At 41.0% G+C, this 1153433-nt stretch overlaps 6 protein-coding genes and 4 long non-coding RNA genes across 31 annotated transcripts; 4 read left to right on the top strand and 6 right to left on the bottom strand.

The window, feature by feature from the left end:
* Window positions 1–62930: 62930 nt before the first annotated feature.
* Window positions 62931–69207, bottom strand: LOC148057234 (uncharacterized). Its single transcript, XR_015699578.1, has 3 exons — window positions 69081–69207; window positions 65570–65626; window positions 62931–63925 (listed from the first exon to the last, which is right to left on the bottom strand). It is a non-coding gene; the product is annotated as an uncharacterized LOC148057234 (long non-coding RNA).
* Window positions 69208–153895: 84688 nt separating this feature from the next.
* Window positions 153896–240675, bottom strand: KCNK9 (potassium two pore domain channel subfamily K member 9). The gene is made up of 2 exons (XM_009474016.2): window positions 240084–240675; window positions 153896–155184 (listed from the first exon to the last, which is right to left on the bottom strand). The coding sequence occupies exons 1-2, from the start codon at window positions 240673–240675 to the stop codon at window positions 154343–154345; spliced, it is 1434 nt and encodes a 477-aa protein (XP_009472291.2). The 3' UTR covers window positions 153896–154342.
* A 59940-nt stretch (window positions 240676–300615) lies between these two features.
* Window positions 300616–823950, bottom strand: TRAPPC9 (trafficking protein particle complex subunit 9). 6 transcript variants are annotated; one of them, XM_087743585.1, is made up of 24 exons: window positions 823208–823563; window positions 822650–822704; window positions 821679–822279; window positions 810151–810296; window positions 802870–802998; window positions 798588–798614; window positions 797042–797163; window positions 794262–794387; window positions 787357–787573; window positions 784390–784533; window positions 766798–766924; window positions 760055–760200; window positions 750563–750648; window positions 740082–740208; window positions 738340–738472; window positions 732006–732169; window positions 722333–722485; window positions 708740–708864; window positions 635937–636079; window positions 623578–623688; window positions 570393–570546; window positions 560464–560554; window positions 311231–311454; window positions 300616–303871 (listed from the first exon to the last, which is right to left on the bottom strand). In XM_087743585.1, exons 3-24 carry the CDS (start codon window positions 822260–822262, stop codon window positions 303692–303694), a joined length of 3459 nt encoding a protein of 1152 aa, XP_087599711.1. In that variant the 5' UTR covers window positions 822263–822279; window positions 822650–822704; window positions 823208–823563; the 3' UTR covers window positions 300616–303691. The 6 variants fall into 6 exon arrangements, with proteins under 6 accessions (XP_087599711.1, XP_087599530.1, XP_087599622.1 ...); XM_087743404.1 differs by lacking the exons at window positions 822650–822704; window positions 823208–823563 and adding an exon at window positions 823843–823950; XM_087743496.1 differs by lacking the exon at window positions 822650–822704 and having other exon boundaries at window positions 823208–823562.
* Window positions 823951–830775: 6825 nt separating this feature from the next.
* On the top strand, window positions 830776–833585 carry CHRAC1 (chromatin accessibility complex subunit 1). Of its 2 annotated transcripts, XM_087743121.1 has the most exons (4): window positions 830776–830978; window positions 831621–831747; window positions 831993–832086; window positions 832519–832658. In XM_087743121.1, the coding sequence occupies exons 1-4, from the start codon at window positions 830844–830846 to the stop codon at window positions 832544–832546; spliced, it is 384 nt and encodes a 127-aa protein (XP_087599247.1). In that variant the 5' UTR covers window positions 830776–830843; the 3' UTR covers window positions 832547–832658. The 2 variants fall into 2 exon arrangements, with proteins under 2 accessions (XP_087599247.1, XP_009472292.2); XM_009474017.2 differs by lacking the exon at window positions 831993–832086 and having other exon boundaries at window positions 830797–830978; window positions 832519–833585.
* A 4900-nt stretch (window positions 833586–838485) lies between these two features.
* AGO2 (argonaute RISC catalytic component 2) lies at window positions 838486–905255 on the bottom strand. 4 transcript variants are annotated; one of them, XM_087742695.1, is made up of 19 exons: window positions 905014–905255; window positions 883251–883446; window positions 879210–879330; window positions 873057–873241; window positions 871586–871722; window positions 871320–871454; window positions 868596–868683; window positions 867393–867540; window positions 867078–867197; window positions 866594–866716; window positions 864674–864807; window positions 861580–861764; window positions 859994–860153; window positions 857592–857682; window positions 856228–856422; window positions 854904–855038; window positions 853379–853480; window positions 852352–852551; window positions 838486–852012 (listed from the first exon to the last, which is right to left on the bottom strand). In XM_087742695.1, exons 1-19 carry the CDS (start codon window positions 905042–905044, stop codon window positions 851904–851906), a joined length of 2595 nt encoding a protein of 864 aa, XP_087598821.1. In that variant the 5' UTR covers window positions 905045–905255; the 3' UTR covers window positions 838486–851903. The 4 variants fall into 4 exon arrangements, with proteins under 4 accessions (XP_087598821.1, XP_087598900.1, XP_087598970.1 ...); XM_087742774.1 differs by having other exon boundaries at window positions 873057–873238; window positions 905014–905254; XM_087742844.1 differs by lacking the exon at window positions 905014–905255 and adding an exon at window positions 894053–894894.
* Window positions 865459–866300, bottom strand: LOC148057233 (uncharacterized). The gene is made up of 2 exons (XR_015701252.1): window positions 866153–866300; window positions 865459–866059 (listed from the first exon to the last, which is right to left on the bottom strand). It is a non-coding gene; the product is annotated as an uncharacterized LOC148057233 (long non-coding RNA).
* On the top strand, window positions 865954–871303 carry LOC148057232 (uncharacterized). Its single transcript, XR_015701237.1, has 3 exons — window positions 865954–866089; window positions 869990–870046; window positions 870390–871303. It is a non-coding gene; the product is annotated as an uncharacterized LOC148057232 (long non-coding RNA).
* On the top strand, window positions 887416–890009 carry LOC148057231 (uncharacterized). The gene is made up of 3 exons (XR_015699286.1): window positions 887416–887836; window positions 887981–888138; window positions 889524–890009. It is a non-coding gene; the product is annotated as an uncharacterized LOC148057231 (long non-coding RNA).
* A 17817-nt stretch (window positions 905256–923072) lies between the features above and the next one.
* On the top strand, window positions 923073–924514 carry RPLP1 (ribosomal protein lateral stalk subunit P1). The gene is made up of 4 exons (XM_087742574.1): window positions 923073–923250; window positions 923359–923433; window positions 923770–923887; window positions 924394–924514. The coding sequence occupies exons 1-4, from the start codon at window positions 923179–923181 to the stop codon at window positions 924471–924473; spliced, it is 345 nt and encodes a 114-aa protein (XP_087598700.1). The 5' UTR covers window positions 923073–923178; the 3' UTR covers window positions 924474–924514.
* Window positions 924515–926140: 1626 nt separating this feature from the next.
* Window positions 926141–1152926, bottom strand: PTK2 (protein tyrosine kinase 2). Of its 13 annotated transcripts, none has more exons than XM_087741987.1 (36): window positions 1152627–1152926; window positions 1136935–1136993; window positions 1109610–1109636; window positions 1062721–1062947; window positions 1049577–1049743; window positions 1040845–1040932; window positions 1024146–1024225; window positions 1022534–1022596; window positions 1017818–1017872; window positions 1013345–1013485; window positions 1012543–1012620; window positions 1011419–1011526; window positions 1010049–1010166; window positions 1001205–1001235; window positions 998695–998747; window positions 989533–989616; window positions 988298–988315; window positions 984487–984543; window positions 983041–983061; window positions 981898–981995; window positions 978175–978259; window positions 970583–970683; window positions 969170–969285; window positions 967550–967650; window positions 966178–966267; window positions 964620–964824; window positions 957879–957990; window positions 954960–955046; window positions 953607–953744; window positions 950734–950865; window positions 941586–941648; window positions 933966–934005; window positions 933119–933225; window positions 928930–929085; window positions 928371–928451; window positions 926141–927404 (listed from the first exon to the last, which is right to left on the bottom strand). In XM_087741987.1, exons 4-36 carry the CDS (start codon window positions 1062913–1062915, stop codon window positions 927192–927194), a joined length of 3282 nt encoding a protein of 1093 aa, XP_087598113.1. In that variant the 5' UTR covers window positions 1062916–1062947; window positions 1109610–1109636; window positions 1136935–1136993; window positions 1152627–1152926; the 3' UTR covers window positions 926141–927191. The 13 variants fall into 13 exon arrangements, with proteins under 13 accessions (XP_087598113.1, XP_087598184.1, XP_087598352.1 ...); XM_087742058.1 differs by lacking the exon at window positions 1152627–1152926 and adding an exon at window positions 1151810–1151849; XM_087742226.1 differs by lacking the exon at window positions 1109610–1109636.
* Between the last annotated feature and the right edge of the window lie 507 nt (window positions 1152927–1153433).

Raw genomic sequence — 1153433 nt, 5'->3', positions numbered from 1 at the left:
ATTGATTTCATGGTCATCTGTGGGGTGGGCTCTGTGAAGATATCTCATGTGAGTCCATGGAATTCCAGTTTCACTATTCTGTAGAATATTTACAGGGCACTTCTAAACCAATATTAAAAATATGTGACTGCCTAAGCACACTCCACATTGCATAAGATCAAGGAAGAAATGGAAGAATGGAGGAAGAAAGTGAGAATTACAAACATTGTTAGTTATAGAGAAAAACATTGTGTAGAAGTTTTCAATTCTCTGGTGATTTTAATGCGGATAAACATCTGCATGCTGCCAATTATTTGCATAACCGACTATCTAAACTCTCTGAAACTTAAATCATTTTATACTTATTAGTTGACAGTTAGTTAAAGAGAACAAAAAATAGATATTTTCAAGCAAACATTCTCTGAGACTTCTTTTAAAGACAGACATTTGTCCTTCAAGTATCAGTTACATTTTCTTTTTTCTAATTTTATTCTGCCATTTGATATCTGCACCATTTTTATTCCTCTTTCCCTTGTCACCCCAAAGGTGGCTGGATTTGAGCAGAATAAATATATTTGTACATCTCTCATATCCCAGTGAAGTGTCGTCTTTGGCTAAGTGGCAATTGATGTCAATGAGACCTTTGCCTGGATAAGGATTTTGTGGGCATCCCAGGATTTGGTTCACAGCTGGCAAGGCACTCCAGAGGCTTTGCAGGAAAGAAGCACTGCAACTTCAAAGCCAGAGTTATTGGCTCAAACACCCCTTTCTCAAGGAAAAGAGTGTTTCCCTGGGTATAAAAGCTTTGGGGAGATTTCAAGATTCTCTGTCTCATTTTCAGTTTTTCCGTAGTTAAGGTAAGGAACTTTCCACTGATGATTATAGAGAGGTCAGCACTGCTGTGACAGCAGCATGGGGCTGTCAGGAGGTAATAATGAGAATTAAGCTGCCAGGAGCAGCCTTCTCCCAGTAGGAGAATGGCATATTTTGGGGGGCAGATGCCATCAAACCAGCCTAGTCATGCCAATATCCCAGCCCATTTTAAGTAGCTTGTCAGAGGTGATGGATCATTCCAGTGGCAATGGAGAATGGGGGCATGCCAGCTGGGTAAGTTGCATGGTACTTGCTTTAAAGAAGTCCTATTAGGATCCAGGTATTTTTCATTTTCCTGTACTGTAAGTCAATGGGTAGATAAGGCAGGAAGGAATTTCCCTTGTTGTCATATGGATGATTTGTGGCTCTTTCCTCTTAAAAGCTAGACTTGACCCCTAAAACAGAGAGAATATTAAGCTTGATGGGCAAATGGTCTAAGCTGTCATGTCATGTTGTTCGAAGATAGGAATTTGCTAGTACTTTCAAGTGCAGAAACATCTGCAGAAGTGGGTGGAAGGGAAGTGCTTTGGGTGCACAGATATTTATTGGGATTGTTACATGATAGATGAGGTTATTTTCTCAGTTCTGTGCATGCAGTTCATAATGATTCTATCCCCATGAAGCGATGTGACATCCAGTCTCTGCAAGTAAAAGGAAAGACCGTTGCAGCCTGACTATCAGCCAGAAGATTCAATGGCCTTTTCACTCCGGAGGGGAAAACAAGGGATTGTTTATTCAATATTAATTCTTTTTTCCATGCCCTGTAAAAGATAAGGATCAAGACCTATAATTCCTGGTTATAAAATAACGTAAGTTCTGGATAGGATTTAGGAGCCTACACACCTTTGTGATTACCGTGTGTTGCTCTTCACATCAGTCTATACACACTTCAATTACAAGGAAGGTTTGTTTTCTTGTTTCAAAATCTGTTTTGATTTGGATGCTGAATCTCATATATTTTAAAAAGTTATTTGACAAGAATATAAAATATTTTAATTGCTTTGGTGCTAAATGGAAGGACACACATATACAGTGTTGTCCAAATCCATAACAAGAGAGGGAAAACCAGAATTTTTTCCCCATCATACATCAACGTTTTGAGTTCATTGTCCTTGACTTTGTTAAAACACTTTTTATCTTCCATTACCTTACTTTTATGCTTGGAATGAGGCCATATTTCTGAAATTCATGTAGATAAAGTTATTGAGTATAGTCAGTGTGAGTAGAGAGCATAATAGCAAACTATAAAAGTAGAAGGTCTGTTTATATGAGTTATGTCACTGTACTCTTTCTGGAGGATACTACCAGCTCTAGAGTATATTACACTGCTGAATGTACTTGGTGCCACTCAAGGTTATAGAGTGCTTGTTCTTCTCCATCTTGTGTTACTGCTCTGTTGAGTTGGGCAGTGGCTGTTCTACTCTGAGAGAAGGGGAACATAGCTTTTCAGAGAACAGAGTTTGATGCAGAAATATGCCAGCACACCAACATTTAAAACATACATATAGTTGAGTACAAATTCATTTGGCTTACAAGCCAAATGAAACAGGTGATTGGGAAAAGCCAACAGGGATTTACCAAAGGCAAATCATGCCAGACTAACCTGATCACCTGGTACAACAAAATAACATTTTCTGTTAACATGGGGAAAGCAATGGATATTGTTTACTTGGAATTCAGCAAAGCATTCGACACTGTTTCCCACAGCCTCTGCCTAGACAAACTGGCAAGATACAGACTGGATGGGCGGTCTGCAAGATGGGTAGAAAACTGGCTAACAGGCCACACTCAGAGGGTGGTGATCAATGGTTTCTACTCAGGCTGGCAGCCTGTCGCAAGTGGGGTCCCCCAGGGATTCATACGGGGCCTCATGCTGTTCAACATCTCCATGAATGACGTGGATGATCGAATTGAAAGCACCCTCACCAAGTTTGCTGATGACACCAAACTGGGTGGTGAGGAGGACACATCAGAAGGGAGAGCCATCTTACAGAGAGACCTGGACAGGCTGGAACAGTAGGCAAGCAACAACTGTAGGAAGTTTAATAAAGACAAGTGCAAAGTCCTGCACCTGGGGTGACATAACCAAAGAGCTCAGTACAAGCTGGGACCTGTGTGACTGAGGAACAGTCTTGCTGAAAGGGACCTGGGGGTCCTGGTGGACAACAAGCTGAACAGGAGTCAGTAGTGTGTTGCTGCAGTAGAAAAGGCAAATCGGTTCCTGGGCTGCATCCACAGGGACAGTACTAGCAGAGACACAGATGTGATCATCCTACTGTGGCCTGTCAGGCCACACCTGGAGTACTGTATCCAGTTCTGGTCCCCACAACACAAAAATATGCAGACAGGCTGAAGAAGGTCCAAAGGAGGGCCACAAAAATGATCAAAGGGATGGAGAACCTGCCCTACGAGGAAAGACTGAAGGAGTTAGGTATTTTTTCCCTGGAAAAGAGAAGACTCAGGGGGGACCTCATCACAGTAATCCAGTACTTAAAGAGTGGCTACAAAGAAGACGGAGGCTCTCCTTCACAAGAAGCCACATGGAGAAGACAAGGGGCAACAGGTACAAGTTGCACGAGAAGAGGTTTCATCTCAGTATAAGAAATAAATTTTTTACAGTGTGTCCTGATTTCAGCTGGGATAGAGTTAATTTTCTTTAATTTTCTTCCTAGTAGCTGGTATAGTGCCGTGTTTTGGATTTAGTATGAGAATAATGCTGATAACACACTGATGTTTTAGTTATTGCTAAGTAGTGTTTATACTAGTCAAGGACTTTTCAGCTTCCCATGCTCTGCCAGGTGCACAAGAAGATGGGAGGGGGCACAGCTGGGACAGCTGACCCAAACTGGCCAAAGGGATATTCCATACCATAGGACGTCATGCTCAGCAACAAAAAGCTGGGGGAAGAAGAAGGAACGGGAGACGTTCAGAGTGATGGTGTTTGTCTTCCCAAGTAACAACCGTTACACGTGATGGAGCCCTGCTTTCCTGGACATGGGTGAACACCTGCCTGCAGATGGGAAGTAGTGAATGAATTCCTTGTTTTCCTTTGCTTGCATGCGTGGCTTTTGCTCTACCTATTAAACTGTCTATCTCAACCCACGAGTTTTCTCACTTTTACCCTTCTGATTCTCTCCCCCATCACATCAGGGGGAGTAAGCCAGTGACTATATGGTGCTCAGTTGCTGGCTGGGGTTAAACCATGACACAGTGAGAACAATCATTCACTGGAAAAACTTCCCCAGGGATGTGATGGAGACCCCATCACTGGAGTTTTTCAAGAAGTGACTGGACAGAGTGCTAGATAATCTCATCTTGGCTCCCTTTCCCATGAAATGTTGGACCAGATGATCTTTTGAGGTTCCCTCCAACCTGGGCTATTCTATGGTTCCATGTTCTATGATTCTTTGAAATTTAATAAGAGGATGGAGTCTAGCATGTTCATAACAACATTCATCAGTTTCACTGAAAATTCAACTAAATTAACATCTGTTGCACCAAGTTTCATAATCAGCTTCAACTCTTATAGAAAGGTTTCCATCTCCAGGTCATTAGTGCGGTTAGAAACTGCTTTAGAATACCAAACAATCCTTGTTTGCAGCAGAACTCCCATACGTTCTTGACTTAGAACCCATGCCCTCTCTTGCCACTTTTCCCATTTAAGTTACATTATTTTGACTAGGAATCAGTTACATATAATACATATAGATATAACATTGCCAAGAAATCAGGCTATTGGCACTGGAATCAAAATAACCACAAACCTCTTGTGGGACTTTAAGAAAATCACTTCTCCCCTATTTCTCCACTAAGCCTAGCAGACCTTGCCTGGTACTCTACATTGCTGTAGCATCCAGTTCTACCTTCAGCTAGATTTTCTAGATGCTTTTGTAATACAGTCTTTTGTATCATCATATCATTTGATCACCTTTCTTGTACTCTGAACAACTCTGAATCCTTCCCCAGTTTGTGCAAATCCTCCCTTGTCCTTATGCAGTAGAGGAAAGAGTTGATTTGGTGTCTATCAGAGGGTGTTCATCCATTCAGCACCATGGGGCTGCCTCAACATAACGAACTGTGCAATGAGTACTGCTATATACATTATCTTTACCTTATTGAAGGCATATTGCTGGGCAGTGGCTACTGATGTCTAACCTGGGGCTTAAAAACTTTATCCACGTATTTCACACAGATATTACTGCAATTCTTCATGGGCCTATTTGTCGATGTTGTCTACAGTTGTACCAGTTTACAGCCTCTGGGAAGCATTTTCAGCATATCTTGTAAATCATAAGCATTTTCCAGTTATTCCTGGAGAGAAATCTTTCAGATTTGAAACACTTTCGTATGTTTCTTCCTGTAAGAGGACAGAAGGCATCATTGTTTAATGCACCAGGATGGATCAGGGATCCTGGTGCAGTTTTGGCTTTGCAGGGTGTAATTGTCCCTGCACCTTGGTTACTTCCACTCCTTTGAACAGGCAACACAAACAAAAGAAATAGCTCATCTGTGACTGATTGTGGTTCAGATCTGCCTTTACACAAAGTAACAGAAAGAGCAGGTTTATATCACATTCAGCATTATCTCTTGCCTCTTAAGGTCCAGAAGAACAAGGTTTTTATGTTTTCTCCCAGTGATATTACTTATGAATAACTCCCTGAAGTTTAGCAGATCAGAGATATATTTGAAGGTTAAAGTCACTACACATTCAGTTAGGATGTCCTTGAATGTACAGTTCTCAAGCTGTCCCCATCAGGATATCCATAAATGCAAAATTGCCTCTTCCACTTTGGAAATGGAGTGCTTGGAATTAACTAAAGGTGAGATATAAGGAATTTAGCTAGGAATACTCATATGATTTAAATTCCTGTCCTGTTTATATTCAGATATGAATAAATCATAAATTTCTTAGCAAAATAAATCCTAAATGGAAGCACAAGCTGCCTCTTTAAATCTATGGGCGTCCTTTTGGATCAGAGGAAAATCTGCCTGCAGAAAAGTTTGCCTGAAACCTGCATGGCTCAAAAGCTCTTAGTTGCTATGCACCTCATGCACAGAATTGCCTTCTGCTGAGAAGTACAAAGAGCACAGACTGTATCTGTTTTAAAATCGTTTGATATCACTTGCATTGTTCAAAAAGATTTTATGACATGTCCTTTTGCTCTAGTAATGATTTGTTGTTCTATTGTGTTTCATTAAGCTATTATTTGTAAAGTGTTTTGTGATGTATTGCATGAAAGCTGCTATATAAGCAATTTTATGGGCTGGAATGACAATACAGGTATCAACAGACAAGGATTAATGATGCTAATTACTCAATAAAATTGTACCTTTCTTTAAGTCCTTTGTTTAGAGGGAGGGGTGAATTAAAATGAGTGAGTGGATGTTGTATATAATAGGTGTAAGCATTTCTGCTGATGGAAGATACAAGAGGAGATCGAAGAACATGAAAAATAACTCCAAATATTATCTATTTGAATGTGGCTACTATATGTCATGTAAATTACTCAATAAAATAGGACTGTACAAGCTGCAGAGCAAAACTAATAACACATCAAATAATCCATTCGCCAAATATGGAAAAAAAAAGTAAAAAATGCATCCTTTATCATCTTCACCACCAACTCTAACTTACAGCAGGTTTGCTGAAGTGGACTGTACTACTTTAACATTTTCAGTAGGAGGCACATGTCTACTGAACACAGCTCTGTTCATAGTAATCTGCTCCAAAAAGTGTTTCCCCAGTGAAGAAAACACAGCTGTTGGGTTAAAAATGTTCAAGAGGTTTCCTGTCTCCAAGACAGGGACAGTCTCTCCAGGACCAATAGGACATTTTAATTCATAATGCTAGACAATTCTTGCGTTTCCTGCTTCGCAGGCTTCATCATCTTGTCTTGGCTTCTGTAACATCTGCCAGTTAGTCAGATTCTAGGCCTCTTTATGGGAGCTTCTGCAATCCTGAGCAAGTGATAACTTAATGGCCTAAAACCAGCATGGTACCTCTACATTAAGTAACATCTATAATAACTGCAAGTATCAAGTGCTACTCGAATATAAAGTGAAGTACGTTTTTTTTTACTTCTGCTCTGTTTTAGGGTAAAGGATAATCCAACCCCAATTGTTCGTCCTTGATGGTAGAAGATTCAATGTCTATCGGATCATTTCTTCCTAGAGAATATGTTTTTTTAATATTTATTGATAATGGATGTATTAGTTTGTTTCATTGGCTTGCTCTGTGTAAGTGCAGGTCCTCCTGTTTCATACAAAAGAGTGCCCATCTAGCCACAGGCACCTGACAGAGCAATTGACTTCCACTTACCACATAAGAAACAATTTACAAGATTAGGAGTAAAATAAGAAGTCCTCCAGCAGCACTGGAATATCTTTTTACTGATCTACATGCCTTTTTGCTTTAATGATTTCCCCTAAAAATCTAGGTACTCACCAACCTCATACCAGAGGAGCTCATGCACTTTTCAGTACAGAAAGAAAGTACACAAGGGTAAACTTTTTCCCTGTAAGGGCATTCAAACACTGGAACAAGTTGCCTAGAGAGGTTGTGGAGTCTTCATCCCTGGAGATATTCAAAGTCTGGCCAGACAGAGCCCTGGGCAACCTGCTGTATCTGACTCTGCTTCAATAGGGGAGTTGGCCTAGAAGATCTCAAGACGCCCCTTCCAATCTCAAGCATTCTGTGATTCAGTATGAAGGATTATAGTCTTCAGTGACCTGAAATCAGTGATGGGCTGTGGTGTGCCCAGGATTCTCACAGGTCAGACATTTAGATTGCCTAATGTTGTGGTTTAACCAGTAGGCAGCTAAGCACCACACAGACCACAGGATTCCAACGTCTTGCATTTCATTTTAAAAATACTCGTCAGGAAAGTTAACTTCTTTTTGCCTCCTTTTCATCCTGGAATGAAATACATATATTGTTTCTTTACATGAGAAAGTAAGCATCGCTCCCAAACTGAATCATCCTCCTCCTTTGTGTTCCCATTCCCTTACAGTGGGGTTTTCCCTGTGGCGATCTCTTTTAAGGCAGATGAATTTACTCTATAACAGGATAAATGACAAAAAACTTTCAAAAGCAGGTGGGAGTCCCCGTTCCTGCTAGTGCTTTACCTCACCCCACTAAGGTCCTCTGTAGAAGGCAAATATTTGCACAGAAGATCCTAGTTGCACTGACTGCTGTACTATGTCCCAGACTGCCACTTGGATTAGGCAGGTGGAGAAAAACAGGAAACAGTCTCTCAGTCAAAATACAGACTGCAACTTTAGAAAGCCAAAAGCTGTGTAAGTAAAGCACCTTCTCCTTATGGTTTTATTTGTTGTCTGTGTTAACTAGATTTGGGGAGACAGATCGAGGAGGTAAGGACAAAATTTTTCCACATCAACCTTCTTTCACTCGTAGTTTTCCTCTCTCCTGCTAGGTTCCCTAGGCACAGTCTGATACACCTGGAGATTTTTCGTTACTGGTAACTGCAACTAGGAGCATCAGCCTGCAGGAAATATCAATCTTCTTTACATAAGAAAATGCTTTCAGCAGAGACACACGTATTTCCATACAGCTTGACTTCTTCCTAAGCATGCATAAGAATGTCTGTATTTCAGTGCTGTCATGAGAATGATTTATTCACATTGCTGTGCTGACTGAATCCTAGATGTAACAGAACAACTTGTAGAGCTGACAAATCCAGCAAGAACACAAAGTGCAGCTCCTGCTTCCTTTCTGTAGGCTTCAGCTGGGCAAAGAAGATGCTACTTCATAAGGTAACCAGTCTAAATCATGACCCCTGTGTCTGTGAAGTTCCACATTTCTTGCCTCATACTAGGGCAGAAAAAATAATGGTTGAGCTGAGGGATGTACATAGGGCTGACACTAATGGTTAATTGCCAGCCCTGCTCTCCCCAGCAGCCGTGGGCTTGACTTGGATACCTCTGAAGCATTTCTGCTCTTTAGAAAAGAAGGCAAGTCATATCTTGTGGCTGCAGGGCAATGGACCAAAGCATGACCTGGTTACTAATACAACCAGATAATTGTTCCCTGACGGTTAATGTGTATTCATTATAATATGTATCTAATGCAAATTATTCATTTTAATTGTGTTCTCTCCTCCCTACGCACACTTAACTCCCATTGACAGGGAGATCAGAACAGACTCCCTCCACTTTCACTTATTAGCAAGTGTTACAAGGATTATTCTGGTCGGGGAAGGTTTTGGGTGCTCTGTGATGATGTGTCTGACTCATCCCCTATTGTAGCAAGTAGGGAGGATTATTTTTGCAGTGTTAATATGAAAAAGCATGTGGAAAATGTAATGCTTCAAAGAGGTGCCTTCTGTGGAAAGTCATTGCTAATTAGGTAGTATGTGGGTGTCATTTGGGTCTCTGTAAACTATAGGTCATGCCAATATTTGAATCCTCTGAAGATTTTAGCGTAATTAGGGGGAAATAATTAGCATTTCACCTTTCATAGGGAAATCGTGATTAACTATGAACTAACCCATTTTAATGATTTTCAGGTTTTCTAGAATTGTTAAGTTCCTTGCTGCTTTCAAAGCTGTGTGCTTAATGACAACCAGAGGGCATGTGGAAGTCTTATTGATTATCACAAAGGGTCTCCGTCTCTCTGATCCAGACAATTACTGTCATCACCTCTTTATGCTGAAACACTGTCTTTACCCACCTGAGATCTGGACCATATTGTGCTAAGTTCTGCATCTCAATACAAAAAGACACAGCGCCCTGTCTAACCTAAACAAAAACTGGGAAGAAAATCAGAAGCATTAACTATTTTGTAAAGAGTCACGTCACATAATAAAGCACACTCGGAACTACAGGACTGAAGCTATCACGCTGACACCACTGCTTCTCCTGGCCAGAAATGTCAAGAGTATCTTACTCTCTTCCCAGTGGGCTTTAGAGAGACAAGTACCAGGATGTCACACCACTTCTTTCCGATGGCGATGCCCAGTCCACCACCAAGGTGGTGAGTACAGCAGGAGACAGCTATGTGAGTAAACTTTAAACCAGATATCTTAAGAACTAATTACAGTGTAAACATAACAATCCCCGTTGGACTCTAGAGGCATCTTGTGCTAAAATGCTATTTAATTAAAAGGTGTTTCAGGTATGTGCCCGAGAGCCGCAGTCACACTTTTGATTGCCGTGAAGTCTTACCCATAATATGAAGCATTTCTGCTCTTGCTATTGATCAGTTATGTGCAATATGAACCAACCTCAGTGGAGACGTTCTCTGAGTCTGCTACTCCCTTGCAGCAGTATCTGTCCCTGTGCTAGTGTTATGGCCATTGCTGTCTTGTGATCAGCTGTGGAATTCATATCTGGAATCAAAATTCCCTAAATTTGGCAGGTTTCCTCTTCCTGTGGGAAGAGTACAGAGTCAGATCATTTTCACAGAGGAACAAAGTCTTCCTTTTTTGCCCTCCACCCAAATGGGCAGAGGTTTAACCTCCAAGAACACCTGTCAAGCCATGCAAGGGGGTCCATCCAAGATCCAGAAAACAGGCCAGGATTCTCTGCTCTCACTGATAGACCTAGAATATCAATTCTATTAGAGCCACGGGACCAAATCTCCCCACATCTTAAATGGGATTCCTTTAATGTAGTTGAGAGTATCTTAACACATCCCAGGGTAAGGATGACCTCCTGGAGCTCCAAAGCATCACTGTGTTGCTGGAATTTATGCATTGTGACCCATACAGCAAGTCCCTTGCATTGTAAGAGGATAGAGAGTTTTGTGTTCTGATTTTATGTGTAAAGATGACAGACCCCCAGGAGGTATACTCATCCCAAAGTAGGATGTGAACTGTTAGTTTAGATCATTCTGCAAGAAAATGACACTGCCCTGTGCATGCTGTATCATGGCTTTCCTCTTCTCAGCTACAGGTAGAGCAAGTACATAATCCTCAAGTGTCATGTTTTCATTAGAAACACGTGCAACCTGGTTCCCAAAAGCCTTCGATGGAGTAGTGTTAAGTAGGTTGGAGAACAAACTCAGTATTTTCAATTCCCTGATGTTTTCACTGCTTTTCTGGCTAACTATGGGATGCCCTCTTAGGAGCACTCCAAGACACTTTGCTATGTGGCATTTCGACTGCTGCCAGACAGCAGAATAAGGCATGCCCTGAATCGCAGTGGGGGACCTGCAGCCATCTCCTGTCCAACTCTCTCTGTAGGTACTCTGGACCATATGTTGTCCCTGGCAGGTTGCAACAAGGAACACTAAACATAGGAGCTGGCAGTGCTCCATCCGTTCTCCCTGAAACACCACAGATATCAGAGGAGTTGCCAGCCATTGACAGGCAGGAGGTTTCGGCTGAGAGCCATCTGTCCACGCTTACTTTCCGACACTGCTGTTGGTGATGCCCTGGGTATCAGGTTCCCACAAGCCTGCAGAATGAACTGCATTTGGCCTCATGTAGAAAACTGGTGCTGTGAGGAAAATGTGACAGGAAGCCTGTAACTTTCACCTTTAAAAAAGAGGTACCCATGTAAGAGGAAATTAGGGAGAAGAGGAAGAACAGCATGACCACCTACCTTGCTGGAACAGAGCGGTGTGTCACCATATGTGCATGCTTCAGGGCCTCAGGGATACTGTGCTTGGAAGAGAGGTGACATCTTCATGCAAAAAATTAATAATAGCAGTGCAAATAAAGATTGTGGTTTAATTACTGACATTAAAAGCACAGCAGAGAAGACAAGTAGTGAAGGTGACGTGACAGATTCTGCTAGCCTACCTAGTTTAGACAAAATATTGCCCAAAACACGCTCATCCTTAAATTTCACAGCTATGTGAATATGCACCCATGTGTACGCCACAGGCTGGGATAATGCTGTGGGAAGTCTGCAGGTTATGCTGGGGAGCAGCAGGCAGTTCCCATACACTAAATCCCCCTTGAAGATAGATGCATGCAGACAAGGGGGTGCCCCAACAGCCTGAAACCCTGCCTTCAATATCAGCTTGTTGAAGCAACTCCAAACAGTCAGATTTGAGAGAGCAAAAGTTTCAAAGGGGTGAGCACCATTGAAAGAGAAGTGGACGAGCAAAATTTACATGTGCTCCATGATGGCAGGACAAACCAAATCACCCCCATGTGTCAGAGAAGCAGCCAGTGACTGAAGACACTCACAGAGGTGGCTGCAGCCCAGGCCAGCTCCATGGAACAGCCTTCCAGAATCCATCTTCTTTCTCTCTGTTTAAAGCTTCTGTGGGTTTATGAGGAAGCCTCTGAGCCATATGGGAGCAAAAGTGGGATACTGGGACCAAGCTGTCTGTAATTGTCGCCCAGGGACACTAGATGGAGAAACGCCTTTAGGGATAGAGAGTAGGTGAGGGGCTGTGTCACCAGTCTTACAGGAAAAAACAGAGGGAGTAAGTGCCCTCAGCTCACTGTTATTGATGCTGTTGGCTTTAAGTTTTGCTTAAAAGCTTTCTGTTTTCAGATCCCATTACAGTTCCATACAGGCCATTAGTTAATTAAGTTATGCCACCAGAGTCTGTCAAAGCTTGGATATGTTGTTACTCACTGCCAGCTCTCTCAGGCTCCCCCTCACCTCCCTCCCCTTCACCCCTCACCACTGGCAGATTTGGAAAATACAACAAAAAACAAGACCCTGAGTGGATCAAAGAAGTTGTTTTATCCTTGGTGAGGATCCTTGTGTTGTTGAGCCAACACAGCTTCCCTGCGCCAAGTACATCAAATCACTATTTCCACACAACCATGGCACCCACAGCTTTCAGATACCAAAAGCATCATCAAAAGCCATTACTTTCTTTTTACCCCTACCTGTATGCCTCTGCCTCCCCCATGACACACCTCCTAGGAGTAGGAGTTTACCTATAAGAAGAGAAACCCTCAATATGGAGCAGCCAAGCCATCTGTGCCTTGTAGAGAAAGGCAATGTATGTCTTCCAAGACACACGGAGGAAGAAGAAAATTGGCAAAGCTAAAAAACTGACTGCCCCCACCTCTGTTTGCCCCAACTCATGTGCCAACACCAATGGTTCTGCTGGGAAACAACCTCCCATGGTGCCCATTGCCATAATTTCTTGCTTGAGCTCTGGGGTGTCTCACGGTGTCTGAGCTAGCGGAGCTCACAGTAACTCCAAAAATGGAAGCAATGGACCCATGTTGACAGTCTCTGCACCTAACGAGCAAAGCATGTTGGCATAGTGCCATACTAATATGGTTCCCAAGACCTTTATTATACCTGTGTTCAACACTGTACTGTGTGGCTGCACCAGCCTGGCTCTATACTTGATTTCTGTACATCACACTGCCTGGCCCCGTATAAGTTTTATGGCCCTAATCTGCTCATTGCTGATGCTATAGACCATATTATCTTACCAATTCTCCCAATGACAGCCTGTTAATTAAAATTAATATATGAAAGAAAATGATCTTTATGAGTGGGTATCTATATGTAAAACATGCAGATGGTACTGGAGGTGTCTTAAGACTCTCTGGGCACATCCCTCAAAAGAAGGGACTCAAAGTGTTCTGATGCACTTGTTGCTATGTGGGAAAGTATGATGGGCTGAAGGTTCGAGGCTTGGACAAAGAAATCAGGACTGATTATTACCATGAGCTGCATTCAAACAGTTCTTTGACTGGAAAGTCAGATGCAGAGTGTTATGAAGATCAAATCAGTCTTAGAACAAGACCAAGTTACTTTGAGCAAGTAACAGTTGTTACTACAGAGAAAAGTGGAGTCAATGCAAATGATGAACCTTGTACCTGGCACAGGCAAAATTTGACTTTTAGTGTCCAGGGCTTGAGGGTGATCACAACATCCTTCCAATTATTAAATAACCCTCTTCTGCCAAGGGCTCTACCTGAGGATAGACACATTCAAGTAATGCTAAAGCATTGAGTCTTATGCAAGATAAAGGGTGCATACTCATCCAGCCCCTGCACAAATTCAGTGAGGCGACCTGGTACAATCTCTGCTGCTTTTGGAAGACAAGCTTTTTAACAAAAAAGGTTAGGATTCTGGGGGGAAAAAAATAAATCCCATTGAGAGCAAAGTAAAGAGTGAAGCCATACAGATATTCACCTTGTTCTTGATAGCTGGAGATTTTACAAGCCTGGAACACAACTGATAAAACTGATAAACCTGAAGTTGCAGTACTTTCCTCTGAGCAGGGGACTGTTTTATTCTTCAATAGAAAGGAAATGGCACAGTCATTACCAGATGATCTAGGTTGCATTTTACCCAGTGCAAAAGCAGAACCCAAAGGCTACTCAGCAAAGGGAAGAAGCAAACTGCTTTTGACAAGTGGCAATGTGTTGTACTCAGATTGCTTCTTATCAGAACATGTAACAATTTAGGAATTTGTTTTTTATATTTTCTAAGAGCGTATTTTTAGCCTCACTGACTAAACTAGCTAGCTTTTCTCCTTTCTTAATGGCAAGCCACTGACAGCAAGGATGCAGAATAATCCAGCACTTTTCCCTTTTCGAATGCAACTCAGGGTCTTTGTCATCAAACGTGATATGAGGTGTGGTGGCTTTATCAGATAACTGACCTTATGAACTCATGAAAACAGTAACTTGTCACTGTAGTGCTGTTCCTCCTAAGGCTGAAAAAATACTGTGTGTGAGTGTGTTTGAGCAGAAGGAGAGAGTTGGTAATGTCAAGAGGCTAAGCCACAATTTGTTTGCGTTTCTCAGAATCAAGAGGTTTTTTATTATCGGATATTGGGACTATGCCAAGTAAACTGAATTACAGACATATCAATGGAAAGGGTGTGAATTTAACTGAAAACATAGAGGAGAGAATGAGAAGAAAGTTGAAAATGGCAATAGGGACTCTAAATCCAGCTTCATTAAAACTCAGTGGATGCTAGAGTTTGTATTATCTGAGTGCCATGTTCAAACTCTCCCTGTAGTTTTAAAATAAAGCTGATCAGATCTAATTCATTGTTGTCGTTTCTTGTTGCCTTGCCTTGCAACATCAGCTTGCTAGTGCAGAGTGCCTCAAACTGCCTGACTTTACTCTGACACAGAAGATGTAATTCCATCAGCATGACAAGATGTAGCAAAGCAACCACATCATGGGCCTGAAAGGAGGGGAAGTGGGTGCTGATAACCCACCATGGGTTCCAGAGAGTGAGTTCGGGATGGCAGTCTCCACCACATCACAAGTAAGAACAAGAAAAACATGTCATCTTCAAGGTAACCCTAAATTAATTCACAGAAATTACTGGATCCAAGTGAAAAATGAACATGGCAGTGGAAAGTGGGGTGAGTGCTTATCTCAAGACAAGTCTCAGCCCTTGATCAATAAGCAGCTTCCAAACTGCCAGATCATTAGTGGCCATACACACAAAGAGATGTAGGTACCTGAATTTCCACTGGGCTGGTGAAATTTAGTATCTAAACATGGTTGTAAATGCTGGCCCAGGTGTCTACTGATAACTTTAAGTGTTCAGTGCATTCAGGATCCCATAGGACCTTGAAATTCCTCAAAAGCTGACCATGAAGCTGAGGGCAGCCATTGCTGCAGTCATAAATGGTTACTTGAATTAATGCTACCTTGTGTTTAAAGAATTAAAGGAAAGTAAAACAGTTTGGAAGTGACTCTTAAATAAAGATCTAGTACTTGCAGTGTTTTAGACAGATTTCTCTTATATGAAACTACTGAGCCTTACCATGGTCTTTCTAGTTAGAAAATAGGGTCAAAATGCAGAAGGTCAAGTCTATCTCCCTACCCCAAGACAGCATAAGCTCTGCCTGAAATAACATCAGACTCTACTGTTGAGGCAGAAAAACTTGAAAAGCAAAGACTAAAATTCTGAAACCTGGGGGCTTAAAATTAGGCACTACATTCAATGCACAGACCCCATATCTTAGAGCTGCCAGAGTTCAGTGGTATGCCATGCCTAGCTATAGGCAACTGCACTTCAACTTATGACTTTTAGCACTGTCTGTGTGGAAATGAAGTGTTTGGACAAAATAGCCCCTGGCATGGACTCCATCCTCAGTTCTTCATGGTGAGGAGCTGGAGCTCTAAGCATGGGTTTTTCACCCTCGAGGGCAGGGGTTACCAGCTGAAATGGCAATGGGAAAAGGCTAGGCACCAGGCAGAAGTGCTTCATCAAGACACTTGTCTGGCAGCACTGCACTGAAAACATGTTCAGAAAGAGTCCAGTGGCTGAAATTAAGCCCAAAGGACTGAACTTGTAGCAAGAGAAAGTAGAAGCAGAAGCACCCAAGTCCCAGCACCACAGATAGCAGCTTGCTCCCAGCAGTTTAGGAGCTATTCAGGACCACTGAGTATCCAACCTGAGTATTTCCTCTCCCTGTTAGTTTGACCTCATTTACACTCATCTGAGTACAATCAATCAGCTTTGTGGCACCAGCACAGCAACGAAGCTGCAGACACAATGAGGCCCATCTACATGACCACACCAATGACCACAGCAGGTCAGATCCACTTCTGGGGCATGGTTCACTGCGGTCCCTATATGGGAAGGGCACAGACCCGTAGGTCGGGCTGGGATCATTTCTTCTGCCCCTCCACAGAAGGGCTAAGTGTATTTCTGGTCCTATAAGGTGGTGGCAGGATCCACTCATTAGTGGATCAATGTGATAGACTGTCCCAATCTTCAAGAAGGGCAACAGGGATGACCCCAGTAACTACAGGCCTGTCAGTCTCACCTCTGTGCCTGGCAAAATTATGGAGAAGATTATTCTGGGAGTTATTGAAAAACACCTGAAAGACAATGCAGTCATTGGTCCCAGCCAGCACGGGTTCACGAGGGGAAAAAGTCCTGCTTAACAAACTTAATTGCTTTCTATGACAAGGTTACCCACCTAGTTGACCAAGGGAAGCCAGTCAATGTAATCTTTTTGGATTTCAGTAAAATTTTTGATACTGTCTCTCACAGTATCCTCCTGGACAAAATGTCCAGCATACAGCTGGATAAACACATAATGCAATGGGTGAGCAATTGGCTGACGGGTCGGGCTCAAAGGGTTACAGTAAATGGGGTTACATCGGGCTGGCGACCAGTCACTAGTGGGGTTCCGCAGGGATCCATCTTAGAGCCAGTGCTCTTTAATGTCTTCATAAATGACTTGGATACAGGACTTGAAGGACTACTATCTAAGTTTGCCAATGACACAAAACTGGGAGGAGCCATTGACACTCTCGAGGGCAGAGAGGCCCTGCAGAGAGATCTGGACAAATTAGAGACCTGGGCAATCACCAACTGTATGAAGTTTAACAAGGGCAAGTGCCAGATTTTGCACCTGGGACATGGCAACCCTGGATGTATGTACAGACTGGGTAACAAGAGGCTGGAGAGCAGCCCCACGGAGAGGGATCTGGGGGTTCTGGTTGACAGACAGGAGTTGGACTCGATGATCCTTGTGGTGCCTTCCAACGCAGGACATTCTATGATTCTATGATTCTATGATTCTATGATTCTATGATTGTATGACTGAGAAGAAGACTGAACTTCTGTTTCTCACTCTGCCAGGAAATCAACTCAAACTCTGTGCCTCTATTTCTCTTTCCAATTTTTGTCAACTTAAAAAGTTAATCTTCTGGAACAGGAGCTGTTTTCCAGGATAGTGCCACCAGTGCAACCTGCTGCTCACCAGCTCAGAAAGGGGACAGCCTTTCTTCCCTGCGGGGAAGTGCATCTCTCCCCCAATACGTCCCCATTTTTGTCCTGATGCCACCCTTCAGCTGTGTCAGTACAGCAAAGGGTGAATGATGGAGCTGGGCTGTGACAAAACATCTCTTCCCCTTTCCCTTTTGTTGTTGCATGGGTTTTGGCACCCTTTAACTGTGAAACCCCAGAAACAGCTGTAGGGAGCAGGGGAGGAAGAAAGGGGCAGGAGGAAGAGAGATAGCTGGGAGGCTCTGCTGCATGGGTGCAACCATGCTTTCATCGTGTCTGCAGTGCCTGGTCCCAGGGCCAGGCTGCAGTCTGATCTGGGAGTTCTGCTAATTATTACCATGAAGTGATGGGCTATGACATATATCAAGCCCACGAGCACCTTGATGCTCAGCATGCAAAACCTGTCTCCACGAGCTGGGTTTTCTCAGGCCACTGTGCAAAGTCTGGCTGATCTCAGAGTGCTCTGACGTCGCCCCAGCCAACCTGACCCCAAATGCTCGCTAAACAAGCATCAAGTGCCCTATTTTGCATTGCCTGTAACATCCCAAAACAGTGTCTGACTTCTCAATTAGTCTGAGAGAGGACTGTAAACTTGAAATCCAAACTGATGGACTGTGAAATCCATATCACGTTGTCACCCACAGCACACTCTCCCTGCTCTGCACTGAGCTATAAATAGACTTTCATTATTAGCAAGCAGACAAAAGCAGCCTGGAAGATGTTCCACGCTGACACTACTCCTGGCTTACTGATTTCTTGTTTTCACCTTGATATAGGAGTGAAGATGGGGACAAGCAGGGAGGGGCTGCTCAACAGCAACAGAGCCGCAATCATTTATTCCCCTAACCAGGATTATTTCTGGGTTTTGTTTTGGGGTTTGGTTGGGTTTCTTTTTTTTTTCACATTCTCTCCTCTGGAGCCAACAGGCTCAGAATACATTACCCGGTGCAACAGAATGCATTACACCCACCTCCTCTGTTAGGTCATCTGTTTAAGCTCCAGGAGTCTGACTACCAACTCCCAAACAACGCAGTCATTAAACCCCTAATGTTTTCTCTCTCCCTGTTTTATTTCTGTTATTAAAACAAAGAAAAAAGGAAGGAAGTTGATCTTTCCTTTAACTATTTAAATGTCTTATGGGAGCTATCAGCTTGGAAAAAATGGAAGGGACTTGAATCTTCTGGGAGGAGGCAAACCCTGACAAGCCAATCTCTTTTACAAACTCCATCTTTGCAAAGAATGAGCTTGTATGTGCCTTTCAGAAAAAAACAAATCCACAACAGAAGTGTCTGATTGCAGCCACAGATGAGACACAGAAGCTGTGACCCTGAGGCATAAACCTGAAGATTTGTGTCCTTTAGCCACAAGACAGACAATTTTGGTGCACCTTCTTTTCAATGGTCCTGTCATCCTTTAAGAAAAAAGAAACTCACTTAAGGAGCTGAGATGAGCAAAATGGTTAACTTTTCCTGTTCATTCATACTTTGAGTCTAAATGCCAGCCCTGCTCTTCCCATGCACTGGTCCCCTATGACACGCAGCAGCTATGTTTCTGCCTGGTTCCTTGGCATTTACATCAAGGTCAATTAAATAAGACGTTGGCTGGCCACTATTTGTACAATAGGAGTTTATTCCTCAACTAACAGAAGTAAAACAGCTTGGCAGAAAACCCAGGAGGGTTTAGTTTTGGATCAAATAGCAGACTGAAGTTTTGAGATAGCTGGTGGTGTTCATTTGCTCTGCAAGCTGCTCTTTCGTATCTCAGCTTTCTTTGAAAATGAAGGAAACCCCCAAATGCCCGTAACTCATGCATGTTGTGTCTGCAAAAAAATCTTACCCCCAGAACTGTGTCTGAGGGGGGTGTTCCATTAATGTTTCTTTCTCAGAGCAGATAAGTTCACATTTTTCTAGCCCCCTTTTGAGCCCCACTGGCCATTTCTTCCCTGTGACAGTTTTCAACTCCACAGCTTCTGCTGAACTACTAAAATGGTTTGTGAGTCTTTACTGGAAGTTGGATCTTTGGGCAAGGGAAGGAGTGGAGAATGTTGAATCCAAGTCACTGTAACCTACATCTGTAAAATGATCCAGGTTTTAAAAGTTTTAGATTCAGTGATTCAGTCTAATGCATGGCCCATAAATGCTACCATAGGTAAAGCAAAGGAACAGTACATTGCAGCCTGGGAGCAGGGAAGCATATTTTGGGTACTGAAGGGGTTGGAAAGAAAATGTTAGGTATTACTGCAGCCACAGCCTTGCACAGGCTTGGAAGAGCAGCTTTGAGAGAAGTAACCTGTTCAGTCATCTTCATGAAGTTTTACCTGAGTGTTTTGTAAACATATGCTCAACTCTTTGATTCTTCCTGCCAGAGTGAGGCAGGGGTCACGTATCTGTGGGTGACATCTTCTGTAGGGTGCCTCAGTGAGTCAGGCAAGGAAATGCAGTTAAGAAGCTATACACTTATTCAAATGTTTCCCCACAAAATCTGTGTTCAAGGACCATAACAAAACCCAGCAGTATACCATCTAACTTGTATTTCACTTTTGCTTATTTTATGGTTGGAACAGGGGCTGTAGATGGAGTTTTTCCTATGTTACTATCCCTGCTTTCCCACAGGTGATGAAAACAGATTCATTTATTTCTGAAGATGTACAAAGCCACAATCAGTCACAATAATTTTAATTTACCTAACCCTTTTTAGAAAACCTCAAGACTAATTAAAGTTCATATGATGCAAAGACACTTTGGAACTCTATAGTGTACACTCACTGACTAATGAAATTAATATCAGGACAATAAGCAATATTACCAGAATAACAAACACTCCTAAGTCTTAATAACAGCTGAAAAAAAAAAAAGGGCAGATACTAGATGTTTTAAATCTATTAAGCGCTTCTGCTTTGTGTATTGACACAGGTAATGAGTTCTACGGAAGGAACGTTACACTTGAAAGCCTTTAACACTAAAAGCTTAATTTAGTGTACAATGAATAATACAGGGAGCCCATTCATGGGTCGATCAGAATGGGATGAGAGAGCACCAAAGGAGCAGACAGATCATGTTAATAGGAAGCTTGAGGCTTATTTAAAAATCTATACTGTAGTTAAAATTAGAACACAAATTGGAACTTGGCATTCTGTTGCTCAGGAAATTGGTAATGGGATACTAAAACCTTGCACTTCTCTCTCTCTGGTCCTAGTTAGAAGAGGACAAAGGCGATGACAGTCACAATGTCGTATACCACAGGGAGCCATGAATGAAAGTGATAACATAGAGAAATCAGCATTTTCCAGCTATTCACACAGTGTAGTGTGTGCTGTATTCCTTTATGATTCCAATTGTAGAAAAATATGGGTCAAATGGAGAAGTGGACATTGTTATTAAATTCTTCATGACCATTCCAAGGGTAGATAATAAGTTTAACTTTTGGCCTTTTTCTTTAGGTGTGAATTTACAAATACCTTTCAGCCCTCCGTGGCCAGTGGTATCAGCTGGATCAGATACACTATTGAGTATTCTGGATTAAACAGACTTTGCCTGGACATGATGATGCAGGTGGTTCCTCTCAGTCCAATGGCCCTACTAATCAGAGAAAAAGGTCTCAGGGGTTTTTGTCTCTTTCCCAGAGGAAAACTATTCTTATCTCAAAGATCCTCTTTACAGTTATGTAACATTAGCAGCACAGATCCTGAAAGCAAAGGTGAGGGGGAGAAGAACACTATCTTTTGGAGGGATGATGCCTCTGAGTCAGGACAGATTCACTTGCCAGGGACAAATACCTGACTTCACTGTCATCTTTCCATGGTCTTCTAATCAGGCTCTGTGGCCCCAGTTCGCTGCCATTCAGTTCACTATAGACAAGTACGTTGCTACCTGAACCACCAGCTTGGAAGCAGAAAGCAGGGAAAAGACCCTGGAAAATCCAAGGTTTAGAACAAAAGTACTGGGGACAGCCATCCATGTCCCATCGCAAAGGGACCAGAGTTTCTGGGTGACTTCTCCCTCTAATAGACACCTGACCTGACATCCTGGAGAATGAGCCCACAGGGAAAGTCCAGAAGAAGCAGACCATCAGGTGGATTTACATCCTCAAGGGAAAGGTGCCTGGAGATTCTAGAAAGCACCCCTGGAGCTTATTTTAGTAATAAACCATAGTAAAAAAATTACCAATGATTCTTAGGATAATTGTTTCCCAGAGTCACAGGAACAATGTAGAATGGTTAAATAACCTCTTGTTATTTTAAAACATATAAGAAGTATTTTAAAAAATGTTTTAAAATGTGTGTTCTGAGCAATGCCTTATGCAAACATAATGATTAAGATAAAAAAAATTATAGGCTCAACTGGAGGAACAGTCACAATTTTTTTACCCTGTTTGATTCTTTTTTTATTTTTTTTTTCTATTAAAGCCTGACATCCCTGGATGACAGTTTAATTATTAGGGTAATGTGATGGATAAAGGGAGTTGCTCTGTAGTGCCTCCCACTTACTAAACACTTGCTTGCAACTGCAGCTGCAAAAAATGCCATAGTTCCTCAAAGCAAAGATAATAATTTCCTTGTTGTCGGTGCCCTTAACACTTATTAGACGAACTCTTAAAGGAAAACCACCTTTTCATCACTAAGAGTAGCTTAGGGAAGTCAGAACTATATGAGGCTCTAGGTCACTCAAAGAGTGTAAACCACCAGTCTATGCTCTTGACCAGCCACACATACAAAACATTCTTCCACTTCAGTGGGATTATTTGAGGGCATCCAGAAAAGCACGTTAAGAATTTTGAATGTAGGTCTACAGTGACTACAACAAGTCTCTGTTCCCAATCTATTTTTAGACTGTTAGATCTAAAAAAAAACCCAAAAAAAAAAAAAAACCAAAAAACCAAAACCAAAAAAACAGTAGAATCATTTAGGTTGAAAAAGACCTTTGAGATCATTGAGTCCAACCATTAACTTAACACTCCTAAGTCCACCAATAAACCATGTCCCTAAGCGCCACATCTACACGTCTTTTAAATCCCTTCAGAGATGGGGACTCAACCACTTCCCTGGGCAGCCTGTTCCAGTGCCTGACCACCCTTTCGGTGAAGAAATTTTTCCTGATATCCAATCTAAACCTGCCCTGGCTCAACTTGAGGCCATTTCCTCTTGTCCTATCGCTTGTTACTAGGGAGAAGAGACCGACCCCCACCTCACTACAACCTCCTTTCAGGTAGTTGTGGAGAGCGATAAGGTCTCCCCTCAGCCTCCTCTTCTCCAGGCTAAACAACCCCATTTCCCTCAGCCTCTCCTCATAAGACTTGTGCTCTACACCCTTCACCAGCTTCATTGCCCTTCTCTGGACACGCTCCAGCACCTCGATGTCTTTCTTGTAGGGAGGGGCCCAAAATTGAACACAGGATTTGAGGTGCGGCCTCACCTGTGCCGAGTACAGGGGGACGATCACTTCCCTAGTCTAGCTGCCCATGCTATTTCTGATACAAGCCAGGATGCTATTGGCTTTCTTTGCCCCCTGGGCACACTCATACTCAGCCAGCTGTCTACCCAGGTCCTCCTCTGCCAGGCAGCTCTCCAGCCACTCTTCCCCTAGCCTGTAGCATTGCATGGGGTTGTTGTGACCCAAGTGCAGGACCCGATGTTTAACCTTGTTAAACCTCATACAATTGGCCTTGGCCCATCGATTTAGACTGTCCAGATCCCTCTGTAGAGTTTTTCTACCCTCAAGCAGATCAACACTCCCACCCAACTTGGTGTCGGATATGAGAGTCCAGAATAAATGTGAGAGTCCAGAATTACCACACACGCAATAAAGACAACACCTGACTAGAGGTAGAAAATCTTGAGTAATAGGACAACAAAGTTTGCTGCAGATATGATATTACACACTGTCATAAAAATTGCTAATCATTGCAGAATGGGCTTCTGAGGCTGGGAGATAAACTGGTGAATGAAGTTCTGTGCCAATAAATACAAAGAATGGTATGGTGGGGCAAGAAAAGAAACCCAAAACTTAGCTGTATCTATGTAACAGTGGACACTCAATTTTTAACTATATCTCCAGAAAGAGATGCTGATTTGATGCATACAGCTCCATGGAAATGTCAACACAATGTCAGCAGGTGGCCAGTTGTCAAATAGTGTTAGGGATTATTAGTAAAATAGTGAACAAGCCAGAACATTTCCTTCTAGTCTGGTGTACGCTACTAGTGTTCCCAGTGCAGCATGTGCATTTCTGGTTATCCCATCTAAGAAAGATGCAGAAGAACTTGAAAGGCTCCAGTGAAGGACAAGAGAGAGGATCAAAGATAAAGAACAGCTCTGAGCAAGGACAGAGTCTTTAGCATTGAAAAGGAAGAAATGTGGAGAGGCTGTAAAAGAATTTTGCACAGCATGGAGTCATGACACAAGAACTAGTGAGTACCAGATGAAATGATCAGCCAGAAGATTTACACAAAGAAGTGCTTGTTCACGCAGTGCATAATTAAATCATGGAATTCATTGCAATAAGATGCTCTGGAAGTTATAAATAGGTTCAAAAAGCAATTAGGCACTGCATGGAAGAAAAGACTATCAGGGCCTGTTAAACTCAAAGCAGAGACCTGCAGCATGGGAAAACCCCAGGCTGGAGTCTGCCTGAAGGTAGGAGAATATGCTGCAGAAGTGAGGCAATATCAGTATATTGCCTGATCTATTTTTATATTCTTCCTTAGGCATCTTCTATGACCGTGGCCAGATTCAGGTTATTGAGCTAGAAGGACCATCATCTGATGCAGTATGACTCTCTGGTGTCTTAACTCCACTCCTTGAGCCTCAAATATATCTGCACATGAGGTGTTACCTCAAGAAACACCTCTTTGAGCCCTCCCACTATGACTGAATCAACCAGAACTGAGACTTGCATGTGTCCAGACAGAGAAGCAAGCCAGAGCCTGTTCTTGCAGTCTGGCAGTGTAGGCTTGACGCTGGTCTTTCCTCCCAGATCTTTCCAGACTTTTTTAACTATGGCAATCATTAGATTTAAAAAAAAAAAAAAATCATGAAGAAATTGTGAAAGAACCCAGTCCTTAACATACCCTCCCACTGAGAAGGACTATCTCACCTTCACAGTGGAATAAGTAGGAAAAATAAAATATGTCTATAAGGGAGACAGTTTGTTCTGAAAGGACAGAAAGGAAAGAGAGTGTTGTGTTTTACATCAAGAGCATGTGCATTTTCCATGAAGTTCAGAAGTGATGCAGGTTTACTGCTGTCTCCACATGAGTATGAGAAGGAGTGATGGGAGGAGATGGGTCTTCTGTAGACTGTGGACACCTGAAAGACAGGTTGTAGAGTCAATAAGGAACATCAAGTGCCCAAATATTTGTTAGGACAGCATGATGGGTTCAAACTATCTGTGAAGTCCTTGAAATGAATCAAGGACATATCAAACAGTGGAGGAAATTATAAGGCGAGAAAGTGTTTTGGATTTGGTTCTGTCTAATAGAGAGGAACTGGTGAAGACTCTAAAAAGGGAAGGTGACAGGTGAAAGGACTGTGAATCACTATTCTAAGAAAAAGGAAGAGTCAGAGGAAAAAAGTAAGGATAATGGACTTCCTCAAAAAATAAAAAATAGCAGATTTCAGCAAGCCCAGGGAACTCATCTGTAGGGTCTCTTGGGAAGGTAATTTAAGGGATAAAGGAGGGCAGAAGAGTTGGCAGTTACAGCAAGACAGTGTATTAAAGGCACAATAGCAGCCTATCTTGATACAGGAGAAGGACAGAGAGCACAGTGAGAAGCCATTATGACTGCATCAGGAGCTTTTCAAGAGCCTGAAAATAAACTAAGAAAAAAAAATGACACATAAGGCAAAAAAAGGTGCATCATTAAGGATGAAGGATAAAAAACTCAGGGAGGGTTTGGGATAAAATGGTTTACAGGTTGAAAGGAACATAAAGACTGATAGGAAAAGGTTTTATAAATGCATTAAAAGTAGGAAAAAACATAGGAAAGTACTGGCCCATTACTTAACAGGAAAGGAGAACAAATAGCACATGATGCAGAGAAGACTGAAGAATTCAATACACTCTTCGCTGCAGACTATGCTAAAAAATTAATTATGAACAGCTACTTAAAGCAATTAATTTTAACAAGAGGACAAGAGGACAAGCTCAAACAGAAAATGAATAAGTTAAAGAATATGTAGATAAGATAGAGCTATTCAACTTTGTAAGGTATAATGGAATTCACCAAAGGATTTTGAAGGAGTTCACCAAAATAATCTATGAATGATCTAAAATTAACTCTGAGGACTTGTGGAAGACATGAGAGATGCCAGAGGACTGAAGCAGAGAGAGTACTTAAAGAAAGGGGCACCCAAAACCACGAGGCCAGTCAGCCTCACCTTTATCCCTAGGCTGACTCTGGGAAGGAATTGTTGAACAATCTACAGGCACCATGGTAAAAACCAGGTGATAGGAAACAGCCGACAGGGATTTGCGAAAAATATCTCATGTCAGATTGACCAAATTTCCTCTTTGACAAGGTAGCACAAGTGTTGGATGAGAAGGCAGTGGTGGATGTGAATTAAGCTGACTTCACTGAGCCTTTCTCACAGTCTCGCATAACATCCTATAAGCGGTTGAGAGGAAGATGGTATAGAGAATATTTCTAAAATGTGTGTTCGTCATGGCAGACATATTTATTCACACTCAGGATGCTATTTTCTCTGCCCTGAAAAGATCGAACATTCAAATTGTGTTTAGCCAGACTATCTCAGCTACACTGGGGAAAGACAGCAGGACAAGAAGCTGCCATGCTTTAGCTGCTTCACAAGAACTGGCCTATACAGCCCTTTTTCCATTGATAAATGTGAGGCAGCTGGAGGTGCCTTGCCCCTCTATTAAAGAAGGGTATTTTATCATGTTTTGCCTTGGATGAGAATATATACTTGTTTCTTCCCAATGACAGTTCAGGAGATGCAAAAAAACCTAACATCCCTTGTCTGCCCCTCTATATATACTAAGTGGCCATTGCCCTGGTGAAGTTAACAAGTGGTGTCCATGCATTAAAACCTTTCTCTTTGATGAACCCTGTGCATAGAGGTGAAGTTTAGATTACAGACGTGTCTTGGATTTAGGTAAATCTAGCATTTTAATGATTAATTGGAGCTTGCTATCAAACTGAGAGGGCATTACAAGGGGTCCTGTAGAGGGTATTTCATGTGTGTGGCTCATTCAATATTATCTTTAATGCCTTGGATGACAGTATAAAAAAGGCCCATAAGATTTGCTGATGGAGTCAAGCTGAGAGGTGTTGCAGGGACCCCAGAGGACAGGATCACAAACCAAAATGATTTTGATGTAATGAGGAGTTGCTCTGATAAAAACAAAATCAATAAAGAAGTGCTCTGCTTCGGAAGGAGAATTCAGATGCAAAATGGGAAATAACTGGCTAAGCAGTAATACTGCAGAAAAGTCGGGGTGAGAGCTAACTACTAAGTAGGACTCAGCAATATGCTGCAGTTGCAGAAAAGGCACATCTCATTCCTGACTGAACTAACATGTGGAAGACCCAGGAGGTAATTAGAATTATTCTCCTTTATCTTGGTGGTGAAACCTCAGCTGGAGTATTGTGTCTAGTATTGGGCATCCCACTAAGATGTAGAAAGATTGGAGAGAGTCCAGAGGATAATAGCAAGGATAGCAGGTTTAAAAATGGCCTGTGGGGAAACTGGCTTTGTTTCACTCTGGAAATAATGATAGGAGGAGGGATATATCAATGGTCTTCCAGCCCATGCAAGGTCTGTTATGAAAGAGGACTATGGGGAAAGAGAAATTTGCAGAATAGGTAATTCATATTAGACTGTTAGAGGATGCTAATGAAGAAGGGCAGCAGAAAGTCCTCAGACAATTTGGGGACCTCTTCCTACAGAGCTTTTAAAGAGCAAGTTAGGCAGATATTTATCACTGATGAGATCAAGATATGCTTAATCCTGCACTGTGCAGGGATAAATACCCTTCCAGCCCCACATCCCTGGGTGAAGGAAGGTCCTTTTCCTTCCTTCTCCCTTGTGTCTCAAAACTCTATTTCTACACTTAGGAGGGAGCTCTGTAAAGAAAAACAGAAGCCAGAAAGATCTTATCTGGTTGGACACAATGTGAAGTCAGGAAGGAGTTGTGATGCTTTCTAGGGATGGTTGAAGGCTGGATTCAGAGGAAACAGAGGTGCCTCTTTGCAGCTCTGAATCAAGCATCAGGTAGCCAAGATTTTAACATCCTTCCCATCAGCATCTTCTGCTGGCTCACTCTGGACAGCTGCATGCTGAGCACAGGGATGACCGACCCCTCTTCACCCAGCATGCTGCATGCTTTAGATACTTTTCTAATCTTTTGGATACTGTATTGTATATGGCCTTGAGAAACTTGCTACAGGGAAAGGAGAGAGTCAATGGCAAGGCCAAGAATGAGTAATTTCTGCTCCATGCTCATCCTTTCTTCCTTGAATTCAAGTCTTGGCACTTTTTTCCTACCCTGTGGCTCAAAGGATTAGTAAGACGGTGAGAAGGTAATGTAGTTTTCACTCACAAAATTGTCAGAAAAATAAAAGAAACAAAAATCAGCATCCAGGAATATTATCTAGAAATGTCATCTTTACTCAGAAAGTAAAGAATTGTTTATTTTTGCATGCCTAGTGAACATATTTTTTATGAAGTTTGTCTGTCTTTGTCACCATCACAACTGCTGCTCCTGTCAGATTCCCTCATTTCACAGTCCCCCCCCAGAAATTATCTACTTAAAGAGCAAGTAAAACCTATTTCCTAGTAGGTTTCAGCTTGTCAGCAGAACAGCATGATTTAAATCATGTGCATGAATGGTTCTCACAGTACTTTAAAGCTGTCCCTGTTACTTCCTCCCAAGAATAAACCAGAGATTACCATAAAGCCTGTTTTCTGAGAAATGAGAGGTAGCTTCTGACTTGAGATTCCTGCACTTGTGTCTTATCCCAGGCAACGGGTGTTACAAAGGAACATCTCAAGGTAAAATTTAGCTGTAAATGCGTTCTACCCCAAACAGCACATCTTTTACTCTGGCATATACTTAGAAAACCAAACGTAACCAAAGAAAAGATGCCTTGAAAAGACTGTTCCAAACCAACATGCTTTACCGAGGTAAAATTCCCTCAAATTTCTCAGACCATGGGACATGTTGGTTCATTCCTTTATAGAATCAAACTTTAGGAAAACATAAAAGCAATTGTATCATCTAATGTAGCTCCCCTCCAGAGCAGGCCACTTCTTATACTGTGTTTTATTAGCTATGCAAGCAAGAGAGGGGGAGTCTGGTTAGAAGAGTGATCCAGGACTCCTGTCTAGCGGAGATGCTCTGCATTGCTGCTACTGAATCAAGACTTGCTTTTGCAGCTCCATGCTCTGTGCTGTTGGTGGTTTGCCACCACCATGGTGGCTCAGCTGGGCCCTCAAGATTGTCAGGATGATCCCTGTTTCCCTAGGACTTCTGCAGCTGAAGCTGGAGTACTCCAGCAGCAGGGGAGAGCAATGGACCAGTAGATGGAAAATACCTGCCAACATCCAGGAGCGTCTTGATCATTCAGAAACAGTGAGACATTTCCATCTCAACATCAAAGCTGATGTGGCCCAGAATAAGGCAAGGCATATGCTTACCATGGCTTCTTCCTGACGTAGCCTGATTGACCCATCAGGCACTCCCATGGGAATGCCCAGAGGCTATAAGAAGGGACCAGGTCTGGATGTAGGATGGACGCTGGTGCATTGTCCACTGCTCTCTGAACATCCAGGTTTAGTCCTGGGACAACTGGAGCTTTCACGGTTAACTCTTCTATAGTGCTGAAGAGAGTCATCTAATAACAAACTGACAAAAAAAACCAACAGGTGAAATAATGGAGACCTGCATAACAGACTTAGGAGCCTCACTTGAGTGAAACGAAAGCCTTGGCCAGAGTAATGAACTCTTCAGAAAACAATGCACAGTTCAAAACAGTGGCTGGCAAGAGTTGCATTTCCCAGTCAACAAATCCCTTCAGTAAACATTGGCAAACACATAGTTTACTCTGAGAGAGCAACCAGACTCCAAAGAAACACTTGCTCAGGCAGAGTCAGGCCCCTGAGCTCACAGCAGGCAGGAAGCACACATAAATCAGAGGAGCGGAGACATTTCGCTCATACATCACACCAGAGCAACAACACGGCAGAAACTGGGAAAGTGCATGTAAACAGGCAGATGAGCGCATTTGGTTCATGAGAAAAAAAAGTCAGGGGCTCTGAAACAGAAGAAGGCATCCAGTCTTAAATAATTAGTTCAAGGCTTCATTTTCCTTCAAAGCAGGTTTTATGTTAATAAGTTTAGCAAGGTTTCAGTAGGATTAACTTATTGCCATGACAGTAATTTGCAGTTCAATCCTCATTCTGCAAGGTAACACACAAGGAAGAGACCAAACAAGGCTAAAACTTAACCTGCCTGTAGCGGCTGGACATCCCAGGGGAGCTCAGACCCACAAGCGTCTGCAGCACTGAGCCGGTGCAGCCCTGCTGGCTGCAGATCTGAGGCAGCCCAGGCAGGTCTGGCCTGAGTGGTTTGCAGCCACAGCAGGGTTAATCCGTGCCCCCGATAATACCCTCACAGGTAATTAAGAATTGACCGTATCCTGGAACTGCCTTAGGAAAGTGCACAGCACCCTGCTCATTACAAGGCTCACTCCCTTGAAAATTCAGCCACGGACACTTAAATGACACCCCCACGTGTTTCACTGGGGACCAGAACATACAAAGAGAGGAGAGGGACAGGCACTCTCCAAAGCCAGAAAAATCTCTTTTTGGGGGAACAGACAGATCTTTAGAGTCCCTCCAATTTGCTTTTATTCAGATGTTCTGCATGGGAAATAACTGGTGTGTTAGTCAATGCTGCATGCTGTTTGGATGAATGCACTGCATTATGTAAAAGATAAATATGCATATATTTCTCACACAGCTGGACAACTTTCATAGGACATGATGGAGAAACTTCAATTAATATTTAATGAGGAATAAATCAGATCAATAGCTGTATGAATTTTTGCTGGTTCATTTACTGTTCAATTGATTAAATTTATACAGAAAAAATACTACAGTACTTACCCAATACCAGATGAATGATACAGAGACTTATATTCCCTGATCTGCTATTTTGAACTGCTTAAGTAGCATCAATGACTTTACTGAGCAAAGACATGCAGTTGCAAAGGTGAAGGCCCAAGAGTTCCAGAAATGACAAATATTTTCTGGCATACCAACTTCTGGACACTCTATTTGAGCTGTTTTAAAAAGGGCTTGAGTTTCCCCAATGTTCTGAGTCTGCTCATGTCTGAGAACAAATCAGGATCCCCCACTCCAGACATGGTCATAAACTGAGGTACCGAAATTCATTAGCAATTTTAGAAATCATCTAGACCTAAAACAAACAAGCTTTAAAATGGGAAGATGAAAGTAAAACAAAAACGATTACAAAAAAAAAAAAAAAAAAAAAAAGCAGCCTGGCAAAGAAAGATGCACTCAAGTATTGTCTTTTTTCCAAGTGTGTGTCTGTGTGGAAGTTTCTCTTTGGAGATGGGAGGTTTTTTTCTTCCTCTGATCTGATTCTCAGCACTTAGGAAAGCTGCCAGCAGCCAAGGAGCAGCCACGTTTCACACGCTTACCTTGAACTTTATTTGATAGAGCCTAAACCATTACATTATTTGATTGGATTAGGAGGAGTACACTGCAGCATTGCATCATTACCTGAATTTAGTTGACCTCTGGGAAAATATACTTCTGACATCTTGATCAATCCAGCCTTGTGTTTTTAGCTCCAGCAGGAGAGCTCCGACACCGCAGCCCAAGCCAAGCTCCCATGCAGGATCTGTACCCCAGGAGCAGACAGCCCAGGTGCTGACCTGCTTGCATGACTTCTGCAGCCACTTGACTTTGTACAAGGTGACTGGCCCCAGCACCAGAGAAGGGGAGCTGAACCAGGAATAATGCAGCCAGGCAATGTGCTGAGAGGCACGGGAGGAGGGTGGAGGAGGGAGAGGAGGTTGTTGGTCTGTGAAGCAATTTTTCAAGCAGGTGAGAAGCCTTTTCTTTTTTTTTTTTTTTTTTTCCCTTAGATTCTCAAACAGCCTCCATTTATCACTATATGAAGGAGACTGATTGTAAGAGAAATACCCAGTCCATAAGAAGATGGGGCTGAAGCCACTGCAGACTGTCAAGACATGCAAGCACAGCCTGGTTTTCCACAGCTTACAGCCTTGATCTCATGGTCAAGGACCCCAGAAAGAGGTGTTGATCCCTACCCTCCCACGTAACTATACCAGCTCAGGGTCTTGGCATGAGAGAAACACTTTTTGGGAAACAGATGGAGAAAGCTAAAGCAATTGCTGGCTAAAGCTACTGTCTTTTTTCCAAGATTGTGCCTGTGCTTAAATCCCTCTCTGAATGTGAGCAAGGGGGTGAACTTAAAGTTGGTGCTAAATAAAGTCTTTGTCAATCAAAGACTTTGGTTGTGGCTGAAGGGCTCTTGGGATAGACCTGTAGCTGGGTTTGGTTTGGGTTCCTCTTTCAAGATGGGTTTCTTTTTTTCCTTCTATGATCTAATTCTTTGCACTTATTTTGTTGTCACAAGATTTTTGTTTATTTAGGACAAGAAGATCCCAGGTTTGACAGGGAAGCATGTCACCCCTAGGACCTCCATGGGATGCACAACTCCAAAGAGCTACAATGGAAAGTTTCACAGCACCCCAGTCCCACTGCAGATCAGAGCTCATACAACCAGCTTTGGTCTGAAACTGGCTCCAAACTAACCCCATCACAGGTGTTGTCACGGTCAGACAGAGAAGGAGCCCAGAGCAATTGCCTAAAAACCCTTTAATGCTCATTTTGAAAATAAATGTGGTCAAATATTGCTTGAAGATTGCCTGTAAAGGGTTAATTTATAACTGATCATTTAATAAGCATTCTGAAATTAGTTTTTAGAAAGCCCAGCAGCCCAATTGGTTGCCCAGACCTCAGTTTTTCATAATTAAAAATGCCTCTTATCCAGGTGCTTGTCTGTAAGATGTTTATAGAAGCAATTAATTCTTTACTAAACGTCTAGCTATTTATAATGAAAAATTCATAGAAAGTGTGACCACAAACAGACCAAGCTAGGAAATGCTTCGGCAGATGAAGAAAAAAAGAAAACTAAAAACATTTTATTTCAGGCAGTGTAAGTGCCTTTTTGCCCACCAGATCACAGTGCAGAATGGAAAAGGTCCTTTACCCTACATCAGTATATAGGATGCTGCTTGCCATCAAACAGGGAAGCACCCCATCTCTTTGACAGCACTTTTTTTGCTTGCATTATGTAACTTTGCATGCAGCAGTCAACTCTGGACAACATTTAAAACTATTTGCAAAGATTGTTACATAGCCAGCAACATCCCGATACTGTGATGTGCACGAACTTTCTCTTGCAAAGCAACTTACCATCTTCACACAGCACTTCCAGGTATCCTCACTTTTGCAGGATGTAAAGCTGTTTCACTCTTCCCTTATGACACCATCTAACCATCTGATTTTTGTAACTCCACAGTGTTCCTATGTAATGGGCTTAGGGGGATTGTTTTGTTGGGTATCATATGTATTCAAAGTCAACAGCAAGTATCAAATGCATAAAATCATCGGTCTTGACTACCTTTTATTTTTTCCTAAGAAAAAGCCTCCTTTTATCTTAAAACATGGGTGTGTTATCAATTCCTCGGTACCATAACCCAGAAGTAACAAGCTACTGCTAAAGATTTGCTTGACTGCCTTCACCATCAAATCTCATTTTTGTCACTGGCACTATCTGAAAAAAGCATCCACACCACATGAGGTGGCCCTAAATGAATAAAGCAAAGGTTCATAAAAGCATTGTAAGGCTGTTACGAGAAACAGAAAACAAAGGTGCAGAACATATTTGCAGCAGCAAATACATTTAAAAAATAAAGGTAACCTTCTGGAAAATACTCTTTTTCTACCCTGATCAGCAGGCAAGAGGGATCCAAATTCCAATATGAACTTGGTCCATGGCTTTGATAGGAAATGTTTCTCTGTCTCAGATTCCTCAAAGCCTGCAAAATCTGTAAGCTGACCTGACAACAAATATTTGGGATCTCCCAGTTTCACCCAGGCAAAGAAGAGGAGAGAAAGGCACAGGAATCTGACAGACCTCAAGGTACTAGAGGTACATACAACTAATGTCATCTATCTTGACCATCTTGACCTCTTTAAGGCCTTTGACATGGTCCCACACAACATCCTTGTGCCCCCTCCCAGCTTCTTGTGCACCTGGCAGAACATGGGAAGCTGAAAAGTCCTTGACTAGCATAAACACTACTTAGAAACAACTAAAACATCAATATGTTATCAACATTATTCTCATATAATTAATAATAATAAATAATATTCTCATTCATCATCCAAAACACAGCACTATACCAGCTACTAAGAAGAAAATTAACTCTATCCCAGCTGAAACCAAGACAGTATGGCAAATTGTGACCAGGTATGACTAGTGTGACCAGGTATGACTAGTGTGACCAGGTAGAGGTGAACTTCTCAGTCTTGGCACCAAACCTGTTCCCTGCGCTTCTCCTCCTGATGATCTTCCTCCACCTTCCTCTCTGCACTGTACAGATAATGCCATGGGAGCCTTTCTATATGGACAAAGATGTGTCCTTTCAGTCAGTGTTTATAATGAGGAAGTCCCCAACAGAGGCTGGAGGAGGAAATAATGGGGTCATTGCAACTGTGCCATCTGATAGACACACTCTGTAAAGATGTCTCAGTGACTCATGCTCCCAAAGAGCTGGCTTTCACAGCAATGATGATATTACATCTGATTTTCCTCAAAATGCTCATCAATTGCTGCATGTTGATATAAGTTTTAAATGACCATATTTCATTAACTAGCCTAGAAATGAAAATTATCTGATTTGTTCTACCCTTTGGTTTACCTTTTGCAAAGATGTTTCATAGTGCTATAAGCAGTGTACTGAGACACTAGGACGTACAGGAGGCACATGAAACACCCATATTTAAAGCAGTATCACTCTGACTCACTCATGTCCTGCTATTTTGTTTCTCTTTTCCACCTGCAATCTTCACTTGTGAAAAAGAGTCACTTCACTAAAGTTGCTGATATCCCTGCCAGTAGCGGATTGGAAAGTCTCCATGCACTATGTTTTGTCTCTCTTTTTCTTAGAAATTCTTCTTTAAGAATGAAAGACTTAAGTTCTGTGACAAAAGGCAGCCCTTCACATAGGCATTTTTATTTTCTCTGAATGAGTAAATCTGTAATTTAACCAATTTACTCCCCAGGTGTAGATGAAAGACCTCAGCCCAAGAAAACTCTATACTTATGTGGCTACGTCTTCCTAAGTGTTTGGGCTGGTTTTGGCTGGGATAGAGTTAATTTTCTTCATAGTAGCTACTATGGGGCTATGTTTTGGATTTGTGCTGAAAACAATGTTGATAATAGAGGGATGTTTTAGTTACTGCTGAGCAGTGCTTACACAGAGGCAAGGCCTTTTCTGCTTCTCACCATGCCCCACCAGGGAGTAGGTGGGGGTGCACAAGAAGTTGGGAGGGGACGCAGCTGGGACAGCTGTCCCCAGCTGACCAAAGGGATATTCCATACCATATGACATCATGCTTAGCATATAAAGCTGGGGGAAGAAGAAGGAAGGGAGGACACACAGAGTGGTGACGTTTGTCTTCCCAAGTAACCGTTACGTGTGATGGAGTTCTGCTTTCCTTGTGATGGCTGAACACCTGCCTGCCGATGGGAAGTAGTGCATGAATTCCTTGTTTTCCTTTGCTTGCATACGTGGCTTTTGCTTTACCTATTAAACTGTCTTTATCTCAACCCATGAGTTTTCTCACTTTTGCCCTTCTAATTCTGTCCCTGATCCCACCGGGATGTGGCTGTGTGGTGCTTAGTTGTTGGCTGGGGTTAAACCATGACAGTGTTCAAAGTTCTGTTTCAAATGAAGTAGACAGAGAGCTTGAAACTAGGCTTTTCACCATCTTTGGAGATGTCCTCCTCAGTGCATTGTATGGTTATTTGTGACAGAGCCATTTCATTTACTCCTGTTGACACTGCTCTGCTTTGTATAGCTGAATTAAGACCTAATGAGCAAGAGAAAGTGTAAATTTCTCCATAATACAGTAGTTTGGCCATTCACCTGGGATGCAGGACACTTTCTTCTAGTTCCTGCTCCAATGCATAATTAATTATTTATGCTAAAATGGAACGGCTTCAATATGTGTAAATGAGAGAGACACATCTTCATTACTGGAGACGCTGAAGTAGCTGCTGGTGAGGGCTGTAAGAAAATGCAAGCGAGGCACATTCACAGCAGTTTGCCAGGAATCCACAATAACCTGCCAGCTGCAGTTTGGCTGGATCTTCCTTTTCTGCTTTTGTTTTGGACTTCAGTCCAAGAACTGTAATAACTAGAGGCAGGAGGACAACATCCCATCTCTAGACAAATCTCTAATGGTACAAGAGTTTTTTTCTTCCTTTAATAAATATTCACTCCATGCTTTATTCTTTCTCATTTTCTGTGCATTTAGTGGCATTGTTTTTCTATGTCTCTTGGAACATTATTGTACAGGGGCAGAATTAAGATTTTTTTTTTTTTCATTTCTGCATATTTGATTATCAGCTTCCTTCAACATGAATGCCCACTCCTCCTAGTTTCTTTTCTTTTTACTGTTCTCCCTTTTGAGGGCTTTTCATCCACCTCTCTTGCTTCAGAGTCCACCCTCCCTATCCCATCCCCACACACCCCCTCGGTGACTTCTCTTCCACAGTCCTTGGTTAGTGTCCCATCAGGCTTTATCCCCCTTTTTCTTGGTGACGTCTGTAATCTTGGCTCACATTTCACACTGTCCTACCTCTTGGGTGTGTCTTCTGCAACAGCCTTAAATCAGTCTGGTCATCAATGATGGCTAGTTCAACATAATATATCACAAGTCTCCTTAGGCCTTTCTTTGTGCACCCAGCCCTCTTTGAAGTTGGAAAATGTTTCTCTTTCTTTCTTTTCTGCCTAAAATCCTGCCATACGGGGAAGAGATTGCACTGCTCTCCCAAACAGCCGGGTTGGGCTGCACATCTTCACCAGAACAAGTTTCTTGTCCTTCTCTCTGCACTTCTCTCTTCTATGATTCTATGAAAACTGCTGTCCGTTGACAAGAAACACTTTGCTCTATTTCTTTTCAGACTCCCTTCTCATCTGACTTGAAAACCCTCAGGACTGTCTAAACACTCAGATATTTCCTCCTCCGTTAAAAGCTTTCTGTACCATCTTCTTTCCCTCCTTTGCCATTTTCTTTCCTGCTATTCCATAGGAGTGACAATAAAGCTAAATGGAACCACAGCTCAGTTGGTTTTTAACAGTCAAAATGTTTGCAGAAGACCAGATGAGGCTCTTTCTGCAATCTGGTTGGCCATTCAAACTCAGGATTGTCTCTCCTTCCATAGCACTGAACCGGTCTGCAGATGCTGAATTTTATTCCTTATCTCCTTTGTGATTTTGACACTCAGATCCCATGTTCTGGCAGTTTTGTGCCCCTTATTCATGCACGATTCTCACCTATAGGATCTAAGAATGATATTTCTTCCACATAACTGAACAATATTTGATTCCCCACGCCCCAATTTAAAAAAATCTCATGCTAAACACCTCCATTGAAATTCTCAAGGTTTTTGTTTGGATTTTTTAGCACTTTTTTTTTCTTTTTTTTCTTTTTTTTTTTTTTCATTTTTTCTCTTTCTTCTGGCCATTTTTCTGCTTCCTGCTAATACTTCGCATGTCTCTGAAGGTGAAAAATATTCAGCCATTGTTTCAAGGTTCACTAAGACATTTAAAATGAAAAGCAATAAAAATATTCCGAGATTTCAAAAAAGAAAAATGCTAGCATAACCGTCCATAAGCAGTACATCCATAATTGAAACATTAACCAGAAAAATACATTGAAAAATCAGAGGGCATAAACCCACTTTTCTTTTCTCTTCCCTGATATATTTTGAGTCCTTTTGACTACTTCCAGGAAATGCTTTTCTCACCCTTTCCTCTTCTTATATCACAAAGAACAGAATATGTTGGCTGGAATGCAGCCCCACAGCCCATGCCTTGCACCACAAACTTCCACTGTGGTCAGAGAAAGATTAGTAGGAATGACAGACAGGCGAGAGCAGTGATTTATGTGTGAAGATAAACAGTCTCCTTTAAAACAGGACCTAATCATGTATTCATTTTATCCTCAAGTGAAGACAATGTGGTCAATGTTGACTCACCCTAGATTAGAAGTGTTCTGGAAGAGAAAAGGTGATGGAGCTTACGAGTCATTCTCTCAGCCTTTGACACTGAAAAGAGATTTGACTAGTTCCTGTCTTGAGCCTGCTGCCTGCTTAATTCCCTGTGGCTCTGGTTGAGGAAGGTGCATACAAGGACAACCTAGAGCAATCCAGACACCGTACGCACAAGTATATGGGGCCGTACTTACCTTCTGGCCCCCGCCCTTGCCTCGTAACTTCTGCCAAAACTACACCATTCTTCACGCATATTCCGACATGGTGAAAGGACCAACACAACTTTAGAGAGTGATCCCTTGTCCTTTTCATCCACTGAGCAAAGGACCAAGCCAATACCAGGCACCTTTGGCAGCTCCTGCTGAGATGGAGAACTTACTCCATGCACACATATTGAGAGATAGTTGACTCTCTGGCATCACCAATAAGCAATATAAACTCAGACGCTTTTCCATGGTTGTGCTGCAGGTCAAAAAGCAGCTCCAGTAACAAATCTTGGTTTCCTCCCTACTAAATCTGTGCTTTCCCCCTTACCTGTCCTGAGGGAAAGAATTAACCTTCACAGGCCCAGTAACCATGTATGTCACGTTATATATGTGTTAGTATCCACTTACTGTATTTTTTTTAACATATCTGTTCATGTCTACACTCCCCATCTCTACACATGTTTATATATACCTTAAGTTAAAAGACCCAGAATGTGAGAAAATCAAGCACTCATTAAAAAAGAGCATGGTTTCTATGGATTTCTATGCAACCATAATTTGATACAAAATCACACAGAATAGTTGAAGTTGGAAGGTGGAAGGAACCTCTGGAATCATCTAGTGCAACCAACCTGCTCAGAGTGGGACCAGCTAGAGCAGGTTGCTCAAGGCTGTGTCTAGATGGGGTTTGAATATCTCCACAGATGGAGACTCAACAACCTCTCTGGGCAAACTGTTTCAATATTTGACCACCCTCACAATAAAAAGTTTCATTCTCCTCTCCTTTCCAGTTTTTCCTCCCATCCCCCTCTAGTTGCTTCTAAATACTTGAATTCTGTTGTTTTGACCAATTTATTCTATACCAAGCTATTTAATTTTTACAGTTGCTTTGCCAAGTTTCACAACCAGCATGCGGTTATTTCACCAGTGTCACTAATGACACCAGCAACACTGCCTGTAGTATACACAGACTGTGGAGCAGATTAATACTGCTATCAAAACATTTTTGTTGTATCTATGAACTATGTGGAAAAAAAAATAATTAAGTTACCTTAATTCACTAAAACTTAATTAAAAACTTGGGTGCTTATTGCCCAGAGCAAATTAGCATGAAATTCAATTTGTGCTCATCTGCTTAAGACTGGCAGAGTGTAAGACAGTGCCTGAAACACTCCTTTCTACTAACGTCTACTGGTGCATGCCATTGTTTGTATTATGGTTATTCTTTGTGTCCCAACAGTATCTGAAGGATCCAGTGCCCCCTGTAATAATATGCATATTCAGCACTTACTACAAAATTAAAATATCTAAGTGTTGGTGTCCTCTATCTGTGCTGAATGCTTGAAGCTTTTTGCACCTATTCTGGCAATACCTCTGGGACACACCTTTCTTCCGAGTCCACACAACTAGCAGATGTCCAAGCACAGATGTGTCCCTTATCTCAAAAATTTTTCTCTAGCTTTGTCTGCTACCACCTCAGCTGCACAGTTGTGTTCAGGGTGCTATTATTGAAGTCTTATTCCTGCTCTGTGACTCTGAATATGTCACCTCCTTCCATCCCTCCACAAGCAGGAAGCCTGAGAAGAACCTCTTCAGTCTCCAGATCCACAGACCTTCTCTATTAGGACACACACATCATCTAACTTGGCAGTGATAGGTTAACAGTTGGACTCGATGATCTTAAGGGTCTTTTCCAAACTTAACAATTCTATGATTCTACGATTCTAATCTATTTTGGAAATGGATCAAGCTCTCTTTTGAAACAAGTTAGGTTCTCTTTTCATAAAATCCACATTCATCCCCATTTTATCCAGTTCCTTGTATATTTTACAATGCATGTGTTAATTCCCAATCTTTCTTGCATCATTAGAAAAGTTGACACTGCATCAATTCAATCACTCTACTGAAATCCAGAAGCAAGAAATATATTGTGTTTCTTTTATCAAGAAAGTAACCAGCTGGGTCTGGCATGCTCTAGGTGATGGTTAAGTCACTTGGCAAACGTATTTTTCACTGACATCCTTGTCTAATTATGCTTTCATTTGAGTTTCAGTAGAGTTATTCTTCCATCAGCACTTTCATAATCCATTCATCAAAACACCCAAGCACAAGCCCATGTAACATGTTGAAAAGTGCCAGAAATAGAAGAAAGCACAGATTTCAAGATCAAGAGACTGATGCTTAGTGATGCTGAGAACATAAATGAATGAATGAAAAGATTAATAAATGAATGAGTAAATGACTACAGTAAGATGTTTAGGTAAAGTGGTGAGAGAAATGACATAACTTTAAACCCATTAATTTGCTTCCTAACCAGCTCCTGCTACACAGAGTGACCAATTACAGTTATTTCCCAGTTCTTAATAGATGATTAATTACATTTTAGCCTGCCTATGAAGCTATTATACCATTATAGATTCCCTTGGTATAACATAGTCATGCTCTTTTAGTGCAGCCTGAGGCTAAAATTTCTAGTTGTGTTAGGTCTGGTAGGCCTAAAATGTTATTAAAAAATAAGGTCATAGAGTAAATAAAACACTGAATTGTGGAAGACACCATAACACTTCATTCTTTCAATTCTTATAGTTCTATTCCAGCAACTCCATGGCATGACAAATGATTTGAATAGGTGTGTCAAATAAAGACTTATACATCACCCTTTTAACTTTCATTATTTGAAATTACTCTTTTTATGAAACTTTCCAGACCTGGTGGGGCAAAGAGCCCCATCAAGCATTACTGAGGCCAGCTGGGAGGTGCTGCAGTTAGTCATTCACAAAATGTATTAAGAACAAAAACACGACAGCTCTAATTATTATAAATGGGTCATTAAATCCCTTTCAATTGCAATGCGAAATACAATCTCTGAATAGCAAGCATCTCCTGGAAAAAATCTCTTCTCCAAAGTTAAAAAAAAGATCTGTTCTGATCTGAATGTGATAGAAGGTGAAATGCATTTTCCTAATGAATGCTAGTGTTATTAAGACATTAACAGCTACTAATGGGGGGAGGACTGGGATGAGAGAAGTAATATTTATAGAAAAGGTAATCTGCAATAAGGAAAGGCAGCCTTGGATTGTCATATTTCAGACCGAGATTTTACAGTATTAAAGCTCTTGTGGGGAAGGATGAATAAGGTGACTTTAGAGAAATTTCCAGTAACCTTCTGAAAGTCATTGCTTGGAGAGAAGGACTGCTCTTATACATTGCCAAGGGAGCTGGTGGAAGTCCCTTTCCTGAGTACTCTTGAGAAGACATGACATTGTGCATACACATCAGCCCTTTCAAAACAACAAAGGAAAAACAGCGCAAAAGGAAAACAACCCAAAGGGAAGAACTGAAGATACAGAAAGCAGTAATAATTCCCAAAATGCCATGATAGACCTTTTCTTTCAGCTATGCTGTTCCAAACTTCAAGCACGAGACTAAGACATATTGCACAAGGGGAAGACAGAAAACGTGCACTAGGGGTGAGAGCACAGGCCAGAGCTCTTCTTTTAGTATGCAACTTATGAAACATACTTGGGACAGCACACTTAATGTGGACTAAGGAATCAGTTATACATTGGTTCACATGAGCTAATGATACACAACACCATTAAATAGATTTTTCTGTAATAGGGAATATTTCAGGCCAAAATCTAGACCTCCTGGTCTGTAACAGCAAAGTAAAAAAATTATCAAATTAAAGTGTAGACATCGGTGAGAGGTAAAAACCAAAAGTTTGTATCCAAACCATTTTGACTGCAATCAGTGATTTCAACAAGCCATTTTCATATACAATTTAAATCCACATTAAATAACTTCCTTGGATTTACATGGGCCCATAAATACAGGGGCTTATTCTTCTTCCATGCTTGTCTCTCTTCTGGACTGTTTGATTCCCTTAACAGGGATGGAACCGAAACAGAAGAGCTATAGATAATTAATTCAGAGTGAGAGACATGGTGAAATGTTCCCTACAACTCTAAGTGACACTACAACAACTACCAATTCCTAGTTCTGTTTATACGTATGCCCTTGTAGTTATTGAATACCTATGCCTATGGTGAGTGGTGGTCAAAGAAAGCAGGAGCTTTGCAACATACACATTTGATATTGGGTAAAGAATAACAGGTGTGACACATGCAGACCCCATGCCCAGTTCTGCCTTCCTGAGAAAAGCCAAAGTCCTTCAGCACTGGCCTTGTGCTGACCTCTGACAGCATCAGAAGCAGCACGACATGGATTAGGGGACTTGTCACCAAAAACAGTGGTTGAATCATGCCTTGCTTATCTTCTCTCCCATCAGAGATGATCATAAGTAATAAATGCACAAGCAAGTCCAAGCCCATTCACAAGCACCTTTTAAAAAGGCAAAGGGAGAAATTAAATAAATGGTCTGGACACTAATAAATAGGGGACTTCATGAGAACTCCCATCCAGCCAGTCTGCTGGAACTACTGAAACAAGATGCACAGTTACACATCTATGTGAAACAATTTTTTATGACCTTGGTATAAAAACAATGTCTTCTGTCAGCAAGGCCAGCTCCCTTATATTCAGAGCTACAAGGTACCACCCTCATTAAACAAATCAGATTGATTCTTCCCCATTTCTCCTTCTGAAAAACTTTAATTCCTCTGAAAGGAAATTTCTGCCACTTTCCAGCCAAAATGCATTTCTGGTCACTTTATAACTGTTTGCTCTCTTGCCAACATTGTTGCCTATAAATACACCAGGAGAGTAAACACCTGAGTGGTAAAAGAACTATTTAAGCTAAAAGACAACCTCATGTCCAGCCAGACTGTGTTTTACTTGTCTGAGCAAGCTAAGCTCTTTCAGTCCCTCCAGTTAAGAAAGGCTCTCCACTCCCATCAACATTGAAGTAACTCCTCTCTGCAAGTTTCAGTTGGAGTTCATTTCCATTCAGCATAAACATAACACAATTTCAGTGCTCTCTAATTTCCTGTATTTACTAGACTGGCTCAGCAGATATACCCTGAGACACATGTACCCTTTAACATCCTTTCAACTGTTTTGCCACCTTGGTATTTCATTTTTAACCTGCAAATGACTGTTCTTCTCCTCCTCAGTCATTTCCAGCTGAGGAGCTCTGCCACATTGCCAGAGTTCCTGTCTTCAGTCCCACATGACCTGGGCTTTCTTCTGATTGTATTTGGGTTTATTTCTTGTACTGCAGTCCTCTAAGTCAGTTAACGGTTGGACTCGATGATCTTAGGGGTCTTTTCCAACCTTAACGATTCTATGATTCTATGATTCTAAGTCATCTAACACCTCCCCCACTCATGATAGACCCAACTCCCTTTGCATGCAGGGTGCATCATTGTTATCATAAGCTAATGTTATTCTCAAACCTCCAATTTTCTGCTGTTACAAAAGAAAATATTAACCATGCCTAGTTTCAAAATGTATCTTTGAGGAATTCTGTTAGTAACACCCACTGGTGCTGATATTTCATTGGTGTTGCCACCAGTTAGTTACCTCTCTGCAAGCTCTTTAGGTACTGAACCCATCTCCATTTCTCCAGTTATAGTGCTAATTTACGTTGAAGAGCTGTAAAAATTGATGTACATCAATTGTACATTGATGACATCTAGTGCTTTCCCATACTGGTTACTGGGTAACCTAACACAATCCTAACCATGCACCCTGCTTGCTTTCTACCCTATTATCACTCTTTAGTCACCTTTCCTTTGAAATTTATTTAGAAATTGATATTCTGTAAGAATTGACCATGCTCTTCTTATTTTTTGTCTTCTTTATTGCTGTTCTTCAGACAATTAATTCAAGAAGAAACATATCATGTGAAGACATAGGACAACCGTGAGTGTGAAACAGGAAGTCTGCGCTTTGTATTGTACAAGAGCTTTAAAATAAGGTAGGGAATTCTGTTATTCAGATGACTAACAGGTGCAGTACACAGAAGGAGAATAAAATTGTGAGGACTGGAAAAAATAGTGGGGTATTTTTGCCATTTTCTGTCTGGTTTCTCTAGAAAACAAGGCTGAAGCCATTACCCTGTGTGAGTAACTATGAGTATGAAACTGTGTGTGTCTTAACTACCTGCCTGCCTAGAAAGCCTCTGGAGGAGAGAGACCCTAGCACTCACTTCAGCCTGGCCTCACTCTTACTGAATGTTAGAGAACCCACTCTCCCTTACAAATCCACAGGAATATAGGCTTTATTGTTCAATTGCTCCTGAAACTAGTTATTTTGAGAAGTGATGAAGTTACAGTGCCATCACATTGCTGTGAGTGAGGTCACACTGAAAGATGCACTGAAACAGCCCATTTAAGTGGAGAATGCTGTTCTTCAGCTAAATCTAAATTTACTCCTGAGTGTCTTTGAGCTATGAGTTCATACCTCAGTGCCGTGAAGGACATCAGAAAAAGTCAGGCTGGCAATTACTTCCAAGTGAATAATTTATTTAACAAATTTAGGTACTTCCCTTTCATGAATTGTGCCCTGTGAGTACAGGAGAACACAGTTTTCTTTAATTTGTTATGTTAAAAATTCTGCTGAATATTTTCTGCAAATACTTTCTGATGTGAAAAACGAGGACATTCTTTCAACAGTCCAGTAATCACAGCAACCATAATTATCTCACGATCACCAGGTAACATTCCTCCTCTCTTTGTTTTATCCTTCGCTTGTTTTATTCCAAGTCTGCAAAGAGCAGAGATCTTCTCTTGTTTTATCTTCATGCACGGTTTAACACAATGGAGCTAAGCACTCTACATCTCACGTAATATGAATAATAATTCAGGCTATGATCTCTGTTGTCAACACACATCAATCTCAGCTATTATACAGCTCCTCTAAGACAGGCAGCAAAGCACCTCACAATATCCTAATAACACTGCCATTAGACACAGGAATTCTAAAATCCCCACTTATTGCTGTGGAAGAAAAAGCCATGTATAGAGCAATTACTTTGGGCATCTGTTGCAATACTTAACAAGAGCAGCATACTTCCAGCTATCTAACTTAGATAATAACCAAGTCAGTGCAGGTCAATAGAGAGGATTAAACACCTTGGAAGGGCAGTTCAGCACCAGCAATGGCACTCAGGTCTCTCCAGTGATGCTTTCAGGAAGTTGCACACTGTCAGTAGGGCGGCATAATTTTCCCAGCTGGGAGTTCAGCTGCTGTAGGGTAAGGATACAGGACTGTTCATTCCTGATGAAAAATACTCCCTTCCCTTTCTCCCTGCCCTATACCACAGAGTTGAGAGGTGTGAGGTGGGGGGAACAAATAAACTAAACAACTGTCACAGGAAACCTAACAGTAAACCAGAATGAAGGTGGAAATGAGGTAGGAAGCTTTATTTTCCTGCATGCTTTGCTGTACATTTCACTACATCTAGCAGACATGCTGGGTCAGGAATAGTGCTTGTAATCTGTGAAGGCTCACAAATTATGGGAGGGGAGGAAATGTGTTTCTGGAAGCAAACTCTAAGTTGTTGGTAAGAATTATAGACCAGGACTCCACAGGAATATCCTCTGAACCATTCCCAGTGCTAACCTCAGAACTGACTAGAAGCAAAGTCCCAATGCCTGGCTGAAAGAAGCTGTGGGAAGAAGGGTAGAGATTTATTAGGATCTGTAGAAAATCCTGGAAAGGACGGAGAAGCCCAAAACCAGAATCAACCTGCAGGCACCATAGGGAGGTCCTCATCTAGAGATGGGACAAAGCAACAGGCACAGAAAAGATGCAGCTGGAGATCATGAAGCTTCACTGTGAAGAGCAATTGAAGACACAAAACCTCCCTTTCCTTAACAAGATATAGCATAGAAATGAATAAAATTTACGTAGTAAGCAACAAAGATCAGACAAAAAATACGGACCCATTTAAGGAGCAGGCAGAATACCTGACATTCAGGCCCAGGCTAAATATGTTTGTGGTTCTTTACAAATGCTAGAAATTTAACAAATAACTCAGGAGAACTACAATGCCTCTTTTAAATGCCAATATTGAGTTAAAAGAAACTTTGAGGAGAAATGTCATCCATGTAGCCAGATGACAATATGCTTATTCACTAGAAAGTCTGTCAAAGCAAACACAAAAGGGGAACGATCACAGAGGAAGTAAATTCAGCATTTTTTTTCCCAGTAAATGTGTTGAAATCAGGTCCCACAAGTAGTTAGTAGTATTAATCCTTCTGAGGCTCCAGCAGTGCCTCTGGAAAGATGTAAGAAGCTGCTAATGAAGCACTCTCCTTGCTCTTCCTGCTGCAGAAACACGAGGACTCATATTATATATCCAAGGCCTGGCTGTTTTCTCCAGATATTCCAAAACCAGGTCCTATCTCCAGCACTCATAAACAGTAGAGTGGTAAGACAAAATTATTTCTTGCTAGCCAGAACATGTGTACTTCTGTTTTCACCAGAACATACCAGATGAAGGCTCCAAAAAGTGCAACTTAGGGGTTTTGTAATTCGCTTTTTAACATGGAATAAAGACCTCTTTCCTCTTTGCCTGCAGAAAGAATCATTTTGCTAGTTGGTCCTGGCAGCTCCAGTCAGAACCACCTACATGGCTCTGTTTTATCCCACATAATTTCATGAGCCATCAACAAAGCTCTGCTCCTGACTTTGTATCGGCATAGGGACAGTGCCAATTGCAGTCAGGCAGCCCAAACATTCTGCCACCATGGTGTGGAGAAGAGCGCACAGAGGTTTGAGGACTGACTCAGAGAAGGGGGGACGGAGATACTTCTGTCTTCTCTGGAGGATGATTATTGTTGCAATCAGTTCCAGCTCATAAGGACATCTTCCCCACACTTTATGCAAGCTGGTGGTCCTGCCAAAAGCTGCATACACTGCTAATGGCTACATGAAGCACATCAGAGAGCCTAAAGACATGGTTGTTGCTATAGGAGTCCAAAGAGCTCATCATAGCTACCTCTTCCCTGCTTCATGAAAAGCAAGTTTGGGAATGATCTTGGGCAACCTCAGCCCTCCTTCTTCCAAGCTTCCCATCCATTCTTCTGACTTTGGCTCAGTACCCAAACTCCCCTCAAGCTCTGTACACAGCTTGGAGGCCTACCCAAGGACAGGCAGATTGCGTGAGTATAAAACCCAGCTCAAATTGATCTACAGGGTTTTTTTCTGTGTGAATAAGAGCTTGGTAAGAGAAAATACAAAAGCTCTACCTCCAGCTAATGCTGTACCAGAGGTAAATACTACATGAGATGTCTTCATCCTTTTGCATGTAATAAATATTCAAGCCACATGTCTTTAAGGCACTAGGTTAAGGTGCTTAACATTTGAGTACACATCATTGAAAAAGCAGCTTGGTACTTTAGTACTAACTCATCTCTATTTTTAGTTTTAACAGAGCTATAACATCGCCAGAAGCCTGACCACCCTGCTGTGATTAAATATCATACTTGTACAGTGAACTGCTGCCTAGATTTTAGAGCAGGTACATTTATTTTAAATCTCTGATCAGCATAGTAAACCCTTATTTTCAGTCTAGGTTATTAAAACAGAAGAGCCATTCTTCTCCTTTTTCATATTCAACCATGCAAAGGAATTGTTAATGGTGATTTACATTTTTATTGGAATTAGTAGAAGGACTTATATAAAGTTAATTGGGAGTTTTCATGCCTGTCACATCATTGAAAGTTGCTGGGACAATGAGGAAAAGTAATTCTGAAGTGTTAAAATATTGTGAGAGAGCAAAGAGGAGTCTTCAAAAGATTTAAGATCTGAAATAGCCAGACACAACAGACAGGTGATGAGCACTGGAAGGGGAACAAGGGATTGGAAAAGTATGCTCATGGCACTACCTGAAGTATTTTTGTTTCTGAATATCTATACAAATGTTTTAAGTACTTATTTATTATTTGTATTAAAGCAATTCATAGAAACCTCTGTATAGGACAAAGGCTCTTTGCAAATACATAGCAGGAGATGGGCTGGTCAGAAAAAACATAGTCCAAGTAGGCAGGACAGAATATTTTGACAGAAAAAAGTATTGTTAGATACATTTTGTAAGTGGGGGAAATGAAGCAGGGGAAGACTGGATGGGGCAGACCTCTAGACTGAGACTCTTAAACTGAGGCATTAAGATGCAGGTTACTAAATGTCAGCAAGGTACTCAAGCTCCCATTCCAGTTAATGGAGATCTAAGCCATGCAGTGAGTGGGAACTAGGTGCAACTCAGTACTGTAGCGTGTCCAGGATTTCTCTCTAAGTTGCATTGACTAGATCTCACCCTATTCTGTTGCCTAGGCACAGTAATCCAATTTAGATGCTCTTAGGTATCCTGTCTGTTCTTCACCTTCCTCTCAAGAAGCTAAATAACCTCCTCCAGCCCCTCTGTTATATCTGACAGCCACATACAGATGTCTGAGATGCACCTCAAATATGTCTTAGATGGAACCAGATAATTGTGGTTAGACAACTGAGTTCTACTCCTCCTGTGACTATCATGGAGGTTTCAACAGATGTCATCTATGTATAGACGTCTTAATTTGGAAATAAATTCTACCGTTAGGGTTTCATTTGTGGTTTTACATTTTAAAACTTGATGTTTGTCACATGAAATATCATGATTTGCAGGTCATCTCCAGATTCACATGCCCCACCATGTTCTGGCTGTTCTCTAACCACCACTAGGCAATCAGAAGTCTCCTATTGATCCTGCACTATCAGCTAACCCTGCACAGAAGCCTTACACACTGTGGGGTGCTTCAAGCAAGCAAAGGAATTATGCTGTGACTCGGTTATTTGGGGAATAAAGTTCAGCTGCCCAAACACAGACTCTGGAATCACTGGGTTGAGTGTCACTTGGAGTCACTCAGTGTGCTGTGGGTTGTCCTGCTGCTGCTCCAGAACAGTGCGGTTCCTCTGCCAGTCAGATTTGGTACAACACATTTCCTGCCTGTAGTCACAGCCTGTCCATGTCCATTTAACCAAAACTGAATTTTACCAAAGACAAAATGCAATGATTTAAGAGGATGCCCACAGACAGCTACCACAGCTCCCATGACTTGCAATATTCATTATGCAGTGCTAAGTCTGACCATCCCCATCTCCTCCAAAACACTGAAGTGGTCCAGCCCACATGGCTGGATCTCCTCAGCCTCTTCACTGAGTCTGGCCCCATCTACTCTCCAGTTTGGCAGAAATCCTACAAAATGGCAGGCTGTGAGAAAAAAAACCTGTGTGTGGCTGGGAAATTCATAGCTATCACATCAGAGACTGTCTATGCAGTAGGCTGGGACTGGCGTGCTTTCTGCTACCAATGGACTAAAAACTGAGCGCACAGCTGGTGTGTATTATTGCAGCTTGGTACAGCCAAAAGCTTTTCCTTTTCTCTTCCATCTAGTCCTCTTGTTCGTGTCAGCCACCTTTTATGTCTCATCCATCGAGAAAAAGGCATCTCAGAGTAGGCACAACCATTTACTTTGTATTTGTACAATTGTCATGACTGCAGATGAGATGTCTGAACACTAACTCTATATATATAATCAGTTATTACTGGTGGTTCCTCCAGGCACTGTCCAACCACAAGTATCTATATATTAATGCACACTGAGCAAAGATTTAGGTCAGGAAAAAGGACTTTAAACACCAGTTCCCCTTTTTTGTAGTTGCTCTACCTAATCTGTCCTCCTTCGCTTGAAACATTTAAAATACAAGGCAGCTCCAGTGCTGGAGGGATGGTGACGTGTGTGAAGAGAGTCTTCTCCTTTCCTCACTCTATTGCAGATGTTCAGGTCAAATGTATAACCCAGAACGTTAGAGGGAGTTGGGAGGCCAAAAACAATCCAAAAAGTAGTGAAACCCTCTGATTTTTCAGTTGCAAGATAGCAATCACAGTAAAATACTGGCCCAGTCATACTCACTTGGCAGAAGTTTTTCCCCTAGTGTGCCTGCATTACAAGCAAATGGTTGGTAATGATTTGTGTGCATGCAACACTTCTAAGTAATTAAAACAAACCTCTGTCTGCTGCAGAATGCAAATGTGCCAACAAACTAACCCAACCAAGCCAACTTTGTCTAGGCTCAGTAAATTCACTGCAGTGAATATTCCCTTGGAATGGCCAATTGCAAGGCAACAGCTCTAGGAAGCCAGCTGGACATCCACTTCTTTAAAGACAAGTAACTCTCCTGCTGAGATAACACTGTGTGTTGCCTACTGTAGCTTGAGTGCTTGAAACATGGCATACTAAGGAGTTTTATACTAATTTTATACATCAGTTATTGTTTGCAGGGGAAACAGAAATAGTGGCATGAGTTGATGTGGCAGCAGAACTTCATACATCACTGTTCAACCTCTTTATCTCTGAAATGACAAAATCCCAAAATTATCTTCACTGAAAGAAATGGTGACGTAGTTGAGACATCACTTGCAATGATCAGAACATGAAGTTTGTGATTTTTCACCTTGGTGAGCAGAGCCCACTTCTACCACGAGGGATTGTATCACTTCAGCTGGGACTACGTATAGTTTGTGACAAAGTGAGGGCAACCATGGAAGGCAATGGCAGATGTTTTCTTTGTTGACTTTTGCCACCTGACACAAGAGGCAAACCACTGCTATTAGCATCCACCTTGGGAGAGGGTAGCAACTGATATCGGTATTTCAGTCATTGCTTAGAGACATCAGTAGCTCTTCCATTTGAGTAGTTTGGATAAGGTCAGAGTGAGAGATAGGAAGACGTAATATTTCCCAGGTGAAGGGTATGGCCCCTAGAAGAAGTGAAAGGACAAAGGGTGTGCATGTGTGTGCTTGTGTGACAGGTGTTTTCAATGTAACTTTGAACTGGCATTTTAGTCACAGCTAAGAAATTAACCCTCACAGACAAACAACTCCCTACAGAAATTAAATAGAAAGCTTTCATCTGCATGGCATGGCAGGAACAATACAATGTTTAATGATCTTTGCTAAGAATGTCTGTTTCTTTACATAAGAAAGAAGTGTTTTCCTTTTCATTGGCATTTTCTATTGATCTTGCCCCTTGTCTTTTTGCCCAATTTGGCATGCATTTGAGATTGTTCATTCATGTGTCTCACAAGCTTTGATGTCTGTATGGTTTTGAGGAAATTGCAAATTGCTGTTGTAAGTGCATTTTCTGTTTTATGGTAATTGCCTGTAATATACCAAAGGACAATATTAAAGGAAAATATCCTGTGCACAGTTGCAGAATTGTGCAGAAATCAGCGCTCAGATTAGCATAAGAAAAAATTGTGGGTTTATAGTAAATGTGATAGAGGACAGTTAGTTGGTCCAAAAATTAATTTCTTAAAATATGTGTATAAACTTCTATTTCTTCTAAGATCAAATGCAATGAAAAATTAAGTAGCAACAGCTCTGTAACTTCAAGAAACATTGACAGAAAATGAGAAAAGAATGATTTTCTTAACCTTAAATGAAATGTTCACCTTTCAACTCTTCCAACACGCATCTCTAGCAGGCATTCTCTCATGAACATGCTGTCATTGTCAACTCACTTCTATTGCCAAGGAGATCACTTGCAAAAGTAATTTACATGCCGAATAGTTATCAAGGTTATTATAAAATTACAGGAATTAAGCTAAATCACTGTCCTTATTTTCCTCTCTGCAGCAGAATTTCTCACATCTCCCTCTATAGCTCCCCATTTATTCACACATTTTCCCTTAGATATGGCAAGATTTATTTTAACTAACTACAGCCATGAAAAAACTAGGCTTGGCTATCTAAGATTGCCTTTTAAGCTCATGCTATTTTCAACAGACAAGGACTTAGAAAACGATAACTCACTTCAGAAGATAATTCATCCCCTGATTGTACATACTTCTATTTTGGTGGGATGAATTGCCCTTTGAAATTGCCTGTTCCTCTGTGTTGTCTACAGGGTGAACATAGAAGACTCTCTTAAACCATATATCTACCTCCTAAATGGTTAAATGAATTCTAATCTCTGGCGTTCTCACTATTCAGGTCCCAACACTACGTGCTGCTTGGCTTATTCCCTCATCTCTCCACCAATTATCTACCCACTTAGGAACTGATCTCCTGGGTAATCAGTTCCAGTCCTCAATCATCACAGGAAGTCATGTCATTTCAGCCCAGTCATGCATTTATCAAACTCACTTTTAAAAGTAGCTATGTGTTCTGTACCCACTACTCCAAGTGAACAGCTGATCTGCATTAATCTTCTTCCTCTAAGGCTTCTTCTAATTCCCTGCCTAACCATATTTATGATCAGTTTATGCCCCATTTGTCCTTTAGCTTCTATCTCTTCCTGGAATTTACCTGCTTGTAGATATTTATAAGCAATAATTACATCCTCTGCTAGCTTTCATTTTGCTAGTCTTAAGAAAGCAAGCTTTTTTTTTTTTTTTTTTAAGGCAGTTTCTCTATTCTTCCATTCTAGTAACCTGTTCTAATTTTAATACCTCTCTTGAGTAATGTTGATGAGAGGTGTACATTGTATTCCAGGTCTGTTACAACGGCATTACAATATCCCTCTTTATATGGAGAAATCTCACCTAAAACATCCTAGTGTGCTTTCTCTTGACAGCCTTGCTCTGGGGGGTCAAAACCACTGTGAGCCAGCTAATACATCTGTATCTTTCCTCTCTTTTGTTTTCTGCTGAGAAGACTTCATCTTATGACAGACCTTCAAAACTTCTAAACCTTCCTCCAAATTTCATGCTACGGCAGTTTTTCCAGTCTTCGTGGCCAGAAATTCCTTTCGTATGTTAATCCCATACTCGTTTACCTGACGAGTTTACCTGACGATTCATTTTAATGAATCCCAAATTTTTTGTCATCACTTACTTCTGAAGATATGGTCTTATTTTTGTGCCAATATTCTTCGTGAAAACAACAGATGACATGAGCTGAAAGAGTTAGCTTTGAATAACTACAGAAATAATCTTCCTAATCTAATGATTCTTTTTTAATTATAAACAGTTCTCAAATTCCATTGCAGTAATTTCCTAGACTTTTTAGTTCCTTTACAAATCCTTATCTCCTCCATCTTCATAGTTTTCTATTAATTATCAGATGCCTTTCTGAGGGCTGAAGAGTTTCACTTCTGGAAAGAATGTGGCCTTTAAGAGTACCAAACCATGTTTACTTTATAGATAAATTCATAGAAATGTTTTTGCAAAATTCTAAGTTAATTATATACTGAATTTTTAGGATGCAAACTTTAATGTGGAGCGTATAGCCACTTAGAAAGGGTATCTGGTTTTCTTAAATGACATTCTAGAGGAAAGAGTTTGTATATACAACATACGAACTGATCTTTCCAGTGTGTGACACATCTCAATTCATTTAGTTGAGAAGAAGGGTTTTGTTGAAATGTTGCTGTGTTCTGGTGACTAGAACAAGACAGGACAAATAAATTTTTCACTAGTCACCTAAAAGAAGACTGGATATATATCTTTTGGAGGCAAATAACAACAGTCTGCTAACCTAGATCACACACTTGTCCTCACACTTCCCTGTGTTTCACCAAAAGTCTTCCTGAACAAAAAGAACTACCTTCACTTTATTTATTCATAGTCTTACTATTGCCTCCTTTTATCATCAATCAGTTGTCTCTGAATTCCACTTATTTTTTGTATCTCTTGACCAATTTAAACTTCATAATTCTCTCATTAATTTTAAATTATAAGAACTGAGACAATTAATTCAGGTGTTTTCTATAGAAGAGCTGACTACCTTCCATGGCATTTTGGACAAATGTTGCGAAGTTCTTCCCTTCCAAAATAAGCCATATAGTAAGAATCTACTCTTGTTAACATCTTTATACTAGCACTAAATCTGTCCCAGATGGCCTACAGAAAAATAAAGTATCACAGAATCACAGGATAATTTGGGTTGGAAGGGACCTCTGGAGGTCCCTAATCCAATCTCCAGCTCAAAGGTGGTTAGACTAGACCAGAGCGAGAGCCATGCCCAAAGCCATGTCCAGTCAAGTTTTGAATGTCTCCAAGGATCTTTTACCTATTGTGGCCATGGGATCTGTGAAATGCCCTATTCACTGGATCTCAAATAAAAGCATTGCCATTAGCTAAAAAACAAAACAAAACAAAAAAAAAACCCCACATATTTAAAGAAATTTAGAGAATGTTAAGACAGAGAATGCTCTGTCTAGCCGTCTGCCTGAATATGAAAAATATATATGTACATATCACACGTCATGTGTATATGTATATAAAAATTCAAGAGAGAGAGAATTCAGTGCTAGACATAAGGAAGAAAAAACTGAATCAGTGCTACTCTGCATCTAAAACATATTTTGCAAACTCGACTGAGTTAAAGCAGATATGCCATAGAAACCACTTCCTAAATATGCATGCACCAGAACGATGAATCTTTCTCCTTTATGCTGTACTAAGTATGGGCTTTTTTATTATCTATCATTTTTTTAAGTCTTCATTTTACCTTTCATTAAATATTACAAAATGCGTCTCATCAGAAAGCATTGTTTTTTATGGCAGCGATTCAAGCTCAGTAACTGAGGAGATTTTATTCTGCATCTGTATATGATCTCCATTTTTCCTTTAATGAACTATTTTTATAGTGCAAGTGCATAAACAAATAAGAAAGTGAGTGGGCAAAGATGCTTAAGGTGCTTTCATAGGAACAAGCTTAATTAATATCCAGCTTTCAAAAGAAGCAATTTGGAATCTGTGTAACTGTTTTATTTGCAGACATTAAGAAGACGCTATAGGGCAATTAGCAAGACCTTCGTTCTGGAAAGCTAGTTCGAAGTCTATTGCATCAGTTTGAAATTGAGCCTTCCATCAAATATTTCTTCCGTGCAGCTGTTCAAGGGAAAGTTCATCAAAGTTTTAACAGGAAGAGAAACATAGCTATACAACTCAAGTCAGAAGACGAGTGGTTCACTAAACAGTTTTGGCTGACTCTTGGCAGTTATTAAACCATGGTATCTCTGTGTGTTGGACCTGGGACTCAAGGCTTACCCTTACATCAGACAGTCATAAAATTACCCAGTTTTGCAACAATGAAAAAAAAAGACCCCAAACCCAGCTACAAAATCTGTCTGCTTAGCTTAAAGCTGATAATTCCACGTACCCCTGCTGTGTCTAGATGTACAGTCTTTTCAGTGAGTGTCTTGCCTTCCTCATGTGAGCAGACAGAGTAAGGAGGAGGGGGTCTACAGTTTCTACCGTCATTATAACCTTGACTGAGACTGAGCTGAGTCCCACTGTGGCTAAACAAAACCTGCTGTGGCTTTCTCCTGCATATCCCAACCTGACTGTTTGTTAACAAACAAACAGCCCTACAGATCACATCTATCTCCTATATAATTTCTAGTCCGAAGAAACTAGTTTGAAAAGGAGGCATTTTTTTCTTTGGTTTGCAGAATTTCTCTGCTGTCAGCACCTGATTCAACTGTAACACATTCCTCTCTCTTAATAGGAAGGGTTTCTTTGAGTAACTTTAAGTCCCATTTGTTTCACTATGCTATGGTGAAGGAGACTCATTAGTACTCCAAAGAGCAGCTTTGACTGTGTTGCCGTCCTTAGCTTTTCTCTCCAAGCACTGTTCACCAAGAGCAGTCATTCCACTGAATTATTAGTTTCTGTTATACATAAGCTACTTCTACTTGGCATCAGAAGACCTAATTTTTTTTTTTTCAGTAACTAAAAATTTAACTGATCAAATGAAAACCCTAAAACATTTCAATTATTTGAAAAGAATAGCCAAAGATGCCTGTAAAATCTGGGCTGTACCAATCAAATCATCATGCATGATGACTTCAAAGATATGACTGCATTAGCTTATATAGGAAGAAAATATTTTCAAGCTTAATTACTGATAGTTTTTAACAAACTTGGCAGTAAATCCAATTTTAACAATAACTAACTGCACAGTCATTAATCCTGGAACCTAAGCCAAATGTAGTCTTCCATACTGAGGACATCTGTGATTGTCTCCTTTGGAATTTGTTCTCTGTGCATCTTATATAAATGTAGCAGAAATCTTCCAACTCTGATTCTTTTGTTTTATTTACAGCACATGAGAAAGGAGGCTTGGAAACCTGTCAACTAAAGTTTACAGGGAACAGAGAAGGGAAAAAAATAAATTTTAAAATAGTTCTGATTAATTTGATTCACTACAAAAAAAAAAAAAGGAATAGAAAAAAGAATAACCATTGTAGTCTTCATTTGTACATGCATAAAAGAGAAGACAGAAACATGCAAAATGTGGTTAGAACAAAAAAAACACCTAACAAGGATTTGGTTATTGTTGGATGCTGAGGTTTGCTCAGAGCAATGGGAGTCTCCATTCTCTACTCCTTACAGTTAAAAGAAGCCCTTTCCCAAAGTCCTGCTTCTTCCCAAATTTTACACAAATCCTCTTCCACTTCCAAGGAAACCACCCCCAGCTCATGGCTCCCTGGAACGAAACCGAGGTCCTCAGTTATGTATGTCAGTACATACTGATCTATTTGGATATTTTAGTTCTGAAAAAGAAAAGCATCCTCTGATTTCGTGCTGGCTGACCTTGCCCTCATCACGCTTGGCTTAATGGTGAAGCAAAGGAATATTTTTAGGTATTGAGGAAATGAATAGTGAAAGAATATGCAAGATTTCCACACTATTCCTTCCTGAGTTAATGCTTAAATGCTTCTCAGAAGCCTGCATAGATCAAGGTTTCCCACTTACACTTCTGCTTTTATATCTTCTGTTTACTAGCGTATATATAGTTATTGCCATCGAAAAAAGTGCGAGGCATCTAACTTCAAACAGTACCCTTAAATGGTGCTGACAGTGTACTTTACTTGCAAAAACCAGAAAGCGGAACAAATAAAAAGAGTTGTTGTAAGACTAGCTAAAGAGGTTCAGGTACTTGCCATAATCACTTTGCAGCTGGAGATAAGCCTGAAAGAACATTAAAGTTTCACAGCAGAGATGTGATGTGGAGTTGATCATGTCAAAAGGTTAAAAATGGCTTTTTGCTTATGCTTCTGGAGAGTAGATTGTGAGATCTGTATAAATCATTCATATGCTATTAAAATAGAGCTCTGATTCACTTTTTGAGAATTTCAACAGATTACCATACCAAAGTACGCTTTCTGTCCAGCTTCCACTCCTCAGCTATCTGTCTTCTTTACTCTATTTCATCCTCTTCAATATGATCGCCACATCATTTTTGAAAGCTCAGCACTTTGCAACTCTCATTTTCTGGCACTATAATTTCTTTCTTCTTTTCAAATAACTGTCAAAGCATACTTCTTCACTCCTGAAAGCCTTTCCCTTTTTTTTGTGATAAAAATTATACACAAACTGGTTTTGGTAAAAGAGTGCAAAAGTACTGCATAAATGAGATTCTTTTACTAATTGAAAAATTTTTAAATTCTTCAGAGAAACATGTTCAATGTTGCAGATTATTGCCACTATGAAATTATAGGAGCAAAAGCATTCATGTAATTTATCAATGAAAATTAACAAAACTAGATTACATCACATTAGACCTTTAAAAATTCATAATTTGGAATGTTAAAAAAACATATTTTAGATTGAGTTAGATGACTGAAAATTAATAACTTTGAGAAGGTACCATTTTAAAGAAATTCAGAGTATGATGTTGGAATGTCAGGAACCAGGTTCCAGTTCTGGTATTCTGGGAAACAGTTCTTGGGGAAAAGTTGGATCTGGTCAGGTTAATCTTTACATTATGTTAAGTCTAACTTAAGCCATCTGAGTAAAGACACCCACATGTTTTATTGCTGTTGGACCTTGGGTCTTCAAGCACATTCACTTGTAAAGATTATACGTTTCTGTGGTGTCACATATTCCAGTAATGAAAAATGCTAGTATTATACATGGGCATAATACAAATGCAGAGAGAAATTCTATTGCATAAAGTGTCTGTCATTATTCATACTGAACATTGAAGTTATTTCTAGTGTGGGTCAGGCCTACCTTTTTAAATATTTTACTGCGTACATTTGACTAAGTAAAATATTCATGAATATATTTCAGAATAATCAAATCTAATTTAGATCCTAATTTAGAGCTCTTCTGTTCAACAGGTCGCACTTTTCGTATTCTGCATACTTGTGAATTGGAGAACTGTTTCCCGCTCTGGAAAACATTTCTGAATGCTAAACAGATTGTACTGAAGAAGTACTACTCATTATTTTCCTATGAATGTATCTCAGGCATCCAAGCAGGATACAAAAAAAACAGGCCACATGAGCTAACACATATGATGAACAGTGATGATATGAAGTGAGCAGTTTGCAAACAGTGCACAGATTGAAAAGTTTTCATCAATGGTATTTAGCAAAAGCTTATAAATAACACAGATATGCATGAATGTCAGGAAATATTTCTGAATTAAAATGAGACTTAAACACATGAAGGTTTTGGGCTGACATCTCCTCCTTAACTGGTTCTACCTTTAACTCTACTGGATCTCTGTTTCTTAAGACGGTGCTCAGTGTAATGACTAAATGTAATAAATTCATGCCAAAGGTTGAATTTCTTTTTAGGTATAATACGTGGGAAGCGAGAGTGATTGTACAATGCATGATACTCCTGCATCTGTTATCTAACACCACATCTCTTGTAATGGAAAGCACATGGAATTTCTAAGCCCCAACAAAAGGAAACAAATCAGAGGAAAGACCAGTATGCATTACAGATTCCTGTATCCTGGCTTTTCTCACATTACATGAACTTGGAGGCACTGCCAGGTGCCAGCCGTGATAACACTGCTACAGGCAGAAATTCTGGGTACATACAAAGCTCCTCTAATTTTAGGGATTGCTCCATTGCTTGAAACAGAGATTGAAAAATAGGTGAATGAAGGCAAGCAGCAACCTGAGATACCACAGGATGCAAGTGGTGGTATCTTTTTCACGTTTAATTCTGCTGCACTTTACCCCCAGACCTGGTGCTGAGGAGACAGGATCAGGCCAACACGCCAACTCTACCATCATGGACACACTGGGAAGCAATCAGGCACCATCCAAAACCTGCAACAAACAGCTCATTTCAGCAGTGTTCCAGATTGACTTTCATTCCAAGGTGAAAGCAATGAATTGGACTCTGTCAGAACTGACTTCAGTTTGGTCTCACAACAATGTGGGGACTGATGTGGCAATGGAAACACTAGAAGTAAAACTGGTAAAGCGTTCAAGGACTTCTAAGGTTGTCAGAGCTTGCATCTAGAGCCCCAATTATTTCTTACTGTAAAGCTGATCAGAAAATCCTCCAATTTTTACATAGATTTTGATGATATCACAAACTGTAAATGTGTACTATCAATTGTGCATACCTAAGCATTCATTATGTTTATTTTTCCTTTTTTTTTTTTTTTAGTTTTTTTTAAAGTCTGATTCATCTCTGAGATTGACACAGTATTCAAGTTGGATGAAATGAAGGAGTTCCTCAGGAAGATATGAATAACCCCCCTGCCTTTTCTCATTGTACAAGATCAGCAATTATTTCTGCTGCTCCTCACTCAAAATGCTACCAAGAAATGACAATTCAACCATCCACCCTCTGCAATGGGCATTTTGTAGAAATAGAAAATGGGGCTCTCCTCAAACACTACAGTAAAATAGATTGAATTGCCAATATGTATACCTGGACTGGGAAGATCCTGTCAACCACAATGAAACAGAAGTATTCAGCATTTTAGCCATCCTAATCTGCCTCCCTACATTTCTGTTACATTTTCTCCTGGATAAAACATCTGCTTATGCAATCTCTGCTATGTGAGAAGATCAAAGAGCAAAGTCCCATCTCAAGGTTGTGTCTCAGATCCAACCAGCAGAAAAGTTTTTGACCTCACATATGATGAACAGTACCTTATCACTCATGAATTTCTTCACAAAGGCAGCAAACAAACTCTAGGAAAGCTCAAAGTTTTAATCAATGTACAGAATTTGTCTAAAGCAACAGAAGGAGTCAGTATCAAAGCTGGGATAAGAGCAAGGAAGTATATCTGTAAAAAAATGAATAGAATTTTTTTTAACACAAATTTGCCATAAAAAATCTCCAAGCACTCAACAGGAAATTTTGAATGGATTCATTTCTCTGCAGTCTGGGGCACAAATGGTACAACAAGGTTGCCATAAAATTGCCTTAAAGCATTCTGTAGACCTGGTTGTGGTCGCCTCTCTCTGCATGTGAGTATGTTTATTTGCCTCGGGGTTTTTTATATTATTGTTGGCCTCATGTTCTTGAGGCTTCAAATCATTATTTATGAGACATTCTTCAATTTAAAATCAAGATTTGCAGAGCAAATTATACACTTGATGAATAAGTCCTGCTTCCAGAAACACCTTCAAAATGTGTATATATATATATAGATATAGATATAAATTTCCAGGTGGTAGGAATTAACCTGGTCTCTGCTAAACTGGTTAATTTAAAATGCATAAAACATCACAGGAGCTCAGGAGAGAGCAAGCTAATGAATGTGGTGTTATATGCTCAGCTTCATTCTTCATCAATATTTATTTGCTTTGTCTACCCCGCCTTCTATGACTAAAATACTTTTTAAAGTCTTTCTTCATTTTAAAGATGACTCTGAACCAAACTCCCACTCCAAATGAGAGTCTACCCCTCTCTTTCCTGCATCTACCTCCAGAGTGAAGAAGTTGATAATGTCACTGCCCTTCATTGCACAGAGGCAACTCAGTGAAATGTCTGTTGGAGACCTTCTAGTAATACCAATTTAGCTCATACAGAGTGGCTGCAACAAATCAAATCTTCATTTATGGTGTGAAAGGATCCATCAGGAATTGTTTCTTTAATTTTGTTGCTATGGAAATACCTGAACTTGTCCCCCTGAATTAGCAGACTTCATACTGCAGTCACTTCTTCTGTATGTGGAAGCTTCTGATCTTCAACACCAGCAACCTGCCTAGACCTGTCCCCTTCCTCTCCTCACCTACGTGGGGCCTGGCCACCTTCGTCTCTGTGTTTAGAAATAAGACACCCTTCAGGCTAAGAAGGTTGCATTGATACAACTGCAATCAGATGCCGCAAGTGTTCATGCTAGCCTAACCGAATTTTCCATTTTTGCCATTGCAAGCACCATAGTACTTTGTGTGAGAAGAGGTCCACACATTTATGACATGCACATATCCCTGGAGCCTGTATGGCAACTTGCAATTCAATGATTGGCTTAATTTTTCATGTCATTGCACTAACTTTGGGGTCCACTGTGAAATTCCTTCTGTGATAGTTTCCCATCAAGACAGCTCAAGTTAGAAGAGCAGTTCTTATATGCTCTGTCCCATATGCGTTATGGCATTTGGTGGACTGAAGCTTCAGTTACTTTCCCCACACACAGTTGCACAAGGGCTGGTGTCTGCCAGCCTCACTTCATGTGCTCAAGCCCAACCTATGGCATTGGGCTTAATGCTTCCCATGGGCTGAATTCAGGCTTTCAGATACATCAAGCTGGTAGAAAACACTAAGCATGAGGGCTTAAGTGGGATTGAGACCACCTAAATAAGACCAGTGCCTTTCCAGGCAGACGTTGAGAGGACGATGTCTCTTGTTTCCTGACTCAGTGCCCAGGGAGGACCTTACCACCCAGTGTCTTCCTCTTCTTCTGGGAGCGCACCCAGGAACTTCCTAAGCTGAGAAACTTGGAGCATAATTGATACCCATCCAAAGAGACAGGGGCTTTTCCAAGCAGCAATTAAATAACCCCTTTAGTCCATAAAATGACCTTTCCCTTGTATTTTATTTGTATTACACTCCATTTTTTTGCTGCTTATAGTTTCAGGATTGTAAAAAACTCTCTTGTCCTGGAAAAGGCTTCCCCAGCAGAGTGAAATCTTAGACTGACAACAATTTTCAGATCTTTCCCCATTCAGTGATCTGGAGCATTCAGCAATGTGGAACGTTAAAGTTTGTTACAATTATCAGAGGATTTATTAATTGACTTTTCTGACAAGGTTACCTAGTGGTTACAGCCACCTTGTAATGAAGGTGTCAGTTCTTACACTATGGAGAGTAATGATAGACCCTTTTAATGCCTGTTTCTGAATGAAGAAGGACAGTTTGACAGACCTTCACAACAAGCAGCTTCAGGTTTATGAAAGGAGAGGTCATCCAGAACCTGTCAAGGAACCAGCTGAACTTGACTGGGATGCTGTCTCTGTGAATTAACCAAGTTGTCTCAAGCAAAATCACACCATTTCCAGTGATATACATCATGGAGAAGAAAATAGAGACATTTCAACCCTGAAATAAACTGCAGAAATTTCCCTTGTTTCATTGGTAAGCTTTTTGGTTCCAAGTTTTTAATCTTCTGTCCATCTTCAGAGGCTTAAGTTTATCACTAAAAGATATGTTCTTTCCACTGTTAAAATATTAAATTCTTAACTGATAACTGAAAAAATACTAATTTCTCCCACAGCGGCTGATGTACAGCAATCTCTTTAAATAGTTTGAAATACATCAAGAGAAAAATGAAAGAAAGGAAATCTAAAATACTTCAAGTGAAAAAGTCAAATTACTTTTCTTCTAGCAAAACTCCCCTTTATTCCTCTCACATGCACAGAGATGCTTCAGAGGGAAGTCTTTTTTTTAACGAGTCACTTGCTAGCACCAGCAATCTCTCTTAAGGCAAGAAAAGGCAATCCACTCTGGGATTTTACGTCAAGAGATTTTTTTTTTTTAAATGATTCCTAGGAGTTCTTTTGCTGAAAACAAAGGAGTGAAGGGAAAAAGGTAAAAGAAAACCCATGCAAACTTTTGTCTGATCTTCACTCGTACACTTGTGCCTCAGCTTAGCCTGATATCTGACTGCCATGCCTTGATGCTAGTACTCCTGCTGGCACCAGGCTGTTTGCTTCTGGGTAACTTTCCAAGCACATTGTGCCAGTTTTGTCCTTGAATTGGATTGCTTCCAAAGCCAGATGAGACAGAGCCTGGAAACTGTCACACACCTGTGAGCTGGAGCCCTTCTTCATGGATTTTCTTTCAAGCTATTAAGGCTGGTCACGCTTAGCTGCATTAACTCCTCTGTCTGGTTTGTTTCTTGAGTAGATCCAGAGCCCCTGAGTGATGCTTTTACTCTTCCAAGGAGAAGGAAATGCCTTCTTCTCTCCCAGCTAGGGCTCACCAATCTTCAGGCAATATGTAAAAGCACAAGAATATCAATTTGAGTTGAGTTCCTCAAATGCTTTGTGAAGGTCACAGTAGCACCTTGGTGTCTCCAAGAATCCCACAAAAACCAGCCATCTCAGGTATTCACGTTGGGAGGGTTATACAGGAGCAAAAGTCCTCAGAGGACTGAAATAGCTGCTGCTTCTATCATTGCAATCCTGCAGCTGCAGGAGGAATTCACAAATGCCCTTCCTGATCAGAGCTGCTGTTGCAGGTTTGCATCATCCAAACAGGGCTTCCCAATCTAAAGTACATGTATGTTGCCCAGATCCTGGTTACATACATCACCATCACTTTACAAGTGTAGAGGAGAGGTCAATGGGACAACCCCCCTTTTCCTCTCATTGCTTCAGCTGCACCTAGAGCCTGCACTGCCACACTACTCTTTAGCACTGAGGAGTCAGTCTCTATAACCTGCTCTATAACTTTTTTCCCTAAAGAAACTTCACTGGTCATATTCCTAGACAGGGCATTTCACTGGTGCTTGAACTAGTCCCAGATCTTATTTTTATGACACAGAAGTGGTGTGGTGGAGGAAGAACAAAAAAAGCTGAGCCATTGATAAGACAATTTTCTTCTTCCAAAGATGAAGCCTACGAGCATTCCTGTCATCACCGGTAGGAGAGTTTTTCCTCTACTTTTCTGAAAAAAGAGTTTAATATGATATACTGGAGTCTGCAGCTCCCTTCATTCCACTTTGCATTTCCTTTCCAGCCCTGTAAAACAAGCCATTTATTCTCTAAGATCATCAAATTTTAAATCTTTTAATAATCAAATTACCAGCAAAACTAAATGTGACAGGTCCATTCCCAGCCCTTTTAATGATCCTCCCATTTTGCCATCCACAGTTGCCTGCCTTTATCACTTTCTCCCTTGTGTCTTGGCTCTGACACCGACAAGCCCCAAAGGCTTTATTTATGTTAATTAACAAGGAAGTTTCCTTCCAAGTGAATAGCCAGATTATCTGACTCTTGATTTAATGGCAGAGTCAGCTTTATATACTGTGATTTACCGTTAAAAAATATGAACCAAGAGAACACTGGCCTTCTGAAGTGCTCAAACAGACAGCAGTACCGCTCTGAGTTGGGGTATTTCAGCTCTGGCTGAAGTCCTACACTTGAAGCAGGTGCTGCAGTTTTTCAGTCAACTATTTACTTTTTCCATTTATTTGCAGATTTCCTCTGCAGCCCCAGCTCTCTGCACATGCCTGGCATGATGATTGCTCTCTTTGTGGCATTGCTCATTCTTTATCTCTGGGCAGCAACTTAAGGATGCAGCTTGCCCCAGAGACACTATGCAAAGTGAAACTGTGCTGTAGGTGGTGTGGTGTGTTTGGAACAAAGGCAGAAGGAGAAGGGAGCTTGACAAAGTCACTTACGCTGGATTTTATAGAGGGAGATTTTACAGAGGGAGATTTTACAGATGTAGCAAAGCTTGCCTCTCTCGTGGCCCAGGGTATTTGCTGGAGAAGCGTGCTATTTGCATGCATGCTTCAGAGGACTAGAGGTGGGGGGAGGATCTGAACAGTCAAATGGGAGGCTCAGAAGTAGGTTGAAAGCTGAAGATACATATTTAAGGTCTCCACAAAGACTCAACATGTACAAATCCAGGCACTGCAATTAAGTCAGCATGCACAGTTACTCATCCATTAGTCACTCACTGGCTTATCCAAATACATCATGGCTGGGAGTCCCTCCACTCCCTTTATACAGGAAACTACCCATTACTGATGTATGTGCAAGATTTTTCTGCAGCCTTCTACAGCTCAGACATATTAAACAACTCACCACTAGCACCCTTTTCATTAGGGGGGCCAATGAAGGTAAATGCCTTTATTTGGTTGGACCCATTTTTAGGACATAGGACCCTTCTTACTCTCTGACACGTGTAACCCTGACATTTCCTTCTTATCCCTCCATGTCCCCAGCATAGCTAGCTGCTAGCCCTGAACAATAGCTTATTGAATTATCTGTAGAAACAGCACCAATTAACATCAACAATTGGAAGTAACGGTCTAGCAAATTAGGTAGGAACATTGTGAAGGCCAATGTACATGACAGCATGTGTGCTCGCTTCCCTCATCTTTCACCCCAGGACCAAAGCTGTCTTGATGAACCTCCAGCACAGCATGAGAACTTGGTAGCAGGGTTCTCTGGTAATGAGCGCTGGTCAGAGGTCTGATACATTCATGACTGCTTTTCATGATGCTGTTACAGACAGTATCCTTGTTCCTTTTTCCCTTGTTCCACTTGTATTCCTTCATACATATATAGGAATTCCTATGAGGGGCAGTTTTGGAGCCATCATTGGTGGCAGGGAGTACAGGGACCATTACAACGGAGACCATAATGAGTACTTACCAGAGAAGGAGGGCTGCAGGAATACAGTATGGGCCCAGGAAATTCCAGCACACATATCTGCATTGCGTATCAGGAATGGGTGGAAAAGATAAAATATCAGAGATATGGTCATCCTGAACATTGCTTGCTTAACTAACAGCTAACATTACCGTCATCCATAACACCTGCCTAGCAACAAGAGAGCTTCCAGCTTCTCCTAGTGGTAAACCTCAGCACAAGCTGTGCGTTTCTAGGTATCTCACAGAAAGGTCATTGCCAGTGAACACAGAATGGGCATTAGCAATTCTGAACATTTTACCAACCTCTCTTAGAAGTGCTGCATAAGTCAAACAATGACCTGTTTAGCTGTGCTGTGCCCCTGAATGAGAAGAGCATCAACAAACTGGAGCATCAGTGCCTGGAATAACAGAATACATTTTTTAATGATTTATGATTTGAGCTAGCAAACTTGCTAGCCAGATGGATCTGCAACTGAAAAAACCAAGGCTGACCCGAGGCTACAGAACCTATGTCAGCACACTGCAGAGGTTTTACTGGAGATTGATTGTGTTAACTCATTGCCACATAATCACCTGGTTAATTTTTAAGACTTTTTCAGGTTTTTTTTTTATTATTATCACTTAATCCAGACATTCTCTGTTCACTTTCTTGCCTGGTGCTGATATGTCAACTTTTGGAGTTCAAATAATATAATAACTTGCTGCAAGATATTAAGCTTTATTATGTATTTTTGCTTCTGAGAACAGCAGGTAAAATTTGCAAAGTCATGGGAGACAGACAGCACACTAAAAGACAAATGAGGAGCAATCATCTCCCTCTAACCATCTAGAATTGTACCCACAGCTTAGAAGATATATCGGATGATTTCAAAGTTGCTGTACAACGGCTAATGGAGGAAGATCAGTTTATGTTTATTTATTCAGAGTAGTTATCTTTTAATAGAATATTAACTGGACTCTTTCTTGCAGAGCATATTTCTAACAAACAATTTTGTGTATAGAAAGAAAGAAATAAATTTTAAAATATCCATTCTCCCTTCTTTATTTTAACTTCTGAGACAGTATCTGAAGACAACCTGTTATAAAAGCCAATCTCTATCTAAGGTTGCATGTATGGGCTAAAGGGCTCATACCCTTCCTCATCGGTGTGCTACCTGATAAATATGATCCTTTTTTAGCTCTTGGCATCCTTCAAATAAATTATTTTGTTTCAGCATTACTCTGTTTACTCTTACTCTTTTTATAAATTATATACTTTCATGTCCATGTAATGAAAATTTCAGATAAGCAAGTATCAAATGATGAATGCAATAGATTTGTCTGACTTTCTGGGCAAACATCCTGCTTTATTCACAAATCCTATTTTGCTTTCACGAATATGGTCATCAAAATGAAGCCCCTTTTAATCATTACTAACAAGTAGTGTGTATTATAAGACTGTGCTTTCAGGCAAACTGAGATTTACTAGAAAACTTGCAATCAGTTCTACTGTCATATTCAGGATACAGAATCCCAGATACTCCTTCTGACTGGTAATCACTGGATCACGAAATGTCCACATCTTTTTGACTATACACAAGCTAAGCTGTTTTGGCTTTGGTGAATTGTGACACATTCTCAAATTTTCAGGAACTTAGCACTTTCTCTGACTTCAGATATTCAATTTTCATCTCCTAAAACTCTCCTACTTGAAAATCCTTACCAAGTAGGATTTCCTCCTACTTGTTTTCCATTCCCTAATGTCCATCTAAGCTGTCCTTATCAAGGTCAGTTTTAATTAGTGAACTGAAGATTGAACACTTTCATTAGTGATCTAGAAGAGGGAGCAAACATCATATTAATGCAGTGGATTGATGATATTAGAATGGAACAGGACACAGCCAAGGGAGAAGGAGAATTCAATGCTAAGGAGGACAAAGAAGTTATTTCTCTTCGTCAAAAATATCCCTTTTTTCCTGTGCCCCAACCTTTCCTATCATCTTCTCTGTCTCTCAGTTGGATTTTCTAATTCAATAGCTCCTTGTTAGGCATACATCTTATTTTATGTTTTATCCTAAGATACAATATTTATAATCCTAAACCCTAAATCTGGGTTCAGCATGGGCTTCGTTGAGGACAGTGAAGCCAAAGACATGGTACTCCATGTAACCAAATAACCTCTCCTAGAGGAAGGTTAAAATGCATATTAGTGCAATATGGTAAAGCCACTTGTCTTAGTTTACCCCATCTTTTATGCAGATGCAAGGAGATACAAGGCCTATCTAAAAAAATGGGCCCAACCCAAAATTGCAAGATGAGTTGAAACCGAAGTTTTTGGAGCTCATCTTTGCTTTCCTTATCATGAACTCATTCATACCAGTTTAAACCAGATGTAATATGTTATCACACTTGTTTGTAGCTTTTCACATGGACCTTACAGTGAAGAAGATGCAACAAACTGGAGAACATAGAAGAATGAAGTCCAATATATTTTGCGTATCACTTGAAGATGCAACTAACCTTCCCTTTGCACACACACTTGGAATGAAAAAGCAGATGGAAAATACTTCTGCTACTACATTTACTCCTGCCTGTATTGCACAAGGTTTCTATGCATCACTATCACAACTAATTCTTTTCTATCAAGCCAAAGAGAAACAAATTAACTCCTTACTCTTCAAAAGAGGGCATCTTTGAAGACCTTCTACTTAACAGTGTACAAAGGAGGATGAAAGGAGCATCTGATACTTATAAATGGATGTGCAAGGACTGGTCAGGATTTTCTTAATGGTATGCTTTGCACGGTTACTATTCAATAAGGTTTCCCAAGTCTCAGCTGTGAGTCAATGAGTAAACAAAAAGGTATCATAGCGCAGTACAAGTGAGACAAAAGGGAAACATTACCAGATAACTAATTGCCTGGAGGGTAGGAAATTTGCTGTAAATGTGTATGAAGTTGCAATTTACTGCTGTATCCAAACTAATATTCCAAGATGGATCTCTTTCATATATTCCTTTGAGAAAAATTTATAAAATACTAGTTTGCAAAAGACTAGTGAAAAGAAAGCCAAGAGATCCTTGACACATTGTGAAGCATGATTTTTCTTTTACAGACAGGCCTTCCTTTTCCTTCTACCCTTCCCTCATCACAGTACATGAGTTTCAAAGGGGTCTTTGAGACAACGTAGGCTGCAAGAGAGGAACATATATGATAACAACCAGTGCCTCAGCTGCCTCACTACAGCTTTATGTTAATAGCTATGAGTTTGGAGATAAGCAGGTTTGCCATTCATCCCTTCAAAAGGCTCCTTTTCATGTCAAAAGCAGAGCATCCGGGTGCTACGCTAGTAAGTATTTCACAGATCCATCAAACAACCACAACAGCCTTATGACTGATCCTGTCCCACTTTTTCTTCCTGTCCATCCATGTTTGGTGTAGTTGGAAGGGCTTTCTGGTAGCAGCATCACCAAGCATTTCAGAGGACCCCCAGTACTTCCACAGGATTTCCAGAGATCTTCCCTTTCATGCCTACCTTAGACTCCCCAGCAACTCCTCCTGGGAATATATCCATATGTCTTACTTCAGTAAAAGCTGTTGCGTAACTTGATAGTTTGAAAGATCTTCATTGATTCCAGATACTCCTTGCTTATCCAATTTCCTGCTCAACATCATGACCGTGGTGTGTGCTCTATCCAACTTCCTCTAATAAGACATCTAAAGATTTGTTGGCCCCTGCAGCACTCCCAGCTGGAGGTAAGTTTGGTCTGCAATGAAAGGCAATTAGTGAAGACAGCTCCACCCAGCTTTACCATAGGTGGCTGGATAAGGAAAATAAAAATGCTGCTGCAAAAGTGTTTCTAGTTTGTATTTGGCTGGTTCATCACCTTAAATTCATTAAGGGGAGGTAAATTCTCACCTTACTTAGATAAACAATAACTGGTGCAACATCACAGCCACTAGTGGAGTGGCTGATACACTGCCTGAGAGAGGAACCAGGCGCACAGAATCTATCCCACCACAAACAGCTTAGGCAGCAATACAGCAAAAATCCTTGAGATGCAGTAACACTGTGTATTTCTCAGGTAAGTGTTCTAAAAATCTACTAAGACAACTTGCCTTCAATGCACAATTCCTATATAAATACACTCCCTCCCACCCCATTCTTCTCAACAGTGAGAAGTTTGGAATAAGCATTTGCTGTTTTTTTTTTCCTGTTGGTGGTTTTGTTTTATTTCCATACATCTTTGAAATTCTGAAACCTATGCTTATTCAGTAAATACGTCTGGCTGATGCCAGAAATGGGATAACAGAGCTTTCTGGAGAAAGCCCATGACCATATGGTATCCTAATAGTACCCCTCAAAATGCAAAGGCCAAGATTCACGTGTGGCTCCAGGGGCAGAAACAAATTTCTGTAATGCTCCTCCTGCCTCTGTGTTATAATCACCTCTTGTGTCCTGACTTACATCTAATTTGTGAGTTCTTGATGGTTCAACCATTCTGGTTGGTGGTTGTACAGCACCCTTCCTAATAGTGCCCTGATAAGATTGGAACACCTAAGGACTCAATCAGCATAAATATCCTTTCTCATTTCTTTTCTAAGGTATAATATGCATATAGCATTTGTACAACTAATAGCAAAAAGAGATCTAGACATGTTTCAGTGGTATTTTCACCCCAATCCATAGAATAGTTTTGCATGCTGCAGACCATTGAGCATAGGCTTTTGCTGGAATGAAAACCAGAAAGGAATATGTATCTTAAGCTCACAAGGGACAGAGATGAACATCTAATATCAAGCATCAAAGGTTCATCCCAGGCTACACATGATTTATGGGGAATTTGAATTGACACTTTTACGGCCTTTTACAAATTTTGTAAAACCATATGCCTGAAGATTATATTTTTCTGAGTTACATGCTTTTGCGCATTATGAGATGCAATCAAGACCTGAAAGCAAGAATTAGCACCGTATGAACTTTTAATTTTATATTGTTTTTATTGTAGTTTAAAATTTTAAGCTCACCGTAAATGAAAATAACATCCTTTGTTTGCTAGCTGGCACAGGATCAAGGCTAAATACTTTCCAGCCTGAGTCTTCCGAGATTCTTTTTTTCTGGATGCTAAAAATCTTTATTTCCCTTTATAATTTTGATTTGCATTGGAAAAAATAAATATGAGTTTTGATGTGTAACCGGGCGATACAGAGCACCAACATTTTCTGCTTTTCTGACATAAAATAGGATTGTGATTCATTTCATATTTACTCTGTTTAGAAAGCACAACCTGGCTATTGAGTTGCAGTCCTGGGTGCCAGGTGGTAACCAGCTCTCCAGGACAGACACATGCACTTCTCATCTTTGTAATGGCAATAAACGGGTGTCAATTTTCCCTTTTCTACCATCCTTGCCTGCTTCAAACAGTAATAGAAGACTGACTGACTTACACAAAAGTAGAAGGAGGGGGATGCTTGTTCACTTACTGCTTGCATTGCCTTCTACCTCTTGTCCTTTGGAAACACAAGGGTGCCCCACTGACAGAAGAAAATTGCTTAGAACAAAGATACCAAAACTTTAAAGAGAAGCACAGTCCAGATCAATGCATAAGCATTATCTTTTTTTGAAAGTGATATATTTTGAAAGTGATATATTTGGAGCATTTTAAAGGACTTTCTTTTTTTTTTCCTCTCACATAACCACTTCCAGACCCTCATGCAACAGGACATGGGAGTTCTGCTTTACTTCTCCCATTTCCCAGCATCCAGATGGCTCTCTTCTGCACTTTTTTCACTCAACAATGGATGTCTTCAATAGAAATGCTGTTACACAAATGCATGTGTGTACAAATCACTTAATCGCAATTCATAGAATTTAGGGAAATGGGCAAATTAGGTAATCATGACTGTCCTTTCTAGACTTAAAAATTGTGAATGAAGAAGTTTGCAAACACCCAGTAAAATTCATAGTTGTGGCTACTTAGGAGAGTCACAATACTTTACTTGCAATATTGGAATAAATAGTGTGTGCCTAATATTTTAAATATTCCTTTCCTCCAGCTCAGTAGTAATCTTTCACACCTGTAGAGGTGGGTAGGAGTTGAAAATATTTGTGGATAATGAGCTCTTTAATCATGTAGACAAAAGTTATAGACAAGTGTCTGTAGTTCGACAACCAAGCTAGACTGAGACCCACAATTTTAGCACAGAAAGATTGGAATAGCAATTGTAGAGGATTCTACAGCACTTATAGTCAAATCACAGGGAGCTGGAAACTATATCCTCTTGTTCTAACACAGATAAAATCAGGGAGGTCCGCAGATGTGTATTATGCAACAGGTCAGACTATCTGACTACAGTGGTTCTTTTGGATGTTTTAGTCCTGGAATCTGAACCTGTAGTTGATATTGTATCTCCAAGCATAAATTTAGCTCTTGCACAACTGCAGTGCATGATTAAATCAGAAATTCCAGTTATGCTGCATGCAGCTGTGGTACTGGAAGGGAAGAAATCTCAGCCTGTGAGATTAGAAGCATGGTAAGAGAAAGATGAGATGTTCTCAGCTACCAGGAATATCAATAACTGGAATTTACTCTGAATCGTTTGTTGATTATTTCACAACTCGAATCACTTTTTCCAAGAATACAAATGTGAATGGGGAAAAATTAAGTTAGGACTCCTCCAGATGCAGCATACTTCCTGTTCTCTTTCCTCGGTAAATTGATCTGACTCCCATTTGCAGTTGCACATTTGATATCCCTTTTTGTTCTGAAAGATAAAGCCAACCTGAATTATTGCTTGACCGAATTGCTACAATAGTGGCATGAATTTGTCTTCCACTTAGTATGAGGGACTGAAAAAATGAGGTGCCATTTACAGGAAGGATGTTACTTAATTTTAAATACCAGTGATTATAATTGGTTACACTATGATGTTATTGCTTCAACAACAACCCACTAAAGTGTTAGAATTCATTTTTTCATCCAGTTTGATTAATATGTTGGAAGAGGAACTTCTAGGACACAGACTCACAGAATTAATAACTTGGATGTGTCAGAGAGTTGGGGTTGTTCAGCCTGGAGAAGAGAAGGCTCCAGGGAGACCTTATAGCAGCCTTCCAGTACCTGAAGGGGGCCTACAAGAAAGCTGGAGAGGGGCTTTTTACAAGGGCCTGTAGTAATAGGACAAGGGGTAATGGCTCTAAACTGGAAGAGGGTAGGTTTAGATCAGATATAAGGAAGAAATTCTTCACTGTGAAGATGGTGAAGCACTGGAACAGGTTGGCCAGAGAAGCTGTGGACACCCCCTCCCTGGAAGCGTCCAAGGCCAGGTTGGATGGGGTTTTGAGCAACCTGGTCTAGTGGAAGGTGTCCCTGCCCATGGCAGCGGGGTTGGAACCAGATGATCTTTAAGGTCCCTTCCAACCCAAACCATTCTATGATTCTATGATTCTATGACTCTATGTTTAGAAGAACTGTTTTTATTTGTGGTATTCTCCAAGCATTTCTAGACATGACTTACCAACATGGTCCCATAACGGACACAGGAGTTCAAGTTGTATGAAGCTTCACCTCCACCCCAGGTACTCAGTCTCTCCAAATGAAAATAATTTCATGAGCTCAATGCCAAGGTGGTATCCACAATTAGATTAAAATCCCCTCAGGCAGGAGAAATAAATGGCTTCTCTAATAAATGCTTTGAAACCACCATGGATGGAAATAGCATCCTAGCTTGTATCAGAAATAGTGTGGCCAGCAGGACTAGGGAAGTGATCGTCCCCCTGTACTCGGCACTGGGGAGGCCACACCTCAAATACTGTGTTCAGTTTTGGGCCCCTAACTACAAGAAGGACATCGAGGTGCTGAAGCGTGTCCAGAGAAGGGCAACAAAGCTGGTGAAGGGTCTAGAGAACAAGTCTTATGAGGAGCAGCTGAGGGAAATGGGGTTGTTTAGCCTGGAAAAAAGGAGGCTGAGGGGAGACCTTCTTGCTCTCTACAGCTACCTGAAAGGAGGTTGTAGCGAGGTGGGGGTCGGTCTCTTCTCCCTAGTAACAAGCAATAGGACAAGAGGAAATGGCCTCAAGTTGCGCCAGGGCAGGTTTAGATTGGCTATCAGGAAAAACTTCTTCACCAAAAGTGTTGTCAAGCACTGGCACAGGCTGCCCAGGGAAGTGGTTGAGTCCCCATCCCTGGAGGTATTTAAAAGATGTGTAGATGTGGTGCTTAGGGACATGGTTTAGCGGTGGACTTGGTAATATTAAGTTAACGGTTGGACTCGATGATCTTAAAGGTCTTTTCCAACCTAAGTGATTCTATGATCTCTGAAAAGCGTACACTGTTGTCCTCTCCAATAGTGATAATAAGAGGATCACCAAACAACATCTAGATGCTCTATGCACTCTGCCTGACAGTTTTTGCAGTTACATAGAGCCAGTCGTTCATTAGAAGTTCGGCTATTGGTTCTCTTTAACTCTGGTTTTCAATCAGTGCAAAGTTCTTTTGAAGGAGGAAAAATTTCTCATTAGTGACAACAACCAAAGCTGGACAACTGGCCTTTTGTCCTTCTTATTAGTGTAGGTGCCCCAAACAGCTTCCAACTAGTTTCAAAATATTTGTGAACACCTAACTATCCAAGAGTCTACTTTTGCAATCTTTGACTCCACAGAAAAATTATCTGTATCCCGATTTCAGTATCTTTGTGGTTGAAGCTAATGCGGTATTATGAAATGAAGACTGTTGTCAGTTTTGGGGAGCTTCCAGATGAAAAATCTCTAGTGAGTAAGGGGTATCAACAAGTTCCTTTCCAAATGACACATTTTATGCTCTTTGGTTTCTGAATAGTTATAAAAGGCAGGAAGGAATTTTGTAGCCTGGGAAAGATATCTCTATAAAATATTACTGGGTAGCTGATGTGCAAATCATTAATATAAAAGATTACAGTTATAGGAATGTAAAGCCTTTCAACTAGGATATGAATAATTGCCAGAGAGTAGGGTAGAGTTACAGAAAATTTTCCATCATCAAAGAGAAGCTGTTATAGGTAAAATGATACAGAATATTGTTTGGAATTACATTAAATTATACTGAAATCTTTAAATCACTTTCCTTTTACAATCACTTTATATCTTCTACTTTCAAATATGTAATTTTTGAAAGTACAGCTTTTTGGAAAAGAAGAGATTGCAAACTGAACAGGACTAAATTTTAAAAGGCATGATATGTACAAATATTTCATTTTAACTGGTGGCAGCTGTTTAAGGAAGTGAAAGGCTGATCAACTCTGTAATGGAAATAAAGCAGTCATTGAATACACCTCAGTGCTGTGGCAGGAGAAGGAACAAAGCAAAACCATCTGAGTCTAAGGAGCCTCAAGTGGCCGCTGCTGTAAACATGCAGTTAACCAAGCTGTATGAAATGGGGAGCTATTCACTCCACTCATAATAGGAAGAGTTAAGCGGACCATAAGTGTGTCTATGTTTACAGAACTGTATCTTTCTCCTCCCGCAGAAATGATTGTTCAGGGTCTCCATTGAGCTGCCCTGCATCTTATCACTGTATTTCTTATTAGGCCATTAGCCTCCTGTTTCTACCTCACTCATGCATGACTTGCTTCAGGGGTCATGAAGGACCTGGTGTGAGCAAACCCTGGGAGCCCTCTTCTTCACACCAAGCAGGAGTGCCTGAAGGGCACCACGTAACTGTCCTTCTTCAGCCTCCTTTAACATCGATACACAAAACAAAGATAGCAAACCTCCAGACTAGACCCCAGTGTGAAGTTTTCCTACACAATAGACGTTATAGATAAAACCTAAACATTAAGGTAGGGGCCAGAACTGAAGGGACTGATAGCTTTTGTGTGGACCTGAACTGACTTTCGGTTAGGCCCTAATTGAAACATGAAATATTTAATAACAGTTCCTTAAATGTCTTTGAACTGATATTTGTCAGGCATTCCAGTTTTCTGAATTTTCCACTTGTCATTGTTTAAAAATGTTAATTTCTTTTTTGCCTGGTTGCCACAGAGAAAGATAATAAATGACTAGCCCTGGAGCAGGATCCCATAGAACACTGCATGCTGGGACTTTCACAATAAGTTTCTGCTCCAGGGATCATGGCAGACACAGTGAGCTGTAGAGCTTATTGATGGCATGTCTCTGCCTCCCCTCATGTATTCCCTGTATAGAGCTATCGACAGATATTTGGCTCCCTCCACCACTACCCCTCCTTCTGTCCTAACAGACAGGGCTTTCCACCCTCACAAAGATGCTTGTCATGCTTGGCACCTGCTCCATACTGCTGTGGACCAACCGGATTTGCTCATTTTGGGATCTAGTTAAATCCTTTACTGCTTTATTGGATGAGTCATTTCATTTTTAATAACTCTCCTAAGTTTCCTGCATCTCCTTTTAACCCAGCGATAAAAAAAAAAAAAAAAAAAAGCATGGAAAAAGCATGGAAAAAGCATGCCCTCCATCCTGGCGTTGGGGCACTTAAACTCCATTTGAGCAAGTGTCTTGCAGTCTGACCTTGGGGACACAGTAAGAAACCTGCCGTTCTCTCAGCCTCGTCCCCTGAACTAAAACTGGAGGTGATCCCAAATCCCTTTTTAATGACTTTGAAGGCATGACCTAAAAAGCTGTTGAACTGGTAGGAAGATCAGTTTGATTTTTCATAGTTTTGGATTGGACCCAAAGGCAGCATGGAACAGCTAGATGAAGATCAGGCAAGAAAAAAAGCCCAAAGACCTGACTAAGAGAAGGGTAAAGCAGTTCCAGTATAATTCCCACTGAAGTCTCAAACCAGTGTTGCTATGAGAAAAATAAGATGTAACCAGACACCTTGGAACAGCCCACCTCTCCTTGTAACTGTCATGTAGATGGTTTTTTGGCAGTGGCCAACTGTGTTGACGTGGTTTGAACCATGTGCACAAAAAGTCTATACACAGACTAATTCCGTACCATCCAGAATTACTGTGGTGTTTGCAGTGTCTACTCCCACACTGTAATTTTTAATCTTGTTTCTTTCCCAGTTTTGAGGTCTAGAAATCTATCATCAGCTTTTATGCATTTTCCTCAAAATGTATAATCTCATTTGAGCTTCCTTTTTTGGTTTTTAATTTCATTGTACCTCTCCATATTGCATCATGAAGACCATCACTGTCCCTCTCTTAGAAAGTTACTTTAGACAACGTTTTCCTAACGTCCTCACCGTAACTTTTCCTGTAACTGGACATTTCCATCTCAATCACTTCTTTTTAGAATTTAAAGTCATTCATACACTTGCCTCAGCAACCCTTTCACTCAGAGTCTTTCCTCCTCACTATAATTTTGACTTCTGAAATACAACAGCTCTTTTCACTGCAGCAACCTGAACTCCCATTCTGTATAGACCTCTTCCATGTGTCCTGTGTGAGCTCTTATTTCAAACCTTAGCTATGAATACTTTCCACCATTAATCTAAATTGCCCTATATTTTACTTCTTTTTTTAATACTAGTTGGCTTCCTTTAAACCAGTAAAGCATTACGGGATATCATTTGTATAAAAGATGATTGTTTCTTTAAAGTTATGTCCAATTTTTTCTTGGTTCAAGATGGGGGTATTTTATGCCCAGAAGCTCATGACCTGAGGATGGATGTAGTTTAAAGGACAGAAAGAGAACCAGGCACACGGCCAGTTTTAGCCTACTTTTGAGAGCAGGCAGCAGTACTTTACGCCAAGTTTTTGGACTAACTCCCCATCAAATATGACTAAGATCAGACTTCTCACTCTAGCTAATTTTAATGAGGTATATTTGCTACCAAGTAGTAAATACTTGCTGCACCTAATATCTCAGAAAATCATCTACTTCGTCAGTCTTTGAAGCCTCTGCCTGGGCAGAGTATATTCAAATCAATTCATTTTAAGTAATACAGCACAAAGGAGTTTCTAAGATGTGGGTGGAAGCTGGGCCATTTATATAGAGGGCTATATGTGGTAGGGCTCCTGGGCAACAGTGGGAGTTGTTGATCAAGAACCTGACAAAGCTAGAGGCATTGGCAGAGTGAGAGCAGTCATGGCCATGAGGAGGACTCAGAGTCCAGGAATGGGGAAGAAGAAGAGAAGGGAAGAGTTATGCAGAACTTTGAAGAGAGCAACAAGAAGGCTTAATGTGATGCACTGTTGAATCACGAGCCAACAACCATCTTCTGTACTTTCTCTCTGTTTTCAGCAACAATTGTCACAGTTTATTCCTGCCACTGCAGTGCTATAAAAAGTTACATATTGTTATCTAAACACGAAGAGAGGGAGGGAAGTTAGACAGGTTTAGAAATACACTGTTATAAAACCAGCAGAAACTGTGCTGGAGAGAGAGCCCAAAGGGGAGATTGTTCCCAGCTCCCCAAAAGCCTCCACCTGTGTCATCCTGTCCTGCCTGGATGCTTTCTCCTCAGCTTAAACAGAGCCATTAGAGGGTTATATATCATCCCAGAGCCTGCATCAAAAGGTTCATTTTGCTAGTGCTGCATCATCATCCTCATCTCAGCTATTTAGCGGCACAGTGTATCAGTCAGATACATCATTGGAAGGGAGACAATTTGAGGGTAATGTATGTAACAGATAATACAATTGCAAAGCTGTTGGGGTTTAATTATGGGATGCGAACAACCACTGCATCTGTACCACAACCACCTGGGAACACAGCGAAATGAATTATTTTCCATGTGCACGTCATATTGATGACTCTCTTCTATTGCCACTCCTGATACTGGCAGTAAATCAGATTAGACAGAAGGGGATTTTTGCCATTTCAGTCCATGCTAACTGAAAGGTAATTTTAAGTCTCTGCATATTTACTGAGTAAACTTCAATCTGGCAGCTTTGAACAAAGGAGAGAGAAGAGAGGAACAAAGGTTTTTTTAAATGCCACTGGCTTCCTTGTGCAACAGACTGTTAAATCCTATTAGCAAAGTTTCCCCAGGAGTAGCTACAATAAGTGAGGGATGTGGTACTCTCAATTGCTGTGATGCTTAAATATCCAAACATTTGGTTTGAGGACAATGTTTTAACTTTGTTGGATAAAATCAGTGAGAAGACAAACTGTACTGCCCTTGAGGCCTCTGAATCCACCAAGTCAGCCCAAACCCTTCAGGAGAGTTCAGATGCTCTTGTGGTTTCAGAGCCTGATCTAAACATCAGAGATGTCAATGAACAGTGTCACCTGAGCAGGCTTTCAACAAGGCTGTCCACACTTGAGTTGCCTCATTATTTAACTTTCAGAGAGGTGGCAAGTCACTGACACAGGGGCACCAGGTAAAGGGATACTCCCTTTGCACAAGGAATTATGATTCTAGTGTTGGTACACGAGCAAAGAAAATTCCATCTCATTCCTGATTGCTTTTGCAGAGCTGGCATACACCTATATTTTTCAGGACTTTGTGTTTTGGAAGCCTTCTTACTTGTAAACAAGGAGGCACGCAAGGAAACTTTTTTATTCAACTCTGATCTTGTTTCAAGCATGACCATAGCTGTTCTCTTTTAGTACAGATTTAAATTCAACATTTTTTGAAGGAACAGTTTGGCTTCAGCTCCATTTCAAGGGGTGGGGGGAAGGAAAACGAAAGTGAGTTAGTTTCAAAAAAGATTTCACGCTGACCAATTCAGTTCAGCTTCAGTTCAAGAAAAAAATATGTCTTTAAACCAGGTTTGCATTTGACTTCAAGCTGAAGTCAACTCTCTGCTTGTAAATCCCATTTATCTTAGGAGGGAGGCATTCATAAGCAGTAAATAAGAGATAGTGCATAACAGTCACTCTAGACATAAAGCTCCACTTCAGCATCATGAGGACAGTAACAGCTAACATACTTGTCGAATTGGGGATATTGAAGCAGCTCTTAATTTTCCTGAAACTAAAAAGACTCCCTTCTATAAAAATGAACACAAAAGAGAGACAACAAGGAATTGAGCATGATTATTTTCCAATAGCTATTCATTCAAAAAAAACATGCCATCTAATGACATTGTGTTGGAAGAGCCAAACTAAATTGCTTGAAAAGATGAAGTGCTGCTTACTGAGTCAGGTTTTATTTGGTGGTCTCTCGTCTTGGTACTGGGTTAGCTTGACCTTGCTTAGTTTAAAAGAGCTGCCAAAACTCACAGTTTGGCAGTGACATTACTGCAAGTGTTTGATAAATTCTGCTTCTTTTACCTTCGGCCTTCTGATTTCCTGTAACTGATTGATCATTTCTACCAATGTGGCTAGCATAAAGATTAAGTATTTTCCAGTAATGGATGTGAAGAGAAAGAAAAGATCAAATACAGATTACTTGCAAATATAAAATAAATAGCAGTCAGACAAGGGCCTGAGTGAGAAGAGAGAGCAACTGTTCTGCTGTATTAGAAGAAACCTATATAATTTACTCAAACTGTATTTCACAGAATCATAGAATGGTTTGGCTTGGAAAGGAACTTTAAAGATCATCTAGTCCAAACCCCCTGCCATGGGCAGGGACATCTTTCAATAGATCAGGATGCTCAAAGCCCCGTCCAGCCTGACCTTGAGCACTTCTAGGGATGGGATATGCACAACTCTGGGCAACCTGTTCCAGTGTTTCACCACCCTCATCACAAAAAATGTCTTCCTTATCTCTAATCTAAATCTACTCTCTTTCAGTTTAAAACCATTGTCCCTTGTCCTGTCACTACAGGCCTTGGCAAAAAGTCTCCCTCCATCTTTCTTATAAGCTCCCTTTAAGTATTGAAAGGCTGCTATAAGGTCTCCCCAGAGCCTTCTCTTCTCCAGGCTGAACAACCCCAACTCTCTCAGCCTGTCTTCATAGGAGAAGTGTTCCATCCCTCTGATCATTTCTGTGGCCCTCCTCTGGACCTATTCTAACAAGTCCATGTCTTTCTTGTGCTGGGGTCTTCAGAGCTCGATGCAATACTCCAGGTGGGGTCTCACAAGAGTGGAGTCTCCCTTGACCTGCTGGCCACACTTTTTTTGATGCAGCCCAGGATACAATTGGCTTTCCGGGCTGCAAGTGCACATTGCTGGGTCATGTTGAGTTTCTCATCAACCAGCACCCCCAAGTCCTTCTCTTCAGGGATGCTCTGAATCCATTCAGCCCCCAGTCTTGTATTGATATTGGTGATTGCCCTGACCCAGGTGCAGGACCTTGCACTTGGCCTTGTTGAACTTCATGAGGTTCATACAGGCCCACTCTTCAAGCCTGTCAAGGTCCCTCTGGATGACATCCCTTCTCTTTAGTGAATCAACTGCACCGCTCAGCTTGGTGTCATCTGCAAACTTGCTGAGGGTGCACTCAATCCCATATCTTCCCATGACATCAATACTGTTTAAAGATTTTCTGCTCACTGCCTGCTCCATTCTGTTTTCTTGTTTAACGCAACAGGTTTCAAGATATGTTCTGATGTTGTCAGTTCCTTCTCCTTGCATCCTTACCTCTCTGTGGTTTTTCATGGCTGAAAACCCCAGAGTGCATCAAATCATCGAACAATAAAAATGAAACTGTGGCAATGTTTCAATATCCTGTTTGTTTTGAGAAAATATAGATCAATATTCAGCCTTTATTCTAACTTAGCCACTAAGTCTATGCGACATGTCCACCTTGTGGTATCTGTCAAAGATGAGTTGATGGGTTATTTATCTCAACTCTACTATGATCAAAATTATACTTAGCTTCTGTAGTATATAGTCACAATCAAAATAACCACTTGCATACTTTCATAAGTGTAGTTCTCAACTGATGTTTCCATGTATGACACTTCTCAGTATTTTATAGAGCCTTGTAGTGTGTTTGAACCTCATTGTCCATTCAGAGTTTCCTTCACAAAGTATATTACTGCTAGCTGCAATTAGTAAATTTTGTTTACAGTCTGCCAGGAGATCCATCTACCTGGCCATCTATACCCAAAAGACACCAGCACCTCTGAAGACAGGCACATGCAGGAAAGATCCTTCAGAAGAAAAGTGAATACATAATATCTCCATTATATATCAGTTTTATGAGTGACAGAAAGTGCTCAAGGGGCAAGATTTGAACTTGAGCAGAATCCCAAGCACAAAATGAGTCTCTGGGGAAATGTTTGTCTCCAAAGACAAGCAAGATCAAGACCCCAACCAATGAAAGCCATTCTGAACACTAGAGCCTTGCCGGAGGATTACATCACAGCTGGGAGAGCTGAGCAAATGGGTTGAAACAGAGTGAATCCCTTCAAGGTGAATAAATATACACAGTCATAGAAGGACACCTTCATTTCCTACATTGTTGCTGTGTAAATTATGAATTGCATCTGTACATACATCCTCTACTTTTACCATAATAGCTGTCTGGGTTTGAGTGCTTGCAAGAACCAAGCTAGCCAGAGAGAGTGTCCCAAAGGGATCTGCAAAAACAGAAACAGGGGCGAATTCTTCATCCCATACCAGATCAAAGGAAGTCCAGAAGTCAGAGGTATGCTCCTCCACTAGGTTGTGTAGGCTGTGTCCCAATTTTGGTGAGACAATATTAGCCAGGGCATGGGACAAGCAGTGCAGAACTCCTCTGAATGTTGTGACAGTCCCTGTGTTTAAACAGGTATGATTCAAATGTGTCTTTGTAAAGTCTTCAGCACAGCCTGGAGATGTTGCTTAGTTTTTGTGTATGCCTCAGTTGAATTCTCATACTAGAAGACAGCAATAGTGAAAAAGCAAAATGTCTGTGCTGTAACCTGGCTGGCAGCCCTCTGCCTTGTTACAGCCCTCAGGAGTTCCTGAGCATTGCAACAGATCACTTCTGGTGGTTTTGTAACACTAGTAAATGCCCATCAAGGACATGCTTCAGACAGTGAAGGTCTAGTAAATTAATGCAGATTTGAAACGCGTTCTCTAGGGCTTATAGGTTAGCGCTTTTTATTTTAAAAGTACTATACACTTCATCACAGTCCTTCAATAACACGTACACAAAAAAAATCAGGCAAATCAATCCCTAATGTGCTGGAATCATGCCAGTAATTAATCTGTTTAACTACTGGGACTGAAAGAACAGATGGGAAAATGCATCCCTTTTCACCTGAAATAGCAGTGTTGTATCTTGAGTTCACAAGTCTCTAACAGCTCTGTAATATTATTTTACAATTTAGTCATGATAGATGTAACTCTAGTCACTGTAACTGACCTCTTCCATAACATGTGATGATTCATTATGCTTAAGTTCTTTTAATATTTGGATCTAAAAAAGAGAGAAAAGAGAAAGGAGAAGCAGAGACAGCTGTGACTGTTTAACCTGGAGAAGAGAAGGCTTTTTATTAATGTATATAAATACCTGAAGGGAGGGTGCAAAGAGGATGGAGCCAGGCTCTTTTCATTGGTGCCCAGTGCCAGGCTCAGGGGCAATGGGCACAATCTGAAACACGGGAGGTTCCCGCTGAACATCAGGAAACACTTTTTTACTGTCAGGGTGACCGAGCACTGACACAGGTTGCCCAGGGAGGCTGTGGAGTCTCCATCCTTGGAGATATTCAAAAGCAGGCTGAACTTTTGCCATCCTGGGCAACTAGTTCTTGGTGGTTCTGCTTGAGCAGGGAAGTTGTACCAGATGACATCCAGAGGTGCCTTCCATCATTAGTGATTCTGTGAGAAAAGAGGGAAAAGAGAAAACAGAAAGAAGAAAAGAGAGATAAAGGAAAAAAAGAAAAAGAGAGGAAATAAGGAAATGGACGTGTGCTGGTTTCAGCTGGAAGAGAGATAATTTTCTTCACGGCAGCTAGTATGGGGCTATGTTTTGGATTTGTCCTGAAAACAGTGTTGATAATACTGGGATGTTTTCGTTATTGCTGTGCAGTGCTTACATAGAGTCAAGGCCTTTTCTGCTTCTCACACCACCTCACCAGTGAGTAGGCTGGGGGTGCACAAGAAGCTGGGAGGGGACACAGCTGGGACAGCTGATCCCAGCTGACCAAAGGGATATCCCACACCATAGGACGTCATGCTTAGCATATAAAGCTGAGGGAAGAAGAAGGAAGGGGGGAGACATTCGGAGTTATGGTGTTTTGTCTTCCCAAGTAACCATTACGTGTGATGGAGCCCTGCTTTCCTGAGGATGGCTGAACACCTGCCTGCCGATGGGAAGCAGTGAATGAATTCCTTGGTTTGCTTTGCTCGTGTGCATGGCTTTTGCTTTACCTATTTAACTGACTTTACCTCAACCCACGAATTCTCTTACTTTTACTCTTCTGATTCTCTCCCCCATCCCACTGTAGGGGAGTGAGCAAGCGGCTGTGTGGTGCTTAGTTGCCGGCTGGGGTTAAACCATGACAGACAGACAGGAGGGAAGGAAGGAGGGAAGGAAGGAGGGAAAGAAGGGAGGGAGGGAGGAAGGAAGGAAGACAGACAGACAGACAGACAGACTAGTATTTAAAGATTCAAACAAGGACGAATGCTCAGTTGGTCTAAATCAGTCAGAGGAACTTGTCTAATGGTGCCTATTTATTTTCTCTTCAGCAAACACATTCCCTGTCAAATCATGTGGGAGCTCCCACACAGTTTCATGTTTCTCCTATTCTGATCAAGGATGTATCTGTCTTTGCTTATACCAGGCGATAACTGTCCTCAAGGTACTAAGCAACTGAAGAGAAAACAAATGATTGAACACATCTGCTGAAGTAAAAAACAAATATTACAGTTAGGAGCATCTTATCCCCATCTCATAGCAGGTACTACGTACAAGCCATTAAAATCTCAGGCCTACACCAGCTGGCCTCTGTTTCCCTTGTTCTCTCAGGAATTAAAGCTTACATCATGCAAACTAGACATTCATCACCTACCATTTAGAATCTTATTACTTTATTCTGATTCATACTTGATCAATAAAATAAAAAGTACATTAACAATGAAAAAATACAGAAATATCTACTAACTTCCGATTAACCCCAGTTCCTTTTTACCATCACTACTGTATAAAGGTACATCAAATTGCAGCCTACTCCTGATGCAGAAAGTATTAGGAACACAAGAGAAATATAGCAGAGCACCTGATCATTAAACCATGACCATTAAGAACTATTAATGCCATAATGAACCATCCTCCTTGGTATTAAAGAACGATATGTATGTTAATTCAACTATCCCAAGTTATTATGCTAAAAAGCTATGCATGGTCAAGTCCTTTATATAAGTAATAATAAAAACCATTATAGGTTTTGGAGGATTTTGGAATGCTAGCCACGAAATTAGGACATTTTTAATCCATTGGTCCACATTTGTTGCCTCCAAGCTTCTTAAAAGAGATGATGTTTGGTCAGGTGGTGTTCCATTTATTTTCAAAATATTTTAGAATATTAGGAAAATTCCAAGGAACTGGTGTAAAATGCATATGACCCAATATTTTAAAAGAAAAATGTGGGCAATTACAGGACTAAATTTCTGTCTGACATGTATCCTGGGCAAAAAAAAAAATAGCCTGCCTAATATGAGAATTGATTAATAAGTAATTAAAGATGGTAATACGTAAATCAGAATTCAAGTGTAAGAACAGATCTTGCTAAAATAATATAGTGTATTTTTTCCTGAGATTGCAGGCTTGGATAAAAAAAACAATAATGTCAAAACAGTAGATATCACTATGGTTTTTCACTTTACACCAGAAACAACTTGTACAAGAACTAGGAGGATATGAAATGAATATGTAGATGTTGAACTTTTTACAACTGGTTGACTGATAGTCTTTGACAGAGTGTATATCTAGTTGGGTTTCTAAGCAGACAATACTGAAAACAGAGGTCATTGAGACAGAGCTACCTAATAAAGTAGACACACAAAAAGTATGCTTTTATCAACTGTCAAGTTATATATGAAGGAATAAAGAATAATGTATTATTTCCCTTCCCTCTTGGAAATTAGTCACTTTGGATAAAGTCATGACTTCTGAGCGTAACGTAGTCAGAAGGGTTAATATGACTCCTGGATACATAAATTTGAGGATTTCTGAGTGTATGAACAGAAATTATACAGCCTCTCAATTTGATAAGGTATCACAGCTGTAGGATTACTCCTAGTTCTGGTCTCTACACTTCAGGATGGGTATCAAAATATTAGGAAGATCACATGGGTAACTTAAGCTGCCCAGCAGTTATCACATACAGAACTGAAAAGTGAATTAAGCATTCCTCTGTCTCACAGGCAATCACACAGAAAGATCTAGCCTAGTTTAGACAAGCTCGGACAAGAGATAAGTCATGAACTTTCATCAGGCAAGGTAATTAACCATCAAAACAACTTACCAACAGCTATGATGGATTTTCTATCACTGGAAAATTTTAAATCAATATTGGATGTTTTTCTGAAAGTTACATCACAACTCAAGGAGAGATAATGGGCTTGAAAAAGGAATCAGTTAAAGCAGGTCCTATGGCTTGGTCTATGCATTTCACACTGGATAATTACTATAGTTCCTTCTGGCTTTAAAAGAGAGAGTTGTAACTGGGATTTGAGAATTAGCATGCAACATTTTCCTGCTTAACACTTGAGTGCATGACTTGGGTGTCCTTGTTGTGGTCAGAGTACCTGATGAGACAGTGACTTGTAAATTCTGTCATTTTTACTGCTTTCAGTATGTGTGTATATATAGATGTATCACTGTTTGGGCCCTATTTTACATTATCAACCTGATGTTGAAACTTTTGGAAAAGCTGGAAAGTAGAATCCTTAGTTTCATAGAGAATCTTGAGTATAATGTGAGGTCATGGTCCTTCAGCTTCTCATTGAAAGTTCTCAAAATGGGCTATGGAAAGCTTAATCATCTGTTCAAACTTTCTCCATCATAGATATTGACATTTGCTAACGTCAGCTCCACATTTCCAAAACAGCTCCCTTCTCTCCAGTCCCTACAGCTCCAAGCCGAACAAACCTTGTGAAACCCAGTTCCTGCACCAATCTTTACTACCTAATTTGGATCTCTTTTCCCAAGTGTCCACTTCTGGTTTCCATAAACATCCTCTGAGACCCTGAGCAAAAGGTCATTGTACATCTTCTGCTACCAATACCCAGCTGTTTATCTAAACTCATTTCACACATCTTTCAACTGCTTATCTTCTCTGTTGAAGCGTTAAGATCTTGGTTATAAAGACCAATTAATCAATTAACCAATGCATAATATCTTATAGTGAGGACCCTGACTTAATTGTTACTATAGTGCCATGCATCAATAAGTTAACAAAGAACTCATGAAGTTCACAGAACTCACACTGTGAGAGATAATGCAGAGCACATTAAAATATCTTTTTTTGAATATATTAATTTAAATCATATAAATCCACTCTGAAGCTCAATTTTTACTCTGTCAGAGGTCTTTTATTATGTTATTATGATCACATGTAGCAGCAAGAAATCAGGGATGGAAATCTATCCATAAGACATTGTTGTTTAACCCGGCAGGCAGCTAAACACTCCACAGCCGTTCGCTCACTCCCCCCACAGTGGGATGGGGGAGAGAATCAAAAAAAAAGGTAAAACTCGTGGGTTGAGATAAATACAATTTAATAGGACAGAAAAGAAAGGGAAAATAATAATTATGATAAAAGAATATACAAAACAAGTGATGCACAATGCAATTGCTCACCACCCGCTGACCGATGCCCAGCCAGTTCCCGAGCAGCGGACCCCTGGCCAGCTTTTCCCCTAGTTTATATACTGAGTATGATGACATATGGTATGGAATATCCTTTTGGTCAGCTGGGGTCAGCTGTCCCAGCTGTGTCCCCTCCCAACTTCTTGTGCACCCCCAGCCTACTCACTGGTGGGGTGGGGTAAGAAGCAGGAAAAGTCCTTGACTTAGTGTAAGCACTATTCAGCAGTAATTAAAACATCAGTGTGTTATCAACATTATTCTCATCCTAAATCCAAAACACAGCACTATACCAGCTACCAGGAAGAAAATTGTCTTTATCCCAGCCAAAACCAGGACACACATGTTAGTTAACGGTTTTCTAAGTGCGTTGAAAACTCAGTCTGCTTCCACAAGTGTACGGTGCCTCCACACTTAAGTCTTTATTGAAGTATCCTTCCCACAGGCAGTTTCATGATGACCAGTCAGGCTTAGTCACACTTTACTGTTTATCTGCTCTACAGTGCTTGATATATTCTAAAAAGCCAAGAATATGACAAACAGTAATTATTAAACACCAGCCTAGGTGCAAAAAAAAGCTTTATAGAGATTAATAAAGCTACAAGGGTAATAAAGCAAGACCTTTCAACTCATGGAAAAAATAATCCCTTTTATAAGATTTCTGATATTTAGGGTTATTGAGGCTGGAATGACTTTGTCTTAGTTATTGATTTCCAAGTCTACGTGATTATTGCTCTTTAAATGTTGCAGAGTCATACTGTGCTTCGCTGCAGACTCTAAACCAACAAGCAGTAGAAAGGCCACTTGAGTCCCAAAGCCAAGAAATACCATGTGAGGTCTTTTTTTTCATCTTCAACTGACACGTGAAACTTCTGTTTAGACTTCTTCCTTTGTCAAAAGTGAAATTACATACCCCCTACCACCTTTTCTCCCTCCAGCTTGTTATGCAGTGATTAGCAGCAGTCTTGGTAGACAATTATTTCTTCCTTTGTATTAATCAGTAAGAGCAGAGTGACTCACTCCACCACAGAACATGAAAGTCCTGTTAGGTCATCTGGCCTTTCCTCCACTGGAGCAGGAGATGCAAGCTGGTGCTCAATGCAGTCAATGCTCAAATATCTCTACCTACTCTTTTTTCAGCCTAATAGATAAGTTATCAGGGAAGTTTCTCCTTAGCCAGAGATTTAGAAGTTTTTATTTTCACTTCAGAAGCATGTAGATGAAGAAAGAATCTGCCCAGTAAAGATTTCAGGGAACTGCAATTTCAAGTAGATGAAAACTACACTGTTGAAAGACCCTTCTATACTGCCAGAGTAGTCTAGAGACAGCTTTGGTCTGTCATAATGAGAGTCAGGCTCAGAAACCAAAAAACATCATGATGCCCATTAGCACCTGCTTCTCAAAAAGCCAGAGGCCTCAGTCTGGCATGTAGTGTAGCATCAGGTAGGTGCATGCCATGATGCCCTCTGGGAACAGGGAGCTACACTAACATCCTACACACACACACGCACACAGAGAACCTGCCACAGAGAGTGAAAGCTGCAAACTAGCATCAGTCACTTGCTTTTGTATAGAAAGCAAGAGTTTGCCATCTCCAAGACAAGACCGCATGAAATTCCAGCTGTGTTGTGCTCTGCACATCAACTCTCCCTATTGCCCTTCAAACTCAAGAAGAAAGGAGATTTTTCTTTGCTCTCCTTCAAGAGTTACAAGAGCTACTCTCTTGCTTAAACAGCTCCTTCACCCTTCCCTGAATGAGGCTGCGCTTGGACAGCAGGCAAAGGGAGATTGATTTTACAAGAATGCCTGTGAAAGGGAGACCCGTTGTCCATAAGGGGCATAGAAAGAGTGTAATGATTATTACCATCTTTTCAGTGGTCATTAACAGATTCAGAGAAGAGAGGAAACTGTTTGGGATATCTAATGTGGTAGGAAAGAAAACCTAAGCCATTACTGACATCTTAATATCTGTGCAGTATTTAGCAGAAGAGTCTTACCATGCTTCACCCTCTCAGTTGGGAGAAATTACAATGCCATATGAATAATAGATGAAGTGCTATTTTGATGATGTAAATTAGTATTAATGCAGAAGATTATTTTAATAGTGTGCATAAATGGAATTTTCAGTGCTGAAAGGAACCCTAATTAAATCTGATTCTTTCAACCATTCTCTGCTATGCCACTCAGCATTTTGGCAGGGGGGAGGCTGTTTGTTTTCTCTAACACTTATTTCTGTCTCCTATTTAAATCATTTATTGTTATATTTAGTCACTACAATCAAAAAGTAAAATAAAAACCTAATGATGAGGTCAAACAAGAAGCCTTTTAATAATGCAGAGCATGCTGCACCAAAAGGAAAACATGCCAGCACCTAGGGAGAGTCATACAGGGGACAGGCATGCTTTAATGCTAGGAAGATGGAGAAACTACTTTCCATTCCTCTTGCTTGTTTTCCTGTAACAAAACTTGGAATTTCATCAGCATAGAACAGCCAAGAACACTGTTCCTGCAGAAAGCACAAGGGATTTTTCTGCCTTGACCTTAGCTTTGTCTGTTCTATACAATGGGGTCACACTTGTACAGTGATATGCATTCACCATCACCTGTAATTGGAGCACTGCATTAGCTCTGACTCAGGAAAAACAGGCAGTCATATAACATCTTTCAAGGGTCTTTGTCCCACAGCAATTTCCCATTCAGCAAGCATCTACCTGAATCCCTGTTCGCATAAGACTGACCAGACTATTTGGACCATCCTTCTGCGAGCTCAAGTGCTTCTAAATTGCATTTTCTAATCCACATGCAGGAAAAGAATTATATCAATGAGATCACCCAGGAATGCTTAAGACGGTGAAAAGCATGGCTGGCCTGTTTGCATTGCAGAAAGTGCAAAGCCAGGAAGATGCTATGATAATTTGATAGCTCTTCTCAAGCTCCACTTCTCCTCCTTCATAAGGGGTGCAGGAATAGGATGAATCAATAAAAGGTGTTTACTTACCTTAAAAGCAATTTTTTTTTTTTTTTAACCCCTAGAATAAATGAGTGTGGGTCAATACTACGTGCCTTTCTCTCTCTGAATAGGCTGAGCAACTGAATCAGCCCTGCTGTGAAAAGACAATACAGTTATTGATAATGACAACAGCAGTAATGTTGTGTGTAGGCTCTTTTCACTGCAATTCTTTTGGGGCAGTGGCTATATTTTATTACATTCTTTATGAAATGGCTAATACATTCTGAGGTGTTGCACAGTACTACATTACACGGAACCTCACCTTCCAACAATTGTGGCTTGCTCTTCCTTGGAGAGAGAGTATTCAGACAAGAGAGTAATCTCCCAGGTTATGTTCCCAGTGCTCAACTCTTCCAGACACTGCATGATAATAAAATATCCATCATTACATGTTCACCTTCTACAATGTGTCTTTCTGCTATACTGTGAAGAAAATACACTTGACCAATCCTGACCAAAAACAGTCAGCTGACTCCACTTTCACAGAAAATTAGAACTGTAGTCAATGTTCCTACTGTCCCTCTTTGAGAAACATCACAAAACATAATTTACCAGAGCTAGGATTAAAATTTTGGTTCTCTGGTGAGATCCTGATGTCTTGTGGCCAAGAGTAGCTCCACCAAAATCAATGAAAGGAATAAGGGGAAAAAAATTAAGATCTAGAAGAAGAAATCCAGGATCTAGAACAAACATGCAAAAATCCAGGATAGTAATAAAAATAAGAGTTCCCTGTACATGCAAGAACAGTAGAGGCCCTTGAAATACAGCAATCTCTTCAACTCTACATGCGCTGGACGTAGAGTGCAGTGGCTGGAGGCTACTCTACCTTATAGCAGGGGCCAGTCACCGTCCTCCACAGCCCCTGCTCAAAGGTACTTTAAAGCTATGATTGCATCTACGTCCACACAGAAGTAAGGTACAGTATTACTGTACAGCCTGTCAAGTGCTAGTCATTTGAGCAATATTTATGGCCATGTATTGTGATATGAAGCATAATTAACAATAACAAAATATTGATGGCATATTCATCTGAAGAATACTCATTTATTTGTTTTGTGATGGGGCTATTTCATAATTTATTGCAAAGTTGCTTTGTGCTGTAAAATGCATTATCCAATAGTTTCTAATGTATGATCACAATACATTATTGCAAGTACTGAGGTTAACCTCAGGTGTTTAGCATTTTTAATTTGGTACAGCTCCTAAATGAGAAGACAGGAGTGACTAACCCATTTTGGTAGAAATTTAAGTTACATGAGAACGATAGATGCTGTCAAACTGGAGGGACCATTGACAACAGACTGTGTAGCCTTTGCATTCAGGAGACAGAACGAGTCTTATTTCAAGCTGCTTTGCTTTTGTTCTGGTGATGTTGATACAGATATAAATGCCTATTTATGGAGGTCAGGAGTTTAGGTTTTTGCTGTCCTCCTGGGGCTTTCAATAACATCCTCTCCCAGATACAGGTAGAGATTACCAGCCCTGCAGGCCCAGGCTTCCCCCTCCATAGATGCTACTGGTTCCTCAGACCTGTCAGCAGAGCAGATGATATCAGTGCACCTCAGCCTACCTCAGCAAAAATGAGCTGGGTTAACAAAGACTTATTGTTCAGAAGAATTCAGAGAGCTACACCCCCAGGCCATGGAAAAAAGCAAAGGGGTACAGCCACTGTGATCACGCCACAGGTACTTGTACTGTACACATCTACCCACCAATCAAGTCATATCTGTTTCTCCTCCTAAATCACATTTGGCTGCTAAAGACAACATCATCTTGAAGTGTGCAGTCGCCACTTTTGTCTCCTCCAGATCTCTCCCTCAAGACTCACCTTTTCAAAGATGTCCACAAAATGCACCACCTGACTGCTGATAGCCAGCTCTAACAGTTTGCTCCAGGGAGGCAGCATTGCTTATTTGGCCTACACATTATCCACTCTCCACACCACAGGTTTTTGTGGGGTTTTTTGGGTGTTTTCCTCCCCCAATTAATTGCATTCAATCATGGAACTAGATTTGGAGGATAAACATTTATTGACTAAGTGCCACCTACACATTTCAGACCTGGGTGCAACTGCAGCACACAATGAAGAGCAGAAAAAAGATCCTCAAGCGAGCCAGTAAGTTCACAAACGCCAGCATGGGTATATGGAAATGTCAATTCAGGTCCAGCACCAATAAATCTATTTCAACACTGATATCTGTGGATACCTCTAGATTTCTTCTATGACTTGCATTGTGTGGCTGGAGTGTGCCTACACTGTGCTCTCCTTCAGGGCCAATGCCAGGGTGAGATTTTTCAGTAAGACCTTCACTTTGCACAAAAATGGGAGGTTAAAATAATATGTAGCTAATAATTAACTCATTTTTACATAATTTTAAATTTCTCATAACACTATATTAAAAAATACAGTGCAGTCACAGACCTAAAGGTATATTATTGCCGTCAGTGTCATAAAAATTGCTCTCAGAGAAGCAATAATGAGAACTCCAGCATTGCATATTCTCAGCCAACTTTCAGGATATGTAATGTGTCACTGCTACTTGTCTGCAGTCATTAAGGAGGTCATCTGACAAGACAGACCTGAACTTGGACTTCAATATTTTTATCATGGAAATTTCAGCTTCACTCAGATGTGTTGACCTGAAACATGCACTTAATCAAAAGGGAACTCCACTCAGAAAGTGAAAGCTGAGTTTTTTCCAGTAATGGCTAAAAATACGGTTGACGTGGCTGTGCATTTAATTGCACATCTGTTTGCAAGGTTATAATTTCCATTCCAGGTCACTGACATTTACTTTCAAGACACTTCCAATCTGATTAGAAATTCTGCATATAAGTCTAGCAACTAAGAAGCTAGCAAAGAGGTGAGTACGTTGCAGCTGAAGACAGAAAGTCACATCTCAAAATCCTCCTTAGCATTTTCCAAATACTCAGACTACATCATCTTAGGAAAGTTTATTTATTCTTTGCCTTTCTTTTGAAATGTAGAGAAAAGAAATCTGTGTTGAACTAGGTTATCTAAGCTCAAGCTTCATTCTGAAAGCACTTACTGATGAAATAATTTGTGTCAGTTTTCCCTTCACCTTGAATTTCAAGATTAAGACCTTTAAGTTTGGATGTCAGCTCAACAGTGAAAGCCGAACCAGACAGCTGTGGAGGACCACTGAGTTCTTCATACTGCTTACCTCTCTCATCCAAAAAGTGGCATATTTCTGGAAGAAGATTTTGAAGTCTTTTCAGTGTTTTTCCTTTTCTGTTGCACTATTGTGTGGATAAGGTAGGCAGCTGTAATGTGCACTATTAAAAGACCATTTTTAAAATGTAGGTAATGGAATCTGACAGGGATGAAATCTGCTGTCCTCAAGATGGTCTGTGCTACCAAAGGACTGCTATTAACCTTAGCAGGGACTTACAAGCCCTGGAAAGATAACTCTTGTGCAGTAGATTGGTATCATCACTGAGGCAAGGGAAAACCACCAGCTGCTGTTATTGAAACAAGTTGTGGAATAAGAACTTCCACGTCTTCCATCTACCTTATGAATAGCAGAAAAATGTTTCCTCCCAGTGTTTTCTTTTGTTAGTTTTAAAAAGTTCTCCTTTGAAACCGTGCTCTATGGACACCATTCAAAGGATTACTGGGGTGTGTTGACAACAGCTGCTGACTCGTTTAAGAGTAAGACAGTGAGCGTGCATGCTTCCAATGTTTCTCAATTTCCCCTCAGATTTTCCTGTTACAACTTCAATTTTCCTTGCTGCCACACTCCTAGAAATCTGGATACCATACATAGCATTCAGAAGATATGTTTATAGCTATCAGAAACTAAGTTTACGCTTGCAAGGTGACCCTCTTCTACCAGTTCGACATCTTCATTGCATTTCTTTTGGCACAGATTTCTGGTGCAAGACATAACTATTGCAGCTTCAGGTTTCCTTCCTAAATATGTGAGTCGGACCAACGCCAACCTCAGACCTGGAGGTATCTCAGTTCTTCCACTTTGGCTGGCCTCCTGGATGCGCTGTTTGGAAGACTCAACTATGTTGAAAGGAAGGTTCTCTCCAGCTCTTTCTCTGCACATCACGTTAGATAATCCTTGATTAAAACTATGTAAACTGATGTAGGACTAGGACCCCTTTGTTCAACTTCTATTCCAACGTCTCTGCTATCTTTGACTGAACAGTGAACTAGCTTCAGTAAAAGATATGATTAAGATTTTCTTTTCAGTGACATGATATTTGAAGAAGGGGAAGGCCTAGAGGCAACATGGAAAGCGTTCTGGATGAGGTTCTTCATTGTGTATGTAATGTAATTCATCATAGTATCACCTTTAAAGAGAGAAAAACCTCCTCACATTGCAAACTTTCCCTCAGCCAGGAACCCCAAGGGGATGGAGGCATCTAAGCTATATGCTTGACTCAGACATATGCACTCTACAGAGGGCACTTGAACGCACTCCTCTGCTCAAACACTGCTTGGTTGTTTAATGCCAGGCTGTGTGTGACTGTCTGCCCCATGGGGTAGTAACCTCTCCCCATTGAGTCTGCAGGGATCCTAGATGCCACACACTTCCTTTTTCTCACCATGCAGGGTGGCAGGGCAGGGGGCACAGATATCCAGTTTTTTATCCTCTGACACCTAAATTGGACATGCTTATGGTGTTTTTCCAGATCTTGTCCTTTGGCTTAATTTTTGCACCTGCTGTCAGCAGAATGCAAAAGGTAGGTATCCTGAACTAGGAGCATTGATGGATACTTCAGAGATTACTTGGCCTTAGCTTTCTGCATTTCTAAAATTCAAATGATTGTTACTTACCTTGAGGGCATACTGGGAAGCTTAATTCATTAACTATGTTCATAAAGCAGAGCAGTATCTTTTGACTCCTAATTTAAATTCAGTAGCCAATGTTAAGTTCCTAAATCAATATGTAGAGATGTGAACAAAAAGGATTTGTCTTTCAAAAGAGTTTGGGTCCATTCATCTCTCAGCAAGAACTCTCCTACTCTCTCTACTTTTAATTGACTCAGCTGAGAATTGGGAACCAAACATCTGACCATTATGATCTAAATTTGTGTTTGTCAGTGCAAAAATCCAGCCTGAATAACATGGCTATTATACTCCCCACAACAGCAGCTATCTATGATTAAAGTGTTATTCTCATTAACTTCATTATAAGCCTCTGCAATCAGAAGATACTTCACTGACGGGATCTTTTTGAGACTGCCTCTGCCCTGATTAAATGTCTTTGGTGCATATTTGCAATTACATTTAAGCGAACATACATACATATATGAGAACATTTCAAATGTTGACACCGTAGTCTTACCTCTGCAGGACCATGCAGTAGTTTTATCTCCTCATAAGCCAGAGAGTATGTTGACTTTTTCTTTCCTTGATTTCCTCCCTATTTCATGGAGCATCTGTCCATAGTGTATTCACGTTACAGGAGGACTGGAAATGATCTGGACCTATATGTCAAATGTAGCTTTCCCCACCCCCACCCCTCTTATCCTCTCAGTTCTTTTTAGATGCCAACTTCATTCTTTTCAACTTTCTTTGAAGCAGCTGATGCTTTCAGGTGATGTCATTGGTTTGACAAGGACACCTAAATCATTGAATATATCATCATTGTCATTCTTCAGGGTTTCTGCTAGCTGCCTAGAGGGATGATGGAGGAACTGTTTCCATCTTAGGTATAATTTGTCTCCTGGGATGCTTTAGAGGAAGATTTTACCTCTCTCTGAATCACTGCAGATTGCTACAGACAGGCATAGGTGATAAGTTGTCTCTTTGCTGGTGAGTCTCACTGACACACTCGCATCCTTTAGGGAGGGCATATGCCCCTCAGATCAGAGTGGTGTAGACTGCTGGAGTTAGATTTTCACCTTTGTCTGGAGCATTTTGCACTGCTTGCCTCCTGTGAGTACTGGAGGATGTCATGGCAAAGCCCTTGGTCTTCTTTGCATGCCATACTATAATGGTGGCATTTGATTTTTTCATTATCAGTCTTGGCACAGGCTGTATTAAATGGTTTATTGGCCTGTGAAGGCAAGTGAAATAAATGTTTTATACACCTTTCTACACTACACATTTATTATATACTTCTTTATAGTTGTAAGGAATTGAACTTGTTGAACCAAGTAGTCCAGTCCGCAGTTTGCATGTTCACTTTGGTGTGACTAGTTGTTTCATCAGCCAAACTCTTTCAATGGATTTTTCAAATCTCCTTATGCAATTAATTTCTAATTATTGCTGCACTCCTTTATGTGTAAAGATTACAACAATCTAGTCTAGTCCAAGTTTTAACCACTTGTTGAAGTGGTGAACTTGCAGTACAGTCTGCATTTAGATAAGCCACTTGAGCCCAGTTGAGGAAACAATCCCATTTCAGGGAAGCATTTAAACACATACTCAAAAATAATTGCTTGAGGTGACTGGGATTATGATGACTGGATTTACAAGGATTTCCAAGACAAACAGGACACTGGGATAATGCAGTTAAGGCCTCCCCATGTTTACAGTTAACAGAGCACCAGGGAATGATGTGACTAGCACTTTGCTCAGATACATTAAAATGTAGGAAACTAATTAAGCAACCAGGCTTAGATTTACTAGGTAGGAAGGGAAAATCGCTGCCTTAGAAAGCATCCTTACTCCTGGCCCTAGTGCAACTCTAGCTGCTCATCTGACTTGCTGAGTTTGTAGCACAGCTGGATCTAGCCTGGCCCAGTGGTCACTTCCAGCTGCTTTGGTGTTTTCAGACTCATTCTGAGAGAAGATCTCTGAATTTCTATGGTTTCCCTAATGCTAAAGGTTCAACAGTCTGGAGAATGGCCTTATTTTTCCCTCATGTGTGATACCATGACATGTCTCTCAGTCTCTTTCATTTCTATTTTTCTCCACGATGAAATAGCCCATAACTCTACCCACCACCAAGCTGTGGTAAAAACAAACCAGTTTGTAAGAGTGAAAGCCACTTCTGTTTCTAAATACTCCCACTCTTTCTAGATTGTGGAGGGGGAATGACAATGAATATACCAGGATTCGTCCTTGTTTCCTGCTAGGACTTTTACACTTGTTTTGACCCTTTGTGTTAAGATACTGGGTTAATATCTGGGCAATGCCTGGAGTCTCCAGTGGGAGGTTTGAACCCACAGCATTATTAAAATGAGCTGTAGTTCACTTTACCAGAAAAAAGAAATTATTAAGGAGCAGACAGGGCACAAGGTTACATGAGGCAGTCTAACCTTTCTTGTCTTCCTTTAGTGACAAAACCTTGTTCTCAGGAATATCTTTCTCATCCTCCTTATTTGTATTCCTCTTGGGTGGTCAACAGCAGAAGCCCAGACTGCAAGTCAGGTGGTAAGAAGATTTCTCAGCAGGGTTTGAAGTCAACAAAGATCCAGAATCACTGGAGCCAAAGCTGCAAAGACCTGCCAAACCTGCTCTTAGCTAGCTCTGCTAGAGGAAATTACTACCTATCCTACACCCTGCTTTCCATCTTGCTTTCCTTTGTTTCCCTAAGCAAAAAAAATCAAAAAGTTCTTCATTTACAACTGTATAACTGCGATGTCAGTGGCACTTTGAGCATTATACTGTATTAAGTACTCCATGCACTCCTCAACAAAATAATTGAGAGAAAAGATCTTGAAAGACTTTGTATTAAACAAGTGAAGACAAGAGGAACACAACACACTAGAGATGCTGATAAACAAACAAAGGCCTTATCCGAACATATGTCTATAACCATTTTCAAATGATTAAAGAATTACAATTTTTTTCACTTTGGAAGAATGGAGAAATAAGCGGTGTTTAAATCTTTAAGCAGTAAGACCTGTGGTCTCACCCTTTATTGATTCAGGTACTATTTATCTCCTTGTATGTTTCACTGCAACTAAACAAAAATGGTTCCTATTATATTCTATTCCTTTTAGAAAAAAAAAAAAAAAACAAACATATCCTGCCTGGGAGGAAAGCCAAAATGTTGAAAAGATATGATGAATGAGAGTAGACATTAGCTGAAGCAGGAACACTGAACAAAAAATGCAAGGCATTGGCATGGTACTGCTTTTATTGTCACTAGCAAATCTAAAGGCTACCACTTATTAAAGCATAAGCAATATTTTTTTTTTCAACTTAATAGTTAACTCTGTATAAACTGAATGGTGGCTATTTTTAATTAAACGTCCACCACTGCCACAACCAGTCCCCAAACAGACAGGCTGGAAAATGCAAAAAGTATCCACAGGGGCTGTTGGTGCTTAGTGCCTGAGATGCACAAGGGAGCAGCTCCATACTGGCTCCCAGAACAGGAAGCCAGGACTTTCTTCTTCCCCATGCAAGCAGAAATCTGCAGTCAAGCAGTCAAGAGAAGGCTGTAGAAATCTTTTCCTCAGTGGAGAATTTTCCTGGGTCACAAATCTCCCAGTCATTTGAAAGTCAGCTCCAAAGTACAGTGAAGTTTTTTGGTAATGTTTCCACGGACCTTAAGGTTTCATTTAGTTCTGCAAACATTATGAAATGCCCTACCATGTCCTAGACATCAATAGATATGACATGGGTCCCATGGAAGATTCAAGACCCAATAGAGACCAGGTGGGATGTGCCAAAAAGTCTAAGATGCTGCTAAGTATTTATGTTTACAGAATGGGCACTAAGTGAATTACAAGCAGTCTTGTCACCACCCTTCACACTGTCTCCTAAAACTTGACCTAGACGATTTGCCAATCCAAATGAAACAGTCAGTCCCTTTGATCATGCCCCAGTAAACTGAATTTGCACTGTCCTGCTCACAGTTATCTTGGCATGAATCAGTTTCCAGACAAAGATGTCCAGTTGCGCTGGTGCAGTGCCATACCCAGGGTTGGAAAATCAGTCTCCCAAAAAACCCATTATCATGCTCATAGATCCTGGATCTGGCACACATGTGGCCAGTTTGATGTCCAGGCAATGTGAGCTGAGCTCTATCTGTACATTACTCCCTGATATTAACATCAGCCATTTCCTGTAGAGGACACGAACTGGAACTGGGATTAAACTCCTGCTCACCTTTAACCTCAGACCTTCAGGTCTGAGCTTGGGTGATACCTGTTAATATCAAGACTTCTGGAAGGACTTATGTGGGTCTGTAGGCACCCAAACCTCTCAAGCTTGCCAAGTGCTCTTTCAGCAGCCTCTGTACCTTCACGTCAACTACAAATATGCTGGTAGTAGCCTGGGCCCATTTCCTCACTCTTGCCTTCTGCCCCAGCTCCTTCAAGGAGGCACTCCTTGCTACAATTTCATCTGCCATTTTTGTGCAGACAAGACATGTGTTTTCAACCTTGTGCTCTGGGATGCTAGAAGGGTGAAATGTTTCCTCTTTTTGAGGAGTGCCTTAACAGCACTATGCTTAGACAGGTTTCTGCAGGCAGGATGCCCCCCTGAGGAAGCCCTCTCTTCAAGAACACTGAGAAACGGAACAGCTAATGAGACTAAACTACTGGGTTTTTTTAAGCATAAGCCTTTGCTCAGAATGAAAGATTCATATGGATTATAGCTACAAACAGAGCTCTTCCTGAGCTTCTACATAGCTCAGGGCAGCTCTGCCTCCTCCTCTGCAGTTCCCTCAAAAGAGGTGGCATCAGATCTATCTGCCCAAAGTGTCCTACTCAATCAGAAAGTGGGTAAATCCCAGCATCAAGTGGGTAAATTAATCTTCTACTAGTCTGTAGTCTGTTTTTATTAGCACTGTATCTAAAAAAAACGCCACCTGGTGCAGAACTTATCTTAAGATCTAAACTAGCAACACATGGAGATCAACATAAGCCAGAAAGAAACAATGAAGAGGCTTTAAGTTCCCTAGCTTCATCGAAAGACCAGGAGTTGCTCCTGCATACCTGTGCAGGATTATAAATAAGGCCAACATTTGTGAGAGCAGTTTTGGCTGATGCATGAGCTGCAGAATCACTGCCTGTCAGATCTGTGACCAATGTGGCCTGCGATAGCAGACTCAGCCCGGGTGCACTTAGCTCACTGTCTGGGATGCATTTAAAGCTCTTTGTTTTCATTATGAGATGAGGATTTGCCAACCCTAGTACTTCTATGTACTGACAGCTTAACTGCTGATGTCAGATTTTGCTGAAAAATGAGTTAATTTATGATTGCATGAAATGTTTGTCAAAAAGACAAAACACTTGGATCTGTTGGCAGTATATAAAACTATAAATACTAGAGAACATAGTGACAAGAGCCAACATTTATTAAAATTATGGCCTGTAATGTTTTCAATAACCTCTTTCATTTGTTTATTATTATTTCACATCAGGAGGTTTCTAAACCTCCGGGCCGGATGGGATCCACCCAAGGGTACTGAGGGAGCTGGCAGAGGTGCTCACCAAGCCACTTTCCATCATCTACCAGCAGTCCAGGCTATCTGGGGAGGTCCCAGTGGACTGGAAGTTAGCAAATGTGATGCCTGTCTACAAGAAGGGCCGGAAGGAGGATCCGGGGACCTACAGGCTTGTCAGCCTGACCTTGGTGCTGGGGAAGGTTATGGAGCAGATCATCCTGAGTGCCATCATGCGGCATGTACAGGACAACCAGGTGATCAGGCCCAGTCAGCATGGGTTTATGAAAGAGAGGTCCTGCTTGACTCACCTGATCTCCTTCTATGACAAGGTGACCCACTTAGTGGATGAGGGGAAGGCTGTGGGTGTTGTCTACCTAGACTTTAGTAAGACCTTTGACACCATTTCCCACAGCATTCTCCTGGAGAAACTGGCTGCTTATAGCTTGGACGGACACACTCTTCGCTGGGTAAAAATCTGGCCGGATGGCTGGGCCCAAAGAGTTGTGGTGAATGGAGTCAAATCCAGTTGGCGGCCGGTCACGAGTGGTGTTCCCCAGGGCCCAGTATTGGGGCCAGTTCTGCTTAATATCTTTACCAATGATCTGGACGAGGGGATTGAGTGCACCCTCAGTAAGTCTGCAGGCAACACCAAGTTGGCCAGGAGTGTTGATCTGCTTGAGGGTAGGAAGGCTTTACAGACAGATCTGGACAGGCTGGATTGATGGGCCGAGGCCAACTGTATGAAGTTCAACAAGGCTCAGTGCCAGGTCCTGCACTTGGGTCACAACAACCCCATGCAACGCTACAGGCTTGGGGAAGAGTGGCTGGAGAGCTGCTTGGTGGAAAAGGACCTGGGGGTGTTGGTCAACAGCCAGCTAAGTATGAGCTGGCAGTGTGCCCAGGTGGCCAAGAAGGCCAATAGCATCCTGGCTTGTATCAGAAATAGTGTGGCCAGCAGGACTAGGGAAGTGAACGTCCCCCTGTACTCAGCACTGGTGAGGCCACACCTTGAATCCTGTGTTCAGTTTTGGGCCCCTCCCTACAAGAAGGACATCGAGGTGCTGAAGCGTGTCCAGAGAAGGGCAACAAAGCTGGTGAAGGGTCCGGAGCACAAGTCTTATGAGGAGTGGCTGAGGCAACTGGGGTTGTTCAGCTTAGAGAAGAGGAGGCTGAGGGGAGACCTTATCCCTCGCTACAACTCCCAGAAAGGAGGCTGTAGCGAGGTGGGGGTCGGTCTCTCCTCCCAAGTAACAAGCAATAGGACAAGAGGAAATGGCCTCAAGCTGCGCCAGGGGAGGTTTAGGTTGGATGTTAGGAAAAATTTCTTCACTGAAAGTGTTGTCAAGCACTGGAACAGGCTGCCCAGGGAAGTGGTTGAGTCCCCATCCCTGGAAGTATTTAAGAAACATGTAGATGTGGTGCCTAGGGACATGGTTTAGTGGTGGACTTGATGATCTTAAAAGTCTTTTCTAACCTAGACGATTACATATTTATGTGATTCTATGATCCTCAAACCATACGATCCAGGCAGCCAGACCACGCCTTGAATACAGGTGGACAGCAAGCTTCAGCATGAAGGACTTGGGAAGGGGCACAAGTAGAGACAGGAGGGAAGTCTGTCATCAATTTAGTCATCTTTAGACTTCTCCATAGGTAAGTCCCACTACTCTTTCTCCCAGAGGTGCTGCTCCTTATCCAATGACTTTCTGATGTCTTTACAACAGCTACTTGGGTAGTAATCATGGAAGAGTAATACCAGGAAAGTAAAAAGTAAGCTGTCGCCCTCCTGACCTTCTGAATCCACTCTTGGGAAGCAAACCCTTTGGCTTATTGCCAAGGGTCACAGTTGTATTTGGAGGCCTCAGACAACTCCTGATCCATGAGTTCATCAGGGATCTTGGCGCACTGAACAAGGTTAGGACCCTCTATAAGCAGCTGTTCTTGTTCATTCCCACTCACCTCCTGCTTGCTTTGGATCCCAGATCCCTCCAAGAGGTAGGCTTCTCTTCAGCTGTACTCTCTCCTTGCTATTTATGTCACTGATCAGGACTCCACTGTGCCAGTCCTCATACAGCTACAGAAGAGGGGCCTTGCTGTAGTGAGCCTTGCATCTAAAGGCTGGTAGATAAAGGGCAGAAAGGGAATTAGATGTCCAGAGAAAGCAAGTAATTCACCTGAGGGTAAATCATGACTGAACTTAGGTTTCCTGACACAAAGCTTAGCTCCATGTCTGCTAATCCTGCCCCTTAGCAGTTTTCTCCCTACCCTAACCTGTCTTTCCTATTCATTCCTATCGTATTCTTGTGCACACTATTCCCCTTTTACCTATACCTTTCTCTCACTCTTCGGGGAATTTCCTGGACTTCATGCTCTTCTACCTTGTTCTCTGCTTTACTAATGTTTTTCTCCTGCTACTGGCCCCCAGTGAAAATAACACTGTGGCTTTCATTTCCTCACTTATTCTTTAGAGTTTGCACATCTCAAGCTGCTCTCAGCCATGCTGGTCCAGAAAGCAATCAAGGGAAGAACCATCACTATGAGACCGGCAGACTTCCAAACAGACAGCATGCCAGAGTCACTCCACTGTCAATGTATGAGCCTTACTACAGTGTTTGCTCAAATTTTCCATTTATCTTGGTTTTAAATAGATTGTCCAATCATTCCTTTAGGGGACTATAGCGTATTGCTCAGCACTTAATCATTGTAATTTATTAGCACTGCTATGCCAAAGATACAATGCCCTTTCCACGGAGCATGCAACCTGTCATGGTTTAACTCCAGTCAGCAACTAAGCACCACACGGCCACTCGCTCACCCTTCCTCTGCCCTGGTGGGATGGAGGAGAGGACTGGGAAAAAAAGAAAAAAGTAAAACCTGTGGCTTGAGATAAATAGTTTAATAGGACAGCAGAGGAAGAGAAAAAAAAATAATAATGATAAAAGAATGTACAAAACAAATGATGCACAATGCAATTGCTCACCACCCACTGACCAGTGCCCAGCCCACCCCTGAGCAGTGATCACTGCCCCCTGACCAACTCCACCAGTTTATATACTGGGCATGACGTCATACGGCATGGAATAGCCCTTTAGCCAGTCTGGGCCAGCTGTCCCAGCTGTGCCCCCTCCCAGCTTCTTCTGCACCTGGCAGAGGATGGGAAGCTGAAAAGTCCTTGACTGGTGTAAGCACTGCTTAGCAACAACTAAAACATCAGTGTGTAATCAACATTATTCTCATCCTAAATCCAAACCACAACACTATACCAGCTACTATGAAGAAAATTAACTCTGTTCCAGCCAAAACTGGGACACAACCCCAGTCAGGCTCCTCTCAAGTCAATGTCATGGAGATATGTCCACTGATCATCATTGAGATTGCTATGAATCTGTGTATTTAGTAATACTAAACTTCTCTGTTAATCTGAACACTGGGAAAAGCTTAAACTGTTATTTCTTTTATACTAAAATCTGGAGGTGGAAGCATGAGTTCTAGGGAAAGCCTGAGTGGAAGATATACGCTCCTCTGCCATTTTGATTCTCTGGGCTTAATGCAGTTACCCAAAAATAAGTCTGTAGTGACTTTTGAGATGCCAGTGGCATCCAAGATGACTGCACAGGTATGCCACAGGACCTACAGAAAAGGCAGTTTCAGGCAGGATGCCTCAAGAACTCTGAAGTGGTCCTAGATGCCTTTAATCAGGCAACTAGTTGGTGCCCCCTTTCCCACTAAGTCCAAATCAGGAGTGTAGTAGGGCACAATTTCAAGCTTAGCTTATCACATTTCCCAGGCTGTTATCTCCTGCACAACTAGCAAGGACCAAACGGAATGACTGAGACCCCTCTGGCCCTTAGATTCCCACTTACCCTTAACTTCTGCTGCTGAAGAGAAGTAATAACAACTCAGTCTCTCAAAACACTTTGTCTAATCCATGTAGCCAGCTGGAGTGGAGATCTGAGCAAGGAAAACCATATATTCTGACAGAATGTTTTCTAGGTTTTTCAGGGGAAACTTTGGCCATCACAGATCCCCTTTTGGCTTGGAGGGAAAAACTAGTCAGATAAATGGCCAATATAATGATGTGGTCCCTTGATCTTGAAAGTGTGAGCAGTCAGGCAAAGAAACTGCATTAGCAGAAAACAAAGAGATAGCAGCAGTTAACCTATTCCAGTACTTAGAGGGTCACAGTAATGCTAAATATGTTTTCCTATTGGGGCTATTGCCATGAAAGGGCACTCTGAAGGCAACACACAGAGTTTCTAACATTTCCCAGAAACAGTCACCTCAGCCGCTATTTGAGGAACTAAGTCGTGATATTCACCAGTGCTGCTCCCAATAGGTCCTCAGAGATGTGGCAGTCACTCATGTTTTCAAAAGCATTTGTGACGCTGAACATTTCTCATAAAGTCTAAATGTCTCTCTACACAAGCTGCTTTACCAGCAAACTTTCACTTTTCCTGGTGCCTTTACATTAATACAGCAAAGATATTCAGTCATTACATCTTAGGACACTGAGGAGACACTGGTTTTTGCTGCCAACAGAAGAGTCGACACTGAGCAATTTTACTGGAGTTTTTCACATGGAATTGTAAGGAAAGATACTGTCTAAGAAGCAGAGAAAATGAATAGATGCTTCTAATTACATGATTGATTTGTCATGATGTGGCAGGTTAGCCCTGGCTAAGGGCCCAAATTCCACCCAGCTGCTCACTCACTCTTCTTCAACAGGACAGAGGGAGAAAATAGGATGAGAAACCTTGTGACTCGAGATAAGGGCAGGGAGATCACTTATCAGTTACTGTCATGAGAAAAAACAGACTCAAACCAGGGAAAATTAATTTAGTTTCTTGCCAATTAAAGTAAATTGGGATGGTGAGAAACAAACTAAAACAACACCTTCCACCCATACCTCTTCCCAGTCCCACCTTCACCCCTTCACCCCCGACTCCTCTCCCCCGAGGGGCGCAGGGGTGGGGATGGGGGTTGCGGTCAGTCCATCCCAGCCCCTCTCGCCCGCTCCTCCCTCCTCACACCTCTCCCTGCTCCAGCGCGGGCCCTTCCCCGGGCTGCAGGCCTTCAGGGACAACCTGCTCCCGCCTGGGCTCTCCACGGCCGCAGCTCCTGCAGGAAAGATCCCCCTGCTGCGGCCTGGGGCCCTCCCCGGGCTGCAGGCTGGGGCTCTGCTCCAGCGGGGGCTCTGCAAGGCTGCAGGGGATCCCTGCTGCGGGCCTGCAGCCCCTCCTGCCCTCCTCCTCCTGCGGCCTCGGGCTGCCTCTGCTGCTGCTTCCTCCTTGGCTTCCTCCTCCTCTGCCTGGGCCGCCTTTGGCCCTTTCGGCAACCTGTTTTCCCCCCGGTGCCCCCAGCTTGGCTGAGGGGCTCAGCTGTGTCCTGCGGTGGGGCCCTTGGAGCCGGCTGGGACCAGCTGGGACTGGCTGTGTCCAGCACAGGGCAGCCCCAGCCTCTCCTAATGGAGGCCGCCCTGCAGCCCCACTGCCAGAACCTGGGCATGGACACACAGTACACATGAGAAGAAAAGTCTTAAACTAGGACTAAGGCATTTCAAGTTTAAGGACCATTATAAATCTGTTTCAGCTTAAAAATCAATTATAAGGATACAATACTAGCTGAACAAATTGAAGGAAAATTATATTACTAGAGGAAATTTACATTTCATGGATCTTACAGGAGATTCATAACTTGGGATATTTGAAGACATGTCTGTAGGGCAGGTTTAGTCTCACCTCTTCAAACTGTGAGCTCAGATAGATAGATAAACTCCAGAGGTTCCTTGTTGAGTAGGTAGGTCATAGTCACAAAGTTCTTATGATCATCAGCAGGTTAAGGTCAGGAAAAGCTGTACAAGCCTAGAGCAAACATGAATAAGTACAAGTTTGCTTCTTAGTCAGGAAATAAGCTGGCTGCCTTTCGCTAACCCCCTGAAGCCCGTCACATGGATATGGCAATGAGGCAAGGCGGGCAGCCACCGCACAGCAAGTCCTTCTCTTCTGCATGTGGACAAGGACTGCTTGAACTAAGCAGCAAGGAACAGTCATAACAACTCAGCTGGCTTCCCACAGCAACTGTGAGTCAGACCCTTAATTTGCTTTACCCACTGTTTAGTTCCTCCTGTACTGCTGTGGTTCAGTTGAGTTGGATGCATGGCAAGTTGCTAAAGTAGTTCTCAAGTGGAGAAAAAGCAAGTTTAACACACTTTGACAGTAGATTTTTGGTCCTCCTTGTGCTGGAAGCCCTGTTTGAAGAGAGGTAATAGATTGGCAGGACACTTTAATATCATAGTTAGACAAGCTGGACATCATCAAGAAAGATCACAGATGCTGAAATCCCAAGGGAAGAAAAGGTAGCAATGAAGTAAATAACCAAGCAATGTCTCTTTCCTCCCTCACAGTTCTGACAACAAGGAAATTAGCTTTGATGGTTTTCAATACCACAACACAACTGAAACTCAAAGGAAACAACTCTCCTTCTCTGAAATTTATCACAGTACTCGCAAATTCCCTATCCTGGAAAGGGCAGGCTTCATCTGCCTGCTCTTTTATCTGTCTCCTGTGCGGCTGTAGATGTAAATTCTGCTTTAAAAAAAAAAATAAATAAAAGGAGTTTGAGAGTTTGAGATCTTGTACCTCAGCCAAGATTCAATGTACTTTTCAACGTCAGCAAATTGGAAAAACTCAGCGTAAGTTGGAAGTTGAAATAAATGAGCTCTGAGATCTCTACCTCAGTGGAAGGATTTGTTTTGTCTTTTCTTCTTCTTGGCTGCTTGTGAGTATTATCTTTTTCTGAGCTTTCTTGCCTCTTGCCTTACTGTGTCACAAGCAAAATAAAAAAGCATTTCACAGTGCAGTCTGTTAAGGAACATGGAAAAGAGGGCAAACTGACTGCCCAGCTGAAGGCATCACAAGCAGATACTTTCTAGTGAAGAAGGTAGGAAAGATCCACCTGCCTCTGCAGATGCCAGATGCAAAGACCCATTCCCAGACACAGGAACCTGGACTGCTTGCAGACAAACAGCTGCACTGTGAATTGCAGTCAAGACCAGGCATTAAATTGTATGAGACAGCCCATAGGAAAAAGAAATGGCTCCCCTCACCCTGTGCAATGACCTTCTCTGTCCAGCCAAGACCTCCCAAAGGTTCAGTCAGCCACTGTGAAGCTCAGGATGGCAAATCCTATTTTGGTGTGTGGTTTTATAATAGAAACATTGCACTTGGGATAGTGCTCAGGGTCCCTGCAGAGGGGAAGGAGATTTAGATTTTTCTGAAAATGATCTATAAAAGTCATGCATGAAAGCCGAGAGCACCCATGCTAGGAAATAGGAAATGCTGAGAACAGATTAATCCCCCTCCTCTTCAGGATCTAAGTGTCCTAGCACAACATCCATTTAAACCCTCTCCTTAAGACAGAAGCTACCTTTCAAAGAGCCCACTGGAAGTGCAATTATCTGCCTAGGATGTAGAAGATGTGGATGGGGAATCACATTTATGAAACCTTTGGGAATGCAAGCCAGGCCATATCCTGATCGCTTCATTTCCCTGTCAGCCAGTTTTGCTCGACAAGACCTTGTCCCATAATTGTTCCCCTCTTATGCAAGGTGAGGAACCCTGCCTGGAGGAGCAGGCAGGATTATGGAGTTAACATCAAGCTGGGCAATGTCAAAATCTTCTCAAATGTTTCAGTAATAAGAGGATGTTATTTTGAAACTGTGGGGAAAAACACACATGAAAAAGAAGCTATGGTAATGAATTCTAAGAAGTAATTTAATGCTACTCGTAACAGGGGAGCATAATCTCTCAGAGTGATGAACAGTCTAATTAAGGCTAATTTATGAATAATAATTCAATCTAAATAGCCTGTGTGTGTATGCGTGTGTATGTGTGGTTGTGCAAATAGTGAGTCTGCCTCAGCACTTGGTAATCCTGTGAGTGTTTTGGCAAGGGTGCTAATGAACCATAAAGTGCAGAGATCTAGTTGTCTGACAATGCTTCATAATAAGAACAGGAAATGAAGTGTAAAAGGAGACTGGATATGAATGCATTAAATGTTGCTGGTTTTTTACATTTGTATGAAAAGAGTGAACGACCAATGAATGGAATTGTACCAGGCAGCACTGGAGGTGTTTCAGATACACTCTTTGATCACTCATACTCCTGAAGCAGAGAAGGTTTTGTTTGTCTTTTGTTTTAAGAATCACACACCAAATTCCTTGTTGCAAGGTTATTAAAAACACTTTTATCTGTCATAAAGCAAAAGCTATGAATTCCCTCAGAGGAGAAATAAGGAAAAATAAATCCTTCCTAACATTTGTTGTAAAGCAACAGTTGCAGACCCAGCATCAAGTTTTTATGTATTTTGGCCTCTGGTTTGTATCTCTTAAACAAGTGTTTCTAAGCAGGATTAGATTTATACTGCTGATAATGTGTAGAGCAATGTTTCCTGCCATATTGCAGAAGGAACCAAAAGAAGAAAACATAATGTTTTCCATTTCTTTGTTTCTTTGCAAGGAACATTCATTGAGAACTTTGCTGAGAGATTACATTGGTGCAATCAGTGTCTCTTTTTTTTTTCACTCAGGCGTAAGATGTATAAGCAGAAGAACATAAATAGCCGTAGGAGAGAAAAATTACCTACTTTTCACATAGAACACTGGAGAAACCACTACTGCAGTGCTGTGTGCGGTTTTCATGTCCACACTTAAAAAAAAAAAGTTAGAAAAATGGAAGGGACTTAGTGGAAAGCTAAAAGATTTGTTTGGGGTCTGGCAAACATGCCTTCCTAAAAGATGCCAGGGGTGTTTGATGGGAAGGTTAAGAGGCTATGAAATAATTCTCTATGGGGGCATCTAACCTGACCTGTGGTCAGCTTGCTTACAGCTGCACAGGGGTAAAAGCATGTGAAAATAAGGAGTATGTCGTGGGTTAACCCCAATGGGCAGCTAAGCACCACACAGCAGCTCACTCACGCCCCTCCGGTGGGATGAGGGAGAGAATCAGAAGGGTGAAAGTGAGAAAACTCGTGGGTTGAGATAAAGACAGCTTCATAGACAGACAGACAAAAGCTGTGTGCCTAAGCAAAGCAAAATAAGGAATTCATTCACTAATTCCCATCGGTAGGCAGATTTTTAGCCGTTTCTAGGAAAGCAGGGCTTCATCATGGGTAACAGTGACTTAGGAAGACAAATGCCATGACTGCAAATGTCCCCCCTTCCTCCTCCTTCTCTCCAGCTTTTATTGCTAAGCATGACGTCATATGGTATGGGATATCCCTTTGGTCAGTTGGGTTCAGCTGTCCCCACTGTGTAATAGCTAAAACATCAATCCGTTACCAACACTGTTTTCATCACAAATCCAAAACATAACACTATACCAGCTACTATGAAGAAAATTAACTCCATCCCAGCCAAAACCAGTATAGAGGAGAATAAGGAGGTTTCAACCTATCTCCCCAAGTAAGCGTCACAGCTGTTTCATGGGTGTGGAAGAGAAAGAAGATTTGAGGGAGGCAAATGGGAAACAGGGGCAGTGAAAATACAAAAACCACATGAAATTTCATCAGTGAGGCTCCTGCCAAAGGCCTCTACATATTTCATAGAGCATGAGAGGGACCAGTCCCTTTGCTTGTAACCTAATGCTTGAGAATCGTTAGGCTAAAGAAACATCTATTAAGCTTTGCTTTTTTCAAAGGGGTAATTGGGTAGCTTCTCAAGACTTTTTTCCGAATTGTTTTCTATTATTTTACTTGTTTGTTGGGTTTTTTTTTCAATATCTGAGACTGACGCAGCTCTATAAAGAGATTCAAACAAATACAATACTCTTAGGAAACTGACTTCCCTCTACTTAGTCCTTCAGCTAGGGAGTTGCTTTCTTATATAAAATCAATTACAACTTTTTTGAAAAACTGATTGACTCTTCCAAGTAATCATAAAGTGAGTTACTCAGATTTACTTCATTTCAAGCCACATTCTTCTTTACAGTTGCAGTAGAAGATGAGAAACAAGGGAAAGGCAATATATATCAACGTGTAATGCATTGTTCACATGCAGTAGCTCATGGTACTCAGCAGTAGCATCTAAAAATAGGCCACAAAATGGAGAGAGATATAAATATATAGAGAGGTATATAGATATATCTCGTTCTCTCTTTAAAGTTTCAGCAAAAATTATTCTGCCGTTTCAAACAATGAAGCTAGGGGAAAAAAAAGATGCACCTACATCATTTCTGGATTCAGACTTACCTAAAGTAGAGAACAGGTGGATGCTGAAGTGCTCATTTTTTGAGGGAAGTGAGAAAGAGCAGTGGCATGATGAGAAGATGTCAGAGACTTCAGTGGCTGGTGAATAAATACCAGGTTGGAGTTATGTTGGGTAAAGGGAGAGCCAGCTCGTACCATACTGGCCCCAGTACAGCTCAAATACAGGGAATGCTCAGTATCAGCAGTGCCCTGGTGCTCTGCTTTTCCTAAAGGGCTGCTGTTATTACTGGGAGGATAAAACAGTTTCTAGAAAGGAAATTATTCTGGGGAAATGCTGCTTGAAAGCATCTGCTCTTCTCATAGGGTATTGCTGCAAATAACTGCCTGCTTTATAACGAAGTAAAGGAATTTGGTGAATACAAGATTGTATAAGGTTTACAAAGGCATATTAACATGTGAGATAGGAACTCAGTATGATCTACAAAAAAGGGAATTGTAGAGGATTAGGCACCCATCCTGCTTGGGTCCTTTTGTAAGTGCTGTGAGGCACCCTTATCCATCTCTGTATGCAGAAATCCCTTAGGAAACTCCCCAAGCTTTAATCATATCCCTTTAAATGAAACTTGAACCTTGAATTTCAAGTTCCAAGCACAGAAATGAATCATGAGTGGAATTTTCCCTTCACTTTTCAGCTCCTCTCTGAGCCTTCCCTTCCCCCTCTCAGGATCTTCAGTGAGACACAGCCTGTACTTGCAGAGTACAAAAAGGCACTTTTTTTTTGCTGGAGGAAAACAAGCAAAAGTGAGCCGTCAAGGCAGGACTGCATGTGTTCACTGATCTGACACATTTTGACTGATCTCTCCCCTTTGTCCCTTGTGTTTCTGTCTTAGCCTTCTCTCTTTGTCCTCAACTTCCATTGAGCTCAACAGAAAGTTTCTTATCACACCCTAACTGTTATTTACAAACAGTAAGCTTGGAGGTTGGAAGGCTTAAACGTTTTTCCTTAAATGCATGTTTTGATTGTGGAAAAAGCGGAGTCCTTAGAAAATTTCAGCAAAATTGCTTCTGCCGTTTGAAGGAATGAGGCAAAGGAAAGAAACAAATTTAAAGTAATTTAAAGTAAATCTAGGGAAGTAAATCTTCCATAGACTTAAGATAATTATTTCACTGTTTTCGTGATGATTCTCTAACACCTTCATGCTCACCTCCACACCTCACTTATCAGCAGTGTCTCTCTCTCCTTGTGCCCGATGAGCTGCAGTTTCAGCAGAATATGTGGCACAGAGTCTCTAGGTCCTTCTAAAACTCCCCATCTAGCAAGCATGGTCCATCCCAGATTTTGGAAGAATGGACCAAATTTTTCCAGCTGTTGCTTCTTTTGGCTGGTAGGGAGAGTTATGGGACTGAAAGCAGGGTGGCTGACACCCAGGCAGCCAAGAGGAGCAGAAGGGACAAGAACCAGGCTGTGAGTGGAAATATTATGAGGAGCTTGGGGAATGGAGGACCACAGGTATAGGAAGGGAGCAGCACTGGAATGAGCAGCGACAAGGTCGGGGCAGAACAGTCCCCAGAACAGCAAATACAATTCCCCGAGCTGCACCACTGCCCTGGGATCCTGCAGTTTGTTCTCGGTCCCACTGCGAACGGGACACAACTGGGACACACAACCTGCACAGGGGGATGCATGCTGGTCCTTTTTCATCTCACACCCCTAAGGGTGAATCTATCGCCTCTCCCAGGAGACGGAGGACTACTGCAAGAAATATTGCCTGAGGGCTTCTGGCAAATTACAGAGGAAGTTCTCAGATTGACAAGCTTAGCTAAGTCTGTAAGAGACCCAGACGCAATCTTGTGCTGGGAGAGAATGGCAATAAAAAGCAATCTTGCTTTTATATTGTTGAGCAGAGGCAGTAAGCATTTAAAGAAATGCTCAGCCAGCAAACTGAAACAGCAACAGCAAAACACTATATTTTTGTCAAAATTCAAACCACCTCAAGGAGTAAATTAACACTAACCAGTTCTGAGCTCCATCCCATCAGAAATGACAGTGTTGCCATATTTATTGTTTCAGTAAGCTTCAATTGCTGGAACAAGGAGCCCTTAAAGGAAGCCAGGCAATTTCAAGATGTCGTGTTTATAAGTGCATTAGTTGTGCAGATGGGTAGTTCTTTGCCTGAACTATTTTTAAAGACCATAAGAATTACTCATCTATGTTTAACACTGCTAGAAAAAATATCTGTCCAGTATATTTCAGACATAAAGTCAGCAAAGGAAACTGGGAGCCATGGAGAAAGTACTGGGGACTATGTTGTACTCAACTCTGTATTCCAATCTAATGTTTGGTCTCACCTAGTTCAGTGATCAATGAGAATAAATATTTCTTAGTTACACTTTGAAAGCTACTTTTATGTTATAATCTCTTTAGGAAAGTCTCAATATATAAGACAGATAAGTTATGATTGCATTCATGATGGAGAAGGGTAAAAAGAAGCCCTGAGGAACCACATCTTCAATGCCAGAATTGAGAATAAGGACTGATGTCCAAGTCTTCTGTCTGCGGGTGAACCTCAATAACTATGCTTTCAACGTGGACAGTTGCCAAAAGAGCCGGTTTAGTCTCATTATCCCAAGAAGCACATGCTTACCTGAGTGCAGGTTTCATGAAAGAGGGTCATTACATTATAGAGAAAGCTAACACCACCAGTCATAGAATCATAGAATCATAGAATCGTTAAGGTTGGAAAAGACCCTTAAGATCATTGAGTCCAACCGTTAATCTATCACTGCCAAGTCCATCACTATACCATGTCCTGGAGCACCACGTCTGTCCATCCTTTAAATACCTCCAGGGATGGAGACTCAGCCACTGCAGTCTGCCAGAGTTACTGAAGGAAGAACAAGTGCCTGCTTGGATCCGATCCTGCTTCCTTCCAAGAAGCACATCAACTTAGCGCTCCTGATTTTCTTACCTATTAGAGTTCATTACTATGACTGCCATTGAAGAAGACATCTGCGGCATTTTTTTAATTGAGATGTATAATACTTGAGTTCCTTAGTGAATGTACTGGTTTTGGCTAGGATTAAGTAAATTTTCTTCATAGTAGCTCATATGATGATATGTTTTGGATTTGTGACAAAAACAGTGTTGAAAACACACCAATGTTTTAGCTACCCTCTGCTACATCACTTAGAAACCAGTAGACCCTTGAGCAGGAAGCCAATAGGCGTGGGTCCCCTGCCTAAAGTTGCATTCCTGTGTGAATTCTCCTACCTCTAGTAAGAGTTACCATGCCCTCAACCTTTCTGTCAGAGCATTACTAGCATCTTTTGTCCTATACCCACAGAGAACTGAGATCTGACATCTCAAACTTTCTTTTAGATTTGGTTGAAACTGGCCATCAGGTTAAAACTTATAAGGGATTAGGGAATACTGACTAACAAGCAGACAGCATGTCCACACAACAACATTTCGTACTGATTTCAGTACAAACTCAGACTAATAATAAAATAAATGTGTCATGATTTCTACCCATTCTCCTCATTTTAATTTAGAGAAACTATTTTTGTCAGGACACAGTTAGGAGCTATCATCACTAATATCCAAGATCCTCACGGTATCATTTAGAGAACAGTGACTGAAAACATCTGTATTCAGCTTCCCTGGAGGCTCAGACTCCCATGTAAGTCAATACACAGCTCTCAACCTATATGATCATATTATTCAGTGGCAGTTAACCAAAAAGCCAATCCATGGGCCTAATGAGCCATGACTACCTTTCCAGATTGTGGGCAGATGACAGACACTTTTGGTTTTGTTTCCAAACTTCTTAGGTGCATTTTGCCTCAGAAAAAAAGCAAAATTTTGTTTATCATCATGGACGCATAGGGCAGTCGAATAAGGAAAGCATTAGGAGTCAGAGGCATCTAATCTGCTAGCAGTACGGCTCTTCTCACAAAGAAATGAGTCTGTTCTCAGAAGATTACAAGCTTGGCTTAAAATAACAGCTTTTATGAAATGCTGGCCTCTCTGCCCACAGGGGGACCTCCATTCATGCAACCTTTCCTTCACGGCAGTGTGTGCTAGAATTATATAATTTAATCTTCTTCTTTGTCTTTTCGAATGAAGGCTGAGAATATCAAGTCTTTGCTATTGATTCTGGCAGCTGGGACTTGCTCTAAGAAAAACATCAACTGTTATGTGACTCACAACCGTGTCACAAAACTTCACAGTAATACCAGTGCCAACCTTCCAGCCTGCTTTGTTCAAGTAACTATACCACTTTTGAAGGTATTTGGAAGATGTCTTTTCTCCCTGTGCCTCCATTTACACTAAGTCAGACTAAAGCATGGACCAGAGCATGCTATCCTGCATCCAGTCTTTACTGTTTAGTCACCAGGTTACCCCATGGCACAATTTTGGTCCATAATAACTAATATGGGCAGTGCCCGTGCCTGTTTCACAGGACAGTGCAGCCTAACCGTTAGGGTCAGGAGGTAGCATAGACTAGGCTCGTCCCAGGACATGGTTTGGATAAGAGGGCTGGGAAGATGATTTAATCATATGGATATAAGTTGTGCCAGGCCACCTGCTCTCACAACCAGAGGCTGAAGCACATTTTATTACCAGGGAAGACACAGCTCTCCAGCCCAAATACAGAAAGTGTTCAAGAAGGGACTAAGTATTAGCTTTTCTAAAGCTTTTGATTCGGCAATATTCAGGCTTAGATTTGTGATTTTCTTAATAAAAAGACCCATAAGTGCGTTCACTATCTTGTCAGAGAGCTGCAAGACTGAATCTTTGCTTTCATAGTCCTCTTGTATTGTGCAGGTCTTGAAAGCTTTCTATCGTATCACAACATTACAATCCACAAGATCTTTCGAGATTTGAAAAATGTATTAGTACTAATCTCTCTCCCTCTTGGTCTCTCTCTCTCTCTCCTCACCTGTGCAGTTAGCCAGATGGTAACTAAGGCAACCTGGATTTATAGTGGGATGTGCAGACCATAAAATGTTTTATAACTCTCTAACTCATAATATTTCTGTAAGAATCTGTGGCACAAACAAACCAGGAGTATAAGAGCCACTCATGAATAATACAGCTGTCCTAAGCTTTGCCATGAAACCTTTAATGGGTTAAACAGAATCTCCAAATCTCCTTCCAGATACAGACCTGACATCTCCCATCTCTAGAGACTGCCTATACTGCATTTTTGGTAATGGCACCTCATTTTGCCATCAAACTGTGAGCTAATCTCCAGCCAGTTTATTTCCAAAATTCTAATTTAACAAGGTCAAGCAAATGTCCTTGGAGGAATCAAATCTGCTTGCCATAAAAATTAAACCCCATAAAATTTGGGATTTCATCCCACTCTTACTTAGTTATTGGACAAGACTTTCCTCAACAGCAAGTCTGAAGTCTGATGTCTTACATGGCGGTAACACTAGAAAATAGAGACAAGATCTGCAGAAGGTGAGGAAGCCATCCCCTCAGGGACTCATACAGTGGTGAAAAATATGGATAAAATGGGTTTCACAAGGAGAATAGATCATTCCCATGTCCTAAGGCAGTGGAGTATATACCCTGTTAATACCACAAGGGCAGGGCCCAAAGTAAAGGAAGACAAATTCATTTCAGGAGCCACTTGAGGCAAAAAAACTCATTCTGTTCCTCTCCTCCTCAGTGCAGCTTTTTGGAGACCTGTTTCAATATGTCTTATATGCCACAACCAGAGGAGCAGAAACAAAGCACGTTGTTTCCATTATGTGTCTGGACAGTGTCAGCCTAGCACTAGAAACAGTCGTCTTCCTTTCAGATTGCAAAAGAAAAGACTCAAAAGCAGGCAGAGAGCTGCCTGGGAAAGGTTATTCAAGGTTGTCCAGATTTGGAGAAGGGTATTGCTTTATAGCAAAATATTGCAATGTACTCATTCAGTGTCTTGTCTGAAGCTTAGGCACTCACTGAGCTAAACTCAGCAGTGTCTGCAAGCGACCTCACTCAATAATGTGATGAGACCTTGATCTCCTGTCGAGCAGGTCCTTGCTCAGTCCAAGGCTTTCTGGACACAGCAAGGCACAGATTCAGCCCAAATCTCCAGATCCACCTCAGTCATTCTTCATCTGTCTGCTCCTGCCTCATATTGCTCTCCCTCTGCTTTATATTTGCAGGGTCTTTATAGCTAAACATATTTGGTGTCGCCTTCCAATGCTAAACATTGCTTTCTTTTCATAATACAGTTTTTTCATTTCCTTACCCTGGAGCAAATACTTTTGAGAACTGCAATCTGTGCAGTGCTAGGGCATAGCTGTGTAGACAGACTTAGCCACAATTTATCTGCTGCCCTTCCAGATTCTTCCCAGGGTCACTGTTGTTATCACAGGAGCTTGTACACCCCACCAGCAGCACTTTCCCTCCCAGGGACTGTATCACCCACCTGGTGACAGCAAGAGCTGCTGCAGAGCATCAGGATACCAGCACACTGAGGTCGTCTTCCAAATGCTTGTCCACTGTACTAACGACAGTGCATATATGGAGGTCTGCACAACTCCCATTAATGGATGAGAACACCATTTTGCAGAAAATACTGGGAAAAAAATGTAATAGAGAAGCCTTCTGTTTTGATGAGTGTGACAATATCCTTTCTATTCAAAAAACCCTTGGCTGAAGTTTGTTTGCAGAGACACCTGAGATGGATAAGGCTTTGAACTCTGAGACATTGATTTCACCAATGGTTTGATGACGAAGACTGCAGCTGTGATGCTCTGTGAACCAGGGAAATAAAACTCTTGGGATCAGGCACAGAAACGAATCTGTAGAAGTTGCTTGAGAAATGGAGCAGTCAGTGGTGTAATGACTTGAAAGCTAGGGGATCATCCAAGCGATGATGCCTGTGCTACACACAAGGAATTCAGTCCCTTCTCCCAAATAAGGGCCCTTGACAGATTATAACACTACATTCTGGACAGAGAGATATTGTGTGTCTGATGCCTAGACTTTTATTGAAGTCCAGGATTGTGAACTGTAAGTCATTTAGCCCACTTTAGATAAGTATCACTTTCAAATCGGATTATAATTTGCAAAGGCACAACATGTTCAGGGCAAAACTGTGTCAGACACCAAGATAAGGATTCCAGGAGGCTCCGCTGCATGGTAGCTTTGCAGACAAGGAACCAGAGTATTGGGAACATCATAGTAGCACGTGCACTGACAAAAGAGGACTTTTTTAATTCAGCTTGAGACAAAGGTGATTTATCAGACATCCCAAGGCAATTGCCACAGAGAACTGGGGAAGACTGTGCAACATGCAGCTGTTTCTGGTTGCTTGTGGTGTTTTGGCACACATATACATTATTAATGCCGCTATTGTTAAGTCTTATTTTCCCTTGTGTTATGTGAAAAGCTACAGCATTCACCACTGTGCCAGCGACCATCCTGTGAACGTATTTTCATTTCCCATTTTCCCAAGTGATGCATTTGTCTATGTCCAGCGAAACAAACAAACAGAAGAGCCGCCAGCTCTGACTCAGAGGGGTGCTGGATGCCACAGGCAGCTTCCCAGGGGAAGCGAGTGTGAAGGTTTCTCTAGCACGGCATGCAGACGGTCTCAGGCATGCTTTGCCAGCTTCACAGAAAATTTGGAATTTAAATGAAGGAAACACAGGTCTCCCTCCTGCCCCTGCTTCTCTCAGAAATGTCGATGGAGTGAGTCAGTGATGAGCTGCTGTTGCTGCGTCATTACTGCAATCATTGGGGAGAAGCCCGAGTCACAGGGAGAAGCTTAAGCCATCGAGTTACTCCTCACCAGAGTGCTGAGGCAAGCAGGGGAGGATGACATTCAGCAGTGGCCTCAGAAGCAATTCCCTAGTAGGATTAAGCTGCTTTGAAGAAGAGGCCTCCCCTTCTCCTGGAGTCCCCTCCTTGCCAAGCTTTGCATTGACCTGAAAGAAGTTAAAGTTATCCGGAGCCTGATAAGACAGGAAAGTTTTGGCTACAGTGTTTTAGCCTTTGATGCCATTGAAAAAAAGGACGAAAGTGCACAGACTCACAACTGTGGTTCAGTTTTATGTCCAGTGAGGTGTGCAGACACAGGAAGATACTGGAAGATTTGGATCCAGTTATTGGCTCTGCCAGAGCTTTGAGTGAATTTGTGAAACCACTGACACCCAGTTTTTCTCCTATCCATGTAGGCACTTCAAGCCATTGCTTAGGCATCATCAAGATACTGAAAACCACTGATAAGTTTCCTCCAGAGACATGCTCAAAAAAACCCAGTATTCGTCCACCAACTTCAGCTGATGAGCCATTCATAGAGCTAGCCCAAAGCAAGACTATGGAGCAGGTGTTTGAGACCAGGTTTGTCCTGCTTATCTTATCAGTAGGTCTGAATTCTGGGTATGGCATTTGCACTTTGAAAGTCCTATGGTACAGGAACACTGGTGAATGTTTAGGGGCTTGTGGTGTGTGGGAAAGGGCAGAGAAGAGGAACATATTTTTGGCATCATCTTTCTAAACTCCACATAGTTATTCTGTGGAGCAGGAGACTGCAGGTGGTCTCTTGTATTCCTAAGAGGAAATGCTCAAGGGATTATTATCTGACCAAGTTTTTTCTTTATTTGAACTTGGATTGTTTCTCTATGACCTGAGTTCTATATTCTATGTTAATCTGGCACCTGCACTTAACTATTGAATTTTTCAAGGATCCACTGTTTCTCTTGATTTATGAGATGACAGAGAGTGACAAGCCTGACTAATCACTCTGTATCTCAGTCTATGACATCAAACTTTCAAAAAGGTCAAGGAGGAGCTGCCATGAAAGTCATGGTCCCTTAAGAATAATTTTGACACAGAAGCTGAATTTATACTAGCCAGCCCCACTCATGGCAGCATGAATTCCTGCCTGTTTCTGGAAAGGGTGGGTATCATAGCCTTCTGCTGTACCAGCAAGAAGATAAAGGTCTAAAAGCACAGATCCACTATACTCAGTGTTTCTTCCTACTGTCCCTGAATAAAAACCCCTCCTGTTTTAGTTCATTGTCTAAAGCCAGTTTCTTCTATAGGGGCATCACAATCCTGAAGCTTCCTGGGCCATCGTAACTGGAGAAGAAGACACAATAGGGCCTGCTGTGGCGCAGTCTCCCCCTTCATGTAAGGGAAGCACTAATTCTTAGCCATGGAGTAGCACGAGGATTCATTAACTCATGTTTACATAGTGCTAAGTATTAATTATTGAGTCAAGCTGCCACCAAAGGGAACAAAAGGCCTTGGCTTTCTGAATAATAGGGCAAGCACATCTTGGAAGACTCCCACAGCCTATTTGACAGATGCGCAGTGTGACATGGCATGTAGGAAACTGCAACCATGTTTTCCTTTAAGTCACATAACTAATTAAACTCATGAGTTGGCTCAAGCTTCACCGAATAGTGTGGTGCTTTAGAAGGAAAACTGCAAAGCTTTGTGAACAGCTGAAGCTCTGAAGATGAGGATTTACTGATGATAACTACAAAGACAACATTACTAGTAATCAAATGGTGAGGTTTTTTCTTTTGGCAGGATCTTTTTGTGTGTTAAAAAGAGAAGGAGATGCACAAAGAAGTGAACATTTCCCTTTTATGAACAATTATTGTATCAACAATACAGCAGCATGCAAACCCCAAATAAGATTAGAACTCCACTGGACAAGTTATTAAGCAGTAAGGTAAAAGACCATCCCTGTCTTTCAGGTCAGTGTCTTCTACTCTGCAGCTGAGGAGAGCAGGGAGCACAAAGCATGGCTGCAGGTTTCCATTTGCTCCACAGATACTTGGTAACTTCATTGGTGGATGCAACCCTGTCATGAACAAGAATATGCCATTAGCTAAAAGACTTTATTTTCTAAAGACCATGCTAAGTAACAGAAACAACTGGGACTGTGCCATACCCTTTCTGTCCAGTTCTGGGGTTATCTCCTTTAAACTGAAAACAACAAGTGTCAAGGGCCAGACAAGATCTTGACCTGGCTATTCTATGTATACACCATGCCTCAGCACAATAGTTGACCCAGAATACTGTAAGGGTCACTGTTTTACAAAACAGGAGTGTATTTCAACTTGGAAACACAGGTAACAACCAGGTATCTGGCTATATAGGCATCATTTCTGCTCTGAAAATTGTAAATGAGCTTCAGAGACATATCGCACATCCATGTGAATGTGGCCATGGTCACAATTTTATCACTGGACTCTAATAACATGTTTGTAATTGCTTATAGCCCCAGCATAGCCTCTCCCACTAGCCTATTTATCTTCACACATACACCCACCCACCCTCTTCACCCCCCAGTTTAAAGGCACCCCTGCAGCACACACCAAAATTACCCACAGGGTCAGCAAACTTAAGGAACACCAGCTCCAAAATAACTCCCCAGGAAACTCCTGCATGGATAAACTGTAGCTAACCAAGGTCAGATGGTACCAGGCAGTCAGTGCTATTATTCTTAATCTTGTAAGGGAAGTTATAGGGCTCAGGAAGAGTGAGGGAAATGTCTTATTATTCCTTGTTGCTTTTATCATTAGCACTACTAGGTATGCTATATCACCTGTATTAGTAATAGTATTTGTAGTAGCAGTAGCAATAACAATAGTAACAATAGCATTATTCTTAGGAGCCATAGTCATGACTTCAGCTTTACTCTTATCCGAAAAATAAATCTCTTGAAGTATCTCGGCTTAGTCGCACTGGTGAAACCAGTGAAGTCTGGGGAGGTGGGCTTGCTGGTGATGCATGTCTGCTTGAAACTAGTATGGCATCTAGCGCATTTCCCATAGACACTATAAGATGGCAACAGCACTTAGAGAAAGCACGGGCAACACAAGAGATAGAAAAACAAAATGCAATCGAACGAGTAAGGGAGGAGCACAAGGAGATCCTCATTTGGAGTGTGCAGGCTCTGCTCAGATTCACTGTCACCGGTTAACTGGTTCTGTAAGGCAACCACTTATGTGTAACTGATAGGTAGTAAAAAGAATTATTTGATGATTATCCCATTGCCTTTCCATTACTGGGCTGACCTGATAAGAAGCAGCTCCCCTATCCATCACAGCTGTGACCGTTCTAACTGAACTCGTTTTTCAGACCACTATCAGCCAGCCTTGGCTATTTTTACTCCTAGATTTATGGGGCAAATTCATCCCCTAAATTCAATTTTCTTTGATGAAAGCTTTTCAGAGATTTTTTTTCATCCTTTCTCCATTGTCTGTGAGTTATGCTTTACCTTCTCTGTCCCAGGTGTAAGTCCCGGAAGGTTATCTGCAGCTGCAGGGAGATTGCAGTGCCTTCCTGTATTTCTTTTTAACTACTGAAGTTATTATTTTCAGAAATAATGTTTTTCATTCAAATTTCACTGTAAGCTTCAAGAAGTCCTAAAACAAGGTAGAATCTATGTCTGTGTATGTATATGGGTTTTTTCCTCCTCTCCAATAGACCTTGGATCCGCTGGTGACCTGTGAGCTTCTGTGGAAGTGAGGGCACCAGTCAATTACACGCTGGAGGATGCTCACCATTCATTTGCATTACTGCTTCAATTATCCATTAATACCTGCAGCAGACTTGGATATTGCTATCTGTTAGGCACTTTGCATCAGTTTGAACAGCAGAATAAGAGTGCAAGTGAAAAAATAACTTCCACAGAAGGGATGGGGAAATCCTAAAATAAATCCTAAATCCCTAAAAGAAAATTAAATTCCCCAGCAACTCAAACACCTACTCGGTCAGAAATGTCCTGTTCCCCCTCGTCAGCCCTATGCAGGGATGTTGTTGCCAGCCCATTTCCGAGAGCTGAGTTTGGCTCTTTGGGGGAAATTTAGCCACCTCCTATTGCAAAAGCTGAATATCTATCTTGCAGAAGGGAGATAAACAAGTTGCAAATACACAAGTCTGAGTGAGAGACATGGTACTGACAACTCCTTGGACAATCTGTACTGCATTTAAAGAACTAGATCATGTCCTGGCTGTGTAAAAAATACTTTTGAGGCAGAAAGCCCAGCACTGCCCAGAAAACACTCACTGAGGGAGCAAAATCCAACATAGTCCAGACTTCTGCATCCCCAGACACCCAAAATCTGGCTTTGGGTGTGAGGTCTTGGCTTTTGCTCATCTTTGCTTACATTGCTGCTTGAATTATTAAACTAAATTGCTTTAATGATCTTGAGTTTCACATTTCACTCCTCTCAGGCAGCTAAAGCTCAGCTGCTTTGGTAGGTTGGCAAGGCAAGCACTGAAGGTCAAACACCTCTCCAAACCCTCTTGGCACCACATAACACGGCATGGAAACTGAGAAGGGACAGTATCCGTTGTCAGCCAACCCTGACATTCAAGTCTGGAGCCAGACCAGAGCGCAGGGAACAGACTGTTGAATCTGCTCTGCCATTTGCATGGGTGCAGCTAAATTGAAACAAAGGGCCAGATCAGAAGGTGTTAGTCCCTGCAGAGACCTACAAAAACCATGTCAGACCTAGAATTTGTGACTTGGAATTTTCCTGACATCAAGGTATGCTTCTTCCCATTGAATCTGCAGCTAGTATTTAGGATGGATGGAGACCCTTCACTCAGCAGTGCTGGGTTAGGTACGAGGGAACGCAAGCATTGCCCAAGCCCCAGGAGATCTGGCTTTGTCTTTTGCCTTTGGCAGAGTACAGACATTCAAAACCAAAAGCCCAGGATCCCATGTGGTTTCAGAGGATGACTGCAAGGGAGAGATTTAGTCCCTCAATTCTGAGTTTTCCACTTGTTTCTTTTTTCTAGCCTTTTTCCCCAAAGCAGTAGCTTTTGTCTTGATTTTCAACATCATGACTGCTTTTAAGGGAACAAATCTCAAAAAAAACCCAAAAAGTAATAATTCTCTGCAGTAACCAAGTCACTCCTACTTTCACAGCAGTTCTCAATTCCTGTTTATAAACCTCGTACTCCAGCTGTGAATGGTGATCACCTGGCAGAAAAGAGCAGTGATGCACTGACCCACCACCCCAAGCGATCACTCATCATACCGTGCCATTACAACATACTGCTGTGCTGAAACATCGTAATCCCCCACCCCCAAATCCCACCCGTACCAAGATCTGGCCACAAGATAGACCTGATTTAAAATATCTACAAAGGTTATATGTGATATGCTGACTACCCTCCTCCACTCAGCAGCAATTTGGTGTGGAAAGCAGTGACTTTGAAAGCAGCTGGCCTGTAGGAGTAGGGAGGAGAGCAGGAACCGTCTTGCTACAGGGCACAGATAAGCGTTAATTGATACTACACACTAAAAAAAGGCTTGAGATAAAGACTTTACAGTGATAAATGGTGCCTCCTCTTCCCTCACAAGATGTCCCCAGCTCCCTGTTTGATGCCAATCCCCCTCAGCCATCCTACTGTATCTTCCCACCCAGATTCTTCTCACTGCTCCTTCTGGCCTTCCTACTGCCATTGTCCTATATTGCATCCTTCTCTGTCTGCTATGAACTGCATGTTTTTGTGTCTGTCTTGTGACAGCCACTGGGAACTTCACTAGACATTACTCTTTAGGGAACAGCAGCTGGATTTCCAGCTTGGGTTTGTGTTTGACGCTGCTGTGCTGGGGGCTGCACAAAGGGCACCTCTCCCTTATTCCTTCACCCTCCATCCCGGCAGTGCACAGCAAGGCTGGGTTGTCCACCAAGGAGCTCCCTGACAGTGTCTCCCTATGGGAAGGACCCCCCTCAGTTGCACAGGCACCGAGCTGGCCCCACCCTGGCAGACAGATCTGCCAGTAAGGGGATGTTCTCTGGGCCCTGGTACCTCACTCCCTTCTCTAACACCCCCACGCACACACCCTCCACCTCCGCTCATCACCTTGTGCACTGAGTCTCACTCACCACTCCCTGCATAAGGAGAGATGGAGACAGTGCGCCATCCAGTTCTTAACATCTCAAGTGCTCTGTTTCCCTGGGGGATATTGCTCAAGTGAATTAATCTCTCTGCCAGGACGTTCGGCTCACTACAGGGATAGTTAGCTCCACACCCCCTGAGGACCATGGGAATTGGTTTTACTATTCTGCAGTGGTGTGGACCTTTGCTAGAATGAATCTTCTGCATTACACTGATCTGTTTCTCATTGAATAGACTTTGATTGATTAAGGATGTAACTGTTTCTCACACTACCACTAACCTTCTTAACCCTGGCATCAAGAAAAGATAAAAATGTGAAGAGAAAGCTTCCTATCCTGGTACGGTCCTCAGATTACTGTTCATTATTGATTTTTCAGGTAGGCAGCAATGAAGTTGCAACAAGAAATCTGAGGGCAATCAAGAGAGACTTCAGGGCCTTGGGACAACTGGTTAAGGGATCAGGAGCACAGGTAGTGTTCTCCTCTATCCTTCCAGTTGCAAGGAATGATGAAGGAAGACACAGGAAGACCCAGCAGATCAATACCTGGCTCTGAGCCTGGTGTCACCAGCAGAATTTGGGGTTTTTTGATCACAGGTCGGTCTACACGACACCAGGCCTGCTGGCAACAGATGGGGCACACCTGTCTCAAAGCGGGAAAACAACCTTTGCACAGGAGTTAGCAGGGCTCATGGAAAGAGCTTAAACTAGATTTGAAGTGGGAAAGGGATAAAACCAGGCTCACTAGAGATAAGCTTGGGGGCAGCATGCCAATGTTTGAGGGATGGTGTGCTAGCAAGGTCCTTTGGTCTGCCGTCTCAGTGGAGGTAGGGGATGGAAATCCATGCGGCAGCAAAGATGCAAAGGTTAGGGATGTGTTAGAAACCATGGAAGCGCCTGAGAATGGTCACATAGGAATTAGGGTTTCTCCCCCCAAAAAGGTTGTGGGATCAATAGCCCAACTGAAGTGCATCTACACTGATGCACACAGCATGGGCAACAAACAGGAGGAACTGGGAGCCATTGTGCAGCTGGAAAACTATGATATAGTTGTGATCATGGAAACACTGTGGGATGACTCGCACAACTGGAGTGCTGCAACGGATGGCTATAAACTCTTCAGAAAGGATAGGCAAGAAAGGAGAGGCGGTGGTGTAGCCCTGTATGTTAGGGAGGGCTTTGACTGTCTAGAGCTTAATAATGGGTTGACTGTTTATGGGTATGAATCAGGGGGAAGGCCAACAAGGCAGATATCATGGTGGGAGTCTGTTGTAGACCACCCAACCAGGGTGAAGAGGCAGATGAAATATTCTATAAGCAGCTGGGAGAAGTCTCACAGTTGCTAGCCCTTGTTCTCGTGGGAGACTTCAACTTACCAGATGTCTGCTGGAAATACAATACAGTGGAGAGGAAACAGTCTAGGAGGTTCCTGGAGTGGGTGGAAGAGAACTTCCTGACACAGCTGGTGAGGGAGCCAACTAGGGAAGGTGCCCCGCTGGACCTGTTGTTTGTGAACAGAGAAGGACTGGTGGGTGATGTTACAGTTGGAGGCCTTCTTGGGCACAGCAATCATGAAATGATAGAGTTTTCAATTCTAGAAGTAAGGAGCGGGGTTAGCAGAACTGCTACCTTGGAGTTCCAGAGAGCAGGCTTTGGCCTGTTTAGCGGCCTGGTTGAGAGAGTCCCTTGGGAGGCAGTCCTGAAGGGCAAAGGAGTCCAGGAAGGCTGGACATTCTTCAAGAAGGAAATCTTACAGGCGCAGGAGCAGGACATCCCTATGTGCCGAAGGATGAGCCAGCGGGGGAGAAGACCAGCCTGAGTGAACAGAGTTTCGGCTGGAACTAAGGAAAAAAAAAGGAGTGTTTACGACCTTTAGAGGAAGGGGCAGGCAACTCAGGATGACTACAAGGATGTTGTGAGGTTATGCAGGGAGAAAATTAAAAGGGCCAAAGTCCAGCTGGAACTTAACCTGGCTACTGCCATAAAAGACAGCAAAAAATGTTTCTGTAAATATATTAGCAACAAAGGAGGGCTAAGGAGAATCTCAATCCTTTATTGGATGCAGAGGGAAATATAGTGACAAAAGATGAGGAAAAGGCTGAGATACTTAATGCCAGAAACTGACTGCTCATGATTTGGATGGGCGCAGTCTTCGCTGGGTAAAAATCTGGCTGGATGGCTGGGCCCAAAGAGTTGTGGTGAATGGAGTCAAATCCAGTTGGCAGCCGGTCACGAGTGGTGTTCCCCAGGGCCCAGTATTGGGGCCAGTTCTGCTTAATATCTTTACCAATGATCTGGACGAGGGGATTGAGTGCACCCTCAGTAAGTCTGCAGGCAACACCAAGTTGGCCAGGAGTGTTGATCTGCTTGAGGGTAGGAAGGCTTTACAGACAGATCTGGACAGGCTGGATTGATGGGCCGAGGCCAACTGTATGAAGTTCAACAAGGCTCAGTGCCAGGTCCTGCACTTGGGTCACAACAACCCCATGCAATGCTACAGGCTGGGGAAGAGTGGCTGGAGAGCTGCTTGGTGGAAAAGGACCTGGGGGTGTTGGTCAACAGCCAGCTAAGTATGAGCTGGCAGTGTGCCCAGGTGGCCAAGAAGGCCAATGGCATCCTGGCTTGTATCAGGAATAGTGTGGCCAGCAGGACCAGGGAGGTGATAGTGCCCCTGTACTCAGCACTGGTGAGGCCACACCTTGAATCCTGTGTTCAGTTTTGGGCCCCTCCCTACAAGAAAGACATCGAGGTGCTGGAGCGTGTCCAGAGAGGGCAATGAAGCTGGTGAAGGGTCTAGAGCACAAGTCTTATGAGAAGCGGCTGAGGGAGCTGGGATTGTTTAGCCTGGAGAAAACGAGGCTGAGGGGAGACCTTATTGCTCTCTACAACTCCCTGAAAGGAGGTTGTAGCAAGGTGGGTGTTGGTCTCTTCTCTGAAGTAACAAGTGATAGATTAAGAGGAAATGGCCTCAAGTTGTGCCAGGGGAGGTTTAGGTTGGATATCAGGAAAAAATTTTTCACTGAAAGTGTTGTCAAGCACTGGCACAGGCTGCCCAGGGAAGTGGTTGAGTCCCCATCCCTGGAGGGATTTAAAAGACGGGTAGATGTGGTGCTTAAGGACATGGTTTAGTGGTGGACTTGGCAGTGTTAGATTAACAGTTGGACTTGATGATCTTAAAGCTCTTTTCCAACCTAAACAATTCTATGATTCTATGATTCTATGATCAAGAAAAGTAGTGAGACATTCAGGTAAAGATCTAAAAACCCAACAACATATACCTCCATAATCAGGCCCAATAAGCCCAGCTACCTTTGTTTTACTGGTAACAATATTTGCTACAAAACTGCACTATGAAAAAGGCAGGACTGTCTCTGTGGCAGGTGCTGCACTCGCTGATGCTGGTTCTCACGCAAATTGAAATAAATGAACTCTAGCCTCCCGAAACCCAGAATGTTCATGGGCTGCACCCATAACCCAAGTATCTGGGCTCTGGGCCAAGCAATTCTTCCAGGGAGAGGACCATCTTCTCAGGACACAGTCTTAGTGGAATGAGTCTGTTCCTGCCATATCAGCCTGTTGCCTATGTCTCTGCACTGTTACCTTAGAGCCTTTGCAAACTGAATATTCTCAGCACAAAGCTCCTTGGTCTGGTGCACATCAAAGACTGTTTGGCTTAACAGTGGACATGAGAAGATTCTCCTTGCTCCAAAGTACCATGCTGCCAGGCATCCTGTGGGGTGTGAGGGGAGATACATTCCCATTCTCTTGGGATTTTCCAGGAATCGAGTGCTGTTGGAGTATCTCAGCAACTTCATTTTAAGGACTGGCATGCCAAAAGGATGAAAAGACTTGGTATTAGCCCATTATCTCTAAATCACTTTACTTCAAGCTGGGCTATGGTAAGAGCAAATAGTAGTAATACCAGATAGAGTACGCAGTGTAGAAATAGGTAATACAGTTCACAGAGACATTTCTATGAATATGTTACTTTCTAGTCTAGCAGGTTTCAAAGTTTCTTTCACACTCTGCGATTCAGCTAATAAGCTGAAAGATGCTTCTCAGACTTCTTATTCAAGGACTCGCACAACCCATTCACCATCTGGCTGCCTCACAAAAGGCAACCGGCGCATAGAGCCCTTCGCTCTTTTATAATTTAAGTTTGCAGTTTCTTCAGATCCAAAGATTTCCTACTCAATCAAGAAGACTGTTGTAGCATCCTGTCCCCACACCATGGCCTGGCCCAGCTAACATTCGAAAGAATAATGTCTTTTGGATATAGCCTAGTGCAATTTTTGTTTGCCCAGATGGTGAATAAAGATATTTAATGAATATTCCTGTGGTCAGGGGATAAATTATTAAGTCACTGTAAAAGAATATGATCTTCCTCCCTGCAACGGCTATAGTCAAATGCCAGAGGGAAGCCTCATTATTCATCTTCAGATTCCACAGAGCCATGTAAATTGACAACCACATTTTATCCAGCTAAATAAATGGTACTAATGCATGCGGCCTACTGTTGGATTTTGATCAAGACTATACTAGGCTGTTAAGGAATTTGTGATTAAATGATCCATGAATTCTGGTTTTGAGGGAAACATCAGCAGAAGCACGCTAGTCCCACCCTACCCCTAATCACATGGCACCCCAGTTGGTGAGCTTCTTTATGGCAAATATGAGAATGCCATTAGAAATATTGGGTCTGAAGAGAGACTCAGCCTTGGAGTCTAACTGGACAGAGACATTCAGTTCTTTGAACATTGAGCACAGAGCAGCCCATTACTGGCTCTGTGGACATTACTCCTTCTTTGGCACATAATTTGCCAATGGATACCTTCTTATATCTCAGTTCTTTTAAAGAGTCTTTATTCTATGAAGTCTTGGACTCTACTGTCCTTCCCCATTTTCAAAAGCTCATTTGTTTAATTTGTCAATAGGACAGTGCATCAGGTAGAGGAGTTTGCTTAAGGCCATGTCCATTCAGGTTTTGAATACCTCCAAGGATGGAGACTCTACAAACTCTCTGGGTGACCTGTTCCAGAGTCTGCCCCCTCCCACCCCCAGTCTCTCCCCTTCCAATAGCAATGTTTTCTCTTACATTTAAATGGATTTCCTTCGATTTCAATTTCTGTCATTTCCTTTTGTTCTATCACTGGGAACCACCGAGGACATCTCGGACACCGCAGGATGGCTCCATCTTCTTTACTACACCACATCAGATATTTATACACATGGATAAGATCCCCCTGAACCTTTTCTTCTCAAGGCTGAATAGTCCCAGCTCTCTCAGCCGCTCCTCGTATGTCAGATGCTCCAATATCTGAACCATCTTTGTGGCCCTTCACTGGACTCATTCCAGTATGCCCACATCTCGCGTGTACAGAGGAGCCCAACACTGGACACAGCTCTCTTGATAGTTCTCACCAGCGCTGGATAGAGGTGAAGGATCACCTCTCTTGATCTGCTGGCAACACTCCATCTAATACAGCCCAGGATGCTGTTGGCCTTTTTTTGCTACAAGGGCACATTGCCAGCTCATGTGCAGCTTGTTGTCCACCAGGACCTCTATGTCTTTTTCTACAAAGCTGCTTTCCAGCGACTTGCTCCCCAGTCTTTACTGGTGCCAGGGGTTATTTCTCCCCAGGGGTAGGACTTGGCATTTCCCTTTGCTGAACTTCATGAAGCTCTGTCAGCCCATTTCTCCAGCATGTTGAGGTCCCTCTGAAAGGCAGCACAACTCTCTGGTCTCTCAAATACGCCTCCCAGTTTTGTATTGTGTACATAATATAGGACACCCAGAAATCTCATGCAGGACATCTCAGTTCTGCTCTTAGAGCCAGAATAGTGAAAATTAGATATCACAGAAAATAACTTCAGGGGTCTAAGTTCCTTATTAGTTCTGGATCTGAGAACTGCTCTCCCTGTCATATCCCGTTATCCTCCACTGCTCACTGAAAAGACCATATTTAAATACCACAGTCCTGGTGCATACACTTTATTTCAGCCTCCCTGCATGTTAATATTATTAGTATTGATTTTCTGAGACTTTGCAGCAGAGATGGCAAAAGGGTCTCTCTGCCTCACGCTCCCTGCACAGCGCTCCACTCACACGTCATTGCTTTCGCAAATACGAAAACTCCATCCCAGTTCTCCACATGCCACAAAAATTTACTAACAATGAACCTTGAAAACAAGCCACCTTACAGCTCATGTCTTTTCATAAAACTCTTTGCTTTGTTTTGTTTTTGTCTCATTGGCTTGATTTTCCTTACTGAGGTTAATCTCTGCAAGGAGGCAGTGAGATTCTGCTTCTTCCCTTACAGCTGATCACAGAAGGACAGCATGAGTGCAGATGAGCACTTCTGTGAATCTAGGGCACATTTCTCTCCCTCCTCTGCCCTTTGCAGGGCACTAGAATGACCTCATTAGGAATTCTTACTCACAGCAGCTTCAAGCCATCTCTTGCTATAGAAGAAAGCATTTCTTTTCCTAAATAGTTACTGAATAGTTGGTGCTGTCTGGTGTTTGGTGTATTCCTAGAGGGTGGTCAGTGTTCAAACAGGACCTGTCTAGCCGAACACTTTCAGTCATGCTTTTTGCTAAAACACACCCAGCCTCAGGATCTGGCCTGATCCCAGTGGATGTCAGTTGAATCTACAAATGCCTTTCCTGGAGTCGGAACAAGACTCACACTCATGCTAAATTTCTTCTCAGCAACTAAAGTGGTCTCAACCAAATGATTTGCAGAACTCAGACATTCCCAGTGTCATGGATCACTGCCCACCTCACAAGCTGTGGTTTCTTTTGCACTACAGAAGAAAACGTCGTTCCTGTATTAGCAGATGGGGCTGTGCCAAGTGGGTTTCTTTCTCAGTTTTCTGATGGGTTATTCTGCAGGCCAAGAATCTGTTTCGCACTCCCTGTTAGACCCATGGGGATCCTTTAGCCCTTCCTGTGATGGGTTAAAAGGCTAGTAGGACCTGAGAGCCTGGTTAGTGCCTCCCTCTCTGGGAAGGCAGGCTCAGATTATACTTAAACTACTCACTATAATCAATGTCGTTGTTTGGTTTAGGATCCCCTTCCAACAGAGAACATTCACAGCCCTCCGTGTCAGCCTTAGAACCACTGGAAGGTGGTGAGCATCACAACCAGCTTCCTTCCAGGATTAACTAAAGAAGCAAACACGCTCAGTGATCAGAGTCACCATTCAAAGCACAAAACAATGGCTATTTCACAAGGGACTGATGGGAGAGGCACTGCACAAGACCTCTGTTAAAAGAAGCAGTCACAGCATGGCAGATGGAAGGGCTGGGAAAGATGGGGAAGCAAGAGAAGTACTGACGGTATGACCCTCAGAGAAACAAGGAGAGATGTGGCTTTGCACTGGTTGCAAAGAGGTTATGAACTGAGCAAAGACACTGAGACCTGCTGTGTTTGGAGAAGTGGTATATTGTACATTCATTAGAAAAATTCAGACTGTGTTAGACATGCATATTTAGTCTATAGTCAAACAGTAATAAATATATCAATAAAATAAGACTGGATATAATAATAAAAACATGAAAGTAATAAATTAAGTACAGTAAGAACAAGAGTAAAGGGATAGGAATATACCAGACTTCTGGGCCCTGTGGCAGGACAGTCTTTGACTTGCATAACTCAGAAACTCAGCTACTCTTCCTTTTGGTAGCCAGCTCAGAGTCATTACAGAAGCTGGTCTTTCACTAAAGGTGAATATATAGCGGGTGAGTAAGGTCTGATCCATTGATTTTACAGTGAGGAAAGAGCTGCGGATGCCTTTACAAAGTGCTGTGGAGATTTTCATTCATTCATTTGCCTCTACATTAACAGCAGAGACAGTGTTACTGAAATCTTGGCCACTTGAAATCTTGGCCCAACTTGGAAATGAGACAAAACAGATATTCATGGGTATGACCCATTTAAAGAATAAGCTGCAGGTTTACCACATACAGACAGGGGAAAAAAGAGATCTCAATTTCTTTCCCAAGTCACAGGCAATAGCTGAAGGACCCTAAGCTTTCGCAAATGCTGCTAGGGCAAACACACACCTCACAGAACAAAAACTATTGTTGGAGAGAAGAGTGGGCTTACCTATAGGAACGGGTCTGGGATTGAGAAGAGTGTGAGTGTGTTTTCTAGCTGTGTGATCAGCATGCATCCTTCAGAAATGTCATGTAATTTGTCAGTTTGTAAAATAATGAATGTAATATAATCCTTTTAATCTCCATTTGGTCTTTTTTCCCCTTCTAGATTTTAATAAGGAGATACCTCTTCGTTTAAAGGGTTAGGACTTCAATAATAATAACAACAACAGATTACTATGTATATTTTCGCTGTTATTAGTGAAGGCAATCTAATGCCTGTTAAATTTCAGGTCCACTGACTCTTAATACTCCACACCCTTCCCTGAATCAATAAGTCTGTACAAATCAGCTTCCCTTGCATCTTGTTTCAGGCACAAGGCTGGACTAGATGATCTCCTGAGGTCCCTTCCGAAGTGAATTATCATATGATCCTGTTATATTGTTTCAATTGGCTAATGATGCTTGGGCTACACATTTTATCTGAAGATGTGTCTCGTTGTCTGGCTGTTGTGGTATCAAAGGTTTCCAATTACTGAAGTAAATAGTAAATACAGAGCTCAGTCAAGTGTACTGTAAAGTGTCAGCTAAGGGAAATACTAAAACTGAGGAGAAAGGAGCAGTGGGGAAATTTGGCTTATCTATTCACTACAAGCAAAATTTATGAAATTGCAGAATGATCTGCAAAAGGATACAACAGAATGAGCATCATTTCAGTTACCTTAAATACAGACTAGGCTGAATACACAGTACAACAGGAAAAGGGAGGCTTCTTGAAGTGTCTGTGATAGGGAATCATAAAATAATAAAATAATTTAGGTTGGAAAAGGAACTTGATCATCTAACCTCTGAATAAAGCAGAGCCGACTTCAAAGTTAGATCAGCCTGCTAAAGAGCTTTTCCAGTCAGGCTTTGATTATTTCAAGGTTAGTACTGGGGCAACCTGTTCCAGGGTTTGACCATTCTCATTGTGATTCATTTTTCCTGGGTACCAAATGTGAATTTGACTTGTGTCTGTTGCTGCTCATCCTTTTGCTTCACAACTCCGACTAGAGTCTGGCTCCATCTTCTCCATAACCACCCATACAATGTGGGAATGGCCCCATCTTTGTAGTGCTGATACAGCTGTACTGAAAATCATTTGAGTTGCACTGGGCTGAAACAAAGGGACAAACCTAGCTTATCCTTCTGTGGATTCAGAGAGTGTTGAAATTTTCTCATCCTCAGTATAATAATTCTTCAATGTCCCCGCGTCATTTCCCAACTTGCTTTTCTTTACACGTGGATCTCAGCATTGCCTCTCATGATGCAGAGAAAAAGAACTATTTAATACCTCATATCCCAGCATCTACTCTTGGTACCTCACTGGGATATTGCCATGGAAACAGGGAAAGTTTGAAATGAAAGCAAATATGCTCGCTTTTCTTATTTTTCAGTAGGGACTTCAAAATTTACTGCGGTATAAAACAAGCCGTGTACCATCTGCTTATTGAAAATTGAATGCAAATGTTTCTTTTCTTTCTTCTGGAGCTCTAAATCACTGCCACGGCATATCCCCTCTGAAGCATCCTTAAAGGTGGTGTGTGAGTTTATGTAGCTTCCTGTCCAGAAGTTAATTAGATGAGAAATATCATTGTCCTTCAGCCATGGATGGCACAGATAAAGAACAGACTGAACCAAAATGGAAGGCAACATGTACTGGAGACAAGCCGAGCCATGAAATCAGCTGCTGGAAGAGAATCTAGTCTGTATAAGTCACACAGCCTCCCAGCTATATTTTGGGAAAGGTCATTTTTTACATAGGATAGGGGTGTGTAGAAGAGTCCTCACAGACACACCAGCATCATTTTTTCCCTCTGTGGTCACTTTTTTTGTGAATCAATTGAATCAAGCACCACTGAACTGGAGACTTGAGTCCTCTGTTTGCAGAGGCAGCAGCATGAGCCTCCCAGCTGATGTGACTGTGATTTATTCAGACTGCTCTCTAATAAGGGGCACCAGAGCATGGTTTTCGATGAAGTCAATGGAGATAAGTAGTTACATCTAAGTCAGCTAGCTGGAGGAGGCAAAGGGTCTGTGTACAGCACTGTTTCTCCCTACCTGCTGAGGTCTGTAAAGGATCTCAGTCTCTCTTCAAGTTATATGCCACAGCAGAGACCTAAATCCATCTTAGGACGTAGCTAGAAGGAAGCTCATTTCTTTTCACATCCTTGATCTCTCTCATTGTATTGAGATTTCCGCTAAGGAAAACTTTTGGCATCATTTTGAATGCTGTTTTTATGACCCAGACACTTGCCTGTCAACGACATGTCTCTCTGATGTGGGGTATTGCTCTCTGCACTAGCGTCAGTGTTGTGATACACAGGGAAATTCCCCCTGACTTGAAGGAGGTAGTCCAGACCCACTACTGAGCCTCTGGCCGCTTCTCAGGGGACAGGCAAGATGTGGCAACACAGATGAGTGCAGTTGTTTGCCCCTGATTTCCCTAGCCCTTTCCCAACTCAGTGGTCAAAGAGCTTGCATCTCTTTATGAATTTCCACGGAGTCAAGTTGGCAAGGAGAGGCTGACTTGCACCTGTCCTTCTGCACAGGGTCACCTCTTCCTCTAGAAGCAGAGGGAACAACCCAGCTTGCTCTGTCTTTCATGCTGCTCAGTGTATAACACTGCTTTGCAGGCAACTCGTGGGGCTGCAACCATTGCAGGGCCATCCGTCTCCTGCATGACTTCGCCTCTCCCTAATCTGTTACAAGGGAGAGGTGTTTGGGTAGCAGTTGCAACCAGATTGTGTTTTCTGTTGCTGTTTCTCTGGTAATCAGACAGCTACACTAATAATCATGTCCTTACAACCCTGGCTCCTGCTTATCACAGACTTCTTTGAGAATGAAAGCACACTGTGCCCTGTTCACTCAGCCATCCGTCACTTCGCCGTCCTGAATGATTAATGTCTACCTACCAGAGCCTGCACACAGCTCTCCCTGGGAGGCAGTGAAGCTGCATGTGCGATGTTTTGGGCCCCGTGGAAGATGGGTATGAATGTGTGATCATTACCAGGGAAGTCCAGGGTGCTATGAAAACATCCACAAGAGACTATGTTTTGCAGGAGATTTGTTTTAAGTGTGCTTAGATTATGCTTCATTTAAGCTTCCTCCTAATTCATGGACATCAGGTCAAATCTTTCACTGTGTCCATTTGGAGTGACAGATCTATTGTCTCTGGAGAAGTGTTGTCGATATTGAGAGACTATGTTTAAGTAACTATTGTGTCACTGCTGTTATATCTATGGGACAAGTCTTGATTCCAGGTGTCTCCTTCATGTTACACTGATTCAAACAGAGAGTCACAGTCTTGTTCAGGCTGGGAGGGACCTCAGGATGTCTCCAGCCCAACCTCCTGCTTCAAGTTGGGCCAACGCTAAAGTCAGACCAAGTAGTTTAGGACTTTTTCCACTTGGGTGCTGTGGTGGGTTAACCTTGGCTAAGGGACAAACTCCCACTCAGCTGCTCACTCACTCCCTTTTCTCAACAGGACGGGGTGGAAAAATAAGAACAGAACTCTTGTGGGTCAAGATGAAGACAGGGAGATCACTTATCAGTTACTGTCATGGGAAAACAGACTCAAACCAGGGAAAATTAATTTAGTTTCTTGCCAATTAAAGTAAATTGGGATGGTGAGAAACAAACTAAAACAACACCTTCCACCCATATCTCTTCCCAGTCCCACCTTCACCCCTTCACCCCCGACTCCTCTCCCCCGAAGGGCGCAGGGGTGGGGATGGAGGTTGCGGTCAGTCCATCCCAGCCCCTCTCGCCCGCTCCTCCCTCCTCACACCTCTCCCTGCTCCAGCGCGGGCCCTTCCCCGGGCTGCAGGCCTTCAGGGACAACCTGCTCCCGCCTGGGCTCTCCACGGCCGCAGCTCCTGCAGGAAAGATCCCCCTGCTGCGGGCTGGGGCCCTCCCCAGGCTGCAGGCTGGGGCTCTGCTCCAGCGGGGGCTCTGCAGGGCTGCAGGGGATCCCTGCTGCGGGCCTGCAGCACCTCCTGCTCTCCTCTTCTGCCTGGGCACGAACACACAATACACAATACAGGTGCTGACTTTTCACCTGCTCTGGACAATTGCTCTCTCACCCTTTTCATCCCTGTGGTGCCTTTCTTACATGTGCCTTCCCTTCTCGGAGTAGATTTTGAATTACGATCTTCGCCACAAACAGCCCTAAGGTGGTGTTCACTCCCTCTCCGAAACAGCAGCAGCAGCAGAGTTACCTGCTTATGACTACTTGATGTACTGGAGCAGGAGAATATGTTTGGGTTTTCTTCCCCATTAATTCATGGTAATACTCCCAGGAGAGTGGTGCATATTAGCATACTAGATTATAAATACTCTGAGGAAGCAATTTGCCTCAGTGCTGTCCATGTACAACGCCAAGCTGAATGGCCCCATTTTTGCTTGACATTAAGCACAACTGCAGTCAAAATAGCATGTAATCATGAATATAAGACCAAAGTAAGAATAGGAGGCATTTTTTCTAGTCTGTCTGGGTCTGCCTAGAAGAGTTGTGTGTTTAAAACAACCTTAGAATCATAGAGTATCTTGAGTGTGAAGGGACCCATAATGATCTTCGAGCCCAACTCCCTGCTCCTTGCAGGACTACATAAAACTAAACCATATGACTAAGAACATCACCCCAATGCTCCTTGAACTCTGACAGGCTTGGTGTCAAGACCGCTTCCCTGGGGAACCTGTTCCAGTGACCAACCACCCTCTCAGTGAAGAACCTTTCTCTAATGTCCAATCTGAACCTCCCCTGATGCAGCTTCATTCCATTTCCTTGGGGCCTGTCACTGGGCACCAGAGAGAGGAGATCAGCACCTTCCCCTCTGCTGCCCCTTAATTCTGCTGGTTCCTCAGATGGGCTCATTAACTGTCTTTGGGCATCCCAAACTTGTTAAGAGCTCTTAGCAGTTGAAATGGAAAGAGTGCTTCTGATCCTGACCAGAATGGGGTTTGAGCTGGCTTCCCTGTGTAAGGATCTTTGACTGGTATAGGAGTACACCAGTTTCCTACAGAGACTTAACTGCAGTGGAGGCCAGACAGCTCCCCAGTAAATATGAGGTAGAATAAATGTCTCTGTATATTTGTCCAGAAACAGACACTCCGTTACAACTGACTGGAAAAGTCCATATAGCATGGCCATGGGCTGAGGAGATACCCGAGACCAGGTTTTACACCTCACCTGATAGACAACATCTTGTTAAGATACTAACCTCATGATGGATGTGAACCCTTGTGCTATCTGTCTGGCTGTGTGAGGTCTGGAGAGCTCAGGAACACTCCAGACCATCGCTTCCTTCAGCCGTTCCACTAAAGGACCAGACACACAGAAGATGATGCTTTTTTTGCTGCAGCTCAAGACTACAGAATCCTTCTGTCTCTACAACTCATTCAGCCCTGGACCCTGTCAGATTATCTCAAGGAGCACAGGGAAGTAATGGCAAATTTGAAAACTCATCTACTATAAGAAACTAGATGGTTACTCAATGGTGAGACCTTTGCTCCTGATATCAGCATGGCATGGATTTAAATGACCAAAGGCAGGCCAAAATAACCTTGAAATTATTCAACTGCAATTGCCACAGGCTGTGTTTGAGATTCCACTTATCAAGTGGGTTCCCAGAGCTCTCCCTTTTACTAAAACAGCATCTGGTCACCTGTTGTTAGTGGATCTGCCAGACTCGATTGACTTGTTTGCATTTGGGAATCCTGACAAGACCACATCTTGCAAAGCCGTATTGGGCTACAAGCTGTTGCAAGGAGGTGGAGAATGTCCGCAGGACAGCAAACACAGCGTGATTTGCGTTCTAGATTTCTTTCTTTCTCTCTCCATGCCTGTCCCTCAGGAGAGCAGACACTAATCATTGCCTGTAACAGCACTGGGTGATTAATTTAAGTGATTTAGCACCTGGGGATTCACCTTCACACAGAGATCGATGGTTTGGATGTTTTCTACATTATTACCCTTACAGCAATTACCTCCCACAGATACTTGCTCTTGTGCTAATGAGCCAGAAGCTATTAGCATCCACATCCACCATCTACATGTTTTATAGTTGCAGGAGGCTTCTTCCTTGGTGACCACATCTTCTGGGCAGGCAAATTTACAACATGAATGGAAAAGTCTTTTCTGCAGACATTTTGGGAAGGAAAAAATACAGGCAAATTGTATTAGCATTAGTAAGAGAAGTGTATCATAAGCATGAAATCAGAGCCAAGGAGAACTGAAACAGGCTGTTGGTGATGCGAAGAGTGCTGAGATTTACCTGCTCAGTGCGAGTAGCCCAGGCAGGAAGGCCACAAAGGTAGAACTAGCAAGGTGTTATAACTTGCACCAATTTGGTGGGTGGACTCAAATAACTGACGTTCAGCCCCAGTGTAGTCTATGCCTAAATTAAACTGCTTAGTGCAATGATGAAAAATTGAGGTAAGCTCTCTTATTAAATCTGACTAGTTAAATAATTCAAATTCTATTAATTGCTGCTCTACCCTCTCCTCTCTTTTTCACCACATCTGTATTCAGCTGAGTCCTACCTCAGTGATGTTGGCTTTTACACTACTGCCCAACAGTCTGGCTTACACCGTCCCACAGGCTCTTGCACCAAAATACAGATTAATTTAACCCATCAGTCCAAACATTCCTCTTGTTTACAGTAATATAAATTCAGTGAGCTGATAGCAGATTTATTCTGAAATGCAGAGTCCGTACCATGATAGTCAGAGCCCATGCACAGTGTGGGGAGAGACAGACTAACACAGAAATACAAGCTGGGATCACTTGTACTGCGCAGTGTTTCACAACGGCAATGTGAGTCTAGAATGGAGGGAGGTTGCCTTCTTGCTCCATCGTCTGCTCCTTTTGCCTCTTGGGAAAATTATTTCAACTCACATCTTCAAAGACAGAGACAAGGATAACATTCCCAAAGAAATCTTAGAGGAGCGGGGTGACTGCATGTCTGAGCAGCCCCCTTTTTATACATGGAATTTCTTACATTTTATGAAGTAGAAATAACGAAAGAAAAGCACAGCAACAGCACTAAATGTGAGCATCATCAAGAGGCATAACTCACAGTTTGAGATCAAGGTCACTCATGTTGTGAGTTGGCCTCTTTTACTCTCACTTCTGTGTACAACACAGCAAACCTCTGTCATAAAACTCCACAGATGTGTCAGCATCTTGCAGTTTGTCTCTACATCATACTCCTCAAAATGCAGCTGGTAACACTCATCACACACTACAACAGTGAACTGCAAGATAAAAGCTGTTGCTTATGATGCACTGTGCAGCACAGGACACCAGAGGATGGTGTAAACTGTTCTTCCTTGCTTGAAAAGTCAGCTTCTGGCTTTTGCCTAGAGAAGGACACCAGATTAAGCTGACTAGGGTAGGACACACTGAGGAGATGCTCTTCTTGCCCTATGGCACCAGCAATTTAGTGTCTCCTTTTCCACAGGTCCTCTCCAGCAGGTAACTGCAAAGTGGAAACAGGTGAAAGCTCAGGTCTGAACTTCTCTGTCATCAAGATGTACCATGTTCTCCTTTTATTCAAACCTGAGTCTAATGTCACAGCTATGGGTTGTTCCCTTTGGAAATACCAAGTTCATTCATATGACCTGAACGTCCAGTGTGAAACTGGAGTCTGTTGTGACACAAGACCATTAGTGTACGAGGTATGTAGAAGCAATGTGGCTATCAAAGGGTTTTTTTCTTCCTCTCAACCTTGACTAGGAGGTAGAAGGGAAAGATTAACCTCCAAGTAGAGTCCATGTAGTCTGAGGTGGTATACGTCAGTAGTTTCTATCTCTAGCATTTCTACCCTCTTAGAAACCACGCGACACTCCCACCCCAGCCAGACGTGGAGCAAATAACCATAGTGCTAAGACAGGGCAGCTCATCTGAATCCATATCAAGTGTTAAAGCCAAGAGTTTCCATTAATAGCCACTATGTAAGTGGCCCAGTACATTGATTTCATCTGTAGGAACATTTTATTCCTTTCCTTCAACAGTCAAAATTCCCCAGCAGTAAAATGCTGGAGCCAAGGATAGTCTGAATATAAGCAGCAACTAGTCTTTTATACCTCCTTCAGTGGCTGAACTTGGACTGGTACACTGATTGCAGGTCTTCCAGAGCTTTTGTCTTCTGCCTTTTAATCAAGTAACAGTTTTTCCCTGGCTCTGAAGATCCTAGAAATATGCCTTTCTTTTTTCCTAAAAACCATTTTTTTTTAAATAATGGAAATAAAAATATTTCCTTCTTTCAGTTCTAAATGCTTTGGTTTCTATTTAATTGGGTATTGCTTTGTCCTGTGAGAGTGAGAAAGCACAACAGGGAAGAGCTCATTTACCTTTTCTGTACTGCTCATTATTTTGTACACTTCCAGTACAATTCCCTCATTTGTCCCCTCTCAAAAGTCACTGTTTTTACAACGGGCAGGCTGAACTGAAGACATTGCCTTAGGTGAGAAAGATGCAGAGATTTGGTCACAGCATGATTACAGACACAAACCCATTTTCAGCAACTGAAATATTTTGTTTGCTGTCAACCAAGCAGTTGATGTGTACTGAGCAGGCTCTTGCATTTTGCTGCAGGATGCTTAATTTCTTTTATACTCTGAGACAAGACCCAGGCACATGGCAGCAACCAAACCCTGAATAATCAGGCACCTGTGACTTTGATTCAGATTTATAAAGATATTTATATGCCTATAGATGAAAGATTGAAGGGGTTTTTCTGCATTTTTCCCCCATGCCCTGAAGTCTAACATCCTGTGGTTGTTAAGAAAAGGTCAGCACACAAGGTCTTCTTCAAATTCTCCTGGCCATGCCACTGTACTACCTGGAGCCCTTTAAAATGTGGTCTTCTATGCTATATTATTGATTGCTTAATTAATTACTCTAAAAGGTTTTTTTGCTTGCAAAAGGGGTGGACAGGGTTCAACGACACTTTGGATTGTCTGTGCTTGCTGGATAAATTGAGATGATAAAATATGCTGGCAAATACCACTCCAAAAAGAAAGAAATTGTTGATCTTAATTGCTAACAGAGATGTTATCTCATGCAGCACAGAAAACACATGTGCGATTTCTCGGGTATATTTATCTCTATTGTTAAAGTTTTTTTTCTCCTTTCTGTGCCATAAGAACTCCTGTCTTCACCATCAGAAAATGAAGTTTTTACAAGCGTTTTTTGTTGTTGTTTTAATGTAGGCCATGGGCTAAATATAGTGTGTATATAACACTGACTGTGTCCTAACACACAGGATATGCTGGCTCTTCACTCATTTATGAGTCTCATACACATCAAGAACAGATGAAGGCTATGACGACAAGCTAATCTCACTCTCGTTATAATACAGAACAGTGATTTCTACCATGTACTTTCTGCATTAAGGCAATGTAAGAGTGCAGAAGGTAGTTGGTCTCTGTTTTATCACTGCATGTCATGGCAAATTTGCTGCAACCAGTTTTTTATTCTAATGGTTAACTATTCTCACTGTTCATGTAGACATTTTCTTTCATCAAGGCTCCTGGAAGGAAATATAAAACCTCTCATTCTCTGTCACTGCGCAGCTGGGATCAGCTTCTAGCCACAGAGTCATCAGGAAAAAAAAGAAAAAAGAGGGGATTCTTCCTTTTGGTAAGACATTTCTGAAACATGAAATATTAGCTCTGGAAACTTTTAGAATTCTTCTATGAGCAGCAGTGTGTAGAAATCACATCGTAAGGACAAAGTGAGGTCCTGTATCTGACTTCACTTGTGACTTACCTGGATGGCAACAACAGTACAAGTTGCCCAATGCTCCATCCCAAACGAGAAATCCTGCTTGTGCCTCACAGCAACACCTGCCACCTAAAACTGGCACAGACCCACTTCTCCTCTTTTGCTAGGAAGCACTAGATTAAGAATTTTGTGAGTGAAACACTGATCTCCTCAAGTCAGGAGAAGTTATGCTGTTCACTTTGGTATCCTAAGATCTTGCCCTTCAGCTCCACAAAGTTAAGGTGGGGGGAGCCTCAACAGCTAACTCCAGTCCACCATGCACTGACTCTGCTCTCATGCCTCCCCTAAGCACTTGCCTTTTGCTTATTCTCTACTGCAGTCTTCTGGGAACAGCATGGTTGGGTATTTGATGAAGGTTCATACTTCACTCTGCACATACTTTTGTCAAAAAAGCCTTTATTGCAATGCAAAATATCTTCTGTATATGACATCTTTCTCCCCCCCAACCCCCTTAAATTTAATGAGTAATCCTTTCTGGGTTTGTACATTGTGATTCTTGTGTGTATGTATGAATATATATACATATCTATATATCTATCAATCTATAGATATTATATTAATACAATCATATATAAATCTGGACCTATATCATTTTATATATATACACATATCACTAGATATATGTGTGTGTGTGCATATACATATATATACATTACATATACACTATATACACATATAAGCACACACATACATATCGTATAATCATAAACATCTCTTGGTTGTCAAGGGACTTTTCTTTAACAAAATAAGTTCCATCAGTGGATTTTACTTCTGTAGTGCAATTTTACAGGAAGTTAACATTTCCACATTCAATATAAAAGAAACAATATACATTTGAAAACGTGCCATAGGATTTTTAATGAAAAAATTAGAAAAGTGCATTATTTTACAACACTACAGTAAATGATTCTTTTTTTTTTTTCTCTGTAAAGACATTGTAAAATATATACAGGGTTGCTTAGTGCATTCATTACAAAAGAAAGATGCAATCCCTTTCATAAATTACATATTGTACAGGGGTTCACTGTCTACTTGGACTTGTAAACATTTGTGTGATACAGTTTTCATTCTTTATGTAAGCTGCAATACATCTTATTTTCATTTGACTGTTGTTGCATTCTAACTCCAGTACGGCATTCTAAGGCCATGTGTGAAGGCATCCTCTCCCATTACGGAGAAGGCCATAAAAAGAAATGAAAACACAAAAGAGTCTCTAATTTGGTTCTTTGTAATCAAGTTATCACTGGTTTAACAAATCGCATCTTGATGCTTACGACCTGCTCTTTCTCCTTTGCTAGGACCAGCTCAACAACTATGTTGAAGTTAGAGGTCTGAAATGAGCAGAGAAAACAGCTTCCAGGAGGTAAATTCCCAGTGCAGTCTCCACAGCCAAGCAGCTCCTCTTTCTAGATGACTGTGCTCGCTCCTAATGCTCTGTGTGCTGCACAGAAAATGTATCAACCAGGGTAGAAATTTAGAGAGTTTTGCTCTATCTCAGGCTGTTGAGGGCCTTTAGAATGCCGTCAATACACCATCGGTAAGTCCGCATATGCACATTCAAAGAAGTACAAAAATGCACCAAAAAGTGTCAAGAGATCCAAAAGAGACATAGCATCAACACACACTCACAAACACACACATACACGCACGCTTCTATCTGAGCAGGAAGGCTCAGTCTCCAAAGTAGGAATCACAATTTAATTTCAACATGTATGTGTGTTTGGAAGAAATCCAAGAATTTCCATATAAACTCCTTAGGTCCCAAATTGAACACTTTTATCCCTGTTTCTCATAGATGAACAGTTTGTTGAAGTAAGAAATTGCACCTTGAAGAGACAGTATCCACATTCTTTTGGCCTACTGGAAACAACTTTTAAGTCCCCCTCCCATTCCCCATTGACCTATCCAGCTCCAAATAATTTCCTTTGCTGTCATATCACTAGGATCAAAAGTTTTAGTCAATACTCCTCAATGGCAACAACTAGCCACACAAATCTTAACAAGTCAAGGGAAGAGGAAAAAGAAAACATTTTTTTCTTCCACAGTTCACTCCTGACCTTGCAAAAAAGGAACAGATGGATTATTGGTTGTATAGCATATTATAGGAAATTTACATTCTGTAAAAGAAAGACGGATTAGGTTTGCATTCTAAAGAATGAGCCAGTCTCTCATAATTTCTGCTTATTAGTTGATAAAAAGGTTTGTAGTAGACAGGACTCTTTCTGAAGCATATACTAGTCCTTTTTTCACACAGGGTCAACCCAACAGTGCTTACACCCAAACTAACTTTGTGTGGATTAACCAAATTTGTTAATGGTAAAGTCCAAAAGAGCAGTGCTCAGAGTGGTACCCAAGAAATGACTCAATAAAGCCAACCACTAGATTAACAGTCTTAAACCTGTTGTAACCTGGACACTGGGATCCCTCTCTTTTTATGCAGGTAGTATAGTTGTCCTCCAATATCTGAATAATATTCCTGCACTCACAACTTATACAGAAGGTATCTGCCATGATGTAAATGCAGCTGAGCAATCAAAAAGGAGGTAAACTGGCATGAGAAGATCACTAAGTTGTGTTGAGCAGACCAGTTGTGTTGGTCGGTGGTGACCACACCAGACTCTGCTGTACTAATCTTCCCAGGAGAATAAAAAGGGCACAGTACCAACGATGAAGAGGAATTTCCTACTGCTGCCTCTGACTGCAGTATCTCTCCACACTGGGAATTGAAAAAATATGCTAAAAAGGAGCAATGTGGTATCCATCTTTTCTTGAAAACGTGTGTGACAATAAGGGATTCTTTAAAGAAAAGAGAAGTCACATGGAAAGATAAGTCACAGCAGAGCAACTGGGGCTTAGATGCTGAAGAACAGGAAAGGAATGGACAGTGAAGATAAAAAAAACCACAACAACAAGTTGTGCATTGCTAAAAGGATCTCACATATATGTCTTTGGTCCTGTGTTGTACTTAGTCAATCTTTTGGCAAAAAGACAGCTGCCAGAGCAACCAGAAAAATTTGGTCAGGTTCTGGTGGCCAAAACCATGATGAATAGCTGTGAGCTGCCCCACAGATCCATTTGGATGACTGGCACAAAGAAGATAATGAGATGTGCCCACTGCTGCATGCTGAATAAGAAACTCCAATTCACCCACATCACCATTCAGAAGGAGCTCTCAGAAGAAGATCTTCAAATCAGAGAGATCACAGAAATGTCCCAGGTACTTTAAAGGAAAGATTAGAAGAAAGAGCTATGGAGCTATTGAAGGCTCTGTCACCAAAGTTCCTTGTCTTGGTTCCTAAGGAGAACGCTGCCCTGACTTCTTGCCCAGTGTGCAAGTTAGAAATCAGCCCTGTCCTCCATTACCCTCACCCTGAGGCCAGGAAGAAATCCAGTCTTTTGCTCTGCCTTTTTTAACCTTGCTCAGAGAGGGTTTGGGAGAAGGATATGCCGTAGCATCAGTGTCCTCATCAATCCAGCTTGTGACACAGAAATTCAGCTATATCTTCCCCGTTCCCCAGGTGGTTCCGACATGTTTGGACATGTATCCAGCAACCCTTCCTCCTAGAAAAGTAATCTATCCCAGACAGCCCAGCTGAGACACTTCAGCCATTGCACCAAATGGGTACCAGAACCATGCTCCATCCTGAAATACAGCCCCTTGCTCACCCATCTGCATCATCCCATCTCTCTAAGACACAACGCTGCTTCTTTCCTCTACAGGTAAGACAAAATCAGGCCCAAAGCCTATCTCCACAAAGACATTTCAGCACCTATTTAGTTTGGTGGGAATTAAGAGCCTCACTGCATTATTGGATCTGAGCTAAAATCCTTTCCCCAGATACTCCCATGACCAGCTCCAGTCAATGTGCCAAGATGATGCTTGTCAATAGGACAGCTGTGGCATGACCCCCATGTCGGCAGGGATATTACCAAACAGGCCTTTTGGAAATCATTTTGTAGACTTGTGATTTCAGATTCTGGGAGGCCAAAATCCTTTACACACTCTACTTCAGCTAATCTAATTAAACACTGTTATCAGATTAATTAGCCTCTTAACAATAATTATCATTAAGGAGCTGCATACCCATGCTGTAGGGAGAGCCAGCAATAATGAATTAATGTTATTTCTCTAAAGGTCAATTTTGATTATGTTTTGACATGTAGAAACTGTCCAAACACAGTCAATACGAAGAGGTTTCTTTGCTACATTGTGACCTCCTGAACTCAGCTGGAGAACCTTAGCATTTCCCACACATTTCTGTGGCACAGCTCTGGGGAGATGCTATCAAAGATGGGCAAGGATATCACAATCCAGGTCCTTCTGAGGCACAGTACAGATTTGCTGCAGGCAATAGGAGAGGTGGTGTAACTGATCTTTTCCAAGGAACAGCAGAGGGAAGATGCTCTCGAAGACACAAGTTTCCCTGCTTCCTGCTTGACACCAACATCAGTAATGTGGTCTCACCAATGACAATCCACTCCTCTATGAACCAGCCATGGTCCATCCTTCCCACACCTCCTGCCACTCCTGCTTGGAAGGATGCTGGCAAATAGACTAATCCCAGAAGATCCATGGTTCTTCCTTAATTTGAAACCGTGCCACAGACCTTACCAGTGGTCTACAGACAATGAGCCAAACCACCGTGCCTGCTCATGTCATTTGTGCTGCCCTTTCTCCTGATGGCCTTCTCCCAAACAAACATGCTCCCAAATTCTCCTCACAGGCTAATGCATTGCATCCTGGCCAGGGAAGAAGTGGATCTCACCTGTGCAGGTTTATGCACTTTGCATTTACTATTTGATTCCCCGCATATTGTTTTTAATCCATCTGTAGATTTCTTTTGTCAGTAGTAATTAGAGTGGAACATTTCCTTCCCCAGGGTGCAGTTCTGTAGCATAATGCTTTTCATTAATAGACAAGGGGGGAAAGTACAGAATGTGGTGATCTTGGGTCTGAACATACGTCTATGAAATGGCAAGCTAATGAGTTAATGTCTGGGTAGGAAAGGGGGGAGGCCATATGGAGCAAGCCGGAGGGCCACTGTCTGTGAAATGGATCTCTTCTAGCCTCAAGTACAGCGCTCTGGATACAGCAATTACTGCAAGCTGTTCCACAGACCAGATAAACAATGAATCAAAGCCAGGCTAGTGGTATCAGAACTCATGCATGAGGAAGATGCATTATAGACCATAGTTTAAATTATTATATTTGTTAGCTCCACTTGTGAATTAGCCAGCTATGATAAATGTTATCATGCTGTTGTTTGCTCTGCATTTCTCAAAGTGAACTAAAAGACAACACAGCTTGGAACTGTGAATATTAATTACCAATAAAATCACAACATTAATCTTTCTTTTTCCCTTTTTTTTTTTTTTTTCTTCCCAATCTGTTGTGGGTGTTAATGTATGGCAGCATTCCTTACATGGTCAGAAAGCAAGGTGAGGGAGGGCTTTGGGATGTTTATTAATTACAATATTCACAGAAGGAGAGACAAATGAAGGCTGAAGGCTCCAGGGATAGTATTTCCAGCCTAACATTAGCAGGCAGCTTTGGTTGACTGGATTCCATAAAGCATAAATTGTACAGGTTGACTGCTCTCTTTAGGTCTTTCTGATCTCCATTAGGTTTAGGAAAGCTTGTTCATGGTAAGCGCTAGTTGGAGACACTGATATAATATCTAGCAGTAAATAGAAAAAGGCTCACATTCCACTTTCAGTAAAGGAGTATAAATCAGGACTCATTGCATTGCACCCAAATCAGTTAGGTCATCATATTAGAAACCTGCATGAGAAAAAAACAGTTTCGATTTCTTTGTAGCTTACCAATTTACAGCAATATAAACCCACAAACTTCAGAAAATAGTCCAGCAAAAGCCAGCTCAGCATCTGCAACATCCACCTAGGTTATGTGCAAACCCAGCCACCACGCATTTCCCATGTCTGTGTTCTCCAGCACACACAAGGAGAAACTTTGGGGAGCTCCCAGTGTACCGGGGACACAAATGCTGAAAGCTCCTCAATTTGAAGCTTTATGTTGGACTTTTCCGCCAAAGGAATACTGATGTGTACATGTAGATGACTTGGAAATTTGTGCAAAGGACAATACAGTTTGACTGAGAATTGGTCAAGGACTTTGGAGAAGTCTCTTGGGGAAAAGGAAAAAGTAAGAATAGCAATCACTGAAAAATTTCCAATTAAATGAAAGACTTAGGGCCAGTCTGAACAAGTTTAGCTTTAGTAAAGTGTCCATTGGCTTCAGAGGAAGATCCTGCCACTCCAGGCTTTAGAGAAGGAAAGAGTTTGCTTACATCTTACTGAGCCCTTGCACTTAGGAGCATCAGTAAAGAAAACAGCATGACTTCACATGATTTATCGCAGGGACCAGCACTGCTCAGGATGGGCTGGCTGAATAAAATCCTGGTTTCGATGAAGACAGCAGCAAAAACCTGACCAGAGAATCAAGAACTCCATGAATCTCCTTAGCAGCAGTAATCAGTGCAACACTGTGGCGTAGACCTTGACTGAGCAGAGGACAGTCAGTCTCCCAGACTGATTCTACCCAGATCAAAGCACAATAGTCTTCAGTATCACCTCACCGCGATTTCAACTGGAAATAACATAACTACCCCTGCTGTTGAGAACAATTTCTTTCTTTCCATCTTTCTTTTTGCCCTCCTACTACTTTTTTGGCTGAAAGTTCCTCTGCCATGTTCATTACCTACATCTTAAATAATTGCAAACTATATTTTGGCAAAGGGTACCATCAGTTTTCATGGTTTTCATTCAGCCTCTGAACTCAGATTAACTAGCATAAGAGTCCCAGAGCATCTTCCATCTGTAATCAATTTCTCTGCATCCAATTCATTATTCTATTTGTTGTGATTTGGGTGTATCATTATGATAGCTAATCCTTTTCATATGCTTTATCTTACTGAAGTTCCCAAAATAAAGTTTGATATTAAAGTTAGATGACAGGCAGACTGGTCAGAAAGGCAGTATTTCTTTTTCAGTTCTGTGAGTGCTATGCACCTCTAGTTGATGAAAGTAGTGGTGGTGTGACTCTCATTGTCATTTGTGCAATATTCCAGTCAATAAGTGTCTTGTTGAAATATGCATTAAAAAGTCCATAACATTAGTGTAATGGACACACTCCAACACATCTCTCTGGTCTGGCTTCCTCATAAAGATTTTAAATGACTGTCTTAATGAGATCCTGATATTAACAGGAATATTACATAAAGCTAAATGAGGACATAAACTTCAACTGAAAGCTACTTCCACCCAAGCCCCTGCCCTCTGGTCTGCACACACCAAATCATTCTGGAACATTTTCATTCTCCATCTTGGTTCCACTGACTGCTTTTTCTTAAGCTTTTAGCAACAAATGATCCCTTTTCCCATAACAAAAGCTTTCAAATCTGTCAGGGAAAACAAGAAATTACCTTGCTTAGGTTTGAATCACAATAATCTTGATTACTGCCCTGGCATTTCTTTGATTGAAGCATTAGGAAACTAATGAGACAACCTACAATACAGTAGATTAACTTGGTCACTTCCCTCTCCTCTTTTTTTTTTTTTTTAATGTTGCTGATTTTGTCCTAATGAGCTGTTACAGAGTCCAAACAGAAGTCTATTGATGAAGGTCACTACATCTTCTCCATTCATTAAGAACCAAGAAGCTATTTTGGACCCTTGAAGTAACATCCAAACACCCCTTCTAGAGCTCTCCCATTACAGTCATCCCTGTAAAGCATATATATGTGCAAAGTTCTGGCAAGGTAGCCCCAGTTAGATCAGTCAGGATCTTCCTTGCGCAGTAATGAAGACCAAGCGGAGACTTGTGCCTGCATTGTTCTATTAAGTTTCTTCTTTCGTTTCCATATCACAGCGTGCTCAGTCAAAGCTATTTTGGTGCTTCACTGATCAAACTGATTTTTCCCTTTGATGATAATATGAAATATGCTAGGATAATAGGGTTGTTATATAATCAAAGTCGACAGCAGGGAACTAAATTTGTGTTGTTTTGATGAAGAGCACATTAGTGCGACATAAATAGACTAATCTGATTTATTATTATTATTTCTGATGCTTAATAATAGGGAAGGGTAGGGGAAATGAGACTCTGGGGAATGAGAGTGCATCACAAAGTGATAGCAGATGTGTGTGTGCTACAGAAACACAGGTCAGGTATTTTGGATATTAGGATGTCTTGTCATAAGCAGCACCACTACCACCTGCTTCTAGCTGAATTTCAAAAGAGCGAGTGGCGAGCAAGAGAGATTTTTCTGAAAGAAATAATGTCTTAAGTGGAATAAAACAAATAATGTACCAGAGAAAATATTCTGTGAAAATCAGTGTTGTGGGAAGCAAACTGGTATTCATGTAGGGCAATAAGAAGTCAGAGATAGGGCAGACAAAAATCAGCTCACTTTTCACTGACTGATTTTTCATATGTAACTGAAAAGCTGGGATTAACCTTGGACAAAAGCTTCCCTTTCACAATACTGTCTGTTCCAGTTCCAGACAGCCCAAGTCATTATTCACACATCAATCAAGAACCACAAAAAACGCGCGAGAGAGGCATATTTTGCCTGGTGTACTGATGTGTACACATGAGAGTTCTTGCATTTGTGGCTGCTCACAAAGCAAAGTCTTGCAAGAGCTCATGCAACGTCTGAATGTGTGTGGTCTTGCAAAGGAAATGTCTTGCCACTTTAAAATCTCGTGTGTAACAAAAATATAGGTTGGACACAATTGTGGGTTCTTCAGGCAGAAAATAAAAATAAATAAACATATTTTAAAATCCTAAGGAATGCAGATACATTTTAGCAAAACACTTTCCCACATACACAGTCATTACAGCTTTTAGACTTAAAAGTATCACTATGGACATCTACTCTGGCTTCTTCATATCAACATACATAGATTTCTTCAACCACGTCCATAAACTTCGACTAAGCTAAAGCAGAGCTTTTATAAAGCCATCGAGTTTTAATGCAAAGACTCGAAGTGGCTGATAACCCATGACTTGTCAAGGTAAGTTGCTCCCCTGGTTAAATACCCCATGTATTAAAATTTACTCTTCATTTATGGTTGCAGAGGGAAGATTTAGTAACAAATCAGCTAGAGGATGTAACAACTTTGAACTTCTGGAATTCAACATGATTTATAGGACATATAAATATTATTTCTATATGCAGCAGAAATAGAATTTTCCTCTTTTCTTAAAGGAAAAAAAGAGGAAAAAGCTAACCAATATTTTATATGATGTAAGCTTTTTTTCACAAAACTGTTTAAATTTTTTGCTAAAAGTCCTGTTACAGAAGTACTCCTTTGCTAGGCAGAGAGAATTTCACTCGAGTTCTGCAACATCCCAAACCTTTCCTGCTTTTCTCCAGTGTCAAATACATCCAGCAGTCGTACACGATACATATGTGTATATTCCAGGCATTCTTTTTCTTATCTCCTAGGCAGAAAAAGAAACCTACATTTATTTGCAATTCTGGGATGCCACATGCAAAGGCTACGAAAGTGAATTTGGACAGCACTGTGAACCCTATGGGCCACCCTCGCGGAAACCAGCTGCTAGCTGGCAATCGCTGAGGTGGTTTAACACATCCTGAAACTGCTTTTCTAGGTATGCTTGTTTCAATACTCCTGCCATCAGCATTTGCCTTAGGACATGGTACCAGCAGCAAAGCATTAATGCAGCCAGCATGCTCTCCTACTGTGCTGAAGGATGTTATCCCCACACGTTAGCCAGAAAAAGTCCATCCTCATCCATCCTCGTTAAGAATCCTAAATTATTTCTTCACTCATCTTAATGGAGGTTTTCATGCCACAACAATTCATAATCCCAAAGGAAGCTGCATAGGGGAGTCAAAGTCATGGATACTTGCTTTTCATTTACTTGTTGAAACACAGATAAGTAAATTAGGAAAACATGAACATATTTGATATAGCTAATAATTTAAAGCCAGGGAGAAGAGAACAGAGGAGGAATGACATTCCTTATTTCTCCCTAATTAATTATAGATGCCTCTTTGAAAGGATATCAACATCCATCAGCACACAGAGCTCAGAGCTGGGGCTTGTACAAAAACACACCATCTACTTTAAGAACAAAAAAAACAAAAGGATTATTGCTTCTACACTGGGAGCACAAAATGGTTGAAGCAGTAGGAGGTGATTAGTGCCAAAAAAAGATGGGTTTTGTATGGCGACTTAACACGGAAGGTGATTTAAAAGATAGGATTAAATCAGAGACAAAGGTGCAGGTTTATAAAACTCCCAGTCCTACCCCTGTCAAATCAAAGATAAATCTCCCAAAGCACTAAATCCCATGTAATCATTGCAAATTCCTATTGTCTTAAAAGGGAGCTGGATTAGGCCTCTAATTTGGTTCTGTAAAGTCTGTTTGGTCCAGATGAGCAACTGAGAGACGGACAATCTCCAAGGAACAACTCTACGACATGGTCTCAACATCCTCCGCTACAACTTGCCCATGCAACCACTCCCAATGTTACCCTCCAAACACTGGAGTAAAACTGCTTTTGCCCATTACTGCTGAATGCATTTTGCCTTTCCGCCTAGCAAAAAAGCAATATCACATCTAATCTCACAAGTTCCCAGTGAGCCAAACACAAGATACTGTCCCTTGAATTCTTCCTGAGACCAACAAAGGCTTTCCATTATTTACAAATCAAAAGCATTTAGAGACAATCATCTTTATTTTTTTATTTAAAACAAGGAATGCCCTGTCACTATTATATAAGAAAAAATATACATCCACCTATTTATACCCATCCTAATCCAAGCATTCCAAAAAATATAACTCCTATTCATGCAGGTAATTGCTGCACAAAATAATAATAATAATAATAATAATAATAATAATAATAATAATAATAATAATAATAATAATAATAATAATAATAATAATTTTATAAATAAAATTAAAATAACAAAATACACTCTTTAGTTCCAACATTTCTCCCAATTTCTCTTAAAAATTCCACTTGCAAATTGTTGGAACAGTTGAAAATGATAAAAGTAAATATAGTTAAATCAATACGATTATTTGCTTTTGATTATTAATTCCATTGCTAGTTTTTCTTGTGTTTTTATTATGCATACCAGTTTTACAAAGTGCATGCTTTATTTTATTTTATTTTTTTTAATTTTGAACTGGCAAGCTAAAATGATCCATCTTTTCCTGCCTTTTTTTAATGTTAATACAATCTAAAATCTAGCATTAAAAAATTTATCATGATACACCTGGTATATTGACTGCTTATGGCGCATGCTTGTCTTGGCAAAAAACAAAACAAATTGGCTCCCCTCCCACCCTCCCCATTCTTTTTGGAAGCAATCTAAAAGTTAAAAGCAGGCTGGAACACAATTGCTTCAAGGGAAAAAAAAAATAATACCTGATGCTTTAATTTTTGTCACATGGCACTAGTTGTGGAATTGCACGCGCACACACGCACCCGCACGCACACCCAACACGCACGCAAGCACGCACGCACGCTGCAACCTGCTCGTGAGGAAAATAGTTTATTAGGTCAGGAGTGCCAGCGGCACATGAAGGCTCCCAGCTGTGTGTGCAACTTTGGATTTGGTACCCACTTCACGTCACCTTGAATCCTCTGACATCCACCGAGGGGGTAATGTAAGGCATACTTTGCTGGAACAGTAATAATCCATGCTTCATGCTCAAGAGCTGAGTCTCAGAGGAGGACTGGCTTTCTCTACTCCCTTTGGCCTCGCTCCGTCTCACTCAAGGAACAAAAAAACCAAAACAACGGAGAAGAACTGGGGAAAACAAGGAAAGCAAAAGAAGACAAATCCCTTTAAATGGACTTTCGCCTTTTCATCAGCCTGTGGTTATCTGTAAAGCTGTGCAACCCAGGTGAGATGGAGCTGACAGGAGATGGGAAAAGGCTGTTTTTTAATGTGCTTGGTGAGATCTCCTCTATCTTGTAAGAGATGGAGTGAAAGTACTGGGGGTTCAGCTTCGAGCTGAACGAATTTTGGTGGGACACCACCCGGCTGGTGTACTCGTGGGACCTGTAACACATGCAGGAACAAACTGACTGAAGGTCTGTTACTTCGGCCTTGTACCGTGGCCGACCATGCTGGGAGTCCTCTTGGATGTGGATAATCATGCTGTTGCGGTTCCCTGCCAGGGACGCCCGTTCCTCGGCATCCCTCCTCTCGTCCTCGCTGTTCATGGTTAAGAACCTGAGAACAACCAGATTTAGAAATGCCCCAATGACTGTCAACCCCACTAGAATGTACATAAAGCTAAAAGCCACATAGAGAGGCTTCTTTTGAAGGGCCCCTTTGGTCTGCAGGGCCACATAGTCTCCAAACCCTATCGTAGTCAATGTTATAAAGCAGTAATAGTAAGCATGGAAAAAGCTCCATTCCTCGTACTGGGAAAAGGCTGCTGCTCCAATGCAGAGTGTTCCCATGCAGGAGAAGAAACCCACAGTGACCATGTTTTCCATGGAGACCTCGGTGCTCCTCATCCCACAGCACTTTTTGATGCGTTTCAAGAGGTACTTGACAAAGGTGTTCATGCGCTCGCCCAAGCTCTGGAACATGACGAGTGTCAGTGGGATCCCCAGGACCGCATAGAACATGCAAAAGGCCTTCCCCGCGTCTGTCCCTGGGGCAGCATGTCCGTAACCTGGGAGGGGGAATGAAAAGACAGGACAGTCAGCAAGGCAGGTGGTGACCACAGCTCCCCCTTTCACACAAGCCACGTGAATCGCAGAGGCTCTGATGCCGCAGACAGATCCAAAGCTACAGGAACACTGCAGTCACACAATCTTCCCAACTCCTCGCCTATGTCCTGTATCCAAAGCAAATAAGACATAGAACAACAAAGTTGTACACACAGGAGTGGGAAAGATGAAAGAATGGGCAATCCATCCTGCTTCAAATAACTGTGCGGTCTCCTAAACAAGATTATATTGCATTCATTTGCTAAAGAAATTTCACATCCATCCTGTATCACACGCAATAGTGGAAACTTTGGAAATAGGTGTACTTGCCCACAGTATTTTTGAAAGGAGTTGATGTTGTCCTGTCCCAAAACCAAAGTACCCTGATGGCATCCAAATTCTGTGTCTGCCGGCATCGTGGAGTTAACAACATCCACAGACCCACCGACCACAGAAATTCCTTTCCAAACTCTTCCATAACTGAATCAACCTTTCTCCTAGACACTGTATGAAAGCCACTCACTGCTGGAACACCATAGGACTTTAGGGGTTTAATTCCTGCTCTATCTTTAATTATTGAAGAATAACTTCCAGCTTGTTTTATAGTTTTACAGCTTTTGCAGCTAGCCTGGCAAAGGCAATTTTGTCAGGATATTAAACTAATCCAGGACAGAGGATGTAGCATGTTTCACAGCATAGTTCACAGACAGTAAAATCATGGCTAAACCTTTATTCTAAATCAAATCATCAGTGTGGAGGGTCCGTTCTGAAATTATAATTCCACTTTTTCATATCACACTGCTTTAAAAATCTACATTTCTTACAGCTCAGATTCTAAGTGACAGTACCAAAGTCTCCAAAATGGGATGGCTGGGACTCACCTGGCCATGGTGTGCATTGACCACCTGGGTACCACTATCTAGACTCCCCTTAAAGTCAATGAATAGAAATATGCACTTCCCAAGTGCAGTTTATCTCATCAACACCTAGGTGTCTAAAACAGGTCAATAAGTTATGCTCAGGAGACACCTATTTCTCTACAGTCATTATAATAGAAAACTCGGGACAGAACTCAGTTGAAGATTAATATACCTAATTTTTGGTATCTTATATGTGTGCTAGGTGTCCAAGCTCCCATTATAGTCAGCAAAGATTTAATGAAAACAGCCAGTAGTGAGTTATTTAACTGACCATCCCAAGTCTACCTTATGGTGAGATGAAATGACAGTCCTGACTGTTTCATTGACTGTATTCATTAGGTCCCCATTAGACTGACTAGATGTCTGTTGACTGCAGAATTTAGACACGTACTGCACAGGTAGACAACCTGCAAACAGCCAAATACAGGCATCTTAATCATGAGTAGAGCTCCACCTTCAGTGACTAGCTCCAGTGTTGGTGCCTGCCTGGTGCCTCAGTAGACACTGAGGCTTTAAATCAGCTTTCCAGAAAGAGGCATCTAGCATCATTTGAGACCCCTGAGATATCAGGATATCCATAGAGGGCTGGCAGATGAAACACAGGGCATACAGCAGACCCACACTCTTACAGATCAGAAGCTGGAAGCCAGACAGCACCCGAGATACTACTCAGGCAGACCAGAAGAGCATGGTCATTCTCTGCAGACCATTCCCATCATACTGCCTCAGCCCTGCCCATCACCTCTAGACTCAGGTTATGGACCTGCTGCTCTGAATTTGTCTAAATTTTTTTTTAACCTGTTGACACCGCCCACTGCCCCAACCTTCTGTGGCAACAGATTCCAGAAGTTCGCTATCTGCTGTGTAAAAAAGTACTTCATAATTTCAAGCAGATTTTCTTGTTTTAGCTAAAGCCCATTAGCTCTAGTATTAAAGTTCTATATCTACCTGATCCATCACCTGCATGACTTCAGCTAAACTCAGCTTTACCTGTGGCCTCAGTTGTCTCCTGTCTGAACTGGAGCCACAGCCTTTTTAGTTCATATAGCAGAAATCACATTCCCTTGACCATTTCAACGTCCTTCTCTGGAACTTCTCTAGCTCTACCACATCATTTTTGAGGTGCAGAGACCAGAACTCTGCATAGCCCTCAGGATGTGGGCGCACCACAGAGTCTGCAGTTTTACTAGAACAAAAATATGAACACCAGGCAACCTTCAAAACGAAAAGCAACAGTGGACGGGAAAATAAAATGAGAAAACCAGCAAGAATGCCCTCCAAAAAGCAACAAGTGTTTCCTTAGCTCAGTTGCTGGTTGTTGGCAGATGGATGGGATGCAAAAAACAGTTTACGAAGAAGCACGTAAATCAAAATAGGAAGTTCTTTTCAGGTTACAAAACAAAGAGATTCACCTATTGTATCGGGCCAGGTAGCCTGTTCATCATAAAAAGCAGTTTCCAAACTACCTGGAAAGGGAAGTGTCTTCAATAGATTGATGCTGGGTTTGTTCCACCTGACTGTCCCTCAATAAAGGCTATAATTGCCTCTCATTACTAAGATCAGCTTTTGAACTACAGGGGTGTTAATTAAACCAGGGACATCTTCCCATTTTATAGCTTTAGTTACAGCTGATAAAGAGAAGGAAAGCTTCAGAAAATGTGATTTTTCCAGATGGTTGCAGAGATGGCAGTTGGTGGAAACAGCTTTCACTTTGGGTTCTAAAGAAAATGGTTGGGGTGAAAAAAGATTTCTTTTGATATCACTATATCCCTCTCACTAAAGGTATCCACACAGACAGTTTAGGGAGATTATAAAACATTAATATTATATGCTTACACACTATCTCGCAATTGAATTTCTAAGATTTGTCACAGACTTTGTAATTAACTTGGGACACACAGCTCTCCCATAAGATAAGAATATATCCGTATCCCTGTTTTACAGATAGGACAGCACAGACACCAGCAGGCTATAATTTCTCTCCAGTTCACACAGGTAGACAGAATATCCAGAAATTCTGATTTCTATTCTGCCCCATGTCATACTCACTTTCCACAATATCAGATAAATGTCTTTTACCGTATTTTCACCATGAAGCTAGGGTGAAGAAAGGACTTTATTCATGAAGCTGGAATAAGACTTTACAAATAGATTCATGTATAGGGGATCAGAGTCATATATTTCTCCAGTACAACACGGCTTTAAGTAATAGGCACCTTAGTCATTGCCTTCAGCACTCTGAAACAAGGGGTTTCAAAATACACCAAAGAAAGACTTAACTCTCCGTTACTTTAGCATTACAGAATCTATCCAGCATACAGAGAGCAATACATGAAAAGTAAACTCCAGCAGTTCACGTTCTCTGAAATTCAGTAAATCTCAAATTTAAAACAAACCACTGTCTTCTTAACATCAGAGACTGCGTCTGGGAAAAATGAGAAGGTCAGTAATTGCCAAGGGACGAGGGGCACAGAGAACCATTAACGCTGGGAAATGGCCCTCCGCAGTGCACAGGGTCAGTCTCCAAGTAGTTGGGTTTTACTTGTGTCAAGTAAAGGCAGAAGCAGAAGCTACTACTTTGGTAGCAGATTTCAGCTGCCAAAATTCAGCCTAACTTCCTCTACATGAATGCCACTACCCTTTACCAGAGTACGAAGAGATGACTCTATGTGAATCATAAGAAACACAAGGCTTAAAAAGAAATAGAAAGGTTAAGCATGACAGTGGTATTTCTCACTCTTCCGTGGTAAACAAGAAAGATCAAACTAAATCAAAATTACGTATAGCAAATGCATCCCCTAACAAGCCATGGGGCTTGGATAACATTGAGAAAGGTATAGATGGAGCTTTACATTGGGCCACACCTAGGTAAATACTACCCATACTACTCTAGTGTACTAACCAGTTTGCTGAGATCCCACAACACAGCAATATGACCACAGCAGGCAGGTTTGTCTGATACTCAATGAGATATAATTTGAATGACCAAGGACAGCCTAAATAACTTTCATCTTGATTGGAAGTGATGTCATTAGTACTCTCTTTTATAATACCTCCCAGCTGCTTAGGCTTTCAAGACAGAGCTCATCTGGGTTGGCACCAAGAAGAATAGTTTGGCATGAAGAAATGTCACGTCTCAGAGTGTTACTCCAATTCTGGACTGCAGAGAACCAACACACTGCAAAAGCCATCTCCTCCCACTTATGGAAGGGCTGGGCTACAGACATCAAGCAGAACTGGAGGAAGGTGTAGGCAAGGGAGGCAAAAGTTCAGACCGTAAGGGCTGATACCAAATGAGTACTCTGTTGAGGTCTTCCCTGCCTTTGATTTTTCCAGGCCTTGTCCATTCTCCGGTGGAAAATTCTCAAAGACCATGTGCATCTATATGTAATTCTAGAAAACAGGGGAATACTATTTTCTTGATTGCCAGAGTGTAGCTATGAAAGTCTGGGGAAAACTCACTCGGACACCTTCAAAGCTTATTTTTCCATGGTGCCTTTCAGATGAGAGACACAGAGAGAAACTCCTTATTACAATCTGTGAGGTCCATTCAGGAGGACAACCCAAATAGCTTTCTCTCGCTTCTAAAGGGACATTGTGCTGGGGTACCAGGCCACAACCGTAGCGTGCAGTGGAACACAGCACACAGCTACCCTGAATCCAACAGTGACCGCAAGCAGATGGCTGGGGAAGAGTATAGGAATGACATAATTATATGTGACATTTCCCCCAAGTAATCACGTACCCAGCTTCATCATTTGGAGCTCAGGGATTTCCTAAGCCAGATATGGTTTCACTGGTTTTAGTAACACACAATGGATTTTTCTTCCATGAGCTTGGGCATTGTCCCCTGAATGTGTATAAACTTCTAGCACCTGTAACATTCTGTGGCAAGAAGGTCCATAGATCAACCATGCGTTCTTTAAAAAAATCACCATCGCTTCATTACTTCTCTCCCATTACTATCATCTGATGTCCTCACCTCTTCTATGGAAAGACCAGAAACAATCATTTCCTATTCTCCTTTGCGTCACTCATGATTTTATAGACATTTTATCAAGAAAAATGCCGTGCCTGCATTCAGGCCCTAAGCAAGTATCTCTGGCACTGTATAGCCTCATGTGGACAGACCAGCTTGCTTAGATCTACATCAGTGATCTTTGCACCATGCTCAGCTGCAGGGTATAGACAGGCCTGTAACGTCTGTCTTACCCTCCAAGACAAATTCTCTTGAATAACTCTTTGTTTCTGGAGCAAAAAGGGTCTCAATAAACAATTTCATGCTATTGCAATGATGCAGACTGCCCGGAATAAGTAAATCCATAATAGAAATAACACATTATGGGAAAAAAATCCTGAATACTTTCAGTGTGTTGCATCTACATAGTAACCACCTCCAATACTGCAAGGTGATATCTACTCTAGCAAACTAAACTGGGACAAGGGATGGATTCCACCACCAACCCAGGATTGTCCACACTCTTAAATCATTAGCACAGTTCCCGTCATGGCTTTACCTGGATCAACCAGCACTGTCCCAGGCAAAGTCCATGCCTGGTCCACCCACGGAGGTCAACACTGGCCAGGGACCACTGCAGCTAAGCACCACTCTGGGGCAGTACGTGTGTTTAGCTGTTACTGGCATTCTCCATGCCATTGCTACTGGCCTCCATGTCTCACAGAACACAGGTCCTGCTCCACTTTGTAGCATAGATGGAGCCTGCATGGTGCAAAGCAAAGGGTGTTTTTCTACACTGGGCTCTGTCAGAGATTGGGAGAGGTTTGTCTCTAGATGTGCATTGGTACTAGGCCAAATACATGGTCAGTGTTAAAAAATAAAAATTAAACGTGGCAGTGTTAAGTTATTTATAGATCGCATTCAGGTCAGTGTGTGGCTGCAGAGCAGCTAAGCCTCATTCACATTCACATTCAATGTACAACAGGTTTTAGATGTCTTGAATCTCGAAGCAACACTCTGCGTTATTCATGAGGGACACTTTATTTCTCTCAGGACTAGGCTTCTCCCCTCATTCATCTACACATCATTCATCCCCGTGATGGACATGTGGGCCTCGTTGTCTCTGACAACAGCCTTCGGAAAGAAATGAACTACTCCATCCCCGTGACTCAAACCTTTCTTACTCATGCTGGCAGCAGCCCTGGCCGTGAGATAATGAAAAGAGGATAATGGCACCTGTTACTCAGATGGGCAAGCATAACTCAGATTAAAACATCTTCCTGATGTCACACACTTCACTTCAGAGGTTCATCTACGTCAGAGAAACTGCCACAAAGAACAGGCTGGCTCTCCGCTGGATTTGCTGCTCATGCTTTCAGCAGGGAGAAGAAAAACCATGGCCTTCATGGTGCAGATGAAAGAGGTTTCAGTAGGGTTCAGGGAGATACTTCATCTAACTAACTGGTAGTAACTTATTTACCAGGACAAAGGCGTTCTCCTGTAAGGAAATTGAGAGCACATCATGGATGCTGCTGTACCTGGATGAAAGCTGCCATGTAACTACACCAGCCTCCTGGCACACAAGCACTGCTGACTGCTCCCTCTTCTCTCTGCCAGATGTCTGGGCTCTCCCTGAATCATAGAATCATAGAATCATTAAGGTTGGAAAAGACCTCTGAGATCATCGAGTGCAACCTGTTAACCTAACTGCCAGGTCCACCTCTAAACCATGTCCCTAAGCACCACATCCATATGTGTTTTGAACACTTCCAGGAACTGTGATTGCACCACTTCCCTGGACAGTCTGTTCCAATGCCTAACCACTCTCTCCATGAAGAAATTTTTCCTAATATCTCATCTAAATCTCCACTGGCACAACTTGAGGTCATTTCCTCTTGTCCTGTTGCTTGCTACCTGGGAGAAGAGACTGACCCCCACCTTGCTACAGCCTCCTTTCAGGGAGTTGTAGAGAGCAATAAGGTCTCCCCTCAGCCTCCTGTTCTCCAAACTAAACAACCCCAGCTCCCTCAGCCGCTCCTTATAAGACTTGTGCTCTAGTAATCCTGCTGCCTTTCTCCCCAGACATCTCCAGGACTCCCTTTTTCTTTCATTCCCTTGTCAGTTGATCTCACTGCAGCACATCAACTGAATGATCCCTCTTACTTTGCACATCTTCCCCTTCCATCCTCAAAGGCATCTTACCCTTCCATGCTCAAAAGGCAGTCTCTAATGTCAGGTCAAAGCGTGGCACACAGCTCCCTACAGGAGCACACAGCAATATGGGCTGTTACCATCCCATGTTGTGAAGACATGGACGTTGTGTGAGAGAAGGAAGGATGTGCCAACCCTCAGGTGCAAACTCAAATCCAAAATCCCTCGACAAGGTCGGCACAGCCTCTCACCCTGGCTCATCCTTGCTCTCTTATGACTGCTTCCATGTTCTGACTGCAGAGGTAAGGCCATGACACCTTGGAAATTACACTCATCTCTTTGCATTGTATCAAGACCTGCAGAAGACCTCCTATTCTAGGCAGTAGGGATGCAGCAGGCTTTCCTCATTTTATTCTCCCCACCATGAGCACAGACATCTCTTCTTGATCTTGGAACCAAACTTTCAAGATGATCAGGGAAAACAGCTTCAAAAGCAGCTCCGACCAGCTAGGCAGGCACACACAGATGCACAGGCAGTGTCCAGCAAGGAAATGAGGAGGAAAAGAAATGGCTTCTCTCTGTGATCCGCTGACCGGCAGGTGAAGGTGCAGCCAAAGCCAGTCTTCTTGTGGGCAGGAGGCCAGCCCTGACCCGTGCATATCTAGAGTCAGGACAGACAACTGCCTCGGCCTCGGAAATTACCCCCAGCACAGCGATTTCTGTAAGCTCACCAGGCACGCTGAATCTACTGCCTGTCAGCAAACTCGGTGTGTGACAGCCCCGCAGCAGAGCTGAAGGTCTCATCCAAAATGACTTATAAGACTGAAAATTAGTGCTGAGTCAGCACAATACCAGCTTCCATGCCATTCATCCCTCCATCAAATTTCCTCACTCCCTCCATTGGTCTGGTCTGCAGCCATCACACAATACCTTCTGCCTTATGAAACTTGGACTTCCCACTCTGGAGCATTACTGATAGTAATTTTTTTCCTGTAGCTTCTCTTCCAGCCACACTAAGTTGTAGTAAATACCAGGATGGTGAATGCTTTGCATTGCCAAAACTGCCTGTTGGCATCAATTCCCTCCCCTGAGCATTACCAGATGTTGTTTAACCATGTCCTGTTGGAAGATACAACCACAGGAAAACTACTACATCAAGCATGCTTGGGCAACTGCTTAAGAACACAGCCCCGAACTCTTACAGCCATGATGGACCAAGAACTGAGGCCATCAGCTGTGACAGCCTTCTGGGTACTCCTCCTGTGGGTCCAACTTGGGAAGACAACATGTTTCTCACACTAATTTGAATGATAGTGGTCCAAAGGCAACAATTTAATTTTCTGAAACAGTCATGCACTCTCATCCTCATTTCTGATTCAGGGTAAGACTTAGGACTTCGGGTCTGGCTGGTTTCATTTGGGGATCACATGCAATACAGTCAGGCATTCCCCATAAGAAGCTGACTCTCTTGAGGAGACTTCTCTTGGATTCTTAGAGGATCGAGGCAAATAATGTGTCCCAGTCCCAGTAAGGCTCTCAGTAAGGTCACCTCCATGGGATATGTTGGAGAACTGTATTTCAGAGGTTCTCAGACTGCTTAGATTGGGCTTTCCTCCTCCTTCCCTGCCTGGACTCCACCACCAGCATGTACAGGGGATGGTCTTTCCTCTGTGCTGTTGGATGCCTGCCTGGGGCAGTGAGGGGACAAATCAGTTCAGTTCATTGGGGCAGAGTAGTTGGAAGTGCTGCTCATTCAGTTGCACGCCCATCAGAGGTGTGTACCGAGGCAGTTTCCACCCTCCCCACAGCTGGAGAGACCTGGGGGCTTCTCTGCTTCCCCTGGAAAAGATCTTGTATTCCTCCTGAACTTATACCCCAACGGGAAACACAGCTCCCCCGTTTTGAGACATATTGCTTCTGCCTAACAGGGAAGCACAGATTTGGTCACAACATTTGGCCATTTGAGATACCCACTGGGTTACTGAATGAAGGAATAGGTTTACAGGTTTAAACCAAGCCATAAGAAACTCTTCTTTCTCTAAATAGTTCTGGTTTTATTCTCATTTCTTGACGAGAATGAGCCACCTATATCTATTTCGCTGCCCATCTGTCTTTCCTCCCCAATAGCTGTGAAGCTGCTCACCAATTTCCACCACTTAGAAGAAGCTATAATGTGAACTTGATAGTAACCTGTTCTGCTGGGCTTGCCATCTGGCCAATCTGAATACACATAAAACAGCCAAAAAATCAACACACACATAGTGCAGACTCAGCTGCAATGCGATCAGCTCTTTCTCTGGCCAGTTACAGGAAAAAAAATAGGAGCTGGGAGTCCTGCAAGGTGGGGTGAGATGTAGGGGCATGAGAGAGAACTTCAGGAACAGGATGTCTCCATCACCTTATAAGACAGCCTGTGATGGAATACCTATCTGCCTGTGAGGATGAGGATGCACATCATGGTTCAAAAGAACTGGGAGATGTTTTGGAGCTCACAGGAAACCAGGCTTGACTACTGCTGCTGCTCAAGAAATGACATTTCTAGCAAAAGACAAAACTTGAAAAATATTGCTTTAAAAAAACAAAATATTTGAAAGTTCTACATTTGTTTGTTGCTTTTTCTTTTGCACATGAACCTTTTCCATTTTTTCTGTGTAAAATTTACACTATAAAGGGTTTTACTAAAAAAGTAAATGAGGGAAAGTGGAAATTTTCAAATGGCCGCATGAAACCACCGCCAATCTTCCGGCTTATCTATATGACACAGAAGACCTGATTATCTCAAACCTCCTCCTGTTGAACTTCAGCAGCCTCTACTTTTACTGCTTAGATAAGAGATGCCTGCGATCACTGGTAATTCTTTTGAATCAGATGACAGAGCATCTGAGGTAATTGCCACCTGGTGTAGCACCCCCCAGGAAATCAAGGATGCCAACACTGGCCAGTTAATTTTGTCCAGACATGACAACATTAACTCTCCTCATCTCTGAGACTTCCTCTGCTTCAGAAAAGAGGCTGGGAAGAGGGAAGAGGTTCCTCTCCAGCTCTGTGAGGAGACTAGCATTCAAAACAGCAGTGATTTGGGCCAAGTTTCTGGTATACCATTTCCCAGCTTCTCCTGAAACCAACAGCAGCTCTGTTCTGGATTTCCAGCTGGGCAGTAGTTGACAGTTCCCTGGACTGCAGCCGAGCCTGGCCACCTTTCTGAAGAAATCAACAGCGGTACAAATCGGCAGCCAGGCGCACCACCAGGAGACCGTGTGTGCATCACAGGGACGCAGCAAGACAGATCAGCCAACAAGCTGGATTCTTGTAACAGCAACAAAAACAAACCTCCAAAGTCCAAGGACAAGCAGGTTGACCGTGACTCTTAGGGTTCATACATCTTGGGAGCTTTGTGGTAAGCACCAAATGATCAGGTTTTCCGGAGCCTGCACACCACCAGCTCAGCATAAAACCTTTGCATCTGGACCGGAGTGCATTCTATATCTCTTTGGCACCGAGATACCTGACTGCAGAAAGCCCTGTAGCACTTCTGAGTCAACATTTTCCCATGCTCTCTATTTCTGACTGCCCCTGCACGCCTTTCCTCCACTTCCTCCTCTCCATTTTGTTTTCTGAAACAGTCAGAGGATTAACCTGAGGCTCACATCACATCTAGTCCCAAGACAAATCATGCCCAGAACAAGTTCTCAATCTGAAGAGAATGGTAGCAACCACTAGGAAAAGACTTATCAGGTCATGTTATCCATTCCCGCAGGCTGGCATATGATTGTTCCCTACAATATATTCTCCAGGGCTTTGTCCAGTTTTGTTTAAATGATTGAAATAACAGGGTTTCTGCTCTCTCCCTTAGGAAATTATTCCCCTGTCTAGCAGATCCAGCTATTAGGAAGGTTTTTTTTGATACGCAGCCTGTATTTTTCTATGCTGTCTTTTATCACAGTGTTCTTTTATAGTCCTCAATCCAACACACCCCATTTTTCTCCATCGTTACTCACTCTTTTATGCTTCTTGGAGACAGTCACAGCTTCGTCCCTTAGTCAACTTTAGCTATAAACAGATCTCTTTGGGGCAGAGTCCTGCAGCAAGGAAGATGATAGGTGTTTTACAACAGATACCTGGACTGAGATTTTAAATGTCTCTTCAGAGCATCTCCTTATGGGATCACTTTTCTTGCACTTGTTTGAGATCTTTTTGCTCTTCAGAAACTTTCAGGATCTTTGCTAGAGTTGTGCACAGTCCTTATAGATGCAGGACCATGGTAGCAGGGTTACCAGTTCCCTGGACTGCAAAATATCCTCTTTGGGCATGTAGGTCTGACTGGTCATCACTATAACATTATGTCCTCATTGTATAGCAGAATTTCCATGATGCTGTCATTTCTTTACATCCCAAAGGCTCCTTCTACTGCACATATGTGACTGCAATAAGCATTATTTTTCCTTAGTCCCCTCTATAAATGGCCTTCTTGGGCAATTTTAATAGTTTTCTGTAACTGATTTTGGTTGCTCCCAGTTTATTGGCAATGATCTGAGACTTATCCATGAGAGGGGAAGATGAAGGACTCACCACCTGCAGAGTTGGCAGGATGATCCAAACAGCACTCTGGGAGATCAGGGAAAAACACATTAGGAAGAAGCGTAGGGGCTCATGTCTTAACAAGAGGCCAAAAATGAATGCATTCCTTCTTCCTTTACTATGCTGTGATGACAGAAAAGGGGCATGAGAGATTCCTGATTCGTCTTTGTTCGAAGGGTTAGATCTTTTCAAACTAAAAACATCAAATCTGAGCCTTCATGGAGTTAGCAGGATTCTGCTCCCAGACCTGCTGAATGCCTGAGAGAGCTCTCAGTCTGACACTGCCAGGGCTTGAGAAGCTGGATCTCAACAAAAACCCTGCTAAACAAACGTTACCAAAGGCCGGCACGCAGCAGAGTGGCTCGAATCTTTAATGCTGTAGTAATCACGTCCTCTGTACCTGTGATGTCATTATCCACTGCAGTCCAGAGAGCTCTGTTTGCAAATCAGTGTGACATCAAATGCTGTCAGAGCTGGTCTGGTAAAATGCAGTACATCCAGCAAGAGACACGAAGTAGCATTTAGAGAGGTGGTTCAGCTGTGATTTCACTGAAGCCTCACATTTTGCCTCTACAACTCTCATCTCTATGCAACAGAGAGACTTAGAAGAGCACAGACAACTTGCTATGAGTTCGCCCGCCTATCTGTTTTTATTTCGTGCTGTATCTACTGCAGATTGTTCCCATGAGGAAGTAAAAAAGGATATTTTTCAAACTTTTAGAAAATGCTAATAGGCACGTGGTATTTTGAGCAGATTCTCCTTTCAGCTGTTTAACAAACCAGGGTTTCCCCATCCGAAAGGGCAGCTAAAGGAAGGGTTAGTGATTCCCACTGTGCTCAACTTTGGTCCCTACTAGAAAAACATGCCAGCAAATCAATTAGGAGACACGATTTTTACTAATACAGACAAAGTGGTACAAGCCCTGATCTAATCAAAGCTAGACAGCTACAAAAGCCCTCCTTCCAGGGTAGTCTCTGTCTCAGGAGGTGAACAACTGAGTGTGCAGGAACCACCAGTTCCTCTTCTCTCTTCTTTGCTTCTCACTCTCCGCCCCTTCATGACCACGATAAGGAATTAGCCAGATGGACACAAGTTTTCCTGTTTCTAGCTCTTTGAAATCATAGACTCCTTTACATCAGTTACAGCATTTATTGTACCTTTCTGTGAAAAAACCACTTCCAAACACGTCTTCTGACTCTGGCTGGCTGCAGTTTTGGCCAAGGCTATTTTCTCTGCAGACACTCTAATTTTGCAGCACTTTTATTAGCTGAAACCTGGCTTCAGTGATCAAACAGCCAAAGCAAGTGGAGTCCATCATAATTTCCCCCATTACATCACATATAGACCGAGCAGTGATTCAATTGTTTTTATAGAGAGATTTCATCAAAGGGGTACATTTATTTCATCAAAAAAAAAGAAAAAAGAAAAACATTTTGTTCAAATGCTTTGCATTGAGCTTATTCTTACCAATGTACAATTTTTTTTATTTCTGTTGCTCTTATTCCCAAAACAGACTTATGCTTGAAAATACAAGCAAAAAGAGATTTCTCAATTTTCCTCTACAAATTTTAAGTATGTTCTGTGAACTGTCTTTGAAAAACTGAAATAATTCAACCAAAACATTTCTATGAAGGAAGAAGTTCAATTCTGATTGAGAAAGCATTTTTGGAAGTTGAACCAAGAAAGTTAATGAAAATACATTGCCCAACTCTACTGTCCTGTTCAGTTTTCCATTGAGCCAGTACTAACTTTGAGGTACATTTATCCTTGCACTTTAAAGACAGAAGAGCTGAGCTACAATCTGAAGGTCAAAGTTTTGCAGCATTGTTCAGGGTTGTCTATGGGAAGATTTGCTGGAATTGCAGTATCAGGGTAATTACACCGCTGGAGCTAGACCGGTCTAACTCACTGGGTTGGCACTTTCATATGAAGCTACCTCATCCTTTTTGTCTGATAGCAACTTTCATTTCAAAGAAGCAAGCACACACCAGGAGCGTAGAGACTGCCAGTACCTTTCCCCACCAAGATGAAACCAGAGGCGTTTCTCATGGGATTCTGTTCCAGACAGCAGGAACTGTCCAAGGTAAGTCAGGTGTTTTAGGAACTTAAGCCTAAGAGATATTAAACCCAGAACTTGAGTTCACATGCAGTGAAAATCTCCTTCCTAAAAAGTTAGGGCTTCTGTCTCCACTAATCAAGCTGTAAGGCTGTCCCTAAACTCACTGCTCTTACAGCTAAAAGTCTTCCTATTTTCAATCCAAACTTGCTCATGGTCTGTTTGTTCTCATAAAAGTCAAGTCCTCAGCTCAAACAGCAATCCTACCCGTTTGTCTTCCCTGCTCCCATAGATCAATAAAGGTCAGCCATATCTCACCAGCCTGTTTTTTTACCTACGGTGAATAAACCAGCCACTGCTAGTCTGTTGCATTAGACGGTTTCACTTTCATAGCATTTTGCACCTTTCCAGCTTGAATTCAATTTTCTTGTACATCAACAACCCAAATTTAGACACAGAAACACAGAAATTCAATGCTCCATTTGTACAGACTTTGAATACTATTTCATACCATTTTAGACAGATCTTGTAGACAGCACTGACACAAAACTTGAAATAAAGCACTGCATCTCGAACCTCCCTGTCTTTGATTTGCAGTACTAAAAATCCATGGGATCTTATTTTGTCTCACATTGATGAAAGTAGAGTAATCTTTCTTGGTGGCTATGAACTCACAGCACTATAACTCAAGTACACGAGTTCATGGTTTAACTAGAGAGAAGCGTTTGAGCAAAGCTCCATGTTAGCATTAAACAGATGGATGCTAAAAAGAAACTTTCCATATACTGCAAGCACCTCTCCAACAAATGACCCATGAAAAGCAGGATGGGGTTCGTGTGCACTACTGAGTATTGAAGCTGACAGGCGTATCCCAATTAGTTATTCTAAAAGTCACTCGGTTTAATCTCCTCAACACATTTCCAGTTCCCAACAAATCCTTTTGCTGAGACCAGTCTGAGATCCTTCACCTCCCCTTTTATTTCTTTATTGTTTACAGACATCTACCTTTTCCATGTCAGCCCTGATAAGCACACCAAGCAGCAAGATTGCAGGAGGCAGCAGAGTGAGACACCATTTAATGCACCTGACTAGGCATAATCAGAGCAATCCATCACTTCAGTTTTCTGTTCCCAGCCAACAGGAATAGTCAACCTGAGTGGAAAGAAATGGGAAGCCACTTACCAAAACTTCTTCAAAATTCTACCCCTCACCATTTCTCTTTTGCTGGGTGGAAAACAATGTCCTAATATATTATTTTAATATCATAACCAGGTGTTTTTCATATTTCATCCCTGAACTCCTCCATAAAAGGTAGCTTGAGAAATCAGGCTGACGAAATTCTTCATGTGACGTTTCTAAGCAGTCATAACCACCATTTGCGCAGTTTTTACACCTGAGAACCTCCACTGTGGTCCAAGACCCCGCAGCGTCAGGGGCTACAGAAATGACACAGAATAACATGAGATGGTCTGTCACTATTCACAATTCTCCTCTGGCACTGGGAATTACCATCTGTACTTTCCAGACATGGATACCAGAGAGGGAGAGGGCCTACTCATGAAGAATACAGATCAGACTAAGAGTTTGATACCCCCCCCAAAAAAGGCCACATATTGAGGAAAATTATTAATCTGTTCAACAAGGGAGAAAACTCACTAGGAGGATTATTTAAAAATGTTTTGGACAAAACCCTGGCTAACATCCTCCAGAACCATTCCTGTAGGGATTTAAGTCTCAGTTTCAGCTTCACTTGCAAGCTTTGAAGCTTATATAAATAAGGAGGAGCACTGCTGAGGGTCCACTAGAGTTCCTCTCTATGAGACATAACAACCCTCCATTGAACCACCCCTCCCATGCATATCCTGTACTTCCAGTGCTGGATTATCTCACACTCTTTAGTTTGGGACTGGAGTTGCAGACACATGCTCAAGTTTGGATTCTCACTAAGGATCCTAGCACAGTTTTGCAGAAGTTAAGTTTCCTCAGCTGCACATTTTGGGGAATCAATATATATAATTATGTGGTGGGTTGATCTTGGCTGGCTGCCAGGTGCCCACCAAGCCACTCGATTACCCCTCTTCCTCAGGTGGACAGGGGGAAAAAACAGGATGAAAAAACTTGCAGCTTGAGATAAGGACAGGGAGATCACTCGCTAGTTACCATCACAGGCAAAATAGACTCAACTTGGGGAAGATTAATTTAATTTCTTGCCAATTGATAACAGAGTAGGATAGTGAGAAACAAAGGCAAAATTAAAAACCCTTTCCCCACCACTCCTTCCTTCTTCCCAGGCTCAACTTCACTCCTTCATTCCCAACTCATCTATGTCCACCCTCCACATTCAATGCAGGGGGATGGGGGATGGAGGTTGTGATCAGTCCATAACACTTCATAGAATCCTAGAATCATAGAATCGTTTAGGTTGGAAAAGACCTTTAAGATCATCAAGTCCACCACTAAACCATGTCCCTAAGCACTTTTAAATACCTCCAGGGATGGAGACTCAACCACTTCCCTGGGCAGCCTGGTCCAGTGCCTGACTGCCCTTGCAGTGAAGCAGCTTTTCCTAATATCCAACCTAAACCTCCCCTGGCGCAGCTTGAGGCCGTTTCCTCTCGTCCCATCGCTTGTTACTTGGGAGAGGAGACCGACCCCCACCTTGCTACAACCTCCTTTCAGGGAGTTGTAGAGAGCAATAAGGTCTCCCCTCAGCCTCCTCTTCTCCAGGCTAAACAACCCCAGCTCCCTCAGCCGCTCCTCATAAGACTTGTGCTCCAGACCCTTCACCAGCTTTGTTGCCCTTCTCTGGACACGCTCCAGCACCTCCATGTCCTTCTTGTAGTGAGGGGCCCAACACTGAACACAGCACTCGAGGTGCGGCCTCACCAGTGCCCAGTACGGGGGCACTATCACCTCCCTGGCCACATTATTCCTGATACAAGCCAGGATGCTATTGGCCTTCTTGGCCACCTAGGCACATTGCTGGCTCATATTTAGCTGGCTGTCGACCAACATCCCTAGGTCCTTGTCCACTGGGCTGCTTTCCAGCCACTCATCTCTGTCGCTCCTTCCTCCTCACACTCTTCCCTTGCTCCAGTGTGGGGTCCCTCCCAAGGGATCCAGTCCTTCACAAACTGCTCCAACATAGGTCCTTCCCACAGGCTGCAGTTCTTCAAAAACTGCTCCCGCATGGGTCCTTATCACAGGGTGCAGGCCTTCAGGAACAGACTGCTCCAGCATGGGTCCCCCACAGAGCCACACAGGTCCTGACAGAAAACCTGCTCCTGCGTGGGCTCCTCTCCACAGGCTGCAGCTCCTGATAGGAGCCTGCTCCTGCATGGGCTCTCCAGGGGCTGCAGCTTCCTTCAGGGCACATCCACCAGCTCTGGCATGGGGTCTTTCATGGGCTGCAGTGTGGATATCTGCTTTGGCATGGTCCTCCATGGGCTGCAGGGGGACAGCCTGCCTCACCATGGTCTTCATCACAGGCTGCAGGGGAATCTGCTCCAGCACCTGGAGCACCTCCTCCCTTTCCTTCTTCACTGACCTTGGTGTCTGCAGAGTCGTTTCTCTCACATTTTCTCACTCCTCTCTCACAGCTGCTGTGCAGCATTTTTTACCCTTTCTTAAATATATCACAGAGATGCCACCCGCATCGCTGATGGGCTCAGCTTTGACCAGCGGCATGTCCACGTCAGAGGCAGCTGGAGCGGGCTCTGTCCAACATGGGGGTAGCTTCTGGTGTCTTCTCACAGAAAGACACACCCTCTGCAGCCCCTGCCTACCAAAACCTTGCTACATAAACCCAATATAGATCAATAGCTATTTTTTATTTGCTTGCTTGGTTGCTTGTAAGTCTTGGAAGTAACAACTCCACTTCCAGACTTGCTAGCTCATTTGCTTATTTGGGTCTCATTTGCTTTGCAAAACAATAAGCAGTTTGATGGAGCTGTTGTCACCAGCTTCAAGTGCTCACACTGAGTCTGAAGCTGCTTCTGAGTCCTGAGGACTTCCAGACTTCCTGGATGTGTAGCAGCAGCAGAATTATAAACCTGGCAATGTTTTATTTATCTTTGCAGAGGAGCAGCTCTCAGCTTGATAGAACCTGTCCCAGGGAGAAGACTCCAGTAAGCATCAGCACATCTACTGGCTAACAAAGTAGCTTTTCTTACTAGGTAGATAGGAGGTACATGGCCTAAAGACAGAGTATCTGAAAATATCCTTCAAAAGAAAAAAAATCTTATTTGGTTGCACTGAATCTCAGATAGACTTCTGTACTCACTGCCCTGTTTCTCCCATTAGTTTCTTCCTGCTTCTTTTCCATACCCTCTCCCTTCTTGTTGGCCATATCCATTCCTCTTCCTCTGCTCCACCTGTATGTCACTCCCATGCCATTCTCGTGCCTTTACCCTACTGGTTTTCATTTGCTGTTATCCCCCTTTTTTTGGTCCTATTTCCCTCCCCTCTCTTGCCCACTTTCTGTCATTCCCATCTGCCCCTTCTTCATTCTCCTCTGTCTTGACTATAGCAAACACCAGCCTCCTTAGGCAATACACAATAGTTAAAAGAACTTCATAGCCTATAACGACCCTATACAACAGTTGTTCTATGACCATAATTGCTAACTATAAACCATCAGCCTTATCTTTGCAGACAGGATTAATTCTGGCATGGTGCATTATAAAATTAGCCATCCTTGGCAAAGCTACTGGCCTTCAGTTTTCGCAAGAACACAATTAAGTGGCATTTGCACAGTCAAGCTAGAGCAAAGCTAAGAGGAGACAGACATCATGAAGTTATTGGATTAGGAAGTAAAACAACTACTCCTTGGTTAGATCAAGCGTTCGAACACATTATATAACATTTCAGAGGTAATACAGGCAAAATGAAACTGCTCTTAGGCACTTTCCCTCCTTCCCTCCCTCCCCAGCGAAGCCGTGGGGAAGTGCATTTAATAACAGCAAATGAAGGAAGTCACTACCAGATCTCCAGACTTTGGGTTTGCTCAGAAGGTAACTTGTGCCACACCAGCAAAAAGGTTAACTCGGTGGGGACTCCAGAGCATGCACACAGCCTGCGGTCTTTCCTAATTAAACACACACGCACACATCATAATCAGAGCTGCTCCTTCACCCCAGGGCTGGATCTTCGGCTCGTATAAGTCAGCAGAATGCCCCAGAGGAGCTACTTTGATTTATGTTGGCTAAAAATCCAGTCCCAGAGCCTCTGTGCGTACATGAAGATGTGTTAGCATAACTGGTGAGTATCTGGGCTTAAAGAAGCCTTGCTCACACACAGATTGTCACCGTGCAGATAGGCACTTGTATATACATCGGTAGCAACTCAAGCCTCACCTCTTCTCCAAATGAGCTTTTGATTAGCGATGGCAATTCTCCGGAGCTGGTGTCCACAAGCTCCATCCTGCTGAGGTGATCTGCCCCCCACTCAGGGATACAGTCCAAAGGGAACAAAATCAAGGAAGTTTTCCAGTATGCCCTACTTTGTCATCACAGAGGTCCCCCAGATCACTGCATTTGTCATGATTTTGGAAGAAAGCTATAAATCACAGAACAGTTTCAATGCACCATTTTTTTTTTTTCTTTTTCACAACCTGTGACATGGTTTGCTCATGGAAACTGGAAAACACAAACATTTGTCCAGCCCCCTTTAAACATCTATGCCATGTCAAAAGGTAAGCATCAATACTGTTATTAGGAAAACAAGAATCCTAACATGGTTCTTCTTTAGAGGAAGGGAGGTAAGAGACATTGGCTTTAAGGGAAAAGATCTGTAGTCCTTTGGAGTCTGTCAAGGCCAAGTGTCCTAGGCACTCAGATCCATTACACTGTGATAACACGTCCTCTGGGAACTGGGTTCAACTTTTGACGACTCACACAAGTTTTACATGTGAATCCTGTTCAGCACAGCTCTGTTTCTCCACCCACCCGCAGCCACAGGAACAGGCTAGCTTAATTTACTGCTGTTTAAAAACAGACGCTGGCCCTCAATTTGTCTCCATCAAGAGAAAAAAATACCCAAGCTCCTCAAATGAAAAGCCCCGCAGGATTTTGCCTGCACGAATGTGAGATGGAGATTTGACAATAAAAAAGACATTTCATTTGTCTTATTAGTGGCTGACTACTGTGGAAGGTGTTCAATCAATTAGACTGATCTTGGACTCGTGAATTATTGATAGAGAGAGCTGGATTACACTCTCAAATGCTTTTAGCTTAATTGCCCAACCCATCATTGCTTCATTTTCTTTTTCTTATGTATATAATTTTTTTTGTTGTTTTGTTTTTTAACTATAGCAGCTTGCCAGCAGCTGACCCCGTTACTTTGCTGCTGTTGCCAGCACTGCCGATGCTGATCCAAGGAGCGAGCGCTGAAGCCTCGGCCGGGCAGCGCTCGTCGGGCGCAGCAGGCAGGCAACGTCAAGGTGTTGCCAGCATTCCCCAGAAATCAAGTGGGACTCGGGAGAACAGTGGCTTCCCACTATGAGAGAGACATGCATGGAGGATCAGGGGTGCCCCTCTTCCACTTCCAGCCCACTCTGCACATTTTGTAACTCTCAGTCCCTTTCCATGCTTTTCTCTTGACACCTTTGCTACTCTTTGCTTTGTGCCCCCTTTCCTTCCCTCCCCTCGCATGCAGAAATGCAATACAGCACAGATCGTCTTGGCCCATGTACCATCTCCAGCACCATTTGAGTACCCAAATGGCCCTTCTTGCCCCTTCCTGACCACCACGGTTCCCCTCAAACCTTCTTAACTTTCCCTTCTCATTAACCCTCTCCACCCTCAATACCTTCCAGCCTCTTCTCATGCCCCCTTCCTCATCATTTCTCAGCTCTTACACCCTCTCCCCCATTTCCCAGACTGGACCCATCCTCTCCCTCCTCCCCTTGTAGCCTGGAGCAGGCAGTTTGGTGTAAAAAACATCAGGATTTGGGAACACAAGCAAAATAGTTAAACACGGCCAGCAGAGATAACAAGCGTCATTATGTGCAGGGCTTTGAGTAATCCGGCACGCACACAAGCCCCGAACTGCACTGGCCTTGATTGTTTAACTCTCAGTGATGTACTGGGACATTAGCAGAGACAGATTCACTGTATTAGAGCGTGCTCCATATTTTATAGACTAAGCACATCTTAAATGTCTTTAAAGCATGGTTCCCTGCGACTCTTTTGCAGGCTAACCTAAAGCGGGGAGAGAAAAGCAAATGGATTTATAAGGACATGGAAGCTATTTCACAGCAAGAGAGGAAAAAGAGAAAGGGGGGGAAAAGAGCAAAGTAAGATGAGATGGGGAAGGGTATGAAGAAGAGATGAAACGAGCAGAGCGAAGAGGTGAAAAAGAGAAAGGAGGATATGAAGAAAGAGAAAGGAGAAAGAAAAAAGAAAGTGAAAAGGAAATAAAAAGATGAGGAAAACTTGCCCATGGAAAATGTCAGATACGCAATGTGAATGCTTGGAAGAACAAGAACTCCTGGTACCAGATGTGAACCAGAGTATTTCTGTGATAACAGGAACGCGATACGATCGGTACACAGTACTGGGGGATATGATCTGAGAGAGAAATAAAAGCTGTAACGGCAAAACTGCAGTGCAGGTGAATAACACGGTAGCTCATAAGGATTTAAAAAATGAGATCATGCATATAACAGAATCCATCTGAATACAATTCATTTTCTGGGAAGCTGTTACAGATCTCTGCCACTGGATCCAGACATGACAAGATCTCTGGGAAATTATTAGAAAGATAAATAATACTGGGAAATGTGTCATTTTGCAATTTTCTAGATGGCAAGTGGAGAATTACTGTTACTAGCAATACTTGAGCTCAGTCCTTCCTGGATGTAATAGGCAATAGATTTTTTCCCCCCTGAAATAGCATCAGAGCCAGCAAAAAGCAATTCTCTTTTATACTCAGTTTAGATCAACAGTGAGGACACTATGGAAAAGCATTTGATCAAATGTTCACTACTACTTTTTAAATTAAAAAGAAGGATAAGCAAAAGCAGGTATCCAAGTCCTTAATTTCCGAAGTGCAATGGTGAAAAATTAAAGGGATTAGTAACTGAATCACTTGATATGAAGAACGCAGGGATGATAAAAAAGAGGCTTGAGACTTCTCCATGACAAATGCACAAAGAATACCAAGATTAGATTACAATAATGCTTATTGCACTAGATCATGCAATTTATTGCAAGATTACGGTAATACTTATTGCAAGGGAAGTATTGACAGGGACATTTAAAACGAGTGGGAGAAGGACAAATCAACAAATCCATGTCTGCTAAGTTTCTACATGTAGGAGTAAGATGAACATTAAAACAAACAGAAGAGAGTTCTTTGGATGTGTAAGGAAAGAAGGCATCTAGGGAACAAAGGTAGGATGAGGATGAGCCATACATTAGAACAATATGTTGCTTTGGTTTTCAGCAGAAAGGAGGTCACTTAATGCTCAGGCAAAGTCCAGATAAAGACCAGTAACTGGGATAGAGAACTGGTAACAAGTCCTGAACAACTCCCTACATACTCTAATGTTGAAACGAAATATCCCTGTATCAGAATGAAACAAACAAACAAACAAACAAACAAACAAACAAACAAATAAATAAATAAATAAAAACTGCAGGTGTTTCTTGTTGCACTCCAGTGAGACTAATTAATATGCCCCACAGGGAATCCCTCGTGAAAATGAGGAATGCTGAAGGATTAAATAAGAAATGTCAACATGTTGTGTGAGATGGGAGAGGATCAGCCCAGAAGGAGTTAATGGTTGTTTCTTATCACCATGGTTAAAGAGATGTCCGTGGCAGCTTTTAGTACAATGAGTAAGCGAAGAAAGGTCAGAGGAAGGAGCAGCTGAGCCAGGGGCAGAGATCCACAGATCTCAGCAGGCTGCAGACATGGGATGGTGGCTGGGCAACTGGCAGAGCCTTGCTGGAGGGAGGTCCCATCCCTGCAAGCACACGTGGAGCTCCTCACAGTGGGGCTCATCTTAATTAATATTTCCATGCCTGGGACAGAAGCGGGATGCCAGTGATGAGATATGCCAGCCAGCAAGTCATGAATGCATCTGTAATATAGGAGGGGTCTGTAGCTGATACCACCAAAAAATTAAAGTGGGAGCACGGGGAAGGTTTGCACAGCCTCCATCCCATGTCTGCAGCCTGCTGAGATCTGTGGATCTCTGCCCCTGCCTCAGCTGCTCCTTCCTCTGATGTGTTTTTGCTTACCTATTATCGTACTAAAGGCTTGTCTCGCTCATAAGCTGCCACAGACGTCTCTTTAACCATGGTGATAAAACACAGCCATTAACTCTGACAATATAGGAGGCAAGTGTCTTCGGTGGCACAGGCTGCCAGCCTCTTTCCAGGGGGCTGGGAAAGAGCTGAAACGCAAGGAAAATGGTATCCTGGAAAGGTTTGCCTCTCCCTAGACACAGAGCAGGGATCTGGCCCCTCTCACCCACGTCACCCCAGCCCCTTCCCGCCTCTCACGCAACTCAAGCAACCGGGTGAGCATAGTGGCGTGTCCCTGCCTCGCAAGGCCGATCCCCATCTTGCTGATGAGGAGATCCAGAGCTGCCTTTCGACAGGTCAATGCCAGCAGAGACAAATTGTACGGAAATGAGGAGACACTTTGCTTACACCAAAGCACCCCATAGAATGATTTCATTCACAATAAATCTCCTTTCTCAGCAGTGGCAATCATAAGGGGCTGGGCTGTTCTTGCATTTAATTCCCCTGATTGACGTTAGTCCCAATTTACTGTGTTTTAAGCGCAGAACTGAGTCCAAATTTCCCTTGCTACTGCTTCACTATATCCTCCTATTTAAACTTTTCTCTGCTCGAGTTTGCCATGGTGCTAGGACACATCCTGAGAGATTCAGTCTTACACTGCACTGTCCTTGGCCACTGCCATGAGCCAAGGAACGTGCAGTGTCTTGAGCACCACGACACTTCCCCACCCTCCAGAAAGAGGTGCTACATAGCCTCGGTGAGCTGGAGCTGCAGAAAACATCTGGATGGTCCCAGTCTGAAGACTAAGTAGCAGGTCTACCCCCAGCAACACCACCAGATCTGGGTTGGCCTTGGTCTTTCATGGCCTCCTTCCAGCCCAAGGTCTGGCGAGACGCTGGTTCATGCCCGGGTCTCAGATCCCAGCGTGTTGCCACATCCCTGCCTTGCTCACGGCCGAAGAGCAAAGACATGCTAATTTCCAGGTCACGCTACAAGTCTCAGGGGCCAGAACAGTCTCTGCATTCTGGATTTGAGGTGCTCAGGCAATAATTCAATGGGGGCACAGGTGTCTGTAGGATTAAAGCTATTTGAAATTATTTTGGCATAGTATATTAAGACAGTGACAAAGGAGAACCTGAATGAATAAATGCAAGTTTGGGTAAAATAAATGGGTATTTTTTTGTAAATTGAGCTTTAAAGAAAATGGATCACTTTCCCAAGAGCATCTTTCAGAAGTGAATATAATTCCCTTCTTACTGGTTTGGGTTTGAATCATAGAATCATAGAATTGTTTAGGTTGGAAAAAACCTTGAAGATCATCAAGTCCAACCATTAACCTAGTGCTGCCAAGTCCACCACTAAACCATGTCCTCAAGCACCACATCTACACGGCTTTTAAATATCTCCAGATGGGAACTCAACCACTTCTCTGGGCAGCCTGTTCCAGTGCCTGACGACCCTTTCAGTGAAGAAGTTTTTCCTAATATCCAGCATTACAGGATATCTGTCAATATCCAACATTATAAGATATCCATCATTTTGTATCATGAGCAAATCCATGCACAAACATACATCTTTTTAGCCCTTAACATGGAAACTGAAACTCTGATCTTGGTGCAGTGATCCAGGAGATGCCAGTAAAGGATCCCTCTGCCACGAGCAAACCCAGTTACAATGCAGCTTGGTGTCACCACATGGCAGTGCAGCCCCCACACTGCCATACCCCTTACACATGGAGTACTAACGCCCCAAACCCTCCTATTCACTTGCTGAGAACCACAAAGAGGTAGCCTGATACAGCAGCAGACTCCTCGGCACTGTGCTCAGAATGCCAGAGCAGCCATGCAGGAGCAGTTTCCTTACACGGAGCTACTGCCAAGCATTTTCCAAGACATTTCTTCATATTACTTAAGCTATTATGACCATGACCCAAGGAATTTCCTGCGGCCCAGAGAACAGCCGAAAGTACCCGGCACACAGACCAATAACCCCAGACTGTTGTTACCTGCCAGCTTGAGCATCATGGCATACAAGTCCCCCTACATCTCCAGTCAGGGTCTCCAGCTGCTACCACAGTACAGATAAATACTACAAAAGTTCCATTTGCACAAGCAAACACAGAGGAAAGGAGAAAAGAAAAAAAAAAAATGAGCACTCTCTGGCCCTTGTGGGGGAAATGAGAAATACCCAACGGATTGGGACTGAGGAAAGGGTGCAAGGAGACATCAGGACTCTGGGGAAGGTCCAGATTTCCTTTCAACACCTGTCCTCTGCCCTCTCACACCCTCGTGCCTCGCATTCCCAGGATGGTGGGGGAAGCAGGTTTGTGCTGTGAACAGGAGCCGCCTGGGACCGTGCTGTGCTCCTTCAGCTCGATAGTCCCTGTCACTGCAATGCCTGGATGAGAAAGCTGAGTTTGATAAAGTCCCAAGGGCTGAGATGAGGTCTTCTACTGCCAGCCTTGGATTTTTCACTCGCCCTCAAACTAGGAGAGTGGAAATATCAGAGAAGTGAACCTATTACCTGCACTGCTCAATGAGGCTTTTATGATATCCTCTGTCCCCCTCGGAGAGATGCTTAGTATACTCTGGGGTGTTGAGATACGTTCATTTCCCTTTCCAATTCCTTTTTATTCACCATCCATCTCCCAGCTGCTACACACACACACTCTCTTCTTTCCACAAGCAAAGAGCCTTCCTCCCCAGCCCCTTCTTCACAAAAATGCCTCCCGTTGACCCCCGACCAGCAGCTCTGAGCTTCGTTAGCCCACTTGGGGTAGGAGCATAGCTTTTCAGTTTAACCCTTCAGCTCTTCCATCACTTCAAACAACCTTGCACCTACTTGTACTAGAGCACCTAGTGTCTCCAGTAAACACTGCTTTCAGCCCCCTTTTCAACAGAGACATGGTTTATCGTCCCCTAAGTAGCCCTTCACAGTTCCCCTTCTCAATCAGCACTGGGTAATGGTTTCCTAGGGACCATAATACTTAGCAGCACAGTAATTGAATGATATTATTAACAGCAGCAGCATCTGTGTTGTCTGTTTAATTAACTGGAGAGCAAATGAGGCCCTAAGAGTCATTAGTCTGATCCTTTATTGTTTTCCTAATGATCTGCAGCTTCTCTTATTTGATTATTGGCTAAGGATCCCCTTTACCAAAAAATGCACTTTTAATAAAATAATAGCAAAACAACTCTTTATACTCCTGAATGACATATATTACTTCTCTCAAGCTGCAGATTAGATAACTGTAAACTTCTAAGCTAAATACTCCAAATACACCATCTCTACTACTCCTTGAGTAGCATAAGGGAAATAGGAGACACCAGCCTACGTCTCAAGGAAAGAAAGAACAAAGCTGCAATAAAAATTGTATTGCTGCAGAGCTGGTAAGTGACAAAAGCAAAGCTCACCCTGCTATCAATCGTGGGAGTGCTATCAGGACTGGCAGAGGCAAGACCACCTTTAAAGACTGCTGGCCACCAAGGAAGAGCTACGATAACCCAGCAGTGATGATCAGATGATCACAGCACTTCATTCCACCTCTGCACTAAAAAAGGGATGGGGACCAAACAAAGACGACATCCTCTCCATCCCTAATTGGGCTAAATTTATGGGCAGTCCAGCAACAGCAGTTCCCATATTTCCACCTGTGAGCTTCTTGCACAGCTGGGACAGCCACTCTGCAGCAGCCCAAGGCCACTGTGCAAGCAGTCATGAGGCAGAGGCATGAGTCGGATGGGGATGTGGAGTCATCACTCCCTCCATACCCATTTAGCAGCCATCCTGGTTGGGTGTTCGGGCTGAGGTTCATTGCTTGACAGCTGGTTATTGGCTTCTCTGCAAGGGGCATATGGAAATTTCCATGAAGATGATCCCAACTGCAGTTATTTAGCTTATCAGAAAGCACAGGCAATTGGCGTTAACCAATTTAGAACACATCCCATCTCAGACAGGAAGGAGATCTTGCTGTTTGCATGCCTAAGACATTTGTTCCTGCAAAGTCTGTAAGTTAAGTTAAGCCCTAAAGGGTGCCAGATATAGTCATATACAGATCTGGGGACATACTGCTGTGTGTTATATATCCTCTTCAGTGGCCAGTCCTGGAAGCCTTAATACTACATAGCTTTTCTTTAACCTAATCTTGTGTAGCTGGTTAAACCCCTGGTCTGTTAGCCATGACACCAACCACCAACCATCACACTCAGCAGGTATCTGGGCTGCCAACCGTATGTATGCCAAAGCCTGTCTTTGCACCAACATCACGCTAGCACCTTTGTATGCTCATGGACTTGGAGGCACTGTCTCTCCAGGTACTAATCTGGAGACCACTGTGCTCAGACACAGGTGTTAGGTAAGAGAGAGACCGCCTCCTTCATTGTCATCAATCAACACTACACACAGATTGAGCAGAAGGGGATGGCTCCATGGTTTTGTTCAAGTTTAGCGGTGCGGTGCTGGGGTAGTACTTTTTTACTGACATTTGTGGGTCTGGTAAACAACATGGGATCTCTGAACATCAAGTCCATGCTGGCTGCTTTATTCCAAGTCCCAAATGCATCTTGCTGCACAACGTCGTTGGTACCAAGAGGTCAAAGCATATGAACACAACACATTAGGACCAAGACTGAGGATTTGAGGGGAACTATGGAAGGAGAGCTGCCTGTTATTCCATGATCTCAATGCAAAATCCTCCAGGAGTCATTGTCTACTTATCTGAATCATCATTAAGGGAACTGGTTGAGTCTCCATCCCTGGAGGTATTTAAAAGACGGGTAGATGTGGTGCTTAAGGACATGGTTTAGTGGTGGACTTAGCAGTGATAGGTTAATGGTTGGACTCGATGATCTTAAGGGTCTTTTCCAACCTTAACGATTCTATGATTCCATGATTAAGGAGAAAAATAAACCCATTTTCTCCTGTGATGGCCTCATTCAGTTCAGTAGCATGTTTCATCAGCGAACTTTTGCTTGCACATGTTAAATAAATACAGAATGAAGCATGAGTAGAACTGGATCCTGGGGCTTTAAAGAGATTGGGAAAATGACTGTGTCTTGTATTTGATGCTAAGAATAAACAGGAAAATCGAATGAGCAAGGAAAGAAAAGGAAATGTAATGTCTTTTGTCACCACTAGACTTCTCTGTCTCAGGACAAATTCACAGCTGCTCCAAGACTTGCAGACTTATAAGGGCTGTGGTTCTCTGGACATTTCTTTGGAGGTCCAGACTGACTCTTCACTAGACCAACTTCTTACCTAGGGACCGGCTCCTTAACAATTACAGATGTTTCTGTCTCTGGCTTGTTCACCTGGAAATGCTGCTACACTTCCAACCGGACAAGGGACTTATTTGTAATCCCTGATTTGCTGTTATACCCTCCCTCCCTCGATCCTGATGCAACAGCTGTTGGCTGTCTCCTGCTCAGTGCATGGATGAAAAACAAATGAATGAACACATGAGCTTTGTGGCTTCCTGTAAATTTAGAATATAGCAGGTCCTTCATACTGGGTATAACAACAGGTACTATAAGAAGCCAAGAAAACTGCTGTTTCCTGGATGAAGTTGCCAGCGTGGTTGCTGAAGAGACCTCAGACATTTCTCCTTTTGGGTCTGGAGAACCATCTACAGCTTCAGATATTTTTAAAAAGCATTTAAAAAAATCTCAAAAGTAGTGATGTCAATCTCACAGGTACAATCTTTCTTGTGATTCAGCTGGAGATTACCCCCCCTCCAAGAGACAGCTTCCCAGCAGCACTTTGGTACAGCAGGTGCCAGTACTGATTAGAAAAGGGAAAAAAAAAAAGATATGAGCTTTAGAGATGGTACACTTCAGAGAAAAGCCTAAATGGTAAGAAATAATAATTTTTTTCAGGTCAGCTGCTAACCATCTAAATGACTACAGAAAGTCTTAGCCTTCCAAGTCTTCTCTTTATTGCCTCCATAAATTGGGAACAGTGGTGCCTGTCTATCTATGCTGGTTTTGGCTGGGGTAGAGTTAATTTTCTTTATAGTAGCTAGTATGGGGCTATGTTTTGGATTTGTGCTGAAAACAGTGTTGATAATACAGGGATATTTTCATTATTGCTGAGCAGTGCTTACACAGAGTCAAGGCCTTTTCTAATTCTCACCCCACCCCACCAGCGAGTAGGCTGGGGATGCACAAGAAGTTGGGAGGGGACACAGCTGGGACAGCTGACCCCAACTGACCTAAGGGATATCCCATACCATATGACATCATGCTTAGCATATAAAGCTGGGGGAAGAAGAAGGAAGAGGGGGATGTTTGGAGTGATGGCGTTTGTCTTCCCAAGTAACGGTTCTGCATGATGGAGCCCTGCTTTCCTGGCGATGGCTGAACACCTACCTGCTGATGATGAAGTAGTGAATGAATTCCTTGATTTGCTTTGCTTGCGTGCACGGCTTTGCTTTACCTATTAAACTGTCTTTATCTCAACCCATGAGTTTTCTCACTTTTACCCTTCTGATTCTCTCCCCCATCCCACCAGGGGTAATGAGCGAGCAGGTGCCCATTCGCCCTTATCCCTTCTGTGCACTTACCTAGTTACAAAATGCCACACATCTCCATGGGAGATTATTCTCTAAACTAACACATCTGACTGCAGATTTGTACTGTACTCAACCTGGATTTTAACCTTTCATAATTTCCCCCCATTACTGCTAAGTGCTATGCCCTTTGACTAAGCCAAATTATTCTCCCCTTTCTTTGGTTTTTACATCCATTAATTTTTTGTAGGTATGTAGCACAAGCCCTTTTACCCATCCCTTGGACAAGCTCTCCGGATTTAACCCTCCACTAGTATTTTGCATTGCCTTCCCATTGTTTTTTGTGCATTTCCTGGTAATACACGTATTATTTTTTTTTGGTAACAGCGTAACAAGGTCTGAATATCTGCCCTTACTGAAGCTATGAGTGGGGGACTCCCCTTTCTTAATAGAATACATACAACACCTTCAGTCTCTTCCTTTTTCTTCCCAGTGGCTCTACTGGTGATTGCTTATCCCCACTACGCTCGTGCTTGCAGGAAGCGTTGCACGTTTTATATCGTGGCATGAAGCCATCTACTCATCTGCTAGCACCTACAGCATAGCTGGAGGTCATGCCAAGAGTCCAGGGGGACTCGCACACAAGCTGTAATCTCTAAACTCGTCTGTGTAGCATCTTTCCAGTTGCATTCTGCAGAGTTAAAGACTGAAGCATACAAAGAAAACAGGAAAGGAATAAACAGGGAAGAAATCCAGCTCTGTGGGAGGGATCCAGGACAGGCCCCTAGGAAGGTGCATTCAAAGGAAGCCCCAGCTTTCTACCAAATAATGAAACAGGTGGCCATGTCACACGCTGCAGAAGAGCACAGCCATTGCCAACAGGCAATGCAGGGAACCAGAAATCTTGGCTCAGGGTCTCTGCTCTCCACGTGAAGCCACTGAGCAAAACTACATAATCCACTTAAGCACAAGTCTCATTTTATGATCTCTGGTTGTAACAAGGTGGCAAGATCAACAGCCTCATTGCCCATATTTGAAGGGTGCATGGGGAAGAGCTGCCTGACTTGGTTTTAAAGGGTGTTCCTTGCATTTGTTGAAAGTGGCCATAATTAAAATGAGGACAGAGCAATTTCCAACACAAGAAATCCATCAGGCAGCACAAACACTATACTGGAATCTGCAGGACCTTACCCAGCCGGAGGTTGAATTTTAGGTAATTGATTTCAGAAAGCTTGTTCTTTGCCAAAATTATTATTTCACTGGCTTTTGGAGTCAAACAGCTAATTCAGCTTATTTGGAAGATCTTTTCTGGTATGTCTGTGGGAAGGGGGACCAGTAGGAAACAGCTGCCCCACTGATGCAGAGCAGGGCTGAGCACATGCACACGCCATCCTCCTCCCTAATGATGGCTATGTCATGGGATGTCACCTCCCATTCCTCACATCACCAGAGCTCTGCCTGAGTGACAAATTAGGGACAGTGGTCCTCACATTTTCTTATGCTTCAGCTGGAGAGCCGTGTCACATTCATTTTTGCTCCTGGCCATGCAGGACATGGCCATCATGGCCTGTCAAGTCCTTCACACTCTGGCTCCTGGCAGTCTGATTTTCTCTGGCCCAACTGTGAGAGAGGGGCTCCAAACCAAGAGAGGACAAAGTCTGACTCAGGGTAGAGAAGGTCAGCCTATGGCATGCTACGGCTGATGACACTGTGCTGGAGGCTCCTGGGATGACACGAAGTCAGTTAGCCTCCTGTTTCCTTTGTCTTTCCAGGGAGAAATGACTGGCAAGGGATACCAGGGATGTGTTGATGGCTGATCATGATCTCTGCTTCCTCCTGGCAGTTCTGGCTAGCAGATTTGGCCACCACTGGTTCCGAGTCCGTCCTGCATTTGCCCTATTTTTCTTCTCCTGCCTGCCTCTTTCTTTCCCATCTGTCATTCCCTTTCCCTTCCCCTTTCCACAGCAAACTCTGCTCCTGGAGAGCTTTCCATGTGCATGAGACAAGGACAAGTGACTTTGAGCTTCCTGAGGTCATTGTGCGAAAGGTTTCAGCTCCTCCATGGTGCTGGTGAGCAGTGGCAGAAAGACTGGCCACCCCCAAAGACCAGTGCCAGCTCCTGTGCCGCTGGGCTTTACCAGCCACTGGGGCTCCGTCGGGAAACCCAGAAGCTCCCCATGTGCAGAACACTGACTCAGACACTTTGGCATAAAACCTGCTGGCAAATACTGCCTTTTGAGCAGGCAATTGATCTATTTTCCCAATACAGGTCTGCCACATACCAGGGGTATTTCAAAAGGGCCACCATTCTGCTAGATGATCACAGTTAGCAGTTTCCTCTACCCAAGAGGCCACCAACTCCTTGTTTTACAATACTTTTTCCTATAAAGCAGACAGTCTCAGGTTTTGCTTTAGCCTGATGGAGACCCTGGTGCAGCTCCCCTCATCTCTCCATGGCCAGCCAGAGACTTCAGGAGAGATCAGGGTGGAGAAGGGGAGGGAACAGCTACATTCCTACCTCCCCTATCACCTCCTAAAAAGTACTTCCAAGTCTGTGATAGGCATAGGCAAGAATGACAGACTTACAGCTACACAGATGATATACATAGCTATATAAATACATATATACACATATATATGCATATATAGCTAGAGATATTGTAGGAACCAGCCTTGCTGCCAGCATCCCTCTCTCAACCAAGACCTGACTCTTTTTGCAATGAACTCAAAGTCTTTAGCAAAACATTTTGCTCCCCACATGGCAACCCCTGTACTTCAGCAGCTCTGAAGCAGAAACAAGGCTGTGCAGGTGTCCTGGTTTCGGCTGGGATAGAGTCAATTTTCTTCCTAGTAGCTGGTATAGTACTGTGTTTTGGATTTAGGATGGGAATAATGTTGATAACACACTGATGTTTTAGTTACTGCTGAGCAGTGCTTACACTAAGTCAAGGACTTTTCAGCTTCTCATATTGCCCTGCCAGCAAGGAGGCTGGTGCACAAGAAGCTGGGAGGAGACACAGCCAGGAGACCTGACCCAAACTGGCCAAAGGGCTATGCCATACCATATGACGTCATGCTGAACAAAAACTGCGGGGGGTTGGCTGGGGGGGGGGGGGGGCGGGGCTGCTGTTTGGGAACTGGCTGGGCATCGGTTACTGGGTAGTGAGCAATTGCATTGTGCATCACTTGTTTTGTATAGTCTTTTATCATTATTATTATTTTCCCTTCCTTTTCTGTCCTATTAAATTGTCTTTATCTCAACCCACAAGTTTTACCTTTTTTCCGATTCTTTCCCCCATCCCACTGCGGCGGAGTGAGCGAACGGCTGCGTGGTGTTTAGCTGCCTGCCGGGTTAAACCACAACAACAGGGGAGAGCATCAGTAGCAAATGAAAGAGCCTGTGAGCCTGCAGCAGTTAGGAGCAGAACCCCGATCTGACGGCTCTGCCGGCATTTAAATCACAAAACCATCCTTCCGCTCAGCCACAGCCTAATTGTCTCCTAAGCTGGTTAGCCTTGCTTTTTGTCCACGTCCTGTCTCCATATGACTGTCTCTTGCATAAAGCAACATGTCCCATCTTTTCAGCTTGGATTCAGATTGCCTGGTCTGGGGTGTTTTTTAGGCTGCTCTCAGCAACAACTGCTGATCTCATTCAGATTTACCAAATCACTTCGTAATGCTGAGTGCTTGGTAACCTCGTAGCTGTCTCAGTAGGGACAGACTCAGGTCCTTAATCTTTGCTGATATATAAATAAGATTTTTATAAGCCGAATGCAATAAACCCCATTGTCAGGTATTAGCCACCAGGTTCTTTACAGTAGAAGAAACATCTCTCCAGTAAAAAGCAATCGGTTTGCACATAAAATCCTTCAAAAACTTAGCTTTATGTTACCATAGGGTAGATTTGGATTTCTAGTCTGTGCCTCTGCTGGAAAAGCATCAGTCACATCTCTCCAGCTCTACCTGCTTAGGTACTTGTTAGCACTTATCTGCACCACGTAACACATCAAGGATGGCCATAAGGGAACCCTCAACGCTCAGCACTCTTGCCAAAATCTGCCAAGTGTTGGTTTTAACAGCCACAGAAGGCCACAGCATATATGCTACCACTATTAATTATTTGTATAGCAATGGTCCCCAAAGGCCATGGGCATGAGTCAAGTCCCTTTAGGCTTGGGTTTTGGTAGGTGTTAGAGCATGGTATACTTTGGATTAAGACGCGTAAGTTGTGACTGGCACACAGCAACAGATGTTGGTAGATGAGCAAAGAAATAACTACTGTTTTCAAAGGAGGAAATATCTTTTCCTGCTTTAAGAAAAGTTGGGCCAACTAAATCAGTCACCGAGGCCGCTGCCTGTGTGTGCAGAACCCTTACCACAACCAGGCCTAAAGATCTAAGAAGCGTTTGGGGAGCAGTATCACTGACTAGATGCTAAGCACAGGACTAACTTTGCCCTGACTAACACATTCCCAACACGTGGTTTTGGACTTTGATAAATGTTGTTACATGTCCACAGGGACGTAGAGACACAGTATTCACATAATGGCACAGAATTACATGACACGGAAACAGGGTCAAGCCCTATAGGGGTGTAAAAATGGGTGATCTCTCTTGAAACCTATGGAAGTCAAAATTTTGCACAAAACAGGAAAAAAAGGGCAGGTCTGCTTCAGTATCATGCTTCTAGTAGCATCATTATCTGAAGGTTCGAAGAAGCTCTCTTTATGTAAAAACACTTCCATAATGGGTAATCAATATTTTACCTGGCAGGGATTTCATCTTTCTTGATCTATGCAGAAAACATTTTATGCTCTGAAATTCAAAACCAGAAATGTTATTGCTGCCCTCAAAATTAGTCAGCTACAACTCTAAAAAGCTGGCTGCATCCACCGAGCAACAGGCTGCTTTGCATGCTCATCAAAAGAGGTAACAGGAGGTAACAGACTGATTTCAGCACCTACCGTGACAGGAGAATAACATTTAATTTCCCTAGCCCCTGATGAGCCAGATTTCTTCCCCTGTCATTTAATCTGCAATAAATAACCCATCAATCCTTTCACCAGGTGGCCGGCTGCAGAGCTGTTCGGTTTAACATATGCACTTTACTGTTCCCATTGCATCGTTTGACATTAGTCCACATTTAAACCATATTTTCCATTGAAAATCTCACTCAGAAAAAAAAGAGACACATCTCTTGCAATCTACATTAGCCACCATCACCAGTGACTCACCCCCCTGCAGCAAACCGAAACAACTTGTCCTGGATAATCCCGTTTCATCTCCATTTCATCTCCATCTCTGTGCTCTCCCCTGCCCTTCTTATTAACCATTTCACTGCTGCCCTTCTGGGTTAATTTTTTGTGTATTAGACTGAGTAGCCTCTGTATACTGACTGAAGGACAGCATGAGTCAAAATAAGGCAAATTTAGTGTTTCAGGAGGCAAGAGGAACATCACCGCCAGGCATCCACCAGCCCACTGTAGAAAGAGAGATGTTGGACTTCTGAAGCAGGGAAGGTACCACTTCATCACTTGCAATTAGCAATCTAAATTTAGCAGTGCTGAGGGCAATGCAGGTCCCCTACCAGGCAACACACCGAATTTGCCTCTATACACATCCTAATTTTATATCAAAATTAAATGTGACTTGACCACCTTCATGCCTGGAACAGACAAGGAGAAACTAGTGGCCAGCCAGCCAGCCATAGGCACCTTCAGTAGATCACTTTTCTCATGCTACATTGAAGAAGATGGCAAAGCACCCACATTTCCCTGCAGGCATCAGATGCCTCCACCAGGCCCTCGAGGGCAGAGCAAAGAGGCTGGGGAGGAGTGGGGAGATGTGCTTTCCATGTTGGAATGGGCATAAACTGAAAATAGCCTCCTGGCAGATGAGTACATTAGTGAAGCACGACTTGCCAACCAGGAGAAATGTTTCACTGAGACAAATCTATTGCCTCTGAACTCTCCCTGAGAGTGAAGGAGCCAGCACCAGGAGCAGCTGTTCACACCAATATGTTTTCCACCTTTACCTCGGGTAACCTCTGGATCCTCGCTGACTCTTGCTGGGGCTTTGAGAGGAGAGAGGACGTCAAGGCCAGGACCAGTACACTGTGCTCTACATGACTGATCAGAGATTTCCAGTTTGCTTAAAGTAGTAATTTAATGATAAAAATCCTAACAATATCCTGCTCCCTTCAACCTCAATACACTATAATCTTATTTAACACATTGAGGAAAAAAAAAAGAAATCTCGTAGTGAGCAAGCACCAGAGGGAATGTGGGCTAGAAAAGGATATTACAGTATCACTTCGGAGAGCGCCATAAATAAATCTTTGCCTGAGATAGGTAGGCAGATCAATGCAGCGCTCCACACAAAATTGCACTGCTCTACAAGACAGCGACTCATCAACTTCTCCACTTCTGATAATCAGTCCAACCAGGTTTTCATTACAGCAAGGAAGAGAAGCCAGAGAAGGGAATCGTCTCCGAGCCTAGCTAGCAAACATGGCCTCGCTGTCAGAGCAGGGAGTTGGGACACACGGGTGCAGCTCCCGCCTCCCTTGATCATTTTCTGATGGATAATGTGGATGCTCTCCACAGGACAGTGCTTGTAGCCAAGGTGTCCAGTGCTGGGCTCCCCAATACAAGAAAGAGACATGAACATACCGGAGTGAGTCCAGCAAAGGGCCATGAAGATGATTAAGGGATGGGAGTATCTGTCACACAAGAAGAGGCTGAGAGAGCTGGGACTGTTCGGCCTGGAGAAGAGAAGGCTCAGGGGAATCTTATCCATGAGTATAAATATCTGAGAGGAGAATGTAAATAAGACAGAATCAGACTCTTCTCAGTGGTGCCCACTGACAGGACAACGGGCATGAAGTGGCATACAGGAAGCGACGTTTAAACATGAGGAACTTAATTACTGTGAGAGTGGTCCAACACCGGAACAGGTTGCGCAGAGAGGTTGTGGAGTCTCCTTCCTTGGAGATATTCAACCCCCAGCTGGATGTGGCCCTCAGCAAACCCTGCTCTAGCTGACCCTGCTTGAGCTGGGGACTACATGATCTCCAGAGGTCCCTTCAAACCTCCATGACTCTGATTCTGTGAGTCTCACCCCACTTCGTTGGTTGTTCAAGGATATTAATATCACCTACATAATGGATTTAGCTGTTTAAAGCAGATATATATTTAAATACCTGATAGGCCTCACTAAACTTAAAATCCAGGGTATTTACTCACGTGCCCATAAGTTTCTGAGCCAATGTCCAGCCATGTGCCACCAAAGACCCTAGCTGCAGAGGTCGGGTGTTCAGAGCTCATTTTATTTCTCTTAAAGAATATAAATTCACCATATAAATCACAGGTCTCCAGTGAAGACCCATTAGTCCCTGTAGGGGTGTTCTTTCGAGGCTATCCACCTGGCAAAGACCCCCTCTCAGACTGATCTTTCTCCCCACTGGATTACAAATTGTCAAGGAATCCATATGAACGCTTTCTATACTGCCCATTGCCACAGTAACCAGGCATTGTTCAGGTGTATGTATGCAAAGCAACACCCGCAGTGTATGCCATGGACTATTCTGGTTTTCGACCGTAGCTATAGGATGGCCCATGTGGGAGATGGCTGATATGTGCACAGACAACCAGGTAGAGTGAAAAGTCCCAAGACAACCTGTCTGTCTGCAGTTTATTGCCAACTTGGGTTTGCTCCCTCCTGTATGCTCTCTAACAGATCTTTTCAGTTCTTTGACTCTACAATAGGAAGTTATTGGTTGTTTTTTATTTAGTCATCTCCTTTATCTTTTGGCTAATGATACCCACCATCTCCTTGTAGAACTGCAACTGGCTCCTCTGCTCCTTGCACTATTTTACATTGCTTCTAAACTCAAGTTTGGGCAGGAGTGCAACAGGCAGAACCAAGCCTTTAATCCTCATCCTTTGCAGACACCTCCATCCAATTCCCCTGAATGCATTATTTGGGTTTGTTTCATTTTGTTTTGTTTTTAAATCGTTTCCCTTAAGGCAAACATCACTATTTTGTATTTCCACGAGCCTAAACAGGTAATTGCATCTCCATAGAGCCCAGGATAAGTGTGCATTCTAAAGCCCGTTATCGTTTTGCTTTCCTATTTCCATGATCTTCCCCTTGCTTAGAGCAAAGAGACGCTGAAGCCAGTTGGAGACTTTCTATTGATTTCAAAGGCCGCTGGGTTAGGCCTCCATTTCACAATAAAATCCACACTCCAACTATTCACCTCCTCAGGCTGACAGCAATATCCAATCAACCTTTCCCCATTTGTCTTTTCCATGTTTTTCCCCCCAAGCTGCGAACTTTCTGCAATTAGCCTCCCAACACATAAGCCAGAAGAAGGGAACACCAGGCACCAGTCCCCTCATCAGCAGCTTTTCCTTCCTCAGAAGCGGTATTGACCCCAAGGCTCAGGAGGCTGCTCGGAAGGAACCGCGCTGCGTGGATTAAGGGGAAAGCCACAACCAGGGCCAGCCGCGCCGTTTATAAGCATTCGCCAGCTTAATCCCAGCATCCTGGCAGGATGCAAGCTGCAGCGAGCCAGTTTTTTGTTATTTCTGCTTCCCCGAAAATTTCCCTTGGATGCGGTACTCTGAACCAACGTGTGGGGCGTTTTATGGCCATTGGACAGTAAATGAGAACTTCAGCTGGAATAAATCCATAGGGCTCTGCTGAGGGCATGTAGCTACGCCACCCCACACCAGCTGAAGACACAGCTTAGATTTCAGGGTCACCTTAAAAATAATTGATATACTCCACAACTGGGGAAATTATACCCCTGTGATGAGCTGGAGAGTCGTTAGGATAACACCGGTGATTACAAGAACACTGATACATTGTGATGTTACCCCTCCACCATCTTATCTGGATACCTCCAAATGACTACCACTGATTATTATTTTTTAAAGCTTCCACACAGTTTCCTTCTTTTTTTTTCTCCAACACGACATTCCTTTTCCCTTGCCCGCTTGCACCTTCCACTAAATAGAGAAGGAAAATTTGACCAAAGAGAAGTATATAATACAAAAACTGCTACTCTGAGCCCTCATCCACGCTCTTCAGCAGAAGAATAGGGCAATTCATACCCAGGGAAGGAGAGAGCTACACACAGCAATACATATCACTTGCTCTGGAAATTAGGTAGTTGATTTCAAAGGAGCAGCATTTATATGTGCAGAACAGCTATTTAAGTATGTTCACAGAAGCTTTATGGTTGTCTCCAAGCTCCGGAGAGCTCAACTTATGATAAGTAAAGCACCTGGATTTCCAGGTGGGAGGATGCTAATCTAAACCTAATTTTAATACATTACAGCTCTCTATAATGTTTGCAGAACAGTTTCTCCCTAAGAGAGCATGTACAGAACGAATGTTAGAGGACGGGATAGGAAGAATTTGTCAGTAGATGTTTGCCTTCTGCAATTCTAAGCCCCCATGCGTTACTTAAGCCACAACTCCCACAAAGAGTGTAACTGTCTCTTGCATCCTGTAGGGCCACTTTGGGTCTTGCATGACATCCAAATCAGGTAGAGGATAATTTTCAGTCAAATTATCCCACTGACTGGATAGTTAGAGGTCCTCTTTGTCATATGCAGGGTGAGAGCAGGAAGGGAGCAGACCCAGGTGGAGAACCCACATGAATCCCAGGGATTGCAATCCCAGGCAAGGGGAACAGAGCTGCAAGAGGACTGAGAGAAGGTCGGAGCACTGCCCAGGAATGGTCTGTCCCATGATCCACGTGCTCTGTGCAGCACAGAGCAGCAAATGGAAAGCCAAGGAGCAGCTGCTGTTTAACTGCAGCAAACTACTGCAAAATCAGCTGGGTTATCCCAAAGGGAAGGAGGATAACCATCCTGATACACTGGAACAGCACAGTTTCATATTACATCTCCAGAGGCAAATCCAGTTTAAAAGATATCCATGCCCCCAACCATACCTTCCTACCTGCCCTGCCTTTGCCCATCACTTTTACTGCTGCCATATATACCACTGTTCATCTGTCCAGCACCCATGCTTTTAGAAGGATAACTAAAGGAATATGTTAAAAAAAAAAAGTTAATCACATCAAAAGACTTCACCATAAGTTTGTCCTCAACTTTAAACAGTGGTAGCTACCACTTTCCTACATCTTACTTATCAAAGGCTACCACTTCCAGTGACCCAAGCACTGAGACCAACACCCAACCAACACTGGATAGGCTAGAAGGGCAGTAAGTTTCCCTGTTCAGCTCTTGGTTTGGATGTTCACTTCCCTCACTCCCCTTGCCTTTGAATGCTGTCCATCTGGATCATCAGCTCTTCAGATGAGGGTTGTTTTTCTTCACACCACCCTGAAACGTACTTAACCTTCAATAGGGGCATAAAGGGAAGCTCAAACTCACATTTCTTGGTCTGTAACATAAGGCCATATTCCCCCTATCTACATACTCTTCATGCGAGAGTCAACGATATAGTGACACAGAGCAAGAGTTCAAATCTAATGCTGCATCCTCATGTAGAGCTCTCACTGGTGTCTGTGGGACAATCTTGAAAACAGAGGGAAAAAATAAGATCAGATGCTCATTCTGGGTATTTAGTGCAACCACGCTGCAGGAGCAGGAATCCTGGCATCCTTGGCAATGGACTTCTAGCACTCGGGCACTGCACATTAGGACAAGCTCTCAGTTCCTGGTGAAACACATTCCTGAAAGGGATAAAGGTTTTCTGGTGTTAATTCCACGCTGCCTTACTTCTGACTTACCAAAAATAAGTTGTAAAATAACTACTGTGCCAGGTGGTAAGGGCATTCTATGGGAGAAGCACGAATAAAAGTGCCAGGAACTCCCGAGTGTAACTCTGTCTTCCTGAAGATGGGACCGAGTGTTCACAACCACAGCGCTCACAGACTTGTCCTTTGGGCACATCATGGGGAAACCACATGAAATCGTGTCTCCTCATGCAGTGGGGCAGCTGCCACGTTGATGGGTACAGGCATTTTGAACATGCAGTTACCATAGCATCTGCAGAGCCACAAGCATCTGTGTTTTTCCTTGACATCCCTTTTGCATTTCGAGCCCTAATGATATTCATTAAACTTTTCTCCCTTGGTCTTTCCTTGTCGCAGCTCTACGGAAACAATCTGTGCTTTTTTTTTGTCTAGACTGGCAGGAGGAAACAGTAGAAGGGCAGTAAGGAAAGATCAATATTAGTTGAAAGCATTACATTCCTGACAGTGAGGGCATGTGCATGTGTTGCACGTGTGTGACTGCCCGTGTCTCTCCAGCCCAGCTCAGTTATGTCCCCTCTTAGAGTCCAAGCACTTCAAGGCAGACATCTCCAGCCAGATGCCTCCTAGCATTCCTCCACTGACACCACACAGTGCCTCCAGGACAGACTATGCTCATGATTTACTTCTAGGCTTATTCAGCAGGCCCACAGCAGCTTTATCCCCAATTAGCAAAGAAATACCAGTGCAGGGCAAAGTGGTTCAATACTACCTCCCCTGGCTTTCTGAATTTGCTCAACTTCCTGCAGTTTAGAGTTGTCCTTCAGAACTGTTCAAAGGCCAAGGGTGTGATGAAAGTCACTGCCCAAGGTGTTTCTAGGATGCTCCATAATGGGTACAAAATCACTGCTTCTTGGCTGGTTCCTGTGGCTGCCTCAGAAACCCCCCAAAGGCACGGCAGCCTGGATTGAAAGGTGCAGTTTCAAAATGCCCTATCTCCCGGTGACCTACCCTCCACGGATCACTGACACGGCTTATCAAGTCAGTGCACGCCTAAGGAAGGGTCCGAGCCACACATCCACACACATCGTTAAATCTGCAGACGAAAACCATCTTGATGTGATTAAGGCTGAACAGCAGTGACTGCTTTCGACCAGACCCTTATTTTTTTCTAAAGTTTTCAAATTAAACAGAACGTTTCCAAAGGGGATTTGTTAAAAGGAGAGACCAATGCCTTTTAAAAACATATTGTAGGGACATTAGAAAATCCTTATCATTACTAATGCTCAGCACTAAGAGAATTATTCATTGGAATGAAAAGAATGTGTTTGATTCATTTTAGAAATTACCCATGATTAAGGATTACTATTTCTGGATCATTGTTGTTATGAATTTGCATAACAGCCCTGAAGCGAGGCTCATTCCCCACAGAGCACCCCAGAAAGACCTGACCGGTCCATAGCACATGTGGATGCTAATGTTAAGCTTGATGCAATGACGCACGGTGACAAACAGGCAGGAGGGGAGAAGACAGCCTTGATGAAGGGTCAAGCTTCTGGTTTACACCCAGGGCTGGGATCCAGGAAAGCCAGAGGCAGTTGCTGGCATTGAATTTCTTCATGGTACAGCCAGGACATTTTCTGTGCCTCGGCTCTCTGGTGATAATTGAAGGATGGAGCACTTCTCTGCCTTCTCAAGCAAAGGGGAGATATGATCCCTGTGTCACATTTGATCAGTGTCTTAAGCACTTATTTAGCATCCAGCTAGACCTTCCTCGTCCTATTTGCTACCTTTGTGGTTAACAGCAATAGCAACAGTGCTGTGGAGAAAGGAGGTGAGGCAAGAGGACAGCAAATGACTTCTCAGCACCAGCTGGAGGACTGCAGTTAGCATAAGGCTGGGGCAGAAAGCACCATTATGGGCAAAACAGATGTATCAGGTGCCTCGGGTGGTCACATTTTAACACGCACATCAAGTGGCTTCAGGAAAAAGGAGAAGAATAGACAGCACATGTTCAGTCCTCCAGCCACCCGTCCCCATCGACGGTGCAGGGGACTGACACCTCACTCACAGCAGCAGTCCCACCCATCGGCAAACATCTCACAGCTGCCTGGAGCTTGGTGTCCTTCCCACACCAGCACGTGCGTGCACCGCAGCAGCATCCCACCCTGTGTCAGCACACACAGGAGCGTCAGGTCACAGGCAATTTCTCAAGGCACTCTTCAGCTTTGGAGGGATTTCACTTTGCACCTCCTCAGGAAAACTGATCTGGAGCTTTGATGCCCGAGAGCTGGGATGAACAGATCTGCCTGTATTTCATTCCTGGGGTTCAAATGAACTCAAAAACTGAGCCTGAGACTGAATCAAAACTGCTGGGTCTCTCCCAGCTGCAGTCATACACAGGCAAAGCCTCCCAGCCCTGCCCAAGTCATTTCAGATTGGTCTGGGACACCACACACTGGGCACAGGCACCTTCTACATAGCCTGACCTAGAGCCCAAAACTGCCATCAAATCTGAACCATGTGCAATTTGGAAGGAGGTAACCCACGTCACAATCGCTGCTGTGTGCAAGGGATTTTGTGTACAGCAGCACTTGTGAACAGGGTGATATTTCCACGGCGTGCCATGCCTTTCCATTCCCAGTTCAACATCAGTATGCACCTTGAATGTTCACAGCCCAGGACGTTTTCTTTCCTTTAGAGTACTAAAGTACTAGATCCTTAAAGCAATAGATCCTTACCTAATACCTATATATATCCATATACATATATAAGCATACATTACAAAAATATACAGCTACCTCCAAGAAATACTTCCCGCAATGAGGTTCACAAACTGAAACAGTAGTCATGCAGCCCCTGAACACTTCTCCCCTCTGAAACAAACTGCCTTTAGCTTTCTTTGTACTTCTCTGTACTCATCACTTCATGAAAAGGAATAAAAGACAAAAAGCTAAACAGGAGATGGGCAGACGAGCTCTTCCCTGTGAGTATTAACCCTGTAAAATACGTCAGTTCTAACTTATTCATCTTCTTTCCCTACGGATTAAACCCTATCGCTTTCCCTTCTCACTGTACAGAAGAACCACATGCTGCTGATCACTCTCATTTTTTTCCTATTTGCACTACCCTTCCTCTTCTCAACAAAAGGGCGATCAGGACTGAATACAGCAGGTGGTACAGATGAAGCATTAGTTCATTGGATTATTATTAGCCACATCATTATTATTAGATACAGCTTCCTCCACCCATTCCTTAACTCAGCTGAGCGGTCCTTTCTCCGCTGCAAGCCCCCGCTGCGTACTGCGCCAATCCCTTCTTTCAGCTGTTGGCAATGATGTCCGGAGGTCTGGAGGGTTAAAACCAACTCAGAAATCATGAGCGTGTACAAACCATTTAAGTCACTCCTTTTGAGCAGCATTGCCTTGTGCTTGGCTGTATTGAAATTCCCATTGACAGTTTTTGAGGTTTATTAGGCCTTTATGGAGTTGCTTTTATTCCTCACTAGTCTTCACGAGCTTGATTCTGGGCGGACCTTGTTATTAAACTCTTCCCATGCTGAGAATTGAACTCCTAGCCCTCCTCTTTCTGTCCCTCCTCTTCACCACCGCTGAAGCTATGCTTCTGCCTTCCTTCTCCCTCTACAGTCACCAAATCCCATTAATAGCTTCTTGTAAGGTGCTTTTTCAAAACCATCTTGAAAATCTAAATTAACTGTATTTACCAGTCGTCCTTTATCTGCTCTGCTCTTAGTCTTTCCAAAGAAACTGAGGGGTTATTAACATTAGAGACATAACTTATTTTTTGTATTCAAATGCTGCAGTGTTCAAAGACATCGGCAAAGATTAGGTGGCAATGTGCTAAGCTCTGTCTACATTGAGTAAAAGTCCCCATCCCTGTTTGTCCACGATCTTAGCAGATACAGAAACGCTGGTGAAAGGAACAATTCTTACCTTGACTCTAGAAAATATGAATGAAAGCATGCAGAATTTTACCCTTAAAATCCATGGAGTTTTGCAACTTTCAACTTATACTTACCCTGGTGTTTTATTGCCTGTTCTTTAATTAATTTCTCAGTTATTCTTTCAGCAACTGAAATAAGACTGAGAAGTCTATAATTCTTTGGATCACCCATAGTTCCTATTAAATAGATGGATACATTGGCCTCTCTCCAGTCCTCCCTAGTCAAATTATTCATCATAAATAGTATTTATTATGAATAAAGCCCCATTTTGGTTAGCAGAATGTTTGGGAACCATCCTGATTTTCTTCAAATGTATTGACTGTTTATAAGCACTTGGCAAATAGACCTTAAGTTATTTGCAAACAATTTTCTGTGACTTTTCACTTTTAATGGTTGGTTCCTAGTTGGTTCCCCATGTCCATGGTCTTTCATAACTGCTTTATTAGAGAAGCCACACACTACACTGGAAAATCATTGATCAATGATAAACTGATTTATCATCACTGGACTTTGGAGACTGGAAGATGCTTTCCCATATCCTTTGGGACTCTCAGTATATTTGCAAACAGCATGAAGTAAACTAAGCAAAGCATAGTGAAGTCAAGAGCTCAGTCACAAAAAAGAAAAACCCTATTTTAATTGTGTTATTATTCCATTTCTCCAGCTGTTTTTGATGCTAAACAGCATGGCTATGCATCACCCATGTAATACTGAATTGCATAGCTCTTTCAAGACACCTAGATTTTCCCCACTGCCCTGATCTGAGCCTCTCTTGTGAGACCTGGTCCCTAGGAACAAAATCCTGTGCCCAGCTACCTTCAGTGGGGTACAACAGAGATGTACCCATGACGTGCTCCTTACCGTGCTGCAGCCTTACAATCCCCGTTTATTCCAATGCCATGTCGATTTTGGCTCCCTCTCTCAGTCTCTGTGTTGCCCTCCCCCCCCTCATTATTCTATTGGCAAAGCACGAGCAAAGAAGGAAAAACGCTCTGAAATGGGATCCTGGATTACCTGCAGCCCCAGAGTCAGGATAGTCTTCTAGTTGCTTTGATGTGATGCACTCACAGGGGAGATGTTATATCAGAAATACTCTGGCTCACAGAGCTTTGCTTGTGGGAATACTTCAATGGTACTCAGAAATTAAAAACTCAGAAGAGGAAAGGGATTCCCTCCCACACATCTCTTCTCACCATGCTGCCCAAACCCTTTCCAATTCAATATGAACACAGCTTTGGATCAAAGATTGATGCAAACAAGTAATTGAACTCCTCTGCAGTCTGTTTATTGCCCACGATCGCCTCCCTTTCACCTTGAAGGTCTAGTATTTAGAGTCATTGCAACTAGCTTGTAACTAGGAAGAAGGAGATGAATCAACTGTTTATTAACCCAAGCAGGAAATGAATTTGAAAATGATGCATCATTTGGAAGCCCACAAAGCTTTATGAGAAGCCTCATCTCCTCTGCATGAATGAAGCAGTAGGAGGGGTCCCTACCTCTATGGAAAGGGGAGCTATAGTTTCTGGCTGTCTTGCTGCAAAACTACAAGTCAGCAGTAGGAATGCTGTATTTCATATTCATTTTTATACATGAATTCACCAATAAATTGGGCAGCATATTACTGCCATTGATTTATTGTCATAGTAAATTTTGTGTCTGCAAAATGGAAAAAAAAAAAAAAAAAAACAACAGTTGGGGACTTCAGTTTAGGAAAAGTGATGTTCTGCAGCCTCCCTCAGTACTTCCTTACGGCAAAGCACAAAAGCTAAAGGGAGAGGGGGAGAGAAAGGGATATAGAAGGGGAAACGCTTGGGCTTGTTTCCATGCTGTTCACTGCCCCACTAAATCCAAAAACCTTGCAGGCTCTGATTTATTACCATTTTATGCACCCAAGTTTTCCCCTGACTTCCCGCAGTAAAATCTTTGAGGTCTGCGGTCACACAGTTCAATGGAAGCCATGCAATCCATGCTCTTATTAGCCGATACTCAATCAGCATGTGTTAGGAGACTTTTCAGCTGAATGTCTCACATCTATCTGTTTGATTTACCCTGCAAGTAGATATTCCATCTTTCACAAGCTGCCTGACCACTACCAGGACTGGAGATCGCTAATAAGACCCCGGTTGGCTTGAGTTGTATCCTTTGTACCTATTTACCCCTCTGCCAAGCAGCATGGTCAAAATCTCCAGTGCTAGTGCCTCACACACCAGCTGGAGACCACCACATTTTCAGTGCTGGTGAGTTTAAGTTGCCAGCTAATGGACCCTGAAGCATCAGCTGGATTTAGCTTTTTCTGTCCCGGCTTGATGGTGCAGGGGTAAGGCAGTGCATGGTGGAGAGGGCTGCATCTCAGAGAGGTGGAAAGAACCTGTGTCTCCAAGAGTACATGAAGAAGTGGACCCAGAGATGTGAGACAAGGGACTCCCATTACCACTACGGTTGTTCTATGGGGGGAAAAAGGGCTTCCTAGAGGCCAAGCTCTGAAGACCCTGCTCAAATTTTACTCTTACTTATATTGTCTGTAAACTGGAAATCTAAGTAGGTATGTATGGGGTCAGCTCTCCTCATCTCTCTCTCTGCGCTTTTGTATAAGCAAGTTTAAATCAGATTAGGCTTAAAATAAGCGTGACATACCATTGCCACTGGGGTTACAGCTCACACAAGACGGTGGCTTGTTAAAGGAGTGAAATAGGACTCAGCCTTTCACTGGAGGATTTCCAACATTTTATAAACACGAGGCAATCAGACCTTCTGACACTGGCGCGACAGTGAGCTATCTGCTTTGGAGGAGGAGGAGAGTGCTTACACAACCGTCATGGCAAGTCAGGATCAGAACTGGGAGGAAGACACAGCCCAGTTAATTTTTAGCCTTGTCCTCCAACAAGTCTCTCCTCTTTGGGACTGAGATGTTGGGAGATTCCTCAGTTTTCCATTGGCCACGTCACCCAGGGCTTAGACAAAGCACAAGGTATCCTTAGAACAACAACTTTTAAACACTTTACGTTAGTATTAATCTAATCAAGCAGAGCTGGTGAGTCTTCCCTTCCTTCAGATAAAGAGAAGCATGCTCACCAATTCTGTAAAGAAGAAAAAGTATCAATGAAAACAAAGAAATGTTAAGCAGTTACAATGCCACTGCTGTGCCAAAGAGACTGCTGCATGACATGGAATGGGAGATATTTAGGACTTTTTAGGATGAGACGTATTTGTCATGTTTCCAGTTCAGCAGGTCCAGCACAGAAACCAGTTAGCCCCCACCTTCCTGCCAACCCTCCAGTGAGGCCTCGGCTCTGCGTTTTCAGAGCAAACGGATCAGACATCCAGCCATATTCGGGATGACACCGAGTGAGACATGGAGATCAGCAGATCCTAGAAGAGCGCTGCAGGGAAAGCAGACTGACCATCGGTGGCCGATCTCGCTCTTCTGCAAAGGCTCAGCATCTACTGCCTGGCAATGGCATCATGGGCTCGGGGGATTAAGGTCACGTTTTGCAGTCTGACAGGGGCTCGAGATGTTAGCTTGTGAATTTTTCATGGCCTATCCGCACCTCTATCAGCAACGCTTCACTGGCCTGGCCTGTATTAACCTCTTGATCTAGAAGGGATTTTTGTCTTTACTGTTACCCTCCCTCCCATCAAAACTCATTTCCTATTATTCCGCTGCGCTACATGGTGCCAGTAGTTCAGACCTCTGCAGGAGACATCAGTGGGCTTGCAGATATTATTTAACCCCTGCTGGGTCACCTGCAATGTTGATGGCGTTCCAGCGGCGCATAAGGTCAGTCAGTCACGTTGTGCTGCTATTTTGGGTACGCTTGCAAAGCTCCCAGCAAGCCCACTTGGGACGGAGGTTGAGAGTTTGTGGCTTCACCCCTCGGATGAGGACACTGCTGCTACCCAGACCTGAGGTGCTGCCGGGTTCCACCACCACAGGGAACTCCCTCCGTCAAAGCCCATTTATGGGAGCAAAACACAGTGAAACATCGCTTCACAGAGCCTGTACCTCAACACCAGCCCTCACATCCTTGTCCTGTAAGCTGGGCTAGCTTCATGTTTCCAAGTGGAGCTCTAGAAACTGAGATACCCTCTGCTAGAGATTTCTCGAACAAAGATATTGGTGTGGTCATACAGCTGTGGTTAGACAGGTGTAATTCCTTCTCTACAGCGGGCAAGGTCTATCCTTGCAAGGGCTGTCAGGTCTGAAATGTGCTCTCCTTCCCATTTGGAATAGCTAAGGTGTGGGTTTTGGTGAAGGCTACTTCTAACCCAAGAAAGGCAAGGCCAGGTTTTGGCTTTTGAGTAGCGCACAGGCTGAATAGTTCAAGAGCCACTCACATTTCAGGAACAAGGCCAGGTGAGCCACAGCTTTCAGTAATTTAAACCCTTAGTTTTACAAAGAATCACAGAATCACAGAATGGTTGAGGTAGGAAGGGACCTCTGGACGTCATCTTGCCCCATCCCCCTGCAGGGCCACCTAGAGCCAGCTGCCCAGGACCATGTCCAGATGGCTTTTGAACATATCCAAGGATGGAGACTCTACAACCTCCCTGGGCAACCTGTGCCAGTGCTTGGTGACCCTCACAGTGAAAAAAAAGTGTTTTCTGATGTTCAGATGGACTCTGCTGTGGTCCTATCACTGGGCACCACTGAAAAGAGCTGGCTCTGTCCTCTTTGCACCCTCCATTCAGGTATTTTTATACATTGATGAGATTTCCCCTGAGCCTTCTCTTCTTCAGGCTGAACAGTCCCAGCTTTCTCAGCCTTTCCTCATAGGAGAGATGCTCCAGTCCCTTAATCACTCTTGTGGTCCTTTGCTGGAGTCTCTCCAGTATGTCCATGTCTTTCTTGTAATGGGAGCCCAGAACTGGACACAGGACTGCTGAGATTAGCCAGGAGTCTTGAGACCAGCCCCATGACCGACCCTTGAGAAACCACCACTGAGAAACCACCATCATCTCCCATTGTAAACTATTCCTGAATCTTGCCATCCCTTCATCTCCCAGGGACAAGGATACGTCCCATGGCTCACAGGCTTTGCAGAACAATTTACTATGTGAGTCAGAGGATTAGGAAAATCTGTTGCCCCTATCCTGCATCTTGAAGAGAAGTTGAAGCTTTTGAGGCAGATTCAGGCATACTTGTGCTCTGCATTTACTGGCTGGATAGAGTCACTTTAATTTCACTGTCTGAGACCTTGGCTTTGGTGCAGGTACCAATTCTTGTGCAGATGCTGCTTTTAAATAAAAGGGCACCCAAGGCATTGGCAAGGCTATAATTCTGTCATTTGACATTTAAATCAAAATCAATCTTTCCATCTCTTCGCTCATTAAACAAAACAAAACAGAAAAGAAAAGTCCTCAGGTTCTCCAGGTGTCTAACCTAGGTGGGAGAAGGAAAAATCATGAATGTCCTTGCTTTCATGAGTATCAGCTATCATTTTCCCCTCCAGTCCTGGCAAGCTTCCATCTACCCAAGGAGACAGCGATATGACTGTAATATTGAACCCATCCATGGCACTTCCCGGAGCCACATGCAAGGCTGAACATATGGACTGGATTCTGTTTTCACGCTAGCACACATGAGGATTAACCTCACCAAGGTCACAGAGAGCCTTAGCTCCAGCAATAAGCTACATGCAGCATTATTCGATGCAGTACCTAAATCACCAGGAAGAATTACAGCACAACAGGATCTCAGATCTCCTACGGGAGAGGTAATCCCTTCCCAGTGCTGTTTTAGCTTAAAAAGGGGTGAGGTGACCAAAACCTTCAGTCACAGGCACCAGGCTGTTCATTTTTGCACTAGATTTGGTTTAAGTTTTGGTATGGATGAGGCTATGGCTGGTTTAGACTCCTTTCATTTCATCATGTCAGAGAAATGGAAGAATTAAGATGCAGAACTGTGCAATGAAATCCCACAGTCACGGGGCAAAATTCAGTATAGCCACTGTGATGTTTGCTTTCATTTTTATCTGTCCAGAACGTTGGTAAAACACTACCAAAACAGATCACATCTATGATTTATGTCACCTTTCATGCCTGTGTAAATGATGGTACAAGGTGAGAACCAGGTTAGCATGCACTGATTTAGAAAGAATTCTCCCTCGATTGCACAAGAGATGGGAAGCCGTTCACAAACTTTGCACTAATCAGCACCCCTCAGATTTATTAGTGTCTCTGAAGGGTCTCTAATTTTGGCTCACCTTCCATTTCACATTTCCCTCTTTCCTGGAATCACAAAGCCTCCAACAATATTATCTATCACTCACCTCACATCTATTTCTCTCTAATTCATGCCTAGTTCTGTGCTTTCCTGTAACCCCAGGTAGTTCAAGGTTGAATTCTGTAATAACTCTTTTCTAGTTTAAATATTTCTGACACTTTAGTGTTGGTCTCAGGTTAGCTACCTCTCAATGAAAATGTTTTCAGACATGTTACAAGAAGGGAGGATCTCTGAAAAAAAAAAAAAAAAAAAAGAAAGATGAAGTCTTTAGGAGACTTGAAGTTTGGGGGTGTGTTAATGAACTGATCTGATACCAGGAGACCTCTCTGAATTCCTGTTAAATCCATTGAAAGATTGTGTGATGGCAAAAATATCTTCTCAGCAAGCATCTCTCTATAGTAAGTAACAAAAAGCAGTACCTTACAAATTCCCAAAAGTTTCATTTGCAGCAATATCCTGCAGTTCTGATCCTTACCCAGACATCTGACCTTCTTGGTTTTGCCAAAGTACTCAAGAGAGAGGTTGGGGTTTTTTTAAGATATTTTCAGTATTTCTTTCCTCATTTAAAAAAAAAAAATACAGATCCTAAACAAAACCATACTATTTTGCAGAACAACCCAAATTCTCCTGTTCACAAAGCACAGAGAAATCCAAGTCATATGATGACACTCTGCATGAAGATCCCCTTCCATGGAAGCACTTTTTGACACAGCCCTAAAGATGTCACAGGGTCTCTGAGGCTCAGGAGTAAAGTCCATCTCCAGAGGATCCTACAAACCCATGTTCCTGGACTGCAGGCTGCTGAGGGTGTCTTTGCCAAACCTACCAACAGCAACACAGGGCTGAAGGCATTTTTGAAAAGCCATTTTCAGAGGTGTTTACTGTGCAGAAATCCAGGGGAATTGATTCCAAGTAACCAGCATAAGATTAGTCCCTTAGGATCTCCAAATGTAATCCTTACAGGGATGGACCAGTCAGATACCTTTCGTAGTAAGGCTAAAAAATTGGCCTGAGACTCAAAACATGCTAGAGTGTGAGTATTTATTTATTTGGGAGTAAAATTCGGGAGTAAAACTCATGAGTTCCTACGACAAATCTCCACAGTCTGCTCTGAAATTAATACACGTCATCCTTATATTACTAAGGAAAACAGATAAACTATTCTCTCTTGGCCCGTCTCTCCCACATACGCTGTTTCTTCTTACACGATTATAAGGAACAATCTTGCAATGACATTTCGACTGAGAGCCTGCAAATCTCATGATTTCTAGCTACAGAGTAACAGCAATTAAAAAATATCAGTTCAGTTGCTCTGAATGTCTTTTTCACATGCTGAATAGAGAAGAAAATAGTTTATTTGCTTGTGGGAATAACTCCAGCAGAGCAAACAGCCCCTTTCTCAGCACAAACTCTGCCCTGGACTGGGCCAGAGCTGGTCCTGGGTCGGTACAGCCAGCATGTGGGGAAGGCAAGCATCAGGAGAATTTCTTTACGGTAGACCTTGCTCTCCATCAGAAAAAGATTGAATTCAGCTTCGAGCCTTCCCTCAGAGCTCAATTAATCCTTCACAGCCTGAAGCAGCCGAACTGCTCCATTTGCCCGTGAGTGTAGCTGTGACAACATCCTTAAAATGTTTTCAGCAACTGTTCTTGAAAGAAAAGACCATGTCTGGCCTCAGATTACCGGGGAGAATCAGACGTGGGTCTAATCCCTCTTTTGTACCAGCAGCCGGAGGGCTGAGGCAGAGGAAGCCCCATAATATGGGTCATCTCACATTGGCTTGAAAAAGCCAGTATGGACAAGCCCAATTGCACAGGTTTCTCTGTTCAGAAGCTGGAGCTCTTCAGAAGTGAATACCAGGGAGAAACGGGGATAGGAAGGAAAGTTTTGGGGGAGATTGCTACAGAGCAGGCTTGCTGCTCCTACCCCAGCCAAATGATGGAGGCGGTCAGGGCAGCAAATGGTGCTGCTGAGCATGGCCAACCCTCAACCTCAGCCCTCTCTTCAAAGGACAATTAATCCCACCTTGAAGCTGAAACAACCTCTGAACATGCCTGTCACTGCTTACAGCCGTGCAGCACCGTCAGAGAAACAGGAGCCAGGGCCAGGATGGCAAAGTCACTTAAATGGAGTAAATGCCATTAATATGCAACGAAATGGTTGGCAGCCACCGAACAGGAGAGGCGTTCTCGCATGGTAATTGGCCTTGGCTGCAACTTACAGCATTACACCCATCCTGTCTTGCTAATAGAGGCTTTGCTGATGCATATTCGATGGCTTCACTGTGTAATACGTAACAATATGCTGGGCTAATAATTCGATGGCCGATAAACCCAGCTAAGCAGAACCTTGGAGTGAATTTTTCTGAACGTTAGCTAATTTGCCACTAGCCAATTCATCCAGCAAAAAAATGAATTATTGTGCACAACAGCATTTCATCACTTGGGTTAACAATTAGCACTTTTGGAGGTATTTCTTCACTCCCACAGAACTGTACCAACATTAACGAAATAATCCTCAGCAAGGTTTCAGAAAGGCAGGCAGTGGGTACCATTGTAGCTAGAGGAGGAAACTGAGGGAGCAAATTTGAGCCACTTGCTCAGAATGACCCAACAAAACAAAGGAGAGAAGGAGCGAAACTAAGAGGATCTCTACCCCAAATCTACCCACTGAACCAGATTGTCAGGTCGGGGAGTGACCCTTTCAGGGAGGTTTGTCTGTCCCTCTAAATGTTTCCAGAGAGAAAGAAAGCCAGGACAACACCAGTGTGGCTACTCTGGAAGTTCTGACTTCTCACGTATCTTCCAGGAGAAACCTTCCCCTTCCAACTTTTGAGCACTAGTTTAATTTTGCTGCAGGTAGAGGCGGCTCTTGTTATAGGCAGGGACAGATTTCCTGGTGCACAGAGCAGCTCTAGCTGCTCCCAGGTCCCTTCACTGGTCCTACAGTCCTGAGAGTGGACTCAAGGGGATGCAGTTGTAAGGCCTGGGACACTTCCTGAGCTAGGCAGATGGTGCCAACAAATGAAGACTCTAAGGTAGCAATGACTTGACTTAATCACACATTTGCATTACAAGCAATGATGTCAGTGCAGGTACTTCTAGGACCACTCATCCCATGTTTGTGACTGGTTCATAGCACACTTAGGGGTGGGTATATCCTTCCTTCCTCATGTCCAGAACTGAATCCCACAATCTGAGGTGTAGCAAGAATCCTAAGCCCCTTCTAACAACACCATAAATACAAGTTCACCCTCCTTCCTGCTGGAAAATTGTCAACAGACGATGTTCAATAGATACCACAACACAGGGAATTCTGAAAGAACAAATAATGAGGACTAAATGAGAGTTATGTGGATTTTAGTTGGCAGGCTTCCCCCATTGTAAAGTTGTGAGGGCTCAGAGGTGGTTGTGATCATGATCGTGGAGAACCACAAGGCCCTAGAGATGCGAAACACTGAGGGTTTGGTGTAGAAGTTAGATCATGACTGACTGATACTCCTAATTGAAAGAGCAAACAGCAAGTATTGTTTCAGTTTTAAACATCTTTTAATTTTCACTTAACATTTTAGTAACACCTTTGCTAGAAAAGTAAACAAAAAACCTGTTTGTCTTCGCTAGGATTCACTATTTCATTTCCTCTTCCCACTAAACATCATTTTGCTGAAGATACTAAAAATGGTCTCTTATGATTATGATAAAGTAGTGGCACTTCAGTATAGTCAAATCAAAGGAAAAAAGAAGAGAAATGAATCTGTTGATGAAAAATTGAATGATTCAGACAAGGGAATTGATTATTTGAGTCAATTCCATCAGAATGTGAATGTCACTTTCGTTCTTCAATTCACTTTCTTTTATTGAAACCTTATGGTCTGGAAAGTAAAAAAAATTCATTACCTTAACAAAATACCAACAAAGACCTAATTCTGCATCATACCTGCGGAATTCTTTGGTCATCTCGAACATGTATTTGAATATATACTTAAAAGAAGTACTTCAGTGTAGATTTTCTCATGACTTCTGGTAACATCCTTGAGTTAGAAGCAGTGCATCTATCCAAAACACGTGTGGATTTTCTACAATGTTTTATGCTTTTTTATAGTCTTCTAAACGAAAAAGTATAAAAGCAGCATTTGCTTGTCCTGTTTTATGAAACGTCTATTAACCAAGACATAACATGATTTGTATTTACTTACTGACACATTTGATGAGGTAGAGGGGGGTTTTATTTTCTAGGTGTTTCATAGTTGCTAAACAGGTCCAGTTTAACCAGATACTGGCTAACAAACAGCACATTTTGAATGTCATATTTCATTGTAAATGAGTTCTACACATACTGAAAAGATTTTACATGGTGTTACTGTCCTTTTAATCTAACACAGCGTTACTACTCATGGCATTTGGAGGACTTAGCCACCAGCTATTTATTTCCTGTTTACACGTCACTGCCTGAAAGCTTGTTAATTTTTTATCACTTACCAAAAATTTGAAATTATACTTTAAAGAAAAGACAGGCACTCCAATTCCATCCCCACTGGGCTTCATGGTTACAGAGAAGGAGGCAGGTTTGTTTGTTGGTAAGAAATGTCAGGCAAGCCAATTTAGGTCTACTCCGGTAGATGTTTTATTGCAACAAGTGCCAAAGTCTCTCTGATGTCCACCGGTATTATTCTGCTGACCGGTAGCTGCAGTGACCGCAGGACACAGCTCTTCAGGGGAGCTGAACTGACATCACATGTAGTTGCTGAAGAACATGCTCCAGTCTTTAGCATTCAAGCCATAAAGGGACAAAAAATTCCTACATAAATCCCGTTGATTAGAAAAACATAATGCCTAAAAATGTACCTGCTCTTTCTTCTCATGCTGATGGAGAACCTCCTGACAGAACCTTAGAGATTTACTTTGGGTGACACGTACAGCATGGAGCAGTCTCCACCACAAAACATCTTCTTGCCACATGAAACATGCAAGTATCCTGAGAACGTTTTCACTGTCAGGGTTATTCAGGGCTTGAGCTCAGATCTCCCAAATGGTCTCACATTGGTTCCCACTCTGTGTCAAGTCTGGATTAAAAATGTTTGCTAACAAGTAAAGAAACTCCTCACCAGACATGAAGAAACCACCTCAGATGCTACTCCCTGACCATCACAAGCAGTTAAGTGACTTGAATCACATTGGGTGAGTGATTTCAAGCTTGTGCTCAAGCAGGACAGATGCAGTCAGACTGCATAAAATGAAGAGGGAAATATCAGAAAATAACCCTTAGTAAGTACATAGCCCATTGTAAAAATCTAGCCCAGGTGCCAAAAAGAAATCCAATAGAGAATCCGTCAGTCTGTGCATGTCCCAGCTGAATACATAATAAATTTAAAAGGGGAAAACACTGTGTCTACGAAGTGTCAAGCAAAACAAACAGAAGCTGAGAAAGGATAGTCAAAAAGCCACCATCCTGAAATGAGAACTCTCTACAAATAAATTGGCATCCCCATAGCTCCCCAACTGCACTTTGCTTTCAGTTCACTGACTCACCAGGACTTGGCCAAGGCCTTGCTGACAAGGCAAAGATTTCTGTCTTCTCCTCCTTCATCTCGGAGAGACTAATGAGACCATCCAAATGTCACCATCATGTTAACCAAACACCATAAGACAGGCTTGGGAGAGGAGTACTGACAAAGCATTGGCATCTCCTTCTACAATTCGTTGCACAAAACCCATGTAATTTGAAGAGCCCCCACAAAACCCCAGTTTAATGCCTGTATCATCCCTCTCCTCCACAGCACCCGCTCACAAGGTTGACCAAACAGTTCTCACGCTGCAGTCTACCTGATGTTGCTATTCTCTGCAGCTCATTTTTCTTTATTGCAATAATCCACCCTTTTGGGGAGGAAAGGAAGAGGAGTGGGATGGGAGGAGGAATCGATCCAAAATCCCCCAGCAAAATGAGAAGAAAAACACAATCTTAATCAAGCACATCCCTCAAACCTGCAGAAGTCCTAACAACTCAGCCAGGAACAAGCGTTACCTAGAGACATGAGACTGCGCTCCCAAAAAGTGGGAGTTTGGTTTGGCCAGGAATCTGGAGTCAATAGGAACATCCAATATGAGGATGCCCAAATGCAGCACAAGGCAAAACCCAAGTACAACCACATCCCTCGAAGGACTATGCACAAGTGTCCCTTCTGCCTTCTATACCCTCTCTCCAATGACAGCTTGTACTAAAACAGACAGCCTAAATGAGAAGTGTTTGTACACCCTCAGCCATCTGCAAATCTGTTTTAACCTGAAGTCTCTCCTAAAAAGCTAACACCAAAAATAAAGCAGTTAAAAGTGTTTAAAATAAAATTTAGAGGGGTTTCTTTCATTTTCCTTTTTTTTTTTTTTGTTATCCCAGTGTCTGCAACAGGCTTAGCGACTGACTGATCAGAAGGTACCTGGGGTTGTGGGGTTTTTTTTTTGCATTGCAGACGGTGGTGGATGCTTTATTCTACAAACGACACCCACACGCAGGGAAGGGAAATGGAGCGGGGCGGGGGGGGACGACACATTTGTGCTGAAGATCAGAAATGCTTTACTTACCTTGGGAAAGAAATAAAAGGAAAAGAGGTGGAAAAACAAGAAAAAGAGGCTTTGAAAGGCTGCCGAGGCTGGCGGGGAGCGGGGTGCTGGCGTGCCTCTGGGGGGAGCTCGGGAACCGCAGTTCTCCCCCCCACGGGGCTGGCTCCATCTCACTGTCTCTGCTGTGAAATTAGGAGGGGGGGGAAAGAGCCTTCTGTCCGCTTTGTCTCTTATTGAGAAATAATCTCATCTCGCATCCTCTTTCCCTGGAAATTCAGTTTGGAAACGCAGGTATCTATTTCACAGCATTTTGTCAGCTAGCTTGAAAATAAATAGAAAAAGGAGGGCTGAGCAAACCCGTATCAGGCCCTGCAACGTTGGTCTCAACAGCAGCATCTCTTTGGGGTGCTACCAGTTGTACCTGTGTACGGGATCATGCACACGTGGGCCTGATCCCTGGCCAAGGCATCCCCGGCACCGCCGCGAGTACCAGCAGCGATGCTGAAGTTGGTGGCACATTTTCCACCGGCTCCTGTGTGATCTCACGGAGCCTCAGGCATTTTGAATGGCTTCTGAATTAATTAATCTCAACATCTTCCACCTTGGTCACTCGGTGCCCATCCCAGCTATCTCCATATCACCAAGGACTAGAGCAGGCCATTCGTATGCCTCAGTGAAACACAGCTCCTTGAACACCTCTTGCTCCAAAGAGCCTACCAGGGAATACACATTAAGCATCCCCTCATTCCACGGGGGAGGTGAATCTGTGACCCTCCCATCCCCATCCCCCTTGCAGGTCTGACTTTGGGCTTTTAGCTGTGCTTGATACTAGTTAAGCTGAGCTTGGGAAAAGCCATGTTTCCAAGAAGCAGAGGGAAATATGAAGGAAGCCGGTCAGCTTGTTGCTCTTCCATTTCAGCCTAAGTTATAGATGTGGCTCTCAGTTCCAGAAGTCCCCAGTTCAATGTGGTATTTGCTGATGTAGTTGCACCTCTGTTGCACTCACACTTCCATCAGGGAAGGCAAAATTAAAAACTAAAATCACTGATGAAATATAATTGACGTGAATGTTCTGGTGAAAAAACGAGAGGAGAAAAGCTCACCTGTGATTCTTCTCCATAGTACTCTCTGGCCCAGAAAGGGAGAATAACTAATTGTACGAGATAAGGAAATCCAAAGAAAGGCATGAGAAATTATTTCAGTTTTGGAAAGAACAGACTGACAAAGGGAGATTAAAACAGTCAAATAATATATAGTTTGACTACATATAACCTATGGTGAGGACTTTATAATAGTCTATAAATACTGGAAGGATGCAAACACTTTACTTGAGGAAGAAAAACTAGCAAGAATTGAAAGAATTTATGAAACACAAAATGCAGGCTAAAAATTAGGAGCTAACTCCAAACGCTGTGCCTATACATCAGGGGAACAGTGCATCGAGGAAAGCAATCTTTCCCAGAAAAAGCAAAGATTTTATTTAATACGGATGTAGTATCTCAGAACTGTCTGACATCTACGAGGATTCAGCCGAAATCAGTCGAGGAACCTGCAGGCTCCGGCACGCAGCCTCACACTAACTGCTTAACATAGCATGTTTGCAAATTGTAACGCTGCTGTTACAACTGATACTGTGCAATTTTTTAGCAGCTCTACACTGAGGAAGGAAAAAAACATCACTCCAGATACAAAAGGAGGCAGCTCTGCTCTCCTCCTCGGTGACAGATCGCTCGCTGAACATTTTGCCTTCCTTTTTTCTAATATTCTTCGAGATGGATTCCTGGTCCCTTGCTCTTGCCCCTATGATCCTCTGGAATTGCAGGTGCTGGAAACAGTCATGAGGGGCCTGAAAATCATCAGGACTGGGGAGGGAGCAGCTTTGCAGAAAAAGATCTGGGGGTGCCAGTGGACAAGTTGAGGAGTCAGCAGTGTGCCCTTGCAGCAACGAGGGCCAGCCACACTGGGTTGCATTAGTAAGAGCATAAGTGGCAGGTCAAGAGAAGAGAGAGCTGTGTATCCAGAGGTGCACCGCAAAATGAGAGGCAATGGTCACAAATTGCAGAGAGAAACTCAAGTTTCAAACACCGAACAGGGGCAGAGAAGCTGTGCAATCTCCAGCTGGTTAAAAATCTGCCTTGGAGGTGATCAAAACCTTGGACTTGATGATCTTAACGGTCTTTTCCAAACTAAACGATTCTATGATTCTATGAAAACGCAACTGGACAAGGCTCTGACCTAACTCAGGACTGGGTCTGCTTTGAGGAGAGGCTTGAACTGATGACTATCAGAGGTCCCTTCCAACGTAAGCCATTCCATGGTTATATGTAAGGAGCTCACTTGAACCAAAATTGGGAGCAAAATCAGGAGCAAGAGCCTTCAGAAGCGCAAAATGGATTTAGAGCTGCATCAGAAACCACTCACAGAAATCATTCTCCTCCTCCTCATAACACTGTTGAAGACCCAAACCGACCCAGACATTCACCAAAAATCCCAGAAATACAAATGGAAATCTAATGCCACCTTTTCATGCTCCCTTTTGGGAATCACCCTCTGACTTGCTACCTTCAGGACACAGCACATCCCAACCTACGGATTCTGTAATGTACAAGTGGGGAATTCACTTGACCCTCCAAAAAGAGGGAAAATACATACATGCATGGGTTTTGCTTCTTCTCCACCACAACACAGGCACAGATGCATCAGCTTTTCACCACAGTGAACTTTAAATATGAGTGTGGGAACCAGGGGAAAAAAGGTAGAAGTCCACAGTTACCATCATGTCGAAGTAAAAAGCAGTCCCTTCTTTCTCAAGGTGGCATGTCTCCAAATTAGGTCTTCTGATTTTGTTTAGAGGGACCAGGTTTTACTATTCTTAGCACAATAGGGTCACTGCAGTGGGGAGTGAACTGGTATCTAAACTGGCTCACATATTGCCAATAAAGCTGTTTCCCATGTGCTGACTGCAGGATATTACTGGAGGCAACAGTTGTGAGGGAGAAAGCACTGTTTGATTCCCAGAACCCAGCTGAGTTTATACGGTTGGCAGTACGAAAAAAAAAAAAACTGTTGACTTGAAAATGAAGCAAACCCAGTCTAGAAGTCATTGAGGGGGAATAAACATGGAGTCCCAAGATGCCTTTTATAGAAACACTTTACCATGGATAAACACACTTTGGAATGAGGCATTTTTCCAACTCCCTCTTCTTTGTGTCGATGTTACGTTTCTACCAGGAATAAGGAGCTTCTTACAGCTTTTTTTGTCAGTTAGATAAGAACCGACTTTTGCTAAGTGCCCTCATCCCTACCTCACCAGGGACATTTCTGAAGTCCTTACTGCTTGAAAGCCAACTAAGAGTAAATGACTCCATATCATAACCCAGTCCCAACCCATCAGAGAGACAAACTGTCAGGCTCGTTCAGGTTGGCTGAGTCACAACATCATTGCTTTCGTCTTTGTGATGAATGTCAGGGATAAAAGAAAAAGCACTACAGTTACATTATTCCTGCTCACAGGATATTGGAAAACGTATTAGATGGCTTCAAATTGGCTGAAGCACAATACTGGGCTCCCTGAAGTTTTTTGTAACGATGTTCTTATTTCAACAGCCCGGGGTATGTTCTGGGGGAGCTCTCATCTACCCATCAGGTCCCACCTGCCAGCTGCCTTTCCCAGTGTCCAGGACCCCTGTGACTGCACCTACCGCTTTTAAAATGTCGTACAGTTTTCTTCGGCTCTTTTCACATTTGCCTGGCTCACAAGTGACCACAAAAGTGAACTTCCTCAAGCAGCCGTAATAATGTGACAGATATTTAGATTACCCTCCGGAGCTGCCCAGCTGTGACAACTCTTCCAGAGTGTGGGGAGCAGTCACTCTCATGCCTACAATACATACCTAAAGTGAATTCGTGAGGACAGACCTGTGTCCATCACTTGAGCTGAAGACGTTCACTCTTCTCTCTTCCTCTCTGCCTGCTTAGATTTTACCAAGGGATGCAGATCTCAGGGTGCACTTCTGAAGTTCCCATTCCATTTGCAGGGACATACTAAGGAGCCCCCACTCACTTTAGGAACAGAACTAATTGCCCTGGGATTCTCCTCAACCTCAGTGCTGGAGAGGGGGTTGCTGCTTCTCCTGGGTGACATATAGGACAGCCAGCTGGATTCCCTTGCAGCAATGAGGACAGATACTGAATATACAGTAATTTTCCTGTATTTTTTATTAAAAGTGTCAATTCAGCCCTTGCCCCCCTGCTTGGGAATACACCACTTTTGGCACACAGCATTTCTTAGGAGCAGGATGAAATTTCAGGCTAAAAAGCACCCTCATTAGAGTGAGTGACACAGCTCCATTCACAAAGGACCTGAATCCTGGTATCCCACCATCAAGCTTCCAATAACAGTATTTCCTTCTCTTCCCCTTGGACCTGTTCTTCTCTATGCATCTCACTGAGCCATTAGCAGAAAGATAACATGAATCTCACCCAAGTCGCTATCTTTACTACCAGACTAGTCCATCCACGTCTTGAATGCTTGCTCTGTTTGGAGCAATGACAAGTACAAAGAAGGACCATCCCAGAAAAAGAGACTAATTTGAAAACCAGAGGAAACCCACACAAACACCATCCCAACTGTGGTGTTAAACCCAAGCAGCCACATTCTGCCACAGCACTATTACCGCACTGCTACAGTCTTTGTTACTCATGAATAAAAAGTCACAGGGCAGGAAAAAACATTATCTTGTGCTAGGATTAAATACTCTCAGTTGCCTGTGAAACCTAAAGCCCAGGTCTTTCTGGGAATGTTATGAACGTCTCAGGCTAGTGCCCAGTTTTGTAGGCTATTGAATAGTTCAAGCAAGCATTAACTGGCACTTTTTAATAGCCATCACTGTTCACCTACCAGCAACAGTTCTGATACCTAACAGCTGTCTGCTGTATAACCCTTCAGCATCAGATCCTTGGTAGAAATTCCATGAACTAGACATAACGTGGGCTAAGGATCAAAAAGAGAGTAAATGGGGAGGACGGCTTGAGATATAGTAAAAGAAACGCAGAGTAATGCAAAGGGAGTGAGTCCATCAGTGAATGATAGAGCAAGAAAAAACAAGTAGGGGGTGATTTGGCTGCCTGGAATTCTGCAGAGCATAAGGCTACCTTTTTTTCCAAGATTGGCTCAGGCCAATTTATTTCCCACTCTACAAACTGCAGATTCTTTCTTTTCGCATTTCTCTACTAGGACGTTTTTTTCTGCTGTTTTATTCCTGACCCACCAGCCAGCACTAAGATTAACTGACTGTAGGCTATCTTTGGGAGCATTCTGTAGTACAAGTTGGAGATACTGTTAAATAAATGCCATTTATAGCCAGTTTGTGGCCACATAGGACAGTAGGCATTTCTCTGATACAGGAGAGCTTCCACCATGCTCTCATGCAGAAGACCACCCCTACAACACTGCATGCAATGGGGCATATCTGATTCTACCTGATACCAGTCAGCTCCACTATTACAAACCAGCTGCTTCCTCACAGCTCACAGCACTTTGTAGGGTAAGCAGTAACACAGTACAGCGATAACTTGAGATGATAATTTAGGTTGCTGGTCTTTCTTAAGTGTCTGGATTTTTACAGGCTGTCTACCTAATTCCCTCTGCCCATTAAAACCTCTTTGGGGAGATTGAATTTGTAAAAGGAAAAAAAATAATCCAGGAATTTGGAGAATGATAACAAGTGCATACAGAAATTGAAACAGCACGTTAGTTTGTTGGATGTGAGCTGGGCTTTTAAAACCACAGCCAAGCACCTATATGTTATGTATTGCACAGATGTAGTAAGACACAAGGGAAGGATTCTTTCTCAGTGTAGACTGCACATGTAGGGGAAGATGGAGGCACTGTTATACCTATTTCACTTGTAGGAAACTGAGGCACAGTCAGATTAAGGGCTAGAAGCAGTAAGATCCTTGAGCACCCAGAACAGAGGTGTAGCAATGCTTTGTGTGTCAAGTTCACAAAGTAAAATTCAAAAGCTTGTCTCAGGGGCTTGGGAGATGTGATTCTCATGACTGTTAAAGTATTTAATGAAATAAAAAATCCAGAATTAGTGCAGACAAAAAACAGTCAAAGGCTTCTTCCTCATCTGATCACTATGCTACAGCATCACAGGCTCCCTCCCTTGTACTCTCTCTTGCTGGATCCTTTTCTATAGAATGGCTCATTTGCAACAGCACAGGTAGGAAGTGCTCATTCCCTACCTCCTCTTGCTTCCGCTAACCTCTACTTATGATCCCGAGGATGCCTAAATGTGTGTCAGGTGTTGAGATGATAAGAGAGGGGTGGTTCTGCACACATGCAAAACTGCAACTGTTGCAACTGGAAGAGCCCAAAAATTAAAGGGAAAGAAAAAAACAAAACCAAAATAGCAGAGGCATCAGAAGAGCATAGGTTAGGTCACCCGAGCACCAAAGAGAGCAAGCCCGAGACATGAAGACATCTTGTCTAAATCTCAAACCACCAGCAACTACAAGGCCATGTTGATTTGGCTTTATGGCAGATGGGAGCTGGGAAAGTGAACTTGCTGGGACACCCTCATGTTTCTGGGGTCGTATGCCCTGGTTCTGAAACCAGGCTCCCAGAGAGCTGTGTCACCTTTTCCTGACCTATTCAATCACCCAGGCTTGAAGGAATATTGAATTTGATTGCGCTATTCCATCCACAGCACCTCCGAGCCCAGGAGAAGAGCAAGCACGCGCCTTGCCCATGTCCTTCATGACTGCTGTAACTAATGCATTCCCTAAAGATCCTCTTTTCCTTCTCCCCTTTGCATTTCCATTGCAGCTGGCCACTTGCCATAACAGAGAAAAGCAGCACAGGCAGCACACCAAAGATGCCCAGAGCCTGTGACAAAGCAGAGCAGAAGTTAAGACAGCCCTGAGATGCCAGTCAGTTCTGCCATCTCCAGACAAAAGCAACAAGGAAGCAAATCACTGAGATATTTCCATTCCACTTTTGAATTTGCCCTGGGCACTACTGACTTTTCACAGACCCGCACAGATTGCTCTCTCCCTTATCAGCACCGGGACTCATCTTTCTGAGCTGGTCTGCCCGGCAGCGTGCCTTTTTCAACAACACCACCACTAAAGCAATTAACATTTCCTTTTAAGTTTTTGAGTCAAGGCAAAAGCACTCAGGCTGCAGAGTGCCACTTTCATCAGAAAAGGCTGTTGTGGTTTTCAAGGGGCACAAGAGGATCGTTAAACAGCTAAATACGCCCAGGCATAGCGACAGCTTTGTAAGAAATAACTCGCACCATGAGGTTTGGAAGGCAGCACATAAACAAGACCAGATTGAGGGTCCTGGCAATGGACATCCTAAGAACAGATGAAGGAGGGCAGCAGCAAGCCATGGATTTTCCACCTAGGAGCTAAGGAGGAAATTGTAACCTCCAGGCAGCACAAAATAACCTCCTATTTCTGAGCTGCTAAATTTGTTGCAAGTCCTGAAGCTTTTTGCCTGTAACAAAACAGAGCCACAGTATAGAAAAGGTGAAGAAGTGCTGTCCTACCACATCCCAGACAACATCCATGCTCCTGGTACATTTGGCACACCGGACCCAGAAGAGGTGCATGTCCCCCCTGTGACAGGGGACGTGCCCCGGCCCTAACACAAGACAGCACCGTACCTTCTAGTTGGCCTCTTTTCAGCATGCTGAAAAGATGATGCCACATGCCAGGCAAAACCAGTCATGAGGATGGCGAAAAGTGTCTAACGCATGGGGATTGCGGGGAGCGATGTGTAAAGGATCGGCTGCACTGGGGGAGAGAGCAAGACGACAGCCAACCCTATCCTCCACGTGCAGGGCTGACAGGCCAGCAGCACATCTCAGCGCCAGCCCAGAAGGACCACAATCGAAAATGAGAAACACTCCATCTCTGCAGAAGGTGCTAAGGCAGGTGGGATCATACGAGGAAGAGATGAAGAGCTTGGCACGAGCCCTGGAAGGGGGCTGGGCGAGGGGGTGGCTTTGAGTGATGTGAAAACCTGGCTGCCAGAAGTTGGACCGAGATCCACCAACTCATTCCACCCAGCTCCCCAAACAGACACACTTCCTTTTCTTAGAAGCACAGATGCCTATATATATTTAAATCACTGCTCTAGTCAGGGGTTGTACTAGCTGTAAATTTTGAAACTGGGGGGAGGGGGAAGGCACTGAAGATTTCAGTATGTAATTTTCTCTTTTTTGGCTTATTAGATTATACCCTTGTTTAAGAACTAACTGTTCTTTTACTTGGTGTCCTTTTGGCAACCATCTCTACCTAGCAATACGTGGGTGTGTGCACTCCCCCAAGTTCGCTTGTACTTGCATAGCAAGTTCAAATGAAATACAGCTCAGAAATTGTACTCCCGCAGTCCAGGAGCAGGAGTATTTAGAGCAATTAATCACTAAAATGAAGAAAAGGCAATGACTGGCACTGTAGAGGAAGAGAAAAAAAATGTTAACTCAGAGCACTACTGAAACGTGCTCAAAATACACAATCCGGAGAGGAAGCGGCACGTCTGCCTCAGCATTACAATGATGGCAGCTGAACATCACGGCAGCTTAGAGTTGTGCTGCTCACAATCAAAATTCTTCTTCGGGGCGATGCAACCAGGAGAGTGGATTTGGCCGGTTCCTTCTTCCCCGAGGTAATTTTGCTCTCTTCAGTCACACAAGTAATAACGACAATATTTAGTACTCCCCAAGCGTGGTTTAACGTAGAGAACAGCTCCAGGAAGGCTTACATGGCCCTGCCCTCACTTTTCAGACTGAAAACAGAAGCATCAGCGTATCTGCCACACATTTGTGATAGCGGCTTCCCTCCTTGGAGGTCTGTTTTCAAGACACCCAAAGCTAGAAGGTGTCCACAAATCCAGTTGAAGTCATTAAGAAGTACCTGGGCTTGGAAAATTAGGATTGCAGATTACTGATCGACAACCTGGCTTCAATGCCATAGATCTAGCATTTCTGCTCGGACATTGTCTCCTCCTGCTGAGGTACAACTGTTGCCACAGTCAAATACCTCCACAGGTCAGAAGAGTGGGAAGAGTTTTACAGCTCTCCCATCAGTGTTTTAACCCCAAAGTTTGCTGAAAAGTGTTGGTGACCCTTAAAAAGATCTGTGCTGCTAATGAGGCTGACGCTAGGATGCTAAACCTAGTGCAGAGACCACAAAACCTGTAGGGTCAGGTAACGCTGTGCTGGGATGCTTGAACCCTGCCTAAGTTGCAGCTTTGTGAGCTGTTTGAAGCTCTTATGTTCTATTAGACTATATTGCAGGTAGCCATTCAGTGCAAATAGCCTGGGAACGCATGGTAGTGCTTATTTCTGGAGGCTTAAAAAATAAAATTTGTAGCTTCAGACTCTTTCGGAAATCCACATCCAGATCCCCACAACCATACAAGGCACAAAGGAAGCCCTCAGCCAAGTCCAATTCCCACTTGCATCCCAGGGCAGGTCAATCAAGACGTAACTTGCAAACAGCACCGGCACAAGCTGCAATGTTCTGTACCTGCAGGCTACCCCATTCAGGTGGGATATCCTCACCTACCTTGAAAAAACCATCAAAGGAAACCAACGGCAACACTTCTATTCTGATCAGCCCAATACCCCAAGAACTTCACCCTTCCCTCTCTATTTACTTCTCCTTTTCCCGCAACATCTTCAAGCTTTTCATGACCACACAGCCTTGCTCCATCTTTCCCAGCTCCTGTTTCTCATCACCCACTTCCCCATCTGCAATGCCATTTGTGCCAGCTGTGACTAGCATTTCTTGGCTTCTCCAAAAAATGTCTCCAGGCATTGTTTCTCACAGCATCTTGGACACAAAAGATGTCCCTGAACTAACCCATCAGGCCAGTATCTTTCTTGGGATAAATTCTTCATCTAGTCAGTGATGGTGGCAACTGAGAGCAATTAGCAGAACATAACTGTTATTATTTTCTTTATTTCTTCTCCTTCCATCCTATTACTTGTTGCACTCATTTGTGTCTTGTTTCAAAGCAACAGAAATTTCTCCACGGCGGTGACTCTCATGTTTTACAGGTATTCATCAAGCTCCTGTGAACATCAACAGGAGTTGCTACCTCATGAGTCAGCATGCAGAACGAGCAGTTTTAACTTCTATGTACAAGCAGACTTCATTAATACTTCACATGGTGACTTACTCCCTCAGGAGTAACAGGAGAGTAAAATCTTTGAACGGAAGTTTGTGTGACAGGTAGCTGAAGAGGTGGATTGCCAGAGGACTCAGAATTACCAGGCACCTGTACCCCTTTGTTTTAAACTGTCCTGAAAGGCATATTTTTCACATGTTCTTCAATGACTTCACACCCCAACCAACCTGTTTTCTAAACCCATATTTGGCAGGTATGAGCTTACTTGGCTTGCAAACTAGCCTCCTAAGTGCAAAAGCTACTTTTGAAAATGGAGCTTTAGTTCTGTGGTCTTCTAGACACTTTTTTGAAACTACCCTGAATTTCATGCTGGTACAGAGCCCGGTGCGTCAGGGCTCACATCCAAGGACAGGACCAATCATCATGACTGGCTCTAAGTTTCAGTGAGTGGCAAATCAGAAGAAAACCAACATCAAATCCAACTGCAGATATAGCTGTGCTATTGTCACTGCCAAGTGGTGAGGCACACAATTCAGCACATAGCAATTCACCTTCTTCCCAGGTGGGTCTTACAATCTGTGCTGAGTACCACACCAGCAGCAACCCACTTAGGAAGGCTAAATCTAGCAGAGGTATAGCTGCAGTAGGTTGTGATTTTGAAGCAGATGCACCCTGGAATCTTGAAGGTTTCAGAAGACAGCACACAGGTACAGAAGATAGGGTTACACATAAGGCAGGCACCTTCGTTGGGTTCCCTATATCAGTGGCCCCCAATTCTTTTTGGAGGAACCCTCAATGATGCCAGATATGGTGTCTCTGCCTCAACTCTCCCATCCCATGCTAAACTCCAGTCCATTGCATCACCGTCTCCCTACCCTCTCCTGAAACTACTGTCTCCTTGTTACTTTGGTGGACCAAAGCAAAGCCACTGCTGCCTGCCACTGGAACAGTGCTGGTCTTGAAGAGGTCTCACATCTCAAGCTCAGCTGAAATGAGAGATGGGTGAGAAAGAGGTGGGACTATATATGCAGCATGGTAGGGGCTTCTGCCTACTCAGCCCTGACACAACCCTGCTACTGTTGTTGTCATGGTCATGGCCACCAGCCAAACTGCAACAGCTGGCCCCTGACTCCAATTCCTGTTGCACTGGGACCAAGGGAGAACCGGCAGCCAAAGCTGCATGACCTCTTCAGTGCTGCCACCTCTCCATCAGGCCCTTGTGCCCAGCATAGCCTCCAGACACCTGGAGAACACAAGCCTGAGCTTGTGACTATGCTCACCTCCACTCATTCCAAACACATGCTTAGTCCCTCTTACACTGACCATTACCTCCTCTTCCTCAGGCTTGAGGAACGTTCTCAACGAAGTTTCCCAAAGTGATGCCTTGCAGTCTCAATTAATTGGTATCTTCTGACAAAAATATTTCATCCCCAGACCTCTGACCAGCTCTGAAAAGGAGCTTTACCAATCTCAAAGTGCATGTACTGCTTTCCAACTGGATGTACCAAGCAGGCTGACGTTGACCCATGTGTTTCACCATTTTGCCCCTTGCTGAGACACATATTTGGGATTAGTAAGTGGACCCAGTCATCAATTCGTTCTCCCTGATCCCTGCCTCACATCTTCTATTTCTTTTAACCCTCTGTTTTACTTTAAAAAAGGAAGAAAGTGGAAATTTTCCACTACCCAGTGTCTGGCCCTGAGTTTGCTGGTCCCTTCCTAGAGTGCTCTGCAGTAAATAAAGTTTGTACAGTGACATGAAGATTGGAGGATGCTTTGCAGCTGAATAGGGATCTCTGTTCCAGCCAAGGTTGGTCCGCCATTAGATCAGCCCACGGGTGAAATGAAAGTGTGGTGACATTAGTGAACACCCTACTAGAAGCAAAGACAAGACTGCAGACCCACAGATGAGTCACAAAATCTGTCTGTTCCAGTGCTCTAATTACATTGCTCATCCAAGAAAAGCCTCTTTTGGAGCCATTAGGTCAGAATCTGTTCTCCCCCAGCTGTAAATCCCTCATAACTCAGTGAAGTCAATCAATTCATATTGGTGTAAGCAAAATCAAGCGCAGTGCACTTCCACAGCCTTTGATCTTTCTGTCTCTCTCTGAGCACAAGCTCACAGAATGCCATTAAAGAGACAAGAAACCCAGGCCCCCAGGTCTCACGCGTGCTGCAGGCACTCTGAGCAGCAAGACTGACATCAAGCAGTTGGGAGGTGAAGGAGAAGCCAGAAGAGAGACAAAAGCCTTCTGTCTCTCCTTCAAGATGAAAGGCTATGGACCTCCCAGAGGGCCTACGGACACTTGTAAAAGAGTTGGAGCTGCACTTGATGATCTTAAAGGTCTTTTCCAACCTAAATGATTCTATGTCACATTAAAAGGTGACATACAAAAGGAAATAAATTATCTGTCTATTTATCTATCAATCTACATTTCAATACTATCATTCTAATAGAAAAGCAACCACAGTGAAGCACAGCTCCTGTGGCTCTCCAGCAGCCTCAGTGAGCATGTACACCTTTTCTGATATACAAAACTAAAACACTAGGAGACTGAAAACCACCAAAACCAGACATTTGTGTTTCAGGAAATCACCTGAATGAAGGATTCCAAGCAATGGTCCATTTTGTCCTAATAGACGTTTCCAGCTTCTTCCTCTTCTTCAAAGTCTCTACCAATGTGCTGTGCAGGAAAACTTGCCAGCCTCTCCTTGGCAAAGAGCTCTGCACTGTGAATGGAAGCAAAAGTCACCATTCAAAAGACACAGGATGTTCCCCCAATATTATGTGTATTAGGCAAGCAACCAAAGAATGGCCCTGGGTCACAGGAGCATTTCCTTCTTTTAAATCTAACACAACTTCCACTGATACAGTTGATGACACGGTCTTCTGGTTGGGAAGATCATCAACCACCTGCTTAGTCTGCAGTCCTGTCTCTTGCTTCCCGGATCAATAGAGACATCAAGTTCTCAAGGGAAGAGGAGAAGAGGGAATGCCTTCAGCAGCCAAGAGCAGCTTGGCTTGAACAAATTCAACAGAGAAGCCCGCAAGAATAGCTTGAATATTACTGATTGTGTTGGAAGACGCGAAAAGTAAAGGAAAGAGGCCATGAGCCGTACACTGGAAAGCGTAAAGACATTCCTCCGTCTAGGATTCCCTCCAAGCAGAAGAGCAGCTGAGGAATATAAAGCTTTTAGAATGCAGAAAGCTAAAAGGCTGTCCCCTCTTGGACATCCTGAACCTAACGTTTGTTCTTGCAAAGTCATTTTTTAAGTCAGTGGAGATGAGTCAGGAAAAAAAGAGCTTTTGAGGAGTTGTTTCTATTAACACTGTAACACCCATGAATATATATCCATTTCAGATGCATATTTACACTTGTTTCATTCAGATAATGCTCTTTCGAGGGGTACAAGGGGAAAACCTCTCCTGTTATTTAACATCAATTTCTGCCAGGCCTTCTATCCCAGACCCTGCATTTAATAAACCATGTCCAAGTTCTGAAATTAGGTCCTCTGTGTTACACATTTTCCACAGCACTGCAATGTGCACAGTATGATGGAAACAAAGACAGAGATATCTGTAATGGCTAATATGGAACTGTATTGATTTTGTTGGTTATATGATGTTTATTTACTTTTTTAAGCCCTGTTTGAGAACATTTTCTGTTCCTTTCGGGCTACTGCCACATTTTCCATTTGCTACAGGAGCTAATATTGATGCTATACCGTGTGTGTGTGAATTTGTTGGGTGAGTAGGAGGGGATGCTTCCTTCAAAACACAGGCTCTCCAGACCAGATTCTGCACACGTTCATCTCAGTTTAAAGCTGACAAATACACCGAAACAACCAAGTTCCACAGGATTCACAGGGAGCAACTGTGATTAGAATCCATCCCAGTCTGTCAGGATCCACCATTTTTGTCTGTTGGGAAAGACGTGGGTGGTCCCTCCCACTCCCTGTTGATGGAAGGGGGTGGGAACACAATACCACATGGGAATAAAAAAGCAGCTTTACGGTGAACTGATATATGAACAGGAATTAACAGGGTGGTGGGAAGGGAATGAATCAGCCAGTCCCAGTGAAGACAAAGAAATTTTTCAGACACTACCCTGGCTCTCACCCACTCAGACACAGCATCTTTTCTTGGCCCCGTGATACATCATCCCTTCCTCTCATAAAAACCTAGTATTGCAGTATGAAGAAAACCTATAAAAATGACCCTGCCAGGAGCAGATCAACTGATCCTACACTGAACCAGTGATGTACAGTTAGTCCATGGGTGCCAAGGTATCCAGAATTGTTTCTGTGTAAATGAAGCGCAGACCAACATTGAAGTCTAGAAATTATGGAACGCAACCAAAGTTTGGGCATCTGCACTTCCAGAACATGAGGAACTACATGGTCATCATCTCTGGGGTTATTTCAAGAACAGCATGTATCTATCTCACTGTTATGGTACAAAGATCCAGATTTGAAGCCCATGGAGGGGGAAGCAGGTTGTGAAATTCAGAAATGGAGGCTGTATAAAGGCTTAGAGGGCTCTTCTGGAAAAAAGTGCATTTGGGCTTAAAATCTGTGTAGTAAATTATCTGTTCTCCCCTTGGTGCAGGCAAGTAATTCCTCTCACTTTAATGGACAATTTTATGGCAGCTAATAACATTTGTAGCTAAGATAATGACAAGGATAATCAAATCCCATGCTTGAGGGCATAAACTGATTGCTGCGGGGGTTAGCAACGAAATCACCATCACCATATATTGCACAGGTGTATTATGGGATAGATTTCCTTCCTCCAAAGTAGAAAGGCATTGGTGCCTGCCAAGATAACAGATTGGATGATTGTCTGTGTTATGGAAATTGCTGGTTTGTATGCATGGGATTTAGGGAAAGAGGAGAAACCTCTTTGTTTCAGCATGACAGAATTTGTAACCCAAAATGCAAAATGAGCGAGGGTTGCAAGATGCATATTGATGCCTGTTCTAGCAGAACAGCTCTCTTAAAGGCAAGTTCAGCCTTGACCGTAATGAAGTCTGCTGCCAGATAGCAAATATTGCTCTACATTTAGCAGAAACATCCATAGAGTGTATAATCCCAGAAGCTGAGGGCTGGGAGAAACCCCAATAAACTATTTGACCTGTTTCAGGATGCTTAGATCCTCAGTCCATCACTTAGAGGTTACTCAACTCATCAGTCAGCTCTTGTAGAGCAGCTATCAACCACCCACTCCTAGCAACACATGGCTGGGAGGGACCTCAACAGGTAACCTAGTCCATTCAGATCTGAGGCAGGCTGAAGTATACCAAGCTCATGCGTGTCGGACAACTGTTTAACCCATTCAAATAAATATCCTACTACTGGCACTCTGGAGGTTCCCTGCGGATCATGTTACAGCTGTTTTCACAGCTGGCAATGAACCTACATCTGCCGTGCTGAAGAGTAAACCTTGGGTACATATGTAGAAAAAACTTATCACTGTCCTCTTTACAACAACCTTTCACATATTTGAAGACTGCTATTATTCCTTCCTTCATATATTTCTTTTCCAGGCTAAACAACCTCTGTCCACTTCACACTGAAAACAGGTCAAGTTTTCCCTTAGCATTTCCATTTTTCTGTTCCTTTCTCAAAACACCATGTGCCCAGAAAACTGAACCCAGTTTTCAAGCTGAAGCCTTACCATTACCAACAAAACAGAATAGCTACCTTCTGTGGCTTACATCCAACACTTGACTGTTTTGAACATCTCACACCATAGATTCATATTTAGACTGCAACCCACTTTATCAGCATGATGCTACAGTACTTGCATCTAGTCAGTTCATATCATTTTTCTATGTGTGCATTTGATGTTTCCTTCTGCAGCGTAATACTTTGCACTTGTCTTTATTGAATTTCATCATATTGATTTCAGACCATTTCTCCAATTTATCAAAATCATTTTGTATTCTGCTCCTGCCCTCCGAAGTGCTAGCCACCCCTCTCACAATTAATATGTGTACTCGCTGTTCTATCCGCTAAGCCATTAGTGGGAAAATTGAATAGTACCAACCACAAGACAGACCTTTGTAAGACTGTACATATTATGTCCATCCAATTTGACAGAAAACTACTGATAAATATTTTCAAATTTTTTTCATCCTGTTGTGAAATTACCTGGTGGCAGATTTAGCAGGGGCCAATCAGGTTTGTATTTTCTGCCCCATTTACAACCACCTGCACAGTCTATGTGCTTTTCACACATGCGATAAGTCCAGCCACACAGTGCAACCTCTAGTCCACAACATGTGTGTGTCCAGACCTTGCACGTTATAATTCAATGCAGTCCATGTTTTTCTACCGCAATTATGCGAACTCAATGCTATTATAATGCCACATATGTAATAAACGTCAAGATCTGCTGCTCCCCCACTATCAGCTAGACCAGCTACTCTATTGAAAAAAAAAAAAACACAGAAGTGCGACGTGAGTTACTCAAGAAAAATTTGCATTTGTTCCAGCTTGTCCCTTGTTATCCCCTAGGTACTTTCACGCTGATTGTTTAACAGCTTGGTCAAATATCTTTCTGAGTATCAAATTTAGGTTGACTGAGCATTAACTCCCCATGTTCTCTCCTGTCCCTTTTTAAAGATAGGCAGAGTGTTTGTTTTTCCCTGCAACAGCCACTGGTAGAGTTGTTCAAACAGCAGCCATAAAAAACTGGTGACACTGCTGACAGTGAACAGTTGCTGCTTAGAGAAGGGGTTTGATTCTTATCCAGATATTCAGCTGGAGACAAAATTGTAGGATGCACTGATAACTCCTCAGGGAAGCAGGAACCTTCAGCAAAAAAGGACAAGATAAACTTACATAGATCCCAAGCAAGATCCAAGACAAACTTCAAACAGCCTGTGTGTGTAGAGAACCATTAAAAATAAGGCAGGAGGAGGCTAGTCCCTACCTTGCTGCAAGGCAGGACAGTATGCATAGGTCATTCTTGACAGATGCTTGTCGATCCTGTTCTTCAAGTCCTAGCAAAGAAGAGCCCACACCCTCCACATGCAATGCATTTCAGTGTTTCACTAGTATCATTGCTAGAAAGATTTTTTTCTCTGTTGCCACTCTAACTCTTCCTTGCTTTAACAGCTTTTCTTATTCACTGCACCACACTCAAGTTCTTCAGGAACAGACCATGGTTTTGATCAGATTTGAAAAGCTCCCCAGGCTGGATTCTTTTCAAAGAGATGATGGAAATATTTTTTAACTGCTCATCACCCAACCTGCAGTCAGGTTTCAGCTAGTCATCCAAATCAGGACCATATATGCTCAAGAGCCAGCAACTTCCATTGTGATACCTACCGCTAGATACTCAGAGCCAAGCTTGCATCCCGCACATCTACTTTTTCTGTACCACCAGCCTTTACTGTGGCCCATCTTGAGAAAAGAAAAACCTCTGGAAACCTTTAAAAAAGAAATCTATGTCATACCAAAATGCCAGCAGCTGACCTACCTACATCGTAAGGTCATTGACTTCAAACGTCATACAACAGCAGCAATGTAGGCTGAGGCTTTATGAAAAATTATCTCTGGTGCCAGTCCAACAAGTCAAACCAGATCTGAATGCAACCCATACAGATTAAGCTATCACAAGCATAGGAACGGTACAAAGGCTTCTAAATGCAAATATAATTGGGGGTGGATATTTGGGAAGAAAACAAAATTGAGCCATTCTGAATCATATCTAGTGCTTCTCAATCACTAAAATAAAACTCTTGGATGTGCAGTACATTCATGAACTGACTTGTAACACTGCTAATTTGGCTCTGTTGGCCTACATCAGTAGGTATCAGCTTATGTTGTTTCCTCTGACTGGCAGAGTGCACACATTAAGGCAAACACATTGCTACTAAAGTCCTAATTGTTTTGAAAAGTGCCCTTTAAATAACAGGCCTTTTACTACTAGGCAGGATGTGTTTTAAGAGCAAATCATGAGCTTAAGCCTTTGCTGCCAAAAGACTGATCATTTGTTTGTCAGACAAAAATACCAGAAAAGAATGCAAAAGTTGACAGGGCATCAGTACAGACTGAACAGCTACCATCTCCTTCCTCTTCTTGGGATGTTCATTCCCACATGTAACAGCAAAGGAGGGGAGAAACTCTGAAGGATAGAGTTTGAGAACATCAGTGAATTCTTAATATATCAGTTGAAAGGTCAACTGAAGAATTCAGGTCAAATCATTGGGATTTCCAGGTGCTTCTGATGGCACAGATTCAGTGCCGTTTTAACTGTTTAACTGTTTTAACTATCAGTTGCCTAGAACTAGCTTTATCTCATTTCTCACACACCTAAGTAATATTGAAAAAAAGACTGCAATGATAACTCATATTTGGTGTCCAGGAGCAAACAAACAGCAGATCAGGGACTTTTATGGAGAGTGTGGAGGAGTGATGGTGGGTAGATCCCTTCAAATGTTGGGAGAGATTCTCCTTCCCCAAATGTTGGTCCCCAGACTCCCACATCCCCAAATATGCTTTTTTCCTCTTTGACAGTCTAGGGCAATCCAGTATTTTGACAGCCTAGTACATGTCACAATCCTGAATAATACTGAAAGGGAATCTTTCTGCTGTTTCTAGTCCTCAGCAGAAAATACTACATGCTTTATCTTGTAAGGAACTCTTCTTCCTGGTCTGCCTCTGGAAGCCCAAGAATTTCTCAAAGGCCAGAAAAACTGCGGGGGAGCACTGAGGCTTCAAGTCACCTCTGCAGGTATGAGGTGTTTCTCTGATGCAAGATTGTAATAGCAAGTTCAATCATCTTTATTTCATGAACAATTTTAAAACATTTCAGATGCAGTATCTTATACGACACAGCCTGCATGCAGAGCCTTATGGTCAGGGCTCCACGTCCTTCCTGCTGCTGGAGTTCATTTTACTGCAGGTCCCCTGCAGATTTTTAAACTGCAGATTTCTAAAAATTATTACTGCCAATAACACTATTTTCACTGAGTAAAGTCAGACTTCTTTCACCATACACTCCAAACTATTAGCAGCTAACAGTTGGGCTCGATGATCTTAAAGGTCTTTTCCAACCTAAATGATTTTATGATTCTATGATTCTAACAGCAACTGTTCATTAGAACAAGTTGTAGAGGCCTCGACCTTTGAAACAAGAGTATTTGACACCTTTTCCTACTGTGTCTGGTCCTGAAATGTTCCAGATTGCTGTGAAATGCAGCAAAGCAACAACTCAAAACTCCAGGTGGTCACAGGTTTGTTACAACAATTAATTTCTGATATGGTTCCCATGGCCTGTGATGGCTTGAAAATAGGAGAACATCCTCTCTAGAGGATATCAAAAGAAAAGAGGATGGAAGAAATAAAATATTCCATCTGCACCCAAAGCACCTCCGTAATGAGTTAATGGTAGCATACATCGGAAATTGCTGACAATGCCAATTGCCTTGGGAGTAGATCTCTTTTATTTCTACTTTCCCTTCAATGTGTCAAGAATATCCCTAAATTGGGAGTCTACGAACATTTCCTCGTAGTTAATCTCCTGCACTATACAATTAGAGAGAGCTGCTGCAGGTTTCATTCATCAATCTGTGCCCTAAAGCTCTCGGTGAAATTTTCCGGAGAAGGCTCACACAGCTAGAGAAGGGAGCGATGCTCTTCTGTGATGGGAGAGCAAGAAGACAGCTTCCCATCAGATACCTTTTAACCCCACTACTTGGCTGCTTTTCTCTGAAGCTCTTCTTTATTGCTGGTGTGGGGAATTGAAAAGACAATATAGCCTATTCCCTCGTAATCATCCTAGCAAGTAACAAACACACGAGTCCTTAACAGACAAATGTCTTTCACTGACATGCCCTAATCATCTCTGTAATGAAAGCAGTTAAAAAGGATACTGAACCCTTTAACCAACTGATGATTGCATAAGCCTCTTGTGGCAATTGGCCAGATATTTTAAAAAAAATGGTCACTTAACTCCTTAAAAAGAAAAAAAACTGCTAAGAAACTTAGGAGGTTCTTCCCCCGAAACAGTGAAGATGTAAGTGCACAATACACTTTAAAAAAAAAAATAAATAAAAGGCGTCTCTGGATCAGAACAGGTTGGATCAGAAGAGATTGTTAACTGTCTGGCAGAAATGAGAGAAAGCAAAATTAAAAAAAAAAAACCACCACCAAAGCAAATAAATGGAATAAAGAGCATCAACATTCTTCCTCAAGATTTCTCTTTGCTCAAAGTTTAAGGTATGCAGTAGGCATGTAGTTTAGCCTTTCACTTTCAATTAAAAAAATAAAAATCAGTATAAATGCCAAAGTCAACATACGCTTTAACTCCACAAACTCTGTTTGCTTCATTAATAAAAAAAAATAAATATGAAAACTGCTATTACAGATATTTTCCCAGAGTTGGTTTGCTATAGAATATAGCTCCTTGCATTGTAGAATTCATGTCAAATAATGGCCTTATCCAAAACTACTGTGATTCAAAATATTCTCTCCATTATTTACAGCAGACTTTGCATCAGGCCTTAATTTCTGTTTGGGGTTTTTTTGCCTAATATTCCCTAATCCATAGACCCTCTGACTTTAATCAAAGAAACTGCCATAGCTACAACACCAACAATATCAACGTTAGTCGTAGCTAATCAAGTCACAGACACTTGGTAGGGTATAGGTAACCTGGGGGAAGGACTCTATCCATACATTTTAACTTGAAGTCCATAGATTCCATGGACTATAATCCAGAGAACGGAACAAATTCCAATTAATTTGCATCACAGCAATCTATGTATGTGAAATTTCAGAATTTTGGCTTTACTCAAAAATATCCACAAGCCATAAAGAGATGAATAGGCCTGCTACACAGGGCAAACATCTGTTGCAAGGCCCTAGTAACCTCTTAGTTCAACTTAGAAGCAGCAAGGACTCTTACTGATTAGTTCTGCATCACCAGCAAGTGTCCTTGCTAGCATCTGTTACAGGGGAAGGGGATATTTCGTGCAGCCTTCATCCAAATCCAGTCAAGGATCTTCAGTAAAATCCATAGAAACTGGGTACCTAAAAACCTAAAGGGCCTTTGACAGAAGACACACAGTAATAACAGAGATAATTACCCAGAACTGTTCCTTCATGTAATACAGCTCCAGGTTCTGCTATTATTGCATGTCAGAAGACCTAAGTTGCGGGAGTTAGCTAATATCACCTTGAATTCATTGTGGATCTCTGCCTTTGGTTCATCTTCGCTGTTTAATCTGGCTATAAACTAATGCCATGTGGTCTGAAAGAGAGAGAAGTGAGCTGTTTGGCAATTAGAAATAGTTCCCAACCTGAATCTTCAGAAAGTCATTTTATCTTCTTGTCTCTAAATTGAGGATAATTTCTACACAGAGGTGTTGCGAAGATGAATCACCTAATGTCAGTACAGCATTCTGAATATAAAGTGCTGTGTAACTCCAGCTCGAAGTCATGAGCATGGCTTTCAGCATTTACAAAGGCATATGCTCCGGCATTGAAGGAACTAAGCACCTCAGCTCAGATTGCCTTCAAGGGAAGACAACGGCATTCTGGTCCTTGCTGTGTGCCAGACCAGCAGCGTCTGTCCCAAAACCCATGGTGTCCAAAAGGGAAGCTCTCCGTTAATCAGTTTTCCTTTAGATCAAGCCTCATAGTTCTCATGCTGTTCCCAGAGAAAGCAAAGGGATTTTTATCCTTTTTAGTTGAAGCAGGCATAAACCCATAGCTAACAGCTAAACTTCTTCCCTTGTTCTTAGTCTAGAACACCTCCTCTTCCTCCCAGTTCTGCCCTGTAAATTTCTGCTTGCCATCCTTCTATCAGTGGGATCGTTTTCTTCTTCCGCTAACTTCTTTCCCAAAAGACTCATCGACACCTCTAACTTGTAGCCTTGTCAGCGGACAAACACAGGTATTTCTATGCTGATGCTTGCAAAGGCATGTAAATGGTTTTACTGCATAGAAAACTAATCAATAAGCAAAGACGATATAGTCTTTGAAAATGGAATTTCAAAGATCTTTGGTATTCTTTCTCAAGAAAAACAAACTAGCTCAGGAACTATTAGAGCTCAAGACGTGGAAAAAGGAAGATTCAGAAAATCATAGAACATACGGCTGATAAAGACTTCAGGAGGTCAGCCAGTCCATCTCCCTCCCCAAAGGCAAAAGCAGCTATAACTTAAACATTCCTGACAGATTTTTGTCTAAACTCTTTTTAAAACGCTCCAATGATGGAGATTCCAGAGTCTCCTTAGGCAATCTCTTCCAGCACGCAACCACCCTGACAGCTGGAAAGAATTTCCTCATGCCTAATCTAAATCTCGCTTGCTTCAGTTAAAGAAAGAAGTTATGAATAGTTAGGAGGAAATCAAAGGGCACCAAATCCTAAAAAACTACAAGACTGTAATTCCTCAAGCTTGGTTGTGCTAAGGAAATCTGCTGACACCATCACCTGAGTGGCTAAAGGCTTCTCAATGCTTCCCCAAAACTGTTTTCAGACTCTTACTGGGTATTGCATTTGCATTGCCAGTAAGCAGTACAGTGGGGAGTTGCAGTTCAGCATCAGTCTGAGCTGTATTTTTGCTTTGCTTATGAGTGATTTTTTGCTTTTGCTAATGTGCCTCTGGCAGGAATGTGAGGTATCATTGCAAAACCAGTTTTCAAGAACTCAAGAACTGTTTCTATGAACATGTGAGCAAAGTAGCCGCAAAGTCCCCTCCGTGTTAGCAGAACACTATTTTGGATATTCTTTTTTTATTTTTTTTAAATTCTCCATGAGACAAAGAATATAGTGTGAAAAGAACTTGCAGAGTATTTTAGTTATGCAGAGGAGCAAAATCCTACCCACAGTTCATCTTCAAGCGGCTCGCTGAAGCTGACCTCCTCCTTGCCTGGGAGATACCACCAACAGATATTACAAGCCCTGACCATCCAGTATCCTCCGCTGAAGCTTCAGATGGTGTGAATGAACAGATTCATTACTTCAGTGCATCTACAAGCATTCTCATCACCAGAAAATCTTGCTCTCTACTTTCACCTGAGTTTATTAATAATAGAGGGGCTTTAATCTACTCTGTGCTTATTTGTTTATGAGATATGGCCTTCATGGTCCTGGCAAGTCATGAATGTAGCAGTTAACTGACCAAAGCACTGGTGTCTTTATTCTCTACGTTTCTCTTTCCATGTCTTGTTTTCTTCCTTTTTTTTCTTTCTTTCCATTGCAAATTGTCCATCTGCCATGATACCCTACTCAAAGCTTTTCAATGGACTGCCTTTAAATATTACCACCCATCAAAAAACAAGAGCGGACTCAAAACACCAGAGGCTGATCTTAAAGGAGAAGCAATACTGACAAAGTAATTGACACGTAAAAACACTTATGTCTTTTTCTAACCCAAATTAGAGACATCGCAACACTACCACCTTGGTATTTTTATACCCATTTTACAGAAGGGTGAAGTGATGTAGAGAAAGGATATGGAGACTTAACTACTATCCTGAAATGGATTTAAACATGTGTTTGCTTAGTTCGTTAATGCAGGTTCAAACTCCCTGTCAGGCCTCCATCTGCCCGAAGTATGCAATCTCCTCATCTGGATGTAGACAGTTCCTGAGTGTTTAGCTACTCAGTAGCCAAACAGCTGTCAATAGGAGGATATTCCATTCACCATTACAGGTGGTGTACCACATTCTTAAAAAATATTTTGTCTCTGTTCACCAGGATAGTTCAATCACTGCTTGTAGTAGGTTTGAGACTGAATACAAAGGCCTAAAAGCTAGAAAAAGAGACTAAGAATTCACAGCACACACTTTCTGAATTTTGCTCTCCTTACAGTCACTTCCCAGGAAAAAATAAATAAATAAAAATCCTCAATCTGTTTGTTGTTTCAGTTCATTTTAGGGTGACATAAACAGCTTTCAGTTCTTTACATTCTGCACAAGCCTCCAGAAATATTCAGTGTTTACTAGAGCTCAGTGGTGTTAAATCAAGTATGACTATCACCCTTTAAGGCCTAAATGATGGAGTGATATCCATACCAATAACACATTTAGACAGTGTTGACACCTGCTTACACAGAAGCATTTTACTCACTCTTATAAACCTGTAGAAAAGGGCATTAAAACTTAGTGAGAATCCTAGGAATTACCTTTTATTTTCAGAAGTTCATGTTTTCATTCATCGTATCCAGCCTTTTGATGAACTCTGCAGCGTATTCTATAGCATATCTCATAAAAGACAAATAGCTGGATGGAGAACTTGATTAAATCTGTCTTTGTCATCATTTTGGCTGTGTAACTAGAAATGGCTGTGTAACTGGAAATGGATAGGAAATTATACTAGCTAACTCTGAAGAGAGTACAATCCCAAAATAAACTCAGCAACAGGTGAGAGCCAAGAGCAGCTTATTAGTTCTTTTTGATCACCTAAAAACTTTCACAGAATTCAAACACGACCAAAACTTTGTGAAAGCAGGGTATTTTTTCTTCTGCTATTGGATTTTAAGAGCAGAGTCATCAAATGTTGTAGCACCTGTGGTTGTTTAATACTTTGTTTTGCTGGGTCAGTTCAAAGAATAGAACAAAAAACAACATTGCACCTGGGAAGCAGGAAAAAAGCATTGTGTCACAGGTGAAAAAAACGGTTTCCATTTACTTGATCAGCCCTCGCGTCTTTGTTTAGTACTCAGCCTGACAAGTGAGCAACCACCCCTTACCACCCTCTAACAAAAGCCAAACGCCGCAGATTAGAGGAACGGTGGGAGCTGACCAAATCCCAGCGCTTCGCCTCGCACGGGAGGCTTTCACTTCTTCCTGCTCCCGTCCCAACAGCTCTTGCATGATGTGTTTTCAGAGGAAGCAACGAGGCGCGGAGGTCTCCCGACCGGAGGGGGGGAGGCCGGCGCTGGCGGCCGGCGCTGTCCCTTCAGCACCACGGCCGGCGCGGCGGGAGCTGTCCCTTCAGCACCACGGCCCGCCCCGCCCGGGGCCGCCCGGCGGCGCCGCGCTCCCCGGCTCCGGCGGGAAAGCACCGGTCCCTGGCCAGGCTACCGATGGCTGCTGGCTCGTGGTCCGTGGCCAGCGATAAACGCCCGGGATTAAATTAAAGCCACAGTAGTTTAAATCAACGCGGTGAAGAGGTAATCGCTGCAGACATGTTGCTAGCACGGCAGTATCGAGGAGAACAATTAAGTTCGCCATACATCAGTCAGCTATCACATGCATATTGCTAGACTTTGTGGTCCGCTGATGCCTATTGCGCTTCTCTGAAGAGAAGTTTGTGTAGTAGATGTACCACTTTAGATTAGGCAGCAAAGGTTTTTATTCATTCTTAAAAATCAGCCTGCGACGGTTAGTCAGATGCACTTTTGCAAGAGCAGCTACTGGCTACAGCACGTTCACTAACGCATACACCACTGCATGTGCTTCTTGAAGTCTGTCTGGAAGGTTTCAGAGCAAGAAGGAAATGTATGTTACAGGGTGCACAGAGTCAGATTAAAAAGAACCATCACAAAAGATTAATACAAACATTTAAGATCACTGCCCTGTGCAAGAACCACAGAAAATAAATCTTCTCTTATTTTCTCGAGAACTTAAATACAGAAAGTCATTTTGTCCCCCTTTGAACCAAATTCTTTGAGGATAAATAAGAAATTAAAGAAAAACCTTCCACGTTCACTTTTACAGACTACCAGTAGATCAGATAACATCACGAAGCTACTTAAGTACTGAAGAGATGACACACAAAATACAAGTGCGTTTGCCAAGATGCAGATAGCAACTATTAATAAACTTTTGAAAGACGGATCACATATCCTCGTGGAGCACAGTTTCCCAAATGAACAATCATTAAAGAACGTCTGTTCTTCTGCACCATTCTTTATTATCACTCTTCCTCCCAGTGGTTCCCAATTGCTATACACATTTTAAATTTAAACAATTCTGACATCCCAAAGCACCTCTGCCTCCAGAAATGCACGCTATCCTCTGCACGCTGAGGTGCTCCGAGCTTCCTAAACAAATCCCAGCTCTTTGCATGAGAAAATGTTAAAGCTTCCCAAGCAACTTGTACTTGTTTCTGGGTAAAATACGATCAAAACAGCAAACTACTGTAAAACCAGCTCTTTCTACTTGTCACCAACCAAGCTTAACAACACAGAAAGTATTGCAGCCACCTCTGAGGCAGGAGTGTAGGGCACCGTGAGTACACAGGCATCTGCGTGGAAGCCTTGTTGTAACCCAGAGGAGCACAACAGTCCAGTAGTCACTTAGCACAAATAAATGACAAGAGACAGATCAAGGAGCGAAGAATCAGTGACCAAAGGAGAAAGGAGAGTTCTGATATCGTAATGAACAGCAGGAAATCTAAGTCATCAGCCAAAGTTACACTCTATATTCTGTAGCCTATTAATATATGTATTTTATATAAATGTATCTAATAAGAGAAGAGGAAATCATCCCTTAAAAATCTCATCTTTGTAAAGACAAATAGGCTTTATACCGTCAGATGGTCTTTCAAAGGAAATTTTTTACCGCCCCAGGTATAACACAGTCAAAAATAAACGTAAGTAAACACTGCTCAAAGGGCAGCGGACAGCACGTTCTGCTGGAAACTGTCAGTATCTTCAGGTGGCAGCGTGCAAATTTCTTGTAACACACCCTAAATGGTAAAAAGATTGAGTCCTTCTGTATTAATAAGAGAGCTAGTCTTTCGTGTCCTGTTCATTACAGTGCACTATCAAACAGCCACTGAGCCAGAGAGGTCTTTTCAGATCTCCCCAGATGTTAGGGGGGAACATCTAGAAGTGCTGGGAGAGGAACGTTATCAACGGCCTCGGTAAATCCACCCCACCAAATACAAACCAGGACGAACAAACGTGCTCATCAAACCAAAGCCAGAGTTGTAGCCCAGTTCTGTGTGCTCTCTGCAGCCTCTAGTTATCGTGGTATTTATTTTTACGGCAGGGAAGCAAACTTTACGCGAAACACTCCGCTTTAGCTGAGGGAAGCAGAGAAGTACAAAATGACAGCCTGTGGCTGTGGCCACTGACTGTCCCTTGACCATCCTGGGAAATGGCACGTCTGGGAAGCTGGGCAGCACGGATGTGACAGCAGGCATCGTTTTGCCTGTCGGACCGCGTGCCCACAAAGAGGAGACACGGACTGTGACCTGTTGGCACGCCAGCTGCAATAAAAACTTCAGGGACACGTTGGGAATGCCCAGGAAAGGCCCAGTGATGGGACCACAGCTGTGGGAACCCCCACCAGAGCCCTTGCCAACACCAAAGCGAAGTTTGCAAAAGCAGGGCTACGCTTGGCTATATCAAGGGCTTTCCCAGCTGATCCAGTTCCCATGCCCTCATCGTTTTCATCCTCATCCAGCTGCCTTTTGCCTAAGTTTTCCCCGTGTCTCCTAAGCAAGGGTGCAAGGAGGAGAGTGGCAACAGGGCCTCCTTCTTCCTGAGGGGAACCCCGGGAGAGTGTCACCCTGCCTCTTCCCCCTTCCTCCTTGCCACCCAAGCCACAGCTCGATGGTAGCCACTTGGCCAGCGCCAATGCCCCCACCAGGCCAGCCCCACTCCTCCCCAGTCCCACCCAGGGGACGCAGGCTCCATCTCCAGGGGAAGAGGTGTGGGACACTGCCAAGTCCAACAAGTGCCCGTGAAGAGCAGTGAATTGCATAACACGGGAGGGAAGCCAAAAAACTCATCCGGCACTTAACCCTTTGCATGCCATGGCCCCCCTGACCCTCTCCCTTTCTCCCACCCAGGGGGGCTTCAGCCCTGGCCCTGGCCCCAGAGGGCCTCCCCGAGGTGAGACACTCACCGATGGTCGTGATGACCGTGATGGCAAAGTAGAAGGAACCGGCGAATTTCCACTGGACGCCGGCCCGGTGCGGCTCGGACTGCATGATCACCAACTCCAGCTGCCGGTAGTCCTCGCTGGTGATGTTGTACTTTCCTTTGAGCCGAATCTCCTCGGCTTTGAGTTTCTCCTCCTCCCGCATCTCGTTGTCGGACTCCAGGGCATCAAAGACGGCGGCCCCGACCAGCAGGTAGGTGAACGTGCAGATGATGAGGGACAGGGTCCGCACGTTCTGTCTCTTCATGGCCGCCAGCAAGGGGCGAGTGAGGGGACCATGTCCCCCCCTGGCCGCCCGGGGTTCCGACAGGCCGCAGCAGCCGCAGCAGGGGGGCAGGTGCCGGGGGGGCTGGCGGCGCCCGCCGCCGCCGCTGCCGCTGCCGCTGCTCCGGGGCAGCTTGTGCTGCGGCGGCGGCCGCTCTCCGCCCGCCTGCTCGGGCTCCTGGGAGGAGGAGAGGCACAGGAGGCTGCTGGAGCGCCGGGACCAGGTGCCCTGGAGCCGGGAAACTCTGCGCAGGACCTGCCCAAACCAAGCCGTCCCAGTGCGCAGGGCCATCCAGGGCACCCCCGCTCCTCCCCAGCACCGAGGCCAGGGGCAGGGGGTCCCCGCCGCGGGAAGGGGGCGCTGGGCGGCTCCCCGCCGAGGGGCCGGCGGCCCCGGGCCGGAGTCCTGCGGCGGGCGGGTCCCCCCGCGAAGTTGGCGCGGCGGTGCGGGGAAGGGTCCCCCGCAGCCCGGGCGGGGCGCGGCGGGGAGGCGGAGGCCGCCGCCGTCCCAAGTTTCTTCAGGCGGCGCGGCGGGGCCGGGGGGGGCCGGGCGGCGGCAGCGCGCCCATCCGCGGGGCGCCGCGCAGGGGGCGAGGGGCGGCGGGGCGCCCGGGCTCCGGCCGTCGGGGGCGGCCCGCGGGGGCCCGACCCGCCCCGGCCCCGGCTGCCTGGGGGAGCGCCGGCCGGGCGGGTCGGGACGGGCTGGGCGCTTTATTCCTTCCGCCGCGGTGCGAGGCGGGCGGCGGGGAGCCGGGCTGCTGCAGGTGGCCGCGGCGCGGGCAGCGGAGCGGCGTCCGGGGCGGTGGCGGCGGCGGCGGCGGCGGCGGTGTCAGGCGGCGGGCGGGGAGTTGGGGGCAGCATCCCCGGGCGCGGCGGGCCGCGCCGCCGCTCCGGCTGGAGGCGGGGGCGCCGGGCCGCCGGCGTGGCCCTGGCGGCGGGGAGCCAGCGCCCCGCAGGAGCCGCGCCGAGCGGGAGGAGCGGCGCGGAGCCGCCCCGGCCGGCGGGCGGGGGAAGGAGGGAGGGCAGCGAGGAGGCGCCCGCCGGGCGCGCCGGCAGCGGCGGAGCACCTGCCCGGGGCAGCGGCGGGGCGGGACGGCGGAGGGTGCTGCCTCCGGCCTCGGGCTGCCGGGGGGAGCGGAAAAAAGGCGGCGGCTTCCCCCGGGAGAGAGCGGCCCGGGAGCGCGGGGAGGGGGCTCGGCCCCAGGCGGACACAAAGCCGGAGATGAGGAGAAAAAATTAAAAAAAAAAAAAAAAAAAAAAGGGAAAAAGAAGGAAAAAAAAAAAAAAAAGCTACTTTCACGGCTGCTCCCCCGGCGCTCGGGGCCGGGGCTGCTTTATTTAGGATGATTTTAGAACAAAGCCGTTAAGAAAAAGAGCAACCGTCCTCCTCCTCCTCCTCCTCCTTCTCCCAAGCTCTTGACATCATCTCGGGGAAAATCGAGCCCGCGCCCCTCAGCCATCGCCTGCGCGCGCGTGTGTGTGTGTGTGTGTGTGTGTGTGTGTGTGTGTGTGCGCGCCCGCCCGTCTCTGCTCCGGCGCTGGCACGGGAGGCGGGAGCTCGCCCCGGCCCGCCGCGGGGAGCGGGTTAACCCCGTCGGCGCCGCCCTGTCAGGGAGAAGCCGCGGGGCTCCCCCGGCGCGGCTCTTTCCCGCCTCCCCCGGGCTTGGCCACGCCCCGGCCGCTGAGCGGGGCCGGGCGGCGGCGGCGGCGGGGCGGGCTCGCTGCGCTCCCTCAGGGACGGCCCGGAGCGGGGCGGGCGCAGCGCGCACCGGCCGTTCCCGCCCCCGGGCCGAGCAGCGGGTAACGGCCGGGACAGGTGGGCTGCCCCTGCCGCCCGCCCCGGGCTCAGCCGCCGCACCCCGTGCTGGGGCGGGAGCGAGAGAGGGAGCGGCGGGACGGAGGGAGCGGGCGGGCGGCGCACGGGGCCGGGGCGGGCTGCGGCTCAGGTAGCGCTGCGCCCGCCCGGGGGACGGCGGCCCCGCGCTGAGGGCTACCTCAGCCGCACAGCGCCACACGGCACCGCCCCCCGCACACCCAGCTCCGCACACCACAGTTCCACACGTACACACACGGCCCCACACGCCATACCGCCACACACACCACTGCTCCGCACACCACAGTTCCACGCGTACACGCACAGCCCCACACACCATACCGCCACACACACCACTGCTCCGCACACCACAGTTCCACACGTACACACACAGCCCCACACACCATACCGCCACACACACCACTGCTCCGCACACCACAGTTCCACACGTACACACACGGCCCCACACGCCATACCGCCACACACACCACTGCTCCGCACACCACAGTTCCACGCGTACACGCACAGCCCCACACACCATACCGCCACACACACCACTGCTCCGCACACCACAGTTCCACACGTACACACACAGCCCCACACACCATACCGCCACACACACCACTGCTCCGCACACACCCAGCTCCACGCTCCACAGTTCCACACATACACACACAGCCCCACACACCATACTGCCACACGCACCACTGCTCCACACACACCCAGCTCCACACACCACAGCCACACATACACACACGGCCCCACACACTGTACTGCCACACACAGCACTGCTCCACACACACCACTGCTCCACACACACCCAGCTCGACACACACAGCCCCACACACCATAGCTCCACACACGACAGTTCCACACACACCACTGCTCCACACACCACAGCCACATGTACACACACAGCCCCACACACCATAGCTACACACACACACCACAGCTTCCCATCATGCCCTCCACCCTCCATGCACACACAGCTCCACACACCACAGCCCCATACACCACAGCTCCGCTCACACAGGGCTGCACCCACACTGACCCCCACACACCACAGCTCCACACCATAGCGCCACACACACCACTGCTCCGCACACACACCACGGCTCTGTTCACACAGCCCACACACACACACACACTGCCCCACACACCACAGCTCCACACCATAGCCCCACACACACCACATATCTCCACACACCACAGCCCCCCCCACCATAACCCCCACACCCAGCTCCCCAAACACAGCCCCACACACCACAGCCCCCCCAGTCCCCACCCAACCACACCACAGCATCACACACACGAAAGCCTCCCCCACAAAACACAATGGCACAACCACACCACAGCCCTCCCTGCACCGGCCCCATCCCACAGACACCACACAGCCCCCTCCCCAACCACAGCACAACCTCCCCAGGCACAGGCACACACGCAGGTCCTCACACACACCAGGCACACGCAGTGCCATGTTCCCGCTGGCTCAGAGGAGCCAGCCCTGCTCCGTACGGCCCAGCCCCATGACTCCTGAGCCATTCGGCTGCTAGGGGTGCTGCAGTCCCCATGGCTGCCCCAGGCCCACTGTCAACACAGGGCTTCAGGCCAGGAGCCCTCCCCGCGTCCTGCCCAGCTCCTCCGGGCACACCTCTCTCCCGCTTCACCATCAGATCTTCAGCAGCAGGTGCCACCATGGAAGCTTGGGGCTGCGTTCACGTATTCCCTGAGACAGGGCTGTCCCTTCTGGTGTCACCTCGCCCATGGTAACTGTAGGGCCCCTCCTGCATTACAGCTGGGATTTTCAACCTTACTCAATGAAGACTGAGCCGCTTCTGATTTCTCTGAGCCTCAGGTGATGTTCCCTTGTTTAGATCTTTCTCAAATCCTAGGACCCCAGGGCTTGTTATTGTCATCCTCCATCCCTAAAAGCAACTCCATCTATCTCACTCCTAACTAACATTGTCTAAGGCCTTTGGATGCCCTTCCTGAGGTACAAAGAGGGCAATGGGAATCCAGTGCCTTGCAAATGGATCAAATCTGCAGGCTGAGAAGGCAGTCTCCGAAACCGAAGCCCTCTGAAAGGTGCACCTCAGGCTGAACAGACAAAACAGGTCACAAAGCCCTTTGTGAAACTCTTGGATGCAAGGAGGGGGCGGAATTCATTTCATTAATTCAGCAAACAAGATTTCACCCAGGGCAAATTCTGCAGCACATCACCTGAGCATTACCAGAATCACTACAGCCCCCCATGGAGCAGGAAGGTCTCGCCTGCCGAAGGAAGCTTGTACATAACAACAACAGGAGGAAGGAGGGGAAAGGAGAAAAGAGGAAATATCTGGTTTCGATCAACTTCTTAAAAATAGAAGTCTGATTACCGTTGCCCATTTCTGATTCCCCAAGGAAGAGCAGGAGAAGAAGAAGAATCTATAAATAGTTTGCAACACAGAGAATCCTATAGCAAAGTTGCTGGGAAAGATCAATAGCATGATTCAAGGAGGGCTCCAAATTACATCTCGGGGGAGGGAGGTGCTGAACGGAATTGATAAATGAGTTGCAGATGCTATGTGTGTTGTGTGTATCTAATTAACAGAGGGTGACTGGGATCAATAGCAACGAAGGAGCTGGTCTAAAAATAGCACTCAGGCAGGGATTGCAACCTGCGGGCAACAGCTTGGATGGAAACGTCCCCTGGAGTAATTAACCTTTAGCTGAAAAGTGGTGGTTAGCGTGGGGTCGAAGCAGAGCCTGTGGGCAGCTGGGAAGGGACGAGGTCTCCGTGGGACTTCAGGGCACAGAGCAGCGTGACAGTCACGGAGGGTACAGGCACGATCATGAGCACGCAGCCTTCCCCTGATCAGGCTGCAGTGTCAAGCTGCAGATTGATGTAGTGCTTTCTGGAGAAATATCTGAGTATTAGCATTTTGCTGGGGTTGTGGAAGAGGAAATATTTGTAGTTCTGTGTACCTGCAAAGGTTTCGACATTGCTTAGAGAAAAGTCACAGTCACTTTTTAAACATCTATTTACATCTACAAATATTTGGGATTTTCTTCTGTTTTGCTGACCTTGTTGCCGAGAAAGTATCCACCTCTCTGAGGACCAGTCTTTGCTCATCCAGACTCACCAGCAGAAGTCCGTATTTGAACCACAGAGCAAATAGCGTCCAAAGAGAAGTGTCCTTCAGTCGTTCCATCTACAGCAGAGCAGTCAGGCAAACTTCAGGAAGGAGGTTTGATGTTGGACAGGATGATCAATGGCTCAGCTCGTGGGCTCTGCCAGAGTGCCAGGCTGAGCTGGCATCACCCGAGTGAGATGCAGAGACACATACACCCAGGAACAGAAAGTTTGTTGTCAGCCTGAGTGCAGGACTGGGACCCAGGGGTGTACGGCTGTCCTGGTTTCAGCTGGGGTAGAGTTAGTTTTCTTCTTAGTAGCTGGTATAGTGCTGTGTTTTGGATTTAGGATGAGAATAATGTTGACAATGCACTGATGTTTTGGTTCTTGCTGAGCAGAGTTTACACTGGTGAAGGACTTTCCAGCTTCTTGTGCTCTGCCAGGTGCACAAGAAGCTGGGAGGGAGCACAGCCAGGACAGCTGACCCAGACTGGCCAAAGGGCTATTCCATACCGTATGACATCATGCTCAGTATAGAAATTGGGGGAAGAAGAAGGAAGGGGGGGACATTGGGCGTGATGGCATTTGTCTTCCCAAGTAACCATTACACGTGATGGAGCCCTGCTTTCCTGAGGATGGCTGAACACCTGCCTGCCCATGGGAAGTAGTGAATGAATTCCTTGCTTTGCTTTGCTTGTGCACGCGGCTTTTGCTTAACCTATTAAACTGTCTTTATCTCAGCCCATGAGTTTTCTCACTTTTACTCTTCTGATTCTCTCCCCCATCCCACGGGGGGGAGTGAGCGAGCGGCTGTGTGGTGCATAGTTGCTGGCTGGGGTTAAACCACAACAATGGCACGACTGAAAGAAAAGAAAACCGTAAAGATGAAGAATCTAGAAAACATCTCTTTGTAAAGCTGGCATGGAAAGGATTGCAGGGGTAAGGGATGAGTGAAGAGCTGTTCTCTCTTCAATACAGGTGGAAGTGGCTAAAAAGATCTTTCCTGGCCAAAAGTTTTCTCCATAAGGTAAAAAAAAAAAGTCTTTTATTCTGTGGAAAAGTGACTGACTGGGGACCTGGACAGTTGTAAATGGAGCTACTGAAGGAGCAAATCTTGATTAGTCACCAAAAGGAAGGTTAACTCGAAGTGTCGACACATATCTTAGTTCCTCTCTGTTTAGTCTAACTTGAAGGAGAGCAAGCAGGCTGGAAGATAGCCCTGAGCTGTGTAGTGGTTGCCCTGGCTGCTGACAGCTGTGCTAACCCAACATTTCGCCTACTCCCTCTACAAGAAGCCAACGAGAGTTAGAAGTCTCCCACGTTCAAGGTAAGAGTGCGTGGGTGCTGTTGTGTTACAGCAGCTCTCCTGTTTTACCTTGAGTTTACTCTGTAACGAAGGCGAGAGCTAGCTGCAAGGGCAGCTGGCTTCCGAGTTCCTTTTGTGGACCTCTCCCGTCGCTCCTGTTGACCTGCCAGAGCTGCTCCTTGAGAGAGATCCAATGTCTCTTTCTGTGCAAGAAGGGGCTGAGAGCTGCCAATCCATGAGCCATCTTCCAGCTGAACCACAGGAGTCACAACAAACCAGATAAGGAAAAAAGCCCCCAAACCAGAAAAATAACTGAAAACCATGATAAAAACGAGAAAGAAAAAGAGCTAATCTATTTTTTTTTTCCACAGAAACCAGTTTCTTTCTCTTGAAACAGTGGCACGAAGATGGTCAGAACAGCAGTTCTGGTTCAGGGCCAAGGTTCATTTAGCCCAAAAGTCCCTCTTCTGCAGAGACTGTAGCACACATGAGGGAGAAAGGAGAACAAACAAGTATGTGTGGGGTTTTTTTCAGCTCCTTAAATACTCTCCCAGCTTCATACTATTTTAAATCAGGGGATTTTCTGAGCCTCAGTTAGTTGCTCTATTTAGTGACCCATGATGGATCTTTCTCCCAAGCACTTGTCCTCGCTCTTCCTGAATCCAGTTAAAATTTTTGCATCCTCCGCAAAAATTCTCATCCTGCCCTAAGGAGCAGTTCAACAGATCTGTTATTCAGAGCAGGAGGAGCACTCCCTTTTATTTGTTCCAACCAGGCTCCCTTCAATGGTCCCCAGCCCCTGTGCTGGAACAGAGACCAAACTGCAGTTTCTCCATGCTGCTGATGGTTTGGTAGAGACCTTGATGTTCAAAAGAGTAGCCCCATTTTTAGCCACTGTCCCCCATGCAGAGGCGTAACTGACAGCTCTGTGTGCCTTCCCCATCTGTCTGCCACGGCAATAAGAGTAAGAGGCTCCGTGTGTACAGGCGGGCAAGGCAGAGATGGAGCCCTGGCTCATTTTGCCCTACAAAGTGTCTCTGGCCCTTTGGGGGATTTCTTTGAATTACTACAATAAAAGTACCATATGAGGATTGTCCTCTCCAGGGCTGCATGCCCTAAGGAAGCAGGAGATACGTATCAACCCCTGACGGGTGTGGAAATTTGCTGTGGATGTTTTGAGTGACAATAAGCAATTATTCGTGGAAGGTGGTGACACACAAGGAGTGGTTGTTGCCACACTGTTTACATGAGAGGAGTGCTTCAGATCTGTAGCAATTCCAACACCCAGCGAGACTGGCAATGCATAAGAAAAACACTGCAATTTCAGTGATTAAGAATAGCTCACCAGAGGTCCCCCATAAAAATTCTTCCCTGCAAGTCTACAAAATTCATTCATGAAATGATCTGGCCATGAATGAAGACTGTCCTTCACAATGCAGCTGCAGCACCGAGGTAAACGTTGCAATTTTAAGAACTGGGAAGCGGCTCAGCTTAAAAATGCAATGCCTGGCTCAAAGCCTATCATAGCCATATCTATCAGCTCTGGTGGCCTTTGGATCAAGCTGTTGTCAAGAATGCAAAGATGATCACGACAAGCATTAGAGACTGGATTGTAAGGAGCCAAACTTCCCGTTAGCTTCACAAGCTCTCCTCATGTCCTTTGTTTCCGCCAGCTGTGTGCATTTGCACAGTCACTGAAGTGTTCGTGGACCATGGAGTTACTTGGCTGACTGCGAGAGGAAGCTGAGCTTGGGTTACTAGGTGAATACACTTGTGTCCTTGGAGCAGTAGCTCAGGAAAATGATGGAGGAGGGAACCTTCCCTGTGCAGCTTTCCTTTTATTCTTTGTACCTTTTTCCCATTGATGTTCAAAGGAGCGCAACCTCAGTTGGATACGCTCAGACAGGTCTCAAATGATTCAACAGCGTTCCCTTCCTCAAGCAGTGTTTATGCAGAAGAAGGTAGAACAGGGGACTGGTGCTTTAATTCTTGCCTCCATCCCCCCTGTGCCTGCAACATGACAGTCCTCTCGAAAGTAATCAGCAGTGACAGAAAACATGCACGAAGAGCCTCATTGACTTAGGGAGAGGGTGCTTGTGTGAAGCAAGTTCACATGTGGGAGAAAAAAGAACAGGATCAGACCTACGCTTCGTATTTTTCCCACACTCGTTTCTTTTTACAGAGAATTCACTAATATTAAATCAATCTAGGTGGCAGGAATGTGAGCATCTGGTCCAACCTAAATAGTCTCTTCTGTTCTATTTTTATATTCATGTATCATTTTTATTCTGCAGAGCTTGTGCATGGCAGAAAGGGTGAGTTCACTTCTCAGTATACAAGCCAAAGGTCTCTTTCAGAACCGCTGTGAAGGATTTGGAAGATGTTTCACTCAAACACAGAATTTATATATAGGCACAAAGCTTTCATTAAACATGAGCAGCTAAGGGGACAGCATCAGCCACTGACGGTAATGTATGCACGTCTTGTAGGCACACTATAGAGGAACAGGCTGCCTTGAAGAAATTAATACAGCGAAGGTGTTGATTATGGATGCATTTGTTACTGAATTGACTCCATCTAAGTCTCCTGAGCCACTATGACTTCCAGATCTGTTTGTAGATTACCAAATGCTCACAGTGTGACTGTCACTTTTGCATTTACTGCAGCTGATGCCTCAATGCAATATTTGATGCATACTTTAGATGACTACCTTGCGTACCAAAACTGCCACTGAATGAGAATAAGTCTTCAAAGAGAACCCTGGCAAAGTAGAAAGGAAGATTCCTGTACTGGTACAGCCTTCTCCACCATCACCAAAGGTAACGGAGCTGCAAAGATCCAGAGCGCTGGGAGAGACATCTTCTTGTAGCAATGGGTACTATATTTTGATGCAACAACTTCTGAATGAATTTGTGGAGGTGTGCATTTTGTTAAAATCACCACCAAAGAAGGAAATGAATTGCTTAGAGGGGTTCCTGGCTAGTGCAGTAAGCTCCAACTGTTACTAATGGAATGCCACTGTAAAGGGAAAGTAGGAGCTATCATGAATATTTGCTGTGGAATTGTCTCGTCCAGAAGAAAAGACCCCATATTGCTTGGAATATTTAAAATAAGGCTGAATAAAATGTGCTGATTTACCTTACTTCTCTGTGTTGACTGCTTGAGCAGCAGGACCTGGCTTTTATCTCCTTTGAATAAATGGTTGGTGTATCCACATCCTTTTTATTTGGAAGAGATTGAGTGGGCTCTTCCACACCTGCTTCTATTTTTTTCCTGTTTGAGGATGCATGAATACACTCACCTTTCAGATACCTCCATAGTTTTGAGAGTGCATTTTGTTCTAACATACTTTTTCTGGCCTCTATTCGTGTCACTTATGACCTGACCACCTCCTAGCAATGGAAAAACTTTTTCCAACCAACATTTTCCTCCTGCATGTACCATTTTTCAGGTAGGGAACAGAGAGATTTACCATAGAAATATAGAAATAGAGAAAGCCTGTGGCAGGTGGGGTATCCAGCTGCAGCCTTAGTCTAGATCTTTCACAAAGATGGACAACCTGTGGGGTGTCCCCACTGCCTCCACTCGCATCTCTTGCGAACCTGTCTCAGTGGTCCAAGGCCTGAATACTCCGATGTAATCCCTGAATACTCCAGTTGTGGGTGCACCTTGGAATCTACCTAGGACAGACTAAGGGCCAAGCAAGCCAATCTGTTGTAGAGCAAATGGAAGAACAGCATCTTCCCTCTTCTCCACAGACGTGCTGGAAGTGTCAGCTTTATCTCACCAAAATCAGGCAGTGGCTGGACTAACTAGTAATTAAGAAATTGATGCTAAATATTGTTATTACTGTATCTGACTGTGTTGAAATGGAAGTAAGACCATAGCAGTAGCTTAAACCCCAGCTAATTCAATTACATTTAGCTGTGCCAGAGTCTCTTACAGCTATTTTCCAAAATAAATTCCAAGCTGGATATACACACAAGGCTAAACTGTTTCTTTGAAAGGAAGATTACAGTTTTACTTGTAGAGATCAAGCAGGATGTATACTCTAGTGAAAACCTTTCCTGAGAAACTCAGAGAGTCAGGGCAAAGGCAGTACCATCTCATGGAGAGAATTTCCCACCACCTCATATTACCACTTATTTTGAAACTGGAGGAGGGAGGGAAAATGAACCTTTAATAACTGCCCAGCTCTAAAATCAATTTCAGTGCTCAAGACAGCTTGTAAACACGCAATATGCTCTAAAAAGGATTGATGCTGAGGAAAGTGAGGTGCACATTTTCCTGCTGCTGAAGTCAAATAAAGGTTTTAAATAACTTCCATTTTCAAGGGTGCGTAAATGGCTACAGTATTAAGAGCCTTCCTCTGGCTGAAGACGAGGGATTTGATTCTCAGCTCTGTTACACACATTTAAACCAGGAGTAACCCACTGAGAATTGACCTGGTGTACACTTGTTATGAAAAAAGAATAGGACAAAGACTTGTATAAAAAAATTCTAACAAGGACATAAATTATGATGATTTACACTTTTGGGCCAGGAGTTGAGAGTCCTTTTAAAACCACAATTGATTGATGAAGCCTCACAACATGCCTGTGATTCAGTAAGTACTACACTCAGTTTGCAGATGGTTGCTCTGAAGCACAGCATTGTTGTGTGGTTACAAGACCAACAAATGAATTAGTGGCAGAGCATGAACCAAATTCAGGTGGCCATATCCTCACTACCATACAGCAGTGTGTTGGGACAGCATTTCTTCCTTGTGGATGCTCAGTACAGGCCAGTCTGACTGACTGACTAAGGTTATAATAATACCTAAATAGAGTGAGAATTTCTACAGTTTTATCTCTCTTGGCTACCAAAAATGATGACTTAGCATTGCCATGGTGCTGCTGCCTTTATACCTGCATGGTGTCGCATCTCGTCACTCTGAGACCCATGGCTTTGCTCACCAATCCACGCTCCATTTAAGTCGCTGAGGTAGGAGTTGAAAAACTATGCTTACCAGTAGGCTTAGAGATGCTCGACTGCTCGCCAGGTTCAGTAAGGTCGTCTTGAAGGACCACCCAAGACTAGGGACGGCTGCCACTGATGGCTCAAGATCTGCGTGTACAAGACAGAAAAGATCAGTGGTAGGGCCAGAATGCACGAAAAGAGTGAAGAGTATGACAGCAATGGCTGTCGTGCAGGGGATCTAATCTAGATGGAGGGGAAAAAGCAGACTGGAAAGAAGGTGTGGGAGGCTGAACAAGGAAGTGGACAGAGAAATTAGGAGCTGAGGATGAGGAGCTAGGAGGGAGATGGTTGGTGCAATCAGCCATTTGGCACAGGGCAGAAAAAAATTGCAGTCAGGAGTGCAGAAAATGTTTATCAATGTCCACTTCAGCTGTGTCTGCAGATTTTCCAGCTGTCTGGAGACTCTGGCTGAATACTCTTGGCATTTTTTTCTTGAAGGCAACAAAGTAGAGGAGGGAACAGATAGCACCCTCATTTTAGTTTCCCCAGGAGGGCAGATAGTCTGTCATGCAGTGTTCAAAATCTAGGGGTTTCTTGGGAAAGGCACATTATGTTCAGTGAAGTTACCACTGTACTGGCAGAATAAAGTGGGCTCTCAGACCCGAACTGTGTTTCCAACAGGCATCATGCCTTGAAGATTTCTGAGCACATCTCTTGCTAAGGCTTTTTTCTCGCATAGATGTAACGCTGCAGAGACTTTTGCTTGTGCTTGTGTGTCAAGCTGATAGTGTGAGGAAAAAAAGAGCCAGGGCTCCACCAACTCCTCAGCTTTCTGATTCCAGCCTCACTGAGTGCAGCTGGAGAATCCTTGTGTGTCTGATAGCTGAGGGGCATTAGCCCTAACGCACCTCCCAGACAACCCTTCCCATCATTGTCATGAAAAGACTGCTCAGGACACACTGTTCAGGAGGGAAAATTGCTGTTGAAATAGACTTTCCCCAGCATTAATTTTATGTCTACAGTAGATGCATTTCCCTCCTGCTAAACTACAGTGGCAAAGCATCTTTGCAAATATCCGCAGACGCCTGCCTGCAAAGCAGAGCTTTGCACAAGCTTAGTAGCTTTTCCCCATCAGCAAAGCAAGCTGTCTGATGACAGCACACAGTTTTAGCCGTATAATGCACTGCTTTTAGGACTTGGTGCCAGCATAGCTAGACAGTCACGGTTCACACCTCCTCACACCCCCAGGCAATGTCACTCGGCCAGCAAAAAGCTTGTGGTTAGCGTTGGCCAAGTAGTGTGGCTGGAGCTGGCCCTGTTTCTACAGCATGTGTGCTCGGAGCGCTGCTGAGCTCTTCCTCACTGAACCTGCTCTAAAGCCACATTAAATAACAGGCAAGAGTTACAGGTCAAAAGTCTACGAGAAAATGGCAAATGGTATTTCTTGGTCTGCTGAGTCAGGCAACAGAGATGGGGAAGGAGGGGGTTGGGACTTTTTGGTTTGACCTGAAGATCATGTCTTGGCAAGGATAATAATTTCTGGCAGATTGAAAAGTCTTGTTGGGCAGATTGGAAAGTCCTGAAAAGGCCTGTTTGGGGCAGATTGAAAAGGCAGAAATCTGAGTCCTGAATATGAAGCTGCTTGATAGCTTCATAAGACCACTTACTATCAATCTCATCCTCTCAGCAACTGTATGAACAGCAGGGCATACGATTCAATGTTTTTCATATAAACATTGTGAAATAAACTGCACTCCATTTCCTGCTGCAGGCTTCCTTCAACAGTAAATGTCAGGTGTGCAAGATAAAACAGGGGCTGAGATCCACTCCAGATCGCGGCATCTCCTGCATTTCAAATGTACGTAGAGCTGCCTTTCCACAAGCCACATAAGATTGAATTCATCACACTTTCCAGCACACTGCTAAGTAAAACAGAAGACTGATATACTACTAATAGTTGAGGCTTCTTATAGCAGCCTCATCTGTTATCACATCCTCCGCCATCGTCCAACTTCTACTCCCACCTCGCAGTTACTCTGGCCCTCGTCCTCTGTTTATCTTGCTCTTCCTCTCCTGACTCCATACCTATTTCCATGCCCCTCACTTTCCTGGGTTCAGTTTGCTTGCTGACCCTCAATGCCACCAGCTCATACGAATCATCAGTAAAAATCATTTCTGCCATGTCACAAGCCAAAAGTTCCGGACGCCCTTCATGAGATGCCACCATAGGTCTGTGTTCCTGACTGTATGGCATGGTGCAACTCTCTGCACTCCTCTGGGCCTCAGTTGCTTCACATATGGGAAGAGGAACCTATAAGCTGGTGCCATATCAAACATCAGGTAGGGCAGATGCTTGATTCTCTGTGTGTCTTGAGGTCTAGTAAATCAAACGTCTGGGTTGGTGGAAATGGCTGGTTTCACTGGGAGTTTGCATGAGCAAATCTGAGAATGAATGAAAAGACATTTAGGATTTACTCCAAAGCATCTATTATGAATATGTCATTAAATCCATCCTAGCACAACTTGTGTGGTTAAGGAATGGGACAGGAGCTCCAGGCCTGACCTGGAGCAGAGTCTGGGGGACCTGAGGAGGGAGGGAGAATTTAATTCTACGTAAGAGCACTATTAACTGCCACACTATCATGATGCTTTACAGCAAAGGAGCTGGGATGATTACAGACGGAGAGCAGGAGCCACAAAACAACACTTTTATTTTTCAAAACCTTCCAATAGCTTGGCAGAGCAAATGACAACAGAAGTTAAAACAGCACTTTCCAATTTTCCATTCTTTATTTCTACATGATTCTTCTCTGGAACTGCAATTAGGATATTTATTTCCCTGTCTTGTGCTTTTTCAACACAGAACGTCAAATGGTTTGGTAGCAGATAGAAAAACATGGCTCTTATCTCCATATAAATATAAGAGTGCATCCCTCTGCAGGACTAGACCCAGGTATTTGTGATGGTCATAGCCACCATTTCTCTATTACCTAAATGCCTCACATTAATGGATTTCTCCTTGCATCACTTGAGTGAGGAGAAATTCAGTGCTGAATTACTATCCTCATCTTACAGACAGAGAACTGCATCCTAGAGAAATTACAGCATTGGCTGGGGGCACACAGGAAATCTGTGCAGATCGGAAACCTCAATCAAAAGAAATGCAGACACAAAGGCTGTAAACAGGATCCAAATCTGCCTCCCCATGTACCTCTGTCTAGTACCTACAGGGACCAAATTTCCCTGAGACTGCTCCCTGGGCAGGTCCACACAAAGGAGATTTCAGACCACTACACGATAATCTCAGAGTCATACAGAAATCTTTAGCTGACAGAAAATGCGCAGCTTCAAAGCTGCCAACGACGTCAATTTACACCTGCTGAGGATTTGGCCCAATCCATTCACTGCATCCAATTACACAGACGATAAACCACTAAAATTGTCAGATATTATATATCTTTAATATAAGATCAAAACAGTCTTCTAGACTGTAAGATCTTAGGGAATTTCTCTCTACTGGATTGGTAAGAACTAAAATTTTTAATGTGAGGGAAGGATTCTCTTTTTACAGCATTGTTACTAAATTTACTAGAAACAGGGAATTTCCTTTGTGAGGAAACGTGTTCTCATGAGAAAGTACTTATGAAGAAACTTTCCACCAGCTCTGTATTTCTATCAGCTATCATTCAGGATCTCCTGGTGAGGATACTGATTAACAATAACTTTCGCAGACCCATGTAAAGTTTGGCTAGGGAACGACAGTACCAGGCCCCAGCTCTTAGAGTGATTTTGACCTCTCAACTTTTGGGCAAAAGTATTGACACAGCTCACTGCAATTCTTCAGGTCACAGATTTTCTTCTTGATAAAGACAAAAATTATTTCAAAAAAAAGCTTGGAAAATCTGGCTCTAGCATAAGGTATATAAAGCAGGAGTTGATCAACCTTCAAACGTAGCCGGCCTTCCCATAGCACCATGTCCATCCAAGTGCTAAATGAACACCAAAGAGTGAGTGACTAACATCCCTGCAAAGTCAGTAAATATTCTTACACCCCCTTTTCAAAACTGTAAACCAGCATTTTGGCCCTCAGAGACACCAATGGTAAAATTCTCATTGATTTCAGCAGCGCCACGAGTTCACTTAGGGAATTTAGATGATTCATGTGAAGTCCACACACCTAATCAACAGCTAAAGCAAAAGAAGAACTCAACCTGTGTAGGAGGAGGTGCTTTGGTGCCAGAAATCTTGCAATTGCAGTGCTTTGGTAATTCTGCTCTGCTTCTGGTATCAAAGGGACTGTGTAAACCCATTTTTCTTTCTCTCTTAGAAACCTGTTTTCTGTTAACGTTGTTTTTAGCCTGTTGTAGTTGTTAGCTTCTCGCAATGAAAGTATGGCCTTATTTATTAAAAAAAAAAAGACAGTCTGTGTGCCTGCTTTTCTTCCTGTGGGAATTTGATCAAATTTAGCTTTACAAATGCAGAAATAATTCCATTCAGAAGAGAATCCAGAGATATTTTTGTGTGTGTGATATCCAATCCTTTGTTTCAGAACTGCAGGAAATAGAGGCTCCATTTTCCAACACCGAGACTCTTCCTCTCTAACTAAAGCAGCACATGAAACCTTTTCACAAAACTTCTCATCTTCTCCCCGCTTGAAGGCTTTTCCAGCCATCTCTGGCTCCAGGTCATGTCCTTCTAGTGTCTTGTCAGCTTTCAGATTGTTTCACCTTTTCATTCCTATTTTCCTTTGCACTTGCTCATTATCTCTCTCCTTCATTCTCAGCAATCTAGTCCTTGATTTAGGTAAATGTCAACTTTTCTCTCTACTGGCATGAAATGATATTTTAACATTTATGCTCTTGCTTTGTCTCAACTCATAATTAAAATGATCAAATTAGCTATTTCATTAAAGTCAATGGCCAGGCTGCTAACAGAACCCCTCCTTCAGTACAATTTAACATCAGCATACAGCACAATGAAGGTGCCCAGCACTTAACATATGCCAGCATCAGCTGGAATAGATACCAGTTAGCTCTGAACCTAACTGAAATCATCTGACACCATTGAGCTGGAAAAGAATGTTTTACACCAGTTGCTGTAGTTTAAATATCCAGGACGAAGTATTCCAGTGCCTCCACTCAACAATATCACAGGAGTTGTCTTAGTTTCTGTTCCAGATGTCTGAATTCAGCACAACAGCTGTCTGGTACGAATCAAGATTGCTTTAACCTACCTTGCTACCCTCCTGGTCCTAGTGGTGGCCCTTAGTCTGTCTGTCCGCTCATGATGTTAGTTAAAACAGACTCAAGATTGTCAATAGACATCCCACCGTCCATGAACAGCCAGCAAGCAGCACTGCTCTGCCCGTGACCTCCTTTTCCCCAATGAGACCTATCACAAGACACCTAATATGAGAGCTGGATATTTAAAATTACTGTATTGACTCAGTGCCTAGGAGAGATCCATGAGGGTTATAGAAAGGCACTAAAACAGCTGTACTGTAATGAGAATGGGTCTGACTAGTGACACACATGTGCCGAAAATTTCCTTGAAGGGCTAGGTTAGCACACACAGGAAAATAAGGGCTTTGGTATTTAACAATTGTTTTATTCTTTGCCTTTGCAAAAATGAACCACTAGATACTGGTATATTCTTTGCTTTTTCAGAAATGACCGACTCACTACTGATAACAATAACTGAACCAAGCGTGCCTTCTGAGGGATTTGGTATCCTTTTCTAAGTGTACCCAATAAAGAGTAAAGCTAATTTTACACAGACAAATCTGAATATTAATGACTATACTGGAGTCTTGCTGTTCCCAATGTACGAAAGGGAAGTTGGGGCAGAGAGCTGAGAAGCCCCTTGGACAGCTAAACTTGGTGTTCATACTGCCTTCAGGGAGATGGAAAACCACTACCCACATGCCCTAAACCCTCATTAGCAAACCCTTAATTGTCCGCAGGGCTCCAGCATCAGCAAATAGGCAGTGTGTAATAGTCAGGTGCTCTGCACCATGGGTACCATTAAAGGCCATGATACTGTAACTGTATATCCCCAATGTCTATGCTAATCTCATCTGAAAAATCCTCCTTGGAAATTACAATCATTACAGTGACTAGTGTAAACCACTCTGAATTTATCCTGCTATTACATTGCATATGGTATGGCCTATGGAGCAGATTTACTTCCCACAGAACAAATGCACTGCAGTTTCAACGGGACATGGTGGTTTTTTCTTCTTTTCTTATGATGTTCCATGTGGGAATCTTTTAATGCCATGGAAGTATTGGCAAATTGCAGAAAGTCATGCATATTGGAGACAGGTTATGTGAGCGCTGCATGCACACACAACAGTGGCAGCTGGGGTGAGGGCTGGGTGTTTTGGAGGGGAGAAGGAGAACTTTGCTGTAACGAGAAACATTACAGGCATAGAAACTATCCTATTCATTAAATATGTCTCTGTTTACTTTCTTTACTTTTATGTTTTCATGTGTCCTATCTCAATGATATCTGTGCTGATGAATTTTGCAATTAGAAGCTAGCATAATATGCCAAATATTAATTTTATAAGTAACTCACCTTTGAACGTAACCTTATACAGACAAGTATTGCTTCCAGTGTTTCATATTTGCCCTTATTAAAGCCAAAGACTTCATTAACTCCTTGTGGGTGCTTATAAAAATGATGGAGCCAGATTCTGCACAGTGAAAAGACAAGAAGCAATGGGCACAGGTTGAAATGAGGGAAATTTCAGCTATTTGCAAGGAAACATTTTTCACAATGAGGATAGCTAAGCACTGGGACAGGTTACCCAGAGAGGCTGTGGTATCTCTATCTTTGGAAATATTGAACTCAGCTGGAGGGGACCTCAGGCAAACTGACCCAACTTTGAAATTAGCCTTGCTTTGAGCAGGAGGTTGAACTAGAGACCTCCAGAGGTCCTTTCCAATCTGTAGTAATCCCTGATTCTAAAATATATTTGTAAGAAAATTTTATTGTCCAGAGTGCTTAGGCAAAGAGCAATACTATTCATTTTAAATGGCATGAAAGACGGATCTGAAGGCTTCTATACTTGAGCTCTTGAGTTTCTTCAGCTTTTGAGCTGAAGAGCTACCAGGCTCTTTGTGAATGACATCTTTTGGAAGGGAACATGTAATGCACTTCAAAAAGCTTAAAAGAACAGCGAAATATAATAGAATCAATCAGCGGTCAGACTCAGAATTTGTTTTTACAGCTATTTTTCCAGAAGGCTTTACTCTGAGATTTCCTGCCATCCAATGATGGAAAAGAAACAATCCATGTAACATATGTGTGTAGTCAAAGCTGCTTGACCTTTGTCAATCATACATTCATAGAAAAAAATTCATGATAGATGGAGACACAGTGGCAGAAATTGTTCAGCACATAATTCCAATCATAGCCTATTCACAGACAGTTTGTGAACACAAGGAAAAAAAAAAAAAGGTAACATTTATCGGAGAAATTATTGATGGCAAATTACTCTCCCAACTCTGCCTGTTCCCTGTACTCCATTAATGTTACCTAATATATTAGGCAGGCTACTATATTAACTGTCACTCAACAAACGAGCAAATCATTGTATTTGCAAACTCTGCAAGCAAATCACTCTAAGCAATCTTCAGGAACATGCACATTGACTTCACTCTCATGTAACTCTTGGCATGTCTGCAAATAGAACTGGCACTGTTTAATTTAAAGTTTGATTTATCATCACTTTTGTGGTGGACACACATGTCCCTTTTTTTTTTGTTAAATAAAAAGCTAAATTCTTTTCATTTAGCTTAAATCTGCATAAATATCTGTAATGGCATCATTAGGGCATTAAGGCCTAAATAACAACTAAGTTCAGACCAAAGCTATAAACAAGTCTGGGTTTGTGCTTTAAATGCACCTGTTCTGTGTAAGCCATGATTATGTGAAGACTTCAACTCTTACAACTGCTTCTACTGTGCCCTCCCCCAAAACGTGCTTAATGATGCCAAAAAGCACAAAGTTGTACTCTGGGACACACAGGATTCACTGTGATCTAAAAGGGTGCTGAAAATGAAAAAAAGAAACTCAAGAAAGTTTCTTCATTGAATATACGGATCAGACAAATATCTGGATGTGAACTCCTTTCAACTGAATTTCCTCACAGGATCCTGGTTATTCCTGTGCTTCATGACGTTATTGAACAGGGTTGGGACTACCCACTACCGAACATCAGGGTCTTTGAATACGCCTTTAGCTGAGCTCCAAAAATTGCGCAAAATATTAATCTGTTGGACTCTGTATTTACAACGTCGCAAAGAATTCTGAAGAACTCTCTGTGCTGTTGGGGTTATGATTTCGAACTGAAACAGAAGTAAACAGTGCTCTGAGACCCTAGCTGGTACTCCTGAACTACGTTTCTCACCAGTGGATCATCATTGTCCTATGTTAGTTGCTTCTGCTCCACATTCCATCTTCAGCTTCTCTTTCTCACAGCTAGATCGTTACACAAGTCCACTTCTTTTCATGAGGCAACAGCTTTTCCAGGTGGGACCCAAATTTCCTTCAGCTCATTATGCCATCCTTGACATCGGCCAGAACTGGATTCCTACAAAACAGAAAGAATTGAGTCAGCATGTGCTGATGTTTGCCCAGCTTCTGTAAATTGTCATCTAGGAATTCCTCCTCCAGACATTGTGTCTGTGTTTAATAGTCTTTAGCAGATATTTACTTCTATGAATCTGCCTAATCACTTCCTGAACCCATGTAAACTTTTAGCATCTACAGCATCCCATGGGAAGAATTTCATAGCCTAATTATACATTACACAAGGGACTGTATCCTCTTGTTTGCTCTGGACCTCCAATCTGCAGCCTGCTAGATTCATTATTATCCCCTGGTCCTTGTATTGAAAGAGGACATGAAGAAAACTTTCCTCTTTCCTTTTCTCCATACCACTCAGGTTATAAAAGGCCTCTTTAAAATTCCTCCTCTGCTGTTCCCTTTTGAAGGAGAAGAATCTTTGTCTTTTAATCATCCCTCACACAGTTATCCCTTGCTGTGTCACCCTTTCCATGCCTTTCAGTTCTACTGTAACTTTTTGAGATAGACAGGACACAACTGCATACAGTCATCAGGATGTGAGCAGTGTGGAGTTACACAGGTATGATGAAGCTCTCTCTTACACTGTCAACACCTTTTTCCTACATCTTATTTGTATTTTTGACCACTACAGAGCAGCACAGTTATGTTTTCATGCAAAGTATTATTCTACCCTCAGAACTTTGCTCCTAAGTGATAATAAACAACTGCTCTGCACATGCTCAAATATCTCTTAATCTCCACAGGCTAAGCATCTCCTGTCTAAGCCCCACAAAAGTTCCTTCATTTAGTTCATCTGATCTTGACCCAGTGGTTATTCTTGCATGTTGATCCCACATAAGGTGGTAGATGCTGTCTTCTGTCCACTATGGTAGAGGATTGCTGCCGCCTTTGCAGTGACAGAACTCTGATAGTTCTGTAGCTAGTGGAATGTTTTGTTTGCATAGAAAAGATGTGAGAGTCTCCAGAGGGGCTTAAAATGACTGGCACACTGTACTGGAGAGGATGAAGCACCACCTGCAAAACCCACACAGAAATGTTCACCTGTGTAAACCAGAAACTTTCACTATTGCTTTCTATTGAGCACGTATATCGATAAGGTTATTACACACCTTCCCCCACGCAGACATGCACTTCTGAGAAGTGCAATTGCAAGGTCTGAAATTAAATGAAATGAAATATGGATTAATGATTCGGTTGCCGGGAAAATTTTGCATGGTTCATGATAGACAGAGCACAGACCAGCAGCATCTGTGAATGTATCAGAAAATCAGCAGATGTGCAAACACCCAAGTATGTCTGGGTCAAGTTTGTTTCTCTGGTTGTCTCCTTGCCCACTGGTGGCAATGGGAATAAAAACATACATGAAGATTCAAAAATGCACAGTTCTTGAGAGGAAAAACCAACAATAAGGCTACCCAGGCTGAGTGAGCAGGATGGAGCCCTGGGTGTTCTTACACTGAGCTACATCTCCTGTCATTTTCTTCAGCTGCTGTGTTTAGTTCACTGCCCCAGTTTTGTGAAATGCTGTTAAAAAGAACATGTGGTACAAGCAGCAATGGATTCACTGAACCACAAAGCAGGGTGACCACCTGAAAGCCCCTTCAGTTGCATGATGCCTATTAATGTGGCATTATTCTAAGAGTTGACTTTAAATGGATGCCACCACTGGCCTCATAGCTTCTCCGAGCCCTTCAGTCTATGGAAAACAATCTTTTTATCATACTATAAAGACAGAATCCTTGAAAGGTTACAGCTTAATCTTATTATCCAGGCAGACAGTTCAATGTTTTGCAAAAGTGTGGTATGTATAAGACTCACCGAACCTTAGTCATATATACATAACACAGAGTGAGGCTTGACCCGAGATTAATCTAAAATGGCCAGACCAAAAGTGGAGCAAGAAATCTTCCTGATCTCCTTGAGTACCTTTGTGTACCATTCTTCAAATCCAATTTATGCTGGAGCATACAGAGGTTATGATATAGCAGCCATTCTGGATACAAATTTGCCTAAAATTTTGGCCACTGACCACGGGAAATGTGGCCATTCTGCAGATGGCTCCAGCCTAGACCGTGCTGGCACTGGTAATTCTATGATCAGAAAATGGGCAAAGTAAATTCTCCAAATGCACAGTTGCTAAGTTAAGGAGTGCTTTTTCTCCCAATACTTTTGCAAGACTTCATTTAGATCATGATTATGGATAGCAATGAGGGGGCCATGAACCACAGTGTCACAGAGATTGCAAACCAGCCTTCTAGGTCTTTCTACAGAAAAGCTTATCTTCTTTCAAAACACCTCAGATACATAAAATATTTCAAAATGCTAGGCTTTTCTGTCTACACCTACTGAATGGAGAAATGAATTTGGTGAGCTCAGAGAATACTGGAGGAAAGTATGTTTCTGCCAAACCACCGAGCTGGCAAAGATTTTGCTGAGGCCTTCAGCAACTTGCAGCTGGCCAACAGCCTGTTATTTATCTGATTTACTGACAACAGTGTTATGTTATTTTCCTTCTTCAGGCATCAAGCTGAAGGATATAGTAATGTACTTGGGCTGTAGGCCCATGAAAGAGAGCAAAGATTTGATTTGCTCATCCTGCATCTTCCCCAAAACTCTTGACAACGGTTTTCCACTTGCCCTAAAAGAAAACGGTTCTGGTAGATATAAATACTAGGGTAGCTGGTTTATTGTATGCCTGTAGGTTCCTTCACAGGTCATACAGGACATTGTGTCCTTGGGATTTCCACTGTGATCTGACAAGTAAAAGTGCTTCAGAATTTCTGAATTCTGTGAACTGAGCTTAGCTGGATATTAGCCAGTCAGTCAGAAGAAACTGAAGTCTTGGAAAACACAGGCAAGTATCTCATCCAGCTATTCAGAGTGCTTGCTGAAGGCTGGAAGTCTGTTCATTTCGCTTTTCTGTCTGAGAAGAAGGACGCTGGAGCCCACATCTGATATCCATAAAAGCATCCTATCTCCCACTGTCCATAAAAGCACCCTCACAACTTCTACCCTTTGGGTAGGGTGAGGGAGCAGCTCCATCCATCACCTCTGTTGAACTTATTCCACCTTGCAACAGAGAAAAAAAAAAAAGGAAAAAACCAAACCAGATTCACTCAGCACAGAGACAAGAATGAAAATGAATCACCACTTGAGTGATGAGCGTATTCTGCTGGGAGGGAAAGAGTTCGAGGCTCCAGCTCCTCTTCAGAAGATGATGTGTTTTATATATTTGTGTGATGGACACTTCATCTCGCATCCCAAGGCTTCCACCACTCCAACACTGAACCAATTACCTGCCAATCAGACTATCAGATTAGTACACACACTTTTTTTGGATGCCACCTCTGGTTTCCATAGAAACTGTTTTAAGCCTCGTCCTCTCTCAATTAGAACTTTTTATAATTTCTCCACCCTTATGAAATCATTTGTGGTTCCCATGGTAATCACTGAAAATTTGTTATCTCTCAAGTATTGCTTCTTAATCAGATGCTTCACCAATAGCAACGTCCTGCTGGAGCAGTAAAAGGCATGAGAAGGTTCTAATCCTCTTTTTGAGCGAGGAGCATGTCCTTTACTCATCCATAAGGCCATGTACCACAAATCCATACTGAACCTCCTAACTCTGACATCAAGATTTTGGTCACTGTAGATTTCATTATATTCACAGAGCACACTACAGTGTCCCCATTTTATTGATTGCAAAGATGAGGCACAGAGATTTACACTGATTTTGTCCAAGATGGTTCCATAGGTCAAGTTATCTCAACAAAGCTTGTACGAAAATTCAGGCCTCCTTTGCTGAATTTAGCCCCTGTCCAGTTCCCTTCTCACTGGATCGCAGCACCAGGCACTCTCACACAAAACAGGTGGCAATGGTCCAAATGCCCCATGTATACGCATTTCACGTTCAGATGTTTAAAACACAACATAGTCAATGCAAACCAAATTTTTTTCTATATATACACACACTACATTTACAACACATTTTATACACTTTCCTTCAAGCCTAGATAGTAATTTCCATCACTCTAAATACGCCAATCCATGATAATATGCCCTACTACAGCCCCAGACTTGGAAAGCTTGCTTTGACACTAAATGCAGTGGTGTAGCTGATCTCAGCCCATTCTTTCAAAAATCAGCCCACATTGCTTCTCCTCTACGACAGTACTACTTCTTGTCCTGCTCTGATCCTGTTACCAACGTTCAGAAGCAAGGCTTGTAGATAATATCCTCTGGCCTTTCTGACTCAACTCCAACATTTCAGCAACTGCTATCTTCATCTGTCTGTGATGCTACGGGACACCTTTCCATCAAAACACTAGTTGTGTTTGCCTCTTGCACCTGATTCTGGAGTTCTTCCTGTAATGACTGATACAAAACAAATTAACTAAAAGTTTCAAATTTTGATTTAATATAAAATACAGATATGTGCATATATCTTCTGGATGTACAAGGCATCACTTGATGTAAAATCCCATCCTCTCTTGTTCTAGTGAAGCCAGGACTTCATCCAGGGTTTTCAAGTTGAGAGGGGACTACTGTAACCAGCTATCATGATTTCCACCTAGCAACTGCTGCATTCAGTTCCTCCTTCCTCTTTGAAACAAGCCATGTCTTTTGGAAAGATATCTACTCTTGATTTAAAAAATTAACGGGAAAGAACACCATTTTTCCTCTACAGAACTGGCCCTAGTAGTTATTTACTAGAGCTATGCTTTTTGTTTTCAGTAAAATGTGCTACATGACACACACCAATCCTGTAAAAATCACTATCTTGTGTATCCCTCTGTGTTCAATTCTCTTTTGCTCCTGCTCCCTCAGCACAATATATCATCCCACCAAGACATCTCAGACAGATCTGGTTTTTAGGAAGAATCTTACTGTGTCTTTCAAATGTGGAATTTCTTTCTCAGAGTGACATTAATCCAGGGTCTGGGCTGGTGGGATATGATCCTGGATGTCTCTATATGAATATCATTATGTATTGGAGATTATATGTGTGTTGGAACATCTCCTCTAAAAAAGGGGAATGCCATCTGCAGCGCTGCAGAAAGGATAAATTGATGGAGAAAATGATAGATAGTTAGCAACAAACTCATGCAGAATTGCTCCATTTTGTTCATCAGATCAGGTTATCTCCCATGTCCACAGAAACCTAGGGTTCATAGCCTGTTCATACCCCATGTCAGGAGTTGCTTTTTATGCTTCACAAGAAGATAATTTTTCAAGCTGGATGCTAGCTGCCCACCAGAAAGCTTCTTCAACACCCTGTTCTCTCTGTAATTGGCTATAGCCAGAGATTTCCCATCAGAGGGAACTGTAATTATCTTAGTCTATATAGCTGGTAGGTTTTAGGAGCTGTTCATTACTACTAAGCAGGGTATCATTATATTTTAAAGCCATATATAGCATTTAAAACAACAGAATCTTAGAGTTATTAAGACACACTAGAATTTAAGAGAAAGTTCTGTAGCCTTGTATTCAACAAGGGAAGACATCTTGAAGCATTTGACATGTTGCTGTGTCAAAAAGGTTAAATGAATACCTGATAATCATGTAACTGAACACTGGCATCCATTTGATAACCAGGTAAAGGTATTCGGAACCTATAGCAGACCAAAGAGCAGCAAAAACATTTCATTTATATGTTGAAAAGCCAATATGATGTCACACTCTTCAAGGACCTCGTGAACAAGGTGTCAGAAGGAAACAAATTGCCACAGAGGCTTGTTAACAGCTTTATTAGGAAAAGAGAGTAGCCCCAGCTTTGAAAGAAAATAAGAATAAAAATAAAATAGCATTATTTCAGTACTGCTCCAGAAAGTCAGTACTTCATCACAAAGAAAAAGTCTTTTTCTACAAAACATCAAAGCAGCAAGTGGGTTTCAGCTGAGTCTAGTGTCTCCTCACAAACAACGTCTCATAAAAAGAGCACATCTCTTAGAAAAAGGAATTAAGTGTCAAAAAAAAGTCTCCCAAGCATTTCAAAGGCTGTGAAGGCCAAGCCAGCAGAAATCATGGAATCATAGAATCATTTAGGCCGGAAAAGACCTTTAAGATCATCAAGTCCAACCATAAACCTAACACTGCCAAATCCATCACTAAACCATGTCCCTAAGTGCCATATAGAGAATTTTAATGCATTTGTTGGTATCCTGCCCCTGGGATACAGGGAAGGCCTATGTATACATGCTGTGTGTTTGTGTGTGTGTGAGTAGGTTTTACAGACAGTGATACGAAACCAGAAGTACCTTTGCAATGGTGGTGTGGAAAGCTTGCAGTGGATCAAGGGTTTGCCTCCACTTTCCACATCTTAGGTACAGCTCTTGGAAAATCCCTTTTAAAAGGAATCATTTATACAAAGGGAGATGTTTGGTGCCCACTGTAATGCAACGTGCATAGCTTGCTTCCAGCAGCACACCAGTCCTGCTTCCACCCCATCGTGCATTACTTATTTCTACCTCACCCAACCCCTGCTTTACCCCCTCAGAAGTACTGCCCAGCCTGATGCAATCAGAAAAGAAAAAAGGAACTAAAGATCAGGAAATCAGCCTTTTAATTAACATCTCAAATTCTAATTGAGTGTTATTTTCTTAAATTGCTTGTGTTTAACAGTGTAAGCATTTTCTGGTCCCCCAGCAACATTTGGAAATAAGAACTGACAGAGGTGAATGATGCAGTAGAACATACGCCTCATTGACATGAAAAAAGGATATTGCAGCTATTGTTTACCTAGAGGTAAGTTTCTCCAAGGCTGAATTAACAAAATGACAGTGCTCTGATTAGATTACCCTGTTAGTTTTGCACTAAGCTCACTTGTGGATCTCAGGCTTTTTCCACAGAAAGATGTAGGCACCATAATACCTCCCTGGTATGCAGGATCCTTGGCATCTGAGATCCAGGACCCAGCACTCAGTGCTGATTCCCTATAGCACTGTACAGGGAAATTGGGTTTTGCTGCATCTTTTTCTCATCCTTCCTTCACCCAGCACAGGGTAACAGGAGGATTCCTCCATCTTCTCAGAACAGAAAGTATTGAAGCCCCCCAATCCTCCCTGAAGAAGCAACATAGGTCTCTCCTCCGAAAGACATGAGCAGGGGTTTCTTTCCATTTTAGAATAATGCTGTACCACTCACAGTTTTCATTTCTATGTTATTTAACGGAGATGCTGGGATGAGTGCCCCCCTCAAAGCAAGCTGTATCTCACCCATGTCTGTAAATCCAAGCTTCAGAAGGAGAGGTCTCCACCGCTTGTGTCAAAAGAAGAAAGGAGCACAACCGTCATTGGCCCATTGGGCAGAAGCACAAGAGGGCTATGGTCTGTTCTGATTTCATGGGGAAAGGGAAGGTCTGGGTTCCTCTCACTGCTTCTGTGACTGTTATATGTGAAGCATATGACCAGCCCTTGGGGGAAGATCAGAACTTAGGTCTTCTGCTTCCCAGATAAGACAAGGAATTTAGACTTTTTTCTGGATCCCAGATGGACTTTGGTGCAGATTCCAGCAGCAGAGAACAAGAACAGAGCAGAACTTCAAGAACCTGTAAGACATTGGTGTCAAATACTGATAGAAGATGTGTATGTTTCTAGTGGGAGTTGAACACAGGGTTTTAAGCTTATAATTTTGGACTTTGATTCTTGCTTTTCATGTTTATATTCTTACTGCAAGGGTCAACTCCTACTCTTTTCACTCTCTAATAATATCTTCTGAAGTTGGTGGGTCTGCTGAGAAAGCAGATAACCTTTTATAGAGATCAACATCTGAACTGGGTCACCATGCAGCGGCCATGTAAGAGAGGGAATAGGATTCAAATTACCAGTCTTAAGTCAGCTTGGGCTTCACAGGTCCTATGAATTTCCCTGGTGGAATACCTGTCTTCACCAGATTCTGCATTGTCTCAGCTGCAGCTGTAGCTAAAATCCCAGTATTGCAAAGCCGGGGGTAAAATTCCAGTTCTGAGAATAAATAAGTGTGTATATACTTCCATATAGCATGAGAGATTCTGCTCAAAATTGCACAGGTGACTTTATTTACGTCTGTGTCAGTGAGGTCACAATCTCATCCAAAACATCCAGCTTTTTGTGTTAGCTAGCAAAAATGTTCACACTCTAACTGAATCTGTCTTATAAATCACCTTGACAGTCCTCATAATTCAACACAATAGGGTTCTTTGCAGAAAGAATTGTCTCTCAGCTGATGCAAGGGGATGGACAAGATAACCTAAGAGGGTTTTATGTCTCAAAAATTCAATTCTTGACCCTTTTCTTATTCCTCTGTGACTCCACCCATTCAGGAGCTGTTATATCCTGAGCATTAAGGAGATTTCTCTCCATTAGCTCCCCAGATCTGTTTGCTAGTCAGTTTGTTGTGGCATTCTCCTAGTTAACATATTCTCTCTTTATATTCTTTGCTCCAAGACTCATTATTCTACGTTTATCTGCACCGAACTGGATTTGTCATCTTTTTGCCCAATTACTTAAATGATCTAAGACCTCTTGTGTCTAACTGCATTGTTCTTCATTATTTACCTCTCCTCACCATTTACTGTCACCCAGAAAACTTGCTTTCAATACTAGCCAAGTCATGTCTATAAATAATAAAGCATTTAAAGAGCCATGGTATAACACTCATAGTGAAATGCCTTCTCAGTTGAGACATGGAAAATAAACACAGTTTCTGTATGTTTTACACATCTTAGTCTGATGCCTTCCTGTCACTCTCTGCTACCTGCAGCCTTCAGATGTAAAAGGCACATATTGAAGCTGCCAACGCAAATGTTAATTTATGAGCTACTATCTCAGGGCCATAAATCAAAGGAATATTTTCCACCTAACTGGACTCCCTAGGTTGGAAAATAACCTTATGAGTACATTGATGGCTGTGAGACTTAGTAATTATGCAGATCCTTTCTGCCGACTCGATTGGCAGGGAGCAGAGGAGATGTCGTGATTTTCTTCAAGCTACAATTTTCCACCTAGCTGGAGAGGACTCCCTTCTCCTCATTGTTATGGTAGCTTCTGGGATAAAGCCATGCTGGTCAGGTCAAGCCCTTCCTCATCCTCAGGGTAACATCTCTGTTAAAGGATAAAGGGGTTGTAGGGAAATCAAAGGGACACTGAAGGAATGAAGAAAAGTTTGGATGCATGAGGGAGCCTGAAAGTGAGGAAAATAGCAATAGTTACGGAAGAGATCAAATGTCAGGTAGGGGAGCAAAGTCCTCTCTGGCAGCCAGAGAAGAGGATATATTTTAAGGTAACTTATATTCCTTGTGAATGGACAAAAAGAGTTATTTTTCTTTTCAAATGCACTCTTGAGTTCTGGGAGTGGACAGCACACACGCGCACACACACACATACACGTTTCAAAAGACAGCAAGAGTATAGCCCGTCTTTCTTAGCCAACCTCATTTGTTTTGGATCCCCATTTCATCGAAGGAAGAGAACCAACAGCAAGCACACGCATAGACACACACAAACACCAGACTAACTCATCACAAATTCTGACCACTTCAATCCTCACCCTTAGTCCCCCTATTCTTTGCTCTGCTCACTGAGCATCATATTTAAATCAGGTTGCAAGGTCTTCCAGTGTAGAAGCCGTGTCATAACTATTAATTTTCTTTCCCTGAAACACCTCAGCACATTTTTTGGAAGTTTAGAAATAAGAAATAAATAATCTTCACCTATACCTGTGAAGCCTGACACCAGGCAACAACTGCAGTAGAGTAGATGTTGGAGACACATCCTTCACTTGTGGTGACCAATAAGTGAGATCTTTTGCCATCTGCAGCAATCCATTTCATTCTTGGTTGCTCCTCAGTCTTCCAAGTATATGATGCCACCAGTGAAGGACACATCCAAATAAAATGCATCAGTAGATACTTTCCGTTCCTTCCTTGACACCCTGCAGAAACTCATGAAAGCCATGATGATTGCTTACATGGTTGTCAGTAGCAACAATAGAATGACAAGCATTATAAAGTTACAAATGAATCTGTTTCGACTGCTGGAAATGTCTAGAACTGGCCAGTGCTACTGAATCATTGAGCCTTCCCACATTTTTTTTAGGGCAAGGTGTGGAAATACTGAACGGACTGGCAGATCCCGGTATCCCCATGCAGCATCCATTCACAACTGAAGACTGGTTCCCTCCCAACTCTCCTAATGGAAAAAGGAAGCAGGAGCAAAGCCCTACCCCTTTCTTCCCCTCCTCCCTTTGCAGTTAAGGCTGGTAGAACACGCAGCAGAGACATGCTGTATCCCATTAAGGGTTGTAGCGGTAAACAGGCTCTTCAGCAACACCAGGGATAGTCATGTTCTCAAGTGCAGTAGCTAACAAACAGCTGAGAAGTTTCTGGATGAGCAGTTCACAGAGGCTGCAACAGAGGCTACCAGTTTGGTCAAGCTTCCCACCGTCTGTCACCAGAGATTGCTCCTCCAAGGCTCTCGCTACATTGCAGGTGCTGCTTATTGAGAGCTCAGCTTCTACAGCACTAATATGCAGACAGATGACAACTGAGAGACTGGGAGAACACAATATCAGGACGCCAGGGAATTTGCTGGTTGTGTGTCTGCATCCTCAGCCTCTCACAAAATTACAGAACTGCCCATTCTTTACTGTCATACTTAACTGGTCTTTAGGAGGTATCTATGTAAATTGACTGTCCTTTCCACTTTCATTGGGTCTTGAAATGTCCAAGAACAGCTATCTCTTTTGCTGAGGGAGTAGATGTATGTCCAGCTCAAAAGGAATAGTATTTCTCTGCAAGCATTTCTCAGTCCAGCTTTCACAGTGAAAGCAATTTATTCTGGCATCCCTGCAGTTCTTACTTTTCCTGCCTGTTGGAGAAGAGAGGATCATCCCCACGCTTGACTTTTTCTGGAACTCATACAGAGGTCAGAAAATGGGGAAGGAATTAAAGTTGATTTAGCAGGCTTGGGAGAAAGGAGAATGTAGAGTCTTGAGACACTGTTGGTGCTTCACCAGTTTCTTCTGGAGTGACATTTTAGCTTCTTGAGCACTAGGTAATGTCCATCATGAAAGCAAACAGGGGAGGGAAGCTCAGTGCATATGCAAAGAGTGACTACCTGCAGGCTTTCCTGCTTTTAATAAGGCATATCCAAGCTAATTTAACAAGCCTGTTTGTTAGACAAAAGCATCAGCAGAATTTGAGTCTAGGAAGTCCAGAGCCATGATATAAACTGATACTTGAATTAGGTTGATGTATTCTGCCACCTGTTAGACATGTATTTTAGCAGTAGACAATCCCACTTGAGTTTATGAGTCCAGGTCTTATATTTCCCCCTAGAACTGATTTCCATTATTATTCTCCAAATATTTAAACTCTTCCCTTTTTTAAAAATTACATGTATTTTTTCGAGAGATATTTTTTCTATCACAGAAATAAGAGTATTTGTTTTAAAATGTCAGTTTATATAACATTGTTCCTTTTGCTCTTAATCCTTGCACAATAAAAATTTCCACTGGCACCTCACTGCATCTGGCTAGCTTGATACTTTCATAGCTTTGCAGTTTCTTTTTTTTTTTTCTCATTCCATTAGAGAAGTTGGAATAGACCTGAAATCCCTAGTAGCTTGAGTTAACTCGAGAAGAAATAATGTCAAAAATTCCACACAGAAATCATGCTAAACAAATGTTCAGGCAAGTAATTTCTCCCTCTAAATATTTGATTGTGACAGATTCCCGGGACACGTTACTGCTCAATCCCTACAGTGCTGGACTGATCAGTTACTTCAGGCAAAAATAAACTCAACTAACTTCACCTGTCCACAACGTAGATGTCTGCACCTGAGATTGTAACTGCCCATGGAGAGCTAGTGGCGTTCCCATGGAGAACTCGGGCTTCAGGATATATTTCATAGTATCATAGAATCATGGAAGCGTTAAGGTTGGAAAGGACCTCCAGAGGTAGGGTGAAATGTATCATATCCTGAGCTCCACTGACCATACGGATCAGCTGTGCACTATCATTAAAGGAAAAGTGGCTTTCTCAGATGGAGACAGAGATGTCTGCGTTGTAGATTAACACATTTAGCCAGATGTATTTTAGATAGTTGTACACCCAGTCCTGCCAACAAGGAGGTATAGTGAGGGAGTAGAGCACGCTCACAGTGGGTGGCATCTTAGCAAAATGTAGCATGCAGACTCCAATATATCCCTACTGAGTATGCGCAAACAGATATTTCTGCAGCTCATAACTAAAATTAATGGGGATGAATTTTAATAGGATTAGCAGAAGGCACATCCCTGGCACCAAGGGGACGTCATGTCTGCTGTGGAACATCTGGATGCTCCACTTCCCAACAAATCTCAGGATCTGGGTAAAATAAGCAGCTTTTCCATTTCCTTCTTACATCTTAGAGCCAAATCATTTTTGCTGAAATTAAGGCATAGAGCTTTGGGGAAAAAATAATACTAAAAAAAAAACCCAAACCAACCAACTAACCAAACAAACCAGAAAGAAGTAGCTCAGAAATAGGCAGACAGAATATTTTAGCCAAAGCAGTTAAAGTTATTCCATGATTGTATGAAAGTTTGGCAAAACTTTTGCAAAGAGGGGTCATATAGAAGTGAAAGTGTTAGGCAGCTTTATACGCTGCACTGTCAGCTCTGACTGTGCTTGCTCCCAAATAAAGACCCAGCTAAGATTTAAAGCCTAACGTTAAAACTACTTTCATTTGCTCCTTCATTTTGAGAGTGGTTTTTCCATAGACAAGAGGTTAATAATAAGATACTGAAAAGGGTACAGAAGGTGACTGCATAGCTTAGATTAAACCAAGATTCACTGGTACACAATCATTTGCTGCTGTAATTGCATTCAAGTATATCTATATTTGATTGCCCAGGTTTTCTTTCACAGCACCTTTAAAATGTTGTTCCACTACCTGTGGTGAAGGTACCTACGAAATGAATGGGACTTGATATTTTAAAATGCCGTGTACTCAGCAAACCACTAACAAGGGAGTTGTAATACTGGTTTATTATGTATTTAATGGAGTAAAGATCATCATAGGTTATCATGGTTAAGGACCTTTCTTAGCCTGAAAGAACATAGTTTAAAAAATAAATAATAGTTTTTACTGTGGTAAAGCCAGCTTCTTGAAAGGTTGTGGGAGATTTTACTTACAATTGAACCCACCTAGGGAACCGTTGTCTTTAGTTTTGTTTAGCCCTGAAACAGCTTTTCATTTCAGGATGGGTAGGCAGCCCCAGGCATCTGACCACTGCTGATTGCTGTGGCATTTGCTTTTTCAGTGCCTGCCTAAACTTCCTCCAAGGCTTAACTGCTCCCCCATATTTCTTCATTCAAGACTTTCTGAGTTCTTGCTCCTAGTCTGATCAGAGAATCATAGAATCATAGAACCATAGAATCGTTAAGGTTGGAAAAGACCCTTAAGATCATCGAGTCCAACTGTTAACCTATCACTGCCAAGTCCACCACTAAGCCATGTCCCTAAGCACCATGTCTACCCGTCTTTTAAATACCTCCAGGGATGGAGACTCAACCACTTCCCTGGGCAGCCTCTTCCAATGCTTGACAATCTTTTTGGTGAAGAAGTTTTTCCTAATATCCAACTTAAACTTCCCCTGGTGCAACTTGAGGCCGTTTCCTCTCGTCCTATCGCTTGTTACTTGGGAGAAGAGACTGACCCCCACCTCGCTACAACCTCCTTTCAGGGAGTTGTAGAGAGCAATAAGGTCTCCCCTCAGCCTCCTCTTCTCCAGGCTAAACAACCCCAGCTCCCTCAGCCACTCCTCATAAGCCTTGTGCTCTAGACCCTTCACCAGCTTCATTGCCCTTCTCTGGACACGCTCCAGCACCTCGATGTCCTTCTTGTAGTGAGGGGCCCAACACTGAACACAGTACTCGAGGTGCGGCCTCACCAGTGCCAAGTACGGGGGCACCATCACCTCCCTAGTCCTGCTGGCCACACTATTCCTGATACAAGCCAGGATGCCATTGGCCCTCTTGGCCACCTGGGCCCACTTCTGGCTCATGTTCAGGTGGCTGTCAACCAACACCCCCAGGTCCTTTTCCGCCAGGCAGCTCTCCAGCCACTCCTCCCCCAGCCTGTAGTGTTGCATGGGATTGTTGTGACCGAAGTGCAGGACTTGGCACCGAGCCTTGTTGAACCTCATACACTTGGCCCTGGCCCAACGATCAGCCTGTCCAGGTCCCTCTGTAGGGCCTTCTTACCCTCCAGCAGATTGACACTTCCACCCAACTTGGTGTCGTCTGCAAACTTACTGAGGGTGCACTCGATCCCCTCATCCAGATCATCAATGAAGATACTGAACAGGACCGGCCCCAACACTGAGCCCTGGGGAACATCACTCGTGACTGGCCACCAACTGGATTTGACTCCATTCACCACCACTCTCTGGGCTCAGCTGTCCAGCCAGTTTTTAACCCAGTGCAGAGTGCACTTATCCAAACCGTGAGCAGCCAGCTTCTCCAGGAGAATGCTGTGGGAGACAGTGCCTTACTAAAGTCCAGGTAGACAACATCCACAGCCTTCCCCTCATCCACTAAGCGGGTCACCTTGTCACAGAAGGAGACCAGGTGAATCAAGCAGGACCTGCCTTTCATAAACCCACACTGGCTGAGCCTCATCCTCTAGTTGTCCCGCATGTGCCGCATAATGGCACTCAAGATGATCTGTACCATGACCTTTCCTGGCACCGACATCAGGCTGACAGGCCTGTGGTTCCCCGGATCCTCCTTCCATCCCTGCTTGTAGAGGGGTGTCACATTTGCTAACTTCCAGTCATCTGGGACCTCCCTGGTTGACCAGGACTGCTGATAAACAATGGAGAGTGGCTTGGCAAGCTCCTCTGCCAGCTCCCTCAGTATCCTTGGGTGGATCCCGTCTGGCCCCATGGACTGGTGAGCATCCAGGTGGAGGAGCAGGTCGGTGACTGCCACCTCTTCAACAACTGGGACTTCACTCTGCATCCTATCTCCATCTCCCATCTCAGGGGCCTGAAAACCCCGAGGATGGCCAGTCTGACTATTAAAGACTGAGGCAAAGAAGGCATTAAGTACCTCAGCCTTCTCCTCATCCTTCGTGGCAATGTTTCCCTCCGCATCCAACAAAGGATAGAGATTCTCTCTGGCCCTCCCTTTGTCGCTGGTATATTTGTAAAAACATTTTTTGTTACCTTGAATAGCAGTGGCCAGTTTAAGTTCTAGCTGGGCGTTCGCCTTTCTAATCTTCTAGATCTTCTTCTAGGATGTGCCCATATACATTACGTACACATTAGCTGGTGTCAGTAGGACCAATCTTGTATATAGGCCTTTGATGCATGTGTAGGGGGCTGTGGGGGGGACATACAGAAAAGGTATCCAAAGATGTGGGTGAAGAGCATAACAAACTTTCCCTGTCAGAAAGGTCACCTCCTTTTCTTTGAATCAATGCTTCATTAACCATGAATCTCATCACCTCCATGTCTTCAGTTTAGCCCTCATTCACCATCTCACTAACCTTGATTTTGAAAATGCTGGTAAGCTCTCTCTCCAAGACAAGCATTCCTGCCTTGTGTCCTATACACATCTATTTGCTACAGGCCTTGCTGGTATCAAAATACGTAGGACTGCAGGGATCCTGAGCCCTCTGTGCTACTCTGTGCGGCATTTAGTTGCACAGATTCATCCCTCTTCATTGCACAGAGCTCACGAAAGCAGATGTGTCTGATTTACTTGGGTTTCCTCCAGAGTTGCATGTCTTTATATGGGATATTGTTCTTTTATTGGCATCAGTCAGGAGGCTGCTGTCAGAAACGGTCAAGGACCTCGAGACAGTCTTCATTACTGACTCTGGGATGTTGTTACCTGTCTCATAATGTTGTACCTAGTGATGTTTTCCACAGTAATTAGTGAATATAACTTTTTTTTTTAAAAGCTAATATTTTCAGAACTGAGAGACGCAAAGCTTGGTATCTATTTATCAACATTCAGTCTGTACCTGAAAGCAAGTGGACAGAGGTGTAGAAGGACATACAGGTCTGACAGATGCACATCATTACGTTGACCACTACCAGGTTGAGTTGAGCTACGAGTTCAGCGTACTGTGGAGGAATGCCAAGAGGATCTGCAGCATGCAACCAAATGGTTTATTTTCAATTTAGAAAAAAAAAAGTAATTATGGGGCTCTGCAAGATCCGGGTGAAGTCTTACCTTTTTAAAAAGCTCTGTGATCTGGAAACCTGTGGAGGGAGCAAAGGGTTAAATGAATGGGTGACAGCAAGAAAAATGCAGCCTGAATAGATAAAAGGTAACACATGATGGAGGTGAATCTCCACTTTAAAAAGTTTAGCCCAAAATATGTCTCTGACCGTATCAAAGAACTTCACAGAGTCAGAAGTATTTTTCCCCTTTAACATTTTTCTTTTAGCTAAAATTATACTGCTACTGTATTATTATTTTATCACAATTGCGTTTTTTCTCTTTCCCCCCCACCTCTCTCACACACACACAAAATCAATAGAAAGAAATATTGAAAATGCCCTATTTTCACTCTTTTATTACAAAAAGACTTTTGCAGCAGCCAGAGGTTGTGGGTTTTACGATTAAGTGGCATTACTAACTGGACCTAAACAGATAGGAACATGAAACACAACAAAAGGATGAAAATTATAACTACATTTAGGGCTGTCTGAGCCTTGATTTTTCAATTCTGAACCCTTTTTTGAGTCTCTCGTGGCCAGTGAAACAAGTTAATGGGACTAGAAAATGGAAAGCCCTTTTTCTGTTTTGTCTTTTAATAATTTAAGGGCACCTCCAGCAACCAAAACAAATATATTTATCATCACACACAAAGCCTTTAGGCGTGAACTCTAAAAAGGCACATTAGTGTCAATGCATCTGGTATACTGTCACTTTCCAGTTTAGCTTAACTCTTGCTTCTCCTTTTTTCCTAATGCTTATGTCTGAGGAGATGCTGTCTGCTGCTGCTTTTTTTGAGAAAAAAAAAAAATATATATATGTAAAGGATATACACTGATGCAGAAATCTCTTGGTAAAATTCAATAGTCTGGCTATGCAGAAGATCAGGTTCAACAATTATAATGGACGCACTTGATTTAAGACCTCTGAAATAACAGTACCCTTTCACTCCTCAGAAGTCTGTTTGCATGTGGGCAGGATGGTTTCATTCACTATAAAGAAAAAATGATACAGATGCACAACACAATATCCCCTTGAAGGAATTTTCTCAGATTAAGTGAAAGTAATACGTGAAGGATTAGAGCAGCAGCCGTGTTGTAGACAACAGGACTGCAAGCTTTAAGCTGAAAAGAGTGAAAAGATACAGCAATGCATAAGTATCTTTGTGTTCAATATATCTTCAGAAGTTGTATTTCATGGTGGAATTATATTTTGGGGATCGGCTTGGGGCAATGTTTCTTTTGCATCATTACATCCAACAGCCCACTCTAGTTCATGAAGCAAGTCAAGTGAGCAGTAAACTGGAAAAATTACCGCTCTGCATGTTAGTGAAGAGTCTTGGAAAGGTGGATTGCTGAGGATTCGTAAACCCATTTTTACAGATGGGAAAATAAAGGCAGAGCATCTGGGACAAGGTCATGGAGTAAGTCATTGCTCAAGGCAGACTGAGATGTCAGCGCTTTTGGCTCCCAAAGCCGTGCTTTGACTACTGAACCAAACCCTCCCATTCAGCAAGAAGTAAAATGTTAATGTCTGAAGAATGGGGTGAGTTTGTCTTGGCACATCAGCAACACAGCAGGTTAATCAGGGTAAAATCAGCACAAGTTGCACTCCCAGAAGCCAAGAGATGCTGAACTGCAATTGCAGTCTTATGACAATCTGCAAGGGTCAGACAGTCCGACTGCCTTGGAGCATCAGGGAGACCTCAGCTAGCCTGCCCCAAAGTAGGTACCCCACGGGGGAACACCATATCAGCATCCACAAGGAGTCACTCTCCAAAACACAGGCTGATCTGCAGGGCAAAAAAATCACACCAAGCACACGCTTGTTTTCATCCCATAGACATTTGTGAGCAAATTCAGCACAGTGCAGTCCCAGAGCCAGAACATGCCTAGGAGGACTGATTTTGCTGTCTTTAGCCCTAGTTTCAGTAGCCGGTTCCCTTGGCTTCAGTGGCATCAGCCATTATTTACCTTACTGTGAAAGCAGAAGCAACACAGAGAAGGTTTTCAGTGTCCCACTGGGGCTCTTTCTTGGACACTGTCTCGCAGCCAGGCAGAATTATCAATCTCTTCTCCCGAAAGCTCTCTTCTCAGGGCTGGAAATCCTGAGATGCTGAAGGTCAGGAGGTTTAAGGTACATTGGCAGAACTCTGTATCTCCAGCTTGCATTATTCTGGGTGCTGGCCAATGCTATCAGTCTCTTGCCAAAAAGGAATAGCTATTATGGCATTGATTTTCTGCCACAAAAAAACAGGGAGAGTGACTTCTAGTTAAATGCAACAGTAGAAAGTGCTCCAGCCTTTTACTGCAAAAAGGGCTGTGTCTTGATCTGTGATGGCTGAGACTGGCACTAAAACCGTTTTCAACACCAGTTCTGCATATAGGAGTTAGAAAGAACCAGTAGAAACAACCAGTATGCAACATGCAGATTTTAGAAATTGTTATGGATTGATCCCAAACACCAGGGGCTCCCGGTGACAGCAAAAATGGTTAGAAAGCTAATAAATTGGGTTGGAATGCTAACACTCAACAGTGGGTTCAGATCTGTAGACTGTATCTATCACAGATGGATAGGGCCGCACCACAGCAGTGATCTTTTTTCAGTGTGTCTCTCTGTTGAAAATTATTTTATTTGCTTATTAACAAAAATAAGTCCAGTCCAGGCTGCACCAAACACTTCACCTTTAAACAAACAAACAAACAAACAAACAAAACCAATAGTGACAGTAAACATCAAAGAGTCACTAAGTAATTCCTAAGCTTTGTTGACTATCCAGATCACTTGGCCTCTAAGAATATATTTTCTTACCGGATTTCTAGTACTCCCACTCTGTTTTGGGTAAGAACGTATATAATCCAAGGTTTCGTTTTTTGTTTTGGCATGTCTTTTTTTCCAGAGCTTGGCCAGAGCACAGAGGAAAGAAAAGTAAGAAAGAGATGGAGAGAGAGAAAGAGAGACTTGTCGGTACAATGGAGGAGATCACTAACCTCTTCTGAACCTTAAATAATCATCTACTTCAATTCAGTTTGAACCATTGAGGACATGAAGGGTCATGTTTTATTCGTATTTCCACAGATTCAGAGAAGTCAGAGATAGCTTAAGCTTACATTCTCCAAGCTGAAAATGAACCTGAATTCATTGTATCTGCAAGCAGCCTAATCCATTGAAAAAAAAAAGAAGATAATTCATTTCAAAATTCACACTGATTTCTGCTGCTTGCGGTTTGTGAATAATGTTGGATGCTGCCACACAACAGAGAAAACATGAACACAAACAGAACTTAAATTCCCATCAGCCCCAGTTTAGGACGGTGCTTCTGGGTGGCAGCGGAGGGGGGTTTAGCCTCCGTGGCCCAGCCAGTCCACACCAGCAGCTGTCAAGGTACCATCTACTGTGATTTTATTTTTAGTTTTAGTAGTATGCCCATTTTCCCTCAAAGACTGATATTAGTTAAATATTTGTTGCCCATCCTGCTGCTGCAGAGGTTTTCCAGCATCACTGACTGGGGCCAGCTGGGGACCAGTGACCAGGTCTCCATGCATTAAATCCTTTCTACATGGACCAAGGTGCAGGTGCTGAGTGCCTCCTAACAGAGCAATTACAGCATGCTGCCAAATGTCGGCATCACCCCAGCCTTCCTCCAGTACGTGCACTTCTTCCTAAAGCCATCACAGTGGACACACTCTGGATCCAAATGATTTATAGCAATAACACAAGTCGAAGACTTGCTAAAGTTTTCCAAGAGCAAATGATGTCTAATACAGCATCTCTGTAGGGTCACTTTGTCCAGCACAAATGAAGTAACCCTCTCTTAATTGCTGTCATTGTGCTTAAATTGATCTACCCACATACTCAAGACAAGCTGTGTTTCCCAGTTCCTTTTCTCTTCCAAATGAAATTCAGTTTTGATTCCGCTTGCTGCAATGCACAGTATTTTCATATAGATACTGTTCCCACAGTCTCCCTGGTGGTACCAGCAGCTCTTGCACTCGAAGATGAATTCAGGTGGAGGTTAACCTTTGTGAACAACTATCTGCAACTAAAGATACACCTTCAAACCTTTTCATGCATCTAATCTCAAATGTATTCATTCTTTCCAGAGAGCCTGATAGAGGATGGGAGGAGTCAGTACCCCCAAACCCAGCATCCCCACACACTTAGGCTCTCGGTCCCATGAATGTGTCAGTGTTGGTGGGTGAGATGCACAGCCAGTAACTCCCCTCTGCGAGACAGAAATGGGGTGAGGCCAAGATCACCACCCAGCTCTGCGTGGAGGCCTCACACCTCCTTTATCTGCAGGGGATGTGTTTCTCAGCCCCAGCTACACAGGTTGACTCCTGAGCTCAGCCTGTACGTATGACTCATGCTCTTAGCTCTAGAGGCTTTTAATTCAATCCCAGGTGTGCTAACCACTGGCCATCATCACCAATACATGCGAAACAGCTATATTAATCTAGTTACAACATACGAAGGCAAAACAGAGTCATTTCTCAGTAATGAATCACAGTTGTGGAGATTTGAATATGGGGTTTGGAAAGGAAATTAAAGTCAGATTTCCTGTATGGCTCATTCTCCAGCCCAGTGTAGACTCAGACAGGAGGGAGATTTCTTTTTGTTCATTAATAACAGGGGCAGATCAAGCACCCCTTCCTGTCGACCGTTGAATGGCGGTGACCACACGATGCCATTCAAGATTGGTGTTGGAAGCTCCCCAGCTGCTGTTCTGCAGTGCTTATAGCACTGGTGTGTCTTTTGTCACACACATAAAGCATGTGCTACTGACTTCAGAAGCATTTGGGCACAAATCTAAGGACTTTGGTGAACTAAAGGCTCATTACAAAACATGCAACTCTGAGAAGTAAGTTGGCTTCCTAAATTAAACATCGTGGGTCCGGCCTGGACATCACAGAGGGCTCTTCAGGACCCCTGGTGCAGGAGGAATAAGGACATACCTGAGCAGCTAGTTGCCTTCATAAGAACATAAAAATTTATTGCTTTTTCTAGACCTCTGAATAATGAGCAACACAGTAATCTTATTAAAAAGGACTTCAAGGGCATGACCAGCTGCCTTCAGTGTCAAGCATGACAGCCCTTGGAAGTGCTTAGTCACACTTTAACTCCTGTTATTATTTTCCAAGCCTATATTTAAGTCAGACAGAAACATGGCTTTTCATCACCCGGCGCTATATGCCAGCATGTTTAACCGTAACCATCCCACAACAGCAGAAGGGCAGGTATTGCATCTTCTTTCACTAACGCAAAAGACACAGGCTGACAAAATTGTCTCAAGGTTTAACATTATTGTTGCCTTCAAAGCATCTATTCCCAGGGCCAGCTTTTGTACTGATGTCCCTCTGATACATTAGGTGAAGAACTATCCTGAAAAGATTGCCTTTACTAACTACCACAACACTCTGGAGCTGCAGGGGCCAATAAAGCAGAGAGATCTCGGGGGATTAAACACAGGGTGAAGGCACAAAAGGAAGAGGAGAGAGAAACTCTTGAACATGCCGCTGAAGGGTGACAATTCGTTTTCTAGATAGTGTCACTCGGTCCTAGCCAAGCACCATTCTTTTGATCTTACAAGGCTGAAGATGTAGGAATGAAGCCAACAGACCTAGGAAATTACAGCCCTAGAAAGAGGGAAGAAGATTTTAGGTTAACACACCCAAAATGGAGGGCTAGGTATGAGAAGGGCTCTTATTATATTCCTAAGTAACAGGCAAAACTTTGGTGTCACCATATGTTTAGAGTCTGTACTGGGTAAATCCCCTCTACTCTGAAGGGTTTTGTTGCTCTAGCAACTAAAGGGAGGGAAAAGAAAAAAAGAGAAGGGGGAATGGAGGGAAGAGGGGAAAAGAGACAGCCTAATTAATACGAAAGTCCAGAAAATCAGAAAAGAGGAAAAGTAAACTGAAAGAACCACTGGAGTTTTTGGGGGAAGTATATATATATATATGTATATATATATATTTAAATACAGCAGCAAGTTCTCAAAAATATCAAAAATAATAGCTTTCAAATTAGTGTTTTCACAGCTGCAGGCTACAGAGTTTATTGCTTGCAGTATGAAACCTAATGATGTGATGAAAAAAAAATATCTGAAATCTCTTCCATCCAGCCCTAGACAGACTGACAGCCCTAGAGATCAATGTCCATTATTAACTTGCTGACTTCATGCACAGCAAGGCAGAGCATGAACTTCTCTGGTTCTCTTCAAATGTGGCTTAATTGGATCACCTACAGGATGAGAGGATAATTTAGCATGCAGGTCCAGCCACATCTTCATTGCACCCCTGAGCCTAGAACAAAGGCTCTGGTTGGGAGGATGTGGACATCTAAGCAGTGAGATGCCCTGAGCCTATCCATCCATGTCTGGAAACCCTCTGATCACACAGGAGAGGGCAACCGATCCAGTCGCTATTGATCTGAACTGTATCCAAGATTGTGGCTTAAAAGTGAAATGCCCGTGTCAGACTCTTTTCGAAAGAATCCTAATGAGACATCAAAGGGAAAGGACCACGTGGGCCACACGTCTGCCTCCAAACCATTCTCCTTAGGGATTTAATCTAACCCTAGTGAAGGCAATGGGAGTTTTCTATAATTTCAGTTGGCACAGTATAAAATCTCTGTGGTGAGAGATGGGGTGGGTTCACAAACCACAGGTGATGCATTTCTCCCTCTGGCCACCACTCAGAAACCTTGTCCTTACACAGGCTCATCCTCCACCAAAGTCTCCAAAACTGGAGTTTCCCTCTAGAAAATTAATAAAAGGCCTTGATTTTCTTAACAACTTGGGCTTTAAAAGGTATTTAAACCATCATATGAAATTTCACAGGTATGAGTTTGCTAAAGTGACTAGAAGAGCTATGACGAATTTAAACCATCATTTAGAGGGGATGAGACTCTTGATGGTTTAGAAACTTGTTTCTCAAAGGAGGAAAGAAGCAGCTCTGTCACCCAGGCAGTGAGAGAGCCAGGGGCACTTTTATCCTTTAGCGGCAACACCTCTTCCCCTGTAGTTTTGATCTCCAGCTGCCCAAACAGACTTGCCAGCAGAAGTCTCCTGCAACCCTCAGCGTTGCCTGGGTGGCCCCTGTGCATCAGTCAGTCCCTGCAGACCCTCTGGTCCCATCTCCGGCAGCGACTTGTTTGAACCTATTGAGCACACTGTCAGAGTAATGAGGCAGGAGTTGTCTGTACTGCCGCTGACTCCACTATCTCACACAATATCAGGAGTGAAAAAATGGCTGCTGGGTTTTTTAATGGTCTGGCAGAAGCCTTGTCGATAACAATTCTTTACTTGGGTTTGCTGGAAATTACAGCCATCTCCTCTGTTCAACTCCATTTCCTAGCCTCTTGCAATTCTGTGGGAAATAGTTTTGAAACAGCTTCTCTGGCTTTAGGAAAAAAAGAATAGTGGAAAAAAAAGCAAATTTGTCAGTGTTGAACATGCGTTTCTCTCTCTTTAGCAGCAATAAATGAGACTCTCTGGTTTCTTATCTCTCACTCTCCTGCGTTAATATTTAGGAGTCAGTACTAGCAAGACCATTTCTGGTTCTCAGTTACGGCTTTGGATTTATTCTACTGATCCCAGCACGCTTCTGGATCCTTGACAGCAACTAACTTACACACATCTCTGACACGGGGTAATCCCCAAGAGGCAAACAGCTGAAATCCTGCTTCTGTCGTGTTTCCACTAAGCCGAAGTCAGCATGGCATCGGCACGTCCCGTTCCCCGTGGTACCTTCTCCAGGTCCCGCGCTGGGCCACGCGATGCTCCAGAAGCCTCTTGATTTCACACAAGATGCAATAATTGCCTAAAATCCCCTGCTGTAGCAGAGCCTGTGCTGGGCTCATTCCCTGCTGCAAGAGTTTTCTGTGTCATTGTTAGCAACTTTTTTTCCTTTTTTTTTATGCTGCTCTTTAAAAAAAAAACAAACAGATACCATGGCTATGAACTGCTGATTTGTTTAGTGCAAAACTAGTCTCAGCTGAAGCCCATATGAAGTCTTTCAGGTGCTAGAGACTCAGCTGGTTTGAATCTGTGCTCTTCCTTTGACTTAAGTGGACCCATGCCTTATTATACCAAGTGCAGCTCTGCTTTGGGGTATTTAACGCATCTCTCCTCTAGATGTTGTGCTGGCTATCTCCTGAGAGAAGATTTTTCTTGCAAGATTTTCTTACTTTGTGTTTCAGGGAGAGATAATTTCTGCCCTCTTATTTTAATGACATCCAAAACTGTTGTAGGCACCTCCCACCACAAATGGAAAGAGCTGGACTCTCTCACGCACCTTAAAAGCTTCAGACAGGCAGTAAAGAAAACTGTCAGGCACCGCTGTTACCACAAGCAGTGCATCAGTGTGGTGGCCCGGTCATTTGGAGAAGGCAGGGATCTCAGGGGTAGGGGTGGCCAAACTCAAACATGGCACCTGTGTTGTGGGTTTAAGTGGTGTGGAGAGCAGTGCTGCTTTAGACCTGGCAGAGAGAAGACGAAAAGTCCTGCATCATCCATCTCAGTCAACAGTGCAGGATGAGATATTCTTCTGTTCAAGAAGCAGCAATGAACCAGGAGGAGCAGTCTGAGAGTGGAGTGCCTACAAAACGCCCACCTAGAAATGTTAATGCCATCCATAGGATCCAGGGGAGTCACTGACTGGATGTAATGTGAGAACAGGATGAATTTCTGTATGGCTCCAGTGAAAAATGGAAAATGGAGAAGGACAAAATGTGTGCTGGTGGGATGGCCAGGAAAGGCAGGGGAGGAGCGGGAGAGCGGTGTCTTGGGGAAGGCCTGGAGGCAAGGAGTATGGGACACATAAAAAAGGCTACTTAGAGAGAGGCATTGCATTGCAGAGGTCCTTAGCTGATGCTGTGTGCGTGCCATAGTGGAGAGAAGCATCCAAAAGGCGGCAAGTGGTGGAAGGTAGGAATGGGGCCCCAGAAGACGGGGGGGAAACCCCATCCCTGGAAACATTCAAGGTCAGGTTGGACAGGGCTCTGAGCAACCTGGTCTAGTTGAAGATGTCCCTGGTCATTGCGGGGGTGGGGGGGGTGTTGGACTAGATGACCTTTAAAGGTCCCTTCCAACCCAAACAATTCTATGATTCTAAAAGGGCAAGGGAGTGGTGATGGGGAAGGGATTTGGCATGGAAAGCACAGACAGAGACACCTGTTCAGCGAGAAAATCTCAGCCAATGCTTAGGAAGCAAGGAGGAACCACCTCCAGGAGAAACAGTCTAGAAAACAACAGAATAACTGCCTCCAAATCAAATAGCTTTCAGAGAGACTGTGAATGACAGGCCTCAACAAAAGGTTGATTTTTGTATGAATAAGTTCACCTCGTTTTAAGCTCCCAGGCTAGAACTCCAGCTACTTTCAAGGCCTGTCAAACCCTCTCTCCTGTCTTCCAGCTAGCAGGCTGAACACGATGTGTTTGAATGTCATCTCAGCCCACGCAAAGCCAAAAAGTGCCAAAGACCATTTACTGTCTGTGGACCTCTGAACATTAACTGTCTTTTAAGTTTGACACAGTCAGTCTCTCTAATTTTAAAACTAGTTGCCACACAGCAGAGAAAAGTTGGAACTCTTTGCCTCAGCTTGTATTCTGTGTTTCTTCCTGAGCTGCTTCCTCAGACAGGGACAGACACCTCATGGGTGAAGTGTCCCATCCACTTCCAGGCATTATGTCCTGGAACCCAGTTCTTTTCTTAACAGGATTAAACTCAGACCATTATTAGGCAAACTGAATCCAACATGCACATGTTGCCAGACAAATTGAATTTACTTTCACTCAGCTAATTAGGATAAGCTTCCATTCTCACATCCACTGTTTTGCATTCACATGCAGGCATGGTCTCCTCTTCTGCTTCCTGCAATTGCCAGCACAAGGCCAGCAGATTTTCAGACATACACCTTGTGGCTTTTCTGTGGCTGATTCAGACCCACCTCCTGGTTCTCACAAGACTCTAGACTTTAATGTCTAACATCTGCTGGAGAGGCCATCTCAGTTATCTTTGTCACATCCCAGCCTTTGAAAAAAAAACACAAACCAACCACAAAACAAAAAAAAGCAAGAAAAATGAAAGACAGAAAGCTGCTGAAGAAGACAACATCTTTATTTTATCACCTTGTCCCAAACAAGAAAATAGTTTCAACCCTCTTGTAGGCCAGCACATATTAGCTCAGGAAATCAGAAACAAGCAGTGGGCTAGAGAGCGTCCATACCAGGACTTGGCGGTGCTGTGGTTGCTAGCTAATCAAAAGACAAAGCTTTTCCTTGCTCTTGTACCCCATCTCAGTAGCAGGGATAGTCACACATACTTGTCTTTCAATGTGCTTCATTATACGCTCATGCAAAGAGCCACATAAACATTATTATTTTGTTATTATTATCCAGAGGTTCCTGCTTGCTGGGTCCCAAGGCAGGCACAAAGACTGTTCAATGAGGGGAGCTCAGCTCAGAATGAACACCTTTCTTTTTCAAATTTTAAACATCATATCAAATCTTCACCTTTTTCTCCCCTACATGTTCTGTGGACCTGAAATTCAATGTTATTTCTTTCAGCTGCACAAAGGTCTGCAGAATAATGCCATATTCTCTCATCTATCCTCATCAACTTAGCCCACTTCTTTTAAGATAGATGCAAACACACAGAAGCCTAAAGCACTGCAAAAGCTGAATCTTAATCAGAGATATTTGGTTATACCAAGGTCCCAAGAACATCCTTACCTAGCGGCAACCTTTATCTTTCAACTCCTCTTCCATGTGTTTTCCTTTGCATCTGTTAAGTCCATGCAGCTTCTTAATCGAATCACCAAAAATGTGTTGAACGAAATAATCAGCTTGTGATTACATTTTAAGGGATAAATAGCACATGACCAGCATTAATCACTCAGTACACCCCGGGTGGGTGGCTGATTCCCAAGGACTTTCAATAAAATGTAGAAAGTGCTATATTTTTCCTTGAATGCAGTAGCCTTCAACAGAATCAAATGGAATTTTTTTTCTTACATCTAATTTGTTAACACTGCAGATCTCAGAATAGAATTGACAATGCTACTAATAACAACATTTTAAAGTTATTATCCTCATCAAAGTCCTATAGGATTTTATTAGAGCTAATGCAATTCCCCCAGACTCTAATGATAAAAATGCACTTTTCAAATAATCTTACAGGCCTATCATTGCCATTGCTATACTTATTGGTTTCCTTAAATACCAAAATATATCAAGGAGGAGAAAGACATTGGTTTAGCAGTTACATTTTCCATAAAACTTTGTATGAACTGTGCTCTACCATGCGTCTAGGATCGATGGATTTAAAACTGGGGAGACAAAAGCAGGAAAGGTCAGGGGGTGGGTTATTGCAGACTAGTTGGTGATCAATCCTGGATGAAGACATGACTTTTTAGTTCACATACTACAGAAAATCCCAGCCCCCATTGCACTTTGTTGTGTTATGCTCACCGCTTATCCCATTATGCAATGTAGTTTTAAGAAGTGCACCCTACAGATTGTAACTGCTTTACTAATATTCTCATCAAGCCAAAGTGTTCAGTTGTTGCAGCGCAGTGGGTGGAGGGGGGATATAGTCTTTAAAAATAGATCCTCAAGTCTTTTCTTAGATTGCAAAAAATTTCTTAAAAAAAAAAAAAGAAATCCAAGCTACCACACACTCCTCCGTTCGTCTGAAAGTGATTTGTTGGCAAGAATAGAAATTTGTTTCCAAGGTACAGTGAAAGAGCATAGAGACGGCCTGAGGTATGGGATAAATATGCCATATTTCTCAGTTACACAAGGTGCTCTAGCTAAGGGGAGATGCAGAGGGGGTACCAGGATGAAGCCGCTTGCCAAAAATGCCCGAGAGCATTTGTGTGTAGTGCCTTGTGTTCAAAAGTGGAGTACAGGTGTGACTCACCCTGCCGAGACATGTGTGCCAGCCACCCTGCAGCTTATGAGCAAGACACTGCAAGGCTAAGAAATACTTTACGGCTTGCTCAGACAAAATCCCTGTGCCAGCTGCCCCTTGCATGGGGACAGGCTTCTGCCAGCTTTCATGGAGGAACCCAGCGATGCTTGCATTGCTCGTAATCCTTCAATGGACACAAAAGCTGCAGGAGTTTCTGTTAGCGCTGGTGCTTTTGCTGCAAAAATCAGTATTTAGAGAGCTGCAGTCCTGCAGCCATTGTCCCTCACTGCCTGCAGAAATGCAGGCAAAGTTGCCAAATTACCAAGAGACAGCCTTCGGCAGGGAGGGCTGCCACACAAACCTGGGACTAGGGAAGGGACAGTGAAAAGTTGGGTGTAGGTGAATGAAACTCAGAGCCCTGGAGTGGTTGTGCCCTACAGAGCTCCTTGCAAGAGAAGGCGGGTTTAATTCCGCTTTGCAGAGACCAAACCTGATGGCTCTGAGGCTCCTGCTGAGCCTGGGGCAGCTCATTAGAGGTTATGAGAGAATGGTTTGGATGAGCAGCCATTTCCCATACTGAGATGCCTTGTGGGGGTCACAGCCCATGGTGGGACTGGTTTCACAAAGACAGGAGCCTTGTCAGAGCTTTTCCATTGAGATGCCTGTTCTGTTCAACCTGCAGACCAGAGGCTCTCAGACAGATGAAAACCCACTCTTCAGATGCCGGGGTTAGGCTCGCCTGGCCTCCCTATTGCAGCTTGGTCTTTGCCATTTCTCCATACAAGGTCCTCTTCTTTGCTCTTGTGGGCCCAGAGGGTCCTGGTACCCAACTGCAAAGGGGACATCATCACTCCAGATGGCAGGTGGAGCTAAACCAGATTGTGAATGAGCCAAAAAGGAGAGGTGAGAAAATGACACAAGTGCTGGAGAGGAGATAGCAGCATCTTTCAGGCTGCCATGCCCGGAGTAGCCCTGGGAGGGCTCCAGCGTGTGAAGTAAAGTCCATACTGACTGTGTTGACCATTATTTCATGCAGCATGGAGAGGTTCAGTTTGTGACCCAGATTTCCTTGCCAAGTCCTTTCTCCAGACACTGTTTTTACCGTAAAATAATTGCTTCATCTATCAATCAATCAGCCTCACTGATGTTGAACCCTTACCCTTACTGGGATATTGCCTGCAAACTGATTCAAGATGGAGAGTAATGGCCACTTCATTTCATCTCAACTTTTCATCTTCAGGAGGAAGAGATCTCAGCTCTCCCTTGTCCAGAGAAGTCCCTCATCCCACATTTCCCACACCACAGCCCATGTGATCTTCTGCTCAAGCTAGTGATGCTGTGAAAACCAGCCAAGGGCAAGGAGATGTCCAGGATACACCACAGAGAAAGTACCCAGAAGGCACTCATATATACATATTTCCTTCCCCTGTGATAACCACAAGTACCTTTGCATTCCTGTTTTACCCCATAAAACCTCCCAGCCCCGGGAACTTTTGCTTTTTCCAGTTGGGCCCAGCTGGAAGCATCTACAACCTTCCTTGATAGAGTAGGGAAAGACACCAGCTTTCTGTTTGTTGGCTCTGAGTGTGTCCTTACAGCCTGTGGGAACGGTGAGGGGAAGGATGAATAGGATGAAAGAAAACAAGACCCAGACATATTCTTATCTGAATAGCCTACAGTGCACCCAAAGCTTCTTGCAGGTTACTTTGAATTGCACCCTTGTAGGTCAATTGTGTACGTCAATGGAAAAAAAAAAAAAAAGACATACGATACCAAAAGTCTTTCTGTGTCTCCACCTAAAATCATAGCCCAGAAGTCCCCCAGCTCAGTGATGCCCTAGCTAGAGAGGGCCTAACCCAGACACTTCCCTGTTGGACTGGGGCATCCATCCCACAAGTCCGGAGCTGCTCCTGCCCCAGTGTCCGAGCCCTGGTCCTGCCAGAGACCCAGCACCAATGCAGAGAGGCACAGAAGCTCCTTGCAGGGTCAGTTTTTGGAGCAGGGTGAGAGGAGCCCTAACACACTGCCTTGGAGAAGGCAGGTATAACCCATTCCTGGGTGCATGCCATAGCCCCTGCTACACCCTGGGCTTCCTCGCCCCCCAGCCCCACAAATCAGCTTTATCTTACATAGGTTCTTGCATGATTCAGCTTCCAGAGATCTAGGCATCATCTTCTCAGGAACTAAGACATCTAGGCCATGTCTTATCAGGAGCTAACAGTACCAGCCCGAGCTGGGACTAGACAAAACTAAAACTGCTACAGCTGCACACCTGCACATACACCAAAGGGGGGGTTGGCTACCAGTCAATCACTTTATGCTATAAAAATTTGTAGCCCCTCCAAGCCCATTGAGCTCTCCTATACAGCAGCGGTGATCTCTGCCCTGAGCAGGGATGCTTCTCAAGGTTACTCCTCGAGGCTGAGAGACCCCTTAGTCAGCATCTGATATCTAGAACGAGGTAAGCGATATTTTACATTGGGCCTAAAAGTATATTGTATGCTAGCAACATTTATGTATATATCCAGCTATAGCTTAATTAGTAGAAGTGTAGTAAGTAGTAGAGTGTTTGACTTGTTTAAATCACTGTCTAAATCATTGTCTAATCACTATCTAAATTATCATTTAAATCATCATTTAAATAATTGTTAAATCATTACCAAATCATTGTTAAATCACTGTTTAACATTCAATTATGGCTTAATAACCATTTGATTACCATTTGATTTTCATTCAATCATCAATTAATTACCATTTGATCATTAATAAAACCCTTCTAGTTAACCCCATAATGATGACTTCTCTTAATAATTCACTTGCAACAGAAGTCTCAACCACAAGGTGAGGGGACACATTAAGCAAAGCAGCTATGGCACATTTAACCCTAAAACCCCCAACTGCACCCAAAGGTCACCACGCTGTTACACCACACTGCCTATGGAGTGGGGTCCTCCATTGAAGCTGAGCTGGAAATGTATATGATTCACAACACAGATAGCATCTAACGGTTGGGTTATTTTCCTTTAATAAACCTTTCCTGAACCGAATTATTTTTCCTTTCTGTGTCCCCACCTCTCATCCTGTTCCGCAAATAAAGGCATTTCCTATTGCAGCCACGGGAACACTCCATCACCGCACCGAAATTTCCTACAGCCTTCCCAGCATTTGTCCTCTGAAATGCCTGAATATGTATGAAGGTTTTCATAAAGCTGAATTGCTTGCAGAAAAAACAGGAGCAGAGATCAGCAAGATGTTGAAAAGTCAACCAACACATAGTTGGGTCGGCTTTTCTCCTTGTTCCCTGCCAGCATTTAGTGTAACCTCTGCAGGGTGGTCGGTGGGGAGCAGAGGAAAGGTGGGGAAATGCTGTGCTGAAGCAATGATCTGTTTCCCCCCACTCAGAAATCACACGTTTCATAAGTTATGGGCTTTTGTTTGAAATCCCCGATTTCTCTGACATGTTTATTGATTTGTTCAGCTAACGTATTGGGTAGGTTGAAGAGTTTATTAACTTTCAGGAGAGTTACATTGCATCCTGATTATATAATTTAGGTTTTTGATGCGGAACTATACTAGTTCTGGGTATTAAACCATTTCTTTTCTTTTTTCTGTTTTTTTCCCCCAATAGGTATGAACAGGGGTTATTCCTGGGTGGAGGAACATTACTGCTGCAAGCCTGGACTGTTCTCGCTATCTCACCCAGAGCATGGGGAAAAGCAGCAGCTCTGGTGACGTGGTAGGTGCTGTCATTTGTGTTTCACTTGCTGGAAAGGTCCCACCCAAGCCCCATTTGTCCGCAGCGAGCGTGGGTCCCTGCTGTTAAGAGATAAGGGGGTAATGGATGACACAGGGTGTTTTAGTGGCACCACAGGACTGGCAGTGCCCGCCTGGCCCATCGAAGAGCTGCGGGGCCTGGCTGGAGGGATCACTGCAGATGGATTTCAGGCTGTGCTGTACAGCCCTTGGGGGAAGCAGCAGCACTGCATCTCAGCGGGATTTTTTTTTTATTTTATTTTATTTGACTTTTTCTTGCCAGTAAAAGATTGCTGCAAACACTGAGCTTTTAAATTAAAGGGAGTTAATGAAAGTGTACCTGTGATAACTATTACCAGATCCCTTGTACATTCAACAGTCTCATTAAGATGATTTCTTATTATCTCTAAATCCATTCCAGAGGCATGTTCTTGCTGTTACAGCCCTCCTGTGCACCATTGCAGGTGTGGGTTTGCTGCCCAGCATGGCAAAAAAAAAAAAAAAAGGCCAACTTTGTTGCTACAACCCTGACTTGGCTTTTTTTTTTTTCTGAGGCAGATGAGCTGGGGCTTACCAGGAACCCTGCTCAACATTTCCCTCGGATAAAGCATGTTCGTGTATCCACATCCCCTGGGCATTCTTAATGCAAATGGAGACTTCACCTAAAACGAGAGGAAATCTTTCTTTTGTTATAAGAATAGCAATGCAGCTTTTGGCTGAGAGTATGCCGCCTTGTACGAAACGGTACCAAACAAGACAAAAATGGAATATTGTGTTGGTGTAGCCAAGGCTGCTGTCCCCAGAGTCGATTAGGCAGAGTCTACTAGCAAGGCAGACCATCCAAAATATATTTGGTGCATTGTCAGTCACAGGTAGCCCATGAAATATGCATTTTCACATAGCAGCCACTTAATTTCGATTGAACCAGGCATTCATCCCTGAGCTCTTCTCTCTGATACAGCAGGGGGGATTTTTGCCACTGTTTTGGTTTATTTATCTTGCGCATCCAGTTACCGGTAACAAGGTGGGTCACAAGCCAGAGGCCAGATCCGTGTCTCCCAGCTTCGCTTTGTCAGAGTGACAAATGAGCAGCCGCTAATTGTTCCTACCGGAGAGGAGATGCTAAGGAAGCACAGAAAACCCACTCCACTCCTCACTGCCGTCCGCTACGGAGGGGGCGGCCCAATCCTGATTCATTGATCATTGCCAATACACATTGCCTGGTTTGGGGGGGGGGGGGGCGGTATTTTCTTTACTGAGAGGGTGGTCAAACATCGGAACAGGCTTCTTAGAGAGGTGGTCAATGCCCCATGCTTCTTAATGTTTAAGAGGCATTTGGACAATGGCCTTAATGACATGCTTTAACTTTTGGCCAGCCCTGAAGGGGTCAGGCAGTTGGACTGGATGATCATTGTAGGTGCCTTCCAACTGAAATAGTCTGTTCTATTCTATTCTATTCTATTCTATTCTATTCTATTCTATTCTATTCTATTCTATTCTATTCTATTCTATTCTATTCTATCCTATCCTATCCTATCCTATCCTATCCTATCCTATATTGCTTTTGTTAGACCCACAAGCACAAGGTGCACAAGGTTCACAAGGTGAGGGAAGGGCACATGGCTGGGCAATGTGCTCCCTTGCTCGAATCATTGGGGTTGGTATGCACTGTGGCTGTCACTGCAGCGTTGGGCCTCCTGTAGCTCCAGGGCCTCCTCACTTAACGTGAATTATAGTATTACCGAGACGGAGGCTTGAAAACAGTTAGGAGTCGTCTTTATAGCTTCAGGTGGAAGTGAGAAATAGAGCTGCTGAAGTGTTTCCTCCTGGGAAAGACTGTGGAGTAAAAATAAACTTTGGGTCAAGCTAAGCGAGGCCATATCTACACGTGTGTGAGTTAGTTTTCTCGCACTCCTGGACTCTGCAGGGTGGTCTGAAGAGCATTGTCCTCCTAGGCAGTCTGAATCTGCCCCCAGTTCCCACCCACCTGCACACCAGCAATATTTGGGATGTCGCCAATACGGCAGAGAGACCAAGACCACCACCACTGCTTTGGCTAAGCACCACACTGCCACGGAGCTGTGCCAATCTGCAGTGCTAGGACCTGATGTGTCCTTTAGTGTTTGGAAGAGGAGCTGGGAACCCCATCACCAGCGCTGAGCAGGGAGACGTGGCATTTAGCGAAGCTTAACTTGCCGCATGGCAGCGCTTTGCATTCAATATTTTACATGTAGCACTGGGACTGTGTGTAAAGATGTTGTCACTAAGCAACAAAACAAGGATTTTGCAGGAGATAGTAGGGTGATACTAAATCTCCTTTCCTCCTCTCCAATGCACTAAGGTCACCAGAACCAGAGTCTTGCCTGTGTGGTAGCTGGGAGCCAGTGGCAGGACTGATAAATAAGGGAAGAGAGGACAACAGTATCACGGGCTAATTCGAACCAGATGTGTCAGGTCAGCCAGGCAGGGCTCTTATTCTCCTCCCAGTGCCTAACCTTGAAATAAGGCAGGCAGCAGAGCAGGGCAGGAGGTGGGTAAGCCTTGAGTGTGTGAAGGATGCACTTGAAAGCAGAAAGGAGGACTTCATCTGCAGCATGGATCCCAGGACTCTCTCTGACCGCTCCAAACCCAGAAACAGAGGGTTAGGTCAAATGGACAAAACGGGATGGTCTAGTTGCAGAACAGTGACACAAAGAAGAGCAAGGGATTACAAAATAAATAAATCTGATGTCAGAAAAAAATTCCCCAAAATTGAAAATCTAAAGAGGCGAGGGGGAAAAGAGGTTTGCAGCCAAGCCTTACAACAGAGCCTTGAGCAGCAACAGCGGTAAGCAAGGCTGATGCAGGGGCTTTTTCAGTTTTGCACGCAGGCGTCTGCCTGGTCTGCGATCTGCGCCCGGCATCGTTGCTCTTTGCATTGCCACCAAAAGAACCAGCCGATATCTCCAGCACAATGCACAGAGGCAAGCTAACCCCCAGTAACAGTGATGGGTGGCATATTTCCATTAGCATCCTATATGTGCAAACAGATAGAGCATTACCTCCCAGCTGCCAAAACACTGCCGCCTTATCTACAGTGCAGCAAGGGGTGCAGGGAAAAGAGAGAGGGAAAATATGACCATGCTCATTCAGTAACAGCTCAAAACGCCTCTCAGATGAGGGTCTCATCAGATCAGGTCTGCACAAAGCCAAGATAAAGCTGCAGCAGGTTTCCCTCTTCCCTGGGACATTTTACATCGGTGGTCCCCAGGAGACGTGTATTTCCCCACCACGTGGCTCCTCGCTGACATACCGCGTGATGTCCTGCTCGCCCGGAAGGTCACTGTGCACCTGGCCGATGGTGTGCAACAGCGAAAAGGAAAAGTACTGGGAATGAGCTGCAGTCCTGGTATTTGTAGCACAGCAGCACTGAAGAGCCCACATGCAAACCCGACTCCCATGGCACGGCACCCCAGGTAGGGAGGGAAAGGGTTTTGCTCCAGCCCACCTCCAAAGAAATGAGGCTCCCGTGCTCATGCTCTTTGCGTGCAGAGGTGTCTCCCTGGGTCCTTTTAAACTTTTAAACACATTTAGATAACTTCATCCACGTTTGACGGGACAGGGCAAGGGGATTTATCTCACCCGAATGCCGTGGTCTGGTAAGTGGATGTCTCCATCTCAATGAGTCACTTTGGCCTCTTTTTATAGCCACTGGCAAAAAACAGGCATTTCGGGTTGGAAACATGACTTTTCTGATGCAGGGTGGGTGTTTCCTCACAGAGCCCCTTTCTCCCTGTGGATTTCCTGGGAGCACACATGACTGCCCTGTAAATCACAACCACTCATCACGTGGCTCCTGTTCATATCGAGTGGTTTTAAACGAAGAGGCTTGTGTTAATAACATCACTGATCCCTCCTGTTGTTTCTCCCAACAGAGCTTGTGTGACCCCAAGCCCCCAATACGGACTGACCGCAAGCTTTAGAGGACATGATTTTATATTGAAACCAACAGCAGCAACATTTGGAGAACTATACAACAGGGAAAAAATCTGGCAGATTTACCCAATATTTATATTGAAAATAATATCCCAAAGCATTTGCATATATTTTGTCTTACTTTTGTGCTAAATTTAAATGCTCATTATCCAAGGGCTTTGTTCTGACACCACAGAAGTGGTTAATGTCTATATACAATTCAAACACTACAGATCTGGGCCAGGTCCCTGCAATGCCCTCATCAGGAAACTTGTAAAGACACAGCCCTGGCCAGGACTTCAGCCAAGTGTGGGAAGACAGGAGTATCTTGTGTCTCTTCCACTAATAAAAAGAGTCTCAAGGGGCTCAGCTCTCCACAGGAGTGAGAGCTGGGATGGGATGGGCAGGCTTTACACCTGTACACCTTCCTCCAGGTTGTTTTTTACATTACAGATGCCATGGTAGGGAAGGAGAAACTTCTTACCTTGTGCTGGGGGTCTGCAGTGGTGGCATCTTCTCTGGTGGCATTGTCTATATAAGCAAATGCCCACAGCTGGCTGTAGGGTTTATTTTAACGAATTAAATTATCCTGTTCAAGTCTCATTTCACGGCTCTTCTGCTCTGCTCTTTACTTACTTTACACTCACGTTACCTTTGCTCCTGTGCTTCCTCCAGGGATCTGCAGACACTCTGGCTGGCAAGGTGACATCCTTCAGGGGTGACATCCTTCTGCATCCCTGGAGCCCATACCCTCAAGTGACACAAAACATATTTGCAGGCAGAGGGGAGCACATCCAAATGCCACACTTGTTCCATGAACCATTTTTAATTCTCAGGAGCCCGTGGCCTCTCTCAAGCCAGAGGTGAAGGAAAGCACAATCATTATTGAACTGGTGATTTGAGAGGTATGTAAATTTTTTTTAGAAAGAAAAAAAAAAAAAAAGATGAAAGGGGAAAAGTTCCCTGTTTCACACTTCTTAAGGTCACACTTCATATTATGGTTCCATTTATAAAGAACACATAAATGCTTAATACATGTTTAAGTGATTGATGAATCATTTATTGTATATTGCTATTGAACTGTTGGTCTCTAGAGCTGTGACTTAACCATCTATAATACCTGCAGCTGCTGTATATACAGCCATCGATAATGTTGGAACACAAAGTATTTGTGTGCATAACGTGCTTACCACATCTAACATTTATGAATGCTTTATAAACAATTTATAAATGAAATCTTAATATACAGTGTAACCTATTTTTAATGTCATGGCAGTTACATAACCCATTTGGCCTTGATTCATCTCAGTTAACTTCAGGAATACTGTGGAGGTGTCTCTGGTTGTAGCCCTGTACCATTTCTCTCTGCATTTCTACCCCCCCTTCCTCCCACTGCTTATTTACCCCTGTGCCGCCCCGAAGAGTGCTGCAAATGTGTCTGTGAGGGATGCTGCAACCTCGCAGGCTTCAAGAGTCTGTGCAATGATCGAGCTGCACATCAATAACTCCCTCACACGTGTGTACACACTCAAGGAAAATGCTCCCCTGCCTTTTCTTTCCCTTTTTCAAGCCAAACCCATTGCACGGGTTAAGCCTGGTGCGGCCACACGAAGAGGTGAATCAGGCAAAGGGATGGGGAGGGAATGGCATCTGTGCTCTGGATCTGAGCTGTTGGGAAAGGAGATGGTAGGCAGATGCCTAAACTGGACCATGGCATCACTTCAGCCATCGCCTGGACTGTTCTGTAAGAACATGGGCAGACTTTGGATAGCGAAGGGCCCTGTTTCTGTCACAGATTAGTGATGACATCCTCATGGCCATTAACAAGATGCTCATTGTTAAACCATTTCAATAGTTGGCCTGATTTCTTTCTGGCAGTGTCCACGTTGTTTTGTTCAAACTGAATACATGCTGAAAAGGGGCTGAAATCACCCTTCTTCAGTCATGATATCAGAGTATATTGGGCCATAATGAATTCTTCCCTTCAGAGGATCCAGCGATCCCTCATCACAAAAGTGGTGCTGTGTTTCCTCATTGTTAACATATGCCTTCCCTTATGCCAAGTAATTTCTGAGCAGTTCCTGGGGAGTTTTCCTGTGGATGTGGAGATGGGGAGGTGGAGACGACGCTGGTGCAGCCTGTGCTGGTACCAGCCCCTGGAAGAGGAACACTTGGAAGAGCAACTGCAAGCAGGAGGTGGTTGAGCACCTGTCTCGCCTAGTATGCAGCTACTGGGCACAGCCTTCGGGTATGACGTGATTTCCCAAGCAAGCCTACGCATGATTTATGCCTTCAAGGTTCATTACTGTGCTTGGTATAGATATACACTGAGCACATACTGCCCTGGAAGGATCTTCTGCACTCCCAGGCTTGTATAAATCTATCCCTCACATATTAAAATAGCAGTGCCAGATTTTGATGAGATGTCTTCTCCTTGTACCAGGGCTCCTGGGAGCCAGTGGTGATGGCCCATGCAACGTAATGGGACAGGGGCCTCAATCTCAAATTTGCGGGTTCAGATGCAGATTGTGCATCTGGACACAGATTTAGCAAGTTCCCCAGGCAGATACGTGACTGAATTAGCTGTAATCAGTGGGTCTATTAATGTGCTTAACATTAGGCACATGCTTAGATATCTTGCTGAATCAGGAACACAGGGACAATAAGTAATCGATATATCCACATACAGCACAAGTCCCAGTGGTGTTACAGAAATGATGCATCATGAATGTAGTAGCCTAAGAATCACTCCAACAAGCAACACCAGATGGTAATAAAATAGACAAGGTCCCATTCAACTGAAGAATCTCAAGATGCTTTTAAGAAAGGATACGAGAGCCAAACTCCAGTTTAACAACTGAAATAGGGTTTGAAGCAATTTTTTTCCCCAGTAGATGACCAAGGTGTTAGGAAGACTCTGATGGAGATGTAGAGGAAGGAGACAGAAAAAGAAAGGGACATGTTGATCCTTTCTGTTGGAAGAAACCAAAGAAAAACAGAAAAGCAGTGAGTGGAAGAGCTGGTGGGAAGGATGAGGTGAAAAAGAGAGGTGAGAAACCAAGAGTTAAATAGAAAGATGCCAGATAACCCAAGGGCCTATGCCCCAGAATAGTCTAAACTGCAGAAGTAAACATGTATCATTGAACACTGAACATGAAAATTGTCCAGATCTACGTGTCTTCTGTATTAAGAAAACAGCATTAGTGTTTACAAACCTCTGCAAAGCATGTACCGGTAGGAAAGCCTTCAAATCAAGGATACGAAGCTACTAGAGAGTGTCCAGAGGAGAGCCATGAAGATGGTGAAGGGTTTAGAGGGGAAGCCGTACGATGAGTGGCTGAAGTCACTTGGTCTGTTCAGCCTGGAGAAGAGAAGACTGAGGGGGGACCTCATCGTGGTCTACAGCTTCCTCACAAGGGAAGGAGGAGGGGCAGGCGCTGATCTCTTCTCCCTGATGACCAATGATAGGACCCGAGGGAACGGCAGGAAGATATGCCAGGGGAGGTTTAGGTTGGATATTAGGAAAAGGTTCTTCACCCAGAGGGTGGTGGAGCACTGGAACAGGCTCCCCAGGAAGGTAGTCACGGTGCCAAGCCTGACAATATTCAGGAAGCATTTGGACAACACCCTCAGACATATGGTGTGAATTTTGGGGTTGTCCTATGCAGGGACAGGAGTTGGACTCGATGATCCTTGTGGGTCCCTTCCAACTCAGGACATTCTATGATTCTATGAAATCCCACCTGTGCCCAAACAGCTGAATTGCAAGCCCAGAGCTCTGGACAGTATGCTTAACATCCCGCAGAGTTGGCAGACAGCACTGTTGTAGCGTGCGTAGTGCAAGTAGGATGGATGCATAGTCCTGTTTCAGTGAGAGACAAGGTGCCCACACCCAGGAAGGGAGCCAGGGGATCCAAGGAAGTGAGAGTGCAGCTGGCTCTCACTAAGGAAAGCTTAAGAAATTGTAGATTGGGAACACAAACACGGGAGCCTCAGGAGTGTTCGACAGAAGGAGCTCAAACAGGGCTGGTCATCAGATGGTGCACACAAAACAAGTGCTTCCGATCAGTCTTCCCAGACATACCACCTCCATAAGTGGTCCCCCTTCCAGCCTTTGAGCTGTTTCTTCAGAGGATGGAAAGAATCATAGAATCATGGAATGGTTTGGGTTGCAAGGGACTTCTAAGGGTCATCTAGTCCAACCCCCTGCAATGAGCAGGGACATCTTCAACTAGATCAGGTTGCTCAGAGCCCTGTCCAGCCTGACCTTGAATGTTTCCAGGGATGGGGCATCTACCACCTCTCTGGACAACCTGTGCCAGTGTTTTGCCACCCTCATTGGCAGTACTAGGACACTGAGGCATAAGTAACCTTTCACGCGAGTGCCTCTCTCTCCCCTCAGCTGACAGTTAAGGGACACTGACACAGGAGCCACATCATGGAGCATACATCTTTCATCAGCTCTGAGGTCACCTAGGAAGAGAAAGTTTGAGTGAAGCTGAAATTTCAGTTTCAGGGTCAAATACATTCTTTCAGAGACAGAATGCAGCATCAAGAGATATGTTATTATTACCAGTAAAAACACACAAGAGCACTGTCAAGTATTATAGACAGAAGAGACAGGCAGAGGTGTAAATAACACAAGATAAGTATTTATTCAGACAGTTAAATTTACACAACTTATGCTTCTCCAATGCATACATATATTGGACCAACGTCTGCTCTCAGCAATGGTGATTTAAATTAGGAATGATTTAATTCAACCAAGTGGGATCATATCAAATTTACATCTGTGTAACAATGCACAGTTTGGCTCATCGTGTTCAAAATAATAGCTGGGTGGTTCAGAGAAATAAAAACAAGTTTACCATTCCAGAAAAGGAGAGCAGATCAGAAAAGTATCACCCTTTTTTCAAGCACTGCAAGGACCAATCCTGACAGCAATCCCAGTGAAAACTTCCATTAAAAAAGAAAACCAAAAGCGATGCAGTATTCTCATTTCAAGTACCTTCCCCTCACCCTTCTCCAAATTACGCTGACACTTAAATATTCTCCTTCTGGACAAGTCATAAATGATCCCCAGAAGGAAGAATTTCTTGTGTTTCGTCTCTCTCACCAAGACAAGTAGAAGTGTGAGAAAATTGGGAAAGATATCATAAATGCCAAAAGCAACTAAGCATCAAAGCTGACAAGGGACAGAGTGGTCTACTATATAATGAACAGATAGACCATTAAGGGTCAGCTCGCACATAAGAACTTATATTTATGAGCACATATGGCAGATTTATAATGGCATATTGGAAATACGCAGCTTGCTTTTGTTATAATAAAACCTGTCCCATTCCAACAGCTTCAGCAGGCTGTGGATCAGGATCCTTCATCAGTAAAGGGCACAGGAGTGCTGCATCCCAGTATAGGCTTCACAGAACAAATATCCTCTGTTCTCAGAGAACGCTCTCAAAAATAACCTAGGAAACAATCCCTTTTAGCTGGGTAAGCTGAAGCATCCTGACTGCAACAGCATCCGTTTCACAATATTTTTGTTTCAAATGCAATGTGGTCCTTACAAAGCCTTAGCTGTATTCCTAGCATCTGCAGATTATCTGCTGGGAATACTGAATAAAACCCAATTTGGATTTTGCTGCAACAGTGTTGTGTAACATAGTACAGAGACACATGTCAAAAGCAAGCTTTTATGGAGAAGATTAACTGGTTTAATTCCTGCTCTCCCGGGATCTTATTTTTCTGCGTATATGCCTATGTAGTCACAGAGAATTCAGCCTCATGGTACAAACTGGTCAACTGAGCTCCACTAACACAAAAACCATGACCAACTCAGCTGCTTGGACCCTCTTTCCATGGGTGTCTCTGGCCCAGAACCACCGTGCAAGTCTAAGGAACAGTTTTCTTATTGGACATTGCATGCTGGCAGCTCACAGAGTAGTACATCATTGCAAGTAAATCTTCAGTTGGTCTCAGATTTCCATCAGTTTAAGACTGAAGACTTCTACTCTGGCATTCCAAGCTGTATACAGAGCCACAGCTCAAGAGCAAACACTGATAACATTGCCACAATACAGTTTTTTAGAGATAATACCCTGCATACACTGGAAATATAGCTATCATGCTATAGCTACAGTTCCATCAAATTAGAAATATATTTAGGATGAATACATTACAGTCATTTGCAAACATGCAATGAATTGAGTTTTGAGCACTGTTGCTCCTGTGGAAAACACCAGTCACATCTAAAAGCACAACTGGGCATGGTGCAGAGAGCCAGAATGAGCTATCTGGGCTAGTGCTCCACAGCATGAGCAGGACGGACCAGGTCGGGCATGAAGTGGTGTGCCCACATTTGGATGAAGCCTAAACAAACAAAAAATCTGCAAAGAGGTTGTGCGCGTAGATTTAGCACGTATAGAGCTAACTGGAGTGGCCCTGCCACATCTTGGTTTATCCACCCCTGAAAGTATACTACCGCCAAATTTAAGAGCTGCAGGCTGTAAATTTAAGAAAAGATTGAGACAGGTTTGAAACATATGGTCCATGAAATAATATATTAATCATACAGCTAAGACATCTCCCTGCTTTACCTGGGGTAAATGCAGGTTTCTTTGTACAAAAACATTATTCTGAAAGACAACAGGCTAAATTTTCAGTACATTCATCAACTACTTTTATGGTCAGGAATTCCATGGCCTTAATTGCCTAATAACTAAACTTAATCATTCTAAAAAAAAGAAGGAAAACAACCACCACATAATCAAGCCCAATCTATTAGCATGAAAAATCTGATCAGAAGAGTTTGCAAAAACTCATGCAAAGTGATATTAATGACCAGCTGATTAATTCTGGTGGCTCTTTAAGTGTCTGCAAACATTTCAAGCAATTGTGATTGTATAAAACAGAACTGTGAAAGCCCAAATTCACAGGCAAGCCCTAGGAAACCCAACAGTTGGCTTAGTTCCTTTCTCAAGGACAAAACTCTTTAGCTCTTCATTGTCTTCTTTCATTTCTTGTTCATAGATCTAAAAAACTAAAGGCAGTGACTTTACCAGGAGCAAGTGGCACTGGGCTCAGGGGAGGAAGAGAATAACTGGAGGCACATTTGCTATTCTTACTTCCAGTAACACAGGAAAAAGCATCACTACTGCTACTTACTACCAAAGACACTGAATACTGAGCAAACAAGTGAACAAGAACAAGCCTGTGAACGAATCTAAGAGAGAACTACACCTCAAGGGTACATGCCATGGGTCCAGCATAAGCCAGGAGGAATTTCATACAGATATACAATTCGTGTTGAAAAATGCTAAAATGGGATTATTCAAGTTGGAATTGAGACCTTCAAACACATGGTTAAATTCGTCCCTCTTAAATTCAGCCCTCAAGACCCTTTCAAACCCACTGATATCAATAGAGTATATGAAAGTATAATGCATATATTAGCAGTTTCAAAGGCTTTTTGGAAACAGAGGAAAACTCTAGCATAGTTATAATCTCTCTCTCTCTCTCTCTCTCTCTCTCTCTCAAATTAGCTAAAGCAGCTGCCCAAATGACTATCAGCCAATTCAGAAAGTGTTCAGCTGTTCCTCCAAAGTAGGGAGTGTGGCCCGGGGTTGGACAGAAACAAGCTGGGGTCAAGCAGAGGATGTGCCAAGCATTTCTGTGCTCTGTGGTTAATCAAACAGCACACAGTACATTTACGGTTTAGTTTGGACAATAGGCTCCATAGCACGGATGTGGACACTAGGAAGGCAGAACCAGGAGAGAGGTAGCTCTCTGCTGCAGTTGTCTTCATGGAATTTGATATTCAGGTAGAAATCGCCTGTGTAGAGAAAGAGGAGTGCTCCAAAGTACACAGAGTCTTTGGTCGGCTTCACCTGGAAAAGAGAACATGGAAATCAGTATAAGAAAATCAGCAACAAAACAAAATAATTGCACTTCACAATTCACTAGCTCCTTCAAATGATCTCAAAGTACTCTAGATTCACATCTCAATGTTGCCTTCACACAAAAAGGAGTAAAGATCTTGCCCCTATTCTAGCAACGGTAAAACTGGAGCACTGAAAATTAAATCCTGTATTATTCTCTCATGCAGCAAAGCTGTGGCACAGCTCAAACCAGAATACAGATCTTCAGGAGTCACTGATTCCAGAACGGAGTTGGTTTAAGGCCGAGGTCACCCAAAATCTTTCCTTAGACTGCGTTTAGCAACATCTGTATTAAAGGTCTAAATCATGTCTCTGAACTCATGTTAAACACATGGTTAAACACCATTTAACAACTTAGCAAAAACTAAATTCATCCCAACTTATTATTCAGACACAACCTGACTGCAAATTCTAATCAGGAATCTTTAATAGTCACTATCATTGAAGTAATTAAATTTAGCAAGAAACATCCCACAAAAAGTAGCCACCCTGATTTAACTCATCCAGATTAAATACAGAGTTCACACTGTTTCTACATTTATATATCTCCCTTCATCACAAAACTATTTACAATCCATATCTTTACAACAAATAATATATGTCAGTCCATCATTTCAGCAAGACACTTAAGTAATTTCTAACTTTAACAATCCCACGACTGTTCAGCATGTGATAATGTCTGAATTAACATCTGCTTCCACAAGATGTTAAATCCAGTTTCAGGGTGCCTAGAATTGGGTTAAAGTTGCTGCAAATGCAAAACATGGAATCAGCACAAAGCCATTCCATTGGATGGAATTTATTCAAAAAATTGTGAAAAGGCAACTTCATCCCAGCAGAAAAGACCCAATAAAGGGCACCTGATGCTCCTCAGTACTGGTCTTCCCTCAGCCAAGACCATCTTACCGGTTCCTTTCTGCTCTCTGGACCCTGAAACCATCAACTCAGGATATACTCATGGGGTAATCCCTACTTTCATGGGTAGGCCTGGGCCCATGTGTTTTCTTTTTTACTTGAATACTCATTGGTAATGGGCCTTTCTTTGGTCATCTCCAAACACCTCAGTGTCCATCATGTTACAGAGTCCAGCGTTGATTCCAAATGACAGCATGACATACCACTGGTCAGCCAAGCTGAGCCCCAAGCCCAACCACAACAGAAACTCTGGTGTTGGATCTAGAAACACTGAGCTGTCCAGATGTGCTGGACTTGATTGGATTCAGGGGGAGAAAACCTTTGCAAGGGACATCACTAGGAACCAATGGGACATTATGACGTCGAACAGTGAAGGGATGGGGCTAAGGCTCCGAGACAAGTTATCAGGATTCTTGCCCACTGTAAAAAATGTGGTCATATGTTAAAGTGGGACATCAACAATGGGGTATTAACTGGGAAAGTGTCTATGGACACCATTTGCTGAAGGGCATCTTGCCATTGCATAGGAAGACCAGAACAAGGATGATGACTAGATCATGGTGGGGGAGAGGGGGGAGATGACCCACTAGAAAAAGTTTTGAGGGGTGTGGGGCACCTCAAGAATATGGCAGAGAGCTGAAAATTGCCTGCCACCACCTCCAGTGAGGAAGGTTCTCTGTAGCTTTCAGATATGAGGGGAATGAGCTGTTTGTTTCCGTTTTCTCCTATTCTAGGTTTTTTTGGACCTTCATCGCTGGGTCCTTTAGCCAGCAGACACGCACCTCGCATAGTCCCCTGGGGTATCAGGCTTCTTTGTTGAACCTCCCTAAATTGCTGCTCCTGCACAGGGGCCTGGCTGTTCACAAGCAGCAACATCATCAGAGCTGGCAGAGCCCAGGCTCCCTTTGGCTTTGGTGCTGAGCACTTTTGCTGACCTACAGCAAACTTGTATCAGCATCGTATCATCCACGTGAATGATCAGAGCAGCCACAGCTGTTCTCCTGACCCTGTCCTTGGCATCTCCCCTCCCGTTCTTGCCCTCTGGCATTGTGTCTGGACATGCAGAACAACATCAAGCAGTCTCCCCTCTTGCTTCCTTCCCCTCCTCCCGGGGCTGCCTGCCTTATTTCCACCTCACTGGAACTGATGCAGACTTGCATCCAGAGGAGGACAGCAGCAGGCACTAATGCAAGCAATGGATGGAGGCAAACAGCAAATGAAGCCTCCTCAGGACCCATACCTTTTTCAAGTTCCCGTCCATTTTTCCTAATTGAGCTGCACCATGAAGAAATATCTGTGACAGCATTGATCAGAGCCCTTGACTAGAAGGAAGGTGGCTTCAGGTACAACAGCATCAACACAGTCTTTTCACTCATTTGAAGTTCTGCCTACATGGTTGCTCATTTCTCCTGCCTTTACAGCATAAGTCTCTGCACCAGTCATCAGTTTCTTCATCATAAGCGAGAAGAGCCAGTGAGGCAGGCCGTGGTATGCATCCAGTTATGCCTGCAGCCCGTCTCCCTGTGCGCAGTATGCACAGATCAGACAACAACGTTCACGGTTTAGGGACTATCCACATCTGTATGACCACTTGTACAACCTCTACTCTAATCAACACTTGTGGTTTGGGAAAGAAACAGAGAAGCAAAAGTAGCTTGAAACCTTTGCACTGTTGAGATGCAAGTGGCTTTGCAGAAATTACAAGAAGCTTCTTCCAAAATAATAAACAACTTCGGAAAGTAAGGCTGCCTCTCCAGTGGGGCTGCCTACAAACATTCCCAGAAGACCATGAGTACATCAGCAGCAGTCAGGTCAGTAGAGGGCAAGATCCAACCCAACTGGTACACTGGGCACAGGACTAATTTTGAGGTTAAACCACCTACATTTAGGTGTCTCTCTGCACACTAGGTATCCAAGCTCCTACTACAGTTAGCAGACATCTAGTCAATGCAGCCAGTGAGGCAAACACAGAATGGTCTGCCTGGCCAGCCTATAGCGTCAGGATACAATTGCCTAAACATAGGCACCTCGTGACTTTTGGGATGACCTAAGGCACTGAGACATCTGCACAGGGCTGGCCGGATTTACAGGATGATTTATAGGAGGATTTCTGGCAGTAGTGGAGGCCCATAGCACCTAAATGATGGTAGACACCTACTTTTAGGCAACTGAATCTCACCCCTGGTGTCTATGTTAGTGCAAGCCAGGTTCTACCAGCTGCAGACTCCATCTCTATTGACTAATGGGAGCTTAGCTGGCCAGCATCCATGGTAACACCTACTCATTGAGATGTGTCAGTCTGGGACTGAATCCACCCAAATGTCTGTAAAGTGGATCTCCACATCTGAGCCAGCTGTTCAACCCAAGGATTCATCTGATCAAATGTAGAACGAGGTAAAATATCCCTTAAACTCCATCAGTTCTGGTGACTACCTCTCCACTGCCTGTGAAGGGAGCTCAGGGTGACTTGTTCAGATGTGTACACAAGTCAGACGTTTCCCGCCATAGCTGACAGTACACATCATCCCACTGATTGCAATGCATGATCCAGCTAACCTACAAGAAACATGAAGACCACATCCTCATGCCTGATCCAACCCAAATTTGTATTGTCATTCAATCTAGCAGGACTGCTGAGTCGAGTTGGAGTTGAAACAGATTTTACTAAAATTCCATCAAATCATGGAAACCAAAGATGGGAAGCTTCTACCCCAGAAAAAAATGACTGAAGAATCAAGAAAAAAATGCCCACATTACTCCTCTGTTCCACTGAGACAGAAGAAAAATTAAGTTTCTAGCTCCATCCTAATCCTTCCCCGATGCAGGCTACCATGTGGGACTGTGATTGCTTAGAACTAATTACTACTTATTTATACTGCTGTAGTACTCAGGGAGCTCAGTTGGAGATTAGGGCTAATGCCAGCTACTGTTCGCTGCCCCAAAGAGTTTACAGTGCGAGTGAAACAGTGCCAAGAAAACTAATTTGTTCCAGATGGGCCACAGAGGATCTGCCAGAAGTGAGCAAATGTTCATCATAGCTTCTGAGCTGATTCAAAATGACCATCTACTAATGAATTTCTCCTCGTCTTCCACTACTAATCACTTGAGCTAGTGCGTGATCATACACGCAGGAAAAAAACCTGCTTGAGAATAGTAATGGCAAAAGCAGGAACAACAAGAAAAGATGAATTGTTGGTAGTTACAGGAATCTCCATAGGAGATATTTTTTTTGTTTTTAATTTCGCAAGCAGCAACTCTGTCTGATCAACTAATTAGTCAAAAAAACCATTGGTTAAGAACTAAGAATTTTTAATAATATGGCTAAAGCTAAACTTTCAGGATGTGAAGTGAGATAAAAAATAAATCAATGCAATGTATTTTAATGGGTGGGGGTCCACCATGTTATCTCATGTTTCAAAACCCTGCACTGAACAAAAATGTCTACTATCTAAATGATAACTGATGAAGTCACTTTTTCCTGTTAAATACAGACACAGAAAGGTAAGGTTAACTGAATTAGAAGTTGTGCTTAAAAATAAAGATTTTACTTAATTTAAAATGCATGGAAATATCTCAATAGCCTTTAAAATTTTCAGTAAAAGAATTTGCTTTTTGAAGTAGTATATCCCAGCAGAGACTTTGTGACACAAACCCAGCCTGCTGCGTTGCATTGAAATAAGAGCATAAAAAGGTGAATAAGCACTCATTACGTTACTTCCAAGATAAATCATCTAACCTGGACTTCAAGCCACAAGAAAGAGAAATACAAAATCATATGACTTTTACCCTTTAAACAATTTATACCCATACTGCGAAGCAGCATGTGCATGCTGAAAATTCCTGTATATGTCCCCTGTCTTCCAGATAGCAGCAGAAACTGCTTTGAAACTTTTTAGTCTGGAAACAAAAATAGTTGTGATTTGCTGAGCACCAGTCTTAGTATGAAATCAACATTTAGGAAAGCAGAGGGGTTTGGGGCTTTTTTCCCCCAAAGAAATCACATTCAATTGAGCACCAATAACGTTGTATTTTCTGCATCAGCATGAGAACAGACCAGATTTTCAGGGCGTGAGAAGTATCTTCTCTTGCTGTAATACCTGATGCTCCCACTTGTTCTTGACCATCCACTACTGATACGCCAAACCATACGCTAGCTCTCCATCCTTCCTCCCACCCAGCTTGGCAGTGCAATAAATCATGTCACCACCTCCCTGCCAGTGTCAGTGGAAAGTCAGCCCAATTAGCTTAAACTGCTGACGACCGTAGTTTTTGCTAAACTGGCCAACTTTGCACGAAAACAAATGCTCATGCCACCTCTCCCACTGGGTCTGCTGGGGAAGAGGGGAGCGTCTTCCTGCAGAGAGGCAGAAACAAGCAGCTGGGAAACCGTAGCATCTCAAGCCACCTCCATTAAACAAGCAAAATAACCATGTGCCCATGTCCTCAGTTTATAAAAATAATGGGCACTTGTTTAATAGCTTTGAAAGAGCAGCACTGAGTTACAACAGCACGGAATCTGATCCACTGCCTCAGCTTTCATTTATAAAAAAGAAAAACTCTGATTTTCTTTCATCTCACCCAACCATGAGCTGCTTCAGTTTCTTAACCAGCATCTGTCTGAGTTTCTGCCAAACTCGGAGCACAAACACAATTCTGAGTATGTTCATTCTTCCTTGAAGCATCAAATGGACAAACCAGGACTTTCTTCTTGTCCCCAAAACAGGTGCAGCTTTCTGAAATCTTTTTTTCCGTTACTGAATTAGTTATTACGGGGGATGAAAGGGCCTCTGACAGCATTAGATACACTGTTTGAAGAATTTTCTTCCATGATCAGGGCTCTATGCCTCAAAGAAATATGACTAAGCATTTTTTCTGGGACCCTGTGTAGGGCAAGTAACAATACTACATACCGTGAAATATAACATTTTTTGTCTAAGAGTCGACATTTTCTTCATTTCACCTTTTTGGATGAAAAGGAGGACAAATAGCAGAAAATGACTCTATTTTTAATTTATCAGGGACTGTGTTTACAGGAGAAATGTCACAATACTGAGCAACGGGGCAAAAGCGGAGACCGTAACGTATGAGAAGGCTGCCTGGGCAGGCACAAGAGATGTGACCTCCTGACTTTTTGCCCCGTAGGAGACTCAATCAGAAGGTAAGAATACATCATGCTGACATCTCCCTTTTCCCTCATTAGCCTGGAGGGTCAGACCCTTCGGCAGCTGGGCATCCAAACACTGCCACTCTGATTAAAAACCCCACATTGTCAGAAAGAGAGTCAAAGAAAGCCATCTCTTGATTATTTCTGTTGACATATTTAAATTATTCAGCTAAGAATATAGTTAGTCCCCATTAAAATTCAAGTTGATGGTGTATTCCATGCTCATTAGCTTTTTGAAATATTTTTTTTCCCATGATGCATAATTGAAAAATGTGCATGGTGACTATCCCCGTGGTTAACCTTTAATTTCCTTCTTACTAAGGTTCACTTGAAAATTCAGTTTTGACAGGTACATTTTATTAGCTATCCGAAGAGCTGACCTAAGCAAAGGTCCTAAGCTCTATCCCAAACACTCACCCTCTTCTTCATGTTTATTTTATAAGTTACCAGAAATACTACTTATTCCACTCTGCAGTACTGTCCGTATGTTTTTTATTCCTGTTTTTTTGTTGTTGCTGTTTTTAGGGGAAGGGTGTGGGAGAGAGTAGTTTTATCTGTATTTTCAGTGTCTTGCCTTAGAAGCAAAAAGCTCCTAGATTTGAATTTCTTAAAGAAGAATTTGAGAAAAAAATAAAAATCTCGATTGTTCTAAAAAGAGATTTTTTTGTCCCATTTTAAGCACGTTTTCTATTTTTCTTTATGGTTTTATGACAGTACGCTAAGTGACAAGGAAATGAACCAGCTCATCATATTGGTCATTAATGTTTATCATTTTCTTTTTGCAGTCTGTTGCATTTCCTCAGGACCTGACTGAAACTGATTTGCTGAGTTCCTTGGCTCAGCCTGGGGAATATTTCTTACGGACTAAAGAGAAAAAGTTACTTAAAATCTATTACTGCAGGCTGCACTGGATGGCTCAAGGGAATGGCAATATGGTATTAAACATTTTATCTAGGTTACCCATTCACATTTAGTCAGATCTGAAGTGACCAAAAGTTACTGTCTCTGATAGTTTACTAGTGGTTTACATGATGGGAAATTACAGTCTTAAACCATTTCAGAGAGGTAATTCTATATCCCCAAAACTAGCAGCACCTTTCGCAATAGCTGCCATAATTGTGGTGCTTTCCAAAAATTAATCTGCCTTAAAATGCACAATTGAATAATGAAGCTCTTTTCTGCAAATGCACATCACCCAGAATGGTGATCCATTTGATAGAAAGACTTACTGAGTCGATGTAGAAGGTGTTGGATCCCACGAAGGTGATAGCATCTTGCAGCTCATAGTTGTGCACCCCGTTTTGGTAATCCTGGTAGGGCGTCACAGTGAGAGCGAAGGGCCCCACGCTATGTTTGCTCCAGTTGGTCAGCTTCACCTCCAGCGGGATGGGGTCCCCCACTTTGCAGTCCACCACGATATCGCAGTCGCAAAGCTTGCCGTCAACAAGGATATCTGCAAATCAAGAAAACAATTCCACAATATGTTGAATTCCTGCTTTAGAAACTGTATTACTCTTGATTAGAAGCTTAACAGGAAAAAGTAACCTAAATAAAACCAAGAACGCGTGACGGTTAACCTTAGGAAAGAAAACCCAACACTGCAGTGTTGTGTAGGGTAATGTTGCAGGGAAACTACTTGCAACAACCAGTTTATGAAGGTCTGATATCTGTCCACAGCTGTTGAAAAAGCAATGAAAAAACCCAATTATGATCTATACACAGGCATCCAAAGATATCTTTTTAACCTCCTCCCTTGCAGGCCAAAGCCACAGACAACTTCTCATGCTTCTCCTGCAAATCAACAGCATCAGGTGAAAGGAAATACCAACAGGAATCATCACTACAAATGGTAGCTAGATAGATCCAGGGCTGGATGACCGTGTTCACATGTTACAGCCAGAATAAATCCTCCTGTATGGAGGTGACCTTTTGGAGCAGGACAGACACTGCCAGAATTTGCAATGTAATACATATATTAAAGTCCGGATTAAAAGGAAAAAAGGGATTTTAAAATTATACAGCAGTACTACGAGCTTGTTCACTCTTTGCGCTTTAATTCATTCTGGGATTTCTATTTTTAACTTTCTGCTTTTCTTTCCCTTACTGGGATAGCAGAAAATGTAAAGCCTCTAAATTGGTTACTGCTGGGACAACGGCAGCTGGAGTAATGTGTCCACTAACCTTGCCCATTTGCTTTTACCGAACCAAAATGTTTCATTACCAACACACCATGAAATTGCTAGTCCAATTCCCCGCTCTGAAAGGGTTCCCAGTTGTGCAGTATTACTGTATTTTTCAGATAAGGATTTTCTCCGATGCACTATTAATACAGGAACATTTCTGCTTCACTATGGGTTCATGTTCAGAGATAAGAGAAAGCCCTGGGTACACGTAAGAAAGCATCCTCTGTGTGAATACCTGTCCCCACAATCTCATACGCCCGTGAGGCATTTCGATCACTCTTCGGTCGCTTGCCTTAAGACATGCAGCGTATTATTCCTCTGCTAACGATGCTGGATTTACATTAGTAATATCCCCTCTTCAGGAAAAGACAATAATTTTATGCTTCAGGAGCTTTCACAGAAAAAAAACATTTTACACCAAAGTGATTTTTGGCTTTTACTTATTTTTGTTTTGTTGCCTTAGATGAGAAACTACAAAATGATGCACGTCCCAGAAAGGGACATTTATTCCAGACGTCAGGTCAGCAAAGCTGAACTACCCAGATGAAACCTCATCCTTAACCAAAGCTGCCCAAATGCAGCAGCAAGTCCCAGATACAAGAGGCTTGGCAGAGTGCTAAAACCCATGCTGGTGTCCCAGTTGGAACAGTCCCTGTGCCAAAACTTTCCTTTCCAAAGGAGATGCTCAGTTTTTGACAACGAGACCACTGGTGAGGCCACACCTGGAGTACTGTGTCCAGTTCTGGGCTCCTCAGTACAAGAGAGACATGGACATACCGGAGAGAGTCCAATGAAGGGCCATCAAGAGGATGAAGGGACTGGAGCATCTCTCCTATGAGGAAAGGCTGAGAGAGCTGGGACTGTTCAGCCTGGAGAAGAGAAGGCTCAGGGGGGATCTTATCAATGTATATAAAAACCTGAAGGGAGGGTGCAAAGAGGACAGAGCCAGGCTATTTTCCGTGGTGCCCAGTGGCAGGACCAGAGGCCATGGGCACAAACTGAAACACAGGAGGGTCCCTCTGAACATCAGGAAACGCTTTTTTACTGTGAGAGTGACCGAGCACCAGCACAGGTTGCCCAGGGAGGTTGTGGAGTCTCCATCCTTGGAGATGTTCAAAAGCCATCTGCACAGGGTCCTGGGCAGCTGGCTCTAGGTGGCCTTGCTCGAGCAGCAGGGCTGGACTAGATGGCCTCCAGAGGTCCCTGCCAACCTTAACCGTTCTGTGGTTCTGTGAAAGGAAGTTATAATCACCATTGCATTTTAGGAAAGGGCTAGAAAACCTGTTTGAGATTGGATTTCTTTTGCAGTAGCACACTCTAACGTTATGGGCTCTCCTGCCCAAAATGATTGAATTGCTTCTTGCAGAATTGCCCTAAGATCATGGAGGTGAAGCAGTGGTTATAATGGTATCTCATTATCTGGGATTAACTGACTGGAATGTTTCAAAACACAAAAATGTGTGCATGTGTGTGTATAATCTTTATGCTTCCCAGCCTCCTGCCACAGAAGTGAAGTCCAGTTGCTTCCTCCAAAAGAAATGCATTTGTATCAATTCATGACTTTATATCAGTTTACATTTTCAAGCTTCTCCCTGCAAGGTAAATGCTTTCATTTAAAAAAAAAAAAATATTCTTTTTTTTCTCTGGTTCCTCCAGCCAGCAGGTCTCCCAGCTGTGAGAATGGTTAGCTCCCCAGACCAGCATGAACCTTCAGAAATACTCAGTAAGCTAAGTGGATGAATCTTTATTTTCAAGCTGCTCATCAACTTGCCTTTTAGCTTTAAAATTCAATACCCTGCTGTAGGAATTGTAAATGGACCCTTTGCCCTCTGTCTCCACCTTTGTATGTAGTAATAGCTCAGAGCATTGCTTCCCAATATCTTCATGTGAAAACAGAAAATCCAAAGAAAAGGGAAGCAATTAAGTCTGCCCAACCAGATTAATTTTCTTTCGTATTCCCCAAAAAATTCAATTCATTTAAGATTGATTTAAGACCATGTGTGCACAAGCGTGCTTGTGTACATATTGAAAGATTATTTCCTTCCCTCCCAGCACACCCTTCCCTCTTGCAGTACCGAAGCCAAGGATCTCAATGAGATGTCAGATGAGAAAACAGAGATGGCTGGCGGGCAAAATACTATGGAAAGGAGTGTTTAAAAACAGTCCCCTTTCATCAGAGAGAACAGCTTGGTTTGACAGGCAGCTTTACTCCCTTCCTGACACAGAAAACATCTCATGGACCATACGGATTTGCTTTAATATTTTCATCCATGAACAGAGGAAAAGCCATGTGTACAGGGTCCCATTTCTGCAGATTCAGCTCACTCACACAGATGGCATATAAAAGCTGAGACTGCTCACACCACTGCTGTGAGAGTGAATCATTATTGGCTTCAGCATACAGTAGCTCTGAATCAGAAGACACAGTCGCTAGCACAGAAGACAGTGGTGGCCGTATCTCCATCTTCCAAAGATTCAGATACAAGATAAACAGTATTGCAGAAAATTAGAAGGAACAAGTTTAATGCAAACAGCACATATAAATTACATAAAAAAGGTGGAAGTGTAAACTCTGGCTATCAGGGCAAAAAAAGCACAAAGACCTAGCAATCTCCTTCTAATTAAAAGTTAAATCCTTTCTTAAGTACTTTAATAAGTCAACAGAATGCTGCTTTTTTATTTTATTTTTTTCCCTCTCTCTCTTTCTCTCTCCTTTCCTGCTTATTTACCTACACATGTCCACGATGTTGGCATCCTTGGGTGCCCACATTACCCTGCAATGCTTGATAGCCACAAAAAAAGGAAAGACACAGTCTCTGCCACGCACTTGTGAACAGGCACGGGACCGCTCTGAGGAAGTGCAGGATATTATATTTCTAGGACCTGCTCTAAGGGAGTATTATACCAAGGGAGAAAATGTCCGGCACATTTTGGAGGGCAGAGGATGAGAATGATACAAGCCACTGAGAATCATAGAATCATTGAATCATTTAGGTTGGAAAAGACCCTTAAGATCGTCAAAAGAATGGGTGAGAAGGGTGACTGGAAAGCCTTGCTTTTTCACAGATGTCCTTAGCCAAGCCTTTTAAGATCACGATGAATTCACCTTTTACTTGGAAAAACTATTTCATGGCCAGTTGATACATGATGCTTATTGACACCACAATGGCTGGGAGACCATTATATGAAAAGAATACATCAGATTTCATACAGTGTCTGTTCTTCAGGATCTCAAAACTCAAGAAAAGGGAATGAATCTTACTAACGGGAAGACAACCACTATTCCACAAGAAAAACATCATTCACCATCACTTGCCAGGTGCACTTCTGTCTACACCACACAAAGGAGCAGCTTGGAAAGAAATACCAAACATTAACATTTTGTGTTATTTACTCTGCTCATGTTAACACGTAGCAAGTTGTTCTTGCTACTTTGTCAAGTTTCCGTGTGAGCGCTCGCAACTCATTGGCCCACCGGTACGTCAAGAGTCCTGAGTCATGGCTAATTGCAGTCCTGCACCCAACTCCCTATTTGCCACTGTGAAAGTTTAATTTTGGAAAGCCGCATACAAATACAGGTTTAATCTCAGTGGAAACGCACATTCCAGCAATGTTTACTCTCCTCACTCAAGTTTGGGTTGATTTTAAAAAACAGGCTGCAGAGGAAGGCAGGGTGTTTGTGCTCATCTTTACAGCGGGGGGTGGAGAAATTTCCACTGGATATTTGCTTTTAAATTAGATGTTGAATCCCGAACTGAAGCAGATGCATTGGTCTCTGCCATTTGCTGCAGCTGGGAACCTGTCTCAAGACTTTGAGCAAACACCTCACAGAGGCCTGGCTTTGCACAAACAAGTAGGTCAGCAAAACTCAAGGCAAGAGATGCCCAAATGAGTATATACGTCTTGCATAAGAGGTAAAAGAGATCTTCAAGCCCAGCAAAGCGAGCCTTGCTCAACTGTACTGTAATAGTTAGGGGACTTTCAGTCAATCAACCATTTTTTATGCTGCTAGAGCTGTACCAAAATATTAGTTTTACTCATCTTGGTCTGTGAACTGGGAGAGCCATGGTTTGAGGAGGGGAGAGAAGCAGCAACAATGCTGATGTCTCTAGATAATGCCCATCAGGTACTTTGATGGAAGAAAGCCAAAGACCGAGAGCCCGAGCCAGAGTGGCTGCACTGAAAGTCTCGCAGAATGATTCAGTTTTTCTGTGTTCACCAAATCTAAAGTGCTGATCAAAATGTCTGCCCAGGCCAGCTTTACTTCTAATTGCCCTAAAAGAGCAAGGAAAGGGCCAGCCCTTCGGTCTGGAACAACTTCTTTTTTTTTTTCTCCCTGTTCTCTTCTGCAAGAATGTTTGTTCAGGATTTTGCAAGGAACTTAACAATGCAAAGAGAATTTTTTTTTTTTTTAATCATTCATTTAGAAATCAGTTGAACAATTCTGTCCATTTCTGCTCTTACATATTATGCAGATAATCATAAGAAAGATCAGAATGGAGGAAAAAAACTTGTACAGAGCAAGCTGATCCTGCCTGTCTCTAAACAAGCAAGTTCCCTGTCCCTCCTCTCGTTCTTCATGTCAGGTCAGCCACAGTTTTAGCAGCCTATTTGGGGTTTGGTCAGCTGCTGAGAGGAGCTGGCAGGTAACATGTGGCGTTCTGCTGAGACAACAGGCTCCTTGAATTTTCTTATGTATCTCCTCCAATATATGAACCTAAACACTGTTTCTGTTTGCCCTCTTCCCACTTGTTCTCCCTCACATAGACCAGTTCCCTTTCATTTTCTAAACCATTCGTGCAAATTATTTACACACAGAGATACAGCATTGGTTACGTTTGTTTGTCCGTTACGAGGTCCTGCAGTATTTTCAGAGCTGAATACATCCATACAAATGATATTTCTATGAATATAAAAACTGTGTTCCCTGTCATTCTCATCATGAAAATGCTGAATGGTTATTTAATAACACGAGAGCCTCATAGCTATTGGCATAAAATCTTCTGTATGTGGTTTGGATCTGCTCCTCACACCAGACCTGAGCATCTTAACTTGGAAGAACATCCTCGTGTTCATTCATTGTTATGCTGACACAATACTGAGCCAAATCCGTCCCCTGCATAATTTCATTGCAGTCAATAGTAACAGAGCACAGGGGTATACAGATGTTTGTATTGTAACAGGTTCAAATTACATGAATATCTCACCTTGTCAACCACTGCTAGTCCTGTCCTGGAAAGTGCCCTTATACTCAGAGCCTGCTCATCCAAAACCCCTACGGACCTGAAGAGTTCAGGTCCTCTTTGGGTCAAGGCCCTTGGACAGGGATGAATAAAAAATACAGGAAAAGATATGAACAAACTAGTGCAGCTTCCTGCAAGTACCAACAACCCAGAGACCTTCAGCTAACACAGGGGCACGGACCTGAAAACAGGAAAGTTGGCAGAGGATGGGATGACTGAACATGAATATAGGCTAGTGAAAGAGGCAGTTGCTTTCACAAGACCTCTGAGCTGCCTGATTCCTGGCAGACATCCCATTCCCAAACATTTCACAATTGAATTAAGGACACTTTATTCACTCCAAAAGCAATTAAAAAGAAAAACACATTTAAAATATACTTCTAGCAACAATAAGCAATTAGTCTTTGATAATTGTCTGTGTCTTCCTATTTAATCACTCTTTTGCAGTGGCCAGTATGCTGATGACAGATCCCGACTGGTCCGAGTACTGTTCTTGCCAAATTGTTTTGAGTTTGTGTCTGTTCTTAACTCTGTGATGACAACGGACTGGGGATGCTGCAGCGAAAGGATTTTTCAACCTTGTTCATTTGGATTGAGTAAACTTTCTTCTTCCAAATCAGTGTAATGTTTATGTCCAATTTTAATCTCCAAATCTATCCTTGGCAGACACATGATCAGTGTTCAATTTCAGTGCTATTTGATCTGGGCTGTAAACATTTAGATGTAGTACAATCTTCCTCAATTAACTCTAAATACCAGGGTCACACTAGCTGAGAAGAGAAGCATGAACGTGTCTAGTGCTCTGGGGTTTGACTGCCTCCAACTTTTACTTGAGATCGTAAAACAGCAAACCCAAATGCACATAAACCACAGATTTATTTAAGAAATGAGTTGTTCAGTTTAACCTCTGGTTTTGGTGGAAGTTATTTTATTTTGCACATGCCTTTCACGATAGACGTTTCTCCTGCCCTGTGAAATTGCTGGCACACGGATGGCACCTGCTTGTCTCATTTCTCCTCTGGCAGCCAAGATAACCTGTCATTTGGTGATTTGCCCAATTTGCTATCAAAGTGAAAACCACTTCAGAGTTTGTACTGCTTGTGTCCAGTCCTAATCTAAATGCTCAAAGGCAGACCCCTAAAACTGTAAAATTCTCAAAGCTCTGTGTTTTCCAGTGAGCCTGAGCTCCTTTTGACTTATTTTAAAATATTCCATGACATAGCCCCAGCTTGCTTAAATAGTCTCATTTCTGAATGTGGGCCAACCCCTTTTTATCTATTCATCACAAGCAGGTTTGCAGAAGACTTCTTTTGATTATCTGCTACACAGCCAGAAGGTCAGGCTGGCATAGAGTGTTGCCTGTGTTTTCAAACTTCACAATCCCAGGATTTGCATGTTATTTTAGGTTACTGAAAACTTTATTTCTATAGCTTGTCTGTGGCAGGACTACTTTCAGAGCATTCTTACCCTGACTTGTGGGAAAAAAAAAAAAAAAAAAGGAAAAGAAAAAAGGGAAAAAAAAAAAGCCCTATATTACATTTAAATAAAACTAATCCATACTAGGATATATCATATAACACTATATTTTGTATACTGGCAGCTTTGTGCAAAACTGCTGCAGGTCATGAATAATGTGGCTTAACCTACAGCTTACTGAAAGAAAACCACCTTATTCTTCACTGGTTGCAAATGAGACTTAAAGTTTTCTCCTTCTTTCTGCCATTCTGCAGTGATGGATGTGAGACAAACCTCTCCCTCTGCAAAGGAGATTTTTAAAGGTCTCACGCAACTTTTGTGAGAGTTTCTGACTCATGGCTAAAAGTTAATGATAAAAAAAGAGCCTGTAGCCCTTGTGTGCAGGGTTGGGAGTCTGTCCGATCTCAAAGCAGGTTTAGTCTAGACACGATGTAGATTGGAGATCTCCAGGGAATGTTACCCGATCTAGAAATCAGAGATAAGGGTGGTGATTGTGGCGCATTTCCTATGGAGATAGTAGTGAGCTAGCACATGGTCACAAAAGAAGTAATGCCTACTTAACAGCAGAGACACAAAACTAGGCTCAAAACTAGTACTCAGTTCTGTGCATGCAAAGTCAAATACGTGGATTTCGCCACAAAATCTGCTTACCTAAACTCTCACTGCATATGGCAATATGGAAGTGGAAACCGTTTTTCTGGATTTTCTACTGTTTCAAGAGGAAACCATATTTTCCACATTATCTATTCAACAGGCACACAGTGGTGCTCTGGACTCTTGCATAGATAAGGGATCATACCTAACAGGTAGCTATTTTTTAAATTGCAAGTTAAACTAATCCCATGTGCAGTGTAATTGTCATATTTGAGGAGTATTTGGGGCTGCTGTACGATGAAATATACTACGTACCATCTGAAGCAGAAGGAACTCAAAAACAGATGAGAAGAGAGATGAGACAGCAGGTATCACCATGCCCAGATGTATAGAGACATAGGGGTAGGACGATTTAAGAAAGCAAAAAAAAGTGATACTGATTATTTAAAGAAAAATGTTGGGTACATGACCCATTTTTCATGCTTGTCTTAAAAAAGAAATGTGAAATATTGCATGAGATGTCCAGGCCATAAGAATTTTTGTATCCTTGTAGAGCAGCCAAAGCCTGGTACAAGATAATATATAACCCCCTATTAACAGGCAGGTAGATGATTTACCACATTTCAGTAACTGTGTAAACATGAGCACCCAGACACTGAGCCTCACGGGCCTCCTTTAGCCCAACTACGATTGAAACGCAATGAGCTGAGCTAAATGAGAGATATTAAACAACTCCAGGTACAAACGCTGTATCTCAGCACTTTATGTACAGGGAAGGTGTGACGTGTGATTACTAGACTACATGTGGCTAACGTCTACAGATCAGAGCTGCTCAAAAGCAGAGGTGCACATTAAAATGGACATATTCTTAATGAAGTTTCTTTGAATTTCAGTCACAGTATATTTCAGTTTAATGACTCTAAGTTGTTTTAATTACCAGTGAATTGAGTATAATTTTTACTACTTCCCCTATGTACGGTTAGTTCATTCCGCCAGTTTTGCATTAAGACATGAGACAGTAATCCAGGTAGATGTGACTTGGAAACTATCAAGTCCTACTATGGTGCTATGACTTCTTAATTCTGATTGCATCCTTCTACATCACGACCTGTCTGAAAATCCAATTTGAATCCACGTACCATGAACTGCGCTAACAGATATATGTAGATGGAAGTTTTCAGCCATCCTGTGACACAAATCCATGTTCTTCCTTGTTAGATAGGATGTGAACACACAAGTAACAACCAAACTTGCTGAAAATAAGAAATCTTTAAGCCTAGAGTCATCAACCCAAACAACTTTAGGCCTCTCACTTTGAGATCTTTCTGTTAAAAATTTACTACTTGCTAAAACTGAACACAGTCAAAACCAAGCTCTTGAATTTTTCATGTAGTCCTTTCCTTTCCATACCTGTCTTAATTTCAGAAATAAAATCAGACTTTCCTGCCAATCTCAGCTTTCTTTTTGTCTTGATCTCCTCTCATGACTCACACTTCCAGCCTGTGATTAAATCCTGATGTCACTTTCTACAAAACTTCTCCAAATTTGACCTTTTCACTCTGCCTACATTGCCAAACCCTTGTCTAAGATCTAATTGGATTACGAGCCTTACAATTAAAATCTCTTCATCTCTGCTTTTGACACCTCCAAACTAGTGCCTTTCTAATCTACTAAAGACCTTGCTTCAAAGATCATCCTGTAGGTCTATAACCTGGTTATGTCCATGTGGCACCTTGCATAGACATCATTCCCAGCTTATCTACTTTCTAGCTAGAGCAGTAGGGCTCAGCCTAGGCTAAATCCCCACTTACTGTCCCAGCTTTTTGCAAGCTGAAACCTGTTGCTGAGGTCATGCAGAAATACTCGCAGAAACCTGCTATCTGATTGCTACAGCGGTGGCAAGTTATGCTCACTGCTACCTATGGGCTACAACTTGTGTGCAAAACTACTTCTCTCCTATTACTCTGTTATACCATTGTCCCTATTCCCCTTCTCTCCTAACCTTTTATTTCCATATAACATATATACTTTTATACCATATATATAAAATACATATATATACATACATACAAACATATATATATATATATTAAAAAAAAAAACCCCACTAGACTATAAGCTCTTAGGGACAACAATACTCATGTTCCTAAGAGCTTAGCAGAACAATTTGTATGGCACCTAGAACTATGCAGATCTATTTTCCTGGGGTGTCCAGCTAGCACTACTAGAGAATTAGAAACAATAAAAGAAATAACCTTAAAGAAATTAAAAATACCTATATCTGTATATCTCAAATCTCAAGGCTATCTGGTGGGGTAAGGAAGTGAGCACTGTACCAGTTTTCCAAATGGGGACACTGAGACATTTTAGGAAGGAGTTAACCTGTCCTGTGAAGAACAGTCAGGAGTTTTCGTTGAGCAGAAATGAATGCATAAGCTACCCAATAGGATTGAGAGGGGAAGGTGACTTCCAGAAGCTAGAGAAAACCATCTTAATTGTAAGCTTTCAAAATCCCTAGTCTGGCTCATTGAGGTACCAACTCTTTATGGGAATAAGTCTTACATTACACTGAATGTAAAACCTGGGGATTTATAGGACATGCAGGAAGGGAGAGAGAGGATAAAAGGAAAACCAACCATAAGGAAAAGTAAATAAAAATAAAAATAATGCTATTTAAAGGACAACTCTTTGATAAAAGAGTTGAAGTAAGAGCCTAGAAACCCTTTCTTCCCCATCACTGCATTGTGAAGGAATGGAGACCTCAGATATCGGCACAGTGAAGTGCAGAGAGGATGAAAACTTTGTGTTTAAATAAAACTACAAATTAAATATTAGAGGGGAGAGAAGAAAAGAAACACTCTGTTCAGCTAGAGAGAGCAAAAAATTAAATCCTCGCTGTACCTGAGGCTGCGAACCATGCCTTGAGCTTCACTTGTCAAGTGCTGCAAAGCATTCCTGCAAACCCCTCTCCTTTTAATTGGCCATTCGGGTGGCAAAACCCTTCCTCGCTCAAACCCTGCAACCCTGCTCCAGCTCGCCGAGCCGCTGGAAAAATGAGCAATGAGCAGGTGTCAAATTCTGTCCTTTTATCTTCAGCTTTTAAAAGACAGATACAATTATGGGAAAATCAGTGTAGTGCGGTGGCTGATTAGGTCTCTTTTCTAAGAATTATTTGCACAAGGCTCTGTGCGCAGACCAGCCAGAGCTATCGGCTCATCCACAGAAACAGTATTGTGTCTGATCTACCTTCTAGAGACCCACAGACGCATAAGCAGAGAAGAGAAATTATTAACTCCTCACCCTCCATGGCAGGCAAAGCAACACTGCATTGTCTGACAAGCTCCCACTGGTGCAATCTTTCAATGTTTTATGTATTTTGAGATTACGTGTGTATGTGTGATAAACATCAGTGCAATGCCTAAGAAATGAAGAAAGGCTGTAAAGCATAGGAAGTTGACAAAGTTGACAAAATTGAAGCTAAAAGTCTTCAAAATTCAACATATGGAAAGACCGTATGGCTTCCTTAGTTGTACCTCTAAGGTCACATATCATTCTGTGGATTTACATGAAGTGATACTGACTGCATCTTGTTTCCTCCTACAAAACATGAACAAAAAATCCTCCCGAACCCCATCACCTCTGTACCTTCAGGGAACAGATTTTTAGCTTTACAAAAATCCATGGATTTACATTACCTAGGGATCTGGCAAAAGGTATTTCATGGAGCTTTTATTTGGTGGTGCAGGAAAACAGAGTTGTGGTTTGTTTGGTTTTTTTTTAAATTAAAAACAAAAAAGGAGGAAAGGAGAAAATTATCTTTTGCTGTTTTGAACTGATCCAAGAAACGAAGCTACCCATTTCATACGAAAAGGCAACTCTCCTTGCAGGCTTAATACAAAGACTGAGGGTGCCTGTCAAGGGGTCCTGGTTGCCACCCCGTCCCAGAAGCAGTTCTGCCAAAGCAATAGCCCTGGGAGGGCAGGATTAAAAAATGTCTCCTGATGCCATCTACATCATTACTGAGGTTTGGATGAGTATAGCCTCCAAACTGTGGATATGGGATATGTCCTTCAGTGCTAACTTATCATCCTTACATCCAAACCCAGAGAGGTTTTATATGTATCCTCATTATGTAAAACAGAAGAGGAGAGAGGATCGCTTTGTCCTGATCCTTTCTAAACTCCTAAAGAAGTAAACAATTTCAGTGCAAGTGAAATTTTCAGGTCTCTAGCAAGAGTTTGGGCTATGTTTTTCCATAAATATTTTTGAAGTAGGAGAGTGAAGAAAAGCCTATGAGCTGGTTGGAAAGTATATAAAGCAAACAGTGACATATAATGGAAACCGTTCCCAAGAGCATTTGCGATTTCAGCAAGTACAGGGCATTGGGAGTTAACCACTCTGTTATGCGGTTTGTCTTTTCCAGCATTAATTTGTGAAAAAGTCTATCTTTTATGCACTTGCAATCCAAACAAAAGAACAAATTAAAAGAACTAAGCACACAAACCATGCTGGGCAATAGAGCATCACAGCCAAACACTGCCAGTATTCTATATTCACATTGTATTACATGAACTGACCCAGAATTAACTATGGCTGCCCTCTCCTGGAAAACTCTCTAAAACAAATGAAGTTCTCTCTCATCCATTTCCATTAATGGCATTAGCATGCTTAGTGGCAAGACCACAGGAGAACACGACAACTGGATAAACAGCTACGAGCAAGCAGTAAAAAGCAACAACAGAATGGAACTATTTTTCCATAAAGGTCCCAAACGGGTATCATAGTCCCCCTTGTAAACCAGGGTGTACAACTGAGCGCACTCAGAAAATACAGACTCTGTGGTTCCTGTCTTAAAGTTTCAGAGTGAATGTCAAATGTCAGGATGGGAGTAAGAAGAAAACAACCTGCAGTCACAGAAGATCTTCCCATTCAGAGACCTGACCACGAGCTTTAAGAAACTTCAGTTGGGAATCTTAGTTCCCTTGAGGTTCACTGGTTGAGCACTTGCAACATGAGCCCGTGTGCTCCAAGAGGGGACCCAGTGCTGGCACCAGGCTCAGCAGACCATAATGCAAGAGCCTGCTGGTATGTGTTTGTGCACATCCTGAGCACTCTTACTTCACTCTTCAAATAAAGGTGGTATTCCCAGATGATCTGAGAACACATGAGGATGGGGCAAGGAGGAGACAGCCACTTGCATTACATGCCTGGGGAGAAGCAGATGACATCCAGCCCAACCTGGCATAGGTGATTCAAAGAAGAGATGCTTTCAAGGAAGGGAAGAGGTGCATCCAAACTCCACAGCTGTTAGTATGAGTCAACAAAATGTCCTGACCTATAGCGTCAGATGTTATTGCTGCAATACAATATTAGTGCAGGTGGCTTCAGCCTCCTCTCCATAGCTATATCATCACCTGTTAGTATACCATTCCTGGGCCTTTTCTCTGAAGAGATTTCTTGCTTGAAGCCCACTCAATAAGAATGTCTTAAAATCCTTTCTTGAGAAATGACAGACATCATAAGATGCTAATTTGGGAAGATCACTGGCCAAATCCCAGTTATTACTTCTTCCATTAAGGTATCACTGAGGTTCCTGAACCATATCTAGTGATAAAAGCACATAGTTACATGCTAATATGGTAGAAGCAGGATGAGGTTTCACGAGATTTATTGGTCAGTAGAGTATCCCTGATCAGAACAAACGAAACAAAAATGAGAGGTGAAAAATTACTCACCTTCATGAGAGGTTTGACTTTGAAAGGGTTCTAAAAATAGCATCAATCTTAAAAATCTTTCAGACTAGGATAATCTGTTAAAGTGAAGCATCTTATTCAAAACTATAAAAAGCATTTAAAATCTATAAAGTTAAGTTCAAGCATTTTAGAAACTCAGTAGTAAATATCTACAGATGTAGACATCTGCTATCTTTTCTTCCCTGTTTTCCTCTCTCTCCACATTGTTGCCAACCATTTCTTAATGTCTCCTTCATTTGCCTCTGACGGCAACCAGTGTACCAGGCACTGTATGAAAACAGGCAAAACCTCTGTCCTTAAATAATCGCTTTGTCATGTGATGACCACTGAAATCTCCACGTATGCAAAGAGCCCTTACGGATGCCACATTCAATTTGTCTCAGTGAAAAGTAGCTGTAATAGAAAGCAGATGCTCCACAAGGAGTTTGCCAGCTGTTGAAGTGACGTGCAGATGTTGAGCACACTGAACTCCAAACGTTTGACCTTTCAGTACAAAGGAAACTCACTCCCTGTCTTAAAAACACTGAGCCAAGATCTGTGTTACCATAAAATGCAATAAAGTTAATATTACTCTCAGGTTTCTTACGCAAGTACAGAAGCAACAAACCCACAAAACAAAACACTGAAAAATGACAGAAAAATAGTGGAGAATTGTCTTTGACAGGAAAGATCAATTCCAGTTGTTTTTAATGACCTGAATCATACAAAACCTGACCGTAGCATCCATCCTCTTGTTTTCCCAATTTTATTTGTAGCTAGGCTCCATTTTCACATTCCGGAGCGTGGCAGCCTCAAGTAAAATACTTTGTAAGAGCAAAGGTCCATTTCCTCTGACACTTTTCTTTGAGATTGAATTTAAATTAATATCACTATCTTCTCTCTAAAAAGTAGGATAAAAAACTAATAAAATTGTTCATTACTTTTGAAAATCAGGCAAGCTTGACCTACTCTTACTTAATTTAAGTGTTTGTCTAAGAAAAGAAGCCAGTATCTGCCACAGTGTGCCAACACTTGTTATTCACAACAATTTGAAGATCAGCTTCCTGAAGGGGGACACTAGCCGGAACTGAATATTCTCTCACATCAAAGAACAACTCCCAGTAAAGACCAACAGGAGATCTATTGGCACTTACAAGTTTTATTTATTTTTCAACATCTCAAAGTCATTCAGCAGAATGGACTGCTGTCTTTACCATCCCAAAGCACCTCATTAAACGAGTGAGTTAATCAAGTATATTCTGCTAATGAGAAAACATGATTAAAAAAGTTCAGAGAAGCGAGAATAAGGAAAAAATTTAACAGAGCAGTCAACCTCTTTCCAACCTAGGAACACGCCTGTGGTTCATAAAATGTAAGCTGTAGTTCGTTTAACAAAATAGCTGTAGTTATGTCTTCTGTGAGTAAACAGTAATTAACCCGGTAAAAATTCATGGGGATACTTTCTGATAGGGATCCATGGGCATAATTTCTAATAATTTTTTTTTCCTGACTACATTTTGATGGTCTAGAAAGGAAGGGTCTTCCAGCTTTATGACAGATACGATAACTGCAATCAACATACATGACCTGTACACTCTTTCTGTACGGCTTTGTCATTTGAGCCTCCTGCATTTATTCTAAATTTGGTATTAGGACCTTGCTGAACTCATGATATGTATAATTATCCATGTATACATCTGCTAGTTTTATAGAGAAATACATGTAATCACTCACTCCAGGTATCAGGTTCACAGTTAAGACAGCAAATTGATTAACTATTATTTGCTAGTAGCTATCTACATATAGAGCTACGTCATACACTTTTTACCATGTCAGCTTCCTTTGCCCATTGACCCACCCATTGGAGAGTCACTGTAGCATTCCAAATCTTGGGCATTTTCATGTATGCCTTGTCCATCCCTGTCCACAGCTCACGAAGTATAGAATTTTCTTCCAAATTATGCCTGTCCAGAAGGACTCCATCCTGTGCCGGTAACAGCTTTGCTGTGCCTAAAATTACAACGTCGAGTTGTAACTGGAATATTTCTACCTGACACAGAGACGGAAAAAAGGCTACATTTGCTCAGTCAGCCTTTCCCCTGCAAATGCAGTATTTCACACACACGTTTTCTCGTGCATTGTGAGTCCATGGCATCACAATACCCCCAACAACAAATCTAAATATTTGAAAGACATCATGGCAAAATCACTTTAGAAAATCCATCTGAGATCAGCACAAGGTTCATTTTCTTGCATCCCGCTGAAATATTTACACAAATCTTTGTTCTGCGATCTGATTTGCCTGTTAAGAACACTGAGCAACAATTTACCTTACCTAGACTTATCATCCTATCAAACCAGCCCTAAACACTTGAATCCTGTATGAGAATATGCATTGTGTGGGACTGGGGACTGTAATCTTCTCTTGGATCATTTGCAACCATGGCTCTATCGCTTGGCCATAGCGTGAGTTGCCATCAAAGCCAGCAAACACCATTTCCCTTACTGCCCACTCGCCGAGCCCTGGGTAGAATAAAAATATAACACAGACTTTATTGAGAGCCCTGGAAAACCACCTGTCATCTTTGGCTCTGACAGCTGAGCAATTTCTGCTGGGCAGTCACATGAATGGCCTTTCTGTTGAGATTTCCAAGGGAGAACAATACAGCTGTTAATTAATAAAATAGCTCAAGTTTGTCTGCAGGTTGTTTATACTAATGAGCAGAGCTGGTATTATGATCATTGCTTTTCAAGTTACCATACTGCCTTGCAGAAAGAGACCTGTAGCAAAGAATATAACGGTGATTATATGAAATGAGTCCTAATACTTCTGAAATGGTTATTACTCAAAAAGATTGCTTGAGTTAGGGAGAGAAAAAAATTCCTAAAAATTTGTTTCCTTGTCTGGTTGGTTTCTCTTATATTTCTCTCCTTTATCTTCACTACATAATTGTCACAGGTCTGTTAAACTGGCAGCACCCAAATAGATGCCTCAGAAATGGTTCCCTGCTTAAAGCTGATATCACATATCTAGCATACCAAAAATCAGTGATCACTACACATTAGACAGTTAACGGGCTCAAAGGAAAAGACTCAAAAGAGCTTAACCAAAGTGGCAAAATAGCCTGGCTTTATTTCCTGGACCATCATTCTGGTTGTATTACACTTTCTTTGGATCCTGTCCCTGAATGCATATTCTCCACTGCAAAAAAAATTGCAGTTGCTACTTCTGGTGGTCCTTAGAGTTGTGCCCCCATCTCCATCCATGACCACGGCCTTCTTCCTCACACTCTGCCCTGCCACCAAGGTTGGTCTCAAATGCTTTTTCCTCTCCAGCCTTCTCCTAAAATGCCAATTATACATGCGATAGCCTCTTCAAATAAGACCACTAGGTAGTAATGTGACCTTACTTCCCACAGCACCTCCAGCACAACACTTTTGGGGACACCAATAGAAGATAATGGCTTGGAAGGTGACCAGAAGAAATGAACACTATTTCTTTTTCTGGCCATTGCATACACTTTCATAGCAGAGTTTTCCCAAACCTTCTCTCCCCAGGCTTGCAGATCAAACATTTTGCTCACTTGTTGCACCTGCCTCAACTTCACTGGGGCAGCAGAGATCTCTGCCATATACCCCTGTAGTGCTGACAGTCACGGGTGCTCAGATCCCACCACATCCAGGTGCTACCGCATTATACGTCCATCATCATAATACAAGTTCCCCGTGAGAATCAAATTCAGCACTTCAGAAAGGCATGTCTCTCAAATTAACTATCAAAATTCACTTTTGTCGTACTACTGATGCCATCCTAGCTATTCAAGGAAGAGATCTTTTATTCTGCATTCTGCATTTTTTGCCTCAAAAATTATATTAGCAATGAAAAAAACTAGTCTTAGTAGTTCTTTGGGTAGCAAGGCAGAGAGCAGTCATAGCACTTCTCTCCCCAGCAGGTAGAGATGGAGAAAAAATCAAATCTCTGGTGGCTTCTTGGCTCTATTGGAAAGAAGCTACAGATGTCTCTTGCAGTACACCTTTCTCAGGTAATCCTGTATTCAAACACAGCATACTTTCTTCTCCATAAATTCTTTCTAGTTCAACTGAAGGAGCTGGATAAAGCAGAGGAGAAATAGCCAAAATTTAGATTGAAAAGAGAGGTAATCTCCATCTATAAGTCTATGACTGCTCCATGTATAGTAATTCTTCCAATTTATCCAGTCTAGTTGCAACTTCAAAATAATGAGACTTTCACCATATCCGCTAGGAAATACCTTCACAGTTCAATAGATCTTACTGTCAAGGCTCCTTAAGTCTCAGTCTAAATGTTCCCATCTTCATTTTATCCCATTATTCTTAGATATAGCCTACATTCTAGCCTCGAAATAATTTCACTCCCACATGGGGTTGGTATCCTTCTAATATGTCCAGCCTCCACTACCCTCTGGCATAAGAAGACATTAGAAAAATATACTAGAATAAATTAAAATTGTCAGAAAAACCAATGAATGTCAGATAATTTAAAAATAAATACAATTAGCGCAGTTAAAAATGGAGACGGCCTATTAGATTACTGAATGCATCCCTGAATACAGGATGTCTTAAATTAATCTGATATTAAATGTGATCTAAGCCAAAAGGTCAAGAAGAATCTTGTGCATCTTCTTTAATTTAGAATTTCTCGGCCTTTATACAATGTGTCTTAAAATGCTAATACAGCAGCACCTGAAGCTGTGTTAATTTTTATTTCTCAAAAATCAAGTTAATTTCTTTTTTTTTAAGAAAATGATGTTCTGTGTCTTCCAGCAAACTTCCCCTCAATGTGAAGATCTTGGACAGGACTTAACTAAAGTTACCTGTCAAGCCTGTGCCTTCTTCAAACCGAGCACAAAGGGAAATATTGCTGTGCCTGTCTGCAGTCAGGTAGAACTGCTGCATCCAACCTCATTTGAGCTGCAGTTTCAACAAACACACATGGGAATGCAGTACTGGAAGAATATTTGATTGTGTTTGTTTACCAACAGTGTTGATGCCAAGCAGCTTTGCCTGGCAAAAAAAAAAAAAAAAAAAAGATGAAATTTGATTTTTAATAATATCATAACTCTGATAGGAACTGAGTTACAAGAAATACCAGTTCAGGATATCAGAAGACAGATGGTCTAAATGAAACAGCAATACATCAAAATCTCAAATCTGTAAGTCTTGTGAAAGTTATTTTAAAGGGAACATAAACTTAAATACATATTCCAAAAGTCAGACCATGTAGCATGACTGTGATCACCAGCAGCCCCACGGCAGTTAGGTTTTCTTTTAGTTTTCTTTGTGGTTATACTTGAATTAGCTCAAGATACAAGTCATTTCATTTTTTCAACAGAGGACCTGAAGGCAGAACAGTAAACTTGTTCCTAAACTTTTTAAACCAATAAACTACAGTTAATCTCCAACACATCTAACAGTCCATTACAGTCTGTATTTAGTTTTAAACATTTGTCTTAAGGACTGAAGAGTTTGATATTTGAAAATATCAGACATCTCAGTCTAGCATGAACTCTGTTTCTTTGAATCATCTCGATTCACAAATCTAGACTCAAGAAAGCATTTCCTTGTAACAAAACTCTTCATTGTTGGGTCAATTAAAAATAGATTCAAGAGCAAATAAGGTTCCTTAGCAACTTAAACAAAGCAGGAAAAACCACAGCCATTGCTAACCACTAGGGGAAAACCAAAGTGCCTTGTCTCTTGCTAAATGACCTTGCTTTATTTTATTACCAGCCTCTTCAGGCCTGTTAGATGAGAGACATTTGCTGACATATGTAAACAATTTCAGTAAGGATGCCCTCTCTCATTCTGCTCACAAGGCACAGAGGAAGCAAGGCTGAGTTCAGGTCTTCTCATTTGCCTTGATCATGGACAGCTTGAGGCACAATGGGTTTCTAGTGCTGAGCTGGACCCTATGTTCTCCCTTTTGTATAATCAGCACCTAAAAAGACATTTCAGTTTCATTTCTAAACACTCAAAATGTGTAATGTAATGACTTCGCCTGTCCTGAAAGATTAGAGGACATCCCACATCTAAACCACAATACAGTATCGACAGTCTAGAGAAAATATCATTATGTTTTGCTTTGTGTTTCTTCAGCACCTAGTGTAAGATGGTCATTGCTTTGGTGTTTTGGTTTTAAGACACCATGAACAGCAAGCACTTGAATAACAATACTTTGTTTTTAAAGAAAAACTAGTGTCTACAGCAACCACTATGACAACTTTTACTTGGAGACTGCAATGAAAGATCTGATAGATTCTGAATAAAGAAAAATCCTTTTATTCATGATGATAAAAGCCTACAGTGTCCAGAGTATCTTTTCAAAAAATAGAAAAGTTCTTTTTTTCAAGACATGCCTGACAGACTATAGCTGGAAGCATATGCCCCAAACAGGAGTTCAGATGCTCACCAATCTTTGGAAAGTCGAAGGGATCAAATCAGATTTCCTGAATTTTAATGCAGGGCCAATTATTTTTGCAACCAACCCTTAAACAGATCTGACTGGCATAATTTGGATAGGAATTCCAACTCTTTTGATTCTGATTTTGCAAACAGCATCCTGAGTCATGGGCTGTGTTTAAGAAGCTGCATTCACTGTTGTCACACACTGCAGGAAAACATCCTAATTTTTTTTTTTTTTTTCACTACGAGTTAAGTGATTGTTATCTTTACATCAAGGTGAGAACTTCAAAGTCTCAAATAAGTGTATGATCTTACAGACTCTGTGAAGAATCTAATTGGTAGAAGCAGCTGGGAATGGCAAAGAGACCACAAAACACTGGGAAGAATCCAGCCACAAGTCTGTTTTATGACAATGTATTTTACAATCTTGCAAATATTTATCTTCTCTTCTGCTGTACAGCCAGGTTGAACCAGGTTTTGTATTTTTTTAATTCTTTATGTGAATTTTATCTGAAGAAAGGAAAAAAAAAAAAAAAAAAGCCCTGCTAATACAGAGAAGCTCCGCTATCCTATATATCACAGTGCTTTCTGTCTGTGAGAAGTAGCATGTCTCTTGAATTTGTTCCTAATCTTTCTTAAGAGAGAAAGATGACTGTATCACATTGCCAACAGACCAAAGCAGAACTGTGCTGCTGATACGCGTCCCTTCTTTGTGCAGCGTGCAACAGCTTTCCTCTGTTATTATATTGTATACACAGCATCGGCAGGCTGAAATTTTGGTGAACAGAATGAATCCACTAAGCCCTGGAAATGACAGCAATGTTTTTCATCACCTGCTGGATAAAGAAAAGGTTACTTTGCTTCGGTGTCCTTCAGTAGCATTTTGTACCATTAACCATTAGACCACAGGACTGATAGGAGAGAAGCAGATGGTTCATGCCTTTCTCCTACCTTTTTGCCTGTTTTCCAGGGGATGGCTGCCTTTTCATCCTCCTCCTTAGGAAAATAACTAGCTGTGTTCTGCCTGTCTGTGGCTCAGGCTTCAGAGTCGTTTTTAGGTGTTACATGAAGGCTCTTACACTAAGTGGCTCATCAAATGAAGGGTTTAATAACTAGTATGAACAGGGTATCTAACTCCAGACTTAGAAGGCCAGCCTTTGGTTTTTTATCACCATAGCAGGAAAGTACAATCTGGTATTATTATTATTATTATTATTATTATTATTATTATTATTATTATTACTACTACTACTACTACTACTACTACTACTACTACTACTACTACTACTACTACTACTATTACTATTGAACACAGCTATTAACGTAAAACTAAATTATCTTCTTTTCCTGACTAACCTATGGCTTCTTTATCTCCAGTATTTTACCTGCCAATACACAAACACCACCACACACTTTGCGGTCCTGTTTTAAGTGGTATTTTCAATTTTTAACCCTTTCTTTTATGGATTAAATTCATTTTTAGCCCTGTAGAGTTGAAAGCTCAATAAGAGTCACAAGCCAAGCTGCACAGGGTCTGACCATCATGCAACGGAGAGATATCAAGGAAACATCGTGCTGCAAAAAGGTGCCCTTTTTCCCCCAAAATGCCTGGGCACAGTGTTGCTATGGCTTTTACATGGAAGACATGAATCCAAGATGCTGATCAGCTGCAATTGTTTTCAAGAAACTACAACTAAAACTAAAATTTTCAAGGGAAGCATGGAGTTGAGGGGTGCTAGATCCTTGGTCTACCTCAACTTTGAGCTGAATAAAGCAAGCTTCATCCTCCCTCCTAATCCACTTTGTAATGATGCTTGCACAGTCCAGAGAAATATTTAATAGAATCATAGAATCACAGAAACATTTAGGCTAGAAAAGACCTTTAAGATCATCGAGTCCAACTGTAAACCTAACCCTACCAAGTCCATCACTAAACCATGTCCCTAAGCATCACATCTACACGTCTTCTAAATACCTCCAGGGATGGGGACTCAGCTGCTTCCTTAGGCAGCCTGTTCCAATGCTTGACAACCCTTTTGGTGAAGAAATTTTTCCCAATATCCAATCTAAACCTCCCTTGGTGCAACTTGAGGCCATTTCCTCTCGTCCTATCACTTGTTACTTGGGAGAAGAGACCGACCCCCACCTCGCTACAGCCTTCTTTCAGGGAGTTGTAATCCTGCCCCAGAAGCCAATGTGCCAAAATGGCACGGGAAACACACAGCAGCGGTCAAAGGGAGGACCTGATCACAGCACCCACAGATGCCCTATGGGTTTATCTCTGGATAAGTGTCCTGTTCCTATCCATTAAATGAAAAGGGGGAAGGGAGGTGCTCTTAACACAAATAGCATGGCAAAGAGAACATCCCCCCCCGATGTTAGATAAAGGCAGTTTTCCCATTTCTCCCATTGCTTCTGGCATTTGCCATGAACATTAATCCTGTCGGTGGAACATCCTCACTGTTGGTACTCTCAAATGCTGACCACCCTGTTGTTCATTTTGACTAATAAAAATGAAAGCAAGCAGCCCACTGAAAGTATCCAGCAATTCTATATTGCTCACAAATTCCTCCAAATTAAAATCTCATCCACAGTGCAATGATCTATAACTTTACAGCCCTGCAGCAGCAAAATAAGGCACTATTTAGAAAATTTAGTAAAGTTATGTTGCATTAAAATAACTGCACATTTGAAAAATGTATTTTCAATCCCTAGGTAAGTTTTATCCATCTGCCCCAAAAACCCGTCTAAGGCTTCAATTTTTTTAGCTGATCCTCACCTATGCAGAAGTATTTTAGCTCCAGTTTCCTATTTGCAAAATGAGACCGCGATGAGATACAACCAAGTACATTTCCACACCGTGGCCTATTTAAAGAAGAGAGGGGGAAAAAATCCCATTATTTTACTTCCCCAATTAAGCTTTTTTTCTCTTTCTCTTTAAATACCACTATTCCCAGCCTCCTGGTGTGCTTCAAGAGCTGCAGGGAGAAACTCAGGTTGCACAAGCACGGGCTGTACAACTCAATTACCAGGATCTGAAGGAAACTCGCGTCCTCGGACAGCATCTCTGAGGTTTCGCCATGAACGCTGCCTGATCTAATTAGGAAACACTCAGCATCTTTGTGGCAATTACTAAAGAAAATAATTATGACATGACCACTGTCTTCCTTCAGATGGAAAAGCAGCAGAAAATGACAGGAAACAGAAGTCGGACGGGAGTTAATAAAACAGCCTTTGGCAAGAGAGGAGAGAAACGCCAATTCCAGGAGAAGGTACAATTTTCTCGACTGGAAAATGAGGGAAAAGTAGCACATTGCAAGCCAAAGACCAAGAGGAAAAGAGTCCGTTTAGTCATAAATGAGCCATAGACTCACCATAATAAAGCACAGCTTATGCTTGCAGACAGCTGCCTATAATAGTTTATTATAGGAAAAGAGCCTTTAATGGGTGCCACAGTACGGTTCATGGCTGCCCTACTGTCACACGTTTGCCCTCAAGAGATACCAAGTGACAATGCATTAACAATCCCACACCTATTAATGTTATGAATTAATTTTCTTTCAACACAGAAACCAATTTAAATCACTGAAAATGCTTTGAAGTCTCCACAGGAGTTAGTCTGGTGGTTACAACAGGGAACTGGAAGGTGAAACTCTCTTAATTGCAGCCCCGACCTTAATCACTGATTTGCTGCAAGAATTTAATCATGCGACTTAACCGCCCTGCCTCAGTTTACTGATGTGTATAATATTAACAAGCGGCTCTGGAGTAATCAAAATATGGCAGACACTTTAGAAAACAATGAAGGCGATCAGTATGGCACTTATGCAACACAGAGGTGCGAGTCTTAATTAATGTTTATAAAGTGCCTGAAGAACTTGAGAGAGCTGGCGCCGAGGGAATACAAAGTATCATTACATTTATTTTGCAAAGAGGTATGAATATGTGATTATAATTTTATTACCCACGCAGATTTATATGGAGGGTTTGAGCACAAAAGAAATTAAACTTTTTGACACTTTCTCTGCAGCGCAGGTTCATTATCGGAGCAGTGTATCAAATGTAAGGGATTTAATAACTCGCTCTTAAGATTATCTATGAAATCATACCCAAATCTTCGCTATCTTCAAGCAATGTATAAGCAGAAAACTATGTGTGACAAAAGTGTTTTAAAAGTTAGGATCGTTATGTGGATATTATAGCATCGCACAATCTGAGTACTTTCAGAGCATTCATTTACTGTAGCAGCTGTAATTTCCCCAGTATTTTGATTATCTTGACATTTTCTAATCATGAGAGTTATAAATTTTAAAATGATATGGCAGGCTTGATAGGCTGCAGATTCACCCCCCAAGTGAAGTTACTTTTTTTATTAAATGTTAAATTGCTTTTCTCCAAAAGGAAAATTGTATTTTGGTTAATTTTTGCTTTTTGAATGCCGCCACAGATTTCTTCTGATAATACAGTGGTCTGAGTGACAGCAGAGATTTTTCTTTTCAATATTCCTGGATAAATATTGACCGAAGATGCCAGTTCAGTCTTTCACCATTGAGATGAATTAGTTCAGGCACAATTACAGCAGGTTTTTTTTAGTATAGCATCTAGTATGACTCAGAAGTTTCTAAGCTGAGCTTAGAATTTGCACAAATTTTTTTCCTAAGCAGCTCTAGCGTCTTCAAGCATTACAGCTAGGGTCTGAAATTTGGCTGGGGAGGTACAGTTGCCTGCATGTTAAGCATGATACTTTTCCTGCTCAGCCCAAATTCCTGTAAATTATAAGCTTTGTAAAATAATGTATTCTGTATTTGTAGTCAAGACTTTTTATCCAGATACCCTCTATGTTCCCTTTACTGAGTAGTCCCACTTCTAGTACCACAAGATACGGAAGGTTTCCCTCCTAAGTTCCATGTGCAGCCTATTACCGCTGTGAGTGCCATAGGTCAGAACAGCCTGGTTCCTCAGGACTCCCCCAGCTACACTCAAAGCCACAGGAGAGACTTCAAATTGAGGTAAACACTCAGGAATGGTATGGTTATGGAAAACCATGGAGATCTTCTCATATCACTTAATGTCTGGGGTATAAAAGCCAAGAGAGGCTTTCAGTAACTTTGTTAGCAAGATTTTGTGTCTCAGACCTTTGGTCAGACCAGTGCATACAGGTCCAAACCCTCCTCTCCTAGCAGATACACTCTTTACTAATAATCAAAAGTCAGAAGGAGCAGTGTTGTTCCTAACTCACCACGTAGCAGCATTACATTCAATGCTGTTACTTCCATAAACAAGGGATACATTTCTGAACCCAGCTTTCCCTAATTCTGAAAATTCAACATGCAAGTTTTGATGGTCTTTTGACTATTGTGTCCTTTCTTAAACTGCAAAAATAATATTTGCCAGAATAACTCAAGCAATGAGCTCACGAAATCCGTCCAAACCAAGACAAGAACAACCAACACGAACACTTCCAAGTTTTACGAAGGACACGTGTACAAACACTTTCCAGCTATTATATCTCATCTCTAATAGCTGTGAACCAACGTAAGAGGCAACTCTACAACTTCTTTGCTTTCAGACAGATTTATGGCACAACTGAAAGCAATTAATTAGCATGACAAGACTACATATCTCCTAACCTTCATTCTCTTTCAGAAACTATTTGAGTAATAGTAATGGTCTATCACACGGTTTCAGTTATGAATTTTAACTTTTATTTTAACTTTTCAAGAGAGAAAGCTATTTGGAGAGCATCAAGCCTCACTTCTTTACAGGTACCATTTGAAATAATTTCTTTATTTTTTCACAATTATTTCATTGCTTAATATGTAGACATAAAGGATAAAAAAAGAAAACATTACTGCATGACCTGGCAAAGAAACATCCCAATGTGGGATTGCAGTCCTCTGTCCTGGATCCACAACTCATGCATTGGACAATTGTGTATAGGACTTCTCTGTTTTGACAGATACAATCTAAAGATGAAAACACATTCCAAGGCAGAGGGATTTGTAGCTTCTCATATTATAAATGAGTTTCAGCTTTGACTCCCTTAACATCACAGGGAGGAATGTGACCACTATTAGCCCTAGTAACACAACATTAATTTGGATTTGAAGCTCATTTTAACTCTCAGAAGCATGTATTTGTGTGCACTGAAGACTTATTCTCGCTGCTAAAATGGCAAATAAAGAAGGTGCAGACATCAGGTGGATACCCAGGACTGAGGTCTTCAACCATGTTGTGGACCGTCATGGTTTAACCCCAGTTGGCAGCTAAGCACCACACAGCCATTTGCTCACCCTCCCAGTCCCTGGTGGGATGGGGGAGAGAATCGGGGGGAAAAAAAAGTAAAACCCATGGGTTGAGATAAAGACAGTTTAATAGGACAGCAGAGGAAGAGGAAATAATAATAATAATAATAATAATAGAATACGCAAAACAAGTGATGCAAAATGCAATTTCTCACCATCCACGACCGATGCCCAGGCTGTCCCCGAGCAGTGATCACTGCCCCCTGGCCAGCTCCCCCCAGTTTATGTACTGGGCGTGACATCATATGGAATAGCCCTTTGTCCCTGGCTGTGCCCCCTCCCAGCTTCTTGTGCACCTGGCAGAGCATGGGAAGCTGAAAAGTCCTTGACTAGTATAAACACTACTCAGCAACAACTAGAACATCAGTGTGTTATCAATATTATTCTCATCCAAAATCCAAAAGACTGCACTATACCAGCTACTAGGACGAAAATTAACTCTACCCCAGCTGAAACCAGGACAAACCATTATCCAGACGACAACACTTTGCAAATCTGCACTGAATACCGACTGATAGCTTAAGCTGATTAACATACTGACTTCCATGTCTAGAGTCATGAAGGTCCTTTCAGCAAACACATCTGAAATATTCTTCCTTAGTAATCTTTTCCAGGAGATCCCAGGTTTACTCAGGCGGGCCTACAACCCCTCCAGAAAGTCAATGTACTGAGAAGCGTATTACTTCCACCCATCCATATATCTCCCCAAGGATCTTCTCAAAAAAAGAGGTCGCATTGAGAAGTCTTCCTTGTTTGCAGATCTCATTCTACCTGCACACATTTACAGTGACCAAGCTTTTTTTTTAGACACACACATCTCAGAAAGCAAACAGCAAGGCAGAAAAGAGAAACAGATTGTCAATGCTCTCTCTGCGGCAGAGCTGCTCTGAATGAATTCCCTAAAATACTTAACCCACAGATAAAAGCTCTGATGGCAACATCATTACCCAAGACCTTCAGAGAGACCAACGTGTGATGACCAAATGGTTATAAACACAAGGAGCTCAAAGTTAGATTGCCTTTGAAATAATCAGATCACATCACTCTGTACTGTAATACAAATACAATGCCTTGGAGAAATAAAAGAAGAAAAGGACTGTTTTTCATTATTTTTTGGTAGATGCTATAGCGTCCTAGTAACAGAACCATATCCCTTAAACTAACTGGAAAGCTTATGGTGCTGAAGCCTCTCAAAGCCACTGCAACTCTACATGTTTTATAGCATAGCAGAAATAACCTCCTCATTTAAAATTCTGTAAGAAGGGGAAGGTGGTTTAGAAATACATCCATTTATGTACTCATTTCTATTCTTGGCAATTTAAAAAGCTCTGCGCAGAGGAAGGAGGATGGTGGGTAATAGAAGAAATATCCTCTTATACATATGAACAACCAGCAATATAAAGCATAAAAATGTGCATTGGGCACCAACTCTAGTTTACTTGGATTCTTAGGTCTTAATATTCCAGCCATAATGCTTCATGCTGACTTTAGATATACGTGGATGTGTCCTCTCCTAAATTTTAAAAGAAGCCTTCAAGGTATTTTGCTGTGTAATAACAGCAAGGATACATACCCTTCATAGCTTGGTTCTCCAGTCAGACTGAAAAAGCTTTATGAAGGAAGGAAGTATCATTAGCCCTACTTAATAGTGAGAAACAGGCAGAGAGAGATGAAAGAATTTGCTCACCATTACACTACATGCCAGATATACAGGTGGGAATAGGACCCACAAGCTCCTCAGCCCTGTCCGCTGTGATGCAGTCTCTAGCAACAAATTCGTTTCCAACACACATACATAAAAAATAATTGTTTCCAAACTTCACAAAAGCAAAAGAACAACTTTACTTGCAGCCACGCAAAACAATTTTGTTCAGTTTGTTGCAGGAGAATGTCACCTTTTGAGGTTTGTGTTCATTTCATTCATAGTTTATTCCCTTTCAGCAGAGCAACCAACAGACTTATCACTCCTTTGAAGTTGCTCTCTTTTTCCCACACTAGCATTAGCTACATAGACTAGCTCTCTACAACTCCCTGAAAGGAGGTTGTAGCGAGGTGGGGGTCGGTCTCTTCTCCCTAGTAACGAGTGACAGAACAAGAGGAAACGGCCTCAAGCTGAGCCAGGGGAGGTTTAGGTTGGATATTAGGAAAAACTTCTTCACTGAGAAGGTGGTCAAGCATTGGAACAGGCTGCCCAGGGAAGGGGTTAAGTCTCCATCCCTGGAGGTATTTAAAGAACGGATAGATACGGTGCTTGAAGACATCGTATAGATGAACTTCGCAGTGATAGGTTGATGGTTGGACTCGATGATCTTAAGGGTCTTTTCCAACCTTGATGATTCTATGATTCTATGATAGACAACTCTTCTCTTCCTTTCACTAGGGAAAGGTGAATTGTAGTAGAGCTGTTTGGCATGGGTTTAGGATATTATTTGCTATGTCTCTGTAAATAGCTGCAGTTCCGTAGCGTATCTGTATTTATGGCTAACTTTCAAAGCAACACAATAATAAATAATAATGGATTTTCTAGGAATCTACAAAGTGGAGACAATGAAATATAGCCCAGTGCAAAGCAGACTTCATGAAATGGGGCTGACAAGAAGAAAAAGAGACAGAGATGAAATCTTGATGTCAAGGTGAAGAGAAAGAACAGAGAGGGTACAAGAGGGGAGATCCTGAAATTATCTTGCAAATGAAGGCCAAAGAGGCAGGTACAGAGGCTAGAGGGAAAAACAAAGTGATAAGTCTCTGTCAGTGACAGAGTAGTGGAAGAATGAAAAATAAGCAAGAAAAAAGGAGACCGTGCCGGTCTTTGCATCAGCATGGGCTAGATCTTGTAATTGGAGAAACAAGAGGGAGGAGAGAGGCTGCAGGGATGAGTCACCATTTACACATAAGCAATTTGCACTATGTGCAAGAAGAGGGGACAGCCCAGGCAAGCCATTCAGTGAGTAGCTGTAGTTTTGCTGCAAACTGGCAGAATGCTAATGGCACCCGCCAAAACTGCAATACACAATTTCACATCACTTCATTGCTCGCGATCCTGAGCCCCAGAGGCAGAACATGGGAACAGACCTCCTCCTTTGGCACAACAGAAAAGACCTGACCCTATTTATCTGTAAGGCAGCTCTGAAGCACTTGGCAACCACTTTTTTTATTACAGCTGCTCTGGCCAAGTCTTTGGCCATCTAATCTACCACCCAGCATGCTTCTGACTGACTGCAGGTAAGTTGTATGAATTTCTGCATCTAAAGAGACTTTGTTTCCAGGGCTGTCTTCAGTCCAAAACATGCCTTTCTTCAGTCAGCTAAGTTCACCATGTGACACTGACTTTCCCTTTGCTACCATTGCTGGTTTAACCAGACAGCTTCTTTTCCTACATTCCTTGAATGATCCCTAAACCTACCTGTAGGTGCTAAACCTACCTGTTCTAAACTATATTTACTTGCACATAATGTATGAATTATTGGAATTGAGCATTTAGCAAATGACCTATACTGAATATCATTTACTATTGAAATACCCAAATTTGTTATTCATTTTATGCTGCTCTTTTCAGAAGAGATGCTCAAGATGTCCTCAAAGTATTGCTTTAAGAGTAACACCAACTATTCACTGACTATGGGCCCGTGAAATCTTTACTTTCTCCAGCTTGAGCTGAAATCCAGACATCTACCATCAAGCATCTGCCTGACCATTCTCTTTTGGCTTTCCTTCCTCCACCCTGCAAGGACATCACATCACTTCATCTCTACCAACTGTACCAAAATCTTGTGGCCTATTCTGTCTTTGGAAGATTTCCAATTCTTTCAGAAAGCAGATTGCAGTGTACCACTAATTGCAGTTAAAAAGAATAGATGGCTCAAGTAGCTGTTATTTATTCATTTGACATTCTTAAACATACACTTGGAATACCTACAGAGTTTCAACAAAGCTTCAGTGAAGTCTAAACCTGCACTTAGTTTTTTTATCCCTGTAATTTGCAGGTCAGCCTTGTGGTTTCTTTTATTGCCAATAATTAAGCAATTCAAAGCAGATTATTTCACTCACGAAAATTTACATTGCTCTAAGCAAATATGTGCTGGGAAAGCTGTGCTGCAAACCATTCCCACTTGTCTCTTCATGTGAACTCCAAGCACATCCCCAGAAATCAGGTGTGTGCTGCTTCACTGATGTAAAGGAAAAGAAGGAATGTGGTTTCTCACAGAGCTGCAGAATCCCTGAGGCTGCTAGGGACCTCTGAGGATCGTCTAGTCCAACCTCTGCTCAGAGCAGAGTCAGCTAGAGGAGGTTGCTCAGAGCCAGGTCCAGCCAGGTTTGAATAGCTGCAAGGATGGAGAGTCCACAAGCTCTCTGGGCAGCCAGTGCCAGTGTTCAGACTCCTCCACTGTAGAAAAGTTTTCTTGTGTTTAAATGGCATTTCCTGAAATTCAGTTTGGGCCCATTGCCTCTAGTCCTTTCACTAAATACTACTGAGAAGCCTGGCTCTGTCTCTACATCCTCCCATCAGATATTTATACACATGGATAAAATTCCACTGAGCCTTCTCTTCTCCAGGCTGGCTTCCTCCCATTGTCTGAAGAAGGCCTAATCTTCTTCTTCCTGATCTGGCGGTCTGTAGCAAACACCCACCACAGCATCACCTGCATTGGTCTGACCTCTGAGCCTGACCCGTCAGCTCCCAGCTGGCTCATCATCAGTTCCAAAGCAGAGCTCCACGCATTCCCCCTGCACTCCCACATAAAGTGACACCACTGTGGGTTACCACTGAGCTCCCCTGCCATTCCTGTAATGTTTTTGCCCTACTTGGTCAGGTGGATCCTGTCTCATTGTAGCCGTCTTTGATCCCCAAAGAAGGTCCCACAGTCATAAAAGTCAGATCCTTGTTGTTGACACCATCTGTGCAAGTAGTTGCTCACCTACAGGATCCGTCCACTCCTTCTCTAGACCTTGCCCTCAAGAAGAAAACCATCTGGGCCACATGTCCTCAACCATGACCTGTGGAACCATGTACCCATATTTGATATGCTCCAGGTTTCCTTGACTGTATCATTGGTGCTCACATGGAAGAGGGTAATAGTTCAAGGGCTGGACAGGCCTAAGCAGTCTGTCTACACCATCCCAGACCTGAGCTCCTGGTAAGGAGAAAACCTCCCTAGACAACAGGTCACGTTGACAGATGAGGACTCCGTCACCCACAGGAGGGAGTCACCCACTACTACCAGCCTTCCCCCTCAGGCTCAGCTGGCTCAGATGCTTCACTGGACAGAGCTCGCAGCCCCTCACCTGCACCCAAGGAACTGAAGCTGTTCTGTAGTTGCAGATCTGCAGGTGGAGCAAGAGCCTTCCTCCTGAGACCAGAAGTCACAAGCTTCTTGTCTTCATGGAAATCTTCATTTCCCAACCTGATAAGCATAGACTGCCAGCATATCCTTCAGTACAGTTGGGGGGTTCAGGCTTTTGTATCTTCAGCGTCTTGGAGAAGAACCAGTCGATCTCTTTCTGGACCACTTCTGCACCAACTGCTGCATCTGGGAGCTGTGCTTTAAGACCAGCAGCTATACGGGCTTCTCCACAGCACCCGCCGAAAGGCTGCTTGATCCTCCCTAACTAGGAGTCAGCTGGAAAAAAAACAGCTCAAAGCATCTTCTGATCAGGAATAGCTGGCAGAGCTCATTAAAAGCTGCTAGAGCCTGCTGGAAGACAGGCCTCCTGTAGCTATCCTTTCCCAACGGCAGCCAGCACCCTGAACATCCTTGAAGAGCTCCCAGGAGTCCTCTGACAGCCCCAGAAGTTCCCAAGAGATCTCAAAGGAAAGCGCAGAAGCCGCTCATCTGTTGGCTGCCTCTTTTAGCTGCGCTAACCTCGTGAGTTTACTACAGTCCTGATGAACGCTGCAAACCACAGCAGCTTGTGTTCAAAGCATCCTTTTTTTCTGGAAGTACAGAGGAGAGTACAACTGTATGGATAAACAATATACAAGCTACCAAGTGGAACTTCTTAGGCTGCAATGAGATAGAGTTGCTAAATCCTAGCCCATCCCTGGCCCAAACAAGGTAAATTGACATTTAATGGGAAATACTGCAAATCTCTCAATTTCCTTTACATTATCCAGTTTTCTTGATGCCTTGATTTTCCTGTGTAACCAACAGCTATTACAATTCTTTATGCAAAAATAAAATAGAAATGTTTTAATGATTTTTTGAAAGGCAATGAGAGAAATAGCAAAACAATAATAAGTTTGCAATTTTGAAATTATTTAAAACACAGCTCTGAAATGCAAACTCGCAAACATTAAGGGAGCACTATGGTAGATCAACGAGGCATTACATAAACTCTGCAAAGGAGGTACTGATTTGAAACTACACTAGAGAGGAGAGTATCTGAACTTCTCATGAAATACATAATGCTGGCAGATAGACGACTGATTTCTGTTCTTTAATGCTGACATAAGGTAAGATACTTTATCATTTGTTTGGAAAGAAAGCACTTGTAGTTGTTCTCATAGCAAAAGCTGTTATTCTTCAAGGACTAGAGGAAGAAGTAGAGATCAATGCATTGCAGAGCTGCATTTATACATTTTTGCAGGAAGTGCAGAAACATCTAATTCTCATCCCTCTGTCTTCCCATTTATAAAAGAAAAGGTAATTCCGAGGGTACTGGTTGCCTACGACTTCTTTCTCTTGTGATTGATTGACTCAACATCAGCTTGTTTTGTGAAGGGGAGGCTAAAGGGGAATCTAATCTCAGCCCACCACTACCCCAAGGGGAGCTGTAAAGATGATGGAGACAAATGCTTCTCAATCACAGGCAAATGGCCCCAATTTGGACATTCAGACTTGACATCAGGAAAAGATTCTTCAGTTACAGAATAGTGCAGCACTGGAAATGGCCATCTGGGGTGGCTGTCAAATCTCCAGCCATACAGGTATTTGAGACTCAGCCCAGGCAAAGCTGACCTGATGTACTCTGGTGCTTTGAGTAGGAGGCTGGACTGGAAACCTCCAGGAGCCCTTTCCAAGGGACAATTCTACCTTCTGTGATATGGGCTTGGTGGTGCCTGCAAAGGCCCAGACTGCAGTCTGCTCATTAGTGCCTTTCCCTCATTTAAAGTCTCTCTCCTCTCCCACAGATTTCATGGATTTGCAGGACTTTCATTGTCACTGAGCTGTATACCTCTTTATCAAATTGCATAAAAAATTGGTGAACAAATTCAAAAGACGTTGGGGGAGATGGAGAAAAGAGAGACAGAAAGACAGAGATGCAAACACACTCACTCTCTTTCCTTCCAGAAAGGAATGATCACACACTTTTATTTTTTGTTTTGCTCCCACAAAGTTATGCCACAGGGCAGATCGCCACAGGCCAGTGCATGTGGGAATTCCTGTCCTTTTCAGTATGTTCTTAACACAGAGATATGAAGGCACAAAACCACCATTCATCTTCCCAACACATGCATGGTCCTACTCTCCAGCACGCTCCTTTTCCTGAGGCACATGGTACCGACTCTGCCATACCTAATCCCAGACGAGGCAGACAACTGCTCTGACCTGGTATTGTAATTCCTGTGTTCCAGCTCCCGTGTAACATTTATGTCCATGACCCGATTTGCAAATCCAGCTGAGGATATAGACCAGGACAGAGCAGATGGAACAGCATGTTATGACCTCCGAGTGGTATTTCTCCTAATGTATTGACTGAGTTGAGAAAGCACATTGCCATGTCAAGCTCTCCAAGATGCTAAAGCAGAAATCAAAGTTGGCATATAAAACTGCCGAGTGAAAGATGTTCCTGTGCATCACAAATACCAGCACTGCCAGCCAGTGAGTTCAGTGGGAAACATCTAGCTGCCCATGTTGGGAAGTTGTTCAGGAGAGAATCTGGAAGTCTTACTTAATACTTCACGTATTTAATTGTTCTTTTCCACACTTAATGATAAACATAATGTGCACCCACACAGTGCATGAACCGACGTCTGAAATACCAGCCATTACACCAACGGGCTTGAGAAAAACATAATTTTGGCTTGCTTGGAAGAGATTAGCTGTCCATTTTACACTCCCAGACAGGGATGCTGGCCCAGTAGGTAAGGAAAAGAAGACATACAGGACTCCAGTGAATCTTTTGAGCTCTGACTCCATCTATCATAAAAATGTGTTTTATTTACCACCTTTCACCACAAACTCCCCAAACCTTCCATGTAAAATCAATACCAAAAGTCCTTAGGGTTTCTTGACAGCAACCTCTGTCTTGATAACAACCCAAAATGAGAAAGAGATTTTGATCTTTCTTTGCTTTGCTATTTGACAAGGTTGGCTTTTTTCTGCCTGGAAAGTGAAAGCAGCAGCACTGTGAATGCCATTCATACAATTTCTTTTTTTGAAACAAGTTCAGCACTATTTCTTAATCATGGTCAAGGCTTGGTTACACACCATCTGCCTGTGGGCTCATTCCAGAGGCAGATCTCTACTGTCACAAATCCCTCACCCGCAGCTGAGCATGTCCAGAGCTTTCTGATCCACCTTACTCCTTCCATTTACAGTGGGGAGAATCAGAAGGAGTCTCATTATGTTACATCATTTTAAAACAGGCAGATCTTTTTGTTAGTGGTTAGCCATTGGAACAGACTGCCCAGGGAAGTGGTACAATCACAGTCCCTGGAAGTATTCAAAAAACGTGTGGATGTGGTGCTTAGGGACATGGTTTGGATTTGGACCTGGCAGTTAGGTTAACGGCTGGACTTGATGATCTCAGAGGTCCTTTCCAACCTTAATGATTCTATGATTTTCTTGACCTCAGGGGCCCCATTCCAGGAGAAAAAAAATTTGATGAGGTTTCCCCTGGGTTTGGCACAAGCTCAGGGACCAGCTCAGATGTAGCCACCCAACATCAGGCCAAGTGAATTCCACCCTAAACAATGCTTAATTCTTGGGCACAGCAATCATGTCCTTCCTGACAGATAACAACAGTACTTTGCTCATTTTCTTTAAGACTCAGAGTATTAGTCAGCCAAAACCCACTGAGCCATTAGAAAAGCCACCCACTGACTTCCAAATTTTTATTTTTTTTTTAAGTCAAGAGGCTAGAATCATCTTTGTCAGAGATATGCAAGAGAATTGTGTAATACAGGTTTTCTTCTCTAATTTTCTTAGCTTTTCCTACACTTCTGAGCTGAAGCATCCTTATTTCCCCCCTTTTCTCTATTCTTTGTCTCCTCCCTTATTTGCACAGGTTTTTTTATTCACCCATGAAATTCATTAGGCATTATTGTACACAACTCTAAGCACAACATACCAGATAAAGAAGGGGAAAAAAAAAACCAAACAAGGAAGACTGAGCATAATGGACCCACATGGGACAACTAAAATCTGTCTGTAATTATTATTAGCGCTAAAATTTTATAGCATGACAATGAGTTAAAACCAAAATACAGCTACAAAAAGCAAAACAACGCAAAAGCACCTTGATAAAAAGCAACCATATGAAAAAGATAAAGAGCAACAGTGAATACATGACTCCTGATAAATATGTTCGCCAGAATCATCATATCAGCTAAACACAATCCTGCTTGCAATTACGTGGCCGTTTTTGCTACAGGCTGCAGTGCTGCCCTTTTCATTGCACTTTTTCTGTTTTAAGGTTCCTCACCGAACACCTAGAATTTTCCCACTCTGCATGACTTTAAATCCTTGCCCAAAATATGTAGGAGCACTGGAGAAATGATCATTACTTTCTGTTTTCTCCTTATATTTTTTTCCCTAAATTTTGCCTTAACGTAAACCAGATTTTCACATTCCTTCATAGTTATTAAATTAGGAAATCAGAGCCAAGCAATATGCACACTTTCATCCTTTTGGGTCCCCAGCTGTTTCAACAGCCTTCTTTAGTTAAACAGTACAAGAACTTACTTCCATTCCTAAATTCAGGCCTGTACTGAGAATAATCTGCTCCCAGTAGCTAATTTAGGTATCATGAGTGCTTTTCTCCACTGATAGTGCAGACAGCCGGGTCTGGCAGCACTGGATTGTAGGTGGCCTGAATCACTGATCACTTTCTCGAATTCAGATGCTAAAGATAGGCTTCTGTACAAAAACAGTATGAATATGGCCCCGCATCTCTGCCAATTTTTCTCCTATGATTTCTGTTTGCCCAGCTCTGAACCTCTCAAAATCTCATCAAAGATGCTGCAAGAAATGCTCAGCACTGAAGTGTCTCTTTCCTGGAACTTGTACCATAACCATGTCTCTGCTTCACAATTTCTATCCCTCTGTATTAGTACTTCCCTTAATTTGCATTCTGTAATCCCTATTTGGAAATAATTTGTAGATCCAGTTTATATTCTATTTAATACAATTTACAGACTACTGCTTAGAATAGGGATGATGTTGCACTAAGTATGACTGACCGTGTAACCCAAGTGCCCTCCAACATGACAAGTACGCTCTCTAATTCAAGCCATGGTCTCTACTGGCCTAAGACCTTTTTTTTTTTTCTTTTAGCATCTCTTCAGACTTTCTTGGTTTAGTTGAGTTCACTATTAATTCATCTGCTTTCTATTTACCAGGCTTCGCTGCAGTCAAAGCAAACATAGTCAGCTGACTGACATGAAATTTAGTCTGAAATACAAACGACTGTGAGAACTTTAGTGCTTGATATTGCCAGCCTCTATTCTAAGAAGTAACCCTTTCTTATAAAAAGCGCCACCTTTGAATGAGCAGCAGCACTGCTGATAAGAATCTGCAGGACTGAACCTTATAAATGTAATTTTTTGCAGGTTATTTAGGGAGAACAAAACAAGCAGACGATCAGATTTAGACATCTGTTTTAAAGGCAACTCTGCAAATTGTCTGGAGACCAAAATAGATTATTAGCAGGAAATGGAGTTTTCTTAATATTGAATCTGATCCTGCCCTACCGAAAATCAATGGAATTTTGTCCCAGACCTTCATGGGAGAGGGACCTAACACATTTACGCTCCCAAAGACCTGGCAGCACATACAAAAGCAGAGCTATAGCAACTGTCAAGGAGAAAGCTCAATTTGCATAAACCTTAAATTTCACTATAAAAGTGTTCACGCTGGAGAAAGAAAGAGAAACATGGGAAGATACTAATGTCAGATTCGAGTGGCATTGCTGAATGTACCAATGGAAACATTCAGCTTTCTGCATGATCCACAAAGTATAAAAACTAAGAGAAAGCAAAGAAAATCCAAAAGATTTAGGTCCACAAGAGTGTGGTTCCATGCAGAAATGTTCACACGGAAAGAGTTGGTGCTTCTGTTAGTGATGCTATTTTCATTTTAGTGACTTCAAACAAAAATATCAGAATATTTCACCAACGTCAATTAAGACTCAGAATGCTTCTGGGACACACATCCTTATTACACCCATTTTTACAGACTACAATGACACAGAGTTTGACTCATTAAAGGCCAGAAAATGAGTCAGCAAAGAAAAAGAACCCAAAAGCCCCAATCATCCATCGTCTGTGATAACCACTGAATAACCTCTCTCTCCTCCGTCATTAGTCAGCCTTGGGAATAAAGTCACTTATCTAAAACATAAAACTATTCCACACTTGATGTTTGCCTTTTTTGTATGTTTGTTTTTCACTAACATTTCCCAGCCTCACACACAGACTGATGCACTTAATTTTGACAGGCACAAAATCCCTCTTAAATCTGCTGCAGTGTTTATACTGGGATGTATAAAAATGACTTTGTGAAACAGAGTCTCGAAATAGAAAACGAGATTAAAAATATTTTGCACATGAAGACTTCTCCAAGCTATGAGAGAAAGAAAAGAATATTACAAACCTTATTCTATTTCTCCTGATCGCCTAAAGGGGCCCCTACAGCAGAACTATTATCTTTAATCTCTATGTTCTCTTTTCAGCATGTATTTTATTTTCTTCTCTCTGCTAACAATACCCTGGCCTCTTAATAGCTCCTGAGTTCACCACCTAAAAAGATATTCCAGGACAAGACTTCCCTGTATTAGATTTGCAAAGGTTTAGAAACAGCTTGGGTTCTCTCTGTGCTAACAAACACTTAGTGGTAAATGCCTTCTCAAAGAGAGTATTGCAGCAGTGATTTGGTCAGTGTATGAGCCAGTTTGCTTAACAAGCATGAACCTCCCTGGCCTGCCAGTATTACCGCAAAATAGAATCATTTTTCTAAATGGTTTCATTAAAGGGACATTGTGAGGCTGAATAGGAGATATTGAATGAAAATGGACGGAGTGAATTTTTAGTCATGCCAAACCAGTCTGTGGCATCAGTCACAAAGGTTTCACTGAAAAAAAAAATGCCTCTGTTGCTTTATTCGGAGATGAACACATTTGCAGTGATTCTGAAGGATTTGCTGCCACAGCCACTGTGGCTATACAGCACTCATCAGCCATGATCGAGCCAATTTATCAGAAGAACCCAGGATGAGTTATTGTCTGACAATGCCAAGACTTACATTCACTGTGGAAAATCATAATCATCCGTTGCTTCAAACAATTCCAGTTGAATTGCCTCCCCAGCTTATTCATCCCATACAAAGCCATGCTAGGAATATCAAGAAGGAAGAGCGAGCTGCCCAGAGCAACCGCAGCCTCTCCTCAAAGGGGCATCACACCGAGCAGCTTGGAAGGCACCAACAAATTCTGCATTTGAAGGAAAACCAGGAAGAAGAGGACCAGGACAGCATTGTGTGAGACAGCTCTTGTTATTTTTAAACTACAACGATGCTGGAGCACAGACTGAGCCTCCCATCCTTTGGGATTTTTCAACTTTCTCTGGAAGATGGGAAGGTAGGGTCTCCTGGGGGAACTCCACCTACACGATAATTTAACACGGGCTGTGGGCACTAGGATTTGTCTTGCTTCTTTTTCTGCCTGAAGCCCACATTTGAATTTCTGGAAGACTGAAACATATATCCCTAATGTCTTCAGGTTGGTAATGGTGTAGTTGAGTGACACTTAGTGGCCTGTGACAACAAGAGTGAATGATCTGTCCTTAATTTCTAATGAATCTATATGTGCATTTCCACACAGGAGAGTTCTTTAGTCAGGTACAATATACTTCTTCCTCAGACCTGCCCCATAAAATAAGTACTATTGCAATGTCTTCTACATATAAAGTATGATACAGTACTAATATAATCACTCCCATCAATACAATTCATCTCCTCAAACTGCAGCCATGTAAAAGCAAGATCCTCTCTAAGTTCATGGAGATAAATATGCTTCCAAAGGTGTCTCTGTTCCACCCATCTTGGGCAGTTCTTGTAGGATGGGAAGAATTGCCCTGGGACTACCCATCTCACTCCACTAATGGTGGACAAAGCCTGGACTTTCAGGCAATTCAAATTAAGGGAGATAAATGTCACCTACAGTATAGAAGAGATAATTATGCACAAACTCCTACAGTCACAACTTTACAGTAATTCAGTGGGATGCCTTTTTATTGTTATCAATATTTTGAAGGCACATTTCTAATGCCAAATCCATTTTCAGATAGCATGGGCATAAAAACAGCTGAGAAGCATGTAGGTGTTGCAAGTGTAGGTGGGGTTTCTGTAATTCATCTTGTTTCACATCCCCTGTAAAGATAAATATCAATGCATGGCGATACTACTGGAAGCTGTTTATCTTGCTGCTGATTTATGGCTTATTGGTCATTAAGAGAAATCAGTGACATGAAGTTAGACTTCTATATACGTAAGTAGTAAGTAATGAAAAATATAATGAGGACAAGCAGATAGAAACTTTCAATCGCCTAGGGAAAACAAATAGCTTAGCAAATGAGTGATGTTACACACAAACTCCTTTAAAAAGGAGGAAAAAAGAAAGAAACAAAGAAAGAGAGCAAGAAAGAAAGAAAGAAAGAAAGAAAGAAAAAAGGCTGCCTTATTTCCCTAAACTCTCAGCCGCCTTTCCTTCCAGCTTTCTCTCCATTACAGATCCAACATGCATCTCTGTCAAGCCAGCCTACGTGGTTGTACTGTAAGCTACTGTCCTCCAAGCCGGGGCCTGAAACAAAACTGAGAGACCAATAAATCATGCTACAAAAGGGAACCTCAAAGACCACATAGTGGGCTCTTTTTTCCTTCCTCTTTTGATTTCCTAGTGCCTTTTTTTTTGGCCTTGTGTGATGCTTCTTGCAAAGGCATTTGGCAGATCAAAAAAGCTCATACACAAAAGACAATTAATCCTGATCATCCTTAGTGTGACTTGTACTAACCAATGAAATTTAAAATCATTTTCTTCATGAGACAGGATTGGATCAAACCCTGAGATTAGAAAGTGACTGAACGTTCAAGAAGTTCACCCATAGTGAATTTTCCTGATATTAAGAGATTCAGGATATGACCTCAAATATCTGTTGATGGAATCTTTTCATTCCATACATTGATTGACCCTTCCAATTACTGTGGTAGGGATGGCTTTTCTGTAGGCTGGGTTCTGGTGTTACTTGCAATAATAATATATTTGTGCAACTTCTTTACATCTGTGTAGCTAATGAATTAACAGCGCTGAATCAGGCCAGTCATTCACTGTGTCTGCCTATCTAGAGACCAAATCTGATAATAGACTGTGCTCTTAGCAACAGGATGAGTGTTTCAAGGTGGATATATTATGGAGAAAAAAACCCAAACGAGCTGACGAGGGACTACAGCATAGTCAGGGGTAGGAGAAGGACTGGTCCTCAGAGAGGATTTACCTAAGCTAGGCAGGAAGCCTTAGCTACACACAGGGCATATTCATGAGGTATAGAAAAATAATACCTTGTGAAAATAAAAACAAATTGGTAAATCCTACCCAACATTTCACTCCTGCTCTTAACAGGTCATGATCAATGCTAAAAATACATCAAAAGAAAGGCACTCTTGGTACCCAAAGGCTTCTCACTCTCTCACTTCCATAGAAAATCTTTCTGTGGAGTCCTTTGCTGTGATGACAATCACATCTATAGAGGACTTAAATCTCCAGGGTTTTCAAGACAACAACCTTAACCAAGACCAAATTTCTTACCACCACGGCAATGGAAAACCACTGCCGCCATGGCAAAACCCAAATTTATCTCTGGGCAAACATTCAAAACTTTCTGCTGTGACTTCTTTTTCTGTATGTCCAAATGAGTTGTTGAGACCCTGGTCAGAGTAGACGGTACCACGCTCCTGACTCCCAGTCCTGCGCTGCCAAACTTTAGATGCAATTACTCCAGTCTGCAAGCTGGAAGTGAGAGGAGAGTCATACAGAGAAATCTCAGTAAAAACAAACTCAAAAGTGGGTGATATTTGGAGAAAACCAATAATTTAACAAACAAACACACGGTTCTGAGGCAATTTCACACATTGCTTTCCAGGATCCAGCAGTCTCTGTACCATGTTTTATGGAACTGCAGCTGAAAGCCTTTTGTTCAGCGTGAACTGCCCAACTCAGTTCAAAGGAGTTAGTTTGCCTCCTATATCAATACCTGCCAATGTTTTGGCATTAAAAGAAATGAGGATATTAGGGCTTTTTTTTTTTTTCAGATGGCATCTGGGCTATTGTGAAAATAGTAGGGCAGTTGTTCACACCCATTTTGCATTTAGTCTAAATTAGCCTTTTAGATTTAAAAATACCCTAGATTTCCCCCGTCTATCATTTTCTCCTTTGATACTATTTCTGAGCTAATGGAAATTTCAATCAGAATGCTGTTAACTTCCAACAAATTAAATATTGGGAGAGTATATTAAGCAGAACACAAAAACTTAAAAGATTTTAGAAGAGTTGTAAAAGGCAAGAAGCAAATTGGAATAAAAGATGGAAAAAAAAATAAGATTGATATGTAACACCAAAATCTGATTTAAATCCAGCACTTATTGGAAAACAGTGCAGGATCCAGACCTTGCAGTGTAACAAAAAAAAAAAAAAGGTAATGCTTAACATGAAAATAATAGTTTCCATTTCAACTTGTGTGGGCACAAGTAAATTTAAAAAATGTTATGCCTTCACAGTGGTAAATTAGTGCACTTTGCCTACACACATCTTTTTTTAAAAAAAGACAATGTGATCCAGAACACAATTTCCCTTTTGCAATGCCGAGTCACTGAGCCAGGTGTAAAGCTTTAAGGCTCTGGATTCTCAGCCTGTATTTAGACCCCAGAATTAAATTACATCATCTCTTTTTTCATTTTCTTAAACCCAACTTTAAAAATATCTACTGCCTCAGGGTACCCTGTTTCATATTGTCACAGATACAAAGTTTTTCTGGGTTATCTGCTTTTAAATCCTTGCTCTGAGCTCAAAGGCTGGCTGAGGGAGGTCTACAAAACAGGGCTGAACCAGAAAAATAATTATTGATAATCAGAGAGTTTCCTGCTTCCAGCTGGGATAGAAGAACAGCAATGACAGCCTTTTCCATGGCACTATCTACCTTTCCATTTGTGGCCTGAATCTGTATGTGATGCACATGATTTAAAGATAATTGAAAACCTGTATTCAAAGAGAGATCATTGAAAATCTGGTATCTTTGCCAAAAATATTTCAGAATATTTCAAAGAGGTGAAACCCACGAGGGTGAGTCCTGAGGTCTAGCCAATATTTTCATTGACAATTTGAGTTTGGGGTGGGGGGGAGGGGAATAAATCTAAAAAATAAAGGAAAACCAATTCAGTCTGGAAGGTGCTACTGATAATTTGGTGCACATGAACTAGAATTCGATGTGATTTTGATAACTCAGCCCAAAAATCAGTAAAATGCAATTCACTGAAGATGAGGACAGAATACTAATCTTCAGCAACAGAATGCAAATGTAAATATCTAGTAGCTAAAAACAAAACCCACCCAAAAACCTGGCTTAGGGACCAGCAGCTCATGGAAGGCTCTCTGCTAGCAGACTGGCTAACCAGGCACAAGTGGGTTGTATAGCGAAATACCCACAGGTCCCTCTGAGCTGTACTAATGTACGCAGGAAAGTCCGGGAGGGCGGCGCTCCATTGCATGCAGCATTGCTGGCATTTCAGCACGAACACCAGGCTTGGGTTTAGCCCACGTTTTGAGACTCAGCACAGGTCAGCGGGGAAAATGGTCAGAAGATGGTAACAGGAAAGGTAAGAGGCTTTCACCTTACCAAGGAAAACCCTGGAGGGGTTGTGTTCACTTAGGCTAGAAAAACAGAAAAAGGCTGCGAGTGGGAAGCGTGGTAACCAGCTCCTGCACAGAAACGTTTTTAAACAGGATGGGATTGGAGACCTCAACAGCGCTCAAACGTTCAACGTGAATCTTGTGTTCATTACATCCTGAGTGTCTGTTTCAGGTGGATAGTATTTAAATTTCAGTTCCCAGAGGCATAAATTCCCATTTCTCATATACATTTTTAATGCGCTTCCATTATTAAACCAAATTTTATTCCAAGGAGCTTTGCCTCTAAAATTAATCAAAAGGTTTTTTGTCGTACTCCAGATGAAGCAAACACAGAATTCCAGGAGCCTAACACAGAAACCAGACTTCTAAAAATAGACTGTGTGGAGCCTGATTTGCTGTAAGTCGAGTGGGTAGGTCACATATCACATCTCTCTCGGCTGATCAGCATCGGTCAGGTGCTGCTTGAAAGGCAGCCCAAGAGGGAAAGCAAATAGATTGATTCAGCACAGAGCTCAGAAACATGCACTGATATGACAAGAGATAGCAGAAACTCCATGAAATAAAGTGATATCTCTATACATTTGAAAACAGAGTTTGAGGTTGCGAGTTTTTTTTTTTTCCATGCCTGTTTATCCTGCATCCAAATGCTAAAAATAAAACCTGTTAGTTATGAATAGGTGGGAGTCAGATCTCCATCCAAAACAAAAATATACCCTAAAGCATCTCTCTTGGCCTTCCCAATTTGGGCAAATTAATTCCTGTCAACAGCAAAATTTGCATGAGCAAAAATAACAGGAGCTATAGCTGGGAACATAAAACCCAATGGCCCGTGCCTAAGGTCTCTCCTCTGTGCTGGAGGCAAAGCTCAGCAGAAAACCACGGAAGGGGCTCTCCGGTTTCGGAGACCCAGCATCAAGGCAGAAATGCTCAGCACAGCAGCACACGGATGCTTTGGCATGAGTCAATGAAGGGATAATGATCTAGGGGAGGTAACAGCGGGGCACAAAAGGTGTTTGCAGATACAGAGCGGTTGTTTGCCTGTTCCACTTGACTGTTTGTGGGGTTACACAGAGCCACTGCTCACATTTGAGAGTGTCATGCTATGGATTTTGTTGAAAACAGGTTTAAAAATGCCATCCCAATCCTCTTTCGCAACGCCTGTTTTTGTACGTCACAAATAGTGCAGAAATACCTAAATAAAGAGCAAGATACCTTTAGTGAGATCATCTCTCTCTCTCCCTGAGAGAAGAAGGAATTCAGTCCAAAAATCAATCTTCTCATTAATTATTTGTATTAACAAAAATGCTGACACATCAAACAATTTACTTGGCTTCTTGCGTATTACACTCAGGTGACAGCCTTCAGCACAGCACCCAGCAGAACACTTCAAAGTATTCAAAGAGGGGGGCAGATGCTGCTTTTGGGGGCCTGTCTCCCCGAGGCTATGGGAATGCGGCAGCTCCAGGCACCTGGCATTCAACCACTGGGCTTCACTCACTGCTCTCGCATCCTTTTCCTTCAACCACACGCTCGAAAAGGGCAGAGTCATCCTTCAACACACTACTTCGGAAATGGAGAGGGGAAAAAAGAACATTCACGACCTTCACATTGAAGGTTTGTTTCACAAATGTTCTTTTGTGAGACCAAGAATAAAAGGGAGAGTAAAAACATCCATGGATGTTACTTTAATCTTCCATCGGGAATATATAGCACCCTCTGTCTGACTCCATTTTGGCTAGACGAGACTGGCTTTCCTCAACGTATGAGACAGTATAGGAGTTAGGTCACGTGCCTGGTTCAGTTCCAGCTTCAATCCAAAGTTGCTCTTGACACAAAACCAGAGAAAACTTGGCAGTGTTGTTACCCAAGCTTGGGCTCAGTCCCGAGCAGAATTCCAAATGAAACACAAGGTCCCAAATCTGCATGGAGCAAACCAAAGAAAACGCTGGCACTGATGCCGCTGAAACAAGCAGCCAAGTTTTACTGATACCCACACGGCGCTTCTCTTTCAGCTGCCCACAAAGAACTAATACTGCCTTGTGCGGGCTATTTGCCCTATAATTGGTACCTAAAAGCAATGAGAGGGATGGTAAGGAAAGGAAAATTGATGTCAGGTCTCGTGGCAGATGTGTTCATGGGCCATCACCCCCCCAGGCCATCGCACACAGAAGAGGTCAGAGCAAACCCGCACTGGACACTGCTGAAAATCCCAATAACGAGAAGCAAAAGGAAAATTTCAAGCATGACTAAATAGTTGATCACATCAAAGGAAACAGTTGAATTTTAGCTCGTGAGGATGGGATTGATCACTTCTCGTATTGTCTCTACTTACAACACAGGATTGGGGTTCCTGAACGGTTCCTGGGTGATTAGGCTAAAATCACTTAAACCGTGACATCTTTGCTCACATCAGGTAGGACATTTATGCACAGTGCAAGCATGCAGAGGTTGAAACAGTGCTCTGAATGAGTAAGGATGCCAGAATTGCCTCTTGATGCTTTCCATGATTTAGCCCTTGCTCCTCCCTGAGATGTAAGGCACGACTGGTACCCACCAAAGTCAAAACATGTCTTGCATGCCTAAGTGCCATGAAATCATTGCATGAGTGATGCTGCACAGCCGCTAAATAAGCCCATGACAAGTTTTTTCCTCAAATACACATGCATTTTCATTAGTCTAAACTAAACGGTGACCAGAGGAAGGAGTCAGACCTCTGTGGACAAGCACTCAGGAGGACAATGCTGTCAGTGCACTGGCTTATGGACTGGGAGGAAATTTTTCATTCCCTAGAAGTGGGCAGAGAATCAATAGCTTATTTTTCATGTTACAGATATTATGCCCAGTGCTTCATGGGTATTGTGTTATATACAGCCTCTACAGCAACGGCTTAGGTTCCTCGCTCCTGTTTGCTCTGTCAGTGGCAATAACTGCAAAAATCCCCAGGGCTTGGGAATGTTTAGCTCTGATTGGGAAATACAATAGTGGACCCAGTAAAAGTAAAATAATAGCCAAAGAGAGCACCACATAAATATGAAAACAGCTGTAGCATGATACCTTTCCAGTTCCATTAAAGTGACTACCCCAATGGCAACCCAGCTCCTCAAAAAAAGCATGAGGTAAATGGTTGGTTTTTTATTAAAAGTGCCTTTCACCATCCACAAAAATTGCTCCTGAGCATTGTAGCAACATTGCAACACTGCACACATCGCCCAGACTCTGCTTGCAGACATCCCCCGCCTTCCTTGAGCAGCAGGTTTGGAAAAGGTGATGAGGACTTGGAGCGTGACTCTCACCTTCAGGGCAGGGCAGGAAAACCTCATCTCTGTATTACAATTTTCAAGTTAGATCAACCTGTGAGTGCAAAATGGATATACCCCAGTACAGAGCTGGGGGCTGAGGGGAGGGAATGGGCTGGGATAAACTTGACAATGCACTCTGCCTTAGACACATTTCTGTCCACCTGAAGTACAGCAGAGGACTTGCACTTTGCTCAGGGAAGGCCTGTGAATATAACTCTTGTGCATGCAAGAGTTAAAATTTGGGTCTGAAACGTGTGGTGATTACATGGAAATTGTAAAGTATGGTAAGGTACTGGGAAAAATGCCTTGCTCAGGGTCCACCTGACAAGCACGGCATCAGCATAAATATTAAAAATAATAGTAGTAATACTAAAGGGGAATACAGAGCTATAGTGAAAAGCAATATCTGAAGGCTGGTGGCTGCAAGAACAAATATTGTCCAGCAATATACACCAACCTGTGGATCCCCCAGACCACAGTACATAACAGAAAAATAATTTTTTTGGTTTGCAAAAAGCCAGAGCCTCAGAATTGACAACTAAGACAAGCGTACAGCAAGAGCAGAGCCAAAAGCAGGCAGGCAATTAAATGCCCCCTGCGATGGGTTTGTCTGTCAGATAAGTAAAACAGGGCACTGAGCAAGCTCTTTGGTGGCAAAGTCTTCAAGCCAGGTTGAGAATGAAGAAGGTGGCTGAAGAAACACCAGCTCCCAGCTTTCTTCATGTTCAACCACTGACTGCCAGCTTCTGTCCAGGACTGATTTTTGGTATACGCTAAGGGATATATAGAGGAGAATCCTCTTGCAAGAGCTGCCCTGCAGAGACGATAGGATATACTAAGAGAGGATATCCCTTTACCTTCCATTTCTAACCTCTGTAAAAGTTCCTCTGAGAGCTTCATAGCAAATATAAGTTATTTGCTACACCTCAAATCAGCAATTGTAAAATTCCAAAATTTCTTATCTCTGCAAAACATACATATTTATATATATTTTCACATATATCTGTAAGTGTAAAGAAAATAAGACTATTATTTTCACTCAGATAAACAGTAGCAGGCTTGGAGCTAGACCCAGCAAACCTTTGCAGCCTAAATGAAATTTGTCTTCTTGTGTATGCAGGAACGTAGAAAACTGTTTCAATAAATTCCTTATAGAGGAGAAATGAAAAAACACTGATGATTGAACAGCAGAAAAAGAATGAGAAAGCTGGTTGGACTCTCATGTTCATTTTCTCCTGACTACGCAAGCAAAAGATCAATCAATGAAACTAAAAGATAAAAATTGATGGGATAAAGCAGCACCACAGACTCTAATTCAATTAACCTGCAAAACTCCCTGCCAAGAGTTTCAAATCAGGGCTCATTTTCATGTGAATTAATAAAGTTTTCACCATATCACTCACTAGATTTGAAATGTCAGAGTAGTGTATAGCACCAGAGAGTAACCTGATGGGTGTCTTTGGTCAAAAAACTGCAGCAATGTTCTACCACCATTAAACGATAATTGCATTATACGTGTTTTCCCTCTGCTGCAAATATTTAGCTTTGGTCATTGCTGGAGCAATACCAATTTGGTCCTGAAAAGATGTTAATAGTATTTGCATTATACACAGTGACTTATAAAGGCGTATGCATATATATAAAGGGTATTAGAGGAAAGGTTTGCAGGCTCAGGAGCCGAGTGGCCAAGTGGTAACGCGTACACTCGACCAGGTTGTGCTGCTGCACTGTATATGGCAGGCAGTGAAGGGGCCTGAAACGCCAAATTTCATTAAGATTCTCCAACAGCTGCTGTAAAAGGAATTAGCATGAGAAGCAGAGCACAAAGCTATCAGAAGAACGCTGTGCAAGTGAATAGGAATTGAAGAAAAATGAGCTCCTTGTGAAATATTGCAATCACTTCTTTAAGCAATAAAGAGATGGTTTGTTAAATAATAGACTAGAACAACTCCAATAAAATAAAAACTGTCAAAGTACCCTTTTTAAAGTTGCTACACAATCTTCCAATTTTGCTTTCATTACTAAACAGTAACAGATGATCAGATTTTATCATCATCTTGTCTGGACAATATCTTACCAGCATTTGAATACATTAGAAAATGAAAGAATACCGGAAGAAGATAATTTAATATAATTACCACTTTCTGAAAATAGCTTGTGCATAACATGCACTTAATATAGCTCAAATAAAGTGAGAAAGAAATCAAGGATGGAGAAACTGTTTCCTATTTAAGACCAGATACAAACAGCTTGTCCTAACCATCTCTTTGGCACCCACTTCTCTTCCCTGTGTGTTGAACGAAATGAGCAAAAATAATTGGGCCAAAAGAAACCGCATGTTATTGCTCAGCCAGGAGCCTCAGCCTGAATTAGCCCACGGATGATCTGGCTTCACCAGCTACAAACCTTGACTTAGATGAATCCTTTCCCGCAAACACCTTTTCCTTCGCAGAACGAGAATGAAAGGACAGAAACAGAGAAACAAAATTTGCACTAAATTGTGTCCCATTGCCACATAGGCTGAAGGGCTTAAAGCTGCCCCCCCAGCCAACAGGTCGGCCACTACATCTTCAAAACCACAGCACGTGGTCAGGAAATCCGTCCTTCTCGCTTCCCCCGAAGCTGCCCCGATGCAATGTGCAGCAGCAGCCGTTCCCTTGCATGATGCCCTCCCATGCGTACACCAAGAGCAGGTTTTCCTGCAAGCAGGAGAAGAAAAAAATGCCCATTTTCCTGCAAAAGCTGTGCTGACTGTCCCGTGCCCTGCACCATCACTCCTACAATCACCCTGGCTCCCACCCACTCCCTTGTGATCCTCTCAAGGGTACAAACACCATCTCTGACCCACTGAGATCTTCACCTTTGCTGACTTGTAGGAATATAAATATTTTTGAGATTTCTGTCCTATTTCAAATACCGTTGAGATTAAACACTGTCTTGAAAAATTACTGGCAACAGGCATATAGACAGAGAGCATTGCAGACACTAATTTCATTAGGAAATAAAGCTTAAAACCATCTTCCTGCCTATATTGCCAGACAGAAGTCCCCTTTCCTTAACGCCACGTGTCTCTAGCTCTATCTACAGCAATCCTAACTTATACCTGAGCTAAAGAAACAAGCCGCAGCCTTAGTTACATCAATCATTAACAGCAGCTGATAACGTAGGTGCACAACATACATGTATCTGTGTGTCATTAGGACCGCAAATATCCTTTCGCCTTTTTTTAATTCTCAATCACCAGAGAAACAAGTCACAGTTTTGAAGAAAAACTCACGACTTGGGGACTTTCTTAAAGCCTGTTACCACCAAATACAGAAAAGGTTTGTGTTCTTTTCTCAACTAGTCTTGACCCTGTTGGGCACAAACTGAAAGGCAGAACGGAAAAAATGAAACACCACCTGGGTCATGGTATCTGCTCAGGGAACTGATATTAGAGGCTACTTTCATTTATTTGATGTTGGAAAGGTGCTCCACTCTGCTGCAAAGGCAGAATGACATCCAGTGGCAGAGGTTAAATCTAGAACGAGAAATAAAAGATGAATAATAGGGGTGGTTCATTATTAAAGGATGTGGAAAATCCTGAGCAAAATCTGGTATCCTTCTGAAAATCCTGCAGTCCATCAACTGGAATTTACTGGGTGCAGTGCAGAAATTAAGAAGTGAAGTAAGAAGTGAAGTAGCAGCATCTGTGAGATTTACTGACAGGATGACCACAGCAATTCTTCAGACATTTTCAATCATCAGGTCTGTGAAAAGAAGGGAGAGAAGAGAAGCAGGATGCCTTAAAGGAGAAAGCTACTCTGGCACCATGTTCTGCAAAGAGATTTCAAATGCAGTTTGCATTTCTAGTATTTCCTTGATGTTTCTTGGAGATGACCAGTTGCAGACCTCCTGCCCCTCAGCCCACGATGCCAGCAATACTATCGAGCACACAGTGCCAGAGCAGAACTCTGAAAACCTGCGTTTGGTTCAGAGCCGTGCCACTGGTATGCTGGGCAAACTGGTGGCTCACTCTGTGCTTTGTTTTCCCCACCCATCAAGTGCAAAAGATGACCCTGATGTCTTCGGTTTAGTACTTCAAGATCTATTGCTGAAAAATATTCTACTAAAGTGGTGTTACTGTTAACCCACAGAACTTTTTCACTGGTTAATTGTAAAACTTCAATACAAAAGATAACACTGTCATTTTTCTAAAATAATAAGCTCACACTATAGCAGATGTCTGCTTTAGAAATGAAATACCTTACTCAAGTGAAGGCAAAACCCTTTGAAATGAGAACAAAATGTTCACTTTTTTTTTGACTGCCAAATTCTTTCAATGCTTTGCTTTTACACCTCTGCTAAAATCCAGAATTTAAAAAAATTCTAAATTATGTATCTCCAGTTTATCAATGGGCGCTTTGGAGTTTTGTTTGAAAGGTTGCTTACTTGCCACCCCCTGCTCCAAAGAGAACATAAAAGACTTCTGCAGCGTTGATAATCTACATGTCAATTGTTAGGAATAAATTTCAGGGAAGGTTAGATGGCACATAACTTACTGGGAACCACTCTGCAGGATTGCAGGCAAGGTTACAGTAATGTCCTTTCAACAGGACAAATAACATATCCATTCACTATGAGCCATTCCTGTCATGTTACCTCATTTTAATCAGCCCTTTTATGATATAATATTCATGTGGAAATCGGGCTAAAAATACCCCCTGCCAAGGTGACTGAAGACATAAAATTGAAAACTTTATTTTGTATATTTTAAGATCAGGTTTTGTCCTGAAATAATGTAGCATATTAATTGAGCTTCATATGGGGAAGAGAGAATGAAAGCAAGGGGAGGGAAGAAGGAGACGGCTCGGGAGCTCTCGCCTCTCCGTCAATGATTAACCAGCCCAGGCTAAAGCTAACATGACCTTCCTGCACTTCCCAGAAGCAGAGCACTGTTATTTAGCACCTTTGATTGCATTAAAGCAATACAAATTAAAAAGCCAAATGTTGGGCTTGGATGCTGGAGCACAACTGCTCAGCAGCATCCACAAAAATATGGGCGGCCAAGTCAGACCTTGAACTGTCTCTCCGGTGGGGAGGTGGACGGACAGACCACACACGCTTTCCCAGGAGAAGACAATATGGCTTGTGGGGATGGGCAAGGGGAGGAGGATTTCCTCTAGCTGTAATCCTCACCACACAGCAAAAGTCAGATGTCTAGGGAGGTGTCATTAGGAAGGAGAAAAAGCCATCCTGGTCTACTTGAAAAAGATGCTTATAAAGGAAAGGGAGAAGCATTGACTTCGCGTATCAAAGCCACGCGCAGCCATGGCATTACGTGGTTTCAGAGCTCTTCCCCCGATGGGTCTCATTCTCGGCTTGCTCGGTTTACAAATCAAAACAAGATATTTCATGTTCAGCCTGCAACCTCAGCCTGGTGCACCAGAAGATGAGCCGGGGACCCCACTGGCAGGCCATCCTCATCCCTGCACCAAGGAGCCCAGAGACACAACCGAGTTGGCGACCGCGCTGCTGGTACGGGAAGCGGGGCAGGCACACAGCTTCATCTTTCACTCTTGTATCGGCTGCGCCATGCCGACGATAGTGAAAATTTGTATCTGCCAGTTTATTAAAGTGATCTAAGTGAAAAGAATCACAGGGGACCGAGGCTGTGATAAAGAGAAGACAGTTCTCCAGACTGCAACCGCATGCTGAAGACATCTCCCTTCTTTTTCCCCAAATCTTTCAACTAAGCACACATAACCTTTTGGCAATCAAACTCATCTGAGGCTCAGTGCACTCATCTTCCACAGGCATAAGATTACATCAATATTATGCAGCCCAGGACCAGTATTGGCAGTTCGATACCAGCGGTTTATGTCAAGTTTTAAGCTGGTTTTCGAAAGCGCATTTTGTCTAGAATAACTGCAGCAGTACTTTTGACTTTTTTTTGCAGCTGAACTGAAATAGATGAGGACCAAGAGTAAGCCCATTAGGACAAAACTGAATATCACATTGCATACAAAAAATTACAAGAATGATCCTTTTCTGCTCTTTTTTAATGTAATCATTCTACTACATTGCCATAAAAATCAGCAAAGAACATTCTCATTCGAGAAAAAACTGCTATTATGAATTGAACTTTCTCATTTCAAGGGAAAAGGAGCCCCTGCTTGCTATAGCCATTTTCCTTTTCCATGGGTATAAAGAAAAGATCTGACCATAACCAAAGAAAGAGTATTGCTACTGAGCTTGAACTTCTTACAAGTGGTTATGAGGGATGTTTCTCAGGGGTCAGTACTGGAGCTGATATTGTTTCCCATCTTCACCTGGCTGATCGGATGCAATGCGCTCTCAGCAAGTTTGCAGATGACCCCAAACTGGGGAGGAAGAGCTGTTGAGACGCTGGAGGGTTTTGCCATTCAGAGGGACACCCAGAAGCTGGAAGAACAGGCTGCCAGAAACTGCACAAGCAAAGTCCTGCGCTTGGGAAGGAACAACCTCAGTACAGGTGCCCAGGCAGCAATGACAGCTAAATGCACGCCGGATTGCTTTCCTGAGAGCGCAGTCTGCAAGTCAACTGGAAATGATTATTCCCCTCTACTCACTTGCCTCCTGGGATACCGTGTTCGGTTTGGGGACTCCCCCAGTACAAGAGAGATGTTGACAAACTGGAATGAATTCACACGGTTGGGGGCTGAAGCACACGATGTATGTGGAAAGACTAAACAAACAGGGAGAGGAGGCTCAGGGGGCTTCTCACTCTCAATATCCCTACATAAAGGCAGCTTACAGAAAGACAGGGCCAGATTTCCTCAGAGGTGCACAGCAGAAGGACAAGAGGCAATAGTTACAAGTTGTAGTGAAGGAAATCTTGATCAGAGACAAGGAAAAAAAAATATCCATACTAGGAGAAAGCGTGGGCTCTCCATCCTTGGAGATTTGCAAAACTTGCTGGAGACAGCTCTGAGCAATCTGACCTAACTTGGAGGTTAGGCTTCCTTTGAGCAGGGGGTGGGACTACATGGCTTCCAGAAGTCCCCTCTAACCAAAACTGTCGTATGATGCTCAATATCTAGGTCTGTACTCATGCACTTCTTTTTTTGTGATGGCTGTTCAGGAAAAGGCAGGCAAAGGAGTCAGGTTTCCATCATTACTTTTCAAGGAAAGAGAGAGGGGGGTACAACTCATACTTGGCACTACTTATCCACATCTGTAAGCACTACAGAAACGGAGGGATGGGAGGAAACCCAAAACCTACTGCTTGTTAGAGAAGAGATGAGGTGGCCTCCCTGTTTCTTCTGGTTTTAAAAGAGCGTCTTCAGCTTCCATACAGCCAGGGGACCTCAGTTTGACCAAAAGCAGCTGATTTATTGTGACTCTGTTCCCAGTTTTCCCTCTGGGGAAACTGAGAAATAAAATACAGAGGGCAATAGCAAGCACACGGAGAATTGTAGACCTACTGTTCTTTGTAACAGCAACTGTGCCTCTATTTCACTATGTCATGCTTAGATCATTTTGAAAACCAGCACCCCTGCTATACATCCTGCTGCACACTGTAAGCTCATGGTGCCGCAATATTGCTTTAGGAGCCAAACGGTTTTAGAAAATCACTATTTTTCAAGTTGAAAAAATAGAGATCGAAGAACAGGGTGTTTTCTAGGTAATGCTGACAGATTCCAGAACTCGTGGTTAGCAACAGAAGGTTTTATGAAGGATAGACACAAACCTGATCACAAACACAAAGCAATATGGTAGTTTTAGCTAGTTAATCCAGATAATAATTACACTACAAGCTAGGCTGGGAACAACGGCTCCAGCTGTGCTACAGGTGAGATTTCCTATATTGTACTTTTAAATGTAAGTAATTAAGCATCTGCATGCTTTGCTAAGTCAACAACCTTTTGACAAAGAGAAATATTTACTCTAAGAGCAATAGAGCATGAAAAGGAAAAATGTTTTTGTGATAGTATCTTATTTTCAGTATTTTGCCTCAATAATACTCATGTCTTAATGACCTCAACAAAGGCTTAACAGAGAATTTACACATAGTAGAACTATAAAGTTTTCCTGAATTTAGGCTATCTGAAGTTAGATTAATTCCTTCAAAATATTAAAGAGAAAAGCAAATCATTGTGGAAACAGTCACTGATAAAGTACGGGGAAGGATGGCACTCTGGCGATTGGGAAAGTAGAGTCACAAAGGAAAGGTAGCTCTTCAAGTATTTGTGCCTCTTCTCCTAAGACTACTAATTGTAGTAATTTGGGTGGCAAAAGTAAAATTACTTTTACTTTTTTTCATCATACAGTCACTCACATACCAGAAGATCAGCACTTATTTTATTTTGGGCTTTCAAGAAGTTTCTGAGGTGTTAAGGTGATCTATGAAACACAAATTCAGAAAGGGAAATTAGAGAACAAAACAAAACAAAAAACCCCAACAGTTTTAGCATCTTGCAGCATCCATCCTGAAGACTTGAAATGAAGTAAGAAGCAGCTGAATTAAGAGTTGGCCATTTCTTTGCAATACTTTTCATACTGGGATCATGGAACATGTTTCATTTTTATGAAAGATATGTCCTTAGCAAAGAGGCACACCTAAATGTCTTTATTTTTTGATCCAAATTTAGCAACTGCAATTTTTACAGAATATATGATGCTATAAAGCACTATATATACAGGTCTTCCACACAGGGATCTCTAGTAAAAATCACCTAAAGAGGCAGTCTGAAAACAGTAATAAGGAAACAAACACAACTTCTTCATAATAACAGCGCACCTGAATAGCACCCCAAGGAATGCTATTTCTATATAGGCAGCAGAAAATTGAAAGAAAATCAAAGAAATCAAAGTATCAAAATGAAATGAAAAGTTTTTGGGTTTTTTATTGCATGTACGCAATCTATCATAAGTCTTTTACTAATTTTAACTGGTGAGTCAGAGAAGTGTCATTGGTCTATTGACTAATCTGCTTGGACCATCGAAACAGCTTTAGTTCCATTATTGACTTATTTTGTTAAGTGACGAATTAGTTGGGGTATTGCATTCCTCTCCCCTTCCTCACCCCTTTTTTTTTTTATTAATAGGTGTCCAGGGACGCAAAGCTTTCATACAAATCAGAGAAATTTTTTCGTTTTTCATCTATGGAAAGACATTTCCAATAACTAATCTAACGAACAGTAATATCAAAGTGAGCTGGAAATTTAGGAAGATAACATGAACATTTTCAATGACCTCCTCTAAAACTTTGAGACTAAAATTAGACATGCAGTTCTCAACAACTGATGCTGTAGTACCAATAAGGGCTTTAAACTGCTTGGGTGAACTGAAGAAACTAAAAAAGGGCAAAAGCATGGATGCAATTCCTCCTCCTGTGCACTATTTTCTTTCTTGTACTCATACACAAAGAAGTGTGATGAGTTTCATTTAAACTGAAGGACTAACAATACCATGGAAAAAGTATTCGGTACTAAGGAGAAAGTATTTGTGAAGGCACACCAGCCACCATCAATTGTAAAACTCTAGCCAACCCCAGTTACACATGCAGTCCTTGTTGACACTCCTTTATTTTAGAGTTAGAAGGACTCATCCTCTTGCTAACATGATCAGACAGGGAAGTTTATATCAAAGCTATAAAAAGTAATGACATTTTAAGAAAACAGAGGCCTATTAATTTTTCCACAAGCTAAGCCTTTGAAGCACAACCCAAAATTAGACGCAGTAGGCACAGCTTTGATCCGTAGCACTCTGGGCCATAACATATCCAGAATACTACAAAAAGTATCCTGAAATCTTAAAAACAGAGCTGTTGCCAGCCATGCAGGGGAAAAACTGGCAATACTGGGTTCAAAAAAAGGGGGGAAAAAAGAAGAAAACCTCTTATTCCTGTAATGAAATTTTAGAAAGCAAGTTTTTTTTCTTCTATATTTTCTGCAGAATTAGCTCTTCAAAGGCCACCTTCTTGCTCTTTGGGTGACATTTCTGCTGTTATATTTCACTGCCTACCCTCAAGGATATCTTTTTAATATCCTATTAAATGCGAAGGGAAACGTTCAATGAGCAAAACACTCCAAAATGGAGGCACTTCTGCTTCAGTAAATACTTTGAGGATGTATAAACTGCAGAAAAGGGTCTCTTATTTCCAAAGGCCAAAGATATTTATACAGTGCTTTCTATCAGTGCTTCAGGAGACTGGTTACTACATGGTAAAAGAAAACTAATTGAGGATTTCATTGACTGCTGCACATGTTGTCACAGAGAATATCATTATTAATGCAACTAATATCACTATTTTAAAATAAACCAATAGTGGCCAATCCTTTAAAGTCTTTGAACACAACCTGACATTTAATTAGGGATTCCAGAATGCAGTAGGAGAGGCTCCCTGATCGAGCATTAAATTAGATGATCGGCTGGGAACATCTTTTAGTATCTCTATGAAATAATATGCTGATCCCATCCACAGAACAGAAAAACAACTTTTTCAAAAAAAATATACAAGAGATTTTCTTTCTTATCCTCATTTTTCCTGCAGTGAGCATTTGGATATGCTTTTTCTCATCTAATAATGGCTCCCTCTGTTCCTGCCCTTCTGTGGGACACAGCAAACTTGAAAGTCTCTTTTGCCTAAAAATTTTGTGCTGCATTTGCTGCAAAAGACACCAAATTAACTGTATTCAGTTGGACTGAATTTCTCGTCTATCTTTTCTTTTAAAGAAGACCTTGGCTAAGATTAACAGGCGAGCAGAACACTCATTACTATTTTAAGGGCATTTTAAGGGGAAAAAAAAATCAGGCTTTGACATTGGAACACTGGTCTGGTCAGAAAGTTTATTTAAAAAATAAATCATCAGGAAAAACAATAATACAAACCCCCAAGGTCTTTAACACATAAGATTTCTAACTCCCCACTTTCATCTTTTCTGATGTGTTCAGTAGCAGCAAGTGCCTTGTGTGGTCCCTTCTCCTCAAGTGTGCTTGACAGGAAGACTGTCAAGTTAAAAATGACTTTTTTAAAAAGATAACTTAAAAAATAATTAATTCCCACAAATCACTGGGACAGCTAGGGAAGAGAAGCAGGAAAGGAAAGGGGGAGAATTTACCACCCCGTGCGCTCATAAAATGGATACTTAGAAACAGCAGGATAGTAAATTTCTCCAATTTCTCCACTCGTGTTGCTCTGTAGCGTGAGAGCACCAGGCTCATGAAGCAAACCAGAGTTATGAATCCCAAGACCTCTGTGGTTCCCCTCCCAGCACAGCTTCTCTGGCAACGTCGCTCCTCTAATCCGAGACACACATCAGCCCGAAAACACTGCGGTGCACCAGGCAGTTCCCAGCCACTCTCCTGATATAGTCTCTACAAACCCGTATTCCTCTAGAAATTGCCAAAGAGATGGCTGAGGTGAGGCAATACTGAGAGAAAAAGCTCATCTTCCTCTTCCTCATGCTCCCATGCACTTGCTGAAATTCAGGGAAGAGCTGTGACATGCTAGAAATTTTACTGACAAGCTTTTCGGCTTCAAATGACATTTCTTTCCCCTTTTTTAGATGTCTATCAAGTAAAGCTTTATATTCCACCTAATGCCTTCATTCACTTGGACATTATCAATTTAAGCTTTAGCTCTCAACCTTTTGACCAGACTGTAAAATAAATGTGTAAAAGATTATTTCAATCTCCTCTAAATCAGCGCTGGAGTAAGAGCTGGACGAACGTGGCTTCCGACGGGAACTGCCCATGACAGCTCATCAAACAATTGAGCATAGATGTAGTGGTAATCACCCAAAAAGTCACTTACTAACTTATTCAATTAATATTATCTATCTGATTTATTAGTTACTGCTCAAGTATTTGTGAACGTAGTTGAGAATAGTTTATTGAAAGACATTAAAGTCCCTGAGATAAGTTATTCCCTTGAGCAACATGCCCATCCTATACATCTTAACATCTTTATGTTAATGTTGTCACTGAGCCTATATATCCTTTTGAAAATAAAACCATCTTCAGCTTTTAAGTTATAGCTTTCTGCACCTCTGTGATTTTATACACAACTTTCAATAGCTTGAACTTAGGCTACAGATTTTAGGGTTTTCAATGTATGACCTGACATGCAATTAATAAATTCTACATTTTTTGCTATTATTACCCTTTTTTTCAAACATACTGCACTTAAACCACTGATGTACTGCCAAGAAAAAGCAAGATTTTTAGCACTTATGAGAACATACTACTAGTACAAAGAGACATTTGCTTAGATTAAGAAGTGATCTAATGTAAATTAAACGGCTTTTGTAGAGTTACACAGTTTAGGTTTCTAGCAAAACATAAGGCTCAGGTTTGCTCTCTGTGACAGAAGTGCTGTTCTAGTAAATTTTGCTGCTGTATTATATTTTGATGGGAATGTCACCCGGCACCCACAATGTGAATTATATGACCTACAGGTCATATAATTTTGGATGTGCATCTTGATTATGTCCTGGCTGATGGACACAGGTGTTCTGCTCCAGAGTCCTGGTCCCCCAAAACCTAAACCAGGGTGCTGTTGGAGTGCACCAAGGCTCCCTCTCTTTTTGCAAACTGACGACTGAGAAACTTAGAATACAACTTTACGACAATCATCAGACTTCAAACTTTTATTAGTTAGGAAGCATTTTAAAAGGTGACATTTTAAGCCTCCATTTAAAGCATAAATGTACATACAGAGAGTATGGAGTTGGGCATTTGGAGGCTTAGTAATGACAATATACAGACTTTGATCTTTAAATGACCAACTTAAAATCACTATCAAGCAGCTCTAGGACCCGGTATGAAAATGCTGAGGTGTTTTCATGCAGTTACATGTGAATTATCATAGAAACTATTCTCACGTACACTCCTCTAGTACCACCTCAGCAGACGTAAAGATGAAACAACCCAGGACAGGGATCGTAGTGATTTCTTGGCTGTCTGGACCAGGAGGTCCTACCTATGGTCTAAACCTGTGCTGTCAGACTTCCTTTACCTGCACCTTTCTCATAGTCCTGGATTTGTTTAAAATGAAAGCAACAATGACAATGCTAAAAAAGGGTTTTCTGTTGTACTTGGCTTCCAAGGTAGAAAAAAAGCACAAAGCACTTCCCTTGTAACGCTGTAGGACTATCAGAAATCATCCACAGTGTGTGTAGATTGTACATCTCCACAGTCTGTATCTTTAAAGCCCCATCTGGACAGTTTATTTTATCTTCCTTTTTAGTGCAGTATAAAGTCCTGTAAAAAGCAATCCCCGGAATGGGGACCCTGAGGAAGCAACACAAACCACCTGTGGATAACAAGACTTCTTGTTTAGACTACGGAGAAAGGACAGAAATGGAAAGCCATAAAAGTAATCCATGAGATTAAGTCTCTAAAACCCAATGTATTCCTACAGGAAATCAGGCTTTCTCCACATACAATGTAATACCATTCTGAAAAAAAATTGGCTACGCTATTGAGCAACCTCAAGTGATTTATTTTGGGTCCAGTTGCACGTCATTTCTGTTCATCGCACCGATGCTAGAAACACAAGCAGAGCCTACGCAATTTTTCAAAGTGTCGGTTTTACTCTGGTAATCCTCCCCATCAAACATATATGACTGCCACACAAATACACCTCACCAGGTCACGAGGCCTTAAAGCGAACCCAGAGTTTTTAAAAAGCTCACATCGACATATTAATGCCCTCTCCTCTCCCCAAAGGACCAATCCTCTACCACAAACAGGAGGCCTGACAATTAGAGCACACCTGAAGAAAGAAAAATTCCTACTTGTTTTTATTATTTGTGACCTCCAGCTTAACTTTTAGCACATTAAGGGAAACGCAACATGCCAGAGGAACTAACTTAACATGGAAAATAAGGTCCCACGATTTACTGTAAAAATTTTGCCTTCCTTACCCCAAAATGCTACCCACTATTAAAAAAACACTGATAATTTTATGAAGAAAAAGAATACATCATTCTTTCTACCCGGGAATACCCCAAAACTCAATTAAATTAACGGAGTTAGGTGCAGAAAGGCAGAATGCACAGGAGTTTGCAGAGCCTGGTTCAGAGATGAATGAGGAAGATTGCTTCAGTCCTCATTAATATGCTGCATTTTAGTTTGTGTCTTTCTCTTCAGGTAGTCACAGGCACAGCATTTTATATCTTCCAAATTTATTAAATTTCGCTGCTATCAGTTTTCCATCACTTTCCTCTCGGACACGCTCTTAAAGCCAACCAATACGGTCACATTCTAGCAAAACCAGACCAACATCAAAGAAGCCTATGTTTATGCCACATAGTCCATACATTCCAAACCTACCCTCCCAGTCATAATATCAAGTCATTGCACAGGGAGACAGGAGTTTGTTGAGAGAACGGGATGTCACAGGAGGATTTTAATTAGCCCACTGGGAAATCCATTCTCAAGTGGTTACAGAAAAGTGGAAAGATAATAGATATGAGACACTGGAGACAGATTATATCATCTTTTTATGAAATTCATTCATATTTCAGTTCCTTCTTGCATTAAAACTAAACAGTCTTGCAAACCTTTACGGTGACAGCTGTCCCCGTTCACAGCAGTAGTCTCAGAGATTTCTCACCCAAATGCCCGTGCCAGGCCATGAGCACACAGCAGTAAGAGCAGATTATGCTCATCTTTGTCATCTCCCCTCTTCTCTTCATTGTAAACAACTGGAGTCTCTTTTTTTGGTGTTTAGATGATAGGTTCACTACATCTCTGTTACACATGCATGCTGTGGCTACTGCAATAAGGCTGGGAGCTCTACAATAACAGTAACACCAGAAAAAATGTGGGGCATCTTGATTAGGACTTACACTAAGCATTGCACGATAGCCCGTAACTGCTGCTATCACAGGATTTTGAGTACACAAACCCAACTTTGTGCAATGAGGCACTGCGTTACCAAAGTCATCTACAAGTGGTAGATGTTAGGCAGATACCCTTCCACTATGTATTTTAAAAATGTTAGGACAGAGATAGGAGACTATTCAAAGGGAGAAATAAGTATTTACATAACTGATTCCATTTAGGAAGGAAACATGTTCACAGAGCTCTAGGCAGAAGTGAGTTCAGCCCTGGCTGAATGGACAGACGACTTCAGCTTCCTGACCTGTGTATATAATTGCCTTTGTTTGTCACTATAAAAGTTTTATTAAGATTCAATTCAAACTTCTATTAAAATGCAACCAATCATGACATCAAATACCACTGTCTAAATTTATACAGATGCCTAAAGGAACAGATAAAGGCTAAAAAGGCTTATCTCCTCCAGTTGTAGACAACAACAGTCTGTCAGAGTCAGTTCACAAGTTTATCTCATAAAAGTTCAGCCCCTTAAAAAGGACAGTTTAGTAGGCAAAGGGAGCAGAGGAAGAGAAACAACTCAATGTAAGAGGCCACAATAATTGACTGGGAACTTCTAAAAAGGAAAGAAAGCAGGATTGTTCTTGTTCCCTCCACTAAGTGATGGCTTACAGAAATACCACCACAAATCATCAGTGCAGCAGGGATTTACAGTAAGAGGAATCCTTCCAGGTCAGACATTACCCCTGCAGCAGTGCAGAATAAGCAGCAAAGTCTATCACGCTTCCCCACATCACACACATTACTGTATCTCCTCCTTCAAAACTTCTTACCATTTATAGGACAATGAAAAAAGAAAAAATGCAGGCCTTCTGGAAAGCCAAGAAGTTCACTTTTCCTCAAAGGAGAATTTACATAGTTCTCCTATTATATATTATTATATATTGTATTAGATACTCTATCATACAGTTCCTCTCACCCATCCACAAACCACCACACCAAAATCTGGCTGCTCTTTATAAAATATGCCTGTGGCTATACAAGGCATTGCAGAGGATATACAGTGATATCAGGGAAAAAAGTCTGTCTCTCTTCTCAGCCTCTCAGAATATTGCTATACTAGATTTAAACATGGAAAGGTCAATGGCTTTAGCTGTACAGAGAAATGAATACATATTTGCAAAATTAAACAGAATTCTGATTAGTAAGGAAAGGAAGACAGGGCTAAAAATGCTGCCCAGCGCCAACTACTGAGGGATGGCAATGAAGAACTGGTCTCTGGGCGTGCTGAGACACAGATCACCTTGCACAAAGTCCATCATTTGGAAAGGTGCACCCATCAAACCTCCAGCACTGTGGAGCAGAGAGTACCATTCCCCTCAAAGCTGCCTCTGAAATGCCTCTTCCTATAAGCAGAAAACAGCAGAAATATAATCAGCTCTCTACGACTTACAGACTTTCAGTATAAAAATGATTGTTCTGGGACTTTTAACTATTGTCTCAGCATTTTTCACTATAGAAGCTTGTGACCAATTGCCCAAGTAACATCTACAGAGAACAACCAGTAGCCCCCTGGAGATGGAGAGGTTGGAGAACTTCAGGAGACAAAACTGCTCTTCAAACTGATGAGTATGCCAGGAACATATGTCTGAAATGTGGAATGAAAGGACTAGAAGGAAACTGCTACTGGAAGGGCCCACCACAACAGACAACTGTATCACATTATGAACTCATGCCTAAACTGAAAGGAAGGAGTCTCTGAAGTTGATGTAACCCAGGGAAAACAGGAAGAACCGGAGTGCTGAAGATCCCTGAGAAACATGTCCACTAAGATATATCAATAACATCTTACCCTGCTGGAGGTATGAAAGCCTGAGATACAGTAAAGCTCTCAACGTGCCCTTTTTATCATCCTTGTATGTCTTTCATGGTACAGACTACCTGGATGGTGATGGAAGGAGAGAGGCAGCATAAGGAATGCCAAATGAGCTCCTGGATGGGTAGACTTGCTATGCAAACCCAAATCCTGCTGCTCCCTTGTCCTGTCAAGAGGCCTGGAGTGAGAGGAGGAGTCCTTTAGCTTGGACATCTTCCAGTCAGCCAGAAGATATTATAGAGCCAGATCTATATACCTGCACGGCCCAATTGTATCACCATGCAGCCAGGTCTGGGGCTTTTTCTCCATCCAGCTGACTGCGATGTGAGAAGCCCAAGTTGCCTGCCTAGCGCTGAAAGCAAACAACAGACTGGATAAAACACAGAGGCCAGCTTGCCCGTGGAGAGCGTGCAGCCTGGCAGAAAGGAAACCTGGAGAACCAATGACTTGCCCTGCTGCCTTGGAAGCGACAGCCCAGGAAAGCCTTTTGGCTGAGACCATAAAAGTAAATAAGAACTGAAAGGTCATTGCCTACCTGTTGTTTCCTCAGCTGGACACTTTTCCACCACAGGCACAGAGTATCTGAAGATTATTTTGTCTTACTACTGAAAGCTTCTACCTCTTCAACAGCCTGCACGCAAACTGGCAAGCAGACCACGACCGAGCTGCAGGTGCAGACTCCTGACGTTACGGATTATTAGGTTTCCTCCTGTTTGTTTTCCATCTCAGCACTTTGTAATGCTACCAATTAAGGGCTAAATTTATAACGGGTGCATTTTTGCAAAAGGAATTTATTCAACACTTCTCACATGTAATGTGATTATTTTTTCTTACAGTGTCCTAAAGTGTTTTACAAAATTAAAAATTACAGCTAATTCCAAGACAGGAATGTAATACTGAAACCTATTCTAAGCAGCATGGCATCAACCACCAATTACTGTAAAAAACTATTTATTTAATATGTCAAGGCTAATTGTGGTAGCCCACCCAACACTTCCAAATAAATAATTAACAGCTGAATTTAGGAGCATGAGGTAATCAAATTCTCTGCTGCTTATGAAATGTTTAAAAAATGTATTGGTTTTATTTCAAAAGAGGGGAGCCTTTGCATAAAGAGCATGCTATTTCTGAGGGTATGAATGTATATGTACGTGACAGGAGTGAGAGAAGTTGGAGAAAGAATAATTCATTATTTACTTTTAGCCCTACTTTACAGAAATTTAGACAGAGAGCTTATACAAAAAGTATTCTATTTTTCCCCTCCCCCTGGTAAACCCGAAGTAAGGGACCTAAGAGAAAAGTGGGAGAGCAAGTCTGAGTCTCTGTTACTACACTGATATGCATTTAGTTGCATTTAATTCTCACAGCATGTATTTTTGCTATGGAGTATCACACAAGTCTATTCTTACTCTCAAATTGGCTTATGATTTTGGATCAACAGACCAATTGGTTTTTCCAACAATTCTAATTATTTTAAAAAGGTGAGTGCTGTTTTCTTGTGCAGGGAAGGGAAATCACCTCTTCAAAATCGTAACAAAAGTCACTACTTGGGATAGTAATGGTATTGCGTTCCATCACCCATTTTCCCTACGAGAAGTCACATTTTTTCAAGAAAACTGACAAAAGGCAGGGCAGATTCATAAGATAATGCTGATGTAGCTCATGGTTAAATGATGTTTTCTAAAGTACACAAAATCTTTAGATATATAGCTCTGCAGATCCGGTGAGGTTTGTAATGACAGATCTGAGAGTGACTGCTGAAATACTGAACTTTGCGGTTTCACCCACAACAGCTCTACAAGTCACGCTTGCATTTTACCACCCCTTGCTAGTACTGGTAAACCTTTGTCTCTCCCAAAAATCAGCTACAAGTGTCTGAAAGCCTCATCTTCTCTCTTCACTCTGGCAGCGAGCTACGGTCAGGCTCTAGACACGTTTTTCAGCATATTGCAGGGATTGTTCCAAGTTTCTGCACGTTTCCTCCAGGTTTTGTACACGTTCTCATTAAAGGCACCCAGTCCTGTTTGTATCAGGATCGTAACAAGAGGTAAACAAAGCACAGAGCTTGCGTTATTCTTTGGTAACATCCCTGTTCTACTACTCACATGTATGGGAGTCAAAAGTCTGTTTAAGTGTATCTTCAGTGCTTCTGGATAATGCAAATCCTGCAGGTGCCCCATGAAGCACTGAGTTAACCAGTTGCCTTCTGAACAGGCTATCTGATTGAGAAGAGATATAGTTCTTACATGGTTCCTAACCGCAAATCCAAAATCCTCAGAAACACAAATAATTTGAAGAATAAATTCCATTAGAAGCAGCTGGGAAAAGAAGGCTACCATTTGCTCTGACTTTTATGAGTAACCAAAAAGATACCTGAACTATTTTTAACATTCTTCTTGTCATTAGCAGGTTAGGATGTCACCTCTTCAAGACTGCAAAAACCCACTTCTCTCCAAATCTTTTCTCTAATTTCCTTATGTAATTTCTTGCGAAGGTGCATTCACCGTTACACTCTGAACACTTTTAACGGACCAGTGCCAAGCAATTACCCGCTATTTCCTAATGTTCCCAGTTTAATCAGATTTTTTTTGTTGTAGTATAATACAGAACTGAAGTAACCTGATTTTCACTGTAAGACTCTTTTTAGGGCTATGAAATACTTTGCAGGTTGGTTTCTTTCAAAATATCACCAGCATAAAGTTAAAAAACACACCACCACCCAAACCCTTTTATGCAATGCTGTTGGCTTAGAAGACCAAGCATATGGAACGGGCTACTCATTTGGGAGGTTGTCTTTGTGCCAGCGCATGAAGCAGGCAAGAAGAGACAAGATTTGCTTTTCATTTTTTCCCAACAAGCAGTTCATAACTGATCCTCTCCACACAAGTCAGTATTTGCAGAGCTGCTCTTACCATGCAAAAAGTGAACCCTTGATATTTTATATGGATAAGAATGCATGCAAAATAAAAAACTGCAGCAACAGCATATTAGTGGCTTAAGTTCACCTGGAGTCTTGGAGTTACATTAAAGACTTCCTAATCTGCCTCCCTAAAAGAGAAGAATTAATAGAGGTTGTTATAAGTATTAGGTATAGCAATCCTTTACATTCAAAGATCTGTAAGAAAGCTCATCGCAAAAAGATAGTAAATAGATTGATGTTATTTGGCTAATCCTGTTTAAGTATCTAGGATTGCAAGCTGGAATTAATTAGGTGACATTACTGTTACTGAGCTGTGGTTACTGTCAACCTGTCTGGGAGAAAAAGTATAAAAAAGACCAAATGTCAGAGTTTTCAAAAGAGGCTCATGAAGAAAATATTGCACAGAAATAGTATTACACCCCTCATTTCTTAGCAAGCACAGACATAATAATAAATAATGAGGACAGGGGAACTGTTAAGGACAACGCAGACCACTCACCTTGGTTCATTCAAAAACGCATTTACTGTGATACAAACACATACAAATGAATACATCCATATTTCTTCAAGTAAAAAAGGTAATTCTTAGAGAGTGGAAGACCTGCCATGAAAATCAGTCGTTTTGAAACTGATGTAGGAGGGTTATGACACAGATCTATAAAATCATGAGTGACATGGAGTAGGTGAGCAGGGCATGACTGTTCACAGTCTCTTCTATCAGAAGCAGCAGGGGAAGTCAAACAAAAGTAGCAGATGGTGCACTGAAAACAAAGAACAGATATGCCTCGCCACACAATCCACAGTTAAGCTTGCCAAGGTAAGTTATGAATGTAAAGGGTTTCCTTGGATTAAAAAAAAAAAAGCGAGTGGACAAAAGGATCAGAAGAGAGAGTCATTGAGATCTATTAAATACAGCACTACTGCTTCTTGGGTGAGCCATAGACTGCTACGACAAGTGCTATGAATTGCTGTGCTCACTTTATTCTTATGCCGTTCCCCAGGATCTACCACTGGTGCTGTCAGAGACAGGATCCTGGACCAGAGGAGTCTTTAGTCTAACCCTGAAAGGCCCGTCATGGGTAAGACTAACCCTGTAACCAGAATGCAGTTCTGGTGTCTCTTTTTGACAGAGAATGCAGAATAAGGAGGCAGAAAAGAGAAAAAAGAAAAAAAAATAACTGAAGGGTGTAGAAAATGTTTTTCAGTGACAGACTTAAAAAGCTTAATCTGTTTAGCTTATCAAAAAGATGGAAAAAATTACTTGATTAGTGTGTAAGTATCTCTATGGAGAGAAAATGAAGAGCAATAAAGGACTCTAATTTAATGGAGAAATAAGTTACTAAAAGTAATGGCTGGAAGCTGGAGCAGAAGTTGTTCAAATAAGGCAGGGAAGAGGGGGATTACTCCTATCCTGACCTCTTCATACAAAGACCAGTACCTTTCTACAATCAAACTCAAGTTGTTGAGCACAATGTATTAGCAAGGAGTAAGAGCTAAGCTCCCAGAACATGGGGGAGATCACACTGAAGATGTTTATAAATCCCATGGACTCGGGGATATCCATTTGCAGTGGTTAGTGAGAGAGAAGGGAAAGACAGCCGTGAGCCAGGGCTTACTATGGGATAAAAGAGAGAAAGTCTGTTGTCAAAATTGGGGAAAGAGTCTGACAAAAAGAAAAACTTAGCAGATGTGAAGGGAGAAGCTGGAAAGCCTGGGTGAGAGGATGAGGAGTGAAGGATGTGAAGGGTGAATGCAAATAACTCCAACTAAAGCAATCACTGAAGTAACCCAAGCAGTGAATGACAAGAGCGGCTTTAGCTGGGGCGGCTTTGGGTAAGTCAGGGAATATGGGGAACCAGCCCCTCGCCTGAGATAGAGATTCAATCCTCACGGTCTTCAGTACATTCCTACTCCTCAGTCACCTTCTGAAGATAAACAGCAGGGGAGGATAGGAGTATGGGGTAACACATACTCATAAAGATGTCCATGGAAGACAGAGAAGACAAAGACAAAGCCTTAAGCCTATAACAAGAGCAGAAATTATAGCTTTTCTAGATCTCATAGATATAAAATAGATAACAACTGAGTTGTTTTGGTGTCGTGGTTTAACCCCAGCCAGCAACTAAGCACCACACAGCCGCTCGCTCACTCCCCCCCGGTGGGATGGGGGAGAGAATCGGAAGAGTAAAAGTGAGTAAACTCATGGGTTGAGATAAAGACAGTTTAATGGGTAAAGCAAAAGCCGCGCGTGCAAGCAAAGCAAAGCAAAGCAAGGAATTCATTCACTACTTCCCATCGGCAGGCAGGTGTTCGGCCATCCTCAGGAAAGCAGGGCTCCATCACGCGTAACGGTTACTTGGGAAGATAAACGTCATCACGTCGAACGTCCCCCCCTTCCTTCTTCTTCCCCCAGCTTATATACTGAGCATGACGTCATATGGTATGGAATAGCCCTTTGGCCGGTCTGGGTCAGCTGTCCTAGCTATGCTCCCTCCCAGCTTCTTGTGCACCTGGCAGAGCACAAGAAGCTGAAAAGTCCTTGACTAGTGTAAACTCTGCTCAGCAAGAACCAAAACATCAGTGCGTTATCAACATTATTCTCATCCTAAATCCAAAACACAGCGCTCTACCAGCTACTAAGAAGAAAACTAACTCTATCCCAGCTGAAACCAGGACATTTGGAAAAGCAGGAAGTCTGTGGCAGGGATCTGATTTTATTGGGTCAAAATAGCCATTAACAAAGAGTTGTCTACAGAAAATGAGATCATTTCCCAAAGATTTTCCTTAAATATAACGCATTATAAAGAGGCATCAAATATATAGCGGCTTGTATTGAATGTAAAAGGGAGGAGAGATCCAATCAGAGGTCTGAAAGAACTAGGAGTTTTTCCATCTTCTCGGACTCAGAGTTTTCAGAAAACTGATTCACTATTCACTCTCTCACATATTTACTCATTTGGCAGACCAGTTTCCCCAGAAGGCTATTTCAATTCAACAATGCCTGTAGAGCAGAGACAAAGCTGATAAACAGGGAACGATGGATGTTCACTAATATAAGACAGCGTGAGAGTGGAATGGCAAACACCTCATCTAGACTTCTTCAAAACAAATAGAAGAACATAAAAATAGTCATTACCAACTAAGAAAGAAAGCAGCATCGAAAAACAAATGGGAGTTAAAGCAAGCCAGGGAGAGCAGTCTGAAGAGAGGTGATGTGGAAGCAGGGATGGCCTGAACTTGTGCTACCACGCAGAGATGCTGTCTCTCAGAAGGGAAAAGCAGTATGTTAATCTCTGTATCACACAGGAGCCAGAAGTTGAAAACAGTTTGCAGCTCTTGCGAGCAGAGCGTGGGCCTGAAGGCATTGCTGCTGCCCCTGCTAAGTGAAACTTAAATTACATCCTCTTATTCCATTACCGTGGTATGTTTCCTATATTGTTTTATGTCATTTTAAATAACTACACCCAGTGGGTCTCCCAGCAGGCTGGTCCATGGACCGAGAGATTTCACTAACAGCTGTTTCCTTCTTTTACCTTTGCCAAATATAATCATATTGCATGAAGTTATAGTTCCCTGTACAACTTTGAAGAATTTCTGTGAACACCTCAGCAGTGGGCAGGGGTGAACTGGATAACACACAAGTCCTTTTCCAAATTTCTTCCTTGACAGTGATCGGTACTCAAGAACAAGAGGCAGGGCAAGAGAGGACCGTTAGGCTTTCTGAAGCTTTGTTGTGTGAAATGGAGATTGTCAGATCCTAGATCCCAGTCCACTTCACTGTCCAGTTCTCTAGTCTGTACTTTATCAGTTTGTCATGAGAATGTTATGGGCAACAGTGTCAAAAACTGTTCTCCATCATCCCAAGGCTGCCCCCGACCTTCACATCCCTGACCAGTTCTTCCTTGTTTAAAATGTCAGGTCCAGGCAGATCATAGAATCATAGAATCATTAAGGTTGGAAAGGACCTTTGAGATCATCAAGTCCAACCGTTAACCTAACTTCCAGGTCCACCTCTAAACCATGTCCCTAAGCACCACATCGACACATTTTTTGAACACTTCCAGGGACTGTGACTGCACCACTTCCCTTGGTGCTCTATTCCAATGCCTAACTACTCTCTCTATGAATAAATTTTTCCTAATATCTCATCTAAACCTCCCCTGGCACAACTTGAGGCCGTTTCCTCTCGTCCTGTTGCTTGCTCCCTGGGAGAAGAGACTGACCCCCACCTCGCTACAACCTCCTTTCAGGGAGTTGTAGAGAGCGATAAGGTCCCTCATCCCCTCCCCTCAGATCGTGTCCTCCCATCGGCTCCTCAATCACCCGTGTCTGGAAGCTGCCAGCAATGTGCTCCAGAAGCCTCCTGAATTCTTTGTGCCCTGCTCTGTTGTCCCTCCACCAGTTTTTGGGGTGTTTAAAGTCCCCCATGAAGACCAGCGCCTGTCCATGTGAGGCTTCTTCCAGTCATCTGAAGACCGTCTCATCTATGTCTCCCTGAACAGGCGTTGCCTGCGTTGGTCTGCCCTCTGAACCTGACCCATCAGCTCCCAGCTGGCTCATCATCAGCTTATGTTTACATCCTTCTGTCTAAACATTTCGCACTACCTATGGGTTTGGTTTACGTTTGGTATCAAAACAAGAGAGTGACAAAGTGCTCTGGTTTATCTTCCCCATTTACCTACACGCTGCTGCTTCCTAACTGCACTTGCAGGGACCATGCTTAACCTCTGTCAGCCTCAAATGGAAAATAAAAATAAAAATAAAAATAAAAATAAAAATAAAAATAAAAATAAAAATAAAAATAAAAATAGAAAAACCGGCATTAAGAAAATATTAAGAAAATACTTAGCAAGGAGTCACAGCTGGAAATGTTTGTTGGCCACTGATATTTTGGAGTTTCCCTGATCCTACTAAAGTTCCTTCCTTTCTCCCAGGGCCATTCACTGTGAAATCAGCACATTTTAGATTTGCATTTCTGGAGCCAAAAGCATGCTCATGAACTTCTTTATTTTCCATTGCTTTGGGAAATTCTGCAAATAAAGTGTTGTTTTAACAGTTTGCATGAAAACATAGCAGTGACTAAGATCCATTACACTCCATTTCAAGCCCAGACACCTAGAGAATTAGCTAAATGTGCACAATTTACCTCCTACGTAAATGAAGATTATGGTTAACTCTGTTGAAGTCAACGCAGTTAAGTCAGTGTAAGGTGAGATAAACTGGAGTAATGTCTAAAGCATTCATTTTAAAAAGTAGGAAATAAGTAAAATAGAAGTAAACAGACCATAGGCTTTCTGCTGGAGCGCACTCTAACAACCACCTACATGAAGAAAAGTGGAGTAGGTGTGTGTTCGTTATTATTCCTATAATTAGGATCTGGTCTAAAAAAATGCATTTTTATATATGAAAAGTTATATATTAAAAATACATATCGGCAAGTTATGCCATTTTAATTATAGAACTGAAAATTAAGGTTATGCACCTGCTATTTTTCCTGTAAATAAATCTCACAGGACAGAAGTCGAATATTACAGAATTTAATGTTGTCATTAAGGCTATAATTTCAATATTTGATATCCTAAAAGTTGGAAAAAAGATCAGAAGTTTATCTGAAACAAGAGACTGCTGGACCTTGCTTACCTTTTCTAAGGTGTTTTCACCTGAACAAGGTAAACTGAAAAAAATAGGCCATTTCTTTCTCCGCTGTCAGTGTACATGAAAAAGGCTAGGGTGAGCTCTGAAAGTCTCGTACTGCCAACAGAGAGCAGATGTAGGTAGGATGTAATGGAAAGGGCTGAAGGAGAGAAAGGTGGGGATGAACGGAGGTTAACGGATGAGCTCAGGGAGCAGCGGCCGGCCAGCGCTGAAGTGGAGGTGGTAAAATGTGACAAGAGTGGCCTGAGACCGGTGCCAATTAAAAGAGATTAAAAACTGCTGGAAAAAGAACCAGGCATTAATTTAGGAAGCATGATTGTGAAGCGAGCATACTCCGAGCTAGGAATGAAACTATGTCTGTGGTTAATAGAAAACACTGTAAATCTTATTAAGCAGGAAGTCTAAAGAGGCTTTTCTCTCATTTTGTACCTAGGAGTCTGAAAATCATTGCGTTATTAGATTAGCTTACAGAAAGGTAGTCATTCAATATCCCAGTCTTATCCATGGGGAAAAAATTGTTGAAAAAGAAGATTTATAAAAACCACCGATGCCAAGGCCTATAATTGGAGAAAAAGCATGGTTTAGCCCAGAGTTGGGCTAACAAATGCTAGCCCAGGGAACTCAGACATTGAGTTCAATGGGGATTATAAAGCTTAAGAAAAAGCAATACTTGCCAGCCATAGCTCAGTTTTTTCCAGCACTGAGACAAGAAGTAGTTGCAAGTGCTGGCTGCGATTGTTCATACTCGTCGTACACTTTCTGTCTGCCCTTAATCAGAGCAGAGGAATAAATGTTCATACCTAAAATCAGTTCTCACTCCTCGGTCCAAGTGGGACTGAGCAGCTGCGTGAAAAGAAATGAATCAAGAAGGCAGTTCACAGTTTCAAAATTTAGTGACATTGCTGTAGTCGAGTACTTTGGGAGACCCAGGCTTCATTCCCTGCTCTGCCACAGTACCCTTGCACACCTTGAGGCACGCCATGAATTCTCTCGCTGTGCTTCTCAGAGGTAAAAGTTCCTCCCTAATTTAGGAGTGCGCTGTCAGCCAAAAACCTGGGGGTGCTCCTAAACCACACTCTAAAAAGTCCAATCTTAAAATTAAAAATTCAGGGAAGGACTTGTAGTCAAAACAATGCTTAAGCACAAGATGAACTTACAGGTTTATTTAAACCACTATGGAATAATAAAAATTTAGGGGCACTTTAACTTCAGCACATTTTCATGCACTGTCCTAGAAACAGATAAACTTCTTGAATGCAGCCAAAGCATGTTCATTAATTCCTGAAGATGCCAGGTTGTCAAAAGAAAAATTAGCTGAAAGGAGTCCAGGAACTGAACTTCCAAACTTGGCTGGTTTAGTTAGCACAGCAGAAATAGGAACCTACCAGAAGGTAAAAATAACTGTTGATTTCATACAATTTTGGTACCAAAATTCTCATTGTTCTCTAAACTATAAATCAATTTACCACCTAAGTGTAATGCAAGCTATCTAAGTATTTCATACTTAAAGCAAACCAAGCATAGTCTCAACTGCTGTGACTCACTCGGGTGAAACAGAAAAAAAGATCATACACTTAGATTAAGTTTTCTAAACCATCAACATATCACAACCAGTCTGCTTTTTTTCAGTTGCTGAAGGATAGCCTCAGCAACCAGATATCAAAATGGACGGACAGTTAAATATTTTTCTACCTGCTCTTCACTGCTGAAATTTAATCTCATACACTCATGCCAGCCGTGAAGGTATTAGAGAGCTTCGTGTCCATCACTTTTTCATCATATGCTTGTTGGACTTTTAACCTTTTGTAGTAAAAAAAAAAAAAAAAAAAAAATCCATTGAATTTATCTTAGCAGTATTTTGGAGGTCCTATATATCAGCAAACACTCACTGCCAGGTTGTTGTATGATAGCCTCGATATCTTTAATAGTTGTTTTATTCTTGTCAATGTTGTGCTTTGCTTTTGGTTAGCAGTGCTGTTTTCTAAAGCCCTCTGTAGCATCGCACATGAACAAAATAGGGAAAAACACATGGACTTCCAATGATAAGCTAGCAAAGAAGGCTTCACCAAATTGTTAGGCTGCTTAAATCTGAAGGGTTCACAGATTTTTTTAACTGAGTATCCCAGCATAAGCTCTGCCCAATATCCTGCACGAAGGCAGTACCTACTAGCAGAGACATATAACATAAAACATTTTACATTGCATTTATCATACAGTATTTTTAATTGACTGCAAAAGATGCCAGTTCAAATGCAGGATGTCTGCACTGGTCTCAGTGGGGTTTTCTCTTGCAGACATTGGTATAAGCCACTGATAAAGTCAGAGGGCACCTTTGTGTCCCCATCTACGACGCTACGTGGCTGGCACCTGCTAAACAAGCTCCTGTAGTGTCAGGGTATGGAACAATGCTGTATTTATTATCTACACACAAAATAGAAAAAAAGGCCAATTTGTGGTCCCCTTCTGGTAATAACATCCTTTTTAAACAAAAATAATGTATTCTTAGTTGAGAAATAGTAACAAGGTTTTGTTGTCTCCAATTTTTCTTCAAGTTCCTCTTATTTCTCATTACCCAGTCTTTGATGATATTATACTGATTGTGATTGATACAACTTAATAGGTTTTGTGCCAGCTCTGGTGAATTACTGACACGCATGGAAAATTCCTCTATACCATTAATGTCACAGATACTTGATTACAATTATTATTATATTTTAAAGGAGGTACAAGAAGCTGTTGGACAAAGAATCCATACGCTGCATAACTTCATGTTGTAGAAAACATTGAGGGTTTTTTCTGACTGCTTTCTACGTGCTGTAAGAGGTTGATTTTCTTCTGCTGTGTCATTCTCATTTTTTAAGGCAACAGGTTCTTCCATGATTAACAAAAGGTCTGAATCACCTGAACAGTCTTGAATAGTCGGCATCCCCACAAAAGAGATTTTGTGGAGATCCATCCAGTTTCTATTCCTAAGCCACAGAACTTCTAAGATTTTTTTCCAGAGATAATAATGACAGTTATGAAACGAGTTTTAATGTACTATCTTGAGATAAGTGGGAAACCTTCTGGTACACCCTAAAAAATATATCTTTGAATCAAGAATGTCAATGTCGTGGTAACGGCAGCTTGAGAACATTTTCCCACATGAATCTCCAAAATTACTAGTCTTCCTTCAGCTGTCATTTATGTCTTTGTAGTGCCTATGTTGCATTCTTTATTATGTTTATCTTCCTTGTAGACATAGATGGAGACCATAACTATTTAAGGTATAAAGTGAGGAGTTATTTTCCTCTAAGATCAATCACAAAACAGAGGAAAAGTTGAGGGGCGGGGGGGAAGTGCCATGTTTGTACATGCACTGAGCAAAACCAAAATAAAGCAGCAAAATGCCATGACCTGTTCATTCATAATACGCATGTTTTTTTCCTATAGCAGTGCTAAGGTACCTCTCACTGTGGTAGCTAAGTGCCAAGACAAACATCACCAAACCGTGTCGTCTGCGTAAGAGCAGATATACCCCACGAACAGCAAGAAATGGTTTTGGTTCCAATGACCAATTCTGTCTAATCTCACTGAACTCCTGATTTCCTTATAAGCCTTTGCAACTTGAAAAGGTCATAGAGAAAAATGCTGCCTTGTACAGATGGAATGGTCGTTAACAACCTTGGATCCCTTTTTGGCCCCAGTCATTCTTGGCTTTGTACTTTTTGCTTCAAATGTGTAGCCTAACGTCTAACCCTAAACTGATGAGAGATGTAAATGAACATATTCTCCTGAAATTCACTTAAAGCCATAAAATTCTTCATTCGAAGCTGGAGAAAACTATCCTGGCACTGATGGCAAGTAACTCCATAGTGTGGCCAATTGGCCCATTAGTGCATCCCCAGGCAGAACTGCATCATGTCAAGAAGACATTTCTTCCGTAATTTTATTTCTATGTGTACCAAGCCTGCAGTTAACCCTTTCAGTCATTTGCTCCAAGCGATTATCTGGCACTCATTTTCACTTTCTTAATAATAAGTTGACAGCATGCCGCAGACAAATTGATTCACACAGCTACACAATTGATTAATTCCAGTTGGAAGGAGATCACTGTTGCCATGCAAGTCAGCAGGAATCTTGATTTTGCTTGTTTTCCTCCTCCTCTCTTTTTCACAAGCTCAGGCAGAAGGGAAGTATGCTGTTTTTGTCAAGATAACTTTGGGAGGGATAAAAACAATTAGCGAAGGTACAAAGTGCATTCACAGCACAAATAAATAGAACAATCTTGCATGTATACACAGGGAAGTAAAATGATTTAATGTCGAAGCCTCTCTTAAGGACCGTATCTGTAGTGTGTCCATTCCAGAAGGCAAAAGAACCCTTGTAGGCAAGGTCTCAGCAATATCAGAGGAGTGGAAAGCAAGCAGGGTGACTGTCAAGCGTATCCAGTCCTCCCTTACACGCTTCCCCATACGTACACACACACAATTAGTCTCAGGTAAGGAAGCCCAGGAGCCCTTGTCAGCCTCACGGCAATGTGGTTTTCAACATAAAGTCTACATCTGAGAAAGTGAAAGAAAAGAAAGGAAACCTCAAACAAAACATCACCCTGCGTAGAGATTATTAGGGAGTTGGGAAAAATTGCAGCACGCAAAGCAATGTTTTTGCCGAGCTCTCTTACAGATGGCCTCCATACATCCTGCTTGGAGTTCAAACGTGTAAAATAAGAGGAATCAGCATGAAGCCATGGCAGGTCCCACATCTGTATTTTGAGTCAGATCATTGAATAACTGGGGCCTGCAAAAAGTGTGAATATTCATCAAGATTCGAAGTCATAGAAGGAGCCTTAATTTTTACATTTCCTAACTCCTTGCAGACTTTGCAATTCAGTCTTAACTTTCCCAACTCAACATTCCTTCAGTGTCATTTTCAGAAATGACAGAGCCGCAGGTTGACTCCAGCAGCCAACTGGCTTTTGGGCGGCTCATCACCAACATATTTTAACAACGCATCAAAGAAAAGCTGACCAAGAACCTCACTGCTGAGATTTATAGCTACACAAATCCTGGCCTCACCTTGAAAGTGTCTTGAATACAAGAAACTGAAATTTTCCTTCCATCTGCGGAAACTGATGTGGTCACGTTATAGCTGAGGATCCTGTGCCTCACTTCAGAGAATAAAGGCTTCTTAGCTGTGCTTAAGTGAAATGCAGCATTAGACTGCTGGGGTATATTTAATGACTAAGAAAAAATACCAAAGGGAGTTCCCAAGTAGTAATGCAATTTAGCAGACTAATATTCACTCATCCTTTGAAAGAAAGCCATTGAATTATGTCAGAATAAAATATGCTGAAAAAATCTTTATAATGTATGTACACAAACAACTGACACAAACACATTTAACCAAGACTGTCCCTGGAGGAGATAGTCTTTGGGTTTCATTTCAAACAAAATCTATTGTAGGTGCTTGATGCGCCCGTACAAAGGCAGAGGCTTTTGGTGGTGGAACAAAGATGTTTATTGGCCACAGGGGTAAAACAGGCATCGGTATTTTGTGATGCCCCCCTCAAAGCTCTGATGTTTCTAAGATAGGAGCCCATACTTTATAATACTTTATTCATCTCTCAGATTTGCAGTGATTTAAATATTTCTTAACTGCTTTCTAATTAAATCAGGATGTTATTTTTCCTACATTTGCTCTGATTTAAATATTTGGTTAAATACTTTTTAATTAAGCCAGAATATTATTCATAGGCAAAGTCTGATACTTCATTAATGATGCAAAGCAGAGAGCTGCTTTTCTTTCCTAAGAAACAGTCTCAGATCACAAGATTTTCAAAATTATAACCTAAAATCTGAAAATCTGAGATTTTTTCCCTCCCTGTTGACCTTAATGAATAAAACCTAAGAATGAATTTTAAAATTAGGTGTCTGGGGTGAAGAAGCCTTCCTTCTTCACAACACTGTCTCTAAAGATTACTTTTTAACGGAAAAGCTGTAAGAATTTCTGAAACTGTGATGTATTAATTTTCCAGCAATCAAGCTGCACTGAAAATAGCAATGAAAATTGATATTTGACAACAGTTTCAACATTACGTTATTTAGTGCTGACATTAAACAAGTAATATCTTTTGATGCCACTGCAAAGCCTTATATTGCAAACACTCTTCAGGTTCCCTATGCAGTCAAAAAGCTAAGCAAGTTAAATAGTTACTGGGCACATCCTGATTTAACATTTGCTTTGATTTCAGTACCTGCAAACTCTGCATTCAGTTATTAGAACTGAAGTTCAAAGTACTACATGGTGTCAAAGGAGAGGAGGACAGAGGTCATGAGAACCCAGTTATCATAAAAACGAAGGATCAGCTAGTAAGGGTCTAGAAATCAGCTCATTTGGACCCAAGTTAAACAAAAAACCCAAAGGCAGGGAGATGAATGTTAGGCCACACAGACTTCCCATTTGCAAGATTAAATAAAGGTAATGAAATAACCTTTTTTTTTTCTTTTGCACAAACTAAGTCAGCCTCTAATCTCTGAATACCACTATTATAATGCTGCATTAATATGCGATACAATACTTTTTCACTATTTTGAAGACTCTGCAGGAGTCTGGTGGTAAATATTTCATTTTACAGAAGGCAACACAGAGAAAGAGATGGCAAGTGATGCGCTCTAGACCACCCAATAAGACAGAAGCATCTATTAAGGTAATTGCTTCAACCTCAGGATATTACAGCATGTTAATGTTTCCCAATGAAAATTCAAAGTCTCGGCCCAAAGGCAGCGTGAAAACACAGCGCACAGCCCTAGTTACTGGACAGACATCGTAAATAGTATTCAGCTTAGATGTCGGCAGAAACTGCAGAAAATCCAGAGTGGCCAGCGATGCATTTTTAGCTGAACCATCCCCTTTCTGCAGGCTCTCCAGATACAACAGAAAGAACCTGCACCACCTGTTTGCAGTATAATGAGCTATTAGCACCTTCGCTATAGTAATTCACTGATAAAACGTGGCATGGCACAGCACAGCTCTTCGGGGCTGTAAATGAAATTCCTGCAGTTGGCAGCCGCTGCCACGACAGGGCTGTCTGCTCCTGCAGGCAAATATTTTCCTATCCTGGTTGTTAAACTCTATAAACCCCGCTGGTGAAAGTCACGGCCAGCTAAGCAAGTCCTATAAGGATCTCCATCTATTTTACGACTAATTTATGTGTTCCCCATTGAGAACCATGCTTTTAACGGCAACTGTTTGCGTGTTGATCTCAAAACACTCTCAAAGTGTGGGTGTAAGAGGGATCCTGCGATGAGCCAGAGCAAAACTCATCCTGTATCAGAGGGCTTTTTGGGGACGATGATCTTGCATTTGGTCTAATCACCCTTTTTTTACTTTAATCAATGTTCACATAAAGAAAATAGTCAAATGCTGAAGACAAGTGTGTCTAAATATTTGAGATAATCTGACATATAAAGTATTACCAGTGTTTCTTCATTAGGCTTCAAAGAAAAAAAGCAGCCTGAAGCCACAGACTTGCTAATTAAAGTATTTAATGAAGACTGAAGAAGGGAAAAGGCTACTACTAAGTACCTCTCCTTGCCACATAGTAATTCACCGTCCAGCCGCAAGAAAGAAATAAATAAAACCTCAGCATTGCCCAGAGGATGAAGCTAAGGCTCTGGTTGAGGGTGGGATAAAGGACAAGTCATATTTTGGGGAAAGGTGGAGAAGGCAGACAAAATCCACCCTGAACTGGGACAAGGAGACGCCACCTTAAAACTTAAGAGAAACAGGGAAAATCAGTGTGACTTATAAAATTTCTTTGACTTTTGGCAGGGAAGGAGAGCTCCCTGGGACATCTTATAACAGTGGCTAAACATAAATATGCCTACATTTGTGAAAATGAGAAATTCAAGTCCAACTGATTAAACTGATTTGCCTCAGGTCATTCAAAATCTTCACAACATCTGGATGTCCATCCAGAGACCTCCACCGAAAGCCATCCTCTTGCATGGGAGACTTCTCTTTTGGCCATCAGACTTGGTCTGGAAGATCGATGTAGCCACAAAAATTTTTTTCTGATCCTCACACAATTCATCACATACCCAATAGGACAACTCTCCCTATGAAAGGACTGATATCTTGATTTGTATTTCTTACAGCCAATCTGCACTCCTCTGATCATCTTACTTTCTCTCCACTAGGAAAAAGGCAGCAATGAAAGGACAACACAAAGAATTTGTAAGTTTGTTGCCATCCATTTTTGTATTCATTTCACTTAGATGAAGACTTTATCCAAAACCCAATTGCTAAATATTATAGTCTAAATAACCTTGAAATTTCGACTGGAATATGCGAGGTCAGACTGTCTTCTTAATAGCTATAGAATAAAACATATCCAATACAAGACCAAATACAGAAAAAAACTCCTTTTTTACCAGATCCACTCTCATCTTTCACAGATATAAATAAAGTGGATACAGGCATTTTCTCCAAAAGAAGCAAAGAATAAGGGATCTATTTTTTTTTTTTTTATTTTGGAAAGGACTCAGAATTACAAATCAGTGGCTCATTTTTGAACTATACATTCATGACATCCTTTCTTTTCCTGATATTTTCAGAATACATTAGCTCAGCAGTATCTGTAGTTTACAGTAGCAATTAGCATCCTGGGGAGTCAGCCGCAAATAACAAATTCATAAACAAAGTAGAATTAATCAAATGTAAAATTAAAAATAAGGAGGAGCTTGCATAATCTTAGAAGGACAGAACAGCTAAGAGAAGCCCTTGCTCCAGGCTAGGATTAGTCTGTCAAAATTATGGTCAAATATTTAACCACGCTTCTTTTTCCTTAATGGTTTAATAAATTAATGTAAATTAATTATATAATTAATTAATAACAATATTATGGCCTGTCTAACAATTAAATTGGAACCATAATCACCTCACTAAACTTCAAGATGCCCTTGCAAGATTTTCATTTCAGTACGAGAAGGTACAGAGGAGATGCTCTTAGCCATAAATGCGTAGGCAGACAAAATAGTGGACAACAGCATATGGCTTCTGGGAATGAAAACCCAAAGCACAACTGTTCCTGTTCCTAAATGTAATGATATGGTAGGAAGGTCTTCTACCACTATGCTATTAGATTATTAAATCAACAGCAAGTAAAAATCAGCCCATCTATTATTTTATACACACAAGACGGAAAGGGGCAATGTGTGAGAACACAGCACAGAGCTGCAATCTTATCCTCTGCTTACTGCAACCTGTGCTTAATTAAATTAAACACCAGGACCACTTTACTTTAACCAGGCTTTTCTCAGATAGTGCCCCAATGTCACACCTCATTATCACGTGGTGGATATCAAGCTACAGCAATTGAACCAATTCCCACACGGATTTTTCGAACTGCAGAGGGGGAAGAGGATGAACGGAGAGGAGAAGGCAGGGACATCTCTCGTGAAAGTCTCATTTACTGAAATCCCAGTCATGCTGCCGCATTAAGTGACAACACACTTCACAGTTTGCCGTGATTACATGGTAAAGTGGGCCAAAACCAGCGGCTAGCCCTCTAGCTGGCTCCGTACTGCAATCTCAGACTGGAAGGCAATTACAACGCATTTCCACTGATTTTCCTGTTTCAACTATTTATATTATCAGGCTTATAATTTCATTGGCTATAATTTTATTTATTGTTCCCAGTGTACGACAATCAGGAAAGAGTCCTCCTTAGGGAGGATATTTTTAACAGAGCTCAGTACGAAACACACAGCGGAGCTGGGGCTATAGCACTTCTGACCAGCAGACTGCCTTCCCCAAGAACACCAGGCTGAGATGTTTTACTATCAGGAGGACAACTTGTAGGATTTGGGGTTTTTTTGTGAAGCTTACCCATACTTTATTTAACTAAGCACTTTAATGAGCATATTTATAAGGAGAAAGCCACTTTGAAGAAGAGTCCACGAAGACTACTGGGAGGCTTGCTGTGGTAAGTCTAATTTACCTAGGAAGTGCTGAAATACTGACAAAAAGAGAGAAACTTTTTTTTTTTTTTTAAGACCAAGAAGAACAAAGACAGATCAGAGACAGAATCATCTAAGCTTCTCAGAAAGGCAGGTAACATTGTCTGTCTTGGAAACACTTCTACTCAAGTAGACCTTGCAAACTATTGGGAAAACTCACAAGTGCAAAGTTACTTACATTCTTAAACAGTGGCAAAATGAGGCTGTTATTGAAGTGCTATGATTTGCTTTGCGTTCCTATTTAAAATAGTTTCCCTTTAGAACATCCTATTGAAAGGAAGCGAAGGGCTCTGAAGCATTATTTCCCTTACGTTTGTGAGAAAAAGCCTTTGTACCTAAGGCTGGTCAAGACCCACAGTATTTCGGGATGGCAAAGCCCTCTTAGATTACCGATATCATACGTGAAAGCACTGAGAACAATTCCACAATAGCAGATTTAATAGATACAATCTTAAAAGAGAAAAATCAAAACAGCATTTGTACATCTTTTTTTTTTTCCCATGAACACTAAAATATTCACTAATTAGACTTCATAACACTCCTTCTGGCTAGGTAACAATTATCGCTACTATTTTACAGGTTGCTAACCGAGGAGATTCGCTCGTGTATTAGAAGTGAAAGGAACTCTATCAGGCCACACCATGACTTAAAAGGACAGATGCCACTGCAACCTGATGTGCCTCAGTCCACTGGGTGACAAGACAAGGTGCAATTAGTTATGAATTTACTCTGATCAAAGAGAGAAATTTCTAATGGACTGCCCTGCTATGGCTCCATGTGCCGCTATCTTTCCTCTTTGTAACAACAAAATTGCAGTGAAAAGAAACAATTTTCTACAAAGCAAGTCCTAAAGACAAGAGCGCAGGAGCTATTTTTGCAGCTAATGCTCAATGTTTCATGCTGCCTCTTTATTCTTAAGGCAAAGGGTACATATTTCATCAACCGCAAGCTGAGAAGTGGATCTGTGTACAAAATGAAGAGATCTCATGCCTTAACATACAGAAAAGCAGATGAGTCACTTTAAATTATAATCAATGGTAACAATAATCCTACAGCTAAGTCTTGAAAACTGAAGTACTTTCATAAATTTTCATAAGGGGCATTTCTACCACTTAAACTAATACAAAGCAAGGGATCAATATTACAAGAGTTTCTGTATTTGACAAGGGAGATTTAAAAACTTTCCACTTGCTTCTGCATTTCAGTTCATCCTATTTAAATTCTGTCTGTTCCCAGTGTCCTTCAGCCACATACAGTAATTAAATGAAGAAGTTCTAATTTATCTCAATATTTGCAATATTTTATTGTTTGCCCAATTATATGCAAGGTATGTATCTTAATAAGAGTATTTAAAGGATATTTATGAGCTAAAACAGAGCTGATGGAGAGCTATAAATCCATGTCAGTCACGAGGAGGTATTTTAATTTCCCAGTGCCTTGGACTGACCAGGCCTGGCTTGCCAGGAAAACTCAGTACTGGGCAGGTGCTTCAGTTCTTGGCTACAAAAATACTTCATTTTCCTTCTCCTCACATTTCTTTCAGTCTCTAGCCTTCATTTTAAATCTCTGCAAAGTATTCAGAAAGCAAAGTTGGGCTGGGGGTCAAATTGAAAGCCTCAAAGAATCTGGAATATCTTGTCACTGGCAACAGCGTAAAACCTCCCATACGTTGTTAAAACAACCACCTTTCACCACAGACCGCTCCACTCAGTATGTGTTTTGCACGGCATTCGGGACAGGACCCACAAAGGCAGCTGGAGCACCTCGGCTGTGGCAGGGAGCTCGCCAGTGCGGGGCACGGATTTGCACTTTCAGTTCAAGTGTCCCTGCTTCAGTCCATCATCTTCTGGCCAAGACTGCAATACTCTCATAAAGAAGGAGACAGATTATAAGCTAACTTGATAGATTGTAGTGATGGAAATAACATAGGTAGAAACACTTTTTTTTCTCTTTTGGCTATGTCTCCTAATTTCTCTGCCTTTCCCCTATCATATGTTTTTTTCTATTTATTCTCTTCCATATGTTTCTATATAATAGAGAAAGCACAAATAAACTAAGAAGGACAAAAACGAAAAGAGACATCTCTCTATAATTATAAATGTTGTTGTGCGATGCTTTCTTTCTGGTAAGCATTTGGGGAAACAGATTTTATGAACAGGTTCCATTAACAATAATGGGACAAGTTTCAAAAGTAATACAAGCCGGTGTACTTCAGAAGTGCAAAGACTTCAGTTAACAGGCTTCAGGCATTTTTTTCTTTGTTTTGCAATAACTAAAACCACTAATCTAAAGAGTAAAATCTGCAGCCTTCCAGCCTGCTTCACGGTGTAATATGGTGGCCTTTGCCTGCTTCCATAGTGACAAGTGCCTACACCGTAAATCTCTGCCCAGGCACACCAATGACATAGTGTTGCGGGGAAAAAATATACTGTATTGCTTCCCAAGCAGTGTCAATTGTTTGGTCTCTGACACTACCGGTTCATTACCTCTATACGGTGTTCACTGAAGTGCTCCAAGTAGACAAAACCACCCAAGAGAAGTTAACCAATGTCAAAAACCACATTGAATTTGGTATAAGAAACACAGAGGAACATGAAAACTATCAGCACACCCTGGCTTAGTCATTTCCATGGTATGAAATAACGGATTGCCAGTAATCGGTTTTAGCTTGCTTCTCATTAGGGAATCCTTTTGGACCCCATGAATGCCTCATGAAGGAGTAGGTAGGCATGTATGCGCATGGGGGTTCCTCAGGCCAATGGAAAAGATACCCCAGAGGTGTTCACAATCCTTGGATCCCCTGAGGATGCTGCAAGCAGCTCCTCAGTTATCAGTTACAAAAAATGTACTATAGCAACCCCAAATTATAATGCCACAGGCTTTATGTAAAACGTGGCGTCTGTAGAAGATCTCTCCAATGCACCATACAAGAGGAGAAAAGAATTAATAGATTTTAGCTAATACGATTAAAGAAACCATTCCAATCCCAATTTATAGGACAGGGGGATTAACACGATGTGTTTTGATCTGGGATTGAGCATCTGATTTCCACCAGACTTGCCCCATTAGAGAGCTGAGCAAGGGGAGCTGAAGGCTGCACCCCGACCACTGCCTGATGAACCCTCACCATCCCTGGGGCTTGGAAACAACCCTATGTATGAACTTCTCATCAAACTGCCATCAATAGCGTAGATTTTCCCATAATTTGGAGAGGGGGACAAGGTTCTTGTTATTTAACATCTATTTACATGAAGGGACTGGAGAGAGAACAAAAAGCCCGTTTCTGCTGGGTGAAAACAAGCCAACCTATTGCAAATGAAGCACATACTTCAAAGCCTTCTCTGTGTCAGACAGCTGTGCCAACTACAGCATGCTACTTTTACCTCAGACTCGCTCAGAAATCTGAGATTGGATTTGTCTTGCCATGCCTGCTATAGACTTGACAATACAGAAAAGCAAGCACTGATTAAAGGCATCTTTATTCCACTCAGCCGCGTGCTTTAGAGGCTCCCTCTTTGCCTGGGTTGCTCTTATCAAGAGTTACTGATGGACTTCTGAGAAAACTCCCCATTTTCTCGGTACGCCAAAGCGCAGAGGTATGGAGGCATCGGGGAGCTCTTTCCCCACCTCTGCAGGGTGTCAACAACAGTTGTCCGTGATCTCCTCAATGTCATAACCACTACCCAACCCTGCCCTCAAAACCCATTGCATCCAGCTCCCTTCTCCCGTCTAAGGTGTCCAAAACGGTAAGCGTGTTCTTTGGTCTAAGCCCCTTTACTCCGCATCATCCCACCTCTTTCATACAGTGTGCAGTGAGTTTGTGCAAAACATTCATCTACCTCCATTTTGACTCACGTTGCCCAGTATTTTTTTCCCTCTATCCAATTAGACTGATAAACATTTTCATGTAAGAGTTTGCAACCAGGCTCCACTTTAAATATGCAGGGTGCTAGAAAACATTTACTTGTGATAACTTAGCTAGACATATTTCTTTTCAACTATTCAGGGCATGCAAATCTACTGAATTTTGCAGTAGCTGGTATACTATACCTCTGCTTTACCAATATACATTTCCAATGCTCTTTTTCTCCCTAATTCGTTAAAGAATTTAAGATACAAAATTGGAAGGTGATGATTTGCTTTTATTGTTAGAACTTATTCAAGACCTCAAATGCATTCTGATGATACTGAATGAGACAGGTAAAAGTGTGCCAGCAACAAGCATCACTGCAGCTCTCTCTTAGAGAGCATCTTACTGAGGAAGAAGGAGATCCTGCTTTTGAAAAGCAAAGGCTTTGCTTAAGTCGGCTCAGTAAATTTCAGAAATGTCGTCATTAAAAATTAAAATTAACTTCCAGTTGCTTGGGCTCTATAGTCTGTTTCAAGTGTTTTTAAATGCAGTGGTCTGATTTACATAAAATTTCTGAATTTTTGCTTAAGGATGTTCCTGTATGATTGCCAAATCTTCCTTTAAACTAATCTCCCTCCTTTCCCTTCCACTGTTGTATTTATCATTACTGCACTTATTAATTTTTAAAGGTTGCCCTTCTTCACAAGAGCTAAATAGGAAAAAACTGGAAGGTTGAACCATGGCAGATAGTATAAATTTGGCAAACAATTTCCTTCTCCATCCTATCTGCCAAAAGTCAAAATACATCCCCTCTTTATGACTTCATGTGCTCCTGGTGATTTAGAAATGAAGTAATAATTCGTTCACTTGCATTTTAACAAGCATGAGGAATGGCACGTTGGCATGGATGCTTCTTTTTCGTTGCAATCGCCAGTCATCTTGGCTGGCCAAATACGCTTTTTTGCTCCATCTGTGGAGACAGAGAAATCTCCTTGCTGGCCCCTCTGCTACAGAGCGAAGCAATACAAATCGGGACGAATCCTCTAACTTCCGAGCATTTTGTCAATTTGGAGCACCCTGCCAGTGATCAAAACCAAATGGTTTCCTAATAGAAATCTCAGCTGCTGCACTGAGCTCAGTACCTGCCCCAGCTCTTTTCTGCAATGATATTGTTGCATTTATTGGTATGACACTTAATAAAACAAACTCCTAGACCAAGCCCCTCTCTGTCGTCTCCTAAGGGGGTACTTTAATACATGTAAAACAGGCTGAGTTGCTTTCTACAGACTACTGCCTTTCAGATTGTTGTGGGCTACAGGACTCAACAGTGATGCTGTTTTATACAAGGTGGTTACTGAACTGCTGAAAGTTCTATCCAAAAGCCTTTTTCTTTCAAATGCAGTCACATTTTAAATAATATAGAGTTTAAAAAAAAAAAAAAAAAAAGCTATATGCTTTCTTTTTGGCCATCAGCAAACTTTCCTTAGGGAACTTGCAAAAGTTAAACAAGGAGAAACTACCGTAATACCACAAACAAATTCTGCTTAACCCTTTAAAAGTTCAGTTATCCCTTAAAGACTCTAAAGGTATTCAAGCTGTAGATGACGGTGCACTATAAAATCAAAGAGATAACCTGAGCTGCAAGATCTATTTGCTTTTGCTTATTTAGTAATAAGAAAAATAATACTTCTGTCTACCTTTCTGTTTAAAAGCAGATGAATAACTTTTACTCAAAGTTGAAAAAACACATACTAGTCTTCAGGCAGAAAAAATTCTCCTCAGAGGGAAAATTCAGAAAGGTTTCATGCTGCAGCCACGAACGAGGACGGAAACATTCGTGCAACCCTAAATGTGAAGATTTTTGCAGCACAAAAATTTTTTTGTAATCAGTGTAGATGTATTTAGGTAAAATCTAATTTTCCAGGGAAATCATAAATGCCTCATTTTCATGAGAAGCCTGAGGGAGACTATATGTAGCAGAGATAATACAGAGATTATATCAGGCATAGAAGGCAATATCTTTGGATATAAATAACATAAGGAAGTACAGATGCAATTTCATCAAATATCACCTCCTTAGACTACGGACAAGACTACACCTTCTTCTTAAGATACGTTGAGCATCTTTGTGGTACCTTTAGAGGGCTCTCATGATAGGAAAGATTCAAAACTGTCCTGACTGCCACGTTTTCAAACATGTTTCTCACCTGCATGGTGGTAATGTGCTTTCTCTGGCCAGGCTTGAATAGCGCTATAAATTGCTTTACAAAATAGTACATTGTGCTGGTAGGTTATAAAGTGCTTTACAGCACAGCTTTGTATCCACAGTTTATAGCTCAGTTCATCTCTGTAGCTATGAGGCTGAATGCTTTAGCGCTTGGCTAGGAAGAACCATGAGTACCCGCAGCTTTTCCTAATGTGATTTTATTCCTCTCAAGAGAGGACAGAAAGAAACCTTCGCAGTAACTGAAGGACCATTGCCAAATGCTGTTCAGCCCCAAGTTTACACAAATTACAAGAGAAATCTAAATATTTCCATGTTTTACGAATACTAAAATGAACAGTCATTAAGCGAGTGCAAATATGGATATTTTATCCATCATTAACAGGGACACTCTCTATTATTTCAAATAAAATATTGATAATTTTCCTCACTCTTCCCTTTCAGAGAAAGGTTGTAGCCCAGCTGCTTTAAAAATACTCTTTCTTTTTGCTTTTTCAGAACCTCTATGATTACCTTTGAAATTTGTAGCTATAACTTGAATTAAGGACGTGGAAGAACAGGAAAGTTCCGCATACTGTTTCAGATCCTGGCAAACATATCTTGGAAATAATAGATCAGCCTCCAAACCCCCAGCTGAGGAAGTGGTAGAAATCCCATTGCTAGATCCCAAGAGTCCATTAAAAATAAACCCTAAGAAAGAAGTCAGCTTGCCACGGAGGGGCTGGAATAGGCCAGGTTCTGTTTCAGAGTCTCAAAAGTTCAGTTCTCAAAAACCGATAGAGCTCCAAATTTACTTACTTCCATTAATATCCACTCTCTAGCTACACAAAGCCGGGATTTCCATTAGTCTCCTACTTCTCGTGAGACTGTTAGCCACTTGGCTAGTGGATGACCTGACATACATCTCCGCCAGGCCCTGCGTCCAGTGGCACATTATACAGAGCACTTTGTATATGCAGGTACGTGACCAGCAGAAGGGCTAGGGCACTCATCCAGGAAAGGAAATCCATATTTAATCCCATGTGCCACTGAGTATTTCTTTAACACGGGCAAGTCTTGCTTTCACCTCCATAACACTTCAGAGGCCAAACTTTCTTTTTATTGTTCTTTTGAAGAACATGCAAATCAGATTAACAAATTTTGTCTTTTTTTTCTGCTTCCCTCTACAAAAGAATTTTTTTAAAAAAATAATCTTTAGTTAGATTCAAATAGAATTTTTCTTCTTGAATAATCAGTTTTTCACATGATACCTCCCCGACCTTAGTGTTTGACATGTCTGGCTCTTCCCACTTTTCTCCTTCCTCCAACAGAGGTTCAATAGACTTGGAAAAGCACAGTAATCAGTCAAACCCCAAATGGAATAATGTCCTCTTCTGGCCTCTCATGAGAGCATTTTTGTTGGGATGATCCAGTCTGACTCACGCATAAAGCACCTCCCCAAGGAGCTCGAGACGAATTTGCAGGAGTCTGTGCAGACAACCCACCCCCTCCCCAGCCTTCTCAGGAGACCTGCAGAGATGCCCGTCCTTCACCGCTGCTGACACAATGCTTTGCTCATTCCCAGGTTTAATGACTGAAACATCAACCCACCAAGTGGCAATATATCACAGTATTCCTCCAGTGCATTTAGAAAGGAAGATCAGATAGAAGACTAGGATCAACGTTGAGGAGAGATAAATTTTGCCATCACAGAGTGGTCAGCAGACACGGCATCAAGAAGGTACAAAGTTGTTAGAAGAACGGGTTAATTTTTAAATTTTGGCCCTTGCGAGTATGTAACTGGAGACAAAGACGCATAGTCATGACAGTTTGTAGCACTGGTTCCTAAACATTCCCACAAATTCACTCCTGTGTGTAATAAACCCACTTTCAATTACACTGCCAGGGTCTTTCCCCAATTCTGAGAAAAAGTGGTCTAATGAGGATGCAACAGTATAACCCATCACACTCACAACTCATCTGTGTGACGCTGTGCTACCTACAGGTTCCCACCAGGCACAGGACGATTCCTCTAGGTTTTACCTCATCTCTTCTCCAGAGGCTAAAGAGCAGAACCATAACTTAAATCAAATTCCATAAGCTGAGGGAAAGGTCCTGACTCAGGGGAGAAAGCATGCACGTGTGTGGGAGGGCAGCACAAGTAGTCATTGATACCTGGTTTCTCTTTTATTATTTTTTGATTTTTTTAGTGGATTTTGACTTCCACATACTTCTCACTTGCCATTGAAAATGCTCTGATATTAGGACTGTATACCCCACCTAAAATTTAAGATCTGAATTATTTGCTGGGCAACGTGACAGTAATTAAAACAAGTTCAAGCAGAAAGAGCAGCGTACAGCGGCCTCTGCCTTTCCTACAGCCATTCGATAATTGTGTCTGATTTCAAAAGAAATTTCTTAATTCCAAATGCAAATTTACACACATGAAAACACCCCATGTCGATACCAATTAGCTGACTAGTATTTTAGATGCAGTAAAATCAAAAGACAACTTCATATAAATATTTTAAACTCATTTCTCCAAGTTATGAGTAAAGCCAGTGGCTCAGTAAGACTTTATAAACATTCCCCTCTCCACCAAAGGAAGAGGCTTTTATTGAAATTAAAAAAGAAGAGATGGCAGAGATGTACAGTTTCGTCTTCAGGGGAACAGGTAAGACTGTGGGAGGGTTATGGAGCCATTTTGTCTCTTGGCAAGTATTTCCAAAAATGCCTGCACTCAGGTACGTTCACCTTTGCTCAAAAGACCTAGGAGATGCTGGTCCTCCAGAAGGGACAGTGACCACCCGAGGTGGGAAAACAGATGTTATGTTCCTATTTTATTCGCTATCTACTGTCAAGCAGGTCTGCTAATGAGAAGACAGAACAAACTAGAGCAGACAACAACCAAATTTCATGCAAGTTTATTTCCTAAATATTCCTTTTGAGTTTTGTACTAACAGACAATACAATAATGGGGTGTGTTTATTTATGGAGGGGAGACTGCGCTCAGTTCAGCACTGCAATAAACTGAGAGACATTGAAGTGATAAATCAGGAAGGCTTGGTAGAAACTAAAATTAAAAGTAAGCCTTACTAAATCTTAAAAATGGGATGGCTACATAAACAACTTGATCTATAGTTTCTATTGTTGTTTACAGATAATAGAGTTATCTATTTTCTCTAGCTGTGAAGTGCTTTCTGTATTAAAGTACTACTGCCATCATAAAACACTTGTGAAAATTAACAGCCAACTTCTCTTCTGCACTGAATATTAATTTCTATATGAACATTTCTTGCCAGACAGCTTTCAAAACATCCTCTCTCCCAGGATATTTAACTTCATGCAGAAAGCAATTTTTGATCAACCTACACAAATTAGTGAATGAAGAGGACATGGTGCATCTAACTGCTTGCCTGAACTCCGGGAAAGCACTTGCCACTGTGAGTTACTAGACTTGAAATGAAAAATTAATTCAGTTTTTTATTTACAAACAAATATTGGTCAAAGGGCAGATAAGAAGTGGTAATGGTAGATGGCAGTGGGTTGTTTGATAAAAACTAGAGCTGTGAGGCAACCGCTGGTCCTGGATTTAGTTAAAATGAAATGGTTTCATATATGTCATCAGAGTGAGTATTGCCAATACTGTCAAGATGGAAAAGGTTAAAATACAGGTATGAATACAGAGTGATCAGAATTAGAGTTACAGCAAGTATTACATGTGAGGGGGAATAATATCAAAAAGATATCTGAGAGGAGAGAAAAACCTTGAAAGCAGCAACACCAGAGCCCCCAGAGAAAAAACAGACAGTAACTCAGACAGAGCCTTACAACCGGCCAAGACAGCAAGGTCGTCAGCTGGCTTACAGAATACATATATTAGCCCAGTCCAGACACATGTTAGTTATTCCTGTTCGGCACGGTGGACTTCACATCAAAACCAGTGCATACACTTCACCACGTCTCAGGGCTGGAAAGGTTCAATGAGATTTCTGAGCACAGTCAACATTAATCATTCAAAAGCTGGAGCGCCTAAATTAGTATGAAAGATACTGCAGTAAGCGCAGCTTGGCCAAATAATAATTAAATGACTCTTGGGGAAAAAAAAAAAAAAAAAGACAAAAAGACTGCACTGAACAACTGCTTCGTTCGGGGAAGAGGGGGCAGGAACCAACAGAAGTGCCTCTAGCTACTGGATCTTCTGGTGAACATTTCCATATTGGTAACAGGGTGAACTCAAAACTCTGCTAGTGATTTTCTCTTTTTAGGCCCTAGCCCTAGAAGCATTTATAAACAGCACTAAATCTCTGCTTCTACACATCCAAGTTAAGGTTTCTGCAAAAATGCTTCTAGAATCCAAACTCTGATTTCTTCATCTCTGTTGCAACTATACAAAGGGTTTATAAAGCTGCTCAGAAAACACAACCTGAAAGCACATACCTTATTTCCCCAGCAAAAGCAACTGAAACGATGCTTCGTGCTTTAAATTAATTTAGTTGTTGGATCCTTTCACTTGAGTCAAATACTCAAACCTCTGTTATATTATTCTCATTTCCTTCCCACTTTGAACTGACATCAGATAGTCCACATAAAACATTTTGCACAAAATTATACTGGTCAAAACATTTAAGAAAGAAAAAGGAAAAAGATACCAGCTTTCTAATGTTTTTATCTATAAAGCCCCTGTCTTGTTCTTGATGGTGCGCTTATAAATAATTAAAATATATGAGCAGCAATAATAGCAAAATACTTTCCTTATTAGGCTTGAACTCAACTTTCTAAGTATATTATCACCATGATGAGCCTCTATTTATCTTGCCCATGGTAGTACTTTATAATGATTACATAAAGAGGTCTATTTTAGGAAGGTTATATCTTTGATCTCTTTTTATATACATAGAAATCATTTGCAACTGACAGATTCATTACACTTGCACATGATAGTCTTCATCTGCAAATAAAATACTCTATATAAACAACTTAAAGAATCATTTTGTTTCCTTTAGAAAAGTGCATTCTTGCTTCTCTCAGCACATATAAATTGAATCCATACCGTGCAAATCAAAGAGGGTATTGATTCCTTAGGCAAGCATGTAGAATTCATCACACGGTAAGTTTGTTATTTGGATATTTTTTTTTAATCAACTGCCACATAAACACATCTATTTATAAATCCTGCCTACAAACAACGAGGCATTTCTAAGGCAGGTACAGTTTGTGTGAATATTTCAGAAAGCAGAGAAAGTGAAAAAGATGAAGGAGGCTTTTTTGGCTGGCCTTACGGAGCAGAGCACACAGCCCAGCGCTTTGAAGCACAGGGCTTCGTTCACAGGACCGCTGAACCCGCTGTGCCTCCAACGCCACCTTTCCCCACCATGCTCTCCATCCCCTCACTCTGCAGCCTTGTCTTACACACAGTCACTGTATTTTCCAATATTGTCAGTCCTGAAAAAGTTCAGGCAATTATTTACAGAATAAATTTCCATGTGCTCTTTCCTTAATGTCTTCAGTAAATGCCTTAAATAGTTTGTGTTCTACCTGTTTCTTTATATGCTTCCATTGACCACAGTTGCAATGATAGTTACTAGACCACAAGGAAGATCTATGGGGACAAAGCTAAGATGTTGTCTTCCATCAAAATTGACTAATAGACCAAAGAAAGAAAGAGGACAAGACCACTGGGGAAAGGAGTGTTTCACAGGGCTGCCAGGACCAATGTACCAAAGAAGCAGTACCACCTCAGTGTCTAATCAACAAACTTCTATCAGCCTCTACGTGCCAAATAGGAAAAATAAGGTGAGGAAAAACAGGAAGGGGGAGGAAAAAGTATTTCAAAGCGCAAAAAAGAAATACATTTCTGAAAGACAACTACCCACGGCATCAGCCAGCTAACATTAGTTGAAGATGCTAATCTCTATTTCATGATTAACGAAGATAAATCCATATTGTGGCTTTTAAAACTTCATAGCAGAGCCTGTGTATCCCTTTGGTAAACAGATTGCCATGAGCTTTGATTCATGAATGAGACAACGCTTATCGGTTCCTCAGGGTTTCAAAGGGAAGTCTTGGAAGTGCTATGCTATTTTATTTTTGTTCAAACCATACAAAAGACATCCCCTGATTTAAGTCAGATTTCATCGCTGCACAAAACATGGAGGACTGCTGTGTTAGGATGGCATAGGCTCATGTACACCAGTCCCAGTTAGATCCTGATGATCTGTGAGCAGTTTGTTAGGATTTGATGGACCACATTGATGAGACAGAACGAACGCTGCAAAGGACTTATTTATCTACAAATAAATACGTATCTGCCACCAAAAGCACATGACTTTGTCCAATAAAAGCTCTAAACTCATGAGATGGGGAAAATATGGTTCTGCTCCCCACTGGGGTACACTCTGTCTGCTGCAGTGTGACTAAAGCTACTCTACTGGCAGACTAGATTTAATAACGTTCTTCTCCTTCCCAAAAATGTTATAAAGCTGCATTAACGTCCTCAGGCAAAAGTCTCCACAGAAATGAAAAGGAATACTGTTTCTATTTTAGAGATGTGATAAAACCCCGTAGCCAGCCACCTACATAATAAGTATTTCCACTCACCCTGGTTGCCGAAAAACCAACATTCAGATCACCTCTAAGTTTAGAATAAAGTAGTACGAAAAGTTGAGCAAATTTAGGATTGCAATTACCTTAGTTCAAGTACAATCCTGATTTATCACCTGATTCTTACCAGAAATCTTTCTGTCATCTGTCCAGAATGAGTACACATAACCAAACAAAAGGTTCAAGGCATATAACAAATAATATGGATTATATGGATTTTGGAGAAGAGATCCTTTCATAGATCAAACCCTCAGCACCTCATTGAGAGAAAATCCATAACCGGTAGCATGGAAAAAAACCACCAGAAAAAGAAATGTAAAAAAATCACTTCAGCAGTCATGGTGCAAGCACAAGGAGTCAATGAGCAGACCCAGACTGCACTCCCCAAAATCTTTACATTCATCTTCCTGTTTTGGATCTCTTTTCTCAACTATCAGAAAAACAGACCCCTAAGCTCATTCACAGAAACTTTAGACAAAGCTCTGGTTCTACTGTTAATGTGGAACATGGAACACCAACTCATTGCTGACACCTAAATACTACAAACGTGAGCAAATTTAAAATAGGCTAAGCACTGGTATCTACAATGGCAATAGCCGGGCACGTTCCCAGCACTTGCTGTACAAGTTTCTGACTTACGGTTTTACTAATAGGCTTAAATCCTTACCTATTTCACTCCCCTTTTTCAAAACATGAGTGTAAAACAGTATCAAATGTAGTGTAAAAACACAGTAATTCCCAGTTAGCTTATTAAAACATGGGCAGGGTTGCAGTAAAATTTACTGGAGAGGCAGCTCTGCAATGTTATATATTACCACTTGATGGAAGGCCACCTTATCTAGAAGGAAGGTTCATTGAGAGGATATCTTCATACCTCTTCTGACTGATTACCTGCTCAATAAATAAATATATTAATATTTTAAATAAATATGGAAATGGTAGATTCCTTCATTATTTCTTCATCTCCACCAAGAAAAGCTTTTCTGTAAAAGAAGGACGTGGGCGGAGATTCACCAAAATCTTTCCAAATGATATAATGTCATAGAGGCAGCACAAACCACCCGTGAAACCACTTAAGCTGCCAGTACCCAAAACAGCACATAAAATCCAGGAAACTTACAGGAATTATACCGGTACTTATATAAAAGCTTAATCCATATTCAAATTCCTAAGAACATCAGAAAGCTTCATCACTGTCATCAAGTGGGAAACACCATATGAAGGGCCAGTGCTTAGGTGACACTTCACAGGCAAGAATAATCCACTTGAGTGACACCTTAATAAATGGCTCTTAAATTGCTGGGAAATAGATGCATTTCTAAGATTCTTCACAATGGCTAAATAATGTGGTGAATCCATTAAAATGACCTGTCTGAAGTTCCTGTAAGTCTGTCTTTGGACGGTTCCTGTAAGTCTTTCCAATTACTGCTATGCTCTTTGATGCTCCACTGCACACTACATGCTTGGCAGATACATGCGTGTAGGCAGGGGCATGGCATTGCTGGGATGCTGCGAGATGCTGTTCTCTGCAGAAAAGAAAGGTGGTGGAATCAATAAAAATGTCAGAGCTGATTTCAAGCTGCAGCTCTGCAGCAGCTACGTCTGCATCTGCTCTCCTGGCTCCCTGATCCAGACCTGGAGCTGATGCCTGGGCTTCCTGGCTTGATCCTGGAGCTGTCTCATGGCTATGGACTCACTGGGCTGTGGCTCTGGACCCAATCCTGACTTGCTGCTCGGCATCCTGGCTCAGCGCTCCTGTGTGCCTCCCCATCACCGTGGCTTCCCGTCTCTGCTGGAGCCGCCGGCCACCGCTGCACCCTTTGGCCTTTGGAGCGTATCTGCTCTCGCTCCTCGTCAAAAGGCCCCTGAAATTCTCACAAATCTTCCTGAACTATGGTTACTGAAAGCAAAGCGAACCCAAGGGAGGCATATCAGGATCACGATGTGACACAGCAGTTAGTGCCTTGTTACATGACTAAGAGCCGGCAGATGTAGTCTGCTCCTTCAAAGTGATCTCATTTGAGTGAGACTACAAACCTCGGGAGGTAACATTAAACACTACCCGTGCCTGTTCTGGAAACAAAGACTTATTAACTTGAATTTTTATTCTTATTAAGAGCAGCACAATTGCTAATATGAGAATGAAAAGGTCCACATTCCTGGTGGTCCTCCAATTTGTGTGAGAGGTAGATAACACCATTTCCCAAAACAGACGTTTACAGTGACAGAACTCCGAGATCACAGAGATTCAAAAGGCTTTTATCATAACAGACTATCATTTTGCTGCTTTAATTCTTCAGACAAATTTAGAAGTCAAGTAAGTTCTGCTCTGTTAAGACTTGTATAATTTTTTTGCTACCGGCATTGTTATCTGTCCTGGCCCAACTAGCTTTTCAGGAAAGAAAGCAATGTACAGTGGGGACATCATTCCCATGAGAACCAAATGGGTAGAAACATTAAACCTTGAAGCTTTTTGGGAAGGAGCATCAACATGGGCCCATATTAAAAACGTATCAGTGTGCCAGTAACAAGATTAATCCACTGAGCACAAGATCTTTTTATTTTACATGCGGTACCTGGCAACAAAGATGGAGATCCCGCTGTAAACTTGAATTCCAAAATGGATTTTGAGTTGCAAAGCACATCTGGACAGTGGGACAACTTGGTGACAACTGTGATTCCAGATCCTCCAGTCTATTTTTGTTTCTAGCACAAATGTTTAACCTTTTCCTGTGACCATAAGTGACAGTAGATGGCCCTTGCCTAGACAAACATTAGTCTAGATACAGAATATGGAAAATACAGACACATCTCTGAGATGCGACATTAATTCCATAAATTTCTTTGAAAACTAGATTCCCTATTCAAAGGATAATTAATAAATGCCTTAAAGAACAATGATTCAATGCCACGCACATGGAATTAACAGCACAACTTTATTCTTGCTCATTTGTGGCAATTTCACGGTGAACAGGGATGAAATGTCTTCCTAAACTAAAGAGAGGATTTTTCTAAGATTAAAAGTAATATGTAGCTTTAAGTGGGTTAATATTTATATTAGGCCAATGTAGCAACTCTAAATACACAGAGAAATGTAACTCAAGCTTTGGAGGAAACTGCAATTAAAAAATGAATTAAAACCAAATTAATCTTTGCCCTGTCCTGGTGTAATGCTTAAATTGCAATTATGAAATCTGTAACAGGAAAAAATTAAATAAAGAATAAATTACACATATAGCTGAACAAAGGCAATGAAAGCTGAAGGAGAAATGCAACAACTCAACAATAAAAGTGCTTTGCTTGAGGTCAAAGCTTATTATTTGCACTGGAGTTATTTGGACTCATCTGCATAGTTGAAGATGACAATTTTACAGCAAACTTGTGAAGTTCTGAATGAAGTAGACTGATATTTGGGAAAGGATACTTCCCTAAACAACTGTTGACACGTGACAGATGGATACTATTTGAGGACTACTGTATGTATTCATGTTATTCATACCACATACAGCCTTTCTAACTAAATCCATGAGAAGCCACATGCTTTCTGAGGGACTCACTGCTCTCCCCCCAAAAAAAAGCATTTGTGGGGGGAATTCAAGAAAATCATTCAAGAAAAGTATTAAACAGATGCTCCTCCTGCCTAACAGAGGAAGTACACAAGTCATCTGAACTGGTTCAGTTGAAAAATTTTTCAATGTATTTTCCAGATAGGATTTGTTCCAATTGTGTAGGATTTTGTTTTATTAAAGCTGGGCCCTGAAAACATTGTCATTACCTGTGAGAGGACAAAACTACACATGCTGAAGGTGTGATTCCTCAAAGGTGTTACAGGGAAAATTCAGGATCGTCAGGTATGAGCCAGGTAACCACCCTTCACCGGCCACAGGCAGTAATGCTGAAAGCTGCAAGCAGCATTAGGTGTAATACATCTTGTTGGCCTCTTATTTTAGTTTTTTAATTTCCTGTATCTGCCAGCAATGCTGAGATGTTGTCTGTGACCAGTGGCTTAGACGTTACGAGGTTCGAGACCTGAGAGCTACGGGCAGCCACCCTGGAGGAGAGGGCAAGGGGGAATGCTCAGGGACTTCACTTTGCAGCAGTGACACTAAATTTAAAATAAGCAAGGTTTTCAAGGCATTAAACAACATGTGCCCCCAAACGACAAATATATATGCTCCTCTGCAACTGAAACGGGAAAGTGCTGTAGAAAAATCACTGGGGGATGACGATAACTTCCTTCATTTGCCAAAGGAACAGTATAAAATAAAAAGTCAAACTATTCTGCTACAGTCTGGTATTTGGGGATTTTTTTCTGGATTTCTGAATGAAAGATATTAGAATTGCACTGCAGATGGTCCTCGTAAGCTTTCAGCCTGATTCCTTCTCCCATCTTTAACACACTGCAGCAGACACACCGCTTGAAGCCATGAACGCAACACAGAAAGAAGATCTGAGGGTATCCAGGACAATGAAAACAAGATAGGAAAAAAAGAGAGATTATTCCCAAATGTATTTATACTTGTAGCAATGAACATGCTGGGTTGTTGCCTTGGGGTTTAATTCTCTTTTTTTTTTTTCTTTTTTTTCCTTGAAGACAACTAGGTTTTTATGGCTCCTCAACATACACGGCTCAAATAAGTAGATTCTGGGTATGAGACACAACTAAGTTAAAACCATGGTCTGCCATTGACTCGCTAACAGAGAGACAGGCAATTCCCGAAAGATCAAGGCGTGCATTTTTAAGCCATAGAGTGTGAATTTATCAGCAATTACTCTTCATTCACAGACATGTCATGAGGATCCCGTAATGGCTTAACCATGCCTCAAATATGTAAAAATGCCTAAGTGCCAAATACTAATATCACAGTGCATATTTCCTTAATAATCTTACATTGAAGACACAGAGATGTTCCTCGTAATCTCCCCACGTGTTTCAGCCACCAGACCTTTTAAGACACATACACGCACAGTCCTCTAGCAGCATTGCTTAGACAGTGTGCAATTGCTAACTGGCACCTCTTGACCATTTAGCAATGACATTATTTTATAAGGCTCAAATGCCTTAATTTTGACTGTCGAGTCTGCACTGAAAATTCGCTATTTGCCAAACAGCAATTTGCCTGGAGACCAAAACCTTCAAATAGCTAATTCATGCTGTACTTGTTCTCATTTCCACTCTGGACATCCTTTCTACAGAGCTGGGACAATGCTTCATCCCAGTTCCAAAGGTCTTTCCGTGTTCCTGTTACGCTAATACATGCAGCAGGAATCCACAGGCTGTTAGTTTATCTCAAAAGATAGGAGGATCAGAAAGCCTTTTTTATTTCTTCTAATCAAAACTAATACATGGGAAATATTACATTAAAATCTACATTGCAGTCATACAATCTAGGAAAACCAGATTTCTTCTGGGTAGACTGTAGTCTTTCCAAGTGTCATCAGCAAAAAGTCAAAATACAAATGACTGGAGGCAACGTGGCCACAAGATGGATGTGGCAGAGCAGCGCAGCTTTACTTTGGAGCATTCATTTACCTAAGTTCTTGCTATTACCCCAAACACCCAATTTACTTACATTAGAGCCAGTTCAGTTTTTATGCTTGTTTCGATAATTCGCATACTGTTTTGGATGTATTATTGGGCATGTTTTCAGGGTTTTTTGCCACGGATTTGGCTGTCTTCCTTTACTGCCGTGGGTTTTTTTGCCATGTATTCATTATGATATGGATCGTAATTTTTAAGTAGAGAATCTATTACTCTGTAGTTCGCTGAGATATTTCTTAACCCCTGTCATAAGGAAACCGTAAGTTTTCATATTTAAAAGATGCAAAAAACCTCATAAGCTTCTGGTATAATTTATTGGATTTATGCCACTTTATGCTTTTTAATCACAAGGCCAATGACGGATGCATTCATCTCCTGAATGCTGACTGAGCTCATGACACAGCAGTATTTCATCTTAGACTTCTAACATCATAACATTTACAAAGTTTAAGACATCTATCCATCTCTGGTCACTAGTAGACACCCCTAGCTATGTCAAGTAAGTCTCTCTGCAGTAATGTTTAACTTTTCCTTGATTCTTATTGTATAAAAACAACTTTTAGCGAAGGGGTATTTGGCTTCTTTACCACTGGGAAAGGAAAGCAATAAGGAATGGTGCATTCTGGACTGCTGCATACCTTCAGGGATCAGGTTAGTAAGAACAATGAATTAAATGGAACAAAGAAATGAAAAACCATCTGCTGCTGGGAAAACCAAGCCTCATAGCCCTGAATCCCCCAAAAGAAACTGCACAAATTTGTTTTTAGAATTAACATCAAAGGTTGTGGGAAAAGACACATACGAAACATTTAAGACACTGAATCAAATTGTACATTGTTTTGGTTTTGATTGCTTGAAGGAAAACATTCAAAATAAAATTGATTTAATGGACTACTAATATCAGCTGCAATTATTTGGCTGGTTAAATTCAGCTTACTGGCAAACACGTTTGAAAAACTATTCAAATTTAGTCACCTATGTTCATCACAATATTCTGAACCAGAATGTTAATCCCTAATTTAATTTTGCTGATGAAGAAATCAAGGCATAAGAAATTCAATGGCTTGTTCAAGGCTAGAAAAGGTATCAGTGACAAGCTCCTATTTACATCTCCTACGACTGGATAACTTGTCTCCTTAGAATAGAGCTCAGTAAAGTGCTTCCATCTCAGATTTTTTTAAAATTTCTTTCTTACTTGAAATATCGGAAGTGGAAACTTTTCCTTTTTTTGTGCTCCAGACCAGCACATTTATTTTTCCTTTCTCTGAAAGAAAAATCCCAATTATACTATATTTCCCGACATCGCACATAAAACCCCATCATCTTACTGCATTCCTTTATTAGCTTCCTTTAAGCTGAACTTACAGTTTACAGTGTGGCTCTGAAAAACGTAACCGGAATAATTTCTTCCTAAGGTGACAATTAGAATAGAAAAAAGAATTAGAGAGGAACCACATGGACTTGTAATTGACTGTCATGACAATTATATTAACCCATTTGAAGAACAGGCCCTTGCAATGAGACATTAAAACAAATATACTTTCTATGTCTTGGATATCTTTTATCAGAGGTTCTCAGTGCATCTACGTCATTCAGTAATTAAACTGTAAGAAGCCCCAGTGTCATCAAGCAATTACTGCTTATCTCCCCTTAGTGAATCCCAAATCAGAGACAGGGACAGATAATTTTTAGGAAGATTTTAGATCTGTCCTTCCCAACTGACATTACTTTTATAAACAAATTAGGTTTCCTAGGTGGGTATTTGAGATACTTATGAGTTGTATGTGAAGCAGATGGAGATGTGAAGCATGAGCTGGTGCACGCAAATGGTATGAACACCCGAGGCTACTCAGAGCCAAAGGCACTGCGGAAAAGCGAACCAAAGGAGTCCTGAGACAAATTCTAATCCTCCCTACCTCATAAAATGCACAACAGCCCCGTGCTCCAGATTTCCTTTACAAGGAAAGTTGCAATAATGGTTGAAACTCATCATCTCATTCATTTACACAACAGGTTACATTTTTATGTGCATTTTTTGGCTAGCATGAATAATGCTTTCCTTAAGCAGTTGTTCATGATTGTCATCCTTTTTGGCCTTGGATGCAAACCTGTCATAGTATCTTCTAGTAGCTTTAATGTCATACCCATCTCTCTGGTAGGATCAGAATGGGCTTCTGACACCAATGATACAAAAGTCCTGCCTCCTTCAAACAAACCAAGGACATAAATTCTCCTCCCCTCTGTTACTATTCAACTTTGCAAAGTATTTTAGATGCAATTTGTATGCTGGACTCTACATGAAATAAGCACTCTTATTAGAACTAAAGATGCAGAATTTCTTATTCATTTTGTTTTCAATGTCCAGGAATTCTGAAGCCCCCATAAAAGTCTATGGTTTAAATAAGAGCATATTTATTATTTCAGTTTAACTTCAGTTAGACCTTTGTCACACATCAGAAGTAAAAAGAGACAGAGGAGACTGCCTTCTTCTGCAAAGTAGGTGTTTTAAACTTACCCTGAATGAGTAGAAATATTTCTTTGGGGCAGATAAGTACTATAAACACATTATAGAGAAGTTCCAGGAGACAATGGGTTGTATATAATGTAATAGCCTTTTCAATTCAGGAAGCTGAGATTCATATCTACATAGGACAGAAGCAAAATTAATTTGATGGCCTCGGCATAGACCTAATGGACCTAATTAACATTCCAAACCTCTTTTAGAAACAGTACTTGAGTTCTCTCTTAAATGAGAACCAAAACGAAATAACACTGTAAAGCCTGAGGTGACAAAGCTCAAAGAGAACAGTCGCTTCGGTGCATGATTATGTTTTCTATAGTAGAGGGAACAGGAATGCATATTAATGAGAATGAAGGGTTTGTAGAGAGAAGTAATAGAAGAGATGACCTCTTCTTACAAACTTTACCTCATTTATATCCATAGACTGGTTACAACAAGGTTACCATGAACAGTTCTTTTTCACGTGAGTAAATGCAGTCAAATGATGGAGATTTTTTTAATCAAACCTGGCTACGGAATTTAGGAGTCAACAACTTATCATAGATATTGCCTTTGAAAACTTGCGAAATGTTACTGAATTCCCGTCTGGCAAACACTCTTGTACAGTTAGCAGTTCTTCATGCAGCTGCCTACAAAGAGAAACTCATCAAAAGTTGAAAAGAGTCAAGCCACCCATTATGTACTGTTGTCCTGTTTGCTCCAACTTTTTACCACCTACTTCCAGAAAATAATGAAGCTAGAGAAACTCAAGTTTTGTTTCATCTTAGTGTTTTGAAAGATACTGTGGATGAAGACGTCTTACCAGCGTTAAATACTTCATGACTGGAAACCAAGTACCATAAGTATCATCCAACAGCAAGCTCCAGACCAGACCTAAAGCTATTGGTACAACTACAATATCTCAACGTCCACTGCTACAAGGAAACCTGTAGTGAGGTGGCTAAAGAAACCCCCAGTGCTGCCAGGGGTACTGCTGGACATCCATGTCCCTCAGGTGTCATTTCTTTGGCTGTTTCTCAGAATGACAGCTTTTCCTCTCAAGATTTGGTTGCCCATGCATTGAAGCTGACTTTCGGGACATTTTAGCAGCTCATCTCTCCCATCTGCTACAGCTCACTGTGATTTTTCTAGAAAGATGTGGTTTTCTGTTACAATCATGGGTGAAAAAAAAGAGCTCAAAATAAAGTACCTATGTTTTTCTTTTACTAGCATTAGGACCACTCGCATGGCACAGCCCACATTGTCTGCAAAGCAAGACTAAGTTAGCATACAGCTAAATCACCAGAGACAGAGCTGAAGCACGAAATAATCTGATTCACCAGCATTCAGTTGAGTTATTTACAGATAAACTGCATTACATTGTCACAGAGGGCATCAGACTGGTCAACTGAGTGAAATCTTAGGAAAGGCATTTCCTTCTCTCTGTTTCAATTTATCTACAAAATGGTGTTAATGCCACCTGCCTCTTTATGGAGCCCTTTGAGTGGTAGAGATAAAGAAAAAAACTGTAAAACATGTTACTACTCTCAGCATAAGTTACACAATTTTAATCAAAGGAAAATATTAAACTGGGGAGATCATTTCCCTTGGTTTAGGCTAGGGGAAATCATGGTCAGAGTATAAGTGAGACAGACTTAATGAAAATGAAGTTTCTTAGAAAAAAACAAATCTAAACAAATCCTATGTTAATTATCATTCTGCTCATAGTTTTAAAAAAGGACATCTGAGAAATTTCACTTTTATAACTTTGATGCCAAGCAATCAGCTATGCAATAAACAGACAAAAAGTGATAACTTAGCAGAGCCCGAGTGAATCAGCAAGGTGATCTTGTCTTACGCTTAAGCCTCAAGTAGCCACTTGGCACATGCATAGGATGAGGCCTCTATTCCCTCTTTTCATACAGAACAGAATTGCCTTGTATCAGCAGAAATGGAGATTTCTCCATCCTTTAAAAACACCTCATTTTGTGCCTCTCTCTTCTGTAGAAGGATACTGTAAACTCCAACAGAAAGACAACAACAATCTTTGCTGTTGTAAAATAAACAGCAGGGAGCTTCCTAGTTTTTCACATTCAACAGCAACAAATTTATTTTAGTCCAGCAGACGAAAGACACACTCCTGCTAAAGTGACACTCACTCAGTGAAATACCAAAACCATTTTCAACACTGTTGACTCCTATGTTAAGTTCCATTGCATTGAACTGCATTATTTGGCAAAACAGTCTACAAAAGGCATGATAACAAGCTCGTCTCTAGGGCATCAACGAGTGCCTTTTCCTGGACCTCTCTACTGAATAGTGTGGGAGCACACGTGAAGGCAGCATAAGAATTCATTGTGTTACGGAGGCTTGCTGTGATACAGACATCTGAGCTGCTTGAAAGTCCCAGCAAGTCTTTGTCTGAGAAAACAAGTAAATAGCTCTTTTTATTTGGCCTTTATTGGAATAATTGATGTTGCTATAGTGAACACAGTCATAAATTCGATCATCATTCTCTCAAAAAACCCAAAATAATCTCTCTAAAGAACAGTTTGAAAGCAAGTACAATAATTTAGCGGATAGATTTAAAGCAATCATAACTGCAGAGCGTATTTACCTTGTAAATTAAGAACCTACATATCTAAATCTATACATTTAAATGGGAACACAATGCTACTTTTGCTCAAAGGCAGTTCCAAATATCGAATGAAAACAGCAGTTTCAGATGTCGAACACTTCAAACAGTGACTTCTGCCAGTTTGTACTTACATAGGAGAAAATCATCCCGAAGAACTGAGGTTCCAATTAGACCTCAAACTTCTTTATCTGAGAATTTGGTGGCCAAAAAACTCTTTCAACTATGGGCACAGTAACAGAAGGGCTTTGGGGTAGATTTTTTCTACCCAAAATAACTTTCAGCAGATTTTCAAAAAACTGTCTTGCAATCCATCCCTTTGAGCACACACGCTAGCAACTCCATGGAGAGGAGTTGGCTAAGTACCCTGACATACACTTCTTGCCCTTGTTTGCTTGAGCTCTGTCTTGGGAATTGCTTGCTGCTCTCTCAAAGGTGGACTAAGTTCACAACTTAGATGAAGGCAGGTTGCTCAAGGCAGTCTCCACCGGGGACACCACCCACAAGGCTACTTGTACTCTTTTTTCCTCTTGATAGCAATTCAGTTCAAAAGAATTAAAAGGGGCTCTAGGCTGCAAGGTAGATTTTAACCTATCATTATCCAGACAAAAACATCTCAACTTTCAGCCAGTACCCTGAAATCTCTTCTGTCAAGATGGGAAAATGTAACAATCTTCCCCTCAGAAACCCAAAATTCCACTTATCTTTACATCCTCTCTCTAAAGAAATCTATCGTTTCAGTACATGAATAGAAACTGTTACTGTCAAAGCTCTCTATTACCACCAAAACGACACGAACATTAGTCACTAGAGCAATCCAGAAGGCTCAAAATATTGGACAGGTGTGGTAAGCAATATTGATGTTGTGATATGTGTTTTCACCCTTTCTTGGATTCCTTACCAAGGTCTGTAACCTTCAGTTGCTGACAGCTAAGACCCAGACCCACTACATTCCAGTCTCTCAGAGTAGAAGGAATTCTGCTTGCTTCGTCCTACCTGCTGTGACAGCAGTAGCCAACAGCCATTTAAACCACACGTGTTAAGGCCATTGCACTTCTTTCAAGCATTATAAGGATACAATATTTTGGCAGAAGCTATTCGTATAGCTCAGTAATGTAATTTCATGGTAGTTTATGTTTGTGGAAATTACTATGCTGAATTGCACACAGACTCATCTAGTCCAACACCACCTCTGCACCAGATACTTCAGAAGGAAGGCAAAGAGCTTCATCTTCTGGGGGAGGGAACAAAAAGCGAGCAACACACCCTTTTAATTCTTCTGCCTTGGTCCCAAGAAACCTGGCGTTTAACAAAATTTGACTTTTCCAGCAGAGGGCTGGAAAATGGTACTAAGCCTTTTGAAAGCTTCTTCACAAAACATCTATGAAACATAAGGCCAATGGCAATTTTCTATATCTTTACCCATTTTCCAAAAGTTTCTCAGTTTTCTGAAATGCCAGTCAGGTTCGCATCAAGTGTTTTAATGAATATTCCTCTGCACCAAACCATTCCTTCCCAACCAGCAGAAAGGAGCTGGCAATCACCCCCTCAGCTTGCCAGTGGCACAAAGCAGGATTTTTAAGGGTCTGCAGACATCAATTCTACAAGATCAGACAAGAAGGAATAATTTCTCCCTGGGTGAGCCAATGGGAATTGCGTGTCAGCACTTTATGACAAATCAAATTCCCTTCGTTTACTACAAATCACTTTGTATCCTAAGGATTCCTATATGAAATAGTCAGTCATTCCTCAGGGAAGATCTCCATTTACCCTTGCCTGAGGTAGACTCTGAGTCAGATCTTCAGAGCTGGGCTCCTGGGTGCTTAGTGACACACAGACAGAATGAAAACCTTGTCCCAGTCACAATGTCACATGCTGATGAAGGGCAGATCCTCTTAACTTCACCAGGAATATGATTTGGGCCCATGACTTCTGCCCTTTAGAACCAAAATACATAAATAAGTATTGGAGGGAGTTTTTTAATTGGCAGCTTTCTCTGAAGAGAAGCCCAATCTGTTAGCAAAGTATTCTTGGTAAAAACTCTCCAATCTCTTTACCCTTATAGGGTATAAAATCAAGTTTGTAGCTCTAGTCTGGCCTGCTTCCAAAACTGGAACATCTGCAAACTTTAAATCCCTTTTTACTATAAACTCAAAACAGGCTTTCCCAGGAAAGAGTTTGCACTTACTCTGGAAGCCACACAGTACTAAAAAATTAAACCCCTAAAGTATTAGCAATACCCTTTCCTGAGACTAGAGTGCTTTGTAAAAATGTGAACAAAAGTAAGTGTAATATCCAAGAAATTACAATTCTGCTTCACATATGGGATCTTGATTTGTAAACAAGGACCTGTGACTTTAACAGATGATTCAAAACCCAGGAAAAAACAAAACAATAACTGTATTTCCTGAGGAAAGCTAAGACATTTATAACTTCTGCACACTAATGAAACAAACAACATGGATCTCATCTGTTTTTCAAGATGTTAGAAAGAAAAAAAAAAATCTCAGCTGCATTTAGCTTTCTCTATTCTATCCGACGGGCATGTTATATACCTTCTCACTTCACGGTTAACCCTTGAAAGGCAACACTATGCATATTCATGGGTCTCAAAGCACCTTCAAACAGGATAATCTGGTTACCTTATCACCTCAATTGCTAGTCCATTTCTGGGCCTCTGCTGCAGATCTTCAACAGGCCAGCAGCCCATAATACCAGAAACAGCCTCTTTTCCCTTCTTTCTGCCACTGTACTTGATGATGAAATAGACATTTTGCCCCCAAACAGGAAGAGCTACTCTAGTAGGAGCAACACTGTCTTCAACTTTAATCACTTGATGTGCACCTTGATGCTATGCTGAAGGGCATTTAACATGCACTAATTAGGACCATCTCTACTTAAAATCCTTCAGTAATTTAAGTCCTTAAAATACATGTGAAGCACAGCAGTGCACGATCACCTCCTCTGGTCTACAGACATAACCCAAGGAACACACCATTAAGTGACTATTCCAAGTCAAAGTAAATAAATGGCAGAGATCAAAATCAACCTAAGAGTATATGTAAGAGAATATGTTAGGTGCATTGCTTCCCAGTAAAGTCCAAAGCAAAATAATAATAAAAGGGCCTTTTAAAATTTTCTTTCTTTTTTCCATTACCAGGCTCAAAGTACCTCAAAGGGGAAGATGTCCCCTTCTTTTATAGACATAGAAAGTTGTGTTCATTCAGTGGGGCAGAGAAAAACTTGGAAAGCAAGGTCTCCTGAGTCTTACTATATTACTCTATCTACTGGACTGCCCCCCAATACTAAGGATTGTAAAGACAATAAACCATCGGGGGTCAAAGCTAAAACATATGCTGAGGATCATCAATTAATCTGAATCACTGAAGACTGTTGAATCAAAGGACACACACCAATTTCCTTGAGGCAAGGAGCTTTACACCGTGTTCTGATATTTATTGCCTTTAAAGGCAAGACTGAAGAGTGAGGGAGGATGAAGGCTCTAGGGAAAAATGGGCATCTACTCTTTTTCACACATCTATTAATGGTCAAATGCTTGGGACTGTGTGCATGAAGTGTATCTAAAGAATGTCCAAGGGCTGAGAACGAGGGTTATCTGGCACAGAAACACACTTCTGATATTAGCAGCTATGAGCTTATTTTAAAATTTGACTAGAAAAAAACCCCAACCGAACCTTAAATATAATGTGGTGGAAGGTATTCATAATGCTGAGCAATTATTTCCCAGTGGCTTCCACCACAGCAACGAAAGCATGGTAGCTGAAAACAAAGCATGCATACCTGCCTTTGGTGTAGTCCTGTGGCATAAAGACAGACAGTATACTCAAACTCACTCTCAGTTACTTTCTGTAAGTTATAATTAACACCAGTGCTTTAATTACTGCATTTTGCAGATGACCCATACAATAACCATTGAAAAAAGTCATTAAAGCTAATGAAAAATTCAATTCCAAAGACTTCACTGGATTGGCTTCTAAATTCAGCTTTTAGAGTCTTGGAGTAAAACACTTTGACAGTTTACATCGTTAAATAATTGAATGCCATATAAATGTCCTCTTTTAGTCATCATTCATTTAATTATCTCCACCGCTGAAATAATGCAATAAACCCATGCTGATCAGTATGACTTAGCAGTTAGAAGCACAAATCTAAGAATACAAAAACAGTATAGTATTTTTTCCTCAAAAAAAATCAACTTTATCTTCAGTGTATCTTCTAATATACGTGATTATCAGCTCCTACTGTTGGGTTCACCATTCTACCAGGTTCTACCTGGACTATAAGGCAAATATATAAATATTACATATAAAAAAAAAAAAAAAAAAAGATTTGCAAGAGGGTAATAACTGCTAAAATTAATCAGGCATTGAAAAAGAGAAGACGCTGTTAAAAAAAAAGGTTCAACCTTTCTTTCTTTTCTCTGTATCTCTACAAAGAGATTATTTTCCCTTCTCCAGTAAGTCTGGAAGCCAACCTTTTGTCTCTGGAGTGTAGTTGGGATTTCTTGTTTAACACTCCATGGTAGCAAGCTGATCACGGTTAGCCCAGACGTGGGATTTGAAGGTAGAAATACTGCTATAATTTTTTTTGAAGTGTACGTTTAATAAAAGTCTATATTGGAGTTTCTAACATAGTGCTATCTGAGATATTCTTAGAATGGATGACACGATGTACAGAAAACACAGTATTTCAGGTACCACTGATCAGTTAAGATCCATAAATATATATTTTATTACGATTCATTGGTCAGTAACGATTTTCACATTTAATATAATTTTAAATAGCAGTATTAACTCCATATACCAAAACATTTTAAACTACATTCACAGACACTCACAAATATGAATATATTTACATGTGTGTGTCACTGCTACCGGTTTCTGTTTGCAAAATAGAGATCCCATATATGACACAGAAGTACTGTTTCTCAAGGCCGTAAAGTCACTTTTATTCACATTAAAAACTATGATGTACACCGATGTCTACCAAGAAGAATCCTCAAGCTTTTTATAGCCAAAAGGGGCATTTCTGCTTCTGACTGGTTGCCCACTTGTAACAAAAGAAAAACGTGACTTAAATTGCCACCATTTCCTTTTAAATATTTAACATTCCAACTTTGTTCATCCTCATCTCTGGATTGTTCTCAGCAACTAACATGAATTAAATGCAGAGTAACAACAAAGCTTTAAGGAAAGCAGGTTCACTGGTAGCATGGAATCAATAAGCAACTGAGAGTCTGAATTCTTATAATATTCTTCCAACATTGTACTAACTCCAGTGAGGTGTGAATGAAAAAAATTTAAAGGAATCCTACATTCTTCTCTTTTATCACTGCAGACTAGTATAGAAGGAGATCTCAAATCTGTATTTACAAAAGGTCTTGACATATATTAGGCACAATTCTTACCATCAATAAGCACTGGCTTTTTTAACCTCCTCTGGAAAACTCAGTCTACAGCATTAAGCTAGCACTGAAAAAAAATGCAAACTGTAGCATGCTTATTTTCAATCTAAGTCATACGATGGGATGAATCATGTGCCTGAGAGTAGAGCAGAAAAGCCTGTCACTTAGAAAAACGATTACCCATGTGTGTTGGCTACAATCATTTCATACCAAGAATACTTAGCAATGAAAAGAACAGGAACACACACTTCATCCCTCTAACTGAACTTCATCGTCTTCTCATGATGCAGGCAGTGACGGCTCCTGTCAGTCTGCCTATTACACATAAAGGAATTAGGGCATTAGGAGTATTAGCAGAACATTTACGTTCAGAGAGCAGTCACACCCCTGAGGAGACCCGACACCAGATCAACCAAATATTCTCATCCACAGATCACACTGACACTTCTACAGGTTGCACCATCTCTAACACGTCCACCCACATTAGCCGTAACTCAGAGAGAAAAGAGGTTTCCTCAGAACTTGTAGTGTGACCTATACAACACACGCCACCAGATTCCTCCAATTTATCTGTGTTCAGACGGGAACGACTTGTAGAAAAACATCACTGCTGAGCGATGGTAAATCCAATGCCCTTCATGTGAGTGCTCCTGTGACTGGTGAGTTATTCTCCCTGTGCAGAAGAGCTACCCGATTCAAGTCTGAGTCTATCTAGCTTCAGTCTCCAGCTGCTGGATCTTTCTTTGCCATCACCAGTTTATCCTTCCATCACCAGTTTTCTGTTCCTCTAAAAGATATGCATAGATTGTAATCGTCATCTCATAACCTTGTCTTCTTAAAACTAAATACACTGAGCTCCCTCCCAATCCTTTTAACGTATTTTGCTAGTCATATGAGCATTTCTGAATCTCATTCGATTTTTCAAAACTATAGCTATTTTTCTTTATAACAACAGGATTGGTGTAACCATGACGGTCTACAGATATAAGTACATCAAAGTCTGTTATATGTTGGGAACCTATATAGCTTTAACATAACATTTTAAAGTCTTTATTATAAAAGTGTTACTTTACAAAAAAGGAAACATAAAAATAACTTACAACTGAATATGTGCAAAGAGTTTATATTTATATATATATATATATATATATATATATATATATATATATATATATTTGGCTTACCATATTCAGATTTTATCAAGATTTCCATATTGCTGTTACATAAGATAACTGGAAAATGACTGAATTCAACACACTGTACATGATGTGTGCTGCCTTGGAACAATGAAATTTTGCTGGTTAATGTTTTCCCAAAGGCTTCTCTGTAATGGACATGGGCCAGCTCAGAGAAGAGGAGATAAGAAAGACCACCCCATTGCTGCCATCTAAACAATTAGACAGAAGAACTAAAATAAAATTTAGCTAATTGTAAAATGTAATTATCTTTGAGAGGAGTAAACCAGCAGTAATTCTTCTAAGTGCTCAAGTAAACATAAAGGGGATTCTCAGATTTCTCCGAGTAGGCAAGTAAAAGAGAAAAATGGAATATTAAAATGAAAGAGGAGAGCATCACAAATCATGCAAACACAAATGTAAAAATTTCTTCAGGGAAACATTTACAATCTTCAACTCATAAACTGTATTAGTGCTGTTCGTATTTTTGTCATTAAAACCACCTTGGATGTTACTAGTGCTCAACTTTGCTTCTACATGAAGTATATCAAGCTTAATTGATGCATTTTATCTTCCCTGATGTTACTGAAAATGGAGTCAGTAACTCGTTCGTTCAAGAAGTATGAACTCTTGAAGTTCATACACAGCGCAATGGTGCAAGTAGGCATGGAGTATGTCACGAAGCATCAGCATGGACACCCTCAGCCTTGCAAACTGAAAACATGGACGGTGGGGTAACCCTCTAGTTCAAATCAACAAGTCTTCCTCAGCATACAAACATTTAAAAAAGAAATAAAAATGTCCACAGTCTACCATAACTAGTCTACAAATTATTCTTTTTTCTGGGCTGGCAAGGGATAGATGATTAAAAGGTACACATCAAACACATGCATCTGACGTGCATGTGTGCCACGCCATTTGGGTGTAGACAGCCTACAAAACCTGCATCTTTCCTTGCTGTGAATTTCTTTTAAATCTAAAACATTTCTGACATCAAGGTATTTGTCCTGTCTTAATTGTAGTTTCAAGTGATGAACTTATTTCGTGACATGGCTACAACAGTAGAGTAGGAACCAATTTGAACCTCATAAGTTTACATCTTGTAGGAGTAATGTAAATCAAGTAACTCGAGTTATCAGTGTTATAAGGAGCTCTAAGTTCACTGATACCAGAAAAATGCTTCAGATAATCAACAAGATGAGCAAAAATATTTCTGTTTTATAGATTTAGCAATGCAGTTGCCTCCAGATTTGAAAATGAGCATTTGGGTGCAGTGAAATGAAAGAGGCAATTGGAAACCAATTAGCTGAACTGAAAATGGAAACGGTTTCAGCCCCAGATCTGCAATCTGCACCGAGACTTGCATCAGCGTTCTTATTTTATCTTATGCTTCGAAACGGGCTTCATGTGATGAAGAGCTGCACACACTCACTGGTTTGGTAGAATTCAAGTATTTCGATATTTATCAACAACAGCAGCAACAAAACCACCACTGATGTTTTGATTTAGTTACATTCCTAAGTTTATAGATGCTTAGGCAAGACAGTTCTTCTATCTATTTAGACATATGAAATTCAGACCAGGAGTTTTAGCCCAAGGCTGCTCCTCCATGCTGCTAAGTTCTGTGCAGACTGAAGAAGCCAATTCACCAACGGGATCCACCACACCTAACGCAGCCAGTGTAATGACAATATAGAAAGTCTTCCTTTCCTTCTCGCCTCCCTGGAATGGGTATTTGGAAAGGGGATGTTTTGGGATGCGGATGGAAGTAGATATTTCCTACAGGTCAGGCCTCACATGCTGTGTTAAGGAGCAGCACATGAAATACATGGTTTTTTTTGAAGTTGCAGATATCTGTTAATAAGACTCCAGCAATGTGGCCTGCTTGTTCTCACTTAATAACTTAACTGAAGGAGCTTGCTATCACATACTAAAAATAAACAGTACAATCAGAAAGAAAGCTCATTCTGTAGCTTAACAGTATGCTGTTCAGTAGTGTCTCCTCAAATTAGAGTAATTAGAAGCTTTCATATTCATCCCTCCATACACAAAATACATGTGATGGGATGTTGGCGATGTCCTGCTGTGCAGTTCTCCAAGTTTCCCCAGGTGAACGTGGAGGTAGAAAACCCTGTATTTTATGTCACCTTTATTTAGCAACAGATCAGCAATGTCCGATTATGAAGTAATATTAAAACTCTGGGTATAATTAGGACCCTTCCGTGCCCTGGTGACAGCAGTGGGGTTGCAGGGCGGCCTCCATTAGGAGAGGCCGGGGCTGCCCCATGCAGGACACAGCCGGTCCCAGCCAGCTCCAAGGGCCCCACCGCAGGACACAGCTGAGCCCCTCAGCCAAGCTGGGGGTGGCGGGGGGAAAACAGGTTGCCGAAAGGGCCAAAGGCGGCCCAGGCAGAGGAGGAGGAAGCCAAGGAGGGAGCAGCAGCAGAGGCAGCCCGAGGCCACAGGAGGAGGAGGAGGGCAGGAGGGGCTGCAGGCCCGCAGCAGGGATCCCCTGCAGCCCTGCAGAGCCCCCACTGGAGCAGAGCCCCAGCCTGCAGCCCGGGGAGGGCCCCAGGCCGCAGCAGGGGGATCTTTCCTGCAGGAGCTGCGGCCATGGAGAGCCCAGGCGGGAGCAGGTTGTCCCTGAAGGCCTGCAGCCCAGGGAAGGGCCCGCGCTGGAGCAGGGAGAGGTGTGAGGAGGGAGGAGCAGGCGAGAGGGGCTGGGATGGACTGACCGCAACCCCCATCCCCACCCCTGCGCCCCTCGGGGGAGAGGGGTTGAGGGTGAAGGGGTGAAGCTGGGATCGGGGAAAAAAGGGTGGTGGGTGGGGGGAAGGCGGTTTAGTTTTTGTCTTTATTTCTCACCTTCCAAATCTACTTTAATTGGCAATAAATCAAATTAATTTTCCCCAAGTTGAGTCTCCTTTGCCTGTAATGGCAACTGGTAAGTGATCTCCCTGTCTTTATGTTTCAACCCATGATCTTTATCTCTTATTTTTTCTCCCCTGTCCTGTTGAGGTGGGGGACTAAGAGAGTGGCTGGGGGGCCAGTTGGCCAAGGTCAACCCAGCACACGCCTCCTCAGGCAATAATTGTTTGTGTACTCCTCTGAGTAGTAAGGAGGACAGAATTTACTAGGTGTTAGTTGGCTACTAGATACATTTAATTCTGTGCATATATCCCTTCTACACACATCTAAAGTTTCAGTGCCTCAGACTATATACTGTCCTGGTTTCAGCTGGGATAGAGTTAATTTTCTTCCTAGTAGCTGGTATAACGCTGTGTTTCAGATTTAGGATGAGAATAATGTGATAACACACTGATGTTTTAGTTGTTGCTAAGCAGTGCTTACACCAGTCAAGGACTTTTCAGCTTCCTATGCTCTGCCAGGGGCACAAGAAGCTGGGAGGGGGCACAGCCAGGACAGCTGACCCAGACTGGCCAAAGGGCTATTCCATGCCGTATGATGTCATGCCCAGTATATAAAGTTAGGGGAAGAAGAAGGAAGGGGGGGCCATTCGGAGTGACGGCGTTTGTCTTCCCAAGTAACTGTTAGGCATGAGGCAGCCCTGGAGATGGCTGAACACGTGCCTGCCAATGGGAAGTAGTGAATTAATTCCTTGCTTTGCTTTGCTTGCGTGCGCGGCTTTTGCTTTACTTATGATAAAGACAGTTTAATAGGTTCAGGCACGACAGCACTCAGCGGCGGCTGATGAATTAACCACGACAGTACTGAATACACACGGTATTCTTCAGAGAGTATCATGTGGTCATGGCCAAGACAGAAATATTCCATATGGTGTTGCTACTGTACCTATAAAAAGGCTTTAATGAATTCTGACTTCATACCGTCACATAAGAAGTATAGAAATGTAATGCCTGCCACATTTTGTTGCTCTCAGCCTCTCCTGCAATCTGTCCTCCCGTGTCTTTTCCTCTCTCGTTCTGCACTGGATGGCTGTGCTCACCTCTAGCAGGCGTGCGAGAACATCCATCGCCCATCTGTTTGATTTTAAATCAAGCTTTTTTTCAAGCTGTTGCTTATGCTGCCCATTGGCTCTTGGAAGAATTATGTTGCTTTACTCCCTTCTTAAAGCATTTCCTTGGTGTGATGCCCATGAAAATTTCACAAGAGTAATGCTGTTGACATGTTACAAGATCACTGCCTATCACGGTGAACCACAGCATCTCCTTGTTTTCTCGAACCCTCCCCAGCTCATTCAGTTATTTTCTTTCATCTTTTACACAGATGGTTATTTCTGGACATGGTCTCCTGTTTTGTCCTGTTGCTTGCAATGCACCAGTTAGTCAGCAGGATTAGCAGGATTTATAGGTTCTATGCTAGCAGAAATAATATATAATAATTAACTTATTAGGAGTTTGGGAGAATAAATAAGTAATTTTGCCATTTTTCATGGATCATATTTTCTAATTTACTTTCCCACATTAGCACTTATTAACTTTACTCTTTCAAAAATCAGATACTATATTTTAGGTTTCTCTTTATTTTTCTTCTCTCTTTTAAAGTAAAAAAATATGAATTTCCCAATATTATAACTAAAACTATTTCTATATATTAGAGATAGACACATGGAAATACAGTCTAGCTTGAAGATACCAATGGGATTTCCATTGTCAAATAGGAACAATTTATATGCCTAGTGGCTGGCTTTTCAAAATCCTCACCAGGATTCATAGACATGGAGAGAAAAAGCAGGGCTATTTTAGGTTGCTGGAAGGAGGCCGTTATTCACAATGAACACTTTACAGTTGGTATACATTGCAGGGGCTGTTGACCGCATGAACCTTTAAAGGAGAGCAATTTTAAGCCCAGTAAAACTCAGACACATGCTGACTCCTGAGGAAAAAAAAATCTTAGGAATTAAGGAGAAAAACGCTCTATTAAATCACACAGCTCCTCACTCAACACGTGCAAGAGTCCTTCCTACAGCCACAAGTCCATGGAGAATCCCAGAGAAGGGCAACCCAAATATTGCAGACATGTGATCCATTTAGAAGCTGCTAATGAACTGACCTCAAATTTCACAAAAGCTGTTCAAACCTAGATATTACTTTGAAATCCAAGTAATTCCTTACCTCAGGTATGCTTGCTTTCACATCTGCAGTTCAATTGTAATACTCTCCTCAGTAGGCATACTCCATTTTCACGTATGCTTTGCCACTTGATCAGTGCGAAATGCACAGAATAGAGGGGGTTAAAATTGTTGTTGATTTTGTGGGGTTTTTTTTAATAATTTCCTGTATCCATAATTTCATATGCTATTTTACCTGAATTCTCTAATGGCCAAACGTGTCATGTAAGATATTCTGCCTAGTGAGAGGGGTGAAAGAATTCCAGGCTGAGCAGTCAACTGGAAGCAAGAGAAAGAAGTTATGAGGCCAAGACAGTTTTAGCTGACTATTTCATTTTGGGGTAGGAAGCAGGCTGAGGAGTTGAAGCATATGAAACAGAAAAGGGTTGGTCTATATTTTCCTTTTTTTTTTTTTCCTAAATAGCCACAAAGGCCCTGCAACAATGGGACAACCACCATCTCTCTTGCGAGAAGACCTACCACACAGCACGCGTCAACCAAACACGCTTCCCAATCGGAAGCATTTTCCTTTTCCTTTTGCTCTTAATTACGTTTCTTTGCATCACGTAAAAATGCACAATGCAGAAAAGCCAAGTTGCAACAATGGGAAGTAGGTATTACAGAGGAACCAGAAGCAAAATTGTTACTTACTGAAATTACAGAAATTCAATATCATACATTAGAGCTACCTTTTGCAATGTTCTAGAAAGAGCCCTACAGAGCTATCAACAGAGGCTTCAACTCAGGAGACCTCATTTGTTTTGGAAATTATCTCTCTTTCTCTGAATAGCATCTAATTTCTGGGACACAGTTTAAAATAAACTATAACAAAGAAAGTTACTCAACTTCAAACCTGCAATAAGACCAACACCTCCAAAGACCAAACCTCAAGGGGACAAAGAAAAGCAAACAAACATCAACAGTTTAGCAGCCAGTTTCATTTACTTTCACATCTTCAGCAAACACACAAATTAGTGTTTTAATATTCCCTGAGCAAACGACAGTAGTTGTGCTGTCAGATTTCAAGACACACTCAAAATCTTTTCCTTCTCTCAATTTTGTGTATTAAACAATCCATCTGGTTTGGGTCTGAGCCAATAAAACTAACCTGCATCCTTCAAATATCCTTTAAATGCAACATGCTGGAATTTTAAGATAACTTTATGAAATCAGTGTGCATTCTGCTCTTCCTACTCACAAAACTGTGAATCAAGGGTTTGTTCACATGTCTGTCTGTCCCTTAAATCCTGCCCTCAGATGCACTGGGGAATATTACGCAGTGTTCCAGGATTCATAGAAGCAAATTCCATTGTGAAATGTTATCTGTGACAATAAACACTCCCCAAATTAGTTTAATTTACAAAGCAACTATTTAAATAGATTTCTTCAAATGATATTGCCTTTTGGTATTACCAATCTTATATTTATAGCTTATATGCACAGTGCTTCCACATTTTCTTTAACATTTAAATATTTATATACTTGTATTGCTCTGGCATGGCATACATGCCAACGACTGTTAGCAGGATGTAAAGCAACATTTGGATTGGTAGTTAGCACAAACCTTGCTTGACTTCTTAGTAACTAGAAAGATTTTATGATTATATCATACTAAAGCATGCTGTATGGTTGGAGGTGTTCCACGGTTGTATTCTGTAACTCATAGAGCTAGAAAAAAAACTTAGTTTCTTAATACAGGAAATAATTAAGGCAGAATTCAACTAATGAGGATGGTTTTCACCAGTTTTACACCTCCCTGTTCTCCTTTCAAAGTCAACGGGGAGACACAGGCATTCTTTGGGCCCGACCCAGACAACTACATAGGCCAAGCAACCCAAACCTTGCAAGTGCCTATTACTGTCATTTCAGTATAAAGGCAGCCTAATACAACAGGATTAGATACAGACATCTACATCAAGTACCATGAATCTTGTCCTTATTGTTTCTGTTTGGAAACACCTTCCTTTCGTGGAATATTACCTGAGTTAATAAAAAAAAAAAAAAATCATTTTTCTTGGATGCTTATACAAACAAGAAGTCTCTCGAATGCAAGGCTATTATTTACTTTCTTCTTAACTACTCAAATCACAAACCCTGTTTTGAACGGAATAAATTTGTTGACTTGTTTGTTTATTTCTACAGCCTATAGCAGTGATATGCCTTTCATCCAACAACCCTCCTTTGGGCCTCCTTGATGTCAAATGGCGGTTGGTTTTGAGGGCGTTTTTAGGGTTTTTTTGTTGTTGTTGGGTAGAAAGGGACAGGGAAACAGTAACCTGTCATAATGTAGCATCATCAAACAGTACAACGTGATGTTAACCTGCCATGCAAGCTCTAGACAGGTCAGGAAGTAAGAAATTATATGCACGGTCTTTCTTCTTTCATGGCTTTTATGTAGCCACACAGATCAGTGGGAAAATATCAGGCAGAAACATTTACCATTTCTGCACAGATAATCTGAGATTTCAGGTTCCTATATATCAAGTGAAGAGAAGGGACTTTGCTGCTGTTCGTGATGCAAACAGGCCAACCACTAATCTGTCAGTTTAGCTTAAAATAAATTGAGCAGGGTAACTAGTTCAGATTTATGAATGTTTCCTTTGAGAGTTTGTCCCTGATTCATCGACTCTACAACCAACAGGTAACATTATAACTTCTTCTCTGACCTCTTGTACTTCCCAGGACATATAATTTCATTCATTCTCCTACCGAAACTTCAGTTATTTGTGTTTGGCCATGAATCTCTCCACCAGGGAGTCTGGAGATTAAGTTTATGGTCTTCCCTTTCCAAGAGGTCCCATATGAATCTCTGCTGGAAGCTGCTGGAGATTCAACTTCCTAAAGGAGTTCTGATGGCCTCAAACACTAAATTTGTATAAACAAATAAAATTGACCAGGCAGGTAAGAGCCATGGCAAGTCTTACCTACACATGGTTAAACTCTTTTCCTTCCCGAAACAGTATTGCCTCATCCATAGCGTCATTGCAAGCAGTTCCTAGTTATTCCACTCTCTGAGACTGACAATGTGTATGGTGTGGTACTGACCACCAGCCATGCCTGAAGAACTGCTGGTGAAATCTTTACAGATATAGATACTATCTTTCATACCATCCTTCTCATTTTCTCTTGAAGGAAAGGGAAGCAAAGGACGGAAGGGGCGATTCCTCAGCAGGAGCCAGCTACTACTCTAGTTCTCTTATTTGCCTCTTTTATCAGTCAAAAAGCTAAAATAACCTGTTGTAACACAGGGGTAATGGGCTCATAGTGGACACAGAGACTGATACCTTTGATTTTCTGGCTTTCCTTCCTGAAATATCTGCTGGTAAAAGCACTTTCTGAGAGAGCTCAGCAAAAGGACTATCTTCCCCCAAAATAAGTGCAATTGCAGATATAATTCAGAACTGGAAAAGCACAGAACTGGAAAAGCTAAATTTCATTTCAGAACTGGAAAAGCTAAATCATCATCCAGAAATAATTATTTAGCAGTTTCAAATATAGTTAGGAATTTCCCTCTGAATGAGAAAAACTAGCAGCCAGGAGTACTAGGGGAACTAATGGAGGCTCTAAAGACCCAAAGTTGGACTGCAGAAACAACGTAACTTGCTCCACTATGGTCGCTAAGAAAGCTGATTTACCTTTTTAAGGACCTATGGTCCTGAGCACGATATAGAAGGCTATGAATGAAGTTATTTGCTGCAATTAATAGCATTAATAATAGATAATATAATACACTAAATACTATACTATAATAAATAAAGCACAAATCCAAGAGGGTGAGAAACTGTTTGACGAACTGCGTAACATCCCCACGTGGTTCAGAGCAGTGGGAGGAAGGACCGTATTGTGGTCACTTCCAGAGGGAAATTTCTTGCAAGGAAAAAAACGAAGCAGAGTCTGCAATGGGAATGCCTATTTTGGGACCCTGTGGGAGCAGGAGAAGGAGAGAAACTAGAATCTTTACCTCTATATTAATTATTCCTTATTTTTCTTCCCCCTCAGTCCTAATGTTGTTTTTATGCAGCTATTTGCATTTATTAAATTATAATTTATTTCAGATAACTCCAAAGGAAAATAAACATCTGAACGCCTTGTAGTAATGAAAGTGAAAACCAATATGACAACAAAATTGCTAATATGATAAAAAATTTATATCTAACCAAGGCAGAATATCAATCCCGCTGTTTCTGGCTCATATTCAATTTTATGAAGAGACAGAATGAAGATTTTTAAAAATATATTCATAAATAACGCACTAGCACAATCCAATTAGAACAAAAGTTTCTTTTTTCACAACCTAAAAAATATCACCAGGGACTGACACTAGGAACAGTCCCAGTGCTCTCAGACATTTTACTCCTTTGGGGAATAAAGCAGAAGATTCTCCCCATTGCACGTGGTCTTTTAATGACAGATAAAGCAGTGGGCATGAGCCATGCTGGGAGAGCATTTCTGCCACTGCAAGTGCTGCCCAAGACAGCTCTACAAATGCCTTCCTATGTGCTCCCACTTGTCAGCCCTGTTAAAAAGAGAATGCCAGGGCAAAAGGAGCCTAACCAAAACCTCACTCTGAAAAACTTGTAGATACAGGAAGGACAAGTGGAGTAAACGTTCATTTTTTCCCCATCTATTTTCACAAATAAAAGTATTAATGGACAAAGAGGAGTCAAAAATAAGAAGTGCTTGGGCATATATTTACTGCATTTGCAGCAAGTGACAATCAGGTGCCTTAACTTTGTCTCATTGTGACTGGCAAATGGTCATAACCAGCTGACAAGAAAAGCAAAGAGAAAGCCAGGAAAAATCTCTCACCTCCCCAGATATAAGTGGTTCCAGAATCACTTCCATCATTTAACATCACTTATTTGACTTGTTGATGTTCACAGCTATCTACCAGCACAGTAGCACAGTTGCAGGCAAGAAACGAGCATGGTTCTTCATTCTGAGAGGCAGCTAAGCAGTATGTACAGTACTTCCAGGGCAATTATGTTACATGATGCTCTAAAATAAATTAAATTATTAAACAACACCATATGTCACTTCCCTCCAGCTGAAAACACAGCATACAGTTACTTTGCTAAAAAATCAAAACCTGATGGAGTAAATAGTATTAGATGTCACTAAAAAGCTTCTTTCACAGAATCACAGAATCGCTTAGGTCGGAAAAGACCTTTAAGATTATCAAGTCCAACCATTAACCTAGCGCTGCCAAGTCCACCGCTAAACCATGTCCCTAAGCACCACATCTGCACGGCTTTTAAATACCTCCAGGGATGGAGACTCAACCACTTCCCTCAACCACTTTCTTTGCTGCAGTATGGGGTGATAGTGTAATTATTAAAGTTTTGGTAAACTTTAACCTCCTCACTGAGCACTTGTTCAACATCTCTCTCATTTCACTCTTCCACCCGCAAAATACCTGCATGCGTAAGTTCTCACCTCCACGTTTCTTCCCTTGCCAACAAGCGCGCTCATTGACGAGCTAGCGGCAACTGCTATGCAGCTGATGTGCAAATTCAACACAAACATTGCTGCATGGTCTTCCAGTGCAGCCCCCGGGCCTCACAGCCAGGAGGGCACATCACACACTTGGCAACAGGTCAATTCTTTTCCCTCCCGCATCTCCTCTTGCCACGTCTGGGAACGCCACTCCCAACCTTGTGCTCGAGGAGCCTTGCAATACCGCCATCCGCTCTGCCGCTCACTTTGCTCTCAGCGCGGCATCTGGATGCTCAGCAGCTGGTCACATCACTTCCCTGCTTTGCAATTTACTGACTATCAAACACTCTTCCTACCAGACCAGCTAAATCATTCATCCTTGCCCTGATCATCTCCTTCCTCAATTACTGCGACTCCTTCCTACCTGGCATCCAATTCCCACATGCTTCCTTCCTTTCCAGCCTGTTCAAATCACAGCTGCTAAAATTATCTTCCCAGCCTGATAGTCTGGAAACACCCTTCCCTTCCTCCCAAGATACATAAGCTTTTACTGTAAAGAGTCCTCCCCTCCCACCCAAGACGTCACGTCTAACAACAGCATGTGCATGTTCTCGGCTCTGCAGCGATCCTTGCCTTGTATCTTGGATTTCGTCTCTTATTGTGGCCCTTTGCTCCTTCTTTAAGCCACCAAACCGACAGCCTTTATCTTCTCCTCACTTTTGTTCTTATTGCTTATCCTTCCTCAATCTTCCACAGATGAAAATGCAGAGTATCTCTTACTGCAAGGATTTCCATTAAAGGACTTTTCATTACGTTCGGAAAAGCTCAAGAATTTCCAGACAAATTTCTTTATATAAAAAAGTGGAAATGATTAACATGTTATAATCTTAAAACCAGTGCGTTGTAACAAGAACAAATTTTGGTTTATAAAAACTCTTCCTATTTCTCTCCTTTGCAGAAATCATTACCGGGACAATTTTTACTATTTCCTTTGGGGTTTATACGGATACATATTATGATATTAAGGAACATTGGCAACATGGCTTGGCAATTTAAAAGCAAGTTCAGGTACTTTAAAATCCATCAGACACAATCTCTGGTATTCATTTTTTACAACCGTCTGTTAGTAGCATCCAAATAGTTTTTAAACTTCTGAATTCACCTTTACATTAAACTTGAAAAAATTATAAAAAGGAAAAGAAACACTGAGAGACCAGAAGCCTACACTGTCACTGCTTGATGCTGGAGTTTGAAGGGGGAGATGTCGAAATCTTCCAAAAATATCACTCCCTACTTTTACTCCTCTGGTTACAAAACAGATACTCTATGGAAGGGAGCAATTACAAGTGCTATTTCCCAAAAGAAATTCCCAGGGAGGATCACAGCTCTGGATACCACATGGAATTTGGCAAATAAAGTATGATTGCTCAAGTGGGAAACAGAATATGCAGAAGACAAAAGAAGAGACATAAAACAGCCTCCGCGAAGAGAGAGGTCCCCAACAAGCTGAGATCAGAAATCGTACCTCCAAAACTGAATCAAGGAGACGGGAGGAATTGGAAGTACAGTCTCTAAGCTAAATACATTTTAAAAGCTACAACTAAGACAAGACCAGTAAAATAAAGATCACTATAAAATAAAATAAAAAAGAGAGGTGCCCTACAGAGAACATGGAGGATAAGAAAAGCATGAAAGAATAACATACAGTTGTAAGGCTTCCAGAGGAGAGATCCTATTAAATATTAAAGCAAGCCCTTTATTCCCTTCTGGCTGGGAAGAAATACACTGAATGCTGTAGGTACAAGATCACCCACGAATTTAGGGTGAAGAGGCTGGAAATAAAAAACAAGTAATATTCTTAGAGATTCAGCCCACCTTTATTTGGCTCCCCTTAAAAATTATGAACAGGTACTTCAGAACTAAGAGAAAAAGATAAAGAAGAAACACATAAAAACCACAACTGGATTCCAGCATGGCTGTGATGAAAAGCACCCTTAATTGATAAAGTTTCCAATCCTAAAAACCAAGGACTGAATGCTATCTGACGAAAATCTCATTAGCTCTGGAATTAAAGCACAAGCAGATCTAAAACTTTTTGAAGAAAACAGTGAAGCGAGAGAGAAACCACGTCTCTAACAGCAGAAGACAGTGTACAGAAAATAATAGGATGCTAAGCTTAAGGAAAAAAAGGGACAATGAGGCCAGTCAGTTCATTAGGAATAGCAAGAAATATCTGATAACTAGTTCAGAATAAACAGTAAAAGTTTTTGGACATGTTTTATAAAGGATTACGTGGAACAGATACATCTCCTTTACACAAAAGACAACCAACCGTCCTCTGGATTGACACCAGCTTCAGCAAGAAAAAGAAGATGAGAGGATGAGGCTGGATAATCCAATTATATATGAGCTCATATCTGAATTTTACATGCTTTAAAAGAGCTTTAAATCTTTATTAGTAGGTTTCTTTTATAAAATTTGGCAAAGTAAAAATATTTTTTTCTCCCACAACTAAGAAAGGACAGTTGTACTTAGAAACTGGAATAATGGCTTGTTACATAAACCTGTTGATGAAAATGTTGATGCAGAGATGTTTACCAAAATGTCAACAGATAGAATAAAAGCTATACTAATTGGATTTATGCACTCAGAAAAGGATTTATGGTAGACAAAAAAAACCTGTACGTAATTGTAGGAGGTCCTTTAAGCTGCTATAAAACATGCATAAAAATTTACTTGCTGTGATATAGGCACTGAAAATTACGAGTGGTTTCAAAGACTAATTAGATAAATCCATCAAAAAAAGTTCAGCATGACCTAATAAACACAAAGCTGTGGATACAACCTCTGGCTCAAAAAGTGCCTAGGATGCCGTTTTCCAAAACTAGAAGGACACACATGTGGGAAAGTGTTATTTTAGACTTGACATCTTATTCCCTAAAAAAGACTCATGGTACTGGCCACTGTCAGAAAAAGGATACTGGGTGAGGGAGGGTGGGATCTCTGGTCTCACCTAAACCAGATCTTGGTATGGTTACTCTTTCTAGACCCCAAAAAGCTGAAGAGAAGAGAAATATTTAGTGGTCTATGAGAACATTGCTTTTTCAGTGTAACTTATGGGCATCTATTTCTGATTTCTATAAAGGCCTTAGAACTGCTGGACAGAAATACAGGAGGCTAAGCGTGAGACGTTTTGAGATGCGACATCCCACCGGCTCAGACATAGGGGAATGCTACTGAGAAGTTCAGCAGAAAAATGTAGAAAATGGCTTGTTATTTATAGGTAGGCACCAGACAGAGAACAAAAGTGGCAGAAGGGCGTCCAAGTTCTGAAAAATTCAGATCACTCTGACTAGAAAATAAATGAAAACCCACTTTCTTTTCAACGTGCCTTCACATCCCTGCCTAAATGTGAGAAGTTGCGATCTTCTCATTTCTCCCTACTAACAGTTTTAAGGGAGGTATGATCTGACCCTTTGTGGGCCAAACCTTCCTGGGCAAGTATACGAAATCTTACTAAGAAAAATATACCATAACCCAAATTGGATAAAAACTTTTCTTTTCCAATGTCTTCCAAGGAAAAATGAAAAATAAATATGGAAGAGAACTCTGTAGACCCCCTTTTGAGGGACTGAAATGCACAGACCAATAGTTATTTTTATTTGCTGCTAGACTACGAACTTTTCAAATGTGAAAGGGATGAGCTCCTTCCCTCGCTGGAAACTTTCTTTGTGCTACGTTCTAAGAAATCCTCAGAGCTAAAAGCATATCTCAACGCCATCTGTCAGAGTAGCCAACTTTGTGGACTACGCATGGCAAAGACTGAAACGCAGCCTCGCTCCGTGTTTTAAGGCACTTTGAGAAAGATCCAAATGTGTGCGGGGTTTAAAGGTGTTTGTTACCTAACACAAAAAATATCGACAATAAAACAATGCATAAAAGCTATCATTTGTCATCCCACACAAACGTTTGTCTCTAACCATGTGACCTTGCAATCTCCCCTATTCAGTCTATAATTGTCTACACTGGAAAACAGGCAAGTTTTCTATTTCTTCCCCAAAATGCAGTAAATTCCATTAAACATATCCGCAGATGAAAAACTCCTTATTTTTGCTTTTTATTTTTTCTCCCACTGACCTTCCAGCATCAGGTGACAGCTTCCAGCAACAGCTGGGCCTCTCAACCTCAAGAGTAAGTAATTTCTTTGATATGGGCAAGTTTTCTAGAAGAGGTAATCACTTGGTTAGACCAACTACTGCAACTAGCTAAAATAGGCACCTGAAGCTCTTCCTCAGATCTGAAAGTAAAACAGAAGAACAGCAATAATGACCCCATGAGCCACAAGATTGGCCTCGTATTGAAAGACACGGAGAAGGCAGCATCTACCAAGGTTCCAGAAAGTGTTGAATCTTCTATAAGAACGTTTTCACCATCTGGATTGGGAAGGTCTCAATGAAGCGAACAAGGTGATCCTGTACAGGCTGACAGTCTACATTTTCTTAAAGTTGTGTCTTGCCATGATGCCAGGCTAGGACCCATGCTTTTCAAGAAAACAATGGAAATTTTTTTTGGCATCAAGTAAGAGAGTACACCCATCAGATATCCCATTCTGGCTGAAGGATCCCAATGCAGAGTCTCTACCACTGAGCAAATTTCCAAATCATTGCTGGCAAAAAGCCGGGAAACCATTTGAGATGGTCTGAACAGATACAGGACACCGAGGGACCATTAGCCCCTGATGTAAATTATGTACATCAGAAAGAAGTGGGGACAATGACAAACAAGATATCTAAACAACTTTCAGCACAGCTATGTTCAACAAAGGGATTTCCAATTTGTTTTTGTGTGTGCTGCAGATTGTCCTTATTTTATTCAAATTTACCACATGCCACCAGGCAACGGCTTACCCAAGAAATATGTTGTAGTCACCGCTTAACATCACAGGACATTTTTATGTGAGACACAAATACGTTTGGATGTGTGGGGTGACTGATACACTCCACTCAAAAGAATTTCCTGGGCTCTTCCAATCTGATCTCACAGCCATGTGTTGAAAACCAATCTAAATTCACCCTCGATTGGTACCTCTGCTGTGACAGTGAAGATCTGGAAGTTTATTGCACTGCCTATGGCAAAGCACAGCTCTCTGCTAATGTGCCCAAGCAGTAATCTTGTCCACATAAAAAACCCACATTCCCTCAACAGAAACATTTTGACAAGCACCATTTACACAGCACAGATATGTATGATTTTAAGGGTTACCTCTAGGCGTTAGATGAGTCAGCTAACAGAGGCAATTTTTTTTCTGTGGGAACTTAATTGTGTTCCACGGCCTCTATACCAGATATCACAGCCAATCTTCATGACCATGCGCTTTAGACTCTGAGTGCTGGTAAACACGCTGAACATAGCAAGCGTATCTAGACTTACATACAAAAATTCGCCTGCAAAGCTACTGGGGATAAAAAAATAAATCAGCTGCTAATCAAGACAATGAAAAGGCTAATTTTGTATATAAATTCATTACTGGAAAGAGAACAAGGGGGAGGGATTTTCAAAGTTGTCTACATTTTCTAGTCATTACCGTTAATTCAGAGTGACAAAAAGCTTGACTTCTACACCTGGATACTCAATACAGCAGTTGAAGATCTGCACCTTGCCTTCTCCCAGTCCAGTAGCTCCACTAATAATTCCACATTGCCAGACATAAACTTTTACTGTCACGGATGAAGCAGGGTCTAAAAGAACCCCTTAATCTGGGTTTCCCTAGGAATTAATATATAAACTGGTGGGATACACAAGCGGGAAAACTGGGATAAAAGGAATGGCAATGATGAGACATCATTAAACAAACTGTGACCTTCGAGGCATGACACTGACACAAATGTCACTCCTAAAAATTGAATTCTGTCATTTATGACCAAAAATAGTACTCCATTTTTGAAAAAGGCACTCAATAGTATTTCACATTTAAAATAGTTTGACTGCAGCCACACTAGAAGACGGGACACAGCAACCACCCAGATGTCACGGAAGTGAGGGCAGCTTTGGAAAGCTGAACCTGCTTGTCGAGTTTGATAGTGAGGAGTTGAATCCTGGCCAAAATGCACTCTTCTCTCAGACGAGTTTCAAGAGTTTCTTTGTATGACAGGCACAGCAATGCCTTGTTTTCACATCAAATCCATAAAATGGTGTGAGCGTCACGGTGCTCGTAGCTTATTTTGAGCTAATTCAAAGGACCCAACAGAAAAGGCTGCAGAGATGAAACAACTATCCTAGTTGTTTTAAACCAGTTGCGAGATCTGGCAATTGATTAAATATCTAAGCTAAATCCTGATGACTGGCACGGGAAATACAAGAAGGAGACATCTTCAAAAAAATTGGAATTTCAGAACGTCTTAAAAACAAAATCCTTTTTTTCTTACTTGTAAGTCGAAGACCTGGAGGTGACCTTTCAGAACAACATGCTGTACTTAGAAAGAAATAATGTTTTGTATTTTTATACAAGGCTAGAACATATCTAAGATTGAAAGTCTACAAAGTTGAAAGGAAACATATGGCTGTTTTAAACTGTTATTAGCCGAATTCAACTTTATCATTAGCTCAACTAAGAGGTTAACACATTTCATATTTCAAATTACCCAGTCATATCTGCTACAGGCATGCTGAACAAATTTCATATAAATCACAGAGCCTTACAAGATTTAATAGAAAAAGCTGCTAAATTGACCTATAAATATAACGTATTACAATGCATCAGCTGGTGTTGCCACTTTCTTGGAAACAGTGGAAGAAATTAGGATAGTTGTCTAATACCCTCTTTCAAGTTTTTTACATGACCATGGGATGAATATTCAAAACTTAAACCCAGGGAATCAATCCCACAATGTTTTACATCTGAGTTATACTGCAGTAACGTGTTGAAATTTAGAGCAAGACTCCAACACCTTCCCCTCTTCTAATCATCTCTGATCTGTCTGAAGCAACGGTTCACCTCTCTGACAAGTGCACTTACGGTTATTTTAAAATCACTTTTTTGAAACCTAGCAGTTCTGCAAACCCCATTTGCTTTGAATCTCATGCCCTCTTTGCTGGGGGAGGCAGAATTTAATATTTATGATCTCTGCTCCTGTAAGAGAGTATTTGCAATTCTTCTGATACATACAATCATAGAATCATAGAATGGTTTGGGTTGGAAGGGACCTTAAAGAGCACCTGTTTCCAACCCCGCTGCCATGGGCCAGGACACCTTCCACTAGACCGAGTTGCTCAAAGCCCCATCCAACCTGGCCTTGAACACTTCCAGGGATGGGGCATCCACAGCTTCTCTGGGCAGCCTGTTCCTGGGCCTCACCACCCTCACAGTGAAGAAATGTTACTGGGTTAATCATCTTTTCTTTCTCAAAATGTAAGTATCTTTTGTTCCTACAAGGTAATGAAGGAGAGTTACTCATCTTCATAATAAATCTTGAATTTTAATTAAACCTGTTAACTGAACATGTCAAATGTTTGTCACTTTCAAAGCAGCATAAAAATTACACTTAATAATAAATTACACTTCATAATAAATGTTACTTATTCATATATTATGTTACTTATTCACATACTGCCCTCAGTTATATTGCAGCCATAGTATCTGTAACAAGATCCCTATGCTATTTTATTTGGTATTAATATGATTTATTATGTTATAACAAATGTATTTTATGCACTCCTCTGTACCACCAGCAGCACAAGGATAAATTTCATTGCAGACCATGCCGGTGTGTTCTGTACATACACCGTGAAATAAATGAGCTTGCAATGACATATACATACTTTCCCTTATCTTCCTTAACTTTGCATAATAAACTCAAAATGCACTATTTATGCATCTCTTATTCTGCAACCAGACTAGTCAAATGAGCAACTCACATGAATAAACATCAGGAAATAAGAAAGCGTTTGAAAGACCGGAAGCCAAATTAGCAGGGTAGGGATATCCGTCCCCATGTTATTTGAATATCTAATAAAAGTACATGATATGAAGGACACTGGAGATGAGAAACAGACTCTGCTCTGAAAAACATTTCTAGAAAAACAGCCTTATAGCTTTCCATGCTAGGAATCCTTAATGCCATACTTAATGCATCAATTCTGCTTTCCCCTAAAAGTTAGTGCCTCATGATCAGCCCAGGTTCCAAAAGGGATCTAAACGTCAACCTGCGTTAGCATCTTCTCACATGGCATCACCAACAGTAAAGATCTCACCAGCCAGTTCTACACCCCTTACATCACACAGCCCTACAGTTCTTAATGCCTCCAAGTGATTTGCAGTCAAGACACCCAAAATATCACCAAATAATACCACCATTTTGAGGGTAAGAAATCCATTCCTCAGATACAACAGTGCCAGGAGAAAATTGCCCAAGAGTCAGAGGACTGATCCAAGGCTGAAGAAAATGCTAGATGTCACTATCCATGTCCCCACATTCCAAATATAGGTGAACTTCTACAGCTTTGCCTTTGCTAACAAAAATATATCACGTTAATGAATTATTCACTTAAGTAGTTCTTCTATTCCCTTACACCATTTTTTTCTTGGGAACCTGGCAAAAACACCACTAGTGTTTATAACACAAGATGTCACGATGGATGCGATATAGGTAACTACATTGAAGGGAACAAATGAGCGCATTTTCCAACAATCCCTGCACAGTCCTTTCAGGGGGGTTATAAAAACCTCATGACGATGATGCACAGGCATTAGCTGGCTGCCTTTGGTGAACTGGCTTCCAGGGTCCCGAGCAACAAGCAGAAAAACCAGTGCCACGCAAGTCAGCAGATGGAACTACGTGAAAAGCAGAGCCATAAGCAAGCTTTGAAGAGTGGCATAAAGGTCCTTTCTAGGTAACCGGGTGAAATCAGGTATTTGCTGCTTCTTATTATATCTCATAAAGTAACAGCAGCTAACCTAAACGGCAGTCAGCTCTCTCCACGCTAGTATGTAAGTGTGCCAATGCTGGTTTAGTTTTCATTACTATTAGCCTGTAGGGCAGGAGAACAAAGCACATTAACATTGTGATATTTGGCTATTAAAAATTAGTGCTTTCACTTGTGTTTTGATGAGTTTTGTAGAAATGTAAACATGGAAGTTCTCTAATCAACAGGGGGTGAAAAATGGAGTACTCCCCCCAGATCTGAGATAAATAAAAAATAAACTGCTTACACAGTGGGCTTTAGATATGTTAGTATAAAGCACCCTGGTTCACCCTGTTAAAAAGTGACGTGAACAGCAAACAGGTCTCTTCACCTGGAAGTCTGGATAAAGAAAAATTACCTGAACCAGCTCTTTTACATCTTTTATATTTTTGTCAGTCAGCATCATCCCAGCCTTCTGAAAGGCTACAATCCAGAAACACTACACAACATTAGAGATGCCACCATAATTCACAATCTTAATGCATATATTCTTGTTCCATTACACAGATATTGATTTACTCTGTCTCGTAATAAATATTATGGATGCTTCTTGACACTGATCAGCTTGCAAGCTGGTAATCAAAGAGAAACATGTATAACGACCAAAGCTATAAAGCAGCATTTTTTACAATCAGATAAGTGCCAGAGCAAAGCACAATGATGCCGAAGTCATGAAGATGAGGACAATCATACAACAGATGGATGTTCATATGGGGGAAAAAAAAAAAATCAAGATAGACCACTTCCTCTACCGATTAACAAAGCGCTAAAGCTGAGGTGGCCATATGGAAGCACTTTAATTTGCATGCTTTGGAATTTCAGTGACACACATGATTTGCAGAATCACAATCATACGCATAACTAGCCCTTGGAAAGCCACTGAAATAGTAGAATTTGAAAAAAAAAAAAAAAGGCAAGCATTGCCTCATATCTCAATGAGACTACAATAAACAAAAAGAGAACAAAAGGAGTGGTAAGTGTTTAACACTAAAACCAGATGAACATGCCAAGAAATAACAAGCTTTGGCTAAAGAGAGAATTAACCTTACGCTGGCAAAAGCGAGATTTCGTCTGCATTTTCAAATGCACTGTGAACTCCCTGATTCAGGCTCCAAGTAGCAGAAATGACAGAGGACAGACCCCCACGAGTTGTGGCAAGATGCAGTGAAGGAGCCCCAACAGGAGATACTGCCGGAGACCAAGGGAGGTGGGAGGGAGAGGAGGAAACCAGACATCTTCTGCCAGATGCTTTGGGTAGACTTTCTCGCTTGCTCCAAGTGACAGTCACACATCCTCAGCTGAGTGCAGAGGCACATTACACATCTATTTGCACGGATCTCAAAATGATCAACTCAACTTACATCCTTATATAAATGCTTTGCCTCCTTTTTCTCCAACATTTCCAAAACTTCCCCTAGGAGGTTGTGCGAGCTAGTCAGGAGACTCCTCAAATAGCTTTTGCTCCGTTATTTAATCCAGCTGACCATGGTCTTCTGTGACCACCCCAGCACATGCATAATTTATCACTATTGGTATACCTTGACTAGATACAAAACATCTCTTCAGTATCTTAACGACGTACAAAAGACTGTTCTGCATGATCATTTCCGCGGGAAAGTTTCTATTGACTATTAATAAATGTCTTATGTACAATCTGATCACTTCTACAGCAGGAACATCCCAGGAGAGTCTTTGGGATGCTCCATCCAGGCTGCCAATCAGCCCTGACAGGCATACAAATTGGACCAGGCACAGAAGGAGCTGCTGGGCAAAGTGCCCCTTTCACACCGCTCATGCTACAACCTGGCAAATGACAACCTCAGAGCACAAATTCATGCAGAACAAAAATCAAGCATCCTCAAAAAAGGCTAAAAAATGGGTTACATTTTTGATACAGCTATCAGACCATCAACATGCCTACATGTAAAGTATTAATTGTTGTAACTTCTTGCAGTTGATAGGTTTAATTGGGCATTTACTAATACAGAACCAGAACTATTTTAATTATCTGTCTTAAATAATAATTTAAAAAATGAAAAGGAACACTGACCACAGAAAAAACACAGCACAAGTAGCATTTATTCTCAAGCAAGTGCAGAGCGGTGAAGGCAAAACCACTCACCTCTTGCAGGAAGAATGATTTTTGTAAGCAGAGGACAATAGTTTAAATATGTAAATAGTTCAGAGCAGCTTCCCAGGACTTGTTCTGTGTGTCCAAATACAGACTGACTTGAAATTCGTCATGATATTTTATAGCCACAGAACTGATTTTGGAAATTCAGACCATGTTTGGAGAAAAGCAGATAAAAAGATAAAATTGACACATACATCCAAAGAAGAAGGAATAATTTGCTGATCGCTGTGTGCAGAAAGCTATTAAATGAAATACATACAATTACATTAAATTAATTCATATTTCAGAAAAAAGAAGAAAGTATACAAGATAGAAAGATTGGATGACTGAAGTCTATTGCTCAAGACACAAATTAAGAGCAGTGTAAAACTTCAAGGGACAGATGCTTCCCCACATGCCCAGGCAAGCCAGGGTGCGGAGAAGCACATTTGTTTCTGGTGGACTGATAAAAAGGACGTAGAGAAAATGTTACAGATCAGCCAGCCTTATAAAAATACATACCTGTATTGCTTCACTTCTTTTTCACCTCCTCTGAGGTACTCATTTAGAATAAGCAAGCAAACACTTTTTATGCTAAAAGAAGTTTGTTTCATTTTTCTCCTGCAGAAGATATTGAGCAAGGATGCTAGAACGATGATTCACTTCAAGAGAAGCAGATGGATGTTTTTGGTCTGGTTATCTGGCTCAGTCATGACCTCTTGGTCAAACTAAAGGGCAAGAAGAGAATGCACAGAGAGTGGAAGCAGGGACTGGTATCCTGGGAAGAGTACAGGGACACTGCCCGGTTGTGTAAGGGTGGGATCAGGAAGGCCAAGGCTCAGCTGGAGCTGAACCTGGCGAGGGACGCAAAGAATAATAAGGGCTTCTACGAGTACGTCAACCAGAAAAGAAAGGTTAAAGAAAGCGTACCCCTTCTGAGGAGCAAAAGTGGCAGGCTGCTAACAACAGACGAGGAGAAGGCTAACATGCTCAACAACTTTTTTGCCTCAGTCTTCACTGGCAACCTCTCTCCTCATACCTCCCAAGTCAATGGGCCATTTGATGGAGATCAGGGGGGCAGACGTCCTCCCACTTTAAGAGAAGATCAGGTTCATGACCACCTGAGGAACCTGAATGTACATAAGTCTATGGGTCCTGATGAGATGCATCCCAGAGTCCTGAGGGAACTGGCTGATGTAGTTGCTAAGCCTCTCTCCATGATATTTGAAAAGTCATGGCAGTCAGGTGAAGTCCCTGGGGACTGGAGAAAGGGAAACATTGCACCCAGTTTTAAAAAGGGTAGAAAGGAGGACCCTGGGAACTATTGACCTGTCAGCCTCACCTCTGTGCCTGGGAACATCATGGCACAGATCCTCCGACAAGCTATGCTAAGGCACATGGAGGACAGGGAGGTGATTCGAGACAGCCAGCATGGCTTCACCACAGGCAAGTCCTGCCTGGCCAACCTAGTGGCCTTCTATGATGGAGTGACTGCATCAGTGGACGAGGGAAGAGCTATGGATGTCACCTATCTGGACTTCTGTAAGGCCTTTGACATGGTCCCCCACAATATAATTCTCTCTAAGTTGGAAGAATATGGATTTGATGGGCAGAGTGTTCAGGGGCTGGATGGTCGCATCCAGAAGGTAGTGGTCAATGGCTAGATGTCCAGATGGAGATTGGTGACAAGTGGAGTCCCTCAGGGGTCCATACTGGGGCCAGTGCTGTTCAATATCTTCATCAATGACATAGACAGTGGGATTGAGTGCACCCACAGCAAGTTTGCAGATGACACCAAGGTGAGCGGTGCAGTCAACACACCTGAGGGATGGGATGCCATCCAGAGAGACCTGGACAAGCTTGAGAAGTGGGCCTGTGTGAACCTCATGAGGTTCAACAAGGCCAAGTGGAAGGTCCTGCACCTGGGTCAGGGCAATCCCCAATATCAGTACAGGCTGGGGGATGAACGGATTGAGAGCAGCCCTAAGGAGAAGGACTTGGGGGTACTGATAGATGAAAAGCTTGATGTGACCCAGCAATGTGCTTTTGCAGCCCAGAAAGCCAACTGTGTCCTGGGCTGCATCAAAAGCAGCACGGCCAGCAGGTTGAGGGAGGTGATTCTGACCCTCTACTCTGCTCTGGTGAGACCTCACCTGGAGCACTGCGTCCAGCTCTGGGGTCCTCAGTACAAGAAGGACATGGACCTGTTGGAGCACGTCCAGAGGAGGGCCACAAAAATGATCAGAGGGCTGGAACACCTCTGCTGTGAGGAAAGGCTGAAAGAGCTGGGGTTGTTCAGCCTGAAGAAGAGAAGGCTTCAGGGAGACCTTATTGCAGCCTTTCAATACTTAAAGGGAGTTTATAAGAAAGATGGGGACAGACTTTTTAGCAGGGCCAATAGCGATAGGACGAGAGGTAATGGTTTTAAACTAGAAGAGGGTAGATTCAGACTAGATAGAAGGAAGGAATTTTTTACAATGAGGGCAGTGAAACACTGGAATGGGTTGCCCAGAGAGGTGGTAGATGCCCCATCCTTGGAAACATTCAAGGACAGGCTGGATGGGGCTCTGAGGAACCTGATCTGGTTGTAGATGTCCCTGCCAACTGCAGTGGGGTTGGACTAGATGACCTTTGAAGGTCCCTTCCATCCCAAAGCATTCTCTGATTCTATGATTCTATGATCTGATGTTGTACCACATACCAATGCTGATTAACTATTACTATTTAGCATATGAAAAGACAAAGTCCAGAAGCACAGCACATTCATTACTTTGCTAGTTCACATGTACTTTAAATGAATATTTTAAAAACGCTGCATCCTAGTAGTGACGGATATGAAAGTAACCGTCAATTTATGGGTCTAATTAGGCATACCCTTCTGTAAATAAGACGAGGGGTAGAATTAAGGAAACATTTTCCTTTCATGCACAAAACCATGAAGAAGGAACTCAACACCAAAAGGAAGCTGCCCCTTACTGATCTACCTTGACAAACGACCGATAATACATACATACACACAGGCACACATACATACGTATCAAAAGTTATCCTAAAATCTTTTTCTCCTCTCCTGTTTCTTTGTCTTCCACAATGAAACTATTCTGTTCTATAAGGACATCTAACTGGTATCATAAAATGTCTCAAAAATACACAAAATTACATATATGTATTTTACGCCTCAGATCACGTAGGGTTCACACCAAAGATGTGCCAACACGTGGGGCTGGTTCACTGGTCAGTCTGAATTTATGCAGTGTGCACATGCATTGCACTTGTTGATATGAAACAGTATAAACGTGGTGTGTGTACCTGTACACTCATGGGCATCTCCTTCTGGTAATGCAGGCTTAGATGAGAGAGAAGTGTGAATTTAGTGTCACGCAATAATAAAAAAAAAGCCTCTAGGTGAGAATATAATCAGGTGAGCTATATTCCTCATGGAGGTCTTAACCCTGAAGGATTAAAATGTGTAACATATGCATTTATTTATTTATTTAGGAGGTAGAAAGGAGAAGAAAAAGTGGTACAGTTGAAGGAATCAATACATACTTTAGTGCAGCTGTAAATTAATTTACTGCTTCACTTTCAATTCAACCCATTCCAACTAGCTACGCCTAGGTACATTTTGAGCTTCAGTTGGTATAGGCGACAGAGACAGCCATATAGCATTGTCATGATCTTTTAAAGGGAGTAAGGGAAAAGCCATATTCAGGTAATGTTTTCCATGTAAACTGAGCACTGTGATTAGGTATCACAGTCTTGCCTCCAAAAGTAATTTATTTTGGAGATTTTATGGCATCTGCTTCATCAGCCAACTAACGTTATAAATCTGTGCCTTGTAGCTCAGGAGCCTGAAACAATGCAGCTTCCACCAACCTCCTTGAACATACAGGATCAGCCCTGAATGGCCAAGTGTTCCCACTCCTTTTCTGCTCCTTACATCAAGGATATTTTGAATATTTAACTTCTTGTACACCAAGGTGATGTGGGGAGGATGAGCACCTTCTGAAGATGACTCAGCACCGACTTTCCAGGGAAAGGTGTTCTGATAGTCTAGTGATGACAGGTATATAAAGTGTAGGCACAGAGCTATTCACATCATATATAAGAAAATAAAGTGAAGCATCTAGAAAAAGATTAAATGAACAGATTAGACAGACAGCAGAGCCTATTTTTAAAGTTCCAATAATAACCACCTATGAGAAAGCAAAATAATAGTGCTTCAGGAGATCAAAACTAGCATCAGCTGTCCAGCGTGCTCCTGAGCTTTAGGGACACCGACAACATGGAATAAGAATTTAAAAGCCACTTTGGTCATCGTTTCACATACTTGAAATTCTTGCTTTCTTCATACAATATAAACTTTCCCTTGACAACGTAATTCTGCTGCCATACTTTCCCTACGAGACATTAGCGTTTGCTTTATATTTTTCAATTGATAATCCCAAGAAAGTCCCAGGACTACATCTGCCTTATTTGGGCTGGGTTTGCAGTGCACAGAGATGCAGCAGTTTGATTACAAGGAGACCATATAAAAATAAGAGATGTAATCACTAAGCACACAGCAGTTACTTCTTCACATGGAACAGCAGTATGGATGTTACCCCATTGGAGTACGATTTAACACATATATTTTACTACTTGTAGAGCCTGCAGAGTCTAAAGAAGAGGCAAATTAAATGACAAAAAAAAAAGATCTTTCCACCCTAACTGCCAAATTCTGAACTTCTGTTTCTGTTCCTTGGAGACAAGCAGTAGTATTTCTGGGTTTGCAGAAGCAGCTCAGAAATGTGTGAAATATAAGACATGACTGGACAACATCATGCAGCTCCATGCTGTATTTTAGTCTGCTGCTTTTTCCGTACAGAACAGAAGGGCTTTTGCAGAGCTTCAGGGTAGTTGATCAATGCCAGGCGAAGTGCAAACCTCTCCGATCCCGTGACACAAGCTGAACAAATAATTAGCAAAACTGCAGCCCAAGCACTGAGTGGCGAGTGCCTCCTGAAGCTTTCTCCTCCTCTTCCAGATGGATTAATTTTTCAAGATAACTTGCTTTGCTTTTCCACCGGGGAAGGAGTGGGGACAGACTTCCAAAAATAGGCTAGCCTGTCACAACTGCTAACTGTCACGCGGTGCTGAGATTGGAGCTGATCTCTTGGGGAGGCGGCTGAGAACAGAGGGGAGTAAGGAAGTAAAGAGAAAGAGTAATTCCTCTTTCCATAGCCCAGCCAGAAAGAAAATGAATAGGCAACCTGCAATCAATCACAAATAATACATAAGCCAAAAATCAGTCATTCCGAGTAAAAATACATAAACTTATCAGTTTACCAGCAATTATTAGCACAACTGCTATATTCTACAGCATCAAAAATGATGCCCAAATGTACTCTCTGTCCAAGGTCTCACTGGGACAAATACAAGATTATTGCCTATTTAAACAAATTGACCCAGTAAATTAATCCAAAATGCTCTCTTCAAATTCAATTTTCAAATGCTGTCCTAAAAAGGCTCCTGTCCGTGTGGCCTCTGCAGTAAACAGACACACTGAAGTCACAAGATGACTAGAAAAAATTACGTGTAGCCTTTTGTGAGATGAGGTACCATTCAGATTACATAAATTGAAAGCTTATTTAGAAAAAAACCCAAACAAAACCCATTTAAATCCAAGCAAAATTTGCTCAGCACTAAATATTTAAAGTTACAAGAGAAGGTAGGGAAAAAAACTACAACTGCATCGTTATTAAATGGATGAGAGTATAATCTCATTCAACAGTGATCTTAGCTCTGTGCATCTAACGCATTCATTTTATTAAGAGGTTTGAAGCGGAATATTTGAAAACAGAAATCTTATTAAGAAAGTCTTCATCATCCTTGCTGGCGTTTTTCCTTCCCGCTGCATGAAGTAAATGTATTTTGTCTGCATAATCTTTGCCAATAATGGACTAATTTTTTTTCATTGTCTGTCACAGTCACATGCTGCTGTGGAACATTAAATATTCACTTCGTTAAGCTGCAACACCAGGTGTTTTCTGATGCATCTGTGTAAGATGCTAATAATGCAATCTCAGCATCAGGACAAAAAAAAATGACAACATAAAATTGGATATCATCACTAATTCATGAATTTAATTTCCCTTTTTAGGTCTAAAATGCAGCCCACTTGTCCACAGACAATAAGAGGTTTTTGTTGTGTAGAGTCATGAAACACTGATTTAATAAGACTGAGATACTGACCGACAAAGATTATTTGATTTTTTTGAATGGTGATCATACCTAGAGGCCCCACTAATGACACAGCCGTGATTCCAGGTGCTGGGTACAAACAGTGCCAGCATGGTCTCTGCCTAACGGCCATCTCCTTCCCTTTCTTCAGTCTTTATTTATACTTCTGCCTAGCACTATCATGAAATATAACAAACGTCGTTGCTAAATTTCATTATTATAATGTTTCTTGAAGCCAATACAAAGCGTTGCTTTGCTCAACACCTGAATGAGCAGTACAAACACTATTTATTATTGCTTTCTGTGGGTAAATACACCGGCACTGCTCCAGCGTTGCACACCAAGAGGAGGCAGCTTCCATGCCGAGTCCAGGAAGGGCCAGGAGAGCAACAGCTTCAATTCCTCCTCCTCAACAGCTGAGTCAAAGCAAGTTCTTCTACTAAATGTCTATGATAACCCATTAAAATGAGGCTGATTTTATAGGGAACAGTGATGAGTAAGGACTGTGCCAATGGGCACCAGCTTTATAGCCATCATAGATAACCAGGGGCTCTAACACAGGTGTATGGCAGCTTTTTCCTCCCCTCCAAACTTAAATTATTGAAATAAATGCCTACTTAAAGAAATCATAACCCGTGACAATTTTTTGTTAATGTCAGATATAAAATAAAATTAATTCCAGTAAACCACTCCTGAACTGAGAGTCTGAAAACTAGCGCATGAGAAATACAACACACCTTTAAACAAGCCCTCTCCTGGAGCCCTTTACTCTCACATGGTAAGTGTGTATGAGAGCTTCTGTGAGAGCTTTTGTCGGGCTCATCCATATCATAACAGATACAGAGATGACTGTCAGAGAGTTCACCAATAACACACATGGCAACTTGCTTATTATAAGCCAAAAGACTGCAGTGAAAAATCACACAGACCACAAAACAACTGAGAGATGAACAAAATAAAAGTTTCCTCTGGGTACAGCAGAAGAACTTAGGTGGTTGCATGTAGGATACTAACTCGTTTCTAATACAAGTAGCTTGGGGAGAACCAACACATTTTGTGTGTATCACTAGCTCTTTGATGGTCTCCTTTGAAAAAATTAGACCTAACTTTAAATAATCTTCTGGTTTTATGCTAAGGATACCCATGAAATATTGGTGGGGTAATAAAAAGGAGGGAAAAAAACCCAAACATCTCTAATAGAGAAGTTATAAAGGACCATATCTTCAAAGCAACTGATTCTACACAAAATGGGGCATCTGGAAACAATCACTGCAATTTTGTCCCTGATTTGAATCTACTTAAAGTTACTTCTTTCAGGCAGATGGCAAAGAAAATATACTGAATGTACAGCATGGCCACTTTCTAACTTATCTCCTGAAACACCTTGGCAGCCTCAAAAACTGGCACATCCCGTGACTTCAGCTCAGGGACTGATCCTCACCGAGAATGTCCATCTTACATAGTCATCCTAATGGAAGAGCCAGAGCCAACAAACAAACTTCTTTGCACTGGTGGGGAATAACCTCTCGATTGCACATTTCTGGGTGGAAGGGCAGGATGGGAAAGATGACGCTGGGATGCTGAAGCTGGGGACACACAAAAAATCCTCTTCTAATTATTTTCTCAGGTCAAATCTAAAGGGTTGCCAAATTGCTTGGACACAAACACGCATTTACCAAAGTACAATACTGATTCATTACCCTCACTGGAACATACTCCTGGTTAATACTATTCACCCATTATCTGCTCCCACCTTTCCATTACTGAGATAGCAATGCATGTATCACAAAGGGTTTTGAGTGTGTGACAAAGAGTTTTGGCTACTGAAAAACAGTGCTACACAATTTACAAAACCAGAAGGTTATTTCAAGACAAAATTGCCATGAAACACTGTCATTTAAATAATGAATGGCTATGCTTGCTTGCTTGATTTCTTTCTCCTAAAATAATTTTTCTTGCTTTCTGTCAGTTGGCAACAAATACATCTTAACATTTGCATTTCAAGCAAGAAGAGAAATCCAGACTGTTGCTCCAAAAGGACTGGAAAATGTGCTGTAAACTCTGATACGTATAAACCTACCAAAGGCATCCAAACTTAGCCAGACAGGGAACGCATTAGCAGTTTGTCGGGAGTTCGGGAGGAACCCCAACTTTGCTCGGAGAATTTGGAAATTGCTCTTCTCTCCCATTTGAAAACGCTGATCAGCCATGTCCCAGCCTGCAACATCCATTCAAAACACTCAGATCAAAATGGAGCACCTTGTTCTGCTCAATCCCCATAGTGCACAGCAAGAGATACGAAATGTCCTTTGCATAATTTATGACCAAAATGGCCCAAACAGGGACTAAATTTGTTTCGTTTGTCAGTTTTGGGGGTGTTTTTTGGGGAAGGATTGGTGGAGGGTTGTTTTTTCTTTTATCACCAGCAGTCACTGTAGAAATCACGGGTGACGTATTCAAGCCAAAAATGCCCATCCAGGCATCATCACATAGGTCCAACTCTCATTATTATTCAGTGTAATTATGAAAACTAGAAACTGGCTCAGTTGTGAAGACTTAATAACTGCCTGGGACTTAAGCAAAAGAGAAGACATGTGGCAAGAAACCCTATTTCAATTGCTTCTACTATTATAGGGAGTGGGTAAATTTTCAGCAACAGATGTTAGCCCTGTTAGCAAGAAGACAAAACTAGTGCATATGTTTGGGCAGAAGGAAAAAAAAATTCAAAAAACCCCAACGCTTTGTACAAATATTTGGCTATGAGATGCCTACGAAACCAACTGGTCAAGCATTTTGTCTGATAATTTAACTTGAGTTTGCTGCCTCACGGACTCGAAACATCTAATTTAGAAACCATCTCACTCGATTTTTTTGCACACCTTGAGCATTTGTCAGAGAGGTCCCCGGTTGAAAGGCCGCAGCTGCAGCATGCTCTGCTTCCTTCCCAAATGGAAAGGAGCACAGAGCGACTCTCCCTAATCATAAAATTTGCCCCAAAGGCAGCTTCGCCACCCCTTTGCTGCGATGCCTTACCAAGCTAACACTAAATGAAAAGATGGTAAACAGATAACACTGCTCAGCAATACTCTTGGATTTTTATAATCTAAGATAATAGATGATGTTATACGTGGCTGCATCACTGATGTGCTATCCCACCATCAGGGATCACCATATAATCTACAGTGTACGTTGGCACTTAAGTAATGGTATGCGATAAATAATAAATGTAAGGCACAGGATAAGAAAGCAGTGTGCCCAGGTGGCCAAGAGGGCCAATGGCATCCTGGCCTCTATCAGGAATAATGTGGCCAGCAGCACCAGGGAGGTGATAGTGCCCCTGTACTCGGCACTGGTGAGGCTGCACCTCGAGTACTGTGTTCAGTTTTGGGCCCCTCACTACAAGGACATCGAGGTGCTGGAGCGTGTCCAGAGAAGGGCAACGAAGCTGGTGAAGGGTCTGGAGCACAAGTCTTATGAGGAGCAGCTGAGGGAACTGGGGTTGTTTAGCCTGGAGAAGAGGAGGCTGAGGGGAGACCTTATTGCTCTCTACAGCTCCCTGAAAAGAAGTTGTAGCGAGGTGGGGGTCGGCCTCTTCTCCCTAGTAACGAGTGACAGAATGACAGGCAGCGGCCTCAAGCTGCGCCCGGGGAGGTTTAGGTTAGACATTAGGAAAAAGTTCTTCACCGAGAGGGTGGTCAAGCATTGGAACAGGCTGCCCAGGAAAGTGGTTGAGTCTCCATCCCTGGAGGTATTTAAAGAACGGATAGATGTGGTGCTTGAAGACATGGTATAGATGGACTTGGCAGTGATGGGTTGACGGTTGGACTCGATGATCTTAAGGGTCTTTTCCAACCTTGACGATTCTATGATTCTATGATTCTAAGAAATCAGATTGGGAGAGTGGACATGTGAATTGTACAGCTTCAAATCTACTCACGCATATGTGTATACAAGTATATACAGAGACACAATATAGATCTTCACACCCACTTCCACTGTTGACTCTCAGCTTAGATGCTGCTGTGTTTGGGTGGGATGCTTTTAAAAACTGTGTCATTTTATCTCTTTGTCTCTTAAGACAGTATCCTTGTGAAAGGAGAAAATATCCAAAGGGTCTAATTATTTTTTTCTCTTTTTCTGAGCATTCAGCAATCCCTCGGTAAATTATTTTCACTGCATTCAAAGAGGCAAAATAAATCCACCACGGGCTAACTCCTAAGATCCTCCCACCCACAAATAAATCCTAACTGTTGCCCACTTCCGAGCACGAATACTAAACAGCAAAACCACAGACTTTCAGGTTACACTGAGACGAACAGAGAAGTAACCTTCAAAACTGTTTTAACACATGGGGAACATTAGAACCACAGAAGAAAGCCACAAGATACAGAGACACCTGCTGAAAGAGATTTCATTGAGAAGTCCTATGAAAGATTAGCAAAAACAAAATTGAGGAAATCCAGGTGTAAGAAAACAGAGATTTCTTAGCCATATTTTTTAAACTGACACAATACTTCTATTATACATGAATATATATGAAGATTGGTGAACTTGTACAGGCAGAGGGTGGATGAGATGACCTCCAGAGATCCTCCTCTTTGTAAATGAAATTATTCTACGGAAAGGAAGCAAGTACATTACAGGATGAAGTGAGGGTGGTAAATCCCTGTGGAGAAAACATCTTCCTAGATACTTGAATAATTTATAGCAGTATGATGCAATGGTCACTCCAGGAAAAATTCTGCCATACTCAAAGATTCTACAAATTCAGAAGTTTGAATCATTTTATGCATTAAGCTCATTTTTCTGCATTAAGGCAACCTTTCAGAATTAAAAAAGCTTTCTCAGTATCATATCAAATGGATTATTTTAACGGTCTTTCAAACACAACACCAGGCAGAGACTTGACTTACATAGCTTCGAGGGAAGAAAGTGAATTTAGAGGCAGCTATTTATTTCTCCCTTATATTCCGCTTTATTCCAGAACATAACACTAATTCTAAGGGATTATAAATGCAAAAAGGTAACTGTAATGTCTATTTTTTGGGTCTCTAATACCAGGGTCAGAAAAAGATGAAGAAATTAAACCACAAACCTGTCTGCAGCCTCATACAATTGCTCTTTGCATTTATGGCCGTAAAGATGCACTACTTCAGAATGGCTTTTGGGTAAAACTAAAATAAATACCAAAACAAACTGGCAAGATTCAAAATAATCCTCCCTGAGCTGTGATCCTACATCAAAACACAAAGATAACATCCCCAAATAACAGTTATTAAAGAAAACAGGCAGAAAGCTGCCCTGTCATTAAAACTTGGGGGACCAAAGCCATCATCACACATCGCTGCAGTACCCAGGAGATGACAAAGGCGTATATAAAAGCTCACACAACTGAGTGTACCCAACACCTCAAACTTCCCCAACCAAGCAGGACATAAACCAAACCTAGGTAATAAATCCTGCCTTAGGGTACAAAATGTGGTGTATCTTTGTGTATGTGCATATTTATACATGCACACACCATAAATTCTAGGGAAAAATTCCTATTAATTTTTGTCACGTGCTCTACAACTATTGCTCGCTTTCGCAACATCCGTTTCTTCACCACTGGTGAAATTTCTACTCCCATGAAATAAACTCATGAGCAATGACAGTACAGATCATAAACCAGTTTTTACCTGGCCAATGAGAAGTACTGGTAGGAGTTCAGCCTGAAACCAAACTGTCATTCTTTGAGATGTTCTGCACACAGATGCTACCCGGCTGTTGTTAGCACCTCTTGTATCAGTATATCGGGGCCCATTTTAGCTTGCAAAAATGGCTGCAGACTCCAGAACCAACAACTCTGGTACAGCCTGGCAAACCTGGCACCGAGATTTCAGTGACCACGTTCCCATCTTAAAATACTCATCTCTGCTATGTTTTACTATTTACAAGGCTACTACTAAGGTTGACTGCTTGGTAAAGCAAACCTGACACATTCAACCAACCTCAACTAGAAGTTTATCAAGATCTTTAACCAAGTGATAGAAATTTATTCCTTGGATTATTCTCTCGCATACATTGCCTACCTGAGTATAAGGATGGCTTCAAATTCAGCAACAGAAAGCCTCATCTCTCATGCACGACGCTCCTCTATAAGTCCTGTCATCTTTTTTCTTTCAGGTTCATAAAAACTCTGGTCCCGCTGGCTTTGGGAGGACAACTTACACACAGACAGTAAACATGCCCTTCAGTGCCTTGCAAGAATACAGCCAGTGATCAGGACCTTGCAGCACTGTAGCTCTTCCCGAGGCAGTATTTTTTTTCCCTATTTTGTTACCTAGAGAGTCAATCAGTGAATGTGGTGATTTTCCTCTCAGGTTCTGGACTTATTTTTAAAACATGATTAATGGGACATAATGTAGTACTGGCTCTTACACTTGACAGAAAATAAAAATTCAACCAAACATGCTCTACTTTAAAAAATGCATAAGGCCAACTAGAGCAAAAACAAAGCAGTTATGTTCTACAGTGTCATCTCAGGTCTGCTCTGAGAAAGCATTAGCAAACTAAGATATATTTAGTAAAAATTAAGGTGGCACTATATGTCTGATTTATTCAAAACCTCATAGGAAAGGAATTAGGAACTGAAAAAGAAAGACTTTTACGTTCATCCCTGCTTTTGTGCTTCCTGAAATGTTAGCAACCATGGCTACCAGACGTCAGTCGGCTCTCATTTTCATCACCAAGAAATACCAAAATGTAATATACTCCCATCAGACTTGTCCTTAGTATTTTTTTTTAAAAGAAGCCTCACATACTTTGGTATCAGCTATAACAACAGCAAGGTGCTCCCGCACAGACTACCCATTTTGCCTAAGAACTAGTGAAATCACCACCTCTTAACCCACAGGGTATATTAAAATTAGGAGTTACGGTGGTAAAAACTGGGCGGCATCAATCTTAAACAACCTTAAGACACCGGTCTTAAGCAACATCTGGGCCAACACAATCTGTGAAAAGAACGACAAAGCCCCTTTTCCTCAGTGCCCACTTAGTTTGGAGACAGGAAAATTAATAAACAAACAAATGTAACCCCAGCGAGATTTAAACAGTGGCTGTAAATGCTGGGAAGTGAACTTCGATCACCCTCGAGCACATCCTATTTTTCCCATTTCAGGCCAGAGCAGTGTTTGGGGGATAACAGGCTGCCTGTCTCCTCTCCTCCCGTCTCCCAGAATAAGTGTCTGCAGCAGCTTAATTATCAAGTTACAAATAAACATATTCAGCTTGGTGCATACATTCAATTACAGATAATGAGCTCTAGACAAAAGCTACTGAACTATAACTGATACTCTACGAGCCGGTACACAACAAGCAATGATTAAATGATACGGACTAGGGACAAGAAAAGAAATTTTTATTCTTCCCTTGAAAAGCATGCAAAGCAAGGAGATTTTCTGGGGAAAATCTGACAAAGAGGTAATTGTCAATACCTATTATTTTCTCTAGTCTCATCCATTTTTCATTATATTCCAGTGAAAGTTCAAGTGGTACTCAAATTTTTCACTTTTAGTGTTGTTGTTTCAGTGAGATGTTTACAAATCGAATCTTACAGTGTTTGCTAAAAGTTGAACTTTATAGTACCACAAGGATGCACCATAATATGCTACACACTTGCAAATAAAAGCTCAGACAAAGTGAAGCCTGAAGGCACATTTTGGTAACTGCAGTAATTTTAAGAGTCTGTAGTGATAAACCAAATAGACTCCAAATATTGGAAAGTCAGGAAATTCAGACTTACAGTTTACCTTAAAGGAAATGGAAACATCACAAGTACAGACAGGGAGAAATGAAGTCAGTGGAAAACTCTGACGTCTGCCCAATGCGTCGGGCACGGTCGGGAGCTGCAGAGATTAATCTCCCCAGCTTCAAGACAATTTACAAATAGCACATGTGGTGCTTTGAACACATTATGGCTATGAACGGCTATGAAAATGTTTTGCTTTCTAAGGTTTATGACATAAGGTAGTGTTTTTTACATTACCCTTTTTCCTTATAAACTGATTTTTCATTTGCAACAGTATAAGGATTGGAAAATTCCTCATGCAAACCTTATCAGAAATACAGTTTCTTTATCTCTTCAAAAACGACTGTTGCAATGTTCCATCTGAAAGGTTTGCTGTAATCCTTCATCCTGGATTTAGCTTGTTCAGATTCTAAATATAAAATAATCTGGAAATGTTAACAATTGCTTCTTCTTGGTATCTGTCCAGTGGTTGCAAGTTCATCATAATTTCTCATTTTGGTCAAGTCAGTTCAGACTGCACTCTCCCGATAGCACAAAATTAAAATCTCAAGTGCTGCCTCCTACTTCCAGCACAGCAAAACCAGGAGCACAGACAAGCAGAATGATTACAGATCACAGAGGGCTTTTGCAAGAGGTATTTCACTTTGCTACCTATTGCTAGAGGAAAATTGATTTCTCTAACCACAACCTGCGGCTAGCTTTCAAAAGACCACAGCTATGACCTACAAGCATCCCAGTCAGCCCCCAGTTAACCAGGGGGGGAGCAGGCAGCACTGAACAGTGGACAGGATTCAGCTTTCAAAGTCTACTTCTTCCAGGTCAACAGGACGCTGACAACTTGCTACAGCTCCAAGTGACATGCTTTCCTCCCTTTCAGGGTAAGTGCAAATAAGTGTGATCCACCAACAGCCAAGGAAAGTTCACCTAATACAAAACAACATTTTCCAGTAATCCTGGAGCATGTTACCCTGACAAAACCCAGGTGCTTTCTCATAAGTATAACCCAGCTGTCAGACAGCCACAAAGTCTTTGCAAATACTGCTCCTTGAAAAGAACTGCTTCAATAATCAGTCCTCAATAGTCCACACACAACTTTGCTGCACCTCCTCTTGGAGCCATCACGCTCTGCTCTCAGGGGGTCAAGGCCAGATGACTTCATTCCTCACCCTTCCCGTTACAGCTGATGACTCTGGAGTTGGTTGTGGATCTATATAACCCTTCTTATGTTATGGCAGACTCTAAAACTGGCAACCGACTGCTGTCAGCCATGTCTTATTGTACGGATGAACAACTTTTTCTTGGAAGATGCAGTCTGGATGGTTACACACAGTGAGAAAAACTGGGCTAGAGAGCAAAATCAGGTCAACAGAAAGTAGAGTTCTGTGTGAAAAAAGTTGAATATGCGTCATGGTAACATACTAGCCATTGGTTACTGCGTACAAAACCACCGTGACTTTCTAATGAGGCAGGAACCAAGGAAGGTTTTGCAAAGAAGAGGTTTTTTTGTAGCATAAGACTTGACTTGTCTCTTCAAGTATCTGTTTTTTTCTCAGCTGTATCAATACCTTGCTAGTGCTCCAATCTTGGCAGCAGAGACATTTGATGTTTATTACTTTGGGCCCGCTACATACAGTATGGCCTTCCAAGAGCCGAAATGCTGAAATTCAAATGACGCAGCTGGCCTCATACAGGCGGCCATTAAACTCAGCAATCAGTGTTTAGCAGAGAACAGTGGTTAGCAGAGAACAGATAATCCAATAACCTTCAAAAGGGTCAGAGATTGGTATTTGGAAGGATGGAGATCAAAGTATAAGAACCTCTGAGGAGACTTTTGGCATCCTGCTAGACAAGCGATATCTGACCTGATCTACTGTTGGACGCAGACCTTCTCTGAATGGGAAATGGGACTAGATGACCATCCTAGGTCAACCAAAATGGCTACAACTCTATGGACGCTTAAATTATATTATATGAACATACAAACATTTTGACGAATATCCAAAACCAATATGAAAAACCAGTATCCACAGATAGTATTTCTTCCAGTCTTACACAAAAGGCTGCTCTAAACAGACAAACATGTAATATGGAAGGTCAGGAGGACAACACAATTGGTAAAACCGCAGAGGACATTAACCAAGCAGGTCCTCTGGCTCTATTGTTACTGTTCCCAAAAATACTCTTTTTTTCCTACGTTCATCTCACCTGAAGGCTTGATTAAATTCATCCTTTTGGTCAGCCACATTTAAACCTGTGTTACAGATTGAGCTACTTGTGATGTCTCCATCTCTCTACAGTATGCTTCTGAAAATGTTTTTCTACTTATGACCCTCCTGTTAGCATACTCCCAAAGGAAAAGGGAAAAAAAAAACAAACCATGAACTTGCTATTCTAAATAATGTGCAAGCACACAAAACAAAAATCAATATCTAATAGTGTCATGGTTCCATTATAGTTGACATATTATTTTAAATAAACTATTATGACATAATTCTAAGAAAATTCATGCCTTTAACAATTCCTGTTCCCAACAAGGTTGCACAGCTTATTCCTTCCTCAATTCTTTCATGTAACCTAAATAAGACAGAAAAGCAATATATCTGCTCAATGAAATTACAGGGTAAATTCCATTAATTCCCCAAAAGCAAGACACAGATGAGCACATGAAAGCTCTGAAGTATTAATGCATTTCCTGGGGCAAGCAGAGATGGGCAGAGATTGCAAAGATGCTTGTTAAAATTATTTTTCTTGAGCTAAAATCTAGTAGTCACCAATGAACCAAGTCACAAGAATGCTGAAAACTCTTCCTCTAGTCCCACTAATTATCTCCACTTCATTCTATTTATAAACTGCTTTTATTTGTGCATTGCTTTTGATGTATGGAAGAAGTGGAAATCAAAGAAGCCAGAGATGGTAGGAACTATGGCAAACCAAGGTGACGTTTATTCCACTATGAATAATATGCGATGATAAAAACAGAGACAATGAGCGCCAAAGTATTGTATCTCTGTCAAGAACTGTATTTCCAGCTCCTGGACACTGTCATATTTACAGAATGCAATCTTAGAAAGAATTTGGGGTCATTATTGTAAAAAGTGGGAGAAAAATCACATGCAGTGTATTTTAGATTTAATTCCTAGCAATAAAATTACCATTTAACTAAAACCAACCTACCAGAATACATCTTCAGCTACTGGAAGAAGATGGTGTCAGATGCAAACACTCTGAGGATGAAGCAAATTCATAAATGAGCTTCAAAACCTCTGAAGCTCTATGGAACCAAAAGCAAAACATAAACACAAAAGCTGAGGGATGAGGCACACAAACTGAAGTGAGGTGCAAGCAAATAAGATTTGGTATAGGATTTGCCTGCAATCACAGTCAGGTCTACAAGGATTTAGGAAAGGGAAAGAACCTTTTTACGCCCAATTTAAGCAAAATAGTCCTGATGAGGAACCAACATGAATTTAAATATGAGCCAAACAGAGCTACGATATATGTTAGAGGCCATGTAGGAGACAGAAAGGAGGCAATTAGCTGAAAAAATGAGACTGGGGATACAGCAGAGCAGAGGATGTAAAGCTTGACTTGAGAGGTGAGAGCTGCACAGACTTTTGAAAGTGAAGCCAAAGCTCTTGATATCTGAATCCATGTGTGAAGTGTTTGATACGGTCAAATGTATGAGGGAGGAAGTTACCTTTAGTGATCACGTGATATTGGAAGGGGACAAAGTGTGTCAATGGGGCCAATAAATAGCACTTACGAGCAGGTGAGGGACCCTACCATGAATCTCTCCAACAACACAAATTCTCTAATGTGTCTGGCATCCTGCATCCTGTCCTGTCCGCCATGCCTGGGCAATGCACCCAATTCAGCTCATCCTAATGAGCCAACACCGAGTAAATGTATCCAAGATACAGTTCTGTATCTGAGAAAACATGTCTGAGAACGGTCAAGATCTTTGGTACCTTGTTGTAGTGGAGTCGCAGCCCTTTGGAATGAGGAATGAAAGCTCTTTAACAGCCCCTGGGTGAAATAATACACAACGGTAACTTTACACAAAGTCCAAAAGCAAAATGCATGTGTGGGACAAGTCAATGTTACTCCCCTTGAACTGGATTTGGGGGATGCTGTCACTGCTGCACAGAAGTGTGTCCTGTACTGCTCATGCTCACGAAGAGAGTCATTCAGACTGCTCAGCTACTGCACCCGCAGCTTCTGTCATCAGTAACATCCAGTTCTTAAATAAGGAACCTTAAATACATTTTCTCTCTTTTCTTTAAGAGTTACATAAGTCAAAAAGAGAGATAGCAAGTAAAATAAAACTGCACCCTCAGCATATTAAAATAATTTATTTCAATTGGTAATTTATTTTAAGTATGCACATTTCATTTTAAAAGAAGTCCAAATAAATGAAAGAACAAGACACAGGGCCAATGTCAGTCCTGTTGTTTGATATAGTACTAGAAGGCAACTATAGCGGGATCCACAAAGAAATAGATGTTAAAATATTCTCTCTCATCATCTAATTTCAGTTTAGCTGAAGCCACACACCCAAATTGGGAAGTGTGAAGGACACCTGGGCAGATGGGCAGATGACTTGCTGTCGCGTGGACTCCACAGACCCAGGCAAGCTTCGGAGGAGACATCAAGCTCAGCTGGGAGGAAACATGGAGGTGACAGGTGCATCTTTAAATCTGGCCCCTCACTGAGAGCAAAATCCTTTTAGACAGCAGGGAAGCAGTTTTATTTCCCTGAAAGTCACAATCCTGGTTTGTCTCCGAGTGAAATGCAAGTATCAGCCTTCCTAAAGAAACAACCACAGTGTGGAGAACTGGTTCTACCTTGCTTCATCAAATTGCTTGGAGACTCCCAAAATGTGGGAGTCTGCCTCTCCCATCTTCCCCAGCATGAAAACTCTTATCTTGGGAACGCCGCACCTCTCCTGTGGCACCTGTTCCATAGTTTTGGATCAAAAAGTATCAATTACTCAAGGGAAAAGGGGAAGACGGTGAAAATGGCTGTGATGCACTGTGAGGACACCAGGGGGTGAAGAGGACAGAAACACTTGAATTGCAGCCTGTCCTCCGAAGATGTTTAAATCTCTTTCCTCCCCTGTGAGTTGCCTGGAAATGTATTTCATTGACCCAAGAAAACTGCTGGATACGGGCTAAGAAGGAACACAGCCACAAGCCACATCACTGGCTCAGAAGGTGAATGTTGATATTACCTTCCAGATGAGTTCCTCAGAGCCAGGTAGGTTGAAGAATCTCTACGTTGTGGATCATGATGAAAATTCTGCTTGCAAATGCATATGGCCAGTCTTCCAAAAATCATGCAACTACTGTGGTTAACCAGTTTCCTACAAGAAATCACTCCAAATCATTCAACAGCTTTGTCCAATCTTCTCTTTATTGCTTCTGCTAATAATAAGAAATTCTCTGCATATATCACAAGTAGTTTGGCCACAAAAATATCCACTTAAATAATCAGCAGTGAGATCTCTCCAATGGTACACATGTATTATTCATTACTACGTAATCTCAACAGCTTGCTTAACATGCCAGGGGGTTCTCTAACTTCCCACAAAAAGGCTGACAGAGAACTTTTTTCCCATTTTTAAACACACACAAATTAAGTTTAGTCCATATGCTAAAGCTTTCCTGCTTCCTCTTCCCCCAGTCCCTAAGCACAACAAATCACAGGAAGATCTATCAGATAAAAGTTTGACTAAATGAATTCATCACGAGACCATGGTTTCAAGCTGTTGTTAGAAATGGATAAACCTGACTGTGTTTGCACTCTTCCCTTTTCATGTGAATAAACGACAAAACAACTAAAATAAAATTTTGACCTCCTCTCTGCACAGGAATTAAAAATCTATCATATATGAAAGCAAAACCCTTCATTTTGCTTCAAGAGGCAGAAATTTACAATGGACGAAATCCTTATACAAGTATTTAGAACATGAGTGCCACAACCAGGGAAGGGGAAGGAGACAGAAACAGATGAGACACTGTTATTTGGGGCAATCAGCTGGGTATCTTTTTCACAGACATGTCTTTCTTTGGGTGAAAATAAATCAGTATTAGCCGCACTAGATCCCATTCACCTAGTAGTCACTGGATGCCTTTTCCTTGCTGAACTTTGGAGCTCTCAAGGGTAGCTTCAACCACCGTAATGAGAGCTGCCAATCCCAGAACAGCTAATTTCTACTTCCCGCCCATTCCTGCAATTGTTTCTTCTTAAGGTGACCCCATCGTATCAGCTACACTAAACCAACCAAGAGGCCACCAGAATATCTTCCCTGAAGCACTCTAGTAGATTTCTGTTATTGCAAGTTAAACCAGGCTGGGAAAGAAAGACTCTTTTTGAGAATGAAAGACAGCCTTTTTTTCCTTCTTTCCTTATTTTCATCATGTCTTTGTCCCCCCCAGCTAGGAGCATGTGAGTGCTTGCCTTCAACTCGATGCCCTTGCAATTCAAGTATGCCATGTTATTTTCCCAGGGATAATAAGCTTTCTCCTTAGCCACTAAGGGATGAAGGATTCTGGGTTGCCCAAGGAAAAAATCTTTTCTTTCCCACCCCTTTCCATCACTGTCCAGTAGCTCAAATAAAGGCCAAACCAGTATTTCCAAATAACTTTGCGCATGCTGACAAGCTGTCATATCCCAGTGTGGCTGAGCTGTACACAAGTGTGCGAGGAATGACCCTGCACCTCCAGACTGCGTTTGATGTTCTGCTACACCAGTCAATAAGCAAATCACTCACAATCACATACTAAAATTATATCAGAAACACACATGAATTTGATTCAACAGCAGTTGAAGCAGCTGAACAGGGGGCAAGGTACCAGCTGTGTGCAGCCCATGAGAAGAAGCACGAAGCATCTTCTCAAAAGTGGAAGTTTAGATTCTACAGGCAGACAGCTTTATGTTTTGGGTTTTTTCTTATCAATTTTTTTGTATTCAAAATAGCAATTTGTGATTAGCCATCAATAATGCAGGATGTCTTTGAGATAAGTTATTCTTTTGATTACACTATAAAAAGTGACAAGAACACTTCTTTACATTTTTACGCTGAACTGAGTTATGGAAAAATTCTACTAACCTAAAACTTATTGCACTGTGTCTAACTAAATCACTGATTCCAGCAAAGAAGCCCTTCAATGACAGCTCAAAGTCATATGGCCAATCAGGCAAGAAAATAAAATATCTCTAAAAATCAGAGCCTGGATTTATGGTCCTTCAATTAACAGCTGACCAAGTTCTCAAACGACTATTAAGAAAATACTCTGATTTGCTGTTAAAACTAGTTCTAGTTTGTAATCTCTTACAACAATCTCTTGTTGATTATATTAGTGTCCTTACAGTATTAGACATATGGGTTGGAACATCTTTTTGCCACATATGACAGTGCAGGTCAGACCCCAAAGAAACATGTTGTGAAGATCGTATCAGTAGCAAAAATGACTGGTCTCTAACACACCTTGAGAACTGCCAAAAATGTAGTATTTTTACGAAGAAACATCTTTTTAAGCATGATTTTTGATGTCGTACAGCACTGCCCCATATGTCCAACCAAATGCCATTTTTAAACCCTGAGGATATATTTAGCTCAAGATACATCATCCTACTGTCGTCATTTCATTGAACAAAGCAAAACACAGGATCATGCTAAATGATGCATCCTCAGCTTGTGTCAAGAGCACAGCAGCAAAGGACTGCAATACCAATGACGTTTAAAATGCAGTCAAATAAGCTACAGAAATAAGAAGATGGCATGATAGATATCAATGGATTTGAATTATGAAGTCAAGAATAAAGAATGGAAACATAAAATATGCTGACATACGAACTATATCTGTTCCTAACTAATCCCTGCTCCCCTGCCATTCACATAAGGCACCATCTGATCTCTCAAGTTTCTGCATGCATGATGAGCTCTTGGCTACAGCCCGGGCGGGTGCAGCCAAATCTTTGCGATTCCACCTGGGCAGGACAGAATGCAAGTTATCACTTCCGACTGGCACCATTTCCTATGCCCAGAGTGACCCTGCATGACAACTATATGCCTCATTACACCAGCCAAGAAATTAATGTACATCACCAGCCCAGTACAGCTTATTGCCATCTCAGTAGAAGCTTGTATTCAGTTACCGAAATTCAAAACAACTGATGAGGTTTTTGGAGTTGTTTTTTTAAAGGCAACATTTAGCAAAGAATAAAATTTAACTGTTTTGGCTAACAACTGCAGATGCCTTTTGTTATTCGGTACTTGATGTCCAGCACAACAAACCATTTGTTCATCTCACCGTCCTGCTAATAAACTATCTTTCTGATGCCGTGCTCTTTGAAGCATGGTCAATTATCCTGTACTGGTTTGTAAAGGATGAAGCCCCCTTTCCCCAATGAACTTGAGTGCACAATCCTTTCCTAGCACGAACGAGCATCAGGAAGCAAAGCCAACTAATTCAGCCTTCACTGAAGAATAGCAGCAAGTAAGCCAGTTCTTGGCGTGTACCCACATATCACTGAAACTACACTGTTGTGAGGTTTTACCCAATTTTTAAAGTAGGCTGTAAAATATGGGGTTTACTCAATTTTTAAGTAGGGTATAGAAGGTACTTAAAAGACACACTTCAGAGAGATATTTCACCATCTGATACTACTGATCAAGCTTAAGGGAATAATTTTGTCTGGCACCTATCCGCAACAATAACTGGTCTTTATGTTGAACAATATAAGCAAAAATATCATCTAGTAAAATAACAACAGCACAGGGAACTGTTTTTTAAAATGAGAGTTTGAGTAGAAAGCACAGTATAGGCACAGGTTTGCTCCCTCTGCGTGTGGGCAAGGTGAAATACTCCTTGATGCACTTCAGGTGTCCACACCAGACAGCCACTCTTTGCCAGACCGGTTTATTCAGAGCTTGCTTTGAGACACAAAATAACTTGCCAAAGCAATGCCAAAAAACACCAGAGCAAACAGCAGAACTGCCGAAGCCCGGTTCTCCAGGGACTCATGTGCTCTGCTTCTGCGCTCCTCTCCAGCATAAGGTCACCTTCACTAAGCAAAAGTGATTAAGTGCTGGGGTTAATTTGGACCGATAAATTAGCTGCTGCCAAACACGACACAAAACAGGCAAATTCTCCAGCCTCTTCCCAAGTTTGCTAACATTTGGGTCTCTTTCTTCAGTTTTCTGGAAAACTGGTGGATGTTTAAATTACATCTGAGTACTCCTCCACTCTTTTAAATTTGTTCTAGGTTGCCCAACAGGTTAAAAAAGTAGTAGGGGGTGACAGAGATAAGCGCAAGCACAGAAAGCCTCATTCCATAGGAAATCAGTCTAAAAATACAAATAAATGCAGAGAATAGCAACTGAATTCATAGTACAGATGTGCAAAAATTGGATTTTGCTCTCAGCTGAGATAACTGCCTAAAGACTTGACATTAAATGAAATCCCATAAACCATCTTAGTCAGAAAATACAAGTTCCTTTCAAAATATATTTGGAGAGGAAATGGTTAATTTTGTTTTATTCCTTGAATGTCCCAATTAAGACATTTCTACCAAACAAGCAAGGTATTTTCTGTATTGATTTGGGGGCTTATTGTTATCATTAGCTTGATACACAGTTCATCCAGTTCTTCAAATCTAACATTATCAACGTTAGATTAAAAAAACATCCATACATAGACTTTTTTGAATTTTTACTGTATTAACTAAGGGAAAATGGTTCTCTCATTTCTCTCCACGACAGGCATTTTATTTCCCTTGTGCGTTTTCAGAATACATATGCTGTGGCCTTTGTTTTCTTCTAAAGCTAATTAAAGCTTTAGTTTCATTTACAAAAAAAAAAAAAAAAAAAAGAAAAAAAAATAGAGGCTATTTTCATAGATTATCTATTTAAAACCTACCACATCCAAATCAAGCATTTTCCAACATAGCAGGGGGCACATTGTGCATGCAAGCTCATTTTTGGAGACCATCTCTGCCCAAAGGACAAGCCAAGCCACTTGCCCGCCTCTCTGGGCAAATCTGTTCTCATCACCAGGAAGGTGCTGGTCCATAACAGCTTTTCTAGTATGAATTCACTGATTACTTCTTTTCTTCCCAAAAGCTTTGCTTACATTTTGCTATTATTAATAGACCAGGTAGCGACGGTTACTCGATGCAGATTGTGCTGTGTCTATCTGGGAGATCACTTCGGCTTTTAGTTAGGGAATTTTTAAGTGCACCATGGTGCTTCAGATAATTCAAGGAACTCAGTAATTTCATGGGACAATAACATTTCTGCAGTGAAATATCCCCCTGTTGACTTTCCAAGCTGGTGGTTTGTCTCTGCGAATGCTAGGCCTGCATTTGATTTTTATGAAGATTTGGTAACGTGTCCAACTCTACCATAGTTTGCTCAAAGTTCATTAATTGGGAAACTTTTGACATGCACGGGAAATCATCGCTAAAGGTCGGGTTACCCACTTCCATTCCACTGTGCTCCCTGCTGCTGTACTTGAACAAAATCTCAATTTCTTCTTAGCGGCGCTGGTTTTGCAGTGTCTGCTGGGCAGCAGTGCTACTGCGATCTCTAGAGCTCCCACGTCTGCTTATTTTCTGCCTATTCAAAACACCACTGATACACCCAAGGGGACTTTGAACTCTGCTCTTCTTGTAAGCAAGAGAAGTAAAACCCAAACTACCAAAACAACTTCATACAAATACAGAAAAAAAGCCAGAGCATGGAGATAGATACAGTCCAGGCTCTCACCCACAGAGGGAGAAGACTGAGCATTGCTACGAGCGCCCGTGTACTAGCACACTTGAGGTTCAGATGAAAGTCTCCCATCTCAATTCACCACCTCGCATCATCTTGGCAACCTGCTCACAACATAGCCAGGAAAGAAGAAGAAATGAAGACTTCAGGGGTGAAACATCTGAATTTCAATTGGAAAAAGATCCATAGAGCAAACAGGGGGTAGCATCAGGGCGAAGAGTAGAAAATCTCTAATAGAAGGCAAGTGGGAATGAGAGGATAGTCTATTTAGAGACAGGCAATACTGTGTACCAGGTACACCGCCAGAAAAACAACCAGTGATAGCAGCACTTGTCATATATGCTAATTCTTCCTGCTACCAAACAGCACAAATCACATAAGACTGAAAACTAAACTACACAATCTAGGCACAGGAATCGTCTTCTGGTCTTGACTGCCAGTTCCCTCAGATAACAAGGACTGAGAATTTCAGGACACGAGAATAAGTTCCAGGGAGTCAGACTGATGCCCGTGGCTTCAGATACAGAATATATTCATAGCAGGAAGGGCTGAAGGGCAGAGCTTGCTTGACAGCTTAAGGCATACAATTTTTTTCCTGTAGAGCAAATGCTTAGATTTGCTACCCAGAAAAACATTTTTTTATAATAGTGGCTTGACTTACTCTGAATCCAAATATGTTTTCTGTTGTTACACTATAAAACTGAATACTAAGAATACAACAGCGCTGCAAGATAAAGAGTGCAAGTACCGCATGTACTATTTACCTTGTGTATATGCATCACCTCTGCGTGTCACATAGCATCAAGATGACATATAATTTTCCACCTCATTCTGGGAAGTATTAAATATTTAAAGCATGGTCAACCCTTCTGCCCCACCTACAGCAAAGTGAGATTTCCCATGAGATGGACTTCCTCCTCTTATCAATTCTTTTGTGATGCCTTCGCTGAAGAAACCTCCAAGTCATTAATGATATCCTTTCTTAAGCACTGACTCCTGTTTGGAGAAACGCTGGGATGCATGTAGCATTTTACAAACAGATGACACCACTGCTTTGAGAGTTATGTGCTGAGATGAAACACTTCACCTGCGTTTAGACAATAAATACTCTCCTTATCCAATCACAGTAATTCAGAGCTACGCATGCCAGAGTAGCATGAAACCCATCAGACCATTAATCCCTAATTTTAACTAGGATAACGCGTTTAGGTTTTTTGTTTTCTGTATTGCATAATCACCTTGATTCCATTAAAAGTTATCACAGAGGTAGATTTTCCGAGGTTAGCTTCTCCAGAGTGCAAATAAATCACTCAGATGAGCAGCCAGGCTTGGCAAGAACATAACACTGTACCTACACATACCACTCTTCTTGCTTTGTTCTACATGTACCTACTAATTCTATCTAAAATCAGACTTTGCTTACTTTCAGGTCTTGTTCTATGCCTCTTTCGCAGACCCAACGAAGCACAACAAGCACTTCAGAAGTGTCTTTTTTTTTTTTTTACTTTTTTTGTCTTTTTTCATCTTTTTTTCCAATACAAAGTATTTCATTTGTCCTCTTGGCCCCGTAGGTGTAAATGCCATCAGATAAGTACTCTTCCTTACCATCTTCTCAGGCTATTGACAAAGCAACTAATGCCAGAACTCTTACATTTTATAAGGACTTTTACTGGAACAGGTTCTGAAGCACTTTAAACACTGCAAACTGACTGCATAAACTATAAAACAAATTCTGCCTTTCCCTTCATACTTACAAAGTTCTGCCTCTACAAGAAGAGCCAGGGCATAAGCCACGGTGCCATGCTGAATTTCAGGGCTTGGATGCAACGTGCAGAGGACAGCTAGATGTCTACGCAGAAAAGACACCATCATTTTCTCTTGGGAGTTTCCTTGTGTCCACAGGGGAGTTAAAGCTAAGCCTGCTTACTTCTTTCAGTTGTTGGTATAAAATGGTGCTTGTGGAACAGAGGAAGAGGTTCCTGGATGAACTTTGAAGAGAAAGTCCCACTTGTCTGGACATTTAAGGAGCTTTTAATTGTCTTGGTTTGGGTTCCTGACTCTAATGTGCAAGAAAATCCCAAGCTTTTCAATAAAATTCAAAGGGAAAAAAAAAAAAAAAAAAAAGGCTTTGGTATTATGTTTAAGCATCCAGATAAATTGCCTGATATTCTGAAGTCTTGAGCATCCAGCAAGTGCCAAAATAATTTCTACATGACATCAGGAAAAGAACTGCACAGAGGTTGCAGTTTTTCTTGGGTTTGTTTTTTTTTTTTTAAATCCTTGGGCAACTTCACTATACAAAATACTTTTACCAATCATAGTTTAGCATTGTACTATTGGTAACATCGATTTACATGAATCTATTAATAAACCTTAAAAACCCAATGCCACCAGTGGAGTCCTTGTGATTAACACACTGTTGTCATCTTTCTGAAATTTAAAGCTGGTTTGGGACTGCCTTCCAAACTTGAAAATTGTTCACAAAAGTAACACAATAAGATCAATATTCAAACTTAAAAAAACCCCGAACACCAAATCAGCAATTAAACGTACGTGGCTGTCAAAAAATATTAAACAGTCTGTAGAAATGGAGGCGCCAGGGGATGTTGCCATCTACAAATTACTTTATTTAAGATTAGGCAATACACAAAAATGATTGAAAACTTGTCGGGGAAAAAAAAAATTAAATGGATTTAACTACTCATGCAAACACTGCCTTTTCAAAAACACCAGCTTATGCAGAAGTATACCTGAGCAATACGGCAATTTTATGGTTGAACTCAATGATCTTAAGCATCTTTTCCAACCTAAATGATTCTACGATTCTGTGACTGGTACTGTGCAGCTATGGTGCTTCTCCTTCACTGCCAAAGATACAGGACCAGAACAGTCCTCCAGCATCACAGCTTATGGGAATGACGCCCATACACTTACACTAGCTCTATGTTATTTTCCTATTAGCAAAGATAATAAACCCAGACAGACAGAAGAAAGAAGCTGTTTCATATGGGCAGAAGTTCTGGGAGGATATCAAACCTCTTCTGGTCCTTAATTGGCACTTTGGGTCACTAGGCTGGTCCCTCTTACCTTGCCAAAGTAAAAACAAATGAACAAAATGCCAAAAAAGTCTTGAAACAAAAAAAAGTGGCCGTTCAGTTTATGGTTTCCACATATGTAAAGGGAAGTTACATCTGTTCATTTGATCACCTAGAGCAGGTACATCACTTAAAACAAGTTACAGTATCACAGTCAAATTTCAAGGTTGTTTTAAGTTAAAAGTTAAAGCTCCCCCTTTCTGGTCAGTAGAGAGTTGGGATATGGTTTCCACTAAAGCAGATGCTTCAATGAGCAGCACCCTCAACCCCAATAAACAGATGCCCAGTGGCCATAGCGAGAGCTTGCACAACCTCGGGCGTAGAAGCCTATACTGAAGATGTCCATAGGTTGGGAATATGAATTTTCTTGCTTATTTCTTGCAGAGTCAAGTCTTATGTTACTCTCACATAAGAAAAACCTCTGTTCTCCTGCTTCCACATGCCCTTTCCGATTGCTCTTCCTCCCAGTAAGAGTTTCCCCACCCTGAAACCCTACAGGAACTCCCTCCATTCCCTTCTAGCCTTCTTAAGCAGTGGCTGAGGAAGAGGAACGTGCTGAAACTGGTTTTGAGTAACAATCTTCCTAACCATCCAAGTAAATTGGCTAAACAGAACAGATTACATCTTCATGTTTTTTCTTTTTTTTTTTTCCCCCGAGAAAGTGGGCTAGAAACCAATAAGGCACATCAAAGATTTTCTCCAAAGTCTACAGCAGTCCTGCACTGGTGTTAGCAGCAAAGCTCCACATGTTTAATCTTCCACCAGGTCTGAAACTAGAATGTAATTTGTAGGATGACACAATTTTTGATAATACCAGCTAACATCTTTCTACAACACAACCTCCTTCCTTCCTTCCTCTTCTCTGGTCCTCCCAAAGCAACAGACAACTGCAAGCTGGCCACGCACTAGACACAACTGGTGTTAATGAATCTAAGTATAACGTTCAATTAGACTAGCTGAAAGCAGAGGATAGCTAGCCCCAGCAACGCATAGGGGTGTAGCAACAGGGCTAGCGGTGAGAGGTTAAGACAGCCCCTGCAAAGGAGAGGCAAATGGATTAGGAAGCTCTCTACTGAGACCTGGAATGGTCCATAAAGCTGCTATCTCTGAGAAACCTTTATTTCCATCAGCTGTCAGAAACTTTAGCACTCAGGTTCATCTTCTGGAGGTATTTTGTGGAACCCTCTTGGAAATCAGGAGTAAGGAAATGGTTTGTGACAATCACTGTCCCGCTAACGAACGAGCTCCTGCCTGACCAATGGTTTGTGATGAAGTCCTGCTGTGCGACTCTCATCTTCCCTCTTCCCCCAGCTTCCACAGGGCACTTTGCTCACCGGTAGAAAGGCAGAGTGGGGGATACACAATTAAAAGACTCATTTTATGATTCTGCAGATAGCACTGATGATCGCTGTTAAGAAGTATCAGCAAGCTGTATTCTGTTCTTATTTTTTGGCACTGACGTGAAGTTTCCATTTGGTAATGCATCTGCCAGGGCCAGGGAGGTGCTTGGAAAGTAGGAGAGAGGGTAGTTTCCCTCTTCCAGCATATGCTGCAATTATTTAGTGACTTCAATACATACTCCAATGTAGGGCTGTATGCAATCACCAGCTGTGGTCACCGGGACTTTCCATTTTGTGGTGTGCTGTATTTCTGTGCATATTGCACTGGATCATTAAAAAGGGCATGCAGGCCTTTGCAAAGCATGTATTTTATGTCATCCACAGCATCTATGGAATGGTTAGCTGTGTAACATACCTATAGATGCTCCTTTCTAACATTTAAGTATTCTATATGGTCTTAATAGGCTAACTACTAGTAAACAGCATAGCAGTTATATACTACAAAAAACAGGTTAGCTTTTAAAAATCTTTAGCCCCAATCTGCTTTTGCTTCACTACGTTTCTAAATGGGAAAAAAATAAAACTTCTCTTTTTTTCCTGGAAATACTGGTAGAAACTTTATTCTGTTTCCTTTTGTACTAAATGCTGTAGATAATAGTCTGAGAACAAATAAAAAAAAAAAAAGAAAAGAAATAACTAATCCTGTGATCCTGGCTTCTGCTGACACCAAACTTCCAAAAATATGCATTTCCTACTCAGTTCTGTTAATTCCTGCAGCACTCTTATGTTCATTAACTCCCTTTTAACGCTACTGTGGACTATTTCCATGCAGTCAGGAAAAAAGGTGCAAATGGAGCAGAAAACAGAGCAGGGACTACAGAAGTTTCTTAGTTTAACAACGAGGCTCCAGGAGCAATAACATTTTCAAACAAATGCAAGACAAAATCCTCCTACACTGCAGTGTAACAATCAATTTGTTTGCCTACAAAACTTCTAAAGCTCTTGTAAAGGAAGAAAAAGTAAAACAGACAACTCAACAATATTGGGGGATGGAAATTCTTAGCAAAAACTCCCTACAGCAAATTGCAGGCAAAAAAGAAAGCTTCCAATTAAAGACTACGTATCCAATTAAAAACAATAATTAGCATCTCCATCCTTACTTCAACAACACTGACCCCTTTTGCAGGAGTTTTCATGCACAAAATTATCAAAAAAAAGTAGCAAAGTTGGGGGTTTTTTGCAAGATCTGTACTCAAAGAGAAGACTTTCTGGTAAAAACTGGAAAGCTGTAGGAACTTGGAATGCTCCAACGGTACCTTACTTCAGAAGCGATCAACTTAATCTCATCCCCAACGCATTAACTGCACAGTAAAACAAAGAATAAGACAATATTTCTGTGCACATGCCTACAAATTCATCCATTTTCACAGCAAGAATAAATGAGAACATAGACACATTTGAAAGAAAGAGAGAGAGAGGAGTTTATAGACATACCGAAATATATTATAAATAAAGGCATGAAGAGTGAACACGTCACCTCTGATACTAGAAGCTATGCCCTTGTTTCCCTAAAATAAGGTTCACTGCAAAGATGTATTTCATTATAAATGCTACAAGTTTAAAATAAATAGCTTCCCCGAAAAAGAAATCTTTAATAAAGACAGATGCTCTGCAGATGCATCAGTGCCTGTTCATTTTTCTCCCTTCTAATTAAAAGACCATTCTAATTTCTGGCTGAATTTTTTTCCCGTCCAAGTGCAGTGTATTCCAGAGGGTTGCAATGACATGACTTTGCACACGCATCCGAAGAGGATATCACATCTGCATAACGGTAACTTCGCCTCAGATTCCAATTTACTCTATAATGTATTATATAGCAGAGATTCATTCAGCTGATTTCCATAATGACAACAGTAGCTGAAAAAAAGTACTTGTCTACTAAATTGAAATGTGACATCTATATCAAGGTAAACATCCGAGTCCGCTGAATACTTTATTGGCAGCCACACTATTTTAGCTTCAAAATAAATTTTCCCCAATAGCACCTTTTATTTCATTTCAAATCCATCAGCTCTTCTAGCTTCTAATTCCCAGAGCTGCCCCTTCGAGTTTTTAATCTTATCTTCCTAGTGTGAAAGTGCTGTAGACCAGCACTTTTAAACACAATAATGCAACAGTTTCTGAAAGCTATATAAATCGTGTGAAAGACTATCCTATTAATTCCCTTTCTTATTACCAATTTTTCTCTTTTATTTACAGGGCTTGGGGACTTTAAAATTCAGTTACTCCGAGGGAAGGAAGAACTTCAATTTCACTGGGCCCTCCCCTCTGGCTCTTGACATTTTCAGAAACCTGTTGGACAATAACATTCAGGTCAGCCCAGGCATGGAAATTATGCTAAGCCTAAAACAGATCAATTCTAGTTTGTAGCTCTCAGATAATGACTTTGTGCTCAAGGCGCTTTACAGATACACTAGTAAAAAAAAAAAAAAATCTATCTTCAGAGTATCAGACTGGTAGTACTAAGAAAACCCTGGCTGGAAAACAGAATGGTAAACTGATTAAAGAGCACCAGAGGGTAAAGAAGCGACTGGTTGTTTTATTCTGCTTACAGAGACCAATATCTTTTTGCCAGGTAGGACAAAAATTATCCTGTGAGCTGTAAATAGACAATTTTCCTATTTTAGATACAAACATCTACAAGTAACAGACACAGGGGCACTGAAAGTAAGTACTTATTAGAATACCATTGTTGAATTCAGCTAATTAACTGAGTGCAAGCCTAGTGTTTTATGGGACTTTTGTTTTTTAAAAATGAATTCTCAGAGGAGGAAAAGGATTCAGATGATGCCACATGCCATTAATGAGCCACTACTGAAATATTTTATATTCTGCTCTGAGTTAGGAGGACTGAGCCAAGCTCTCTGGAATTTATGAATATTAAAAATAAACTAAAAAACTTGTCTCTAAGGCAGCAAGTTCTTGCTGATATTATAACCTTTTGCACCACTCTGATCTGGGCCACAAAACTCCTCCAACCATCTGGATAAGGATTTCCCTAGACCAGCCTCCCTTTCCCTCCAGTGGTGCAGCGGCAGCTGGAAACCCTCTAAGAAAAGAAGGTTTGCATCTCTCCAAGCCCCTTAAAAGAGATGTGACACACACAAACCCTGTGGTTGCCTACTCAAGATGAAAAACTGATTTTGCTAGAATATATGATCTTACAAACACTAACATCTGCAAGGGTGGTCAACTCACAACACCCAATGACCTCCACCAGCGCAAAGTATGATGCCCACCCAACCTCTCGGATTCCCACTTGAGGCAGTGTCCCCATCTCATGCATCTCCCTGATTTCAGACATTGATGGCATTCAGTGCCTTTGCGACTACCTAGACACTTCGGAAATGTCACAGGCTCAAAAGTTTCTTGCCTGTGTCCCATCCAAAAATAAACCTTCAAAGCTATGAGTACCCTTGGGCTGTGCTCAGTTCCTCCTTGTCACACATTCTGGTTTGCTGAGAGAATTAATTGGCTTTGTGGAGCATGAAGAAACAGAACTGGTAATATGTACCTCAATTAGACTCTATTTTTAAAATAATTTTTAAACTTCGTAAATTATGAGACTTTAAGGACTTTAACAACTTTGCTTGATTCACTTCGATCAAACAAGGTTAGGGACTCATTATATCGTACATGCAGCAGTTTTAACAATATTAAAATACACCATCAAGTCAATCTTTCTGTAAGCGACTTCGAAGTGCACAGTAAGCAGATCTGAAAAGCCCTGTAATTTGCAACTGGCAATCATCATTCTGGTAACACTGTACGAGGCTTTCTTAATTCCACTGGTGTTTAAATTCATGAGCCAAAACACATAAGTTGTCTTTTATTGCTGTCAAGAACAACGATATAGATTCTCTTATTCAGCCTTCTGTGGCTTACTGGGATCCTCTGAGTGTCCGAGAAGTTTTTGCTTCACTGAACAGTAGATTGAGACTCTCCCATTTTTATGTTAGAAAGACACAGCACATAAAGTAACAACCTTAAAGCCTGCATTCGGAACCCACTGGCTCTTTATAACCAAACTTATATCAGTTCTTAATTATTAGAGATTTTTAGCATGGCAACGGTAGAGGGTGAGTGCTCCAGCTCAGAAAGAAAATGCCACCTTCTGCCAGAAAACTGAGACTACTTTGCCATGTTCTGCCAGAGCCTAAAGGGAATATAAATGGGTTGAGGAGGAAACACATGATGTGTCACTGATAAAATAATCTGGCATCACAGAAGTACCAATAGCTACGGCTCTACCAAAAGATCAATAAATGTGCAAATAGCAGCCTCTTTAGAAATCGTTGCTTTCCCTCCAATATGTAGTGACAAACTCCGTGACACCATTTACTTCATGCCACCAGCTTCATTAAATAAATCAGACTATCCTCATCCACCCACAAAGCCAACTCCAGAAGTCTATGGAAAATATTGATTTTTCTTGACCATGTTCAGGGTCAAAGATGCAATGCAATAAAATAGCTTAAGAAAACTACTCCCCTTCCAGCTTGTAATTAGAGACTTGAAACCGTGTTTCTAGGTCCTGGTTTGGGATCTGTTGTCAATTCACTTTGACCTTAGGCAAGCAAATTTCAACACTGAGGAACTTGCTTCTTGCTGTAAAACAAGCACAGTTAACTTATCTCAGAAGGCTGGTTCTTCAGCTTTGAGACTTTTTGCTCTTTTAAGTTTTAATGACTGAATAAAATCCATTTCAGTTTGAGTTTGTTAAATAAAATGCATCCTCAAGTAAAATCATTATATGTGAAAGATTATGCATCTGAGGATCCACGCTAAGATTTGAGTCTCCCTGTATGTCAAGGGAGAGGAACAGGCTCTCCAGAGCGTGATTTGCAGAAACCATCCTGCACCATCAGCAGGAGCAGCTTTTCTTGCACCACCTCCCCCGGGAGGACCCACATATTTTCCTGAAAATGGATAAAGCTCTGAGCAGCAAAGAGACACAGTTAAGAAAGTTAAATCAAGAAAACAAGAAACAGTGATTTTGATTATTAGTTTTAGGTAAGATGCAGAACTATTTCCCTGCTATCACAAGGACCAAAATCAGCCAGAAAATTTTAGATACGTAAATGGTGGTATCAGCTGTGAGCCTGTAAAAGGTACTCCTGCTGTCCAAATCAAAAGAACAACGATAGTAGCCACTTCATCCTGCTGTGATCCACAAAATGTGGTTTGGCATAAAGGGATACAACAGATCAGAAATAGAGTTTATAATGAAATTTAACACTCTAAGATCTAACTTATATATTCAATATTTAATACATTGCAGAGATATCAAAGCTCATTGTGCCAGACCTTCCATACAGCTTAGAAGAGTCTTTATGGAATAGACACAGAACTTTATCATATTTTTTTTCTTGTTGAATTATTTGATCCTCCTTTGATTATTTTTTTATCATTAGCAGTGAGCACAGTACAAACACCACTCTCTTCTTCACTCCAGACTGCAGCTGATAGCTGAGGTAGGTGCACCACACAACAGCTACAAGGAGAACCCTTGATTCACACTCTACGCACACAAAAAGAACAAAAAAAATTTTCTTCAGGTTCTGAAAGATATTAACATGAAAAGAGTGCAGTGTTTTAAGAGGAGTAGAAGAAGAAAAAATTTGCTCTTCAACAGAGTCTTCTTTGGTCTTTTATTATTCTTCAACTTTAGACAGGGACTTATGGGGAATTCCTGTGTGATTCCAAAATTCAAAGGAGAATCCTTTTCACTAAAATCATGCTCAGACCAGCCTTGACAACAGCATCAGGTGTTCCTGTCTCTCCAGACTGGATGAAACAGGTCTCTAAAATGTTGTAGTAAGTCTTCCAAATTCAAACTGGCAGTCTACATTAGGATCAAGCAAATATTAGCAATCCACATTATAAATTCAGCCTGTTCCACCCTCTTTCCTCATGTTGTCCACTTTAATTTTTTGGACAAGAACCTGAGTTTTGTGGCATTTCTATTATAAATTCTTTCTAGCTTAGGGGCTGAATATTTAAGGCATAGCAGTGTGCCTTTATGAAGTGTCAAGCATCCTTAACTACCTTGCACATAATAGATTCACAAATTCGCACAAAGTCCTTGAAACGTTTGGAGATTGAGCCTCAGCTTTGAACCAAGGAGAGCTATCATCTTGTTTCCCATTTCGGAGAGTACAGCCCGTGACAGCGGTGTGCTGACTGTGCTTGCCTAACTCTGTGATTTCAAGGTGATGTACTTTTTTGGGGCACTGTACATCCACCTGCTGAGAGTTAAACAAAACTTCCATCTTTCATTACTGTTCCGGTAATCACATACCTCTGGAAGGAACCATAGTTCATATGTACCAAAAATATCCAGCCTGTCACATGAAAGTAAATATTTTTTCCCTCTCCTCCTTATGGAGAACAGAGGAATAAAGGGACAGTTCTTGAGTCCTAAAGTTGGTGCCAACTCTCTATATTTTTTTCAGTTTTGGGCTACTATTTTCCCAGCAGTACTCTACAGAGCAGCTGCATCCCAGATATTGTGAGCATCAGTTATGCAGAGTCTCAGGACTATGTTGAAGACAGAAATGCTATTCAAGAGCGAAATATCAAAAGTATAGGATGTTAAATCTTCAGATCTCATTTTTGCTAGGTAGGATACAAGATGCACATTCAGGTCATTAAACTGTCTCTCTTCAGAATATATTTATAGGAGTTTTACAAGCAAAGAGAGTTCCCGCAGGGAGCTTGATTCCCATGGAAAAACACCCGCTCGTCCAGCCAGCAGAGCAAGCCACTTACTTGAACTTTTGTGAAAACACATGGTTAACACTGGGCTGCCACTGCCTTATTTCATACTTAAGGTCAAGCCCACCATCCCAGAAGTAACAGGAGTGCAATTTATAGACATATATATATAAATATATATATATATATACACACCCACCCCAAAGGTAGCTTTAATCTTGTTACCAGTGCCCAGGCTGGCCACGGCGGGGCTGTGCCATGGGCTGATTCACCTCTACCTCCCACAGCAGGATCGAAGCATAGCATCAGCAAGAACACACAGACAGGAGCTCCTCTTCCATTCCAAAGCAGAAGTGCTGTCCGAGTGCGGTCTTTTGTACCATTAAAAAAGCTCTGAGTGACCAACCAGAGAGATTTTTTTCCAGCAGGGAGAAGACAGTCCGACAACGCAACATTTCATTGTAAGCAAAGTGCTTTTTGGCTTCTCACTGACAGATTTTGACACCCACATGCTGTGCGAACTCTTTATGTCCTGATGCAAACAAGACCATTTCAATTTACAAAGGAAAGTAGAGTTAAAATCTAGGACTAACGAATTTTTTTTTTTAACATGGCACACGAGGCAGCTCTCAAAACTGTTCAGAATAGCAAATGGCTACCAGCAAAAAGCAAGCAGAGACAGAAAAAATAATACTTTGTCACCTAATGAAAGAGCAGTTCTGAAGTCTGTTCTCTTTGGGTTCGTTCACCGTAACTTCTTGTCTTGAGCGCTCTAAGCCCAGAACCTTGTTTTCATACCTATCTGGAAAAAAACTGCATAAAGCACTACTTGTAATGTAACAATAATATACTCAGCTTGTTAAAACTGTTCTTTTATTCAACTTTATGAAATTGCAGGAAAATCAAGAGATCGTAAATACAAACACTGGTTCCAATTTACTACACTGCAAGTAGGCGAAGTGCAGAAGGAAAAACAAGAACATGCTGAAACCTACATTTTCTTTCTAATGATCAAGATTTGAAAGTGATTACTTCACTTGGAAAAAAAAAAAGTAACTATTTGATAAAGTTTGAAATCAACAGTAGAAGCTACTGTAGCAAAGACATCTCCTCATTTTTTGCATGCACGATGCAGTAGGAATTTGTGAATTCACCCTGACACACAGGACTGGATGGATTTTTATCACTATCCTTTCCCTTATGGCTTGCTGTGTGTTATCGTACCTAGTGATCACAGAATCATAGAATGGTTTGGATTGGAAGAGACCTTAAAGATCATCTGGTTCCAACCCCCCTGCCATGGGCAGGGACATCTTCCACCAGACCAGGTTGCTCAAAGCCCCATCCAGCCTGGCCTTTAACACTTCCAGGGATGGGGCATCCACAGCTTCTCTGGGCAGCCTGTTCTAGTGCCTCACCGCCCTCACAGTGAAGAATTTCTTCCTAACATCTAATCTAAATCTGCCCTCTTTCAGTTTAAAGCCATTCCCCCCTGTCCTGTCACTACAGGCCCTTGTAAAAAGTCCCTCTCCAGCTTTCTTGTAGGCCCCCTTCAGGTAATGGAAGGCTGCTAGCGATGTTAAATGGATGTAAGAAAGACATACTTTCTGGTACATCTGGTGCAAGAACACACGTAGATAATGAGGAAAATAAGTATGTGCGATGGTTGAGATCAGGTTCATTCCACCAATGCAAAGTATCAGCTAAAAAATAATAATAATAGTCTTAATTTCAACAGTCATCTTAAAATGTTACATAGCTTGATGAAGACAACTAAGGGATAATCAGGCAGAGCAGCATCACAGTGGGAAGAAATCCTTCTAACAGGATTCTTCCTGCTGGACCAGGCTGCCTCGTTTGCTGGACTCGCTGAGGCTGCAGGGAGAGCTCAGGCTCAGGGCTCGGAGGGGAGCTGGCATCGCTCCAGCCATCGCCCACCAGGAGCTTGTACCTTCTCCAAGTGAGCTGGGCACTCCAGCACCTCCAAACGAGCAATAAAAATAAAAAATAAAATTTTGAAGTCTTTCCTGACAGCTTTTTGCAACTCTAAATCTGTTCCTGGTTGTGCTGAGGGAAATGTGAATTACAACTCTCTGACTTTTAGGAAAATTCTGATGTCAAATAAGGAATAGGTTTACACAAACTACACAACAAGGGCTCTTTGCAAGCAGAAGAGCTTACGACCTCCCCTCTCCCCCCTCTTTTTTAAAGAAATGTGAGATTCTATTTGCTCTCTGTTTCTGAAACAGAAAGGATTGAAAAGCTTCAAGTCAACAAGAAGAGAAAGGGGAAACGATACGGAATGAAGCTGCATTTTATTGCCTGTAAAAATATGCACATATATTAACACAGTTTAATAGGTTGATACCAGGTTAAAATAACTAGCCATTCTTTAGCTCAGAAGAACTGAACAAATTCTTACAATATCTGAAGAATTAACTTCACAAGTAATTTAAAAAGTGAGAAAAAGAAACCACACTCGAGCACCTATCCCCAACATTTTCACAGAGTCAGTAAGCTCCACTCCCTGATTCAAAAAGCCATTTTGCCAGTGCGTACACACAAGGAATTAAACTGATACTTTTGCAAGATGCTCAAATCCAACTAGGATTCCAAGTCAAGGCGATCAGCTTTGCAAGAAATAGTTATAGGAAAAGAAGAATAATCTCAATTTTCCGAAAAGTTAACCCCGGTTTTTCTGATCCATAGGTAACGGGACTGTTCCTGCTCACACGTACAGGCACTGACCCAGAAGACCCTGAGCTCTGCAAGGAGTCACAGATTCCTGTTCACGGCCATACACTTTGGCACTGGGAGCCTCCTCTCAACCCTCCATTCTTTCTGGAATCCCCTCACTGCTTTATCTTGGTTTTATAGTTTCGATATCAGTAGCTAGCTTCCTTTAACTAAAAATATAAACAAATGTTAACATGTAAACACAACTAAGACCATTAAACGCTTAGCGACCTTCTGTATTGTCATCTGTTACCCACATGCAAGCTTCCAGAGATGTGGGGTTTTGCTCTCAGCAAGACTCAAACCATTACTTGAAGGAACTTTTAAAATCCAGAGCCTTTGGAAAATCTCTTGGGTTGCTAAATTCCAACATGACCAGGCTTAGGAGTTCTTTGTTTTCCTGTTCTCTCATTTACCCTTAGATACTTTCCTCTAACCTCAGCGTGGCTTCTGAAGAAAGGGTAAAAATAAAAACTTTCTATTGCTCCTTCTCCAGTCTTCTGCAGAAACTGAAGCATAACTTTATCACCTTCAAATTAGGTGGCAAATTTGTAGTTTACTGCACATCCTTCTTCCACTGTTAATTAAAAGCTCAAAATAAAGGCATGCATGTTCTGCAGCTCTGCTGGAACGCAATTATAAAACACGACGCTGTACAAAAGCGAAGGTACTGAGCTACTTGCCATTACGCACTGCCAGACTGGGTGTTACTGAAACGCAATACCAAAACAAGCAGGAAAGCAACCAGTGGTTCCTGTTACTGATGTCAACTTGTCTACGAAGAAAATATCTACTGGGTAACTGAGCCTTAGGAGATATTTTGGGGACCAGTGTGAGGACATCTATTGGAAGGACAGTAAAAAATAATTGGAAATTGCTAGTAAAATGAGTCAAAGCAAAGGAACAGCTCTTAACAGCATTAAACGCTTGTACTTTAGTTTATTCCTGTTGCACATAGCAGCTACAAAAGCCAGACTGAATATTTTTCAGTGAACTGGAACAGCAGCGGCTTTGCTGTGCCTCTTCCATTTAAAATCATCATGGTTCAAGAAGTGGCTCAAGGAAGAAGTACTATGAGAAGATCTAAAATCTTTAAAAAAAAAAAATCAATTTGATCATCCTACTGGACAATGTCAAAACCAACAACTTTCTGGCTGATATTTCTGCCAAATATTATTTATCTGCATAAAAGTAAAAGCCACATCCCTTTCTGTATGCAGAAGACGTTGTTAACATCTGCATATTTTTCAAATTATTTGAAGAAGTTGGAAAAGCCAGCTGTCTCCTAATAAGATGGTATTCTCTCAGGAGTACTGTAATGAGAATTTTCATGATCATGTGACAAAATTCAAAAGTAATACTTCTTGTTTGTTCTATTAAAAGTTACCTTGAGCACTCTGATTTGTATCTTCATATTTCGCTAATTCAACCAAATACATGTCTTGATTTTTCTTGAATAAAGAAGAAATAAAGGTATGGGAAGTTAAACAAATCCCATTTTGATTCCATCATCATCCAGAAAGTCATTAAATAAATTCATCATTGCAGACTCTATTTAGCAGTGATTATTTCTCATCCCAAAAGAGCAGGAACTGACATTCAGATCACGAAGGGAACTGAAAGCCAAACAGCAGCTGAGTTTTCTTGAGCTGCAGCTCACCAAGAGGCAAACATGAAAATTCGGCACGATTTGGTGGCTCCATAATGCACAATATGCCCGTTTAAGGAAAATCCTAAAGAAGGTATCTTTCAGAAAGGATATTTGCGTTGGAAGTAATGGAAACTACTTGTTCATAATGGTTTATACGCAGGGAAGGAAGCCAAGGGAAGTCCTATCTGTGGTACTACAAATTGGCTGGTTTTGACTGCCTGATAATTTCCCCAAGAATATGTTCTTCATCCTCCCTCTATTTTTGTGGCTTGAATTTTCATCTTCCTGCTATAGTAAGAGACAGCATTGCCTCATGTGCTGCTTTTAGACCTTTCTGCATCTTTGCTCTCCAGGGTTTTTCAAAATAAATCTCTACTTTCTCACCATCATCTACTAAGAAGCTGTCCTCCAGGCAGAGGCACCGAGCATACTGGTGTGCAGCCTCCCACCAGCTACTTTCCTTCTCCATTCCCAGTTGCGCTGTTCTATTGGAAAGAACAACATGAAACATTTCTCTAAACAAGAACTATTTGGAAAAACTTTCTCTACAGGTTCTTAGCAGTGCATTGAATTGAACTTAATGCTTTTAGAAACAGATGTAGAGTGGTCTTATTTTATTAGAAGTAAACTTTGTAATATGAAATACTTCACAAGCTGCAGTTCAGACTTGCCAATACACTAAACATCACTTCCTACATTTTCATTTATAAACTTTACAATATTATCAGAACCTAGATGCTGTAGACATGCAGAAGAGGAATGAAAAGCAAGAAAAAAATTCAAAAAAAAAAAAAAAGTCAAGATGTGGCAGTCATGACTTCTTCACTTTTCCATTATTTATTATGCCCAGGCTTTTTATAAATCCTTTTATAGTCATCGTATATGTCAAAGAGAAACACATGCTTTTCAGGCCATTTATGACTAGAAAACACTGTCTATTAAATGTATAAAAGTATTCGGGTTTTTCTCTGTTGAGATTTCTCATCAGGGTACATCTTGATCCTTTGGTGAGCAGAAGCTAAGAGCAGAGATGTTGTGAAGGCTCTGTCTCCATGAGATGGTAGCTCCGATGTGACCCTCTCCAGCCAGCCTGGGACAAGTGCTCGAGAAGAGAAGGCTCTCGGGCAAGAAGAAACAGGTTACTGCCCTGCACTGGGCTTGGAGGAAAACCAGCTCTGATATACAGACTTTCTTATCTTCTAGTACCTTTCATGAAGCACCACAAATGATTTATGGTCAGGGTTGCACTTGACATGAGTTAGGATACTACTAAATATCTTAATGATTGGCCTAACTGCCACTTGCCTCCTGAAAGCAAATCACAGAACAAATGGAAACGGAGCAAGTTGTTTTACTCTCCTATTTCAGCAGACCGCACAGGTAGTTAGGAAGACCAAAGAAGATGGAATTTCCCTGATGCCCTCACTCTCACCCACAGATCCTCATGATTTCAAATGGATCTTTCAGGTACTCCACGCTTTCTAAAGTCAAAGACTAAGAGACTGCTCGAGGCAACAGTTACTGAGTTGGAGAGTGAATCTAGAACCGGATTTTCCATCACTGCACTGGAACAGCAGCTCTACATTTAACAATGAACAATTCTCAATCAAAGTTTCAATAGCCTAAATGCTCTTTTATCCATGTGCTTACCCAGATAATCTCGGTATCTGCTTGCCACATATAAATGAGGCCAGATTAAAGGTTCACATTTGGATTAATTCAAGCAAGGTGCTCCCAGAATAATGTTTTCATCTAAAAGATCCAAATTAATTAGTCCCAATTTATTTTAATACATGAGGAGGACAAGATTATGTTCCTGATCCTCCCAAATTAATTTCAGTCACTTAGTATTTGCCTCACAAGCAAGCTGGCACTCACTGGCTTTGGGACATTGTGTTACACTTAAGGATTTGTTAAGGACTAAGTCAACGATTCAGATCAAAGACAACATCTGGCAGCCCAGGACTCTGCTGAAGCGAGAAGGCTGCCTCAGACAGGGGAACAAGGCGTTGCTACCAAAACTTAGCTGCATCCATGCGTTCAGGGCTCAAATTCCGATTTGTCAGTTAATAGGACAATAATCAGAGGGCCAGATGTTATCATCAAGGGGAATTTAAACTTTAGCACCATGCTTTGAATAGTAGAACTATTTAAGAAGCAAATCTATTTCTGAAAGGTAATATATAGCCCATGGTCAAGTTGTGAAAACAACTCTTAAATCCCCATGTTCTTCCACCTTTCCCAAATGATCTTTTTTCCTTTCCCTGGCAAAAGCATCCCCACTCAGCCCTTCTGTCCCACATCGTTTCCTGCACCTTTTCCCTAATTTCTTGAGAGGTATCTTTCTTGGTGAAATCTGCTATTTATAGAAAAGAGCTGTGAGGAGAGAAGACAGGGATGCATCAATGAGATATACGACAGGGAGAGACAGCCCCCGCTGTGCTGCCAGCACGCTCTGTAGCTGAGGCAGTCGCTGCCAAAGAGCAGAAGGAGCCGAACTCAACTGCTGCTCATTGTGGTGTTCAGTTTTGCTACATACTTTATTTCATCTTTTTAAGCAACGCAAGTGAAGTTCTCAGAAACACTACTTATGCATAGCTATGGTTATCCAACATTGCTGCGTGTCCTTCCGGAGCCTCTGGAAATCTCAGTTATAAATAAGTCCACGAAAACTAGGGAGCTCGGAGTTAGGGTTGATGGTGCCTTAAAGGACCAATTTCATTCTGGTTTCTGTGGCTCCCAGTTGACAGTGGGAATGACGAATTAAAGGGAAACAGATTTCTCCAATTCTTGAAGCTCAAGTCAGGACCGAGTGTAACTCTGGAACCTTTTTAATCAAACACAGTGTTACTTCTCATATAGAAGTGACCTGGAAGAAGTCTACTCTGACTTCCCGTATTATATAGATGAGCACACTGCCCTTCAGTGTGCTCGAACCACAAGTCTACCAAAACATCACAATTAAGAGGTAGCTCCAGTATTTTGGTTTTATTCCACAGGTTTGAAGCCCAGCTACCTCTTCTACCATACGAATGAACTATGGGGAGTATCTAAGCTGTCACTGCAAGGAAAAGGCAAGTGTTTGTTTTGGTAGTTAATGCTCTACACAAGAGCTGGGCAAAAGAAACCCTCTAAGACCAAGCTTAATGTTTCAATATAGGCCATTTTCTTAGTTTTACCTGATTTGAACGCTCAAGTGCAGCAGGGCAAAGGTGATGCTGTAGGGTTGCTTGTACAGGCAACTCCCTGCTTTCTGGAAAGCTGTAAGACACCACTGGGCTGATTTAAGTTGAATTCAAAGACAGACTTCTGTTGTTTTTTTCTGAAAGTATTGAGGCATACGTACACAGACATAAAAATAATTTGCTGTTCAGCTTCTTACATAAGTTAAATAATAACAGGTAAATTATTTCTAATTTATCCATTAAAACATTCAATTGTCTTTCAAGGGAGTTTTGTAAAATGACTGAGCATTATTAAATGTCTCAGCACCTGCTTTTTCCTGTGGATATTTAGATTTCAAAAGAAAGCTGCTGGTAATGTTTTGTTGACATGTCAAAAAGTTTTATGTGCTGTTTTATAATTAAGCAAAATTTAATACTGGGTAATTAAAGTATTGGGTTGTTGAACATTAAGTTTCTCCCAAAATCTTATTTTCAAATAAATTGGAATTCTAAATAAATTGTAAATTGAAGAGAAAGCCACAAAGGAGGCAAATTTTCCCTATTTAGCACTTACAGTTATTTTTCCAAAGTTTTGCTGAAACAATGCCAACCTCATTTTTAGGCTGGTGTACTTCCAGTATAAACACTGCACCTCTCTTACAGCTTTCAAATGTTAGCAAGTACATGTAATCATTAAAAAACGGACTGCTGAAGCTGAGGTACAACACAAACCCATGGCAAATCAATGGTTTCTGGTATTCTGCCTCCATCCTTTTCGTCAACTGCAACTGCTCAATCACACACAAAGTAATACGCCTAAACCTGCAAAAAGGTAGATGTATCTTTTACATTTTACCTATTTTCGTAACTTTTGCTTCTACTAGAAAGATAGAAAGGTAAACACCTGAAAAAAAAAAGAGATAATTCAGTATTCAACATGTCTGCATACATGTGAAGCCAGTGTTTCTGATGTTTTTATTTGAAATGTTGTCTCCCAACTCTGCTGATGAAACCAACAGCAACGTCACGATTGTGACAGATTTTTAAACAAGTGGGTAATCACATTTTTGTATGTGATTCTTCTACATTTAATAAAGAAAACTAAAGAAAAGGAATACTAAAATTCAACTCAAATACACTATTATGAAAGTTAACTTAAATTTGAGAGTGAGCTGCTAAACATAGAGGAAGGCAGGGAAGAAGTTTTAGTTTTAAAGAAAAAAATCAAATATTATAAAGAATAACCATGTTATCTTCTGTACCACACTGGAATAATGCTCTATCAGCAGTAAATAAAACAGAAACTCTGCAATATAGGGGCTTCTGCTTGCACAGCTTCAGTTAGACACAGAAATCAAGGTGTGGGCTGAATTTCACTGAATCAGTGGATTTATGCTGACATAAAAATGCAATGAGACAGAGCTGAATGGGAACTACATTCCTGCAGGCTCAGCTCTTTCACCTCCTCTAATAATTCCTATAGACTATTGGGTTGTCGACATGTATTTTTTCTCACTATTAAGAAATATTGACAATAAATATATACATACATATATATATATATTATTCTTGATGATAAAAATTCTAGTTTTTCCCCCCATACCACTTCCTTACGTATTTCTCCTATATCATGTTATGACACATCTGCTATTTTTTAAACTTTTTGAAAAGCTCGTTTTTCATTCAGATTTTACCTCTCTTCAAGATAATTTTTTGCAATGGGAAATCTCCAATGTGAATATTATTAGGGCTTTGGTCCACTGAGTTATCTAACTTTAACGCTTAATTTTAATCATAGGAATAGTCTCCCTGAAATGTAATACTTAGATGCTTAATCCTGATCACAGTTATTAATAGCTTTTGTATCAGGCGCTGCCTGGAAACATTAAGAGTAAAGCTTCATTCTTCAGAGATACATATAGACTAAGAGATGATCCGTACTACGCAGCGTGCTCGCTATATCACAGACTAATTAAACAGCATCAGAGGAATAACAACCACTTCACCTTTTGTTTTTCGTTATTATTCACGACATGTTCAGGGAATCCAATTGTTTCAGATTCTTTATGAATTAGACTCAACATATTGTAAAACAGCCCTGAAAAAGCCTCTAGTTAATTTGCCTAAGGTAAACAAAAAAAAGCAAGCTACTTTAAATTCCTCACCTCAGCACTTAGAGCAAAAAGGCAAGCTAGTAGGTTGTGCGTATGCCGAGCATCTTTTTATGGCAAGTTTTCAGGATAATCAATTTCACAGAAATTTGAGAGAAAAAAGACTCTTAGCAGACTCTTGTATCCACTCCCTTGAAATTTTAACAACTTCTGCATATTCTCCAACGTGCTCCACTGAGGAGCGAGTCCCAAACACTTGGGCATGGAGACCACCGCTAAAGGTGACTTTTCATGGACCAGCTGGTGCCGTCTTACCAAAGTGTTTGGTGAATCCCACCTGGGGGTGGGACATCTAGGGACACCTAAATTTAGTCATCTGCATGTGGGTATGTCCACGTGCACTCGGTGTTTATGGTCCCATGCTATGAATGGAGATTGAGCTGCCATAGTCGATGGCACGCGGGAGGAGGAGGAGCTGGGCAGTCAGGGCAGTATCGCTTCTAGGATCCAGGGAGTTGCTCTACCAGCTCCAGTCTTTTACTGTCTAATATGATTCAGGTGACACATGATCACGCTAAATGGTCCTTTTAAGATATAACATATATATTATGCATAACTTTTAACATACATATTATAACAGTATAACCTATCATACAATGTATTTGAAAATTTTCATTGATAACACAGTTTTTATACATTTTCATATGCTCCAGAAATATTACATTTCTGGCAACCACTCTCACTATTGAGCCTGTACATTGATCAACATCAGACAATAAATTAGGAGAGCACCCATCAAACATATGAACAAGTCCAACCAATTTTGATTCTGATCTGGTTATTCGCTTGCTATTAAATGTAACACTCAACTTAGCACCTTCTTTTAAAGACAAAACGTACGCCCCATGTTTCACATCGCATGCTTGATAAAGCCATTTCACTTCTCACACTTCCACTTGTATAAGAAGCCACAATTTAATACCTTCGAAGAGCAGCTGACACCTTGTGGAAAACTTAAAAAAAAACATTCTATTTTGAAGGAGTTTTCATAATATTGTCATGTTTTCTGTTGGCTTATTTGTGATATATAACACCAAACTACTTTTTAAGGCAACACCTCTTTCAAAGGCCTTGTCCCCAAAGAGAACAGCAGCTTCTACAGCAACCAGTTGTGAAATCTTAAGTCCAGGATTAGCATATAAATAAAGCAAAGTGTGAAGAAAAAGGTTCTTTTCTTCTAAAATTCTTCTGTAGTGAAGGACCAGGGAAAAATAGCCTCAACAAGTAAGTCTAGTGGAAGAGCTATACATAAATACAAAGTTTCAGGAACTTTATATCTACATCAATTTACCACAAACATCTTCAGTAGTTATATCCATCGGAAACACCCTCACCCTGCGTGCCATAAAAATGCATAATTCTCTAGGACTGTTCTTGTATCCCATTTACCTCACGTGTTTTCATTCCTCAATTTTTTAATGCTTTTCTTCCTGATTCTTCCCTTTTCATTTTGGCACAACTAAGCAGAGTTGAATCTCTCTCGAGGTTCAAGCGTATGAGCAGTGTGTCACATGAAAAAAACCACATTTGGAGAAAGATCAGAGATATAAGGAGCATCAGTGAGGTTATAGAGATGGCTTATAGAGACGGAGGGATACATATAAGCCCAAGAGGTCCATGTGTGCCTGGACAGCAAGTTGAGCATCCAGATGTGGACGAGATGATAACACTGAATGAGAAGAGAATGGGGAAGGGTGCTAGAACATTTGCAAGGCAGTCATGGGGTTACACTTTTAAGCAGAGATTAAGCAGCTAATTAATTGATTAATCAAAACAATTAACTAGATGTCGAATCAGCGCAGCAGCAAATTTAAACAGTCAATTAATTCATATATTCAAAAGAACAGTAAATAATTAATAAGGAATTAAAGAGTTTGTTAATTATGTGGCAGTAGATTAGTTATGCAGAAAACTAAGTGAGAAGCAATTAATTAATTATGCAGAGAATCAAATGAGCCACAAAATATTTATGCAAAGAATCCATACAAATGGGCAGTTTAAAAGCAGACGGGTGGCAAAAATGCTGAGATACATTAAAAAAAAAGTTTAATAAGGATCAATTACTGGCAATTGTAGTTAGCTAAGCTATTAGAGAAAACCATTTGAATCAAGAATGGAAGTCAGGTCAGAAATCAATTGAGTGAGGAGAATTAGGTTATCAAATAGATTCTAAAATAAACACTCGTCCAGACATCGGGAGCTACTGACAGTTCCCAGGGGCAGGTCTGGTTTAGAAACACAGGTCACTGATATGGAAACGGACACCGAAAAAACACCTTTGCCACAGTATTTTACTACTGTAACCTCACCATCCGCTTTGCCATCTCCCTTTGTTTACCGCCCCAGTGCGGTACCCTGCATTGCATTCAGTTCAGATTACAAATAAATTAGGATTCGTGTCTTACATTCACCTCCAAATTGTTGTACACACAATTGCAGCATTAGACATAAATAATACTCTGCATGAACGTTATCTTCAAAGTTTAACTCCCGCAACATGCCTTTATAAAAATTGTAAATGAGCTGTGTAATGGATCTGAGAAAAAGGCTCCACTTACAACAGTAAAAGGGAGCGAGATGCACAGTATGGCATCGATATAACTAGAAGGTAAGTTACACAGATGTGACACTACAAACTTGTCCAAGCGGTGCCTTCGTAGTCAACTGCAGATAATATCAGGTCTCAATAAGATACAGTATAGTGTCTATCTGTAAGATATTTGATTTGACATGCCTTTTTTATTACTCAGATGATTCAGATGAATTTGTAACACATCAACTAACGCTAACCTATGCAAAAAAACCCCCACAGACTATTTCTGTGTTATGAAATAATGCAAACTTTAAAAGACAAGGTGGTGAAGATTGGATGCGGTAGGTACAGTTATAAATCAGCTGGAATTCATCTATATTTAATGTTCATGGTGCCACTGGCTATCCTAGAGGAGGGAAGCACAAAGGCTTCCTTCATTTTCAAATGCAAAAGGCAGTCTGGAGATCTGAGAGTGTGTCTATGTATAGAAATGCAGGAAAACGGTATGTGCTTCAAAGAAAAAAAGAAAAATGTCAACCTCAGTAGTTGAAACAGATTAAAGCTGCGAACAGATTCAGGCAGTGCCAGTTCAAGGCTTCCCAACAGTGTATGCCTCAGAGTACGGCCACTCGAAGGATGACAGGACAAGGTTTATCTGCCTCCAGGACAGGAAAGACAGACGAAGGACTGTGACACAAACTGCTGGTTTTGGAAAGCCCCCAAGTCTCCTCATTCACAGTATGGCTGCTGCACCACATCCCCTGGCGACATCAGCCGGCCTGGCAAAGGATGGAGTAGAGTCATGGCTGGGTTTTGCGGTGCCTTTGGCTTCGCTCCCCCAAACAACTGAGTCTAGAGCCTATACCTACAGTCAATCATGGATAGTGCCATTCAGAGGTGACATGGCATCAGTGCTTTCTAGCTTCACTTTTCTACATGGTCATTATTAAAGAAACAGGGGTTGGAAGCAATGAGTACAAACACACATAGCAATACATCTCAAAGTGGTCGGCACACCGAAAAAAGCTGAGAACTGCTGCTGCCGTGGATGATATCCCAAATCATCAGTGTTAATTCCCAGCCAAAACAGCCTGGGAAAACTCTTTTCTAGGGACAGTTCAAATTTCCATATGCCATGTAAAGACTTTCCACTCTTCAGGCTCTACCAAGATCATCAGTCCATCATAGCACTGCAGCCCAGGAAAGTCAGCCTCAGCTTTTCTTGGGCTCCATGATGCTTCATTTTAGCGTCTTTAGTTCATCAGGAAATTTCCTAATGAGCAGGTGGCTAGGCCTAATTTGTTTTACTTATCTTTGTATGTTATAACCATAATTTGTATATAATACCATTAACAAGTAATTATTTGGGGTAAAATGAAGTATTTATGAATATGCATATTGAGGTAGTAGGTTTTATGATAATGATATAGCACGGAAGAATACAAGCCTGGTATGACAGCAGAGGCCTTTGAAAGCTGGGACACGGGATACCATGTGGAGGACAACAGGGATGGGAGGAAAAAGACCACAAGCTGACACTGGAGACCTAGAGCCATAAACAACTCATCAATGGTAGGTCGGAAAAAAGCAGGCCTGGTAGGAGGAAAAGCATTTTTAGGAGTAACAAAAAGAGATCAGGAAACATCAGGCAGTTGCACACCAGTTAAAAACAGCGAGGAGAAAAAAAGCGTATCAGAAAACATAAAACCAGCCTCAAATGGTGTGAAGAACTGGAGGATGCCAATAACTTGCTGCAACCCCTCGCTTCTTCTTCAGGAATATGGGTAACACCAACCTTAGGACCCAGAAAGACAGGAGAAGGATGAGTGTAACAGCAAAGAAAGATACTATTTATACATATATATAGTATATAACAATTGGAACTATGTTATTATTCTTGAGACTAATACTCTTTACATAAAATGTTAAGATTTCAGTCATACCAGCAATAAATTCTTGAATAAACAAGGGCTGGTTTATTTTTGTCTACAAGGACGATTCGTATTGCACCATTCCCTTGGAAATTCATGTATTCACCTAACTACAACTTCAAATATGGAGAACTGGATCCAAGGTCAGGTTTCATCAGCCTTCACAGAGGGAAAATCAAGTGAAAAATGTGAGTGCTCATGCCCCCATGGAGGGGTTTCCAAGCATTCTCCAAACTCCCCTTTTCTATCCCTTCCCACTCTCCTACAGAAAAGAAATTCATTAGAAGTTGATGAATTGCTCCTCTTTTTACCCCTTTCCATACAGCAAGATACAGACTTATCTAATGAAAGAAAACAAAAAAAAACCTGCTAGCATTTTTCCACAATTTTGGAGTTTCTCTTGAAAATTTTTGTTCAGAATTTTTAAATAAAGGAATCTTTTCAGGAAAAACAGTTAACCTCTTCCCCTCACACACACAGACATGGCTTCAGAGAAGATGCCGTAACAGCCTGCCCTGTGGTCTACATTTTTTCTCCAAAATGAAACGCTTCAACAGTTGTCCAAAATTTGGGATAGAAGCAATATTGATTAAAGAAACATTTCATTGTTGGAAACAACTCTAGAGTCTCGTGAATCTTTACAGAGCAAAAGTGAAAGAAATAAACAGTGACAATAAACTACCACAGTAGCCTCTTCTGATTTAAAAACTAACCTCCCACTATTATTTCAAGAAAAGTCTCAGCAGAAACAGAAAATCACCATAGCTGAAAAGGCCACTGTGCTCCCGTAATAGCTGCAATGAAACCCAGTGCTGGAAACCACAGCTTTATCACCCAGATGTTTTCTACACCTTATTCTCCCTGGCGTGGCTTAGTGCTCAGCACAGGTTTCCAGCTCAGGATAGAACCACAAGAACATTGTGGAAGGCTCTAAGATGTAGTAACAACTTCCGTAGCATTAGGTGGGACCTGCACTTCAAAGAAAATATTTCCCTCTAGAGAAGGACAGCCTTCCTTTCCCCAGTACCTTCATAAGCCGAACAAAGACAATTCAGAAAAAGTCACTTTTAATAAATGGACCCACATTTTATCATGAAGTGAAAAACACCTAAATGCGTGTATTTATTGTGAAAGATATCAGAAATGAACAGGTCTTCTTGTATCATCTTGTTGGCCCTTGGAGGTCCAGGGAGGATGTTTTCTGGAAGTCAGTTTGTCAAAACACCCATTTAGGGTGACTACTTAATAGGTTACATACACTGCAGTGAAAATCAAAATAATTTTTATTTTTTCTGAGACAAATACGCAAATCTGCTATTTAATGATGTGTCCTGGTTTCAGCTGGGATAGAGTTAATTCTCCTCCTAGTAGCTGGTCTAGCGCTGTGGTTTGGATTTAGGATGAGAATAATGTTGGTAACACACTGATGGGTTAGCTGCTGCTACGCAGTGCTTACACTGGTCAAGGACTTTTCAGCTTCCCATGCTCTGCCAGGGGCACAGGGAGCTGGGAGGGGGCACAGCCAGGACAGCTGGCCCAGACTGGCCAAAGGGCTATTCCATACTGTATGACATCATGCCCAGTATAGAAACTGGGGGAGTTGGCCTGGGGACAGTGATCGCTGCTCTGGGACGGGCTGGGCATCGCTTGGAGGGTGGTGAGCGGTTGCATGACTTGTTTTTCCTGGGTTTTGTTTCTATCTCTTTTTTTGTTGCTTTCCTTTTCATTACTTTTTTTTTTTTTTTTTTAAGTTTAAATTATTAAACCAGTTTTATCTCAACCCACGAGTTTTCTTACTTTCGCCCTTCCGATTCTCTCCCCCATCCCACCAGGGGGGAGGGTGAGCAAGCGGCTGCATGGTGCTTAGTTGCCGACTGGGGTGAAACCGTGACACAATTTCATAAGAATATAATATGCAAACTCATCTTGTTGTTATCTAAAGGCAGTTAGCATCAGAATTGGAAAGTATATTCTTGTGAGCATCCTCTCTCTCAGGACTTCTCTCCAGGCACTGTGATGGCCCCTTGCTCTATGAGATGCCAAGTCGTAAATAAGAAAGAAAATAAAACCAGTAAATGATACTTAAAATAGCATTAGAGACAGAGTAAAATAAAATGCTTGCCAAGTGGGGGAAAAAAAAATCAATATTATTTAACACATTTCTAGATTGCCAACCACCACAGCACATAGGAGCTTACAACAATAAAAATATAACTTCAATACAGTACCAACAGTGAGCAGCAACAAAATCGATCAAAAGCTAAGTGAAATGCATGAAGTTTTGGTTCTAGCTGAGAAAACTCTCCTGTCCTCCCAGAGCAGATTGCGAAAAAGTGAGAGTGGGCTCTGGCTAGAATTCTTAACGGTTACAGCAAAACTGAGGAAACCAAGGTTACAGCCAAGGTTTTACATCCATTGTTAATACTGAGGAGAAGAAAAAAATGTTATTAAGTGGAAGAAAAAATAATTAGATATATAGTATTTCAAAGTGATTCAAAGATAACAAGAGATCTACTATATGCAAATACTCCACAGTACTATTTTTCAAAGGCCTCTCTGAATTCATCACAAGACCCCACACTGAGAGCTGGAAATATCTACAAGAGTCAGGGACAGACATGAGAGATTTTCTTCCGGGAAGGTAAACCTAAAACATACAATGGAAAAGCCTATTGCCATCAAAGATCTTACTGTATCACCTCACTCTGCCTAAGGACTTACTTGGAGCAACGAGCATTTCCTATATTTACAACTGAAAGAAGTTAGCTAACTGAATTTTAAGTGAAGAATTATTTTCTTCCAAGTGTTCATTCATTAGTAAATAAGAAATAAGAACAAAATCATTGGATGCCTTCCTATACAGCATGCTTTATCTGACTGGGAAATAATTTTTGTTCTCGGAGTAAATATAGCTTTTACACATACACGTAGTATCCCCCACATAAAATACACGTCTACATTGGCGTGACTCTTAGCAGCTCAGAGCATGTGAGAAAAAGAGGGAGGTGATCTTAACCCTCTGATGTAGATATGGGCTGCCTAGGTTTCCCCAGATATCTGTTAGGAAATTATGTTCAGACGAATTCTGAGGACTTCTGATATTTTTCCAGATAGTTGAGAGGCAAGTCTGAGCTACCGGCTTGATTTGGCTGGCCATAAATTCAACCCACAGCGCGTGTGTGCATCAACTACATGGGCAGCGATTCCAAAGCACCTGTCGAGCACACACGAATAACGTCCAAACGTGCGTGTTGATATTCCGATGAGTCCAGAGCACATGTGAGTCAACAAGCAAATGCTACATAATTTGCAATGACATTTCTCTCCAAAAAATCCTGGATAGGAATATGTAGACATGTGCTCTACATCTGATACATATATTCCAGCTGTTTTCTATCTTCTGTGTTGCCAGAGACTCTGCTGCTCTCCTCTCTGTCTCTGGCAGCTACAGAAGTGCGAGAAAATGCAGGACAAACAGATCTACCAAAGGGCATAGATCCACATGGTACAGAGAAATACGGGAGTGCACCAGCATCACCACGAAACAACAAACGCAAAGGGTTGCAGAAGACACATATCTCCAGAAAGAGTAAGGAGAGAGGCTCGGTGGGAGGGCTCGTACCCAGAGGAATCTGCAAGTGGAGGTTCATAAACCAGAAAACTGAAACCCAGGGAAAAGGGGCCCTAATCCCATTTTACCTAGTCACAGCAGTGTTTTAATCAAATTTAAGCTCCTCAGCTCAGTATCTGTTTCACTGGATAAAATGTAATGCTTTCAACCCTTCAGCTAAACGAATCTGTGAAAATGATGAATTTTAATATTGGGCCTGGCAGTGTGACACCACTCATGGCGGCATCGTCTTCTCGCATACCAAAACTTGCCTTCGTAATGTACAGAAGCAGAACATCTAATTCTCTGGACCTCCAACTGGCCTCAAGACCTTTCCAGTCAGGCAGTCTTTATTAATACGAAGGAACATATGAGCCAAATCCTTTTATTGCTTTAGTAATCACCTTTATTGATCTTTGCATGAAACCTGACTATTTTCTTAGTCCATCTGTTCCTGCTGCTCATTTATAATGTGAACTCTTAATTCTGCCTTGTTAGAACTGGCTCATATGGAGATAATTATGTCAGCAAAAACAAAGGATCATGATTTCTAATGGGGAATGGGAAGCAGAAGCTGCTAGATTTGCTATTAATGTCATTTCTAATAATCCTTAAATAGAACTGCTTGTACACACAGACCTTTTCAGGATGTATTGACTGCATTAAAAAGTCAAATAAATGTTATGTTAAAAAGCAAATCTTTTAAAGAAAGAGTAAAAATATTACAATTTCTAACCTTTCTTGAATACAACCAGAGCAATAAGTAATGATTTAAGGTGTTTAGAAGACACCAAGCTAATTTCACTACCTATGCGTGCACTTCACAAGAGCTACAGAGGCGTTAGACAACTCCTCATCCACGTACTTGAGATATAAATACAGTAACCAGGGCTCTTCACAGACACTGCCTCTGCAGATCTACAATAGAGCTCCTCACTGATGTTATTTATAAACTGACTGGGCGCAAACGGAAGGTCCCACTCCTTTGGTGGCTGGGTCCCATCAATTTAAATAATATCAAAATGTGTGACCTAAAGTATACTGCAAGACTTTTGCCAGCACATCTTTAAAAAATACCAGTTAGTAGCATGGCTAACCCAGTGTACACTCAATCCTTGGTCTCTACTGGTACAAAAACCTGCTTTAGCTGGAGAACTGCTGGTGTCAAAAAGACCTCCAGAAAAGCTGTTATATAGTGAAGTAGTATAGCTGTTGGTTTTGTCTGTCTGAATTGAGAACTAGGGATCCTGTAATGAATTTTTTTTTTTAGCTGTATTACAGTTTAGGTGCACTCACATACACAACACGCTTCAAGTAGGTAGAGTGAGGCCAACGGGGATCAGAGTACACATCCACGAGGTAACGTAAAAGGAGCACAAGGTTTGGATTTGCCTGAACTGTAATGATGAACGGCACATGAGAAGGGAAACCTGAAAGCCCTGACCACCTAAACCCAGACTATCCCACCTTGAGATGGTCAAAACAGCACTGGCTGGAGAAACCAGAGTATCGGTTGTCCAGGTCTCATGCGCTTTTATGAATCAAGTTTCTGCCTCAACAGCAAGGTTGGAATTTGCTCTCTCTTGAAGCTCAATGGATCGTATTGTAACTCGGACCGTAGGGTATAGCAGGACGTCCTTTCCCCTATGTGCAGAATACGTTGGTAAGATGGTGCTTTCCCATATGTTTGGTACCTTTTGTGGAAATGTTTAATTACACTAGCCAAGAAAGGACAATTTTTGACAGGGTAAACTATAGCTCCTCTATACCACCATAGGAATAGTTATCCTGTTAAAACCTTTGCAATGTAGACTATTGGTAATGCGCCTCATTGTGCCGTGATGAACCTAAGATTCGACCTTGCTTCATGCATTCTAATCCATATGTCCAATTTTATTTTTTTAAATAAAGAAATATATTTGAGAAGGACCTGAAAATTCCCTGGCCTAACATCAGGCCTTTTCAGGAATCTATTAAATAAATTGTAGTTTATTTTTCATTGGGAAAATAAAATGATATATTAGAAACATTCACTACTTCACAGGTAATTTTCATACATTTCTCGTATGAAACTCATTTCAATTTGCAAAGATAAATGCCTTGATTTTTCCTCTTTGCTTAGTAACAGTATGCAGGGTAGTACACACTGGGAAAGTCGGCATTTTTCTTTGAGCAAATTCTACTCAGCAGGATCCAAATTCTGAACTGGAGAAAATCAGCATAATTTCTTGAACATCAGATGCTCAAGAAACGCTGAGAGTCTCACCTTTCTGAGAAGTTCCAAAAAATTAGACTTTTTTATTATTATGTTAGCCAGCAGAAAGTTAAATTTGATTAGGGTAATCAATATTGCTTGGAAATAGTGATACATAATACCAAAGTAGCTCTTTCCTAGAAAACTGAGAACGGAATGAATGAACGAGGCATAGCCGCAATGCAGTGCTTCTTCCGACAGCGAGACCTGCAAACTTCCCTACCAGTTCTCTAAATAGCAGCTGTGATTTCTTTTTCTAATTACAATTCACTCTCTCTCCCCTCTTCCAACCCCAAACTAATTTTAACATAGCTTCTTGTTAATTAACTATGTTAATTGGTAATGCTTCTTGGCAAATTTAGCAGGTTTCTGCAGGCACTGGCTCTAATATCTATGTCTAAATGCATATTCATCCTGATAAAATTCATGAAAAATCCCTCCCTTCATTCTTTACAGACTTCTCCTAATTCGAAAATCTATCTTCTTCCCTTACCTAAAGTCTGACTGTGAAGTCCCAGAAAGTTCTGAGAAAACCACTACTGAATACACTATAAGCCAGAAATTAAATAAGCACATCCCATGCTATAAAGCTCTATTCCTCCGGATACTTTCTCCTGAGGGTCTTCGGATATGTCGTGGTTACTAATTTCTGAATTTATTAGGAAAAAAGAAAATAACATGCAAGTGCAAACTAATTTCATCCAGCCCTGCAAATACATTATTAAGTGCTGAATCTTCTCCAAGGTTTGGAATTTAATGAATTAAGGAGTCCAAGTCATCTGTAATGGCCTGAAGCTCTGCTACATGCAGCTGAATTTAGCCACAACCCTTACTGAGTCAAGGGAAGCCACTGGGATTTAGCTTCATTGCAAACTGTTTGTTTATTTATTTAGGTAATCAAATATTGGTTTATCCAAGCACTAAACTTACTATAGATTTCAAAACACTGTCTTTAATTATTTTAAATTATTTTTAAATACTTAGCTGTACATTACAGCAATGCAACAAAACTATGTCATGACAGCGAAGTTTTTAAAAGGATTTTAGAGACGGGAGTCTTGCATCACCTCCCCTTTGATTAGCCAGCATCTCCTGTCCCAAACACCCAACACCTTGCATTGAGAAAGTGCTATGGAGCACCTTTGCAAACAAATGCATAGACTTGATTGGAAATACTTGTGGTATGTTACTGCACAACTCAATATTCAGGTTTTGTGTATGCTTTCCTGCAATACTGTTCACGGCAGGAATGATTCTGCAGTATCTAGAAAGGAGGAAGAAGGTAAAGAAACTACAGTAGCATCCCCTCCGCTCGTCTTACCCTCCTTCCCCTTCATGTTGCATGCAATTTGGAGGAAGATAAAGGGTTTTTAGGAAGCTACTTTCTAGAAAAGTGTATGCTTTCCTGCAATACTGTTCACTGCAGGAATGACTCTGCAGTATCTAGAAATGGGTAACCTCCTGCAGAAGAGTGGAAATCACTCCAAGCTGTGATTTCAATTTGTGATAATAGGTATATCCAGTAGGAGCCGTTCCCCCTTGCCTCATTGCTGCCGTTCTCAGTACGAGACTACTTCCAGTACATATCTGCAATGGGGTTTGTTAACCGTAGCTCTGCAACAAGACCGGTGAGGAAAAAAGAGGACTTGAAAGCATTTGAAAGTCATTCTAGAATAAATTCTGCAGCCACATAATACTGCACTGGGTCCTGGGAAACAAGAGCTGCCAATTCAGCTAACAGTAACTGAGTAAACAGTAGAGTGAAACTGCTGGAAAATAACTGCTAATAGGGCTGGGAAGAAAAGTGCCAACTGCCTCTTTAACAGGAATCACATCTACAGCAACACATCTGCCTGACCTGCAGCATAAGAAGTAGTTCACAAGTCTTAGTCTATAGAGTAATGAATAGCTCTAAAAGCTATAAATCTTTCAATCGTTCATTACAAAGTGACAACTGCTACCATGCCAGAAAGGTGTCATCTCTAATTGGCCTCTGCACATCTCTAATAAGACCCTTATGTCTTGATTTTAATATATGTCTAAAAAATATACCATGTTTGCACTCTCTTCCTATTTAATCTTTAAAAGGAGTTTTCATGATTTTCTGTACCCATTTAAATTTTTCTTAGGGGAGCTCAGAATTACTACTGAAGCTTTCTCCCCTCAAATCCAGCATGGATCCTTCTTTCAAAAGCTCTACAGAGCTAAGAGGTCACAACTGCCAGAAGAGAAAGGACTGAACCAGCATCAATACAAGAGGAAGAAACAAATGGGGAATAAAACCCACCCTGATTCAAGACCGTGTTCTGCAAAATCTTCTTTGCGGCTCATCAGTCCAAAAACCCAGCGAAGCTTATTCAGTCTGTTAAGATCCTAACCTACAGCACTGGGAAGAGCAGCCAAATGTATTAGCAAACCAAAATTAAGTGCTAGTGAAAGTAACAAGTACACAGAAGAAGCTAACAGCAATACATCCTCCATGCAAACTCGAATAGCAGTTGCCATTTGCCAGAAGTGTGTCACAACGGCATGTGGTTCATACCGGACTTCCCGAGCAATTTCAGTGTACAGCCATTAAATACTCCATGCCATTTCACATTACAGAAAAGCTCTCTATTTTTAGGTACGATGTTATATTAACTCAATAAATTTCAAAATATATATTTCCACACTGGAGTTTCTCTGTGCCAAAATTCTAAGAAATGTACCAGTCTTCAAAATTAATGTGGACATCTCCCTAATGAACAGTCATACAAAACAATTTTTTGCATAAACAATATTTCACGCATTCCGTTTTTGTTATTCTTGCTTTTAGCTACTTCCAAGAAGACATAAATTCCACCCCTAACACTAATAAGCAGAGCCTCCAGGGGTTCCACTTAAATCTTCCTAGCACGAAAAGCAGACAGTGAAAGCAAAGCCATACAGCCAGTCACATATTCGGTGAGATTACTTCAATTTAACTATATGTGGTTAAGTATCTGCCATATAATACCATATCTTAGCTAGCAAAGAGCATGCTAAGCAACCACTACCCTACACCTGATCTACTTGCAGGAATAACATAACAACTTGTATTCAGCAAATTTATACTGTGGCTAGGAAGGGTAACAGCAGCAGCAAAGGCAGGACTAGCAAAGCCTCCGACTCCAGCTCTGTAGCAAGCCTAAGTGCTAATTCATTGGACAGCTTGTATGGAAACTGGACCTTCTTTCCCTCTCGTCGTTACCCATCGAAGCTTGATAGAGATAAATGTGAATAAACCTACAATGCTACAAACACCTCTGGCTCTGAACAGCGTGGTCAACAGATTCGTAGTCAGCTCTGCCTGATAACAGAGAAATGTTACCACAGTTGTTTTTTAATTTCGGTAGAAATACTAAGAGATGTTTACTTTAAAACGTATGCGGGCAGCTTAAGTACTAGAATCACACAGCAGTCACACTTGCAAAGCAGCAGTGTTGAAGAGAGGGCACCCTGCCTGCCGGCATTTCTGTAGGAACCTTCCTCAGATTGACAGAATTTGGCTCTCTCTTAAAAAAAAAAAAAAATCAGCAATCTAAATATGTCAATGCATCTGGTAAACAGCTCACACGATGGCCATTAAAATCCATTGCTGGGATACTACTAAAAACTCTTTCAATATAAACTTTTGATACATTATGTTTTCTAGAGTTTTATTCTGCCACGGTAGCATACACTATCATACTACTTAAGGAAATACAGCAACGGATATTAAATATAGCAGCATTGATCAGACAAAGTTTTGGCTTTGAAAAAAAGGACCATAAAACTGAAATATGTCAACATTACTTCATTCTGACGGCCAGACTAGGGCCATAGAGCAAACCAACAAAGGGAAATTGCTCTTATGTGCATCTAAATATGGGGAATATCAGATGATCAATAGTTATTTGCTTGCTATTTTTCTGTCTAAAGATTCATAACGCAGTAATGGCTGCAGCAAAAAATCATGGCACAGCTTCATAAACTTTCCTAAAAAAAAAAAGGCATTTTGCATTTATGAGCAATACCTCAAAGTTGATGGCGATTCATCCTTAAATCCTTATTTAATCCAGAAAAGAGGGGCTGTACAGGCCAGGGCCATGCGAACCCCTCACAACCTGCGGACGCAGTGAGCCTCTGTCCTAACCAAGACAAACCATGGAGCAAATGAAGGGAGGTTACTTCAACACCTACTCAAGTCCCTGCTCTTTCTTGGTTGTAACACCATGGTGCTGAGAGCAATGTGTGGAAGACCAAAGAGAAGACCACTGAATTCTTTACATACAGATCACTGAAAAGCTTCTAAAAGAGAAAGATGTTTGGGTATCACAGGAAAAAAATCTGTAAGTTTGTTAAAAATATAGCTCACTTACCAAGTTTCCACGACAGGGAAACGCATGGGGGACCTGTGCCATTGAAAAGACTAACACATGAGCTGGAAAATGATTGAGTAGCATAGGGATGAATTTTGCTGCCAACAGAAAATTATTCAGAATAATCAAAATCAAAACCTTATCGTGAAAAATTGTAGCATTGTGTAAAGCACCTATGTGATGGGGTGATAAAATGGCAGCTGCAACGCAAAGGAAAGCAGACGTAAAGTCAGTTACGTAAAGTATGACGTAAGCACAGGTTCTTAGTCATTACCGCTCCGGAAAGAGATCCTGGGTATGCGGTAGACATGCAAATGCTCAGCAGACAACATAAAAGAAAAGAGCACATAAGACATTAATAAAGAATAGGATTGAAAGTAAGAGAGAAAACACTAGTGTGCTACTGTACAGAAATCCGTGGTGTGCCCCTATCTCAGGCACTGCAGGCAAAGCAATCTCAAAGAGAGCAGAACAAGAAAAAAACAGGATGACAAAAAAAAAAAAAAAGATTAAATATGGCACTTTTAACATGAGAAAAAACTAGTATTTTGATTCTGCAGCTGGTAAAATAGGATCCGATACAGATGTATAAAATCACAAATTATAAAATAAAGATGACGAGGAAGCAATTTTTTCACAGTTCCACATGACACAACTGGGACACGAATGAAGTTATCGAGTGATGAGGGTAAAGCAAACCCTAGCAAATGCATTTCAGACAGCACAGCCGAACTGTGGGACATTACCACCACAGGATACTATAGGGGCCAAGAGTATAGAGGCTCAAAAAGAGATTAGGCTCAGTTGTGTAGCATAACGCCATTAGCAGCTATTAAGTTCATTGCAGCTGCAGATGAGAAAGTCTTGAACCTCCTTGTTCCCAGAAGCTGGGAATGTAAATCCCGGACAGGTACGTATGGGGAGGGAAGGATCACCTTGTGCTGTCCCTGCTCCTTACACTCCCTCTGAGCCACCAGCTGGGATTAGAAGACAACTGGGGCCCATTAGAAGAGAACTCATGGGCAGATAAATCTGTGTCCTCCACCTGCGTGGCCACTCCCACTGGTTATATCTGGGCAGGTGAACAAATGCCTGCTGGAGGGCCCAACCGCTCAGAAGGTGAACTGGAGTGTCCCAAGGGGAACACAATTTAACCGGAAAATTGAGAGGACACATTACGCAAACCCCCATCCTCCTCCTCCCTCCTTTTGTCTGCAAAGGAGAATCTGCCTTTTGATTTACTAAGTAGTTACCGCACAGTTCCTCCAAGTTTAAGTACTCAAGTGCTGTGCAATACTTTTACTTTCCTATTCAATTTACTGAACTTCAGATATCAGAGATATATCTTTCTGCTCCTGGAGAACCTCAGACGGTCACTTCTTTCCCAACAGAATATTTAAGGGCAGAAATATAGTTTATGATACCAAATTGTCTAATGTTTACAATCTGTTTCTGTGTAAAGGGGATCATTTTTCCACGTAATATTGAAGGAGAAATATAACAAATAGCAAGGGCTGGATAAATAGTCTCCTCTCCCAATTTAAAATCTACAGCATTTTACACCAAAGTAATTTTAACTGAAAGGAAAATCTAAGTGGTCATTCATCACTCGGAAGAAATCCTGTTATTAGTCTCCAAGTCTAACATAGCTGAAGCCTGAGAGAGACCATCACTGTTCCCAACAAGTCAAAAATCCTTCTTTTGAGTACTGATATAAAATTCTGGTGCTTTGTATTTCCATTGTGACAACTTCCAAGAAAATTTTAAACCTGTGATACACATTTAATAACATGGATACCTTAGACATCACATCATTAACTTCTGTTGACACTTTATCTTTTCCCCTCTTTAATAGTAATTTAATTACAGAGGCTGATTTTAAAGCATAATTTTTCAAATCTTAGGGTTCTGCTAATGCCTAGTAGGTCTGCAAACACTCTTCGAAAGAAGATTTTGGGGTTTGTTTCTACTGTCGCAGTTGAGCTTAGATGCTTAAACAATTTGTAGGTAACTACTTCAGAAAGATTGCAAGTAAAAGACAGTTACTTGGAGGCGGCTCAAATTCCCATTTTTTCCTTCTCTTTTTTGTAATCAATATGCAAATTTAGGAATTTAAAATCAGAAGAGAATTAGAGGGAATGGTACATGTGTGAATAAAACAGGCAGTGTGGTTATGCTCGCCTTTTTAATAAATGCCCTTAAAATAAATAAATGCCTTTAAAATGAACCATTATAATTTGTCTATGGTTTTGTTGGCATCGTAACAGAAATACATCTTCTGAGGGGATCTGAATGTCACAAAGAAAGCAGGCACTGGTCTGGCTAGAGGAGAAATAAAGACAAGGGCAGATTGCTAGGTAGGGAAAAAGAGCAAGAAGCTTGATATAACAAATGTGATGGACACTGCCTAAAAAGCTAGAAACAAAGGCACTATGAAAAAATCAAAGTGTATGTAGAATAGTCTGTTTCAAACTACAAGAAGAGAAAAACTTTTTAAAGCCAAGAAAATATAAATTATAAAGCAGTAAAATCCATTCTCCACCCATCCTGTATTTGTGCTGGGGGCAATCCCAAGCACAAATACAGGCTGGGCAGAGAATGGATTGAGAGCAGCCCTGAGGAGAAGGACTTGGGCATGTTGAGTGATGAGAAGCTCAACATGACCCAGCAATGTGCACTTGCAGCCCAGAAAGCCAACGACATCCTGGGCTGCATCAAAAGCAGCGTGGCCAGCAGGGCGAGGGAGGTGATCCTGCCCCTCTACTCCGCCCTCGTGAGACCCCACCTGGAGCCCTGCGTCCGGCTGTGGGGCCCCCAACATAAGAAGGAGATGGACCTGTTGGAGTGAGTCCAGAGGAGGGCCACAAAAATGATCAGAGGGCTGGAGCACCTCTCCTGTGAGGACAGGCTGAGAGAGATGGGGTTGTTTAACCTGGAGCAGAGAAGGCTCCAGGGAGACCTTATAGCAGCCTTCCAGTACCTGAAGGGGGCACACAAGAAAGCTGGAAAGGGACTTTTTGCAAGGGAGCACAGTGACAGGACAAGGGGGAATGGCTTTAAACTGAAAGAGGGTAGATTTAGATTAGATATTAGGAAGAAGTTCTTTATGGTGAGGGTGGTGAGGCCCAGGAACAGGTTGCCCAGAGAAGTTGTGGATGCCCCATCCCGGGAAGTGTTCAAGGCCAGCCTGGATGGGGCATTGAGCAACCTGGTCTAGTGGAAGGTGTCCCTGCTCATGGCAAGGGGGTTGGAACCAGATGATCTTTAAAGTCTCTTCCAACCCAAACCATTCTACAATTCTATGATTCTATGAAAATGAAAAGCAGGGACCTCAGAGGCACACCTAAAGCCTCTCATCTGATGATTCAAGCTGACATCATCTTTGAAAATCCAAGTTCACTATGAAAGAATTCCAATAAGTGTTTAAAAGAGTGAAATTTGAAATATTTCCATTTAGTAATATAGTAAATTTATTTCTATTCATAAAAGTCACACTATCATTCAACACATCCAGTACCAGTTTATCTATTGGTAAGAATAAGGTCAACCAACTTATAATGTGGATAACAAAAAGACCTTTTTGAAGTATGTTATCCCTTACTACAACAATCCCGAATATAGTTTCCAACTTGATCCGTTACTTGTTTCAACGCTGTTCATCATACAATTTCAGAGTTCATTTTATCAGCAGTCCTTCATAAGAGAACATCAATCAAGATGCAAACTTCATTGCAACCACTAATAATTATGTATTAAAGGACTAGAGGAAGAGACAGTCAGGTATACCAGACAAGAGGAAGGTAATGCCTCTCAGAAGGCTTAAAAAGCACCTAAAAGTCTATAATAAAATTGATGACTTTAAAAGTTTTTATATTACTAAGAGATTTTAAACCACAAGCCTTAAAGTTTTATGCATACATTTGATGGCAGAAGGTTAAATGTAGCTGCAAACTCTCATGGTTTTATACTCTCTCAAATGCAAAACAGCCAGCTATGTAGAGGCTGCTCTGAAGGGTTACTACCTAACATCTACATCCGAACAAAAAAGAAGGCCTCTTATATGCAATTATCATAAGTGATGAGCTGAAAAAAAGAAAATAAAAAACCAGGCTGTCAAATCACCTCCAGCTCAAGTTTTATCACACTGCATATTCTGAGTTAGCGTAAGGACCAAGTCAGTCCTTAGTTAGGAGGATGAAGAAAAGTCCTGATGTAGAAGAAAAGATTGATTGACTGACTGATTGGAGTTTATGCTCTTCAAAAAAGGAGCGTTCATAAGTAATGTCCATGCCACTTGGAAAATGTTGAAGTGCAAATTCTCCATTTCAAAAGAGCTGTAAAGAGCCACTTTTCAGGAGTCAAATCATATCTCAAGAGAGACTGTACACAGATACATTTTAAACATTCACACAGAGAGCAGAGCTTTCCACAGCAACCAAATTGTGCCTCTTAATGAAGAAATCCTCAAAATCCCAAACATTATTTGAAAAGCACTATAGTTTTCAGAACAAGCTATAGCTTGTAGTCATTTTAGAGTTGATACTTATGTCACTTCTGAATTTCATAAACCACAATTTCAAAGAAAATTATGGTATTGTCAGTATAGTTCAGAGCAACTCCAACATTATAAGAATAAGCAAGTTTTACATGTTTTCTGCATAGTACTTTTCAACAGTATAACACTGTAATAATTTTAAATGTTAATTAAGAAAAAATACTAAAGACAACTTATTCCCTAAATCCAGGAAACATCATTGACTACATGAGCTGATGGCTAAGCCATCATAACATGTGAGATCAAAGGTGAAATCCTTGTTGTCACTCAACCAAAAATCAAACTCTTACCAAGTAAAGTAAAACCAGGATTTCATCTCTGAGAAGATCAAACTACACCATGGGATGGATGACATGTTCCAGTACATGGAAACATTCAACACCTGAGGAAGAGCTTAGAAAACACACTGTCCAACATTCAGAAAGAAATGAAAATGGTCGTAAGAAAATAATTCTCGTTTTTTATTTATATGAAGGATGGGAGACTGAAAGCTCAGCAGAGTGTTAGTTGCTGCATTTTTGCAAAGATAATTAAAGAAAGAAGCAGCAGGGTAAAGTTCCCCTTTGCCACAGCCACCGTCGAGTGTCTCCCAGGAGTACAAACATTCAGTAATTAAGAGGGTCTAATCAGCTCCCAGCGCTGACCTCACCATTTCATTTTCTTAAGACTGCCAATAAAGATGCCAATTACAGCTAAATATAACAGAACAAGATATACTCTTGTGAAGTACAGGGAAAGATCACAGCTGATTTCAAATTGGTCATCAAATACCTAATAAATTTTAAAGGGCTTTCATCGCTTTGAGTTTGAATACAAAAGCGTAAACTGCATACAAAAGCTTTCAGAGCAGTTCTACCACCGTTCAGCCAACTCTGCAAACTTTGGAAATCTGGTAAGTACATTATTTATTCAAAGAAGTGAATAATATTTTAAAAGATACATACGCTAAATTTCTTAATTCTCCCCAAAATATCAATAGTGGAATCACTAACCCATACGACCCTAAATGAAACTGTGAAAACTGAAATGAGATAACCACAGCATTCCACTTTGTCTTCTCCAACCAGCCTGGTCTGTTCCGAAAAATAAAAAACCCCACATCTTACTTGCTCTACTTATTGCCAAAAGTAATCTGTCTTTACGCATTGAGCAATTAAATATTGAAAATAAAAGGTACTGACACTATTAGAGCTTCATCGCCCCGGTGACTCGCTGTACGAGTAATGTGCAGAGCCTGCAATTTTGCTTTTACCGAAGGAAGTTGTACACTCCTTAAGGCTGCCACAGTACAGCTGCTGATTTTGAACACCTCTCTTACATCTGGATCAGTAAACTCCAAGTGGGGATGAATAAAGAAGGTAGGTGGTGGATTTTAAAAGGCAGGTGAAACATAAATAGAATGATCTTTTTATAGTAAGAAAAGCCTGGGGGAGATCTCACCACCTCTTTTCCCTGCTGAAAAATGCTATTTGCTTTTTAATTAAAGCTTTTTCAGTTTCTTTTTGCGGCCCAATTTTCTCTGAGCACCAGCACGTCTGTGGAGATGAAAAATGCACAGAGTAATGAATTTTAGATTTGGAAGAAGTCAGCTCTAGAAATAAAAAAGGCTTCCACATGTAGCCAAGATTTGAAGGTGAAGTGATTTAATGGCTGACTCGACTCATTATAATTATCATTATTCATGTTGTGGTGCCACCCAGAGGCTCTGTGTTAGGCACCGTACTAATAATATACTTTCAACAATAAATCTGTTTGCAAAGCTATGCAAGGATTGAAGAGACCAGGCAGACTTTAAGCAAGAGGAAGAGGAGATGCATGCAAGAAGATGGAAATGAAGCTTCAGTAGACAACTACCAACACGTTAGCCAATATGGCTTTGCTTGTTTAAACAGGAAAGTAAACTCTTCCAGGGAAAATAATCTGGCATAGGTCACTGTCCTAGGGAGCAAGGGAGAGAAGGCACCAAGAGTGATGCATCCCTCAAATATTGCAGGAAGGCACCCACAACAGCATGGGATGAATTGATTTGTTACTCCTGTGTTGTGTGGCTTAACATTTAAACAGGTGGGGCAGAAAAAGGACAGAAAGAAGGAAATATAGTATACATCAGCAAGTTGACAAGAGGTGGGAAGTTCAAGGGTGAGTAGTTAGGAGCAGGAGGCAAAAAAAAAACCCAGAGAGGGCATGATGAAAGGCACTTGGAGCAAGTGAGGCTGCTGTAGAGCAACGTGAAAGGCTGGCATTAAACTGCCAGTCAGAAACGTGAATAGTTTATAACGAGTCAAAACAAAAGCAAGCTGTAGGATGATGCTGGTGTAATGGAATGGCAAACGGCAATTTGGGCAAAAGGCAATTTGGTGCTTCAAGTCAAAATCTTTAGACTTTTAATTTGGTTTAGATTATTCCTTGCCAAGTGACTATGCTAGGCTTTCTTCATAGCAAATTTAACAAGACTCTTCGCTGACAGCTGCCAATAACCTTTCTTATCCAAGAAAACCCACTCTTTACATAACTTGCGACATTAATAATTAAAAATAATTACATATGAATTCTGATTAGACATACCCAAACAAGATACGTGCATCAGAGTTGCAGGACGGGGCATAGCTCAAAAACATGTATAGAGGAGGGGGAGGTGTCAAGTTATCATCAGCAAGAAGTGGTTTTTATGATGTCTCAAATTCTCCAGGTCATATCCTTCACTATGTCAATCACAGAGCTCATGTAATCTTCTCACCAAAATTTAGCTGTGATACAGCTGACATGCAACTCAATTTTGTTAAATTGACAGAAATCTGACCCTAATTCCAACAAAAAAATGTCAATAACTTGCTATGATGCCGTGGCTATGTCCTTGGGAGCTCTGCAAGGCTTAGTTATGTTTAGCAGGTATCCTCAGACTCTCTTCAAAGGATACTCACATCTATGATGTAAACGACAAGAATTAAGTTGTTTTAACTTTTGTGGTAACCGGATCCAACTGAAGAAAACAATAATTACACTGAAATAATTCTAATTATTACACCAAAAAGCATGCTATTTCACACGTATCTCGAGGCTCAGTTGTATGACAGTAAAGCAAAATATTCTATATTTGCCATGAGAACCAAAACTCAGCAGTAGTGATATTAATGTATATCTTCTGCTTCATTTCCTTTGAATTTATCATTGCTCATAATTCACAAGGTTCTTTCAGTCCATATTTGTGCAATGAGAAAGCTATCAAGTACCAAAAATGTCTAGGAGATTATTTGACCAGACCATCCTCTATGTTTATTGAAGACACACGTCCATTTATTCACAATGGCACAGCGCTACCGGTTAAATAAAACATAACTGCAGTCAGTAATTCCCAGTCAGCCCTGTAAGGATACAAGGTCAATTATTTCATCCTTGTAAATTAAAGGCTGGAAACAGCATACCAAATAACTAAAAGCCTAACAACAGACAGGCTGTTTTCATTGCACTTCATATCAATAACAGTTGTCAAAATGAAAAGAACTGAATTCAAGCTTCATTTGCTTCCTACAACCCATTAGTAAATGTGTAAGTTTCTGTTTTGATAGGCGAGGGAAGCCTTTATAGTCTCATAAATGTAAAAATAAAAGATCTAATTTATTCACTCATCAACAATGGAGGATACAGCTTGACAAGTTTATATGCCTGAACACACACCCACCAATTAAAATGGTGAGGATGGATGATCACATAAATTTCTGGTGTACCACATGTGGCAACCTTGTGAGATTGTCATGAAAATTAGATGATCTTGATCCTGAAGAAGACATCTGCTCCATCTCCTTTTCCCACAAGAGAATCTTGTTACACCTAATCATTTGTGAGACATTTCTGTCTAGTCGGACCTTAGAGGCTTCCACGGTAAAGCCACCACAGCCTCCCTAGACAATCTCTTCCATAACTTTGCGACAACTTACTATTTTTTTCAAATACCTTGCATAAATCTCTTTTCCTGCAACTTTATTTCAAGATTTGCTTTAACCAGAAGCACAAATAATCTGTTATTTTTGTCCTTCTCTTTTTTACAGCAGAGGTGTCATGCTTTAACCCCAGCCAGCAACTAAGCACCACACGGCCGCTCGCTCACTCCCTCCCGGTGGGATGGGGGAGAGAACCGGAAGGGTAAAAGTGAGAAAACTCATCGGTTAAGATAATGACAGTTTAATAGGTAAAGCAAAAGCCACACACGCAAGCAAAGCAAAGCAAGGAATTCATGCGCTGCTTCCCATCGGCAGGCAGGTGTTCAGCCATCTCCAGGAAAGCAGGGCTCCATCACATGTAACGGTTACTTGGGAAGACAAACACCATCACTCCGAACGTCTCCCGTTCCTTCTTCCCCCAGCTTTTATTGCTGTGCACAGCGCTACATGGTGTGGGATATCCCTTTGGTCAGTTGGGGTCAGCTGTCCCAGCTGTGGCCCCTCCCAGCTCCGTGTGCACCCCCAGGCCTTGACTCTGTGTACGCACTGCTCAGCAATAACGAAAACATCTCTGTATTATCAACACTGTTTTCATCACAAATCCAAATCATACCACCATACAAGCTACTGTGAAGAACATTAACTTTACCCCAGCCAAAATCAGTACAAGAAGTAACATATTAGAGGGCTGTTACATACCTCCTGGTCTTCTGTCAAGTTAAATAACCCCAATTCTCTCATTCTTCCCTCAGATCATGCTGTGTAGATGTCTAATCATAACCGTGACTGTACTCTGAATTCTCCACAATTAGTCTGTACCCCACTAGAAAGGCACACCGGAGAATTCACAAAGTGCTCCCACCTAAATTTTGTAGTTTGTCGTTGTCCTATAAGAATTCTTACATTTTTTCAGTCCAGTTCTTCAAGTAATTTTGAATTTTAATTCTGTTTTCTGACACACTTGCAATCTCTCCCAGCTTCCTGGCACCTGCAAATTTAATATGAATGCCTTCTAGTCCACCACCTGGGTGGGTAATGAAAACAGTCTTTGCTGAGCTCCATTCAACATATCCTTCCAGTCTCACAATGAACCACTCATAACTGTTTTCTATAGGTGGTTCTCCAATGAGTTCTGCATTTGCCATACAGAAATCTAAACCATGTTTCTTCGGCTTAAAGCGTCATGAGAAGGATTGTCAAAAACCTTACTAAATGCCCCAAAATACGTTATCTACTGATTCTTCTCTCTCTGTAAGGCTTGCCACTTCCTTCTGAAAAATTAGACATTTCTTTTTGACTGCATCCTGCTCACTGATCTTTATGCCCTTGTCTGAGGGTATTAATGCCTTTGATTATTCTTTTTTCATTTAAAAGGATAACAATGGTTTCACTCTGTATAATAGTTCCAAATGATGCGGTGGATATACCAATATATCAGAACCTGTATTACTATCAGTTTGATGAGCAGTACACACACAAAATTCACTAGAAGTGCCAAACAACAATTCCACCCAGAAAATTCAGCTGTTCTAAAGAGCAGAAAAATGACACACGTTATATTCTTTACAACCCAATCATGGGAAACAGGTTGTTGACCACTTTAAAGTATGAATGCAGTGCTCATTCTTGGTGGACTTCAGGTTTATGTCTCCTTTTCTGCAGTGTATTATGGCTCTGCCACATGAGACTCTTTTAAAAAGATAGTAATAAATGGTTTTGTAGGAACATTGATATTTTTGTGAGTCAATGTTTCTTGTCTGCCAATGACTGTAGATCAAACCTGCTGAGTGTACAATTAACAGCCTACTTTTCCAATTATGTACCTTCACAAAAACTCAAGTTGATACAGCTGTCATAAAGAACGAACACGATACACCATACCTGAACAAAGTACTATATCAAAAGATACAGATTTATCTTTTCTAAACAAACAATAGCAAAATACAGCTACCCTGTCTGAAAGCAAATATGTTCCAGGAGAGCTGCTAAGTATTCTTGAAATACTGGTGCTTTTTAATGCCATATCTTAACCAGATTCTTAGTAAAAAGTACCATATGTCTTTTAGCTAGTAGGTTTGAAACAGAAAATCAACGAGAACACAAAGCAGGAGTACAGCAAACAGGTAGCCATACCCCAGTTCAAAAACTGGGATTCACTAGGCCTCATTATTGGAAAAACCTGAGTGCAGCTCTACATTCACTGTAGAGCAAAATTTGCATGAAAATATTAAGGAGAAATTGGGAATGTTATTGCAGAATTATTTAAGAACTTCCTTCTTCCCGCCTGTACACACATCATCTCTATGAGCAGAGCTTTATGAAAGTGCAGGGATTTTAGAAAGCACAGGGATTTTAGAAACTGCAAACTCCTTACTGAGACAAAAATTCAGATGAAACTGAGAAGAAAGGAAAACATTTTGTCTTGCTTTTGTAAAACACAATTCACACTTCTAAGAATGGAGCGAACAGGAATTCTTACAGTTTCACATCCCAAGCACAGGTCACCCATAACACAGCTCTCTCAGCAGAGCTTGCAAACCCAAAAGGAAAGGAAACTTTAGCTTTTTGCTAGTCGATACTGAGCAGCATGCTAAGAAAGTCTATCTTCAAGGCAAGAGTTTTTGATGGAAGGATGTTGAGCACTGCACGGGCAGGTCAGAGGAAGCCTATGAAAAGTAGTGAATATCGGTCCCCACTTGAGTTTTTTCCATACTTAGTGCAGAGTGTTCAAGAGTGTAGTAGTCTTCTATAGTATAGTCTTCTTAACACCTCCTTGCAACAGTAAACATTTACAAAAAGTTTGAGTAAAATGCCAGGAAGATCAGTACATTTCACTGTAGTCATAAGAAAACGCCAAATACATTAACTGGAATCTCAGAGGTTAAAACTTCATCAAGGAAACTTGACACTTTTGACAGAAAATTTCAGAGCTCAACCATAATGACCCATCTAGAGACATCTTTCTTTCTCCTCCCAATTCTTTCCCTTACCCAAAGCAAAAATTGCAGCAAAATGGAAGTAACGTTAGTTTAACATACTGCAAGACCGTTAAAAATCCAACAACAATCCTTCCTTGGATTAGCAAGAAATAAAAAGAATTTTATCACTTGGTACTTGCTTAGGACAAGCTGTGATAGTGATCTGATTCTCATAACGCGATGGTGATATCTCATCAGGATGGGTGGGAAGAAAAACTTCACTGATAAACAGTCGTATTTTTCATTAAATGTTTTGTGATGAAAGAAAGCAGGCCCAAAAAAATAAATGATACCCCATCTGTTTAAAAGCATGTGGTTATTATCCTACTGTAACAAATCTTGTTCAGATCCAAAAAATTATACACTTTAGTACTTCTCCCTGTGCTATAAAAATTAGTTCCAGGGGAAAAACAACTGACACAAAGTAATTTTATAACAGTGTGACATTTATAAAAAATTAATGTTTCTGCTAATTGATTGGCTGGGGGAAAATATGGAAACGATCCAGCTAAGTTTGAGTTTGATGACAATGCTTGCAGAGAAAAAAGGCAAAAATCCCTGTGCATCTGGCTCAGACTTGCTCATGTGTACAAGGTTTCACAATAAAACAAGGTTTATTCAATCATACGGTCTCCATATTAATTTGTCCCCGTACAGTCATTTTTTTAAAAAATACTTTTTATTATTTCAACCAAATTTGACAAAATTGAGTAGAGGTCTTAAAAGTATAATGTTCTGAACATCTTCTTGAAAAATGAATGCTAAAGAGCAGAGGAACTCCACCAATTCTCACACTAAGCAAGAAGAAAGCAGCCATATTCTAGCTACTAAATCCAACACTCTTTATGCTGTTAGGAAGACAAGATTTGCTTTAGTTTTCAACTATTCCCCTCCATCCCTGGCCTCCCAAGAAAAAAAGAAATCAATCTCCCTATATCTCCGAAATGTGACCTCCCATCCTTGGTCAAATCTGGTTGACATGTTTCCAAAAAAAAGGTAACCATGCCAATATAAAAAGTTAAATAGCTCCATCTTTCATCTTCTTTTTTTTTTTTTCTTTTTCTCTTTTTTAATTTAAGCTCATCAAACTCAATAGCAGATCACGTTTCCTTTCTTGTCACGGCTGTGGTGATTGTGAATGAGTGACAAAAACGTACGTGATGAAAATGTGGGGTTAGAGTCTACAGTAGCCAGGAAAGGGATAACGCTCAGGGAGAGATTTAGCAAGGTTGCAGAAGGATATAGGCCAGGAAAAATGCATCCCCATGTCTTTTCTGCTCTCCTCACCTTTTCTTCATGCCCATTTAAGGAGAAAGCTTGAGGTATCTCTCGGATCCTTACCAGAACAGTTGATCTGGGTGAATAATAGCAACTCATGAACTTGAGAGGGAAAAACTGGCCAAAAAATTTGGGTTACGTGTGTGTCTACAGAATTTAAATAAAATATATACTGCATTTTTGGCATGTTAAGTGTATTTTAATACAAAATATTTTCAATTCCATACTTTAAATGCAACTTCTGACTTGGGTCACAATAGGTATATCTAATGGTAAGAGAGGTTTGCTCTTCACAGTACCCAAGAGTCCTGGACCTCTTACCGCCCAGGCCAGCAGGCTTACTACAGCTACGGCTTCGCCCCACTACACATCTGCATTTCTTCCCAAAAACCTGCACACCACAATTTTGCTCCCACACGATGACATGGGCCAGAGGATACACCTCAGCATCATTTGTGCAGAGCACTCCGGCACACTGTAAGATGGCTCAAATGAAAAAGAAAATTAATATTTTGAAAAAGGAAAAGGAAAAAAATGTTTCCTATGTCATTTTAAAAAATCAACAGATCAACATCATAAAAAAAAAAAAAATTAAATCTATGTTGAAGCTTCCACTTTATAGCCAACAGAAAAACTAGAGACAAGATGTGGGACTTGAACCTTTTCCTCTGCTGGCTTTCTGCCAGCTCTCTCCTCCTGTGCTGAAATTAGCACTAACTAAATACCTTCTGTTAGTTATCAATGATACATCTTGTATATTCATTTGGGGGTTCTTTTTAAAGTATTTATTATCAATGCATTTTAATGCAATTATACCTCTCTCTTGTGCTTTAATTTTTTTAAAGATCTAATTTGCATTTCATTTGTCATTTCATCATGACAAAATCCCATTTCTTGAGACCCATATCGCTATGAACTATGATAAATAGTTGAAAATAAATTCTTAGCTAAGCTATTTTACTAAATGAATGCAATTTGGACATTTTTTACAGCAGTTTTAAAGAAAATGCTACAACTCCTCATTACAATGGCAGGCTACAATAAGCCGGCACATTTATCTGAAAGCAGAGCTTCAGAGTGAGGTCACGTTTGCCAATATTCTGCTTGAATCTGGAAAAGAAACCTTACAGAACTTTCTATTGATAATTTCCCTTCCATTGTGATTGATGGTGACCTTTCTGCCAACGTGTGAGATACCATTTGCAGACCAGAGATTTCTTCCCTCAACTTTCTACAGTAGGTTAATAACAATATTTTCATGTGCACTAAACACAAAGCACCCATCTACAGCATCCCATTATACTTCACATTTCTAGCTCCAAACTGTTTTTCCACCTTACGACACATTCTCATTTCAACTTTTTCTGTTTTCCCTTTTTCTTTTCCCAAGGGGAATTCATGATGCTAATGAACACTTGCAAAATAAAAATCACAGATTAAGTGTTCTTTGATCCTCCGAATGAATGACAGCTTCCAGTCACTGGTTCAGCATCCTGCAAATCACTAAGGGATTATTCCAACTGAGACTACGTGGGTATGTTACAAACTACTAGACTTCATACAATACACATAATAGACCATCATAGTTAAACATAATAGAACATCACAGAATCACAGAATGGTTTGGGTTGGAAGGGACCTTTAAAGGTCATCTAGTCCAACTCCCCTGCCATGGGCAGGGACACCTTCCACTCGACCAGGTTGCTCAGAGCCCCATCCAGCCTGGCCTTCAACACTTCCAGGGATGGGGCAGCCACAGCTTCTCTGGGCAACCTGTTCCAGTGCCTCACCACCCTCACAGTGAAGAATTTCTTCCTAACATCTAATCATCTCTAACCTTTGCTTTGTCTACACAAGCCAATTGACACAAGATAACTAATGACTTCCAAACTTGTAGAGCAGACAAGTGTACTCTTATTTCAGGAGCTGAGATTACCAAATGACCTGAAAAATTTGCAGAACTATGTGTTTCTCCAGAAAAATCCTATCAGCAGGGGAAGCATCCAGCACCATTGTTAGACTGGAAAAGACTGTCACTTGAACTCTGCCATAATTAAAAATATTGCTACAAATTCATACTTCAGGAAACAGGTTGAAATGATACTCTCTTCTTCCAAGTCTTATGAAAATTGATTTTTAAATAAGAAAGTGAACACTGTTTTCTCTAAGGCATCTCACCCTTCACACAAATGACACAATTTGCAACAGGTCTGCATGACTGGAGCACTGCAATAAAACTCCTCTGAGCCTTTACGGGGTATTTGGGTTTTATTAGAAGTGTTAAGAACTGGACTGCTTCATAATGAAAATATGATTTCTTTATCTTGTCCCTTTCTGACAACTTAGGATGCAAAGAACACAATGTATTCTGCAATAATCCCTTTTTCTGTGCTATGCAAACTTGCCAACGCATATACAGATTCACTGCTTTCCCTTTGACATCCCATACTGATAAATGGATATGATTGTTCTTCTGCAATTACTATTTTTACAGCTGTGGTTGTATTTGACATTTACTTCAAAGCCAGGGGCACTCACAGCCACCCTCTTCCATCTTATCTAGTCACAAAGCCTCACTCACTGAAGGAGCTGACATGTGGCTTAGAAAAGGCTGAATTAATGTATACAAGAACCACCTGCTTTGTGTCTCCAGATCTCCCCACTTACATCAGAGCCCCCGGCAACACTGTTCAACTTCAAAACTATTCACTCCCATTGCTACCAAAATCCTTGGGAAAATACATTGGTGGTCTGAAACCAGTGAATAGAAACTATTTCCATTATTCATGTAGATCTCATCCATTTCTATTTGCAACCAACATTTGAAAACTTTTCTTCTTCCTTTTTCCCCTTGCAAGCGCATACATTTCCTAGGAGTGCAAACACCGACAAATTTAAGGTAAAAATAATAAAAAATAGATGAACACATAATATATTGGAACATTCATGGGAATGAGTACAAAAATATATTTATCATTTATTTATATTTTATGAGTAGGAATATTCTGTTATTTGCTTTGGGAACCAGGACAGGCACTTTACTTGATCCTTCTTAAAACCAGCTTAATGCACACATCAAACAGAGGGAGCCCGAAGCAGCTCCTGCACTCAGACCCCATCCCTTGACTTCGTAGGACCGCTGTTTTTACTTCTGCTGATGCTTACTCCAGGTAACATCGTTTTAAGTTTCCAGAACAAAATAGCACACACATCTTGTTAACAAACCATGCATCTTCCAGTCTAATCCTGAAATTTCTCTTAATAGTGATGATTTCTTGGAATTCAGATGTGCAGAGGTCTCGGTTTAGGTTTTGTATACGGCAATTCTGCAGGAAAGGTTTGCTCAGAGGCCCCAAACGTTAACAGCAATTTTTGGAATTCCCGTTCCACAGTGAAAATCATATTACTATGGCTTCACTCCAATAAAATACATGTGAAAAAAAGTAGATTTTATTTCTTTTTTTATTATCTTCTTTTTTTCTTTTACTTTGTTTTCCCTCTTTATTTGCAGTGCTGCAGCTGCACAGCTTAGTGTGTTCAGTAAGAACTTTCAGACATGAGGCTCATGTAGCCGTGGGGGTAAATCTGTTCGCCTGTACTAAAAAGAGTGTCGGGACGTAACTGAAAGCAGGGGACCTGCCACTGATGTCAAAACTCCAGTACCTAAATTCAGGAATAGCGAAGCCAGCCAGTACAGTACAGTAATCTAAAGCCGAGTTCATCAGTATTTTGGAAATTTCTGATTTTTAAAAAAATCTTCAAACTATTTCTGCAGGCATTGCCAAAGAACTTTGTACTGGTGTTGTATTATCATGTCCCTAACTGGTAATGACATCAGGATAAATCTGGGAGTGGTACTGCACTCTCTGACAGTCGTGCAATTTTAAACCTTGAAAGAAGAAAATTATGCTTCCTTTAACGTTTGAAGAATCCCCCTATTTTTTACATTGCCTGTCGGAGAAAGGCCACACTTTGCGCCAAGCTTCCTGAGCCAGGTAGATGAGCAAAACGCAGGTGTACAGGAATAATCGCCACTCAAGAGATCAATCTCACAGCCGAGAAACGCTCTGATGGGAAACAATTGGTTGAATATGAAGCCATTAAACATAGCACTGGCAAGATCGAATTTCAAAGCCCACGTTCATGCCACAGCTGTACACAGCGGCTGTTAACCTTCAATTTTGAAGAGAAACTCTGCCGAGATAACCATCCTATTCGTCCACGCTGTCAAGCGGCCACACAGACTACACGTATGCTGTTTAAAATACTGCCAGTTTTATAAATGTTTCCAGTATTTTAAGACCTTTTTCTGGGTACAGAATAACTAATAATGAAGCAGGATAGGATGGTTACTTGACACCAAAATAAAATCACCTCTGCGGTCCTTCACATGTTGCACTGCACGTTATCGCAAGCAGGAACACCTAACAACTACCTAAAAAATTCAGCATTGCGCATCAAAGATTTTAACGAAAAAAATTACAACTTCAGCCACTATCAAAAACATCTTTGAAAGAGGTTAAAAAGTAGCTAAAGAAGAATTGATGGATGCTTTTGTAGAAAAACTTACCGTGATACTTAAACTAGCATAGATCTCACTTGAATTCTTCTCTAAAGTAAAGGTTGCTTTGTACATGGGAACGGACTGAACACTGACCCACAAGGGTATGAGAGAGAGAAGAATCTTTTTTTCCTGAAAGCCTCTTCAGTCTAAATTCCTTGTCTTGGATGAAATATTACTATAGTAAATTGTAAACTTGCAAGAATATGTTGTAGTAATAAAAGCCCAATTTGTGGTAAAAGCTAGCAGGGAAAGCAAGGACGAATACAATTGCAAATGCAGACGTGAAGTGAGACAGGACACAACCCTCAGAATTTCTGGTGGAATTACCACCAGCACTACATTTTCCTACAATATGAATAGAAATTTACCTTAAATAGCGTTCGCTCAGAACAACAAGGTGAGAAAGAATAAAAAAAGAGTTTGAAACAAGTCTTGCTAACTTCTCGAATTGCTCTTCTTTCTGAATTTCTCCTTTCTCAGTGTAAACAGGCTCAGCCCATTCCCATTTCAGCTACAGGGGCTGCCTGAGTTTCTCCTCCTTTTTGCAGCAGCCTCTGCTTCAGCGAGGTGGCCCCCTGCCTGCCCCCCTTTGCAGGAGGAAAGTCTCCGAATTGAAGCCCTTTCTTGTTCAGAAAGGAGTGATCTTTCTCTGCCCCTTAAAGGACTCCGCATTGCTGCCCAGCTAAATCTCTTTAACTAATACTGAGCAAGTAAGTTCGTATTAGAGCTGCGTAACAGGGCTGCTTTAGGGTCTCCTGAACCTATAATAAAACCAGCTATTCTCAACCACCTCTCAAGTACTGGTTAATTCACTGTAGAATCAGCATCTTTGCTAACAGCCCTCCTGTTTTTGAAATTGCAAACTACATTATGAAATCTTAAATTTGGGCAAACCCAGTTTCTCTCTGAGAACCGCACATACAAGTTTGTGATATGAACATAGTCAGCAGTTGGTACAATAGTTCATTTTATCGCAATACACATTTTTTTCATTTAGAAATACGTTATAAAGACTCTGTGAGTCCTTCCCATTTCCTTAATTTATGTTAAAATCTGCAACCAACACACTTATTTTCTCTCTCTCACTTCGTTCACAAGCACCATGAGCACATGGCATTGCAGCGTTTTATGTGGCTATCGCACTCATGTCTGAGCACTGGCCTTGGCTGCAGATGTAGGTGACCTAAAGAGGAAGCAGAGGACACACAGTCACTCATTAAGGTTCTGAATGAAAATAAGATGTTTCCAAACAATTTTATTTGAGAGCAAGATCTGGTAGGCTGCTGGTTTAACATCAGCATGTTCTGACTGTGAAACAGCTGCCTTTCGCTTAACTTAACAATCACAGGAAAAAACAGAATGTTAAACTGAAGAAAAAGTAACCTATCGCCAGTGAATCATTCATGTAATAAATGTGGGGTTTTTTGTCCCCAATTTCCTAAAGTTAGGCAGGCGCCTAGATTTAAGCCCTGGACTAAACCACAGCAAACTTCATCTTGAACTTCATCTGATAAACTTGTCAAATTTGGTAAGTTTGATGGCAAAAATTAAAGCAGAAAAAATGCCAAAGGAGGCAAAGCTGAGCTAAAAGCTAAGGTTTGAACATAGTTACCTGCTGTTTCACTCCCACGGGCAGTATGAAGTAAGATACAGCAGTACCACTTCATGTCCTTTTCACCCATATATCCCCTACGCGTGAGCACTCAGCTGTGTGTGGTTTCTAACATATTCAGGAAAAATTGATTCTTGCTATTATACATACTTCCACTTTCAACTTCTATTCTGTCAACTCACTTCCTATGAATGGAAGAACAGTCAAAAATGTAGACACAGAAATTATTTTTACTGCGGACACAGAAAGCAATAGTGCATAGAAGATAAGCTCTCCTAGTATGCCAGGAAAGAATTTGGTACAGACAGAAGCAGTGAAACAAATAGATTAAAGTAATATAATACCTGTTGTGATAGTTTTGACGCAGAGTTACAGACTGCATACAGCCAAGAAAAAAGCCCAAGACAACGCAAGTCAGTGCGGCTCAGTGTGCACCAGGATAAGAAGCCTGAATGAGCATCCCTAAGAAAGAAGAATTAGCTCAAGTGTGAGACTGCTTCTAGTTTTAATTCTGATTTTATTACAGGTCTCCTTCAGGATCTGTCTCTACAGATCTATCTCTTCCCCATTTATGCACCGGGTACAAAGAACTACACTGTCAATAGTGATTTATAAATTGGGGAAGCAGTGGGAGACTTCAAACAGGTCAATTTTCCTGCAAGAAATATAAGGGTAAAAGCAATGTTTCCAATAAAACAAGAGAAGGGTTGGTCTTGCAGGATAAGGCATAGAATGAGGAGCTGGCAGATAAGGACTTCATTGCTGTGCTCCTGATTTCTTGGAGCAAAATTTGGGAAGCTTTTGACATGCAGTGTCAGAATTTTCCCTTACAAATACCAGCAGAACCCCAAAAGGACTCGAGGTCTGGATACCCTTCTTTTACTTAGGAGGCCTGTCAAGACACTGTGCAACCTGAAGACTCTCCGATAATATTAGACTGATGCTGTACAATTATTAAATAGTTCTTACAATGAAAATTGCTGAATCATAGAATCATAGAATAGTTTGGGTTGGAAGGGACCTTTAAAGGGCATCTAGTCCAAGCCCCCTGCCATGAGAAGGGACATCTACAACTACATCAGGTTGCTCAGAGCCCCATCCAACCTGACCTTGAATGTTTCCAGGGATGGGGCATCTACCACCTCTGGGCAACCTGTGCCAGTGTTTCACTGCCCTCACTGTAAAAAATTCCTTCCTTCTATCTAGTCTGAATCTACCCTCTTCTAGTTTAAAGCCATTACCCCTCATCCTATCACTACAGGTCCTGCTACAAAGTTTGACCCCATCTTTCTTATGAGCCTCCTTTCAGTATGAAAGGCTGCAATAAGGTCTCCCTGGAGCCTTCTCAAGGCTGAACAACCCCAACTCTCTCAGCCTTTCTTCATAGCAGAGGTGTTCCAGCCCTCTGACCATTTTTGTGGCCTCCTCTGGACCTGCTTCAACAGGTCCGTGTCTTTCTTGTGCAGGGGGACCCCACAGCCGGACGCGGGGCTCCAGGAGGGGTCTCACCAGAGCAGAGCAGAGGGGCAGAATCCCCCCCCCTCGCCCTGCTGCCCACGCTGCTGGGGATGCAGCCCAGGATACGCTTGGCTTTCTGGGCTGCGAGTGCACAATTTCATCCTCTAATGAATATTTTTACTTTCTATTCTTATGTGCAACACCATGTGTTTCAATTTTGTAAAAAAGGCATTGCAAAATTATTTTTTTAAATTCTCTATGAACAAAAACATGCATAATATTTCATTTAAAGAGAATAGTTGTTAAAACACCGGTAGCTGTTACTAGTGGGGAAAAAAAAGGTCTTCAGAAAAAAAAATAAAAAACAATCTCCCTGGGATTAAATGCTTATTAATCAATTTGATTTGTATTTTCAAAAACACTTTTGCCAGCCATCATGTACAGATGCATTGCCAAAATGGAATAAAAACTCGGTTAAATTCAAATGGATTTTTGCAATTAACAGCAAAGAAAATTAATCATTCTAATACCTACCATCTTCAATACTGTTCCAAAATGTGGACTCCTAAGAAATTTCCACATTCTTCTCTTACTAATGGTTTTTAACTCAGGAAACTGCAATGCACGACTGAAAGTGGCCCATAAGGGAAAATGTGTCAACACATGAAAACAAGTTTTCCATAATCTCATCAACAGGCAAATGCCACAGCATCTAAAATTAAGAATAACCTGGCATTTCTGAACTAAAATCAGATCACTGCTTGTTTTCCAGATGATCTGACTTCCCAAATTGCTTTTCCTATCTGCTCTCTGCTGATCCCACGTACCGAAGTGCATCGCTAAGCTCCTGCCACACAGGGTATTCTGCAGGCAGTACGCTAAGGTCAAACCAACTTGAAGGGTTACAGTCAAAAAAGCAGGTATGTCGTAACAGGCACAAACCTCTCTTTAAGCTTCTGTGCATTACAGGATAAAACCGAAAGTAAAGTTTGTAGCCAAAATTTCACTCTGAATACCTTTAAAATTTATAATTTGAAACTGGTAACCGTTCTTATGGCAGGATTTTATTTAGGTTGATGTGTATAGTTAAAAAAACTCCTCGTAAGCCTAAAAGGTCTTAAGTATTCCCCTGCCTCGTGATCAAATGGCTGGTCAAACACTGTCAGCTTCTGCAGATTTTCGCATTTTTGTTGAAATAAGCAACTACCGCGTTCCTCTTGGGTTGAAAGAAATCTCTTATAAATCTGCATCATAACTCTTTTGAATTTGCAAGCTCTCACGGATTTGCTGTTGGTCATACTTTGGCTCAAAAGGAGTAGCATGCATTAAATTATATTAAGAAGGCAAAGTTTGGGGCTTCCAAACTTAATTTGCTCTGAATCACCAAAATGAACACTAGAAGCAGCTGCTCCAAGTGCTGTGCTGGGCAGTGCGCGAGGAGAGCCATGATTCGTTTTGACCAGGGAAAGAAAATTGCCTTTTGGATTTCTTTCCTTTTTTTCCACTTTGGAGCAGCTTCCAGGCCAAAAGCATACCAGCACCTGGGCATCCCAAACTCATTGTTGCATTTCTATCACACTTTATTTTATCAAATATGGTGATTTTATTATAATAAAAGTATAGAAAGAAATTGCTAAATGATCAGAATTAACTACAAAGATTTTCAAAAACATCTAGAAGTTTGATTTGTTTCAAGTTCATATCATTTACTGTTTACTTTTTGAATTTAGTCTGAAATGCAAGCAGACTGATTTTTATTTTATTTGCTAGGTTGTCAGGAATCTTAAACTTATAGAAATTAACCTTCTTTCCTCCTACGATTTACAAGATCATCCCTCTTCTTAAAGCAGAATTACCATTTGTGATTTTTTCTGCATCACGTCAGATTTCAGAGATCGCAACACATGAAAACATCCAATTGATTTTTCTCTCCCTCCAAGTGAAACGTTAGACATTGGTTTTCACGCAACTTTCCCTTTTTGCTGTTCAATATTTCTTCTTGTTGAAGCTTTTAGAACTCAGTTTTGAGATTAAGGCTACACTAAGACTAGCTGGTGTTTCTAACAGCTTTTGTCACTGAAGAGAACGGCAAAAATTTTAACCTCGGGGTAATCTGGAAAATGGAATTAAAGACCTACGAAATAATTTTAAGGAACACAGGTCAGCATAAATGTCAGTATTATGAATGGCCAAGTAAATAGGCTGGGGAGAGAAAGACAAGGAAAGAGCGGGTACTTAATTATGGATTGTAATGAAACATTAAAATTCTTTCTGATGCAAAGAGTGATCCTGTTTGTTCGCTGTGGCTGATGAATGCCACCAATTTTGGTTCAGTTTCACTTTGCTCAAGGGCTTTGAGAAAATTTCAGCAACAAAACCCACAGCAATGATGTCGTTACGGCCCTTTTCTATTTCTGAGTTGGAAAATCACTAGGGTATATAATAAAATTCAGCAAAGAAAGAGGTAAGAAGGGTACTTTAGGTGAACTAGAGACAATCGTTCAAGAAACAGGTTACTGAAAAACACTGTATTAACAGCATTTGCAGCACATGTATTATTTAGATAAACTCATTTTGTTTAAGACTTGATTATAACCTCTAATTATTATGCAGTTCAAGTACTCAGCAGAAGAATTTATGAGCTAATTTGCTGACTATTTGTAAGTGTTTGTACTGAGAGGATCACATTAGTTTGTTCACCCACAGATTCACAATTAGGGAAAAAGTTCTTTATTTTATGGTGAGCCTATTAAAAGTTTTCAGGAAAAGAAAGTAAAATTATCTTAACTATTCTATTTTAAAAATATTAAAATAAATCAAGTAGAAATCCCTTCAACAATCTGTTGCCAGTTTAGAACCGAAGTTCCATATTTCTGCCCTATTTTCTGCATTGCTTTCCCATTCATCCTTTGTCACGTATCTCTAGCATGCTTAAGAATATTTGAAATACCTCATATACAAGGCAATTCTAAGCAAAAATATCAAGTCCCATCATTGCCCAAGGTCTCAGTAATACCAGGACCTTTTTCTTTCCTTGCTGTATTTCTAACTTCCTATTGAGTTTTGAACATTTTTTTTTAATTCTCAACAGTGTTTATGTCAGATTTTGACAGAGATGGTAAGTGTACCTTATAGTATTTATGAACTACTCTTTATGAAATATTTGTAGAATTCAGTGCAAAGCTTAAGTAAACAATACAGAAGTTTTAATCAAACACATTATGAATTTTATACATTTTCAAAGCAGCTAGTTAGAGTGTATTTTCATTCCTTAAGGATTTGCTTATTGCAGAGTAACCAAAATATTCATGATTCTTAATTACTTTCAGGGAAAAATAAAAAGGTTCTTCCTTTGAAATTTTCATTCATTTCAATATTTCTTTAGGGCTTTCTTACATCTTCCTGATACTCTAGATTGTTCCATTTAGTGAAAAGACAAAATCCAACACCAACGTGCTTTCTTTGCAATAAGTATATATACTATTTCCAGCTTTAGAAGGAACCGAGATGGGAGTCAGGCCGCAGGAATGAGGGAAACCAGTTGTAGGCTACATCCTCTTTCAAGCATTAGTAGGTTATACTTTCTATATTCCATCTGTAATCTCACATCTACTTTCTGTAGGGGCATTTACACTTAAACACACAAGATCTGAGCTAAGAGTTGGTGCCTCCTTAAAGACAACTCAATCTTTGGTGTCCACCCAAGCCTCAGAAGGTACTGAGAACCTGAGGTTGCGGGGCCCACCACAGGGGTTTTGCTTTGCAAACTCAAAATGAGCAAGTTAAAACTACGGTGAATCCTTTTTTTTATTTTTCTTTTTTTTTAATATATGGCTTTAATATAACTATATTAAAACTTTAATTTTGTATGCATGGAATGGCAAACAACAGTGGACCATAATCAACTGTTATTATGAAGAACGAGGTGGCCCTAATCTGTGTAATAGAACCACTCTCTTGCTAATCCATCAAGCACTTTGCCAAGGACACTGCAGGGACACTAAAAGCACCAGTTTCACCGTGGTAGTATTTCTACTCTGCATGTACGCACTTGTTGGTATAAGGAAAGAATATAATTTCTTGTGACTTAACAGTTTTCATCCTCAGAAAAAAGAGTATCACCACACAGCAAAGTTCTTTTCTATTGATCAATTTTTATACCACCATTATGCAGGAAAACTCTAGGATTTGCAGCTATCCGGAGCTCGGCCCCAGCATGAGTTTCTCTCTGAACTTCAGTTCTTGACAGGCAAATCAAGAATGGAAGACTTGATTGCAATGCGACAGTGTATACAGCTCAGAGCAGAAGCAACAGGAGTATATGGTCCACTGAAACCACACCTTGTCAATCAGGCTGTCAGGTTATTTTGAAAATCTTTTTACCAGTCAGCATCAAATTCTGTCAAAAATTCATTGAGATAATTTTTTTTCCCTTTGAACTCTGTAGGAATAATCTTCAAGCAATAAAATCATATCGCCTGCCAGAAAGAGAAAAAAAAAAGTATACTTTTACACTGCTCATAGCATTGCAACATTTATGAACCAGTGCGCTTTAGTTAAAGTTGCGGCATTCAGCTTTTTCATGAAGCATGATGAGTTTTCCATAAATTGCAGCCACGTCTCTCCTAGAGGGATATGAATAAAGTCTATTTATGGAATATTCAGCAAGTGGATGCAGGGTGAAAATATCACTTGTGTCTTCGAAGACTAAATTAGCAAGATTCTGTATCCTGGATTCCATAATCTTGTCCATGAGCTTTTTTTCTCCTCCAAATTTTATATTTTTTGTAGAATTGCACACTAATCATGTAAACTAAACTGACCTGCATACAGCTTCAGTAAATTTTTTGTACATGTACATAAACACACGTGCGATAGAAACGCTATAAATACAAACACATAAAACTGTGTCTAGAAATAGGAACAGCAACAAACACATTCTATAGAAAAACATGAAAGCAGAGACAAAAAATATGTACCTCCTTGAAGATTTGGGTAAAGGAGCAAAGACCACTAAATCTTGCAAATACCCAATTTAATTCTCTTTCCCTTGGTCACTTTGATTTAGCTGGCAGGAATAGAAATCTGTGCCGCAACATGACAACCACAGGTAATACTAATAGCAGGAATAATTGCTTACCCAGAATAGTTTAGGTTGGAAAAGACCTTTAAGATCATCAAGTCCAACCGTTAACCCGGCACTGCCAAGTCCACCACTAAACTATGTCCCTAAGCACCACGTCTACCCAGCTTTTAAATACCTCCAGGGATGGAGACTCAACCACTGCCCTGGGCAGCCTGGGCCAGTGCCTGACAGCCCTTGCAGTGAAGAAGTTTTTCATAATATCCAACCTAAACTTTCCCTGGCGCAGCTTGAGGCTGTTTCCTCTCGTCCTATCGCTTGTTACTTGGGAGAAGAGACCGACCCCCACCTCGCTACAGCCGCCTTTCAGGGAGTTGTAGAGAGCCATAAGGTCTTCCCTCAGCCTCCTCTTCTCCAGGCTAAACAACCCCAGCTCCCTCAGCCACTCCTCATAAGATTTGTGCTCCCGACCCTTCACCAGCTTCATTGCCCTTCTCTGGACACGCTCCAGCACCTCCATGTCCTTCTTGTAGTGAGAGGCCCAACACTGAACACAGTACTCGAGGTGCAGCCTCACCAGTGCCCAGTACAGGGGCACTATCACCTCCCTGGTCCTGCTGGCCACACTATTCCTGATACAGGCCAGGATGCCATTGGCCTTGTTGGCACCTGAGCACACTGCTGGCTCATATTTAGCTGGCTCTCGACCAACACCCCCAGGTCCTTTTCGCCAGGCAGCTCTCCAGCCACTCCTCCCCCAGCCTGTAGCGTCGCATGGGGTTGTTGCGACCCAAGTGCAGGACATGGCACTGAGCCTTGTTGAACCTCATACACTTGGCCACGGCCCATCGATCCAGCCTGTCCAGGTCCCTTTGTAGACCCTTCCTACCCTCAAGCAGATCAATGCTCCTGGCCAACTTGGTGTCGTCTGCAAACTTACTGAGGGTGCACTCAATCCCCTCATCCAGATCATTGATAAAGATATTAACCAGGACTGGCCCCAACACTGAGCCCTGGGGAACACCACTTATGACCGGCTGCCAACTGGATTTGACTCCATTCACCGCAACTCTTTGGGCCCAGCCATTTAACCAGATTTTACCAAGCGAAGAGTATTTTGTGTTTGACATACACAAAAGAAGTATTCTCCTGGACAAGGTGGGCATAAATAATTCCAAAATTATTTTTGCAGAAAAATATAAAAGAATGTACATACTGGGGAGCCAAAAGCCCTCTTCCTACATCTTCATCCACTTGAGTCTAGCTAACAGCTAAGAGGTTGAGTGTACGTTGGTTCAGAATAATAGTCAGCAGTGTATTTAAGTCGGTGATCCAAATACTGCTAATGCTGAAGCAAATGAACTACTGCCTTCAACAGAGAATTAAAATTTTAAAAATCGCCTGTTTTGACAAGGCCTGAGGCTGTTAAAATTCCATGTGCGTTTTCTCTCTTGAAATGATATATGAAATCTTCAGCTGATAGGATGTTCTAGCATAGGTTCTATTATTAAGCCATGTGAAGAGGCATTGGTAACTATTACCAATTTTATTTTAGGCATCAGTACAGAAAAGTAGCTGGAAGAAGTTATTTTCAAGCAGTTCTCTCAGTCTTTCCAGACTGATGTCCTGCAGATAAAATATAACCATCTTCCCAAAGAAAATGTGTGGGTTTTCAATACCATGAAAGGTCAACCACTCTCACAAAGTTAAGTTTCTTAGAAGTTCTGGTGTTCTTTAGTGGAAAAACCCACTAAATAATAATAGCATAATGAAGTTAGCTTGGCAACAAGCTTCCAGAAAAGAACTGACTCTCTAAAGAAAATGTTAGAGAAAAATCATTAAAATCTCCAAGATGGAAATACTGATAGGAAACATTCTCAGGGTGCCCAGGAAAAATGTGAATTAAAATACAGAAAAAGTTATTACATTTTGTCACAGCTCAGATAAAAATTAGGAATCCTAGGAGTTAGTACTGTCAAAACCTGAGCAGAGCATAATACTGTACATAAGTTTATTTAATAATGACAAATAATTCTAGACATTTTAACCCCAACAGGATCAGATTCTTGGCTGAATAGAAGAACTGAGTGGAGAGCATCTTTCTTGCAATGTTCCTTAAGGCCAACTGTTTTGTTTTTACTGTTTCCACAGAAGAAACAGCTAAGGCATATGGGTCTTTGTTTCCAATCGTACCAGACACATGCCCCATCGAAAAAATAGACAATGTACTCCAAACGTAAATCTGCAAAGGCCATACTTGCACAGAGGCGGAGGTAGGCAAACAGCATCACTTTTGTGTAGAGCTGCTTGCACATCCCTAAGTGCCTGCTGCAATTCTGTACACCATCAGCACAAGAAGACAAGAAAATTTTATGAGAGAGAGAAGAGTTAGGCTGGCTCCCTTCTTCTGTTGCATTGCATGATTTGTGTATATATATATATATAAATAAACTCTATTTGTAATAGTGCACATCCCAAAATTCAAGGACAAGAAGAAAAATACAAACGTGTCACTGGTAATTACAACTTTTCCCAATGTGCTCAAATAAATCTAGATTATTTTCACACAAATGTGCTGATCAGTAGAATAAGCACTGAATACACATTCATGCTGATTTGGGGTTTGGTTTGGTTTGGTTTGGTTTGGTTTTTTTGGAAAGAAAGATCATGTTACAACATGTAAAACAAAGATGATATCATATACTTTAACCAGATTAACAGAAATGTTGAGAAGCTAAACCACTGGTCAAAATTTTAAATACATATTCTTTTAAAAGAAAAGATGACATGAAGAGAAAACAGATAGCTACCAACAACGTTTTCTGTGTTAATCTTGCACCTTGTTGACATCTAAACTAAGGCAACAAATTCAGGGCTCCCATTCTAGTAAAGCTATTTAACTTTCAGAACTTCTTTTCCCTTTTCTCATCATAACCCTATGTCCTTCATCCCACCTTAAATTCTAAATATAATTAATGTAATTACTGAAGAAAAATTGCAGTGCACGTAAGAGGCCTTTGCAGCTATTTATAAGCAAGTTAACCAGAAGACAAGAGTTGGAGTGGAAGCACGCAGTCAAATCTGTCCCTAACTCACGGGTTGACCTTGGGGAAGTTGCAAAACGATGACGATAACCCTCACACCTGGTCTGACTTGACATTTCTTTTTAATAATAAGATTGGCCCTGCTCTGCGTGGGGTCTGAATCAGATGATGGCACAGGTCCGGTCCAGCTACACTGTATTGATTCCATATTGTTGAGTGCTTTTCAACTTCTTTAAAACTTTCATAGCTCACTCACAATACTGCAACAAAACCAAACCAAAACCAACTTATCGAAAGTAAACCAATAAATTTTCAATAAAGGTGGAAGACAAAACCAGATGTTACGAGACCTGGAACTTCAAGCTTTTGTCATAAATTTATTTCTTCCTTCTCACTCCGCTCTGCGTTAGTGCCTCCACTTTTAGTCTAAATTTTGTATTCTGGAACTATGGGTTTGTGGTATTTAAGTGTGTTTGCAAAGCACTTCTAAAGTGAGATGTAACTACTAGAAGTGATTTCATAATTTGAAAATATCTATTAAAATTTTAATACATGGCATTTTTCATTTGTCTTTATCCCTGTAAATATTTGTTCCAAAATACGCAAGAGTGCTAAATGAAAGATGTTACAGTGCAGTCTCTACACGACATATAGAAGAAACTAGAAAAATACAAATACTGAAAAAAGTGTTTCCATCTGTCATTCAAAACATACGTCATACACAAATAACAACTATACAGAGCTCCACACCCTCCCAGATCATTATGTGGATATCAAATTTGACTCCAATCCTGTATTTCCAGCCCTCTGGGACAAAGCAGAAACATCTGCCTTTATTTCAGCTGCCAGTCTAACACCAAGTTTTAAGATAAATCACCCTCTATGAATAATTAATACCGCTTTCTCAGATTTGTGATTATTAACTCATTATTTGTTTATTTTCACTGATGATTACTCTGTTTTCCCTTCTCACATTTAGTCATACAACTCTGGAGAAAAATGAAACTTCACCAGATAATTTGCAAATTCTGGTTCGAATTGAGCAGTCAATTTTTAAAGAGTTTTGTATTTTAAAATACCTAGCTGTGTAAGTATAAGGATCAAAGGATATTCTGCGATGGGGTTTTATACGCACAGAACCAGCCTTAGATTATAAAGTACTGCAGCAGTGGAAGGTCTTAAGGTTGGCACGCTGAAGCCCAGAGAGAAGGGCATCGGTCGTAAGACACAATTTTTAATGAGGATCACATAAAGAAGGGTTGGGATAGGGATGAAGGACATTCCACTTCCTTAGCAAACTATTTCCTCTCTCTTTTTCAGGGAACAGAGGATCTGAGTCTCCAATTCTCAAAGCAATCAAGGCAATCTTCCCACCAGCCATTCAAATCACTAACGGTACAGAAAGCTATCTTACTGGGTTTGTCTTCTGTTGGGCTGGTGTGTTAAATCAGTGCAGGGAAGTCTGGCAAGAGGCAAAGCTGGAACAAATTAGGTAGTAAAAGTGTACAAAGTAATTGAGGAGGAAGACTTGGCAGTGAGGGAAGAAAACTGTTTTCAGAGAGATCAGCTCCTTAATTTGACTTACCCGGCACCTGCACAAACACTAGTGCCAAAGCCAGGAGTACACAGCCGGGCAGAGGGGAATGCACAACTACTCCCTCGTAGCAGCCCTCATCTTCGGTCAGTTGAAAGTCCTCCTCAAACTGCACTTGGGGAAGGAGAAGGAAAGCAGCGGGTTGCAGGAGGACACTAGGAATTTGAAATCTAAAGTTCCTCTGAGCCTCGATACTGAACTGCGCTTGGAATAAACTGAGAGTAGATTTGTGGATGCTCTACCTGCAACTACAAATAAAACCTTTTCCTAGAGGTGGTTTCTTGCAATTCCAGGATGAGGAAGGTCTTTGGACAGAACTACTGCTGTGATGCTGAGTAGTACTTGGAAGTCTTCGCATTCAGAAGGACATAAGCCTAATGCCACCTCATTGCCAAGCCAGTGGCAGTTAAAGAGAGTAACAAAAAAAAGATTTGTGAAACAGCCAAATTACAAGTGAAAGGACTATTCTGACACACTGATGCGCAAGTAAAGACACTGGAAGTAATTCAGTGTAGAAAAACATTTGCTTTGCTTATTAATCAGGGCTATTGCCAGAAGCAAAATATAGTCCATAGTTTTAGTTTAATTTCAAAACTGGTGTGGAAGTCACACGTTATTAAACCCTGGATAGGAGACATTGTTCTGACCAATCATTTCCTAAGCTTTATTCACCATCATTCATTCCTAGTTCATTTTAAGCCAGTATCATAAATGAGTCATTCACTGGTTAAACCGGGAGACTGCAAGACTGAGCTTCCCACTATATTACTGTCTTATTTTGTAGCCTGAGGCAAAGTAATGATCTTTTCTCAGTCTGTCTATATGTAATATGCACATTAAGCTTCTCACAGGGATACGATTCGCTCACTCACGATAAGAAACATTTCAGTGTTCTCAGAAAAATAGCATCATAAATTCACAAGAGGTAAGCAACAGAGTGAAAACAACTGTCTTCTCATACCAGTGCAGTTATACAATTTAAAAGTTACAACAAACTTTTTACCTCGACATATACCATTCTCCGGTATCAAGCTCTCCAAGGTTCGTGGGGTTTTTTAAAAGAACAAAAAAATCAACTTCCCAAGTCACCTTCCAGCCTTAGAAACATAATGCTGGCCAGAAGAGAGAAGTCAGAAGTCCATCCTGCCCTCAGAGAAAGATACCCATTTGACTATTTCAGGACTTCTAATTTGGAGCCAGAAGGGATGAGATCTTCCATGTCATCCCATGAACCCTGAGAGAACGGGAACGGCAAGACTTGAGCTCTGTCAGCTCAGGAAGACAACACAAACCAAGAAAAATGAAGGAGATGCTGGAGAGCGTATTAGCACAAGCTGAGTTGGAAAGCTGACGTGGGAGGAGTTGTTGAGGGAAGGAACCAGATAAAACGGTGAAGATAAGATTTGCTTCTGCAGTTAAACAGACTTGCTTTATTTATTTTATTAAAATGCCCCTGGAGCCTTGGTTGGTGATGCAGTTGCAGAGACCGATAACATGTTTCTTCAGATATGCACAGTATGAAAGAGGAGCTCTAGCAGTTCTGCAGGAGAAGTTTGCAACATTTTCTTCTGGGAACTAGTTGGAAACTTGAGCTATCAAAGAGGCTATCTGCTTACGTAGTCATGTTTCTAGCTCGTATTTCACTTTGTTCTTAGATGCAATGCATGATGTCCAGATTAGACATCTGCATGGGCTTTGGCTCCCCCACATCACAGCTACATTCTCCTTTCATGTTTTTAAAAATCAGTTTGGATTATTCATCGTACAGTTCCTAGACTCAAGAGTTATTGGGTGAAAAGGCAAAATTATTCATTCATCTTCACTCCCTAGGAACAGATTGATTACTTTAGAAGTCGCATGCACTGGTTGAGGTATTCCCTTCAGAAGTGCTGAGGAATGTTTTGGAAGGAATTTTTTTGGCCTACCGTAATGCAGTTTGGCAGAAACATGATTTTCCCTGATGAAGTCTTGGCTTATTTATCTACGTTTATGTTGAACGTATCATAGAAAAATTCTGTGAATTAACAAAGCAAATATATGTTTCTATGTAGTTACTTAGACCCCTGTATGGAACAAGCCTGTAGGTGTATTTATGCAGCAAACAAATTATGTATGTCAGCAGGCAATAGTAACAGTACCTTTTATCACATCTTATCTACATTTCCAGCATGTCAACAGCACACAAGTCAGAATCTTGAACAAAGAGGAAGATTTTACACTAAGATCTAGTCATTTAATTGACAGCAAGAACAACAGAGTTCATTTCCAGAAATGTTTTGCCCTTGAGTGTCCCAATTTCCGATTTTGTTAACAGAAATTGCACTGGATCCCAAATGTTGAAATGCTATATAGAAAGAGATGCAGTGAGACAAGGCTACCTATGGGTCTTAATTCTGTACAAATCTTGAATGGCACCCAACCACAAGCAGGAAACCACAGCAAAAATGTGTCTTAAGACTCTTTCAGAGATTCACGAGAGCTTTAAACAGACAATAAAACAAGTCAGTAGTTACACTTGTCATCCACTAGCAGCAAGTCACTAGTTACACATAAAATACATCCACTTAACAAAATAGGACTGGAATCACAAGTCATCCTAGCTTTGTATTACGGAGACAGCATTAGCATCGACAAGACTCCCAGGCTGAGCAAATGTAAAGGACAGGACAATTAAAATGTTAGCCACTGCCTGCAGCTTTATTTGCAAAAGCATTCTCGACATTGCTACCATCAAACAACTACTGCTTCAGACAGAGTGAAACGCTAAGACCTAGTACTTGATTTTAATTTGAACTGGATCTACAGCATAGGCTCTGTATATACAATAAACTGAAGTCATGGATTAGCTCAAGTAGATAAACTGAACTCTCCAGATAGTGCTCTGTACCAGCCAGAAAAGCTGCAGTTGAAATGATGAGATTCTCCAAAGTACATACAGTTTTGCACAGGTCTCCACACATCTCTGAAAGCGACTCAATCTTTCTCTAATAACAACCCCTGATATTTCAGTTGTTGTGAGGAGATTTAAACTGAGATTCCTAACCCAAAACTTCAGCTGTGTCAGGAATCGCTAATCCTTTTATATAGTAACCAGGAGCCAAATACATTTTGTGATGACAGACTGCAAATAAAAGGACTTGCAGAGCCACCAAACCTGACAGGGGCATCGCTACAAAATGCAGCATAGGTATATGAGGTCAGAACTAGGTCACATTTCCATATTTTATAGAATTCGCCAAGTTTCAAATTAGAGGCAATCACACAAATCTCAAACACAAGAGAGGAAGAAGATAAAAATTCCCCTTGGTTAACAAACAAATCAAGAAAAGAATATACAAGTCTCAGATACAGCAGAAAGGAGAACAGATAAAATCTCTCTCACAAAAAACATTTTCAGAGAACAGTAATTACAGGCAAGTATTTTTGTCTTCACTACAGATACAGCTTTGACATTTCCACTCTCTCAAGGAAACTATGTATTTAAAGTGAAAATATGAAACCAGTAAAAGGCAACTGTCAATTGCTGCATGTTCATTGAATCTATGTCAATAAAGGCCGGCATGTCTACTTTGTAATTATTTTTAACCTATCTCTGCACATGGAAGAGATCCAGGGGAGAATTTAACGAAAACAAAGTGTTTTAGTAACTGACATGCATTGAATTTTAAAAATTTACAGCAAAGTTGAATGTCAATAGATACCAAAATTTACCAATGTTCAACTTCATGCCAATGCACAACGAAGCAGGAACATTAGCCCATTAGGCTCCAAAAGAGCTGCCTTTGCTTCTACTAACAGAAGCCACTGTTCATAAAAAAGGAAAAAAATCCCTTGTCTCTCCCAAGAATGCTTAGCTAATAAAGCAAATTAGGTAGTATGTGAACAGCTAACTGTAAAAAAAAAAGGCAACTAAAAAAAAAAGACATCATAGTGATTGTAAAAACTGCAAGACACCACCATTAAAGTAATTAAAGCTGGTCTAAGCCCAAATAAGAATTAAATAATCTAGGAAAACAAGAGAGAATGCAGCACAGATAGCAAACCTACATGGGATTTCACAGGACTAGCGAGTATAAAAAGCATCAAGATTAACTAGGGAAGTTGGCTAGATGGGCTCTGAGCAACCTGATCTGGTTGTAGATGTCCCTACCAATTGCAGGGGGTTGGACTAGATGACCTTTAAAGGTCCCTTCCATCCCAAAGCGTTCTATGATTCTATTCTATGATTCTAAGTTGAGGAAAACTGGAGTATATATCAGGATTTCCACAACAGTAGCTAGAACAGCAAAATCATATGCATTTTCACACAAAATATCAACAATCGATTTAAACACTATTTTATCAGTCTGTGACCTAGAACTTACTTTTTTTTTTTTTCCCCACAAACACCATGACTACTTGTACAGGCTATGAAAGCTATAAACAAGTAACTTATTAATTTGCAGTTAAGATAGATCATGGATTGAGTTTATGTAATTTTTTATCATATTCTCTGCTGATTCCTTCTGTAGTCTAGCAGTTACAGAAAGAAACAAAAGACATCCTGAATTCTTTCCAAATAAATCTTTGTCCTACCATCAAAATCCCAGGAACTTCCAGTTCTCCCAATATATTAAATCCATCACTGATGTTTATAAAGTTTCTCTTTCATTAAGAAAGTGTGTGTATGTACACATCACGAAGTCAAGAACTCAGAATAAATTCCTCCATTCCATACACTATGTACATATCTCACACGTAAGCAACCACCTCCCAAGTCAGCGTTAAGCCCCAGGTAGCATCCTTTTTCCAAGTCACGCATATTCAAAAGTAACAAATCAATAGAAAGAAAAAAAAAATATTCAGGCACCATAGGACCTATAGCTATGAGGAACAGATACCAACGTAGGTTTAAAGAGTTAGCGGAGGGATGGGCCAAGCCCTTTGAATGGCGTCACGACAGCTTTTGACAGCCCCTTCTTAGGACGTTCTCTTCCACGTGAAGACTGGCTGTTCACACAGGTTTCCTCCTGCATAATTGAGCCTCTCTCCCCCTATCGTCCCTGTTCCTCATGGCCTTCCTCAGACTTGTTCCTGTGCTTCATACGCTGGCAAGCTAAATTAAGAGCTCCTCCTCCTCCCTGCTGAGGTGATAAGCTGGGCTCCCTCCTGCCCTCCTCTTCTGCCCACCCCTGGCTCCTCACCGCGTGAGCCGGCTGCTCCTTTGCCCCAGCCCTCACCGCCCCTGTTACAAGGCACACAGATTCAACCCCCTAACCTGATCCCCCCCAAAAAAAGAGAAGTTACTATTTTTTTTTTTCCCCTGGGGTTTTATTCTGCTGGTTTAGTGAGTTGAATTGAGTCACTGCGCCATGAAGTGACACAGCCAGAAACACATGAATTTCTTTCACATAAGAGTGAGAGATGAGAGATAATGGGACTAAGCAACATCTGTCAGTTTTGATAGGAACAAGCCATTAACGTCTTGTCTTTTCATAAAGCCGTACCCTCCCTTTCTCTGCCATTCCCTTCAGCCAATGCCCATTTACCTAAATCTCATTCAATTACAAAAGAAAATAATTGTAGAATTGAGATCTCTTCTATTTCTCCAATTCTTTTTTGACAATCCTTCAATTTTTGGTTTATTTAAGTACGAGATCCTGAGGACAGGAGCTGCCTATTAATGTGTGCTCGCTCTGTGCTGCTGCCTGGCACGATTCTAGCAGACAGAACAACGCAACATGGACTAAGTCAAATGTTGCCTATAGAGAAAGCTTGGAAAAGATGGTGTTAAAAACTGTTTGGGGTATGCAGAAAGAGTAGAATTAAAATAATTTCCTGATATGAAGGAACCTGTATTAAAAGGTATGTGATAATGGACTCCACGTGTCAGAAGATAAGAACAACCTCCAGCAGCAAGTCCTCGAAGAAATTCTTAGAGGAGAAGTACAATTAATTTCATTATACCCTGAGAAGAAAGTGTACCTATCAGTGTATTATTTCACTCATACTTTTCCTATGCTACATAATGTTTGGTGAATAAAAAGGGTTACCTAGAAGCTTATTATTATTAAAATATGATGACAGTGCCTGTGTCTCCCCAAGCAGCACCAAACTCCAGACTCATATCCTCTGAAAAATCTTTTCATTTTTATAAGCCATCTGTCAACAGGCCATTTCTTCTCTGCCTTTCCTTTGATCATACAGCCCTAATTTTCTCAATGTGGCAATTAATCTCTTTTCCCCCTGATTTTTATATAAAGATATTAGAAAACCCTCTGAAGCCTCCACATTGTACACTCAGCTAATATATGCAGCCTTCTATTCCTGTAATTATCCCTTTTTTCTCCTCCTTTCTCCCTTCTCCCTTTTACATATCATCTATCATACCCTGTTACAATAGGACCACATGATCTTTTTGTGCTTGCTGAGTACCTATCCAGTGTGCTACGAGCTGTCCTGTACCAGATATAATCACCATCACCCACAATTCTGTTCCTCAAATTACCAATGGAAATCTCCAGGCTCTTTTTCTTTGGCAAACTACACGTTGATATTATGTCTTCCATTCATGCAGTACGCTGCTAAGAAAATAAATGGTGTAGATGTCAGGCAGAATAGCATGTACTTAAAATTCCTCGCTATTTCAGCAGATTGCCTTTTGCTTGCATTAGGTCTTATCCCCTTTAATAAAAAACTCTCCTAGAATGAATCTTTTGATGAATAGGCATTGAGATAGTCTTTGGGAAAATAAAATCATTCACTTAAGGAGAAGTAGAACATTTAACGTGATTGGATACATCATCCTTCCCCGAGTATTCATTTCATGCACAAAATCCTTTTGATGCTTTATACCTTTAGTGTCACAATAAAGAAATCTTCTTATTACTGAAGAACGATAAGAGAGTAAACAGCAGCTGTGTGATAGCACTGATGTAGCAGAACATATCCCCGCGAGGATTCTTGACCTTTCAGCCTCGGTTTTCAATGCTGCAGCTAAAAATATCTTCTCTCCACTGACAAACATTACAGCTACATGCTGCAGAATAGCAATGAGGAGCTTTATGCTCTAATGGCTTTACTATAAATAGAATCTCTTCAATGCTAAAAGCTCTTCATTAAAAGGATTAGTGACTACAACACACAACAGGAACAACCGATACCAAACCTCAGGCTTTGGAGCACAAACTGATTTTAAATGTACTAGATTTAAGATTTCCAAAGTAATTGTGTAATTTGGTGAGTAAAGCAGAATGAAAAAGAACTCCCTCCTCCTCATGTAACATTTTGGAGAGCTGTCTTTGATATAAAATTAATAGTTTGAGGAATCGGCTTCCTAGTATTCTCATTTTCTCCAGTTCAATGCCAAATTGACTGTATAATGCAATGTCAAAATGAAGTACAAAGTCACAACAAAACTGATGTCAGTACTTGAGCATAATAAATGATCAGTTATCTGCTAGAGCAGAAAAATTTTCTTTCCTGCCCGGTTTAAGATAGGGACGCAAACTCTCCCAAGGCAAGGCTGCGGCTCTGCAGCGCTCGGCTACATTGCAGTCGGAGTCGCGCTCAGTGACTGAAGTAGGAGGGTGGCAAAGGCAGGGACGACAAGGAGACAAGCAGAATGGGAATCCTACTTACCATTTCAGGATAAACACTTAATAAAGCCAGCGGGAGGGAGTTACTTTCAGATACATTGGCAAACATACCATCAGACTGATGTCTCACAAATACTACGCCACGGGAAAAAGACCGGAGACAAGATGTAAATCAAAGCAGAAATAAGGCACTTTTTTTAAAGTGATGAGTTATCCTAACACAGCAACGGTGAGACTGACCGGGAAGTCAGAAACATTGAGGAAGAAGATAAATATTACCTGCCAAACATGAGACAAATTGACCATCTACAAATATTAGAAATAACAAGCTTGACGAGTACCCTGTTAAAAAAAAAAATGTGTCTGAAGCATTCAAAGCTTTTTAAACTTCACTGATAAAAATCGTGGTGTATGTACAGTCAATCAATGAAATGCAATCCCCTCCAAGACTAATCGTATTTGAAGACACACAGTAACCCTGCACAACCACTGTGAAAGGGAACTATTTCATACTCAGATGCAGTTTACTTGCTCCCATCTTAGCCTGGACTACCAAGCCATCTTTCAACAGACCATGCCTACAATTAGCAGTGCTTACAATTAGCTTTAGAAATGGGCTAAGTACGTCATCTAAGTACTAGTCATCCTGGGGCCCATTCAAGCAAGACTTCAGCCTCTAACAGAAGGGTGTTCCTTGCAGCACCTTGGTATATATGTGAAAATCTTATTTCAAAACACCCCAAAACACACCACCAAAAAAAAAAAAAAAAAAAGCGATCAGAGAATATGCACTAAAAGACTAGAGGGTACATCAAGCCTTCAAACCACTGAGATTTTTAAAGAAAGGATCATCTGTCTACGGATCCGTTCTATGTTTTTAATTGACAAAACACTGCACCACCTGATTGCCCATCAACAAATTCCACTCATGGTCCTTTGACTTTTTTTTTTTCTGTGGTTCTGCAATTATGTTTTTACTTCAGCATTTTTAACCTGTTTGAATTAAGGCAGATGTGGTAAGGTAATTCAAATTATTATTTAATAAAAGGCATAGTTTTGATTAGTTGGAACTAATGGCACATTTAAATACATTACGGGTTTTCCTCTTTTGTATTTGTTTATTGTTAGAGAACAGAAATTTTATCAAACATAAACCAAATTTAGATTACCAGAATAACTAAGGATGGCTTTTTCCCCTCTGACATTTAGACAAATGGCAAATTCTGATTCCCTGTAAAAACTGCTAATATGCAGAACTACATACTTTTTCATTTTAAATTAGAGGATTTGCTACTAACATGCCATATGCTGTGTGATATGTTTAACAGAATGTTACACTTCTAATTGCATACCAATCAAGGGCTCATATTTTCCAACAATTAGCAGGGTAAAGTATAAATTTCCTGGTGTCGTCGGTGTTTTCAGGCACCCAACAGAGCCTACAATATTTTAATCCACACATCTTCAAAATCACAAACATGATTTAAGAGACCTCCACACACAGGAGACTGAAAAGGAGAGGATGAGGAGAGAGGAGAATGGAAGATGCCTTTCTACTGACAGCACCATCCTTTTCCCTTCCCAGGATTTCCCATACAAGTTCTAAGATATTCAACCGCAGAAATGGGGGAGAGACCTCAGGTAGAGTTTTATGGGTGGGCTGGGGTTTGGGTTTTTTGGGGGTGGTGGTAGCAGTCAATGTATATCTATTTATAATGCCTTGACCTTCCATAATGAAGGTCATTCCCTGCTAACAGGAGTTGAAAGCAAGAAATACGCAGCTATTTCTGACATCTTAAGGATCTTCTAGAATGAGCTTATCCGAACATTTGAAAATCACTCAGTTTCATGGGTAAGCCCAAGAAACTAAATATTCTATATTCTTGCCAATTATAGCTAGTTTGAATGGTGTATGGGAATGGAAAAATCAGGAAACAGCTCTACAGGTAGATCTCGACAACTTCCACTTTTTTAGGCAGTAGAAGGTATCCAATCCTCATCTTCATCATACAGTTTCAGAAAGTTTCAAAGACATTTTATGCTGACATTAGCTTGCTTTTTATTTGTATCTATTGACTTACTTGCTGATATTCAAATTTCACTAACAAGTGATGAGTCTTCCCATCATTTCATTTATTATTTATGATGGAGCAGGAGTGAGCTACTTAATGAATAGCAAGATGACTCTGATTCATTTTAATCCCTGTTTCAAAACAGAAAGAATCCCAAATGACTTTTCACCTAGACATTAGCACATATGAGTAAAATTTTACTGAACAAAATGTTTACTTGTGTTTATTTCAGTGTTTGCAAACTTTAATAAATTCACTTTGCCATCAGAATATGAAGTAATGACAATTAAAGACTGTCTAATCATTGCTTATAAAGATAGTTTTAATTTGCTATTAATTGCCAGATACGGTGTACTCAGATTTAATTTCTAGGGAAACGCTCAGGGCAATTCCACTTTAGCACTGAAAATATTTGAACCTGTGCTTACATCTCCTGTTTCTTCAGCGTTACCTCAGAGCTCAGGAAAGCCCTTCATATGGCATCCTCGCTAGATTTTAGCACGTCAGGAAAAGCATAGGAGTCATCACTACAGTATTTCAGTTTAACGCTTCTTCCCAAAGGTAGTTCAAAGACTTTACTACTGCAAGTTTGGGTAGAGACAGTACTATCCAACAGTACCACCCAACGATATCCAAAAGACTGGCACACTGGGAATATGCACGTTGTTAGCGTGAACTTTCATGAAAAACAAAAATAACTGAACAATCAAAGTTCACATTTGAAATCTGTGCAACTGAGAAACATCCACTATCCCATACAGAATACAGTGAGTTTCTAATTAGAAGAGTATACTATGATGTGAGATAACTGAAGGCACAGACGTCAAAAATCCCATGGAGCAACGTTTTAGTCAGTATCTACAGCCAACAAGATCTGAATAAAATGTAGTTCCTGGGCTAAAAAAAACCTCTGGTTTTTGGTAATGCTTTGGTCCCTTCAGCTTTATATTTAGACATGTAACAATTTTCTGCTGAGCTGATACCATCAAACTATCCAACTTAATTTGACTGAAGGTTTGCTGATTATTGTGGCGTGCTGTATGGCAAACAAACAGCTCCACAGACTGAAACTCCAGATGAAAGATAGAGGTGAACTCCATCTGTGGTATTTTACATAAATTAGGTAACACTGTTGGATTATTACCAAGTTGCCAGTGCCAATGCAATACAAAAGATACTCTAAAAGAGAACAAGAAGGATTAAGAATGATGCTATTACAGTATTTCAGCGTTGTACTTAATCTCGCACAATACATCGCCTAAGAAACAATTTATTACAGGAACAGAAGGAAACCTGTAAAGGTTAGCTCTGCATAATGATCAAGTAGTTGGATTTTTTTCACTCAAAATAACAGAAGAATTTAATTGTCTGCCACCATGCCTTTTGAAGAACAGCTTCCATTATCATCGCCAACCTCTATTACAAGCTGCCTCCTCCCCTATCAGGGATGTATCGCTACATGTCACAGTCCTGGTCTGCCTCTGCTCATTTTCACTTCACTGAATTGTGCACAGCTTTCTGAATGGACCTCCTGTACCAAAACTATGTCCTGTGACAGCTAGAAAGCCAAAACAATTTCTCACAAGCAAACAATCCCGTATTGTCTCATTTTCATTCCTTGCCTCGTGTCATTCTAGCATATTTTTTGCCTTTGTGTACTATCTATTGCTTTTGCAGAGATTTCTGAGTATTACTGGCTCCAAGGAGCTGCATGGACTGCACTACAATCTTCCCAAAAGACAATAATTGAAAGGGAATATCCAGATATTGCAGTAACAATCTGTGGTGGGTTGACCTTAGTCAGCTGCCAGGTGCCAACCCAGCTGCTTGCTCACTCCCCCTCCACAACAGGACAGGGGAAGAAAAAAAGGATGAAAAAAGCTCATGGGTCAAGATAAAGCCAAGGAGATCGCTTACCAGTCACTGTCACAGGCATAACAGACTCGACTTGGGGAAAATTAAACTTATTGCCAATTAAAACAGATTCAGATGGTAAGAAATGAAGTCAAAATTTAAAACACCTTCCTGACCCTTTCCCAGGCCCACCTTCACCCCTTCACCCCCAACCCCTCTCCCCCGAGGGGCACAGGGGTGGGGATGGGGGTTGCGGTCAGTCCATCCCAGCCCCTCTCGCCTGCTCCTCCCTCCTCACACCTCTCCCTGCTCCAGCGCGGGCCCTTCCCCGGGCTGCAGGCCTTCAGGGACAACCTGCTCCTGCCTGGGCTCTCCACGGCCGCAGCTCCTGCAGGAAAGATCCCCCTGCTGCGGCCTGGGGCCCTCCCCGGGCTGCAGGCTGGGGCTCTGCTCCAGCGGGGGCTCTGCAGGGCTGCAGGGGATCCCTGCTGCGGGCCTGCAGCCCCTCCTGCCCTCCTCCTCCTGCGGCCTTGGGCTGCCTCTGCTGCTGCTCCCTCCTTGGCTTCCTCCTCCTCTGCCTGGGCCGCTTTTCGCCCTCTCGGCAACCTGTTTCCCCCCCGGGGCCCCCAGCTTGGCTGAGGGTCTCAGCTGTGTCCTGCGGTGGGGCCCTTGGAGCCGGCTGGGACCAGCTGAGACCGGCTGTGTCCGGCATGGGGCAGCCCCGGCCTCTCCTCACAGAGGCAACACTTGGGCATGGCCACCCCATGGAATCTTGATTTCCAAGATTCTGTGCATGCCTGTGGTGAAAACCATAATTATTGTGTAATGAAAACTAACCTAAACTTGAAATTCATCTCTATATCTGGGTTACCTAACAATTGTTGAATTTCCAGCTGGCAACACCAACAGATACTACAAGAAACATGTCTTTGATTCTACATTCATAAGGACAATACAAGTCACCTGGACAGACAAATGTCACTTTGTCACTCAGAACACAAGCCTAGATAATAGGAAAAAAAGCTGTTATATATCTGATCGTTTAGTGATCGAGCTGTAGGCATCAATCCAATTCTCACTAGAGAGCTACCCAGGCGCAGGGTTCACAGCCACAAATGGATGGTTTTCTCAGCATCAGGGCAAATGACAGCAGGAAGGAGCCTTTTCTTCGGAAAATATCTTCTATAGCAACATCATCAGCCCAGCCAGGGGAATGTCACAGACCTGGCGAATACGACATCATTCCAGCTGTTCGGAGAAATGACTCCCGAAGTTATGCGGAGCATCTTCCTTACTGTTCGCTAAGACAGACTTTCAGTGATGAAAAAACCCTAGTAACACAGGAATTTCACATCAACAGACGAACTGTGCTCCATTTGAAATAGTATAGATACGTCTTCACAACATGATATTAATCTCTGACAGAAATAAGGCCTGGTACTGCTTTACTACACTATTGGTCATGGTATTGAGTAGCTGAAATTTGAAATGTAATCAAAATTACCTTCTGAAAGTTTTGGTGGTTTATTTATTTTGTATTTACTCAGAGTGACTACATTATTATCCACCTTAAACATTGAAGGTCCTGCTACCCTAGGGAGACAGCAGCAACTTGTTAACCACTGTGCTGCAGCCAGATACCAACAAAATTCACACTGGTCTTAATACATAAACTTTGAAATGAGCCAGAAGGTTTAATAAGCTGGATTTACTCCATCATTGCCAGTTTCAAGCTAATGTTTGTGAGAGAGGCAGTGTTGGTTTCAATACCCTACGTCATGTTCTGTGAAATAGTAAATATTTACTATAATTTTGGTGATTAATAGAGGACAATAGATAGCCTTGAAAATGAAAGCACGGATTTACTTTATTAAGGTAGAGATCATTAAGGATCTGTGTCAGGAATGATCCTACTGAAGATCTAATCTTGTAATCCAGATCTAAGAAGAAAAAAAACCTTTACAACAGACACAGACAGAGGTTACTGAGATAATTGTGGGGTGTGCAATAAAAAAACCCACTGTGCTATCAAGGAGACTAGGAGAGGTAGTCCTGACTGCTGTCTCAAAATGCAGAAAAGAAAGAGTGAGAGTAACAAAAGGCAAACATCAGAGACTGAGAAAAGCTATTTAAACTGAAGAACAATATTGACATGAGAACAAAAGGGCTGGAAATGAGTCACAAATAAATTTAATCTTGAAATTCCTAGTCACAGCAAGGCTCTCAGATGGAGCTCAATAAGTTTACAAAAGGCTCTCCAAACCAAATTACATTGAGACACCTCCTGCAATCTACTTCTGAAGTAAGTAACATAAAGATGTATATTTCATGTTATGAGATTAATTTAAAACAATATGCAGACAATACAAAACACTATCTATTAAGTACCCATAAGCAGAAATAATTTCTTTCAAATACAACCTAACTGTTTAACAAAAATGGTTTATAAATAGCAAATAGTGAGCGCACTGCTGATTAATACCTTCATTAGGAACAGATGTTCAGAAACTCACTGGTTGCTCCAGCAAGTTATACAAAATTACAGTCGCTAGGAAACCAGAAGAGGTCATTTTGCCTCTTTAACAGGCAAAGTTCAGGATGTTCACTCCAACTGACAGCTGTTTACTGATCTTATTTTCATCCAAATCTCAAAATTTAGATTACGTTTCTCACTCATTTTTCTTTTTGTTTTTTGTTTCACTACTGCTATTTGGCAATTTCATTAGTGAGAGAAACCTGCATGTTTTCCTTCGGGAAGTGAAACACATATGGGAAAAACTGTAATAGTAAAGCAAGAGGTGATGCAGTTATTGGGAGTTAAATGCCACGAAGGAACCCACTAGGCAGGACAGTGTGGACACCCGTCCCCGTGGGGTCTGCTTCCATTTTGGAGAGTTTATGCATGGGCCTAAATTTCTGGGCAGAATGAAGGAGCTACAAATATATCTCGTTTCAAACAGGGGATCTGAATCCAGGTGGCCTAATGTATAGGTGCAAAGTCATGTTTTACCCAGTCTACCAGTCTGAGCTATGAGTAAGGCAAAGCCCAAGCCAAGAAGCCCCGCCAGATCCAAGCTGCTGATCCCTCCCCTCAGCAGTGCTCCAGCTGGAGTCTGGAGCTTGGGTACAGCATAAAACCAATTCTGAGCCTTCACGTCCCACTAAAACAAATTTACTAAATGCTCCCACAGCTGGGAGAGCTGTTGGAAGACTTCCCACCAAAAACATTCAGGGCTGGTGGCACCCATTTCTGCTCTGAAGTTTCTGATTTATGGTCTCCAACATTTTCAATACCTGGGCTTTTCCTGTAGCTTGAACAACCCAACCCCGTCATTCACTCAGATAACTGACAGTTGACTGTTTATCAAAGCACAGAAATGTAATTATCCCTTAACACTTCTTTTAATTATTGAGGATTGCTGCTGCTGCCTTTTTTTCTTTCCTGAAGTTTTCACAAGAGGCAACCAATTATTTCTCTCTGTGTAATTCCAGACACTGCCAAGACATTTTACCCTTTCTATATACTACTAACACTTTTAATTTAGATTCTTCCTTATTTCATCTCTCGTGTCTGGCCTTGATATAAAAGTTCTGTAACAGCTCTGTATATGTCTGATATTATTGAGCCACAACATTATATGATACTATACAAAATGTAATGAATAACAGAAAACAACTCGAATATCTTTTGATGAAAGCCCTTTTGTACAAATCCATCCTACAGGAAACATTTGTTCAGCTCCTCTTTTATACCCTAAGATGCAAAAAAAACAGCCCTTCTCCTTCTGTAACTTTTTCCAAGGTATTCGTAGGTAATCAGAAATGTTATTAAAGTGAGCCTGAATTTCTGCTCAATAAGGAAACGGATACTAAAATAAAAAGTCTAAGTTCACTACTGAGTATACGCTATCAATGAGCACACAGAATCACAGCTCAGGAAAGATATTCTGTTTGACTGGCTTCTTTTGTAAAATCAAATCAATTAATGATTCAAGTCAATCAAATGAAATTAATTTCTTTCTGGCCTAATACTGTATAATCCTTCTTTTCAAAAAATATTTTACAATTGCTTAATACAAAGGTCTGGGATACAAAATAAAAACAAAAGTAAAATCAAGTCAAGTTCTGATACTGTTTTACTGAAGAGACAATGGGGAGAAGGAACAGGCTAAGAAAAATTACAAACTGAAGAAAAATAAGTTGGAAAAAAAAAAATCGCTTATGCTAAAAAACAGACAATTAGCTGCCAATTTTGAGAGCGTGAGACTAAAAAGGAGAAAAGGAGAGAACATGAAAGAGCGAGGACTTCAGTCAAAGCTTTTATTTCCTCATACAAATCTGTCTGTTCTGGTCTGTGCTCATACTGTTGAGGTCTTGACAGTTGGAAGCTATTAATTTCTGTATTACAAGGCTTACTGAGGTGGATTTATGTTCTTTTCAGTTGTTAATTCACTTCTGCTTCCTTGATGAAATAAAGGGCTACTTCAGAATGAACACTGAAAATTAAACCAACTTCCCTCCCCTCAAAACGTCTGTTTGCTGGAGAACTTCTACTGATGATAGGTCACGCTGGCCTTAACCGACGAGTCAAAACACATGGGGATGGAGGGGGAACACGTGCAAATACTTGGAAAATTTTGCATTTAGTAAAATACAAAAATAAAAGGAAAACTTTCCATTTGACTTGATTAAGTACAAACTTCAAAATACAAGTGAGTACATTTGCACTTCTACCAAGAAGATGTCCAGTCAAATGACACACTTTACTAGTAAAAGACTCTGATCCAAAGTACGATGTAGTCAGTGAAAAGCCAACTGTCATTTACCACATTCGTGGCATTCACTTCCAAGCATATACATTAGTTTTTCAAGTGAAATAAAACAAAAAGCTGAAAAATGTCAGAAGCCAGAAAAGGAAAGCTCAGCGTATGCATTCTGGAATAAGGCCTCCCTTCTTGCTTACTGCCCAAAACCAGTTACACATTGAACCTGTCCTACGTAGGCTATTCAGAATATTCCTCCACTACAATTAGCATATATTTCATTTCTCATTCTCTACACACTTAACTGTACAATTCATTTAATTGCTGGGTAATTAAAATCCTGCCTGATCAAAGCATCTTTCTTGCCTCTCTTGTTAATACATACATCTTCTGATCTTTTTTCCTTTTTTTCACTTTTTAATTGTCCACAAGCCGAATCATATTTTTCTAAATTTTTATTCAAATGGTATCTTCTGTGTCCATCAAAGCAATAGAAATCTATTTCTCTGCAGATTCAGTGATACTTTTCACCAACTGCTTTACAAGACAGCTTTTTTGTCTTTTCAATCTTCTTCCTTACAATTATCTTCACACCTGTTTTTGAAAGTGTAACCCATTTCCCTAATTATTTCGATAGCTTTTCATTTTTTAATTTGGATGTTCAATTAATCTATTATTCAATTTACTTCTAACAATACCTAGAAAATTAAGTACCTTGCATAACCGTGCAACAATTTATCATCATTATGGTGTTCCTCAATCCCCTGTTACGGCTTAACTGAAATGTCATAAGCAATATTCCTATAAAGAAGTAAACTATGCATAGCTTTTTTTTTTTTTTTTTGCTTTAAAAATACAATGGTTTTGTAAATGAAATATTGAAAACAAAGTCACTCACTCAACATAAGAAAATGTATTAGGCACATGTGCCGGAATCAAGCTTGAATGAGTTAATTTTCCTGCTACCACAATGTCCTGTTTCTTTTTCTCCTTTTCGTATCTGATTAAATGCCATTATTTGGTACTTTCTTCTCCACCAGTATTTCTGCTGTAACATTGTGCTGAAAACCTTAATGGTCTTTAAAAAATCTAGACTGCATTTATTAACAGACAGTTTCTATTCAGTATGCTTGTATGGTAAAAGTTGCTCTCCTTCAGCAATTTCTTCTCCTCCTTGAGACCCCGTCCTCCAGTGGATTCCTGGAGATCAGTCAACTCTTGATTTTGCTAAATTAAAGAAAATGGTCTCAGAGAGAGTGAAGTTCAAGGAAAGCAAGACTGTATTAGATGCCTAAGTAGTGAACACAGAACTCACCTGCCAGATTCACTCAACTTTTGAAAACTGATCTAATTTTACTCTGTGTAGTATCTCCATAGCATAAAGCCAACAACAAGTCTTCATTCCCTGATCACCTCCAAAACTTTACTTTTTTCTATTCTGGTTTGATTTGAGCTCTTCTTATAGAAGAAGTTTCCCATGTGAAGTTTCATTAGAGACTTCTACAAATGTCACACACACCTTTCTTCATAGCTGAATTACACTGCTAGCGCAGAGTAACACTTAATCAAATGCTTTCCAGTCACTTCAGACAGCTGAACTTCTAGCGGATTTCTGTGTTACTAGTCTCAGAACAGATAACCTTCTCTCCTGGACTACATTTCAGCCATTTCATTTATGGTACTTTGGCTTTTGAGATTATCAAAAGATTATAAGAAATACGGAGAGAGACTTTTTACCAAGGCCTCTAGTGACAGGACAAAGGGCAAGGGTTTTAAACTGAAATAGGGTAGGTTTAGATTGGACATAAGGAAGAAATTCTTTACAATGAGGGTGGTGACACAGTGGAGCAGGTTGCCCAGAGAAGCTGTGGATGCCCTGTCACTGGAAGTGTTCAAGGTCAGGTTGGATGGGGCTTTGAGCAACCTGATCTAGTGTGAAAGATGCCCCTGCCTACAGCAGGGGGGTTGGACCAGATGATCTTTGAAGGTCCCATCTGACCCAAACCTTTCTATGATTCTGTGTAGTAGCCTGATCTCTTTTTGGAGAGATGGTGGTGCTTATGTTTGAGCCATCAGCATATTTCATCAGCTTATTCCTCCTCCTCCTATCTGCTTCCCCCCCCCCTTTTTTTTTTAAAAGCAAAAATCACTAATGATTCACATTAGTGAAATTGGTCCTAGACCAACACTTAGACAACTCCATTAGTATTTATTACTCCATTTTCCCTCCCGCCTCTTCTCACAGCTTTGTTAGAATTGCTGGGCCTGCAGCTTCTGCTACCTGTTCTTTCAGAAATCTGAGATGAAGTAACCATTGGCACTCCACCCAACCTGTCCCAAGCTATCTGTCTTTACATAAGAGGTTTTGTTACTTTATTTTCACTTTACGGTGCTCGCTTTAGTCTCAGCATCTTTTCTTTGGAATCACTGCTGGTCCAGTTATGTCTGAAACCCTTTCTCTGCAAGCTTTTCTTCTCAGTTTAGAGTAACCAAGGCTTCGGTAGGAATTAGAAACAACAGCTGATTCAAAACATATCACACAATAGCATGTTTTGACATGCGAGAACATTATTCGTGTGCCAGATGCCCTAGCTTTATCAAGTTAGTCCATTTTTTCAATGTACTACGCCAGTGCCTTAACACTTCCCAGTAACTAAAGCATGTTGCTTGTTTGACATTGCCAAAATATCCTCCAAAACAGCCCGCACACAAGCTGTTAAGATATGAAAGTGTTCCCACCTCTCTTGCATCTTAAAAATAAAAATGAAAGACCTGAAGATTTTTCTAAATGGATGAGAAAGGTTGGTTACCTAGTAAAATCCATTTACCACCAGATTGTTTCTCAGTTTTGGTCTTCCTATGAATCAGACTGTGATTCTCTACCTTACAGACAACTTACTCTTGAGATTTTCTGGCTAATGCTCTTGGCTTAGTCTTTCTAATGATGATAATGGCCAGTCTATTGTAATTCTAAAATAGAAATAATTAAAGAATATTTTAGTTTGAGGAACGAAAAGAATAACATTTCTAATTTTTTGAAGGGCAGACCTTCATATACCCTGCTCATCTCTCCGTATTTTCAAGCTTATATCTATACAATCTACACGCTCTTGTGGAGGGCCTATGAGGGGTTTGCTTATTAAAAGAGAAAGTAAAACTACTTCATTATAGTTCCCCATTAAAACTATTCTTTGAACAAATATCCAAGACGGCCTTGGAATTTCAAATACAGGGGAGGAGCAACGCTGTAGGACTGCCCTGACTAAAGCAAAACTTAACAACGATCATGTCTGCAGAGATCTGGCTCTTCTTAACTAGGTCCTGGGGGACAACAAGCTGTCAGGGTGTCAAGATGGCATCCAAAACACAGGCTCAGAGATGTATCATTTCCTCATCTACTCGCTGACTTTAAACACTTTAACGTATTTTCCTCTGTATTCACGATGCGGTGATTTGACACTGCTGCAATCCCTAAGAGTTCATCACATAAATTTTGGAAAGAAAGATTTAATTATGGTCTAAGGTCAGACTGGAAAATGCAAAATAAAATGGGTGAGTAGTTTCAGTAATCAATTTTAAGATCCATGAAATATATAAGCTGTGAAAATTGGTCCTGATTTGGTGCTCTCTAAAACATACAATGAATTATTATGATAATTTATTTTAAAAGTAATGCTTCCATAAGATGTTTTGTGAAACTTAACCAGACAGAACTTCCAAACAAGCTGTCATGAACCGCCTGCTCATAAAACACTTCAAAATACTTTTAAATCTACTTCTCCTATTGATTCCAGCTACCTGTGAGGAACAATTTAAAACCACCCTTCAATTTTGAGTTTTTGAGTTTTCTCTAAGTACAATATGCCTACATGATGCAGGTAGACATACAATTTATTGTGAACCCACAACAAAACCTGTAGTGCTCTCTACCTATAAGTAAACAATTAGGACTTTGGTTACTAGCTATCACTTTTCTTAATTATGATCCGGAGAGCATTCATCAACACTGTTGTTAGTTTTCCCTTCAATCGCATACTAGCAAATGAAACGTACTGCATTGTAAAAAGGTATCTATGATTAATTTGAATTTTATAAACTGTCTTGAAATTCAAGTTTATTATGAAGGAAGAAGCGAAGAATGATTGAAATGAGTGAATGAAATAAAAGAATGAATGAAAACAAGAAGCTATTTCTGGACTTTGCCCATGGTGAAGCTTTACCAATGTATGGTTCTTAGAATATTAATGCAAATATCGACTTTAGAGTTCATGTATAATCATTGGTTTTCAGTTGCTCAGTTAGTTTCTACACAGAAAGAATAGCTAGGTATTTGCCTGACATATTAAAACATTTAGCATGTTTAGATTTGTCTACAGTTCTAAATTCCTAAATCAAATTTCTCTAATAAATCTTCACTCTTATACATACGAGCATCACCAGGGAAAGATGTCTTTACCTTGTGGTTTCAGGCAGTGAAGGAAGTTAAGTTTATTTTGCTTTATGTAGGAGAATTTATAATAAGTTTCTGTTGTGAAATTTGTGTACAGCAGGCAAAGTGTTGGGAACCTCTCACTTAAGAGGTACTTCTCATTTGAATGTAGGAATATCCTGAGTCCAGCCTATCCCAGGTTCAATCAAGAGTCTATTTCAAACTCAGTCTATTTCAAGTTCAATAACAACATTTTATGCACAGCATTTGTACCTATGGTAATTTTGCTCTGAAATGCAGAAGAGTACCATCATACTGGTATGTGTTTGGTCTCAGAATTTTGCTTGCTTGCAAAACTCAGCAACATAAATCAAATAAAGATTGAAAAAATATCGCACAGCCAGCAACTACAAATGCCTCCATCTGATCATTTTCAAATCTAACCACAGAACTTGCATGACATATGCCTTCGAAGAGTCTTGGTTCTTCTCATTAAACGTTGCAGGCTATGTTTCCTTGATTTGATGATATTAATATACTCACCTTAAAACCACATCTATTCCTACATTTGGTTTGTTGCCCAGCAGTAAGAAGAAAATATGTCATAAATTTCAAAGAACGTTGAACTTGCTGGTGTTGAACAAGATTATGTTTTTCAATTACGTTTGATTTACTAACCTCCCTAATAGACAACTTCATTTTACAGAGATGTCCTAAATCTTAAAATCAATTTTAACAACATATTAAGAACTCTCACTCTAGCCTTTGACATATTTTCTTTTTTATGGTTCCTCATGTTTTAAATACTTTTCCCTTCCCCAGTCATTTAATTATATGAAATCACAACCAACATGGTTCAATAAAAGCCACTTTTTTCCTCTATCTGACAACCTTCAGAGCTGACTTCTAACCCGCAGACCAAAACTTCAATGCCACTAAGTTTTAATTCTAGTCTTTGCCTTGCATTTAATGAAAAAAGTCAGGATTGTCAAATTTACATGAAAAATTATTTCAATATGCTTTTATAATTTTAGAAATGTAATATTAACGGTAATATGAATTAAATATGCCAAATTTTAAAGGAATTTTGAAGTCCAGCTTTTATAAATTTGAACAAGAGCCAGTCATTTTTTTAATCAAAACCATGTTAAATATTCATTCATGTTTCAATGTGAGCACTTATAATAAAGTAAACCCTTCAATGTAACCATCAATATAGCAAAAGCCGTGAATAATCATAGAATCGATTTTATTGCATAACACTAAGGCAAAATTTTCAGCCAATATATGCAAAGATTATATTACAATGATGGCTCTTATGAAAGGGTTCGCATTAAAACACAAGTTATTCTTAATATACAGAAAAGCAAAACTAAAAGCAAAGCAACGCTGTGAGTACAGTGTTATAATTAAAAGGAAAAAAAAACAAAAAAAATCTGACACTATCATATTACAGTATTTTTAAAGTAACTTCTTATCAATGACATCAAAATATTGGACCAGGCAGGACGAGAAAAGAAAATCTGTAGACTGTTGCCTTATTAATTTTATATATTGAGTGTAGTTCTCTTTTAGTAGAAATGTTAACGGTCAAAGAATTTTTAAGATAGCTTGCATAAGTATATCTCATTATTGGTACTCAGTATAGACCACTACCACTAAAGGAGTTGATTCTTACAAGATAGTTAAGGTCAATCACTTCAAAATATCGAGAAAAAAACACAGGGAAAATGGAACTTGCATCACATCTTAGATGGTTTGAAACACGTAACACTTTACCATGCTTGTAACTGTTGAATAGGAAATTCTGGCACCAAAAGACAATTTAAACTCCGAAAGACAATGTCACATTGTCTAAATACGTGTGTACACACGCGCACGCATACACGCACTCTTGATTGTCCAGACATTCCAACAACTCCTTATTACTCCCACCTACCAAATGGAAAAAAAGAATCTTTTAATTCCTCCTCCACCCCACACGTTAATAAAACCAAAATTAGCCTGTATTGCCATGGTACACTTTCTGGAGGGACTGCAGTAGCTTTCCTCATGATGCCTCCAGGTAGGGCTACCTGGCTACAACATTGTGAAACCAACTAGCAAAGATTTAACTGCTGAATATTTGAAGTTATGGTTAATTAAAAGAAAATAAAAATTTCTCCACTGTTTTTAATTTTCATTTTTTGCTTTTGTTTTCAAGTAAAATCAGGCATTTAATCAAAGTGTCATTTTCAGTGATCTCCACAGTGAGCTACAGCTTCTACATGGACATATTCTTGTGTTATACAAAATAGATAATATATGCAATAGTAATTTCAGATTGAGAAAATATTAGACATAAAAATAGACTTCTGCAAAAACCACTACTTTCTGCCACCAGAACTTTCAAAAAGGACATATCGTATATAAGCTGTGGCAAACCAAGCATTTGAGATCCCACAGGATCTCCCTTTCCCTGCTTTATTTAATGCAGAAAATTCACATGTAGGCCATAATCAGCCAAGAGATTGTGCTTCAAAAGATTTTGCGGATATGAGGCAGAGAATTTCACAGAGATTTGTCTGGTGTTCATACATTCTGAAAACTAAAGTAACCGGGATTCTTTGAATTAAGCAACAACCTGAGAAATTACCAACTCCACAGGCAATGAGATTTTATGGCAAATCAGTGCTACATTCAAGTTTTCCAACTAGTGCCATCAAAGTACCTGTGAATATCACCATTTAGGCAGGAATACCAGATACAATCCTACCACTCTAAAAGCCTCTTTTACCAAGAAAATAGTGCAATTAGGCATGAAAATAAAATTAAAAGAAGAAAACCAAGAAAATATGAAAAGATTACGGTTTTCATCCTTAAGGCAATCTCCCATGCAAAAGTGGCAAGGGAAAATTTCCGAATACAGAGCCCATGTTACAAACATTTTGAAGGCCAACGGCGCTCCGCAGAACTAAGATGACTCTCAGGTGACCTGCCTGAGCTCACAACATGCATCTGACACAAACCACTCGTTTTACTGATGAGGACAAGGGCAATCATAGCCAAAGCCACTCATACAAGCAAGTGCTACCAAATCCTTGAATCCTCTGAAGAGCAGAGGCCAGATAAGCATGATTTCAGAGACAGATGATTATGGTTAAAGTTTGACATGTTTACAAGAAACAACTTTAAACCATTACCAGTTTTAATCTTCTCATCTATAAACAACGTACTTCCAAGTTTTAACACACGGGTTGAGGATGGTCCACATGCTTGAAAAAAACCCACCCATTTGAAAGAGTACGCAAATACTAGAGGTGGGGGTCATTTTAGTTTTAATAGTTAACACAGACAATAGTGATGGATCATTGTTCCTTAAAATTGGTCCTCTCTAGGTCATCAAATTAATTAAAATAAGGAGTACAGAGTTAAATTTGCTTTAAAAGTGAAAGCTTTGAAAACAATTTTCTGATGAACTGGGGACTTTTTCTGAAACTTGTAACTGACACACAAGTGTTGGGGATAAAACATCCCACGTTTCAAAGCCTCTGAACAAGCCTTGCTAAGAACCTCAGACAGAAGTCATATTATTACGACTCTTCAAAATTAAATTAATTCCATATTTCATTGTTGGAACACCATTCTAAACGCAAAATTAAGAGAAATTGTTCTTCCTTACTACACAGAGTAACAACTTTTTCTGTGCTTAAAAAGTTAGCAACGCAAATGTCTAGATCATGATAAGAAATATTCCACTGTCAGGCAAAGGGAAAAATAAGTAACAGCCACCTCTCATACAACACAACTAGGACTGCAAATTGCAAGAAAAAGTGCATACTCAGGTCTCATATTTACTATCACTGAACAGCGATACTTAAAATAAAAGATATCAATTTTACATTTATCTTCAGCTAAGTAAAATATCTAAAGGAAAATAAAATTTCTAGCAAATTCTTCTGTATCATAGATTATCAGTAAATGAAAACATTATCATTCTCATGCTGCTAAAAATTACAGGCCAGTATATCCTCTAAAAAGATCATCAATAGACTTTGACATTACTCACCCCACTGGAGAGGAGCCAACTGTAGATGCTCCAGGACCAGTTGATTAAGAACACCTTCCACACTTGCTTCCCCTTCACGCTTCAAGGAAGGGTAAATTGGAATTAAGGAAAATGCTTCAGAGAGAAAAAGAGCATGTAATACATACAACTTTTATTATTGCAAATCAAAACTGCAAGCTAGAGAGTCATTAAAGGTTAATGTTACATATTTGGTTTATTAACCCATGAATTGGCTAACAATAATAATTAGAGCAGTTGATATCTTCAGAATATAAAAATTTAATTCCACCGAGGAGTGTTAAATATGAAGATGCAAAGGTAAAATGTACCTGAACCACAGTAAAACACAAGGGGAAAAAAGTCTAGAAGCTGTAAAAATGCAGAACCTGTAACTACGTGGTGCAGGATCAGAAGTCAAAATGACAAATTAAGAGCAATCTGAAAACAAAAAGGATAAAATTTAATAAGGCAATACAAAACAGAACAAATGTGGGCTAGGATGGCTTTGAATACCGGCTCGGTGTCAGTTCTGGGGAGGTACAGGGATGTCAGAGAATGCAGTGACAGTGTCGTTAGCGAGGGCAAACATCATACCGGCATCGCACAGGCACATAACCTGCAAGCTTCCCTTTCTACTCACTCCTGTAGGAGCTTAGTAACAAGCTCAGACCGAAAAGAGAAAAAATTAGGAAATGTTCTTACTCTAAGGACAGTGAAGCACTGAAATAAACTGTTGGGAAAACCAGAATCTCTATTTTTAAAGGGCTACAAAACAGGTTATACAAGTGCTAATGTATAAGCTTAGGCAACATCCAATGTAACACAAAGATAATATTTCCCATTTAAACAAATTAATAACAATTTCATGTGTGATGCCTCAACCAAGATAACATGTATCTGTAACAGGAAGAGCACTGGATTTCTTTTTTCTAATTCCTTGACTTCAGAAAGGCACTGAGTACAAAGGGCTTTGAAGCACATGCAAATGTCAGCACCGTTTTGTGTTTGGCCAAAGCTGCATTCACGGGCTTTGGTACGATTTTGTACCACAAGAAGCCCCTGTCGTGGCTAGGTTGGCAGGAACAAGTGGAGGTGGAGCAAGCACGGCTCCTTCATGGAGCCTTCTATCGTCTTTATAGCTCGGCTCAGGCTTTCCCACAACAGGAGCATCACACAGAAACAAAATTCAAGAGAGAGGCAGGACCCTCTCTGACACTTGAATAAACTCCTTTTCCAACTTTGAAATCTTCAAGTGAAACAACCATAGGTGAGTGGTGTCCCACAATAATTAAGGGCTAAGCTCCTAGCAAGACTGATCAAGGTTTCAACCGACGACTCCGAAAGTACTGGAACCATCTTCCTCTAAAAATAGATGAAAAAAATAGAAGAATATATTAGCTTTTATAAACAGCTCCTAAATGGGATCAGTCCTTTTTCTGCAAAACTCTGGAAAGAGAGGCACATCATCTGACTGATAAAGTATGTTCTCATCTGTGTCATGGAAAAGAAAATTAACAAGTTCTGCAGATAACTAATTTCTACCACAGGACACAATTTTACAGGCTCCAGGAGGTTTAAAAGAAAAGTCTTGAAATCTCAGATTAAAATGAGATCTAACAATTAGTGATTGAGACTCAAGAGCTCAAGGAGATGATAGTTAATACATTGCATAGCATTCTCGCAATTTTATTTTTTTTAACTAATTCTCATTATACCCTGGAAAATGTCTTAAATAGCTTTTTTTTTTTTTTTTTTCCCCTGAAAGGACTACAAATGAAGAATTCACAAACCCCAAAGAGTCTGAAAGCCATAAACGCCATTAAAGAAAAGCACCTATTTGGAAAACTGAAGGCAGCGAATACCACCTTAGAAAAACATTGCTGCTGAAAAATAAGACCCAGAACACCAGCACAACAGAATAATTTCCATAAACCAAACTATAGGATAGAGAACACATAATTTGGATTACTTCACAGATATGGCAGATAAATAATTCTGCTATCACATTTTTAATGTAAGGAATATAAGTGAGAGAAAACACTAATAAAAAGGCAGTATTTAAAAGAAGTTTTAAAACAGAGTGGATGCCATTAACTGTAATGTTAAACTAACGTAACTGTAATTTACTTACAACTGGCTCACAGTGGTGTCTGCAATATTACAAATTTTCACTGCTTAAAGCTCCATGGAAAGCTTAATGTCTCAGATACCATTATAAAATGACTATAAAATAGGTGATTCTCCAAACTTAACATTGGTAAATGCTATCAAAGCAGATCCATGTATTCATCAGGAAAACTCATTTTGCAGTTTCAGATTCAACACAACTACAAATTATTTCTGAAGCCAACTGCTTCTTAGATTGGGTGCAAAACATATGCATAGCTATACCTCAACTAATAAAAAATGACACACCTACGCCTCTTAAATCCTGTGTCCAGTTTTGGTTCCCCAGTTCAAGACATTGAAATACAGGACAAAGTTCCCTGGAGGGTTACCAAGATGATTAGCGAGCTGGAGCACATAACATATAAAAAGAAGTTGAGAGAACAGAGTTTGTTTGGTCTGGAGAAGAGAAGAAAGCCTGAGGAGACATTTTATTGCTGTCTATTATAGTGGGAGGGTATAGAGAAGATGGAGGCAGACTTTTGGAGGAGCATAGTAATACAAAGAGGGGCAATGGATACAAGTTGCCGGGCAGGGTGTTACACCAGACCCGAACAGGTTCCTTCCAACCTAAATTATTCTACAAGCAATGTAACCTCGCTGTCTTGAGATCACTCCGCCGGCAGACCTGGCAGTGCCAGTGCCATTCAGTGCAGCATTCAGGCTGCCCCGCAGGTATGGCAAAATAGGCATTTACATTATGTTTGAGTCTAAGTCGCACAACCCGATTCAGCAAACACGCTTTCTCTTGACAGCAAATCCCAGAAGTACGTAGTTTAACCGGTAACTGAAATCTTGCCCTCAGAGTATCTAGTCCAGCTTAAGCTCTGCTGCCAAGCAGACTCAAAGACAAAAATCACTGAAGCTGCCAGAGAAGCCCAGTATAGTTGGTACAGTCTAACCATTCCTAATGGGCACAAATAGCACTGAATTTCGTATCATTGACCTTTGTGTCTTGACTGTATATCACGCAATTATATAAAATTGCTCATTACAGTGCAAATACAAACTCAACATTGTAGCCAACTCATCACCTTGGAGATGAAAAGCAACCAAAATATGCAGTAATAAAATGTCAGAGCAAAAAGAGAGAAAAGCTTAACTCAAGAGTTTGCCTATTTTCTAAGACAAGCCTTTAGCAGTCAATGAAAGCAAAGGGGTTGGAACAGGGGGTGCCAATATACCCTTTCACACTTAGCTCAAAGTGGAACCTGAGAAATGACAAAAGTGTAAGGTCCAGGATTTAAAATTCATTGACAAAAATTGCACAGATGAACGGAAGTACAGACTGCCAAAGTTTGACCTTGCAGAATCTATCTACTTAACTACACCTCCAAGCATTTTGCTGAAATCTCACTGTGATTACAAACCTGCTCTTCCAGAGGAGTCAGGTTCTTAAATGCCGTTGTTGACCCAGGCCTCAGTTCCAGCAGTCAAATCTCTGTTATTAACAACACATGCATCAGCCAGGACTGAAACAGTTGACTTGCAGTTTCCAGTGCAACCATTCACATTTGGCAGTTCAAGACATTTTCATTTACTCAATCGAATGAGTTTCAGTGGGGGCCTCGGAGCCAATGAACACACAACTACCAGATGCTGTTTAAAAAAAATAAAAGCCAATACCTAATTTTTCACAGCAGACAGCTTTATTTCACGTTCCTTTAGCAACAGATTTTATATGATATAAACTGCTTCATACCAAAAACCTGAATGACAGTCAAATGAACTACTTATTTCCCCAAGGAAAACTTTGGTCTTTTATACTATCTTAATTGTGTAATGTGTAGCTGGGTACCTACAATTATAACACAGCATGTTATCTAAAACCTACTGCTTAAAAAGACAACAGACTTTAAAAAATGGTTTTTATCTTAAAGTTACTCATGTTTTTTCTCTTTGCAGTGTTCCACATCTTGCATCCTTCTAAAAAGATTTATTTTCAATAACATATTCCTCAGTTCCTTTGCAAATAAATACAGGTGGAAGCATGCACACAATCATAAACAAATTAGCAAATGTTCATAAATAAAAATTATACTAATGAAAAACAAATTTAAATGATTAATGATCACAGTTTACTTATAGCAGTCGCCTTAGTCATATTTTAAGCTTTCCTCTTGATTATCATTGTGGTACTTTATTATTAAAACTAATTACCTGCAGTTATTGAGGTTCTTAAATAATAGTTACTTTCGCAAACAATCGCTGATGCTAAGAAGCTGCATGGAAATGTAAAGCTCCATCCATCTAAAGTATTTCTAAGGAAACCTTTACCGATGTACAAAAGTTGCACAACATGCAATATTCTCATAACTGAAGATTCATAATTATGATCAAGAGGAAGTCATCAAAAGCTGAATAGAAAAACAGAAAACTAAATTTCAATAACAGTTATCAGTGGTTTGCTGTCAAGCCCAGACAGCATATCAAATGACTCAAGGTTCCGTCCGGTACATAATAATTTCAAAATTCTGATTGGCTACTTAGATGATGAAATACAAAAACATTCATAAAATTTATGTATTTGGAAAAAATGTCAGTGTTCGCAAACCTAATAAATGAGTGGAACTTATGAAGATGACTTAGATGAAATTCAATGAAGAAAAGTTCCAAGTATCACCCTGGAAGGAATCAACAAATCTATAAATGGAAGTTGGGAATAATTATTCAGTCAGTTATGCTGGACCACATGCAAAAAAAATCAATCGGACATGGGACACTTGCAAAAGAAACCAAGAACAGTTCTCAGAGCAAGCACCATATCTGAAACATGGAAGGTATAGCTTTTATTTTATGAGAAAGCTCACCTGAAGTATTGCTTCCAGCTATGGATCCCACGTATTGAGAAAAATATAGCTATACTGCAGAGCAACATCAGCAATATGACCGAAAGGAAATGTGCTTTGAAAAAATGTTGGCAATTAGGTTTAAATATAGAAAAGAAAAAATTGAGGAAGGGGCACACAGAATACATTTTCAAAATGTAAGAAAACATTGCAAATAGGACAGGCTTCATATAAATCACAGAAATTAATGCTGAAGTAAGAAAAAAATGTCTAACTATTAGAAAAGTTAAAAATGGAACATGATATTTAAGGTGACACTGGAAGTCTCATTTTTTAAAGGCTGTTAGGGCCCAGTTTAGAATATTTTCAAGAAAATGACTCCAAAATGTTATAGTCTCATTTCACTGAAACAGCAATTCTTTCACAGTACGTTAGAAAACTTCTCTGGCTGCAATCAAACCTGGGGAGAGCAGGAGACGGGGAGGAAAAGGAGTTTAGTTTTCAACATTCATTCTCTGACCCAGGCCACTGCGTGGCTGCACAAATCACAGAATAATTTATATTGAAAGGCAATTTCGGAGTCGGTGTCCAACCCTGTGCTCAAAGCATGGAAAATATTGGAATTGCATCAGGTTATTCAAGGCCTTGACCAGAATTTTTCAGCATCTTCAAAGACATCAGTTTTACAGCACTTTCGGACAACCTGTTCCACTATTTGAGCATCCTCATTGCGAAAAGGATTTTTCCTAGTACCTAATCAGAATTTACCTGGCTGCAACTTGCTACAGTGACCTTGTGATATGCCTTGCTTGAAGAGTTAGATTTACCTTATTGACTCCTGCAACTCTCGGGCTTTGAGAAGGTTGCCCCTGGAGGTCCATCAGCTCTCCTGGACCCTTGTGCTCCTGAGAGCAGCCTCCTGAGCAATCCCACCTAACAGTTCCCCAAACCCTCCTCTCCTGAAGTCCAGAGTCATTATCCTGCTACTTGCCTTCCTCACTTTCCTTGGAATATTAAACTCCACCATCTCGGGGCGACCGTAGTCAAGGCTGCCATCAAACTTCACCCCTCTAACTGGATCTTCATTATTTTCAAGTAGCAGATCCCACACAGCACATGCCAAATCAAGCCACCCAGCACTTGTACACAAAAAGCGTCCTTAAAGTACTCCAGAAATCTCCTGACCTGCCATTAGAAGACTTCTTCCAGTTGTTAAAGGAAGCGTCCATCCAGCTTTGCTTCCTGATTGGGTGGTCTGTAACTAATGCACACTGCATCACCCTGTTGGACTCCTCTGTTCTTGATCCAAAAGCTTTCAACTGGCTCATCACTCATCTAACAATTCCCTGTGCACATCGTCATCTCTGCCCAGCCTTCCTAAATAACCCACGCCCACCTGTCAGTGCACCCTGCTCACGCAAACTACCAACTATATCGCTGAAATCCCGATGACATCAGAGCTCTGCAACTGCGCGCTGACCTCTAATTCCTCCTCCACGTGCTTTTGCAAGTTCAGGTGTAAGCATCTGACATGGGCTCTCGATCACACTTCAGGGTAGATTTGGAGATCCTAACCCATCGCTTTCTCCTGCCCATGCTTCCCCCTTCTGGCACTGCTCTACAGGCTTTGGGGTCCATCCTGCAAGGTACCAAGTTTAAAGCTAGACTCACTAGACTAGCAAGTCTGCTGGGAAAGATGCTCTTACCTCACTTCATCAGGAGGGTGACAAGAGCCACCCAGAGCTAGAGGACAGAGAAAGACTGTTCATTAAGAAGCAGCAAAAGTTATGACAAGCTAAAAAAGTAGATGTAAAACTGAAGCAGAACTAACTTCTTGATGCTATCCCCAGCCAAACAGTTCTGTGCTTCCTACGAAAAATCCCTTCTGCCATCTGAACTTTGATAAATCTTTGCTTATTCTTCTAAAAATGAGGATCACCTGTATGTGACCAAATTCTCTGAAATAATTCTGAACATATTTGAATTTCTGAAGTCAAAATGTAGATGGCACAAATCAATGGAATACTCTGAGGAGTAATAAACTATGGTGGGTCTAACACAGAGCATGTAAAGACCACAAAGAGAAGTTTAACCTGCCCTTTGTCTTCCACATGGGTAACATGACGTTTCTTAACTCAAGATTTTGAAGAAGCCAGGTACAAAGTATCAGTAAAAAGATGAAAATCTTAGAGCACTCAGCAACAGACACAGCACTCTAGAAACTTCAAAGGACACTTAGTACAGATGCCTTGATCCATGAATCAGAATGCGTAGAAGTCCCTGAAGAAAATAAAAAGAGAAGCATAATTTGAAAATTTTAGCCACCTTAATGCTATATATGCTCCGTCTGTTCAAATCCTGTGTTAAAACAAACGCCAGTTGTTAAGCTGATACCAGATGCCATCTAACAGATGCTAAAAAACAAGACAGCATGTTCTTAATTTAAATGATCTCAGTACACCTATAATCTCAAAGATACACTAAATTACATTACTCCAGAATGTTTCTTAGTTGAAATGGCATGGCAGTAAGCTTTCTCATAAGGAGGTCTATTTTCCTAATAATTTTCGTTCTATCAAAAATGTACAAAGGTTGAATTGAATAATATGCTGTGTTGTCTTTACCCCCTCCCTTCAGGCCTCCAAAAGTATATGAAAATCAATCAAGTTTCACAATACTTTCACAAATGGAGCACAGAAAATCTTGTCACTTGGAACCCTGAATATTTCAATGGATAAAGCCATGGAAAATGGACTTCCCATAGTGGAAAATACTTCTGGTGCTCCTCAAGACATACAGATACAACCTGAAATCCTCATCCTTTGTGAACTATATTTGGCCCTCACAGGAGTTTCATAGAACTAACTTTTCACTGCAGTCAATGTAATCCACACCATTAAAACCTGAAACCTTTGTTTATGTGATGGTTTCATATGGTATCAACCAATACAGTGAGAACTCAAGGAACTGCAAACTAAATAATATAGCCCTTCCCTTGTAAACAGTAAGGTTACTTATATCAAAATTGTCTGAACTTGTTCTCTAAAATACACATTCCTCTTCTCGTGTCTACACTTAGCAGAGAAAGGGTAGCTGGAGAGCTCAAAGTAGTTCAAAGACAGTAGACACCAAAGAGATCACTTGGTCTTACCATTCAAGACTTTTGCAAAAATGCCTTCTCTAGTAAGAAATACAAGCAACTATATCCCTTTGTATTTTTGCAAATACCTTTTATCTCTTGGCTGCATTTAGGCTGGCTTCTGAAGGAAAACAAGCCTTATGCAGTTAAGTCATGCATCCATTTCTCCGTGTGTCTGTCCATCAGTATGTCTAAAATAAAATCTGCTGGCCAGGGTCAAATTACTCTGGTGGGAGGACAGAGGTCTCAGAAGTGAATTTTCTCAAACTTAGCAGAAATGAGAGGAGAAATTTTTTTTACTGGTTCCCATCTAAATGCTGCTGCACAAAATAAAAGGATGAGAAAGACTGACTCCAGTTGGGACATGAAATTTGGAAAACAATGTACACGTTTCTTCAAGAATTTTTAAGCACACATGCAATTTGTTGCCTTTCGTTAGAATAGGTTTAGGTCTAGGAACAGAGAGAACATTCATAACGAATCTTCAAAACACAGAAACTAATGCTTGCACTGAATTTAACACACAGAATTCATGCATTGTTCTATTGGTTTTCTAAGGTACTGACTGACGTGTCAGCCATGATAGTGCTGGTATCAAAATTAGGTTTAAATACAGAACACAGAATGGATGTAAACAGTGTCGCTCAGCAACAGCAATGAATGAGGATGTATTTTTACACCCTGACAAAATTATTACAACTATGCATTCGATTCCAGTGCAAGAATTCAACTATGCTATCAAAGCATATTTATATCTTTCCATAACACAGAAATTGTCTAAGTGAGTTCTGGTTAAATATTGACGTTTCTGCAGAAACGGAACTCTTTCTGAAATGCTGCTTAGGGAGCCTGGATGGAAGCAGGCACTAGGAATCTCATTTATGTCTCAAGTCTTGCCTGTGACAAATCCTGTGCAGCTGATTTAATAATTAGTAATGAAAAATCATTTCAGATCACTAGATAAAAGTACAATTAAAAGTACAAAACAATAAACCACGATTTGATTGCCACTCTTCTCTCCTTTCCTGCCACCCACTATCACGCGAATTTGAGGATGATCTGAGTGAAAAATATAAATCTCCTGGAAGATGCTGAGTATCAACACATGGCTTGGGGGGTGCTGGCTGCACAGAATGTTTCCCTGATGAAAAAGTGTATTTTTTTTACAAGTCAAGCACAAGATTTTTTATGGAAATCATGAAATTTACAGCAACACCATTCGTTTATTTTAACTCTAAACTGAATGTAATTTCTTATTAATAATCACAGGGCAATATTTTACTGCATTTAGAACGATTAGGGGAATTTTATGTTTAGAATAAGACATCATGCAAGTCCTTTCTAAGCCTTAAAAAGGCTACCCAAGATTAGATATATTACTAAACCTGTAGAGTGGACTTGGAAATAAATTATTCTAATATGTTCTGATTTGCTCAAATGTAATTAAATATATGAAAACTCGCTAAATACAGCTTCATGTATTTCTTCATGATTCAGTTACTCGGTGTGGGGGAGAAAAGAAAAATTTCACCCTATAAAACTACTATTCATCAATCCTAACTATACTTCCTCAGTTCCCTACAAGTTGGGAAAAACACACAGGGTTTGTGGCAGGCTCAATGACTCAGAAAAAGCCATTATAGTAAGACCCAAGCATCGTCTAAATAATATACAGCACAATTAACCTTAAACAGTCTATAATTATGATAAGCTTCATAGTTCTAATTACTTTTCTTTTCAGTAACACTGCTATAAAGTGAGCTGAATTATAAAATAAAATGTGTCATAGGGCATCTATTTATATATTTTTAAAGCAAGTCTTTATGAAAGGATATAATTTTCCAGCAAATATCCAGCTTGCTGTTAATCTCCAGGCCTTTTGCTTGTTGCCTTTCTTCTTCCAGCTGCTTTGCATTCGCAAACTGTGTCCCATCGGTAGGGGATTCTGGGAAGCTCTCGAAATTGAACTTGTCAACTTGGATAGCCATACTGTAGCAAAGGGAACAGAAAGAGAAAAAAACCCAGGATTTTTACAATAACAATTTTACAGATATTACTTCTGCAGAAAATGCAGACCACTGTGAAACCAAGCACTACAACATTAGTCTATTTGTCTCAGTGGCATCTAGTCTGTATACTAATGATATACGAGCCATATGATTTATGCTACTGAAAACAGAAATCTAAGCCTGTTGAAGATGGTAAGATTTTTTTACAAATCACGAATCAACATCTTGAAGCCTTTGTGAGTGCTACACAAGACACCTGTTTTGCAGTTGCAACTAGTTGACCTTATTGTGGTTCTGCAAAAGTTCATCTGCCTTCACTCTTACTATGTAAAAACTCCTAGTGTGCTTAAGACTTGCTGAAAAAAAGCAACAAGCCTGGGCCAAACGCTGATGAACACACTATTTAAAGTAGTTTATTAATCCCAGCCTATACACAAGTGAAGCAAAATATTATAAACAGAAGTGTCTCCTGAAGTGAACAGTAACACACTTAGGAAGCCACGTGCACTGCATTGGTTTTACAAGCCAACTTCCTAAATTTTCCTCTAAAAATTTCCTTACAAAACTCAGGAAGGAAAGACAAAATAACCACAGTACCAGGGCCTAAATGTGGCCCTTGTCTTTTCTTTAAGAAGATACTTCCATCTTGCTTAATGTATCTTCATGAATTACAGGCAATATTAATTTCGATATCATAGTATAATTCATTGGTAGCAAATGGTTAAATAATTGCTTTATTAAATGTACGGTAAGGCATAAAAGCAAATTAAATTAAATATATTATGCTATAATGCATGCTAAATACTTATATGTTAAACTAGAATCACTAATCTAATATAAAAGGGAATTTAGACCAGCTCACATCACATGAAATGTGGTTAAAGCAGATCTAATATACTGTGCTGCCAAAACAGCTTTAATTTCCTGAATTGCCTGGAATAGGAAAATAATTAGGGAAGAATTAAAATATATTGCTCTTGAGATGACTTTGCACTTAAGGAAAACAGAAGACCAAGCAACAGCTTTGAAAACCATTCGTGATGAAATGCAACTACACTCTAAGAAGGGGTATGGGAAGGGCATTTCACAGAAACACAGGATTACTATTATTGCTTTATCTATTTCTACATATAAAGAGGGAAACATATTCTATAAATGCTGCCAAAAGGAAAACACTAGTAACAAAAGTCAACAAGAAAGGGCTTTGAAATCCCCCCAGACCAGAAGATGTTTTCTATAATTAGCATTAATTTAAGAGAATCTTGACCCTAAAAGAAACTGGGAGAAAATACACGGTAATTACAATAACAAGGAATCATCTAGAGCTTATGAAGTTTACTGTGGAAAGATGAATTCAAATAGGCTCATCATGCTTCACCCTGAGCAAAAACTGACATCTCAGGAGAAGCTGTTAATGGTCCAAGACTACCTTCATCATTAAAAAGTACAAATACAGCACTGAGACAAAGGTGGCACAATTACCGTTTCTGTAAGCTACCTCTTCTGCAGACCGCAAATTTGCTGATCTTCACGTTTAAAAATCAAAAAAGGCAGAGGAATGAATCTATTCCTCTCTGAGGGGTGTTTTTGTTTTGGCTATTTTTTCTACAGCAAGAGATCATTAAGAGTTCTTCATTTGCATGCAAAGACGATCAAGTGCTGGGCATGTAAAAAAGCTAACATGAGCTAAAAGAGTGTATCACAGTAACTGCCGGAATCAAGCCAGAAATAAAGAATGTAATGGAAAACACCCAGATACAACCTGTAGAGTGGATTTAAAAAAAAATATCAGGTCTGAAACTATGACTAACAACATCAATTCTTACTGGCACTGAAGTATGATTCGATTCTGCAAATGCCGGTTGAGTTTCCAGGATTTTGCATGGGCAATGCACGTGGAAGACAGAGACGCAACTGGAACATTCCGAAATCATTTTTGCCTTTGTTTCCGAGATTACTTCATCACTCTGTGCTACATAAGCAGATGCAAACCCAGTACTTGATTTCTATTATATACATAGTACTGCTTAAATTCTCACATAAATACTCATAGTTACCTATAGTCATATTTCGACCATAAATTATCTTAGTTCCAAACAGTCAAACATTTAGAATCCATCTCCCAACGGACCTGGAAAACAGCTCTCATCTAATTATTGTGCCACACTTCTCTAAGTGAATGATGTATTAGAAGAACATTCCTGCCTAACATTATTTAATATTTAATTGAGGGCATTCAGATTGCATTCTTCTGTTAATGGATCATTACTGGCAAGATGATAATTTTTTTTCTGGAAATTAAATACGCATGTACGCACTTTTTTCCCCAACAGTCTAAAATAAATCCACACCAGCTTAAGGACTACAGCCTAGATTACTCTTAACAACAGTTTATTGTACAGCTCTGTTTGAAATAACTTTTATTAAGCTCTAAGGTATGGAAAACTTTAGTAAATAGGGCTCCTAGTACTCAGAACCTCTACTAATTTTTCAAATTTTTTAACCATGTTTTTATTTATACTCTGTACACTGTATTTAGCACAGTGACACCTCATGTCACATGAGAAGATACAAAACCACCCCCAACAACATACTTGCCAGCTAGAAAGTGAAGATGTCTGAGTAAAAGAGAACTATGCAGAGAAAAATATCACACCAAACACTATTACGAATACAGCTGTAGGCAGAATATATGGAAGCAACAAACAGAGATAAAATAAAAGTTTTCAAGACTATAGTTACACTCAAAGTAAAGCATGACAAAATTAAATCCTAGCTCTTCTTCTTAAACATATATGCCTTTTATCATCAGTATTCTGCTTCCTCTTGTGATAAAAATATTCGTATCAAGTTTTGTCTCTGCATTTTTTATCAATAATGTTGCTTCAGTTTTTATTCCTCAGTCTATGGAATGTGAGGCAAGCTGGAAGGCTTTACACAAAAATGAAAATAAAAAATAAATACTGTAACCTAAATCAGTCACTCATCCTTAAAAATTTACCCCTACACAAACACAGCTTCGTCGCTTCACTTTTAATATGATCATTTCTCCCATCTCAAAAGATGCATTTCACCAGTGAGGTATTAACGAACGGACAAACAATTCCCAAAGCCAGTTGACTGAAGGAGAGAATGGATAAGCTGGACATTGGGTTACAATCACCGACTGAAAAAAGGGGTTTTCAATTTTTAAGTGATCTGTAGAGATCACACGGGCTTTATCCTAAAAGAAGCAGAAGGCAACCTCTTGAACATCGCCCAACTTTGTCACGCCGCTGTGCATCAAAATAATGAAAATGAAACGTATTTTAGCTGCAAAAGTCTTTCTCCACTTCCGTCTACGCTTACTTTACAACCTATGTTTCTTGTCAAGAGTTCTCTGCACTTCTTTTCTCCCAAAATTTGTCCTTGTTTGTTGCGATATACAAAAATCTATAGAATCTATATAGAAAGAAGTAAAAAAAGACAATTCAGATTGAAACAGGCATTCAATTTATTGCAAACAGCTAGAATAACAATGGCTCACGTTGTGCAAGGGTAACTGTATTACACAGTACCTTGCCCTTCACAGTAATGACATATCAGGGAAAACATAAGAGATCTTAAAACTCAGAAGTTTAAACATATGCTTGCTCCAGGAAAAGGGACCAGAATTTCATTTTAACCTTCTTTGCCTCGTGGGGAGCTATCCAAATTTCCTGCAAGAAGCGTTTTCAATAAATCATGAGATATTTGTATAAAAACACTGCATTATGTAAAAATATTAAATAGCCAATCCTGCAAATGCAAAACAGGTTTTATTTCTCTCTGGCTAACCTTGCCTGTGCAGGAGGAGGGATAAAGTAACAACAGTTTTCATGAATAATGAAACAATCCTGTTTTGAAACTACTGGGTTTTGTCATGAAACGAGCCCAAGCCGTTGTGACAGCTACTCAGACAACCAAGCATCGTTACAGGGATGCAAATTATTCATATACAAATTAAGTGAATGAAGAGGAAAAGGTCAGCTCATTGGCAATGCTGATGATAAGTCTGCACGGTATCATCTCACGTCACCTGTCAGGATGACTTACAGGGAAAAAAATGACAAACCTTCTGATGGTGCCGCAGACATTTCAATGACAGTTATCTAAAGTCCCATTAAAGTAACAGTACAGAATTATTAAAGACACCAGATAGTTCATTTCACCACTTCTCATAAAATGAGCTTTAACTTGACTGGAAATAGTACGCTGTCCTGACAACAAAACGCACAACAGAAAGGACTTTGTATCAAGAAAAAAAAAACCCTTCCTGGAAATGGCATCATGACTACTGCCGAGCCCGCGCCTTGCGCATCCCTCTTTACTAAAGCAGTGCCAGTTAAAATTAAGCAACACCAACAGTTTCACAGAAGTGGCAAGTAGCAGATAAAATTAATAGGGGAAAAATGCAGTAAGGGCGTATCGCCTGCAGCGCTGTAAACTCCTGCCTCCTGCTCTGGGCCCCTGCTGCTGGCAGGAGAGCGGGCAGGTCCCAGGCATACCCTCTCCCCCAGTGATGCATCTCGGCTCTTTTTATGTCCCCATCTCTTATAAGAGGATGAATCTATAAAATGAAATTAAATATGTCACACTCTCCAAATAAAACAGGGTTAAAAGCAGGCATGGTATTAAAAGAATAGCAGCAATCTGGTTAACATAACTAGATTTCATCTTTCATTAAGTAAATAAAATACTGCTGCTTAGGCTGGAAGAACAAAATCTAGAGATAGTCCTTATTCAATTACCTTTAGGAAGAAACAATATAACAGGAACTCAAAAACTCTTCCTCATAGCTAACTACCTATTTAAATACTATAATTCCACAGATGAGTTTGCCAGCTGGTTCCATAATGAAGCTGAAAGGAGGCAGTCGGAGACTTTATTCAATATTACGCTTCCTGTTCCTCCTCCTTTCTTATATAGACAGTAGGGACACAGAGCCAGGCCACGTTACTACTCCTTATGCGAAATGCTTATGTATAGGAGTAGTCCCTGTACAGTCAACGACTTTAAATGTCAGGAAAAGCTAGAAGTGAGGATGAAACTCTTGTTCTCACTTTCACGAGGAAAAAAAAATGCATAAAGACAAGGCCACTTTAAAAAAAGAAACTTCACCTGATTCTTCCGTCGTGCAATTGCAGTAATAACATTTTTGTAACATCATGTTTCAGGTACACATAATTCTACCCTAAATACAAGTTCTGCAACTTATATAAAAAATGGTAGAGTAGTGACAGCCTAGTATATAATAATTTATAGGCAAAGTCAGACCTCAAGAATCAAATCTCTTGTGAGATGAATACATACGTATCACTCGATGAAAATGAGAAAGTCAAGTCACCCAACTAACATATACCTTGTGTTTACTTCTAATTATTTGACTGCTTTAGAAGTGCAATCTATGTTTCATTCACTACAATAAAACACAACTGTAAAAATAAGTAGCTCAAGCGACCCGTAAGTAATGATCTCTCCTCCTGGCCTCAAACTGACTTCATAAAGAAAAAGGATTGCTTTAATATCTGAACTATGCAGAGCAAAAGATGAATTTTTCCATTAATCTCAAAAAGGTCAATTAAATTTAAAAAAATGCATTTAGAACTTAATTATTTATTTAAAATAATTGAAGAGGAGATAAAAGTCAAAGTAGAGTGCTGAAGTCTGTAAAATTCAACATCTTCTAGTTCTCTGATCCAGATTTCAGACGATAAAAAGTTAAACTAGGAAAGAATAGTTCCACTGTATATAATGTAATACTTGAAAATGGAACAGTGTTAAGAGATAGTTAGCTACATAAATCTGCTGTTTAAATGAGATTATACTATGCATGCTGAGAATCTGCCTTTTTAATTCCTAACTCCAAATCTGAAAACCATAAACTGGAAATGAAGAACAACTAACATCTTTTTCCACTTGCCCATTTAAATAATTTGGACTTCTGTGGCAATCACCATGCAGCAAAACTGTTAGCTACTTGATGTAGTAGCAAATTTAAAATAATAATAATAATAATAATAATAATAATAATAATAATAATAATAATCATGGTAATAGCCTACTCCATAAATACACCAATTTCTATAGGGGGCATAAGAGACTAATAATCAATAGTTATTCACTCCATTAGGAAATCTAGAAAAGCGTAAGCATGATAATACTTGAAGACTGAGTTTAATATCCTCCCTTTATTTATCACAACTGAACTACAAATGGATTGTCATCCCATCATTATCCAAAATAATGCCATACTGTACCTCCTACCTCTCCCTCAGTGGAATATTATTAATCAGAGAAATACATTTCAAAAGGCATATGTCCATATTCAGTTGCTCATTTGTATAATTCAGTATTGCCTTTATATGGCAGAAAGTTCAAAAGAACACATATGTAAATAAAAACTTGGAATTTTGTGCCAGATATAACAAACAAGACCAAAAAACCTCATTCTACAGTCACGCCTAGTTATCATTCCAGCTCTCTCAATCTTCCCAGGAAAAGATTGAGAAGTTTGCCCACCCCAAGAAGTAAAGAGAAAAATACAGTGGAATAAGGCAAGCATCTCCATTATGTTCAGAGCTCCAACCCTTATCTTCCTTCTGAGCCTGCAGACACCTAACATTAAGGAACATGGGATAAAAACGTCAAGTGCCTCTGCTTTTGGCACCCCAAAGAAACCAGAAACACTGGCAAGGAGCACTGCGATCAGGAATCACCACCAGATCACTTCACCGCCTGGTCTCTGTCCTGCCCCAGCACTGGTGGTTGTGGCTGGTCCACAGCGGTATGGTACAAGCAGAGCGGCGCTGGGTCTGTGTAGGACCTGCGTAGGACACCAAGACATGCAGAGGGGTCTCACAGCCTCCTGCACGTGATAAACCTGGAGCATCAACTCACTTTCTCTTCAGCGGAAAAGCTTAAAAATCCCCAACAAATCACGCAATGGATGCTCCTCTTTTAAAGGAATATGACCAAACCATGTTGCATACGCCTAAAAGGTCATCTTCAAAGATACTGAGATCCTAGTCAAGACCAAACTCAGAGTGCTTGAAACTAAACAGAGTGCTCGAAACACCAGAACAGCCTATACAACTGAGAAATCATTCATACCTGAAGCAGTCCCTCTCAGTGATTACACCGGAGGAAATGAAATGATACAGGGCTTTACGTAGAAGATTTTCGTAAAGGAAGTGATTCAAACGTTTTTGGGTAAAATGATAGGACGCAGGAATGCTCATTGTACACGCTTCACCATGGACTATCACTTCAAGATACAATTAGACTTTACATTAATAGCGAATTATTAATTCACGTTGTACTTCCTTGTCGTCTTCTCTATATACAAAGATAACATTTGCCCTTTTTCCCAGAGTGCTGCAGTAAAAGTTCACTGAGAAGATTTACTGCGATAACCAAATTCTTTTCCAAGTCATTGTTTTCCCAAACAATTTCCCTTCCTAGATGTGTAACTTCTATACCTCTATCACATGTGTGACCTTCACATTTTCAAGGATTTCTTAAAAAAACTGTTGGTAGTGCTCCTTGGTTAGTTCCGTGAAGAGCCTTGTATCCAAGTTAGCCCAGTCCACAGACTATAAAATGTTTGTTTTGCCACAGCCTTATTGATTCTTTTGGTATATAAAGGAGTTATAGAGATTTTATTACAGATTCTCAAGTCCCAGAAGGGAGTTTTGTGAGTGACTGTATTGGGTTTGTGTGGCAAGGCTTTGGTAGCCGGGGGGCTACAGGGGTGGCTTCTGTAAGGAGCTGCTAGAAGCTTCCCCCATGTCCAACAGAGCCAATGCCAGTCGGCTCCAAGATGGACCCGCTGCTGGCCAAGGCCGAGCCCATCAGCGACGGTGGTAGCACCTCCGTGATAACATATTTAAGAAGGGGAAAAAGAAACTGCTGCGCAACCGTAGCCAGAGACAGGAGTGAGAATATGTGAGAGGAACAACTCTGCAGACACCAAGGTCGGTGCAGAAGGAGGGGGAGGTCTTGTTTCAGGCGCCGGAGCAGAGATTCCCCTGCAGCCCCTGGGGAAGACCATGGTGAGGCAGGCTGTCCCCCTGCAGCCCATGGAGGACCCCACACCAGAGCAGGGGGCTGCCCAAAGGAGGCTGTGAACCCATGGGAAGTCCACATTGGAGCAGGCTCCTGGCAGGACCTGTGGAGCTGTGGAGAGAGAAGCCTAGGCTGGAGCAGGTTTGCTGGCAGGACTGGTGACCCCACGGGGGACCCACGCTGGAGCAGCCTGTTCCTGAAGGACTGCACCCCATGGAAGGGACCCACGCTGGAGCAGCCTGTTCCTGAAGGACTGCACCCCATGGAAGGGACCCACGCTGGAGCAGTTCATGAAGAACTGCAGCCCATGGGAAGGACCCACATTGGAGAAGTTCATGGAGGACTGACTGTCTCCCGTGGGAGGGACCCCAGGCTGGAGCAGGGGCAGAGTGTGGGGAGTCCTCCCCTGAGGAGGAAGGAGCGGCAGAGACAGCGTGTGATGAGCTGACCGCGACCCCCGTTCCCCGTCCCACTGCGTCACTTGGGGGGAGTAAGTAAAGAAATCAGGAGTGAAGTTGAGCCTGGGCAGAAGGGAGAGGCAGGGGGAAGGTGTTTTAAGATTTAGTTTTTGTTTTCTCATTATCCTACTCTGATTTCATTGGTAATAAATTAAACTAATTTCCCTGAGTCAAGTCTGTTTTCCCATGACGGTGATTGATGAATGATCTCTCCCTGCCCTTATCTCGACCCACGAGCCTTTCGTTATATTTTCTCTCCCCTGTCCAGCTGAGGAGGGGAGTGAGAGAGTGGCTTTGGTGGGCACCTGGCCTCCAGCCAAGGTCAACCCACCACAGTGACACCATACTTAAACTAGCCTGTGAAAGAATAAAGTTGGAGGACAATCAGGACATAATCAGTTTAAGAAACCAAAGCACCAGTACAACAGTGAACATCTCCCACTGTAGTAACATGGTCCATGAGTTTTGACCTACAGAGCTTGTTTTGTAACTACTGCCAGGAATAATGTTCACAAACATGAGTGGAGCACAAGAAGCTTTAATCATGTTCCATAAATCTTAGCTCCCAGTGAGTAAGCTTCACCTGAGGAGGTGTACAGGTTTCATAGCAGTCAACTTACGAGGAGCAGCTGAGGGAGCTGGGGTTGTTTAGCCTGGAGAAGAGGAGGCTGAGGGGAGACCTTATTGCTCTCTACAACTCCCTGAAAGGAGGTTGTAGCGAGGTGGGGGTCGGTCTCTTCTCCCTAGTAACAAGTGATGGGACAAGAGGAAACGGCCTCAAGCTGCGCCAGGGGAAGTTTAGGTTGGATATCAGGAAAAAATTCTTCACCGAAAGGGCTGTCAGACCCTGGCACAGGCTTCCCAGGGAAGCGGTTGAGTCCCCATCCCTGGAGATATTTAAAAGCCGTGTAGATGTGGCGCTTGAGGGCATGGTTTAGTGGTGGGCTTGGCAGTGCTGGGTTAACGGTTGGACTCGATGATCTTAAGGATCTTTTCCAACCTTAACGGTTCTATGATTCTATGATAACTGCTCAGCAATATTAATTGAAATTATACACATCTCACACACACAGAAAATTTTTACCTAAACAATATTTTCTAATAAAACGCTGTATGCACGAGAAGTTTATTTAATGCTTCCTCCACCATTAACACCTAAACGTGTGTTTAGAAGCATGCTCAGAAACAAGCTATTTTCAGAAAACACTCTCTCCCACTGAGCAGTGCAACAGCCTGAAAGACCACATTGGTCTTACCAATTCTCGTCAGCAGTTACATCCTTAAGGACTGCTAACGTGCTAGCCTGTAAGCACTCCCCCTCCGCCCAGGAAATAATGGTTAACAAACCCAGGCGTTGCTTCTCTTCCTAATTACACTCAGGCTTTAGCAGCCCTGGATCCAACTTCAGCAATGTGCAGAGTTGGGATTGTCTTTACTTGTATCTCATCATGTTCATATTGATTTACCTTTGCACATGTAGCCCCACATATTGCTGTGTTGTATTACTTGTCTGCTTTGCCCGATTAGTATAACAGAAAATGAGCACAGCTCTGAAATATCGTGTTATTTTAGCCAAAACTCAACTGCTGGAACTTCCCATTTGGAAATGGCCATATCTTATCAAATATCTGCCCTGCCAGTTGCCCTCTTATTCAATGAGCCATGAGCTTGAGCTCCCATGGGAAAGGGCAGTGAAACCGAGTGGCCACCAGCCTCAGACCTGAACACTACAGCTAGAAATTCAGCATTTATCTAATTATTAAAATGGAAAAATACTCATTTTGGAGCAGTTGCCTGCCATATTAACCTACCTTAGTCAATTAGGGTGGTATAGACCACACATTATGTACGGGCAATCGATTGCGTGGCCCTGTTTGCGTGCCTGCCTAATGTCCAGGCAGCGACACAACCATCTTCAAAGAACTAAAGCAAATTAAAAAAAAACCCAAAAAAACATTAAAATCAAACTAGATCAAAGGGCTTTTTACTCTTCTTTCCTATGGTTCAGAAATAGTTTGAACATAGTCATTTGAATTTCAGAAAGGAAAATTTCACATTGCAAAGTCATGCTTGGGAAGCTTTCGCAGAATATGCAGCTAGTGTAAAGGAACTCAGAGGTAAAACCAGGATTTTTGGTGCCACTAATAAAACCACATTTCTTACGATTTTCATATACACAAATTTCTTATATGAGAATGGATTTCATCACTACATTTGGAGGAAGTGGAGGGAAGGGGGATTATAAATACTACAAGTTATGAGCAGTCAGCTAACGGTGTCCGAGATAAAGACGCTTTGGTTTTGACAGACTTCCAGAGCGCCCTTTGTTATCATGGCAAGCACACAGCCCCCAGCTGAGGAACAATTTAAAACAAAATCCCCAAAATATGACCTTTCAATTAAAAGTTCACCCTGAAGGTATCATTCTAAGTATGCTACCAAACTTTTTCAAAATTTTCATGATTTTTAAGAGAAAGTCTTCTTCTTGAAATGAGGAATACCCTAACAGGATTAAGGAGTGCAGTAATTTTTTATTTAAGTATTTCACTCACGTCTACTTCAAATAATGCTTTAAAAATGTCTAGCTTTAAAAATATAGTTTTTAATCTTTTCAGTGCTTCATAAAATGAGAAACAGTTATTTCAAGTAAGAAATTAACTTGATATTATTGAGAAGCTTTAGTAGTGTTTCAAAATACATAAATTTTGAAGGTGGGTTTTTCTTCAGCATTTCTTTTTAACCTAGAAATTTACAAAGTCTTTTCATTCATCTAAATCTAAATTTTATGGACTAAGAAAAAATTTTAATCAAAATTGTGTGAATCTCTGTTTCTTTGTAGTATTCTATTTCTGCAAGACAATTTTTTCCTTTAAAAAAATGCAACCTCGAGGTAAAATTCAAAGGCACCAAAACAGAGAACAATGATTTGAGATCTCTTTTATGAAAATTACATATGCTTTCCACTCATTGAAAATTACACATACCTTCCACTCATTGGCTAGATTTTGCTGACTATAATAAAAACATACGTAGGCATATCTAGATTTAGGCATCCATTTCAAACTGAATCCCAGTTTAGGAATCAGTCTTATTCTCCACCTTTAGTGGGGGGGAAATCAATATATTTTCACTTCCAGCTTATGAGAGATCTGAAATTCACTTGTATATCAACCACCAACATTTTTTTTAGGACCATCCTGTCCCACCTGGTTCCCAGTTCCTGCAAAGAAGCCAAAACCCCCAAACACACACATAGAGGGGCACACATATTCAAACACATACACAGTGTTAGGCCAATTTGACAGTTTACAAAAGAAAAAAAAAATTCTTTCCCATCTACAAAGAACAATTTAACATAGCAAATCCCGGAGTCTGATTAACCCAAATGATAGCCTAGTACTACCAGACAAATTGTACCCCAGAGTTGTGTAGTAGTTTTATAAACCTTCCCATCCACAGCTGGGAAGCCTCCATGCTTCTGATTTGCTAATTTTCTCCGAGTTATTCAATTATAGTGGCATAAATGGATTATAGGGTTAATATTAAAACTGGAAGCATATATTATTAAAATTGGGTTTATATATCCTATACTAAGCAAATAATACTGTAAATATACTAAGGAAAGATTACACAATCCGCTTTGTTCTGAAGCTAAGGTTTTATACAAAAGATTTCCCTTTTTATTGCTTACTATTCTCCATTTCCCTTCTTCCATACAACTGAAAAAGAGATGCCATCAAGCAGTAAATCGAGGAATAAAGCTGCAGAGATTTTTTTTACTCCCATTTATTCCCATTGAGCCTCCCTCAGGGATATACAAATTGGAAATTGTTAAATTATCATCTAATAGGCAGCAACAACGTAGGCGAGACCAATTAAGTAAAAAGCAGAAAGTTCTATTACACATGTAATTAAATGAAATTCTTTGACTAGACTACATTAGAATCATTTCCCAAAAAGGACAAAACTTGACTTTAATCAGCACATGACACGTTGTGTGACATGCCACTAAAACAGTACATTAAGAGTTTTGATATTACTAAAAAGAGCAGTTTTCTTAATTGTAAATCAAGTTACCTCCAGGTGGTAGGAAATGGGCTGAATAGCAGCATTCCTTCCTAAATGTACAAGACTCTAATGACACATAATTGAGTACAAAGTCATAAAAGAGTAGTTTTCTTTTTTTTTTTTTAGCTGTAATATCCTTCAAATAGGTACCTACACACATTTTTTGGACTGTTCTCTTACAGAAATCCATAAAATATCGCAGACCGCAGGAAATCACTAAATCACATCACCACTTTAATTGCCAGCTGTAATGTGAGTGACAATAAGAAGGGATAATTTTGGCTTGTAATCATGAACTTCATCAACAAGAATAATGCAGTGGGGGGAAAAAAAAAAAGTAGTGCAAACAATTCTCATTTACAAGCTTTTGGGCTCTTCGCCTCTCGGCATTCTCAGCTTTGAGGCACGCTATTGCTCGTTGGAGGCACCAGCTCAGCAGTGCCGGAGCCCTGTCATCGTGCCACTGCACGGGCACTTTGGTCCAGCCCTGGCAGCTACTTGAGGAGCTGGAACGCAGGCCGGGATGAAAACACGCACCAAAAGGCAGATATGAGGGACTCTCCTGGGCTCTGGAAGCCAGAGCAGGAGGAGAAGCAACGCTTACCTCTCTCCATGGCGCTTTTTTACACTTGTCCTTTCTGAAAATTGTCTAAGCCAGTCAAAAAGTAAGGCATCTTCACCCCATTTTGTGAACAATACAATAGGATTTAGTTAAACCAATAATTGTTTATCAAACTGATAATCAGAATATCAGATATGGATTAACAGCTCTAAACACAAATTGCATTTTGGAACTAAATTAATTCTGTAATTGTTCTGCAAATGAGGGGGGCAAACAGTTTCACAAACCTGGGACAACCGGTAGACCCTAAGCCAAACCAGTACTTTCCTTCATGTAATTCCCAATAACTCACTTTTTATCTATCCCTTTTCACGTTATATTTCTTTAGACAATACCATTTCAATAGCAAATCTGTGACCTTTTGTCTTGAGAAAGTTCCTGTCCTATTGGAATACATTTGCCAAGCAGGCTTAGAGACCCTGGTTAAATCATTATCATTATTTCATTATTGGAAATATCACTTTATTGTTTCTTTCATACGTATACACAAACTAAAATGGAAGACTTGGAAATAAAATAAAGGAATTTGCTTTCTCAATTGAACAGTATGGAAATGCAGAAAATGAAAAAGCCACATCGTTTAAATTGCATTAGGGAAAAAAATAGCCAGTTTATATCAAAAGAACAAACAGCTTACTTTTAAAAATGCTCATTTTTTTAAAATGTTAATTATTTGTGTAAATCAGTTCTTGTGCCCAAGAGATCAAAAATAAGTGAATTTGTGTAGTTGATAGCGGCACTGAGAATAGCAAAAAGCAATATGAAAGACAAAAACCAGGGCTTGTTTTGGTGAGTGTGTTTTCAGGACAAGTAGTACAGACATAACCAACTGCCTAATGTCACTGCCTGCTTGGAAATATCATTGTACAGGAGTCCAGCCTGCACAGCCTCTCCGATAATGCCAGATAAAAGACAAGCAGCTCTCCTTCAAATTACAGATGGCCTGCTCTTGCCAGGAAAGGAGACCTAATATCAAACTACAAGAGAGAACATAGAACAGCCTGGGAAACAAACAATAAGGAGTACTGACGTAAGAATATTCCTCATCTAGACTGAAATTCCACAATTAAAGCCTGTGTATACGTACTTATTACCCATCGCCACTATTTTATCAGCGCTCGCTAATCACTCCGTAACTCACTGTTGTGGTTTAACCCCAGCCAGCAACTAACCACCACCCAGCCGCTCGCTCACTCCCCCCCAGCAGGATGGGGGGAAGAGAACTGGAAGGGTAAAAGTGAGAAAACTCGTGGGTTAAGAACAGTTTAATAATTGAAATAAAATGAAATAAAATAATAATAATTGTAATGAAAAGGAAAATAACAAAGAGAGAGAAATAAAACTCAAGAAAGACAAGTGATGCAACTGAAAACAATTGCCCGCCACTAACAGACTGGTGCCCAGCCAGTCCCTAAGCAGCGGTCCCCCAGCCAACCTCCCCCCTAGTTTATTGCTGAGCATGACATCATATGGTATGGAATAGCCCTTTGGGCAGCTGGGGTCAGCTGTCCCAGCCGTGTCCCCTCCCAACTTTTTGTGGACCTCCAACCTTCTCACTGGCGGGACAAGCAGAAAAGGCCTTGCCTCTGTGTTAGCACTGCTCAGCAATAACGAAAACATCCCTGTGTTATCAACACTGTTTTCAGCACAAATGCAAAACATAGCCCCATACTAGCTACTATGAAGAAAACTAACTCTGTCCCAGCCAAAACCAGCACACTTACTTTCATGAAATTCTCTAATTTCATATTAAAGAGGTCATGACTCTGAATATTCTTAATTAAGTCCTGTCCTACTCAAGTCACTGTGTATTCAGAAGGAAAATAAGCGACAGCCAAAATAAGCCACTAGTGATGACCATCTTAAGATATGCTTTCCACCAATATATCCAGGGGAAAAAAAGGAAATATTGGTAAAGTACAATATATTGTGCTTGACACTGTTGGGCATGGCAGTGTTGCTGTGGGATGAGATGGGGTAAAGGCTGCTCACGAGTAATACAAAATACATTAATAAGAAACAGTTTAGAGCATTAGTTACAGAACACAGCACAGCCTATTATTTAAGCCTATGGATATTTAAAAAAAATCTCACTGAGTTAACACAAACTGCACTTTCTAAGTTTACTTTAGTACTTAACAAGTCTAAAGTCAAATGAAAAACAGGACCTCAGCTCACGACTTCAAGCATGATGCATACGCTCTCCTATCTTTAAATTAATGTTTCTGAACTTCTTAACTTTCACCTTTCATTTCATTTTACATACGTACTTTGCTTTTCCCTCCAGTGAATAATGAATAATATACAATATAGAGTATAATGCCTAGGAATAACTCTAAACTGAATTCAGGGGGGAAAATGCAGCTAAATTGTTACATTCATGGAAGGATCCAAAACAGCAAGATCTGATCAGGCAGCTAAAAAGACAACACTTATAACAATAATGGATATCAAATAGATAAGAAAAAAAAAAAAAACCTAAAGATTTGCAAGTGCATGGAATTAATAATGACAAAATATTTACTAAATCTACAGATATTGCTGCATTCTTTTACTCCCATTTGTTCCAAAGTTCAGTGGATTTAATAATGCCGTTTCTTTTCTATGGGTGAAAATTTTGATTGTTTCATGATTTTTATTGTCACAAGCCTTTCTAGAAAAATAAATTACTCTTTTGCTGTGACAGCTTTAGACGATGTAGGTTTACTGATCTCAAGGTACAAAAACATTTTGTGTTTTGATGTACCCTGTTTATTTCAGTGAAGAAATCACCTATTCTCAGTCTCAGTTCTATTAATAATTAGAATGATTTTTTGTAACACAAAAGTTTTATCAAAAATATAGACAAATTTTACACAAAACTTTAGCCCTGCCCATAAATCCTCCTTGCTTAAACTAAGTTAACTTGGGGGATAACAATCCTTTGTTTAATGTGCACTTACATTCTAAAAAACTATCCTATGGTTTATTGGGTCAGTGACTCCGAATCAAATTTCTTTCATTTATCATTTAATTCCTCCCTTTCAGTCTTCTAATCCCCCCACTCAGATTATTAATGTTTATAACCTTTTTCCCATTCATCACTATCAATAACAAGCTTTTCCAAAGTCTCTGCTGTACCCAGAAGAGGAGGAAGTGCAAAGGAAGGTCAGAATTTGGCCAAGTAATTAGAATTCAGTTAACATTTCTGTAGATAATACATGGTCCAGACTATAATGAAACCCTTTATCATGCTCTTCCACTCCAGTGGCTAAACAGTTTTAAATATTTATAAATATGGAAAAGGAAGGTTATTCACCAAAAACTGGAAGTTCTTTTAAGATGTCCTGGTCGACATGAGTGTTTACGTATTGGTTACACTTACCTACATGTCCTAAGCTACTGTTTTAGCCTTAGCCTTATCACCTCACTTAACGCTTCACTCAAGCTGTGACCCATCCACATTCTGCTGGAAAATGACCCCAAAACAGACAGCGTACTCCCCTCACCCCCTTCAGCTTCTCTCAATGTCCAAACTAAATTAAAAAATAAAAAATGAGACTGATAAAAGGAAAAAGTCAGCTGACTTTTTAAACTGCAAGTCTTAAAGAGTTTGCAATCGCCTCTATCAAGCTCTGTGTTAAATTAGTGTCTGGCCTCTCCACCACTGTTGAGAACAGATAAATTGCATCTTTACCTGTTATCAATGAAAATATGTCTAGCTGATTTGGGGTAAATTTGTAGCTCTGTGAGCCACTCAGTCAAGTGCAGAGATTCTCCCCAGACCGCACACTTTTGATCTGAACTTTGGGGCAATTTTATAACTCGAAAGACCAAGTAGCCTTGGAAACTTAGTCATGATAATGTGAATATAATTACTACAGCCGTTTCAATGTGTTCTTCCCAAGGTATTTTTAAAGAACTGGAATTGGAGAAAAGCATCCATCATTAGTTACACCCAGTGAATCAGGAATACAAATCAGTGCATTAGAAACACAAATCCATTAATTAGAAACACATCTGGTCTGGGCCAGCAGAGCACCCACAACAGAGTCAAATCTCTTGTGGGTATCCAACACAAATGAAATTCCAGACATTTTGAGTGCTGAAAATGAAGTAAAGGAGATTACCTTGGATGCTAGCTCTTTTATTTGGAAGCCAGAAATGACTCAGACAAATCAAAATGCATTGTGCTTCATTTTACACTAGTGTCCTGATACATATCACACAGTCCTATCAGTACCCATCCAGACCTCCAACAAGATCATTGCTGATATAAAAGGAGCTCAGAGCTCCAATGCACTTACATGTATCAGAGATTTTGTGTCCTAACCAGGGAAAAACCGTAACAGGGTAAGGGCTGAAGATGAAAGGCTCCTCTTTGCAGATTCTGGCCATGTCCCATCATCAAACAAAAAGCATGGCTCAAATTAACCCGAGAAAATGAAACAGCTGCACAATCATCTCTAGAAATTTCTGTACCTGTTTGAAGTAATGATAAAAAAATAACTCCACTTAACTTGAAGTGTACATACCTACTGGTGCAGAGACCTCCATGAACAGCCTTAGAGTTACAGACAATCCAAACTACATGTGCCTGTATTGACAGTGGTCTTGACCTTTGACAAACTGATTATATTTACACAAGAACGTGTCAAATACGAAAAGCACACCCTCCATAAGATGAATAGAAACAAACCACTTTTCCTTATGAAGTGATCAAATTATATTTCAACCACAGCTACTATATTTAACTTGAACCACAAAAACTGTTTGCCATTTTCTGAAATTCAGAATAAATCTCTGTCCTTTTTTTCTCTTTGTTACCAGAAAACAGCTGACATAAAGGTCCATTCTTCTCAAATGAGAGGAAACGTACTGCAGAAGACATTTAGTAATGTTTCTAAGCAGGCTTTGATGAGGAATGTTCCTGAGAAGGATGGAGAAAAGCCAGTGGGCAAAGTAATTATTCTTACTGGCAAGGGATCTAACAGTGGGATTTACTTCAAGATAAAGAACCCTGTACTGGTGTCTACACAGGTGTTTAAACACCCATTAAACTCAAGGGAGGAAACAAAGAGGATGGTCCCCTATCAAAGATCTGGGATGCCATAAGGATGACCTTACTGCTGTGTAGCAACAACTGCAGCCAAAGCAGATAAGGGAGACTGACAATCCCCTTGTAAAGATAAAGGTCCTTGCTGGAGCCCAATTAGGGGGGCAGAGAACAAATGACAGCTTTTGTAAAGTTACTTCCAGCCTCAGAGGCATTCATTGCACAAGGAACTGCATCTCTCTATTCTCCAGCTCTTCCACAATGGGGTTTCTCGTTGGCAGAGTACTTTGTCTCTTACAGTTCTGAGAAAATAGTATCTAAGCTGCAGGACGTGCCCATCGCATCAACCTGTGACACAGTAATGACACAGGTTTCCCTTAATTCAGTACATCGACTGTAACGACAGGTATGTTGTAAACATGTTATGGGTGTCAGTAATTCCAGGTGTCTCAAGGATGCAGAAAGACAATATACTTCTATGAAGGTAACTGCATTACCAAGAAAAAAGTTTCCAAGATGTTCTTGGGAAGTCCTGGAAGTTTTAATGCTGTGGAAGCTCCAGGGAAAGACTGAGATTTCCCCGGACCTGTGCAGCGTGGGGCTCACTGAAGAACACTGTGACCTGACAGAGGGCTGCAGTAAGGCATCGACGGCAGAAACGCTCACAGCCATAAGCACCACCAGAGCAGATGAAGACTATTTTTTTCTTTCTGTTGCAGCTGATAAAGGCTGCTTGACTGAGGTCTGCTCCACCCCACATTGTAAATACCTACGGGGCCCTAAGGCAATAGAGAAGGTAATTCTGCTGTTCATGACAGAGCACTAACCAACGACCTCCCTCAAGACTGAGTATTCCGAAACTTTTTGTCTTTTTCATTTGGAAAGAGGAAATCAAGAAAAGAAAATCTACGTGCTTTGGGATCAAACATCAAAAATTGAGACTGAGAGGTAGAAACAGATTGAAACGAGTGAGACCCTCAAAGCTCAACAGCTTCAAAGTCGACATCCAAAACTGCAAATCACCTACAAATATTTTTGTCTAAGCACGCAGAACACAAGCAAGGCAATATTCTAAAAGGGACAGCAAGGAAACTAGAAAAACACAGCTGCAATGTCATGCTAAGAATGACACAGGTAGATGAAGTCTCCTTCAGGAGGTACCCACGTATTTTAAGGGCATTAGTTCCTTCAGTACAGGAGAAGTTAAAGTATTTGGTGGCAAGCAGTTGGAAATGCACACATCCCTGTTAGAAAGTGTACATGGGGCAATCACTCAAAGAAAAAAAAAAAACTTTATTTATTTTAACAACAACAAAAAATGCGTCAAAAGCAACCTATACAAAGAGAACAGACATAGTTGCTATAAAGCATTATTTCCACAGCCAGTTTTCATTAAGAGAAAAATACCTGATATCCTAGGCTTTGATCAAATAATGTGTGCAGAAGCAGCAAGCTATTTTATGAGATTCCAAGACAAGCTTCTCTCAATTCCATCAGGGAAAAAAATAAGAAAGAAAAAATGCAAGTCATTGCATGGTGAAACCGCCCTTGTTCCAGTACCTTACACTTCAGTCTTTCTCTGGGCTAAGTTTTAATTGTGAATTTATTGAAAATGTAGGGTAGGGATAATCACGCTATCTTTTTTTTTTTTTTTCTGGTTTAAATTGCTAATCGGTACATTCAAACCTTAGGCTCTTTTATGCATAGCTGGGGTTTTGGTTTTATCCTGAAATTGGATTGTTTTTCAAAAATATCTACAATGTCAGAAATGAATACCCATTAAAAAATGAAAAGATAGCATAAAGATGATACACGGTACAAACTATACCTGTTCTTTTTAAGGGAGAAATCCACACAGCCAGAGCAAAGCAGCCAGAAACCACTTCCCAGCAAACATACAGTTGTATGGAATCATTAAGCCAGCACAGGGCTTAAAAGAATAAATCTCAGCTTTTAAGTGCAAAATAGAATTCAATTTTAACTACTGAGCCATGACCACTGCCTTTTTAACAATGTTATAAAAAGCTACTTGGCTTTTTCAAATTTATAAAAGTCAGTGTCACATAAATATGCTCACAAACGGTCTAAAAATAACTTTAAGCTGCCTACCCACAAGGTCAGGAGCAGTAGACCTAAAGAACTGAAGCTCTGCAAAAAGCTTCCAATAAGGAAAATACTATTGACAAATGTGAAGGTGTTGCCACTGGCTCACAGCTATTTCTATACATTTTTCAGTGTCAACTGAGACCGTGTTATACTCAAGCTAAAATGGCTTGAGATGTAGGAGTAATCTCGAATATGCAGTTCTCATCAGTGAACCGCTTCACTGGTGTTCAGAGCATACTTATTTGAACTTATTAACTGCAATTAAACTTTGGTGCACGTCCCTTCCACTCTTTACTAATGATGTACTAAAAGAGAATAAAGATAAATACATTTGAGATGCATTAAGGCAGAAACCAGTACTTTTCAACAATTCAGCGCAGTCCCGCGTGCCTCGTTGCTGTGAATGCAGAGGACGCGTACAATGTTGATCACGCTACATCAGAAACCTTGTCCATGTGGATCTTCTAATGGATTCTTCTCCAGCTCCTGGTAGAAACTAAATCAGCCATACCATAGCACAACCATTACTTCAACATACTTCATGCTTCTCAGAGTTGAAAAATATCATGGAAATAGTGATAAGGATGGGGGCTCAGACTTCATTGAGAATTATTTTTTTTTTTTCTGGCTGTGGCAGGTCTATGCTTGGTAGAATATCATATCGTAAGATAGAGAGCTCCTCTTTGTAGACCTTGAAAAACAATCTAACAAGATCATCAGTAAGTGTGCTCTGAACACCAGTGAAGTGATTCACTGATACAACAATTTAGGGACTTCAATGATTCTGCATCGAGTTGAGTTTATCTAGCTTGCAAAAGATGATGGACTAAGTTGATCCTCCTGGGATTTGAACCTCTGACTTAAGAAGTTTAAATATTTCAAATCTGATGTTCCAAGCATTCTCCCATGCCCTCCAGCTATACTTTTTTTCTTACTATGCTTTTCTTAAACTTTAATGCTTTCCCTAGAAATGGGCATAGAAAGTATTTGATTACCAAAGTAAGAAGTCATGGGCTGAAACAAAGCCATAAGAAATACTGCAGCCTGTCAAAGGTGATAAGTGCCTCTGATTATCCGTGACTGCATTCCCTGGGCTCAGCATTTCATTAAATAGCAATGCTCCCTTTTAAAAATAGATTTACCACCATCTTGTCCTGAGGTTCTTTCATGTTCTTAGCTAAAGCTATGGACAGAAATACTACTTTCCTCAGTAATTATATTTGATTTCCAGTTTCAATGTTACTGGTAAGATTTGTTAAGTTTGGGTAATATGACCTAAAACAAGTCATGAAAAGTAAAGCAGCTTTTTCTCTCTGTTTTAAGAATCTCCCTTCAACTGGATGAATGAATAACTTCCTGGGAGAAATTCTGAAATGCCTTAAGAATTATGTATTAAATTAAATGAGGCAAATTTGGCTGTTACATCCCTGAAGAAGGACAATATGGTCACACATTGATGGATGTCAAAATAAATTAGGTTTTTTGCTGTATATCAACGAAATTCTTCTAGCACATTCAGGATAGAAAGTGTCTGCAGCACCTGCTTAATAATGCCTGATCAAAATCTGTACTTTTTTTTTAATGATTATGGTATTATTTCAAGTAAATGACTGACCACATACGGAAAATATGAAATACCATGTATTTATGTGGGTGGAAATCTTAACAAAACATTGAAAAGAGCAAATGTATTTTCAAATAAATCTTTTTTCTTGATATAATAGACATAAATGGCTCTGCTCTACAGAATCCTTATCTAATCGGGGACAACAACAGGAAAGCTGAACTGACGTACTGTTAACTGAAACTCAGAAAACAACACTTTGCACAAAATGTCAAATTTCCATTTCCTTTCTTCATTGGTAGAAGACTCATCAAACGTCACATGAGGTTAATGCAACACCACCAGAAATCAGGACATAAAGAAAAACTAAAACACAATACTGTCTCTGAGCAGAAAATGTAAGTTGCAGCATCCCACAGATGAGCTTCGGAGCACTACCCGTCTATGGATTAATTACTTATAGGGAAAACGTAGTCAGAATTATTTAGCGCTTCCTGCAGGTCAAGATGTTCTTCTAAATTGGAAGCTCTAACTCAAATATTGATAAATTCTGAAAATAGTTTTGAAATGGTCTACCATTACATTTGTGATAAGGAGATACTCAGTTGTATTCTAAAGAAAATCTCTTAAAAATACAATACCTGTAACTTACCCTAGTAGTAGATGAAGAGGTGAAAAGAAAGGAATGAGGTTTGAGCTGCTATCCCAAATCAACATCTGACTGATTTTTCATTGAAAATAAAGCTAAGGCACTAAATAGAAGAAAACTACATGGCAAAAATGTGCAGTGTTTTGTATTCCCTTTTTAAAATAAATACAGCAGAATTGTGAAATAAAGACCTTTTACATCGCTATTTCCTAAGATGTAAAAATGCATCCTTCTATGGCTCCACTGCATCTTATATCAATGGAGAAAATACTTAAGGTACAGGTTGAGTTTAAACTCTTAGAGAAAAAAAAATTAATAGAGCAGATATGATCATTATTCTTCTCTTTAGTCTAATTAAAACCTATAGCTGGAAAGATTCTCCAGGGTCACAGAGTCCAGCTTCCAGCTGCAGTAAGCAATATATCATGCAATGCAAAGCCCTGCCCCAGGAGAGGAATAACCCCAGGCACCAGTAGAGGCTGGGGCTGACTGGCAGGAAAGCAGCGTTGCTGCGAAGGCCCTGAGGGTCCTGATGGTCAAGTTTTACATGTGCCAGCAATGTGTCCTTGTAGCGAAGAAGGCCGATGGCATCCTGGGCTGCCTTCAGCAGAGCATTGCCAGCAGGTCAAGAGAGAGGATCCTTCCCCTCTGCTCAGCACTGTTGAGACACACCAGGGGTCCAATGCTGGGCTTCCCAGTACACGTGAGGATACACTGGAGCAAGTCCAACCCAGGGGCATGAAGATGATTAAGAGATGAGAGCATCTGTCATACAACGAGAGGCTGAGAGAGCTGGGATGGTTCAACCCAGAGAAAAGAAGGCTCAGGAGGGTCTTATCCATGTGAATAAATACCTGATAGGGGGCAAGGAGTAAAGATGACAGATCCGGGCGCTTCTCAGTGGTGCCCAGTGACAGGACGAGAGGCAATGGGCACAAATCAAAATACAGGAAATTCCCTCTAGATATAGCAGAAACAGGTTGCTCAAAGAGGCTGTGCAGTCTCCGTGCAGTCTGTGATCGTGTATGTGATTCTGTAACCTTACTCATAAAATTATCAATTCTGTCTTCAAACTACTTGGGAAGACTGGAAGGGCAAAAAGCCAGCCTGAAAGTTATTCCAGAATGTCCATCCTCTAATAGTTCACGGTTAGGTTTACTAATAAATAATTAGAAAGCAACGGGGGAAAATCTTCAATTCATAATAAATAAAATATTCCCAAACATTAAAGGGGCTGAAAAACACAGAACAATACATTTAGAAGATTGCCCTACAGGAATAAATATTTATGCCATCTGCAAAAGGAAAGCATTTCTATTTATCAGGTGAAGTTATGCAGAGTTGGGTTGGATTTTCTTTTTTGCATTCAAGTACTTTGAAGATTGCTTGCATAAGGCATAGTTAGCTCAGAAAACATGTTAATGCAATGGAAGAGAAATGTACACAAGAACCTGTGGGATCACCTCCCGCTCATTATCTCTGCCCTCACAAAACCTGAAAGTTTTCTTGTACATTCATTTCATACTGTTGTTTCAATTAATTTCACAAAAAATGATTCCTCTGTAAGGATATCTCCAACCTTTGGTTATTCTCAACATCTACACAAAATATTATCTGAAGGGAGAGAGGAAAAAAAGGAAAATCATCTTTTGCTTCAGAAATCTGTTCATTTGAGATAGGGAGCAGCTTAAGGTGAAGGAGTAAGACAAAAATAGAGGTTAAACTGGGGAATAAGTGAGAGAGAGAAGGAGAGCAAGATGCAAAAGGGAACCCCTAAGGAATTTTATAATGCTGATTTTTATACGTGGCTACTGAATGCACCCAGAATTGAGACAAGGAAGATGCAATACTCATTCCAGGTCAACACCTGAGTACAACCCCGTAGGTACAGCTGATGAACACAGTCTGCAGAATTTAGCACTTCATCACCCAGCGACAAATAAACAGATAACACGTAAACTCGTACGGGTATGCTGTTCTGAATCGCTCAGCAGCTTTCAAAGTGAGCTCTGAACTTAATCTAATGAGAGTTTTAACAGTAAAGCCCAATCATCACAATGATTGTGGAATTGCATTTTACTATGGTTTTTAATTACTACAGTGTTTAAGGTTGCCAATTTACTCAACAACATTCTGTATCAATAAAGCACATTATTTACAGAGTACTTAATAAATAGGAAACTGGGTTCTAATGGGAATCTCTTGAAGTGCTAAGTTCTGCCACGCAAGGAGGAGGGTGCTGGTTCAGAGTCGTAAGTAAAACTAACCATAATACACCAAGACAGCTGAGATGAAATACACTTCGTTAAACTTCAGATAGATGAAGAATTTGCTATAACAGTAAAGGTTTTATTCTCTTTTTATTTGAGAAGGTCATAGAAGTTAGTGCATCTAAGCTCAGTATCATTTATCTTCCGGCAGCATCCTGAATCGCTAAGACCTGGGGTATAACATAGTCCTTCCTCAACGGGGGTTCAGAGATGACTTTCTGCTGGATTCAGAAAAAAAACCAGAGAATCCTCTTTGATTATTCTCTCAGATTGCTGATTATCATGCAACAGATCACCATGCAGTGGTTATAAAACACCTCCACGAACTCAAAATAGTATGTTCAGCATGTGGTATCCATTCACTCTTCATTAGCAGACAGCTCTCCTCCACCAGAATTGTGAAGCTTGTTATTCTCATGTTCTCTTTTTGAGCACATATCTGACTCTAGTACCACAAAAATATTGACAGCAATCCCTTCAGTAAGACTACTAAAAGCTCATCAAAACTGTATTTCCCCTCTACTACGGTTTCATAGAGGATTCTTGGTGAAATTCAAGGTCTCAAGCTTTATTCCTCAAAATGTTCCATATTATAGCAGTAACTATCCGTAATTCTTTTATTACATAAATGAAGTGAATTTCAGGATGATGTTAAATGGTTGTAAATATTTAAAAAAAAAAAAAATAAAGCATTTCTTAGTTTTTACACTTGTTTCCATTAAATACATTTTCTTTCACACAAATCCTCACAATTTGAAACGTTTCAAAGATCAGTCATAAAAGCAGATTTTTCCTTAGTGTCCCCTTCTGTTTATTGCTACTCTCAGCACGTAAACCAGAGCTTGAAATGTGTGTGTTAACTGACTCTTCTTGCTCATCTCCTTCTACATCCAAGCATATCAAAGAAGCCCTACTGCTCCTCCAGCAGCACAGCTCCTGTTGGATTAACAGGCCAAGACACTGCCTGCCTTCATTAACAATCTCCTGACAAACCAGGAGGGTACTTGAGAGACTTCATAAGAAGAAACTTGAGTCTATATTGGTTTGAAAAGGCTTGAAGAGTATAAATAATGTCATAGTAATTCATTAGCATCCTGTCTTTACCGCAGCTACCAAGTCCTTGACCAGTCTCATTATTACTTTTATCTAGAAGCCACTACATCATGTAATAATAAGTGCTCTCCAATGTAAAAGGCTAAAACAATAGAAATAAGGAGCAAATTACCAACACAACTAAAACAATTTTCTGAGGTTATGCCAGTATGTTCAAAACAAGTTATTTTAGATTAATTACTACTGATGAGTGCAAGCAGAAAAGACAGAACTAATGGCAGGCCATGAACTCCAAACATTAAATCACAGTAATTCAGCTTATTTGGGTATTTCTTTTTATTAACTTTCTGTAACTTTTACTTCTAATTCTTGCACTTTCATTTCACTAGCTAGCAAAAAAAGGTAGAAAACTGTAACACAACTCTCCATCATAATCAGGCCTTCTCTGACTTATGACCATTTAATTCCGTATTGATTCTTCTTTTTTGTTTAATCATACCCAAAATGAAACTGATCCTTTGCCCTCTGAAGACAAAGCTGAAGACAAATACACAAATTTGCTGAGCAGCGTAATAAAGACTATCATGGCTTATAGACAATATTCTCTGTAGGAACAAACCTTTCCTTTACCTTGACAGATGCAATTCAAAATGGGGCACAGTGTGAAATCAAAATATTGAAACTGTCAAATATAATGGCTCTTCTGGCACACCATGCAAAACTGAACCTTTATTTTACAGACAAGAAAGATGTTTTATTGCTTTAGCAGACCAAGGTCTCAAAGACGACTCAGACTTACCCTGAGGAACATAGAGATAAAGGCAGATAAACACAAAGCACACAGACAAAGCCCAGCCTTCTAGCGTATCTCAGAGGGGAGTCTGCACCCGAGAACGGATAATTTTACTGTTGAGAACTGGAGGGGTTGTAAGCATAATTCTCCTCTTGGTTCTCTTCCATGCTAACAAGCACTATCAAACAAGGATGTCGTGTTTTTAAGCACACTCTAGGATTAACTCTTCTTTCCTGAACCCTCCTCTCCTCTGACATTTTTTGCTGTTTCAGCACCACTAATCTTCCTGTTGCGTAGGAATGTAGGTTCCTACATTCTCACTTCTTTCACTCATTTTTCTTTCTACATTTCCATTTTATTAGATCGTTTCCTTATAATGCAAGTTTCTTTCCAGTCTAAGAGATCCCAGCTCTTTATCTTCTCCATCCGCGAACACAACCTCTATGCCTAAACCTGAAATGACCGAATGGGTTATCCAAACTTACTATTTCAAATTCATTTCCTTAGATCAGTTTTTGATGCTCTCCAACCTAATCCCTGCTTCTTCCATTTCACAGTCTTAACAAGGATTGCAAACATCTCATCAAGATAAAATCTGAACGTCTGCATCATTATCGTCTATAATACTTGTGCTATGTTTGACACAGCCGACCCTTGCTGCTTTCTATTTACATTGCAATCAAGAGAACAACACTTTAATCCTACTAGAAAACATCTAATTTGTGGCAACTTCATTTTTTTCCATGCTTTTATGTCTGGCTTGTTGGGCTCCAATTTCAGTTTCCACTTCTGATCCAATCATCCAACCTAGCCAAAGCTCTGCCCTCGCTCTTGTCGCACGACTACAGCTTTGGGCGTGAACCTCCCAGTCTCCTGCCTTCAGCCTCGCTTCTGGCCATGAAGACACCTTATTCCTAAGCTTGTAGACAATTTAGGTTCTCTGATTTTCTAAGCTTCAGGCCAGAACACATTTTTTTGATCAGGCATTTGCTTAATTACAACTTTTTCCCGTCTGAAAAATCTAACTTTAATTTGTTACCCAGACACAATACCCCAAAGATCATATTGTCTACTTGGAATTTCTTAAAATAGGACATTATTCACTTGCTGGCCGAAGGCAGTTCTGTACCCTCTTTGCTTACCTGGATGGTACAAAAGCAGGTTAATGTCAGCAGATGCTCCAGTATTGCTCCTCAGAGAACTCTGGCTGAGCATATCACTGCTTTTTTATCCTCTGCATATTGCTACTGTTTTCTAAAACTGTTTCTGGAAAGTGAAGTATTATTTCTCCTAGGTTTTATAATTTATTTCTTTATCAGCATGTTCTGCACATTATTCAAGACCGTTGACAACAATTAGGTTTGCTTTAAACACTACGAGAACAAGATTGGGTTTGGAAACTTGTCAGACTTATTTCTGAAATGAAGCAAAAAAAAACATTAAAAAGTGCAATGAAATATGTGTGTAACAGTAAATGATGATTTAAAAAAAAAATCTCAGACTAGCAACAGAATGCTGTCAAAATATCTATTATTTACTTTAAATGGTTGTAAAACCCTGCAGATGAACATTAGTCCTGTGCAAGATCATTACCTCTGTGTAAACGTATTAGACACCACACTTAGATGTGACTGTTTCATTTGTATGATCTGAACCAGACTTGAAAAATGATGAATTTCCAAGTGATTAGCTCTCAGCATGTTTGTTTTTCAGTAGATTCAGAAAAGCATACTCTATTCATTGTTAGTTTTTAATGCACTGTATTTTCAACTACAGCATTGTAATTATGTACTTTTTCACGGCATCAGTCCTGTTATAGGAGATACGGAGCTAAACTATGACATGCAACACTCAGCCCACAGGTAGTCTGCAAGGCATCGCTGATCACTTGGTAGGCTTGCTAGATACTGATAGAACTTTTGGGAGCCTAAATCAAAGCTAAACTTGCTTCAGTTCAATTAGCTCATCAGAGTAAAATATGTTAATAGAAAATTACAACTTTTTTTTCAGATTCAGCGTATGCACCCTCTTCTTACAAATTCTACTGAAACTATTTCCTACCGGCTTCAGTTACATACAAGATTATGGCTAAATCAGTATTTAATTGGATCCGACATGGTCATTTTTGTGACACACACAGTGGAGGTTCCAAGGCTCAATCTTTCATCAAAAGACGGTATGGAGATCAGGACTGCAGAACCTCTCCCTCTTCCAAACACGGAGACCCTAACACACATTAAATTCCTAAAGGTGCCCAAGCACACTGGCACTGGGGGATCTTCCACACCTAAGAGATGACAAAAAATTACATTCTGTCTTCTCCAGTTTCACTTTTCCTTATATATGCAATCACTTTAACTGAAGTACAACAGAGAATACCCTGTTGGCCTAAATTTTCTAATGTGTGGAGTAGAATCCCATGTCCCTGGAATAATTACTACAATTTCTACCATTTCAGTTTAAACTTTTCCACAGTACTCCACACCCAAGTAAGAATAAATTATTTAAAAAAATTATTTCTACTATAATGTCTTATATCTGAAACTCCTTTATATGATTCTGTATCTGTCATGCAGTTTCTACCTCTCCATCTGAATGGTCTTAAAATAATCAAAAAGTTCCAAATCAAGCAAAGCAAATACTTACTATTTTTTAAACTTTAAAAAAAATACTAATATTAAAATATTAAAAATCACTTCTTGTTTCCCCAAATCATATGTATTTTACATATTTAGTACACATAGCATATAACCGGAATCTGTGTTCTGTTGTAGAGCTTGGACAAAGCATCAAGGTCCCACCTCTACCACTGCAACCTGACACGAATTGAATGAGTTTAAGTAAATTCAATGCCTTTAAGGAAGCAGGTTTAATAACCTGCTAGTAACACTGCCGTAACTACTCAGGTTTGCAACAAACAGTTGCAAACCCATTACATACTCTTTTGATGAACCTGTGCTGTATAGAGACTTATAGAACTCGTGCTCCATGAAAATAAATGTGTGACTGTGATTCTGTGATTCACCTACTCAGAGACCCTCAAACAAGTAGATATGCCATGCCTGGCTGGAATGTGCTGGTTGTCAGGGAAGCCACATCTGGAAAACATTAGTTATCAGGATCTTGGCAGATGTTGAAGAAAAGCAGGGACGACTCCTGCTGGAAAAGCAGCTAACCAACCTTTATATATCGATCACATATATTAACTGCAGAGAACTGTGAAACAACTTGTTGCACTTGCCCATGACCGAGAACAGAGATGAAGCCGTTTTTAGACTGTATGTAGGATTGCAATAAAGCAAATTGGCCACATGGACGCATCTGCTTCAGAAATGGGTATGCAGAACTGATGACTCTGGTATCTGTAATGCTATACCTGTAAGTAGTATCTCACCGTCGCTAAAGGAAAATATATCTCTAATGCTTGTGGCTCCTCTAGTATCCTGCCTGTAAGGCATAGCTGTAATTTGGATGAAACAATTATCTTCCAGTAAATAAAGTAATTTTGAAAACCTGTTAACTTCCTTTAGATCCACCTATTTTATTCTTGATCGGCACCTATTCAGTTTTCATGCACAAATGGACATAAGCTATTTGTAATTTTTATTCAATAAAACAAAGCAGAATATTTTACCTGAGAAGAGGGTACAAAACAACTTAAACCAAACCCAAATTTTATTTTAACAGTACTGAGGCAGCAAAGATATCTCTTAGAATTTAAAAAGAGTTAAAACCCTAATCACCTTTGGTCTCAGAGATCAGACATCAACCACAAGCACAGCCATCATTTGAAAATTACAAATGTATTCCCACTTAATAAATTAACCTCTTAGTTATGAACCCCTAATTACTTTCTATTTACCATATGCCACTAAAAGAAAACTCTGAACTGAACAAGTAACTTCTGATTTTCCAACATATTTTCAACATTCCTCAAATGAAGGCTAGGGAAGTTACGGGATACACAGGATGAAACACTTCAAAAGCCTGCAGTGTGAAAAATACAGCTGTGAATATATATACATATATACATATGTAATCTACGAAAGAGGCACCAATCTCTGACATATTTCAGACCTGAACAGAATGGATCAAAGTGAATTGCAGAAAGCACACCAATAAAAATGGAAATGCCAAAACAGATTTTGAGAAGATCTGATCATGATGAAAATTTCCCATTAGATACTCAAAAATAGTAAGATTTTTTTGCTGGTGTAAAGAAAACCCATGAATGAGATAGGGAAAATAACACCGTGAAAGCAAGGTAAAGAATCTCCTGCTTTTCTGGATGTAGCAAAAAGACTGGGTAGATTTCATGTCCAATCAGCAACGCCAACAAAACCATCTTTAAAAGTGATAAAGAACAGCTCAAAGAACCTGAATATAATATTGGAACTATTTGTTATCTTTGAAAGGCAAAAAACTAAAAAAAAAAAAAATATCCATCAAACAAAACAAATCCTTTTCAAAATATTTTTTAGAAGAGAGAGTTTTCAAGAATAAGGGTCAAAAAGTCATTAGGCTGGACCCCAAAAGGACCAGCTTTTACTGGGCACCAGATTTCCTGGATCATTGTCAGCTGGGGGAGGACTTTGAGCATCCTCATCTTGCACAACTCACTCACCAGCTGCTCTGTGAGGAACCTTCCTACTCCTTTCATCATTTAGGATTGTGTCCCATCAGAAGCGGAGATAAATGCTTGGACTTGCAAAACTGCTCTTCAAAGACACGGGAGTAGAAGGCACATAGCATCTTAAAAGAATCATGTCTTAGAAAACTCAGTCCTTAACAGCAAGAGTACACTTAATACTAGGATTCTGTTCTTTATCAAATTACTATATTCCTTAAAGACAATATAACAAGTTATCTCAGGTGGAGATAAAAGCTCAGAATCTTTTTTAACAAAGGTAAAACAGAAGCACGGGAAGTATTTGGTCAAAACCCTTCCCTCTGAGAAATTTTAGAGAACACAACTTTTAGTCAAAGAAGTTATTTCATAAGGAGAAAGAATAATAAAGTCTGTTTCATAAGGATTTGTGTTCTTTGACTCTTCTTTATGCCCTAACCTCAGACTTGATTTCTACACGTTCCCTGCCAAACAACCAAAAAGCTCCAGGTGTCAAATCAAATACACATTCACTAAATTCTGCCTGTCTTTCCCAGAATAGGGACAGTGATTTTTCTCTTTCCCCTCTACCCATCAATGATTTTGACAAAACTTCTAGCAATTAAATCTATCTTTGAGACCTCCATTCCTCAAATTTACTAATGAATTCAAAACTTAGTAGTGACAGAACAGAAAAAGCAATTGCATCAAACTTGGTTTGTTAGAAAGCTAGATTCAAAAAGGGAGTTTGGAAAGGTCAGGCAGAGCGTTAATCCTCACCATAACCACTAGATCCCAGGTTCTGATAATGAAAACAAAATCATGTGCATGGCTTCGCAGTACATAAAGTTAATTACCTTTTGCAGGATTTAAGCCACTTTTTGTTAAAATAATCAGATTTAATCAGAGCTAAGTCTTAAACCTCTGCTTTTGTCAGTTTGTGAAATATTTGGGAGGTACGCAGAACCATGAATGGTCTTTCCACCACTTCGGTCCCTTGGAGAGGCTGTACTCTACTGTCCATTGAGGGAGCTTTCTCTTCCAGTGGTCTGGTACTTCTACCATGTCTGGCACCCAGTAGTAATAGCCCTCAAACCAACTTTTGTAGATCAAAAACACACTTAAGAATCTTGACTTATCTACAGTACATCTTAGTATCACATAGCAATAATGTTTGTACAAAGACAAAAACGCATGGGACAACGTTTTCAAAAGCGGAAGAGTATATTGTCAAGACCTAATTATATATTTAACCAAAGGCCAGTCAGCCTCACCTCAGCCCCTAGCAAGGTGATGGAAAATATCCTTGAGGAAAGCATCTCCAAACACATGAAGGACAAGAGGATGATTGGGAGTAGTCAGCATGGATTTATGAAGGGGAAATCAGGCTTGAACCACCTCATTGCCTTATACAATGGGGTGACTAGCTTGGTTGGTGGGGGGAGAGCAATGGAGGTTGTCTCTACCTCAAATTTAGTAAAGCTTTTGACACTGTCTCCCAGAACACCATCATAGACAAGCTGACAAAGCATGCATTAGATAAGTGGATAGGGAGGTGGATTAAAAACTAGCTAAATTATTGGGCCAACAGGGTTGCGATCAGCGGCACAAGATTCAGTTGGAAGTCAATCACCAGCAGTATATCCCAGGGGCCAATACTGGGCCCAGTGCTGTTGAACATCTTCATTAATGACCTGGTTGATGGGACAGAGTGCATCCTTAGTAAGTTTGCAGATGATACAAAACTGGAGGAAGCGACTGGAAAAAGTGACCAGAGGGTCATGCTGCCACTCAGAGGGACCTTGACAGCCTTGAGAAATGGGCTGAGTGGAATCTCACTAAGTTCAATAAGAGGAAATGCAAAGTCCTGAACCTGGGAAGGAATAACCCCAGGCACCCCTATATGCTGGGGACCAAACAGCTGGAAAGCAGAGAAGGACCTTGGCTTCCTAGTGGACAACAAGCTGACCACAAGGTAGTGATGTGCCCCATATTGCAAAAAAGGCCAACAGCATCCTGGGCTGAATTAGGCAGAGTGTTGCCCACAGGTTGAGCGAGGTGATCCATCCCACCTACTCAGAACTGCTGAGACATACCTGGAGTGCCGGGTCCAGTGCTGGGCTAGCTGGGACAAGATATGGACTTAGTGGAGCGAGTCCATTGTGGGGCCACTAAGATGATTAAGGGACTGGAGCATCTTTCACGTGAGGAAAGGCTGAGAGAGCTGGAACCCATTCAGTCTGGAGAAAGGAAGGCTCAGGAGGGATCTCATCAATGTGTATAAATATGTGATATAAAATGAAGACAAGGCAGCCAGACTCTTCTCAGTAGTGCCCAGTGACAGGCCAAGAGGCACTGGACGCATTAAAACCCATGAAATTCAATGTGAACATGAGAAAACGCCTTTTTTTACTGTGAGGATGGTCAAACACTGAAACAGGTTATCCAAAGAGGTTGCAGAATCTTCATCTGTGGAGACATTCAAAAGTTGACAAGACACAATCCTGGGCACATGTACTAGGTGACCCTGCTTGAGTAGGCTGGTTGGACTAGCTGACCTCAAGAGGTCCATTCCAACCTAAATGATTCTGTGAATGATTCTGTGAAAACATATTTCATTAATATTTTTGATGGAGCATTAACATCCAAAACAAAATGGTCTTAAATTAATTTCCTAAGTATTTAAACCATATCTATTGTCATTAATAATACAAAGAAAAAACTTTGAATGTCTCAAGCTGTCAACTTTGGCTCAACTGTTTTTGATTTATATTTTAATGCATGAAGGTAAAATTTAATGTCACTTTAAACAAATTAATTTTTGTTGCAGATTTTATTAGACTATTACCATCCATGAGCTTTCACAAACCTGCTACGGCGAGTCATTCATCAATTGGATTCGTATGGCAAGAAGACACAGAAATGTGTTAACTGCATGAGTACTCCATTCAGTTTCTAAGTCTGCTTAGTTATCTGGAATTATCTAGATCTAGGATTTAATACAGACTGCAAAGCAGATTCTGAAACTACTAAACGCTTATTGTACACTAACTGAAATTCTTTTAAAATCAAGTCTCTGACTAACTTCCATCGAAACTCACTGTTACCTTAGACTTTTCTTCAGCACCTTCTGCTTGGCAAAGATTTGTTCAGTGTTTTTCCTGTGGTTTCCACTCTAGGCCAGCCTTCTGCTGAGTTATCACGAATAGCTCTTCCTAAAAATCTCTCCCCCTGCAGCCAAACTCCAAGACTGCTTTGTTATGTACATTGATCAAGATACCCCAACACTTACTTGGTCCAGAAAATGCAGTATTTCCAAAATGATGCTACCTGTTTGAATCAGCCAGGATACAATCTTATTACAGATAGTTTTCTGTTTCTGTTAGTTCCCTCTTTTCTAGGGCATTGCACGAGGCACTGACTGCAGTGGTCTTAGGATAAAACAGTATTTTATGAAGAATAAAACATGGAGTTCATAATTCAGTACAATGTGTTATACTCTATCACAGTATCAAAAATAATTTTTATAGTTCCCCCAACAACAATAAAATTATTGTCTGTGATGTATTAGATGCATTCTTGTATTGTGTTTGCGTGGCAAGGCTTTGGTAGCCGGGGGGGCTTCAGGGGAGGCTTCTGTGAGAAGCTGCTAGAAGCTTCCCCCATGTCTGATAGAGCCGATGCCAGCCGGCTCCAAGATGGACCCGCTGCTGGCCAAGGCCGAGCCCATCAGCGACGGTGGTAGCACCTCCGTGATAGGGTATTTAAGGGGCGGTGGGCACGGGGAGAAACCTGCACAACAGCAGCTGGAGAGAGGAGTGAGAATATGTGAGAGGAACAACTCTGCAGACACCAAGGTCAGTGGAGAAGGAGGGGGAGGAGGTGCTCCAGGCGCCGGAGCAGAGATTCCCCTGCAGCCCATGGGGAAGACCATGGTGAGGCAGGCTGTCCCCCTGCAGCCCATGGAGGTCCAGGGTGGAGCAGAGATCCACCTGCAGCCCATGGAGGACCCCACACCAGAGCAGGGGGGTGCCCAAAGGAGACTGTGACCCTGTGGGAAGTCTATGTTGGAGCAGGCTCCTGGCAGGACCTGTGGAGCTGTGGAGAGAGGAGCCCACGCTGGAGCAGGTTTGCTGGCAGGACTATTGAAAAAGAGGCTTCTGGTCATAGTTATATACCAGAAAAAACAATGCTGAATGAAACATACCCCTGCATAGCCCTTGAGGAGGTATATAATCCCCAAAACTCCCCTCCCCTTTTTTTTTTTCTTTTTTCCCCCCAAATTTCCATAGGGATCTTTCTAGCTTTGTCACAAATTTCCATTCCCAGACGTGAATTTACGGTCCCTGTGAATTCCTTCTGACAAAGCACGGAAAGAAAATCAAATCGTTCTAAGTTTAGTGGGTGTATTCTTGGGCTTCAGAGCAACTGAATGCATCAGCCTTAACGTTTCAGAAGTCAATTGTGAATAAACTTTTCTTACATCTTTTAAGTTTGCTATTCTATGTGCTGATCTACATCAGGGCTGAACTGAAGATATTAAAACGAGAAAGTTTAATGTCTAAAGGTTGTGAAGTTTTAAGAGTTTTTCCTCATATGTCTCAAAAGAAAGAAGGCAGCCAAATGACTGCTGGCTGCACCTTTGGGTGAACTCTGCCACGCGGAAACTGGCTGAGTGTAAAACGGGGTTGAATGTGCATCTGCATCCTTCACCTTATCAAAAAGTTGAGAATCCTCTGCCCCTTCCCTTCCTCTAACGGCATGGTTTGATTTACTCCTATCATGTTGCCTTCTTTATGGCTACATTTTGTACCTTATCGTAGCTCCAATCACGCCTCTTGCTGTTCAGCAGCACTGAACTACTGCTTCCACCCAAAGTTACAGCGCTTGACAGCCCCCCCTTCTACCTGTAACTTTTGTTCTCTGCTGCTCTGTACCCATGAAATGAATACTCGGAGACTGCTCATCAAGTCACTGCTTTGCTGTCTCTGTCCTGAGCCTGAAAAATGCAACTGAAGTCAATCAAGCAATTAAATTTGAGAGTTCTTAGCCACTGGAAATGTTGGAGCAGTAGTCCTCTAAAACACCTACAGGAAATTAAAGGATGATATCATCAGCCTATGTATAACTTTTTAATTCAACCTGCTGTACCAGCACATGCCAGGTAACTGCGTTTGTACTAATATCGCACCTGTCCCAGGTGCTAATATAGCACAAGGCTAACTCTCCTTATTGTGCAATCTTCTGTTTATTAGAGACTTACTTTAAATTAGCTTTTCAGGTCTTCGGGATATGGCTTATTTCCTTCTCTCTCTGCTGGTAGTAATCTCTAGTAATAAACAACATGACTAATATTTGGTAATAAACAATAGTAGCAGCCTGCATGAACCAAAACCGTGTTTCAAAAGCATCTATGTTATTTCATATCGAAATATTTGAAGGACAAAATAGATAACATTTTAGTTACCACTGAAAGGTGTGATTTAAATTTTTCTGACCAAGCGCTAAAGAATAAAACGTAGTGTTTAGTTGCCAATTAGTCCTGACCTGTAAAGCATTTTCTCACCCACAGCCGTTCTGCCAATTCATTCCATCTGTAACTTAAATAGAGGAGGAGGGGATAAGTTAAAAATAGCAGCAGCAAAAAAAGCCAATTAGTAGGAATTGCCACAATAACCTTTGTCAGGATGAATTTAAGGTATAAGGCTCGGAGACAGTTACTATGGCAACCACAGGCACTCGCAAGGTACCATTAATGAGAAATGCAGTATCTGTCACACGAGGAAGTGGATGGAGCAGCAGCCTGACAAGCTATTTAAGATACTGTTTTCTTCCCTGCCCCCTTTTTTCAAAGAGCAGCAGGAAAGTAAACTGCTACATAGGTAGCTTTATTATGTGTACTTTGCTAATTTTGTATTCTCTTTCCACTTCTTCAGTCACTGAACTATTAAGACCTCAACGTAAGCTTTATTTAAATTGAACAGGTTAGATTTACAGACATTACCCATGGTTTGTCTACTCTTTGCAAAATAAATTTAGCTCACAACTTGTACAAAAACTCCAAGTAGCAAAAGGTGAAACGTTTCACCTAGGTACCCAAAAAGATATTCCCACAGGACTTATGGTAAAATAATAGTTTTACTTTATTGTGAAACAAGACAGTCTGAAATTAAGACAAATATTTAAAAAAAAATTGTATAAATTCTCTTATTTGCCAATACAATCTGCAGCTGTTAATTTTACAAAATATATTTCACCAGTTGGAAATTATCTCAGGTATATGTCTGGTACTTTTTCCAAATACACACAAACAAGTATTCAGTGTGAATAGCTTTGAAAACCAAGGTTTCTCCTTTTTCTACACAAAGTCCATTTCACTTCCATTTCTCGTTTTTACAAAAAAAAAGCCAATTTCGGCTGGACTCTCACTGCCACCACAAGCACCCTCATTAAAGACAAGCCTGCATTAACTCATTACTGTACACACAAAATGACACAGTTCCCATCAGGACCCTAAATAACATATTTTTCAGGACTGTGAAAAAATAATAAAATGTGTGCTACTGCTACTCCTTGGTACCCCACCTGGAGCCCTGCGTCCAGCTCTGGGGTCCCCAGCACAAGAAAGACCCATGGACCTGTTGGAGCAGGTCCAGAGGAGGCCACAGAAATGGTCAGAGGGCTGGAACACTTCGCCTGTGAAGAAAGGCTGAGAGAGTTGGGGTTGTTCAGCCTGGAGAAAAGAAGGCTCCAGGGAGACCTTACTGCAGCCTTTCAATATGTAAAAGAAGCTTATAAGAAAGATGAAGAAAGACTTTTTACCAAGGCCTGTAGCAAGAGGACAAGGGGCAATGGTTTTAAACTGAAAGAGGGTAGATTTAGATTGGATATGAGGAAGAAATTTTTTACAGTAAAGGTGGTGAGACACTGGAACAGGTTGCCCAGAGAAACTGTGGATGCCCCATCACTGGAAGTGTTCATGGTCAGGTGGGATGGGGCTTTGAGCAACCTGGTCTAGTGAAAGGTGTCCCTGCCTGCGGCAGAGGCGTTGGACTAGATGGCCTTTAAAGGTCTTTTCCATCCCAAACCATTCTATGGTTCTACAATTTCAAACTACACATGTGGATGGAAAGGTTTGTTCAGTACTACCACCATTCTCAAAACCTGGGTCAGCTCAAAGTAATACAACTATGGTAATACAACTATGCTGGAACCACAGGGATACACCTGGCTTATATACGGAGTCATTCACTGCTCCTACCCTGACTGTTAATGCAGATACGGGTCACTAAAACTTTCTCTTCATACCATTTGAAGTTTCTTCTTGACCAAGTCTGGTTTTGTTCATACCAAACTAAATCTTCATATAGTAGAAGAATCCTACTAGAAGGATCTTCTTTACAAGATCAGAAACTATTATCAATAAATTCTTACTAAACTGTATTTTGTTGCCTTTATCGACCCCAAAGAGGCAGCTTCTCTCCTTTTAAACACTGCAAATTAAATACTAAAATCTTTCTTTAAATAATACACCTCCTAAAACCAGAGCACTCAAGAGAACACACTGGGAAAACCAGATCAATGGCAGCTTGTAATTTAAATAGGTTAAATGTGGTCTTGGCAACTTAGCAGCCAAGCTTTCGCACTGGTAGTAGCAGGTCTGAGATCTCCTTGAAGCTGCGGAAGCTCTGCCAACTCATCAGGAGATGCAGAACTCATTAGCACCACTTTGATACAAAAGATAGGGCTGAGAACAAAGATTCCCTGAGGAAGTAACCCCGGAAGGAAACTTTGGTGATCAGTACGGATAATTTACATGTTAGGCCCTCATTTGTCAAAGGGAAAGGCTTTAGCTGAGATACATCCATGGCTGGGATTTTACCACACATGTTTCACAGCAACTATTAACAGAATTAATATTCTGCCATGTGTTCTGCGGAGTTGACATATATTTCAGTTTGAACCGAACAAAAAGACAATGAATAAACACTTCAGGAAAAATACAGATGACCTGGTAAACTGTTATAGCAAGAGTAATTTAGAGAGAAAGATTTCCTCATGCAAGGAATGACTCAGTAGATTCTTTCCAAAACAAGGTTAGTTTCTGGAGACTCATACAGCAAAGAGGAAAAATTATTTTAATTGTATTAAAGGCATGTAGCCACACAAACCACTCTATTTTGTTATATTGAGTATACCTAGTTTCAATACACACCTGACTTTATCCAGATTATAATTTTTAATTTTGTCATGTAATTTTTCAGCTCATTTCAAAAATATTAAAGGAAAGGTTGCTGTTCCTGCTTGTCCACTGCTTTCCCCTCTCAGTTAAAGGACAAACCTACAACTAGCTGATTGCCATTAGCACAATTCATGGGAAAGACGACTCTTGAAAGGAAGAAGAGAATAAGCAACTGGGGAACAGAGAAATACCTTAAGAGTATTTGAAGAAACTGAAAGAGCACCTGTCATCGGTGAGGAAAATCTCTATTCCATCCCCAAAGAATCTAGTATAAACAGGCTCCAACCCGTTACCAGCTCCGCTCCTTAAAGCTGCACTTCAGCAGTGCAAATCCTCCATCAGCTGCATGTGTGGGAATACTCCAGAAACCTTCAGGTCAGGAGTCAGGAAGAGATCTGCAGACAACAGCAAAACCTCCACCAAGAAGTAAATAATTTAGTTTGTGAAGATAAGATTCATAGAATCATAGAATCATTTAGGCTGGAAAAGACCTTTAAGATCAGCAAGTCCAACCGTTAACCCAGCACTGCCGAGTCCACCACTAAACCATGTCCCTGAGCACCACATCTCCCCGTCTTTTAAATACCCCCAGGGATGGAGACTCAACCACTTCCCTGGGCAGTCTCTTCCAGTGCCTGACAGCCCTTGCAGTGAAGAAGTTTTTCCTAATATCCAACCTAAACCTCCCCTGGCGCAGCTTGAGGCCGTTTCCTCTCGTCCTATCACTCATTACTAGGGAGAAGAGACCGACCCACATCTCGCTACAGCCTCCTTTCAGGTAGTTGTAGAGAGCGATAAACCAGTTTCTATTTAACCACCTTACCGATAGTTATACCAGACAGCAAAACTCTAATCCCATAATTGAAAGGAAAAAAAAAAAAAAGATACTACCAATCATCTTGGGCTATTAAACTTGACATAGTTTTATAATTCATTCTTCCATTTACAATGCGTGCTTGCTTTTATTTTCTTTTTTCTTTCCCTCGAGTGTAACAGCATCTACATTCCTCTCTCATATTAGGTTCCCTTTTGCAAGTATTTTCTTCCTAGCACTTCCTTTCAACTGAAATAGTTTTCAAGTATCACCTTCTCATTTGGTGAGATCGTACCAAAGAAGTGAAAGCATCCTACCCTGCGCTGATACAATACATCTCCTCAAAAAGATGGTTGTTTTGTATCCTACTATTGAACTGTGGGCAGCATTTTCATAGATATATTAAAACTCACGTCGAGTTCCTAAGAGGTAAAACACAGCTCTGAGCTCATCATCCACTGTTTGAAGTGCGGATTCTTTTTCCACCCTGTTCATCACTTTGGATTTATCAAGACTGAAGCTCGCCTGCCAATTGATCAGCTTATCCTTCTTTAATTCCTCGCAGTCAGCTTCCCCCTTTACAGCCCAGAGTTCACTGTCGGGGACCTGCCCAGCCCACTGCCCTCTCCTCTTCCCAGCTTCCAAAGAGGCTGAGCAGCTCAGGGCCCAGCCCAGATCCCAGAAAGGCTCCAGTGATGATCTCTGCAAGGGATTATTCACTACTCTGTCACCTTTCTCTTAACCAGTTAATAACTTTCCTTTCTTATCCCACACCAGCTTGCATTCTCTATCAGCCTTTGGTGAGGAACTCTGCCATATGTCAATAATTGTATTAATTAGATCTTCCTTACCCAGAAGCTTGTTATCTCCTTAACAGAACTTCAATGGATTTATGAGCTACAACTTCCCTGCATAAAACCTTGTTTACTCTTTCCCAATTCAGCACACTTATCCATGCAGATGTATAAAAAAAAAAAAAAGAAACAAACCTGTAATTAACCTCAAGTCACCCTCTTTCCTGAGGGTACTCACTTAGAATTCAACATATTAAATCTGGAATGTTTCCATAATGTCGGGATCTTTCATAGCCTGAAAGCACTATATAAGACAAGGAGTAACTTAAAAAATGTATATAGAGAGGCTTTAAACACACCTATAACGCTAGAAAGAAATCAAAGTACTACAGGATTCAGAGTTTCTCTCCCTCAAGTTAGAGTCCTTCTGAGGGCCAGAAAATCAAACAACTCCAATGCTCTTGTTTGAGAACTGCACATTATTCTTCAAAAATCCAAAGGTCGAGCAGAATTCTTCATTTTTTATTACAGCTGTCAACTCTAAGAAAACAAATTAGCAGCAGTATGTGTTTTCCAAGACTGAGCAACCATGCTTCAAATGCCGCATTGTGGACTACGAGCATACCAAGCTAAGGTGGGTAAAGCTCTCGCTTGGGAAGATCCAGCCATCGAAAGAGTGGGCTGGAGTGGAGAGACAAAGTGGCCAAAGAGGAAAGATTTGGACTTAACACCACCCCATTCCCTGCCAAGATTATACACTTCTGTAGGGCAATCATACATTGCATTCAAATTCCTCGGAATTGGTTTTAGAACCTATAAATCCTTGCATTATTCCAAAGAAAGCTTCAACTTTTTGCCTATGATCCCAGTTCGTACAGTGGCATCAGGAGAAAAAAAGAAAACAAAGACTCCAAACCAACTTCTGGAGACACCTTTATAACTGCAAAATGAAAATGTCATAAAAAGCAGGCTTTATATACTATAGCATTTACATAACATCTTTCAGTGATCTTTTCAGGTCACTATTGTTTTAGCTTTTGTTTCCAGTTAATGAAGGAAGAAGAAAATAGGTGTCAAGACTGAAGAATAAATTCAAGCTGCTGAAGCACTAATTTTAAATGACTGTTCTCTTTGAAGGAAAGACTCATAAAACAGCTATTTTAATTATACTTTTGATCATCTAAGATAAATTAATAGGAATTAGGTATTTTCATTTCCAACTTCAGGAAAGCTACGCCGTACCATCATGATCTTTTACAGAACATCACAGAGCAGGCAGAAAGCCAAATCAGTGCAACATCAGAGTGTAACTTTAATAAATCCTTTGGCCATTAAAGCAGACTCAACTGGCAGCCACTCAAGACAATCTTCTTTCATCCCATTAAGGCAGTCACCATGTCACCACAGCCACAAAACAGAGCGAGTGCTCCTAAGTACAGATAGTGCTATAGGCTAAATTAATCTATTTATCTACAGATATTGATCAAACCAGGTGTGACCTGGAGCTGTACCTACACCTAAATGCTCACTCTTTTACTGGCAGCATGAATAAAAATATCCTGAAATGTGTTAGGTAGCTTTTTCCCCGAAAATAAAGATGATGGTTAATTAGGAAATGGACTAAAACTATTCAGTTATCTTCACCATTTGAACCTACAACCTCTAAAGGTTCTACACATCCAGATACCCTTCACTCCCTATTTCCAAGACTGCAAATACCACATTAAAGCAATTGATCAGGCAAATAAATTCCACGGCAATTTTTCATCTGTTAGATGAACAAACAAGGCACCAGGTTTTAGGTGTCAGTGAACAGAAAAAGTAATGCATTTAATTGGACCTATAAAGGACTGCGGAAATACACGCTACCCCCAATAACACACTACTTAAAGTAATATATGAGTCTGGAGACCAAAAGCCTTATCATAAACTGGCAGTATGCCATCTGTAATAGCAGAAAAATAAAGGAAGAAAGGCTAAGGAAAGGAATTTGTCCTCTGGGAGAAAAAAAGAAAAAAAAAAAAAAACCAGAATAGGACAGAAGTTGGGAAGACAGAAAGAGCCTTAGAGGACAAAAGAAAGTGACAGAGGAACCAATTCATACGGGCACTTGCCCGTAACACTGCTGGCTTTGGGAAGAAAGTGTGAGTTTATCAATGTGTAGGTAGAATTTCAAATCAAATAATATTTTGGGTTGGAAGGGATCTCTGGAGGTCATCCAGTTCAGACCTCTGACTCAAAGCAGGGCTAACCGGGAAGCTGCCCACAAAGACTCAGGTTTGCAGCACAGCAGCATGCAAGCGATACTGACTTTTTGCAACCCTGCTCCCACCCAGGCACACAGCAGAGCACAGCACAGCTCCCTTCGCCTATCATGCCTTAGGCAGTGCCACATTCAACTAGATAAGAAAGAATTATGAAATAACCTCTGCATTAACACTGTTTGCAGCCTACCTTGAATTCAGACCGCAAAGCGAGTCTTAAAGAAGTTTGGGCCATGCCAGCTATATTCATAGAGCTGCAGATATGCACCTCCCCCCTTGTCAGTGCTCATCTGTATGGCGTCTCTTTTTACCTTGTGGTTGTCCATCATCATTTCAGTTAGTATTCCTAGGTTTCTAACTTGGACTTTACTAAAAGAAGAGAGACAGCAACAGCCTATCTCAGGTGTGCTGACCACTGAGTAGGTTCGGGACAAAATAGAAATTTTGATTAAGTTTCCATCTCACAGAAATACTGACAAACATCGGTAGAAAAAACGATGTTGATTAATACTACTTACCTTTCTCCTTCAGTGTTCAGGAAGTCCGCTAGAAAAAGAATGGACAACCCCCAAATTTTCCATGGAATAATTTCTTCCTGTGAATATTGGCACTTTTTACTTCTTTCTAACGAGGGGACTACCTGCCAGTGAAAGGCTGATAATGTTCACCTTCATTCTCCACTTTTTTCCATCATCCATCAATGCTGAAACATGATTTTTCTAAAACCACAATACGAATCTATTGGCTTGAATATGTGTGAATTAAGGGCAAGCACAAACCACTTCAACTCTGCCTTCCTTCACGAAGCAGTATTTTTTCCTGTTTAGCTTGTTGCTCCATTGTTATCTAACAAAAGAAACAGTTATGGATTCTCTTACATTCTTACTTTTCTTCCATGTATCTTGCACAAAAATGAGAACCCAATTAAAAAGTATTAGTGCTTCAGCCAAATTTTTAATAGGCCGGCACTTTGTCAAATGCTTCCACAAACGTGCCTAGCATCCAAAAATTTCAATAACTAAATAATTTTTCCAAGTATTGAAAAAATGAAGGAAGAAAAAAGTCAGGTTTCTTCTATGGGAAAAAAAAAAAAAAAAAGCTCTTTTAATAATTTCTAAATCTGAACCCTGAAATCATTATTCTGACATTTTCAAGAGAGAGCTTTTGAACCCTGCACTTCCTACAACCTGTGATCTACTTATGATTTAAGGGGAAAATGAAGATGACTGTTTTGGATTTTGAGTGATTTATAGATCACCTAAAACTGGGATAGCAAACTCGTACTATATCTGTGTGATATTTTGTATAGTGGCCAACCTGTCTAGCCATGTTTATGTTGTACCCTATTAAACTTAATAAATCCTGACAGAGACAAACTTGGCCTCTACTCATAAACCTCCTGTTTCCCTAGCTGCATACGCAAAATATTAGAAATTGTGCAAATTGGGTCTCCTGAGGTCAAGGCAATGTTGAAAGAGGTCAGAAAAATTGCTGTGCAGGGTAGATGCAGTGAGTTAGCCACCTCTAATTTAGAAAAAACAGTCAAATTGCTTGGACCTACTGTTGAAGAAGTGGGAAGAAGAGAAAGATCTTCCGAGAAGTCAGATAATACCAAAGCAGTTGCCTACCCAGTGTAGCATCCTCCAAGTGACACAAGCAAGACACGGAGTCTTTCAAATGAAGCTGGGGGAGGGGAGAAACACCTTACACAGACAAACCTGAGAAAAGGGGAAAGTCTCCCTACCAGCAATTAGAGAAGGCAGGTTTATCTGTGTTCCATATACGTGTGTTTTTGACAGAAACAGAAATGCAAAATTCAAATGCAAATCACAGGAAAGAGATTCTCTTGCACATTGCCTATAGAAATACCCCACAACTCTATTTTCAGAACAAAAGGATGATATTGTACCGGGGAGGGAATGGAGGGAGGAACAGGCATCTATTCATGTATTGGTTGCTGTAAAACCTACAAGGGCATTTGTTTTCCTATCATGAATTACAGGGACAGAACATTGGAAAAGGTCTTCGTCTTGGAAAGTGCGGCAGTGGCAGGCAGGTCTTTAGCAGTTCCGCTGAGGACACCTTAGAAGCAGCCAGGTTCTTTGCCTCCACTTTGCTGTGAGGAAGACTGCTGAACAATCTGACGATGTCTGAGGCCTGGAAATCTCTTCATTTCTAGCCGTATTCATAGACAACTCAAAGTTCAGTTTTTCTTGGTGTCCTCACCTCCTTTAACCTTTAAAAGAGAGCTCTTCTCTGCCCCCAACTTCATAGAATACATTAATAATCCCTGTTAAATTTTACTGTGCTTATCAAACCAACATCAACGTCTAATTATTTTCATCAGTTATCTGCGTCTTCTACCATTTGATGTCCTCTTTCTTGTATACATGTGACCAGAACTGAATGTCATAATTCTCACTTATTACTCCCTGCGTCTATTTGCCTGGCCTGTTCTCAGTTCACACTTGGTTTTTTGCACTGAGGACTTGCAACCACCCTGCAATCACCCATCATGCCTTTGCATCCTACCAAAGAATCAGAATCATGGAAGAGCCGAGGTTGGAAGGGACCTCAGAAGAGCATCTGGACTAACTTTTCATGGGAAGCATGTCCCATTTCAGCACAGGAATTCCTTGAGTGCTCTAACTATAAAGCAGTCCAAAAAATGAAATTTCTCTTCTATTGCTCTTTTTTAAAATTATTATTATGTTTATTATTTTCCCAACCTATAATTTTCACAGATTCTTCCTGCAGCACCTCCAATTTTTGCAAGGTGCTTTGAAATAAATATAAATATTAGAAGTGGATCATACTATGGATCTGACCAGCGCTAGATATATCACCCTTTCCTACCCAAACAAACATTTCCAATTTCTTTGTCGAAAATAACAAATTATTCACTCAAAATTATGTCGTATATTTAAAGATTGATTTGGTTATTAGTAAAAAAAGGCAAGCCTTAAAAAAATTAAATGTGTATTTGACAAATGTCAAGTAAAAGACAAAACAAAAATGATTGCCCTGAAAATAGCAGGTGATTTTCATGTTTTAGTTAATACAACCTTTGATATTTTTTAATTTGACTTGAAGGTATCTCAGACACCGCCAGCTTGCCATGGACTTAACATGAAGACCCAGGGAAATTGCTGTGAAATTTTATTTTCTCTCGATGACAGCATGCAAAGCCTTAGTCATAGCAGCTTTGTCTTTAAAACATAAACTGTTACAGCAATGTAAGGAAAAAATCATTAATCTCTCATACAGACAACGTGCCCCGTCATAAACAAAAGCACAAATTAAACACTGACTTGGCAGCTATGAGAAATAACAATCATGATTTACTTCCACATGGACGATACATTTATTAAGGGAACTTATGGTTTAAAAAGGGGCAGATTTTTTCATTCTCATACCCTTTGGAAGAGGACTTATCTCAAAATGTTTTCAATAGGTATGTGCATTGTTAACTACCACTGCAGAAATTGCAGTATACCACATCACAGACTTCACGGCTCAATTAATCAACACATTTAAATAAAATAATTAAGCAGTAGTCAATGGCCCTCATTAATAGTATGCACACAAAGGACTTTTAGAAAATTCTTTACCTTCCATGGATGAGAGAAACACCATACTATGTGATGAGAGGTATAAAAATGAAAACAATAATTTGTTTCTTTAATTATGCTTGACTCATTAGAATTTAACAAAAAAGTATTTAAAAATAGGTGAAGTCTATACACATAGAAGTGAATTTATCAAAACTCAGAAAAATAGCTATACTTCTGTTGACTTAAAAAAAAACAACCAAACATTATAGTGGATATGTATAAGCAAACTCACTCATTTAACCCTATAGCCCTGCTAAAAGGCAGGAACTGCCAGCCTAGCAAGAAGTTTGGCAGTTCTTAACTTCTGAGCCTTGACTTTGCTACTGCAGTATTTCTTTAGCCTATTTTTTTCTTATGCAACTCCCAATTTAAAAAAAAAAAAAAATCCATCATGTTATTTCACATCGGCATTCACAAGGATCACCAGTACTTGTCAGAACTTGTAAATATTGCACGAAAGCCTCTGCCATTTGAATCACCAACGAAAGGTTTTCCTCATTTATGATGGCCTGTACCAGTGACGCACCTATTCAGAAGCTTCAGGGCTACTTACTGTTCTCAAGGAAATACAACTCAAAAAATTTTAGATTTCATCCCAGCATCTCGTGGAGAAGAAGGTATCCTCTCTGGCTGGGAAGATGCCTGAATGATTAGAGATCCTTCACAGCTCCTCCATGACTGACACCATTTCACCCTTTTTCTCCACTCTGTTCTTACTCAGGTCCTGTTTGCTCTTCAACTCCTGTTCCTGGGCAGTCCCAAGCTTTAATCCTTACGGTCCTCACACCAAGGCCAAAACAGTCTGAAAACTCTTAACATCTAAAAGTGTTGTATCTACAGCCACCAACTGCGGAGTCTCACATCCACGGAAGACTTCAACAACTCAGCTGTGTTGCACCACAGGGATAGATGAGAGGCTTGATCTACTCAGACGATCACCATGATAAATCTTTCACTGACGATGATTTTTGCTGTTCCCGAATGCCAGACACACCGTGCACAGAATAGAAATGTAAAGGCAATGCAGGGTATGTTGTACAAAATGAGATATCCTGGGGCACATAATGAGATAACATCTATTACCATAAATTATGAAGTGATTTACGCATAAATGAGGGTTGTCATGAAATTTAATTTTAATGGTTTGATAATCAAGTAAGAAACACAATAATTACCATACCTAAGTTTTTCAAAAAATTAAAATCACTGCTAGTGGCAACACTTCTTTGTTAACATATATAATAGAATCCCCCTCCCAGAGCTGTCTGCTATATTCTTCCATTTCAGAACAGCCTGTTAAACGCCACATCACTGTGATAAACAAGTTCAGTTTTACTGCTGATTACATTCAGAACATTTCGACATTCATAGCAAAGCCCCTTCAACAGTGTGCCGTTTACTACCGCAAGGAACAGCTTTGCAGATGGGAGCCTTTGCTAGTCGAGCAAAATATCTGAAGGCTGAACTTTCTGATAGCATATATCAGAGAACTTGTTTCCCTCATCATCACATGAAGTATATTCAACCAGATAAACAAAACATGTTGACACCACAGTGTGGTATATCAAACATATTCTTTATTAACTGAAGACATTGCCAACATCTCAGCGTCACTCACTGCAGCCACAGCTTCAGTAGACAACTTGTCTGACAACTTTTTGCTGGGACACCAGTTTGGCAATGTATTTCCCTGGGTATATTAAAGCTTAAAAAAAAAGTCTTGCAGATGTAAAGCATGGGGTGCATCAGGCACTGCATTGCTAGCCCCTCGAGGGAGGTGATTGTCCTGCTCTACTCTGCACTGGTGTGGCCTCAGCATGAATACTGTGTGCAGTTTTGGGCACCACAGTACACAAAGGATACGAAGCTACTAGAGAGTGTCCAGAGGAGAGCCATGAAGATGGTGAAGGGTTTAGAGGGGAAGCCGTACGATGAGTGGCTGAAGTCACTTGGTCTGTTCAGCCTGGAGAAGAGGAGACTGAAGGGAGACCTCATCGTGGTCTACAGCTTCCTCACAAGGGAAGGAGGAGGGGCAGGTGCTGATCTCTTCTCCCTGGTGACCAACGATAGGACCCGAGGGAACGGCAGGAAGATATGCCGGGGGAGGTTTGGGTTGGACATTAGGAAAAGGTTCTCCACCCAGAGGGTGGTGGAGCACTGGAACAGGCTCCCCAGGGAGGCAGTCACGCTGCCAAGCCTGACAATATTCAAGAAGCATTTGGACAACACCCTCAGACATATGGTGTGAATTTGGGGGTTGTCCTATGCAGGGACAGGAGTTGGACTCGACGATCCTTGTGGGTCCCTTCCAACTCAGGACATTCTGTGATTCTATGAAAGCAGCAAAAAAATAATTTGATTTTTAATCTAGCTTTGTAAAGAAACCTAATTATATTTTCAGGATTTCATCGAAGGACCCTCCAAAACCCTTGCCCCTCTCTTTTCTTCAACATGCCACCTCACAGGAGAGGGAGGGCAAATTTCCTTTCTTTTCCTTCTCTCCTCCCAATGAGTCTTAGTTCTCTCTCCTCACCACCGCAATCTTCTGAGAACAAAAGGCCTCAAAGTAAAACATATCACTAATTGTCCCATAATGGGACACAAAGGAACATTTCAAATCATCTGGAAACCAAAAAGGGGAGTATGAACATCACTAAGTAACATCTTGGGATACAGGAAAAAAAAGAAAGGCTGATCCTTTCCATTTCTGTGCCCACAGAAAATAGGATGATAAAAATGAGTGAATAAAATAATCACTGAGCCTAAATTATCATTTCTTACTATTAAAAAAAGAGGAGCAAAGCATGTATTCCTCTGTCCTAAAACAGAGGGAAAAGACTGTCGCCTCTCAGAAACACTACTTACATACGTACCCGAGAGCAGTTACAATGCACACACTAAGTATTCCCAATCAATGGCTGAAAAGTTACAGGAAATTGTAAGCTTAAGGTTTTCTGAAAGCGAAAATTATCATCTTTACTAGTCAGCAGAATAATCTTGCTGTACAAAAAGGCATATATTTTCCAGATAGTATTTTAATGGCCTAAAGGATGTCACTTTTCCTTAATAGTACAAGACCATTTTTTTCATACTGCATGCCATGTTATTGGAACAGCTATTATTTCCCTATCTCGAAGTTAACTGCAACAAACTTCACTTCAGACCTTGAAGTAAAAGGGGTGTGTAATATTCTATGCATTTGATCCATTTTACATAAGCACAAATAAGCTGGAGAACAGGAGGGGGCTGGAATGCACCAGGTAATATGGATACTCTAAGATGGATACCAGGGACTGCCCTGCATGGACTCGGCAAGATTTGGCAGTGCCAGTACTGACCTGCTGCTGATCCCAGGCTTTTTTTGGTGTTTCTGCTTCCATCTCCTACACCCTTAGTGTAAGATAGTCAGTTGTGGACCTTAGTTATAAATCAAACACGTTATGGAGAGTGCTTTAGTAAGTGCAGCATCCAGAGGCTTCCATCGCCATTCTTCATTTTACATAAAAGCAATGGAAGAATCTCCTGCAAATTCCCTCTCGCTAGGCACAGGAGGGCAAAACTTTTATTCTACAGCGACAGCTCCGTAATATAGAAGAGAGAAGCAACACATCAGAGAATTCCAAGTTATTTTACTTTCTCAGTATACCAAGTGGGAAGCAAAGAGGCAAGCAGTAAGCAGGATGCAGCATTACCCTACTTTGTAAGTCTGCAGGCAGAATATGAAAACGCTTAGAGCCTCCAGCAATGCGAACAGGAACAAAGAAAACAATTTCCTGCTATCTACACTTGGTCAGGACAGGAGATTTCAAAATGATGGTGATGAATGGAGGGAGACTAAATTACAAAAGGAAGCAAGAGTGACCAAAGCTGGGAAAAAAGTTATAATTTAAATAAAAGTGGAATGAGGAAAACATTAAGAATGAGGACGGAATCAAGAAGGTACAGGGAAGGGGAAAAAAAAACTGAACTTGACTGAAGAGCCTCTCTTTACATATTAATCAGACATTAACAAAAAAAAACGGTGTCCAAAGATAAGAAAAAAACTGTAAAAGGAGAATCAAAGAGCAGGCTTTGTTGAAAAGCGTTGTATATCTGGACTGAAAACACTTGGTTCAAATGCAAACTCCTGAGAATGACTGTTGTATGTTAAAAAAGGACAGACCTAGAACCATTGACCACTGCTCCAAAAAAGGGGGAAGATTTCTGATTTTTTTTATTTTTTTTTGGTGTAAGATTAACAACAGCACTTTGCTAAGAGGAGTATGCTAATTTTAAGGCCCAGTGTATGTTCCACCAAAGTTTCCGTAGCAGATCCATCAGAATAAAAATTAAAACTCAAAGCAACATAGGAGCTATATACCCATCGTTACAATTAAAAGCACTTAGCATTCAAGAAATAGATAACAAATGAGTTTAGAACTGATAGAAAACTCAGTGCAACCTCTAGCCAAGGGTAAAACAATAAAATATTTTGCAGTAAGAATAAAAATCACTACCCTTAAAAGGTTTAAATACTTTTTATATAAAAAAATACACAATCTGCCTTGATAAATGACTGTTTCAAAAGAATTACTGAAAGGGTTTATATCCATTACAATATAACGATTTCAGGATATTTAGACTTAAATTATTAAATCCATTGGAAAATAAAAGTAATTCAATCAAGGAGATGCAAAGTAATTTTATAACCTTATTTGTAGCATTATTTCTGTTTGCTACATATTGTCCCAAAAGTTGGGAGTGAAATTCTAAGAGTTTACCGACTACAAAAATGATGGGAAATAGCAAGAGACATAAAAACAAAATTTGAAAACAGTACGGATAAGAACATGAGCATTTTGCTGAGTATTTACACTGCTTTAAAAAAAAAAGAAAATAACCCAATTCGTTCTAAATAAAAGGAACAAGCACTGTATGTTACTGACATTTTTGTCCATTCCTTGATAAAATAAAATTGAGAAAATTCAGCCTTGGTTTGAGTCAATGTATTTTCTCATGGTTGTGCTTTCGGATTCACTAAGGCAAAAAGCATTCCAAATTTACTGCTATTGTTACATATTCTATACTTCTTTTTGACAATTGCGTGCCTTGCAATTGATGTGGTTTTACTTTGAACTTAATATTCAGAGTGAGATTAGAAGACATTAAAGTATCTCTCTTCAATACGTTTATCAATTGCACGATTTAAGACTGCAGCACAACTCTGCCAAAGAAGAGAACTGTGCAGATAGCCCATGACCAAATGGAAACATTTCCTTTTTCACAGATTCATCTTTTAAGACGAAAATGGTGTCACCTAGATGTAATGATCATCTGAAGGAGATAAACCAAGCAACACAGGGTACAGCCAGCAGCAGGAATCCTAGGTAGATATATTATGGCAAATAATGGTTATAGTTTGCTACAAAATGATCTTTACATCACCATAGTAGGGTTGTAAGAACCAATACACATAATGGCCTACTTAATCTAGAATATTTTTTCCACAAAGATGGTGATTGCTTTTTCTTCAATTCTATTTTTCTTTCCTGCAGTTTTCTTTCTACGAAAACTGATGAAATGGCTGGGAAACTACATAAAGAAAAGACTATTTAAAACTGGGAAAGGATAATGAACTAGTGAGATCAGGTTTTAACAGCAGAACTACATTCAGAGCACATGAAAATAATACTAAAAACATTCTACAAAAACGAGTTAAACAAGATGGGCCAATGCTACACCCATCTCTGCACCTCAGAACCAACTATTTTGTGTTTTGTTATTTTCAGTACTACCAGATTCATAGGCAAAATAAATTCACATGAGCTATTGCTAGACTTCAGTGATGCACCTTAAAGAAAGTAAAACTCTTATATTCTTTGACACGTGTACAATGTTTAAAAAAGAAAAACGGGCCCCAAATATCATCAATTGCATATAAATAAATAAATAATAGGGTTAAAAACAGGGCCCTTTTAATTCTGAAAGCACTTACCGCTGACATTCCCCAGCATGCAGAATTAAATCTTCGTTATTCCTAGCACTGATGGTCAACTCATGTTCTGTAGAATTGAAGACATCAAGAAGTAGATGACATTGCCGGGTGCTGTTCAGATAGAGGGAAAAAAGAATAGCACAATTTCAGTAACACACCACAGAATTACTATACATATATCAGAATTAATATTTATACATAAATATAAATATATATGTATAAATATACATTCACATACATATCTTTTATACCTACTCCAACTATAAAAGTATCTTACTCTTTTACCAGAAATAACTTTTCTTTTTTTAATAACTGTTTTTGTTTTTTTTTTAACTAAAACTAGACACAAGCGTATATCCTAAAGAGAAGAAGTTCAATTATGACCTGCACAATATTAAGCCCCATAGCATTTGATCACCTGGATATATTCTTACTCTGCAGCTTTCAGATTCACTTCTATGGAAAAAGCCACAGATTTTTTTCAGTTCTTTGAGCATTCACATGAAACAGTTTTATTATTTCAAATTACCTTGACATTTTCTCTTTAAGCAACAAACTTACAAGCAAAAATTTAAATCCCTGCCCGGTGTCAGAGAGACAACTCTGTCCCTTCTGTAAGAAAGGCAAACACAGGCACCTCTCACAGAAAACCTTATATTTGTGAGCTACTATCATTTAAATCCTAATTTCCCTAAAAGCATTCAGTATAAATATATCAACGGCATTTCTGGTAACCTTAGGAAATAATACTGACAACGGTACAGAGAAGAAACTTTACTGTCAATTTTTATTCTTATTTATAAACTTTCTTCCATGTGAAACTAAGCACAAATAGCAGCATTGAGTGATTATAATACACATGGAAAAACATCAGAACCAGATACCAAAATGCCAAATACAATCATACAGCTGCAATAACGCTTCATCAGCCCACTCCGAAATTCAAAACTTCCTAAGGAGCTACTTAACAACAGAGAAATATCCCAGCCTTAAGCATCACTACAATTTAGCTTTAGTTATCACTGACTGAAGTTTAAATGCACATATAACAAAATGAGATGACTTATTGTGAATTACAGTATAAAGTAGAATAGCCATTGTACAAAGATTACGGATCGTCTCATCCCATATAATTCCTATCAGAATCAATAAATAGGGAAAAGTAACTTGTATTCGGTGTCAGAAGAGGAACCCACCAGCAGCATTAATTTGAGAGATTTCACTTGAAATCAGAAGCTCCCCGAAAGGGAAGCAAGAGGAACACATTGGTGAGGTGAGAGTCATCGGAGCCATCCTTCGAACAATACGCATATTCAAACTAAGTAAGATACAGCTGTGTGTCTCAGGCAACCAAGTACGTTTATCCTACTGCATAATAACTTACAATTAAACTCAAACACCAGCCATTCCAAAGGCAATTAAACTCAAGAGGTGCAAGAGTTTAAGAACTGCTCTTCTACTTTGGAAACAGGTTCTCTGTTTCGTAATACAACGCTCTTCGGAAAATCGAGAGATACCACCTTCAGAGCATACACAGGAGAAACAACGCTGCTACTCTGCAGACCCTTGAGATGGGCCCACTCTTAGGACAAGCACGGGAGGTTAAGGTTCAGGTCACAAAAGTAATAGCAATGTCACATGCAATCAGGCCCTGAATGACAAGCGAGCGCTGCTTGGGGACAGTAGCACGTCTCATAGCAAAAGTAAAAAGCAAAAGTGGGGGTGGAGGCTTTTTTTAATGTATATTTTAAGGGTTTTCACTCTCTTTGGGTAAAACCTCAATGAATACTGAACATAGAGAAGAACATATGAAGGTAGCTGAGTGCCTGAAGCAAACATGTCAAAACTTAAGAATTTAGAACAAATAAGGAGGCATAGTTCTTATTAGAAACTCCCTTCCTTAACAGCTCACAAGAAAGAAAGAAAGAACTGAAAGGGCAGTATTCGAGTCAGTAGCTATCCTGTTACCAGTAAGGAATAAAAAAGAGAGAACAAAAAAAAGCCTGGCTTCCATGTCATCGCTGGGAGAGTGGGACAAGACCTGTAAAGACACTGCAAACTTCTGCCTCTCCAGTCGATACGAAATCATGATCTGCAAGAGAGACTTCTAGTGCAGACTATGTTTACAAAATTCAACATGGAAGGAATTTTTTTTATTTATCCCATAGCAAAACCAAACAATTGTCAGAAATAACATTCAAGCCTTGTGCAATATCTTTTGGCAGCAGAACCAGAGTTTTGTAAATAACACAATTCATGCCATAAATATAAAGGACCTACAGAAGCAGCAGCCCTTCAGGACTAAACACCATCACTAATACTAAAAATTCCCAAATATGAATTCTTGGACTATGCAGTGAAAATTATTCATCATCAGGACATTTATTTCATCCTCTTCAAACACTACAAACAAACAGACATGCAGGGGAAATAATTCTTTCCTTGTCAATTTTAAGTTAATTCTCCAGGGAAATCTTTAATTAATAAAAATCCAAGTTACAGAATTATTACAGTAAATACTTTGAAAACTTAGAAGATACAGGTATAAAAAGATCGAAGGTAACATTAAGACTGTAGAAAAAGATAGCATTAGATGCTCAGAGTATATACAGGAGAGTATCAGAGAGACTATTAAAGCAATGAAAAACAAACACAATTAAAGGTTACAAAAATATTTTAATTAAAAGAGCAAGCTTCAAATACTGGAAGCTGTATCCAAGTAAGGAAACCAATACAAATCATAAGCTCTGGAAAATTAGAGATAACACCGTACCAAAGTTAAAAAGGAAAAAAGAAACCCTCAAGTTGTTACAGAGCAATTTGCTAAAAATCAGAAAACTAGCATGTTTGGGTTTGTTTGGGTTTTTTTAGCATGCCACAATCAGTAGGACTGTGTAGAACTGATGATGTTGAGTTATGATCTGGGTGACAGTGAAAGGTCCAGGAAAACAAAGAATTAGCAAGAAAGCCAAATTAACTATTTACATCAATCTTCACTACAGGTGAACATACAGAAGACCGTCCTTTGCTTGACAGGAATTAAAGACCCTATCTCAAAGTGTCAGTAAATGAGATTTGAGAGGCAAATCATAATCATGCAGGTGTGATAAAGGAACTCCAATAGGACTTTGCTGAACTACTACATGTAAGCCCAGTCAGCAATCTGTTGCTTAAACTAAGCTCTGTATCAGAGACATTTCCAATGTCACATTGTTTTAAGGATTTTAAGGCAACAGAGTAAATCTTAGACCATTAACCCTGGCCTCTATGCTAGGTAAATTAATTAAAAAAAACAGGTAAGCTTTTAAAAACTTAAAACACTCAAAATAATAAATGGATCTAAAGATTATTAAATTATACACCATAATGGCCTACTGAAATTTTTGGCTGAGAAATACCAGTCATAAGCCACGGGTTCCTGGAACTGGGAAAGATTATCCCACACTCACCCAATTTCTTCTGACTTTTCCAAACTATCTACCACTACGTAATAGTTTACACTAAATGTTTAGTGGGTTTGGGAGGGAGGTACAGGGTGAGTTACTGGGGAAAAAAAAAAATCCACTTTGAGTGGATTTTGAGTCCTCTAAGTCTAGTTAAGTAGATGTTAGTTACCATGCATCCCAGAGAAGGCGGAGAACTCCATCTTCAATTCACACAACGTGCAGGGTCATCAGTGGCCTCCCAGTCTTTTTAGAGGTTTTTGGTTATTTTGCTGTTACTAGCTCCTTTTTAAATTTTGGGTCAAACACATCTCAAATAAGTCAGTTTGTGTTTGAGTGTTTTGATTTTGTGGGTGTTTTTTTTTTTTTTTTCCCCTCCAGAACATCTATTGAGATAGCATGGTGTCATCACACATTAACACACACAAAATTAAACCATCACCAAGTTTTATTCCATGTACTTATGGACTTAAAAGCATTTAAGAAAACTATGAATTAGTACAGAGTTTCCCATTTCTGCAAAACCGGAATAATCCACTCTTCATGGATTATTCTGGAAGATACAGGACAGAAATACACGATTGCACCACAAAAATCTCAACTCCCATATATCCACATTCCTATCTCCTCGTCATACACCCCCCCGAACTACCCACAGCTTTCTCACCCGTCCATCAACCACAGTGGGCAGCACAATGTTTTTGGCTGGCCCTGAGCTCATCCATGCCAACTGGTGCAAGGAACAGAGCAAGTAACTGCTGAGCCCCTGCTTCTGCCTTTCCTCACTGGGACATAAATTAGGATATCTCTTCTCTGTCCAGTTACCAATCTGCAGGAATATATTTAATTTTTCTCTCAAGCTGGCTGAAATTAGTCAAAATTTACCTAGGGAAGAGGGGGAAACAGTTGAAGTGATCATATAAATTTCATTTCCCTAGGAAATAAAACATAAAATTATCCACAAAAATACAGCAGACACCACAAACACAACATCTATCTATTCTGAATGGAATGATATACAAATTATTGCATTATGTCGAAAGTCCAAATTAAATGAAGATGAATTAAAGCTGTACTGGACTATATATAGACGCTAGGATAAAGAACAAAAGTTCTTGAAAGGGTTTTACTCTGCTTTCCATCTGTCATTTCAGCTGCTAATGGAAAGGAAATAAGCCTGGGTCAGACAAACAGTTTCGGAGCCTAAGTGAAAGAATACTAAAAATCACAACGTGCAAACATTTTCCATTTCAATGACCTTCCTTATTTTTCCATGATGTTTCCTTTAGAAAAATCTACCATAAATTTAATGGTCAAGATTTTCGTTTACAAGTAACACAAAAGTCTATAGATCAGAAGGTTGTACAGGTAAAAACTAGAGTTACAAGGAAACATTTTCGGTTGATCTGAAAGTCTCAGAATAACATGCAAATATAAGTCGATACTGATTTCAAACAAAAAAAAATCTTAATTTTTTATTGAAAATGGAGTTAATTCAACAGTGTCTTGAAGATTTATTGTATAAATTAATTTCTGTTATCCTCTATTGCAGAATTCAGGATATAGCACAAACAAGTCAGTGACATGATGAATCATGCTGTATTTTTAAAGTCTTACAATGCCAGTTATGATTCCAAAAATAGTCACAAAATTGGGGCCATGGGAACTTAAGGCAAGAGACAATTACACTGTGATCTAGAAATTTCTTTCAAGGGTATTGCAATTACTATTCCAATCCACTCTGAAATGACAGCAGAGGATATTCTTCAGTAACATTTAAGACAGTATTAAAAACCAGATGCAGCTGCCATGCTCTAATGACGGCTCACTTCAGTGAATAATCTTACTGCAGTTCTGTTTCTAGCTTCGTTTTAAAGTCAGTTTAAAGAAGGAACGCTCAGGGGGGTTGGCAAGTTATCTACATCCTGACTCAGCTCCGTTTCCCCATCAACTGAAATCATGGAGTGTTTTCACATCCACGCTTTTGTTTGCTTCTTTTCTGTTTTCTTTAAACAGGCATCCCTACTCAAAACGAGATATCAGAAAGTGAAGAGAAGCATTGGCAACGACGACAGGCGATGGCGTGCCAGATGACAACCCTATTCTCCAAAATCCACTGACAAACACGAAGAGCAATATAGCAAAAAAACGATCTAGAGCGTCTTTGTTGGTGCTATTGTGTTTTCAATAGGGTTTCTTTAATTCAGTTTAAATTTTTATTAAATTCTCTACAAATGAAGCTTTTGAGAGTAACTTTAGATGATTAAGTCAGATTATCCACCTTACTGTTAAAAGGTCTTTTCACATATTCCAAGAACTGTCCTCATCTGACTTCCCCCAGTTGTAAACCTTTTCAATTATGCTAAATATTCCCCGCACATCTATAAATATTTGCAGATTTATGTTCTCACGTCTTCATGTGCCAAACGATACGTATTTAACATTTTGATCTCAAAAATTAATTCTCTCAATCTGCAAGCTACTTTTTGCTGCTCTTCCGTGAACCCACTACAACATTGTACCATTAGCAAAGTTTAAGGTTAGCAAGATGATTTAACTATTGGATGTAACCTCCCATGTGTCGTTGGTTCCCACTCAGTAGAATCTATATTGAGCGCAGTGGTATGTGTATAGATAAAGAATATATTCTAGAAAGACATCCAGTCCTGACAACATTAAAAAACGGTTATTAAATCCATTCCTTGACAGATTTTTCCAACGGTTAAGTCTAATTGATCAAAATGAGAGCTTTATTTGTAGTTGAATTTGCCTGGCTTCCGTTTTGACTATTTTTCACTAACAAAACAGTGATTGTAACACTAATTATTTTCTCCGTGTAGAAACATCCATTCATTTTAAACAGGTCATCTCAGCCTTCCTCCAAACTAAACAGATCACTCTTCAAGCACCCAACCAAAAGAGTCTTTCTCCACCCTTCAAAGCTCTATGACAGTTAAACATTGAAATATCGAGAAACAGAAGACTAGAAACAGCTGCCTGTCAGTAGGTAGCTGATTCTCATGCTGAACGTAGCAAATGTGAACATTTAATTTAAAAACTCAGCTACACATAGCCAAGAAGTGTTTCTGAAAATGCTACAGAACTTTTCTATTGCCTAACAAAAATGTCTGTTGGAAGATGGCTGAAGAAACATGCTGTTTACTCTTTCCCTTGTACGGGTTTGTAAATATATAATGATCCAGATTTCTAACCCAAACCTGACACTGCTGAAGAGGCTGTGCTGCAATTTATTGTAGTGAAAATGTGGGCAACGCTGGAAACCGGAATGGAAATTCTGAAAATTCTGTCTGATTTCATTAAGACCCAAAGTTCTACCCACCAAACTGAGGATCTCCTGAGAGCCCTCAAAATAGTCAAGATTGTTGTTTTTAAGTCTCCAAACACTTCGGTGAAACCAAGTTGGAAAAACTCGATCCTAACATTAAATACAAAACAATGAAAGGTCTTAGACTAGGGAGCACGCTGCAGGCTTTATTATGAACTGATGCCTTCTTTACAAAACTAAAACATTTCATTAAATGATACACATTAATGGTACAAAGGAAAATTAACTTGAGCCTACAGTTAGATGAACTGACACTTTGAATTTAACAGTGCCAGACCTGCTGTAGTTCTTTTTTTTTTTCTTCTCTGACTCAATTACAAGAACAGAGTCTAAGCCTCTGCACTTGCCAAAGGAGATCTGCAGCTGATGTCTCGTCAGCTGTATGGTGGTTTTAAGATAGGAAGAAAACTCTGCTGCCACGAAAAAATTAAAAAATTTACCTTGTTCATCATCTTGAATTTGTAGAATTTATAGGTAAGTATATTCTTACACATCTGGCTTCTGAACTTTGCTGAAAAGTGAAGGCAGCATCCCTGTTGCACTGTGGATTGACTTCATCTGCAAATTCAGACCATCTCGCCACCTTTCTAATAATCAAGACCGAGATTTTCCAATCTTTGTAGATGGCTCTTATTTAAGACACTTTTGTACTGATGGCATAAGGGCAAGGGACACAAGGAGACCAACAGGCACCTCCCAGCATGCAGAGCACGCTTTACTTGAATTCTTACCAAAGGTGTGGAGTGAAGCCGTATTTTTTCTGGCATTTTTTCACACTCTCTGCTCTTTGATAAAGGCAATAAGGAAGGACATTCAGTGCCCGCCAAAACTGGCAGATAATGGCTTTGAGAGAATCAACACGTATAAAGGGGACAGTACAAGACAATCTAGCTAGCACAAGCTCCAACGACAGAATTTCTTAGAGTTAACAGTACGTCAAAATGAAGAGGTATATTACATGAAACTGTCAACAGAACGTTTCCCTTAGGTTGAACCATTAGCATCAGATCTCCGCTGGCAGTCTAGGATCAGATCATCAGCTCTCCACTGGCAGTCTATAATCTGCTGGCAACTGAACTGCTTTGGGGCCTGGAATCACACCAGTAGTTTTGGGGCTAAGACATGATAAAGAATCAATTACCATGGTCTGCTCGATTACAGAAGACAATGAATACAATTTTACCATATAGATTTATCTGCCTTTTATGGTAAATAAACGGTCAAGCAAGTAGATCCCTGAAGCCCTTTAAGACCAGTAATCTGCAGGTCAGACTGGGAAAACTTTTAGCATTAACTCATTATCTCTTATACCCTGCATCTGGGCTGCTTTAAACACCTACGTTCTTGATTATGCATCACAGGACAATCATTTCCAGGCAAGCACAAACAAGCAGAATCAAGGATTACAGGTAACATGATCAGAGGCAAACCGTTTCCCAGCACAAGGCTGTTCTGCCAGTCTTTTCGGATGCAGGCAGCTGAGTGAGCACAGGTTGATACACCCAGTGAAAAACCTGGGAGCAGATTACGCCCGTTTACTGACAGAATGTCATCTCTTCCGACAGGAGAGCTGCAATCTGAATCAGAATTAGGCACCAGGTTAGGCACTGCAGCATGTTAAGGGCTGCATCAAGCTAACCACGGACGCCTCTACACACCAGCACAGATAAAGGTTAAAAGGACCTCTTCTCAGGATTAAATGCATCTTAAGATATACTGAAAATGCAGTTAATGAAACTTCTCCCTATAAAGCAGAAACCTGTGCATGAGTGGAAGACAATTTTGGGTAGATATTTAGAAAAACACAAAACAAACCAAAATCCCCAGCTGTTTCAGTGATATTTCCCATGCATATTTGCTCAAGCAGCTAAATAAAAGAAATACCAATTAAGTTTGGAAGACTTTTACATAAACCATAATCTTTATGTCACTACGGGGGGGGGGGGGGAGGGGTGGAAGGGATTTCATTAACATTTTTCCTGTTTTGTTTTCAGTAAAGGCCTAAGGGAAGAATCAATGTTCAAAGTTTTTTATTTTGCTTTGACTTTTTAAGCCCAGCAGCTAGTAATCTATTGTTTCTTACTTTCATTGAGGTAAAATGCAAAATAAAACCAACAAAAACATAAAGGAACGGGAAAAAATTGAATCCAGAAAATGAAAGCAATGGTAACTTTCATTCTGAAATGACAGCTGAGAAGGTAAATTATAAAATGCCATTTCTCCTAATGACTAAACAGAAATAGCTCAGCACCTCAGATAGAACTTAAACAATGAAATCTCAGCTGTAAATCAAAAGGAAATCAGATTCAAGATTTTAACAGAGCAAGTGAAGGTACAGAATTTGACTTATAATTTGCTGTCGTTGAGTCTCAGGTATTGGCAGAGATGATCAACAGCCAAAAAACAAACTTTGTTTCATTTAATGATAAATATTTACCCTTAGCAGATTGCAAGATGACATGTTTCTACTATTTTTCACTCTCAAACATAATATCAAATGACACATGACTACTTCTGATGGAGAATCAACACGGGGAAGCACAGGACTAAAGGAATGGTGCTACTGATCACTAAAGCCAATAGTATAGAACAAACAGCAAGAGACAAGAAGCACTTAAAAACAAAATGCGATCATGACTTAGCAGACAATACATACCTAATTAACATAAAAAAAGATTCGAATAGCCTTTTGACAGGTCTTGCAATAAAACATTTCTGAAAGAAATTTAAATATTACAGTATTTTCCCCCAACTCAGTAAAGCTTTTTGGCACCCTAATTAAAAGCAGTCACATCTTTAACTACATCTCCAATCAGCAAATTGCTAAAATAAAGTTTCCACTGACTTAAATGCTGATCGGTATGATGAGCAGGCAAAGAATGAAGCAAACGCATACAATATGAGCTGAAGCACTTGGCTGAATTGGAGCCACTATATATATAGCCACCTGCTGCTAGAAGACTTGTGAAACTGTACACAGCTGAACAACGCAGAAACTCTACCTTTGAATTCGCGCCTCGATCTATTTTTAAAGATTTCAGGATTAAATACGTTCCTAATATAGTAAATTCCCGAGATTAGATGGACAAGGCAGGGGTAGGACAACCTTGTCTTACACAAAACACAGCTAGGGAAACCAAGCACAAAGAGCCAGCTTACTAACAAGAGTTTCAAATAAAAGCATCAGGTTGTATTTGAAGCTTTTATGGAAGGTTCGCAGCTTCACACCCAAGCTGCTCTGTGACTACAGGAAAGTAATTGCAGTGAACCAAAGAGCAGTCATGCTGTCCATTTAAAAGTACACATAGGCAGAGTACAAAGGACATTTTTGACACTGAATGAAGAGGACTATGCATGCAAATAATAAAAGCAAACCAAGTATTTTAAGCTGTATAATGAAACTTCTTGAAAACTACTTAAAGTAGATGCTGTGGTACTTCCAGGTTGATAAAGAGAGATCACTGACTAAACCCTGGAAACCTTACAAAGGCCTAAGAATGTGCTATTGCAGGGACGAAACTCTGAACATCACTGACGAGGTTCCTGGGATTTTGCAAACAGCTGTTCCGGATACCGTGTTCTGACTTCACAGGCAGTATTAGATTTACTTTACTAGAGCAGTTCCTAAAAGAATAAAATTATGCTTATTATGCTACACTTCCAAGCAGCAAAATGCTTGACAAACCTGCTTACCAATAAAGCCATACCATTTTAGCTCTCTCTTATAAGAGCCGGACACAATTATCATTAAAAAATATTCCATTTGAGATAGTCTTGTTTGTCTCATTTTCAGACATTTTTTACAAAAACTATTTCAGTGTTTCGTTACCTTTGCCTAACCGAAAATCCCCCTTGCTATATGCGAAGGTCATAATTTACCGTATTACCTGCTGTGAAAAACAGATACCTATCCTCTTGGCAGTGCCATTTATGTAATTAAAAACTTAAGTCCTCTGTCAGTCCTCTCTTTGGCTTCAGCAAGACCAAGAGTTTCTTTAAACTCATGCTTTAGCATAAGTCACATTTTATCACTCTTCTTGCTCTAGACTTTCTCCAACTTGTCCACTTTTCTTCATGTTTCTCCAAGTTCAAGCCCCAAACTAGATACAGTAACTTTTCTTGAGGCTTTACTTCTTTTTTTCACAGGAAGAGAAGAAACACTTCATGTTTTGCAAGCTATATTGCTGTCCATCCATCCTTGGACATTTTTGCAATGGTATGATACTGGTGACTCATTTCTTTCCGTTGAAAATGAAATAAGCTCCCAGTATCTCCAAGACTTAGATTCCCTTCTTGCCTATCTTTGGGTTTTATTTCTAAAGTCTGTCATGAAAAAGGTCCTAGGACCAGCAGGAACCTCTTGGATCAATTAAGTTCGCTCTTAACTATTATTATTAGTAGTATTACATAATGGCACTGAAATAATTTCAGACTTAAAACAAAACAAAATGCTTGCTCCCACTATGTATGCTGGCTGTCTTTTCAATAATCCTGCTACTTTGGTAGGGTAGCTGATTATTACAAGGGGATTTTTAATAGAAGCATATTCCTGTCCAATTTGTAACCATTTTTTCTTGCACTAACTTCATTCTTCATTCAAAAGAATATTTCCTCCTCCTTGATATTTACACCTCAGAAGTACTTATGCACTGAAACAAAGTCCATTCTCAATCTTCTTTCTTCCCAACAAACCCAAGCTCGTTTAATCATCTTTTGAATGACAGCTATTCAAAGGCCACCTCTGGAACTGCCAGAGTTTGAATACATCCCAAATATTTCAAGATTGTAGAGTATTTAAGTACTAGCATAGGTGAACTTAATTAACAAAAAATTGTGGATTAAGGATCAGTAAAATCATTAACTTACAAAATTCATTTTTGCAAAAGCTGCTTTGCTTAAGCAGTATGTAAAGCAATATAAAATCAAATAAAAATGTACAGAATAGGAACTGTGTATTTAGCAGCAAATGAAGACAATTTTATCAACACAAATTATTATTAAAACTGATTATACACAGTTGCTGACGAATTTTAGGCAATCAGATTTTAGTAATTATGGCATTTGACCACCACCACGTGTTGCCATGATTTTTAAATTCACTATGATACATGAAACTACTCTGTGGCTGACAAAAGAAAGCAAGCAAAGGAGAGAATTATTACAATTTATTCCTCACATCCAAAGACAATCATTTACACATGCATTTTGGGTAAGATTCTGTTAGACAAACACAAAACAATGTAATGCACAACACACCAGAACAGCAAAGAGATATAGAAAGAAGTCATCGAATTTTACAATAAACAAGAGATATCCTGTCCCTGGTGAAAGAAACCATCATGAAAAAGTGTTGGAACCTCAGAAATTGTCCAATGCACGTGGATTGCTTTAATCATAGTCTGCAGATAACGGAGGCTGAACTCCTAAATGAGAGATTTTGAAAATTTGTTCACATAATTCTTTACCTACCTGTTGCTGATGATACTGAAAGTATCCAGCACGGTGTTTAAGTTACAGCCAATATAATGGAGACAATCAGTCAAATCTAGAAGAGTCAAAACCAGGCTTACCTTGTTGCTGGAAGGGTGCTGACACGTGTAAAGAAAACAGATGGCTCTACTTCTACATGAAGGCCTAGTGAAAGGTTCCTGTAATATCCTTCAACATGTCCTGGTCCACCAGAGTACTTAAAATTCAAAATGGCTTCCAGTGTCTAGAGAAATAAAAGTAAATTACTTATTAGCTATGTTTCATTACTGTGCCTTTCACAAGTTCAATTAAATTAGACCATAGAAGTGATTTACCAACAAAGTTTCTAGGCCCGCAAGAATTTGCCTTCCTAACCCATCCATTCTATTACCTCAAAAAAAAGGCAATCTAACAGATAACTGCATCTTATGTAAACAGTTGCTTTTTTTCCTAATCCTTTCAAAAACTAAGGAGTACAGAACAAAGTCAGCTGGACTTTCCTTTGTAACTCCTCTCCATACCACATAGAGAAAATGAAGAGCCGTTATTTTTGCTTAGAAGAGTTTCGGGTTTATTAAATGATATGTTCTTTCATATTCTTGAAAATATTCACCACTTCATTACCTTCATAATCAAATGGAAAACCTTTGAAGTTTTTGAATGTGGACAGATAAAGATTATACAAAACTAAAAGCATCTGGTCTCTTAAGAAGTCACTATAAACATATGCTCATCTCCATTAACTAACAGATTAAAACAACACTGTTGCCTAGATCTACTGCATGAACCTTGTCTTTCTTTAATGTTCATTTTATAGACAATGATTGGTTAGCAAATATTAAAAATGAGGATGATTCCTTAGCATTAGTCGTATGCACTCATTACTGTCAGCAGTACTGAGCCTTTACTTCTGTGATGAAATTTTGGGCTCTGTGTCTTTTTCCTTAATGAACGGCACGCGGGAAGCTTCCCAGCATACCAGTCCCCACGTCATCAGCAGTGTTCAAGATCAGAACAAACCTTTGATTCATCCAAAGAGACTACACACCACCTCTTCTTTCATCATATTCCTGAAATATAATTTGCTGGAAGCAAGGCAAGAATTTGGGAAGCGTCACTGGATTCTTTCTCAGCTCTTATTCTGGCCCCCAGACACCTGCTATTGCCAAGTCTCAGAGCAAGGACAGAGGCAGACACAGACCTCTACCCTAACACGGACACTTAGAAACAGTGGATTTAGGATTTAGAAACAATGCCTATCTTCTCTTGGATTAGCTTGTAGCTCATTCTTTATTAAAAAAACAAACAAACGAAAACCCCACCCAAACCTCAAGTCAACAACTTATCCAGGAAACCAATTATATTTATCAGATGTCATCAATCCTCAGACAGTTAAAAGTACCCTCCCTTTCAATTGAAGATTTAAAAAAAACACTTTATGAAACCTGTTAGCTTTTTTCATAAGCTCTAACAAACAATCTAGGGATTTTCAAACTGACAAAAAAAATTTACGTTTGATACCATTCTGTTTCTAAGTCTGGCTGAAGGAACAGAAACACAGATACAATCAACTTCTTAAAATAACCACAATCCAGTGATTGAAAGAATACCAAAATCAAGAGTTTAATGTTTTGCTGCATGTACGCGCTTAAATATTTTGCCTATTTCCAGCTTGCTTTTAAGTAAAGTGGGCTAACTCCAATTTCTTATATAGTTGCATTAAAATTCATGAGAGTCACCTTGTAATACAAATAAAAACCTCCACTGGGCACTCTGGACATACCCGTCTACTCTGTTTATGTCAATTCCTAATTTGTAGTTAATAAACTCAAGTTTATGTTATGTCAGGAAAGCTAATCAATATTAAATACAAAAATAAAAAGGAGCAAACCCATTCAAAACATACTTCATTCTAATTAACCAGCTGGACCATTTAATAAACATCAGAGTTAAACTCCACAAGTACGGGGATCCGACATCGCTTACATGGTAATGTGGGCATGGACTTCAATTTCAATTAGGCAATCTGTGCTAACTCTAGCTATGCATGGCCTGCGTTATTGCTGTAACGCTCAGTATGCTGCTTGGGAAAGCTGCTGTGGTATGGGCCCATGGGTTCTTCTACACAGGACCATGCACAAGGCTGCTTTATTAAGCCCAGTCCCATATAAATACAGGTAAACATGTAATAAATGTTAGTTCAGTAGGTCATGGAGTATTTTCGTTCCAGATGCAAAACCCTTCCTAACATCCAATTCCAAATGAAAAACCTCCAGAAAAAGACTAAAAAATACAACCATTACGTGCTGATGATGAGCAGGAGAGTTTAAGGGCATCATTATAATCTTGGTCCCTGTTGTGAGGAATTTGTCAAAGAAATCTTGCTGATGACCCTGCGCGTGTCCCACACCCCATGCTAGAGAACGGGGGGAAAAAAGCTAATGGTCTTCTATTAACCTGGACAACAGGAGGACATCTCACCCAAAATGTAAGATCTAACTGGGGACATTTAATACCGGGGATGTAAGAGATTCTGAATACCTCTGAGAACCACAGAACACACAAACCTATATTCTTTTTCTGGCCATGATAATTTGCAGGCTTCCTAGGAACGTACACACACGCGCAAAGATAAAACATCAGGTAGACTTTACATCAGGAGTGTAAATGTATGTGTAGGGGGGGAGCAGGACTGAACAAAATAATTTTTTCAGGAGCCTTCAGGTAATTTTATTGCTTAGGATTCATATAATATGAACAGGATGTAAAAAAACCCTGAATTCAATCTCCTTTAAAGCCCTCTACGCACGTGTACCTTGGAAAGGACTCCACATACAGTATGAAAGATTGATTTTCTATCTTTAGGATAGAAAAAAAATCCTACACTTTCATAAGCTTACAAAGCTCCAATCTAAAACAATTTACCACTATCTCCCACAGCACCTGCAGAGAAGAACGGTCCAAATGCTACAGCCCCTGCTTTAAATAATGTTGTACACTTACTCCAGCGGCCTTGTCAAACCTACCCAAATAACAGACTGAGCTGCAGATTCTATTCATCTTTACAAATACCAACAGAATTTATTAGATTTCTCCAAACTGCATCACTGCAGACCAAAAAGAAACGGCAGGTTGTCACTACGAACATAATTTTGCCTGCGGATGATCCATAAAAAAGAAGAAGGAAGGAAGGAAGGATGGAGCACGCTGGCCTCTCAGGGCAGGCAGCCAGGAAAAGAAGCCTGTAGTAAACTGAGCACAGCTGGAATTCAGAATATCTATGGACTGGGGGGGGGGGGGGGGGGGGGGGGATTCTTGTTTTTAAGCAGAGTTGCATCCTGGAAACTCAATAATAAAAATACGGATAAATTGTTTAACCTATATGATGACTTTGGCTTGATAATCTTTTTACTACTTCATTGGTCCTTCCTTCTATTGATGAAGAAAAGAAAATGAAAGTTGCAGATTACAAGACTCTTAACCAACTGCACTAGACATTAACACCACCTACTATATGGGCAAGAAATATTTTACAGATAAACTATCAAAAAATTATCATTTTGATTTCTCTCACGCATTTTGTCCTCAAACATATTTTCTGCATAGCTTAGGTACCAGGTTTTAAAAACAAAAATCAAAACACAACAAAAAACCAAAAAAACATTCTCTCCATTCTGCTCATGGAAATCCTTCCCATATTCACTTTCATAACAGAATTAAAAGCAAAATTAGAAAAGAACTTCTTTTTGAATAATGCTATGCCACTAATGGAAAGCAAAATCTTTGGCATTAAAGTTTCCTAACTAAACGACAACAGTTAGTACCCTTCCGCCAACCCCTCAAAAGTGACTTTGTCTGAACAGTAATACCTTTCATACACTGATTTTAATTGCCAATTCAAACAACTACAATCTACAACTCAGATCAATTCTTTCTACCCAACTACTACTATAGTACTTCCTACCCAGAAGCAGAGAGTCGGATCTAAAGAGTATTTCCATATAATTCTACAGAATATTGCTACTTACGCAGAAGCTAGAACCTCCCCAAAACAGCTAGACACAAGAAACATATAAACGAAGGGGGAAAGAGCACTGATGAAGGGGGTTTCTTGTGCTGGGAAGTCAAATATGGTGCTCAACCCTTTCTGTATGCTTGCTCTCAAGAAAGGGGGTTGACTGACTACCAGAGTCAAGAAGCTTTACCCCAAAAAAGTGTTCAAAGTTATAGGTAGCAAAGAACACTATTTTAGTCAAAAAATTGGCTTAGACCAAGGGTATGTTAAGGTAACTATAGCTCAAGGATATAAGAATCCACCTGCAGAGATGTAATCATTATATGCTGTATGTAAAGCAAAATAAACACTCCATAGACGAACACAAAATATTAGCTTAATTTAATATTAGCAACTCTCGTAATTAGTTTTTTTAAGAAAAAAAATCCTTCAAGATATGAAAAACAACATTAAGAGAGTCATTTTCTTTAAAAAAAAAAGGAATAATTACTGAACAGCACCATTAGATATAAACAAAGAAATTATCAACAATGAGAACGATGCATACAGTAGGTGAATTAGTAGTCAGGAAACTCAAATTTATAGGGCCAGATTGTTAATGAGTAAACAATCAAGATTCACATTTGTTGATAAAGTTCATATACCTTCCTCCTCACTGCTGAAAAATAACTTTTATGCATCTAAATTTTGAGGTTTGTAAAATTTACAAAGTTGGAAACAGTTCAGGTCAGAAGCCCCTGGGTTTAAGTCTTACATCACCTATTTTGCTTAGTAGATTTGTTTCCTTATTCCTAAGCAATTTTACTAGCAACAACAATAACTCTGATTTTATCCCTGTGCGTGTATTGCTGCTGGAAGAACTAGAAGATTCTGGTTTGTATTTCTTCTTACAGTATCACATCACTACACACAACGCATTTTGTGTTTCAGATAGCAAAGCAAGATTTTGTCCTCAATTTTTTTCCAAACTGGAACATTAATTTCTGAAATATTTTTAACCAGTGTTTTCCATAATTAAATTAACAATTCGTACTTTGTAACAAAGGCTCACATACACTGCATTTTCAGGTCTTTCCTAAATTCCCTTAGTACAGTAAAAACAACACTAAGTAGATCTCAACATTTAATACAAGATGAAATGCCAGTACTTAGCTACAGGCAGTTTGCTCCTGAAACTCTCCAGATACTGACTGCAATAACTGTGAAGAAATACCAGAACGTATCATTGCAGGCTCCCCATTAAGATATAGAAGACCAGACTAAAAATACATAAATTCAGAATATAATATTTCCATTTTAGTTTCTGAACTGCTTATAGAAAAAAAATTCTCACTAATGAGTATAATTTCTTATGGGATTAGGGCTTGAAATTTGAAAAAGAACTTATTCTAGGTGTGTGATCTTCAAATATACCTTCCTTTTTATTAAAAATAAAAAAAAATTCAAACTACTTGCCCAACAGTAAACACGTTTTCTTCCCAAAGCCCACCATGCTCCTGATCTCCTGCTTCTCATGCAAATGAGCATTAGCAGGACATGCTTCGTGCATTCGTGACTGCTTCACCATTCTTTCTGACTTTTAGTCCCTTTTCTCACTGGATGCCTTTTGTTTTCAGGTTTGGTTTTGGTTTTTTTTTTTTTTTTCTTTCCTTAAACAGACTATAAACCCCATTTTTGGTAAATTCTCTGCCTGCCTCCCTCCTTCTTTCCTCTCCTTCTCTGACCATTCCACTCCCATATTCAACTCCGATGGGCAATCAGTGATATTCATCAGTAATAAAGACAAATAAAAATGTACTAGTTCATCAGTTCCATCTCGCAAAAGGCAGCAGAAAACCTCTCTCCACAAAATTAATTTCTCAATTTCTTCTGTTGGGTGCCATGCTTAAATTCTTTTAAGAGCTTTGAGGATTGTGTAAATAAATCAAGGATCAGGAATTTCAGCTGCCTAACTGTAACTAATTAAACTATCTGGCAGTAACAAAGAAAAAAAATGAGTTTCTCAAATTAACCGCACTCTTTTCAACAGCAGCAGTTAACCCTGGCAATAAATATGCTAGTAACAGCAAAGAGATGGCCAGCCAAAAGCACGCTCAGCGTGCCGACGTTGCTGACACTGACGGCGTTCCACAGCCTTGGCTCCGCGGGTGCAGCGATGCAGCGCATCTCCTGATAAGGTGGCATCTCCTGGCCTCTGCCCTCCCGTAGCTTCCTCGCTGCTTCTGGGCCGTGAGGCTGAGCTCTCCTCAGGGCCCTTGTACTCAGGCAGCCCCGCAGGGCCTCTGTGATGCTTCAGGCTGCAGACCCTGGTTCTCAGCGGTGCATTCACGTCCTCCTGTGCTCCTTGCTGCCCCAGCCCAGTCCTACTTGCTCGCCTTCATTCATGCTGAGAAGCTGCGTGGTTTATCCCCATCCACACAGTTATCACAGAGTGGAGTTGAGGGTTTTTTCCCTAGTCAGACTAAATTTTTTATCCTTTCTTTCTATATGTGGCTCCATACCTCAACTTCCCATCTTTACTATCAAAATTACCTGGCCTAAGTATGACTGGGCCAAACCCAAAAAGGTCCAGCCTTGGAGACTGCAAGCTTTCAAATCCAAGCACGTGGGATTTGCTGCTCCAGCAACACGGCTCGTACAGCAATGCAGTACATTGAACACAGCTGAATCTTTTTTCAGGGAAAGACCAGAATGTGAGCATTGGGAGGGAAATGGAGATGCCTACGTAGCTGAAACTAAGGAAGATGGGATTCAAATACATCAAGCTTCCAGTCCTTGGACCAATTTGTCAATGCAACGACTGTCTATGTTTAGAGTTGTTCTCATGAAAAAAATTCCATTTTGGCATTTAGAAATGCACACATCTCTGCCTATGTAGTCATTTGGCTACCAAAATTCATTTAAATTAGCACTTTCTTGAGTTTTAATTTACAATAGCCTAACAAAAGACAAATACTTGTCATTTTTGCTTCTTTCTCCCATCACGGAGCCTACACTCCATGATTCCACAGGGTAACCTGACAAAGGATAAAGTCTGTATAAAAATCAGGCTTAAAGAATAAAGTTTGTATAAAAAAATAAGGCTTAACAGCAGTGTTGGAAGAAACAACAGGTCCCCTTAGGCACATAAGCTGAATACCCTCCTGCCCACTTGTCCTCAGGAGGATAAAAGAAAAAACCACACACCCCCACACCACTAAAGAGGAAAAGCAGAGAAACTGCTGACTAGTTGGAGGTTCTGTAATTCTCCTTGGGAGGACAAAAATCTCCAATCTAATAGGGAAAAAAACTCCAACTAAATGTCACTAGCATCGCGCTTCTATTACTCCCTGTTGATGAGAGCTAAGTGAAGAAGAGCATTACTGAAATCAGAATGCTCTCACGACATACTGTACGGTTTCCGAGATACACACGCTTCCTAGCATTGACTCTTTGGACCGGTCTCTTACTGCACAACTCAGAGCACAGGGACTTGGATGCTGCTATCTTCAAAGCTTCCTCCATGCAGGAATTCACATCATTCCCTCAAACACTTAGACCTTCCTTTACTTGAAATACTGGTATTGAAAGGACATTTGGGAGGAGAAGTGGAGTATATCATTTATGATAAGGAGAGCGTCAAGCCTTTACCTCACAAGGTTTATTTCAAGCTGAGTATTATTCCAAAAGTGAAAATAAATTAGTCCTCCCTGATGTCTTTAGTACCTGGCACAAATTTTAGGCTGCCCAAGAAAGGTCCAGAAGAAGACTAAGATCTGCAGTGGAATACATGAACAACCATATATGAAATTTTCTACCTGTAGAAAATTTTATTTTTCTACCTGTAGAAAAAACCGTACCATGGTTCATAAAAAGTCAATTATATCATAAACTGAATTTTTACATGAAACTAATTGATGGAATGAGTGCGCAGTGATATCATGCAACTTCGCAGAAAGAGATCTATTCATTGCTCCCTCTCTCACCGGAGAATGAGTCTTTTCACTTATGGCTATCCTGTCTGATTTTCTGATACAGAAAATACACTTTCGGTTTTCTGTATTTTTATAAATGACACAACAACTCTCTTTTTTCTTTTTTTAGCTAAAAAATAAATTCTGTATTTTTAAGGAGAAACTAAACAGCCAAGGACAGAAAGTACCTACACATTTCTCTGAATGCAAATCATGAAGGAAATCTAAATCTATTGGAATACTTAAATGATCAAGGTAGAATTCCTAATTTTCCCCAAATAGGAAAAGGAGACTCTCCCAGTAGATATCGTTCCTTAAAGCACTAAATAGTATAGTAATGGATAGCAAGAGCCCTGATATATGCATTATAAAAAGGATATGCATATGTAATCATCTTGTAGTGCACGTGTAATCATCCTCTAGGACCAAACTGCAGCAAGCATTCTCCATACTAATTTTTCTCCTCTGTATTCCATTAAAAATATACGTGGCAACTACAAAAGCTATGACAAAATTCTTAATAACTGATTAAGCAATGAAATAAATTGTGCCACTGCAGTAATTTTTATGGACAAATACAAACAAAGCCCACATTAAACTACTTTATCAGTCTAAAGCAAAATTAAATATAATTTTTAGCACGTGTGTTAATCAGACGCATTTACACAAGCAGCCTATTGAACAAGGTGCCTGTTGTGTTCATGCTCCAGTGCACTTTTACTCAAGTACACCTACTACATACACACTGACTTTCAGTAGCAATTTTTGCAGTACACCAATGTTTATCTAGCTCATCCATCTACATTTATGTCTAGTTAAGCCCCTGAACAATGAAACTGCTGCATCCCTTTGTAAAAACAGCACAATGGCAATGACAAGGGGCTGAAGCTAAATATAGCTCCTGCAGGCATATGCTGGGAACTAAACAGTACAGTTTACCCCTCCCCAATCCTAAATCAGTGAGCTTCAACAAGGAATCTCTAGTGAATACACACAGGAGCTCAATAAATCCCCCTTAAGCTTACAAGGCATATTCTGAATCTGTGCTAGCTAAAAATAGCCATGTTTATAATGAGAATGGAGATGTGAGCAGAATAATATTAAGTTTAAAGGCAGGCATGCTATAGTCATTCCGCATTAACGAACAGGGTGAATCAAAGGTCATTCTAACACACAGATATACAGATTGACAGATAAAATACAATATACAGCAATCTTTTACTGAAGAGCGTTCATCTCGCATTAAACTCTGCACTTTCTAATTGGCTTCTGCAGCCACACATTCGCAAGTTATTTTGTGTGCATTTTTTAGCTAGGACACAAGCTGTTACTTCCAAAAGACAGGAGAAAGATAGGAACATACAGCACTATTCCTCTGGACAGTATTCCCTCCTAGAGTTCAATTCCCCTCTGGAAATATTCAGGAAATATAATACATAATTCTTCTCGTAATATTAATCACAGAATGCTGCTTGCTTTAATTAAAGGCAAATTGCATCCAGGCCTCCAGGGCAGCACTATTGCAGCCGAACGCCCAAGTGGCTGATGCATGTTCTTAACTGCCTCGAAGGTTTTCCCTCCGTCAACTCGGATACAAGCACTGCTGACCGCAGCTATCGCAGAATCTCCTCCGTGGCTGAGATACAGATGAGAGATTAAAAATAAGTTAAATACAAGTAACTTTTATGTGGAACATTCCCATCGAGAGTTTTCTGTCTACTGACACTAAAATGCAGAACCTCTTAGAAAAACGCGTGCTAGGAAGTTAGGCAGCCCTGCTTTCTGTTCTTGGAGGACTTGAAGGAACGGAGGGGCAAGCCATCACGCACGTTCCTCAATAACTTCTCCGATTCTGAAATCCTGTCCCGATTCTGAAGTAGGAAGGTACAAAAGGAGGATAAATGCAGGGATAGATGTTGATGAACAAATCACACGCACATACCCCCTCTCTTCTACGGGGAAATTTCTCTATGGGGAGACCAACAGCTCAGACTGCTTCTCCCAGCAATGGCTATGTAACACGTTGGTTGCTGTAAAGAAGCATCACGGAATGCGTTTCCACTGAAACCTGTTCGTTACACCCCGTAAGCAGGGTCCCCAAGAGCAAAGGCAGAAGATGCTGGCAGGTATCTTCTCACTAAAAGAACACACCCGCAAGAGGTGAAGAAAACCAACTCTTGGGCGTAACAGTGCAAAGAACACGTGTCCAGCATAAACACCCCACATGGCATGAAAGCATAAGTGGAATAACAAGGTAGTATAAAAACAGTCACAATCCCAGAAGAACATCAGGAACAAAACAAGAACAAGTGCTGCAGAAGCGACTCCGCAGTTACGACACATCTGATCAACGTTGCTGCTCATCCACAAGCAGGTCATCTCTCACTTTCGAGAAACCGAGCACACTGCTTTTTTTTAATTGCTATCCACCACATCTTGCTACTGCAGACGCAGCAATCAAGTATTATCTTTCAGTATATATTCTGAGTTAAGCAAATGAGAATTTTAGAAAGCCGTATGACACTGTTAAAGTTTGCAAGTGTGAGTGCAAGTTTTCTTCTCCAACCCTCCCACCCAGGAAGGGAATCAAAGCAACAACACCAAGCCTGAATAGGCTCACGTGTAACAGCCCCAAGTCTCGGGGTAACACACTGAAGTTATTCAGTTTTATTTTTTCATGCCAAACACTTCCACAGTTTCACACTTCCTCAACACTGGCGCATCCCTTCTCTGTTCCCTTCTACCGTGTCCTTTGTGAGAAAAGGGGATGAGACTGCACATGAAGTGGGGCAAACACAGAAGAAACTTTTTGGTTTGCTCTCTATTCCTTTATTTTCTGTTATTCCTAATATTCTGTTTGCCTTTTGCATTACTACTACAAATTAAACTAACATCTTTGTACAATACCTCATACCTCCAAGATCTCTATCCTGAATGGCAATGGTTAATTCAGAGCCCATCACTGTGTATTTGGAATTAAGTTTGCATTTTCTTCACGTGCGTTACTTTACAGTGTACATGTGAATCAATGCTGATCTTCATCTTAAAGTTTAACAACACACCCCTATCACAGGATAACCCTATAATCCTTAGAAGTTGGTTTTCATGTATGCTATCCTTGATAAACTTTGACACCATCCTAATCACCCTAATATTCAGATCCCCCTACGAATTAGGCTGAAGACCACCTTTCAGTGAGTAAATGGGCCATTTATCCTACCTTGACTCATGATGGGACCTCCACTTTTACCTCACAGCATGTTTGTTTCTCTCAAAGAGCCTTTTATGAGAGTCTTTTTGGGAATGTTTTAGGAATGAAGTTACCAGTATCAACGATCTTCCCTTTGTTCATGAGCTCAGCATATGCTTCAAAGAATTCTGACACATTTGCTTACCATAACTGCCCTTCATAAAAAAAAACATTTCAACAGTATCCCAATATATGTACCTTATTAACTCTGCTGTTACATTCCTGGTTTTACTATATGTACCAATAAGAGTAAAGTAATTGTATTAGTTACTCTGCTTCCCCAATGGCAATATAAAACTTAACTTTTCGAAGTTTACAAATGTCTAAACCACCAGTGAATACAAGGGTTATATTCCAGACAAAGAAGGAAGAGTCACATCATTGCCCTATGGGTGTATGGTCTGACACGGATCCAAGACCATCACCATTACCCAAGTAAGAAAAATTGGGAGTTTCTATTTTACAACACACAAACCCATCCCATACGAAGGGCACACAGTAAGTGCAAATGGTTTCCTGAAGATCTCAAATCCATCCACTGCACAAAACGGTCTCCTGAAGAACGCAGCTCCATTCACTATTCGTATACTTTTTATTCGTAATATTGCTGTACCGTACTCTACACAAAAATGATACCCACACCCTCAAAAGATAAAACAAATCCCCCGCTGCAACAGCTGAAGCACCTTAAAAAGAAATAATGCATCCAGCAAATCAGAAAAAAAACCCGACTATAACACATAAAAGATCCTTGAAACTGAGCAATCAGATTTTTACGTGAGAGCTCTTTGGTATTCTTGTGTTACACAATCTTCATTTTTTTCAGGAATTCCTGTGATTAGGAGGGATAAGCCCAGTTAAGTGATTGTTCAAAAGTAGAAGCAAGTGAAGAAAGAGGTTTTAAAACAGGAATGCTTGAACAACTTAATCAATAGATCTGTTTATTCAGCATAGCCATTAACATATAAATATGGAAGACTGAGTACTTCAGATTTTTCAGCTGCTACTTGGGTTGGAAATAGAGGCTCTAGTAGCACAATCGTTTTCAAAATCGGTAAAGTTATTGAGCTAAATTTATGTCTGATTTAATGAGTTTTATATAGAATGAATATTGCAAATTCCTACTCCTTAATTTGATGATAAAAACTAACAGAATAAAAAAACAGTGAAATTAGTTTTCAGGGATTAACACTTCAGAAACTACAGTCCTACAGTTTTGCTAGAAATCAGGTCCTAAAATTGCAGAACGGTGACGCTTTCCATTCTAACGTATCTTCTTTCTTTCACTGGGCATGCTATCCGAAAGCTAATATGCCAAGCAATCAAGCATTCGCTCACATTATTAAAATATACAGTTCTCTTAATAAACTCAGCGTATGTGATTTCCTCAAACGTTTTTCCTCAACATAGGGCATTTGGACTTAGCTCTTCAGTAAACACAAGAAGATAATTGCAGATATGAAACAGAAGTAGAGATGACACTAAAATTAGTTTCCTTTCTTCACTGGTCCCATTTTGCCATAATTCAGCCAGATAAACGTGGTCCGTGTCAACAGGCTCCAGCACCATTGCCCGCTCCAAGTCCCTCCTGCACGAAAGATTCCTGAAGGCTGAGAATACACTTTAAATGCTGTGATGTGACAATGAAAACAGCCAAATTTTGCAAAGGCAAAGGTCTTAAAGCAGATGAAAGGCATCACAAAATGTTTTCTCAGAAATATAGATTTATAAAGGGCTAGTCACTGACAATTTGAACAGCGCATGTCAGCCTAGTCTGCAGTATGCGTTTATCATTGATTTCTGAGCATGATCTCACAATTCGGACAAGATCATCACTGTTTTTGAGCTGCCACTACTTACACATCCATATTCTTCACAAAGACCAATTATGCTCTAAAAGTAACAGAACATCCTATAAAAATAACATCCAAAAAAAGGCTTAATGTATATTGTTACTTTTTGGGTTTTCCCCCTCCAACAAAATACATTCTCAGAAGTCAACTGGAGGTCATTACTATTAGGTCATAACTCACCATTAACAAGAGAATTAACCAACGGATTCAGAGATCTTTTCCTGAAGGAAACATGACAAATTTAACTCCAGAATCTAAGTTGTAAAACCATCTAAAACCATCATATGCTAATAAATCAGGAGAACTCTCCGCTTTCTAAGAGAAGGAACAGAAAATCTGCTTTGTGTGTGAATAGGGAATAGTCTCCGATTCCTTCCTTTTTTCTCCGAGATACTCAAGAACATTAAACATATTCCCCCATCTTCCAACAACTGCTTACACATAAATAAAATTTCAGCAAAAAACTCTTTCTTATGTGACCACTTTACTCCCTAGGGTTCCCCAGTGGTGAACTGTCCTAAACAAATTATTAAATTTAATAGATTTTTGCAAAATATGTATATACACATTTTATATACAAATACAAATTTATACATATTAAGGAGTGTCTGGACAACGCTTTTAGTCATATGGTTTAGTTGTAGGTAGTCTTGCGAGGAGCAGGGAGTTGGACTCTGATCCTTATGGGTCCCTTCCAACTTGAGATATTCTATGATTCTACGAAATATTAGAGATAGAGAGATATCAGGTACTGGTGCCTGATCTTTAAATCACTATTTTGATTTTATTAGGGATGCTAACTTCATTTCCAATCTAAGTGGTTAATACACATTTAAAAGGATTATGAATGCTTATTTAAAAAACACACTGAGTCAGCTCGCTCAAAGAACTTCATAAATATGCAGCAGGAAACTCCCAAACAGTGACTCATAACTTCAGAGGTTTAAAACAGACAAATAATCACGAATTTTCCAACTGTTACTCATACTTGATTAAATCCTAAGCCAAAACCATCCTGCTTCTGTGAATTCCACTTGACCATCCGTTACGTTCTACAGAAATAAGGGCGCCATGGGAAAAAACAACCAAAATCAGACAAATGGGAAGAGTGCTAATTCTTAGCAGCTTATATGGAAAAACTATTTCATATAAACATACACTGAATAATAAATCTTTCCCTTACAACTGATGCGTGGGTGGATTTTGTCTTCACCTTATTTAAGAATGACTGATTTGGGAGGACAAACAAACATACCCCCAACTTTGACAACTTTTTTTTACCTAGAGAAAAGAAAAATGAGACATGATCCGAGAACCTGCAACAATCTCGAAGTTTCTTCGCCACAGAACTCCATCCGTGTATATCTACTGAACGTTACAACTCAACAATCCTGTCACGTTCCTGCTTAGACAACGCGCTGACATCCTCTAGCTGCCTATTCTTACAGAATTATGATATTTAGAATACATGTTTAATGAGTTACTGCTAAATATCATCATAATGCTCCTATTTTGCCTCGAAATGAAGAAAAGCATCGTTTTAAATTTTAACAGTATTAAAAATATATGTCATTAGTATAAACATAGTGATTTCTGTAAAATGAACAAGATTGCCTTGCAAGCTAATGTAAAAACCATATAAATGCAAATTAATGTAATCACACGATAACAAAAATCAAAACATCTATCCCTCCCATTTGTCACTCGAATGGCAAGACTACTGCATGAGACGCAATGAAATTCATAAGGATTAATTTTAAACAAAAGGGTTAGACACCTTCCTATACTTCTGAAAATGTATTTATTATTTAGCCTAAAGAAGGATATTCTAACTAACCACTAAAGCCTATTTTGAGCAGTTCTGTGAAAGCAAACTAAGTCCACAGGACTCGAGGAGCATGCCACTCATGGAACCGAACAGAGCCCTGACCCGCTCCATCCCGTGCCCCACACTCACTTCCCACAGCAGGTCAGGACACTGGCGTACCTGCATGCAGACAGGCCAAACACTTCCCAGTTATTGCAGCAACACTGGCTAAAAGGCACGAATAATTTTTGGTATGATCCCTCAGGAATAATTTTTGGTATGATCCCATTCGATTACACAATAGTCAATAGTCAAAAGAATTCCAGTATCCCATTCTTGGAAAATCTGTATGGAATACACAGTTTTGAGACAAAAAAGAGATTTTAAAAAAAAGGGGGGGGGGGGGCAATTAAAATAATTATGACAGAATGGTCATTTTATTTTATTTTTTTATTCAAATTGATTCAACTTGAATGATGATGATTTGCTTCATTCAAAACCAAATCAAATTTTTTCTCTTTAGTTTGTTCGGGGGGGGGGGGGGGGGGCGTTGGTCTTTTTTGAAAAGACAAGTAATTACATAAAAATTAGATTCGATTATTTAAAGTATCAAAATATGTAATTTCAGCCATTGAGAAAGTCCTCCTATGCCCACTCCACTTTTTTTAAGATGAATGATTAAAATCAGGTGATGATTCAATTTCTTATTTGCTAAAAAATGTGTTCCCTAATGATTCACAGACTCATTCCTTTTAGTTGCTTACCAGGAGAAATTATGAACACTGAGTATTACAACTCCGTGTTCTATTACGCATAGGATTTTACTGAATACAGTTAGGAACTGCAACATTTAAAAGTCAACAACTGTTTACCAATAAACTTGTATTACACTCTCTTTAGTAGAAGATAAACAGTAGTCAAAACTTGCATTCAAAGTCAAGCAACAACGAAGCACAAATAGTTGACTACATATTCTTGCAACTAGATGACAAGTGTCACACCCTGCTTTAAAAAAATAATAAGATTATAATGAATCAAGTTGTTCTTGTCCATCTCTAACATTTTAATTTTATCACACCAAATGGTAAACAATCTGTTTGGCAACTTATGATCTATTTTTACCAGGTAACACGAGGGTAACTTTTTCCTATTGAAATAAAGACACATAAGAACTCAGTTTAACTATATAAGCCTCACAGCTTTAATATAGGAAAAGTGTAAATTACTCCTAAGGACTCTGCTTGAGGGTTGATTTGTAATTGTCTGCCTAAGACAACCTATCTGCATTCAACCCGTATCGGAGAATAAAGAAGCTATATGGATTTTAAAAAGGAAATTAACTTTTCCAAAGCAGACAAGAAATCCAAATGAGTTCTGAAAAATGCAAGTTATTAGAGTTGTATGTAACATTTCAAATATTTGGTACTAAAATCATGCCAAGGTAACTGCAGTAGGCACAAAATGTTAAAAAGAAAATATTCAGGTTTAAAATACCACAGGATAAAATTAACCACAGAATTATGATGGGACCTCAAGTCAGCCAAAACTTTGAGACAGATTTATCTAGACTTCTCTCTCCTAAAAGCTTCTCTTTCCACCCCTTCGAAGTTATAATTTTTAGAGAACATGTACCACTTAAAAAAAAAACCAACCAAACAAACAAACAAAATGAGACAGAACAGAATTTTAAAAGCTTTGTAAGTTCCCCCTGCCTACTATATTCTTTGCATTTTCTACCAAATATATCCACCTTGGTGACTTTGTGCACAATCCACTGTTGGTCTTTACGGGTGCATTTTCAGGATTTGGTTTGTCTGGATCAGGAAGATCCTTTTGTGGTCAATCTCCTACTTGTTCTTACTTACTGAGTCTTTGTTCACATTGTGGAGTGGTCTCGAAGCATGCAAACTTGATTATTTCAGGGTGAATGATGAAGAGTTGCATCAGGAAATATCATCAGCAGGTCAAGGGAGGGGATCTTTCCCCTCTACTCAGCACTGCTGAGACCCATCAGGAGTGCTGTGTCCGGCACTGGGCTCCCCAGTACAAGAGAGACACCAGCATACTGGAGCAAATCCAGGCCAGGGTCATGAAGATGTTTGACGAATTTGAGCATCCGTCATACGAGGAGAGGCTGAGAGAACTTAAGAGTGTTCTGCCTGGAGAAGAGAAGGCTCAGGGAGATCTTATCCACGTGTATAAATACCCAGCGGAAGGGAGCAAAGAAGATGGAGCCAGGCTCTTCCCAGTGGGTTCCAATGTAAGGACTAGAGGCAACGGGCACGAATGAAGTACAGAAAATGCCCTATAATCATAAGGAAGAGCTTTAGTATTGTTAGCATAGTTAAATACTAGAACGGGTTGCCCAAAGAGCTTGTGAAGTGTCCATTCTTGGAGATACTCAAAATCTGATTGGACATGGCCCTGAGTAACCTGCTCTAGCTGACCATGCTTTGACCAGGTGTGTTGGCCTAGACCACCTCCAGAGATCCCTTCCAACAGAAACGATTCTGTGATACTAAATTGGAAGGTGCACTCCATCCACCTCTAGGCATTCAAGTCCGTAATACCAGATTAGAGATAGTCTAAAATAAAATCCCCCATCCCTCCTCGAATCATTGGTACCACAGACATCCTATCCTTAGCAGCAACTGTTTCACTTTAAAAAAACTGCATTTTTTGGCCACATTACTCCCTAATGTAGATACAGTCCATTCTGTCACCAGAGCAAGCTGATGATCCGATTCTGGCTATTCCCATGAGTCTCCCTGGCTGCTGACGTTTAGCCTTCCTGACGGCAGAGCTCCCATCCTTTCAGACATTCCTTTTTCCCCTTTCTCACCCCTCACTTGCAAAACTTCTTTCCCTCTCAAGCCTTCCAACCCGCTTCCCGAGAAGGAAAAATCTCTCCCTTTCCAGAAGGTTCAGAACAACTCAGCACATGGCAGCCAGGACACAGCAAGCAGGGACCTTCTAGCCTCCTTCTCTGCTACGCAGCCATACCCTTGTAAAGCAACAGAGCCTACAGCTACTCTTACCTGAACACATTTGTGCTGGGTTGTGGAACACAGGTGAATGACCATGCATTTTCAAGTATTATAATCAACATCTGCTACCACCTCACCACTTTACACTAAGAAAGTACCGTGGTCATCAGTCCGCACCATTCCAAATATATCCTCAATTAATAAAAATAAATCGTTCATGTCCTCAGGCACTGCAACATAGCATTTGTGGTTGATTTATGGACTCCATGTCCATCACTGCCTTTTGCTTCTCTCTCTTTTCCAGTTGGCTTCATTAGAGCACCCGTTCAAGTAAAAGAACTCACAAGCCTCTGTCAGCATACAGCAGTCAGGCTTCAGCCGTCTGTTTCACTGACCATAAGCCTCTAATATTTTAAGGGAAAAATACAAGAAAAAGATTTTTTTAAAGTTTATTTCTTAATTTTGCTCTAGTTAATTCTTTCCAACTAAATAAGATAAAGGAAGAGAACGAAGGATAATATGAGACAGTGTTCAAGATTTTATAAAAGCATAGTACAGTTAGACAGCATTTTATTGTGTTTCTCATTTTAATATTTCAAATCCTATAGATAGAAAAATGAGAAGGAAAAATGATAAGATGAGTCTTAGAAATTTAAATAAAAATGGGGTTGTTTTTGACATACATAAATTCCACCTTTTCCATTTACAGGATTGCCACTTGTCTTGAATTTTGTCACAGGAGACTCCCAGTTTTGATAGACCTGTCATGTGCCCTGTCAAACAAGCTTGCAAGATACTTTAAAATTTGTAGAGGGAAGTATTTTTCTATTGTGGTGTGAGTATGACAGCTTTATGAATGATGTCAAGAAAAAAATGTTGTTCTACAGAGCAAATATAGGCAAGTTATTACACACTACTCACCCTCTGCCCACATGACTCAGATGTTTCAGGCCTTGCTCTCCCTTTCTCCTGCTTCATACAAATTAAATTCTTTTACTTTTTCATACACTAGTTTAAAAAGATAAAGAAAGGCCAACACAACATACAACTTAAGCTTGGTAATTGGAGAGAGAATAACTAGGGGGTTTAGCCATTTTCTGTATAATGGAGATTATAATACAAACTTAAACAACCAAATGTGCTAGAAGTGGCTGTACGTTTTACTGATTCTCTCAAAATTATAACACCACATAACATGCACTCTCGCATTTTGAAGTGCTTTTTTGAAATGTTTGATGCACAAATCAATGCATGAACATACAAATATAAAACAAAAATAAAACCTGGCTTGCACTAACAGTTCTAATAGAAACCCACATCTTAAAAAGTTAATGACTAGTACAATAATGTAAAAAACAGATACTTTTTACTTCAGACCTTCTGCATCATAAGATCCAGCTCCAATCCATCTCTTAGTACTTACTAGGATGCATCTTCTTCAAATATATTTAAGACAGTGTGTTTTTAATGCTCATTTACTCTTCTTCCTTTCAGTTAAACAAGACCATTATGTGCATGTCCAATGGTTTCCCTAGGTGGACACCTGTTCACCTAAATTTACTGAGCTTCACTAATATAATCTAAAAGCAAAGAGTCTTATTTCATAACTAAGATAAGATTTCACCGACGGTACAGTCTGCAGAGAATAACTGTTAGGAGTTTATACTCATAAGAGTGGCCACATACAGCAACTGAAACACAATGCCTAGAGAACACAGCAAGCTCACAAAGTACTTCCCAACCTGCTCTCCCAGTCACAAATAGGATGAGATTCCTTGAAACAAAGGTGAATTCTGTGTAATCAGTAACCCCCACTGAACCTCTCCTCTCTGATCTTGTTCAATGTTTCTCTGAATCCAGAAAAACTTTCACCATCTCCCTCCTTCAAGTGTTTCTTCACAGCTTCAAAGGACTCCAGTATGTGGAGCATATGGACTGTGAAGCATTGACTTAAAAAAAAAAAAATTAAAAAAAACTTGTCCCCAGTATATCGGACATACTCATGTGTCCACTAATTCCGTATTACAATTTCTATCAAAGTGTCCAATAGAGACATCAGGCTTAGCACGACGCAGACTCCCAGATCTGGAATTCTCACAAAGTACTGGCATCAGATTTGCCATCTATCAATCAGTCCTCAAGCACAAAGATGGCTGAACGCAGGAGGTGACATTGCAGTTGGCAACTTAACCATCACAACGTTTTAGTTCACAGAGATCCTCTTGTTGACAGAAATGTTAGTTTTACTTGTACCACATGATTATCCACATAAAGTTGAATCCTAACAAAAATGTTTTCAGGGCACTTTTGAAAGATGTCATCTTGCTTTTAGTGTGCTCTTTTGCCTTTACCTATAGACATGCCAATGTCTTTTGCCCTCTTCTAAAGTCATTCTTGACAGGTAAAAGGCTCTTCCTACGGAAGTATTTTTGTTCTGTGCTTCTGATCAGATGTCCTCAAAGAGTTTCGATGCTACCTACCAATATTTAACTCTCAGCTCCCTTGTTTCTTTTCTTTTCAACGACTTTTCTCTTTTTTATCAATATTTGCTTCACGTAGCTTTAAGAAGCTGCGCACTACTTCATTGACTATTGCTGCTGATCCAAGCACACCAAAATCACTATTACAAGGTGGCACTTCAGCCTCACATTTTGAACCAGGTCCCACCTGTTCCCCAGGAAAATGTCAGGGATTGACTTTCATTGGCTTCTAATCAACTGCTCCACAAAGCAGACATGTCTGCAAATTTAGCCCGTCTCATGTCCCAGTCAGCACTGTCCAATTTACAAGAGGACAGTTGGAGCCATCTCTTACTACTGTATCCAAAATTCACAGCCTCTCTAACTTCCCCAAAGATCCTACAATCATTACCATCATGCCGACCAGGCCATAGTGTTGATTCACTACCATCTTCTTCCTACTTAGCACTTCAGTTTCACACTTGGAATTCTGTGTTATTTGTTGCAGCTATTAACAAACAAACAAATTCAGCGTTACTCAGTGATACAGTTGATTTATTAATCTGATTTGCTTAAAAATTTCCCTAATTCATAGCACTATACCACCATCAAAAAACCTACTGTACATTCACTGAAATGCCTGCCATTGTAATGCAGAGGAAAAATTCAAAAACTTAAAATTATGTTAACAAAATTTGTAAAGTGATGTTCTGGAGTTTCCAGTTATGCTAAAGAGAATGGTCCGGTACAGTACGGTACTGGAATTCAAAGCTCAAATATCTGCAGGCTTGTCTAAAAGACTTCCTTATCCCACAACACAGTTAGTGCTCCTCACTTTGGGAATACCCGTCCTGCACTCATCTTTAAGCCCGGAACTATATGATAGGTAATAAATTCAGGATTAACCTAATATATTTTAACTCATTATTAATGGAATTCGCTAATCTGCCTGCGCTTTTAAGTGCTATTATATCAGTCAAAACATAAGAGATGTGACAGACAATTCATGCATGCAAAGTTCCAGGGTGCTGATTTATCTATAGATATGGAATGTTTTCTTCTACTTCAATCAAGCTAAGAACTTGGTGTCAAATGTTTTAATGTATAGAAAAACTACTCAAAAAAATTCAGCTTTGTGCTGCTGTAGATACACAGCACCACACGGAGGAGAGCACCAGAAACAGGAGAAAGGACTGTAGTTTGATTTTTCTGTGTGATACTTAGAAATTGTACCTTGGAAAGATAAAACCTCTTTCTTGTAAAAACAAAATATATTAAATTCAAAGTATGACCTGCAAATGTTCTCCCTTCAAATTTTCCAAATATTTTAACAGCAAATTGCTCGTTAAATTCACAGCTACACAATGTAAAATTTGGTTCTGCTATTAAAATAGCAGTTCCTTTGAATGATCATGATGGATGGTGTAATAAATGTTTTGCATAGCAATACTTTAATGTTTTAATTACACACATATTCTGTAGAGCTCTCAGATGTTTTTCACTGCATCACCTCACAAAGGATCTGTTTTTTCACTGTTACTGTCTGCTCAGTTGCAGAGTCTAAGGAATTTTATCAGGAAGATCTGACAAGAAAATAGCCGAAAATGGGGGAAGAAGGAGCATCTAAGTTTGGGGTGGAAGTTATTTCTTGACTGAAGGTTTTTTATGTTATTTTTTTCTGTTTACTGGATGAATGGGGTGTCAGTGCCCAGGTGTTAGCAGGAAGGCTCTTCAGGTGTTGCCTCTGTGAGGAGAGGCGGGGGCTGCCCTGTGCTGGACACAGCCGGTCCCAGCCGGCTCCAAGGGCCCCACCACAGGACACAGCTGAGCCCCTCAGCCAAGCTGGGGGCACCGGGGGGAAAACAGGTTGCCAAAAGGGCCAAAGGCGGCCCAGGCAGAGGAGGAGGAAGCCAAGGAGGGAGCAGCAGCAGAGGCAGCCCGAGGCCGCAGGAGGAGGAGGGCAGGAGGGGCTGCAGGCCCGCAGCAGGGATCCCCTGCAGCCCTGCAGAGCCCCCGCTGGAGCAGAGCCCCAGCCTGCAGCCCGGGGAGGGCCCCAGCCCGCAGCAGGGGGATCTTTCCTGCAGGAGCTGCGGCCGTGGAGAGCCCAGGCGGGAGCAGGTTGTCCCTGAAGGACTGCAGCCCGGGCAAGGGCCCGCGCTGGACCAAAGCAACGTCATCACAACACCGACAAAGGTGGACAATTTACACACACAATAAAACACCAACCTTTGTCTCTTCACCACTTTACAACACAAAAGATTCCCTGCAATTATTCCGCTCTCTGTCAACGTCCAGTCTGAGTTTTGTCGTTATCTCTACCAATTACCATCCTTATCTCCACCCATGAGCTTTTACATCTTATTCCCTCCCCATCCTGGTGGCTGGGGGGGGGAAGCAGCTGAGGGGGGGGCATCTGGCAGCCAGCCAAGGTCATCCCACCACACTGGAATTGTCTATAAAAAACATAATTTTCATTACATTTTTCTTCTTACTAGACCCCAAACAGATAATTTGCTTTTCTCTTACAATGGCCTTACAAAAAAATGCATTCAGTTAATAGCACTCTAACATGAACTCCCTTTATGAATTAAATTCATTCAATGTCATAATTTTAAACAATTATTGATAGAGTCTAGTGTACTTGTTAATAATAAAGTGTATACTGGAAATAACCAGAAAAACAAGCACAGAAGTTCTGACTGAGGATCACAATAGGAACTCAAAAAGGCTAATAAATAAAATACAGCACGCAGAATCCTACCTTTTTGTTAAAAGACTATATTCTTGTACTTGTAAAGACTGTAAAGAACTAAACCTTTCTATACCTTCAACACCATTGCTCATTCCAGTCATTACATCTGTGTAACCAAAGAAGTTACGCATTCAGCACTTCACAGACATTAAACTGACAGATTAAAATTAACAATAACATTGCTTTCAATATTTACTTTAAATTGTCCTTCCTAACGTCTTGCCATTGAATCCTCTATTTTCTGTCCTTTTCAGATGATTTGTTCTCCTGTCCCAGCCCATGCGTCATCATGGAGAACTGCTGACTTGGTCTAAATGCAAGCAGCTTGTCAGAAACATCATCAAATCTGAGTTAAATATAGGTGGTGAACCACAATAAATGTGCCACTTACATTGTACTCGCCCTTTCCAGTTCCAAAAATTAAATGAACTATTCACATTCTATATTTTTATTAAGAACGGAGATCTTGCACCTGGCAAGTAGTAAAAGTCTGCGGGAAGCCGAAAACAAAATGTAAAGGGGGCCAAGTTACGGAGAGATTTTAGAATTGAATTTGAGTTGTGGAAACAATTAGTATATAGTTTAGAAGCCTATAGTACAGTCTAAAGAAAGGAAATCCTTCACTTTTCAGAAGGTAGCACTCTTTCTTTGGGTCGAGTCACTGACTTTATATCCCAGTGTAGTATTTAAATACATCGCTGAAAACATTATACTTCTGATGAGACACAAAACTGGAACTCTGGCCCCCGTTCTTAAAACCTGATAGTTTCCACAAGCAGAGAAGCGTTAACCTTCATGTTTTGGCCAAATTTCATTTGGATAATTATATTCCACCTAACTACTCTGGTAATTTCAAATGTCTAAGAGTCACCAAAACAAATGACACTACACCTTAGCTCTCAGACCAGAATATAAGGAACTAGAAGGTCACTGAGATAAGCAGCAACAGATTGGTAGACAATTTTAAATGTCAGCGAAGCAATTTTGTGTAGGATATAAAATGCGATGGAGAGCTAAGGCCAAATTTTTGAAAATTATGCTGAAAGGTACATGGGATCTTTGGTAACAGACATATGCACAGGCTGCGGACTGCATTCCTTAACCCATGAAACCCGAGTTTTAGGTTAGACAGAGGCTCCTTTTACAGCCTTTATTTACTAACAAAAGCTATCCTCCTGTTAAGTGTAGTTGCTCTCTGCACTTTGGCCACAGAAAGCCCTGTTACATGTGCATAATCTCTGTTTTCAGACACAAGATAGTGGAATAAGGATAACTCTTCCATATTCCTTACAATACAAGGAATACCAGAAGCACAGGAGAAATACTACACCAGAGGAAAACAAGTAAACAAGACAAGTAGTAAAAAAAAATTAATACAAAATACGCTTTAATGACTCATCAGGTGCAAGAATGAAAAAATGACCTAAAACATCCTTGAAAATGGATGCAGTCAAAGCAACACGTCTGCTTAGAATGTATTAGGTAAAATAAAAAAAAAACCACAGCAGGTTTGTTTAATTTCTCAGAAGAGCTAAGGCTATAATGTCAACGGTAAAATTTCACACATTAGAAAAGCTTGAGAAGGGAGAAAATAGTGATATTTTCAGATCACTTATTTTTCACATAAGGAAGTTGGTAAGTTCAAATGAACTGCATGCATGAAGACATTGAGGTAGAACAAGGACATTTTCATTGTTTAAAAAATGAGGCAAAACAAAGATTTTGTAATAAGGAAAGAAAAGGCAAGAACAAAAACAAAATAACAAAATTCTCTTTGAAATATAACAGGCAAGTCTAGCACTGACATTACAATTCTTAAGATATTAGCCATTTGATATACTATATCTGAAAAAGAAGTATAGGTAGTACACCAGAAAAACAAGAAAATATTTTCTTAGTAAATTTGTTTACTCAAGATCACTTTCAAGATACATCTTGCATTGCCATTGGTGATATAAAATATCCTACTAAAATAACCTATCACTGATCTGAAAAATACCTGTAACTACTGAAACAGTGCTATAGTACTTGACATCCAACTACGCCCATTATTCAAACTATAATCATTTTGCTGAAAAAGCTTTTAAGCCCTCTCTGAGAAGTTTATATACTTATCCCAGGGTGTATTTTGATAGATAGAGATATATTGTACGCTTTGAAATACTAAGAGTGGATCGCATTTATCTTTTGGAACAAATTAAAACCTAATGTAACATTCCAAAAGGTTGGTTTCCTTCAGGAGGGAAGAGATCATCACTCTGTTTTGTGACTAATATTCTATTCTTGATGCACCTCAGACTTACACTCTACCACTTCCTTTGATACCACATAAATAAAAGCCATTCTTTCAAGGACTTCACTAAAATTGCTCTACTTCTGAACCTTTGCTGGTAAGCTCACTCTTCATCAAACGTGAGATAGATAGAACTTTTCCCTTAGTCAGCTTACCTATATTTTCCATAAGTAACACCTTATCCTGTCGAACACTTCAATAATATGTAAATAAACAAACAAACAACACATTTTACTCCTGGTATACAAAACTGATTTGTAAAAGAAGGAGCTAAAGAGAAAGGCTATAAACAAATTTTGAATAAATTTGTTGGCTCCCTCTTAACACTTCTAATAAGTTATATTAAACATTTGCAGCACGACAGTGAAACCGATGGCTCTGCAACATGGTATCTCCTCATATAAGCATTTTACGTTGTTATTATAGCCATTTTAAAAAGGCATGTTAATGCTTTATTTGTTGTGAATGCAATTTGTGAATGCAATTTGTTCACCTGAGCCTCATAAAACACACCTATGCACCACTTAGGAAAGATTGATTTCATAATGCTTTCTTCAGATCCTCAAAGGAGTTCTTCCATTCTGACAGGATATTTACAAGAAAGCAAAATGATTGTGTTTGAGGTGCTCCCCTTCATACCAAAAGTATGACTTCAAACTCGGATACTCAGACTCACAGAGCTTTGGACTTTGTAAAATAGCTTTGTGGTTGTCAGTGAGCTTAGATAAAGGCACAAGAGAATTCAAGAACCCCATTCTCTTCTGCCCATATGCACTTTCACAAGGTTTTTCTGACTGATGCCCCCAGTCCAACGTGGCTAGGAAATTTAAAATTCAGGCAATGAAAACAATACCTGGAATATATTAATGTAATAACCAGTTAATCATGGTTAATCATTAAGCAGGCTACTGAAAAAACATCTAATTACATCGCTCATCGAATTAATGTTCTCATGCTGTCATGCTATTTAAAAAATACCTGTCTTCAAAGCAACAGTTTGGTTAGCTTTTCCACAGCCAATCCTGTACTTTAGACCTGGTGTTTGCTTGACCTTTCACATCTACAAAACCCTAAAATCTTGGAGTAAATTGAGTCCCAAACCTATGTAAGGTTATTTAACTATTTAAGTTTGCTAAACTGTGACATGGCACATTACACGGCAGAAATCACAGCCTAAAGCAATACGGTCCAGGCCAAACCCGAGCAGTACCGCGCAATCTTGCACTGGAAGCAGTGTGTTAATGTGCAGTCTCAAAAAACCAAAACAAGCCAGCAGAAAAGAAAGGTTGCTCAATGAATTGGCCAGAGTATTAGTTTTGAAGCATTACACCTGTCTCCTGTTCTCTGGAGAGATATTGTACTGTTATGTATGACAAAGTCAATGTGCACCTTAAAGGATTAAGAGACATAATACAATACTGAGACAAAAACAGGATCTGGAAACTGAGGGGGTTTTATGCTTTTGTTAAGCAAGCTCATAGCCAATAAACATTGTTTCCAAAAACTATAGTGACTGTAATATTATTTAATGTCAGTATAACTCCCAGTTTGTCCTTTCTCAAAAAAAAACACTAACACGAACTGTCAAAGGCACAACAAAATTGAAAGAAAAATAAAGTAAAAGGCCTTAAGAACACCCACAGAAAGGAAGTTTCTTCAAAGTTATGGCCCAAAGACAATCATCACATTAAAGAAAAGGAGAGCAGCGTAAGTCACTGAGCTAAAACAAAAGAACGATAAATAAATAAATGAATAAATAAATAACGCAAAGAAAGTTCCTGTGAAAAATCAAACTCGGATAGCCAAAGCAAACAGGCGTTTTGTAGATGATCAACTCAATGCTCCATCCCAAGTCAACAGAATTCAAGAGATACAAGATAGAAAAACACTATCGCACAAATACCATGCATCTAAGCAGAAAGAACATGGGGTACGCATTGCCTATATACATTATCTAGTCTGAAAAAGGCTCCAGCCTTGAGCACTTCAGGGTGCACAAAAGTCTACATTATGAATGTGCATTTAGATATTCTCTATTCAAAGCCTGCTTAATCAAAATCTTAATTTTTCTATAGTATAGCTAGAATCTCAAGAAAGCTTCCATTTGTTATACGTGCAAGTGATTTAAACACTTTTTGCTTCTTTATGGTAATAACTATGTACCTGATTATTTCAGCAACCAGGAAAAAAAAAAAATCTCATCAGTAATGTCAATTGTGAGCACAATATTATAGCCGAGTCCACTAAACCCAACTAAATATCTTCTTAGAAACCAACAAGCTATCACCATTTTACATCAGAAAATCTAACGAAGGCTACATTAATATTACTGTGCACATAATGCAAACATGTAGCTGTACAGGAAAAAGTTATCTGTTTTTCTAGGTTATCTTGTGTAATTACCTACAAGAACATCAGGAACTGACAAGCAAATCAGATGACCGCTGAAGTTTGGGACAGTAACTTTAAACAACCCTAAGGGCTTTACAGGACACCATGTGCCTTCGTATAATCCCAGACTAAGTTAAAAATGTTTAACAACATGTAAAAGGATTAACACCTACGCTAGAATAGATAGCTTAGCCTCAAAACTCTGCAGAAACACTAATCTCATTGGCTACACCTGGAGGAGTTTGACATCACTAAAAGCTGTATTATATTAAAGCTTTCCTTCCTGCAAGAAAACATTGAAAAGGCAAAGGCATCACAAAAAAGCAAGACTTTCCTTCACACAGTATCAAATACATCAAGAGACTTCAAGCTTAAGAATGTTGTATCCGATATTCCACGCTCAATAAAAAAAAATCCACTGTTGATATAAAAACCTTTGCGACTTAAAAATTACTGACTTACAAAGGCACTTTTTGGTTCAGTGTATGGGTTATAATGTCTTCTAAAATATTTATAACTTTAATAGTAATTATGAAAAAATGTTTTCATTTGTAGTAAATCATTTAATGTATTCCATCCAAGGTGACAGCTTAATAAGATAACCGCTCAGGCAAACTGAATAACCAGTTCCATGTATATCACTCTGCTACTTCAAATTTAAAAAAATTCAGTCATCTTTGAATTAAAATGTCTCCATCAATATGCCAATTTTTATCAAAAATCATAGAACTAGTGCTCAGTGTGTATTGGATCTTCCACAAGTAGTAAAAATAAATTTCATGAGCTTATATACCATGTATAAATAAAATAAACCCTGCATCTTCACACACGTTCAGTATGCACTGCTAACTTGGCCTTGCTCAAAGTATCGGTAGTTGAAAATATATATAGATAGGCAACCGATATCTTCATGTTAGCCATCTTCAGCCCTGCAAGGAACCGCTGTACGTAATAATCAATGCATTCAAGATTTCATTTAAAAATTATCTAGGATCTTCAGAAAGAAAGGGAAAAGAAAGGGGAAGAAAAGTGGGAGAATGTATTGTCCAATTTCATATCTTTGTTTAGTTGTGAGGCTTTATAAATTGTAATCGATTAACACAATTGAAACTGATCGTGGAAGTTTAAAAAACAACACTGAGTGAAATGGAATTTATGAATAATTGATCCATATACTAAAGGCCAAACTATTTATTTAAAGAACTCTATGTTGAATTGAGTTTCCGTAATCAATACAGTTATTGGTCTTCTTAGTTCAAACATATCCAGCGCATTTCTCGCCAGGTACTGCGGATGTCAGCATTACGTACTACCCTGCCAGGTAATTAACAAAGTCTATCATATTTTTTTCTGCAGAGTATTCCACATGTTTCCTACCTCTTGCAGTTCGGTGAAGCAATTTTTAAAATTTAAGGGGAGAAGAAAATTACATTTTTTTTTTCTTAAGCTCCAATCAATATAACATGTATTTGTTTTCTCAATTCTTTTATTGCTTTGTGACCCTTCTGCCATAAGGTACTTCAGTCTATAAAAGCCTAAAGAAAAAAAATACATGCCCTTTTGAATAAAGCCTTCAAATAAATTACCACTACATGGCATCCAAGAATGTAAAGGCATTCTACACTCTGTATCGCAGATGAATAGTTTGCCCATACTTTCTGAAACTGTATGCCAATAGTGCTCATTCTTACTCCGACTACAGCTTAAAAGCCTTTTTAAAAGAAATATCATAATTGCAGAAATTTTAAGAATTCTACTGTTGCTAAAATCAGTTTGTCATCATTTCACAAACTAGTTCATTACACCTGACAGTTTATAGCAAAAAAACACACACTTATACGATATTATTCAACGTATAGACAGTTTATGGCAAAAAACCACACACTTATACAATATTATTCAACTTATAATCAAAGTCATTCTGACATTAAAAATTTGCCAAATCAACAATACATCTACAGAATGCCAGAAGCTGGTTTAAGGTTTTTTAATCGGTGGAAGCAGTCTGTGTCTGCTTCTTATACGGACCACAGTTTTAAGTTACAGCGTTGTTTTTTAAAATTCCGTTTTGTCTTCCATCTGAAACAGCTTGGTGACTATAACTGAAACACTCTCCACTCCAGGAAATCAATCAAGCTATGCTCAACCAGATGTAGCAGATCTTCATCTTGAATTGGATTTTCCCTGAAACTACAGTGTTACCTGTCTCTCCCAAAGTCAACAAATGAACTAGTGATTCTGTTTTGAATTAAAATTCAAGCTATTTCCTATTTAGAGTCCTTTCTCCTAACTTGTAAGACTCAAAGAGGTTTGATAGAAAAGATCAAATAACAGTTTTTAAGTAACTAAAAGTTTGATGCACAGAGGACAGGAACAGTTTCCACTGGGGATAGGGAAACCGTGAAAAGGAAGAGCTAGCACAGAAAAAAAGGAAAAGCTTTCTATAGCTTTCCGCAATAGCAAAGACCAGAGATGATTAAACACGGATTGTGGAATTTCCATCACCAGGTCTTCTTCCAGAATGGCCTAGGCATCGCTTCCATGTAACCTGACCTGTGAGGCAGCAAGATAGTGACTGGATGTTCTTTTAAACTCCCTCCCAGCTCTACTTTCTGCGATTTGTTTACCGTCTCTTGTACAAACATGGACAGGAAAATTTATTAACTGCAGCTGGAACATTTGTTTAAGAAGTCAGTAATGAAACTGAGAACAAGCTAACTGAAATCCTACTTTCTCCTAGAAATCTACTTTCGCTTCAGGCAGAATAGGAAGTTTTTTTAAAAGGTTCTGATAAAACACCTTATCATATAGCAGTATTATTAACTGAAGCAATTTTATTTTAATGGAATGCACATAAAAGAACAGCACATTCACTTTTTGTTAACCAGGAATTTTAAAATAATTTAGGTTTTTACTGACTTTCAGATATCAGCCGCAAAAAGAACATCAATGTGTTCAGCAGCTACAGAACAGATAACCTTGCCTCTTAATGAGAAGGAAGACAGTCAGAGTAAAGTATAATGAGAAACACTTTGTAGTAATGATGTCTCCACATCAGTAATCTACTGTTTGTGAGGAAATCTGCAATTTTTCAAGTTCTAACCTTTGAATATATTACTATGCTGAACATTCATAAGATCAAGGAAACGTCAACTACCAGGAAGCATCTCATGAATCTAAAATTTAAACAGAAAACCTAATGTTACTGATAATGTTAACTACCAATTCTACAGCTTTCACTCAGTGAATGACTAATACAACCACCATAACTAGCATGCACATTTTTCTCATCAAATATAAAAAAAATAGTATTATTTTAATCTTTAAGGGGTAATGAATTATCAGTCTGAGCAGTCGGAAGATAAAAATGCTTATCTAGAGCTGGGACACTGTCTTTTCTCACCTATTATTTTATTACCCAAACCTATACAATGGAAAAATAATCACAGAATTTTCAAGATGATACAGCATAATAATGCTGTTAATAAATACATACAGAGATGTAACTGATATTTGTCTAATCATTTCTAAACAAAAAGTTTCCCAATAAGAGACAAAAGATATTACTCCTTATACAAAAGATATCAAGGCTTTTCAAATACACCACATTACCACAGCCCTGTTATCTTATTAATTCTTAGCCTAGAAAACTACTTTTTCACTATTTCTTCCAGCATTTAAGGTCAGCTCTGATCCTGTTTTAAAGTTAGTCTCCACGGTGCATTCATCTGTGCTTTCAGCTATTTTGTGAATCACAAAGTAATTAACCTTTATTCAATACATTTATCATTCACTGACAAGCGTGGCATTTCTCCCTCAAGCCTTTCTTGAAAAAAAGTGCTACAATTATAACTGGTACCAACAATGTATGCAAACAAATACTGTTAACAGGTAGAGCAATACACACAAATGTAAGAACAGTCAAGCAAAAAATAATTTTCACTAGCTCCCTGTGATTTCCCTTACTTGTAATTAGGTCAGAATCATAGAATCATAAAATCATAGAATCATCAAGGTTGGAAAAGACCCTTAAGATCATCGAGTCCAACCGTTAACCCAGCACTGCCAAGTCCACCACTAAACCATGTCTTCAAGCACCACATCTATCCATTCTTTAAATACCTCCAGGGATGGAGACTCAACCACTTCCCTGGGCAGTCTCTTCCAGTGCCTGACAGCCCTTGCAGTGAAGAAGTTTTTCCTAATATCCAACCTAAACTTCCCCTGGCGCAGCTTGAGGCTGTTTCCTCTCGTCCTATCACTTGTTACTAGGGAGAGGAGACCGACCCCCACCTCGCTACAGCCTCCTTTCAGGGAGCTGTAGAGAGCAATAAGGTCTCCCCTCAGCCTCCTCTTCTCCAGGCTAAACAACCCCAGCTCCCTCAGCCGCTCCTCATAAGACTTGTGCTCCAGACCCTTCACCAGCTTCGTTGCCCTCCTCTGGACACGCTCCAGCACCTCCATGTCCTTCTTGTAGTGAGGGGCCCAAAACTGAACACACCACTCGAGGTGCGGCCTCACCAGTGCCCAGTACAGGGGCACTATCACCTCCCTGGTCCTGCTGGCCACACTATTCCTGATACAAGCCAGGATGCCATTGGCCCTCTTGGCCACCTGGGCACACTGCTGGCTCATGTTCAGCGAGCTGTCAACCAACACCCCCAGGTCCTTTTCCACTGGGCAGCTCTCCAGCCACTCCTCCCCCAGCCTGTAGCGTTGCATGGCGTTGTTGTGACCCAAGTGCAGGACCCGGCACTGAGCCTTGTTGAACCTCATACAGTTGGCCCCGGCCCAGCGATCCAGCCTGGCCAGGTCCCTCTGCAGGGCCTTCCTACTCCAGCAGATCAACATTTCCACCCAGCTTGGTGTCATCTGCAAACTTACTGAGGGTGCACTCAATCCCCTCATCCAGATCATCAATGAAGATATTGAACAGGACCAGTCTCAACACTGAGGCCTGGGGAACATCACTCGTGACTGGCCACCAACTGGATTTGACTCCATTCACCACCACTCTCTGGGCTTAGCCCTCCAGCCAGTTTTTAACCCAGCACAGAGTGCACCCATCCAAGCCGTGAGCAGCCAGCTTCTCCAGGAGAATGCTGTGGGAGACTGTGTCAAAGGCCTTACTAAAGTCCAGGTACACAACATCCACAGCCTTCCCCTCATCCACTAAGCGGGTCACCTTGTCATAGAAGGAGCCCAGGTTAGTGAAACAGGACCTCCCCTTCACAAACCCATGCTGGCTGGGCCCGATCCCTCGGTTGTCCCACACTTGCTGCATACTGGCACTCAAGATGATCTGCTCCATGACCTTCTCCAGCACCAAGGTCAAGCTGACAGGCCTGTAGTTCCCCGGATCCTCCTTCTGACCCTTCTTGTAGATGGCTGTCACATTTTCTACCTTCCAGTCATCTGGGACCTCCCCGGTTGACCAGGACTGCTGATAAACGATGGAGAGTGGCTTGGCCAGCTCCTCTGCCAGCTCCCTCAGTATCCTCGGGTGGATCCCGTCTGGCCCCATGGACTTGTGCGCATCCAGGTGGAGGAGCAGGTCGGTGACTGCCATCTCTTTGACAGCTGGGACTTCATTCTGCATCCTACCTCCATCTCCCACCTCAGGGGCCTGAAAACCCCGAGGATGGCCAGTCTGACTATTAAAGACTGAGGCAAAGAAGGCATTAAGTACCTCTGCCTTCTCCTCATCCTTCGTGGCAAGGTTACCTTCTGCATCCAACAAAGGAGGGAGATTCTCCCTGGCCCTCCTTTTGTCACTGACATATTTATAAAAACTTTTTTTGTTATCTTTAACAGCGGTGGCCAGTTTTAAGTTCCAGCTGTGCCTTCGCCTTTCTGATCTTCTCCCTGCATATCCTCACAACATCCTTGTAATCCCCCTGAGTCACCTGCCCCTTCTTCCAAAGGTGGTAAGCTCTCCTTTTTTTCCTGAGTTCTAGCCAAAGCTCCCTGTTCAGCCAGGCCGGTCTTCTCCCCCGCCTGCTCGACTTGCGGCACACAGAAAATAACAAGAGAATAACCTTCCTTACAGATAATTCTGAGCACAAAATATCTGTAGGGTTTTTTGGTGAGGGTTTTTTTTAACTTTTAAGACTATTCCTCTTTTTACTTTTTTCACCACCTAAACAAATCACAATAATGTTTCCAATTTTTAAACTCGGTTTCTGAGCAAGTTTCAAATAAAAAGGTTTTAGCATTTCTAGTACATACCATTTTAAACATTACTCGAGAGCATTGTTTTAGTCATTCATACTCCACAGAGGTAAAGAGGAAGAAAGATTGTCAACACAGATGTATCAAAATTCTCTGGCATACCTCTCAGTGGCTGACGTAATGCTCAGTGGATGGGCAATACTTTTTTCTTTTTGATATGTATTAGACTACATATAACTTCCTTTATATACGATGAGTCTTCAGAATTACCTTCAAACTGGAAGGCCAGTAAATTTTAGAAGTAATACGGAAAAGAGTACCAAATGAGGGGCCACGAAAATGATCCAAGGCCTGGAACACCTCTCCTATGAGGAAAGGCTGAGAGAGTCGGGGTTGTTCAGCCTGGAGAAGAGAGGGCTGTGGGGAGACCTTACTGTGGCCTTTCAATATTGGCTTATAAGAAAGATGGAGAGAGAGACTTTTACCAAGGCCTGTAGTGACAGGACAAGGGACAACGGTCTTAAACTAAAAGCGGGTGGATTTAGATGGGACCCAAGGAAGAAAGTCTTTACAGTGAGGATGGTGAGACACTGGAACCAGTTGCCCAGAAAAGTCGTGGATGCCCCATCCCTGGACACGTTCAAGGTCAGGTAAGACAGGGCTTTGAGCAACCTCATCTAGTGAAAGATGGCCCTGCCCGTGGCAGGGGGTTGGACTAGATGGTCTTCAAAGGTCCTTCCAAGCCAAACCATTCTATGATTCTCTGATTCTAAATTGCCACAGCGGTATTCACATTAGAGACTTACATGAACTCACATACCAAACTGGTGAACTACTCATATAAACTGTCTGCGAAACAGGATGCCCAATGCACCTTTTCTTTCTTTTTAAAGGAAGAGATTCTCAGCAAATGATAAAGGAAATTACAGATCTGTAAATGACTTCTATACTGGGCAAATGGGCAGCAATCATAACAGAAAACAAAATTAGTGGACAAATAGATTGAAGTGATACATGGGAAATGCTCAAATGTTTTTTAAGGTCAGAAACAAGGTCTGCCATCTGTTCTCCAAGGAAGTCAATGTCAACGTGAATAAGGATGAGTATGTTCAAACTTTCCAAAAGCTTCCTAAAAAGCACTTAAGGAACCAAGGTACGTGAGATAAGAGAAAAGATTTTCCTCACAGAAAACTGGTCCAATAGACAGTAAACAGCACATAGGTGCAAACATGCACTTTTAAAACACTGTCGGGAAATACTGCCATTGGGGTCAAGATGGTCCTGGCTCATCCGATGCTGTGCAATATAGTCACGTGATCAGAACACGGGGCAGCTGAGAAGTGGGAAGTTTTACTAGTAATATGTTGATATAATAATATACTAAGTATTTAAACACAATGACTGGTTACAAATTACTGTGGGTAGCTCTCTGAAAACACCTGCTACGTTGGTAGCAAGTTCCAAAAGGAGAGATTCGATCGACTGAGACTCTTCAGGTAGATAGACGCTACTGAAAGGCAGCATGAGCGCAGTCTATCAAATCATAAACATTGTGCAGAAAATGCATACAGAATGATTAAGCTACCACTGGGGGGGGAGGGAAGAGAGGCTAATTGATACAATTAACAATTATTAAAAAAACAATTTCAGCAGGATACTTTGGAGGCCATAAGCTCAGAAACGGATTTGAAAAATTCATGTAAAAGATGCCTAAGTGGTAGGTTTTAAATAAGATAGACCATACGCTCTCTGCTTAATGAAGCCAGCAACCAATTAAATGTTGAAACCTGAAAAAAATGGAGCAGAAACAATCAATTTTTTATGCCATATTTTGATATTATTTCCTTGAATAACTTACATTACTAGTGGCCCATATTAGGGATGCAATGCCAGGTTAGACAGAGCCTTGTTAAGTACAGGTGTTTTTACACCTTATTCAGAGCCCTGCTTTCAGCAACCTTCTTTTAAAGGATGCTTGAAACAGGAAAGTCAAACCATTAATAAAAAAAGAAATATAATGACAAGCAAAGAATTTTTTTTTTTGTAATCCTGCAACAAGGCAAGAATCACATGACAAAAATAGTAGGTAACAACCAAAAAGACTGTTACATGGAATTATAAATACAAGTAGAAGTTGAATCTCCATGCCGAGGTTTGAATGTTTGCTTTTTTGAAAAGCTGATCTTTAGAAATTCAAGGTCATGTTTCCCAGGAGAATGTAGCATATGACCTCTCAAAACTACTGTCAACTTCTGCTTAACTTTATATATGATTTAAGAATTGAGGAATTTTACTGATCACCAAAACTTAGCCCAGGACAGTATCAGCCTGCAAACAATGCACAGTACATGCGTTTTCTCATGGGTTTGCCTTCATTAACTGAGAAAATGGATTATTACTTTTTTCAGGTTTAACATTTTCTGTTGCAAGCAATAGCACGTGAAAGTTTTCTTTGAAAAAAATGAACTAGTAAATACCATTTAAATGGGATTTTCCTAATATTCTTACTGATTACATAAACCAAGGCCCACAAACACGACTGTTTAAAGCTTGTATATATATGTGTGCGTGTATATATGTCAATCTAGAAAACCAAGTAGCATGAAACGTTATTGTATATCACGCTTGCTACAAATTATTTTCCACGCTAACTAGATTATAATCTTTAAACTGGAAATCTTTGGTTGCTATGTGGAGTCCCCACAGCTTCTCCTGTTGTTAGATATAAACTTATTCTATACCGACTGTTTGCTTAGGGTCCTAAATGGGAATGCCAAAAAGATTGCTGAGGCTCACGTAGTGCTAAATCACGACCCTCCATTTCTCACTCCTGTGGGCACAAATGATGCTACAAAGGGAGACTTAGAGCGTAGACCACTGGCAACTACGGGACTTCGCTTCCCCTGGATCCTGCCACTCGGGAGGACGGACACACTGGCAGAAGTGGATGTATCCAGCAGATCACCGCCCGGCAACACAGCTAGGTTTGGCAGCTGGACTTTGGCTCCTATGGCCATAGGACATCTTTGTGGAATGAGAATGACTTTACAGATGCAGGATCCACCTGACGAATCAAGGCAAGCATGTCTTTGCCAACAAACTCTCTACCCTTGTGAGGAATGCTTGTAAGCTAGGTTCACTGCAGGATGGAGACCAAAGCCTGAAGAGCAGCAGACAACTGGACGGTAGATGGAAAACAAGCATGGAACAGGGTATCAAAGGAGGCTTTTGCATTGCCCTTGAGAAAGCAGTGCAACCAGGGGCCCGTAACAAGTGCCTGTAGACAAATGTACACATCTTGGGAAACAAGCAGAAGGAATTACAAGTCTGTGCCTAGCAATAAATAGATCCACAATGTATTTGGGATTCAAGAGACTTAGCGGGATAGCTCACACAACCAGAGTGTTGCAATAAATGGATACAGGGACTTTGAGAAAGAAATGACAAAGAAATGAGAAAGAAATGACAGAACAGACAAGATGGAGAGAAGAAACTTGAATACAAAGTCTCAAATACATGGAGGTCTGCTACAGAAAGAATGAGCAGCCAAGACCAAAGTGGAGACCGGCAAGAGAATGTTATGGTGAACATTTTAATACAGACTGCCTGACCAAGAAGTGGACAAAGCCTTATTTAAACAAATCAAAGACATCTCTCAATTGCACTCCTTCTTCTAATGGAGGACAAAAAACTCTCAGCGACCGCTAGGAAGGTAACATGGCAAGACACAAGAAATCCAGAAGATTTCTGGAGTGTGAAAGGGATCATTTTTTGTCACAGATGTTGGACAGGCCTACTTTCTCTAACCTTGTAGAAACTTCTGTCTGCTTAAAAAAGTACTGTTGCTGTATGTCAAATAAATTACTTTTACCTTGGTAAAACAAATACTTTTTGCACTCATCTGCTTACACAGCACTTCTGAATAGATAAGAATATTCTTGGCTGCTCTTTTATCAAGAAAAAAAGATGGATGTCCTTACGTTAAGGCTATAAAAATTAGTTCTTTATACTTATGACTCACGGCTTTCTGAAGCAGCTTACTCCTTTTTCTCATAATGGAGCATTCAGCTTTCATTAGCAGTGCTACCACTAATGATCCTAAAACTGACAGTCTAAAAACCATGATGAGTCCTTACAAGGAGTCTAGTAGCAATTATCTTCTCTTAAATATCGTTGGAGCAGATAGATGCTGAGCTGGCCACTAATTTTCAGACAAACAAGAACTTGCTAATGATGGATTCTTGAAACTATGAGGAATGGGACAGTGGGATAACCAATCATTTGCAGAATTTCTCTTGCAATAGAACAGTGCCAAGTTCTGCTAGAAAAATAGGTAGCAGGGAATTCAAGGTTTCTGGAAGAGAGGATGTGGATGTCAAAATTTAAATGCCACTATCAGAGGATGTACAGACGAAAGTTTTGAGAAAGCCATTAAGTTAACTGGTGATCTCAAAGAAATCTGACCTAACAGTCCATCAGTCTTCTTTAGCAGACCAGGACGAAGAGAAAGGCCTTTGTGATATTAGGCAGAACGTTCAAGAGCATGGCCCATATCTGCAGGGTGAGAATCCTGTTCCTCCTCACTCTTTCCCAAGGACTGGGTATTAGAGGTTTTCACTTGCTCCACAGCATTCAGGAGTCACTGGACTTGATCCCTTGGAAGAAGACTTAAGGTCAAAATTTAAAGGCAGGGCCATGATAAATATAAATACTAGTCTATGATTCTTCAGACTATGAATAACAATAAAAATTTTAAAAAATTTCTTTAAAGAGACTTTCTGAAAGAGAAAGACAAAAAGGATGGTCTTCTCTAACCATTGATATTTTCTTTAAAGGAAAGAGAAAAAAAGAAAAAAAAAGCAAGGGGAAAAAAATAAAAAATAAACAAATTTAAGTGAGAGTTGCATAAAAATGTATGATTTCTATGGACACATGCATGGAATTCTTGATGCGCGGCTCCAACAAACGGAATTGGATACACCTTTATGAAGTTAGTGATGTTTTCGAAGACTAAACAATATTTCAGGCTTACAGAGACTTTTATATAACTTCAACTCTCTTTTAAATTTTAATTCAAATACAGGGGTTCTCCCAGGTATTTGCTTGAGACTTGTAAGCATTTAATTGTTGAAGTGCTACAAAAAACTACATCTACCAGAACGTCTCAGTACAATGTGGATATGAACACTGTTGTCTGCCACACACATTTGTTGATAACTGAGCTATGGAAATTATTATTTCTTAAATGGAAAGAAACTAGTATGCCAAGCAGAAGATGAATGACAGCAGCTCAGTCTACAAACCATATCTTCAGAATTCTATGTGTTCTCAGTCAAGAGAACAGGAAACTAAGAAACACAGATGCAAACAAAGTTGGTTTTAGGACTCCAAACAGAAATAAAAACCATTCTGAAAGGTAATGCTCTTTCCCAAAGGCTATATATAATGTGTTCTATGCAGAACACTAAACAGAGGAAGGTACATGTCGTACCACAGATACACCCTTGGTAACTGGAATTCAATTCATCTGAAGACAAAGCCACAAAAATGACATTTGACATCATCAGCTAAAGCCAGCATCTCGTCAGTAAAATAAAAGCAGAAAATTGCATTTTAAATTAAAATTAGGAAATATTATTGGATGCCTCTTCTTTCTTCATATCCAAAAAGCAAAAGCAACAATCTAAGCCAAGCATCATATGTCTTAACAACTAAAGGCAGCTATACCTTCTTGAAGAAACAAATTGCTACTTTCTCATCTCTTCCCCGTAGTCAACCAGTGTCATCTGCTTCGGTTAGGACGAGTTTCAGCCAACAAGCTCTTAGCCAAAACCCAATTTCAGTCACACACTAATCATCTAAAAAACCTGACCATCTGTGTTTCATGAAAGGGAGATGTAAAAATGAATATTAGCAGCATATTGATGAAACTGCAAACCAATCTGTCACAACCTCCTTTGCAGTCTCACATAAAAGGCAAGGTTGGCAGGAATCTGAAGAATTCCATGGGAAAACTTCTGGAAGAGAAGAAACAACTGCTTCAGACAACTGAGTTGTCTGGGAGAGAATAAAAAGGGAATAATTAAAGCATGGTCTTGCCAAACACTAAGATAACATGGAGATCTGACAACCATCTCTTATGGCCAGTGAAACTGAATACAGCACTCATGCTTGACATCTTCCGTTATTAATACAGTTTTATTAAACAATAGAACCAGTGTGATTTCTGCACGTTAGGAGCAAGTAGATGAAATGTGTTTGAGAACTTAACAATGATCAGACTTGCTTTACTTCCATAATACTCCATAATATATAGAATCAAGAACAGCTGTGCCTTATTCCCAGTGAGGACACACTCTTGGCTCACACTAAACTTCGCATTCACTGTGACTACAGAGATCATTTCATCAGAAGGACATTTCTCCTTGCTGAACTTCTGAAATTCCTGCTGGCCCCAACCTCAAGTCTCCCAAGCTACTTCTGGACTCAAGCTCTACCACTTACAATGTCTACCCAGCACTCAATACCATCCACAAATTTGCTGAGGATGCATTCTGTTTCACTTTCTGGATTCTTGATACTGGACGATACCAGCCTCAGTATCATCAGAGAATCAGCCATTTCATCCAAGAAGGCAATCGGGTCGGTCAAGTTGAGCTGAGGTTTGTAAATCCATGTTGACTGTGTTCAGTTACATTCTTGTCTTTCATGTGTTTGGCAAAGGCTCCATTATATCTTCAGGACCTGAAATGAGGCTGAGCAGCCTGTGCAACCCTGAATCTGCCTCCTTATCTTTCCGTTAAATGGGCACAACATTAACTTTTTTCCAGTCATCAGGAACCTTCCTGAGTCACCAATCTCAAATCTGCTTTTGTCCCTTCAATAAGAAAAACACCATATCCTTCATCAGACTTCAAAAAAGAAACTGCATCGCTTCAAAAATCACATCTGGACGCCATCTATGGAAGGTTATTCAACAATAGAGTAATTCTTTCCTTCAAAGCTCCACCACATCTTTTCATGCTCTCTAGCATTATCTTTACAAATTTTTGGTTTTTACCGTAACTTCATCTTCAGACATTTTTTCTTTCCTTTTCTGTACATGCCCAAGACCAAACACCAAGTTCTCCCGCTTGTTTCCAGGTGCATACGTACGCAAACAGATACATAGACACACACACACAGAGGTGTATATATATCTCTCCAGTAATTTATATAGGCATGTATATCCAGAATTTTGGGCATGACAAGCCAACAACTAATGCAGTGAAGTTCTTCATTGTCCAATAAAGCTTGGTGTGACCTTTCCTTCATACATGTTTTCCTGCTGTCCTATTAAATGAATCTAACGTGATAATATTCCTAGGTCATTTTAAAAAACCCTCCATGGTTCAGATATTACAACCCTATAGATCCTTCATTTTGCAGCGTCCTCTTACACTTTTATTCCAAGCACTTTTGGAACACAGGCAGCTTTAATCACAGTCACCTTCACTGTAATGCATAATATAGCTTTGAGAGCATTATGCGATTAAGAGCAGTAAATCTCACAGATGTAATATGCTTTAAGGTATACATCATGTATAAACTCTTCTGCTGCCAATCAATTACTTTTTCTTTTCATAGAAGTAGAATCACCATTAATCACTGGCATGACAGTTTTCCTGCTCCGTCTTTCTCCATCTGAAGGCAAGTGCAAAACCAGGATATAAGGATAGTACTTGCTCTCTTGATTTCTACACAACACCTTACCCAACACCTAAGCCTCTTGTACATTCTAGAAACCACACACAAATTCTAAGCAGTACGTATTCTGAGCATACCAAGCCATATTCAGCCCATCTCCAACTGGATTTTAGTCTTTCTTTTAATACAATTTTGCCTGAACTACTTCACTTTCACAATACAAGCTGGATACCTGCTTCATTTGTAGACACAATCAGGCATGTCACAATTCCAACAATAAACTATAAAGACAAATTGTAGTATGATTCATATTTCTGGTGTAAAATTTGAGCAAACCTATGAAAAGAATCTGGATTCGTATTTGTTCATTCCTTATCACCTTCACAATTAAAAAACACAAGACTACACACACTGATTACAACAAAAGTTATCCTCAAGAAAACTAGTAAAACTAGTAATTGCTCTACCATCTAACTGAAAACATCCAGATTACGTCAATGTTTTTTGAAAGCTTTACTGAAAATTGTGCAAAAAGTAAAATTATTAAGGAAAGAGCCAGTACATGATCTTTTTTTTTTTTTTTTTTTTAACTATTCAGGAAATAAAGTAGATTTGACAAAACCCACTTAATAGACCAGTAAAAAGTATGAAAAACGTTAAAAATAGAAAAGCTCTGAGCAGCCAAACCAAACAAATTTAGCTTTGTATTTTAGATACATCAATAAGATGCTTTCTGATATACTGGATGACTTGTGAATGTTATTTTGTAACAAAATCCTTTGGCTACATGGAGCCCTGCTGCCCTTTTTCTTAATACAGGGCTTATCTTACTGGAACAAACCAGACGTTCATGGAGCTCTGCATCCCACAATGGACAGCAGTATCTGTTGAAGGAGGAATGTGACAAGCAAGGCAACAAAACAATCACCACTCTCATTTTTTCTGAGTATCCAGCAGCAAAAGTTTTTAGCACAGACATTGCGTTTGGATCATCCAGACGACAGCTACCTACCAAATCCGGTTTTTCATCTCTTTTGTTCCATGTTGACCATGCCTATTCTTCTGGCCTTCCTAGCATTTAGTAGCAATGAATTCTACAACTTAAATTATGCAGATTATGAAAACAAACTGCCTTTTGATTATTTTAAAACTTCACCTGGTAATTCCCACAGCTGAAGAAATTAGTAATACTGATGCTATCTTCTTCAAAATATTAATCTTTCCACAAATCTTCCTACAAAAACAAAGTTAATTTTATTTTCAATTTTTCAGGCAGGCATGATCTGTAATTCATGTCAACGTCTAGCAGAAAACTGCTACACTCAATGACAACAACGATGTACTAAAAAAATTATTGATCTTTTTATGATTACAGTAGCTGTATAAAAGTCAAGATAACTTTTTTTTGATCTGTACCTGATGAATTTAAAGACAAAGAAAAATTAACCACTGCTTTCCGTGATTCACAGAAGCCCTTTCCCCAACTCCACAGAAGCAATAGAGTAAAACTGGAATAGGTCATCTCTTTCCCAGCGTGGTGGATGATAGGACATCATCCCAAAACCTGTATCACCAACATTATTCAGAGCCTTTTACCACTACGCACGGCCCTGCAGTCCAATTCCCTGCAAACCTAATGGCAAAACCAAAACAAAAATAAACAAAAAGGCTCCAAAGCCCTGACAGCTCCCCTACCATGCAGTTGTACGCTCTCTTTTCTAGTCTGTCAGGCATACTGCAGTGCTGCAGGCACATTACAGGGCAACAGTGGAAACATAGTTTGTTCAAATGTGGGACCTAATGTCCTCACTCCAGTCGCACTTACTTAAAGCCTCCTCAGCACTTAGAGAAAGCAAGTACAGCAGCTGAGTCCCAGACTCTGTATTATCACTTAACAAATATTTACCCCAAAGAGTCAGAGACTAAGAAAGCTGAAGGACCTTGGATCACTTGGGGTTTCGGCCCAAATGAAGGAGCATCCAAGGCTTCTACGTGATACCCAGCCTCAGAAAAGAGGCAGGTGCTTGCTGTGATGCCAGGCAGCCATCTAAAGCCACCGCTGGAGGCTTCCAAAGGAAAGAGCATCTCATCAACCCATGCCTGGAGCACAGCACACAAAGGTAAAGCCATGTGAAACTTTTCGTATCAAATTTCACCTTTAAGCAGATGAATCTTTAATTTGGTAAAATTCTGCATTTCTTAGGCACAACACCACCCTCATCAGCATAATGACTTTTTACAGTACGAAAAGCATGTCTACACACACTCATACTGAAGTGTCTATACATTAGCAATCTGACATGAAATCTGACATGAAACAAAAACCAGTGAAGTCAAACTGCTTACATTAAAAATAAACGCCAGTTAAAACCCCTCATACAGCTTCCTTCACACGCAGACTGCATCCCAAAGCATTCTATGTTTCTATGAATATGTAATACTAAAGAAATTATTGTATTTTCTTAAACAAGTAAATACACGGATTTTAATTCTTTCATGTGCTTTTCTGCATGTATTATTTCTTTTAATATCGTGTCTAGCTTTGTTCTTTCTTGCAGTGTAAAAACGTGTTAGTATATTGAAATGTTACTAAGTGTATACAGATGTATAGCTTCTATTTGAGCAGCTAGGGGAATGGTAACCATGGCACTGCTTCCAAGAATAGAATTATCATCTGTAACAGCACTCATGCTGTGGCAGTTGACAGAATGGTTATAAATATATCTATTAGCAGCCTGAGCTGAATCTTTAAACAGCACTATAGGGACAGCAGTTGGCTAAAAATAGCTTGACAATATTGCATTTGAACACTTGTCCTCAGAAACACTTTGTCACATACACATAGTGAATTTCAATTTTTTTCTGCACGAAGCTGAAAATGAACATCTGTGGCCCACAGGAGACAGACAGCATGACATTTTTTGACCTCCCTCCTCCCTCTAACACTACAAATAAAAGCACAACAGTAAAAATCTTGAAAAGGCTGCTATAAAACATGAAGTAATGCCTAGAATTCAAACTACATGAAGCAAGGGCAGAATCAAAAATCATTTTACAAGGAAAAAAAAATAAACGAACACATGGCAATCAACAGCACACAAATCATCTGTCTGAGCTGCTGGAGCTCAGCTGCATTCTAATATACTTCCATATAACTGAAACAAGGACATGATGGTTACTCAGTTGTTACTAACAACTGTATGAGCTACCATTCAACATGAATAAAGGAAATCTGAAAAGAGATTTCTAAATTCCTTAGTCATGAATTCAGACACACATTCTCAAAAAGAAATTCTTTCGCTTGCTACTTTAAGCATTCCCATCATCTTAAGTCAAAATCTTTGTGATCACAGTTGGTAACAGTGCAGTAATATCACTGTGGCCAGTTAGGTCAGCTGATGAAAAAGAAACCAGCTTCCTTTATTATTCAGGCAGATGTTTACATTTCTTTAAATTATCAAATAAAAATACAGACTGCTAATTTTCTAATAAGCATCTGTACACTGGAAAATGTGGCCATTCAAAAAAAAAAAATGGTACAAATGACGGTCTTCACAAACAACGATGTGCTTGCAAGTAAATAATGTCATATATCTTAGACTATTTTGGCTGAGAAGGAATCTCTGGAGGTTACTGGAGCAACCCTCTGCTCGAAGCAGGGCTAAGTTACAGTACGTTGTTTAGGGGTTCGTTAAGTCAAATGCTGAACATATCTCTGAAGACAGAGATTCTGCAACATCTCTGAGCAACCATTTTTTGTTTGAGTGCTCTCACTGTGAACAAGAATCTTCCTAATATTCGACTGCAATTTCTTACATTCCAGCTTGTGCCTATTGCTCGTTATTTGGGTTGTGCCCAGTGACAGGACAGTGGTAACAGGCACAAACTGAACGGACAGGACCAGAGGCCATGGGCACAAGCTGAAACACAGGAGGGTCCCTCTGAACACCAGGAAACGCTTTTTTACCGTGAGGGTGACCAAGCACTGGCACAGGTTGCCCAGGGAGGTTGTGGGGTCTCCATCCTTGGAGATGTTCAAAGCTGTCTGGACACTCTCCTGGGCAACCAGCTCTAAGTAGCCCTGCCTGGGCAAGGAGCTGGACCAGATGACCTCCAGAGGTGCCGTCCAACCTCAGCCATTCTGTGAGTCTGTGATTTTTTATTTTTTTTTACTGTGCGCTTCTGAGATGACTGTCTCCCTCCTCTCTACACTCTCCCACCATGTAACTCCCTTAGCCATCTCCACTTAAGACTGCAGAAACCCAGCTCTCTCATAACTCTCCACATACATCATGGACTCCAAGGCCTGACCCAGCATGGCAGTCCTCCACTGGCCTCACTCCAGCATGTCCATGTCTCTGTTATACTGAGGAACCCAAAACTGGCACAGTACTCCTGACGTGGTCTCAAGTGCTGAACAGAGGGGAAGAATCACTTCCCTTGGCCTCCTGACTACACTTTTTCTGGTACATTCCAGTATGGAGTTGGCCTTCACTGCAACGGCAAACACATTGCCGGCTACTGTTCAACCTGGTGTCCACCCAGTCCTTTCCTGCAACGCCACTTTCTAGCCAGTCAGCATCCAGCCTACAGTGTTGCCTGGAGTAATATGGTGTAAGAGAAGTATTGAATTTTATTTTAGAGGTGTATATGTGTGTATTAAGTTTCAGTAATAGAGGTTTAACATTAAAAATAAGAAATTAAAGTTTAAAGTGTACTGAACGTGTTCTTCAGCAGTAAAGGAAGACCTTTGATAAGTACTTCCAAATGCAAGTGAAAACAAGACACTAGGAAAGAAAAAGTATCTCCTAGCCAAAATGAAAACAGGTTTTAGAGCAGGTTTATATTACACTTCCATCCTTCTTGAAGATTATTTAAGGATGAACTACAGTTTAAACAGAACAACTTCTGTCAGTTGTGTCTCTCTTAAAGCCTTATTTTTGGTCAGAAAATGTAATCTGCCATATAAAACGTAAATATGGAAAAAGTAAACTATAGCATAGCATGAGACTTTAATATTCAGGCAAGGAAATTAAGCTCTTGGGATAATTAGGATTATAGTGGGCATGACGTCATATGGTATGGCATAGCCCTTTGGCCAGTCTGGGCCAGCACTCCCGGCTGTGCCCCCTCCCAGCTCCCTGTGCCCCTGGCAGAGCATGGAAAGCTGAAAAGTCCTTGACCAGTGTAAGCACTGCTTAGCAACAACTAAACCATCAGTGTGTTACCAACATTATTTTCATCCTAAATCCAAAACACAGCACTAGACCAGCTACTAAGAGGAAAATTAACTCTATCCCAGCTGAAACCAGGACAATAAAGCATATGGATCAACTTGATCATGGCAGTGAACTTAGGCTGCAAGGCAAAAAGAATTAACACCTCTACTCAGATTTGTCCATTATCAACTACACACCGGTTCTTTGTTTAAAGTTTAAACACTTTCAATCTTTTTTCTAGATTTATCACACAAGAATTAGAACATAAAGCATACATTACAACTCTGAACTTCTGAAAATTTATATAAATACTGACACTACTACTCCATCTCTATCTAGGATTTTTGCATATCTGCCAAGTGATGTTACTGCCACTAAGATGTTTACTCTGCCAGTCAAAGCGTGATGCTTAGGACTAAAGGAAAGTGATGTCAGATCTGGTTACATACTTTTTCAAACAGAAAAATTCGTGACAAAATAAGCCATTAGAATGAGCAATAGCTTGACTGGTAGCGTTCTTTTAAAACAGAATTTAGGTAACCGATTCTTACAAATAAAATAAAAATTACATTAAAACTCTGTGAAAAAGAAAGTAATTTTTGTTCCACTTAACTTCAATGTCTACTACAAAATTGCTTTTATTCCAAGGGCGGTAAAGGGTTTGATAAGAGTTCCAGTTAAACTTGTGCCACAGATTTAAAGAGAACACTATGACTATTGCTTTATGACTCTGTTCCGGTATAAATCCTTGCCCAAGTAGCATTTGACTCTGATCAGAGTGACTGTTTTCCTCTAATAATTTGTTGCACGTATTCCCTTAGAAGTAAAAGCAGAATATCACAATTTGTCTGTATTTATTATGATTTAATCAGATAGTCTAAAACTAATCATTAGCAAGTATCAATTGGATGGCTCAATTTACATAAATGTTTTTGCTTGGATAAACCAGCAGTTCCTAAGCACCAGCTACTGAAGCTAAAAAAAGGTACAGTTACAGTTCAACGGGGGGGGGGAATCAGTTTGATACAACAACTTCATAGAAAACTAAGATTTATTCCAAGATCTAGCTGACTATGTTTATGGCTGCCTTGCTTAAATTTCAGTCACAGTGCCATCTGGTGACTATTTATACTCTTATACATTTTAAATAGATGGCATGTTTTAGGCTCATCCAACCACCTCATGTCATCCATTATCCTGCATTAACCCCCTCCTCTTGTCTTAAGTTTTATCTGAAGACGAGGACAGAAATGGTTCTCTATGAACCAGAATGGTTCAAAATTTCCAATTTGCATGTTCTTCTTGCAAATTTAAATGTGCACTAGGAACATAGTGGACTTTAACCACTAAGTCATACGAATATTGCTATAAAATAATAAAAGTTGCTACTGATGGAAATGACCAGCACGATGTCAAGAATGAGATAAATGGAAGGGTATGCTTTTTGTTTGCTTTTCCCTGGAATTTGGCCTCTAAAAGCCAGCTATGCAAGGACAAACATTGCTGAACTTTGTTTTTCAAGTTCCACTAAAATTACCATAGCTTTCATTTAAAAAGTCGTGGCAGATAAATAAACTTAGTGAAGATAAATCGGAATATCAAGTATAAAATTTATTGATCATCTTACTGTGTCCACATATGAAAAATTCAAATAGACTTCCCAGACTCATTGTATATTTTATCTCTTTTAACAGTTTATAGAAGAGAGAAGCCAAGTTCTGACACTGATGAAGACAGCAACACAAGAGAAAGATTTCTCATATTGGTGTTGACCTTTATTTTTTCCCCTTCCCCAAACTCACAACAAATATTCCCATCGTTATTCACCCTTCACCCCTTCCCACAACAAAATAAGTGACAAGACTATAATATATTGCGTACCTATAAAAGAGAACCAGCAAGTGAAATACCATATTATACTTGGTAACATTTTGCCTTAATACAGGCACGCTGTAAGAATAACACCTAACTGGATGCTAAGACAGTACAAACAACTCAGCCAGAAACTGTTACATAAAAAAAAAAGATCGCTATTGAACAAAAATTACAAGTAGACTTCTGTCTCTCCTTCCTTCTTGAATAAAAAGATGCCATGTAATACTGCATTTCTTTAAGTTTTTCAATAGGAGTAATCACATCTCAACTTCATATCAAACAAACTGTGCGTACCTGATGAGTTAGAAAATGAATTCATGTCATTGGTGCTTATGATGATTAATACTACCTCAATTTCTAGTCCAATATCTCTTTTATTATTAAATATAACTACAAGGAATCACATATGTAAAACATTAAATATTACTTCAGATATTACCATTTTCCTTCAAAATAGTAACAAGATGCTTCATCTATCCCATCAGAAAAACAGCTAAGACACTCAATGAGAACAACTATTTCCTATTTTCCTGTGGAAGGCATTGTTTACGTCCCACTTTATGTAAGGAATTTCAGCAGGCACACTATCTACTGTACAAAATGGATGAGGCTGTTGCCAAAAACCAAAATCCACCGCTTCTAAAAATTTCACTGCAAGAAACTGCTCTGATTCCACACTCTGTAACTAGAATCATTCTGAACATACTATGCAGGTCAGTAATTTCTGATGAAGTTTTCTTTCCATAGATCGATTAATAATTTTGCCATTGTTCACTGTTTTCTAGGTAGCAGTTCACGCCCAAGGATACCAGTTTTGTTTTTCAAGGGTAATATAACCTATTCCTGACAATGAGCACACGCAACTGTTTGATAAATTGGGGGGGAAAAGAACCAATCTTTCTGAAGGAATAGTAATTCTCTTTAATTAATATTCTAGAGTGCCACAGAATCATTTTCTATTCACTCGAATGAACATTCATTAGAGAAGTGACTGTTACTCATGTCCACCTCCCTCGTGTACTAATCATCTAAAACAAACTTTGTCTCATCTAAGCTGGCTCGTCCTGTAGCACCATATTGCCCTAGGCAGTAATGGGCCAGAAACTGTATTTCTGCTGCATTGTATTGAGCCTGCAAGGCCTCAGGACTGAGGCTTGCTCAGCTTGCTCTGAACTTTTCTTGACCTGGTTGCACCTTTATGAGGTTTAGCTGCCACAGTGATTTGTCCAATCGATCAGGATACTACGGCTAATCTGTTTTACTTTTGTTGGTACAGCCACAGCTTTATACAGATAGTTGTAAGAAGCAATTACTCGACGCAGAATGAGGTATTTATGAATAAGACGATGATGTAGTGTAAAGAAATACAGGCCTTGCATGATGACGAGGCTTTGAGAGGTGGATGCAGCACAGAGAAGTATAGGCATGGCATGAAAAGAGACGGGATACACGCTTGACACTGTAAACCCTGAAGGCTGTAAATAACTCACCAATAGTCTCAAAGAAATGCAGACACAGAGCTGGACAAAAACACCGCTTTGAGGGTAACAAAGAGGAGAAATAATATCTAACAGATGTAAAAGACACCATATATAGTGATTTTGGACATAACATGGAGCTGCAGACCAATGAAGAAAGAGCAAGGTGTAAAAATATGGTAGCAAACATGCAGAAAGGACCGCAGGTGTATCCTAGAGAAGAAACCACCTACATGATATTCCTCCCAGGGAAGGACACCAGTAGCTTACAACTCACCAGCACCTGGAACAGACCAACCTTACACCCAGAGAAGCAGCGGGAGGGTGAGCATCGTTTCTACCCCTTTTCCTAGTGCTAAGAAGTCAGCATATAACAATTTGAACTGTAGCTTTATTATTCTTTCTGTAATGATTAGATCTGGGCTAATAATGATTAGAAGGTTAAGATTACAACTGTACTAATAATAAATTACTGGCTTAGATACGTAAGGTGTACTTTCTCTTTGCCCATAAAACAAGATTCTGAGCACACTAAAAGACAGCACCTGTGGACTAGACCTTGTCTGACTCCGTGTTTGTGTGTATGCGACAATTTTCTCAACAAACCTGTAGCCACAGATATCAAAGATTTTTATTCTTGTACTTCATCCACTCTTCCCTGTTGCCATACCGTTGTCAGTTTTGCCCGTAAGTTTTGACATCCTCACAATATACGTGAGGGGATATTATCAATGTACATAAATACCTGAAGGGAGGGTACAAAGGGGACAGAGCCGGGCTTTTTCCAGTGGTGCCCAGTGGCAGGACCAGAGGCCATGGGCACAAGCTGAAACACAGGAGGGTCCCTCTGAACACCAGGAAACGCTTTTTTACCGTGAGGGTGACCAAGCACTGGCACAGGTTGCCCAGGGAGGTTGTGGGGTCTCCATCCTTGGAGATGTTCAAAGCTGTCTGGACACTCTCCTGGGCAACCAGCTCTAAGTAGCCCCTGCCTGGGCAAGGAGCTGGACCAGATGACCTCCAGAGGTGCCGTCCAACCTCAGCCATTCTGTGAGTCTGACTCTGTGAACGATGCCTTATAAATAAATAGCTAGATAAATAAATAGGTACTGTCAGTATGTTTCCTTGTACTCCCTGAACTGTCTATGTTCTTCTGCCTCGTCTTAGATCTACAGTTGCACTGTATTTTAGGCAGATACCATTCTCGCTTGTGCTGTACAGCTCCTAGCCAGTGAACATGACTCAGTAATGCAACTACTTCTTTTCCTTAATGAAAGTTCAAATAATTTTATATTCTTACTTATGTTTTCCACTCTGATAGTGATGATTATGATCTAGAATATAACTAGCATCATACATTCTCGAGACTTTTTCATGTACTGGTGGAAAAAATGCCCCAGGAATGCTGCAGATCACTCGAGAGAAATGCAAAAAGATGGTAACACAACTACAAGAACACCCTGGTTTATTCTGAAAAATGTCTTTCAATTTTTTCCTATTCAGCACTTTGACCTTGAAGTTGTGGGATGAAAAATGGCATGGAGCAGCCCACATTAAATGGAAGAATGGCCTCCTAAGGGAGTATGCTGCCCCAAATCAGACTGAGTAAGACCCCGAAAATGAGACACGATCCAAAGTGACTGTGTTAAGACAATGAGTCTTCTACTGTTCCCAGAAATATTTATGTAAAGAAAGCACAGTTAGCAGAAGATACTGGCCAAGCCAACCCTGATGAAGTGCACTTTTACAATAAGGGAAAATCTATTCAAAAATCCCTCTCCTGCTTGATTCAAGCTGAACCACTCCAAGCAATTGCCCTTACTACCAGCCTATTCACATGCCAAGGCACCGGTACCCTGTTGTAACAAGAAATTCTCTCTCGACAAGAGAAATTTACTACAAAACTTCATTCAAACTGCCACATCCCAATCGCTACATATCATGTAAACTTTCATAATTACAACATTCAACACAAAACCGCAGGGTTAAAATTCAGTTCACAGAACTCCTACAGCGTAAGGATTCATAGAGCTTCTCAGGACTTCGCAGTAGAAAGTGAGAACAATCTTTCTACAACTATATGTAACTATACGTATATAACTTCATGTAATCTGTTACTCAGTAGAAACAAACTAGTCCCCAAATTCATATTAAACAAACCATGGCCTTTGTTTTTTTATTCAACTTTCAAGTGAATCCGAGAAAATAGGGACACTGGAAGACCTAGTCAGGCAGACAACGGAAACAGATCTCTGAAAGTAAACGCATTCAAATTCTTGACTTAAGCTTCCACCTAAATAAGCATCTTCAAAAGTAGCACATTTTCAAGCATGTGTTAAACAGAAACAGCAGCAGCCAATTTTTAATTTTAAATGAACAAATTTGTAAACTTGTTTAGAAAGAAGTAAATTAAGAACTGACAAAAACGACAGCTGAAAGTAGAATAGCCACAGTATTTTTTTTTCCAAATATAAATCAAGTAAGACTGAAATATCTTCAGTTTCATTTATAAAAGCAAATTACATTTCTCGTTTTTTAAATCTACCTACTTGTATACAATCTTAACTGGCATTAATCAGTTTAAAACTGTTTTTTCATAATGCTGAATTAATTCATTTTATCTTGCATTTTCCACGTGATCTGTAGCTTATGTGGCTCAGAACCTCAGCCATAGATTAGAACACTAAAAGCACCAATACATATATTTAATGACAGTAGTATCATTGAGGAATGACGGTAGTATCATTGAGGAAACGGCCTCAAGCTGCGCCAGGGGAAGTTTAGGTTGGATATTAGGAAAAACTTCTTCAGTGAAAGAGTATTCAGGCATTGGAAGAGGCTGCCCAGGGAAGTGGTTGAGTCTCCATCCCTGGAGGGATTTAAAAGATGGGTAGACGTGGTGCTTAGGGACATGGTTTAGTGGTGGACTTGGCAGTGCTGGGTTAACGGTTGGACTCGATGATCTTAAGGGTCTTTTCCAACCCTAACAATTCTATGATTTTCCAGGGAATATACCATATAATTATATGACAAAAAGGAAAGGACACAGCAAGAGAACATGAAGACTACATCAAGCAACCATCTCAGCTTACCAACCAGGTAGCCTTCATTAATATCCCTCCAAAACTCAGCAGGTCCAAACCTCTCCGCTACACACCTAAGCATTGTACACACTCAAATATACCCATTCTATGCTCATAAAGCCTTGTTTTCTTCAGGCTTTTTTCCTGCAAACTGTCTTGTTGCATTTTTATACGATCGATCTTACAAACATTTGAATCTCTAAGGGAAAGTCTGAGTGTAGAATACACAGGCTTACAGGTGTACCCTGGGTACTAAATAAATTGAGGTATTTCACTTGTCTTTTGTAATGGAGTCTAAGAAAAATAATCTTGTTGAGCTGTTTTCCATATTATATAGTCTGGCTATTCCCAAATTGTTTTGGTACATTATCTTCTTTTTTTTTTTTTTTTTTTTCCTCTCTCTCTGTTGAAAACTCTGTTGAAGTCCTAGGAAGTGTAGAAACTCATAAAGGCCTTAAAACTGATAATTTCAGTCCTTTCCATTGTAATTATTTGACACCTGATAGACCAGTTACTTCCAACAGAAGCACAACTGTGCCTGTCAAAGAAGATCTCTATTATTTCTGGAGTATTCCCCACCATTTCATGGTTCAAACCTCCTATATGCACGCATACGCACATGCCATTTTATTTAAATTAAGTGCTCCTGTATGCGGTAGATGAAAAATAACCCCTTTCAAGAGAATATGAGTAAATCATCCAGATGAAACATTTACATGTATTTATGACACAGAAGTTTGTCATTCACAATTCAATCTACCTTGTGATATTAAATTAATATTAGGGATTCCTCTTTAAATCGGCTATAAATTCCTTCCTTGCAACACCAAATTCATATTAGCAATCCTGCTTAGCTTATAGATAAATTTCTTAACTTAAGTAAAAACATAAGGTATAATTCAATGTAGGTAACAAATCTTCTCAGTTCCCAGCAGCCATTTTTTAAGAGTAATTTCTTCAAAATCTATCACGAGCTGGTGGTAGGACAGGTAACCTGCAGGTCTCAAAGCACAGTGAATTTGGGTACGCTTTAAGATTTTAATTTATTTTTTTTTTTTAAGTACCATAACTCTCAGACCTGGCTACCTTGAAGCACAACAGATGAGTTAATTTACATGTGCCTTCTTTAGCTATCATTAATTATTTTTGTAACTTGAACTCAACTTTATCTTAAACCATATATTAATAGAAAATAGAAATCTATTAAAAATTAAACTATTATCTTCATGGGTAAATTTGGGGAAATTTCGCTTTGGTGACATATTAAGAGGCTTGACTTTCAATCAGATTTCTTTAGAAGAGGCTCAGATTCCAGTCCAAAAAAAAAAAAAAAAAAAAAAAAAATCAACAGAAGCTGCTGGGATGCTGTGATAATTTAAGCTGAATTTTATCCAAATAGCATGCAAGTTTTGGTAGGACATAAGGATTAATGCATTTAACACTTGCCAAGACTGCCACAACACTGAAATGTCCTCTTGAATTAATTTCAGAACAGGTGCACCACTACATTTTCAAGAATGAGCACCACCATACACATCATTTTTAACAAGATTGCTTTCAAAAGGCCAGTGACATAAATAGACACAGTTATCTATGGGTGTATTGACACTGTTGACATTTTTAACATGACAATGTTATCACAACAGTGATACAGAACTTTACAAGTTTCAGAGCCATTACCTCTTCTTCTAAGTTCCTAAATGAAAAAGTAAAGGAACAATGAAAACCTACCCAGAACCAAGTAAACAAAATGATGCAATCAGGGAGGCGGGGGTGGAAATGTTAACAATTCATTTCTGTTTATTTGCAGTTAAATAATTTTGCTTAGATTACAGATAAAAACCTCTAGCTGCAGAAAAATCTTAATTCTTTCTACGAGATCATAGATTTCTTTTCACTTTGTGCCCTGGATATTTATTAAAGATGCAGGGTAGCAACTTGCCATAGATTATATGATCATACACTGATAGAAAGACCTGAAGAAGTGTTAGTGGCAGGGAATTAGGGGAATTCCTGAAAAAGAGAAAAAAAAGAAAAAAAATAGTAGCAATCACAATTATTTTAAAGAACTTGGACACTGTCAGGGGAGATAAAGGAAAAGGCAAGCAATATTCAAATGTCAGGGTTTTTCCTGTTTATTTTCTTTGCAGACATAGTTATTCACACTATAATTGATCGCTACTGAGTTAACCCAGCTAAAGCAAGGATAAGCACACAGTAAAACAGTACCTGAACTGAATACAACGAGCAGATGAGAAGCATCATCCTAACAGCGTTAGTTCAATGAGAAAGGTGTATCCTTGCCTCATCATATATAAAGCATTACTCACATTAGGAACTGTGTATGTGCTGGAGTCAAATGTGGAGCAAAACTTAAGCTATAACCCAATTTGTATGTCAATAACCAGAAAACCCTTTCTATTCATCCTGTCCTGTCAATTTTGGTCCCTGTTTCTCTTACTAAAAAAAAAAAAATAAAAAAAAAATAAAAAAAATGTATTATATAGAATATATTACAGAACAATAGTATTCCTTAAGTATGTACAGATATCCCTCATCTTTTCACTGATAAAATACTGATAAAATTAATTTATCAGTAGACTTTACTCGATCCGTATTCCTTTCACTTCAGAATTCCCCAGATAAATCTCAGCTCCCAGGAACCCAGTGCTCCTCACACCCTATATTGAAAATCCACATTTGCTATTCTCCACAACTCCAGCCAGCCACTCCAGTTCTGAACCTACTCCCCAAGTATAAACGCTGCAGAGTAACTCTCAAACTGTAGCGTCTACTTTCCATTTAATTGCTTTCAAATCAAACCTGAACAAAACCCACAGACAAAAATGCAAGGAAATGCATTTCCAGTTACACAGAGGATAACATGCAAATCTCTCTTTAAAATCTATTCTTCAAGGTTTTCCTAATTCATAAAATAGCAATAAAATATAAACCAGCAAGCTAGTCACACAGGCAGAGAACTATGAAAATTTTCAGTTTATGCTGTATGATGAGCTAAAATTTAAGGCTTATTTAATGGTCATAAAAATAAAAGGCCCACCATAACCCCAAACAGGTAGCCACGCAAACATGAAGGAATAAATTTTTAAAACGCAGGAACTAAATGATCAGAATAAAATGCACTTTCTTTCAAAGGAGAATACAGCAGGGGAAAAAAAAAAAAAGGAAAAAAGAAAAGACATTAGAGAAACTGTGAAACTGTGTTGAGATGTAGCACTGCAAGATACTCATGTGCCAATCCATCACATTTGTTTAGGGTAGTCCAAGGCTAACACTTCAGCGTGGCTGACAAAATTTTAATGAAGTGTTTCACTATACTGGAGACTTTAACCATTTGAGCACAAAGGACTAACAGTTCCTCATTTTGCAGCATTCTGAATTTTTCTTTTCAACTTCTTCAAAAAAGTTCTTCTTGTCTCAGAGAGCAAGTTTGCAAAGGGCATTTTCCATTGTTTTCCTAATCCTCTGACCTGAAGGTTTCGGTTTTCAAAAGCGAGTTTCACTTTTATACATCTCAGACTGTCTGCAGGGAAAGCACACTGACTAGCAACCGAGCACTTTCCTCTCTTTCCTGAGATACGCAGAAAGACTTTCTAACTCTTTTGAAGGCAATTAAAACTTCATTCACTGAGAAGATTCCAGTAAGTTTTTACTTTTGGTCCTTTTTTGGAGGGATATGAGCCTGGTAAGAATGCATTACATTCACCAGATCACATATTTTATAACGCTGTTACAAAAAATGGGGAAAAAAAAACTTTCAATAAAGAAAATATTCAATATTAAAGGTACTGTATGTCTGAAGACTTTAAAGAAGTTGGCTTACCTAAAACAACAACTTTTTTTTTTTTTTTTTTTTTTTTAATAAAGGGCTGGAAAACTTCTAACAGTAAATTTATGTTTACCCACATTTTGGCGATTCTCAACTAACTCACATTTGAGGATATTCAAATACATGAGAAAAACTGAATTTTGAACTCCAAACTCTATGTTGGAGTATGTTGGAGTATGAATTTTGAACTCCAAACTGTATGTTGTCCTCACTATGTTGTAGTCTAGAACACTCACACCGTGAGCATTTTGAAATAGGGAGATTTTTTTGTTGAACCTAGAAAGGAAGCCAAAAGTTGAGACGGCAAGCCTGTATCCTGAACAAATGAGGAAAAGAGAACATGAGCCGAGTTTTACTTTCGCACATTCGGCTAGTACAAGGTACTCAACAGATGGCAAGATTTCTGAAAAAGAATGCCAGGGTTTTGTACATGGCAAAGCACTTCAGTGAGTAGAAAATACTATGAGATGAGAAGCGGCAAAAAAAACCAAAAGGCAGAAAAGCTTCAAACAGCTTAAATATAAAAATATTAACCTACTCAGCAAAGACAATTCTAGAAATGGCTAGGAGGAGGAAAATACTAAGTGAAGGGATAAGGCAGCGGTATGTGTGTGTGAAATTACAAACAGAGACGTAGCAAGTTTGCTGATGATACCAAACTGGGAGGTGCTGTTGACTCTCTTGAGGGACAGAAGGCCTTGCAGAGGGATCTAGAAAGACTGAAGCACTGGGCAATGATTAATGGGATGAAATTGAACAAGTCCAAATGCCTGATTCTGCACCTAGGATGGAGTAATGCCGGCCACAAGTATAAATTGGGAGAGGAGCGGCTGGAGAGCAGCCCTGCAGGAACAGATCTGGGGGTGCTGGTCAACAGCAGGCTCAACAGGAGTCAGCAGTGCGCCCTGGCAGCCCAGAGGGCAACCTCATCCTGGGGTACATCAAACACAGCAGGACCAGCCGGTCAAAAGAGGCGACGATCCCGCTGTATTCAGTGTTGGTGCAGCCTCACCTTGAGTACTGTGTGCCGTTCTGGGCCTCACAATTTAAGAAGGCTGCAAAGGTCCTTGAATGCGTCCAGAGGGCAACAAAGCTGGTGAAAGGGCTGGAAGGAATGTCCTATGAAGGGCAGTAAGGACTTTGGGCTTGTCTAGTTTGGAGAAAAGGAGGCTGAGGGGCGACCTCATTGCTCTCTACAGCTTCCTGACGAGGGGAAGTGGAGAGGGAGGTGCTGAGCTCTTCTCCCTGGTATCCAGTGATAGGACGCGTGGGAATCATTCGAAGCTGCACCAGGGGAGGTTGAGACTGGACATTAGGAAGCATTTCTTTATGGAGAGGGTGGTGAAACACTGAAACAGGCTTTCTAGAGAGGTGATCAATGCCCCAAGCCTGTCAGTGTTTAAGAGGCATTTGGACAATGCCCTTAATGACATGCTTTAACTTTTGGTCAGCCCTGAATGGGTCAGGCAGTTGAACTAGATGATTGTTGTAGGCCCTTTCCAACTGAAATAGTTTATTCTATTCTATTATGTAGATATAGAAGTGGAAGAAGATGCTTCTACATCAATGACATGGCCCTTGCTCTTCCGTATTTTCCTTGTGCATGGTACACACTCTCCAGGTATCAGAACTGATCTGGGCCACTTCTGTCACTGGACAGGAGAAATTATGACAGCTCTTCCCTGTTCTGAAGGACAAATGGAGTTATTGCAGGTTACTGCTGTCAAGTTGTCCTTCTGGTATCATTTCCTGTACGCTCCTCCCTGGAGTGAGATGGATATTGTGATTACAGAGGTTAGAGAAGCAGCTGTAAATTTTGTCCAGAATGCGGAAGGTGTTTTTCTCACAAAGCAAAATTACTAAGTTGACATCTGGATTCCTTCTCCCTTTCTCTTTCAGCCAGTATCCCCTAGAAGTTTGTTCTTGGAACATAACTACCCTACCTTATGCCTTACTGTTCCAGGGCAGATTCAACACACACAACTAGGAGAGCCTAGTGTGACGCACGTGCAACCCAACAGGACTCAGCCTGGCACTGCGATGCGATGTCTCGGTTTGCACAGTTATGTCAGCATCCCTTATTTTCAGCGGGGAACAAGGTTCCCTAGCTACACATAGTATATGAAGAGAGAATGTCCACATACTCATTGTCATGCTTTTAAATTCAAATGCCAAGTGTCTTGACAAAATATGCACTGAAAAAATGCTACTAGGTAACCATCAGAAATGGTCCCCAGTGGTTAGACTGCTGCCACTGTTATCTGTGACTCGCATATCCACAGGAGTTACCTTTTCCAACCGGGATCTTTTCAAAGCAAGTGACTTTCACAAAATAGGTAAGGTAAGGTACCACTACACTAACATCTAAGGATTAGGGGGTTTGGTTTGTGTCGTCTTTTGCTTTTTTCCTCCACGAAAGTCATAGTAAAAGTAATTACTCAGTTAAATACAAGGTTATAATGCTCAAATTTAGAGACAGCTTTTTCTTTTTCTCAACTGACTCCTCTTAAGTTGAACAATAAGCACTCTGAGCAATGCTCACTGAATTAAGTGGCATAGAACATGATAATACCATTATTATTTTTAAATTAATTTCTCAGTTAAAAATCTAATGATCGCCTAACATTCCAATTCCATTCCATCTAGACTGGGAGATCATAACTCACACTTGGATACCAAGTACAAAGAACAGTTACAATTCAATCAAACTATTTTATTCCTTTTGTAGTAGAAAAATTATCTGGGTGAAGTCATGCATTATAGTTACACAACAATACCTCCACAAAGGAAACCCAAAAGGTTAGTTTCAAAACTGCAACATTAAAAAAATGTTCATTAGAATTTGTAAAACTTTAAAACTTTACAGAGATACAGCCTGAATAGAAAAACCGGCCCTTTTGGGGAAATCATCACTGAGCTACATAATAGTGCTGGAAAGGCAGTGTTCTCCCTCCTTCTGAATTTGACATCTCTCTCATACATGAAAGTTCAAAATAAAACTCTAAAAATAATTGGTCTCACACGAGCTCACTTACAATAAGTAGAGGAAAGATACCTAGGACAGGAGGCCCTTTACTTGCCTCAAAACCTAGTGGTGGAAACTGAAGGTGGACAAATTAAGGCTAAGGGTAAAACGCACTCTTGAATGACAGGGATATGCCACCGTTAAAGTAACTGCTATAAGGATGTAGAAAGTTTTCCACCACTGAACTATTTTAATAAAATTGGATGACTTCCAAAAATGCATGTTTCAGCTCAGAATTCTTGGCTTGATGCTGGAGCCACTGAGGTGAATTTATCAGGATCAGACTAGAGGGATCATCAGTAGGAAGTTTTCACCAAGGCTACAGGAATGGATACCCAGCATCTGTATAACGTTCCATCGTTTTGTATTTCACCTCATTTGCTCTCCATTTGTAGCTATTCCCACCCCATCCTAGACTGGAGCAGGAGCTAACATTATAGTCACTAGGTGGCTACCAAGCAATCAGATAAACTCAGGGAGAGGGTTTGGATCGACCACAGCACTGCATTGACCAAGCAAGAGGCAGAAAAATACATTAAGATGCAACAGAAATTAACATGGAAGAATTAAAATAAATAGACATAGGTAATTACCCATAGGAAACAAGCATTGGGCAAGGGGCGAAATCTAGAAATAGCTTTGGGAAAAGTATCAAGATCCTGACCAGAGAAAATCTCATCATATTGAATTTCTCCAGCAGTGAAGAATGTGGGATTTTAGACTGCTTTTTTTTGTTCTTAAGGAACAGGATTACATCACCTGTTTTTCATCCTAGTCACGGTAAGGAACATTTGGTGGTTAGGAATACTCCTAACTTTACATCTTGTGCGATCTTGTGCAAGTCATGTCCTCTTTGTTCTGGACTGTCAGCCACTGTATCAACAGCGGCAACAGTAATAAAACTATTACTTGCATTTGCATAGTGCCTAATAAAAATTGAGTGGAGTTTTACAGAATGCCTTAATACTAATAAAGTTACTTGTACAGTACTTGAAATGTACTGCTCAGTTTGCTAGTCGTTTTATACAAGGAGATAACATAACTGAAAGTAAACTTCATAAAATTTATATAAACTAGCTACCGCCATGAAGTAATCTAGAAGCCTCCTTGCTCCTGAGAATCACTTTATTAAAAACCATGCATTTTAATTGCATTTTCTCCTCTTGCTCAGACCTATTTCAGCTAAATCAATACTATGTTTTCAGAGTCCCAGGTTTAAAATTAGCTAGTCATTATGAGTTGTCCGCTTTTACAAACATAATTGCAGAGAACGATATATTATGTTCACCGTACTTAACGGCTACCAAAAGCTGATGCACATCCAAGTTGCTTAACAGTAATATTTATACTAATACGTCGTCAAACTCCAGATCTCCAAGTCAAGGGGCATAGAAAATATTCTAGGCACAAACAACGTGCACCAGTGGAAAGGATTAATTTTTCCACAGTAACAGTCATAGTACTTTTCTCTACATCTTCTACCACCAGAGAACAAGATTTTTATTCCATTTAAACACAGTAACGTTAGAAATTTAATTTACTATAAGTTTACACCTACAGAAAATCAGGTCTAAACCAATCATAGAGAAAAATCTAAGAAATTATACTCTATTTGATCAGCATCTCCAAATTCCTGCACTTTCCCCTCTTCATATAAGAATTTATTTCATCAACTGTTTCTCCTCTCTCACATCATCAGTCACTGCAATATACAGCAAGAACAGCAGTTTAATGACAATGCATAGAAACCAGCTTCATAAAGTGGCCAACAAAATACGAGTTATAACTTGGATCAGTTTCATATAACACAATATTAAAAACTGCATTTATTTATTTAAGTCTTGCTTTTTTTCCTCTTGTACTAGGATTTTCCTCTCCCCTACTTTTGACAATTTTAGATAATTTTCATTTCCTGGAAATTTAAGGCTTTTAAGGCCAAACTTGTCCTACTCATCCTAACAAAGAGTCAGCCTTTAACATTGGTCAATGATAAAGTTAGCACAACATTACTCTTAGTACTATCCTAAGATATAAACCTGCACAAAACTTAAGATTTTATGTCTGTTTTCACTGATAGCAGTAGAAAGCCTTAAACAAATAAATAAAATTGGAATTCTCTTAAGCAATCCCTCAATGAGAATATTAGTCCAAACCATCTTACTAAAAAATTGCAAACTATGACATTTAAAACCTGTTTTACCCCATAAACAGTAAACATGGAGCTTGCTGTGATGATTATCCAGTCGTTTCCCTAGGTGAAATGAAGTTGGTAAAGTAGATTCTGATGTGCCCTTTCAAAAATGGCTTGGCATCAACTACAGCTATTACAGTCTGTGTTTCCAATTTCTTCTGCAGAGAACTACCACACTTGACCTACTCTTTTGAAGTCCCCACAGTGATAAATTATCAAACTTCATTCTCTTTCTCATACTCCTGGGTAAGGCAGCTATTCAGAATGTCACTTTTAGCTAAACAGAAGATCTGCAGTCTAAAGATTCTTCTTTTTTATTAAGATGCACTTTAACTCCTTTGGCTAGTTGCCCAAAAACCAGAACAAACCTCCATGCATAACTATGATCTGTGCCTGTGATGGAGAAATCAAGAATATTTCAAGAAGAAAGTTATTTGAAAACTGAAGAAACTGAACTTGCTTGAAGATTTATTTATTCTCAAATTGAAAGAAAAAGAACTGATCTATGTTCTTAAAAAGAACAGAATAAAAATTGAGGAATTTCAAACTAATCAAGGATATGCTGCTAAGAAAGTCCTGCATATGGTACATGGCATTTCTCTCAGCCTTCAGAAAAGTTATTCTTCGTTATTTATCAATGCACTGGGTCCCTGTGGTTAGAAGACCGCGAGAAAAGATAAAATTGATAAAATCTATGGAATGCCAAAAAAGTTCCATCAAACATTTGGCAAGAAGGGATTATCATATACAGGATGAGCAATATTTAAGCAAAAATGTAACATAAGGTTGAAACCAACTTCAGCAGCAAATTTCTAGATCATTTTGAACTTGACCATTTCATAATGTAAGAACTAAATTTTAGTGATTAGAACAAAATGCTCCAAATAGAGGAAAAAGAACCTAAATTACCCTTTCTTATCCATGTCTTCTTCCATATATTCAAAGGCTCTTGGCACTTTGGTAGGTGTAAATAGAAAGTGCTAATAGCAGCAGCTACACAAATGAACACAACTATGACAGAGACACTGTTTGCTACCACTAGCTATTAATGAAAGCCTGAACAGGCGGTTTTGGATGTGAAGATGATCAGGAGGCAATTCCTGCACAGCATCAGAAGTGGTATTACATTTATGGAGTAACTGTTCCAGTTACCATCATTTGGAGAGCATGCCTCCTCTCTCACAAACTGCTCTTCCGAAGAACACAACATTTTTATCCTAAATGAATGTTTACAAGATCATTTGGTTAAGTCTATCGCATCAGAATGACTTTTTGAGGTAGGCCATTTGTTATTGTTTCAGGGGAAGATTTATAACAGTAATACAACATCATTACTAGGATCTAAGTCAAAGGAAATATAATGTATGTTCACGATGCTGCATGTAAACTTACGTTTCTGACTAAATCACTCAAAAGTTAGAAAACTTATTTCCTCCAGGTAGCAGTTTCCCAGAGCTATAACAAAGTAGTCTCCCTTGTTTTCAGGGGCAAAACAAGAAGCAAAGAGACACAAAAAAGTAAGCAAGACATGAGTAGTATGTGATTGGTAGGTGATTTACCTACAATGTTATTTACCAGGCTCGGAAGTTATAAACTAACAGCTATGAGGGTAAGGGTGAAGAGATCTTAGTATGGCGTTATAAATTAAAACCTACGAGATGAAAAGAGAATAAATGGGGGAAGAAAGGGGTGAGTTAAGCCGTAGGTGAAAGGCAAGCTGGAGAATTGCAGACGGAATGTCCTTAGTGTTGCCAAGGCACCTATGGAACTGCACAAGTTCAATTATGGTAAAACAAAAATTGTTCAAGCAAGTTCTTAGAATATTGATTGTATCACAGCCCATTTTAAATGATTAAGATTGTAATATCTAGCTAAAAATTAAAATGCAGCCATGAATTTTACTGAGCTTACATGGAACATCTCACAAACACAAAGCTACTAAACAGAATGTACAGATATTCAATTCAGGACAACTTTGTGTCATACGAAGTAGCAACAGGATCTTGAAACAGATGAAACAACAGTAGTTTCAAAATGAAATAAAAAGCATTATTCCATCTATTCCTTGTATTCAGTATTTTGCTTTACAGTAAAGAACAACCCCAATCCATAAAATTACTTTTAATATACTTCAGCTTTTCTCCAACTGTTCGATACAAGATACACATTACATTGAAACTCTATTCCTGTATTGTGTTAACATCTTCTCCTATGCATAGATCTAAAGATTTGAATAAAATTTTCTCTGATACTGTTCATTAAATGGCATTACCTTGTCCTAACTGTCAGGAACAACAACCTTAAGGTAGGTTACAGTTAACTGTAGTAAGACAGCACCTGTATGACTCTCTGCATTTAACTTCACACTCACACAGGCTCAATTAAAATCTTGATTATGCTTTCAAAAGCACATGAACAACTTCACTGGATCAATTTACGTAGGCGCTGGGGAACCTTCCAGCTGATCAGAGCTGCCCTATCACTTGGTCTCCCCAGTTTTATTTTCTGGTGCATTTCAGCTTCTGCCACCACGTTTTCCCATCAGAGCAGCTGCCTTCCTCCCAGCCAGTTCCACACTTCTGGTTAAAATGCTAGAAATTATCATCATGAGTCTAGCAAAAATGAGTACAGCAAAATTCTATGTTTATCAATACCCATGTAAGGATGAAGTGTGGAAATATATTTGGCCATGAAGTTAACATAATATCCAGAATATCCAGAATTCCTATTATAATTGAAATCTAAATATCAAATGCATGAAAGAGTCTCTACTTACAACAGAATGCAAGTCTCTTCCACATTTTCAGGTAAGTCATTCGGGAAGAATTCTTGTGTTGCAGAGCAAGATTTTCTGCACTTAGGGGTAAAACAGATCCTTTAAATCTTACCTACAGCTTTTTTCACAAACATACTTGAGCTCACTCTGTCCAGAACCTGATATGACTGAACATGACTCAGTTAAGAACTGGAAGACATGTAGTCAAAGAAGTACAGCACTATGAATAAAATAAGCACTGTTGAAGGAAAGGGTTTATTCGCTGAAGCATAGCATGATACCCAATACGCTACAGGGCTTCTGATTCAGACCTGGACGATACACTCTCATTTTAGGAGCACATACAATGGAATCAAAATCCACCTGCAGAGGAGATGAAAAAACACTTTAAATTGGACATTCAGACAAAATCCAAAGTGCAAGCAGGGAGGCTGAGTGCTGATAAAGGCAGTTCATTGTTGTGAACTAAGTCTGATAAGTAGAGCAAGTCTTCAGAGGGCTGATCAACCGCACTCTTAACTCTTGGTGCTGAGCCACTCTCCGTTTGGCAGAAGCAATCATGAGGACTACTGCGGCAGCTCTCAATTGCCAGAGGATCAACACCAAGAGTCATAAAAATGTACAAAGATTGAGAAGCAAATAAATAAGGCACCTGAAATAGTGGTCTTTGGTCTAAACTCCATGTCTGACCTACCTGTCATCTGTTCTCATTAAGAGAGGAAAACTAAACATGCAAGAACTCATAAAAGCCAAATTAAAGTACCTATATACAGAGGTATCTTGAATTTATGACACTTGATGATGTGGCACATCACAGTTTACATTCTGAGACCTCTAGGCTACAGGTGATCTCTGTCCTCTGGAAGAGCTGTTGTAAGGAAATGTATCATCCAATGCAAGCAGAGCATTCAGACAAATATCCCAATTTCTAATTATTCTTAAAATTTCTTACAGAGCTGACTGGACTGTCACCACCCTATTCTAAGTATTTGTTCCAATCCTCTTCCCCTTCAAGTTTTCACCTCAGCAAGTCTTCACATAAGCCCATCTTTTATTTTTCTCCATTACTTTAACCCAGTCACCTTCCCCTCTACTTTTTCCTTCACTTTCTGTACAGCCAATGCCCGCCTACATAAGCCCACTTCAATATTAGGATTTTCTGCTTTCTTATCATAATATCATTATGGAAGTAACCACCTACTGCTGTTCTATTTGCAGAGAGCACTTCTTAGGCATTACCATGATAAACAATCCAAAGCAATTTTTGGACTTCACAGTGATCTCGGGGTATCCCCATCCCCAAATGGGTTCATCTACCATTACCTTCTGAGTTACAACAGCTGCTCAGAGGGAACTCCTTTTGTCTGAAATATTTCCAATGTGACTGCCTTGGGACACTCTGAACACAGGTAACAGATACATAAGGATGATCTCTGTTATTGATACTCACTGACTATATTAATGACTCAAATGTAGTCTGGCAAGCTGATGAAAAACTACCAGAAATTGTTCGTCTCAAGAGATGCTGACCCGTCCTAAGTACAGCAACCAGGATTTTACTGTAGTTGAGTAACAAGGCCAACGATGGCCATGGATCGCTCCTCAGGGAAAGAAGCTGTCATGACTGCAGTCTATTACTGTTCACATAAGCTCTGTTTATTGTGTTGATGTCAACTTTAATTTCTATTTGTTCATCTTTAGACAACAGAGGAAGATGGATGAAGTGTGGTTTATATAGTAGATTGTACCTGCTGCAACTACCCTTGATGAGACATTTGTTTGGATATAAGCAGACTATCATCTCTTGTTTACTGAGTGACAATGAAAAAAGCCTGGAGAAAACGGTGCTTTTGACAGGCAGATGGTGAATCTATCCAAAAGTTTTCTATCAACACTGTAGAAAAATTTTAATGCTTCTTTCATGTCAAATCAAATGGCAAAAATAGGAAGTACTTCACGTTGTAAAACGTGTTGAATTGAAATTGCAGCTACTACAGTGATAATACTGAATGTAAAATAACAGATGAGATGAATGAATTGAATTTATTCAAATCCGGGGGGGGAGGGGGGTAGCAAATTTATTTTTCCCATGGCTCTAGAGAATAGCTTTAGTAAAAATATTTTCTTCATGTTCTGAAGTACAATCCTCTCTAGGACACAACAGAGTGTTCATTTCTTGATGGAACAATTCACAGAAGAGGAAGAGGGTTGGTGAGCAGAAATAATGCTGAATACTCAACTATTTATAGAACCCAAAAGCACTTAAAGGAATATAAGCGATGCCAAACTGGGCAGGGAAGGAAAGTTAAAGAGTGTTTAGATGCAGACTACTCAAAAACTGCAGGCTTTTGTCCAAATCCAGATCATAATTAAATTTTGCCAGGCAGGTACCAACTACCAAGAATCCAGCTCGCTCTCATTTTTCCAGAGCAACTCTACCTTTATTATCCACTTTATCTTAAGGGAAACTGCAATTCTTGGCCAGGAAGGCAACAAAAACCACCTTGCTGACCTGGCAAAGGTTGGTTTGGCTCATGGCTCCAACCTGAGCAAACTTCAGGAACTGTGACTGGCTTTCTAGTACTTATCTCACAAATGTCTATTAATTATAAAAAAAAATATATATTATTTTGATAAAAATCAATTTGGGAAGTGAAAGAGCTTTGTTTGGGATTTTTTATCTTCTCTTTTACAGGCTTGAAAGTTATTAGGGAAACAGACAGAGACTTGTGTCTTCCCTTCTTTTTTTTTCTTCATAAGACTTGACGTGTTTAATACTGAAGGAGAACTCAGGGTCACAGAACTTACAAGCATAGTATTGAATTCCAAAATAGGACAGTGTGGAAGTAGAACATCAAACTTGGGTTATATGTTTGTGCCTAAGATCTTATTCCTAAATTCACTTTTAGCCAGCCAAAAAGAAGGAATCTAAATTTCAGTTGTGCTCCCTAGATTCAACATCCCCGCTAACATCAGCAGGATCCAGGATTCTTTAAAAGTTAACAAAAAAAAAAAAAAGCAACTTTTTCTGTTTAAGGGTTTAAAGAGAATAGATTTAAGACTTACGGATAAAAGGAGTTTGAGCTTAAAGCATGAACAAAGTAAAGTTTATCTCAATTAACAGCATACTTTCATACTAGAAGAGCAGAGCCTAAGAAGTGCATGGAAAAATTCCATTTAAGGCCTGTATCTCATTTTAATACACTACTGACTAAATCAGAAAAGATACACTAAAGACAGTGTATTAAATTAGATTAGCTCTACATATCATATTTTAACACTTTCTACCATTTACTGATAGTGCAGGACAGAGTAGTTCCATAAGATTACTTAAACGTCTCCAGTTTCTGCAGTTACAATAATTCTCTAGAATTATAGCTCATGTTCAGCATGCAGAGGCAAATTCTCCTGAACATACAAGTTTCAAAACAAATAAGTCAGCCGAAGCCCTTATAAATTATAAACCAGCCCTCAGTCTGCCATACAACTGGCCAGTAATCAATGTCTATGTTCAACAGCTTAAACCAAGATTTTAAAAAACCCACAATGTGCTTTCAAAGTTTTCTTCACCCAACTAAAAGACTTCTCCATTTCAACTCTTGATTTGGTCTTTTGTCCAGTTAGGGTCATGTAGCATTTCTTAATCCCAAAAGATTTATTCCAAAGAAACCATGGACATGATGTTGAACCGAGATATCTTGATGAATAATTCTCCTTTTCACCTTGTGACAAAAAAGAGCTACCAATGAATTACCATTACGTGATAGTAATCACTGTGACTTTAAGGACCAGACTTCCACAGATCAGACTGATTTCTAAGCCTCAGTCCATAATATGTGGCATGGAGTAAGAGTTTGTTTCTGTCATCACAGAGAAGAACTAGACTAAGCCAAATAATCTCTGCTTCCAAGCATGAAAAGCAGTACAGAATTCCCTAGGTTAAAAATAACACATTGTTTGCTGAGAGATTATGATATTTGTTTAAATTTCTCTCTACAGCTTTTGCATTAAGGCATAGAATAGTTGAATATCTAAACACACTGCAGCGTTACTCACAAAGTAACAGATTCAGCCTTAAAATAGACCATTTCACATACCAGTATAACCACAGCAATGCAGAGCTAAGCAGGGGCTAACTCACTCTGCCGTACAGATGCACCCTAGAACGACCAAGGTTTTAGGCAATGCTTACCACAACTACTCAGCAGTGAACAGTAGAAAACAGTTCATCTGAACATAACGTTACACTGTGATATTCTATTCAGCCTGAGGGTACAAGCAAGCTTTATGATGAGGTCATAAAGAATTTATGAGATCATTATACAGTCATTTTCAGTAGCCAGTGACTGGTTTAGTAGAAGACAGCCTGTAGCAAAACTGAAAACAGACTGCAGAGAAGTTCTACTGCCATACTGGCAATATCCAAGACTGAAGCACAAAAATTGTAAGGCAAACAAGTTGGGAGGGAAGCTTTAAGCATTAAGACTTATAAATATCCAAACAAGGACGTTTCAGAATCAGCTACAAGAGAAGCATTGATTCACATTAATTTTCATTTGCAAAAATTCACCTTTATTTGAAGACTAGCTCATGCACAGCATACAGGATTGAAAAATAACTACTCCTGAATATTCACAACAGACACCTAAATCATGAAGAAACAACAGCAGAGCATTTTCGTCACACATACAAACTGTTTAAAATCAATCTTGTTTCTTAACTTAAAAACTCCCAGTTGCTTCTTACATTAGTCCTTGTCAAACCACTTTAATTGGCTCGACTATTACAACATAAACCTTAAAACATAATCAATCAATCATCCCAAATAGCACTGTGCAGGACACAAGCAATAGCCCACAAGCACTGAATTGTTCTGCAGCAACAGAAAGACACTTCAGTATCTTTTAAGGAGGTTCTAGGGAACTCAAAAAGATTCATAAATATCAAATATTTTGAGGCTCAGGTTCAAAAGGAACCTTGGATCCTCTCTCGTCTATATCCCGGTTTGCTACATTTTAGACAACAATGTTCTTACTGAGCAAAAGTGTTCGCATTTAACAACGAACATAGATTCACGTACTCTGGAAGATACTCAGTCCAAAACCAAGCAAGTCAAAACCAAAACCACAGCAAATTCCTCAGAACCCAGCCAAGAAAACTGGACCAGAACACATTCTAATTATATCTTTAAATGCTTAATTGACTCAATTATTTACAAGAACTGCTTGATAGTTTATTTGGAATTTGTCTAGCTTTTATTTTAAGCTTCTGGTGCTTCTTACGTTTCTTCCTACTAAAGAGCACTCTCAGAGTAGAGAGAAGTTGCAAACAGAAATAAACAGACAATATTAGACGGAAGTAGACAGCAGGGGAAAAAGCTCGACATAACACCTCATCACAGAATGACTAGCAGTCAGACGTGACGTAGTCATCTAAACAGACAAATGCAATCTCTTCAGTTATGACAGGTAATTTCTTCTGGTCATTTGCCCAGTACCAGCTATGTACGTCCATATACATAGAGACTTAATTATGTGGGTAGTCTGGTGAATCGAAAAATACTTCTAAGATATTCTAAATAGTTCTGAACTTCATAAGCATTTTCAGTCCAGGTAGATCCAATGATTGGTTTATAGTAGTTTAATTGGGACAAACTGGGATAAGATAATTATTTATAAGTATATTAACATGGTAAATAGAAGTAGAAGTTATAGAAATGGACATTTGTTTAAATGGAATGAGCCATGGCAGTAAATCACCCTGCAGATGGCGATACCTTACTGTGGTTTTCTCTCTCCTCATCTACAATAGACCAATCCTATAAATACTGGAAAAATGTATGTCATATTTTTCCTGTCGTGGATGTCGTCTGCAAATATATGATCAGAATGATAATAATTTATGTAATTAGAAGCATAATTTTGTAGACTTCCTCCAAAGCTATATCCCGTTGGCTATTTTAACACCCTGATTTTTATTCCCCCCCCCTCTATAAATCGTCTCTTCTAAACATTACAAAAAGTGCAAGGTTAGTGATTAAGCCTGTTTTAGAATAGATGTTAACACAGTAAATTGTTAATTTTGGGCATGCTATGAGAGCTGTACAGCAGTCATACAAGTCAGGCTCAATACACAGATAAATTTAATGAGCAAGGAACACCTTGATGCTATTGGAATGTGTATTCTCTATTGAACATAGTTTTGATCACCTGCAAGGTCCCTCCATCACGAAATACCAATTAATTAAATCAAAATTCATTCCATAAACCTAACAACAGAATCAAGCATGTGCATTCCTACCAGACTCTTTCACTATACACTGTTAAAAAGCAAGTTCTTGCTTTACAGCTCTCCAACTTCCTTGTAATACCATCACATAAGTCATTGTGAACCTGCAACTTCTTGGTTGCCCGGACAACTGGCTGACAAACAAAAAGTGTACCAAAAGAGTTTTTTCATGTATTTGGTGCAAAGAAATTCTGCATTTCTGGATTTTTAGTCCCATTTCGAAATAACATTCCCATTGCTTCCGTAAGTCAGAAACATCTATAGGTCAGACTTCCTACTCGAAGTCTAAACTTAAAAATTAATGCTGGAAATTTTACCCACTTAAATATCAAATTGTTTCCTCAATCATGCTGATTTATATTTATGAACAATTAGGAAATACCTTGCTATGTCATAAAGTACAAAGAAAGGCTTTAGTAATTTTTTTATCATCTTTCATATGCTGTCATCTTCCTTTTTGTACTGCAGAATCAAATGATGATGAATTAGCAGTACTAATGGTCCAAAAGAAACATACGTAAAAATTAATAGCATCATCTGTTTATTGATCAATTTGTAAATAACCTCACTGGGAAAAAAGCAAATTCACATGCAAAGCCTGTGTTTGCTTCTCGGCCGAACACATGCTGAGCCAAATATTGCAGTGTACAACGCTCGATCTGAATTCTGACTGACTGAATTAATGCAGAACACAGATCCATGTAGGAAATGTATCAAATACTACAAGGCATGCAAAACATCCACCAAAGCTATGGAAGAGATCAGCGAAGTGCTACAGTACATTTTTGACAATCTTTTTTATTTTAATCTTAAATTAGAGCTTCTGCAAATCTGGCCAGTATGAAGCTCATTCTTATTTCACTGCTCAAAACACGTAGTTTACATCTTCAACAGGTAAGATCTTCAACAGAAAAACAAACACTAGCTTACTCCAGGGAAGACTCCCTCTCAGTAAGCATGGTGCAGCTTCTACCTACGCAATTGTTCTTTCATCCTGCTGCTTTTATTTACTTTTCTTTTGGCTCTCTTAACTAGTCTGTTTTATTACTTACATGAACACCTCTAAAAGGCTTACTACTGCAAGTGCAAAGATAAGACTTTGATCCCAAAATGTTTAGAAGGTAGAAATCCTTCCGTTCATTTTAATGTAAGAAAAGCAAGAATTCACCCAGAAGCACCTTCCTACAGAGCAGACAGCGTAAGCAAGCAACATGAGGTGAAGAACTGACAGTTCCTTGAGTGTACCATACTGACAACCAACTCTTTACAATTTCTACTGTTAGCGTGATCTTGTGTCACCTTTTTGTTTGTTTGTTCTAATATAACAATCCAAACACAGAACATCAAGCTGTTCTTTAAAAAAAAAAAAAAAAAACAAACGAAACAAACTAAAGGGCAATATTTATGAGACAAAGAAACCTTTATTTTTTAATCACACAACAAACCATAACACAGCACAATGAAAACCAACTCTTTTACTTATTTTGATGTCACTTACTTACCTTCACATGACTGAAGTCACCGACTTTGCTGCTTTCTTGTGCATTAATAGGTTTAGTCTCTACTCTTGGTTTGACAACCTGCCGAAAAGGACTGGAGAGCGGAAGTCCACTAACACTGATTCCATCTAGAAACAGAAAAAATGAAATTACTTTTGCTTGTCCAATGTTATGTTTTATTCCAACAAATCGGTATCTGTATTACCAAAGGGAGAGCAAATACACAAGAAGAAATATTAACATTTTATACAAAAAGGCAAAACAAAAAGTAAAATTATTTTGCTATGTTTTTCTCTAGAACCCAAGAAAACCCAAACAGGAACACACCTAAAACTCAGTGAAGGTCACATGAAAGGAAGGTAACTGCATTTGAAATATGACAACGGAGATGTCAGAGTTAATAATATAAAATTAGTTTAAATATTTACAATATTAGAAAAGAACAAAGAAAAATTTGTGCTTTTCCATGATAGTGACCCTGTCAACTGCTTAATATCTTTAAACTAACTTCCAGTATGAGGCCTGAGGATTTCTTTTTCAAGTATATACTGTGGAAAAGAATAGAAAATAGAGAAGTCATGTTTTGTACCATCTACTGATGTAAAAATATATAAAACATTTGTCATATACAACAAAGACAGAATGAAAACTAACGTTTACATTATAATAGTCAACAAAAAGCTTAACAGAAATGGATATCCTTAGAGGAATGTCCTCAGTTTGGTATTTACTAGCAGTCTGTGTATTAGCACGTATTATAGCAATAAAAGACAATATGACAACTTAGCAGTATTTTGTATAGCTTGGTACCCAGTTGGTTAATCCCAAGTTGTTTGGTTGGTTTACCAAGTTAGGTAAATAAACACACTGCAGCATATTTCGGTTTCTCAACCTACCAAAGCTACATTCTAAGCAGAAACCATTAAAACCTGTGAAAATTACTGTTGAATCAAAAAGTCAGAGGAACAAGACAGTTAAAATAATGGAGTTTTAACATACATTAAAACTAGATTCACAATTTATTACTAGCAATTGGTTATTATTTAGATTTACATCCAAAGTCCAAAGAACAGCAGGATTTTGTTTCTTTATGCTGTGCAGAGCAACTGCAATCCACAAACACCAATTAAATACAAGCAAAATCTCATACATTGCAGCAGACACATATATCTAAACATACAGGAAACACCAAGTTATTACACAAAATCCAAACATATTTCCTCTTTGGAAACTGCTCCTATCAAATTATATTTGCTAGTATCACATTCCAATTCCGCGGATGACCTTGAATCTGGACCTGTTGCGGATACATTCCTCAAAAGAAGAAACCAGAAGAAGAAGATGAAATGGTTTCGCTTCAGTAAAATCCAACTTCACAAGTACCCAAATGAGAAAACAAAGGGCATTTTCCATATTCCTTTACTTCCAGTTTCTTTCACTAACTAGTTTTAAAATTCACCTTAGTTCAGCCTTAGAGGTATAACACTAGGATAAACATCAGATTTGAAGATTCTGATTCAGGAGGCTTACTAGTCAAAAAAAACTTACTAGTTTTTAATTTAAAATTAACTTACCTCATATGCAAAAAAAAAAAAAAATTAAGTGAAAAGAAAGGTTACTATTTCTCAGGAAATTAGTATTTCCATCACCAACCATGATCAACATCATCTGCTCAATCAAACCAGAGCATTCAAGACTTCCTAAAAGGTCAATAACCTTTACAGATTACGGCAAAAGATGTATTCACATACACTGATGTACTTCACGTGGGCAAAGCCTGACTTGATACTGTACATTTGTACTGGTTTTGGCTGGGACAGAGTTAAATTTCTTCATGGTAGCTAGTATGGGGCTATGCTTTGGATTTGTGCTGGAAACAGTGTTGATAACACAGGGATGTTTTCGTTATTGCTGAGCAGCGCTTACACAGAGTCAAGGCCTTTTCTGCTTCTCACCCCACCAGCGAGTAGGCTGGGGGTGCACAAGGAGCTGGGAGGGGACACGGCTGGGACAGCTGACCCCAACTGACCTAAGGGATATCCCACACCATAGGACGTCACGCTCAGCAATGAAACTGGGGGCAGGGAGGTTGGCGGGGGGCCAGTGTTCAGGGACAGGCTGGGCATCGGTCGGTTGGTGGTGAGCAATTGTTTTCATTCGAATCACTTGTCTTTCTTAGGTTTTATTTTCCTCTCTCTTTGCTATTTTTGTTCCTTTTTTCCTTTTTTATTAAAAAATTAGTATTATTTCTTTTTTAATTATTAAACTCTTTTTATCTCAACCCACGAGTTTCTCACTTTTACCCTTCCAATTCTTCCCCCACCCCACCAGAAGGGGAGCAGAGAGCGAGTAGCTGAGTGGTGCTTAGTTGCTGACCAGGGTTAAACCATGACGTTCTCAAGGCCTCCACTGACTTCTGCAGAGGATTGCCAGAAGCTGAGTGAAGATGTCCAAAATGCCATTCTCGCAGTTGCCACAGTGTTCTACTGGCTCCCCAAGGGCCAAGATACTACTCTTCGGAAGATGGTACGAGATGCTACCACTGAAGTAGTGGAAGGAATGATCCAACTCACAGAAACAATTCTCAGTGCTTTAAAGGAAGGGAATTTTAAGGAAGGGAAAATAATTTTGATGGTTCTGGTGACCTTCACACAGAAGCAAAAGAACCAGTAGCTAAATAAAACATGTATCAATTTTTGTGTGGACTGCATGAAAAATTGCCTTTTTCCCCCCTCAACCCACAGCACAAGTTGTCACATTTATGATTAATGTTCATTAGATGTAAGTCTTTGTGCAACAGTTAGGATGGACTTTGCCACACCTCGTGTTTTGGTGCATGGATTTGAAGCAAATCTCATCATCATCCCCACTTAACTGGGTTTGCAGAGCAATTTAAGTGCATGCAAACTAGATTCTTTTTGGAGTAAACAGAACAAAATCAAAGACTTCAAGCCCAGAGTACAGGTAACGTACTCCAGCCCCTCATGGGGGCATAACATCCTGAACCAACAAGCAGCCCTTCAGGCAAATTTGAATCACATATGTGGAGGGGGTATTTTATCCAGAAGGCCAGGATAAATATTCAGGTAAAATACCTGAATCACACCACAATGTAATATAAGAGCTTTAGCACCGAGTGCTTCTACCTACCAGTCTATTCCTACTGCAACATCTTAATGCAGATACAGCCGTTAGTCACTAAATCCAGCAATTCTAAATAAGGAATTATAGTGAGATCACCAGGCAGTTTAAGAACAGAAAAAAGCTGTGTATGATCAGACATTATATACTACACATTTAAGACCAGGCATTTAGAGTTTCATTAGATGTAAGATCCAAATACAACAAAGCCCCTAATGAATTTTCAGAACCACACAACTTGCAGCTACCTAAATAAATCAGGGTTGCCAGCCATCTGATGGAACTACTCTTAGCCGGTCAGCTTACAGTTTCCAGCCACCTTCAGACAGCCAGCGTAGATCAAGCATTCCTCAATGGCCAGTCTGAAAGAATTTAAAAGTGAAAGACTAACAATGTATTTTCCAATGTTATAACTTTGCTCAAGCATCCTGCCAAAGCACTGAATACCCTGTTGTATCAGTTACTGGGGGAGAGCAGGACAGGCAGGTGAGAACACCCTGCCTGTGCAATGTAGCTTTACTAAGAATTAGTCAAAACTTACTGTGCATAAATTTGTTTAATCGGTGTGCAAACACTGCTTTGGACTGTTCAGTAGCAATTTTTTTAATAGGTTATTGTTAAGGGACAGACATTAAAGTGACTCGCATAGGCTTATCAAAGTAAGAGAAATACGTGATGCATACCCACTCCATCTTTTAGACGGCATCACAGATAAGAACAACAAATATAAGGCATCACGATGTCTCAAATTCAAGCAACAGTAGTTCCACTTCCATATCGCAAAGGTTTGTATTCTGATTTTTAGCTTGTATGATAATCCATGCGTTTTCATAGAATGGTTTGCGTTGGAAGGGACCTTTAAATATCATCTAGGCCAAACCCCACTTCACCTTCTTTTTTCACCTTCACTGTTGTTCTTTTCCAAGTTTGCTAGTTAATGACTTATACATTAAAACAAAAACAAACAAAAAACCAATAACAAAAAAAAACCTGAGAGCAACCAGAGCATGAAGGGAACATGTCCACATTGTACTACTTTGAAACATATGCAACATTTGCCTGGTTTTCCTCACTGTTAGAATTCATCTTTTAATCCCTATAAACATTCAAATTAAGACTGTTTATTAATATTAAATATTAAAACATATTTGTTCCATGTGGGTCCACTGCAGAAAAAGCAATCAGCAGCATCTCACTGACAAAAAATCAGAAGGAATAAGTCCGAATAGGGTAGCTACAAATGGGAAGTCTTAGTAATAGTATTACTAGACTAATAATAATTAGTCTAGTAATACTGTAAGAGAAAAGCCTTTCTTAATTTTAGTTGAATATTAGTAAAAACTACTAAGTTTAGCTGATGTGTTTTCTGGTTTTCCAGGATAGTCATATGACTACTATTACAATATGACTACATTAAATCATGCAGTAATCATGAAGACCAGGGAAAAGGAAGGGAGATGAGAGCATGAAAGGATTTTGTATGGGCTAATAGGTATTTTATTTCTAACTTGCACAAGAAATAACAAGGTCCCAAACCACTCCCAGGCCAGCTCTTAGCGTCTCTTAAAAGCCAACTGCCATTAAAGCAAGCATACTTATTAGCCTAAGATTTGAGGCAATAACACACTAAAAAGTTCAAGACAGCTTGCCAACAAAACTGATCGTAAATCTATCTGATAGCAGGCTTTGAAATCCACTTTTTTAATTAAAATAAAAAGTTTTACCTGAGGAAAAATAATTCTTTTCAAACTGATGAATGATTTTCACCAATTCTATATTTAGACCAAAAGTTGACACTGATTGGTGCATAAAATTGCAAAGAAAACCATGAAAAGAACCAAGCATGAGAAATTGCATGGCATTAGTCAGATTTTCCATTTTATATAAGGCACAAGTTTTCCTTTCTGTGAGAAAGGAATAGATAACACCTAAAACAACATCATGGACATACAACTAATGCCTTCCTTAATTGTTTTATCTTTTAAAAACCCATTCTATTTTCATTTTCTTGGGGGGGGAGGGGGGGGGGCAAGAGACGAGACAAAGGTTGGTTTAAACCTTTTCTCTGGGGAAGAGAGAACTTTTTTAATCTCTACATTGTACCTGCAAAAGAAGGTATGACAGCAAAGTAAACACTGATTCTGCTTCAGGCTAACAGGAAAGTCTAAGGTAACCCTTGAGTGGCACTCAAACATGGCATGTAACACAGAGCCCGGTGCCAGGCACTGTGTTATACTTCAAATGACTCACGCTTCACAACTCTGACTCTGCAAGAGGACTTCTCTGCCAGAGGACAAAAAAAAAAAATTAACGTTCTGCTGCTAGTAAATTTTTTTTTTTTTTTTTTTTTTAGTTATTCAGTTAGTTATTTAGTTATTTAGTTATTCAGCTTTTTCTGTTCTTTGACCAGGCAGCAAAGTCGGTTAGACATCATCGAGCTCCTCTGCAATACATTAGTCACCACAGAATGGGGACACATATTCTGTCAAAAGCCCTGTTACGTTGTAGAATTTAATGACGGCAGAATAAAACACATAATTGAAAAACTTAGAGCATCAATAAAGCAGTTCACTGGAAGTTTTAAATTACTTGACATTTATATTTTTTCAGACTTCATACATTTTATTTTCTCTCATGAAGTTTAGAGATTTGAAGATACTAAAACTTCAGTTTTCTTTCGTCAATCCATACTGTCAAACAGCTTGAGCAGCCTTTCACTATAAAAAGAACAATTGTCTTTCTACTCTGTCCAGAAATCTTCCTAATTTCTAGAATCCCCATTGAATATTTCCATGGTAACAGCACATGACCGATACTTTTTCCATGGTAACTGCAAAAACGCAGCTTGCCTTTCCAACGTCGCAGTCACTGCTGTCACAACAGAGCAAAATCTCTTACCGGCATTTCCTCTCTCCTCTCAAATGTTAAGTAAATTGTCAATTTAACTTCATTAGCCACTTTCATAGCATGCTGCACAGAAGAATCCTACACAATTCTGTATTTGAATGAGGGAAAGTTTACTAAGGGAATTAAACCTGTAGATTTATAACCCGATGACTAAGCACTGGCACGGGACAGCTTCTGTCCCATTCAAGTACACAACTCCCTTGTAATGCTGCGTTGTACAACCATCGCTGGCCTGATCCAGGGGACAAAAAAATATACAGTTTTCAACAGGTGCATCACAACTACGGTGGGCTCAAACTCCGTGGCAAGGAAACTCCTAAATAACCTTACCACTGGAGCCAGGACACCATGGAAGTTTGTATTCCAAGGCAGTCCAGAGGTAACTGGCAATATGATGCCACATGAGATGCAAAACAGTGGAAGATTTTCAGTTAAACTGCTTCTTCTCTACAGAAGAAATATTTATAATCCAAGAGCAGTACAAACCTGCTTATTGCTGTTTTCTAAAGACACATGAAATGTACTTAATATTATATATGGGGTGTCCGTGCCCAGGAGCTGGCAGGGGGCTGCGGGGGCCTCTGTGAGGAGAGGCCGGGGCTGCCCCATGCCGGACACAGCCGGTCCCAGCCGGCTCCAAGGGCCCCACCGCAGGACACAGCTGAGCCCCTCAGCCAAGCTGGGGGCGCCAGGGGGGAAACAGGTTGCCGAAAGGGCCAAAGGCGGCCCAGGCAGAGGAGGAGGAAGCCAAGGAGGGAGCAGCAGCAGAGGCAGCCCGAGGCCGCAGGAGGAGGAGGGCAGGAGGGGCTGCAGGCCCGCAGCAGGGATCCCCTGCAGCCCTGCAGAGCCCCCGCTGGAGCAGAGCCCCAGCCTGCAGCCCGGGGAGGGCCCCAGCCCGCAGCAGGGGGATCTTTCCTGCAGGAGCTGCGGCCGTGGAGAGCCCAGGCGGGAGCAGGTTGTCCCTGAAGGCCTGCAGCCCGGGGAAGGGCCCGCGCTGGAGCAGGGAGAGGTGTGAGGAGGGAGGAGCGGGCGAGAGGGGCTGGGATGGACTGGCCGCAACCTCCATCCCCACCCCTGCGCCCTTCGGGGGAGAGGCGTTGGGGGTGAAGGGGTGAAGGTGGGACTTGGGAAAAGGGCAGGAAGGTGTTGTCTTAACGTTTGTCTTTTTGTTTCTTACCATACAGCTGTATTTTATTTGGCAATAAATTATATAATTTTCCACACGTCAAGTCAGTTTTGCTCGTGACAGTAACTGATAAGTGGCCTCCCTGTCTTTACCTCAACCCATGAGGTTTCTCATCCTATTTTCCCCCATCCTGTTTAAGATGGGGAGTGAGAAAGTGGTCGGGGGGGGGGGGGGGGGGGGGAGCGTTTGGCCCTTAGTCAAGGTTAACTACCACATATTAAAAAATATAAAACCATTATAGTAACTTCTTTCTTACATGAGTGTTTTAACAGTATGAAATTATAACCCAAGAGATATGTCAGAGTTTTTGGAAAGTACACAACTTGAGCATAAAATATGAAAACTACATGTCCCCTCAACCCATTTGTTTACTTTGTCAATCCATTGCCTGATAGAAATTTCAAAACAAAAAGCCACTTGGTAGGCAGCCTCTCCTAAGAATACTGTAACAGTTTTAAAGTACTTTCAACATGCAGAAAAAAAGAGGAAAAAAACAACTCAAGATAGGAGAGAGTATGCTTGCCAAACCAGAATATGCCTTTTTTTTCCTAGAAAAAAGGCTTGTACTCTGCTGAAAGAAGGCAGAATTCTAGAAACTCGCTGTCTGCTGCACCAAAGAGGGGACTAACGCAAGAGCAGGTAGAGTTTCAGGCAATATAATCCACTTCACACTACAGGTGGGCATTAATTAAGATGCAGTTCCTTCCCTCTCTCAAAAACATGGCTAAGAGACCAGAGGTAGCGGTACCCCGGCAAAGGTACCAGGAATGCATCAACTCTGGCTCCCAGCAGCAGGGCAGAGATGACAGGTAGCAGGCTAAGCACTTCTTTGAGGCTCCGCTACATTTGAAGAGGATTAATCATAATTAACAATAGCAAATGCAGTAGAAGTAAGGACTACTTCCTGAGGTTGGTGAATTAACTAAAGTAGAACTGGAAGTTAGATTTAGAATAAGGCTGAGTACAATGAACGGAGCAAATGAAGTGTAAAGAAATTAATAATCAAAGACTAGAGATTATTTATGCACACTACATTAGATGCTAAAATAAAGTGCCTCAGCAAGGAAACAGCGTAACAGGATGGCAGGTCAATTAGCTTGTATGTGCCAACCATAAATATATTGCTATTTGCCTCATGTCTGTCTTACCTATTTACATTGTAAAGATTTGGGGCCTGAAACACCTCTTAACTACATGTTTGTATAGCAGCTGGTACAACTGATAAACGTTAAGGTCCTATGGCACTTACATACTGTTAAAAAAGCCCACCCTGTATCTGTCAAATTATGAGACAAGGTTAGTTATCTAGATTAAAAGGCAGTTGGAAGAGGAAAAAAGGCACCTTATCTTCTGTAAGCACTAAAGCTGGAATTCAAGAACTCTGTAAGAAAAGTTCTCAAAAAATTAAGAATATTTCTAAAGTAACACGGTGATGAATTTATGGAGGACATAGAAGCATTTGTAGTTTATAACAAAAAAAAAAAACAAAACCAGAAAACACTCATTTCCTCAGATTAACAGTGCAACCAAAATGAAAACTGACATCTTCAAACTGCAGAGACAAAAAACTTCTTAGAAATGAAGTCACTTTGAAAAAATATTCTGCATGATTAAATGGAATAAAGGCAACCAAGCACAGTAACATGTAAATGATCACACTGAAATACCTCTGAGGACTTCCAACAGCAGCAGCAGCAATACAATTATCCTAATACAGTCCTCTAGGCTACTTAGTTTTTCAGAAGACCTGTCAAGACTACATTTAAATTCAAAACCAGGTATCCTTCTAACAAAGAAATATATTGTCTATATGCTATGTAAGTGTAGGAACATTTTTAAGTAGATGAAATCCAGCCATTTAAGCAGAAAAGCAACAAAGTGAGTATGAAACATACAATGGTCTTGCATACCAATATTAAAAAGTATTCAAGATCACTGCTTTTAGAAATATGCTATTATTTCTCGGCAACCTTTTCTCTGCCAGAGTAGGGAAGGAGAGACTTAAGGCATAGATTTGCTTGTCTCTTAGCATGTAATTAATTAGTTCCTTTGATGAGTTTATGAATTTAAATATTCCCACACCTGTCTTTACGTTCCCTATACACAGAATGAATGAACACTAACATTTTACATAATGAAGTACTCATTGTAGGTTAATTCATTAACTATGCAAAACATTATCCCCATGTAACAGAAGCTTTTTCAAAAGACTGCTTCCCACTAACAAGTTACCATTCACAACGCAATCCAGAAAGAGCAGCTATTGTTCTTTTCCCATTTAGCATAAGGGAAATACTAGATTTCAGAAATTAAAGCATAATGACTGGGAAGGGGAATTCATTATGCTCATAATCTGAGCATCCCATTGACCTCTTTGATTTAACAGGTGGCAGAGATCTTACTGCTCCTTAAGCCTGGCTGTACCAAGCAGATAAGAGTGCTTCCTCCTGTCTTACCTCATGCAACAACCTTAGAAACAAATTAAGTACACACACTGACTTTCCTGACCAGAGAACCAAGAACGTATGTAGAAGGAACTTTAAACCACCCAGCTGAGGGACAGTAGATACAAAACTTCATCCGCATTTGCACCAAACAGATCCCCTACAGGGAACCCCTAAATCTTAGTCAGCTGCCTTCAAGACATAAGCCTGGTCTTAATCCTAATTAACGAAGTGTCTCTAGAACACCTGCCCAGCCATTCAAAGTGTTTGCAAAGTAATTCATTCCAAAGATAATAAACCAAGGCAATCCAGATTGTGACAAGAACCCTAAATGACATGCTTTAATAGGATGCGCAGTCTTCTGCAACGTTATCTGGCATGTTATTAGGCTGTACTTGCATAAACCCAATTCCCAGCATGGAAGCCTGTACAACACAGACAGAATGGCATGTTCCTGACATCACAGCTAGGACATTACGAAACTTTGTGACTGGGCAACAAAACGTCACATGAAATTCAGTACAAATAAATGGAAAAAACCAACCCTAAACTTACACGTGAAATAGGAGGCTCTCAGCGTATCATTACTGTTCAGGAGCAAGATCCTGGAGCTATGGTTCACAGATTCATGAATCTATGTACTCTGTGTTCAGCAACAGTCAAAAAAGCAAATGACAAGTTGTGCATTATTGCATTATTATAAGGAAAGTAATACAAAACAAAATAAAGAGCATCATTAGGTCTCTACAAAAATACATAGATCACCTTTCAAATAGCGTGCACAGCCTACCTCAAACGTACAGAACTGAAAGGGTTCAAAAGGGACAGCAAGGCTGATCAGTGTATGGCACTGTTCCCATAACAGGGACAACGAAGCCAGTTAGAAATCTTCAGTCTGCGAAAGAGACCACTGTGGCAATAACATGAGGAAATGTATAAAATCATGGGTGTAGGTACGATGTTTAGGAGATGTACTGTTAGCCATTTCTTGCAATACAAGAACCAGGTAATATCAGAAGGACACCATCAGTAAGCGCAAAGCTGCTAGAAGTAATTTAGGTATGATTCTTCTTGCCGCAGCATGGTGTACAGTGCTGACGAAGAGAAGGAAGAATTTTATGAATGAGAAGCCCACTAAGGATAATTAACGATGCCTAAAAACAGCGAAACCTTATCAGGCTCTGGAAGTTCCTCAGCTAATAACAGTTGGAGCCCAAAAGCCTAAAGGGAAGTAGCACATGTGTTCATGATTGTCCCTATATTCTCCCACGGGCATCTGCTCTTAGCCGCTATCACAGCCAGGATATTGGACTAGATGGTCATTGATCTGATCCTGCACAGCCACTCATGCGGGTTTGCTTCCTTTAATCTAGAAGAACATCTAACATTTTTCCTTACGAGACAGTATACCATCAACGCACAAGAATGAGATCAGCAATTTTGATGGATAACTTAGTTTACTTTCCAATTGGATAAGTATATCATCAGAAACATCTGTAATTTATCCTTTCTGTACTATGTCCTTATTACGAACAGCGTAAGAGGAAACAATTTCAGCAGCAAATGAAAACAGATCAAAGTAACAGATGCCCTGCTAAGGGCATTATTTTTAAAAGACAGAAGTATTTTGATCATCATTGTAAATCTGGTCTTCAAAAGAAAAAGGTACCATAGCTACCATATGATTAAAAGTCATGTCATAGTTGCCATCGATTTTTCTAGCTCTTTACTGTTCTTCACATCAGGATCCTACCTGCCTCTTTAGAAAGTACAGTATTTGTAAAGTTAAAAGCAATATAAAAAAATTAAAGTAGCAAGTAAAAACGTCAATGTACTTAGCATCTCTGATAATACTTTCAAAGCACGCGCAGTACATAGCACCCAAAGATATTAAAGTCCTAAAGAAACAGTAACTGATTCTGCTCCTTTATCATCACTGAACGAGGAAAGGTTGAATTGCTTCCAGGCTTCAGCTACACAACCTTTCAAAGAAGCTGGAAGCAGAAATAACAAGGTAAAAATGTTGTTCCAAGATTTTGTTCGTATGTGGATACAATAGAAGTTAGATACAGGTAAAAAAACCAGAGGCCTAAATCCACTATCCCACAACTGTTCTATGTCAATACCGAGAAGCAAGTATGTTATCTTCCCCTTCTACAGAATATTTTGTTTGTATGTTATTTCATCTGAAAAACTGCTAGTGCAGCTTCAGAGTGCCTTTAAAGCTTTTTGAAGACAGGGCAAATGAAGGAAATCATATATATATATTTGGAAGTTACAAAAATGAAATCAACAGAACTGGCACTAAAGACAGTAATGCCTAGCTTTTAAAATATTGACTTTCATAATTATTTTTCAAGTTACATTGATTACATTGATCAAGTTCCTTCTCATTTCCATGCCTCTGATTTCTTTCCTGTCAATGTTAATCCGTCAACAAATAAAAATCTAACTTTCCAAAGTTCAATTTGAATTTTGAATCAGCTGCCCTATACCCGTTCCCTACAATGTAATAGATAATGAGTTGAATGATCTAATAAATATGATCTAATAAAAGTTCTTATAAAATAAGCAAGCAATAAGCATTGGAATTTCCATGGAAAAAGGGGTCAGCTACGGGGTACATGAGGACCAAGAGTTCAGGGATCTGCAAGTAATGCAGTATCACCTGCACCTGAAACAGTAAAATCATCCTACCGTTAGCGTCGGATCTGCTCCCCAGCCCCTCCAGTTCTCTGAATTTATAGCACAAATTTGCGCTGTACGGAATTACATTTCCTATCAATCAAGGACATTTCTCAAAGCCTCAATTCCCTGGCAGCTGTGTTTTCACAATAATATCAGGGTGTGGTCTCCCTCTACTACCAGCTTTTACAAAAAGTTCTAAAGTAATCCTTAATGTAGCAACACTAGGAGCTTTGTGCAGTTCAATCCTAAAATATTTCTATAATTTATGTATTTTACACCAGGGACGCTTAAAAAACAAAGAGGTCTCTTAATCTTTACTAACAATTCGTATAATTTCTGTCTAAATGCATTTGCAAGGTAACTAACAGAAAACAGTCCTATTCAACTTGAATAAACTACGCATGTAATTTTGTTGTATTTTTTCTATACTGAAAATATTTATTTTTTTAAAGATTAATTATACTGATAATGCATACCTGCAACTGGATCCTGGGAAACAGTCCAAATAATAATGATACTTTTTTTTTTTAAATACAGGAATATCTTGTTTTGTCAAGTTAATTTAATCAGTGTAAACATATCAGGCAATTTAAAAAATACAGAGTATAGCAAATACTCCAGTGAGAGTGTGTGTTTATTATAAAAAGGAAATCCTTATTACCAGTATCTGGTACTTGTAATTCCAGATAATTCTAATACAAGCAAACATTGTTTGGGGTTTTTTTATTCAAAAGAAACAATGAGCTTAAGCACATGAAACTTTCTCTACAGTACAAATATTAGGGGGATTATGCCCTACATTGCAGTATGTCATTTCTGGCAAAACTGCAGTCAGCCACGATTAAGAATTCTACAACGTTTGATAACTGAATGATCAACTTAACGTTATTTCTCCTTAAAACCACTGACGTTTGCAAACTATTTTTCTTTATCTTCATAAGGATACAAAGAGACACACCAAAAACACTCTCTGTCAAGAAAAATTTAAAAAGACAGCAGGGCAAGATCTCATGATGGGGAAGTTTGGTCAGACTACGATGCCCGTAGTTGTCACAAAAATTCAGTCTTCAACCCATACAGCTCGCTGAACGGTTGGCTTTGCATTACAAGACACAAATATGAAAATACACAGCCACATCACACACTATTGGAAAACGAATGACACAACTGGATAAGTGTTTCTCAGAAGTACATACGACCTTCGTAAGCAAGGAGAAATTAAAAACTCACCATCACTGAGATCTTGCAGAAGGTTTTCTTGGCATGAAAAGTCCAGCTTCACTTTAATGTTTACAGTAAATGTTGCAATCTTTCCAGGTTTTAGAGGAAACTGAGAGAGGGTATCTTCTAGCTTCCAACTCAAGAAGTCCCCATACAGCTTCTCTGTATTAAAATAAGTAAATATTTCATGAGCATAACCCCTGTGTTAAGGAAGTTTAAGTTTGTAACTGTTGTAGAGACTATTAGCTGATTTGTCATTTTCTGTTTAAATTCCAAAATATTTACAATTAAGGCATTAAAAGTTAATGTAACACTAGAAATATATCAGAGATGTTACTGACATTGACCTGGAAGCATGTAGATCACAAAGCTCAAAATATGAATTTAAGTGAAGATGACCACTACCAGAAAAAAAAAAAAAAATATCCCAATAGGCAGCATTAAATATACATTTTGAATACAGCCTGAAGGGGACCTAAAAGTTCATATAGTTTTGAATTATACAGACTTCAACTCAGGCAATGTCACATGAATGCAAAAACATTTCATCAAAATCTTACACCAAAATAAATCCATTACAATTCTGAAGTACCTATAGCATTATTATTTCGTTACTTAGTGAGCAACAGAGAAGGCTAGGAAGACTACTGGCTTTCAATTTTTTATAAAATAAAGTCCTTTGTCAAAACTGAGAAGCATGAAGTATTCAAGACCCAAACATTAAGAATGCTGCCAGACCGGATTAGTTTGTGTTAAAAGATATTTGTTTCCTAAATTCCGTATGATTGGTCCATATGAGATAGGGCATCTGATCAATACATTGAGATAACTTTATCCAGTTATTCAGTCTCCTTAGTACTCCAGTAACATCACAAGATCCATCCTGAAATAAAGAGGAGCAGAGGGCTAAGTCCACTTCAGGACGAAGGGTGAGTTAGTTATGTGTTATTTCAAGCTCTGAAGTATGCCAAAAGCTATCCAAAAAGTGATATTTATGAACTCTACGCAAGACAAAATAATTTTTTTAGAATGACAGAAAAGGTTGTTACATACTAGAATGGTGCAATAACATAGAGACTTCTTCCTGAATTAATCTTTTTTCAGATACTAAATAGACACAAGAAATATCTGCTAATATCTTATTTCTTTTATGCACTTCATGAATGATCCCGGGGGGGGGGGGCGGGGACGGACGACGACAAACACACACTTAATCTCTCGGTGCTTCACTTCTAATCCATGGTACAGGGTTTGGTTGCGATGGAGTTCATTTTCTCCATAGCAGCCTGTATGGTGCTCTGACTAAAACAGTGTTAATAACGCACCAGCTTTTTGGCTCTTGCTGCGCAGGACCTGCACGCCATCAAGACTTTCTCTTTTCCCACTCTGCCTCGCCAGCGAGGAGGCCAGCAGCGGGCAAGAAGCTAGAAGGCAACACAACCAGGACAGCTGAGCCAGACTGACCAAAGGGATGTTCCGCACCATAAAATGTCATTTTGTTTTGGTTTTTCCTTCCTCTTTCCTTTGCTTATTAAACAATTTTTATCTCTACCTATGAGTTTTCTCACTTTTGCCCTTCTGATTCTCTTCCCCACCGCGCTGGGGGAGAGGATGGGGGGAGACAGTGAGCAACCGGGTGGGGGCTTCGGTCCTGACCGGGGTCAACCCACCACGTCCATAAATTCATTAATATTTGCAGGATCATACAATGTTAAACACCGCAGAAAAGTCTATTAATACATTAAACAACCATGTTGGTTTGACTGGCAGAATCCTAAAAATATATTTATTAATTTATTGTAGCAATGCATACTATCTCCAAAGTACACTGAAGAATTCTTCTAAAGGCTCATTTAAACACCACTGGAGCACTGCTTGCACAGCGCAGGGACCACTGAAAGTCATGCAGTTCATCTCTACTTCGTACCAGGCTACTGCATTTAAGAGCAAGTTAGCGTATTGCCATTTCAGAGCCTTTCCAAAACCATCATCAAAAGATCCATGTGTGAGAAAACGGGGTGGGAAGACTGCCTCAACAGCTACAATCTGGAATTAAGGATCCTTCAAAATAAAGTAATTAGAATTCCAGTCCAAACTTCGTTGATTTGCACAGAAACAACTGCATCTAGGGAAGGAAAAAAAAGTGAATATTTTGCCATTAACTTCTACCTAAACAATAACTGCTTTGCCCGAGATGTATTTTTCTCACAGACCATCAATTGTTGCCTTGTGTCCTTCCACATCAAATCAATATTATAGACTTCTTTATAAGAAAAAAGATGAGGTAAAAATAAAAAATCCTCCTAATAATTGTTTCCTTAAAGTCACCTCCACCTCATTTAATGATTTAGCTATAACCATATCACTGTTCTGATTTTCTTCTATTTTCAAGAAAAGAAGTAGCTGAAGTGCAGCAATCTCTATACCCTTTTTCTGATAAGTAAAAACAAAAAATGCCAAAGGGATGTTTTTCCTCAGTGTAAGCAAAGAAGAATGACATACCCCAAGCACCCAAGCGTATCTTCAGTTTAATGAAAAAATGGTTTCCAAAATGTATTTTCATTAAGTAGGAGATTTATTTGAAGATATTATGAATGAAAAGACTTTCCAAGTGAGAATAGCCCTTGCAGATACTCTCTAATTTAACACCTATAATTACAAGACAAGGTCTAAACACTCCAGCTAAAAGTTAAACTGTAGAGAAAAATCTAGTTTGTATTTATCTGACACTGGTTTATAGTTTAATAATGTTTTCTTCACCTTGTTCAGTAGTCATTATTACAGTGAATTATACTATGGCATGGGGCTTCAGACCTTTCAGTTCAATGGGAGAGAGTCTTATTTTGGGCAAGCCTGCATTCACTTGTTTCTGGAGTCCAAAGTTTGTTTAGCAAACAACTGAAGTTACAAGCAGCTTTTAGTCAAGAGTTTGAATTAGTAACTTGTTTTATCATTTTACTGGATACTACATCACTAATACCATAACAAATATAATAGCTTACCCACAATCTAACTGCAGGTTACCCTAATCCAATCTAACTCTCAACAGATTTTGAGGTCTGCCAAAGAAAAAAATCCACACTGGCATTTTGCACAGAGAAACCCAATAGAAAAGCAAGTCTTTTGAGATCAGAAGAACCTCAATTCCTCAATTCTTTTCAATCTTGAGTTCCCAGGTAAATCTGGCTTTTTGCCATGTTTCTCATTTTCCTAATTTAATCTCTTTCAACAGATGCACAAATGGTTTATTTCAATGTAAGCACATCTACAAAATTCTTTACTGAAATAATTTAACTCTTTCTTTGGGTATCTAGCTTCACATGGCTATTAAAATCATTATGAGAAGCCATAATCTGTTTTGACCTTCCCACCTCACAAATTCATGCTGTTGTATAGAACAACAGGTATTAGGACTCCTACCATTTTTCTCAAAATCAGTTGCTCTTAAAGATAACCAGGCAACAAACAAAACCATAAAATGATGAATTTAAGAATTACTTAAATAGGAACAAACCCAAGTTAGACTAGCAATATGTATTTAGTATTTGGTATATTTGAACATTAATATCTCAATTGCATAGATTGCAAAGGTATAGAATTTATGAGCTACCAAGATTTTAATTTCTTTTTTCCTCTCGATAAAATGCTTTATAGAACAACAATGTAGACAAGGACATTTCTTTCAGTAACAATGTTTACAGCTATCAGCATTAAATTGTTCTGCAAATTACATTTATCACTTGATCAGATTCATTTCCAGAGAGTTTATCTTGACTAGATTTCAAAATCGTTGAGGGAAGTAGTAATGTCAAAGGCAAGAAACTCAAAAGAACCTCACAAAATCAAGTGAGCATGCAAAAAGATGGACTTCAACGTACATAAAGGTAAAATAATGCATCTCAGGAGGGCAGGATATGAGCCATGCCTGGTATGTTGAACTTGGACCTGGCAGTTACAACTCCAGAAAGAAACCCTAGAGTCACCATTGATGGTCCTCTGGAATCAACACCTTAGTGAACAGCAACAGAAAATAACAAAAACAAAACAAAACAAAACAAACCCAAAAAACACTGCAGCAAAACATAGGTCCTCATTAGATAAGGGTACTGAGAGCAAGTCAAAGGGAGGCATTTTGCCACTGCATAAAACCTTGGTGGGCTCACATCCTAAGTGCTGTGGGCAGTTGTGGTCTCTGTACTGCAAGGAGGACATACTAGAGCTAGAGACACTCCAAAGAAGGGTAAATAAAATGATGAAGGGGGTGGAGCAGCTGCCATGTGAGCAGAGATTAGAAAATGCTGGGACCCTTCAGTTGGAACAAAAGGCTGAGTAGGAGAAGATGACTGCAGTTCACAAAAATTACAAAGATGGCAGATAAAGTGAATGCAGAACAGTTGTTCACTAAATTCCCTGGTATGAAAACTTGATAAAACTAGTAGAAGATCAGGTTAAAACAGATACAGCACTTCTCTGCCCAGCTGGTAGTGAACTTCTGGAATCCATTGCTGCAGAAGGCTGCAGAGGTAAGCAGTATCAGCAGCTTCTGGGATTAGGCAAATTCAGGGGCAAGTCCACAAAGGGCTACTTAAAAAGGAGTACGTATGGGCAGCAACTACAGATGCTGCGCAAGCACAACAGAAACATCGCGACAGCGGTGAGACTTGCGTGCTCTCCCTAAGCAGCATCCCCTAATGTCCTGTGACTACTTAGCCAGATGGATCATCAGCCCCAGTAGGACATTTCTTAAATTCTTGTGTCTTTGTCGTTCTGTGGGAGAATGGGACAGGATAGGACTGAATCCTCTATTAGTGATAGCATTATGATCTGCAGATAGCCTCAAAATTGAAAAGTGAATTTAAAGCATCAGAGAAACCGTATATACATGGAATAGTGTTCTGAGCACAGTTGTGGATTCCTGACAGATTGGTTAAAAAAAAAAAAACACAAGATGATAAAAAGATGCAGTTCAGCCTGGAGGCCCAGTGAGACGCTAGCAACACTACCATTTCATTAAAACACCTGGACAACTGGGGGAAAGAGTTTAAAGGTAAGGACGAAAAAGAAGCCAAAGTAGAAAGAAGAGCGTAACAGATTACAGCTGGAAGGTCAAGTCCGGGTAGAACATAACCAAAACAGCTGCTGCTTCTCAAGCTGAACAGCTGAAATGCAAGAGCAGTTTCCAACTAGCACAGAAGGATGAGACCAGAGTACTCCACGTCTCTGCACTCAACGTGCACAAACGTGCACTAAGTGCAAGTACGATCAGACAGCTGAAGACAGAAGTCCGATGTGCTTCAACGTAACAGAGCTCTTCAGACTCCTATGGTAACCTGCACGTCAGATTCTTGCTGCCTCACCAGCTGAAGTATATATTCCTAGCAGAATACACAGGACCTCAAAGTAACTGTCGGTTCTACATGCGTAGGCATTGGCATTCATACATCTTCTCCAAGTGCATGACGTTCTAGTAAAAATGAAAGCTGCGTATTTAGCACTGCAGAGTATCTGCCACCTTTTTTTTAAATGAGGAACTGTGGGGTGTGCACACTACAACTACAGGGTTAAAAGCACTAATAGTTCATCAGGTCATAGGCAGTGTACCGATATTATTATTAATTTTCCTTTGAGACTGGGGAAAAACAGCCTCTTTGGAATTGAGGAGACAATCCATAATATTTTGAATTCGGACCTGGTAGATAGAAATGAACTTGCAGAACTTATGTTCTTTACAATGTAAATGTATCTAGCAGAGTTTCCTCTAGGCAATTAGCAAGTATCCCTAAAAGGAGGGGGAAAAAAAGCTCTAAAATCATGAACCATTTGACATTTATCCTATGAGTTGAAAAAAGAGTTAGTAAGAATCATACAAAATCATTATTTCAGTCAGCCCGTGTGGGCAGAGAAGAAGAGACTTGAGCTGAGAAACCTGGATAGTAAAACCATGGCAGATAGACTGGGGCTGGATTACCAACGCTCCTCGTTGTCCAACCTTCACAAGATGTTTGGACTAACTGGAGAAAAGCCTGCTTGCATTCACAATTCTCTGTGGAACATAACCCAACTCCAATGTGAAAGATGTTACAGTTTTGTTTGGGAAAAAAAAAGGTAAATAGATCTATTCCAGGATATTCACACTTCTTAAAATGGGTTACCTGGACCTCAGAGTAGATTTTTCACTCAGCTAAACAGCTGAGACTGCAAACAGATGTGTTCAAAGACCATGGGAAGAATACAGCTAGACAGGTGAATTTATTTCTCTATGTTTAAATTCCAGAGGTCAATCACTTCCAAGAAAGATCAGTGAGGTTTTCCCTCATCATCCAAGTTCATTCAGTGTGTGCAGCTGGTGCTCACTACGAGAGCCTAATAACCTGTGAGGCTGGTAAGAACGTCTGGCACGCTCTTCTCAGCCCCTCAGGTTGGAGAACATCAGTGTCACATTTGCCCCTGAGTGGATCAAATAGTTGGGTTATCAAAGCTTTCAGAGCGCACCCCCTAACTGAGACATAACAAGCCTCTGACAAGAGCTGACTGGAGACAAAGGATGGAAAGGCAGCCCCCTTTGCACATGTCATCGTTCTAAAAAAAAAGTATTAGACTATCTGACCTAGTGAGGGACAATATGAGGTGACACAGAGTTGACCTTGGCAGTATACATGTGATGTCCAACCTACAGATACCACAGCCTGGTAGACAGAGTGGTGCAATGAGACATGAAAAGACGTGACAGACATGTTTATTGTGGCAGCATGACAAGTTCCTTTTGCTGATTTGCCTCAGGATCTGTTCTATAACGCGTGGCTGCTGAAGGACTCAAAAACCCCGTGATATCCTTTATGAACTGCACAGGGTGAGTTGCAATTTCTGCTCATTTATCTGAGGGCCAGAGTGGAAAAGCTAAAGAGCTGCACCTGAAAGAAACAGATGAGGGGAAGTAAAGGAAGGCAAGTTTGAAAGCCTGATCTCCAGAGGTTCTCATTAACAAGACACAATTGAAAACAATGTCAAACAAGTGGGCTTTCTCAAGAAAAGTTACTGGCTATAGCTAACGTAATGAAGGAGGGAGGTCAGGTGACTGCACTGCAACAGCTAATCCCATCCAGGAATTTACACAAAAAAATGAGAATGGTTGCCATTTACAGCATTCGTCTTTGTGCTAAAAGTTGTGGCCCCAGACACAGAAGGTAAAGAAATGGAAGTCAGACAGGTATGTATGCAGCAGCTGCAAAAGATTTACGAGCAACTGCCAAGACTAGAAGAACCAAAGCAAGTCAGGTGAAACCAAGGATGATTGAAAGCTCTTTGTATTTGGCTGAAATTGGACAACAACTTCTCATGGGCTCCCAAGTTGACAGGCAAGCTGTGGTCATGGCAGATGGAGATACCTAACAGCTTTCAAGGAGAGCTTGAGCAGTTCAAATCACAGGCACATTTCAGCTGAGGAGTAGTAAAGAACATCCATCCAAGAGACAACTTCTTCATGCACTACAGATAGTTCGTAAGTGTCTGCATATGCTCTCAACTTGATATATAATACCAAGTTAAGAGTTTGTGTTGCTATTAGAGATGGTTTAACATCGTATCCACATTATTTCCACGCATGTAGCATTCACTGACCAAACTGAGCTGCTGACATGACAAATATTTAGTTCCCTGTTGATCACCAGAATCCCATGGCACGCTGTACCATGAGTCCATCCTTACGCATTTATATCAATTTGCGATAACTAAAATGGAAGAGAGTCCATTAAAAAAGGCAAAGGTCCATCCTTTGCAAGACCTACGCACAGTCACATTTGAAATAACAGAATTATTACACGCTTAATGCGGACCACTAGTTCTTTTGCCATGGATAGCGTTTTTCAGCGCTTTCCGTCGTACCCACAGCAGACAGTCATGTAAAAAGTCATTTAAGTATGTATTTTCCTCCAATAACATGGCGTATCTGGAGCACACAGCTCCAAAAATGGGGGTGCATTTCGCTTCTGTGAGACAACGCAAGAAACTGAAGACTCTCTTGACAGGACCCCGATAGCCTAATCTAAAGCTTTGCTTTCAAAAGAAGGTTGGATAAGACGATTTCCAGAGGTCCCTGCGCATGTAGATGTCTATGATTCTATGATTCTGATGGCATGGTTCATAACAAATATCATTCGGTGCCTCTCAAAACTCGCTCTCATTTCTATTTTTCCTAAATGTCGATTTAAGTGTTGCATTTTTTTCAGTACACACATTTATAAGTTACTCATAAGAAATTTTCCTTTTTCTGATAAAGACAATTATTATCATGCTTAGTAACATCTAAGAGACTGTCAAATACACAAAGAGGGTTCATGATAAAAAATTTCCATAAAGAAAATGAAGGATGAAGTAAAATTAAAGTTTTGCTGAACTCCTAGCTGAGTGTAGCAACTTTTCTCCTTTCTCCCCACTGTTTTTAACAAAAGTTGTATCTGAGAGCTTATGATGATTTTAAAGTTGACAAGAGTCTCTTTTTCAAAATTTTGAACCAATTAACTGTGTAATGTTATGTACTACGAGTCTGGTTAACATCTGATTCAGATATATTCCACCATTTAATTACATAAACGTCACCATTTAATATGCATGCTGTATTTGGTCTCTCCACTGCATATGTACAGCACCTAGCACAGTAGGAGCAGGCTGGAATTACTGAAATAAAAACAGTAAGTCATCATAAATTTCAGCTTCTAACATTATTCTTGGTAACAAGTCTCAGAAAATCTATTCTTGGATGACTGGCAACTCCTATTCTCTCAGATTGCAGAGAAGAGGATACTCTGTTGAAAAAAAAAAATCACAAGCTCGAATACTGAAATGAACAAAAATCACCAGGTATCACATTGCATTTTAATACTCTGGCACTGACAGAATAAGAACTGCAATAAAATAAGGTATTTCTATTGTAAGGAAAGATTATCTTGCTTGTCATCTGCAGTTCTTCTGTTAATATCATTTTCATAATGATGCCTCAGAGGATAAACCAAAAATGATAACAGACATCACAAAACAAAAACAAAATTCACCTATCAGACTACTTTTTAATACTAATATGTACAAAGTATTTTAGGAGAAATAACTGGCAGCAGGAGACGTACCATATTTCTTCCATACCTTCAATTATTCTTTTAACTCACAATAGCTTATTTATTGCCTTGTTTTTTAAAGTCTCCTATCCCATTTTCTTCTTATTGCTCACTGAGTGAGACAGAGGTAGGCTTATTTACTTCCACTCCCTCAAGTAGGACAACGTTACTGCTAATGGTAATTTATTTAACTAAACTAATCGGTTTATTTAGACATAAGAAGAAAATAATTTAGACCCGAGATTTTTGTTTTTTACTAGTTATTGCATCAGTTTGTTTTTTTTTTTTTTCCAAATAACATTAAAATGAAATCTAGATTTCCAAAAAGCAGGTGACTCTCTGACACCCAGATGGCCCCAAAATTTCTTTCATTTACTTTCTACATTTTTTTTTTCTTACATTCTCTTTCATTTCTATATTCCTACAATAAAATCAAACTGAATGATTCCAGTTCCTTAACGGGGATTATGATATTTATTCTAAATTGACCTAAAAGAAGTATAACACAACTAGTTCCCCTTTTATCAGAGAAAAACTGATCATTATTATTTCTAAATATAAATCAGCATACACACCCTTAGTGTTGACTGTTTTCGCTGTGACCTCTAGTTTCTCCAATGGTTCTGTTCCAATATTTTCTAACTTAATGATAAGCTGCTGGGTCTCTCCATTGTAAAGCTGGACAGACACATTAGTGGAGATCTCATCCCCTGAAGAAGGCTGAAGTGTATGAGCAGACCTACAAAATGTGACACATAGACAAACAAAATATTACGATAAACATGTTAAAAGCCTGTCCAAGTTATTATACTCTATTAACTATTCTTTGAAGACTCAGAAACTACAGCTCTGCAATCTTGAAGATATTCAATATCATTTTCCATTCGCATTTTAGCCAGGATCATTTTTTACAACCGTTGAGGATAAACATTAGTATTTTATGCGTAAGACAAGTCAGATTTCAAACAATATAAAATACATATTCCTAACTGTGAAAGCTTGTTAAAAATTGCTGCAAAAAAAAGTAAGAAAGGGAAAAGAGCAAAAAAGCAAGAACAGATCATTAGAATGAGCAAACTTGAAAAAAGTGGTATCTGATCTACCAAGTGTTTGAACAATAGGGCTGAATAACAATGAGTATCAAGAGCTGAATGTAAAACAAAAAGAATAAAAAATACAACTGAGGAGAACAAAAAGTTGAGCGCCACATAAGAGAAACCAGGGTGAAAGTCTTCTGCGAGATCCTGAAGTCCATACTGCTCTCTGATCACCCCATAAAAATTACAAAAGCGAGACTAAAGTTAACTGGCAGAAGAAACTTCAGAAGAGATGAAACCTTCGTACTCACAAGTGAGGCTACATTATCTGACACTGTTAGGCATTCCCAGACTCCACCAACATATGATGTACGCAGAATGAAGACAGAAACACCACTAATGACAGACAAGCAGCACTAACTGTTTTATGCAGCTGTTCACCCAGAAACTGTTTTCTTAAGGGATCATAAACAGTATCTGAAATATGAGGCAGGATGTACTTAGTACAGCACTATATTATAAAATAACTTAGAGAGGAAACAAAAATTATTCTACGAGTTGTATGTGCTAGAGAAAATGCATGGGTATCTAAAGCTTCAGAAACATGAGAATTTATTTAAATGAGTGTCAAGCATTTCATTTTAAAGTAACAAATGTGTCAAACCAGTCAGTTATTAAAATAGGAGATATGCACAATGCTATGACACCACATCATGGATAAAGGAGAACTGAGCAGTAACCTTGACCTTGGCTAGGAAGAAGTAATACAAGAGTTCAGAGAATGCAGTTTTAGTGGACAGCAGAGGGCATAAACCTCGTGGGAGCGGATCCTGGAAGAAATTCACTTTGTGAAAGGTAAAACAGGGAATATAAACGAACATGAATGAGGGAAGAAGGATTGCAGAACAAGACAGATGGGCAGAGCTTCAATTTCCAATTGTATTTTTCATGCTAATGCAAAGCAGTCAGAAGGGATCAAGGATACAAGGGCAAAAGCTAGTGAGATTAGTGACCGATAAATTTGTTGGGAAACCCAGGTTCAGTAACTTCTTTTGGCAGGTATTTCTGCTACCCTTCCTTTCCATCCTGTCCTTCCTCCTTAGCACAAGATAAGCAGCCTCCATAAAGAAGAGCAGATTTTAGTCTTTCAGAACGCATCTATGGCAACAAGTACTTAAAACACACATTTTTTGATCATCTACAATGTACTGTCATGTATTGTTATCATTGCAACACTCGGATGTTTGGCATTTGGAGTGACAGGAAAGAAGAAATTTCTTTTCTTCCCTCATATTTAGACAAAAGTATCAGGGAATTGCATATTAACAAAACAAACAAATGATACTTCCAATTACTGTATAAATGTACATATCAAACCCGAGCCCAAGCTAATTTAGCTTACACATCCTTTTCTGTAATACAGCTTCTTAAATTAAAAACCATCTCAGTTTTTGTTTAAGTACTGTGTAGCCAGCAGCTTTGCTCTGAACTTGCGAGACCTCAGGACTGAGGCTTGTCATGGGGATACTGGTAGATGAAAAATTAGATACGAGAGCCGGCAATTGGTGCTTGCAGCCCAGAAAGCCAGCCGTATCCTGGGCTGCATCAAAAGAAGCGTGGCCAGCAGGTCGAGGGAGGTGATTCTGCCCCACTACTCCAATCTCATGAGACTCCACCTGGAGTATTGAACCTGGAGTACTGAGTCCAGCTCTGGGGTCCTCAGCACAAGAAAGACCCATGGACCTGTTGGAGCAGATCCAGAGGAGGCCACAAAAACGGTCAGAGGGCTGGAGCACCTCTCCGATGAGGAAAGGCTGAGAGAGTTGGGGTTGTTCAGCCTGGAGAAGAGAAGGCTGCGGGGAGACCTTACTGCAGCCTTTCAATACTTAAAGGGGGTTTTTATAAGAAAGGTGCAGAGAGACTTTTTACCAAGGCCTGTAGCAACAGGACAAGGGGCCACAGTTTTAAACTGAAAGAGGGTAGGTTTAGATTGGACACAAGGAAGACGTTTTTTACGATGAGGGTGGTGAGACACCGGAACAGGTGGCCCAGAGAAGCTGTGGATGCCCCACCATTGGCAGCGTTCAAGGTCAGGTCAGATGGGGCTTTGAGCAACCTGATCTAGTGAAAGATGTCGCTGCCCATGGCAGGGGAGCTGGACTAGATGACCTTTAAAAGTCCCTTCCAGTCCAAACCATTCTGTGATTCTGTGCCTACTCTGAACTTGTCCTGACCTGCCTGCAACTTTGGTTTGACTTACTGTAGCTGTAGCAGCAATTTTTCTTCTGACCTGGTGGCTACACCTGTTGCTTTATTTCTGTTACCTCTGGCACAACCACAGTTCCATATAGACAGTAGTAACAAGTAGGTGTACTAGGTAGAATGAGATATTTATGACTAAGACAATGAGAAAAACACAGGGCTGGTATGATGGCAGAGGCATTGTGAAGTAGAGACGCAGGATGCAGTGGAGAGGACTGCTGGCGTAGAGATGGGGCACATGCTTGGCACCAGAGACCCCACAGCTATTCACTAACAGTCAACGCAATGCAGAGCTGGAGCTGGACAAAAAGAGCTTTCAGGGGTAACAAAGAAAATAAGAATCTAACATACAAAAGGAGCACCTCATATATTAAATCTGGATGTAACGTGGAGCTTGAGTGAAAAAAAACCAAGGGTATAAAAATATGTTAGCAAACAAAAATGGCCTCAAGTGTTTTCTAGGCGGGGGGAACCATCAACATCATATTCCTCTCAGTCAAGGTCTCCAGATGCCGACAGCTCACTGCACCGCCAGACTGAAAAGGCCAATCTTAGGACCTAAAGGAGCAGGGGGAGGGTGAGCATGACACCAGGATAACAGGTACAAAAGAGGAAGTGGGGGTATAACAATTTTAAGTGTATTTATTAGTGATTCTTCTTCTGTATAGAGTATTTTTCTCTCTTTCTTTTTCTTTCTTCTGTAATAACTGCATCTGCATTAATAATGATTCCTGTATTGGACTGTTAAGATACAAACAGTAAATTCTTAGCTTTATAGATTCCTCTTTGCCCATAAACAAGATTTTGAGCATAGCAGTATTGCACAATTATTTCAGTATATTAGAAAGTACTCATCAAGCAAGCAACCTATAATACCTGGCACACTGGCATGCAGCTTCAAAAATTTCTGGTTCTTGTGGAAATGACTGATATTTGTCCAAGTTCATCCACATTAGAAGTCATTCATTATTTTATTTGTAAATTTGTCATTTTCTTCCCTCAATTTTCTTAATTTTTAGGCTTTTTCCATCAAGACCATTTTAGTCAGTGGTGTAATATTTTTATATACTGTATGTATGATACATATAAATTTATGCATAATTATAAATACATATAATGATGAAAATATATACTAACAAAGTAATTCTCAACCCACAGCAAGCTTCATTACAGCTCCTGCTAAAGTGAGCTTATTAAAATTGACCTTCTACAACACGGATCAATAAAAAAAAAAAATTACAGTTCTAGCAAAACGTTATGGTATGCCTAGAAAGGCCTGGAATTATTCTTCTCAATATGAGTATCTCCCCAAAATTACTACTAGATCAATCAACTGTTGACGAAATTATAAACAGCTATATTTCTTTGACCTTTTAAACAAACCTTTTCCTACATACCAGCAGTTTCACCTACAATAAATACAGTATCAAGATTATCTCAAATACTTCAAAAACAAATAAATATGGTGAAAAATTAAGAAAAGTCCAGCTCAGCTCCAGTAGAAGGTTCCAAAGACAATCAGCTATAAAAACTAATGTGTTCTGTCAGGAAGACTCTCTCTCAAGAACAGAGCTCAACCTCAAATGTTGGTAAGATGGGTGTGAACACAAATGTAAAGGTAAAGGTAAAGCAAAACAGCAAGATGCAAGGCTAGAAATCGGATTCAGATTTTATCCTGCTGTCTCTAAATTAAGAATGTTCTTTGTTTCATTTCTTCACCATGTCTTTTAAAAGTACATCATCCTCCGGAGAGCCCAAAGGACAAAACGCTGTTGACAGGAGTCGCATGAGGCCATTTGCTGGTATCACAGAGGCTGGGAGAAGGAGTCAGCGATGGTAAACAGAGACCTCGCTGGCGTACGGCAAGGGAGCCAGGAGTGCATTTGAATTCCCAGTGTTACAGGAACTGAGACCGAGTACTGAATCTAAAGCATCTGAAGAAACTAAGGGTAAATTTAACACCGATGAAAAAGTAAATACACACCAATATACAAAGAACATCTTGTTAATGTTCCACATTATCAGCTGAACACATATCCAAAAAGAGCAGATATTACTCTCATTTAAGAATATTTGCAATTCCCTTTGTATTTCAAACCCGTCACCTTCTTTAATATATTCATAACTTTTAGTAGCCAATATTAATTTTGATTACAGCTAAACCACACAGACTCCATATCTAGCAGAATTTTTATAGGGAATTTACCAACATGTAACTCAATTGCAGCATTTTATTATTTTGCCGTCTTCATCAGGATATTACTTTTATATCTTTGTAATACAATGCCATCAACACAGCCCATTCCACATTAAAAAACAGAATTTAGTATGGAAAAACCAGAATCAAACTGGTTCCTTTGCTTTACTAAGTAAACCATACTGAAGAACACAATAAAAAAAAAAATATTACATGTATGTATACACACATATATATCTCTTTGGGTCATAGGATACTGATGATCATCCTACTAAGGATCATAAATGGAGCTGAGATCTTCCAATCAGCAGAACAATCCCTGTGGTACTTGAGCTATCAAGGCAGTAAGTAACAAAAGGCTGTTTCCTGATCCATAGCTAAAAGGAATATTATTAAAAAAAAAAAAAAGAAGAAGAAAACAAACTCCATAGTTTTACAGCTATTTGCAGAATGGTAGATGGATGGCAAGACTCTGAGATACAGTGATGAACACGCAGCTCGGTATGTAAATGCTCTTGAACCTTGACATTCCAAAAATGGAATTGAATCAGTGTCTTACCAGCTGTCTCTAAAATCATGGAATTAGCCACGTTCTTCCCCCCCTAAAAAAGCTCAAAAAAACCCAGGCAAAAAACGCACACTACTACTGTGTCCTTTTTGGTGAGTGTACAAGGAAGTTATTTTAGGTCATCCTTCCTGTACCTCTTAAACATACTGTTTCTGTAGTACGGTATCAAGTTTGAGCCCCTCCTGAACAACAGAAACACTGATATATTGGAGCAAGTCCAGAAGAGGGTTATCAAAATGATTAGGAGGCTAGAGCACCTGACATATGAGGACAGGTTCAAAGAGCTGCGTTTGCTCAGTTTGAAAAAAAGAAGAGGGGTGATTTTAACTCTTGTGAGCGCAGTCGGACTTTGGAACCGTTTTCCCCCATAGGTGATGGAAACGCCACTCATGGAGATAATTAAAACTTAACTAGATCATGCCCTGGGCAACCTGATCTAACATTTAAGTCATATCACTTGTCAAAGCTGGTCCTGCTTTGAACAAGATCCTGGACCAGATGACCCCACCCTTTCCAACCTACACTATGGATTACCTCTTTACTTCAAGATTTTATGAACATTTAGCCTTTAAAGGATTCAGTCTTTTAAAACTATGACTTTAATAATGAATAACCGTTACACTCCCCCAGTTAATTAAATCTCAAAATATTTTCTGGGAAAATCCAAGATTTCAAGCAGTAAAACAAAAAACGTAGATTTATATTCTAAAGTAAATAGCACAGATATAGTTTGTCTTGTTTTACTAAAGCCCTGATTAGATTCTCAGATGAAAGAGTTTTTATTTAGCATGTGACTAATGCTTAAATATGACCAAATAAAATCATCATTTAATTCAGTTTCTCACCTCGGAAGGGAGGTACTGATCTGCAGCCTTGGCAAAGCTGGAATGACTTCAACAGTACAGCCATTGGTCTTCACTCCTGGCAGATTGTCCAGAAGGCAATCACTGAATACTCCAAAAACTGAAGTATGGTAACCTGATTTTTAGAAGAAAACACCAGTATGTTGTGAATTTTTCTGTTTTCTGAAAGGTCTAAAAGTACTAAGCTTGCTAGTCAGATCTTGCCAGTATTTCTGCTACCCAAACCACCACCTTCTCTGCAGAAGAATCTTCTCAGGACACAAAATATGTAAAAGATTTTCGACCCCCCTAAATAACATTTATAACTACATGGCAACATACAAACAACACACATGTACGCCTTTGTATCTGTGACATGTAAATTAAAAAAAATAACGAGTTCATGGTTTCTACCACACGCTGCGGTTAAGTTCTGTAGAATCCTTTACAAGATCAACATCACAAGTCATAGTATAGAGACCATCATTTTATACTACATCACCTAATCCACTGCTGCACATAAAACTTGTTACCCTTCAACATACGTTAACAGTTCCCTATCTCCTCTAAAAAATGGTTATAGGAAAGAGTCTCAACTGTACCTAGAAGCGAAGGAGAAAAGAATCCTAAAGGAAATTAATTAGGAAAAGAAAAAGTATGTAGGCGTACATGCATACACACACAGACGCCTGCCATAAAAGACCACAGCTTATCCTCTAAAAGTTCAATTTAGTAGGAACGTACCTCCACATTGATTCCTTACAAGGCAATATATACAAACTATATCTGAAGGAAAAATTGATACATTGACACACAAACAGCCGCCAAGTACAGAAATCAACTCCTCTACTTGCCATACATTTTTAGTATGTGAAACTAAAAGCAGACAACTACAGCACAAATGTTCTGAATGCTTTGATGCTATTCTGTATTTACTGAAATAGTTTCTAGGGGAAAAAAAAAAATCAAATGAAGAACCATTTTATGAGCAGACAGAAAAGCACTTAAGAAAAATTCAGTGAGAACAGAGTTTCTTCAAGTTCAAAGCCATCTTCTTTTGGTGTTGAGCTTTATTAAAATAGTTCTTTTCCTGTAACTCTGTATTCCAGGAACACATACCTAAAATTGCATGTTGGTAAGATGATTCAGTCCTAGTACTTCTTGAATCTACCGTCTTCACATATACCTCCTTTTGTAGGAGACTGATCTGGTCATCTTCTACAAAAGCTCCTTAATTCTTTTTACTTACTACAAACACCATTTTACTTAGGCTTATTAATGAAATGATATCTCATCTGCAACAGACTACACACATTGGCTAAATTGTTTCTACAGAAGCAATCTGCAAAAATTTCTGTAATCATACATGAACACGATTAATTAAGAAAAACAAACTGCAAGATTATCTTCTGCATTCTCTTGAAAAGTTCAAGTAATCCTCCTCCTCAGCTTTCCAAATGATTAATAAAGGGAGTTTGAGTTCATTATCCTTCTCCTCTCACACGTGAGATATTGTAAGTATGTGTTCATTACTGCTGTTAAAACCAAGTGATTTTTCAGGCTATGTTTTTTATGAAATCTAGTATAGAAAACAGATTTCTTGTTTTGTTTTGTTTTTTCTTTTACTTACTGAGGAGAACTCAGAGTGGCAAATATATACGTCTCATACAAAATTACATAATTCACGGAGATGTAAAACACATGGGTTTTTTGCTAGGAAGAGAATGATTAAAGACTTCCCTTACCATTGACAGTGATCTGTCCAGTAGTTTGAGGAACACCAACAAGAGTTACCGGATAGAGACCAGATTCTGCAGGCAGAGAAAGAGCTGCAGGAAGAGATTCAAATTCTACTCCTGTTGTCAAGAGACCCTGAAAAAGTCATATTACATAGGTAAATCCCTTTATGATACACACTTACATTTTTAGGATATATACTTATATTTTAATCCCTTGCATTACATCACCCAAACTTTTACGATTTATTCCAATTTGCTTGTAGCAGTTACTTTGGTTCTTAAGTTCCAGCGACTGAAGCATGCATCTAGAATTACAGCAAGATTTGTATTCAACACTGAAATGTGTTTCAGGATCTGAGGTGTGAATGATGTATGAAAAACTAATAAAAATTTATACCTAAGCACAGTAAAAAGAATAAGTGATATAATCTGCACGGTGTTGTTTTGTACCTACATTTAATTGTACCTGTGACCTTATATATTTGCTTATATTTTGGACAGTGGAAATCAAACATCAATAGAGGCTCTTGATTAGCTTTAATTAAAGTTCCTGGCCAGAAAATATTCATCTATGGGGAGAAAAAAAATTACTATTTACAGATAATAGAGCAAGTCTAGCTTTACTATCCAACCTAAACATCTCAATAAGTTGGAATAAGACATTCACTTTGCTAAATCGATTCTCTATCAAGCCTAGATGCCTGCAGTTAGACTGTATGATTTACTCCCTTAGTGTATGTCAGAGAAATCTCTTAGCATCCTAAATTTAAAACATGGGACAAAAGAAATGAAGAAAAAAAATTATTTAACAAACTTTTAAACACAGCATTACTGTTCTTAGCAGATTGGGGTTTTTTTTTTAATCTCAGTTAATGAATTTAAGATGCTTGAACACAGAATGTACCGTTACAAGTACGAAATTTAATGTCGTAAAGCACATAAGTCTAAGTTACAAGCTCCTTTTCTATACACATAGATTTTTATTTTTTAATAAAGATGCCATCCAAATATCTCCATCAATTAATGCAGTAAGTACACCTGGATTAAACCTCGACTCCATAAGGATGCTTCACAGGAACTCAAAACTCAAAAGAGGTAGATACTGTTTTTGTAAAGACAGATGAAAAAACTCATTGTTTGAGCCACAGAAAACCACAAAGAGACTGAAAACTGAACAAGGAGTTGAAGCAGCAGCAATGTTATCTGCACAGTGCCAGAATACCAGCACTGCTTTCCTTTGAAAACATCTATGACTGCCTAGTTTTTAATGCAGTTGGGTTTTGAATGGTGCACCTCTAATGCTCATGTCTGCTGTAAAAGGCAGACTAGCCCTCTTCTGTTTCTAATTCTCAATTAGAAATTAGGAAAATTGATACTCATGTAACAGGTACTTAAAGAAACACAAATGGCACCACCGGAATTACCCAGCCAATGACTGAAACTTGACCTGTCATGTATATTAAGTTTTAATGGCCTGATTTGCATTAGGACTAACCACCAGCAAGTCTTCTTCAAGCAATTCCTAAATACTAACCAAAATCAACCCACCAGCAGTCAAAAACTGAACTAAATTAAAAGCTATTATCAGAATTTCTTCCCTCCTCAGAAGGCAGTGTGCCTTCTGGAAAATTAACAACTATCTTTTATGTACATGCTACATAACAACTAAATAAATGCTTTGCACCTAAGATTTTTAACAGAACAGTCCTAAACACACCAGAAGCTTAAGAAAGCAAACTGAACAGGTTTCTTAGGTTCTTGATTTCTCTTCTACTGAAGATCTGAAGTCATCAAGATTATAATATACCCAAAAGCTAAAATATCATTCACTCTAGCAATTACTTCTTTGCAGACTTAACACTGTTGAGACCACACCTAATTCAATCAAAGCTATTCTCGCTTTGTGGAAACTCTACCCTTCTCTAATATTGCACAAAATTCAATGCCATCATTTCACTTGAGTTGTAAGAAAATACTGTGTCAAACCCTCACTTCTACTGAATTTTAGTTTTCCCCCAGTTTCACATGGAGACTTCAGCTGTCAGAAACGATCCACAAAAAAAGTAAGTAAGAACTCATTCTGTCTTCCTATACATTCACCATCCAGCGTATCAGAGCACTGATGCTTTTTGATTCCCCCTTCATAAACGCAAGCTTGGTCACTACTTTTCAAATAGGTACATTTGTGTATCTGGGAGCTTAAGCAGGACTTGCTTGCTGTTGTGAAATAGTCCTTGCAATACTTCAGAATAAAGAGATCAAAATCATTATTGCAATAACTAGATGATACAAACTAATTTTAGATATGATGCAAGATAATTGATTGCATGTGACTGAATATGAATCCTTCCAGTGGGGTTCACCCCACGGAAATGGGTTGAACATTCACACTTTAATACCAACTTAGCCTCAGTCTTCATCACAATCATTCTGCTTTTGCTTTGGCTGAAGCAAATCTTAGAACATAAATAAAAGGTGACCCCCCACACACTCTGAAACTCACTTTTAAAACAGGTACAGAAGGCTTTGTAAGATGATTTCAGTCCCAAAAGCACTGAACTATTGCTTGGCCAAATATTCAAATATATTTTAATTATTCAGGATTCACCTCAACTAAATACTTTCCTCCAAGGACTTAAAAGTCCTAAAAAAATCAATGACAAAAAAACCCCTCCAATGTCTTGTTTAGTATCAGCTATAGCAAATGTAAATAAACAGAACTGACAGCAAACCCTTCTAACTCATCTTCCTACTCTGAAGCAGAGCCAACTCCACATTAACCAATTCCCAGCATGTTCATCTGGGGAGGCTTGGAATTTCCCTCAGTGGTAGGCTCTAAGAGGGGATTAGGTAACTTAATGCAGTGGTTAAACTGGAAAGCCTTTCCAGTTCAACCTTTCTCCTAATACTACACCGAACTTACCTTGTAACAATTAATACACATCGTTATTTTCCCATTCCTAGCTAACTCCCCAAATTAGCCAGTGTATCAAATGCCTATAAACATATACAAAACACTAAGAAATGACAACACCATTACAAAACCATAGTCAGGTCACTTTTCTGAAATATGGGAAGCTCCTCATTAAGACATGGTCCTAATTAGCCAAGTTTTGCTTGGGTCAGGGGGAGAGGGAAGCAATGACTAAATACAGCTTTCTCCCACGTTCTTACTCCTCTACTTCACATTTTCAATCAAGCTGGATGTCAGGACATACATTCATACACTCATTTCACTTCTTGCAGTATAACCAGTCTTACGCTCTTACTTAATATGAATTAGTCCCCCATCCCAGCAATTAGACATCCTTCCCTATCAAGCTGGATTGAGGGGGTGCATGGGAAGACATTCCCCTGAAAGCCTTTTAGGTTTCTGTAAAGGAAAAAAATAACCTCAAGGGGGGGCCCTAAACCAGCACAACCCCGAGAAATGCATCTAAAGTAGCCATGCGTGCACGTACTCAGGCTGCCATACGACCCCAAAATTGCCAGTCAAAACCTCACAGCCCAGCGCGAGTTTTGATCTATGACACCAGTGAGTTCCCTCATTGCAGGGAAGCGAGGCCTGGAATGGACCAGAGCCAAATAACCCTGAAGAAACTAAAGATCACAACCGTAGGGGAAAAAAATAGGGAAATGAACTGAGAAAAATTAAATATCTCAGTGGTACTATTTTTAAAGGCTAACGGTCAAGGATCAGGAAAAGCAATGATCACAACCCAGCTGTCAGGGAAAGCCTCTTCCTTGCCAAAGGAAAACTGAGTATGTTAACAGCAGACAAAATCTGGACAAAAATCAAGATAAATAGAGACAATAATAGACAAAAAGGCACGCGAATGCATCTGGAGTACAATCACCCAAAATACGCCTGTGCTTATGGACAAGAGAAAAAGTTACTACTAAGAGAAATTGCTAGTATTAAAATGATTTAACAACAGTAGAGAAAAAAAAATTGCTATATACAGTGTACATTGCTCCCTAACCCCTGAAATGGTATCAAAATGACACCTTTGGATCATGCTGATCACAAACACAGCATGCTGATCGCAGACGACTGCTAAAGCAAAAGAAGTACTCAGCACAACGTATTTTTTTTATAATACATTAAGAATGCATTCTCATTCTATTCTTTAACAACAAAACCCATGAAAACGAAGAGCTTTTCTAGAGAACAAACACAATGGAACTGCCAAAACACCTGCACTAATCCTTGACTAGAAATAAAAGAGCCTCAAGTGTATTATCACACGAAGGAGAATACAGCATTCATTTCTCTCGTTATGAGAGTTTTACTATTCAGTAAAACTTCAAGTTTTTAAAAGTAAAGATACTGAGAAAACATAAAAACTCATTGAAATGGAAAAAACCCTCAACGAGGCTTCGGAGTCCCAGACATAAACTGAAATCAGGATACTTACCCTTAAAACTTAACCACACAAATAAGTTTTAAAAGACAATGACATATCTCGAATGTCTGAAAGACCTTTTCAATATTGCTATTTGCTGGATAGCAGAACTCAGCAATATTTGCCCGACATTGCCCTCTGGTGCCTAAAAATTTTTTAGATTAACAGTGACAATCAAATCAAGGCTGAAGTACTGTCATACCCTTTACCTAAACATATCAGACACAACAAAAAAGAAGGAAATAAGTGTTTAGATTTCTTTTCCCTTGAGTCTTATACCTTATTTCAAGTAATACCATTTAGTCATCATTGCTCTTTCTGGCCTTACAGGAAAAGTTTACCCATATACAAAGTTTTCTCCAGAGAATATATGAATCACACACACAAAATAAAAACCACCCAACCAATTGAACATTCTTGTATTCTTATAAAACAATTTAAATTGTCTTAGAGTGAATATATGCATGCTATTATCACAGCAGGTCTTTCAATCACTTCAAACTTTGATTTAGTTTTAGGGAAACAAAACAACTTCTACGTAAATGGTAGCATTTGGGGATGCAGTTGAAACAACATGAGTATGTAACTGCTTTTTTTAGGCTTTACTTACCAATCCTGAAATGCAATCATTCTTTTTTTTAAAGTAACACTGCCATCAAAGTTACTTTTCATGCTGAACATACTTTATACAGTGTTGTCAAATACTTTACACAAAAACCATCAAATATTTATTTAAAAGGAAATTTTCCCTACTATTTCTAATAAGATTATTCTAGGCAGACCTAGAAAACACCGAACACGACCATTTTTATCCTTCTTCCCCCTCACCTTTTTTGTGTTTATTCTCGCCCAATATAGCTTCAATTAAATGTCACCTAACAGTAAGTAAATATTCTCCCAAGATGGCAGAAACAGTACAAAGATGTGAACTGACTGAAGAGCAGTTCATGGAAACAATTTACAAGATCATAAGCTAAGTTATGGGACTGATTATACATAAAGATTTATCAAAATTTTAGATGGTATTTTTAAACATCAACATAGAGCTCTTGGCTAATAGTATAGTTTTGAAGTTTACAAAAAAATATAACAGCCATTCTTATACCATCATTAATCAAAATACCACACTTACATTGTCTTCAAATAAATACATGCTCCAAACAGAAGGAGAACTATAGAACAAAGGCTTTTGTTTTGAATAATGAGCTTTTAATACTATACTATACATTACCCTTGTGTTTTGGGGTAGTGTTTTTTAGTTTCTCTATATTATTCAATGCAGTTTACACTGCTCTGTATATATTGTAGCCTTCTTAGAACTACAGCTGTATTTTGTACAATGAGTGCAGAAAAAATGCTTTCACTCGATAAATAACATTGCCTCAAAATTTCCCAGGGCTGTTTTGGGTTTTTTTTCCTTTAATATGAAACTTGAGAAACAAAGAGGAAAAAGTAGTTAAAATCTTGGAGGACCTATCGCACTTTGCAGCGCATCTTCACATGCATTTTATTTTAATAGTAGATCTCACTAGACTGTACCATGATTTACTGCTTTAAACATTTGTCCCAAGATACAAAATAAATCCACCAGAGATTTCCCAGAATTTGGGGGGTTTTTTGAAGGTCTGCCTTCTGAAGGTCATTTTTTCCTGGACAGAAAAAAAGGCTTAGTAACTGCAAAAGAGACAGAAGCTATCATTCACATACCTGAACAAGTCTACACAGAAATCAGTATTCCCGGGAAAAAAAAGTAAAGTGGTATATACACTTATTTATAGCTGAACATCACATCTCCTGTTAACTTGGGCTCCACCACCCGCATAGCAAAAATATTCTGTCCAATCCATTGCGGTCAAAGCTAGTTAGGCTCATTTTTCTCTCTCTCTCACTCTGTTGATTTGAAGTACCTGCTAAGGTTTATTAAAGCACTTCATCTGATCACCCCTATGATCTCTCCTACTTCGCTTTATTGACTAAAATACATAGTTGTTGGACCCGATCACCTCCATATTCCATGATTAAACACTTTCATTTGTCATTTTACAAAGACTATTGCACCTTTCAGTGGATTTGCCTTCTAACTATATGGACAAAACATGAACTAGAAAAAGACAGAAAAGTAATAGAGAAACAGGACACACATGAATAACAGGTATCTAAATAGAGTCCCAAATCATGAATATGTATGACAGGGAATAAACAGCAAGAACAAAGATGGGCAAAAAGCTTTGAGAACAATAAAATAAAACAACAACAAAATCAGCTTTTCAGACAGTACAGGGCTTATCATCTGAGCAACACTGATCAAAGTCTTGTCTCCACAGTCTCATGTCAAGTCTAAAAATGCAATTCCTTTTACTTAAGCATACCTCAATTAAACTACAGGCACTTAGCGGGAATACTTCAAATAATGAAAAAAGGTAGAGAAGCCTTTCAATAAGGAATCATTCTCATTAACAACTTGTGCTCAATACTAAGTTGTTTACCATCACAACTTTCAGCCATAACGAACAGGAATCATAGAATCATAGAATCCTCAAGGTTGGAAAAGACCCTTAAGATCATCGAGTCCAACCGTTAACCCAGCACTGCCAAGTCCACCACTAAACCATGTCCTCAAGCACCACGTCTCCCCGTCCTTTAAATACCTCCAGGGATGGAGACTCAACCACTTCCCTGGGCAGCCCGTTCCAATGCTTGACCAGCCTTTCGGTGAAGAAGTTTTTCCTAATGTCTAACCTAAACCTCCCCTGGCGCAGCTTGAGGCCGTTTCCTTTCGTTCTATCACTCATTACTAGGGAGAAGAGACCGACCCCCACCTCGCTACAGCCTCCTTTCAGGGAGTTGTAGAGAGCAGTAAGGTCTCCCCTCAGCCTCCTCTTCTCCAGGCTAAACAACCCCAGCTCCCTCAGCCGCTCCTCATAAGACTTGTGCTCCAGACCCTTCACCAGCTTTGTTGCCCTCCTCTGGACACGCTCCAGCACCTCCATGTCCTTCTTGTAGTGAGGGGCCCAACACTGAACACAGCACTCGAGGTGCGGCCTCACCAGTGCCCAGTACAGGGGCATTATCACCTCCCTGGTCCTGCTGGCCACACTATTCCTGATACAAGCCAGGATGCCATTGGCCCTCTTGGCCACCTGAGCACACTGCTGGCTCGTGTTCAGGTGGCTGTCAACCAACACCCCCAGGTCCTTTTCAGCCAGGCAGCTCTCCAGCCACTCCTCCCCCAGCCTGTAGCGTTGCATGGGGTGACACATTAGGAAAAGTATCATGATAAAAGTTTGGATCAATGCTTCCAGCATTCATTTAACTTGAAACGAGTAAGCTAACAGAACAACAAATCACAAACTGAAAGGCGAGGGAAGGGGAAAATTAGAAAAAAAAAAAGGGAATAAGACTATAGATTTCAGGACAGTTACATGTTTGATGAATGGCGAACCACAAAAAGGGTAAAGAACAAAGGAAATCAAGCAATGGAGAACTCAAAGAAGAACTGCCAGTCATTGGAAACAAGCCTGAACGAGTAGTCATACTGCAAAGGTAAGGTGCCAAGTCAGACAGAAGGAAAAAGGTTGTGAGACAAACAAGCTGAAACTGCCACTAAATGACAGAAAAGGATACGCTTGCTATGAAAACGATTCTGTGAGACTAAATAATATGAAAGAATGTGATGCATGATGAGAAATCAGATAACAAGGGGGCATGGTGACTGCAGGCATGAGTACATGTTAATAATAAACCAAAACATTTTAAAATATTAAACACTTTGAATTATTAAAAGAAAAACAAAAGAGTTCATTCTTGTGATAAAGTAATAACTATTCCCACATTCTAGAAAGCCCACAGGTGAGACTTGAAAAATCAGAACAATTTAGGCTGGAAGGAAACACTAGAGGTTCCCTTGCTCAGCCCACTGCTCAAAACAGGGCCGACCTTGGTGGTAGTTTAGGTTTTTCACTGTCCTATACACTCAAGTTTTGAAGATTTCTAACGATGGAGACCCCACATTCTCTTTGGGCAACCAGCTCCAGTGTATGATCACCTTCATAACTGGAATAAGGGAATTTTTTATTAGGAAAGTTTCCCATGGCTGCAACGTGCTCACTGACTCTCACCCTTACGCTGGGGAAGAGTCTGGCTGCGTTTTCACCGCACCTTCCCATTTGGGGATCGAGGACAGCAATAGGCATCACCCCAGTATTCTTCTCTTCCAGAAACTGAACAGATGCAGCTCTTTGAACCTGGCCTCATCTGCCATATGCTCCAGCTTGCCAGTCATCTTGGTAATGCTGCTGGCCCGACACCAGTATGTCAATATTTCTATTGTATGGGGAGCTCAAAACTGGCCTTGGTTCTAAAGACATTGTCTCTCAAATACCAAATCGAGGGGAATAATTACTTTCCTCAACTTGCTGGCTACGGTCTTGATACCACGGACAAATCAAGCAAAATCAAATAATTTCTACCAATGAGATGACATTAGCGCACAGCCGAATTTCTCAAAGCACTCTATTTATGGAGCACTGACTGAAGAATTATGTTAATCACATCAATTATTTGTCTCTCGTTTGCATGCCTGCTTCCTCTCATGCTTACCAATGAAACTGAAATTCACTATTAATTGAAAGACAGAACTTTATCATGCAAACAGTAAAAAGAAGTATTCACGCTATTACAATTAATTTGCTCAGGGAATGGATGGAGTACACATCTATGCAAATAACTGTATTCTGAGTTCTTAAGTGTGTGTAAGCACTCATAAGAAATCTCCTCATTAAGAAATTAAGAAATTACCCAAACCCATTTTTTTAAATATATAATTACATCATTACTTACATAATACAAATTAGACTATAAATCAAAATGTTCTTAAATAAATTAATTCCTATATAGAGTCCTTTTTCATGCACAGCTTTACAATTACTTTTTCTATTCATTCCTAACGATTGGGAATACTCCTGTCAGGGTTAGATAAAACGCTGCTAAAGAAACCAGTGTGTTACCTTCCAAGACTGAATTTTATTATGCCATAAGCACAATCTTTGGGCATGTTCATTTCCTGTGGAAAAACACTTTATTATATATGGCATATTATCAGCAATTTAGGTCAAACTGTTTGACTAGCCACTGCAGTAGACCTATCAATAAAATAACAAACAAAAATCCTGAGCAAATGAATATACGCTGATTCACGTAGCCTAACAGAACAACGGGCTCTAAGAGATGGGATTTATTTTTTAAAGCAATATTAAAGGTAAAAATAGTTAACAGAAAGGACAACACTGGATTAGGACTGAGTGGAGATTAAGTTGGTGTGGTAGTTAGAGGACTTTTAACCTTTAAATGGATAACAATTTAAAAAAAAATCCTGTTAGTTGGCATAAAGAGAAAAAAAAAACAAAACAATTTACTTTATTTCAGGATACACTGCAAGCAGTCCACAAAATTAATATCATACAGTCGACTGAAGTAGTAGATGGCTTGGGCTTGATCCTTCTAACCTTACATGCTTCTCTGGCATTTTAGCCTTTTTTTCCTCCCTCCTGATCATTTTAGCTTATGGTGTTTTCAAATAATGTATAACCTTGGGAAAAGCAGATCCACGAGCTGAAGCTTCTATTAAAAAACAAAGCTTCTCAGAACTAACCATTTCAATTCCTCAGATTTTTAAAAATGTGGTCAAAATGGGAATTTGAAAAGCTAGGATGAATGTAGATTTTTAAATTACAGTAGTAAGTATACACTAATTATTAGGTTTCAGGATACAATTATCACTTGAAAACCAGTGTTTGTAAATTATGTAGCGTAACTTCTAGTCAATGCAGAAAGGTACAGAATTGATTTATGGGTCAGTAACAGTAAAGCATTTAAACACTCCGAGTGGCAGAGATTTTCATCTCAATACCTCATTACCAACAACTATGAGAAAACTGACAGTACTGCACTATTAAACTGACGTTATACTGGCTTAAACGATCTTTTCAACTATTTGATTTACAGAAAACCATATTTGAAAGTTCAACTGAGAAATCTTTCCAGAAAAAATAATAAAAAGGGGAGATTTAGGAAGATACATACCATGTTTTCTACTCGGAGCTCAAAAGGCATAGGGTTGTACACCATCAACTGAACTTCACATACATCTCCCTGGACCCACTGGAAATCTACATTAAATGATTATAGAATTAATGCAAGAATTACCTAATCATAGTGTTATAAAAAAGTTGCATCAGCTGAGCCGTCAGATTGCTATATTATCTTTATGTTCTAAATTAACATCTCTGTGTAATCTTCGCAGCCCAAGTCCTAGTCAAGAGCATTGTGGGACACAAGCTATAAATCACAGGCAAAGCAATGGGTTAAAGGACCGGAAGCGTTCATTAATAACGTAACAGTGCTCCAAAGAGTCGGTGTGCCAACATTACATCGGCAAAATTAACTCAGGCATCAATTCAAAACAGTACTTAAACACATCCTTACTGTTAAACACTTAAAGGCTTATATACTTGGAGTTCGGTACAGAGTACACATCGCCTTGGATAATTAAGAGTCAGATAAAAAGGAACCAGATAAGGAATGAACACAACAGGAAGGAGGAAATTAAAAATAATGGAAACAAATCTTCATATAGACACAGCTGATGATACAGAGTAAATAAAAGATCATTCTAAATTAAGAAGGAAACAACTGCTCACCAGCAAGATGCCACCTTACTTTTCTCCCACTAATTTTCTTCGGGAAAACTAGTTTGGGAGATGCTGTGGGAGGGGAAGATGACGCTAGGACCTACTTATATGGATTTTTCTGAGGTTCACAAAATGGAGACTTAAGCAATAGCACAAATTATTTAGTAACTTCCGAAAATACTTAGGAAAGACAATGACAAAAATAGGTCAGGTAATAAGCTGTACTTTCAGTTTATATCTCACAACAAGTGGCAGAGGTTCAACTTTAAAGACACTTCACCTTGCCAAGTTTTAATTTTGTTTTTGTTTTTTAATTTAAGGCAGCGAGAAGTTTATGGAAGTGAGGTCAGCAGTGGAGACAACATCTGAGGAAGTGTTCAATGCAGAAAGAGTTTATTTTACATCAACACTTCATAATCTTTTCAGTTCACAAGATCCTGTCTGCCTTCCAAATTTCTCAGTTAACCACATGCACCTGATACTCAGACCTAAAACTGAATGTGACAAGATTCTCCATACAAGCAGAGGACTGCAGTCCAAATAAACAAAAAGTAGTTTAACTGTATTTGTTAAATAAATCATGACTATAAGCTAATCTATAACATACACGGATTAACTTTTATTAGTTTACTCAATAATTTTAACATACACTACTAATAGTTTTTTACTAGGATATTAGAAAGTGTCCGGTAAAAACCAGGATTATTAATATTAAGACTGTAATTCACAGTTGAAACCATCTGTACTCTAATTGTACATTCACAATCATTACTATCTGATTACATTTTGCAAGCAATATTAGAGAGCTCAAGGGAGATGTACTTAATGCAAATGTTTAACTTCAATTAATGCTAGTGGAAATTAAAAACATACATTCAAAGATATTAACAGGTTACATTACTAGGAAACCTGAAAAGCAAAACTGTTGATTAAAATGAAATGTTCAAAAGCACAGCTGTATGAGATGTTCTGTAAACTTCTTTTTATTTAGTTGCTTATCAGTGTCCACAATATCTTCTGCATTCTGCAGCCCCCAAAAGAATCAGCTACTCCTCCAAAAAGGTGCTCTACAGAGCTCCAAAGGTATTTAACCACTGAAGCACCATTATCATTAAGTATATCAAGGCAGGCACTTATAGTAGCCAAAGCAGGTACTTCAGTCCTTGTAAATTATAGCAATTTCCACATTATAAGAACTACCACAAGACTGGAATGCCTTTTCTGAAAATGCTTTCAATGCAACCACATGAAAAGTAATTCTGAAAAAGTCAGTGACCAGAAAAACATGTTGGAAACTCTTGATTTCCTCTAATTATTACTCTAAACAAATGAAAGCCATTGATCTGTCTGATGCTTTAATCTGTCTTTCCTTCCAAAAAGAAAGGATTCTAGGCTCATTTCTTAATTTTTACAGATAAGATCCCTCCCTCAGTGTAGAATACTGCCTTAACTACCTCCTTACAACAGTACTGAAACTGCGGGAAGCCAATGCAGGCGGCAGTGTGAGCAAGCGGCCGGTGCTGTGCAAGCCCCCCCAGCAGCGTGAGGCCTCCAGGGAATGCGACGGGCTCGTTAGGCTCTGCTTTGAGGTTGGCAGAAGCACGGTGGTAGAGACCAGGCAAGGGCTGCGCTCCGCAGCGGCCAGGAACCAGCTACCTCAGCAGGCAAGCCCGGGGTGAGTGGAGGCAGGCACCCGGACGGAGCTTGCTGTCAGGGCAGCTGCAGAGACTGCACCCCTGCCTGCTGGGGTCACTCGGGCAGCGGGTGCAGGAGCTGCAGGAGGAGGTTCGCAGGCTAGGCTGTATTAGGGAGGATGAACAAGAAACAGAGGGTTATTTGAGACTTGGCAAGCAGTACGAGGGCCCTGTGGCACTGACCTACAGAGACTACGGGGCAAAGAGCTGCAACAGCAAACTGACAGCACCTTGGAGCAGGAGGCACCATGGTCTCTTATGACCCAGAGGAACAGGCTGTCACTTCACTCCCCTTCCTCTTATGTGCCAACCAGCCACAGATAAGAAGCCTTGGCAGCGGACAAAACCCATGAGCAAAATTCACGGGGAGAAGCTGCACGAGCAGCACAGAGTAAAAGCTGCAAAAGGACACGGCGAGGGCTGGTAGTGGGTGAGGGGCACCCGCTGGTCTGGTATACAGTCAAGGGAGGTTTGCTGCTTGCCAGGAGCCAGGATCTGGGATGGCACAGAGAGACAGCTGCCACAGCTGGTTAAAAGCGCAGACTGCCGTCCCCTCCTTCTTTTCCATGTGGGCACCAGTGACACAGGAAAGCAAAACCTGGGCAAGATCAAGCAGGAGTTCAGGGCCCTGGGGGCACAAGTAAAGGCTACGGGTGCCCCAGTGATCTTCTCCTTTGTCTTTTCAGTCAGAGATCGCGGTGCAGGCAGCAGTCGATGCATCGTGCAGGTCAATACCTGGCTTCATGCCTGGTGTTGTCACTAGGGCTTTGGTTTCTACAATCATGGAATGGCCTTCATGAATACAGCCTACTGAGGAGAGGTAGGATCCACCTCTCAAGAAGAGGCAGGAGAATCTTCGCTAGCAGATTGCCTGACAGTGCACTGTGCTTGCACTAATGAACTTGGGGGGGTAGTATCCAAAGCTGTGACAAGTGCAACGTCCTGCACCTGGGACGACATAACCAAAGAGCCCAGCACAGGCCAGGATCTCTGTATGGCTGGGGAGCAACTTTGCTGAAAGGGACCTGGGGGTCCTGGTGGACAACAAGCTGAACAGGAGTCAGCAGTGCACTGCTGCAGCAGCAAAGGCAAATCGGATCCTGGGCTGCATCTGCAGGGGCATTGCTAGCAGAGACAGAGATGTGGTCATCCCACTCTACACAGCCCTTGTCAGGCTGCACCTGGAGTCCTGTGTCCAGTTCTGGTCCCCAGAGTTCAAGACAGACAGAGACAGACTGGAGAGGATCCAAAGGAGGGCCACGGAGACAATCAAGGGGCTGGAGAACCTGCTTGATGAGGAAGGAAAGACTGAAGGAGTTAGGTCTTTTTCTTGCTGGAGAAGAGAAGGCTCAGGGGGATCCCATCACAGTATTCTGGTCCCTAAAGGGTGGCTACAAAGAGGACAGAGGCTGTCTTTTTTCACACGGAGACACATGGAGAAGGCAAGGGGCAATTGGGTACAAGTTGCACCGGGAGAGGTTTCATTGCAATATAAGAAAGAAACTTTTTACAGTGAGAACAATCAATTCACTGGAACAGCCTCCCCAGGGACGTGGTGGAGTCCACATCATTGGAGCTTTCCAAGATGCAGTTGGACGGGGTGCTAGATGATCTTACCTAGGCTCCCTTTCCCATGAAAGGCTGGAACAGAGGATCTGACGAGGTCCCTTTCAACCTGGGCTGTTCTATGATTCTATGATTTATTTGCAGGGAGGGGGAAAAAAGAAAAAATATATATGCATTTATATCATCTTCTCATTCCCTCAGGAAAACATGACTAGTCCCTACCACCACCAAAAAGACATTGCCACTTCTAGAGATCTCACTAGCTGTCTCTGGTTTCCTTTCCAGAAGATCTAGCTACCCCATGTAAAGATGCCAGGGCAATGCTACAGAATTGCTTCCTTGGGGAAAAAGTTTTTGAAAGGCAAGGTAGCTCTAGCCCTTGTTCTTGTGGGAGACTTCAACTTACCAGATATCTGCTGGAAATACAACACAGCAGGAGAAAGCAGTCTCGGAGGTTCCTGGAGTGTGTGGGAAATAACTTCCTGACGCAGCTGGTAAGCGAGCCAACCAGGGGAGGTGCCCCGCTGGACCTGCTGTTTACGAACAGAGAGGGCCTGGTGGGCGATGTGGTGGTCGGAGGCTGTGTTGGGCTCAGCGACCATGAAATGATAGAGTTTTCAATTCTTGGAGAAGTAAGGAAAGGGGTCAGCAAAACCGCTACCCTGAACTTTAGAAGGGCAGACTTTGGATTGTTTAGGAGTCTGGTTAACAGAGTCCCTTGGGAGGCAGTCCTGAAGGGCAAAGGAGTCCAGGAAGGCTGGATGTTATTCAAGAAGGAAATCTCAAAGGCGCAGGAGCAGGCCGTCCCCACGTGCCGTAAAATGAGCAGGCGGGGGAGAAGACCGGCCTGGCTGAACAGGGAGCTTTGGCTGGAACTCAGGAAAAAAAGGAGAGCTTACCACCTTTGGAAGAAGGGGCAGGTGACTCAGGGGGATTACAAGGATGTTGTGAGGTTATGCAGGGAGAAGATCAGAAAGACGAAGGCACAGCTGGAACTTAAACTGGCCACCACCATTAAAGATAACAAAAAATGTTTTTACAAATGTATCAGCAACAAAAGGAGGGCCAGGGAGAACCTCCCTCCTTTGTTGGATGCGGAGGGAAACATTGCCACGAAGGATGAGGAGAAGGCAGAGGTACTTAATGCCTTCTTTGCCTCAGTCTTTAATAGTCAGACTGGCCATCCTCGGGGTTTTCAGGCCCCTGAGGTGGGAGATGGAGGTAGGATGCAGAATGAAGTCCCAGCTGTCAAAGAGATGGCAGTCACCGACCTGCTCCTCCACCTGGATGCGCACAAGTCCATGGGGCCAGACGGGATCCACCCGAGGATACTGAGGGAGCTGGCAGAGGAGCTGGCCAAGCCACTCTCCATCGTTTATCAGCAGTCCTGGTCAACCGGGGAGGTCCCAGATGACTGGAAGGTAGAAAATGTGATGCCCCTCTACAAAAAGGTCAGAAGGAGGATCCGGGGAACTACAGACCTGTCAGCCTGACCTCGGTGACAGGAAAGGTCATGGAGCAGATCATCTTGAATGCCATTACGCAGCATGTGCGGGACAACCAGGGGATCAGGCTCAGCCAGCATGGGTTCATGAAGGGAAGTTCCTGCTTGACCAACCTGGTCTCCCTCTGTGACAAGGTGACCCGCTTGGTGGATGAGGGGAAGGCTGTGGATGTTGTCTACCTGGACTTTAGTAAGGCCTTTGACACCGTCTCCCACAGCATTCTCCTGGAGAAGCTGGCTGCTCACGGCTTGGATGGGTGCACTCTGTGCTGGGTTAAAAACTGGCTGGACAGCTGAGCCCAGAGAGTGGTGGTGAATGGAGTCAAATCCAGTTGGCGGCCGGTCACGAGTGATGTTCCCCAGGCCTCAGTGTTGAGACCGGTCCTGTTCGATATCTTCATTGATGATCTGGATGAGGGGATCGAGTGCACCCTCAGTAAGTTTGCAGATGACACCAAGTTGGGTGGAAGTGTCGATCTGCTGGAGGGTAGGAAGGCCCTGCAGAGGGACCTGGACAGGCTGGATCGCTGGGCCGGGGCCAACTGTATGAGGTTCAACAAGGCTCAGTGCCGGGTCCTGCACTTGGGTCACAACAACCCCATGCAATGCTACAGGCTGGGGGAGGAGTGGCTGGAGAGCTGCCTGGCTGAAAAGGACCTGGGGGTGTTGGTTGACAGCCACCTGAACATGAGCCAGAAGTGGGCCCAGGTGGCCAAGAGGGCCAATGGCATCCTGGCTTGTATCAGGAATAGTGTGGCCAGCAGGACCAGGGAGGTGATAGTGCCCCTGTACTGGGCACTGGTGAGGCCGCACCTCGAGTGCTGTGTTCAGTGTTGGGCCCCTCACTACAAGAAGGACATCGAGGTGCTGGAATGAATCCAAAGAAGGGCAACGAAGCTGGTGAAGGGTCTAGAGCACAAGTCTTGTGAAGAGCAGCTAAGGGAGCTGGGGTTGTTTAGCCTGGAGAAGAGGAGGCTGAGGGGAGACCTTATTGCTCTCTACAGCTCCCTGAAAGGAGGCTGTAGCGAGGTGGGGGTCGGTCTCTTCTCCCAAGTAACAAGCGACAGGATGAGAGGAAACGGTCTCAAGCTGTGCCAGGGGTTGGATATTAGGAAAAACTTCTTCACCAAAAGGGTGGTCAGGCACTGGAACAGGCTGCCCAGGGAGGTGGTTGAGTCTCCATCCCTGCAGATGGGACAGACAGGTAGACCTGGTGCTTGAGGACATGGTTTAGTGGTGGACTTGGCAGTGCTGGGTTAACGGTTGGACTCGATGACCTTAAGGGTCTTTTCCAACCTTAACGATTCTATGATCAGGTTATATGGTCCTAGGTGAAGACCTTTATTTATATCATCTAACATAGGTATGACATTAGTTGCCAGATTTACTAATGGAACTATATTATACATTCCTGCTGCTTTAGACTATCAGCACTTTAAAACAAAAATACACTTTATGTCAAATATCAGTAGGTTTATTTCTTATGACTAGTGTACTCTTAAAGCGATTTAACCAGAATATAATTATCCCATTTATTGTTTCCAATCAGAAAAGCTTATCAAGCTGAAAACATTTCCTCAAGACTTTCTAAAGGGTTTTCTTTCCCTTTGGTTTGTCAGCAGTACTTGATTTCCTTTGCTGTAGCAATAATTTAACCAAAATATGGCTTACGTATTTCCATGTAAGAAAAACACAGTTTGTTATTGTCGTTTTTAATTAAATACATGTCATTAAAATATTCTCATTAGTTTCAAAGTTTATTAAATTTCTCAGCCTCTTGCAAAGGAAGTATCTGGTTTTGTTTTGTACATTCTTTTGTTTGCAAAACTTTGAATGAAACATCAGAGGCTTTTAAAAGTGAATGCACTGTGTATATACTTCAAAAGACAACTGCTTCACAGGATCACAAGCACTTCAGACATCTCCTTAGGCTAAATAAAAAACTAAAAGGAGAAAGTGCCCTGTATAATATAAAACTCCTATGGTACACACAGCACAAACAAATCCTAACTTGAACTGTTTCTAAAAAAATGCAGGTTCCATCAAGGAACAAGAATACTGCATAATACAACTGTTTGACAAGATTAGCAATAAGGTTTTATTTAAATGAAAAAAACATGACAAGGTATACCTAAGAGATTAAATGTTGAAAATTTAATTGTGATCAATTTTTAAACAAATTACTAAAAGAAATAATAAGCTATGCTCAAAGAAATATTTCTTTAACAAGAAAGCACTTTAAGATGTTCCCACACATCTACATTTTTAAAATTTCTTATCCTTTACTTAATCCTTATTTCTTATCCTTTTTCTAATTTCTTATCCTTTCTCTTTTGAAATCAAAGTAGTACTGCAGCAAAGTAGCACTAAGCCATGTCCATCCAAACGGCCAGATAACGATCCATACTAATTCCTCATGTTTCAACTATTTATTGAAAATACACATCATAAAAAAATTAGAAAACGTGCACGTCCTTTTCAAGCTGAGGGATATCATCTTAATCGTAACCAGGGGTCCACAGCACAGGCAAGTTAAGTCCAACATCTGACCTAGAAGATTATGTAGAAAAAGCCTGCGGCCCCACGTGTTAGAATGAAGAAACCATACAGAGATATTCGCCAAGGACTGGCTGCACAGGCCAGGCACAATCCAGATGAACAAGCCAAGTAGTTGCTACACTGCTGGAGAAAATTCATTTTAAAAGTAGATGAAAGAGGCCTGTCAGAAGGGTAAAAAAGGAGATAGACAAGAAAGGAGGAGTGCCAGAGAGCAATGCAATACACTACAATACAAATACACTAACAAGAGAAACGGAGAATATGGGAATTGGAAAGCATTCCCCATCTCTCTCATACGCATTCATGCTTGAAAGGGGCGAGGAGCAGGGGACAGAAAACGAAGTTCAGGTGCTGAGGAGCACCCACGCTTGTCCTACTCAAAAGTTTCTGCCCTAACTTGTTCCTGAACTACCTATTTGAAGGATTAGTTGGAGCCACTACTGACGATGACCTGCTAAATGTTTAGTATTTTACAATTCAAAGCATGATACAGAAAAATCTAACAAACCCTGATGACATTTCAAAGTACTGTTTTTCTACTTTTTCTTTTTTTTTTGGTGATTACACAGTATTAGAAACAGTAACATAAGGAGCCAAATTAAGATAAACACCATTCTGCAAATTTCTGTATTCAAGTTTTTACAATCAGTTCTATTCTATAGTCACCCAAGTCCTTTTTGTGCTGACACTAATGCTTATGTTAAAAATTATCATGCATGTGATATGCACAAAAACAACAAAAAGGACTACCAATATTTGTAACTTAATCCAGGATTTGAAACAAGCCTTGTAATCTGTTTCCAATGGCACAATTACTGCACTGAAGAGCTTTATAATAAATGAAATAATCCTCTAGCAGAAAATGACTGTGGTATTCTAAATATTGTTTATAAAGCTTTTCAGATTTTTGCTGAACCGTCTTTAAGAAAAACTGACTAATCAGACAGTTAATCATTCTGAGTTGAAGTTCAATCATAATAGGATATCAGCTAGATGCATTTTTTTCCTCCTGAAAGAGGTAAACTGAAAACCAATTTTAAAATCCCAATGGTCTAACAATATTAACCAAAAATAAATTTAAAAAAAATTTCTATGGGTGATGAATTACCACAGTCCAGCTTCCTACGGATTTGCATCTTTTGTCCAAGAAACTGCAGCTCATTCATCCTAATTTTTTCATGTTCATGATGATACCCTTATTAGAAAAGGAGAAACCCCAACAGTGCATCTAGCCCAGGGCACCACACATGATAACTGGCTAAGCTGGCTGCTGCCAAACAGAATGTGTCAGAATTAAGTTTTCCCTGGTTCCTCTTTTGTTTAAGAGGGAAATAAAACTAGTTTATCTCTTCTGAAAATCAATTTTATCATCTATGAGACTTTATTCCTCTTTTGAATTTGAAACTATCCCACGGAGAACAAAGCTTTGCTCCTTCAGAACTTCAGGCTAAAAAGCTGATTATTTCAAATTCAAGAATGTGATGTTCAGGTTTGCTTTCCTTGACCAAGAAAGATTATCTAATCTAACAAAGCCATGGAAAATACTGCAAAATATTCTTACCTATTTTCTTATTTCGTTCTTCTCCACGACTGTGCGCAATAATCGGAGAATATATGAAGGGGCTTTTGGTTGACACATTCTGACCAAGTAGACTTTTCATTTTGTGAGGTCGAAGACTGGTCGGGAGGTTCAAGAGCTTCACAGATCTGTTGAGTAAAAATAATTTTATAGATGGTTGTGTTAAAAATGAACTGATAAATACTAAATGACACTCTGAGTAGGTACCGATTAAAATACCTGAAATGGAAAATGTGAAGTAAACACCTACAGTACAAAAGAAAGTAATACCAACCCAAGGAAACTAAAGGCAAAGTTTCAGAAAGCTCTCAGAAAACAAACACCAAAGGATAAACATCTTCCGAAGGAACCAACAAAACCAAAACTAGCCAGATCAGTGATCTGAAACCCAGCTATTAATTTCCAAGTGCAGACTGAACAACAGATACACCACAAGTCCAGTGCAGAAAGCAACCAAATATTTAACTTAAACCCAAACTAGAAGCCAGACAAAATTTCATTGGACAATGTAATACAAATAAAGAACTTCTCCAAGGTGAATAAAACAGATTTTAAAACAGTTAAAATGCACAGAGTTGCTTCTGGAGGGAAGGAAACATATTTGAGTGGGTTTGCTGAACAACTAGAAAGCAATTACAAATAGACAGAAAATGAATTATTTATTAGACTATATCTCTATCAGACCCAAATCCCTACAATACCATGCGGGGAAATCACTGGCCTTCCAATGCTGATGGGAAATTAAAGACTAAATATTGGGCATAAGAACAAGCAATAAATTAGTGGATATTCAGTCAAAGTAGCAGCATTATAAAAGCCTGTAAGAATCCCAGTTACTTTGAGTCAGAAAGGAGCGAGGAAGGGAAAACAAAAGGTGAATAAAGGCACCATTCAGTATCATAGCTATTTTGTACAGTCTATTAAGCTTGAACTATTTGTGCTTTTAATTAAGAATGTCATCAAGAGACAAGAATCTCCCCTCTGCAATCATTCCTGAATTAAATCTCCAACTGTTTTAAAATTTGGTTTTCAAGTAAAAAAAAATTCCTACAGAATAAAACTACAATTTTTGCTAACCGGCAGAGGCATCCCACCACACTGAGGTAGACAAGCAAGAATGAAATAAAATGCTTACAAATCTTTCCAGCAGTAAACTTTTAAAAGATACTTAAAGATATAGTAGGCACATACCAAGACGAACAACAACAGAGTCTAACTAAAACCCTAGGAGACTTCTAAAACCAATTAAGAGGCCAAGTGCAAGAATGCTAGAAAACCCCAACTTGTTCAAATATTAACTCCCTTCTTCCCCCCTTTCCCACATCCACCTCCCACAGTAAAACTTCTCTCACTGGAATTCTTTGATAATGCCATAATAAGCCAAAGAGGTTATAAATGTTACAGTACATGATAAAGTTGTCATGTTTTATAAAGTTCTTCAAATACTATGACAAGAGCACTGGAGAGCTAAGAAGGAAACCTGCCTTCCTCAGCTGTAAGGGTCATAGAAACAACTTAAAATCAAGTGTCTTCACTTCAAAAAGCAGATAAATCCTATTTTACATGTCAAAACAGTTTTGCATCATTTACAGGAAATAACTGAAGTAATTCACTTGCCAAAGTTACAGAATTATACTTAATGTCAAAACAATAAACTATTACTGAGAACATGAAAATAATACAAGTGTGGGAAAATAATGGAAGATTGGCAAGGAGGATTGTAAACATGCTCAAGTGACTTGCAGCTGGGGTGTTGAAAAACACATGTATCATACTAACTGTTGCTTGGCCTTGTGTGTTGGTCAAGTAGAACATCTGTGTTTAGATAACATAGGGCTGTGATAGACTTAGAGGCACCCTGTCGAACATGGTTGAGATTCCTGCCCCGCTGTGGGAAAGATCAAAGCACAGTGGTAAACTCCACCTGCGTGAACCCGTGATAAACAGGCGAAAACAGCAGGTTCGGTGATTCTCTAGCATGGACCGAGCTCCACGGTGCCTGCGTTCCCGCTTGCGTGCCTCTGCCCGGGTGCTGCTTCGGGGACCCCCGAACAAAAATAGTATCAGTCATAAAAATAATAATAAATTCTGTCTTTGCGTTTCACCCGTGGTTTTGTGGTTGTTCCTACGTCCTGCCTGTGCCGGCTCACTCAGTGAGTCCTCAGCACATTAAAGAACAGTTGTATCAATAGCCCACTAATAAAAAGTACATACATACAAGAAAATATTGTGTTTTAAAAATTACCCCAATCATTCAAGATAGTGTGCTACTACTGAAAAATAATGAAGCTGTAAGAGTAACGCTACACAGACATGTTAACTCTGCGATATAAAACACCCGATAAGAAGTTACTAGATAACACTAAAAGTATTTTGGAACAAGAAATAAATCATCAAATCCATATATTATCTGTTGGTGACGCTTAGTGTCAGCATCGCAATCAAATGCAAAATAACAGCCAACAAACCTGAGGAACAGAGAGAAACTATGACAGATTCCTCAATATTTCATATTTTGAAACCTCTTCTGATAGAATTTTGTTACAAATTAGAATGCAACTTAAAGCAAAACATGTACTGAGGAAACAAACATTAAATTTGATAAAGTGTTAATAAAAAGGAATTTTATTTTATACATAGAAACAAGTGCTTTGGCTCATCCATCATTATTGTATAAATACTGGTGGATAACCTTTTTTATCTCAATGCATGACAGCGGAAGGAATGTCCTTCAGCCACCTATTAGACAGATATACCCTCCCAGGTCATACATAGCACATGGCAAATTTTTTAATTCCTTTGTGTGAAAAGCTTCAGTAAGGTACCTTTTCTAGCCCCTGGCCCAGCCAGACTGAATTTAAATGAGCAACAATTAGGAATTACAAAATAATTTCACTAGCTACCCAGAAGATCACAATCTTGTATTTGGAAGAAGTCATGTTAATTAAAACCAACCTTGCTTAGAGGGGAAATGAAAATAATAAAAAAAACCCAACTCTACTAAGTAAACAGAGGGAAGGAAAAAATGGCACCAAGTAAATTTAAAGTAGTAAGAAAAGTAGATAAGGACAACTAAAAAACTTCAGTGGTGCAAAGGAAGGAAATTCTTTCTCCTTTTAAGTACATCAGTAAGAAAATGAGTTTTAACAGAGGTAAGTTATGAAAATGGTAATAGTGCATCTATTAGAACAGAAAGAGAATAAAATCTTCTATTTTTTATTTGAGAAAACACTGGATGATGATTTCCTAGTACGCTATGATGGAATACTTTCCAATCCAACATGCTTTTTATTTCTGAAGCTTCATCAAAAGAAATAAAAATTCATCAAGGAGCTTTCCAGATGGCATGACAGTATCTGAAATGTCAAAAAAAAAAATCCCAAAATTCCAAAGGCTAAAAGAAAATACATAAAAATATAATATTTAAAGCACATCAATAACAGACCAAGCATCTAGTTAAAAGACAGGATACACACAAAAAAAAGAAAGACTATAAAGAATACCATACTTCCATAAAGGACAGCTAGACATTAAATACTAGTTAACATGAGTAATGGAATATAAAGATTTTGCCAAGCCAAATCTCTTTCTATTGCTTTATAGGTATGAGGGAGAAAAAGGTAACAGTGCAACCACGTTCCAGTTTCACTGTGGCATTTCAATGTTTGACAGTATTTTGATTAAGAAATCTGCATCCAAACTAAGCACCCCACATTAAATGGATTAAAAACCAGTAGACCATGAAATGCTAACAGTAAATAGAAGTCATCATCATCAGTAAATGTGTATGTTTCTAGAGGGCTCTAGCATGGATTGAATCATAAGCTTAGGTTATTCAACATTGATCAAAATCACATTTCCACACATATATAATTTATGTCTCAAAAATTAACATGATTTAGCTCAGAGAGCTCTGCAGTCCTGCAGCACAGCTATTTTCCAGCTAGCTGGGCAGCTCTACAGTGCACGAGGTCTGCTGCGTAGATGCAACTGGAGGCTTTATATTTAGACACATCAAATATTTTGTCGGATTATGGATTTTTATCACTATGGCTTTTAGGGAACTTTCAAAAGACAAGAAGAGGGAAGGGGAAGAGGAGCACAAACAGCAATTTTTAGCTGTTAAATAATGTTGATGTTGGGTTCCTTACCCCATGGCAAAACAGCAGCAACTATTAGGAATAACAAGTAAATATAATGTGCTTGTCCCCTTCTCTCAGCATACAAAACATCTTAAGCGAGGCAGAGCCTTTCCCATTGAAGTCTTGGCAATCTGGTGCCAAAGTTTTGACTGGCCTTTATATGTACAATTCCTATAAAAAAGGATTCAATTGGCATTTCCCGTATCTTCCAGACGTGAATTTTCTTCAATATTCAGCATAGAGAAGAACAAGAAAGCAGTATGGAATACATCCAGTACAATCCACCTCCTCCATGGTTTAAAAGTTAAGCAAAAGACAAAAACCTGAGACTAATTCAGGATTTAACACTTCACAGCTAAACACAATGCTGCTTTTTTAGCACAGGTTAAGGGTTAGACTCAAGGGAACTTTAGCATTGCATTTCTGCACCTATTTGACAGCCAAAGCAGAGGGACACCGTACACAGACAGGTTAAGGAAGGCAGTTTTGGTTTTATACTGTGTAATAATACTAAGATTATTCCTAGAACAGACATCTGCAAGAGGCACTAAGTGGCTGACGGCACTCTTGCTCTCAAAGGGAAGTATTTTGCCTTAAAAACACTTTCATAGAAGCTTTTGCTCTAATTTCTCTCTACAATCATGTAACTCAAGTACTAGAAATGACTATACAAGTTTGCTTAATTAACTTCAATTTTTGTTAATACTATTTTTCTTTCTAAAAAAAGGCTAGATTAAAATTTGCACTAAGTTTGTTGTCTAAAAACTTTCAGGAGAAGAAATACAGGCCTCCTTCATGTATTTATCTGGGAACCTGCCTTCAGAAGGTACTTACCAGGGAATGCATCTAACACAGTCACCTGAACTTGTCATTGAACATCTTTAAGGCCAATGGAAAATGAGTCAATAGAATCCACATACTCCAATAATTCTGGATTTAGGATTAAATACATCCTAAAGCAGACATCTAAATGAGGTTACAAAAACCTGGAAATGACTACCTATGTGTCCTGACTGCAAATATGATCTAGGATAGTCAAACATGACTAGTTTAGCTCTATACATAGATTTTTTGCGAAACTAAATCAACCCCAAGGTCAACTGATAATAAATTACTCAAATAACTTCCCCACTATAATACGTAGCTTTGGTTCTGACAGTTACAGTTTTGGGATCATAGGTCCACATCGCATGTTTTCCAGTAAAGCTGATACCAGCTGCAAGGAGAGGCAACACAAAGCGGGTATCTGCAAAGTCATCCTAGATGATTTGTCAGTGCTGACTGAACCCACTGAGGGGACAATGCTGGAAGACCCCAGGGAAGATGCATTTTCCCCCCATGAGTGCACCTTAAAAGTGGGTGGCCCAGGTGGCTAGTCAGTGCATAGCTTTGTACGTGGTCCAGCCAGGAGAAAAAAAAACAAACTGTTTCCAGGACACGGCTGGAAGCGGCATGACCATTCCGATTCCACATACAATTCCATCTGACCACATACGACCATATGCTCCAGTCAAACCTGCACCTTAAGCAAGCACCTCCCACACAACAAATTGTTAGTGTGAACAGACCTATCGTGTTAAATGCACTGCAAATAGTTACACAAGGTCTCTTTCTTCAGTAAATATGAAAAAAAGAATTGAAGAAGTTAGAGAGAACACAGTAAAACTAGTTGTATCATGAAAAATGGTCATAGAATAAAACATTCATTTTCATTGTAGAGACTAAAAGTAATGTGAAAATAAATATAATTTTCACTCTTTGGTTATACACTTTATTATCTCTTTGTGATATCAGAACTCTTGCTTCATGCAATGTTTGATGACATCCCACTGAGAACTCAAATCTCTATAAGAACTCTTTTCAATAACTTCTACCATATTTTTTTTGAACAGCAATTACCTTTCCTTCAAAAAGCCACTTCTCAACAAAGATTTTTTTTTTTAGCCTTTTCTTTTATTATTGTTGCCCAATGGCTGTTTTCTCTCTCTCTCTCTCTGACTCTCTCTAATACTTCACACTAGGCTTTAATCTAAACAAGGTATTATTCATTGGACTGACTGCATGATGTGCCTTGGCACATAGGCACAAAAAGGGCCGTAGATTTAGAATAGGCCAGTGAAGGTGCCAGCTTGCAAATGCAGCATCTGAAAAGGAACAGCTACAACAGGCATCAGTTCCAGCTGAGTTCCAAGCTCCACAGACGGAGAGAGCATCCAACTCGTGGACCTTCAGTATGATCAGGTATCTAACTTAAATCCCAGCTCCAATTACAAAATACTTTTCTTCAAATGTATCAGAAACTCTTGAATGACAGTTTAAAAAAAAAACAAAAAACAAAAAACAAAAAAACAAAACCAAAAAAACCAAAACACCTCTCCTTCTGAAACTAAAAGCCACAGAAAGTATTTTCTGCTCCAAGGCTCTATTTTTGCCTAAGAACTTCTCAAAACAATTTGACATTTTGACATTTTTCCATGTTACTGTGAACAACTTACATAAACTGAGAAGACTACATCCTTCCAGTATCCTTTAAAATTTGACAGGTAGTGTGGAAAAGTTAAAGATTGTATTTTGGAGTCTTACCTCACAATAGGCAACTTGGTGAACGGAACAGGAGGTAACTTCAAACCATCTGGAAGAGTGATGAATTCCATTGTACCAGGGCATTTTGCTGTGTAGCTTTCCAGGCTCTGCGTTACATCTTTTTTTTCTAGAAAATAAATTTGTTTAAAATAAAATTAAAAAACAATTTCAAACTTACATGTAACAAAAGTTTAAGATGAAGTCATAACCTAAAGTTTTACTTGTTTTTTTTGTATTTATACAAAATGACTCTAATGGAATGCCAACTAATTTTTGCATACAATGCTTAGAGTTATGCTCTAGAAGCCTTAATGGCTGGATCAAATATAATTAAGTGACCTTAGGCAAGATGGTTTTCTGGACTTTTCAGAATTTTAAGCATCAGGCTATACCTGCTTTTTGTTTATTTTTTCACTGGCAAGATAAAAATTTGTACAATTTATCTAGTACATCTACATATCCAACACAATTGGCCTCAAGCATGTTAAGGTTATTAATAATAGCATCATTATGTGAACAAGCCCTGTTCTGAAACATTAGCTGAAACAATACCAAAGGCAAAGAAGAGAAACAAATTACTTTTGATGTTATCTTGTGTTAAAACTACCTAATTCTTAAAATAATTGTACTATATTATGCTACTAAATCATAACAACCAGTACGAAAATTTTTCTTTGGTTTTGCTTAACGATACAAGAACATTCAAACAAACATACGTTACTTGGGTTATCTTCAATAATGTATAATAAATGCTTATGAATTTTATCCAACAATTATTTTCAGCAATGTATACAATTGTGTCTCAAGAAAAAAATGTCTATTTGGAAATATATGGCCTGAACACAAAATTATATTTATCTGATAAAATGGGAGTCTGCAAACAGAAATAAGCCTGAGAGTGTGTGTTTAGAGGGGAGACTGAGATAGCTGAAAAGTCTTAGACCTGTATCGTTTGAAAGCACAGTGAACATTCCTCCATATATGTGCTACCAATAAAAATAACTATTCAATAACTAAACTGTTTCCAGAAAATACTTCTGAGATCAAAATACTCAACGATAAAACAAAATAGAAGAGGGAAGGGTGACAGCAAATACTGCTTTCCAAAAAAACTGCTTAGACGAGTGTGCTGGATTCATGCAGCAAGGTTTCGGTAGCGAGGGGTGCTGTAGGGGCGGCCTTTGCGAGAAGAGACCAGGAGCAGCTCCATGTGGGAGAGAGCCAGTTCCAGCCAACTCCAAAACGGACCCACCGCTGCCCAAAGCTGGGCCCATCAGCTATGCTGGTGGCACCTCTCTGATAACATATTTAAGAGAGGGTAAAAAATGCTGTGTAGCAGCTGTGAGAAGGAGGAGTAAGAAAAATGTGAGAGAAACATATCCTGTAAACCATGCTACCGCCCGAAATACTATCTTGGGTCTCGAAAGGCCCAACATCCACTGATGTTTGTGCTGTCCACATCAGTCCAGCTTGGTTTGTAAGCTTCTAAGGCCATGAGTACATACTCTTTCAAAGCAAATAAACATTGATTGTAATCACCTTCACTAAGAAAGTAATGCCACATAACTGACAAATTGCCTTGCTTGTGTCTATGTTTCACTGAACTGCCTCTTGAGCCGCTCACCACATTTTAATTGCGTGTAGGAAATGTTCCCAAAAATACATTATTAGACATACACAGACACTCAGAGCAGCGTAGCACAGCCAGGAGTTGTAGTGGTTCAAGACTGAGTATTTTGATAACAATTTCAGGCTACAGCATTCAGGTTGTTATTTGCCAAGTTATGTGAGCAAGGGCACATAGCACAAGCAGAATCCACTGAGACAGAAAGCATCACAGCTACCAAGAATGATGAAGACAACACTATAGTATGCGCTTAATTCTGCTTGAAACCAGAGGTCTGTCATTCTGAAGAATTGGCTTTCATTTCCCAGTGTGAAACACTGTCAATTATTGTATTCAAAGAAAGCATGCTGCCACTTGCAAAACAAATTTGTTTATAGATTTGAGAGTCACATTTGCATTTCACAGTAGAAGCTCAGCACGCTTGCTGCAAAGACAAGGCTAAAACAAAACATTTTTCTACACTGATATTGCATGAAATGCAGTTTAAAGCATGCTGCTGCCAAGCCAGCAGCTCTATTACTTTTTACTTAGCACTGCACCTCAGCTGAGATGCTAAAGGAATCTACATCAATAGGACATTTCAAGAAGCATTCATGATGCAAAAGAGCAAGAGCTGCATGATCTTGCCTGAGAGCCACTTCTGAAAGTAAATGTTGGAGCCTTTCTCCCTTGACTGAGCACTTCTGCTACCTGACCTCTGCGGTTTGAATGAACGATACAAATTTCTCTGCTTAGTCAAATTTGCAAAGCCTAATAGTTGCCCAAAGCCTGCTACAGACTGCTCCTTTCAAACGGCTCTGAATTTTCCTAGCATCAGCCTGGCATTGTATTTTGACACAATCAGAAACTGCACCAGCCTCCTGGGAGGATCTATTCAGCTACTGAGTCTCCTGACCCATAGTTCAGAGACTGTCTGTGACCAAAACAGTTATCACCAGTACTTATCCTTCTCTTTGCAAAGAAGAGATAGAAAACAGATACTCTTGGAGGTCCTAACCCACCTAGTGTCTTCATGCTTGTATACGTCAGCAGGAAAGCAATCACCACTTGATCCTTTGACCTGTCAATTCACCTCAACAGCTTTCAAAGCCTGCACTGCAGCTGGAAACACTATTGGATACTCTTGTGTAGGTACTACAGAGACTCATTTATTGAGTGAGAAATGATGGGTTATTTTCTCATCCGGAATAACTACGTTCATGATTTTTTTTTCTCCAGTTTCTCTCCAGACTTACTGAAAGATTGAGATCATAGAACGGCTGCAATCAAATAAAGCTGAACAAAGCCATAGTCAGTATTGCCACTCAAGCACATACTTCTCAATTCGTTCAGTATAGCCTCATAGTACAATTTCCCCATTTCATACCAAACTGTTTTCATTACCTTTTTTTGACTGAAAATTTTGCAAGCCCAGCAGTAATCTTGGTAATTTTTTGCTGAACTACTTCATGTCATCACAATGACCATTGGTTTTGGCCCAAAGCTGCTTCGAACCTTCTTCTAATATGAGAACACAAAAAACTGAATGCCACTAAATGTGAAAAAGAAAAGTCATCCTGCCAGTTTCACAAGAATGTGAAGCAGTATTTCACAAAAATGGAGCCACTGAAAAATCAGACCAGGACAGGAAAGGTGGTCAGTTATAGACTAACATTTTTAAGCACTTCAGTAACTGTGATTTAACAGTATCACACAAACAGTATTTCATGCCTTGGCAGATAACAGAGAAAATCAGAACACAATTGCTATAACTGTAAGTTCCAGCTTTTTAATAGTTGAAGAAATTTTAAATATCTGCAGTCCATCTCAGTCACTACCCATTAAAAATGAAGTAAAATATTAAAAACACAACACTTGTTCTCTGGCAAACAGTTGGTTGGTCTCGTTTTGATCAAGTCATTGTGTCCCTTGCAGAACAACCTACAGCAAGGCAGAACGGAGGAAGGGAACAGTTCACGTCTGACCTGCCAGTTACACTGGAAGACAAACAACTTGCTGTTTCCTTATGCAACTTGCTAGAATATTGAAAAAGGAAGCTAGGAAAGAAATAGCTAAAAGCCTTCTCGCTTCAATTTTCCCCTGGTAATAAGCCCAGAATCAAAGTTTTAACAAAAAAACAAACAAACAAAAAAAAAAACCAACCAAACAGTACCCAGGGTTCTTTGTGCTGGCTGAGCTTTTCCTTCCCCCTTGAAAACAGCAAATAACATTCACAAAGGAGAAGCCCGAGGAGACCTTCTGCAGCAGTCAGCCCCTGAGAAGTGGCAGCCAGCTGGCCTACCCAGCTCTCTCAGGAACGAAGAGTCAAACATCTCCGTGATAAATTACTAGTAACACGTAGCAAGATAGAAAAGTCAGCCTGACAGCCGAAAAAGCGAGAGAAACAGTAGTTTCTGCACCCAGAAACATAGATATTTCCTTCACAAAAAAAAAGAAAATGGCTTGCTGAGCCCTCTTACCACTAGAGAGGAAAAAAAAAGTCAGCATCTGCTGCCAGGGAGATCTTCAGCATCCCCCTGCCGTCAAGACGCAGCGTATTCTTTAAACTAAAAAAGAATTTCAAAAAGGCCACAAAATTTCTTAAGACCTTCACAAAAGCTGAAGTAGAAATTGAGTATTCATTGACAGTAACTGCTACAAACTTTTTACCTTGAAGTTAATCACTAGGTTATAGCATGTATGCAAAGGTCTTCATGACCTTGCAGGTAGTCCCTCAACGCTAGTTTCGGATGGTGCAGGTGGACAGTAAGCATCCCATTTGTATAGTCAGTACATCACTCTTCACTACCACAAGCAAGCTAATGTTGTAAGTGAAGTGCCTTAGCAAGACTTGCATGATCAATTGACTAATTCAGTATTTCGGTTGTTTAATTCAGCAGAACAGAGCAGGTTTCCTCTAATTCGCAGGCACGCATCACCTGTTTTTCCATTACATTAAGTCTGACAGGATTAGATGACAGCATTTTCTACAGTTTTAATAAACAAACAGCATCTCTAATATTTTTCTGAAAAATACATGGAGCAAGTAAGCACGACTTCAAACTGCTCAGAGATCTGATACTTGAACAAGTTGCTCTGAAAGCAACACAAGGAATGCTGGGGTTTCATTCCAGTATTCTCCACTGCAATAAATCTCAGCACTTACCTGTGTTTTTCTACTGCCCTGAACAGCTACATGTCAGACGCCTACCTAGATTCCTTAGGTCATCAGTTAGATGGGAAGCACGTGCAAGCTGACTGGCCAACTGGATGACAAAATGACCAAAGCGATTGAGAATTAACGCTCTCTTTCTTTGCCTCTTCAGGGCACGGTTAGCGTCTACCTTTTCTATATACGAATAAGTGTCATAAAACTGGAACAAAATTAACATCTCTGATCTGTTCTCCACACCACGTTTTGTCAATAGACTCAAAAGCTATTCTTATGGGGAAAGCCAGAAAGGCACCAGCAGACAGAATATTATATCAATCCTGTCTGTTTGAGATATCAAGAAAAATAAATCTCTAAATAAATACAGACTAAAACTAATAACATTCACAGTTTGACATGTAAAAGAGCAAGAGCGACAAGAAAATAATTAATCTATGCTACCCAAAGAGCTAGACCCACTTTCATGAACAGACCATCATGAACAGTATCAAAGTGGCTCCATCCATACAAAGAAGAGAATGAGAGCAAAAGGATTCAGTTATTTGTTGTGCAACGACTCATCTTTGAAAAAGAAATTATCAGCTTTACTACTAACTTTGCAGGAAGGGGGGGAAAGAAGATAATCTGTTCAACATAAATAAAAAGAGTTGTCTGTTAGAAGCAGAATGTTTTCTGCTTCTAAGATGACCACTACAAAGAGAGAGAATGGGAAAAGATTGACTAAACACACCGCGGTCTTCTATTACAAGATTTTTAATAATTTTATCAAATGTGTACACATTAAGTCACAGTCAGTTTGAAATTCACAGCTACCACAAAAATATTTTTAGATAAGATCTCATGAAAAATTGACATAGCTGAAGTCAGAGTTCAGAAACATGCCATTAAAATTTCAGTTTCTAGTTCCCCACCGTATCCGAGAGCTTCAGATGCCTGTATACTTTGAACACTACAAAAATATATTTTGTACATACAAAATCAGTATGTAAACCACTGAACAATATTAATTTTTTTTCATGTTAAGAAATAGCAGAAGACCTACCTTAACATTAAGTAGAGCAAATAAGCATAGGTAACTTCCATAACAAAACAAAACAGAAAAAAAAAAGGTAAGGACTGCTGCAAAGCTGCCTCTGAGCAAAGCAGGCTTTGTAAAAATTTACAGATAACTGTTAAACACATCTGATTTTGCATTTTGGGTAGAGGCAGCACACAGAGACAGAGGGTGGCAAGAACAACATGCTAATTCCTGTGGGACATTATTCCCAATATACTGTTATGCAGCGTAATGGGAATTTGGCCAGAGAGGATTATCACGAATCCAAGTTTTAATGCCTCTGCTAATGATACAAAGAGAAGAGACTCTTGCTTGAGATAAGGCCAGTTTAATTGTTTAAAAAACTAGGTAACTGTCTGAATACTTAGAACGAAAACATGTCAGCTCTCTCAACTAACATAGTTTTGCAATCCTTTTGAAAAAAAAAAAAAATTCTTCAGTATCACTCCTAGATCTTACTCTTAGCACATCCAGTCACACTCAAGGTACTTCATATGGGGAGTTCACCAAAGTACATGGATGATCCTCTCTTAAACATGGATATTTCTTTTTACATATAAACTGCTACTTTCAGTAGCAGCTTGATTCCAGTGCCTTCATTTGGCTTTCGGCTAAAGAGAGCAGCATTGAGTCTGTTAAGCGTCATATAAAATTTATCTGAATTTTAGTAAAACAGTTAATATAGCATCTCCTAAAATAACTTCCTTCAGTACAAAAACCTTAGCTTTCAAAAAGACAGCACAAATTCTTCATGTCTTCATATTGCCAATTAAAGTATGTCTTCCCCAAAGTAATCTTTTTTTTTTTTTTTCTGGAACAAAATCTTTGCAACTTCTTTTCATTTGACCACTTGTATCTTTTCCCTCAATTGATCAAATCAGGCTTCTTCAAAAAACAGAGGTAACTACATGAAGATAGGAATTTTCAGCTAAAGCTCAGAAACTTCATTTTGTTCGTGAATGACTTTAACAGGAAACTTTTGTCATAAAGAAATGTACCATTTTCCTGTAATGACTGATCTTCTGTTTTACCTAAGAATTTTGATGTGGTGCTGGCTGGAGTTTTTAGCTGTACCTCATCAACACACAAGTCTAAACAAAGATAAATCATGTGTGAAAGACTTTCAGGTTTGTTTAAAATGCTAGACAATTTGGATCCGGCTTCATTTACATTACAGTGTTTTTCCTTCATATAACATATAACTCAAAAAACTGTTGGTCTTCCTATTTTGTGCTATGCAAATGAATTTAAATCTTTTATCGCTGTTGCTAGTTTATACAGTCTCATTTATTTATTCCACTTCAAAATTAATAAATTCACTAAATTAGGATCTGAACCAGAGTTACTCAAGGAACACAAGAATAAGCAGATCATTATTTGAAACAGATAAACACGTACAGGCACTGTGGTTTTCCTCTTAGCAATCTTCACTTTCTACACAGTCTAAAAGACATGTATTTCAGGAAAATAAATTACCCTTTTTTAACAAAGCAGTTTGAGTGAAGTTATTTAATAAGACAGCTTGTCTCTAGAAAACACCAGTTCCAGAGAGAGATTTTAAAAAAATAAAACAAGCCCAGTGAGTTTTACCCTGCTGCTGCTATTTTGAATTAAAAAAAGGGTTTTTAAAAAAGCAGGAGAAAGTGTTGCAGATAAACAACTCCCAGCAACAGGAGCACGTAACAGTGCTGAAGTTTTATAGTACACAACTGAAGAAGACACCGAACTAGATGAAAAGCTGCAAAATTCAAGGTACCATGATGAATAAGAAGAGTTAAGTGGCTTCTAGGAAGCTTCCTCCTACTTCATGTGCAATCTCAGAAGTCTTTTATTACAACATGTCAGAAAGCATTCAAGCTTTTTTAATATATTCATTCTTATACATGTGCTGGTTTTGGCTGGGGTAATTTTCTTCATAGTAGCTAGTATGGGGCTATGTTTTGGATTAGTGATGAAAACAGTGTTGATAACACTGTTTGATAACACTGAACAGCCACCTGAACATGAGCCAGCAGTGTGCCCAGGTGGCCAAGAGGGCCAATGGCATCCTGGCTTGTATCAGGAATAGTGTGGCCAGCAGGACCAGGGAGGTGATAGTGCCCCTGTACTGGGCACTGGTGAGGCCGCACCTCGAGTGCTGTGTTCAGTGTTGGGCCCCTCACCCCAAGAAGGACATGGAGGTGCTGGAGCGTGTCCAGAGGAGGGCAACGAAGCTGGTGAAGGGTCTGGAGCACAAATCTTATGAGGAGCGGCTGAAGGAGCTGGGGTTGTTTAGCCTGGAGAAGAGGAGGCTGAGGGGAGACCTTATTGCTCTCTACAACTGCCTGAAAGGAAGCTGTAGCGAGGTGGGGGTCGGTCTCTTCTCCCTAGTAACAAGCGATAGGACGAGAGGAAACGGCCTCTAAGCTGTGCCGGGGAGGTTTGGGTTGGATATTAGGAAAAACTTCTTCACCAAAAGGGTGGTCAGGCATTGAAAGAGGCTGCCCAGGGAGGTGGTTGAGTCTCCATCCCTGGAGATATTTAAAGAATGGATAGATGTGGTGCTCGAGGACATGGTATAGATGGACTTGGCAGTGTTAGGTTAATGGTCGGACTCGATGATCTTAAGGGTCTTTTCCAACCTTGACAATTCTATGATTCTATGATAACAGAGGGATGTTTTAGTTATTGCTGAGCAGCGCTTACACAGAGTCAAGGCCTTTTCTGCTTCCCACCCCACCTGTGAGTAGGCTGGGGGTGCACAAGAAGTTGGGAGGGGACACGGCTGGGACAGCTGACCCCAACTGACCAAAGGGATATCCCACACCATAGGACGTCATGCTCAAGCTCTTCCTTGTTGGGGGAAGAAGAAGGAAGGAGGGAACGTTCGGAGTGATGGCGTTTGTCTTCCCAAGTAACCGTTACGCGTGATGGAGCCCTGCTTTCCTGGGGATGGCTGAGCACCTGCCTGCCGATGGGAAGCAGTGAATGAATTCCTTGCTTTGCTTTGCTTGCATGTGCGGCTTTTGCTTTACCTATTAAACTATCTTTATCTCAACCCACGAGTTTTCTCACTTTCACTCTTCTGATTTTCTCCCCCATCCCACAGTGGGGGAGTGAGCGAGCGGCTGTCCGGTGCTTAGTTGTCGGCTGGGGTTAAACCACAACACCGCCATATTGTGCCACTGCTATAGATCAAACACATGTGAGGTGACAAGTCTGTTCAATTATATTATATATATATATATATACACACACACATACTATGGTGTGTGATATGGCACTACGCTGAAGCTGTAAAAAGATTTCCAATTAATGGCTAAGAACCTGCCATGCTGCTATAAATATTCCCTAGTAATTACATTGAAGATTTCAGTCTCCATCCCGAAATCAGTTAATTTTAATATTGTAAGACCAACCAAACTAGCTCCCTTTTGAAAGGTTTATTGGTTAGGCAAGAACAACTTGCAGGTACTTTGTCAACTAAAATACAATGCAGTGCATTAAAACCAGTTCATTACTGTCAGTTAAGTAAACCCCACTTCAACTTAGAAGTTTACATCAAGTTTTAATTTGCATTATATTCTCTGTTCAGTCTGATTAAAACTTCATTCTTTTCAGCCCTTGAAATCACTTTTACCTTTCTAAAAATTAATTTACACACTATAGAGGATCCTAGGGGAAATGCTGTTGTAATTTAAATGCAGCATTCAGGAATAAGGTTCTTTATGACTACAAAACATTGCAAACTGCTGACAGGCTACATCTATATTATCATGTATTGCAGCACAAAAGGAGAGAAGCTATAGAGCAAAGCAGTTGGTGCCTGCATTACACATGCTTCAGGGCATTACTTGTGACAGTCAGCATAAGCAGACCTTCTAACAGAAGGTTTCCAATACAGGATCTCTTACTTTCCACTCTCAAGAAACAATATCACAATCAAGTCTACTCTAGAAACTCTTCTAAATAAGCCTGGCTCAGCAACAAATTGTGATATTGCCATTTTTGCCAGTTTCCTAGTAGCTTACAACTGTTTGGAAAAGCAAAAGCCACACGACTAATAATCTCTTTCCTCCACACCATAATCTCATTCACTTATTTTTTCTTCCTATCTCTTCTAATCATTAATTAATCAATGTACCAAAAGGTTGGGGTTTTTTTTGGAATTCAGGACCATTGTATTAATTAAATCACACTCATTTAAATGCTCCATCGTTCCTTGGAAAGAAATCACGCTTCAAAGATGTTCTACCTCCTTCCCATTAGATCACAATTATCCATACACCTACTATTATTTACTATAGTTTCTTACAATTTACCCGGTACGGATATCAAATTTACCGAACTCCAGATGGGTTCAAAGGGTGGAATTCGGTTTACCTTACTTCAAGAGAAGCATCGATGACTACAGTCAGGTGCAGATACCTAGTCGGGACTGAGATAGCCACATATGTGTAAAGGGAGTGATGAATCTCGTCAGATGAATCACTGGGGTGGCCAGGATCATTAGGATGCCTAGGATGCAGATATCTACACTGAAGACAAACCCACCTCATTTAGTTGAGAAGAACTTCCGTCCCTTTCTGAACTCTTAAAAAATGCAGAGATACATTTGCCATTTGTAATTTTAAAATGAGAATGAAGACAATTTAAGAAATCCATTAACTGCAACTGTTAGTAGTTCGACTATTTAATTTTAAAATTTTTTTAGCATCTGGTACCTGAAATTTATTGCTACTCATTTTACAGTTCAGATCACTCCCCACCATAAACCTCCTCTAATTACACTTTGAAAGAATTCTACAGATGTAGCGTCTGTAGAGGCAGGACCAAACCTCAGAATCTTCCTTCCTGAAAAGACAACCTTGATCAATATTTTCTGATACAGCTCAATCTTTCCTGAGCGTCTCTTTTTATACCTCAATTATGTTTCAATTCTAGCAGGCTTCCTGCTTCTAATATATTTAAAGAAGTTATTAGCTTTCATGAGCGCAGCAAGTTACTCCTCAAAATCTTTTCTGGGCTCATGTTCCTCCCCCCGCGTCATTTAACTTATCAGGGCTGACTTTCCCTTCTACTCTCTCTGTTTGGACAAAACATCCACTTTCATCCAGTAAACTTTTTTTTTCTCCCTGTAGTGGTTTAACCCCAGCCAGCAACTAAGCACCACACAGCCGCTCGCTCACTCCCCCCCGGTGGGATGGGGGAGAGAATCGGAAGAGTAAAAGTGAGTAAACTCATGGGTTGAGATAAAGACAGTTTAATGGGTAAAGCAAAAGCCGCGCGCGCAAGCAAAGCAAAGCAAGGAATTCATTCACTACTTCCCATCGGCAGGCAGGTGTTCAGCCATCCCCAGGAAAGCAGGGCTCCATCACGCGTAACGGCTACTTGGGAAGACAAACGCCATCACGTCGAACGTCCCCCCCTTCCTTCTTCTTCCCCCAGCTTATATACTGAGCATGACGTCATATGGTATGGAATAGCCCTTTGGCCGGTCTGGGTCAGCTGTCCTGGCTGTGCCCCCTCCCAGCTTCTTGTGCACCTGGCAGAGCACAAGAAGCTGAAAAGTCCTTGACTAGTGTAAACTCTGCTCAGCAAGAACCAAAACATCAGTGCGTTATCAACATTATTCTCATCCTAAATCCAAAACACAGCGCTCTACCAGCTACTAAGAAGAAAACTAACTCTATCCCAGCTGAAACCAGGACACTCCCCCAACTGCATTTATTTTGCTGTTTAACTACCCTTGCTTTTTTTTTTTTTTTTTTAATTTTAATGGAGAATACATTTACTGAGAAGCTACTAAGACATCTTTAAGCAAACATGCCACTCCTTTTAATTTCTTCCAATTAGCTTCTTTACTTTTATGTATCTCCTCCTTTTGAAGCTTAATACTACTGTCAAGATGGTTTGTTTATTTTAAAATCATTCATATTTGTTTATCCTACATTTTATTTCTAAGACGTACAATCTTGTTTCCTGTGACCTAAATATGAAGAACAGGAGAAAAAAAGAGGAGCAGCACTATGGGAATAGGCAGGAGGAATGGCAAACAGAGGGGAGCAATGGTGAGCAACCAGCTCAAACTAAAGAAAATGAGCTGAAGCTTTCAAGAACTCTTTCTACAGCAGTCTAAACAGGGAAAAATGAGAAAGTCATAGCAAGACATAAACAAGAGAACAGGATACGGCTAGGTGAACATACAGTAACAAGTTGCTCCAGCAGTCCCTCAAAACAAGAGGTGGTTTTAAATTATTCCATGCTCTGGAGTAGCAGCAGTTATTCTTTACATTTATAGGTTATTATTCCCTTTCTCCAGTGAAATGCCGTTTAGTCAAATCTGTGTGGGGGACTATAACTCACCAAGTGCCCATGCAGCTTCATTTCATTTTCCCAGGTGTTTGGGTGGAAATTCAAGACAATGTTTGAAGTAAAGATCCTCAGAAATTGAGTCTGGACTTTACTGTTGCCAATATAGGCTTGGCAGAAGGCTTACGCTTAAGGGCATTTACGCATTCGCTTTTGGTCTAGCTGTCAATTTTTATGAGCCCAGTTTAATATTCTTTCTTATTTCCTATATTTCTACATAGCAATTTGAAATTTAAATATCACCAAGTGAATGCATATGCAATCTGTTCTATAAATAAAAATGACTCTAGAATACTGCATAGTTTCCTCTTTCAAGCTGTGACATAGAAAGGCATATTTTAAGAGTTGTCAGACACCACGTCTGACGATCAAATTACAATCAGTCCAGGCTTAACCATAATTTCTAAAGATAAAAAAAGGTTTGGGGATTTTTTTTCTTAGATAAAGCTCATCACTTCTTTGCAAAAGGCACAGACCTCACCCCGGCAGTTGACATGTCAGCCATCACCTGAGCACAGCAATCTTGAAAGGAGGATGAAAAGGTTCTGAAAGCGATCTTGGATCACTGGCATACAGTCCCTGGTCCTCCAACCACCACCAACTCTAAGCTGTCAAGGCATCAAAGTGGTCTGCCCAGCCGACACTGACAAGTCCATCACAACTGATCTAGAGGATGAGGGGAACTGAAATAGCATTCAGTATAAATTTTGGCAGAAATTCTTCATCGGGGAGGATGATCTCAGCACAGGCTGAGAATAAGTATCTTCTGGAAGGTGAGAGATTGTTTTAATGAGAAAACAGACTGAAGCCAAACTTACAAACCTCTAAGGTTTGCATGGCATGAATCAACGTGTCCTATGATTTTGAAGAGCCAAGTAATAGCCACTACTGCAGTAGGGATAGAATCCTGCCACCATGGCGTTCAGAATCACATCAATGAAATTTAGACAACTAGGGATATTTCTGAAAATTCAACTCAGGACCTTTGAAAGGAACAAAACCCTTTTTTTTTAGGTAGAGCTGTGTTTTTACCATCCCACCGACCAAGCGCAGCCATGGCATGCAGTCGTTATCTTAGATAAACCATAAAAACAACTCCTGACCAAGTAATGCTCTCAGCCAATCCATGGTATTTCCTGTGCAGTGCCTGTATGAAGATACATAAAGTAGGCATACTGAAAATGAAAATCCACATACAGAAATCCCTCCCAATGGAGACTGATGAACTCTGTTGACAAGGTTTGCTTCTGAAGATAAAATATCCAGCTACCGCAAAGAAAGCCCCTAAGTCCTTCATCACGTGCAGGACCTCGTCTGTCCTCTGGTTGAAGAGAAGTGTCGTAACAAGTTAAGTCTTTCACTGAAGATTTCATGTCTTTCAGCAGAATCAATGACTGTGGCCAGAGTGATGAGTATCCACTCTGGGGCGGGCATGCCCCTATCAAAGGGGTATTTGTGATGAAGCCCAGGATATCATTTTTAGTTTGCTAGGGCTAAAACAAATATCTTCATGACATGACTAGAAAGTTAAGTAAGCTAAAATTGTTCAAAATCTTATGCTTAGTGAGCAAAGAAGCCCTGATAATCAGATCAACAAAACTGGAACAAGTAGTATATCTTCGCCAAGCTGCCAGACATTTTGTGGTCATGGCTGTGGAACTTAGCCTATTTATTTTTGGTCACTGCTACTGCTGAAAAGACTCAAGGAAAAGGTCATCACAGAAAGACTCGGAATTACATGATATCCACTATTCTCTGTCCTTCTGGTGCACTATTCTCTGTCTTTCTGGAGTTGAAAGGTAAACATGTACAGACATGAGAGGCCACGTGGTCTTTCTTCAAATTGTTAGCCAGCATGGTTCTGTTTCTAAAGAGAGTATTTGTGTTAATCTAGGGAATGACAAGAGCAGCACAACAGACATTTTGAGACACCAAAGGCCATGCTAATGCTGTAGTAGTACCTGTGCTGACAATCCAGTTGGCTAGAGAAGCATCTAAAGGTCCCAAGAGATCTCAGACAATCATGCAGGCTGTGTCCAAAAATCAATACCATGATAGAGAGAAGAAAAAACATGGAACATTGTCATTTGTCTTGCTACCTTTGCCTGCTGCCTATCCAGGACCAACAGGTAGAACTGGTGTCAGAAGGCCAACATGCACCTTCATAGTAGCCTCCACAATCCCAAACATCTGCCAAATTGCTTTGGGAACTAGCCTCTGTCCTAAAGTCTAGTAACAAGGATGCAGCTGGAACTAACAGCGGTTTCCAATGACATAACCACCAACCACGCACAGGAATGACAGGAAGGCATGTTTCATGAAGTACTTCTAGATCTTGTTCTCTCCATCACCTACCGTCACTCACCTCAAGAATAAAGGCATCCAGAACACTGGTCAACAGATGAAAAATGACCTCTGCATGTTTCATGCAAGGCAGAATTATCACAGAGTCAGTAGTTTAAGTACATGACAGACAGATCAGTAGAGATCTCAGATGTGAACCCTGTCATCTCACTAGAAGGCTGAAAAGGACTAAAGCGCAACAACAATCACAGGACAGGACAATCTTAATGGCAGAGGTATGCTGAGAAGCACTGAAAAGCGTACATTATTGCCCAAATAATAAAATAGACAAACTTAGTGGATCTTTAATGAACTGAACTTGCTCCAAAAAAGGAACGAAGCACTCCTAGCTTCATCACATACCATGAATGGTGAGAAAAAGTCATCTCAGTGCACCGAGGTCCTTGCCACCAGAAGCAAAACAGCAGGCGTGACAGTTGGAAACCCACTGAATGTCTGCAAGAACGTGAGCTTGCAGGGGTGATGCACACACTCTCTGTAAGTGGTTTCTGTCTGGACAGTCACTTTTTGATAATAGCTGTTTCCAAGTAGCTCCATTATTTAGACAGGCCCCAACAGATGAGCTAACTAGGAATCATTTGCACACAATACAAATCACAGTCCTTTTAAGTACTATGATTATTATCAGTAAAGAGCCACAATAAAATACTGGGGGTTTTTAGAAGTATCTGACCTTACCCAAATCAAATTCAGTGTGAGCTGTACACACAGTGTTATGTTTCAAAAAGCATTATGCAAAAGATATAGATTTAATTCCAAGCAACTTTGCAATTGCACATTTATTTCTTATTTAAAGAAAGAATGATTCTCAAGGGCTTGTTAACATTAAAACATAATGGCTTGAGATTAGAGAGCTTTTATGCAGAATTTGGTACCTCTTTTTGCTAAGCAGAAGACTCCATTTTATATATTTATGTAACTAAATAGTTCAATTTTAAATCAGACTCGTAGCTTCCATGTTGTTAAAATAGTGACTGACGTTTCCCATTTACTTGATGATACTTTTTATTCAGATTTCCCAGGCTGCATTGCTGGAAATTGTAATTCAAGTAAACATATACAAAAGTTGTGTTTTAAAATAATTATCAAGTGTCATTCAATTAAAATATAAGAAATTTTCATTTTAAACACAAACAAGTTTTGACTATGCGTTTGTATTCTGTAAATAGAAGCAAGAGCTTGTAATTAATAAGTCTTTCATTATAACTACTAAATCTCATCTTCTGAACTTCTACTTGAAGTGAAGAGGAAATCAATGTTTTCTGTTTTCTGAAGTCCCAGTATCTCAACTTCAACTGAACTACAATATCGATCTCAGAAGAATTACAAAAAAATTACAAGCCAGCAATACATTTCTGGCACTGTCGTCCACACTCTAGCTAGTCTGGAACACCACTAACCATGTCTGAGCAACATGCTAGCAATAAAAGACTTCAAACACAACAGCAAGTTCTATTTTGGATGTCTTCAGCAGAAAAGGAGAAAGATTCAGCTACTTTTCAAAAACATTGCAGAACATTTAGTTTGATTTTTCAAAGACACTAAACATCACAGTTATCATAGGTCTTATGAAACTGGAAGCTTTACTCACACATATGATGTCTGAAGAGAAGAAACACATTGCTTCTCTTTAAGATTTCAAACCTTTTTAGGATTAGGGATTAGCAATATCATATGTGGACATGCGTAGTAGAAGAGCTTAAAGCCTTGTCTTCAGCCAAACCTTCCATACATAAATCAACGAAGCTTCATTAAAAGCCCAGGAAAATCCAAGGACCTTTAGACAGCAAATAAGATCTACAGACAGAAAGATAATTTATTCCATTTTATCAGTTCCCCTCCTTCCTCCACTACTGATTTGAGCCAATAAACAGAGGGAATTCACTGGCAGGCCAAGACCTAAAGCTTGCCAGCAAAGTTCTTCACTGCAGGAGTCACCGAGGAGAGGCATTTGTCCATTACTAAAGGAGAAAAGAGGGGAAAAAGCCTGCATCATTTTACAGCCATCCTCTTTTATCATAAACGAGGGAATAACTGAAAAATACGCACCTTTTACCCAGCTCACTGTGAATCAAAAACATTTTTAAAACCTTTCATCACTAATTCTGTCTCATTATTCTGGGTGATAAATAAAATCTGTCTTAAACATTTTTTCCTAAGAAACATAATACAAACATAATATTTGTCACCTTTTGCTTTTCCAGGTGATTGTGTAAGTGCTACATGCCCCCCCCTCAAAAGGGACCTCACACATATCATTACCATTTCTGAAAATCATCCACAGACACATTCATTCCCTTGTTATCCACTGACGAATGTAATAAATCCCAATGAAATCTATTGCTGAATTAAAAAAAAACCACACCAGAAATTGAAAGAAACCACAGAAACTTATCTTACTTCTAGAAACTTAAGCCTACTGTCCTAGTTAAATAATATCAAATTCAATTCCATCATGTTCAGCTGCTACAAGTCATTGTCTCAAACACAGGGACAAGGATTGTGCCCACTCCCTTAGATGACTTCTGCATCCAGACTATTAAAGTTTCATCAGAAAACATCTCTCATCAGAAAACTCATCGGAGATTCACTTTGAACTACAGTACACTCTTCTGAATTTACTTTTCAGCCTCAATTCGTCTCAATCTCTTCATTAATAGCACTTACGAAGGCTTGAAGGCTGCTAGTATTTTCAAATAATACTTCTTTTTTAATCCACACACAAATTAAGCCTCTGATCATATTCCTAATATTTACCAAGAAAATAGAGCATTAGGCTTGAGACAGTCAATCTACAGATGGAAAACATTTAAGACAGTTTTATTTTAGGTACTACACATCAAAGTCGGAACGCTGTAATATTTACAACTAGTAACACCGTATATGTGATTGATTACCGTCAATTACTCATGCATACACAGAATTCCCTAACTTTTGTGCTCTCCATTACTTCTCAAATTAAATAAATTTCAAAACAAAGTCACATTATTTGACTTTAGGACAGAAGAAAATGCAGATATCTCCTTTTTTTAAAAATCATACCTTGATCAGAAAGAAAATCCAGCATGGTCTGGAGAAGGAAAGACAGATGCCTGACACATAGAGCGGGATTGCCCATTCTTCTGGAAGCATATACTAGTTCATGAAGCAAACGCATCTGTACTGCAGCCCATCCTCTATGAGTTCCTATAAAGTAAGCAGTCATTTAATTTTTTTTTAAAGCTATAAGTCACCACAAACCAATTGGTTGTGGTTTTCTTTATATACTAAGCAATAAAAATCAGCCAATGGAACCAATAATTAAAAAACCAAATCTTGTCCTCAAAACAAAAGAAAAATTAGGATCTTTGTGTTTGCTTGAATATTTAAATGTGAAAGCAATTTTTGTTTTATATGCTTGTCTATCGACTAATAAATTCATCATTAGAATTCAGAAAATGAAGTTAACACTTCCCATGAAGTAAAAAATAAAATGATACACAAACCTTTAAAGTTTTATATTTTTTAAATTGTCTGAACAAGAAATTCACATGAGATTTCATACAGAAACTTCGTTTTTATTCAAATCAAGTACTACTTAACTCCCCTTGAAGATCAAGCAAAAGATATTTTCTCTAAATGCTTTCCTGGCCATTAAAAGTCAGTAAAAAGCAATGAAACTACAGGACATGAGGCACATTTCCTGATTTTCAGTCTTTAAAAACTAAGTTTCAGACTATAAATTATTTCATATTTGCAAAGTATCTATGGTAACAATAAATAGATCATCATAATGCAACTTTTCTTTCAAAAATGTAATATGCAGTACTTTTCATGAAACTTAAATCTGCTTTTAGTACTAAGCAAGAGCAATAATTTTTAAGTAACAGATATTCCAAGATAGGCAATACTTCATAAACTTCTAAACTGCCTTCCTTCTAATATTACCCTTCAGCATTTGGCAAACTTTTTCAGAAATACTTACTGCAACCAAACCTTGAGAGTTTATACTTTGCACACAAGTCTCATTATTTTTCATGTGTGAAATATTGTTCTTATCAAGCAGTTCTTACAGGCTACAGTGATCTTTCCATATGTCTCCGAAAAAGCCATTTTAGGGGTAAAATCTGACACAGCACTTCAGTGAAACATAAAGGTAACTTAAAAATGAAAGATAAACACCCATCATGTCACTGTTTTTTGTAATCATCAGTTCTTGCAGAACTTCTACAACCTCTTCTCCCAACACAGTCCCATCCCAGTCTTTTCCTTTTCCATCACAGGCCACAGCATATTTTTTCCAGTATGTTCTCTCTTCCTAGACTCTTTGTGTCTTTCCACCTGGTCCACTTGGCATTTGCTGCCTCCTTTCACGTATCATTTGTTTCAGTAACTGCTAAAATCACACCAGTTTAAAAACAAAAACAAAAACAAAACAAGCGTCCACACATACAGCAGGTTGTCTACATGCCTGTTTCACAGAATCATAGAATCGTTAAGGTTGGAAAAGACCCTTAAGATCATCGAGTCCAACCGTTAACCCAGCACTGCCAAGTCCACCACTAAACCATGTCCTTGAGCACCACATCTACCCATCTTTTAAATACCTCCAGGGATGGAGACTCAACCACCTCCCTGGGCAGCCTCTTCCAGTGCCTGACCACCCTTTCGGTGAAGAAGTTTTTCCTAATATCCAACCCAAACCTCCCCTGGCGCAGCTTGAGGCCGTTTCCTCTCGTCCTATCGCTTGTTACTGGGGAGAAGAGACCGACCCCCACCTCGCTACAACCTCCTTTCAGGGAGTTGTAGAGAGCAATAAGGTCTCCCCTCAGCCTCCTCTTCTCCAGGCTAAACAACCCCAGCTCCCTCAGCCACTCCTCATAAGACTTGTGCTCTAGACCCTTCACCAGCTTCGTTGCCCTTCTCTGGACACGCTCCAGCACCTCCATGTCCTTCTTGTAGTGAGGGGCCCAACACTGAACACAGCACTCGAGGTGCGGCCTCACCAGTGCCAGTTTCATCAATACATGCTCAGCCCACTGCTTGCTGCTCCACTCCTACAGCATTTAGTGAATGGTCCCCAAAAATGCTACTATACAAAAATAACGCACGTTTTTGGGCTATATGGAAAGGTTTACTCAAAAGGAGTTCCCAAGCAGCATATTAGCTGTCTCTTTCTTTAGAGGCAAAATGCAGCACAGTATATTAAAATAAAGAGAACTTTTAAAATTAGTACTTTATACGCAGCTTTAGATAACATCGATAAAGTTGTTCAAACATAGCTTACCTATGAAGAGCAGCAAGCAGCATATAGCTTGCAGAAAGTGAACGCAGTATTTAGCAGCTACAAGAATAGACGTGTTCTTATGGGCTATTTTTGCATTGGTTTTTAATAGACGCAATAAAATAGTAGTTCAAATGATATATAGCATCTAAAAAAAACTGTTGAAATGTCTTAACCAAATGCTAGTCTTACAGACAACATCACTCTGCTCTAATTTGTAGAAAAACGTGACATATTTGACCCTGCAGATACAATTAGATTATATGTACATATGTATCTGTGTCTATATACAAAAATATCTGAAAGAATCTTTCATTCTTTGAGTATAAGATCAAATAACAACAAATACCAAAAGAAATACAATTTCCGATACACAAGTTGGAGGCACTAATTGAAAAAATACTCAAAAATAAAATACGACCTTTTTTGTACTGAGAAGTGCATAATAAAAAAGACATTTTTGAAACAGAGTAGAAACAAAGCTTTCATAAATAAAACATAATTATTTGCTGCAGACGGAGGACTACAGCCCCACATTCAGCAGTAGCTGGCATAAATCTGAAATTATTGAAAGCAACACTAAGAAAAAGTGAAGGTACAGTTTTAAAGAACTGATCTATTTGCCGCAATTAGTTTCAGATAGGTAAATGATTTTGGTTTAATTTGAAATCTCTCAAGGAAATTAGTTATAGAAAGCCAGTTGAGTGACCTACTACGCTAATGTACACTTTCCCAGAGACGCTTACCTTTGCTGAAATCTTTAGGATCCAATGATAAGCTGTAGCCAGGGAGAGTTTCCAAAAGCAATTTGTAGCAGGCCCTCCACCCAGGTTCTGGGATGCTAGGTGCAGCGCACTGCATTGCTGCTATACGCTTGAAAAAAGCAGACTTGCGGTGAAAACCAATACGTTCATAAAGCTCGGAAAGAATGCTGTAACGTTGGATTTTTTCTTCCTCTGAAAGCTGAAATTTAAAGGGAAAAGAGAAAAGGATTGGTTTTAATCAAAATTTTAAAACATATATCTGAGTTTTAAAAAGAAAATAAAATACCAGGAGGAAAAAAAATGTCGTAGATGTATCTCCAATGCTACAGAAGGCCAGTGATTTTGCATCTAGCCAGTCACAACAGCTTCTACTGCCATGAAAACTTAATCTGGCTTCAAGTTGAACAGCTAACAAAAGCAGCAAAGAGAGTTCTTTAGCAACTTTATTTGTCAGTAGTACTAACAAGTAAATAGTCAAAAGAGTTAATAACAGCTAAACAGCTCCTCATTTTATGGAACATATTTAACATGATATTCATGTGCATAATAAGAATGCAAAAATATACCATTTCCAAAATCTATTGATTTACCAAGTTAAATGTTTTCATCCCTTTAAGATTAAATCTAATTATTAATCTTGAAATCTCAGGCTATGAAAGCAAAGAAACTATTGTCTCAATTTTTCTGTCTCTGATCTTGTAAACCACAAAATTTTCATTCTATGATATTATACATATGCAGACTGCCAACTAGTGAGGAAGAATTCAGTGAAAGATTAAGCCCTTTTAGGCTTAAAGTTGAAGCAAACTTGATGAATAACTACCAACATGTGCTTCTTTAGCTTATCAATATATTGGCACAAGTCCCAAGTAACCATTCTTTCTCCTCTGCTTTGAATGACAACCTTGCCTTGAAATCAGACAGCCAAGAAGAAACTGCTGCAGAAACTCTGGAAACTACCAACTACTTCAAGTCTACATCCCAGTAACGAGCAATACAGATTTCTGAAGGTGGACCAATGCTGACACCTGGTGCACAGTATCTGGCATGCACAACCAAAAGCAATATAAAAGATCTTAAATTACTCTAAAGCTGCTAACATGTTTTGCAAAGGCATTTAAAATGACAAACTTCATACAAAAATAGCACTAAAGAACAGAAACAGTGTTCCTGCAATTCATTCTTCAAAACTGAACGTATCAATCAGTGGATTCTGTGTTTAACTTCAGATACTTAAAGCCTTGGAAAGTCAAAAGAAGATACTAGCCACACTGGTTACCTTTTACAGAAATAATTAGGTCTTACAGATGAAGCTTTGAAACACCTTTTAGTCACTTAAATCCTAATATAATTTCAAAAAAAATAGTCTGTTTTCAAAAGTCACTTCTAATTTTGGACATAGGGATGAGAGACCTCAAAGAAGCCTACAGTTTTCAGAAGGCACGATGACCTTACCTGGTTCAAATCTTAGTACTTCAGGATATGAAAAGACACAGACAGACTAGGAAATCATTTTAGAAAGTTTCAGACAATTTTTGAAGCTGAACTTGCTATTTCCCTCAGAACTGACAACACAAGATGATGCCCAATGCAAAAATACCGCCCATCCATGCAAAAGACCAATCCCTGTAACAGAAGTTGTAAAAAGGCAATTGCACCAAGCTGAAAACTTTCATGAATCAATGCAGCTGGAAAGAACATGAGGCACAAAAAGAAAATATGGAACAATTTGAAACCAGTTTCTCAGAATCCCCAAAAGCTGTCATTCAGAAAGAACATGAGGTGTCAGATTAAGGTTACCTACTCTAGCAGAAAAAAAAGCTGCTCCTTTTTTTTTTTCTTTTTTTCATTTATGTCATTTTTAAAAAGCTAACACAATAAAAAAAATATGGCAGCAGAATTAGAAAGGGCATAAGTGCATGATGGCATACTGAAGTTAGAAAAGCTTAAAAAGGAACTATTAAAAGCTATTCCTTGAATACATGATATTGTCAGTGTTCACACACCTATGGAAACGAAATTTAGAAGATGAGAAGAGACAGGGTCATGCTACCTAGGTAGACATGAGTGCTTATTAATAATTGGAACAACTATCAGAGAGGCAACAGATTCTCAGAAAGTTCTATTTTTCTCATATCTGAGTAAGTTTTTAACATTTCTATCTAACTTGTTGCTTAGTGATTTCCCACAGGTGTTTTTTTCTGCTGTCAAATATTGGTTGTGCTGATGTTCCACCTACCTGCAAGAGAAAAACACTGTCCTACAGTTTGTTCCCCTAACCTATCACGGGATAACTCCTCCTTTGAGTTAGTCCAAATTATAAATATAACTATTATCTGCTTCCCTGCTATACACAATAAATCTTGAAGAGCTGTAAATATAATTCCAAGTCATACCCCTCTTTATGGAAAATACATTCCCCAACACTGGAAAGATGATCTCACTTGTATTTCTCATAATAATGCTTTCTAGAAACTCTTCCACCCAAGAAAACGACAAAGTAGCAGATGTGCAGTTATGAGCTCGATGAACATCATCCTTGACTGAAATCAATAAAGGTAAAGAATGGTTCACAGCTCAGCAGTGGGCCTCAGTGCCCAAATAATCAATATTGTCAAGGTGTCGGTTTGTTGGGTTTTTTTAAAGCAACCATATACTGAACTTCTACAGTGGCATAATGATAATAGCAGATATAGCTGTGTCCTGGTTTCAGCTGGGATAGAGTTAATTTTCTTCCTAGTAGCTGGTATAGTGCTGTGGTTTGGATTTAGGATGAGAATAATGTGACAACACACTGATGGTTTAGTTGTTGCTAAGCAGTGCTTACACCGGTCAAGGACTTTTCAGATTCCCATGCTCTGCCAGGGGCACAAGAAGCTGGGAGGGGGCACAGCCAGGACAGCTGGCCCAGACTGGCCAAAGGGCTATTCCATACCGTATGATGTCATGCCCAGTATATAAACTGGGGGGAGTTGGTCAGGGGACAGCAATGGCTTCTCAGGGACGGGCTGGGTGTCAGTTGGCGGGTGGTGAGAAGTTGCATCACTTGTTTTTCCTGGGTTTTGTTTCTCTCTCTCTTTTTGTTTCCCTTTTCATTACAAATTATTTTTTTATTATTATTATTATTATTATTATTATTATTATTATTATTATTATTATTATTACAACTAGTAAACTGTTTTTATCTCAACCCACAAGTTGCTTTTCTTACATTGCAATGAAACCTCTCCCAGTGCAACTTGTACTCATTGCCCTTTGGTCGTCTTCATGTGGCTCCGTGTGAGGAAAAAGCCTCCCTCCTCTTTGTAGCCACCCTTTAGGGACCAGAATACTGTGATGGGATCCCCCCCGAGCCTTCTCTTCTCCAGCAAGAAAAAGACCTAACTCCTTCAGTCTTTCCTTCCTCATCAGGCAGGTTCTCCAGCCCCTTGATCGTCTCCGTGGCCCTCCTTTGGATCCTCTCCAGTCTGTCTCTGTCTTTCTTGAACTCTGGGGACCAGAACTGGACACAGGACTCCAGGTGCAGCCTGACAAGGGCTGTGTAGAGTGGGATGACCACATCTCTGTCTCTGCTAGCAATGCCCCTGCAGATGCAGCCCAGGATCCGATTTGCCTTTGCTGCTGCAGCAGTGCACTGCTGACTCCTGTTCAGCTTGTTGTCCACCAGGACCCCCAGGTCCCTTTCAGCAAAGTTGCTCCCCAGCCATACAGAGATCCTGGCCTGTGCTGGGCTCTTTGGTTATGTCATCCCAGGTGCAGGACGTTGCACTCGTCTCTGTTAAACCTCATACAGCTCTTGCTAGCCCACTCGTCCAGCCTGTCCAGGTCTCTCTGTAAAATGGCTCTCCCTTCTGATGTGGCCACCTCTTCACTCAGTTGGGTGTCATCATCAAGCCCAACATCCAGATCATTTCTGAAGATGTTGAGCAGTGTGGGGCCCAGTATCGATCCCTGGGGGACTGTGACAGGTGCATTCCACCCCTTAACCAAACTAGCAGTAGTTTGGTACAGGCTTAAAGGAGGCAAAGGCCTGAGCCGTAGTCAGGCCAAGAACTCCTCTAGTTTCCATCTGTTCTCTGAAAACCCACAAAGAAGCAGAGTGACACAGTGAGCATTGATGCAATATGAGCTTGGAATGCCAGTCACACGATTAACACATGAATAGCGCCTGGCTTTTCCAAGACTCATTCATCAAGGAACAAAGAAAGTTGTGGGTACAAGGAGTCTCATGCATACCTTTCCCGTTGCGTGGAATTCGACTACTAGCCAACCACCTTATTCCATAAATCCGACAGCCTAAGTGAGCCTTTTTGGAGCTCTCCCTGCTAGGCAGCGTGGCTACATGGCCGTGATCTCCCCTTGAACTGGGACACCTCTCAAGGTTGCTCCTCAAGGCAGAGAGACCTTTTACCAACAGCAGATCTTTGGATAAGTCCAATTTGAGCTCTCCCTGAACTGCAGCTGGACCGCACGCCAGATGACTCTTCCCTTGAGCAGGGACGCTTCTCAAGATTTGAGATTCCTTACCTGAGACTAAGAGATCCTTCCTTGCCCAAGGCAGAGAGATCCCTTACTCGCGACAGATCCTCGGTAAGTGACTGAGAGCATGCTGAATTAATATTAATGAAACATTACTAAACCATGTAGCTACTCAATATTAATTATTATAAACTTTGTATAGATAATTCTATTAGACATAAACCGTTGTCCAAGTCTGAGACTAAGATTGGACCTAGCCGCACCTAGGCTTCGTAAGGAGTTTAGAAAGCAAGGGGGTTCACTCTGAACCTCACGACTCAACAGGAGGGTCTTCCTTACCCTTTAGCATCTCCAGTCTCTGTGTGAATCATTCTAACTCGATTCTCACTCAATTTTCCTTTGTACGTTTCTTCCATGCAGTAATTAATAAGGTGAACCTTGCCATCAAACTTACTGAACCTTGGCAAACCCCTGTTAAACTTTGCTAAATTCCATCTAATTCATTGACCTCAATAAACCATATTTCTGTTTCTCTCTTTTCAGTGAGCTGCATTCCACTCATTCGCAACAGGGACCCCGCTTGTGACAGGCTGCCAGCCCAAGTAAAATCCTTTGATCACCACCCTCTGAGTGCGGCCTGTTAGCCAATTTCCCGCCCATCTTGCTGAACACCCATCCAGTCTGTATCTTGCCAGTTTGTTCAGGAGAAGGCTGTGGGAAACAGTGTCAAACACTTTGCTGAAGGTTGCTAGACGGTATCTGCATCAACTCCCTAAATTCTGACTGAGCTACAACAAAAATACATAATGTACCTGATTTTTATTTCAAGGTTTTCCAGACAGTGGGAGATCTGGCATTTATGGACTATATTTTATAGAGCGTGACGATGCACACTGAGGCATGCTTTACACGCAAAGATTTATTTGCGGGGTCAATAGCTCATGGCATACATCAAGTTCAAAGTTCCTTTAGGGGAAAAACAAAGCAGAGAAAAAGAGACCAGCCAGCTAGGAAGAAAAGCAGTGGGGCCTCCAGAACACCCTTCCCTGGTTCTCTCCAACACAGCAGGTAAAAATGTCTTCTCATCACGGTTTTTCGTTAGATGCATTTCATCAGGACCCACTCAAACTCTTAGTTGTTTCTATTTGGGACGCTACTAGAGCTGGCTGAGGCAAGCTTTGGTCAGGGCATGTGTTGCATGCTGACTAGGTGCCAATCTTTGTGCTTGTGTATTAGGTAATACCAGCTATTTAAATGACTTATATACTTTGCCATCCACTAAGTCGTGTTTTTTTCCTCTAATATAAAGTGAAAGTTGCAACATCAGTGGTGTCAGGGAGGAGAACAGGTGATTCTCACAATGACAGTAATTGCTTCCATAACAAAAACAACATAAACAACAATATTGGAGTTTGCAGGCCACAAGAAAAACAGTGCAAGAACAACAAGGGAAAAATACTGCCACAGCAGTTTACATGAAAGACAACACAGCTGCCAGTGAAAGACAGACTACAGAATTAAACAGAAGGCCCTTAGCACTGCAAGGATTACGGCAGTTAAGGTACTCTGCAACAAAACTGATTATTTTTATGATAGCTTATCAATTAATTTCTCATTTATGTTGGTTTAGAAAATTGACTCCACAGAAAGGATTCTCCGCAAATGAAAGATTCTACCTCCCTCATAAATTTGTTGAGCTTATTAAACCCAGATTGGGACAATGGTGTGGACTTAAACTGCTAGTCTTACCAAGCTGTAACAAGTAAAAAAGGAAAACCAGAAACCTAACAGCTTTTTATGAATTCTTTCAACCACAGCAGTTTCTTGTAACCAGTGACACCAAGCCTGAGACACTGAAAAAGTGTTAATCTTGTTCTGTGGTGGTACCGAGCATTTTTCTCCCAGTTCCAAATACTGATTTTCTCCTCTGAATTCCTTTCTGATTTGGCCTAACCAAGACTTCACAATGCACAACAAAAATTCAATTGATTAACAACACTAGTCAGACTCTTAAGCTCACTTTGCAACAGGCCATTCCTGGTTTGCTCACAGTTTCATTGAATGAGATACAATCAAGAAAAAAAAAAAATCCATTGCAGATCTGTTCCAAGCAGCTATTTTTCCCTAGTACAACACCACAATATAATGAAAATGGGAGTTTTTTTCTTCACAAGGGAGAATAACTATGAGTCTCTAATCTCAAACTAAGTCCTCATGTTTTCAGATGAACTCTAAATACCTTTTTAAACCAGACTCACAGATGTGAATATCCTCAGAAGTCAAGTCCTGGTGAGAAGGCAGGCAGTGATACAGAAAAGAAACTGTATTCTCCTGAATCTGAGTAACTTTCACACTCCACTTGCACTCTCAAATGAGAAGAGAAGAATAACCGGACTTTCCGCACTAACCTGACGAAGGTTGATATAGACTGCATTCTGAAGAAACTCAGAGGCTTCCATGCTCCTTTTCTGTATTGCAAGGACTCTCACTGCCTTCACACAGGCTTCCAGTTCAATCACACCAGCATTCTTGTACTTGGAGAGAGAGAAAATTAAAATAATATTGAAGTATCGCACCTGTTAGATAAGTATTTCTGCTCAACACATAAATCAGCTGTCACATCTTCCAAACCCAGCGATTCCTTAATGCTAGTGACTATACTGTTAAATTATCAACATATGCCCAAGTGAAAATTAAGGTGTCATCTAAAAATGGTATTATGCCAAACAACGGGTTTCAGCCTCTTCACTCACTTTTCTTCTCTTGAGACACAGCACAGCTTCAGTCTGAGAGTTCAGACAAGGAGAAAAGTTAGGAATATTAGGATCATTTTGGATAACCTCATACATATGGTGGGTGTGGGTGGTGTGTCTGCAACAGAGACACTGTAATAGGTACGTAAGCAGAAAGGTCAGTTTTACAGTAATTCTTCACCACCTAAAACTGTTCTATCATGATAAACGAAGAATTAATTTTGCCTTTCTACTTATTACAAAATACTTTATATAGCAAAGGAAGCTGTAGCAACAGAACTTTAGTGCTACTGTATCAATTTTCTCCTTAGTTAAAACAGTATCACTAATGACAAGTGAATTACAAACCATTCTGAGTTTTCTAATACCCATTTACAAAACATTTTCTGTAAAGGACTGTTTCAGTTGCATTATTCAGCTTGCTTAAGAAAGGCAGGAGACAATGTAGCCGTGCACTGATCTGTTTGAGCTTGGACAACAAACAGAGGCAATTTTCTAGACAAACAATCTGATCTAGTTATTTCCTCAAGCAATACTGATAATGGGTATTTGAGTCAGCCTGTCACCTGCTGAAGTTCAACTCTGTTCAGGTATTCATCATGTTTGAAATCTAATGGGGGAAATAAAGCTTAGACCGAAATGCAAGAGTTACTCCACCAAAGCCGTTACACATTCTTCTCTTGCGCGTTTATATCAGCAAAAACAAATCACTGGAGATTGAATCCGTTTTAGAAGATGCTACAAAAGTTTAAGCTCAGTGATAACATAAAAAATATGTAGAAAGTGCTGCTTCCTCAGCATTAGAGCTAGGAGCTAGTCTATCTGTAGGTCTTAAAGAGACAAAAGCCAACTGTGCTTGTCTTGAACACTTATAGATCAGTCCAAGACAAAGCTCTTCGTTATTTTCAAATGAAGCTGCAGTGAAGCATCGTTATTACTTGCTGAGAGCATAATGTATATTATTATAATCAAAATATAATAACTGTGCCTGGTGTTTGATTTGTTAATCAAATGCAGATTACTTTTAGGGAGTCTCTTCTCCCTGTCATTAATATATGGCTGTCCAGCAATTAGCCCTCTTTAAAAGCAAGTATTTTGAAATTCAAAGGAAGCTGACAGTAACAGGAATTCTTGTTCTACTCAGATTATGAAATGCATAAGGAGGAGTTTATGTACAATTATATGGCTGATATTCAGAGGAATTTTTAAAATAGGTTCTAGTGGCAAATGGAAAGCTCTTCCAGATGTCATGAATTTCTATAGGCTGATCTTTTATCAGAAAAAAAATAATTCTAGCTTTCATAGTTCTTTTTTAATAAGCCCAACAAAGTCCAATAATTTTATACTTCTAAAGAAATCATGCTCTTCCTAGATGAGCAACTTACCCTTAAGGTAACATAAAAAGCTGAATGCATACTTGAGAATTATCCTTATATTGATGGATCCAAATTTTACCTGAAACTATCCCCGAAACTATCACATTTCATTGCTTCTGATCATAAATTAACTCATGCACACGATTTACCTTGTTTCATTTGGAAAGTCTCCCTTCCACACAGACATGGAAATGCCATATCATATTTACATAGCTTAGTCTAAACAGACTTTCAATATCAAAGGGAGCTACTTGAACTTAAAAAGTTATTAAAGCATAAATAACTACACTGTGATACAATTAAACTTATCTTTAATGCTGATGCAGATACTGAGCCGCTATTGTCAGAGTATGAAATCATTTTTTTCTCTCCATATTATGAATGCAAACCTTAAGCTACCTTACTATCTTATATTCTGAGCATTTGCACAAAAATCTAAAAAAATGCTCTAGTAGAGCTGAAAACTGTTTAATTTTTCTAAATCCTCTTTTAAGAATATTTGCCCTTTACATTTCCTCCACGACCCCCTACCTCTCTGCATGCTCTAAATACTAGCCTCCCTGAACAATCCTGTAAAATCATACTTATCATCAGCAACCTCTTCATAAACTCCTGAATCCCCCAGAGATCATTCCAGCAGGCACAGTAAATAAGCACTCAGCTTATCAATGCATAAAAGCATCACTGCAGTTGATGTATGTATTAAGGACCATAAGCATACTTAATAGCTAACAAACCTTCAAATATCTAACACTTCTGCTTAGAGTGCTTTAAAAATATAAGACAATTAATCCAAAACCGCCAGGTACTTGCAGGCACAGTAAATAGTTTACTCAGGACATTGCTGTTTTAGGTGTTGTCTTTGACCCAAGTTCTGAGATTCCCAGACTCTAAACCAAGCACTTAGTTCAGTAGTATAAGTTATTCCTATTTCTGCCATTATCATATGTTTTACAAACTTTATTGCACATGCCTTAGAAGAGCCTCTGAAACCAAAACCACAGCAGTTCATTATTCACAAGAATTTCAGTGAAGTTTCTTAAAAATAAGTAGGATTACCTTGCCGTAGTAAGAAATGGCTTCTTTATATTTGTCTATGATGTCTTCAGGGCTAAGGCAATTCTTGGCACGTCCGATCTCAGCACTGGTATCTGCATTTATACCATTTGAAGTCAGCGCACCTAGAACAGAAGAGGGTAAGAAATGAGCAGAAGGACTTTTAGCAAATACTAAATATCTAAGAAAATAACTAGGATATGCTGTAGGTTTGACTAAAGCATACACAAAGAATACTTGCCCTGCCTAAAAAGAAATCATGCCCTACCTAGAAAACACTAGTTCTGTTTTACGATGCTAATTTAAAAAGTACAAATGAAAAATTGATTCAATCATAAATGAGCAAACAAATACATTCATAATCTTTTAAACTTATCTGAGTATTTAGACTATGAATAAAATATTATATTGCTAAGATTAGATTATGGCCACATCTGAATATATTAATATATTATAATTTTAATCTTTGAATTAGTCCTTGTTCTACTTAAAAACTGTATTTCTAAAGCACACCTAAGGAAAAAAAAGTGCAATTTTTTTATGAACTAATTATTAGAACAGCAACCTTCTCCTCCAATCATTTAAAATAAATACTTCTCTTCCCTATGTCTAATCACAGAAAACCAAGTGTTACACTGTAACAACGGCCACCAAATCTGAGCCTTCCGTATTAAAAAAAAATTACTTGAGGCTCAGACAAAACAGTAAGGAATTACTTTTCTTATATAAGCAAGAAGGTGAGAGACAGAAAGAGTCTTTACATACACATAAGGGATAAGAATCTGAAATAGAAGGCAAGGAAATCTGGAGTATTACAAAGAATATGAAAATTTTATTTCTAGAATGTAATTTTATTGCAGAGTTAAAATAATAAAATTGAAAACATACATCAAAAGTTTGGCAAGGCTCTATACCTTTTTAAGTGTTACTTAATCTGTTGGATTACATGCCTAAATTTATACAGTAATGCATTTCCCCAAGAGCTTTCTCTACTAAGATGGCAAAGAAATCTTTGTGTTTCAGAGCTCGACCTAACTCTCAATAGACAGTTTAAAAACTACTGTGAAAGATACTTTCTAGTCCCTCTATATATTCAGAAGTATGTTATTTTACATGTTCAAATGCTACAGCAGCTTTTTTATATGTTTGTCAACCTTAACGAATCATACCAGGCACACTGTAGATTAACACCGTAGGGTTTTTATGGAAGTGCATAATCTTTGTTAGTGATGACTGACAGAATACCGTGACACTACAGGACTACACGTGACCATTCAGGTTTGTTGGTTAAAACAAAAAAATTTAAAAATCTCACTACTCAGGTGAAGAAACAATCTTGATTAGAATTTACAGGGACACAATCATGGAACTACATCATTTATTTTGTGCCAGTTACCCTTCAGTCTCTTTGCTTCCTCAAGATTTATAGCCAAAAACTGAAGCTTCAGGAACAAGTACGAGTTTTGGCAAGTGGCAGTAATTACAAATGCAAAACAAATGCAAGTAATAAAAAGAAAAGACTTTGGAAACATGCATGAAAATAATGTACCTGGATCAATGAGAACTTCTTGTGCCCCTAAAAGGAGGAACAAAAATGATTTTTTTTTCAGCCTCAAATATAGCCAACAAAATAAGCTCTTACAATGTTTTATAACTAACATCAGGCTTGAACAATATTATAAGATTTATTAGGATCATCATTGCTATTTTGAAGGAATACCAATTATAATTCAAGTAGTCACCGTATGTTAAGTCTCATTTTGTTAAAAAACAAATGTAAAAATCCTGTAAACTTGCAACAAATTGTAAGACACATCAAGAAGAATTGAAGAATTTTCAGTGTATCATTTAAAGCCATATCCTTTTTCTCCTTTTTCTTTATTCTTGTTTTAGTTGGCAAGTTTCCGTCACAATCCACTTTTACTGTATTTTAATATCAGGTCCTACAGTGCTTAAATCTCCTTGCAGGAGATTTACACAATACTCTAGAATAACATTTTCAAGTAATTGTACCCCTTTCGATTGCCATTAATTTCACTCCATCAAATTTTCTGAATAACTGAGTCACGCCAACCCAACGAGCCAGACTATTCACATAAAATAGTTGCCAAGAGCATTGCAAAGTTGGATTATCAGATATATAACACCTTGTTGCCCTAAACTTTGATTAAACGTGGCAATAAAATTGTTAAGATCAAGGGTTAAGCAGTCAAAACCAATTGCTTTATAAGAAGAAAGGACCTCCCTTCAGTTGATTTGCTCAGACTCCAGGCTAGTGAAGCAGAGATTTAGAGCAAGATCAGAAAGATACCCCAACACTCCACTCAGGTGTCCTAATTCTGCTTGGGGAAAGAGAAAGGTCAGGCGACAAAATTAAGAGCTTGGCACTTCAAACAAAGAAAACACAATAGAGAAACCCAAAGCAGCTAGTAAGCTAAACATAAAGCAATCTAAACTCAGCTTATTCAACGTACAAATCACGTAGCCAACAGACCATGGCCAGGTTCCTGGCCAACAGGAACTAAGCAACTCAAAATCTTCTTTTAGGAGGCTGCAGAGATGAATCCAGCCATTCAAGGGGACGCAGCCTAAAGCTCTCCCCCGACAAACAAAAGGTTTCAGGAATGCGAGAAGTCACATTTCTTTAAAACGTCAAAAGTTCCCTTTTCACAAGAGAGACAATATTAATGCTTTTCCTTCCAACGTTGTTTCTATATAAAGCAGACACCACAGTTTTTGAGCAGCCAGGTCCTGTGCTATAGCCTCAAAATGCCAAATGGTGAAAACCACAGGAGAGTCAAGAGAAAGATGTTTCTCTTGACTGGGTCTGGACACGAAGGCAGCACCAAGAAACCCCGTCCTGTCAAGGCTGAAGTACAGGCACAAGAAGAGGTGCAATTCCAGGCACATCAGGAAGCAATAAAGGTAACTCTCACATCTGTAAGCCTCAAAGGTAGGCACGAATTGAATGCCAGTTCCAAGTATGGCGTTTCTTGATTTGCGCAGAATTTGGAAACCCTTTTTGTTTCTGGCCTTGTCCTACAGAAAGATACACTGGAATTTGTTCCCCAGATTAAATACTATCCTCACAAAATTAATTGTAACAAAGTAGATTATAAACAAAGGTGCAGTTTGGAAAGATTTTAAATGAAAGGCACTGCAGAGTCAAAAAAAAAGGCATTGAAAAGAAACTTTCAGAAAACCTTGTAGGAAAAAGACATTACAACAATAGCTGTTTGGCTAGACAGAGTTCAGCAGTTCAGATCTCAAAACATTAAGAGATCATAACTAGAGTTAGGGAACAATATCCAATAGACCATGAAGTAACATTTTCATCTGGAAGGGATGACAAAAACCCTGCAATCAGTTTTTCTTCACACAAAAGTCCTTTGAAAATTCTCGTCACATGAAACTAAAACATTTTTAAAATATGACCACACTAACAAGTTTGCAAACAGGACTTGGAACTGGAAGACAACTTATATAGAGAAGCAGCAATAATATACCCAAAATATATTTTAGTCAATTATTCTGATAGCTGTGACTTATTTGTTACCTTCTTTAGCAACCCATTACAAACAGATTGCACCACCTACCGTTGAAAAGTGGACAAAGGTTAATAACTGTGTGAAATTATACCATAACAGTCAACATAAAATGCACTCACAGGTCATGGGACCAAGTGCACAGATTTTAATGACTAGAGATTATACAAAAAATTAGTATTCTCTCACGAAATAAGGTAATTTTACTATGAAAATTATCTGGTGTCAACATACACAGTTTGTAATAAAGTTATTACAAAGCAAGTGTTTACTAGATTGTGACTTCTAGATGAATAAAGATGGGCAGTTGGTTTTTTTAGATTACGGAATTAATTTTGATCACACCGCACGCAAGAGCACTTAAACCCAGCTCCTGTTTGTTTCAGTACTGTGTTAGAACCTACGTATATACATAGAAATAGCTGTGCTGGGTTAGACCACAGGCCTGTCTAGCTTCTAATAATCAATACATTTTTCTTTCACTACCCTAGCCAGCCTCTCCTGGAAGCCTCAGAAACTTTCAGGAGCCTTAATACTGTGTAGCTGCTGTTAGGTTACGTGATTAAAGGCTCCTCTCCACAAACACAAAGGAGCACAGAGGAACAGTGCCAGTCAGCTGAAGCCCGATAACCTGATCAGAGCCAACACAGCTGTCTGGGGCTGAAACCCATCGAGATGAGTTAACGTGAGCCACTCTCTGGATCACCTTACAGACAGACTGGCGGGGGGTTAATGCCTCCAGGGATATGGGACACATTATAGGATGTAGGGAAAGAACATCTTGGGATCGTACAAGATTTCTTACGGAATGTGTAGGGGACGAACTAAAGGCAAGGAAAAGGAGGGATCAAGGCAGTTTAGGGAGGAATAAGCATGGAAAAATAGAGGGATAACGGGAGTGCATCTGTGTGTGTAGGTCTAAGTACCAACAACTGGAATGTGGCTCTGGATCCAAGAGGCTTGCAGTTCCAGGTGCCAGTAACTGGCCAGACCTGGCAATCCAGCAGCCGGCTACTGGGTAGACTGAGAGACTAAAACCAGCTACTGGATGGATCCAGTATGGATGTAACAGGCTTTCATCCTCATCAGCCAGAGAAGGCAGCAGGATCAGGCTGTTAGTGCTGTCTGTGTTTATAAGTGCTGGTTTTGTCTGTGTTGGTCTGTGCGGTGAGCTGTGTGCATATATAGTGTGTGTGTGTGTGCGCGCGCCTCTTGGGAACGCACACCCAGCCTCACGACTGCCTGGACCTGGTGACACGAGTTGCGGCAGCTTCCTCTCTATCGCACTACCAGATCCAGTAACTCCTAACAAAGAGTCCCACATCATACCTATAAAGTCAGATAAAGGATAATTCCTTTCATTTGCTTTTCCATCTGCTAGCTGTATTTGATGTCCTCTAGTTCTTCTATCGGAAGAAGCACTGAACCTCTGATCCTTAACCATCCTCTTCCACGACGTTCACAATATTATAGAGCTCTCTCATATTTCTCCTCAGCCATCTCTTTTGCAGAACTTTAGAGTTCTAGGCTATTCAGTTATACTTTGTACAGAAACCACACCAAGACCATCTTTGTCACCAATCTGCAACCTCCTTCCAGTAGAAAAATGGGAGATAGGGAACATGAACACCCTTTTGAGCTTGGAAACCGAAATGGCATGCAATATTCCAGATGCAGACAAACCATAGACTTAATGATATTTTCTACTTTTTTCTCTCTGTTACTCTCCTAATAATTCCTAAAATAGTTTAAGCAGGCCATTTCTCAAAGATTGTCTATCATACCAGTATTAATACAATCATCATATTAGTTATGTAATCTGAGAGTTTAGAAAATGTATACTAAATCTTAGAAATTATGTTGGTTTATTGGTATTTAGTTAACCAAATCTATTTATTAAATGTTGACTTTAGAATAGCAAAACATCTCTAATAAACACACCTAACTTATTCTTCTTAATATGTACAGCTCTGCCACATCGTAGGTACTTTATGAAAACTGCCTGCATCTCCAGCAAAATTCAAACTAACACAGACACTATTAACAATCAGATTAAGAGATCGAAAGCTTTGCAACTCTATGCAAAGCACACATCAACATTAATACCAAAGAACAGAAAAGTCATTCATGTAAAAAATCTTTAAAATCTTAAAAAGAAATACAGCTCTCCCACCCACCCCTCCAGTTTATCCTGTCACCGGTATAATTTTACAGTTAGGAAGCAGGGAGGAAGTTTTCAGATGTTCCGTGGCGGCAAATAGAATAAAAACGAAATCCCGTCCTTACCTGGTCTGTGCCTGTTGCCCGCCTCAGCAGAAAAAGACCCTCCTTGTGCCCTGCGAGATCCAACTTTACCTCCAGTACCACCGGGATAATGATAGATGACTGATGCTGAGCATAGCCCCTCAAGAGCAGCTGTAAAGAGAAAAGCCAACAGATAAGTAGAGATACTTGCAAGAAGTGAAGTCTCATGTAATAAAGTCTATTTACACAAAGTATGTCTCAAATTGGACACCTAGCAACAAAAGTCATGGAAAAGCCTGAGATACTCAATGGCCTTTTTATCTGTTTTCACCGATAAGGTTTACCCTCAGACCTCCCAGGTCCCCCAGACTACTAGCAGAGTCTGGAGGAGTACGCACTAGCCACAGCAGAGGAAGACGGATGTACAAAGCACTTAATCCAATTGGATGCAAATCCACAAAAGCAGGTAAGGTGCATCCACGGATGCCAAGAAAGCTGACCAATGTGAGACCACTCTCTTATTACCTCCAACAGATCATGCCGACGGGGGGAGGTTTTTAATGACTGGACAAAGAGAAACATCATACCCTTCTTCAAGAAGGAAGTACCAGGGGTCTACAAGCAGATCAACATCAGCTCCCTGGAAAGGCTATAAAGAAGTCCTTCTATAAGCCATTTCCAAGCACATGAAGGACAAGAAGGTGACTGGGAACAGCACAGATTGATTTACTGAGGATAAATCAGTCCTTGGCAACCTCACTGCCTCCTATGACGAGACGATTAGCTCTGTGGACAAAGGACCAGCAGCGGATGTTTTATATTTTGACTTTCACAAGACCTTTAGACATGGTCTCTCATAGCTTGCTTATAGCCACACTGATGAGATAAGATTTGGACAGCTGGCCTATCAAGTAGGTGGGAAATAGGCTGGGCAGCCAGGCTCAAAGGATTGTGATCCTTGCGGGGCCAGGACTAATGGCAGCAGATTTAAACGTGGTGTAACTGCCACCAACAGTCACTCACAGAGGCAATCAACTCCGGTGCAGGTGCGTTCCATAGTAGAGCCAGGGATCGTGATGTCCAGGTGGGTTTCCTGAACCAGGAAAAACCCAAAGGAGCATAGGGACCCGTCAGCTCTCACAAGAATGGCTGACAAGGTGTGGACAGGAGCAACAGTGGCCACCCCCCACTCCCACAAGAGGCAGCCCCAGGGAGCCTGAGCGACCAGGAGCCCTGCAAACAGGTGGAAGACTTCAAGTACACATAACCCAACCACCAGGCACCATTCTGTGACCATCGGCACAGGTCAAGGGCATTCATCCTACCTGACCCTCAAGGCAGAATGGTGGGCACTCGTCTGAGAGCAAAGGCTGCAGCTCCAGCTGGGGGGGTTGCGTCACCTACCCCAGCAGTGGCCAATGCCCCCACCCAGGTGGAGCTGCTGAAGGGAGAGGCTGCAGTGCAGACCTCAGACTGCAGGAAGCACCTAGACCTTACTCCTGGGGCAGGGACAGGCAGCAGAGCTGCCTGCAAAAGGTGTGCCCAGGTGGAGGACCTCCTACAGCAGGTAGCTGAGCCATAGGAGGTGGTGAGAAGACTGCGTAACATCAGGGAGGCTGAGAAGGAGTTAGATAGCTGGTTCCAAGCACCGTCTGCAGTGGGCCCACAGCCAAACAGCCAAAAACTCCCCCACTGGCACACACAGAAGGGAGGGGGGCCAATAATGCAGAAGAATGGATGGCTGCAACAGCAAGAACCAGCAGGAGGAAGAGACTTCCCCTGAAGCCTGAGGTGCCCTTGCAGAACCGCTTCACCACTCTGCAGACTAAAGAGGAAAAACCCACCACACCAGGAGAGACGCTGGAGCTGAGTAAGGCAGCCCAATCTGCTCCCTGTACGACAACCAGCACAACTAACAAAAGGCGACGGATGGTAGTAGTAGGCGACTCTCTTCTGAGAGGTACGGAGGCAGCCATTTGCTGACCTGATGCACTCTCGAGAGGTGTGCTGCTCACCAAGGGCTCATATCAGGGATGTCACAGAGAGACTACCAAGCCTCATACAGTCCACTGACGATTATCCGCTGCTGCTGTTTCATGCGGGCACCAGTGATACAGCCAAGAGCGGTCTGAGGAGCATCAAGAAGGATTACAGAGCCCTGGGAGCAGCAGTAAGGGACTCTGGAGTACAGGCAGCTTTCTCATCAATCCTCCCGGTCAAAGGGAAGGGTTTAAAAGGGCCAGTCGAATCAACAAATGGTTACAGAACTGGTGCCACAGCCAGAGGTTCAGCTGCTTAGGCCATGGGAGTCACTTTGAGAAACCTGGTCTGGTGAGGGCTGATGGGGTCCATCTGTCAGAGCAGCTGAAGAGCATCTTCGGTCACAGGCTTGCCAAGCTGGTGAAGAGGGCTATAAGCTAAAGTTGCCAGGGGAGGAGAACCTCAATCTATCCCCCTCCTACCAGTTCAATGCCAGTGCCAGCAATAGATGCCCAGAGCCTGGAGAAGGATCACAGGTCAGCAGGAGACCACATGAAGAGCAGCACAAAGGAATTCCAGCCACTCCAGCCAGTGAGTCAGCTTCATCGGGGGCCCAGCTTAAATGCCTCTACGCAAATGCACGTAGTAGCACGGGGAATAAACTCTTGTTTAGAGTTAGAGATGTGCATATGCCTGCAGGGCTATGGTCTTATTGGCGTCACAGAGATATGGTGGGATGGCTCCTACGACTGGAAGGTTGGAATGGAAGGATGCAGGCCCTTTAGGAAAGACAGGCAGGGGAGATGAGGAGGGAGTGTCACCCTCTATGTCAATGACCAGCTGGAGGGCATGGAGCTCCGCCTGGGGATGAATGAGGAGCCAACTGAGAGCTTATGGGTCAGGATTAAAGGCAGGGCAAGGACAGGTGGCATTATAGTGGGGGTCTGCTACAGGCCACCCAACCAGGAAGACAGAGCAGATGAGGCCCTCTATAGACAGATAGGAGCAGCCTCGCATTCACAAGCCCTGGTCCTCATGGGGGACTTCAACAACCCTGGTATCAGTTAGAGAGACAACACACCAGGGCATAAGGAATCCAGGAGGTTCCTAGAATGCATTGATGATAACTTCCTTCTCCAAGTGACAGAAGAGGCAGCAAGGAGAGGTGCTATGCTGGACCTTATTCTCACCAACAAGGAGGGGCTGGTGGGGAACGTGAAGCTCAAGGGCAGCCTCGGCTGCAGTGACTATGAAATGGTGGAGTTCAAGACCCTTAGAGCACCGAGGAGGGCGCACAGCAAGCTCACTACCCTGGACTTCAGGAGAGCAGACTTTGGCCTCTGCAGGGATCTGCTTGGTAGAATACCATGGGATAAAGCCCTGGAGGGAAGAGGGGCACAAGAAAGCTGGTTAATATTCAACGATCACCTCCTCCAAGCTCAGGAGCGATGCATCCCAACAAAGAGGAAGTCAGGCAAAAACGCCAGGAGGCCTGCATGGATGAACAAGGAGCTCCTGGACAGACTCAAACACAAAAAGGAAGCCTACAGAGGGTGGAAGCAAGGACAGGTAGCCTGGGAGGAATACAGAGAAATTGTCCAAGCAGCCAGGGATCAGGTTAGAAAAGCTAGAGCCCTGACAGAATTACATCTGGCCAGGGACGTCAAGGGCAACAAGAAAAGCTTCTATGGGTACATCAGTGATAAAAGGAAGACTAGGGAAAATGTGGGCCCTCTCCAGAAGGTAACCAGGGAGACCTGGTTACCTGGGATACGAAGGCTGAGGTAGTCAACGACTTTTTTGCCTGCCTGTACTGGCAAGTGCTCTAGCCACACTGCCCAAGTCGCAGAAGGCAAAGGCAGGGACTGGGAGAATGAAGAACTGCCCACTGTTAGAGAAGATCACGTTCGAGACCATCTAAGGAACCTGAAAGTGCACAGGTCTGTGGGACCTGATGAGATGCATCCGTGGGTCCTGAGGAAACTGGCAGATGAAGTTGCTAAGCCACTATCCAGGGTTGGAACCAGATGATCTTTAAGGTCCCTTCCAACCCAAACCATTCTATGATTCTATGATATTTGAGAACTTGTGGCAGACTGGTAAAGTTTCCAGTGACTGGAAAAGGGGAAACATAACCCCATTTTTAAAAAGGAAAAAAAACGGAAGACCTGGGGAACTACAGGCCAGCCAGTCTCACCTCTGTGCCCAGCAAGATCATGGGGCAGATCCTCCTGGAAACTATGCTAAGGCACATGGAAAACAGAGGTGATTGGTGACAGCCAACATGGCTTCACTAAGGGCAAATTGTGCCTGACAAATTTGGTGACCATCTACAGTGGGGTAATAGCATTGGTGGATAAGGGAAAAACGACTGACGTCATCTACCTGGACTTGTGCAAAGCATTTGACACTGTCCCGCATGACATCCTTGTCTCTAAATTGGAGAGACATGGATTTGACAGATGAACCATTCGATGGATAAGGAATTGGCTGGATGGTCACATTCGAAGAGTTGTGGTCAATGGCTCAATGTCCAAATGAAGGTCAGTGATGAGTGGCATTCCTCAGGGGCTGGTATTGGGATCAGTGCTGTTTAATATCTTTGTCGGCGACATGGACAGTGGAATTGAGTGCACCCTCAGCAAGTCTGCCAACGACACCAAGCTGTGCGGTGTGGTCGACAGGCTGGAGGGAAGGGATGCCATCCAGAGGGACCCTGGCAGGCTGGAGAGGTGGGCCCATGCAAACCTCATGAAGTTCAGCAAGGCCAAGCGCAAGGTCCTGCACATGGGTTGGGGCAATCCCAAGCACAAATACAGGCTGGGCAGAGAATGGATTGAGAGCAGCCCTGAGGAGAAGGACTTGGGCATGTTGAGTGATGAGAAGCTCAACATGACCCAGCAATGTGCACTTGCAGCCCAGAAAGCCAACGACATCCTGGGCTGCATCAAAAGCAGCGTGGCCAGCAGGGCGAGGGAGGTGATTCTGCCCCTCTACTCCGCTCTCGTGAGACCCCACCTGGAGCCCTGCATCCGGCTGTGGGGCCCCCAACATAAGAAGGAGATGGACCTGTTGGAGTGAGTCCAGAGGAGGGCCACGAAGATGATCCAAGGGCTGGAGCACCTCTCCTATGAAGACAAGGCTGAGAGAGTTGGGGTTGTTTAACCTGGAGAAGAGAAGGCTCCAGGGAGACCTTATAGCAGCCTTCCAGTACCTGAAGGGGGCCCACAAGAAAGCTGGAAAGGGACTTTTTGCAATGGCCTGTAGTGACAGGACAAGGGGGAACGGCTCTAAACTGAAAGAGGGCAGATTTAGATTAGATATAAGGAAGAAATTCTTCACTGTGAGGGTGGTGAGGCACAGGAACAGGTTGCCCAAAGAAGTTGTGGATGCCCCCTCCCGGGAAGTGTTCAAGGCCAGGCTGGATGGGGCTTTGAGCAACCTGGTCTAGTGGAAGGTGTCCCTGTCCATGGCAGGGGGGTTGGAAGCAGATGATCTTTAAGGTTTCTTCCAACCCACGCCATTCTACGATTCTACGACAGGCAGTACAAAGTCGAAATGGTTGCCCATTAGTAATGGTGTCCCTCAGGGATGAATACTGGGGACAATACTCTGATATCTTCATTAACAGCCTGGATGATTGCATAGAGCACTCCCAGAAAATTCCTGGGTGATACCAAACTGGGGGGGGGAACAGTAGGGCAGGCCTTCAATGCAGAGAGAACTTGACAATCTGGAGATATGGGCTGACAGGAGCCTCATGCAGTTCAAGAAAGGCTCATGCATCTCAGACGGGATAAGCCTATGCAGCAGTGCAGCTCGGACGCTGACTGTCTGGAAAGCAGTTTTGCAGAAAAAGAACTGGAGGTCCTGGTGGACAACAAGTTGACAGCAGTTAGTAGTAGGCCCTTGCAACAAAGGTGGCCAACTGCATACTGGGCTGTAACAGCCACAGTGTAGCCAGCAAGTGAAGGGAATTATTTTTCCCATCTATTCTGCATCTGAGAGACCACATTTGGAGCAATGCATCCAGCTTTGGGCTCCCCAGTACTAGAAAGACATTAACATCCCAAAGCAAGTCCAGTGGAAGGCCATCAAAATGGTCAGGGGGCTGGAGCCCGTGACATACGAGAAGCAGAGAGAACTGGGTTTGTTCAGCCTTAAAGAACAAGAGGCTAAGGGGAGATCTTATTGCTGTCTCTAAACACCCAGTGGGAAGGTACAGAAGAGATGGAGTCAGATGCTTCTCAGAGGTGCCGTTACTGGATAAGGGTCAATGCAAATTGACACAGGAAATTCTGCTTTAATGTAGGAACAATTTATGTTTTTTCAAACTACAAGCAGCAAAATGTTAGAACAGGTTGCTCAGTGACTGTAGAACTTCCGTTCTTAAATATACCTAAAACTCAACTGGACAGGTCCCTGAGCAACTTGACCTAACTGGATGTGATATGAGCAGGAGATCACACTTGGGGACCTCCAGAGGTCCTTTCCAATCCAAATTATTCTATGAGTCTAGAAGTATAATTTGGTAGTCCAACAGATGGGCCTTAAAATATTGTCATGCTCTGCACAAAGAGAAAAGTTCTCCTTTCCTGCTTAAAGAATCCTGAGCCATTTAATCTTTTGGAAGAGTAGAACGAAAGAAGTGGAAGGTCAGAAGGTGTTATGGTTTTCATAACATATAACCTACAGAGCCATTAGGAAGCTAAATGGATTTCCAAGTAGAATGAGAAAGCTAAAAGCAGAACTGGAGACAGCGACTGTCCTGAAAGGGTATGAAATTGAGAAGCAGAAATTGTGCTCAAAGATCACTTGTCTATCCAATAAATAGAGAAAAGCAGGAATGAAAAAAAGAAAAAGAAAGGATGAAGGAAGAGGCAGGAAAAGTGAAGCCTAGGTCCTAATGTGAAAGGAATGAAGTTATGCCAGTGGAAGTTAAACACTTGTGGCTTTGGTAGATGTAAAGGCAAAAATCTTTTCCTAACAGTCCATAGTAGATACCCACAGGAAAAATTTTTAAAACATCTGTACAATCCACTGAAAAAAAACCAAACACTTTCCAAAGAATCATTAAAAAGTCAGATGCAGATTTTTTTTTAAGTACATGCTTTACTACAGTAACACATTTTATGTTGCAGGTTTTCTTAAACATGTTTCTTTCTCATGTCTTATTAATTAATTTTTATTTTGGCTTAATTCTTAGTCACAGCTGGTATTCAGATTTTGGTCACCAAAATCATTCCTACATTTCACAACGCAGAAGGAAAGTTATAGAAGATAGTTTGATTTTCTTGGTTTTAGCAACTAATTATTTGATTCACTATCACCACTTAATCCTACCTCCAAGCCACAGAAAGTCATTCACAGACCGCAGAAGTTCCACTGCCATGTGATAATGCACCAAGGAATCTTGTAACATGCCAGCTTGTAAACACAGGTCACCAACGTGTTTCCGCATCCGGCCTTGACAACGCTTCTTATAGTGTCTGCAAAATAAAAAGTACAACGTACAGTTATTTACAGGAAATGCTCATTTGAGGTAATAAACACCTAAAGCCAATTTTCTGTCTTCCTTAACAGAATATTAACATTAATTTACTCTCTTTCTCTGAGCAAACATCCAGTATGAATTCTAACCAGCATAATATGCAAAAGAAAAAGAACCAACAATTTGAAGATATATTGAAAAAAAGCAATGCATCATGTATTTTGGCTACATGGCATTTACGCAGATAGTCACAAAGTTGAAAGACTGCACTTCAGAGCACCTTAATAGCCTTGTCACAAATGAAATAAAACAGAATCATAGAATTGCTCAGGTTGGCAGGGACCTCGAAAGATCATCTGGTCCAACCTTTCATGGGAAAGGGAGACCAGATGAGATTATCTAGCACCCTGTCCAGTTGCATCTTGAAAACCACCAAAAGCAAGGTTCTTGTAGTCCTCAATGGGTATTTGGCTGCTTTTCCATAGCTGGTATGCTTCTTTTTTTGCTTTTAAGTACACTCAAAAGCTCATTGTTAAGCCAGGGTGCTCTCTTGTTCTGCCGCCTTCTTCTCCCTCGGTAGGGAATGGATTGTTCTTGTGCTTCCAGGAGGCTGTTCTTGATTAACTCCCAGGACTTACAAGCTCCTTTGCCATCTACAGATGCTTCCCATGGAATCCCTTGTATCTGGGCTCTGAAGTTGGCTCTTCTAAAATCCAGGGTCTTTGTCCTTCTACTGGTTTTCAGAGTGCTCAGCAGGATCTTAAATGCCACAATGTTGTTGTCGCTGTATCCAAGGCTGCCATTGGTAGTTACGTTATCAAGCAGGTCTTCTTGGTTTGCAAGCAGTAAACCTAGCACTGCACTGCTCCTAGTCGGCCGGTCCAGCACCTATAGCAGGAAGCAGTCCTCAATGTATTCCAGGAAAGTGATGGACAACTTGTGCACCGCTGTGTTGCCTTCCCAACAAATGTCCATGTAATTGAAGTCACCCATGAGAAGCAGATTCTGTTGGCCTGAGACTTCCGTAAGCAGCCAAAGTAAGGTTTCGTCAGCCTTGTCATCCTGATTGGGAGGTTGGTAACAGATATCTGACAAAAGATGCACCTTGGTGATGATCCCTCTAATCTTGATCCAAAGGCATTCGATAGAACTTTCATGGTCTCCATATCTCAGTTCCACACATTCAAATTTCTCTTTCACATGAAGTGCAACTCCATCCCCTCTCCTCCCCTTCCTATCTTTCTGAAAGAGCTTGTAGCCATCCACTGTGATCTTCCAGTCATGTGAGTACTCCCACCATGCTTCTGTGGTTCCTATGACACCATAACTCTCAGACTGGGCATGGAGCTACAGTTCCTCCTTTTTGTTGCCCAGATTACTTGCATTGGTAGGCATGCACTCGAGGTGGCTGAACTTAGGATTCTTGCCTTTGGAGAGGGTTGGAGAGCATTCTTAATTACTGTTGTAGGTGCACTCATCTACCCCGTTGCTTATGAATATGCATGTATCACAGTTGTGGACACTACCACCCCAAGTTCATTAGTTTAAAGCACAATTCATGAAGTCAGCCAATCTGCTAGCAAAGATTCTCCTGCCTCTTCTTGAGAGGTGGATCCTACCTCTCCTCAGTAGGCTGCATTCATCACAAATCTACCCCTGACCACTGAAACCAAAACCCTGGTGACAACACCAGGCATGAAGCCAGGTATTGACCTGCACGATGCATCGACTGCTGCCTGCACCCCGATCTCTGACTGAAAAGACAAAGGAGAAGATCACTGGGGCACCCGTAGCCTTTACTTGTGCCCCCAGGGCCCTGAACTCCTGCTTGATCTTGCCCAGGTTTTGCTTTCCTGTGTCACTGGTGCCCACATGGAAAAGAAGGAGGGGACGGCAGTCTGCGCTTTTAACCAGCTGTGGCAGCTGTCTCTCTGTGCCATCCCAGATCCTGGCTCCTGGCAAGCAGCAAACCTCCCTTGACTGTATACCAGACCAGCGGGTGCCCCTCACCCACTACCAGCCCTCGCCGTGTCCTTTTGCAGCTTTTACTCTGTGCTGCTCGTGCAGCTTCTCCCCGTGAATTTTGCTCATGGGTTTTGTCCGCTGCCAAGGCTTCTTATCTGTGGCTGGTTGGCACATAAGAGGAAGGGGAGTGAAGTGACAGCCTGTTCCTCTGGGTCATAAGAGACCATGGTGCCTCCTGCTCCAAGGTGCTGTCAGTTTGCTGTTGCAGCTCTTTGCCCCGTAGTCTCTGTAGGTCAGTGCCACAGGGCCCTCGTACTGCTTGCCAAGTCTCAAATAACCCTCTGTTTCTTGTTCATCCTCCCTAATACAGCCTAGCCTGCGAACCTCCTCCTGCAGCTCCTGCACCCGCTGCCCGAGTGACCCCAGCAGGCAGGGGTGCAGTCTCTGCAGCTGCCCTGACAGCAAGCTCCGTCCGGGTGCCTGCCTCCACTCACCCCGGGCTTGCCTGCTGAGGTAGCTGGTTCCTGGCCGCTGCGGAGCGCAGCCCTTGCCTGGTCTCTACCACCGTGCTTCTGCCAACCTCAAAGCAGAGCCTAACGAGCCCGTCGCATTCCCTGGAGGCCTCACGCTGCTGGACAGCTTCGCGATCCTCTCAGCACGCAGCAACCGTTGCTCCTACTGCTGCTGCCGGCGTTGGCTTCCCGTGGTTTGTAAAGAGTTGCTTACGTTTGTGAAGAAATACTATCTTTTTAGAAATGTCACGGCCCTGAAACAGGTGTTTTTCTTTTAAAGGGATGATTAGTGAAAGACCACTATCGCTGCAGGCAAGAACTGACAGGGTTTCTCTTGCTACTCCTTTTTTTACAAATTAAAATAAATGGTGAAGTTCTTTCCTTTCCCAAACAAAATTAATAGCCAAGGCTACTATTTTCAGTAGGACTTCACTGAACAGACACTTTGGTACAACTGAAAAGGCAACTTCAGCGCAAATCCACGCAATAAAGGCACTAACCTTACTATTTAATTTTTTTTTAGTAAGTAAGTTGCAGCTAAAGAATGTAACAGATGCAAAGTAAGACACACTAGACTTTGAAAGCACCTCATGATTTAAGTCACAGTTCAGAGCAATGCAGCTCTCCTGAGTCCATCAGCAATTCTCCTGTTCTCCCTCCTGCAAAAGTATTCCCTAGCAAGAATGTCCTTGGTCCACCTTATAAAATTGTTTTCTTAGAGAAAAAATAAATGTCAACTTCGATATTTTATTCACTTATCTACATTACTCCAATAGTATATCCTTTTGTTCTAACAAAGGCACAAAATTTCATTGTCCAAACTTCACGCCAAAGAAAAAAAAAAATCTTTTTTCTTTGGATGGTTTAAACTAAAATAAATGTTACCTGAGAATGAATGTTAATTAAAAAAATTGCTGTAGATGTCATTCTTTATTGTATACATGAAGTATCTCCAAAGAATCTGGTTAAAAGGGGTTTCCAAAAATACAAGAACCATCTCGGATTGACTGTCATAGTTTACATTTTTAGCTTTTAGTAGATGTAATGATACTTTTTCAATTAAACTAAGTCCAACAGAATATCTTTTAAAAAATTACCTAGCATATTTGAACCTAACAACTTAAAAAAAAAAAAAAAAACACGAAAACATCCATTCTCCAGATGCTGAACTCTCATACCCTAGAGCAAGACTTGAATCTCAGAGGAAATGCCGCAATTATGGAATGAAATGGGGTTTGGGGTGGTGGGTTTTTTCCAGCAAAGAACTTCCCAGAGAACCCTAGAGATCAATTAAAGTGCGACTGAAATAATCTCTCATAACACATCTGAACAGGCTGTCATCAAGTCTGTAATGTGGGGAAAAAAAAGTAAAAGGGGCACAGAACATATGAAGTATAAGGGTAGGAATAAGTATATTAATTTACTTCCTTTAGATTTTAAGGCAGAAAGGCTAGGAGAAACGGTAATAATAAAACCAATTACATGTTACTGGTTTGTTTGCTTTTGAGATTCTTGGTTTGGGTTGGGTTTTTTACACCAAAAAGAAGCATCAAGTCCAAAGGATAACCACTGCGTTCAGCCACCAAATAATGTCTTATTCCTTGTGGTTAGTTCAGAAAAAGAATAGTTCATCAAGAAGATGAAGAGAAAGTAACTGATTTATATGGATGGAGGACAGATATTTAAAAAGAGAAGATATATGGAAGTACATACAATGTCCTTATAAAAATTAAATAGAAATCAGAACCAGTGTCATTGTTCAAAAGAAAAACTGGAAATTATAAAAGGAGACACGAAGCATGTCTCCTATTGCTCCTCTCCATCTAAAAAGTTACAAATAACTCCTGTATAAATGTTTCCAGTTTTCTGATCTATCGCATCATAGTCACAATTGATGTGAAGATGGCGACATTAAATGAAGCTAAATACAAGATGACTGTTGTTCTTTCAGATATGTCAAGAAATTGCAATATTTCTTACCTTTTATTTTTCAACAAGTATGTACTTTACAGATTTCTAAGAAAAAAAGGCAAGAAAATTCAAAGTGAAAACTAAAGCTGCTCTGCACAAACTACAGAAGGGCACCAAATCCTACCAAGACTTCAGTCTGAGCTTTGGGTTATAGAGAAATACCTCCATCAAAAAGTTACTTTGTAATCTTGAATCAGTATTGTATAGGAGAGTGTAAATTGTTTACAAGTCAGGTTTTACTAATCTCTGCATTCCAGAATGAAATTAAAGATTTTAAGTGTTATGTTGCTTTTAACCTTTTTCTTTTTTTTTTTTTTTTAAACACAGAATAAATAGTGGAATTGGAGAATCGTTGTTCCCTTACACAGCTATAATTCCTTTCAAAGATGCTAACACGTCAAATTTCCTCTCTCTACACCTTCAAGTAATCTCTATGTTTATGGACAAACTACATTTCTTATTCTCTCAAAACTCTAGTTTTTAAATGTTTTTCCAGATTGCATACGATTAAGTTCATAAACATGAGTCGTACAGCAAAAGGAAAAGAGATGGTACCAGACTCCTAAATCAGAACCTAATACCGGAATTGTTTCCATCGTACTGCCTCAGCAACAGCTCTTCCTAACCGATACCTAATTCTGCTGCAGATTTATGCATATGGCAATATATGCAGAGTTTGAATGCAATTATTCACTTAGACATCAATAAACATTGTTCATACAAAACACTTCTCTTTTAGAAACTCTCCTTATTTATAAACAAACAGATAACTTATTCCTGGTGATGAAGAAATTTACTATTAATTGTTCAAAGACTGAATTCAGTCCACCTACTTTTAGGCTCTTAAATGCAGTGCCAAGAACGGATCTATCTCCTACAGTCCCTGCAAGCCTTCACTATCCGCCTGGAAAACATTTTCTCACTAATTATAGAGTAAGTTTGCACTGTACAAATGTATAAACTGTGTCTTAATTTAGTGCTCGTGATTAAATACAATGAACTCAGGCTTCCCCCTCCCTGGAATTACTGCAAGTATGTCCAAAAAGACAAAAGGCAAAGATTTCATTGAAATGAAACCCACTCTCCGCAGACAGCAAAACTTAATTTACTTCATATTTGGGAAGCCTGTTTCGCAAAAAATTGAGTATCTGCAATATCAGGTCATTAAAAGCATGTCTAAGTGACTGATGGCTTCTTCAATGCATACTGGAGTGCAAATTTAATGGAAAAAAAATCACATATGTGCATATATATATCAGCATAAAACTATGATTAATCATTTTAATACCTAGCCAGTTTTGCTTCACAGCTTTACCTGAAGACGACCACAAAGCTGAAAGTGAGAAGCTTATAGATATCTTGTTTAAATTTATTTTTTATTAAAACACTGTTTAATTATTTTGGCTCTCTACTCCTTAATCCTGATCTATTTGATGACAGGAAGGCCACGTAAATTAACCGCTACTTTTTCTAGCATAAGATGGCAACCTTTTTCCAGGTCAGCTGCTTGCAGTACCCTACTACTAAGAGCTGTTTCTATTTATTTTGCCTCTAGAAGATCATTTAAGACATTAAGTTTCAAAGACACAGCCAAGTCTCATCCAAAGACACACCGCAAACCCCTTCCGGAGTGTGATGCACTCAGAAATATCCTCAAGGAAGGCAATGCCAGATAATGCGGGACCACACGTGGAATACTCCATAAGTCATCCAAACTCCTCTTCGGAAGGTCCTCTCCTCAACACACGTACACATACAGTTGACTACAAAACTAGCTTAAAAATCTTATTCTCTAAAGTTAGTTCCGTTAATTTGGTACGTAACACACTCTTTATGTTCTCTTCAGAATAATAACCACAATCATTACCATCAGTGACCACTAGTACTACTTCAAACTGGAGGACAATAAACCTGTTCCAGGAACCAAAAGGCACTACTCGACCCCATGTCCACTTCTACCTCATTTGCTATATAGGATACATGCTTTACCCCTTCATCCCCAGCTCTTTTTTAGGAATCCTAGGATAATTTTATGGAAAATTCAGAACAACAATATTATATTTCAAGACAGAATTTATTTTTGCTACAAACCATCCAGCAACAGGTTTGAAGGAATTTCTGGATCCTCAAAATTTCAAAGTGTCTAAATTTAAAAACAAGAAACATGCAAAATAAATTTGCAAAAGTATTCATGCAAAATGCTTCAACAAAAATTTCCATCAAATTCCGCTAATTCCAATTAGCATGCAGAACTATAGATACCACCAATCATAACATTATCCAGACTTAAAAGACACAGCTACGGCATTTGATTGACTGCCAGAACTTTTGAATTTGGAAACCAAACACAGGCAGCAACAGCTTCATGGCTTTGGAGTTTAAAAAATAAAGCAAATTCCAGAGGCCAGCAGCCGCCTAAGCAAATTATGTGTGTCCTACAAAACAATTCAGCATTGCTACCAAATATAATTGCCAAATGCGCCAAAAGGGGTCAACCACAGTAGTAAGGCTCCAGGCAGCAATTATTTTTGTGTGTACTGAAAAATAAATATAAAAAGCAACACTAAAATATGCAATGAAGGCGGAGTGGAAAGGCAGTACATGGAAGAAAGCTAACTATTTTTAAATATACGCAATCACAGCCTACCTTTTTAGACCCAACAACAAACTCACAGGGCAGTATGAGAGAAGAAGAAAAAAAAAAAAGGGAAGGAACAAAACAAAAATTAGAAAGACAGAACAGAAAGAAAATTAACAGCCGCATACACATACTGAGATATTATAAACTTTGATAAATCAGTGAACAAATCCCATCTACGATACCGTGTAGGGCAAGACACGTCTATAAATAGAGCCCTACTTTCTCATCGCTCAATAGCATTAAATGGATGCCTTACCAGTATTAAAGAAAGAACCTAAGACACAAACTGATGTAAACAATATTAAAATGAGCTTATCTAAGTAGATTTATAATCATACATGAGTATGTTTATTTGTTTCAGCTGAAAACAGAAATAAAATTTTAAAATAAACAAATGGGATTTTTGGTATTTCTGGCAAGTATGTTTCCTAGCTTCAAGTTTGTAGGACCTTTGTACCATCATGAGAACATGAATTTCCATTCTTTTCCATCAGTCTCCCAGCCTCTACAAGTAACTATCAAGTGCAACTGATTTCAGAAACTTTTTCAATTATCCTCAGCAGCCCTGTGACCACATAAATATTTTACCTAATTTACAGATGAAAAAACAGAAAGAAAAATTAACAGATTTGCCAAGATCACCTATTGGCTGAGTGCTCTAGGAATTAAACCAAGGACAGACTCCCAGTCCTACAACTTCTATTTAACAGGACAATCTTTCTTCCAAACTTCTTAGGACTTAATCCCACTATTTTTCACACATAAAGTTTTCTACCAGCCGAAAAAGAATTCTTCTACACAAATATAGTGGGTTTGTGTATATTGTCATCTCAGTAACAGTTCTAGGAATGTTGTCTCTTCTGCTCATTATACAAGCAACTTGCAAAGATCAGCTCCACTTTTTCCGAGAATTATCTTATTTGAAATGCAGCATAATAATCCATCTCCCTAATTTATAAACTCTGCATCTTAAAAGAAGACAATCATATTGCAATTATTATGCAACCAAATTAATGCTAGTCTTCCTAATTGGGTGAGAGAGAAGATCAGTTCTATGTATCTAGTCCTGATCATAACATAAGTATTAACCCTAGTATTTTACAATAAATTGCTTGGAGAAAAGTCTCTTAAGAGACAAAAAAAGTTCAGTACTTTTAATTAGTCTTCAAATCATGTGATCATAATTACTATGTCCCATGTAACTTCTTAACGTATTTTCACTCAATACATCAACCCAGTTCATTAGCTCAAGGTTACAACTGCACTGTACATATAATGAGACGCTTGCTACACACTGAAATTTAACTTCAATTTTAGAAGTTACAGGAAAATATATGCTTATTTAGCCTAAGTAGACATCTACAGCTACAGCAACAAAGACATATACTCTCTGTTAAAAGCACAGAGAGCGTGCCTTCTCTTCCATCAATTTAATATAGAATATTTGTGCTTTTTAATGACTGGGAGGTCAGGATATAAAAAAAAAATTTTTTAAAAAGACAGAAGGTACCTTAAAAAACAAAAAAAGAGTAAGGGGACATTCTTTGCATTTAACCCTTGAGAATTGCCACCTATTCTAGAAAAAGCTGTCTCATTTGCCTCAATATCTCAATAACATCATCCTTTTTTTATTTCATTCTTTAAACTTATTATGCCAACAGACTCAAAACCAACAAAGTAGCAAAAGTTACTTTACCACATATTCTCATATGCGCTCCGTGCATTCAAACAACCTTTACCCCTCCCTGGACAGAATTATACAACATTGCATCTTGCTAAAACAGAAACGGGACTCAGTTGAAGAAGGTCCTTTATAGCCCTGTGTGTCCCTCTCACAACTTAATGCAATGCTTTCCCCTTAACTAGGGAATCTGTCACTGCAAAAGAGAACACGCTACAATAAAAACCTTTTATTGCAACCAAAGTAATAAAACACGATATACTACCATTTCACATCTAAAGGCTTAGGTTTGAAAGTGTAGGTTAGTTCAATAAACTGATCTTACTTCAATGACATTTCACGGTCCTGAATTTCTGCTGTGTAGAATACAGAAGCAAAGATGCATCATGCTACACGAAAGGTGCCTGTGCAGAGAAGCTCAGGTTCACTATGGCCATGTATTTCTAATGCAGTCAAGGACAACTCCTTTTCTAATGTTTACTCAGGATTACATGCGTTTCTCCCTTCTGGTACAAAACTCAAAAATATTAAAAACAAAGTCCAGGCGTTTAGAGTATTTCCTTACTCAGCCATGCAAAATACTGAACTGAATACAAAGATCTTTTAATTCAGCTTGCTTATGCTATCCATATATAAATCCTGTTTTAAGACAATCAGAAGTACTAACTCCACAGCAAAATTAAGCTGAAAAACTTTCTTACTATTGAACTGAAAGGGGAAGATCAGAATATTTAACACCTTTTCTTTGAGCAGTTCAGTGCAGCAAACATTTAAAATACATCCATTGATCTAGACTTACTGAAAAATTATTTGGTATTCAAACTACCCAGCAAGGTTGTGTGCATATCTGAACCAGTGATTAACTCTGTATAAACCCGTATGTCTACAGAACCAGGGTCATACACCTTCCGTTTTGCAAAGAATTCAAGCATCACACTAAATCTGTTTCAACTCTTCAGTGCAACAGCATAAAATATCTTCTTGCATATGTGTGGACAAACATACTACCTGTTATTTGAGCTCCCCACCAGTTCAGAACTTCACAGGAAAAATTCAGCCACTAGCTACAGCACAGCCACTGCTCATAAACAAGTAACTTATGTAAGGAACTGACTCCCAAAGTACCATTTGGAAGCATGCTATTTAGAAGACACAGTTGAATAGCATCATTAACTCTGATTTTGAGATTCTTGGCCAAAACACATCGTTTTCTTAGCTAATCGGAACAGGAAATCTTGGTGATTACATTCAACTAAAATTCACCCAAACTGAGTAATTAAAGCTGAGATTCTAAAAGGGCTCATCTAGTCTACTAAACTTTACCACCCATGCAGAGTACAAAAACCAATAACATAATAATTTATACGGCTAATGAAAGTTGAATAGTGTGGGGATTAACCACAACACTGAAAGAGTAGCTCGAGTAGGGAATAACATTGGATAAGCAAGTCAGAGCCAGTTCAACTTTCTTTGTTCACCAGCAAAGAGGACCGGGAGCAGGGGAGAAAGGTACTGTTGGCCCTTCGAGCGACCAGAGAGAATTTAATGGTGGGCTTCAAACTAATTAGAAACTTAGAATACTTTCGTCCAGTATATCACATTCCTACAAAGAGATTCTAAGGCTAGGACTAATTATGCAGGCAGAGCTGATTAACATGATCAGCAGCCTTCACAAACCGCCTGGACAGTTCAGGGCAGCCCAGCCTGGATACCACTGAGCTTTTACACACAATAACCACTGCTGGCATCCCTAGTAGTACAAGACGGATGCGAAAGATACTATTCCTGTGCATACTGTGTATTTTGATAGGGCTTCCACACTTCTATCTTTTCCAAGACAAAAGGAAGATGGTTGCTTCTGTTCTTTGGATTTGACTGCAAACAGTGGAGTCAAACACATTTTGCACCCACCTGTAGCTAGCAAGCCAGAATTACTAATCCCCAATACGAGGACTATGTAACACTCCAATCTGAAAGCTGAGCATGCAAATGATTACGAAGAAAAGATGTGGGGAAAAAAAAAAAACAACAAAACCCAAACTATAACATAGTCAAAACCAAGGAGAACAGTTGTGAGAAGAATGGTAGCAAAACAAGACTGGTCAAGAATATCAAATAATTAAATAAAAATGAAAGACAGGGAAAGATGCTGAACTTAGTCACCAAAATAAATGGTCACTATTTCACAGGATGAAAAAGTAGACAGAGGCTTAGGGAAAAAAAACCACAATAAGTAGGATTAGTCAAATACTACTCAACATAATATAAAATTATTTTTCATCAATGTTAGTTGAATTTCTTCATTAATACTGTATATCTATAAACCATTTGAAGCTTTCCAGCAAAAAGTCTCTTTATAGCAGAATCTGCCAAACCTCTCCTGTGACTTCTTCCTACTGTTTGATTAGCTTCATAAATTAAATATATATACCTATATACATAAATTCAAACCATCAAAACATTATCTTAAATTACAGCAGACATACACAATAAGATAGGGGCACGACCTTTGTTATAACAAAGTCTGCTTTGTCCTTTCTAATAGGCTTATTCTAAAGGCAAGCAATTGCCACATGTTTTTTTAAAGAGCTGACAAAAATAGCTGCTTACCTACTATCGGTGTCCAGACCTACAAAATCCTTCTTCTCAAAAGGAACACAGAGGAGCGGGATCTTGTCTCCGGACTTATCAGTGGCTCTGTCAAGCCGCTTAGACTCCAACACTATGAAGAGGGATTCGATAAAATCTTCTATTCTTTTCTCCACAGTTTCACATTCATCATAACTGGGATAAAACGCCACATCTGTGCGGGGCTGCTCCGCAATCTCTCCTTGAAGCCCAAAGACAAACAACCGGGAATCATAGAGAGTAGAACCATACATTTCCTTCTGAAGATGGAATTTTTCAAAAGTCTGAGGCCAGTCCTTTGCAGAAGAACAGTCCGTAATAGTTATCAGCCCCACAACTTTCCGGTGTGTTTGAAAATCCCCCCATTCATTGTTCTCTGGGGGATAATGGTGCCTATAACGGATATACAACACACGCTGAGAGTCACGCACGTTAACTTGACTCACTGCTGAAATTCGCTTGTAGATCCTGAAAAAGCTCTCTTCGGGTACAATGCCAATCGGTTGAACCACAACCAGGAGAGTCTGATGATCCTCAGCACACTGCATGTAGTCAGGAACACTCATTTTGCATCAACTGAGGGCTAGTAAAAGAAAAACGGGTATTATTTTTTAACATTCAGAAGAACACATGGCTGCTGAATCAAACCAGAACCAGAACTTTGATGCTAAACACTCCGGCATCCTGTATACATGTGCTACAATACTAATACGTTATTTCATCATTTTACTAAATCTTCAGTTGTGCAACCTACTGACAAAGCTACACCGTGCACAAGGAGTGTTCTTAGTCACGTATCGGTAGAGCCACAAACAAAAATTTGGAAATTAGGATTTTTTTTCAACCAAATCAGTTTCCCATTCACTGTGCATCTACACAAGCCAGCCTAAGACACGGGGCAGCACAGTCTCTCCCTATGACAGCCCCAGACTAAATGCTCGCTGAAGCACCACCTCAGAAGAGACGTCCTCCGAGACTCAGGCTCTCCAGTCCGTCTCCACAACACGCCTTAGGGAAATACAGAAAATTGTGTGAGGTGGGATGACCAAATTGGAATGACCAAACTTTACACAGCTGTCAGTGCTCGCATGCGGCCAGGCAGAGGAAAATCAGAACACTTATTTTTGAGAAAAAGTGAAGTTATTATTTTCTCAAAACACATGCAGGTTCATCAGAAGGCCCAGGCAATGTTTTCCGCTTTTATATTTAAATATTTAGAATTCCTTCTCCCCTAAGCTATCTAAAATTGATGACTGCACTGCAGCTGTGTCTTAAATGAAGACACACATAGCTAAGCCCTCACATCTCCTCGTGAGAACTCCCGGACCACGCAGATCCCTTGGTGGATTTCAGCTCCAAAGCATCCTCTAAAACGTACACACAACAAAACAAACAAACAAACAAAGACAAAAAAACAACAAAAAACACACACAGCCCCCCCCCCCCAAAAAAAACAAACAAACAAAAAAAAAAACGCAGCACAGCTTTAGACTGACACTACTTGGTTTTACCACACAGAACGAAGAAAAAGAGTTTCGAGCCCGGGAGCACAGGTGGCAGGCAAGCCGCTGTTTGATGGGGAAGGGCTCCTCAGAACTACTGGCAGGGCGAAGCCCCGCCAGGGGAACCCCCCGCTCCCGTCCCCTCGCCCTGCTCCCAGCCTCAGCCAGAGGCGCAGCCCCGCTGGCGGCGGCGCAGGCAGCAGAGCAGCGCCCTGCCCCCGCTGCCCGTCCCGCCGCTTCCGACCCGGCGGGAGGCCGCGTCCCGCCGCAGCGGGCGGGAAGGGGGGGGTGCGAGGGCTTGGCCCCGCGGCACCGCTCTGCCGGGACACCACCTCCCCGGCCGCTCCGCTTCCCCCGTTCCCCTCTCTCCGGGCAGATCCCCACGCTGGGCGCGGCGAAGTTTAGCGGGGGGGGGGGGGGGGGGGGGGAAGAAATAAAATGTTAAAACAAGAGACGAGCCCCGAGGAGGCGCGGCGGCAGGTACACCCGCCCCGCAGCCCTGTGAGGAAGGGGGCTGAGGGGCAGCGTGAGGAGCGGGGAGGCCCAGGGGAGCGGCAGCGGGCAGGGGCTGAGCCTCTCGGGAAGGGTGGAGGGGAGCGGGCGCCTGGGCTCTCGGGTGGGTAACGCGGGGGGGAGGCACTCACAGCCGGGACGGGAACCGGCCCCGCCTGCTCCTGCTGCCGGACGCGCGGGGCGGGCAGGGGCGGGGCGCGGCGGAACTGACGGCAATGGGCGCTCGCAGCCTGCCCCGCCGAGGGAGGGCGGCGCATGCGCGGGGGGGGGGGGGGCGGGTATTGGCGGGCGCGCTGTGGCGGTGCTGTCGCTCGCCCCTCCGCTGCCCGCGGAGCCTCTGCTTGTGTCTGTGAACGTGAGGCGTTCCGCGAAGAGGCGTTCATGAAAAGGAATGAGCATCAACCGGCAGGTGAATCCCAGCTGCCAATAGCTGTTCCTGCCGTGTAACTGAAAACTTCAGGGGCTCTAACACTTAGTAGCGGCCAAAAGTGAGCCGTCCTAGCATTTCCAATTCCTGGAATCGATCTTTGGTGTCTTGTAGCTTAAAGGGCAAAAATCCTGAGGACTATGGGAAGCGTGAGCCTTGTGTGAGGGTCAGGGTGCTTTTCTAATGGACAATATGGGAATTTCATGAAGTTCAATGAGGCCAAGTGCAAGGTCCTACACCTGCGTCAGGGCAATCCCCAATATCAGTACAGGCTGGGGAATAAGGGGATTGAGAGCAGCCCTGAGGAGAAGGACTTGGGGGTACTGGTGGATGAAAGACTGGACACGAGCCGGCAACGTGCTCTCACAGCCCAGAAAGCCAAGCGTCTCCTGGGCTGCATCCCCAGCAGCGTGGGCAGCAGGGCGAGGGGGGGGGATTCTGCCCCTCTGCTCTGCTCTGGTGAGACCCCTCCTGGAGCCCCGCGTCCGGCTGTGGGGTCCCCCTGCACAAGAAAGACACGGACCTGTTGGAGAGGGTCCGGGGGACCACAAAAATGGTCAGAGGGCTGGAACACCTCTGCTATGAGGAAAGGCTGAGAGAGTTGGGGTTGTTCAGCCTGGAGAAGAGAACACTCCAGGGAGATCTTGTAGCGGCCTTTCAATACTTAAAGGGGGCTGATAGGAAAGACAGCAAGAGACTTTTTACCAAGGCCTGTAGTGACAGGACAAGGGGCAATGGTTTTAAACTGAAAGGGGGTAGGTTTAGATCGGACATGAAGTAGAAATGAGGGTTGTGAAACACTGGAACAGGTTACCCAGAGAAGTTGTAGATGTCCCATCCCTGGAAGTGTTCAAGATCAGGTTGGATAGGGCTGCGAGCAACCCGACTGTCCTGGTTTCAGGTGGGATAGAGGTAATTTTCTTCCTAGTGGCTGGTATAGTGCTGTGGTTTGGATTTAGGATGAGAATAATGTGATAACACACTGATGGTTTAGTTGTTGCTAAGCAGTGCTTACACCGGTCAAGGACTTTTCAGCTTCCCATCCTCTGCCAGGGGCACAAGAAGCTGGGAGGGGGCACAGCCAGGACAGCTGGCCCAGACTGACCAAAGGGCTATTCCATGCCGTATGACGTCATGCTCAGCATGTAAAGCTGGGGGAAGAAGAAGGAATGGGGGGACATTCAGAGTGATGGCATTTGTCTTCCCAAGGAATCATTATGTGTGATGGAGCCCTGCTTTCCTGGAGGTGGCTGAACACCTGCCTGCCAATGGGAAGCAGCGCATGAATTCCTTGCTTTGCTTTGCTTGCGTGCGCGGCTTTTGCTTTACTTATTAAATTGTCTTCATCTCAACCCACGAGCTTTCTCACTTTCACTCTTCTGATTCTCTCCCCCATCCCACAGTGGGGGAGTGAGCGAGCGGCTGTATGGTGCTTAGTTGCCAGCTGGGGTTAAACCACGACACTTTATTTCAGCAGTTTATTGTTGTTTCACTTCTTCCCTACAAGACAAAAAGGTGATGACGATATATGGCTTGCATTAATTAAGATAGTTATGACTAAATGTGCATTGGAGTATCTAATATTTTATCATGTCTAGAAGATAATTTAGATTGTGGCTCTGTAAATACTGTGATCTAGAGCTTTCTCATTGCCATTAAACTACTTAGTCTCCTGAGATCCTCCAGGATGAGGGAATGTAATGTTCTGAATAATTCCAAGTGGTAGCACAACTCTGAAGAGAAGTTGCCTAAATGTGTATCTGTCAAAAATGGAAATGGAAGATTAGACACGGTGTTGTCTGCCTAAAAGCTTGGTTTCCATTAATTTATTTTCGCTTTTGAAAATCTTCATCGCTTCAGCTGTTCTAATGGAGGAACTCCTACACTGAGAGCCTTCCCTGAGACTTCCAAATGTTCCGCTATCTTCAAGTGACCGTTGTCAATTCAGTCATTTTCTCTTTGCATTTGTCCATTAACATATAATTCACAACTGCTCAGATTTGTCTTGTATTTTGAATGTCCTTCTTATCCCCACCAAATAACACTTCATCAAATCCCGTCAGAGTAGCTCTTTTTGTATGACACAATACTTCCTCTTCGTCATGAACTTGTCTGTTTTCACTGTTTACAAGTGCTGCTTTTATATTGCTCTACTGGAAATTTAGAGAATGCTACTACAGTAGTGAATTTCTTTTGTTACAGTATGCATCTTGTGCTAGACACCTCTTTCTTTTAATAAAACCTTACCTTTATTATTGTCCGTGCCAACTACTTATCCACATACTGTGTTTACGCTTTGCCAGACTGACTTCAGCTCCTTCCCTTGTTTGCTGACACAGGCAGATTTTTCCCTAGTCCAGCAGTTATCCACACAATAATGGTGAACTTCAATTTTTTTTTTTTTGTGATCACAGATCATAAATAATTAAATCTCTAATTAGTCTATTAACTTCTTAAATGTGCATGGATCAGTTGTAAAATGTCACTCGGCAACATAGTGGCCAATCTTTTTAGCCATGCTCTATTTTTGTGTAAGGAAAAGGTATTCTTCAGGGGTTTTTTGGCTTTGCCAAGAAATTTAGAGTCTTCAGATTCTCTCTGGAAAAACTGGAAGATCTTCATTGAAGCTAGAATTGCCTCATGCTCTTTCCATAATATACTTGCTCTTTCTCCAATAGTACTCTAACTTCTCCCAGTAACTTTGGGAATTCTGCAGGCACTTTCTCCAGATTCTCTTCCATGGGGAATTCTGATTATATCTCAGGCTTATCATCATTTTTCTTCTAATGCCAAATACCATACAGTGAAGGTCTGATACAGAGAAGTACTTTTCAATGACTTAACATTCTTTTCCGCTTTTAGGTAGCCCATTCGTACATAGGAATAAGTTGACCCCATTTGAGCAGATGATTTATTGGAGCAGCAGGTTTTACTTCTGCCATTGCTGTATTTCCACTCAGTACAGGACAGCAGAAGTAAAAAATCAGTAAACTGGGCTGTCAAATTAGTAAATTGCTTCAGTTAGGTTCTGCTTCAGATTCAGCCCCTGAATAAATTTGTTCCAGCGTAGTTCAGGTTCAGAGCACTAAGTGTTCACACCGGTAACCTGGAATTTAGGCACACTGCCTCACATATAACCAGTTAAAATGGTGGTGACTGCAGGGTGAGACTGCAGCTAGGAAAAGGCTTTAACACCATCCTCCTGTTCTCCTGCTAGAGCTTGCACTGTACCTATCCTGCTAAGAGGGTGCCAAAGTTTCTCTCCAATTCCCTAAATATGAAACAGTGGTTGAGAAACTTAGAGAAGCCATGGCACTGCACTGAGAGTACAAACTGCAGCGGGGAAGTAAAAGACAGAGGGAAAAAAAAATAAAAATCTAATTTTTCCTTATTTTCCCTGGGAAATTTGTACATGTGTATACACCACCCAGACACACATATTTACACAATGAAGTAAAGAAATGAGATTGCTGTGGGGAAGCTCACAGGTGTCAGTAACAAGAAACAAATCTTCACTATGGGACAAGAATAGCATCTCTGGTCACTCCTTTATTAGACCTAATTTAGTTAGAGAATGTCCATTACTGGTATGACATTCATTTTGCAATTTCAAAAATACGCTAGAAAAAGTTAAATTATTAAATATCAGTAATATTGCAATATCATGGTATTCTCAGAGCGCGCGTACACCCACCTTATGCTACACAGCTACATCGTGAGTCTGTCTCCCACAATCTGAAGCTGTGTTAGCAGCGTGGAGAGATGCCTTAAGTTTGCTGTGCTCCTATTCTCTATCAGCTGAAAGCCGTCATCTGCCCAGCCTGGTACTGAAGAAAAAAAGAGTTGTCCCACATGTGGCCTGTCAGCAAGCACTGCACGGGAAAAGAGGAAACATCTGATAATGAGATAGGACCTAGACGAGAAGGAGGAGTGAGTCCTGGTTTAGCCAAACTACCTTAAACTGCGTTGTCCACAGCTGAGTAAAGGTGTGAGACACCACAGGCAGGTGTCTCAAATCCTGATTTAGGATCCTGCTGACTACACCAATTTGTCACGAATGGGTGATTTAGAACACTTGAGGAATCACAGACAAAGGTATTAGCAAAAGTGGTTTTAATATGATGTTGTAGAAGTGCGGCTTAACAAAGTTTGATGGCAAGGTTCGCTCTATTAGTTACTGCATGGAAGAATCATACAAAGGAAAATTGAGTTACACTCGAGTTAGAATGATTCACAGAGAGACTGGAGGTGCAGAGGGTAAGGAAGACCCTCCCGCTGAGTCACGACCTTCACAGTAGACCCTCTTGCTTTCTGAACTCCTGATGGAGCTTAGGTGTGGCTAGGTCCAATCTTAGTCTCAGACTTGGACAACGGTTTATGTCTAATGGAAGAAATACAAGAAGTAAGGAAGACCCTCCTGCTGAGTCACGAGGTTCAGAAAGGACCTCCTTGCTTTCTAAACTCCTTCCTCAGAGAGGAGTCTAGGTGCGGCTGGATCTAATCCTAGTCCCAGACTTGGTCAACGGTTTATGTCTAAAGAATTATATATGCAAAGGTTATATAATGCTTCATTAGCATCAATTCAGCGTACAAAGTTACCGGGACAAAAGGTTATGCACAATATTGGTCGCTTACCAAAGATCTGTCGTTGGCAAAAAGTCTCTCTGCCTCGAGGAGCAACCTTGAGAGGTGTCCCGGGAGGGGGAGATCACCGCCATGCAGCCACGCTGCCTAGCAGGGAGAGCTCAAAGGAGGCTCACTTAGGCTGTCGGATTTATGGAATAAAGTGGTTGGCTCGTAGTCAAATCACACGAGAGAGAGAAAAGGTATGCAGGAGACTCCTTGTACCCACAGCTTGCTTTGTTCCTTGATAAAGGAGTCGCTCTGTTCCTTTGTGGGTTTTCAGAGAAGAGACTGAAACTGGAGGAGTTCACGGCCCGTCTGTAGCTCAGGCCTTTATCTCTTTCGGAGCCTGCATCAAACCACCGCGAGTCTGGTCAACGGGTCGAGCGCATCCTTCACAGCAGGTCCCTGGGTCCTATGGGATCTATAGGGATCCTAAAGCTGTACCCAATAGCTCAATACCCGCAGAAATCGTGTTTGATAGGGGTTTATATATATGTTGAAATCATGAAAGACTCCAATAGTATTTATAAGAAATTCACTGTCATAGCAATGTCAACTGTTTCCACAAGATGTCACAAGCCGATAAGGACCAAGGAAGAAACTGAGCCTGCTGGGTATCCATATAGCATCATAGGACATGATGCTTCGCTTCAGGTATAACTTACACTGAATGGCCTCACAGAAGTTGTAACCTCAAGGGAATTATGCAGTCTAAGAGATTTAGATCATCTGTAATAGCTAGCTGTAAAAGATGTCTCCAAATACAGTAGTGTTGGAACTGATGCCGATGAACACATCACAGTGCCACCCTTGCACTAAGGTGCTTACAACTGCTTGAGGAGAAAGACTTCATTCATAAACCAGCCTATGGAAGCCATGTCCTTAGGTAGTGGGCAAATTCTATATAAGCTAGTACTATTCTGTTAACTAATTCCCTAGATTTTCCACTTACTATGATTCTTTATGGGTACATCCCTTCCTGCTGTAAATTCTAGGGGAACTACTCTTGCGTGCTATGGAAAAGCTCCCGTTCTTCCCTCTCATGCTAAGTAACGATCGAATTAGCGGCCTTCGCAGACGTTTTACCCATAAAAATGATCAGGCATGTTGTTTGTAAAGCATATGGGAAACTTGATTAAAGCCATTAATGAAATGCAAACTATGTGTCAGCATTTTTGGAAGCGCTAAATGACTCAGTGGAGTACAATAACTCACTCCGACAGGCACAGATGAACTCCTGGAGCCAACAAGTAGCAGCAGCAAAACCCCCATTGCCTTTAGTAGGCCTAGGCTGACGCAAGTAATCCGTGAGTATGTTACAAGTTGCCTATGCAGTGGACACACAGGTTAAATACTCTCTGTAGATGAGGAATGTGTTAATAATAAAGACACAGCCCCATAACCACTTAATAGTGCACATGTGCCCTCCACACCTCAACATACCTCTGACAAGCGTCAGGATTACCAGACAGCATTCCCTTTTGCTGTACTACAGCAGCAAAACAGGTGTTTAGCAGCCTGTAATTACAGTTTGAACTAACAATTTTGTAGCCACTGGCCTGTAATTGGCATATATATAGGATGAGCCTAGTTGCCATTAAAAACAAGCTCCCAAAACTCAGGTGCTAGCCTGGGGCTAAGGCCCACGTCGAGGGGCTGAGCAAGGGAAGCCCCCAGGCCCCTCCCGCCTATGCTGGGGCCGGCACCGGCCTGCGGGACCCCGCCCAGCGCCCTCACCCGCGGGGCCGGAGCGGAGACCCCGCGCCCCTGAGGGACCCGGCACCAGCTCCTCAGCGCGCCCGGCGGCGCCCCGGGAAGCGCGGTCCCCCCGCCGTGAGGAGAGCGAGGGAGCAGGCGGGGAGGGCTGCGAGGGGCACCGTGGGACTTGTAGTCCGCTGGGCGACCAGGCGGAGAGCGAGCGGCTTCATGGGAGTTGTAGTCCCGCCGTCGCTGGCCGCCGGCTGGGCGCGGGGTCCCCCCGGCGGTCGGGGACTACAGCTCCCAGCGGGCCGTGCCGCGGCGGCCGCCCATTTCTCGCCGGGTTGGGGGTGAAGGGCCAGAGCCGGTCGGGGGGGAAAGATGGCGGCGAGGTTGAGCAGCGGCGAGAACCGGCTGGTGTCGCTGCCCCTGTCGCGCATCCGCGTGATCATGAAGAGCTCGCCGGAGGTCTCCAGCATCAACCAGGACGCGCTCTTCCTCACCGCCAAAGCCACGGTACCGGCTCCCTCTTCCCTCTCAGCCCACCCCGCTCCTTCCCCGCCGTGCTGGGCCTGTGCCTCCCTGAGGTACCGCTGCCGCCGGGCTGGGCTCCCGCCTCGCTCCTCTCGCCGCTGCCGGGGCTCCCCGGCCGCAGCCGCCCTCTGTCAGTGCCGACCGCCTCCCCGCTCGTACCGCACCTCCCTTCCCTCCTACCTCTGTCTGTCCCTCGGCGGCCATGAAGCATCCCGCTTCAGGCTCCCGCTGTGCAAAAGGCGTTTGGGGCATCGGCCCGTCCAGCCGAGCTCCCCGAGTCTGTGAGCAGTGCAGGAGCTTCTTATTTCCACCGCTGTCAACTGCTATAAATTAGCCCGTGTGGAAATTTACCCTGCTGCTTTCTGATCCCAAGTGTCATTTGCCGGGCTGTGGAAAGTGTTGAAGAGCAGCACAAATTAAATTGTGTACCAGAACCCGAACCTGCAGTCCGTGCTCCAAGGAGGTGCAACTATATCCTGACCTTAAGCTCTTCTGAAATAAGTGGGCCTCTCCACAAAGCGTCCAGTATATGGCATTTGTGTCTTTAAACGGGGATTAAAGAAAACTGCCACCTATATGTACGAATTCATAGTTTGACTACTCTTTTTTGTTCTAATGTTTTAGGAGCTTTTTGTTCAGTATTTGGCTACGTACTCCTACAAACATGGCAGAGGCAAGGAGAAGAACGCTCTAACTTACAGTGACCTGTCTCATACTGCCGAAGAGTGTGAGACCTTTCAGTTCCTCGCAGGTATCTATAGAATGATGGTAAATCCAGTATGTAGTTTGGAAAATGAAATCTTGCTCTTATTGAGTTGTTTCGTGAGGACACGATTCTCCTACTGGTCTTTAATCTCCTGTATAACCTTCAACTGGAACTCATAAACTACATCACTGAAAACATTTCTTTGTGAATGGGGATTTTTCTGGTGCTTCAAAATTATACAAGGCTAATGAGTTCTCAGCATATCGCCTTAAGCATTTCTTAAATTCCAGCAACTCCATCTGAAGGTTTCCAGCCCATAAAACAAGATCACTGCACATCTTTATGTGAGAAGTTCTGTGGCCCCAAAATTACACATTTAAATCTGTAAGTCTTGTTTCTCAAAGCGATTCATCACATGGTTGCTCTCTCTTTTTATGTATGTGTGTACGCACATGTGTGTGCGCGCACACAGTTTTTACCGATGCTTGGATTTTTGTTGTAACACTTAGCTATAGGATGTAGGTTGAGAGTAAGGTATTCCTAGCCCAGTCTTTCTCTGGGTTCCCGGCGGACATGCTTCCAGAGCACGCAGTTCCGCTTTGTCTCAGGTCCATCGTTATTGCCCTGAACAAGTATCTTACCTTAATGCAGAAAAAACGTTTCTGCAGGACATAAATGGGATGGGTGTCTTGTTGCATCTGGCTTTCAACAAAGCCTCTTTTCGACTTCATTTCGTTAGTGGTACGGATACCAGAGTATTAATGAGGCAATATAAGTATTCCAGCTGACTATAAAAGAAACAATTCTACCTTCCAGATATCTTGCCAAAGAAGATCCTAGCTAGCAAATACCTAAAAATGCTTGAAAAAGAGAAGCGAGATGGCGAAGTGGGGGAAGATAATGAAGAGGATGAGGAGGAAGAGGATGAAGATGAAGCTGTTGATGAAGATGTTGGATCTTAAGACCAATGGAGAGTTGCTTCATAGCTGATCCATTTTCTGTTGTATAAAGGATGTTATTTTTGTGACTGAGAATCCAGATGCTGGATATATTTATATACTGAGCCATCTGCTTTTGCTTTGTTTAAGAAGTTTAGAAATTGAACTTTATACTTGTTGAAGAATGGAATTCTTCCCTCAGAAACATGGCGGGGTAAGAAGAGCTAATGTAAATCTGACAGCAGAACTTGCTCAGATGATTTAAAATGACTTCTTCAGACAATCATTTTCCAAATTTAAAATTTCGTATGGGCAGCTTTCAGTCCAAAAGGTCTTTGACCTTCTGACGAGAAGGGAGTCCTTCCCCAGTTTGTGCCGCTTCTCAGAGCGGAAGACGAGGTGAGGGGAGGTGTTTTACACAGTGTCTACTATCCTCGGCCTTCTCCTTCTTGGGGAGCTGGTAACAGATCAAACCCTCCCTCAGTTTTCCGGAACAGTGCCAGGGCGTTAGCAGGGGACCAAGCCCGTTAAAAAAAAGTCTTCTGTAAAAACAGCTGCTTCTGTAATGCAGCCTCAACAGCCATGTCGGCACAGAAACAGGGTAGAGGTGAGATCCATTCCAAGAGCTAATGTGGTTCTGCGGCTGTGGTGGTAAAAAGTACGTGTGTTAGATAATGATGATGTAAATATGTACATCTAGAACCTTTTTCTCTAATGAACTCTGCAGTTTGTCCATCGTGTTCTACCAAAACGCACACTGAAGTCTGTTAAATGTGGATTGTTGCGATTGAGCAACCCTTTTACCATTTGAGTGCCAGAGCCGGATTTTTCATTTGTTTTTGTTTTGGAGGGTTTTTTTTTTTTTTACTATAGAAATGGTAACCATCCTGTGTAGAACTTTATATGCAACTTTTTAAAATAAATGTTTTTTATGAAAAGTGACAATTGGTGCAGAGACTTTATATAGTTCTTTCCAGCTTCAGTTGCGTACAAACCTAGCGTGCTCACTGTTCATCTTTCCGGGGGGACAAAAGGCTAAGCGCTGCTCTGAATAGTCCCTGTCAGCCGTACTAACTAGATCTAGTCTGCGCTGGGAGTCGTAGCTGTGTTAACCAGCAGTCTCTGCTGGTAACTAACGCTTGCACAGTGTCCTGGTCAGTCAGAGCGAGAGAGAAGTGACCCAGATGTGCCCCCGGCTGTGAAGACCGTATTATCCACGTACCTGGGCTATGCTCACAACTGGCAGAGGTGTCCTCAGTCACGAGCAGCCCACCCCAGCAGGCTGCCAGGCTTCCCTGTCCTGCAGCCCATCCTCGTTCACAGCAGAGGGGAATGCAGCCTTTCTGTCTTGGACCTGTGGCCCACGCAGCGGCTCTGCAGCCTGAGCTGAACCTGCTACGAACCGTGTCCTCCTGTTGGCCCTGGCCGTCGCTTTCTCCCTGTAGCCAGGCTGCAAGATGCTGCGGCGTGCCCCTGGGGAGCGCGAGCAAGCACAGACGATGAGTTCTGAGGGCCTTGCTCTACGCAACTGGTGTCTTTGAATGTCAGACAAAAGATGCGATGAGGAGGGAAAGCACAGGAAAGAAAAAACAGCTGGAGGGGGGAGGAGCCATGCTCTTTAAGGAAGGAAGCCCACAAGGAAAACCAGAAGGATGAATCGCTCCTACCAGTGCTTCTCCTCGTTGCACCCTGATTACCCCCGTTTCTGCAGTGTCTGTGACACCCCCCGATGGTGCTGCACTTCCTCGGCTCCCCCCTCCTGTCACACCTGGAGTCTGTCTACGGCAAAACTGATACAGACAGCGAGAGACACCAGTGTACGGGGTGTCCGTGCCCAGGAGCTGGCAGGGGGCTGCGGGGGCCTCTGTGAGGAGAGACTGGGGCTGCCCCATGCCGGACACAGCCGGTCCCAGCCGGCTCCAAGGGCCCCACCACAGGACACAGCTGAGCCCCTCAGCCAAGCTGGGGGCCCCGGGGGGGAAACAGGTTGCCGAAAGGGCCAAAGGCGGCCCAGGCAGAGGAGGAGGAAGCCAAGGAGGGAGCAGCAGCAGAGGGAGCCCGAGGCCGGAGGAGCAGGAGGGCAGGAGGGGCTGCAGGCCCGCAGCAGGGATCCCCTGCAGCCCTGCAGAGCCCCCGCTGGAGCAGAGCCCCAGCCTGCAGCCCGGGGAGGGCCCCAGCCCGCAGCAGGGGGATCTTTCCTGCAGGAGCTGCGGCCGTGGAGAGCCCAGGCGGGAGCAGGTTGTCCCTGAAGGACTGCAGCCCGGGGAAGGGCCCGCGCTGGAGCAGGGAGAGGTGTGAGGAGGGAGGAGCGGGCGAGAGGGGCTGGGATGGACTGACCGCAACCCCCATCCCCACCCCTGCACCCCTCAGGGGAGAGGGGTTGAGGGTGAAGGGGTGAAGGTGGGACTGGGGAAAAAAGGGTGGTGGGTGGGGGGAAGGCGGTTTAGTTTTTGTCTTTATTTCTCACCTTCCCAATCTACTTTAACTGGCAATAAACCAAATTAATCTTCCCCAGGCTGAGTCTCCTTTGCCTGTAATGGCAACTGGTGAATGATCTCCCTGTCTTTATTTGGACCCATTAATTTATCTCTTATTTTCTCTCCCCCATCCTGTTGAGGCGGGGGAGTAAGAGAGCGGCTGGGGGGGCAGCCGGCCCCAAGGTCAGCCCTCCACAGCCAGAAATGCTAGAACAGGACGTTAACACTGAGTTAGTTACACACTAAGGGAAATACATTTCACGGGAGATCAGATGTGCAAACAGAGTAACCGCTACCGTGGGACACGGCGTAAGACTTCAAGCGACGCATCCCAGCCCACCTTTATCCCTCGCAGTAAATCAAAAGCCCCATGCACAAGCCATTACAAAGCTCCGGCTACAAACCGTATCATTTAACATGCGCTTCCTCAGGCTGCGCCAAAAGCGACCGAGGAGCATTCGAACAAAACGAAGCACACGTGCAGACTGTGTCTTACTCTATAACCAGACAATTTGCGTAGCGCCCACTAAACTCTGCAGCTGAAACAACTGGGAAAGCAGGAAAAAATGATACTTGGACGTCTCCCTCACAGCTCGGGGTTTTCTTCCCTACCAGCACCCAGCTCTCCACTGCTCTTGAAGATGTCCAGCTGACGATGCACAGCTGGGCCACCACTGCCCCTGCTGACCAAATTTGAAGGACTTCTTTCCTCCTGCCAACCTTTCAGGCAAGGAGCTTACTGCTCACGGACCATGCACCAAAACTGGGAGGACTTCAGCCACCACGGCCTGGGCTGACACAGCCTCTCCCTGCACCCAAAGGAGGAGCAGGAAAGTCCATGATGCCAAGGACAACCTTCCTTCAGGTACTGGAAAGCTGCCCTCAAGTTCCCATCTTTCCATATCTGGTATGGGGAACTTCACTATAACCGGCTAAATCTCGACAGAATTACAGGCATCCTCAACAGGGCGCTGCAGTGGACAGCAGCCAGCTTTGCTTACGAGACGCATTGCTCGCTCTTTTTTTAGTTTTCAAAATTTGCAGTTGCTGAATGCTCCCGTGCTGCAGGGAAGGCGGCTGCCAGGCGGAGCTGGTGGAGCTGCGAGGGCTATCTTGGCCCGTTTAAGGTGGTCAGGGACTTCAGACAGTGGGACACAGGCCAGGGGACACTTCCCAGGATGAATCTATTCCTATATACATACTTCTGGGTTGGTTTTTAGGGGTTTGTTGGGGTTTTTTTCCTACAATACTAGCTGGCGAGATCCTTCCCCCCCAGCCAAGGCTGCTCAAAGGAGATGAAGCTTCCTAAGCTTGCAAAACTGACAAAAGAACTGTGGTTACTGAGTATAAATTACCATATTTCACTCCTCTTACAAGTTTCCTGTGGGACGCTGAACATATTCTGTCAATTAGTGAGGCCACAAGAACTTGAACACCCTTCTGGATTCATTCAGCCAGAATCCGCGACGAGGACTTCAGAGCTGCCAGAATGTGCCACAGGATCTCCAAGGCTTTGCATCCGCCAAAGCTCGTTGCCATCAAACCCAGTCAGTGGTATTTCTTTTCCCCAAGAGCCTGACGCAGAGCAAAACCATCCAATTCAAAGTAGTATTTCAAAAACAAGGGAAAAAAGCAAGCTCTGCCTGAAATGGAAGAGCGGGCTGTGACGTTAGTTCACGTTATTGAGTAAAGCTGACCTGTGCAGGGTTGGGCTCCCACCAGGAGCTCCTCCGCATACCTGCCATTCCTTTTGGCGTCCCCCTTCCCTTGGTGCTTTCTGGTAGAACACCAAGTGCTTACGTCGTTTCTGTTTAAAAATTGATCGCTGTCCGTATTCACTCCGAAAGCAAGAAAAAGTAGGATTTCAGGCAAGTGGTTTCCAAACCGCTGACCTTCGGTAAGTAACGTCAGGATGATAACCTGAGGGACAGCTAAAAGCAGCACATACTGCCGCTGGAGGTCAGGGCGCAGAGCGGGCGAGTGCCCACGGAAACACCTGAAACGCGCCCAAGCGCTGTAATGCGAGGGAGGGCGATGGGACTCGGAGAACTTACAGGCTCTCGGGCAACAGAGATCTTCTCCCCTGTCACAAAAGGGGGATCGTTGGGCCGGGGCCAACTGCATGAGGTTCAACAAGGCTCAGTGCCGGGTCCTGCACTTGGGTCACAACAACCCCATGCAATGCTACGGGCTGGGGGAGGAGTGGCTGGAGAGCTGCCTGGCAGAAAAGGACCTGGGGGTGTTGGTTGACAGCCACCTGAACATGAGCCAGCAGTGTGCTCAGGTGGCCAAGAGGGCCAATGGCATCCTGGCCTGTATCAGGAATAGTGTGGCCAGCAGGACCAGGGAGGTGATAGTGCCCCCGTACTGGGCACTGGTGAGGCCACACCTCGAGTGCTGTGTTCAGTGTTGGGCCCCTCACTACAAGAAGGACATGGAGGTGCTGGAGCGTGTCCAGAGGAGGGCAATGAAGCTGGTGAAGGATCTGGAGCACAAATCTTATGAGGAGCGGCTGAGGGAGCTGGGGTTGTTTAGCCTGGAGAAGAGGAGGCTGAGGGGAGACCTTATTGCTCTCTACAACTGCCTGAAAGGAAGCTGTAGCGAGGTGGGGGTCGGTCTCTTCTCCCTAGTAACAAGCAATAGGACGAGAGGAAACGGCCTCAAGCTGCGCCAGGAGAGGTTTAGGTTGGATAATAGAAGAAACTTCTTCACTGAAAGGGTGGTCAGGCCCTGGCACAGGCTGCCCAGGGAAGTGGTTGAGTCTCCATCCCTGGAGGTATTTAAAGAATGGATAGATGTGGTGCTCGAGGACATGGTAGAGATGGACTTGGCAGTGATAGGTTAACGGTTGGACTCAATGATCTTAAGGGTCTTTTCCAACCTTAACGATTCTATGATTCTATGAAAAAAAGCCTCCAGCCCAGCACATTTAAGTTTGGATTACAGTTTGACAGAGCAGAATTTGGTATTAGCGTAAGGATCTCTGCTCCAGTACGGTCTCCAATCTGCTACTGGGGCTTTTAACAACTGTTTCTGAGCTACAGACCAAAGCGATCGATAATTTTAGATTTGATTCTGACCTCTGGCAGCGAGAAAAACACAGCGCCAACGCTGCAAAGTAACTGCTGTTTGCAGAGCACACAGGGACGTTTTACCCAGGTCCCGGGGTTTCTCTGTTCCGTGGCATCCAGCAGCTCCCCACGCGGGAGCCGTCCTCCCACCGCTCTTCTCTGCTCCCTGTGGAAAACCGTTTAGGCCATGAATACGTCCCGCTGCCTGCTCACGGAAAAAAAGAAAGAAAGAGTCTCACAGTGCACAAGTAACTGCAGAAAATGGCCAAACGAAATAAAAAGACATCAAACAGAGACTTGTAAAGATGAGGAATTTTATTTTATTGACACACTATGAGGCAAAACAAAATTGACACCATACAAAATAACTTTATAAAATATCATTCACATCATTGTTTTGTCAGGAATTACAGCATTCTGAGCTTGTTACGAGTCTTACGTTTTGAGGTGAAAAACACTATGCTAAATCTTTAGTATTAGTTGTATATATACAGTAAGAAACCAAAACAGAAACTGTTAGGTTTTTCATGAGTTTATTGCAAAAGTAGTGCAAACTATTTTACCTTGCAAGCTGTAAAACCAACTCGGGAAAGGACCCACCTAAGCTTAAAACACGACAATAAATGCTCAATTTCACAGCCTTTGAAGCTTCTTTCAACAGTTCTCAACAAAGAAATTCCCCATCTCTGCACATTTTTAGATTTTTACTGACTCGGAAACGAAGAAGTAGCCGACGCAGCCGCACTAGCGAGCGGTCGGGGAGCAGGACGGATCCTGCTCCGGCGCGGGGCGCAACGCTGACCAGAGGCGGCATCCGGGCAGTTCGGCGCGCAGCGTGGCCGAGCCCGCGTCCCCAGCACCCCCAAAACATCGACCAGCGGGGCAGGTTTGCTCAGTTGGGTTTTCCTCCGTTAATAAGCTGCCCCTCTCCACGCTCGTATTTGAGAAAAGAGTCAAGAAAGCAGTACGAGCCCCCCCCCCCAAATAATAATTAAGAATTAGGAACATGTATTGTCTGTTTTAGAAGTACAGGATCCTTTTCCCGAAGTCTACGTAAAGCGTGTTTCCTCGTGGTCCCCCTCCCCTTGCGCACACGATGCAGGGCGAATCCCATCCCGAACTACCGCCTGAACCCAAGGAAGGATACTACAGTTCTACGAGATCGATAGAAAACAACAGTCGAAAATGCTACCAGGGTCCCCCCAAAGCAAAACAGGTAGCTAGTAATCTACTAAAAAAAAAAAAAAAATAAAAGCAAACAAATGCTACATGAAAAATGTTAAAGGAACAAAATGCAGCATATTCAGGCTCTTTTTTTTTTTTTCCTTGAGGTACCTATATAAATATTACCTTCTGCCCAAAGTACTATTGGTTTTGTTAAAAAACTAAAGTCCTTATCATGAGCCAATTGCAGGGCATACATTATTATTGAGAAAGTGCAACCATGCTGATAATTTATATGCAGCATATTAAAGGATGATTAGGCTTTAAAAAATATAGCTTAAGTATAGACCTGATGGAGCAGTTTTATAAAAACACTGAACAGAGGCGTTTTCCTTTTGTTCGAGTCGGTCTGCAGCAGAAAGCCGTAGGAAAGAGCTTTGAAGTCCTGCCACGATGGAATGTCAGCACTTTTACAATTCCATATATAGATTTTTCTTTACTATTTAAACTAAATACAATTTTACAGAAAAGATTCCCCCTCTGCATTAGGTACTGGTAAAAAGTCTTTTTTTTTTTTTTTTTTTTTTTTTTTTTTTTTAAACTTCAAAAAATGATAGCATATCACAACTTAACATTTTCCCAAAAGGAATTCTTTTTAAGTAAAAAAGGTTCACATAGTAGAAAAACTTACACATCGTTGTAAACTGTTACATAGAAAAGAGTGGAAAAGCCAATGCCATTTTACTCCCTTGCCCGCACACAGGTATCCCTTCGTTTCCCGCCCGCAGCCGGGGCTGCGTGCGTGCCTGCATGCCTACGTGGACAGTCACCCCCAGAGACGGATGGATCGTGGGGTCGGGATGACGTATCTCAAAAAAATTCTTTACCGGGTCGTTCTCTTTGCCTAGTTCTGCTGCGATACTGTACATTTTATGACTTGAAACACCGAAAAATATTTTAAAATTTGTTAAAACTGTGTTCTGCGGCTTTTTTTTTTGTTTGTTTTTTACTTTGTGGTTAAAATTCATTTGCTGTTTTTAATTAAGAATATGACTTTTGATTGTTATGCACTGGGAAAAAAATAAAAAACAAAAAAAACCCAAAACACAAAGGCACAAAGAATAAAACTCAAATACGATATTGTTGTCTCTGAACAATAAACCCCGAGGTTTCGGTTCGCAGAATGCCGCCTCCGAAGAGGTCAGTCATCACACGCCGTTTGGTCGCTTTTGCCAATCTCATCGACAATTTGAGTAAATAGCACCCAACTGCTTAAATGAGGTAGATCCAAATCGAAAAAAAAAAAACCAGAAAGCTGGGTCCTCAACGTTTTATTTGCCTCTCTTTAAAATGTTTTAAGGATTGTATGTCAGTCGTAAGAAGTGGAAACGATGGCACTATCTGAAGCAAGCACGGAACTCAAGAACAGCTTCCCCCCCCCCCCCCCCCCCGATGTAAATCTAAGCGTTAAATCGCGATCCTCCTTCACGCAGAGATCTCCGAGCAGGGGGAGGGAGGAGAAGATGTTCACCGACAAGGACAAAAAGAAAAGCTGAGATTTGAGAAAGCCTGTTTGCGGCAGAGTGCCGGAGAAACGCCCGCAAGCCCCGTTTCTGTCGAGCAACAGGGAGAGCCAGTGCCTGAAGAGGTCAGTCACAGTATAGAGATCTACGAGTTTCCCTTTATTTCTCAGCTGAGAAGACTCTTCTACTAGCTCAGCTTTATCGGAACATCCTCCTCTCCTTCAACAGTATTTTTGCATACTCTGAGAAAAATCGGACAAATTTATTGTTTCGTTAAGGCTTAATTTAAAAGTGGCATCGCCACACAGCATCATGCAAATGTTAAACTACGTTATCAAGATACATACAACGCATTGAAACTACACACGCCTACGTGAAACCTCGTCGTCTGAGTAACGTCAAGCGACACTTACAACCTAGGCAGTAAATTCTACAACGCTGCTGACGCATTTAAAAGTCAGTCGAGGGTATTTCTGTGTCTGCTTTTTGTGTTACGAGGGCTACTCTTACCCAAACAGCACTACAGCATTTATATATTGCAAGCACAAGACATTTTAATACGGATGCAACGCACGTACAAACTAGTCAACATACATTTAGTACCACTTGAAACGAGGCCCTTAACGTCATAGCTTTTTTTTTTTTTCTCCCTTCAAAAAAATAGCAAACTTTAAATGGTCATAAAAACATTTTGATTCAAGGGAACATTTACAATATGACGTTTCTGAACTGATTTTTGGTTCTTTTTCAGTTGTTTTATAAAAATAAGAAAGAAAAATTTGAAAACTATTAAACAAAAGAGTAAAACTTTAACAGATGTCAGTTAAATCTGCAATGTACCAAAATTAAGGGAAAAAAAAAAAATGGATGTAAGCAATACATTCTGTTTTCCATCTCGCCCTCCCGAGATCAAGTTAACCACTTTGCTGCACAGAAATCTGGGACTGGATCTTTACTTATGAACTGCCCTAAATTCCGAGGCTTTTGTGATTGTACAAACTAACGAAGTACTGTGGAAGCCAGTGAAATTGTGCTTATTATTTCCAGCAAAATACCCCCCTTATATCTTTTATAACCAGTCTATGAACAGTCCTGCTTTCCTTTTACTAACACGTGTGTGTATACACATACGCACACATGGATATGCACTTAGGCATATATATATATATATATATATATATAAAACCTTCTAAGCTGTATCAACAAATTCCAGAAACCAAATGGCAACTCTCTTCAGGACAGCACATAACGTTGCCAGGCATACTTCCTCACTGCACCTAATTTCAAATGTGATTTTCCAAGGTACATAATTGTGAAACTTACTCCTTAACGGGTTTTTTTTGGTTTTAGGGTGGTGTATGTGTGTGTCCCCCCCCTTTCCTTCTCCCCTGAACAAATGCCTTGCTTTCCCAAATGGTCTACTGGCAATTATTCCTTAAGTAAACTTCCTTAAGAAAAAGCACGTCGTATCTAACCCCCCCGCCCATGCACGCAAACGGTTTCTGCTGCCCAAACCCAGGTAACAGAGAGTTGGAAAAATGCAACAATCTCTCGATGGGAGACGTTCTGGGGACTCAACCTCGACAGACAACTGCAGATCAGTTCAAGATTCAAGTCGGTCAGGCAACTAGAGACACGGTATTTACTTCAAAATAAAATTACAAAGCTGTTCCTTGCAAATGAGATGAGCAATGTAAGGGCTCAGTCTTGTTAAGATCCATGAGAAAACCTACCAGGAACAACAAAATCAGGGTCGCTATACCTTATTTTTTTACAGCACAGAGGCAGTGAGATCTGAGCATCTCCCAGCTGAAGCAGAATTAACTTTGGTGAAATCTAGAAACAAACTTCTTGACGTGCGATGTTGATACACGATAGGTTTGATCCTACCCCCAGCACACGATCAAGGAGCTGAGATGTTGGGGTGCCCATAAAGCACAGACCAGATCTGCTTTGAGTCAAGCACATGGCAAGCAAAAATGTGCAATTTTACCTTACGTATACTGGCACGAGTGAAGCTTCCTCTATTCGTGGATTTAAAAACAGGAAAAGCTGAGAAATACAGAATAGAGTCCACTTTAAATGTGATTTTTTTTTTCTGGCAGGAAATCCAACCTAACAAAGCAGACACAGAGAGCACCAGCCAGGGGATTAGAAACTCCCAAGCTTGCTTGCTGACCTTTTCACAATTCATGCTTGCCAAGCACACTCAAAACACCACAAAATGGCCAGAAAAGTTTAAATTCATATTTCAGGGACAATTCCTAGGCTTGCTCCCGGGTTAGTCATACCTGTAATCCCTGCTGCTGATTCAACAGTAGTTATTCCAGCAGGTATTTTAGTTGTGCTTAAAGAAGCAGGGGGCAGGGAATAACAAAACTAAAGCAGCCTGGTACAACAGCACATCCAAAGGGTGGGGGGAAAAAAGAAAATAACTCAAGTCTGTGCACTCTAAGACCCACGTAGAAATGAATATGCTCTTTAATACAGATTTGTAATTCAAATACTAGGCTCTTCAAAATATAGGTAGGTAGGTTGGCTGGTTGAAGAGCAGCCACAGGTAGGTTTAAGATGCATCTGTTGAGGCAGTGCACGGCCAGATTCAAAGCAATTCCTCTTTTGAGGAGACTCAGACGGGAGGAAGGGAGCAGCCAGCCTTCATCTCGTGCCGAGTCCGCTTTCTCAGCGCCGCCACATGCGAAACTCCCGAGACTAGCTCTCGCCAACCTCTCACACCTCCAAATTCAGCGAACGTCCCTGTCCTTGCTCCAACCAAGCCCAGAGCCCGCTGGTACGGAGGGCTGAAACCAGAAGCCAACTTGAGGGAACCGCCTACCAACGTTCCCCTTTTGGGGAAGGGGCCAACGGACGCGTGCGGGGCGGGGGATCCGCGAGGGGCTGTGCCACGGCTCTGGCTGCACTCGGGGGCCCCTCGCAGGGAAGCCAGAAGGAAAACCAAAAGAGTATTATTTAACTGTCACCTTAGCAAGTGCTTAATTAGCAGTTTTCCAAGAAAATGTTTCCCCTCACCTCCTTATCTCGTGTCCATGAGGGACGGGGTAGTCGGCATAGCGCAGATGGCATTTCTCTTCTATATCGGCATGACAAGCACCTAGCACAGCGCTCTTTCCTCGCTTAAACGTCCCGGTGCTCCTTTGGGTTTGCGACCTAGCCTAGAAAGCGCACGACGTTACTCTTGTCGTTTTACAAGGATGTGCTCACGGAGAAGTGTGTTCAGCACGCCTGCACAGTGAAACCCTTCCAGGCCACAGCAACCTCAATAGTGTCTCTGGATCCGTAATACAAGATGTAGTGAAAGATTTTCTGAAAAGCAGCCGTTTACCCTAGAGCAAAACCCTACACTTCACGCTTTTAGCTTTGTTAAGTCGTAACTGAGAACTGAACAAAATTTTCGGGATTTTACCCTGTTCAGTTATTAGTGAGCTTAGTTATTCAGTCACTCACCATTGCTCAGCAAGAATTGGCGTCCAGAACGTCAGAACTTCAGCAATCCTCCCTGCCATCAGTAAGCTTCATTAGTGTCTATGCCCAAAGATTAAGATAATGAAATTACAGGTAGCATATAATCCCAGCAAATTTGCTTCCGAGATGCCAACATCCGTAGCATAAAGCCCAGTTACTTTTAAATTAAAAACAAAAAAAACCCCAAAAACCAAACCTGCTATGAAACCACACCAGCGCGTTGTGCTTAATCAGGTAGTGATTCTGTCAGCAGAGTGGTTAATTATAAAACGAGGAAGCTTGTTTGGATTCACTGTAAACAAAACATAATGTATTAACACAGTTTTCTACAGTTTCATTTCAGGTCATTTAAAGCACCTTTAGTCTGCGTGCACTTATTTGAAGGTTGAGTTACGGCCAAGGCTTTGCACATAACTGACATTAAATATTGACAATATGAACATACTCAAGTTTGGGGTTGTTTTTCGGTGTTTTGTTTTGCTTTTTTCCCCATTTTAAAGTTTATGATGATCTGAGCAAGGAATATAGTATATTCACTGTTACAGTCTCATGCCAACTTATCTAAAAAATACGTTAAAAAAAATATTCCAATACCTAATTTTTGCCTCAGATTCAAAATATATTTCAAGCACCTTCATGTCATTTTCTGTGAAAGCATGACATTTTTCGGCCAAGAGCTAAAGTACGAAAACGTTTTTCATTTGGAAACAACAGTATACAAACACAGCGAGAGAAGGGACAGGTTCCAGAGGGAGTCGCTGCTATCGAGTAACCCTGCACAAACGCGAACGCGCCAGATGCGCGGTTTGCCTCGCCATTTCTGATACCTTCTTAATACGTTGCACCAACACAAGCCACGTCTACGCCTTAGGAAGACAGAAGGAGCGACGAGCAGCCGTCCAAGATCACAGTATGGCACCGCTAGTTCTCCAGCAAGAAACAAAACAGTAAAAATACAGTTCATTTGGGAGCATTTTGGCTGCTTAGTAGTAGGTTCACTTTGAAAATTGATTCATCTGCGGAGGAATACAGGAGGTAGCCTTTAACTGCATCTGCTTGCTAACTAAAGAGTATTACAAAACCACCTTTTGTAGTGATTTGGCCAAGCCATTACATTCATATTAACACTTCAGGCAAAGAAACAACACAGAAAAAGCAACTGAAACACTAAATAAGATAAACTGGATTACATGCCACACCAAGCGCACACACACAAAACAACCCCATATCCTTTGGATTAAAACCATCCCCGAGGAATGCATCTTTCCAGTCATTAACCCGCAGAAACAGGAGGCGAAACTTGCTGTTTCACACCCTAACGCTAGGCGACGGGGCTGGAGTTTGGGTCTCTCCTGTCCTCGAGAGTTACAGAAGCAAAAGGCAATGAACTGATGGATAGGAGACCGATGGCTTTCTCATGTGGGCAACCAGAGAGGCAACGCTATTTCTTAGTTAAGAGCACTAAAACATCCACTGCACTCGACAATCCCACCCCTGCGGAGGGACAGAGCGCAAGACATTGTAACTTGGATCCCAAATCCCTATTATTCCACTAATTCTGCCACACAGACCGGTTCTTCTTCATACGACACAAGAATCAGCTGCTGAAAGAAGCAATGAAAACACGTGGCAGCTACAGTTGATAGCCGGGATGTTACGTTAATGCCATTGATCATCTAACAGTGATAGCAGAGATCAGCATTTGAACGTTGCATGGGCAACAAGCACACTTAAAAACTGCTTTTGTGTCTTTACGGTGTGGGAGAAATGTGCATAGAGGAGAGAAGGAAGAAATATTTTATAAATACAGACAAACCCTAAATCTTTCTACTGTAATAAAGCAACTGTGCCCTTGGATTCATACCATAATGCCAACAGAAAGTATAACAACATTTAAAACCAAAGCTCATACCTCAATACTGTAAAATATGGCAGTATTCAAAAAAAATATAAGAACAACAAGGAATGGTATCCACAGCATTTCCGTATTTGCTATACACAGCACTATTTACAGTATTTTCAAACAGCTACAGCAGATGCAAAAAAGTCTTACAGTAAATAGGGAGTTAAAAAAAAATAATCAGTGCAATTACCTTCTACTTGAAGTTTTCCTTAGAAAAGACTGCATGTATGCATCAAGAAGCGTGTTACCAAATGTAATATAAAAATTAAAAAAATGTACTGTCCTGCATCAGAAGTTGAGGAAGCCACACTGGCAGGACAAGTACACAAGAAGAGATGCTACTGTAGAAGAGTATTAAAAAAATAGGGGGGGAAAAAAAGTGATTTAATTACACTGGTATCAAGTGTGAAAAATACTGAGAACTTTTTTTACATTCCTTTATTTAATGTGTAAGAGATCTCTTTAAAAAAAAAAAAAAAAAAAAAAAAGTCCCTTATGGTTTATCTATGCCACCAGAGATGCTTACTGGATTACGTCAAGGGGCAAGCATGTCCATCTACATCTCCTAAGGTCCCAGTCCTGCGTTTCTAGTACTTGTCCTTTTGAATAAGCGTGACCTGCAGAACCAACCTGTTCTCACCTCAAAATATCAATGTTCTTCCTCAAAACCAAACAATCTGCGTGTACGCTAAAAAGCCTAGAGCAATCCGCTAAATTGGGCTGGGGGGGAGTTAACGCAGACCTTCCTCTATCCTTGCTCTCAGTTAAATTTTAGGGGTTCACTGGCACGAGAAAGATGGGGGTTTCTACAGGCGAGACGCACATGACCACTGTATTGGAGGCATCTACTGCTGCAAGAAAGAAAACAGCACTGGCAGCAATGCGCAAAGCCCTCCAGATCACAATCTTCTATTTAATAGAAAGCCTTTGTGCACGTACACGTAAGACTTTAGATAAAAGCTTCAGAAGCATCTGAACTCGATTAGAAACGTCAATCTTTTCAGAACGTAACCTGGGCACACAAAAACCTAACCCCCCCTACCTACCCTTCAAAAGTTTAACTTCCAAATCCTTGTGGAAATATTCTCTCTTGTCTTAGCTATAAAAATGATCTAACAACATCTGAATGCAACATGTTAAAAACGGACAAAGGCTGCAGGAGTTATTGATAGAGTCAGAATTAAAGCTAAGCCTTCACAACTTCTTGCTTTTACAAATCAGGGAACGCTGCCTGGAAGCCTGGCTGAAGATCAAAAGTATTTATTATGGATTTCTTGCTTTAAGCATAAAAGTTCCCTGTAAATTTTCCATGCTGTCTCCAGCAGATGAAGACACAACATCCTTCCCTAACAACTCACCCAGAACCTGACAGATCTAAAAATAAGGAAATTAATATGCCAAAGCTTCTGTAACACGGAAGATCATTGATAGTAATTCAGCAAGTCAAACGCGGTTGCTGAAATATTCTAACCCAAACCAAGCCAAAATAAGGAGTTCTAATAAAAAGAAGTGATCTCACTCCATCCATCAGTGCATATATACAAACTAGAAGTGTTAAGATTGCATAGGGCTATCTTGAATGCCAAACTCTTATAAGGCAGAGACAAATCCACCTACTTCCAACCTCTCACAACAGGACGTTCCCTCTTAAGGATTGATTCAACTCTGTTCCCTGGGTGCTTGAAGAGGGGGACACGTTATAATACTCAGCCACTGGAGCAGAAATTTCCAAAAGTAAGCAAACCTAATTATTGCATTCTCTCTCCTACATAAAAAAAAAAAAAAAAAAGAAAAGGAAAAAAAAAAAAAAGAAAAAACCACCACTTTGAAGTATTTTATCTTTGTCGATATTATTTTTCACCTTGCTGCTGCTGGTTTTTGGGGGGTTGCTGCAGAACCTTGTGCTTCGGAAGGGCTCACTGGAGATGCCTGGTCCAGCCCCCTGCCCAAAGCAGGTCCAGCGAGCCGAGACTGCACGGGGACCTGTTCAGCCAAGTTTGAGCCTCTCCGAGGACACAGATTCTACAGCCTGCTTCAGTCTTTGAACATTTTTGTTTCAATAGTGTTACCATTTCCATAAAAAAACCTCAGAGAAAACTAATCCATAGCAGGCAGGCCATCAATATCTGTTCATCTCTCAAGCGCACTCTTAAAAGAAATTCTGCAGTGCTGGCAGTGGTCAGTTTGTCCATCACACCGCTCATGCCTGCAACGGGAATAACGTATTTTTGTCACCAGGGTGCAGTTACTATCCGTTTTCAGCCTGCTAAGCACCAGGATCGCCTGCACCAACGGCTGAATTCAAGCAAACGATCGTTGCCAGGAACAGAACGGCGAGCAAGAGGAACGCAAGGGGTCCCGCAGAGCGCTCTTTTGCAACGGGAGTCACGCGACTCCTTTGCGTGGGCTGAAAACAAATAAACCCCACCCAGCGGCCAGAGGGTAACGCACATTTGGTTATGGCTGACCTGAGCTGCATAGTGACTTAGTGGTTATAACTGCCAACCTCAACTGTGACTTCAACAGCAGGAACGCGTGTGAGACAGAGACATCTGGAGCTTTGGGTTTACCTGAGATATTGCTGTTCTTACAAGACACATGGGAGGTAAGGAAAGAAAAAAAGAAGAGTAGGGTTTTAGGTGTTCACGGTGGGTTGGTTGGGTTGGTTTTTTTTTTTGGACAGGAGACATTTTTGAATACGTAATTTATATTAAAAATATTCCCAGGAAGATAGCTGCTAGACTTACAGCACGCTGTTCTTTTCAAAGTATATACTTAATATTTTTTTAGAAAAATGCTTTAAATTATTCACTAATTCACCACTTGCGGGGGGCTGGGAGGGGAGGGGAAAGGAGGGAGAAATCAAGCCATAAAGAATTAGCAGTATTAGAGGCGTAAGAAGATCTGTAAAAGGTAGAAATGTCCCTAGCCTGAAATGTATATAACCATCCCAAGTTCTTCAACACTCAGGGAAGGAAAGCTACACAAAATGTCTGTTCATTCCAAATACACAGACAACAGACACTCTCAGATTAAGGGTCTGCCTAATACTCCTTTTCTCTCAAAAAGGAGCTGCAACGACTATTCCAGCCCAAAGAACACATCCCAAATAGGATGCAGTGAAGTCCCACAGCCTGCTTCAGAAATAAGACTTGAGGTCAAGACAGATTCTGCCCTTCTCGCCCCATCTGACCGCCTGTATAAAGTCATTTATTCCAGATCTGCGCAGAGAAGAAAGAGGAGGATGTATTTCACATCCAAGAGGTCTCTGCATAACGAAGAGCGAATAAGCTAAATAAAAGATGGTTGATCTTTTTCTTATTTGTTAAGAATAATTCATATAAAAAAATAATTCTTCATATAAAACTCTGCCAAATTAAAATCTTCACTGAAATCTGAAGCCTCTCAAGCAAACGCACAGAGAAGCACAACATACCGACCATGGAAAGGGTTTGTGGTTTAGCGGTACTTAAGGGGAGTTATGTACAACCTGGCTGGAACACAGAAAGACAGACAACGCGACCTGGAATTTGCTTTCTGTTATACCACCACAATTTAAAATCTGGATTTACATGACTATGACCAAGAAGAAAATCTGACCCAGCAGCCTAATCACCGAATTAGAATAATACAATTAATCTATTAATAGATTTTACATTGTTATTTCACCTAACCACCACCGACAACCAACACACTGCTACAAGGTGAAGATCTGAACTTGCACAAAGTTATGTACCTCAAACTCTTTATGCAGCAAAGGTTGGGCATTTTCTAGCTTATTCAACAGCAACCGGCTGTAGTCTATCCACTATATGGCACAGACCTCTGTGCTGGTTAAAGCTACTCGCCCGCCTCAGTGGCAAGAGGTAAATGTATTCAAAACAGTGACTGAGCATCTGCTAAGAGAAAAGATGAAGCAAATGGAATCAATGGAAGGGAATGAAATTTTAAAAACCTGCCTCTTAACATGTTATTTCAGTTACCCTATGAAAAATAAACAAAATCAAGTCAGCATAAACAAGGTTCCTGGGCTTTTTCCATGTTCTTCTAAACCTGCTTGTGGCATCATAATTAGTGCAATGGTTTACGTATGTATTATGGTTTTTTTATGAACCCAGTGTGCAAACTAACAGAAGCGTTTTGTCTAATAATTATCAGTTTTAATTAATGCTTCTCCTAAGAGAATGGCAAAACTCTCACATTTACTATTGACCTTATGCATAATGAAGAGAGTTTTACCTCCCTTCATAAGTAAACTTCAGTTTCCTAAGATTTATCTTTACTGCATAGATTCTCTGACTTTTGTCTAAATTACAAACAGCGAGCCACTCTCCTCTATTAGAGCTCCTGCTTCACGAATATTCAACATATAAATAAAATACAATTGTTTTGTGCTTGAATGAACGTAGAATGTTGGTCTTGTGTGCGTCTCTGAACTGCACAGGTAAAACCTGCTATGTTGTGTGCACGCTTAAAAAGCCTTTCTACAAATTACAAGCTATACAATAGACACTGTAGGTATCTCTGAACTCTCACATCAAAGTCAATTGCATATTTTTGCATTTGAAGAGTAATGTCCCCACAATAAGGTTTTAATTTCTAAATCCAAAGCATTCTTGATATGTTAACAGAAGTATAATGAGCACTCCTTAGTAAATAAAAATAAATAATAGCATCTAGTCTATCACATTAATACTGTGAAACATATATAAAATTTACATTAACTCAAACAGTGAAAAAGGATTGTACTGTATTTATCACCACAGACCCGTATTCTTTAGAGACTTTGGAAAGTAAGTGTCACAGTCCTGTATGACAAATTCTAAAGTTAGCTGTCAGTATGATTTAAAAAAAATTCGTTACAAATTTTTTTTTTTTTTTTTTTAAATGGCACATTTTCTTTTGCCAATCTAACTGGACCTATTAAAAGCTTAGGTACAAGTTCATTCTTTTTTAAAATTCTTCTTTAGTCTATGAAAAACATTTTCAAATGCAGCACAATAAAAAACATTCAAGAACAAGCTTCAGAAAATACATTTGCCCTTAGACACACAGAGAATAATCTTTGTAAGACAATTGAAAACCAGATTTTTGTCACTCTTTCCTTTGAAAATAAAACATTTTGTAAATGCATCTAGAATAATCAAGGCTTCATAAATAGTCAAAAAATGCTTTGCTTTCCTTTGTATTAAAAGCTAATTCACAGCATTTTAGCCCATCAAACTTTAGTATGAATTAGATCTTTCCAAATTATTAAAAGCAATTCGATGAATAGCAAACTGAATGAGGAGTTTTGTGGTTGGGTTGTTGTTTTATGTTTGGTTTTTTTTTTTCCCTAAGCCCTGAGATCACAGCTCTTGATTTAATTATAAAATATGGGTCTGTTTTATACCAAGCAGCTTAGAGATTTTTGGCAAACCACATTTCCAACAATAGTGGGGTTTGGTACAAGAATGCAGTTCGTAATCAAGTCTGAAATTCTGGACGGAAGGCTTTCTTGCAAAGGGGAAAAAAAATAAAAATTAAGATGCATCACTCATTGCTGGCTGTCACTGTAGCTTGGGCAACTGTTGGTCTAAGTGCAGCTGGTCTCATGTGAATCCAACTCTGTATTGTACTCAGTCGCTAAACATTAAAACATGTCAAGCAAAGTACATAGTGCGCAACGTGTCCTGATGAACTTGAACTGCTTTAGCAAGTGCTTGATGATCTCTGCCATTACTCTGACCAGAAGTGTGGCTTCCTTCAGCACTGAAAGAGAAGGGAGGTGGGGAAAAAAAAAAAGAGGGGAGGGGGAGAGAAACCCTATTTAATCTGCCTCTCCTTGCATATAGTGTTTTCGTATCATTCATTTCTTCTGAACAGAATGGTCAAAAGTTAATTACCCTTAAAACACCACTGAAGTTCTGAAACAGAAAAAAGCACAGAAGCATGCAGGAACATCTACTTTTTTCCATAGTGTAGTTCAGTGGTAAGACCAAATTTACCCCAGACTGCTAACTGAGGATACTACTGACCCCAGAATTAACAAGCCCACTTCCTTTCTGCTTCCTTTCAAATTCCGTAATAATTCAAAACTATGCAACTCACCTATCGTGTTCTTTATCCACCAGATGATACCTGGCTCTGAAGGCAACCAGGTGCGCGTAATATGCTGGTGCAGGGATGGAAACAGAACGAGTACAGCGTACGTACGTATGACACAGCTGGTAGGTAAGAATCTGAAGTTCATCTGAAGAGAAACGATTGTCATCCCAGAGGACATGGTAATGAGAAGGTCTGCTTGTTCCCTGAGGGGAGATCACACAGCACGTCAGCATCTCAAAAACATTTCTTTAAATTCCCACCTCTGCAGGTGAACTGCAGCATAACCGGCCGCTTCCTCAAAAAGCACATGTGAGCAATTCTACATACTTCAGCAAATTTTTTTTCCTTTAAAAAGGCAAACAACCTCCCTTCTTGCTCCCCTTATAACTAATCCCTTTGCATTTTTGGATAGGATTGCATTTTCCAGAATTTCATCCCTGTTACTGAAATTAAATGATCTTACTGAAACGCACTTTCATCTTGTGAAATTTATATCAGACAAAAAGCCAACATATAAAGTAGCTTTAGGCAAAACATTAATAGCTAACAGCAATCTAACTTGTGCCCCTATTGAATACACTTTTTCAGACAAGGTCAACTGTTGACTTTCAGTACTGTCGCTGATTAATAGTTTCTGACTGGGAAGAAGAAATCACAAGAAAATGTGAAACTACAATGGTGCTATCAAAATGTATTAGTTGTTTCCTAGGAACTGGATGCACATTTCAAGAGCATTTAATGCAAGAGGCAGCTCTGTAAAATAGTCCAAATGCCTTGCTACCATTCCAAGCAGCACACAGACAGGAGAGAAGCACAATAGACTAAATGCACAGGGTGCGCTGCATATCTATTTAGTTTCATTATTTCTTTCAGATTTTAACAATGACAGAAGAGCACTGTGGATGGCACCGATGAAAAGCTAAAATACACAGATGGAAGCTGTACCCTTTGTCTCCTGTGTAAAGAACGCAGGAGATACCAACAGCCAGTGTTATCTTTGAAAGCTGCCACCCCACACAAAACGCTGTACCTGAATACCAGCATGACTACACAGGTAAAAGTCAAACTCTGACGGATGGGTGATTTTTGTGTCCACTGTGGTACCCGCTGGAATGTTTCCGCTTTTTCCAACCTGCATGAACAGAAAATGCAAATATATTGAGGCACACAAAGTTTTTTCTTATCAGCTGTTTAGTAAGGAAAAAACACAAGGAAAAAAAAAAAGCCTGTAAAAAGCAAGAAGTCAAGAAAGAATGAGCAAAACTGAAATTTTGTTCAACTGAAAATCTGGAGTGTCTCTACTACGGAGGGGAAAAAAAAAAAAGACGAGCTGCAAAATCTTCTTAGAAGTTACCTACAAAGATTAGCTTTTCAGATTAACATAAGAAGAATTTCCTGCAACTGATTTGTCAAATTCTTTTCACCTTCCCATTCCAGGACAGGTTATTCCTCTCTAACTTTTCTTGTTTACACCTGAAAGAGGACAATCCGTAGTTGTAGGACAGGCCTCTCCTTCCTCAAAACCACTTTACATCAAAGCAATGCTTAAAAATACTCTTTACTTTAAAACAAATTAACAACTGCAATCATAGCATGTTATCAGTAGAAAAAACACCTTCACATCAGCATTAAAAGTTATTAATTATTGCCTTGAAGCCTAGTGGGCTTCAAATGCTCACACACGGAAGCCTGACAGAAGGAAAAATGACATGAAAAAACCCTATCTGTGAACAGAGTTTTGCCACTAGGAACTCTCCATTTACAGCAAGGACTCCATCCTAGACCTGGGGAGTCTCCTCTCTACCCAGAAAGGTGGAATCAAATATTTCTACACATACTTCACACAGGTGCAATAACAACTATGGAACACTCATAAAACAATTTGAGATGTTCAGTACTACAAATAATGTGATGTGACACTTGATATGCCCAAACCGAACTCCACACGTTTAAGACGGTAGACACCTAAGACACCTTAAAGGTAACATTAATGGAGAAGAAAGTGTTCTCGAAGTCTAGGTTTCACCTTACCTAACAATTTCAGTGTCTACTGTGCAGGTGTCTACATCTCAGCTGGGAACCCAAGAGTCACTCTATAGTCAATGGCAACCAAACCAGTGAACTCACTAGCGCTAGAATCAGATGAAATGTGCCTTGAAGTGTGTTGGGAATACTAAACAGATCTCCATTTACAATGGAGTGCCTGAGGTAACTGTTCCAGACATCTACGTTATAAACCCTACACTACTCAGATCAATCTCAACCCTTGAGGATCTTGAGACAGTAAAAAAAATCGGAAAAGAAACCTGAAAACTTTGATGACCATAAAAAGGATGAACAGACCTGTTGAAAGGCACATCCTGCTGACATTTCATAAAAGCTTCTTATCAGTTTATTATACGGGATAGAAACTGAAGGTTTTCCTTTCCAGCAGGAAGATCTCACCCACTATGTTATGTAGTTCTTCAAACAAGTTTCTTACTGCTTAAATAAGCAATAAGTAATAGGTGACTCGGCTGCCTGCTAGATACTTGCCGGTCACAGTTAGAACATACCCGTTCGTTTTTGTCTGTACAGAAGAGTCTGGTGTGATGCCTTTTCTGCACAACTATAAATGTAATTCCAGGCTGGTAATCCTTTTCTAGTTTAATGCATGCTTCTCTGATAGCCAGCAATTCATGATGGAGAACCTGAATCATAAACATAAATATGTATCATAAATATGAAAGATAGCCATCTTACAGATTACTCTTTTTTATCACGTTCCTCCTTGCATTGTCATTCAGAGTAACGAGACGTCAAAGCATGCAGGATCAAACCTTAATTTCTTCGCTTAATGAGAACAAATTAGATCACCAGTTTCCTGAGCCAGGCGAGAGCTGGTTCCATATTTGTTCAGCTCCAAGCATGAGGCTTGGACTAATAAGCTGTATGTCAAAATCTTTTTAACTGCCAAATACAAATGAACATTTAATTAGGCTGTTGAATATACAACAGCCTAATTGTTTTTCAGACTAGTAAAAGGGATAAAATCCAGAATTGCTTAACTGCATGCTCTTTCCCAGCTTTGTGAACTCTCGTGCAGGACTACAGGCATCAATAAAAATGAGAGAGAGGGCAGTGCAATGAAACAAAAAGCAATGATTTGGGATTTGGGTTAATTATAAATTAAAAATTCAGTGAAAAACAGTGATAAATGGAAAAAACACCTATCAAAAGTTCATACAAAGATCATTTTATTAATTCAAGTTTAGTAAGTGACCTTTACTCCCTTCCCCTTGGATTTTGAGAAGTTGACTAAATTCTGTATTTTTTAATTTACATATAAAAATACTGGAAAGGAAGGTGTAGTAAATATCTTTAAAATATATAGAAAAATATTTCATAAAATATGGTACTTGTAAGCAAACAAAATAAATACAAGAAAGTATTTGTTGAATTTTATTGGGAATGAATTAAAAGTGACAGTGTGAAAATACAGCGTTTATTAATCCAGGTTAAAAAAAGTATGAAAATTAGCTTAGTTTTTCTTTACACTTAGTTTTCTCTTTACTGTCCAAGTTTTATTGGATACAGTTTGACTAATATATCTTGAACAGGTCACAGAAGTGGAACATAACTTGAGTGCTAAAACTATACTTTATAATTTGTAATTTTGCAAAGGGAAGTATTTTACAGGGAAAAAAAATATTAAAAAACCCAAAAAAACTCATGAAAAATATGAAAACACTTTCCCTGCTCTGCTTGGTTAGAATCCAACAAATTTGCTGTGGCCATACTTCTTTTCATAACTGCAATGACATAAAACTACATTGCTACTAGAAAACTACATGATCAAAATCTCAAAAAAAACACAATCGAAAAACCAAAAAAACCCACCTGTTGAAACTGCCCCTCAGAAACACCATCTCTGTAGAAGATTATACGAGTTGGTTTAAATCTGGTTGATTTGTAAAACTGAATGAGCAGCTCCCTGACCATGGCAGCCAAATCTTGAATGATTTCTTGGCGGTGCTGCTGGACCCGAACAGTGGCACAATATCGATTAGGATGAGCATCCATGCTTCCTACAACCTGTTGAAAAAAATGCTTAGTATCAAACCAAACTTAAAAGCACTTTAATAAAGGTATTTCATGAAGATAACTGCACTATCTGTTTAACAGTATCTTGTAAACTAAGGGCTTGACCTAGCAAAGACGTAGTGAAAATCATGATGTGCTTGGAGAGAGCTTTGAGTTCAGTCTACCTGTGGTAGCATACCCTGCTGAAACAGAAACCTTATTTTAAATCTAAAAGACTCATTTCCTATTTGCACCTACATACAGTTAAAAAAACAAATACAATTTGGAGCACTGATACCACGAAACCATTGATTTAGTTAGGACTGCAGCATAGGAATTTGAACTCCTGCAGACCAAGTGCTTTTCTGGGACGCCATGGATGAATCCATAAAACTGAAATGGTGAAGCACCACAGAAATATCCACACCAAACAGACACTGCTCGCCAAGGGAAGGGATTTTTCTGTTTATGAAACATCAGAATTCATATATTGTTAAGAGTGGCATGGGACTTAAAAATAAACAGACAAACAAAAAAATTCCCAATTCTATATGTCAAAAATCACAACTAAGCACATCTCCACGTGGTTTTTCCCTGGACACACGTGTGTAACTTTTTTAAAAAAGGTATTTGTTTATTTAGCCCCACAGGCTAAGATACCACACATACTAAAGATCTTCATTATTAAATAAGCCAGAGCAGCCATTACGGGTGTTTGACATAAAGCAAGTCAAAGGCCTTTCCCTGCATTTAAGGAGCGCAATTCCAAGAGATTACTGCACATTTTGTGTTGTCGGGAAGCTGGAATCCCCAAAAACCACAGCTGAGCCAGCCTAGTTCCCTATCTGTCATGGATAAATTCTTAACATTTTTAACTGCTGAAAAAGCAGATTTAAACATGCACCAGCTTATTACAGGTTGCTGATAAATATCAGCTAATATAAAAGCTCCTCTGTGTATTAGCAGCTCAGGCATTTTACAAGCTAATACACATATTTAAGTAATTAGTATCAGAGCAAGCTCTCCAAAGTTTCATTAGATTCTTGCAGAAAAATAATTTATAATACTATAATCAGGCAATCAGAAGAAATGGACCACAAAAGAACTGAAAGTAATGCAATGCATTAGAGCTGAGCAGCAGGAGAGAACAGGGGTTAAAGATCATTACACAATTTACTCACTGCAGCAATGGAAGGCTTTTTTCCATCTCCAGCTGGCGGATGAGTTACATCTGCACCAAGGAATATGACAGGCTGCTGAAATACTGGTGGTCTGATAAAGAGAAAGCAAATTTGTAAAAGCAGCAAGGCTTACGCTTAATAAAGCGCACTGTAGCTCGAGTAAATAGCACTCTACTCTTGCAGTGAATTAGTCAACAATTTGCACTTGATCAGAGTTGGCCACTTGTACTGGGACAGTAATTAGAAGTCCCGATTAGGGTTCTCATACTAAATACTTAGGCATATTTTTGAAGCATAGCTAATTGTTACTTTTCATTAAAAATTAGTAAAAAAAAAAAAAACAAAAAAACCACATTTCTTTTTAAACTCGGAGAATTGCAGCCTTTATTAATTAGACCACAGAAATGAATAAAAGTTGATTCCTTAACAGCAAATAGCATCTGAGAAAATTAAAGGGCTGTGCACATATATGGATGCTATGATTTTGTTTCTGAACAAAATACCAGCGTTGGTAAGGAAGTACAAAACTTGTGGATATCATAGGTATTATTTCTGAAGTAGATTTTCTTTTAAAAACTATGCTTCAAAGTTTTAAACAAACCTTTAAGTTAAAATATTAATCCACTGCATCAAGAGTAGAACACCAAAACACTACATTGGAAGTTTTACGCTTCAACTCTGTTCCTTAATAAAACAATTTTAAATGGGAAATCTTAGGCCACCAGAGTCTTTTCGCGTGTATGTGGGTGTGTGAGGGAATGGTTATGTAGATAGATTCAGCTGTTTTCAGATCTCCTCTAAAAAGGAATTTGAAGGTAATTATAACACTGTAACTTACAATGCATTTATACAAATAAAAAGCTGTTCTATTCCCATCCCCTCAACCAACAGAAAGTAACAATTAAAGAATTCTGTTTTAGATACCCAAAACCTGCACTCTTCCAGAATGCCTAGGTGTTGTGTGTAGTTGTGCCATTTTTTCCCCCCTTTACTTAACTCCATTTTCATGAATGCATAGTTTATTGGTATACTGAGCAGAATTCAACTTTCTGGCCACATTATTGTTGTCAGCACATGCCACTTAACACAGACCTTATGTTTATGAATCCAGTATAAAACTACTTATATGGCACTGTGTTTCTGGTTTGTTTCCACAGCAGTATCTTTAACTCCTTTTTAAAAAACAAAACCAAAGACCAACAAAAAACCCACTGTGCCTGTTTGAAATACATGCTCTGCAATACGATGATTTTTAGTTGCTTTAATAGGAGTCCCCAGACTGAGTATCTTTAGTTCAATAAACAGAATTTAACAAGACACACAAAATACATATCCCTTCTGATAACGTGGTCTTTTTTCCCCTCCCTAAGTACTTGTTGTTGGATTATTTTTCAGTGGCTGCCTTCTGACTAGCCTCAATACGTCGAAGTGAAAATTTGCTTATCTGTGCGCAACAGAATGTTGACTTCTTTGAAACAGGCTCCCAAGAATGATGTAGCAGGTTATGCCCTGAGCTCTCTCTACAACTTGAAATGCAATGATTGTAAAAATGCCATCTGTTTACTGACGTAGAAAGCTAGTTGTTCATTTTGATTACAGTAACTTTATATATCGTTATGCTAGCCTTCTCTATCCTGCACAGGTAAGGCAAAACAAGCTGTATTTTGTTCGTTCTTCCATTAGCATTTCTTGTCACTGATTTTTCAATAAAACTGATGAAAAGTTTCAATTTAAGAATGTTTAAGATGATACACCAACCAAATCTAGTCTTTAACAGCAGCGTCCCTCCTTTTTTGGAAATAAGATGATATTTATCTCAACTATATGCAGGACTTCAGTGACATGTCAGATTCGGAATTCAACAGTATCAAAGCAACTTCACAGAATACAGTCACAGTAGAACTAAAACTTATCAATGTAATACTAATAAGAAATTGCAAGGTAAACGGGACCTGGAAACCAATTAAGAGTTTTCTGCTGCCAGCTTTTGGCTTTTTTAAATGCCTATGTAAGTGAAGACGTGTAACAAAATGAAGAATCTTGACTACAATTAAACTCTAAAGGAAAAGGCACTACTGCTCAAGATGGTCTCTGTTTGTTTCTGAAAACTCAAGGCAAATAAAATATTATAGATTTGTCATTCAAACAAAAGTTGTATACTTCAATGGTCAGATTGCAAGAACAGTATTTTTATTATAAATTTCAACTGGAACAAGTATTCCTCTCCAGTCTTTGTAACCTAACTTTTGCAGGACTATTTATTAGAAGCCAAAAGATTGTTCAACTGAAGAGTCACTTAAACTACAGTGCTATGACTACAGATAAAAGCACCCAGTTATCTTATTATGACGCATGTTCTCTTTAAAATACAATACCCTCTTCCTCTTTGAAAGATGGCTTACCTTCCCTGAGGCAGTAAAATATTATTTACGCCTCCTAATTTGACATTTATTTTTAAGCAAAGGTTAGACAGAGTTTGCGGTGTTGTTCTTTGCACGTTTTTCATCTGAACGCACTGTGTAGCCATTCCCAGCACAGTGTCGCCAACACGCTTCACCTCGGCTGCAAAACAAAGTAAAAATGAAGAAAGATTTGCATATTGCAAATCAAACAATGCAGGATGTTAATTCAGTGCCAATTAACTACACCTGGAGTTTTAGCAACGTGGTCGTTTAAGATTAAAGAAAGAGGAAGAAACCTAACCCCCAAACCCAACCCCAGCCTGCAATAAACCTCCTCCCAGTTCTATACTGCTCCACCTGCCAACAGCACAGTAACTGGGTCCTAAATATAATTAAAGGCACTGTTGGCTTATTTTAACTAAGTCTTTTTTATTTTTTTAAATTACCCTAATTGTAATTTCAGGACTATAGTATTTTATGATCAGCATGGAAGAACCTTTGGCTAATGAAGCAGGTAACGTGGATAATATTCGGATGATGAGCATTTGTTTCGTTATTAAATACCGGACCAGTAACGCAAACTTAATAGTAATGTGCCGAGTAATATTCGGCCAACCAGTTTATCAGTTCATCACTGCAAATTTACCACTTGCATAAGAAGTGGTCAGTTTAGCAAAGGGTGGCTTGTAAAAACTCCAAAAGAAACTCATTAAAAACTGTACTATTCAGATGGTTAAAACAAATCCTATTATTAACAACAAAATTGAGACTTAAAGGCTTTAAGAGAGCCAGACTCTTACACTCAAGAAAAGAAGATATTTAGGCTCCAAGACAGGCTCAGAGAAGATGCAGCCCCCCTTTGGCAACACGAGAGGGAAAGAGGCTTTTTGAGGAGCAGGATGAGAAGAGGAGAAAAGACAGGACTGTGGGTATAGGAAGTGCAAGAGTATGGAAGAGCCCAGGGAGAAAATAAAGAGAGAAGATTAGAGGGGGCAGAAAGAACTATAATTAAAGATAATGACAAGGAAAGCAGAGGAGCGTGGTACCACATCCTCTCAGTGGTTAAGTAGAAGAAAGAGTCTCCTTTTAACGCCAAGCAGGAAAAGTGAAAATGTCATTTTGCACTGAATTTCTATTGAACAAATTAGAGACAAGCCACTTCCTTTGCAAGGCTGAATTCGAGGGGGAAAAAAAGGTACTACTTTGTTAAGGTTCCTTTTTTCATCTCTCCTTTTATCTTATATAAGATAATCTTGGGAAAAGAAAGTAACTGCATATCAATTTCATCAATTTCACAGAAGCCCTGGTTTAGCTTTCTCACTCACAAACTGCATCTCAAATGCAACCAACAGGAAGAATGTGGAAAAGCAAATTAAAAGCATAGACAAAAATAATGAAAAGAATTAAGGTCTTAATGTAAAACATCATGCAGCACAAGATGAAGAATAAAATTCATTTATAGCCCATTCCCTAAATGGAATTTCTGTAGTTAAACCAGAATTAAACTTCTCTCATCCAGATACTTCACAAAAAAATACATGAAATTGTGACTGAAACACACAGGCTCATGATTTGCACTTACTGACCATAGACTGGCGTTTTTCCTGGCAAAATTACTACAACAAGCTGCAGCCCAGTATAAGTGTTCTTGAGATGTCTGAACATGGGCTCCACACTGTCAGCTCCCTGCGCGTATTTGCAGAAGCATGGCTGCCCCTGGATTGGCATTCCTGCATCTCTGGAAATCTTCCTCAGTTGTTCTGTAAAGGACCTAAAGGATGTAAATAAATACATTAGATTCTCAGGTAGCAAAATCCATCTTGGTTTTTGCTCTTATTTTTAATGGAACAATCCTGTGAAACTTGCAGAGTTGTGCTGTCCAAAAATGTGGGAGTTTACCCCAAGTGCATCTTTAATTGACTGTTCCTATGTAGTCACTGAAGGAAAGACAGGGAAGATGAGAAAATACACTGTATAAATAACACCATTATTAAAAACTTCATTTCACCTTATTTGATCTTTCTATGGGAGATACAGTATAAGCTACATTTTGCAAAAACACTGTAACAATGATATTTTGGATAGCCTGCTCTACCATACTTCCCTGTGGTACTACCACTACTGACATGGCTGGAGTTCTTTCTTTTTCTCTGCAAGGAAATCAACAGAAGTTACCAGCAATTGCGTCTCAGCGAAGTCATCTACCATCAATAATAATGCACAAGAAAACCTTGCTAGATATCAGAGAAAAGGAGTACCCTGGCGGCAAAGACAAACCTTCTCCAAGGATGGTGCAAATCTAAGCCACCCTTTGATTGGAACTGGTCAGACACGGAGACAACCTAATTTTCTCAGGGGCTTTTATCGGTGAAGGCTGCTCCAGGCTCCCTGCTAGCAGGGTATGCTGCACTGCAGCCTGCCTCCTTCGCCTGGCTCTTGTTCATGTGGTAGCGTTTGGCTGTCTTTCCTTTTGAAGGGACACCAAGAAGACAGTGTGCCTGTTGTAAGCAAGACAATCAAACGCACTTCAGTGTAGCAGCCTAGGGCTCTAAAAAGTATACCCAGTCTGGAAAGCATCTTCAAAGTCACGGCTTCTCCAGGTTAGATGCCTGCAGTCAATGCTGCATGAGTAGTCTGTAAGTCCCATCCCCATAAAAGAAAGGCAAGATGAGCAAGTGGCAGGGTGTCACAGTGCAGACCTGTAGAGCGGAGCACTTGGTGCCGAGGGACCAACATCCACACTACATGTGTTTCTGGGATTTTTCGTCAGAGTGGCTGTAGTCTGGTACAGTGGGCTGAATGTCCATCGGTGGCTGAAGCACATCCTCTAGTCCAGTTTTATCCCAAAAAAATCCACATTGTACACTCAGACTGCTCCTTGATGCAGAACATGGTATGGCAATTGGTGACAATCAGGAGCATCATTTCAAATATGCAGTCTTGATCCAGAACTAAAACACTAGTGCAGACGCACCCAGAGATGTCCTTCTTTGGCACTTGGTTTAACGACCAGCATAGTAAATGCATGATCCCAGGCAGCAATGCTTAACTGACATACACACTGACAAAGCCTGTTCTATTATTTTGGAGTGGATGCCCCCATAGGTTTCTAAAAAGTTGCTTGTCTTCACCAAAGGGTGCCAGATAATACAGTCTTACCCACTGAGAGGGTGTGCAGATTTCGGTTCTTCCAAACCCGTTGTTAACTTTCATGAATCATAACAGTCTGCAAGCTTCAGCCCTGCAGCTTGTGGCTTCTTGCAGAAAATAGGTGCATTAAGCATTTTCCCTGGCAAAACAGGCACTCAGCACTATAAGCGGAAAGAGTCAGTGGCAGAACACGCACGTCTAAAACGGCACAGGTTTTGAGCCTTTAGAAGTCCATCTGTAAGTATGGTGTCCGAGGAAAGGTTTTCTCTCTGCTCCTGAGAGGTAGAGCAGGATGATTTTGAAGACTTTTGGGGATTTTGAAGGTCTTTACTCTGACGGATCTACAGCAGCCGAGTTCCAACTCGCTCAACAAGATGTGGCAAGAGGCAACAAGATGCAACTGGATGCAGCCATATCCTAGTATGAAGGAATGTCCTTTGGTATGTTGGTAAGATGGTAAACTCCATCTAAGCCATCAAACAATTTTATTTTGGCTCATTATGTTGAAGACTTCTGCCTGTCTCTCAAAACTAACTTCTACACAGCATTTCCACTAGAAGCAACAGTGTGGAAAGGAAGATTCTCTGGCAGCTAAATTCCTGCCACGTACCTGGAGAGAACAAGCCCCTAGCCTTACGCAATGGGAAGGAAAGTAAAAGGTAAGATTCCCACTGTTTGCTCACCACTTGTTAGGGAAAAATTTCCAAGCTATTCGGCAAATCATCTAAAGGAACACTGTTATGGCAATGCTGTTGTTATGAACAATCGCTGTCTTGCATTCACCTTACAAAGAGCAGCTGAGTCACCTGCTAGGGCAGCTGTAAGAGCTGCACTTGTCCATGCATGAAGGGAAAGCAACTGCATTCAAAAGAAGGAATCAGACAATCCATCTACACAGGCATGCACACCTTCCCTGATCTAAGAATGGTAGACGTCACTTTTAACAATCATCTTCCAACAATCACGTTCCATCCAAAGACAGAGAAACCAAATTTGAAAGTTTCATACAAATGCTCAAAGTCAACAAAACAACTAGTCCTTACTCATCTTGCAAATACAGCAACTTGCACCTTACGGTAACTCTAGAGGGTAGAAAGTTTTAGACAAAAATTGGATTGCTTTTTAAAATTTTCCTTTTAAATAAGTTCTGCACAAATAAATCTATTCCATATAACCAGTAAAAGAACCTAAGATGACATACACGTTCGCTTTCACTCTTGGCAAATACTTAATGATAAACACCTGTCATTTCATTATTTCAGTCATCTTAAACTTTGTCCTAAGGCCTCACCAGTCAGAAACCTGCCATATAGTATAAATTGCTTTTGGTAAGTGATTTGGAGGATTTAATGATGAAATTGAAATCATACTGGCATCATTCAAAACACAAAGAGACAGAACTTCAAAAGCACAGTTAAGGACGTATTGCCATACATTAAACAATTTAACAAAATATATATTCTAAATAAATAAGTGAAATGATGATATTTCCATACATAATAAAATCATCATCTTATGAAACACACTTACTTAAGATGAACTTCAGTGCATTGGCGCTGGGGAGCAAAGCACGCAATTGCCCAAACCTTTATTTCAATTCCAGTGTGAAACTGTTTATTCCTCATGTCCCAGACTCCTTGAACTGGTGTAGCAATTGCTTTATTCTGGAAGTGGAAGGAAAAAAAAAAAAAAAAAACCACAAACCAAAATCAACACACTAATGCGAAAATTGATTCATGCTAACAAAAATCCGTTATGCTTCTGCTTCCCTCCAACTAGCAGGCTATTTATATTCGCAGGTCTTTCTCTCTACTGTTCAAACATCTATCCTATCTTATAAAAGATCATTCTATCACTGTAGCAAGACAGCTTGCTAGCCTGGTGAAAAATAAAGCTCATAAAAATAAAGCTCATATTGTTCATTTTTATTGTTGATGGTTTCCTTCGGTTACATAAATCAGCAGCAGATAGAAATTACATATGGATAGTAAGTCAGATTCGTGCTTGGTACGTAATGTTAACAAGAACGTACACTTCTACAGTGACTTTACAACCGCTCAGTGAACTTTCCAAGAGCGACTTAAATTAAGTGTTACCAATATTTTACACATCACTAAGTAGAGGCAAATAGTGGTTCGATGCCACTCACACAACTCGAGAAAAAAACGTGAACAAGCTGACAAAAGATAATCAGCTATTCACCTTTGACCTGTGCAACACTCTTTCTCCCATCAAGCAGACATTACTGTGATGGATTATCTAGAGGACAAGGGATATAATAAGATGACTAAAGTAATTCTGGTGATGTTAATTACCTTAGTAAGTATTAGTATCATGTTTTGGACAAGTTACCACAATGTCTGCCTTCTCATTTCGCAGCAACAGCTAAAATGGATGGGAATTTTTCAGGGGACACACATAAATTTGGTAATTCATTTTGCAGAGTTGTGTCCGCTGAAGGCAGTACCTCCCCCACTCCGACTTTCCATCATTCATCTGCCATTAAGCTCTTGTTCCCCCTGCTCCCCTGGTGCCAGAATAGTTCACGAGAGCACTCTCCCTAATCAGGATCAGGCAAAGACAGCTGGGTGATCTGAACCTGTCAGTGAAGGAAGGTTTGAGCTAATCTGCCCAATTTTGTCTGAAGAGCTTTAGGTAGAAGACGCAAGATCCTCTCCCATGGCGGGTTTATGGAGGTAACAAGTCTGCTTTGTGCATAGGGACAGAACTATCTTCAGCTGGCAATGCATGATCTGGAAGAAGTTCATCGGAAGCCTCCGCAAATTAAGCTATCCCAGCTATCAAAGCTTTCGTCTTGCACAAGAACAAGACACGTTATATAACTGACAGAAAATCCTGTTTCTCAAGCTGTTTTTGAAAGACACCACAGTAGGAAGATGATGTCAGAAAAGCCATCTGAAAAGCCATCGTAAAGAAAAAAAACCTGTGAGTAAATACCCCAACAGGAAGAGATGGCTCTAGAAAAAAACATGCTGATAGAGATAATACCTTAAGATAGTTGTGCTAAACACAGCTGCTCCACCCAGAACACTCAAAACCAACCAGAAGTTCAGGAGGGTTTCAGAGTTAAGGGAGGAAAATATACAGAGTAATAACTGAAGTTGTCTCTGTTCTTCTCCATACACATTGATTTGAACCACTATTTGCAGGTTTCTTCTTGCAACACACAATAAAACAGTGCATGAAGGAAAAATAAACACATTTTTCTCTGAAGTTTACATAAATGTATTTTTAACCTAGCTTTGCTTTCAGTCCTTACATTTAAGGACTTTCAAAACTGTAAGTTAGGTGCAATGTTTAGAACTTACATTTATGATGCCTTTTATCCCATTACACCCAACATCATTCATTTAAAACAACCACATTACAGAAGTTATCCCAGCTGACAATGGAAGCTATCACAGATTGTACAGTAGCCGTTCAACTCACCCTGCCTCCATAGAGGATTGAGGGAGGCTGCAGGACTCTACCGGTCACATCTGTCATTTCGTCTTTGACCATTATTCCAAATTCACGAACATAAGGGTCGGTATTAAAACTTGCACTCCGCATCTGAAATTACAAGGAATGAGATATTTTTCTTGTGGAAAAAGAAGTTATTTTTATAAGACCTAAAACTTTCTGAGATAATCATATTTGGGCACATACCCCTTATATATGGGTGATGCCACGCATCCACAGCCTCTGTTAATTCCACTTGGATACATGGATGCCTCAAAATTTGAAATAAAGCACCAAAAAACCCACTTGAAAACCTTTTGTGAGAACATATTTCTCTCTGATTAATGGAGAAAGGCTTATAAAAACAAGTTCATAACCTGTGTGTAGGGCACAAACTATTCAGTATCTGCTAACAGTAAAAGAAAAATCAAGTCCATTACTACGCTTCACTCATCTTCGACAGAACACTCACCAATTTGCTAATCTCTTCTTGACGGTCAGGTGCCGATCTGGCAGTTGCTCGAATCATAGTGGAAGTTTGATTGTCAGTGAGTTTCTTTATGCATCTTTGTCCTGCCACTATGTTGCACACCTAAAATATCGCCACACAAAGGAAGTTAAAAAACACAATGCAATGTTGTTTGTTGTTTATTTTTTTTTTCTCATTGCTGCACTGCACAATTTCTAAAGTTGGCTCAAAAAACAGTTTGTCAACATTTGAGCCTTTTTTCCTCTGACCCCCTTTCTCCCATTCCCAGAATACAGTAGTATCTAAAAGTTTACTTGCCTCAAGAGGAAGGTATGTGTGTTTCTGCTCCTGTCCAACTTGTAAACATGGAAGGTGAGGATAGCGTAAAACTAATTTGTGCCTGTCCTTAAAATACTGAGCTACAGTGCATTCAACTGTTTGTCCATTCTCCTGCTGAAGTGGGAATCTATTGGAAATCAAATATGAAAATAAGCCATTACTTTATGTAGAATACTTTCCCACACTTGCTCAATACGCTTCTTGGCACAAGTTACGCTTACTGGAGATTAAACCTATCTTGCTGAAATGATGCAAGTGTACTTCTATAATTAAGATTCCATCATTGCCACTACCGTGTGTCTTCTAATAGTACCACAAAAGGCTATTTCTCTAACATTCTTGATACCTGAAGCTATAAATTAAGTTTCCTAGGAGCAGGTGCCTTAGAGACAAAGACTAATGTTTTCTGCTTATCTAGGGTAGTTGCAGTACTACATTTTACAATATGCCATGCACAGAAAATAGCAAGCCTACTCTGAGCCGCAAAACCAATTATTGCTTCAGAAATGCATTTCTCTTTCTGTACATTACAAATATATTTCCACATATGCACACACATTTGCATATACTTACATCAAGGTGGCACAAATATTGTCTTTTCGTTAATATAATACACCACTGAAAGAGCATGAACCAAATACCAGCTTTAGATATTGATCAGTTAACTTCTTGTAAGAAGCTGGTATCAGTTTTCTTACTTGTACTACTTTCTAAAAAACAGGAATAAATACCTCCATAGCCAAGTTATCTGCAAATCTCTGGTTAGTGATTAAAAATAAACATTTTTTTTTTTCCAGAGGAAAAACAGAGTGGTAATAAGCAAGATTAGAAAGCTGATCCCAACTGGCACTACTTTTCTACTCGATAGTTCTGGGAAACATTACGCTACCAACAGGGCATCCTGTTCTTCCAATGTTGAAGAACTCCGTAAATTAAAAAAACCAAACCCACTACAGATTTAAAACAAAGTAATTGGTTCAAATGCCATGACATTCATTATAGAATAAAAACCAGAACAAAGAGAACAGCAAAATTCGGAAAATACTTTGAAGTGTATTTTAAATATATTGACCAAAGAAAGTATCATTTTTCAAGACAACTTTTCCTATGGCAGTAAGGCAGGCAAGATACTGTTCCAGCCTGAGATTAAACATATGCTTAAAAACAAGCAAAATACTTTACGTTTGGTGACTTGCTGGTCGTCTGGTGACATTACACACTCTGTACTTTCTTTTCATTTGTCCACAGTGTGTTATCTCCACCTTTAGACCTAAAAATTGGAAAACACTTATCACTGTTTCTTCAAAATTAAGGTGTCAGCCCCCTTGACTGTTACACAAGATGCCGTAAACTGTGCAGTAAAGCTATTCACTATTTAGCACATCCTCAGAGCACCAAAAGGTATCCAAGACAGAACTCAGAAAAACAATTTATAGTCTTAAAATTCAAAACCCCTGAGCTTCAGCCAAAGTTCAACAAAGAATTTTAGAGACAAGACGAAACCCCAAAGCCCCAAGAGTTTGCAGAGGAAGCTGAACGCATTCTGTGAATTCCAATTCTGTACCTCTAAGGAAGCCCAGGATGGTGGAAGGACAAAAAGGGCACGCAACCTCCTTGAAGCAAAAACCTTGTTTATACTTCATGTCTAAACATACGGCGTCTGTGAGACCTCCAACTATTGCAACCAACCCCAAACTAATGAATCAGGGGGGAAAAAAAAATACCCATGCAGCCTCTAGAAGCCCATGGGAATGAGGCCACGAGGCTTTATTCTTCGTGAAGACAAACATCTGTTGCAAACCCCACTGGCACAAAAGCCAAGCCCACCTTAAAGCCAACAACTTCTAGAAGATTAAATTATCCACCCCGAACCAGCACAACACAGCTACCCGTAAAAAGTTGTTTCTAATTTACCATTGCCCACAAATATAAGCTTGAATGCAGCGGTTTCATTTGTATTACTTCCATGCTTAGACAGAAACAGATGTAGGTGGACTATTAGAGATAGGAAGTTGAATGTGTGGGAACAGGAAAAAGGGGGCTGTAGATAGAAATTCCTTCTATATCTGCACATGGGTGTAAACTTGGGCTGCTGCTGAGTAATAGTGCTTATTTTCCCTATCTGTCAAAGGCACTGATAACTTGACAAACAACGTACGTATCTTTCCATGTAATTTGTTACGGCTCAAAATGCCATCTATTACGAAACCTTCAATAAATATCAAGTTTTTGTGAATACCTCCAAATTCTGTATCACAGTATTCTCATTAAAATATAAAACTGCCACCTCAATACCTCAATTTACAACTCGTTTTGCTGCAAATTTGAGATGACTTCGTCTATCCGAAGAATGAAAATCCTCTCGGAAAAAACAACAAAAGCAGATCGCAATTCAGTGCCCGATTATTTTTTGAAAACACTTACAACCAGTACAAATTCAGGATTTATTTATACTTTTCTTGCTAACTTCTAGTTGGGCAAAGATGATTTTGTGGACATTCTGTGGAAACAATGAAGCTGCATGATAGATTTATGGAGTTTTATTTTCTTTTTTGACTTGCTTTCTTTCTATCAAGCATATCACGAAGGAAGGATCTCAATTTTCCAGAAGAAACCTTCAGTGATCACAAACAGTAAGATTCCTTCCTCCTACTCTTTGATTCAGTCATTACATATTAGAATAACTGTAATTTACTTCCAGGAGAGTATGAAATATGTCTAAATACGCAAAAACATATTGCTGAATTATTAGTAAAATCTGGAATACGAAAATCTTGACAGCAGTAATTGGGAAAAAAAAATTAAGATTAGGTGTTTTAAAAAAAAAAAATAATAATCCCAGTCTTTGCAAACGTTTTGAAATCATTAGATTAGGAACTGGAGTATCTTTGTCATGGATTGGCACTACCGATATGTTTCAAAAGTGAAAAATACAAAATTTTTGTATTTCTAACTGTTAACTTATATTTACTCTAGGGATGGGTGGCCTTTAAGAAGAGTAAAGCACTACAGTAAATATAACTTCTAAATACAATACAGCAATATTCATTTGGGAAGATAAATTGTTTTTAAGGAGACTGACATAATACAGGATGCTGCTCTATACGCTGAAAAGATCTCAGTAGTACCTCTGCACTGAGATGCTCTCAGATGCCAACATGAACCAGTAACTTTGACATGGAACTTGATCAAGTGACTGGGTGGTGGTGAGGCACAAAAAAAAAGAAGGTATGTCAAGAGAACCTACACTTAAATGAAGAGAAGCTTGCACAAGTCACAAGCCAGTAACTAATCTCACTAAAATACGTTACCATCCATCTGCTAGGAAGTTTTAGTTCATCCCATCACTTAAAAATAAAACGTTATCATCTTCACAGTGTCACTAAAGCACTTTCATTAAGGGTAAAGCTAATTAAGCTACCCTATATTTGCCACAGGCAAAGCGCACGCGCATACATGGTTACCACAAATTCTCGAATATGTGATAATTTACTTACATGCATACCTGAGCTCTAAATGTGGCTGGTTCAAAAAGAAAAAAAAAATCACTTAACTATTTCTACTAGCGATTCATCAAATTTGAAGCCACATACTTATCTGAACTGACCCAACTTTGCTTATATTCACAAAGTGACTCTGTTAAGCTACAGAGATTAACCGATGTAGTAAGAAAAAAGGACAAGTAGACTGAAACATAAAATTGATCAGTAGACTTCTGAAAGTCTTGAAATGTACGTAAGTAATAAAATGATTCTTGCTCTTAGTTTTGCTCAGAAATTGTATGTGCACTGTTCATTGTGATAATCTGTCTCCCAATAAGGCAACTGCTATACAAAATATTTTGAACGTGTAGTGGCACCACACCATCAGACAGAATAAAGCAGTTTTATGTAATTTAATTATTACCTTTTATTTCTTTGGTAAACTTTACCCTTTGGGAATCTGTCAGAGGTTTTTGTTGTTCTTCAATACTTTTGAAGTCCAAAACTTCACATACAAACTCAATAACTGGCTGTGCTTTGTAAAATGCGGTTGCAGATACTGTAGACAAAAACATTAATGTTATGTTACAATGATACTGAAATTTTTAAGAAATCCAACAAATGGAACTAAATTCTTGCCTTTCCACTGAAAGAGAAAGAAGGAACAAGAAAAGATTTTATAGGACCTACCATCAATATTTAACATCATTTTCCATAACGAAGGTCTGACTGATTGATGGAAGCCAAACCAAACTTCTCTGCCACCACCCAATGGATTTGAGCACCCTTCTGATGCTGTAAAAAAAGATCGCCCCACAGGAGTATATCTGCAATAAAGAAAATAAATTCAGATCATAAAACTAAAGCAAAAAAAAGCAATAAAGCCATAACTAATGCAAATTGCTATTCACAAAAGCACAGAAATGTCAGTGTTTCAAATTACCAATAATCTGAGATTCCTGTCAGGACTCAGGTTACACCTCTCAAAATCCAGCTGGTTACAGTAAAAAGCTGGCTACTACTCATGTTTGTTTGAATTTATTTTCTGTATACTCCTTAATATACCTACTAATTTAAAAAAAAGCATTAATAATTTTTTGTACTCTATTAAAAACTCAGCTACGCTTCAGTAAGAAAATAATTAAACACCTCTGCTATTAAAACAACAATGCAATAACCTCTCGCCTTACTTGTGCATAGCATCCTCTGAAATCCATGGAAACTTTGCGTGGGTGAACAACTGATGTAACAAATATTTTTGATGCATCTTTCATCTTGACAATTTGGTACTGCACACTTAATATCAACCTAATAAAAACCAGTGCTGATATGCTTCTCTGAACAAAGATGTGTGACTAACTGGTCTGGGCTGTTTTCTGTGTTGCAAAACCTGACTAAAGTAATTTTTATTTTATCCTTAATGTGAGGATAAAGTCAATATAATATATGGCTATTCCAAGATATTTACATAACCTTAACTCATTTTCCCTGTTTAGCCTTTCAAAATGGGAAAGTTCAGCCCTACTAAGCTTTGTTCTTTATTTTCCAATTGAATGCAATTTGAACAGTGCTCTTAAGTGACTTGTTTCGTGGCAGAATTTAACCCAGTATCTCTTGGGTTTGACTGCAAATGCTGTAGATCCCACTTGCTTGGAAAAAAACCCAAGTCATTTTCAAGTTTTTCTTTTGTACAAAAATATCTGTACTGGGTGGCATTAATGTCCCCCTAGCACAGTATCCTTTATACAAAATGGCAATAAACATCTGCCCAGGGACACAGAGGAACAGGGTAACAAGTTTTTTAAAACCACCCTTACATGCCTACAACATCCAACTACTTTCCACGCAGGGAGGGCTTCCTTCTCTGAGGCCGACAGAGAAAGAGGGTACGAGTGAGGTAGCAGGGCACCCCTGACCCGAGAGCACACAAACACAGAGCGAGTCTGAAGACCAGCAGGGAAAGGGACTTGTGTCCAGGCTGGAGGCTACCAACTCCAGCGTATGAGCAGAAAAGCACCGTATTGCCTCTTGCCTGAGCACGCTATCTGCTAGATAGCTATTATTTTGGTTGAGCTATGAAAGCACGTCCTACCCAACAAGCCACTGAAGCAATTCAGTTAACAACGCAACCTCCTAAACAACGTCAAGGTCTTCCCCTCACCTCATGGAAGGCAAGTGCCTCATCACTACATCCAGTGCCTGGATGGTTTCAAACGGGACACTTGGCAGCCGACCAGAAAGAGCATCGTGTAAAGCCTGCAAACTCACACAGGACATCCACTTTATAGCCACCTTAAATATTCTGTCCTTTCCTTCTCCTGGCAGCGTGACCTCCAGCTCCACCTGCAACAATGCCAAACAACAAACCAAGATGATTCTTTCCATTTAAAGGGGAAAATGGAAGGGGCTTGGAAGGGACGATGGATTCCTCTGAACAGCGCTATGAAGCATGGGAAGAGACAAAAAGCAATGATGACAAAACAACATACATTAGGTACAGCCTCTTTTTACAACTAGATCTTTCCAAAGGTGTATTTCAGAAAGATGGCGTGCTTCCCAACTGGCACCTATCTCCCTGTCTGAGGCAACATTATAATTTGGAAGTGCTTGCATATCAACAGGGAGGTCTCCGTTAAGATCCGATAACCTGATTTCAGATACCTAACACATACTAATGCATCATCGCTCACATCATCTCCTGCATGCTTAAAATAAAACGTGGTCTGTCACTACCCGCCAAGATTCACGAATTTCTGGTATTCACTCTCTAGAGCACCAGAGTGCTTTATATATTATTACTGTAGACATAGTTCAAATGAGAGAAAGTAAAATCCACAAGGAGCTTTCAAAGGGAAAAAACAACACACACACACCGCCCCCAAACAAACCCCACCAACCCAAAAAACTCTTATTTTTAAAAACCAAAGAAAGAGTAAGCGATGACCCCCAAGTACCAGTGATGCTATCAGGCAGGAAACAGGGGCACTCCTTTGATATGTCATGCCCTACTTTTTTTGTCTAAAAAACCACTAACAAACTACATTATGGTGAATTACTTTAGCCGATTACTTGTAATTACTTGTAATGCTGATTTCTCCTCTTTATTGAAACAAAGAAAGCCGGAGCACAGAAGTTCTTAAACCGACTAAAATTAAGGCTTGTCTGAAATGATTAGCAGTTCTGGGAGTGACTACAAGAAATAACAAGATCAGAGTATCCTTTGTGCTGGGTAGAAATAAAAACATTGCATTTTCCTGTCCTACGGAGCTTACAATTTAAATATAAAAGGCATCTACTTAACAGACAAACTGTAATTAGTGGGCTAGCAAAAATAATACATGGGTAACGGCGAGCTAATGTATGCAATCATCTGGTCTTTTGCAACAGTTAGCTTCTTCAGTCAAAAAATAGGAAGGAAAAATAAAACACAAATAATAAGCCTTCCCATACGCCAAAAAAAGAGTTGACAATTTATAGGAGGCAGCCAAAATTAATATTACAACCAATTCTCTCCTCTAGTACAAACACCATTCACTAGGAGACTCAAGCAGAGGAAGGAGCAGTATGGCCGTGGGAGAGCAACAGGAACTGGAGTCTGCAATTGCAGGGTCGCTGGTCTGAATCTGGCCCAGAAGGTTAATTCTGCTGAAAAGCTGTGCAAATAAAGGTGTAAGTTTTTAGTTGACACAGGCTGGAAGCTTTCTATGAAGCCTTTTTTTCCACCACGCCATCAAAAGGTCTTCAACTTACATCTCCTTTACAGTGGATGGAAGACGTCTGTCACACCTGAACTGCATTTTCCTTTAAGCTTCTCTCCTCCTCCAAATCAAGTTTTGTAATTTCTGTCATTCCCAATACTGTTAATACACAACTCACCTGATTAACAAGAATTTTGGTACCTTTAATCTAAAAAGAGATTTCTTTTTTTTTTTTTTCCCCCTCCTGGTTTCAATTTACAAAGCTCCTTCACCACGATGAAATGGAAAAAGATGGAGAACGGGACTACTTGTGTTGCAGTATCTGTGTCTCTGGTAGAAATAAAAGAGCCACAATTGAAGAATTTCCATTCCAATTGCTAGACTGCAAATACCTACTATGTTTAGCATAGTTGTGACGGTGAATTCACACTGCTGAATTCGGCCCAAACAGCTTTTGCTGCTGGGTCTAACCCCACTTCAGAACAGTTGAATTAGAGTCACTGCTCAAATAAGTAAAGTTTAAATCCAGCTTTCCAGGTTTTCTTCCTTTAATAACTCACCTGAACTACACGCTACTGAAGAGTTTACGGTTTTTTAAAAAAATAAAATTATAAAAATACATTAGGACCAAAAAACGTGTCCTTAGTCCACGTCCACAAGATCACATATACTTTTAGGCACTGCAAATCGGAATTCAAATCCCTCAGTAATATTCTATTTATTCCACTCTGTATTTTTAAGGGCAAATGAACATGCTCATGTTTGTCAGACTACGCAAAATATGAAAAATTTCAAGACAAAATAGTTTTAAATGGGAATTTTACCAAGTACTTTCCTATTAGGAATAAACTCTAAAGACAAATTTGATGTTTTATTTCCTACAGTTTCACCAGGTGTAATCTATCCTCAAATAAAAAACTTACAGTATCAGTCACTAACCTACAGCCTGCTAGAGCCATTGCTAAATTGCAACACAGTTGACATAATTTTGCAGCTAAAGGAACTAAATGAAGGGTATGTACTGAAAAATCATTAAGCCTGTGGAAAAATTTGAAAGCCGTTCTTAAAAAGAATAGGTCTTGTAGCTGATGTAGTCTGATTGACTCATACAAATCAGCATATATCATTGTTTAAAAATCATAAAAATGAAACTTGACCATGTGTTTCTGGGGAATTCTTAGTATTCCTTCTTCTCTATAAAATATGTGCAACACTACGTGATTATTTTAGCGTGTTTTCATCACACAATGTACTTTCTCTGTATTAATCTAAGAGCTTTTCCTTCCCAGTGATTCAGAGGAAAACAGATGCACAGTTTCCAGTCAAATATTTGGGTGCCTGCCTCCCATGGACTTGTTTGGAAATCTCAAGCTATGGATGTAAGAGGTTTGCTTCTATCATGTACAGTCATGAGCAGTACTTCAAATAGACAAAGCCAAGAGGAGTAAGGTTGTGGCCATAGACAGGATTAACACTTTCCTTCCGAAAAAGGGAACAGCAGGGGGATTTCTCTATCAAACTGCAGCTCGGTTCACTCATAATTACTGGTTTTCTAATTAAAGACTGCTTAAGATATATGTTAAGATATATCAGTTGTTCTTGAGTCTTGCCAGGTGAGAAAACTTTCAAGTTCAGTTAAAATTTAATTCTAGCTCTTAATCATAGAAGGACGTTTTAGGGAAATACACAAGTAACGCAGCACTTGAGTACAAAGCCGCAGTGAGAGGTGACCTGGCTTTGCTCTTAGAATCTATGAGGAAAGAGGAGACTATTAATATCTTCATACCTTGACAGTGTCCTATACAATTCTTTCTTCTCAATGTGTACAAGTAAAAACTAAGAAAATATTCTGTTAATATTTACATACTCCATATTTGTTCCGAAAGTTCTAAAGAAATGAAGGAATTGAAGAGTGAAAATAAGGTACGATAAGGAAGGAATGAAAATAGGCATGATAACCATGAAGGCCAAGAAGAAAAGCATTTATAGAATAGAAAAAGTTATAAAAGAAGCAGGGTTGTTGGCAAGGACAAAAATAACCAAACAACCAACCCCAGAACAACCACCACCACCAAGAGATGAGGACAGAGTGTGTTAATTAAGTTAAAGAGCAACAGGAGGGAAAAAAAAACAGTTGGCAATTTGGTGTCAGCCTTCTGTTTCATATCAGTTCTTCCACTACCAATGCACACTGCAAATAAATCAAGGTCATCTTCCACTTTGATTAAGGATCATCTATTAATCACTGTATGTTCATGAATCTTTTCAATATGATCCTAAATGTAATCAGATGTGCAGTAAACTTGTTACATTTGTTATGTATAGAACAGCTTAAAAAAAAACAAACAAGAAACTTAATCTAATTATGCTGGAGAAAAGTCCCAATACCTACAAGCTTTATACTGGTTTAAACCATGCTTAAATCAATTTAGCACCGTTTAAAAATTTCCCTCATTAAGCTAAATTTCCCCACATCCGATTTAAACGAGCTAAAGATTTATCTCTATTAGCTCTTTCCTCCAGGGTAATAATATTAATATATGCATGGCAGAACAACCAACAAACTCCTATATCCTATGGGAAATAGGAAAAAAATATGAGTTTATTAAAAGCGAGCCTAAACGTGAGCCACAGATGAAACTATCTGAACCATCTTGTGCTAACCTCCACTAAAACCGCTCTCCTCAGTGACTGCCTTTTGTAAACGATCATTGCTCCGGCTAGATAATTCTGTCCCACCCAAAATGGTTAGCAAAATCATTAAAGTCAGCCTTTTCCCAGGTGTAGGTTACAACATTCATTTGCACGGACACGAAGGAATCAGGGCGTCAGAAGCATTTCCTGCTGACACGCTGTCACTAGACTTCATTTTTACCACGTATGGTTTAGCATATGCGGGCTTTAAAATCCAAAGCATCAAGAATGGAGTCCTATTCGGTCAGCAGGCATTCAGACACAGACGGAGGTCATCTCATCCAGTTCCCAGTCAGACTAGGGTCAACTTGCATCTCATGAAGTCTCATTAGATCCAAGGATTAATTTGATCCCAGTTTGTTTATCCTCCATAGATAACCCATTTCTCATTTGCCTTTACTTATTAAATGCAGAACTTCGTATTTGTCATAAAATACATTGTCAGTCATCCACAACTTGGAACATTATTATAGTTATAAGGTAACTCTGCGTGCATCCAGAGGACTTGTTTACACCCCTAGGAGACACTCATCAGGTATCATTCCACCTTGAGCAAACACTTTGCAATCTTGCATGTCAATTCTGTAGGAACTGGAATATTATATGTGAAAGGGAAAAAAAATTTCTCTCTAATACTTTTAAATGGTTCCTTTATAGTTTTCCTAGACATTAGCTTATCAGTTAATGAAAAAATAATTAAGACTGGAGGAGAGACTGACCTTTACTGCATGACATTCACTTAAATACATTTGGAGAAAATAAAAATTACACATATGAGATTAACAGCTTGATTCAGGTAGAACTATTAACTATGCCAAGCACTGCACAGGCATGCAATATGAGACGGCAAAGGACAGCATGGACTATTTTGTAGCACACCGCTACTCCATTTAGGAAGATGGCTCTGCTCCCAGTTTTATCAGATAAGCAAGTTCCCACATTTCTCTGTATTTCCCTTTCCCCCTTATATGTTACTTTTGTCTAGTTAGGTTGTAATCAACCTCCCCGGGATCAGACAGTCTTCCCCTGTAACTGTGCAAGCCTCACCTTGCACCCACAGCAGAAGGGTATAATGGCCTCTGGGAACTACCATAATATGAGTAATGAGAATGACTGTATCCTCAAAAGTGTTCATCATCTAAATAAAAAAGGCCACAGAAAATTCATTCTGATATTAGACCACAGAAGCATAGGCTAAATTGTTTTATAGGGTTTGCGTGATAGCATGTTCCAACACAGTCCCCCCTGCTTCACCAGTCATCAGTGGGCACAGAGGTGGGTACACTTCGCAACTACAACCAGAGTGACCACAGAGGTCACCACCCCACACGCAGACCTGGCAAACAGAACATGCAAGTCCTCTTCCATTGCCCGAAGGGCTAAGCTAACAGATCTTACCCTGTGCAGTTTAAATTAATGTGGCTCTCCTGTTGTAAAGGATTAGGGGAGAGGTTCCATACCACCGAGGGAGGGATGGAGGAGTTTCTTCTGGCTAGTGGATAGTGAGAATCAGCTGACATGGGCTTTGATGAGATTAATGAGCTGACACAACAGCTCACTGCTGCCCAGAGGGGTGCTTCTGCCCCCCTCTCCCAAACTCAGCTGTGCTTTCACTTTCTCCCCAGTGCCAGCAGGATGCTTGTCCGCTGTCTTGGGCAGTTGATCCAGCTCACCAAACCAGCAGAAACCATGTGAGTGGGGAGAAAGAGAGGGAGGAAAGAAGGGATATGGAAAGGGGAGCGACCATTTTGATGGCAACAAGCTCACACTTCTGTCCCGGCAAATCACACCCTGAGCAAAGTGGCAACAGAAGGAGACATCTACTCCAGAAATACAAAATCAGTTCCTATCAGTTATTAGAAAGGCTCTGCAAATATTGACATTAAAATCTCCAAATAGAAACTCTTCTGTTTAAAACTTACTTTATCTCTCCCAATGGGAAGTGGCATAGCTGTGTAAAGGTTTTTTCTTCCATCAAACACTGGTTTGCGATCCCCAAAAATCTGGGTTTTAAAGTGCTGAACCATATGCTCCACTATTTCTCTGAAAATACAAAAAGATTAAGTTAATTCAACTTTTTACTTTTGATGTCAAGTAGCAAATGAACACTAACACTAATATTTATGAATAGAGGCATTAGGTAAATGAAAGGGTGTCCACTGTTGGGTATTAAACACAAGATTTGTTTGACGGATCTAAATTAAAGCAATGTTTTCACAGATTAAACCGTTTTCTTAAAACAGCTATTTTTAGCTTTTTTCAGATTGTAACTTTCCTTCCTCTTTTCTGTGATCTACTGAAAGTGGTAAAGTGAAAGCTCATGCTCTCTCAAGCTCAAAATGAGAGGTGCTTGGTATTCTCCTGGGGCTTCTGCTCCCCTCTCCTACAGCCCTTTCTGCAGAGGACCACGGACCAAGAGCTCAGCACCCTGAGAAGCTTTCAAAAAAAAAATCACTATCCAAGCTTACAGCCTTAGTGTAAGGACGATAGTTGTACGATGACAGTGATAAGCAAACTGTTTGCATCACACTGAGAAAGATTATTTAAATGCAATTTTTTTCAGGCACGCAACAAAACTGGATACGTGCATTCACTAGGACCTGTGCATATTACAAATACGTATTCATTTAAGCATAGCTGGAATTAGGTTGCACGTTTGTATGAATGAGGTAACCACTCACAAAGTTCTTGTCAAACCACAGTGTTTACACACAGGTCATGCAAAGCGGTTCACCAGGCGATGAGAGGTCTGTTGGAATAATAACACCCTTTGATGCCAAAGGTCTTTGGTCCAAATAGCCTGAAGGATGTCTCTTTGGGACATCTGTATCACAAGGCTGTAAAATCTGAAATCCATCAGTGGTCTGCAATATGCTGCCTACAAAGATCCTTAACATATAGCTTGGGGCGAAAGGGCATTAAGAAGTTAAACTGACACAGAAGGGAAACCACAGCATGCTCTTTCTTCAGTACCGTTGTCAACTAGCAGCTCAGGGAGGCTGCTGATGACTATTTCATACACCTTGACTCGGAAAGGCCATTAACCCAGCGTACAGTTAGATATTATCGCGATGCAAAATTCTGAGATGAAACTCTGAATTCATTCAAGAAAAGAATGAATACTGGCTTAATTGACAATTTCTTTGCTGTGTGCCAAAGCTTTAAGACAAGATGTGACCATTGAAAGACACTTGCCTGACCTCCTGAGAAGTACGAATAAAACTTGACCCAGTAATTTCTGCCTCAGGTCTGCAACGTCTGACTGAACAAGTACGTAATTTGGAGGGTGGGAGGAAGGAGGTATTTTTCAACTTTGAGTTAAAGACTGAGCAATGGAAAACCCATTCTCTTACTGAGTGAGTTCTTCCGATTGTGAACCATTTTATATAAAAAAAACGAACACTTCCACTTAATTAAGGTTTTCAAGCTTCAAACCACATTTAGCGAGGAAGCTTCTCAGCTGTGGGTGGAGACATCTCAATGAATAAGTTATTTTCTCCACGTGAAGTTAAAAGAAGAGTTATTTACCGATTCACTAACTTCAGCCCTTTGGGACTACTACTCTACCGAGATCACGCAAGCACACCAAGAACTCGGGGCCAGCGACTGCAAGCAGAGTTCATCTTGAACCTTCTACGAGTCCTAGCTGTCCTCGTGCATTAAACCGAGGGCATCCACAGCGCACAACCAAACTCACATAGCCCACTCTCCCTATCTAACTATCCAAATAGATCTGGGCTTTCTGCGACACGAAGAATTGTATCCAGACTGTATGAATTTGGCACAGCAGCACATTGTCTCAGCTGTGTGTTTTCCAGTCCTGCTCCAGCTCACGTCTCAGCGTGGAACTTGCACGTACACTGCACACATCCCGGCAGTGGGCCTGCGGGGTCACAGTCCAAGCCACAGTAAGTCCTAGAATAAAACTGAAGAATGAAGCTGGGACAGATGAGGGAGTAGCATAAATGAAAATAAAATCTCCCTCTATCCTTTCCAGAGGTTACAACATATAAAGTAATGATAGAAACTATTTACTATAAATATGCCTCTGAATTATATAACCCAAATACTAGAAATGTGTAAGCCAGCTGAAAAACCTATCATTTAGAATTGGACTACGTGAGCATCCTGCGTAATCCTATATACATATATATAAGCACACACAAAAACAGGTATACATGTACAACTGAAAGGTCACGGCTCACAAAAACCCAGGTGCAGGTGAGTGCACGTACATCTACAGGGTAACGCATGCAGGAATAAGCACGCAAAAGAAATAAAACATACACTTCATTAAGTGAGTCCAATTTGTATTCTTCCCACACTACACTGCGAAACATGCACCATACCACTGTCGAACGCATTTATGACATCCTTGTTTACTGCAAAAGGCATTTAATCTATGCAGATTTATACTTGCTCCTGTTACCACAACAGAGGGAGTGACTAACCTGACAAAGCAGAGCAGGTTGGAAGCTGTCAGTGGAGAAAGAACTTGCTACTGAATAAAATCTGCCTTTTCAGTAAGAAAAATTGCTTTATTATTTAGTAATTATGCTCTCTGCCACTGATGAGCAAGCACCCACATGTTGGACCGTAACGGAGGTGATCACACAGAGCTACAACGCACACAAGAGCTGTGCAGCACGCAGCTCCCGGAGGAGCTACAGAGGCATGGCAATCTGCATCGGTCAGCAGCATGCCGGTTGTCAGGGTTGGAGCTGGCGGCAGGGATATCGGTTGATGGAAGCAAAGCTCTCACGGCTCCTACTCTGAAAAAAGTGACTGCTGAAAATTTTTTTCAGTGCTCCAATGCAGTAGGAATATCTCAGTGAAATCAGCAGGGTTGCCCTTGGGCCAGAAGGGAGTTCAGCTTAATGCACTTAGAAGAGTGTTTGCTTTTAAAATTCAATTCAATTCTCAACTAGCTTAAAAATTAAATTTATAATAGATCACCACAGGAAAAAAAACCACAGGATAGCAAAGCGTAGTAATGCTACTTCATGAAAATGCTATCATTACTGACTCTTTAGTATAACAATGGATAATGCACTTTGGTTTATTAATTCACGCTAAGAAAACTTTGGCTTTTGGGTGGCTTTTTTGACTCCACACTTTGTTCATGACTGCATATTCCACCAATGTGACCTTTTTTAATAAGGAAAGGCTTTGCTCCTGAATATATAAACATGCCATTCCAATCCTCTACAGTCAAGATGTAGGTAGTTATGATGATGACACTTGTGGTTTCCAGTTAGTGCCAAGTCTTGTTCTCAAGTTTCACTTCTGGCACCACCGCTCTTTTTCAAGTCAATGAGGTTGCCACACTGTGACTAATAGGGCACATATGCAAAATGCAAGACCTCATTGCTTGTTTCCTTGGCCAACTGATCCATGTTTTCACCTTGCTATCTGGTTCAGGAGCATACCTTTCCCTTATATAGAATCTACTGATGAAGCATAATTTCTTACCTAATTTAGTCCCTCCACGATCCTCTCGCAGCAGCACAAACAAATGGGTTTTGCCTCCCCTCGTCAGTAGGGGAAGGTGGGAAAACAAGCTGGTAACGCCAACTCCCTGCTGAAGGACTTGTCAGCCAATTGCACTCCGATATTTAACCAAGCAATACTAAATCATATTAATCAAATCGGCTTATACTGACCTAGCTCCACTAGAGTTAACACAGTTTATCCAGTGGCTTTGATCAGCAGCATCTTAAGATACTGACAAGTTCAGTCAAAATAAGGGAGGATTAGCACTGAAATCTTGGATTGGTACAGAAAGACTTGGAGAAAAAAAAAAATGCCTGTTGATGGATATGCAAAATTGGAAGCTATCAGTACAAACAATGACTAAAGACAAACACATCCTCCAAGCCCTCAATAAAGACAGGCACGCTCCAGCATTTTCAAAGGAAAACAAGAATGTAAATAAACTGAGGAAAAGCAAAGCACAGTATTACCTGTTAACTCTTCTAGGGCATTTTTCTGGCTTTATATCCAATTCGTAATGGTAGATATCTATTTTAGGAATGTCCATTTCAAAGAAGTTGGCCTGCAGTTTGATTGTTCTCCCAGAAGTGCCAAAATCAGGTCGAGGAGGGGGTTTAAAGGCATATCCCTGTATTGGTGGTGGCAACGGTGGAGGAGGTGCAAGCACTGAAAAAAGAGAAAGCACAAAGTAGCCATCAGCTATATCAAATTGACAGTTGAACAAATTTACAGGCTATTTGACCAATGAAGCACAGCACATTCAAACTGGTAACTTTTTTAAAAAAAATCTAAAAATGGGGAAAAAAAAAACCCAAACCCCTGCTATCAGGAGACCATGAATTCTGTCTTCTTCCCATGCTGGTTCACCAGCCCTGTATTTCCTAGCCATTATTACTGAACAAAATCTTAAAATCAGTTGCATTTTCCTATACTACAAGTCAGCTGGGTGGGAATCTGAGGGGCCAAGTGGGCACTGCTGGGAAGTGAGAACCAGATCTTTGTTGCAGGGAAGAACCTCGGTTTCAAAACAGACACCTGCGAATCGCCTGACCACGTTTATTTGAGCAAACATGTACAAAATGGAGTTTCTACCACTTAAACCACCCTTGCCATCACATTTGGATGAGCTGCATGAATCTAAAGCAACTACAACGCATGCACTTCAGCTATATACGTTTTCTCTAATGACCATACCGCACAGCTTGCCGAAGAGGGGAATACAGCACAGGAGCTGTTCCTACATGTTGCAGCTCTCTGGAAAACGCTATGTATTAGAATTAAACTATATCCTACTGCTTCCTTTAAACAGAAAGCAAACAGAGCAAATAGCCTACTGCTGATGCACTGTGTTCTTCAGCTCAAACACCAGCCACAGATCAGACAACATGAAGCAGAAGCATAATAGCTGCTTGCTGTCGTTTTGATCTAGGAAGTTCATTAAAAATCCAGAGAAGCGCATAAGGTACCAACTTGAGTCCTCAAAGCTCGTGCAGCATCAGTACTCAGGTCTTCCACTGTCTAGAGCAATAACAACTTGCAGCAAAATCTTCACATGTGAAATAACAGAGGAGGCTTCTCATTACTTATGTAAGAATCCAGGTGTGGTTTCCTGGTATTATCAAATTCAGTCCTCTGCTAGCACCAGAAACAATACCCATCCCTCATTAACGCATCAGTCGCCACTTCTCCACCCTCGCTTTCCCTACTGGAAAGCTGTTCCAGAACTATGATGCTCTAATGCTCAGAAACATCCTTCCATTTTTATTTATTCATTGTCAGGTTATACTCACTGATCTTCGGATTAAGTACTCCTTATTGTATTTTTAGATTTAAACCAAATTCCTATTTAATTCTTAATTCTAGGCTATACTACTTCTATTAGTCTCTTCTCATAAACCAGGCTTTATTCTCATCCTTCCAGTTGTTTCTCAAGCTAATGCATTTTCAGCTCACCTTTCCTGAACAAGGCCAAGCGTTATTCTACACGAGGTCCCATCTGGGTCCGGCACAACCGCACTGATGCTTTCATCTCTCAACTGAAAACATCGGGTTAAGGAGCCCTAAACCGCACTTGCCCGTTGTACCGCTGCCTTATAACAGCAGCTCTTGGCCATCCAGTGACCAGTCGGTATGTGCACGCTTGTACGTTGTTTACGACTGATCACCTCCCAGTTCACTAGTAACTCCCAGCTACATGATCTTTAATATATATATATATATTTTTTTTTTTTTTTTAAACCATACCTATTACCCTACTGCTTTCTGTATGATGTTCAGGTCCTCCTTTTTTTGACAATGCCTCCTATACCCCACGATGAAGTTTCATGTACTTATTCCTAACATTTATGCAAAGATCCTTAGTCAAATAACAAACAAGATGATTCCCAACCTTAGTAGCATCATTTCCCCACTTCACCCTTCAACACTCCCCATGGCCAGTTTCCCACTCATCAGTATCTCCTTACTTATTTTTACCATTCTACTAGCCTGACTTTCAGCACCAATTGCCCCACATACCAGATATTTCATCAAAATCCAGATAGCTTGGTTTGACTTTGGGAATATGATAGGCAGGGTTGTTAGTTACTTTGTTTATTTATTTAAAAAAATCTTGGGTTTTCTCATTTGTTTTACATTTAGGAAACTTGTTTCAGATCTTGTCTTCCAAACATATTCTGAGGCTTATGCCCTTTTGATGTCACGTTACAGAAATCCAATTTGCCTTTTTTCCTCCTTTTCATAAATGTTGCCATTACAGTCTGTGATTCTCCAACACTAACTTGATCAATACGTTAAAGATGCTCGTTGCGAAAGACTTGCATTTCCATGACCTAAAACTTCAGGTTTCTGTGATAAAAGATAAAGATTATTCTGTCTCCCTAATTTAAGTACACAAACTCCTTCAGTTTTGCTTTCAATGGAAATAGAGCAATTCTCATTTGCATATTATTCTTACTATTTATCCATCTTGCCTTTGCAGTGTCAACGCCCGGACTGAGAAATGAAGCAAAGTATCTTCTTAGTCTTCACACAATAGCTCTAGATTCCTTTCTGTAACCCAGTCCTCGCCGCAAGCGGCCCATCTGCCTCTGTGTCTGACCTCTGCTATTTACATCCCTGAAGGCAAGTCAAAATACTGAGCTGACTAATTCCGCTCAACCCGTGTTTTGTTCTTTTTTTTTTTTTTTAAATTCTCGCACATCTTGACTTCTAAGACACGGATTTGTCATCTTTTCCCAACACTTGCAGGACCTCTGCTTCCTTCAAATATTTTTCTGAAGGTGATTAACTCACTCAGGTGGCCCTCGCAGTCACCATATCCCCTTGCTTGGTATGACAAAGTCACAAAGTTGGTGTCATTGAGTGGAAAGAACCCTCTGCTGTGGATATGACAACTAATGAAGTTATTTATAGCGTTATCACTACAGCTGGAAAGTAACATAAAAAAATACTCCTACAAATATTTGTACTTGCAATATAACAAAGGTTTCTGCTATCCACCTCCAAATCAGATCAGGAGGATGTGCACCAAACATCTACCTCTGCTCCACCAGCATCTTGTTTACCATCGTTTTCCCAAAGAAATCTGGCTCCCACCTATGATTTCAGCCATTCTGTTGCTTAATGCTTTACAGCTCATCACTGCACATATTTTTATTTCCATCTTTCTGTAACAGAACGTTCCCATTTGAAAACCATGTCCTAGTCATTAACATTATTCTACGATTTTTTTTGTGTTGTTCCATGATCCCCAAAGCACCACCCGTTCAAAAATATTTTAATTTTCTGCCCAGGCTTCTGGCATTTGTATTTCAACATTTCCATTTCTTGTTATCCACACTCCGCTTTCTAGCTGCGTTAGGTATTGCCTTACCTCTATTACCTGGTCAACTACTCTCATCAATATTAAGCATTTCCCTTCTCTTTGCTGTCTATTTTTATGCCTTCTAACATTTCTGTATCTACTGCCACATCCTAATTCCCCTGCCCTTCCTTTTTCTGTGCCAGATTTGGTACATCACGACTAGTTTTCAGAAATACGAAGGAAAAAAAAAAAAAAAAAAAAGGCTTACAAGATTTGCAAGTACAAAAGACTAGCGTCATGGGGGGGGGACCCCCACAAGCTATTTATGCTGCAAAATTAAGTAATTTTGTAGTTATCTAATACATTCTTCTCCCGCTCTATTAAAATGGGATTGTTTACTACTTCTCACAGGGGCATAACGAAGCCGTATCTGTAAGTGTTCAGGGATCAACACAATCACATGTTGCTCAACATCATTACATTCCTCCACTGGAGTTTTAGTGACAAACAGTAAATAACAGTGAGGGCATATATTCAGTTTTGAGAATAACATGAAACACTGGGAGAAGCACAGACTCCTGGGGAAAGATGTGATCGCAGAGTTTTACAACCACACTGTTCAGAAAGCAGGACTACTACCGACCTGTATTTTCATTTTAAACATATTTTTCAATGATTTTTTTTTTTAACAATCCAATTAAAAAAAAAAAAAAAAAAGAGCAAGCTATTTCTGGCTCAACTCCCTAGGCAAACTTATTTAGGGCAGGGTGTTGCTTGAAGGAGATAAGCACTGTTTATTAAACAGCAGCATTGAGCCGATAAGCAGTCAACCTATATTTTTGCGCATAGAACAGATACATGTGTGTTAGCTATAGGACTGAGAGATGTGAATTGAACTTCAAGGGAAAAAAAACCCTAGAGTATTACAACTGCTGATCTGAATTCACTGTTTGGACTACTGCCTCAAATTAAGAATGCAAAAATCAAACTATCTTGTGTAACATGTATTACAGCAACTAGCTGTGAAGAGTAGAGAGTCACAAAATAAGGGAATTCAGTGCTAGAGCTTTATTATTCTTTTCTATAGAAGAAAAAACCCAAGAGTTTCAATCGTAAAACACAGTTGCTACATTCAAAGTAATTCGATTGCCCCAACTCCTTGTTCAAGCACTCCTGCATAATTCCCATCACACTCTCACTTTAAAGTGATGCAAGCCGTAGGGACAAGAGAAGGCTTTTCTTAGCTCAAAGGTTGGTATTGGGAGGTTGTGCAGCGGGGTGAGGTGTGTTACAGCAGATACCACCGGACACCGGAGCTCGAGGTGACACTGCCTAAAGAAACCTGCCAAAATCCACAGCCCGACGTGCGTTACTTGCTCCATTTCTGTTTTTCAGGGACTCCTTCACAAACGCAGATCATGCTTTTGAAGAGACACTATTTCAAAGCATTGGAAAAATCTACATCCATACCTGGATTTTACTTTTAAAGCGCTGTCAAGGGAAGAATAAATGAGAAGAAAGACGAAAGACTAATAAACCAGAGCATCCGTGTGGTAAGTATCAGAAGCTCCTCACTCATTTGCTAGATGATAATATGAATAATGAGAACGCTTCAGCCTTGATATGATGATTGAGACCATCAAGAGCCCCATTTTAAAGGTGTGAAGTAAGGTAAGCTGGGTGTTGAATAATAAAGTGCCAGTATACTGTCTTTAGCCTTATTTTTATCATCAAAAAAACCCCAACAGATTTCCTATTACAATTCATCCAATTTACATAAACTCAACATTCATAGCTATCATTCTTAAGACGTGTAATTTCTACCAAAAAAAAGAAATCTGGAAAAAGACAGATATTAGAAAAATAACAGTCTCGTGGCAGTTTTCTGAAATAAAATTAATAGTCAAGCAAAATTACCCTGACAACTCTGTCAAAAGAGAGTGGCAGGGGAAGGGCGGTGGTAGAACTGCACACAATCCCAGAGAAGCTGCTTTAGGACAAATACAGAGTTTTGCAAATTGAAAAGACGACAGCAAATGCAAGGCTGTCTGCGTGTGTGCTCCTACTCCAGCACGTTATTGTGGATCAAAACTCAAGATAAGAGGGTGACTCCAGGAGTCAGCTGGCCCAGACACTCCTAGTATATAAAAAGTGTGAATGAGCCACATCTTTGAATGAGTGTGGCTCAGCTCATCTACTCCCAAATCCATGCAGTTGTGTAATGATGATTTTCAGGACCATTTAATTTATAACCGTTTCCCAGACTTACAGCGTTCATTTCTTTTGTCCTTCATTCTTCATCATTTTTTAAAGCTTAACTGCTTGCCTGCTCAGCACCCTGGAAGCACTGCCAGTCAGCACGAAACTTGTATATCGAAGTTTTTTTAGCAAAGAATTATGCAATTTTAATATGCAGTCAGAGGCCTAATGAGTTATTAAATAAGAAGGGGCCAAACTAGTTGCATCTAAGGGCTTGTCAACACAGGAAATCATCTGTGCATAATTATACTAGTGTAATTATATCAATAAGTTTCCTTGTGGGCAAGTCCTAACGTGTATTTAACAATCAGGTGATGTTTTCATAACTCAAAGCATGTTTTAATATTGGGCTAACGAATGCAACCTACATTTGTCGATAGGAAGTCTCTCTAAAACCATTTTTCTAAAAATATCGTCTCTAAATTCAAGTAAGGTGAAGGAAGAAAGCCTTATTTGGAAGCTTCACTTCCAGTTAAGTTTTCTAATATCAGAGAACAGAGCAGCTCTTCTGGATCATCACTACGGGCGTTTTCGGATATCGCTGCACAATAAAAGATGCACTTTTCGAAGTATTTTAGATATGCTAATTAGTTGATACCCAAGTATTTAATAAAAGGCGGCCAAATTTCATGCTAGTATACAGAATTTTAATTCAATATGTAACTCAATTCTCCTGCAGCACTTGATTTGATCTACCTTGCTTGCCAACCCCAGCCTTGCAGACAGCATGGACTATACAACCACTGTGCATATTCATTGCTGCCTCCAGGTCAGTTACCGATTCCATCTCACAGAGAGGAGGCATCGCTCCTTGGAAAAAAAGAGGTTTAATAACTTGTCCTCAACTAGTGATCAGCTGTTTTGCCTCCAGAACTGCAGGAAACAAAAAAAATGACAAACGTGTTCATCGTGATAAGGTTAAAAAGAACCAAGACTGGCAAAGGAACAGACACATCTGCTTGAAACAGCTTTTCCAGCAGCTGCTGTAGAGGTGCCGAGTATCATGAACACAGAAAAATGTAGGCTGGAAGGGAGTTGACTTGTCCAGTCAAGTTTTGAGTATCTTCAAGGACAGAGTTTCCACAACATCTCTTACAACCTGTTCCAGTGCTTGATCACCCCCGTGGTAAAATAAACTTGCCTTATACTCAACTGGAGTTTCCTGTGTTCCAGCTTCTGTCCATTGCCTCCTGCCCTGTCCTGGTGTACCTGCCACAAGCCTGGCTCCATCTTCTCCACAGCTTCCCCTTACGGAGTTGTAGGCAGGCAGAAGGTCACCCTTTAGGTGAACCCTCTTCTTAAGGCTGAACAAAACTGATTCTCTCGGCCTCTCCTGGTCTGTCATGTGCTCCTTCCCCTAGGCACCTTGGCGGCCTGCCACTGGGCTTGCACACAGGTAACGTCCCCTTTTGGGAGTGCAGTTTGAAGTGGGAGAATGGGAGACTTGGGAAGGGGACACCACATGGCGGGGGAAACAGGATTTCCCACAACAGTTATTCAAGTACCAGTAACAGAGGGGATTCAGAAAGAATGAGGAAAACATTCAATATGAATCCTTGACAGGATCTGCACAGAGGTTTTATGTATTTTATTTACATATATATATGGTCAGAGCAAGAAAAGGAATACAGGGAGTTCAGCCTTTTCTTTTTAGGACACAACTGAAAAAAGCTTTGGGCTGTCTTCAAGTTTTCTTACAGTCTGGGTTATATAGAGAAGTTTAACTTTCACACTGGCTTTCTGTTAAGAACCGTTAGAGAAAGATAGGAAAAAGTCTGGCAATGTTTTCTACAAGATAAGGAAAACTCAAAGCTGCAGCTCATAGTCCCTTGATATTACAGGGGCAGAAGAACCTATATGGAACCTCTACATCTGTCTCTGCTGCTCATTAAACACATCTTAGAGTATGGAAACTAAAAGGCCTTCAGCCAAGCTACAGCATTGTTGGATTAGATGGTGCACAACAAATAAAGGTAACGGACTTATCTGTTATCCCCAAGAATTCAACAAACCACGAGGAAAGCACAGGAAGAGATGATGTAATCAGAACTTCATTTAAATCTAATATCTGTTACAGCATTCTCTTAAATATCAGCTATTGAAGGTTCTTTATCAAGATGCGATTGCCAGAAGATTTCATGCGGTTTTCTGCTAATAATGCATCTTCTAGAACAACGGTACTTTGCAGAGCCCAGCATGGCAAATAACCTGATAGGCACCTGGAGGAATGGAAACAGGTGAAGAACAAAAGGGAAAAACAGTTCTTCTTACCTTTTTATGCAAATAAAGTATATCTAAGACTACTTAGAACCACTCCTTTAACCACTTGCTGTCTTAGCTACACCGATTAGGACAATTATGCACCTGAGTGGAGGGCTAACAGATTACTAAAGGTGTCCTCAGGAAAAAAAAAAAAAAAAAAGAGGGGTGGGCAGGAGGCAAGCCTGGCAACCTTATCTATATCCACTACGAGGAATAAATGCAGTGTAAAAGCCTTACTGCTCTATAAATCAAGCAAGATCCCCTAAGTCGTACAGCATGCAAAGTAGTTATTGCACACATCAAATTCAACTTCTGAAGTTGCTCCTCTTTCTACTAGTAGCAAAGTAAAGATGTAGTACTGCTAATGATGCTTTACAACTCTTCTTTGTCCAGAGCCACATTTGTGCTTTGAAACAGGTTGCAGCTCTAGCTGTATACACCTGTGCATGCTCCAGGACGTGGATTTAAGTTGCCACTTGTATCCATCCTTTGGGACTGCTGAATCTGCAGATCTCCATTTCGTTTTCTAACACTCAAGCTGACTTACTCCTTGTTTACCTCTCCTATGTCCGAAGGCTGGATTTTTACCATCTTTATGCACCAGAGTGCCTTCCCCCTCTCAACACGTACCTGGTAACATTCATCTTCCATTTGTCACGAGTTTCCTAGCCACGTATCACCCCACAGCTGGTAAATCATTATTTTCCTGGAATGTCCCCTAAAATGCTATCCAGAGTTACATCGTTCAGGGATGGGGTGTCCCTGTTCCCCGTTGCATTCAGTCTGTTCCTGTACTTCTCTCAAGTACCTGCTCATTCCAGGCCACCATGTGTCTCCATTTATATGTGGAAAGCAACCCTTAAAGACACTTAACTATCTTCTTGCATTCCTTATTTTTGCTGCATGTGTTACATTTCTGTTCTTTCTTTTCTCACTCTGACCATATATAAACTGTGCCTGGATCCTGTCAAGAATTCATATATGACACCTTTCACGTAATTTTTGACGGAGCGCCTCTGTAAAGGTTCTTCTGGTCTCTCAGTGAGCAGCTACCACACTTTCTAACCACAGCATGTTGCGTATGCCGAGGTGGGCTATCAGAGCTAGCTTCAATACCGATGAGCAAAAATGAAGGAGCTGTCCTCCTATTTGGTCATATTTTATGTCCCACGTACAACTACTGAGAAGTTTACGGATCCCACTCTGCCAGATTGCTTCTAATTTCTTAGCGTTGTAGTATGAAGTTAGATATCTTAACAAGGAGTCAAAGTCCTAGATAAACAGCATTGCCTTCAAACCTGTAATCTCATTATGTTCAGTAGACCTAATCTCGACACGATTTTTATTGAATAATTGTCACCTACTGCAAAAGAATTCAAGCAATTTTAACTCTCAAGTCAACCCTTTTATCTAGTGAAAGATGTCCCTGCCCCATGGCAGGCGGGCTGCACTCATGACCTTTAAAGGTCCCTTCCAACCCAAACCATTCTACAGTTATTTTGTCTGGAATAAATAACCAGTTACCTGGTTATCCCTGTTACTTTTTGACCTCTGTAAGACAGAGAGGTGATCTCTTCATAGTGCCAGAAGTGATATGATAAACGGAGACCAGAATCACTCCCAGACACCAATGATGCGAGCGGGTGTTGCAGTCAGAGATGCAAGGGAGAAACAACCCAGCTTGCTTCGTAAGTTCTGACCCCATTTCAAATAAGAATATGTGAAAGACTACAAGAACAAAATGCCAGAGAACCAAAGAGGGTAGGATCAATGCTCCAGCAGAAAGCAGCAGGCGAGAAACAAAGAATGGTTCTTTCTAGCCCACAAGCTTCTCCTGGACAACGCCAACTAGCAAAAGACAACGAGTGTCAGTACTTTCTTTTTCCTTCCACGTTCTCCTTTCAGCCTAGACCATCAAACTTATCCTTCAGATTTTCAAATACTAACAAGCTGGTTCTCACCACTCTACTGGCCGCCTGCGAGTGGGGCCAGTGGCAGACGAGCACCATCAGAGCACGCAAGGAGCATACAGAGGATAAAACATCTATCCTCACTGTTAAAGAGGCAGGTGGCTTAATTGACCCCTGAACACAAAATTGTACAAAGTATTTCTGAAATGCTTCTTAAGGCACGCAGAGAAATGCTTTTAATTACAAACTGCAACGCTGAATTAAGTCATTCAAATAGCAAGCCTCACCCAAACAATGGAGGGGATGCTTATGGCTTACCCACAAGTCAGCAGCCCACTTTAAAGTTAAAAGTGAATTCAAACTACAAAATAACTCCATCTTCAGGCAAACCTTTACGCGATGAAGGGGGAAATGGAGAACATTCTTAGTGCTGTAGATCACACTTGACCGTAATGATACATTCACTTTTCCATACCTTAGTGTCACAGATGAGTGGTTAGGTCGCTTAAAGAATTACCATCAGAGATATTTGCAAAAGTGGTTTTAAGAGAAATTTATAAAAGTGTGATTTAACGAAGTTCAATGGCAAAGTTCACTATATTATTAAATTAATGGAATATATATAAGGGGGGGGGGAAATCAAGGTAGAAGCAAATTAGGATGATTTATACAGAGATAGAAAATAACGAGGGGGTAAAGGAGGCCCTCCCGTTGAGTCACGAGGTTCAGAATGGACCCCCTTGCTTTCTAAACTCCTTTTCAGAGAGGAACCCAGGTGCGGCTGGATCCAGACTTCCCCTTAGACTTTATCAACAGTTTATGTCTAAGGATTACATACGTCTAGCAGCAGCTTCAGGTTTATTCACAGTTAAAGAGAGAATCACAGGAATTTAACAGCAATTAGTCATTGGTTAATTTAGCATTTACAAAGTGATTAAATAGGATTTACTACAATATTTGAATCGATTCACACATACACAATATGCATATAAAGGTACCTGTTAAAAATTCCCCTCGAGCTAAGTGAAATACTCACTTCAAATGATTGTCTCAATGGGCGAAGGTCAAGCCTCGAGGAGAGAGGGGGCCCCAGAGTTCAGCCCAGGTCCCGTCGCCAGGCCTCTGAACTTTGCAAACTTAAGAGTTTGCAAACTCTGAGAGGCATCCCACTCAGAGGGAGATACTGGGCACAGTCCGCTGCGGAGAGCTCAAAGGGTCTCACTTGGTATGGCCGTTTATAGGGTCGCGAGATGATTGACTTTAGGCATCAGTAAATTTCCATCCTGGCCACAATCTCGGTTGGCAATTACTGGAGTTCTCAAAAATTCCAGTAAAGCTGGTACCGATCCTCCTGTACCGTTCCACCTGAGTTACAATCCAGGTAAGATATGTTCCAAGACTGTCAGGGGATGACTGATTATTCCCGCTCTCGTTCCCCACCTTGGCCAGGCAACCGGAGTTCCTGGTACGGTCAGTGCTGCTCCCCACCATGCAGGAGTTCCTGGTACAGTCAAGGGACGCTTAACCGCCAAACTCAGTGCACAAAGGCCAAGTCTTGATGGGAATTCCCGAGATCGTAAAGCAGTCCAGGAGAGGGGGCAGGGAAAATGCACCACCACACCTTAGAAGAGGATGCTGAACTAATTCCAGGTGCCTTTTCTAACAATCTAGACTAAAGAATGTATTTTCTGCACCCATAAAGAGCAATGCCTCCATTCCATACAATCCCCGTTCTTTGCCACTCCAAAAGGCTGATGTAGTGAATACACACATCTTCTACGAGGAGAATAAAAACACCCACTAGCATCTATTCCTCCCTTCATGCTGCTACTTCCCTGTAGAAGGCAAGACTAGAAAACCTGTATTCTTCATCCCACATTACCCTTCCCTTACCCCGTTTGCTGAAATACTGCGTTTAGGTTAGGAAAGAAATGTGGCTCCCCCTCCTTCTGTATAAGCTGACTGTATAGGTATGTATGAAACAACATAACCCACCCTCTTTTTTTTTTTTTTTTTTTTTTAAGTCACTAGGGGGCTGGTAAAGCACACCTTCTTTATCCATCAGTACTGACTCTTCCAATAATATTTACTTCAATGCACAGACTGAAGTCTCCATCAAACTACTCGGTGTGAATATCGGACAAACAAGCGCTTGCATTCAGTCCCGAGGAGAGCACGTAGAGCCATTCCAGCTGGTGCCAGGCACAGAACTGAGCTCAGCAAGGGGTACTTAGCCCCAACTCCCCCGCATTATGTACTTCAACACCTTTTGCACACACAAACAGCCATCAAGTAACACCATTAGTACTGTACACCTCATTATGACACTCCATTACCTCTGTAACTGGAGATCTCAGTATTTCATAGGCTTTTTTTCCCCCTTAGAAATAGTAAGAACTGTTCTCTGCATTATAGCTCACAAGCAGACACTGGATAGATTAAGTCACCTGAACCAGAGTTGTAGTTCTCAGCACAACGTTGCTTCCCCCAACCTTTCTAGCAACATCTTTTCCTTCCCCTCCTTCTCCTTCCAGATCCCTTGCCATGACATCCCATCCCTTCCATGTGCCCACACGCACACAAGCTCCGCTAAGCTTAACGAGCTCTAATGGCTTGGGCTTTACTCTGTTGCCGCTGGCGCACCTTTCTGGTGTGCTGTGCCTCACCACCTGGAAACTGGTGCCACAGAGGCCCCAAATCCCCACTCCCTCTGGTATTCACACCGTATACAATTGAACGAAACACAGAATTTGTCCTCAGCTTATTAAAGAAGCTAGGATGGCTGTATTTTGCACTGTACCTTTGCAAGCACATTCATATCCCCACAGACTTTGGCTAGCAGTATTGTTGTGTAAAATCTAAAAATAAAAATTTTAAATTGTCTCCATACCTAAAATATTTTCTAATTTACAAAACTCAACTGTTGAGCTATAACTCAGAAGCAGTCATGCTTTCCTTGAAACAGAAATCTTTCCCCATACCCACACTGGATTAATCTACAAAAACATGAACGCTCTCGTGGCTTAGTTTCAAAATAGAAAATTCACAGTTAAGAGCTGAGGTTACGCTTTATTTTATCATTTTAGATAGTGAAAGCAGCTGTAGGAGCATCTTTAACATGCAAGAGATCCAATAGCATCTAATGCGGTTTCAAGAGATAGGGCTGTGGTTTTCAGCATCGCGGAAGAGAGGGGTAAAATGCAGGTTCATAATAATGGAATAACGGAGATATGACAAGAGTGTAGGCTTTCAGCAGAACTCCCCTATGAGAATTTTTTTTTTCCTATTACATCTTGGGGTTTTTTCCCCTCCACCTGCTTCTTGTAAGCAACTTAAGTTCTCATATTAGTTGATACAAACCAAAACTCAGCTGTGGCATTGTGCCACCCCAGTCATGACGGAAATACCACAGGAGGAGACTGCAAATAACAGCGTCTCGCTATAGGGAGATCCAAATCCCCACAGATTGTTTTTCTCTGGAAATAATTTATTTTCTCCTGCAGTGTCACTATCAAAACCTTACTCCATGTGGCACCCAGTCCTGTAAATTTCGATTTTTGGTCTGTGCATTGTTTTAAGGATTCTGTGAAGGGTAAGTTTAAAAAAAAGGCACATACAAGTTTCCTAAAGAGAGGCCTATACTTCCACTGAAATTTTACATTAAAGGGGATTTGCAAGTCAGAAACAATTAGGAAAAAAAATACCACTACTGTACTCTAATCACATAACGAGACCCAAACAATAAAGCTTCACTTCCTTGCCCTGGTGGGAAGTTTCCTCCTTCTGAATGAAGCTCTCACTTTTTAAACAACACACCCTTATGCAAACATTCTGAAGCCATGCGAATTATTCTTAAGCATTCCCTCATTAAACACCGAAGCTCTTCCCAAAAAGAAACGTGCTGGTTTTCACCGCGACATTCATTCTTCTGTATTGTCATTTCTACCTGAACCTGGGTTTCTTCTCTATTTTATTTTTGTTTTGTTTGTGGTTTGGAGGGTTGGTGGTTTTTTGGGTTTTCTTTTTAAACCTATGTCTCTCATCAGCCTTCTCAACAGAAATATTCAAGTCAGAAGAGATGAAGCTGACAAGTACTATTGTTTGAGAAACCTTACATTTCACCAGCAGTTTAAAAAAAGCACAAACAAGAAAACCCCTGCTTTCCCAAAGCCTTGCCCTCCACATGGGAGCAAACAAAGATTTCAGAAACGATGGAGGAGTATGATGGGGCAAGAGAGCACAACCAACAGAGGCACTGATAAAAAAAACAGCAGAAAGGGAGCATTCACTGCAAACCCACAAGTTGTATGAAAGGACAATGAAGTAAGCTCATTATCAAAGGATAAGTGAAGCCAAGAACACAGCAACATTTAGATAGGAATTTACCCTCCGTATGAATAGACCCCTGTCCTTTAATAGTAAGCACTTGCTAAACAAGTTTCAGAAGGTATATAACGAGGCCCCAGTAATAATTATGTTTTAAAGCCTTATTCATCTACATGACACATTTAACTTCAAACAATTTTTAGATTGATCTAGCTAAGCCAGTGAAACCTCCCCTCTTGGGAATTCTTCTAAAATTGGCTTATTTAAAATAAATCTAAATTAGCACAGCCACACACACTTCCTACTACTAAATTAAAATTTAGGTTTCATTATTTTCTCACATTAATAAGCTTCAACATAAATTTCATGACTGGACTAAGAACACAAAAAAATACCACTAAGACAAAAAGTTCTAAAGCGCCAATCTGTGACATTAGCAGCTCGAACAGAGCCACCCACGGTATCTAACGCTGCCTGCCAAGTCAGCTCCTCGTCTGGCCAGAAGAGAGTGGCATTTTTTTTTTTCCTAGACTACATACGAAATCATCAACTTGATTCCCTATACACAAATCTGCGCTGTAAAACCAGCATAGTTTCAAAAGTACATTTTCAAGCTCCCCAAGATGACATGCTGAGATTAGTTTATTTCTCAAAAGACTGAAGACTTAGTTCATGCTCTGCAGCCCCCTTGTTTCAGTCACCCCCCAGTACAGGTTTCAAGTGACATAATGAGACATAAAATTCACATACTGTTTAAACACATGGTCTTCAGACTTATACATATTTTATGAAATTATGTGTTATGTGATTTAACTCTTCACACAGGTGAAAGAGTTAACATTAAGCATATTCTCCACATTCTGATTATGAAGCAACTTGTACAAGGGAACGCAACCAGGTTGTTGCCAGAAGAGCTGTTAGGAAAGACATGTGGAGCCCAAAACAGTGCAGATGTATGTAATTATTCTGTATCTCTGAAAAGTTAAATATTTTAACACTTCTCTCAAAGATAGAGACTTTCACGACTGCAGAGCTATCATGGCATATATTAACACCGGCACCCAGGCCTTAACAACTTCACTTCAGGCCATAATAAGCTCACATACAACTTAAGCTGGTATAAGACACAACTAGCACCGAAAGAGAAGTTCTGCCTTCACGCAGCTTTTCAGTCTGCCCTATGATCCCAAGATTTGCGTTATCAGGAGTGTTCCTGCAGAGAAGCAAAGCAGCTAAAACTAACCAGGAGAGGGCATGAAAGCAAGGAATGAAAGGGACTTGGTTGTAGTTGGGATCAGTCTGTCCAACGTTGCACAAGGCAGCCTCCCACACTAACGCCTGCACGACCATTTCTTTCTGCAGCAGGGCTAGATTAGGCTAGTTTAAGATGAATGTAAAACTACAGGCTGACACACACAGAGCTTTTAAATCTACTTTCAGCAACGGAGTTTTATTTTTCGGTTGCTTGTTTAATGAAGGTTGAATGGAGACTAAAACCTACTACAAAGACAAAACACAACTCAGCAGCACTGGCAAAAAATAGAAGAGGACAAACAAACTACAACAGGAGAGAATGAACTATTGTCGCCACATCTGTGATTAAAAAAATCTGTTTCACAACCCAAATACAAACAAAATTTGGCAGCACTGTGGACAGCTCAATGAGAACCGAATTCAAAAGACAACGCTGATGGCAGCAAGAGAGAAAAACATCAAAGCAAGCTTTGGACTGCCTTGATTATGTCATTATCAACAGTACTTTCCTATCTAAATCAATGCTTTGCTTCTACCTTGGCTGTGTCCAGTTTTGTGAAGTCATACAGTTAAAAAAAACAAAACTTTTCTTTCTAGAAAGCCTGGTCACCAGGTATCGCACGGCTTCACAGCTGCAGCAAGGCTATAAAAAAAGATATTTAGGAGAAGTATTTTTCCTTAAGACAAAATGCAAAGAGAGACTACAGAAACAGATGAAATAACGCTTATACTAAAACTTTTTTATTTAAAAGCACTAAGTTTACTCTGAAAAGGGAATAGTAAAAGCGAAACAAATTAAAATGGAGAAGTTAAGATGAATTGCACTAACCTATGGTGCTCCCTGAACATGCTGAAAGACACCACCTATTAAAACAGTCATGAGTATACAAAAATATGGGCATCACCTCAGTCTGAGGATTAAAAAAACCACTTCCTGGACAGTACTGAAAAGCCTCTTCAAAGCACTACTTCTTAGAAAAGGCTACCAAGAGACCTGTGTACTAAGAAATTACAACCCTGGTGTAAGACATGAGATACACTACACAAGTCCAGTCTATCTGGGGATGATGCTACTCAGGTCTGTCTTTTACTTTTCCCAATTTTGATATCGTAAAACAGATAAAGGAAATGTTTAAGATCAGCTTTGGGTATTACAATAAATGGAAAAAGAAAAAAAAATCCCTTGCACCAAGTTGCAAAGCGCTGCACTTCCCTAGTTGATAGGTAAGAGATACTTTACCTTCTCGTGGGCTGCTTTGCATGTACATCAGAAAGGCTGCATGATACTGAAGCGAATTAATTGGACAATGCATGGAACAGATCCCTACCCACAGCCACTACAGTTAAAATTACGTAATATTTTCCACCAGCTATTTTTTTCTAGTTCATAACTTACCAAAAATAAGATTCTGGAGGTTGACTTTTCTTTATTTTCAAATTTAGTAATATTTGCTGGTAGTCTGAGTATTAGAAATTCCATCACTAAAAATATGACCAAGTATTCTGCTAAAGCTTGAAATAAGGGAGGCAATACACAACAAAATTTTGACAAGTCTTACAAGTTTTGTAAAGCTAATGTCGGCACATGCTTCGCTGACACAAACAAAACTTTCATTATACATGTAAAGTTCCTAATTAGCGAGAACTGTGTATGTTTGCAAAGCCAATTCAGCAGTTAGGAGTTTACCGCGTTCAGCGACTTGATTGCTGCCGTTTCTGGAAGGCCAAAAGTATTTAGAAGGGCTGTTTTCTGAAATGGAAAAATCTTTCCCTCCTATACTGTTCAAAGTGGGTAGAAGAACAGACCATTCTAGGATAATTGAACACGTATTTTCTCTTACAGAGTTAAAGTTAACTCCCTTTCCCACCCTTCTGTGAAAGACTGCTGGTGATAGCAGTGCAAGAGAGGGTACAGAAATTGTGAAAGCAGTACTTTCCTGGAAGTCAGGAAGGTTTGGCTGTTCCTCTGTAGTCTTTCTATATACATTACAACACTTTTGCAGAATTGTAGTGTACTCATACATACTTAGTGGTGTGAAAAATTTCAAGACAAAGGAAAAATAAGTGTACAAAACCCCATGTAACTGCATAGTCATTAAGAGAATCACTGCTGAAAAAAGTTTCGCTTTTCAGACAGCAAATAGTATACTTCAGTTCACTAAGGAGAAAGTTTGGTTCACGCGTATGACAACATCAATTATCTTTTCATCAAGCGACTACCTCATCTTTAAGCCACCTTAAGACTACACAGCTAGCTGAAGCAACATGATAATATGCAGTCTTTTTCTTCCTTGGGAAAATGTACTTGCCATGACAACAATAGGCTTGAAAAACTTACACTGTGTTTTGTAGGTTGTAACATTGTCAAATGCAATTTAAATTTAAGGAGAAATTCTTACACAAAAAGGAAGAGCTGTGCATTAAGTTCTCATTTCCTTTTCTATGTATGGCAGCTTACACTGAATTTCAACATAATTTACTGTCTAAAATTAAGCCAAAGAAACTGGGCAACTCTGTGATACCAGCAGAGCCAGCACAATAAGAGCAGGTCCAGATCCATCCCCCAAAATAGAAAAAGCCTTTCTAAGAAGAGCAGACCCTTGACAGGACGTGCACAGGAGTTCTTGCTGCTACTGGGGCACGTGCTAAGAGGACGCTGGTGGAGTTAAATTCCACAAGACAAAGACGTTGCCATTTCTACCACCGCAAGCAAGGCATGAGCGCGCCCTTCCCTGCACCACATTTTAGGACTGAAGAGTCCTAAAGTAAACCAACATCTCACCATCACATATCTTCAAGAAAATTTACGGGAGTTAAAAACAAGCACATGCACTGAAAAACAAGGAAGATTTAAAAGTTTCAACAATCTATTAACCATTTTAAAGAGGTAACTCACAACTAAATGACAAGTGAGAAAATAACCCTCGTTTCACTAGTTTGATAGAGGGCTCAAAGTTGTTTCTTGTGCTAGGAAAAAAAAAAAGCTTATAGTTTGCATGCAAAGCCATAACCCCCTTCACGGAGACACTCTTTTTCGAACACCTGCTGCTTTAACGATAAATTAAGACCTGAGTAGCAGGCAAAAATCAAATATCCTTTCAAAGAATAAAAAGAGAATCTATAGTGTAAGAAGTTTAGAATTTATAAATACATGAATACCAAGCAGTGCAAGTCACAGAAGTTTATGCAAGTTTTAATCAATTCTTTAAACTGAACAACAGTATTTTTATTTTGTCGCTTTCACATTTTTCTGTCCTTCTAGAAAAAGATATACCAAAATGTAGCAGTATCAAACTTGTTTTTCTTAAGAAAAATTCTCTCTCATGTTTCCAGACTTTTTATTTTTCACAGTTTCTTGAAGGCAAAAAAAAAAAAAAAGGGTATGGGCACAGTGTTTCAGCAAATTCAACACCAAGTCAAGAACTCAAATAGTATTTGGGAAAAAGGAACAGGTTTCCCAGACACGAAAACAGTGATTTCATGATGTCCCTCTCTTGTATAAAAACCATCTTACTCCCAACATAACAGCATGTTTAAACAAAGTTTCCACGTTCAGCAGCAATTTTTTTAAATTAGTCAGATACGGCTTCCTAACTTGCTTTATACTGTTTCCAGAAAAAGAATTAAGATTAAAATAGCAAACCCTGTGGCAAATTGAGCTATTACATTGGCAGGAGGCCAGCACCACAGGCACCCTCAGAATGGGGTTGGCTGCGGTGTCCAGTTTGGCAACAGGAGCTGGAAGAGCAAAGTAGCTTGTACGCATCGGCAACGTTTGGAGAAGCAAACGGCGGCAAGATCTAAGTTACAGGAGATATGAATGAAGCGTTTAAGCGGTGTCAAGGATGTGCTGACAGACATGTAGAGCCTGGAGTTCTTGTGCTTTCACGGCAGCTGCGGCTCAGTGAATGGCTGTAAACCACACTTCTTGCTCGCTCCTTGGAACAGGATTACAGCGCACGTTCATTTTATAGGTATCGGATTAACGTATGGAAGAGGACTTTCACTGGCAGCTCGCAAGCCACATGTAGCCTTACACAATACAACTGAGCATCCTGCTGACAGTCCCCGTTTCCAGACTGGTTCACAGTACAGCCACGCTCTCTTAAAAAAACTCTACTCAAACGCCCTGCCTTACGATTTGGTGCGGAGCAGGAAGCCGTTTGGACTGCTAGAAGCCACCGCGCTGCTAAGGCTCTCTGTGGATGATTTCACAGGAAGGAAACGGAGAGCCTCACGACATGGAGAACAACTCGCAGCTCATACCCCAGAACAGACACTGTCACTGCCCAGCTCTGCGCAGGGGGAAAGGGCTGAGCCACAGAGATAAACTAGGAAGTAAACAAGACAGAAGATGAGCTTGGCTGGAGGGAGCAGAATAGCAGGAGCCCGAGACACACGCCAGTAGCGTTTGCTCTGTCAAGAGCCCGAGGTGAAGAGAGGGTTGTTCTCATAAGGGGAAAATACCCTTACACACTGAAGTTGGGTCCCTGATGGTGAACAGCAGCCACCAATGCTGGTGCCGTGGAAGTAACATCATTCTGAGCGAAAGGGAGAGCAGCAGGATCAGACAGAGCGCAAATCGAGGAAGATAAAGCGACTCCCACATATAAAACTACTCTCAGCCTGTACACTGGCAATATTTTCCATGATTTAGCTCCTTACGTATAACTTCAAAAAAGATGTATCAATAGGAGGTGAACGTAACAGCCTTAGCAACAACAGCACAATTTGAGCACCACAAATACCTGTAAACTGAAAGTATACCTGCACCTGAGCAAGACAACCTGACACTAGAAGCCACCAAACAATTACATCAACAGTTATACACAGCTATTGGTACTGAAATGTGCAAATGATGTTATACACAAAAGCAAAATCTTGAACATCAGTCTGGAAACACACGGCTGCAGAGACCTATCTTCCTGGTGTGCCTAGTAAAGGTCTTCATGCACTGCGGAAAGAAAAGCAAGAAAGTAAAAACAGAGGGGCTGTACTCTAAGAGGAAAACAATCATCCTGATTGCCTGTCTTGATTCTTGTCCCTCCAAGAGAATCAAATCAGAGAAAAAAAAAGCAGCCAGCATCTAACTGTTGATCCTAAGATACGAATGCTCTTACAGTAGAAGCATTCGTAAGAGAAGCAGTAAAAGACATCTCAGCTACTACACTATTCTTTGCCAGATTACCCCTCCAAGGGAAAAGTTTTTATACAGAACTGTTGAGAACAGTAATATAAAATAAAGTTCCACTTATTTTGAAACTTTTCTAGAAGAAAACTAGGTACCAGTCACCCAAACATTGTAGTTTCTACATAAGAAAAGAATTCTCACCACACAAATAGCCTAACACTAAAAAGAAAAAACACTGTCCTATATTAACTGCACAAACTCCCACAGAATTAACCTATCTTTCCCCTAAATAGTATTAAATGCCCCTGAGTGAGTTGGTAACCTTTCTTCTCTCCACGTTGATCTTTCCTTTGCTCCCAGATTTCATTACACGACGGAGCCTGAAGACATCTAATGAAGCCGATAACCTCTTCCAGCCCTACCCAACATCTGGATAGGGTTTACCTACATCTAAACAACACAAACTCCCGCAGCACAGTCGTTGACAAACACGCTGTTAGCGAAACGCGGCCCCGGCGGCCTGAACTTCTGGTGCACGGCGCGACGGGGATCCCAGGCCGGCCCAGGAGGATGCAGCCGCTCCGAGGAGCTGGGAGGGAGGAAATGGAGACCCCAGGCCAGACCGCGCTGCCAGCAGGAGGCTGAGTTGGCAGGAACAGCCCAGCGCTGGCCTGGGGAAGGCAGGCACGTAGCGCACAGCTGAGGGGACACCCCGGGGACGGACCGGCGGCGGGCCGGGGAGGCGGAGGGGGGGGGGGGGGGGAAATCTCTGCCGTCTCCCACCTCCCCAGCAGCGGCTACCGCAGCCCCGTGAGGGGACCTCGCGCCCGGGAGAGGGGAGAAGCCCCCTCGCCTCGCCCCTCCGCCTGCCCGCCCCTCCTTCCCCGCCGCCTCGGGGCTCGCCTCCCCCGCCTCAGGCCGGAGCCAGCCTCCCGCCGCGGCAGAGGGAGGGGAGAGGAGAGCAAGGGGAAGGCGACCCTCCCCTAAAAGGGGCCTCCGGACACGCAGGCTCGCTCGCCGCCCTCCCCGAGGTGGCGGCAGAGGCCTGACCCCTCCTTCCCCCGTGAGCGCGGCCGGCCGCGGCCTCAGCGGCTCCAGCCAGGCCCGAGCCGGGGCGGAGGGGAGGGCGGGGGGGGTGCACTCCCGCCTCGTGCGCCAACGGTCACCCCCTCACACACAACGGCCGCCGAGCGCAGACCCCCGCCGCCCCGGGAGAGAAAGAGAAAGTCGTCCCGGCGGCTCGGGGGAAGCCCGGAGGAGGGAAATACAACCGGTCGAAACCTCACCGGGTCCGGCGGAGGTGGCTCCCGGGTACATGTCTCCGTGTGCGTCGGCGGAGGCGGCGCCTCTCTCCAGGTCCCTACCGCGGCAGCAGCTCCAGGGGAGGGAAAGCGGGGGGAGGGAGCGAGCCCGAGCCCCGGCTACGCCGTCGGGGGAAGGGGGAGGAGGAGGAAGGGGAGGGAGGGGGGAAGAAAAGAAAAGGGGAAAGAAAAAAAAAAAAAAAAGAAAAGAAAAGAGGGAGGAGGGCCGGGCCGACGCCGCGAAACCAGGTTACTCGGCGGCACTGAGGAGCGGGGAGGTGGGTGGGGAGAAGGGAGGAGCCGCGGGGTCACGGGGAAGGGGCGCTCCGCCCGCCGCCGCCGCCTCCTCCGCCCTCCTGCCCGCCGCCGGCCGTCAGCAGGGCGGCCGGCCCGCCCCAGGGGCTCCGCTGCCGGCAGCCCGGCGGGCCCGGGCTCAGCTCCGCGCCCACCGCCTCCCGCCCGCCAGTCGGAGCCGCCCACCTTCCTGCCGCCTCCTTCTCCTCCCCCGCACGAACGCCAGCAACCGGACCCCGAACAGCTCTTCCCCAGCCCTGCCGCCAGTGCCCACGCACGTTCTGCCCTGCTCTTCTTACAGCCTGCCGCTGTGGCCAACCGGACACGAACCATTTGTAGCAGCAGCCTTTCTAGGCCCTGGGAGTCACCCACCAAGATCATAGAATCGATCATAGAATCGTTAATGTTGGAAAGGACCTCTGAGATCATCGAGTCCAACCTGTTAGCCTAACTGCCTGGTCCAGCTCTAAACTACGTCCCTAAGCGCCACATCCACTCGTTTTTTGAATACTTTCAGGGACTGTGATTGTACCACTTCCCTGGGCAGTCTGTTTCAATGCCTAACCACTCTCTGTGAAGAAATTTTTCCTAATATCCAATCCAAACCTCCCCTGGCACAACCTGAGGCCGTTTCCTCTCGTCCCATCACTTGTTACTAGGGAGAAGAGACTGACCCCCACCTCGCTACAACCCCCTTTCAGGGACCTGTAGAGAGCGATAAGGTCTCCCCTCAGCCTCCTCTTCTCCAGGCTAAACAACCCCAGCTCCCTCAGCCGCTCCTCATAAGACTTGTGCTCCAGACCCTTCCCAGCTTCATTGCCCTCCTCTGGACACGCTCCAGCACCTCCATGTCCTTCTTGTAGTGAGGGGCCCAACACTGAACACAGCACTCGAGGTGCAGCCTCACCAGTGCCCAGTACGGGGGCACTATCACCTCCCTGGTCCTGCTGGCCACACTATTCCTGATACAAGCCAGGATGCCATTGGCCCTCTTGGCCACCTGAGCACACTGCTGGCTCGTGTTCAGGTGGCTGTCAACAAACACCCCCAGGTCCTTTTCCACTGGGCAGCTCTCCAGCCACTCTCGTTTTTACCAAGCCTCTGCCTTAGGCAGGTTCAACATCAACTGACCAACAAAGTGTACGCTGCAGCCAGGACTGCTAGAGACTTGCTCCATCTTTCAATGAGACCTTGAAAATAACTGTGAGCCTCCAGCTCTCCCTCCACTACCTCTCCTTCGAGGCGGTTTGCCTAGTTATGCATTTTTAAAAGGGATGCTGGAGTGGCATCAATATTACACGTACTGCTTGATCTTGAATGCCCTGTTTACTTGAAAATTGGATTTAATTGTTACACTTCCCTTATTCCTCCCCAATGCCCTATGAGACAAAGGCAATGCTGCTGTGAACACCTCCAATCAGTCAGCTCATTGATCTCACACCTCCATACCACATCCACTTTTTGTTCTATCTATGAAACCCAGCTGTGGTGTGGTACCTTACCGTCTTGTACAACCAGATAATCTCTGGCCCTGCGTATGTGAAGTTTAGTACGGGGGAATACCAACGAGCAATAATGTGAAAGAGGCATAGTATTGGTCAGTATGATGCGCTGAGATATCAGTGATGGTGATTCCTGCAGGAGCTGTGTCCTTTTGTAGTCACCTCATTGGTACCTCTTCCTTTCACAAGGAGAAAGTAAGAAAAAAAAATCTTAACCCTGCTAAGGAGGCAAAGAGCAAGTTAATGATGCTTGCTTCCACCAGAAAGTGTTACCTACAGAATTACAGTATAGCAGCCATGATCCATGCTTTCATTCACCTCCTTCATTTTGATGTGGAAGCCTTTAAAAAAAATAATGCAGTTCTCATCCCAGAACAGTCAAGCCCCTTCAAAGTCAACGGAATTCCTTCAGTGAATATTATCTGCCAAAGGACGAGGCAAACACATGGCTTGTATGGTTCATCAAACCAATTAATATCCTCCTTCATCAGTTCATATTTGAAGTGATACAGAAGCATCTTATTGTTCCAAAGTTACATCTACTATATGTTTACTCTTCCCTTTGGGTCATACTTGTAGATATTCAAGGGTTGCTATTAACAGCTCAGCTTTCACTTCAAGTGCACCGTTCCTGAAACCATTGTCTCCACTAGAGTTTCCACTGGAGTGATTTTGGATTTGTCTGCATTCCAAGCTCCTCAAGCTGCTGGAAAGTAAAGATTTAACAACAAACAAAGGATAAAATCATGGGTCAACTTTAGTTCTAGAGTAAAGCCAAGTAGCTCTAGCAAAATTATAAAGCTAAACAAGGGAGCTGGCAAAGGGGTTGCTGTTTTCCTCTCTGTGAAGAGTTGGGTAACATTTCTGCACAACCACCAATAATTTCTGGTTTATGCTATATAACCGTACTAGAGGCTGAAAACGGGGAGGGGGAGAAATCCCCAAAACTAAGAGCCAGAAGAGAGTTATCTTAGGCAAATTTGGCCGTTCTGCTACATTAGATAGTGCTAAATGCTGAAGTGACGGGGGGAGACCACGCAGTTCCTGTGCTGGCATCTAATTTTTCTGATACTATATTTAAATCAATCTCTTCAGTCTGATTAGGAAGATAACTCCCTCTAACATTATGCATACTATCATGCCTGTTAGACCTTCTGCAGGTAAGTACAAGAGAGCATAAAAATACACTGATAGGTTTCTAGAAAAGTCCACTTGACGAATTTGGTCACCCTGACTAGCAGCACTGAAGCTAACCTCCATCAGATCATGTTCCTAGACATGTGGCACGAGCTCGATACAGACTTCCAGGAAAATGGCCAACTCTGTCCTATAGATGGACAAAACCCAAATTGACTGACTGTTGGACACGTAAACACAGATAATTCTGTCTCACCTTTCTCCATCATTCTGCTTGTGAAATCCTGGCCTGAAAGCAACAGTCAGTGAAGCTTACATGCTGAAGGGACGTACCCACGTGGAACTTCATCTGATGATACCTCACACAGCTGCAAAAGAAAAAGAAAAGTAGGTTATGGTACTCTGCTAGCAGTCTGAAAATAACAAGCTAACAAGCAACAGAAGATAGCTGAAATGTAAGGAGAGGTTTCACAAAGCAGTAAACAGATATCTCACACTTCTCTCAGGCTCCACAGGATACTCTGCAATTGATTTCAGAAATTCCCTGGAAAACAGAGATCCCAAACCCAGCAATTAATACCTGGAACATCCTGGAGTGCAATATACTCGTATTGATTTAAAGCTGATTTTTGTGGATTTAGCACTTCAGAAGCAAAAGGGCTTATCGCTGTGTATACAGCAGACTGCAGACTTACACAACCAGTTAAATAATAAATCAGTTAAATAGTTTTATTTAAGCGCTGTTTTCTCATGTAGAAGTCCTTTTGGTCCTGCAGGCTGTTTTCATGCTACCGCACACTTCCAGCAGCATTTCTGAGGAGAGTTACAGCTCTTCTGCCTCTGTTCTTGAAGTAACAGGACGCACGCTCATTTTGGGCCCTGTCACTTGCTTCGTTTCTAAGGCTTTCCGTCACTGACAGTTGATGTTTTGGAGCACAGTGAAACCTCATTATGTCTTACCGGGCAATTTCACCCAAAAAAAGACCTCAGTTTTTGAAAAGGTTTGGTTTGAAAGAGTGGTTTGAAAGCTTTATAAAAGCATTCTTTTATACATGCTTTTTATATGCTATATTAACAATTATCTAGTAGTATAAGAAGAACTGCTTAAACACTTAAAATCAGGTTTCTTTAAAGAAAAAAATTGAGTGACTGTTGGACACAATACCTATCACAACTGCTGGATTTCAAGCTGACATTTCCCAGAACTGATGTCTCTCAAAGAACGAATCATTAGTTTTGGAAAAACTGAGCATGCTCTAATCATTTTGGAAGCAAAGATGGTATTTAGGACCAGCTTTTGAAAATCATTTATATCGGCAGCGGCAATCTGGGGTAAGTATTTATGGACGAATAGGCTAGTGACAAATGATATGGCTTTTCTTTTGATGAGAAAACATACATTGATCTCGCTAAGTAACAACCCTTCCCTTTTTAAACTAAATCAATTAAAAACCTCATAGTTTATAGATGTGTTTGACTCATTGATAACAATGATACAGTGGCAAAAAATTTTACTGAGAGCAGAAAGATGTAAATTTTATTCTTGACTCTGAGGGGATTTAAGCTTACATTTTCCGGCTCTCAACTGGCCTAACTTTTAAGATGTCATCCTGGAACGCCTGCATTAGACTGCTCACATATTCTGTGTTCTGCTTTCCATATGAATATAAAATGAGTGAGAGCAGAACAAAAGTGAAGACCACGACTCTATGATCTAATGTGTTCACGTGGTTACAAAGACTTGGAGGGTTCTGGTTCCCTCCCCAGAAACTGTTTATTATTTTCCAATTACTGATTTAATCACAATTAATCCATGGCAGAGGCCAGAACCTGATTTTTGTCTCTCCACAACCAGATGACTGTCCTAATTACTAAGCTACAAAGCCACACTTGATTTCTTTTGCCAAATGAATTGCAATACTTATTTATAAAAAAAAACACACCAAAGTATTTATTATTATTAGATTAATAAGTTCAGTTCACTCAAGAAAGGCTTAACTTTTCAAGGTGATCAGGGCCAATGATACAACAATTAAACACTATGAAAAAGATGCAGCACCACCTATTGGGGATATGTTAGGTATGCTGATTATTTCAGTTTTAAGTAGTAACATTTTTTCTTTGTTGTAATAACCTAGTTATCAGGAAAAAACTCTCAAAACCAAAAACCCAGCTAGGGAGAAAAGTAGTTTCCAAAAAGAAGATAAGGGAAGCATATACTGTACCTGAGACTGTTCATGAACAAACTTGGAGAAAACCAGCTGGGTCTCCAGTTGCTTTGTCAAATTCCAATAAAGCCCCACCTGCCGCAGTATGGCACAGTAGGTGCAACTGCAAAAAACTGGAAGACAGCTGCAGGAGGGGAAGACTGTCCTGGTTAACAGCACATAAACAGTGAGTCAAACAAATCAGGGCAGCATGACTATCTACCGACACCTTCCGTCCCTTGAGAGTCGAAAATACTTTAACTCATTGGCTTTGTGTGAAGGTGTTGGCATGAATCATAGAATCATTTAGGTTGGAAAAGACGCTTAAGATCATCAAGTCCAACTGTCAACCCAACACTGCCAAGTCCACCACTAAACCATGTCCCTAAGCACCACATCTACATGGCTTTTAAATACCTCCAGGGATGGAGACTCAACCACTTCCCTGGGCAGCCTGTTCCAGTGCTTGAAAACACTTTCAGTGAAGAAGTTTTTCCTAAACCTCCCCTGGCACAACTTGAGGCCGTTTCCTCTTGTCCCATCGCTTGTTACTAGGGAGAAGAGACCGACCCCCACCTCGCTACAGCCTCCTTTCAGGGAGTTGTAGAGAGCAATAAGGTCTCCCCTCAGCCTCCTCTTCTCCAGGCTAAACAACCCCAGCTCCCTCAGCCGCTCCTCATAAGACTTGTGCTCTAGACCCTTCACCAACTTCGTTGCCCTCCTCTGGACACGCTCCAGCACCTCAATGTCCTTCTTGTAGTGAGGGGCCCAACACTGAACACAGTACTCGAGGTGCAGCCTCACCAGTGCTGAGTACAGGGGCACTATCACCTCCTTTGTCCTGCTGGCCACACTATTCCTGATACAAGCCAGGATGCCATTGGCCCTCTTGGCCACCTGGGCACACTGCTGGCTCATGTTCAGCGAGCTGTCAACCAACACCCCCAGGTCCTTTTCTGCCAGAAGAGCTCTCCAGCCACTCCTCCCCCAGCCTGTAGTGTTGCATGGGGTTGTTGTGACCCAAGTGCAGGACCCGGCACTGAGCCTTGTTGAACTTCATACAGTTGGCCTCGGCCCAACGATCCAGCCTGTCCAGGTCCCTCTGTAGGACCTTCCTACCCTGTTGATGATGGTCAACAACCTGAAGTTCACTAGTGTGTCTAATTGCTAAAACCAGGAGATACAGGCTTGTGTAGCCAAATTAGGATCCTCTCAGGGCCAATGAACAATTTAGACCACTTGAACAGTTTAAACAAGAAAAAAATAATGAACTACTAGACAAAGAAAGGGAACTGTACTGAGATTAAGGTGGACTGTAGTAAGAAAGACAACCTAAAATGGCTTATCTACTTTTAAGTCCTCTCACAGTCATACAGTGATTGCTTTTAGGAGACTATGGTGTCTATACAGAAGATGTACATGATTCTGGACAAGACAAAGCCCATTTAGGGGATAAAAGGGAATAGTTTGTTTGTTTTCTTTTCTGTCAAGCAGTCGTATCTTTTCTCCTTTTTGGGCATGCAGATGACTTCCCTACCTGCTGGTCTTATACCTGGCTAAATTTTTAACTCATGTGTTGTTTCATATTTTGAAATGTTGTCTTCGAGTCACAGATATAAGACTTTTTGCCATTTCGCCTGCCCTACTTGTTCTTGCTTCCTTAGTATGGAGTCGCAATACGATGCAGGTTTCTAGAACCACAGAACAATCGCTAAGCAGACTTTAATGCTGGTTTGTTTTGAACCCAAACATACGCATGCTAATACAGCATAACTATATAAGCAATGATGAAAATACTATTGTCCTGCTATTAACAGGCCATAGACCTTGGACTAACTCCAGAAGGCCCCAATCCTGGTTTGTCAGACCTCTTACCAACTTGTGTGAGAGCTCACTCTGTGGACTGGAACTTGATAGCAGGCGTCTCATGCTGTGATGTTTAAGTGTGGGATAACAGCAAGGGCCCTGAAACTATGGGTGCGGGCAGAAGGCAAAGGCCCCCAAACCATCAATAACTCACCCACAGTCAGTTATTGGTCATTGAGAAAGTGCATCTGTGAGAGCTGGGAAAAGGCTGTTTGTTTTAAGAAAGGAAGAATCACCTCAGTTCATCCACACCTTGCTGATGTTCTCCTTTCTTGGCTGGTAAGTAATGCACAAGCATATCCAGCCAAATCTCTGCCACTGCTCTTTACCATCCTCTAAGTCTAAAATATCCACCTCAGGGACGTTTCATACCCAAGTTACTTCTTTTGTTTATCATGAAGACACTCCTGTGCTATCCTGTAACATCTTGCTCGCAATACAGTTTTATTATCATCCTAAACCAGAACATTGGTTTTCTGGACCCAGTCCCAGTAAGTCATCGCCCTGAAAGTAACTCACTGCCCTGGAATTGTAGAATACACAGAAGCATGTACACTTTTTTTTTAAGCCCCCATCTATTTGCTATAGATTCATCTAGAACAGAGACAAAAATGTGTTAAATAGATTGTACAAGGTATAGACCGTTACAGAGGTGAAAAGCACATACCACTGCAAATTTCTAAACCCTACCCCTTGGTCTGCCTCGGAATTGAGCTTTATTAACCAGCAACCCTGACTGGGTAGCTAGGCTTCAAAAAGCTTTGGGAAGCAGAAAAACTGGGGTTTAGCTTACTTATTACATAGTGATTTGTTTTCATCATAACTTTATTCTGAGCCCCTACAGAGCAGCTTTATCAGCATCACTCAATAGATGCAGCAAGACAGCCATGAAGCAAGGATGTAGGCAAATCTCATTTAATTAACATCTTTACCAACCAAAGCCTAAGCTTACGTGAACGTCACATTTAAATTCTAGGTCTTCATATTTTATTTTTTTAACAATGCATCAACATTTTTAATCATTTTTACCTTAAGGACTGTTATATTGGAACCGTTACCAGTGTTTCTCCTCCCTCTGTTAGGGCCCACACAAATTTCCGTTCCTACTTTCACCACTAAAACAGAATAGAAAAAGCTGGGCCATACAACTCACCTGTCTTCATATCCACAAGCAACAGGAATGCTTGCTTACTGTCCCCAAATATATTTAATTTCAGTACAACAGCGCCAAACATGCCGATCATTGCAACAAGAATCCCTGGAATACAGAGAACTTGCAAGCTCAGTGAAGCTAGATTGCCTCTACTGTCTAAAGAGAGCAATGATAAACAGCCACTATTTAAATCCTGCAAAATCACTTACTTTCTGTTTAACACAGGATGTTTTCAGTGGAGGAGACGTTTCAGATGCTGAATCTAACATTGCTGGGTTTCTTAGCTGGCAGAACCTCTAGACATAAAGTAAAAGCTATCTGAGCAGCTCCTTATGTGGGCTGGTCTAATCGTCAGTTCCTTCCTCGCATATATAATCTGGTGTGGGATCCACTTAGGAGGGAATCTTTATTTGCATAGCTTGGGTCTCCTGCAGTTTTTATAGCCTGTTGACAAGCTGTACGCTTCCAGAGGTGCTGTAGTAGGAGTTACTCTGAGATCCTGATGCCCTTGAACAAGCTCCAGTTTCTGCTTCCTGATATTTGGACCGTGGTTACATACTATACATGAACGTCCTTCCTAAGCAAATCATGGCTGGTCTCTATTCAGCCTATCATTTTGTTGTTTGCACACTTGCATTACTCATTTCCCAGGCCACCTTCATTGGCAAGTTCATTGGATTGAAAAGGAATCTTTTCTTTCCGTGTTGCTAGTTTTCAGCCAGATCGTCTCATGGCCCTGTCGGCACAGCTCGGAGTCCTTCCACGTGGGAGGCGATGGCAACACTGGAGTGAGGGACAGACAAGGCCGGCTCATGCAAGTCATTTGAGAAATCCCATCCTCAAGCACCTAACAACGACAGAGATTCCAGGATACTGCATCCTAATGGCAGGATGCATTTATTTGCTACTTTGAGTTAGCTACCAAAAATGTAGACGTTTGCCCTACGCCTTGTATAGGAAGTTTAAGTAAATGCTTCAATTCAGAGCTGGTGACCCCACTAATAGGGTTAAGCACCCACAGGTTAAGTGTTGCAACACCCTGCATTTATCGTTTCCAGCAATAAGTAGTGTCAAATCTTCATTTAGTGAAACTTTGAGTTGTTTCTGATTGTGAGGAAGGGATGGATACAAGAGGTCAAGTCCCTCTTGCCTACCTCAGTTTTCACTTGTAAAGGTCTAATAAATCCTCAGATTTTTATGAGGGAGCATTACAATAGTAGGCTGTTGGATACACTTTGCTGGCAATGAAAAATGGTCATTTTAGGATTCTAAGCTTTCAGGCTTTTTGCAAATCTTTCAATAATTTTGCTCAAGCTTATTTTTGAAAGTTTGACTTATTTATCATAGAAGCATAGAATGGTTTGGGTTGGAAAGGACCTGTGGAGGCCATCTACTCCAGCCCACCTGCGATGAGCAGGGACATCTTCAACTAAACCAGGTTGCTCAGAGCCCCGTCCAACCTGACCTTGAATGTTTCCAGGGATGGGGCATCTACCGCCTCTCTGGGCAACCTGTTCCAGTGTTTCACTGCCCTCATTGTAAAAAATGTCTTCCTTCTATCTAGTCTGAATCTACCCTCTTTTAGTTTAAAACCATTACCCCTTGTCCTATCGCTACTGGCCCTGCTAAAAAGTCTGTCCCCATCTTTCTTATAAGCCCCCTTTATGTACTGAAAGGCTGCAGTAAGGTCTCCCCGCAGCCTTCTCCAGGCTGAACAACCCCAACTCCCTCAGCCTTTCTTCACAGGAGAGGTGTGCCAGCCCTCTGACCATTTTTGTGAGCCTCCTCTGGACCCACTCCAACAGGTCCGTGTCTTTTTTGTACTGAGGGCTCCAGAGGAGGATGCAGTAGAAGTGGGGTCTCACCAAAGCAGAGTAGAGGGGCAGAATCACCTCCCTCAACCTGCTGGCCATGCTTCGAATCACAGAATGTCCTGAGTTGGAAGGGACCCACAAGGATCATCGAGTCCGACTCTTGTCCCTGCATAGGACAACCCCAAAAATCACAGCGTATGTCTGAGGGTGTTGCTTCTTTTGATGCAGCCCAGGACACGGTTGGCTTTCTGGGCTGCGAGTACACATTGTCGGCTCATGTCCAGCTTTTCATCCACCAGTACGCCCAAGTCCTTCTCCTCAGGGCTGCTCTCAACCCCTTCATCCCCCAGCCTGTATTGATACCAGGGATTGCCCTGACCCAGGTGCGGGACCCTGCACTTGGCGCTGCTGAACCTCATGAGGTTCACACAGGCCCACTTCTCAAGCTTGCCCAGGTCCCTCTGGATGCCATCCCGTCCCTCACGCATGTCAACCGCATCACTCAGCTTGGGGTCTTCTGCAAACTTGCTGAGGGTGCACTCGATCCCACTGTCTGTGTCATTGATGAAGATATTGAACAGCACTGGCCCCAGTACGGACCCCTGAGGGACACCACTTGTCACTGATCTCCATCTGGACATTGAGCCATTGTCCATTACCCTCTGGATGCGACCATCCAACCAATTCCTCATCCATCCAACGGTCCACCCATCAAATCCATATCTCTGCAATGTAGAGAGAAGGATGTTGTGGGGGACCGTGTCAAAGGCCTTACAGAAGTCCAGACAGGTGACAACTGTAGCTCTTCCCTTGTCCACTGATGTAGTCACTCCATCATAGAAGGCCACTAGGTTGGTCAGGAAGGACTTGCCCTTGGTGAAGCCACGACTTTTCAGATATCATGGAGAGTGGCTTGGCAACTACATCAGCCAAATCCCTCAGGATTCTGGGATGCATCTCGTGAGGTCCCGTAGACTTATGTATGTTCAGGTTCCTCAGGTGGTCACCAACCTGATCTTATCTTACAGTGGGAGGGACTTTGCTCCCCCAGTCCCTGTCTTGCGGTCCATCCACTCCAGAGGTGTGGGAAGAGAGGTTGCCAGTGAAGGCTGAAGCAAAGAAGTTGTTGAGTACCTCAGCCTTCTCCTCGTCCATTGTTACCAGTTCGCCAATCTTGCTCATCAGTGAAGGTACACTTTCTTTGACCTTCCTTTTCTGGCTTACATACCTGTAGAAGTGTCATGGATGAGTGGTTAGGTCACTTAAAGAATCACTGTCAAGGATATTTGCAAATAGTAATTTTAATAGAAATCTATAAAAGTGCGATTTAACAACGTTCAATGGCAAGGTTCACTCTATTACTTATTAAATGAATGGAAGAGAGAGAGAGAGAAAGAGGAAATTGAGTTAGAAGAAAATACAAGGAGGAAAAGGGGTCCCTCCCGTTGAGTCACGAGGTTCAGAATGGACCCCTTTGCTTTCTAAACTCCTTCTCAGAGAGGAGCCCAGGTGTGGCTGGACCCAATCCTAGCCTCAGACGTGGTCAATGGTTTATGTCTAAGGATGATGTATGTCTAGCAGCAGTTTAAGGTTTATTCACAGTTAAGTGAGAATCACAAGAATTTAGCAATAACTATCGTTGGTTAATTTAGCATCTACAAGGTGATTAAATAGGGTTTACTACAATACTTGTATCGATACACACACACACACACTAGGCCTAGTAATTTGTCGTGACTTTAGTGAAATACTCACAATCTGCACATATAAAGGTACCTAGTAAAAATTCCCCTTGAGTTCAGTAAATACTCACATCAAATGATTAACTTAACAGGCGAAGGTTGAGTCTTGAGGAGTGAAAGGCGACAGAGATCAGCCCAGGTCCTGTTGTCAGGCCTCTGTATGCAAACTTAGAAGTTCGCAGCTCTGACAGGCGTCCCACTTGGGGGGAGATGCTGGCACAGCCTGCTGTGGTCCAGGAGAGCTCAAAGGGTCTCACTTGGCACCGCCGTTTATAGGGTTGGGAGATGATTGACTTTAGGCATCAGTAAATTGCCATTCTATTGTCACAATCCAGGTTGGTGATTACTAAAGTTCTAACCAATTCCAGTGATGCCGGTATAGATCCTCCTGAGTTACAACCCAGGTAAGATATACCCCAAGGCTGTCAGGGGTGGCTGGTCATTCCTGGTACAGATGTAAAATATGTTCCAAGGTTGTCAGGGGGCGACTGGCTCCCTGGTACAGACAGTGCTGCTCCCACCTTAGCCATGTAAGAGTTTCTGATATGGTCAAGGGACGCTTAACCGCTAAACTTGTTACACAAAGGCCAAGCCTTGACGGGAGTTACTGAGACTGTAAAACAGTCCAGGAAGGGGGGGGGCATGGGGGGAATGCACCACAAGAAGCCCTTCTTGTTATTCTTTGCATGCCTTGCAGCTCCAGCTGTGCCTTGGCCCCCCTGACCCCATCCCTACACAACCGGGCAGCATCCCTATACTCTTCCCAGGATACCTGTCCCTGCTTCCACTGCCTGTGCACTTCCTTCTTGCCCTTTAGTTTGACCAGCAGGTCTTGACTCATCTGTGCTGGTCTCTTGCCTTCCTTTCCTGATTTCCTATACTTGGGGACTGAGAGCTCTTGTGCTCTATGGAAAGCGTCCTTAAAGATCTGCCAGCTCTGTTCTGCTCCCTTGTCCCTGAGGGCAGTTGCCCAGGGGATCCTACTGACCAACTCCTTGAACAGCTGGAAGTTTGCTTTTCTAAAATTCAGGGTCCTGACTTTACTCTTCACCTGACCCATATCCCTCAGGACTGCGAACTCCACCAGTGCATGATCACTGCAGCCCAGGCTGCCTCCAGTCTTGATGTCACCGATTCGTTCACTTGCATTGGTGACCAACAGGTCTAGCAACACATCCCCTCTGGTAGGGCTGTCCGTTACCTGGCGTAAGAATCACAGAATCATAGAATTGTTCAGGTTAGAAAAGAACTTTAAGATCATCAAGTCCAACTGTTAACCCAGCACTGCCAAGTCCACCACTAAACCATGTCCCTAAGCACCACGTCTACCCGTCTTTTAAATACCTCCAGGGATGGGGACTCAACCACTTCCCTGGGCAGTCTCTTCCAATGCCTGACTGCCCTTGTAGTGAAGAAGTTTTTCCTGATATCCAACTGACACCTCCCCTGGCACAACTTGAGGCCATTTCCTCTTGTCCTATCGCTTGTTACTTGGGAGAAGAGACCAACACCTAACCTCGCTACAACCTCCTTTCAGGCAGTTGTAGAGAGCAATAAGGTCTCCCCTCAGCCTCCTCTTCTCCAGGCTAAACAACCCCAGCTCCCTCAGCTGCTCCTCGTAACACTTGTGCTCTAGCAAGAGCTTCATTGCCCTCCTCTGGACACGCTCCAGCACCTCCATGTCCTTCTTGTAGTGAGGGGCCCAACACTGAACACAGTACTCGAGGTGCAGCCTCACCAGTGCCCAGTACAGGGGCACTATCACCTCCCTGGTCCTGCTGGCCACACTATTCCTGATACAGGCCAGGATGCCATTGGCCCTCTTGGCCACCTGGGCACACTGCTGGCTCATGTTCAGGTGGCTGTCAACCAACACCCCCAGGTCCTTTTCTGCCAGAAGAGCTCTCCAGCCACTCCTCCCCCAGCCTGTAGCATTGCATGGGGTTGTTGTGACCCAAGTGCAGGACCCAGCACTGAGCCTCGTTGAACCTCATACAGTTGGCCCCGGCCCAACGATCCAGCCTGGCCAGGTCCCTCTGCAGGGCCTTCCTACCCTCCAGCAGATCGACACTTCCACCCAACTTGGTGTCATCTGCAAACTTACTGAGGGTGCACTCGATCCCCTCATCCAGATCATCAATGAATATGTTGAACAGGACCGGCCCCAACACTGAGCCCTGGGGAACACCACTCGTGACCGGCTGCCAACTGGATTTGACTCCATTCACCACTACTCTCTGGGCCCAGCCGTCCAGCCAGTTTTTAACCCAGCGCAGAGTGCACCCATCCAAGCCATGAGCAGCCAGCTTCTCCAGGAGAATGCTGTGGAAAACGGTGTCAAAGGCCTTACTAAAGTCCAGGTACACAACATGCACAGCTTTTCCCTCATCCAATAAGCAGGTCACCTTGTCATAGAAGGAGATCAGGTGAATCAAGCAGGACCTGCCTTTCATAAACCCATGCTGGCTGGGCCTGATCCCCTCATTGTCCTGCACATGCCATGTGATGGCATTCAGGATGATCTGCTCCATAACCTTCCCCAGCACTGAGGTCAGGCTGACAGGCCTGTAGTTCTCCAGATCCTCCTTCCAGCCCTTCTTGTAGATGTGTGTCACACTTGCTAACCTCCAGTCAACTGGGACCTCCCCAGTTAGCCAGGACTTCTGACAGATGATGGAAAGTAGCTTGGTGAGCACTTCCACCAGCTCCCTCAGTACCCTTGGGGGAGAAGCTATCCTCAGTGCATTCCAGGAGTCTTCTGGATTGCCTACAGCTCACTGTGCTACTTTTCCAGCAGATGTAGGGGTGGCTGAGTCCCCCAGCAGGATGAGACCCTGCGAGCACGATGCCTCCTGTAGCTGGAGTAAGAAGGCTTTGTCAGTAGGCTCCCTTTGATGGGGCAGCCTGTAGTAGACACCAACCACAAGGTTCCACTTGGTGCCTCGGTCTCTGATTCTTACCCATAAGCTTTCAGCCTGCTCGTGGCTACTCTTCAGAGACAGCTCTTCACACTCCATCCATTTCTTGACATAGACCCCTCTGCCCCTCCTTCCTCGCCTGTCCCTTCTGAACAGCCTGTAGCCATCAACAGCCACACTCCAGCCATGGGATTCATCCCACCAAGTTTCAGTAATGGCAACTAGGTCGTAGCTTTCTAGCAGCATGGTGGCTTCCAGCTCCTTCTGTTTGTTGCCCATGCTGTGTGCATTGGTGTAGAGGCACGTCAGCTGGGCTGTCGGCCGTGTCACCTTTTTAGAGGAACACCCCTTAATTCCTTTGAGGTATTTCACTGGTGTTCCCCTGTTGGCTCCTATTACCTCAGGAGCCCCTGGCTCATCTCCCTAAGACTTCAAGTGTGCTGCAGTGTAGCCAGCACGTCCTGGAGCAACAGCCCTCGCTAGCACCCCATTCCTCTAACCTTGGTGTGTCATCCCATGGCTTGTCACAGGCAAGCCTGATATTATCCCCCTCCTCCTTCAAGTCCAGTTTAAAGCTCTGTCCAGTTTAAAGCTCAAGTCCAGTTTAAAGCTCTGTCAATGAGCCCCACTAGCTTGTGAGCAAAGGCCCTCTTCCCCCTTTGAGAAACGTGAATCCCATCTGATGCTGGCAGGCCTGGTGCCGTGCAGACCATCTCATTATTGAAAACCCAAAAATTCTGGCGGTGACAGCAGCCACGGAGCCATCTGTTAATAGACTGGGTCTGTCTGTTTCTTCCAGTGTCACTGCCTGCAACTGGAAGGAGAGAGGGAAAAATAACCTGTGCTCCAGATTCCCTTACCAACCATTCCAAGGGCCTGAAGTCTCTTTTGATTGCCCTTGGACTATGTGTTGCGGCTTCGTCGCCACCCACATGGAAAAGCAGTAATGGGCAATAGTCCAAGGGCCGTACCAGGCTAGGAAGTTTCCTGGTGATGTCCTTAACACGGGCCCAAGGGAGGCAGCAGACTTCCCTAAGAGGAGGGTCTATCCAGCATATTGGACCCTCTGTTCCCCTCAGAAGGAAGTTGCCTACAACCATAACCCATCTTTTCTTCCTCATGAAGGTGGTTGTGATACGGTGGTAGGCCTTTCTGACCTTGGCAGCACCTCTGGTGTAGATGGACCGTCATCCACATCATCCATTGGCTGGCCTTCCACATCCAGAGCCTCACACCTGTGGTACAGAGGCACCTGGAAGGCGAGGTGGGCAAGGAGGGGGTTTCCCTGCTGCCCCGCGCGTGGACTTGCTTCCATTCACTCCTTTCCTTTAAGCTATTGCCTTCAGCCTGGCAGAGGGAGGCTACAGGATCCCCTTGATCTTCTTTTCTTTCTGATGGCCATTCCTGTTTCTGTCTCATGGAGGGCAGAGCATGGTTCCACCAGTCTCCCTCTTCCTCAGCCTCCCTGATGCTCCTTAACTTCCTCTTGTAGCTCTGCCACCAGGCTGAGCAAGTCATCCACCTGGTCACACCTCACACAGCTGCTCTCACTGCTGCCACCTGTTACCAGTGAAAGGCTCTGGCCCTCTCTGCAGCCCGAGACCTGGGTGGCTGCATGTTCTCCTGGGAGCTCTGTCTGTTGCCACATCAGTTCCGGTGAGTGCAGAGGACATGGCTTTTTGCTGGGTGGCTACCATTGCTAAGCTCCTTCTGGGAGAGCGATGACCACCAACCGAGCTGACCTTTTGAGCTGGCAGGGTGACGATGCCTTTCCTGCGTGAACTGCCGTGCCATGCCCTGTTTGCCTGCTCTGGTCGTTTGTGCTCCCCAGGCTGCTTTTCATAGGTGTGGGGGTGGCAGCGGTTGCTCTGGCAATGCCCAGGCCTCATCAGCGTCTCCCAGGACAGCTGCCAGCTTCTGGCAGGTTGTCCCGCTGCCCTGGCATTTCCCTGCCTGAGGAAACCCCCACGTGCCCTGAGATCTGCCACTCTGCTGTGGACCGGGCCAGCTCCGGAGCAGCTCACATCAACAACATTCTGAAAAAATGCTGTTTAAGTAACTTCGCTCTTGTCTGGAAGTTGGTTGATTGCATATAAATAGAAAATACAGCTCGGTTTTGGTGGGGAAGATGTTTTGATTCAGTTAAGTACCCACCTCTCGCTCAAAATAACTATTTTCTCATGTTCCTTTTGACAAAATATTTTCAAGCCTGTCTCCCATCTTTCTGAAGGAATGAAAAATGTGCCCATCTTGCCAATTCACCATTTAGAATAAAAACAGAGAGTCCTGACTGATTCAGCTGCACTTGCCTCAGCTGAAACGCCTCTGTTGATGTCGCCGATACCTGGACCACAGTTTGAAGGGGACTTCATTTGCCGAAGGAGCAACAGAAGGAGCACAATTGATGCAGCCCTTCCTACAGGCGCCTTCTCAAAGGTCTGAATCCATCCCGTGTCCCAGGACTCTGAGCAAGCGCTATGGGACATGAACCGTGCTCTGCGTGACTCTTGAGGGACGCCCATCAAACGTGCATCTGTCAAGAACACGTAAAAATCGGAGAACATTTATTTTTTCATCATCCGATTTTTCTGTCAGAGTGAAACGCTGGCATTTGCTAAGGCTCACCAGGTTACAAAGTTCTGTCGAAGCTGGGAAATGTGAAGTTTTCACTAATGGCTCGTTCTGCCCTTCTTTTATTTTTTTCATTTTTTTTTACATATGCACATTACAGAAGATTGTGGATTTAACAGCGATGACACCCTAAATAACAGCACTGATTAAATCAAGAACATGGTACATACTCTTTTTAGAGAACATTAACAAAAACTGGCAATTCTGTATTCCGACGTAAGTGGTCCAAGTTTGTATCTCCACGGACGGCCTGGGGACGCTGCCCGGCACACAGAAAAAGCAGCTCCCAGCCACTCCCGTCCACCGCATCAACCTCTTGGTCAATCCTTACGTCAACGGCGTCCGCTGTGATGGGTGTCCCGTATTGCGTTTTCTGTTTTTGGTAGCTCACAGCCCACGCTCCCTCTCTTGTGTATCGTAACGACGCATCTTGAGGCGATTTTTTTCGTGACAAGGTGGGGGGAGATCTCTATGAGGAGACATCTTTAACGCAGGCAAGGGAGCAGGCAAGGGAGCAGGCAAGGGAGGCTCGGCGCCCCCCGCAGGCCGTATGAGGCTGCCCAGAGCGGGCCGCGCCGTGGGCGCTCTGATACCGCGACGCCCGTCCGCGCCCTGCCGACGCTCCCGTCATCCCCCCGCTACGCTGCGATTGGCGGAGCGCTCCCCTGACGGCATTGGTCAGGGCTGCTCTGCCAGTCGCGGGTTGGACAGCGGCGCTGACGACTCGGTTGCGTCGCAGTTCGTCGGGTCTGCGATTGGCTGAGGGCGCCATTATAAAGCTCCCCCGCGCACACGCGCCCCTTTTCCTCCCCGGCGGCCCAAGGTGCTGTGTCCTTCAGCTGAAGCTAAGGCCGTCCCACCCGGCGACTGGCACCGCGCCCCCGCCATGGCCTCCGTCTCCGAGCTCGCCTGCATCTACTCCGCCCTCATCCTGCACGACGACGAGGTCACCGTCACGGTGAGTGCGGGCCCCGGCCCCGCCGCCACAAGATGGCGGCGAGCCGCGGCATGGCGGGAGGCGGCGGGGCCGGGCCGGGCCGGCTGCTGAGCGCCGCTGTCGTTGCAGGAGGACAAGATCAACGCGCTGATCAAGGCGGCCGGAGTCAACGTGGAGCCCTTCTGGCCGGGCCTCTTCGCGAAGGTGGGCGAGGGGCAGCGCCGGGGGGAGCGAGGGGAGGAGGCGGCGGGAGGCGTGCGGGGACGTCCCCGCCTCGCTGCGGGGGCTGCCGGCTGCGGATCGCAACCGAACGGCGGCTCCCGGCGGTGCCGAGATGGGCAGCGGGCCCCGGCGCGTTCAGCTGGGAAACGCTGCTTTCAGCGAGCGTAAAAGCGACGGAGTAAGGGTGGCTCCGCTGGTGAGAGCGGGCCGCTGCGCTGTGGCGCTGCGGTTTCCTCACGCCGTGACCGGGCAGGTGCCCGGCGCTGAAGCAGAGCTGCCCCCCGTTAACGCGGCCGTTGTGCTGCTCGCTCTCCCCAGGCTCTCGCTAACATCGACATCGGCAGCCTGATCTGCAACGTAGGAGCTGGCGGCGGCGGGGCTCCAGCTGCAGCCGCTCCTGCTGGCGGGGCTGCGCCCGCGGGCGGTGCGGCCCCTGGTAAGTGGGCGTCCGCGGTCCTGCGGGGTCATCTTCAGCTGGGAGAAATACTGGGTTACAGAGCTGCTTGTTATCAGCTTGAGAGTCAGCCTGCCTCTTCCCCGTGCAATTTTCACGTGGTTGGTAGTGTGCATGGGTGCGGCCTAGAGGAAAACAAAACCCTCCCTTTTATTTAGAAGGGCTGGAATTGCGCTTTGAGTCAGCCTACAGGATTAGCGTTGCCTCGGAGTTAAGGCTGATCTCCCCGTGTATCATCAGGATCTCACCCTGATGGCAAGAGGGAGAGCACCTTCTTTCTGAAGTTTTTCAGATTTGATAGAAATGAACTTTGAAGGCACAAACCCGCTTCCCTAATAGTGGAAACGCTGGTCTCCTTGGGTCATTAGCTCAGCTCGTTAGGGTTGCTCAGGGCTTCCTTGATGTTTGTCACGGGACGTGAAGTCTGTTGTGGTATGCGATATGGGCTGGTAAAATGGAAAAATCCTGATCCCTTTCTCCTTTTCTAGCTGAGGAGAAGAAAGAAGAGGAAAAGAAAGAAGAATCAGAGGAATCTGATGATGACATGGGCTTTGGTCTTTTTGACTAATTAGTTTTGTACCTGCCTGCAATAAAGACCATTTAATTGTACTCTTGTCTCTAAAATGGATGGATGTCAAGGGGAGTGGATGGAGGATGGCTGGGTCACCTGCAGGTACCGAAACTGCCGTCATTGCCTGTTAATCTGGGGTTTTACACCTCTCCTTGTCGCTTCTTTGTACTCAGCATAGGCATAGCACAGCGACAGTTCAGGCTCCTGACTGCGTTCATAGCGTATGGACAAGGGTGGAAACGTCATCGCGGTGAGCGCGGGACGTGGGGACGTTCAGCGGAAGGGCTGCGGCTTGGCTGGTGCCGCAGCCTCTCGGGGGAGCTGCCACCAGTCAAGTTAACGCGTTAGCAAGAGTGCAGCTTCCTGTACCAGTGATTCAACCTCTTCGGGGGCAGCTAAAGGCTGCTGAAAGCACAGCAGGGACTGTGAGCGCTTCCCAGTGGAGGGCAGTTGTTGAGCTGAAGACCGGGGGAAGAGGCTGAAACTCAGCGAAAGGCCCGTGTTGGAGGCTAAAGCTAGGATACTGTTTATTCATGAGTAGGTATAATTTAAAAACGGATTGAGTCTTGCAGTGCTAGGCACCAAGCCTAGGTTGTGTAAGGTGTGTGATTTTTTTCACTTTTCCAGAAAGAAAGGTAAGGAGCATCTCTGAAAACTGCTTTGATGGGCAGGTGTGGAAGATTGTGTAACTTTACGTACAAAAGGAATACTCTTCTCTCTCATAACAAGAGATAGGACGAGAGGAAACGGCCTCAAGCTGCACCCGGGGAAGTTTAGGTTGGATATTAGGAAAAACTTCTTCACCGAAAGGGCTGTCAGGCCCTGGCACAGGCTGCCCAGGGCAGTGGTTGAGTCTCCATCCCGGGAGGGATTTAAAAGATGGAGAGATGTGGTGCTTGAGGACATGGTTTAGTGGTGGGCTTGGCAGTGCTGGGTTAACGGTTGGACTTGATGATCTTAAGGGTCTTTTCCAACCTTTGTGATTCTATGCTGTATTTCTCACTTTTGACCAGGACTTTTACAGAGCAACTGAGCAAGGTAAGGGCTGTCACTATCTAACGCGTGTTCTAAAATACTACATGAAAATGACACATTATCAAAATGTTCAAGTGTGTAAGAGGGGACTCCGAAGTTGTGTAGGAGGGTTCTTCCACATCCAGACCCACAACAGACGCACTCCGCACCGTCCCATCTTCCCACAACACTGGAGCTCATTTGTGTTTTGAAGGATGCAGGCACCCAAGGAAGCATTTAGTCCGTGCACCCCCCTGCTGCTGCTGAGAACTCTGCTGAGCTTCCAAAACTGTTCCTGCAAACCCCACAACTGCTACCTTCCCTCACCCCTTTTCAAAGAAACCTTCCCCTAGGAAAATGCATTTTAAAAGTCTAAAGATAAGGAGTGACACCAAGTAATGACAAGTCACTTAAGCAGGTGATAACACTGACTCGTTCCTGTGCTCCATAGTTGGAGGAAAAACTGCTTTCTGGAAGACTCCTTAAACCTCGGATTTCCCCCTTGGATGCTCACTGTTGCGCCTTAAGTCCTGCGTAAGCGAACAGGTAAAAGCTTGCGGATTAGGGTAGGGGGAAAAATTCTGTAAGCAGAGAAAACTCGCAGTGGTTTCTTCTGCAGTGCATGCACACACAAAATAATATACCCGGAATGTCACTGGTAACACCTTTTTAATAGGTCAAAGTAACTGTACAGTTCATTATATTCTTCCTGAGAATAATTTATATCCCTCAACAGCAAAAAGGGAGTGTGGTTTTTATTTTAACAGAACAGATGGCGTAACTGGAAAACCAAGGAAAATCTAATTACACTGCTCTATTGTAACTCCTCCCAGGCAAGATAGACAAAAGGATGGGTTAGTTAACTACCGTGGGTTTAAAATATTCAACATGGCTTTAATCTGTCTTTATAAATTATATAAAAATGGGGGACATGAATGGTTACGGAACTCCTCTCAATGCAGCTCTGAATTGCTCTGGTACAAAGCAGCATTTTTGCTTCCAAGGAAAACAACGTTGCTACAAAAGAACTGGCACGTTATTCTGGTGAAAAAGACGAGTTTTCAGTTGTGTTCTACAGCTAGTTCCAAACAAATGCTTCACACATTCACATAAAAGTAAAAGGCAGGAAGATGAAGAGGGCTTTAGTTTTTGTCTTGAAATGACCGAAGTCTTGAAAATATAGCTTTTTATTCTTTCTCTGTAAATTGTGATTAGCATATTGCGACGTTAAGTGTTCTAATAAAAAAAATCCAGTCTGGATAGTTCATATACTGTGGGCAAGAATTCTCAGCCCTGAGGTTTCCCCGAATTCTTCACTTCACAATATCTTTCTCTGATCTGCTGCTCGGACAGTTCTGGCTCGGAGACCGTAACCCTGCGGCAGCTCTAGGCTAAGCGTGTCCCATGCGATGGTGTAAAACTGAAGTGCGCTCCATAGCCGTGATTTCCCGAGGACTTCTGTACAAACTTCATCTTGTGATAATGCCACTTTTTGAATCCCAGACCAGCTTGGCTTTATGATAAAAACTTGGTTAAACTTTTGTAATGAGAGAGAACCAACAGCTGTCAGTCAGGTCTGCTGAAGCAAGAGGCGCTGGAAAGCCAGGACTACACTGGGTTAATCCTCACTGCTGGTGGAAGGTGAAATAACATCCTTTCGCAAGCAGAATTCTTAGACTGATGAAACTCTCCCCTCAGGACTTAGTGTGGTCTGGGCTGACTGATCATTCGCAGTCTGGCTTGATCAATAACATCCAACAAGTTTTTGGCATCCACAGCCAGAGCGTGAGCAGCCGTCAGCATTTGCTTTTTGTACTCCTGCTGCAGGCTGGTCATGACGTACTGCTGGGCCAGTTTCATCTTGTTAATGAGCTCGGCCAAGTCCGAGTTCAGCAGCTTCTGCGCCATCTCAATCTGGAACAAGAAGATTCAGTCAGCTGTGAGTCATTACAAGCGCTGTGCTCGTGAGAGCGATACCGCAGAGCAACGGGACTGTCCACCCTCCGTAGCCCCTGCGTGAGCTCCGGCATCGAGGCTGGGGCCGTTTCCGTGGGCCCCACGGGGAGCAGATGGAATTTCGGCACCCGCCCCCTGCGCTGTGTGGAGATCGAGAGCAGCCTTGCCAGCTGCTGAGCCGCCCACCTTTACACAGCACCGAGACCCAAATCGATGGTGATGAATTTTAACCCCGGTCTTAGAATGAACACCTTGTTCCACGTCTCCGGGTCCCTATTATCGTCACCCTTTTTATTGCTGTTATTAAAGTAGCTCTAAAGCAGTAAAAAATAAAACCGGATAAAGAAGAAGCTGGATACAGGTTACTTAACCAACAAAGCTGAAGTCAGGGTCATTCTCTAAGATGGCACTTAAAGAACCGTTCTCTGGCTTTCTCGTTATCACGCTCACTCAAGGTTTTGGAGGAAAGCAGTTTCACTCCTGACTCATGAACTTCACTGAAAGATCTCAGTCACTTCTCATCCAGAACTAGGTTATTACGGGATATCTCATCAAAACCTTCCAGCTGCACTGAGCTATGCTCAATTACCTGTTTAGTGACTTTGCGTGCAAGCTGTAGTTTATTGAAAGATTAAACTTGCACTAAGACGTTCCGTGTAAGCACTGCTAACCGTTTTTATGTCCACTTCATATGTGCGCGTGTCGTATGCTCTTCAATTACATCCAGTTTGAGTGTCTTCACTTAAGTCAATAAAAGCCTGCGTTCACACAGCAACTGGATTCTAATAAAATTAATTTCATGAAGAATTATAACCCGAGAGTTCACACTGCCTAGTGAGTCAAAACACGTCCAGATAGCTGTCCTGGCTGGGGCCAACTTGAAACATAACAGGCTGAGCATCAGGCGAGGGGAGCTCTACGTACCTCCCTGTGGGTGCTCGCAGGAAGCATGGGGAGGGACTCATCTACTGTCGCCAGTAAGGTTCTTAACGCCAAACCAACCTCCTAAGAAAAAAAATAAATTAAGAAAATAAAGTTTAGAAACTTGGAATGAATGGATGAGAGCCTTGTAGCCGGAGTGCGGGAAGCAACCGATAGGCTTAATCCCTCATTGGGTAAGAAGGGAGTTAGAACACGGCTGAGGGACTTTGAAAACCCCACTTGCAATTCCATGTTTCACCATCAAAACAAAATGCCAAAGGGTTAATAATTAAAAAAAAATTCTTTTTAAAAAGTGGAATATAGAGAAGATCATACACAACTCGCTGCCCCTGGATAAGCACAGGCAAGCTGGGGAATAAAAGCACCGTTGCCCACACTACTGTTAACAGAATCCAACTCTCCAGCACTCCGACCACAGTTTTCCCCCTGGAAACACAAAAAGCTTTTCTACTTCCAACTTTCCAGAAAGTTTCTCCTGCGCCACTTGAAGACCTCGTTCAGGGGAGAAATCAAACACTGATTTTAGGAATTGCCTCCGTACCTTTACCATGGGTACATACTCCTCCGGCGGAGCTGGCTGGATTTTACTGGACATTTCTATGACTGCTTTCACCAGCCCAGTTACATTCTCGTAGACTTTGTCGTTGGAGCGGTCCAGGTTGGCCGTAGGAGGAGGGCTGATTTCCTGCGGCTGAATCTGGAAGCAGAGAGGGGTTGTTTAACCTCCTGGCCCCAGCAGATGGGACTCAGCAACTTCCCAACCTCCGCAGACTGCCGGGAAGGTCTCGTATTCACAACAGTCCCCCGCCCGGTCCCGCTGGGTCCCCTCTCCTGGCTGAGCACGCTCGCTCCCGGGTCGGAACAAAGCTTCCTTTAGTTCTTCTGACTGGACCTGATCTGTGAAATGACACTGGGGAATTTTTACCAGATTTCCCTCAAAAGCTTCCGGTATAACTCCCACAACAGAGAAGAAAATAATTTGAGGAATGTGGAGTACGGAGTACTTGACACGTCTAAGCGGCTCACTACTGATGGACAAGTCCCACTGCTAAGGTAGCAGGTAGCAGGTCCCTTGTTCCAGAAAGTTGTTTTGTGCTCCAAAACAATGTCAGAGTACATAGTTAACATACTGATATAGTAAAGAGAGAATATTGCAGTACATATTATTGTTTTGTTAGTGAAAATTCACAGCAGATTAACAAAAATGGTGTGACCAGTACAGGTGGGAAACACCATATGTTTTCATACAGTTTGTTTCCAATAGATCAGAAAAAACCCAATTGGTTAAAAATCCTGTAGTCCTTACTCAAGCAAGACTTCCACTGAGTCAGATCTGTCTAGAGTTAACTCCAAGACAGACCGAAATAATCCTGGGTCAGAAAAGAAACGAACATTGAAACCTTCCTCTGCGAGAGCCTCAGTATCTCTGCTCCTGAACTGGAAGTCTGTAAGCATCCCAGTTCCCTGCAGCTCTTCGCTGCTGCAGGATGCCCAAGCAACCACTTGGTGGGAGCAGAAGGTTTAAAAATTGCTTATTTCCTACCAGTCACAGAGGGGCCGGCCGCCCTGTTGATCTGAGGTGGCTCATGGCATTTCAGCCCCCCACACTGGGTTACTACTGGTTCTTACAACTGGTCCTAGCTACAGAGATGTTTCACTGGAAGCACCCGAGATACTACCCTGATGAAACTATACAACACTTGGATGAAACTTTGTCTAAGGAAGGAGTGCAGGATTTGTTGCATTTCACTAAGTGGGTACTGACAACTATTACAGAGATTCAATTGAGTGTACTGGTCAGAAAATACCTTAGGAAAAAGAACGTGGCAATTGCCTCAATCACCAGTGAAAGGCTGTGATTCTAACTGGAATCGAGAAGTTAAACAATCATCTGGCAAAGTCACATGCAAAGACAATTTTGGAATAGGGCACGTACACACACGCTCACGCACTGCTTACCCTCCATGGCTATGGTTGAGCAGAATGTGGGGGAAGGTTAAAGAAATTTACCAAAAGAAGGGAAAAAAGAAAAACAATATTAATAAAACTCAGCAGGAAAAAAACTGAACCAAAACCAAAACATGTGTAGCAATAAGAGACCAGTTAAAAAGCCTGCAACAAAAATGCATCCTCAACAGTACCGGCAATCATTCATGTTAGCTCTTGGTCCATTTGTTACGGAAGCACCGTGTGCTGACGCCCGGCTGTGCACCCGCGTAGGAAGTGGAAGTATTTGCCATGCACCCATGCTTCCTTTTTTACTAAACACATGGGGAAGAGATCATGCAAAGCTTGACAGGAGCAAGCCAGTCTGGCGAGCAGCAAAGTGGTGAATGGAGTAGAGGGCCTCTGCAACGGTGGGAAACAGTATGTCCTGTGCAACCCCGGTCCCTTTACACAACCAATCGATTTAAGAAAATGTTGTATTCATCTTTCTGAAACTTTTTTTTTTTCCTTTAGCCAAGTCACAATAGGAAATACATGGTCATCTAACCGTGCAGCTCCTGTTCGCATGACTGATCACAGTCGTGGTTAACAACTACCAAGAACCCATTCTAGATGGATTATACCCAACCCACTTAATTCCTACAGCCAGGCCCTGACATTTCAAGAGTACGGACATCTGCGTTTCTTAACACTCAATTTTTTTTGTTTATACCCAACACCAACACTATTGCTCTGCAGGCTACGAAGTCAGGAGTTTCTTTGTGTGGCCTGGCTGACTTTGCCTCAGCCAGCACCACAAACCCACGTATTTCGTGGTGCATGCCCCCAAGGTTCCTGAGGGCAAGCAGGTCAAATCTTCTTACTTGAATTTGTACTCTGCAGAAAAGAGAGACTGAAATGGGAGTCTGAAATGGGTGTGCAGAAAAGGGAGTCTGAAATGAACCCCAGAAGCATCTTCAGTTTAGGACTGCAGACATTAAGAAAGCTATACACTATTAAAAAAATAACAGGCTGTTTTCTTGAAGGGGCATAAAACAATCCAATTTCAAGAAACTCTCGACAGAAAAAACAAAAATCAGCCTTTCTTTTATACTGAAGAAGCTATTTAGTACGCGAATCTTGTTCACATGTTATTACTGATGACTGTGGCTGCTCAGGTTGGTTGGTTGTCAGAAGGATGTATTTCAGAAAACATTTTTCGTGTTCCAGTATCAGCATTTAGAAAGGAAATTTTAGAGAAGCCAAGTTTAGTAACACATCTGTTACTGCTTTTTGACATTTTCTGAGGCTTGGCAGCTTCAAAAGCACTGGCATCAGTTTATAATAAATAATCCTGCTCAAATTCGCCACTGCTGTCTATTCCCGTTAATTCTTAAATATTCCAATAATCTCAGACCAAAAGAGCAAGAGCGAGACAGGCAGGCAGTGGCTGAGATCGATTTGTGCTAAACTTATTGCTTTGATGGCAAGTTTTGCATTTCATGGTCGGACGAACTGGATTTTTTCTTTGTTTTCTTAAACCACCTAAAATAAATGTCGGTTATCGCGATAGCTGTGTCTACCACAACATGGATTCCCGTTCTTTACTACAGGCTTGGCAGGGCTTAGATGAGCAGGAGGTTCTCCTTCCGTGAGGAGCTGTACTATCAGCACCAGCTGTTGTGTTACAGTAGGGATTGCCCCGGTGTATTGGCAGAAGCCTGTGCTCTAAAGCAGACCCCATCTTTCTCCTCTTGGGAAATAGCTGGAGCACAAATACGTCACCTCCCTGGGTGCTACTGATGGCACCGACTGACAGAACGGGAGCAGCAGGAGGAGCGATCCTGCTTTTAATGCTCTGGTCAGCAATTCTGCCGTCAGACCAGCAGTCTTTGTGGAGGGGTATTTGTCTAGCTTCAAAGGTTGTGAAATAATAAAATGGTGATGTGCACAGATCAGCTGCATTTCTGTTGGAGTATGACTGACAGAGAATTCCCAACCCCTATTACATCTTGCTGCTGGAAACTGCCAGCATCAGAAGTAGCTCCACTGGTTCCCCTCGGGAGGCCCTGAGGTCGCTCAGGTTTCTATTTCCTGAAGATTAGAAAGATTAGAAAGGTCCCAAAGGCAGGGACCAACACCTAGAGGCACGATTTTAAAAGTGACTGACATACTAAGGAGCAGTTCCATTGACATCAACTGTAACAGGGGACGGGACGCTGTGTTTCACAGCGCCCCGCAGCATCCCTCTGCTGGAAAACAGTGAAGTTTCATTTTTGGCTTTATTGCCTATTTACTGGAGATGAAACAACACATTAGAAAGTATCTCAACCACAGGTCAGACCGCCCATTTCCCCTCTTCCCTTGCTCCCCAGAGCTAGCAGGGTTTTAGGAGCCCTGCTGCTGCAGCAAGAGCTTTTTGGAGCACCACAGTTCAGACGTCTCACTTCTCTGAGTAACGGGGAGCCCTGGGTGTGCTCCTTCCTGCTTAACAAAGCTGCTGAGCAGAGAGGCTGAGTCCATACGGGAGATCTCATACGCTCTCCAAACTAGGAATAAGCTCACCTGAGAAAGGTTCTAGGTGAGGAACACGCTGAATCACAGTAATGGAGGATATGAGCCTACCAGTTAACTCCCCACTTCCCTGGAGAGCTGCCAGTGCATGTTTGCCCCATGACAACGTTTACTTGGGAAGTTCAGTCGCTTTTGCTTTTCACGGTCTCTACTCCAGGAACAGCAAACTATCTCAGAGTGGTAATGTTTAGTTGTCTGAAGCGTGTTTCATGTGACACGGAGCAACGTACCTTCACGCCTTCGTTGTAGCTGTCCACAGGGCTGTTCAGGCTTGCAAGGCTGCCCAAATGGCTGGGGGCTCCAGGGCGGGGAGGTTTCTTTGGCGGAGCTGCGTGATCTGGTTAACAAAACAATTTGCGTTTTAGAGGACCAACATATCAGATGTACCTGCGTAATTTTGGTCTGTCTACACTACAAAGGCTACATGTGCTTCACTCTGCTAGCAGACGAGATGTCATCTTAATGTGTCTTACAGTAAATCCGCTGTTTGTAAGAGCTACACTTTAATCTGTATTTCTACTGAAGAAATGCAGACAGAAAATGTTGTGGAATTCATCAAGTTTTCCTGCAATTATGAGAACATGGCTGTTCTACTAAGACACTTTGAAAATCCCTTCATGGGACAACTGCTACTCATCTCAGTACACCTACCCCAGACCTGAGAGGTACTCACCCCTTCGTACCGCAACTGAGGGCCACACATGCTGCGTGTGTGTGGAAAAATCGGATTTCTTCATGGCAGAAACCCTGGCTGTGATTCACTTTGAGAAACCTAAATTTAGGTGTCTACTTTTGCTTTACATGTCTGAACTTCACACACGGTGAAGTCCTACACAGTGACTCAGCTTCCTCTAGATACTTCCCGCCTGTCGATGAAACACTTTTTTGGCTTTGCTGACTACAGCTCTGGGGACTGCAAGGGGAATTTAAACACGTAGTGCACCAAAACACCTATGTGGAGTTATCCGGAATTGAATCCACCCCTTGTATGAAAAGACTGGCAAAAATCTTTGCTACTGCTGCTAGAAGGCTTGTAATCAAGGATTCAAGAAGACAGTATATGAATTTACTGCTTACCTGGTTTACCCACAGGCTGATATATGTGCTGGTTACCAGCCTATAAAATAAAACATACGTTTAGACTAGTTATTACAGTGCTCACAACCTTCATCAGCACAATCTCAAACACTGAGAGTAGCCAGTTATCAGCACATTTCCCAACAGTTAAAAATACATCCCTATTCACCATCACTAGCTAAGCTCCTAACTACAGCTATATTATTTATACAGTAAGAAAACAATTTTCATTTATTTTGTATCGCTCACAACAGCCCTGGCCTCTACATTACAGTTTATCCTTCATTATTAATCAAATGTGGTGGTATATTCACAATCATTTTTAGTCTGCATTCAGAGATCAAACTGTAGAAGTCACAGTGGTGAAGAAGAAACAGCAGCGCAACAATTAATTAGAAGACTACGGCATTTCTGCACTGCTGAATGGTTTCCATAACAGCAACAGATTTCTAAGCTGGTTTACTTTTTGATTTTGTTGCAAAGCTCTTGTGAAGGTCAATTTGCTTATTCATCTGCAAGTATTTAATAATAGATTGAAGTGACTTTCCTTGGTAATTATATTTATACAACTTTCATGCCAACCTCCGTCGCTGAGGCGAGCAGCTCCGGTGCTGGTACGGAGGGCTCTAGAGCGGAGGGGGGGTTTCCTGAACTGGGGAAACCTCAGGGGAGTGGAGAGACCCACCAGAAGCCTGCGGCTTGTGTGAGAGCGGCTGAGGAGAGCTGGGCAGGGCCAGGAGCGCCTGCGGCCAAGAGCCCCTCAAACGTATAAAAGAACCCCCAAGGCGGGCAAACAGGGTGCGGTGCGGCAATTTGCGCGGAAGGGCACTGTAACTCTGCCGGCTCGACCAGGGAGCAACGGTCTCCACCCGGCAGAAGGCCATGGCCTCTCAGAGCTCTGCGCCCACCACGACTGACGCAGCTGCCCAGACAGAGCTCCGGTGGGAACACGCTGCCACCCAGGTGCCAGGCTGCAGGCTGTGCCCTGCTCTCATGCCAATACTGGGCGGCAGCAGCGAGCACCCCGTGGGAGGTGCGCCCAGGTAGGGGAACTCCTCCACTCGGTGGCAGAGCTCCGGGAGGAGGCGAGTAGGCTGAGGAGTATCAGGGAGAGCAAGAGAGAGAGAGACTACTGGAACTGCACCCTGCCTTCCTGGGACAGACCTGTCAGGCAGACAGGACCCATGATACGGAGGACTCCCTATCCTCTCTCCGCCTGGCTGAACACAGTGACTTAAGGGATGGGGGCAATGGCGACAAGTTCCTGCCTGGCGCAGCAGGTGCGTCTCCTCCGTGACTGCCCCACCTTCCCAGGTGCCCTTGCATAACAGGTACGAGGCTGTGCACGTGGGACCGAAAAATAACGAGGACGATGGTTCGTCTAGCCTGGAGGTGTCGCCGAGGTTAAATCGGCCTAGGCCCTGCGTCAAAATCACTTCCATAAGGAAAAAAAGACAGGTCATTGCCATAGGAGACTCCCTTCTGAAGGAGTCTTGGAAGGCCCAATGCACAGCTGGACCCGCTGTTTAGGGAGGTCTGCTGCCTCCCTGGGGCCCGAGTTAAAGATGCGATGAGAAAACTTCCTACCCTGGTACGGCCCTCGGATTATTATCCGCTACTGATTTTTCAGGTAGGAAGCGATGAAGTTGCAACTCGAAGACCAAGGGCAATCAAGAGAGACTTCAGGGCCTTGGGACAACTGGTTAAGGGCTCAGGAGCTCAAGAAGTGTTCTCCTCTGTCCTTCCAGTCACAGGGAATGATGAGGGAAGAAACAGGAAGACCCAGCAGATCAATACCTGGCTCCATGACTGGTGTCACCAGCAGAATTTGGGGGTTTTTGATCATGGGTTGATCTATACGACACCAGGCCTGCTGGCAACAGAGAGGGTACACCTGTCTCAAAGGGGGAAAAGGATCTTTGTGCAGGAGTTAGCAGGGCTCATGGAAAGAGCTTTAAACTAGATTTGAAGGGGGAAGGGATAAAACCAGGCTTGCTAGAGATAAGCCTGGGCGCGGCACGCCAATGTTTGAGGGACGGTGTGCTAGCGAGGTCCTTCAGTCTGCTCTACGATGTGCTGCTGAGTACACTGGAGCACATTTGAAGTGTCCCTGCACTAATGCACGCTGCATGAGGAATAAACAAGAGGAGCTAGAAGCTTTGGCCCGGTCCCAGAGCTACAACATGAGTGGCACAAGTGAAACCTGGTGGGATGAGTCCCGTGGCTGGGGTGCCGCGATGGATGGTTCTAGGCTCTTCAGGAGGGACAGGCAGGGCAGGCGAGGCGGGGGTGGCCCTGTATGTAAGGGAGGGGTTGGATTGCATGGTGCTTGCAGTTGGCGAGGACATGGTTGAGAGCCTCCCGGTAAGGATGAAGGGGAAAGCGGATGAAGGGGAAAGCAAATAAAGGGGATGTTGTTGTGGCAGTCTGCTCAGCCAGCTGTGAGACCTCCCAGCCAGCCAGGATGAAGACACCAATGAATTATTCTACAAGGAATTAAGGGATATCTCTAGATCAACTGCCCTTGTCCTTATGGGTGATTTTAGCCTCCCAGATGTCAACTGGGAATATCATACAGTGGACACAAAAAGGTCCAAGATATTGCTGAAGCACGTTGCAGATGATGATAACTTCTTGGTGCAGGTACTAAGGGAACCAATTAGGAAAAGTGCCCTCCTACATTTGTTGTTTGTAAACAGAGAGGCACTTGTGGGTGAAGTGGTGGTTGGTGGCTGTCTTGGTCACAGTGACTACGAAGGGGTTGAATTTCCAAGGGTTAGGAGAAAAACCGCCAGCAAAACTTTGACCCTGTGCATGGGGAGAGCAGCCTTTGGGCTGCTGAAGGAGCTAGTTAGTAAGGTCTCCTGGGAATCTGCTTTTGGAGGTATTGGGGTCCATGAATGCTGGACCCATCCCTTAAGACCACAGGAGCAGGCAATTCCAAAGTGTGGGAAGTCAGGCAAGCAGGGCAGAAGGCCGGTTTGGTTGAGCGGGGATCTTCTTCTAGAACACAGGCGGAAAAGGAAAGCGTATGGACACTGGAAGCAAGGACAGCTGACATGGGAGAACTACACAGACACTGTTCGCCACTGTAGGGAGAAAATACATGCAGCCAAAGCTCAGTTAGAGCTCAAGCTGGCCAGCACTGTGAAGGACAACAAAAAGGACTTTTTAAAATATGTTAACAGCAAAAGGAGGATCAGAGAAAACATTGGTCTGCTGCCTGATGAGGTCGGTTACCTCACAAATAGCGATGTAGACAAAGCAGAGACGTTTAATGCCTTCTTCGCCTCTGTCTTTAACACTGATGATGGGCTCTGGGACCCCCAGAGCCCTGTGTTGGAAAGCCGTGGCTGGGGGGATGATAAACTCCCAGCCAGCTCTGAACTTGTTCCAAGACTTGCTGCTCCAGCTGGATGCACATAAGTCTATGGGGCCTGATGGGATTCATCCCAGGGTACTGAAAGAGCTGGCTGCTGTTATCGTGGGACCTCTCTCCATTATTTTTCAATGGTCTTGGGAGTCTGGAGAGGTCCCAGTTGACTGGAAGCTGGCAAATATTATCCCTATTTTCAAGAGGAGTAAGAAGGAAGACCCTTAATTACAGGCCTGTCAGTCTCACTTCAGTGCCTCTAAAATTATGGAAAATTACAGAGAAGGTTATTCTGGGAGTTACTGAAAAACACTTGGGAGACAATGCAGTCATTGGTCACAACCAGCATGGGTTCACGAAGGGAAAAGTCCTGCTTAACCAACTTAATTTCCTTTTATGACAAGGTCACCCATCTAGTTGACCAAGGGAAGCCAGCAGACATGGTGGTTTTGGATTTTAGCAAAGCCTTTGATAGTCTCTCTCACAGTATCCTTCTGGATAAAGTGTCCAGCACACAGCTGGACAAGTCCATAATACGATGGGCAAGCAATTGGCTGACGGGTTGGGCTCAAAGAGTTCTAGTAAACGGGGTTACATCAGGCTGTGGACTCCCTTAAGGGTAGAGAGGCCTTACAGAGAGATCTGGATAGACTAGAGAGCTGGGCAATCACCAACCATATGCAATTTAATGAGAGCAAGTGCAGCATTCTGCACCTGGGATGGGGTAATCCTGGTTACACATAAAAACTGGGGGACGAGAGGCTGGAGAGCAGCCCCGTGGAAAGAGATCTGGGGGTCTGGGTTGATGGCAAGTTGTGTATGAGCCAACCGTGTGCCCTGGCAGCCAAAAGGGCCAACCGTGTCCTGGGGTGCATCAAGCACAGCATAGCTAGCCAGTCGAGGGAAGTGATTGTCCCACTCTGCACTGCACTGGTGCAGCCCCGCCTCGAGTGCTGTGTGCAGTTTTGGGCACCTCAGTATAAGAGGGACATCAAACTATTAGAGTGTGCCCAGAGGAGGGCAACCAAGACGGTGAAAGGCCTCAAGGGCAAGACTTAGGAGAAGCGGCTGAGGTCACTTGGTTTGTTCAGCTTGGAGCAGAGAAGGCTGAGGGGGGACCTCATTGCAATCTACACCTTCCTGAAGGGGGGCAGCGGAGGGGAAGGTGCTGATCTCCTCTCCCTGGTGACCAGCAATAGGACATGAGAAAATGGAATGAAGCTGCATCAGTAAAACACTGAAGGCAGTTAGAATTTAACAGGTCTAGGACTGAAACGTCTCAAAAAGTCATTTATTTATAAAACAAAGACCATTTTCTGCAAAGTCAGAATACTTCTTTGCGTCAGACCTAAGGAAGCTGCTTTTTCAACACTCTGAAGATGACATTCAGACTGCTTAGGATTCACTTTTAATGGTATGAAAACACAGTACTTGCTTCCATTCGTCTTCAGCTCTGGACAATGTTACCACAAATCACCATCTAAGAATGTTAATTAACTTTCTTTTCTGACCTTTTAAGCAACTGTTTTTGAATCTCTCACATTCTCTATTCTCAGAAACACACCCAGGTAACAGGGACAATAGCAGTACACTTACTATTCCTTAGCTTCTAACTTCACCATCACCTCATTTCAGTGCCAGACGACTGTGAGAATACCAAGCAGCTTGCCCAACAGCACGCAGAAAGTCTGCAGGAGATCCTCTGAACTGAACCGAGCAGCTCATGCCTTGCAACCAACTCATTAACAAACTCAAAGGATACTCATGATTGTAGTTCAGCATTTACTCAAAGCTTCAGCCTGGCATTTTTAGAAATTAATGTTATGGTTTTAGAATTACAGACAGATCTGACAAGGGCTCCTATGGCTAAGGTTGCCTAGTATTTCATGAGGCCTGCTCTCAGCTGCTCAAAAATTTTTCAAATTTTAACTGTATGAAATGAAAATTCCCACACTAACTCTACTTCAAGCTCACTTCTATCAGTTTGCTATGGAAAACCGTGTCAAGAAGCACAACTTCCAGAAAGTAAGGTCACATAAAAATGCATTGCACAGGGAGAAATCTGAAGTTCTTCTAAGTTTTGTAGATGATATTCTATCAACTTAATACATTAGAGCAGAAACGTGATGGCTAGAAATAAAGGAGCATAGTCACCCTGCCTACTCCAAGCCTGTAACTACAGACTTGAAAAAATCAAATTCCACTTTCAGGAGCCAGGAGTAGAAATCAAAGATCGAAAGCTCTGAAATTCTTCTGCTGTCACCACGAAGCTCTAAAACCCACTGGCCGATCATCTCACTGTCATACAGCTGTCCTCTCTAGTTAGAAAAAACATCTGCTCTCTGCCAGCACCATCAGTCATGTCATTAACTTTGATTTGTGTTGTTAACCTAACTATTTCAAATCTGATAACCCTGGGGGAAAAGAAAGGGGGGGAGAGAGGAAGGAGCGTACAATTCCACTAAAACAATTCTGCATTTTGACTTCCAGAAAATTGCATATTCAAAGTATGTGTCAAAAGAATGTACACAAAGTTACACAGCCACGTGTTCATCAGTTAGGAACTACTAAAATGAGGGTGATGATAACTTTTTGTTTGTACCACCACATCCAAGAACAGGATCACGTATTACTCCTTCTCTCTCCCAGCGTCCCTGGGAGAACAAATACAGTGAACTGGATTCTGTCCTCACCACTGTCACAGAAATCTCTGTGTTGCACTGGACAATTATTTAATCGTAGTTCTCCTAGAAATGACTACTGCCTATTTCTCATTCTCTAGATGAGAAACTTGAGATTGACTCTCAGAAGAATTAGACATTTCCCACTGCAAATGAAGTCAGAGTTATGCTCTGAATGTATTAAGAACTATAAAAATGCAAAATCAAATTCTGGAATGTAGCTATCACAAATTAGAGTCTCTTTTAAAACTCGTTTTGTCAATGATCACTAAGTGTTTTCTTCACACTCTTTCAAATGGGGTGTGAAATTGTACTGCCTCGTCTGGGAAGACAGGACTTCCCCTACAAGCGGTTTGGGATCTGGGTGTTGTATTTTTTAATTCTAACCCCAGGCAGTCACGCTGATATCAAGCAGCAGTCAGAGAAAACAGCTGGCTGCAAGAAGCTGTACTTTAAACCCATTGCCACTGACGGCCACCTGAATTAAACCTCTGACATGACTTCCAAATCTCCAGGCTATCTCAAAGCATCTTCATGAGTAGCACAAAATGCAGCGATACTTTACTTGCTCTTAGATAAAGATGCAACAATAGCAAAGACGTAACGATAACCAAGTCTTCTCCAATTTCATGGAAAAAACCTTGGCAGCTTCCAGACCTGACTGCCTCTAGAGACCATGCTGCAGTGTGTCATTGATACACTCATTCATGATCGTACTTTGGCTGCAAATGCAGGAAGAGTCCATAAATTCCTAGGTAGTGAAGAAATACTGAAGCCAAACTAGGAGTTCACAATTAATTGCATTCCAAATGAACTAGGCACATGCATTTAAAACACTAACTATTTTAAAGGTGATCCCTGGGGACAAACAGTAGATGAAGCATCAGGTTTCTATCATTAACAGTCCCTGGCCTAAGCCCTCCTTCGATCAGTATGATTCAGAGATTCCAATGGCAATTAAACAATTGGAGAGATGTTTTTAGTTAGGCAGGAGTTAAGCCAGTAAGAAAGAACACCACAGCTGCAGCTGTTGTCTGGCAATAAATGAGTGGCTATGGGGTTTATTCCATTTGTTTCATAGCGGATCATTTACCCCAAGCAGATTTCTGGGTAATACAACAGTAACATTTACATTCCTTGTAAGAAAACTCTTCAGATATTTAAACAACTGCAGAAGTTATTTTAATCCTGCTTCCTGTTGACAGAGCTTTCAGACAACTATCCACATTTTAAAATAAAAGGCCCAATTATACAGCACATGAACATTAAAAAATTATTGCAACATATTTGGGGAAACATTTTAGTATTTGTTACAACAGCAGCATCGGGGGGGGGGGGAACGAACCCAAACCTCAAATCCCCCAAACTGCTGCATGAACAAGTTTGCCACGGCTGCTGTTCCCACAGAAGCTGAGCCTCTTGGAAAAGTTGTAGAACCATGTAATAATAGCGGAAACATTTAGCAAAAACTTTAAATCATCTCCCATAATCAAGACAGAGTACAACACGTTCCACCAGGAAACCGGAGAAGGAGTTGGGAGGCAAAAAGATCCCACACATACTTACTGGGCCCTGGAGACCCCCATCCTCTCGGTCGATGCTGCCTCTGGAGAGCCGCACATCGGGTTTCTAAAACAAAAATTTAAAAATTCATTCTGTACTCTGCTTACCGATTCACGCGAGCTAGGCTTAGAATCGTTTTAAGACAGGAAAACATTGTTAAAAATTTACACTGACAAATACAGATGTCATTTCATTCCAGGCTCTACACCCCCGCTGCTGCGACTACGCACTTCTGCAACTACAGCTACTGAATTGCTGGCAGCCTCTCGACTGCTTCTCAACCACCCATTCTCAGCGCACGTGTAAAAATGCTTGTTATAAATATTGATAGTACCATTTCCCTAACACAACATTGGAAAACCTGCATTTTAATTTCCTCAAAGGCAGCAAAAGGTGGCTTTTTAAAAAAAAGTCGTTTGCTTCCCAACAGCGAAATTTCAACCGCGGGATGAGAAACGCTGCGCATTAATTCCCGCTTCCTGCCTGAGGACGGCTTATATGTACTTGGCTCCCTCTCCAAGCCTGCAAATGGGGCCAATTACTGCAGCTCCTTAAACACTCCATTTGGATACAGAAAGCTAATAAAGACATCCAGATGCACTGTTCTCCTGACACAAGCAACAAACAAATGAATTTCTATTTTATACGTTTTAAGCGATACAAGAACTCCGGGCTTGGTTGTTTTAAAAAGTAAAAATAAGACTGGCCCCATTTTTTTCGCGCAGAAACTGGTCTTTTTTCTCACCTTCCCAGCAAATCTAGGTGTTATAGTTATTCTTCGAGGACAAAATTAAGTACAGGGAAAGACAAAGAAAGTGCCAATGTGAAGCAAAGGTTAACGCTGATCTGAAGATACAAATTCAGCACTTTTCTAGTGCGCTAATTCTGGCACACCACACCAAAGAAAGAGGATTTCTCTGACTCTTCAATTCACTACCCTATGAGACTCAGAGCTCCTTCTCTTCCGAAAACGGATAAAATGCACATCTGCATCACTGTAAATACAACTTATTTCATATATCTGTATGGATATATACATAAAATGGGCACACACAGAATAAGAACGAAATTTTTTTATTTACAGAAATGCAAGCATGTGAATGTTGACTGTAACTAAACTGACCCCAGGAACAGAATCGTGTTCTTTCAGGGTCACTTTTGGGGGACAAACACATCCATTACTTGTGTAAAGCTATTCCAGATCCTTTTCCTTCTTTCTTTCTAAAAGCACTAAAGAATAATTCCAACTCGCATATCCTGCTAACTGACCCTAAAAAGCCAGCAGGGCAAACGAACTTGCAAAGATAGACTAATATCGATCTTTGATCATTAAAAACACTCCAGTTGTGCTGGTGGTCTGTCAGAAGGGCTTCTACTTTGGATTTTCATTCAGTCTTCTGCAGACTGAGGCACTGCCAGAGGCACAGCTAGAGACAGTCGCTGCCTGAAAGAACTTGCAGATTAAAAATAGACAAATCATACTAGACAGGGAAATATTTAACCCCATCTTAAACGTGAAGAACCGAAGCAGACACAAGCAAGCGAGTTCCCAATGTTTCTCCAGGAATTTGCGACAAATTTTACGATGAAAGCTACCATTGACAAATCCCCAGTTTATTTCCTTCATTATGATGAAGGAATTTTTTCTGATTAAAGTCTCATTTGACATGGGTATGTTAGACACTTCATTAGATATCTAAAGTAAGCCGTGATTCTCATTATATTTTGAAGCTAAAGCAAATAGCTATCCTTGTTTATCTAAGCATACAACTAACTACATTTCTATTACACTGATGTTCAATTTGCCTCGACCAGACTCCAAAGATAATGAAATATTGAGCATTTTTAAAGATTCAGAAGCACAAAAATACACACTAGTCCACATAACAGATTTTTTCCTAGTATTATAAAGAAAAAGATAAATTAAGAGACATAATATCCATCTCCTCCCCCCCTTGTCTTCCTAACAACGTCCTTGCTTTCAGCATCTAAACTCACTAAATGCCCAGTTCTACAACTTCACATCACAGCAAAAATCCAATTACCCAGGTCACCACCAGCAGCAAACGAGCAGCAGATGAGCGGACCTCAGGACCCCCTGTACCTGAACAGTATACAAACACCCAGCTACGGTCTAAGAACCGTTTCACAAAAAGGTTGTAAATACACATAAAATACTACCAAAATCAGTATTATCAAATTGACAAACACTTGCTTCTCACATTGCCAACAAAAATACCGAAGCCTGTTGACTACCCCCATGCAAGCGAAGCCATGGAAGGCAGTGACGTTGCCTCCAAGAACCTGATCTGAAAACGAAGATACCAAGTGCCAACGGGTAATGGCAAACCAGAGGGTCCACAACCAGTTTGTGCAGCTGCACAACCCACCTGCATCTCAGCGATCTGCATATTTACATCTCAGAAATAAGGACTGAAAACCTTTAGTGGTCCGTAAACGTAAGCCCTTTCAACTTCTCCAAACATTTTCTTCCCTCTGCCCCATCAAAACTCAGATAGTTAGGAACACAAGGAACAACAGAGAAATATTCAACACACTTTTATGTCCAATGACTAAGAAGAGGCCCGATTAGATTTCTAGTGACTTGACTGTGTTCTAATAAATCTAACAACTCCCAATTTAGTAAAGATATTCTGATTTATTCATTTGTGCAGCTGTGGAAATTTCAAAAGACAAACTATTTTACAGCAGAGGTGATATCCAAGATCAAACTCCCACTGTATTTTTAAATATTATTTAAATTCTTATTTGTAGAATTGTAGAAATTCTTATGCTTCTGCAGTGGTAAGAGCTTTAATTTTAGCCCCTCATGCTGGCATTGCATAGCAATGCATTGCAGAATTTTTAATACTGAGATCCTTCAGATGTTTTAATGCAATGTTCTCTGGGTCAAAAATAAGCCTCAACCAAAACTGACCTGTTCTGCACTTTACACACCATTTTACAGCCCCAAAGCACGCCCTTCTATCTTTCCAGTCCCTGCTATGGCCCTATACCTCCATGGCAGCCCTCTCGAAAACCGCAGAGACTCCTCCGAATGGTTCTCCTGTCCTGGTACTGGGCGAACCATTAGATGTACTGGGCGAACCATTAGATGTACAGAGCTTCTCGGCTGGAGAGGAAACGATCCTTTCCGAGAGGCAGCTAAAGGGGCTGGAAACCGGGTGGTGGGTGCTGAGGTGCTCAGCGTGCGTGCGTTTATGGAGAACATTTCTGGCACTTGCTGGAGCACAACTGTGTTGAGGGTGTACATACAACAGGGAGATGAGCTGGAGGGGGAAAACCCTCAAGACATCCACTTGGTTGTGAAGCCCCCAACTAGCTAATAAGAGTGTATATCTACAAAGGCCCTGCTTAACACTCTTGTGCAGTATAAGACTGTTCCAGAAAATGAAACCTTTGGGAAACTGGAGATTTAGGATTTCAGCTTTACCTGAAAAAGTTGTTACTTTGAGTATATTTTTCAAGCTTTGAAGCTAAGCAGTGACCGACTGTGATGACAAATCATCTGCAAATGTGTTTCATACTCACAGTATGGTGGGACTTCTCAAGCATACAAACCGTAGCGCTCTGAAATTTTTTTTTGGTGAAAGTGCCAACTGTACTAAACTAAAATGCAAGTTTAAGCAAAGCCTTTTCTACTTACTGTTATATCCATTACAGACACATTGATATGAAAATCTTGCAGAAAATCAAAATCTTTCAAAAGTAAATGGATTTTTTTCTAATAAATAGCCTACTATCTGAAATCTTTGGAAACGTCAAGAGGACTGTTCAGACAGGATGCGTATGTTGACAAACTGGAGCATTATCTGCTTTATTTCCAGTATTTCTGGTTACTCACTAATAAAAGAACATGTAAGTCTTGGCATTCTCAGGACATGCCAAATTGTAATGTCTTGGTGGGATTTTCTCAGGCTAAAAATTAAAATCTTATTTTAGCAACAGTTCACATCAATTATATTTGAATTGCAGTTCTCAGTGTCAAAATAGGACAAAACCACAACTATGTGGGAATTTCAGAAAAAAAACAAAACCAAACATGATAAGGGAACTATGCGAGTTATTTCTTCTTAGCCTATCACAGGAAAGGACTATAAATTTCTTAGCACAACACTGCTCCGTCGGCTGAGGAGATACAAAAAGGCACGTACATATATATCTTTATTTTATATGATTAAAAACAATGCCACATAACATCAATACCGCCACAAAGAAAGGTTCAAACTGGAAACTAAATATAAACGAGGAAGGAGGTAAGTAAACAGACCCAAAAGAAGAAAAGCGTTCTGCAAAATGTTCAGAGACAGTGCCAGAAGTTACAGCATAAAAATCACTAACTTTACTATACTGCTGAATTTAAAAGGTCACCTTGAAAAGACACAGAAAGACGCAGTTTCTTTCCCGCAACTTATGCGAAGCACACTAACTAGCTACCAGTTCAGTTGGCTCTTTCATGGCATCATCACCAGCACTGGTTTCCTATCTGTGGTTACAGGTGATTCTCCTTTTGGGTCAAACTTCGTACTAAAATAGAGAAGGTATACTCTCTCCTAGAACCAATTACAAAAAAATCGCCTATCAGGATAGTTTTTGGCAGTTCTAAACTTTTGTCAAAACCCACAAATAAAAGCATCCTCGGGGGCCTTTAAAAATTATTTTAACTCAATGAATTAATTGATTTGCCTTTAAATTAATTCTACACACAGGAAGTCAGGGCTGGATGATGAACACACACATACTGTGGCCCAAACAGAGTAATTTGATCCTTCTGGGCTGATTTTCTGCGTGCGCAAATACTGTAAAGCAAAGCCAGCATGCGGGACGTAAGTGCAAGTATCGCAGCACGCGTGCCAGGCTGCAGGGTCGTGGGCCAATTCTCTTAGTTACAGCGAGCTGCAAGTGCCAGCAATAGAGAGGCCATTCGCAATCGTGGAGCGCTGCTTTGGAGGATGCAGGTTGTTCGTTCGGCTTCTATATGCTATGCATTATGTACAGCTAAAACCTTGATTAATCTTCATCGGTTTTATTTTTTGGGGATGGAAATAACAACTCAGGAGAAAGGGCAGAATGAGAACTTCCTTAATTCCTGGTGATTCTGCTCGTCTGCTGAGGTCTAAACATCACAGGACAGAAATGATGAGTGAAAAACTCGGTCCTCAGGACTGCAGCACCTAAAAAAACCTAACAGTAAGATTTCTTACCTAGAAGGCTAAACAGACATCCACTCGTTTCACACAACATGTGTGTACTGCAGCCATCTCACCCCTCCACCTGCACATGTCCTGGACAGAGACTGTCTTCTATAGTTACCTGTATCAAGCTTTCAGTGTAGTAATGCTTAATCTTCGCTTCAGCTTCCTCAAAAATAATTCAGAGATTTCGTTCCTCCTTCCTGGAGATGCTGATATCCAAAGCAATTTTATCAAGAGAGCATGAAAGCCCACAAGTTTAATCAGTGTCCATTAAAGCTGCCAGACTAGTGTGCAACATCCCCTCTCTATCGGGGGTGGGAGGGAATGTCAGTCCTGGAAAAAAAGTCCCCCAAAATCAAGCCCTCCCCCAATTCTCTTCTCAGCTCCCACTGGATATATTTGGTACAATTCAAAGTTAAACACTTCTTTACTCTTCCATTTTTACACAACAGATTTATTATCATTCAGGAGCTTCCCATGAAGAGAGATCTGTTTGTTTGTTTTCTCTTTTTTTCAGCAGAATTTCAGAATTCTGGATTCTGTTAAGGCTGCAGCTTGCAAACAGAATTTCTACCTCCTTTCAAGTATTGACTAGTCACATTTTCTCAAAGGACCAGTTTCAGGCAAACTGCTTACACAGACAACAACCTCTCCGAAGACTGGGAAATTTCGCTTTCAATGCCACTGCAATTTAATTCTTCATCTGGGGTGTCTCTTCTAGCAAACACAACATCAGTGCTGTTTATACTTGTATTAACATGCTTTGAGCTGTATTTTTTCCCTGTCGAAGCAGCAGTAAATTTCAAGTCAGGAGCAAGTTGGTGTTGCTCTGGGGAAACAAACATTGTACTAACAGAAACCCCACTGAGGATTTTTCTTCTCGTTGCAGTGTCTCACATTAAATGACTCACAGTTACTCCCCTGTGAGTCCAATTCTCCATAGTAGACGTGAGATATACTGTAGGAGCCTGAAGACTGTGTAAACAGAGCAGCTTTTGAAAGCAGCCAGTTTTAACTGAGAACCCTACACTGTATAGTTACATAAGTTAAAAATTAAAATCTGGCTCTACTCTCTCTATTGTTCCCTGTGCTTAAAAGGAAAAATATTCTTCTGAAACCTGCCTGTAGCAGGCAAGGCAGAGTCACCTTTCAGCAAAGCAGTTTTATCAAAATCTAAAGGTTAGTGCAGAAAGGCGTCTCAAAGCAAGTGAGAGACATGACAACAATTTTCAAAAGAATAAGTTCCTTCTCCCTGCTAAATCATCTGGAGTGAAATTAGGGAAGTCCCTTCCCCAAGAGAAGAAATGTCACTAGTCTCGCTAGAGGACACGGCGCAAGAAGTGTGTGCGTGTAGTATATGGATTATTGCTGCACTGCACCTGTGCTTGGACTCTCATGTATGAATTGTGGATATCCTTCAGGAGGTGTGCAAGGCCTCCAAGAGTGACTCCCCACAGTGACTTTTCTACCGTCTTGATTTCTTCAGGGCTAAGCCTAGAAAACCACATTCCTTTTCCAAGAAACACCCATCTATAAAGTGAAGATTCCTCTGACATACATCCTGCTACGGGTTCAAATATACCCTGTGGCCACCATTAGCTTGTTTAGCTTTTGACACAGGGTGTAAATCTGTAACAGGCATTCAAGTATAAACCCCAAAGTCTGTATAGTCAAAATGTTAGCGCGGAAAGAAAAAGAACTGAAGTCTCTTATGGATTCCAATTCCTCATTTTGGCCATTTAAGTTCACGCTTACTTCCACTCAAACTTTCTCTGATTTTTGCCTTTTTAACCCTCTAAGGGTTTACATCAACCAAATCCAGCTCTGGCAAAGCTGCAGAGCTCTGCAGCTGCTCACAGGTTCATCAGAGCTAGTTCTCCTTTGAGAAGGGGGTGGCAACAGAGATGGCGTCTCTTTGCAATAAAAACTAACACATAATGAAAACACAGTCATTTTTTTCCAAACATATGCTAAGACCGTATTACAGATCAAAAGAAAAATCAAAGTCCCTCCTCAAACAGCAATTTGAGGGACAGTAAACAGCCTAATAGTCCAGAGGCTGAATCAAAGCAGAATAACAAACGCTACGAATAACTGTCATCTATTCTGCAGAAAGGGTCAGAAAGGTCAGAAAGTTCAGAAAGTTTTCTGCAGAAAGTTCCCACACAATCTAGTGCCACCACCTGACATCACAATGCCTCATTCTCAGTAAATACATTAATTCCTCAAAAAGTTCTTGACAATATAGAAATTTTAACCCCCAATGGATCAATTTGACCTCCTGGGCTTGTGAAAGTCACGAGCAACTGGTGCCACTCAAGACTGGAAAAGCTAATGCCTAAATTAGGGAAGAAATTTTCCCTTCCCCTCCTTCTCTTCAGCTCATAATAAATTGGACAAAGCCATCTGGGTACAGTGGTTTCTTTACGGTCATCCAATGGCAAACCGCAAATTCCCAAGTGCACATAGAAGGAAATCAGCCAAGAGCAAACTTCAACATCCTCTAATCAAAAGTAACATCTTACGTCTGGCACAATCTGGATTTTGGCTAGAGCATGTACTGGACACAGGGACATCTATAAGCAGCTCTCAAGAGCTAGTAGAGATTTATGCTACCTTGGTTGTCTTCACAGCCATCAGCTGTTCTGAACAGTTCTGTATACCATACATAACTAAACCCCGGAGAGACTAAGACAATTCAATTGGCAAGGAATAAGGTCTTGGTAACATCGTCTACGTACAAGATCTGCTCTCCATTCCCGCCCACTGGCTTCCTGTAGAATAAAGCATAAATTCTTATTTTCAAGGAACTCAATGTCCTGGCTTCAAGATCCCTAAAAGACTGTTTCAAGTTCTGTGAGACAATCACAACCAGCAACTTTGGTGTCTAAAATAAAAATAATTCATCTGTACAACTAAGATTTTCCTGGAGACCAGCTCTGGACAGTGCAGAGAACTCTTCCAGAAACCATAGACCACTATCATTATCTGCTTTAAACAGAGAACGTATTTATTCAAACTTACCTCCCGTAACAAACCTACGGCACCTGCATTTATACAGGCATGTTTTGTGACTACGTACAACATAAAGGGCTTCTAAACCAAAACACTGCTTGAAATATCCATCTCAAGGCCAAACATGCGACCGATATTTGTCACAACCCATACCAGACCACTGTAAGTTATCCACCTGTCAAGCGAGGCTCACGCACCTATAGGCTCCCCAGCATGAGCCTATACAGAGTCATATGCTGCTAGCATCTTCTGCTGCATCTGTAGCCATCAGTCTCAAGTAGGAGAATTTTAACACAGAACTTGAATTTTGCCAACTGGGAAGCCAGAATTGAACTAAAAAACATACCCCAGAGCCACTGACAACAAGACAACATGGAACTGCAGAGAAACAGCAACAGCAGATCCCATTACCAATGCATCTCTTCCTCCTCCTCCTGGTGATGTTCAGAGTTTTTTTTCCTCACCTCACAGAGCTCTCTTAAATTATTCCTTCCCACTAATGTGTCTCATTGTTACTCCAGCGCAAGACAGCTGACAACTCTTACGACAGTCAGGGTTGTTAGATGGCTGATGGTGATCCCTTTTTTAGCGGAAGAGTATGCACAGATCTATCTCCTTAAGAACAAACAAGCAATCTCCAGATTGGCACAGAATTATACCCACAACCTCCCACACATAAATACTCCACTGGATAAAGTGAGACTGACTAAAAAACCCAGCTGTTCAAGGTATTTATAACACAGGACTCACTTACTAGCTGAACACTTAACTTAAAAACTGTTTCCAAACCTACATTTTTCATAGTGACTCCTATGTTCAGTAAATGCTCTCATTTCACAGAACTGATCAGTTTTAGCAAGCTGCAATAAAAAAAAGAGAAATCGGAATGAATTAAGAAGCACTATGAAACAAAGTATTACCAGGAATCGTTCCTCTTTTTCAAGCCAGCGCTGATCTTCTTCCATCTCTTGTTGTTGTCGTATCAATCTCTCCTCCATGAGATGTGTGGGTAGAACCTGGCCCATTCCTCGTATGTCCAAAGTGCCCGAATCCTACAAACAGAGTAAGTTTATTCAGTCTCACAATTTAAAATTTGTATAAACAGCTGCAAGAACTTATAGATTATAAAAGAACAGATTTTTAAAAGCCCAAATGCACAACAGCAGTCAAGCAGAGTTCCTTCAACTCCTTATAAACTGAACCAGACCATCAGAAGAAACTCTTTCCAACTATAAACATTTTATCTGCCTTGCTTCTAATCACTGGAACCAAAAAGATTTGAAAAATTCTGTTCTGTTTTTCAGTAACGTTGTCACTTCATATATTGCACTTCATTTAAGTTGGACAACAAAAACAGATTTATCAATTTCGTTTTCTTGGTCAGGAGTAATAATGTAACTATGCAGTTGTTACAAGCTGCAGGATACACTTTTTACCCAAAACAAATACGCATTTCCGTTTTAGCTGACAGTCGCAAAGCATGTCACAAAAACATTTTTAATGATTTCTGAATAAGTTTTTATGCACGTCTTAAGCTTACAATACTGAATATAACATATCCCAATGCTGTCTGGGAATCATTAGCAAGTAGTGTATAAATTAGTATTCTTAAAGAAGCCAAGGGGATTTTGGTAACAAACTTCACTGAGATGGTTTTAGGTAACCAAATTCCCAAGCTTTTGTGAAAACTGTGGCTGTAACTTATTATTACACACACACGCAAAGCATTCATATCCTTCTCTCTAAACTGGAGAGACATGGATTTGACAGATGAATCGCTCGGTGGATAAGGAATTGGCCGGATGGACGCACTCAAAGAGTTGTGGTCAACAGCTCAATGTCCAAGTGGAGACCAGTCACAAGTAGCATTCCTCAGGGGTCGGTACTGGGACCAGTGCTGTTTAACATCTTTGTGAGCAACACGGACAGTGGGATCGAGTGCAGCCTCAGCAAGTTTGCTGACAACACCAAGCTGTACAGTGCGGTCAACACGCTGGAGGGAAGGGATGCCATCCAGAGGGACCCTGGCAGGCTGGAGAGGTGGGCCCATGCAAACCTCATGAAGTTCAACAAGGCCAAGCGCAAGGTCCTGCACATGGGTTGGGGCAATCCCCAATATCAGTACAGGCCGGGAGGAGAAAGGATTGAGAGCAGCCCTGAGGAGAAGGACTTGGGGGTGTTGGTTGATGCTCAACATGACCCGGCAATGTGCACTTGCAGCCCAGAAAGCCAACCACATCCTGGGCTGCATCAAAAGCAGCGTGGCCAGCAGGGCGAGGGAGGTGATCCTGCCCCTTTACTCTGCTCTGGTGAGACCCCATCTGGAGCCCTGCGTCCAGCTCTGGGGCCCCCAACGTAAGAAAGACATGGACCTGTTGGAGTGAGTCCAGAGGAGGGCCACAAACGTGATCAGTGAGCTCCTCCCCTCTGAGGACAGGCTGAGAGAGTTGGGGTTGTTCAGCCTGGAGAAGAGAAGGCTCCAGGGAGACCTTATAGCAGCCTTCCAGTGCCTGAAGGGGGGTTACAAGAAAGCTGGAAGGGGACTTTTTACAAGGGCCTGTAGTGACAGGACAGGGGGGAATGGCTTTAAACTGAAAGAGGGCAGATTTAGATTAGATATAAGGAAGAAATTCTTCACTGTGAGGGTGGTGAGGCACCAGGAACAGGTTGCCCAGAGAAGTTGTGGATGCCCCATCCCTGGAAGTGTTCAAGGCCAGGTTGGATGGGGCTTTGAGCAACCTGGTCTAGTGGAAGGTCTCCCTGTCCATGGCAGGGGGGTTGGAACCAGATGATCTTTAAGGTCCCTTCCAATCCAAACCATTCTATGATTCTATATGCTTCCACCAACACTTTATTCAAGCACGACATGGTTAGACTAAGTTGTTTCTACAGTCAATAATCTACAGAGATGTTGCACTACTTGGGACTACAACTCTCAACTATATACAGTGTGGACAACAACAGCACGGCAGCAAGTTGCAACGGCAGAATATACAGCCAAATCAACCAAGAGTAAGCAGAAGCAAACTGAGGACTTGGACACCTATGTGCTTGCCTGTATTTAACAAGTAAGCCTCAGTTACCACTTAAATGTTTATCAGAGGCACAGGGAATCGAGCATTGGTTAGAGAGGAAACAGATTTAAGACAGAAGCTGCACAAAGTGAATCTTTGTGGGAGGATAAAATGGAACAAAAAAAGTATAAAATATTGGAGGAGAACAGAAAAAAAAAATGACGGAAGGTTAAAGCGGGAATTAATTTCATGTGCCTTGCAGCATCTCTGTGCAATCATGACAGGCTGAAAAGCACCTAACAGGAATACAACTCAAAAATAGTTTTGCAGACCAGTTTATTTTCTGTTCTGGATAAGTTATGGAGAGGCCTCAGATACTTTAGCTATGCTGGATATCTCCCACCAGGGGTATTTTCAAACAGTAATGACATTACATATTTTTACATTAATGTTCCCATCTCTATTAACAGCAATAAGTTCCAGTAAAGCCTTCTTTTAACAAACACAAAATAGTTGCTATCACTCACTTAGTTAAGATAATAAGTAGTAATAACTTCATCAAGGATTTGTGTAAAGAGTACACTTTATGCCCAGCCTCACATCAGAGGATTTGTTTCAAAAAGAACAGAATTCAGTCATGACTCCCATCCCACTGCAGTTAGGCAATTCAAAAATACCAGAGAAACAATTTTCTTACAATCATCTCCAGATGTACCTATAAAATAAAAAAGTGTATTTACTGTACAGAGTGCAACAACAGATGTGTCATTTCACAATACCTCCATGTTTGGTTGCCACACTGATATTTCCTGAGGCCGATGGTTCCACGAATCTGCTTGATCCAAGAGAGAAGCTTGCCCAGGATAAATGCTGCCTGCCATGGCTGGTATCCCATGAGAACCAGGGTAGCCAGACACCTTGGGAGGGGGTGGGAAGGAGAAAAAGAGCTATATTAAAAAGACCTATGCTTCCCCGTAATTCATAGCTTCCCCGGCCTCAAGGGAGCAAATATGACTCAATTCCAGCAGTCACTGAGAGGGAAGGAGGAGGAGGGGAAGCCACATCAGAAGAAGGAAGCCAAGCCAAAATATGACACAAAACCTCTTTTTTAAGTCTTTGATGATGCCTATCATAACATAACTACTTGAGGATAACTATAACTATATATAAATACATAGAAATGTAACTCTAACTTTTGAGGATAACTATAACTATTTGAGGATGCTTATCAAAACAGCTGCATTAGAAAGTATGTTTTAACCTCTGCAGCCAAGAAGATCAAAGTCCTCTGATGAACAATAATAAAGCTATTGATACATTTGTAAGAGCTACACATGCAGAGCTCTTATTCAAGTTAACAGGAGCCTGCATGCATCACCCTACAGAGCCATATAAAACTGTACCCCCTAGTGTATGTTACAAGCTTAAGTCTTGAGTGATAGCATGTAATTAGTGTGCTTAGCTGCACGGCCTCAGAACTGCTCCACAGGAAAATCGAAGTAGTTTTAATGAGTCTAAAGAACTCATTAAAACAATGAAAGCCTCCCCCTCTCCATGGAAGAAAAGTATCTCGACCGAGACTGCTGTATATGGCTGTAGCTTTGAACAAACCCAAGAATGCTTAAAAGTACTTTCATGACAAACTTTTGTTTTAAAATTCTTCAGCAGCAGTGTTAGGAAGAAAAGCAAAACCTGTGAGTATACAATGTGGTAGATCTAAAGGTGGCTATCGGCCAACAGAAAATGAAAATGTTTCAGAGAATCAACAGGGAGCAGAGTATCACTAAGCCCAAGGAAAGTCCATTAGTTAATGCCATTTTATAAGGCAAGTAATTTTATAGCTTAGCACAAACGTTAACACAAACACCACATTCCTTCAATAAATATGAAAATGTTTGATGTGTTTCATTGTAGTTTTAGGAATCTGAGCACCATATCAGATATGAAAATATTTGCCATCTGGAGTAAACCTACCAGGTTCAGTTCAGGGTTTGTTCTGATGTAAAACAAAAAACCATTTAACAGAACTGAATGAAAATAAACTGTGTAAGAAGTGAATGAATCCCACCAGCTGCAACTGAGTTATAAATCCCACATTTGAAAAAATACATGCACAGTATTAAACGTAATACCTGGTAATGATTTGGCTGTACCATATGCTGTGGACTTGGATAAAACCCTTCACTGGATCTCGGACTGGGGTAGCCAGGCCTACTGGGCTGTAAATGCAAAGGAATTTTTTGAGTTTTTAGAAACAGAAATCTGTAACCAGAAAATTATTCTTTGGTGAGACAAACATTTACAGGTGGCGCACCACAAAAGCAAGCTCAAAAAAACCCCTGAAATAAATATTCTAAAATGACTAACATCTTTTTTAAACAACTAAAATTAAGTTTTCCTCCATTTTTGCTTGGAAATGGAAGCAGCTGAATTGTTTCCTAGGTATGTCAATAAATAACGCTCGCTCTGTAAATTCTTTGTGCATATTTTATTGCTTGCACTAAATGACCTGCTCTGTGCTGTTTAACTCTAGAGAAGACATCAGCTAAGAACATAATTCTTAAATCAAGTTTCCAGGTGCAAATATAGCATTCTTTCGAAGTTCGCAATCTGCAGTACATAAAGTTTTGCTATTAATTTGTTGCTTTTGTGACCGTTCCCAAAATTAAATTCCTTTGCTTCAGTCAGAACACAAATCAAACTGGTTTGTTTAGCATGAATATTTCCATGTGTTATTCTGAGGTCTAAAGTTAGTTCTGATAATGAACTTCTGTGTAACTAATTGCCTCAACATGGAAGGTGCTTTTGATCATATTCTGAACTCGACGGTCGCTTCATTATCCATGCTTTGCACCCATTCCCAGCCAAGAAAAAACAAGACAGAATTAGCTCCTGCTAGAAAGGACAGCTAAAGATCAGCTATCACGAGTCTTTATCTGACTATCGCAATACGTTATACGTAAAGATGTATCATCAAAGGGGTACATGAGGAAAGTCACCAGAAATTCGGTCAGCACTAATACAAAAAACTGCATGAAAAGGAGCCTGGTTTTCTGCACACATTGAACAGATCATCTTTTTGCCAGAATAGGTATAGAAATTTCACACTACTGAAAGAAGTCATGTTGGAAAATGTTGCTCAGAGCAACATACTTTTATCTTCCAAGCCAAAGCGTTCTGTTATTTTGTTTGATATTAACCTCCAAAGGTATATTTGGGGATTTTTTTAATGAGGAACACTGCTGCTGGGTGTTTCAGGAAGAGAAAAATTAACCCAAGAGGGGGAAAAAAATCCCCCAAACCTCATCATTCTTCAAACGGGCTCCTTCAGTCCTTCTGGCAGTTAAAGGCAACCACCACGTTACTTTGAGATTGCAGAATTTTATCATCACTTTATGAAAAATGTCATCATTCTGTACCAGGATTGGTTTTGTCTTACGTTTGTAACGGAAATCACTGTGAGATACAAGTAATTTCATAGTTCAAATTGTGATATCTGTGAATTATTTAAGAATGTGTAGAAGTTTAAGGCTATAAACAAAATGGAATTTAAGCCCTATAAAGACCGGAAACTTGCGTAACGAATTTTTGGAAGAAAAAAATCAGTTGTCATCATTAGAAAATTAGATCATAAGAGATACTTAAAATCCCCTATCTATGAAAATCAACTTGTCCAAATGTCATTAGTATGCACAGCCATATTTTACACAAAAAGACTGTACAAAAAACCTAACCAACAACTGCACTGCATATACAGTGAGGACATATTGACCCCCTCAAAAAAGATATGCAGTGATTGAATTAATTTCAATCTTAACACATCTTTTGTCAAGTCTTTCCGTTTCTACATCACACCCAAAGCTCTAACGATAATTTGTAATACGGTATAGCTCATATATTACATTAGTAAAAGGTATTTATTCTATTTGGATTAGCCATAAAGCTGCAAGACTAAACACATTCTTCAAACAAGGTTGTAATAATTAAGTAGTGTATTGTTCCAATTTATGCAGTTTATCTGCTTCTGTAACGCGGAGCATCATCTGATTATATATACACCAAATCCTGCTAGTTAATCTCTGATGAATAAACAGGTTGATGGACTCTTTGCTGTTTTTAGCTCTGAAATGAAAGCAACAATTCCACTGTCCATATTTCTTGGTTGCCATAAAGCCATCAAAACGCAGAACCAAGCTCGGAAATCTATCAGGCAACAACCTGGCTACGGGGAAACGAAACAAAACAAAAAAGTTGCCTTCCTATGACTGCTGGGGGATGCGTGCAGCAGAAGGTGCCACATGAGTACTACTGAAATCGTTATCAGCAGCAGAGCTCGCGTAGAGAGCTACAGGAATTCATCACAAACTGATCAGGACGCAGATAATATTCCACATTACAGTGGTGACCGCACAAAATGAAATTCTTCAAAATACAGGCGTGATCCTTCAAAGTGCAAAATAACAACGATGAGAAGCAAACAGGTTACTGAGAGAATAGAGTGCTCAGCAACTGGTGAGGTTAGACTACCACAGCTGGAGAACACACCAGCGACGTCCAAACAGGACAGACTTGTAATGAAACAAAATTAAATGTAAACTAAAATACATAAGGACCTTGGAAGCAAAGTCCTAATTTTCTGCCCCAGAATAAGGAAAATGCAATTAATTGATTTCTATCGTCTCACTGACATGCTATAAATAAACTTCACAGTGGTCCGAAAGCTCACTAGCTAACGTTTCATAGGAGCGCTACAAGAAAGAAGAATAAAGAAAAGGCCAGGAAACAATTTTGTGGCAGCTATGGTAGTCTTTTACAAGTTAAACAACAAGAAACAGAAAATCGTTAGTGTGATATTATAGCATGGATCAGTTCTAATAACAGTTCCAAGTAAAGCTGGGTCATTTCAGGCAAGTATTACCAGATGATGACAAACCTGGCCAGAAAGCTGTTGTTTGAATGAACCCGTCAAAGGAGGCTTTGAAGAAATAAACGGAATAAAAAGGGGTTTTTCATTTGTTTTTTAAACACACGTAATTTGCAGTATTAGCTACCTTGGGAGGAGCTTCATCTGATCCTCCTGAGTCCCAGGACACAGTGACTTGTCGCCTGGATTCCATTCTCATTCGTTCTTCTTGCTGCAGCTTCTCTTCCTCCAGTATTGTACTACGAAAAACATATTATATTTAAGCAAAACTCCAGTTCAATGTCTAACAGACCTCTCACCAGAGCTCCCACATTTTTCAGACTAATGAATGCTATTCAACAAAGTGATTGAAAACTGAAACACAAATTTCTTTTACTTATATTGGTTAGGTTTCTGAAAATCAGTATCAGGAAGAAATACTTCTGTAGGATTACCAGCGTGCTTCTAACAGCAGAAGCAGCACCAAGTTTTTAGAAAGGTGGTTGATCTTGTATAAAATTTTTTTTGCATCTGAACAGTTCTTTTGATGTGTAATTACACAGAGAAATCCTCAAAGACAATGAATCGAGCACTCACTTGCATGAAAACTTATTTTTCACAAGAAAATATTCTACTGAACTGCTGCAAAGGTTCAAAACAAACTGAAAATGTTCTTTACTGAAACTCAACAGAGCTTTAGATCACTGGGATTTATTTTCTTTTTTAAACAAAGCAGTCAAAAAACATTTTAAATACTATGTCTTCAGCTCTTACATTTTAGCCTAACCAGGAACACATTCAGCAAACAAATTAGGCAAAACAGAAATATCTGACAGTATTCACTCTGCTTCTAAGCGTTCAGGCTGCATTTTCAACAACGTACAAGACAGTAGTAAAACTAGTTTGCTACTTACCACTGTTCTGACTATTAAAAAGACTGTTTGAAGTTCACCGTGATACTGCTGCCCCCACAGCTGCCTCCTCCCAGTTCTGCTATGTGGATTATTAATGTTGGATATTTGCCATTTTGAAAAATGCTCAGAAGGAAGCTTTGAAATAGGGAGCTGCAAATTCGTTGGAGCTGCACGCTACAGGGATATTCTGGAGACGTGAGTAGGGCAGATTATTTACATATCGATATCCCCAGTGTAAAGATAATCCTGTAAAGGAGCTACTCCAGCTTCTTTATCACTCAAGAGTTTCGACTACGTTCTGAGTTTATCATCTCCTGCTCAGTCTGCTAAATAACCACCCAGAATTACTCATGCAGGGGATGAGATCAACTACAGCAATCTATTCTAATCTTGGAACTTTACTGCTTATTTCAAGAATAAATTCCTGCTTGCTTGGAGATGAGAACTTTGCTTTTCCTTACTCAGCCAAAAAAAAATCTATCCCACTTCTAAAAAGCAGAGAAGTCATCTCGTCTCACTGCAGCTAAACCAAGTTTATAAGTATTGCTGCAATTTCAGTCCATCATTGCTGAAGTAACACAAGAATGTGGAACAAAAACAAAATCGGACAAGTTATTTGCAAAAGTCACCCTGACATAGCTACCACGGAAACACGGCTACAGCCCAACGGAGGGAACTAAAAAATCTTTCTATTTTACCTCTCCCTTCCTTCAGAATAAGGGAAATGAAATATTTCTTACTTGAACCCATGAAGAACTAGCAAAAAACCCACTGCTTTAAAGCTAGGGCGCACTTCAGATATTCAAGCACGCATTTTTATGCAGCACGAAAAATCAGCCAACATGAATCCATAGCCATGAACCATGATTATGCTCTTTCAAGAGATACCTCAAGATTTAAAAAAACCACAACAAAAACAACACAAAAAAATCCACCCAGACATTGCATGAATAAAATATACATTTTTAACAAAGCTGTTGATACAGCAGTTGCTCTAATCTGAGCAAAAGAATGGAACAGGAGTTGGCTAAAAGCAGCTGACTAAATTTAGAGATGGCTTATTGACAATCTGGGGCCATGGGTGTAATTTGTCACAGCACAGTCCTGTTTTTCCATAAAAAGGAACGAAACACCAATACCTATCTGCCTTGCCATCATTTTATCTGTGGTGTCGCGGTATTCGATACGATACCGTTAACTTCAACCCCATCACTGGAAATGCCATATTTCTACTGAAATGCCTTGTTTTTCATAACATAGGCTCAGCTTTTTGCCTTACAACTCTAATACATCCCACCCTGCTCTTTCGTTGCCTGTGTCATCAGGAGGTCCTTGCCCCAGCCACCCAGTAAGCAGCCTGGTCCAAGGCTGATCAGCTGCAGCAGAATCTGTACTTGGATGCCCTTGAGAACTGCCGACAAGAATATAAAATAGAAATGCCTCAGCGAAGCGTTACTCGAAAAAAACGCAGAGAATATAAATGACTCACAGAAACGTCTTTGTTTTTACAAAGGGAAGACCAATCCATAGACAGAGTAACAGCGTGCCAAGAGATATTTTTGACCTTTTCTCAGTGCAGCTGCTTCAGTACTCTGAACAGTTTATTAGAATTTGCAGAAGGTCAGGGAAGTCAGATCTAGGCATATTTTCCCAAACTGCACATATTTTTAGCAGCAACGAAGCAAGCAGTGAAGTATTTCTATTCACATGATGTCCCTAGCAAATCTTGAGGTAGTACAGACAAACTTAACTCATCTTCTTGGCCAGGTTGTCTGATGAAAAATCTCAACTATTAAAAGTTTGCATAACTGATAAACCTATTTAATCTACAAAGAATCTTTTTACTGAAATTGGCCTGTGACATTGAAAAGGAAACATTTACTGGGAGCTTCAGTGTAGGAATATCTGAAATAGTAAAATGTATCCTTACATTTCAAAAGGCACAGCAATACCAGTGTTTGCTGCTATGGTGGTGCGGGAACCATCAGTAAGTGCTGACCCTGAACAAGCAGCTGCTTTTTTTTTCTCTCTGCGGTCTCCAGCCATCAGAAATGCAAAGCTGGATGCACATGAACATGTTTTTGCATACTGCTCTAATTTAAAAGCACTTTCATACAGATTAGAGATTATTCCTAATGGGCACTGTCAAAGAGCAGAAGACTAATGAAGCATTTTGCAGCCTCCATCATATATTTCAGGTACGTGCTAAAATATTTTTTTCGGCAGGATGCAACGGAAGGAGAGGACTCAAACTGCCCTCACTCTTATCAGTGTTGTTTCTTTTATTTATAAGCAACATTTCAGGACCTACATCAAATGCAGTCACAAAAAGGCTCAAGTCCAGTTCTCATCAGTTAATTATCTTACTGTTGTCATAAAAACAGACTTAAAAGCCCTAATAAGTCTTTTTTTTCTTTCCTTTTTTTTTTTTTTTTTTTTTTTTTTTTTTTCATTCTTTTTAGAGCTGTATTTAATATGTGACCTGCAGTGCTGGGGTGCTAGCGGGGCCATCCACTCTGTTAAAACCTGTGCTTCTTCATCACTGACCAACAGAGGGCCGGACTCACACGCTTACCACAGCAGTGATACAACTGCTCTTATTTTGCTATTTTTAGTAGAGAGAAAGCGTTAGCGTTAGGTAATTTATATAAAATTCATTCAACGATGCAGCGAAAATGTCATGCAATTACATTAATTTGAAAGCACAAAATTAAAATCCAACTTAATCTCCAATGCAAGAAAAACCAGTTTTAAGAGAACTATCAATCAAAGGGACACTCAGGGCACCACAACTTGCAAGCACAAGCCTGGGAGCTGACTTATAAGAAAGCCTGTGAGTATACTGGTGCTACCTTAGCAATACACATCTGTAGCATATTGAACACAGCGAAGTAGAAATTCAATTTAATAATACACGCATGTATGAGTCTATGGTTACAGTGAGCGTACAAATATAGTATAGTAAGTGGCTAGGAGTCATTCTGAGGAGAAACGCTGTAAAAGTGCTATTACATGATTTGGGTACATTAAACACTCTGCAAAGGGCCTCTTATATTATTTACCATGTACTGCAAGACTAAAAATCTCTTCTACACAAAATCGGCAAGGCAACATGTGCTTCCTAGTTAAAATACCACAGATTCTAATTCTGGCCCAGTCAGCGACAGAATCGCAGGAGTAGCGGGGTAGCACCTCACTTTCCTGACTTACTCTCACTTTTACCACCCCCCAAAATTGAAAAAGGGACATAGGACGCGAGGAGGAATTAAATTTGGAAATCCACAATCCACCCATTTGTTTCTGTGCTCGCTGTGAAGACTAACGCATCCTTATCCACTTTGGACAGATCAAATGCTATAAAGGCTTACTACTATTCTAATAACACTATAGAAACTCTACAGAAATCAGCACCTTCACATTGCACAAGCAGCTGCAAATAAAGTTTGTGCAAAGCAGATGCTACTATGAAATGGGAAAAGCATCAAATAACAGACAGAGAACACATGAAATGCTTATGCTCCCATCAGTGCTATTGCAGATGCAGAAAAGAAGTTTTTTCCCAAAGCCATGGACTTTTTCTCATTAAAACAGAGAGGAATGATGCAGTGCTGTATCACTGGCTTCAAGCAAACAACCAGTCTGCTCTCAGCTTGAAAAGACTACCCTGGATAGGATCCAGAACGAGCAGCAGCAACACCACACAGAAAAGGCCACCAGGGAAATGGCTTGGTTTTGCAAGTTCATGGGAATTGGAGTTTTGAAACACAATCTTTCCTAGCTGCCTGAGATTGTCTCATCATAAGGGAATTGGCAACCTCTCCAACGAGAGGCTGACTCTCTCTGTGAGCAGCACAAGGAAGCCCTAAGGACAACCGTGCTGCCTAGCTTCCAGGAGATAAAGGTCACCAGTTTGGAGCGGCAGAAAACTCTCTGCCTTGGTGAGAAGAGAGTAAAAACTGGATTTTAGGGTTGCTGTGGCCCCAGGAGAGAGCTTGTCCTCTAAACAATGCTTCACATCTCCTAGCGTGACTAGAGGAGCAAAAACCCCCCCCCCCTCGGTGCATTTTTCATCTAGAACCAGAGAATGGTTTAGGCTGGAAGGGACTTCTGGAGGTCCTGAGTCCGATCTCCTGGTAAAGCTGGGCTCCAAGCACGGCGAGGTCAGGTTGCTTGGAGCCTTTTCCAGCCAAGGTTTGAAAGTCTCCCAGCACGGAAATTCCAGAGTCTGTCTGGGTGACCTGTTTCAGAGCTTATCCATGCACACTGGGAAACATTTCCATTTGTAACTAATGAGAATTTGCCTTGCTGCATGTCGTGACTATCGGTTCTTGCCCTTTGGCTGTGCATTTCTGAGGAGAGCCAGGCTCTTGGGCACTGGTCTATCCTGTTTATCTGGTGATACCATCCCATGTTTTTCCCTTTTTTCCCCTCTCCCCCTCCAGACTCATGCTGTTGTAAGTGTCGCTGCCATCCCTCTCTCTCTGAGCACAGCCTGCGTTTATTTCACCCCCCCAACACAATTACTTTTACTCTGCATTTACTCATCCTGCTCCCTTGCTGGTGAGATGCTCTCTCTGCCTGGGTTTACACACCACAGCCATCTTCCTAGTCACATTTTTTCAGGGCTTCATTCTCCTCCATGCCAGTCAGCTGTAAGTTATCAGTACAATCTGACTGCAAATTAAAAAGAATCTTATTCTTCCAGGGCCAAAAAAAAAAAAGAAAAAGCAAGTGAACCGCCGATTTCCACCTACTGCCCAAATCACACAATCGTGTCGTATCTTTTCCTTGCAATCCTTACCAAGCTCTGCCATTCCTTCCTTTGCAGTTACCTCCACACAGTCAACAGCACAAATTATTTGTGAGAAGGGCTACGTCCTTCTCTAGCTCTGTAAATCCCTAGTCTACGCAGGAGCTCCCAGGGCAAGAGATGGTGGAACCGTGTGATATTTTCAGAAACAGGAAAAAACTTAAAGGTAGCTAAGTTATCCATACAGCAATTCTGAAACGGCATCATAATTATATTAAAATTGTCCCTTTTTTTAACCACCTATGAATTATCTTGTACCATGAACATCCAGTGACAGCACAAAATGATATTACGAAAATAAAACATGCCACAAAGCATAACTTTGAAACAAGACGTACAACAAGTCCAAGAGTGGATTTACAGAGTACAATACCTACATATTGTTTGAAGCTTACATTGACTTAGGCAAAATACTGAGCACTCATAAAATCCCAAAGGTGGCCACATTATCAGATTTGTTTACACAATATCTCAGCGATGTTTCAAAGTTTAAATATCACTCCCATTTTGTTGCTGGTGAAATGGAGATATGGACACCGGAATAAATTAACGCGGAATAAACTAGGGTGTGAATTTAGACTGGTCTCAGAAGTGTGTGCTCACGTTTATTCCAAGATAAACATAAGGTAGTCTATATCCTGGTTTACAAAGGGCAAAGGAATTTCTAGCTAATGACGCTGCACTTATTGCAGGCTCCGCAACTGCACAGAGCGAGCTGCCACAGGGCAGCTAGTGTGCTGCAGATGTTACGAAAATAACTTTAAACAGCACTCACCTGATGGTTCATTTAAGAAAGGATACATTTCTACCCCAAAACTGTACACTGCATGTTTGACTAATCACTTTTAAATTCCTTCTACTCCCCTCCCCAAGGATTGTAGCATACATACCTAAAATTACAAACAAATTGCTAGTAAAATCTGAAGTTTTTCTTGGGAGAGAAAGGTGATTCATATTTCCAGTTATTTGAATTTGTTGCCTAGTCTAATTTTCTCCAACAGATAAGGTCCAGATTTCCAAAAGAGCACCAACAACCTGGCCTTCTCAAGATAAAACTTAATACCCTGTCTTGCGTTTTCCATGGAAAGAAAATACTGTAACAGAAGATACAGTGAAAATAAATATTTCTGAACAAGGAAACGACCTTTCAGAAGTATAACCCTACCTGAGTTGTGCTTTAAGTTCAGTAAACCTGGGTCGTCTACTAGGGTCGTATGCCCAGCACTTGGTCATAAGGCTGTAGAGGGTAGGAGGGCAGTTTGGAGGCATTGGGAGCCGCTCACCGTTCTCAATTCGCCCAATCACATCATTGTTCTTCACTCCCTGGAAGGGCTTTACCCCATGCATTAGGATCTCCCACATACACACACCTGAGAAACACACACACAAAAGGTTTTCCCCAGTGTCAGCAAACGACATAAACCTGTTAAAAAAGAAACAAACCCCAATTTTTGTACAGCCAAATAACGCAATTTCTTCTGAAACGTATAGCTAGGGAATCGGTTGTGACTTACCGGCTGGCAGCAGAGCGATGTGCAGTACGATTACGCACGCAGTATCAACCTGAACTATTTATGAGGCAGCATGACCCACAGCTGGCTCACAGCAGCCTGGCTTCACATTTTGCTACCTTTTACCTACTGTAAATCGGAATGGTTGCTCATATTCAAATTTACTTTTTTTTATGAAGTAGAATGAGCTGTGTTTGCTTTTCCCTTTGACTAGTTCCAACTGGCTTGTTTCGACACGTAGAGTGTATTTTCACTTTGAGGGTGTTTTAACGCTGGCATTGATCCAAAATTTTTGTGCTGCAACTATGTAATAAAACAGTTTCTGTTGAAACTATGTTAAAAGCACAAAGGGAAAAATGGTCTGTCAGTTTAGGATTGGCCAGAATGTTCCACAGACTTCATTTTTCTAACTCCGACTGTACTAGAGTTTTCTTCAAACTATTATAAACCTGCTAAAATTCACATACCCTTCACTTAAAGACATTCAAATTTTATTTTGTAAAGACGGTGAACCCTTACTTGTCTGTCCTGATCTTATTTCAAGTCTCATCATCTTTGTTCCTTTACGCAGCCTATTTTTCTGCTGTCTGTCCAGACCAGCAGTTTGGACCAGTCTGAGCACAGGTGATCACATTCATATAAAAACTGGCATATTTAGGAAAAAAAAGATCAAGACTTCAGGATATTCCCATTTACCATTATTCTTATTCAGCTTCTGGTCATATTTTGTAAGCTAGCAGGAGCTATGAAAGACAAATTAAGTGGGAATTTAGCGTTAAAGCTCTGGAAACAGGACATCACGTAGGCTGATCTATGCATTAAGCAAGGAAGCAGGCATATCACCATAAAAGAAAAAGTGAAAATATAAAATAGAAACAGCAAATAACAACGGTATAACAAAAAGAAAACAGAGGGAAAAACAATAGTAAAAAAATCATCTCCGTTATGACGATGACCTAATCTCCTTGTACCTTCATTTCTGTCAGCTCCTTACTAGGGCCGAAAAAGCACAGGAAACTTTAGGCTTACTGAGTAGAAAAAGGAAAGAAAAATACAGAGATGGAAAATGTGCTGGAAGAAACTGTATTTTCAGAAAGTACAGTAAAAACGGTGCCAAATATCTGGAAATTATTCATTTACAGTAGTTAAAATGAAACATCGAACTTTTCCAAGAGAACACTTACGAAACGCCACCATTTGGTATTCACTTACCAAACATCCACACATCGCTAGCTGAGGTAAACCGTCGGAAGTTGATTGACTCTGGAGCCATCCATTTGATAGGTAATTTTCCTTTGGAAGCTACAGGGAAGGCAAGACACGGCAGGCTTTTATTCCTACTACTGAGCTCAAACGTAGATTTTGTTCTCAGTGAAATAATTCATAGGCAAAACCCATCTCCAGTGAAGCACTTCAACTATCAAATCGTGCGCAAGGGATTTCTGCACTGTTTGTTTGACCAGTTCTGCTGGTAGTCCTCTATCTAGACAGAAGAGCAGCACTTTGCCTAAATATTCAGACTGGTTGAGCTTTTTTAAATTAATTTTTATTTCAAGATCCAACTATTGCAGTTAAGAAGGTATTGGCACCAAATCTGAAACGGTCACAAAATCTCAGCAAGGGAGTAGGTGTTTTTAAATGACTCATAAAAAAAGGGTAGCTTGTTTAGCCTTACATAAAACAGAAAAAAGAACCGACAAAACCCAAAATAATCTCCCAAACCTCCCAATAAAGCCCCCAACAACAAACCGCAAAAGCACAACAATCAACACGATCATGTCGGAAGTATTCCCCCTCTCCTCTCAGCGATTAAAACGACGATATGTAGCTCACAGTGATACGAGACAAACGAAATGAGGAAACATAATGGAGCGTAAGAGGACAGATAAAGGATATTTTAAAATATATGACTGAAACTAGAAATATATTGAAGACTAGATTTATGAATACATGGTTTCATAATATATGCCAGATTTAAAATGCTACCGTTTGGTACCCTACATGCAATCTCTGCTCTCCTGCTATATTTCCCATCTAGCAGGCACTGCAGGACATCTCACAGCTGCTGGAACCAGTTAAGATCAGTATTCCATCCAAAATGGGGGAAAAAGTAGGCTTCAACAACTTTTTTGTACTGAACCTTCCTAGTCCAGTGGCATCTGAAGTACGCAGCGTGCAACGACAGCACAAACTCAAAATTTATCCGTAGGTAACCTTGAACTCATTGTAGGCTACCTGTATTATGCCATGAATATGAATATTATCTCAAACAAGCCTCAAATGTGGATAATCTTCTAAAAATCACGAAGAAAGCACTATGAGCTTGTCCTAAAAAGCGGAATTTTACTTACAGATGAATCTCCTACCTTTTGCAACTTAAATCAGACCTTGTGATTCTTCTTCTTAAGCACACATGTAGGAATTTACTGCCATCTATTAAACTGTCGAAAAGCTTGCCTTTTTATACAAATACAACAGCTAGACCAAGAAAATCTGGTTAATTCTTTTTGACAACAAACTCAGTATTATGAGAAGTAATTGTGTTCTAACTGGCCTGCAAGAAGGATCCAAAGCGTCAACTTACCTTTATAGTAAGTACTGTCTTCCATGTATCGGGATAAACCAAAGTCACCTAATTTCACACAGTCAGTGGCAGACACCAGCACATTTCTAGCAGCAATATCCCTACCAAACAGAGGAGACATTATTTCTAGTCATTTAAAAACTTAAAGTGGTGAACTAGCATTTAAAAAAAATATTAAAACTCAGAAGTATCAAACACCTTTGAGAGGACTGAATTATTTTTCTAGTCATGGTTTGCATGTGCATGTACAGAAAAAGACAACTACATATTTGTCTACTGCTTCTGAGAAGCTTGCAGAAATGCTGCAGTGCGTTTGATCCTTATGAGTAATAGCTGTCATCCAAAAGTATAAGCGTCAATGTCAACACCAGAGGAAAAAGCTTTATTCTTCATCTATTTCAATATCACAGGCTAACAATTTTTGGCAATTAGAATTGATGGAAAGAAGAAAATCTGCCTCCTGACCCTGCAAAGGTAAGGAATTGCTTTAAGATCTCAGTCCTGTAAGACACTTCCTAAGAGGGAGCTCAGTTTTCAGTGATGCCACAGGGATTATGAAAAGACTTGGGCATTTTCCTCTTGCAGTTTCCCAGGTGAGACAACCCACCTTAAGTGTCTGTTGATCCTGGATTTCAACAGGCTTGACTAAGTATTGACAGATTTAGCTTTGAGCAGAAGTAGGTACAGCAAACTGAGCGGTGCTACTTTCCCCCATTTCAGTACGGTATGAATAAGTTGTATTTTGAAATTTATTGCTCCAGTTAAAATAAACGGCTACTTGGCCAAAATTCAAGTATGTGTAACAATCGTAAGGGTCTGTTATTTACAATGTTTTTATATACATACCTAATACTTACATATACATGTGCTTGTATGTACAATATATACAACATATATACAGAATTTGAACACAAGTATTTAAACACAAACAAAACACTCAAGTTCAAAATTAAATGGTACATGAGAACTGGAGTGCTGTGAACTTTTAACTGTATGCAATAGGAGGCTAAAGCCAGTCCCTTCTCCCCAGAAAGTTCATGTTCAAACTCAAAGGAATAAAATTCAAAACACACCTAGAAGGAAATTTAGGTTCACTTTCTGGTTAAACAAGTACTTGTATTTTATAAATATTTTGTTTCCCCTGTTCTTTACTTAAGAAGCCGGCTGCCTCTTGTTTTGCTTTTCTTTATTTTGAAGATTACAGCTTTAAAAAAAATTGTAACCACAAAGCAACAGCTCAGCTGAAACCTATTCTGATTAAAATCTCAGAGTGGGCCAGCAGGTGTCAGTCTTGAAAAGGGTGTGATTTCGGTGGCAGCATCTGAAAAACCAAGATACTAATATGGAGACTGACATAAAACAGGTAAGTGGATTTTAGGAGTTTCAAAGTATTGCTGCTGCACATTCATCATAAGTCAAGGAAAAGAAACACAAAAGGAAGGCTTCAAAGAATCCAACTATGTGTTGTAAGTGTTTTTTCTTCACTTGAGCAAGTGTATCTAATAGCCAGAATACTGCCAGTCAAAAACCTGGTAATCTAGGACACCTCATATTCCCTAAAACTTCAAGTAGTTACATATAAAAATACACACGTACGCATATATATGTATAAAACCTTACCTATGTACAAATCTTTTGCTCTCTAAGTAGGCAAGTGCTGTGCTAAGTTGGTAAGCGTAGAGTATCAGAGAGGCCAGATCCAAGCTGTATTTTCTTACTTGCAAAAACGATCTCAACTTTTTGCACAAAGAAGGGAAAAAAGGGAAAGAAATCAGGACAAAACATAACAAATTTGAACACGGCATATCTCAAATTGTAAAGTTTACATGAGAATCAATGGGCATGCTGTCCCTTCAGACTGGCTGAGAAAAGAAAATCACTTACCATGAAGAAATTTGACCCCGGGTTAAATTCAAGCAGTTTTTTCTACATGAAAACCATTAGCCAAACAAAAAAAAAAAGTATTTGTGCATTGCTTTCAGGCTCCTTTTTGAAGACTGAGAGCATATGCTGCTGCTGTTCCAGAGTAAAGCACTCCTGGACTTTTTATGCATCCCTCCCTTGAGAACTGTGCACGTTTTGGGCCTAAATAATTTCAGAACGAAACAGTACGTGGCCAATCTGAACACCGATTAGATCAGTACTCTTTTGGAAGCATTACTTTTAATCTACATTTGCTATAACAACTGGATTTAGCTCAGAGTAGCCAGTATCAATGCAGAATTTTTATAAGCTATATTCCTAGTATAAGGCAGTTAAGACGTAATGGAAGGTGGCACTAGAGACACCTTATAAATTAAAACAAGGCTTTGAAAAGTGATTTGGGCACTGGGAAGGAAAGCTGTCATTTTTTGACAGAAAATGACTTCTCCACTACAGGTTTTTCTGCCCTTTTTTTTTTCCTGGACAACATGTTGCAGTTTCATAATTACAATGACTATCTTACAATGCAGTATGAAATACCACTTCAGCTCACATTTTCAGAAACACATAGCTCAAAGAAAACAGATCGATTATAAAAAATGAGATCTAGTTTTGTTTAAACCATTCATCCAAAAGATATAATAAGGAGGAAAGTCATCTTACCTAGGGTCTCTGCTGCAGAGACTGTACAGAAAAAAATCCTAAGAAATTCAGTGTTTCAAGGGAAAATGCAGTATTACTCAGGAAGAACAAAAGATGTACCACATTATTTCACCTCTAGAAGGTATGTTTGCAAATGCTGTTAAAATGATACTGCATTATCACCATCCTGACAGAGGTCATGCTCTCACTCTGGAACAGCAATTGAAGTTCTCTGAAAACTATGACTAAATCCCTTTGGTATGAGCTGATCCAGTTCCCTCCGTGGAGGAGTTAGGTCAAATCCTGCCACTCCTGTTTCCGAGTCCATAATTCTACAAACAAGTATGATATCATGCTTGAGGAGAGTGCCTTTGTGTTAGTACCGAGAAGTGATTTTTTTCAGTCTTTTGTAAAGGTATCTATGAGCTGAAAGAGAGAAGCCCAAAGTTGCATGAGGATTTTTCATACCTCTCCAAGTGTACAGAGCTCCATGATTATCCAAACTGGGTTTTCTGTAATGACTCCAATGAGCTTCACAATGTGAGGATGATCAAACTGACGCATTGTTACTAAAAGAAAAAGAAACAAGTTGGTGTGTTACATAAAACCTTTTTTTTAAAATAAAAATAAAAAAGTCGGTTAAGAAGCATTTAGGCTATGACCAGAAAATATAATCACAGTTCTGCAGGACTTGAAACAACTGCTTGCACGCAGTAACGTCTGGTAATTTAATGTTCTGCTGGCAGTATGAAATACCGCTTGCTTTAGTGGTACTGTTCTTCACTCACAAAAAGGAAACTGCTGTGGAAGGTGCAAGCCAAGTCAGGCTCTCTGGCTCTTCTGCCCTGGTTGAGCACAACAGAAGTTAACATGATGACCTATCAATCCAGTGCATGACCAATTAACCTGTGCCTTTCTACTGGAAGGGAGGAAGGAAAAAACAGTAGGTATAATTCAATGCCTGGAAAAAATGTATGTCAGTTTATGACATAGACAAAAATCTCATTCAATAATTATGTTCACATCTCATTTTATTTTCCATGGACTTAATTAACTTTTCAGCCTCAGCAGTGCATTCACAATATATTTTATGCAATAAGACATACATATCATAGAATCATAGAATGGTTTGGGTTGGAAGGGACCTTAAACATAATCTGGTTCCAACCCCCCTGCCATGGGCAGGGAGACCTTCCACTAGACCAGGTTGCTCAAAGCCCCATCCAGCCTGGCCTTGAACACTTCCAGGGATGGGGCATCCACAGCTTCTCTGGGCAACCTGTTCCTGGGCCTCACCACCCTCAGGGTGAAGAATTTCTTCCTTATATCTAATCTAAATCTACCCTTTTTCAGTTTAAGACTCTTACCCCTCATCCTATCACTACACTCCCTGATAAAGAGTCCCTCCCCATCTTTCCTGCAGGCCCCTTCAGGCACTGAAAGGCTGCTATAAGGTCTCCCTGGAGCCTTCTCTTCTCCAGGCTGAACAACCCCAACTCTCTCAGCCTGTCCTCAGAGGGGAGGTGCTCCAGCCCCCAATCATCTTGGTGGCCCTCCTCTCGACCTGCATGAGCAGGTCCATGTCTTTCTTACGTTGGGGGCCCCAGAGCTGAACACAGTACTCCAGGTGGGGTCTCACAAGAGCCAGGTAGAGAGGGAGAATCACCTCAGGTGACTGTCGGTCTCTTTTCCTGGTAACGTAACAGGATGAGAGGATACAGCCTCAGGTTGTGCCAGGGAAGGTTTAGATTGGATATTATGAAAAATTTCTTCACCGAAAGGGCTGTTAGGCACTGGGACAGGCTGCCCAGGGAAGCGGTTGAGTCCCCATCTCTGGAGGTATTTAAAAGAGGTGCAGACGTGCCATTTAGGCACATGCTTTAGTGGTGGACTTGGCAGTGTTACATTTATGGTTGGACTCGATGACCTTAAGAGTCTTTTCCAACCTGAATGATTCTATGATTCTATAGTCCCAATATGGACCCCTGAGGGACACCACTCTGTCACTGGTCTCCACTTGGACATTGAGCCATTGACCACAACTCTTTGAGTGTGACCATCCAGCCAATTTCTTATCCACCGAGTGGTCCATCCGTCAAAACCATGTCTCTCCAATTTAGAGACAAGGATGTCGTGCCAGACAGTATCAAATGCTTTGCAGAAGTCTACATAGATGACATCAGTTGCTCTTCCCTTATCCACCAATGCTGTAACCCCATCCTAGAAGGCCACCAAATTTGTCAGGTGTGATTTGCCCTTAGTGAAGCCATGTTGGCTGTCACCAATCACCTCTGTTTTCCATGTGCCTTAGCATAGTTTCCAGGAGGATCTGCCCCATGATCTTGCTGGGCAGAGGTGAGACTGACTGGCCTGTAGTTCCCCGGGTCTTCCTTTTTTTTTCCTTTTTAAAAATGGGGTTATGTTTCCCCTTTTCCAGTCACCGAGAACTTTACCGGTCTGCCACAACGTTTCAAATATGACGGACAGCGGCTTCGCAACTTCATCTGACAGTTTCCTCAGGACCTGTGGATGCATCTCATCAGGTCCTATGGACTTGTGCACATTCAGGTTCCTTAGATGGTCTCAAACCTGATCTTCTCCTACAGTGGGCAGTTCTTCATTCTCCCCATCCCTGCCTTTGGATTCGGTGAATTGGGCAGCATAGCTAGAGCGCTTGCTGGTGAAGACTGAGGCAAAAAAGTTGTTGAGTACCTCAGCCTTCTCCATGTTGGTTGTGACCAGGTCTCCTGTTTTGCTCATCTGGGGGGTACAGTTTCTTTCATCTTCCTTTTTTGCCCTATGTACCTGAAGAAACCCTTCTTGTTATTTTTCATGTCCATAGCCAAGTTCAACTCCAGCTACACCTTGGCTTTCCCGATCCTCTCCCTGCATTCTCAGGCCATATCCCTATAATCTCCCCAGGATGTATAACCCTGCCTCCACTACCTATGCATTTTGGTTTTGTGTTTTAGTTTGGCTAAGAGGTCTTGACTTAGCCAAGCTGGCCTCCTGCCTCCCCTGCCTGACTTCTTCCACATCAGGATTGAGAGCTCTTGCACCCTAAGAAAAATGTCTTTAAATATCTCCCAGCTCTCGTTCACTCCTTTGCCTCTGAGGGCAGTTTCCCATGGGATGCCATGCACTAGCACCCTCAACAGCCGAAAGTTTGCCTTTCTGAGGTTTAGTGTCCTGACTCTACTTATTACCCATCCTGTACCCCTGAAGACTGAGAATTCCACCAGGGCATGATCGCTGCAGCCCAGGCTACCTCCAGTCTCGACCTCTCCGCTAACTTCTTCCACATTAGTGAGCAACAGGTCCAGCAGTGCCTCTCCTCTGGTTGGGCTCTCTATCACCTGTACTAGGAAGCACCTCAACGCACTCCTGTAGTTTCCTGGACTGCTTGCAGTTTGCTGTGCCACTTTTCCAGCAGATGTCTGGGTGGCTGAAGTCTCCTATCAGGAACAGGACCTGCGAGCGTGACGCTTCCCGCACTTGAAGAAAGAACTCTTCATCAACGTCCTCTTCTTGACCGGGTGGCCTGTAGTGGACACCAACCACAAAGTTTCCTTTGTTGGCTTGATCTCCAATTTTTATCCCTAAGCTCTTGACCTCTGCATTACTCGTCTTCAAAGATAGCTCTGTGCAATCAAACCCGTCCCTTCTGAATAGTTTATAGCTGTCAATTGCAGCACTCCAATCGTGCGATTCATCCCACCAAGTTTCTGTGATAGCAATCAGGTCATAATTTTCCATCTGGGCAGCGGCTACCAGCTCATCCTGTTTGTTTCCCATGCTGCACGCATTGGTATAGAGGCACTTCAGCTGGGCTATCGGCCACATCCCCTTTTTAGAGGAGCTCACCTTAATTCCCTGAGGCAATTCACAGGTGTTTCCCTGTTGCTTTATAATGCTTCAGCAGCCCATGGCTCTTCTTGAGTGCTTAGAACACCATCCCCTTCCACCACTAAATCTAATTTAAAGCTCTGTTTGTAACTCCAGCCAGCTTATTGCCCAGGACACTTCTGCCCCCACTTGGTCACTTGAGCCCTGTCAGCTGTCAACAGGCCTGGTTTCTCAAAGATATGTCCAAGATCCTAGAAGCCGAGACCTTGAGCATGGCACCAGCCACACAGCCAGTCATTCACCTGTTCAATTTGTCTCCTGTCTCTTGAATCCCCTTCTCCGGCTGGGAGGGTAAAGGAGACCACTCCTTTAATATCATTCAAAGGGACAGTCTCTTTTGATATTTCCGAGTCACCTCGTTGCAGCATCGTTTGCCCCTGCTTGGAATAGTAGGAATAGGTGATAGTCCGCAGGCTTTACCAGGCTTGGAAGCCTCTCCATGACATCACGGATGTGAGCTCCCAGCAGGGAGCAAACTTCTCTCAAGATATTGTCTGGGCGACAAATGGGCACTTCGGTGTCTCTCAGCAAGGAGCCTCCAATCACTAACAACCTACATACTTTTCTGCTGGCACCGGTTCTAATGCGGGTGGGTGGCCGGACCAACTTTGCATGGTTGGCCTTTCCTGGGTCTTGCCGTTACCCTCTCTTTATTCTCCAGCCCCAGGGCATCGTACCTGTTTCATAGAGGCATTGCAGGGGGAAGGGGAAGATTCCTCCTCCTGCCTCAAGCAGAGACAAGAGTCCAGTCTCCTTTGTCTCGTGAGCTGGTTAAGTCTGTCACCTCAGGGCTGGAAGCAAGCTTACCTTTCCTTTGCAAAGTCTGAAGGCAGGGCTGTCACTCAGCTTGTGACAGTGCACAATACCACACGTTGATCTCTTGCTCAGATCCTGCACTGCCTGATAAGCTCCTCTTGCAACATGGCCACTTGCTTGAGGATTTCCTCCAGCTGGGCACGCTTGCACCCGTGACATCCACCTCTGCCTTTGAACCCTAGGGGAACTTCCAAGTTCTGGAGTTCCATGCAACTTTGGGTCTGGGCAGCTCTTTCAGTTCTTGGGGGGTCAGTCTGGGTGTAGGTGTCCACATAGGGAGGTTTTATCACTTCCATCTGGGTTTCAGTCACAGATTTGCAGTTGCAGCAGGTGGAAACCATTTTGTTTCAACAGGAGTCTGTCTCCATCTGGCTCCCAGAAGAAAACGGGCCATTTTCCAGAAGCTGCTCTCCCTGTGTGCCCTTCTGCGCAGACTGCTGTGCCATGCCGTTTGCCTGCCCTGGTCACTAGCACTCGCTAGGGACTGCCTTTTACAGATGCAGAGGTTGGCCGAGCTTGCTCCTGGCCCCGTCCATGCTCTCGCAACAGCTGCCAGCTCCTGGCATCTCTCTCTGCAACCCTGGTGTTGCCTCAGTTCAGGAAACCCCCCGAACACCGTGATCCTCCGCTCCGCTGTGGAACGTGTCACCACAGAGCTGATCGCCTCGGCGAGTGACTGTTAGCAGTGGGTACGCTGCATTTAAATCTCCCGCCATTGCTCCTGGCCCTGCCCAAGCCTCGTCAGCCCCACTCACGACCGCTGCCGGCTCCTGGCAGCTCCCTCGGCCACACTGGCATTGCCCTGGTTCAGGAAACCCCTCTGGCCACTGCGCCGGAGCGCTCCGCTGCAGATCGTGCCGGCACCGGAGCCGCTCGCCTCAGCAACTGACTCAATGCTTATTAATGTTGTGGGGAGGTGCCTTTGGTAGGTTAAATAAACATCGGTCCGCTCATTAGTTCTTCTCTTCCAACGTACGCATGACAAGCACCCTTAAGTTAATCTTGACAAATATCCTTAATTTAATCTTAAAGTAGCATCTCTTGTACATTTACAGTTTGTAGCATCAACAGAAACATATGGTAATTACCAAACTGGAAAGGCTGTTTCAGTTCGCCTAAAATTGGACAAGAATAAAAAACACTATCTTTTGGCTTTTAATTAATCACAAGCTAAAACCAGCAGGTGTTTTTGGATTCCTATTCCGATGAGCTCTGAATTCTACTTCTGTCCATGGGTACGCAGCAGCTGTATAACCAACACATCTTGCAACAGCACAAACCCCAAGAAAAATCCTTGGACAACGATGTTTGTAAGACCTAATGTATAACAGTTCAATAACATATTTTCCTGCAAAGAAACTTACATGGGCAAACTTCAGATAACATGTTCTTTAAAATATTAATGTGTTATGAATAATACAGAAAAAAATCAGTAAAACAAACATCCCTAGCAATGACACAGCTTAATGCATTAATAAAAACGAATAAATAATGTGGTGAAATGTCAAATGGGCAACAACTGCTAAAATACTACATAGAATTGAAGCTAGATTCCTAAATCATTCAATTTCCCTCTTCCCTTTTGAAGTAAACGGAATTTCAGAGAGGGAAGCTACTTCTGACACCTCGAAAAAGTATGCATTGCTAAACTAGTTTGTCTGAACCTAATGTTACTATTAAAATCTTGGTAAATAAAGTGTATATTCCAAACAAACCCTAGGTATTTAACTTTAGGGTTCTCTTGTGCTAGTCTAATTCAATGCCATTTACCATGTTTTATAACATGGGAATGTTGCTTCATTGATGTAAAAATGAAGCAGGAACACAGTTTTAATTATCAAAGCAATGGAAAGGCAATTAACACAAATAGTTTTATATCATATGGTCTTACCAGTTCTAAACATAAAATACTCCATTGTTGGAAAAAAGGTAGTAGTTATTACACGTGCTGCTTCTAAAAACATTTTCTTTCATCTGCTTTTTATACTGAGGTGATCCTCCTTGAAAAAAATCAATACTAAATCTTTGCAGCATTGAAAACTCCACCACAAGCAAACAACTAAAACCCCAAAATATTTTACTATTCCTAATATTAAAATGATACATTAGGAAATAAATGTCTTATTTCAGTGAAATAACTCTGCCTCTCCAGATGTTGGATTTGGGCCTTTTGAAGAGCGCTCTTAAAAACTGGGAGGCAGTATCTTCTGAGAGAGTTTGCAATCTGAGCACAAACAAGAGAAAGGTAACAGATGGGAATTAGAATAAAAAAAGGAAAGAAGAAATGGCAAAACTATTAAATCAAAATTGAAAAGCACTATTTATCTGTCTGCTACGTTGGCATTTCCTAATCTGTCAAGCTCAAAGCATAATAACGAGCATTCAATGAGCAATTATTTTCTACATTGTTAAGAGACAGCAGCCTATCTTTGACTGCTAAGTTATTACTATAAGCAATGGTATTTACTTTTCCAACAGCTAGAAGTGTAATGGAAAAAATTATAGTAATTTAAGAAAAATCTGACATCCAAACCCAAGAAGCCATTAGCTACAAACACAGATTTTCTGAACAATGAGAAAAAAATCCTTGAACAAAGGAATAGTGAATAAAAGTATACTGTAACATCTGGCCATAACCAAATAACTTATTGATATAATACAATACCTTTACGAGATTTATAGATAAACAATAGCAGAGTACAAAAGGCAAAAATTAAGGCCTAAGTCTTGCATCTTAATTTGCTTACGAAACCAAAGAGTAGAGAAATCAGTTACTACAACATTCTTATAGAAGCTTTCTGTTAGTATTCAGCTCAACAAAAAGCCTTCCTCCATATATCCAATGTGCCGTTTGGGGAATGCAGTATTTGTGGGCAATTATTTAGAAAATTGGTTTATTCCATCAGAATTTTTAATTCTGAATTTTCAAAACAGACCTCTCCTATACGTAACATTTTTAGCAACTTTGTTAACAGAGACAACCACCTGACTTTCTAAAGTAATACACTGAAACAAGCGCTATGTGTTTCTTAATTTGTTAAGGAGAAAGAAGGAGACAGAGGATCAGGTCTCTAATATTCCATAACTGGTTCTGAAGCCTTACCGGAGTCAGACATCACTGTTCAACTTAGAAAATCAAAGAACCCACATATAATCGTATACATGGGCAATGCAAGGATGTAAAGCAGTCCTCCTGGCATATTACAGGAGAGGAAAAGGTCACACGATATATTAATAAAAGATTTCCGTGAGTATCAGAAGTTTCTGGTACAGATGGCTGCAGTCTTTGAAAGGACCAGTTACAGAAGCTACCTCAAAAGAAGTATTTTAATACTCACAGGCTTCTTGTAGGAATTTTTCTCTAACGCTGTCTGAGGTGCAGTTTTTACATGTTTTGATTGCGACAGCCATAGCTGGATTTTCCTGAAAGATATTATTGAGAAATAACTGAAACACAGCCCAACAAATACAGTCCACCAAAAGCTGAGTCCTTTAAAATCCTAGCAAAACTGCTTTAGAGAGAATGACTACTAACTAAAATATCTTTAGTTCAGAAATTACATTTTGAAAGCTTCAACGTTAAAATATTATCATAACCAAGACACCTAGTGTACAACATTTACATCTAATGTGCCTAAGAAATATTTAATCTGTTTTAAACTATGTTAAATCGTACAAAAATTATGATAAAAGATAGTAAGTTTAACTGAATAGTACTGGAAACTTTTTGCACCATTGAGGATGGTAAACTCTTGACAATATTTAGCAAAAGGAGAGGAAACAATTAGCTATATGCCTAAAAAACACACTTGGCTTATGCAAGCAAGCAACCTGGAAAGCCAAATAAAGGACTTTTTGTGGCTCTTGCAGAGCAAAGACCGGCTGTAATTTTGAACTCAAACTACAAAGGAAAGTAAAATAAAGATTTTACATATTAGCTTCACAATCGGTTACATCAAGGGCTTAAAACCGAGTTAAACAGAACACATGTATTCAAAATCAGAAACAGATTTCACCATCTGATGGCTTATCCTCCGAATACTGAAAAAGGAGAAGCACACAGACAGCCCACAGGAGGCCTCTTGGCTCAGGCGGCATCTTTCATCTTCTCTTGCTTTGGTGTGTTTTACAACTACCCTTTCCATAAGTTACAGACAGCACAGAGAAGCTGCAAGCATTTTTCTCCTGAAAAGAAGCTTTAGGTGTTCGAGCTTCACTAGTATTCAAAACGCCACGACTTACTTAGAAAATTACTTTTACGACGTAGCGTATCCCCACAGTAACATGCAGCGCTCAGAAGATGTCACTTGTCCAAGTTCTTAATGGGTTGAAAGCAGCTGAAGTGTTTTAAAATTAGACATAGGTGTTCTAAATTAGACATAGGCCTGCTCAAGGACTAGTATGCCTTCGTTCCAACTGGGAAATTGGGAATTGTGCATTGTTTAATGGGAAGATTACAAATGAACGTTTCCCCGATAGGCTACAGGGTTGATGTATGTCCTCGCCTAGTTTCTAAGGCCAGCGAGAGCTGAAGATTCAGAGTCACGGTCTGCATCTGCTCACGCTTACTCTATTTTAAATCTATTTTCACAGACAAACATTATCAGAATACAACTTATATTTTTCAGGCTTAAATGTCTATTTTCTAAGTTACTCACAACATGAGCTCTTCAAGTTGACTTTGCAGGAAAATATTGATTAAAACCTTCTCTCATACATAAACATGCCCACAAACTGACTGAAAAACTGGTGGTAAATTAAGATGATTTTATTCCCTTCTGAAATCAGGATTCAGTGATCAGCACTGGATGAGACCTCCGGAGGCTGGTCAGACCAATCCCTCTCCTGGTGCTACAGACAGAGTTTTTGAAACATCTCATAACCAACATTAGCATGGAAAGGAAGAGTTTCAGTGTCTGCAACCAGCCAAGACTCCAGACGTTTTGCAAAATAAAAGGCCTGATACCAGGGTTTTGCTGATCTTTTGTTTTCGGATAAGGAGATCTATCAGACTGGCAACAGTTTGTGTACTCAGCAGCAAACACTATCTTAAAAGACACTTTTGGATTAATCCCACAGTAGATCAGCCTTTAAAGACAGTCTTCTGTGAATTGCTTACATCTGAGCAATAGGACCCTATATGTATAACCTATACATTTTCCATTCGGTATCGTATAAATACAGGCTGGTTGTAATATTTCAGCAATACCTAGTAGTAAGGAGCTTTCAAGAAGAGGTGGATGCTGCTCAGTCACTAGAATAAGAACTTTACATGTGCAACGAACGGGGATAAAGGAGATTTTTCAGATTCAAATTTGAGCTAGCAGAACAAGAGGCCAGAAATCTCCCCTATATTTTTGCATGCGAGCTGAATATATGCAAGGATGGAAACGCTATCATGTTATTGTAACTCATCTTCTATCTATTGTAAGATTTCTTCCCAAAGTTTAAGTTACACTCTGTGACTAGCGGATGAAAATTTAATGATAATACCTTTCTGTTTTCCCTTTGCATACTCAAGTGTCCTAAATGTAGCAAAATTTTATTAATAAAAGTAATCAGCAGGTTGCCATCTAAAAAAACCTTATACTAGACACAGGCTGACTGAATACAATCTGTTTTCCAATTCAAGAAAAAGAACGGAGAGAGACAGCATTTTCAAAACAACAGTCCCTAAGAAAAGGCGTCTTTAATTGGTTTTACAGAGCACTGGATTTATCCACTGTGCCCCAAGTTCCGTGAAACACTACTCCTCCTCAAGTACTCCTGTTAATTTGGACAGGATTAAATGAGAAATAAGGATCTCCCTTAAGGCATAATATATCAGAACTGCTTTTCTAAATGAAGGTATCAGAACAGACTTCAAACTTGTCTGAAATATATAACATTTTTCCTTATTTATTTACTTAAATATTGCATTAGAGATTTATTTATTTAACTCGCCAAGCTCAAGACGCTAACAAACTGTTTCTGGGAAATACTGTTTCTGAAGTTAGAACTAGATTGTTGTCCACATGAATTACTACTTCATCTACTGAAAATCCAGACACTTAATTTCTTCAAATGAGAAATAAATCTTCATTTTACACTTGCACAGTTACATTTATTATTAGCTTGAAATTGGTTGAAATTAAATAATTTTCCAGCTTTCTCTTGCCTTTTTCCACAAACTTAATTTTTCATCCATTTAAATTGCAATCTTCATCTTTGCGGTTGCAGTCTAGAAAAACACATAAGCATGAGTCTAAATTACACAAGTCCCGCCAGCCTCACTGGTTTCACTGAGGTGACTCTCGCGCATTGGGGTTTTGCTGGATCGGTGCTCAAGTTTTTTGTATCTTTTCTTTCATGAAAAAGCAGCAACTTTATTAACAAGCTTCTTTGTGAGAGATATAATGAGACGCTCACTGGAGAAACAGACACATTGGTTTAACATTATTGTCCCTCTGTTGTAGGCTCCTGCCCTTCCAGCACAGCAGACTAAAATTTCTCCTCTGTATTTCAGCCCAGAAGTTAGATTAGCTTATCCTGACACAGTTGGCAGCTTCTGCACTGAACGCTGAACCTAAGCCCAAGCCAGGCTGAACACCCATGAATACTGTTTTAAACTTTGGAAAAGCTTCTAAAGCACTGAATGCTCAGTCGGGGAGTACGGCCAAAGGGACGTGTGCTCACCATGCTTGGACACGCTCAAAATAAGGAGGAAAGTGTATGGTTGGGGTTAAAAGCAATGACTTCCAATTCCGACTCAGACAGCGGCTTTGGCACGGTCCTGAATAATTTACTTGGCTCTTTTGATTCCTTATGATTCCTTTCCCGATCTATAAAAAATGGGGACATAGGAGCAGAGAAACTACTCCGGAGCTAGTTTTCTACTTATCTGAAACATGAGAAATATTCTCTGCCTGCTGATCATGCTGAAAAATAAATTACAAAGTCAATTCCTATTTGTTCCGGAAGACTCAGGCCAAGGCATCTAAGGAATATGTTTATTTTTTATTTTATTTTTAACTAGAAAGGTTTTATTGTTTGTTTATTTTTATTTCAGAAGTGAGGCTTACCGGACTCATGTAAACTCCTTGGTGTACATCTCCAAACTGTCCTTCACCAATGCAGCGCCCCAGTTCAATTCTCTCCCTTTGAATTTCATAATCTCTGGCTATAAGAATATAATGCACTTAAAATATCAAATTTCTGATGAAGGGCACAGAAATAATCCACAAGATACGAAACTCAAAGTAAGTCACTCAAATGTCTCACATATGAATAGCTAAGATTAACATTTGCTGCACACCAACCTATACAAATGCAGTATACACACAGTGGAAACCTCTTAAACAAATGTTTGAATCGAAGCCATGAAAAAGGAATTGTGAAGTCTGATTTGCTAAATTAACTACTATGCATTATTTATTTCAATGCAGTAGACAAAACTGAATCCTTCTTAATTATAGCTAATAAAAGACAAAGAACACAGCCTAGGGAAATACCGAGGATATTAAATACAGCCTTAGCACACATGTTTAAGAGAACTCCACTATGTGGTATTTTAGATTTTGGAACCATCAAATGAGCCTGGAGAATTTTTAAAGAGGTAACTGCAAGAAAAAATACAGAAACAAGAGCATGGCAAAGAAAGATAAAATGAAAGAGCAAAATTTTGAGTGTACTACACCTCTGTCAGTGTGTAACTGAAGTAAAATTGATATGTTTTGTGGACTTATGCAATTTTGTTAAGTTGGTTGTTTAATAGACTGAGAATACTACTGATAAAAATGGCTCAGTACTTCAGCAAAACATTTAATCAATTGCAACTGAATTACTTCATTTGCAATTTAATTTCTAGCAGACATGGAAAAATACTTCAGGAATAGCAGAAAAGCATGTACAGTATATGTTTTCACCTCTACTTGTATTATTCAAAGAAAAAAATATCATCAACCAGCTTAGGATTTCATGACTGATGACTTTGACTTCATTAACACTACAGAAATGATGTCATCTAGAGATGGATAACAAAGTGATAAACGCCTTTTTCATTTCTTTTTTTTTAAGTACTGCATTTTCCTCTTTAAAATCCCAAAGCTAACTGGTTTAACTATAAATAAATAATGTTTATTAAATGAAAGTGAATAGTAAACTTAAAAATTCCACATCATTCCAAATTGCAAGCATACAGGGGTGGGTAAAGGGTCTCCTGTTACCTTCATCTATTCCATAGCTTTCTGCAGTGCAATTAAGAGAAAAATCAAATGCTTACTTAGATATAGCGTCTTAAAATCAAGACAAGGACAAACATTTTTTAACATTGTTTTAAAAAATGAAGAAATATACTGATGCAATTTTAAGTTTACATTAGCAGAAGTCACAGGTCTGTTCTTGTGAGCTTTACTGACTCAGTCCTTTGAGCGCTGAACACTTGAGTCCACTTCAATCCCGTGAAGGACTTAATGAATTTCACTTCAACAGCCCATCTCATGGGCTTTGATCTGAAGGCATACCTAAGCGTTCAGCACCATCCAGGGCTGGGCCCACAAGTAATTACTTCCGTAAGAATTTAAATGAAAAGGTTAGGAAAAAAAATAAAATCACACAACATTAATATATTAACAAAAAAATAAAGGATATAATTTATCACAGTACTTTTTGATCCTGCAATTATTTTAGCAGAATCATGTAGTGACTTACTGCGAGACATTCAAAACACATTGTTTATTTCTGGAAAACATATATTCTTGCTTTTCAAATATATATGTTTTTCAAAACATATATTATTGTTTTTCAAATATTTTCCACAGTAGTGGAACCTATGTTGTAAACACTGAAGCGATCATGAAACATTCCTGCCACATGGTAAACTCTAGAAATCCTTACATACATTCATGGTTCTTCAGCAGAACACGGTACCAGTTTAGGACCATCCTCCCCTCTTACACCAACCAAACCCGACGTTTTTGCAGCTCTGCGTATCGACAGATTGTCTACTTCTAGAGAAATCCTTGGTTGCCAAAATGCGACTGGAATTTTGCAGACGCAACTTTTAAAATCAGAATACTAGACTTTCACATTAAATTAGTTAGCTGTGACAGTTTAAGATTATATTATAATTCGAATATGCCATAAGACAAAATCCTTATGGTGGCTAATGCATCGTTTTTTTGACTTCAAAGATGAAGACTCAGAAGAACTCTGAATTTTAATTTTTGTTCCTGAAGTCTTTCATCTTTAACAAAATTGCATGTGGTACAGATGACTTTATCACGGAATTTGAGAGCAGCAAGTCTGTCATAGAGCAAGGGTGAGATACGGTTAGACAGCAATACACAGAAGCTTTCCAAATTGTTTGCTCTTATCACAGAAATCTTATCCATTCTTTCTTTAAGCGTTGTGTTCAGCATCACAATCAAAAAATCTACATTTTGCGATATAAAAGGAATTTCACTGCGAAGTCACTGACAGCAACAAAACAGAATTTGGTTTTATTTGCTTAAAAACCTGGACTTGAAAAACACTGAATCTGTGAGTTTTCAGGACATCATAAAGATTTTCTTTGCACACGTATTACTTAGGGCTGAAATATAAGGTTCAGTCCCTGCTAAACCAAAGGAGCTTTCGGATAGAAAAGTTCCCGAGTTAACTACCATACTTACTTGATGGCATTGTATAAGTATCTTCTTCATCTATAATCTCTGCATAGTCATCTGTCTCTGTAAAGGGAGGAATTGAAGAGTTTCGGGAAAAGCAGATGAAAACAATTCTCCAGAACAGTATCTCCAATTTATCAAGGCTGATATGTCACAACCCCCAACTTCAACATTGCTGGGACGCGTTTACAATAGCATGAATAAAACTTGCTCATGCATAATTTATGGTATGATAATGACCTCAGTGCCAATTATGCTACGTCACATAGATGCATTCAACCAGGAAGAAAAGGAAGATTCATTCGTATTCAAAAAAGTTCAAGTTCTGTAATTGAAACCTATCTAAACTGTTGACTTAAAAAAAAAATCTTTTTAACAGCAAATTCCACTGCAGTAAGGAGAAAACATTATTAATGGATTAAATTGCTTTACCTTCAATAAAGTGTGAATAATAGGTTGCTAGTTTTCTATGTCAAACAGGCAGAACAGACAGTAAAGATGTTCCAGGGCAGCATCTACCTACTGTCAGTGCGGCAAGGTGAGTTATTTTCCACAGTCTTCTAGAGCATAAAGATCTTTTAAGCCAACACTCTTGCTTTACACCCATTAATCTCAATTTTCCTCTCACAGACAGTGTTTGAAAACAATCAGTTCTCAAAATTTTCTGAAAAATGACAGTGTATTTCTTCCTCCATTTAAAACTTACAACTTTTACACCATCTGTTCTCAAAATGCTTTAAATGGTGTCAAGTCATATCAGAAGGTCCTTCTCTTGCTCTAAAGAACTTCTAGTGTGCACAGGTCATTTCCTAAAGGTCAGATAAATTCCTCCGGGAGTTATAAAACCAGTCCACAACAGTGAGATAATTTTTCACTGCAAGGCTGTTAAATTCGACTCATCAACTTTAAATGCATAGAGAGGTTCTCAAAATTAACTAATTTCAAATCCAGTATGCAGTTTTCACGGTTGGTTTGAGTTGACCGCGTATTGGACCACCTCTGAAAGGCATGATTTACGCCTCCTTTTTCCCCATCTGCCCTGGAGCATATGTATATTCCTACAACTCCCTGGCATCATTTCTAGAGGTATGGTTTCTGAACGGTGGATGGGACAAAGCCACAGTGAGACTGGAAGAGGGATGGGATGATCCCTTTTGGCAGCAGCCCTCAGTTCAACTAACTTAAGCCAACTCTGAAACCAGAGCGAGGCTCATAAATACCATACACATACATAAAAAAGAGGCTTAGTTTTTATTTTATACAAACTGAATATTCAACAATTAGGAAACTACAGGTTGCCCATAACCTTTGAAGTTCAACACACTTCAGTGAGTAAATTTAGTTTTATGATCCTAACTTTGTACTACTTAAATAAAATTAAAGCTATTTTCCTTTCGAACTCCTGTATATATTTATATATATACACGATATATTTATCGTGTCTTGTAAAAACAATCAGGAAATTCTATGCCGTTTAAATTTTTGCTAAGCAATTTCTATTTAGGACACAGCAAAACAGAGTCACCTAATGGAAATTCAATTAATTATAAAGACAGTGCACAATTCTAAACAGGCAGCATACTCCAGAGGCACTAATCTCTTTCTTCGTATGTTTTTTTCCTCCCTACACTATAAGCTAATTTTTTTGGTAGAAAATAAGCCCCAGTTTGATCTAAAAAATAAGCATCCATTTGAAAGACATCTTTAGTGTGACACCAACGTGATGGGGATAAATCACTATGCTTCCTCGTAATATTGTGGTAAGATGTTTTTAACTTTTGTGAAGTGTGATATATATTAATATTGTTACAAGCTAACGTTTGAGGATACCAGAATGTTCTTAATCTAGGTTAAAATAAAGGACCAAATTAAAGATATTATAAGCATATTTGAGAAGAATTTAAAAAGTTTGGAAACTAGAACTGGTGCCACACTGGTCTTTAGAAAACCAAAACGTTTGTCACACTAGATTATGGAACAGTGCTTACAGAATATGATAAATGGCTTGGCTTGTTCATCTCTCCATTTTAAATTAATGAAGTTAATTCATAATAAAAGCATTATCAGAACGCCATAGAGCACTTTACATGGTTTTGATACCTTAGGTAAAGCCATCCTGAAACTAAAAGGGTCTTCAGTAGCCGATCCAAATAAATTAAATGTCTGCAATTAACTAAACAAATATTTTACAGTGATGTGCTCAAAGTGTTCTGCAACAAAGATAACTGACCTCTCTCACATGCAGTCTTTACCGCACTATGAGTCGTACAGTATGAGACTATAACCAAGTCTACTAAGACTATGACTATGTCTACGAGATATTCCAGAACCCATGTGGAGTCTAAAGCAAAACTCAGCTGGGCAAGGCTCTCCAGGCTGCTTTATGAAAAAGGGTGTGCTATAGCAGTCTCAAGAGCTAAACATTCACAACAAAGCAGCGATTCCAGGAGACGTTCTGTCTTTGAGGCCCTTGATAACTCTAGAAAAACTAAAATTTAAAAACAGGGCTCATTACTGCTGTGCTCTCACACGTTTTAAAACCAGCACTGAACCTTTTCAACTGTTGGTCAACCCCAGGTTCTTCTTACAGTGTTGGTGGTACAGGTGAATGAGCCAATTAGAGCTTTACTAAATCCGAATGCATTTATTAAACAGTAGAAAAAAACATCCTAGGGTATTAAATCCGTAACAGCTAATCCATGATCTTAACCATTTGTTTGAAATTTCCCTTTTCATTATTTTTTCCCATTTATCAGAGCCCATAATTTATAAAAGAAGATAAGCACCAATAAAAAGCTGAAATACAATTTCTGAAATACAATTTCTGAATTTATGACAGAGAAAACATCCTTTGAGTTTTTAATGTTTAAGGAAAGAAAGAAAATTGGGGTAGTATTATCTTTGATTTCTATCTGAAGGAGAGAAAGGAGATGAAAAGTTATACACCTCCTTTATATTTTACTGAGACGAAGGCCACAAGTTGTTATCTCTATTTCTTCTTATTGCCCTACTTTGCATACTGCTTTTTATGCGCTTTTAGTACCCCCTACTTATAAGAATAAAGATACATACACTATCAGTAGTAGCAGTTTAATTTTTTTCCAACATCAGATGAAATCCTTTAGAAAAATAGCTAAAAATCTGTTTAAAAAACAAAACCCAACTTGTTTTCAGAGGACAGCAAGTCAATACTTTCTAGAAAAAAAGACTTACAAAGTCTGGAGAAGTTAAATATTTTGTAATAAGTTTCAAAGTTTTGGAGAAAAACATTAAAATCTGTCTTTAAAATTAGCAGTTTGAGTAGCTGAAACCTGATTAATATTTCATGTATTCAATCTACATTAATCTGTCTTGTACAGCTTTTTATGCGAGGAGCAGTAGTGGACTACAGAGGACTTTGATGCTACCATGCCTTTAAAGCATCACTTAGGAGACTCATTTCTCACGTGTTACATCCATTGATCTCACCCACTGACCAAAAAAATTCTGTGATACAACCATTTCAATCAAACTGAATGGACACTCTTGCAAACCTATAAGCCTTCTTTGCATCATGCCCGAACTCTCATTGCAAACGCATGCAATACCGCATCCCTGGGTGTTTGAAATAGTTTCTCCTTTTGCAATTCTAGTTTAGCAGAACGTGTTAGTTGCACAGTCTGTGAAGTACGATATTTATTGGCTAATGTGCAAAGCAGATTGCGTCTTAATACTAAAATCTGTATAAAATTTATTACTGAAATGTGCATTAAGTGGTATATGGATATAAGAGTTGCATATTGCATGTTAGTAACACACAGACTAGAAAACATATTACCGTCCCCACTAATTTCATCTGCAGATCCAGGTGGCATGCAAGGAAAGAGAAAAACAGAGGGGGAGAGAGAAGGGACAGAGAAGGGGGAGGGGAAAATAGACTATTAAATTCACGAGTAATCCAAAAGTATTCAGACTGCAGTTATGTTATATTATATACCTGACTCAAGAGAAACCAGAAAAGTAGCAGAATTTAAGACTTCTCACCTAAAACCCAAGGGACAAAGATATGTTCTAAGAAGCTTGTATGATGAAACAGAGTTAATGACTTTCAAACACAAATTTATACAAAAATTGAATTTGGGAATGGAACTATTTTAATGCATTGTTAAGAAATGCCAATTTCTGGTTTAAGTCAATACTTCACTACAAAACAGCTCTCCTACAGCCAGATGAGTCAGTTCAATTTGACTTTTCACACACACTTACGACTTTGGATAACCAGAGCTGGTGTTCACCCTTGCAAAGGAAACGCGCCCCTGTGCTATCACTAAGACACGAGTAAGAAATGGAACCATCTCAGTAGTAATTATACAGAGCATATTGCAGTTATACAAAGCTGAAATTTAAACGAGTGGCAAACGCAACAACTCTACTGGGAAGCTGTTCAAAGGAGCACCATATTCCGCATTTATGGTAGCGGCCCTATTCCACACCAATACCCACAGCACAAGCTGATGCACTTCAGCCATTATTTATAAATAAAAGGAAAATGAGCATTAATGTTGTAAAAGTAATGCACCTAGTACTCCAATTCTTCTTACCCCTAACAAAGCCAAACTGGTCCAGACGAAATGCTGAACCAGTATGCAGCCAAAAGCATCACGGTATTCAATACTTAATTCAAAGTGATCTTAGCTGATGCTTATTGTTGCTATTCGATTTCATTCATAAGCATGCTGTATCAGGGGTCCAAGAATGAAGTAAAAATATATTAACCAAAACCCCCATGGGTATACAGGGGCTGCGTAGCTATTCAAATGAAATCATTAATAATGTTTGTCATTGTAGAATATGATGCTTAAAACTAAGTCCCCCATAAAAACGGGGACCTGCAAGTTTGGGACACTGCATGACAATCCAATTCAATAGGAGGAAAGGGGTAGCAGAAATTTAATGGAATTATTCTTGGAACTCTGTTTACCTGAGGCTAGAGTAGTAAAAAAAACAGTAACTGCGTTAGTATATTCAGCTTTTGGGTTAATAAGGCAGCCTATACAAAGAGCAGTGCAGTACCCTTAAGCGGCGGCTCATGGGAACAGAAGACGAAAGGGAGAAAGCGTCTAGCTTTCTTTACTTTATGCTGACAGTGATTGACTCCTTTACAAAGAGGCAAGAAAAGGAAAGAGAAAAACAGAAACAAATTATTTGGAAATAAAAGAAAAGAGACTGGAGAGAACATCTACAACGAATGAACATAAAAGTAAAGGTTATTATTACAATTCTGTATACGCAAATGGATATACGAATGTTGTTGAAACTCTAAAGCGTATTTGGTATTTTCCTTCAAAATCCTTTCTACAGCAAAGTTATTTGTATTTCAATTTTTAAAAGCGAGACCAGAATCTACTAAAAAGTCAGCTTTTGCCAACTGTATATACCATCCCTTGACAACGCAAAGAACATTGTCTATCCCAGAAGCGTAACCCGCTTTTGCAAGCTCCCCATCCTGCTAGACTGTGCTATAGCTCAATTCTGATTTAAGTGGCAGTCACCAGACTTAAACATGGACGTATTGACTTTCTGGACCCTTAGAAGAACTTAACACAAAACAAGTATTTCACATAGCAGGGTTACATAGAACAAGGAAAACCACAGTTTCTCTGTCCCACTGAAATACAACACTGACATATTTTATGATCTGAAATCTGCCCCTGGAGTTTTATCCCCCGGGCAGACCTGCCTTGCCAATTGATATGCTAGCTCTCCAAGGATCTCTGGGCGAGTGCCCCACGGTACTGTCCTCACTGTCCCCTTTCCTAGTCACCCTCCCGCATTTAATTAGTGAAGTGCTTATCAGGAGGAGAGAGATTTTTGAGTAGGAGAAAATACAAAGAAGCCACTACTGATTTCACGAGGTGAGAGAGAAGGACACAAGACAACACTAAGAACCTGAGGATAGCTGCTCCTTTTATTTCTCTTGTTATCTGTTCGCTCCTCTCTGCTTTCCTCTTTTCCCTCTCTATCTCAAGAAATGTGAGAGGTGGTTTAAAAAGCCAGCCAACTGAAAAGCCGCCCCTTGTTGCTGGTCGTCCTTCCCAGTCAAAACTCACGAGTGAGGTCCAGCCACCTTGAGTCGCGCAGGCTGGAGGCAGAGGTGTTGGAAGAGAAGCCCAGCACCACGGAAGCAGCATACTGGCACAGCGTACCAGTCGGTGGTGGGAGGAGCGGAGGAAGGGTGGAAAAGGAAAATCACCTTTTAATAAAAATAACTTCACATTTTTCATAGATTCCGGCAACCTAAGAGCCATCAAAGCAGCTATACTTACACAACAGCACCATCTTATATCCAGCTGTGCAGTTTTTAGCGGTCAGAATTTGAGGGATAATGTGCAGCATTTTTTTAAAGTTGCATTAAGCGTGTTCAGTCGCTGCCCAGTCTGGAGGCTGCACATTGAATTTCACGCATGCAAATCTAATGGGTAACACACTCCTGTGTACCACCCGTACTTTGCTAAGGTGGCAATTTTAATCCAAAGTTAAAACAAGTGGGCGAGATTTATCATTGTATCCTAAACAACAAAAAAGTATCATTATAAAAACCTCTGGGGTGATTAAACCAACAGGAATCATTCATCAATTGTGAAAATTCACATGTTGTTGAAAATGACAGAACATTAATCAGATTCAATACTGAAAACTAAAAGAGGTGCAAGGAGAGGGCAAAATTACTGAATAAATTAGTGTATCGCTATTTCCATGTATACCACATTACTGCACTCCTAGGGACTTATGTTCCTAACGTCACATAGCACAATTTTCAGCCCTATCATTCTAACAGAAACCTGAGGTAACAAAAAGCTTCAGACATCGTACGAAAGAAAAGAAAAAAAATACTGCAGCTATTTTTAGAGACTCCTGAAAAGGTACTGAAATGAGAATAAAGGAATCCGATACTCCGTACTGAAACAGAGGAACAGGTACAGAGTCACTGGAAGCAATGCAAGCTTTCTAAAAGGGAAGAGATGTTTCAACTCCTGACCTGTCTGCTCAGGCTACAAAGCTAATTTAAGCTTGAAATGATAAAATGCTGTTCACTTTTAACATTGATACATGGGTAGCAGAAGCTGACTGCAACCTGACTAACCTCTTTCATATGAAGGGCACATCGACATGACAAAGGTGTTTTTAATTCATCGTGTACACGTCCTGATGCCCTGTGATACTCAGTCCAACTTGTCTTCTGCATTTCAAACTTTGCCTTTATGATTTACAGTCTAAAGTTTGCTCAACTATTCTGCCAGATTAAATGGAAGACTGCTTTGTCTTAAACTTGCCATATCTTCAATTCTAGCTACAAAAGAAAGTTTATTTAGATAAAGAGTTGATTCTTCAAGTTAAAAAAAATCCAGAAGTTCCAACACTTTTTCAGGAGCTTAGAGAATACCTGCCTGAAATGAATACTACTTAGAAGGATTGCTACCATTCCATGCTGGCTTCCAGCCAGGATATCACTGGCATCTACCTAAATGCCCATAAAGATCAGAAATGCTGCTGAAAACTGCAGTGGACTTCTTTTTTTTATTTAGTTCCTCTTCTCAATATTAAGTATTCACTAAAATTATTGTGTAAAAAGAAAAAAAAAAAAAAGAACAAATCACTTGGTATGCAACAGACGATGTCAGAAAGGAAGCAACCAGGCTTGAGGGCAGTTACCACTGGAGCTCCTCGTTGGGATTGTGTGAGTAGCTAACCAATACTGGAAGGCTGAAATTGTTAATGTCCCGTTCTATTTTAGTTGTACATTCCTGAACCAGTTTGAGGAAAAACCCTGAAAAAAATCTGTAGAAGGAATAGCTCTATTTGTTTTCAAGCTTTTGAAATAAAGCGAGCACCATGCAGGTGTCGCATCAAGTACGTTTATACATAAACAACAAAACCCCAAACCTAATACTGCATGGAGCATTTCTTTAGTCATACTACAGTGTTATTACTAGCAAAGCAGAAGTGTCTGCTCAAATCAAATGAATGGATCACAACGGAGGAGCGTAGGAGGGTAAGAACTCTTGAACCAACAACGCAGACTGATGAAATCAATGCAGTCATTTCCTAGGCACTAATACAGAGGAAACCTGGACTGTCACCACAGTTCATTCTGGTCTTCGTATGCATGAGAAGAAGCATTTTAGTCAGTCTAAAATACAAAGAGATAACACCAGTCTATTCAACTGTGATGGGATCTGAAACATTGTAATTTATTAGCATTAAGGGTATTTTTAACTATATTATCTTATTAATCAGCGGAATAGCTGGGGGAGTTAAGAAGCAAGTAACTCCCTTTGTGAACTCAGGAGACTAATGATTTGCTCAAGGTTTGTAAAATTCATCTGCAGTAAACCTTAGGCTTGAATGTCCCCCAGTCCTGTGACCATATGGCAGAGCTACAGCTGTACAGAGCCTTTATATTCCTCAAATTACTTAATAATTGGAATGTATAACTATGTAATTTATGCTAAGACTGTTAGTCTTTCCTTTCAGAAGATGTGAGCTGTAGAGTACGACATAACTGAGCTAGCAGACACAGTCATAAGCACTCAAGATACAATTTTTCATCTTAAAAAATTTACTTACACTTTTCAGCATTGTCTTTCTGGAGAGACTGGATAAAATGAACACGAAAAAAAAACCCAACTTTACAACCTCAAGCAAAGAACACCTTTTCCCCCTACCAATTCAAATGGAACTAGGAAAGACAAGTCCCAGACAAGAAACTCCTTCAGAGTTGAGCACAGGGCAGACTTTCATTTTGAGCACAGGAATCACGAAACAGAGCACGCACTGTGCTTTGCAAGCAGAAGTGATTCAATAAAACTGTATTTGTCTTTCCATCCTTGCTCACAGCTTTGCTTGTGATTAGCCCGCGTCATTCACCCGTACGTTCAGGTCCTTTCATATGCCGACACTTCCTTCATTAAGAACATTTTTAAGTGTCGTAATACTGAAATCAGGTTAATATATTTATTCTTTTTTTCTCTCCTGTTTGTTGAGTTTTGACTTTTAGCTCCTGCTATATTTCAGTTTGTTCCAGATAACCTACTGGAAGTCTCTCTCACAGATGAACTAGAGCATATAATTTTTTTTCTGCATGCTAAAATCTCACTTAAATCATGCTTATCTCCTTCAGAAGAGAATTTTTTTCATTGAAATTGAAATCTCAGCTAAATGGTATGACTAAATTGGCAACTACTTCAACCTCGGGATCTGCTTATCAGTCTCGCCTTAGAGAAGGCTTCTTAGAAGAACTCTCATGCTGCTTCACTGCCGTGATCAGGAGTTAACCACAGTATGGGACTTAAGTGTTACGATATTATACTGTAAATCTGTGATTCTAAGGCAGAACCTGGAAACTTGCTGAGAAGCCCCTCTTTCAGGACGCTAAAATCCTTCAGTTCCTGTAAGAAAGCTCTCCAAGAGACCCGATTTCTCCTTTGCAGGGCACGTTACTGGATATATGTAAACCATGGGGTGCAGTTATAGTTTCTTCCGGAGTCACTATAAGCAAACAAATTTTTCTGTTTTTTCCTCTATAGAGAGGCAATGGCACACCAGCATTATTAGAAACTCATGCCATCGTGTTACTATGCACTTACAGCTCCACCCCTTTTGACTTTAAAGTCAAGACTTTGTAGCTACTTGTGTTAGCCGCGCCAGCTAGGGAACAAGACGACAAACAAATTTCTCTTTAAGATACCCGTTTCCCTGTTAACGGTGGGTGTCCTGGGGTCTGTTACTTAGATGGCTTGAACAGCCTGCCTTAACATCTGAAACAGCGATCATATTTTTAAACACCTTTCGATTTCCTTCACCAGATAAGCATATACCAAAGCTGCAAAACCAGCACCCGCTTTGAACCAGTACCAACCCTGTGGCAGGCCCTAAAAACCCCCTTCAGGCACACGCCTGGTGCTGGCTCCTGCAGAACAGCTCATCTTCCTTACTGTCATCTCTCCTGTTACAGCCCCCTCCCCACAAACACGTTATTTTATTCAGCAGTACCTGAATATCCAAATGCCAGGAGTGACTGCGTAGAATCACAGAATCATTTAGGTTGGAAAAGACCCTTAAGATCGAGTCCAGCCGTAAACCTAACACTGCCAAGAACCTAATGCTGCCAAGACTTGTTCAATACTCCGCTTGTTCGATACTTGCTGAAACCAGTGGGCCTGAAATGTCATATTCTGTAGCACTGCATGTAAAGTAACGTCTGAGCTACGATTAGAAAGATTTACGTCCACAGAATTCTCTAGTGCAAAGGAAGCACAACGATTAGCCAAAGGATGCAAAAGCATATTTATTCTTCCTAGTCTTATTTATGTAAGTGAGGATGGGGCAGCAGAAACCAAAGAACTCTGTGTCAGAAAGAATTTCTCTAAAAAAGGAGCAAGTAAACTAAGGCCTTATTGATTTCATTTTATGAAGAACTTTTTATAGTATATAATTGACCAGGTAAATTATTATTTTTGGAAATATGTGTATCAGGAAATACATGCATCACCTTACTAAGGCTAGTGTTTGCTGTATCAAAACAAGCTGCTGGCCAAAATAAGCTCCTGTAGGCTAGTAGAGTAGAGCTTTTTAAAAGTGACTCCAAGCAAAACAGGAGGAAATCTAGTCAATGAAATTATAGTAAACTGGTATGCTGCTTCTTACAAAATGGATATACTATTTGCACACAGCAAATGGTTTAGCCTTACTGTTTCCTGAGTGTACACTCTTGGCTAAATAGAAAGAATTCTTTTTTAATGGAAGGACAGAAGTAGAGGCAGAAGGAGATAAAAGTTGGAACTACCTATCTATTAGCTAAAACACTCATTGCTTCTGGTGAATCACAGTAACTTAAACCAAAACATCAGCTGCATACTAAAGAAATCTGAAATCCAACTCATTTAATTTGGCTGCCTATTTATATTTATTTATAATCCTACACACACGCAAATGTAAAATTTGAGGGATAAAGTTATTACTATGCTTTAAAAAACAGGGGAAATCTGGCAGGCACCTTACTTGCACACAGTGAAAGACAGTCCCCACTACAAGGAACATGTAACTTGAAGAAGCAAGGCAGACAAATAATACCAGCAGAAACAGAAGCATGCAGTAAGAGGTGTGTGGTGAAACCTGGCTCAGTGACACACAGCCGTAAGAGAGCACTTCTTGGCTCCCAGGTCGAGCAATCTGCTGCTTTGGGTTCCTGAAACCAACTTCACCCTTCACTAGTTTGAAAAGGCTTTTATTTAGAGCAAAAAAAAAAAAAAAAAAAAAAAAAAAAAGTATTTAAAAATCTTCTCTCTTTGGATGCTTTGGAATATTGAAACACTTGGAAAGAATGTTTTCATTTCACTAGACCAGAAATATTTCAAGGTATATTAATAAATATTTCAAAAAGAAAGACAAGGCGTCTTTCATCAACAGGCTCATTTTTAAACCTACAAAACTTCAGACAAATACCTGAACTTTTAGACCACCAAATCATGTTCCGCACTGGTTTTTTGCTATTGCTGGTTTCCCCAAAGTGTGGTGGGGAACTCACTGTGAAACTTTCCTTCCTTTAGAAGTAAGGGTATTAATACTATAAATATGTCTGACTACTTAATTTTCCTGCTGAATATGTGTCTCAGACTTTTGCTATTCAGCTTTAGCATTGGAAGAAGTTTAAACAAAGGATAGCAATCTCATGGAAAACAAACGGCAGAGTTAATTTATGATTTAAACCATCTAAGGCATGAAGGACATTACAGCTGTCAATAAGTTATAAAAGCTCGTCTTATTTGAAGCCTTTAGCTCCAAGTCATTTAAATGTCACCAGAGAAAAGCTCTTATTCTGCAAACCAAGACAGCATCACCCACAGCTGGCTTTGCACTGGATGCTGTCAGCTGTCAGACTCTGCTGACCTGTAACTCTCGGGTTAACTGAACATTATGTACATCTGTTGCCTCCGTTGTTCCATACTGATGGATCAGTTACATGTGACAACAGGAGTGACACTTCTTCACATCTAAATGAAGTATTACTTCATTTATAACAAGCTGATTCCTTTGGGGACTCAGAGATTCTTAGAGAAAGCACCTCCCGAGGAAAAAAGCTGATCACGCAACTTCATCTCAACAATCTGTCTGTGGTTTAAATTTCATATACTGACATCTGTGCCACACGATGCATTTCAAATAGTTTTGGGGCAAAAATACCAAATCAACAACAAGAAAAAGTATGTCAGTGTTCTATGCACCCTCGTTGAAAAGAAGAACCCTTGAGAATGAATAATAAATGCAACAGCTTGAATCATTCCAGTATTATGTCAGTGTTTCCAGCGGTTTGTAACACGGTATAAAAAACAAGAATCAAGCACAATGATTTTATTGTGGCAAGATACAAAACCTTACAACAATACAAGAAAAATACCTAATTGGTTTTGATGTCGGTATCGGAAAGAAAGGCAGGGACATCTGCTGGTATAATTTGATTGTTTTGCTTACGGCATCAGGAGCCAGCTTTGCGCCTTACAGCTTCCCTGACGTTCACTTGGAACAACCGGCTCATCTCCAGCGCTGCTACTTCTGTGTCTTCTGTGGTGCTACAGCAAAGCTCCCATTTGCCCACCACTCGCCTTTATGTGATGCCCTAAACTCCCGAGTTACGTAGCATATACAACTAAATTCACCACTAATATCAAAACGCTACTTCAAAAGAGTAGAGAAGAAGCAAGTTTGTGCTCTGAGACACAACACTACTTCAGATAAAAGGCATCAAGTAAAGGAGACCTAAATTTGCAAAGTCAAAGTGACAGCACTAAAGGATCATGAAGTAAGCATTTATTACTGCTTTTAATAGTAAAAATGTATCAGCATTCCTAGAGAAACTGAAAGGGTGCAAATTTGAGGTGGCAGGGCAGTATGACTATTTTGTCCTGAAGATTAACTTTTTTGTGCCAGTGGAATGATTAAAAAGCACAGCACTAAGCACTTAAGAAACTGCAACTTTTCCTAACAGCTAAAATGAGCCACACAGGTAAGAATGAAGAGAGAACATGCTGACCATGCTTCATGCTTATCTACCTTATCTACCATGCTTGCTTGACAGGTACTGAAGGAAGAAGAGCTGCTATTTGACTCTGAGAGGTAACAGTAACTGATGAAGCTCTATTACACCTCTGCAGCTTGATACACATTTTAATTCCAGATCCTTCCATCTATTTTCTTGCACAGGGTCTGTTTACTTGGGCTTCCTATGCCAAGGGGTGAATCTCAAACATCTTTCAAAAAAGGTTAAGGGTGGGGCAAGAAATCTGAAAAGTAGGAAATTAATTAGACACCTACGTATCTTTCCTCCTGCTTGTATGGAATATGTTGGGGTTTTGAATACGTGCCACCAAGCGCTCACATAAATGTTAAAGGGGGGCTGCAGCCTCCCTATAGGTCAGGGGTGGACACTCCACTGCGTCACAATATTGGTTCAATTATCATAATATGAATACACTTTTGCACTGAAAATCTCCTTAACAGATATTATGAATAAGGATTTAGAAATGTATTTTCTACTAAGACACTGAATCAATCCCTCAAAAGGATTTAAGATTCTGTAAAAGAAAAATGTTCTCTCTCAAGTATAAAAACTTAAAAAAACCCACAGCAACTAACAGAAATCTTAGAAGCCTATATGCTATAGAAACAACATGTATTACCTCATATGCTCATCCTTCAATTAACTTGTGATTTCCAATAGCAAAAATTAAGTGCTTTGATCTAAACAGCAGCTACAAAAAAATAGCTATTAAGTTTCTTCTTTCTGAAAAGTGATGATTAATATTTAATTGCCTATTTTCACTTTTCAAAGCGGCTCCTTCATAATTAACACATACTCAGGTAATTTAAGTTCTAGCCCACGACATTCTACTTCATTACAAAGCTAAGTGACAATATTGACAAGCAGCCTTGCTTTGAAGTATTCTGGCCCTGCGTTACCGCACGGATGGGGCTGCTCTCGCAAGTGACGCTACGTAGGACGGCTGCAAAAAGTTTCTCTTTAGAAACTGCACTACAAAGGCAGCACAGCTACGGTCTTGGGAAAGTCAATAGCCATGTAGCAAGAAGTGAGCTAAGTGCGAGTGAAAAATCTGCCTAAACATCTGCTAGCTTTATAAATAAACTTGCTTTTTTTTTTTTTTATTTAATGAGCCTTACCTGACACAGAGACTGTGTGTGACCTTACTCCTTGCTTCTCATTGTTGGCCAGCCTGTAAAACAGAGGTTGGAATCGCTGAATGCTGTACATTCTTCCCGGTCACATACAGTGGGAATTCATCCTAACAGGGCACCTACTGTAATTAGCAGGGCCAATCCATTTCCCACAGTGACAGATTTTGAGGGGGAGAAAACTCAGAAAGGAATCTACCATTTCAAACCCATCTGGGGGAGTAGGAGCGGAGAGAATGCGTTACCGTTTTAATTAGCGTATTGATTCACAACGACAGAGCCAGTCTCAAGAAAAAAACGAAACCTAAGTTTTACAAACTTTTAAGATCTAGCCATGCACGTCTACACTTTGCCAATGTATGCAATTTGATGGTGCTTCTACTTTCTGTATTATTTACTGGACATAAGGTACAAACTGAGTTTTTGTCTGTAAGATGACTTACCCTGTACAACAATTTTAAATTGTCAAGTAAATTAAGAAAAAACAAAATTAAATTTAAATGTAGTTAGCTGTAAATGTTCATTAGTAACAGAAATTCCAATGAATTCTTCAAGATTTTTTTTTCATTTACATACATAAACATCATTTTAATGGTAAGACAGCAAGAGTACTGCACTTCATGCTCTCAGAAATCTGGAATTTCATCTGGCAAAGGCAAATCCTTCCAGATGCAAGACAGTGTTGGCTAGTAGTATTATGTATTTGACAAAAGCCCATTCCTCTGCTGCCAGACGAAGAGCATACGTGGTGCCCTTGTTTAAACAGACTCAACGTACAAATTCAGTTTTGGTAAACTGTCCCAAAAATGGGAAGAAACTTTTCCTTCAAACCTTATTTTATCCCAGAAATCCCTACAAATAAAAAAAAGGATAAAATTGATGTAATTAGAAAGTTATTTTGTTTCTCAGTTGTATCTCTTTAAGTAAAAACCAATTTGACTCTTCCATACCAGTGCACACTAAGTTTACCAGTTTTACTGCTTCCAGCCTTGACTTTCCTTTCCTCTTCCTCCCTGCATTTTAACTCCTCTCTCTCTGCACCAGGAGAAAGCTACCTGGCTAGCGAGGACTGCAGCAGCACCGGTGGAGGAAGAGCAACCACTAGTAGCAAAGTGGCTAGTTTCTTGCAGATTCAGGAACGAATTGTGTTCTGTGCTCCACCCAATAGTTAAAAAAATAATAATAATAATTCTGGACTCCTCCCAGGAATCAAGGAAGAAACAGAATGAGGTGGCTGGGTCAAAGTAGGCACAGTCCCTGTGTCCCAAAGGAAAAAGGAAGAGATAAGTCACTATAAACTGCTCAATTTCATTTGGTCTTTCAACAGTTATCTCCTGCTACTGGATAGTGGTGATTCTGCCTGATAAGGTTCAAGGAGGACAACCTGATGAGACGTGGCTTTAAACTGGGTCTGAGAGTGGCTATCGAGAAAGCAGTCAAGATTACAAACGAGCAAAAAAAAAATTGGCTTGGTTAAAGGACTGAAGTTTAGGAGGCCACAATAAGAAACTGCACATGGAACGGGGAGACAACCATCACAACCTGCCAGGTAGGATGGAGACCTAGGCACTGACACCGGGGCTGCAGAGAATTAGCGGGAAGAATTAACGAGCTTGCCTACCACTGCGCTATGGACCACCAACTCCAACGACATAAGAGGTATTAGTTCAAACAGAGCTAAATTAGAAATCTTTTCTTATTTACCTTAAAGCTTGGGAAGGAGAAAAAAGCAGAGAGGTATCTTAGCATACTTTATATAAGAATTATTAGATGCAGATAGCATGTCTCAGCATACCTTGGGTACAGTATCACCATAAAACTAGCCAGAAAAAAAATGCAACTCTATTTGCCTGACATAAATTAGCATTTTCTACAAATCCATAATTACTATCAGAGAAGAATTTTTCTGCATTACTATATTCAAAAAATAGACTTAAAAGTATTTGCTATGTAAATTATAGTCTTTATTACATTAAACCTAGAGATCCCAACTTAGACTGGCCCCATCACAGAAATTTTATTAACAAAAGGTGACATGACAGATTTATAATAGGAGAAAAAAAATATTTTCTGTATTTCACATAAGTAGAAAAGAGGACAAATAGGAAAAACAAGAGCATAGACTGACTCACAGATTGAAACCACAATTCAAAAACTGTTCAGCATCACTCCTATAATTAAATTTACTCATGGACTCAAAATAAATAGCCTGAATCCCACTCAAGTCTTTTCCAAAACATCCTTCTTTTGTTACTGTCAAATATGATCGATGCATTATGCACTTTTTTTCTCAGATTTTATTTCTGGTATCTTTATAGTTTAATGCTGCTGTCAGTCATTTATGCCCCATGGTCCCAATGACCGCCTGCTATTTGTCCTAGAATCCAAAAGCAACAATACAAATTAAACACATATGAAAAATGCTAAAGCGTCACTTAAGCAAAACTATTTTTCAAAACATTTTTTTAATATATAAGAAAAGAAAGCATAAAACTTACTTTGGTATTGATGGTAAAGCTCTTTCACCTTCTGTGTAAACAAGAAGAAAAGAGGATTAGAATTTTTTCAAGTTTCCAAACAGCCCCCCTCAATGTGCAATACAATACATACATGCCTGAAACAAGAATCATCACAGTCTCTCAGGGAAACGTACGTTGACTCAAAAGACTGTTGTATACATATATTAAAAGCAGCCTATCAACACAACTCCTTCTAACCAGTGATACAGAGCTTCTAGCAAACTCTTATCTGAGAGTATAATGTATACAGAATCTAAAAGTTCTTTTTTATTCCTAACGAGTAACTCTGATAAATCACCTGCAGAAAGTACGACAGTATCTCATCTCTCTAGTAAAAAACGCTTTTATGTCCAAGATGTGCTAACATATAAATAAAACAATTGAAGCCAACTTGGACTTCCAAGCAAGACAACTGAAATCAATCATTAAAGCACATAACGTATTGTATTGATTTCACATTTGGTTAAGATTATACAATAGTAATGCTTAGTAGCCAGAGACGAAGTTAGCTTTTTGTAAACTCTTTTCAAATCCTTGCCAGTCTTTCTTTGGTAACAGTATTGTGTAATAAAAGCTTGGATGTACATAACCAAGCTTTTTTTTCCCTATTGGATTTGATGAGGCACTTGGTATCCGTGTGGGGAAAGAGGATGGGGAAGTTACTAATCCTTTACTAAAACACCAGTGATGTACAGTAGATGAAAGCACGAAGGGAAGGACAGAAAGTGGGCAATTAAAATGGGTCTCACTCTCTAAATCACTGTAGTGCTGATAAAGAGACCTGAAAGAAAATGGAAGAGCTGTTTCTAGTTTGTTCTTCTCCTATGTTAAAACATCTTAAATCTCCAGACCTTATAAAGGAAAAATACAGTTTTGCGTTTGTGTATTATGGGACCGAGTAGAGAAATGCCCAATATCCTACAAGGTTGCTGTACTTTCACCAATCAGGTCTATTGCTTCCATGCTAAATTTCTGTGGCAGGCTCGCCGGTTTTAGGGGACTGATCAGACCTTCTAATGTTTTCCTTAAAACACGAGACCCCTTTGGAAATTGCCCAGGTGCCCAGGTGGCCAAGAGGGCCAATGGCATCCTGGCTTGTATCAGGAATAGCCTGGCCAGCGGGACCAGGGAGGTGATAGTGCCCCTGTACTGGGCACTGGTGAGGCCACACCTCGAGTGCTGTGTTCAGTGTTGGGCCCCTCACTACAAGAAGGACATGGAGGTGCTGGAGCGTGTCCAGAGGAGGGCAACAAAGCTGGTGAAGGATCTGGAGCACAAATCTTATGAGGAGCGGCTGAGGGAGCTGGGGTTGTTTAGCCTGGAGAAGAGGAGGCTGAGGGGAGACCTTACTGCTCTCTACAACTGCCTGAAAGGAGGCTGTAGCAAGGTGGGGGTCGGTCTCTTCTCCCAAGTAACAAGCGATGGGACGAGAGGAAATGGCCTCAAGCTGCGCCAGGGGAGGTTTGGGTTGGATATTAGGAAAAACTTCTTCACCGAAAGGGTGGTCAGACACTGGCACAGGCTGCCCAGGGAAGTGGTTGAGTCTCCATCCCGGGAGGTATTTAAAGGACGGATAGATGTGGTGCTCGAGGACATGGTTTAGTGATGGACTTGGCAATGCTGGGTTAAAGGTTGGACTCGATGATCTTAAGGGTCTTTTCCAACCTTAACAATTCTATGATTCTGTGATAATTTGCTATGAGATGGGTGTTGTATCAGGATGTTTCCTTTCAACACCTCAATGAAAGTCTGCCTAATTTTAGTCATGCTATCAGGGGGTTTTGGGGGGAAAAAAAACACTGCAGTGCAGGCATGCTCAGCAGAGCTCTTACACAGCCTCAAAGCTAAATTCCCCCTCAGTGAGGAGAGTCCAGCACTGGACTTGGGCTGCACACACTCCAAATCGAGCCCAGGGCTACAAAGTCAGATCTTTCCCAGTGGGTCTGGACACAGGAATAAAAAGAGACAGGCTCAATTGTACGTAAAGGTGCTGTAGAACAAGTGGGTCCACCTGAAGTGCGGAAAGCGTAAGAGAGCTGCACCTCAGGGTCTGATGGGGGGTGTCGAAAAGGAAGATGTAGGAAAGAAGGGGAACAAAGAGCTGTGGTTTGGGAGATGACCTAGAGCAGCTCGGCAAAGTGACTAGAGCAAACACCTGAAACTGGAGGGCAGAGGAAGGACAGCAAGATTATACAAGAAGCATGAGGTGGGAGATAAAGGTACTGTGACGTTAGGGTAAATGGTACCTTTTGGGAAAGGAAATGAAAGGCAAAGATCCTGAAAGGTAGTGTGGAGTGACAAGTATCAGATCAGATGCTTGAGGGTGACAGCCTGTCAATAAAAAGATTGGTGGGGGGGTACCCCAAAAAGGGATACTGGGATGGGCACTAGAGGATTCACGCTGGATGGAAATGGGCAAAAGACATCACGCTTAGAGGAAGAGGCAGAAGAGTCCTGCCCGCTACTGTGCGGGCCTCCCTAGGGTTGTGACAGAGGCTCAAGAACCTTAAGTTACAGCTGATACCTACACCAGCTGTCACCGTTATTTGTGAAAGCATCCCATGTTCTAGTTTATATCAAGTTATGATGCTACTGTTAGTTAGTCCGACACCGCTCCTACATTTGGCAATGGCTTTAATGGTTTAGATGTTGCTGATGAATCACGTCTTACTGGCAAAACATACTTGTCATTTTTAAGCACGTAGGAAATGATACAAACATACAAACCTCTCTGTTAGAAGAACTTTATTAAACTTTATTAAACTATTAAAAGTTAACTTCACCATTAGATATTTTAAATCAAGACAACTAGTGCACAATTAATCAGTAGCTATTCAAAATCATTTTCCCTTGCTGTTTAATGTGTAGCTTCATTGCATATTAACTGCACACTATTGAAACTGTATTCTAAAGATAGAACTTTTAATTTCCTCTAGGTTTGCGTGTGTGTGTGTGTATGTGTGTGTGTAGCACGTCAGTATTGTATTTGGGGACCTCAGAAACATCAGTGAATGATTTCCTAACACTTGCAGGGCCACAATGCTTCATATGTTCCAAGTACTGGCCTCAGCTGCAAATCAGATTGTTTCTCTCTCCTGCAAATGTAGACCCCAGCCTTTTTAAGAAAGTGAGAAATGCCCTAGGACGCAATTGCTAGTGTATGCTGAAGTCAGTTGCTACCTATCAAAAAGGATTTAAGAGAGATAAAGATAGAATTAACTTTCCAGTGCAGTATTAAATTTCCTTAACCATGAGATTCCCATTCTGTTCCTGCAAGTCCCCACTTCGCCTAACTGAAGAGTTGCCTTTCGGTGCAAAATATAAAGCAAGGATCATAATGAAACATCTCTTTCACAACAAAATCCTGATTCCATCTTAACAGTAAACCCATTCTACACATTTTGTGAGATAAGGAGAATGCGAATAGCAGTGGTACTACACACTTAGCTGAGGAGCAGTAGTATGACATACTTGACGAGTAGAGTGTCACCAAGATGCAAGGAATTGAAGATGGCTAGAAAACGGTGAGAGGAAACGATGGGGATGGACAGAGAAAAGCAGCGACTCTAACCCAAGTTAAATGAATGTTTGTTTCCAGATTGGTTGGATGCATGGGGCCAATGTAACTAAAACCCTGATATTTCCAATCACCTTCCTTTTCACTGTCCTTTGCCAAATTTCAGGAGGTATGACCGATTTTGTGCTCATTACTAGCAGAGCAACGCACTGTCGTGCACTTAACAGAACTGGGCCCTTGTCCTCTGGGTTGATGGGGGTGGGAGAGGTGGACAACGCATGCTCAGCCCTGGGGAGAAGGAAGGAGCATACGGCACCGCTCTTAAGCCACAACCTGATGTATGCATTGACCGACTACACAGACAACCTCCCTCTTTTGGCTGCTGGAGATATGCATTCTGCCTTGCATCAGAAATAGTGTGGCCAGTGGGACCAGGGAGGTGAGAGTGCCCCTGTACTCAGCACTGGTGAGGCCGCACCTTGAATCCTGCGTTCAGTGTTGGGCCCCTCACTACAAGAAGGACATGGAGGTGCTGGAGCGTGTCCAGAGAAGGGCAACAAAGCTGGTGAAGGGTCTGGAGCACAAGTCTTATGAGGAGCGGCTGAGGGAGCTTGGGTTGTTTAGCCTGGAGAAGAGGAGGCTGAGGGAAAGGAAGCTGTAGCGAGGTGGGGGTCGGTCTCTTCTCCCTAGTAACAAGCAATAGGACGAGAGGAAAAGGCCTCAAGCTGCGCCAGGGGAAGTTTAGGTTGGATATTAGGAAAAACTTCTTCACCGAAAGGGCAGTCAGGCAGTGGAAGAGGCTGCCCAGGGAAGTGGTTGAGTCTCCATCCCTGGAGGTATTTAAAAGACGGGGAGACGTGGTGCTCAGGGACATGGTTTAGTGGTGCACTCGGCAGTGCTGGGTTAACGGTTGGACTTGATCTTAAAGGTCTTTTCCAACCTTGATGATTCTATGATTCTAAGTGGAGGGCCAGATATGGACAGGGGAAACTGGAAAAGTAAGCATACGAAAAAAAAAAAAAGGCAGCCAGAAATAAAAACCTACTATTAAGTAGTATTAAGAGACACCTCTCATTTCACTGGAGAAAATTCAAGAAAAATCCATCCACGTGGAACTACCGTTGAAATGGCATATCAAAGCTGATCTTATAGACGCCTACATGCTCTCTGGATACAAACTGCTCACTTCAGGCAGTGTTTCCCAAGTTGGTGCTCATTCATTTACAGCTTATATCCCCAATAAAATATGAAACATTCATTAGTACCCTTGTAGGTCTGAAGTCAAAATTCGTTACTAACAGCATCCCCGTAGAGGCATATGTTGTTTTTCACAAGTTGAAACCCACAACATTTTGCCCAATTCTATATTCAATTTAAAAACTGGGATACACATGAATGTATTGGGGTGTATGTGCGAGGCCAGGGCTGCCCCATGCCGGACACAGCCGGTCCCAGCCGCCTCCAAGGGCCCCACCGCAGGACACAGCTGAGCCCCTCAGCCAAGCTGGGGGCCCCGGAGGGGAAACAGGTTGCCGAAAGGGCCAAAGGCGGCCCAGGCAGAGGAGGAGGAAGCCAAGGAGGAAGCAGCAGCAGAGGCAGCCCGAGGCCGCAGGAGGAGGAGGGCAGGAGGGGCTGCAGGCCCGCAGCAGGGATCCCCTGCAGCCCTGCAGAGCCCCCGCTGGAGCAGAGCCCCAGCCTGCAGCCCGGGGAGGGCCCCAGCCCGCAGCAGGGGGATCTTTCCTGCAGGAGCTGCGGCCGTGGAGAGCCCAGGCGGGAGCAGGTTGTCCCTGAAGGCCTGCAGCCCGGGGAAGGGAGAGGTGTGAGGTGTAGGTGTAGGGTGTGGGTGTGGGTGTGTGTGTCTGTGTGTGTGTCTGTGTGTGACAGAAGCAAGGGGTGGAACGGTGGGGGCGGCTGTGAGCGGCGCAGGGCAGCCCCCGGTCCACTCCCGCAGCGGCCACCCCCTGCAGCCCCGCCGCTGCCAGAACTTTGGCACGTACGCCCAGTACCTTCCACCATTCCTATAACCCCTGGCTCCAGGAGACGTGAAAAGAACTCTCAAGTGTCTTGATTTACCACAACGTAAACTGTCCTCATCCGACTGAAATTATTTTTAGCCTTTTATGAGACTTTTGACAATTTTTCATTACCTATAAAGCTTGTTTAAACTGATTAATAGATACAAAATCCAGCCACTAGGCTTCAGATCACAGGAAAGCTACTTAGTGCATAGTCCAATCAGTAAACAGCCACTTAATATCAGCTTAAGTGTTTATCAGTTGCTTCATTTCTGCTCATTGCCTGTAAGAGTTCAGTGTGATAATGGAAGCACAAATATTAAGTTTAAAGATTCCACATCTGTCTAAAGGGACCTGTATACCAAAATATTTATGAAAAATAAAACAAAATGAATGGAAATATGCCAGACATTGTCCAGATCTTAAACATTACCAAGTGCTCTCATCAAATTAAGAGAAACTGGATCATGAACAGATAGTGACACGGATAATATCACAAAAACACAGGTTCTTTTAGTAATCAAGAATGATAATTTCTGAGGAGACTTGCAATAAACATGTACATTTACAACAAAGAGGGGATGGGAAAGCTCAAAGATGGGAGAAAACACATCTGTTGGATCGAGAGTTGCTACGTGATTTGTTTCTGATGTGCCTTGTATAATCAAAGCTCACTGTGGGAGGGATCTGGGAATGCAGATCATGGTGAGGACAGCTCTCCTACGAAATGTTTAATTAAGATGTTGACTATTGCTATGCACTTCAAAAAAAAAAAAAGAAACCTCAGACAAAAGAACCCCACATTTTGTTTTAACTGAAGGGATCCTCTTAACGTTTGCATAAAGAGGAGTGTTCCCAAAGTGCTGTATAATGTTCCTTTAACTCAAGCACTACTCATTTGCTCTGTGTTAAAATACACCAGTAAGAATATCACACAAATAAACACACTCCATTAAATGCAGTGATTTATTTTGCATTCACACCTATGAGCAAACCACAGTGCAAGGCATAGCTGTGCCTAGTACTGCACAACACAGAAAAATCAGAGATCTTGCCCTTAACAGAGCTTAGAAGAGGCAACAGTTGAATGATAAGGAAGTCAGGTCACAGGAAGACAAGAATTGGAAGAAAAAGTGCAAAAAAAGTGCGTCAATTTTTATTGCGACCTACAGCAGCAGTAAGCCAGGACCCACGCGCCCTGCTTATCTTAGATGTCAGTTGTTTGCATGCATCATGAAACAACTAAGTATTGAAGAGGACGTGGTAAATCCTGTAGAGATTTTTGACTGGGAGCTGCTCCCTTGCTTGGCCAAGAACAGCACAGAGGGCAGCAGAGCAGGGCTTGGCTGAGAAATGGCAACACGCGAGACTGGAGCACAATCGGGCCGCAATGCACAGCACTGGGAGCTTGCACACTGGATGGACAGAGCTAAGACTTGATGAAGGTCTTGGCTGCCCGTGGCTGCTGTTCTGAATGACTGAATTGGAAATCATTAAGCTGTGGTATTTTGTGAAGAGCATTTATGTATAGGTAAGAGAATGAAAAGCCATTCAAATAGCATAGGAGTGAGCTTATAATAGCACTGGCAATGTAGGCTGAAAGGCCCCAGTTCTGAAACACCACCAGCACAGAAGTGGCAAGAACTGACCATACTCCGCATGTGTGCCTCTAAAGAAAAAGCAAAGGGCAATGTAACAGCTATCCATCAACTTAGCATGACTGAGAGGTGGGGAAAGGTAATGTGTTAAGATATGAAAAAGTTTTAAAAGCTCAACTTTGGCTACTGCAGTTCAGGCTGAGAAATAGCCAATCCACTGGGTATTAGAAGGAAAGTTTTGGAGTGAATAATAAGGACTGCAACAAATCCTGAACTACAATTTTTCAGAAAAGAAGAGGCACAGAAGACCATCGCTCACAGGTACAGACTAGACTAGTGAAACGAAAATCTTGGGGTGTGATGCCTATTTTATCTTTAGAACAATAAACTAGCATTATCACTTATCCTTTGGGTGTCAACTTTTGGTGCTAATGGTTCATCCTCACAGAGTTGCACGCTAAGTTGGCTAGAAGAGCTGAATTTGTGTTGAGGGAAGATTTTCCTTTGTATGGAGAGAAGGTTGCGTGACTAACGCAGATTCTAACCAAGCTGCTTGTGTTGGAGCTAAAGGTTACTCACACATGCTGGGGGTCAGAAATAACAAACAAATGTGCAAATTTAAGAATACTTGGAACAATTACTAAGGGCTGGCAAAACACCTCACACCCTGCAATCACATTTCTCATTAACGAATGGCCAAGTTTCAGGTGGTTTGTTTTTTTTTTTCTGCCATGCACAGGCAGGATGCTACCTATGGACCCGGGAAAGACCTGAACTACGTTAATAACGTTACCCCATTTGAACAGCTACAGACCAGGGAAAACCAGTGGCACAAAAAAGCAAAAACGTGGCTAAAAAGGGACTCAGCTTCAGATCGGAGAGCTTCTGGGATAGTTAATATACTTTCTTGTATTACAAAGGGGGAATAAGGAAATAGTTTATTCATTGTTCTAAAAACCAAAAAAGTTGGATGAATTTCCACAAGTAAAGATTAGTACAGGAGGACAGAAATTTCCATTCTTAAGCAGCTTTGGTTGGATGTTTTTCAGTAATTAAAGCTGGCTGAAATTAGAAAAAAATCTAATGAAATTTAATTAAAATTCTCTCTTTAAAGCTAGGTGTACCTGCACCCTGGTCTCACTGCTTCCAGCTTGTGGGTTGCTACACAAACTGATCAACACTACAAAATGCATCTCTGCTTTAGTTCTATTTGATAAGAAAAGCTCATGAGACTTCTCTCAAAGTTTTTATTTTTTAAACAGAGACGTTTTGAGAATCCAGGAGGAGGGCAGAAATTTTAAAAAATTATCACTAATCAGAACCTTATTCAAATGCATTCTAACCAACCTCTCTGAATTTCCACTTGTCTATTAGGGAATCACATTTCAGGATAACACATCCTTGTTAGGAGTGCCTTTCATTACAATTTATTTACACCTGCTAGTTAAGTTTAGAATAGTGTAAAGCAGTGATTACTGAAAACCAGTCTAAATTATCAGCCATTAAGTAATTTTTGATGGAGTGACATTTACTATCAGTGTTTCTCGTAACAAAAATACCTCATGGCTCCTCCTTGAAAGACAAGAGCCCCCAGGTGAGGTTTTTGCTGGTAACTTGTGTCTTCTATTCAAATGCAGAATGATCTATCAGTAGATATGAGTACAGCAGCTAAGAGAATGAAACATCTCCTTACCTTTCTGTGGCCTGATAATAAAAGACTGCGTAGCTCCATTCACCAGTCGGCAATATCCGTCTATTAAGTCAGCCATATTCTCTGCAATGGTTAAGGATGGTGCTGTCACTGTCAGAGGCTAAAGGAAAAAAACAAGGCACCAACAAAGAGGTATTATTGTAGTTGCAAACACTGAGTAGAACAGCTGTGTCATCGCATCTGAACTTTACACACACTTGCAAACAGTAAACACAAAAATGTGGGTGAGCAAAGACCTATCAGATTCTTGCTTTACCTTTTATGTAGCAAACTTAACACATGAGGTTCCGAAAGCACAGCTGATAAAACCCGCGACCCAAATGTAATATCAATCTGGGCTTAAGTGGCTTGCAAGCAAACTTTCAGTCAACCACTGCTCATACAACTGCTATGACTTTTACAGCTACAATTATGACAATTCTGAAGAAGCTGCTTACTCCTTGAAACTCTTACAGGCGGTATCTTTTTCCCACCCTTTTGCAGCAATTTATTCTTTGCCCTAAAAAGAAACCTTCCCAGTTCCAAAAAAAGATAAAAATAAGAAAAAATCAGACAGTGGAAAATGAGATGAGACATACAGACAAGCTATTAATTTTAATACCACCAACATTCATCATCCTCTGCACAGATTTGCCAACTTACCCTCAATCCTTCTCTACCACAGTGACTGTTTTCCAGTGCATGAGAAATCAAAAAGATTTGACTTCACTTCCAGCTCTGCCTCCATGTAATATGAGGGAACAAATTTTCCCTCTTTCATACTTCTCCTTCTCACAAAAGTGAAATTTCTCAGTTTCCTCTTTAGGACATAGCAGCACATACATACGCAGGCTACTATTAAGGTGCACTTAAGGGCTAGCGTTTTTAAATTACGCTTCTTTTATAAATATCCAAGTATATAAGCACCAGATGCAAAACCTAAAATGTAACAAGCTCTAAATCTCTTTTAAAAACAGAAATATCTGACTAGCATAATGACAACTGCTCACATTCAACTTCCCTTTCGCCTTAAAGAACAAGAAAAATCAAACAACCGCAGAATGCCCAGAATGCAAAATGTTAAAATATAATGCACTGGCTGGAACTACAGGAGGAGCAAGAGAGTTTAACAACAACTGACGTCTTTGTACACACACACAGATAGGCAGTCCCCAGCTTAAACACGCGCACACAAAAGTGAAGTATACTTTTAGTATATTATAATTACGCTGACAGTAGAAAAATCCAGAATGAAGTTACAGACCAGAATGCAAGTACAATATACAGAATATCTTCATTAAGCCTGTACTAATCTCCACCCCTTCCCAGGAACACCAAAGCTAGTAAGTTTATCACAACTGTCAATATCATACCTCAGGCGCTCCTGCTATCTTGAGTTGCAACATCCCTTTTCTGTCCTTGTCTTCACTGTTTGAATACTGAATAGTTTGCACTTGATTAAAGTCCGCTAGATGAGTTGGCTGCGGAAAGGCAATGGAAAAAGTGGGTAAAACTTCAAAATTACAGCAAAATACTTTGCCTTTATTCCTGATGTTGCAAAAAGCACATGTAGACTTCGATCTCCAAATTACACTTGCAGAAATCTGTTCCTCTGTTTCTTTCTATGGTTTTGTTAGGCTTTGGCTAACAACACATACAAATATCCACAGGACTTGCAAAATGAAACCAAGCACCAAGTTTGCCTACAGAGGTCACTGTTGAGTAACTCCAGGCAGATGCTAAAATATATAGTGGAAACAACCTCCTGGAGGTCAAGACAGAGAACTCAACAGGTTAACCACATGGAACCTGCCCTCACAGCATACTTAACACACCTCCAGACTGCTTGAAAAGGTATGTTCTTAGCTGGCTACATATTGCTGATCGCCAAACCTTTTCACTACCTTTGAATGAATTTCAATAGAAGTTAGACATGGGCTCAACTTAAGTCAGGACTGTAAAGGTCCCAAACGTTTTACTAGAAGAACCTGCCTTGCAGGTTGTGGTTCTTGCACCACGGAGGTGTACAGGAAATACTGTAATACAGTCAACAGCAGGTAAGGAAAAGGCTATTAAGGGTGTGAAGTAAAGCAAATAAGCCAGCAATGACTGCACAAATGCTGAACACTAACTGATTAAACAAGCTCTTCATTTACACATTCCTTATAGGAGAATAATTTAGAATAACTTGCATGTTTCACTGTTAAAAAGTCACCACTAATGCTTCAAATTCTGCAAGTGAGCACTTCGCTAGGTACAAAAGCCAACAAATTCAGTGCTAAGGCTGACACTGTCTCTCTACGTAACCCAATTGCATTTCCTCCGATCCCAAATCGTGAGTTAATATCTGAATAACAGCTGTAACGCTGAATCTCCCAGCTCTTCTGTGTTTAGCTCAAAGACAAGACTTGTCATTTCCCTTTGTGTGAAGTTCAGTTCACAACAGGTCATGCTTGTTAAGACAGTAACTGAGAAAAGAAAACAGAAGTAGACTTACATTTGCACCTTTGTCTGTAAGGTAACTGATTCCTTCTTCTGGGCCAATTGCCAGTTCCACTGAAATAATCCAGCTTGACTTCAGAATCGAAGAAGAAAGACAGGGCAAAATTTCAATAGTAAGACAAGACCTTGCTATGGAATGCTATTCTCCAATGTTATAATTACAGTTTTGAGTAATTAATCTCTAGAAGCTTTTAAACTCTTCAAACAAATTAAAATACATTAAAATAAAGTAATTCTATAAGTAGCAAAACTCCTCATGACTGGTTTCCTGGGGATCCCTGCTACTCAAAATGCGTTTCCATGTGTTTTATCTTAGGTCTACATGAGAACCATATATTTCCTATATTTCCTCTTCTCCTCTCATGGACATTGATGCTCATATTCTAATTTCTACTAGAGTGTCTATTTTCACAAAGCTTGCAGACTTAAGGCCCTTTCTCAAAATTTGTTTTAAAATGATTAAAAGGTGTTAGAGTAAAACTTAGAAACAGAAGCAGCTGAGAAGTCTCATTTCCGCATGAAACCAGCTTAAAAATTGCTTGAATTTCACAAACAAAGCACCAATAAAAATATTTAATAATGTACAATTCTTACCCTACTAATGAATGGTGCTTTTTTAACAGTCAACTGAGAAAGTTCTAAATAAAATCAATAAATATATTTTCTTTTTAATGAAATCCAATCATGTCTACATCAGAACAGGAACTAAGCAAGCAATTCGTTGCAGAACTAATCAAAACCAATTAGACTCATAACTACAGCATGTATTGTGGTGACTGTCACATTCCTCTACTTACACCGAGGGCACACTTGAAGCATTCCTTGTCAAATCTGTACACTGGAGAGAGGATCTCAAAGAATTTCAAAATACTTTCTTCTCTATTGAGGTTGGCAAATTGTCGAAATGTTTGTTGGATTAATTTTCGTAGTGTTTTGGCCTGTGTATTAAAATGTTTAAAGATCAATTATTTTAAATGTAATCAGCAATGGTGCATTTTAGGAGTTTCAGTCACTTCGTAATCACTAAGAGTTTCTTTATCAATGAGATGCACATAGTTCTCAAGAAAAAAAAAGAGCTTCAAAATGTAAGTAAGTTCTGCCTTCTAACTTCTGCTTGGGAACAAAATTATTTTTGCTATATATTATAGAGGGAATACCTAACTAATAATATTTTGAATAAATTACAATAAAAGACAACATGTTAACCTTTGCAGGAACTATTTTTTCTAGATTCCTCATTTCTCCCAACTGCTTAACTGTGTACCAATACAAAAACACAGCAACCTACACCTTCATACTAGGTTTTAAACTTACATCACCATTCTCTCGTCTGGCAGCAACAACCCAGCTGTAGCTGTATCTTAATCTCTGCGCACAATATTTTAGACTCTCCATAATACAGTGGATTCTTAAAGTCTGATAATATGCAAAAAAACTTCCATATAAAAAGCTGAAATTTAAGTAGTAAATTAAAAATTAATGTAAAAAGTAAAACAAACATTTAAATTAAACTATTTAAACTATATTGCATATCATTTTATTAACTGTTTTCAGGGTAGAAATATCCACTTAGAGCAGCACGAATCATCCTCCCAACATCTGGGACAGTGGGACAGAGCAAAACACCTAATTACATATCCTGAACAAGAAAGCACGTAGAGGATACAAGCAGGCTTTCAAACAACTGCATTAAAAAAAAAAAGGGCGGGGGGGGGGTGTAACTAAACTAAGACTTACGAAACATGAAGTATCTGCCTGTATATAATGTATAATCCCTGGGAAGGCTGCCACTCATATGAAAATAAGAACAGAATCTGAGGAGCAATCAAGGATCCTGAATAAAAACATCTGTTTCTGAACACTAGAACTCATCTAGACAAAAGCGCATCATGTCCTCATCTGTCCTCATCGTTGCAGTAGAGCTGTGCCCTGCAAGCAGTGCAGAGCCAGGTGACCCACTGCTTTTTCATCGCTGCTTACATCACATCGTGCCAAAATGTCAAAACCACAAACACATCTATTCTTTTTCCCTTTGCCAAAGCTTGACCCGTGTCTTAAAGTGACTAAATGGGTTTAAAAAACCTTAGTAATACCCATTTGTAATATATCTTCCAACTAACAGCAATGATACAAGGCAAAACCATGCTTATTTTTGCAATATGTCAAGGGTAAGACAGGAACCACCATTGTTCCTCTACCAAAATGTATCTGAATGTCCTATTGTAACAGCATTAAAACTCTTCATTCTTTCACATTGCCTGTAACAGCTCCAGGCACTATACAAATATAAACTTCCTTTTGTCATTAGCACTTCCAGTCAGGTTAGGCATTCATTTTTAGTAAGCCTTTAAAGATATTCAGAAGTCTGAACAGCCAGAATTTTTTAAAAGGAGCATTCAGAAAAGTGTTACTCTAATAGCAGTGACCCAAGGGTGTTGCATACTCACATACAAAATGACGACCAGTTTTGCAACAACACATACATGGGTTGACAAAACCCCTCAGCTCAGCACGTAAACTTTGCGTTATAAAGCTACCAAAGGAATCTGCCATTTTGTTGTAATTTCAAATTACCGCGTCGCTTTAGCAGAACCTTTTCCCAACTACCAGGTGGATCATTAACAGGCTACGGATACCTAGGTAGGATAAAGAAAGCACCTGGCAGTCAGGAGGCCCTTCCTACTGCACCCAGACCTGCCTCAGACTTTGTTAGGGCTCAGACATACTGTACCGGACCGTTCTGTTAGCTTCCTTTTTACAGAGAAAACCAACGTTAAGGGAACTGAAGACCTTAAGCTTTAACTGAATACCTGAAAAATACCAGGAGCAAGACACTACAAACAGAAAAAAATCTGCTCGCTCAAGTTGTCCCAAGTGTTTCAACCACTCAGTTGTTGAAAGATACTTTATTCTGCCCGTGGTTTGTTCTCCTGGCCTATTTCAGCATCATTTTGTCTTCCATGCATAATGGCATATGTTATTTGGCTCATTTAAGTCCACCAAGAAGACTTACTCTTCTCTTTTACTTTGAGGTCATTAATATGGTGTAAACACAGAAAGTCAATTAGAAAAAGACACCTCTTCCATAACAGAAGAGAGCCATTTGTGAGAAATATCTCCAAATGACAACTTCAAGGGAAACGTACTGAAAATTCGCTCTTAAAGTATTTCCCAAGAACGTTTTTCCCCCCCCGCTTTTGCTCAAGGCATGCTCTAGAGTGATGGGGAAGACTCCTAATTTGCAAACTAAACACAATCTGGCTTATATCCATTTCCCTGCATCCTCTCTGCCCCTAATTGCTGGGTTTAATATAAGCAGATTTTTTCCCCCATGGTGTTTGCATACTTGATATACCTACGTACAGAGAGCATGGCTTAGCAGTCACGTCATCTTAGAGGCACCGTTCACTCATTTACTGCGCTAAACGCAGGAAGGATTCTTATTCTCCTCTAGTGAAGGAATGAAAAGGAACGCCTCTTGACTCAGTAACTCCTCCTCTGTACTTGAATTAGGCTGACTTATTCTTTCTTGAACACAGATAAACAGAACTATTTGCAGTATATATGAAGTATAGCGCATTGTCCAATGACTTTAATGTTTCCTCCTGGAGAAATCTCCCTAGACACCTCCTGGGACATCACTTGCTCTCTTTTACAACGTTATGTCTTATAGACACTCTGTGATCAGCTAATATATACATGCCTTTAAACTCCTGACTTTTTAAAATTTATTTAATGAGCTCCCCAAATAAAGCTGAACTTTCTGGTTTTAAACCCCTGTGTGTATCACCTCATACTTTGCATGTTAAATATTTTGATTTTCATTTTTCCAGCCTTCTGGTCTTACTATCCATAGAGCGATATCCTCTCTATAGCTGGCATCTCCTAAATGTATAACAGCAACAAATTTGATTACCACTGCACTACACCCTAAGCTTTACCTCACTATTAATAGACAGCAATAATTAATCTTATATTTCATGGCCGTGAGGAGCCCTCCTTTGCCTGCCAGTTCAAAATCATTGGTGTTCACAAAGTGGAAGAGTCATTTAATCATTTGAACCAATCCTAGATTATTTTTAATAGGGATTTCATTTTCATTAAAAAGCAGACCCATTTTTCCTTCCCTTATTTTTCCTTTTCATGTGTCCAACATTTTTTTCATGTCTTTGCAAGGTTCTCCTCAGCTTCACCTTCTGGCAATTCTTGCTACTATTCTCTGCTATTCTCTCCATTTCATGATTTCTAAACAGCAGGTTTTTCTGTTGGTCAGTTTTCTGGCTCCGTAATATCATTTTTGAGATAGTTATTCATTCTTTTACATCGGGAGCCTTTCACCACAATTTCTCCCTTTAGCAGAGAATACAGTTTCAGATAATTGCTTAAATTAAAATGCAGATGGATTACTTAAATCCACTTGACTTCATTAGCTTCTGATTTTCAAAAGTCTTTTGAAACAAAACCTCTTCATGACAGACCTTTTTTGTTTATCCACTTAAATCACAATGTAGAAACTTTCTAAATCTGAAGTTGAATTGTATTATTTCTATAAAACCATCACTGCTTACCAAAACCAGCTCTAAAATACCAATTTATGATTTATACTTTCACATATGAATGGTAAGAGATATTTTACCAAGACATTCATATCAAGACGGCTATAGCTGTAAAAACACTTGATCACCATTCTTAATCTCCCTTTTCAAAACGTGTCAAGAAAAATTTGCATTTTTTTACTCTGGGAACATACGGACTTCAATGGAAGCGAGATTTGACTAACGTTTATAGTCTTAACTAGGATTAACGTAAGTGGAAATTTCTGGAAATCTTCGTTTAACGAGTCGGATACAATCTTGAGCAAGGAAGGCAGAATTTGGTTTATCGAGCTGCCATTAAAAATATGCTGTTTTCTTACACGTCCCCTTCCTCTTTCTCCAGAAGTCTCATTTCTCTTTTAGGAAAAACAACAAAAAAAAGTCATTTGATTCTAGAGGATCTGAGGACTCATTTTGAACTTTTGGCCACGAAGTCTGAGAGGCAGAGGTGCCACACAAATCACTACTACCTTAGTTCTGCCAGTTGCACACCTGTACTATCAGGATTTATATCCTACCAATTTGATAAGGTAGCTTTGATATTTTTTCACCAAGACGGGACAACTGCCCAGCAATTCCCTTATGACTACACGATGAAAACAATAATGCAATTTTCAGATTTCTGACCCCCCTTTCCTTTTTAAGTAGTACACAATTCACTGGAACTATAATTACCTTCACTGAATCTAGTAAACTCTTCGGAAAAAAACGTCTTAAACCAACATCTTTCCTGAAACAAAAACACACACAGCATTAATATAAAAAACATTGTGCAATATTATACTGCTCCTTTTCAGGGTGGTGTTTTGGGTGTGATTTTGTTTTGTTTAGTTTTTTAACTAGCACATGCTATATTGAATGATTTTCATGGTAAGGTCCTTGACAACCTCAGAGAAACAAACACAGTACCATTAAAACGCTAACCGCAGCCACGCCACAGCAAATGCGGGATAGCAGTATCTTCTAGCTTAAACTCAAAAGGATATCGCATTTACAACAGGTACCTGGTGTGGAAAGGGTATTATTTGAGACGTTGGCTTGGGCACAGACAAGTTTTGAGAATAAAAACTGTTCTTTGTACATGTTTTAATACTTTAAAGAATATTGAATAAGTATTCTTCCAGCATGGAGTCGGGTGAGAGGGGAACAACATGAAAATGTCAAATTCTAATAATAACCTATTAGAACTGAGTAGGAGATACAACATAAAGGAAACGAGTTCTCACGATATCACCTCAGTAAGAATGTTGACTGCCATTCCACTACTGTTTTACCCCTTGCAGCACTATAATTAAAGTTTTTTTTCATTTCTACGGTCACTTTTTCCTCATATTGAGCATCTATATATATTAAAATTCCCAGCTTTTTATTGCAAGTAATCTCACTTTTTGCATCTGTAAATCAAGATCCTAATTCTCTCTGCGAGCTCAGATTTTGCAAAGTGGATTACATCAAGCTCACTTTCACACTTATAAATAAATAAATTCAAACTAGTTTGAAACCCAGAGCCGTAAGGATTAAATATTTTTTTGTGGCTCAGATGTGTTGCACCTAGCTTATGTCTGACGTGTGTATGTATCACTACAACTAAACATTAGCTTCAAGAAAGACGCCCGAGAAGGTGCCAGAGACATGTTAGTGCAGAAGGAGATCATTATACAACCAGGTATATCAAATGTTGCATGACCGTTAACTAGTTGTATAGTATTACCAGGAAATTTGCATGAGAAAAAGGAAAAAAAAGTACAAGAAAAATGTAAATAGGAAAAGGACTTCTATCATTGCCTCTCAAAGGCATTACTGACTTCTTTTCCTTTAAATTTAAGAAGTTACAATCTCTCTTAAACAAACACCCATATCTGCTTCTGAAATGAGTATGAAAGAAAGCTTTCCATGACTGCATGCTTCGAACATAAACAGAAATACATCTGGAATTCTTACATTTGGCAAAGAAAAGAAAAGCTGTTAGCGAGCCTGATATACACAGTATACATTTACTGCTACCTAACGGTGCAAGAAGAAAGCCAATATTAAAGTTAATGTAAAAAGCTTACTCCAAATAATAAAATAGGGTATTTTTAAAGCTCTCTAAAGACAAGTAGTATACAATTTCACAAAACATACTAAAACCATCCTCAACTAAGAGGAGCAGAACGTTCATGCGCAGCAGCGAACTCTGGCATCTGTGCAATGACAGTAAGCTGAAAGACTATAAAACTTTCATAAATGTTAATTCCTTCAGTGCGTTTCTTCTCAAATGCAAATTATATGCCGTTTATCATCCCACACAGTTAAATAAATCTAACACACTATTACCATCTAAATAACATGCAAAGACATTTTGACAAGGAATATATTAGTTTAGCATTAAGCATTTGAGAGAGAAATGGTGTTTTCAAAAACGAAGCGCCCTACATCACTCCAGTATTACTCATTTTAGCGGTACTGCAGCACATGGCTGCGGCAATCCGATTCACTTCGTTATTAGAGAGAGTTGTGGTGTGGCCTTTTGTACAGATCTGTATGTAACAAATTCAGAAGACATTCTTATGCAGAGTACAACAAAAGACAACTCTCAATAAAATTTGTTAATAAAGCATATCCTGCGTTTAACTGAGACGGCAAATTTATTCACTGGAGGAGAATTTAACATAAGAAGCATACAGACTTAATGCCATCATCAATAACAAACTATGGGTACCTATAAATAAGAGAATAAGCATTGGAAACTGGAAGATATGAACAGTTTTAAACACACAACCCTACAAACTCCTTCCCTTCCTTCCTCAGCTGCACTGGGGAGGGGGGTAAAACGGCCAGCTTGGGATACACACCAACTCCGTCCTCCAGATGAAGAACTCGGACATCTGGTTTCTGATTGCCAGTAAGAGATAATTAGTCGCGAGATCCTGGTTCATACAGTTCTACTACAGCTTTGTATTTAACCTCATCTACTCCATCCTACTTGTCCGCTTAAATGTAAATTTATTTTTTTTTATGTGTAAACTTCAATAGGATTAATAAAATACCAGCTACAGATAGGTGATGCCGCTTGTCATATAATGATAAGCAGCTTTAGGCAACATATATCTTTATTTCTATTTTTCATCTCAATTGAAGTTACAACAAAAAAGTAATGTTCGATTAACATAATAGACTTTAAAATGCTTTTTACAAAATTGTGGCTGCAGCTGTTCCTTCATATAGCTCCCATTTTTGTACTTGTAATTATCCCTGTTCTATGCTAACAGGCTTCACATTTATTATGAAAAAATTCTTCTTTCATTACATGAAGGCCCAACTATTAAAGGCTACTTAACAGTTTGATTCCATCTACCATTCCCCATCCAGATTTGCTCTTGTATGAAAATCTGATCAAAGACGAAGATACATCAAATAGACATCTGACAAAGACAGGCAAGAAGCAATCACACCAAATGCAAAAAAGCACCATTTAAAAATTGCACTCAGCTGGTGAAGTACCTCATGATGTACTAAAACTAGCAAAAAAAACCAAAAAAAACCACAAACCACAAAAAACCCAAACCCAAAACAAACAAAAATCCTTACTTGAGAAATAAGTATTACTTGTGTAGATAAACCTTTACAGGCTATTAAGGTGGTAAGACTGAATGAATACATTTTGGGGATCGCTAGCACTTTTTGCAGATTCTTAGTCGCTTATAATTATCTATAGCCACTTTAAGGTGCTTTTACCCTTCATCTCTCCCAGCTAAATCCTATACAAACCACATTTTGCTTCTCAAAAAAAACCAAAAAACAAACTTGACATGCACAGTTCTGCAATCTCCAATTTTGCATGGCATTAGGCTGTTAGATTTGGCATATCAGGGTTTTGCTTCACTTTGTCTTTCACAGCAGGAATTAAGTTATTTCCTACCAAAACAATTACTGCTTGGAAAACACATGCACTGAAAGAAACAAGTCACTGTTAAACTGGAAGCAGCCCCATACTGAGTCCTCCAGGAACTCTCACCTGTTGCAATTATTAATTAATACTTTGTGTCATCTGTTATGACCCTTGTTTCCTTTGTCTCATTGTTTCCAAAGTCGTTAACCTAATTACTAATCTTTCTAGCTTATAAATTGCTGGCTTAAAAATACCTTTCTCAAGTTCTTGCTGGAACATATGTAAACTGCAACCGCTGTAATTCATAAGGTCCCTTTTCCCAAAGAGGATGTCACGGGATCCAAATTTCTCCGGATCCCAGTACTTTCAGATCTTTTTTACATCCCCTTTTAGCTTTGTCTGTCTGTTCATGCTGTTCATCTTTCTTAGTCCTTTCTCATTTTATTATGCATTTCCTCAACCAGGATATTTCTACTAGTGGCTACCGACAGAAAACTAAAGTCCTTCAAAAAAACCTTAATTCAAACAAAAACAAAGCTTTAAAAATTCTGCACGGATAGAGGAGCAATATATAAATAGCAAGCACTATATAAATAAGCAGGCAATTAGTTAAAGTTATCTTTACCTATTAAAATCATAGTTTCATCAAAAATCCCTGTGAACTTATTCATTGTGATGAAAAATCTTATCTTCCACCTCCAAATTCTCTAATTTCACACCTCTAAAAGCTAGCACACATGTTTTATTAAAAATAAAATAAAAAAGAGACTTCACTGCTACACCAACCTTTTATCCCAATTTTACGTTAAACTGTACGGCATCTTTTCACAAAGATAATCAGTAGTGAAGAGCAGATCATTGGTGTATGTACGTATGAAACGTTGTTCCACTAAATTAACAGAAATAAAACCAGTTTTCAGCCCCTGAAGATTCTGGAGGACTTTGGATTGTCTGCACTGAACCCATCTGCCGTACAACATGACTAAGTAACCAAAATACTTTCAATATAAGGATGCTTCTTGGTCTTCTTAAAGCTTGCGATACATAGATAAATAACAAACTTGCTAATTGCAAGGTCGCAATTCAGGAAATCCACACACTGAGCAAACAGAAGAAAAAACAATACCACGAACATTTGCAAGTAACTCAAACTTTACCACAGATGAGTCACAACTGAAGAATGCAACTATGCACAGAAAACCATTTAGAAACAAAATCACCGTAGAACTGGACTTGATGAACCCATAAACATCAGCAAAATCGCAAAAAAATCATAATAAGCCTCATGATCAAGTTTAAACAACTCCAACCTTGTTTCCCTGGACCAGAGTTAAAGGTGCTCTCTTCCTACTTCTATACCTTGTTAGGTTTCACCATCCTTTTCTTATATTAAAGCACTCGAAGATCTCAACAAACTTCGTGGAATAAAAAATTACAACAGAAACGTTCTGTTATTGAACTGAGTTTGATGTTCCTGATTAAAAAACAGTTCAAACATCAAGCTAGAACACAATACTTACTCTAATACTTCATAGTTGGACTTCTTTTCTAATGCATTGCCTCTCATCTCTCCGTAGGATCTCCTGAAGTCAGGAAAAATATTTGAAAGCGACAATTATTGGATGATCCAGCCTAAAACTACAACATCAATGTAGTGAAATCTTTCAGAGACTTACCATTAGAAAACATTGGCAGAACAAATTCAAGTGTAAATATTCTCCTACCTCAACAGATCAGATTTTTCTTTTAGAAAATAATTTCATGTACGGAACATTGCACAGGACTATAGTAGTACTGCATTTTTAGAACCACTTTAAACCAGCTTAACTACACTGCTACCAAAAGAAGTGACCTAACCTGCCCTTCAGCAGCTCCCGTCTACCTCCAACAACATCTCCCTCCTTTGTAACAGCACTCATGTCTGGGCATGTAACAGGGAGAACCAGAGGAAGCAGGGAATGATGAAAACCAACAGTTTCAATCCAGACGTGTTCACATAAAAAAACCAAATTAATAAATAAATGAAGAATGAGTAGCTGTTGTTGGGAGAGGGCTGGGATCGTTGTTTTCATTGAGAAAGTGGACTAGTAGTGCTTATGGTAAGACAGTCTTCGTAGTCATCTACTAGAAGTACCTCACGAAAATGCTCTGAAGAGCCACGGCATGAGAACCATGGAAAGCGGGACTTGACTAACAAAATAATCATGGATGATTATACTCATTACGTGTTTTGAAATAAGGCACCAACAATCTTCTAAGCGTGTAAGGAGCTTGCAGTTACACAAAGAATTTTTATTTTCTCTGGTGCTACTGGCAAAACTTATAGCAAAGACACCAGGTTCTCCTACGATACCTAGGCAGTTTCATAAGCCTAAATTTTGTTTTATTTTGGAAAGTACTGCTCAAAGGACGCTTTTGTCCTCTGCTAACAAGTTTACATTTGCCATTAATTTCTTATCAATTTTACTTCTTCCCTCATCTCCCTGTGCGAGACAACAGCATAACTACGGCAAATGTTTCAGGCTGGAAACTCTCCATAAATTAGCAAAAACCAAAACATGCATTTCAAAAGCTGTGCTGGGAGCTCTCTCAAGGATCTCTTAATCTGATAAATTTATCTTTATTTTCCAGCTGTCTATACAGTTGACAAGAACACCAAAAACACCCAAACGAATCCTTAAGATTTAATAATTTGAAAATAGCACATTAAAAATTGAGAAAATGCAGAGCGGAAAGGTAGTAGCATTTATCTTTAATAACGTTCTTTAGGACTTATATATGCACAATGACAAGACTATTTGCTAAATAACACCACAGATGCAATTTTTTTTCAGTACGCTTCACTGTACTCTACAGGCCTTTGAATTATTCAGACGAAGAATTCACCCAAAAGGCAGTATCAAGATGTAATTAATTAAAATTTTAAAATTAATGTTAATTTAAAAATCACTAGAAATTGGTTACAAAACAGTCTATTCAGTTTTTCTTCAAACTACTTTGTAGCAAAAAAGTCTTATGATGTTTTATTCAGCTATACTGGTCAGAAATCAATGAACTATATAAGATGTTTCAAAATTAATGTATACATTCTGTCAGAAACATGTTGAATAATAAATGAAATTATCAGCTTACCGGATTTCAAGGCAACCTAGTTTCAAAGCAATTTCCTGGTCCACTTGATCTGCTATTTCTAACATATAGTCATTTTTCACCTACAGCAAAAGAAGTAGGTACGCATCACAGAAAGATCAGTTCAGTGCCGATACAGACTAAAATACTGCCCCAGCAGCTATAGAATAAATATGTCTTAAGTTTAATTTTTTGGAATGACTATTTTCAGTGCATGAAGAGAAAAAAGAAGTTATATTCGTATTCTCCACAAATGAGCCGCACTTTGAAACCCGTTTCAACTGCAATGAACTTGATAAAAAGAATTTTTCTTATCAACATCAGTATTACTTATATTTTATTAAATATAATCAAAATCTGCACAGGAGGCTGAGCAGATGGTCACACCTGCATTCAAGATACGTGAACGTATGCTGTATTGTTGAACTGTCTTGGTCAAAAGTTTTTAATTCTGTAGGTGCATCTAATCATGCATATAAAACAGACAAATGTCCACGCGTTACTGTAAAAATAAAAATAGCAGTAAGTAAAAAAGAGTAGTATGTGAAAATCATGCTACGTACCGACTTAAAATAACGTTTGAACTAGCAAGAAGAAGAAACAAGAGTGTAACTAGATGGTTACCGTCTAAAGTAGGAAATAAAACAGGCCAAGGAGTGTGCTCTGACCTTGAGGCCAAATGCTTATGGCCAAATCATCCTCCCTCCTGAAGAGGACGCTTGGGCCAAAACAGCGCGTTTGGACCACTGCTGGCATGCAACCAGCCCCAGCTCTGCTGGGGCACAGTCCAGAAGAGCGGTAAACTGGGATGTACAAAAGCTGTACCACAGAGCATGCCAAGTATACAACAAGATGGACTATGGGGGGTCAAAGCTTCATCACGTGTCCTGGCCTTGTTTTATTTAGTAATATCAATGTAGGCAGCAAGCCTACTTTTTAGAAAATATTTCCACCGCATTAGAGTAAGGCATATATACAGTTATGAACAAAAAATAAGACACTAAGAGAGAACAGAACTAGTGCTGAAGAACTTAACGGTGCAAATCCTGTCTTCTGTGCAACATGCTTTTCTTACCACTAACATAGCTCTACAGAAGTACAACTTTTCTTTAACGGCTCATGTTATCCTCAACCTTAGGAAATCATGAAACTTTGCTATTGAGATCCTAAAGCCTAAGATCCTAAAGTTGCAGAAAGTCCTGAAATATCACAAAAATCCACATGACTGACTTGCAGATCAGAGAAGAGATTATACGTTATGAAAGAATACACTTCACAAAATGTTTTTTGAGTGATGACAAGTTTTAAGAAAAACTACTTCAAACTGCTACTGCTATGAAATTCATAATTTAAAAGATAAGGAAGTGCAGCAGCAGATTCAACAGCTGGAGGTCCTCTCCAGTCAGCATCCTCCCAGTAACACGTGAGCGTGCACCACAGCATTCCCTCACCGCCAATACGACAGCTGGATCCAGCCCTAGACTACAAAGCAACAAATCCATGAGACCTTCCCAGTTATGAAGTGCATGAAAAATTTTAATTTGTTATTGAAAGACGTGGAAGAAGAAATATGATAAACTGTGAAAGAGTGAGAATATGAATTATTACAATAGCTGCAACATCAGGAGAAAGCTTCTTGCATTTGGACTCATCCATTTTAGGACAAGAGGAAAAGGCCTCAAGCTGCGCCAAGGGAAGTTTAGGTTGGATATTAGGAAAAACTTCTTCACTGAAAGATTAATCAGGCACTGGCACAGGCTGCCCAGGGCAGTGGTTGAGTCTCCATCCCGGGAGCTATTTAAAAGACAGGGAGATGTGGTGCTTAGGGACATGGTTTAGTGGTGGACTTGGCAGTGCTGGGTTAACGGTTGGACTTGATGATCTTAAGGGTCTTTTCCAACCTTAAGGATTCTATGATTCTACGATCCAGGTACTCAACATGTTGACAAAACAATAAGCTCTTAACCCTTCTCAGTTCACCTCCCACAAATACAAGTGAGACAGACAGGAGAAGAAATAATTGTTTTTCAGGATCATGTAGTTTGCAATTTGTGTCCACGTATGGAAATAGTCATTCTGTATTCCTATGGTAGTAATACACAAATTAAAATATGTAGAATTTATAATTATCCTCTTCATTATGCTTACAATTAAAAAACATAGCTTCTCATGTGAAACAGCGCTCTATTTGAGTTTTTCTGGTAACATTTACAAAAATTTACCTGATTAAAGGTTAAAAAAGAAAGCCCTCCAAAACCACAGACTCTATATGTAATTACAATGGCTGTAAATGATACGAACTGAGAGAGATGCGTCTTCCAGGAAGTCAAGATGTTTTGATTCTATAGTTTCATTCAAAACCATGACCGTCCCTAAGTGCAGAGTCCTGTGTGTTAGCCAAGCAAACAGTCGTTGCTCTAATGGATGAAACGTCTTCTAATTTATGAAATCATTTACAGACAACCATGTATAAATTAGAGAGAACTGTCCATTATCTGACCACACACATTATGCGTATCTACAGTACATATCATGTTACCTATTTATTTCTAAGATATGGCAGACACATTCCATTCATCTGAAAGACTCTGCAAAGAAGGCACTGCAGAAATATTTTCTGCAGGGGGAATTTAGGGTCCTATTCTTCAGCACCAGGTGTAAAACACTGCCTAATGTTATGAAGTGACTGAAGAGGCACCACTGAAAAGAGCCTGGCTCTGTCCTCTTTGCCCCCTCCCTTCAGGTATTTATATACATTGATAAGATAGTGACAGGACAAGGGGGAATGGCTTTAAACTGAAAGAGGGCAGATTTAGATTAGATGTTAGGAAGAAATTCTTCACTGTGAGGGTGGTGAGGCCCAGGAACAGGCTGCCCAGAGAAGCTGTGGATGCCCCATCCCTGGAAGCATTCAAGGCCAGGCTGGATGGGGCTCTGAGCAACCTGGTCTAGTGGAAGGTGTCCCTGCCCATGGCAGCGGGGATGGAACCAGATGATCTTTAAGGTCCCTTCCAACCCAAACCATCCCATGATTCTATAAGATCCCCCCTGAGTCTTCTCTTCTCCAGGCTGAACAGTCTCAGCTCTCTCAGCCTTTCTTCACAAGGAGAGATGCTCCAGGCCCTTCATCATCTTCATGGCCCTTCACTGGAGTCCCTGCAGAGGCTTGATATCTCTTGTACTCAAAGTCATTACAATGCCTGGAGGCATTTTTCAAGAAATTTGGCAGTCCAGAAGTTTGGGCATTTCTGACCAGCCTGTACTGCTCAGTATCAAGTGCCAAAATGGGAACAAGTTTCCCTGGAAAGGGCACTTCTGGAAGCAAAACAAAAAAATGCAGAGATTTTCAGTAGTATCTTATCTCAGCTAGCATCCATTTACAATTACTCTTAATTTTACTGCAGAACTGCACCTGTTAGCAATGGTATAGTATTCCACTAAGAGAAAATCTTCTTTAACCATGGTTTTGTTTAAATCAGAACTACCATCTAGATGCCTTCATAAATGGCACAACGTAATAATTTAAACAGAAAATTAAATTAGAACTTCTGGTGATCACTAAGGGTGTGAAACCTGTCCTGCATTAAAACTGTCAGACCCAAGCTCAGAGCATTTAAATCAGGAATATAATTTTTCAGGCTCCCATGTTATTACCATGAATGCCCTCTGCAGTACCCATAGTGGCAAACAAGAGAACAGTACTCCTTGGCCCCAAGTCTACACGGGGGTATTTGAAAAGTAAGAAACAAACTGAAAATGCCAATTCTACACGAGTTCAGTTCTTATATGGATGCCCCAATTCCAGAGATGCATCAAGTTAAAAGAAACTATCATCAATTTAGTTCTTGTTTGTATCATCCACACTAAGGTTTAATAAACTTTAATTGTACTTTAAATACCAGCTTTCATTTCATTCTCCTACCCTTTTTCTGAGAATTCACCTTCATGAATAGGCCAAGTTAGTTCACCTAAAAAGCTAACATACCTGTCCACGAAATCCATTAGCTAGCCTGTCTTACATCCAACCAAATCAAATATCCAGTAGCTAGTTCACTTAATTAAACTTTTTAAAAAAAAAAACAAAAAAAAAAACCCCTACACATTCAATTTTTTGAACCATTTCAACAGCCTTGCATCACCAGGAAATTTCAGAGCTGTTACCCACCTATTCCTTAAGGCATTCAGACACCAAAAAGAACTGACTGTAGCAAAGTATTTTTTCCATCCTGATATATAAAACATTCCTTTGCAGAAACTATGCTAATTTGAGGCTACTAGTATATCATGATCAGATTTGTATTCACTTATTTTCACAGCTCATTGCCTTGTAGATCCCACTACTGAACTACTTCATTTGTTAAACTAAACAACTTAAGATCATCTTCAGTTTCATGCAAACATATTTTAAAACGCTGCTAGGCTCAAGCAACTACTATTCCATAAATAAATAAGCAGCATTACCCAAACATTTAAAGTTTGGAGTTTCTTTCCTCTTGCCCTCTGGCTTGCGAGCTTTCACAAATTCCAATCATGTTTTCCCAGTTTGACTCCGCAACTACAGGCACCAGAACTTGACTAAGAAAAGTTTAAAAACCTTCCCGATTCCAACAATTTGGAAGAAAAAATAAGTATTGTGAAAATTCTCAGCTTATCTGCAAGACACAAGTGAGACATTCTCACCGTAACGCTGCAAAGCCGACAGTTGCCTACTTGAGCGCCTAATTTTGTTAGTGTGACAAGCAGAAAAAAAGGGGGTTTTTGCACATCCCAGTCCAGAAGAGATGGACAAACACAAATATTTCATAGAGGTGGAGTAAATGACATATATTCCTTCCACCTCACATTTCAGCCAACAGAGACTCTCCCTTGCTGATTTATTGCGGGGGGTGTGGGGGGGTGCTGTTTCTGAAGATCCTTGGTACAGTAACGTGGAGTTTCAAGTCTTTCAAATTCACTACATTATTCAACCTGAAGAGTGGGATAAAAATGCCTTTATCTGCCTAAGAAATGAGATGAAAACATAGAAAAAATACTCTCCTTCAGTGTCCGCAAGTGCAACAGCAATGTTCACAAAATCAGTCATGACATCCTCTCACCAAAATTAACAGCTGCACTTGAGCATCATGAAGCACTGCATATACATTATATACACCTATTTGGTTCTGTGTTTAAACTTTGGAAGGTATGCAAAGACATTATAAGCTTCAGGAAGCCTGTGGCCATAATCTTGTAGTCTAATTAGATTGAGCAGTGTCCTATTATGAACAGCAAAGGTAATAAATTGATAGAAGGCATTAATTTTATCTTGCCTTTTTCAGAAGCCTGTCTGCACACATTCTTCTTTAAGTTTCAGTAAGTCTAAGGCGGGGAGGGGGAAGCAGATTCAATTCCTACTCCCAGAATACTAATGAGAACTTCTCTTATCACCTTTAATTTTTCTTGACTGTTCTCTTTGAGATGGCATTAGATCAATGCATGAACTAATGCTTGTGCAAAGATTAGATAAGAATTTTGCAGGAGGTTCAGCACGAGCTGCATAACCTCCTAAGGAAAAAGCCTGAACAAATAGTAAATGGAAGAGACGCAAGAGATAATTTAATGGTAATTAAGCGCACTGCCACAGGGCAACTGAATAGTTTTCCTAGAAGTCTTTTGTGTTTGCTCAATTATTACTCTTATTACTATTGTTGTTAATATAGTTAAATGAGAGAAACGAGAATATGTTTTGTCTGTTTAAGAGAAAAAAGGCCCTATCTTTAAGAGCGTAAAGCCTATATACGTACAAAGACACAAAAATGAAACTCTGACAAATTTAAAGAACTCTACCAGTTTTTTTTCTGTTTACTACGAATTCCGAAGTAGTACGTTAAGAGGGAGGATGAATCCTGATCTGTCTGTTTTGGAGATACTGTTATCTGTGAGCTTGTGTTACACCTGCAGAACTGCCCTCCTTGGTGGTACGCGCAGACCTTTATGTACGGCTTGGAAGTTGAGTTAACAGTATGCAATGCCCGGAGGAAGGCTGAAGAGTACCTCATCGAGATTATAGATACTCTTCAAGCAGATCAAGTACCAGTGCTGTTGTTCCGCGCTCCATTTTAATTGTTCAGAATGGGATCTCTCCAAAGGCTAAATCAGAAAAAATTGTAGGTTGTTGGACTCGATGATCTTAAGGGTCTTTTCCAACCTTAACGATTCTATGATTCTATCACAGGATGCTATTTAATATACCTTAATTTTACCTAGTTTGTAAGAGGACACTAATTTATATAAACCTGTCATACAAACCTGGTTTTGAAAAATCCACCTCAAAAAAAACCAACTGGCCAAACAAGAAACAACAAAGCAGTAACCCTTACCGATTTCCACCAACCCAATGAAGCCTTTAAAGTACTCCTGCTAAACTGGCGCGGTACTACTTCAGTTACACCACATACTAGAGACCAGATGCTCTTGCAACGATAAGACTATGTGAAGCCTGCAGTCATCTCAAATGCTTCATGGTCACAACGTCTCAGCAATAAAAATGCATAAAGATTAACAAGGCAAACACTTAGATTTACGCTAGGATTATGAATTCAAGTGTTATACTGCTAAAAGCCTATATACTTCTAACTTGGTAACAATCAAACCCCCAAAGTATTATGTCTTAAGTGAATCACTTTGGTTTATGTTGCTTGCAACACACTTGCTTCCACTTACCCATTTTGCATTCTAGCAGAATGTGCTTATCTGAACTTGCAGAGAAAAATATATTGGAGAACCGTTTAAAGGAAGATAGAGACAAAAATAATTTCTTGCTGCAAACTGCGGTGTTGATTTCAAGCACCTTTTCCCTCGGATTTTTTTTTTGGCAAATGTTCTAACAAGTTTAAATCAGATTTACAGTCAAGCAGGTGTACGCTCGGGGCGGGGAGGGAAGGATTAGTCTATTAAGTTCCATTAAACATGGTATAATGGAAATGCAAACTACTTCAGGCTTCTGGATGAGTACTACTACAATGTCAGTGTTAGAAGAAGTAACTGTATTTGCATTTGCTTATTCACAGGCTAGCGAATAAGAATCAAAGTGTGTGACCTTCACTTACATTTGTACTTCTTGGTCACGACAGCTACGGAGAGTCTACTACGAGGAAGGGATGCAATATATGGAAAACATGAATGCCAAGCATAAATGCACCTTTTGGAGGTAGGAAAATAGTCTTTTAAATGTCCTGCTAAGATAAAAAGTGAAACAAAACTGCCACCCCCCCAACATACGCTACCTGTGTTCAATGAATACTTGCTTAGAAAGGGCAGTAGTATTTATAACAAACAAGAATTTCAAAGTTCAACATAATCCTATGCCACAGTGTATTTCCTGACATATTAATGTCCTGATATTCAGCAAGAATTCACTTTATTAGCCTTCTATTCTCACCAATAGTTTTAAAAATTTTTTTCATCACTTTTCTTCATTGGTTAGCTGCAACAACAATCTCTCTTATGTCTCCAGCCTTCTGAGCATTAGGAGTTCAAAGACACTCTTAAATCAGAAGGCAAGAGAGGAGGTGAACACTGACCCATGAACTAATAAGCGTTTTCCACAAGGAAGACAGGCACGTAAACAAATGCCCAGTTTCATTTCTGATGTCAGACTTTTAAAATATCTGTTTTTTTACTTGAGTGAGCAAATTACTGATGGTATAACGTCTAACTTCTCAAAATCTACTAGGAAATAATGGGCACTTTCCTAGCTATATAAATGGCTAGCAAATTCCAGCTGATATAATTTACAATAAAAACTGGAGACAGAGGAAAGCCCATGTTTGTGAAGATGGAGAAATTAGAGAATAGCCCTACGCTAGCACACATGATTTAAGAAGAAATCTATCAGAGGCCTCGTATTTTATATACCAGCTGCTACTTTCAAAAGCCATCTGCTTCATTTTTCCGCACACGACTTTTTTATGCAGCTGCAGTATTTCAGAAAAACGTTCACTCAGGCTGACAAGCCATCTTGCCAGTGCAGTTCATAAAAACACCACGCTGGATTTAAATTTCTTTATTAAGAGCAAGAGTAAAATAATTCTGAACTTAGTACTGAATGCTTTCCAGGAGTTTAAGGATTTAAAAAAAAAGACAACCTACTTGCTATGTCTTAAAAATATATTTTAGATTTAAATTTGTTTACATCCTTAGAAATTATTAAATAAAATTATCAAACTTTCTATTGAGTTTTCTTTTCAAGTGTAACTACTGTGGAAATTCTTTAGCAACAGTACTATCAAATGATGTCTCAAAAAGGGCGAAACCAATAATTAGCCACTACACTGGCTTTCCCAGCTCATTTAAATGTTACCAAGAAATTTCCCACAGGATAATCTCCAATTTTTCAGGAGGACAGTTTAAAAATAAGCAATCTATTTCTCTTGCATTACTTTCAGTGTCTATGACCTACTTACACAACTTAGTCCTTTTTTATTTTTTTTAAATTGGCATTGCTTTGAAAACTGAATTTAAACAGCACTTCAGTGATAAAGTACACCCTAAAAAGTTAAGTGCATAACCAAAAAAAGTCACCACCACAACATATAAGATATTTAGATAAGCCAACAAAGAAATAAACCATCTTCCGTACTCCATTTAGTAAGCAGCGTAAGAATCGTAATTATAACAGTTTAACGAAGCATGGAAAACAAAGATTCACATTACATCCTTTTCTCCTTATCCATTTGTTCTATCCAGATATTTTTAGCTAGTGTTTTTTATATTCAGAAATTACGTACTTGTGTTTAGTCAGTGGCATTTATATTAACAAATACCACCTTCCTCTTAACCTTCCTGTATCTGCAATAATTATTTATATGTTCTCCTTTTTACAGCTCAGGTGTGTTCCAGCACCTGCTTTTAAGCATTCAAGTTTCTAATACCTGAAGGTATTTTGGTGTTTGGTTTTTGTAGGTAATAGCTCACTCTCAGCCACCACAGAAACTGCTCATCAGGATCTTTGCTTTACACTAGCACACAACACTTCTGGTGACATTGGTCCTACAAAAGTCCAGTGACGTTCTTCCTGTAATTAACCGATTTCTGTAACATGCAAGTCCAGAATATCTCAATATATTTGTTGGAAAAGCTGATCTTCAGCAACTACTTATGTGACCAAGACAACGATCGAAGCATATACCACGTTTGTTTTCCCCACAATTTCGCGTTCAAAATGAACACAGTTGCCGTGTTCAGACCGCATTTTGTTCCGCGCTTGCAGCAGGTACCACGCGCGAGTCCACCGCGATCCAAGACACAGCTCTTCCGTGGTACCCTATCAGACCTCATCGTCCCAAATATTCTGTAGTCTGTCTTGTAGTGTTAAATGCACCACAGAAATGCTGCAGCGTACCCTGGGACAGACACGTCATTAGATGAACGCGGACCAGTCACCCTATATAATTGCTTATATCTGCAAAAGGAGACAGCTCCTCCAAGTTTTCACAGCAGAGTCCACCCTCGTTTACCAACAGCAGGCTGCTGTAGGACACTGAATTTTCTTCCCTACAGAATCAGAATAATCAGCTTGGAAGAGTAGGGTCCCAACCCACGTTACTACAGCTTCAGAAACCTTATGCAAAATTAACCCTCAAAGATTTGTGCCTCATCTGCTCCGAATGAAGTACCATATGCACAAAAGCCCAAAGCATGCTTCTAATGTCATCAGTATTTTTAGGAGCCACCTTAATGATCGTAATGGTAGTTTTTAAAATATGCACAGGAGGGAAACACATATGTGTTTCCACCCCTATTTACCCATCTGATAATATTAGACTTATTATAGAAGATAAGTCTACATTAGGGAAAATTAAGGCTTTGGCCTTTTCTAGCAGAGTTAAAAGCACCGATTCAGTATCAGGATAACATTCATTTGCCATCTGCCCTCAGCTGCTCCTCCTCTTCGTCTTCCAAGGTCACAGTCTCTGTATTATCTAGAGGTGAACTTTGACATCTCTAACTAATTTTGGAAGCTCCTCTGTTAATAATAAGGGCATTAGAGGTAAGGTGGGGGGGGGGAAGTCAACCTCTGACGAGGCATTGTTAGGGACAGAATGGCTAAAAATGATCCCTTCTGTCCGAGTGGGCTGATCTCCAGATGTCACTGCAATACACGCTGCTGCCTCTCAGATCTTCGATAAAGTAGGACTATACTCTTGGGAGCCATATAGTACTCAACCTACTAAGCACGCCTTGCTAACAGCTAATTTTATACTTCTCCTCTCCGACACAGAATTTTGCTTTTCCAGAACAAATGAGTCCAACATCAATGTGAGTCATTTTTTTTTTTTTTTTTTAATTTTGGTCTGGTGCATGTTATATACAACCTAATACACTGATCGGAGTAACATTTTGTTCAAGATTGCTAACAAAGACATATCCATGCATCAGCACATGGAAGCCTGTCCTGAGCATTTTAAATTTATCATCTTGAATTAAGAGTAATTCACATATGACGGCAACAAAGCCCACGAGCACTGTTTTCACCACTCTGCTTGACAGGTGGAAATTTTAAATCAAAGCAGCCATTTTTCTTGGTCAGCTTGGCTGACTATTTAAGAGGTATTTAGGCATACGAGTATGTTTTACGTTCCTACCATACAGCACTGCTAACAGAAAGCAGAGGTTTGACACAGAACATTTGGAAGACACCAAAGTAGCTACACAACAATACAAACAGCAAGATCTACAACAAGAATGTCAGCATAGTTTTGAGCGCATACATCAACTTGTATAGTTAAAAACATGCATACTTTATGAGGAATTGTGAATTTCAGCGATTTCAAGAAGCCGACCCCTGTAAAGGGTATCTCACTTTTAATTACTTTTACAAGCTGTAAGGAGCAGACAGATGATGTGCAGTTTCATTTATATTTTTATCGCTATTTAAAAAAAAAAAATTAATATCTTTTAAAGCAGCTGCAATTCTTACATTTATTACCACTTCCCTTTAGGGCACAGTTTATATGTCAACCATTAACTCTTCCTGAAAGATTTTTTTTTTATTATTTTTTGTTTTAAACAGGCTGCCAATATCAGGAACAACGCCAGCTTTTCTCCCTATGTCCTTGATTTTCCTCAAAGCTTTTCCTGTCAAAGTCATTTGCTTTAGGTCTCCTATTTTTATTAGGGTATAAGAGATGTTGTTATTTAATTAGGTTAAAGAGACTAATTCCCAGCCTGCACTTCAAATTATATCTCATGCACCTAAGCCTTATAAAACTTTAATCATTAAGTTATTACAGTAATTGCCTGGACCTGAAATTTCCTACATGTTTGGGGGACAGTGTTATAAAAATAATTTAATTTGCATGATGTGTTTATCTGCCACAATATAAAAGAGAATTTCATTCAAGGAAATAAATTTTAAGTGTTGTCTTCACAGACGCTACAGAGACAGAACAAAAAAGGTATCTTAAAAAAGTGCCATTTGTCCACAAGAAACTTTGTCTCCTCTTTCTTTACAGAATTTTCTTTTTTTTCTTTTTGGTTTTGGTTTTTTTTTTTTTTAGAAGAAAACAAGTATTACTTTTTTCCTCTTTTCTTTTTAAAAACAGTTTTCTTATGAAAACAAACCTGCATTGTACTTGACTGGTGAAACACAGAATCCCTGTGGCACAGAATTCAGCTTGATTTTTGCAGAACATCATTCACCTGCCCTAACTTTGAGATCATCCTCTCTCTGCCTGGAATTCCTCTTGTGTATTCCACAAACTTTGGCTCATTTTAAAAAGCAAAACCAAAACATGGTCCAGTCCTATGGTCTCCATTATTATATATATGTAGACCTCCAGGGCAGCTCCACACTGCAGGCTAAACAAGGCAGCGTAGAGAAAAAAAATCTACGCTGATAAAAACGACTTTTCCTTCTTCTTCAGGATCTAAAAAAACCCCAAAAGTTTCTTTAAAAGTCTTGTGTTCGAAGCACAAGGACAGCGACAATGGAACAGCTGATGCCTAAGAGCTGTTCCCCCCCCCCCCTTTATACAGATGCTTATTCCCTTTTCATCAAGGGATAAACCATCTCCAATTACTGGGGCCTAACATGTTATTCAAGCATAAATGTGTGCAGGCTCTTGTCCCACAATAAAAGGAAGGCAATTCAAGTGGCTTACGTCTGATTTTCATCATATGAATGTTTTTAAAAGCTGTATTCTATCTTGATGCGAGATATGGCTTTCGTTCCTCACTCAGCTATTAAGAGAAAAAGAGAGAAGCCTGTCCCCTTTATTTCCACCTCCCGACAGCCTTGTCACTGGAACAGAGGGAAAGGAAGACACTCACAATGAATTTCACCAACACTTACTTAAAGCAACTGGAAATGCTCCCAAAAAGTACAAAAAAAAAAAGTGAAGTCTAATTTTCATTACTCGAAAAACTCCAATTTTTAATTCTCCTTTTGTACCCTTACGATTGTTCCCTCTGAGGTTGTCTTGAAAAAAGGTTACTTACTGATAAAAGTAAGTATTTTTACTCAGCAATCTTTTGTACTTCGTGTTTAAGGTCTTGGGGGTGGAGTTAGAGTTCACTTTGGTTCGGATTTGGGTATACAATACAACAGGACACAACTGAAGGCTGGCACATAAATCCTATGCAGCAAGCATCTGCCAACTGTGCAGACAACCATAAATCCAGCATTTCCTGATTTTTTCAATACTTTAACCTCACAATTCAAACAACACTGGGTGGGATCCAGTTTGCCTAATTCGGCTGAAATTGTAAGCAGTTGGGCCCAGGGGAATAATAATACAGTCAATGCATATCACCACCTAAATGCTCCACTTGATGAAAAGAAGAGAAGACACCTCTGCAGACCTGTCACCCACTACCTTTGACACCTTCTAAGCAGACCAGTAAAAAAAAAAAAAAAAAAAGACACAATTCTAGCATTAGTCTGTTGATCAGAGCTCTCAGCTGGGATGTAAAATGACGTCTTGAACACACGACTCCTCCAGTCAAGGGGAATGGCCTGAGCATCAGCCTCTCCCCCATCTCAAGTCTCAAAGCTGAAGCACAGCCTGAAACACAGATGCTTCAGCGAACAGCACGAGATCAATATTAGTATGACTAATTCTGACGTTACAAGTTGCATGGTTCCCCTCCCTCACAGACACTAATTTTAATCCTTTTGCCGTACAGATTGCAAACCAGGGGCACTCTTACAAAAAGTCTCGTTAAGTGCCCTGCCTTTATACTTCCAATTAGAACAGCTTACGCCCACTGCAGATGGCAGAATGACCGCCGCTGATTACAAACGGCTGTACATCAAACTACAGCCAGTCCTGGTCATAGGTTCTTGATTTGTTCAAGACTCTTGAAAACGAAGAATATCCAAAACAAAGGAAGGTCACAGCATCCTTAAAATAGTCAAAACTAAGAAGAAAAAAGAAAAGATTTCACATATTAAGTCCAAGCTGAGAAGACTTAAATACTTGCACCAATTTTACAGGGCAACGCACTCATTGAAGTGAGCGGGAGTAGTCATGCATGTGAAGCTACAAACCTGTGCCAGTTTTCAGTTTAACAGCCTGGTAATTGTGGTTTCGGTTAACTGTATGAATAAACTCTGTCTGTTGACAGCGACTAAGGTAACATTTTGTTATCTTTACAAATGTTCTGTGCTCTTCTGGAAGATGAAGATCACTTGAGGATTCAGTCGCTTACTCAAACTTTCAGCTTCTTTTTCAACATTACTGCTGCTCTGCAACTCAAATTCAAGAAAATAATTACACTTTCTAAAATCCATGGACAATTCATGGATGACAGAGATCACCGTATTTCTTTTCCTTCTCCATGAGCTTTTTAATTTCATGTTGCACATTTTTAATAAGTCAGACAACATGTGGTTAGATTTTATCAAGTTAGTAATAGGTTCTCAGCCTCACCTTGAAAAGAAAGATTTAGTCACGGGCAGCATCTGATCCTCCAAATCTTTTCTTCTCATTTATAACACACGAGGCAGCAATGTATTTGACTTTTACATCTACACAAGCCCACTTGATTACAAAAGTGTTATCCTGTTGCATTTTTTAAAAATTCTGTAACTGGGTCCTACATTCATTATCTCTAACGCAGTTATTTCTGTGCAGACAGCTCAAGATATCTATGTACGCATGTATGATTTACGTACGTTCTCGTGTTCTTGCCTGTATAGAACATGATGTGTCTGATCGTGAAGGGTGAGCTGTGGTTAGCAAAAGAGGACGTTAAAATGTTGCGGGAATGACAATGAGAAGGGAACAGAATGTGAAAAATCATCTGTCCTTGTTTTCCCACATCCCCCTACATTTTAGGTCTGATTTAAGATGCAGCGTTACTGCTCAACTTCTTTTCCTGCCTTCTTTTCATAAGTCAGTGGGGTTGCCTTAACACTTTACCAAGAAATCGTCCTAATTTATTCTAGAGGCCAAGTGAGACTTCTGGAGAAAAACAGACTCACGGACAGAGAATGACAGCTCTGAGAAGCTGTGCACCTGATTTCCGTGACAATGGAGACCCAAACACCTTGCAGCACCCCAGAATGAAGAACAGCGACTTTTAAAGAAATGGATTTGGAAATACCTCACGATAAGGTGGAAAAGAAAGGGGAAGAGAAAAAAAAAATGGTATGGTACGTAGAGCAAGGAAACAAGAACCTCTGATTTTCATTTTATGATAGAACTAGGATTCAGGGCATTATCAGATACACGCAAGCTGTCGTCTTTGCATATCAGTTCCCGTTGACCTTCATAAGTCTTCTTGCTATTCTGAGCCATGTGTATCTGTTTCTAATGATTTCCACAAATATAGTAAAAGCGTGTTTCTCAGAAAATGCTAAAAAATATTCCTTTGGCATTTTAAATGCCATACTTGAAAGAAATAGTTCTCTGAGGCACAACTGAGAGGATGCTGCAGGCTGCCCAGCTCTTGGATAGGTAAATGATGGAGTTCAGGAAATTATTTTGGAGCTCATTACCCACTTTTGCATCATGGAAAACACAAATCTCCTATGTTTAAATGCAGTATGAAGAAAGCCACTAGCTGCTAAAGTGAAAAGGAACACGATTTTATTGTTTCTAGAAGAACCCCGGCAGTACTAAAAAGTCGCCAAAGTCCAGACATTTTTAGGCTGAAATGAGCATATCACACGGATTAGTTAAACTAGAATGCTAAGTTCAGATAAGCTCTGCACTAGAATTCTATTCTCAGAAGTCAACTCCATCATATATCAACATAAGAATTTCATCACACATTAAAAAAATTAAAGCGCATTTACCTAAGGCACAAATGTGTGTGTGTGTACAATAAAGGATGCAAGACATGTAATAAATGAGTACAAGCATGCTAATTCTATATTCTGCTTTCAGTTGAAGTATTGGACAGGGGGGAGGATTATGTTTTCATCTTTTCAGAAACTTAAAAAGAAAATTTAATCAGAACTACTGTTTTCCTGGTTCCTCATCTGCAAATGTGTCTGTTCACAAAGGCAGAAGAGAGCCACGCTTTGGACCAGCTCCAGTTATATCCTAATTTTAGGGGATGTCGCTCAGGAATTATGGTATGCCCCAAGCAACCACATCAGATCAGGACATTTTTGAATGTGGCAGAGACACAGCAAAAAGAACAGTACTCCACAGGAATAGTTTTCCTTGGTAGAAGCCTTTGGGGTTTGAGCAACGTTATCAGCACTTCATATTGTTGTTCCTTTGACACAACAAAACGCATCAGGTAAAAAAAAAAGAAAAAAATCCTACTTCAAAACAAAACTCCAGAACTTTCATGGCATAGTTCTTGAGCTCTGCCATTTCAGCTACCTCTCCCCCTACCCTTCATTCCTACCTTATTCCATCTCTATCATGACAATACTCCATAAAATAATATGGAGTATTAAGTAATCTAGAGCAAAAATAATCCTCCATACAGTATTATAAAGTATTGCTTAAAACTATGACATAAAAACATATCTGGTTCACAAACTTGTCACCATTAGCAACACAAACTGTTTATTAAGCACTAACAGTATTTCAGTATATGAACACGGACATCGTACCATCCAGACACTGGAAAAGACCCACCTAACATGCAACAAATAAGTTACTTCAGGTTTGAATTTTTACAGATGCATGGATTCTTAAAGTTAGGAGATATTACAACCATTCTAGTCCAGACTCCTCTAAAAGACACCCCCATGAAACTTTACTTTGAGCTTGCCAGTCTAAAAGCAAATTAAAATTATTTAAGTGAACAAAATGAAGATTTACACGCTTAATTTATAGAAACTTTTACTATTATTCAGGTTTGCTAATCAATAAGAGATACTTAAATCAAGAAAATCACCTAGTGAGTGGAAAAAACATTCCATGGTTGTAGTGGAACTGCCCACTTATTTGTGCTTGCAAAAATAAAGAAATTCAGCATTTCATAAAGTCTGAAATAACTATAAGAAGCCAGCGGAACAACAGTAAATTTTATCTGAGTTAAGATGACAACTGCAGAATTACCTTGTCTTTGGATAATATTCCTCACCACTTCTCAAGGAGAAAGAGGCCACGGGCTTCACGCCCTTTCTGCTTTATATACGCAACCTTAAATTTTACCAATTTCTGTTTCTGCAGTAATACGTTATCTGCATAAACAAAGCCAGAATTTTCCAAATCAATGCCAGCAAAATAAAATGTAGCAGAACTGAACATACCTGCTGATAGAAAAAATTTAGAGTTGGTTTGTCCTCAGTGAACTGGTTCAGAAATCCTTTTGGCAAATATCGAATTCTCAATTCATATCTGAAAAGCAAGAAAAAAGAGAATTAAACTGGTGAGACAAAAATAATAATTGAGATTTCCTCATAAATAAAAGGTGTCTTCAAACATTCTTAGAAATGAGGATAAAATTGAAATAAACACAGAAAACTAAGGGAAAATTTCCTCTTTTGACTACTCAGAGAACTAAACTGGAATGAAGTACCTGACGTTTCACAAAGATGTTTATGAAGGACCTTTGTAATAGAAGCAAACATATCCTGCTGCCTTCTCAAAGCTTTAGCGAGGGCTAAAGCATCAAGACTTGCAGCAGATAAGCCATCAGATCCAGATGCAGGGAAAGGGAGGCCCAGTTAGGTGACAACAGCAGATGAGCTGCCAGCACCACCGACATGACTCCCTGGCAACAGCTTTTATCTCTGGTTATCACAAGCATGGTACTTAAAACACAAATCCCACTGCTCCAAGTAAGAGCAGCAACCAGTGTTACTCACCAGGGAGCCACATCCTACAGACAAAACAAGGGCTTACTCAAGGAACATGACTCCCCTCCTTCTCTGATCAAGTGCTGCAACATTCACCTCTGAATAGTTCCAAAGGTTTTGAACGGATTTCTCTGTAAAAAGATTTCCTACTTCCTTCTGCACCATCAAGATGCACGCAAAAGCCGAATGAACCAGCTTGCAACGTGACAGTCAGATTTTTCAAGTTAATAGTACACCACGAAATGAGGGATATTAAGACTTAGCCTTGATCCATGACCTATACCAAATTCGTATGCCTTCTCAAATGCTGAACTCCTGCTTCTACTCCCTAAATTTAGTATTATTGCTTGTTCAGCAGTAACAGGCCACAATATTTGACACACACTGCAGGCTTCCTCCTCTAACACATTCCTGCAATGAAATTCTGATAATAAATGTCCTCGTCCCTTTGGGTATGCCAATACAGCATATCCTAAGTATAAAACTCCTTACAGCCCTTCCCCAAAATAAGTATATTTAACAATCTACTCATGATGAGAGAGCAAATATTGCAACACTACAATCTGTTGGTTTCAGCAGGACAAGAACGTCTTTTCAGCAAGTGATTTGGCTGCCTGTAATCAAGATTTATACAGGGATTTGATAAAAAGTTACTAGGGAGTTACTGCTGCTTTGGATTCCACTGCAAACAGAAGTTACAGCATTCTTCTTTGCTTTGAAAGCGTTGAATACACGCTGGCCCATCAGAAATCATTAAAATAAGGAAAACATTTAGAAACTGTAAACACAGGCACGCACACACTGTATACAAACTGGGAATACTCAGAATGAAGTTTTTTCATAGTATGGCCAGTTTATTTCATAAAGGAAATTGCACGCTTAGTCTTCTCGTGCACAGAAAACATGTTCTTAAACTTTTTAAAAAGTCTTCAGACCGTAGGATATACAAGAGAGGTGGAGGACACCTGAAAGAGGGTAGTTTCAGATTGGACATAAGGAAGAAATTTTTTACAGTGAGGGTGGCGAGGCACGGGAACTGGCTGCCTAGAGAAGCTGTGGATGCCCCATGCCTGGAAGCAGTCAAGGTCAGGTTGGATGGGGCTTTCAGCAACCCAATCTAGTGAAAGATGTCCCTGTTCATGGCACCAGGTTTGGACTAGATGATCTTTAAAGGTCCTTCCCAACCCAAACCATTCTCCGATAGGACGATACAGACAGCTACAAACAAAAAAAGATTCAAAATCACAGTTAAGACAAACTCTCAAAAATTACTCTAATTGAGAAGGCACACAGAGTCACCTTCTATTGCTGATCAGCGTTTACATTTCATGATACATAGCAGATATCTCATTAGTCATTAAAATTTTAGATATAATCCAAATTGTACCTGCAGCTGTTTAAGTGCTAGGGAGAGAAAGCAGCATGAGCACGCTGTCCAGAAGCAGAAAAGCAGAGCCCTCCCTATCGTCTGCTTCTGCCATATCCCCTCAAATCTAGTGCTGAACACCACTGCAGAGAATGGTATGGAATAAAACAAACCTGTGTAAAAAAATTACTTGTTTGCAGTTTTTTGGGCTCTACAACCCAGTACCTTTTAATTGTCTTTCTACATTTTAAGATTAAAACCAACACTGTTCTCTGAAAACTGTCCATATCAATTTCTCATCATTTCCCGGGTGCACTTTCTCCTGCTATTCTCTCCTCATCCTTTATCCGTTTCTATCCCAATTCCTCTCCATGGCAGCAAGTTTCCACATCACCTTCCAAGCCTCGCTGCATGAAACAGTAAACAGGAAAAAAAGAGTATTTAAAAGTGAAGATCCAACCTTTGAGCAAAGAAAAGCTGACTGACCCTATACTTGAAGGTGACTGGGTAACTGGTTATTCATATTGCAGTATCTCCCAGGTAATGACACAATTTCATCCTTTCGCATTGGAGCTGCACTTTGCCAGATCACTGGATGTTAATACAAAATATAGCACCTTTTTTATTATTTTTCTGATTAACCTTTGTGAGGACTGGCAAATACATAGCAAAGACTGACATCCTACTTGAGGGTATTAGCGTGGCACAAGAAAATTTATAAATCAGTGAAGTTAATTAAGGAAAATTCAGGATCTTGCGAACTAACACAGGCCACTTTCTTGGGCACAAAGCTACGGCTTTACCTGAACGGACTTCCACATGCTTGCTTTGTGTACAACACAGAATACCAGCACACAGCGCTTCTGGGGGACAGTTAATGGACAAGGTATTTTCAATTACTTCAAAGCAAAGAAGAATAAGTTAGTAAGTGTACCTGCCCTAAGGAGTTCTATTGGGTGCCCAGGTGCGGGCAGGGGGCTGCGGGAGCCTCTGTGAGGAGAGGCTGGGGCTGCCTCATACCAGACACAGCCGGTCCCAGCCGGCTCCAAGGGCCCCACCGCAGGACACAGCTGAGCCCCTCAGCCAAGCTGGGGGCGCCAGGGGGGAAACAGGTTGCCAAAAGGGCCAAAGGCGGCCCAGGCAGAGGAGGAAGAAGCCAAGGAGGGAGCAGCAGCAGAGGCAGCCCGAGGCCGCAGGAGCAGGAGGGGCTGCAGGCCCGCAGCAGGGATCCCCTGCAGCCCTGCAGAGCCCCCGCTGGAGCAGAGCCCCAGCCTGCAGCCCGGGGAGGGCCCCAGCCCGCAGCAGGGGGATCTTTCCTGCAGGAGCTGCGGCCGTGGAGAGCCCAGGCGGGAGCAGGTTGTCCCTGAAGGCCTGCAGCCCGGGGAAGGGCCCGCGCTGGAGCAGGGAGAGGTGTGAGGAGGGAGGAGCGGGCGAGAGGGGCTGGGATGGACTGGCCGCAACCTCCATCCCCACCCCTGCGCCCCTCGGGGGAGAGGCGTTGGGGGTGAAGGGGTGAAGCTGGGCCTGGGGCAAAGGTGGGGGTGGAAAAGTGTCGGTTTAATTTTTTGTCTTTGTTTCCCACTATCAGAATCTATTGTAATTGGCGATAAATTAAATTAATTTTCCTGAATTTGAGTCTGTTTTGCCTGTGACCATACTTGGTAAGTGATCTGTTGTTCTTGACGCACAATTTTTCTCATCCTATTTTCTACCTGTGTCCTCCTGAGGAGAGGGAGTGAGAGGGGCCAGGGGGGTCTGGCAGCCAAGCCACCATCAACCCACCACAGGGGTATCAAGTGCCTGACCAAGGGGACCTTCTAAATCCTGGAAGTGTTATGATTCAATGCATGTGTTTCAGACATCTTATTTAATAACAGATACTGAAGATGGGTTGAATATTCACACTATACAAAAGAAAAAAATCTTTTATTTGGCCTCCCAATGTACTAAGAACACGTATTGCCTAAATACCGGTAGCCAGCCCTTCAGCAGCGATCATATTGTCTCAGTCACCCTGATCTAGACGAGGATGTAGAACACTTTTACTCTCTGGGATTAAAAAAAAATATAGGAAAAGCAATCTTTCTCCTTTACAGGGACTTGTCTTCTCATGGCTCCTTAGTTAAGAAGTACTGCTTTTTGCAACAGGATCTCATGAGAAAATCAGGTAAGGCAAAACAGCTTGGCTGGGACAGTCACTGAGAGTGACCTTCACTACCTGTTTACAACCTAATCTCTGACTATGCCTATGGGAATGAAGAAGCTGGCTACCAAAGGCCAACTCAAGGAGGGGCTTGATTTTCAATATCCTCTGAATCTACTGTCTTTGAAACGCAGCCAACTGATGAGGATGACAAATCCCTTTCGCACAAACCAGGTCTGCTTTTTGAGCAAGTACCCCAGCTGATGATCACTTCCCTTACGTTTGATAAAACCAGAAGACTACTACTCTACTTGCTGCTCTCCATCTATACTGCGGTAGAGACACTTCCACGCGCACACTGACACACGCTACAGGCCTCCATTCAGACCTGCAGAAAGGTGGGCATCAAAAGAGTTAAGAAATTGTATGGTGAATTGACCTGTCCACAGCATAGCATACACTACTGAGCAGTTCTAGGAGCTTCCCTGTGAGGAACAAGCACTACCTGGGCAGTTGGTGGAGCCGAAAAAGAAAGCATGATCCAACTCTTAGTATTTTGTGGCACTGAAAGAAATAATCTCACCAGTCCCAGCCACGCAGGTTGCTTCCAGCAAGTTCTAATTCAGTTTACACCAGCAGTAAAATAACCAAAAAGGAGAAGATGGGAACAAAAAGGGCAGGCAAAGGAGGAGCCTTGTGTGAGTTTAATGAACTGAATCGGCTCGCTGAAGGATTAGATAAGCCTTAAGGCACACAGAAGAACAGGAAAAGGACTGCATAACTGGAAGCAAGAGAGGGGAGAAGACAGACTGCGGAGAGGTACAGAGCTTTTAGATCAACTTAGTCAACTCATTAAATCATTCTGCAGGTGCTCTGGCCTTTGTGTCAGTGCCAAGGCATTTGCATTGCAGCTATCCAAACTGACAGTACAGGGCTGCTAAGCACTGGGGCATCTTCTACCTGTTAGAGCCAAAGCGTGAATGGGGCCTGGTTACAAGGACCTGCTTTACCTACAAACCTTAAGTACAGAACCAGAAGATGTCTACTCTGAGGGGAACAATTTATTACTCAAACCTCTTGATTCTCCCCTTGCGGGACAAAAAAGGCCAGCAAATGCAATAGTGCTTTGGCACGGAGCATTTTTAGAGACAAAGGATAGCTGTTGCGATTGCTGTTGAGGGCTCAGTATTATCAAAAATGACCAGGGCTGATGCTATGATTTCCGAGTCCCACATCTTGCTAAGCCTAGTTCATCTACCTGTACAGAGTAAAGATGAAGGTTAAGGGAGGAAGGCTCTTTAATCTTTCACCCTCATGCCCTTGGAAACATCCAATCATTAAAATAACAGTACAAGTGAAGATTAATTTCTTCATTAAAAAGTGAGTTTAATGCACGCCCAGGTCCGCCTTGCTAGCATAAACACTAAGAGGAAACCTGAAGCAAACAAATCCACTCCAGTCTTTATTGCCTTCCCATAAAAAGCCCTTGGATTTTGTTTGTTTGTATTTTCACTTGTCATCTGGGATCATCTCGCATGCACAGATATACAGGCCTTCATACAAGCAAGTGCTTAAGGAAGAATTTACCATTTATGCTACCGTAAGATAAACCTAACAGCAGCAGTGTTATTGGAATTCAATAACGAACAAAACTCTCAGACTGCATTTGGAAGGCTACAGTTATTCTACAGCAATTACATGGAATTACACTCAAATTATACAATGCTGCTGTAGTGCTAAATCTTGCATAACTCAAAAAAATAAGACAGTATTACCCAACGTGACTTAAAACACAGCAGACTCCAGAATACTTATTTCCTGAACAAACTACCACAAACAAATAGGCAAGCAGTTCCAATAATTATAACTCTGATCATTTCTGGCACTGCGATTTAGAAGCATTCGGAATTTTCTGATGCTGGACAGAATTACCTTCATTGCCAGAAAATAAAATAAAATTAAAAAAGGATGTTTGGGTTGATACAGTTAACTAGCACAAACATACCTAAAGTAAACGTACAGTGAAGATGCAGGCGCAGTCAATAAAAGGCTCCCATCTGACTTTTAGTGCCAATCTTTCTTCTTTGTAGGAAAAAACCTAAGTATTAGGTCTTCACTGATTTTTATTTAAAAAAAACAGCCAAACAAAAAAAATCCACAAGATAGTTCCAACCTTTGCTATCTCGTGCAAAATACAGCGCTTTTTATAGCAAGAAGAAGGTCAAAGTAGTATATAAAAGCAAACATGAGGGTGGGAAAAGAAGACTTCCAGCTTCCAGTAAGCAGTGATTTCCTCTTTGTCCTTTGTGACATAATTGAGGTTATCCACTGGCAGTCTGGCAAAGCTAAGTTGTGCGTGCTCCTGCAACTGAACTGTTTGCCACACAAGAGGGAAGAAAATTTGAAGTGACAGAATTTTCGGTGACCTTGTTGCCCTAAAGCCCACTATTATTTACTTTTCCTAAGCTCTAATCACAGCCATGTCATCTGAAGCAGAGTCCTATCCCTATTTCTCCCTTTCACTAGCCCATCCTCTGCAGGATTATAAACAGCACAGCACCAAACGAAAGCTGCATATATGGGAGAATTATTTTATTCTGTTAACTTTTGTGTACAGCCTACTGACAATCAGTGTTAACTTCTAGTATCTGGATTAGTCCAGGAGAATATCTGAGATCTAATTTCTGAACACTGAATATACAGCCCTTTTAATTGACATGATTAAAAAAAAAAAAAAAGAAATCACACGAGAGTCACTTACTGGTTTATTAACACTATTAGGAAGCTTTCAATTTAAGAACCACTCCTTTACTAATCTAACTATTTTTACAAGTACTGTCATACGATCTTAAACACTCTGTGTTATGGTATTACAAATATGACAGCAGCATTTTGATTATGCACAGCAAATCTCCATGGGTTTAAACGGTATGTCAGGCTGCATGTATTCAAAAAAAACATTAAATGACGCTCCAGAAAGGTACTGAATAATTTACATCTTGCCATAGCTCTTTCATGAGTATTTTATCTAATTCCTTTCCACAAACTTCAAAACAATCATCTAACTTTGCTTTTAAAACTGATTAATTTTGTTCTGCAATGTGTACAATGCGAGTTGCACCGCCAAATAAAATTGGAACCGACATGCGTACACTACGTAACAAATTTCCATAACATAAATTATTCACACCTTATACGCAGCACTACTATCACGGGAAGGATTCAGGAATCCTACTTCCTCAGCTGCGACTTCACAGTGTTATCAATGAAAAATTTCTTGTAAGGTATGGAAGGAACAATATTGATGCACATCCCAGAAACAAGAAAATGTAACATGCACAAAAGAAAATGTGCAACATTTCCGAAACCTAAGTTTTAAACATTCCCAATGTGTTTGAATTTGTTGCATTTGTTAAAATCAGGCCCTTAAAGAGAATTTATAAACTGAAGATTGCCAACTAACATCTGCTAGTACGTAACTACTCCATTTGCAAGAAATTAAGTATAGACTATTTACAATAATTCTGCAGAAGGTATGTGTAAGCCTTTAAAATAACTAGCAACTTTTGCAAAAATTGTTTTTATGAATGTAAACCACAGCAAAACATGCACAAAACCCCTGCAATGATCAAGTAACCGTAGTAATCTACTTTTTGCTATTCCCACGAGTTTAGTGCTATACTTGGTTTAACGGTATTTTAAAACTCTGAGCTCCCCACCTTCTCTAGCAGACTATTGTGTCTTTCCGCAAATAAATTTTAGTTTCCTCTTGTCTTTCTACCAGGAAAGTGGACGATCCTTCCCTTCTTCCTCTCCAGCCTACGTCCTCTCCCGAGCATGCATGCACTACCAGCTTACTCTGCTAAAAAGCTGAAGAAAACTCAGTCTTCAACAGAGCATAGGTCATACCACTTCTTTTAACCAACTAACCGGTATCATGAAAATATCTCAGCAAATGTACCTAGGCTATGAAAAAAACTCAAGTTCTGCAGTTACCTTTCTATGGCTCATTGCTCCTGGAATAACTGAAGATCCCAGTCAGAAGAAAGGCAGGTGTCACTCATCGCTCTGGGCCTCAATTCATTATCCAATAAATATTTTTACAACTGAAAAGTTTTGTAACTGCAGAGGGATGAACTGATCTATTCACTGCATTTCACTCTTTTCAAATTGCATTTCTCCTACTCAGTCTATATCTAAATACAACCAGTACATAACATTATTTTCTTCTTTTCATTTAAATAACAAGATTTATCCTTTTAAATTTTCAGCAGTCTGCTTATACCACAAATAGGAATAGGATTCCCATCCTAAAGGACCTTTTAAGGATGACAAAACCCGAGATGGGGCTGGTTCACGAGATATATCACAAGTTTTCCAGGATTTTGAGGACAAATGAGATTTCCGCTCCTACTTTATGCTTCCTCTAAACCCCAGGTTACACATATCTGTTCTCCTCAGTTTGCAGGAAACGCCTTACAACAACAAAACCTGTTCTTCACCGCTTACAGCTCTTTGATGTGAAAAGTTGTGGGTTCTTTTTCCTGTTCCATCACCTCTATTCCACCACAAGAGGATCTTCCTTAATAAAGCAAATTACAGAGTTGTTTTTTATCACAAGGCAAAAAGACTTTTATGACTCGATTTTGACACTGAACAGATTTATACTCTTACTTCCATTCTTCTGGAGGGTGGGCTAGTTCAAATTTCTCTCTCACATTGGACACCCCCATGTCCAGGTGTAGCCAGTGAACCTCCTCAGACTGCAGGTGACTGAGCCGTAACCCATAGCAGGCCACGTTTTTCACTTTGTGACTGTCCACAATCTTCTGAATTATGCCCTAAAACAGAGAAACATACACTCCTTACAAGCCGTAAAAAGCAGTATATATTTTCTAAAAATTCTACAGTAAGGCTTTAAAATGTAACAATGTCATACGCTATACAAAATACTAAGCAATAAATCAGATATCACCTTTATTAAGAATACTAAACATGTTCAACTGTAAGCTGTTTCAAACAAACATTTACAATTTCTGAAGTTTTACCGGCATGGCTTCACAAAATATCAGTAAATACGTTTCCATGCATCGTATCAGAATTAAGCCACTATTTCCTCTACGTAAGACAGAATAACATAAAAGCCAAAATATAAAAAGCAGATTTGTGGATGAAAGCAAGATATATTTGTTCAAAAAAACCCACCATCAGCCTTTAAAAGTCACTCTTCATCTACAGTCGGAAAGACTTTCATCCTATTTATGTGCCCCAAAAGCCAGGATTTGGTAGGTCACCTCACAGCCCCTCGGTTTCCTTCCCCCTCTTCCCCCCATTCATTTTCTCCTGAGATTCAGCACAGATCCCTTACAAAATGAGGCAAGAGACAATTATTTGGGAAGGTTTTCAAACAAAACAGATGTCCTACTTGTTTGTCCTGAGGTAGATTACATAGTTTGAGGATCTCTTGCCCAAGAAAGGAACCTTTCAAAAAAATCGCAACAGATCGCTGTTTCCCTTCCATGTTAGACCTTTCTAACTAAAGGTCTAACTAAGTTTCAAATGTGTCAGTAGATCGTGGATCAGCAGCCTTTCAGGTGCAGCGTGCCAGGCTGTCCTGCTCTTATCTAGATGAGAAAGTCAGGAGGAGATCAGAGTTGCTGCCTCACAACTCGGCGGAAGGCAAGGCTTGTCTCTGCAAGGCGGCAGATCCCTGCCAGCACAGAGTTCGGAGCTCGGGAGGAGCACGGGCTATCTCTGCTCCCAGACGCTTCTTTCAGGAATTCACAGTCCTTTGCTTCTGACCCTTGTAATGGTCTGAAAATTTGCTACTAAAAATGCTCATGTGTGAGTGCGTATACACACACACGGACGTATATACGCACACAGATGCACAAGCTGCTGATTCTTGCCCAGAATTTCAGGAAAGATCACCACGTAGCCAACAGTAAGTTCCACAGGAATCAAGAGGTGGGCTACTGGCGTGAGTCAGGCAAGAGTTGTTTTTGGTTTTTTTTTTTACAGGATGACATTGTTTCCTAAAATTTATTGTTTTATACCCCAAAGAAATTAAGACCCTCATTCTGCAAATTCAGCAAGCAGAAAGCTAACTGCAAAAAGAGAATTAAGCACTAAATCTGAAGAGAGGGGGAAGATGACACACGTGTAGGAGTGGAATCATGCTTTTGGTGAGGTGATAGCGAGCTGTTAAATCAGCTCACACATCTTATCAAACTGCAACCTTTAAATAATCTTCCAGAAGCAACACAGTGCATAGTGAAATGTAAAAAAAAAAAAAAAATTCTTTCAAGCCTACAAGAAGAAAAGACAAGCCGTGTTTAGTAAGTTCACAAAATCTGAGTCAGAAGAGGTTCCACCAAGCCCAGCACCCTGTCTCCAGCAGCAGCAGTATGAGCATCCTCAGAAGCACCATTTGCTTCAGTCCCAGTCCCCTCCCAACACCCTTGTCTTCTTCCATGCCCAGCAGCTGGACATCCCCTGCTAAGTGGATGACAAGCCCTACACTTGAAGGAAGATGGACACAAACAGCAAAGCATGCAAGATGCTTGCGGAGGACGGTATCATGCAGGAGGGAGACTTCAAAACACACCGGCAAATCAAAGTTTCCAAGTGGCACTACCAGCTGGCAGCACCGCACAGACTAACCGGCCACAGCTGAGTCCTGGCAGCCAGAAGGCACCCAAGTTGCTGGGACAAACATCTGATGCAAACAAAAGTAACCTCCCTGCAGGTGTGCTGGTAAAACAACCAAAGGAAGAACCACCGGGGCCACAGATGGATGCTGGGGGAAGAGGCGACACCAGGCAAGCACATACCACGCTTCCCCTAAGCGCTCTCTCAGCCTTTGACTATTTTTATCCGAGTGGATTTCCTGAGCCAAGCTTTGTTTCTGTCATTCATCAGCCTACAATGAAACTCTTGCAGTTACTCATCCTGTCTCCCCTTAAAGCAGTTAACTTTTTGCAACCTTCCCAGGCAAGTTCAAAAGATCTATTATCAGGTCAGTGAACGGTTTTAAATCTGAATTAAACATATTGACCACAGCGTACAAAAATTGGTTAAGTTTGTTTCTCGCCTGTATTTAAGGGTCTTTGTATCAAATACTGCAATGGAGAACAGTTGCCTGTATCCCAGGAAACACAGAACAACCACCGAGTACTCTCAGAAGTGCCAGAGGCACATTTAACCTCTTCTTCACCCAAAAGACAATCTCTGCTTAGTTAGTAAAGCCCAACATTTTGGCAGGCTTGCTCTCCTCTAAAGAGAACCCTGCCAGCTTTTCTATATGCATGCAAACAGAAGAGATTCATTCATTTTCATCTCTTTCTACACCCTGCATGGAGTACATAACGTGCAGGTTTTGTTTCTGGAAATCCACCCCTTCCCCTGTCTCCGGTGCTGTCAGTTGATAATCAAAATGTGGGTAACGTGTTCTTAAACAATAGTTATGCCTGCTGTGATAAGAAATGGCTTTGGAAAGAAAAAAAAATTCAGGCAAAATTATCTATGACCATGAACCCAAGAATACTGATGCATAAGGCTCAGCTGAAACCATTAGTATTTACTCAGGAAAGAATCAAGCTGGACATCCCAGAACCACTCTAATTTTTAGGTTGGGATTTCAAAAGGACTGGTCAGATGTCTTAATTCCCCCCAAAAGTGAGTGAGATTTTTAAGCCTCTATCCCTTTTAGATCATCAATCAATTCTAAACCTACCACAGAACCAAAAGTAATTACTAATAAAAAAGTAAATGTATTTTCTAATTTATTTGAGAAGGGTACCCCATCCCGTCTGACCTGGTTGGTATCACCCCAAGAAAATAACTAGCAACCATTAGCACATACTGCAACTCAAGAAAAAGTCAACTTCCATGTAAACATTAAGGAGACAGCAGCATTGGTGCAAAGGAGGTCAACTGCAGGCGTTTGAAAATACGTTCTAGAAACTTCTGTACACCCAGAAAGGAAGAAGTGATGCTTTATGTGAAGGAAACACGTTAAGTGCTTTTTTTCTTTAGGAATGCCGCATCATTCCAGATGCTAACAAACCATAGCCAGAATTGAAAAAAAAAAAAAAAAAAAAAAAAAAAAAAAGAGGAGAAATAAGGAAATGTGGTTATTAAGACACTCAAAATGGCTGGTCTGCAGGGGAAGCCTCTCAAGTAAAACACCCATTTGCTTATTTACTTTTTTATTAATAAACCAGAGGAGTTCAATTTTAGACACGGAGAGCCACACCTTCAACCAACGTACCCCAGCCCCGCAGCAGCGCGGTTCATTCAGCACCACCAACTCGCACCAGGGGAAGCGCAGCACGTAAACAGCAGAGTAAGTTCCCATGCAGCCGGACAGGGTTTGTTTTATCTGGCTGCTGTTTCCAAACAGTACAAGATTAATCTCCAAGAGCTGCACTGGCACCGCAGTCATAATCGGGTCAGTGTATTTAACTCCGATCGGGTAGTAAACAACGTGTAGAGTCTCCTTGGGTTCTGGACAGCCTGCACGGACCGAGTGGAGATGCTCGGAGCGTCAAACAAAGCCACCGCCATCACTCCAGGACAGCTTCTCTGTCTTTCACGGTCACAACGTGAGGAGCCTTGCCAGAAGCACGCCTGATGTTCTTCGTGGCAGTGATCAGAATGCTTAATCAGAAGTTTCCAGACAAACAATTTTAACTGCTTAACCACTGCACAGTAGTGACTAAGGCATCCCGCTGAGATACGTCATGACAACCTTTTAACTGGAAGCACAGCCAAAAGACATCTGAAATCTCTCCAGACCTGACTACAGCCAGCCTTTTAGCTCAGGAAGCTCCTCACATGCATTCTTGAGTGGAAAAAAACAGGTAAGGAACACCAGTATCAACCTTGATTACAAACTTAGGACCTCAAAATAATACAGCCAGAATTACTCGCAGGAGATCTTGACTCCAGCAGAAACCTACTCCAGAAAGAGATTTCACTTTGGGTGTACACCCAATACCTACATGAATATAAATTTCTATGAGGAGTTTTCATGTGTCTATTGTCATTCTCATATAATACCCTACAATTGTAAGGAAGTCACACAATCATATGCCAGTTAAATGCTGTTTACTGTAATCACATTAACTTTAATTAGGTTTTCAGAGCTAACATTTGAAAACAGAGAGGCTGGAGCACCTCTCCCATGAAGACAGGCTGAGAGAGTTGGGGTTGTTCAGCCTGGAGAAGAGAAGGCTCCAGGGAGACCTTATAGCAGCCTTCCAGTGCCTGAAGGGGGGTTACAAGAAAGCTGGAAGGGGACTTTTTACAAGGGCCTGTAGTGACAGGACAGGGGGGAATGGCTTTAAACTGAAAGAGGGCAGATTTAGATCAGATGTAAGGAAGAAATTCTTCACCCTGAGGGTGGTGAGGCACTGGAACAGGTTGCCCAGAGAAGCTGTGGATGCCCCATCCCTGGAAGTGTTCAAGGCCAGGTTGGATGGGGCTTTGAGCAACCTGGTCTAGTGGAAGGTCTCCCTGCCCATGGCAGCAGGGATGGAACCAGATGATCTTTAAGGTCCCTTCCAACCCAAACCATTCTCTGATTTTATAATTTACAGCCTGAACATAAAATAGGCTAGTAGAGCTGAGCAAAAGAGAATGGTAAGCCCTTAGGGGAATTTCCTATCAATAATAGGTAAGTGAGAGGTCACCTTTCCCTCCCTTTAACCCAGAGGGAAGAAAAAAAAGTTTTTTCAATAGCTAGAAAACTGGATAGCACTCATTTTTACTCATTTGTCTGAAGAACCCACAGATATTCAACACAGCTAATTTCAAAAATAGATTAATGTTTGTCCTAAATTAGGAGAATGTGTCCAAAAATAGAATTTACAATACAGTGTATTTAGGAGGCTGTTGAAAAATCAAGACAGACCAGAGAAAGGCCAAAAGGCGCAGGATACCCTAGGCTCTCCCCGTATGTATCAATAATACCTTGTGCTTCTGTAAATGAGTGAAAATGAATTGCTTGCTTGTAAATTAACAAAGCTGATGTGCTAGTATGAATAAATTGAAGTTGGAATAATATACTCCCAGTGCGACTACAAACCTAATTTCCATAGTTAGTAAGAAGGAGAAAGTGTCTTGCACTAGAACAAGTCTTTAAGTAGCACCTCCGACACAGGTACACGGCATTAATATTTGTAAAGCACTTCAAATATGTCAAATGCTATTTATACATCAAGTGTTATAACTCCTGATGAGAGATGTATATGGCGGCCTTAAATGAAGAGTTGGACAAAAGCAAATTACAAAGTTCTGATGCAAATTAATTTAAAATTTCCATAGAAGAAAACTCCATGCCCTCACAACACCAAAACGCGGGCTGTCCTCTGATGACACTATGTCTGGCATTGAAAGAGAAAAGTTTATTCCCTCTTATTCTCATTACCTTGCTACTTTCTCTCTCCTGCACTGATCCAGCACATTTGTACACAACATGATAAACTAGACTGGGGAACTGATCCAGCTGAACAAGAACTCTGCCCCTGAAGCCCAGCAACAAGGATATATTGAAACTATAGCCTGAAAATGCGTTATCCTGGTGCCTAGGATTTTGTCACCATGCAAGCCCAGAGACACCATCAACTCCAGCAACGCATCCACGTAAGTGCCTCAGCATCTTTCACACTTAAGCCATACACAGCTCAGTCATCCAAAGTGCCTCCCCACATCCATACGTCATTCCACGGGGCATCTCCGAGCGCACGCCGACAGCACTGACAAACACAGAGCTGGTACAGCTGTGCTTCCCAGTCTCCTTGGCTGAATCAGCTCTCTTCTGATCCTACTGCACACTGGTATAGCTTCCTAAATAAATATAACAGTATTTTAAATGTTGACAATAAGTTTAGTTTTCCAGAAGCTTAACATATAGAACTCACCATCCCCTATCCTCAGTTGCACGTGCAAAGTCTAGGAGCTTCCTTGGACCCAGTCCTGTATGGCTGAACTCTAGCGCAGGATGCGCTCTTGACTTGAGGGGAAGGTGCTGATCTCCTCTCCCTGGTGCCCAGCGACAGGACACGAGGAAATGGGATGATGCTGCATCAGGGGAGGTTCAGGTTGGACATTAGGAAAAGGTTCTTCTCTGAGAGGGTGGTCGGTCACTGGAACAGGCTCCCCAGGGAAGCGGTCATGGCACCAAGCCTGTCGAGTTCAAGGAGCGTCTGGACGATGCTCTTTTAGTCATATGGTTTAGTTTTAGGTCGTCCTGCAAGGAGCAGGGTGTTGGACTCGATGACCCTTATGGGTCCCTTCCAACTTGAGATATTCTACGATTCTATGACTTGAAGCCACCTGTAGATCTAGGTGTTTTCAGAAAAACACCAAAGGGCTATTTATATTGTTCTTAAAGTGTTATTTTGCATGTGTGTCTCATCCAAGGATATCAAGGTATTCTACACAAGTAAAACAGGCATTCTAAAGACCAAAGGTCTGTTATCATTAGTCTGACTATCACAGTACCGTCTACCTTCCTTTTCATATGTCTTACATTTGCAGGTTTGTTGTTTTGAGTTCTTGGCGCTTTTTTCAAGTTTGCAGAAGGGAGGCACACAAAATCATAGAATTAACTAACAACACAATTATGCCTTGTCATCTGTTACAATGCATGTAGGCATGCAGAGGAAAAAGGGGGGGTGGGGTGGGGGGGAGATAAATGGTACCTGTTTTCTAGCTCTTTTACTATATCGGGAATGATTTTATACATGTCTACATGTATCTAATTGATGTTAGAAATCAGTGCACTCCAGTCTGCTTCTATACATCAATAAGTTCCACTGCCTCAAAGCACATATATTTCTGTATACAGGTAGAAATTACATTTGGATATGTAACCACTGCTGTATACAGCAGATTTCTGCAACACTAAAAATACTTACCCAGCATGGTCTTGAGTCCTGCTAGTGTTTACAGGCTCCCTCCACTGAATGTGAAAGAACTTTGTGTGACCAACTTGCTACCCCTGTACTATATTATCATAAGAATCTATTCTAGAAGAGAAACCCAGTAGATAAAAAAAAATTCCTGAATAATACATTTGCATTCTCCTTTACAGATAGCAGTAGATACATTAGAACAGCCCTACCACATGCCCAATCCCCCATATCTCTTCAAGCTCTCTGCTTGATTTAGGAGGAACCAAGAAGCAATAAAGCGTATCTGATCCATTCAGAAGCTGGAAAGCAGCATAGAATCATAGAATCACAGAATCGTTAAGGTTGGAAAAGACCCTTAAGATCATCGAATCTAACCATTAACCTATCACTGCCAAGTCCACCACTAAACCATGTCCTTGATGTTCAACTTCTGGCTACCTGGTAGTCAATCAGAATCAGTATTATGTACACCAGCTCTGCTCCAGACTAGCCACAGCATCCACTATCTTTCGTCCAGATACCGGGTCAAAATAAGGCAGGTTTGAAAAAGGGGAAGACTTGGAGGACAGAGATGAAGCTGAATGGGTGGAACTGCAGCTAGAAGTTAAGTCTTCTCAGTGACCGAGAGTTAGACCGGCAAGCTTCTTGCCCTTTTTCAAGATAGGCAATATCCTTGAGAAGCGTTTGGCAACCAGGAATGCCGCAGTGGATGATGAGGGATGCCCATAAATAAGGCTTTACGAGCCTCTTCCCTGGTGGTGCAGTAACACTGCAGCCCTGAGCAGTGCCAGCATAAGCAGGCATTCCCGTTCTTCCTCCAGTTTTCTCAATTGCGTCAGTCTGCACGACGATGCAGTTAACAAGACTGCAGAACTGATCTGGATTAAAAACAGCACTAAACCAAACATTCATTTGAACTTGGACTGAGTTTGCCAACCAGTCACAACACCTCTGCCCGCACAACTAAGGTGGCGGCAGGAGAAAGCAAACAGTGAGAGGGAAGCTGGCACTGCTGCCAGCAGAAATACTTGTCTAACTAGGATATGATTTGAGTTGTAGACCTTTGCACTAGAGACTCTTTCCATCCCTCCACCACAAATTGGATCTCCAATCAAGTACTCAGGTCTCCTGCATTACTGGGTAAAATACAGCAACCATCCAGAGTGCAGAAATACCCGCAAAAACTCAAGAGCCTAATGCAGGCAAACCTGGAAGGAATGGCAATACTGCAAGAACAGCTAGCCAAAACAGAATGAAATACAGATGCTGTAGGATGGACTAAGACATGCAAATTGCAAATGGTTTGGGAAGATAAAAATTGGATACGTATAAAAGGGGAGAGTCAAACAGCAAAAGAGCAAGCAACAAATACTAACGTAGTCATGTAGTTTAATAAACTGCTTTAGTGATGTCTTGACTGAATGTGCTTCAGCCCTTCTCCTTCTAAAAAGCTCAACTTAGGGACCTGGCTGGAACAGAGAGTCTTCCAACCCTGCACCCCGACCTTCTACCTGTGAAAAATAAGATTCTGCAGGTGGGTAGGGAAGCAGATGAATTTGCTCTGGTTTTTTTCCATGATATAGGAATGGGACGCAGCCAAGGAATGCCCCTTGACTTTGTACTTTTTCATGTCCATTAGGTTAGATATATCCTTATCCTTAAGTAATGATGCTCCTTTTTTCTTCAGCTTTTTTAGTTCTTATTCTGTCAACATGAAAGAAGCTGATGTTTTGGGGCGGTACTGCACAAAAAAAGGAAAAAAGACATCTGAATGATGAACAGGCTAAGAGAGCCCTGGACACTGTCTTTATTTGTCAAAGACTTCTAACCATGCTTCTCTCTAGCTCCAGAAATAAGGACAAAGCTGACAGCTAGAAGCTTTAATGCTATCTCTATCCAGTTTATGTTTTAGTCAGCTAGTCTTAGAAAATCGGAAGAAAACAAACCTGTATAAGAATCAAGGTGCAGTGCATGTCTGGCAATAACCTGGTTTGAGATTTCTGGTTGTTATTTCCACATAAACAATGCCATCTTTACTTCTCACAACTACTATTAAAAATAAGGAAGAGCTTTAAGGGCTAAAGTTTAAAAGAAGGTGTAATGGGTGCAAGCTGGGCACCTCTGGGGTGGGAATGCAGACCGCGGAGCAGAACTGCACTTTGCCGAAAGCCATCTATAAGGGCTCACACAAGGTTCAAGTGTCTGTTTTCTCAGAAACCTAACCCTTCCCTACCCCCTCAATCCGCTAAATACAGTCCATTCATTTCTCTATCAAATATCATTGGTGCAATTCCGCTTCAACCACTTCTTCTGAAAACAGAAAGGTGATTTACTTGTAACTGCTGATCAAGATGCAGTAGCAGTGTTTACTTTCAGGGTGCACTTGAGACCAAAAAAATTCCATCTCAGCAACACCCACCTCCTTGCCTGCCACACCTGAGGCTGCGAACAGGGCAGAGCACGCCCTGCGTCGCCCCCAACCCCAAAGCCCTGCAAAACCCCCTCTGTGAACATGCACGTAGACAGCACATCCAAATGAAGGCATACCAAGCTAAACAGGGAAGATAAACAACCATTCAAATGCGTGGCTATATATGCATTTCATTTTGCAGTAGGAGACCACTGTTTGCACATTCATAAAAGCCTTTTTTTTTTTTTTTTTTTTTTTTTGGAAGTGAAGCATGTCTTTAGTCTTACACCAAGGAAAAAAGGGGTAAAGGGAGCATGCCAGTTCTTTGAAATCCAAGAAAGCATTTCCAAGAATTGAAAGCTGCCCTTGAATCCTTTGCAGAATACAGACTCATCCCTCAAAGGAAACAGCTGTCTTTGAGGGACTAAATCCATCCAGAATAAACAGAGATCCACAGCCAGAAGTTCTCCTCAAAGTAAAGCCTACGTATAGCCACACTGTAGTCGTGGTTAAAGATATTTCAACTCAAACAGCAAGGAAATCGTACCTTTAGTCTAGACACTTAAGAGACTCTCACAGAAAGCTAAGTTCTGTTCATCTGAGCTTAACAACATGAGTTTTTTAATGAAAAGGGGTTCCTCTCACGATCAAGAATTTGTGTATAAGGTATACCGATAAAGCACTGTTTCCACTCTTCCGAAGTCATAGAAGATTTTTTTTTTTTTAAGGGAAAAGGGCCTTTCCTCACTTCTTTGACTGTCAAACACATCTTTCCATTGACAAAGGCAAACTTGACTTTGTTAGAAACAGAAGATATTAGAAATCACAAATCAGGAAAGAAAACTCCACCCTTGCTTTCCCTTGGCATTAGTACATTCCACAAAGTCCTCCACTTTACCAACAGAAATACCTTTAATTGGCTCTTCTGGAGATTTCAGACCAAGTCTGACTTCCTTTGAATACTGGAAAGGTTCCTCGGCTACCATCCCAGAAGCTGTGCTAACAGGGAGTAGTCTTGAAAAACCTTTTTTTTTTTTAATTTTCCTTTTAATTGCAGAGCTGTCTCAAAGACATCCACCCCTGAATATTCTTAAAGAGCTCCCTGGAAACAAGCCGAAGGCCAAACCCAACACCAATCTCCTCCCCAGTTCTTAATTCAGAAGAAATGGAAGCTCTACTGCAGATTGTCTCCTCCACAAAAGGAGGGGGGGGTAAAACTAAGGTATAAAAACCTTAAAGGCTATTTTAATCTTAAATTATTCGGCTCGGTCAAACAGCAGTCATTCCAATGGAATGTAGGCTCGTACTCCAATGGTTTACTGTTTCTAAAATAAATGTCAGGACATGGTTATACATCAGTGCTAGATCTTTACTATGGACTACCTGCACATTCAACAGCCATTGTCCCAGTTTAACAAAATAAAAAAAGAACCGCATTTGTTAAAAGAACAAATTTTAACAGCGACCCATCACATTCTTCTTTATTAGGAAAGGAGAACAATACAAAAATCCCATTACTTTTACAAAAAAACCCATCCAATGAAACATGCATATAAGAAAACTAAAAATTAAGGCAAGCCTCACGTAACTACTCCTTGCCTGTTCTTTTGATCCCGCTTTGATATAAAATGACACATTTTTGCTTAAAACAAGGATATCTAACTCTGCGAATTGAACTCAGCACTGTATTTCTTACAGGGACTGTAAGTTTTGTATCCTTAAAGCCCATAACCAGAGGTATTTCTGAGCTGGAGAAACCAGAGATGTAATCTCTGCTTTTGTTTTTTCAAGTTTCCACACACTTCTTTGGAAAGGTAGCCTTGATTTCGAGTACCATATAAAGAACCCTAGACATTTCTCCACAGTAGAGGCTTGCAAGGTTAAAAACATACTGAGACATAGTTTTTCTTCCCTTGTACCAAGTAATACACTTTATGAAATGAATTAATCACATTAGACAGATATCAAACCACTAAAGCCAGGGAGCAAAGATGCTTCAAGTGGCACCCAAAAAAACCTTATTCCATGTAAAATAAGTGTATGCTATTGATGATAATGATTCCCATTCTTGTAGCTCTAACCTGTCGGCTCACCAAGTTATCCCGAAACACAGATATGAGCTTATAAAATTGACAAGAGAGAGATTTTCTGATCATCACCAATGAAAATCCTGGTATTTCACAGGTCTATGATCGCCGTCACAAGATCTACTCCACGCAGGAATGCTGTTAGGTCTTTTCATACGCAGCCGTGCCGGAAAACAAACAGTAGGAAAGGAAAACATTCAAAACTCCTTAGTCTTTTTTACTTAGTTTTCTCTTGCACAAAGGAAACTTAAGAGTGGGCAGAAGGAGACAACAGGTTTCCTTAACTCTGACAACTCTCTCCCTTCAGCAGATTGGAATCGTGTCTTTGTAGTGGAATTTGAAGTACCGTGCAGAGAATACAAATGTTGGAAGGAGTGAGCAGATGGGAACCTGCTTCTACAGCAAGAACCTCACAGAAGAAAACAACCCCGCATACCACCTACCACCATGCAAGATTCTGCTCTTGGAGGATAATTAAAAACCAAACAAACCACGAAGTTTTAAAAGCATCTGACATGTTAAATTGAGCTTCATTTCAGTTTAAATACCGCAACACCTCAAAAATTCAGAGAGTAAGTGCAGCAAAAGGTAAGCAAATGTCTCAGCATTAGAGAACGTATGCTTCAGAATAAACACTGTTTTTTCATGCATACATGACACTACCGCAATACCTCTAAGATTACAGAGAGTTAAAGTTTTCTTAAAAAAATCCCAGCCTTCTTTTTTTTTTGCATAGACTAACTGAAGGACAACACTGTACAAATACAAGCAGCAGGTGACTACCGGAGGGGGAGAAAGGCACTTACTGGGGGGAGAAAGGACTCTTCGGCTCTACTTCCCCACACTGTGGAGGAATGAGTTTCCAAACCAGACTATTTTTTTTAAAAAAAGTCATGTACATGTTACATTTAAACATTTTAAACATGTAAATATACACATCTTACATTTAAACATCTAATTTTTTTTTAAAAAAACATGAAAAGTGTCATTTGATGTCACCTTCATCCCAGCTCTCATCCCTGCCATGCTGCCATGAGGTGTCACACAGGCTTTTGGGGAGTATAAAGTGGTAAAAGTCAATGGACATACATCAGCAGTGATATCTAGACTGATAACCACTGTTGCAAATTTCAAGTTTCTAATCTGCAAAAATGGGAAGAGTTCTCATTTCTCTAAGATAATACACAATCATACATCAGATTTTTTTGTTCTCAAGGAAAGTTGGTACCACTTAAAGCTTTTTCTGAAGTTACTCACAATACACCACAGGTAAAGATTCTTTTAAAATAAACCACAAAACTTCTGTGTTTGTTTTCTTCCAGACTTTTACCTCCCATTTTTTGAGCATGAAGTTAACACTTAACCTAAAGATGGCATGAGAATGCTAAAACCAGACTTACTCGGACATCAGTAGCATCTCCATGCCGGATAATGCTGGCCCACGTCGTTGGTTCACTGCTGTTTTCAAAGTAGTGAAAAACCTTTAAGACTCGTTCCATGGCCCCTGGGGAACGCTCCATCCCAGTACTGAGGTGTGTCTTTGCACTTGAACTTGGTGTATGATTCAAGTTTGGATCAAGGTAAGCTGCTGCCATGGTTTTGCTAGATGCTAGGTATCTGTCATATTCTAGGAAAGGGAAACAAAAAATAAATTAATTTTAGTTATACCTGATTCATACAAAGCATTTACTGGAAATCCATAAAGACTCATTTTTAAAGGACATTTAGTTGCCTTTTTTGGAGTCCCATCCTAAAATAGTTATACCATCTACAAACATAAAAAACCTACCCAGATGACTACCAGTGAAACTGCTAGCCCCTTGGAGCAAGTGATCCAAATCTGCACAACACCATCAGTAACAAAAGTGGTATCTCTGGCAAGACTGCTTCCTTTCATTTCTCAGTGACTTAACACAGGCCTCTGCCAAAGCTTACGACACCGAATAGCACCTTCCAGTTTTAACAGGAGCTCCCATTCCTAAAATCTCCCAAGTCTGGTCCTGCAACAAGCCTTTAAAGATCAGCACAGGGAAACCCTGACAGCCCAGTCACTGAAGTGGAGGCTTTCCACTCAGAAGCCGCACGCTAACGCTAGGCTGTCCTGTTTAACGCTAAGTCACTGTCACATAACTTGTTTTGTGCTATTTTGGGAACCAGCGTGACTCAAAACCATCCAGAGCTAAATTCATTATTCACTGAGGAACCATTAAGAACACGGCTGTCCCTCCTCTGATCACCTACTAAATAAGTGGTTAAGTTTTGCCATCGACTAGCCTGGTTTCCAAGTCTGGTGGCAAAAGACATGGACCACGGTATGAGTCTGCATCTCAAAGTAAAAAAATTCCCTCTTGGCTACTGCTGCAACTTAGTCAGCCACAAGCAGATGGTGTCTGAGAAATCCATGCAGTACAAGAGGAAAAGAGCAAACAATACCTCCTGACACAGTCTCAAGCATCATTCCAGTCTGCTGGCTGGAAAGAGCAAAGAACTGCAGGGCTTTGCTCCAGGGCTTGGACAAGTGCACCGAGATTTCTGTACCTCCTCCTCACAGTGAGCAGCCAGGGGGGAGGCAGTTTTGGAAAACTGGAGATGTTAAAAATAAAATAAACTTGATCTTTTTGGCATAGTACTCTGAACGCCTTTCTGGTAGTAAGCTGGCCTGCAAAAGGGGGCTGGAAGAGAGTGAAACCGCTTCAGTACTGCTACCGAACGCCCGAGCCTTCGTTTACTTCGCTGCGAGGCAGAAGAGAGACCCGCGCTTCCAGCCGAGCTCCCGTGATGCCTGGCTGCCCCTCAACAGCCTCAGCCACCAGCCTGCCGCCCGCCGCCGTGCTCCGCTGAGCCCCCGGCAACCCCTTCAGGAAACTATCGAGGGGAAGAAAAATAGAAAAAGTGATTTGGTTTTTAGGGTTGGCTTAGTTTTATACCACAGCTGCCTGAAGTCGCTCACATAGACATTAAGACAAGCACAGAGGAAGAGAAGCAGAAGCAGGCGGTGGTCAGGGGCAAGGAGGGGAGAGCCTCTCTCCTCCAGCAGCAGCTAGCCATGACGCCAGTTCGCCAGTAATGTCAAACCACACCATGAGCTCAGCTAACAGGAATCCAGCAATGGCCGTATCAAGGCTTGGCATCTTCAGACTGTAGATAACATTTGCTAGAGGCTAGAACAGGACTTGAAGTCTAACACAAGGATCTGAAGTGTCTACCTAATTCAGACCCACAAGATAAAGAGGAAACAAACAGCCCATCTGTGCAGTATGTCTTTACCGCTGGAATAAATGGTTGCATTGCATTCATCTAACAGAGCTTTAAGAACTTAAACTTGGCAGTACTGTGTCAGACAAAAGGCCTCTAAAGCCCTGCCCTCAGGGAAGATGGCAAGAGCAGGCCAAGGGGACACTTCTCCCAAAGATTCCCCAGGGCCGGACCCTTGAGGGTCCCCCCCACTGGCGAAGGGCTAGCTTAGCTTCACATCCCTGTTGCCTCTGCCTGAAAACTCAAGAAACCACTATAGCTTTTGTACCTTGCTTTATTTTTCTCTTTTCTGGCAATCAATACAAAAGTATTAAGCCAACCTTTGCCCACGTTAAAACCTTTCCTCCTACTCTCTCTACACTAGCAGATACAGATCCAAAAAACGCCAGGAAGCCCTCCGCAACGTTACTCTTGACTTATCCTCACCAAAGCAGCTTGCGAGCTGTTTTCACATAAACCTTGACTTGAAAGCTGAAGCAGCTATAAAACTCTCCCCTGTGGCAGACTAATAGCAAGACGACATGACCGTACATGCTCCTCCCTGCAGGGCTCCTCTCCTGGAAGGTGAAAATAGCCATCGCGAAGCTCCAAGTGTCTGCAGGGCAGGGAGTTTCATTAGGACAACTCCAGCAGATGAAGCCCTTCAATACTGCAACTGCTAGGAATGAAACGGCAGTTTTCAGGCTCGGACTTGGGCCACTTTTAACCCTTCTGCATTATGTCCTGCCTCTTTCAGAACAACCTACTCTACCTCAAAGGCACTAGTAAAAACGCTAAGCTTTTATTTCAAGTTTATGCACACAAATGGCAGGAAAATTTGCTACCAACCAAAGCGAGATCAGTATTTTTTTAGTAAAGGAGCACTGAAAGAAAGCCTGCTTTAATATTAATTTGCACATAATTTTAACATACGCATTCATCGGGTTTTATCTGGCAGAAAAAGAACAGGGAGAAAAGCTACCGGCAAATGTAGAAACAAGCATTTAGAAGATGTCTGACCACAGAATTAATACGGACCGTCTACGTCCCTTGGGAGCAGCGAACAGAAGAGCGATGAAAGACATCAGTTCCTATACCCAGAAGTGCTCTTAGGCAGCAGAATTTCGAGCAAAACATTATTGCAATGTTTTCATATGCATCACATCAAAGGGAAGATGTGGTATCAAACATCAGACTGACCATACGAGGTACAGGCTATTATCAGTTTTCACAAGGTTTTACAGGTCAGAGGTTTTTAAAGGTAAAACTTTTCCTCCTGTGGAAAATTAGAAAAGCAGTTTTCCTTCAAAATTTGATCATCTGTGGGTTCGTTACAACTTCTTTACAACATCCCAATGCTCACTTTATGAGGTACCAAAAGAGCAATAAATTTGATAGCTCAAGTTATAGAAACACATGTTGTATCTCTGGTTATGGACCTATTAACATTCCCACTAAAATCAGCCCTTTCATTTGAGTTTATAACGTGACTGTAAAACTCTGCCCCAGGACAAAACTTTGTAAAACATAGCTGCTCTTGATGCAAGGGTAGTTAACTATTTTACAAGATCTGCTTGGTTGTTTTAAGATACAAAGAAAGCCAAGATTACAAGACTAGGATGCTTACTTGGGTTCTTCTAAACGAAAACCAGATTGGTTTGTAATCCTGCCATTACAGATCTCAGTTTAAAAGAGCAGCTTTAATCCTCTTGGTATAAAACAAGTAGCATGCTATTATGGCGCAGAAACAAGCTACGGTCAACTAAAAGGGAGTAGATTTAGACTAGATACAAGGAAGAAATTTTTTATGATGAGGGGGGTCAGACACTGAAAGAGGTTGCCCAGAGAAGCTGTGGATGCCCCATCCCTGGAAACATTCAAGGTCAGGCTGGATGGGGCTTAAGCAACCTGATCTAGTGAAAGATGTCCCTGAAGACTCATGGTCTAAAGTCAAGTCTGCTCAAACTTGTTTGTACGTGAAGTTGCCTGCCCGCTATCCCTTTGAGCTTCCCAGCGTAAAGACTATTGCTCTCCAAATGCTCACACTGTACAAAAACCACATTTCTCAGTCCTGTAAAGACTTATTCTAAGCTTGGGGAGTGGAGTAAACCAAACCTGGCCTGCTGATATTTAGCGGCTCTGGGAAGGTATTACAGTTTTTACCAAACTGTGATGCGTGTTATCGTTCAGACGATTTGCTTTACTGTGGTGGAGTACCTGAGGCTTTGCAAAGCATTGGGGAGACAGCTAAATGAGATTAGAAGATAAAGCTTTTCAAAAAAAACCTGAAGACCAAAACAAAAAACCCAACAACGCTGCGCTTCACAGCTTCTCAAGTAAATTACAAGAAAGCACTGTTGACCTTTTTTGTGCTCCTTTCTGTCTTTATACAATTTGGTTTTGACTATCTGCCATTTTCATTACTTAGGTACCAGTTCCATTAGCAGCGTATAATAAAAGTTGTTTTGTTTTCTCAAAAAAACACAAAATGATAATTAATTGAATCATTCTAGAATTCTGTTTGCAAGTTATTTGCTGTTCAACGTGACTCCTGCTGACATAGCTCATGAGCACTGCATATTCCCCATATTCACTAACTACATCAGGAACAAAGTCGGTTATTATGACTTTTAGTAGCGCAATCAAAGTGCAAAGTCACATTTCACTACCAGCTCTGAGTACTGACAAACCAAATTACTTCCACTGAAGTGAGTCAGAATAATCACAAAAGAACTATTTAAATCAATTAACTAAAAATTGATTAGTAAACTGATAGAAAAGTTAAAGTATTCTCATAAGGGAAATCTTTCCAACGCAAAAAATGTCTTCAACATTAGCAGTTTGATAATATATTAAAAAAAACCCAACAACACAAAACTGTTCCGCATAGCAGCATTGGCAGATGGCCAACAACACGGTGTTCACAAGTCCATGTGACAAGGAGCCAAGCTGTAATTATTCACGCTGTGACTTCAGGTTGTCCCTTGTAGGTATGATGAAGTTTTAAAATGTTGCCCAACCTCCATATTCTGATCTCTATGTCAGGATTGAAGGCATCGACATCTATGAAATCATGGCCCTTCTACGTTGCAATTCCACAAAATAACTTGGTCCATCTCAGTTCAAACCTATAAAATCTATATAAATCTATTGAAAAACATAAGAATCCATTAAAAATACAATAAAAATTCAGAGTTCATTTCTTTCTCTGGTCCTGGTATAAAAATTCTACAAGACTTAAAATATTGAAGTTATTATAAGAAGTAAAAGCCACTAGGTTACTTGCATCCTCAATGAACAATGCGGCTTTACCAGAGTGACCGACTGGAGAGCAGCTTTGCAGAGGAGGACCTGGAGGTCTTGGTGGACAACAAGCCACCTGTGAGCCAGCAACGTGCCCTCGCAGCAAAGGCGGCCACCAGCCTCCCGGGCTGTGTTAGGCAGAGCATTGCCAGCAGGGCGAGGGAGGCGATCCTTCCCTTTACTCAGCACTGGTGAGGGGCACCGGGAGCGCTGGGCCCAGTGAAAGAAAGACATGGGCATAATGGAGAGAGTCCAGCAAGAAGGCCACAATGAAAATTCAGGGACTTGAGCATCTGTCACATGAGGCACATCAAATATTACACTATATCAATACGAAATAGAAGAATGGCCTGGTACTAACAATTTCTCTGAACATTTTTTTTTCCCCAGGGAATACTGCCTAAACAGTTACTAAATCTATGTCTCAACACAGTTCAAAGCAGAAATGTACAGTTTGTCTTTGCAGAGTTAAGTGTTTTAGAAATACACTAGAAAATCAACATGAAAAGATAATACAGACCAAAGTCAAAACAAGTTCAGCAATGCAAGTTGCCAACATGGGAAAATTTATTTCAATTATATCAATGTTTGAGGAGATTAAACATTCAGGGGAGCACGAAGGAGGAATTCAGAGAAAGTGTGAACTACAAGACCCATATGAACCAAAGCCATATGACAACCTTGGGCCTGTTAAACACAAGGCAGGCATATCCCAGCAAAAATCAATTAATAAATATGTATATATATCACCTAAACTAACTGAAACAAGGGCATATTCCATGTACAGCTGCTACTGATGCAGGCTGTCCTAAGGACTTGTAAGTCACTTTTGCTAAGTGCTCCACAAGTGGTAGCCTGTTCCTTGGGTAGCACTGCACCTTGAGATGAAGAGAGACAGAACTAAGTTTCAGGGTACCGACAACCAGCCGAACTATTTGTACTGTCAAGCAGCAATTCAAATTTACCAAGATGTCTTGCCCTCTATCCATCCTGCGACATTCAAAACGGTACCCATCCTTCTCACTGAGAATCCCATAGGATTAAGTCCTGACATGCCTTAAACACCCAGTTTAGCTCAGTTTTATTGTACCATTGCATAATCTGCACTGCTAGCAATTCCCTTTGGAGTTGGCACCAATTTCTATTTTTAATATTAAAAAATTAATAATGAGGAAATATCAGTTGTGTTGGGAATACAAGAAAATCAATGTCTGTATATGCTTTAATTAGAACAAGGTATCCAGCCAGATACTTGCTTCATTTCTCAGTAGCACTCTGAACCTTCACTGTGGTCCCTTGGTACCACTGAAATCCAAGTAAACACTAATCTCCCCTTACATCTTCTGTTGCTGATCTTTCGAATTTCTCTAGCAAGTTGTAGAGAACTATAGTGATGAAGTTTTCTTAAAAAGCACACCACAGACGTGAGCAAGTAGAAATTCCGTATTTCTAAAAACGGTTAAAATTCTATTTTCAAGTTGCACCACTGGTTGGCAGCAGTCCTACCTACAAACATCAAAACAAGACGGTGAAGTAAGCTGTACAAATTCAAGTAATCTTTTTTTAATACCACTTACTGAAATACTGCTCTAAGGAGGCCCTCTACAGCACAAGGTCTCCTTCTAGAAGAAGTAAGTAGAAGCACTGAGTGTATACTATCTTTCTAGAATACTAAAAGCAAAAATTTAGAATTAGTGATAAGACAAGTGTGCTTCTCAGAAATTAAGAACAAGAAATGTCTGAGCTAGAAGCAGTTATGGAAAGTAAGGTATTCTGGCTATGCACTATCACAGCTTAACCCATTTGGGTTTGGCTACCATTTGACTTTAAATCTGCCTTTCCTAGTTTTGCATTACTGAATGATTCTATCATCCCAGCCCTGTATTTCAAAACATTCAACTTTATGGGCTTTTAATTTTTGATCCCCTTTAATATAGTTTTAACTGTGTGTGTGTTATCCCTGTTTTTCCTGAAAACCAGGAGCACCCATCAGATAAAAGGCACTTAAGTGCTCAAGAGGAAAGGAGCATGACAATGGCCTATTACAAAAACCAGTGACCTGTAAAAAGTTTTACTTAAGCCTATTCTGCCTCAAGTGCTTTCCAAAGCCAGTAATTACAGCCTCTGGTATACAGGTAGAAATGAAGAACAAAGTGATTCTTATTCAAGTGATTGAATGGAAGTTCAATGTACACCGGCCATAATAATTCTCCTAATTACAAGCTTTTTGAGATGATGCTTCTGTGTATCTCCACACACATTCAAAAAAAAAATATCAGTGATTTGCATAGTTGCAGTTGTTGGAACTGGGCATGTACCATGCGTCTCCTTGCATCCTCACATAAGCTCCTGAAGAGCAGAGTAAGTTGTGGTATTCCCTTGGATCCCCCTAGGAATCAAAGGTCATGGCTCCTCAAGACTCTAAGCTGTGTTTGAGGACCTAAACACCAGCCACGCCATTCTTTAGCTAGGCGTTCATGTCTCCTGAAGTCTCCTCCTGCTGCACCCAAAGACAGAGGAGTAAGCAGAACTAGCTTAATTAGTCAAAGAACAGAAGCAATACCTTCTCAAATTTGGCATTTGATTTAACAGTCAAGTCAAAGGCATAATGCCTGATTAGAAATCAGTTGATGGCCTCCAGGATTCATGTACTGACATGATCACGAAACAGGCACAAGTCAAAGCCTCTACTATGATAACTAGTAAGTCTCAGTACTCTGGTGAAGTCAAGCTAGGAGCAGATATACACTGTATGGTCCACTTCAAGATTTTTGTTATCAAAACCCCCTGACTTGATATAGCCTTGAAAAGGCTAAAACACTTAATCCACTCAAAACAGTACATCAGGGCCTCCTCCTCCAGACTTCTGGAGTCAATACCAATGATTTCATATTGCTTTGTGGCAGAATAAGATTTATGGACGTTCTACCAGTGCCTCCACTCTAGGTGGGTCCTCTTGACATGCCATGTAGGGCTGAATCGCACCCCAGGACCTCTGTCCTTTCACTCACTGTCTCACTGCAGCTGGAATTCTCCCTTGGACACAGCCCCTGTCCCCACACTCTCCCCACAAAGCTGGGGCCTTCTGTCCTGTCCACTGCACATCTACTGGGAGAGACACTCACTGTCTTTGTTCTTTTTCATGCCGATGAAGTTTGTGCTATGACTCTTGGGGGTTTTTCCAGTGAATGCTCCATTAAGTCTTTGAATAGAACCATCAACACTGAAAAGCTCTGAAGATAGGTGTCATCCAAGACAACGCCCTTGGCCCTAACCAGAGGCATTTTTCAGTCTTTTACCTCCCATCTACTAATAGGGGGCTACTGAACTTTCCTTCAGTTTAGATTCATTAGAGAAAAGAAGCATGTTTAATATATTAGAGGTTCAACATTTGCATTGAACTGAGAAGTAAGGAATTCACAATCTTAAGGTAAAGCTGTCACTTAGGTAACTTGATAAGGATATAAATTGGGTTCAAAACGGGTGTCTCCTCAACATTCAGTAAGTGGGGACAGAAGACACGCAACTGCTTACCGAACAACTGATTTTACAAAAACTGGTTTGGGGTTTTGTGTTTTTTTTTTTTTTTTTCTTATAACCATCTCCAGTATGTATGTCAGATCAGCCAAAGATTTAGCTTCGCCTGAGACACAAGCCATCAAAAAAGGTTAAGACTTCTGAGTTGAACCCTAACAGCTGCAATCAGACCACTCCATTTCCAGCTGAGTCCCTAGTTCCTTAAGCTTTTAAACAAGGAAAAAAAGCCACTCTTAAACTAGGTATTAACCAGCTGAACTACGTTTACTTTAGGGCTTCCTTCAAAAAAGTTCTCTGAAAGAGAAACTTAATACTTTAAAAGACACTGGTCTGTGGTAGAAAAATTAATTGGAACCCAGAAGAGTTCAATCCCCTACAGCAAGACAAGTTTTGTTACAATTAAGCTCCATCATTTTTGTCACTTCAAGTTGTGGAAGAAATCATGCAGGAACATCTCAAGAACACTTGATCATGGTACGTGTGGCACTGTTTTCCTCTCCCCTCCGTGCTCCCGTGATACGAGGCGTCCTGGGTCAAAACTATACCGTGCATTTCAATGCACGGGCAATAAATACAACACAGTCTTTGCCACAAGCTTCAGCCTCTTCCATTGAAGTAGTTTGCATTGTTTCATCTTGCCCATGTCATCCCCCCTGAACAAATCTAGATATTTTAGCTACAGTTATCTGTTTTCAAACAACTTGGAATAGGGTCAGAAATATCAGGTAATTAAATTGCTGCACATTTGTTGCTTTTTTTTTTTTTTAAAAAAAGTAGCAAAATTCAGCCTTCACGCATTCTTTGACAGCCCATCAGCTAGCTAATGAGCACAAACCTAAGGACAGATCTATCGGCACTCAGGTCCAAAACCACCAGCCTATGGTGGTCCTTTGACACCCTCATCATGCGAGGGTATCAAAGGACATGTGGGATGACTGGTATAACATCTTCATGGTCAAAAAACTAGGGAAAACCTGAAGAAATCAAGTAAGCAAGTTTCACTGCCTCCACAAGAATTTATGGCATCTTCTTCTAATATACTTGATCATTAAGAAGACTCAAAGATGAAACTGTTACTTTATAGTGCATTTTTATTCTATTCAATGATTTCCCTGGAAACAATAAATCAATTCCCCACCACATCACAGTGATGAAATATGCAATTTGTGTACGCCAATCTGGCCATTTGCAGAAACAGCAGGTGCTAATAAATTAAGTTGGTGTTACACAAACACAACACCTCCATAAGCCAGCAACACACACAGAGCTATCAATCCAATCTTCCTTCAGTCCCTATTAGAACATACAGAAATATTAATTTGGGGGGGCTACTTAAATACGTGCAGTTTTTTAAATGCTGAGTTGTACTTGGCCTGAAAATACAATCTCTTATAAGAGAATCCAGTAATTAAAACACCTTTGCACATGAGCTTCAGGAAGAGGTTTTTTTATATTTGCAATCTGTGCTCTTAATATGTTTAAACTTATTATTTTAAAATAAGTACTTTGTAGTAGCTAGAGAGAAAAAAGCAAAACAATCTCTTTCAACAGGATGATGTGTGCTTTAACATGTATGAAAATACATACATCTCCCCACAAAACCAGAATATTGTGACAATACACCCTCCACACTGCCAACAATTCATTTTTTTCCATGCAGCAGTATTTCACAGGTTGGAGGCACCTACTGTGACTCAAACCCCTATGCAAACTGGTACAGTAACTAGCTTTAGGAAAAATGACATAAAGGGATAAAATATTATTAAGTATTCCAGCCCAAGGATGCAGTATTTCATTGCATTACTAATTTTAGCCTGAAATTGGGTCTTTGGGATCTTTGTAACTTGGAAGAGGTTCTGTCAGTGCTCGCTAAAGGCAAGGGGGTGGGTGTCTGTTATCTTCAGCATCATACAATTCCTTGCCAGCAGAGAACTATGGATTAAGTTTATTTTATTTTAACCCCAAGGTGCAGCAGAGTGGATAAGTCAATGGAATTTCCACCACATCTTGAGTACTGTCCAGAAAGCCCAGAGAAGTGGAACTGAAATAGTTAAGGGGCAGAGCAGCAGCCATGGGAGGGGAACCTAAAAAAGCTGGGACTCCAGAGGAGAACTTGATCAATACTTACAAAACCCACAGTGATAAAAAAACTGAACCCTAAAATAATCCCCTCTTAGTTTCAGGCAAAAGATCTTTTCTGAACAGGAGGTAGGGGACAGGAGACTGTGGAAGCAGATGGCAGCAGCAAATTCAGAAAGGTATGGACCACGGGTGCGTGAATGGATATTAAAAGACTCTCATGCCGTGGATGTTGAAGAAACAAGGATGGACTGCAGACAACAGCCACACTCGTGCGGTCTCCTGAAAGAGTCACAAATAGGAGATGCCGTCAAAGAGAGTGGACCACTGACGTGATAGATTTTTTTTTTTTTGCATTAAGAACATTCATAAAAGCTCAACCTTTTGCTTCTACTGCTGAAGCTGAAATAGGGCCCTTAGTACTTCCAGAAAGTTCAGATGAAAATACAGATATACTGCCTTTGCAAGCTTTCTCATGCTTTATGTTTTACAGACTACATTTATCAAGTCAATAGTTGCCAGTGCAAGATGATGATTTCCAGGCTTGGAAAAGACTGACATCAAGTCAGGAAACTAGAAGTCAAACAACATTTTGATGGTTTTCCTGCATAGGACAAATCAGAAAATTAAACAATCCTAGAAAAAAGCACATCTATGAGTGCATCAGAAAAGTCTATACTGTATATTCCGATCCTTATAAGGGTTCATATAAGTATGTTTAAAATAAAACATTAAAGATGGTCCATCGCTCATGCAATATTTTCAGAGGTTTTTTAAAAGTGTTAAATATTTTCTTGCACACAGTTCAAGTTCTCATGTCCAATGTCCAAGTTTAATGTTCAAATATCATTAAAGAAATTTAAGTCTGGTTTCTCAGATCTGCCTCTGTAAGAAGCTACAGAAATGATATAGGATTATTTCTGAAGAATATATTTGTACAGAGGTTTGAGTCAATTTTTCAAAGGCAAGTAAGTTGTCACCACAGGCTGCTGAACCAACTTAATATAACCAATTTGTCCTTGGCGCTGCCAAAGCTGCGGAGCTTGCTACCCCTTTCCTCCCTGCCAAGTGTTTCCTCATCCACTCCTCCTGACTCTGCAGCCCGTGCTTCCCTTCTGCGGCCTCCTGCTGCTTCTTAAACAGTTTTTGAGCTGCTTCTACTTATTTAGCCAGAAGAAATCAGTCCAGGCTTCTTTTTTCTGGTTTTGGTGGGGGTTTGGTTTTGGTTTGTTTGGGTGGAGGTCCATTTAAATGAGGTGAAGTGGCTCAGAAAAGCTCTAAAGAGCTCTGGAGCCAGCACAAAGTAAACAGCAAAAGCACATGGCCAGTAGTAGGGAAGAGGAGGCTTCCATTTTTGGCATCTGCAAGCTGGTACGTCTGCTCACTGCTCTTGGACTACATCTTGGGGGGGACAGGGGGGATAAATACACCAATGGGAGACAGAAATCATCTTCCTCTGCACTCACAAAAGGGTTGGAGAAATGAGTGACTTTTGTTTTGGTGAAATCGCTTTTTTCAGTACAGCTGCACGAATCATTTGCAGTCCAAATCTGACAGCTCTGAGCCTCCGACGCTAAAATATTAAATAGCATTTACTGATTTTCAACACCTGGGCAAGGGGGAGGTGGGGGGGAGAAGAGGAGGAGGAGGGAGGGGCAGAGCACTGGAAGGAGAAGAGGAACTCTTCCATTGCAATCATTAAAGAAGGCAAAAATAATTTGGTTAAAATACCAATATTAAAAATTGAAATGCCATTTTCAATTTCAACCTTGTTTTCCTCTTCCTTTAAAGCCATTTATCAATTATTAGCTGGTACCCAGATAAATTCGACAAACTAAATGGGCAGATTTGAAAAAGAGACCAAGAATCTTTAGCAGTAACATATTGAAACGGCACAGAAAAATATCCAGAAAGTGTCAGAGCGGACAGAAGAAGGAACAAACATGAAGACAGAACAGGGAGGAGCTGCTGAGAAAAAGGAGTAATGCCCTTAAGGCCGAGGGACCGAACTTTTATGGGGCTCAGCAGCAGGTTCAAAACAGAGTCCAGCTTCCTAGTTGAAATGAGGCTCACCTTCCAGCACCTCACCACGGAGGATCTGCTGATCTACAAAGCTCCTATGTACATCTCCTTAATAATCAAGATGAGCGATTCTTTAGGTCACCGACAGACCTGTCATCTCGACTCCTCACCCTGCATACTAAATAAAAAAAGAACAGAAACTGCAGATTTGTTACAGCTTAATCACGAAAAATAAAGTTTTTAAGCAATGGCTTTGGTGCACTTAAAAGTTTTGTTTCTATAACAGATGTAAAAAGATTGTACATAATAGACTAAATGTAAGGCCTCAGGCATACATTAATTGCTTATCATTAATTTAAGATTATTCTTGTCTTTCCTGACAGTGGAGCAAACCAAGGAATTTATCTTGTAGTGATTTCTCGGTTTGAAGTGTTTGTAAACTGGACAATTACAGCTGCTCTAGCATCCAGTGTTCTTCTGATATACAACTATCTTCTAAAAAAATTTTAAAAAATCAATCTGATGCTATGTTTTGCAACACACACTTTGATGGTATTATAAAACGCACGCGAGCGAAGAATAACAAGGTGTGGAAAGTTATTTGTGAAATAGCGAACACATTTGCAAAAGTGCATCAGAACTTCACATCTCTAGAAACTTCTACTATTAAAAATCGAGGCATCTCCTGACTTCGGGTTGAGATGAGACAGTGCGTGAGCTGAAGGCCTTGAAGGCACCCAATCTGAAAGGAAAAATCGTCTAATTACCTAGTTTACTCAATTACAATTTTCCTTTTTTTAGGAGCAGAGTGTTTACTAACAGATTAGACAGTACTGGTACTAGAGCAGGTTTTATCATTTAACACATTCTTCCATATGAAAATCTTAATTCCAATAATTTGGACAGGGGCAGAAGTTGATGGAATTCCTGGGGAACAGGATACACAAGTAAGGCTTGTTTGCATCTGACACAAGGCAGACAGTGATGAGCACCTGTAATTTGCACCAAAATCAACAAAGCACCTGCCAGTTAACTATCATGACACCATCTGCAGATCTTCAGCCAGGGATTAGAATTTGAAGAGGTGGCAGAAGCAACACATTACCTCTTAAAACTAACTTTTTGGCCAGAGACCATTTGAACACATGATAGAACAAGCAACTACAATGAAGTGTAGAGGAAAAAGGTTAATTTGAAATATGCCTGGCACAGTCAACGGCAGCATAAGCACACCTAACCTCTAATTATTTCCCAATATTTTGTGAACGTCAAAGTATGGTTTTTAAAGATGCTCAGCGTTTGTCTGAAACATGATTCCATTACATTTTAATTAGCTGCAGAATATTTCAGTGAGCAAGTGAAGCAAGTTTCATAGATGACAGGCATTCAAAGAGGAGAAGCTCACTTAAAATGCAGCTACCTTCTTCTGTCAAAGACAACACAACTCAGAGGAACGATGAACACCAAAAAGAGAGAAGCAAAGAGCCAAAAGCGGAGCTTGTCAGGCTTCGAGAACATTTTTGTTCCACCTGGACAACGAGGAACCGTCCTTGTGGGCCGCCGCGTACACACTGCTCTGCTGCTGGGCTTCGGTAGACGCGGTGCCAACGGTCCTTCTACGCAAACGTAAACTTTGAGACATTAAGAGTTAATAAAATTTGCTCCAAAGAAATAAGCTGCAGATTATTTTCACACTCCAGAAGGAAGTGAGTTTGCCCACTTTAAAGAGTGAACAGAAGAATATTTTGCTAATATAACCGGGAGTACAGAGCAGCTTATTTGATGAGACACCGTGGTTTACTCTACCGCTTCAAGTAAAGACAAGACCAACCCCCAAAACAAACACCCCAAGGCACCATCCTTCACTTTCTGCGAGGCTGCACAAGTTTTGGGAATCAAGAGTAAATTCTGATTCATTAACGTGCAATGCTAATTCCTCCTTCAAGATCTCAGTTAAGAGACTGAAAACATCGCTGTTCAAACTCTTCTTGTGAAAAATGTATTTTTCGCGGCAAGAGCTTCAGCTGCGCAGACTGTTTCACTGCTGTACTTCACAGCACAGGCGAGATACACACGAAAAGGGTGTTGGTGTGAGAAAACACCCTTCGGTGCAGAAGCGGCAGCATGGCCTCCCCCCATTTACTCCCTTATTTTATCTATCCCCCTACCAAGCTCTTGCTAAAGGTCTGAAAGCTGCGTTTCTTTCAAGATTTCTTCATTGAGGTTTCTACAGCCAACTCAAGCTATGGAAGACTTTCCTCACCCCAAACCCAAGACTTGTATTTTTTAAACCAGACAACTGAAGATTCTGCATTTTTTTTTAATTAATCAAAAGAAACTTGCAGCTCAGAGATTTCAGAGACAACAACTGATACCAAAACTAAACAAAAACTTGTTTCAGTTGCTATTTATTTCACATTTATGATGTACTAGGTTATTTGTTAAAAACATGTCTTATCCATTTTCCCTTGCACATAGCAATTCAGTCATTTTAACAGTATTTAAAAGGAGAGGACTTAAATTTTTTTTTAAAGTATTTCACTGCTGTGTCTGCCTTCGATTGCTTAATTTTCTGTCACCTGCAAGATACTTGATATAAAAAAAAAAAAATCTGAAATTAGAGCTGTTGCTTTTATAAATCAGATAAATGCCCAGGAAAAAAAAAAAAAAAAAAAAAAGACCAAATACTTTATTCCTCATTTTCCAGATGTAAGACATGATTTTAGAACTGGATTTGTTCTTTCAGACTTAAATTTAGAAAAGAAAATACGTTGCTGCACAGCGTGTATTCCATCTTAAACTTAGAGATTTACCTTGATGTTTTATTAGGCATTTAACAAAATGTATATACCAATATAAGGTATTTACAAGAAAATTCTTTTGGATAGGGTTTGTCAATTCTTTCAGGACATCATGCAGGAGAGGCTTAAATTCCTTCAACAAAATTAAGATTAAAGAGAGAGATAACAAATTACTTTGGGAATATTCCTAAGAACATGTTGTCTCAACAGAAAGCTCTGAACTTATAAATCAAGTTATTATAACATTTATATAATCCACTCTTACATGCTAAACAAAACAGTTCACAGCGATAAAACAGCATCTCTGTGGCCTGAAAGGAGTGAGAGGAAAAGGGAAAGAACACAAAGAAGTAGGAATTAAAGCCAGAAATAATAGTCCGTCTAAAAATTCAGTGCCAAATTACACTGTACCACCAATGTCAAAGAAAACATATGCCATAATTAACAAATCAACAACCTGAAGCGTTCAGGATCCACCCTTCTTCAGGATGGCCTTAACTTTGCAAAGCAATGACCGTACCTACGGATTCCCAGGAGAACGGCAGATTTGAACATGCAAGTGTGTTTCTGTTCGGGTTGACAAGCAGGGGAATACGGACGTGCACGCAGGTAAGGAAGGAGGAAGCGTTCAACACCTGAAAGGATCTGGCCCTACAAACCTGTAACAAACTGCACAGTTGGTCACAAAGGACACATTTTATGAGCGACTTTATTGCATTACAGTAGGTTGACTGTCCTTGCAAGAACAGAAGGGTAATAGCCTACATCCTATCTACTGCCTGCTCCGAGAAATATTTTTCCCATTGGAGGAAAGGAACAAGACAGTATTTTTATTTCTATTTCCAACAGAACTGGAGCAATATTAATAATCTGAGCGCAGACTGGATATAAAGAGTGAGGAAAGTCTAATAAAAAGAAGGAAAAATATTCCCTCCAAGAATTTTACGGTAATAAGTTACAAAAAGTTATAGATGAACTCCTGCTTCATATGATTATTCCAGGGCCGAAGCATCACATATACCACAGAGACGGAACCAAAACTAAAATTCATGGTATTTGTCACCTCCTCTGTCCAGGTACCATCCACACTAGCAAGAGGCAACAGCTCCCACTCCCCCCAAGGCAGTGTTATTCAAAAGAACTGAAGGTTACTCAACTTTTTGTTTATGTTCCTATCACTCAGCAGGAAATTACTGACTGGCTTAAGGCATCAGTCACTGATTCTTTAAAAAAAAAAAAAAAAAAAAAGAGGCATTAAAATAAATCATTACAGCGTATCAGCAGCTTGTGTAGATCCATGAACACACGCCCCGGGCAAGCACACTTAACAGACAAGTAAAACCATTTTAAGTTGAGGTTTGGTGTTCTACCTTCAGTCTGCCCTCTTGTTTTTACATCTCCAAATACAGCGTGTTCATACTAAACTTCTCTGAATTGCCTAATATCATACCGCAGAAAGATAGAGGAGATGTGAGTGCAAGTTTCAAAGCTGGCTTAATTTCTCATTCTCCTGAAGATGCACAAGCCATCACGGCTATGCAAATCCGTACAGAAACTTGAGATACTGAATGTAAACATCCTTAAGTTAATATTTCAGGAACCCCTGAATGGTAAGCATCTTCTGTAGTCATAAATACATATGATCCCACCTTATAACCAGTTTCAAATATGTAGCTTCTGATATGAGGGTTCTTCCCCCTTTTTAATGAATTTTACTTGATCCTGAGACTCTTAAGCCCATCTTGGTTTATTTTGTTTTGGCCGAACTGTTATTTTAACACAAAAAAAAATAGATAAAGAGAGATAAAGCTAGATTAAACAGAAATTAGTATCTGCCATTGCTTTTCTATGCTGGATAAAGTTTCAAAAAAACAAATCACATATCTGAATTACTGCAAACTTTCTGTGCAACAAGTCCTCAAATTCACTTCTATCAGCTCAATAAGCAGCCATCAGATTTTAAACAACCTCACACTGGGCTGGTAACCAACATGTAATTATTTTTGCTTTGTCTTTAATTGCTAAACCACGAATGTTTCAGAAAAGCAATTCTCTACTTCAGTTATTTTCTCTACATAGAATATCGCGCATCAGGTTAAGCACGACTTGATGGGGTGCAGGCTGTGATCTTCGCCGGCTTAGGCCAGTCTATGACATCCATCATCTAAATGATGCTGGTGTCTCGTGACACTGCATTACAGAAGCACTTAACCATACTTTTTTCTCTTTCCTCACTCTTAAGGAACCTGCTATGCTTTTCTTTAAATTGTTGAACTAATGCCCTACAAGAAGTACCGAGCAGAAGCTTACAGCTATTTTCATCATTGCTCCGCGCTACAATATCAACTTTCTCAAATCTATTGCTACCTTCCAGTCAATGTTTAGCAACTAAAACTATTTTCTACGAGAACATTTTGCTAGAAAGGGCCCAATATAACCCTGCTCAAGGAAGGAACAGCAGCACCGCTGATCGATACGCAGTCCAGCCCACTGCTTCCCACAAGACGCAAGGTGCCGTGCGGTTTAGTCACACCTCTGGCCAAACCGAGTAACTTGCCCTGCTTTTCCTACAGTATGAAATGGGAATAACAAATACGGCCTATTTGTGTAAAGTGCTTTAACTAGCGGATGAGGTGATGGACAGAAACGTAATCACGGTGTGCTTGTTTCTGAATTCAGATTATTCTTACTGTTATTACTCGCTCACCCCCACTCACATCCCTAACAGCCACTGCTCCCTTGCAGAACAGATGGGACACAGAAACAGCATTAACTACTTCCCCTTCCAACTTTAGAAAATGAGCAATTTTGGAGCTGAGAGATTCCAGAGTTTAATTTCAGCACGGACAACAAGAACCTTGAAAATTCTGAGTTCAGAAAATGACCTGAAGGAGGGTTTATCGCAGAAATTATTAGGTAGCCACAGCAAGTGCTGCCGTTCCAACTGTAATACTTTGATTTTCCATCACTGAGGTGTAGTGTACTTAAACTGTACAAACATACCACATCCAGAGTTCTGAAGAGATGTGACAGATGAGAGCAATACTCCAAACGAATTCTTACTGCACCTCCAGATCGACAGAAGGTATTTAAAATTATGTTTAGATGTGCAAACTTGGTACTTTAAGCGTCATGCCCAACACTACTGGCCAATGCAGGCCACACAGCCGGTTTCAGTAAAACTAGATCAGTGCATCCAAAACCAGCAAGTTGTTTGTTCAATATCAGATCAAACGAGAGCCTATACAACTCCCGAAATGATTTTGGAAGACAGAACAAGCAATGGACATTTTCCTGTCCAACCACTGATTATGCCCTGTATCCATTTATTTAGTTTATATGCATTATATATATATAATATTACATATAATATATACTCTATAAAATAGTGTGTATGTACATAAAAAATATAAAAGTAAAAGCAATGTGGCCGAAGGAACTTAGCAGCAAACGTACAAGGGTGCAAATCCTTCATTTCAAGGGCAGAACAGGAACAGTGCAATGACAAGTCTCCTACCTCCGTGTAAGAAAACTCCAGGCATTAAGTCCTCCCATTATAACTAGAGTAAAAAAAACACTAATATTAGAAAGCACAGATTTAGAAACACACACAGAAAAGCCTACCTTCTGCTAAAGCCTCCCGTTAGTTGATAAAACATTAACGTATTGAACTGACAGGCACCACTGCTATCTGCCCATCCGTGCTCAGAACAGCTGAGCTGGTTAGGGTGCAAATCATCGATTCCCTTGCCACTTGCACGATAAAAGCAGCAAAGTAATTAGCACTGCGCTGCCAACACCATTGGGTGAAGAACAGATACACAACTCCCTGCCATCTGAACGGTACCTTTACCTTCCGGTAAAGGCTTGGGATGGATATCTACTGCACGCGTATGCTTCCATTTTGACAGGTACCGCTACATACAACCATAAATCAGAGACCCGTTAAGCCAGCCTTTTAATTCTGTCAGTATGATTCAAGACCATTGCAATCAAACACCTGAATGGACAAAAAGCTGCTGTTCAAGTCGACTGGCAACGCAAGTCGTTGTATGGGAATCAGCCGTTACGATCGCACGGAAAAGGTTGCTCTGCTCTAAAGTATCTTTGTTGCAGTTCTTCAGTTTATCTTGACCAACCATCACGCCACGGACCAGACAAAACCCCCTTTGAGTTGAACACACTAGGATTTCAGGAATACGATTCCTACCAGTATCTCCCCGTAACAGCAAGGGCAACAGATCATTGCCGAGTTGCAAACGTAACAGCGGAAAGCCTATGAGAAGAGCTTAAATCTTATTGCCCCTTATCTTCAGAAGCCAGCTGAGAAACTTCAGGAATACATCCAGTTCTGTCCCATACTCCTCCCTAGAAATAAAGATTTAACAGGACTGCAGACCATTACTCACCCTGCAGCTACTTTTGATGAAAAAGTTCTTTGTTACAATAACCTTTCTACGCTTATTAAAGGAGAAAACTCAACCAGTATGGGAATCCATGATCAAATACTGGCAATAAAGTAATCAGTCTGGCTTCATCAAGAAGTAGTATCATTTAAATGAAGAAAGTCTGGCTTTACTGACAATTTTAAGTAGAGTTAGCTTAAGCCAAATTCTTAGAGGAATTAGAAGAAAAGCATGCAATGAAAGGACATTCTTTAATCGTTAGTCAGACAACCCCGGGGTGTCCCATACTATAAGGAACACGACAGTGAAGATGACCTGCATCTTCTACAAGCTTGAGAAGTGAAAGCTTTCCAGCACTGTTTTGGACGTGTTTAAAGTTATTTTCGCTGTGCCTCTTCCAATTCTGAAAGGAAAACTGCCACATCCCCGAGGGCCCATTCGGCTAACGTAAGACCAACCACTGGATGCAGAGAAGTTAAGACTATTCAATTTTCTCCGACAAAAAGAGACTTTTAGTTCTACGGCACGTCAAACTAAAGTCGAAGTTTATAGCTTTCAGGCTCAAAATGCCACACTTCAGTTTATTATGCTCTTCATCTGTTGATATGACACCCTCTACAGCTCTTCACTGACGTGTTTTCAGTTGCTGTGAGCAGCTGTACCAAGTAATGGCAGAACTGAAGGTCACACACTGATTTTCTTCCTGTACTTACTCAAGATAAGGAGACTTAGGCCATGGAAAAAGCTGTTTTTCCTTAGAAATTTCCTCAATAAAGCAAAGGACAATGCTTAATTCGCAGGGCGAGTCCAATTTAAATAAAGACAAACCAAACCCCTAGTGCTTAGTTTTATGGATCTCAAATCATTGGCAGGGGAAACATTATTTTGGAAAGCAGTGATGGTGCTCGGGAAAAGTAATAAGCAATCTCTCTTCTGGCAAAGAAACAAACCTTGGTTATCAAATAAAAAAAAAAAAAAAGGAGTTTGTTTACATATTATTTTCAATGAAATGACTCAGCAGGATTGAATTCCACCCAGAAATACTTTTCCTAACATCTTTGCTAAACTGCATTCAGTATCAGAAGAGGAAAATCCAACACTCTTCCTGTACGCCAGTAAATAAAGCTTCACGTCAACCACCAGTTAACTCCCTAACCTCAGCAATCCCTGTCCTTTACAACCTGTCAGAAAAAAAACTGGCATCGTTAATTCTCAACATGGATTCAATAGTAGATATTGCAGTGATCTCATTTATCTTGTAAGATGATGAAGTCTTCATGAATGCTACAATATTTTTATAACTGCTATAATTAAATACATTCGTGATGTGCTGTACTGAGGCTTGTTTTAATATAACATTTACAAAGACATTTCCTTATGTCTGTCTTGTTTGCTGTGCTAGTTTATAGAACTCTGTGGCTTGTACAGGCTTGCCTACTGTAATGTGATGTGTGTATTAATTTGTCTCCAGTTTTTAATAGATTACCGTGAACAAATCTGTATCAGGTCACAAATTTAAGGATACTAGTGAGGGGGTTTTTTTCAGACTAATAATTAATGGAAACTACATACTCTTTGCTGACTCACTGAAATTTTTTACAAGACACGAATTTACAGCTATTCCATTTAAGCAACACTTCAGCAAGTGGAAGGATTGAGACAAGCCGATATATTTCTTACAAACGTATCACCAGTCAGAAGAGCTTATTTCATTACAGTAGTCGCTCCAGTAAAAGCTGTGCATGAAGATCAGTTGCCCAACGAATTGTGTTTGCTTAAAAACGTGAAAACAGGTAAGAGATCATCTTCGGTATCTAAGGATGCTCATTTCGAAATACTGCAACTGTTGCCAGGCTAACTGTGTAAGGAAAATGATGCCGAGTCTGTGCGTGTTCGTGTATATCTCTCTCTCTCTCTATGTGCCATATAGAAAAATACACACACACACACACACAATGTGACTTGTGATAAAAAAATTCAAATAAAAAAAAAATCAAATATAAACTGAATAAGAAAGCTGTTCAGGCCACAAACTCCTGTTTGACTTTTCAGCAAAAATGCATCGTTTCAATCAATGCACCATTCTCTTAAATGCTGACTTCCAGACTTTGCTCTTCAGCCTTTTTCTAATGCATCTTCAAAAGGATATTTAAAACATTTAGTTTTTCCTTGCATAAGTTTTAGTTTTTCCCAGGCAGCTCAGAATTTAACTCCACACTGGTTCACTGGTTCATTACTAGGTGCTACAATTGATAAGATCATGCATCTCCATTACGCAGGGAACAGCGAATGCTCCCCCAGCGCTTAAAACAATCACTTTCCTTTTGCGTAAAAATATCTCAGCTCCATCTTCTATTCCAGTAGTCTTTGAATAAGAAACAAATCACCCTAAGGGAAATGCATCAGTCCTCTCCTAGCTGCATACTTCCTATACATTCTGAAGAAAGCCAACGCTACCGCATGCTGTACTGTAACACCGAAGGGAAGAAACCTGCTTCTCCAGACTGTTTTCCACTTTTAAACATACACAGGCATTTCAGGAATTGTTTTTAAACTGCCTTTGAAAATCAGTGGTTTGATGAGATTAACGCTATTTTTCTTTTTTCTACAACTATTTCCAACAAAAAAGCAGGCACGTATGAACTGAAATAACAGATGCCTTAACAGTTTGCAAATCTCACAGCTTAAGAAGCCACTAAGTTAATAAAGTTTAACAAAAGTTTACACAAATCTCCGGTTTGGAAGGGAATGGCTGATGCGTCACTTCAGCTGAAGTAACCAACGTAGTAAGGCAAGAACAGACCGTCGAATGACAGACTAGACTGGTCCCAGTTGCTGTGCCCTCAGACACCAAGGGAAAAGCACTTCACAGCATTCCCAAACTACACCTACAGATCCGCCAAAAGTGCAAGAGTGGGTGCTCCCCTCCAGGCACCTCAACTGAAAGCCACTACAAAGATGCAGCAGAATGCTCATGCTAACAGAGGGGCTTGTTTTCTCTCCTAATACACAGTAGCGATTATATTTCTGTGTTATATATACAGCGTCGGTGTCAAAAAAGTAAGAAATCTTGTTTTAGAGACTATTTACCTGCCTGCTTTCATGGCATCAGCAACTTTCCTTACTCCATTTCTACCACCGTGTCCCTCTTAGTGATTACCAGTCACCTAAAAATCTAAGGGTCTGTTGGACTGAAAATTATCACCTGAGTATTTTTCTCCTCAAACAGCAGGGTTCAGGAAAAAAACCCAAAACACCACACATTTAACTTGGAACTGCTTATCGCTTTAAAAGATTGCAACGTTAACAGATTGCAGTAAATAGGGTAGAAGTCCTTCCCAGTTGATTAAATACATTTCACAACATAGCTAGCTTAATTTTTTTAATTTTTTTTTTTTAAATCAAGACAAGGTTTTTGATTGAATTGGGCTTGATTATCTTAAGATATATATAGACCGCTTCACATTAGTCTGAACAGCTGAATTCAAGAACTGTGATCACCCTTCACTAACTACTCACACGACACACTTAACAACATCACATCAATTTATTGTTCATAAATTATTAAACAGAGCTCTTCACATGAAGATATTCAAGAAACTTCCTCCTTCTTGGGGTGGGTCATTTCCAGCTCTATATCCTTAACTGTTGCATTTACATTTCTTTCCCCGAGTTATTTTGTAAGCTTAAAATGGCACGCCACATGAAACTCAGGAAATAAGGTCACTAGCAAAAGTAAACCAAAACACAAGACATTATACCATTAATAATCTTACCAAAGATTAGAGATGTTAGCGAAAGGTTTTTAATGATCCGTGACTACTTTCTAGTCTACTGTTACAGTCAGAAAGAAAACATCCCTGTATGATACCGGCAGAAATTTTCAGTACTTAGCTGGAAAACAAGCACTGCCTTCTCAGGGACCCAGACACCCACTTCGGCGTCCCCCGAAGCTGTAACGGAGCTTGAGGCTGTTTATTCCACAAGACCAGAGATTTTAGGTTTTAAATTACTTAATAAATAAGGGAAGCGGAGGGAGAAGCAGCCAAAAATGTCTTACTCCTATGGCTACTAAAGTAAAGGAATACAGGTTTGCTTGCTGAGAACACGCCAGTACACAAAATACACACTTTCTCTTCGTTTGCCAATCAAAATACCCTCAGATCTGAAGTACGCAGATCCAGACTAAATTATCGAATTCAGTAACATTACTTAGATCTTACTTTAGCATAAAGAGGAGTCAAAACCTGGCAATATGGATTACACGAATACTTTATGAAAAAAGCAAGTATTATCTTATTCTTTGATGCAGTCCTACAGACAGAGCACAGAGAATTGGCTGCAATTAGGTCAGCACACGGCATACTGAGGAGACTGAAAATTTTAGATTTAGGAACACTAAAACCAAAGCAGAAACACGCTCTATATGAACACAGACGCACCGAAATATTTCAAAGTACTTCCAAACAAACGTTTGCTATGAGATCGCACATAACACACCGAAAGCTTAATCTGTCGCACTCAAATAGAGAACGGACCATTTAGAAAGAAGTTATGGATAATAAAACATATACATCAAGGTCACATTTTAAGACATTATAAAATACTTAAAAACATTTTACAAATTTTTGCTGCAGGTAACCTAAAATCTTTAAAGCCAAAGGGCCAGAATAAAGCTATCCAAATTAAATATTTCTCTCATTATTATATTACCTTTCTCTCATTATTATATTACCTTTCTTTGATTGTAGGTATCTCACAGCCCTTATCAAAGTAGGCCAGATCCGTTTCATTTCCCTAAGGTTAAGCTGGTGAACAGTATACAGAGTATTCATCAACTAAGGAATGGCCACCATTCAATGACAAATATAGCACAAGCTTTTTCTCATCCGTCCTATATTTTTTGGAGGCTGAGATGTAGCTTTTTCTAGAAATCACCACAATTGGCAGCCTCCAGATGCTGGTGCCTTTGTCCTCTTATGCAACTCCTGGTGTCCCCCTTCTCCCCCCAACAGGAATAAAAAGAGATTACATGGCTGTTCTCTCTCCATTTCGGGGCAGAGGAGGCTGGATAAGCAATCTTTCCCAAAGTTACGTTCTGAGAACACTTCACAGGCGACCAGGGGAAGAGGGAGGGATCGTTTTTCATTCATTTTAGTTGCTGGAGAGGGTGGGGGGTAATCGATACCTTTTATCGTGGCCCAATGCAGTCATCTTCTGCAAGCAGCAGCTCGCCCTGCTGTAGCCATCCTCTGGTGCTGGAGCAGGAGGGAGAAAACGGATATCCCCAATACTCACCAGCCCTAACAACAGATGGTAACAACTTCTTCTTCTTCTTCCTTGCTTTTGAAGTCACTCTCTGGGGAATACCTTCATTCTGACCCTCAGAATAGTCCAAGGAGATGAATCTTAATTTCATCTAATACTTTGGTTATCCGATTTATGACACAGGGGACTAGGCATCGCTATTACCCTTTCCTGGTAAACAAGTTTTACCAAAAGCACAGCACAGCTTTGTTGTTTCCAGCTACTGTTACTCACTGTTTTATTAACTATTATTGCCCAGTGAGCTGACAGATTCTGAACTGCATCAGACATTCCCAGGACGTGGTGGTCAAGTTCTGCGGTTTCTTCAAGTTATTTCTACTATAGGTACTACTATAACGCGTCAATGTGTGGTAAATGCTAGTTCAGCGAGGTACAGAAGAAAGCATGCAAGACAAAGACAGTGTTAAATGCTCCTTCACGTCTCCTCCAAATAATGAGACAATAAAAATTCTAAATAAATTTGCTGTTATTTTTTCCAAGACAACTCATCATCAGCTATGCCTACCACCTCCTTAGTTCAGATAGGTTTCCCCTGAACTTCTGAAGTAACTGCCTCTGTCTGCGATCCAAGATGACGGTGACGCAATACTTCGCTGCCAGCTTCTTTTCCAAAAAAGAAAGTGCATTGAAATGAAAGCGAACACGAGGAAAGTTATGCTTACAATCAGCAACGCTCAACCTTTTACAGTTGTTTTCCATCTAAGGAAGATCTGATTCTTTGGTTACTAACAGAATTTGGAACTTTATCCCTGTACTGTATCTTCATATACACACTCCCACCCACACCACCAACATACAAATACCTTCTAGATGATAATAGGGTAAATATCTTTGGGATAGTCATAACGTTATAAACGTCTCGGGATGCAAGTTAAGACAGTCCTGTGAATGAGTTTCGTGTATTTCCATCTAATTCTTGTTAAACCTCAATTTCAAGTCAAACCCTCTCATTGTAATAAATGCACGCTTTGTGGCTAGTTATTGTCTCTTTTGGGGGGGTGAAGGGGGTGGCAACTTCTAAGACATCGAGTAAAAAGATATTAAGTCTTCCACTGTAAACGCTACCTATGATCAGCCACTTAAAAACTACTACTTCCAAAAGGTAATGGAAAGCAGAATTACACTCTCAGTGGTTTCAAACATACAAAGATCAAAAACAAAGCCCTCAGATCCTCACATCAGTGAAAGTAAAAACCAAACAGCTTAAGCGCTGTTTCATTTCAAATCATTCTGAAAAGCAATGGGGGGGAACAAAAAAAAAAAAAAAAAAAGCATTACAGCTGTCAGGTGAAAGAAGATCCTGCAGGCTACTTTGCATTACAAGCACATGACCAGAATAAAAATATTTTATTTTCTATTTTCTAGCTTTGCTTTTTTCTTTGATAGGAAAAAACCGACAGGTGGTAAAGCACTACATTAACGGGGGGGGGGGCAACAAAAAATGGGGGAGAAAAAAAAAAAAGTATGTGTACCTTTAGCCCAGCATATCGGGAATGGGCTACAGCCGCTTTTCTCCATATAGATAGCACCTGCTCGCTTCGGGGCCTGCTGGCCTGCCACTTCCAGCAACCACATACACCCGACCGTACAGAGATCCGAGCCGGGCTTCGGCATACAATGTCCCGATTCAGCGCTCCAGCAGTATGCGGTCCTGCGGGGGGGAAAGCGGGGGGGAGCCGGGAGCCGCTTGAACGTGCTGGATCCACAAGCGAGGAGGAGAACCGCCAGCCTTCCCCGGCCGCGCCGGGCCGGGCCGGCTTCACCTGGCGGCGGGGGCGGCGGGAGCGCGGCCCCGCAGCGCGGCGGGGGCAGCGCGCTCCGGCGGCGGGGAGCGGGGGAGGCCGCGCCGCTGCTTCATCTTCTCGGGCCTCGGTGAGCGAAAGCCCGGACCATCCTTCGCCGGGGGCGAGCTGCCGAGGAGGGCGAAAGCAGGCGGCGGAGCGAGCGTGGGTGCCCGCACTCCTGCCTCGGTTCGGGAGGGAGGGAGGCGGGGAGGAAGGAGGGAAGGCGATTAGCAAGCGCCACATTAATATGCTAATCTCCCCCTTCTGTTCAATTCACCCGGCAGCCTCCTGTTTACCAAACTGACAGCCGCTTCTGAAAGCGACTGAGCTGCAAATCAAGGCTGACCCGGGCCGTGCCTGGGGACGTGCTTCCCCCGACCGGTTTCCGTGGCTGCCGCCTCGCCCCCGGCCCCGGGCGCCCCGCGCCGCCCCCGCTCCCCGCACCGGAGCCCCGCACCGGGCCCGGCTGCTCCGGCAAACCGCCCCTTCCCGCCCAGCGCTCAGATTCTGCCATCGCTTTTTTATATATATATATATTTTTTTTTTTTTCTACCTATACTTGCACACGGCTGTACTGAAAAAAGGAGCCCGACACCCTAAAGGCGAAGGAGAACTCCCATGAACTTCAGCAGGACTCGGGGTTAGACCCATCACCACCTGCTTGACTTCACGACTCCAAGATTATTGATGAAAAAAACCCCTGGTATCCTTCCTTTGCCTTAAGTAAAGAGCAACTATCACAGCCCATGCCCCTAATTACTCGGTACCACGTCTAGCCCTCCTCTAAAACCAGGGCTTCCTTATATACTGCTAGGCAAAAGGCAAAGGTCAGCACGAACGTACACACGCATGGCATTTGCTGCTGAACTTTGGAGCCCATAACATCAAAACTACTTACAACCATTTTTTTTTCCCCTTTAAAAATGTGAGTATAAACATTGCAAAAGCATATGTTTATAAACACGCATTCAGGCAGCATATGTGTACGGAAATAAAGAAAATATTCCTTTTACTCCTAGCAAAAGGTTTCACAAAAATTATAAACAACTGATTCAGCTAAAATATATATTAAAAATCAACAGGAACAAGACTCACAGATCATTAAAGCTCTTTATATATTCCATGGTAATCTCTTCTCACTCCCAGCCCTCAGCAGTAAGGCATAAAGCTTATCCAAGACTATAACCAAAAGGGAATTAATCTAAAGCCAGCAGCCTTCAACTTAACCTATCTGCCTACTTGTAGCAGCACGCTCCCGTCTACAGCATATGTTTAATTACCATTCTTTACTATAATACTGCTGTCTTCAATTCTCAATACAGTGGCTATGCAGAAGTACAGTGGTGAATGTCAAAACTCTTGATAAATACTGTTGCTGCATATTTTTTTTTAAAGTATTCCTTTCTTCTGTATTTAAAGGAGGAAAAAATAGTCAGTGGGGAAAAAAAAAAAAAAGAAAAAAAAAGAGGGAGATTAGGCCACAAGCAGGCCCATCAGATGTTCTGCATCACTGCTCAGGCACAAAGCTCTTTCTGGGGCTGAAGAAAGCCAAAGGGAACCGAAGTCGTGCCTGGGTGCCTTCCTCCCATGAAGTTTGCAAAGCCCCTAAGCGCTACACAGCCAGCCAAATGCTTCCAGCAACAAGGTCCATTATATTTACCTTCAATAATGAAGCAAAACACGTTATAGTAATATTTAGAACATAAATTATTGCATTTGCGTGTCTACAGAAGATGCACGGACACAGGATAGGCGCCTTTCTGGTTCAAGCTGCAGCTTGAAAGCTGCTTTTACACATCCAGCTCTGCCACGGGCTTTCGTGATGACCTGGAGCAAGTCAGTCCTGTTTCGTTACAAAGCGGAAAGCTGCAGATACTTCTTTAGTATTCCTTAAGTTGGTTTAGTCTGTGCTTCAGGGTGTAAAAATAGAAAAAGCCTGTGTTTCTTCCATAAAAATGAAGTGTATTGCAGAAAACTAGCTAAAAAAATTCAAGAGGTAAAAGTGGTAGAGCCTAAATTAAGTTTTATTCATGAAAACAAAGCCCTTTGAATACCAAGCGGTAAGTGCATTACCAAGGAGAATTTTAATAAACAGAATGTGTGGACTTGCATTTTTTTTATACTTTTATCAGATGAGACTAATACAGATTATCAATCCAACTGTCAAGAGATACTGTCTGCTCGTTACAGCTATCCTTATTGATGATACGAGTATTATAATCATTCTCCTCAAGGACATACCTTCTTGTTGTAATATTAGGCTACAAAATGAAGGCGAAAACAAAGTACTACATAGCATGAGGAATTTTTAGTCAATTTTATAAGTTATCCAAATATTTTATGCTGTGTATATATTTTGAAAAATAAGACAAGCCCTTCCTAGATGCTAGGATTTTATTTTTTTTTTAAATTACTTAATTTCTATTTGTTATTATAAGAAGTAATCAGTAGACATGCTCATTCTCTTCTTTCAAATAACATGACCAGGTTTTCTGTACAAAAAAGCCAAAAGCATAAAATTTGTGTTCTGGAGAAAGTCAGAAGTCCCAAACTTTCAGTTGTGGGGGGGAAAGGGAGCAGAGATAGAACAGAAGACAAGGCACAAAGTAAAAAACCAACCAACCAAAAAAAAAAAAACCCAAAAAACAAAAACCACTAACACACACACAAAAAAAAACCCCAAAGAAAACCAACACCACCAAACAAAACAACGGGAAAAGTTATGTCTGTAGTAGACTTAATACCAAGTATTTGCAACAGTTTATAAATGCTGCTCATCAAGTAGGTATCTGAGTCTCATTTATGTAAAATAATCTGGTTTAAGTCATGCCAATCAAATTATAACATTTACTGAGGTAAGGAACATCTGTCAGAAGTTAGGACTGTGGAACAGGACCGTTCATTCTTCTCGTGTAAGACGCATATACCGACATACACTGACAGTCTTTGCATAGTGCTCACTGTGTAAGCAATGATGCTAACAGCTACCACAGAAAATTCTAAAAAAATATTTATCTTAAAAAAAAAAAAATGATTGCATCAGTTTCTACTAAGAAGATGTAGAAGCACTGGCCATTTTCCTAAAATACACATTCTAACCAGAAAAAACTCAGACTATCCCAACAACAACAGACAGGCCAAGGTCCTCAGCTAAGAAATGGCATTTTGCCTCCAAGGAAATTCAAGTCAAGACTTTTCTACTACTGTGACTATGACTTTGGTTGCTCAATTTCAGCCTGATTTTAAAGACTACTGAATATCAGCATCAGCTTTTTGAAAGCAAGGGGGGGGGGGGGGGGAGTCAGAAGCTTTTGAATTGTATCAAGGCATTTAGTTTTTGTTTTAATTTTGCCTGCAGGGCTGATCCTGTCTCCTAGTGAAGTCGACCGCAAAAATCAAAGCCTTGTGGAATAAAGGGTTAAACAAGAGTTTTGTACAACTGGGAGGCACATGAAAGGTTGTATAATTTTTTCCACTCAAGCTTATACAAACAGAAATAAAGATCTAAAATGCCTATCAGATGAACTGGCAAAGCCTGGATTTCTCTAGGGTCTAGGGTTATGTCTAGAGACTGAGCTCCTGTGGGGTGTCTCGGATATCTAATCAGCAGAGAGCTAACTACAGTTTCTCTCTCAGTGAATGGCATCATTAGGATCTCTCCACTATTCAACCAATTATTTTCACATCAGTTATCTCTATTTATCAAATTTTGATCAAAATGGCTGGCAAGCTCGAGCACTGTTGGGAAGGGGAACAGGACAGAGCAAAACACAGGATACTTGCCCAAGTTTCATTGCCCTGAGAAATCAAAAACTCAACTCAGTATTCAGAAACTTTGTGAAAAAAGCAGACGGATCTGTATCAAAGCAGCGTTTGACAGCAGAATAACGATTTTTCAGTTCCTCTTCTGCAACATCTCAGCTACCAGATGAGCCTACCAGCAACTGAGACCTCCTTCCACCAGAGAGAAGAGAGCAGCCCGTGTGCTTGTTAAGACAAAAATGAAGAGCTACAGCCTAGAGCGTAGCAATCACATCATCATTATTTTGGACTTGATCATTCCTAGTCTTAGCCACTTCATGGGCTACTGTTTATCCCTCTAGTAGTTACTAGATGCTGAAGAACAAGCGCATTTATTTTAAGAAGATCTGCATATTGATGCAAGAGATGGAAGAACAACATTTCCTCATTGCGTTCATTTTGCTAATAAAAAATGAGAGCTCCCAAACCAAGTTTGCCCTCAGGAAAAGTGAAGGATTTTTTTTTTTTTTGTAGAGCCACAAATGCTTTTGACTGAGACAATTGCAGAACAGCCTGTAAAGCTGAGAGTGCCTGATGACTGTTCTAAAAATTAAAACATGTTTATTGCTCATGTGACAATCTTCTGCATCCTAATTCATTTGCTTTTCCATGTTTGTATCCAGAATTCTCCAAAGATGCTCTCCAAACATTGAAACGGCACTGTAATCGTCATTAATCTTCATTCTCTCAAGCTTGTTCCTTATGGTTTTTTTTTTTTAATTACTTTAATTATTTTGTGTGTGAGCACATAATACTTAAGAGTGGAAAAGATTATCTGCCCTAAGTTTCCTTTAACCAGAGTCAAACAAATATCATCTCCTTTGTTCACAGGAACTATTGAAAAATGGTGCGTCGCCACGACATCAAATCTGGAATTACAGCTCCTGAAGTCTACCTTACACTAAGGTCAAGTTTGCTAAGGCTGTCTTGGAAATCTGCCTTGGATTACCTGGTCCCTACATTTATCATCCTTGCCCACTAGCAACCCCTTGCCCCTCCACCCACGTTACAGTCTTCTCCTGAACACCCTTTGCCAAAGGGCCCAGCAGAGAACAAGGGTGACAGGTTTCAGGAACTCAAAGGATCTCTCAAGACTGAGAAGTTCAGTCATCATTATGCTGCCACCAGAGATGGTCTTTCTTATTTAACTACGAGTATTCTCAGACAAAAATGGAAAGACAAACGCCGTTTTACTTTGAGTGTCAAAATCCAAGCCCAGTCCTCCAACAGAAATAATTCGGCACAACTGGGAAGTAATATCATCTCCATGAATTCATCTGAGTCTCAGCAATATGGAAAAACTCTAATTCCATGCTCTAGATTAGATTAGGCCATTTTTCTCCTGAAGGAAAAAGGTAACAAGGACTTAGGAAATAAACCTTAGAGAATAAAAAAAAAAAAAAGGGTAAAGCAAACTACTAGTAACATCCATGGCCTGTAAAGCTAAGTGCTCTTTTGTGAGGTTCCCATCACTCAAATTCAAAATTTAGATTTGTGAATTTAGTCTTCATTTTGAATTTCTAGTGGTACCTGCTTTAAGATTTCTTGCTCAGAGAATGCCTGAGATTTGAACAAGTCCGACACAGTGAGGCTCACGCTTCCTAGCTTCAACCTGGGGCAGCTGATAGCCAGGAAGAGAAGAAAATACACAACAGTCACACTGCAGTGCTTCAACTGACCTGAAGAAGATGGCAGTATCCCAACATAAACTCTTTCTAGAATATAAACTGCTTTGGATCTCTGCTTAAGACATTCTTCTGGCACAAATTCAACCCAGTACTGAATTTGTGGCTATCTTCCTCCATTTGGTGAGCTGTATTAGTAAAATACATCCAGAGTATTCCTCAAACATGCAGTTTTAAAGCAACGCTTTCTCACCTACTGGGCCACAGTCACCTGATTAGCTTTACTATCCTCTGAACTACGGTTTTAAAATAGGAGCTGACAATTCACTGCTTTTACTTTCAAACTCAACCTATTGGTAGTAGTGAGGTGGGGAAGGGAAACAGAGCAGGATGTTGGGAGAGCGCAAGAAGAACGTAGCGGTAATGGAGTCTTCCGTACGTCCCCTTGCCAAAGGATCCTCTGGCGTTGAGCAGCAGAGCAGACAGCGTGCAGCCTCCTAGCCCATGCTGTTAAGACAACACATGTTAGAAGGACCACTAAGTTCACTTTATTTTTATTATTTCATAAATAAAGCCTAGCCATTTTTTAAACCCATATGGGCTGTATTAATTTTCAGGCATGAAAGCTGTAGCAGATTTTCTTGTGGGTGGAGTAACCCACTCACAGTATCCCACTTCCTTCCATTTACTTTTTGAAGGCTTACTGTAGAGAAGTATAAAGTCAACGCCATGAAAGCTGAGAACGGTTTAAAATTACTCCTTCCTTAGGGCACTGATTCCAATCTTCTGACTCTTCATGTGCTAGGCTATTTACAAAAAAACCCCAAACAAATAACAAAACTGTTGCTATCCTCAAGACATCTTTGAGAAGTTCCTTCACAATTCCAGTGCTTAAAGCAAAAATCTGCTTCATGGAGACCTAGAAAACTATGAGAAGAAAAAGTGAACCCTACACATCCTGCTCCTCGTTTTACTGCAAAATCAAGTCTGATAATTTTGCTCTGTGACAAGCTCACTGTGCTTATCTCTTTGCACTGCTTCTCTTCAGCCTTCTCGGATGAGGAGAAGAAGGAGGGGCGACAGGAAAAGGAGTGAGTGGTCACCAGAACCTTTCCTGACCTTATAAACCTTCCTCTATTTATGGGGAAAACCTTCTATTTATGAGGTAAACACAGCAGAAGGTATCTGAAGGGGGAGGACGCCACCTCTTTGATGCTCTTTAAAGGATACGCGTTCCGCGAGGATTACTTTTGTTCTGTGGAAGGGATCCATGAGTGGATCAGTTGACCTTACAGATGCTTCTTAAAAACCCATCTTCCTTAATTCAAGGGTAACCTAGAAATAACTAGTCACATCTTCTAAGAGGGATATAGGGAAATGAAGTTGCTTATGGGTCAGCAAGTCTCTTCAGTGTCTGTTCATATCTGGGCTGCTTTCGGTCTCATCTAATAACCAGTTACAGAAATGCAAGTGAGAAAGCTGCGCAGCCACAGGGGGTCCAGTTCATTTACCAGAAATGGTGTAGTCTGGACACGTCTCCCTTGTGCGCCTTCTCCTCTATATGCTAAATACAAAGCTAGAACAGCAGCTTATCAAAAAAAACTTTGTGCTGAAAACATGTTTACAACTAAGAGTTGTACCTGATTTATGTACCACTGCACCTCAGAAGAAAGCATATAATTTTTAAAGACTCCTGGTGTTACATAAAACACAAATATAATATTAGCAATTCCTCAGACTTCCAAACCATAAAATGCAATTACAAACATGAATAAAAAATAATCCATGAGCTCGCAATAATGCAGCTTTATTCTATTTATATTTAAAAACACACTGGTGGAACAGTTAACTTTATATTTCTTAGCAAAGGATGACCGTCGCATAAATCCCCTATGTATAAACGAACACTTATAGGCTAAGACAAATAGCTGTCTAACTTTAAAGTTCCAGTGTTACAGAACACATCAACAAGCCAGTGTTGACACCCTTCAAGTCTAAGAAAATAGAAAATTAAAAATGAATTTTTACAGAGCATCTTTTTAAAGTTTTATAATACAAACATTAAGGCTGCTCTTTTAACGAAGCAAATTCTGTGCCTATCCTATCAAGCAAAGACTAGCGTATTTAAAAAAACCAAGAAAATATTGTCAAATAGACAGAAATCCCCCTTTCCTGCTCCAATTAGCATAACTTGGATTCAAAACTCTTGCATGAGAACTCCAACAAATACAGTTTGATGTTTTTAGGAGAACCTCTAGTACAGTCCAGGTGTAGCTGAGCCTCTAAACCACTGAAAATTCACTTTAATCAATCCCTCTCCTAATTTTATACCAAGAAGGGACATTTGCTTTACAAGAGCTTTCACCTATATCGCTGCTTCATGAGACCAGCAATAAACTTTCAAGGAGCAGCTCCTCAGGCAGTCATTTTGTGCTCCATTACGGGGAATCAAAGGTCATCTTCAGGTAACACAAAACCTTTTATTTGATGCAAAATCCACCACCTTAAACAGCCTCATTTGCTCCTCCAATTACACAAGACACCTTGTCATCAGCACAATTCTGTTGAACAAGTTATGTTTCCCTATGGAAATGCCTGCAGAGTGGTATCAAAGTGCTCAGAAAACACAAGCACATGTTGTTTGGTTTTAAAAAGGCTTCCAGGAGCTCACCACCAAATACAGCTCAAGTTAGTTTAGCTAACCAGCTGTGAAACTAGATGAAACAGCACTCAGGATTTCAAAGACAGCAAATATCCCCAGTCTGCATCCTTTTATAATACGTAAATTTATGAGCACATGAATGCAACCTCTTCTCTGTAGCTCCAAATTCAACTGAACTTTAAGTGTACTAAACTTCATCTGTTGACTTGAGGGCAACTTAAGCACAAAAGGCAATGTTTTGATGAAGCTGAAGACACATTGAAGAATACTCCTGTGAAAATTAAACGGGGCAAGACCAGAATCTACAAGACCAACTGATACAGCTGACTTTTTGGGTACAGCCCTTCTGCCGATCAAGAAGAGATACTGACCAATGTCTTGCAGTGGTAGACAAAATACTAAAAAAAAAAACCCCTTTCTGACAGCAGCCTGAACAACCTTCATTACCAAACAGGAACAACACTGTCAGCACGTAACAGCATCCGACAGGGCCGAGAGCTCATCTCTTGGGTGGTACTGAGCTTTCAAGCCATACTTCCAATTATTATTGGTCTCCACAATCCCATTTGATGCATTTCAACCAAGACAGTATTAAAGCTTTTACGGAAACAAGAGACTGAGACAAAAATCAGTGAATGCATAAACAGAGGCATAAATAAGCCTTATCCTGCCACCAAGACACAGAGAACAAAATGTAGTAAACTTAAACCTGTGACAGAGAAGTTCAAGTACCCTGAAATCAAAGCATAGTAAGAATTTTTAAATTGCAGAAGGAGCTGTGAAACTGCCATCTTAATAGGTTAAATCTCGTTCAAGGAATGACTTACATCTCAATTCTGCCTTGGGGTAGAAGGACAGACTTCTTTCCCCCCCTCAGGTTTTGAAGGACGTGGGTCATTAAACAAAGCCTGATCACTGTCCTTCAAACTTCTACTTAAAACCCTTCTTATAAAGGATTATAAAGGGTATAAGTTCTATATAAAAATCTCAGTACTTCAGTTACTGATGTTTCCAGAACCTCAACGATCATGACTACCTCTAACATCTCACTGTACTGTTTGGCTCCCCCACCTTTCTCTATCATAAGGCCTCAAGTTTCAATAACACCTTCTACTCCTCCTCCTCTCGGAGGACACGCAGTTGACCAGGGAAGAGTCAGCAGCAATTTCAATGCTGATCAATAACGTGTTACGGAGACCAAAAGCCTTAGAATACAACTAGGTTTTCATTAGCAGCTCAGCTGCTCTTTGAGTCCATGCAAGTTTGCTCCACTAAGACACAGAATCGTTTTGCTGGAGCTATTTGTAAAGCGTCTGCAGAATAAGCAGAAAACCAACCACAACCACGCGTGCTTACACCCTGGGCCAGCCAGTCTTTATAGATTTAAACAAAAAAGCAGGTAAATCTGAATCACGAGATAAAAGTCTATTAATCCTGGAAATACAGTTCCAATATTTCTCTATATTAAGCCTTTCACAGAAAGAATTATCACAAATTGCTGTGAAAAAAAAAATATAAAAATCAAACCATGTGAAACTATTCCAGCAAGTAATTTGAATGAAGACTAACTAGAAACTTTAAAGATCTTCTAAAGGGATAAGTAGTAAATGAAGATATAAACTCGGAAACATCTTTGTGCCAGAGTTAAACAATTTCTTAAGAATTTAAGAAGTTCCATGTCCCTCTCAAGCATAGTTCCAGCCCATCAATGGAAGCACAGGCATTTAACACACCACTTCTGTTATTCTGACCCCTCGTCAGAACAAAGTCCTGAGGAAAAAATGTGCTTGCTACAAGAACAGATTTTTATCTTTTTTTTAAGTTTGACCATTCCATATGAAAACCTGAAGAACATCAGCTTTATGCCTGACAAAATAACTTCTGCAGTTTCTCATATTCAAATTATTGATCCCCAACTCATACCCAACAGTGGAAAGGCCTGCAGGAAACATCACAGCTATCATAAGCTGTTCAGATATTTTCTTAAATATGTTCTTCACCTTCTGAAAATAAAAAAGAGAAGGGGGGAGGAAGTCACAGATACAGTATCTACAATTTTTCTTACTACTTCCTTTTTCCAGTCTTCTGCTGAGCAAAAAAATCTTGCACAACTAAAAAGTTATTAGCTAGCGACACAAGCAGAGCCGTGGAGCTACCCACTAAGAGCTGACAAGGATGTAAAAATAGACTAAAGGAAAGCTCATCTAATCTTTTATTTATGGTCATTTTAGGCGTAACTTATAACAAAGTGTTGATAAAAGTTCAGCCCTGCAATGTTTTTCTTCTTGGTTCACTGTAGCCCGTAATGTTCTACTTCAAACAAGCTTTGTGTATTTTGGGAGAAGATCCCAAGCCACTCCCAACCCAGGTCTCGCAGAACAAAAAACACACGCTAACACCTAACATTTTATATAAACCAACTACACAAGATCCAACTTGATTTTCAAAAATCTTTCTTTCAGTAACACAGTGTCATCCCCACCCTTCCTTCACATCATAGCTGCTGCTATGAAAACCTTAGGTACTAACATACGGGGATACTACAGCAAGCATCTCCGGTGCACTCATCCAAGAAAGCTTCAAGTTGCATCAAAACCCGTTGTAGAAGTATTAACTCCTTGATGAAATGGAGGGATGGGGAAAACCTTCCTTTCTAATATCTTAGTGTTTTATCAACAGGGAGAAACAAAACAAACAAAAAACACCCAACAACAAGAGATAACATCTTGAAAACCTTATCAAGGCTCAGTCAGTTATTGCTCATTTAGGTTGCTTCCGCAGTAGGACACTACAATACGGGATGCAAATATAACTGGATATGAGACCAATGTGGTGTGTGGATTTAACAGAAACTCGCACAGAAAGCTGTTAAGTGTATTATGCAACGAAGCTGAAAGAACTGCAAGAGATGAAGGGGCTCTAGGAATTAGCAGAAACTGTACTTTCTGTGGAGTAGTCTTATAAAAAGAGTGAATGCATCATGGGCTTAAGCAGGCTATCGCTCACAGGACAGATTAAAGAACACATGTTTACGTACCATAATTATTCATTTCTTCAAAATTTTGTGTTTTCCTTAAGTAATTCTGCATCAGAACAAGATACCTTCGGTGACTACCCCTGAAGGCTTTGTGTTGTAAAGAAGCAACAGAATCTCTCATTCACAATATTCTGATGCCCTGACTATAGCTCACTGTCCTCCCTTTGCGAGGTTGGCTCTGCTCTTGGATTATTTTTTTTCTCCTGTAAGACAAGATAGATGAATTCTCCAGTCCTCTTAGTAGATACCCATCCCCTACCTTGCCTATCACAAAAACTTTTATAAACCAAAAAACCCCGCCCTAAAAATAAAAAAGCACACCCAAAAAACTGTAAGTTCCTAACTCTTCACCCTTAAAAAGTTCTTAAATTTGCAACCATACCCAGGGACATTGTAACTGAGCAGATGTACACTTCTCAAAGCAAGTACAGCCAGTCTTGCAATGTAAAAGCAACTCTCTCCAGCTGATGCTCAACTACAGCACTGGAAATTAGTTCACTGTTTGCACACAGTAAGTATAAAACAGACAACAGGTTTTGCATACTCTGCTACTATCAGGATCATAGAATAGTTTGGGTTGGAAGGGACCTTTAGAAGTCATCTGGTCCAACCCCCCTGCCATCGGCAGGGACATCTTCAACTAGATCAGGTTGCTCAGAGCCCTGTCCAACCTGACCTTGAATGTTTCAAGGGATGGGGCATCTACCACCTCCCTGGGCAACCTGTGCCAGTGTTTCACCACCCTCACTGTAAAAAATTTCTTCCTTCTATCTAGTCTAGCATCTACCCTCTCTTAGTTTAAAACCATTACCCCTTGTCCTATCACAACAGGCCCTACTAAAAAGGATGCCTCGTTCCAGCAGGGTTTGATATATTGAGCTGGAGCAGGGACACTTGCTCAGGTCTTTACAAAGGTACCCATTGAAATGGCTGCACCAGCTCCACCTCTCTACTGCAAGCCCGCAGCACTTGTGAGGAGTGCAACAGCATTCATTATACAGCTACTCCCCGAGGCCAAGAATTACAGTATCTCCTGCAGAAACATGAGAAATCTCACATTTCTGTAACCTCAGTGGAGTCCAGACAAAATTCTACTGTAGATCTAGATCAACTACGCCGCTTGAATAATCCTCATGGATGCCCCTTCGGCTTTTTCTGCATTACCATTGCCAGCCAGTTTGCCAGCAAGAACACACACGTGGGTGTGCAGTGCGGAATGAACTTTCTTCACTGCGATCACAGGAGAGCTCTTGCGGACGGCCTCAGCTGAACTTGAACTGCCAGTTCCTAGACACCTGCTTCATTTCAACAGAACGAAAGAGAAAATTTCATGGCACAGAACCCACAAATAACCATTTTCAGTCTGTGTTCCTTCGACTCCAAAACAGGTAAACATCTTCTCATAGCAAATAAACATCCTGTTTCTCAGCAAAACATTACCACAAGTTATTTATTTTTGACAGCATGTAGTACAGAGGTTTAAGTCCTCCTGCAATTCCCCTGATATTACTACTGACAAAAATCCGTAAAATTCAGTAGCTTCTGTCCTAGGTGGGTTCCCCCCCCCCCAAAAAAAAAAAAAAAACATCCAAAGAATTTTCAGGGGTTTCTTCTTTTATATTTTGTCCAAAAGCTCTGTCAAAAGCTTGGCTTTTTTTTTTTTAAAAAAAAAAGAAGAATGCCAACTCTTGGTATGTTTAAAATGAAGCATTGGATGATCTCCCTTCCCTGCACCCCTAACCATGCGAGATGTAAGTTACCCACCTCTCAAATAGAAGAGGAACAAACCCCTTCCTTGAAAACCCGGCTGAGGAGTGTCAACAGGCACCCGTATGACACTGAAGCTCCAGTTTCTTGTCCAGCATCCTCAGCAAGGGAATATATACAATCTCAGCATTTCTAAACCAAACTTTACAAAATGGGAATAAAATTAAGTACACTATCTAAAAAAATAATAGAGAAAATGTGCAGATGACTTAATTCAAAGCTGAACTGCGTAACTGGAATCGGGATATTTCAAGTTATCCCACGTGGACCAGCACTGGTTCTCGCCCACACCTTTTTCTGTCACTTGCAAAAAGAAGTTGAACAGTTTTCCATAGGAAGAATATCCTTATCCCTCCAAACTGAAAAATTTCTATTCTAAAGACATCATTTGTAATATTAATTTCTAAGGAAGCAGATAAAAATTTCCAAATTGTCCTAAAATAGCACTGAATTAGAACAAAGAAGAAAAAAATCTTACATACTATATATTCAAGTGATACAATTTGTATATGATGCACCCTTGATTACTGGAATTCTTCCACTTCGAGGTGACTGCATAGGAGTAAGCAAGAACAATCCTCACTCTAGTGTGTACGTCCCCAAAACCTTGGGAGCCACAACTACAGACAGGAAAAGATAAAAGAATGTGCTGCTTTTTTTGTTTGTTTGTTTTAAACTCTCAGACTATTAACCCAGCTTGTCAACATTTATAGGAACATCAAGCATAGGACTCAAAGGACCTTTCACACCATCAGCTCCTACTCCCTACTTCCTCATGAAATCATGTCATAGTTAAGTGATAAAGATATCAAATTTCACCTTCTTCGAGCATCAAACCAGACTAAAGCAGTTATTTGGGGTGCCACATCATTCCCAACACCCCTGAATTTTTTTTTTAATCCTACTCTCAATACTCTATATTGAAACTTAGAATCATAGAATCGTTAAGGTTGGAAAAGACCCTTGAGATCACCGAGTCCAACCATTAACCTAGCACTGCCAAGTCCACCACTAAACTATGTCCTCAAGCACCAGGTCTGTCCTTCTTAAATACCTCCAGGGATGGAGACTCAACCACCTCCCTGGGCAGCCTGTGCCAGTGCCGACAGTCCTTTCAGTGAAGAAGTTTTTCCTGATATCCAACCCAAACTTCCCCTGGCGCAGCTTGAGGCCGTTTCCTCTCGTCCCATCGCTTGTTACTAGGAAGAAGAGACCGACCCCCACCTCGCTACAGCCGCCTTTCAGGCAGTTGTAGAGAGCGATAAGGTCTCCCCTCAGCCTCCTCTTCTCCAGGCTAAACAACCCCAGCTCCCTCAGCCGCTCCTCATAAGATTTGTGCTCCAGACCCTTCACCAGCTTCATTGCCCTTCTCTGGACACGCTCCAGCACCTCCATGTCCTTCTTGTAGTGAGGGGCCCAACACTGAACACAGCACTCGAGGTGCGGCCTCACCAGTGCCCAGTACAGGGGCACTATCACCTCCCTGGTCCTGCTGGCCAGGCTATTCCTGATAATTCTCTCCTTCTACCCCATCTCCTCCTTTTTCCTCTATCCCTATACATACTCCCCAAAAAACAATGGTCTCCAGCCAGGGGAAGTTTCTTAACTCTAAACCATTTTACAGACTGTCATGGCAAATGGGGGAGGTTCCTGACAGCTGGCAGAAAGCAAATGGACCTCCTGTCTTCAAGAAGGGCAAGGCGGGAGGCTCTGGATAACTACAGGCTAGGTAGCCTTACCTCCGTTCCTGACAAGATGATGGAGCAAATAACTCTGGAAGCCATTTCTAAACATATGAGGACAAGAAGGTGATCAGAAGTGGTCAGCATGGATACACAACGGGGAAATCAGGCCTGACCAGCCTGATAGAAGTCTATGATGAAAGTACTAGCTTGGTGGACGAGGGGATGTTGTTTCTCTTTACTTCAGCAAGGCTTTCATAACCTCACAAGGGATAAATACATTGCTTTTCCAAGTATCAGAGTACATAACAATGGGAAAATGCAGGTACAGGTGATTAGATTATTAAAACTAATCAACAAAATTTTAAAGTAGGAAGAATTAACACACAAATAGCAAGGGAAGCTTCCTCAAAGTGACATTTCAGTGCTGTCAGCAATAATCTCACCCAGCAGTAACAGAAGTTTTGTGATACGGTATTTGGAAGCCTAAAAATAGCACATTCCTCACTGATGGTGAAAAGAATTAAAACTATAAGGCATATTTGCATCAAAAGCAGAAAATCCTTCTCGCATCTTCTGAACTATAAGGGGCTTGCAGACAGCTATTCTAACCTGAGAGCACTAACATTTCATAAGCTGAAGTGTTCAGTTCCATACTCATTCATAAGAGTACCTCAGAATTTAAGTGCAAACAAAAATTACAACCAAAACCATTACAAATATGTAAACATCAAGTTTACTGTTGGATAAAATCAGAGTTCTTAACAAAATTTGCAAAGATTCCTAGAAAAAAAAAAAAAACCCTCCTGATTTTCAAAGGGATTACTGAAAATACTGCTTTTAGTGAAAAAGACAGCACAGGCTTCCTTGTGTAATCCCCAAAGCACCACGTCAGGCATTCTGCCCCAAGAGGAGCTGTTTACAATCTCAGTGCAGCTTGTATGTAGTTCTTATTTAAAATTGAAGTGACAAATCAAAAAGCCACTGTTTTGTACCTTTTTACTTTTGACTACACGGTTACTGTTTTCTTCCCTTTACGCAGAGACATTAACAACAGTTCTCTGCTCATGTTATTGAGTTTGTTCTCAGCTGCATGAATAATCACTGCATAATTTATTACCCCCTGTAATAAATGTGAACATTTAAGAATTCTGCATATCTGGCAATTCAACTGATTTTTATTTTCCATCTTTTAACATCATAGAAAGGATCCATGCCAGTTTGTTTGGCTCTTTTAGGTCTAGTCTGAAAAACTGTGTTGCATTTCAAGTTGCTATATTTAAGTTCATCACACAGGCAGGTGTAGATTTAGGATAAGGAAGATCTAATTACAAAGCACAGCATTAAACACCCCACCTCGTATCCAGCAGGTAAGGGAAAAAAGCAGCAGCAGGTTGTTTTCAGGCAGCATGCTTCTGTGGAAGGTGCCAGGAGATTAATTGGGTTTAATTAAATGGATCACTAGCAGGCCTTACGTACAAAGCAAGGCCATACACACCAACGAAAGACTGAATGAGGACACGGTTTTAATTCAGAAAGAACAACTTCTTTAGGTTGAGCTGAAATCGTGTAACTTTTTTTTTTGTCCTAAATGAGCACTTGGAACTAAAACCAGTTCCAAAACCATTAATATTTCAAGGTAACAATGACTCTGCGTGGACGGTGCTTACCTGAATTGTACGCTATACATCAAAAAAACGCACACAAAACCATCAGCCAGACTTCAAATATACTGCATATCTGGAATTAAGCTACACAAACGATGCTCATTTCCTATTAATTTTTCATACCTTATGCTAGGACAGCAAGATTTTACTAGACTCACCAGATGTTCTCTGAAGGAGAGAGTCATCAGGAACAAATGTCCGTACCTAAGATTCCATTCTGGGAGAATGTGTTGTTCCCTTTTTAACCGAAAACCCAGTATATGCTCATTTCTTTTATTTATCTTTATTCTTCTATACCTATCTGGTATAGCTCTTTGGTACAGCTTTTTGCTTTCTTTACTATTTCTTGATTCTGGTAATAAATACTTACTTGCACTACAGGATCAAAACCAAAGGACCAAGTCTAAAGAAAAGTCACCTACGTCACACAGATGCTATACCTGTTTTAAATTCAGAAGGCAATAAAATCCAGGAGGGGTTGTTTTTAATCCCAACAGTGCCAACAGACAAAGTTTAACTGCATTTACCAAAGGAAACCAGTCTTTCATTCCTCCAGGCATACTGTGAACACACTCGTGTTCCAAGATAACTTCACACATAGACAGGAGTACTGTGTTCTCTCTGGCTTCGAAATGATAATATTTTAGCAAGTTGCCCTCCAAGCCCCTACTGGTTCACATTCCAAAAATTCTCTATGCTTATATCCATGGCCTCAAGTACAAGGTAGTAAAAAACCAACTTACCCATAGACTTCAAAGCAGTGGTACAGATTAGCATAGGATAACTCTCCTGAGCAATGATTTAACTAACGACCTAATCAACTAACGCATTCAACAGCACACAAACAATCCTTCCTTACCTGAAGATTTGGCTACGAAATCAAAGCAAAAAGGCAGTGTTCTGGATGACCTCGGTATACCACTGACTGTAACGAATTTACATGTAATATTACCTCAAACAAGACACTACAATAAAGACCATTTTAAGTAGTCTCCTCCCTACTGCAAAGTCTTCAAAGACTGCAAACCCCCCCACTGTGTTATGATGCAAATTTACGGTATTAAAATCAGGTGGCAAAAGTGAGAGCATTTCTAGTGACATCTATTGTTCAATACTGAAAGTAGCACCCAGAAAAAAAAATAGAGTTCTTCAAAACTTGAAATAAGGAAATACCGTTATTTATTGCAAACAGGAGTTCTGATGATTAAAACTTCCCATGTGAATGTAGAACCTCATCTTTATTCAAATGCATTATATCTTTTATCCTGGCTATTTCTCCAATTTGTCAAATTTCTTTTGAATTTTAATCCCATCATCCAACATGCTCATATAACTCTTTTCGTCTTGGTGCTACTGGCAGATTGAATAGGCACATAAAGTCCGTCATCGTGGTATGTATACATGGTCATTAATGAAAATACTGTAATAGCACAGGACAAGTCAGGCGTCTGTGGGACTCCATTTGACACACCCTTCTCTTTTGACAGTATTTTAAGCATGTTTTTAAATCAGGTTTCCTTAGTTCGCTTATCAGTGAATACTGTCAAATCCCTGCTATAGGCAAGCCATGCTGTATAGCTTCTCTACCCTCTATAAAGGCCTCTTGCCTTACCATGGAAAAAGGTTACCATTTCCAAAATCCTGGGCAAAATTTTGCCCTCTATCAGTACTTCGATGACACAGCTAAAAAGTACAATTAGGATACCCACACACACCTACCCAAATTGAAAAGAATACTCTCATTGTGACTCAGATGCACAGTATCGGACAAACTCTTCAAGTCCCAAATGGAAACTCGGAAGAAGTGTCACCACACATCCTTGGTTTAGAAGCTGCAGGAAAAAAAAAAAAAAAAAAAAACCCACAACCCACGACACCCCTATCTCCCTGTCAGCCTGACTAAAGACCAGGCATTTATTTTTCCAATATTGCCCATAGGTACTTGCCTTCCTGACAACTGCTCTCGACACTCAAAATCATTTTTAAGATGCCTTCCTTAAAAGAAAAAAAAAACCAACAACAACAAAACAAAACAAACAACTTTTTCCACATTTAGGAGTTCTCTTCACTGCTTCAAGCAAACATGATTTTTTTCCAGAAGAGCCACTCTAAAGTTCTTGTGGAAAGACTACAACATACCAGCTATCAAGCTTTTAATTTAAATTGCCATTTGATTCAAATGCAAAAGAGCAACTACGTCCGGAGCAGATCCATATTGATTAAGTACCATTATACTTTAGATACTCATTTGTAAAAAGATATTTTGTGGACAGATATGAAGCACATCTTAGTAAAGAGAAATAAAAGAATGGATACGTAAGCAAAATCACCAACGCAGAGTAAGGACAAAAGGCAGCAGGCCTGATAACAACCACTTAATCCCAAACTTGCTCAACCAGGAGTAAAAACACACTACGGTTATGACTCTAGAACTCACATTACAAACAGCGAAGAGATGGACAAAATGCTGGGGAACAGAAGACACCACCATTCTGAGCTCTACAGCACAACTTGAGCCCACAGCACAGGTGAATTTATAAAGCTTAATGCTTGGTTAAAGACCAAACGTATCAAACATCTGAAAGGAGGTTGTAGCAAGGTGGGGGTCGGTCTCTTCTCCCTAGTAACAAGCGATGGGACGAGAGGAACAGCCTCAAGCTGCGCCAGGGGAGGTTTAGGTTGGATATTAGGAAAAACTTCTTCACCGAAAGGGTGGTCAGGCCCTGGCACAGGCTGCCCAGGGAGGTGGTTGAGTCCCCATCCCTGGAGGTATTTAAAGAACAGATAGATGTGGTGCTCAAGGACATGGTAGAGATGGACTTGGCAGTGACAGGTTAACGGTTGGACTTGATGATCTTAAGGGTCTTTTCCAACCTTGACGATTCTATGATTCTATGAAACAATAATCAAAAAAATGCTATTTTTAAAAAATCGAGTCTTTTGGTTTTTTGGGGTTTTTTTGGTGGGTTGGGTTTTTTGTTGGGGTTGGGTTTTTTGTTGGTTTTCATTGAGTTTGTTTCGGCTTCTTGTTTTGTTTTTAAACACCGCTGATAAGGTCCAACAGAGCAGAGGGATATTTCCAGCTCTGGCGCAAGTCACCTGTGACCCCAGGCAAGTGACCGTGTCTGTCACCTTCCCCGCTGGCACCTGGGGAGGCTCCTTCCACCCGTAAACCGCCCATCCACGCTTCCTTGCACGCTGTCCCTCTGATTCACCGCTATTTGTGGCTGCTGCTAATCTCTTCTTCTGACAGCTGTATCGCACGCTGTGCTGAGCCGTTTTAAGCGTTAACTATATCACACGCATATTTAACAACTGCCTATATTTATCTCTCAGTTACCTCCTCCCCTTGTCAAAATACACTATTTAAATGTAAAAAAAACCTGTACCTCAACAGGTTTTGTTTTGACCTCAGATCCCCACATGACTCAGTACCATGACAGTGCCAATAAGAACCGATATTCTGATTATATAAAAGTATGACTATATTGCAAGCAAGCCCTTAAAAGCTGCCTGCTGTCACATCGAGACATAAATGAAAGAAGAAAACTTACCTGCTGGCAAGGAAAGTCTTGAAATATCTGTAACAATAAAGAAATACATTTAGAAAGAGAAGGAAAAATAGCTCTAAAATTGCATTGGCCTAATCATTTTTCTGCAAGGCTGTACTTGTTTAATAAAGCACATTACCTGAAGCAATTTACTAGCTGCTAGGCATGCCACATGCAAATCAAAAGCGTTTCCCTTGTCTCACCCTGTTCATTAACAAGATTACGTTTTGCCCATCTAACCGAAGGACAAAGACCATACTGGTAGGCAACGAGTGTAATTACTCCAGCAGAATACAGGTCACTACACAGAAATTAAGTGTTACATGTGGATTTCACCATTATCACCTACATAATTTCAGAGCTGAAGGTGCCAGGGTTTGTCTTTGCATATGAAGAGGACATTATTGTATGTTTTCTTTATTCTTAAACCTTTAGAGAAAAGGTAGCCAAGCTTACAAATAGGTAAGTATAGAACACAAGATATAATATTAAAAGAAAGGAGACTGATTTTTGTCACCGAGGCACGCGAGACATGGTTGCTGAACATTTTCATAGTAAATGCCAAGGCTGTCTTGAGCTGCAATCAACTTTACAAGAACCACTGTCTCAGAGTCTAAATAGATCATATTAAAAATTATACCTTAAAGAAAGATGGGTATGAATGCATATACATCGAATTTGCCTAAATAGGTAATTATATAAGCTATAACTCATTATATTCCTTCTGCCTGCTTTTCATACATCTACTTGTCATCTCGGCACACACGATCGTAACTGGGGCTTGAGCTGCCGATCAGAGTTCAGAACAGAAACAAGAACCCACAAAGAACTAGAAAGCAAGAATTACTCCAAGTCTGTAAGGACAAGGACTGGGGACACACATCAAGGGGTTAACAAAAGCTGAAATAAATACAAGTATGGGGGGGATGAGAAAGTGGAACTGGTAAAACAAACAAGTAAGAAACTGAACCTAAGAAAAAGGTCTGCACATTTATTTGGTTAAAAGGAGATGGCAATGTTGAGTAATAAAATAGTCATATTGGGTACAAAATCCACATGGAAACTGAACTTTAACCATAGATGTAGCAGCTGGAACAGATTCATAGATTATCAGGGCAGATGGCCACTACTTCGCTATCTATTAGAAGAAATAACAAAGCTTAATAAATTTATTAGCCCTGCTCTCGCCGACAGAGTTTTAACATCATGCTTGCTTTCATTTATCATCCACATTTATGGCTGCAAAACATGATAAAACCAAAGAGAATTACACCTGAAATTGAAAGGCAGCCTATTATAAACTTCAAATTTGAACTGTGGTGCTCTCTGAGGAGACAGTGAAACAGCAGAATCGATTTAACACACGCTTAAAATGCAAAATGAAAATAGCAATAGGACACCCCAGCAGAGAAAACATTGCATGCTTTGCTCTGGCAGAACATACAAAGTTTAAAAAGTTATTAAGGTACATTTAAAAGATGCTCATTATGCTGTCTGCTTATGAGAAAAAACAGCTTGTGTAATAAGAAATGCCTTGAGAGAGGAGAAAACCAGAGCATAAGCTGCAGGAAGGAAAAGCCTCAAGTCGCCTCCTGCAACAGCTTCTGCCCAGAATCCAGATCAGCCGATATCCCATGGGATGGAGCAGAAAAATACGCTGCAGTGACAATTAACTTGGAAAGTTAAATAAAGCAAGAGAAATGTTGCAACTTTGTTTGTTTATGGATGTTTGATAGCTCCCGCACACTTATTTTATGAAGCTGCAAAAAGATTCCTGCTTGTCACTAGGCTATACAATACGAACAATTGTAGCCACCTGAGTAAAAAAAAAAACTAAAATAAAATTGCAGAGCAGAAAACACCACATTTAATTTTAATTTTTCTATAGTGATGGAAACTAATCTTCAAGTTCCACTTAAAATTAAAGAACATTGAAAAATTTAAGTTACTACAAAAAGTTACAAGCTGCATTAAAAATTTTCTTCTAATTCTTGATGTACTGGGTAAGTTTTATCACAGCGTTTATTGCTCTTGCAGCAGACTCTATGCTTAAGTGTGCCTACACAACAGATTTCAAGAAAATAACAATAAACATAACCACCAGAAGAATACGTTATCATGTACACACAGATAGGCAGAAAACATTCATTTACATTCCAGGAACTTAGCCATGCAATTTCAAACACCTCCAGGGAAAGCTCTGCAGCTAAGACACGCGCATATTTTTAACTTAAGACAGACTTGATCGCACTCTAGTATTCGTCCCCAACACCTGAGCCACCGTTTTGGCCGTGATCTCTCCCCACACAGGCACCAGCATTCACACAGATCCCATTACTGCACGGGGACCTAACCAAACGGGGTACCTTCAAGATCAGCACCATTACTGTATTTCAGTCAAACCCTGTAATGATTTCTTACTTCCACGTTCCACTGCAAATCAGTTCCGTAAGTGCATTAACTGAAGAGATGCTACACCTCTGGGACAAGTATACTGAACAGCTTCCTGCAAGTACACGTTCTTCTAATACAATTTAGTGTAAGAGAGACTGTTTTCTATGATTAATTGACACACGCTAAATTTAAAAACAAGTAGGACAAAAGAAACTGAAGCCTGAAGGTCATATCGGTCTACTCAAAATTGTATAAGTGCACTTACCAAGTTACTTGCACCATATTTTCCAAAGATTTCCATTAAGCACGAGGTCCTCTATAGGCTAATGCATCTTAAATCTGGCAAACACCAGCCACTACAGAAATATCAACTCATAACAGCATCAATGACACAAACGCTGTCACAATTCCAAAGATAAAAGTATCAATTCCACTTTTTTGTGTGTGTGTGCGCATGTCCGTGTCCACACACCACAACATGAAGTGAATGTTCATTGCCTTCGTGTATTTTTATTAGCCGCAGAGTCACATCAGGAGCTTTGATGGGATTTCTTACCCTTGGGTTTACCCTGTCTCCCCAGCGCTCTCTAATCTTTCCTGGCTTGAAACCTCTTCGCTTTATTCTCCAAATATGGTTTTTCATTTAAGATCTAACACTGAAAAAAGATGAGGGGGTTTTGGCAACATTTTAAAAACTTCATTCACAGAGAAGTAAACTGAGACTATACATTTACGTAGCTACTCAATTCAGATCTCGTTTACAAACTTGCCTTCTTTGCTGTGCAAAACCTTTCGTTTTTCGAAGCACATAATAGCATTCAGATCTCTGTACAGGAGAAAGTCATTCGATGCTGAGACTGGAAGAGGGAAAAAAAACCCAAGAGCTAGGGTCCTAATCTGGTTTGTGACCGTAAGGAGAGCGTTTGGGGAGCTGTCCTGTTGGTAAGGGTTCCCTCACGCGATGGAGCTCTGGACCGACTTCTCTCCTACCGCTCGTTCCCTGAATGCATGGGAATGCCGTCACACAAACCACATTTACAGCTCTGCAACATGAACCATCCTTACATTTCCTATCTGCTCCAAAGTAGCTCTTCGAAGTGAAATTAAAAATTAAGCAGATTTCACACGCTTCTACTCCTACTGATGCTTTTGAGGGATCAGTCACGGTCTGCAGTTATATTCTTACATGTCTTACCGTGCTACTAGGTAGGGAGCAAACCGTCAGTTTGAATGGGCAGAAAGAAGAATAATATTTGGACCATACTCTTTACGAACGTTCACATACTTTGTAAAGGTTAACCAGTTTCATGGAAAACTTTTTATCCCAAACAGATATTGGGAGGATAGAGCAGATGGCCTCAGGAGGTCCTTCCTAACCAAGGTTTCTGTAATACCTTCCACAGACAATAACAGAACAGGAAAGAAGCTGTAACGACATTAGAGGTGTTACAAAATAAGAAAGTTCCTTAGCCAAAAAAAACCTTGCCAAGTAAATCAATTACCTACATGAATTCACTGAGGAACAAAAAAAAAAAACCTGTATTTTAAAGAGAGAGTACCACTATTACTTCTATACCCAGTGAGATGGTTTGGGGCAGCATCGTCCTCAAATAGGCTTTGTGGATCCCATCACAAATAGTTTCTTCTATAATTTATGGATGCCTTGACTACCGGGTATCTGGAACACTATATTTGTTTTTATGAAACTATGCATTTTGAATTGCAGAGTTTCCTCAAATGTTTTCTTGGAAATGGAGCCGCAAGTTTAACATCTTCTTTCCAAGAGTAACATCTAATCATCGAAAACAGGAATATTTTGTGAGCTTCATGTTCCTACCTCAAGGTAAAATGAGAGTATGGCTCCATGAACAACTACAGAGGCTCAGACTCTCACCCCATCTGCAGCACTCATCTCTTTCCAGAGCTGTGGTAAGCAGCAGACCACAAGAAATTTAATCCTGTTCTCCCGTAGCGGGAACTGACTGACTCTAACCTAACAGTATTCCCTTGAAATGAATTCAAATATTCAGTTCATGAACCGATCTCATTCCAGTGAGGAGTAAAGGCTTGCAGCACACGAGGAACCACAGCCCAGAGTCTCCAGGAAGCCCAGTAGGACATGTCATTCAACAACAATCCTTCCGACTGAATGAGGAATATCACAGGCACAACAGAAGATGCCGTTTTCCTATTTATCTACTGTGCCAAAATCATTTCGGAATACACACGTGCATTCAGCTTCTAGCCTTTGCGTGACTGATGCTGAAGAACGCTGTCTTAGAGGCTGGATTCAACGGCCTGAAGTCTCCCTTCCTATTATTCTCTGGCAGGCTAAAAAGGCGGCTGGATGTTCCTCTCATCTTTAACGAAGTTGAGATCTCATTGCCTATGTCAAAATATTTTTCTTTTTTTAAAGAGCAAATAATTAAGCAGAAAGCACAAGTCACCCTTCAAAAAAAACTGCTTTGTAAAATGTTGTTTGTTGAGAAAGTCAAGGATTTATCTATGATCATCCAATCTATCGAGCAAAGACCTTAGAGAGACAATGAATTCATTGACTGTACGCCCGCTAAGGAAAAAAGCTGTTCAAAAGTTTTACAATATGATTAAAAGATTACATAAACCACCGGTTAGATTGTTCCACATATTCATTTTTTTCCCTTCATCATTGAAAGTGCATCCCTTATTTCTAACCTAAATCTAACCTACTTCCAATTTAGCAGTCTGCAGAGCTGAATGTTAACAGCCCTTTATCGTATCATTTCCCATTAAGGCAATTTTCAAGAGTGACTCAATCAAATCTTTTCTTATATTAGCTATGTAGAATGAGAGGCAGAAGTGGCTCACTGTAAAGGCCCCCTTTTCTAAACCTTTGATCATCCTTACGAGTCTTTGAATGCTCAAACTATTTTTGCTTTTAGTAGCTTCTCTGATTTGCAAACACCAATACCTGACACAGTGCTTAGTCAATCACAAGTCAATCATAACAGCACTACAAGTACCATTTGCTTACTTAGATGGAGTTTTTCCCCCCCATTGACATATTTATTGCATTTGCCTTAGGCACAGCAGCAGCTGAATATCCACCATTAACTGTAAATTGTTATCTGTTACCGTGGGCAGAGACGGGGTGGGACGATTATAGGACAGACACCTCCATCCACAAAACTTGCCAGCATTTTTTTGTGCTTTGGCCAGATCAGAAGACATTCAGTGTACAAACCACACCTCTTTTGTTTACAACCCTACTTCACAGGAGATCCACGTTGCACTGTAGTCCTTTATTATCTTTGTTTAAATCTTTGCTTCAACTGCAAATATCAGCAGTAATGATTTAATGCTTTAATTTACGTCTGTTGAAAAGGTTAACTAGCAAACAGCCAAGAATGAACTGCTATGAGACCCTCCTGGGAAACGTGCACAGCCTGTGTTATATTTTTGAGAAGTTCTGTTTAACCAATTATTACTTTTAATGCAAGCTGCTGCCTCTGAAACACAAAAGAAACAGAATTAAGGCAAGGAAAAATTAGAGGACCAACTGAAGTACTGCACAGAACACTAACTTTATTTTTTTTTTTTTTTGTCAGATTATATGTTTGGCTGACAATATATGTACTAGGCACGTTTACAGTGTGATCACCACCTTATCTGACATACCTCAAATAGCTTTAGACATGCATGAGCATCGTTATTAAAGCAATACAAGTGTCAGCATCAGCTAACTTGTCCTGTACCTCAGGAACACGTTCAGCTTATATTTGCTTCCATAACTGACAATAAATTGACAAATCAGTAGCTAATTAACTGCTGCATTCTTCTCACTGCCCCCAATCTTCTGTTTATACCTGCCTTCTGCTTCCCACCCACCGTGATTTAAAAACAAAAGCAGTATTTAGTCTCCTTAGTTTATAGCACCTACAAAAAGTCTTTCAGCTGTTTCCAATCACAATTTCCCCTCTCCCACTGAAACTCTTCCTAAATCACTCTGCTTATAGTTCTGAAATACTAGTTTTTGAAATTCAAAAAAATCCAAGTTCTGATTAAGATGCTGAGAGCAATCCACATGTATTTTCCTTCACCTCAGCTGAACTCCGCCCTGAACTAGAAGAGCATGCACGTGGAAACTTTAAATTCATTTACACCGCATCATTGGGCATGTCCACAAAGTTATCTATCCAGCCACCAGCAGCCAAATTTTAGACCAGGCATACTGAACAGTAAGATATTAAATTAAGAAGTTCTGGTGGAAGCTATGTTCAAGGAGATTAAGAAGAGCAAGAGAAATTACTCAATCATTACTCAGGGCAGGTGGGATCAATCTCATTACAGTGAGTTACACAACAAGCAGTATCTGAGCAACTCAGATAAAGAATTTATTCTCAATATCTACACAAGTTCTATATAAACCTTTCGCCTATGGGGAAGAGAGGTATGGATAGAGAAGAGCCTAGAGTAAGGTCCCCAAGAATTGGTTTTATTCAGCATCACAAAATGAGTAGTGAAATCTTCAAATCTGCAGGTAATATTAAGCTCTTATGGGTAGACAAAAGCCATGCCAATGGGGAAAAAAAAATCCAGAAGGATCTCACAATGTGAAGCAAGTTGCTAAAAGACAGCAGATACGCTTCGACGTAGATAGACATGATGTAATGCATCTAGGGGAAAAGTATTATGAGCAATACCTCCTTAACCACTTAACACTTGCACTTTCTCCAGTTCCAACTGTGGGAATAAGGCTGAATCACTGTTTTCTCTGAAATCATCAACTCAAAGTGCAGTAGCTGACCAAAAAAAGGCAATAAAACATTGTGTGTCATTAGGAAGGGTACTGAGAACATGGTACTTAAACATGTTACTATACAAAACAATAATGCATCCACATCTGGTGTTCAGTTCTGGTCTCTGCACAAGGAGGAACGCATAGTAGAGTTACAGAATGTCTAGAGCAGGACAACTGAAGTGATCGAGGGATGAGGCAGCTGCCATGTAAAGCCAGACTACAAAATCTGGGACCTCTCAGCTGGGGGGACACGAGGCTGACAGGGAATATGACCACAGCTTACAAGCAGGGGGGGAAAAATAAAAAGAGAAAAAAAAGAAAAAGGAAAAGCAGATCAATGCAGCACTACTGTTCATCAAATCCTGCCAAAAAGGCTCAGTGCCGGGTCCTGCACTTGGGTCACAACAACCCCAGGCAACACTACAGGCTGGGGGAAGAGGGGCTGGAGAGCTGCCCAGTGGAAAAGGACCTGGGGGTGTTGGTTGACAGCCACCTGAACATGAGCCAGCAGTGGGCCCAGGTGGCCAAGAGGGCCAATGGCATCCTGGCCTGTATCAGGAATAGCGTGGCCAGCAGGACCAGGGAGGTGATAGTGCCCCTGTACTCAGCACTGGTGAGGCCGCACCTCGAGTGCTGTGTTCAGTGTTGGGCCCCTCACTACAAGAAGGACATGGAGGTGCTGGAGCGTGTCCAGAGGAGGGCAACAAAGCTGGTGAAGGATCTGGAGCACAAATCTTATGAGGAGCGGCTGAGGGAGCTGGGGTTGTTTAGCCTGGAGAAGAGGAGGCTGAGGGGAGACCTTATTGCTCTCTACAACTACCTGAAAGGAGGTTGTAGCGAGGTGGGGGTCGGTCTCTTCTTCCTAGTAACAAGTGATGGGACGAGAGGAAACAGCCTCAAGCTGCGCCAGGGGAGGTTTAGGTTAGACATTAGGAAAAACTTCTTCTTCACTGAAAGGGTGGTCAGGCCCTGGCACAGGCTGCCCAGGGAAGTGGTTGAGTCTCCATCCCGGGAGGTATTTAAAGAATGGATAGATGTGGTGCTCGAGGGCATGGTATAGATGGACTTGGCAGTGCTGGGTTAACGGTTGGACTCGATGATCTTAAGGCTCTTTTCCAACCTTGACGATTCTATGATTCTATGAGTAGTAGGCGGCCTTTGAGGAAACTACTGGGGATCAGCTTCAAACCAGTAAGAGTGCCTCTCTCCAGAGCTGGCAGTGAGCTTCCTGAAGTTCCTGCTAGAGAAGGGTGTGGAGGCAGGTACCATCAGCAAGGTCAAAGGCAGTGGTCAGAGTCACAGCAGGTTGACAAGGAAAGATGACAAGGACTAGTCAGGGAGGTACCCACGGGATCCCTGTCGCAACGCGGATGCCGAGGAAATACAGGGCCAGGCGTGCAAACTCTATTTAAACAACAGCTCCTCTGCCACTGAGGCACACTGCTAGGCTGGGGATCACTGGTCTCATCCAGCAGCATCTTCTGTGTTCTTGAACTCCCCGTCGTGGCTCTGTGAAGATGCAGGACAGTCACGAGCTTTAGATATGACCTATAAGAATAGCTACTCAATCCAAAGTGCTGTTTTGAGAATATGTCAGCTACATTATAGGCACATTCTTATCCTTTAATGGCTTATAGAAAAAGCAGATGTGTTCAACTCTGAGCAAGCCCACGAAACTTTAAAACTGCTTAAGATGTTTAAGGAGGGACATCTGTGTGCTGGCAATGGTTCAGATCTATCAGGAATATCTCCAGCACTATGACCTGCGATCATGTAATCCTGATGGAAATACTGTGACATTTTATGAACCTAACAATTCAGGCCCTCAGGCAAGCTTAGGGAAAGCTGTAGACATGCACTCCACACGTGTCTAGCTACCCCCATTTGTACTACACAGTGCTTGTTCTTAAAAGTGATAGGTTTAGTGGAATTTTTTTTTCCTTTTTTTTTTTTAAAAAAAACCATTGTCTTGACACTGCTTGCAATCACTGAATTTCCCTTGTCATTTTCCATGACGGACTCGTGACATGCAGCATGACACCACAGTCACCCACGTTTTCAAAAGGTGACATATTTTATAGCTCCTGTACTCAAATACAAATTAGCGCTGCATGCCAGTAAAGCTGTTTTGCACTCTAGGTATGACAGGAACTCAGCAAGAGCATGTAGGTGTTTCAGAATGTAAAATAAATGGTTTTTCCAGGTACAGAAATGAACACCAAGGACACAACCAAGAACAGGAGAGAGTTAGGGGAAAGTATTTCAGGCAAAATACTAAAAAATAACTCAAATGGAGCTGCAGATCCCAGAACACAACGTAAAAGAAAACAGCTTTCTTGGGTGTTTATTTGTTTGGGTTTTTTTTTTCGGGGGCATTGGGGATTTTGTTTTTAAAAGGATAACTAGTTAAGAAGATTTAGAGATTAACAATTTAACGAACAATGACTCAAAGTTTCTTTTTGGAATACTAACACAGTATTTTGCAAGTTTGGGGGGTTTGATTTTTTTTTTTTAAAGGCAAATTCTTAGAAAGCTGGGAGAGTCATTCCCTTCATGTTCCACCACTGCAAAATTATGCTGTTCCCATGGTTATGGCCCACACATGGATTCCATTGTTACAGCAGTTTTTCAGAAGCTAGAATTAAAGTTTTAAGTTTTTTTCATTTGAAGTTACAGAATATTCAAGATGAGTGAAAGAATGTTGAAAATAATCAATGCAACCAGCACGGAGGGAGGGAGAAGGAAAAAAAAAAATTGAAGGACAGCTTTCCAGTAAAGAACACACACAAGGTAGCTTGTCAAAAGTTTAACAGAAGATTATCATCTTTGCACATACATTGTACTTAACTAAAAAAAAAGGGCCGTTACTAGTTAACACTTGCATGCATGAAAAGACTAACTTACTTGGTGCCTAAAAAATAAAACGTTTTATTGATCTCAATGGGATTACTGCAAGGCATTCACAGCAGCTGCAGAAGTTCTGTTCTGTGCAGAAATCCGCCCCAATAAACAAGATGGAATCTATTTTTAACAAGAATACTGGTGTTTTCTTAGTCTAATAGTGATACCATGGATGGAGAAAAATTTTGCTACAGTTAGAGCTTGGTCGCAAAGCAAAGCATAACATCCCTTTACAACAAATGGGCATTTCCACAAACATATGGCTTAGGGCATTTGGAGCAGGAGCAAGAGTCTGAAATCAGTTCTCCAGGGAGACACGACAGTTTTGGATCTTAACTGAAGACAGCATGCTCAGTGTGCTAGACAAACTTCCAATAAACCTACCACCACAGGCACCGGGAAGACTCCTTTAATGTAATCTTGTTGTTTGAGCAAGTCTTGCACGTCGTACTAGGGACACAGATTACAACGCTTCCAACCAGTGTACTGTTTGGAGGCACAACACGCTGCAAAGTGTAATTCTCGTGGGTTGGGTTTTGGTTTTTTGCTTGCTTGATTTTTTTTTTTTTTTTTTTTTAAGAAAAAGTCAGAAAAAGCTTTCCAAAACCTAGGTCACAAAGGAATGTTGTTTCAAGAACCACCTAGACTGACTAAATTATTTGTCAAAGAACAGAGCAGACACAGGGCAATGAAGATTAGCAAGGAGATAATAACAAACATTATTTCTATCGTTACACAAGCTTACACAATTATTTTTAAGTCAAAAACACACAGAGCCTACCTCAGGGTCTGAAATAGGAATTTAGGGGCAACAGAAATAAAGACAACAAATCAGGAAAGGGCAAAAGAGCCATTATAGAGCTATATCTTATGCATTCATCTAAACTGACATAATTAATTTTTCTTGCTATGTTTCATGATAGCGGTATTTATGTTCGGTCAGTTCCCTCCTCCACCCCACGCCCCCCCGCAAAGCAGATGTGCCAGCAGAAATAGAGAGAAATCTTTTCCCTAGCTTCTCCTCTGCTTCTGTCCCTTTTTATACAGTTTTCCAGACAGAAAAGAAAGAGAGGACGAATTAAGACAGCAAAAAAGATGACAAGTGAGGTGGGGAGGAACCACAGGCAGAAAAAACAGCAAAAGAAGAACACACACGTACGCCAGGACAAAGAAACTAAAAGAGATGACTGACAAAAACTAGATCACAAAAGAAAAAAGGAGTAGTGGGGTAACAAGGCTGGAGACAGAAGAATTGCAGTACACAACATGCGACAGGCTTTCTTCTCCTAATTGGTTCTGTCATGTAGCCGTCGGAGAGCGACTCTCAGAAGACAGTGTCGTCGGTGTAAAAGGAAACCCCCCCCCCCCCAAACACGGCTGTTCTCTGCAAGAACATGATCAAACAAGAGACCCAGTTGACTTGACAGAACACAACACGCGTGCAACTTCCATATTCCGTTTGCTGCGACTTCCAAACGCGGCCATTACTCATATCAGCAAAGTGAGCAAGCCACACAGTTTGTTTCCAATACAGTAGCACACAAAGTCTAGCATATATGATTAATGGATTCTCATATCCACAAACCCACTGAAAGACTTCAGCTCGGCATCATTAAGATTCTATCAGTCCCAAATTGCAATTTAAGGTAGTATTTTTCGCCTTAATCTGCTGCTCTATTTAATCAATTTAATGCACAGTAAAAACTTAATTTGACAAAACTGAATGCATTATTTCTCTCTGCCTCTGGCATGAAACAGATTAAGACCACCAGAAATACTTGCAGAAAGATTTAAGATTCATTACATCCAAGGTGGCAGATAAACATTAGATATGCTATAAATTCTGTATTCTGTAGACTTAATACTGTGTCTAAGAGCTGTGAATTTTTAGGTAACACTGCAATTACCTCCCCAGCAGCTAACCCAAGTTGTGCCTCTTACTCAAGCCACAACTGCGATTTTTAAAGTCAAATCTCATAAAATATTATTTCATACAATACTGACAAACTCCACAAACACTAGGGAACACGAACAAGGACAGCAGAGACAACTCTCAATTTATATATGCTTTCCATCCCCTGTGTAGGTTCCTGGCCAAAACCAGGCCGGATAAATGCACAGGTCAGGACACAATGAGTTCCAGGCCCAGGTCCCTGCTCTCTCAGATGAGAAAACAAGCAGCTTACAACCCTACCCAAAATTTATCAAGGTTCAATTTAAACTAATTAGATTATCCACAGAAATATCAAAAGACAAGGACAGAAAGGGGCCACATAAGAATGTCTGGAGGTCCACACAGAATGGTTTGAAGGTATACGTTAGCACATATTATAGAATCATAGAATCGTCAAGGTTGGAAAAGACCCTTAAGATCATCGAGTCCAACCGTTAACCCAGCACTGCCAAGTCCACCACTAAACCATGTCCCTGAGCACCACATCTACCCGTCCTTTAAATACCTCCAGGGATGGAGACTCAGCCACTTCCCTGGGCAGCCTGTTCCAATGCCTGACTACCCTTTCGGTGAAGTTTTTCCTAATGTCTAACCTAAACCTCCCCTGGCGCAGCTTGAGGCCGTTTCCTCTCGTCCCATCGCTTGTTACTTGGGAGAAGAGACCGACCCCCACCTCGCTACAGCCTCCTTTCAGGTAGTTGTAGAGAGCGATAAGGTCTCCCCTCAGCCTCCTCTTCTCCAGGCTAAACAACCCCAGCTCCCTCAGCCGCTCCTCATAAGACTTGTGCTCCAGACCCTTCACCAGCTTCGTTGCCCTCCTCTGGACACGCTCCAGCACCTCCATGTCCTTCTTGTAGTGAGGGGCCCAACACTGAACACAGCACTTGAGGTGCGTTACAGGAGGCATCTACCAGTCACAGCCCTGCTGGCAGCCCCAGAGCTGGAGGTACCCGAATGGTCCTGGGGCGAAAGCAGAGCCAGTTCTCCAAGAAGCAGCTCCTGTCGTCCCAGCGCCAAGGCTACAGCCTGACAGCACTGTTTGTACTGTGAACGCTTCTGCCTTCAGGGCTGTCAAACCAATTTTCCTCACAAATAATTAACAGACCAATTTCAAGGGCAGCAGCAGGGAAGGGAATCCTGGCAGGAGTGCTGTTCACAAAACACGCTCATTACTTTCTTAGCTAAAAATCATTAAGGCCCTTCGTAACTCTGACTTACCTTATACTGATAAGTATTTAAGTACTGCAGAGTATTGCAGGTCTATTTTAAATGGATTTTAAATCTACCACGATTTTGTATGTAGACATGACTTCCTAGGAAAAAAAAATATTTTTCCAATACAAAATGCATCTACTATTAAAAAAAAGTCTGAAATCTACTATTTCTGCTGATGTTAAGAAACAGTGCTGTTTCACTTGGAAAGTACATAGGCAAATATTCCAGTAACAGCTTTTTCCATTTATGCAAAGGGATCATATAATGTATACACTTGTACAATTACATCTTACTTGAACTTGCTTTGTTGATATATAAAAGGCAATACTACTGGTGAACACATACACTGTTGATGTATAATGACTCCTTATCAGCAAGTCAGCTGTAACATGTATTGGCAGAAAAAGAAAATCGTGATGTAGTCCTTTAAGACTAAACAGAAAAGGACCGCAAAGATCCCAATTACAGAAGCATATTTGGTACAGCCCTGTGTAGGCTGGGCTCAGCGAACAAATATTTTCTGCACAAAGACAAGAATTCAAGAACACAAAGAAGTGTACAGGAGAAATCTGTGCTTTTGCTTCAGCAATGAGGGCTGGAAGGCAGTAAAACATAAATGTTTTGTACCACAATATAACCTGTAGGAAATTATGGCAACAAGAATAACAAAGCATAAACTAAAAAAAAAAAAAAAACAAACAACAAAAAAACCCCCAGTGTTAAGCTTTTCAAATTCTTCAATACCGTAGTTTATTCGTTACACTGCCGTTCTGCATGCCTGAAAAACTAACAGCAGCTCACCTCTTTTGTTATTTCAAACAAGGATAAATTATTTGAGGACTGTTCTCTAAAAAGCTTTTCCTTTTCTGATCATTCATTGGGCATGGAAGAAGGAAAGACCAGCAAAAAAAGCTATCCAGCCTTCTCTGCTCCTGATCCAACTTAGACAAAGTCAGATGCCACCAAATCCCACAAGATCAAGACAAAGAATTAAACTTGGTCACAACGATTACGAAGAACAGAGCTGACAGTTGTTTCACGCACTTTCAACCTCAGTGACATTAATATTGAATGAATATTCGATGAATATTCAGTGAATATTTTTTAATTACACTATGATCTAGTTTTCAAATTATCATGTAATGAAGTGCCAGGCACCCCTAGCACACTAAGTTATTTAGAATACATTGTAACATCATCTTCTATCTCCCAGAATGTACAGAATACATACACCAATGCTTATTAAAAATCAAAATTAATCAAATATTGAAACAACAAGTTCACATCAAGATCTCTTTCCCCCAACCTTCCCTCTCTGAACTGCTGGTGAAGGCATCCTAAAACTCACCCTCAAAAAAATCATTCGAGTTCAAACTTAAAAATGAGAAAGAAAATGGCTTAAGGTCCAAGTTAAAAACCTTATTCAAATTTCCAATAATTATTACAAAGAGACTCATTTTCCATGCAAGCTGCTTCAAGATCTAAACAGGCTCAGAGTGGATGTGAACTTAAATTTGCTCAAAAACACTGAAGTAATTCCGGCACAAAATCATCCCGTTACTGCACGAGGATGCCAGTATTTCGGGAACTTCTGAACACATACATCTGCTGATACGCAGAAAGAGATCAAATTAAAGAACTGTAGTGTGCACTTATTCCAGTGTCAGCTTTGGTACAGTTAATATTTATTTCATCGTTCTGCAAATTAAGCATTTGTGACAGTACAAAGGAATTCCGGGCTGCATATGCTAACAACATGCCACAGAACTGGAGCTGAAATAATTTCTACTTCGTATTTGTCTGCTGCAGCCCCACATAAGAAAAAAATGCACAAGTTCTTAATAACAGGATACTGAAAGCTCAGAGCAAACCAGAGGAAGCTCAAAGAAGGAAAGAATTATTTTCAGCCGAAATGGCAGGGATGTTAACCCTGCTGCCACATGAATGCCATTTAGGTAAGTCCGTTTATCTCCTTTCTCCCAATTCCTGAATCACAGAGCAGTGACAAAAGTCACGAGGCCAGAAGGAAACCTATGGAGTGCGCCTCTGTTTGTATAGAGGAGAGAAAAACCACAAATCCTCTAGAAGAATTTGAGGTAAACTGGGCAGCTCTGTTCCTGCCATCCCATTTAACCATGAATCCTATACCCTAACTGGATGGTTTTGTACGTTTTCAAACTTTTTTTTGCCTCAGCAGCTGTAAAGATCACTTCATTTTTACAGTGCAAAGGAAAACTGAAAGCAACGCCTGAAAGCTTCTTAATTTAAAAAGCAAGGCTAAGATGCAAAGGAATGGCACAGCATGCTGCTTAATAGGATATCCAAGATCACAACACCGCCTCACACACTTGCAACACAATTTTACCTTCTTAAAATATTAAAATACTTAAATATGTTGTTTTGAAATATCACATTAGAAAATTTAAAAATCAAAAAACTTTTCTGAATAGATTAATAAAGCGTTATTTCCCATACACCCATATACTCAATACCACCACAGTGTTCAGAACACCCCTGAGCAAGGGGAAAGCACAACGACCACCAGTGTGGCCCCTTCATCCCAATGCACCTGTACACTAGCAAACCTTTCATGAAGCTCATCCGATGTGCCATTACCTGCCTCCCGACAGCCATTCGGGCTAATCCCCGAGCCCCAATCCCACCTCCTGGCTACCAGCTGGCAAGAAGCCTCACAGTGCTCTGGACGGTTTGAAGTTCCAAGCGTCCCCATTTGGGGGACGCCATGTGTGCACGCTGATGTGGGACATGGTGCGGCACGGGTGACGCCAGGACACGATGATGCTGATGCGGCCAGGCTGATGCGGGACATGATGTGGCACTGGTGAGGCCGCACCTCGAGTGTTCAGTGTTGGGCCCCTCACTACAAGAAGGACATGGAGGTGCTGGAGCGTGTCCAGAGGAGGGCAATGAAGTTGGTGAAGGGTCTGGAGCACAAGTCTTGTGAGGAGCGGCTGAGGTAGCTGGGGTTGTTTAGCCTGGAGAAGAGGAGGCCTTATTGCTCTCTACAACTACCTGAAAGGAGGCTGTAGTGAGGTGGGGGTCGGTCTCTTCTCCCAAGTAACAAGCAATAGGACAAGAGGAAACAGCCTCAAGCTGCGCCAGGGGAAGTTTAGGTTGGATATTAGGAAAAACTTCTTCACTGCAAGGGCTGTCAGGCACTGGCACAGGCTGCCCAGGGAAGTGGTTGAGTCCCCATCCCTGCAGGTATTTAAAGGACGGGTAGACGTGGTGCTTGAGGACATGGTTTAGTGGTGGGCTTGGCAGCGTTAGGTTAACGGTTGGACTCGATGATCTTAAGGGTCTTTTCCAACCTTAACGATTCTATGATTCTATAAGTCAGCAGCTCCATTCAGCTGTGTTTTGAAGCTTCTGCCTCTGTGCTGAATTGGGTAGGAACCAGCTTATGGCCAAAAGTGTGGAGAGGATAAACAGAGAGATGGTATGCAGCCCAAGTCTATTATCTAATATTTAGGAAAGCAAGGTAATGACAGACAATACTGTCATTAAGAACATGACCATAGAGAGAGGGGAAGCATGATGTCAGGGGCGGCGACTTGTAACGGTTTCATCCTGTCCAAGGGAGTTTCTGTGCAGGGAAGAAGGGCATCATCTGGCCCAAGCTATCTCTTACAGGCAACATATACAAAAAGGCTTATCCCAACGATGTACGATTACAATATACTACCTAAAACTCATTTAGGTCACCTCAGAAAAAGCAATACCAAAAAAGAAAGATTTCAGGTTTTTCCCACATAGACTTTTCTAATGAAGACATCTTCACATCTGTCTGTAGACATTAGACAAGGTCAACAGATTTGGCAATTACATACAGCTCTAGAATTTAAAGTCTACAAATTAATTAGACCCTGTTCCAAAAAATCATGAAGCGCAGTTTTAAGGCTGGGCAGACAGCAGTGACTTGCCGTGACTTATTCTAAGGCCTCTTTCCAAAGCACTTATATGAATGCCAGAACACCCAAGTTTTACCTTTCTGACCTGTCCTACATCCAGAACATCTGTTTCTGAAAAGTTTGGAGAAAAAAAGCCAAACAAGATAGTATTTAAGAAGTTAACACTAAGAGAATATAAGGTTCCAGCTGCCCCATCTCTTCCCCAAAGTACAAAAATACCAAGCTAGACTGAGAAACTAAGGACTTTATCTCTATTTAGGCTTCCAAGATTTAGTCTCCGCAGGACTTAACTCCCCGTTGTCTCCTCAGCCTCCATCCCAAACCCTAAAACTAAAGCCATTCAAAATGCAAATATGTTGCTTTTGCAGTTGGGGTAAGCAAATACAGTAGTTTTGTCACAAAATGGTTCCCATGACTTGTTTTCCCTTCCGTGCAGATCATTAACGGACACCTCCTTACAAACTGCTGGTTGATAGAGCCAACCTACTACACCTGGTATCCTAAGGCCAATATGGCTCTCCCTCCTGACATCAGCTGTTTCAAAGACATCTCAAAGACAAAAGAACAAGCAAGGAACCCTCACTCTACCTGCCAAAGAGTTAGGACGGTGTCACTGTGTTAACTTTTATCAGCTCATCGTCACCAGAGACAAGACCTCCAGGTAGTAAGCACCTCTTTTCAACTGCTGAACTCAACAGCTGCCCTCCACGACATAAACAGATTTCCTGGTGGGCTTTTAAATTTTACATTATGACCAAGACTAGAGACCTGGTGGATCTCCGCCCCAACACCCTTTAAAGATAGGTACGTTATTCAAATGAAAGGCAATCAATCGTAACATTAAGAACCAAACGAACACACATCCAAATGCTTTTAAGTAGCATATATTAAAAATAACTCACATGGCCTCATATGACAGCCACAAAAAAATTTACTTTTAGGGACAAAATCCTCTCATTCAAGAAAACCATGACAGATGATGGAATTTATTTAATTCACATGTATAAGTCGTGCGAATAAGCTAGCAAAAACCTATGTTGGGAACATTCGTGGACTGGATTACAGCCGTGATCACTGGCTAAATACTGACATTTGTGACTGAAAGCTCCGGAAAACTGAGGTCTGACTTTTAGGGTTTGGGGAAACTGAATGCCATGACATTGACAGTGTGAATGATAAGATTGTGGAATTTCCAAATATTTTACATGCAAATACCATTACTTTCACATTAGAAAACTTGTTAGCAGCAGCTTATTTCTTATTTTGTTCTATTCTTATTTTCCCTTCATATTTACAAGCATTTCAAAGAGTAACTTGCATGGCAAAACAGTCTAGTCTCAAGTTCATGAAATTGGTTAAATATGTGAATGGCATGTGTAAAACATACAGTAGTCTGCAATTCAGATGCCTTGCTTTCAGAACCGCCACTGTGTGTTGAAGTATGGAGATCAATTAACCACAACTCAGAAGCGCCTTGAAGATTAAGAACCAGCAATGCACAAATCAATATTTAATTTTCAGTCAGTGTAGGAGTTTAAAAATGTAACAGAAGCTATCTACAAAGTGTATATACTATAAACCATAAAGTGAAATAAATACCAACGTGCACTACCAACAGCCTCAGCAATTATATACTATGAATATTTCAACGTAATTCTTCTTAATATCCCCTGCTTTTAACAAAAATTTGGGAATAACCACCCCGTTTAAGCTACAAATGGCACGTATGTGCCGATATTTGCATAATCCAAAAATCCAAAACCAAATTTTGTCTGCATGTTTCTCTTTCTACCACAGAGAATAAAGTAGGCTTGGAGAGTTTCCCTTGTCCTTGGACTGCTCACATCCCTAACTGCCTCCCTCCTTCAAATTTCTGCATTCCTCAGGAATTTGAGATAACGCAGACAAATCAAGACACGTCCTTCTTTCAAAACACATTTTAGGCAATTTTAATGATACGAACGAACAGTAAAAATAAGAAAATGCAAAGTTACCCGGATTTCCTGAACAGACTGACCTCAATTAGTCATCAGACCAGCTATACAGAAAATGTAGATGCTGCAGAGATGAAAACCAATATTAACTGAAATGTGCCAATTTGCAGAAATTCTGCATTGCTGCTACTTAAGTGGACCGAGAAAAACTGTTGTTTTACCATCTCCAAAAGCAACAAGTCTTTTGTTCGGTTTCTACAATCTTCTATAATTAACTAACTTCTACGAGAGCAAAAATTCTAGACCTGAGGCCAAGCTTCGGGCCTTTCCTACAGACAGCTTTTCAAATGTTCACAGGTTCCCACTAATTTCTCTTGAAAAACTATTTTGAAGAACGGGGAAAAAAGAAGTACATGCTAAAGTAATAAATTTCAAGTAAACTCCACCCAACTCACCCAAATAACATAGAAATTATTTTTTCCTGACAAAAGTATTTTACAGTTCAGATGCAAATTTAGGAATTAAATATTTTCTTTAAAAATACAAACCAGGTGAGGAACTTGAATGAAGACAGGATTACGCAGTCTTGTACTTAAAACAGATGAGCCTTCTGATTGATCACAACCCTCCCTCCCCACCTTAATACTTCCACACTTTGCCCACCAAGAATTAGGGGATGCAGAACTTGCATTAGAAAAGCACTAGATGCTAAAAGAACAATTAACTCTGTATTTGTGCATTTCAGCTAATTTTTAAGTCTGACGCTCCCCTAAATACAACCATCCCAAATTTTCTTTGTATGATGACATCTTCAAGTGGAAGTTTTAGTTAGAAGAGCTAAAACAGCATCTTCTGACCCATATTAGTCATACTGCTTGTATATAGTTATTGCAGTAACGGCAGCAGCATCCTATGCAGGTTTTTCTGCTGTCATCACTATGGATACAGAGACCATGAGTATATTAAGCAATGTAACTTACTGTTTTCCTTATGTCATTCTTTCTCCATTCCAGGGAGAGCACTGCAGTTATGTTATGTCTCCAAAGCTAAGTGTTACCAAAAGCAACATCAAAAATATTAATTCCTCGTATTAGTATTAGAATTCAGTAATTTTTACGTCACTGGAACTCTGGATTTAGGACAGAGCACTAACTCTCACCCTGTTGCTTGAAGAAGTATAAGAGTAACTGGTGAAAGTCTCACACCATATACATATGTTTATACACACCCCAAAGCGAGTCTTCCAGGTAGCTTTGGCTTGGCTTCTCTTCAAACCTTATGAACAGGAAACTTCTGAACTGAAGCCCAGATTTCACCACCATGACCAGATGTCCTGTTCTTCACTGACTACCTACATCTACACCAGCTATCCTGGAGAAAGTGGGCCTCTTAAAATAAAAATAACGCCTCCCCCCAAAAAGCTGTAGAAGTCATTGGTTAATGACCACCTTCGTTTAGGGTCACATCTGTTTAAGATTTACCATAGAGCTAGAAGCACAAGGACTCAAGCTGGACACAAATAATGTCCTGCGGCCAGGAATCTCTACAGGGTATCAAAGAAGGATTAATACATAGCCCTTAACACCATGCAAAAAGCAGGTGCAAGTTGACATCCTGTTTGCTTGTGTTTTTCAAAAACAAAAATTATTACGCAGAGGCTTCTAAGGTAAATTATTCACCATAAAGAGTCCAACTCAAATTTATATGTAAGGTGATTGGTAAGAGTTACCATACATTAAAGGCAGAGGAGTACAACCTGAATTGTTCTGCTTAAAATAACTATGATGCAATACCGTTCAGACTCCCAGGAATACTACTACTAGGAAAACAACATGAAGAGACTTCCAGAAACAGGAGAAAGTTAAAATACAGTGAGTATTTTACTATGAGAAAGCCTACTGTTCCTTTTGGACATTGTTCCTGTAGAGATCATTTAGAATAAAGGAATAGGCTGAAAGGAAGAACTCCACGATCACAGCTGCCTCAATTCCTTTGGACCTTACCACCTACTACGATCCTGCCAAGCTTTTATCATCCTATCCTGAAAGTTAAACCAAGTAGACTGATCCTGAAAGAGGGAAATGACAACACAACCACCTGCCAACAACACATACAAATATAACCTGGAATGCCAAGCTTGGAGTCCTGTTGACAACCATGACTTTTTAAGTGCCCTTTTCCTTTTCACATTCTAAATACTATTTTAATAAAATAAGAAATAACTTTTTTTTTTTAATGGGAATCTTGGTTAGCAATTTAAAGACTGCACCTTCCACAATACAGCTGGGAGTGGACTGTGTTACAATATACCTTCCACATGTTGTTCAAGGGCAGTATTTCAGTGGTACCTGGAACAGCTATTAATAACTTCTGCTAGGTGATCAAGGCTCCCTCTTGGTACAGAGCATTATATCTCATTTAATGCATTCATTTATGGGTGCAGTTATAGACTTTTATTGCCTTCTCATGTCCTCTTCATCCTCCTTAATAAGGGAACACTGCCCAAGCTGCATTTGTCCAGAATCTTGCCCAGGGAATTCGAGTTGCCTGCTTTACTTCTTGCCACAGGAAAAAAAAAAAGTACTGATTCACAGCTACCAGTAAGAAACAAAAGCAATCACATCACTTCTTGATAGTCATCTCCTCTATACCCAAGATAGCAGTATGTGTGGACAGTACACAATGTAATCAAAAATAAACCACTATTTCTTCCAACTCCTGCTACTGTAAATAGATGTAATGAAATTCAAGCACAATAAAACACAGCATTAGTTCCAAAACTTCACAGTCAACACTTTTTGGCCAGGGGATTTGTGGACCAAAACTCTGTTGCCCAGTTGGAACATTTTAAACGGAGATGGTTAGCAGCACAAGCGCACTAAACAGAAGAAAGCTTTTTATAAATATAATCTTCTCAACTACAAGCTTAGCAAACAAATTCAAAGCATTTAGTTTCAAAAGAAATTGGCATCTAAAGAATTACGATGCGCGAGGAAGACTTACGCAACTCAAGGTCCCAAAGAAATAAGAGAATAAGCAAACCAAATTATCTGCAAGCATCTAGACATAAAGGGGAGTCAGGCCGATCTGAAAGGATTTATACTGGCTGTTCACATTAACTGGTAATGCATCTTATAAATACACGAGAAGGAAAGACGTCACATCAAAGGCTTCTAACGCTGTAACGCGTGATTGTTCTACCAGCTTTACAACTAGGCAAGAATAACCAACCATGTATATACAAAATTAGATTACTAGCAAAACAATAACACTACAGAAAATCTGGAGGTTTTAGTGAATCAAAAGTGAACAAGAACAATTGAGACTACTGAGAGAAGGGGGAAATAAATAAAAAAAACTAATATTATGTTGGGACTTGTGCCCACGGGGCGCCAAACATATGGGAGACAAGTCATCTTTCCACTTTATGCAATACTGATAAGGGTTAAGCTAGAATATCAGGTCCTGTTTTGAGCACAGCACAATATTTGTAAGTCCTGAATTTCCTGAGGAGTGAAATTCCCTGCGTCTCAGGCACTGCTAATTACAACACATTGCAGGAAGCGTACTCGAGACTGCTTCTCTTCGGAGGAAGTTCTCCATGGACGTCTGCCAGGAAAGAACCCAGATCCTTCCTTTACTACAGCACACACAAACCAACCCTGGCAACCCCTGGGCTGTCACTTGCTGGTCCTTTTGCCTGTCAAGCTGGCCAGTATTTTTTCCCCCACAGTATTTTATGACTTGTTAGTATGTTTGTATCCGCTAGCTTTCCTTTTCTTATAAGGACATTCATTACAACCTGGTCTACCACTACAGCTCAAGATGCTACACCAATAACAAACACTATCGCAAAGGAAGCCTGGCTAGGCTAACTCAGTTTACGGGTAAAAACTGACATTTTCAAGCCTTGAAAAGATTATGGTCTGGTTTGAATTTTGGTCTTTTTGATGCTCCTAGAAAACCCTTCGAGTTTTCTTTTTACAAGCAGGAAAGTAACACGCTTTTCAAGGTGCAAGGCTGGTGTGGAGTTGATCTACTAAGTATCTGAAATTTGGACATACTGGAAGGGCATTCTGCCGCCTAGCAGTGAGGAGCACATTACCATTGATTATTTTGTGTAAGAACAGCCTGGGTGAATACCCTGCTGCTTTTAGAAGCTTTCCTAGGCCAGTGCTAAACAGTCTTGCGTACTTCCCGCAGCAAGTAACAGGCAGTACGGACCTTAACCCATTAACCAAAATACAGGATCAAAGGAGGATTATACATTACCAGCGAGCAAGTGAAGTGTTCTCATAGAAATAGAGCTGCAGCAAACTTTACTGCACATATAACCCAGCATTCCCAAGAGCTCTATGTCTATTTTTAGAGAAGTGATGATAAATACATTAGTGGGATGGAACAGAATAGCCATAGTGAAACAGAATTAGTTTTGCTTTTTAGACCGATAAAATGGGTTACATTCACCTTCATTACAACTATAGATAAGAGCCTACCACCATAATAGCTAAAAAACACATATAGGCATGCTTGACTTCAGATATAAGAACTACTCTTACTGATTTGAACATGTCAACGTGGTTGCACAGATCTGAACAGGTATGTGTTCGCAGGGCTGGGATGAAGAACATAAAATTAGTTGCCCCAAGACAAGAAGAATGTATTCCGTGAAAAGGTCTCAACATTTCCAAGCTGAAACAATGCTGCCATGTACAGGCTAACGCCCTGATGTATGGGGAAAAGCTTCATGGATATTTAACCAAGCCAATCACTCAGAAATCCGCAATTTGAACAGTCTGGAAAGCAGCAGCATTACATGGCTATGCCTGGCATCATCAGAATGTACTACTACAGAGCCATCCAAGGATTTTTATTACAAAGGAGTACTATTTAGAGAGTCAAACTTTGGTTTCTGCTTTGTATTTCGCTATTCACATTTACCAGAAGGGCTAGCAACCAAAACAAATAATTTGTCTCGGTATACAGAAGACCTTTAGCACCTCCAGAGGGAAGACTAAAACCCTACTTCATTCTACCTCGCTAACATATTCCAAGACAATCCAGACAGCCGGAGGTTTTATTAAACTCCACTGAGGGATAAGACAACTAAGGAAAATATCACAAGCACTGATACTTATTTCCCCAAGCCCAGTTACTTCTATGTAAAAGACAACAGCTGCTCTGGGGAACAACCACCATGCTGAGCAAAGGCCAGGACAGAGCTCAGGAAGGCATTAGGCACCAAGCGGCACGGTTTGTGTTCATTACGTTCAAGTTCGTTGCTTTTAAAACTCTTGCGATACCTGCCAATACAGGCAGAGCACAGAGCCCTTCACAGCAAGAACCCAGCCAGAGGGAGCAGCGTGCTTTGCACTGAAGCGCTGGTGAACCGCACGCACTTGTGAACCCAACCTGCTTGGAAGACGTTGAAGTTTACCATAACCTTGGTGGAAAAGTAAATCTTTCTCCGATGCCCCAAAAGTCCAGAATAATAAACCAGATAGCAAGCCCAGCAAAATTCCACTTTCAGAAGGCAGGAGGAGCTATAAGCACATAGGCGTTATTGGCAAGAAGCAATATACATTATCTTAAACTTGAGAATAGAGTGGTTATTCTTTACAGTTTTAAGTGCAAACTGAAATCTTTTGAATCAGATTTTTATCAAGAAGGGAAAAGCCCTGAATGTATTAAAACAAGATTACTCGCAGAACATCAAAATATACAGAAAGCATGGATCTTCAAGATTTCATTAGGGAAGCGTTTTTTACTGTAAGAGACAAAAATGAACATTAATTTATCGATCTGTCATACTGGTTTTGAATGAGTGCTATGCTGGATACAATAAGGTTGCTCATCAAATACTAGTTTAATTTCAACTGAAATAAAACCACCAAGTTGGAAAGCATCCGATGTCACTTGCAGTAGGGATACAATCAGGAGAACATCTTTTGGAAGCTGCTTCTTAGGTGGAAGTGCTAGCACCACCTACTGTCAATGGCTGTCCGACATCTTTGAAAACACACACACAATAAATACCCATACAATTATATGGACTTTTACCTACAGAACCCCTGCACCAATTCAGTGCTTAAAGACTGGCCTGAGGAGTGAGTCAGAATTATAAACCTAGACAGAACTGTTGCTCGTAATCCCTTCCTATTGATACACGTCTTCTGCATTTGCTCATATCAGCGTAAATAACTAGCATCAGGAAGAAGACAAGGAATACTTTATGAGCTGAAGCTATTAAGTGTCATCTATGCATTCAGGGTTTCTGGATGACATTAGCAGGGTCATTTAGTCAAGTTTTCCGCAATCACCGTGCTTTTCTCTTTCATGGACACATGCCTTGATATCTGGCGGGTTAAATACAGAACTGCCAAGTGCTCTCAGGTGCTATTCAAATCAGCGAGAGATCTGCTTTGAGTGCAAATTTTAAGTGTTACAACAAAAAAACGGCATGTCTGAGCAGGGACCTAAAATTGAAACCTTTGATCCTAAATTCTGTGACTCCATCCAACACAGATACTAATCACACCATAAGATGAACGGGTAAAGCCAGCACCACCATGGCTGACTTAACAGGAAAAAGCCATGCTGTAAGAGAAGGGCTTGAACAGTGCAGTGAATAGACAAATATATTTTTGGTACCAAACACGATAGTGGTTCTGTGGAACAAAGTATGTGATCGTGTAATGAAGAGACTATCGTGATACACGCAAGAGCTTAAATTTTTGCAATACGAATACAAGACCCACAATAACAGTTTATAAAGCAGCTGGGTAAGCAAGAGATTCAGTACATTTTTCTGTCATTTCCAGTGGAAATGACGTTCCAGTATTTGCATATCTAATACCCGTTTCAAAGAGTAAGTAGCACTAATCTCTTCCTCCTACCAAATCCCCAGCCAGAAAAAATACACAATACTTCAATGCAAACCTGACAAGTCAAAAGTCCTTGCAATTTACATTTAAGATCTTTCGCTGTTACTTCTTACTTGCCTTTATATTTCACAACCATGTTATTCACAGGGCTGGTTTTCTATAAAGTCTTATCTAGGAAGGTACTGCAAGATACATACCTAACAAACTAATAAATACTTAGTTGTCAAGCATAAAAAAACCCTGAAATCACAGGTCCAATTTGTAGGCCTTTATAGATGATAAAGTGAAGGGAGGGGGCCTGTTACCCCCACCTTGTTTTCTGGATTTCCCACACTATTAGTTTTCCATGTTCAGAAAATATTTTTAACATGTCTGGGTTTCCATTTGAACCATAATGCAGATTTAACATGACACAAAAAGCAACAAATTTTTTTAATTGATAAAAGTATCCGTACTGGTGCTTTTTGTTCAAATTGAAATACTTCAGGTTTTTTCCAGTTTAGGTGACAAAACTGAAGATTACTGTTTTTTAAACCACTCAACTTATTCCTTGGCGTGGTGAAAGCAGATGGAATTTCTTTGAAAAAAAACTAATTGCATAATACAAACATCATACCAGAAAAGGGAAGGGAGAAATTAGAAAAGAGAAGCAATTGATCACCATAAACTTCAAAACTGAAGTTTAAGAAAGGCCGATTAACGCCCAGACCACTCACAAAGGAAGAAGTTAAGCAAAAAAGCTACTAAAGAATAAAGACATCTACCCCTGCAAATTTAGACAGTCAGGAGACGCTAAGTGACCCTCTGCTCTTTCCTGAAGGTGAAAATATGGAGAGATCCTGGAGAGGCAATCCTCTGAAGTCAAACTGCAAGATAACAGCCTGAAATCCCGTTAGGGACCTAGTCCACATGAAATGCTAGCAGCCACATCTCCTTTGTTCTCCAGTGCATCACGGCTCAGGCAAGGAGAACATTAACGTAATCTAAAACAGGTGATATGAAAGTTTTAAATAAGGCTCTCCAATTTCCAGCTAAGTAGTTTTGGTAGGTCAGAAAACACCTTACAAATTCTTCCCATGCACAATAAATTACTTGCTGCACAGGCATACCCACCTCTATACCCCTCAGGCTGGATGGAAGGGCCATAAATGGGACACCAGAGAAAGGCCAGTTCTAGGAGGCTCAAGGCAAGAGACAAGCCAAGAAATTTTGTTTTAACATCCACTGTTTACAAATCAGGATTTTCAACAATAATTACAAGGAAAGAACCATTGAACCATTTTACCCAGAATAAAACCCTGTGTGGAAGTGAAATCATTAGGTATTTCACATACCTTAAGTAGACTTTCCAGCTCTCAGCAGCAGGTGCTCAACAGAGGAAGAAACATGAAATCTGAAACAAACATTTAGAATTGATTAGGATATTTTCTTGACCTAACATCAAAGTAGTCAACTATCCAACAAACTTAAAAGCAAATAACTGATACTCCTATTAGGAAGACAAGATAACCTTCCAAAGGAACGAGCTGCAGTACATAACCCTACTTTACAAGTGCAGATCATTTAGCTGGAAGTCCTTAGAAAAAAAACCAAGCACACACACACAAAAGAAGTTTGTAGAAGGAGAAGCCAGGGGCTTACATCTGAACTCAAAATAGACATCTTACAAAGCAAGCTGCCAGAAATCCTGTAGGTCCGGTGCAAGTAAAGTAAAAAATTCACAAGTTATATGGTTTTGGTATTTTAAAGAAGAAGGAAGATTAAAGAAGGATTCTGAAGTGAACCTTTCGTATAGCTAATAAAATTAATGGAAACAATTCAGTGAGTATTGAAAACCCTGATGAGTGATTCACAACATTAGCAGCATCCAAATCTAGAATTAGAAAGAGTGCTTCCCTGGGGAAAAAAAAAAAAAAAAAGTGTGTGGGAGGAACTAGTTAAAAGCATTTATTTCCTCAGGGTATGGGCATCATAGGACAGACAAGCCAGTTTTTAGCTGAAGTAACAAATACATACAGATATAGCTCAAAACACACACGTAATACACTGTCCAGAAAGAGTTGTGGGTTTTTTCCTTAAAGGAAATGATCGAACCGAAAGAACTCCAGTTGAGTAATCTACAGAGCTGGTTTTGCTCTTTTGCCTCTCAAAGAAATACATACTACAGGGACAAAGGCCACACCAGTAAAAAGCCTAAACTTACATATTAAGCACTTAGAAGTCAATTTTTAGAACTGTTTCTGAACCTTTATTCACCTTAGCTACTTAAGATTTTCCCCACACACAGAGGCCACCGAAAGATTTCCACAAGAGAATCTGATGAGATAAAGTAACACAAAGAAGTTAGAAACTGTGCAGAGATTTTTTTTTTTTTATAAAGAACAGAACACTCAAATCCTATTTTAAGTGTTCATCTAAGCTATAATAAACTGAAAAAAAATAAGAAAACCAATATACTTAAATTTCTACGTGTAAGCCACAGAAATGAGCCACAGGCACTCACCTGAAACACACACCTATACCATCGGGACAAATAACACTGAGAACTTCAACTGCTTTTGTGGTGGCATGTAAGAGGAATGACACTGCCTCGAAATACTAAATTTAAAAGTTAACACAGAATCTGCTAAGTCAGCCAGCTGTCCCATTAACTCCACCAGACTGAGTGGCAAACAACAGCTTTCCCCAGAATCACGTCTGCTCTAAATATTTTTAGGGAATTATGATTTGGGACAATTTGTGAACACACCAACAGTTAACACAATGGGAATGACATCATGACAAGTCCTTTATAAAAAGGGAAATAGCTCATGAGACAGTTTCTCAGATTGAGAAACCTATGAAGTTATTGATTTAAAGATGTTTTGATATGGCAAAAGCTACTTTTAATTTCCAAGGCCGACAGTAATGACCTTTCCCCGCTCTGGGAAGTTACATCAATAGCACCCTTAAAGCGTTTGTTAAAATAATTGTGTGTGTAATACCACAGGACTTACTCACATGCAACATCAGAAACGCACCAAACACAAATACTAGAAAAATATTAATTGCTTAGGCATCAATAATGCAAACACTTACAAGCATGCTAAGTTTTACACACAAGTTATCCCACTGATTTTCAACAGAACTACCCATATGTGTAAAATTCAGTGTACAAACACATGCTGCTGTGATTTGATGTTGGACGGCAACCCTAGAGCAGAGATAAAGGGCCTCTCTTTTGGTCATTAGCTACTAAGAGAGTAATGCAGTCAGAGGTGATCCAAACACAGGATCATTTCATCTCCCTTACACTGACGGCCGTTTCCAGGCACACCTTCCCAAGATTTTTTTCTCGAAGATTACTTACTGATTTAATTCATCCATCAATTACTTAGGAAGCAAGCAGTGACAAGAACTCTCCCATGCTCAACTCAAGTTTGACCAGTTGTAATGCTTCTTAAAACATCAGTCTCATTCTAATTGGGATAAATGCTGAAAGCTTCTAAAGTGGTCAAACAGAGATTAAACATAAGAAGTGGTTTGGGTTAAGGAAAATATTGTGCTTTTATTCCAACTTCTTGTAAAAAAAAAAAACAACAACTATATCTTACCAAACTGTTTCTTTAAATTAAAAAAAAAAAAAAAACAACAAACCAAAAAAAACCCAAACAAATACATCTGCTCAGGGTGGTAGGGGAGGATTTTTCCCTAGGTTTTGAAATTTCTCTACCTCTCTCCACAAGGAAAAGGTTCTCAGTAAACTGACCATATTTAAATGTTAAGTTTAACACATTTTTTTGTGGTGGAAAACTATTCCTTTTTAGACTTTTTCCAACTGTCTGTAAGTCACCTATTTGGTCCAGTTTTGTTTCCTTATCTTTTTTTACTTAGCTTTATCTATCACTGTCTTACCTTATTTTCCTCTTAAAAATCACACATAATCCTACCTGTTTTTTAGTTAAAAGACAGAGCATCTTACTTGGAGATCTAAACCTCCATATACACCGTCTGAAATTTTGTCTTCCAGTATCATTCCATTCCCTCTCCAGTTTGACTTCTTCACCAAGCATACCACTGAAGACATAAGCCAATTACTAGTGTCCAAGAAGAAAAATCTTAAAATATCTTCTAGGCATGGAGTTCGTTCCTCAGCTTCCTTATGCTTTCAGCTACCTTTAATGCTCTTTGATCATGTTCTTCAAGAAAATTTGTCCTCTCTGCTCTTTTCTCATCACTCCGTTAATTTACTCTTCACAAATTCCTCTCCTTCCAACCCTCTCCCAGATCCTCCACTCCAGTTCAATACAGCAATTCATCACCTCAAGCCTTACAAAGCTAAAGCTGGCTCACTAAAGATGGTCTTGTTTCACTTCCCTCTTCTTCTACCTCTGATCTGCAGCAGCAAAGCAAATAAACAGAGTTCAGTGCGATGCAACATTTTTATCCTTATAAAGCATTTAACATGATCCGATCTGGTCTCTAATGCTGTCCCTTTGGCACTATGGTAAGTCACAGGAAAACGCCACAGAAGATCACGGTAGACAGGAAAGACTTCAAGAGCTCTGCCAGTGCAGGGAAAGAACGGTAACACCAATTTCTGGACAAAAGCACTATTTTCTTTAGCAGAGATGAGACATAATTATAGCTAAGTTATCTTAGCAGTGTTATTGTTCCTGCTAGTTATACAGTACATATAGGTTTTTAGATACTCTCCTCTATCTTGGGTAAACAACTGTATATACACAGCTTCTCCACACCTTGAGCAACGAGGGTAATGGGCCTGCCTGGAGCACCTTCAGCAGCAGCACCAAGAAGAAACCTATGCAGAAGAATAGTACAACGCAGCCCTGAGTACAGTCTGCTAACAAATGGCCTACGGCCTTCAGGAGAAGTCCCACAACAGCCACGGCAGTTACTGCATTCTAGACTGACTCAAAGGCACTATTTGCACGAACGCAATGCTGTGAAGATTTAGTAGTCTTGAAACCCTTAGTGTTTTGGGATAATTGGTGTACAAGCACTAACTTGATCTTAACATTGCATAGTGGCTTGGACACCAGAAGAACGTAGTCCATAAAGTAGAATTTGGAACAGACTCATTGGACCCAAACATAGATCCTAAGCACGTCACCACAAAGCATATCCATATGGCCACCGTCAACCTCACCACCAGCAGTTCTACAGAAACTTTTAACCAGATTGTTATAACTTAATTGGGGAAAGGCAAACTTCAGTAAGATCTCACTTCCATATCATATTAAAAACACCAAAAAATAAAGGAGTCCATACTTTCTATCACCTCCTATTCATAAGGGCCATCATATAAAATCAGCTATAAAGACAAAGATTTAACAACATGGAACACAAGTTCAGCATAGCACTTAAAACTGCTGTAACACAGACTCAGTCCAAAACCCGATCAGATTTCAAGTGACAGCTGTGCATTAAGTACTCCCGTTCTATGCACATGGGCACCAGCTTCCCCCTCCCCATTTCACTTTGACTATGCTTCAGATCCTTTGTCAAGACTGACTACTTTCATCTTGCCTTTCCAAAACTGATCTCGACTCAGCAATCCACAAGGTCTTGCCTTATTACACTACTTGTATCAACTTCAAGAATACGGTAGTAAAGCAAGTGTGCTTTACGTACATTTATTTTCACAACTTGCTGCAGTCCTTACCCTTCCCGTACTTCCACTCTGTGATCTCTTTCTTGCTGTAATATGACCAATGTTCCTACTCCCACGTGAGAATACTGTAGTTCAATACCTATTTCAACAGAAGTAACAAAGACCTTGGCAAGAAAAAACTTCAGCGCAATCCCCATTTATCTCCCAAAAGATAAGTAGATAAATACATTACAGAACTCCAAAATTTGTTTCCTAGGAAGGGAAGCTTCCACATTCAATACTCTCCTCAGATTATGAAACAGTTTAAAGGTTTTGCTTGCCTTTAAGAGGAAAAAAAAAAAAAGCTTGATTCAGTTCTAAAATGAAGGCAACGATACAGACTCCTGTCCAAGAATTCCCTCTCCTCTTTTGATGAAAAGAGAGCAAGGCATAAAACTAGCTGTTGAAAGCACTGAAACAGCATGAGACAAGCAGTACTGCCACCACACAAAGAAACTCTTCCCCTTTCTACTAAGGCTGAATAAGCAGGGGCTTTGTAGCCTATGACACAACTAAACTTTCACTTCATTTAAATCCCCATCTGAGACTTAATCGCCTATGCTGCACACCATTTTCTTCTAAAGGTGCCTAATCTCCTAAAGAAATCCACTTGGTTTTTTATTAATTTCATGTAGGTAACAAATTTCCAGCAACAAGGGAATGAAAACTAGAGAACTAAACCTCGATTTCTTATAAAAATGAAACACTGACACAAACTCTAGGCAGAAGATCGAAAAGAAGTGTATTTGGTGTTACATCCCGCTCCTTCTTTTGACTCCATTCCTTGGCTAAGTTTTACAGGGGCTCTATGTTATTTTTGTTTCCGTCCACAACCCAAGAAATATAAGTAATAAACTCAATCTGTATTCACAAAGCATTGAAGAAGAGAGTCAAAATATTCCCACAAGAGAAGCATATGGCATAGACTTCCCCCCCCCCCCCGCCTATTTCTCATATAAACTTCAATCCTTAAACTGTACCATCAAAATACATGGGCAAAACAAAAGGAATATTGTTCACTTCTGGAAATGGATTGATTTTTCCTGATAGCTACTGATTAAATAATATGTCCAAACCCATTTATGCACATATGCACTCAGGTATAGAACAACAATGCTATTCTCCTCCTTGGAGGAGACCCGACCCCCCCCAAGCCAAAATCCAACAAAGGCCATGCTAAACAAGAAATCCACATAAATCTGAAATTATTAGATTATCCCCATAATGAAGATTTAGTATCTAGTCTGACTAGGTGCTTTTATAACTGATTAAACAGAATTCAGTACAAATGATGAGCAAGATACTTCCCCTTGCCTCCACACCACAGCTTTTTTTTTAAACAACTTTTAGTTCCCTAGACCATAGCAAACAGCTTACAAGAGTTTATACACACTGCACAAATGTACACTCTTAGCTCCACCTTTTAATTTAGAGGCTCCCTGAAAGCCCAGATGTAGCACTAAAATGTTAATTCCAGCAGCTTCTGCCTCTAAATTTCAACATAGCATTTACAAAGCTATCATCAATGAGTTTATTCTTTCATAAAGAATATCTCAAATGCAGGGTGCGTCACTAATGCTAGTTTCCAGCAAAGGCTGTACTGAGTACAGAAAGGCATACAGACCACGTTTTAATTTGTATCCATACACATTTTCACTCAAGATTACTTAATTCTGTTTCCCAGTCTCAGTAGTGACTTACTCTTTCCGTGACAAACTGCTGAGAAACATTTTGACTTGCTTTAAAACAGCATCACAATTTAGTTAATTTGAGTTACAATTAAGAGGAAGCCTACAAAATACAAGCTATCATATGAAAGAGTGAAAGATAGACTAAGTATAGATCCACCAAAAGTTCCTATTATTCCAAAAGCACAGCTCAGTTTATTAATATGTAATAAAAAGCAGCCATTAATTAAAGGACAATACCAAAAGGAATAAGAAAAGTCATCCTCTAAGGCCACTTTATTGACTGGCTTGTGCAGTTTACAAGTCTTGCGTGTTTTCATCCATGAAATTTGTGAGTGTATGACAAAACGGCAACCAATTGTTCTAATATCAGTAACCAGTTTATAATTCTGTTTTTCAAGCCATATCTAGGTAGCATCTGCATCTATAGAAGAGCAAGACAGTTTCATTTACGGAAAGGATCTTCTCTCTGCGACCTTTACAGCCGTAACTGAGAACAGCATTCCGCAAAGAAAATACAAGATGCTTTGCCTGCAACAGATTTACATCAAAGCTGCAGAGTCTCAGGCAACAGCTAACAAGATACCAGAGAGGACTTGCTTACAAGAGCAGCTCTGAGAAAACTATCAGTTGCTGGGGTTACTGTCAACTACCTTTTGACTATCGGCGTAAACCTGAAAATAATAACCCCACATTCTTTACCTGTTAGCATCACTAAAATCAGTGCCGGATAGGACTCAAGAGGTCATCTTGTCAATCTGCCACTCCTGAGTTCCTTTCTGACGGATCCCTAATTTGTTCTTAGAGACTGCCAGCGACAAGAGCCCCCTCCCTAATCTAGTCCAATGGTTTGTTATTCTTAGCATTAGAAGTCTTCCTCCCCAAGTAAGCAACCCAAGTCTTCAGTCCTATTAAGTCAACTATTTCTTATTTTAGCCCCCACCAGCCTTGATGATCTTCCTCCTTGTAGTAGCCTAATGCATGTGAATAACTTAAGACTAAGAGGAGATAAAGTTAACCTCTTAATTTGTTCAATTCTCGTGTGTCATATTCTTCAGCTATTAGATCTGCTACTTAAAGTATCCATAAGAGAGGAAAACGCTTTCTCGATGTACAGTGCCCAAAACTGAAAATAGCATTCTAACTAAATCCTGCCAGTACCAAACTCAGTAGAAGGATTACTCCAAGTATTTACCCCCTCGCCACACCACAGTAGAGCACTTCTTTTTCTGCGCCTGCAGAACAAGGTTAAACACAAACTGAGCACCAAGCAATCAATAACTTGCACATCACTGCTTACTCAGCTCTTGTAGAACTTGAAAAGTATGTTTTGAGCAGGCATTTGAACAACAAAATTCAAAATGCACTAAATAAGGAGTAGGAAGAAGCTGTGGAGTTGAGAGGCACCAGAACAAGTACAAGAAACAGCCAGCTTTGTGATTTATACAACTAAAGTGAAAATGACAAGATAATTAATAAACCGACTGCAACCTAGAAGCCTCTACAATATAGTGCTTAAGCCTGAAACAGAAAATGAGAGCTGATAAAAATTCAGAATTACTTCTTTAGCCATTAATTAACAGTATTCTCATAATGGTGCTGTTAACACAAGAGTAAGAACAGAAACTGTAATTCGTAACGTTTGCAGAGTGCTTCATTGCAAGGAAGAGACCCTTAGACGTCAGCAGTGTGTAAAGGTTTCTTGGATGAAGGCAGGCAAGAGAAAACTAGTTAAAAATGTAACCAAATTAAAGTCTTCAATACAACTAAAAATGGAACTCGGAGATTAAAGCCCTCCAACTTGTGGCTCATCTCAAAGGGATGCGCATTTTTATATACATATTATCAACCAGCTCTTGTTCCTACTCATAAAATAAAATGCAAGTGTATTTTATTTAGTAAATGCAAACGCAGTTCTGAGTCAGGCATCATGAAAGGTTAACAACTACACTGACAAACATGAATTAATTGCAATGGCCATGCTGAGGTTCATTCCAAGCAGTAAGATGGCACCTTAAATGAACAACATCATGGATCCAACATCATGGTTTCTACTTTTCCTTGTGAGGGGTACTTCAAACCCCTCTACAAAAAACACTTCAAAATTGCCATGTGTTTTTATGCCAGTGGATGAAGCCTGAGCAAAGCACTGTCCTTATTTCAAAGGGGAATAAAAAACAGCACAGCGGGTAGATTAGTCTAGCCATCAAAAGGAAAAAAAAAAAGCCACAGAAGAGGCAGAAATAAAGTTCTTGCCTCCCGACTTCCAATACTGTGGTTGTATCAATGTTTCCTATCTCCTTCCACCAATGGTTAACAAAAACAGTGGTATCAGGCACAAAAGGTCCTAGACATTGGCAAAAGTACAAGAATACCTCCGTCAAGGTCTGGAACTTGCTGGGGGAAAGGGTGAAGAAAGGGCGATAAGGACTAATACAAAATTAAAGAAGTAAGAAGTTTAACTCTTTACAAAGAGTAAGTTCCAGCAACTGAACTATTAAGGTACCTGTTACACATTACTTTTGTGTGCTACTGCCTAGAGTATAAAATCAATTATGAAGAAGCAACCCTGCCTTTAAACAGCTTCCACTACAGAAGAGCATCAGTAAAGGAGCAAAGGGGATGAAGGAGGAGACTGCTAAAACCTGAGGTATAAGCACGTATAGAAGAATCACAAGAGCATTCGGCCACCAGCAAAACGAATTTCTGCTTGAAGAAAAGTCTATTAGAAATAGCGGGGGGGGAAAGTTGGGAAACAGCTTGGTTAATTAACCAAAAATGAAAAGGAACTGTGCTCTTTTAAACACTAACTTTATTTTTCTCCTTTCTGTATTAACCTTTCCTTGAGAAAAGCAAGCAATAAAAATTCCAATATTCTAAACCAGAACACAGACAATTTTTCCCCTCAAAGGACAGAACGGTTACACTGCCTGGTCCAAAAAAAGGAAATCAAGAACAGATACCTACATAAAAATAAGAAAATGGCAGTAGATTTTATGTTTTTACATTGTCTTTCATAGAAAAAGAACTTAAAAGACTGCCTAAAATCAGTAAAAGGAAATTCTCTTTTAAAGATCACAGAATTTCTGAGTCCCAATGGTACAGAGCATTACTGAGAACAAACTTGCCTCAGCATTCACACCGAACATAACACCTACAGCAGACAGGATGAAACAGGTATTGATTGCTATAAATCCCCACCACTGGGTATAACTCAGACACTGGGATTTACAAGTCTCTTCCTAGCATCTGCAGTAGCAGTACTCTTGAAGGCAATGCTAGGAAATTAGGTATCGAATGCAGCTGGACCAGACACCTTGCTGGCTACTGTACATCCCATGGATTATATCAGTGAACATTCCTTGCAGTGTTAAGAAAGGTCTAGGAAAAAAAACAAGGTACCTGGTTAAAGAGGTACTTTCAGATCTTCAAAAGGTATCATTTAGCTCATTTTGAGCTTCTCCTACCCCCTTGCAACCAAGTTATTTGCTGTTCTAGCAGTAAGAAAACAGGAAAGAATAGCAGCTCCTCTTTACCAGTCAAAAAAAAAAAAAAAAAAAAATCATCTGTTGCTTTGAATCCTTCCTAAGAACTTTAATGGGACTAAAGGATAAATTATCTCTGCCTCCCAAAGATACTTTATAGCCTCAGGTGGTCTGCTCCCTCTCCCCTCCCCCAAAACGAAATAAAACAAAAGCAGGAATTGCACATTTTCACGTATGGGTAAACAATGAAAAACCCCAAGCATGGCAGCAGGAAGCAGGAACAAGTTCGCAGCCAGCAGAGCCCTCTGACCTTCTTACTGCCCCGAACAGCGAGAGCAGCTTCGGCTCCGTCACTGCAATCTCTGCAAAGGCAATGAGAAGTACCTCGTTTAAGGACTCTTAACATATACACTGTCTAAATGCTTCTAAATTTATTGTTCATGAACATACCTAGAATGATAGCAGAGGCAAAGAATATGTAATCTCCCATTACTGTCTCCAGGACAACTGATGCACATGTTTTGCTTATACACTCTTGGTCAAAAGGAAGGAAATTAGTCCAGGGTCTTAAGATGACTTAAATTACAGTTCCATGGGCAGGGAAAGGGTCAAGTTAATCTGAAGGATTAAGCTCTAAACTGACCTATATTATACTGTATGAAGTTGGAACCCTGCAGCAAAATGAAACTGAGTTGACTGCTTATCAGTTCCCCTTCCCAGAGGAGGAAAAAAAAAAAAAAAAGTAATACTTCAGTGCAATAGGAAGCTAACAAAAACTATTTACACTTTTTCTATATGCACTTTCTACACTGAACATGGTAAAAAAAAGTGGCAGGGAACTAATGCAGAGAGTTAGAGGGTGGAAAAAAAGTCTTCAAGTCATAGGGGACAAAGGAAATACAATACAGGAGAGTTTTGCCAGTTCAGCCATGGACTGCTGCAGATCTAAAGAAAATTTAGACGTATCCACAATTAACCCTGATGCAAGCGAATCATCAGATGTTCTCTAACAAAGCCTGTTGCCTTCAGCTTTTGCTATTTACCTCTCCCATTCTGATTTTTACTTGACAGAAATTGCATTCACATCTCGTAAACCGGATTTCAGAAACTATTCTCCAATTTCTTCTTAATCTACAAACCACGGGCACCACCAGTGATCTGCATCTCCAGGTCTCAAGTATCGTCAGAGCCAGAGAGCATTCAGCTTCTGTGGTTCTCCTGCCATCTCTGAAGCTATTTCTTCCACATACATGATGCCCTGTGTCAACTCCCTCCAACAACACACCCCTCTGACGTAGCTTTCAAAACAGCCCCTCGCAAATGTTAGCAGTTCATACACCTTTCAGCACAACACACCCGGGTAATCACAACTGTCTCTCCTGTGTCTGCTTTAATACAAATAGAGAAAATCAGATCAAGCCATCTGAAGTCTTTTGTGCTTTTGGTTGCTTGATTTTTTTTTTTTTGTGCAGTTAGGTTTGTTTGTGGTTTTTTTTTTTTTCTCTTTTTAACCATTTTCTATTCATGAAGACCTAACACTCAAAAGCCCCCCTAGCTGCAAGCCTTGCACCCCAGTGTCAGGAACACTATGTGCTTGAGCAAGCAACAAACTCCTACATTATGAAGCTTACATGGTAGAAAGAACACAAAGTTACAAAGGAATGGGACAGGAAAAATAAAAATATAAGCGTACAACACAAAACCTGCAGGTTTTTAAGCTGTTTAGTCCCTAAACAGCCACTTTCTTCAACAGTTCATCTGATCAGCCATCAACCACTGCCTGAATATGGAGAGCAGGACATGAAAAACAAGAGCTTTTAGAAAGATCTACTTGATCATCTCCACAGAAGCTCTTCCCCTCCTACACTAAAGACTATTTAAAACCAGATATCTATATGGATATGATGTCTTCCATTTAATTTCCCGTTCTTTCAGCTTCATGTCTTTCTAACAGACACAATAAACCACATTCACTGAACACTGTGGTAGAACACACTGGACTTGCAAAGTTCCTATGTGGCAGTCACATACAAGTCAAGAGACTCACCTGAAATTGCTAACAATTTACAAACTCTCATCTTGCATTAATCTGCATTAAGTTCTAGGCTTTTTTTAAACACTTAAAAAAATAAAAACAGGCAGCTTTTAGTACAAAATAACTACCCTGTAGAAATTACCATTCAGGGAGACAAGAATCACTGTAGCTCAGGTGCTAAATAAGTACATTCAAAATTAGAGTTTGAGAGTGTTCCCAAATCATTTCTGCTATCATTCCATACAAGAGCTCAAAGTGATACAGTAAGGATTTGCTTGTTGCACTTTTTAAAATCCTGACCTCTAATTAAAACCTTTTCAAGAAATTAAGTCAATATGTCCATGTTTTCATGTTACTCAGCAATGGTACTTGAAACTTTAGAATTACACTAACATGAGATGAGAGGAAAAACAGATTTAGTCTGGAAACCACATCTGATGGAGCTAAATATCAGTCACACATTTGCATTTTCATTGACAGCTGTCCGAAATAAGGACTCAAAAGCTTACTGGCAAGAAGTAAGTAAAACCCACGTTCTCACTGCTAGCACCCCAGCGTGGTAGCTGTAACACAAGAAAAAAAGATCTGGAGTATGAATTCCAGCATAAGAGTGTCCTTTTCAAATACCTTCTACCAATTTATTGAAATTTATCCAGAACGTGAGAACACGGAGGCACTTTATGCAATAATCTACATCAACTGTAAAGCTACAAGTGTCCAATTTAAGGCAAAACATTACGCAAGACTAAAAACATACAGGATTTGAACACACAGCTTTTTCAGCAAAATTCCTTATAGTTACCAATATTCTGCATAACATGGCTATTGTTTAAACACCAGTGCAGGCAGCTGTCAAAAACCTGTAGCTGAATACACATACATGTATTTAAGAACAACCAGCAACACAACGTACTTCAAAACTGTACTTTGAGAACAGAGTTCTCTGCCATAGCAAAAGACTCTTCCAGAAATCCTAAGAGACCTAAAAGGAATGGGAATAGCCTGTATTGTTCCTATGAATATTACATCATATGAAAGACCATACTGCTACACATGGAAATGCCTACCGGGAAAGAAAAAAACCAATCATTTTGTTATACAAATTGCAAGAAATAACTTTTGTTTCTTGAGTTACTCTCCTACTAAAAAAAAAACAAAAACCCACACACATTTATAGAAGCATTAAAAAACAGAAGACAATCTCCTAAACCATAAAAGCCACCTGGTTTACTACTTAATCTCCAAAAAGCACTCCCGCTTTTCTCTCCTCCTATCATCCCCCCAGATACCTATTACCTTGGTGGAATTTAAAAACCAAGATTCCCCCATTCAACCATTAGTCATCATGTGGGAAGCCATTATATTAAAAAAAAAAAACCAAAACAACAACACTTTCAACAACATGTAACATACTTTGAAGCAAAGTTACATCACGAGCTATCTAGAAGTTGAAATGCTATTTCAGCAAATTACACATTCAAGACACAAGAGTGCTATTCTAAGAATATTCATTTCTGCATTAAGTACTCCAACACACTACTAGTTGATTGCAATGTGAACTACACATGCTTAGTACTTTTAATAATACCTAAGGGTGAGGCCCAATAAAGCTTAGAGCTTTTGACAAATAAGTACCACGCCATCTTCCTTTTACATGTACATTTTAACCTTCCCGCAAAATAAAAGGTCAACCAACACAAACAGCAATCCAAGCCACGTTCTACAAGACATAATAACACAAAAGACAAGTGAGTTTCAGAACTGGTTTTCTCTTGTTGAATAGCCTGTAGAGTTTACAGTTCTGTGACAGAAAGCGTTCCCCAGCAACTGGCGTCTCCTTACTCTTTTGGGGGTTTTTTACTTTGTTAACAGTACCCCAGATTTTAGGTCCATTAAATTTATTGCATGGGCTCCGATCTCAAAGGTACACATGCACATTCTTTACAGAATCTCAGCCATAAACCTTGCTTTAAGAAGTCCAAAGGCGGTGGCCCCCATCCGCAAATCGCACCATACAGGCAAAGGTGTTCCAACAATGACATGAGGTAGGATAACAGCCTGATTTCAAAGATAACAAAAAAGGAGCCGGGTGGAGAAAGGAAGCGGTGGAGTTTTGCACATGGACAATATCAGTAAGATAACAAGCTGTTCCAAATAACTATGTAACATTTAATATTTTCTGGCCCCAATCCAGGTCTGCTTTTGACCTTACCCAGGTTTAATAGAATCAGAGATGATAAAGGCAGATTAACTTTGAGGAATGTGGGACTTTTCCAATTAACACAGGGAAAAAAAAACAGATATTAAACGACCAAAGGCCAGAGGAGTCTGAATTAAGGGACACTGCAATACCACTTCACTTCTAAGCTAACATTTACATTAAATACTTCAATACGAATCCCCAAATGTTCCTCCTTTCAAGTGAACTTTTTGTTCAATGCATTTACTACAGCACTGCTATTATCCCAGTCAAACTGCCAAAATCTGAGCTGCAGGCTGACGCTGCAAGAGTGCTAGGGCCTACAGGATACACTCTGCTTTCAGAGCACTTAAATAAGAATGACTGCAAGTCGACTAACACAGAAACAATATAGTGAACAGTCTTTCAGCCAGGAAAAAAAAAAAAAAAGGGGAAAGGGAAATCAAAAAGAAAGACTACCCCTTGTTCCAAAAAAGCATCATCTGAGTAAAGGAGGTTTGGAAAGAGAATGGATGTGAAAATTGGCAATATACCGCATATGCTTCAAAATTAGTCCCAGGGATTTGAGGGGAAAGATACTGTTACAGCTGCAGAAGTACAATTCTCACCATACTCCCAAATCGGGTTTACAAGCAAAAAAAAAAAAAAAAAAAAAAAAAAAGAAATTTCTTCAAGAAGTCCAAAGGCTCCTCTGTCTAATCCAACTTCTGTGGCACTTCTGTGGTCGATCAAAAGCCACGCTGAGGAACACTTTCTCCCCCTTCCCCGCTACGGATTACAGAGGCTATGCCCAGGTTAAAACGTGTATGCGACCAAAGAGCTGCCGCTGCTGCTGTTTGCATCAAACCACCCCACTCTCCAGCGAGCGCAGTCACAGAACTAAAAAACAAACAAAAACCCAAACAACAACAACAACAAAAAGCCAGAAACGCAAAACTAAACCCCAAAAACCCCGACACGCACAAAAAGCAGAAATCTCAACCGCTTCCCCTGCGCTCCCACCCAGGCTCTGAGGCAAGCACGGATTTAGCAGCACGCCCGGAGAGAGGCAGGGGCAAGCCAGGCAGCCCGGCTCCGGCAGCGGGGGGACACCGCCACCTCCTCCTCCTCCTCCTCCCTTTTCCTTTCCCTTTGTTTACTTTACGGACCGTCCCGCTCTGCCGAGCCGAGCCGCGGCCCCGCCACCGCCGAGCCGCCAGCACCTCGCCGCCTCCCGCCACATCCGGTGGGACCGGACCGGCGCGGCCGCCCCGGCCCCGGGGGGGAGCAGGGAAGGCCGGCCGCGGGCCGAGCCTCCCGGGCGGGCGGGCAGGGCGGAGGGGGGCGGCCGGCTTCGCCCCGGGGAGGGGTGGAAGGGGCAGGCGGTGCAGCAGATGACCTCTCCCCGCAGCCTCCCCTTCTCCCGTTCCCTTCCCGTCCTCCCAACGCCGCCCAACGAAGCTCCCTCGCAGGCGCCGCGGGGGAGGGAAGCGGCTCTACCCGGACCCCCAGCCCACCCCACCCCCGTACCCGCCTTCCCCCTCGGCCGGCCGGTGCCCTTCGCTCGCACCCCGGCCGCGGGGTGCCCTCAGCGGCGGGAGGCTTCCCCGGCCGCGGGCGCCCACGGCGTGCGGTTCGCGTGTGCACGTACGTGCGTCTGCACACACGCGTGGCCCGGGGGGGACACACACACACACACACAGGTCTCCTGTGCCCCCTCCCCGGTGCCCAAGGCAGCCCCTCCCGAGGGATACAGAAGGAACGGGCGGTTCTCCCCCTGAGGAGACGGGGCCGCCGTCGCAGCCCGAGCCGAGGGGGGGGACACGGAAGGAGAAGCCGCTGCCCCCCCCGCACCCCTCTCCCCCCACCCCGTTATGTAAGTTAGGGCCGCTGCGCCTCACTCCGCCGGTCCCCCTCGCCCCTTCCGTCCCCTCCTCCTCCTCCTCCTCCTCCTCTCCTCAGGCAGCCCCTGCCGCCAGCACTCACCGCGCTGCGGTCAGCCGCCTCCGGCCGGCGGGCGGAGGGGCCGCGACGAGCCGAGGCGAGGAGAAAAGAAGCAGCGGAGTTGTCCCGCCAGCGCCGGCTGCTGAGGCCGCCCGCCTGCTGCCGCCCCGCTCTAGCTGGGTCTGCGCGGCGGCGCGGGCAGCTGCCTGCCTGCCTGCCTGCCTGCCTACCCGCCCCGGCCACTCCAGGCCGCTCCCCCGCCCTCCCGGCGCGCTGCACCATGGGATGCGCGGCTGCCCTCTCCCTCCTTCCCCGCCTGGTTCGCTCCCCACGCTAACATGGCTGCGGGGGATGGAGCGGGGAGGGGGGGGGGTCAGGCTGCCGCCCCTCAAACCGGGGAGGGAGCCGCCCCGCCCCGCCTGCGCAGGCGCGGCGAGCGGGGACCTCAGGTGGCGGGAGCCCCGTTAGTCCCCGCCGCCCCCTCCTCGAATCCTGTCAGGGGCGGCGATGGCGGCGGGGCGCATCCCGTCCCTTCGCCGGCCTCAGGGACTCTTCCCGCCCGCCTTCCCCGAGGCGACGCGGATGGCGAAGGGCCGGTGGAAAGCGGCGTTAGCTCGGGAAAGCGGGGAGGTTTCACCCCTTGTTCTCGCTCGGCTTTTCAGAGTCGGCGCTCAGGCTCTCGTCCTCGCTGTCTCCCTGTTCGTCCCTGACCGGGCGTCCCAGCTGCTCAGAGGCGTGAAAACGCCTCAGACAAACTCGCTCTGTGGCCTTCTCTGGGACCTCTGGCCTTGCTTCGTCTCCACCGTGGCGCTGGTTGGCACAATTGTTCTCTTCTTTCACAAGACTGCG

The sequence above is a fragment of the Nipponia nippon genome, unplaced genomic scaffold (assembly GCF_047370975.1).
Source record: "Nipponia nippon isolate SJK-2023a ecotype South Korea unplaced genomic scaffold, ASM4737097v1 scaffold_1, whole genome shotgun sequence".
NCBI classification, from domain to species: Eukaryota; Metazoa; Chordata; class Aves; order Pelecaniformes; family Threskiornithidae; genus Nipponia; species Nipponia nippon.
This window is presented reverse-complemented; position numbering and strand designations above follow the sequence as displayed.

What these genes read in the sequence shown, in the direction of transcription:
- CHRAC1 (XM_009474017.2), top strand. Translation starts at nt 830,844, where the DNA reads ATGGCGGCGAGGTTGAGCAGCGGCGAGAACCGGCTGGTGTCGCTGCCC. An exon ending in TCCTCACCGCCAAAGCCACG is followed by an intron (nt 830,979 to 831,620) that starts GTACCGGCTCCC and finishes CTAATGTTTTAG; the next exon opens with GAGCTTTTTGTTCAGTATTT. An exon ending in GACCTTTCAGTTCCTCGCAG is followed by an intron (nt 831,748 to 832,518) that starts GTATCTATAGAA and finishes TCTACCTTCCAG; the next exon opens with ATATCTTGCCAAAGAAGATC.
- PTK2 (XM_087742364.1), bottom strand. Translation starts at nt 1,089,644, where the DNA reads ATGCCGAAGCCCGGCTCGGATCTCTGTACGGTCGGGTGTATGTGGTTG. An exon ending in GCTTCAAGTGTGCCCTCGGT is followed by an intron (nt 1,012,621 to 1,013,344) that starts GTAAGTAGAGGA and finishes TCGATTCTGAAG; the next exon opens with TCAAGCTGGATTATTTCAGT. An exon ending in GCTTTACCATCAATACCAAA is followed by an intron (nt 998,748 to 1,001,204) that starts GTAAGTTTTATG and finishes TCTGTTTTACAG; the next exon opens with GCTGGCCAACAATGAGAAGC.
- AGO2 (XM_087742695.1), bottom strand. Translation starts at nt 905,044, where the DNA reads ATGTACCCGGGAGCCACCTCCGCCGGACCCG. An exon ending in ACACATACCTTCCTCTTGAG is followed by an intron (nt 867,198 to 867,392) that starts GCAAGTAAACTT and finishes GCGATATTTTAG; the next exon opens with GTGTGCAACATAGTGGCAGG. An exon ending in TGCACTGAAGTTCATCTTAA is followed by an intron (nt 861,765 to 864,673) that starts GTAAGTGTGTTT and finishes TACATCCTTTAG; the next exon opens with GTCCTTTACAGAACAACTGA.
- KCNK9 (XM_009474016.2), bottom strand. Translation starts at nt 240,675, where the DNA reads ATGGCCCTGCGCACTGGGACGGCTTGGTTTGGGCAGGTCCTGCGCAGA. An exon ending in CACGGTCATCACGACCATCG is followed by an intron (nt 155,185 to 240,083) that starts GTGAGTGTCTCA and finishes TCCCCCTCCCAG; the next exon opens with GTTACGGACATGCTGCCCCA.
- RPLP1 (XM_087742574.1), top strand. Translation starts at nt 923,179, where the DNA reads ATGGCCTCCGTCTCCGAGCTCGCCTGCATCTACTCCGCCCTCATCCTG. An exon ending in GGCCGGGCCTCTTCGCGAAG is followed by an intron (nt 923,434 to 923,769) that starts GTGGGCGAGGGG and finishes CGCTCTCCCCAG; the next exon opens with GCTCTCGCTAACATCGACAT. An exon ending in CGCGGGCGGTGCGGCCCCTG is followed by an intron (nt 923,888 to 924,393) that starts GTAAGTGGGCGT and finishes CTCCTTTTCTAG; the next exon opens with CTGAGGAGAAGAAAGAAGAG.
- TRAPPC9 (XM_087743404.1), bottom strand. Translation starts at nt 822,262, where the DNA reads ATGAGTGTTCCTGACTACATGCAGTGTGCTGAGGATCATCAGACTCTC. An exon ending in GGTCTGGACACCGATAGTAG is followed by an intron (nt 810,297 to 821,678) that starts GTAAGCAGCTAT and finishes TTTATTTTGCAG; the next exon opens with ACACTATAAGAAGCGTTGTC. An exon ending in GGATTTTCTTTCTGATCAAG is followed by an intron (nt 766,925 to 784,389) that starts GTATGATTTTTA and finishes TTTATTTTCTAG; the next exon opens with AAAAAAAAGATGTAACGCAG.